Source organism: Epinephelus fuscoguttatus, linkage group LG1 (genome assembly GCF_011397635.1).
Source record: "Epinephelus fuscoguttatus linkage group LG1, E.fuscoguttatus.final_Chr_v1".
Classification (NCBI taxonomy): Eukaryota; Metazoa; Chordata; class Actinopteri; order Perciformes; family Serranidae; genus Epinephelus; species Epinephelus fuscoguttatus.
Window position 1 is genome coordinate 43702850 of NC_064752.1, and position 942914 is coordinate 44645763.

Genomic DNA, 942914 nt, shown 5'->3' on the forward strand with positions numbered 1-942914 from the left:
CTAATATGTCACAGAGACTAAGGAATAATGTTCATATAACATACTGATCTCACCGACAACAATAGTACAGCCAGAATATTCGCATCTAAAAAACATTTTTACAGTCTGCAAATCATGTTTATGTTTTGAATTTGTTTTGGCCTGTTGCGCCACCCACCACCGTCTACCAGTCACACAGTCAGTAGAGTCTCAGCATCAGTTACAGTTACGACTGAGCTACAGCAGCATGGCAAGCAACATTAGCAGTTTCTCCTCCTCAGCTGTATCCCGGCAGCAGCATTAGCAGTGTCCCGGTACATAGCATTAGCAGTTTCTCCTCCTCAGCTGTATCCCGGCAGCAGCATTAGCAGTGTCCCGGTACATAGCATTAGCAGTTTCTCCTCCTCAGCTGTATCCCGGCAGCAGCGTTAGCAGCAGAGAAGCCGGACTTGCTCGAACGGTCCGCTGGAAAACCGAAGATCAAGGACACGGCGACGCAGCCCTGCCACGGCAGCCGCCCGTGGGTAAACAAATCAGTCTCCAGCGTGCCACTGTCCAGCAACCTCGAATCTGTAGGGGAGGGGGGGCGGACACGACGCGCGGCAGTATTTTGAATTTGAGTGCAGTAACTGTTTTGGCCACATTCTTACATACAGCGCCTTTAAATAATTGATCAATTAAAATTAAATTCATCTTTATACTGTTAAAAACAACCTCAGCTACCCAATTAAATATGGTGGGTTAAGAGAAAGCATTATGATACATATTTAACCAGACATAGCCCATATTTGTAGCTACATAGCTTTTTTTCATTATTCTTGGTTTAATTTTACTCATTATTTATTCGGGAGCGTATCTATGTTCCCCGGATTCTGTGTTCCCCGGGTTCTAGTTCAAGTTGCATTAAGATGTTGTTTTAACATCTCTAAACTTACACAACGGAACATAATGGAGAGAAATTACAATCAGAAACTTACCCTGTGGGCGATCTATGGTGGGCAATCTGGGCAATGATATCCTTTACAGAAGGTTTTTTAATCCAGCCGTTAAATGCAGCGTTTCAGTCAGTGCAGATTTCTTGGAGCAGCCAAAGACCAACTGGTAAGAAAAGAATAATTATCATGGCCGAAATAAAGATAAATAAGCTGTTAAGTGCAGCGTTTTTTCGGGAACTCTGTTCAGTAAATCCACCATGATTATTTATTTGTTTTGTGATAAAAATAAATGCGTCTATGTTGTTGATCACAGATGTTGACATCAACTGTTCAGTTTCATGTTTCATACATGTTTCCCTGTACCCATAAGCAAATGGGGAAACGCAGTAACTGTACATAATTATTTATCTTTATTTCGGCGATGATCAATATTCTTTTGTTTACGAACACTGGTAGATAACTATCTTGCCACAGATGGTCTTTGGCTGCTCCTGACGCTACTGTCATAAAAACAAGAAAGGAAGAAATCTGAGTATCTAATTGGTCGAAGGACCGAACTGAACAGTTGATATCAACATCCGTGATCAACAACATAGACGCATTTATTTTTATCACAAAACTAATAAATAATGACTGAAACACTGCATTTAACGGCTGGATTAAAAAACCTTCTGTAAAGGATATAATTGCCCAGATTGCCCTCCATAGATCGCCCAAAGGGTAAGTTTCTGATTGTAATTTATCCCCATTATGTTCTGTTGTGTAATGCAACTGCTATGTTTCCTGCCTTTTCTGGATAAGCGGGGAACATAGAACCTTTTTTTAGTAAGAGGGAAACATAGAACCCGGGAAACATAGAACCTTTTTTGTGTAAGCGGGGAACATAGAACCTTTTTTGCAAGGTTAAATGGGGAACACAGAACCCGGGGAACATAGGGATGAGCCCATTTATTCAACATTAATTTGAAGCCTTGGTTGAAAAAACATACTCATTTGAGCAAAAAAGTGTCTGTGGTCGTCTGGGGTCACCAAAGTTTTTCAAAGTGGGGTCACAAGCCAAAGAAGGCTGGGAACCACTGGCTTAGAATGTCCAGCTCAAGCTTTTGCCGTCAATGTATATTATATTTGTTAAATTATGTTTTTGCCAGAATGTCAACGATAATCCGACAGTTGTTGCAGCTGCACAGAGACTGTGCTCACACAGAACCTCTCTCAGGGACAGCAAGAGCAAGGAAGAAAGCAGGAACAGGAATCCTCATCTGTAGATCAGGAGATGGCCAGGTTATAGATGTCATGGAATTTTATTTTTGTTTTTAAGTTACGTTAATTTGAAGGTAATTTAACCAGTTAGTTTTATGTACATTTATGATCATGTTTTGAACAAATATATGTTTTTGTTTTTTTATTTTATCATGCAGATCTTTTCCTGAGTTTTTCACAAGGAAATGTTACCTTGGAAAACGAAAGATACCGAGTCAAAGGACCTGTGACCCAGCATCTAAAAAAACCTGGAGGCCTTTTAGTTTCTATGCATACTAACATTAATTCAGAGACAACCCCAACCTCATCTGAGGAAATTGAACTTACCCAGGCAGGACTTGGAAAAAGACATCTCACCATGTCCTGGGATATGAGCCATGAAGAGGTATTACAGAGAACATATTAGTTAAAAATTGCACCTAAATGTCTATATTTGAAACAAACCACTTTATGATAGTGTTAGGCTTTTCTAGAAGCATGTAGACATCACCTCGTCCCTGTGTTGTTGCTCTCTTAGTTCTTCAGACTACTACAGAATGAGTATCCTAAGATGCAGGGACTGACAGGAGGATGGCTACTCTACAAGGGTACCGGTAGAGAAAACTTGAAATATAACATCAATTGTCATACGCTGCTATTCATGAAACCTACCCAAAGAAACAACTGAAATTATCCAAACAATGTCTCATTACAGGTGGGTAGGGTAAAAGGAGACTGATTATGATTCCTCCTGATTCTGATGGATACACTGGGACACTAATTCGCACAGTTACAGGGGCAGGAAAAAAAAACCTGTATATTGTGCCTTTGCAACATGAGTTTGATGTAATCCCGCTACCTCCAGATGCCATTGAATTCAAAAGTATGCCAAGAGCACAATGCCAAACATGCAAAGTGAATTTTCATTCGCAGATTTTGGCCTTTCATGTTCAGGATGTTTCATGTACATTTTATTTTTCACTACATGATGATCCTGTATTATACTGGACGGGTGGCAACCCTATCGAATCTTGCTAGCATAGAATTAGTTCTGGCTAATAGCTGTTCTCAATTGCTGGGCCAAAGGGTTCTATGAGCTGAGGGGACTTGAAATATTTCCTGTTACTTAGTCGTGTCTAAGGTTAGTCCTATTTACTGGAGTAGTGAATAATGGGTCTATTGCATAAGAACCTTATGGGGCGGTACAGATTGTTCCACATATTAGTCAAACCCTCAGGTGTTACCAGGAAAACTGAGTTTAGGCCTGTGAAACACTTTGGATTTTGATTGCATAAAGCATAAACATATAATATAAAAGTATTCCTACTTTTTATTTCTTTGGTAAATGACCATGGTATGAGCAAAATGTCTTTTGAGATGTCATTATCAGTTTTTAATGGACGGTTCACACCTCCAGGTCGGCCATTACAAACTGATAATGGATACCTTGTGGAGTATTATCCCTTAGATATCACAGTAGGAAATGCACAGGAGTAAATAATTTTTTGATGGTTGAATTCCATTTAGCTGCTTTAGAGGCTTACTATTACACTGTCATAGTTCAACTATTCATCTGTACTCGTCATTGTCAAAATGTTTGTTGCGAGCGGCCTGTATTGTAGAGTTCATCTCATCTGGAGACCCAAGATGAGTTAAACACACAGGTCTGCCAGAAAATAGAAAAAAAGAGTAGGGGGCCAAGGCATGAAGTTTGTTGCACAGGATAGTCTGAAGAGCTACAGTGCATTTTGGGCAGTTGAAACTGTCCAGTAAGCTCTTGTCTTAGAGATTCTTGCTAATCTCGTATACATCCTGTCATTTTGCACGCACATAAAATCCACATATGATGTAGTTGGAATGCACTACATACCCTGCATCAAGTATCTGCTCCTAGCACATACTGGACGCGTCGCACTGCAGTTTGTGAACAGACGACCACGACCTCTTAACACTGCATTCCGTGGTGGCAGCACGTAATGGGTTGAAATTACGTGCTGCCACCACGAAAACAATGCCAGTGTAAAGTCAATTAGGGTCCTCTCCCGTGGTGGACACAAGGATTCCCTGATTCAATCACGTCACGTCAACCTCGTTTTCCTCAATGATATCTTTAACATTCCTGTATACACACAAAAACGCGGAAGTGTCCTTGATAACTCAACAATATGTCAGGTTAATGTCAAGGCCATAAAATAAAATAAATGTATTTTGCCAGCTTTTGATAGCGTAGGGCTTTAAGAGCATTGTGCTGTGGGCGGATGGGGCGCGTTCCACTACTGTTTTGTAGCTACTGTCTGCCGTCTGTGGGCTTCATTCCGACTGTGGCAGCTGTCACACAAACCGCTGCTGAAAATTATACATTTTGATACAGGTAGGATACATATTGCAAAACTCTGTAAAAGTACACCAAAGCATATTTTCGTTTCCAAATATTTATTTGAAAACAAAACCATTTATACGGTCAATATAAAACATTTTGTTAGTAATAAAAAACAAATGTAATCTCAATGTGACCACGCCAGCCGGCGGGACTGTGGCTGAACCACTTCCAATGTTCATTCATTCATTCATTCATTCATTCAATCGCGTGTTCAATTTGTGTGTGTGTGTGTCAGAGAGGAGTATCAATAAAAAAAAAATGTTTCCAGTAATTATTTCGGTGTTTATTTCTTTTATTCTTCCGTTTTTTTTTTAATTAAAATGCGTAATATAGCCAACAATATTATAGACCAAATGTTAATCTAATTATTATTGTAGAATGTATTTAGCAAATCATCACTCTCAACTGGAGACAGCAGCAAAAAAAAAAAAAAAAGGCATTATAAAAAGCCGACAAATAGTGTTAATTAATTGACGTGAGACACTGAAGAGGTTGTCTCCTATAGTCTGTAATTTTTTTTTTTTATCATAACTTCTCGGAATTTACTCAAAAGTAGAACATGCTAAAAGTAAATACAATAATAGGCTAAATAGTAATAGTGTCTAAACAATAATAAATATTATCTAAGTGATCTATTAGGCTGCCATTCCATTCTGTAAATAGATTTTAAAATTTCAATATGATTTTAATATTATTTTTGCTTATTTCATTATTGTTATTGTTGGTTTTACTTTTTAGTAGTATTGTATCGTCTGAGGATGACTCATGTTAGTAACTATCTACAGTAAAAAAGGAAAAAACAAGCAAAGAAACAAACAAAACTCATTTTATACACTGGGCCTTCAAAGTGCTCTCTGAAACTACACCTGGCATGGCTTGTGTCCAAAAAATGAAAAAATCAAAACTTTGTCTTAGAGCTTAACCAAATACATCATTGGAAAGGTCTCAACCTGGAAAGTAACATATGTCAGTATGAAGATTCTACATGGCTCCTGCTTTCAGCCATTGACCTTTGAGCCTTGACCTCAGTGCATGTTTGAGGGCTTATAACTCAGCAACTGAAGGGGGTACAGACATGGGACCAACTGTTATAGAGAGCTCTTGACCTCAGCTATCATGTGAGTGTAGTCAACAACTGAGGGTGCTGTCAGATATGGATAAAATATGGATAAAATTTATTTTCACCCATTTAGAAATTAGATATTTAAAATCTGATTACAAAAGTGTGTTTACCATCCCAGTGTACTCTCAGTTCAGTGTTTACAACTTCCAAATCTAGGAAAAACACTTTTTTTTAAAAACTACAATTCCCTGGGACCACGCCATGCAGTTTGATACGTATCAGCAACATAGTTGTAGTTCTTCTGGTTTGCAAAGTAGGGCTCTAAATAGGGTTGTAAAAAGATATATCTACTGAATATATCTAATATCTAGTAAAGCCGAACTAGTTATTGCACTGCATTTAGATGAACTATGTTGAGAAAAAAGTAAAGATGTCGGCTGATTTTCGATATTTTAGCTAATACGCTAGAAACAGCGTTTTTGGGACAGTAGATTTGTTTGCGGCTTGTTGTAAAATAGGGTCGTAAAAAGATAGATCTACTGAATAAATCTAATATCTAGTAAAGCCGAAGTAGTTATTACACTGCATCTAGATGAACTATGCTAAGAAAAAAAGCAAGGATGTTGGCTAATCGTAGTTATTTTAGATAGTACTCTAAAAACTGCATTTTTGGGACAGTAGGTTTTTTGCGGCTTGTTGTAAAACAGGGTCGTAAAAAGATACATCTACTGATATATCAAATGTCTAGTAAAGCTGAACTAGTAATGACACTGCACCTAGATGAAATATGTTAAGAAAAAGTAGGCATGATGGTTCATTTCAGATATTTTAGCAAGTTCTCTAGAAACGGCGTTTTTGGGACTGAATATTTGAATAGGCTATAACAAATATCTAGTACAGCCAAACTATCACGTTATTATCATTATTATCATCATTGGTGGGAAATTATAACAGAGGAATATATTTGCTATTTTAATATCAAGAACACTTCCGCGTTTTGTGTGTATACAGGAATGTTAAAGATATCACTGAGGAAAACGAGGTTGACGTGACGTGATTGAATCAGGGAATCCGTGTGTCCACCACGGGAGAGGACCCTAATTGACTTTAGACAGTTAAAGGTTTGTTTTTTTAACTGTTTTTGCTACATTTCTACAGTCAGAAACTAATAAATGCTTTAGGACAGACCGTTTTTATGTATTTGGTATAGTCTGAAGTTATTCAACAGCAATATTAGGCTATCTTGGCTCAATTCAGCTAGACTTCTCATTACATACAACACAACAGTGTACAGGCTTTAAAGTACATCCACATTTATGCCTTACTGATACTTAGTAGTATTTTGTAGATATATGTAGTATATATTTAGTGTAAAGTGACCAAGTTCTTAAATGCACAGTAAGTACCATGAATTATTATTACCTTATTCTACATTCTTGCAAAGTGAAATACAAAAGAAAACAAGACATTAAAATAAATTTAATACAAGTTTATTGAATTCACTGATGTACAGTTATGACATGCATACAGACATATTTAATACCAACCTGTTTCTCTTCCTCCAGTCTCCAAATCCCTGGCAGTATTGCCAGCCAAGGCCATAACTACCATTGAGGACACCAAGGTCATGACCTCAGCATTTTTTTCCTACCTAAATTAATGAATAAAATTAAAATAAACCATTTCATTTGTGTGGTGAAAGTACGTGGGAGGACCGATTGAAAGTGACTGAGTGACTCTTCTCCATAATAGCAATTATTTAAAAAAGAAAATTCTGGTACTCCTGTTTAATCGACACTCTCACACACGCGCCGTGTTTAGTGGGGAGACTCGAGCACCTGTCAGGCTGCTACTCAGACTGTCTGAAGCAGGTGTGGACAGCAGTCAGCCATTGAGCCAGGTAACTGAATAAACTAAAATCATTTCAGTGTGGGGTGCTTGCTTCTTGTAATTCTTCTAGCAAGAGGCAGCGGCTGGCTGTACTTGCATGAAGTAATGCTGCAATGAATGAATGAATCAATGAAACGAAACGTTAGCAAACGTTAGCTAGGTAATGTATGGGGTGCCATTTGTAAAGTGTCTCACGCTGAAAATAACATCAACATTTTGCCACATTTAGTTTTCAACAATGTTTAAAAAAGTATTGTGATTTTTTTAACGTCACCTTTTACCACATTTACAGCAATATTTGTTAACTTAGAAATATATTAAATAGTTAAATCTAGATATTAAATGTGGCACCTAAATGTTAAATGTTAAATCTAAATATTAAATCTAAATCTAAATGTTAAATCTAAATATTAAATCTAAATCTAAATGCTAAATCTAAATCTAAATATTAAATCTAAATCTAAATCTAAATGTTAAATCTAAATGCTAAATATAAATATAAATATAAATGTTAAATCTAAATATTAAATCTAAATCTAAATGTTAAATCTAAATGTTTTGGGTGAAATATTTAGCTAATATGCAAATTCACACTGCCGGTCACCGGAAGTACCAAAATAAAAGCTTGAGATGGTCAGACTGTTTATAGAATCAAATAACGAATTAAAACCAACTCATCGGGGGAAATGGACACTTGAACATACATTAGCATGATAATAACTACCTAAAATAACAAGAAACGTGTTTGGAGAAATTTTATTTGATGTGTACTTTGAGCTGTTAGTGTCCCTTCTGAGGGAATCACCTTGTTGTTTACAAATACTTCCAGGTAGAAAACCAGCGGAGTTTAGCAACATATATATGCACATCTCACGTTTTTCACGTCACTGTATCACCGTTTAGACTAATCTGGTGTTTGTAAAGCCTATAAACACTATGACTGAACAAACATTACTATCACGGTCTGAAATTAATAACATGGTTATCGTAGATTAGCGAGGCTAACTGTTAGCTGTTAGCCCGTTAGCGTGTCTGTAATGACTCACTAACTCTAAGCGGTCCGTGAAGAAAATATTTTTCCAGCGGATGTCTTAGTTACAACATGATTGAGCTAACTGGAGTAGTTTAATGTCGTATCCGACAATGGGAGACATTTAACAGATGACGTCCTGATAGCTTTGCTGCTGCTGCGGCCACTGCTGCTTTCTAGACATCGTGATTTCCCAAAACTGAATAAATACCACACATCACAACACAAAACTGCTTTGCTAGCTCAATCATGTTGTAACTAAGACATCCACTGGAAAAAAATATTTTTTTCACGGACCGTTTAAGAGTTAATGAGTCATTACAGACACTGCTAACGGGGCTAAGAACTGACGGTTGTTAGTTTATCTTAGGTTGTTAATCCCTCCGAAGGGACACTAACAACTCAAAGTACACGTCAAATAAAATTTCTCCAAACACGTTTCTTGTTATTTTAGGTAGTTATTATCATGCTAATGTATGTTCAAGTGTTCATTTCCCCCGATAAGTTGGTTTTAATTAGTTATTTGATTCTATAAACAGTCTGACCATCTCGAGCTTTTATTTTGGTACTTCGGTGACCGGCAGTGTGAATTTGCATATTAGCTAAATATTTAGTTTCACCCAAAACATTTAGATTTAACATTTAGATTTAGATTTAGATTTAATATTTAGATTTAACATTTATATTTATATTTATATTTATATTTAGCATTTAGATTTAACATTTAGATTTAGATTTAGATTTAATATTTAGATTTAACATTTATATTTATATTTATATTTAGCATTTAGATTTAACATTTAACATTTAGGTGCCACATTTAATATTTAGATTTAACATTTAGATTTAGCATTTAGATTTAACATTTAACATTTAGGTGCCACATTTAATATTTAGATTTAACATTTAACATTTAGGTGCCACATTTAATATCTAGATTTAACTATTTAATATATTTCTAAGTTAACAAATATTGCTGTAAATGTGGTAAAAGGTGACGTTAAAAAAATCACAATACTTTTTTAAACATTGTTTGAAGCTAAATGTGGCAAAATGTTGATGTTATTTTCAGCGTGAGACACTTTACAAACGGCACCCCATAGGTAACGTTAGCTTGCTATTTTAACCCTATGGGCCCAAACGACACATAGTGGGTCCAAATTCACACCTGTTCTTCTCTATGGATTTTCTCCGCGACCGTTCCTCATAGCGAGAAGCCACACATATCACGTGAAACAGCGGAACTGTAGCTTTCCAACAAGACCACTTGTCAGTAGTCCAATGTTTTCACAGCGGAAAAAAAAAGAAAAAGTTACACTAAAATTATGTATAACAAAGCTTTCACACACACACACACACACACACACACACACACATTACTCTTGGATGGATTACTCGTGAATGCAGGCTCGCACAGAAATGCCACACATATCACATGAAAGCACAGGAGTAGAGCTTTGATGTGATACCACACACATCATTGTGCTGTCATCCCATCACGCTATAAATACAGATCAATTGTCTACAAAATAAAAACCTGACAAATTTCTTTACAATCCATTATACAGATCTTGTTATCAGTCACTTCATATAGTGAGGAATATCGTATCTTACCACATCTTAGGCTTGCGTGTGTTTCTCCCTGTCTATCCACATGTGTAGTCCGGCTTTCAAGATGCAAATATCTCCATATTGTCCAGTTGACACTCCATCAAACTTTGTATGACAAGACCAGCCACTTCACCTTTGCGCACCCAGACAACTGCAGCCTAAGTATGCATGCATGACAGGGCCGTAGTCACCATATACATTGAGGGGGGGGACGTGCCGCCCCCCACCCCCCATGCCCAAAATGCTCCCCCAGTATATAACTGAAACTGAAAAACGACAACAAAAAACCTTCAGGTCAGGTCAAAGAGCAGCACGGAGCACAGAGAAGTAAGTCAAGATCATGTCGACAAGAAAACATCAAGAATTTTTTTTTTTACTGCTTTACTGTTTGGTGAAAGGCAATTACGCTATAGTATGAAGTGGGAAGAGAAACATGATAAAATGGGATTAATCCAAAATGATGTGTGTAGTTCTTTATAGATGTAGCCTCTTAATTGGGCAGTCAAAGTGCACCAGATTAAAGCCTTTTGATATATAATTGACAAAAATTTCTGACGTCATTATGGGTAAAGGTTAGCATTTTTGTACCTTGGCATAGGTAAAAAAAAAACAAAAACAAAAAACAAGAATAAATACATAGAAGTTGCGTCTAGTTTAAATAATTAATGGTTTAATCCAGCCAACACAAGTGACCCAAATCAAATTCAGGTGCTTGCTGGATATGGCTAACATAAATGCTAAAATTACTGCTGGATCCTCCAGTGGAGACTTTTGCATGTTATTGAATAAAGTCTTCTAGTACTCTTTTCATCACTTGAAATTACTCATTGCCCCTGTAAGTGTCTGAAACATATCTGAGAAGTCAGTCTTTTACAATATTTGTCTGCCAGAAGTAGGTTTTTACAGCTTGCCATTGTTATTCTATGTTCATCTTTTGACCATTATTTCATGAATCTCAATGTACTCCACTATCAAGATCCCTGAGTCAGCAGTGTTGTTACCATCCCATAATGAATAACTAGGAATGTGAGTTTGGAAAATGTGAAGGCAGGTCTGGTTCATGGCACCCAAGGCGAATGGGCTGTTGTCAGGTCAGAATATTGTGCTTCAGTCAGTCCCATCAGGGTTTCTGCACCTCATAAAAGCCTTGATAGCAAAGTTGACCCCTAATCAACCCATGAGTGACTCACATTCTCCCACAACAATCTAGGTCAGGAGCAAAGTGGCAGAAGGGAGGGGAGGAAGAGAAGGAAAGAAGCCAAAAGGGAAGCTCACAGGAGGGGACACACAGAGTACAAGGATAACCTCATGTCAGCATGGTATCCAGTGTTAGAGGGTATAAAGCCTCTTACAGACTGTGAGAGTCTATAAGTTTAGTGAAAGCTACAACTGGGTCTAATAAACTTGGTTGCAACATCAAGTTTGATGCATGCAGACTGTACAAGTTAACGCCCACTGGATCGCAGGTTAAAACGCACGTCCATTGACGTCAGTACGCAAGTACAAAACAAAACTCCATCAGTGTATGTCATCCATCCATGCTGCTGTAAAGTGGTTAGAGAAAAATGAAAACAAACATGAGTTGTGCCCTCGCTATAGTGACATTTATGTGTGTCGAAAAAGTCTGAAGAAGAGGAGGAGGAGGAGGAGAATGTTTACGCAGTGGTGGCTGGGGAAAAGAGGTAAACTTGGCATGCCAATTTGGCAATGAGAGCTTTAAGTGTACAGTATTTATTAGCATCTACTAGCATTTAGCTTTGTCACACTGACCAGTGAATCTTTTCAGACTGCATTTCTGTTGGTTGGTTAGTAGACGTAGGTCATAACAGCAGTCACATGGTGAGATGGTCATCCCAAATGTCTGCCAATGTCACAAATTTATTGCAGGCTTTCTTTAATGGCAAGACTGTGACAACAACCATCCTTGAACCTCTCTCACTGTGCAATGTAGGACCACTGTTTTAGAGCCACGACTAAAGATATCAGCACGCTTCTTTCACATTGGTCATCTTCTGTCAGGGCGGGCTGACCATTCTGCCCATGTCCATTTGTTGTGTGTTATCCAAGGGGAGCTAAGTGGGCGGTTGGCTGACCTACTGCAGCCCACTCTCCATCAAGCAATAGGGAGGGTTTAGTAGCTGGAGCAAGTTCTAGCTCTTTCGTGAGGGTTTCTGTAATTTTTTCCTATGTATCCTTTTTTTTTTTTTTTTCTATAGGATATGTATATGATGTGGATTTTTATGGGGGAGACTGTAAATTTTTGCTTTAAGCTGTCATTTGTGATGGTTGCAGGTTTTGTTCTTGCACAAAACCAACCAATAACATTTAACTTAACATTTAACAATCAACACTTGAAATGATGAAGGCACTTGAAAATGACAAGGTAGTACAAAATGTAAACCATATTTTGGTGTTTCATTTTTACCTCTTTACTTGAGAATTCATTATTTTTCTTTCTAAAATACATCTGTCAAAACCAGAATTTTAAAATATGTCTGAGCTCAAAATCTTAAATTGGAATTTGGGTGGGCCAAACACCCCTCATAAAAGAACCAGCTTTTTCTAGATTTATCTAGATCCACTCTTTGCGCTCTCAATCAAGCTCTTGGGCCAGGTGATCCAGCAAGCCTCCCTTATCAAACCCATTTCTATCCAGGGCATCAACTGGCTCTTTACACCGGCAACACTTTTTTTTTGTTTGTTTTGTTTTGAAGATCTTTTACAAAATCTACCTCACACCTATTGTCATTGCTGGATTAATGTAGGGTCCTACCAGGGTTCAGAGTCAACTTGCCAAAATCTACCTTTTTGCCATTAAACATGGCTGCCAGAACCATGTCTTTGCCTGCGAATATTCCCACTGTCCAACACTTTAAATATTTGAGCAGTGAAATATTCCCCTCTCCGAATCATACTGTAAAACGCAATTACACAGAAACACTGAATGGTGCACTAAATGATCTAGACAGATGGACAAGTTTGCCTGTTCACTAAGAGCACGCATTGCAGTTATAAAAATTAATGTACTACCAAGATAAACATGATTCCTCTCTCCCCCCCTGCCAGTTATTGGAGTGATGACATTTGTCCCTTGTTTGGACATGTTCTTTTCTTTTCTTTGACCTTTCTTGTATTGTAAATGTGACTTCACAAACATGTGCAGTACATGGACAACATGTGGATCCTTGTTTGGGGATCTGAATATGCTCTGCATATAATGTGTATGTTACAAAAGTTGTTCCACAAAGACAACTTTATCTGCTCAATTTGGCCCCAATGACATGTAAAATTTGAAGATGAGAGCATGTCTGGAGACACCTTTTAACCCTGACATGGGTTTATTTCAGGACAAAACAGAAAGAAGTTAGATCTTTTGGAAAACCATCACAGGGCATTCCAGGCATCTGATGACATCGGGGCTTTAGAGAACTCTGTTGGCCCCTTTTCATTTCTCCCCATAGACGGAGCTCTGTTCCCTCTGCTTATCTGATCCTTACCAAGGAGCCACAGAGCAGACGAGGAGAGTCAGGGTGGGAGTTTTACAGTACTGAATAGAAGACATAAATGTTCAGGGTCAGCTTTCCTCCACAGCGGCTGTTAAAATTATATCTGCATCATTGCCACAGACTTCAAATCCAGCCACCTACGCATCTGAATCAGAAACTGGCTTCAAACCAAGAGGCCGATCCACATTCTGGAAATTTGAAACTAGCCACAACAAAGGTTGACCCAACTGAATCTGATCAGGCATTTCTTTGCACATCACACGACACGATGCCAAGCGATGGCATCACTAGCATCATTCAGTGAACTTTTCGGATGTGGAATCCAGCTTGGCCTTATCGTTGAGTCTGATCTGGTGCTCGGTGGCTCAGAAGGAGTCATGGCATTCTGTGGTTATCTGCTTGTCTCTCTCACAGTGAGAGCTGTCGGACACTTGCTGCATTGTTGGAGCTGAGGGACTCAGAAGTTGGATAGTGAGATGGCAGACGTCTGGCATGCCTTAAGACTGGTTCACACACAGCCCTCTGAAGATCTCCAGACTTGGCCACTGTTAAATACTTAACTCAGTCCATTGAAGCCATGATGGGCTGACATTAATGCCTCTACTTGGATTTTTTTTCACAAACTGGGTTACAGAGCTTAGCTTCTAATGCAGTAACTATATGCAGACGAGACTCTGGGGAAAGCATGAAATAGCCATTGTCAGCCCACGGTGCCTTCTGAAGTTAAGCAGAAAAAAGAGGGTGCAACACTGACCTCTGTTGCCTCTGTGCAACCACAACAGGAGTCATGCTGCATTACACATGATCAACCAGCAGGCGGCAAGACCCAACGTCTCCTGGACTGTTCATATGAACAGTCAGCCAAATCTCTCTTTGCAAGTGTGCAGAATAAACAGGCCCAGAGGTATGAAATGTGAGTTTGTGCTACTGCGTTATATTGCTTGCAACATGTTTGCTGAATATGTGGAAATAGTGTTGAAAGAAGTACTCAGATATTTTACTAAAGTTCAAGTACAAATACAACATTCTAATAATACTCCTTTATTAAATTATTAGCAAATTATTAGTTCTCTTGTGACTAATGTATTATATATGTTATAATTTGATTCATACTGATGTAATAATGTGTTAAGGCAGGAAAGAAATAGAGCACATCGTCCAGTAATTGAAAGATTGATGGTTTGATCCCTGGCTCCTCCAGTCTGCATGTCAAAGTATCCTTCGGCAAGACACTGAACCCCAAAACTGCAGTTGTGAATGTTTGACTACTGAGCAGGTGGCACCTTGTGTGGCAGCCTGAACATGAATGTGTGTGTGAATGGATGAATGTGGCATGAAGTGTAAACGTAGGACAGAGTAGTATAAATACAACGTAGTGCAATACAGTAAGTGTAATATATTTCAGTATTGTCATTTTTCTTAAATGGATTTACAGACATTTATTTTGGATGGACTTCAGAGATAACAATATCCTCAGGAAGCTTAAGTCACACTGAATCTAAAACAAGTATCATGTCTGTGTGTTCAGATTTAACCCTTTTTGTGATGAAGATGGAAATACAGCATTATTCATCATCAATTGGCTCTTTTATAGGTTTTCTTCAGTATCAAATTAAGTCCGATGACAGTTGTCTGAACATCCATGGGTACACTGCAAAGAGGAGTTGCTAATAGATCATTCAGTAGACTTTAAATGATAAAAGTACACAAGTATCGTCAGACTGATGTAGCTTAAGTAGGAGCACAGAAGTGTTGTAACTAACATCTCCTTTAAATGACGAGCATGTTTCTTCATAGATAAGGATGTGGCACCCTCTAGTGGTCAAAAGATATGCTGCATGATGATTAAGAGTTTATATGCTGTTCATAAGGACTCCCAGTGAGCTCTACGAAGGCGGACATGGGCCAAAGTGCTACAATGGCCCAAACATTTCCATTAGGTGAGAAATGCTGCATCCTCAGAAACTATGCAAATTCAAAAACACACAAAAATCCAAAAGCAATACAACAACAGAAACATCCTACAAATACATAAACATGCTGCAGAAAGACAAAACAAAAACATTCACATCAAACATGTGACAAATACAAAAACAATGCAGAGTGAAAACAAACAAATAATGAAAACATGCAATGCATGATAAGTCCCCTTTAAAAAAGTTAAAAGAGTAATGAATAAATAAAAGAGTAATTAATGTCTCATTCCTGTCTTTTCTTATTTTCATTGTCGCAGCAAGGTCTGGTGTAGAGTTCTTTCTTAAAATTAGGGAAATAAAAGGGAAACAAAACTTAAACTTAAAACATGTCTTTTTCAAAGACATGTTTTAAGTCTAAGAAGGAACAGAAAACAGTGAAGGTATGCTGACACACCAATGACCATGCAGACTCATATAAAGTCAAATGACAGATTATGTAGATGTGTTACATTTTATTGATTTCCATTTTCTTCTCTTTCTTTAGATTTTTGATGGAGTAATGAAAATGAAAGGCGACTCCCTGAAACCTGTGAGAGGGAAGTCACTTCCCCTTGAAATTCAACCTCTGTGGTCATCTGAACAACTGTTGGCTGCTGCTATAAAGAAACTAAAAGATTTTAACCAGGACATTGAAGATCTTCCCCATGTTTTGCTGTACCCCAATGCTTAGGAGGTGACAAACATCCCAGGAACAGACACTCCTTTTACAAGGAGGCAACTGGAAAGGCCTACCTGAGAATTACATTGTACATTTGCAATGCTGAAGACTTTGCAAACAGTTCTGTGTTTCACATATTTTCTACTTTGTTATAAGCTCCACTCTGTATTATATTATATATTTAAATATCACAGTTTTTTCATCTACATCTGATGTTCTGTTCAAGATAAATTCCACCCATGATTCAGTACACTTCCTGCTTTGACTTGTGTGTCACCAAATGGTCTGGTATGACTGATGGCAGAAGTCACACTATTGAAATATCAGAAAAAACATCCAAATAGTTCATTCCTTTCAAACTAAACAGGAATTCCCACGTTAGGCTTGTAGTTCCAATGCAGCCTTGATTCTCACCACTTTGTTGGTTTGTTGTGCTATAGCGCATAGTTCTACAATGAGAGGGGAAATAACAGTGAACACTGTAATGTACAGTTACCACTTGATTTTACCATTTCACCAAATTTACATAGTGAGTTTCAATTTAAACATTTTTGATTGATAGAAATTGAAGATTTAAGCATTTAAAACAATATTTAATCACAGGTAAAACTGAGGAAATTAATGAAGTTTATCGTAATACCCATATCAATAATGACAATTTTTGTTTTTCAAAGGTTACAGTGGACACTCTTTCAAGTGAAGATGACAGTGTGGTCCATGTTATTTTACCATCTGCAGAGAGTTCACTTTCTGACACTGTGGTCAGTTGGCTCCTATCACAACATTTCTCCCAAAGTCAAGTGAATTGATCAATTTCCATCCAATCTAATCTGTCATATGTGTGTTTTTACAGGTGTGAGATGGCCGAGATGAAGTGAGCACTCCAACAATGGAGAACATTTTGCATAGGTAAAATACAACATGGTCAACATGATATTTTGTTTCCCAAGCAGCACAATGTATCCACAGTACAGCAGTTAATATTTTTTTCTTTGGGGTATTTACAGACCTTTCAGACACACACAACCAGCATCTGATCAAGTAAGAAGATTCTCAGTCTGCAGTGTTGAATGTATGAACATGAAATCATGAAATGCCTGTAAACAGTTTCATTAATTCACCAAGCCAACCTACACATGATGTGTACTTTTTTAGTTGCTAAGCCAATGGCACTGTCACTAGATTAACTGCAGTAATTTCTTCGGTGAAACTAGGATGGAGGACAAACTGAAGAGGTCCAGGAACAGGTCACATCCACCAAGGGTCAACAACTTTTATAGGTAAGCTGTTTTGACAGTTGCATCCTTTACAGATTTGCTGGACAGATTTTTGTAACTGTTGATAAAAAAAGATGTGGTTGGGGAAACATCTTTTTTTTTGTGATACTATCAATGTGAATTAAGTACAGTGTGAGTCAAGACAATAACAAAATATTGAAAATTATGCCCTATGTGTCAGAAATTAAAGCTCTGTACTACTTCATTCAAATAAACACAAGAAGTTTTTGCTCTAGAGAAAGGATCAGCACTCAGTGAACAGAGTTGGGTATAACGCGTTACAAAGTAATGCATTAGAGTACTTTGATTACTTTTTGCAGTAACGAGTAACCTAACGCGTTAGTTTGCTGTTTGAGTAATCAAATACGTAAATACATTTTCAAACAAGACATCAGTTACTTCTGTTACTTTTAGAACGCTGGTCCTTCAGCTCCGAAACAGCAACGGCTGTCGTTTGGTTCTAATAACGGAGATAATGTTAAACCTGTCAGCCTGAAAGAAGCCACGGAGCTTGTGGCTCGCTATGTGGTCGGAGAAATGCTGCCGTTACGGTGGAGTCTCAATAGGTGGAGTAGGACTCACTGACTATTTATTTACATATTTCAGACTCAGGACTTGCATTATGCCTGGTACACACTACACGCTGGTACTCACCTAGTCTTGCTCACCAGACCTCTCTCAAGAAAAGAAAGGTCTGGCTGGGCCGACTCTCACTGTGAGATTGGAGAAAAAAACGCCCCGGCTGCTTGTACTTCTTTCAACCAATCACAATCGTTCTTGGCGGTGCCACAGCAACGGTGCGCTTGCAAAAATATTGCTGGGGGGAAACAGGTTTTGGTGTAACACGCCCACAAAAGTATCACCTACAGGATGCGAACCATGACAGAAAAATGGCTACATCCCCGCAAGATCAAACACTGCAAAAGTTAGTTAAGGACATGTTGAAAACAGTTGAAAACTGCTACACAACCGGAGGTGGTAGGGCGGGACTTCAGCGGGTGGCTCGTTCCGCCCAATGAGAGGCTGATCTCTGCAGCGAACTTCCGCCCACTCAGACTAGTACTCACCAATTATCCCCTGTCGTCTTTCACAGCGTGTGTGATGTCATCGGGTTATTCTTGTCCTATTTTTATTTTATTTTATTTGAGTCAGAACTGTGTGTATTCATGTGCCAGCTGACATGTTGTTGTAGTCACCGAAAAGCGTCAGCAGATGGCAGGAGCTACATTTGAAGCGCCATACATAAACTGTCAAGCTAATGTATCTTGACAGTTGCTAATGACAGTAACGTTAACTCAGCGGGTTGACAAAGTGCCTCTGCTGTTTCACACCATCATTTCCCCCTTTTACTCTGTGTGGTAACATCCCTAGAGGAAACATTAAAAACGCTGGAGTGTTGTTGTCATACAGTTGTCTACGGCAGCAGATCGTTCTGTGTTTCTACTGGTCAAAGTGACGGCTGTGATGGGAGAATTGGATCTCAGTGAAGGGCAAGAGACAAAAAAATGTAGGCTTAGCGCCCTGTGGTCCATTGCCCAATAGGAAATGTAGAATATTCAAAAGTACTTTAAAAGTGCTTGAGTTACTTTTCTCAGGGAGTAACGTTGGAAGTACTTTTAAAGTAATTGAGTTACTTTACTCAGGGAGTAACGCAGTAAAGTAACTGGTTACTTTTTTTAGAAAGTAACGCAGTAACATACTTTGATTACTTTTAAAGTAACCCTTACCCAACACTGTCAGTGAATAACCTCCTAAGCCCTATGATAAGCTATTATGGAAAGGCTTAACTATACAGACCAGTGAGCAGTGATAACTAACACATCTTTGGGGTCATCTGGTGGGAACCTCCTTTCACCAGTGTTTTCGTCTAGTTGGTCCCACAACACCTCCAGGAGGCTAGACAGTAGCTGTGTTCAAAACCGTCCACTCACTCACTCACTATTCCCTATTTTGTGTTTACTATATAGTGCACTACATGGGGAACAACTGAACGAGATTTCGGACACTAACTGAAGTTTTCTGAACGTCGTTGTGTCAGTAGCTGTGCCGCATACTCCTGTGACGCAAGTGGACGCGCCGCGCATCATGTAAACAAACCAGGCGCTTTGAGGATGATCGAACTGTATGGTGGTTGTACTTTTTGTCAGTAAACTGTTGAAATGTCAATGGTGTGGACGTTTGGTTTTGTCAGCTACAGTTGTGTGTCTGCATTGTGAGCTGTAATAGCCCACGATAGTGCACGAGCTACAAGCTACCTGGCTCTTGCGAGCTAAGTGGCTAGTGTTAGCTTGTGAGCCAACGTTACCAGCTAGCATCCTATTCATTTCTTTTCTTTTCTTTTTGTGTATTAAAATAATGATTCCGGTGACTGTTTGGATGCTCAGGCAAAGACGGAGGCGAAGGCAAACGTATCTTAGGCGTTTAAGGTGCCTTTTGTTGATTCGCCGACGTCAACTGGTAATTAGCCTAAAAAAAAAATCTAAGCTAACATGCTAGCTGATATAAGCAAACTATTGGCACAATTAATTTTCTTAACAGTAGTTATCATGGTCAATATTTTAATGGTATTGTGACCACTGAATGAAATGGAAATGTCCTCGATTTTTATTTCATTCATCTAGTCACCTTAACTCAAAAGTATAACAGTACTATAATGTATATCTTACATTACCTTTGTATTTATAGTTGACACATCATGGATAGAAGTTATTCCCTGTTTTGCTGAGTACCCACTAGGCAATTACCCCCTGTGAAATACGATCCTGGCAATAATGTTTTCTTGAAACTTTGATTAAACTCTTACATATTAACTTATATTAGTTTCAATGATTGACTGGATAATTATTAAGTAACCAGTTATTATATTAATCGCCTACTTTGGGTTATCATTTTGATTCATCAGTTTGAATACTTCTGATTCTGATTCCAGCTTGTTACATGAGTGTTTTATGGTTTCTTATGCTCTCTGACAGGGAAATAAGTATCTTTGGGTTGTGAGTAAAACTAAACATTTGAGGATGTCCGCTTCTTTGTTTTGTTTTGCAACTTTTTAAAACAAATAATGGAAAATACCTGTTGTAGCCCTAATATGTAAGAAATATAAAGCAAACAGTCATAAAATCATCCTAATATGTCACAGAAACTAAGGAATAATGTTCATATAACATACTGATCTCACCAACAACAATAATAAAGCCAGAATATTCGCATTGTATGAATTCTACAAATATTTTATTAATTAAAAACAAGAAATATAAATTTGCCAAAGGCTTCATTAGGAGGCAGGAATCAGGAAAACAGTCTTCCCCGTCAAGGGAATCCTTCTGGAAGGAGCTGGAGATGACAGCAACTGCAAAACACAACACAATACATTATTGCGACAAGAACAGAAACAGAAAATCACATGTCTATCCTTAACACTTATGGCTTGCCTTGCACTAATTGGATATCAATAGTGGGGTTAGTATAAGAGAAACATTGATGTGGCAGGCAGTGTATCCTAAGACTTTGATCAGATTCAAATGAAATTTGCAAATTGTGAAATATATCTTGAGGATGAAAAATTATGCATAACCATGTGTATAAGTTGAACAGTGCGGCTGCAATTAAAGAAGACCTTAAATCCTCCCACACACTACACATCACTGGTTCTGGTCCTCACCCTGCCAAGCCTTTTGTTGTGTTGGAGCTGTCTCCAGTGGTTGTAAGGGGGAGAAGGGCTTCTCCTTTCAGAGCTGTGTCTGTGTGTTTTTAACAACAAAAAAAGAGAAATGGTTTTAAATGTCTTCCTGACTGAAATAACATCATACTCAACCAGTGCAAATTTAATAAGTTACCAAAATAATATTTAACATTAAAATGATGTTCATTTTTAGCTGGAACCCCAGACCTACTGCCGCCTTAATGCCACCATGCCAGTCCTTCGCCTTTACTTGGACGAGGAGGCAGACCCAAAGCCAGACTACCGTCTGACCAGAGCTTCTCTGGAGCACCTGATGGCAGTCACCAGTAGCCAGCAGGACCATGGATGGGGCCACTATCTTGAGATGCTAGTATTTGTGTTTTGGCTTGCCAGTGCCACCTCTTACCGTGTTGTGTCACGGAGCTTTGACATACCCCGTACAGCAGTCCATGATATGGTCCACAAAGTCTCCAAAAAGCTGCTCAAGATTAAAAATCAGGTAAATCGTTTCCCATTTGCCGCTGAGCTGGAGGACATAGGAAACGGATTTGCTCGTCTTGCAGGGTCCCCTGCATTCTCCAAGGTAGTGGGCAGTATCAGTGGTTACCACATTAGAGTAAAACCCATGTCTGTCGATTCTAAGTGTTACACCAATCGGAAACTGTTTCCATCAGTCCAATTACAGGCAGTCTGTGACCATCAGGGCAAGTACATGGCCATTTTCACCGGCTACCCAGGATCTGTCCATGACTCAAGGGTATTGAAAAACAGCCCAATATACACCAGGCAGCTGTATCCACCCCAAGGTTTTTATATCTTTGGGGATGGTGGGTACCCTTGTCTCTCTGCCCCCATCACCCTTATCACTCCCTACAAGGAGCCAGTCCTCCTGGCAACAGCCCGATGGTTCAATCATCACCACACCAAGGCAAGGTCCATCATCGAGTGCTCGTTTGGCAGCATGAAAACTCGCTGGCGAGCGATTTTCTTGAAGGCACTGCAGATAAAACCAACCTTCTCACCAGATGTCATCGCCTGTCGCACCATACTCCACAACATTTGCCTGTCAAACGGTGACATTATGGAGCCAGCAGAGGAGGTCCTCAGGCCTGATGATAATGTGGATGAGCCACATCACCACCTGGATCAGCAAAGTGGGGAGCACATCAGGGAACGCTTGGCAGCAGCTGTCTCTGCTCCTGATAGTCCAGTGGCAGCTCTGGAGGACCATGATAACTACTGAAAATGGAAAAGATATTCTCGCCACCAGACAATCAGAGATCTCCGCCTTCTGATAGTCTGGGGACACTCCTTTCTAAAGTGTGTTTAACACACCGGTGAAAACGGCCGGCAACAAAGCAACGCCTCTTGCATTTTTGAAAAGGACACGCCTTCTCAGAAATGTGCACTCCTCCTTTTCTCGTCCGCAAGGAAACAAACACACAGAGAGCATGAAAATAGATGCCGAGAGATTTAACTCCGTTTTATCAAACGTGTGCTCATCCGTGAAGAAAATATTTTTTCCAGCGGATGTCTTAGTTACAACATTATTGAGCTAACTGGAGTAGTTTCATGTCGTATCCGACAACGGGAGGCTTTTAATAGATGACGTCCTGATGTTGGCTTTGCTGCTAGTGTTAGCTGTCCCTGTCAGCTGCAGTCACTGATGCTTTCTAGACATCGTGATTTCCCAAAACTGAATAAATACCACACACAGCAACACAAAACTGCTTTGCTAGCTCAATCATGTTGTAACTAAGATATCTGCTGGAAAAGATATTTTTTTCACGGACCGTTTAATGAGTTATTACCTATTACAGACACTGCTAACGGCTAACAGGGCTAACAGCTAATGGTTAGCCCAGCTAAACGTGCACACAGAAATAGTAATGTTTCTTCAGTCATTGTGTTTATAGACTTTACAAACATCGGATTAGTCCAAACGGTGATACAGTGATGTGAAAAATGTGACATATAGGCTATATATATAGCTAAAAGCTCTGCTGGTTTTCTACCCGGAAGTATTTGTAAACGACAAGGCGATTCCCTCTATAGTCCGGCCAGACAGATGGGTCATGGCCTTGTAAAAGATTATGTTTGTTTCTTTTAGTTGGTGAGAATGTGTCGCCGCAAACGCGACAAACACCCACTAACTTTGACGGTGTTTTCTGCGAGCACGGCTGAGCCATTTTGTACCGCTACACGTGTTTCTAGTGGGACTATGTTTACAAGCACAAGAGTTCAGCGAGCCACCGAAGGACCACCCTGCAGATTTACTATTGGTTCTGCAACGTAGGGAGTTTTTTAAACTCTGAAATTGTATCCGCCCATCTAAACACAAAATCAGGGAGAAAGTCATCAGTCTTTAGTTAAGCAAAGCGTCTAAAGACTGACTTGTGAGTCTAGGAAAAGACAGTTTGTAAATAGTGTTATTTTAGGTGAGGTGAGGTTTCAGGAGTGGTTCGTTAGGGTATTTATTATTATTTATTATTCATTTACTACTTTATTTGTTTGTTTCTTGTAATTTCTTGTGAAATCAAATCAAATAATTAGATTATAAGCTTAATTTATTCATTTTTTATTTATTTGTTTGTTGTTATTGTGAAATGAAATCAAATAATTGTTATTGTTAAACATTGTTGTAGTTATTTATTTATGTTGCTACCATTGTTTGTTTCCATGACTGTCATAGTGGGCATATTGTTTGAATTGAAGTTGCAATTAAAGGTACTTAAAGTAATATAGCTTTATAACTATAGTTATCTATTATTGTTGTTGTTTTTATTATGATAATGATAGAGTAGGGCTGGGCAATATAGACCAAAAATCCAAAATCTAAGACGATATCTAGTCTCATATCACGATATCGATATAATAACAATGAATTGCCCAGACCTATGATAGAGCTTTGGTTACATTTTGAAATCCATAAGTCAAAACAGGGAGTTTGGCTGGCACCCCTTATAATCACCTTGACTTTATTTTTTTCTTGAAATATACACAGAAACCTCTTACCTACTCTAAAAAACATTTATTTAACTTTTCACATTTTATCTACAATTTTCTCAAGAAGAGACAGCAACCTCTCCTCCCTCTCTTCCTCCCTTCTGGCCCTCTCCTCTGCCCTCGCACTTTCTGCCTCCAGAAATTCAGGGACGGGGTCAGTCCTCTGCCTCTTGGCTGGCCCTGGCCCTGTCTCCCCCGTGCTGCTCTCTCCTCCTGCTGCAGGCTCAGGGGACGCTCTATGGGCATCAGGGGGAGACACTGCAGCAGCCCTGGAATTTTCCCCCCAGGCAACAAGGACAGGAGGCTGAATAGACGGCCTCCCCCCAAGTGCCTCATCCATAAGGGGGTACCATTTCCAGAACGCCACAGTGTCTTTCCCCAACTCTGTCCCCTGGCCAGTTGGGGGCTTCTTGAGTTCCTTAAAATTATGGAGGAACAGACTTGTCATATATTGATATAATAAGGCAAATTTATTGTCACTATTGACTAAATGTATTGTTTCTTACAAAGAGCTGAGACAAATATACCTTATAAGTTTTTTTTTTAAGGTTTTCCCACTTCTTGCCAGCCCTGGCTGGGGTTATGACCCCCTCTCGCCCCATTTCTTTAAGGACAACCCTAATACAAGCAGAGTATTATGGGGTGCCGTTTGTAAAGTGTCTCACACTGAAAATAACATCAACATTTTGCCACATTTAGCTTCAAACAATGTTTAAAAAAGTATTGTGATTTTTTTAACGTCACCTTTTACCACATTTACAGCAATATTTGTTAACTTAGAAATATATTAAATAGTTAAATCTAAATATTAAATGTGGCACCTAAATGTTAAATGTTAAATCTAAATATTAAATCTAAATGCTAAATCTAAATCTAAATATTAAATCTAAATCTAAATGCTAAATCTAAATATAAATATAAATGTTAAATCTAAATATTAAATCTAAATCTAAATCTAAATGTTAAATCTAAATGTTCTGGGTGAAACTAAATATTTAGCTAATATGCAAATTCACACTGCCGGTCACCGGAAGTACCAAAATAAAAGCTTGAGATGGTCAGACTGTTTATAGAATCAAATAATGAATTAAAACCAACTTATCAGGGGAAATGGACACTTGAACATACATTAGCGTGATAATAACTACCTAAAATAACAAGAAACGTGTTTGGAGAAATTTTATTTGATGTGTACTTTGAGCTGTTAGTGTCCCTTCGGAGGGAATCACCTTGTTGTTTACAAATACTTCCGGGTAGAAGACCAGCGGAGTTTAGCAACATATATATATGCACATCTCACGTTTTTCACGTCACTGTATCACCGTTTAGACTAATCTGGTGTTTGTAAAGCCTATAAACACTATGACTGAACAAACATTACTATCACGGTCTGAAATTAATAACATGGTTATCGTAGATTAGCGAGGCTAACTGTTAGCTGTTAGCCCCGTTAGCGGTGTCTGTAATGACTCACTAACTCTAAACCTATGCTCTAAACGGTCCGTGAAGAAAATATTTTTTCCAGCGGATGTCGGATGTTACAACATGATTGAGCTAACTGGAGTAGTTTCATGTCGTATCCGACAATGGGAGACATTTAACAGATGACGTCCTGATAGCTTTGCTGCTGCTGCAGCCACTGGTGCTTTCTAGACATCGTGATTTCCCAAAACTGAATAAATACCACACATCGCAACACAAAACTGCTTTGCTAGCTCAATCATGTTGTAACTAAGACATCCGCTGGAAAAAAATAGAGTTAATGAGTCATTACAGACACTGCAAACGGGGCTAAGAACTGACGGTTGTTAGCTTAGCTTAGGTTGTTAATCCCTCCGAAGGGACACTAACAACTCAAAGTACACGTCAAATAAAATTTCTCCAAACACGTTTCTTGTTATTTTAGGTAGTTATTATCACGCTAATGTATGTTCAAGTGTCCATTTCCCCCGATAAGTTGGTTTTAATTCATTATTTGATTCTATAAACAGTCTGACCATCTCAAGCTTTTATTTTGGTACTTCCGGTGACCGGCAGTGTGAATTTGCATATTAGCTAAATATTTAGCTTCACCCAAAACATTTAGATTTAACATTTAGATTTAGATTTAATATTTAGATTTAACATTTATATTTATATTTAGATTTAGCATTTAGATTTAGATTTAATATTTAGATTTAGATTTAGCATTTAGATTTAGATTTAATATTTAGATTTAACATTTAGATTTAGATTTAGCATTTAGATTTAGATTTAATATTTAGATTTAACATTTAACATTTAGGTGCCACATTTAATATTTAGATTTAACTATTTAATATATTTCTAAGTTAACAAATATTGCTGTAAATGTGGTAAAAGGTGACGTTAAAAAAATCACAATACTTTTTTAAACATTGTTTGAAGCTAAATGTGGCAAAATGTTGATGTTATTTTCAGCGTGAGACACTTTACAAACGGCACCCCATAGAGTATTACTTACATTTACATTACTTACTGCAGCTTACTAGTGAACTAGATTTGTAACTTATTGTTAGGATAATCTGTAGCTATTGTTTTTATATTTGTCTGCTGTTGCTTTTGCTTTATGTTTGCTTTTTAAATGCATTTTCTGCACTGTTTTAACTATTTATTGTCTTGCTTTTAGCTTTTGTTTTTAATGATCTCAAACTGTTCCTTCTAATGTTTTATTTTAATGTATTTCTCTTGTAAAGCACATTGAATTGCCTTGTGTATGAATGGTGCTATATAAATAAAATTGCCTTGCCTTGCCTTGCATTTGCATTCTTGAAAATAACTGTTAAATATACATTAATATTATGAAGCTTGATATTATATTACATTATTCAATAAGTCTAGCCTCATGACTGTTAGATTCTCCTATGAATTGTTAAGATTTACAGATTATGATGCACTGATTTACACAGGTAATTTGAGTTTAGGACTGACAATTACTTGACACAAGAATAAAATTAAGTGAGGAACAAAACAATGCTATCACTCAAAGATGTTTGCTTACTCCCATCCATGAAGTGCCGCATTTCACCGTCCTGAAAAGATGGCATTGTGCTTCACTCTCAGTTTTATGAGAGTTTCTACATCCTCATCAGTCCCTTGGAAAAAGTAAGAGAGGAGCAGTTATTTTATAACTAATCTGCAATTGGGAAAATAACACAATCAGATCAGATGTGAGTGAAGTGTCTCCTCATAACGTTGCGTTAGAAATCTAAACAAACTCATTACTCAGATGTGAACTTTTGTGAACACTTTTCTTTATCCCAAGGCATTTTCCTCACATCGCCAACCTTACAGTTGAGATAGTACATTTGTGTCTGAGTTTTTAATGGTAGCATTAGCTAAGAGATACAAATACAGGACACGGGATACTTCTCTGCTAAGAAATAGTAGCCAATTCCGTCGATTTATTGTTGAATTGTTGAAAGACATATAAAGCTACACTACTAACATGTTAAACACATAAAATGTTGATACTTCAACGTTTCTTACATTTATAAACGAACGCTGTGCCTTTTTCTGCCATCTTTGCAGTTGTTCTTCTTCTTCTCCTCTGGCAAAAGACGACCGCATTGCACTGTGGTATATGGGAGTAAAATGTAGTGTACATCGTTTGTTCACTCACATTTGCTGTGCATTGTGGGTATTTTATAGTCCACTATATAGTGAATGAAATTAACCGCGGAGAATTCGAACAACACTACAAAATGGCGAACACACTATATAGTGCGCTATATCCGTGATAGGGAGCTATTTCAAACACAGCTACTGATCTCTGGCGTCCCAGAGACACTCCTCTAATGCCAGGTCTCACTGCTCCCTGCACCAACCCAACAACCTCCTTTACCTTACTTACACATGGCTTTCTCAGCCCAAACAGCACTGCCACCTTCAACCAAACCCAGGCTCTGTACATGCGAGCTCCAGGTAGAAGCAGTGCTGATACTACCTTTCCTAGCACGTTCACCATACTCTATTTCACACACTACATAGCATAACTCCAATATAAGCTGAAGTTAAAGGAGATAAATAAACTCACAGGATGGAGGGGTCTAGCTGCAGACCTCCAGCATGAGGCTGCTTCTAGGGCAGGCTCCTCTCTCAGGCTGCCTCCAGCGTCAGGCCCGGAAATAACAAACTTTTTGTGCGCCTCCAAAAGGACTCCGGCATTTTCGTCAGTTGCTTACAAGTGAAGGACGTTTGCTATTTGACTGCCGCCGTGCCAGACTTTTGCCAGTTGACTACCACCGTGACAGTAAGTGACAATGACAATTTATATATCCCAAAAAACAAATGCACAGGTTGCATATGTTTGCCGTTTTACCAGCCGCTCTAAGCACGTAAATTACCGAATGTTACATATGTTACGCTAACGGTGGCTAGCGGTTGACTACGACGCTCAGGTTATTTGTTGTCTAAATGAACATAAAACGTTTTGCTACCGTTCACTCGGTTTATACTTTTACTAATTGTAATATATACTGTGAACATAACATTACTTTTTGCTGTGTTATATAGATGCATCACACAATTATTTAAACAAGTGCAGGGCATATAATGGAATGCTGCACAGCTTGTCAGTGGAAGTGTCTGCATGTTTCCCTGTTTTATACTCAGGTTATTCTAACAAAAAGCTCCTTTTGAAATGTCCTTTTGATACTTTCTACGTGCTGTTATTTTTACGTGAATAATAGAGTTCATAGCACTGATTGTACAGCAGTTTTGCTATAGGAAGACTACCTTTTTTCTCTCTCTGTCTTCTCCATAGGACAAAGTTGGGGCCAGGGTAATTTATGAATGTAAAAAGGCAGCAGAGTGGGTTGAAACAAACCAGCACTTGTTTTCAGACAAGGTGGAGTTGCCCAGTGTAATCACAGTGGGAGAAGAGGAACTGGCAGAGGCTGTGCAGCAGTATGACAGACTCAGGGTTGAAGATCAAAGTTCCATGGTTGATGACATGGAGAAAGACGCAATCCTGGAGCCATTTAAATTCACGTTCTACAAAATGGAAGACATGTGGATTGTTTGTGAGGAGACTGCTGACAAACAAGGGTACTTGGCATACACCGATTGTGACATTGAGGACTAATGATGTTCAATAAAAGGCAGAATAAACAGAATGAAAATTTCTCATTTTCTGTATTTTCATATTTTTTTTTAAATCATGTACCTAATGATTTATTTTCATTATACCATGAAGAACACAAGTAAGTTAGTGCATTTTAAGAAAATGAATACACTTTGAAGTCCTCTCCTCCACACATGCTGACATTTTTAAATTTAAGCATGGCTGAAAATCTGATTGGCGTCTATGTCTTCTAAAGATCTTAAGGTGTAAAGTATATCATATAAAAGACAATGGTGGAATCATTTAATGTAATAGTAGACAAAATAATGTATTTCACTTAAATAAATATTATACATGAGATGTTGAGGCTATGGAAAAAAAGCTTAGATTAATTATGCTGCTATGTCGATTGATGGTTTCATGTAACTTCTCTTTAAAGGAGCTGCAGGTTCACAGTGTAAGCAGATGCATGAGCTTCCTTTGTCATGGAATATATTTTCCACATTAAGTTCAGATCTTTGCAGTAAATTAACGTTAAACTATTATGAAAGGTGGTGTTGTTTTTTGACCGGAAGAGAGGCTCCAACTGTCCCGTCGACAAGTGTTATGTTTTTCTATGAACTTAGCTACAGCTATATGGGCGGAGTTTATAACCCATTTTGACAGTTGACGTTATGCAATAATGTTGCTGGCAGACTTACACCCATGTTAAATGCCACGTTATAAAGAATAGGCAAACAAAAACATCAACATGTATATCTAAGAAATTACATACACATGCATGTACATTTAAGAAACTAATGGTTTCGCGTTACAGTGTTGTTTAATTGATTATAATTCAGCGACAAAGCTGCTTCCACTAAAAGTGTCTACGTGATTTTGTTTTGAAGTTTCTTGCGTGCACTTCCTGTCCTGAGCGTCCTGACACTGGAGGCGGCCTGAGAGCAGCCTGCAGTGGAAGCGGCCTCACGCTGGAGGTCTGCAGCCAGACTCTTTTGTGACAGGACCAGCAAACACATTCACCTTGTAGCATGGTCTCAAACAAAAGGGATTCAAATAGGCCACTCCTACACTTAAATAACCTTCCTCTTCCTGGATTTTCTCCTGAGAGGACTGATTGGTGGATTTCTCCACCTGCTGGCCCTGAACTGACATTATTTCTACGCTTCCAGATCCATTGGCTACACCTGACTGCTTCATCTGACGTTTCCTTCACTGTCTTCCTCAACCTCTGTCCCCGCACTCCGAGTTCCCCCAGGAGCGAGACAGCTGATCTTGCTTTAAATCCCCTACACCCCACTTCCACTGGACAAATCCTAGTTTTCCATCCTCGCTGCTCAGCTTCTGCTCCTAAGTCTGCATAGCTAAGCTTTTTTCTTTCATAGGCTTCTTCCACTGAGTCTTCCCAAGGAACTGTCAGCTCAATGAAATAAACTATACGTTGACTCACTGACCACAACATTATGTCAGGCCTCTGCCTGGTACAAACTATTTCCTGGGGAACAACAAGCTTTCCCCCTAAATCTACTTGCATTTCCCAATCACAAGCACCTTCTAGGTGGCCACACCCTTGCCTTCTTACTAACTTATCCCTTCTGTTTTTCTCCCCCCTCACGGACAACCTTTCAGTTCTCTCCACAACAGATATTGGTATTTCATAAATTGACAATGGCCACATTAACCTAAGATATAGCCCAAATTGCAAACACCGCAACTTCAACTTTCCTGGAAGTTCTGATTTATCTATTCTATCCAATCCTTCTGCCACATCTTTCCTAAATTTCACCACCTGTTCCTCATCATTCAACTCCATAATGTACCACCTACCTAAGCTCTTTACTGACTTTTCCCTAATTGTTGGGATTTCCTCATCCTCATCCTCTTTGACAAACTTCGTATGACTTAACTTCCCTTTATGTATTGAGATGCTCCTAGACTTACTAGGCTTGATCTTCATGCTGGCCCATTTGAGGTTCTTATTTACCTTCTCTAGTAGCCTCTTTGTACATGGCATTGTTGTGGTCACCAGTGTCATGTCACTATTAGCTGTTTCCACAAAAAATTTAAGGATATCAGGTACACTTTTATAAACCCGGCAGGGGACTCCATTACGCCCTGGGGCCGAATAAGCCTTTGCATGCCTGACCACCTCCTGAACTTCCTTCCACCTAGGTGCCCTGACATCCATCTCATGCTCTATCCCTGATAATGGAGGGATATCGGGTGGGAAACCTATTATCCTATTCTTCTCTAAATCTGAATATGTATTTCTCAAATATTCTTCAACCTCTAGCCGTTCTGCTTTGAGCTGCCCTCCCTCTTCCTGGCTGAACAATCCTTTAACAAACTTAAAATGGTCCCTGAAAAAAACCTGTCATTACATATTCCTTCTTCCTCCTCTTTTTCCTGAGATGCTCTGCCCTTCTAAGAACTGCTAGTCTGCTTCTCAACTCCTCTTGAAACACATTAATTCCCTCCTTTTCTTCTTCTGTAGCCTTTTTCCACTGCTTTAACAGTCTCCTTTCCTTAACTAACTTCTCTATTTCTCTTTGCTACCTACTATTACTAATATATACTACTAATGCTACCGTTTTTTTTTTTTTTTTTTGGGTGTCCACCTTGTATAGCTCCCAGTCACAATTGTTACAGCATTTTTACACATTTCCAAATGACAGCCCCAACTTACACCATTGGTGAAGACAAGGAAAAACTCCCACAAACATTTTGGAATGTTTAATCAATATTTCTTGCAACTTTGTCAAATGTTTATGAGCAGTGTGCAGTAATATGCCAAACCTGCTAGTATTGTCTGTTTTAAACTTTTTTTTTTCAAAGAAACAGGAAGAAGACTGACATTTTTATCCATAGTCCTTGAAAAGGTTGTTCTTTGTCAACTGCTCTCCCATTTGAACCATAACATCCATGCCATTTTCCACATCTGCCACATTTGGTTTGCCAAATGGACAACGAGACTGTTTAACAGGTCTGATGGTATGTGTGTTCCATTTTCCCTTCATTCATCAAGGTCCCCCTGCAGCACGCCCATGAACACAAACTGCACTAGGCATGTGTGTTCATGACTGCCACTGAAGAGATGTCTCTCCCTCAGATCATTCATCAGGTCCATCCAGAATTGAGACCTGTACACAGACTCAAGTTAGAGCTGTAGATTGTTTTAGGTGATGCGTTTCCATGTAATAGCATTCAAAATTAACAATTCAGTGATCATCATTAAACAACAGTAAACCTGCAGTGCCACAAAAAGTATATCCTGAATAAACGAGGTCCATCTGTGCTCTCTCTGGGGGGGATAACACAAACTCCCTGCCGGAGAGACGAAGGAGGCGTCTCGGAGGACACCATTCCTCCCGCAAAACCTGAACAGCTGACAGACACCAGAAACACCATTAAACAAAACTTACATTTATCATGCAGATATTACAGTTGAAAACTGCAGAAAAACCCAGAGATCAGGGACAGAAACAATGCAAATTTCGTGCCACTTGCACTTCCACCACCACCACTCACACTCAACTGGAACTGGAAAGGAGAGGAGAGCAAAGGAGAGGAGAGGAAAGGAGGAATATTAAATATGAGAAACAAGGGGTGTACGAAAGGTGAGCACAAGCTAGCCAGGAGTCAAACCCAGAATTTTCTGATCCATAATCAGACGTGTTATCCATTGTGCCACTAGCTACATATACAAGGATCCTTGGGAGCCACTTGCTCATGAAAGCATTGCAGGCAAACAACTGTGGTCTTGTACTTTGTAGAACAGTGTAGAGATCACTGGTCAAGGTATGTTCTGTTGCAGGAATTTAAGTTTGAGCTGTTCAGATTCAAACTATGTAAAATAAAGCAGAGGATGAAGTTAAAGCAACAACAGATACAATCACAGCCACTTGGCTGACCAAATGCCTCATTGTTTCAATAGCATATTTGGAACTCTGAATATCAAATCTGCTGCTGCTTTATTGGTATGGCTTCCTACATCACGTCTCACAAATGACAGTTCCATGGATGGTTTTCTAGCACTGCCAATTCTGTTCTTCAGTGAAAAACTTTGTTTTTTAAAGAAATATGATTAACAAGTAACTCTAGAAAAAAAGCAGAGGCTTCATGGCAACCGTGATTGACTGAAATTATAGGGTTTGTGACCTTTGTTTTAAGGCAGTTTGTTTTATTATTTTTTATTATCATGTTCAAGCAAAACTCACAAAGCTCTCAGGAAAAAAACTGACTACTTTTTTTCTGTAAGTCTTATATATTGTCTACACCATAAAGCAGAAGTTAACCTTTACTTATCATCTTCTCTATAGAGACTACATTCTTGATGTTGGTGTATTACTATAATATTGGTGTCTAACCTATTCCAGTACATTATTAATCAGTTTTAGAGTGTTTTAACTAAACAGGACAACATATTATGACTACTTTATGTTTTTACATTTTATTTTCACTCTGTGTTCATGGTAGGTGTAAATGATGTAAAGAAATGACTATATGTCTGAGGGAAGTTGTAATTTTATGTGTGTAAAGCTTTAGATATCAAAGTTACTTACATTTAGAAGAACTAGATGCAGGACTTTGTGTCTGGAAATAAAGCTTGTATATTAATGATCCGTTCCCATGAATATTGTGTTCACGACACTGTGGAAGTAAAAAGTGGTTTATTTGTAGCATCCTTCTCCCTCTGCCTCTGGCTGAGGACAGCAGTACCAATATCAGTAGTATCTCTTATCTAGCAGCCAATGCAGGAGTAACAGAGAGGATACATGAAGAGAGGTGGAACATATGGCCATCCTTCCTTTATCATCCAGCACCGTTTCTCTCTCCCCTCCTCGTGGCTAAGAAATGACCAGAGGCAATGATTTTTGATATCTGGTAAACTGAGGCAAGAGTACGATGTTGCTTTGGATACTAGCCCTTGTTGCTGTTTCCACCCTGTCTGTCTATTACAGCACTGTTGTCCTCCATTATTTTGCTGGCACTGAGTGTACTGTCCAGTGCACTTTGGACAAATTATACCAATTTCAACTTGACGGGGACCTGGGCATACTGAAGCTGAAATGCATTAGCTGAAAAGAGACAGTTTAATGCAATATCTGTGTCTCTGGCAGTGGTGATGCAGTGAGCAAATCATATCAGCAGAGTAATGAACTACAAAAAACAATTACAGTGTGTTTCTGTTAAGAGGTAAACTGGAGATTAAAGAAGTGGACATAAAGTGAAGAGTAATCCCTTTGCAGGTGTCATGCTATTATTTATTGCTTCATATTATTTAATGCTGATAGCAACATCAGAGGGAGATAGCTGCAGATTGGTTTCATCAGATAGCATTCATCCCAGAGCCCCACTGCACTATACAAACACACTTGCTGAGGAATAACAGCCGCCGGTGTCACTGGGAAAATGGGAAGCGTTAGGTTATTAAGATGGTAAGTGCTGATATGAGAGAAGAAATCTGTCAGGACATGTCATTATGTGTCTGTGTTTGCTTAGCAGTCCTGCCTGATTTTGCACCTCAATGGACTTGAAGATTTCTACCCTCCCTCACTCACTGACTGGAGGATATGCAGCATCTGCTTGTCTACACTTCTTTACATGTAAAAATGAATACTTGTAGCCATAATATCTAAACAGTCTATTACACAGATGGATTGTAACTCCATTTATGGACATGTTTATATCCTATTAGGGGACATGCAAGCCATATTTTATTTTATGCCTGCCGCATACCTCCTTTTACATATTGTCACCTCTAGACCAATTTATTTCTATTACATACTATGACACTAATAATACAACATATTAATATTCATTCATTAGGCATTGTTGAAACCCAAGTTACAGAGTGCTTAACAACAAACTAAAATCTAAGCTTTATAAATGCATTTGGTTTTATGATGGAGCAGATAAAACCAAAAGCTTGGTGCACTGTCCAGATGGAGAGCAGGCAACTTAGAGCCAAATATTACCAACACTGCACAAAGGCTTGAGCTGTTTACAGCTGTTTCAAATGATTAACTTGGGACGACACAAGGGCCACTTTCAGTCCTGAAAATAGTTGAATGTAAAGGGGAGAGGTAAAAAGTCACTCATTGAGAAACGCGGCAGATATGGATCAAAAACCTTCGTCTTCAGTCAGGCGGAGCAGCATCAACTAATGTCAGATGTTAAAGCCTTGTGTAAAACATGCCTCAAGCTGTATGCAATTAATGTGCCTTGATAGCTTCTACAGATTTTTAGCTACGACCCAGATTTTTAACAGCATTAAACCAGACCTCTGGGAACGGCTGACCTAGTACAGGGATGGCAACCTTTACAATCCAAAAAGCCATTTTTAAACAAAATTTAAAAGCATAAAAAAAATCAGTCTGAAGTCACAAAACACATTTGAGCCTCATAATGAAGGTAAATTAGCCTATTTACATTTTCAATAGGTCCAAATTTTTCACCACAAGGTGGCTCCTCTGCAGGGCACTATTTATGATTATTTAGACATTTAAATGTGCAACGTTAGCAGTGAAAGCAAACAAATCTGTCCATGCACTATGTAATTCTCTATTTTCCTCCAAGACTTTTTCTTTCTTTTTGAACTCAAAGCTGACCTGGCTAGTTAGGGCAGCTGTGTCTCGGTAGGCAGAGCTATCATCCACTGGTTCAGTCCCGAGCACCTGCAGTTAACATGCCTTAGTGTCCTTGGGTTAGATAATGAACAAAAAAATTGCTCCTGATTGCTGCGTGAGAATGATGAGCAGGTGGCACTTTGTATGGTAGCCTTAAGGCCCATTTATTCTCAACGTTAAATACAGATCCGGATACGGGCAGAGCCTTTTGTCTGTGCTCCGCGTTCATTTCATCCGTATTTCTACACGTTTCCATAAAGCTTACGGATACGGGCCAAACGGAGCAGTACCACCGGGAACCGTGGGGGCAGTGTTGCTGTCACTACCCGATACGTAGCTCTAGTGAGACACGAAGAAGAAATAACAATGGCTCTCAGTTGCGGAACCCAGCTTTAAACTTACTGCCAAAGCTTTCTGGCTGACTCCTGTAGCAAGAAAGCGCAGGGTGACAGCTAGTCGCTCTGCCTCGCGCTGTGCGACTTGTCATGCTGGATGTGTTCACAAAACTGAGGCTGGCCATCTTCATCCACCACCACAGCAATGGTAGGGGCAATGGGCTCAAAAAACCCATGGAACACAGCCTCTCCGTCATGGAAAACGTTCCTCTTGTGGGCCTCCATGTCACAGGTTGCACAGAGGAACTCCATGTCCAGTGGTACACAGTCCAGGCACCTAATAACAGATTCTGCAGCACAGCATCTGTGGCACTTCTGGGTGACAATTCTCTCAGCCACTGCTTTTTGCATCAAAAAGCAGTGGCCTAGCAATTTTCATTCTCACCTTTGTGAGAAGCTGCCTTTGTGCCCAAGCAGAAACTGTTCTGTCTGTTGCCTCTGGAACCTGGACTGCAGTTAGAGTGTCCCTTAACTCTTGGAGACGTGTTTCTAAAAAATGAAACAGCTGTTAATCCACCAAAAAAAACACAAGGAATGTATGGTGGATAGTAAGTATATTGAAGCACTTCTGAGTTGGAAAATACATGCTCTAGTAATAGAAACATGCTATAACTCATGAACTGCATCAATATCAATATTAGCAAGTGATACTTCTACCAAATATACATTAACTTGTCATGAGACAGTCAATACTCACGATAACATTTGCAAGTATAGTTCTGTTTTACTGTAAGTCTGTAGTGAAATTGACCAAATCTACTGCTTAATTATGATTAACTGAATGAGTAAATAAATGGAGGAGTGGGAAAACTACAGTGAAAGTCAACTGTTGTAACAATCAATACACTCACCAAGACTTGTCAACTCTTGATCTTCTATCTGAAGATCTTCCGCATGCACAGGATCCCTTCTTCTGGCTCGTGAAGCTGCAGAGAGTGTTTCTTGCTTAACCTTTTAATCAATCTAATCAGGCTGTTAAAATATCTTCTGTTTTAGTGTGAAAAAGTTTAACAAACATTGCAACAACCTTTTGTGAAAGTGCTACCCTCAACTCACTTTATCATACTGGTACCCACCAAAATAATATTTAATTAATTATATTATTCTTAGACTATAGTAATCCTGGTATAGTAAAGAACAAACCTGATATGGTGCTTTGTGTTTCCCAACGTTTCTCATGTCCGCTTGTGACCACTGGTTTAGTGAGGGATCTCTTCCTGCTTTTCCTCTTTTTCCTTTGAGGAAAGGCAGGGTTTTCCATGCTCATGGCAGCCTATATGTTTGCAGAGTTGTAAGATACACAGCAATAATGTAACAGCAGCACTTATGATTAAACATTATTCAACAGTTCCATAAAAGGTTCTAATTGACCCTTTACATTACATCAATAAACAGCAAAAACAATCATTATGTTACAGACTTGGGTATTTGCTTATCATGAAAAGTCACACCCTGGCTTCATGGAGATGAGCATCACTAATTAATGCTGCCATGTGGATCCTGGCCTCACTGGGATCCTCAAAGATCCTCACGTCCGAATTGAGGGACATTGTGTACAAATACAAACAATACAGACACAATATAAACAATCAGAAAATGAAGAGAGAGAAAGAGAGATGTGAAAAGACAGTGTGAAAGAGAGTGGCTCTTAGAAGTGCCGTTGGTTTGGTGCGTGTGAGTGTCAGTGTGTGTGTGTGCTGTTGGTGTCAGAGTGTTTGCAATACAGCTGTAAAAGAGGAAACAGAAAAACATTATTAGAATAACCATTGAAATATATGAGCATTTCTTAATTGCTCTGACCAAAATATTGTAATTATTAATTAAATCTTTATGTAACCTAAGTACAACCACTACATACAATACCAATCAATTCTTACTGTACAAATATCAGAGGCCACACTCATCCATTGCTACCTTTTCTGAATGTCACAAATAACTAAACTAACAATACCATCTTATCTCATGATGAGTTCAGTGTCTTCTAGAAAGACAAGAACTTACAGAGGTATGGCACCATAGTGTCTGCTGGACACTCTATCTGTAGAGTCGTCTCTCTATTTAATGTTTTAGGTCTGACCGGCCTGACCGGCGAAGTGAGTGGTCAGTCCACTCCTCTGGAAAAATTCCGGGGCCACGTTTTATTCCAGTACATCCCTGATGGCGGTAATCTCCGTAATAACGACCCTTCTGACATGTGCCTTGCACTTTGAATGTCACTTGAACAACTGCGACAACTCTGTTAATGACTGTCTTTACAACACATAGGAAAACAACGTAGGCCTACATGCGTTAAATTGCTTTTGGTAGCTGGCAGTGCCACAATCCAACTGTGCCAGGGAGATGTCATTTAACTAGCTGGCTAACTGTAACACGAATCTGCTGTAATGGCGTGCCAGCTTAGCTTAGCATTAGCAAACTGCATTAGGCAAGTTGTTGGAAGTTAGCTGTTAACAACGTTAATGCAACACGTTAACACACTCAATCTAATCTCCAGGGATGGAACGCTATACAGACTGGGGTACAACGGAAGAAATAACAGCAATATTATTCTGTGTTTTGAACAAATGAACACCCATTGGGTTGAGATACTTACTGTAGTGGTGGCAGTGAGCGAAATGAATGAAACCGCAGTGCTGATAGGTAAGAAGCGTGCGTGACGTAGCGTTGCCGTGGTAACGACTGAAGGTTCTTCTGGTTCATTACGATTATTAATAATAATATTATTAATATAAAAGAAAATTCATTTGAAAAATATATATCAGCCTTGCAACGATGTGCATGCAACCGCAAATATTTATTTCATACAGTTGATGTTGGAGCCGTAGTATTCACACCATTCCAAAACATATCAAACAGAATTATATGCAAATTCACAGTCAACAAAAAGTCACATTACCCACGGGTGAACATTGTCCTAATATCATATTTAACAAATTTGTCATTCCAATGCGGAAGGAGTGGTCTTCACAGTCATTATCGTCATCCTCACGTTATTATTATTATTATTGAGGGGAAATTATAAAAGAGGAATTTATTTACCGTTTTAATAACGTAAGGTGGGCAATTTATCCTCTAATAACTTTCATCTAACTACCTCATTACATCAAAATGACAGTTAAATCACATGCAATTCAACGTTTTTAGAAAACAAACAATCATAACTAATGCACTATAATAAATTCAGTCGAAAGACGATAAAAATAGAGACGAAATAAAGTTTTCTAAACTAGAAGACAACATTAACCGCCGCCCACTGCGTGACGTTGTTGAACCAGGGAATTCGTGTGTCCACCACGAAACAGGATCCTAATTGACTTTACATTGGCATTGTTTCCGTGGTACCGGCACGTAATTTCAACACATTACGTGCTGCCACGTATGTAGGAATGTAGGAAAACAGCATGTAGAAATTTGGTTTCCTAACAGTACAATGTAATTGAATTGTAACCACATGGTCAACCTTTTTCGCCATTTAATAACTGTAATAAACTTTGCAAACCCATCTTTGGCTGTTTTTCCTAACCCCCCCCCCCCACCTTGATTAGAGTCTTCAATGAAGATTATATCCATGGGGTGGCAATGTTGTAAAGAGATATTGTGTGAGAGTTGAGAAGAAAAAAAAATAAGTTGATCAGTTTAAGGTTACTCTTTTTCTCTGGACTTGAAGTGAAAATGAAAGTTGAGGTATGAAAAAATATAATTGGATTTCATGTGCTAGACCCCCTAATAATTATGTTTTTGCTGAAATTGGCATCTAGACACTGCATGCAGTGCACTGGCACTGGGGTCCATGGGGTGGGGGAGTCTGTAGAGAGAGTGGTTGGAAGGCCACGTTAAAATGCAAATGCTGTTTTCTGCTATATATGCCATCAATATTGTCAGTACCGATCTATAACAAAATTATCTATTCATTTTACATAAACATATAAACTATTTTAAAATTACATTTAATGGATAATTTCTTAATCCTTGGTATTTTTGTCATATACAGACTTGTTTATGATGTCGAGTCTGTATTTGATCATGAGACGATACTATAAAACATAAGGTAGCTGTTTGGAGTTTATTGTTAGCTCAACAAACACTGCGCGAGATCATTATGTAATCACCAACTTTCTTGCTAGACTGAATTGTATGTGCTGTGCCTTACGATTGGCCTATCTATAAAGACATCTACTCTTTACATAAAGGGATGGATTGCTCTTAGTTAGCTCAGTAATCTTAATTTCACTCTCTTGCTTTCCATTTTAGTTTGGAATGCATGTTCATCTAGAAAGCCATATTATATGAAGCTGCAGTGATGACTTGGAATCCAAGTCAACCACAGGCTAGTTGTGAGTTGTGAGTTGTGTTTTACATTGTCGGACACACATTCCAATATTTTATCTAACTGCATGCTATTAAATAGTGCACACTACACATGTAATCTGTCAATTTATTTAATGGTATACATCTATATCATATTTTTCAGCACATTGTGTGTGAGTAAACATCATACATAAAGGTGTAATCACTACATATGAAGAATCCTATTACAAGTCTACTACTTCTATTCCTTTCAGTACTGCTTCAAATCAAGTATAATCAAACATACACATAGAGTTATCTAATATTTGTGCAATGACTAGTCTAAACAATGTTACTAGTTTTGCTTGTTTAGCTTTGTAGATGCTTCCCCAGCTCTCAGTCTTTTCAGCCTCATAAAGGACCAAGTCGGACAATGTTGGCCTTAAAATAAAGCTGGAGGCTGCACGGGAGAGGATTAAGTCTCTAGACAATGAGACTTCCTGAGAAAGCAGCTTTTCAGGGTAAGCATGGTAAAAATCATCAAGTACTTAAAGGAACTGTGTAGGATTAAGCAGGATCTAACTGTTTCAAGCCAGAATGCTACATAACCACAGTACCCGCCACCCCCTTTTTCAAATGTGCTTCTGAACCAGACAGCATGGAAATTTAATTTTAAGTGCTGGGCGTTAGTACTGTCAGATATAATGGCTTCTGTTTTCTTTAACAACTGTTGATGTGCAGTACAGATAGAGTTTTCAGATGGATGTAAATCATTTTGTTATTCACTTTTATCACCCTCGTTAGTGAGTTTTTCTACACTTAAGTAAATAACATTACTGTAAGTTGTGGTAATGTAATACCCTCATGTATACTCATATTGATATAACCCAGGGAACTTAGTGTTGAAAAACCTAAACTTTGAATTATGGTCTTTGCTAGCCTGAGTGTCAGACTGAAGCTCCCAGAACCTTCAGTCTGACATCGCCTCCATTGAAGGTGATTTACAAGGGGGAGGGAATTTGATTTTTCCCTAACCAATCAGTAGAGATCAACGACTCACCCAGAATCTGACGTCATTAGTATCCATGCCTCGGGGGTGCCGAAAACAAGCGAGCATTGCCCGTTTAAAATGTCTCCGTTGTCGCTCATGCCCAGCTGCATCGCCGTTAAATCCAGTTTAGCAGCTTCCTTAATTTAGTCCTCCGTTAACGCGAGCAGTGGCGAAATACCTCAAAAGCATTGTTAATGTGGTCTGTAGGATCTGTAGCGGTCGCCATTGTTGCTATCCTCACCAGTTACCCACCGGCGCACAGCTTGACATCAGCGTGGCGCTGATTGGCTAATTGCTAGACCCGCCCCCACCCCCGGCGTTCATTGGTCCTTCCATCGTTTGGACGAGATAAATCGCAAATTCATTGCAGTATGCCAGACCAGAGATGCAAGCCTACTCAGTTGAGTGGGCGGGTTCTATGGTCTGGAACCAGGCTAGGTCTTTGTAGCTATTACAGTTTTTGTCCCATCAGTATGGGAAGAGGTTTTTGCAGTAGCTGACACACTCAAAATGTCAAAATTTACATCAAAGAAACAACTTTTCATTCATTCATTCATCTTCTAATCGCTTCATCCTCTTGAGGGTCGGGTGGGGGGGGGGGGGCTGGAGCCTATCCCAGCTGACATCGGGCGAGAGGCAGGGTACACCCTGGACAGGTCGCCAGACTATCGCAGGGCTGACACATAGAGACAAACAACCATTCACGCTCACATTCACACCTACGGACAATTTAGAGTTATCAATTAACCTAGTCCCCAATCTGCATGTCTTTGGACTGTGGGAGGAAGCCGGAGTGCCCGGAAAGAACCCACGCTGACACGGGGAGAACATGCAAACTCCGCACAGAAGGGCTCCCACGCCCGGGATCGAAACGGCAACCCTCTTGCTGTGAGGCGACAGTGCTAACCACCACACCACCGTGCCGCCCCAAACAACTTTTCATTTCTCTTAAATCAGGGGTCCTCTATGTTTTTCAGACCAAGGATCCCTTAGCTGACAGAGAGACAGGCCATGGACCACACTACATATATGGTATAAAATTTAGCTGCTTATTTAATTGGGCCTACAATTATGTGTAGGGTTGCCTAAAGTGCCATGTATAAACATACCCTTTTATGGTGCATACAAAAGTGAGCTATTAAAATGATAATTATTGGCAGATTTATAAATGTATTCATCATGTTTGTGTTATGAGGTGGAAAAGTTACAAAAATGATCCATTATGGCTCACAAGAATGTCCGTACACTTGAATTAATAATACAGCTCAGTGGCCAATATGTTTCAATAGCACATAACTGTTAGCTAACTAGTTCATCTTGCTGCATAGTGATTTGACAAACAAGCAGATTAGCAGATAGAGACAAACCAATTCAGTGATGTCACCAGCTAGCTTTTTGTAAGATGGCTGTGCCACGCTGGTGAAATGGTGAAATCTCATGCAGTTTTCTAGCAAACCCAGGTAGATATCAAGTTTTGATTGCAATGTTATATCTTGCATAATGTAAATTCAAACAAACCACGGTCATATTTTTTCAGTGTTTCATCTCCTCTTTAAAAGAATAAAAGATTTGGGAGTTATGCCCTTTCTCTATCATTTTCATAGTGAGATAATGTGATCGATATCTTTTTTGTGTCTGTACGTCCAGTGGCCGGGTTTCAGTGGTTAGCATTGCGGCTTAGCTGAGTGAATACAATTGAAGTCTATAGGGGGTCAGTAGCCTACTCGGTAAAAGTGAACAAATAAACGTTACAGAAACCCTGAAGCTGGCATTTCTGCACGTGCATTTAAAATAAACATGTTTAAACATTAATTCAAAAAATGAGAGTCCTTTTTAGTCGTTTTAGAAGAAGTTTGATACACGGAACTATAGTGTGTTTCCATCCTGTGCTGTGATCTGCGGAGGGATACACCGGTGAGCAGGCACAGGCACAGACGTAGCCTGTAAACAAAACTCAGTTTATTTAGCCTAACGATATCTCAGGACTATAGTAGCTGCAATGGACGACTTTGAACGCGATTTTGAAGAGTTTCTTGTAGCAGGCACAGATCCAGAGCCATATCTGTTTGAGCCGGAGTATACAGATGAAGAACTCCAGGTGTTGGATGCTGAGCGGGCGAGAAGAGAGGCTGAATCCTCCGAGGCAGCAGAACAGCAAGGGGCCGAGGGGAGACGGAGGTCAGGGGAGGATTGGTGGTGTAGCTGCGGGGCTTGCCAACCTATGCCTAAGGAGGTGGAATCATTTTGCTGCACAGAATGGGATTCGGTGCTACCATCGTTGGGGAGATATATCATCAGGAGGAAAACTGCCGCAGAGAATGCATCACAAGGAGCGAAAACTTTGCAGCAATCACTAATCCTGGCATGATTGAAACTTTTTACATGTTCCTAAGATGAACTGGAAAAAATGCCCAGGCCTGCAGGAGCTGATGGACAGCTTTCAGTCGAGTGAGCAATATCGCTTTATGATCGTCCGTGTCGTCTCTTTGTTTGCTTTTACCGAGTGACCTAGTGTACCTGTCCCGGAGCCAGCTGCAGCTGTTGCTCACCGGTGTATCCCTCCGTGCAGGGTGTAAACATACTATAGTTCCGTGTATCAAACTTCTTCTAAAATGACTAAAAAGGACTCTCATTTTTCAAATTAATGTTTAAACATGTTTATTTTAAATGCACGTGCAGAAATGCCAGCTTCAAGTTTCTGTAACGTTTACGTCACGTTATCTCAATATGAAAATGATAGAGGAGGGCATAACTCATCATCGGAGTATTTCTTTAAGGTTATTGACTTGGTCATCACCCACCCCCCTTACCAATTTACAGACGCCATGAATTAATAATAGAGCCATGGATATGGAGGTTACCCCTGCAGAACATATTTTACATGCCAGTAGGGACATTCTCTGTTATTTTAACAAGTTGAAACCTCTCTGTCCTTTTGAGATGAAATCATTTCCCACATAAAATCAGCACCATGCAGCCTTGATTTTATCCACACAAAATTTCTTAGACAGGGTACTGAAACTGTTGCGCCCAGTATTTTATTGATTACTAACAGCTCCTTAGCATGAGAAATTTTTCCAATCTTCTTTTAAACATGTTGTGGTCCAAACCCTTTTAAAGACACCTAACCTTGATCCCTCTGTTCTTAACAATTTTAGGCCAATTTCTAAACTACCCTTTTAACATGTTTGACAAAAAGTGGTTTTGACACAGCTTTTAGCTTCTATGTGTCATAACAACATCTTTGGGAAGTTTCAGTCAGGTTTTAAAGCTTTACATGGTACAGAAAGTGCCGCCCCTCAAGGTGTCCAGTGATGTTCTAGTAGCAGCTGATGGGGGAGAGTGCAATTTTTCAATTGAAATTCTTAGAAGTGCAGTCTTTGACGCAGGAGATCATTTTAAAATCTTTGCTGGCATCAAGGAAATGGCACTAATATGGTTTTATTCTGAGCTTTTAGAAAGAACCTACTCAGTCACCATAATGTACTGTAATTTCTCCTCCTTTTCTACTTACATTACCCATGGTGGACCGCAAGGTTCAATTTTAGATCCAATTTTATTTGCTATCTACATGTTCTCACTTGGCAGAATCATCCAATATCATAATATATCTTTTCATTGCTACGCAGATGACACACAACTATACCTTTCTTTGACACCTGATGATTAACAAATCCCAGCTGCTGTTTTAGATCGTGTTGGTGATGTCAACTGATAGATGGCACAAAATTACCTTTAACTCAATAACTTCAAATCAGACATCATACTGTTCCCTCCCCCAAACCCTACCAGTCACACTGTGAATGCCTTCGGTCCTCTGCTAATCTGAAGTCCACTGCCAGAAATCTGGGAGTGACATTTGATTCAGATTTAAGCTTTTGGCCACATATCAAAAAAGCTGTCCAGTCCTGCTTCCTCTAAATAAGATACATTTCCAGAATAAAACCAATACTCTCGCACTCTGACCTGGAAAAAGTCATTCACAAGTTTATTTTCTCCAGACTTGACTAATGTGACTCCCCTCTCACTGGCATCAACCAAAAGTCACTCTCTTAATATGCATCTATAATAATGCATGCTTCATCGTAACGTTTTATTGTTAGTGCTAGGTAAAGTGCATTATTTTCATGTACTTAAAAGTATCTTTGCTGCATCATGTGATTAATGCAGACTATACACTGGAATACATTGAAAAGACTTTGCATTATGAATGCATTACAATTCACTATGAATGCCCTCACAATGCATACAGAGATTGTTACCATTCTGCTCAATAATTGCCTTTATTTAGGGCTAATTACCATCTGTACCTTTCCAATATTATTATTTATTGATGTGATCAATAATAATGAGTACTGTTTAATCTGACACTTCATCCTGAATCAGTTGCTACAGTTGCTAAGACGCCATCTATGCATGCTGGCATGGCACCCCTCATCTCTGATAAACATTATATGTATCCTAATAAGAGGAAACAAGCTTTTTGTTATTATCTTAAGGTAACAGAAATTGGCCACAACTTACTAACAAATTCCTGTCCAACAGTTATACATCTCTTCAGAATCCTCCTTGAGAGAGGTACCTCCTTTGAGCAGTTTATGAATGTCCTCTTGACCGTGGTTCTCCACTCTCACTGCACTTACTGTGGCAGCCTCTGTTTTTATTCAACCTTCAGCCTGTTTGAGCTTCCTGATAAGGTGCATGCACACTACACAAGAGGCACCTTGGGCTCTTTTTAAAGGTGTTTCGTTGAGGACGTTTGTTCAGCAGGTGCAATGTAAGTGTTGAAAGCGGCTTAAATATATCAATGTGTGACATTTCCTTAACCATCCCATATTCTGTGTCATATATGAAAAAAAAAATTATGGAAAAGTTTTGAAATTTTCTTCATGAAAATGTGTGGGAACCCTGTAAAAGAATGCTCAATGATGCACTGGAGCCAAAATCTACATTAGTAGTAACATTAGAGCACACAGCATCAGTGTCGTTCACCTATTGTTTGCTACATCCTACGAGCCTTCTAAGCTCTTCCAGTCTAATAAATACTCGAATACACAACTCTGTTAAATGCCACAATAATACAAATACAAGCAAAATAGCCGTCACTAATGTAACTCTCAGGGCCAAATTCACAAAAGGACTGCGTGGCTTTTGCGGCCGCTAAACCGGTAAAAATGGAGCAGATGCCGTCTAATTCACAAAGCACGCGCAGAGAGTGAAAACCACCATTCCACTAACTGCGCTGCCAAGCAGATTGTGTCTCGGTGCTCCAGTGTTATTTGCACGTATTTAAATGAGGTAATATGCATATATTTGGCGCAAAAATTGCCCCTTTCTATGCAAATGAGCCTCATTGATAAACAACGTCTAATTCACTAACACCAGCGCTAATAGCCACACGCAGTTTGAGTGAAGTAAATAATGTCTTTAGAAAGCTGGTGCAAACTGGGTGCTCCTCTGTGGAAGCCTCTCGCCCAGACTTTTCAGTGATCTTGGCAGCAGTGATCGTCTGTTAAATCAGTCTGTAAATAATATTTTGACATTATTATTATAATCATTATTACTTTAATGGCATCCGAAGATACTGATGCGTTCAACAGGTGACAGTCTGCGGTCGTTCTCAAAACGCACTTCTGTCACACCCTTCAAACGCAACTTTCAATAATTTATTTTACGAAACGGGGGAAACAAACGTGAAAAAAACAGTTCCATAATTCATATTAAATTCAAAAGATAACGAAAAAACAGCTGCAAGTGAGAGGGAATAGTGATAAAGTGGTCAAACTTGGTCAAATCCACAGCCTCAACCCATCCGACACTGTTAGACTGACTCACCAGCAGACATGAGGATATACAGTATTCAGTACTTTGCGAAACACTTACCATGCCATGCCATGTGGCTAATTGCAATCAGGGGCAAACTGCACTCAGCTGCCAAACTTTGTGGGCGTGTTTGCGCTGGTATATCATTAGCGCAATATCCTTTGTGAATAGGACATTAAGACGGAGCAAACTGCGGGTGCAAGTGAAGTGCAATTCAAGGTGCTATCAGCGTCCGCAGTTCATTCTTTGTGAATTAGGCCCACAGACTTTCTGGCTGCAGCAACCGACTGGCCTGCCGACACTTACTGCTCATTGCTGTGGGTGTGTGCTATGTGTTAACATTAGCTGCTGAATGAGAGGCTCTCATTCCCTGGTTCAGAGAGTATGTGCTGTGCCACTATAAGGTGTTTGTGCTTCTTTTTGGCTGCTAACAAGAGTCATCACAGTGCAGCATTTGTTCTTTGGTTCGGAGGATGTGTGCTGTGCTACTATAGAATGTGTGTGCTACTAGCTTAGCTTCAAAAGAGTGTTGTTTCGTGGCGGCTCAGTCTTCACATCAGCTCCTTCAGCGAACACACCCTCTGCATTTCAGAGCAGAGAATACTGCTCATGTTTTTTTTTTAATTATTCAAAGTTTGCTGGGTGGTTAATGTCACATTATTCTGTGGCTTTTCCATTATTTTCAGGCACAACAACATTACTTGAACATTTTCTAGACTGCCTGATAATCAATGTAAATGGCATTGATTCAGTATGTTTTAACTAAACCATATTACTCTGATGCCTTTACCCATTCAAGTATTTCAGCCTTTTGTCACATACTGGAATAGCCTACAGTATCACATGGGATGAAGACAACACCAAGACAAGTCATACTTTAAGGTTCAATATCATAGGGCAAAATTAAGTAAGTGAGTAATCCGCATCTTGTATGGGCAACCTCTCAATTTAGGTAGGCTTAAAGACGTGATGATGAGGTCTATGTTAACTAAGCCAGTTTTCTGCAAAAGTGTTACAGTAACTACATCTTGTTCCTCTTTTTTTCTTCTTTATGTAGAATATGTGAATGGGTGTATAGGAATGTAAGGTTTGTGGAAAATCAGTAGGTAGTAGATGCTCAAACATTGCAGGCTAAAACATGGCCATCATGGAAACAGGGTCAGGTACTCTAACTGTTCCATAATCTAAATGTGCAAGGACAGTCTTTTGAGTCATATATACAGCACTCACAAAACATAAACATCTTTGAAGCCATCTGAGTTCCCTACGTTTTCATGTCAGGTGTGTACAAGATTTCAAATGAACAAGATTTTCAGTCATGTAAACGAACATTTATGGAAAAATGAAACTGTAACATGCATGTTTAAAGGTTGGTGTTTAAAACTAACATCTACAATACATTTCATAGCCATAAAAACAGGAAACGAAGTCTCCAAACTTTAAATGATCTTAAAACAGAGGTTGTCTCTGTTGTTGCTGGGTTACAAGAATCAGATAGTTGTGTTGTTGTTGATGATGTTGCTTCTTGTGCTGCAGACGCAGATGTAGAATCTGAAACTGATTTAGATGCACATAGCTTTTCCAGTATTGAGCACAACATTGCCTCAGTTTTATGGAAGTTGGAACATTTTGTTTGTGCTGGCCACAGCTATTGATGAATTACTGCATGAGTTACATTATTTGTTAAGCTCCCCGTCTGTTCCAGTCACCTTTAACAGCCTATCTAACATTCTTAAAAAAACATAGTGTTCAAGTTGATGAGTTAATTGTCAAGGAGCTTGCTCAAATAGTGTGCAAGTCCAATCCTTTGTTCAAAGCCTTTGCAAAAGATGGCCCTCTTGCTTTAGTTTACAAAAGGAAACAGTATTACAAAGAATATTTTTGTGTGGTGAACCCAGTTGAGTACATCCTTGATCCTAAGACCAGTAGGACATTTACTATATTTCTATTTTGCATTCTCTGCAGCATCTGTTGAGTAACAGTGACATTTTAGAAAGTATAATCCATACCCACAAGACACAAGTAAATAGTTATGATGTAGTGCAGTACAAATCGATGTGAGATGGAATTTACTTTCGAGAAAACAGCGAAGTTTGTACAACCCCTTAGGCATATCCAGGAAAACTCATAAACATAGTGGTGTGTACTGGATTTTGAAAAATTTACCACCTGGATCTCATTCAGCTTTTTCTTCCATTTACTTGGCTGTATTATGCAAGACTACTGATGTGAAGGTGTATGGGTATAAACACATTTTAGAGCCTCTTTTACCAATTTTTTGTAGGTCTTGGAGAGTTTGTGCAAGGCACAGTCCAGTCGGTCATTGCAGATAATTTAAGAGCCCATGGATTAGGAGGCTTCAGTGAAAGCTTTTCTGGTGTCTACTCCTGCAGGTTCTGTACTGGTAGAGATCAGATATTTAGACTAAGGCTGTTCAGTCAGGTAATTTTAACCTTCGAACAAACGACATACATGACACACACATAATATTTGCAAAGTAGAAATCAACCATCTTTTTTTCATGTTACTCTGGGCCTCCCTCCTGTTCAGGACTTAATTTGAAGGTGTTATTCCAGTTGAGGTTACTGTCTGCATTGGTGTATTCATTTCCAAAAGTATCTTTCTCTTAACACTCTCAACGAATTAATCCTAATCTTTCCATACAAGTGGGGGGATAGAACTAATAAACCACATATTATACCATACACTTATGCCTCTACAAAGACAACTGGAGGTAATGCCCATGAAAACTGTTATTTATAAGGGTTCCTCCTTGGAGACTTGATACCTCTGGGGACTGTAGTTTTCAATACAGGCTGACTCTGACCTGCTTCATGCTTTTCCACAGCAGCTCCTGTGAAGCTGAGAGAATGGCATGTAACCAAACAGCTTTTACCAAGCTGGCTGACAACTATGGGAATCGAGAACCGGTTTCTGTTAAGAACCGGTTCCAAGTGGTTCAATTCCAGTGTTGGGTAAGGGTTACTTTAAAAGTAATCAAAGTACGTTACTGCGTTACTTTTTAAAAAAGTAACCAGTTACTTTATTGCGTTACTCCCTGAGTAAAGTAACTCAATTACTTTAGAAGTACTTCCAACGTTACTCTCTGAGAAAAGTAACTCAAGCACTTTTAAAGTACTTTTGAGTATTCTACATTTCCTATTGGGCAATGGACCACAGGGCGCTAAGCCTACGTTATTTTGTCTCCAAAATTAAAGTTATGGACCACTTGCCCTTCACTGAGATCCAATTCTCCCATCACAGCCATCACTTTGACCAGTAGAAACACAGAACGATCTGCTGCTGTAGACAACTGTATGACAACAACACCCCAGCGTTTTTAATATTTCCTGTAGGGATGTTACCACACAGAGTAAAAGGGGGAAATGATGTTGTGAAACAGCAGAGGCACTTTGTCAACCCGCTGAGTTAACCTTACTGTCATTAGCATCAAGCTAGCAAACAATGGTACATCCTCACGGTCGGACATAAAGTAATAACATTAACAAATAGCGGCGGGGCTTTTACTCACCACAACTGCAGAGGCTCCCAGCTTCATTTGAAACAAACTACATTATAGACGGTCCGTTATTTATTAATCCCTCTGTGTGTTTATATATTTACTTTTTATCCACTCCGTTGTCTTTGTAAAGTTAACATATCACACCGTCATTTCAAACTCAACACTTGTTTCAAATTAAAAGCCCCTTAAAACCTCGGCTGAGAGAATCCCTCCATTTTCTAAATAGGCTTTTATTCTGAAACATTTGTCAGAACTTCCTGTGGAGGATACAGTAGCTTGATAGTTTACATATGGCGCTTCAAATGTAGCTCCTGCCATCTGCTGACGCTTTTAGGTGACTGCAACAACATGTCGGCTGGCACATGAACAGACACAGTGATCCAAATAATAGTGAAAGTAATAAAAATAGGACAAGAATAACCCGATGACATCACACACGCTGTGAAAGACGACCAGGGATAATTGGTGAGCACCAGCGTGTAGTGTGTACCAGGCACAATGCCAGTCCTGAGTCTGAAATATGTCTGTCAGCGAGTGTTATTAGTACCAAACGACAGCCGTTGCTGTTTCGGAGCTGAAGGACGTTACTTTGTAACTCTGTTCAATTCATTGACATCATTAGCCTTTATGCTTAACGATTCCCTTATCGATTTTTTTCATTACGTCGGATCTTCGAACCGATTCTTTACGTTGACGTGCCGCACGTCACAGCATGTACGCTCGTCATTCAGCTCAACAAGGTAATCATGGCGGAGAGACAGAAGTGTTCGAAAGCGTGGCTTCATTTCACGATACAGTCTGCAGCATGGTAACTACATGCAAGGGTGGTAACACCACAAACATGTTGAAGGATTTGTTGCCGCACGGCATTAAATACCAAGAGTGCCATGTTTTTGACAATCTCCGCTGGATGAGTGCAGCTCCAGCAGCAACGTCTCTGCAGAGCAGAGCCAGTGAGGGTACGTACCATATGTTAGCATTAGCACAACGCTTTCAGCGACAGATTCTGTAACGTTAATGACGTAGACGAAAACAAATGCTGTACAAATATTCTCTCATTTAATCCATTTTAGAAGATAGCATCGGTGGACCGAGTACATGCTGCCAGCAGTGTCGCTGCCCCTCCTCCACGTCCTAGCCTTCCTCCCTCTCCCTCTCCATTTATCCAGCAAACGGCATTTACACTTGCAGCACAGGGCAAAATGTTGCAGGACAAGATTGATGAGTGTCACCAAGCACTTACTAAATTTATTGTGAAGGGTTTGCACCCTTTCTCCACAGTGGAGGAGCCAGCATTCTGCTAGGCTAAGGTTTATAATAAAACGTTATGAAAGCAGAAGTCTTGGGTTAACTACAAACAACAGGAGGTGATATCATTAATTATTATGGAATGCCAGCCATGCATGTCTGTTAATTAATATTGCAATATTGCACAAAAAAACAACATGACTCATAATGAGAATGTGATGATTCACAAGCACTTATCTGTCTTGTTTTGAAATTCAATAAAAAAAATTGTGTTGTTGACACTGAAAACCTGTAAGGTATACTTTTTCTACACAGAAAAGGAATCGATAAGGGAATCAATAAAGAATCGGATCGATAAGCAGAATCAATACTGGCATTGGTGTCAATAAAATCTTATCAATTCCCATCCCTACTGACAACATAAATTTACTGAAATAAAATAGTTTCCTTGTCGGCTCCATAGGAGTAAATCAACACTGTTTGTTTGTATCTATTGATACACTGACTTTATTTCCCTGTCCACTGTAACGATTGCATCTGCCTGTCGTGGAATAGACATACTGGGTTGTTTAATAATGTAATAATGGTTAATAAGTTCAAACCACATATACAGACCTGCCAACCTTGAAGAAGGGTTATGAGTACCACCTTACCAGACACTTGTGCGTGGTCATGAACATATGCGGACACGGCGGCACTTTTTTGTTTTTTTGGGGTTTTTTTTTTTACCGTAAAAGTCAATATGCACATGTGGCAAACAGAAGAAACGAGCGTACGTTTACATATTCATATCTATAGGCCTAAGCCCCACATACGTCCATAGACGCCCAATATTTGTTTTATGGCACAGATCAAGGTCAATTTCATCAATCTGATGGTAGTATTGATCATCTGCTTAAAAAATACAGTAATATGTCCTGTTATGACAAAAAGAAAGATTTCAAGTGGGATTCGGGGGGTTCTCCCCCGAGAAAATTTTGAAAGATCACATGGCGAAATCCTATTTTCATGCAATTTCATACAGAAATAGATAATAGATCATAAACAAGAGCATTACATTAGCATTCCTCATCATGTTCTTGTGTAGTACGACACCTATTAGAACTACTCTCTTCTTATTGCCTTGTTTTTTTCTTATAGAAATTCAGCAGACTCATCAAACAAAAAGTCTTTTTATCATAAGTGTGTTATAGTTATTCAGACAGGGCACATGGTTTCATAACACAGTTGAATGTAAATTTGTCCGCAATTTGCTTACCTTGGTACAATTCTCACCAGCAATGTATCGACGACAGGCGACTTTGACACTATTTACTTCAGTGTTTGCCCTACCATTTTATTAGGGGGGCACCTCGCCCTGCCCCCCCTTGAAGATCAAGTTAATTTTATTTAATTTTATTTTCTATATAGTGCCAGATCACAAAGAAGTCACTTAAGGTAACCTTTCCTATAGAACAGGTCTATACCTTGTCCTTTTATTAAACAAACTAAATAGCCTATTTATCTTATTTACAGACCGCGTGTCATTTCTGTCTCTACATGGTCGCACGTTTACAATCTCCCCTGCTCTCTGTATCACGCACGGCGGAGTTTGGCCCCGTTGGGCGCGCACACACACGTGCCCGCACACACACACACACACACACACACACACACATGAGTGAACACACTAGAGGGCGTAAAAAAAATAAATAAAAAAGGACTCGGTGGTGGAGTGAGATTTCTTAAACGAGCGTGAGAAGGTGCTACCGTCTACCGGACTAAACACACAGTAACTCCGGTCTGAGCTGACGGTGAGGAGCTAATAAGAGCTAACTGCTAACAGACAGAAGCTAACTGCTATGAGACTGTAGTTAACTGTTTACAGACAGAAGCTAACTGCTAAGATAGAAGCTAGCTCTAATAGATACAAGCTAAAGTTAACTGTTTACAAACAGAAGCTAACTGCTTACAGACAGAAGCTCTCAAAGCTCTCAATTTTTGCATTTCTTACGTCATTTTACCTGTCAGCGTTGTTTGAATTGATAGAGTCATCACTGAGGACTACCCAGAGGTGTGGGCGAACAGGGTTCATCTATCTTGACGGTGAGGGCGACAGTGTACTGTCTAACTGGATGGAACTGAATCAAGCGCATCTTTCTTAGTCAGCCGTGGATGGGAGGGCAGAGGGGCAATATGCAGCAATCTGATTGGCCGAAATCTTTTCGTTCCGCCTACGCACCTATATTCACCGGGTAATAACTTGAGTGACATCTTGCATAGACAAATACACTGAAACCGGCGAAATGCGCGATCGAGTGATATGCGTACTTTTAGAGCATCAAATCGTACTAGCATACTTTGATGTCAAAATGCGTGCCTGGTACGCAAAATGCATACAGGTTGGCAGGTCTGCATATACAGTGGGCTATTTGTGTGAGGTAAGAAGCTGTCTGTGCAGATTAGGCTTCACTTAATACGACAGAAAAAGACTCAGGGTCAGAGGACAGGGGTCTCCGATTACCACGGAGAGGACTGACAGGACTTGGCATAACTTTACATTTTGGAGAAAGTTTCAGTCATCTTTGTAGTATTTATATTTCGTTTTATTTTTGAGCCCACAGAAGATAACTTGCAGAAACCAAACATCAAGATGTTCTGACACGTATGCTGCTGGCCAATTCTCATCTCCAATTCTCCATTTTTTTCTTTTGCATTGACTGCATTAGCCCAGTGCAGCGATACATCAATGTTGCCTTCATTTTGGAGACAGCAAACAAGCAAGAGAGCATGCTGTAACATTTGTGTTTCTCAACCAATTTTAAAAAGTAATTTTTATAATCGTGGGTTTGTGATCTATGTATAGAAGAAAAAAAAAAGTTTTGTCTCCCGTTTATTAGAATTTCAATATTTATGCTATAACCACTGCTGGATGCTAGATAACGAAGTTTGTGTCATGCATAGATTTATATTAATACCATTGCCTGGCATGTGCCAAAAAAAGTTTTTAGCTTACAGGTTAACTTAAAACGGAATGAGGTCCACTGAGTATGAGAGGTAGTGTTTCTTTTGCTGGCCCTGGCCATGAGTTTCTGCTTGGCTCATAGACTTTAAATTGCTTTTCTCAGCTCCAGGAAAGTTTTACAAATATAAAACCTTAATGGATAAAAAAAATCATATTAGAGGATATATAACTGACCTTATTTTCAGTTTGAGATGTTCTATCAACAGTTTTACAGACCTCTCTTTTATAATCGTGGTCTATAGGGAAAATGCTTTTTGGGCCCTAGGGGATTTTTTCGGTGCAACATCGCAAGTGGCCATTGGGAAAAACTGGCTACCAGAGATGGGGGACTCGATGATAAAAGACTTGACTTGATTTTGACTTTTTGTTCATGACTTGAGACTTGACTTTGACTTGAGACAGATGACTTGAAAGGACTTGGCTTTAATTCAATATTAAAGGCACGCTAAGCACCGTTGGGCGTCACTTCTGTTTACGTTCAACAATGTGATAGCGATAGCTGCTAGTTACCCTGGATTTACACACCTGTTCAAAGGATTGTGCACCCAACATGAAAATTTACCCATTATCTACTCACCCTCAAGCCGATGGAGGATCAGGTGAAGTTTTAGAGTCCTCACAAGACTTCAAGGGGAGAGGGGGTAGCAACACAACTCCACCTAATGGAGGCTCATGGCGCCCCAGATTCAAACATCCAAAAACACATAATTGAGACCACAAAATATCTCCATACTGCTCGTCCATAGTGATCCAAGTGTCCTGAAGCCCCGACATAAAAAGTTGTTTGGAAAAACGTCATTCGAGCTCTGTTTTTAGCCTCATTCAGAGCTCTACGGTGCGAGCATTTTACTCGCATTTTCAACTAAAAATAGTTTCGTGTGAGCAGAAATCATTCAGGAGCATGCTGTGCGAGTACAGATTTCAACCAGCAGCAGAAACAAAAGGCGAATCCTGCCGGTTGTGGGTTGAACGGGGGTCACAGACAAGGAATACGGCGGAGCACTATGGCCACCGCAAGATAAAGGCTTACCGGCGACCAAGAAGCCCGGCTCCAGGTCCAGTAATTTCCTCTTCGTTGGTGTCATGACTGCCCAGAAGTACCTGAACAGCAGAGCCGTGGCAGCACACAGGTATGTGGCGTGTTAGAGGAGAAACGAGCCGTTCACATTTCTCTCTTTGTGGCAGGTAACAGTCCACAAACCTCACCGCACTTTAGGGACTGTTCTTAACTTATCAGAGGAGGAGGGTGGCTGGTTGATTTTTATTTATTTATTTTATTTTGATCCCCCCCCCCCGTAGACACAAATATTTTTCCTTTAGCTTTTTGAAGTGACTGGTGGAAAATGCATGACCCTTCACCATGAATTAGATTTTTAAAATTTAGCTGGGTTCATCTGATGAACTCAGCTAAGCGTGCCAGGTGACCCAACTACAAAAGCCAGTGGACTAAAGACATCCTTTGTGTCTAATAGTAGAGCAGTAGCCCCAATGTAGCCCTGTGTAGCTCCTAAATTATTTCAGTTAGGAGCACATGTGCTCCTAACTGAAAAAGGTTAGCGTAGAGCCCTGTTTGAACTCTGTTTTTAGCCCTGTAGCTCTAACTGCCTCTCTGGGCACCGCGTTCACGTGTGCATGCTTGCACGAGACAGTGAGACATGGGCACCGCATTTATGTGTGAGTGCTTGCTTTTGCTGGTCTCGCGCTGGCTGGTTGGTGCAGCCTGGACCCAAATGTTTTGTTGCCATTTGCGGAGCCTGGGCTGCCTACAGAGACCGGACTTTATTACAGCATATTCAGAGGACAGGTAGCTAGTGGATCGTGGGGAGATGTTTTCTGTATGTGACATATGACTTGACTTGTGACTTGCTTGACCTGAGCAATGACTCAACTTGACTTGCTTGACTTATAGCAGGGACTTGACTTGACTTGCTTGATTCTCACCACAACTAACTTGGGACTTGCTTGAGACTTGAAGGTAAAGACTTGAGACTTGCTTGTGACTTGCACATGTGTGACTTTCCCCCATGTCTGCTGGCTACAAGGCTGAGCAACATTGCTGGGGCCCTGGTGTCATGTAAGAAGTTTGTGACCCAGATGCCATGTTGGAAATGGTTTGATGGTTTACCTAGTGCCGCTTTCCAGCTGGACCAGCTTTCTCATTTTACAGCTAAACAGTTCTCTAAAATATGTTTCTGCAAATATGTGAGTTGAGAAATAGGCAGTGTTGTAACAGAATCTTGACTCATATCTGATCAGTGCTGCCTAATTTGACTGCAGTTCATTAGCAGTGAGTGACATGATTGACAGCTGCATTACAGACTGATTGGTTGTTTTCATTCTTGTGCAGTAATGCCCTTAGAAGCAACACAAGGCAATAGATAGGCAGAGGATTATTGCACAGTGGACAGTGTATCTCCTGGAATAGACCAATCAAGACTCAACTAAAAATGACTTTCTTTTCAATCAGTGTGGTGCAACCATCCAACAATCTGCCTGTCTACCTTTCACAGGTAGACAGGCAGAACACTCAATACACACAATCACAGCAGCAGCCTGTCAGTAAAAATAAACAAGGTTTACTTTGTGCACGTAGTCTGTACTTTCTGTGCATTTCTCGTAAAAAGGAAAGGCAGCCTTGAGCTTTCCTTTCCTATTGCAAGCATCACAGTATGTTTTCATTGACTGGTGATGCAAAATATATAACATGGTAAACCACAATCTTAGGTAGACAAGTTGCAGCTATTACAGGCTTGCATGACCACAGTCATTCTGTATCATCATTGGATTGCAGAAGTAAGGGAATCTAAAGCCAATAATAATATGCATAAATAGAAAGTGAATTTGGTGCGTAATCATCTGCTGGGTAATTAAAGTGTCTTCCTGAGCACAAGTTTGCAATGTAAGAAAAAAACATGGAAAAAGAGAGCTTGGCTGTCCAAGCCTTACTACTGTTGGGGCAGATTCTTCTGTTTCAGTTCATGTGAGACCATATTTAATGCTTTCTGAAGTAAGATGATGACAGAGAGGTGTCAATAATGTTGCCACAGCGGCTCGGGTTCGACTCCAGCCTGTGGCCCTTTGCTGCATGTCACTCCCTCTCTCTTCCCCCTTCACGCTTGTCTGTCCTATACATTAAAGGCTAAAAAGCCCCAAAAAATATCTTAAAAAAAAAAAAAAAAGAGTGGTGTCAATAATGTGTCCATTGATTTATAATGCAGAATCTCCCTTTGGATGCAGCAGTGTGTTTAACAGCCCTGGGGAAAGTTATGCTGGAGTTAATGCTGCCATGCAGCTTTTCTGGATGGCAGCTTTTCTGTATCAATGCACGTTTTCTGAAAGCTTACAGACACAGATAAAACTAAGCTGTGCCACAGGAGATCATGGGGTCAGTTTCGCGTAGCTCAAACGAGATACAACCACAGGACACGAGACATGTCTTAAAAATAAATAAATTAATAGATACAAGAATTCCTTGTTCCCATGTTGCAATGAAATTAATGGCTTCACAGACCACCAGTGTCTACATTTATTAAAGTTGTATTATTACAACCTTCTGCATCATCACTGTGTTTATATCAGAAACTTCTGATTCTGCCTTCTAGTGTGATCTTGTGGATGTATCCATGCCATCATAAAGGCCAGCTGGAAGCTCTGTGAGCTCTGTGATTTCACATGTGAAATGAATGTGACGTTGTAGCCTCTGAGATTTTTAAATACTCATGTGTGAAATAAAGGTGATTCCCTGTTCTGGCAACAGTGATGATGAGCTCGGGTGATTATTTCTTCATTAGATACATGTAATTTAACTGGTTTTACCACCTTTAAGATGACACTGCCAACAAATTGAACCACTGTCTTGAACCACCGTTTTATTACATTTAGCCTACACAGCAGTTTTAGGAAAAGCTATTTAAAATAAATGTCTGTGCATCAGAGCGAAAGGGGAAACAATGGGTCTCATGCAGCAACATTCTCCTCAATTTCTCTTATATTTTCTCTTTTTCTGTCAAGAGAAGAAATAAGATAAGTCAACTCCAGATGCACCACGTGTTCTTAACCAGCCAGATCTGCTCTGACCACAGTGTGCTTAATGATGAATCCCACTTGATCATAAGTGACCTGTTAGCATAGGTAACACCCCTCAACATTAAATAAGGGCAGGTGTGGTAACATGCCCAAGAGAAGTGTTGGGAATAGAATGATTTTATGTGTTTTACTGTCAGTTGTGTTTCACTATATAAGTTTTAGATGTGTGAACAATGAGAATACTGAGATGATTTCAGCTGATCTGAATGTGTTTGCTTTGCAGAAATGGAGAAGTACAGGAGAGGAAGAGACATGAAGTTTGAGGAGCACATACCACAATGCTTAGATAATTAGTTTCATATATGGTAAAAAGAATAGAAGATCATAAGTGACCTGTTAGCATAGGTAACACCCCTCAACATTAAATAAGGGCAGGTGTGGTAACATGCCCAAGAGAAGGCAGTATGAAGAGGAGCGTCTGCAGTAGTGAAATCGACGTACTGTGAAATAAACATAAACAAAGTAAACATGATTTTCAGAGTGTCAGTTCTGGTGTTACAGGAAAATCATAAACCCAGCAAAACTTTTGTGAGGCTGTAAATGCTGTGTCAGCAGCAGAAGTGGAGGAAGTATTCAGATCCTTTACTCAAGTAAATAAATAAACAACCCTGCATTAAAAAGCACAATCAGGAAAATGTTCTTAAAGCAGCTGTGCGGAACTTTTTACCATTAATAAAACTGTCCCTAGTTCGTATCACCCCCCCTTGAAGAGCCGCATATTTATTTGAACCCAACAGCAACAAAAAAGCCTTTCTCTATATGGCTATTTAGCGTAGCCTCGGCGGGTCGGACACACAGCGGAAGTCAGCAAACCAGAATACGGCACCTGAGGCGGAAGTGATTCTGCTCGCCCGCAGCGATTAAACCACAGAAGAAGAAGGAGCCATGTTTACAGAGAGTGTTCTCCAAGTAAGCGGTTCGCAACGGGCATTGCTGAACACATAACAATTTTACCAGATGTATCTATAAGGACTTGGTTGTACTTTTGATGTCATGGTGGATAACGAAGGAGCACCATCTAAAAGAAAAAGAACAGAAGAAGGCTAAATGGGACAGTGATAGGGCTCGAGCCCAAACGCGTGTAAACCTCTGTCAGGCATTCACCAAGTGGAGAGAGCTGAGAGAATTAAAAGTTTTTAAAACTGATCCCAAGTTGGCCCTTTTCCTAATCGACAGATATGTAATTTTTGTTTTTATTTAGAGAATATACCGCAATTTGTTAGACATTGTTTCATTTCAATATATGACGACATGGAAGTTATAAGCAAGCTAAATGTAACGTTAGCTGATGTGAACCGCTTTGGTCTAGTACAACAAACGCCACAAAATTATCTGTGACTGTGACCATGAACACAAATATACAGCAGGCAGTTGTCCTCAGTTTATAAGAAATTCAGAGCTACACCAGAACATTTATGAACAGGTCTTACTTTACTACTAGCTTGTGTGTAACGTTAGCATGTTAGCGTGTTTCCACTAATTACTTGGACTGACCTAACATTAGTAGCGTTAGGTTTGCAAGCGAAGGCTGCAGGTAACAGTTTTGCTGTGTTAGAATTAGATTAGAACAGAAACATAACAGGAGAATTTACTGAGTCATTTAGCAGTTTCCACTAATTACTTGGACTGACCTGACGTTAGTAATGTTAATCCTCTCGCTCTCCAAAACAAATGCATGCGGTAATTGCCGGTTGCAGTCGAGATTTTATGACACCAGGCTATGGGTGTCATACCGCTTCGACCAAAGGGGTGCTATAATCAACAAAAACGAAAAGTTCCGCACGTCTGCTTTAAATTATGAAAAATACTATATTAAAGTAGAAAATATTAAATCAATTTAACAAATCAAAATCATTAAAAATGATTAAAATGAAATTACTTAATTACTTAATTGTTTCTTTCGCCCTGAAATTTCAAAATCCGGTCATTATAATAACTTTAAAACATAACAATCTAAATGTGACAATTCATGCATATTTTTATGTTCTTCAAATTTAAAACTTATGTTTCCTCGTGTTGGATAAACAATCTCTGGACCATGAAAATGAGATGTTCTGTTGCTCTCGCTGAGTGCTCTCTTAAAATTTCCTCTCACCTAAAAGAAGCGCCAAAATGAGAAAACATTGGTGAATCCTAGAAATCAGTGGGCGCTCACAAAATAATAACAAATTGTAGATATGAACAAAAGTAAGAGAAAATTGTTCATATACTGTATATTGACTTTTGCATGAGGCCAGATGGTTCAGCAAAATGTGACACCCCTTTGCCAATGATCGCATCATTTTGATAAGCAGTCATTGAAATTAATAACATAAAATTAGGTCTAGTTGCAAAGCTAATTTTAATTTCTGTTTGGACTCTGGACCTTATTTTGCTTTCATCATTTTTATTTGAGTTGGTCTTATCACCTTAGTTTTTGTTCGGTCTTATGACCTTTTATTTATGTTTGGTCCTTGTTGACCTTTTATTATGTTCTACATATCGGCCCAGGTCACTGGGACCTTGCACCTGTCATGGTAATTTCAGTTTGGTCAAACACATGACACATGATTCACATGTTTCTGCATGTTTTTGGACTGTGGGAGGAAGCCGGGAGGCTGACCAAACGTTCTCTTTTGCCCGGACATGTCCACTTTTCACGTCCTGTCCGGGACATTATTTAATGACCAAAGCACTGAGTTTGTGTCACACAGTGGTTACAGGCTATTTAACAGGCCGGGGGTGCGCCGTGGGTGCTCAGCTGCGGAGAGGGAGACCTCCGTGTTTGAGACGGGAGTGGGAGGCGGGAGGTCCGACGCTTCTAGCGAGAGGAGAGGGAGAAATAAAATAAGATAAAATAGGAAAAACCTGTCTCCCTCTTTTATTTTATTTTCAGCGTTTAATCAAGGCGGAGGTGGGCGGCTGGAGGTCCGAGACTTCCAGAGAGGGGAGAGATAGAAACAAACAGCCAATATCTGTCTGTGTGTGTTCTGTTCAGGTGTTGTCACGTAAATAACAGTGCCCAAGCAATAAACAGGACAGACAATAGGATTTTACACTACATTTTCACTGAAAGCTGACCGAATCCGACCCGAGCCCGAATACAATTTATAGCTACATTTTTGACCAACCCCGGCCGATCCGTCGGGTACCGTTGGGCTCAGATCGCCACACTCTAGTGTGTGTAGGCTATGCGTCCCCTATAGGGGCCTATCTGAATTTCTGTCTTTGAGAGATATTATTTTGTAATATAACTGAATTTTCTATCCATACATATAAATTTTAAATATATTAAAATTTTAAGGCATCTTTGAGTAAACTGCGAGTAATCATTTAAGTAGGCTATGTCGTGGCCGGCCGAGTGTCCTCTTTTTTGGAAATCAAAATACGGTCACCCTAGTAAATATAACAGTGTGCTAAAATTATTAAAGTGCAGATTTTTGACACTGGGGGCTGGTTTATACAAAATCTGAATGTGGTTATGTTTAGATCAAATGAATATGAATTACAGAATGGAAATACCATTGTTTTGTTTAAATATTGAAAAAAGTCTGCATGGCATCACACTTTTTCATCATTTAACCAAGAGGACTATCTTTTCCAAACTTCAACCAAGTGCTGTGAATGGCATTTACTGTACATAACCATAAAAATATTAATCATGTTGTGACAAACCAAAATTGTTGACATAATATAAAATAATCGGTGGCATATTTGCTGTTGCAAATATACATTTTGCACTTGGAAAATACAGTACGTGATATGTATAAAAACTCACTGACTGACTTATTTACATGCAATGTTGCTATTCAGGTATGACCTGTGTGATAAGCTGTCTCTGTATATTTGAAATCAAATATAATCTATGGTCACAATGTTAACCACACTGCAGTACACTGTATTTTCTAATGAGCTCATGACATGCCCTCAGTGATTATGTAGTCTTGATTTCTTTCCTGTGTTGTGATCTTTGTCCAGAAGGTGGCAGTGTTGCTCCATGTCACGCAGTCACACTGAGTCACGGCCCAACATGCTTGCCCCTCAGCGAGGGATGGCAGCTTCATAAGTTCATCAGGCTCAGATTAAAGACAACAGGCAAAGAATGCTGTGTGCTTGTTCATTCTTTGGGGTTCGTCATGGTCAGACATAGTTTATGTGCCACGCTAAAAAGTAAAAGCATATTGTTTGGGTGTTGTGTTGTTTTCCTCCATCACAGCTAGATGAGAGGCTCGGCTAAATGAGACTGCGGAGTATTGTGTGTGTACGTGTGTGTGTGTGTGTGTGTGTGTGTGTGTGTGTGTGTGTGTAAGATGTTTATGTTCCTCATTAAATCATTGTGTCTTTTATCTTATTGCTTTCCACCTGTTTATTCATTCCAAAAAATATCTAGAATTGTGGATTTTTTTCCATACACATTTGTTAGAGTTGAAAACAAAATGGGAATGTTTATCTGCTGTACATCTACTGATGTTTGAGCAACCAACATGCATATGGAAGTAATTCCTACAACATTTAGAAATAGAATAATTAATACAAACTGTACTCACCATCAAAAGCCTGACTTCTTGTTAAACATTTATTTATCCAGGAATTGAGATTTGAGATCAGGTAGAAGTAATGATTTACATTTATGCTTGTAACTTTAACAAAGTTGTTTTGTAAAATTGTCTTTTTCAAAAATCAGCAATTGTGCTTAAGTGTTTTGTTTTATCTCAAGTATTATATATTTTAAGTTGCATCCATTACGGAATAATGACAAAAAACAGACATGATTTTTAATTTGGATTTTTTTTTTGTAACGGACCTGCACAAAATAGTCAAAATTGGTTAAATGAAAAAAAGAAAAGAGAAAAGTTTTTAAAAATGCATTCCTATGTATTCACCTCTTTTGGCTATGATGCCCCTAAGTAAGACCTGGTGCTACCAATTACAATCTTGCATTACGATGTGCAATCTAAGTGTCACACAAAGGGAATAACAGTGATCATTTTATTACAATGCAGTGTTCTGCTGGGAAAGCTTTGGTCCTAGCACCACCCACCCAAACACCATTGCTTAAAGATACTCAGTAGCTCAGCTAATACCTGAAATGTCACTGGATATAAACCACCGCAGCAGCATATTGAGTGCCAGGTGGCCCGTGTGCGCCGTTATTGGATGGCGCATGGACACTCACCCTCTTGCAATTGGACTTTGAACTTACCCACAGTAGTGGTACCGTGAGGTACAATGCTAGCGTGGGTGGCAACCAATCACGCGGGACATGGTCTGAATTTGCATGACGTGTGAAAAGAGACAGAAATGCTGTGTAGTCCAGCACAGTGCCGGACGTCTGGTCACCCTACTTAGCCACTCGCAAGCACCAGCTAGCAGGGGGCCCCATTAGGGGGGATTCCAACGTGTTGTCGTTGTTGCAGTGTCTATAGGAGTTCCATCATATTGTCATTGATATGGACCAATGTCAGCCATCTCTGGGGGGCCCCTTCCAGCTTGGGGCCCTAGGCAATTGCCTAGTTTACCTGTCTGGTTGTGACGGCCCTGTGAAAGACGCTATCCCAGTGAGCCACTTCCATAGAATAAAAAGAGTCTATGATAGGCTACAAAAGAATCATTTGACAACCAAGTAAATATAATGAAATCACGTTTTAAACAAAGAGGTTATGAAGATGAATGTTTAGATGCAGCTCTACAAAAAGTGGTAACCCAAGCACAGAGTAATAGTGTAATAGTAATAGTCAAAAAACAAACCACTGGCAGTCTGCGTTCTCAATTTTACTGATAGAGCAAATGAAATGAAACATTCTATTAAGAAACACTGGTACATTCTATCGAGTGACCCTAAAATTGGTCACCTATTCAAAACACTACCTAGAAACACATTTCATTATCCAAAATAACAACCCAGTAGCAGTCCACTTTAAACAGCCTAATCATCCAATTACAGCCTTTAGCTATTGTGGTATAGAAAAAGTAGTCCTGCCTAGACGTGGGGGTGATCTAAAGGAGACACTTCTTAGACGAGAAGCCTTTTCTTTTCACAGAACTTCAGACTTTTGGGACTAACTTTGGTCTTAATGATGAATTGGACTTGAGTGTGAGTTTGTAGAAAAGGCTCCCATATCTAACTTATTGAATTGTTGTTTAATTACTTGTACTTATCTGATTGAAGCTTTTAATGTGATTTCTACAAAGAATTATTATTAATATTGTTGTCTGCATTTATCATATGTATTTTTCTCTTTTTCCCAATATTTTTCCTATAAGATGTTGGTGAAGATAATATTTATATTAGTATTTGATCTTTTTTTCTCTTTTTCTCTAGATTGCCACATATCTTCTATTGCGGTCCAGAATATATTGTTATTGATTGATTTAATGTGTTAATTGCACACACCTGTAATCAACCAATTGCATAGGTGTGCATATTTGACAAGAGGCTATGGCTGAGAACATTACAGTGATTATACTGCCAATTATCAGATTCCATCAGGGAGGCTGATCTTTATACTTTTCTCGGGACTTGTAGACATAGAGCAGGTGAGGATACCTGGGGGGGTGTTTTGAACCTGCCACTGGTCTCATTCTCCCCAGCTTCTTCGTGATCCCGTGGGCTGAAGTCCTTCTTGCTGTCCCTTAAATTTCTTGTAGTAATGGAAAAAAAATACAAAACACGTCAATTAAATGACCCAGTTTGACCCTGATAACCTCTCCTCTTCCTCCCAGGCTAAGGAAGTGGGAGCACATTCTGATCAAGACAAAGGAGGAGTTGCACACTGTGATGAGCTCCACTAATTCAACTCCCGCTGCCGCCGCCTCCTCCTCGTCCAGACAGCGAGAGACTTCATTCAACCTTTAAAATAATATAATAAAATAGTTTTGGAAGTTTTTCCTGACTTGATTATTGATTGCAGCAGTGTGTGGTGGTGTTCATGTTACTGTTAAAATTCATACTGGATATATTCCATTTTAAAACCAGCAAAGCAAATTTTAATACATTGTTTAATTTTACATTTAAACTGCACACATTTCAACAATTTACAGCACTGGAAATGTATTTTAAAAAACCTGCGGAGGATGTAAAGGTGAGTCAAGTTTGAATAATAGAAGCTTAATTTCCAGTGCAACATAGTTTTAGTAACTGCAAGAATTATGATGAAATTAAAAATAATAGCTGCTTGAGTGTGGTCGACAGATTGTAGCCTTGTAGCTCCAGCAGCTGGGAAAAGCCCGTTTTAACCACTACTGCCACCCTGTGGTTGAAATGTGTAACATTGCCTAATGATCACACCAGTTTGCAGAGATCAGATGTGGCGCAACTTGATATGTTTTACATTAGAAATTGTGCTAATGATTACTGGTGAACATGGAAATAACTGTAACGAGTAGCATTTCAAAAAAAATGTTTTAGCTAGAGATTGTTCAGATAATTATGACATAAAAAACAAAACAAAAAGCAAGACTAATAAATGGAAATTGTATGGCGAGTAATACATTTGGACTTCATACATTTTGAAAAATATTGTAAGCATTATTTGACACAGAGCTAGAGGCAAACCACTTTTAGAAGTGCTGCAAAGGGGGAAAACTTATGATGCTGACACACACAGTTAGCAAGCCCAAGTCTCTTACAGAGGTAGTGCTCTGGTTGGTTCACGGTTAAATGTACAATACGATGATTAAGGTTTTGTTTATTTATTTTCTATACCAATATATTCTGAGCACAGCGTTTCCAGCCACGGTGATTATACTTTCAGGCAGATCAGTAATTAATCCTTTGAATTTTAGTAATTTCCTCTAGCAATACAAAAGAGCAACACAGCAGCCAAGTCTTGTGGATCCATTGTTTTGGTCTCGCTGTGCTCTCCGCTGATTGGTTTTAGAAACATTGAACTTATTGGTTGGGCTCATTATCATCTGCCGTAAATAACAGCGTTCTTCGGACAGTTATTACGGTGTAAAAAGCGGCATCTACGGTGCCGCGCTACAATGCCGTAAAAAAACGGGCGAGTTTTACGGCACTTTGTCGCATTAAAAGCGTCGTTTTAAGGCTTCCAGCTTTAGACAAGTAAGACGCCGCTTTTTGCAATGCCGGACGTCTGGTCACCCTACTTAGCCACTCGCAAGCAGCAGCTAGTAGGGGGCCCCATTAGGGGGGATTCCAACGTGTTGTTGTTGTTGCAGTGTCTATAGGGGTTCCATCATATTGTCATTGATATGGACCAATGTCAGCCGTCTCTGGGGGCCCCCTTCCAACTTGGGGCCCTAGGCAATTGCCTAGTTTGCCTGTCCGGCCCTGCTTAGAGGTACCGCTAACTGTAACATAGCTTTCATCATGTTAACCTACACAGTTCACAGCGACACAGTTCAATACTATTACCTGACCGATTATCTCATCTGTCTTCTTCTTCCGTTTCGTTTATGTTATGTTATGCCACTATGCTGAATGAATGAATGAATGCTGCCTCCAACCAACCAGTCTGATTAGATGTGCTGGAACCTGTATCAATGGGTGACAGTTGTTTGGGGGGTTAAATTCCCCCTCTTTCATACACTGGGGGGAAGTGACCCGATCATATTGATATTGGATTGTCAAACATCGTCTTAAGTATTTTTGCTATCTATAGCCCAGACAGGAATCCTCGGTAAATAGCTCTCCTGTGTTTTTTTTCAGTAATAATGTAGGTTGTTTCATAGCCACAACAAAGAATTTTTTTCATTTGGGTCCGCATCCGAGAATGGATAATCCTGCTAAAGCTGGCATATTTTTATTTTTGGAGGAATTTTGTGTGTGTGTGTGTGTGTGTGTGTGTGTGTGTGTAATGTTAAGAGAAGTGAAGTGAAAATCTCACATTGGCACTGAAAGCATGGAAAATACACTAAACAAACATATAAACCCAACACTTTTGTTTTGCTTCCACGTCTCACAAGTTTAAATAAAAAAAATAACCTATGGGGAAAAAACCAAACATTTCTTTAGCTCTGGTGATGTGAAATCCCAATAAATGTTTTTCTTCAAGATCACATTGCACATTTTAGAGTGGCCTTTTATTGTAACCATTTCCAAGACACACCTGTGTAGTGCTGGTGCTGTTTATTCAGCATCTTGATATGCCACACCTGTCAGGTGGATGGATTATCTTTGAAAAGCAGCTCACTAACACAGACTTCAGCACATTTGTGACCAAACATCAAGAGAAATGAGTCTTTTTGCAGCATCAGAGCTTTTATTTTTACTTGTGAAAAAATGGGAGCGAAAACAAAGTGTTTTTATTTGTGTTCAGTGTATGTCCCTCAATTAGTTTAGCAATCTGTTGCATAGTCAAATACTCATAAATCTCTTCTTTCTATTGAATTTAAAACAAAAAACACATTGCATAATTTCATTAATTAAGTTTAATAAACAGAGATCAGTTGCAAGCCTAACCTTTTGAGGTTAAACAGTAAAGATATGTTATACTTTATTGTCCCCAGAGGGAAAGTTGCCTGGGCAATCGTGCTGCACCCAGCTGCACTCAACTTGAAACAATACATACTCAACATGACAGCACAGTGGAACACCACAGGCATAATAAATTACATACAATGAAAATAAAAACAGATGATAAATAAAATATTGCACATACCAGGAGAAATACTTTTTTTTTTTATTAGAAATGAGAAGGAAGTCATTAAAGCCATAAAACCATAATACATAACCCATAAAACAAAGTGTAACAGTGCCTATTTGCTTATCAAAGGGATCAACCTGCTTTCCTGTTGAGTAGTCTTATAGATGTTGGCATAGGTGGCAGGTAATGAAGGCTAGGGAAAGCTAAGCCTTCCCAAATTTTATGCTGGAAATCATAAATAATAATGTGCACATTATATTTTATGTGCATGAGGTTGTCGCTGCAGCTGTCCCCTGGTGATAATCAACGGCGGCAGGGTGATTATGGGTCAAATCCTGTGCCGGCCGCAACGGCGCAAAGCATTGTTGTGTAAACATCCGCCTGCCATTTTCATAAGCTTTGGCGCGTGATTTTGGAAAATGAGTCTAAGCAAAATGGATATACAGTCTTTTTTCAAAGCAAAAGATAAACAAAGTCAAATTCATTCAGTAGCAGTCTGCAGCACTGGCGACTGGGAGCGCTGGGTGTGGACATGCTAAGCCCTGATCACCTGGGAACTGCCCATTGGTCCGACCACATTAAACCCATTGTTCAGAAGTCCCGTTGTTCCGAAATCATCATGATGCCCTGTGTTTAAGGTCTGGTTAGGTTTAGGCACAAAAACCACTTGGTTAGGGTCAGGCAAAGATCACGGTGTGGGTTAAAATGAAAAAGAAAGTGACAAACACATAAGCTGTGAGCCTGCTTCGCCTCAAGCCTTTCCCAGCTGACCCAGAGCCGGTCGCAGCGCACCATCAAGGCAGATATACGCCCGCCGGTAGACGTTCACCACCGCGGACCGTCGGACTAATGGGATGTCGGACCAATGGGCTGTCGGACCAATGACATGGACACGATCACCTGCAGCCACCTGCAGGCCTGTGAGGAGTGATGAGCGGGGAGAGGGATGCAGCCATGCGGCCCATACCAGCCAGAGCTCTGGAGTCAAGCTGCTGTCGCTGGTAGTCCAATTTACACTGACTTGGGAGAGAAAGACAGTGGTCGGGAAACAGAAATGTTCGTTTTCCGCAGACAACTTTAAAAAGTTCACTTTTCTAGAAAACAGCAAAGAAGCAGACGCCGTGTTCTGTTTTCCCTGCAGACACTTTCCCTGCAGCAGTGGCTATATTAGGCTACTGCATTAAGGTAAGACAATGGTTAATTATTAATTTACCCTTTGCCTTAATTTGAACACTTAATTTGCATTATAGTACAGTAGGCCTATCTAATTAATTCTATGAGTGAGTGGGTGTCATTGTACTGTATTGTATTGTTGTATGAGCCTTGTAGGTGCGCGCGCAAGCAGGGGGGCAAAAAAAAGAAAAAAGTTGTGAACGGCAGGGAGATCGATTTTTCGTTTCATCCTGGTGCTGTGTGTAATAGTTAGTTAGATACTAGCCTTGCCTAACGTCAGGCTTACCCGCCGCCTATGGATGTTGGTAAGAAGGAAAGCTTAAAATGGTTGCTTTTACATTTACTGGCTCTGTAACATTTACCTGAAGGTAACAGTCTGTATTCAGAACACATATTGTGAGGCTGGTCCCTCAGAATTCTCTGTGCATGTGTAGAGAGAGACTTTTGTGATTGAACATTAGGAATGGGCCTATATGAAGCTAGGAGATAGGATGGGATTCCCCAGAGCCTAGATGCTGGTGGTGGTGGAGTAAAGCCTACAGGTGGATGATGAAACTCTGTTCAATCTCTCTGGACATCCTGGAAGTCATGGTGATGATACAGAGGTAGCAGGATGTAAGAATTTTGACAGCATGGGAAAATGGACTAAAGGCAAAGAATGACAGAGAAGATCCTCCTCATTAAATCTGTGTAGTCATGGGTGTGTACACACAGTATAGCTGCTGTATGCACACGTGGAGTGGAGTGTACACACTACATTTGAATTCCAGAGCTGCAGCAGGAGTCAGTTACACACTCCACACTGCACACAGAGAAGATTGGCTCAGTCATTGTAAGTGCACACTGTTCTCCACTACACTGACACAGGGGATACACATCAAGCTCCTATCCCGAGTGACTACATAGTCTGGTTTAATATGATACATCCGGCTGCAAACATTATCTTTTCATATTCCAGCATTTGGTCATCAGTTGGCTTCAGTTGGTTGTTTCGAGGGTTTCCACAGAATATAATCCTGTTATTAGTGGTTTGGATAAGCCACAAATCAGGACAGGAACAAAAAATCATTGGTGCCAGCCTGCCCTGCTCAGGTCATACACACCTCCAGAGTCAGGCAACAGGCAGGCAACATCACTGCAGACTCTGTCAATAACCTTACAACACCAAAACATTCACTGCTTTAATTACGGTTATAATTTTACAGTAAATTATTTTTTATTTTTGTCTTTGCGCCTTTTGTATAATTTCAAACTTAGAGAACACTTGACTTGTAAAAAGGTGTTTTATTTTTCGCCATTGGTGCTTTACATGTATACAATGGCATGCAAAAGTTTGCGCACCCCTGGCCAAAATTTCACTGTCTGTGAATAGTTAAGTCAGTAGAAAATGAACTGATCTCCAAAAGGTATGAAATTAAAGACGAAACATGCTTTTCGACATTTTAAGCAAGATTTGTGTATTATTTTTGTTTTGTACAATTTTAGAGTGAAAAAAAAGAAAGGAGCAACATGCAGAAGTTTGGGCACCCCAAGACATTTGAGCTCTCAGACAACTTTTAATAGGGTCTTAGACCTTAAAAAGCTTGTTAGAGCTCTGGTTTGTTCTCAATCATTGTTAAGAAAGGCCAGGTGATGCAAATTTCAAAGCTTTAAAAATATTCTGACTCCTGAAACAGTGTCCCAAAAATCAGCAGCCATGGGCTCCTCTAAACAGCTGCCTAGCACTCTGAAAACTAAAATAACTGATGCCCACAAAGCAGGAGAAGACTATTAGAAGACAGCAAAGTGTTCAGGTTGCTGTTTCCTCAGTTCGTAATGTAATTAAGAAGTGGAAGTTAACAGGAACTGTGGAGGTCAAGTTAAGGTCTGGAAGACCAAGAAAACTTTCAGAGAGGGCTGCTCATAGGATTGTTAGAAAGGCCAATCAAAACCCCTGTTTGACTGCAAAAGACCTGCAGGAAGATTTATCAGACTCTGGAGTGGTGGTGCACTGTTCTACTGTGCAGTGACACCTGTACAAATATGACCTTATGGCAGAGTCATCAGAAGAAAACCTTTCCTGTGTCCTCACCACAAAATTCAGCAACATCTAAACGAGCCTGATGCTTTTTGGAAACAAGTCCTGTGAACTGATGAAGTTAAAAGAGAACTTTTTGGAAGCAATGTGTTGCAACCAGTGGCACGGGGAACATTTCACAGGTAGAGGGAAGAATGGATTCAGTTAGATTCGTGTTAATTCTGGAAGCAAACATCACAGCATCTGTAAAAAAAGCTGAAGATGGAGAGAGGATAGATTCTACAACAGGACAATGATCCTAAACACACCTTGAAATCTACAATGGACTACCTCAAGAGGAGCAAGCTGAAGGTTTTGCCATGACCCTCACAGTCCCCTGACCTAAACATGATTGAAAATCTGTGGATTGACCTCAAAAGAGCAGTGCATGCAAGAAGGCCCAAGAATCTCACAGAGCTAGAAGCCTTTTGCGGGAAGAATGGGTGGAAAATCCCCAAACAAGAACTGAAAGACTCTTAGCTGGCTACAAAAAGCATTAAAGAGCTGTGATACTGACCATGCATTGTGCCCTTAAGGCCCTTTTTCTGTTTTTGGTATTATGAAATTGTAAAAGATTGACAACATCTTGAAGAAATTGTCATCTTTACCTAAATACCTTTTGGAGTTCAGTTCATCTTCTACTTATTTAACTACTCACAGTAAACAAATTTTTGACCAGGGGTGGCCAGACATTTGCATGCCACATCACAATTGGGCCTACAGTGTACTGAAAGTTGCTAAGCTGTAGGCCATACAGGTGAGTTGTTATGAATTTTCAAAAGTTTGAACTTTAAACAGTCGCTGTAGCACCACCGTCAGGACTATTAGCCCCCAGTTCCCATTGCATATGTTTAGCACGGGACTAGAGCTATGTGACAAGTTTGGTTTATTTCTATGCATGTGAACTTTGGATTTCCTTGGAAGGAGAAGGCGGTGGAGAAGGAGATTACTGGCAAATACAAGAGGTACCAGCAGCAGAGCTGCCCTGCCTCTAATAATATAAATGTACAGAGTAGTTCTATGGGCTACCTATTTGATTTTTCTGCAATTACTAAAATCTTAGTCCTGAAGCAAGGAGAACTGAAGTGTGTTATTTGTTCACCTGTTTGAACAAATCGTTGCTGTCCAATGAAAAACAGTATCTCCACTTTTGATGATTTTGACTTTCTACAGTGCATGGAGTGTCCATAATATTCCCTAGCAACCGTTAGTGTTGGGTATCCAAATGACCAATGCAAAGACGTTTTATTACATTATCTATTCAACATGTATCTCCATTGGGTGTCAGAAGTGTCCATCAAAGCGCGTAGAAAGTCAAAATCGTCAAAAGTGAAGATATGTGTTTTTCATCGGACAGCGACGGAATGCTACGTCCACACTAAACCAGCATTTTTCTACATCCAAAACTAGAGCTTTTACAACAGGGGTCCGTTTCACAAAGTAGGTTTAGTGAAAACTCAGAGTCTGTTAACCCTGAAATGAGGGAAACTCTGAGTTTTCCATTTCAAAAAGGGAGGTAACTCAAACCAGAGAAAGAGGGGTAACTCTAGCAGGTTTCAGAGAGAGAGGTAACTTAAGCTCTCGGTCAGTTACCGTAGTAACAGACTCTATGAACCTAACCTGGTCGGGACCAGGTTTTTCTCAATGAACCTTGAGTTTCTCTCTGTCTCCGCCCTCTTTCAGAGCCACACACTCCATTTGATTTCCTCATTCATTCGGTCAGCAGGCGAGTTTTGGCGTAGCCTAGTTCTGCCGTCTGTCTTTTAAAAAAATCATTAAAAAAAAATCTGAGTCAGTATATCAGAAGTCCATTAGGCACAGCAGGTGGCAACTTTTTTCACTAACATGGCATGTCCTTTTGATAACGATCCCGTGGATGAAGGTGCAGCATTACTGCGCAGAGAATTAAATATTCGTCGGGAGATGGTTATCAGACCACGCATAGATGTTTTAGCATTTCCACACAATTATATTTTTGAGCTGTACTGTTTCACGTCACAGTCCATCATCTACATACACAACCTAATCCGTCCTTACATTTGCAACATTACCAGTCGTAGTCATGCTCTCACACCCCAGCAGATATTGTGTGTTGCGCTGCGTTTCTTTGCAAATGGAAGTTTTTTGTACAATGTCGGAGATGCTGAGCACTTGAGTAAGGCAACTGTATGCAGGGCGGTCAGAAAAGTGTGCTTGTTTTACGGGCATCTGCCTTCTTTCTGTTGGCTGAGTAGAAGTCTGTGTTAGTTTAAATAGGCTTAATTATTTAACAGAACATGATATAGATGAGAAGACATTTATGTGTGTGAAAACAGCATTATGTTGGGGATAAAACAACTGCACAGTCAAACAGCCACTTAATATTTACTTTACAATGTAAACATGATCAAAATGAGGTACCCCCATGAGATTATGCCGAGGTCTTACCTGTTTGAACAATGTTTTTATATTTCATTCTAAACTGCTGCCAAGTGCGCTTCTCCCCGCGGGATTGCACCTAAATGAAATAAATTAATAGGCTACCAATCAAGCAGTTTTCCCCTGTAATATTATTGTGATTGCAAAGGACTACATTTAAGCTTACGCATTCTCCCACGCCATCTCCCTCTCTTTTGCAGCTGCAGGGGTGTTGCACTTCTTTTTGAAAACGTGTGCAAACTCGCCGTATGAGCGCATTAAGATTTCTAATTCTAATGGGGTGAAAAACGCAGCCCTCCCCGTCCCCGTTGCCATAGTGACTTGTTGAATCGGGGCTTCATTGATGCTGGCTTGTTATAGTTGTAGCGCACACGCTTAACTCCAGGTGAAACTACTCCGAGTTGATTAAACTGATTCAAATCAGCTGTTCTGGAACCGGAAACTCAGAGTTTCCTATCTCAGAGTAGATCAACTCAGAGTTCAGGATTAGACTCAGAGTTTATTGAACCTGCTTTGTGAAACAGACCCCAGGTTTTCCAGATTGAATTTGTTTCCAAACAATGTTGTATGCCTGCTCAGACAGGGTCCAGTGATTGTGTAGTGGCTTTCTGTTACCTCTAACATATCAAGTGACTAACACAGTTAGAATAAAAAGGGTGTCCGTCCAGTTAAAGATCTTGTGTATCCTCTCCAGCCCCACTGTCAGAAAAAAAATGGCACTGTACATTTCTGAAAGCCAGAAAAATGTTACATTTGCATGTTTCATACATATTATATCAGTGTTTCTAAAGTGACGTTGTATATGGGCTGACTTTATCATCTGGAGGTGGACGGGATGGTAGATGACCTGTCACCTAGACAAGATGCCTGCCAAGCTGTAGACCACTGTTCAACATCAACAAACAACAAAACCGGCTGAGTTGTAAGCAAGTCATTGCTGTATTTCCAATGGCTTTTAAGGCACCAAATGTGACCTTTTTGGAGTGACCTGTCTGTATTTTTCCAGCTGCTTTTTAGGCTCCAAACGTGGGTGTTTTGTAGTGAGCCATCGCTGTTTTTACAGTGGGGATACTGCTACAGAAAGAGGTTGTTTTAAGACAGCTGCTTTTCCTGCTTGAATAGTGGCCTCACCGCCTGAAACCAGATATAATATCTTTTCCTAACCATAACCAAGATAAATACCTGACTGTTATCCACAGTGTTGTTGAAACATAGAGTTTCAGTGTATCCACTACATCATAATGAGCAAATGATTTGCTTAAACGTACAATGTCAACATTTTTTCTGCGACTGCAGTGATCCTTGCTTGGTCCTGCTCAGGGTTCTCTTGATCATTGCTCCTCAATTCTGAGAGCAGAATACAGGAATTGGAACAGCCTCCATGATGGCAGATCGAATCGAGGAGTGATCAAATAAAAGAATGAGGGTTAGAGCTCAATATCAGGCCTGATCCTACATGAAGCCACACAGTTTCTGTTCAAGCCTGACCTGAGCATGATCCATGGCAGGAGTTTTGGGCCTGAGCCCAATTAAAAACCCACATCTATACAGTTAATATATATATCTTATCTTTCATTTTTTATGTTAAAACTTTCATTATAAGCTGAGGATGACTTCTCTTTCTTCTCCTCTTTATTTAGTGTGTTATCTTGTGCACAATGGGTCCGACAGAGCTGGTTGCGCCCCTCAGTATGTTGAGCGCACATGGTGGTCCATGGCCATGCGACACGCAAATGATGATCACCACTCTTCGCTGCATTTCACGTCTCCCACTGCACTAGAGAGGCAAACACTGCCAATCAAGTTGCCTCTCTCTTTCTCTCATTTTCCTTCCATCTCTTGTGTGCGCCCTGTCTCTCTCTCCCAGTTCTACACCACATTGCTCACTTGTTCGGTCATTTTTCCTCTTACACAGTCCCCTACCCCCACTTTCTCTGTCTTGTCTGTCTGTCTGTCTGTCTGTCTGACTGCCAGTTTCATCAAAAAGGAAAAAGGTGAATTGCTGAGAACCTTAACTGATTAAAGCCCGGGAGAATAGTGAGAAATTAGAGCCCAGCCTGGCACGGGCTCGGGATGAGAATCAAAGCCCCAGTGGGGATGTGCTCTATGTCACCAAAACAAGTTTGCACAGAAATCTATGTGGCATGGATTGTGCAGGCCTGGCTCATCTCAAACAGGTCTAATGTTCGCAGCTGTGAGCAGTTCCTCTGTTCACTCTGTATATTGCATTACGGGGCGACTTTGCTGACTCAAAAATCAATCTTAATTCTGCAAACTGTCTTTTGAATTGCCTGTAATTAGCGACTCCTCCCACAGACCATCTCAGGTGCACGCCTGGTAAACTGGGAGCTCAAAGTTGCCCTAAGATGCTCGCTACTAACCTGCTCGACTGAGGTGGCACGGCTTAAGTTGTATTTACATGTAATTTGTTAAACATTGTGACTCAGTGTAACTGGTAAGCGTAAGTGCCTCACCCCCAAATGCATTTTTTTTCTAATGCAAAAAAGGCAATATGAATGTGAATTTGAAGGTGATAAAGTTTAGTGCTGAGGAGAGAGAACACACATTGAAAGCAAACTGACCTTCTTTCATAAGAACAGAAGGGGAACAAAGCCTTTGCTCTGACATGGTCACCCATTTCGATTCAGGAAGCAATCTCTTCCAGGAATGGATCCAATCTGTGACCGCTCCAGCAAAAAGGTCATCGAATTGAAATGAGGTTAAAAATGTGAAGTTCCCTTGAAATACTTTGAAGAATTGAGTGGTTGGTTTTGAGACTGCCACAATTTTTTTTTCTTCTCCTTACATGGCAGAGCTGAGTGGGGTCAATACATTTCAGCTGGAGAGCTGGACTCAATGAAACAGAAGAAACCCTCACTTTTGATTTCTGATGGCACTTGGTTCTTAGTTTTGGACTTTCAGAGGGCAATTTCCAGAATGTTAAGTTAGTCAGTATTATACATTATTCCACTGATCTCATGGTTTAAATGACAATGTACATCTGTGGTAGATGTTAAACATGTATTAAGCTCACATGTTCAGAGTTCTGTAATACATACCTGGATATATTGTTGCATGTCAGTAGGACAGTGCGTTTTTTTTCATTATGTGTTCTTTCTCGTTCGACCTACATTACCCAGACAACGTGCTGACATTTTGTGAATTGCATCCCTCATGGGAGCCTGAGAGGCAACAGAGACATGAATCTGCAGGGACAAGAACCAGAAATGACAAACATTACATCTGTCAAATAAGGGCGTTTATTTTATGCAGAAACACATTTTCAGATTGATTTCCTTCAGGAACCCTCTGAAAAGTGATGAATTACATTTTTACACCTGGGATATGTAATGATGATGCAGTGGGTGTATTAATGTGCTTCACAGGAGACAAGTGGTCACTGTGGATATTGGATGCTAGATGTAATGGCATGACTGATAATGTTCAGCTAGGGACAAGAAAATGTAATTAGATTTTTCCTTTTCTGAAAATTTAAGGTCTTGTGTTTATCTCTTAAGGGTTGAAACACACTGCATTTTTCTCAGAAATCTCTGAAATGCATATGTGTGAAAACAAAATGTTCTCATCCCAATGTGTTCAATTCCGGAAAGGCGTGTCAACTTACGCCTGTTAAAATGCAACACGAGCGTTTAGTAAGGCTTAGAAAAAACATCATGGTTTGGCTCATGATTTATACGGTAATCTAACAAAAGGCTCTTGGAAAGTCGGGGGTTTGTTGGACTCATCCACCACCCCTCCTGCACAACATATAGGAACTTTACAGCTCCTTATATTACTTGATATATATATATATATACACACACACACACACACACACACACACACACACACACATATATATGTATATATATAAACTGACGCTGTCCAGCAGGGTATTGTACCGACATGACAGGCGCTGTCTGGCCGTATTATTAATTGATGTTCAGGTGACCGGTAGGGTATCATATCACCATGAATGGTCCTGTCTGACCATGTTAAAACCAACACCGCCTGGTGGCGTATTGCACCACTGTTGAGAAGAGAAAGAAAGATATGTGCTTGCACGTCAGAGTCTCCAAAAGTCTTCAATAACACCGGAAGAAAGTTGCTTTTATGTTGGTTTTTTGAAAAGAGTCGCCAGAGGGGTCTGGATAAGTTGGCAACACTGATTAGCCAGGTCAGTCAGGTACTACCAAGATGGCAACAGCCTAGATACTCCCACTAATTCAAAATGGCTCTTGAAAAACCCATGGTTGACATTATGGAGATTATGTCAATTATTATACAATCTATAGTTTTGTCTGCTAATGTCATGGCTGCATCATTAACACCTATCAAGCTTGAATCATGCCTTCATACCTTTTTTCTCTGTCTTTTGAGAACAAATCTGGACAACCAACTTTATTTAACATGGACCTTAAGTCACCTTAATATGAAAAAGTTTAGAGATAACGTTTAAAGCCATGCCATCCAACCTAATGTCACTCTTTAACCCTGCCTGATAAAAATGAAATATAACACGGAAGCCCGATGACTGTGAAAGCTTTTAATATATTTCATTGGATTTTCCATTCTGATATTTTTAGCTTTACAGCACACATCACGAAGGGTTTCTGATCTTTCATGCACTTTGATATAATCTTAGAGAAAAATAAGTTATTTTGTGCAAAAAGGGCAAAGTTTGAGGGTATTCATTTCAGAAAAAAGTATCTAATTACTGTAAAGCCTATGATGAGATTTTCCTGTGAATAGTGTGAAATGAGCACTTTTATCAATGCTACAGATCACATTGTGTCTTAGGAATGCTGCTTTTCAAAAGGCTCAGGAATCTCCAATAGTGGAGTACAGCCATGAACAGACTGTATTCAGAATTTTGAAATGGGAAGGTGCAGGCTGAATCATTTTACACTTCAGTGCTTCTCACTCTCATATGCAGTCTAATGAAAATCTTACAGCTGGATAATATATTCATTTGTTCAGCTCCGGTCCTTGTTGAGAATATGCTTCTGTAGTTTACCTTATTTTAATTAATCTTACAAATGTGATGTTTGACTAAATATAATTTTGATGTGAAATCATAAAGCAGCTGTTTATGCATTTGTAATGAGTCTTAAATAACATCTTTATTACCTACATGGTTTCCATGAGCGGTGTGTGGGAAGTGATGAATTCAAATTAAACTCACAGAAAAGTTCACACACACACACACACACACACGGTTTCATGATAATTCATAGTTCTCTGAAAGTATATTGTACTTTTCACTAATGCTGTCTACTAAAGTCAAATTTTAAAACAATCACAACATTTTGAAATGTAAAGAGTGTCATAAAGGAAAGACCAATGGGTCACTGCACTTGCACTTCACTTTAAAGTAAGGGGTCAGATGGTCACTGCAAACATTGCACCTCATCCATTTAAGGCCATAAGCCTTTCTTAATCTGCATACTTGTCTGAACTTGTGCTCCTGTGGACTCTTGAGAGTACTGTCCCAAGTTCAGAATGCTTTGGGAGCTGAGTTGTGTGTGAACTTTGGGTGGAAAAGTATCACATCATGAGTTTCACATCAACTGTTCTTATTTCATCCAACTGTTGTGCCACAAAATTGTAGCTGTTTTTAGGCGATAAATTAACTGTTTCAGTTTTGACTTTGTGGTGAAATTACCATAATTATGGCTACTTCTGCTCCAACAGCTTTGGAAATGTCAGGACTAGGCTCTTTATGGGAGCTTGCCCATCAGCGTTTCAAAAGTCCACAGGAAAACAATATCTATGGTCTTGCATTAATGTGGTGACACTGTCTATTAATCCCTTATAATTAATTTACCAGTGGTCTCAGAGCTCAAATCTAACATTTGTTTCTGCCAGACTGGTTTGATTGAAGGTCAAGTTAACAGCCCTGCCTGTAGGCTTAGTTACTTCAGCAGCCATGGGCTCCTCTAAACAGCTGCCTAGCGCTCTGAAAACTAAAATAACTGATGCCCTCAAAGCAGAAGAAGACTATAAGAAAATAGCAAAGTGTTTTCAGCTGTTTACTCAGTTTGTCATGTCATTAAGAAATGGCCATTAACAGGAACAGTGGAGGTAAGTTGAGGTCTGGAAGAACCTCTTTCAGAAAGAGCTGCCCATAGGATTGTTAGAAATGCAAATCAAAACCTGTTTGACTGCAAAAGACCTGCAGGAAGATTTATCAGACTCTGGAGTGGTGGTGCACTGTTCTACTGTGCAGTGACACCTGTACAAATATGACTTTCATGGAAGAGTCATCAGAAGAAAACCTTTCCTGTGTCCTTTCCTGGAAAAATGAGCCTGATGCTTTTTGGAGTCACGTCCTGTGGACTGATGAAGTTAAAATAGAACTTTTTGGAAGCAATAAGCAAAGGTATGTTGGTACGCCTGTACAACTGTTACAAATGGAGGTGGCTTGATCATGCTTTGGGCTTGTGTTGCAGCCAGTGGCCCTGGGAACATTTCACAGGTAGAAGGAAGAATGGATTCAGTTAAATTCCAACAAATTCTGGAAGCAAAAATCACAGCATCTGCAAAAAACACCCTGAATATGCAGAGAAGATGGCTTCTGCAACAGGACAATGATTCTAAACACAACTCAAAATCCACAATTTACTACCTCAAGAGGTGCAAGCTGAAGGTTTTGCCATGACCCTCACAGGCCCCCGAACTAAACATCATTAAAAATCTGTGGATCGAGCAGTGCATGCACGAGGGCCCAAGAATCTCACAGAGCTTTTGCAGGAAGAATGGTTGAAAATCTTAAAACAAGAACTGAAAGACTCTTATCTGGCTACAAAGGTGTTTAGAAGCTGTGATACTTGCCAAAGGGGCACTACTAAGTACTGACAATGCAGGGTGCCCAAACCTTCGCTTCTTGCCCTTGTCATTTTTTGTTATTTTAAAACCGTAAAAGATTGAAATTAAAAAGTAATCTTGCTTAAAATATTCAAGAAATGTGTCACCTTTGCATTTTGGAGATTAGTTCATCTTCTACTTACTTAACCTCACCCAGTAAACAAAATTTTGACCAGGGGTGGCCAAGCATTTGCATGCCACTGTATGTAGATGATGCAGGATGTGACACAGTGTTTCAGGTGTCAAAGTCATGAACTTTGTACATCCAACCATCCACGTCACCTCCCTCTCTACAGCTTACAGGCAGCGTAAAGATGTAACATTTCCTGGATTGCTAAAACTAGTATCATACTAGTACAACTAGTACTAGTACAGTATGCAAATATATCTTGTGGAAGGTTAATATACACAAAGTTTTATGCCAGTATAATCAGCACTGTCCAATCAATCCACTAACATAACCATTGGTTTAAAATCAACTGTTCAGTTCAACAGGCAAGACAGTTGTTTTATCAGACTTACTTTTACAGCTGTGCGAAGATAGCAGGGCAGATGTAGTTATTTGCCTATGACATGGAGTTGTGAGGTTGTTAGAAATCAGCACTGATACAAGAAACATTTACTTCAACCACATGATGGGACAACCTTTGATCCTTTTTGCAATTGACCATTTAATTAAATGTATGGTTTGGGTCTGTCAGCAGGAAATGTTGACAATCAATAGGTGAGTAGATTCTAATGCCTCTGTAGTGGTTAAGGATTAGCAGGGTAAAAATAGCAATGCTGATGTGGAATTTTGCTCATGTATTTGATAGAAGAGCATACTATACATCAGGGATATTCAGCTTGCTTTGCTGAGAGGCCACTGTTGCAAAATGACAGGAGGCCGAGGCCAGGGCCAGTTAATAAACAAACATTAATAATACAACATGAGAACTGAGAGGACAGTTGCAGTAGCAGTGGCCCAGCACATATCAGGTGTACACAGGGGTTTTTCCTTGGATTTGAGGACAGTCTGGGCTAAGCTCGGACCTGCAGAGGGGTCCGTTGGATCCTCCACTGGCACTTTTTCAAATAATTTTGATGACTTTTTTTAAATTTACATTTAAGGAATGTCAAATGCAAGATGAAATTAACACCTTTAAAATATACGGCATCCTGATACAGTGGAATTGCAATAAATATGCCCACAAGCTTTAACTATAAAAGTTTTGCTGAGTGTTTCAGTAAAAGGCACTGACCTAAGTGTGTAACTTTAGAGGATTTGGTTTGAGATTATGCTGTATTTTTTCTGTTGGGATTTTTTCAAATCTTTTATTTCCCCATCACATAATTTTACAGTAATTTTTACAGTACATTCAGGCAGTGACTGAGAGATATACTTGTTTCTCTGTGACTTGACTTGTTGTAATTATGAAAACAAGCACCTTTCATGCAATAATAGCCTCAAGTGCTTTTCCTCCTATAATGGGAAAAATAGGGGATAAACAAACAAAAATATAAATGCATAATGAATAATATACACAGAGGTACATTTTCTAAATTAAAAGCCAAACTAAAGTATTAAAGGGTCTTTTTTTCTTCCTTTTTTTATTACAATATTGAACTAGCATACCATTCAGATCCAGGGCAGGGTCCTTCAGAGTTTGAGAATGTGAGATTGATACTTTTACCTGCCTGTCCATTGGTGCCTTATGTATGCTCCGATGAAGGTCAAATAGACCGAAAGCTCAACAGTAAGGTGAAACACTGCATAGATCTAAGTGTGGGGAAATCTTTTTCTACCAGAGTTTTGGAATGTAAAAATAGAAAGCAGTCTTCCCAGTATCCTTGTGGGATATGTTCAGAATGTCTAAAGGCCAGTCACACTGACACCAATTTAAGAAGTGTTTCTCGAGTATTTTTTAGGTGTCCTTCATACAGAACAGATACACTACAATTCGACTCAATGACACATTGCATCAACACCACATTACATTTGGACACATTTCACTGAGTCTAGTTTTTCTGCCTCTCTGTGCCACTAGTAGTCAGAAACTCTACATAGTTCATTTTCTTTCTGGTGATGACGGTTCAGCAATGTTCCAAATCCATACTACATACTAATTTTATAGAGCATGTAGACATACTAATCATCACAGTATACTGTTTTAGTAGTATGTATGGACCCTTTTAGGGCCGTTGTCACGATGATGCTGTTATTAGCTGGAGGCAAAACACGACTCTGCACCACAGGGCTGTAGGCTACACTGGAGTCTTAAAATGTTGTCTTGTGTTATTGGGTGCCAGAATAGAAGGAGACATGGCTCAAAATCTAAATTCTATCGCATACCAGCTGCAACTGCCCGTCAACAAAAACAAAAACAGCTATGGTTAAATGTGGTAAGACAAAAGGACTGGACAGAGGCAATCATCAAAAACACATGTGCAGCGCACACTTCATATCAGGGTAGGAAAAAAGCATTTACTGTTGTAAGGATGAATAATGTTATGAGTATTAAGGGTTATCATGTCCACCTAATTAGAAATTGAGGAGGTATTAAGAGAAGTATTGGTTTTCTCTGTGACGTTATTTTTTTTAGCGCAATAGCTAACGTTACCTTTATTAGCAAAACAAACTGGAGGAGATTTTTCAAGCGTCATCCTCCTTTGTAAGCTTGGCATAGTAATCAACCACAATGCCGGCCATCCCACCTTCAGCAGTTCTGTCAAATCATCCATCCACTGAGTGAGAGCATACGGGTTGGCCAGTCTAGTTCTGTTGGTAAGTGTTTCCTTTTTAAAGTAACACTCGCGGTCCTGGTGAGTGAGTGACCTCTGAAACTCTGAGTCTAAATCCTATCTCAGAGTTGACGGAGCCAGAGCTGGGAAACTATGTTTTTGGTTCCAGAATAGCTGATCAGAATGAGCTCAATCAACTCTGAGTACAGTATGTTCAGCCTGAGGGAAGCGTGTTCACGGTGAGCAACAAAAGCCATCATCAATAGAGTGCAGATTACATGATTTTCAATGGCAATAAGCAGAGTTAAAAGCAGAGCCACTTATTTTACCCCCACTGAGTTGGAGATTTTAATGACCGCAAATGTAGACTTCAAACATGTCTTCAAAAAAAATATATATATAGAATATGGCAGCTGCAGCTAAACAGCGTGAGGTGTGATGGGAAAAGATTGCAGAGCGTGTTAACTGGCAATGTGAAGTGATGTTATGTAATGTGATGAGTCAGTGCTTGTCTAATATACAGAAAATAAATCAACATTTTATATTTTAACAGTGTTCAAATATTTTAAAATAATTTGCTATATACTCAAGCTGTAATCTGATGGGGCCCAAACGCACTTGGCAGCAACACAAAATTATTATACAGACTGGTAAGAAAGTTTGCTTCACTCTTGCAATATTAGTTTTAGGTTAACTGAATTGCTAAATTGCTGTGAATACTTTAGGTTCAGGTAATCTCCTTTATTCTCAGATGGAGCTATGATGGGAATGTGAGCCAATTACACCACTTAATTTTTAAATATATGAAAAGTATTCATAAATAATTGCATAATGTATCCCCATAGATCAATTTCCTATTAACACTGATAAACTTGCAGTTCTGTGGAATTCCTCTTTGATGATCCTTTCTACCAGTCACTTTGCTTTTGGTTTATTGCTTGGGCATGTCTTGTTGGGTCCATGTCATTGGTTTGACAGCCCATTGGTTTGACATCCCAGTAGTCCGACTGACCGCGGTGCTGAACGGCTCGTGGCGGGCATATGGTGCACCGCGACCGGCTTGAGGCGGAGCAGGCTCACGGCTTATGTGTTTGTCACTTTCTTTTTCATTTTAACCCACACCATGATCTTTTCCTGACCCTAACCAAGTGGTTTTTGTGCCTAAACCTAACCAAACCTTAACCACAGGGCATCATGATGATTTCGGAACGGACTTCGGAACAATGGGTTTAATATGGTCGGAACAATGGGATGTCGAACCAATGGGCAGTTCCCGTCTTGTTTCTCTGCTGCATCCTCGACTTTGTCACACTATCACGCCTTACGCCATGAGAACTATATTCATGAATGAACACAAAGTACAAATATCTCAATGAATTATGAGGCATGTGACATGAAAATGAAAGTAAACACAAAATGAAGCTGAACGCTGACATGAAACAAAACGATATCTTACAAGTTCAATAAATACCTCGTTGGCCACTTCTCATGAAAAGTGGTTTTTAGTCCTTGAAAAGTCCTTCGCAAGTTTGCGTTGTATACACTTGACCACAAGGGATCTGCAAACTATGAACATTAGTTCCGGGCAAAACTATACAATATAAACAATAAACTAATGCATATGTTGTCACAACATTTTTTGGGCATTCACATCAACCTTTACCTGTTTCACATTAACTTTGTGAACTTTGTGAATTTATGTAACAGTGTTTACAGATGTGTTCAGTATCTCTGATGTTATTAAGAAAACTGTTGCTGTGGAAGAATCGAAGGACAATGCATAAAATTTCCTCTGATGATAATGGAAATCCACTATGTAATATTTGGTATATCTGGGTGGAGAATATTGTTAAGATAAATGATACAGTGTGAGGTGAAACAGTATTTTTTATATATGTGTATATATATATGTATGTATATATATATATATAGACACTCCTCTGGATAAGACATCCAAACAGGGTCGAATCACCTTCTCCTTCCTGCTACACGCTCAGCAGGCGATCAGCCTCAGGCTTGCGTGAAGCAAACTGCCAGCTAGCAGGTTGCCATAGTGACTGACTCAGGGTTTCACTGTACTGGCTTTGTGAAAAGGAAAACTCAGAGTTTCATAAATAGTTTAAGTAATTCAGTCTGATGCTCTACGCTAAAATGAGAGCCCTGTCGGTCAAAGATTAGGAGCGTTATATTTCTATATGAATTAACGAACAGTTAATGCCTGATACACACTACAGGATAACAGCCTGATTCTAGCCCGACGCAGCGACATACGGTGTCGGCATGAATTGTAAACGACAATGACTGTCGTACGCGACAATCCGTTGTTTCATCTTCGCCGCCGCATCTGGAATGCCTCACGACGTCCCAACAGAAAGTCTAGCATGTTTGATTTTCTTTTTGTCGTTCACGACTTCTCCTGTCACAGCCGTCACTTTGACCAATAGGAACACAGCGGTCTCTTGCTATGGGCAACAGTAAACATGGCGAAGCAGAAGAGGAGCGACATTGTAGGTGCTGTTGTGAAGTGGACTTGTGAAATGGAGGAAAAGTCTGTAGAATTGTGGCAACAACACTCCTGCCTCTTTGATGTTTCCTTGAGGGACTATCACAACAGGGTGAAAAAAGAAAAATGCCGGCGTGAAATAGGAGAGGCACTTCAGCAACCCGATGAGTACTACCGTTAGCATCAAGCTAGTGTTGATTCTTTATAATGTTGAAAGATTATGTAGACAGCCATAGAATACGATTAACAAATAGTGGCTGGGTCTTTAAGCACAACTGCAGAGGGTACCAGCTGTATTTGAAACAGACTACAGTAGACACAGGCCTTTATTTCTCATTCCCTCTATATTTGTCCATTTTTGTTTTTAATCTGCTCCCGTTTACTATTAAAGTTAATGTATTGCGCCATCATTTCAAACACAACACTTACTGTGTCTTTCAGATAAATTCCCCTGATCGTTCGGAAGACATAAAATCCCTTCATATTAATAAAAAGACTTGTGATAAAAATTTTCAGGTACTGGTTGTGGAGTAAAGTGCAGCTTTAATGCTAATCTTTAACATGAGGAAGATGGCCATCTTGTTACATAGTTTACAGGGGAGCGAGCAAAACAATGGGCTGAAAACATCCAAGTATGTAACTTGACCTTTTCACATCAAACTTCATCAAAACGAAACAAGGAAGAATTAAAGTTCCCTTAGGTATGTTTTGTGATGGAAAGCACACATTACTAACCTTGTAAAAACATGTTCACATGTGGCCTCTTTATAAATAAATACCTAAAACAACTTTACAATTGGGCGGCACGGTGGTGTGGTGGTTAGCACTCTCGCCTCACAGCAAGACGGTTGCTGGTTCGATCCTGGGTGCCCTTCTGTGCAGAGTTTGCATGTTCTCCCCGTGTCAGCGTGGGTTCTCTCCGGGCACTCCAGCTTCCTCCCACAGTCCAAAGACATGCAGATTGGGGACTAGGTTAATTGATAACTCTAAATTGTCCGTAGGTGTGAATGTGAGCATGAATGGTTGTCTGTCTCTATGTGTCAGCCCTGTGATAGTCTGGCGACCTGTCCAGGGTGTACCCTGCCTCTCGCCCGATGTCAGCTGGGATAGGCTCCAGCCCCCCCCGCGACCCTCAAGAGGATGAAGCGGTTAGAAGATGAACTTTACAATTGTGACCACACATTTGTAAGTGTCACATATACTGATTTTTCAGTGACGTATAGTGACACATCAGAGTCCCCAAATAAAGAAACGCAGCAGCAGTCAGCTTCATCACTGTCCCCTCTGCACTTATAAAGCTGCACAACCATAAGGGCATCAGCCACATTAAAGGTCATACCTTAGTGAGGCACAGAGGTAATATTTTTTCTTTGTTTATTGAATATAGTTTATGTTAATTTTTGTCTTTTTAAATTTGGATTTTAGAGCACACTGTATTGAACTTAATTGTATAACCTATTATTTTACTCTTATTCTCTCTTTCAAAGTTCACAATCATGTAGTGTAGCTTGGACTGTAGAAATATGACATACTTTCATTGCTGCTACTGCACAGTAACAATAATCAACAGAACATGGTTTCTGAAGCACCTGCATCCACTGGCCCATCAAGACCACCCAGAGGCCCCATCATGTGCACCCAGTAGCCCCTAGAAAGCACCCAAAGGCCTCTTAAGAGCACCCAGAGGCATCTTAAAGAGCAACCGGTAGCATCCACTGCATTTCATATACCTATGATACAGCCCCTGAAATTTTCACCATCATTGAACCCCAAGCATCACCTGTCTGTAATTTCTTTAGTGATTCAACCATTTCTTATTGTTGTACTTATTGTTTTTGAACTAATGAAGTACTCATTTTACCGTTTTTTTTTTTCCATTGTCAGGAAAATGTAGCAAGTCTGCAGTGGGTTCTTCTTTCATAATGGGAACCCGGATATTGGACAATGTGTAAACACATTTAGTTTTGCCTTTATTGTTTGTTTACTGTATGAATAATGAATATAAATTTTGAAATTACAGTATTACTAGCAGTTTCAAGGTATTTGGGGATACACCATGACCCATCAGATTATCTGATTTTTTTTTTTTTTCAAAGAAAACATGCAGCATATTAGGTAATAGTGGTGCGTAGTTGTATTTCCACACTTTAGACAAGGTCACTGAATCTGTCTGCCTGAAATCCTCAGGCAAAGAGCTCCACAGCTGCGGGGCCCAGACAGCAAAGGCCTGGTCAACTTTATTGAGCTTTGTTTGAGACTGAGTCTACACTGTGTAAATGTGTAGACCAAAGATTCCTCCTGCAATGACTTGCAACTTGCAACTGCGTGCACCTATTTGCAACTAAATGGCCTTGCAATGTCTTGCAACAGTACATTTCACACGGAGGCACGGAGCTGAGACAAGCTCTTGCGACATCACGTAAACCACTGTCTTTCCTACAGCAACGGGTATATTATGACATAATGTAAAGCTGAACAGCACAACAAACGTAATGTTATCTAAGCATGAAGAACACAGACATCAGTATCAGTCATTCATCCTGCTCTCCATCCTTCCTGTACTGAGGAAACTCACTGTCTGCAGGTTGGCTGCCTCAGGTGCATTTTAAGATAACGTGTTAGACTACAGACAGCTTTCATTTTAGCTTGTCTTTAACAGTTTGCTGTTAGCACCGCTAGCGCAATGGTAAACCATAATAGCGTTTAATGAGAGACTGTGGACAGAGCAGATTGAAATATGGCTTTCTACATGCTGAACACACATATTGACAAAGTATTGGTTTTTCACTGGCAGAGGTTTTATTGCATATACTCACAGTAACAAGCATAGTTGTCATTAACTACAGTAATCTTGAAGTTTTACTCCCTTCATCTGCACCACTGCCTCTACTTTTGTCTGACTTCACTCTGTGTGTGTGTGTGTGTGTGTGTGTGTGTGTGTGTGTGTGTGTGTGTGTGTGTGCGTGCGTGTGCGTGCGTATGTGTGTTTGAGTGTGTGTGTCTGTGTGTGTGTGTGTGTGTGTGTGCTGTGAGGAGGTCAGCCCTGACATGCAGAGAGCAGGAGAAAGGCTGCTTCACGATGATACATGAAACCATGTACCAAAAAAGTAATAAGAGACGATTATGGTGGAGCTCATTATTATTGCCGTCTTGGTCAGATTTGCCTTGGGCTGTTTAATACTAGTCTACAGTTCCAATCCCTGCCAGGGCCACATTTAGAGGTTGCTTCTGGGCCGCATGTGGCCCCCGGGCCACTAATTGAATAGACCTGCCCCACTGATACCTTTTATTTGTGTTGTATTGCATTGTCTTCGAAATGTCTGACTGTGACAGCTACTACTACTATTACTGCGGCCATGCGTATGGCCCACATGGGTACCCAGCTGTACAAAAAAAAAAGCACAAGCTTGCCCCTGATTGCTTACAAGGTTCAAGATGGTCTGTGATGCATTGCCGGTGATTGAACAGGTTGAATCCCTTGCAACTGCATGAGCCGACCTGAGCCGATATGCAACTGAGTCATTCAGACCACTGCAACTTTTCTCTGCAGTGTCCTAAATCCATTTTGCTGCTTCTGGAATCTTTGGTCTGAACTGGCCTTCAGGGGTCATTTCCATCAAAGAGTTTTTTTTCTGAGGCCAGCACAATTTTTAAATGTGCTACAAATGCCAGCAGGATGTCAAGGCATGTTTGACTTTTTCTTTTTTTCTGAGTGACGAGAAAAAATGAAAAAATGTTTATCTTTAGGTTAAATGCGGCTCTTGTCACTGTCACTTTTTATCAGGCCATCCAATCATAGCAGAGGAAGGGTGCGACAAATACCACAAAGACCATCAGTTACATCTTACATGTACACATACTGAACAACAACAACGAAGGAGAAATATAATAATATACTGTATAAAAATATTAATGTTTCCTCTCATGAACTCACACAGACCGTTGGGTCCAGGCTCTCTCCCTACGTGCTTCAGCCTTCCTTGATCCAGAGCAAGGGCCAGAGCAAGTGCTCTATCTTGGGCCAACATTTCGTCTTCCATGGATATTCCGTATCATAGCAACCAGACACACCCAAAGTGTCTCATCTCAGCTGAGAAAAGAAAATAGGCTGTGTCTCCAGAACGCTCTTAAGGGCTCCTAGCTGGACGTTTCCTGAGGAGCACTTGATGTTTTCAGCTGGGAAATAAACTCTTGGACACGGTGCTCTAGTAGGGCCTTGCTGGGTGATCACAAGCATATTACATTATACAAAGTCAGAAAACTATTAAGATCGTCAAACACATTTTTGGTGTTTGGTCTTTCACAGGATTTGTTTACAATAACAGAAATAATGAAATACACATTTTTGTATGAAATACTCTTGGGATGCTCTGCCATCAGTTTTGCTTTTCATAGCATTTTCCACATTTATTTTAGTTCTAATTCATTTTATGGTCACATACATTTTTTTTGTCACCACTAAACAATGACTTTATTATGTTTTCTTATATTATAACAGTATAAGATCAAAGAAACTGGCTCCGATCTGTAGACTCTCTAGATAATGTGGGATGGTGTGTAGAAATATAAAGTCAAGTCAAGTCAAATTTATTTGTATAGCACATTTCATATGACAAGCATAGCTCAATGTGCTTAAAATAAATACAACATACATATTAAAACGCATAACAACCACACACAAGTCTAAGTAAAAGCTTGTGAAAAAAGATTTGTTTTTAACCTGCATTTAAAAGTGGATATTGATGTAATAGACCTGAGGTCTTGGGGTAAGGAATTCCAAAGAACTGGAACATAGTGACTAAAGGCACCATGAGCTGATCTAGAATATATTCTTGGAATAGTGAAAAGGCCTCTACTTCCAGATCTCAGGAATCTATCTGGCTTGTATTCAGCCAGCATGTCATTGATATAAGGTGGAGCTACACCAGTCATAGCTTTAAAAACAATACGCAAAATCTTAAAATCAATTATTTACTTCACAAGAAGTCAGTGAAGAGAAATTAAAATGCTCATATTTTTTGGTCCTGGTTATCACTCTAGCTGCAGCATTCTGAACAAGCTAGAGCCTGTAAGGTGCCTGTTTTGTTATTCCTGCGAAAAGTCCATTACAGTAGTCCAGCCTGCTAGAAATGAAAGCATGCACCAACTTTTCAGCATCTGAGAGGGATATAAATGATCTGACTTTAGTTAGGTTTCTAAGATGACAGAATGCAGTCTTGGATATGGAGGAAATGTGCTTCTGAAAATTAAGATCAGTGTCAATAATAACACCTAGATTCTTAACATGCTCACGAGGTTTCACACAAAGAGGAGTCAGTAAGGAACTAATCTGCTGCCTTAAAGGTTTTGGACCAACAAGAAGAATTTCACTGGATAAGGTCATTTACAGGACTAAGATGCTTAGCAGAGACAGATATGTATAGCTGGGTGTCGTCGGCATAGGAATAATATGATATATTGTATTGACGGATTATGGAACCAAGTGGGAGCATGTATAAGTTACAAAGAAGAGGGCCAAGGATAGACCCTTAAGGCACTCCATATAAAACATGTCCGTATCAAGATCAACCAACGTATCCTCATACCAAAAACTGTATTTGACTGTTGATTTTTGCTTGGTGAGCATCTTCACAGGATTCCACCACAGAGCTTCCCACTGAGTCTACCAAAAGTGACGGTTTGTATGGTATCCTACGAAAATGTGGACACAACAGTTCATAAGCCACGCTATTAATTAGCAGCCAGTGAATGACATGACGTCCTTAATGTAAAGTTGCTGAGGTTAGGGTTAGGAAAAGACATACGGTGAGGACGTAACTTAAAATAACTCAAAGTTCCCTCAGAGTTCACGCGGTTCCAAACACCTGTCTCCTAGGGGAAAGTCCTTTGTTTTGTGACCCATCCAATCCCCCAACCTGCCTTTTAACTGGACCACTCAGAACTACTTCCTTCTTTACTGGTATCAGCCTGTTGGTCACGTGATTGCAGCTTTCCAAAATACATGGATTATGCACAGATTACTGGTTCATGATTGTGTGGGATATGTATGAATTTGGAGCATTCCTTTTTGAGGGAACATGTATGAACAGTGCATGAGAACAGCCTGGGATCAACACACCTAACATGGCATTTTAGACCACTGAAAATGGGTCAACACAGACCAGTGAAGTATTATTTGGCATTATCAGCCATTAGCATCACTTCACTACCATGAAATTAGAAAGCATCATCTGTTTCTGTCTTTGTTTTTAATGTGTACAAATAAACTCCTTGTAAAAGAAGCGTCCTAGTTGTAGAAAAAAAAAATAAAGGCAGTGAAAATGAGGATTTTGGTTCAGGTAAAATCACATCAATAATACTCCTGTAGGGATTTGCTAAAGGCAAGTTGGTTATTGATTATTAATTACCAATGGTAATTAGTTAAGAAATTAAATTATTAATGTGTATTAATAATTCCGGGGCACCACCCTGGATACAGGGATCAATGACCAACTGGTTTTTAGACAAAAAGGGGAAAATCCTTGTCTCAGTTTGCTAATATAAGTGAATATTAACAATCAAATAATTTAGAAGGCGTGAACCCGAGCACTGACCATCACAACCAGCTATTGATACCAAAACAATGCACAAATCACCACAAAGGACTGCTATAGTAAAGTCACAAATGTTTATTAAACAATTATGATTCAACAATCACAAGCTGTTCACTTAATAAACATACTACATTAAATTGACTAACTAGAAGCAACAAATCAAAGCATGCAAGTGGGTCTGTGTGTGCGTGTGTGTGTGTGTGTGTGTGTGAAGGGAGAGAGAAAGAGAGAAAGAAAATGGCGGGCGTGGCCTCCTGGGGGACACGTCACGTCACGCCAGGTACTGATAAGAGTAAGATGGGAAATTTGAGGGAAGAAGTACTGAGGCGGGATACTAGAGCAAGACAATGGGTCATAAAACAGCTGGCCACATGGCCGCACCTTTAAAGTATGCACAAGATGGCGTCCAGCGGGATCAAACACACTGTATGTTCTAACAGAATAGCTGTGCCAACACATGTGGGTGTGTAGAGTGTGGTAATGGCGAACTGCCCTTGAGGAGTTGCTCAGAAGACAATGTGTGATATTACCACAGATATAAGGTGTGATACAGATATAAATCAACGCGAGGTAAAAGCGGCCGTGGAGGAACACAATGGTCACTTTCCTATCCGTCGGGGGCCGGTAGACTAACTGGGTCAGCCTACCGTCCACTGGTCCTTGTTACAGATAGGAATGCGGCGTATTGTGAGCGCGTGGCCGGCACAACTAACAGCACAATCAATTTGCTCTGGCGAGCACAACAATAATCAGCAATCAATGATTAAATTATCAAAGAAAGGGACATGGCGGTCCTCAAAGTTCACAAAATCACAGTCAAAAGTCATTCTTAAGTCACACGCTAAATATAAAGTCTCTGCCCAGACTGAAGCTCTCTTACTTGAGTCACACGATGCGACGATGTGTGTCCCGTCTGTTGCTGTGGGATGAGTGCGCGGGGCAGCTATAGCGTCCTACAGCGGCATGAAAGATGCTGTCCTTGGTGTGGCAGAAGAGGGATCAGAAGAGTCAACTTGGTTAAAGAAATGGGCCCATGTCATTGGTTCGACATCCCATTAGTCCGACTGTCCGTGGTGCTGAACGGCTCGCGGCGGGCGTATGGTGCGCCGCGACCGGCTTGAGGCGGAGCAGGCTCACGGCTTATGTGTTTGTCACTTTCTTTTTCATTTTAACCCACACCATGATCTTTTCCTGACCCTAACCAAGTGGTTTTTGTGCCTAAACCTAACCAGACCTTAACCACAGGGCATCATGATGATTTTGGAACGGACTTCGGAACAATGAGTTTAATATGGTTGGGACAATGGGATGTCGAACCAATGGGCTGTCGGACCAATGGGCAGTTCCCGAAGAAACTGGCTCCGTCTTCCTCTGGCGAAAAGGGGGGTTTCTCCAAACTCGACAGATACTGAGGAACAGCGGGGTTGCGCGGCATTCCTCTGGTGCTCTGTGGAGTGTTAAAAACAAAAAGAAAAGTGTCTTTCCTCGTCCAGCGAGTCAAGAAGCAAAAGTGCAGCCTAGGTCGGTTAAATTCAAACGTTTGAGGTGCTCCCTAGCAGTAACTTGCGCACAGAAAGCTTTGGCTTCCTTCCAGCAACTTGTCACTCGGAGATTGTGCGTTTCCTTTGTTCTTAGACTGGCTGGTTTTGTCAAGGCCTCTCTATTGTTTAAAACATGTGGCTGAGGTCCCAACACTCCTCTCCAAAGACTCCACTGAATTCATTCATCTGCTCAGTGACATCATAACATCACAGACAAGACTGGGCATCAAATATCACAGAAGCCATGCTCTCACACAATTAGCTGACTCTTAATAAAGATAAACAAGGCAAACATTTTGCGTTTCAGCGAGCACACACTGCGTGAACTCAATGTGGTTTGACAGCTCCGCGGTGATGTTTCTGGCAGCGTTTATGGGCACTTGATTAGGGCAGTGAAGCCGTCATTAGGGACAGATATCTTTTTTATGTGCCACACCGGGATGAGAGGCTTGGTGCAGGCTCACATCTCTTTGGCTTGTAATCTTGTGTAGTAACGCCTCTGAGAGCTTGTGATTTTTTTCCTGTGTGTGTGAGTGTGTGTGTGTGTGAGTGCTGTATGGGTGTTATTTATGGAGGTTTTACCGAGGTATACAAAGACAAAAAGCATTGTAGATTAGTTGTGTTAAAGGGAGTGCAGAGAAGAAAAGTCTCTGCAGTTGTGTCTTAGAAGAGAGGAGCTTTATATAGAAGTTTTATAGCACACAAATGCAATATATCATGGTATTTTGTTTATGAAGCTAATGTTATCAAATTATAAATTGTAGGGATAAAAGTCATCGAACACCAAACAGATTGATTATGCAGTCAAAAAGTGGAAGAACGAGAGAACAAGGGCAAAGAGTGAACAGCGAGAGACAAAGAGTCTGTCTATCACACGTCTATATTAGTGGGAATTTAGAGATTTTCTTTACTATTAGTATTCTCCTGTAATGTGTTCTATCCCCACAGGTCACAAGTAGATTGTTGGAAATCGAACCATCTTGCTTCAAAGCCAATTATGTTCTCTATTTTCGCTCGGATGTGAAGGACATCTGCATAATGCAATGCAGGCTTTAGATCACAGGCCTTTTGCAGGGGCAGAGAACACTGTCATGGGAGTTCTGCTAATTGTAATTATCACTGAGGTCAGCGTGATTATTGCCTCATGTAAATCTGGACTGTAAGTTGGAGGGCAAAGTCTCTGTGAAATGATTCTTTTCCTTTCTTCATTTTCATCTGCAGTATATTCCATATCTGTTCTTGTTTTTTGCTGAAAATCACGGTTGCAGTGGTCCCAAAATCCATTAAAATATTGGATTTTTTCAAGTCTGTCTGAATACAACATTGATATATAAGAAGACAAAGTAGCAACAAATAGCGTGAAGGCAGTGTGACAATTAACCACCACAAAAAAAATGTTTGGATGTCATTTTGATAGCTGATGAAAGAGGAAATAACGAACCATGTTGTCTGGTGTCATGGTTAGTGTCTTTTGATCCTGCTGGTGATCACCTCTTCCTCTTTTTATCTACAGGATAGACTGACATTTTCAAATGTCCGTCTTAATAAAATACACATGACCATGTGTATATTAGTCATTGATGGCTGTAAATTTAATTTCCCCTCAGGGATCAATAAAGTATAAAAAATTAAAATTAAATAAAAAATTAAACATTCCTTTATCCATACTAGATGTGAAGCAACACCTTTGTAGAGTGACACCATATTAGCTATGGGGTGAAAATGAATGAATAAACAACTGAACAACTCTTATAGTGTCTGGTATGTACCGGGTCAGCCTGTCGAACATCCGGATGCTCATGAACTCAGACTTTTCCCAATCACTATCAAGCACAAACTGGAGAAGGACTCACAAAGCAGATTCACAGACTCTGAGAAAAGTTGGGTTCTTTAATCAGGCTTAGGTAAGTGCAGAGGTAATCAGTCACACCGGCAAAAATATCCAAATTGACAGGCAAAAACCGTCAAATATATAATAAGAAGAAACACTAGGAAAATGCTACAACTCTCACACGAAGGTAAAAATGGTCTGGCAACAAAGGAGGGGAAGACAAAGACTTAAATACTCTAACACAAGGGAGACAATGGGTGGGTTTCATTATGCTAATATGTCTCCTTGCTTCCCTCACTCACTTCCTCTCCTTGCATCTTAGTTCCACCTACAGGAGATGTGAGCGGAGAAGGTAAAGAAGAGATGTGAGGGCACAGGAACCAAAGCTGCCAATTGAAAAATGCCCTAATGCCTCAAACCAGGGCCAAGTTACTGCTGTGGGCCTCCCGTCCTCTGTCCCCTGTCCAGTGCTTGGACACTTGTTGTGATGGCAAACCAGGATGTATGTCACAGTGATTGTACAACACTACATCTGGGCTTACTGTCAGTGGGTCCAAGTCCTTCAGGTTTACATTCAAGCTTTTTCAATAGTGTATATATCATTATGTGAGTTCACAACAATCCTGTCCATACAATATCTCCCACCTTGTATTTTGTTTTTAATTTGTCCCTTTTCACCGCCCAGTGATGCCCATTTTCTCCAGGATGATCCTATGTACATAGCAGGACAGGAAAAGCAGATTAAACAGACGCTAAGGTAATTAGTAATTGGACAGTATACTGCCTTGACAATCTCATCAAATTAGCATCTCACCGATATACATTAGCTGCTGTGTCCCGACCCCCAGTGAAGAGGTGCTGGTGTTGTGTATGCCTCTTTTTGTTCCTTAGTCCCTGTCAGACAAAACACACCAGTAAAACATTTGTACTGTAATGCAATGACCGATGTGTGACATGTAACCTGTGCATAACTAGTTGGTCCTTCAGACTGATGATGAGCTGTTGTGGTCAATATGACATCCTATTGCGTGAGCTGTTATTTATTGATTTCATGTATTATGTCGAAGCAGGATTTATACAGTAGTTGTGCGTAGACCCTACGCTGCAGCCTACACACGCTGTTGTGAGCATTTATACTTATGCGTGGTGTGTCTGGGGGGAACATAGAACCTTTTTTGCAGGGTTAAGTGGGGAACATAGAACCCAGGAAACACAGAACCCTGGAAACATAGATACACTCCCAAAGCTTCGTTGTCACTGAGGGAAATGGTTTCAGCTTACAAAAAAAGAAAGGAGGTCTGTGTCACTGTGACATGTAGTTACATTTCTGGGGAGGTGCATGTCAGGCTACGGCGTGGGTTACAGTGCAGGCTCCATGTTAACACAGAGCCTGCAGCGTAGCTACGGCGTCGATTCAACGCAGAAGTATAAATTTCGGATTACTTCTCTAGAACCATCCCTTATTCTATTGACAGTCTCAGTTAGCCTGACATGACTTCATAAGGTCTCTGGCAAATTATCTGAAGCAATTCATTCTGGCATTAACATGGTTTGGTTTGCTGTAATAGACAACATTAATGGTAATAACAATTTAATAGTGGACACTGAAATTACTTACATTTGAATGCATATTGCTCCGCCAGCTGTGTCGCTGCGTTGCTTTCGCTTGTCTTCTGAAAGGACTGGCAAGTTAAGCACAAAGTACTGTGGGGATTTTATACCCACTGAGGATCCAGACGTGCATCCTCGGAATTTCTCTGAAAGAAGGACTGAGTCCTCGGTGAAATCCCTAAGGATCCTGGACATTGGAACAGTCCTTCGGCGGAGACTGATGATGCAGCATCCTACAAGGTTGGCCATTCGAGTATTCTTCCTTGACTTTGAGAAACACCCAGTGGTTACCAAAATAAAACAGGAATCACATGGATGACAGGCCGTGACACTCACTGTTATCGTATTGCTTATGCTGCCTGCTATGATGAGTGCACAAGAAGTGACTGAATCTAACTCAAGTCATTAATTGAGACTGAAAGTGGGACATCTGCCAATGTAGTGCAGCAGCAGCACTGAGTGAATGTGCAAGGATTAATCAAATTGGACTTGGGTCCAGACCTCTGCCAATCAAGGCCAAGGGTGTATTCACGGGCTTCTCAGATGGTTGTTCTTTTGACTTTGGTTTGGTTTGTTCATGAGCTTTAAGGTGTAATGTGGAAACTACATGGATTCTACAAAGAAAATGTTTTGTATTTTATCGCTTTGAGCAAAACAACACAATAACGAAGAGCAAAGGAAACAGATCAGGTGAGCCTATAATCAGGACCTCTTTTCAAATTATTCCAACACCACATGAATGCAGCACAACTGGTCACAAATGAAACTAACAACATCCTGCAGATTATCGTACTGCTTCGTTATGGAGAGACCTCTTGATGTAAGAATTTATTCATGTTTATTTTCAACAATTGAATAACCATGCCTATTGAGCAGTAGTCCCAGAGCATCAAACTTATTGCCCAGTTTAAAGCGAAATGCAATGAGCTGATATAGGACTGGCTGAGTGGAAACTGGTTCAGAGAAAATGTAAAAGGTTCAGTATTGCAAGAGAATGCAAAAGTAATATTGTGAGGTAAGGCCAAACATATTACGAGGGAATGCAAGCCAGTCGAACTTTTGCTATTGAGGGACTTTGTAATTTATTGACAAAGTCTTTCAATGCATAGCTTGTGCATTAGTATGTCAAATTCAAGTCTTATTTCTTTTAATTCTCTCATTGACTCAGTGTTGTCTCTGAGTTTGGGACTGCATCTGTCACAGCCACTGGAGGGAAGGGACGCACTGGACATATTGGGGACACTTGGTGTGTGCGCTTAGTTCCTTCTTAGCTGCAGCTCTACTGATGAACTGCAAGAATACTAAATTTCACGTTTGTTTGTTGCGTAAAAAAAAAATGTTAAACATGATTTGATTGTTTCCCTCCTTTCTGTTAAGACAGCTATATTTTATATCTGTTCTGTAAATAACATTTACCTCCTCCTGCTCCAACTCAGCTAATTTTACTATGTTATACCACAAATACGTGAGTTGAAATCTGATGTGAAATTTGATCATGGCCTCCGCTCACATCCACATTAATAAATGCCAAGCTTTGCATGGAAATGACCGTACGCTCAGTTTTCTGTTGTACGTTTGTTGGATGAGGGCCAGTTACACTAAGTGATCACCTCACATCCCATTTGCTATTCAACTCACTACTTCAGACTGCAGCTGACAGCGCACATGGCCTATCATTTGTTGGTTTAAATCCTGATATTGATTTGGAGACAGTGACATGGCTTGATGCTAGTCCAGCTATTGAACTTACTGACAAATTATATTTAATGTTTGTCAATCATATGCAATGTTATTACATGAATCTTCCTAACCTAACGTTAGCTTTCTGGCTAATAGCCAAGCTAAGGGTTCTATGAGCTGACAGGACTAGAACTATCTCTTGCCAAGTCATATCTAAGATTCATTCTTTTATTGGAGTACTGAAAGTTTCAACTGCATAAAACCCTGTGGCATGGTAATGATTGTTCCGGGTTTTTAGGCAACTCCCAGGTGATACCAGGAAAACTGTGTTATGGCTTGTGAAAAACTTCAACTCATTAAAATATAAGTACATATAACTATATATCTGTACATAGCAGTCAAATATTTAAATGCGTTGAATGTTAGTGTTGTTCAGCTTTGTTGTCCTTGTTTTTAAGCTGTATTCCTATCCTGTGTATGTACACAGAAAGCAATAGAGGACCGAAGTCAAATCATCCTCATCCTGGCAGCAGAATGGGTTTCCCCCATCTTTATCTGACTCAAAATATGGCATAATAATAAAATACTTCAATAAAATTTGAAGTTACCAATAACATTTATTGGAATGTTTGTCAGAAAAACTAGTGTTTAAAATGGGTGCTTGCCATTAAATCATAGTGCATACATAAATCAATTAAACATTAACAAAAAGATTGACAGTAAAATTAATCAGTTACTGAAAAAAGTCTCTCAGAGCACAGCTGGAATCATGACATATATAATTTCCTTCTTAGGCCTGCAAGTGAAGATCAACAATAGCATCTAACCTGCCTGAGAAGGCTTTGGCCAGCATCCCAGCATCCTTCCGTGTACTCTCTGTTGGGAGGAGGCAGTGTGTGATGCTCAGCTGTTCAATCCTCAGCAGGGACCACAGAGCAACTCTGACACATTCAGAGAACACAGCACTAACAGCCCTAACAGCCTGCAGGGACTAACCTTCTGCTCACTACCAGGAGCTACCTGTAAAAAGGGCAGCAGCAGTCAGAGCACAGAGCTATGGCAGTGCATTAAGTTTACACATCACTGCTCCACAAATACAACTCAACAGTGACTAATAGTTACCAAGCTATTGTTTGGGAGATTGTAATGTTTCGATTATTCTTATTTGTTTAAGGCTCCATGCCTTTTGCACTGATGAAAGCCGAGTACCAAGGAGCACTGGACAGTGGTTTCACTGAGACCATTTCAGCAAGTGTTTTATACACAGCAGAGTATTTATAATTAACCGCATTCTAATTTGGAAAAATGTCTCTAAATATACCAAATGACAATCCATTTCATAGTTAAGTTTCCAAGTTAAAGATTTAAAAATGTGTTTGTGAAATTTACACACAACTAAATTAAACACTGTGAAAACATTACCCAGTGTCGTAGATGGCCACAGCTGGACTCTAAAAGCTAAGAGCTAGATTATTTTTATATCTGTTTTTGGTGGTTAGATATAAAAGGTCAAGGTCACTGTGACCATGTCTAGCTCATTCTTGAGGGAAGTTCTTCAAATTTGGCATAAACCTTCTCTTGAAACCAAGGATGACCCAATGGTGGTCAAGAGACAAAGATCACGGTCACCATGACCTTGCATCCATCACATTCTCATGAACGTTATATTTCAAGACCAGCTTTAAGGAATTTCATTAAATTGTCTGTCTTGTCTGTCTTGTGAATGCAATTTTTCAAGGACACCTTGAGGGAATTTCTACAATTTTGGCACAAATCTCCACTTAGACTCAAAGATAAACTGATACGTTTTTGGTGGTCATAGGGCAAAGGTCAAGGTCACCGTGACCTTGTCTGTCTCATTCTTGTGGACGCGATAATTCAAGAACACTTGAGGGAATTTTTTGAAAATGTTCACTTGGACTCAACAATGAACTGATTGGATTTTGTTGGTCAAAGGTCAAGGTCAATGTGGCTTTGTATCGGTCATTCCCATGAACCTTATAACTCAAGACCTCCTTAAGGGAATTTCTTTGGCACACACATCCACTTTGGCTGAAAAATACACTGATTAGAATTTTGTGGTCAAATGTCAAAGTCATTTACTCTGTGACATCATAATGTTCTGCATGAAATATAATCTGGCCATTATTCAACATCATATCTCAGGAACAGAAGGGGAGACAATTAGTCAGATACTTGATTGGTAAAACTGATCTTGTATTCCCACCTTAAAACTGTACTATTTGTATAGATATTCTTTGTTGTAGGGAGGAAAATGTGTGTGAAGCATCCATGTTTTCACAGACATGGATGTAAACTGTTAGAGAAACTTGACTACTGCGCGGAGGCATACAACCACAGGGTGGTAATTCTAGTTTCATGATATTTTGCTTTTTCATGCTTTCAGGCAATCAGGAGTGTCACTAACTGGCAGCGTGTTCCTGTTGTTATTGCTGTGTATGTTGCAGCTTTTGTTGTGATGGTGACCTCAGCCTGTGGTGATGACATAGATATTTTACAACATGTAATGTGGACTAGGTAGACAAACTGTGCGGATTGTTATTGCCTTGTCCACTGATCTTGTAAGGTCTTGTAGATACACACAGATTTTACTGGCAAGCTGCTTTACTCCAGGAGACAAAATGGCATCTTTAGATCGTAAGAAGCAAAAAACAAGGATTTACACACATGGCATTGCATGGTAGTCACAGGGCATATTACTACTTTAATCATTTTTCAACGTCCCCTGGGCTTTGTTCAGTAAGAAATATTCAATCAATCAATCGATCAATTTTATTCTAAAGCCCAATATCACGAATAACAATTCCAATTCAATTGAGTCCCTCAGAGGACTTGTTAAAGTCCCCCAGTTGGGGGACTTTAACAAGTTACAAGCACTCTACACCAAAGCATCAGAGAGAAAGAGGCCAAAGAACAACAACAACAAAAATCTTTTCGCCAAAATATATTTGTAATATTTCTCTTACCTTGTTGTTTTTGCCACGAAAAGCTCATTCTGCCGTTGAATCATGCTTCATTCCCATTGACCAACATGTTGTCTGTCACTGAAATGAATCCGGGCGAAAAATGACAGCCTTCAGGTTTTGGGGGGTAAGCATAACAATGACCACTCACAGCAGCCGACATCTCCCCCACAACACATTCTGCTAACTCTAATTGGCTTACAGTGCTGTCAGTCTCGTTTTGGTGGGTATAGTGTCATTGTATTGGCTTTAATGAATCAAACGAAGTGTCAATCACTCAAATCGGCCAAGCCGTCACGGAGATACGGGCCTCCAAAGCTCAGAATAGAAAATCTGTTTCACATGTAGTAGGTGTGTATTGGTCAGTTTGGAGTGGGAAATAGATGAAAAAAATGAAACGGACAGTTGTATGTGTATACCCTAAACATCAGTAGGGATTTACAGAAACAAAAAATGAAAGATATAGGATTGTACATGACAAAAATCACATGCAAACATGGTGCAATTTTGGAAAGCTCGCCTGAATTTTCTGTACTAAAACCTCTCTAATATTGTTCTTCTTCACTTTATCAGAATCAACCTTTGCAGAGTTAATGTTCACATATTGTACTATGATTTGATAGAGGTTTAGAGCTGCAGCTGCATCATTCCAAAGGCATACTCATCCTGAAAATGCTTCTTTTTTTTTTTAGGCAAACCTCAAAATGTTTCATTTGTGCTGTGTGCCATCTTCATTTACTCTTCACATATAACACATATACTGATATTTACACATCTTAACAAATCTCACAAGTGTTCCCTTTACCATGACACCAAAAGTATTCAAGTAGACCTTGTAGCTGCAGAGATATTTCATTTCATTATGGGTATGCAATTTTCGAGCAGAGGCCTATAAAATAGGCTTAGGGTTTTGAAGAGGGAAAAAAGGTAGAAACCTCAGTAAGAGCAACTGAGGAGGGCTCTCTCTTCCAGGACGGACAGACGTGCAATAGATGTCGTACCATGCATTGGTCTGGACTTGTGGTCACTAGGAAAAAATACACAATTTCTATACATAAAAGTGGTGTGCTCTACTTAAGTGAAGCCACAAATAACCAACACATGTAACACAAATATATAGACACTCCTAAAAGTCCATTCTCATTGAGGACGAATATTCTCGCGGGAAAATATAAAAGCTGTTTTCATGGTTTCTTATGGAAGTTTGCACACTGGTGAAAAAAGTTTCTGCCCAGACTTTGACCCCCTACACAGCTGGGCCAATGAAATTGTTTGTCTACAGTGACGTCGCGTAGACCCGGGAGAGTTCAAAATCCAGTCAGGCAGGACAGTATGGGAGAAAGGTTGATAAACCTTGTTTCACAACACCCCGTCCTTTTTTGATAAAAGACGGGATGATTTATGAACAATGAATTAAAGGACAACATCTGGCAGTCCATAGAGACAGAGCGCAACACATTATAATCTGAAAGCCACGCCCCCAAAGGGGAAACGAGGCCCGCTTTCCCCTCCGCTTCTTCGCTCGTTCCCTGTCATTCTGCCTCCGTAGCCGCGCCTTCAAGTTTCCACGACTGAATTGCTAGCTAGCTAGCTAAAATTATTAGCTGTAGCTTGCTAATAATTAGCTAATAATAAGATGGCAAAGGTTTATTTTAGCACGCTATGCCTACCAGAGAGGCAACGGTATATTGATAAGCTTAATATTGCCGGTCTACCTCTGTGTCCCTTCTCCTTACCTTGCTCGTCTTGGAAAAACATAAGCAGAAATCAGTCAGTTAACTAAATTGACCGCTACTCCTCCATCTCCACATTCTCCCCTTACTGCAGTCCAAGCATGATGTGGAGATTCTTTTTTAAGAAGATGAGCATTTCGATTTGCTCAGCTGTCAGCCTGCTCCTACTACCAGCACACGTTGTTGTTTTGAGACATGCCTCTACATGCTGGTAGATTGACAGAAGTGCTAGAGTGGACCGCTGGAATGGACTGCTTCAATCGCGGAGTGCTGGGCACAATCAGAGATATTGGATGAAGCGAGATACCCCACCGTAGGCTTATCCAGTGTTAAGAAAACGGTTACTTTTCCTGTCTCCTAAGTGAGCCTGTTCTCCCTCCCTATGTGCGGATGAAAAATGCAGCTTTAGTGTCAGAATGTTGGTAAGATGTGTGGCTTGTGGAAAATAAACCCAATATTTACTTTAGTGACTATATGGCGAAAGAATTGACCATAAATTGTGATCACGTTCATTTTCCTCATTGACGACAATACATTCAGAGCTGCCGCAAGTCTCCTACGGGGGCGTGGCACTGACGTCACTGAATCAGGAAGTGAGCTGAGTGGGGTATCTCGCTTCATCCGATATCTCTGGCACAATTATGACAGAAGTTGCATTCATACTGTCAGTGCTTTAGCTTAAGCTTAGCTGCACACATACGCATACCGTGTGTCAGGATCCCACAATTTCTTCCCTGTTGAAGCCTCATATTTTATTGCCTGTCAACTTTTGTCTTTGACAAGGTTACATTTTTCTGCTCAGCAGCTGATTAAAGCTAAGCTCTGGGTTTGACCAAGCAGCCCAGCACACAGCAACTTTTCGGCATTTGGACTTAGGGAAAACTCAACAGGCTGGAAACGGAGGGGGGAAAGTGTGAGGGGAAAGCGGGCCTCGTTTCCCCTTTGGGGACGTGGTTTTCAGATTATGACACGTTGTGCTCTGTCTCTATTTTCCAGCTTGGTGGCTGCGGTGAGAGTGGTAAGTGCTAAAGAAAGTTGATGTTGACGCTTGTTAAACGTTAGCTTGCTAGCTACCTAGCTAGTGCTAGCTAAGTTAACGCTAGCTGCTGCTGCTACTCTCATCCATGTTCACTCACACCTGTTCACACTGCGTGGACTTGGAACACAACAACGTGAAATTCCACACCACATCTGTACTGCGCCTGTGTGTATGGTTTAAACGTGGAGATGCACTGCACGAATATTCCGCAAATCCGTTCCGCATTTCCGCATCGCGGCAGTGAGAATGAACGTTAAGACTGATTAATAGCTGTTGAAGTTGTTGTAGCTCGATTCATTTACATCACACTTTGAAGTTAATTTAGTTTAAATTGAAAATCTCTTGCATAGATTCAACCATGACATTAGAAAGACATGGTAACAACAACAGATAATATCTTGTGCTTGGGAGCTGGTATGTCCCCGACCTTAGCTCACTGAGCTAGCTGGCCCTGTCCCTCAAGTAAGAGGAACTGTTTTTGGAATATATCTGCATGAGCAGCATTTGCATCTGTCCATAGTCCCACTACTGGCACTCCAGCTCCCTCAGCATGACTCAGGCTCAGTTTAATGCAATTAAAGATGTAGGCAGAGGAGAAACGACTGTTTCTCTGTGTTGTATCCTAACCTGGGGCAGTTGAGGGCACATCTGTACACTCTGAACTTCCTTTCTTTGTACACCCCGAGGCTGAAATCAACACCTAATCATCACCAGGTTGGAATGACTGAGCAGTAGGCTGCGGATAAATTTGTTATCCACTCCCCATAATTTAATTACAGGAGGCACACAGGAATCATTGCTGCTAATTAGATGCAATCAGACCTAAGGGCAAAATATGACCCTTGAATTTATAAATTAGAATGGTGAATGTTACTTCTGTCCCAGTGTGACTCCGTGCAGCAAATAAACTTACTGGATCATTTAAACAGACCTATTTTAAAGTCAAAAACTCAGTAAAGGTGCTGTATCAAATACAAATACTTTTCATGTCACCGAAGGCTTCCTTTTAATCCCTGTTTTTGTAATCATGTTTTTCCTCCTTCAGAGCTAGATGCTGTTTTTTCAACCTGGAGATGGAACGGTCTTTTTACCATCAATGAACTGTACACTGATAATGCAATCTGATCATTTGCCCAGCTTAAAGCAAAATTTACACTGCACTCACCCCATAACACTAAGGTACTATGTCAGAGGATATTGTTAGGTTACTTTGTAACCTTGGTTCTCTGAGTGAGGAGATTATCTCCACACCCAGTAGTAATATCATAACTATGGGATTTATCCCCATCTGGGGCAATTGACGTGGAAACATTAATAATCTTTAAGACACACCAACACATACCATGCGCAAGGCTTTAAAGGCCCCACTTTGCTCATGCACCCAGGTTCCACCCACTTCTGATTGAAGTCCCACCCGCTTATAATTTTAACCTCGCCCCCTGTTAGCTGGCTAAAATCCAACTAATCAAGGTGGCGTTTGCTTAGCAGTGTTTGATTTTATGGAAATGAAGTGAGGATTTTCTACCAGGAAGTTTATAAAGTAAAAAACATCATGATTTGACCCATAAACAGATGTCCATAGAAACCTATAAAGAGGAGTACATTTTTTTTTTTTTACTTTAGTTTCTTTCTGTCTTACATCTGTAAGGAGGGATGGGAGAAGGTTAATGTTCCATTTTTTTTAACTGCTACAATGTTTCTCTTTTCTTTCTGAAAAAGTTTTAAATAAAATATTTATTGGTATATGTTTATCCTGATGCAGCAAATCAATACTGCAGTCAGTGCTGTGTTTATGTGTGTAAGGATGTGATTTACAGTGCTGTTGCTGTGCATGTAGAGGCCAGTTAACTACATCTCTGGTGATTTCGGAAGTGATGCACTTTACTATTTAATCAGTGGGTAATTTTTGTAATTACACTAATGGCTTCAGCAGTGTAGGTTGCTGGATGATGCTGTGAATGAAGACTTGGCCAAACCTGCAACAGCAGACAGAGGCTCTAGTTAGAGGAGAAGTATACTTGCTGCAGACAACACGTGTGCGTACGCATCATGGCTGCCATGCGTATTTTGCCGTCATTTGGCACATAGGCCGCTCACTTTGATGCGAGGTAACGTGACGCATGCGCGAGTGCAATATTGACATGAACACTAGAGGCACTCGTGCAAAGTAGACCTCTAGAGACCGTGAACGTGAGGTCAGAGGTCATTACAATGGCGGTCAATAGTTTCGAAGACAGGCTGTCAGACCTTGTCCGCAATTACAGGCATGTGTGGTACCTCCTCGCCCATGCATAGCGACAAGCATGCATGTGCTAATAGCTGGCGACAGATGGGGGGGGTTTTGGGGATTGACGGTGTGACTGCCCAAAAAAACATGGAAGGCAATCCGGCATCGATGTGAGAGGGCATGGCGGAAAATGCTCGAGAAGCGCAGCGGAGATGGGGCTCTTTTGCCCGGCAATCGTGAAAAGGCTCAGCTTGATGAATTGTGAATTACCTCACCGCATAACCGAGACCAACTTTCCTCGGAGAACGGTAAGTGGTTTTTTTTTTAAATATAGCTTCTGATTGCACTAGTTTTTTCTGTATTCCGAATACCAGTAGTGGAATACAATTTCCGATGCATGCTAGTCTATATCCCATCTAGGAGGAATAGGCTTTGATAAAGTAGCCTTTTGGGTGACAATGGTAGCCTATACGCATCAGGTTGATTTTTAGGGGGAAGGTCTCGTCAGCAACAAAAACAGGGGGGCAGGTTACCTCACTCCCAGGTAGGACAGTTGGAGGTGGCAGAGACAGCTCGCCCTGAATGAGTTTTGATCCAAACTCTGACCTGGAAACCACCCCTGCATCACTATCACGGCCGTAAGCACCAATGTCCACGACAGTGAATTTGTAGCGGGCATCACAGACAGCCATAAGCACAAAACTGAAGTAGCCTTTGTAATTGTAGAAACTACTTCCACTGTTGGCTGGGGCATGAATCTGAACATGTTTCCCATTCACAGCTCCAATACAATTTGGGTGCCACAGGCTGAGCAATTCTGCCTGAATCTTCCTCCATTCGGATTTCCTCGGGTAGGCCACACAGTCATATTCTGTAGAGCGGTCCATATTGCCTGGCAGACCTCTTTGACAATCCCCCGACAGTCTTTGCTCCCAGTTTGCAGCTTGCAGACAGTGCTGTGAAGCTCATCCCTGTGGCCAGGAAGAGCAGGGTGACTGCAAGACATTCAGCCAATGATATGGGCTTGGTGTGCGTGTTGCAATGCTGTATGTGCGGTTCAGTAAGTGACAGGAGCTCGTCGAAAGCACCAACCGACATGCGGAAATATTCCCTGTGTTTTTCCTCATTGACGACAAGAGAAACAAACTCTCCATGTGAATGGTTTAGGGGCCGTACATACCATCTCCAATGGCGGCGGAGACGACGCCTTTTCCTCTGCCGAGATCTTAAAAGACATAAAATTATAATCTCCTCTTCATCGAGAGTATCCATGTTTGTGTATAGCCTACTACATCCAGAAATACAGTGTCACCGCCTTCTTCGCTTTTCGCGACCTCTGTGTCTGAGTGCTGTGGTCTGCTCCTAGCGGAGACCACAAGTGTCAGGCAATTTGGCTGCGCTGACGAATGACTGTGCTGCAGGAGGTATACACACAGGCGCAGCACACTATGTACACGTACGTTTGGCCACGCAGCCAGTATACTTGTGCCCTTAGAGGTTTGGCCACAGCTGTCTGCAAGAACCTGCAGGTGGAGGTGTCAGTGCTGCACGTAGCTTGCAGGGGCTCTAGGTGGAGGTCTGGCTAAGCTGTCTGACAGAATCTGCAGATGGAGGTGGTGGCTGCAGGTTCCTGACAGAGGCTGTAGATTGCCAGTGTGGAAAATAAGATGATGTAAACTGAATGTAAACACAAAGGTGGATTTAATTTATCAGCCCAGGTGTGCTATTTTTACACAGTTATGATTGTCTAACTTACCTGAAAGGTTATATTTATTAGTGCATCTCTGCTCTTTGGTCCCTGGTGCATCTCTGGTCCCTGGTCAGCTGAGGTCTTCACATATGTATAGGTCAGGATTCAGCAGTATAGATTGCTGGATGATGCTGTAGATGAAGTATTGTAGTATCTCCCAAAATCTGCTGCAGGTTGCTGGCAGAGGCTCTAGTTAGAGGTTTGGCAAAGCTGTCTGTCAGAATATGCAGGAAGAGGTGGTAAATGGTAAATGGTAAATGGACCTGCATTTGTATAGCGCCTTTCTAATCATCTAGTGACTACTCAAAGCGCTTTTTACACTATGAGTCACATTCACCCATTCACACACACATTCATACATACGCTACCATACAAGGTGCCACCTGCTACTCAGTCTTAACACACTCACACACTGATGGAACAGCCATCAGGAGCAATTTGGGGTTCAGTATCTTGCTCAAGGATACTTCGACATGCAGCCTGGAGGAGCCCGGGATCGAACCGCTGATCTTTCAATTGGTGGATGACCCGCTCTACCTCTGAGCCACAGCCGCCAGGTTGGCTGCAGGTTGCTGACAGAGATTGTTGTTGCAGGTCTGGCCACAGCTGTCTGCAAGAACCTGCATGTGGAGGCTGTGGCTGCAGGTTGCAGACAGTGGCTGTAGATGGAAAAGCAGAGTTGTCTGCCAGATTCTGCCAGTGTGGAAATACCTGTTAGAAGAATAAGATGATGTAAACTGAATGTAACATAAAGGTGGCTTTAATTTATCAGCCCAGGTGTGCTATTATTACACAATTATGATTGTCTATCTTACCTGAAAGGTTATATTTATGAGAGCATCTCTGCTCTTTGGTCCCTGGTGCATCTCTGGTCCCTGGTCAGCTGAGGTCTTCACATGTTTATAGTGTAGGATTCAGCGGTGTAGATTTCTAGATGATGCTGTAAATGAAGACTTGGCCAAACCTGCAAACACAGACACTGGTGAGCAAACTAGAGCGCTGCTCGGGCTGCATTTTCCTGACCGAACCCGACCCGAGTCCGAGACAATTATAACCGAGCCCGGCCGGAACCTGCACCACAGCACACACTCAATGGAGCGGAGCCTGTGTTGCATTCAGGCGTTGTCACGTAAATAACAAATTCCTGCAACATTTTTGATTTGTTATCATACAGTGGCTCTGAGCAGGAGAATTTGATCTGTTCTGTGCAATGCACCCTCAGCTCTGCCAAAAATAGACAAAGCGTGTATTTTTATTAGTATGTGGTTCGCTTCTGAAAATGTGCTGAGGTGCAATCAGCACGGACGGCTGCCTGGTGGAGATCTGCGCTCTACTGAGTACACATTTCTAGCTTTATTTAGTTTTTTGTACGTGTGTGTTTCCTGTCTGTTTCTCTCTGAGTTTGGGATGGATGGTTTCACAGCCTGGTTGTACCTCTGTTTGTGTGTGCTGTGGGCGTGGTTCCCTCCCCCTGGCACTCCTCAAGCTCTCCCACTTTATTATGGCTCATTCACCTCATCTGTCCAATCTATTTAAATATTCACTGACATATGGGATTAACTGTGTAAGTTTTTACAATAATAATAATAATAATAATAATGTTTCATAGTGTGTTACAATGCTCTGCTTTTTTCTTCTTTCATCATATAAGATATTAGAGATGGAGAAAGTACTATAATAATCTATAAAAACTGTAATCATAATCAGAATAACATAATTCCATGCACTGTTATATGATATTGTGGCCATATGTACGTTATATAACTCTTGGTACCTGTCACTAACAACTCTTTTTACCTGGACTTTTGTGCATGTTTGGAATTTCTATTTTTGTCCCCCAATGATCTGATTTGTCAGAGGTCAGGGTGTTGACAGGCTGTGAACCAATCCTTTGAAGTTATCCTGCTCTGGAGCAGGTTAGCTGTTCAGCAAAAGTTACCACAGTGATTATTCCAGTAAAAAGTGAACCAGCTCTGAAGTGCTAAAAACCTAGTCTGAGCAGGTTAGTGGCTGGGTGCAAACATTTATCAAAGTTACACAACGTTGCCAAGCAAAGGAATCACTGTTTCTGAAATTCCTCAGTTTGACCTCCCTGACCTCCACATTCTTATTTAGTTTACACTAAATGAACCTATGACTACTAAGGCATACTCATATTAAATATATAATATAGCTGATCATAATTCATAGGAGAGTAGGCTGTGTCAATACACACCCTCTGACTGGAGATAGAGCCTTATTTACAGCTGAGGATGAAAGAAAATCTTCCCTCTGCAGACTGTGTCTTCAGGCATCCTGAAATACATGCAGAAGTGAAACCATGCAGATAAATAGATGAGCAATGTTCCTCTTGGCTGCCTAACCACCCCTGTCGAGCCCCACCAATATACACCCAGCTGGCCAGAAAAACACACACAATGACACACTAACATACTGTACATAAACACACATACCATCACCAGCCCAGACTCCATGATGGCATGACCATCTGCCCCCAGCTACAAATGGGGCACGAGTTCTTTTTGACCGTGAGCGAGATGCTCAGGCTAATGGGACTCTGGCGTCTACATTCACCTTCAGTGCCAGTTTAACACCACACACACACACACACACACACACACACACACACACACACCATGTGATTTGTACTGTGGTGTGTACTCATATTATTGCACTATAAACTCTGAAACTCTGTCACAGCCAAACAATTCACTAAAATATGTACATGCCGTGATCCCTATTTAATAATACAAAGGTTGAGTAGTTTAGAAACCACCATTTCTCCCTCTCCAAATTCATCGAGCTGTTGTTGGCTGGTCTGCATAACTAAGATGTATTTTGAAATTGGCCACAATTTTTCTTTTAAACCTACAGTGCTCTCAAAAATCCCTTTTGTAAGTTTAAAATAGTCTCTCGAGCCAGCCTCTTTCTTCTGAAATCTTTAAATACTACAGAGACAGTTGGCTATGGAGTACTGAGAAGAAGTGCAAAGACACCCACTGGAATTACTTTGGTAATACGTGGATTTTTGTACAGATCCAAAAGAGTCAGCGAAACAACTTTCTGCACCTATATTTCTGCTCAAAAGCTGTTTTGATGATTTTGTTTGCAGCAGAACTTATGTGAGACGAATGCGATAAAAAATGGCATCTGGTATAGGAGATAAGGAGTACAGACAGTTTGGTGGAGAGATTTGGAATATGTGTAAGCCAAAACATCTGCCTTGAAAGACTAGGTTAAAAATGACTGAAATCAGTCATGTCAACTAAGAGCTTTCATCCATGAAAAGTGACCATAAGCAATTTACCCAGCAAGCACTCCGCTCAAACTCCAAAATGCAGGAGATAAGGGTCAGGATCTTTGGGTTCACTGAACTGCTCTGCTTCTATTGCTGAACTCTAATTTGGACCATTTGTCGAATCGATCTTAAAAATGCGCCTGCAGGTAAAGGATTGATACAAAATACAAACACTGTAAGATATCAACAAAACATCAACTCAGAATAACACACCAATCTAATCAATGTCAAAGACAAGATACACAGGGGATGGCAGGGCTGAATGGCAGGAGCATGCATACTGGTTGCTAGTTGCCACTCTGTTGTTATACCACATTAAGTGTTTGGATACATGTATTACTTACTAATATGACACGAGGATGCACTGCAACGTAATTTGTGGCATGACAGTGATGTGGTCAGGACCAAGGTGATCGGCCTGCAGCAGATAAATTATTTCAGTTGAATTGTTGCACCAATTATTGCACAGTATTATTCAATATCAGCCCGATTATAGCCCAACGCAGTGACGTACGGCATCGGCATGAATCGTGATAATCGTACACAATTGACCTATGGCTAAGCCACACCCCCCTCCACTCACTCAGACAAAAATATCATTCATAACATTCAGTGACCGGCGCTATGGCAGGTGTGACAGTACACGGCATTTCTCAGGAGAGAATTGATGATTTTTGGAGACATAACGATCAGATGTCATTGAGAAGTAACCAAAAGGGCCTAAACTACACACTGGAGGGATATATTAATCATTTTATTGTTGAGAAGGTCGATGAAAAGCTTAAATTACAAGCCAGAATTTACAGGTCCAAGTGTAAGCGTGATAAACCTCATCTCATTGCCGCCACCATCAAAGACAACAAGATAGAAGATCAGCATTGTTCCACTGAAGTTAAGGTTTTTGGCTCAGAATATGAGAAAAGGATAGCGGCGTTTTTACCATCTTTACCAAGAGTGTCTCTCCGTTAGTTTGGTGCTACAGTATTTACATTGAATCATTCAGCATAACGTTTGCCAACCTTTGTTATCTCTGCAATTACAGATAAATTAATGAAGCTAAGCTCCAGAAGTTAACGTTAGCTTAACTAGAGTCCTATGAACAACAGCTAACAATGATGTACGATCACCAAAGTACAAAACTAGAACAAAATAGGCTAATGAACTCCTAGCAAACAAGGTGACATGATGAACAATGCAGCTAGGAGCTAACGTTAGGCTAACTTCAGCTAACGTTAGCTAGAGATGTTAAAGATAACTTTATATTTCTTTCCAGCAAAGTGACAATATGTTGCCTCAAACACAATGTTGTCTTACCTTAAAACAGATGAGGACATCATTGTTAATCTTATTCACGTTGAGTTGATGTTGTGGTCTAATGTTACCACAGAACGTTATCGAAAGGAGACACTTTTCACGGTTGAGATGTGGTTTAAAGTGTAAAAAATACACCTCGTCATATATATATATATATATATATATATATATGTGTGTGTGTGTGTGTGTGTGTGTATATATATATATATATATACATATATATATATAAACACTAATATATGATAGAGAAGCAGATAGTGGCAGTAAAGTACTACTCAGCTATTTTAATAAGTTGAAAAATTAAGAATAATATATGATTAGGCTATATATAAATCTATACACATATATAAACAATATATGAATACATTATATATATATATATATAACATATAACACAATAGATGGAAGTTATATATCAGAGAAAATTAAAATATATAAATCAGAGTATCAATATAATTCATATATATATATATATATACATATACATACATACATAATTATGTCTCTCTCTCTCTCTCTCTCTATATATATATATATATATGTAGAGAGAGAGAGAGTATCAATATAATTCATATAGAGAGTATCAATATAATTCATATCAACAGCACCATAGCAACATCAGGCTCACTGTTTCCATCACCCATGTCTACAAAACCAGACACTGACTGGGTATGTGGATTATATTGTTTTCTGATGGCCATGGCATCCAACATGAGTGCAACACATCCATATTTTGCCTGGTCTTCCTGGCATCTTCTCTCCAGCATATCCAGCATCATCTTGTTCAGGCCAGGCTTGTCATCCACCAAACACAGCCACCTGTAAAAAAAAAAAAAAAAGAGAGAAGTAGCTATTTAACGTATTTGCATCAGTAATTTCTAAACATAGCCTAGCTAATGTTAGCTGGCTACGATTTTGCTGGTGGACATAAATACAGTACAGTAATATTCTATTCACAAAATACAACCAATAATAATGTTCAGTCTTACTTGTGAAAAGTAATCCCCCGAGCCTTGTTTTCAATAGTCTGCTGATTTGAACAGGAATACGCCGCACAGTGCTCAGGCATCTTGTATCTTCTGTTGCTTTGGTAGGATGACCGGTTCAAGATGGCGGCTGCATGTCTTGCACCCCAGCAGCCGCTGCGGTGTCTACTCTTTATTATGTCTCTGCGGTAATGTACCTTAAATGCAAATTGCTACCTGCCATTAAACAGAAAAAAATAAGTAGAAGAATAAGAAGAAGGAGAAGCAGGCTAGTTGTAGTAGTTAAAGAAGAATCAGACGAGACTGACACACAGTAACATAATGTTGAGCAACATTCAACAGGCTCATAAAGTTGGTTTTTTTTGTGATCACCTTTTTATTTTGTTTTTCTTTTTTAACAATATACCAACACTAAATTATATATGCGACATATCTCACATTCATATGCAGCCATACAACTCATTAACATTGTTGCTGGCAGTGTAAGAAAAAGAAACAATAAAGTCCTGGACTATTATTCCACCCTTATCCCACCTGTACCTCCTCCTCTGGCTTACTCCCCCCTCCCCCTTGCTGGCTAATGTAGTTAATTTAATTAATTAGTACAAGTAAACTGTTAACGTAACAATGAAATATTACTAGCATTTAATGACTAACACTGAAAAAGGAAATGAATAAATAAATAAAATAAAAATAATGATCATGATAATGAAAGATGATCCGATCGGTTCATACTGCTAGTAGTATCCTTCCAAATAGGTGTATACCATATATGGTATACACCCACAAGAAAATGCTGGGTTGAAAAATAACCCAACCTTAACCCAACTGCTGATCATCTATGGGAACATGTGCTGGGTTGGTTTGACCCAACAGATGGGTTTTGCCATTCAACCCATATGTTGGGTTGTTCCTTTTATCCAACCTAGAGAGTGAAATTAACTCTCTTGCTGGGTTGAATGTTATCTATATGTTGGGTTATTTACTGTTTTGTTAAATAATAAAGTGTAATAATAATAATAGTAACATTTCCCATAATTTACGAACACACAACACAACAATACAAACACACACTACACAAAAAGACCACTGTAACTGCATTTTGTAATTAAATATGTTTCATTTTATAAAAATTGTATGAATGTTTTAAGTAAAGATCACACCATTGTAACACAAGCACACAAAGAAGATGAATAAAAAGATAAATAAAACGAACATATATAAAAACTATCTGAACAAGTCTGAATTTGAAAACGTTTTTAAAAAAGTTAATAAACACAAAAAAATCGGATTACAAGTATTTTGAAAAAAATAATCAAAAAAGTGAACTAATTATAGTAATGCAATTGCAATTTCAAGCTTTAGCCAAAATCAAATAATTTTTCAGTTTGAAAACACCACTTTAAAATTCAAGCATTTTCATTAACAGTGTTATGCAAACATAGTAACTAATTAAAGCTAAATTGAATACTTTAACAAACAAAAGCATGACAAGCTCAAATGACAGAATGTAAACCACCTCTCCTCCCCTCCCCCTTCTTTCCTTGCCTCCCCACCCCTTTCCTTTCCTCCCCTCCCTTCCCCTCCCCTCTCCTTTCCTCCCCTCCCCTCTTCTTTCCTCCCCTCCCCTCTCCTCCCTTTCCTTCCCTCCCCTCTCCTCCCCTCTTCTTTCCTCCCCTCTTTCCTCCCCTCCCCTCTCCTTTCATCTCCACCCATCCCTTCTCCGTTCCTCCCCTCTCCTCCCCTTTCTTTTCCTCCCCTCCTCTCAACTCCCCTCCCCTCTTCTCTCCTTTGGGTTGGTTAGGGGATTGAAGATGTCTTTTCAAACAAGTTTTCTGCTGTCCTACGGACATACAGAAAGCACAGGCACACATAGGGCCTCAACACCCCTTCATTTTTATTTTTATTTTTAATTTTTAATACAGTCCATCAGCCAAGAGTTATGAAATACTCCGGCCCAGAATACCATCGATGGTAGACTGGGCCAAATCAAAAAAGGACCTTCAGCATTTTTGTGAGGTCTCATGTTGTCCATTTCTAGCCAAAACCCAAACTCACCAAGTACAGGCAGAGATGGCTGTCCTCAAAAATTTGACAGAGGGGGACTCGTGCCATTCAATACCATACACTGCATGCTGTATAAACTCCCAAGTTTGTTTGCAGTGTTTGGTATAGTTCAAGTCTAAAACATAAAAAGCCTTGAAGCATCACTGCCCCCAGCAAGATCTCCGACTCCAAGGCATTCCCAGAGATAATGGTGAAGACCTGGGATGTTTTGGTGTCATCTCCCAGGCACAGAACGTGTGGAAATGGCTGGCTGGTCTCATTGAGGTACTCAACCATATTGGTCCCAACCTGTTGATTAAACATCAGTCACTCAGTGATGCAATATAACGTTGAAATGACATTAAATTAATGGGACAATAAACATGCTGAGTGGGGACAGGAGAGGTGTGAAGCAGAGAGAAGTGAGAAGGAAGTCGGGCATCAGAGAGGCAGCAGGGAGCCACAATATTTTCACACCTAGCACAATGGATTTGGATTTATTTTCAACCAAACCAGAGCTAGTGATAGTTGAACAGTGGAGAGACTAACAAATAATTTCTGTGTCTGTTGAGTCTGAAGTGTGTTTTACAGACAAGCTTGTCTTAGTTTGGTAAAAGAGAGAAAGATAAATTCAGGAGGTGTACGGTTTATAACAGACAACCGATGTAAGAGTATTTCCTTTCTTGATATTTTTGTGAGTTTATTTTGTTCTTTATACTATAAAAGCTAAGAGGTTTTGAAAGTTGCAACGTCACTGCTGGTATACATCTCCCAGCAGAGACTACTAGAGGACTGGACACCTTTTGTGTATGGGAAGGGGAAGGTAAGGAAGAGGAAGGGAGGGCAACACTGTTCTACCCTATGTCATTGCTTTTTGTAAAGGCAGAGTGGGTGTTTCCATATGAACGCTCACGATGGACTTGACCTTAACTTTTCTCGTTTATGGGTTTTATTTTAGATTCATGTTTTGTTTTTGTCTTTATAGGTGTGCTATAAAACTTTTAACGGACACCCTGCAGCCAATCAGAATTGAGTATTCAAAATATATATATATATACAGTACAGGCCAAAAGTTTGGACAGACCTTCTCATTCAATGCGTTTTCTTTATTTTCATGACTATTTACATTGTAGATTCTCACTGAAGGCATCAAAACTATGAATGAACACATGTGGAGTTATGTACTTAACAAAAAAAGGTAAAATAACTGAAAACATGTTTTATATTCTAGTTTCTTCAAAATAGCCACCCTTTGCTCTGATTACTGCTTTGCACACTCTTGGCATTCTCTCCATGAGCTTCAAGAGGTAGTCACCTGAAATGGTTTCCACTTCACAGGAGTGCCTTATCAGGGTTAATTAGTGGAATTTCTTGCTTTATCAATGGGGTTGGGACCATCAGTTGTGTTGTGCAGAAGTCAGGTTAATACACAGCCGACAGCCCTATTGGACAACTGTTAAAATTCATATTATGGCAAGAACCAATCAGCTAACTAAAGAAAAACCAGTGGCCATCATTACTTTAAGAAATGAAGGTCAGTCAGTCCGGAAAATTGCAAAAACTTTAAATGTGTCCCCAAGTGGAGTCGCAAAAACCATCAAGCGCTACAACGAAACTGGCACACATGAGGACCGACCCAGGAAAGGAAGACCAAGAGTCACCTCTGCTTCTGAGGATAAGTTCATCCGAGTCACCAGCCTCAGAAATCGCAAGTTAACAGCAGCTCAGATCAGAGACCAGATGAATGCCACACAGAGTTCTAGCAGCAGACCCATCTCTAGAACAACTGTTAAGAGGAGACTGTGCGAATCAGGCCTTCATGGTCAAATAGCTGCTAGGAAACCACTGCTAAGGAGAGGCAACAAGCAGAAGAGATTTGTTTGGGCCAAGAAACACAAGGAATGGACATTAGACCAGTGGAAATCTGTGCTTTGGTCTGATGAGTCCAAATTTGAGATCGTTGGTTCCAACCGCCGTGTCTTTGTGAGACGCAGAAAAGGTGAACGGATGGATTCCACATGCCTGGTTCCCACTGTGAAGCATGGAGGAGGAGGTGTGATGGTGTGGGGGTGTTTTGCTGGTGACACTGTTGGGGATTTATTCAAAATTGAAGGCACACTGAACCAGCATGGCTACCACAGCATCCTGCAGCGACATGCCATCCCATCCGGTTTGCGTTTAGTTGGACGATCATTTATTTTTCAACAGGACAATGACCCCAAACACACCTCCAGGCTGTGTAAGGGCTATTTGACCAAGAAGGAGAGTGATGGAGTGCTGCGGCAGATGACCTGGCCTCCACAGTCACGGACCTGAACCCAATCGAGATGGTTTGGGGTGAGCTGGACCACAGAGTGAAGGCAAAGGGGCCAACAAGTGCTAAACACCTCTGGGAACTCCTTCAAGACTGTTGGAAAACCATTTCAGGTGACTACCTCTTGAAGCTCATGGAGAGAATGCCAAGAGTGTGCAAAGCAGTAATCAGAGCAAAGGGTGGCTATTTTGAAGAAACTAGAATATAAAACATGTTTTCAGTTATTTCACCTTTTTTGTTAAGTACATAACTCCACATGTGTTCATTCATAGTTTTGATGCCTTCAGTGAGAATCTACAATGTAAATAGTCATGAAAATAAAGAAAACGCATTGAATGAGAAGGTGTGTCCAAACTTTTGGCCTGTACTGTATATATATATATATATATATATATATATATATATATAAAGGGAACCCATTATGCTTTTCCTTATTTTCAGACACACACACACACACACACACACATATATATATATATATATATATATATATATATTTTCAGACACACACATATATATATATATATATATATATATATATGTGTGTGTGTGTGTCTGAAAATAAGGAAAAGCATAATGGGTTCCCTTTAATAGTTATTATGCATATCAAGCAGTACAAATGTACACCCTTACTGAAGTATCAAAACTAAAGTGAAACTTACAGGCTGAGTTTCAATAAAGGCCCTCTGTGACTCCTCAATCATCGGTCTGCACACTTTTCCTCCGTCTCTATAAATTGAAGGAGGAAGCAGGGTTGGCAGCAGCTTTAGGGCTCTCTCGCCGTTGGCAGCTAAAAAAAACTGAACATAAGACACAGTACAGTATGTTGTTTTTCGACCTTAATAATGTTTCTAAAATTATTTCAGTGGTAGAACAACTCTTATAAAATGGAAAGGTGAAATCAGACAATCTGATTGGTTCTTAACTGATATAATGAGCATATACCCACAGCTGCAAATCACAGCATATCACTCCGCGTCAGAGAAGCAACAATGTATCCATGACAACAACAACCAAAACACAACCACAAAGGGGAAACCTTGACTAATAGTTACATGGTGATGCTTTAAAATCAAAATGAGGAAATGTGTCAGTAAGTTTTATTCAGTGTTAGGTCATCATTTACCAGACATTTACCAGGCTACATTTCCTGAATGGATGATAAAGTGGTGTCTCATTGTGTAGACTATAACTTCCAATAAGTTTCAAATACATTTGTTCATCTTTATTCTGACTGGGACAAAACAAAGACCAGCAGCTGATAATATGAAAAAATATTGTTGAAGATTTATATAGATCAAAGACATAAAGACATGTAGCCTGGCTTCACCAGACATATTCACTAATGTGAATTGGTCTGGGACCTCACAGTTCATACAGGACTCTTGGGGTACACCTTCAACCAATCAGAGCAACGAAACCTGTGACGTCACGCTGAGTAGACTCGAGGTCCGTCCAGTGCGACACGGCCGGCTGGCGAAAGTCCAACCAAACTATGTACTAGGCAGTGCTGATCAAATGTGAAACAATATTGTGTTACTGCGTTGCCTATTTTACATGTAAAATGTTTTCAGAAACAACTATTTAGCTGTAAATGAGAACATATGTGACCCAGCCACTATGTTGAATACGGCAGAGCAAGGATCAAGCACCGCCCAACTCGCAGTACATCACCTACTACGTCACCCACCACGTTACCCAAAACCGTCTGTCTCTCTTTCTGTCTCATTGTGTCATACGGATTACTGTTAATTTATTATGCTGATCTGTTCTGTACAACATCTATTGCACGTCTGTCCATCCTGGAAGAGGGATCCCTCCTCAGTTGCTCTTCCTGAGGTTTCTACCGTTTTTTTTTCCCCCGTTAAAGGGTTTTTTTTGGGGGGGAGTTTTTCCTGATCCGCTGTGAGGGTCCTAAGGACAGAGGGATGTTGTATGCTGTAAAGCCCTGCGAGGCAAGACATGAAGACATGATTATAAACTTAAAAAAATCAGTCTAAATTCAAAAAACATTTTAACCATGTTCTGTTATTTTTAAATAGATTTTTTTATATATTTACTATGAGAAATAGCTTACCTGCTGTCATGTCACCCAGTGCTACATTCAGTTTTCCTTCATGCTTGACATAAGCAAGGATTCCGTCACTGATAGCAGCCCAGTTTTCAAAAGGTTTCCTGCTGCCTCTGGATGAAGCTGCTGGAAGTCTTGTGATATCTGATACATTTTGAAAACATGGAAAACAAGTGTAACTAGAACGGCAGTGTTTAAAGAATTTATGGGATCTTGCAGGAAGCACCTGTGAAAGAGTCAAGATGTCATCTTGGGAGGTCATATTGACATATGATGGACAGCAGTTCAACAGGTAAATGTCAGTGAGTTAATTAGACATCTATCACTTTAGACAGCTAGACAGGTTGTTACTTAGATGAGTCAATAAGTCAGGTCTGTTCGATCATTGAAGTAGAGAGCCCAGAGTTAGACAGTTCAGTGAGTTAGGGAAACCATTAATGGTGTCCAATCAGCATTTGCACTGTATGTTTTTACATACATTTATATTGTTCTGTGCTACGGACACTTCATAATTCACACACCTGTGAGCAGGGTTTGCCATTAGCACCCACCTGCCAAATACGGATAGATTTCAGCAGTGGCAGGTAACTGAGTTATAGCCAACACATTCACCTTTGATGTGACCCCTCACAAATGGGAAAATAAACTCTTTCAACTGTTGTAGTCTATGATTTAAGAAAAGTTTATACACAAGTTTTTACAGTATAAATTTAAGAAATCAAAATTTCAGATGCATACATAAAATTCCACTAGCAGCTAACTGATTTCAGATTTTTAGATTTGAAACAGTTACATTTGTAAATTATTTGTTGGTAGGTAAAAATTGCATGGAATTCCTCCAGGTCTATTTATAAAATATAATCAGAAATCTGAGGCCAATAAAGGCAAAATAACCAAAAACACAAAAATAAAAGAATTTCTTACCATGCCAGGATTGTCAACAAGCCTGGGGAACTCCTTCAGTATTTCTGGGATGCTTTTAGATCCATTACTGCGGATCCACTTGCCTCGGTATAACTGTTTCCTTCATGTAATCTTCAACTTCAGAGACTGGGTATTTGTTGACTTTCAACCAGTCAACCATCTCTTGAAGTTTTTCAGGTGCCAAACCACTTCACTTCAGCATGTCATTTACTGATGGCAGTAGATATATTAAAATCTTTCAAACCTTAAAATCTTATAAACAATGAATTATTTACAGTCTGAAAATACAGAAAAAGTTACAACAAAATATCTTAAATTGAAAGTTGAACATTTATTTAAAATTGGAAAAATAGGTCAGTTTGTGTGTGTGTGTGTGTGTGTGTGTGTGTGTGTGTGTCTGTCTGTCTGTCTGTCTGTCTTCCTCTGTCTGCTTGTTTCTGTCTCTGTTCTCTCTGTCCCTTTCCATTATCTGACTCCTCACCTGTCTCTCCTGCTGAAATACATTAACGTAATTAAGTTAAATTATACACCATCTTTGTCTTTGAGTTTGCATGCTTTGAGATTTGAATTATAACGTTATAGCCTAAATGCAGACAGTACATAAACATGGGCAAAGAAAAATGTGTTTGATAAAATAAGCTATGTATTTTGACTGTTGTTTGTCCTGTTGTGATATATATATATATTTGGGATGTTTGAAACGTGGGACGAATGAACCATTACGGTTTTCTCCGAGGATTTTAGCCTCCAGCTATCTTAGTTATCTTACTGATATATGTATTTTCATCACGGACTTACAGTCAGATGACATACATGTCACAAAAACGCCTCCCTTCTGTTTGCATGTTCTCACCTCCATCATCTCTCTTTCTTTTTCTTCCACCAGTAACCTCTCCATAATTGCAAAAATTTAGCCTCATCTGCTTAAATTTCTTCATCATTACGTTAGTCATCAGGAGTTGATCGTTGATGCCCAGAGAGAGCGGGCGCAGTTGTGTGACGTATGGAAAAAGCGACGTTGTTGTTTTGCTGTGACTGTGGTAACTGTCGTCTTTGTCCCATACGGGTGAAGATTGAATGAATGGAGATGTTGTACTGGCGCTCAAGAGTACGTTCTTGAGTTTTTGTATGCAAAAGAGTGTCTTGAAGCCCATACACCTCGGGCACTACACAATGTATTTACCGCACCCAAATAAAGTTATGTTTAGGCAATTATTTCACGACTTCTGTTATAGCCTATATGCTTTGGAAAAAATACTATAAAAAAAATATTATAAAATAAAAATAAAAATCTGTGTTTATCTGAAGCTGTTCGGTGTACACAGGACGTATGTACGCAGAGGCTGTGAGCCAAGCTGCTGCTAACCATAGCCCACCTAGTTTAACCTTTGTTTGCTCAGGTTATTTCTCCGATTAAAACACTGCATCAAGCTAAGTAATAACATGGTTGGCATGTACAAAGCCAAGTCCCCTTAACTTAACGTTAACCAAACGTTACACCAGAGATTCCTAGGATAGCTAGTTAATGTTAGCTAACCTTACCGCTAACTTAATGATAGAAAACCAGCTAATGTTGCCTAAAAATGTTAAGATATAAATGTGCAGTGGGTACTAAAGCCAGATGACCAATAAAGCTCGGAGACTAACGTTACAACACATTAAATTGCAAAATTCGAAACGGCTAACATTACAGCATTGTTAAAGATTAGCTAAAGTCAGCTAGCATCTAGGGAAAAATTCTAAACTTGCTCAACTTTATTAATAAATGTCACAGAATAAAAAAAATATTTCCCCTCCCTATGATCCAGGATTGTGAAATAATAATAAGCTCACTCTGTTACCACCAACTATGAGTCCAATTTTCAAGATCCGCCCCGACCTGACCCAAGGACTTACAAAACCGCACCCGAACCACGATCCTCAGAGAGTAAATAATGACCAAGATAGTTATCTGTAGATTACCGAACTAATGACTGATGTGTTTATCTAAAACCCGCGATCTGACCCGCATGTTATTTTTTCCACCCAGATCCGAACCCGGGAAAAAATTGTTTTTTAAAAACCACCCGCAAATCAGCTGTTTTTGTTTTGTTTTTTTTACCCGCGGGTACCCAACCCAGTGCAGGACTCTGCTGTGGGTAGAAAACTTGCACAGAAACTACTAACCATGGTTGAGATTTTTCTTTTTCTTTTTTTATTTCTACTTACAAAATGTTTTAAACTGTCTGTACAAAGAGTGTGACTTGTGACCAGGATTTCATCTATTTACTCTTTTATGTATTGACATTATTTTGATTCTAGTTGTTTTGAATCCACCTCAGATTTGTAAAATGTTCTGCTGTTTGGCAAATGTTTGTCATGTCCTTACAGTAAATAGTTTAAACCACATTAACTGTATTGTTCCTTCAACTTTCTCTCAGAAGCAAAAATCAGTGTTTAAACTTGACACAAATAATAATTTGACTTTTTGTGTGATAATTACTGGTAGACTGATATAAACATTTTTATCGTGATAACATTTTTAGCTTTTGTTGCCCAGCCCTAGTTAAGCAGTTGTGAGCGCAAAGGGAGGGTCAAGCTTGCGCTCATCACAGCTTAATGCTTGTGGTACCACATTTGTGCATGACTGGAAACGCCCTCTTTTGAAGATGGTTTTTAACTTGCAGATAGTGTTCTGCGTGCTCGTATTGACACATACACATACAAAGACTTTAGACCTAAGACTGATGCCATAATAACTTAGCCTTCTGTCAACATGCTTTGTGTTGTTTTTACTATCATTAGAAACTTGTAGGAGAAAACACAATAAGTCTAAACTGGGATTTTTACTTGTGCATCAGGTCTATGCAGAGCCTACGCATGTGGCCTATGCCTCTGTGAGCATTTATACTTTTGCAGTGGTGTGTCTGTGTCACTTTGCAGTTACACCTCCAAAACACTAATCAACGGTGAGTTTCTGTGAAGTGCTGTAAGGTTTAGTTGATTTTGAACACACCCAAAACACATATTAAACATGGCTTAATAGCAACAACTTTAAACACAAGTACACAAACTGGCTTCACTATAACTCCTGTTGGACACATTTTCCCCACAAATACAATATGGCTATGTGATTAGCACAAGGCTATGACATTTTGTATTATATGAATTAGCCTAGCTGCTACCTAAAATTTCCTCTACTCATATGACGCCAGGGACAGTAGCAACATTTAACAAACATTGCAAAATTTGGTTCTATTACAGCTCACAAGGTTCACTGCCAGAACAACTGTCCGATACTACATGCATTTCCAAACAAATATAACATGTTAACATTATTAGCACAAGCCTATGACATTTTACATTGTATAAATTAGCCTAGCGACTAGCAGAGATTTATGAAGCCAGGATAAATCATACACAAGACATAAAATGCTATTTTGTGGGGGCTTTCTTGTCTTCACAATTTCTTTTTTCTTATCTGTGAAATAAAAGTAAACAAAACCTTCTTTTTTCACAGAGGGAAATGAAAATAGACAGTAGGTCTGCATTGCTGCAACGTGTAGTTACATTTCTGGAGAGGTGTACATCAGGCTACAGCTTAGTCTGTACATCGACGCAGAGCCTATGCTATAGGTATGGCATTGATTCGATGCAGAAGTATAAATCCCGCTTAAGCTGACCAACCACAGTTATTGGGTTCCCTGCGTGGTATCTCTGTAGCACACATTAGCAATGGCGTAGCTGTTGCTCTGGACCACAGTGTTGGACAGACTGATATCAGTGCCATTAGGCGTCACCACTTGCAGGATAATAAAAGTCCGATCTGATCTAATCTTTCTGGTCCAACACTGGTATGATGAATATGCAGCTCAACTGATTATACACTTACCACAGAATGAGTCAGTGTTATTACTTAGAATGTTTAACGGACCAAACACTGTGTAAATTAAACTTTATGCTCGTGTTATATAATAATTGACTTATGACATCATATAATGGTTTGTCCTGGCATACTTACTGCTTTAAAATGAAGAGGATATCAGTTTTGAGGTGTGAAAAACAAACTCATGCAAATAAGAGCCTTTTTTGATAATGACTATTTTTATCACCATCAGTGTTTAGTCAGTACGGTTAAAGAGCTCCATCTGGAACCCCAAGCTGCTCACTCCCATCAGCTCTGAGTGTTATTAGCACCTTTTAGACAATTCCTGCCATGACGATAAAGGAAAGAGGAAGCCCTGCCCACCTGCTCCCATCTGCTTCATGCTGCCATCAGATGCTGTCAGTTAAAACTAGAAGCTGTATGGAGAGAGAAAAGTAGCACCTCAGTCACAGCTCAGAGCAGTGTGCTGCCAGAAGAAAAGCCTTGCTGTAGCCATGCTCCATGGAGCGCCTGAAGTCCTGAAAGATGGAGTTATTTACTTGGTGACATTAAACTTCCACACTTCCTCTATTCTTTTTTTTTTTTTTTTTTTTTTTTTTTGTTTAATTTTGCCCACAAGTAAGTTTGGTCTGGTGTTAATATCTACAAACAGCTCTTACCCCTAAAGCAAGGCCTGACTTCACTTAAAAGCTGGAGCATATTTGACAACTTGTTCACATTGTTTTTATGTTTGAGACATTTCTGTCTACTGGGCCATTACACGTTACTGTGGCTGGGCCGTGGTTAAGGCCCACCTTTAGCAAGGTTTGGGTTGCAGTGACCCCTTTACCTTTCAAAAGCCATCTAAAGGACCTGGTTTCTCCTGCTTTACCAGTGCAGCCTTGGCAGCCATGACCTTCATCCTCAGGGAAGACAGGGACAGTTAGTCACGTTTTTTGAGTGACAGTTCAGCCACGTTGGTCAGCAGGTCCTGATAGAAGACCGTGTACAAAACAAACTTGGGGAAGGTCAACTGTTGTACCACTGACCGTATTTTTTCCCTATCTTGGTCAGCCTCTTCCTTCTTTTCTTGGAGGTGGGTCACATTGCTGCAGTGCAAGGCAGGGTACAGCTCTGCTTCTATGGTCAGTTCAGTGGGCTCCCTGGACATAAGCTGGTTTGATTATGTACTTCTCCAGTGTCTCACTAATTGCCTTCAGCTCTCTTCATCTTTTAGGGGACCAGTGGTAGAGGGAGTAGAGGTGCAGGAGGAGGTTACCAGTCAGGGTGAAAGATGGCACTGGATGACATTCTGTTTACCCTCTGTTAGAGAAAAACGTGATGTAACAACTTCAGAGACTGAGAGACAGAGACCCCTATCCACTTGGTTACTTAATAAAATTATAAATTATAAAATAATTAATTTAATGACATTTAAACTATTTGGATAGTAGTCTACACTGGTTGGGGCCTAAACTGCAACTTTTTCTCTGGGGGTAAAGGGTACCCAGTACAATGTGGGCACATGCTTCAGTAAACTGGAGTCTTAGAATTCTTACAGTACCTTGCTTGTAAACAACTGCAGTCTGTAGATGATGATCAGTCAAATCCAAAAATAGTCAAAAAACACGCACCTCTCAAGGTCCATTTGGAATGGGTGCTGGATACATATATATAAAAGTCATGAATAAAGGAAAAAATGTACCGCACACCAAGTCTCAGCTCCCATTGAAGGCTTTTTAATTAAAAAGCCTTCAATGGGAGCTGAGACTTGGTGTGTAGTCAAATCCAATACACCAGCTCACTGGGCATGTACCGTACTTTTCTAGGGGTCACCAATAAATGTTCTAGGGCAAAACTGCCAGCAAGTCAGACCCACACAAGCACAACAACAACAACAACAACAACAAAAACAGATCATCATTTCTGCTCAAACATAGATCCTCACAATGCTGTACCAGAACCAAGTCAAGTTAGATTTATTTGACAAGCACATTTAAAAAACACTGATGTGTAAGAAAAGTAAAATTGAAAAAAGCATACAATATTTTGACAAAATCATAACACAGAAATAGCATTGCACAAACAACAAAAGTAAAATACAAAAACGTGTTAAGCAGTGTGGTCAGGTACGTCATCCTCATGATAATCAAAAGGCTATGGCAAAGAGATGGTTCTTAAGACAGTTTTTAAATGTATTAATGGAGAGGGAAGATCTAACTGTAAGTGGGAGACTATTCCACAGTTTAGGTCCAACAACTAAAAAAGCTCCATCACCTTTAGTTTTTAACTCTAAATGTTAAACGGGCAGGGAGGGTTTTAATTTTGCAAGTGACCTAAGATGGCAAAAGCAAGTGCTAATGACAGAGTTGAATTGTTTATCAAGTTTTAAACCATAATCAAAGAATACACCAAGATTTTCTGCATTTGATTTTAGATTTAATAACAGAGACCTAAGGGCTGGACCAAAGATTAGAATTTCAGTTTTATCCTGGTCAAGTTGAAGAAAACTTTTTGCCATTCAGAACTTTGCATCCTTGATGCCATTTAAGAGAACGCTGACACTGCATGGATCACAAGGATGGAGCGGGAGGTACAGTCGAGTGTCGTCAGCTTAAAAATGGAAAGACATATTACACTCTCACCCAAAGGAAGCATACGCAAGGAAAATAAAACTGGTAACAGACCAGTCGACTCTCTTTGTTGAGATTTTTGTATCCTGTTTTGCTGTGAAGATTTCTTACTCTGCTGTTCTTGTTTTCCTGCACAGCTGCCCTCAGTATTTTCCTGCCCAGCCCTCCTGTTGAGTTTTTTTGTTCCTGGAACTTTGCTTCTTCTTTTGGACCTTGACTCTTCGTCCCTGCCTGGAGATTTTTGAGTTTTTGTTTTGGTGCCGTAGCATTGTTCCGACGTCCCATTGTTCCAATATGTGATTATACCAGGCTATACTGTATTTGTGTACCATAGAAGATCAGCAATGCAACAAAAGTAGGCTACTGGTCGAGATACACCATAACCTCCTGTTATTAACTCTGGGTTCCGGGTTGTGTGGGGAGCTTTCCGCTGTGCTGAACAGCGGGCGTATTTCTGCGTTGATGGTGCACCGCGACCGGCTCTGGGTCACCTGGGTAAGGCTTGAGGCGAAGCAGGCTCACGGCTTTTAACCCACACCATGCTCTTTTCCTAACCCTGACCAAGTGGTTTTTGTGCCTAAACCTAACCAGACCTTAACCACAGGGCATCATGATGATTTCAGAACAAGGGGACTTTGGAAAAATGGGATTAATATGGTCGGACCAGTGGGCTGTCGGACCAATGGGCAGACCCCTTTGTTTTTTGTGAATAAATCATCAGTGCTTTAATCTGCATATTGGGGTCCAGACTTGTGTATATTCCTGACACTAGGTCTGTGCCTGACTAACACTAAAGGCATAGACCAACCAATAATCTAAATTTGTCAGCTATGTTCTTACTTTGAAAATAGCCTACAGTAGGAGTGTAATGGTTCACAAAATTCACGGTTGGATTTGGTTGGGTTTCATGATTCAGTACATTTTTGTTACAACAAAAAAATGTTTTTAATTTTTCTTTTTAATTCATTTATTTAGTTAAACTAACATCATAAAGTGTCATCTGTCTTAACTTTGCGCAATGATGGAGCTATACTTGTTTAGCAAGTTACCACCACTGACATTAGAGCACATAGTATCAGTGTTACTTCTTTTGCCCACTGTGTGATGAAATGGTGGTGGGCTCACTATGTCCCATAAGCTCTGAGCTCTAAATGCCACAATCATATAAACGCAAGCTAAACAGCCATCACTAATGTACCTTTCAGTCTTTCTTGCTGACTCTGCTACCTGGCCCGCCAGCAGTTACTGGTTCAGGGAGTGTGTGCTGTGCAACCATAGACTGCGTGTGCTACTGCCTTAGCTGCTAACAGGTCTGTCACTGCGCAGCGGCTCATACTTTGGCTCAGGGCAGTGTATGTTACTGTGCTACTGGGTTAGCTGCAAAGGAGAATCTGTAGCTGGGAGATGGCTTGTTCTTTGGCTTGTACCGTTGTTTCTTTATTCACCACTCTCTCTCGCCAGTGTGTCTCACTGGAGTAGAATGTTTATTTTGGGGATGGGAAGGGCAGACAGCATGTTGCCTGTTCTTCATGTGGGCTACGTTTTTGAGCACAGTGGCACTGAGAACATTATATTAAACACTGTATAAGTTGTATATTTCATTTTCTAAATATGATAGGATAGCTCAACATATCATTCAGTTGAAAAGGATAACAGGTTCAGTTTGTTATGCATACTGAACCGTAAGCCTTACACTGAATGGTTCAATACAAATACAGACCGAGACTATGGGCTCAAAAGCTTAAGCTAGAGTGACTCCTATCTTTTCCATCAAGTGGAAACAAAGTCTGATTTTTTGGTGGTCTGTGCCTTTAAGTTGTAGCTTGGCCAATGTTTCAGCCATTAAAGTAACTTTTAACTAAAACTGAAGGTAAGAAAGTAAAGTATATTAACTTAGTCTGAGTGCTAGCTACTTACATTGGCTGCAGTGGCTTGCATGACGCACATGAGCATAGACTTACATGAGGACGCGAACCACTGCAATGATGAGAGGGAGGCAGGCAGACGAGATGTTCAATTACCAACAAGGTTAAGAAATGGTATGGTCCACTTTAGGGGTGTCCAAAATCGTTTTACAAGATTCTTCCAGGCATAACTAGGCCAACTCAAAGCTCAGACAGTCTAATCCCCAGGACACCAATGTTCCAATGCTCCTTGGTTTACAGCTACTTGCCTTGATTCTTCCCTCTTTCTTCCACTGTGTTTTCCCTGCTTTCCCATTTTCTCATCTTCATGTCCTTATCATTGATTGTTTCCTTCTTCTCTTTTTTCTTTTCCCTTTTTCCTGCACCTTGGTTTCCCCCTTTCTCCTTTGGCATCTTGTTTCTCTTGCTTTACTCCTTCTCTCTGCAGTTTCTGTTGTTTTGTTTGTGGTTCTTCAGCCACCTCCCGGTCCCCTTGGTCTGCCTCACACTGACTGATTAGTATGGAGTTTTATAATAAATCAAGGTGGTGATACTACTAGGATAATATATTCATTATCTACCACAGCAATAGTCTTAGGTTACTAAAAGATAACTCTAGATCTAACAATTTCTTGGCATTCTAATTGTATGCCGTATGGTTTGCTGAATGATAAATATTCACCACTAACCTTTTAATGAAGGAGTCATTTTGCATTATTTCTCCACTCTGTCCTTTCTTGGCATTCTTTTTAAAAAGGAAAACAAATGTGAGAGTGAATTTGTTGAATTTTGTTAAATGTTTAAACTATATAGTGTCTATAATAGTGGAATTTGCCATAAGTCATAAACATTTTTTATTACAATTTATAGCTAAATTATTTTAAAATGACATTAACAAAGGTAACCGCCTACTGCTACACATGTTGCGGTCACATGGGCGGCTGTGGCTCTGAGGTAGAGTGGGTCGTCCACCAATCGAAAGATCAGCGGTTCGATCCCCAGCTCCTCCAGTCTGCATGTCGAAGTATGAGCAAGATACTGAACCCCAAATTGCTCCTGATGGCTGTTCCATCGGTGTGTGAGTGTGTTAAAACTGAGTAGCAGGTGGCACAGTGGCCTCGGCATGGTAGCCTTGGCAACCAGTGTATAAATCTGTGTGTGAATGGGTGAATGTGACTCACTGGGCGCCACCCGGCGCAGCGCAGGGTGGTGCAGGATGGCGAACCCCGCGCAGAGCTAGTTTCGAGCAGCGCAACCCGAGGCGCGCTAAGTTTGGTAGTTTGGCAGACCGAGGTGCGCTGAGATGGGTGTGGCGGCGCAGCAGGGGGAGGTGTCGACAGATGCAGCTTGGCGCAGTGACAGTTTCGTGCCAAAAGGCTTCGCCGAAGGTGCGCTAAAACCAGGTCTACTGTCAGCGAAGGCGGAGCATAGCCGGTGTACCTCACAGGCAGGTTTCCAGAATATCAGGCACATTAACAATGCAATAAATACCCAAAAACCACTATTCACTGCAACTATCTGCAATCAGCACATAAATGTATCTCTGTATCGACTGTCCCGTTTGTCAGATCAAACGGGACTGGCACCGTTTGGCACGTTTGGCACACAAATGGAAACCCAACCTGATTTGATTAACACAGCTGCAAACTAATGAGTTCACATCCCTCTCAGCCAACCACAAACAGCCACAGCATCAGATAGGGAGTATATATTCAGCATCTGTCATGAAACAGAGTGAGACTGTGAGAGAGAAAGAGAAAGCACGCGCGCACAAGAGAAACGCAACATTGATTTACAATTGTGGTGACCTCCTCCCAGGCTACCTTTGCATCATCTGCCCGTGGAGGTCTGCTCGCAGTTCTGTATATTCGGACACTGCGAGCTTGGACCTCCTGGACCAAAACATCAGTTTCCTCCTGGGAGAAGTTTGGCCGTCTGACGCTGCTGCTCTCTTCTGCCATGGTGAATTGAGTAAACTCTCATTACGCCTTCGCGCGGCGCATTTAAGGGCGAGGAGAGGGGCTCATTTGATTGGTGTGATGTGTGTAAAACCCCCTCCACGCCTTCTCTCCTCCCTCTTTCCGACTTGTGCAGGTAGGAGGGACGGAGGTGGGAAAGAGGAGTAGCTGCGCCAGCACGCACGGTGTGTCAAACTTGCAAAATATGCCTGGCCACACCCAGTTGGCGAAGCGCAGGTGCACTGCGCCTCCGCTTTGCCCGGTCTGCGAAACTAGAGGCCGTAATGTGAAAAGCGCTTTAAGTGGTCGGATGACGAGAAAGGCGCTATGCAAATGCAGGTCCATTTACCATTTACACTGGATTGGCCGCAACAGCTGTATCTGGCTTTACAGGTGTGAACACACCTTGCTGCCTCTCCTGTGAATGGCTGAATGGCTTATTATAGTAACGCAGGTGAATGACAATTAGCTGCCCACATATAAGCCAGAACAGTTTTCTCACATCCCTATTTGCATCCTTACTGTGGGCATGTGCATTTGTTTTTGGCCTTCCAGCTCAGCCCCACCCATCCCATAACTTTTACTGTGATGACTTCAAACACTTTAAATCTTTGCTTCACTTCAGAGCTCTGAAAAAGTTCTGCAACTACAACTTTCATGGCTTAAAAATTATAATCCATCCATCCATCCATCCTTTTTCATTCATTTATCCGGAGCTGGGTCGCAGGTGCAGCAGACTGAGCAAAGTACACCAGACGTCCCTCTTCCCAGCAATGTCTTCCAGCTCCCCCTGGAGGATTCAGAGGTGTTCCCAGGCTAAATGAAATATATAATCCCTCCAGTGTGTTCTGGGTCTGTCCCGTGGCCTACTACCAGTTGCATGCCCAAAATACCTCTAACGCCTGGGAGGCATCCTGATCAGATACCCAAAACACCTCAACTGGCCTCTTTTGATGCGAAGGAGCAATGGTTCAACTCCTAGCTCTCTGAGGATGTCTGAGCTCCTCACCCTTTCTCTAAGGCTGAGCCCAGCCACCCTAGTGAGTAAACCTCTTTTGACCACTTGTATCCAAAGCTCATGATCATAGGTGAGAGTTGGAATGTAGATGGACAGGTAAATCAAAAGCTTTGCCTTCTACCTCAGCTTCCTCTTCACCATGAAGGTCTGGTGCAGTGCCCGCATCACTGCAGACTCTGTGCCAAACCGCCTGTTCATCTCACGCTCCATTGTACCCTAACTGGTGAACAACACCCCAAGATACTTGAACTCTTTTGCTTTCAAATAGTTTTAACAGACCTTGCTTGTGTAATGTCTTTGCTGATTAGATTTAATGTTTTTGCCCACTACTGAAAGGTGGGACAACCATTCAAAATTTACTATGTGTCCATTAAGTTGAATCTTTAAAGTAAATTAAAATAAACTCCCATCTTTCACTTGTTAAAATAAAACTTCCTTGACAGTGGCAAGCAATACAAGGCATCTGGATTGACAAAATGATAGAGTCACCCAATAGACACCCCATAGTTGGAGTCACAGCAGTGCCTAGTAGCCTCCTACCCCTTTTTGACAGTCATGGGCTGGCTTGGCTTGGTTTGGCAGAGCACAGCAGTTATTTGCATTTCCATTACAGCAGGGCTACCTTCTGGAAGGTGTGTCTTCAACTGATGACAGCCTGTTGTGAGTGATGACTTTTAAAAGCAGATCCACAGCGTAAGTCTCCTGTTATTGCTGCTGCATGTGATTTTCCATCACACAGGTGAGTTGTTTGCAGAGGTGCAGTTTCTGCAGCTCTTCATCTCACATCTCAGTGTGACTGTTTCTGCTTTCACTTTCCTCCCTGCCATATAACCAGACTTGCCTTTATTGAAGAAAAGCTGCTAGCAAGTTCAGTAATAAGACATTTAATTTCCCATAGATTCTTCACAATAAAAGTATTTTGTTATGTATAAACTTTTATTGTGAAGCACCAAAATAAAGTAATGTTGAGTTTTTGAGCACCAACTTCACACTTCAACTTCTAATATGGCTGATGGCAAACATGAATCAGTAAAATAAAGCAGATATGTAAAGTGAAAACAGGATGCAGGAGAGAAACTAAACTCCAAATCACAGTTTCAGTTGGAAGCTACAAAAGTACTGAGAGCTGAACACACACTTTTAAAAACATCTTTCTCTGTGGTCTCTTGCAGGCAGTGGTGAGTTCAGTGTTGCAACACACGCTTGTTTAGGGGGGAGAAGGAAGGTCAACAAGGGTTGGCTGCGGTTGGCGAGATGTCACTGCTACCTGCTTGAGGGCGAGCAGCCCGCTGGCTTTTGGAACTACTCCCGAGAGGGTCGATCTCCAGCATGGCTTGGCATGGCACGGCACGTCTGAACTGACAATGGAAACAAAAATGGGTGCGGCAAGAGTGACAATGGAAAAATTGTATTGTGCTCAGTCCCTCCCTCCACCTCAGGAGGACAAAGTCAGCTCATATACTACATCACATTAGAAATGTTGATATGGTTTGAATCAAGGTGCAAATGTACCATATGTGGTTTGCAGAAACTTACAACATTTTCTTCTGGTGACTGAGCTGTATTAACACCAAACACTGTAACAATGCTTGTGTGGAATGGACTGGTCCACCTACAACAAATCTGAATAATTATAACATGTCTACAGAGAGGATGGCACAGATCAGGATTTGTAGTTATTTTGGCATTACTTTCTTCCACAGCACACAGCTTGTTGTGATTTGCAATCCATGACGTCCTCATTAAAAACAAACCTGGATAATCCTTTGTTCACCTGCAGCAAGTTAAGGTGTTCTTTCAATGAAGGGTTTTGTCTTTTTCATGGCACAAACAGCAACCACTGAAGCGGAATCTAACTCTTCCAACATGCAAGCAAATGTGACAAGTAGTTGTACATTATATGGCATTCAGGCGTGAATTAAAAAAAAATCCCCACTGTTACATCTACTGTCCACACTGACACCCACAAAGCGAGGAATAAAAAGAAGTCAGGGCATGAAACACCCCCCTACTCCACCCCCTGCAGTTGTCAGAATCAATATTGGCATGTATGACAAAGACGGAGGGTCTCTAAAGAAAACTGCTAGATTGAATATGGCGCTGGAAATGACAAGTGACAAGCGAGCCGCTGTCTAAGGCTGACAGATGAGCTAACGACCAGAGACCTCCGTGACAGATGCTCTCCAACACGTCAAGGAAAGAGCGGGCGCTGGGGACCGAGATGACAGCACCCACAACCACATTAATTCTCCTAAAAAACAAAGGACTGGCCTCGGAGAAAAGGAAACTCTCCATTCACCCCCTCCGGCTCTACATTTAGAGAACAAAGAGCCCTGCTACTTTCATCTAGATTGAACCACTCTTTTTTTTTTTTATATAACCTCCTCTATTTCTTTTTACTCTCATTTCATTTAATATTTTAGCAACACTTTGTAGGACCACAATGTCTACAGCACATTCTAAAGGCTCATAAATATAAAGTAATACACATATCTTGTGACCATATTTTAAAGAAATTGTTATGCTTATGTGTTATATTGTATACTTTTTCCTGCTCTTTTTTCAGCTCTTTTTTTTTTTTTTTAAAAAAAGACTCAAAGCACTGAAAAATATTACAGAACAGGACACAAATCAATTAACTCAAGCTCAAGCTGCAAGTTTGTTTGTAACGTGTGTGAACTGGGTGAGTCTTGACTTCAGTGTCCTGTGGATGGCTATATAACGTGCCTATATTGCACTGTTGGAGCATCTGGTCAATTACAGATCTTGTCAGAGAAGGTTACTGTATGTCACAAACACAAATTGGACAGAGATCCTTTGGGGAGCATGACAGTATTTAGTAGATTTCATGGCAATTTGCCCTCTACATTTTGATGTACTATATCTAATGTAAAGTGGCCTCAAGTACGTGCCAGAGGAAAAGGTCAATGGTCAGCAAAAACATTAGGACCCATCTTCTGGAAATTATATTTGTAGATACCTCATGGACCTTAGGCCACAGGGTAAATTTGAACTGAACAAAAGGTCAGGAATGATTTTCTGGGTGTCATGAATATCCCAACCTAATATTATGGCAGTCTGGGTTGGGGTTGTTGGAATATTTTGCTCTGAACCAAAGTGCTGGACAGATGGTTGTTGAGACCCACCTATTACTACTATGTCAAAAAGGTATAGCCAAATGATGACATTTTAAAAACGAATATAATACACATTAGATCCAGTACTGGGGAGTAACTAGTTACATATAACTAGGTTACATAAGTAAGTGACAGGATAAATGTACTCTGTTACAATTACTATGAAAAATATGTAATTAAATTCCAGTTATTAATGAAAATGTTGGTGATTACAAAAGGGTAACATCCAATATTGGGTAAAAAGTTCCTAATGGAACATTCATTCTGTTGCTTTGCATCTTTTCAAAATGCGGGAATGCCTTCTTCAGGCATAGCCCTTTTTTTTTTCGCTGTCGCTCGGTTCGCCCCTTTGATATCGCTTCGTCGCTCAGTTGCAATCGCTCGTCAATGTGGCAGAAATCAACAGACTTGTTTTTCGCTTTGATGACGTCATTGAAGCGATCAGGGAATTTCAGGGAGGCGGGGATGGGGGGGTTCTTGACTGTCATGACATATCAGCTTCATTAAAAGTATAGCTGCAAATTAAAAGCAGCAATAGATGTAAAAACACACAGACACAATGCATCTGTGATCAGTCCCCTAATTTAATTTTAACAATTTTTTTCAATCTTCTCCAATTTCTCGTTTTATTTTATGGAAGTGATCAATGTAAGTGCACTTGTCCTAGAGCCGCCAAGACGGTTTTGATAATGCAAATAACTCTGTTTAGATAAAACCTACAAGCTTCTCTTCCTATGACTTTTCCTAAAAATGTGTCTTGTATGTTTTCTGAAGCCTTTAAGTTACAAAAATGAAACACACTACACTTCTGAGCATTTATACCTCCAACTGCAGCAGATCGCTGCTGAAAGTTATACATTTTGATACATAGGCCCTACAGGTAGCTATACATATTGCAAAACTATGTAAAAGTACACCAAAGCATACATTTTCGTTTCCAAATATTTATTTGAAAACAAAACCATTCATACAGTCAATAAAAAAACATTTTGTTAATAATAAAAAACGAATGTAATCTCAACACTGACTGCGCCAGCCAGCGGAACTGCGGCTGAACCGCTTCCAATGTTCATTCGTTCATTCAGTCGCGTGTTCAGTGTGTGTGTGTGTGTGTGTGTGTGTGTGTGTGTTAGTATGTCAGAGAGGAGGAGTATCAATAAAAACAAGTTTCCACAAGTTATTTCGGTGTTTATTTCTTTTATTCTTAAGTATTTTTCATTAAAATGTGTAATATAGCCAACAATATTACAGACCAGGCATTATTATTAAGGCATTATTAAAAGCTGACAAATAGTGTTAATTAATTGACACGAGACACTGGAGAGGTTGTCAGTCCTATTCTATAGTCTGTAATATTTTTATTTTATTTTATCATAACTTCTCGGAAATTACTCAAATGCATTTTTGGTGTGCTTCTGAGCACACGGGCAGCATAAACAATGAAGTTACATATGTTGCGGCGCTTGGAGGGGCGCTGTAATCCTGGCGGTCCTTAAGCACCATGGACAGCGCCAATGCATCTATCACTGTAGCGCAGAGGCTCTGATGCCTGAGTCAGAGCATGTGAGCAGAGCTGGAGCTGCCCGGAGCGAGGAGCGGGAGGATTTTGTAATCATAATTTCTTCGTCTTTTGTGTAATAAAATATTTGGAAACAAAAATGTATGCTTTGGTGTACTTTTACAGAGTTTTGCAATATGTATAGCCTACCTATGTATCAAAATGTATAATTCTCAGCTTTTTATAATTATTCATTTTTATACCTCCGCGGTCGGAGCTATAAATGCTCAGAAGTCTAGTGTGTTTCATTTTTGTAACTTTAAGAGCCCTATTTAGATGGTCTAAAACACAAAGCGCCAGGCGTGCGGCGCATGGGCATGTCCCAGTCACTTGCTAGTTAGACAGCGCGTTTTCAGACTGTGCGCCATGGCAGACAGTCTAAAAGGGTTGGACTTACTCTGTGAATTAGTCATGGGTGTGTTTTGGGCGTATCATTCAATAAGCCAATCAGAGTGTCACCACTCATTCCCTTTAAAAGAGGTGCACGGTGGAGAGCTAGTTAGATGGCGGACCTACCAACTGGAAAGAGTAAGCGTTTTACAGCTGAGGAGACGATAAATGTATCTCTGTATCGACAGTCCCGTCACATCTGATGTCAGATCAAAGGGGATTGGCACCGTTTGGCACGTTTGGCACGCTTAATGGAAACCCAACCTGATTTGATTAACACAGCTGCAAACTAATGAGTTCACATCCCTCTCAGCCAACCACAAACAGCCACAGCATCAGATAGGGAGTATATATTCAGCATCTGTCATCTTAGAAAAGCCAAAAGAAAAGAAACAGAGTGAGACTGCGAGAGAGAAAGAGAGAGCGCGCGCACGAGAGAAACGCTGTTAGGCCTAAATTATTCAATTTATTTTATTTTAACACGGGAGGTTAGAGAGCCCAGCTCCCTCTCCAGCATCCTGAAACCCCCGCCTGAAGGTGCAGGAAGGGCTGGTCCCATGGCTGCACCCGGGCCCGTCTGGTCTGGCTGCGCGCTGGCTGTGGAGCTGGGGTCATCCTCCTCCTCCTCCTGACAGGATGATCTTCAGTTTTACGTTCTAAAAGCTTTTTTTTACATATACATTTGTACTTGTAAGGCCATAAGTTTACGTTTTTAGTTCACAGAAGCTGGTCATTGTTGTGTTTATGTCATAATAAAGTTTATCAAACGTTATCACATCTTTGATTTTGTGATTTACATGCCAAAATGATCACAGTTCATTTGGGAAAGACAAGTTCATTTTACAGGCTATGCATCATCAGCCCGTGGTGCTGCTCGCAGTTCCGTATATTCGGACACTGCGAGCTTGGACCTCCCGCATTTTGATGATCATCATTACTGCGATTAGATCATTCTGATTAACGACTGACCATTAAGACGTGTTTCTGATAAATATTTTAATGTGCACAATAATAACCTTTCACATTGTAATCATATTTTTATTTGTTATCTTTTGCATGTGTGGCTGCTCCGTGTGTGTCTGAGCAGAGTGCATGTGCGTTGTGCACCCACCTAGAGACGCATATTAACTTGTTTAACAGTGAAATACTGCGCTGTTGACTTTAGACCAGGTTTTTCTTGGTCACTGGCGCATTTGCTTTTTATGTCATCTACATAGCAACGCACCATGACTGCGCCTGACCACTCCTCATTTTTAGACCAACACACCCAGAGAAGCACAAGTTCATTTGCTAGTTAGACGGCAAGGGCGCAGGGCATGAAAATGACAACTGCGCCTGCATCTAAATAGCAATGACACTTGCGACATGGATTATGCGCCATCCGCCATCCACTTTAGCCCATCTATATAGGGTCCAAAGGCTTCAGAAAACATACAAGACACATTTTTAGGAAAAGGAAGAGAAGCTTGTAGGTTTTATCTAAACAGAGTTATTTGCATTATCAAAACGTGAAGATACGCTCAATCGCCTGTTTGCATTGACTTTGTATGTGAACTCGTCGCTAGCGAAAAAAAATAGGTCCGGTGTGAACACACCATTAAACAGAAAAGTAACTGTAATGGCTGGTACCTGGTCTCCCCCCAGGCTGTCCTTGTGAGTAAGCTGCTCAGATTTAAGCTTCAAACCCTGTTAAGTATTGATAACTACCGTTAGCTTTGTTAGCTTTGTTAGCAGTGTCAGCGTGGCTTGTGGTGCTAACATAGTAAACAGTGCTGACGGGGTTTGTGGTTCAAAATAAAGCCACATACTCACTATGGCTACCTGGGGGTATTGGAAGGTCATGACCAGGTACCGCAGCAATGTCATGCCATCACCAAAGTGTTAACCACTGTGTTACTAACAGTAATTGCAGAAAGAGTGACACACCCCTATGAACCGTGATTACAGCTAGCACAAGACACACCCACCATCCCAACAGTTATCTCAACCCTGCTACAACGCCACACTGCAGTGATTAAATATGAGGTCAAATATAGCAATAATTCACTATACATACATACATATGTGATTCACTCTGTAAGTATCGAGATCTAATCCCTACCTTAACCCCTACCTTAACCTTAACCACTGGTCTTTTAACCTCATACTTCATAGCATAACTTAGGACTTTTGTTGGGGCTTCAACTTCAGGGCCAAGGGGTTAAGGGTGCTGCTCATGGACTAGCATATAGGAATGGTGGGCAAGTCATGTGGCTAATGGGCAGGTCAGGTAGCTGCTCCAGCTGCAGCTATACCTACTGGAGACTGTAGCATGGGCAGTGGGCACTATGTTTTCTCATGTTAACAAGACCAGCTAGCTGTCTGTCTGAAAAGCTGACAGAAAATAACATAAAAGACAAGAAATTTAGATCACATAATAATAAAATGTCATCCACTCACTTTGAAATGAGGTGCTGAAGCTCACTGAGTCAATGGAGTGCCAGATCAAAAAGAAAGGCCTCTTGTATTTCACATATATTTTTTTCTTAAGTGTGAAGGTTACTCTGATAGGCCTAATGCAATAGGGGGCATACCCCCAAGAAGGATCAATAAAATTACTAAACATCAGCTGACTAACAATATATTGACCAAAATCAGTTTATGAATAAAGGAGGACATACAAAGACCAAGCTGTTGCAGAACAATACATTTTATATCTACATTGTATGTTGATTGTAATAGACAAGGTTCAGCAGTTTGGGTGTGTACAGACTTGAATACTATAGTACAAGTTGAGCTGACAAATGTAGTCTGGCAGTGGGATGCTGGGATTCTTCAGGTTATCTGTTTATGTATTAAACATCTTGATTTTAGAGATGACCTGCAATACCAAAATATTGACACTGTCTTTCTTTGCCAAGGCTGGAAAGAGCAGATCTCCCGCAAGAACTGTCTCAGTTTTTGATTATACCTTCCACATAAAAAGTGATCCTGCTCTCCAAAGAGTGTGTGGTGTGTGGCCACTTTTTTTTTTAATTTGAGGGCTGGTAAACCTCTGAAATGAAATGTCTGCACACAGAAGTGTGGAGTGGCAATCACATTCAACTTGCTAAATAGTCTTCAACCTCAGAAAAGCATGATTTCCATCCAATTCCCAATTGGCAGCACAGCAATTTCAACTCAAGGAGGACTATTTTATCTGGAGTGGACATGTTAGAGGAAAAACAACCACTGCTCTGCTGATAACTCTGCAGATGTTTGACTGAATATTCAATACTTTATGGAGAATAAAATGTTCTGTTTTATTTTTGTGTTTTTTTTTTCAAATACTGAATATATTTGAGACAAGTCAGAGAATAGCACCTTTACATTTATCTGAACTGATATGAACACAAAGTCAAACAGGGGCAGAAAATGTGTATAATAACTGTTTGTATACTGAATCTTTAGGTTTAATATTTGTTAAACTTTACTAGAGGCTCTAAACTGCATTTTTAAATGCACAATGTCATGTTAATGTAAAGTCTTTGGGAATGGACCAACTGGGGTGGAGCCATGGAATGAGACACTTACATGCATGTGCAGTGGGTCTGACAAACACGTAGGGAGAGAAAACGTTATGGTATATGGATAGGCAACATTCATTGGAACTAATCAGTGCAGTCCTCTGGGGCTGAAAAATGAAGCCAACATGGAAGGCCACTTGAAGCTGGCTCTAAGAGTGAGTCAAACTCCATAGACTCTCTTGTCAAAATGCCCAACTTTGCAGCAGTAATAATGTTTACATCCTGATACAAAAAAACAGTTTTGGTTCCAGTGTACCTTGTTCATGACAACTATACCAGGAGTGACATTTTTAGAAGTCGCCAGTTTACATTGTACTAAAGCTTAAAGTTACATAAATTAAAGGGGTGGGGCTGCTTTGAGTGACAGGTGGGTGTCATCCATTGACAGGTTGCTACCATGGCAACAGCACTGGTTAGGTAATGTAACCATGGCCAGATTCATAGAGTATAGGCACAGCTGTAATTGTAACTATTTCAGTGGTTTCAGTTAATGAAAGTGAAGTGTTACGTTTTGGTCACCTAAAGAAAGTCTTGTTCAGCATTTGGCTGAATTAAAAGACCCTCTATGGAGTAGGATGTTTAGTTTGTACAATAAGTATGTTTTGCTTGAATGGTTTTAGGGCTATTTTATATTTCTTTTTGCTAGAAAAATGACCATTAGCATTAGAAATATCACAGTGAACCATAACTGTAAATGCCCCGTGCTAAATGGGATAGCAACTAGTGTTAGGGTTATTGTCCAAATATGGTCACTCATAACACCAAAAATCCTAGATGGCAACAGCCAAAATGCCAAACTTGAGGCTTCAAAACAGGAGTCAACAAACCAATGGGTGATGTCAAGCTGCTACATCCATTAATTTGCACAGGATAGGATTCAGTCTAGCTTGCATGAAGTCATGCAAATTTGCATATAGTCATACAAGTCTAGCATAAAGTCATGTAAGTACATCATCAGTCCATCTAAGAGTCACCCGAGCGTTGTTCACAGTTAGGACAGAGCTCAATCCTGGCAACTCCATTACAAGGAACGACTTATGAGATGCTGCATGCACCCAACGGTTGTTGGTCAGAACTAGCTAAATTGCATGCTCCTTATCAAACCACAGTGTGTTTTGCTTACATTTTTAACCATGCTGGTTCTAGGGATGACGATGTCAGTCTGTCAGTCCACCACCCTCTCGACAAAAATTTAACAAATATTGGTTGGATTACCGTGAAATCCAGTGTGATTTTTTTGTACAGACAATCTTGTTGTTCAGCTTCCCTACATTTTTGTTTACTTTGTTGTCTTTTTGCCTAAGTTACTGGGGGACATATGGCCTATGACAGAGAGATGTTAATCAACACCAGAGAAGGTAGCACAGGGATTGGAAGTGTCGCAAACCTTGAGATAAGTGTTGCCAACTTAGCAACTATGTCGTTATATTTAGCAACTTTTCAGATCCCTCTAGCAACTCTTTTTCAAAAAATCGACTAGCGACAAATCTAGCAGCTTTTTCTGGTGTTATTGGAGAAATTTGGAGACTGACTTGAAAACATGTATAGTTCTTATTCTTCTCAACAAGAAGTGGGTGCTGCCGTGGGCCCCTCCCCATCCGAAAACACTCACAGGCAGCCCAGTGCTCCCTCCCAGCTGCAGCCAGAACAGGAGTTGTTAACCCCTCCATGGCCAGACTGCAAGTGATCCCGGCCTGGCTTACAGTCAGGACAGGATGTAAATGTAAAATTTTCTTTGTCTAAAATAAATCACTGAAAGAAAGTTCATTTGTAGTTTTAAACATACTCAGGGTGTTTTTTTACTCAGTTTATGTCTCTCCCACGACGTTATTCCTCCCTCCATTATAATTACATGTATATGCCCTATTATGTATATTCGGTGATGACATCATTGAGCATCTTCGGGTGACTTTTAGGACAGCCAATAGCTACTTTTCTTACTAAGGAGTTGGCAACAGTGCTTGAGATAGATAGATAGATAATCACTATCCACAGCAACCCTAGCCCAAGTGCCTGGAGAGAGCTGGGATAAGAGCTTGGCTGGCCCAGCTTGGCTATTCCACTACCCAGCCTGCTCCTGCCCAGCTGGCACCAGACGTCAATATGACGTTAGAAAGATGTTGGACTCTTATGTTGGGCAGATATTAAATTTTGGTTGGCCTGAAAATTGGGTTGATGGCATTTTAAATGTCTCATGGCGTTAGAATTCTGCATTGTATGGACGTTAAGATGTTATGATATTTTACAGACACTGGGTTTTGTTCCCCAAATGTTTTGACTAAATGTTGTTATTCTACATTAAGATGATGTTAGCATGAGACATTTGAAAGACAGTTGATTTTGCTTACTTAACAACACAATTTAAAACCAACAAATTATCAGCATCATCTATTGTCAGTATTCTAGGTCAAGATGACGTTGGCGTTAGATGTTGTTCTGATACTGAACTTTGGTTGATGATGAACCAGGACTCGAGCTGGCCCAGCTACAAGAGAGGGGAGACATCTGTCCATATCTGTGGGGAAGTCGTCTCCAGTGTGGCATCCTGGATCAAACTTTGGTACAGCATAACACAGCGTAGGACTCTATGTTGATGCTTGGCATTAACCTTTGACTAAAACAATGATGGACAATGTTTCCTTACTGTATTTATTGCTCAGAGAATATACCAGTGTTTTTGTTGTTCCTCCTGATGCAAATTACAAAAATGCCGTACAGGAATTCCATACTATTGTTTTTGTGTTTGTTTTTTTTTCTTCCTTGTGTAGCATAAAGGGACTGCAACTGCATCTCTTAGGCAACCTTGTGTTGTGCAATGACAATAAATTAACCTTGAGCCATAATTGGCTGGCAATTGGCAATTATTTTCTATAAATAACAGGATTTTACCACCACACATCCTGCCCTGAATCCTAGATTTAAACTTTCAGGCTAAAGACTTGAGGCCATTAGCTGCTTAACTCCTTCAGCCATGTGGTCCTAACCATCTTTGTGCCTGGATACATTATAAACAATTTAATCTTTAAAAAAATGTATATATTGTTCTTTAAATAGCAGCAGATTGACAGGAATCAATTAGTTCATAGATTGAGTTTCTAAAGCCCCTTCAATCTATCTGTGGAACATATTGAGTGTGCAGCGTTAAAATGGGGTTAAGGCGAGGCCACATCAAAGCAGAATAGAGTGATAATGACATCCTGCAGGGCACCTAAATATTTCAGAATGTAGGAAGAGACTGTAACGCTTTAGTAAACATTATGCGTGGTGTCTTTTACAAATTCATAAACTTCTGGCCAACTGAGTCAGGTCAGGTTGCACTTGAGGAAAACGGGGGACGTTTTTCCCTCTCAGTGCAAAGATGGAGGTCAGAGAAATGGCACATATAAAATTCACTTAGTATGCTGATTTGTCTGCATCCTTTCAGGCAAGGCCTTTAACAGCTTTCGTCTCCCTATAAAGGAATTCAATTCCTGGGCAGAGAGGCACTGGGGGCCGGCAATAATCACGCTGCTTCGGAAGCCCTTAAGCTCATGTTATGATGAAGGCAAACTGTCAAGTGCTAAATAGAAAAACATTATGGTCTCTCTTTTTCGGAAATGCACCTGTCATTCCATATTGGTTGCATGCATATCCCGGAACAGGCTGGAAACATTATCTGTCACTTTTACTCTCCCAGCACATATCTCTTAAAAGGTGGAGAAATAAAGCAGTGCATTGAATGGTGTACGGGTCAGAGCTCCTCACCAGCATGGAGCATGTTCTCTCTGCTTCTCAGCCTCTCTCCCCTCCAGCCACTGGGAAAAAAGGGCTTTGAGTACAATCCATGATTACAAGGATTAGATTGGCTGCTTAAACCTGAAGGGCAACTCTTATGCAGTTTCAAATCACACTAGATGGCCTTTCCAATGGCAAACTGCACAGAGCGAGACGCAAAGGGAAGGAGAAAGAGTGATAAAGAGAGGCAGGGAGAAAAATGTTTGGCATCAAACAGGAAGGATTTCACTGTGACGCAGCCAAGTCAACTGTGAATAATATTTTGAACTGCAGGATACACAGCATTTGGAGGACAGCCGAGAGCCCTGAAACAGTAGCCCTGCACCGCTAGTCCCTGATGAACTTTAAAAAAACAACAACCCTGCAATAGTCAATGGTGCTTTTCAGCCCATAATTAGGGCGAAGCACACTCTTCTAATTAAACAAATTTACCCAGCATTAATTTGAGAGGATCATCATGGCTCTACCGAGAATCTTCATCAAAAAGTCAGCTGAAATGCCTTCCACAGCATGCGTCCCAAATGGTGACAAACGATTCCATTGCTTTCCACTCATTAGATTTGGGTCTTTGCTGCTTCTACATGCAGCATTCTTTATAATTAAGCTTTAGGCAAGCCGTAAATATTCCACCGTGTGAAACAGAGCTGAGGCAGGGTCTTTGTCTGATATGCCTGTCCACTAACTTTGACTTAAATACACACATCAGCAAAAACAGCAATTAAGAGGGACAGAGCTGTCGCCGGGATCTTTCCAGATCTTTCCTGGAGTTGTAATGACTCTGCCCAAACAGTGATTTCTCGGTGTGGCAAACAGCGCATTCAAGCTCATTAGTGGAGCTCACCTGTCTCCATCACAATGCCAGAACAAATTATGTGTTGGAGGAAGCCAGGCACCGGTCTCCTGTGCCAGGGAAAACCAGCAGAGAGGAGAGCCAGCATGGCACACAAAGAGGTAGATTTAAAAAAAAAAAAGCTGACAACATGGTCTCACATCCAAAGAGAGGCCTTGAGAGGGCCTGTGGTCGGTGGAAAGATCAACTGAATTTTACATTAAAAACCACCGATATGAAAATGCAATTAAATCTCAGACTGAAAGAGAAATATGGAAATGGAAATCTTTGGGGGGTAGTAAGCCACAGCTTGACTTGTGTGAGATTGGCCAGTGAAGTAACTCATCCATTCCATTGTCACACCTGCTTTTTTGCAACACTGCAAGTCTCCTGACAATCACGCAGTCATGGAGTTATTGAGTTTTATAAAATGTATTTTTAGCCACAGTATCAGAGGGGCTCTACCACAAAAATCTGGGTAACAATAGTGTGGGTGTGTGAGGGAAGAAAGAGGAAAACGGGGAAGGAAGGTGAAAGGAAAGAAGGAAAAGAGAGCAAAAATAATAAAAAAAGAGAAGGCATCAATTCTGTAGCACTCATTTTTACTTGGAAACAGCTATATTGTACATATTTGTTAGGTTATAGTACTTTTTAAACATATCTCAGTCATATTTTATTATAGTTTTTCTTGATTCTGTATTTATGTTCTTGAGTGTTGCAGTACTTTGTTGTATTTTTATTTCTCTTAAAGTTGATTGTATATTTTAAAAGACCAATGCAAATTCCTTGTAAGTTAAAACCTACTTGGCAATAAATCCTTTTCTGATTCTAGCATAGTATTTTTTTTAAAGGAAAAAGTGCATAAAACTGCACGGTATGAGATCGCTGCTTGTTCTTGCGATATTTCGGCTGCGCTTTGGAAAGCAGAGCTAAATGGTAAACAAACATGGCAGCACACCGGTAAGGTAAGACAACACGTTTACATGTCGTTTTCTATATGTTCTCTGACATTTATCCTAACGATATGAGGCGGTCTTTGTGGAAAAAAAGCTTGTTAGTGGACTAACTTTGCACTTGAAGGTAACCCGTTCACTTACGTTTTAACAGGTCTGACGCTACTATGCGCCCCGGCTGTATCTAGGCTAACGGCTAACATGCTAACTATTATTTTTATGTCACTAGTCACTTGAAACAAATTTAGGACGATAGGAGACAGGTTGAAATAAACCGAAATTTCCCTTTAAATATAAATGTGAACAGGCAGGCTAAAAACACAGAAAAATGCACATACACACCTACCATATCATTAATATAGTATTCTTCTTCTTCTTCTTCTTCTTTTTCTTCTTCTTCTCCTTCTGGTGGCCATCAAAATGGTGGCCATCGATTAAGATATTTTTTCATATAAATTTGTGTAGTTGGTTGATTTGAAGATAGTTTTCTTCTTAAAATTGTTTTCTTCCCGCTGCTCCATTTTGATCATGGAATGTGTGTTACTTTTTTTTATTGTGACTTGCTGTGTATGGATATGGGCGGAACAAAGAAAAAATGAAACGAAATTAAAAAATCTTGAATCCTGGTGTCAATTCTCATGTTTTCAAGAATGCTGGAGTGAATTCTGACTTAAACTTTTTTCAACCTACAGGGTGGCAAAAGGATCAACCCTTGACCCTGAATGTTAGACTGGCCATGGACATAAGCTTTACTGGTAAATCAAGGGACACCGATTGGATCAAGTGTTGCCTATGTCAGCAGGATAAGAAGGAAGATCTACAGCCTCCCTAGACCAATCCTGCCAAAAGAGGAGATGATAAGTTTATAAACTTGGCAAAAAATATTCCTCTGTTTCACTCCATGCAATTCCAGTCAGGCTAGACTCTGCAAGACTTGACGAAGGTGGTGGAAGCATCCAAGTATGTTGAAGCAATCCATCCAAACACCTTTCTGCTGTCTTTGTTGGTGTGTCTGTATTTACCATACCAGAAAGACACAAATAATTGAAATGCTCTATGAGATATTGTATGGCAGACTCCCAGAAATCTCAGGATAAGTCATGGTAGTCAACCCAAGCAACCTTCTAGGAGGTACAGCAGAAGATTTAAGCCATTGGCACTGGATCCTGTTAAAATGGTAATACTACCAATGGTTTAGTGAATATACTGTAATTGTGTGATTGATTCAAATATGTAAAATTTATAATCAGTTGAAATGATGTGACTGTAATCAACCTGTAATGAATCTCTGCAGGTGCAGGTGCAAATAACTCCAGGGATGTGGAACCCCTGGCACACCTATACCTGGTGAGGGTGATGCCCCCATTGATGGCAGTGCCAGTTGGAGTGTAAATTGAAATCCCTCGCACATCCTGAATACACTTGACGTGTTACTGCAGAACATGCAAGAGGTGCTTCATTCTCAGCCTGTCCAGCAAATGAATTTGCTGGACAGGCTTTCATTGTCAGTCACAAGCTTCTTCAAAAACATCTCCAGCTGCATTAGTGAGCCATCACTCACAGACTGTGTGGCAGAGACCCCCATCCATGCTTTAATTATTTCCTGTTTGGATTATTGCAGTGGAGTTCTGTCTGAGGTACCCAGCAAAGCCCGATAGGCTCCTGTACTGAACTCAACTGCCAGAGTTCTCATCTACACCAAGCCCTGACAGCACATCAACCCCACCCTTATCCACCTTTACTGACTCTCAGTCAGGTCCTACAAGATCTCCTACAAGATCCTCCTTACCCACAAATCGTCCATGCCTTATACCCCGTCCCTGAATCTCCAGTCCTCAGACACAGGTCTGCTCACCACACCCTACACCAGCTGTTGGACTTTTAGGGACAGAGACTTCAGTGTCGCAGCTCCCACTCTTTACAACTCTCTTCCGACAGAGATACACAATGCTGCATTTGTGGACACTTTAAGAAAAACTTCTGAATAACATACCTCTTCACCAAGGCCTATGGACTAAGCGAATTCTGTTAAACATAGCTAACCTTGCTAGCATTATTGTCTGTTTTTGTGCTCTTATGTTATTTATTCTGCCATGTGTATAGCATGTCCTTAGGTCCCTTAAAAACGTCTTATAAAAAATGCAGCACCTCAGTGATGGAGCCAGATATGATTGATGGGAAATTTGTGATGCAACTGTCTCTGTAGATCTGAGATTAGTCTTGCTAATTGTTAAAGGGTATAAGGGATTAAGCTTTCTTCTTTTGTTCTTTTTGATCTGATGTTTGCCTTTGTTTCAATCAGGAATTAGATATTTATTCCCAGGGGGAAATGTATGTGTAAATTTAGAATCAAGCATTTAATTACAGAAAGTAAAGACATTGCAATTTTTGAGTTATGCTGTAATTATTTAAAGTAATCTCACTGTTTGTCTCTTTCCCTCCCTCCCTCAGAAACACACACTTACACAGGCAGCAGAGAGTACCTTGGGTGGCCCTTTGGTGATTTTCTTTTGCAGCTAGTGGGTGACATCCTGACCCAGATCTGTCCTGTGGTGTCTTATCATGCAAGGCTCTGTGTCTCGTCTTACAGGCTTTCTTTACAGAGAGTCTACTGGTAGCCTTAGATAAGCTCAGCACTCTTTGAGCTAGCTGTTTATTTCCATGACCTGATGTCTACTAACAGACCTAAAGAATGCATAACAGTGAGTGTATGCTCATTTAGCTTTTGACCTCATCCTGCAGAGTGAAAGAGAAGGAGGTATGTTCTCATCACAGGTATTAAGAGGCAAATTCAAGCAATTTAACGGTTCTGAGATTCTGCTCTACTTTAAATCTCTACACTATGTAAATATACCACTCTTTGATACTGTAGACATGCAGGGCCCTGTTTATATGGTGGCATAATGACTAGCGCAAGCAGCACTGCAACAGTTTGGTAATTTCCTGACCTTGAAATTCTCTTTTCCTGTATATGTGGTATTTTGGTGCCCAAGTGCACAGGTGGGAGGAGAGGTGCAAAAAAGTAGGAGGTTCAATCAAATGATGCAGTGAAAAGGGAGTCACTGGTGTTTTGGTGGAAAATAGACTTTGTGTTTAAAATAAATATCTGAGGACCATGTCTGTTTCTTGAGTAAAGTCATTCCGCTGGAAATTTGGTGATAAAGTCAACAAGAGCAAGCAAAATACTTGTAGCAAATGTTTAACACATCATCTTGATATTCATTAGTATCTTAGCTGGACAATCTCCGACCAGGGGATGTCTTTAAATAGCATCAAAAAATAACATTTCATGTGTTAAAGCAGGAACATTTGGATTGATCTATAATGAGTGATTCTTCCTTCTCCTCAGTTCATTAAATTTCTGCAGCCATTTGAAGGCAGCTGGACAGATGTATTGATAAATCTTTAGCCTTATATTTGATAACTGCACCCAGTACATTGTTTTATCACATGCAAATGACACCAGGCTGCTAATATAAAACATACACCACCCAGCACATCAGAGTGGTTGGATCATAATTGGGTATTTTCCCTGAGTTCAGATTACTGGGGCTTATAATTGGACTCAAAATAGCAGGTGTTCTTGGCCACACAGTCCATGTGCCCAACACTACCATTACCATTACCACTACCATTAAAGTAGCACCCATACAGTGATGATGTATTCTGACACTGTTGACTTGCAGACTGAACTTCTTTGATACTGTATACTATTGTCTGGACATGACTGTATGTCTACACTATCAAAGCCTATCAGTCATCATGTTATAAAAAAAATGAGTAGTGGCTTGAATTGAAGCCATCAGGCACCACATATTTTAACCAGTTATCTCTCACTCTTTGCTCACGCAAAAACAGATCTGCAATAATCCTACATAAGATAATACAATGTTAAAAAAAAAACTACTCCAGTAGCATTTTATGGTAAGCACACAAATAAACACAGCCTTCACTTTATTGTGTCACAGGAAAACATACATAATATTTACATGATCAGAGAGTTCATACTGAGGGCTAAACCAAGGTTAACCCAGCACTGATTTGGGATTTGACAAGGTTAACACATGTCGAAAGACTCGGCTTCACAAACCAGTGTGAGAGGTGGGTTGGGCCAGGGGTCGACTTCAATGTGAATGGTACACCACCAGTGTCGGCAATACCTTGGGTGGGACCAGTAATGTTATTGCTGAATTTGTTTGCAAAATCGTACCTAAAAAGTTGTTTAGTAACCTTATCTTTTTTTGTTGTTGTTCCCCTTTTTGCCTTTCTTTTTTGCCTTTACTGATGGGAAGAAATGAGAGAGAGGGCGAATGACATGCAGCAAAGGGCCACAAGTCAGAATTGAGCCTGGCCTGCTGCAAACAACTCAGCCTATGGGGCACACCCTCTACCAAATGAACTAGAGGTTGTCCCATTATTAACCTAATCTTTTCTATGATCTCAAGAATAAATGTACAGTAGATGTCATGCCTAAGTGTAACTTCAAACAGATATGATTTATTATTTATTTATTTTTTGTCTTCATCAATTTACGCAGATACACTTAGATTTTTGCTCCTTGTTACTGCTGGCATTGCTGCTATCTTGACAACACAGATTTTCAAATAAGTTTTACCTGACTGCTAATAAATTCTCTTCTTGTCCAACATTACGTTACACTCGAAATTATCAACAACTTAACAGTGTTAAAATATATCGACATTAAGATGGACTAAATTATGTCCAACAACCAAAATCTACTGAGAGGGGGCTTCTATATCTGATATCAGTGTAGTTCATTCATTAATTTTCCATAACCACTTATCCTGTAAGGGGTTGTGCTAACACACAGAGACAGACAACCATTCAGATTTTAGAGTCACCAGTTACCCTAACCTGTATGTCTTTAGACTGTGAGAGTACCTGCAGAAAACCCACACTGACATAGGGAGAACATGTAAACTCCACACAGAAGAGCTCCCCTACCCCGAGGATCGAACCCCCCACCCTGGGTTCAAACCAGGAACCCTTTTGCTGTGAGGTGATGTAGTATCTTGGGCCAATAGATGCCCAAACGGCTACAAGGCAGACTTTTCCATTTCCAGGTGTAAGACCAAAATACAAATTACAGGAAAACCTGCAGATTATTTTGTATACTTTCATACTTGACATGCATCAACTAAACAGATCTCATATTGTATGTGTGTATTATTAGCTAGCCAGTAAATTTCATCTTGTATTTTCATGGTAGATGATTTGGGGCACTTTTTTATGACAACCTGCTGTTGACTGGATGGTGCAAAATAAAAGTAACAACCTACATTATTTGTACAAAACTTACATAACTCAAACTCCATTGGGAATGCTCATGAACATGCATTTAGGGCACATGTATGCAAACATAACAAGGCTGCTGAATGAGAGAGGTGTCTGCCAGCACAGAAACAGGTCACAACTAAATGAAGGCACTGAAAAAGCAGCACACCTGAAGCAATCACAATATTATAGGCCAGATCAGTTATGTTATCTGTGTTTATTATTGTGATATACTACTATACTGTACAATGAGGAATCCAAGTAAGAAAACACCAGTTCTGAATATGACATGTAAATCTGCCACCGATTTCCAGCATCTGAGGAAACTGATATGCATCGCTCACGGGGGTGTCATCCAGGTTGTATCTAAATTGTTATGACCAGGGAACAACATGAGATGGCTGACTTGGTTTGAACTGACAAAAGAAGGGTTGACCGTGAGACAAATAACCCCATTCTGACCCTGGTCACTGGTGTGAAAGAAGTATTCATCTAATGTTGTGCAGTAGCTGAAACATACATATGTCTGTAAGACAGTTTGTCTCCTCAGTCAATGCATCTCAGGAGGCTAGATGTGTACAAGTGCTCCTACACCCACATACAAGACATGCAGCCAGTCATGCATGTATGCACACTTGCATTCTACCACCCTTGTCACCCAGGACATGGCAGGTTCTTTAACTGGTGAATGGAGATGTTTTGCTGTGTGTGTGCAGGCGTGCAATGATGAATGGTATCTGAGTAATGTCTTATTTGTTGATCAGATCAATCAGTCCTGCAGAGCAGGGGGTATAATAACTTTTCTATCTGCCAGAGACAAACCTGACAGGGAGAAATGTACCATGAAACCTAAAGCTCAGCCAGTGGTAAAAAGGACTGATCACACACTTCATACTCTGCTCTGCTTTGCCATATGTATTTGCTGGCCTCCTGCTTTTGCCTGTTCTTTGATGCTGCATTAGCAAGGCTATCATAAACAACACTGTCCACTGTCTGAAGCTCAGGATTTTTCTCTTTACTGGGAAATAATTGCAACATTTTCATATAATGACCATTTAGTTTTGACCAGTATGGCAGTCAGTTCCTGCCACTAACTAGCATGACACCTATTAATGTCTTTATTTTTATAGGTCATAGGTGGTGTTGTACTGAACTACACTACAATTCAATTTACAAACATGTGTTGGGTTAGAATATTACAACACCTGTCAATATAATTCATTCCAGTACAAACCACCTCTAGCTATGATCCATGCCAAAACATAAAACACCTCTATGACAGAATTAACAAAAACTGAAAATTGTAGGCATCGTAAAAGTAGACTTTATGGCAGAACTGTGGTCTCTGATTGCATTAGACTGTAAGGTATACAAACGAATAAATGAAGGAACAAATGAGTGAGTGAATGAACGAATGATAAATGATAAACAAATGAGCAAAGGAAGAAACCAATAAACAATAAAGCTAGATTGATAGATACTATTTTAAAACTTCATAATATAATACTAATAGAATAGATAATACTATTTCGCCCTACATTTAATTTTCCATGTTACTGTAATTTCTTAAGTTTCTTATTTAATGAATTCCATTTCCTCCTACATGAAAAAATCCTTGAGATTATTTACACTACACTGATATATTACTGTCTTCAACGCAGCATCATTCTATTGTAAAGTAGGACTTCATGAAACATGTACAGCTCGTATTCTAAAAAAGTGCTATGCAGTATAATTAAAATAAATAAAAATAGAATGCAATGATTTGCAAATCTTTTTTGACCGATATTCAATTAAATACATTCTAAAGACAATATATTTAATGTTCAAACAAATAAACTTTTTTATTTTTCTATTTTTTGTAAATATACATAATATACATAATATTCTGAATTTGATGTCTGCAACACAAGACACTAATTGTTAAATATTTTAAAGTGAAATTTCCATTCCCATTCTTGCGTGATTTATGACTTCCATTGACAGTCCATTACTGAATTTTGTGCTTCATAATCCACCACAGGCCCTGACTGTAGGCAGGCCAGTCTCATACCAGCACTCTTTTATATGAAGCCACACTGTTGTAAAAGGTGTTGTCTGGATGGCAGCATATGTTGCTCCAAACCTGTATGTGCCTTTCAGCATTTATGGTGCCTTCACAGATATGTTACCTAGTGATAGCCAAATGAAGCCTCATGAAGTATTGTCTTTATTCTCTGAGCCCACAAGATGGTGCTTTTGTTCAACAAAAGGATGAAAACACACTGAATCATTATTCTTTGAGCCCTTCTCTTTAAACCAAGAGTGCCATCTAGTGGGTTCAGAAAATAAAGAAAATTCTTCATGAGGCTTCATTTGGCCATCACGAGAGTTACCCATGATGCCATGGGCAATAACACCCCCCCCCCATACTATCACATGATCACTTGATGGCTTTGAACTTTGAGCTGGGAATAATATAGATGGTCCTTTTCCTCTTTAGCGTGGAGGACACAATGTCCATGATTTCCAAAAACAATTTCAATTTAGTGTCTGCCTCTGGTCAGCACAAGCCCAGAGAAAGTCAGTGGTGTCTCTGGATGTTGTTGATATATGGCTTTCACTTTGCATGGTAGAGTCTTAAACGGCATATGTAGATGCAGCGACAAACTGTGTTTACTGACAGTTGTTTTCCCAGTTATCCTTGAGTCCATGTAGTGATATGCCTTATACAATCACGTCAGTTTTTAATATAGTACCACCACCAAAGATCACAGGCATTTCATGTTGGTTTTCAGCCTTGCCCCTCACATGCAGAGATTTCTGCAGATTCTCGGGAATCTTTTTATGATATTATGGATTACAGAATGTGAAACCACAAAATTTCTTACCTATTAATGATACTGTCATTTGTTACCAATAAACCTGTTTACCTGAGAAATGTTCCAAACAGGTGTTTTTTGAGCATTCAACAAATTACCCAGTTTATGATTTTAAACATTAAAGTTTACGAGTTTAAACATTAAATATCATCGTATTGTATTCAATCAAAGGGATTCTGATTTCATTTGTTTCACGAGGCATTCCAATTTTTTTGGAATTGGAATTGGAATTAACTTGCCTATAACCTGTCACTATATTTTTAGTATTTATAGTATCATTGTTCCAGAGATATAATAACTACATTGACATTCTGACATTAGACATTCTGAGCTGTAGTCCTATCAAGAAATATCTGCATCCAATATCTGTATTAATATTTGACTTTTTTGAGAAGCATTAACATCACAAGATGTGAAACATTATGAAGGTAGAAGATACTTATAACAAGTTCAGTAGCATAAATGTGTCAGTCCTCATTCAGCCTCTTCAAAAAGAGGTTTTGTGGTGCTGTAACAGCTTCACACTCGTTCCTCCATTGCTTCTTAGAAATGACAGTCATTATTCACCCAACTACAAGTAGGCCACTTGTCAGGAAAATGTAAACACAGGACTGAAACAGGATTGAAAACTTGACAAAAAAATTGTAGCATTTGTCATTTCAAGTAGCTGTACTTGCCCTCTTCTGACAGGTGACCTCTTGCTGCTGTGCAAATGTTCCTCTTTTGAACAAAGACAGAAATGGTTAGTCAAACAGCATAAAACCACTGATGTTTGTGCTTAGGATGTATCATGATGTTGACTTCTGCCCTAAAAAGTTCTTGGAAAGATGTTTGCTCGGGCTGTTGGACATATAGATTACCGGATTTTGATACCGGAGGCCTTATTTATCAAGACATGCATAAAAAGACATATCTACATCTGTGTGCCAGAATTTGTTTTAGTTTTGTTCAATTTTAACACACTTAAAGCAGGTAATTATCCCATGACTAAGTTGTACAGCTGCAATATTTGGTGTTGGATCAAATACTTCAACAGGAAGCGTGTCTTTATCAGGTTTTGTCATGTCCTCTAACGGTATTCCATTCCTTGTGGCAATATTACATACCACACTGCAACAACTTTTAAATATAGAAATGGTTTAATAGGGCTCACGTGGAGATAAAAAAGAACAAAAAAAACCACAACAAAACCAAGCTAATTGTAAAGTGACCATGTAACAATGCAAAGAGTTAACAGCAATGAATATCAGCAGCAAGGATGAAGACGGATAAATCACTATCCAACAAATAAAACAGTCTTGTTGATTATACTTATAGCAAAGAAAAGGTTTTTTATAGGTAAGGACAAATATTGAACAATAGAACATTAGTGAGGCCTGCTCCCTGATGGGTATGAGCAGAAGTTTATATGCATTCTGAATGGAGACATCTTGTTTGGTGTAAATTACTTCTCCATCAAAAGTATCACAGTTACAGCTCACTGCCAGACTCTCAAATAAATCAGTGTTGTTTTTAATTAATGCATGCATTTTTTTCCCCTCTTCCTGGTGAATGAGATCACAGCAAATTAAAATCACAGGATCTGGTGTAAAGTTCCCTGGTCTATTTTACTCCTCTCTTGTTTTAATTAAACATTTACACAGTCCAGACCTCAGAGGTCATACTCTGCAGGGAATTAAACAGTCTCTAACACACACACACACACACACACACACACACACACACACACACACATAGTTTCCCCCCACAAAGGCGGTAATTTCACATTTTTAATTATGGCATAACTCGAGGGAAAAACAGGAAAAGCGTGTTGAATCCAAAATTGCTCATGGACTGAAATGATTGACTGATTATTGATATTGACCATCAGAATCCAAAACCATTGGTGATTTCACAGGCGTTTGACTGCAAAGAATATATAGAGGAGACAAATATGATACACATGCCAGAGACTGTTTGCACTGACTGACCAGGCAGAGCATCAGCTGGTCCCAGAGGATTTCTTAAAGGCCATCCACTCAGCAGGAAACGTGATTTCTAAGTGGTGTTCATGCTTTTGGGTAAATGTATCATCCATTCATTCCGGTATTCCAGTCCATATGAAAGACATTGCATTTCTTAAATAAATATATTCAGCTTTTATGGGTATTAAAAGTCATCAAAGAGCATTTTAGTAGCAGAGTGCTTACAGTGTATACCACATTTCCTCAACGTACCAGGTTTGAAATCCAGTGTTGGGACCTCTGTTGTTTACCCCCCCCCCCCCCCCCCCCCCACACACACACACACACACACACACACCACCTTTTTGAATCTTAATTAAAGGTGAAGATGACAAACAAAACCTTTTTTTCTTTATAAACAAAAGAGTAAAAGTTTGCATTGGTCAGTAATCAAAAAAATCCAAAAATCAGACAACAATCTGTGTATTTTGAAACCTATTACGACAAACTATATGAAAAGAGAATGATTCAGAAACTACACAAGGTCGATGACCACAGCATATAAATGCAGAGCATATATCCTGGAAATCTGTAATGTCCTAGATTGATTAGGTTCATTTTGTCCTCTTTTTTACCTGCTTGATATTTTCGACTGTGACTCCAGTCTTCCTCAGAAGTGTCATCTGATGTGTTGCTGACATGTCATTTATCAGGTGGCTGGCCCAACAGGGATGAAGGGGCGTAAACCCTCTCGAAACTGTCAAGCAGATAAAAGAAACATCTCCTACACTTTTTTGTCTGAAGATAAGAAAATATTGAACAATTTGTAATGTCCTGTGTAATATGTATGTATGTCTAATGAAAATCCCCAAAGGACGATGATGAGTTCCAAATTTTCTAAATGGGAAATGGTCCTACATTCCATAAAGCTAACTTCTTCGATTCCACTCAAACTGGTACGGCCCAAGTGAGGAGCAGGAGTGTAGTATATCCAGGTGCAACAGCATTGATGGAGGAAAGCTAGGACTGACGGAATGTTGCGCTCACCTCAGAGAAGAATGGGGGTTGGTAGCACTGAAATAGTGAGAGCATGGTGGTGGAGCTCAGGAGGGTGTTATGGACGTGTTCCATCAACATGAGCTGTCTAGATCAGGAGGAAGGGTTATGGGAGGAGAAACAGCGACGTGTCATCTCCGTCTCTAGGTTAATGCATTCGGAATGGCCATTATACAGTAAAGAGGGTGACGGTGGATCCCAGAAATTGGGGTCAAGTGTCTTACCCAAGGACACTTCAACAGGACTGCAGGGGCCAGAGATCCACCGACCTTCGAATTAGTCTACTTCCTTAGCCACAGCTTCCCCACCTGGCCAGATGTGAGTTGAGCTACTTGGCAGAGTGAATATACTCCATATTTTTGTGTACCATCCACATCAAAAATGGCTGCTCCACCTTCTATAGCCACTCCCTTTAGTCTTCCAGGGCTAGCTTGACAACTACTGGTTCCCAGTGTTGTAGTTCCTTTTGGCAGGTTCCAGGAAAAAGCACAAGGGGAAGCTGTTGGTCCTCAATGGATCTAAGGGAGAGGGCTGCCCCAGCTCCTTCAGTCCAAGGTGTACTCCTCCATTAAAAATCTTCTAATGTAATGTAGCGTCAGCTCACCAAAAGGCTCGGCTACACCACTGGACAACATAAATGAGGACTTCTGGGAGGTGATGGCTGCTCTGCCACTAAAGTTCTAGATTAATCTAAGGTAAAAATTGGAGAGCCCTAGGAAGTGTTGAAGTTTCTTGCGGGAGGAGGATATGGGCCATTTCATGTGTATGCTGCTGGCACTGATGATGAATCCCAGAAAAGAACTTAAATTTCTGCGCTTTAACAAAAAATTTGTTCTTTTAATAAAAACCAGGTGAATGAGAGTTTCTAAGTTCAAGTTGGGAAAAGATGATATTCCCTTGCAGAAGTTGAAATGCAGATGAGATGAGTGGAAGAGGGGACCTGATTTTGATCCTGATGTATTTGAAGCCTTGATAGTCAATAGTCAATGAGAGAGGTTGAACAACATTGAAGGCATCATTGATGTATTTCTCTGTAACCTTGATCTTGGGGCAGATGGGGAGAAGAGCCAGCCCTTGGGGGGAGTTGAACGAGGGAGAAGTTCAGTTAAATTTGTACAGTACAGGAAGTGAGAAGGCCTGGGCCTTGTTGAACACCTCCAAGTATTCTGAAGGGCACCTTAGAGAAGTTAGTAAACTCACGAGTGGAGAGAATGGCTTGAAGTAACAAACAGAATGGCAATGATGGCTTTACTGTAAAATGGCCCCTGTAGTCAAGTCAAGGATAACCCAAAATAACAGGCAGAATGGTAGCATTGATAAAAAACAAAGAGTTTCATGGTAATGAGCTGACATGTCCAGATAGATGGTAACTGCTTTGTTGGATAGTGAGCAGTACAGGTGACAATCGAATGGGCTGGTGTTTATGGGCTTAACTTAGGGCTCTGGCCAATCTCCACCTGGGTGGTGAGGGTACAATCCAGGAGGCTGGAGTCAGCACCAGAGTTGATGGATACTGACACAGTTTGTGATTGTTCTGAAAGGCAGAACCAAGCATGGAGCAAAACACAAAAGGGCATTTCTTGAGCAATGGTGCGGCTCACCTACACCCTCTGGATGACTGGCAAACCTCCCCTTTTACTGGGCAGGATTAAACAAAATGGCTGGTCTGGCTGCAGTGCATGCATCAGTTCTCCCGTAGGTGGCTCTATGTCCAATCCAGTCGAGCCCAGTCAGGCTGAGTTGTATGGGCTCTGGACCGCTGCTACAAATTAGGGGTGTCAGATTTGAAGGATTTTGGTAATTACTGACAGCGGAGTATCTAAAAACACAAGCTATTAGCTTGCATTATAACTGAAGGATCTAGTGTTTTTTGGGATTTTGAGTCATGTTTGGGTTAGAGTTAGGTCAGGATACCTGACCCTCTGCTACTTTGACTTGGACCAGTCTTTTTAAAAAACTCTCTTTTGTGCAGGTAACCCAATTTTATCCAAGGCCAGTACTGAATAGGACTAATCCTTTAAATGCTTGTTTTTAATGATAAGGACACAGTATCTAATCTAAGGCTACGAAGCTGCAAGTTTTAATTTTTCAGGTTTAATTACATTTTAACCGGTTTACTTGTATGTCACTAATATAATCCTTTAATTAAATGTCTAATCCATGTAACTCTGCCTCCTCTGATTTATATTTATATAAACCTATGTTGCAGTTATTAGTTAACATTAAGTGCCAGCAGTCAGTGTCAATACAAGAATTAGTTTGATGTTTGTGCACTATAAATTAGACTGCAGACATTCATAAGGCAGAGATTCTCATGAGAGTTGCCTATGAAAAGTGCAGCATCCAATGTTTTTTGAATTGTACCAATACCAATGACTAAAAGTCAGAAGTGTTCAATTTTTGACAATTCAGTCTGTGTCTTGCATTTCCCCAATTTTATGGTATATAATATTGCACCCAGCAATAATTGCTGAGTGGGTATCCTTTTGTAATTTACTTAATCATGACTTCATCTTGTCCCTGCCTTAAGCAGGTGGTTGTTGACACATCTGATACTTGTGGTAGCTAAAAAATATTAGCTATGAACATTTCTCAAATATGCACAACCTTTGCTCAAAATATGTTGATAAAAGACATGTATTTTCCTCAAAACATATTTTATTAATGCAAAGTAGTTGCAAAGTCATACGAGATAAGGTTGAGTCCACACAAGTATATTTAAGTTTATAGTTTCTTATTTGATCCCCTTACATTAGAGGAACATTACAAATCATTAAAGAGGCAAAAAGTCACATTATTCCACGTATTCTCTCTTTCTGTTGTTACGGCAGCTTTGCTTGGCCCCTAAAAGAAATAAAAAAAAAATAACACTAAAAAAAAAAATCTTGTCTCATATATTTCTATGAAGGAGAAGCGACAGCTCTGAAACAAAGTATCTGGAGATGACACCTAAATCTATCATGCTCCTTGGTGTGCCATTGCTCCAGTGAACAGGCTTCACCATCCTGCTGTGAAGAAAGATCTAACAGGCTGACAGAAAAACTGCTGCTAGTTCACAACAGTAAACACAAAGCAACACATCAGAGAAATCTACTGATCTGATGCTGTAAGTATGATTAAAGCAGGTAACAGAAAACAGAAAGTCAGTCATTTAATTAATCAGCCTTTGTTCATCAAATTAATTTAAGAAAACAGGAAAATAAAAATAACACGAATGTGAACTTTGTATCATTAGGAATTACATCTATTTTGGATGATTATGCGTCCTGCAATTTACATTCAGAGCAAATGTTCAGTGCCAATGCAGGACGTAGTGTGTTGTTTATGAAGTGAGACCGGGGATGAGGGTGGAGGTTGTACGATGGTGGTACAAAAACAGGCTTGAGCCAAATCATGATTTTGCCCTAACCATAACTAACTGGTTTATATTGCTAAACCTAACCACATGCAAACCACAGCCTTGTTGAAAAAGTTTTATCAAATTGGCTAGAGAATAACATGCAAAATTAACATGTCCATGGTTCGCAGAAATGTACAATACTGACAAAAAAAATTAAAATAAAACTTTTTTTGGGAGTTGGGGTGTTTAAAAACATTTGTAATGGATGTAACAAAAATGTTACCCTGCAGTGTGTTCAAGTGTAGATTTTAACACAAGAAATGAAGCCATGGGAGATGATGTGTCCATCACTCTTTATAGACTTCATAGTTCTTTTAAATTGCTTCTGTGTGCAATGAAGCCTGAAAGTTTGAAAACCAGTGACATACAGAAATCTCCAGTCATTTTATTGGACCTTTGATTTCAGCATTTTACAATTTGATTTTACTATGTCTTCCTTTCAATCACTGCGTTTGGACATACATTTGCAGTGTATTTGTTCTTAATTACTATTAATCTGTCTGTTTTATAGGAGGAAACTAAAGGCCAGCAGCTGGGAAAGAGTGTTGCCGTCTTTGCAGATTTCCTCCTCACTGTGGACTCAGAGTTGCATGGCTGTGATTCCCAGCTTGGTCGCTTCCCTGACCTGCTCCTCCATGAGAGCAAGTAGCAGAGAAACAACAATAGCCACTGGGTTTTCACTGAGTCCCATCTCTTTCCCGATCAACGGAGCCAGTTGGTAAATTAAACTTCTACCAAACCCCGTAGGCAGGATGGCAAACACAGCAATTTTTTCAATAAAAGCTTTCAGTGCAGCCGTTTGTTCTGCTCTTAAAGAAAATGTACATTCCAGTTCGTTCAACACATTTACCATAGCAGTTTTACAATCAGTAGCCATGTTGGTTGTCTACGAAATGCATTCACTCTGGTCCTTGTCCCTCCTATTCTGATGACGTGATTTCATATAACCTGCCCCAAAGTAATAAACGGTTGTGATTGACCAGGTAAGCTTTAACCGATGCCAGAAGTCGTGTCTATGATTCCGTGGCCAGACTGATCTGTGGAGCGAAATAGAATATGAGCTCGCGAGATCAGGATGGTTTCACCAGGCTAATGGTTTACATCATCACATAATGAATTAAAGGTATTATGGGCGCTATAAAGAGCAAGAGTAACATTCAATGTCTGTGTGCAATACTGGTTGTGATGTGCTATCTCATTCCTGCTTGCCCTGCCCCAAAAGAGAATAAACACTCTGCTCTGTAGCTGCCTCCGAATAGCAATGATCCAGAGTAGCTGCCCACATTTGGGAGGAGCTTATGGGAGGCCAGCTTGCGGCCAGCTTGCGGCCATCTTGTTGAAGTCATATGTAAACAAACTACAATGTGAGCTCCCAGTTACGCAAGAGATGCCAGTCAGAGTCTGGAGTACATTCTAGGACGCCACCAGATTTAGTTTGTAAAACAAGAGAGGCAATTGTACCCAAACCTACAGTTGGACCACCAGTAGTGTAATGGAGGGTGTATGTATGGAGGTATACCCACCTCTTCTTTTGGCTGTTTACAGTATAGACACCTATCAGCCAAGAAACCACTGAAATATTTAGGAGAGTATACCCACTTCCTCTCTGCTAACCCACCCATCTACCTAGTAGTGCACCCACCTCATTAAACCATTAAACCATTCCATAACCATAAACTATGAATTAGCAGAACCATCCAGGATGCCATTAACACAAACACTACAGCCAGTCTGGAAAGTTGAGGGAGCTGACAGGATCACATTTTACTAGATTTGACCTTGTATGATTTCATGTCTCAAATAAAGGACTGATGAAATTATGTGGTTGAACAGTAGTCCGACACCAAAATATCTGCCACATTTGCTTCTGATAAAGAACATTATTTGCATGACAACATATGTCTACATGGGGCATTTTCGGTATTTGAACACAAAAAAGCTGTAAGATAGTGTCTTTTGTCCCACTGTTACAGGCTAAGGTAAAGACGATTACTGCAGAGACTCTTTCCCTGAAAAATGAACATTTGCAGAGACTGGAAAGACTGTGAAATGAGCAATGAAAAAGCCCTTTTTCATCATCTTCCACCTCTGTGGATCTTAGAACTTCATTAATCAAGCTACAACATGTATTTTGTTCTCATTAAAGATTAACAGAAATTCCTCCCGATTTTCTGCACCAGTAGTACATTATTTCTGTACAGCTGGTGCTCCCTAAAGGTCATTGTTTAAGACTCTAGTGGGTGTGAAGGAGCTCTCAGTGTTGGAGCACACCTTAATGAACACGTTTCATGTACAGCAGTTCTTACAGCACACAGTAAAGTAACAACTCTCTCCACTCTGAGGGATACACATTGATTTCCTATGCATTCACTACATGCAGGTGTTACTCACAATTTAGAAAAGTCACTATGTGTGGAATAATACAGTGTGCAGTGGAGGATAACAGAAGACTACATGGGAAATTAAGGTGGTAATTCATATTGATTACAGTGAGGCTCAAGCTAAAGGAGTGTTTGTCGTGCGGGGAATGAGACGTGAGACACTTCATGCTGTAACTCCGACAACAATGTTCCCATAGCATCTAACATTCTCGTAATGGTCTGACGGTGTAGGGAGACATTTCAATTAGGCCAAACACAAACTGACCTCCATTTTCTGGAAATGCAGGAATCACAAAACCACCATATAGAGAAAGGACTATAGGTTTATGTCCAGCCACATGATTTTTTTTTCTTTTACTTGTGCAAATTGGAAATGCAGGGGGAAAAAAGCAATGTCATCTCCTAACCAACATGAATAGGGAGGGAATTTCAATCTGACCTCTAGACAGATGTCATTTCAAGTAGGCTGTAAAGCAGACTAAAAAATGTATAACAAAAACGATTGGTTGCACTATTAAAAGTGTAGGATCCAGTGTTTTTAAAGCTTTACATTTCTATTAAAGTTAATGGGACAGGCATGACAATAACCCATTATGTCTGCGTTGTTTCACCTTTGATTGAAAAATACTTCCATATGCTTACGCATTGGTTCCACCAAATAAAAACATGCATGGCATGATGTTAACATGGATTTGTTATATGTGTGTTTGGTCATTGTTATTGGTCTCCATGCAGATCATGGCTTTGTTCAGCAGCTGCATAGGCTTTAATAGACTAAAGCCCCTGTTTGGTCCATGATAGCTAACGCTACCTGCTGTCAGCAGGATTTTCAATAACTAACCAACCTTCAAACTGTCAATAATATATAGCAATATTCAGGAGAGCTAATATTAGCTAACTCTATATTTTTTCCTATTATTGTAAGGAGGTGGCACTAATTGACAAATTATTATAGATGTAGACCCTTATCACTTATCAATACTTGTAACTTTGCTTGTCAACAAACTAAGTTAGCATTAACACTGCTTTTCTAACATTAACTACCAATTTCTTAAAAAAAAGAAAAAAAAAGAAAAAGAAAAACGCTTAAGTTAGTGAGAAATAATCCTTGTGAAGGGGTAAAAGGAACAGAAAAAAAGCTGCCGTGTTGGTGAGTGATAGCAACTGTTAGACAGCCTCTCCAGCTTAAACATTGTTATGCTATTTTATAATATCGGCTAGCATTAAATGACTAAATGTAAATCACTGAAGCAAACTGCAAGGCATCGTAGCACATGGTCAAGTCCTAGTAAGGCAGATATTAACTTTTGAGTCCAGCCAGAACCAGAGCCACTGATACATTGATCTGGTTACAACATCAGGCTGGTCAGCAATAACAGGTCAGACCTACCTTAGAACTGTGCCGTTTGGTCATGTATCATGATTTAACACTAGCTTTCTTGGACCAAATGGGGGCTTGAGACAGAGCCATAATCTGTTTGAAAACTAATAACAAGGAAAACAAATTTGCATATTTTGATTTAAAAATATCAGGTAATATGTCCTTTTTTTTTCTTTTTTGTGTTCATAGAAGCAGATTCAGTCAAAGGCGAAACACAAATTTGATGGATTATAATGGGAGATGTCATGCCTGCCCCATTAACTTCAATAGAAGTGACGGTAAAATCTGGCACCAATGCAAAATCTGAGTGCTGTCTCTGATGTAATGACTCTTCCTTCTTTTATTGGTTTCTTGCAAAAAGTCAGGATGTCTCCACTCAGTTCCTTCCATTCTGACTTTTTTGAATATTCTTTTGTCAGTCTGTTTCTCATTAGTCTTCTAGCTTTATGGATGTGTGGAACAGGAACCCCTCCTAACTTGACTGAACAAATGCACCTTTCTCTGGGCTGTTATTGGTCTTGGCTTCTGATTTTTGATTGTGTGCTTCCCTTACAGGTGTTAGTGCTCACATGGCTCTGCTCCTTCTGAAAACTTGCCACAATTTACCCTCTTATTTTATTATGATCACTCCACTTTCTTGTGGGATTTGAAACAAAAAGGAGTTTAACAAAGTGCCTTTATCAACATTAAGCATAATTCTATCAGGCCCAGTCACCACTTTGCAACATGTAGCCAGTCAAGTAACCACCTCCAGGGATTTATTCTGAACCATATCAAAAAACTTTTAAAAGTCACATTGTTAATCGACTAATGGGAAGGTTATGGTAACATATTTTGGACCGAATATCTGATGTACAAAAGGTTGCGCTTTCCACCTTGTTTGCCACAGCGTGCAGGTAGAATAAAGCTGTCGACATTAAAATCCACTTCAAGGATGCGCTCTCTTTGGAGGAAGACATTATATCCACTCCAGTGTTCCAACTCTAGGGCACAAAACAATAAAGGCATGGAAAATAGATGTGAATGACGTTACACAGCCCCCGATAAATGTAATACTGACTGAATGATACATAAATGAGCGGGTGCTCCGAGTTACAGACTATTAAGGCACCGTGTGAAGACAGGAATGCTCGGGAGTGCATGGTGGGGCTTCACAGCTGGAAGGGACATTCAGCGCAGGATGGAGGCACTCCATCACAAATTCATATCATTTAAAATATGAGAGGAAAGGAAAAACATCCATTTTTTGAAGTGAATTACCCTGTCTTTTATGTGGTCTTTCTTTGCCTTGCGGGAACTCAGATGTATATCTTAACTGAAGTCAGAAGGGAAAAGACTACTCTCAATTAAATCCTGGCTGGGCCAGCAGGGATGTCAGCAGCCTCAGTCAGGTATAATTAATGTGGAGGTGGATGGACATGTGTGATTGGCAGGCAGAACACTGTGGGGAACTGGGAGAACATCTGAGTGTGTGAGCATGCTAACATTCGCAAATTATCATTTATCACATGGTACATCTGAAGCCTATGTGAATGGCATTAATATTACTCAGTTACAAATCAATGAATTGGACAAGATGGGATTTCTGATCTGATGTTGGTGCAAGAGGAAAAGTCAGAGATTCAACAAAGTTATTACAATTCCTCCTGAGGTTGTCATAAATGTTTGCAATGCATTTTATTGCAATCCACCCAGGAGGCTGTTCTCATGCACTGTTAGTACATTTTCCTATTAAAGTAATGCACCAAAATTCGTACATATGCTGTGTAATCATAAGCCAGTAATTTGTGCATAATCTATGTCTTTTTGGAAGGTTGAGATCGCATAACCAATGTGCTGACGGAAGTAAAGAAGGAAGCAGTCTAAAGTAGTTCCTCCTAAGAAGACTGGTAACCTTTGAGTCATTTTAAGGTATGTCATCACCACATTCCTTTTCCTAAATCTAACCAAAGTAACTTTACTTGTCTAAACCTAATCTCTGTAACCTTATGTTAATTATGTAGTTTTACATCAATTATGTAAGGTCATTTGTGGGGCATGAATTCCTAGGACTTCCTATGAACCTTTGTGTGTGCATTCAAACTGTTGTTTGAGGATACGTTACACCCAGTAGTTGTTGAGATGTTTTACATAAAGACTCATGGTGACACGTGAGGAAAACTCTTGGAATGACCAAATAGGCTTCGTCCTCTGGGAACCATGATGCTCTGCGCAAAAATCTGGTGCTAATCCATCAAGTGTATGTTGAGATATTTCACAGGATAAAACTTCAATCTGCTGGTGGCTCTACATTAATGGTTGTCATTAAAGTCATTAGGATTCATCCCCTGGATACTAAGGGCAGTATCTATGTAAAATTTCATGGCAATCCATTTATATACTTGTTGGGATATTTCAGTTTGGACTAAAGTGGTGGATTGAAGAACCAGCCAACATTGCCATCACCAGAGCCACAATGTTAGCATTACAAGAGAAGAATTAAATCAAATTTTATTGTATATATACATTGTATGTATTTATATTAAGTGTGCTTGCCCCAACCTTACAGACTTCCTGACAAATAGTAAGCAGCAGGTGAGGCTGGGGAAAATCTCATTCAGTACCTGAACAATCAGCACTGGCGGTGCAGTATTTGCAGTATTGGCAGAGGAGAAGATGCACCTGAGTCGGTTGGACTGATGGAGAGGTTCTGGCAGCCCCATGCCACCACCAGGGCTAGGCTGCCCCCTTGAGGAATTGGCTAGAGGAAGACAGGATGCCACCACTGGTGGAACCACCAGGACAGTGGTTGCTGGGGCTTGTCCCAATGGCACCTATGCCTCTAACCAGTGTTGAGAGGATGAGGCAGTAGCACTTAGCACCATTTGAGGCAGTTGTAGTGCAGGACTCTTGGGCTGGTCTGTGGGTTTGAAATGTCCACTAATTCAAAGGTCACAGGGGGATGCCCTTCCAGGACAAGGCATGGATGCAACACCCAGGGGCCTGTTTTATACTCCTAATGTTGATGTCACCCTCTTCCTTTCAAAATGCATCACTGACTACGTTTACATGCACACCATATTCTGATTAAAGTCAATATTCTGGTTAAGGTAATACTCCAAATAAGGTGTTTATATGCGCTGCAGACACTGGAATATTCCGTTAACATATTAATTGACATATTCCCGTGTTTTGGCGTATTCCAGAAAAGACCCCGGGCTACTGGCCTACCAGAAACGCTCTTATTTAATGCAACACTCAACCTGTGGGGGGCAGCAATACGTCTATAGGCGTCTGGTCTGCCGGAAATACAGAAGAAGAAGAAGAAGAAGTAGTTGTGTTTACAATGAACAGAAGCTGTAATGTTTGTTTCCGACATACCCCTGTTATCCTACTTGCGCTTTTGCACCGCAACTTAACTACACTCCTGCTGATCCATTTTGTCCTCAACAATGGAAGACGAGAGCAGGAAGAAAAGGCAAATGAGTGTGTGGACCTTTCCTTTCAGCTTATGCCGTTCACGCCAGCCAGAGCCCCCTGGAGTCTGTGGATGACGGTACGAAGCCAGTTCTACTGTTCTCCCTGCTTGCCATAACCATAACAACACCGTCAACCCAGGATTTCTTGCAAATCGAGCATGCGCAGACGTTACTGAATATTCTGGTACGGGGCATTTTCCGATTAAGGTGTATACATGTCACAATATTCTGGTTAAAACAGGCATATGCCAGGGGTGTTATTCGGAATATTCTCCAACCGGAATATGACCTTAATCGGGTTATGCATGTGTTTACATGACTCATGCGAAACCAGAATATTGAGGATATTCAGAATAATACAGGAATATGGTGTGCATGTAAACATAGTCATTGTCAGTAGGCTTTGTCTCTCCTGATCACATAGATAGCCTAATTGACATTCACCATTGCTGGATCATTTCACAAATCATGATACTCAAACAATGCTTCACATTTTGGTTGCAAGATATTTCTGTTGCATGGTCATAAAGGCAAGGATGCTGTGCTGTTGTGGGGGCAAGGATTGCGTCAACAGAAAATGGTCTGCCAATACAACAAGGCGAGTTGTGCATACAGTGTGAGAAGAATAACTTGGCTTCTTTTTTCTCACCTCCTCCCAAAGGTCCTTACTTGTAGCTCTCTATCAAATCTATCAAGTTGAAAGGACAGCATCCCACTAGATTGACACAAGTGACAGCAGAAGAAATAGAAAAAAGAATAACTGAGGAAAATCTATAGGAAAATTGTTAGGTTACCCTTATGATGACTTCTAATCATATTAAAGACTATTGTATCATGCTAAACAGTTTCATAAATGGAACTTAAACATAATTTAGATATCACAATTTTGCTATTTAAGGCTGACACCTTAGTTTTTGCTGCTCTCCTGCACACAGTTAGCTTTAGTATGTAAAGCACACTTCCTGAATGTGAATTCTATGCTGCGCTCATCCCAGAGAGGTGACACTGATCAATAGTCAGCTCAATAGCTGCCATTTGCAAAACAAGCTTGTTTCCTCTACAGCTTGTAATCAGGCAGAGCAATCATAATGCTATTCCAGCACATCATTTATTCCCATTAGCAAAAGCAATCATTAAAAAAAGACTTTATCGCAGCGTAAAGTGTACAGATCTGAGGTGAGCTGCACTGTGCCACCAGCTCAGAAAATGCAATTAAAGAACATATTCAGCTCGTGGAAAAAGGTGTAGATGATCATATTTCTCTATTACTCCCACGCCTGGAAGCAGTCACTTTAACAATGACTGATGCACCTCCACCATAGGCTTATGAACTAAATCAGATTGCATCCAGAGCGTGGTGTTTCCTCACTGAGTTAGATTCAAACTTTCAGAAATAATAATTAAAGTCATTCACTTTATAACTCTCATGACAGTTCTGAACTCTCCATGAGGAATAATGAAGTGAAGGAGTGAAATTGAAGACAGATACCAGAAAAAAATCCAAGTGGCCCACATTACTGGGTTTGACTGACCTCTACATCAGCTCTTAAAACAGTATTTTATAACTTCATCTATCATGAACAAAGATTGTGCATTTGTTACCATGGTTACTGGAGTGACAGTTTTAGCATGCGGGGGGTCAGTATTCCCTTGTGAATCATTCACTGGTTAGTATTCATAAGACTTTTTAAGACCCACAATGCAGTGCACACATTTGCATTACTGCAACTTGAAAAAAAGTCAACTGTCTTTCTCCTATCAATGTTTACTTTAACGAGTGCTTGTTTCTGAAGAATAAAATCAGCCACACTTAGACAACCAAAATGGTTGTTTGGTACAAAAAAAAAGGATTAGAAAGACTCCCTCAGCATTACAAAACAAAAAAGACAGCAAACAAATGTATCACCAAGCAATGCCCTTCTGTCCTCTACATATCTCAAGAGTTTTTGAGAAAATAACATAATGTATCATTGTCTCTGATTCCACGCTCACAAGAGGTCAAAACTCCAGCATCACTTGTAGCATAAAGAACAGATTTATTGCGACAGCAATGCATTTCGACTTGTAGCCTTCAGCAGGGACATCATACACATTACATACACAGACCATGTAAAGAAAAGAGAAAAAGCAGTGCTAAGACAATGCTTGCCTAGTTTTGGGATTTCTCTGTTTTACTGCTTCACATGAAGTTGCATGCTGCAGTGAGCAGGCTCTATTCATGTACTGTTCGTACATTTGCCTACAAAAAGTAACGCACCACATTTCCCATGTAATCATGAGCCAGTAATTTGTGCATAAGCAGCCCATTCTCATTCCAAACTCATCAAATACCACTGCTTTGTCTGTGACTTTGGCGTCAGACACAGATGCAAAAAGGCATCTTTCGTGGTGGTACAATATGTCTGATGGCGTCAGTTTGTAATGCTGCCAGCAATGTAAGGCTTTTTGTTTGTTTAAAAAGGTATAGGTTATTCAATTGTTAAATATCATCACGCTATTATTAAATGGGCACTGTTAAGGAATTTCTCCCATCTAGTGTTGAGATCATATATTGCATTCAAATGGATAGCGCACTCTAGCGCCTCACTGTTTCAAACGTGTATTCCAACAATGGTAGCTGCTGTGTACCAAAAAGCTATGATAACATTGATGAAACCATGTCATCCGATACTTCATGGAGTATTCATTCAGGCTCCTACACAGACAGACGTGACGTGAGTTGACAAACCCCCTCCTCACCATGCTGGCTGTGTTTACAATGTAGGACTGTTGGGGCGGGTGTAAATGGAAACAAACCAATCACGTCTTGTCTTTTGACAACTGACAAGTGGCTCAACCTCACACATCTCATCCCTCTCCTCGCAACACTGCGTCACTAACAGCTGTTAGCGACCAGTGCTGCTAACAGCACTAACAGCGCTAACAGCGGCTAACAGCTGTTAGTGGCACTGGTCGCTAACAGCTGTTAGCCGCTGTTAGCTGTGATTCTCCTTCAGCAGCTCTCTCCACCTGGGAAAGGCTACCCCGATGTTGACCTTTTTTTTTTTTTAAATTGCCGGTCATGTTGCCTTTTTGCCTTTTTTCAAATGCACCAACACTTGTGACTAGCTTGCTTGCTGCTGCTTTTCGTCACTCTACCTGCAGGCGGAAAAGGTGATTCCGTATTTCTCAAGTACAGTACAGGCCAAAAGTTTGGACACACCTTCTCATTCAATGCGTTTTCTTTATTTTCATGACTATTTACATTGTAGATTCTCACTGAAGGCATCAAAACTATGAATGAACACATGTGGAGTTATGTACTTAACAAAAAAAGGTGAAATAACTGAAAACATGTTTTATATTCTAGTTTCTTCAAAATAGCCACCCTTTGCTGTGATTACTGCTTTGCACACTCTTGGCATTCTCTCCATGAGCTTCAAGAGGTAGTCACCTGAAATGGTTTCCACTTCACAGGTGTGCCTTATCAGGGTTAATTAGTGGAATTTCTTGCTTTATCAATGGGGTTGGGACCATCAGTTGTGTTGTGCAGAAGTCAGGTTAATACACAGCCGACAGCCCTATTGGACAACTGTTAAAATTCATATTATGGCAAGAACCAATCAGCTAACTAAAGAAAAACGAGTGGCCATCATTACTTTAAGAAATGAAGGTCAGTCAGTCTGGAAAATTGCAAAAACTTTAAATGTGTCCCCAAGTGGAGTCGCAAAAACCATCAAGCGCTACAACGAAACTGGCACACATGAGGACCGACCCAGGAAAGGAAGACCAAGAGTCACCTCTGCTTCTGAGGATAAGTTCATCCGAGTCACCAGCCTCAGAAATCGCAAGTTAACAGCAGCTCAGATCAGAGACCAGATGAATGCCACACAGAGTTCTAGCAGCAGACCCATCTCTAGAGCAACTGTTAAGAGGAGACTGCGCGAATCAGGCCTTCATGGTCAAATAGCTGCTAGGAAACCACTGCTAAGGAGAGGCAACAAGCAGAAGAGATTTGTTTGGGCCAAGAAACACAAGGAATGGACATTAGACCAGTGGAAATCTGTGCTTTGGTCTGATGAGTCCAAATTTGAGATCTTTGGTTCCAACCGCCGTGTCTTTGTGAGACGCAGAAAAGGTGAACGGATGGATTCCACACGCCTGGTTCCCACTGTGAAGCATGGAGGAGGAGGTGTGATGGTGTGGGGGTGTTTTGCTGGTGACACTGTTGGGGATTTATTCAAAATTGAAGGCACACTAAACCAGCATGGCTACCACAGCATCCTGCAGCGACATGCCATCCCATCCGGTTTGCGTTTAGTTGGACGGTCATTTATTTTTCAACAGGACAATGACCCCAAACACACCTCCAGGCTGTGTAAGGGCTATTTGACCAAGAAGGAGAGTGATGGAGTGCTGCGGCAGATGACCTGGCCTCCACAGTCACCAGACCTGAACCCAATCGAGATGGTTTGGGGTGAGCTGGACCGCAGAGTGAAGGCAAAGGGGCCAACAAGTGCTAAACACCTCTGGGAACTCCTTCAAGACTGTTGGAAAACCATTTCAGGTGACTACCTCTTGAAGCTCATGGAGAGAATGCCAAGAGTGTGCAAAGCAGTAATCAGAGCAAAGGGTGGCTATTTTGAAGAAACTAGAATATAAAACATGTTTTCAGTTATTTCACCTTTTTTTGTTAAGTACATAACTCCACATGTGTTCATTCATAGTTTTGATGCCTTCAGTGAGAATCTACAATGTGAATAGTCATGAAAATAAAGAAAACGCATTGAATGAGAAGGTGTGTCCAAACTTTTGGCCTGTACTGTATGTCCCTGTACATACCTGTATTTTCAAGATGGCGCAGGAACATGATGAGCAACCGGTCGCAATGTAGTATATGTAAATGAGAATTTCGTAGTAATGGACATATTTAGATACACTGATGGAGGTAAATACACATGTGCTAGGACACATTTTTGACTAAAAAATTTGTTTGTCTCAAAGAACAACTGAAATTGTTACACAAAGTGCCTTTAATATAAGCAGGGGATTTTAATACAAAGTGGTAACCACTGTATGTGAATGCATGAATGGGTCAGACCTGTGCACCACTGGATCTGGAATGAACTGTAATGAGCTGGAGCTTTTGTGTTCTGATCAGCTGATATGAAACTTTAGCCTCACCCTTTTTTAATACCTAGTCGTTCTTCTGAGCTCATTTTGGTGAAAGTGATGCAAAAGTATTTTAATAAGTAACTTATTACTCTACACAGTGGTAACATTGTAAAGTAACTTATTACTTCAAATGAGGGTTACTAGTAATACGTAATGCATTACAATTTGAGAGTAACTTTCCCAGCACTGCACACAAATACATAGTAGAGCCAATATGTTGCTGTGTGGAAAAGCAGCTTAGCTATTGTATAATGCACTTCTATTTCACAGTTCAATAAATAGGGTATATGTTTATAGAAGCCTATCCATGGTTGATCTAATCTGCTTGTAACTGCTTTCACTGCAAAAACTCAAAATCTTACCAAGAATATTTGTCTTATTTCTAGTCAAAATGTCTCATTTCTAGTCAAAAAAAATCTCATTACACTTAAAATAAGACTCATCACCTAAAAAGTTACTTGTTTTTAGGCAATTTTCACTTGTTTCAAGTAAATTTTCACTTGAAATAAGTAGAAAAATCTGTCAGTGGAGCAATTTTTTTTTTCTTATTACAAGCAAAAAAAACTTGCTCCACTGACAGACTTGTTTCAAGTAAATTTTCACTTGTTTCAAGTAAATTTTCACTTGAAATAAGTAGAAAAATCTGTCAGTGGAGCAAGTTTTTTTTTCTTATTACAAGCAAAAAAAACTTGCTCCACTGACAGACTTGTTTCAAGTAAATTTTCACTTGTTTCAAGTAAATTTTCACTTGAAATAAGTAGAAAAATCTGTCAGTGGAGCAAGTTTTTTTTTCTTATTACAAGCAAAAAAAACTTGCTCCACTGACAGATTTTTCTACTTATTTCAAGTGAAAATTTACTTGAAACAAGTGAAAATTGCCTAAAAACAAGTAACTTTTTAGGTGATGAGTCTTATTTTAAGTGTAATGAGATTTTTTTGACTAGAAATGAGACATTTTGACTAGAAATAAGACAAATATTCTTGGTAAGATTTTGAGTTTTTGCAGTGTTGAATGTCAGTTCTACAGGTCAGACAGAGACAAAAGAGAGTCACACTGAGTAAGAGCAAGGACAAAGTCAGGCTGACCCAAGCTCTACAACTAAAGTAAGTTTGGCTTGTATTCACCCGAGGGGATGGTATGACTTGTATGAAAAAACACAGTCCATCAGGTGGTAATATTGTGACAAAGCCTAGTCAAAACTATAGGCTGCATGAGTCAGAGCTCAAACTGAGGCAACAAGAAGGGAGAGGAATATCAGAGCAGGTGATTAACACAGATGAAAAACATCTGTCAGATATAAAGTTAATTCAAATTTAGTCATATAGTCAGTCAATCAACACTACTATGCTTTTAATTCAGGGACAGCAGTGGGGAATTCCTTTTCTGCTGCAGTAGACATAAAGCACAGGGCCCTGGAGGGCTGTTTCCAGATCATCTACGAATGTGCTAAACAGAAATGGCCCCATCATACAAGCTGCCAGCCACTGTTAGGAATGTGCAAGCGGATGGGCTGCTCAAACACCTACATTTTATAGTACAAAGACAGTCTAGAAACTTGTATAACAATGAATGTACTGTACAACAAGATTTAATATCACATTGTAACAGTTTAGGTTGGATCTAACTACGTTGGTGCCATGATCACTGATGAGGTGTTAGAAACCAGACGGCTGGTATAACAGTTAGGGCTTGTGGTCAGGTTAGCTGACGATATTCTCTCATGGTCATTATTTCACTAAGGCTGCATGTTTTTTTTACCCAAAACACAAAGCGCGTCATTGAAAGGTCAAGTCTAAAGTGCTGTGTTTAAAAAGTGTGAGGGCAGGAGACTCAATAATGTTAATAAAGGCAATTCTGGAGGCTGCACCAGAGTTGCCCATGAACACATTAGCATTCTTTGCCAATGATAGTCCCTCTGCTATGATTGGTACACTTTTTAGAATAAATCATCAACATTTTCAGTTAATTAATAATCAAATGTATATGTATTACGCATTTATGGCTGCAAATCAGGTATTGGTAAGCACCTGAAGGTAGTGATGGCCAATTGAAGCCTCACGAAGCATTTTCTTTATTTTCTGAGCCCACTAGATGGCACTCTTGGTTTAAAGAGAGAGGCTTAAAGAATGGTGATTCAGTGTGTTTTCAACCTTTTGTTGAACAAAAAGCACCATCTAGTGGGCTCGGAGAATAAAGAAAATGCTTGATGCAGCTGTAGTGGCAAAACAACTATTTAATAAACAGTTTAAAGAAAAAGTCTTCACAGGTCGGCTCTCTTTCTTGAGTTTTAATAAGCATTCATAAACGGAGTCACACATACATACAACAGCATGAACTGTCAGTCAGTGAGTGAGTGCCCGGATGACCTCCGGCTATGCTATCGTTATAGTTTCCCCTAACACATGCAATCATTAGTCAAAACATGTGGCGCCTTCAGTAGCCCTGGAAGATATATGGCGCCTGTAGTAGCACAGGTTGGTTTGACATCCCTAGGACACAACATCTCTTGGGAACAACAAGGACGCCTTGTTGGGGGAACTGCCCATTGGTCCGACATCCCATTGTTCCGACCATATTAAACCCATTGTTCTGAAGTCCGTTCTAAAATTATCATGATGCCCTGTGGTTAATCTGGTTAGGTTTAGGCACAAAAACCACTTGGTTAGGGTTAGGAAAAGATCATAGTGTGGGTTAAAATGAAAAAGAAAGTGACAAACACATAAGCCGTGAGCCTGCTTCGTCTCAGGCCTTTTCCAGCTGACCCAGAGCCGGTCACAGCGCACCATCAAGGCAGAAATATGCCAGCTGGGAGCTGTTCAGCACCGCGGACCGTCGGACTAATGGATGTCGGACCAATGGGCCATCGGACCAATGACATGGACCCGTTGTTGCAGCCTCTCTGGCTTGTAACTCTTAACACAACACATATCATTAGGTGAGAAGTTCAGTCTCATCAAAACAAGTAACCTTAGGACATGGGTATACAACATGTGCAGAACACATTATAGGTTAAACATGGTTAAACACAGAATTTTCCATCACACGGCTTCATTTGGCCATCACTACCTGAAGGACCTAGACCCTGGCCTGATCACGGTGCACTGTGCTGCCCACCGCCTCAATCTGGCAATGGCAGAGAGGTGTGACCTACCTGAATAGGTATGAAAGAACCATAAGCTCGAGCAATAGGACTGCCTGTCTCAAAGAGATGGAACAGCTGTTGGAGATCCCACCACTGAAACTGCAGGTACTATTTACTCACCTATTATGCAAACCCATAAACCTTGTGGTTTTTAGACCAAACTGTGGTTTTTAGACCATATTGAATCATGACACGGGTTTCGGTCTGATTGCACCGGTCTGGATCTGATTTAGTTAGTATGGTTAATAGTAATGGTTGCGGTTAAGGTTGTGGTTATGGTAATCTCTAGCAGAAGGCAGCAGCCTATTTTGTTTCATAATTGAGGCATGTTAATAAATATCCTCTGGGGGGAAAAAAACAAGTCTTGTGTTTTTTTCAGACTGGCAATGAGACAAGTTGGGAAAGTAATAAACTGGTCACAGATGTGTTAAGGAGGATTAAACCTTCTGTCCTCGACAAGCCAGAAATGAGCCAACACCAGACTAGAGCTGGGTATCCTTCACATTTGAAACAATACTAATACTGATTCTAATACCTGTAATGCAGTACTGGTACCTAATGTTACATTTTTTTAGCATTTTACTTAGTATTCAGTATTTTCTGTCATAACATAATTTAATATTTTGTACAAGCTGCAGCGATGATGTAGTAGACTTAAACCCAGTTCTCCTCTGCTCTTTCCTAATCAGACACACAGTGTAACTTCTGTCTCTGTTTGTTCTGACATTAGACAAAGAAGTGGTTCCGTCTGTTAATACGATGTAGTAGTGAACAACATCACCTAGGTTAGTTTCTGTAGCTACAAATTAAAAATGTCGCCTTAAGACCTTACTTGCAGACTATTGGTAGATGTTACAATTTATTGATGTTCCCTAAATGTCTCATATGTGGTCTACTGCTACCGGTGGCAATAATATTGCTGTATATGTATAAATAATAGCCTGTTATAATAATGTTGCATGGAGCTACTATTTAAAAAAAAATAGAACTGGCATAAAAAACTTTGCTCTAGCAAAGAGCAATTTTCTTTTTTTTTGTTTGTATTTATGATTCTCTGTCAAAATCAGAGGGAGGCATGTACAAACATCTGTAGGTGTATATTGTGTGCAGTTCACGCACAGCTACGTAACCATGTGAGGCAAATGTGCCGAAAGAATACGTCCATTTCAACCAGAGAGACAGGACTGGATTAATCATTTACAGTACATGGTCATTAAGTGCTAATATTTTCTATTGAAGGGATTATGAGAGGTTTACGCGACCCCTCCAATCCATTTGAATTGGACCAGTCTCTTTCGATTTAGGTGGTTAATGGGGATATTTCTGTTCTGACTGGGCTATTCTGATTTTAAGTGGAGTATTAGTGTCCATGTAAATGCACCTACTGTTTAGTATAAGAAATGAATAAAGGTCTGGATGTTAAACTTGATTTTAACATTTCCTTTAAAAGTCTGTAACTATTCTTATTCTCTCTCTCTCTCTCTCTCTCACACACACACACACACACACACACAGCCTGTCTGTCTGTCTCATTTTCAGACTAATCTATTTTTGTCATGGCTGGCCGGTTGAGACTCAAGTTTTCTCATCAACTCTTACATGGCGCTTGGCTTCCAGACAGACAGTGGGAGGACGAGGTTGCTGGAAGCGTGTGTATATCTGTGTGTGTGTGTGTGTGTGTGTAAGTCAATGGCTTGCTGTTTTTGCCAGTGGCAGAAGAGACAAAGGATGTGAATTGCCGGTCAAATACAGATGTGAAGACACATATAAGAGGCTCAACTTTTTAAAAAAAAAAAAAAAAAAAAGGAGATATTTTTTAGTTTGTTTTATAGCTTGAAAAATTGTTGTAAATATACCATATTATAAGGGCTGGGTTATCCACACCAAATTTATTAATCTTGCCAAATTAAATCAAATGTTATTATTACTGACCGTGTTCAGTGTGTAAATTTATAGACGTTACACAACTTAAGATCACTTTGGTGGTTATCTCTGCCAGGCTGTGAAAGAATTATTTATATGTACACTCCTTCAGATGGTTACATTTTGATTGGCGTTTTCTGTAGGTCAGAATCAAGTGGCAACCTGTGGAGATGAAAAAAGAAGCCAATGGAAAGTGCCAAAAACTGCAGTTCCTCAAAGGGCTACTTGAGGCTGGCTCCAAGAGCGAGTTAATCCCCACAGACCGCTATGTTAAAATGCCCAACTTTACAGCAGAAATAAACATGTTAACAGCCTGGTACAAAAGAAGAACATGGTTTTTGTCCCTATAGTTACATTCTCTGTTGCCAACTGTACAGGGAGTGAATTTTTATATAATTCACATTTAGATTTTATGAAGCTCAAAGTTATGCATAATTAAGGGGGTGGATGCTGAATGACACAGTCTATGAGTCAGATCCACCCCTTGCTCCTCCACTGCTCCACCCTCTGATTCAAATGTGTCCAACTCAAGGCATTTAAAAGAAGAGTCCACAAGGGAGATGTCACGGTAGCTACGTATATTATTTTTGAACAATCTATGGTATGAATTACATAATTGGAAAAAAATATTCTAATTTTGGAATGGTAAATTTGTAGGAAAAGGGTGTAATGTTGCTGGATTTCAGTTGACCTATGGCTAAGCCACGCCCCCCTCCACTCACTTGGAGAAAATATCAACATTCAGTGACCAGGCGCTATGGCAGGTGCCACAGTACACGGCATTTCTCAGGAGGCAGTTGATGATTTTTGGGGACATAACGATCAGATGTCATTGAAAAGTAACCAAAAGGGCCTAAACTCTGGACTGGAGGCATATATTAATCATTTTATTGTTGAGCAGGTCAATGAAAAGCTTAAGCCAGAATTTACAGGTCACAGTGTATGCTTGTGAACCACATCTCGTTACCACTGAAGTGCCATTGAAGTTAAGGTTTTTGGCTCAGAATATGAGAAAAGGTTAATGGCCTTTTTACCATCTTTACCAAGAGTGTCTCTCCGTTAGTTTGGTGCTACAGTATTTACACTGAATCATTCAGCATAACGTTTGCCAGCCTTTGTTATCTCTGCGATTATAGATAAATTAATGAAGCTAAGCTCCAGAAGTTAACGTTAGCTTAACTAGAGCCCTTTGGACAACAGCTTACAATGACTGTGTTTACAAGGTCTTTAGTATCCCGGTTTTGATTGGGTTTTTTAAGTATCCTGTTTTTGTGTTTGTGCATGTAAACACCATATCCTGAATTCTGAAGTTTTCTCTCCACTCTGAAACTGTAAACTCCATGAGAACGATCCTATCCCACCAGTCACAGCTACGTATTTTCATCCACTGTTGCCTTGTACTGCGTGGTGGCAGTGACAGCCGAATACCTATCAAAGTTGGTAATCAAAATATAAAATGTTGTCGCTCTCTCCTCCCATTGCTGAAGATGAAGTGGATGAGCCATAGCTGTAATGCGACGTGAGTATTTACTAATGCTAAGCCCGCCAGAAGCCACAGAGGTCTCATTTTTGTCTTACTTCTGAATATAATGAATATATCACATTTCCTGCTCAATCTGTTGCAAACAAAAGACGTAAAAGACGTAACACGTACCTGCGCAGATAGGATGCAGTGATCAGAAAACGGGTTACTGGTATTTATCATGTATACAGGGATGTGAAGAACCGGGTTTCTCTGTGTTCCATGTAAACATCATATCCTGGATATGCTCAAAGCTGGGATAAGCCTCAAAACCGGGATACTAAAGACCTTGTAAACACAGTCAAAGATGTACGATCACCAAAGTACAAAACTAAAACAAAATAGGCTGATGAACTCCTAGCAAATAAGGTGACATGATGAACAATATCTCTAGGAGCTAACGTTAGGCTAACTTTAGCTAACGTTAGCTAGAGATGTTAAAGATAACTTTGTATTTCCTTCCAGCAAAGTGACAATATGTTGCCTCAAACACGATGTTGTCTTACCTTAAAACAGACATCGTTGTTAATCTTATTCACATTGAGTTGATGTTGTGGTCTACTACACAACATTATCCAAAGGAAACACTTTTCTCAGTTGGGATGTGGTTTAGGAAAGAGTAAAAAATACAACTCGTTGCCTAGCCTCTCAGGATACCTTGTGTCGGAGTTGCATGTACCCCATGCACATTGTTTCACCATTGTTAAACTTCAAATCTCCAAAAAAGCTCATAAAACTGAACAAAACTGATTTTCTTTAATGCATTTCAATGAACGTCCAGGCAGAGAATGTCCAAGTGTCTAGGAATGGCTGTATGCACTGTGACTGGTTCATCGCGTTTGAGGGCGGGACTTAGCCATAGGTCAATTGTTAGGTGATAAATGCAGGAAAAAGCCACAGCTGCACTGGGGTATAATATTATGTTTGCTGACTGGTGGCATCGATATGGCAGGCAGTTAGTGGAGTCATTCCCTTCACGTAAACACAAAGTGTGACACTGTCAGCATTGGGCGGGACCTCGGACCCTCGCTGTTGGCCTCCAGCTCACGTAGACAGTGTGAATTAGCCTATTCATAAGAGTCGGAATGTAGATAAAACAAGCAATGTCAATAGAACGCAAGGTTTTTGGCAATGAACCCATGACTTGGGAGTAGAACTTTGATGGCTTCTGAAAACCAAACTACTGATGAGGACATTAATCAATCAATCAAACAATCAATCAGTCAATCAAATCACAATTTGCCTCACAGGGCTTTACAGCATCCAACATCCCTTTGTCCTCAGGACCCAATGAGACAGAAGGGGAGACAGAGAGAGATGCAGGACAGACGATAATGACGGTAGCTTACAACAACATTAATGAAAGTAATAATATTATAGTTATAGTTCTGGCTACTGTGGTACAATATGTTTAAAGTATATATTAATATCTGTAGTATACATATGTGACAATAATCATATGTGTATAATAACAGTAGAAGTATGACTAATAATAACAGCAGCAGCAGGAGGCATCTGGCAGGACCACGGCAGCAGCACAACCACACACGTCACACTATCCAGGCACCGCTGCGATATGAGTTAATCTGAGAGACAGTGGAGCACAAAGGCTCCGGAGAAGAAGCCGAGTTAGTGACATTTAGAATGGCTGAGTTAGCAAGATGCAGTAATAGAATACGAGAGAGAGAGAGAGAGAGAGAGAGAGAGAGAGAGAGAGAGAGAGAGAGAGAGAGAGAAGGAGAGAAGGTGCCCGGTGTATTATAAGGGGGTCCTCCGGCAGACTAGGCCTAAGTCAGCCTAACTAGGGGCTGGTACAAGGCAAGCCTGAGCCAGCTCTAACTATAAGCTTTATCAAAGAGGAAGGTCTTAAGTCTAGTCTTAAATGTGGAGACGGTGTCTGCCTCCCGGACCGTAGGAGGCAGACACCGTCTATCAGGAGCCTGATAGCTGAAGGCTCTGGCTCCTGATCTACTTTTGGAGACTTTAGGGACCACGAGTAACCCGAGTATATATATATATATATATATATATATATATATATATATGTATATACATATATATATATATATATATATGTATATACATATACATATGTCCCCCACCCCTACCTCAACCTACCTTCTTATCTGGAATTTCAGTTGAGATTACATTTAACTCCATTTCAATTTCTGATACAGCAGGAAAGAGCCAAAGATTTCTGTATATTACCAAAGCTTTAACAGGTCAAAGTATATACAGCTTCTGGGGCTGAAGATGTGCCACTGCACAGGTCTTCACTATTTCATATATTAATTTTAAGCAAGGGAGGAATTCAAAACGTACAGGGTGCATCACACACGATCACGGACTGACTATTGAACTGCACTGAAGTAAAAAATTCAAAACTGAATAATAAGGCAACCGAATGCGTGTGTACCTGCTGCTGGATCATATCAGTCACATATCTATTCAACGTTTCCTTTCTTTATGCTGCTCAGATCTCATTTTCAGGTTGTAGCTACATGTTGTGAACATTAATTAACCTGGGGAGTGTATCTGCCTTCCAACCAAAACTGATTACGTATCTCAGTGGAATCTTGTGCATTCACTTTGCGGGCATAGTGTGGAATGCAAAGTTCACTTACCTTAACATGTAATTTATAGGTACATTTATATGCTGAGCAGTACGATATCTGAAATTGTGATTAAATAACGGGCTGGTTTTCTTATCCACAAGCTGAGAAGGACATATGTTAGATTTGGTGTTGTACCTTCCACGGCTGTTTGCTTTGGTCTTTATTTCATACATCTCAGCTTCAGTTAAAGAACATGGGTTGAGGTTTTATCAAATTTTAGACAACCAGTCAATCAACTGAGTATGACATAGAGCCCAAAACCACTTTAACAATACTGCACTGTTCCAAAAATGATCAAAGTGTACAGAGGTGTATCAGCCCAGACAAGACAGACAAGGAAATCATTTAGCTCTGCTGTTGTGGAGAGGGCTTTGAATGCTTTACGTTTGTTTAGAGTGGGACTTAAACATAGTGTTTTAGGTCTGTCTGCCGTATGGTTGGTTCTTCTGCGACCTGCTGTAACCCACTGTAATTGGTACAGAGGTGGGTGGTGGCAGCCCAGATTAAATACACAGGCACGGGGGCGGTGATAATGAACTGACATTTGATACTATTGAGACAAGAAGGTTGATATCAATCTCAAGTCCAGCTGTGTAAAGTTATTAAAACACAGATCTATCTTTTCATCTGACTCTCAGAGTTAAGTGTCTTTTTTTCTTTAAATTTTGAATTATTTAAAAAAAAAAGACACATTATTTATATGATATTAAAATATTAAGTCTTAAAAAATACTTTCCAGTCATCTTTCACTGAGCAGCAAAAATGGTATTTAAGTGCAACAGTCAATGTTAACCAACATGCATATTCAACTCTAATATGAATGTAATTTCAGGCTGTTAACACATTTCTTTGCAGTCCAAACCCGATTGCCATACACTCCAGAGGCATTAATTAAGAGTCCAAGCAGCAACACTTGCTGCCACAGCCCTATTGTTTTTGTTCTCATTCTTTCTTCTTATTTTTCTATGTGCAAAGTGTTTCTGCAGCAAAAGCGATGAGATGAGACAAAATACTCCCAAAAAATTGTCTGGTGGGTTGCAAATTCCACCCACTACTCAGGCACAAAAAATTACACTCATTGATTTCAAGGAGGTGCTGTAACAATCAAGTTTACATTTTTGCAATTATCTGCAAAACCGCTCTGGCTTTAAGTCAAGTTTTTTCACCATTTGAATCTCTTTATTCATCTGCATCTTTGCTCTGCTGCAAATTTGAGAAATAAAATCTCAATTATCCCAGCATCTCAAAACTTTGGCAGACATTGCTGATCTAAAGTAAATGAAATAAAGGAAATGTTGGTATGTCAGTCCTTTTTTTCAATTATACATTTTGAAACAGTTGTCTCAGTTCAAAATACTCAATTCTAACCAAACATGGTGCACATGTGCAGTTGCTTTGTCCGAGATTCACTAAGCACTCTTTGAATATTCTGCCACTAGAGGGCACCACAAATGTGAAAAGTTAGATCTCATATTCAGCTTCAGGGATTTGTACAACATTTGGTTTGCACCCTCTATACTAGGGTCATGACACAGTCGATGCATAAAATTTGGAAATGATTGCTAAAAGAGAGCCTGGCATATTACAATGAGTCTGAATTTTAAGACATTTCACATTCCAAACTTCAAAATCAATAAATCACCAGTATGTCCCACAGAGCTCATAATTTTTCAGCACATCCACTGAATTGTGACAAAAGTTTTCCTCAGTAAGGTCAAGCTGGTGGTGAAAATAAATGAATATGTCCAGGTGATTTAAAATTCTGTATTTTCCTCCATGACTTTTCCTTTTTTTGGATTTGGAAACCATAGCTGGACTAGCTAGGGAGACTAGCCACTGTTATTGAGGTTCGGCAAAATTCAAAGGAAAGCACCAGGCCGTAGATGTATGACACACATTTTAGTTGTTGAAATCTTAAAACATTTTGTAAATTTGTGTATAGGGTACACATATGTCCAACTGAAGAATTTAAAAATCACGTTTGATGTACCACTATGGTATATTAACATTCAAGTGTTAAAAAAAATTTCAATATAATTTTTTGTCAAAGCCATAGGGAGCACCTGGAGAGGGGCTAAAGAGCCCCATGTGGCTCCGAAGCCACAGGTCACCTGCCCCTGCATTAAGAGGGTGTGGAAAAAGCCTTCTTATATATAGCTATAGATATAGATAGATAGCTATAGATATAGATATAGATATAGATATAGATATAGCATGTGTATGTAGCCTTTATAATGACTGTGATATGAGCTTAAAAGTAAAGACAGTAAAAATACCCCAAAAAGGCCTAGGGCCCATAGGGTTAAAAAGTACCAAAATAAGGTACCGTTTGGTACCGGTACCGGTACCGAATTCCAGATACCGGTACCGGTACTGTATTGGTTCAATTATAAACAGTACCCAACCCTAATTACCTCCACTGTGTCTGTAGCTCTCTCTACTCGTGGGACAGCCGTTTTCTGCAAGGCGCAGTGTCTGGAGAGGAGTGTTAGCATCCATTTGTAGCACAACTAGCCACAACTTCAGCATCTAGCCCTAGTCCCTAGCCCTATTATTCACTACATTATACTAGGGTAACAGGGTCATCTCTCCTGTGCAGGCCACCAGGGAGTAGGCTGAACTTTGAAGCCAATTTGACATATTGGCCAAACCGTGGAACTACAACGTCCAAGTCTGTCACATGATGCCATTGGACTTAAAGGATAACTTTGGTATTTTTCAACCTGGGCCCTATTTCCCCATATGTATGTGTGCGTATGATTCATGGGTACAACTTGTTCTAAAATTGGTTCAGTATTGAGGGAGGCGGATGCAGCCAGCAGCTGCGAAACGAGCTAGTGCGTCCCGTATAAGTTTGCACATTAAAAGTGCTTTTCTTCACCACTGACCGGTTCAGATCGCCAGTGCTATCTCTGTAGATAGCATACTAAGCTTTTCCCTGACTCTTCACCTCCTCCCATCTCGCAAGAGTTTTGCTTGTTGCCGGAAGAAAACAGAGGAGCCATGCTGAGCGCCGTTCAGAGTGGCACTGCTGGAGTACAGTTGAGAGTTTTACTGCATCGATTGAAAACAATGGTTGGTGTTTGTGCTTATCCGGCACAGTACCGGTACCGGTATCTGGAATTCGGTACCGGTACCAAACGGTACCTTATTTTGGTACTTTTTAACCCTATGGGCCCTAGGCCTTTTTGGGGTATTTTTACTGTCTTTACTTTTAAGCTCATATCACAGTCATTATAAAGGCTACATACACATGCTATATCTTGGGGTTTTTTTTTTTCAGGACAAACTGGGCTAACAGGCGGCACGGTGGTGTGGTGGTTAGCACTCTCGCCTCACAGCAAGAGGGTTGCCGGTTCGATCCGGGTGTGGGAGCCCTTCTGTGTGGAGTTTGCATGTTCTCCCCGTGTCAGCGTGGGTTCTCTGCGGGCACTCCGGCTTCCTCCCACAGTCCAAAGACATGCAGACTGGGGACTAGGTTAATTGATAACTCTAAATTGTCCATAGGTGTGAATGTGAGCGTGAATGGTTGTCTGTCTCTATGTGTCAGCCCTGCGATAGTCTGGTGACCTGTCCAGGGTGTACCCTGCCTCTCGCCCAATGTCAGCTGGGATAGGCTCCAGCCCCCCCGTGACCCTCAAAAAGGATGAAGCGGTTAGAAGAAGAAGATGAATCTGGGCTAACCACATTTGCCATCATTTCATGTTCTTCTATGTGCCTGTATTTTATATTAATTTTTATATCAATGAAAAAAAACAAATCTGTGTTACTAAATTCTTACATTTTTACATGTATCTCAGCATAGCAAGTTGGAAAAAGACATATTCTACCATATATGAAGAGGGAAGACTAGGACTAGGGCTTAAATATGTTTTAATAATAAACAAAGAATATGACACATACAGAAAATCTATTTCAAATATATCTACAAAAATAAACATGCTTGCATGATCATACTGGTATAAATGCAGTATTAAGCTCCTATCTTTGCTTGATAGTGGTCAGTACTATGGATTTTCTTGACAGATCTCAGGACATTGTAGTGTTTTAAACCACAGATATTGACTTTATACACTTTGTGGTATGATAACTTGTATGTAGACCTCCCAGGCTTTGCTTATAGATGTTAGTTGGCCACTGTGCTAACCAGGATATTTGTACATAGCATATTCCAAAACCACAAAAAATATTTTTTCAATAATAATTAGTTTCAGTTTTAAGCCATTTACTTCCATTCACATTCATGTTATTTTGAAGGAACAGAGCTGCAGGTCTGTGACTCATATGTCTTTGGTGTATATTTTAATTATGTGTATGTAACACATCTTCCCTTTACACAGGTCTTTCTAGCCCACCAGTTCAAGGCTTGTCCACCGCTGAGATGCTTTGAAAACTCAGAGGGGGTAGATATGTACCCACCCACACAAACACATACAATCTAACCTGTACTCTGGATCTTTTCCCTGAGGGTAACTGCTGACTGAGGATGCTGCTTTACATTCATCTTCATAATGACTGTGTCATTGCCTCTTTACTGTCCTCTACCAACAAACCTCCCACTCTGCTTCAACAAAGCACTCCCCAACACTGACCTCTGTCAGGTTTTGATCTGCTCACCCCTCTCTCTTTCAATATCTCCATCCATAGCTCCATGTCTACCTGATGAAGGTCCATGACCAAAACGTTGTAATCTAATAAATTTAACCTTTGTTTTTGCAAGTACAGTGACAGTGTGCGGGTGTTCTCCTTTTTGATTCAATATCTCCATGTCTAAAACACACATGCATGCTCTGTTTCATCCTCTCTGCATTGCCCTGCTGCATGTGCAAACCCTTGTTTTAATAGCATGCAATGAAAATTGTGTTTTTCCCCGAAGTACAGTACTCAGCTACAGGTGTTATAATGACAACAACAACTGCAATACATTAAATCTCTTTCCACCTAAAAACACATTTCACCTTTTCCAACTTCTGTTTCGAGAATGTTTTTAGAATCTACTCAGTATACATGCACTCTTGTTTTACTGTAAGATACTGACACTTGTTCCTTAAAATAGGAGAAAAGAAAGCCTAAATTTTGTTTTTTTATTAAATGTATTTCTGTTGAGAAAATGTAATAAAGGGCACTTCATTACTAATGACTGACATTTTTTTTCCTTGTAAATATTGCAGAGTGGGGTTTTGTATTACAGTACTTTGTATAACAACTTAACAAAGTATATTAATAATGACAAGCAGCACTTTTGTAGCAATATAGTTAGCTGGATTTGCACAGATCATTTTGCACATTGGTATATTTTCAATCAAATACTTCATATTTAACATCAGTATCTATTAAACCTTGATTGATTGTGTTGTCTACTGGCAGGTGCTGGAGTGGGTATTTGGCTCTGGCTAAACGAGAGAGGAGTTAAAATAGGCTCCGATAATACTTTGCTTGTGTGTTTTCTGTTGAGTTTCGTGTGGTAAGATCCATGAGCGTTATTGTGGTATAAAGTGGGTGCTAGTGTAATATATAGTTGACGCTGAGTTGTCTGCATTAGCATTTAACTGTTCTGATCATGTGATAGGATGGGACAGCGGGGGATTGGTAGTTGGTGTGCATGTATATTAATTATAATCATGTTTATGTCTTTATTGGGGGGCACATAGCAGTTAGTAGGTTATGGTAAATATGTTGTGTCAATTATATATCTATATCCTTGACGAAATATTTTTGGGAACACCTGATAATGGGAGCATCCAATATAGTTGACCAGGGACACAGCATACAATATAAAATGTTTCCATCAGTTTGTGTTGCTGGTTAGATCTCACTCCATGTACATCTACTATGTCTGTTCTGATGTAGCTATAGCTTAAATAACTACCATATTGATCGACATACCTTGCCGTTGTCTCGGCATCTCTGTCCTGCAACAATCAGCTGCTGACTAGTCTTTTCTAATAGAGCAGGTTAATATTTTTTTTTATTCATTCTGAGACTCATGAGACACACATTTCTTGTATATGACTACAGGCAGACAGGATTTCAAATTTACACATGTATATTGGATATAATTAAGAACTTTTAAAATGTGCTTACCTCTCTCTGATCAAAATTTAAAATAATGGAATATGTGTCAGCTGCAACCAAAACTGACTGAAACTTAATGATGCTACTGTGCTTTTGCTTTGTGTAAATATGGCGTAATAATATTTTTTTTATTGAGCTTTCACATAGAAGAAGTGTAAGCAGAAAATGTTTTGGTCTCAGTGTATCATAGGACGTCTCCCGGCAGACTAGGCCAATATCAGTCTTGCTAGGGGCTGGCCCAAGGCAAGCCTGAGCCAGCCCTCATAAAAATAATTAAAGGAATAGTGAACTAAACAAAATAGTTTTAACATTTGGGCCCTGATACACTAAGCTGGCGGTCAGCTATATTCGTCAATATTGAGCTGTCAGTGACCATCTGTTGCTCTAGAAAAACAACAACAAAACAAATCAATCTCGGCTGTTGTTTGGCCAATTCAGCATGTTGAATCAGTGTTGGAGAAGGCATAGCCCATTGGTGAATACAATCACTCTGATTGGTGATCAGCTCAGTGGACAAAAAGAGGAACAGGACAAAGGAAAGCAAAAAAACGACTTAAGTCAAGTAGGCATAAGATCGAAACAATTCTTGTTAAGATTACTTTTTTTTAACCATTTAGCTCTTTAGCAGAAATGGGTTCGTAATGTTCATGTTTTAGTTTGCTCACACACAGTAAATGTCATTTATTCTTTTAGCCTCAGGTTGTGTTGTTAATATGCCAAATGGCCAACTAGCATCTTGAATTCGTCCTGTAAGTCTTAAGGGTTTGAAGAAGGAATACATACTACAGCCGCCTGCTGGTATGTAGAGTTATTTCCTCTCAAGCAGGAGCAGAACAAATGTGTTTGTTGGCAGTTGGCTGTGGTCTTTGCAGTGGGTTCAGTGCAACTTTTTGGCTGAGACACAGTCAGCCTTCGATGCCACTAGTTCTTTGACATCAGTTTGGAGTGCTTTTAACATACAGTGCTTTTGAGATTGTTGTCATGACTTTCAGTCCCAGAACCGGCACATGGCCATTCCCTTTCAAAGGAACCAATCATTCCCCCACACACAATATAGCCTAAAACTCTAACCTAAACTTGAGTAAAATTAAATGCTACATTATTAATACCCAGGGTGAAATTAATGTTATGCATTTATCCCATCAAAATACACACTCTTACACATACACAAGGTGTCCTAATATGACAGATTATATGACATCTAACACATTTGTGCCCTATGAATGATGTTATGTACTTAATGTAAAGTTACTTTGGTTCGAGTTAGGCGTGTAAAGTTATTTTGGTTAGGTTTAGGAAAAGAAACATGGTTTTACATTTTTAGCTTTAGGCAAGTTATGTAGGGTGGGGTTAAGACAAAAAAACACGGTGATGACACACCCTAAAATAACTCAAAGTTTACTTGGTTTCACACGGGACACAAACACCAGTCCCCTGGGGGAAAGTCCTGTATTGTTTGACCCATCCACCACTCCTGCCTCATGAAGTGGACTTTAGGTTTTTATACTACTTCTTTACTCCTGTCAAAGTTGGTCATGTGATTGCAGCTTTCCGATTACACTGGATATACACAAATTACTGCCTCATGATTACACAGGTTATATACAAATTGTGGTGCATTATTCTTTTGTTAAATTATATGTACAAACAGTGGAACACCCTCCCAACTCCCGGCTGTCACTTGTTAGATTTTCTAGCCATGGATCAGAACCAGCAACCACTGGACTAATGGTCCGCTTCTCTAACCTCTGGGCTACCTACGCCCAAGATGCCCACTTATTACTCCTGCCAACCCTATCCAAATATAGTAAGCTAAACCTGGCCGTGACGTGATCCTGAGATGCTGGTGTTGAAGTAAAATACTAACAGACCCATCAACCAATCTGATCTTGTCAGCATTGTTGAATATGGACCCCACATTACTGGACTGCACTGACACATTGCCTCTCTCCTTGTCCCACTGCTGCACACTGCTACTCACATATGCAGACACATATGCTCTCTTCCTCACTTACATAAACACAGTGCGTCGCACAGAATGTTAACTCATCGGCCATCCGTCTTTATAAAAGGCTAAACAGCAGCTCCATCCTGTGAAGCTGATGGCTTCACTGAGCCATACAAAGCTGCATCAGCAGCGTGTGGGTCATAAGTTTGGGTCATGTGTTTTAAAATTAAACCAACTGGCTCAAAGTCAAGCCACAAGTCAAGTCTTTGAACAGTGAGGCATTGGCCTCAAGAATGTTGTCCTTAGTCCAAAGTACTTATATTTTACACTGATTCATTATTTTCCTCCCATTCCGTACCACAGTCACAATTTAAATGTCACTCTACACTACACTGTAACCTGCTTTAGCTGTCCCACATGTTTGGGCCCAGTCCCTGTCTGACACACACTGTGAGAGAAACAGTTTCTGTAGCTTATTATTTCTGACAGGTCACATTTTCTGTATTGATCATCTATCTAATGTATAAAAAAAACTAATGTAAATACATTTTTGCACACCATTAAGTCCTAATGACTAGTTTTTATGATTGAATTCCCAATTTGAGGAGGTGCTAGAAATCCTGCATGTCTACCAACTATGCAGACAGGGCGAGTTTAATAATATCACCCTGATTAGTACAGAACCTAACAAGTGGCCTACCAGGTGATCATTATTACATCAACAGTATTTAGGCTAATGTTTTAGTGTCTATGCTCTGACCTTGTCATCCCCCAAAAATCTGCACAGCAAGGGGTGTGGAGTGACGGTAATAACTTCCCTCCTCTCAAAACATAAACTCAGAGCCTACAGGTGGATGCTGCTGTGTCGGTGGTGGAAGTGTACGACCAGCAGCGGGAGTAGAAGTCAGTGACAGCTTAGCTTTCAGATGAGGAGGCATGGCAGCATAAGAACATTTAATGCTCTACATCATAAAGAAAAGATGCCAATGTACAAGGTACACCTAGCTAAAATGGACCTACTCTGCTATAATAGCTCTGTAATAAATGCTACAGACAGGAAGGTTCTAATATTCATTTTTACAGTCCCAATTCTAAAAAGGTTGGGATGCTGTGTATGACAAATACAAACAGAATGCAATCATTTGCAAATGCTTTTCTTCCTTTACTTAATTCAATGCAGTACAAAGACAAGATATTTAAAGTTCAAACTGCTAAACTTGTTTTTGTAAATATACACTCATTGTGAATTTGATGCCTGCAACACTTTACAGAAAAGTTGGGATTGGGGCAACAAAAGACTGGGGAATTTGCCAAACCACATTCTGCATGTTTTACAACAACATTGCATTCTGTTTTTGTTTACCTTTCACATAGTGTCCCTACTTTTTGGAATTGGGGATATAGTTGAAACATTTTTAAACAAGGTGTTAAATCAACTGTCCTGTAGGCCTGAGGCTGCAGTTTGTGGTGCTGCTGAACTGTATGGTTGACTAAATATAGGACTAAATATAGATTCAATTGGTTTTGTGTCATAGTTAGAGGGCATGGTGAGGGCAGAGTGGGCAGGGGGCGAAAACAGTCCTTTAGATATGAATAATTAAACTGACCATAATATCAGTACCAAACAATCAAGATTGTTTCTGTGAGATGTAGTTTGTTTTGACTGACTTTAAATCAAGTGTGTTTTATGATGTTAAAATTACTGTTTATTTAAATGGAGTGTGGTGGGTTTGATGATAGCGATTTTGGGGCTGTTTCTGGTCAAACAAAAAGGATCTGTCAGTGGCTAAAACAAGCACTTTTAGTGGACGTAAATTGACAGTGCAAATGTGCCCTGAGTGTTCACATTGCTGCCTGGCCACTGCTCTCACTCAATATTGGACCAGTTTAGAAATATGTTGCTCCAAAATATCACTTAGACACAAACACATGAGAAAATATGGTCCGGGTGAAAATAAATACCCTTTAACTCTGGATTTCCATGTTTATTTGATGTCCAGAAAGCCACACAGCAACTCTTCAGCATGGTAGTGAATGCTTTGTTTCCCCCTCGGTGTAAAAGCATGTGATGTTTTGTGGGCATTCCCATCAATACTAACTGTATCTATTAGAGACACTTCTCGTTATCACCTAACTCTGCACCACAAACTACAGCCTCCCAAATGATCAATAAAGTTGAATCACCACTCTCAAATTGTTTGGACCAAAACTGCACATCATTACCTTAATGAAGGTAGGATTTGTTGTAGGGCTGTTACAGTAGACTGCATTAGTATGCCATCTGGGTGTAGCAGCAGACTTGAGCTGCCTGCCTAAACTACTGTAGCTTGCAGGCTTCACTCCATTTTTAGTTTGATCTTGGACTAAGTCATGTTTTGGAGGGTATGAATCACTAATTAGTAATTTAATAGCCAGGGATCATGACATCAAAGGAATCATTTGTGCTATCTGTGTATGGTACCTTTGTTTTCGGCCCTTCTTGTGACATTTTGAAAGCTGGATGTGAAATGTTGCTGTGTGTATAGTCTCAGCTATGGTCATCCCTGCATTATGGATCACATCGAGACACAACACTGGTAGGAAACATATTTGGTTAGTGCTAAATCAGATGGTGTGATGAGACTTTTAATGTGTTTGTTTTGATGTGATTGATACTAACTCCTGCATTTCCTGTCAACAAGAAAATTAATGTTATCTGCCACAGCAGGCATTTTTTTCTCTGCACCTCTGACTCTTGCTGTGTTCATACTAATGCAGTCTTACTGATGCTGAGAGATTTTTTTTTTTCAAATATTCTAGCATCTCTACATCATACTGGTGTGGGGGAGTAGGGCTCGTAATGCCTGACCAACCTGCCACAGTAGTGACAAAGTGAACTAGCAGGTTTCATCGAGAAGATGAATACTGGTGCAAAACCTGTCAGAGTTCCCATCACTGTAGTTAAGTTATGGAAGCTGGAAACTGTAGCTTGAACCAAAAGGCTCCTGCTACAGTATCTCAACCAACTGCCATTTCGCACTCATAAGGGGTAGAAGGGAGTTTTGCTTAAAAACTATCTCTTCATGTAGACCAGGTGGGTCTGTGTACATTTTGATAGTTGTTTATTCATTAGAACTAAAATACAAAAAAATAGAAATATCATTTGTGTCTCTTTTTTCTTTTTCTGCCTAATGTATGAACACTGGGCACCATGCAGTAACACCCCAGAGCCCTAATTACTGGGCAGAAGGGGTGGGCGGATTGATGCTAAAACATCGATACTCTTGATACCACGTTTTCATTTTGAAGATCGATTTCAGTGTCAGTGGGATCAATACCAAAAAATGGATCCGTGTCCCTATTCTATGTCATACCTATTTGTATTTCATAAGTAAGACTGTCTGTGCAATCAATGTTCCATTGTTATAAACACATCTAGTACATGTACTCTTTGCTTCTACAGTGCTTTTGTGTTGTCTGCACTCAAACAACTTACTCCAGACCTAGCATCGTTTTCTTAGTTTCACTTTTACCTGAGGATGATGGTAAGCTCACCTCCCAGTCATCCAGTTTACTGCTGGGGACTGATGCGGACCCTCAACTGTAATATGGATAGAACCATGTGCGCATCTGCTTGACTGTAGCTGTCTGTGGACGTTCAATGTGGAAATAATTTCCCATCCTGACTAGTTTAATCAGACACATAATAGCAGTGATGGATTAATGAAAGAAGAAATACATCCAGACCTCTGACACAGAGACAGAGTTCACTGGCAGAGTCTGCTCAGCAAGGGTTAGACAAGAAACATCCAGGTATATAGTAGCTTTGTGAAATTAATATTTTAGTCAAAAATAGACATTCAGTATTAGTTAATGTTAAATTTTCAGACTGTTATTGGTCATTATTAGCTGCTACTTAAGTAGCAATTCTGGCCCTGTAATACTTGGTATCAGATAGAAACCAATTTTTGTGGTATCATCCACCCCTACTGCACAGCACTGCTGAGCACATATCTCGGAAGGTTTCCTACTTGCCTTCCTTGTCAGTGGTGTGGTCTTTAGTTTGGCATAGTCTACAGTCTGGCATGGCTGGTTCAGACACTGTGTCTGTTAGCATTTGGGTTACTAATGCTTATAAGGTATGCATTTGCACAGTTTATTCATATGCTGTAATTCATAGTGTGTCATTGGAGCTTTATCAGTCTCTGCTCCTTAGTGTTTTGCAGCTGGCAGCAGATCCTGGGTGATACTGTCTGTTTCAAACTCTTGTTAAACACAGCTTTGCTTCTGCTGAGGTAGGCTGGCTCATTCTCTTCTGTTAACTTCAGGTGGCATTTATTTGGCCTCGAGCTAAGTTTAACTCTTGGTCTCTGTTAATAGTGAGTAAGCCATGGTTTGGCATCTCTCCCCCTCCTACTGTCTGGAACACTGCACCTCTGCTCTGTGGCACAAATACACTAGGGCGGCATCCTAATAGCAGACCAGACTTAAGTCGACTAGAACGATTTAATTGGTAGCTTAGTTGCAGAAAACAACAACAAAAAATGTGAAACTCTTTTAAGGGCTTCACCTTATCAAAATAAATCAAAATCTATATGACTAGACCATGTGGGACTTTAATTTTGAAAGGACAGACACAGGAAGTGGCCACGCTCAGCAGTCAGACAGGAGTCACATTCATTCGCAGGGCTGTCAGCTGCGGTTATTACACAGGCTAGTTAATAACATGTCGGGCAGGAAATCCAAAGTGTGGGATCATTTTGAGAAGGTGAAGGATGAACCCAAGGTGATATGTAAACTCTGCAGGCAAACATTTGCCTATCATTTGCCAACATTAAACTAAGCTACATGCCCATTAGCCAATTAGCACAGTCATTACTGCTTTGCTGACATCTTAATTAATTGGCTGCTCGCTCAGTGTGTGACGTGCACTTGTAGATAAAATATAGGCCTATATTAATGAAGGTTCATTTGTAGGATTTTGCATTTATCTGTAATGTAGCACTGTGTTAACAATGTTACTGATACCATAGGAATTTTTAGCCCATTTTTGAGGGTGCTGAAGCACCCCTAAATTGAATCCCAGCACCCCTAAAATTTGAGAGATTTTTATTTATTTATTTTTTTCATTGTATGTCCTTTTTTAACAAGCTAGAAAAGTGTCAAAACCATACAGTACTTGGTTGAAATGTAATATTTTAACAACAAAAATAAAGTTAACAGCTAACAGTTAGCTAATCTACGATGTTATTATTGTTATTTACAAAACGTGCACACAGAAATAGTAACGTTTGTTCAGTCATTGTGTTTATAGACTTAACAAACATCAGATTAGTCTACACGGTGATATAGTGACGTGAAAAATGTGATATGTACCTAAACTCTGCTGGTTTTCTACCCAAAGTATTTGTAAACAACACGGCGATTCCCTGGGGGCACCGCTGGAAGTGAAGGGTGTGATCGATCGCCGAGGCCCCTGCACTTCCGTTAGTTGAAGAACTCTGGGCTGTGCCTCCAGAGGTAAAGCAAGAAATTTTATTTTATTTTATTTTTTTATTTTTTTTTACAGATGGATTTCCAGATTGCTGACTAGTTAACTGACTGGATGGCCATTAACATTATAACTCCTATTGTGACAAGAAGGAAAAAGGCAGAGACAAACATTGAAAAAGTCAATTACTGTTACTATGTTAATGTTACATGTTGTGCATTGCATTTCAAATAAAAGTCCAAAAAATAAGCCCAAGGTCCATTTTTGGTGTTTTTGGTACTCACTATAGGGGGCTGGTTTACTCCAGAAACATACATACTGTTTATGTGTGTGTTGAGGAGCTGCTGTATCAAAATGAGATGTCTTCCCCCAGAAATTAGGGTTACGATATGTTTCTTTTATGATTCCAATCCATTCCTCTTTTTCTGTGGCTCAGCATTTAAATAACCTTTATCAGATTTGATGGTTTAGTCACAGACTTTCCCAAAAAGTGTTTTTCTTTCACAAATGTGGGAATGAAATTGAGTTAAAATGTACAAAGCAGTGAAATTTATTTTGCCTGACCGGGCAGCTCTCTGGGTGCTCAGCACCCCTAAATCTCTGATCCTAGAATCGCCCCTGACTGATGCTATTCTTTCTCACACCTTGAACTCAAACGCTTGTGCTGCCCCGCCCAAAATATGTGCTATAATTAATAAATTAATTTTGTAAATATGCGAGTGTCTAGTCAACTGATGGCCTTAAATGACGACTATTGGTTGACTAGGAAAAGTCCTTGTCTGAGGCAGCCCTAGTTTACACAAGTTTACATTAGCCCACTTTTAACTCAAGTTTAACTTCCAGTTAGTAATTTTAGTGTTTCTGTGCACTTTGCAGGCACTTATGTGTCTGTCCCTCATAGAAGTTGCCTGATCTGTAGTCTCTCGGCCTACACTTCCAAGTGCCACTGCTGTTTTGTCTCTATTGGGCTTTTACCACTGTCACTTTTGGCTGTGCCGAGTATGGACCTTCTTCAGAGTAGGTACACAACCACGTCTCACCAACAGCAACCAACCCCTGACAAACCCCTTCTTTCCCCCAAACAAGCTGTGTGTTGCAACACTGAACTGACCTTTGTCTGCAGGAGACCAGAGAAGAGGGAAATGCATTTTTAAAAAGTCTCTGTGTGTTCAGCTGTCAGTAATTTGTAGCTTGTAACTGAATTTGAGCTTAGATCAGGCCCCAAAAATCCAGCCCGACCTATTATGAGGAGCCCGATCCGTCCGAGCCCGAGGATAGTGACGGGAAATTACGGCCTGACCTGGACCCGGGCTCAGGCAGAGAATAAAGGCTCTCAACTGAATCTCTGTGATTTGGATTTTTTATTTCTCTCCTCTGTCCTGCTTTTACTTTAGATATCTGCTTTATCTTACTGTTTCATGGTCGCTATCACCCGTATTAGAAGTTGTGTGAAGTTGCTGCTCGAAAATTCAATATTTTCTTGTTTTGCTGCCTCACAATAAAACCACTACACATTTCTTTTTTTTTTTTTTTTTTTTTTAAAGATTATTTTCTTGGGCTTTTTGCCTTTATTGACAGGAGAGAGAGTGAAATAGGGAGACAGAGAGAGAATGGGGACTGACATGCAGCAAAGGGCTGCGAGCCGGCTTTGAGCCCGCGGCCGCTGCAGCGAGGCAATGCCTCTGTACATGGGGCACCGGCACTATCCACTACACTACCGATGCCCCAAAACCACTACACATTTCAACATGTTCTGCCAGCCACATTTGTTGCGTTTCTTGCTGCAAGTTATATTCAGTGCTTCACAGTCCAAACAGCTGGTTTGTCTTTAATTGTTTCTTTTCTTTGTTTTATGGTAACAGAGCTGGTTTGGCAGAGAAATGGGTAACATTCCCTGCGTCCACTTAGGACAGTGTGAATGATGTTTCTCTGTAAGAGGATGAGCAGTGTGCACTTTGTTTCTTGCTTTTCTTTATTTTGCTGAGGTGGTGATATTGAGTATCTTTTTTTAAAAATGTATTTAAGGTTTGTTTATTTGTTTATTATTTATTTTATTTTTTTCCTCTCTTCTTGTGGTCTAGTGTTTGATATATTACTATTATTATTATTGATGGTAGTTTTTCCATGTTTTTACTGTTGGATTTTCCTCTCTTTTGTTTTCGTTCAGTCAAGAGTATTTGTGCATGTAAGTGTATGGTTGATGAGCAGTTTTATTCACATTGACCTTATTTTAACGAGCCTGTCATTTTAGGGAAAGGCAAAGGAAATAATTAAAAAATGAACCATAATGGTAGAATGAGCATGTGTTGATTGTGTGGCAATAAATAGTCATCATTCACCACAGTCAGACCTGCATATCTTGCTGTTCTGTCTCTGCTGTCAGATTCTTAGCAGCTCTGGCAAACATACATCAGAAGTGTCATGATGTAGGCTATTTGGTCTGAAGAATGATTTACAACTGTGCTATATACTTTGAGGAATTCACTGTACAAGATATTGTATGAGACTGAAACATGGAGAGCACAGCCACTCTTACAGTCTTTCAGTTCTAAGAAGATGTCTCACATCTTTCTGCTCTCTATACACTCCACTGTGTACAATAGACAACGTTCCCATAATGTCACACAAGTGAAAAGAATCTATAAAACTGGAACAATTTATTCAACGCAGCATAGGTCCTGTGACACTGAGAATATATATACAGCATAACATCATAAAACAGGAGAACGAGCTGGAAAAAGATATATAAAGTTCCCCACAGCCCCCTAATTCAAATGAAAAATATCCTCATGAACAAACTGAACCCAAAACCAAACACACTGTGTCCCTCAAAACACTGGCCACCACCCTCACCCCTGTTTTTCAAAGAGTCTTTCCAGTCAAGCTTTATCTCTGCATTTGGGGTGCTGTGGCGTGTTGGCTGTCCACTGGGCGTCACAAACTCAGCACCCGATAAGGCTGCAGTAGCATGGTGCCACCCAAGGGTTCTCCAACACATTTTGCATTTTCTGCATCTGCAAGAACAATTTTAGATAATTATTGTAATGGTAGTCCCAAGCTGTTTTCACCTGAGTTGTAGAACCTGTTAATGCTACAGTTAGTAATATTAAGGTTTTCCTATCTGCTCTGATAAGGGAATATTAACAGGAAATGTGAGATCCTTGTTTTTCAAAGATGCAGACATGTAATTTCAGCTATGTTTACTTACTATGATCATTTTAATATGTTATAATAATAATAATAATAATAATAATAATAATAACAATAACAATGATAACATCTGTCTAAGCCATCAGGTATTTTCCTTTTTTTTTAAATCTCAATTGGTCTAAACCACTTGTTCCACATTGTAGGATAGTCACTTACATATTGTGTATTTGCTGGTTGCAGCTTCCTCAAAGCCACATCACACTTACATCATGTAGATGTCATTGTTTTATGGCTGCAGTATTACATTGTATGGAAAATATCTGTGTGCTTAAAACACATTTCCCTGTAATTATGCAGTACCTATATATTATCTTCTGAAACCCTTGAATCTGCACTGTAAGCTAAAATCCATTTTTGTGGCTTTGAGCAGAGCTTGGCAGTGCAGTGTGTGCTTGTAATGATGAACCCATTAATGGGTCTGGCCAGTGTGAAAAGAGTCATGCAATGACTTCATTTTAAAACTGCCGAATTGAGTTTGTTTGTACAGAATTAATATGTGCGTTACTAACCTCTGCATATAAGGCACTGAAATGTTGACCTCACAGCGGACACCTGGTTGTTAGTCAGGGCCACTGTGCTGACCTTGTTGGCATGGGCATACTGGCTGAGATCCCACAGGGCGTGCATAATTGCTGGCAGCTTTTCCACTGCCAACACCAGCTCCTCAACCTTTCCAACTGTTCCATCATCTATGTCACTGGAGGAGGATTTACAAAAGGTGAGTTTGGACATTACAAAATGCAAGCAAGTCATAAATATGCAGCTGAACAGCGATACTGTATATTGACTACAGTGTTTCATACATCTGTGGTTGTCATGACCTATTTAACATAACTTTACATATTTCAGTAAGGACTTCACAAGCATCACATTTTAGTTCATCACACTCACCCCTTCTCCACATGACTCAATTATTGTTTATGACTATGACTTTAGAGGTATCTGTGGATTTGCTTGTGATGTCACGTAGTAAGGTTGTGTTCCCAGGTGAACACTGTTTGGTCTGAAAGAATACTTGACATATACTCTTAAAAAGTGTACTTAAATAGATGTAATTATGTTAAATGTACTTATTGTAAGTGTATTGTAAATTGTAGGTCAGCAAACTTTTAAAGTATACCAGACTGCAAGTAGTTCTAGTGCTAATTTTAGTGTACTAATGGAAAGTATACTTACGTATTATCAAGTCCTTTGTAATTCCCTATTAGGATGCATTTTTAACATGCACATTTGATAATACGACTAATTTACTGGTGGGCCATGTGAATTAATCATCTGGGCTGTGACTGAAATCACTCATTGTTCACAATACAGTCCACTATATGGTGACCTTGCCATTTTGGAGTGCTGTCTGAATGTACAGTGGGAATTATTATTCCCTATATAGCAGTGTTAATTTTGACAGCTATTGGAAAAAAAGGTTGCTGAATTTTTTTTTTTTTTTTACATAGTTTTAGCCAACAAAATTAACACTGCCATAGTGGACTCAAAGTATAATGCATCATTAAAAGCAATGTACAACCAGTGGTTACTAACCAAGCACTATATCCCATCATGCACTGTGCTAACCGAATGGACAGACTGTATGGGACAGACATAGATAATATGCATTCAACGTGAAGATTAAAAGAAAAGGAGTATTAAATAATCTACTACCAATTTCATGGCCTCCTGATCATAGTGACAGTGACACTGTGATCTATGAATGTTTTTCCCTCTTATTTTTTCTTCTTTTCTCATAATATTCAAGGCCTCGTTGTAAAAACAGCTCTATTATTAAGGTTCCACATTGCTGCAGATGGCTGCACTAGTTAGTTAGATACAAACTGTTACAGTGTAAGTATGTTCACTGAACATTGTTAAATGGCCTTATAAATAACTAGAAATCTCACCATTGTGTTGGATGTATTTAATTTACTATTGTCCTGCATTAGAATTAAACATATTTTGTCACTTTAACTGGTCTCTAAATTATATTTGTGGTGCTGAAAACATGGTAACAGCAGTTTGGGGTGGGGGGGGGGGGGGGGGGTTTATATTCCAGTATATTAAGCTATAAATGTACCAAATTTGGTGCTTTTATAGCAAAATGAACATTTTTTTAGCTATGCCGCCCAATTTATTAGTTTGTTAGCAGAATTATACAAAAACTGCCTGACCAATTTTCACAAAATTTAGTGATCCAACTCAGGGGGCGTGTCCATGGGCCGCCCACACGTGGTCGCCCATTCACTTCCATTCACTTTTTGGATGAGGATTACATGAAAACTGTCCAACCGATATGCACAAAACTTGGTGTAGGCATGTAGCATGGTCCAACTTAGAAGCCATTACATTTTGGAGTGGATCCAATTAACGGGACTGGCCTATGGGCAGGTTGGATTCAATTGCCTGCTCTGCCCCAATATCCAGATTTGTTCTAAATATATTTGTCAATCTGCCAAATTTGGTGATTTTATCACAAAAATGAACAACTTTATAGCTATGCTGCCCCACTATTATAAACAAAGGACAAAGAGCACTGAGGGAAAATAATTTCTGCCAGGGGCTTCGTTGTCACCTTGGTCAGTGGTTCTCACATTTTCATGTCATTGACCTGCAGATACACATACAGTGGGGCTATACACCTAAATAATATTTTGCCTCAGGGATCCATGGAAAAAGTTTTGTTGATTCAGTATTGTGTCTACATGGAGAAATAACAGGGGGAGACTGGCATCTAGGACTGCAGTAGTCAGCTGTTCTTATAGTTTTTCCATTTTGGGTTAACCCTATACTTTTTCTGTAAACTCCCTGGAGACCCCTTAAAGATTCCTGGGAGTCCTCAGACCCCATTTTGATGACCACTGACTAGATTGAGCATGAAGGTAACATGCTGTGAAAGTAGTACTCTCCAATAACAATATCTAAAATCCAGTGACTTAAAATGATCATTTAACAAATCCTCAAATTTGCCCAAAGAGACTAAAGTGCATTCAACTTGATAGTTCCTTAAAACTTATTCCAGACTCTAGGTGCACAATAATTAAAAGCAATTTTTCCAAGTTTGGATTTAACTAAGTAGATGTGTGACCAGCACTGTGTCTGCATTTGTTGATGATGACAGCTCCACTGATTTCCAACCACCCACAGATGAGATGGATTTTGGTTACTTAACACAATTTATAACTAAAAAAATATCAATGCCTTCTGTCATCAGTATTATGCGGAAAACTGACAGCATTTGAAATTATCCTAATTTTAGCTGGGTAGGGTCGGCCTATATGACAGATGAGGTAACTATGGTGTCCTGACTTTAAAACTTGCCTGAGAGTCAACTCAGATTTCTCAAATCTCCTTCACCTTTCACCATGAGTTAGTTTTGATGGTGTGCTGCGGTACGCCATATTTGAAACAAGGCCTGCAACAGATGCCAGTTGATAGTGTCATGCAGTTTTTACATTTTCACAATTACCTTCTATGCTCTGGTGCTTTACTTAAGTAATGGACCTGCACTTGTATAACGATTTTCAAGATTTTAATCAACTCTAAGCCCATTCACACACTGGTGGCCGGGACCGAGTAATTAAGGGTTTAGTATCTTGCCTAAGGACATGCAGACTGGAGGACCCAGGGACTGAACCGCGATCCTCCAATCAGTGGACAACCTGCTCTATCCCTTGAGCCGCATCCCTTAAGTAAGGTTTTAAAGGAAGTACAGCAGTGCCTTTCACCTCCAGGTTCGCCTGATCAGTTTTGGAGTACTGAGTCTGGTCCCCAGCTTCTTTTTCCTTCAGAGGGTAACTAATGGTGTCTGGAGAGGGAAGGTGGGCTGGTTCCCACTCAGCTTATATAAGCTTATATAAATAGAGCAACATGTTGCTTCAACACATTTACCCTCCTCACACTGTGCTTTGTGAGCTTTTCTACTCATAGTTCTACCCCTTACATCAACAGGTTAATGGATTGATGCCTCATTTAACAGTATCATACTTGGTTGCAAGATACATGTCTTGGATGCATTGGGATGCATCATCAGTGATGTTCCTGAGGTCATCGGGGGTTTCAGGTATTTCAACATCAGACCCCCTTACCCAGGTTACCCAGCCAGGGATGATAAAGTCCCGGCTTGCATCCTAGCAGCAACAAGCCACAGGCTTTTCCTCATTATTCAAAGCCATGTGGCTTTTTGTGGTTTCAGGGATGGAATGTATGGCACCCCACTTTGCTGCTGTGGTGATTCCAAGCCCAGCAAGAGTTTTGCAGACTGCCAGAAACCTTGAGCAACCCACTTGACTTACAGTGAGCTCACCAGCCTTGGCTTTTGCACTGTCCAACCACCACCTGGTATTTAGCAAGGTTCTTGACTTAAGCCTCCTCCCTGTGTTCTTCCCAGAGCACCATCAGTTCCCACATGAACATCTGTTTTGTGAAATCTGAGAAGATGATCAGTGATGATCAGATGAGTGTTGTTGTGTGATCAGGGAACTTTAGTTTTTTTTTAAGATTCACTCTCAGCTGCCAGACTGGGGATGCGGAAAGACACTGGCTTGTTTTTGATAGTTAATGGGGCTTCTCTCCTGCGGTGGTGTTTCTAGGACTGAATGGCTGTTGTGACTGCCGCTGCAACTGCCTTGGGGACCTGGTCATGATGCCAGTGGTAGAAGCTGTTGGCCAAGGCTTTGGGGCAGCTGCTGAGGAAGGGTCAACTGGACTCTCTCCTGCCACACAAAGGGCAGGAAGGTGTTTCACTCTTTCTTTGTGAGAAATAAATTGCCAGGCTTGCTTGAGTGTCATAAACGACTTGGACCAAGAATCTGATGTGGTGTAGAGCTGAAGGGTGTTGGTGGAGCCGAACAGAGCAGCACTGCTTAAGCTCCTTAGTACACCTTTAAGCGATAAATTTAGCCTGAGACTCTTCACCACCTCCATTAATAAAAGAGTCAAGGTCGGAGGAGTTATCAAAACTCATGTTTAAGTTTGACATTTGATTAAAAGAGTCTAGGTTGGTGGGGTTATCAAATTTAATGTTTGGGCCTGACATTTAATTTGTACGGGTACAGTCAGATATGCCTGAAATCTCTGACAGAGGTTCTTTTGCTTTTTTTGCTGCTGACCCTCTGGGCCATCCATTCTAGCACCAGCCTTTGCAAAAAACACTACAGGTTGTGCATTTGTTTATAGGGTAAGCCCTGGTTGGTAGTGGTGGCAACTCAAATCTCCTCTCTGCAGAATGAATATAATTGGTATCATAGTTGTGTTGAGTGACTACTTGTCTGCTTAATTAAATAATACAATTTTTGAAAAGATTGTTAATATTCTGTGATTTTTAATATATTAAAGGCTGTATTGTTTTAAAAACTGGGCACAGTGTGTGACCCTGACCTGGGGAACACACTGGTTATTGTAGTTGCTACTGGCTTGTAAACATTAATTGTTGTTACTGTAATTTGTGTTAATGTACTTGAAGCACACTTTGGCACAAGAATTTCCTTTGGGATAAATAAAGTTCTTTCATATTGAATTGAACTGAACTGAACTGACTTGAATTTAAAAACCAGCCCAAACACTGTCCAGCTGCCAAAGCCCATTTTACACCACAGAATGCAACCCAAAACTGCCCAGTTGGGTAAAAACCTGCTCAATCTGGCAACACTGTTGGTGACACTGCACTGTACAAGAGTGAAGTTAATGAATATTTTTATAGTATCTGTTTTTCAGTGTTGCACTTTGTAAATGGTTCCTGCACACTTGTCTCACAGCCAGCTGCACACAGAGACCAATATTATTTGTCCAACTCGAAAGGTGGCTTGTTTTGATGAAAATAAGTTTGTTACTCGTATAAGTTACTACGGTTGGTAAGAGATGCTGTTTGTGTTCTGATAATGTTTCGCTTATGAGTTATTGATCCAGGAAATTCAAATCAGTGAATATCTTTCCAACCTTACCTTACTCCAACACAGTTCTCTGCAGTACTGTTGTCTTTTTTTTCTGCCCTGTGTGCACACAAATCTTAATACTGCATCACTGCAGCATTTCTGTTAGATGCAAACTATATAATCGAAACAATGGGACATTTTTTCCCTGATGGCTTTGAGTTCATACTGATGCCTCTCCCGGGCCATTTGAGTCCCATCTGATCCCTCACACTGACAAGGCATATAACCATACAATTAATCACCAGGCTGCGGGGATTCTACCACATTAAGTTCACCCTCAGAGTCCATGAAAAACACATTAACTGTGAAAAATCATAAAATGAGGTGATAGTGCTCAAATGATCTCTCAAGCAAGGGTGACATTAAGACTTTTATTTTTCGTTGTATGCCTTCAATCATTACATTAGATTTTTTTTTGTCTCTACGAGATGAGAAAAAATGTCATTTGTAAAATTAATTTGAAAATGCTTTAAAATTTTAGTTTTAGTAATTAAAAAGGAGACCAGAGGCTGCGGTCTTATGACTTAACCTCAGATTCAGGAGGAATAATGTGTTTTTGTTTTGTTTTTTTCTTGGAAGAAACAGTGGACCGGCTTTAACCTAGAAACAAATAATTAAGCAGTCATGGGCTAATACACAAGTTGGTAACAGGGAATCTCTTCATTTGTTCTGTCAAAGATGGTGCTAGAGTAAGGGCAGAGGTGGGAGTAGGTCACACATGTGCAAGTCATAAGGAAGTCTCAAGTCACTGTGGTGAAAATCAAGCAAGTCGAGTCAAGTTCTCCCTATAAATCAGGCAAGTCGAGTCAAGTCATTGGTCAGGTCAAGCAAGTCACAAGTCATGTCAAACTCATAAAGATACTAAACATAAACTGCACCCAGTGGTGGAATGTAACTAAACACATTTACTCAGGTACTGTAAGTACAAATTTGATTCTTTCCTACCCATGCCACCGCCTACCTCTACTACAATATATTTATCTGACAGCTTTAGATCCTACTTAGTTTACAAATATTGTATGTAATGTATGTATTTTGCAACTTGAAACATATGAAAATGTAAAGATACAGCTTTAGTCAATTATTAAAATAAATTCCCCACTATTTTGATAATCACTTGACAGTTGTTTTTAAAACCCTATGGGCCCGAACGACGCATACTGCGTCCAAATTCACACCTATTCTTCTCTATGGATTTTCGCGACCGTTCGTCATAGCGAGAAGCCATGCATATCACGTGAAACAGCGTAACTGTAGCTTTCCGACAAAACCAAGCACTTGTCAGTAGTCCAATGTTTTCACAGCGAAAAAAAAACGATAAATTTACACTAAAATTATGTATAACAAAGCTTTCAAACAGCTTTGCACACACATTACTCGTGAATGCAGGGTCGCACAGAAATGCCACGCGTATCACACGAAAGCGCAGGACCAGAACTTCCCGATGATACCACACACATCATTGTGCTGTCATCCCATCACGCTATAAATCCAGATTAATTGTCTACAAAATAAAAACTTGACGAATTTCTTTACAATCCATTATACAGATCTTGTTATCAGTCACTTCATATAGTGAGGAATATCGTATCTTTCCACGTTCAGGTAGGAGCAGCACGGAGCGCAGAGAAGTAAGTCAAGATCATGTTGACAAGAAAACGTCCAGAATTTTTTTTTACTGTAAACAAAGTGACAAATAGTATCTTGGAGGACATCATTGCACTGGGTTGACTATTTTTCTATGGTCTTAGATGTAAATATTGCATGTTTCTTTCAGATAAAACACATTTTTGACTTGTGAATGAGTCAATGGAATTTCTTGCAATAATGAAAAAATACTGGCAATCATGTCCGCCTGGTACAAACCACATGTTTTGGACAACAGTGAAGTGACAGAAAGTCCCACCATCTTCATATATGGCACAATATGTCAACTTCCAACTTGCTATGGTGAGATACATGTCAAAATGTAAGAATTTAGTAACACAGATTGTTTTTTTCATTGATATAAAAATTAATATAAAATACAGGCACATAGAAGGACATGGAATGAGGGCAAGTCTGTTTAGCCCAGATTGTCCTGAAAAAAAAACAAGATATAGCATGTGTATGTAGCCTTTATAATGACTGTGATATGAGCTTAAAAGTAAAGGCAGTAAAAATACCTCAAAAAAGGCCTAGGGCCCATAGGGTATTTCATGGCTCCAGCTCCAGAAATGTGAGGATTTTTTTTTATTGCTGCTTTTGTTATTTATTATCCAATAGTTTTTATGTTGAGGTTTGAAGTGTCGGTTGGACAAAACAAACATTAGGAAGGTGTCACTTGGGTCACTCTAGGCAAGTGTGATGCTATCTAAATATCACGAGGTGGGTCCTCCGCTGCTGCGATATATGCGTCATCATATTTTAAAAACAAAACATAAGTTCTCAATATCTAGAGAAATACAAATATTGAATTAAGAAAGTCAAGTCCTTTCAAGTCACCTGTCTCAAGTCAAAGTCAAGTCTCAAGTCATGAATACCAAGTCACAGTCAAGTTGAATCTTTCATGAGTGATAGTCAAGGTTGTTTAACTTTGGCAGGCTGTTCTTACAAACTGTTGTTATGTTTTTGCCCCAATTCGTACCTATCCCATGTATTTTTAAGGATACAATCACGTGACCAGTGCGCTGTCAGGAGAAAACTAGGAGGCAGTCCTGAGTGTTTTTTAAAGGGTGAAGGTTGGGGTGGTGGATGAGTCACAAAAACCCAGACTTTCCCCTGGGATTTTTCCTTGGAGTTGCATGTTCAGAACCATTTGAACTTTGAATAATTTTGAAAGGGCAGTTTTTGACAGATTTTTGAAGGGGTCTGTATGAGGTACATTTCTATAGTTGCTGTACTACTGTAAGATGCAGTCTGTTCCCTGTTTTGCAAAAACAGACGGTCTGTTTCTGTGCACAACAACTCATCGGCACGGATACACGGATATCCACATTAGGCTGCACAAGCAATTGGCTTGTAGCTCAGGATCAACAATGCGGCAAAGAACATGAAACAAAGCTTATGTTAAACATCTCAGAGAGAGAAAAGACAGGGAATCTATAAACAGGGAAGTTAAAGAATCAGTGAGTTAAACAAACCACTGAGGCTTATAGTGGCTACTCATCAATCCAATTGCGATTTACACACAAGGACACTTAGTAAATGCTCACTGCATCTTCCTGTTTTTGCAAGAGCACATACGTTGGCATAGCTGTGGCGACAGACACTGGGTTTAAGGTCGGGAAGATGTCTGGGGGAAAGTAGTGAAGTGGCTGAGCTGTGGAGTGAGGTGAGTAGTCTGCAAGACTGTATCTATACCGTTCTTGCAGCACAAGCATAGACAACTGAGAGCGATGGCCTCTGACACAACACTGAATATGACTGCACTGTGCGTGTTCTTTTTGACTCAAGCTTCTACAGCCCTTAAATGGGGTGGGGGGGTAGAAGCAAGAAAGGACTTGGGGTAGAAGCAACTGGACCTTATTCCAATAGTTCATCAGATATTTCCTTGCCCAGTACCCCCTTCCCAGGGGGATTTAATGTTGTTTGAAAGCAGGAACTTTTTACAGTGAGGCAAAAGTTCCAAACTCAGCAATTTTAATAATCCCCACAAACCTGAACTGTATATCGAGTGACCCAGGGTGGTGTCTCAACCCCTAAGCTATAAACCCTGGACTGTAATGTGTCATTAAAAGTCAACAGATTCAAATAACCCAGTACAGTAAAAAGTAAAACTTGTCTATAGTTGTTGCCTGGATGATGGTTAAAGTTCTTATATTACATGGTGCCATTTTAGGGCTTTTCAGTCCGGGTGCCAAAAGCATCACTGTATTCAGACCTACGGGAAGAGTCATAAACATTTACAGGTCATTAACCCATCACAGAATGCTGTAGAATAACAGAAACATTGCAAGCCATTATCATACACCACCAGCCACAGCTCACAGCATGGAATATCTCTGCTGCAACGGGGGAAAGGCCAGGAAAATCTCCATTAATACCTACAGAGGCTTGAAATCAGTGGACAAAGGTTATGGAAAAGGGGTGGTGTCTTTTGCAGGCTTCATGCCAGTTATATTATACTGGCCTGAAAAATGACAGTGGCCCTGAGGGAGTTCCCCAAAGAATCCAAGCAGCAAGTAAGGGATTCTGCTGGGAACACTAAATCCCCAGAGGCATGGTAAACATAGAAGATCATTAGCATTCATGAGTCAGATAATAACTGCAAATGATTTCATAAGACAGCAAAGACTGAGGAATGAGGAGAAGACCAGGAGGTGGTCCGGGTGTTGCAGGGAGCTGCAGCAATAACAATTAATTCTTTAAATGCTGGAAATAACAACACATTAAACACAACACCACGGACAATGAGCCCTTCTTTAGTGAAAGATTTTAAAGACAAATGTCACAACTGCAAGTGACACCATAAAACACTTTAATGAAACCAAATTAATAGATTTACTGCATGCTGAAGTTTACTACAGTTGTTCTCATGCACTGTTTGTAGGTATCCCTAGGAAAAGTGATGCACCACAATTCATACAATACCTTCCTATTCTCATTCCCAAATCGTCACATACTGCTGCTTCGTCAATCATTTTCGGTGTAAGTTACCAACACAGAGGGGTACCTTTCGCAGCAGTAATATACACACTGGGCGGCAGCAGTTGTTGATATAGTGGACCACATCAGACTTGTCAAGTACCACCACTTTGTCAGTGGACATCTGCATGAGATACCCACGCACAAAGGAACCTTTATGGCATTATAACATGAACCGGCCAGCGCCGGTTTGTAGGGATGTCCCGATCCAGCTTTTTCACTTCCGATCTGATCCCGATATTACAGCCTTGAGTTTTGGCCGATACTGATACCAATCCGATCCAAGCGCGTATTATACATATTAACTTATTTTGTTGTCAGTCATGTTAGAAAAGGTTTGATCAAGCGATATTACTCTAACAAGAACAACTACTTAATCAGATTAGTTAGAATGATCCACAACAGTTGGTATGAGAAACTGACCTGTTTATTGTTAACAGGGTTAAATAAACAAACTTTAAACTTGAACATTAACATTAAATAAAAAATATAGCTGGTTTGCTTTGGCTGCTTTGGCCCCTTAATAAACAGAAAATAAATCAACACAAGAAATCTTTAAAATGTCTAACACTGAAATTAAAATAGCAGCAAGACTCCACACACTTGTGCTTTGGCCCCCTAATAAATAAAAAATAGATTAACACCACAAGACATTGTTGGCATTTAACAAACAATGTAGCCTTTCCTTTTCAGTTATTTTAGTAGTCAGTGCCAGCCTGGTGCTGCTGTTTCCTGCGTGTCTGCATGCTGGCCTGTTGGATTGATAGTTAGTGCTGGAGCAGATCACTGGAATGGACTGCTTGAATTGCGGAACGCTGGGCTAGACGGAAAACCTGGATTGGACCTGGATCGCATTTTTCCATGCAGTCCGATCCGATGCCGATGCACGTTTTTTGCTAATATCGGCGGTCGATATTTGGATCGGGACATCCCTACCGGTTTGTAATGTCACCAACAACTACACAGTATAAGGATCTACAAAGTAAAAGTTGGGTGAAGCAAACACCAGACTTTTACCCAGGAGCCCGCTGTTTATGTCCTGTGTAAAACCAAAAGTCAGTGAAGTAATTTTAATAACGAATTGGTGTGCTAGTATGTGTAGCATGCTACTGTAGTGATGTATGTCACGTGATGTATGTCACATGACAGTACATGTAGTTATCTTAAGTTAAGCCATGACATTTTTTTCCTAAAGCTAACCATGGACTTTCATTACCTAAACCCTCCTTACCTTAAGGAAATAAATGCAAAAACTAGGTGTTTTACGTACTTTGTGTGTTTATTTTGAAACTGGAAGTGCACTTTATAAAAGACACAATGCATGGTAACGAGTAAATTGACAACCCGTTCCAGAGCATCTAAAACTGACGTAGAAGGGTACCCAGTACGTCATATTTTGATGTTTATGTCCATTGACAAAGCGGAAGTTGGGATGAGAATGCGCTGATATGACTCACGTAAATCCTGAGCCGGTAATTCGTATAAAACCCACAAAACTGCGAAGGCTGCAACTATGGGAACAATGTGCTGGTGTGAGTATAGAAGGAAGTATTATAAATATCGAAAGTCTGCGCAGGGAGGTCGGTTGGGGTGGTGGATGTGTCATGACATTCCCCCAGGAGACCAGTTTTCAGAACTCTGTGAAACAAAGTGAACTTTGAATTACTTTAGGTTACATTGCTACCATATTTCTTTTCATAAACCCAACCAAAGTAACGTTACTTGCCTAAACCTTAAAACACCCAACCTAAACCTTACTAAAGTAACTTATTTGCCTAAACCTAACCTACTTATAATGCATACATTAAGTCTGTTACGGTAACCTATTTATCTTACATACATTAAGTACGTAACGTTATTCGTAGGGCACTTATTTGGTAGATATCATGCGAACTGTTGTGCTTTTTCATAAGATATAAGAAACACTGTATTATAATTCATTGCATTAAGTTAATTTAAGCAAACTATATGCAAGAGTAAATTGTTGCTTGTAAGCGCTGCTGAAATTAAAATCTTTTTTGATAATACTACAGTTGCAATTACTGCAAAATGTTAGATACTAAATTATACAAATCAGCATCAGCCTACCAGTCTACTTCTTTTAAATATCTTATTGTTAAAAAATCCTGTGAAAAGACTAAAACCATCAGTTTTAGTCTCTCAGTACCTTATGACCTCCGTCTGTGGTGCTCAGCCCCAAGCCCACTATTAAAAACATAAATCCTTAAAAATAGTTTAAAAAAAAGTTTAATTCTTATAAAGCCGCAGTGTTTGTAGTTTTCAGCAAATATCATTCAAACACTTATTGGAGACTTTTTTTCAGCAGCAGATTAACTCACATATGGTGCACTAGTGAGTATTTCCAGCAGCAGGACAGTGCACTTGGGATTAATTTAAAATAATCTACAGTGTATGTGTTCATGAAACAAATCACCCAGTGCAATGGTGTGACTCATTGATGTGATTTTATTATTTTTACAACAACAACAGTGCTCTATAGCACAGAGGAACAAGATAAATCAGCTGTAGTATCAGGAGGTGGAACTGTATCGTAAATGTACAGTATACAGTATGAATCATGTCTACAGCTCTATGTTATGGTCTTATTGCAGGTGTAAGATATTTCATAGGGACCAGACTGTGAACTGAGGATGAAGTCACATTAAGAGGAAGCTCCAACTGTGTAGCTTCATGAGAGAGATGGATTGTCTGTCTATATCAGAGTGTGTCATAAAAAAAAATGCAAAATACTCTCACATGCCACTTTATTAGGGACACCTGTTTAACTGCTTGTTAATGCAAATGGCTATTCAGCTAATCATGTGGCAGCAACTCAATGCATTAGGCATGTAGACATGATCAAGACAACCTGCTGAAGTTCAGAGCATCAGAATGGGGAAGAAAGGTGATTTACAGTAAATGACTTTGAGCAGGACATGGTTGTTGGTGCCAGACGGGCTGGTCTGAGTATTTCAGGAACTACTGATCTACTGGGATTATCACACACAACCATCTCTAGGGTTGTGAGATGGTTGTGAGGATGGTCTGAAAAGAGAAAATATCCAGTGAGTGGCAGTTCTCTGCGTGAAAATACTTTGTTGATCTCAGAGGTCAGAGGAGAATGGCCAGACTGGTTCAAGATGATAGAAAGGCAACTGTAACTCAGATAACTGCTCATTACAATCAAAATATGCAGAAGACCATTTCTGAATGAACAATATGTTGAACCTAGAGGCGGATGGGCTCCAGCAGCAGAAGACCACCCCGGGTGCCACTCCTGTCAGCTAAGAAAAGGAAACTCTGGCTACAATTCCCTCAGTCTCACCAAAATAATTGGAAAAACACTGCTATTTCTGTTGCAACATTCAGATGGTAGGGTCAGAATTTGGTGTAAACAACATGAAAGCATGGATTTATCCAGCCTTGAATCAATGGTTCAGGCTGCTGGTGGTGGTGTAATGGTGTGGGGGATATTTTCTTGGCACACTTTGGGCCCCTTAGTACCAACTGAGCATAATTTAAACACCACAGCCTACCTGAGTATTGTTGCTGACCGTGTCCATCCCTTTATGACCACAGTGTACCCATCTTCTGATGGCTATTTCTATGGTTATTTATTTTCACTGATTAATCAGAAATGGGTCACAGGTATAGATAGAACCCACCAATCAGTCAGGGTCTGAACCATGGTCCGCCATTAGGTGACACCCACTCTTATGTGACAACAGAGGTGGAATTAAGTCATACATGTGTAGTACGTTTGCAACACACCACAAAATCACCACGACACCACAGCTCTCTTTGGATCTCTTTTACTAAATGAGTCTGTAATGACACAACATGTGACAGGGACTGCATCAGTTCACATCCTTCTCTCCTCTCAGAATACTGTAAGGATGCATAAAATAACTAAGTAGAACAAATGACAAAAATAAATATGCCCTGTCTTACATGTCTAATTCATCACAGAGTAAGCACATTGACCTTGTGTGCATTCACACACACACACACACACACACACACACACACATACTCAACATTAGACAAGCAAAAATACACTTTACATTCATTTTATACAAATCCCAGAGAAAAACTACATTTCTCTTAATGCCTTGCGTTGCCAAGCGCAACTTGATGCGGGCAGCGGCACTTCAAAGGAACACAGTTGAAATCAATGCAACGCTAACTTCTGAGGTAACGTCAAAACACTTTACAGTACAGACTTGTACTTTGTGCATTACAACTGTCTTACATAGCTCTTCGAAATATTATTACAATGCTGTGTTTTAACCACTAGGACAACGTTTAGAAGCTAATTTGCTCAGTCAACATACCTGTCTCTCTCAGCTCCAAATGCAGCCTGAGAGAACTAATGCGCATGTACCACAGCGCGGCAGGGGGTGTTCACTGACCAAAATACTCAACATGTTCTCATGAAAATAAAGGTACATGAAATATTACTCCTTTGTTAATACTGGAAACAGTCTCACAACAAGCTTATTCACCTAACATAATCATTGAGTGTTAAATAAAATTATAAAAGTCTGATAAATCTGTATACCCCTCCTCTCACTGTCAGCAATTTGAACGTACCAACTCACTTATTGAACAGGGGCTTAAAGTTATCTGGAATATCAAAACACACTAGGCTCATTCGAGATGAACTGCGTCTCACCTGGAAAGTAGACGAGAGCAGGCAGCCACAGCAGGGGACGGTGACAAAAAGCTGTGGTGAAGTCGGACAGTTTCCCGACAGTTTCCAGCAGCCTTCAGTCCATACAGGAAGTTACAGACACACTTACATCCTGTCTGGAATGATGTCAATTCATTAAAAAAGTGGTCAGACCCATATATCAGTTTGTTTTCACCATCAGTCACACAACATGTTTTCTGTTCACAGAATAAACCTTCAGATCAGACAAATACAATCTTAATCTCTAAAATTCTACAAAAATGAGTAGTTTATCTAAAACGTCATATTGTTGTGTCCACATCTAAACCAATCAGCTGTTAGATCAGGTGAGAGCCAGGCAGTGCAGTTGGTGGAGAGCAACTGCAGCGCCTGGCTCTAAAAACTGCAGCCGCCTCGCTCTCGCGGCTTTATCGCTGTCCACTTTTGTATTACGTCAGAGCAAGTCGGGATGAAGTCGGACACAAAACTAGCCGGTGATCGAATCTGCGCAGGACTGGCTCATCTCGAACAAACCTAATATTACACGTGCAAGTCTAGGGTGACCATATTTTGATTTCCAAAAAAGAGGACACTCGTCCCGGCCACGAGATAGCCTACTTAAATGATACTCGCAGTTTACTCAAAGATGCCTTATAATTTTAATATATTTAAAGTTTATATGTATGGATAGAAAATTCAGATATATTACAAAATAATATCTCTCAAAGACAGAAATTTAGATAGGCTTCTCAGAGGTTACTCAACTTGCTTTTATTATGCCTAAAATAATAATCGTTTTACAAGTTTCAATTGTACAAAAATAAATATAAATGTAAAATAAATGTAAAATATCTGGAATGAAATAATGATAGAAATAATGTCTCTTCTGTATTAGAAAAATCAACTTGTAAAATAATAGCTATCTTTTCAAGTCTTACTGGAAAAATAATTAAATAAATAATATGAAATAATGTTCTAAATAATCCAACTTTGAGCTCCCTGGCACCTTTATTAGACACAGAATCATATGTGCCAGCTTTGCACACGGTGCACTCAGCCTCCCATATGTCCCGATCGGGTTGGGACGGTAAGTTGGTAAATTTTTTCTGCAGTTCATCTGTGAAGCTGCACTTGTGCTTCGGCATCTTGGAAGCTTAGAATAATGCTGCGCCGTGGGTGTCTGCTGCTTCCTCGTTGTGAGTGTTGGAGATCCGCCGATAAGGCAGCTTCTCGGGAATTACGCACACACACACACACACACACACACACACACACACACACACACAAGGAAAACCGGACATTATTACTAGCGCAAGATGGCAGCTGCCATGGACAGGACGTGAAAAGTGGACATGTCTGGGCGAAAGAGGACGTTTGGGCAGCCTATGCAAGTCTCAAGTCTTAACCTTAAAGTCTTAAGTCCCAAGTCACTGTAGTGAGAATCAAGCAAGTCAAGTCCTTACTGTAAGTCAAGCAAGACAAATCAAGTCACAAATCAAGTCATACTTACAAAGTCATAAAGATAAAATAACCTAAGCTGTGCCCAATGGTGGAATGTGCCTGAATACGCAGATACTGTGAATACAAATCTGAGTATTTTCTTCTCATTCCACTTTGTACTCTACTGCATTTTAGAAGACAATATTGTACTTTAAATCCACTACACTTTTCAGCAGCTTCAATTGCTAGTTACTTTATAGAAGGCACACAAATCATATGAAACTCATCCAAGTATAGCTGGAAGTATTAGTTGATTAATGAATTGACAGAAAATTAATAGGGTGCTGCTTCCACATGATGATGAGGAACCTTGGGGAGGCTTCCTTCTGGAAGACCGCCAGAGTCACAGCAAAAAACAAAAAAAATAAATGGTTGGTAGTTTTGGAAATTGTCTGCTGGATTGACGACTGGTCAGATTGTACTGTAATGCCTACTGAACACAGGTTTGATCCCAACAGCAGGACTTGAAGACCAGACAGATAAAGATACAAAGTGGAATCAGGAAATCAAGCAGGCAAACAAGTAAAGGCAAATATTACCAGGCTGGCAGCAGGTAAAAAGGCAGGAGTCCAAAAGCAAGGCAGTAGGTCACATAGGCAGGTAACAGGGCTAGAACACGATCTGACAGGGAACAAGTGAAAATGTTTTGGTATCTGCATGGCAGGTGAGGAAGGGGGAACAGGTGTAAAGGTGGGAGGGGATGTCAGGTAACCAGGATTGGCAAGAAAGTCTAAGGGCATCCATAGTAGTGTATGGTTGGAGGATGGCAGATCTGGTAAGTGAGAGGAAAATGCATGGCCTGAGGAAAGTGAGAAGGGACTGGAAACAAGTAACTGGAGAATGATAACACACCCCAGTGATGAAACTTCTGTGACCATGTACTGGGGCAGAATTATCATCAATTATCAGTGTAGGAGCCCAGTTGTGTCCTGTATTCCTGGCACAGTCCGGACACACTTGAAGATTGACAACAGTAATGGAGAAATTGCTGGTCATGCCTTGTCGTCATGGGAACAGTAACCAAGAATAAATGCTACATGTCTGTGATACACTCAGTTCATTAACAAGGACCTGAGATAGCACCCAGTGAGTGGGCTGACATGGTTACGCACGGCAAGCAGCAATGTGCCTGACCTTTCTCCCCTTCTCCAACTCACACGAGATGGGAAGACAACAAGCCATCCCATCCCAGATGGGCTGCTTTTGAAAAATAAACACCTCTCTGAGAAGCATAGTAAAGCATTCCCATGCCCCCAGTGGGATATGGCAGAGAAAACAAAGATGAGAGGCCAACAAAAAAATGAGCATTAGATGTTACCCTTCCTTTATTCACCTCACCTGAGTTTGGAAGACAGGAGCAACCCATCCCTTGATGGGATGTCTTCTGTCAACATATGACATGCATCTGCTTGTGTATCAGTGTAGCAATGTGTTGTGCTCAGGTTGTTCTTTAATGGTGAAATGAGGCATGTTGGGAGGAAGTGAGAGATAAAGGCTTGGGAAGACCGCAAGCATCCGGCAGTCTCACTCATTTACACCACAGCAGTCTTGAGAAAAGAGACAGTCCCATCCCAGCTAGGGTGCCTCTAATCAACATGTACCTATTGCGACTAAAAGACACCCTGTGCTTCGTGTTGTACAGTAAACCATACTTCTTTAAATAGACTCTGAATGTAGACCAAGCTAGCAAGGGAAGTGGTGTTGCTAGCTAGTGCTAAACCAGATAGCAAGTCACGATGTAGCAAGACCTTGGTAGCTAGTGACACTGCCTCAGCAATGGCGAGGTGCCACTTAACTTCCTTTTTGTACGGAACCGTAGACTGTATATAAAGATGGATGACACTACTCCACTTACCCCCACTGTACAATATTTAAGCCATATGTGATCCACACAAAATGTAGTCACATTTTTGAAAGTATATTTATCTTATTGTGATGGAAAACTGACTCTGTTTTGGGTTTAGTATTCTGGTTGTACATTTTGAATTTCTGGGACCACTCATGGCTCGTCATTCTGCTGAAAGCGACCTGTCTCACAACAACACCTCTGCCATATAATGTCTTAGTTTGGTTAGTTAGTTTGGTATATAAGTGCAGTGAATCTCATTATGTTTAATTGTTGTGATGTTAAGTTAACTCTGATGCGCTTTTAAACGGCTGTATATGAGTGAAGTCCATGATCTAGCCCACAGTAGTGTTGGTTGCTAACATGTAGCCTCGCAGCCTGCCGAGAGCGATCTGTCTCACAACACCTGCCATACCCTTTGTCCTGTTTAACACAACAATAATGTCTGGCGCTCGACCTGCCATCCAGGACCTGTAACAGAAAAATATCCCAATTATGGCAGCTGCCATCTTGCACTAGTGATATCATTTGAAGCTAGAGTCAGCGCAGTAGGGATTTCCCATCCATACATCTGTCCGACCAATTGCAAGCAGCACAATTAATAGCGAGTATATTAGCACAGACAGCTGTCAATCAGGACATCAAACCGCCCCTTTTTGCTTAACCTATCAGAAAAATGAACACCTGAACAAACATCAGGTTAAAAAGAACTTCCTAAAATGACGGCAATCATCTTAAAAAAAATTATTTGACATGTGCCTTGAGTTTTTACTTTTGCCCATGTTCCATCCACTAACCTGGAGGGGGCAGGTTTTTTTTTTTTAATCTCTACTGCAGCCAGCCACCAGGGAGCAATCGAGATGTTTTGGCTTCATATGGTCCATCTTTATATACAGTCTATGTACAGTACCATAGCTAGCCACCACTTTGTCTCTTTCCAGCACCGGGCAGTGTGGAGGGAATGAGCAGGCTGAAACAGGTGACAAAAAAATTCAACAGGACCCTGTTTGGTGATGCCGCCACCGACGCCGATGCTATAAAAGCATTTTTAAGGATCCATGCTACTGCTACTTCTACTAATAATAATATTTCTGTATGTGAAATAATGTCATACCAATGCAGTCTTTAATGTAATGTCCTTATTCTTTACTTATATGCAATCACAAGATTTAGCTCAGTATTCATGATTCAAATGAGTAAGTTAAGGTTCTGCCAGCATCACATCATCCCAGTGATCAGCTGACAATGCAAGAGGAGAAAATTATTGTGCTGACGTGACAGGCTTCAGCTCATCTTGTAGAACAGATTTTTATTTGAATAAAACATGAGTGGAAAGGAATACTTTACTTAAAGCAGAAAATGCTGTACATTGGAGAAGCAGCAGTAAAAGTACTAATTGCAGCAGATTAAAACATTGGTGGTTATCACTTGGACAGAGATCACATTCAAATGAGCTACAATATTTATTTGGAATAAATTTTGGATACAGAGAAAAGTTTTGACAGTCACATTAAAATCTGTAGAGAGACAGCTAATAGTGGATGGTGGCTGGAGTGGATTAGCATTAAAAACATTTACTCCTGAAAAAAACTATGAATATTTTCCATGGCCGTTTTTACCACCAGGGTATCCAGGGTCTATACCCAGTGGACCCTGCCTGTGCAAGTAGAAAATTCAGATTAGTCAGATATGTCCTGTTTCAAATTGGTACAGCCAAATATGACAGCCTGGTAGCACAGAACATGCACGCCACATGCATTTTCATTAGCAACGGCTAGAACCATCCATCTTATGGCATTACACTGATTTATACAGATCCGTTAACTCTTGAAAGGCAAGTCTCACTCAGCCTGTGATAGTGCTCTGAAGAAGGTCTATGACCAAATGCATCAGCAATTATAGCTTTAGAAATTATGAAGCTTACAGACATTGACTACTTTGATGGGAGGCCACCATTTAAATACTGTAAGTTGCATAATATCTTCCTTGGCTCTGGAGGAGCTTTTTTAGGCCTAAGTCTGAGACAGTGATGTCATAACGGCTATCTTGGCTTGTGCTTGGAGACTACAGATTTATATTGGCAACAACTTTAACAGTTCTTGATATCATGAAGTTTTAACAACCAAACATAATTAATTTATGAGTTGAGGTGGCCAAATGTGTGATTCTTTGTCTACCTCTAACACTAGAAATTTATGACAGAAAGCTTGAATGGATGCATGGAGTTTGAAATTAGTAGGAACAGTCAAATGAAAGATATCAAATTGCATGTGAAATGAATGCTGTGTCATTGTATTGTGATTAGGGTTGGGAATCTCTCTGTGATAGACGATTCGATACGTATCTAGATACACGGGTTACGATACCATTCAACACAACGATTCAATACAGTGTAGGAACTATACGATTCGATACGATTCTATGGTTAACATTTGTTGATGTAGACATTAATCATATATTATAAAATAAAGAAGCCAATTCTATAAAAGTGACATTCTTACAGTATTTTCAAATTTGTTAAAGACCACATCCCCAAGCATTGTTGCTGTATGGCACTGGCAAAAATAAAATAAAAAGACAAACAACAACAAGATCACATGTCAAATGTATTTATTTTTAGATATGGACCAAAAAAAGACTGAATGAACATCATTTTGTTGGATGGGATCAATATAAAAATGAGAAGAAGTTTCAAACTTTAAGTGAAGTGAACTTTAAGTAAAATTGAAGTGCTTTAAACCTACTTGTTGTGTTGTTTTTATGGTATTGTCTGTGTTTCTGTATGTATCTTATATGGACTTGAGTCTGGAATAAAGTTTATCATAACGCTGTACAATATAAACATAAAGCAGAATAAAATAATAACATGCAATGTAGGGGCAGAATCTGACATCTCCTGTTATTAGTTGATATCATGGACTGTGATGACTAGCAGCTTATCACTGACAGCATGTCAGACTATTTCTCTGTGTTTGCTACACTCTGTGTTTGTCATTTATAAACAGATAAATCACTTTTCTATAATACATCAATGATATTTCAATGGAATAAATTACTTATTGACTTATTCATACTTCAAAAACAGCATCAATAAGTGATTAACATAGGGGGGATCAAAATAAAATAAATAAATAAAATCAAAATCAACCAGCCACCCTCCTCCCCTGACAAGTAAAGAACAGTCCCTAAAGTGCGGTGAGGTTTGTGGAAATGTGAACTGCTCGTTTCTCCTCTGACACGTCACATACCTGAGTGCTGCCAGGGCTCGCCTGGTATTTCTGGGCAGTCATGACACCGACAAAGACTTCTTGGACCTGGAGCCGGGCTTCTCGGTCGTTATCATGTGCCGCTGTATTTGACAGGAATACGTATTTCTGTCTGTGTCTGTGACCCCTGTTCAACCCACAACCAGCAGGATTCGCCTTTAGTTTCTGCTACAGCTTGGCTGCTCCCTGGTTTATCCAGCCAGCATTAGCTTCTGTTCCTCATCTCCACCGGTCAAGCTGGCGCTGATGTTTACATCCATTATCGTTGTCAGTAATGCCTGCTACGGAGAATGCCGCCAGCTCTCGCGTTGTTTTAGAGATGCAAACTGTTAAAGCCAGTCAACCGATTGCTAGTCTCACGATACCCGAATCCATGACTCTACAATCGATTCATCTAAGGATTCATGGCTGATTCGTATCGATTGAGGAGGCTGCTACGTAACCGTATCTCTCATTTGTCAAACCGGATATCCGGTCGTATCGGTTAATCGTTCCCAACCCTAATTGTGATATAAACTAAGGACAAAAACCTCGAGTATCTCACCCTTTGCTGTATCTATTTTGACCATTGTCTTTTCAATCTGTATCTTTCTGTTCTTCAGCCTTTATGGAAATTCACTTATAAAACACCAGAGTTAACAAGTCTCATATTCAGTTTGTTCTGTTCTATCCAATCAGGTGTCATATTCAATTTCGTTTAAAATGTTTGTGAGTAACTGATTGTCATTTTGTCGGTGAAGTATTCCTTTAAATAAATCCACAGTGTGTTAACTTAGATTTATTAAAAATATATTGACATGAGAAATAAACAAATGATGCTTTTCTGTCCAGGGCTGCATTTTATTTTGCTTTGATGTTTAGAATTCCACGATTCCATTCATTATTTATTTATTTATTTTTTTTTACTTTTAGTGTTCCTTATTGACATGAACATTACTATTCACTATTGACATGATAAACAAATAAATAAATACATTTATTACAATGCAATACTGACATGTTAAACCTAAGAAATAAATGAATGAACACACATAAATAATTACATAAATAAATAAATGATGCTCTACCGTCCAGGGCATGCACTGTTTTTTCCCTGCTATACTGTGATAATGTCATTGTGCTACTGACTGAGACTGTATTGACTCGTGGATATGATGATGTGAAGATGATTTGCCATCCAGGGGATGTGCCATGATGATGAAACAATTTCTTTGGTTGCCACAGTTTTCCACATCCCTGCTAGATTTTTTTTAGTTGTTTTTTAGATTTATTTTATTGATAAGGACAATGTACATTAATCAACATTTCTGTAAATGTGCCAGTATTAGTCAGCTGTTGGCAAAACTTTTTGAAACCAAAAAAAGGTTGCTGCTGTTGCAGTAGTTTACAACCGGAAGATGAAGAGAGTGAGTGGTATTCCAAAGGCAAAGTCCTTATGTGTGGCAGCAACCACAGATAAAGAATTTTTGGGAGAGGATCGTGAATGAGGATTTTTAAAAAAAATTTTTATCAAAACTTTATTGGTGAACGAGGAATTCACTTGAACAGGGTGACGTACATTTGTGAAAAGTGTTTCCATGACACTTTTGCAATATACTTCTATATCAACACGTCTGAAAAGCTCATGAGAGTGTAAAAACTTTTTCTCGATATTTGAGAGTTTTTTCGAAATGTAGGTGTTTCCATTACCAGTTTTTTTATTTATTTATTTTATTTATTTATTATTTAGGTTTTGCGCATTTCTAGGGTTAATGAAAACGCACTTATTGTCAAGCCGGTGTCAGTAGCAATTATTAAAGTGGTTTTAAAAAGTCTTTATGAAAACTGTAGTCAGTGACTAGATCTATAGACTTAATGTTAGAATCAGTTTATATCACACACTATGTAATTTTTGTCTGCAGACTGTCAACTGACCCAGACTGGAACAGACCAAATCATATTCATTGTTGATGTAATGTGCGTCCCTGCCTTAAGAGAGACATTGTCCTTTATTTGATCACAGACTCTTTAAGAATTTTTTTTTTTCTGAATGTCTGCATGGTGAACGGAGAATCCACAAAATGAAGTTTTATAACTAAGTTAGGAACAAAGACCACGCCTCAATCTCATCCATTTCCGCACTAAAAGTATTTAAGCACACCTTATCTGTTTCCTTCCCCTTTGACTTTGTTTGTACATCCCTCCCCCCAAAAAAACCCTTTTCTTTGTTTTTCTTTTTGCTCTCCCTTTTCTCTCTGTCTCTCCACAGAAAACAGGAATCACCAGGGGGCTCTATCCATAGTAGAGCAGGTGACTCCCCTACTCTATCTCAACTTCCCTGGTTCTGTTACACCCTCCTCCCTTCAGCAGATACCAGACCGTCATCAGATTACACCCTTCACTTGTCTGCGACCCTTTCTTCCCTGTCGCTACATCCCCTCATTCCTCATCCTTCCATCCCAAGACCCTCATCCCGCAGCCCTCATCCCAAATGCCTCGACTCTCATCCATTCATCCCACATCCCTCAATCCTCTTTCCTACTTCCCTCGTCCCTCATCCCCATCATCCATTATATATAATAAACTAATTGCAATCTATAGCTCTATTGGCGTGGTCTTTGTTAATGAAAGGTGAACATTCTATGTGAGTTGAACTAATCAGGGTCTGTATTTAACAACAACAAAACTGTGTGTAGCCATCGTGATGTCACCCAGTGGTTTGTGCAATTCACCATGCATGTTGAAATAAGCTATAGAGGCCAAAACCATGTTTGTACCAGGCTGTAAACATGTTCATTTCTGCTGTAAAGTTGGGCATTTTTATATTATGGCTGTCTGTGGGGACTGACTCACTTCTGGAGTTGGCCTCAAGTGGCCATTCAAGAAACTGCTGTGTTTGGTTGCTGCTTAGTTCAAACATGTGCACTACCCAGGCACACTACTCCATTGATAGTTTTGCTGTTGTTAAACGTGGACCTTGATTACTTCAATTCATTAAGGATGTTTGCTTTTTTTTTTTTTTTTTTTTTTTGGATTCTCCGTTCATTGAGGAGGCATGTGGTGGTAACACACAGTGAGTAATTGATGAACAAATGTTCAAGCTGTGGTTGAGGTATTCCTTAAAAGAAATAGGAGCATATACATTTATCTCTCTCACAGATCAGTATGTTGGACTTTGTTCAGATGGGGGTTTCACATGTTGTAATGAAAGAAAAGCCTGCATTAAAAATAATTTTAAGTGTGCACAAGTGTACACAAACGGGGACTGGTACAAGGTTGGGGACCTTTGACATTAAACACACAGAGGCCCTCAGAGTAATTGGTCACTTTGTAGGTTTTCTTACCATATTTGCTGTGGTAAAAATAACCATGAACCTCTCCAGCTGACCCCTTGCCATGACATTTCCCTTGTGCACATGGAGCGCACTGCTGTGCGCTCCACTACCCTCTCAAGAAAATATTCACACCCAGGGACAGAAAAAGAATTCTCCCAGGAATAAGTCACCATTAGTATCTGTCAGCAGAGACGCTGTGTGTGACTTTGGAATACATTAACATCATGAGAGGGGAGCCTTACTCACCGCCTGTTACCAACCACACTCGCTCATCCATGGGAATCTGGTATTAGCACTGTGCTAACAGGCAGGGGACAGCTTCACAATGAGTGCACAGCTCTCAGAAGTATTTCCTCCTTTTTTCCCCCAAAGAAAAACATATCAGTAAAGATGACTCTAAAGGAGGTTATTGTCAGACGGTTGCAATATTTAATTGTGAGGTGGCACACCACCAAAATGATATATCATCAAAAACATTCTTTATTTAATGCAAGCAACTTTTTGTGCTTGTTTTCCTTAAATTCTGCATTAAAGTGTATATTTCATTCATAGAGTTTTGTATTTCTTTTAAAGGCAGATTTCTTGACCTAAACTATCAACTTTTCTTCAGAATTCTCCCCATTATGAGGCAATCTTTACTGTAATCTGAAAGTCAATAGAAGGCCAATATCGACAGCCCTCAAACAGCAGGGATTTGGAAAGAACCTCTCTGTGATGTTTTAGCCCACTTGAACTCAAACTGAAAGCCTTGCCCTGGCAGGGTTCTGAAACATGTTGCTGAAATAAGTGCATTGGTCCTGCCCCACCTATGAGCCTTAATGTGGAGTTTTGGATCTAGTCTATAGGCTCTGCTACAGAAGTCTGGACTGATTTTTTTTTTTTTTTTTAAATTTTATATACTTTATTAATCCCCCTGATGGGAAATTCAATTTTTTCACTCTTTTGTCATTAACACACAGGTTTCGGGCCTGTGTGTTAATGACAAAAGAGTGAAAAAAAAGACACACACAGTGGAGAGATGTCAGAATGAGGGGGCTGCCATGGTCAGGCGCCCCGAGTGGTTGGGGGGTTTGGTGCCATCGGCAGTGCCCAGGAGGTGAACTGGAACCTCTCCGGCCACCAGTCCATGCTCTGTATTTGGTCTATATTCTGGGGACTTGAACAGGCGACCCTCCAGTTCCCAACCCAGGTCCCTATGGACTGAGCTACTGCCGCTAGTTGGACCTGTCTGGAAGTGTTGAGACCTGGGCCATTTGGACCTGGAATAAGGGTTAAACTGTAGTAAAGTTGGAACTGGCAAAACAGTATTGAATTTTGGATCAACTGTAACTGGTTGAAAGCTTTGTTGTGCAGATGCAACCCCAATGGACTAATTGGACTAGGTTCAGCTGGTCTAGCACTCTTCACCTGGATTGATAGTCTAAGTTGGACCTGGACAGCCTTGCTGTGAAAGTTTAGCCTAGATGAACCCAGGCTAAAAGCCTTGCCAGTTGAACTTGAGCTATTGTCCATGCTGCAGATAAGAGAGGTCGGACCTGAGCTAACAGTTGAGCAAGTGACTGGTCCAACTGGACCTGGTTTGAGACTATTGCTGTCGAGATGGTTTATTTCAAGTTTTGACTGGTGAGCATAAAGGCCTAGATGCATACATTGGCATAATTTTCAGTCGTCATCTTTAATCCCATCTCTGCAATCCATGCATTACTTTTGTCTCTTGCTGCTTGCTCATGACACAGTCCAAAGTGGAGATGTGAGGGATGAAATGGCGCCCCCTGTCAGCAGCTGGCATTCACTTGGAAAGTAGTGCTGCAAAGTTCAAGGTCAGATCTCAAAAGCACAGTACACTAGGTGCTCTGAAGACCCAGCGCACTGTTTTCTGAAACTTCACTGAAATACTTGATTGGAAATACAGAAACCTCAGTTAGCTGAGCCATTATTTATGTAAACCAATCATTCAGGATGTAAACTTGTGTGCAGTGAGTCTTGATTTACTCTGTGAAGCAGCAAACATGACATACTATCTGCCAACCTGGATTTTTCTAACAGGAATTTCTTTTGCTCATCAGATTTTATATTTACCTTTTCACATACCTTATAAAGGAGCTCTAACACAGTTTTTAAAGTCACATGTATATTCATTACTATGTAATGAAAATTACAACAGGAAATATACTTATTCAAACTCACCAATATATTGACTACAAGCAGAAAATAATATTCCACTGAGTGAGACATCTAAAAGTGCTACATCTATGCCATGTCTAAATGTAACAGGTGGTGAGAGCAGATTGATATGCTCATGTAAAACTGATGAGATGTCTCTTTTGACCCAATACCCTAGCAAATGCTGCTGCTCACAACTGCTCATTACCTGAAACAGGTACAAACATTCTTCAGGCTTTTGTATCCTGTAATGCAAGGGTCTTCAGTGTTTCTCAGGCCAAGCAGCCCTCAGCTGAGAAACTGACAGAGCAGGAACCCCCTACTACATATGTAAAAATTGATTTGCAAAATGATAGGTTTTTCAGTTGTTCAGCTCAGGATATTGTCAACCTCAACAGCGAGCCTCTCCTCATCCATTCTTCATCACACATGAGACACAGCAACAGCCACAGAGTTCTCTTTATGCACCCAAGGTGAGGAGAGGAGTCGAGTGTCGAGCTGCCATAAGAGCAGAGAAAAAGAGCTTCTGTGGGAGCTGGTATGTACAACTGGAATGTGGGTGGGGGAAAATGCATTTAATTCTGGGGGCGGCGAGGCTGGAAATAGGACTTTGGCGAAAAGTGCTGTGGTATAGTGTTGTTAATTAAATGTTTTTGTTTGTTTGCTTTAATAAAAAGTCTGATTTATCTTTGCTTGGTATTATGTTGGATTAATGAGTATTTTCAGTCATATTTTAAGTTTTGAAATTTTGCAGGGTTTTGCTTCAGGGCCCTGGTGAGTTTTGATTTTCCTTTACAACAGGGCTTCTCAAAGTCTGGACCAAGGACTGTATTCAGACGGAATGACAAGTCAATCCACACCAAGCTGGTTATGAATACAATACATAACCAGCTTGGTGTGGATTGTATTCATAACCAGCTTATGAATACAATCCACACCAAGCTGGTTATGAATACAATGCATTATAAAGTGTAACATTGTAAATGAATTTTCTATTGGTCAATAAATTGTTTGTGAGGTTGACTTTACAGTGCAGCTGGATCATTCACAGCGATCCTGTCGAAAATAGTTTAAAACCTGTTAAACCCGAAAGTCCTCCAACTGGGGGACTTTGAGAGCGACTTTGCAAATGCAGTGTGAAACAATGCACTGATCACAAAGAATATAGTGATGTTGCACATCAAATTAAACAGCAGAGCCTGGGCTACAAGGCTGTAAAAACCCTTTTTACATGCCCCAAACACAGCTCAAACAACAACTAAATAAACAACAACAAATCGAACTCCATACAGCACCGATATCCCGAGCCACTCGGTATAATATGGGCTCTAACTCGACCACATGTTATTCAAAACACACACCATTCATCTCAAATGAAAGCTGAGACTCCATTGTTTCCACACATATGCGCCAAAGCACTCTACACCAAAGCATCAGAGAGATAGAGGCCAAAGAACAACAACAGAAATCTTTTCGCCGATATATAGTTGTAATATCTCTCTTACCTTGTTGTTTTTGCCGTGAAAAGTTCATTCTGCTGTTAAATCATGCTTCATTCCCATTGACTGACGTGTTGTCCATCATTCCAATGAATCCGGGCGGACGGCCGGAGGTTCCGGGGATAAGCATAACAATGACCACTCACAGCAGCCGACATCTCTCCCACAATGCATTCTGCTGACTCTGATTGGCTTACAGTGCTGTCAATCTCATTTTGGTGGGTATAGCGTCATTCTATTGGCTCTAACGAATCAAACGAGGTGTCAATCACTCAAATCGACCACGCCGTCACAGAGATACAGGCCTCCAAATCTCAGAATAGAAACTCAGTTTCAAATAGAGTAGGTGTGTATTGGTCAGTTTGGAGTGGGAAATAGATGAAAAAAATGAAACGGACAGTTGTATGTGCATATCCTAAATATCAGTGGGGATTTACAGAAACAAAAAATGAAAGATATAGGATTGTACATGACAAAAATCACATGCAAACATGGTGCAATTTTGGAAAGCTTGCTTGAATTTTCTGTACTAAAACCTCTCTAATATTGTTCTTCTTCACTTTATCAGAATCAACCTTTGCAGAGCTAATGTTCACATATTGTACTATGATGTGATAGAGGTTTAGAGCTGCAGCTGCATCATTCCAAAGGCATACTCATCCTGAAAATGCTTTTTTTTTTTTTTTAGGCGAACCTCAAAATGTTTCATTTGTGCTGTGTGCCATCTTCATTTACTCTTCACATATAACACATATACTGATATTTACACATCTTAACAAATCTCACAAGTGTTCCCTTTACCATGACAACAAAAGTATTCAAATAGACTTTGTGGTTGCAGAGATATATTCATTTCATTATGGGTATGCAATTTTCGAGCAGAGGCCTATAAAATAGGCATAGGTTTGAAAAGGTTTTAAATGCACCTTATATCCCTGTCATTAATATTGTTGTCATGGTGATGTTAACTGCTGGAGATTGTTGCGTGTTGCTGCTGAGTTCACCAGTTATGTTAAACTGGAGATCACAGATACAGAATGTGTCTCATTTTCTCTGGTACACAGTTTTTACAATTACTATTATCAATCAGTGTAGTTGTAAAAAATATGTCTGAGTCAGAATGACCTGGTAAACATGATGGAGTTATGTGCCATTCACAGTAACTGCTGTATTTTGAAGATGCTACTTTAGTGTTAGCATGTGCTAACATTTTCACAACTTTTGCTTTAGAGTACATCAACAGGACTGTCTCAGTGAGCAAAGCGAGGGCAGACGTTTGTTTTACTGGTCACCAAACACACCAAGCCATTTGACTGTCTTGAACCTAATAAGTTAAGTTAGTAAAGTTAAAAGACAACTTCGGTATTTTTCAACCTGGGCTCTATTTCCCCATGTGTTTTCAATTCAATTCAATTCAATTCAATTTTATTTATAAAGCCCAATATCACAAATCACAATTTGCCTCACAGGGCTTTACAGCATACGACATCCCTCTGTCCTTAGGACCCTCACAGCGGATAAGGAAAAACTCCCCCAAAAAAACCCCTTTAACGGGGAAAAAAAATGGTAGAAACCTCAGGAAGAGCAACTGAGGAGGGATCCCTCTTCCAGGACGGACAGACGTGCAATAGATGTCATACAGAACAGATCAGCATAACAAATTAACAGTAATCCACATGACTCAATGAGACAGAGTAAGAGAGAGAGAGAGAGAGAGAGAGAGAGAGATGCAGGTAATGACAGTAGCTTACAACAACATTATTGAAAGTAATAATATTATAGTTATAGTTCTGGCTACTGCGGTACAATATGTTGAAAGTATGTATTAATATCTGGCAGTATACAAGTGTGACAATAGTCATATGTGTATAATAACAGTAGAAGTATGACTAATGACTAATGATGGCAGCAGCAGCAGCAGCATCTGGCAGGACCATGGCAGCAGCACAACCACACACGTCACGCTGTCCAGGCACCGCTGCGATATGAGTTAATCTGAGAGACAGTGGAGCACAAAGGCTCCGGAGAAGAAGCCGAGTTAGTGACATCCAGAATGGCTGAGTTAGCAAGATGTGGTAATAGAATACGAGAGAGAGAGAGAGAGAGAGAGAGAGAGAAGGAGAGAAGGCGCCCGGTGTATTATAGGGTGTCCTCCGACAGACTAGGCCTAAGTCAGCCTAACTAGGGGCTGGTACAGGGCAAGCCTGAGCCAGCCCTAACTATAAGCTTTATCAAAGAGGAAAGTCTTAAGTCTAGTCTTAAATGTGAAGACGGTGTCTGCCTCCCGGACCGTAACAGGAAGATGATTCCACAGGAGAGGAGCCTGATAGCTAAAGGCTCTGGCTCCTGATCTACTTTTGGAGACTTTAGGGACCACGAGTAACCCTGCGTTCTCAGAGCGCAGTGTTCTGGTGGGATAATATGGCACTATGAGCTCTCTAAGATATGATTGAGCTTGACCATTTAGAGCTTTATAAGTTAACAGTAGGATTTTAAATTCAATTCTGGATTTTACAGGGAGCCAGTGCAGAGAAGCTAAAACAGGAGAAATATGATCTGCGTTTCTTAGTTCCTGTTAGTACACATGCTGCTGCATTCTGAATTAGCTGGAGAGTTTTTAAGGACTTACTAGAGCTACCTGATAATAGAGAGTTACAGTAATCCAGCCTTGAGGTAACAAAAGCGTGGACCAATTTTTCTGCATCTTTTCGGGTCAGGATAGGCCTAATTTTCGCAATATTACGCAGATGAAAAAAAAAAGTCCGTGAGGTTTGTTTTAAATGAGAATTAAAAGACAAATTTTGATCAAATATTACTCCGAGGTTTCTTACGGTAGTGCTAGAAGCCAGAGCAATGCCATCTAGAGAAACTATGTCATCAGATAAAGAATCTCTGAGTTGTTTGGGGCCAAGAACAATAACTTCAGTTTTGTCTGAATTTAACATCAGGAAATTGGTGCTCATCCAAGTTTTTATGTCTATAAGCCAGTTATGGAGTTTAGTTAATTGATTACTGTCTTCTGGCTTCATCGATAAATACAACTGAGTATCATCCGCATAACAATGGAAATTTATAGAGTGATTTCTAATGATGTTACCTAAAGGAAGCATATATAGAGTAAATAGGATTGGTCCGAGCACAGAACCTTGCGGAACTCCAAAACAAACTTTGGTACGTAAGGACGATTCATTATGAACGTGAACAAACTGAAAATGATCAGATAAATAAGATTTAAACCAGCTCAGTACAGAACCTTTTAGGCCAATTAAGTGATCCAGTCTCTGCAGTAGAATTTGATGGTCAATTGTGTCAAACGCCGCACTAAGATCTAATAAAACAAGTACAGAGACAAGTCCTTTGTCTGAAGCAATCAGAAGGTCATTTGTAATTTTAACTAGTGCTGTCTCAGTGCTATGATGCACTCTAAATCCTGACTGAAATTCCTCAAATAAATTATTATCCTGGAGAAAATCACACAGCTGGTCTGCGACTACTTTCTCAAGGATCTTTGACATAAAAGGAAGATTAGATATTGGTCTATAGTTGGCTAACACCTCTGGATCCAGGGTGGGCTTTTTTAGTAGAGGTTTAATTACAGCTACCTTAAAAGACTGTGGTACATAGCCTGTTAATAAGGATATATTGATCATATCTAATATATGAGTGTTAACTAAAGGAAAGACCTCCTTAAGTAGCCTAGTTGGGATGGGGTCTAAGAGACACGTTGATGATTTAGATGAAGAAATCAATGCGGTCAATTCTTGAAGAGAAATTGGGGACAAGCAATCTAAATATATATTAGGTTTTACAGTTGTGTTTGAGGTTAGATAGGTACTATCTGAGGACAGGAGGTCATGAATTTTGCCTCTAATAGTTAGAATTTTGTCATTAAAAAAGCTCATAAAATCATTACTGCTAAGGGCTAAAGGAATACAAGGCTCAATAGAGCTTTGACTCTCAGTCAGCCTGGCTACAGTGCTGAAAAGAAACCTGGGGTTGTTCTTATTGTCTTCTATTAATGCTGAGTAATAGTTTGCTCTGGCATTGCGGAGGCCCCTCTTATAAGTTTTGAGACTGTCTGTCCAGATTAAACGAGATTCTTCCAGTTTGGTTAATCACCGATTCCTTTAAAATTTTCGCGATATTTGTTTTAACTTACGGGTTTGAGAGTTATACCAAGGAGCGAACTTTCTTTGCTTTTTTTAACTTCTTTTTAAGAGGAGCTACAGAGTCAAGTGTTGTTCGCAGCGAGCCTACGGCGCTATCGACAAAATGATCAAAGTCGGTACAGGAAACCTCTGTTACTGAGGGACTTGGTATTGAATTTAATGACGGAGTAATCTTTTCCTTAAATTTTGACAGCACTATCTGATAAACATCTAGTATAGTAACTGTTGCTGAGTGGCGTGTAATCGAGTAAAAGAAATCAAAAGTAATCAGATAATGATCCGATAGCGAGGATTCTGTGGAAAGACTTTTAGATTATCAATTTCAATTCCATACGTCAGAACTAGATCGAGGGTATGGTTAAAACAGTGAGTGGGTTCATGTACACCCTGACTGAAGCCAATGGAGTCTAATAATGAGATAAACACGGTAGCCAGGGAGTCATTATCAACGTCAACATGAATGTTAAAATCGCCTACAATAATAACTTTATCTGATTTAAGAACTAAACTGGATAAAAACTCTGAGAATTCAGATACAAATTCAGAATACGGGCCAGGAGCACGGTACACTATAACAAATAAAAGTGGCTGCGAGGTTTTCCAGGTCGGATGTAAAAGACTAAGAACGAGGCTTTCAAATGAATTATAATCTAGTTTAGGTTTAGGACTGATTAACAGGCTAGAGTTAAAAATGGCTGCAACTCCCCCTCCTCGGCCGCTGCCTCGAGGAATGTGGGTATTATTATGACTGGGAGGAGTGGACTCATTTAGACTGACATATTCATCTTGACACAGCCAGGTTTCAGTGAGACTGGGTAAATCAATATGATTATCTGATATTAATTTGTTCACTAACACTGCTTTAGACGATAGAGACCTGATATTTAACGGTCCGCATTTAATTCTCCTGTTTTGTCTTTCTGTCACAGAAGAGGTTTTAATTTTTATGAGGTTGTTATGCACAACTCCTCTTTGTTTAATTTTAGATTTAAATAATTTAGGTGGTTTGTATAAAACTATGAAAACTATGGCTGGGTAACTGAACTAGAAGCTCAGAGAGGCGTATAGGACTGCGACTCTGAGTCCTGGTCTCAACTCTGGGTTGTCAGGGATTTAAATTACTAATAAAGTTTGCCAGGTTCCTAGAAATGAGAGCAGCTCCATCCAAAGTGGGATGAATGCCGTCTCTCCTAATAAGACCAGGTTTTCACCAGAAAGTCTGCGAATTATTAACATAACCCACATCGTTTGCTGGACACCACCTGGTCAGACAGCTATTAAATGATGAAATGCGGCTAAACATGTCATCACTGGTCAGATTTGGGAGGGGTAGAGAGAAATCTACGGAGTCCGACATCGTTTTTGCGTATTCACACACCGAGGCAATATTAATTTTAGTGACCTCCGATTGGCGTAACCGGGTGTCATTGCCGCTGACGTGAATAACAGTCTTACTGAATCTACGTTTAGCTTTAGCCAGCAGTTTTAAATTAGATTCAATGTCGCCCGCTCTGGCCCCAGGGATACATTTGACTATGGCCGCTGGTGTTGCTAACTTCACGTTTCTCAGAATAGAGCTGCCAATAACCAGAGTTTTATCCTCAGCGGGTGTGTCGCTAAGTGGGGAAAAGCGGTTGGAAACGTGAACAGGCTGGTGGTGAGCCGTGAGCTTCGGCTTGGAGCTGTGCTTCTGGCGAACCATAACCCAACCTCCCGGCTGAACGGGAGTTACTGGAGGACAGTTAGCAGAGGCTAAGGCTATGTTATGTGGCTACAGGGGGCTGCCTAACTACCGCAGCTACTGAATGGTTTTCCATGGTGCGGAGCCGCGCTTCTAATTCACTAAGCCTCGCCTCCAACGCAGCAAATAAGCTACACTTGTTACAATTACCACTGTCGCTAAAGGAGGCAGAGGCATAACTGAACATTTGGCACACCGAGCAAGAAAGAGCAGAGGGAGAAGCCATCGCTAACTTTAAAGCTAATGTAGCTACCAAGGCTAGTAACGTGCAAACAACAGCTAAGAGATTAGCGAGAAAGTCGTAGAAAGGAGGAGAGCTATAAGTGCTTAAACAGAACCAGTGTGGGTTAAGACTTGAAGCGGACGTTAAAGCAACGTTAAAGCAACTGAAGTGAGAAAACAGGCTACTAGAATTCACCAGAGCAGTACAGAGACGCTGTCACAGAAACACCGGAAATGACACAACTCGCTTACCACAATACGTCAGCACGTCAGGCACGTCAGGCACGTCAGAAGTGAATGAAAGAGCTATTGCATGTGTTTGTGTGCGTATCATTCATGGGTACCACTTGTTCTAAAATTGGTTCAGTATTGAGGCGCAAAATGAACTAAAACGGTAATGGGGGCAAATGCGTCCCGTATAAAAGTGCTTTGCCGGTTCAGATCGCCAGTGTTATCTCTGTAGATAGCATATGGTAGCGGCCCTGGGGCAGTGGTGAGTGTGAATGAGTGGAGTCAGCTGTCTGTCAGCGTTGGAGCAGAGAGGGGGAGGGCGACCCCGCTGGGTACTGTCAGTGAGTATATGTGTATGAAGTGTGTGTTTTTTCGCCACTGACCGGATCAGATTGCCAGTGCTATCTCTGTAAATAGCATGCTAACTTAGCCTTTCCCTTACCTCTGGGCTGTGTGATGTCACGAGCTTTGCTCCACTGTGTCTGCAGCTCTCTCAACTCGTGGGGCAGCCATTTTCTTGAGAAAGAGGTGTTTTCGGGATTGGATGTCTTCTCTTCTTTGGCTGGCAGTAGTCATCTTAGAAGAAGTGAGCACTGCAGACCCGATGGTCTGCAAGGCGCAGTGTCTGGAGAGGAGTGTTAGCATCTATTTGTAGCGCAACTAGCCACAACTTCAGCATCTCACCGTCCGACAAAGGCAGCCTGTGAAAGCTGTACGGGGAGTTGCGCGACATCCTGTTCTTGCGTTCGGGAAAAAGGCCCGTTTATTTGAGCACTCCAAAAACTCCGGTAACACTCCAGGGGGTAGCATGTAAAAGACTCCGTCCTCTGTCTTGTCTAGCGTAACACTCACTTCATACACACATACTCACTTACAGTACCCAGCGGGGCCGCCCTCCCCCTCTCTGCTCCAACACTGACTGACAGCTGACTCCACTCATTCACACTCACCACTGCCCCAGGGCCGCTACAGTATGCTATCTACAGAGATAACACTGGCGATTTGAACCGGTCAGTGGCGAAAAAAAGCACTTTTATATGAGACGCATTTGCCCCCATTACCGTTTTAGCTCGTTCCGCTGCTCAATACTAACCAATTTTAGAACGAGTTGTACCCATGAATCATACGCACACATACACATGGGGAAATAGAGCCCAGATTGAAAAATACCAAAGTTGTCATTTAAGTTAAGTTAAAAATAAGTTATAATAAGTTATAAGTGAGTTGAATGAATGTTATTTTGTTACCACCAATCGGAGTAATACGTTTTAGAACCCCTGTCACTTGAACATTTTTTGGTTCCTTTTATTATTCAAAACCTTCTCTTTCAAGGAGAGAATTTCATCCTTGCTACTTTTATGTTGAGCTCACCTGGCACATTATGTACACTGCTGGCATGGTGGTATACAAACGTTACATCAGCTTTTTTGTTTGTATATAATGACCTGACCGCAAGTCTTGTGAAGCACTGCCTTGGGAGCAGGCTCATATCTCTTCTCTTTTAACGTTTTGTTCAAATTTCATTTAGTGCATGGGCAAAAGCTAATGACACTTGTCATTGCTTATCACTCTGAAACATTTGATTTGTGTGTGTTCAAATGAAGGGGAAAGCACCTCAGGTATAGGGTTGCAAAGCAATTTAATTTAATTACAAAATAGAAAATCATCTTTAAACATGACAAAGTTCTCTGTGGGTAACAAGTGTCTGTATCTGTGCAGTGAGGTAACATCCTCATTATCATGAATAATAACGTGGTCAGTGTCTTGACAGAACAAAATAATACAACACCTTGGAATGGGGCGATAAAAATGAAGAACAGCCTGCAGGAATGACTGGCCATTAGTGAGGAGCCGTGGTCACTCAGAGTGGGAGATACGAGCATGATTTACAGCAGCTCTGCAGGTCGGTTAAAGCTGAAGCTCATGTTAAGTATAATTCCTGCTCTGGCTAAAAGAATAACTGCTGAGGTTTGCACATCATTTGCAGAGTGGGTTATGTAGATCAAGACTGGAAACACATCTTTGATTAAATACAGTTAAAGAAAGAGTAAAAGTTACAGGAAGTCGTTAACAGAGAGAGCAAGAAAATAAATGAGGACTAACATCTGTGTTAGTGCTGGGGTATCAACATTCATGTGTGGGCAGAAAGAGGAAGTGAAAGTGTAAATTGAAACACCAGCTCTTGTATAAGACGTGGCGAAAAGCAGAAAAGCAATTTCATTGTCTGGCCATCTGTAAATTAAAATAAGGAATTTACTTTGTACACAGTGACCCTTTAGTCGCTTTGGGAAAAGGTTGGACCAAACACAATCAGAAGAGACATGAAACTGGTCGGACTGCTGCCTGATACCGACAGACGAAAGATGACTTTCTCTGATTACTTTTATTCCCTTTAGGGGGGTTTTGCAGATAGACTGAGTGTTGAACAACTAAAATCGTTAGGATATTTCAGTATGATTTTTGGTTGTGGCATCATTCTGGAGTATTGCTTATGCCATTTAAAATCCGCTCTGTGTTGTCTAACCCTTGTTGTTTTGTGTGGATCCAGCCCCAAAACTAACATCAACTGGCATCAGTGTGTGATTGTGGGTTTCTCTGGGGGTTCAGGTGGTAACAGTGGCTCCTAAATCATGTGTCTGAATCAAGCTGCAGCCAGCCTAGTCAGCAGAAGATGTTGGTATTGTGGGTTTCTGCCAACCATGTATACATTACATTTGCACGTTTCATTTTTATCAACTTTTCTGAAGCGACATATGTTATGACTTTCCAGTGCATTCTTATCCCAACTCATTCTGGGACACTGTCAATTTACGCTTATTTAAGCCTTGTTTTTTTTTGTTTTTTTGTATGCAAGTTCCAAACAAACAAAAAAAATCAAATTCAGTACTGTATGGTTATTTTAATCAATTTAAATTGGATTTACAGAACAATTGCTATATTTACAATATGTACTATTACCATAATATGATATTACATACAGTGCACTGCGATAGAAGATTTTGTGTATACAGTAACATGTATGTACCATATTCACTGCAAAGCTTTGTGAAATGTGCACCAACTTTAACCAAAACAGTGATCCCTTCTTCTGTAGGTTTCTGTAAGTGGACACATTTTGCTGTTACATATTTTGTGTCTCATGAGTGATCCCTGTGAGCAAAACCCTCAGGTTCTCCAACATTCTGAACACTGTTTTTTTACTCTGACTGCTGTTTGACATTATAGTTTGCCAGATTTCTTTATGTTGTCATCTGCTCCAGACACACTACTGCAAGTATTTACATTACGTAGTCTACAGTGCTACATGACGCTACATGCTAACATCATGGAATCTTGGTTGCTGAATTCTACCGGATTTCGGATCATATTTCTCCTGGAACATGTTTGTTTGTTTAGAAGCTTTTATTGGGAATTTTTCACCAAACTGGTACATGGAGGACTCAGAAACACTGACCAGTCAGAGCAGACTGGGCTTTAAGAGACATACACTAAAATGGAGCGTCTGAGACAGGAGGTGAATTCAGTTCAATCAGGAGAGACTCATTCTGAGTAAAAGAATATTTATTTACATGTGCACAAGTATGCGAAATGTGAACAGTCTTTGGAGATTAGACCCCATTGTGATGGCATATTTCAAGAGGGCTGGTGAAGCTGTAGTAAAAAAGGAAACCCCCCTGTGGAGTCTAGACACTAGTGGTGGTGGGTGTGGTGATGACATTAAGATGGTGCTAAGGATCTGGATCTGGACCTGAGCAATGGATATGATGACTGGATATGGATGAGGTGGAGGAGGGCGTGAAGATTCCACCTGAACTGACAGCAGCAGAGAAGAGGATAAAAATTAAAGTTTGAAAGCAGCAACATGATTGGCTGATAGAGAACACCCATAATCAGCATATTGGAAGAAGCCTGCTGACTGAAACACAGAGAGAGATTTGGGAATGAATAATGTAAAGAATGTCTTCCTGATTAAACTAATGCAGAGCTTTAAGTGTTCCCGCACAGGTAGTGTGTGTGGTTTTTTTTTTTTGTTTTGTTTTGTTTTACCATGAAAGCATGTAAACATGTTCCTTTAGAAACCTTAAATACAAGTATGAACATGAAAATGACCATAGTAGGTGCTCTTTAAAGAAATATAATAGAATATAAATCTGGGTTGGGTATTTTTTCAGAAGCTTGTGTCTGGCAGAGTAGAAATAAAAGACTTTCATGTGAAGCAAGCTACTTTTTATGGCGTGGTGGTGGGTTATGTTAAGAGCACTTACTCGTGTGATCAAAAGGAGCTGACAACATCACCTTAAGAATTTTACCCAAGGACTCATATTACCTCAAATAACTCAGAAGGCACTCAGGTTCATAATACTAAGAGGCATAACTCTTAAAAAATGACAAATCATAAAAAACAATACTTGTAAAAGGGGCCAGTCAGAGTATGGAGGAGCAAGGGGAACTAATTAAAGCTGAGGCTTAGCAGTGGAAGGGTGGGCCAATAAGAGAGGACGGCAGCCCAAATAAGAGTCTCCCCATGTCACGCAAACACACACAACAATGATTGTATGAGCTAAGCAGTCACTTGCTTTAGCTTAACATCCAGGTTATGGTAAAATAGTCAAAATAAACAAAATAAACTGTAGTAATAAACAGTAGGCCTATTATTTGTATAAAAGAAATCATCTGGAATTTGTAAATTAGGCACAAAAAACAAAATAACATACTCCTTTTCAAAAAATACCAATGAATGAAATAATCAGACACTTAAGTGTAAATCATAAACTAAGTAACACAGTCACTCTGTTTCTAGCAGCCCAGGATAAAAAGGGGTTAACTATAACGATTATGTCAGCACACCTAAATTCATAGAAAGTCCAAGAATAGTGTGCAACAACTATTGTTAAAGCCAGATGTAAGCAGAACCAGCATTGACATTGTGGCATGACCAAGATTTAGTGTAGTTTCTACCGCTACAGTACTGGTTGTTAGGCTGCGACGTCAATAGCAGGACCCTGGAGTAGAGTTTGGGACTGAGCATAGTACACAGTTTATGTGACACTGAAAGTAAACATCCCATGTCGTGCCTGAATAGAAGTAAACCTTTCTATTTCTGCCACTCCACCACCTCTGCACACATTTCTTCTTACTCTTATTGCCATGGCTCAGCTCTGATGCTTGTGCAAAGAAACATGATCTAAGTCCTGTTTTTTTTTTTTTTTTTGTTACGATCTTTGACATCATCCATCATTATAAAGTTCATTATCAAGATGTTTTCCTAGACTGTCATTAGTCTTGGCTAACATGAGGTGATTGATGTGGCCCGCCGCTGATGAAACTACTGCTTGATCCCTGTCATTAATCTAGATTTCATGTGGTGTCATCCTTCGCCCTCTTTCTTCTGCAATAGTGCTATGAGGAGCTCCACCGCCAGCTCCACAAAGCCAAGTTAGGTAAGTGGCAGTCAAAAGAAATGAAGACAAATAACATTTTAATATGTAAAACAGCTTTGCCACAGGTCCTCTCTGTGTAAGTCAGCATGAATCATCCTCTCTGTACTCTATAACTGTGTTCCAAAAGGAAACTGAAAGCATTGAGTTGGTACCTTTTTAGGAGTAGCAGTAGAGTAGAGTTTAGTAATGTCACTATGTCTCAACTGAGATGGATGTTTTTGCATTTGATTTGGCTGGTAATGAACTGTGAAGGTGTCTGCAAAAAAAAAAATCTATTGTTTAAAGCAGGGTTCTTGATCTACAATGCAAATTCCAAAGTTGACCAATTTTAAGCATAGCTCTAAGGAGATATTAATCACAGTCAGCTCCCAGGAGCATTAATTCTTGTCTCATTTTCCACCCATAAAGCACGTCAGAAAAGGAAGAAACAGTCTATGGTTGGAGATTAAATCTGCCACCCACTGGTTTTATGCATCTTTGAGAGAATAAACATCCTTGCTCAGGATAACTAGCCTCACTTGCAGTTTGTCATTTCCTACCTACACAATGAAATACTAATTCTGCTGCAGCAGGCCATCCATCTCACCAGGAATTTCTCTCATGCTGAGAAAATGCAATTTCCTGCACACGGCACTCTCCTCTTTACCAGTCGTCGACACAATTACATGTTCGTTATAAGGGCAAGTCACCATTAAACCCTGAGCATTCATTTACAACACAATGCTTCCTTTTTAGATGAACAAACTGATTCTAAAACTATGGGATCTCTGTCTTCTGCAGTACCACTATTTCATAGGGGTGGCCAGATGGGGCACTGAAAGTGTGTGGCACACCAAGACCAAAAGACGTTAACCGAGTTTCATGAATTAGATTATGCTGTAGTATGTAAGTATACAGGCTAGTTGAAAACTGACAAGATGGAGATTTAAGTAAATGGACCCACCTCTCTAGTCATCTGACCTCTCAAAGTGATTTTCACATTACAAGTCATATTCACCCATTCACACACTGGTGGCCGAGGATACCATACAAGGTGCCTCCTGCTACTTTGTTTTTAACACACTCACACACATATGGAACAGCCATCTGGAGCAATTTGGGGTTTATTATCTTGCTCAAGGATACTTTGACATGCCACAGCCACCCACAAAGTTAAGGAATTGCATACTGATATGCTTTGGTTTCTTATTTTACAGTTAATGTTACTAATTATCTGATTTGCATAAGTAATATCAGTACAGTTTAAAGCAGCTGTATGGAACTTTTTTACCATTAATAAAACTGTCCCTAGTTCATATCAACCCCCTTTGAAGATCCGCATATTTATTTGAACCCAACAGCGACAAAAAAGCCTTTCTCTATATGGCTATTTAGCGTAGCCTCGCTTGGGTCGGACACACAGCAGAAGTCAGCAATCCAGAATACGGCACCCGAGGTGGAAGTGATTCTGCTCGCCCGCAGCGGCCCACAGCGATTAAATCACAGAAGAAGAAGGAGCTGTGTTTAAATACTCCAACGATTTGGGAGTTATGCCCTTTCTCTATCATTTTCATATTGAGACAACATGATCGGTAACTTCAGTACAACATGAGGTGCATGGAGTGCTGCTGGGTGTAGAAAAAGTGTGCTTCTGGTGCTCTTCGGTGTGGGGATCAAAAAAGTGATAAAGAAAATTCAAAAAACCGAGGCACTCAGGGAGTAGAAAAATAAAAAGCCTTTATTAAGTCATGGCTTTGTTCTGATTAAAAATGTCAACATGTTTCGGCTGTGTGGGCCTTCATCAAGACAAAATGAACAAACATTTTGTCTTGATGTCTTCAACTCCAGGTGTTGGATGCTGAGCGGGCGAGAAGAGAGGCTGAATCCTCCGAGGCAGCAGAACAGCAAGGGGCCGAGGGAAGACGGAGGTCAGGGAAGGATTGGTGGTGTAGCTGCGGGGCTTGCCAACCTATGCCTAAGGAGGTGGAATCATTTTGCTGCACAGAATGGGACTCGGTGCTACCATCGTTGGGGAGATATATCATCAGGAGGAAAACCGCTGCAGAGAGTGCATCACAAGGAGTGAAAACTTTGCAGCAATCACTAATCCCGGCGTGACTGAAACTTTTTACATGTTCCTAAGATGAACTGGAAAAAATGCCCAGGCCTGCAGGGCAGCTTTCAGTCGAGTGAGTAATATCGCTTTATGATCGTCCGTGTCGTCTCTTTGTTTGCTTTTACCGAGTGACCTAGCGTACCTGTCCCAGAGCCAGCTGCAGCTGTTGCTCACCAGTGTATCCCTCTGCACAAGATGTACTGACCCCCTACAACTGCCATGCTAACCGTTGAGACCCAGCCACTGGATGTACATACACAATAAAGATATCCATCATGTTATCTCAATATGAAAATGATAGAGAAAGGGCATAACTCCCAAATTGTTGGAGTATTCTTTTCACATAATAATGCAGACTCAGCAGATGACTTCCGAACGTACACGGCTGCTTCTCATTGTTTCCAGTAGCACAACAACGGTTACTACATTACCCAGAATAACTTGTGGATCACACTACTACGGTAGCCTTAGTAGCTCAAAATACACAACAGATTAGATTAGATCAGAACAGAAGCACGACAGGAGAATTTACTGAGTAATTTTGCTGTTTCCACTAATTACTTGGACTAACCTGATGTTAGTTAATCCTCTCTCTCTCCAAAACAAATGCATGCGGTAATTGCCGGTTGCAGTCGAGATTTTACGACACCAGGCTGTGGGTGTCATACTGCTTCGACCAAAAGGGTGCTTTAATCAACGAAAACGAAAAGTTCCGCACAGCTGCTTTAAATTCAGTCCTCTTTTAATGTGTTATGTATTTATACCTGTTTGGCAATTCACTGTTCTTTAAATAGGCTGGTTGTCCTTTCTCTAAATAAGACCATTAAAAAGCTTTAATTTAAATTCAGCGTAAGCAATAAAACATTCACAGGGAACAAGCTTACTGAAGTTTAGGGTTTAGGTTTAGAATTCATATCTTACGATATAATGTCTGTGTGTCTGTCTGTGTCTCTGTTCCACGTTTTTCTCCTCACTGACTCGGTCAATCCATGTGAAATTTGGCACAGTGGTAGAGGGTCATGGGAGGATGCGAATGAAGCAATATTACATCAATTGGTCAAAGGGGGGCGCCATAGCAACCGATTGAAATTGCAAATTTTGAATGGGCATATCTCATGGCCCGTATGTCGTAGAGACATGAAACTTTGCACAGAGATGCCTCTCCTCATGAGGGATAAATTTGCCTCAAGAACCCATAACTTCCGGTTATATAGATTTTCCGCCATTTTGAATTTTTTGAAAAACACTTAAAATTGATCTCTTCCTAGGAAGTTTGACCGATCTGCATGAAACTGGGTGAACATAACCTAGGGACCAATATCTAACGTTCCCTCTTGGAAAAAGCTGAAAACTTACTAAAACTGAGCTTCTATAAGGCAATGAATATTGCCGAGGGCGTGGCTCATCACATAAAGGTGTATAACATCTCAAGGGTTTTACCGATCACCACGCAACTTTGTAGGCATATGACCACACATAATCTGAGGGGACCCCTCCATTGTTGACCTGATCAAACAAAATGGGAGCGCTAGAGAGCTAATTTCTTATCTAGGGTGGTGCTATAACAACAGAAAAATGCTTAAAAATGGCTAAAATGCGACCAATCGCTGTGGCTCTCCCTGTGGCCGAATGTTTTGGGGTTTTTTTTTCTAATATTTGCTATGATTAAGTCATGGTACGGTATGCTGTACATAATCACGGAAACTGTCAGTGTGTCATTCTGTCAGTCAGTCAGTCATTCTATCAGTCCGCCCCACTTTTAAGTCAATAGAACATATAAACACTTTAACTATCTACCTTTCAACATGCTACCTCAACTACTAATGTACAATTTTTGCCCACTAACTATCCCACTATTGGCAATGGTACTACCGTACTTTCAATAAAGCAATCGTACTATCAAATTCACAAAAACTCTGTCTGAATACATTGCTCTTCTTAATGGGTTCAGTTGACTGTTTAATCTGCTATTTCCTATGACCTGTATCCCAAACACACACCATGTGAAACTGTACGTGGGCAACTGTGCACTCAGTGGGTATGGACTAGTTTATTTAATATCTTGAAGCGAAAGGTCAAGGGATCCCTTTGAAAATGGCTATGCCAGTTGTTCCCTCACCAAAATTTAGTTTAACTTTGGAGTGTAATTTAGCCCCCTTCCTGACAGGCTAACCAATGGATGACACAGACCAATCAGCCAAAACATTAAAACCACGGACAGATTAAGTGAATACCATTGATCATTTTGTTACAATAAAATGTTCTCCTGGGAAACCTGGCACCTGGCACTGGAACCCATGTGGATGCCAACTGACCCACCCACCCAACCACCGTTGTGGACCAAGTAACATGTTACTGGGGCTACCCAATGGCAGCGGCCCCCCAAGCAGGACAATGCACCATGCAGCACTGCGAAAACTTCTCAGGAATGGCTTGAGGAACATAACAAAGAGATCAAGGTGTTGACCTGGCCTACTACAGGCCCCAAACTGATCAAGCATCTGTGGGACATGCTAGTACCTCACCTCACAACCAACACATCTCAAAGCATTCAGAGCGTGTCAGAGCAAAGTCCGATCCAAGGAGGCTCTTCTGTGGATCAGGGGCACCTCTTGTCTACTGACACATCCCACAGATCCACAATCAGATTGGGATCTGCGGTATTTGGAGGCCTTTTCGATGTCTTGAGCTCTTTGTCACAATCCTCAGCCATTGTAGTTTTTGCAGTATTGCATGGTGCATTGTGCTGCTGTGGGGCCACTGCTATCAGGGAATGCAGTTGCCATGAGGGAGGGGTTACTTAGTCTGTAACAGTGTTTGAGTAGGTGGAGCATGTCAGGTGGCATCCACATTAATGCCATATACTTGCACAGTACGGTCAGTTTAAACACAACGGTGTACAAGACCTGTCCAATCTGGAACATCTGCTTTCATCTATCTATTGAAGTACATATTAAAGTAAAAAAGATTTGAAGTAAAACTTTCTTGGCATCTCATACAGGCCTAAATTACTTAAATGTTTCATAAAGACTGTTTAAAACTGGAAAATGTGCTTGGCCAGTCTTTGGTATCCATCATATGAGAGGGAGCACAAAAGCTTTTTTTTTTTTTTCGTCTCACCATGATGGCAGCACTGCGGGAGACCAGCGGTAAGTTAGAAAAAAATGACACCAAGAAAAAAAGAGTTTTCTCTGTTCTCCTAAAGGCTATGTCTAGATTTACTTGTGACTTTTGAAACTAACTTTGTGGGCAAATGGCTGTTTGTCTCTATGGCCTAACTGAGAACCCTTACCCCAATGGCAGCGATGGGTGTTACATGTTACTAATTGAACAATTATTATTATTATGAGTATTATGTTGTTACATAAGTTCTTCAATTATCTGCATAATAGGCACATTGAAAAAAATCAAACGTGCCAACAACCGCAAAGCTGTCTAGTGCACCCATGGAGAGGTTCTTTAGCCTGGGCAGTCTCTTCTGACTCAGAGGAAGAACAGACAGGTCATTTGACATATGATTTAATGATCTTCTAATGAGGTATAACCACTTGTAGAACATTCTTAGGATTGAAAGGTCCTTCAAATTGGAGTCTGATGAATGCTATGGGGCGGCTGTGGCTCAGCAGGTGGAGCAGGCTCATGACAGGTCCACTAATTGGAAGATCAGTGGTTCAATCCCTGGCTCCTCCAATCCACATGCTGAAGCATCCTTAAGATAGATACAGAAGCCCAGATTGCTCCTATTGGTGTGTGAATGTGTAAAAATTAAACTGAGTAGTAGGTGGCACCTTGTATAGTAGCCTCGGCCACTAGTGTATGAATGTGTGTGTGAAAGCGTGAATGTGCCTCGTAATGTAAAAAGTGGTTTGAGTGGTTGAAAGACTAGAAAGGCGCTATACCAATGCAGGTCCATTTTCCATTTATGGATGAAGCACCTAGGAAATCATGTTGACATCTGAAAGAATATAAATTGCAGTACAGTGACAATAGTCATAGTACTGTGACAATAATAGCGGAACATCCTCAACTGCTCAACCACATGTAGTTTCACAGAATTAAGCACCATCTTCCTACCACATGGACAGCCATCCAACATACATCCAGTAAAAAGAGCTTGCTAATATGCACAAGGACACTGACAACAGTCATCAAATATTGGTCTGCTGTCTCCTCTGGGGCCTCTACCTGTGCTTTGTCAGCCCACCCCAACAATCCTTCTCATGAGCATGACAGTTTGTACCAGGCCACCCATTCTCAATATGGCTGCCAGCTTCCACCTGCTCCAAAGCCATGCATCCTCCCTCCACCGAGATCCACACCAGAACCTCAGCCATGGTTACAATCACCACAGCTTCCCTTCTTCCTTTCTGTCACCCCAACTCCTGATCCTTCGGACAACGCTCAGGCCTGGGCCCTGAGGCACACAGAGTTTAAACTCTTACTAGCACAACCCAGCGTGTCCTGCTGCCTCCTTGGTCTCTATACCAGCCCCCCCTACCATTATTTAACAGATAGCATAGGCTCCTGGTGTAGAACCCCCAAACAGCAGCAACTGGTGTCAAACTTCCTAATGTGCAACCACAATAAACATAGTTGAAGTGGATTCCTGGGTGCCTAATTGTGTCTGACTACACAGTCTTAGTGTTCATCTTAGCTCCAGGTAACCCCAAAACCATAATGGTAACAGAACTGAGAATATTTTACACCATTGCTTTAGAGAGAAAAACATCATTCAGTGCGTGATCGACTCAAGTGAGTTTAAGTGTGTTTGGCCTGTTAAATGCAGCTGACAGAACATTTGAATTATTTTTTCCTGTTATGTCAGTCATACTAAGGCTAGCCTCTTACATTATGTTATTTAGGCCTATTGGAATTATTTTGAGGCAATTAATATTTGTACTATGCACTGTTCAGTGGCCCAACCTCTTTTACATGTTGAAATAGTTTTAGTTTGAGGCAGTTAGCCTGCTACAATGTGAGTAAGTCTAAAATCCAAAGTTGTCTTTTATTCCCACTTTGTTTATGTGTAGTAGCACCAGTTAAATGTTTTACACAAATCTGTGATCTATGGATTGAAATGAAGAGTATCTACATAAAATTATTACAAAGGTGATGAAGCAGAGGCATCTAAACATTCAGAAACACAACCACAGCTAATGGCAGTCCACTAACTGGTCCTAAGCAGGTGAAATCAGTTAACATACCTGCTCCTGTAGAGGACTGGGTGGCGATAATGGCTTCCAGTATTCTTTGTTGAGATGGGGTAACAAAAAAAAAAAACAAAAAAAAAACCGAGTCCCGAATGGTGGACTGAGGTGTTAATAACTTGCCAGAATTTACAGCTAAAGTTAAGAGAAGGGATTAAAAAGACACTCAGACGGTGCACTTCAATTATATTTTATCTGCTATTTCATAGAGGTGGCCAAACGGTAGCTTAGTAAGCACAACTTGAAGGATTATAGTCTTTTCTTACAGCATTTTGGAAAGGAGAATGATGTTCAAATAATGGTGACCTAGTTAAGAATAATATATCTAAGAGAATATTCAAATACACAGTGAGATATTAGCGGGACTCCAGGCCATTCTGGCTTTTTAAATGGACTATATCTAATGGACTTATCAAAATAATACAGAGAAATTTCTATCAAAAGTAATTTCCTTCACACAGTGCTGAACTGCACATTTACTAAGAGCATACACAGCTGGCATCCTGCTCTCTTTGACATCCCTGCTAAATGAAGGCAGTTGTGTAAAATGGAGGCCCAAATTAGGAGCCACTAACTGAATATCTAAAAAGGTTTGCTAATGGAAATAAAAAGGAAAGAAAGAGATAAATAAGTGATCTTAGTTGACTCATTACTGAACGGACTCAGAAGATAATCCACCAAGCCCCCCCACTTCCCCAACACTCTCAGTGGAGCAAGGTCAAACTGCATTTAACTGTTTGAATAAGGATCACACTATATATCAATTCATCTAGTCCAAGAGGAAGTGCAATATTATTTTGTCTCTGTGTGCTCTGCCGCTTCAGCTCAGAGGTTATTGTTCTATGGATGATAGCAAGCTCCACAGCAAATTTAATAGGATTTCTGCAGAGCAGCCACTACATGGGGACATTTCGGATTTGCTTGTTGTCACATGTTCAATAAAAACAAAAGAATAAATAAATAATTAAGGAAGAAAAAAGTGAGATATCAGAAATGAACAACCCAAGCGGACCTCCAAAGTTATTTGATTATGAGAGGAAAACAAAGATTATCCAGCATGAAGACAGCAGGTGTCACTTTTGTGTGCCCTTCACCTTGTTGTCGTGGAAACTGGAATTAGTCTGTTATCTGGAGGTGCAACTATTTCCTTTGGGTCAGAACAGAAATGAGAAGTGTCATGGTTGCACATCTGTTTGTGTCTGATTTTCTATGTAGATGAAAAGTATGGATCTGCACTTCTGGTGCAATGACTGCAAAAAGTACATATCTTTCATAGAAGATTGTAGGGGAAATACCTTTTAGAGAATGTTTGCACTCATAATAAAATTTTGGGGCACCATCCTCCTAATGAGGGAAGTGACTTATCAAATTAATAACTCCGTAAGCCGCTTATTAATTCGTCAGCACGCTTATCAATAATGAATCAATCTCAATATCTGGGTTATGAATTCTCCATACAGTGATCTCAGCTCCTGTCCAAAAGATCTATACACTGACAACGACTTGGCGATAAATGAAGATTTATTTAAGCTAAATATGTAACAACTGAATAAATGAATAGCAAATGATAATTATATGAAATAACACAAAATCAACAGTATCTATATAGATGGATTGAAATGAGAGGTAACACTCATGTGAGTTATTTAGTTTGGTGATAGCGAAAGAGTATGTGACTATAGATAAATTGGGAACGCAGGGATGCGCAAAATCATTGATCTAATGAACGACTTCGACTTCACTCTTCACCACACAGCGGCTTCCTCGAGTTATGCAAATTCTTTGCCTACTTTCTTAGCAGCGGGGATCAGGCGAATTTCCTCTTGGGGCCTCGGACTGTTGCTTTGCAGCTCCCAGATTTTCCAGCAGCATGAAACCGCCTGGCACACAGCAGTGGAGTGGTTGAGTCTGCAATGTCCTGCAGGTGGCCCCCCAACGTTGTTGTCCTTGCGCTGCAGAAAGTCTTTGGGTTTGGCACAAGAATCATTGTGATGAGTGGCTGGCAGCCGCTGGTTATGATGAATCAGGGGTGAAGAGGCCGGTCAACAGGAGCTTGCCTACTTTGTTATAATTACCTTCTTATAATAATGGTGAAAACCATATCATTGGCCGTTCGATATTGTTGTCAAAGTTATTATTGATGCGCACAAATGTTGAAAACACTGGGGATAAAAGAAAATGGGATAAGCAAAATTTAAAAGTTTAAAATAACTTTGATCATGAGCACAAAAGAGTTACGCAGGAACCGAGTATAAGAGCGTAAGTTTTCAAAACATAAGATACGGCAAAAGCAAGTAAATAAAATAAAATGAAAAAACAAAAGAGCGTACGCAAAACATAAAAACAAATACTAAAAAAAAGAGGATCAACAAGAGCAAGAATACAAGAGAACAAGAGCACCAGAACCGTCAAACTCGGTTCTTAACATCCAATTAACATTACAACAATTATTATACCACTTATATAAGCAGGGTACTCATATGAACTGCTTCAAATACACACACTCTAGACTAACCTATAGTTGCAATACATAATGAAAAAAAACAAGATGAATAAGCACATATTCATGCAAACAAGTTGATTAGCAAACCCCAAACTATATCTTAATTCTAAATATAATGTGGAATTCCTTATGGGAACTCTTTTTAACTCCGCCACAAGATGGCAGTATGGCTCCATGTTAAATGAGGGATTAAAAGAAATTGAATTTGCAATTTATTAATCTTTTGTTTTACAGGATTAAAGGAAAATATTCCAATAACAAACATGGATTATGCACATGTACAAGTTTAGAACATAGGAAAGCAAATAAAAAGGAAACAAATGTATAATTTCACTCCCAGAGACATACTAAGTCTCTGTTACAACTGACATACCTAATTTAGGACAAACAACATCTGTTCAGTCTCTTCTTCACCCCTTGTCAATGGGATGGAGTGATTCCCGGGGTGGTGCGAGGGTACATCATGGGACATCTTAGAGAGCGTTGTCTCAACATCCTGAGTGGACTGTTAATCAAGGCACGCTGCCCGGGGACCCTTTACAAGTTAATGACCTAAAGAGGCTTGAAGTACCTCAGGTGAACTCTTTACCCCCTTTTGGCACCCAGATGTTGATCGTTGATCGTCTATTTACTTGTAGTCCAGAATCTGGAAAGTTCAGGAAGGCTGTATGTTCCTACAAGATGAAGACACATAAAATTCTATAGGTTTTTTACATTGTCTGTGGGACACAAGGGCACAGGAACTGACACACCCTTAAGATATGACATGTTATATAGCACACATACTGTACATAGGTATAAGGATAGAAAATATGGAAGATTAAATTAACATCAGTGATTGAGATCAAGGAAGGCATATGTAGCCTGTTCTAATTCCGAAATCGTCAAATACTGCCACTTTGTCAGTGATTTTGGCATCTGACACAGAAGCCAAAAGCCACCTTGAGGCTAGAAGGCCTCACTTTGAAAAATGGCCGCACCGAACCTTTCGCTGAGCCTATCATAAGCCACTGGTCAGCCAGACAGTAGCTGCTGCTGCAGTATGGTACCTTGATGTGCGGTGTCAGTTCATAACACAGCTGGATGACACCTGTTGCGGTGATATGATATGACGCTGGACGGCATCACTTTGAAGAGCTGCCTGTAACAATGCAATATAAGGAGCTGGAAAATGCCCATAGGATGGGTGGAAGTTGTGGTGGATTGGTCTGACAAACCCTGGACTTTCCCCCAAGGGCCCGGTGTTCACTTACCACATGATTGTAGAACCAACCCATGATCTTTTTTTAGAACCTAACCACATACTTCTGTTGCTTAAACTTAACCTTGTGCTTTTGTTGGCATTGGCTGCAGTGTCTGGAACGTCAACGACAGACGCAGAAGGATACCTTGCACATAATTTTTAGGCATAAAAGCCCACTGGCAAAGTGGTGACGTGACAACTTGGGATAAGAACGTGTTGGCATATCAGGATTTTTGCAAGTATTAACTCCAGCGTGTAAATTATGCAATGACAATCAGAGGGTCAGCATTTCTCAAATGCATAAAGGGAACCGATGCAGTATAGTACAGGTGCACTCTTCAGTAAACTGAGACCTTACAATCCATACAGTATCTTGCTTGTTTTGATGTTAGAGGAAAATTGTGATTTGTGATATTGGGCTTTGTAAATAAAATTGAATTGAATTGAATGACCTGCATACTCACCAGGCATGTCACCCATCCAAGAGGAGTAGGCCAACATTCTACCAGCCATGACCAACAACCTGATCAACTCTATGTGAAGAAGATGTGTCGCACCACATGAGGCAAATGATAGTCAAACCAGATACTGACTGATTCTTTGGGGTATCTGTGACCAAGAATGCATTTCTGTCGCACCAGTCATGTGAAAGGCCTGTGTAAAACTCACATTGGTCCTGTCTTTGTTCTGCCAGGAATGGTTTGGGGGGGGGAGAGGGGAGTCACAGGCCTGCAGGGCAGAGTTATATAGCCTTGGGGGATCGGCCTAGTCAGGAGTGGCATGATGATACAGGAGAGGTGGATACTTGTGATTTAACAACAAAAGACAACTTATGGCAGTAGAACTATAAGTCCAAAATGCATGTAGAAGGCTTCAATTGAGAGATAACATGTTCTAGTTTCTGAAAATGTGCTTGTTTGGCATGTGGCTAAAACACAACCTAAACTACGTCAGTTCAATTATGGCTCAAGAGGTTTTTTATGAATCATATTTGAATTGCAATTACTAGGACATGCTTCATGCCAGACAATACAGACCCCCTTCTCTACCTTCTACATCTTCTCAACCACACCTGTTAAAAATTTCAGACTTCTAAGTCCTAACCTTATAGGAGCTGTGGTTTCTTGTTTGGAGTGTCCCTGGTGTCCCCGAATGTATTCACTATGTTACACTGAAAACATACTAGGGAACACACTGAAGCCTTTTGATGACTGTAAAAGTTTTCACCATACTAAACAGGGGATCAAAGTCCTTCCCACAAGCAGGTGCTTTAAAATTTGTGACACGTTGATTTAAATGGGGTTCCATGCATCTACCAATGCAATACACCGTTCAAAAGGGAATCCCATTAGCTACAGTTGAGAGTGACTGACTTTTTTTTTTACCATAACACATGCTATACTCCAGTGGCTGTCCTGTGTCCATTATACACAGAAAAGCTTCAAGACATTTCTACTTTGTAGACAGCAAGTTTACCAAAACAAGCTTGTCCAACAACATTGTGCATGAAGAAGAGAAACTGTTGTTTTGTTGGTGTAACAGTGGTCTTAGTTTAATGAGCTAAGTTTGCATACAGTGAGCAATGGACTTCACCACAAAATTCACAACTTGGATTAATTTTTATGAAAATACTCTCCGATTCCTTTAAACGGTGGACCCTAACAGACTAAAGTTATATGTTTCATCATGAAATTGAGAATTTATATGCAAGTATACGATGTACATCTCCGTCCTTTTCTGGCTGTTTACAGTATACCCACCTATCAGCCAAAAAGCCATTAGAATACCTGTGAGAGTCAGGCCAGCTGTTAGGAGATATTAGCCTGCCGTTGCCAGACCCAATTCACAAAACGCGAATGGGTCTGGACACGGAGTGTACATTTCCTCTATTCCTGAGGGGCGGTATCAACAGCCGTCACTCAAAGTGCCTCTTCACGCAATTGGAAAGACGGAAAACCAATCAGAGTAAACGAAACGTGTGACGTAGGCTAGCACAACGCCACTGTAAATGGACCAGCAAGCTGCAGCGGAGATGAGCTGTGATGATGTCTGGGAAAGAGTGTTGCCATCTTTGCAGATTTCCTCCTCACTGTGGACTCAGAGTTGCATGGCTGTGATTCCCAGCTTGGTCGCTTCCCTGACCTGCTCCTTCATGAGAGCAACTAGCGGAGAAACAACAATAGCCACTGGGTTTTCACTGAGTCCCATCTTTTTCCCGATCAACGGAGCCAGTTGGTAAATTAAACTTTTACCAAACCCTGTAGGCAGGACGGCAAACACAGCAATTTTTTCAATAAAAGCTTTCAGTGCAGCCGTTTGTTCTGCTCTTAAAGAAAATGTACATTCCAGTTCGTTCAACACATTTACCATAGCAGTTTTACAATCAGTAGCCATGTTGGTTGTTTACGAAATGCATTCACTCCGGTCCTTGTCCCTCCTATTCTGATGACGTGATTTCAAATAACCTGCCCCAAAGTAATAAATGGTATTGATTGGCCCGGTAAGCTTTAACTGATTCCAGAATGCGCTTTAATGATTGCATGGCCAGGCTGATCTGCAGCGCGAAATAGAATATGAGCTCGCGAGATCAGGATGGTTTCACCAGGCTAAGGAAATATAGGCTGGGGGACAGCATTTTCAAAAGTGGGCCCCTTATCCACATCCATCAACTTACTTTGCATATCACAATGCAAAATTTTATACTTTATGCAATATAATCCAAGTAATCATATTTCCCCACGTATTTTGTACTTTAGACCTTATTTTCTTATTTTGAAAAGCAGAGGTAGTCACGTGTGTCCTGCGTTGAAAAAATGTCCCTCCAGTGAATGATTAGAGAAAAGTAAAATCAACATGGATTTAAGAAATTACTGCAAGGTATTTAATCATAAGATAAAATGATGAGTGAGCATATCATTTTTTCTTCTTGTATTCATTCAATCTTGAGGGCTACTTTAATCAAATATTGCACAAATTGTGTGCAGAACTGAAACAGTATTAAGAGTATATGTCTGTCAATGGCTATTCCAGTCATACCAAATTTATGTAATTCCAAGACTGATCAGGGACCCCAGGATGCAGAATTATTTAAATACACTACTATGAAAAATGGCAATGTTCATTTTCCCTCGCCAAGATTTAGCATAACGTTTTAGCATTATTTGGTCCCCTTTTCGACATGATAGCATAACACGGTTGGCACCAATGGATGCCTTAGATCCTCCAGTTTAATATGATAACTGTGTCTTCTTCTTTCGGCTGTTCCCTTTAGGGGTCGCCACAGTGAATCATCTGCCTCCATCCAACCCTATTCTCTGTATCCTCTTCTATAACACCAACTGACTTCATGTCCTTTTTCACTACATCCATAAATCTCCTCTTTGGTCTTCCTCTAGGCCTCTTGCCTGGCAGTTCCAAACCAGCATCCTTCTACCAACTCACTATCCTTCTGAACATGTCCAAACCATCTCAGCCTGGCCTTTCTGAATTTATCTCCAAAACATCTATCATGAGCTGTCCCTCTGATGTATTCACTCCTGATCCTATCCATCCTCGTCACTCCCAAAGAGAACCTCAACATCTTCAACTCTGCTACCTCCAACTCTGCCTCCTGTCTCTTCCTCAGTGTCACTGTCTCTAAACCAAACAACATTGCTGGTCTCACCACCATCTTGTACACCTTTCCTTTTAATTTTGCTAGTACTCTTCTATCACACATCACACCTGACACTTTTCTCCACCCATTCCAACCTGCTTGCAGGTGTTTCTTCACCTCTTTTCCACACTCTCCATTGCTCTGGGCTGTTGAACCTAAGTACTAAGATCCTCCACCTTCTTTATTTCTACTCCCTGTAACCACACCGTTTCACTTGGGTCCTTCTCATTAACACACATGTATTCTGTCTTGCTACAACTAACCTTCATTCCTCTCCTTTCCAGGGCATACCTCCACCTTTGTAGATTTTCCTCCACCTGCTCCCTTCTCTCACTACAGATCACAATGTCATCTGCAAACATCATAGTCCATGGAGATTCCTGTCTAACCTCATCTGTCAACCTGTCCATCACTATAGCAAACAAGAAGAGGTTCAGAGCTGATCCTTGATGCAGTCCCACTTCCACCTAAAACTCCTGTCACACCTACAGCACACCTCACCACTCTCCTACAGCTCCACATGTCCTGCACCACTCTAACATACTTCTCTACCACTCCAGACTTCCTCATACAATACTGCAAATATTGCATGTGTAGTACTTTTTCTTGGCATGAAACCATACTGCTGCTTAGAGATGCTCACTTCTGCTCTCAGTCTTGCTTTCACTACTCTTTCCCATAGCTTCATTGTATGGCTCATCAACTTTATCCCTCTGTAGTTGCCACAACTCTGCACATCTCCCTTGTTCTTAAAAATCGGCACCCAATTTCAATTCCAGTTATCTGACAAAGAATTTTAAAAATATTTACAGTTAAGGAATTTCACAAAGGTCAACCTTAAAGAACACTTGAGTTTACCTAAGATGTCCACTGAAGTTCTTTTTCGTAACAGTCAACCAATTATTAGAACCATCTCTTGAAGTTATGAAGTCTATGAAGCCCTGTTATCCTCTCAATCAACCTCTAAATCAGATAAATCAAGACTTAGGTGGGAAAGAGACTTAGGTTTAGAAAATCGATGCAGAACTGTGAAGGGATCTATGTAGTAATGGTATTAAATAAACAATAAATTCAAGATATAGGTTAACCCAGTCCAACTTTTAACACCAGACCTATCTTACCCCCTCTAAGCTACATGGGTTTAATTCTAAATTCTCACTCCTTTGTTTTAGATGTGGCTTAGTGGAAGGCACTTTTCTTCACTCCACCTGGGAGAGTAGTAAACTACAACGTTTCCGGCTAGGGATTTATGAAGCTATAATAATATATCCAAGCTATAATTTGAAATGCAGTCATTCCATCAAACTTACTGAAACTTTGTTGGCCATTACAAATAAATGTGTTGCAACAAAATGGAAGTCAGATCTCCCATTGTTCCCACCACATTAGGGCTCTAAAAAAAAATTATTGTGGTCGAATCTAACTTATCTCTCTACTTTTTTTTTAACCTTTTCATTTATTTTTCTCTCTTCTCTTTTCTAATTTGGGATCAGTGTGCAAAAAAGTATTATTTACTTAGCCAGTCTTTTTTTTTCTTCCTCTTGGTTTGTGTGTGGGACGGGCTTGTTAGACAACCACCTACATGAACTTTCAGCATTTAACTGATGAACTGCTATTTTTGTGCCCTGTTTCCAATAAATACGGCTAAAATGATGTTTTAGATTTCGTTATTGTTATAACTTACTTCTATCAAGTTGGTAATGTTTTTTCTTCTTGTTTGTCTGTTCGTTTGTTTGCTATAGTTTGGGTTTCTTATTGTTAAAGTGTGTTTATATGTTTGTGTAATAAGTGAAAAGGTAAAACAAAATATTAAAAAAAAAAAAAAAAATCAGCAATGGCACACCATTCCTCAGGCATCCTCTCACTCTCTAAGACTTTGTTGAAAAATCTAGTCAAAAACTCTAACTAAACTGCTACCTCTCCTAGACACTTCCATACCTCCACAGGTATTTCATCAGGACCAACTGCCTTTCCACCCTTAATCGTCTTCAGTGCCCTCCTCACTTCATCCTTACTAATCTTACCTTCTTCCTGCTCCACAATGGTCACCTCTTCTACTCTTTGTTCTCTCTCATTTTCCTGATTCATCAACTCTTCAAAGTACTCTTTCCATCATCCCATCACACTTGTGGCACCTGTAAATACATTCCCATCTCTATCCTTAATCACCCTAACCTGCTGCTCGTCCTTCCCATCTCTGTCTCTCTGCCTTGCCAACCTGTATAAATCAGTCTCTCCCTCCTTACTGTCCAATCTATCATACAAGTCATCATACGCCCTTTGTTTGGCCTTTGCCACCTCTACCTTCACCTTCCGCTGAATCTCAATGGACTCCCGTCTACTCTTCAGTCCTCTGTGTGTCCCACTTCTTCTTAGCTAACCTCTTTCCCTGTATACACTCTTGCACTTCCTCATTCCACCACCAGGTCTCCTTATCTCCTTTCCTTCCAGATGACACACTGAGTACTCTCCTACCTGTCTCTCTGATAACATTAGCTGTAGTCATTTGGGAGCACCTCCTGTCCACCCAGAGCCTGTCTCAACTCCTCCCTGAAAACCACACAGCCCTCTTCCTTTTTCAGCTTCCACCACTTCGTCCTCTGCCCTATCTTTGTCCTCTTAATCTTCCTCACCACCAGAGTCATCCTTCACACCACCATCCTATGCTGTCTGGCTACACTCTCACCTACCATGACTTTGCAGTCACTGATCTCCTTCAGATTACATCGTCCACAGAAGATGTAGTCCACCTGTGTGCTCCTACCTCCACTCTTATATGTGACCCTATGTTCCTGCCTCTTCTGGAAAAAAGTATTCACTACAGCCATTTCCATCCTTTTTGCAAAGTCTACCACCATCTGTCCTTCTGTGTTCCTATCCTGGATACCAAACCTGCCCATCACTTCCTGATCACCTCTGTTCCCTGCCCCGACATATTAATTGAAGTCTGCACCAATCACCACTCTCACCTCTAGAGATATTCTGCATCACTTCATCTAACTCACTCAAGAATTTCTCCTTCTCTTCTAACTCACATTCTACGTGTGGGGCATAAACAATAACAGCATTGAACATCACACCTTCAATTTCTAGCTTCAGACTCATCACCCTTTCTGACACCCTTTTCACCTCTAGAACATTCCTAACAAACTCCTCCTTCAGGATAACTCCTACTCCATTTCTCTTCCCATCTCTTCCACCATGATAGAACTTGAACCATGCTCCTAAGTTTCTAGCCTTGCTACCTTTCCACCTGGTCTCACACAGTATATCCACCTTCCTTCTCTGCATCATTACAGCCAGCTCTCCAGCTTTCCCTGTCATAGTCCCAACCTGTGTCTTCAATGTAGTTAGTTTGCCTCACTTCTCACCATCAGCTCTGCCTGTCATACATGCTGGTTCGTCACATTTTCTTTTCAGTCACTTGTGCGTTGCTTCTCTTCTCTTGTCATTTTCTTGTTCTCTGTATCCTGACTTTTCTTTTAGGAGCTCCTGAGTTTTAGTGAGGCATTCTGACTTTGCTAGTCAGGCTGCAGTAGCACTCACTTGTTAACAGTAGCGGCATTTGCACATCGCACACCTGACCCATGTCAGATGGACCATTTCACAATACCTGCGTGCGGGGTGGGAGTATAAGATGGCACATTGAAATCTGTTTTAAATATAAAAATACATGTATTCATCATGTAACATGTATTGTCAGTGAGTAAACTGCTGTACTCGAGCTCATTTAAGGGTCAACCACTGACCTTTTCATGGGTGCCCCAATGGCCTTGGGCTGGGGTCATCTGTACCGTTTCACCCTCCCTGATGGTGGGACTGGAGACAGTATACCCACTTTCTCCTTGATAACCTACCCATCTACCTAGTAGTACACCCACATCATCAACTACCACTACACTGTTGCCCGATAGCAAAATCCATGGCAGAAAACCAAGGCCATGTGACTGCTGTGGCCTCTCCCTGGTCTGTTCCCATACCAGTAGCTGGGGATCTGAGCTCCAACAAGAAAGTGTGAAGTGGAGCTGGAAGACTTTTAAGATTTATGTAAAATAATTACATGACAAAGTTCCATTTAATTTTTTGAACATAAACCTACATAATAAACTTTACATGATGCATATGCATCAATGTAATAAAGCCTATTCATGTGAAATGCATATTCACCAGGTTTATGTATTCAGTATTTATATAATTTATTGAATTTAAATGCATATTAATCAGATTATGTATTCAGAATACATTAAATATATTTGTTTGAATTACATAATAATTAGGTTACCTATTCAAGATGAATAATGTGTATTTGTTTGAAATACATAATAATTAAGCTTAAATTCAATCAAATTCATTAGATTTATGTATTTTTATGATTAAGATCCAATGAATTTTTTCTATTAGGTTACCTATTCAAGATGATTAATGTGTATTTGTTTGAAATACATAATAATTAAGCTTAAATTAAATCAAAATGGATTAAATGTATATATTTTTATGATTAATATTCAATGAGTTTTTTCTATTTTCCATCATTACACAGCATCTCAATGGTGCATACAATCAGACAACCTTGTTGATTCAACAAATTTATTGACATTATAGAACTCTTCTCTTCACCCAGACACAGGCACAGACAGTACTCAGCAGGTAGTGTAGCTCTTCATCTGCTGCTGTAGATGGAATCAAATATCTGCTGCAACAATCGCAATAATGGGGTAATATTGAAAGGACCTGCTCTTTTTTTTTTTTATCAAGAACAAACTCTACTGGCTCAATAACATTTAACACTTTTTTAAAGTATTCTTTTCTCTTATAAGCTGAAGCAAGTGCACCACCTTCCCCCAGTGCATTCACAAAAGGATTAGACTTTAATTAATTAACAATGACACAATCAACCTCAATGTTTTTGTTTTTGAAAAAATCTGAAAGACTGCTACAAGTTATCGGCACAGACAGTACTCAGCAGGTAGTGTAGCCCTTCAAACCTCATCTACTGCTGTAGACAAAACATGAAAATATTTTCTAACTTTAACAGAACAGAGGCAGGTTAGGAAGGTTAAACAAAGTTTTAATTCATCACCTGGCAGGAAAGGGTTTTCCTTGAAGTATACACCATCTCTTATGGAGCGATACTGCTGGTTTTCAAGCTGGTCAGTGTTACTGTCCTGTGTTCTGTGGCTATCAATAACTCTATTCAACAATTCAGTAGAAACAAGTATCTGCTGCAACGATCGCAGTAATAAGATATATTGAAAGGATCTGTTCTTTTTTTTATCAAGAATAAACTCTACTGGCTCAACAACATTTAACACTCTTTTAAAGTATTCTTTTTGACATGAGAACATAGAAAGCTAGAAACAGCAGGTGCTCAGTCAACTGTGTGTTCGATATGTGTGAATCTTCCAGGTCGTGAACAAGAACACTATGGTTATCGGCATGTATGGCCGGTCTCTTCCTCAGCTTCCTCCTTCCATCCCCGCCCCACCCCAAAAAAAGAGTCAAATGAGCAATTTGAGTTTCAGTGCTCTTACTTTGGTGGAAAGTTTGGTCGATTCCAGGTCCATCAGGATCTTTTGGTATGCTTCAAATGTATTCTTCAAGCTTTTAGGATAGCTTAGATTAAGTGCATAAATCAACCCATAAATCATCACGCATGCATGGTTGACACTCTGGAGGTTGTGAAGAACTTGGACGCCTTCCAGGACCACACCAACATCTGCAAAGCGTCCACCAGGACCATCAGGACCATCACCTTCAGCTCGAACAGTGTAGATTGCCATGGTCGTCCCTGCGACGTCAGCCTCGGCCTCACTGCATTCAATGTCCTGAAAGATGGAGGGAACAGAGAACAATGAGCTTTGTCACCCTAACCTTGACCTTTGACCACCAAAATCTAAGCAGCTCATCACTGAGGCCAAGTGCATGTTAATTTGACTAAATCTCCTTAAGGCACTGGAAACATAGTGTTCATGAGAGTGAAATGGACACAAGTTCAAGGTCACAATGACCTCAAGATCTTTGACCCCCTAAAAGCCTGAAAACCAAAACAAAAAGTCAAAAAGTTACATTATGTATAAATTGAGTTAGTACATTCAATAATCATCAACAATTTAAATATGATAAAAAGTAGTGTTTGAGCACAACGTTGTTCTAGAAGTGAATTCCACTTTAAAGATCTGACAGTTATAGCTCCGCTGTGTTAGTAGAACCAGACCAACTGTTAAATGAGCGAGGAGGATTTACGGAGCCCTGCGAGACACATTTTGACACAGTATGCAAGCGTGACTCGCCAGACCCTGGATTTGTTATCAGACTACTTTCTGAGGGAGCTGAAATCAAGCAGATTGCATTAAGTGTGAGAGCGAATTAGCCCACATCATGACAGTATTTTATCATGTTGTTGATCACAATGAGGGTCACATTAAAGAATCTCGATGCCATTCTTTATCGTGTTTGTGGGTACTCCGTGCCATTTCGTTACGTTGTCAAACATGGTAAAAAAACGGCATGTCCTGTCTGATTGCTTAAAAGTAAAACTCTTAATCCTTTAATTTTGTGAATTTTTAATGGTGCACATGAAACATAAGATAGTAACTTACATGTTCATAGGTTAGTCCTCCTCTGAGGGTAAGGTTCCGTGCTTCTTGAAGACTCAAGGATGTCCGGGGAGAAAGAAGAGACTGCACTTTATCCAATGAAGCCTTTGACCTGCCACATTTAAAATGGAGTCAACAGAACATCCCAACTTAAATGTAAAAAAAGAAAAAATACTACACCAGGAACCCATTTTATTCAGAGATCCGTGAAGTAAATGAAAACCTTCTCAGAAGTAGCTAATATTGTTGACACAAGGTAGGGGAAAAAGGGCAGTAGGAAAGAGGCAAACCTCTTCTGTCCACCCCCCGCTCCCTTACTCCTACCCTCCACCATCTCTCCTCACCTCCTCTCTCCTAATCTCCTCACATAGTGTAAGGTTTACTCCTCCCTCCTATCCAACCCTCTCCAAACCTCTCTCGTGCTGTTCTCCCTCTCTCCTTACCGCCTTCTGTTTCCTGTTAGGAAATAGAAGGAACTAACCTTTCCCTATCCTGACCTTCTGTCCCCTAACCCCTCAACCCTTGGAAATGTCCCCTTCTACTAAACAGAATCAGTCCCAACAGCCAAAACAAAGTATGCTTACAACGACACTGTTTTATGACTTACCTCTTGACATCCGGCTTTGGCTTTACTGACTGCCTCAGATCCTCAGCTGCCTTTTGACAGAAAAACAATAATTATACCATTATTTCTCTCCATGGATATCAGCCCTAAATACGCTACAAGGTATGGTAAAGGAGGAAGACAGGAATGGCATTATCTTTGTAAACTACATTGTAGAAAAAATTGAGAATTAACACATTTAGCCCAACTTTTACACCTTTTTAAAAGGTGAGGAGAGAGAGAGAGAGAGAGAGAGCAGTTGATCAGTCTTGTGTTGGTTAGATATCCAGTCAACATGTCCACTCACTTCCAATAACTTCAAGGAAGAGAAGAAAGCTTCCTTCTGTCTGATGTTCTCAATGTGTTGGAGTTCAAAAGCAGACAGTCCACAACATGCATCCTAGTGAACCCCCCCCCCCCCCCCAAACCACACACACACACACACACACACACACACACACACACAGGAGAATCAAGCTGATCATAACCAAGAATCAAAACCGACCTGACATAATATGAAAAGCCTTTCTTACTAAATAACATGTCTAAAACAGGTGTCAATTTTATGATAACTGCTGCTTTATGAGAACTATCAAGTGTCTGTGTTCTTGTTTGGGGCAGAATTGTTGTCATATTGGAGGCGCTTAGGTGCCAGGACCCGACCCTTAACCTCAGGCTCCTCCGGACCATGTGGATTTACTTCCTACAAGTGACAGCACTACCACCATTGCCTTGAAGGAATTTCTTACTCAAAACAAACAACCCATTGGACTCAATGACAAACTATTGGTGGTCAAAGTTCAAGGTCAATGTGACCTCATGTCCATCCCATTCTCATGAACGCCACATGTTATCAGGCATACCTTTTGAAAACTAATAACATCTGGCACAAAGGACAGAAGGATGACATACTTACCACGTATTTTTTAACCAGTGTGTCCAGGTCTTCATTGAGGTAGATGCTCAGACAGCTCAGCACACAATCACACCTCACGTTGATGTCTTCATTCTGAAACAAACATTACATGATTCCATGCTGGTCAGTGTCAGAAGCACACTAACACGCATGTGCTGAGGCCAGCCAAGCCACTGCCATTTCCCTCCTTGACCATCCTGAACTCACCTGGTTTCACCCCACTCAGTTAAAGCTCACACAGGTCTGAGCCCGTTCACTACACAGTATTTTTGAAAGTGGCTATCCTTTTCCAGACCGTTAACAAAGGAACTTTCCCATATGGCTGAGTCAAACAAACCATATGTGTATTAGGTTAGACCAAAAAATACTTACATTATCCATCTCTGCCATCACGTCTCTGATCTTTTTTCCTGCAGCTCCACCTTTGGTATGGAAAACCCTGATCAGGTTGTCAGTCAGGCGGTCCAGTTCTCCAAGGAATTTGGAGGTCAGAGGTACAGTTGTCAGCCGCATAAACTCCAAGTTGATCTGTAAAAGACAACACAGACAGGATACAGACTTAAACAAGGGCGGCTGTAGTTCAGTTGGTAGAGGGGTCATTCATAGACTGAATGTCAGTGGTTCGATTCCGGGCTCTGAGTGTCCACATGTCAAAGTGTCCTTGAGCAAGGCTAGCACGCTGCACGGCAGCTGGCTGCCACCATTGAACTGTGAATGTGTGAATTGGGTGAATGAGAGAAAGCCATTGTAAAGCGCTTAGGGTTGGGTGCAGAAAAGCGCTATTTAAGTGCAGACCATTTACCAGATATGTGACAATGTGTGACACTGAATACATGAGTTACTACACTTCAGATTCACACTTACCTCACTGACGTCAAAGAGTGGTGGCCATTTGTTTAGGAACTCTGGAATATTTGGCTCCTGGAGAATCTCCTGTCTCCTAAGCGAGAAGGTACGGTGCATCTTCTCCTTGGTCACGGCCTCATCCCTTTTCTTCTTTTTTTACCTGAAATGGAATGAAACGTCATTGTCATTATACAGTACAAATACATTTATAATGAAATTCGGTAAGAAACTCTCCGCAAGGGTACACAATACAATAGAGAAACAAATAAAAGAAAGGGAAATACTAAGCTAGATGCTAGACAATATGATTAGGAAGTAAAAAAAAGTATATAAACTGAGTGTAATAGATAAAGAAAAATTAACTGTGTAAAGTAACCAGAAAACAGCTAAAGTGTCCAGTGTTGTCCAAAATGAACTGTTGGGCTGCTTGAGCTGAGCTGGACAGGAAGTATAGTGCAAAAAACATGACGCGTGAAAAGCTGTGATCATGTACATACTGGCCATGCTGTGAACATACTGCAATCATGGATAGGTAAGACAGAATTAAGTATTGCACATTATACCTCTGTCAGTAGAGCGACCCTTTCCACCTCCAAACTGTGTCTTGTTTCATCACTAGGGATGTTTGGACAGAAATTAACATCTCCGTTCCTGGGCTACTTGATGTTGGCTGCTGGAGTCTGCTGGCCTCTTTGCTTGTTTTTCAGCGAGTTGATGGCAACCTCGGGGTGTCCAGCTCGGCTGAGGAGAAGAAGAATTATATTTTTTCAGCACATTTCACTGACCAGGATCACAAATTGCTTCACAATTTAAACACAATGGGCTCTATTTTGGTTTTGTCCCAAGCGCCATGTCTTCAATACATTTATGCTGGCGCAAGTGGTACAAGACCTTAAATGCAAGTCCTTGAATCTGTCGGACTGGCATTTAATATCTTGCACCACCTTGCACCAGCACAAATATATGTTAAAGCATAAGCCTTTGCGCTTAGGACAGGAACAAAAAAGAACCCATTAAATAAAACCCAAACCTCAGCTTGGTGCGGAAGTTCATCATTTTTATTTTCAGGTAATGCTTCCAGCCACAGTACCCGGTTTGTGTTGCTTTTTCCAGTAAACATGGATGTGACTGTGTCAGAGCCTTTGCCACTTCTTCTAACTGCTCATCCCTCGGGTAAGCTGTGTACTTTATTATTTCCTCAGCAAGGCCTTCAAGAATATCTGAGCGCACTTTTGGCGTAGGAGACAGGAAATTTCCGTGTGCCTTGAACTTGAACATTTCCTGTGTGGAGCATAATCTCGGCACAGGATGAGAAGCGGGGCACGACAAAGGGTTTAGGCCAAGAGCAGGACCGGGTCTCTGGCGATGACAAGATGATGGTATCATTGCTGGCGTAGGAGTCTGAATCACTTGGTTCTTGTGATGAAGAGCCGGCATTGGAAGGAGTACCTGGGATTGTGGAGCAGGTATCTTCTGTGACTGGAGTGGACCTGTTTGTCTCACAAAGTATGTACACCACTTTCAAAGTACCTTTATCTTCAAGTTCTGATGTTGACAAGAAATTCATGAACTGATCATCCATGTCTTTGTCGTTGTACTGAAGTCTGAACTGCTCAGTCACTTGAAAGAAAGTCTTGAGCCAAGTCCTCCACAGTTCTTGGTATTCCGGATTCAATGGTGAGTTTTCTTGCATCGTCTTCACCTCCAAAGAGGACTCTGAAGGTTACTCGTCCTGCCATCCTGCTTAGCTAATCTAAGGTGGAGACACAAACACAGAGTAGACAGGTATTAGTCTTGTTATTCAAATACTCAATCACTCAGGCAGAATACATGGTCAGGACACAGTCATTGCCTAGATCTGATGAGGCTAGGACAGTGAGGAGGAGGGTAAGAGAGGTTAGTAGAGCAAGAGCTCAGAGAGCAAGGAGGAGGGTAAAAGAGGAGGTTAGTAGTGAGGAGGGTAGAGGAGACTAGGAGAGTGAGGAGTTCAGTAAAGAGCGGAGGCAGGAGAGGTTAGTAGAGAGCGGGCATGAGTACAGAGAGGTACCCACAAAGGTTATGTGGTAGACAAAAAATAAGTTTATTACTGAAGAATTTTACATGGCACTGTCACTTATAAAATCAAACCTCTGATGATGATGTGTCTCTTCAGGGTCACCATACGTCTGGATCCGACAGTGGATAGTGGATAGCAATCTGTCAGCTCCTCAAGCCTTCTGTGTGTTCGATATATGTGACTCAAAAGGTTCTTCCAGGTTCTGAACGTACAAGGACATATACACATGGATATCGGCATGTGCGACCATGGTGGAAATGTCTCAACCTAAAATGTTTTATCAACTCATACCTGGAAGATGGTGAACTTTCACACAATTTGCATGGCCACATTCACACAGCAACTGTGAATGAATACAAAGAACAATAAATCAGTCATGTTATTACTAACACACAACAAGCTCCCCCTTTAGCCACTGTTGGCTACAGAAACATCAGTTTTCAAAGTGCATGTATAATCTACAACACTACTGAAAAACCCACACATCCAACCGTTTGCAAGATCAGAAATTTTAGGCCATTTGAATTTTCTGTTATCAATGTATTTATTCTACTGAATTTTTAGCTTTGATATCTTATGCAATTTTAAAATTACATGAACTGTCAGTCAATATGAACCAAATTTTAATTGTGCTACATTTTTGTGTGTGCATCTTATGACAAGGCAGCCATCTAGCTAACATTAGCTAGCTAGCTAGCCAGCTATTTAACATAAGCTACCCACCACTACACGTCAGGATGAACAAGGCAGCTAGCCAATGTTACACTGCCTATGGCATGGCAAACAATACTGTGTGGAACTTTGTCTGGTGTCCGTGTTGAAAGGCAGCTAGGTAGCAAGTTAGCTGGTTGCATTTAGCTTGTACATTCTGACTGTGAAGACCACTAAACAAGTTTTTAAGTTTTTTTTTTTTCGCTGACACAGACAGAGTCGTGGGCAGCTGCTTCACCATGTTTAAGGTGAAGCCCCACTGTACGCGACAATACTGCGGGAAGCCTGAGACGGTGCCACTCTGGTCTGTTCGGGGGTGATGACGTTTAATGTCCCCGACAGGGTTTGTAGTCATATTGAGCAACTTGTTAGCAACCGCCTTTTTTGTGACACGTAAAAGCTTCCAAATTCACAAGCAGAGTATTTACTGACGTATTTTATGTCATAGAACAAAACCTGAAACCCGCAAGGTTTATTCTCACTGCTGCGATACAGAAATGCGGGACAGATTTGCGGAATATTCGCGCAGCGCCTTTCCGCGTTTAAACCATACACACAGCCGCGGTACGGATGCGGTGCGAAATTTCGCGTTGTTGTGTTCCAAGTCCGCGCTGCGTGAATGGGTGTGGATGAACATGGACGAGAGTAGCAGCAGCAGCAGCGGCAGCGAGCTAGCAAGCTAACGTTTAACAAGCGTCAACATCAACTTTCTTTAGCACTTACCACTTTCGCCGCAGCCACCAAGCTCGACAATGGACTGCCAGACGTTGTCCTTTAATTCACTGTTCATAAAATCATCCCGTCTTTTATCAAAAAGGACGGGGTGCTGTGAAATTATCAACCTTTCTCCCATACTGTCCTGCCTGACTGGATTTTGGACTCTCCCGGTCTGCGTGACTATAAACAAACAATTTCATTGGCCCAGCTGTGTAGTTCCGCCGGTGAATTCCGCGGGGGGGTCAAAGTCTGGGCGGAAACTTTTTTCACCGCACGAAAGTTCCGCCCCAGAGTGCAAACTTCCGTAAGACCCCGCGAGAACAATCCACACGGATATTCGCCCTCAGTGAGAATGGACCTTAAGCTTTTGTTAACCACAGACCTTATTTGAGGTATTTTACCAAAATCCCATTCAAAAAACGTATTGACTTTTAGACGAGGGAACCAGAAGTGCTAAAGGCGCTAACGGTTCAGCGAATTGCTAGCTAACGTTAGCTTGCGAGCACCAGTACACACGACGTAGTAAAGATAAAACTGCTTACAATCATCACAAATCATCACAAACTATTTACAACAGGTGGATGTAAATAGACAAAGGATGACTCGAATTACCTTATTTTCCGCACTATAAGGCGCATCGGATTATAAGGCGCACCTTCAATGAATGGCCTATTTTAAAACTGTTTTCATATATAGGGCGCACCGCATTATAAGGCGCATAGAATAGAAACTACTGTAGTGGCTGGGGTTGCGTTATGCATCCACTGGATGGAGCTGCGCTAAAGGGAATGTCAACAAAACAGTCAGATAAGTCAGTCAGTCAAACTTTATTAATAGAATACAAATCAACGTTCTGACAACTCCGTCGTAAGCGTGTCTCTTGAAAGGTGCCATTTTGGGGTCTTTATACACACACAAGTGGTGTGGGACTGGAATTCCCCTTTACCGTTTTTACCACTGTTACTTCGGCGACGCCCCCTGACTACGGTAGCCATAATTAACCAATATTGATCCATATATAAGGCGCATCGGATTATAAGGCGCACTGTCGGTTTTTGAGAAAATTAAAGGCTTTTAGGTGCGCCTTATAGTGCGGAAAATATGGTACTCACCTTACACTGAGTTAAACCTGAGTCACCACGGGCCGTAGAATGATCAGCAAGATGGCGTCCAGTGGAAAATAAGGATGTCATTTCCCGATTTTACTTCCCCTAAGTTGTATGTAAACCTGATGTAAACCAATCACGTACATTTTAAATAAAAGAATCTTGTTTGTTTCTTAGCTTTGATTATTTAAACCATGTTAATATGTATTAAGTAATTACATTTAATATATTTCAGAATTGAAATAATTATACAGATTATAATTAATTTCAATACATAAATTTAAAAAATATGAGTATTTAAATAAAATTAAATAGATTTATATGCTTAAAATTAAACTCTACCATGATTCATTTCTGTGAGTGAGGGCTCACTGATTAAGCATACATTACACTTTTTTTTTTTTAAATGTCACATAGTGTTGAGCACTCTACCTGCACTTTACATTTCTTTTCAAGTTGTTCCATTTCTCTGTGACTTGCATAGGGCTGACCAGACCCTGCAAGCCCATCCTTTTATGTATTTCCCTAAGCAAGACAAATATTTTCCTGTCCACATCCATCAAATAATTACTGCAATGACATGTTTATGGTAGCCATTTAGATGTGAATTGTTATACAGTAGGGAGCTCAGAATATATCATTTGGATAAATGATTACCCTAAATACCCAAAGGGACAGGCCCTCATATTTAATCATGGATCACTGATTCAAACAACAATAGATACATTTCAGAGAAAAAGGTTGCAAAGAGGAATTATGTGAAAACAGTTACAGATGAAATGCACGGAGCGAAACATTACAGATCTTACTCCCAGGCTTTTTTTTTTGGTGCTGTTCCTCCTGCCTGTAAATAGATCATCATTTGCAGCTGAATTAAAAAGGATCAACTTATCTTCCGTCCCTATCAATTGCATTGCATTATGGTGGTGGAATGTAAAGCCCTGGAACACTGTCAATACGGATAGCCTTTGTCTGCATTAGTATACCCTTAGAAAATAATTTGTCAAAAGTAAAATCTCACAGAACAGTAAGCACTTTCATTTGTGAAGTGGCGCTTATCCAGCCATAGCATTTTTAATTCAAGCCAGGTATGGTGGTGGGGGTGGAGCTTTTATATGGAGCTAGAACAGTCTCAAAATGAATAAATAAATGCACACCGAAATTAATAAATGCACAAAAGAGGATTTACAAATGTATTTGGGACATTACATATATGTATGTATGTATATATATATATATATATATATATACATATATATATCATATATATATGTATATATATATATATATATATATATATATATATATATATATGTTGACAGTTGACTCATAAATGAGCAACATTTCCTCATAGAATAGTTTGTATAGTACCCTACGAAAATGCAGACACAACAGCTCAGATACATTATGAATTAGCACCACATTGACATTGTGTCCTTAACATAAAGTTACATAATTAACATAAGGTACAGTTAGGCTAGTACTAAGCAAGTTACTGTGGTTACTAGTTTACACGGTTCTCAGTACGTCTCCAGGGTAAAGTCTTGGGAGAACGTCTGCAGGTTTTGACTCATCTACCACCCCAACCTGCCTAGATACAAGACCACTCAGGACTGCTTTCTTGTTTGCTCCTGTCAGCACACCAGTCTGATTGTAGCCTTTTTAAAGTACGTGGGATATGTACAAATTTGGATGTATTACTTTTTGTAGGAAAACGTACAAAAAGTTTATGAAAACAGCCTGAAATGGGTCTAAGCGGGTTAAACACACATCACAATATTGATTGAAATATTGGACATTGAATGTGCTCTGCTCCCACGTACAGGGTAAAAGCATATGGGGGCAACTGTAATACCACACATAATACTTTTATTACTGAGGACCACAATAGTTAAAACAATTTAATATTCATTGAACAAAATTAATTCCAGTTTAATCAAAACTGTAAAATTAATCATAGAATTATATATAAATAAATAAATAAAATGAAAATAAAAAATAAATAAAAACAATGACAAATAAGTCATAGAAACAGTGTTGCACGAAAATATGTATATCCGCCTTATCAACATTAAAAAGTCAGTGCAGCTGACAACTAAATGAAGTGTCACAAACCATTTGTCCTCAACTGTAAAAATCAAAATATTAGCCAATGCTCCCACCCTGCTAAATGCTAAATTTATGAAAGAATGCAGAATAAAAATATAACTAACTGTTATAAAACAAACAACAACAATAAACAAAATGGGAATCCAACCAGATGGGAGTTAGACCTTTTGGAAGAACTCTCATTCTACTCTCTTACTCTTATCATTTTCTGAAGTGAGGTTGGCTGGGCACACCTCAGTTGTTTGTGTTATACAAATAGTATGTGCTCCAATCTGTGCATTTATTATAGACCCAGGAAAGGCAAGCTCCAGCTGCTTCTATGTTTAGCTTAGTTCTTGGTTTATGAAAAAATGGCTATGAAATTAACTTACTGTTACATAATTATGAATTCAATGTTGTATGAATGTTTATGTTGTATTTATTAAACCCATTTTTCACAATTGATTGAAGACAAACACAGAACCGCATGCACCATTGCACACACATACACAGAAAAATAATAAATAGTTTATAATATGCTTTGTGTGGCCCTTGGCTCTGTGTAGACATATTCTTATGTATCTCTTTATAAGAGAATCCATAACACAGTTCTGAAGTCTCCTTTTGGTACTCTAAGTAAAACCCTATTAGGGTTGTAGCCTGCAGTTGGAGCTGCTGTTCCTTTTTTTTATGAAGTGATACCAAGTTACATGACCAACTTTGCCACTGCCTTTACTGAGTTGCCCATGAACACAGCATTGGAGGCAAATTTCAGTATTGACAGTGGCAGCCCCCTTTCTGTTTTCCTTGGTCTAAACCCAAGTGTATGGAGCCTGTTATGTAAAATGTGTAAAACAAATCATTAACCAAAAATAATGGTTGAAAATTGTTAATTTTCATCCATTATGGCAGTGCTTAAAACCAAGAGAACTTCTGAATCACAGACTGTAAAGAATTTTAAAAGCATGAGCAGGAACTGAACTACAGTTCATAGAGAGCTGCAGGAATAAAACTGCACAGACTGGGTGGTGATGGGGAGGTGGAGGGTGTGCACAACTGCAGCCTAAATGTACTAAAGGCAGAAAGAGAATCATATTTTCAAGACAGCAGCAAGATAACAGGCTAACAATGAAGGTGTGCTACTGAGCAATTGGTTAACTGTGATCGGCTGATAGAACGGCTGACATCGCAGCTGACAGTCCAAAGCAATGACAGTAAGAAAATGTGAGTTAGCATGCATGTAAAGAGTAAATGGCAGATGATGAGAAATAAATTGCAAGCCAAAGCATGCAAAAGTACAAAATTTGGGCATAAAGTTTTTTGTTTTTTTTAACCTGTTCGATTAAAGTCAGGGGATGACCAAAGTTATTACAAATCATTTTGAGGGGAGTGTGAATGTCGGCACTAAATTTCTTGGCAATCCATCCAACATTTGTTGAATAATTTCACTAAAAAACACAATGTCACCCCCCTCAACATTTATTCCCCCTTAGGTTATCTATTTTGCCATTAGCCTCCTGTGCTAATGTACTTGTTTAATGATTTGGGTTTCATAAGTGTTTTGGATCCCTTGAATCACCTACAGCTATTCACAGCCCTGGCTCCAGAAACCCTCACTGAGACATTAATGACGGGACCATTATCATCACCCAACTCCCTTTCACAGCATTTATTTTAATTTTTTATATACTGTTTTCACAGCAAAACTGTTTGTTGATTTGGAGCTCCCTTAAAGTGTGAAACCTTTACTAGTATACATTTGCTGTAAATGGTCAGTCAATTCCTTGACTCAAGTCTCTCTGAAATACTATTACTTTTAGTCCAAACAGCTTTTTTCATTCATCACTGCAAACATTTAAAGGAGCTATATGTAAGAAATCTAAAGCATATAGACATAAAATCCTCCTAATATGTCACAGAGACTAAGGAATAATGTTAATATAACGTACTGATCTCACCGACAACAATAGTACGGCCGGAATATTCGCATTTTAAAAAAATATTTACGGTCTGCAAATCATGTTTATGTTTTGAATTTGTGTTTTGACCTGTTGCGCCACCCACCGCCATCTACCAGTCACACACTCAGTAGAGTCTCAGCATCAGTTACAGTTACGACTGAGCTACAATGGGTGACAGTGCGACTAAACCCAAACGACCTCGTTATGATTCCCAAAAACGCCAAGTCAAAACTCGAGGCAAAGCGAGGGACTATATAGGAGATGCTTTTGAATGGTGGAGACGGTTGAAAACGAAGAATTTGAAATCGGATGTTGAAGTGGCTACTCTTCTCCTCGACAGGTAAGCTTTAGCCAAAGTTGGCTAGGGTAGCATCATAGCTAGACAGGGATGGACATTTCAAATACTTTCAACTGTTATTCATTTTCGATCATACATTGTAGCCCATGTGCAGTTGGGTCGCCGGCCCGACTGATTTTTTTGAGAAACAAACATTAGCAGCACGGCAAGCAGCATTAGCAGTGTCCCGGTACATAGCATTAGCAGCTGGCTCCTCCTCAGCTGTATCCCGGCAGCAGCATTAGCAGCAGAGAAGCCAGACTTGCTCAAACGGTCCGCTGGAAAACCGAAGATCAAGGACTCGGCCACACAGCCCTGCCACAGCAGCTGTCCGTGGGCAAACAAATCAGTCTCCAGCATGCCGCTGGAGATGCTATGCCGGGCCTTTGCTATCAGGGCCCCGTCGCTCTGGAACGACCTGCCGGAAGAGATCAGGCGAGCCACATCTCTGTCCTCTTTTAAATCGCTTTTAAAAACACACTTTCTTAAATGTGCTTTTACTTAATTGCTGTTGTCATCTAATAATGTACTCTAATAATGTCTAATGTTTTCTATTTTCTAGTGTTTTATTGTTTTTTATGTTCTTATAATGTTTTTATATTATTGTCATTTTATTGGATTCTGCCTCTTTATTCTGCTGTTGTAAAGCACCTTGTAACTTTGTTTGGAAAGGTGCTAAAAATAAAGCTTATTATTATTATTATTATTATTATTATTATTATTATTAATAGACTTTTTTTTTATTGTAAAACAAAAACAAAGAATCATTACAATGACACTAAAATCCAATTGTATGTACAGTATATTGTGACAATAAACAATAAATAACAATTAACAAATAACAATTGTCACAATAAATAACAGAAATATGAACAATAATGCAAACATGCAGGAAAACAATAGGGTCAAGTTGGATCAAATAGTGGGCACAAAGCCTGTGTACTGGCCCTGAGGATCAGGGTATTTGTCCCTAATTCTCCATACGCAGCAGCTAGGGATTACATGATGGTTAGCCTGACCCAATTGACCCATGCTGCCAAAATATAAACTGCCGATAGGCAGCATATCAGTACTCCCTGTTGTCGTTCCCTGGCTCTCTAGCATCACCAACCACCAACATGTCATTCCTGTACCGTCTGTGAAGGCGCAAATAGCCATCCTCCAGACAGTACAGGGTGAAGTGCGGCAGTTGGCTCTGCATCTGTGGCCACCTCACTGCAGCTGCCACAGGTGCACCAAGGAAGAGCAGCCGCTGGTGGAGGAGTAGGGGTGTCCCTGAAGATCTCTAGGGCATCAAAAACCAACCCTTGGCGTCGGTGGCTTAGTGGTAGAGCAGGCGCCCCATGTACAAGGCTGTTGCCGCAGCGGCCCGGGTTCGAGTCCAGCCTGTGGCCCTTTGCTGCATGTCACTCCCTCTCTCTCTCCCCCTTTCATGCTTGTCTCTCCTATCAAATAAAGGCTAAAAATGCCCAAAAAATATCTACAAAAAAAAAAAAAAAAACCCTGGCTCCCGAGAAAAAACCTGGGTGGCTAGCGGTCTTAGCTCCACTTCCCTCATCTGCTGAATGAATTTCTAGGTAAACACATCACAAAAGAAACAATGTTATACATCAACTTACTAAAAAAAAACTGACATCCATATAACACTGCCTCCGACCCATATCATTCAGATGGTCTACACTAAAGGTCTTACTTATAGCCATTATGTCAGTAATGCAGTAATGTATTCATTTAGCACAGTTTTGGCATACTCTATGAAAACCTCTTGTGGAAACACAAACCTCTGTTCGAACCCTTCTGTCATTTTGAATTCCCTGGATTCTTTCCTCATCCTCTGCATCTCTGCCTCCTCTCCTCCCTCTGCTTCCTCAGCCACCTCCTCTGTCACTGGGACCGGCACTTTCTCCTCCTCTTCCACCTCTATGTCCTCTGCCCCCTGGACCAGGAGCTGCCCACTCTCCTCCTCTCCTCTTCCACCTCTCGCACTTCTCTTCCTCTGTCTGCGCCAGTCACCTGGCTCATCATCAGCCTCACTTGGTAGTGAATAGCTAGGGTCTGTATCTGGCTGAAACAAGTCAAAATAAACATGAAATGATAATGTTATCTAGCGTTAGAAACTTGCCTAGAAACTTAGTTTACTTACAACTTACAGTGTAGGACTCGTCGCTTGCCATGGTCACTCCTCGCTCGTTGCTTGTCGGATCCACCAACCTATCTGGCAACCTCGAATCTGTACGGGAGGGGGGGCGGACATGACTCGCGGCAGTATTTTGAATTTGAGTGCAGTAACCGTTTTGGCCACATTCTTACATACAGCGCCTTTAAAGCTGTAATGTTAAAAAAAAAAAAAAAAAAAAAAAAGAAGATAAAATCTGATTCCAAATTATGACCTAACTAAACATGTCATAAATTAAAGATATGCTGTAAATAATGTGGCGATGTGCAGAAAAGACACCCCTACTGTTTTTTACTGAATAAAAAACTGATATATTATTTTAATTCACAGGCCGACTGCCACTCTGAAAGATCAGTGGAAATGTTAAAGTAGATGTAGAAAGAGTGCTGAGCGCACCCGCTTCACTCGAGTAAAAAAAAAACAAACATAAAAATAGCCCTGTCTGTCTGAATATATAAGAAGAATATATAAGAAAACCTTAAAATATTAAAAAAAAATTTAAAAAAAAGTCTACCTGACACAGCCAGCATATACCAGCTGTGCAGTTACATAATCGACACTTCAATAACATGCACCCAGAACAAAATCACCCTCTCCTTAGTTCCCCACCATCTCATTTTAGAATGAAAGAATTCAAAGAGAACAGGAAACTTCATACAAAGACAGAGACAGAGAGGAGGAGGAGGAGGAGGAAGAGGAGGATTTTACGTTTAATTAAAAAAATTATTCAATAAATGTGTATATATATATATATATATATATATATGTATATATTCTTTTCTATTATTAGGGTCCAGGCAGCTAAGCTACCAGGACACTATTGTAATCCTAGGTATTCTTCTTCTTCTTCTTCTTCTTCTCCTTCTTCTTCTCACTAAACTCACCAAACTTTGCACAAAGGTCCAGTCTCATGCCAGATATCCTCAGCTGTAAACTCAAGCCAATAGTCCTGATGGTGGCGCTACAGTAAGCGTCTAAAGTTCAAAACTTTGAAAATTCATAACAAATCAACCATACGTGCTACAACTTCACAACTTTCATCAAACTGTAGCCCCAATACACTTAAAACTATGAAAAATTATGAAGTTCATCACTCTGTTGTTTTCAAAATCTGTAAAACTTCTTAAACCTATCTCCTCCCACAATTTTTGCTCAATTGACACCAAACTTGCTACAGAGCATCTTTAGACTGTCCTACACAAACTACATTTCTCAGATTTTTGATTTATCAAAAATTGAGCCTACAGTGCAACAAAATGTTTGACTGTAAACGGTACTGTAAACATATAGATGCAAATTCTTGCTAAATAAATCTTCAATGTTCATGGAAAAAAATGACAAAATTCTAGAGTCATGGTAGATGATGTGTGGAAAATTTCAGCATTTTATCTCAAAAACTGAATTTTTGACAGTATTTTGATTTTTGCTCTAATGTGAACAATTGGAGTCAATGTAAAAATGGCAATTTTAAACATCAGTTTTTCACTTATGGAGCCAATAAATCATTGTTACAAACAAATTACCAACATCTCTATGTGGTCTAGATGAAATATATGTATTTTCAGATTATTGTCTTAGTAACTGACTTTTTTACAGTGGTTTCAAATCTGCCTTTCCATGCACGGATGGCTGCTTTCCTACACAACAGTGAATGGCTTACTCAATTTGTGAAGCCACTATTGAGCTGCTACTTGCCAAATAGCTCAGAGTGGTAGATGACCATCTTAGGTTCCAGAGGTTGCAGGTCCGAGCCTCAACTGATGCAGAATCCACATTGTAATGTAATCATCTTCTTGTGCTCCAGCTTATTGCTTAAAATTGCCTGAGCGTAACTGATCACTTTGCAGCATCTTCAAGTCTTTTTTCTGCTAGAAAATCTGCCTTCTCATGCTGGAAAATAAACCAAACTTTGCACAAAGGTCCAGTGTCAATACTTCAGTGTGAAACCATCTGAAGCTTCTCACTTTGCCCATAGCTCAACTAGTTAAACATCAGTTTTTCACTTATGGAGCAAATCAATCATTGTTACGAAAAAATTACCAACATCTCCATGCTGTCTAGATGCAATATGTGTATTTTCAGATTTTTGTTTCGATAACTGAATTTTTTACAGTGGTTTGAAATCTGCTTTTCCATGCATGGACAGCTGCTAAACCTGCATGTCTGGCTTAGTCAATTTGTGAAGCTACACATGAATTGTCATTGACTAATTAGCTCAGTGAGATAGAAATTGATTCTTAGTCTCAGAGGTTGTGAGTTCAAGCCTCAGCTGATGCAAAAGGCAGCTTGTGTTGCTAAATTCCTGAATGTCTTCCAATTCTTCTGCTTGTTGTTCAGAATTGCCTAAAAATGCCCGGACCTGACCCATCACTGCACAGCAGCTATAACTGTATTTAACTGTCAAGGCCTTGAGGTGGACCATATTAAGAAGAATTAATAATAATTTCATTCTAAATAAAATGACCTGGCTAAAGTCAGTTTACTTCATGTGGTGGTCAAAGGTCATCCTTGACGTGCCCTCCATTATGGTAACATTTAATTCTGACAGCTGTCGTCATACTTACTCATAAATAGTAGTAGTAACTTAACAGAGTATTTACAAACTGTTCCATGTTGGATTGTTACATTTGTACTTCAAAGTGTAAGTGTTAAAAGCCATGTTATCCTGGCAAAAAAATAAAAATTATAACGAGTTCTGGGCGTCAAGGCGAAACCCTGACCTCTTCCTCTAGTTGCTGCAAGGCCTACATACAGCAAAATTACCCCGTGGAGGAGGAAACAATATTGTGCTCTCTTGGAAATACATAGCAGATCCAGTCAATAGGTCTGTTGAGTGTTATGTTTGCTGTGTTGAAATTCTGGTGTTTTCTTATTCTGATGGCCTTGAAAGATTAAAACCACCTGTTTTTCTGTTTACTCTTGATGGGTGGTTTTGATTTTAACTTAAGAGTAATACCACTTTTGGGTAAAATTCCAAATTAACTACCAATCCAACCATCTGTCACTATAGTATTTCAGAAAACTCACTTTCACACTTGCTTATTTCACCAATTATGTAATTAATTGCAATTTACATTTATTTCAATCAAGAGAGACCAGCTGAATGAATTAAAGATGATTGTTGGTGACTGGAGGTGTACAGATTAACAAATGATGTGATTAATATGAATTGACAGTCTTTGGCGCTTGGACTTCTGAGGGAGATATGCAATAAGTGGCATCTTAGCAGCAGCAAGATAAATCCCTGATGGAGTCTAGACACTGGTGGTTGTGGTGGCTGATGACTCTGAGCCTGAGGGCTGATGAATCACACAGGTGGAGGTGGTGGGTGCACGCAACTGCTGCGGAAAGAGAATCGTATTTAAAACAAGAAGGAGTAAGATGATTTGCTAACAGAGAAGGTGCACGGTTGATCTATTGGCTAACTGTGATCAGCTGACAGAACAGCTGATGTATCAATTGACAGCCCCTTATAATGACAGAAAGAAATCTGAGTGAGCATGTTTGCAAGAAGTGAATGGAATATGTGTTATGAGAAATATTTCAAAGACCTGAATTTAGTCTTTCTGACTGACTGAGCTTCATTAAGTTTAAGCACACTTCAGTTTGGGTAGTTTACAAATCCAGCTTGATAACATCTTTTTTGTCAAACCTTTCATTGTGCTTGTTTTTTCTGCTAGCAACAGAAGTAGCACATTCATGTGTGAGGACTTACATCTGCAATGCATGGTATTAAAAAGTAAGAAATAATCAATACATAAAAATAAATAAATAATAAAATAAATAATTTAAATTAAGTAACTTTTGATCACTGCATGACTTGGGGATACAAATTAAATGAAACCTTTAGTTTATTACAAGTTGTTCCAGAGCTTGGGCCATCACTAAATCGTGGCATCACTAAAAAGATGACTGGCAGGTCAAGAAATATGAGCAGTCAGATGATCAGACAGGTTGGAAACAAATCAACAGTTTACCCAGATTGTCTAAACCCCTTTATTTTAGGATTTCATTCAAATGTCACTAATAATTGCACAAGCAAAAAGTGTACAGAGACATCATTATCTGCATCTGTTCAACCAACAACATGATATATCTCTTTCTGTATTAAGATAGAAGACAGGAAGTGGGTGTGGTTTACGTCTTAAGTCTTAAGTGGCAATAAAATTGTTGTGCCTTCAAAGCATCAAATTGATTTAAATGTAGCTGCAAGTGGCAATTCTGGGGTTCAAGCCAGCATGGACCTTCAAAACTTGAAAGCTGGTAGGATCAAGACTTTACACAACTTACAACACCTGCATTAAAGATAAACAACTGATTTTTTGAACTCATGAGCTTAGAGACCCATTTACAAGCAAATCTCTACCAGGCCATGCTCTTCTTTGGAAACACCATCGCCTCCTATTGGTCAATTGCAGATCCATTTTGGGGAGATGCAATAATGGCTTAGTAAAAAAAAAAAAAAAAAGAAAAAAAAAAAAAAGTCCAGTACGTTTGGTGATGTTTGAACACACTCATTGATTTATGGCCAAATCTTGCAACTTCCTGGAGTCAATAAAGTTCAGTAATGTCAATAAAGTTCAAGAAATACATACATGAATAAAAAGGCTTTTATTTAAAAAAAGGATGTTTTGCAAAAGACAACTTTTAGTTATTTTAGGGAATCTTTCTTTCACTTTTTTAGAGGACTAATGCCACATTTATTTCCCAGCTTTTTTCTCTTTTCATCTGTTGAAATATTCATGACATACTTGGCAGGGTGTTAGTGGTGTGAAGTCAAAATTCCATGAAACCTATGGCTGGTACATACAACATGTTACATCTTAAATGGATAAATATTTGACTAAAATACAAAGTACAACTTTTTTTTCCCAATAATTAAACTAGGGTTTTTAAACAGAGGAAATTAACATGTGCAACTAAAAACTATACTTTTTAAGCTTCATTTTGATGTATAATTTGCAGGGCTTCGGCAGATTTCCAGCTGCCACACAAGGCTTTTGTCTCACTAGTCTGAGACACGAGAGTGATATCAGGAAATGGCCTGCTCTAAGACCGCTATGTATTGTGCGCTGACTCGGTGGGGCGACTACAGATTATAGGGATACTAAATGAAATGACTAGTTTGTGAAATCAGAGTTTTATGTTGCAAAATAATGAGCATTTTCATCCCGTGGCCATCCACAATGAGATGAATGGATCTGAAGAAACAGACATGTCAATTTTAGCTCTTTCTTTGCTATGAATAAAAATGCCTGAAGTCAAGCAGTGTTCAAACTAGAGAAATATACCCTCTATGATTGTCTACTTTAACAAATGGACATTAAGAGATTCAGATTCACTTTATTTGTCATTTCCCTGAGTTCACAGAGATCACATCTTTAAAGGCACTTTGCTATTCGCTTAACATCTATCTTGTCATGAGTAAAGTTTTCACTGTGTGCAAGTAGATGTCCATGCACCTAGACTCTTGAGGGTTGTAGAGGGCCTCTGTGTTCCCGCAGCAGCTTCATTTGATCATCTGTGAGTGGGCTGTCTAGCTGTGGCCCCTTAAATTCAGCATGTGGATCAGAAACAAAGGTCAGGTCCTCCCAGTGAATACGTAGAATTCCTCCAGCATCTCCTGGATAACTTCATTTCGTAAAGGTTGTAGAGAAACATTTATACTACTTGTTATGCACACAGAATAATAAATTATTGTTTAAAAGTATTGTAATACCACTGGGATAAAAAATTGGGTGCGCCATCTGTCCCACTTCCCAAAGGTGATTTTGGTGTGAGGTTTTGCTCAGTTCTAATTAGGTTATTGTCCTATTCTTGTCAAAATATATCAAGTGTTAATTTTCAGGTGAGGCAAGAACACATAATGGCAGCAAAACAGGTGCACATTGCTGCTGAGATGCAAGAGGTCAGTGCTCCTCGAGTGAATGCAAAACATGGTGGAAAACATTGGTGACCTCCATCCAGGCAACATGCCAGAGCCTCTCTATCCTGTGTTAAAACACACACAAAAAAAAGAAAAAAATATGTAATTGTTTTAGCAACTGAAATGTTCCACATGTACATAATACAGTATGCTGTAATAGTTCTATGAAACAATTTTTTTCAGTTGAGCACCGGCTCCAGCTTGATATACCAAGACGGTGACTTTACTAACCTTTGGTTGTGCACACTTTTGCTGGCAAAAAAGCTCCCACTGGGCCACACACAGTCAACATCAGACGTGCCACACTAACATTCTCTCCTTCACAATCAGCTCCCAACCTAAAACAGCGGTGGAACTGAAATCACTATTTGCAAAATACTGTGTGTCGGCCTTTGAAAGTACTATCCAGCATTTACACATTACTACATTATGTCTCAAACATTGTTCGTTACAGTAAAAATTTTACCTTTGTGGACACCCCAATTCTTACAGAAAAAGTGTGGTGTCAGCACAATAACTGTTTACAGCCCAGGATACATTATCTATGGACATAAGCAGCTTTTGAGTTTAATAGTAAAAAATGAATAGTTCCAGCACATCCAACATAAATTTGATGTGATGAAAACAAGTTGTTAACATGGTTAATGCTATGAGATGGTTGCAATTTGGTTGAGATTAAAAGTAAAACACTTTGTTAAGTTCAGGAAAAGATTGCAGTTTTGGTTAAAAGAACCGCACATAGGACCACATAAGTGGTGTAAACTCATCTACTTTGTGTAGTAACGGAAAGTTCAGAAAGTCAGGTCACTATATTGACTTTTGGTTACACAAAGGACACAAACTGCAGTCTCCTGGTTGAAAGTCCATGGTTGACCCACCCACCATCCCTCCTGCATGCCCTACACAGACTTTCTCATTTTTTTTACTTCGTATATCCACCACAACAAAAGAGCCTCATTGACTTTGCATTGGCATTGTTTTCATGTTGCCAGCCCATAATTTTTACACATTTTGTGCCCACAACACGTGATGTGTTGTTAAGCATCTGTGTCCATTTTATACATTTCTATGAATCCAGTGGCTGGCAGTTTACACATGGACACACATGCAGCAAAAGGGCACTAAACAAGTAAACAATTACCAAATTAAATAAATATGTTTACATGAACCAACATATTAATTTGAAAATTTAAGTTTCTTGTTAACCTCATATAGCCATCAATGTCATTAAGGTGTACCAAGTTAACTTATAAGTCCTTGCATAAATAACTCCAATTCATTCTTCTGTATGGTCCTGGAAAATGTGGAATGCAGAGGAAGTTTAAAAAGAAACCAAAGAAAGCCACTAAATTTATTGACCTCTTCCATTGTTTAAAACTTAATTTTTGGTTTCTTTATTATTTTTGTCTTGGTGGATTTTATTTCAATGAAAATTCACAGTTACCCCAGGTTTTGTTCACTTTTACCTGGAGCTGCCTTATTAAGGAAACACTGTTTGAGGCACTTTATTTTGTGGTAAATTGCTGATAAAACATTAAAAAAAAACATGTTCATTTGCTGAGATCTGACATTGTCAGAACAACCATCAATCCCACCACACTGTTGAACTGTAGGAAAACAGACAGAGGGAAGCTGTTTGTTATTATCATTAGGTCTAATTAATAACTATTGATGAATTAAACAAATTATAGCAAGCTGGTATAAGGTTGTACTGCACTTTACCAAATAGGGCTCTGTGCCAATTTGAATATTGTGTGGATGTTAAGCATGCAATGATCTTTGCAATGTTCATTGTATTAGTTTAGCATATTAAACTTATAATATTTGAAAACCACTAGGCACAAAGTACAGCTTAAGCTCATAAGAATGTCATTAAAACTTTAATCTAATATTGATGATAGTGGGTCCTGTGGGCTACATGAATGTCTGCCTAGAATTCATCCAGTAGATGAAATATTTCAACCTTGACCAAAGTGGTAGACATTTTTTCAGCATACACTGTCATGAAGTGCATCTTCAAATCAAATGGACAACAAAATAGATTTACAAAAACTGAAATTTTCTTGTTCTCAAAGATGATCTTGGATCCATCCAAGGTGCAGCTGTGGGAAGCTCCTCCATTTGCTTTGTAGTGCGCATGCAGCGACATGTGTGCAGCCTGTTGCAGTCACTCTTGCTTGTTTTCTTCAACAAGCAAAGCACACACTGAAATCAGGCTTTATTAGTGAGCGTGAGTTCTATTTCGTAATTTTCCCTGGGTGAACTAATTTAATGTTTAATGGGATTGGAGCACAGCTGCAGTGTCAGCAAAGGATTTTAAGTGGGATAAATCCAACAGAGTCTCAAAAAAATACGTGAAACCCCCTAGCATTCTATTTTGTGGTGATGGCCATGAAATGTGTTAAAATTACATGCTGGCAACATGAAAACAATGCCAATGCAAGGCCTATTAGTAACAGTGACAGTTTCAAACATGTCGTTAACGTTTGAAACATTTACAGTTTGGTTAGATTTAGGGAAGGAAAAACATTTGATTAGGTTTAGAGAACAAATCAGTACAAAGGTAAGTTTAGATTAAGATCATGTTTCCAGTTAAAATAATCATGCACAGGACGTGAGTGACATAAACATCTATACTTTGCGTAGGAACATGAAGTACCAATGTAAAGTACTTTGCGTAGAGTGTAATGTAATATAACTATGTTAACTTCAGCAGTCGTTGGGTTGAAAGTCCATGTTTGTTGAGCCATCTGTCAGCCAAGGAGTCCTGGGCGTCAGTCTTGGGCGTACGTCCATTGTTTTGTGACCCATCCACCATCTCAACCTGCCTCCTTTCAAGGGACTGCGTCCTTGTTTACTGCCATCAGCAACATTGGCCACGTGTTAGCAACCTTTCAAAATAGGTGGGACATGCACTACTTTGGGTGCATTGCTTTATGTAGGAAAACTGTAATCTGAAAAATTAACTGTAAAGCTGTTGTACAAAAGTAGTGAAGTATAAAGTATAGATACTCAAGTAAAGTACAGATACCTTGAATTTGAAATTGAGTGCAGTACTTGAGTAAATGTGTACAGTTACTTTCCACCACTGCTGGAGGGTTACTTTAACAGTTTTTCCTGACAGAAAGCTCAGCTGTTAGAACAGCTTCCTCTTGATTTAAAAGTTCTGGATTCTATCTGACATGAGTGTTGATCAGTAAAGGTACCACTGCTGCTAATGAGGTTTCTGCATTTCATCATTTCCCTTTTTTCTCATGTTGATCATAGTTCATATCTGTTATCCGCTTTGGTTTGATGTTTTGTGTAGAATTGTAACTGTCAGTTTAAACTTATTGGCACTTTCAAAGGCCAGTCTCTGTCTGTGAAATTATATGTATGATGTGATGAAATACATGATAGGTTAGACATTCTTATTGAGCATCACTGACATCAGCGACTGTAATGTTAGTAAATGGGAAAAAAATGAGGCCAAAAAAAAAAAAAAAAAAACAGGCTGTAATTGTCAAGTAGACAAGCCCTGACCCTTCTCCACTGGTCTACCTGCAATAATAGCACCCCGGTAAAGATACACAGCAAATAAACAAAAGGGCAGAACAGGGATCTGTGTAAAAGCAGACCATCACACCTTGTCCTGACCAGTTCAGTAGGTCTTTGTCCTTTTCCCTTTCATTTGCCAGGTGGGATCTGTGTGCTCCCCCAGCCCATCAGACAACCTTTGTCAGCAGGCACGGTGGCTGCCTCTGCCTTGATGGAGTGAGCTAATGCTGCTCTGTAGTGCTCTCACACCCTCTGTGTTCCTGCTAAAAAGACCTGGGCAATTGCTTAGTGATAGCAAGACAAGGCAAAAGCTGGAGAGTACACACTGAGGGTAAAGAGAAGGAGAGACGCAGATCCAAAGGAGAAGAAGATGTGAATTTTCTGGCTGATGCAACACTCAACAAACACACCAGCCAATGACTGAGGTCTTTATGAGTCATCAGCAGTCAGATTTTTGTGTTTCCTATTACCCTTACTGATTTCTTTTAAGGAGAGACACTACTGGCAAACTGTTAACTAACAGATATCACAGTGAAACTTCCCCGGTTGTCCATTTACATTGAGTTGAGTTATTTGAAATTGTATCTAAACATATGCAAATAATAATAATAATAATAATAATATTTGCTAATTTGCATACATTTCGGAATCTGAACAAAATTCTTGTTTCATGTTAATATTATGTGCTATATAATGCTACGATATAGTACCTAAAATTACCATGACATGGATGACTGAGAATCTTCACCAACTTGTTTCATGTTGTTGACATATTAAGACCCAAGGGGTATTACAAAGAGGAATTTGGATATCTCTTTTTATGACCTCATAAATGTGAAAATACTGTCAACAGCCATTAAAAAAAAGAAAAGAAAATCAACTTTGGCCATGTTTTTAGGAATAAAATGTTTTATAAATCAGGTTATGAATGGTAAATGAACATTTCTCTTAAAAGTTGAAGTTAAAAAAACATACTTTTTGCACCAAGAAATAAGGCATTACAGGTGAATAGGGTAAAAAAAAAACAAAACAAAACAAAACAAAAAACTAATACAAATCTCCCTGAAAGTTCCCCTGTTGATGACTTTAAGACATTTTAAGTATTACAAGTTTTGATGAAATTGTATGTAAATGTGCCAATGATGCATTTACTCAACAGAAATCCTGGAATGGTCTGAAGAAAGAAAGACATTATGGAAGAAAAACAGCCCAAAATTGACCAGGGCATGGAAAAACTAAAAATTATCTATATATTTATATATATAACTTAAAATAACTTTGATTGTGAGCAAGTACGAGTTACGCAGGAACTGTAACTGACTAAAACATAAGATACAGCAAAAGCAAGTGGACAAAAATGAAAAAGGCGAAAAAACAAAAGAGATGAAGAGATGAAGAGCACAGAAAATGAAGTAGAAGAAATTAAGAGATGAAAAAAGAAGAGCAAGAGAGGAAAACAAAAAGGAAGAGAGTTAGATGCGCTGAGCCCACTTGTTCTTATCCAGCCGGGGGGGGGGGGGGTTTGTTAAAGGGAAATTTCGGTTTATTTCAACCTGTCTCCTATCATCCTAAATTTGTTTCAAGTGACTAGTGATGTAAAAATAATAGTTAGCATGTTAGCCGTTAGCCTAGATGCAGCCGGGGCGCATAGTAGTGTCAGTAGTGGAACATCAGCAAAAGCACATGGTTGGCTTTAGGAATTCTGGCTCTACGTTCATACGGGCAGCAAACACTGGGCTCCCGGGTGGAAGTCCAGGTTTTGCTGGACCCATCCACCACCCCTTCCACCTGGCCTAGAGGGACTTTCCAGCTCCTTACATTCCACCATCAGCATTTCAACCTCATGCTGTCCAGCAGCGTATCAAACTGCCATGACAGGTGCCGTCCAGCTGACTGGCAGGATGTCGTAACACTGCAAAAGGTTACATCCAGCCTGTTACAAACTGATTACACCCTGTGGCATATCATACCACCATGAAAGGCGGCTTTTGGCATCAGGTGCCTGATGCTGAATCACTGACAAAGCGGCTGTATTTGACAATTTCGGAATGAGAACGAACTGGGAAGATCACTCCCTCATGATAACAACAGCTTCCAATGCTGTTATGCTGTTTGTGAAAATAAATTAAACAAAATGTGACACTTAAAATCATGATTTTTTCATAAAAATATTACTGTGAAATAGAAGATGCGCTAAAATAACATCACATTAAAAGTATTGAAAAAAATGCCACTAGTTTCTATTCAAATTTCAAATATATATATATATATATATATATATATATTTATATATTTCCTGGCAGTTTTGTATCAACAGCTCAGGGTTCAATCTGTTTTTTGTTCCTGCATCAGCCCTGCAGAGACAATGCCTGCAGCCTTTGGGCTCATCTGATTCCAAATGATTTCTCAAGATATTTTCCCACTAAATTCTCCTTCTCCATCCTCCCTGAGAGAAATGTACCCTCTCATATCCCCCCTATCTCCATCCCAACACACTGCTATCACCTTGCGTGCTGCTGACAAACCTGGGTGTGTGTGCTTGTGTGTGTTAGTTGACAGTGATGGATGGGACCTGGCCACCACCTCCACCCTCCTTGCCACTCAGTTGCTGAGTGAGCCCTATGCTTTATTCATGAGATTTGGGGGCAGAAAAAAAAAAGATTCCAAAAGGTTTAAGAATATATTAAGGGAACTCTTTCGGATGTCAACCGACTTGTCAGGTGGTGTTAAGCAAAAAGAGTCTTGAGGTGTCTACTTGGAAGTCTGTGGCAGATGGAAAAAAGGAGCAGAACCCCCACCCAAACACCACCAGGCCAGCTTCCACACAACCCCACCCCCACACCCTCTTCTTTCACAGGACAAGATTACATGTTTAACCAGACCTTGAACAAAGAGGTTTTTATTATGTGTCTTATATTGTTAATAGTGTCAACCTGAAGTAAAGCTCTTCTATACTGTATTTTTCATCTATTCAAAATAACAAGCTTGTCTGATTTTTGGTGTGTACTTTGTGATTTCCAGCAGGTAGTTAGAAATCAGACTAGATTATCCAGATTAAAGCATGACCAACTGGCAATTTAAAATATACAAGTAAGATATAATTATCTTTTTACTAAGGCAGTACACTCAACGCTCATTTGTTCAAATGCTGAAAATAACCTATGTTTACATTTTCCTGGAAAGCAACCTTTTGCTGTTGTGAATAATGACTAGAGACAGTCATTATTCACAACAAATGGAATTATTGTGATGTTGTTATAGATCCACAAAACCTCTTAGGTTAGGGGGATGGATGTGGATACATGGACATTGTTCTGGAAGACACTGATAGACAGTTTGTTTTTAAGGGGGGAGAAGGCACTGTAGCACACTTGCAGATATAGAAAATGTACAAAGGTGGAAGCCAAGTGATGGCATAAAGGCTGTTATACAGGCATTAAATGGGGTCTGGTAGTGCAAGTGTATGCAATATTTTTTCCGCTTTACTTTGCCATCAGACAGCCTTTTCTAAAGCCACCAGACTCTGTCGACAGAAACAGACATTTTACCTCACAGCACATAGGAGTTGGTACTTTATCCGCTGCCTCTATCATTTAATTACTATGTGTTATTGTGTGACTTTCCAAACCAAACTAACTTGCTGTCCACAGCAGTATAGGTTTCACTCACACCTCAGTGTGCTTCCTTTTGTCTATTTTTTACTTTTTGGATTTTATGCAGTTTCATGTGTGCAAATAAAAAATAAAATAAATAAATAAAACAAATTTGTTAGCAATGACATTGTGCAGAAACTATGCCAGGTCATGTGGGAAACATTTTGGGAAAATAGCATTTTGATGCTAAAATATACAGACTCCAACTAAAGTTGAATTTTTAAAATTTGAATACATGAGTAACATTACTCAGAAGCTACAGAATGATTTAAATCCCTAAAAGCAAACAAATATACAAACAAACATAAACATGGAGCCACCCTTTAAAAAAATAATCAAAATATTTGCTGATTATTTTTTTTGTCATTTAAATTATTGATGCATCAGTGTGTAAGGATCATGTAAATGAGGAAGACATTAAAGGCAGGGGTAGATTTAACTACTTTATAAACTGCTTTGTAGCTTAATTGATTATAATTAGAGATGCGTGATATCTAGATTTTTGCCCAAATACAATATTCTGATATTTTCCAGCTCTTTTTGGCTAAGTGCCGATACAGATACATGCACAGATTTTCCAAGAATTTCCGAGAAATAACATATTGTTATGCCTACTCTTATTGAGAACAATGCAGACATAAAATGCAGTGCTTTTTCAAATGTGCACATTCAAAAAAGAAAACTACTTTAACTTGTTATGTGTAAAACTACATTTATTTCTATCTAACATTCTCAAACAAAATTGTGAAATTCTTCCTCCTTGAACAGGCTTGGATGTTATTCTCCCTGACACATCCTGACAATAGACAGTCGCATAAATTTGGCCTGTCATATTGGCAGAAATGTTCATTTCAGGCTGATACCGATATTTCATTTGAAGGCCTTTACCTGGCAATACAGATGATGTGCCAATATTATTGTTTTAAAAATCTGAACTAAACAATATTAAAGATAATTTTTTTGGGGGGGGGGGCATTTTTAAGCCTTTAACTGATAGGACAGATGAGCGTGAAGGGGGGAGAGGGAGAGGGAGTGACATGCAGCAAAGTGCCACAGGCTGGAGTTGAACCCGGGCCACTGTGGCAACAGCCTTGTACATGGGGCGCCTGTTCTACCACTAAGGCACCGACGCCCCACTAAACAATATTTAGTACAATATTTCCCTGTCAAATGTAGTGGAGGCCCTTCAGGGGTGAGGATATGGAATAGCACAGAATGAAATCACTCAAATAAAGTAGAAGTGCCTTAAAATTGTACTTAACTAGAAGCAAATGTACTCAGTTACTTTCCACCCCTGCATATTAATATGCCTATATATGAGAAGACAGAAAAGTTCAAGTGCAAGTACTGTCCATCCATTATTTGTAAGCACTGGCCATTCACAGGGTCGTGGGGGACTGGCGCTCACCCCAGCTGACAATGGGTGAGAGGATGGTTACACCCTGGACAGTATGCATGGCAAATTCCAGGGTTGACACATAGAGAAAGAAACAATTCACACGGAAGTCAGAGCACCTGGAGAAAACCCACACTGAAAGAACAATCAAACTCTACACGGAAGGGCCCCAGACGGCCTGTGGGTCAGAACCCAGAACCTTTTGCTGTGCTGTACAGCCAAAATACTGCATCCATCAAATGTAATAAACTATAGGAAACAGAACAAATTGTTTATTTAGGCAAATGGCTCAAATGTGTTTAGAGTATGAATCCAATAAGGCAATCTGCAGAGCATTGTCACCACCTCTAGGAGAGAATGACATAGAGAGGAGGAGGAGAAGAGTCCAACATAAACCAGACCACAGGTCAACATTTAGACAACATGTGTGCTGCTGCAGTTCATGCACTTTACCAGTACATGGATGTGTAAAATATTTGGTGTCTTAGAACATAGTGAACAGTGGCCACAGCAAAAAAAAAGCCTGTAATTGATCAGACAGCCATGAGACAGTGTTCAGTGGTACCAGTCTGTCTCTCATATTGCCAGAATGTTTCAGTGTGATCAAGGGAGGCACTGAGCTGATATTTATTAGAGACTGGTCACTTTTGAGGACATTCCAATATTTAAAGACAATGTTTTTGACCCTGCCAACCAAGTTTCTATATGTAGGGCCCTCTTATAGGCCAAAGATATGTCTGCTGTGGGGTAACCCCTGCTCTTTCATTTCAACAGCTTGGAACAGCTGGAACTGTACTGCAACATAACAGTGCTGCAGTTTCCGCAGAGTCTCAAGAATTAGCCATTCGGATAATTGCAAATGAGTCGTGAGTGATCACTCAACTTTTAGAAGCGTGTTTCTGCTTGAAGGTTTGCGAGAGATTGCAGTCTCAATAGTATTGTTATTAAGTCTGTTACATAAACAGTTCATGTTGTTCCATAACAAAAGTAAGACCCAGCTTTCCTCGATTACTTCACACTATGAGCACAATATCATCAATGTATATTTTCCACAAAGATGAGTTTTGGAGTGGATTCTGAATAAATTTCTCGTCCCATAAACCAGGACAAGCAGAGGATGAGGTAAAAGCATGGCCCATAGCTGTGCCACAAGATTGCAAGTAATAGGAATCTGAATACATGAGAAGGTTCATGGTGAGAATCATTTCTGACAGGGTTAGTAAGAATTCATTAGGAGGCAAAATCCCATCTGGACATTTGTTGAAGTAATGAAAACCAATTCACTAACATGGTAATTTAAAACTGTCCTCCCAAGAAGGGTGAAATTACCAGCCGTTTCAGGAAATTATTATAGATCCACAAAGTCTGCAGAGGAAGGAGGTCAGGGTGGATGGATGCAAATCATAGAATTTGCCATTGGAGACCCCTGTTTGTTTGGGAACTGCCCATTGGTCCGACAGCCCATTGGTCTGACAGCCCATTGTTCTGACCATATTAAACTCATTGTTCCGAAGTCCCATTGTTCCGAAATCATCACGATGCCCTGTGGTTAAGGTCTGGTTAGGTTTAGGCACAAAAACCACTTGGTTAGGGTTTGGAAAAGATCATAGTGTGGGTCAAGCCTTTCCCAGCTGACCCAGAGCAGGTCGCAGCGCCCCATCAAGGCAGAAATACGCCCGCTGGGAGCCGCTCAGCACCGCCGACCATTGGACTAATGGGATGTTGGACCAATGGGCTGTCAGACCAATGACATGGACTCGCTTGTTTCCTGTTACCAACCAACAGTTGGGCTTAGTATCGTTTAAAAAATTAGAATACCAGTACCAATACCAGTGCCCTTAAGCGATACTGATACCAACAGATTTAATAGCTCTTTTATTTTGAACTTCTTCAAATACCTGCCATGTGAACAGAAGCATTAAATTGCATAAAAATGCCACCACCATTCCACCCCATCCAAATGATTTTCACACAAATACATTTTGAAGGTCTTCAAATTATTAAACTATTTGATAAATAACTGTACAAACAACTCAACAAAGCCAAATAGACCATGCTCAACTTCACCACACCACAAACTGTATGGGTTGTAGCTGCTGTGGTAGTGGACCAGTGGAATTAAATCGAAGAAGGCTTGGGGTGATTGGCTGCAAGCAAAACCAGGCAATTTTAAAATATAAAGTACTGATACCCAGCCTTAACTGACAGTCAACATTTTCTTTAACATTTCAAAGCTAAGCCTATTTTATAGGCCTCTGCTCGAAAATTGCATACCCATAATGAAATGAAATATCTCTGCAACCACAAGGTCTATTTGAATACTTTTGGTGTCATGGTAAAGGGAACACTTGTGAGATTTGTTAAGATGTGTAAATATCAGTATATGTGTTATATGTGAAGAGTAAATGAAGAAGGTCACACAGCACAAATGAAAAAGCTGAGGTTCGCCTAAAAAAAAAGAAGCATTTTCAGGATGAGTATGCCTTTGGAATGATGCAGCAGAGCTCTAAACCTCTATCACATCATAGTACAATATGTGAACATTAACTCTGCAAAGGTTGATTCTGATAAAGTGAAGCAGAACAATATTAGAGAGGTTTTAGTACAGAAAATTCAGGCGAGCTCTCCAAAAATGTTTGCATGTGATTTTTGTCATGTACAATCCTATATCTTTCATTTTTTGTTTCTGTAATTCCCTAATGATGTTTAGGATATACACATACAACTGTCCGTTTCATTTTTTTCATCTATTTCCCACTCCAAACTGACCAATACACACCTACTACATGTGAAACTGAGTTTATATTCTGAGCTTTGGAGGCCTGTATCTCTGTGACGGCTTGGTTGATTTGAGTAATTGACACCTGGTTTGATTCGTTAGAGCCAATAGAATGACGCCATACCCACCAAAACGAGACTGACAGCACTGTAAGCCAATCAGAGTTAGCAGAACACGTTGTGGGGCGATGTCAGCTGCTGTGAGGGGTCATTGTTATGCGGCCGTTTTTTTTTCCGCCCGGATTCATTTGAATGAGGGACAACATCACAGTAAACGGGAATGAAGTGTGATTTAACGGCAGAACGAGCCTTTCACGGCAAAAACAACAAGGTAAGAGAGATATTGCAACTATATTTTTTGGTGAAAAGATTTTTGTTGTTGTTCTTTGGCCTCTATCTCTCTGATGCTTTGGTGTAGAGTGCTGTGGCGCATATGTGTGGAAACAGCAGAGTCTCAGCTTTCATTTGAGATGAATGGCGTGTGTGTCTACATAGGGTGTGGTTGAGTTTGAGCCCAAAATATACCGAATGGGTCAGGATATCGGTGCTGTATGGAGTTGGATTTGTTGTTATTTATTTAGTTGTTTGAGCTGTGTTTGGGGCATGTTAAAAGGGTTTTTACAGGCTTGTAGCTCAGGTCCTGCTGTTTAACTTGAGATTTAGAAAAAATAAAATTGGCCTAAAATAAAAACACTTATAACTTACATAATTTAGTGACATACATCATGTCACATACAGACACAGACAGTGGTCCCCCACTGAGTGAAAGTCCAGAGTTTGTTTGACCCATCCACCAACCCTTCTGTCCACTCTATGAGGAATTTCTTGCTACACTATTGTTGCTTGCAGCGTCAAAAACTGCCGCTACCCATTGTGTCTAATAGCTCTGCTATGGGTGCGTCTGTGCATCTGTGTGTGTGTGTGTGTGTGTGTGTGTGTGTGACGCCGAGGTCCACTGACCAAGCATTGGTATTTGATGTGTTGGGAGTGAGGTTGGGTTGTTTTAGAAAGCACTAATAAATAATGTCATTCTGTCTGATGCTAATTTGTGTCGATCTAGAAAGCAGTTACACAGAATTAATTTTGGAGCACTTGTTGGTTATCTTTTGAAAAAGTAACCATTGGTTATTCAGGTTTTATCACAGCACAAAGCCTGGGGGCTGAGAAATGACAGTATCAAGGTCAATATCACTGTTACCTTGATTTTTAGTGGGGCTATGGTTCAGAATATCTTACTAAGTTGTATAACACATGGTATAGAATAAAATTCTCCTCGGGAATATCATTATAACGAATATGGTCTCTACAGTGGGCCGAAGGTTTTTTTTTTCCTAAAACAGGAAGCAGATAATGTGTCAGCAGTCTATGAACTTATAGCTCCCTAGAAGTCCTGAAGTGCTCTGAAGAAGTGTATCTGGCACAGAGTAGTGTACACTCTGTATTGATCTAGATGCCATTCTGAATATGCTCATTGACCAGCAAGGAGCAGCTGTGACTGCCCACCATTTTGTGTTCGCATACCAACAACTGCCAGTTTTGTTAAGGAGACTGCAGCATATGAATCACACCTGAGCAGAGCAAAATGAGGAAGCAGTGAGAACACATGTTAAAAAAAGAAAACAGACAAGGATGAAAAATTACACTTCCTCCCTACTGCCTTCTGCTGCCGCAATTTCATGTTTGCTTTATGAAAAGATTTCCTATCCCACTTTCCAACAGCTTAGCAAATAACCGTTCAAACACCAGAGAATGTGCTAGTAATAGACAAAAAAGGATCTTAGCTGTGTCATTGAATGTACAACATGCCAGAACAAACACACAGAGAGACATTTCAGATGAAAAGTAGCTTTTACATATTGCCAGAGGCACCTTGCTCCATGCTGCGCTGCTCTGTCAACACTCCAGTCTGGAAGTCAGGCTGCAGAAATTTACTGGCTAGAAAAGAGATAAAAAAACAAAGCAAGACAAGCAGGTGCATCTGAAAATCAGACGCAGGATGTAACAACAATCTGCCTGAGTTTGCTTTTCCAATTCTACCTCTCTCTCCCCCTCCCTTCAGCCATACTGTCAAATCCCTAGACAGAGCCACCATGACATCACTAATTGGTTTATTGACCTCCAGTTTGAAGCCTTGAGTTTAGGATTTTGGCCATTGCCATCTTGGATTTTTGGAGCATCAAGTGAGCATATTTGGAGGAGAGGGTGCTTAATGCTAGCTTCTAGCTTGGTTAGCTTGGTGTATTTCCAGCCATATTACACTTACAAATAATGCTAATAATTATTTTTGCTATCAGAAACATGCCTAAAACCATTACAACAAAATTTATTTACGGGAAAACTGAAAATTCGACTCCTTAGATGGTAGAGGAAGACTTTTAGGCAACCAACATGTTACAATTAACTTTCATGAGCTGAAAAATCACTAAATTAGCAACACCTACTGTATAGTTTGTGAATCTACAGTTACACCACAATTATGTCACCCAACCAACGTTGTTGTCATGGTACCAAATTGTCAGTGGACAGCACAGACTTGTCAGCGGCCACACCCTTACACAGGCAAAGCTTTGAGTCTTAATAACAGTTTAAAAAGTGAGTTATATTATTAAACTCCACCCCCACCCCACCCTGTATAGTTCATGAACATAACAATTAGCTAGCCTATAATAGATTAAAACTGTTTCATGTACCATAGAGTGACTGACTTTTGGAGCTAGTCTCAATTTGCCATTCGAGAAACTGCAGTTTTCAGAACCTCTGCATTGGCTTCATTTTTTAGCCCTGGAGGGCTAAAAATGCTGCTTGCATCAGTCCTCTCATCCCCTGCCAAATTATGAACGTTGCTTTTTGCCTTGCCTTTCAGCCATCTGAACCTGAACCTTTACCCTTAACCCTGGACCCTGTACCTGTCTGCCTGCCTGCTTTCCAGTAAGCATATGTGCTTTAGTGTTATTAATAAATCCTTGGACTGTTCCTGTATGCCTGATTGTCTGCATCTGGGTTCTTTTCCTTGTTGCCTTGCACTCACACGCGTGACAGAATTACCTGGCCAAATATGGATCCATCAGATGAAGCATTTTTTTGTGGCTGAATGTAACCCATTTGTGCCCAGAGGCCACATTTAGAATAGTCAGGAAAATTTCCACAACTTTTGATCTGATTGGTCTAAGGTCTTGAATTCTGTCACAGGCATACTTTGGGCAAGAATATATCAATAAACACGTTTGAAAATTTGGGATCACATGAAAAATCACACTTCTGTCAATGGTCAAAACCAGGATTTAAAAATAAAAAAAGAGGACGAACACCAACACTCTGTTTATTAAATGTCTTACACATTAAATATTTTTCTTACTATGCATGTGTGCATATCTCATGGATACTTGATTGTACTCCTTGTAGCTTCTGATATACAGCAATTTCTTATAATACCATATTTAGTCTTTAGGCACATGGGGCGGTCTTTTTCTCATAAAATACAATGGTATATATTGAAAAAGTCCCATGTGCCCAAAGACTAACTATAGTATGATTAAAAAAAAACAAAAAACAAAAAAAAAACAAACCCTTAATTCTCAAATGGTTTGTCCAGTTTTATAAAAATTTCTTCAGATTTTGGCTTAGGCAAGCCACAATAACACATTGTGTGGTGAAGTTGCTATTTGGATTGGCAGAGACTTTAACTATTAATCCAGACTCCTCTGCATCCCTGCTGACTTGCAGTGAACCTGATCTGGGCCTGCAACTGTAGCTCCCAGCCTGCTTCCCAGTCCACTAGCCTCCTGTCCTAATCTGGTCTCCACTGTCCTGTCACTGGCCACCATACCCCTCCATCACCAGCCTCCTTCCTCTGGTATCCAGCGGTTCAGCTGTGTAGCACCCTGCCCTGATCTGAAGCTGGATATTCTGCTGCCAGCTGCCTTTCCTGACCTACAGCCTCCTGCTCGCCCTCCAGAGCAACTCTGCCTCCAGGCTACCATCCAGAGCGGCTCCATCCATCTGCCCTGACCCCAGACCGCCTGCCTGATCTTTCCTGTCCTGCCGATCTTCATTGTCTGGGCTACCTATCACTTTGGTTCCCTGTGAATCCACCTCGCACTCACCTGCCTGACAGGAGGGATAAATAAACATGTCGCCGGTGTCGGCACAGATGTGACTGTGTCGTTGCTGTGGTCTCACCCTCCTGCTGTGGTAATGTGTTGTGTCAGATACCTGTCACTAGTGAATCAAACTCAACAGTGACGAGCGCTCACCCAGTGAGAGCTGCCAGCTTGGAGATGCCTGCGTTTTAGGATATGTTAAAAAAAATTGTCAGGCAACACTTTGGAATGCAGCTTCATATAAAAGTGAGATTTAACATTACTGTGACATGCATGTCATTTGAAGGAAAAGGCACTGTTTAGTAGGAATTCTGGACAAAATATTTGCCAGAAATGAGTTCAAGCAACGGCACCAAAGTACTACGTAGGTGTGTGTTAGTGAGCACCTTAGCAACCAGCACCGTCATGTTAAGCATTATTGACATCATTAAGAACCAGGCTAAAGTACACAAAGGTAAAAAAAAAAAAAAAAAGTTAGCCTGGCTGGCAAGCACATTTTTACACATCTCACATATAAAGAAAAAGCGACAAAATATTTCTCCTTGTCTCCAACATAAATTTACTTGTGTCATTGATTTTCTAAAGGTATTATCATTATGCAAAACAGAATAAGGCAGGCTGCTGCACTTGATGAAATATTATTTTAGAAAAAAACCTGGAACAAGTTGATTTATATTTAAAACTGGGTGTAGTGACAGGTTATTCACCTTATTTAACCCTCCGGTCCCCCTTATAAAAAATCACACCTGTCCCCTTCGGCACGTTTATCGTCCTTGAAAAACAACCATAAAAATATTAGATATTAATATTTTTTCTACTTTTTTTTTGCTTAAATCTTTTAACCAACTCCTACTCGGATTATACATACCAAATATTCATTGTGTGTGTGTGTGTGTGTGTGTGTGTGTGTGTATGAGAGAGAGAGAGATAGAGAGAAAGATGGAGAAAACAGTAATGTAACCTTGCAGCAACCTGCAGCTCATAATTTGCAATTTTTGGCTACAAATTACACACATGCACGCACACACACACACACACACACACACACACACACACACATACACAGAAACACAATATTTTTTAGTATCTATACAGCCACAGCCCCCACACATCCATATCAACACTAACCTAGCATTTATTTTAATTTCTTTTTGCAACAATGGCTCGCAAACCTCAATAATGAAAAAAACAGGAGAAAAATACAGGCAATTTTACTGCTTATTATTTAGTGTATGTTTGCTCTACTGGGGAAGGAGGAAAACATGTATGATTCAGCTGGATTTTAGTAAAACCTTCCATTTTGATCCCCTAACTCTGGAATTCATGACTAATATCATCAAATTCATGTTTCTAAGTTGCCATGAGGATGTGATGAACAAATACAGAATTTATGGTTTTACATTTAGCTATATTTTAACATAGGGATTTGACATTGTGTATTTTGAGTCCATGTACATACACACACACAAACTAATATTGCAATATTTTTATACAGACCACACTGTCACATCCTTATGAGCACAGCAAGACCATTTTTGATCTACTCTGCATTTGCCCTCCCTGTTAAGGGCCTATAGTGCTTCAAGTGGCCAAACCACAAATTGCATTGAAAAGACATCAGGGCCCCAAAAATGGAAATTGGCCCCATCTGTTTTTTTTTTTTATTATGCGTTATTAGTAACGCATTATAGTAACACTGTTAGTTTTAGCAGTAACTAATACTCTAACGCGTTAGTTTTTAAATTTAGTAACTCAGTTACCGTTATAAAACTACAGTATTCCTTCACAAACTGAAGTTCCCTTTCACTAAAACATTTTAGCCCTAAACAATAAAAAATAGTCAAGTCAGATAGAGGTATATGAACAATTCTTACCAGAGCATCTTAATGAAACACGTCTCTCACCATCTCTGAAGTCACTGTTGACCTGCTGGCCTCACCACAGTGCTGTAACGTTACATTAAGCGGTGGCGCTTCTGTAGATTTTTAGTCCCAGTAAGGTTACATCCAGTGACATGATATCCATTGTTATCCTGAGGAAGCTTTTGTTGTGGACAGATAATGTCTGCAGTGGGCGACAGACTCGACACCATCATGTAGCTCTTCAAATGTTCTCTTTAGCTCATTTTCCATATTTGTATCCAAGTTCCATAGTTGTAAAACGTTTAGCTGCCTGACAGCGAGTGACTCTCCTATAGAAGACAGGTGCATGTTTCCTATACCGTTTTATCAAGTTGTAGTCTAACAGTCCCTTAGTTAAACTCCATCCGCTGTCACTTAGGAGATATAGCAAGCCAATACAGTTAGGACATGTTTTGAGCCGCAGGGCTAAGTTTCCCAAAACATGATCCTTCTTAGCAACGTTGTCTTCTTTGTGGCTTAGAAAAACTACACTGCAAAAAGAAAAGCACCTAGTGCCCTCTAGTGTCCCAACTACAGCCAGGACGTACTCAGAGTATAGATTACACTAGGTCAAGGTCATGCCGTGATGGCGAGCCAAGACGAGAGTCCTAAGTTGAGTCGAGTTTACTAACTGAGTTACTTTTTGATGAAGTAACTACTAACGGTAAATAGTTACTATTTTTCAGTAACTAGCACAACACTGAAAGTCACAGAGATTAAATTTAAGCAAGTACTGTAAAGTTACTGTGGTTAGGTTTAGGAAAAGAAACATGGTGAGGATATACCTAAAAAATGACTCAAAGATCACAAGGTTCTGAACATACATCTCCAAGGGAATGTCCATGATTTTGTGACCCATCCACCACTCCAAGCCTTCCAATTCAAGGATTTTTTTTAAGATATTTTTTTGGGCATTTTTAAGCCTTTAATTGATAGGACAGATGAGCGTGAGGGGGGGAGGGAGAGACATGCAGCAAAGGGCCACAGGCTGGAGTTGAGCGGCAACAGCCTTGTACATGGGGCGCCTGCTCTACCACTAAGCCACTGACGCCCCAAAAACAATAGCAAACAATTCAAGGATAAATGGTAGGGTTGAGCCACGTATTCAGATGAAAGGAGTGCTCAGAATATGAGTGTTATCTGAGAAAATGTGTCAAAATCTGTACTTGTAATGAAGAAAAATCCTCATTTTGGCCGTTGTGTTCAATCTCTTAATCTTGCTATCAGAAATAATCTGAAGCTCAATGCTGAGATATTTCTGTAAATAGTTTTCAAAAAAAAAAAAAATACATATAGTGTTGGGATTCACTAGACCACAGATGTTCTGTCATTAGTTAAGATCTACACTGAATATGTGAGGGCTTTTCCCCTGGTTCTGTCTGTCTGTCTGAAATGCATGTTCTTTGTTCATCAAACACAGACAGCCATTTTGGTATGCATCTCCACAGGATGCCTCATTGTCACACCTATGTGAGAGTTTGGCCCATGGACACAGTTTTCAAACTTGACGAGGCACTACTGTCACAGTGACATGTGACTTTGTGATGTCACCAAACCAACTTAGGGAGATGCTTCTACTCTCCATGCCCATCTTTCTCCTGAGCCTCTGACGAGCTCTCTTGCACCGAACCTCTGAAGAGGTAGGGCGTAGGCAGGAGGACCTGCTACGCCTCTTCCCCTGTTCTCTCACCTCTGTAAGCTCACAGCAGGAGCTGCAGCTTTGCTCTGAATGTGGCCTGCTCCCAGCAGACACAGAACCTAAAGATTGCGTCTGGAACCACAGCTCTTTCCAGCCCTCCACTGCCGGCTAAAGGAAACATCATGCTACAGCATCTCACTCTTCCCTCCATCCATTCGAGGATTGGTAACGTAACAACTGGGCATAGCAGTATTACAGTTGAACAGGCTTAGCAAGACTGTTTAATTTTGTCAATTGTGATTTAATCCTGTTTATTGAGTTATTGTTGTGATTGTTGCAGTTAGGTTATTTGTTAGTTGGCTTCGCCAATTTCTCTCTCTCTCCCACACTCACACTCACACACACACACACACACACACACACACGCACACATGCTTACTTAGTTAGAATTTGTGTCGCTTTGCTTTCTTGTGAACAAATACTTGTGGAATCATACCTGCTGTCTGTATAATACTGCCCGAATGAATGAATACTCAACCTCTGCTATATCAAGAGCTCTGAAATCGCTCAAACCTGACTATTTATATGGTAATTGTGGTTATAGTTGTTATTTAATCATTAATTCCAAATTAATAGTTTAGTGAACTTTAATTCAGTTCAGTTCAATTTTATTTATAAAGCCCAATATTACAAATCACAATTTGCCTCAGAGGGCCATCATTTTTCCCTTTTTGGGAATGATGCCCCACGAGGTGATTTAATGTAAATTTAGTCACATTATTTAACATAATTAATTATTATTATAAATAATTATTTATGTTTTCTGATAGAGATTTTAATACTTTAATTGGAGGCCTGTTACAAGGTCAGGTCCCAACAATAGCAACTTCTGCTAACCCTGTCTATGTTAACTACCTATCTAACATCTTTTTCAGGCTTGAAATAACAACTTCTGGTTGTCGTTTAAAGTCCCAGCTGGTTCAGATTTAAACTCCACCCACTCAGAGTACAGATATTACTACAGAATATATAATTGGTTGAACAGATACAGATGGAAATAGATATAATGGTGTACTCACTCATCCCTGATAGATGGATGAATTAGTTTTGTGAGAGGCTGCTACACCTGTTCTTGCTACACCAATGAATTTATAATTTCATCAATAAATCCACTTTTTTTTGGTGCAAAATACTTTCAGAATGTTTGGCAACCATGTAAATCACATCTTTTTTTTTAAACATTATTTTTCTGGGCTTTTTGCTTTTAATGTACAGGACAGTGAAATGGGGAGACAGAGTGGGTGGACAACATGCAGCAAAGGGTTACAAACCAGAGTCAAACTCACAACCGCTTCAGCGAGGCATCACCTCTATACATGGGGCGCCCACACTATCCACTAAGCTACCAACACCCCTGTAAATCACATCTTGACAGGATCATATGACATTATGTCAGCCCAACAACGTAACAGATAATAAAACACCTTGATGAAGAAATGTCATCATGGACAGCACACTGAGAACACAGATTCTCCTCTCAAGACAATACCATACTTTTTAAGTGTAACTGGGGGTTGACAGTTGCATTTGCACATCATTTAGTTTATGCTGAAGAGGCTGTTTGAATTCAGTTCCAACCCTCCACAGCCCTGTATATACCAGACTGTGTTGACTGACTGAAGTTATATCACAGCTGACTCTTACTACAAACAACTTGACTTAAACTCAAACCCCATTTGGACTTGGCTCTGACTTGGTCTCAAAACTGCTTAGACTTGAGCTTGTCTCACACTCTGATTTTGACTAGATTTGAATTTGCCCTGAAACACTTAATCTGCTTCAAGGTCAGTAGATTGTAATACAGGATCAATTCCACAGTTGTAGACTGTGTGTGATGTGCTGAGACAAAACATTTTATTTGTTTCATGTAGATATACCATATTGTTTCATTATTTCAGATCATTTCCATTACTGCTCAGTGGAAGGAGCTGCCTGGAAAGAAGGGCCCCTCATTGGGTTTACAGGCCCTGCTGTTCTCTGCAGCCAGGGACCCTGCTGTTGTAGCACCTTAACCAAACCGAGACACATTAGGCGGCTTCCCTTCATTAATTAGGTGACTAATAACAAGATTAAAGAGACTCCGGTAGGGAAAATACAGCACACATGTTTACTAATTACTGTGTTAATGACCTTCTTCTTCCACTGCTGCTGTCTTAATGGGAAGGTGTTTGTTTCTGGATGAGCAGGATTTCACAGAGCTACCCTGCAGAGCTACACAGCATTTTAACCTGCTGTTTTCCACAGCAGTGGAAATTTTTACATTGTATAAACAGCACGATATAGCATATAGCTATTTTCTCACATTAGAGGCCCATTTTCTTTTGTGCTTGACACATATCATTTCATGTGCATGAACTATCAACATTTTGGCAATACTCTAGCATTTAGAGACAGATCTGCAAAGTTTGCCAAGCTGAGCACAAAGACTTTAAGGAAGGCAAAATTGCTTGATCAATCTGAAAATAATGGCTGCTAATGTTTTCAGTGTAATACTGATCTTCAAGCTGGCAAATCATGCAGCTTCAGTGATTTTGGAAGTCCTAAAATTATTATTTTTCTTCAAAACAAACTGCGAATGTGTTGAGATTATTCCAAATGTGTCCAATACAAATCAACGTTTGAACTCTTTTAGTTGGATGAAACAGGACAGAGTAGCTCATTTTGCTGCAGCAGAATCAAGAAAAAAAATCAAGACTGTAGATTTTTGAAACTTCTTAAAACAAGTTGATTTTCAATGGGAAATTAGGTTTTGAAGCTCAGTGAAACTGGGGTTTTCACAAGTGACATATTAAAGTAGGGATGGTCAAAATCACTCTGCTTTCCATGACCAAAATAACGGCAAAAATTCCCACAAAAATTTGCAAGTGTAGTCTTTTTATCACAAAGAGTCATTTTTATTCAAGTGAGGTTTTGTGCACTCTGTTTACTGAATGAAAAGCACAAATGACAGAAATGTGTGCAGCCATTTTTTTTCCCTTTTATGAAAGGGTTTAAAACAAGTGAAGAAATCTACAGATAGGTAAAGATGATTCCTCTTCTCAATACAAATACACTGTTATAAGTGTCACTTTCCTGAAATGAAACAAAATAAGACAGATTGCTGCACCACAATCAAGAAAAATGACTTCTGGTTCGAAAGAACAGATTTGTAGGATCAATTCCATATTGAAATAAAAAATTGCAGTAGTGGTTCACATACTGATGATGGCGTCTGTAGCTCAGACTGGCACAGCTTCAAATCAAAACAGCCAGGAGAGCTTGAGGCCTGAGGAAAGCTGAAGACGTGCAAGCACACAGAAAATGGAAAACATCAGCGGCACAGCTGACTTCACTGATGATGGGAGGCAGAAATTCATCCTGTGTCTATGAGGCTTTAAACTGAGCATCAGGGAGGGTTTGCGAGCTTCAGGCAGCCCCATATCCTTTTTATGATTTCATGAACATGTAACTCATTACACATCGCAACACATTGTGATCTGCACCCTTGTCCCCAATACCCTCTCAGATCCCTGGAAAGAAGGCAATTTGTTTGAAGACAGAACAGGAAGAGAGGGTGTAGACAGAGTCCAGACTGACAAAGTTTCATGCCCCCCCCCTCTTTTTTTTTTTTTACCAAGCAAAAATTTTAGCAGGTTAGCTGTTTTCAGTCCAAATTGATTTTCAGTATTTTTTTTTTAATCAAGCATCGATTTCCTAATGGTAGTCCAGTAGTCTTCTCTATTTGTTTGTTGTTATTGATGCATTTTGAGAGGATAGTTGAAACAAGTTGACCAAAATGTTGATTTCCCCCTTAAATTTCTTAAACTGTATAGTGCAGTACTGTACATAAAATTAAACAAAAATTGATACACCTTTGTTTTTGCGCCCATTTTTCACAGGTTCAAGAAAAACCCCTAGGCTTTTCTGAATACACAAAATACTTCTCTCAAACTGTGGTCGCAAAATTGTCAAGATCCATGTAAGTGAGCACTTATCCTTTTCCAAGACTCCATCCTCCTGACAGGTGTGGCATATCAAGATGGTGAATAAACAGCATGGTCACTTAGGCTGCTCTCACCCATTGTTTATAGTTTTCCTACAAAAAGTAATGCACCAAGATTTGTACATGTCCTACGTAGTCATGAGCTTGTAAGTCATGTATTATCCATGTATTTCGGAAGGCTTCGATCATGTGACAAATAGGGATGTCCCAATCCAGCTTTGTCACTTCCGATCCAATACCAATATTACAGCCTTGAGTTTTGGCCGATACCGATACCAATCCAATCCAAGCGCGTATTATACATATTCACTTATTTTGTTGTCAGTCATGTTAGAAAAGGTTTGATCAAGCGATATCACTGGAATGGACTGCTTGAATCACAGAGCGCATGGCTGGCCGGAAAACCTGGATCGGACTCTATGAAAAACTGAATCGGAGTTCTTGGATTGGCATTTTTCCATGCAGTCCGATCCAATGCCGATGCACGTTTTTTTGCTAATATTGGCGGCCAATACCGATCCGAATATTGGATCAGGACATCCCTAGTGACAAAAGCACTGATGGGATAGAAGAATAAACAAGGAAGCGGTCCTGCGCAGTCCAGTAAGCAGGCAGGTTGGGGTGGTGGATGGGTCACAAACCACAGCCAGTGTTTAGTACCGTGTGAACTTTGAGTCATTTTGAGGTCATGGTCACTGAGTTTTACCTAATCACAGTAACTTTACTTGCCTAAACCTAACCTCTGGAACTTTACATTACTAGCTCATCATTATGAAATATTTACTCTGCACTTACCTATTTCTATTTCTATGAGTATTCGCAATTTACAGCACTTTAATGTTATCATGTGCATGTTAAATATCTTGCCTTGTTTTCTAAATGTTCTTCACTGACCTTCATTCACTGTGTGCTGCTGTATGTAGAGAATGACAATCAATTGAATTTAATTAAGTACCTAACTTTACACTAGGTATGTAATATCATTCATGGGGTTGGAATTTATAGAATATCATATGAACCGTTGTATGAGGATATGTTGCATTATTACACAGGAGTGCCATGAGATGCTCACAATAAAAGGCCAATCTAAAATTTGCAGTTTTATTTCAAAAAAAGACATTTATTAGGATTTCACATGACTAACACTACAAAATGCATTTTTTGGTTATAAAGCAGTATCAATAAAATGCCCCTGTGTTTGTTGTCCGTTGCTTATGCAAGCTCATACCATAACCCCACCACCACCATGGGGTACTGGTCAACCCAGTCTCACTCCAAAGTCGTCAAATAAAGGTGCTTGGACAGTGACTTCCGGAATCAGACACAGATGATAAAAGCTGTTGGGCCCCATCAGGGAAACATGGCCGGACAACAGTGTAAGTTAAGAATGTAAAGTTTGAGTAGGGTCTGTGGGAACGGTGGTGGATGGGACCAACAACCACTGACTTTCACCCGTGAGGTTGTTGTTTACTTCCCCTATTATTGTAAAGGCAAAGCCTTTTCTTTTATCCTAAACTCAATCATGTGCATGTGTTGGCCAAAAGGCACCACATGCATTTGTTTTTAAAGGGAAAAAAAATGTAAATTCACAGTGTTGTACTGATGAAGTGCATTTATTTTGAAAGAGACTGTACGCAAACTGTACATTTACTGTGAAAATGGAAGTGTATTTTGAAAACAGACAATGCGTGTAAGAGGCTGAAGTTGACCTGGCATCCCAGAACGTCAACAACCAATGCACCCAGGGTACCTTACATGTCATACCTCGATATGGAAAGTCCATGACCAAACGCTGATATGTGATGAGGTCTGAGGAAAAAAACACTTCTCCAAAGTGCCACACAGCAACAAAGGTGAGCAGTCTCCCATTCGGGTTAGTTATGATAATGCTGTCAGGTCAAGACGCTGGTGAGGAAGACGAGCACACACTTGAACTTACTGTACTTGTTTCTGTTCTGACAGACTGAGCAGGAGTTCTTCTTATTGCATCAGCTGTGTGGGTGGCTACATCTTGCATGTGAAGAAGCTGGATGTGGAGTTTGGGAGTCTGGTTGGATGTAGTGCCAAATTCATGAAAACATCTTTGGAGAACTTATTGTAATGAAGTGAACATTTAGTTAGTGGGCAACAACTCTGGTGAACATTCCTGCAGTCAGAATGCCAATGGTACGCTCCCTCAAAACTTGCCACATCTGTAGCATCATGTTGTGAGATCAAACTACACATTGTAGAGTGGCCTTTTATTGTGACTATCAACGGACACCTGTGTAGTAATGATGCTGCTTAATCAGCATCTTGATATCTCACAGCTGATTATCTTGGAAAAGGAGAAGTGCTGGCTAATGCAGATCTTGATTTGAATTTGAGAGAAATAATTCTTTTGAGTGTGCAAATAAGGTCTTCGATCTTGAACTTAAACTGGATCTTGAACTGAAAAATGGAAGCATATACAAAGAGGTTGAGTTCAGATGTACTGTACCATACTGTATGTGTTTGCCTGTTTGTTTTAAGTCTTTGTGCTGCTTACAGTGGGAAATAGTCATTTTCTAGATTTGAACTAAAATGAAATAAAATCAAAGTCAAATTCATGTGTTTTAAATCACAACTTGGGTTGTGCAATTACAGATTGGTCATGGTAACATTTATTGACCATTGTCATTGCTGAGATCTGCAGTGGCATTGCTAGAGTCGATCAGACAGGTTGTAAATTGGCCCCTAATGATTGTAATTTATTGGGAAGCAGGTCCTGACTACATGTTGATATTTGGTCATTTATATGCTGTTGAAACAAAAGTTCAATGTAACCTAGATATCTTCAACCTTTTAATTTTTAACCACACACTGTTTAAAACCATGTATGTACATGTCTATAGACATCTTTTGACCTGCAAACCATGTTTACAGCAAACCGTTTGGTATCACCATGTGTGACAGAGGAAGCACATGTCTATCCACAGCCCTCCCCAGGCCAGTAGTAGAGTTGGTAGTGCAGAGCAGAGGGAATTGGACGATCCAGATTGGGAGAAAATTGGAAAAGTAGAAGAAATTAGTACTGTATATATGCAACTGGGACATAAATATGCACACACACACACACACACACACACACACACACACACACACAGAGCAAAAGCAGCAAGCAGCAAAAAGATGCAATAACCTCGCTGTTGACTCCCCTTCAGTTGGCCATCAATACTGTTTTATTGTTCAGAGAGGAAATGAGCCAAACACAAGTGAATGAAGGAAAGCCCCAGAGAATAATTTACAGAGCTGCGAGGAGCGCTCACTCTGTTTGTGACAGTTATTCTTTCAAAGACAGACATCACAAAGTATTATTTTTGGGTTTCATCATTGCCAAATCTGTTCCTGTAGTAGCAGCTGGAAGCTGTTCAGACTGGAGAGGAAGGGCGATAAGAGCTCTTTCCCCTCTTCTTTTTTGTTGTTTTGTTTAGCTGTGTGGTTCGTCCAAACCTCTACTAACTCAATTTCTCCATTTTAAGCCTGATTTCCTCACAATTCTTGTTTCACTGTTGAAGTTTAATGTTTAGTTGGTTGTGAAACACCTGCACTGGCTGGGCAAGCTGTTTTCAGCTCCAGTTTGAAGGTAAACAGCAGAAATGATGAGGTCAAGGCTTTAAGTGCCTAAAAAATGTATGTTTAAAAATTACTTCATGCTGCATATGTGGACATCAATAAAAACTCCTGCCAGTGAAACAATCACAATTTCAAACACTTGTGCTTTTCCCTACAAACATCCAGTTGGTTTCCATTGTTTGTGTTGATGACTGATTTAAAGGAACATATAAGCTTTGGGGAAATTGGCACCAGCACAGACTACAAGACTCCCAAAACTTCATAGTTTTTTTTTACTGCTTACACACTTTTAGACGCATCTACCGGAGTTAGGACCAGGATGGACACTGATAACTTTACGCAAACTATCAAGAGAATGGGATTTCCCACAGGGCTGAGCTATCAGAGCAACTAGTCTATTCTTCAATTCACAAGGAGTCACCATGTACCAAAAATAATTAAATAGGCCTACAGTAAGATCTATGCTGGCACACCCAAAAAAACGAACCCCTGTGTGGAGAAGACTGGAGTGATGTACGATATCACAGGTTACAGCTGTGAGGTAACTGGTGAAACAGTGTGTGATCTGATGACAACTGAGTTATGTCCATGCCAGATGTGCAAACTCTATTCACAGTTGTTTTGCAAACATCTTAAAAGTGAACCTTGAGTGAGGATCATTTATTGAACCGAATCTTTAAAAAACTGCCATAGCATCCAGGACAGGGTCTCAGTTCTAACTGTTGTGTAAGCACAAAATGAGGCCTTAATGAAGTACACGCCACTCCCCACGCAAAAGTTGTGATCCATGAAGCCCAATTCCGACTAATGATTCGTGATGAGATGAAACCATTTAAGAACGTTGCAGAGAAAAGTTGCAGCGGTGTGAACTGGCCAGTCCGAGCTTGACTCAAACTAGCTGATAGTGTCACCTGCAACTTAGCTGGTCAAATCACTGGCGGCTGGTTATGGAACAGAAAGCATGTGACCTGTTTCTACAGCCAGTCAGCTTGTAGTGAAGTCCACTGGTCAAGTCAAAATGACTGCAGACGGTGTGTTTGCTTGCTGCGGCAGGTGCTCCGTCCTTGCTGAGCCCTCTGTAACCATCCTTACAGCTGTTGCAAATACAGCTGTAGCCAGTATCTCATTATCACTACCCTCATTCATATTTTGAGAGGCCACAAATTATATTCAGCCACAAAATAAGCCCGAAAAGCTTGAAAGCAGAACAGAAGTACAGAGAGTTGTTGCATAGAGATAATAAACTGTCTCATGTAGTTGCATTGGTGTGAACCAGCAGGTTTTTAGAACACTGCAGAACGGCGCATTGCAAGTAGCTGCCTGTTTCAACTCGTCTCATCGTAAATCTTTGGTTGGAACTTAGCCTGAAAACAAACTTGAACGAAACCTGTAGCAAAACTCTGACACATGCCTACAAACATTTTAGAGACAGAGGGTACTGGCAACGCAGATGGTGAATTTAATGAATTGAAGCCAAAATCATCCTCACCACCTGCACATATGGATTTTTTAATTAGCAGTCTGGAAATAAAGCCAGCGCCAGCTCTCACAAAATGATTTAACTTCATGAGTCACTATGAGTCCTAAAGATAATGCAGGCCAAGGTCACCATAACAAACTTGCATAAATAAATAGTGTTCACCTTTCAGTCTTCAACTTTGAAATGATGTTTCAGGATCGGGCATAAAAGTTATTGTCAAAGTCATTCTGCCAAGGTGTGAAGCTATCAGTCTAAATGCTGTAAACACTCGGCTGCTGCTGTGATTCACTGGTAAAGAACCCTTGATCAGCAGGCTCATTTCTATGCATCAGCGTTCATGAGGTGCTTTGCATTGGCCAGTTATGGTTGACTGTGAGAGTGTAGAGGGCAGGCTATGAGGCTGATCCATGTGTGAACAAGTCCAAGTTGATTTGAGATTTGTACTCTGGCAGGTGAATACGCAGTTTTATTATTCAGAATATTTTTTAGTGAATGCCTTTTTAGGCTTTTATCCACACATACATTTTTAGTATGGATCCTACTGTTTTATAAATGAGACCCCAGGTCGCAATGACATCAAGTCTTAAAACCACTCAAAATAGATGGCCTGTTATGGCAGGCATATGCGTACATTGTGGTCCAACCTGAGGCTTTTTGCAGTGGCAGACATATGTAATGTAGATCTGCCAATGCGCATTCAATCCGTGCTGGACCCATTCAGATTTGTAGACTGAGCTTCATGAAAACACTTCTGTTCTCATTCTCTCTCTGTCTCTCCCAAGGACCACAGTATATTTAAACATTATTTAATTCATAGTCTGCCAAACCTCCAAAATTAGATCAAGCTCTAGTTGCCAAATGTATTTAATAATTGAGCTGTAGCCAAATCACACATCTTATTGTACAAATTGCCCACAAGTGACAGTCTACAGCGGCAATAATAGAAGTAGCCTTACGCACTGTATAACTGACTGGCCTGAAGTCTCTCCAGGGGTCTGTGTGATTGGATGATACTTCTGTTACTTGATTTTGCCACCAAAACAAAGTAGAGTTTTGACAATCTCTGCAATACTCCCTCACGCTGTGCTCATGTTGCTCATAATCACTTCCAATCCAGCATCTATGAGTCTTCTTCCAGCTCCACTCTTACACAGAAACCCAGGCCACCCCCAACATCCCAGAACCTTTATTAGACAACCTTTATTACGTCAGCTTTGCTGTTTTATACAGAACCAAACAACGACAGCATAATGCCGCCCCAGTGTGTGATTTTAGACAGCATGCCAGTGCTCTGGAAGCAAAATGGGCATGAGGCGAGTAACACAGAACACAACAGTGTCGGCCTTTGGTGTAACATATAACATAACAGCACTTTCTAAGCAATAACAAGGGCATTGACATGGCAGTAACAATCATTTCCCATCCCTGTATGATGGTGGCTGATCTCATCTGCTCAGGGGTTAAGACTTCATTGTCTCCCCAGGTTTTTTGGCTGCTTGTCTTCTTCTTTGAGTTAGGTGCTAACTGCTGTCAGCTGTTTTGTCAGTCTCCAAGCAGTGGGTCGCATACATCACACCTATCCCATCCTGCCAGGATGTCTTTTTTACAGATATCAAGATGTGACAGGAAGCAAATGTGATTTGCCCCTTTCCATATATGAATGAATAAGAAGGTGTGTGAGAGCATGTGAATGATTACTGAGTAACAGGCAGCACCATGTATGGTAGGCTTTGTGTGTGAATGGGTGAATGTGACATGCAAAGTAAAAGCACTTTGAGTGGTCGATAGACTAGAAAGGCACTATACAAGTGCAGTCCTGAAATCAAGCCAAATGTCTATTTTTGACAGTTTTCAGCTTACAGTTTGGTGTGTTTCTGACCTTGTGATTCACTTTGTCTGTGGTATTTTGGTCCTCAGCACAGAGCGCTGGGTGTAGCAGTGTCATGCTTTACTGTGATTGCACAGCTGTTTCAAAGTGATGAGATGAATTATGTGATTGGCTGACAGTATAGTTATTAATCACCACACCCTCCAATCTACATCCACCTTCACCCAGCCCTTTTGCACTTGTGCTGCATCACCACGAACCAAAATAGAAGGTGAGCTTGGAGGTGCCCACACAGTCTGTGCGGCCAAGACTGTGACCTTGTGGTACTTGTTGCACTTGAGTGATTAAAATGAGGCCTGAAACATTTCCATGTTTGGAGACTCTTGTGTTGCAGTGCAAATTTAAAATGATAAAATATACTTCCAGGACAAGCGGACCCACCCATTCTACCACTCTGTGTTTCATATCGTTTTATTAACTTGAGGTAACCACTGGATAAAGTTTGCAGTGTCAACATCAAATAAGTTTTAGTTTGTCTCTCCACAAATCTCCTCCCTCGTGATGTGAAGAGCGAAGCAAATATTTTCATAAAACACTTCAAACTGTGATATTTGATCTGATTTTTTCCCCCATGGTTTTAGGCAAACCTTGTTGGTAGACAAAGAGGAGAATGTGTAGGTGGATGAAACATCAACACCTTTTGTTGTCTGACGCTCTCAAAATGACTTATTGATTTTGGAAAAAAATACGAATATCCAGTCCACCAGCGCTTCCACTCCTGAGGACACAACTCTGTGTTTAAAAACTCATCAAAAGCACTACTACTGAAAGACGTTCGATGCATTGAGCCAGATATATTTGCTTTTGTCAGTGCTTTGTCTTATGTGTGATCGGTGTTTGGAAGAGGAGCTAATGAACCTGGACACTCACTGTCACAACAGTATTTGCAGCTCCTTCTCATTTCCAGGTCATCCACTATCATACAACACTTTGTCATGGCCCTCAGTGTGTAATACTGATGCCAAAAGATGCCTTTGGTGTCGGTAGGGCACGCCTCTGTGAGACATATCGAGCTTTCGGCTAACTCCAATGTAAACTCATGTACGGCAATATTTGACCCTGAGAGCAACAACAAACAATCCTTCACACGGGAACATATTCATGTCCTGAGAGAAACCAAAAGTCAGTGCTGTTTTAATGATACAAAATGGAACTTACATCCATGCATTACATACATCTGTCACTTGTGTTACATATTTGTGCACATTAAGTACTCATATTTATTTTTTTCAACTTAACCAAGTAGTTGTGTTGTCTAAAACTAACTGCAACTTTAGCCCAACTTTAGCCATGTGTTATGAGTTTCATCTGGAGAAAGCTATGCATCACATAGAGATGCAAAAAGGTGCCTTCAGAGCAGGTATGACATGCTGAGGGGTGTGAGAAAGTGTTAGTATTTGACCTCAAAACCAATGATAAGGATGTGAGCAACCACACTAATGAATGCAAACATTCTGGAAACGGTGGTGCCATTGCTCGCGTCAGACACTGATGTAGTGATGGGAGGTCTGGCTCTTTTCAAAGATTCGGCTCTTTTGGCTCAGGTCCCTGAGAAGAGCCCACTCTTGCGGTTCCCAAACGGCTCTTCATTTAATATCATTCAAAGCCTTCAATTTTATCCTAATTTAACAATTATGAACGGTTTATGTGTTGCTAAGCAATTTTTCATTCAGTGTTTTCATAAAAGCCTTGTTTTTATACTTTTTTTTTTTCATAACAAAAAAAATAAATCCACAGTGCCCTCTCTCTCTCTCCTCCAGTTGCACAAACAGGTGGGCGGTTCTTAGATATCTGTGCAGGTTTATGTTGACCCTGTTCTGATGGATATTTTCATTTTATAAATTTTGCACTCAGCTTTGCAGTCTCCAATATCATTAAGGCACTTTCATTTAAATCCAGCTCCCCTGTCTCTCTGTCACTCTGTGAGTACCTGGCCTGTACCACTACACTCGCTGTCTTTGGAGCGTCTGCCCCCTTCCTTCTTTCACATAATGGTATGATTCTAGACTGTCCTCGCATGTGATTGGCCACATGGTGTGCCCATCAACATAAAGTCCCACCTCTGCCTGCATGGATTCTCAGCAGAGGTGAGCAGGAGCCGCTGAAGATTCGGCTCTCTCCGACGGGAGTCGGCTCTTCTCGTCCTTTTAGAGCCGGCTCGTTTGGAAGCGATACATCACTACACTGATGACCTGTAGCTATTTATAACTGTCTCTTCATCGCTGTTAATAATTATAACAGAACACCACTGATTCAGAGGGTGAGCCCAATTGCATCCCAGGGGCCGTATTCACAAACGTTCTGAGAATACTCTCAGAGAGCTCCTAACTAAGCCTAAAAGCTTTTAGTAAGGAGTCCTAGCTTAGGAGTGACTTAGGAAAGTTCTCAGAGCAACTCTGAGCAAAGAAGGAACAGAGACATTTACCATAGTGAGGAGGTGTGTTTGACCCTGTTGTGAGGTGAGATGCGTTCTTTCACATGTGACTGGTTGTCACAGACACACCCTTTTGTGAGCCTGCAAGGTGTTGACACTCAGTGGAAATGAAATGAACTGCTGACAGTGAAAGTGTTATCATTGTTACTGTGATCACTCTGCTGATGGGAGGTTGAGGAAGACCTAGGTCTTCACTGCTGCACTGTTGCATACTTCCAGTTTTTCAAATATCTTAGTGTTGTAATCATTTTATTTCTGGCGTTATAGCATTAACATGTTGGGTGGAAAACGTGGGCGTACCCCTAATGAGATCGACCACACATATTATCCCAGCACAATCTAATCTGTGGCATTTCATTTACTCACTGTCATCCAGCGTTTGGACAATGTTTCTCCGACCTCTTTGTTTTTTGGTATTTTCTCCTCTGCTTAAGAAACTCTTAAGCCTCTTAAAAGTCCTCCTCCCTGCTCCTAACAGTTTTTCACCTCAGGAGCTCTTTTAAGGTTTGAGATGCTCTGTGAATAACTTTCATCTTTACACGGACCTAGTCTTAACTTTAAGAGTAAATTCTAAGAAAATGTCTAAGAATTTTCTGAGACTTCTCTAAGAATTTTGTCACTAGGAGCAACTCTGTGCTAGGAAGCTGTGTGAATACAGCCCCAGATGTCCTTACTCTTGATAGCTTCTTTATAAATGCTGTTTAATAAAACAGGGGTATTTTTTTTTCTTTTACTAACCCCAGCGATGGGTTTCCTGGTAGTGTCATTTGCCATCTTGAACATGACCTACAAATTCAGACGGATTTTGATTGTCTGTCACTTGAGTTTCAAGTCAAGTCAGATTTATTTATAGAGCACATTTAAGAAGTACAAACATTGACCAAAGTGCTTCACAAAGAAATACAAAAAACCCCCCACAAGAATGATAAAATAAAAACAGTCATAAATAGGACAATGTAAGTAAAATAAGAGCATACATTTTTTTTGACAAAATCATAACAAAAATAGCATTGCACAAATTACAAAATTAAGCTAGCCGTTAAGCAGTGTGGTCAGATATGTCATCCCTATAATTAAAAGGCTATAGAAAAGAGATGGGTCTTATGACGGGTTGTAAATATATCAATGGAGGGGGAAGATCTTACTGTAAGTGGGAGAGTATTCCACACTTTATATATATATACTCATTACTAGTGGTGGGCGGATCGATCTAAAGTATCGATAGTATTGAAACAAACGTGGGTATTGGTATTGATCGCTACTTGCGTGATGAGACTGATTCTTAAGTTTCAGTTTCTCTTCTCTACGTTCAGTACACAGCTCCCGTTACACCATAGTGGTTGTGTAAACACTGCTCCTCTAACTTTGCACATGCTCACTTTGCCCCTCCCTCCCCTCTCCTGCTGTGCTGTGAGTTGTTGTCGGCGTGCAGTTACATGCAGTGGAGTAGTCTAGTTTTTTCTAGTGGGTATGCTGTCTGTACTCGTACTCACCCGTCCCAGAGCAATGGGTTTCAGAACAACAATCATCTTGGACCCCTTCATCACCAATACACAAGTCTATCCATACAACAGGGGACACTCAACACACACACACACACTATTTGAGCCAAACTGGGGACGTTAATGTGTTTGGACCCTCTTGCCATCAATATATATATATATATATATATATATATATATACAGTACAGGCCAAAAGTTTGGACACACCTTCTCATTCAATGCGTTTTCTTTATTTTCATGACTATTTACATTGTAGATTCTCACTGAAGGCATCAAAACTATGAATGAACACATGTGGAGTTATGTACTTAACAAAAAAAGGTGAAATAACTGAAAACATGTTTTATATTCTAGTTTCTTCAAAATAGCCACCCTTTGCTCTGATTACTGCTTTGCACACTCTTGGCATTCTCTCCATGAGCTTCAAGAGGTAGTCACCTGAAATGGTTTTCCAACAGTCTTGAAGGAGTTTCCAGAGGTGTTTAGCACTTGTTGGCCCCTTTGCCTTCACTCTGCAGTCCAGCTCACCCCAAACCATCTCGACTGGGTTCAGGTCCGGTGACTGTGGAGGCCAGGTCATCTGCCGCAGCACTCCATCACTCTCCTTCTTGGTCAAATAGCCCTTACACAGCCTGGAGGTGTGTTTGGGGTCATTGTCCTGTTGAAAAATAAATGATCGTCCAACTAAACGCAAACCGGATGGGATGGCATGTCGCTGCAGGATGGTGTGGTAGCCATGCTGGTTCAGTGTGCCTTCAATTTTGAATAAATCCCCAACAGTGTCACCAGCAAAACACCCCCACACCATCACACCTCCTCCTCCATGCTTCACAGTGGGAACCAGGCATGTGGAATCCATCCGTTCACCTTTTCTCGCCTCTCAAAGACACGGCGGTTGGAACCAAAGATCTCAAATTTGGACTCATCAGACCAAAGCACAGATTTCCACTGGTCTAATGTCCATTCCTTGTGTTTCTTGGCCCAAACAAATTAACTCTTCTGCTTGTTCAGTGGTTTCCTAGCAGCTATTTGACCATGAAGGCCTGATTGGCGCAGTCTCTTAACAGTTGTTCTAGAGATGGGTCTGCTGCTAGAACTCTGTGTGGCATTCATCTGGTCTCTGATCTGAGCTGCTGTTAACTTGCGATTTCTGAGGCTGGTGACTCGGATGAACTTATCCTCAGAAGCAGAGGTGACTCTTGGTCTTCCTTTCCTGGGTCGGTCCTCATGTGTGCCAGTTTCGTTGTAGCGCTTGAAGGTTTTTGCGACTCCACTTGGGGACACATTTAAAGTTTTTGCAATTTTCCGGACTGACTGACCTTCATTTCTTAAAGTAATGATGGCCACTCGTTTTTCTTTAGTTAGCTGATTGGTTCTTGCCATAATATGAATTTTAACAGTTGTCCAATAGGGCTGTCGGCTGCGTATTAACCTGACTTCTGCACAACACAACTGATGGTCCCAACCCCATTGATAAAGCAAGAAATTCCACTAATTAACCCTGATAAGGCACACCTGTGAAGTGGAAACCATTTCAGGTGACTACCTCTTGAAGCTCATGGAGAGAATGCCAAGAGTGTGCAAAGCAGTAATCAGAGCAAAGGGTGGCTATTTTGAAGAAACTAGAATATAAAACATGTTTTCAGTTATTTCACCTTTTTTTGTTAAGTACATAACTCCACATGTGTTCATTCATAGTTTTGATGCCTTCAGTGAGAATCTACAATGTAAATAGTCATGAAAATAAAGAAAATGCATTGAATGAGAAGGTGTGTCCAAACTTTTGGCCTGTACTGTATATATAATAACATGTCAACACAGACTATCACTATCTGGGCAAGAGAAACACACTTGACTACAATGTGCACTCCTACATCCACTGATCAGGTGGTGACCTCAGCATATACCAAGGGACAAAACAAAATGATCAAATATGATCAATAGTTAACAATTCACATTAGCATGCTACTTGAATATTGTAGAGTTCATGAATTCAGAAGCAGGCCAAAAGATGAGCTGCTAGAAGAGTTGAAATCTGCACTAGTGTAAGTACACTGATAAGTTTTCCAAGTGGATTATTTCTGTAGTTAACTTGGGATGCCTCCTGTATCTCTGCTATGAATATGAATAAGAGGCTGGAGACTGGATGTCACTGATAAAGACTTTTGTTGAGGCCTGAGTTGAGTCGTTGCTAAATTATAAATTGGTGTGGTCTACCTCCCAATGATTTAGGTGTAGGTAAGGATTAGGACTAGCTTTGTATGTGGGGCAAGATGCCATTTTTGAGAATATATGTGTGAGTTTGTGTTTTGAAGGACTATATCCTCATACAGTTGAGCAAAATCAATTGAACTCTGGTTGTCTTTGTTGTTGCAACATGACGTACCTTATTTACATTGGAAGACAATGATTCCACATGTTGGACAGGAACCAGCGACCAATGGCTGCCGTTTAAGTCATCATCCACTGATGGTGTGGCCACAGAAGTAGAAATCTGCAGTTCAGCAAAGGCATAGAATTAACATACACTCTTACCACAAACCAGCATGGATATACAAATGATTAAAGCCCCATTGATCAGTTTTGTAAGATAGTGTTGGATGTTTAGTGAGTAAAGGTATTGTAAGATGAATGCACACTTTAAGGTCCAAACATCAGAAGAAGAATGATGCATTATAATGTGAACACTGTTTGTGTACCAAACATTAATGATGGCTGATGTGTTCCTCTAAAATTAACTCTGCTGAGACACCTATACATAAGCCTATCCATACAACTAGAGACTCAAAACACACACACACACACACACACACACACTTTAAGCCAGACTGGGGATGTAAATGTGTTTGGACCTTGTTGCCGTCAATATATATAAGCCTATAATAACACCTCAGCACAGACAGCAGCCTCTTTTACGCTGCCAGATTGTCTGCGAATGTTGGGCCGATTTGCCGGCCAGCTGCAAGCGTTTAGACACACAGAGGCGGAAAGGCAAGTTGATCCGAGCTGCCCAATTTTCCGCCTCGTAGGGTAGTCATATAGGCGGAACCCTTTGAGTTTAAACAGACCGAGGCGGCCTTCCACAACGGGAGGGGCTGTTGATGACTTGTGGGAGGAGCTGTTGATGACGCCACACATGCGACCCACTGGCGGTGGATAAACAGGAAACAGCTGATAGCAGGAATTAGCCAGCAGCTAGTAGCAAGAGGGAAACACAAACCTGACAGACACTGTAAAGATGAGCAACTGGAGAGACAAAGAATTGCGCGCCCTCCTTTCCCTTGCAAACGAAGAGGCCATTAACCATCAGATGACGGGAATGGTGAATGGGCTGATTTACGAGAGAATCGCCGCTTCCATCCCACGTCACTGTTTACGTCACACGCTGAGCCACACGTTTTGTAACTTGCTCACACCCCCCCTATTGCCCCAAAAAAGGCACATTCTGTATAAACAAAAGTAGGTAGGCGACATTTTGCTGCACTTCCCGATTTTGTTTTTATACTGCCAATGCCTGCAAATTTGCACAATTCCTATCTAAAAAGGGCTTATCACTACCTGGGCAAGAGACACTGGATTACACCCACTGATCAGGTGGTGACCTCAGCATAAAACAAGGGACAAAACAAATTGATCAATTATTATCAATAGTAAACAAATCAATTTGCAGACATCTGTCGCATTTCTTTCTCTATTTTACATTAGAAAAAGATGTGGTCTGAGTTATCATACCTGTTTGCACCAAGGCCAGTCTGAATCACCATAATTGTAGGTAACTTCTTCTCCTGGCACAATGTCTCTAATTGCAAAGAGACAGAGGTGCGGCATGCCATCCACTTGAGTTGGCTGCATTTTGCAGTTTTGGGTTTTTGTGCTCATCATTCACCAGTCCTCCAAGTGACTGGTCCTCCAGAGATGCATCAAGACTATTTGGGGAAAAAATGGTATTAATACACAACAAAAAAGATTCCCTATTTTATCTGACTGTAGTGTTGAATAGTTTCATTTTAACTAACACCACATAAGGATTGGAAAGAGTGAAAAAAAGGGGAAGTCACACCAAACAATCGAGAACATTAACAGAGACTGGTTGCAGTAGCATGTATACAAGTCAGTACTGACTCACTGCAGTTTGTTAGGAGCTCAATTGTAAGAGAGCTATAATAGATAGTGTCTGTGTTTGAAATGACACACTAGTATACTGCCTACTACATACTCAGTGTGTATGTACTGCATATTGCCTAAACAATGAACATGTAAATATGAAAATACCAACAGACTGTTCACACTGAAATATATTCAAGCAAGATGGTCATATGACTGCATCACATGACTGATGGCTGGTCTGACACAAACCCTCACCATGCTCATGAAGTGTCAGGTACAAACCTTGTTAACTGTAAAACTAGGAGTGAAAGCTATCTAGTCTTTGGTTAAACACAGACCACTTTATGAACATAGTAATTACTGAGGCACTCTAACCCTTATTAAAGCTGTACAATAAAAATACTAAACATCAACTAGACAATGCAGCATCATAAATCACAGAATCGAGTTATTGTGCCACAGTGACAGTGACTTTCACAGATTTTTGATACAGTAGAAACAGAAGAGGAATGTCGGAAAGAGAAGGATGTGGAGAAACACCTCTAATTTCCAAATAAAGATTCAAAATAAATATCTTTGAACATGAATGTAAGTCATTTGACTGTGAAGAAATTACAACAAAACACAGATCCTTGAGCATGTTGAATCGGCGGCGGGGCTAGTCGGTTAAAGAGATCACCCTGATTGTGAGGTGGAGCCTGCGGAGGAAACACTGGGACCGTCTGAATGTAATAGTCCGTGAAGGTGCTGTGGCGCTTGGCTGCACAGATAGGTAACACATAGGCTGTCAGGATGTTGTTTTTTTTTTTGTTTGTTTGTTTTTTTTTTAAATTTAAATCCTTTATTAATAGACTTTGCATTACATTAAGTGCAATTATAACAACGTATTACAGAACACTGGATGTGTATTTCTAACAACGTATTGTTGATTAACATGTTGCTACTCTGCAACATCCTTCAAAAAGACATTAATAACATGTAAAATGACATAACCAAAAGGAACTTAAAATGGACCAAAAAGAACAGAAAATAACTAATATGCTAAGAACATAAGAAGTAAAAGAAAACAACATAAGGTACCAACATAAGGTGTACGAGGGAAAACTATACCATATGCCAAACAGCCCGATCAGTTTTGTTACATGTCACACATTTAGATCATTCAATACATAGGATTTTACCAATTATTTGAGAGGTCTTAAAAGCTTTCTTGTTTTTAGTTATTCTGGAGACGGAGGCAAAGAGATATTGTAATTCGATACGAAATAAATTAGGTCAGGATGTACCACTCTGTCACTCTGCTCTCTCTCACGCAGGCGCAGAACGTACGTGCCACTTGGCCGTCAGATGTAGTCCGTGTAGTGTGTTCAAATGCAACTCACACAGGGTGACATTAGGCGACATAGATCAACAGTTGGCTTTCGTCACCGCTAGTTCTTTGATGTTGGTTTGGTGTGTCTGCTCCACACCTTAACTTCACCATGTCTATCCACAGTAAGGCTGCAGTAGTAAACGGGCCTGCCACGACTTTTGGATCTAACCAACTTCCCTCGAAATATGAATATATAAACAAAAAATAAAGACATCTCTCTGGCTTAGACTGTATATAACAATCATAGGTAACAATCCTGACAAGAAATTCTATACGTTTTTAAAAGATGATGACCCTTGAACTTTGCTGCTCTAGTGTCGCGCGATTTGATTGGCTGGTTCACACGCAGACAGAACGTGAGATTTGACCTTTGACGTTAGTGAGTTAGCACCAGGGACTGCTTTACTTTTGTTATTCTAAAACCACGAGTGAGAGTGGACGGTGGCGGTGGCGGCGATTCACACGCACCTTCCAGCGCTAGCGTGGAGGATAGAGTGATGATGCCAAACGTGGAGAATGAGAATGAAGACGAGGAAGAGGCGCTAACGGGGGCGCATCAGTGGCAGCTGCGGAGGATTTGTTTTCAACAACAACGGACTCGGAGACCGGTGGTAACCCTAATATACACGAAAATGAGAACGGAGCGGAGAGTGATGGGAGGGAGAGCTTCCACACTAGTGATTTGACGTTCGCGAACGAGCCGAGTCTTTGAACCGGCTCTTTGAAGTGAACGAGTGAAGCGGCTCTTTAGAGTGAATGAGCCAGTTCCTAATTCACGTTGTGTTGATGACCCCCCTCGGTTCTATCCTGGGTCCACGTTACAATATCGAGATCATGTGATGCGATAAATCAGCAATGCGATTTGTCGTTGAACCCACTAACACCCGCCCTCCACACACACACACACACACACACACAGCAATACCCCCCCCAAAAAAAAAAAAAAAAAACAAATCTGCATCTTTGAACCAGCTCTTCAAAGTGAACGAGAGCCAAAGAACCAGCTCTCACAAGTGAACGAGAAATCCCATCACTATTCCACACATGCCGTAGCTGTGGTCACGGGTGGCACGCTGTAGGGGCCATACAATGCAGATGTAATGCGGAAAATGCATCCATGTGAAAAACCCACGGCCGATAGTTGAGCTTCATGGGCCTGAACCCAACTATGTTACCGTTATGGAGGAGGAGTTATCAGCAAACTTCTATCCGTGCTGTTTTGTTTTGATTAACTTTTCTGAAACCTTGGAGTTATTCTGCAAATAAAGGCCCACACGTTAAGGATTTTGATATTAATTTGGAGAAGAAAACCTTTCAAGTCCTTTTCAAGACATGATATCATCAAAAAGTAAGTTATGAAAAATATGAGGCCGCCGTGCCACCTAACATTAATATTATTATGACTGATTCTGTCACTGTTTTATGAAGGTTTATTTAGGAGAACGTCATTATGTAGAGGTGCTGTTCTGTGAATTATGGAGGTGAACATTATGCACTGTAATTCTGTGTGATATCTGTTTTTATATAAATCTTAACACATACTTAACAATTGGGCGCTGTGCCAGTCTAACAGTATTATTTATGAACAGTAAACCTGTTGCTCATGTTGGGGAAAAATAATCCAAGTCTAGTTTCAGGGTTGCTGTATGGTTTGAGTTTTATTCAAAGTCTGCTGGCAAACTGGTGAACTGAATGACATAGAGTGGGACTGTGTCTGTGGCTCTGTGTCTGTGAGCTGACCCTGAGCTAATGAAACGCAAGCACCTGTATAGACCATTTTCACGGCAGACAGACATGTTGTCACGTTAGAGTAGGTGCAGCACAGGTGTGAGCAATAACACTAATGACAGCTGCGTTCCATTTAGGAGATACCCTGGTATTGTCCATGTTGGCTGACTGTAGCTTACTGGGACACTGAATGGAACTCAGCCATCCTTAATGTTCTCAGTTTCGCCTGTGCTTTTCCTACTAAGATGAGTCAAAATGTCTGCTGTGAAAAAGGCCCATAGAGTAAGGCAGGAACTGATTAACAAAAGGACTAAACAACAGAAAAACAAGTCATCTGACCACTGAGACAAAATGAAATTAAGAAGAAGAAAAGATAGGATGATGCATTTACTTTCAAATGTGCAGGGGGCTACAGGTGACAAGAATCAGGGGTTAGATTAGGGGGGCAGGAAAGGGAAGGGAAGTGACACCTTGATTGGGGACCTCAGGACAAAACTGATCAGGGCAAGATGCAAGTGTTTGCCAACATGTGTTGGAAGTCACTTTTTTCTTCATCACTCTTTTGTGGTGGTGAGTTTTAAAAAGTCATGACTGCTGTTCATGGTCTTGAAGTATGCGTCGTATTTCTGGTTGTTACCATGTTAATGTTTAAAGGAGAAGTTGTTTTTGTGGTTTTGAGGAGCTACAGCTGTAATGATTTTGCATCCCAGCCTATTGTAACTATATTCTGATGAAGGGAACACAGATTGTGATGGATGATGAAATGAGGTGAAGATTTACTTTTGGAGAGCACAATGTAGGCTGGACTAGTAGCTCTCTTGTCTTTCTTTTTGGCCTATGAAGAGGGTACATCGTACATTCTGGACTACAAACATGATGTTATTAGCAACACCTATGTTTGCCTTGCTTTGAAGCTATAGAGTGTGTATTTGCTAAGACATCGACAAAATTATGTAAACTCACAAACTAATGTTGGCTCAGAAGTAGTAGGTTCAGAGCACTCATTAACTTATCCGCATCAAATACAAGCTTGCTGTAGTTAGAATATCATGGCGATAAATGCCAGATGTGATCAGACTACTGTGCAAGCTGTCTCTCTAGTTAGCACATGGGTTTTGACTAATGTTAGCAAGTTTAGTTAGGAGAAAATATTCAGTGAGCTTGGCCATAAATGTTCAGTCTAACAACTTACTTTGATCTTACAGTTACTAAACCAATGTTCCAAACACATGATTGAAGAATTTAATCTATCAAGCAAATTAAGAAATGTAATTATTAGGAAGCTAGTAAAGCTGATTTTTTTTTCTCTGTTGTACATCCTACATACTGAAGGGGTATTATGTATTTTTAGACTAACCTTAGCCAATTTGTATTTGGCTCGTGAATAGAATATGTTTCCCATTATAAAAGGGCCATAAAATAAAATGTATAACAGCAATTGTTCCCCTTCACATAGTTTTCTCCCCTCTTTTTTTGTTGTAAAGAAGCTTAAAGCCAAAAAGAAAAATAATCTCAATTGTAAAACACCTTGGCACTCATACAAATACTCAACCCCAATTTTTTCAATAGCTTTACTATAAAATATACACAAAAATTAATTCATTCAGTTGTAACAACAGACGGAAATGATAAAATGCTGTACTTTGAATATCAAAAACTACTGTTTCATTGCTGGGGATGCTAACCCCAGCTAACATTACATGCTGACTTTGTTGTTTGTGGTGAACCTCCTAATGAATAAAGTAGGGCTGACCCAAAAAATTCAAAGCTTCGAAGCTTCGTTCAATGGCACGGGATTTGATTGTGAATTTTTTTTTTCGAATATTTTGCCTTTTTTTCTCCCGTTTTTTGGGGGACCTTGAACACCACACCATCTCCGACAAGGAAATAAAAAGCCCAACATGCAATGAATGGAGACCTATTATCCTGCTTGAACACAGACAACTAAATTCTTTCAACAATGTGACTGAAAATAATGATAAAATAGATATTTTTGATACAAAATAATATGCTGATGGTGACATTTTCCACTGGTCCACTGCGCTCTGAGTATGGTGTCAGTGACACATGCTGCTCTGAGTCACCCATCTGTCTGCTTGCGCTGCAGTGTGCACCGAGGGGTTTAATTTTTAGTGTTAAATCAAAAGTTAAACACTACTTATCAGCAACCAGAAGTGTTTTTTCATTTGCAAATATTTTTATCTTAATTCTAGGGTTGCAAGAATCTTTTCGCCATAATTTCTAAATTGTTAACTTTTTTTGGACTTTTTTTTTGCTCAGCACCTTTCTATCAGTGATGCCTGAGCTAAGCAGCTACTGCCGCTGGCTCACTAGCTAAGCAGCTACAACAAAGTTAGCATGTAATGTTAGCTGGGGTTAGCATCCCTAGCTAACATTACATGCTAACTTTGTTTTTTGTGGTGAACTTCCTAATGAATAAAGGTTGTCCACTAGCAAACATTTTGGGGTCATCCCTATGTTTCCCTTTTTTGTGCTAAAAGTTGGTTAGCTACTAACTATGACAGAATTTCATTTGCTTGTTCTGGTGTTGTCTACGGCCCACAGTGGCCTGATTGTTCTTGAATAAAGCATCGAGAAACGAGTAGATGGTAGTGGTCTATGTACCGTATAGTATGTATTTAAAGGGGCAATAAGTGAAATCGTTTCACCGCTAGGTTTGCTATTGTGCACTGCCTGTAGAGCAAAACAAAGTGTATCATGAGCCACACCTCCCTCTACCTCTGCTCTCCAACACCGCCCCCCATTTGCCTTGTCCGTGCAGTCAAGCACCGCAGCATCTCCATGGACTATTACATCCAGACGGTCCCGGTGTTTCTTCCGCAGGCTCCACTTCACTCAGCTTCACTCAGCTGCCCGATATACCCGCTGCTTCTTCCCACATTAACCTGAATAACAAACCAGGGCTCGGTGCTCCGGTTGGATTCAAACGGAGAGCCGCTAGCTGGGAAGCTAGCGGAGGCTAACTGGCTGTGCTGGCAGCTGAGTGAAATGGAGCATGAGGAGGAAGCACCGGTTAGCCCCTGCTTTCACTGCAGGCAGATTCACTCGCCACAGGCGCGAGGAAATAAAACTTAAACAGCCAACTTAGTTCGGCTTAGTTTAGAAGTTAGCGATGTCTTTCACTCACTCTCAAGCTGTGTCCCAATTCAGGGTCTGCATCCTTCGAAGGGCGAATTTGAAGGCCCCTTACGTCACAATGCTGCGCTAAGGCTGTCCCAATTCATTCAAATTCGAAGGCTCCTCCAAATGCAGCCGACGAATGCGCCCTCCTTTTCCCTGTATTCGGAGGATGCACCGCGACTATCCTTCGTGGCCTCCCATATCCCAATATCCTTTGCGCGCCTTTGTTCAACCCGGATTTTTTTACAATGGCGGCAAGCTTGAGCAGCAGCAGCGGCACCGGCACCGGCACGGAATATACTTTTAAATGTAAGTAACGGATTTTTACTTAACGCCAGAAGTTCAAGGGGCATTAAAACCTGTAAATGGCTGTTAAAATACCTGACGTTAGTAACGCTAACACGTAGCCACCGGAATGTAGAGCCAGCTCCGCGATGTAATGTTAGCTTGGCTAACGTTAACCTGTTGATACGAGGAACTTAGCCTTTAAAAGTAACGGTAAAGCCTAAAAACCCTTCACTTTGAAATGTTACAAGCTCGAATGGTGATTTATATCTTATTGTAACTGTGGAGATGTTGTTGGCTGTATATACCTCACATCAGGTTAATTTGTTGTCGTTGTAAGTTGTACATGTGCAGTTAGCTCCTCTTAATTACAAGAGATAGGAGCTGTTGGGGCGCATCTCTCCTGCGCCCAAAGCTGAGTGCAGCTGAACAAATAACGTTAACGGTGGGTTGTGATCCCTGCTGTATTTCTAGGCTGTAAAACTGTGAACGTTTGGATTGAATGCATAGCTAACTTGAGGAGCATTATTATTGTTATTATCGTTATTATATCAAACAATCAAATCTTCCTGTTGACATAACTGAAAATATGCTTTACATGTCATTTTGTTGTAGGGAGCAAGGAGCAAACGGAAGAGTTCATTAAACTCCGTGGTCAAAACGACCATCTGTTTACGGGGGCCAAAAACACTGCCACACTTGGATGGAGGTAACTGTTAAGGCATAAATAAATAGCCCATTTGTACTCTATACATACTTGTATGTAACAGTTACTTAATTTAAAATGAACCCAAATCCTGTACAAAGAAAAAATATAATCTTTAGATCACATTAAGTGAATGTTGTTTTGGGTCGGGAATTTTATGTCTGTCCTGATGTCACCTTTTGTGAATCTTTACATATCTGTGATAATGTGATTTTTGTGTTTGCCTTTTGTCATGCTTCTTTCTTGTTTAGAACAATCCTGCAAAAAATGGGCCTGGAGGGAAAGGTGGAGCCCCAGCAGGCCAAAAAAAAGTGGGACAACTTAAAAAAAAAAATACAAAGTATGTGCAGGTTTGGATAATGATATGGAAACTACATTTGTTTTATCTAAGTTAATAAATACTTTGATAAAGAAACGTAGAAAAAACCTCCAAGGCACCCTCCCAAAGTTGTTAAAATGCCTTTATTCTCGTGGCATGGTCATATAAACCTTAAAACCACAGTCCTTCGATGCATTTCAGCATCAAGCCTTCATCGGGAAGTCAAACAAATTAATTTTCTTCGTTCTCTTTTCTTCGTTTCTTTATCACTACATGGATTGCATTGCAAAGAGCACCTCAAACATATTTCTTTTTGAGTCCATGAAACACTCCTTTTTCAAGACTTCTTAAATAAATACTTTAAAGAAAACTGCTGCTGTTGTGATTCATTTACTCTCCCTTAGGAATGCAAAGATCCAGGGACAGGACAGGGGGTCAGCGGGAAGCCCACTGCTGCCACCTGGCCCTGGTTTGTCCTCATGGATGAGGTTATAGGACAGAGGCCTTCGATGGCACCTCCTGTCCTAATTGCCTCCATCCCTGAAGACACACCAGGGCCAAGTGCTGCAGTGGGTGAGCAGCAGCAGCAGGGGGAGGAGGAGGAGGAGGAGGGGGAGGATGAGGAAAGGCAGCCAGGGCCAACAACAACAGGCAAAAGAAGGAGAAGAAGGGGAAGAGATGATGAAATTATAGACCTGATCAGGGAAGACATGAGGTTGCAGAGGGAGGCAGAGGAGAGGAGAGAAAGAGAGAGCAGAGAGAGGATGGAGAGACTTTTCAGCTTATTGGAGAGGATGGTTGACAGACAGTGATTTTTTTTTGGATGTGTTTTTTTCTCTGTTCGATTAAGTTCTGTGTTTCTTATTTAAAGTGTTAATTAAAGATATTGTATATAGTTCTAAAGTAAAATCTTGTAACCTTGTTCCATTTTCTGTTCTAAATATTGTATATAATTAAATTAAAATCATATAACCTTGTTACATTATCTGTTCCATTTCTTATTTACAACAAAAGTAAACTTTTGAACTCCTTTTCAGTGACAACACAAGTAATTTATTTTTTCTGTGATTAACAAATATTTACAAAGATATAATATGAACATTTATAACTATAACTATTGGGTATTCTTAACATGTACAACTATTTACAAAAGATCAGATATTACTATTTATAGAGAACATATATACAGTTTAATTATTGGCTGAGCAGGAGTCCCTGGTGGTGCTGCTGGACTGGATGGGATGCCACAATAAAGACCCTGGAGTCTTCTGGCTGTGAGTGGGACATCATGTCAGGGGTGGGGGAAGCATGTCTCCACTGCCCACCACATCGTCCATCAATGGGATTTGCAGGGCTGACGCAATCGACGGCTGCCATGTCACTAAAAATGTTTAAAAGAGAGGCAAGAATAAAACACACAAAATACTACTGCACAACTTTTTAAACCCACCACAAACTACTTCAACAAACAAAACTTTACAAAACTTTACTTGCCCTCTAAAGGTAATCATGGTCGAGGACACCCTCCTCCAGGGCAGACACCTCTGCAGACAGCTGGTTCCGCCACGGAGCACCACTGACTGCCTCCAACCCGTTCTCCCCCTCATCCTCCGGCATGTCGTCCTGCACTTCATCCTCTGGGGCCATGATGTCACCAGCACCCAGGCAGATGTTGTGCAGGACGGCACATGCTGTTATGACCTGGAGAAAAGAAGAAAAAAAAAAGATTAATTTAATGTAAATGTAATTTAATTTTAATTAATGTACTGGTATTCACCATTTAACAATAATTCTGTTGTGTCATGACATACCTGAGGCACAAAGGTGTGGTGCACCTCCAGCGCTTGAAGGAAGATGGCCCTAAACTTCGTCTTCATCATCCCAAAGGCACGCTCTATGATGGTGCATGCCCTGGAATAATGGCTGTTGAAGCGCTGGGCTCCCACACCTTGTACCGGCCGCTTGTAGGGAGTGATGAGGGGGAGTGGATGTTGGAGGCACGGGTACCCACCGTCTGCCAAGATGAAGTACCCTGGAGGAGGGTAGATGGCACGCCTGTACAGTGGGCTGTGCCGGAGTACCCTGGAGTCGTGCACCGACCCCGGCCAGCCCACGTACGTGTCGATGAAGCGGCCCTGATGGTCACAAACTGCTTGCAGAATTATAGATGCAAATAGTTTGCGATTCCTATAGCATTGACCATCAGGACCGCTTGGTGGCTTGATCCTGACATGGCAGCCGTCGATTGCTCCAGCAGCTTTTAGAAAAGCTTTGTGTCTTGCCAGCCCTGCAAACCCCTGAGTTACTGCCGCCAGGTCATCAGCGGTCTTGGGGAGGTAGATGACCCTGTGGCGAATGGCCACCACCTCCTCAGTAACTCGATGAACGATGCGGTGAACAGTGGAACGAGGCATCCCAAACGCCCTTGAGACCAACCTGTATGATGTCCCACTCGCCAGCCAGAAGAGAAAGACCAAGGACTCTATTGTGGCACCCCATCCGTGTCGTCTTTTCTGGTGGAGAAGGTCCAGCAGCACCGCCAGGGACTCTCTGCTCAGCCTGAAATCTCGCCTGGTGTCATGATCATCAAAAAATATTTGGAGAACTGGAACATTCATATTGATGCGGCAGTACATCGGTCTCGTCTGGATGGGGAAAGGAGGGTAAGAACAGGAGAACATAAATGATTAAAGCAACAATAGCTATTTAATTTTAGTTAATAAGACAATGCTAGTTAATGTTATACCTTAGATCAATAATGCTTTATTTGTCCATCTAGCCACTTTGGCTTCTCAATATGGTTTTGATGTTTAATGACACATTTTAATATTGAATTAAGTCAGGGTTATTTACAGGGTTCATACACATTTTACGATTCAATTCAAGCACTTTATAAGCCCTTTTAAGCATTTAAACTAAAATTCAAGCACTTTTCAGACCTTGATAACAGCATTAAAATTTCAACATTTTCAAAGATTTTAAGCACCTGTACGAATCTGTATCAAGTGTAATGGTTAAATGACATGAACCACATATATATATATATAACGTTATGTAGCGTTTGTCACTTAACGGTATCGTTTATTAACAGGTATATTAATTACCTCGAACTACGCTAGCTATGTATAAACATTAATGTGGGTTAAAATAACAGGTTTAACGTTACCTCCCCATGGCTCTCTCCCAGCCAGAGATAAACGAGCCGCTGGTGTCGCTGTCGCCGGAGCCGCCTCTCCTCTTCCTCCAACAAAAAATATATTAAAAAAAACAAAATCAATACCACTGGCTCCATCGTCTGTTATGTTTTTGTGTCGTCTGTCCGTTATGTTTCCGTGTCGTCTGTTAAGTTGTCTGTCCGTTATGTTTCTGTGTCGTCTCTTAAGTTGTCTGTTATATGTTTTTTGTCTTTCCCAGGCTTGGGCGGCAGGAGTGATGACGTCGTGACGCAACCCGGAAATGCTCCGTAGGCTAGACTGTCCCATTTAACAACGTGACCCGTCCTTCGGAGGTGCCTCCGAAGGATCATCCTTCGGAGGCTGCGTGGGCCGGGTCCTCTGAAGGATGCAGACCCTGAATTGGGACACAGCTTCAGTCTCTGCTGTGTTTAGCTATTTCCCTGCTTTCCTGTTAGCGCTAACACTCAAACTCCAACTGAGCCAGAAGCTCAACTCTTCTCCGGTCTCACGGAGAAGAGTTGGAACATTAGCATGGCAGGCAACTAGTGCTAACGTCCCCACGCTTCTCAGTGAACCGGAGCCGAGAAGCGTGGGGACGTTAGCGTTAGCACTAGTCAGCTGCCATGCTGATGTTCCGGGAGCCTGCTTCTCGGCTCACAGAGCTCGCCGGAGCCGAAAAGCGTGAGACACGGCTCACGGAGAAGAGAGGAATGTTAGCGTTAGCTCCCAGAGTTAGCACTAGAGCTACTACGGCTACTGGAGTAGCTTGCAGCTATGGAGCACTTCTACCAGCTCTTCTAGTCACTGAGCCTCGCCTCCATTTCAGCAAATATATTAAATTTATTACAGGTACCGAAGTAGGCAGGGAAATAGCTAAACACAGCCCCCAGGCTGCCCGCCAGGCTACATTTTACAATGCTAATTGCACATGTTAGCTGGGCTGCCGGGCTACTCACCTAACACAACCGTAACGCCTGACCCATTGCTGGGACCGAGCCGCTAATAACTCAAACTCCGGACATTAACCCATGCTACGACTGTAACATTAAATTTAATTGAATCGACATAGTGACATGTGACTAATGTTACCCTAACACTAATTAAAACAGACATTTGACTTTATGTTGTACCTGTCCATACCATACCAACAATGGGCTGGAGATCAACACAGAGAGAGGGTGTGTGAGGTCATGCTATACTCCAGATGAAATTACACCTCTAGTTCTTCACATAGCAATTTTTTAATTCCTTCAATCTAGAAATTATGAATTTTGCTTATTGCTCCTTTAAATATACCAACAATCCCCTGCTATGCTAATTTCACTTACCGGTTGGCATTATGGTAGAGTCAGGCTCCTTCTCCAGGGTATTTAGGACAGCCTCAGCTTCATCCGCATCTGACTGTTTTTGTGTTTTTTCTCCAACCTCATCTGCTGCAGCTGCAGCGTCACCCGAAGTGGCTGTGGGTTCAGTGGCACGCTTCGGAAAACACTGAAAAAATGTTGTCTGGCGTTGTTTTCACTTCATCTCTTGGTAATTCACTTGCTGATTTTCACCTTTGTGCCGAGAATGCCCGTGAAAGATGACTTTAGGGTGAAACTGGGTTGATTTTTGCAGACACGCGAGTAATTGTTAATTTGTCATATTTGTCACAATATTTTCTACTGGGAACAGGATGGAAACTAATCTCAAAAGGAGTCTAGTCTTGCAAATAGTGACCCTGCAAGATTCCCAGTCTTTTTAACATCTTGTAGTGGGTGACTAAACACACACATTGTATTTAGATGTGAGAGGGTGTCAGACTTTAGTCTTTTAATGTATTTTTAAAGTCTTTTAATGCATGGTAGGCATTAATTGCCAGATCTATATCATAGTCAGGAGCCCCAGCTGAATCAGACATCCTGCTGGACAGTAGTAACAGTTACATTATGTACTGTATAGCTGACTGGGTTAAACACTGGTAGAGCCCAGCACCTACCAAAAGATGTGTGACTTCCTGCTGTGACTACAGACACAATCTCATTCCAGTTATATAAGGAAAAAAAAAAAATCTGATTTATAAAACCGTGCGCACGCACACTTACATGCAATGTTTTCTTTATAAATCACAGACCTCCTGGAGTTGTGCGCACCCAGATCCGCCTCAAATCCCGCCCTCTACACGCCCTAGTTCAACCATAAATGGTCATGCAAATCACCTCATGAATGCGATCTGCATATAAATAAGCCGGTATGCGAGTGTTTTCTCGTTGTGTGAGTCATGGCGACGGGTGAGAAACGAACCAAAAAACGGAATTTCTCTGAGACTGAGCTCGAGACCCTTTAACGGGAGGTGGAGGACTGAAGAAAGATTTTATTTGGTGGCCACAGCAGCGGGATCACTAATAAAAGAAAGCGGAAAAAAGTGGCAACACATCAACGCTGCTGATGCTGTCAGCTGTGTCTGTGGGACTGCACGGACAGTGACAGAACAAAAAAAAAAGTGGTCTGATCTAAAAGTAAACCAAATATTTCTACTCCTTTACCAACATGTAGTTAATGTGTTGCTTTTAAATTTGAGGATGTTTGACATTGATGTGCGACATAAAGAATCACATTTAATAAAGGTGGAGGCAAAAAGGAGTATGTGCCAGTGCCATCTTGCGCAATTACGCACGAGGGTCACCGCAGTATTTATATGTTTATGGCAATTAGTCTGATCAGACACCCGGCCTGAATTACAGCATGAACCAGTCGTATCCCTGTCCCAAAATACAACATGTAATTTGAAATACAATTCAAAGATGAAAGTGTAATAGGCGAACATGTTTCTTCATGCAGGTTTCCACAGAGTGGACAATGAGACGTTAGAGGCAGTATGGATTAAATATGTGTTTAGAAAGAATTTCAATTCAGGATTTGAGTTGGATTTTACAATGTTTTTATGAAACAATTATCACTCACTCCAAGCGCAAAATAAGGCTGCTGGATTTAATTTCAATGATAACATGGATCTAAGGTGGATATAGCGTGACATTAAATTTGTGTGAGATATCAATAAAAATCTGACTCCACTTCTCCACCTTGCCGTCTGCATCGCCACTTCCCAGTGTCTTCCAAAATGTGCGCACGCATGACTCAGAGTTTGCTTACAGGTGCGCACATTCTCCCGCCAAGTTTATTTTTATAAATCACAACCTTTGTGTGGTAAGTGGCGTACGCCACTTTCAAGCTCCATTTTGTGCGTAAGCAAGCTTTATAAATGAGGCCCCAGATGTCTAACAGTAACGGCCCTAGAAGCTCATTCTCTTTCAGTACCCCCCACAGAACTCCCTGGGGGACACAATCGTAAGCCTTCTCCAAGTCCATTAAGCACACATAGACTGGATGGGCACACTCCCATGACCCCCCGCAATAACCCTGTGAGGATTAAAAGCTTGTCCATGACCAGGAGGGAATATGCATTGCTCCTCCTGGATCTAAGGTTCGACAAATTGGTCGGGACCTCCTTTCCAGCACCCTAAAAAAAACTTTCCCAGGGAGGTTAAGCAGTGTGGCAGCCCGATAATTGGTGCATACCCTTTTTAAGAAAATTTAATAATAAATAAGCAATCTAATAAGAAAAGAAACCAAAACCAAAGAACATCTTTTTTTCTCTTATTTTGTTTTGTGCTGTTTCTCCACAGTGCCCACATGGTGTCTGAACTGCAGGGTGCACTTACCTTGCAGGAGCATGCCAATTACATGAAAGTTGGTAAAGCATGGATATACTTCAGCTGCTCACAGACAATGTGTTTGAATGAATTGATTTTACCCTGAATTTTAAATGCTGGCATGAGCAGGCTTTAGAGCTGTATAGACTGGAGAAGTGTTCCAGCTGAAAGACTGTTTGAAACATACTGAGCATATGGGTAGATAATGGGGAAGAGGATTATGCTGCTTAAGTGTTTTGAGAAGTTTCTATGATCATCTATCTAAAATCTGTCACCATTGAAAACCAAAATAACTGATAAAAATCCAAGCAGACCACAGCCGTGGTTCTCTTTCCATGAGGTAACTACACAGACACCTTTCAGGCCAACAGGGAACGAGACATGACAAGAAAAAAAAAAAAATCTTGGTATCACTTCAAAGTCCCGAATGGACAAAGCTAATGGGATATAAGGAGGGAAGGAGGTCCAGCCACTGAAAAGCTCTGACACCAAGAGATATTTTCTTGGATGGCTAGACACACAGCTCTGGTGGAGGAGTAGCTCAGCTTTCTGCATATCAGTGAGGAAAGGAGAAAGAAATGCATGCTAGCTGAAATTTAAATGTAATTCTGAAAGTAACAAACATAACATGTTTTTTATGTGATCAGTGATCTTTCTTAAGCAGATGTGGGGTGTAGAAATATTTGTCATCCATAGACCCACCAGTAGATGGAGCAAACAAGTTATGCAGAGGAGATAATTAAAATATACAGCATAATTCACACAGATACTGCAGGCCACTGACTGGGAGAGGAGCTTGGAGGTGTGTGTGTGTGTGTGTGTGTGTGTGTGTGTGTGTGTGTGTGTGTGTAACCCATTCAGCACGTTGTTGCCAAATAAGCGGCTGGATCTACTCTCTGGGTTCTAAGAGGAAAATGGCATGTTATGTAGTAAAGTACTGTGGCACACTTAATCCCCCCTTATATGATTCACACTGACAGATTTTTTCTAACATACTGAATCATTGTTTACTTTCTCTTTGTCTGTGTTGTTGTATTGCAGTTATTTCGACAATAAACTGACGTATTTTCAATTTACAGTGATACACTTTTTTTATTCTCTTGTATATCTTTATCTTTTGGCCTGAGAACAAACTGCCATAAATGAAAGATGACCTATGAAATTTGTCCAAGTAGAGCAAGTAAATTAATATACCTTGCATACAAGTGAATAATATAGAGTTGACCACATGCCTAGTTTGGCTAATTGAATTCATCAATACACCAGTTTAGGGTTGCAGGTGGTTCAGTGGTTAGCACTGTTGCCTCAAGGCAAGAGGATTCTGGGTTCAAATCGTTGGTTGGCTTAGGCACTTCTGCATGTCATTTGTTTGCATGTTCTCCTGATGTTGCGTGAGTTTTCTGCAGGTTCACTGGCCTCCTCCCACAGTCCAAAGACATGTACCGTTAGCTAAATTGCCTTAAGTGTGAATATAAATGTAAATGGTTGTGTCAGCCCCCTACGACCCTGTAAAGAAAAGGATAGGCAGTTACCAGTGCATTATCTTCCAACCTCGTCACATATTGACATTTGTTCATAGACTCACAACATCCAAATATGATGTGCAACGTACTCTGGGTGTGTTGGTTGTTGACCATCTAGGATACCATGTCAACTTCAGCCTGATACATGCATTGTCTGTTTTCAAAATACACTTCCTTTTTTTTAACACAGGAAATGTACAGTTTGCAAACAGTCTCTTTCAAAATAAGAGCATTATGTTGGTACAACGCCATGAATTGACATTTTTTTCCTTCAACAACAAACACACGTGGTTACATTTAGCCAACACACATACATGGTTAGGTTTAGGCAACAAAAGCAGGGGTTTGGCTTTACAATTACACCGGAAGCGAACTCTGGCCTGAGTGACAGTAAGTGGTTGTTGGAACCATTCACCACCCCTCCCACCCACCATTTCTCCCCCTTAACTTACGTTCTTGGCCCGCTGCATTTTCCCCTGATACCGCGGGGTGCCGTTACACAATACGGCGATGGCTTTTTTTGTTAGTGTCTGACACTAGAAGTCGCAAACCAAGTACTGGGATTGGATGTCTTCAGAGTGAGTTTGGGTTGCTGTTACAAATAATGGGTGGATGAAATACACCAATTGAACTTAATTACTTTTTAAACCCAAGATACAACAGAATTAATCACTTACTACTATTAATATGAGACCCAGGAGAACCAGAACAAATAATATCCAGGAGAGCCAAACAGTCTCCAATTCAATTCAGTTTCATACAAAAGAACACAGTATGAAATTGTCTCCTTTACTTTTTGTGTTTGGCTCTGTCTGTATGATTTCACAAATGACAGAAAACTCTCAACCCTGGCTTCCAAGTTATGGTAATGGTAAGGGCAATGGATCCATTGAGAAATGGATACGATGGATTGATGATAATGATGGTGAAGATCTGATGAAGGATGTGAAGATGTAGGTATTGTGAAGATGAAGAGCAGGAGGCAGTGGAATGATGATGTCTAGAGCAGGAAATTGCTGTTTCCTTAAGTACTATATGTAACAAAAAAGTTTGTAGCTTCCAAGTTTACCTCCAGGATATGCAGGCCCACTGAGCATGCACAGTAGCTTTTTTAACTTACCTCTCCCTCGAGTTCCAGCTCAGCCCATGGACCCATGGATTTAAAGCTGCCCTGTGGAGTTTTTACATATAAACCAATGTCCGTTACATTACAGCCACTGCCAAACGAGTTATTAAGATGATCATTGAACGCATCTCCACCACACAACAGTCTCTGGTTTGCTTAGAAGCGCTTTTGCTTCTCAGGAGCGACATTCCCGCGCTGTCGCTGTCGCCTCTCAGGAGCGACATTCCCGCGCTGTCGCACAGGAAATGACGCATTTGATGTAGAGTTCAAAGAGCGCATGCGCAGGTGGAAATGTCGGAGACAACGAGGCTAGCAGAGGAGCTACTGAAAGATGTCTGAAAACCCAAAGAAATGGCCCAGGAAAGGTTCTGAAGCCTCTGGAGCTGGTCCCGCTGGTCCTCCCCAACCTCTGCGACGTTCAAAAGAAGAAAAAAAGGCAAAACGAGAGAGTGACAAACGCAGAAATCAAACCAGAGTAATGACAGGTGTAGCTTTTCCACGTTGGAGAGCACTAAAAACACAGCTGGATTTGAGGGGAGACACGGACCTCACCTTGGTTCCCCTGGACAGGTTGGTAATTATTAATCAATCAATCAATCAATCAATTTTATTTAAAAAGCCCAATATCACAAATCACAATTTGCCTCACAGGGCTTTACAGCATACGACATCCCTCTGTCCTTAAGACCCTCACAGCGGATAAGGAAAAACTCCCCAAAAAAAACCCTTTAACGGGGAAAAAAAACGGTAGAAACCTCAGGAAGAGCAACTGAGGAGGGATCCCTCTTCCAGGACGGACAGACGTGCAATAGATGTTGTACAGAACAGATCAGCATAATAAATTAACAGTAATCCATATGACACAGAGAGAGAGAGAGAGAGAGAGAGAGAGAGAGAGAGAGAGAGAGATGCAGGTAATGACAGTAGCTTACAACAACATTAATGAAAGTAATAATATTATAGTTATAGTTCTGGTTACTGCGGTACAATATGTTGAAAGTATGTATTAATACCTGGCGATATACATGTGTGATAATAATCATATGTGTATAATAACAGAAGAAGTATGACTAATGACTAATGATGGCAGCAGCAGCAGGAGGCATCTGGCGGGACCACGGCAGCAGCACAACCACACACGTCACGCTGTCCAGGCACCGCTGCGATACGAGTTAATCTGAGAGACAGTGGAGCACAAAGGCTCCGGAGAAGAAGCCGAGTTAGTGACGTCCAGAATGGCTGGGTTAGCTAGATGCAGTAATAGGATACGAGAGAGAGAGAGAGAGAGAGAGAGAGAAGGAGAGAAGGGGCCCGGTGTATTATAGAGGGGTCCTCTGGCAGACTAGGCCTAAGTCAGCCTAACTAAGGGCTGGTACAGGACAAGCCTGAGCCAGCCCTAACTATAAGCTTTATCAAAGAGGAAAGTCTTAAGTCTAGTCTTAAATGTGGAGACGGTGCCTGCCTCCCGGACCGTAACAGGAAGATGATTCCACAGGAGAGGAGCCTGATAGCTGAAGGCTCTGGCTCCTGATCTACTTTTGGAGACTTTAGGGACCACGAGTAATCCTGCGTTCTCAGAGCGCAGTGTTCTGGTGGGATAATATGGCACTATGAGCTCTCTAAGATATGACGGAGCTTGACCATTTAGAGCTTTATAAGTTAACAGTAGGATTTTAAATTCAATTCTGGATTTTACAGGGAGCCAGTGCAGAGAAGCTAAAACAGGAGAGATATGATCGCGTTTATTAGTTCCTGTTAGTACACGTGCTGCTGCATTCTGAATTAGCTGGAGAGTTTTTAAGGACTTACTAGAGCTACCTGATAATAGAGAGTTACAGTAATCCAGCCTTGAGGTAACAAAAGCGTGGACCAATTTTTCTGCATCTTGTCGGGTCAGGATAGGCCTAATTTTCGCAATATTACGCAGATGAAAAAATGCAGTCCGTGAGGTTTGCTTTAAATGAGAATTAAAAGACAAATCTTGATCAAATATTACTCCGAGGTTTCTTACGGTAGTGCTAGAAGCCAGAGCAATGCCATCTAGAGAAACTATGTCATCAGATAAAGAGTCTCTGAGTTGTTTGGGGCCAAGAACAATAACTTCAGTTTTGTCTGAATTTAACATCAGGAAATTGGTGCTCATCCAAGTTTTTATGTCTTTAAGGCAATTATGGAGTTTAGTTAATTGATTGCTTTCTTCTGGCTTCATTGATAAATACAACTGAGTACCATCCGATAACAATGGAAATTTATAGAGTGATTTCTAATGATGTTACCTAAAGGAAGCATATATAGAGTAAACAGGATTGGTCCGAGCACAGAACCTTGCGAACTCCAAAACAAACTTTGAATGCGTAAGGATGGTTCATTATGACGTCAACAAATTGAAAACGATCAGATAAATAAGATTTAAACCAGCTTAGTGCTGAACCTTTTAAGCCAATTAAGTGATCCAGTCTCTGCAGTAGAATTTGATGGTCAATTGTGTCAAGCGCGCACTAAGATCTAATAAAACAAGTACAGACGAGTCCTTTGTCTGAAGCAATCAGAAGGTCATTTGTAATTTTAACTAGAGCTGTCTCAGTGCTATGATGCACTCTAAATCCTGACTGAAATTCCTCAAATAAATTATTATCCTGGAGAAAATCACACAGCTGGTCTCGACTACTTTCTCAAGGATCTTTGACATAAGGGAAGATTAGATATTGGTCTATAATTGGCTAACACCTCTGGATCCAGGGTGGGCTTTTTTAGTAGAGGTTTAATTACAGCTATCTTAAAAGACTGTGGTACATAGCTTGTTAATAAGGATATATTGATCATATCTAATATATGAGTGTTAACTAAAGGAAAGACCTCCTTAAGTAGCCTAGTTGGGATGGGGTCTAAGAGACACGTTGATGATTTGGATGAAGAAATCACTGCAGTCAATTCTTGAAGAGAAATTGGGAGAAGCAATCTAAATATATATTAGATTTTACAGCTGTGTTTGAGGTTAGATAGGTACTATCTGAGGGCAGGAGGTCATGAATTTTGCCTCTAATAGTTAGAATTTTGTCATTAAAAAAGCTCATAAAATCATTACTGCTAAGGGCTAAAGGAATACAAGGCTCAATAGAGCTTTGACTCTCAGTCAGCCTGGCTACAGTGCTGAAAAGAAACCTGGGGTTGTTCTTATTGTCTTCTATTAGAGCTGAGTAATAGTTTGCTCTGGCATTGCGGAGGCCCCTCTTATAAGTTTTGAGACTGTCTGTCCAGATTAAACGAGATTCTTCCAGTTTGGTTAATCGCCAATTCCTTTCAAATTTTCGCGATATTTGTTTTAACTTACGGGTTTGACAGTTATACCAAGGAGCGAACTTTCTTTGCTTTTTTAACTTCTTTTTAAGAGGAGCTACAGAGTCGAGCGTTGTTCGTAGCGAGCTTACGGTGCTATCAACAAAATGATCAATTCGGGAGAGGTTAAAGTCAGCACGGGAAACCTCTGTTACTGAAGGTATTGGTATTGAATTTAACGACGAAGTAATCTTTTCCTTAAGTTTTGCGACAGCACTATCTGATAAATATCTAGTATAGTAACTGTTGCTGAGTGGCGTGTAATCGAGTAAAAAGAAATCAAAAGTAATCAGATAATGATCGATGGCGAGGGATTCTGTGGAAAGACTTTTAGGTTATCAATTTCAATTCCATACGTCAGAACTAGATCGAGGGTATGGTTAAAACAGTGAGTGGGTTCATGTACACCCTGACTGAAGCCAATGGAGTCTAATAATGAGATAAACGCGGTAGCCAGGGAGTCATTATCAAGGTCGACATGAATGTTAAAATCGCCTACAATAATAACTTTATCTGATTTAAGAACTAAACTGGATAAAAACTCTGAGAATTCAGATACAAATTCAGAATACGGGCCAGGAGCACGGTACACTATAACAAATAAAAGTGGCTGCGAGGTTTTCCAGGTCGGATGTAAAAGACTAAGAACGAGGCTTTCAAATGAATTATAATCTAGTTTAGGTTTAGGACTGATTAACAGGCTAGAGTTAAAAATGGCTGCAACTCCCCCTCCTCGGCCGCTGCCTCGAGGAATGTGGGTATTATTATGACTGGGAGGAGTGGACTCATTTAGACTGACATATTCATCTGGACACAGCCAGGTTTCAGTGAGACTGAGTAAATCAATATGATTATCTGATATTAATTCGTTTACTAACACTGCTTTAGACGATAGAGACCTGATATTCAACAGTCCGCATTTAATTCTCCTGTTTTGTCTTTCTGTCACAGAAGAGGTTTTAATTTTTATGAGGTTGTTATGCACAACTCCTCTTTGTTTAATTTTAGATTTAGATAATTTAGTGTCGGGGACAGACACTTTGTATAAAACTATTAAAACTATGGCTGGGTAACTGAACTAGAAGCTCAGAGAGGCGTTTAGGACTGCGTCTCCGAGTCCTGGTCTCAACTCTGGGTTGTCAGGGATTTAAATTACTAATAAAGTTTGCCAGGTTCCTAGAAATGAGAGCAGCTCCATCCAAAGTGGGATGAATGCCGTCTCTCCTAATAAGACCAGGTTTTCCCCAGAAAGTTTGCCAATTATTAACAAAACCCACATGGTTTGCTGGACACCACCTGGACAGCCAGCGGTTAAATGATGACATGCGGCTAAACATGTCATCACTGGTCAGATTTGGGAGGGGTCCAGAGAAAACTATGGAGTCCGACATCATTTTTGCGTATTCACACACCGAAGCAATATTAATTTTAGTGACCTCCGATTGGCGTAACGGGTGTCATTGCGCGGCGTGAATAACAATCTTACTGAATCTACGTTTAGCTTTAGCCAGCAGTTTTAAATTTGATTCAATGTCGCCTGCTCTGGCCCCAGGGATACATTTGACTATGGCCGCTGGTGTTGCTAACTTCACGTTTCTCAGAATAGAGCTGCCAATAACCAGAGTTTTATCCTCAGCGGGTGTGTCGCTGAGTGGGGAAAAGCGGTTGGAAACGTGAACAGGCTGGTGGTGAGCCGTGGGCTTCGGCTTGGAGCTGTGCTTCTGGCGGACCGTGACCCAACCTCCCGGCTGAACGGGAGTTACCGGAGGACAGTTAGCAGAGGCTAAGGCTATGCTATGTGGCTCCGCACCAGCTACAGGGGGCTGGCTAACTACCGCAGCTACTGAATGGTTTTCCATGGTGCGGAGCCGCGCTTCTAATTCACTAAGCCTCGCCTCCAACGCAGCAAATAAACTACATTTGTTACAATTACCACTGTCGCTAAAGGAGGCAGAGGCATAACTGAACATTTGACACACCGGGCAAGAAAGAGCAGGAGAGGGAGAAGCCATGGCTAAGCTAATGTAGCTAACAAGGCTAAGAGCGTTCAAACAACAGCTAAGAGATTAGCGAGAAAGTCGTAGAAAGGAGGAGAGCTATAGGTGCTTAAACAGAACCAGTGTGGGTTATGACTTGAAGTAGACGTAAAAGCAGCGTTAAAGCAACTGAGGTGAGAAAGCAGCCAAGTGGAATTCACCAGAGCAGTACAGAGACGCTGTCACAGAAACACCGGAAATGACACAACTCGCTTACCGCAATACGTCAGCACGTCAGCACCATGGTGGCGGTGTTAGTATTGTAACTTTACTCTATAATGTTTGATAATGTTTTTACGAGCCCGGTTGGTTTCAGGCAAGCCGACGGGTGCATAAGCATGTTCGACCACAAAAACTCGGGTTGACCCGGTTGAGGGCTCCATACTTAGCCTGGCTCCACCAGACTATTTCACAAAATTGTGCTCAAGCACATAATAATGTCCTTCAGTCATTTACAGAACAACTGAGCTAAGTTAGATTGTGCCCTAAAATATCTATATTTTCATAAACATCCCTGACCATTAGCCTCCTAGCACGCTATCGTAATGTTAGCTTTTCTTTTCTTTTTTTGGCTTCGGGGGCTGCATTATACAGCCCATTACCGTACCTGTGCGGTAAACGCAGTTGGAAGAAAAGTGAGTAAATAAAATGTAACTTCTCCTCTATTTATTGGATATTATTCCCTGTGTCTTGTAGCATATCGTTTGATTTTTGTGTGTTTGTTTCAGGCATGGTTTCACTGATGTAGCTAACATATCGGTAACGTTATGCAACTTTAGAAATCTTACACACCAATTTTATGTTGCAAGACTGTTTGGCCTACTTACTCTAGCGACAAATTTTGCCAACTTATTTTTATATTAATGATGGTAATATCGTAACTTCCAAAGCTGAATGAGTACAATTTTGACAAATGACAAAAATGAATATGAATAATCATTCCCCTCTCTCTTTCTCTGTCAAGCTCGAATATCATCATAATTCTTCCATTCATCCTTTATTTGCTCTGCATTCATCCTGGATACCATATTGAGACATTTCATCTACATGTTACAGCTATGACAAGTACACCAATCGTCCACTATTGTCTACTCCCATGAAGGCCGGAGGCAGCCTCCAGCCACCCCACTTCCCATCGTCTGCTAGCAATGGTGCTAAATCTGAAAGATAGTGCATGTGTGTTTGTCTATTATTATTATTAGTAGTAGTAGTATCTAGGTCATACGTGTCTGTGTTCGTCTTGGCAATAGTATAAATATAAATGACATTGTAGCTGGGTATCTCCATTTCTACACATGTGTGTGTGTGTGTGTGAGAGAGAGAGAGAGAGAGAGAGAGAGAGAGAGAGATCAAACATGCTTACAATACAAGCAAAGTAGAAAATACACTCATGTCTTACTATGCTCATTAGTAGATCTACAAATCTGTCTGTCCTTACAGGGATGAAAACTTTGAGATTCCAGGAGTTTCTGCCCTTGAAGACATAGAACAAGGGGACCAAGTACATTTGTTGCAGGAAAGGTAACAACAGCTATGACAACAGTAGGATTTATTTTAGGGCCTTTTGATCATACCATATTTGATTCAGTGATATACACTTGACTGTTACTTTTTCTATGACAGCCTGGCCAGTACACAACCTGACAAGCTGGGAGAGCATTGTTATTGTGCCATGGAGCCCCTTGATGTGGATGAAGTAAACGATCTCAGGAATAGTATGTAAGTGGTAAAAGGCAGTTATCCCTGAAAGCAAATGTTTACTCTTTATATTAGTCTTTTTGAATAGGAATGGTGACACATGTTATTTTTCGGTTATGTTCAACCATTTTTTTGTTTTTCTGTAGTATTGAGTGAACACACAATGATTGCGGATGAAGAACTGTCAAACCCAGAAAACATAGACAGCAGTGATGAAGACTATGTTCCCCATGTTTGCATACGGTATGTTTTGTGTTGTTTGTTTTTTGTTTTGTTTTGTTTTTTTTAGCTTTTTGAGCTAACTGGCTTTTTTTAACCTGCTTGTTATAAGGATGAGGGGTAGGGGAATAAATAATTATTTAATGTTTTTAGTAGCTTTGTTTACATATAAGCAGAGATGGGACCAAGTCACACATGTGCAAGTCTCAAGTAAGTCTCAAGTCTTAACCTTCAAGTCTCCAGTAAGTCCCAAGTCATTTTTTCTTGGTCAAGTCAAGTCAAGTCACAGGTTTTGTCAAGTCAAGTCAAGTCAAGTCCTGTAATAGGTCAAGTCAAGTCCAAGTCAGGTCACCTTATTATTGTAATTTTACCTGCAGAATCTGATCTTAATAAAGTGAAAAGACAAGACAAAGTAACTGTCAGTAAACATTGACTTCATCGCTGCAATGTTTACTTTGCAGGGACGACCCCTGTGTGTGCGCGCACACACACACACACACACACACACTAACCAAGGCAGCAGCCAAAATCACCCATTTAGCTCATTTAACCCTGTGTTGCTCGTTCATAAAATGTACAGCCGGTCTTGTGATGAACCGGTTGGAATGTTCGCTCAGGTTTTCTGGGGTTAATGTTAGCAAATAAATTAAAAAACAAGTTCCACCAAACCGACCCACCCGCCCACCCCACCCCTGTATCGTATAAGCTAATGTTAGCTAACTACCGACTAACCAGATAATATTAGCTAATTGACAAGCACTTACTGGGCAGAATGGCTCTTCAAATGACAAACAAAGTTTGAAGTTGTTGCCTGGCTGTCCGAGATGTTTATGCCACATGTCTTGCACTGTGCTGTTTGTCTTTTGCCGTAATAATGGTAATTCCGAAAGCCGAAGACAATGACTCTCGGTACCTCTCCCGCTGACATGGTGATGCCTATCTGATATAAGAGGGCCTGTTTCTCCAATAAACACGTAAGGTACGTAGAGAGGGCATGACTGATTGACAGGGTAGTGATCCAATCATGACAACGCCATTCTCAGCCTGCGCTTCTACAGGGGAATCGACATTATTTTGTAAATTAATTTATTAATTTTATATTCTAACCGAAAACATGATGTGAATAACACTCAAGTCATTCAAGTCATCATATCTCAAGTCAAGTCAAGTCCCGAGTCTTTAACTTCCAAGTCCGAGTCAAGTCTCAAGTATTTTATTTTTGTCAAGTCAAGTCACAAGTCATCAAAACAGCGACTCGAGTCGACTCGAGTCCAAGTCACAATGACTCGAGTCCCCATCTCTGCATATAAGGTTGGTGTTCAGCTACATTGGAGATGATAACCTAGTTACTTTTTGTCCTTTTGCATTAATTTTTCATGAACTATTTTAAAAATGTGTAATTGACCAATATAATTTGTGTATGACTGTTCTAATTCCTCAACATAGAACCGGTGGGACTCTTAATCTACCTGCACCAATCGAATCACTCCCAACCATAGCCATCAATGAAATGGTGCATGATCTCAGAGAGATCTAAACTTATTTTTGACATAAAAATGTCAAAAATAAGTTTAGAAAAAGGTGGCCAGTATAATAACCAGAAATGACAATAATAATAATAATAATAATAATAATAATAATAATAATAATACAATAATCCAAATAAACTATTTACAGTAAAACAAATAACCAAAAATGACAATAATAATCCAATAATCCAAATAAACTACAGTCTGTTGGAAAGAAATCCTGTGTACTGGCCACTGGGATCAGGGAAAGTGTCTCTAATGCACCAAACACAACAGCTCGGGATCACCTTTCGCTCCCCTGACCTCAGTCAGCCATGCTGCCACAAAACAAATTGCCTGTAGGCTGCATGGCGGTAGCCTGGATTGTCCTCACCTGGGTCTTCTGGGTCCTGCAGTCCAGTGTATTCATGTCTCAGCCGTCTTGCCAGTCGCAGGAGGCTAGTCTCCAGGCAGAAGTGCTCAGAATGAGCTGTTCTACTGAGGCAGTTTTCTGGGCGCTGCCCACAGCACTTTTCTCCTCCTGCCTGGTCATCTCTCAGCAGTGCTGGCACGTGCACCACCTGAGTTGATCATTGGCCCTTGGAGCAACAGGATCTGGAGGGTTCCTGGACATCAGTATGTCGTACAGGACACCAGGGTGGCGGGTGGCCACTTGCTCTATCAGCTCGTCACTGACTGCAGCTGACATCTCTGCCAATGCAGCCTGCAAAGACACAGACATCAAAGTTTTGTTTTTTTTCAGTACAGAAATGAATGCCTTGCTTTTTTATAATTTGTGTTCATGTAAATGTTACTTGTATATTATACTGACTCTTTAATCCATATGGTTGTACTTTTAGCCAAAATGTGTGCACTTTTTCATGTATTTCAATTAATTTAAAGTGTGTTACCAACCCTCAGTTCGTTAAGTTTGCGTTGACGCTGATTGGCAAGTCTTTCCTGGTCGTCCTGTGCCAACCGGCCTGCAGCTCTGCCTCTTCACCCAGTCCCTCCACGCCCCCTGCTACGTCCAGTGCCACGTCCAGCGCCCGGTCCAGCGCCCGGTCCAGCCTCCTGTGTAGCACATCCCCTGCCTTGTCCACCACGTGCCCTTGATGGTTCATCTTCTGGGCTTGATGGAAAGTCTGGCATCTCAAAACTGGGATACTCGAAAAAATGTGGTCTTAGAGTAGTAGAGTATAATGGCAGATGGCGCAAATGGGCAAAACTCCACAGGGCAGCTTTAACATTCTGATGACATCTTAGATTTTTAAATTGCTTTTTTCGGCTCAAGCCTTATTAGGAGTTTAAGGTGTCCTCTTAACATTTTTACAGACGTCACTTATACAATGGTGGTCTATGGGAAAAATGCTTTTTTTTTTACTGTAATATCGTAAGTAGCCACTGGGAAAAAATGGAGCAAGGCTCAGCGCCGTTCTGGGGGCCTGGTTCCCTTGCCAAGTTACACCAATAAGGGCCATCAATGGATTATAATAACTCTGGGTGTAGTTATTCTAATAAACTTATGACCGTCTGGTGACTTTGTCTTTAATGGCTACCAAGAATATCTGGCTTCACTTGGTGGGGGAGGGAAGGTGGTTGCATCTACCCAAGCGTAATTCATTCACTTAAAGGAGCAATAAGCTCATCATTTCTAGATTGAAGGAATTAAAAAATTACTATGTGAAGAACTAGAGGTGTAATTTCATCTGGAGTATAGCATGACCTCACACACCCTCTCTCTGTGTTGATGTCCAGCCCATTGTTTACAAGCCGGTCCGGCTGCGCGTTCATGTATGTTCAAGTGTCAGGAGCTTGAGTTATTAGCGGCTCGGTCCCAGCAATGGGTCAGGCGTTACGGTTGTGTTAGGTGAGTAGCCCGGCAGCCCAGCTAACATTTGCAATTAACATTGTAAAATGTAGCCCGGCAGGGAGCCTGGCGGCTGTGTTTAGCTATTCCCCTGCCTACTTCAATGATAATGGTCCCTGTACTAAAAGCAATATATTTGCTGAAATGGAGGCGAGGCTCAGTGACTAGAAGAGCTGGTAGAAGCACTCCATAGCTGCAAGCTACTCCAAGTGCCAACTCTGGGAGCTAACGCTAACATTCCTCTCATCTCCAGGAGCCGGGCTCACGGAGAAGAGTTAGAACGTTAGCATGGCAGCCGACTAGTGCTAACGCTAATGACCCCATGCTTAAGCAGGCTCCCGGAACGTTAGCATGGCAGCCGACTAGTGCTAACGCTAATGTCCCCACGCTTCTCAGCTCTGACTCACTGAGCCTGGCGGAGAAGCGTGGGGACATTGGAGAGCAGAGGTAGAGGGAGGAGTGGCTCATGACACACTTTGTTTTGCTCTACAGGCAGTGCACAACAGCGAACCTAGCAGTGAAACGATTTCGCTTATTGCCCCTTTAAGAAAAAAAAAAAAAAAGCCCCTTTTTCTGAATAAATCAATAATCAAATTATCATTATCAAATCTGCTCTGCTTTTTCTTAATTAACAAAAATATTATCTTGTTAATTATCTTTTTCGGAATTTATGAAATAATGGTCTCCTTAATTCAGAAAAACGGCAAAAATCCCCCCCCCCCCCCAAAAAAAACTTTTCTCAGAATTCTGAGATAATAAAAAAATAGCTTTTTTTTTAGGGTTAAGTGAGTGCAACACAGTTTTCTATGCATCACATGATTGACTGGCGCTTAAAAAGGGGGTTACTGTTAAACAAATGACTGATGAATTATTGTTTCTGTCAATTATTTTTTCTGTAATGACATTTTTATAAGGGCTGCTGTCAAGCATTAGCTCTCTTACAATGCTCGTATGATGATAATCCTCTCATAATCTAACAATGTTGTGGACAAATGGAATTATTCCCCTGGTTCACTCTGTTTGCAGTTTGGCACCTGCAACTCTTCAAACAGCTCTTTTCTGTGTAAAAATGATATGTCCACAAAATTTGTTCAGAAATGTCCAAATTTAGATTAAGGCCTTGGTCAAAACTGAATTAACATAGCCTACGTCACTTGTGGCTTGTGGCTACTTTACAATAAAAACAAAATGCAAATGCTCATTTTCTTACTTTTAGTTATGCTTTAGAAATACACTTATTCGACCCTTATGAAGGTCAGTATTAGAGAAAATACTTAAATGATGGGAAGAGATTGTGTTTTTGTGTCTAATGCTTCATGTCACTGATGAGTTTTGCAATTTTTAAGAGAGAGTATGATCTTTCCCCAAACTTAATCTGTGAGTGCCTACACAAAACCATTAAAAGGTTAATCATCCTTTAGTTGAACTGATATTGTATTACTGAAGTGGATACTGCAGGAAAATACATAAACTATACATTGTTAGGGAACACTCTGTAGATATCCTCATTAAAGACATTTTGCAACTTGCCAAACCCAACATTTTCTCATTATGTTAATACAAAATGAAACCCAGATGGCATTATTTTTTTTCTTTCAAAGCATATTTGCTGTCGCATATTATAATACATTGGGAGAGACGGGGTTGGACATTTTCTGTTTGCCCAATTTAGTTTATGTTAGGCAACTTAGAGGCAAAATGCTTTGTGTCCAATGCTAAAGACAGATGCTTTGAATCCTCATGCACCACCCTAATTATCACTGTACAAAGTTAGTCCCACCACTTCCATCTTAGGCACAGGATGTAACATCTCAATGTTGGCTTGATTGCTGAAAAAAAGGTTTACTGTACAATACATCTTGTGATGGACCTGGATAAATCATCAGGGATGTTACCTATGGGCATAGAGTATTTCATGTCTTTCAACAATCAGACACCCTTGCCCCGGCAACTCAGTCGGGTTGATCAAGCCATTAGGATCTCCTATTCCCCAGCCACCTTGAGGCCATTTCAGCTGCCTCAGTGACAGACATGATAGCTATTAGTCTGCTGGTCCCTGTGATGTTTAGTGAGTTGTAGACCCTGCAGAGGGACTGGCCTGCAAACCTTCAACATCCCACCTCAATGGGCTGTAGTGTGAAGCAGAAATTATTGATTTACTTTCCCTTCTGCAGTACCAGCAATCCCAATTTCAGTGGCCTAAAGCTCATGCAGGCTCAGGTTATAAGCTACTCCAGAATCCATATGCACTCCATATGAAGTTGTCACAGTGTGGTAATCCATAAAGGTGCAGACCTTACCAACATGTGCATGGCTAGTAGTAGTCTAGTATGAGGTTTTTAAACCAGCGCCCACGTCTGTGTGCTCCAGACACACCAGTACCTTTTGAATAACTCCTGCCTGGATGAATGTGTTCTTGTACAAATTATTTAGAGGGTTATTGGTCAGGGACCTGGCAACACTGCTTATGAAGATATTTCCTTCCACACTGAGCAGCAAGATTGTTCTGAACTGGTCCATGTTCTTTGACTCCTTCTCCTTCAGAATGTATCCTCCTTCTGCACACCTCCAGTGCTTAATGACCTTGCCCTACCTACAGTAAGGATAACCTTGATCCACTGGAGCCTGTGGAGTAGTGTTGAGCAGTTCATATGCCTCATTGTCACTGCATGGTTCCGCATGACTTGACACTTGACTTTTTTCATTTTATAGAATAGTACCCCCTCAGTGAAGGTTAAATTCTCAGCTGACTGCTAAAACAACAATGCATGGAGTTGCTGTGACATCATCCTCCTTGCAACACTTGCTACATTCTTATATCAACAACCAAACAGAGGAACATCTGCACTTCCTCGTACAGTGCAGTGAATGTTGTGCACAGTGAAGTTTCGCAGGCTGCTATTTTTAAAAATCCTGATCAATAAAATAAAAATAAAATAATACTGCGGTCATTGTTCAAAACACCTTTTTTTAAAAATGGCCCATTGGCGCAGAACGTCCTCTATTGGGGAAGTGTGATTTTGCTGATAATTCTAGTGATGACTCTTTCTGACAAATAAGTGGTTGTAATGTTTTAACACCACCTTTTATTATCAGCTCAGCTCGCTTGGATACCAACTCGGTACCGAAAACGTTTTACATACTATCCAACACCTTTGCTAATGGAAAATCAAAAAAACAATGGATCAAGTTGAATAGAGCCGTGTTGTACCATGCAATACTTTGTAGGGTACGTCACTTGGTCAAGGAGCTGAGCTTGATCTGCCTTATTGCCAACCTCCTGGATTTCCTTCCAGTTATGCTCCTTCTCTATGAAGGCTGGAATTTGGGCAGCTAGATTGAACAAGGCCTTGCAGTGGCCCAGGTGTTGTTCCCTGGATGTATTGCTCTCCAAGAGATAATGATCAATTTTAGCTGTAGCTCAGATAAGATGGCCGCTTTCGCCCTAGCAACCGTTATGTAAACCCAAATTGGTTAGCTAGAAAGGTAGTCCACATGCTTGCCATCTTCTTCCTTTGCCTCAGATACCACTTGGCCCATATCAAGGTCATAAGCTTTTTGCAGAGGATGCTGTGCAGTTCTTAGCCGCAGCCTCAAACTCTTTAGCTCCTGCCTGAGCTGGTGCATCTTTTTTGTTTGATGTGATGTTCTTTGTGAAAGGGTTCTTTGCTGATTTTTCCTTTCCCAGCCCACATTTTTCAGCTGCTAGGCAAACAGTGATGATTATAATCTTGAGGTCCCTATCCTTTCACAAGCTTTTAACTAGATGTGTGTGTGTGTGTGTGTGTGTGTGTGTGTGTGTGTGTGTGTGTGTGTGTGGTTTTACCAGCTATACGATTACCATTGTTTTGTGTTTTTGTTGTTATCAGGTTTGGTTTTTACATGCTCTTGTACTGTGTAATATGTTTGTTTTTATACTGTATGTATGTTGTGTTTGTTTTAAGCACTTAGAGCTATGCTTGTCATATGAAACGTGCTATACAAATAAATTTGACTTGACTTGACTATCAGCATCACCCTTGGCAGATGCTTCCAAGATGGAGTCTTTACCAAACTAGAGCCACTCTTACTTGCTGACTTGGTGCCACTTTAGCAGACGGTGTGCTGATGTTCTGCTTGGGACTGAGGCTTGCATCACTTGGAGGTTCTAGGCACTATGACTTCAGGCCTGGCTACTTTTTTGTCTCACCAGGAGTGTCTCCTGATTACTGTGACACTTGCGCTATCTCCATTCATTTTGTCTTTGCCTGGTGGATTTTTAATGCATTCTGAACTTCTTGTTGTATTTCCATTGCTGTACATCATTGTCCTTGGGTCCATTTGGCCCATTCAGCTGAGATGGTCATCTTCCCTCTTGGAGGTAAATTCTCCATAGGTTGATGTATAGCTTTCTGTAGGGTTTTCAACCCTAACTGCCCTGGTTGCTGTTACCAATCTGTCCTTTGTAGTAAATCACACTGATCCTGGTAGTAGTGTTGTCACGGTACCAAATTGGGACCCACGGTACGATACCAGTGAAAGTATCATGGTTCTGAGTAGTATCACGATACCACAGCAAAAATGAGGCGGATGTGCCTTTTGTCATTTATAAAAAAATAAATCACTTTTCTATAATACATCAATGATATTTCAGTGGAATAAATTACTTATTGACTTATTCATACTTCAAAAACAGCATCAATAAGTGATTAACATAGGGGGGATCAAAATAAATAAATAAAATAAAAATCAACCAGCCACCATCCTGCCCTGATAAGTTAAGGATAGTCCCTCCATAAGTAAATAACAGTCCCTTGATAAGTAAAGAACAGTCCCTAAGGTGCAGTGAGGTTTGTAGACCATTACCTGCCACAGAGAGAAATGTGAACAGCTCGTTTCTCCTCTGACACGTCACATACCTGTGTGCCGCCACGGCTCGGTTGTCCAGGTACTACTGGGCAGTCATGACCCCAGCGAAAGAGGAAATCATTGGACCTGGAGCTGGGCTTCTCCGTCGCCAGTAAGCTGTTATCTTGCACTGCGGAGCACTATTGGTGGAGCCTCCGCCGTATTTGACTGTCTGTGACCCCTGTTCAACCCACAACCGGCAGGATTCGCCTTTCGTTTCTGCTGCTGGTTGAAATCTGTACTCGCACAGTGTGCTCCTGCATGATTTCTATTTCTAACTATTTTTAGTCGCAAATGCGAGTAAATTGCTCGCACCATAAAGCTCTGTGGAAAACAAATTACTGCCTACAAGTAAAAATAAATTAATAATAACTTTCACTGCTTAAAGATACTCAATAGCTCAGCTAATACCTGAAATGTCACTGGAAAACAAACCACTGCAGCAGCATATTGAGTGCCAGGTGGCCAGTGTGCGCCGTTATTGGACGGCGCATGGATACTAACCCTCTTGCGATTGGACTTTGAACTTATCCCACAGTAGTGGTACCATGAGGTACTGTAGTACTACGGTACTCCAACATTATGGTATCATATGTACCATGGAGTTTTAGTACTGCGGTCTACTGTTGATACCAGTATACTGTGCAATACTACCTGGTAGTCACTGGTTGAGCCAGTTGGGTAGATTTAAACTGTTTCTACAAACAACATTCTCAGGTATGGGAGTTTAGGAGTGTGTCCTCCACTTGGTATTGCTCACTTACCATCACACTTTGAATGAAGATGAAGCAGTTATCACTAGTGATCAAACAGGTACTGTGTAAAGTAAAGTAAAGACTATCTCTTTACACTTTCCCTGCAATGCCCCTGCATTATTTTTAAATTATGATTTTTAATAAACACACTTAAAGCTCCAGTAGGCAACATTGTTTTGGTATGACTGAGTAAAAATGTTATAATATCCTCTAAGCATAATGTAAATCAAGTGGTCTGAGACAAACAATGGGTTTCTGCACCTCACCATGGCTCTGTGTTCAGCCTCTAAAGAATCAGTATTGTGCCAATGTGCATCAACCAATCAAAGGTCAGCTCAGACCACTGCATTCCTATTGGCTGTTCTACTGCATATGTGCATTCCCGTGCCGCCGGCAGAAAGGGAGAGCAAGCGGCAATGGCGAACAGTGCACCAGGTAAAATAGCTATTCCAGCATTGGCTACAACTGCCTACAGAGCTAAACCCAAAGAAGGAAGACAGAACTCAGTTCCCCAGAGCCCCGGAGGGAGGGGGAGGGTGAGGTGGGACCGGGCCCGGCCGGAGGGCGCGAGGGTCGTCTGTGGGAATGGAGCCGAGGGCTCTCCGCGGAGAGCGAGAGCCGAGCCTCGGGAGTATGTGTGGGTCTGCGAGGGAGGAATGTTGAGGGCTGCTGCGTGGAGAGGGAGAGCCGAGCCTCGGGGTAGATATGCGGGACTGGGAGGGAGGAATGGGGCGGGCTGCTGCGCGGTGAGGAAGAGCGAGGCTTGGGAGTATGTGCGGGGCCGCAAGGGAGGGATGGGGAGGGCTGCTGCGCAGTGAGGGAGAGCCGAGGCTCCCAGAGAGGGAGAAATAGAACCAAGTAGGATAAAATACTTGCATGCTCGTCTGGTAGGAGGGGCTCAGGGCGGAGACAAACGAAACCTAACTCAGATGAGACTCAAAAATCAACCTTTTTCAGGCTTTCAACCTACTGCAGCTTTAATCTTTTTTTTTTTAACTTTTTTTTTATCTTGTTACATTCTGTATATGTAAAAGTTGCCCCACTCACATTTTGCATTATCTATAGAAATGTTCATAAATTCAAATTACACATATGCATGTATATGAATAAAGTTATAATGACTTGAATATTTTTGGGTAACCCCATCAACTTCAGGTCACCACATTACAGCATTTTAAAAAATGGGTCTCTAGAAAAAAGTTTCAAAAACCTACTGCTATAATCTATAATTAAGCAACACACAATGCACCAATTCTGTCAGCAAATGTAAAGACTGAGCCCAAATGAGAAGCAGTGAAAATAGCAACACAGACTGCAGTGTGTGTGTGTGTGTGTGTGTGTGTGTGTACCCTGAGAGAGATGTGAAAAACAACAGCAGGGCCTGATTCATTTGCTTTAATAAGAACAATTTCAAAGTACATCAAATTGTTACTGTCACGCAGGATAACTATAAACCATATATTTCAGATATTTATTTGAAGATTTGGACATTTATAGAAATGTACAAATCAATTTAATAATGAAATACAGGATGTGTTTGTGTGTATGTGTGTGGCCCATCAAACAGCGCATCAGAGCTGTCATTCACTAGCTGCCTCCTCACTGTGACACATCCCTCTAATCATCTCCCTCCATGAAGCAGGTAGGAATTATTTTTAAATGAATCTGCCAAATTACAAGCAAAAGCCCAGGAGAACCCTGATGGGTGATGCCGGCACAGCCTCTACACAATTACCAAAGTTAACAAGCCAGGAAATTCTGAATCTGTGCCTGGAAACAACATTTAAGACATGCTATTAAATCCAACATCAAACACTGTCAAAGCTAAAGAGTTTACGCTCGCTATTAAGATAATAACCTATGAGGAATCATGTGATCCGTCCATCCTGTCTTCACTGGCAGTAACAGACATCTGAACACTCTGATTCCCATGTATTTGAAAATGTGTTGCTGTATGTCTGCAAATTACTGTCATGGTGTGAAAACTGTGAATGTCCAAAAAGTCAGCTGCTCAGAAATAAAACAGCTTTATTTCAAGCAAGATAGCATTGGCTTTTTCTTTCTTTCTTTCTTTCTTTCTTTCTTTCTTTCTTTTTCTTTCTTTCTTTTTTCTTTCTTTTTAAGTGGGCCCTGAAGGGTTTTATTTAAGTTTTTTTGACAAGATCCTGTACAAACAATGTATTTACATATGAGTACCTTTTACAAATTCTGAAATAGTGGTATGGGCTTGTATAGCACTCAACTGCAGAAAGCACTAGGCCATATCTACCTTACTCGTAGCCCCCATGATATCTTGTGTGAATTACTTCAGTAACTTCCGGCCCTGAACCAGCATTTTCCAATGGTAACGGTACCTAACGGTAAGCTAATCCTTATTTCTGGAGCGATTAGGAAATAAAACATATGAAACACACCAACTGTCATACCTCAGACAGGATAACATGCATGATATTGCCTCTGATCTCTGACAGCCATCTCAAAGCATCAGTTGTTCTCCTCTTTAACCAAGCTCTGTGTACAGCGAATAAACTTGATGTTTCCCAGCTAATGCTTTGCTTGTCTGTCTTAATGACACAGTTCAAACATTTTTTTTAACTGCTGATATAATAAAACAGAATTCTACTGAATGAAACATGATGTCGAATTTAGCAGCAGACCTCAGTAACATTAATATCAGTAATATAAAATAGTAGTAAAATAAATAGCTTTAGGTTATGAAAAAGGAACAGTATATCAGTAACACATTCTCAGCCTAGATGACTAAACATATAATTGAAGGTATGCAGCTCAGTTTATTTTCAAATGGCCAATTTTCTAATGTAAGTTGAGAATTCTTTCAGACAGTAAATACAGCAATATCTACTAATGTTTAATGAAGAGCTCTTGAAGCTCTTGAAATTCTTATGTCATTCCAAACGTGAAAACACAGTGGATAATTAGAGTACAAAATACAGGAAAATCCTGTTATGTATTGATTTATGTATTGATTTGTAATTGACAACAGAGTGAAAAATTGAATTTCCCCTTGGGGATTAATAAAGTATATAAAATTTAAAAAAAAATAAATAAATAATAGGGAACAGTTCAGTATTAATGTTATTCAGCACAGGTGGCAACCTATTCTTCTCTATAGGCAGGCGACAGAAAATGTATCACTGCTTACAAGAACAGTCCCTTACTGCATCAGGTGCATGTTCAACACTTGCTGAAGCAACAAATTGAGCTTGGTCTTGTTGGTAACGTTTAAGACATGGACAGCACAACAGGTACCAGAGCTCCGCAAAGACAGTTTAGAAAATGCTAATTTACTATTGGTTAAATATCTGTTTAAAATAATGCAGTATTTGCTAAATTGAAGTTGAATTACTTTCAAAAAGAACCACCATTTGTGGTTAGCCACCAAGATTAGCCACTGAGACTAACTGTAGTTAGGTTTATGGAACTAACTTCTTCCACTATCTAACTGGAAGTTTTACCCATTATCATTTCTATATGAAACAGCGTGACATTAGAAAAGTTTTTATTTCATTCGTCCTGTTATTTTCTTATCTACAATATTTTAATAAGACATCTCCCTTTATTCTAATGTGCTTCTGTTTTAATTACCTGTGATGGCGCTCAAGATTTTGCCCTTGTTTATCTCTTGATAAATTCATCATGATATCCATTCCCATAGCATTATTATACAACATTGCACATTTTTTACAACCACTCTGCTGCTATAAGTGTTCTCAGTCACTTATTATTTCTATTTGCTCTGTCAACTTTGTCAGGGTTAAGATAGTGAAAAGCCTCTGTGATTTCTCCTACATTTGTCATTTTAATTTCCTGGTACTGCTCTTTACTTTTAATGCAAACTCAAGCCTTCATCTGTTTCATAAAGAACTCATCATCATCAACAACTCATCATGGTCTGGCTTAAAACAAGTATAGTTGTTACATCACACTACACATTATTAATGTGTCATGTGTAGTGTGATGTACTGTCACATCATGTGACACATATCACTATGTCACACAAACTAGCACACCACATCGGAACATGAACAGCAGGCTCCAGGGTGACAGTCCAGAGTTTCTTTGACCCATTCTCCACCTCTCCCACCCACCCTTTGCAGTCTTTCTCGCTGTTTTTACAATCATAGTTGCCCGAAGCTTTTGCCCGTGTTTTTTTTTTTTCTTTTGATGGAGCTAGACTAGCAGTTAGGTTAAAAAAAATCCTGCACCTATTTATGCACTTGATGCACAGAAATGAGATAGCATCTTGTTTGTTTCAAGTATGACATATAAGAGGATGAACAGAAATAGCTGTTTCTGAACGGTTCAGAGGTTGCAGCCGTAAATTAAATGATAATGCAAAGGATCCATAACAATATTTTAAATAAACCTGGTAGTGTGGGGGGTGCTTGTCACTTCCTGTAATTAAAAGGTTATGAAATCTCAGAATCTCAAGTAATGTTTTGTCAGAAGCCATGCAGAGGATGTCAGATCCCACACATGAACTGTGATTTATACATGCAAGTTTTGATTCACACACTGCAGGGCTACTAGTTGTAGCAGCAACAGCTAAAAAGGTTTCTGTTAGAGGATATTGTGAATGACATACCTAAACCAGTAACAGCCGATTGTTTCTACATGTCAGTCCAGTTGGGGTTTTTTCCTCGCCATTTTTTTTCTTTTTTTGTCTAATCAACACTGCTACTATCAGTTTCAATACAACAAATACTGACCCTTCACTGGGCTCACACCGTATGGCTGCTACCTACTAAACACCATTACAGCTGATTATTCCCACACTGCATGCTTGAGTATGAATAATGACTGGTTGTTAAAATTGGACAATGTGTGGAGATTTTAGTTAATTAACTTAATTCTGCTTAAGCTTTAGTCATCAATCACACAGCAATTGGATGGAATTCAATACAATCCAAGAACACTAAAAGTTTAATGGTTCTCTGTCTACAAAAGTCAATCCTAATTTCACAATCTACAATATCCACAAAGCAGAGCTGCTGTAGTGGAAGACTGTTCTGCGCAAATTTGTCCATTGCTAGCAAGATACATTGGACAAGACCAGACAGATGTGGCAAAAATAACAATTTGCCCCACTGCAGGAATGGAGCTGAATCACAAAAGACCAAAAAGTCTTAAGTAACATAGAGCTATGTTGAACTGTCACTTGAGAAAATAAAATGACCTAACTCCATAACCATTAGGCTAATCACAACCAAACTTGCAGGATAGTCCATATAAGTACCTGAAACATACCCTGAAAGTAGTTTTAGTTTCATTTAAATTGATCACTAGGGGGGCATCAAAAACAGGCATGGCACAACACAAATTAAACTATAAGTCAGACATTATTATCCAGTCATTGCAAAACTTGTAGGATTCGTTTATAACAATGAACCACATGTGTAAAATTATTTTGAAATCACTCAGTAGGGGGAGCCACCAAACAAAATATTGGTAAATTGGCCTTGTCTAAAATTTGGCCCTAAATCAATGACAGTTAGCACAGAATTTACATGGATGCATGTGTATATCCTTGGCAGGCATGAAGTATCCACAATTCTTTGTGCACAATTTGCCAGAATTAAAGGCAGGGCCTCTTCAATAATGCACACTTGGGCCCTTGCTAGCCTGTTCCAGTGTGTGTTTACCCAATGTTAGGAAGGAGTCTTGCCTTGGGACCCATCCTACCAAGAAAGAATCCTTGACCTTTAGAAGCACTGAGTTTGTCCAAACATCATCATGGATATTTTTTGAGATAACTATTGAAGCATGTCCCCAAAATGTTTCTGCGACTGACCGATATGGGGTGACGTTGCTAAACCAAAGAAGAGCATGGCCTGGAAGAGAGTTGTAGGTAAACTGTCCAAGGTCTTGATCCTTTACGATTTTTAACGTCTTATGATCCTTGCACATTTGTTGGTTGGAGAAATTTATTGTTGGGTTGGCTCCTTTCATTGGATTTTTATTAACAATATATTGTACATGAACAGGCTTATCCTGACAATAAGACAGTACCGTAAGAGCAGCTGAAAATCAAAATCAGCTGCGGAGCTAAAAATGTAATGTTTGGCCTGAGGGTACAGGAGGAAAGACTCATTCACCCTCTAGAGACCTGAATATACAAATGAATCAGAGGGCAACCTGGCAACTACATGTTGAGAAATCTTACTTTGGTCCTCTAGAAAGTGTTGGACAAATGAGCAAACACTGGCATCCTTATTGCTGCTAGTGCAACAGACAGCCCCGTCAACTGAAATACAAGTAAACACTTAACTTAATTGCCGTGTTCAAACAGAGCAAAAAAGTAGAGCCATAACATCCACTAATCCCAAAGCTGTGGAACTCCAAATCTGAACACAGAGAAAAGGAAGGATTTAGAGTCTGAACTGCAGCACACACATACACACACAGTGAGTTGCTGCTTTATGTTTACTAGGTAAACACCTGTAGTGTTACATTTGGTGCCTGTTGGTGGCTAATTAACACAAACTGCAGAAATACACTGTCAGTCAAATTCACATAAACAAGGGAAGATGTAAATTTCGGTCTGAACACGAATTTATGAGCATCATATTTAAACTGAACTTAACAAACTGTGACTAGACTTCATTCCAATTCCCTTTGTTTTGTGAGTAAATGTTATCATATGTTCGTGAGAAGCCTCTCTGTCAGCTCCCATTTTAAGTTGCCGTTGATGCTGTCTGCTGTTAACACAAACTCTACTCCCCTATGTTTACCTCTTGGACAGTTAGTGTGCATTTTTCACCACAAAACTATTGTACAACTACAGTCATGCTGTTTTGCAATTACTGGTAAAGTACTAAAAGTGAAATTTAAGACTTCCTACACAGATGTTTAAAATTACATTTTATGTGAATGATCTGAGAAGGTGTTCATAACTCACACACTCACACACTGAACAAAGAATTTGTCAAAAATAAAAATGATTGGAATTATTTGAATTAAAACATTATTTTGTTAAAAAGAAAGAGCGAGCAGCTGAGGGCTGAGTATAACATGACTTTATTATTGTACTATGCAATTATGTAAAGACGGCATACTTCATTAAATTATTCATTATTCATTCTTTAACACACATGAAGGCCCAAAACACACACACATGGACAAACAGGACCTATACACATGGATCAATGTATGGAGAGATGTACATGTTGTTGTTGCTCTTTGTTGTTCTTTTTTTATTGATAATCTTCTTTAGCGTTCTTTTTTTTTTTTCTTGGCTGATTTGCCTTCGTCCTCTTTGTTGTTGTTGTTGTTGTTGTTGTTGTTGTTGTTGTCCTTCTTGGTTATTGGTGTTGTTCTCTTTTGTGCTGTTGTTCTCTCCCTGTGTTGTTATTTTCTTCCTTTGGTGTTATTCTTCTTCACAAAGGAGGATTGGGGCCATGTTTAAGGAAAAAAAAGAAGATTTTGATAATAAAGTCGTAAATCTACGAGAATAAAGTTGAAATATTACGAGATTAAACTCATAATTTGAGGAGAAAAAGTCACAGATTAAGACCAGAAAGTTGGGTAATGTGGTATAAACAGCGACAAAGTGTGTGCAAACAGTGTTGGGGTGACAGTAATATAATTTTTAGCAGCACCAAAGTATTATAATACGTTACCAACAAGATTTTAGGTGAAATTAATTACATCTGCAATGTAATGTAAAAGGTTACCACCCGAAAACTGTTAATTTTCCACACTGATCCACACCGCTCCACTTCCGCCAGTGCGCCACCAGAAAAAAATCCCCTGAAGGTTGTTGTGTATTATACAGACCACATTGTAGGAGGGTGTTGCTGGTAATCACACATCTATGTGATGCCGCACTGTGTGTTGTCATGTTCAATGTGTTCAGTTCATATACCCACAATGCATCCCGTTCTGCTTTGCATCCTAAGGCTGCCCAAAAGCAGCTGGAATGAGGAGCTGGCCTCCAGTGTGTTTTTTCCTTGTCCCTGTTATCAGCACATCTGGGTTATGCCAATGCATATGTGTTAGTATGTTGGATGTGTTTCCACTCACATCCCCTGCAACGGTGGCGCAACGCCAGCACACAGTCCCGTTGTTATGCATAACTTTCTGTCTTCAGCTGCTGGAGCTGACCGGCACACCAGGAACCAGGTCTAAACCAGGTTTCTGACTTTCCAGTCTTAATCTGTGACTTTTTTCTCCTAAAATTATGAGTTTACTGAACCTCCCAGGCACAGGGGCCCAAAATGTCAGTGCCCTCCGAGCCACCTGCACATGTCACTCAAACATTCTGACCTCAAGGACACAAAAAGACACAAAGACAAAAATGTACTTTTAAGAGACCCAGACTTACCTTTAAAGAGACACAAAATGACAACGAAGACATGGAAAGAAACTACAAAGAGAATTGAAATGACCACAGAAAACACAAATATACCTCAAAGAAACAAAAATGACTACAATGCAAGGAAACTACAAAGAGAAACAAGATGACAACAGAGAGACACTATCATACCTCAAAGACACACTAAATGACCTCAAAGACAAACAAAACAACTGCAGAGAGATGCAAAGCAACAACAAAGGGACACAAAATGACCAATAACAGACACAAATACACCTCAAAGAGACACAAAAACACGACAAAATGCCACGAAAATACCACAGAGACACAAAATCACTACAAAGTGCCACGAAAATACCACAAAAGAGACACAGAATTACTACAAAGAGACACAAAACCAAAGAATAAGATGCATAGCAACTACAAAGAGATGTAGAACAAATGTAAAAGAGACAAAACCATCAGAAAGTCTATAAATCTAGCTCATAAGTAAGAAAGGTGGTGGGGACCTTAGCATTTCTGTGCCCAGGGGCCCATCTTCATATAATCTGCTCATGATGGCAACACAGACCAGGAGAATCAGGGGTAATATAGCTGCCTGCTATCTAAAACTGTCAAAACATTTTCACTTCTTTCTTATCATTCATTCTTAGAATTAAGAAGGATACATGATTTAAACTGATCACCTTAGCATTAACCCATTGCATTTTTAAGTTAACAAGGACATGTGGTGACGGAACACAAAGCTGATTCAAATCACACACACACTGAACAGGAGTTTAACAGTGTCTATAGAAACCATCATAGCAATGATAAAAAATGTATTCTGACAATTTTCTGGCAAGACCTTAAATAATCTTTGAAATAACATACAAACGCATCACATTGATTAACTGAACAAAATGCACATTTTTCATTAGAAATGTTAAAATGCATATTAAAATATTACATAGTCCACTGTTAATACAATAAATGTCCTCTATTTTCTTTTGTTTCTATAGAAATACACTTGGCATTTGATGTGAACGCCGGCCAATAGAATGAATAGGCCATCAAAATATAGGGCATCTCACAATTTCAGAGCTGTTATTGTTAAACTAATACGTTTTGCGCTGTGGTGTTACACATTTTGATGTGAGACTGGGTTGTCCAATGACATCAGAGATTGTGTTGTGCTCCATCACCTCAGTTGTCTTCACTGTATGTTCTGCCTCAGGTCATCTTTGACTCAGAAGCCAGCCCTCATCCTATTCAGCCTACAGTGTGAACTCTGTCTTGACTCTGCCTGCCCCATCTAATTATCAAAGTATGAATGGCGAGTAAACAAATCAACATGCACGGGAAAAAAAACACATACTCCCTCACTGTGCATTCCTCATGCCTGTCCTGATAATGATAATGAATGTGGCAGTTAAAACATTAACACAGCAGAGGGAATGCTTTCATTCACGATTTTCTGTGTAAGATAACTGACCCCCTCTCCTGTGTAAAGGTCACTGAGAATCAATGAATGTATGAAATATTAATCAGGGATCCCCAATTCTTTAGAAGAGGATGAAATGACCTTTATGCAACATCAAATTGATTATCGCACAGTGTTTGGAAGTGCCTCTTGTACGAGACTTTAATCCCGAAGGCCTAGACTGGATGTGTGCTCGCATGTATTGTGTAAAACAATAATGGTTAAGAGGGAGATTACACTAGTAGGGGTGGATGTTGGATGGGGGAGGGGGTTGTGAATTGTCTCTTCAGCTCCTTTGTCAAGGATAAATGAACACCCCGATCAAATATTGTTCATACATGTGACATGCTCATTGCAGGCCCGTCCATAAGTGCAGCAATTTGAGAGGAAGAATGAGGCAGGAGGGAAATAGAAACACTTCATTTGGATAAAACTAACAATGTAAACTCAGTGTTGTCGCTCAGATGAGGAGGAAACTATTTTTTATTTGAGTGCTGCAACATATCTCCAGAACAATCACTTTGTTAAAATGTTTTCTCTCAACCTGCCAGTGGGCTCAGATTATTTCAGCCTGTTTGCAGTACAAGTGAACGTTCTTAAAGTGTCTGCAGGGAGAGACTTGGGTGTATAAAAGAGGAGTGAGAGTGGATTTTTCCTGTCAGTGCGTAGCAGATTTAAAATGCAGTCAACGAAGGGCACAGAGGGGAAGTCTGCCACAGTGATTGACACATGTGACCTAAGTGAAATTGATAAAGTCCTGGATCCAGCGCCGCTTTGCCTTAAATCCTTGACCTTTCTGTCGTTTGTACTGTATATGCTTTGAAATGGGTTTGTGCCGCTTCCAAAGGAACGGGGAAATACGTGTTTATGGATGGATGTTATGTAGCTCAGGCAGAGCTACAGCAATGTGCAGAGGGAGTACACACAACAGGAGGCTGGGTGTGAGGTATATCTTTTGCTGTTTAATAAAAATACAATCTCAGTAATTAATTCTGCTTTCCTCGACCTGTGATACTTACTGTGAATTTTTCTTTAAATGTCTCTCTTTCAGAAACATCTTAGATGTTTTTATGCCGATCAGTGTTTGCTTTCATGGTGTGAAGGTACTGCAAAGATGCTCAGCACTTTTGCAGGTGTTTCACAAACAGGACAACATCAGAAAAAATGGTCCGACAGAAATATTACAAAAAATACTTATGAAACAGGGGAAATAAAGAAAAAAATAAGCAAACAAAAAACTGTGTATCTAAAACATAGGCCTAGAATTTGTGTCTCCACAGTTATATTCTGTGCAAATGGAAACCTCTGGGGCTGAAAAATGAAGCCAATGCAGATGTGCCAAAAACTGCAGTACCTTGAATGACCACTTGAGGTTGGCTCAGAGAGTGAGTCGTTCTCTATAGACCCTCATGTTCAAATGCCCAACTTGACAGCAGAAATAAATGTGTGTACAGCCTGGTTCAAAAAACAATTTTGTTCTCAATAACAAATTTCAACATTCATGACAACTGTAGGCTCAAAGGCTCATATTTACACATAAGGGCGGAGCCGTTTATGTGACAGGCTTTCTGCGAGACGTCACATCTGTCTTTGAGTTAGATCCATGCCTTGCTCTTCTATGGCTCCACCCTCTCGTCTAAATATAGACATTTGCTTCTGCGTGTTATTAACATTCACACCAAATCACAATCTTTCCCTAGCCTTAACCAAAGTGCTTTTGTTGCCTAAATGTAAGACAGAAGTCTGGATGCAAACCTGGGATTCTGATATCACAACCCTGCACTTCATATGTCTGCCACCCAACCCGACACCTTCTTGCAAATACACCACAGCACATAAATGTAGAGTTTCATTAACTCAAACACAGTCTCTACATTGTCACCTCAATGTAATTATGAAAACAATTTATCAATATACATATTATTTAGGAAACAGGGTTGCCCTGGGAACTACAAACATTCACACTACATTTCTAGTGGCAATTAATTTTCAAAAAGCAAAGCACAGCCCAAAGGGAAATGGTCCAAACTGTAGCTTCAGAGTAAAGGTTAGATGACCATCTAAATCATTAGTTATAGTTCTCCAGGCAACATGAACATTTAAACCAAATGTCATGGACATATATTGTTCAAAACCAAACTGTGGGGTTGATAAACAGACCAGCAACCTGATCTATTCAGCCTCTCTGCTAACAGGGCAGCCAACTATCACAATTATGCAAGCAGCTTATTATGACCCATACTGCTCATTGTTAGGTAATGCCCTCTAGTGGTTGTGTTAATAACTGCAGGAGCAGAGGAGGAAGTGAAGTGACAGTATAAAAAGTAACAAAGTCCACGTAATGTTGTATAGTGACAAGTAAAGTTCCTATCAGTGTTAAATTTTTCGGGGTTTTTTATGTTTTTTGTTTTTTAGCTCTAAACTAATCCAGTTAGGCTAATCCATGTATCAGTAAATACCATCAAGGTGTTAGTTTGTATGAAACATTCATTTAAATTTTTCTTTTTTACAACTACAAATAAGTTCTACAGACCTACAAACTGTCATTTCTCCAGCAGTTGTTTGACAGGTTTAAGATGTGATTTACGAGCACACACTTGCTGATCATCATTTGAAATGTTCAAAATCTCTCTATTAATGTTTTTAAAAAAAACTTTGACATCACAAATAACTACTCTGAGACAACTAGGATTTGTATCCAGGTTCATTGTAAACTCATGTGGATTTCACAGTTAAGAAGCAGAAAAATAACTTTATTAAATCATGAATTCTTTCTTAATCTGCAACATGACAGTCTGGAGGTTTAAACTCATGTCCCCTCACAGAGTTGGTGATTAAAACTAAACTTTCAGCTCAGTCGGGGAAAACTCAGCTGAGTTCAGACTGTTTACTTACAGCACAGTTACACTGACAGATAACCGAGCCTCCTACCTGCCTGTCAAACAGCATCAGACCATAAATCTTCTTGAGTCTGCACTAAGTGGAGTCCTGCTGCTCAGTGCGGGGGCTGCTGCCGTTCAGGGGCTAGCAAAACTTCCTGGCGCCAACTGTTTACTGGAGTTTACCAGCCTGTTGCTCATGCAGCATTTGAAGTTAATTATAAGCACGGCCGGCTTTCAGTGTCTAATAGTCCATTTTCGTCACGTCTCGTTTCGTCAATGGAAATTGAATGTAGATTTCATCCTAATTTTTATTATAAAGATCTATTTTAGCTTGTCAATGTCTCCTTTTTGTCAAGGTACAAAAGGTTGTTGACAAAAAATCATTGTCATAGTTTTCATCAACAAAATTAATGCTGGTTCCTATAGTGTGGGGAGAAGTTGAGGTGGATGGGTCAAACAAGCACTGGACTTTCACACGGGAGACCAGTGTTTGTGCCCCAGAGTCAGTGTTTACTTCTTTTAATAGCAACTTGGCATGGTGTACTAGCATGTGTAGCATACTGTGCTAGTCATATATGTCATGAATGTGATGTCCGTCTGTGACTGCCTAAACCTAACCAGGAAGTTTTGTAATGTAACTGCAACTGTTACATAACATTAAAGACGTGTTTAAAACTGTGAGCGCTAGGGTGGTAATATATGTCATTTTGGGGATGGCCATACAAGTAGTTGTAAAAGTCAATGGAAATTGACCTATTCTGTCATTTAGGTATGAGATTGTTATGTATAGGCAAACATTACATTAGGGCTGTGCGATTGCCTCTAAATTTCATATTGTGGATTGTCATTGCTCTAGATTGCCAATACACGATTAAATTGCCAAGGGGGGGGGGGGGTGGTGGTTACGTCCTTGGCACATGGGGGGTTACAGTCTTGGCACATGTCTTACGTAGATCACTACCAGTCAGCATGGCAGCCAACGCTGACACCGCTGTGGCTTTGGTGGCAAAGAAAAACGCCACATCTCCAATTTGGGAGTTTTTTGGGTTTATCCCAGATGCCAGAGGTTAGCCGAAGGACACAACAAAGCCTATCTAATGGTGTTATTTTAATATTTTGCATCACATACAAAAGTGAGCATCTCCGGCTTGTCAGTGCAGCTGTGTTGGTAGCGCTGCGCTGACAAACCGGAGATGTGTTGCTCCTCCTTACTTCAAGTCGCTGTCATTAACTTTTAACCTGCACAGGCGGCAGTGCCGCAACATTGTAGGAATTTATGAAAGCCCTTGTGAACATTTCAATAGTTACACATTAAAATAATATTTATTTGCAATTACTCTATTGAACGACCCCGAAGCATGAGCAAACGGGCTGTGTCACTTCGGATCAAAGAGATGGAGAGAGGAGAGGAGATGGATTGTAGGTCTGTTTGTAAACGGGGCTTCTCTGACAGTCATGTATTTCCCCAAAAAACATCTCTTAATGCACGGTAGAGCGCCTTTTTTTTTTTTTTTTTTTTTTCAAAATCGCCTTGATATCCAGCAAATCGCTTGGCAACCCTCCAGTCGCCAAGATACGATTTGATCGCTGATCGTCCCAGGCCTACATTACATTCATTGTCTTTTAAAAGTTTGTTTTAGTTGGAAAAGCTTTAGAAACAGCATTAAAACTACAGGACACTGAGGTTTTTATTAAATTATGTGAGGACTAAGAGTCTAACGGCCAGGCTCCACTGGCTGCAAACGTAAGCGTCACGTCAGCGTAGCGTCGCGGCGTAGTCATTTGAGCTCCACTGACGGCGTACGGAAGCGACACGTAGAGAAGCCAGCGGGGTTGTTTACCATTTGCTGAGCTGAGAGGCTGCATGTAGGCTGCATGAAATGGGTAAGTTAAAGCATTTTCCACCTAAGTTATTACATATATTTACAATACAATATACAATAAACAGTTTCAACTGTATTAAAATACATAGTTTAAACGGTAGGATTACTGATAAACATGGGTAAATGCATGAAAAAAATCATCACATATCACCTCTGATAATGGTTTAATTTTCATTTAAAAACACATTGTGCTCGTTTAGCACACTATTTCATGTAGTTTTTAATCTGCTGGAGGGTCGCGTAGGAGAGCGTAGCGCGACAAAAATAGAAGAGCCGCGTAAAATAGAGATTTGTCGCGCTGCTCCTGTTGCCAGTGGAGCCGCTGTAATTGATTAACAGGGGGGCGAACTGCTACGGGACTCGCGCTGCAGACATGTCGCGCCGCTGATGTGCCCGGTGGAGCCTGGCCGCAAGGCTATGTTAGTTACTCTGTGTTGCTGCGGCTACTTACTGTGCCTACTTGTTTTGAGGTAAATGCAGATGTTAGAACAAATTTAAGTTTGACTAGATGACAAGCCAAGGCACCACCAAAGGTTTCACAGTCCATCCTGTAGAACAGAAATCTTTGTACAACAGTCCATTGCAAGTCTTCCAGTATTTGCCAGTATTTAGCCTGAAGAAAAATGGTGAACCAACCTGCATTGCCAGCACATGGCACAAGTGTGGCAACAACCTTTCAGTGTTCATCCATACATATGTGGATTCTGACCAATAAATACAATATGTATTGTCATACAATCAAGCCTAAAAAAACTAGGCTGAAAAGGCAAACACATGGGGGAGTTTAAACTGCACCAAACTGGTTAGATGTGAACACAGCCTTTAAGATGTTTTATCTATTCCATTTTGTGCTACGCGCCCAGGTGCGCTGGATATCTGTAAATCCCTTTCCCAAACATTCATTTCCAGCCAATCACCCATGGAGCTGCAGACAGGGGAAATAAAAGAGATAATGTGATGCATGGTGTTGTCTGGGGCTAACTGAGGAAATAGCTGCGAGTCCCTGAAAACATGTTTGCGATCAGCGTCCGTCCTCACTAACAGAGGGGGAGGGCTGCTGAAGGGAAGAGTAAAAAGGGAGGGAGGGTATACAGCCTTAATACCATTAGCTTTCTATCTGAATGAAAATCAAGTTACTCTCTTCATTGCAGCCAAGTCTTGAGGGAAACATGGATGTTAGCATTTTTAGTTGGGCATTGACCCCCCACGCCCACCTCATCGCTTTCTCTTTATACTCCGGCCCCAGTTCCTCACAGACAACTGGGGCTCTGGATGGCTGATGAATCATAGCTGACAAAATGAATGCTTCAAACAGGCCTGGTTTGGTAGCAGCCCTAATCAAAAGCTGTTTTATACACACACAATTCCAGGCAGTAGTAGTATTAGTTAGAGTTTTTTCTCCCTCTGCTGGGTAATTTCAGTATGGGTCAGGGATCATTAAGGGGAAACTGACAGAGGCTTAGCTCAGAGAAAAAAAAAGGAGATGAGAGGAGCAGCGATGCAGGAACAGAGAAAGACACAACTGATGGGTCTTGCTGTATGTGAGGGCTATAGCTAGGACAAAACTAGCTGTTCAGAGTAATGTTCAGAGTATTAAATGGCAATTACAGCCTGTTTGGGCCCAGACCTACCTCTTTGAAAGACCATGTTTTCTCATTGACAACACGTCGACATGTCTGGCAACAGTTTGTCTTTGGTGTTTAGGTGACATGCTTCCCTCAGACAGAATGCTATTGGAACTAAAACCAAAAAACAAGCCTAAACCCAGGTGTGTGTGTTTTTTTTGTTTTTTTTTTAATCAGTAAGGCTCCAAACCGGGCGAATTGAAACAGAGGTGTCTAATGGTCCTTTCTCACTCAATAGTTTCATGAAGTTAACTCAGGACTCAGGAGCATGCACATTTTTAGACACGCTTCAAGATAGAACCATAATAGCATGTAGAAGTTTCTCCACTTGATCAACTTTTTTTTTTCAAAATGTATTACACAGAGGTTTTAATTTTATTTTATTTTATTTATTTATTTTAAATTTTACATACTTTATTAGTCCCATCGGGGAAATTCAATGTTTTCACTCCGTTGTCATATACATATACACACAGGCCCAAAATACACACATGCACAAACAGGACCTATACATGCATTAAATGGAGAAATGTCAGAATGAGGCGTGTGGACAGGCACCCCAAATGGTTGGGGAGTTCGGTGCCTTGATCAAGGGCACCTCGGCAGTGCCCAGGAGGTGAACTGGCACCTCTCCAGCTCCCAACCCAAGTCCCCTAGAACTGAGGTACTGCCGTAGCTGTAGTATAACATCCACAAATACTCATTCATACCCACTGCCATAAACATCTTAAATAAACAATGAACAATGGACAAAAATAACCCTGATGCACTATGTCACTTTACACATATCCGCACCTTTTATCTTGTCTATTTTTACAGTTTTAATTTTATACTTGTTTTTAAGATCTATACACACTGTGTGTGCTTTCAGAATCTGTGTTGTGCAATTGTTTCTAATCAGTGTATTGTCTTGTCTTGTATGTGGAGCCACGTCGAAGAAGATTTTCTGTTACGAGAGACAATAAAGTTTTCTGAATCTGAATCTGAATAGTATATATACTATATCTTTATCTAGGGCTGGAAATACCAAGTATGCATGGTAGGGCATGTCAATTTGAGCTGTGCATACAGGTACATATATGTATCTCTATCAACATATCCCTCAGAATGGTTCGTATGACATCCTACAAAGATGCACACACAACAGTTCATATAAAGTATGAATGATGTTATGTAATTAATGTAAAGTTGCAGAGGTTAGGTTTAGACAAGTAAAGTTACTGTGGTTAAGTTTAGGGAAAAGAAACATGGTGAGGACGTACTTTGAAATGACTCAAAGTTCACTCAAAGTTAACACAGTTCCGAACACGTCTCCTGGGGAAAACTCTGGAGGGAAGCCATCCACCACCTCAACCTGCCTCCTCACAAGACCAATCGAAACCGCGCCTGCCTTAACTCCCATAAGTGCATTGGTCACGTGATTGCAGCCTTCCAAAATACACTGGTTATACACAAACTACTGGCTCATGATAATGTGGGATATGTATGAAGCTGGGCGCATTACATTTCATAGGGAAGTGTGCAAACAACAGTCTGATCTATATCTATATCTAGGGCTGGAAATACAAAGTATGCATGGTAGGGCATGTCAGTTTGAGGTGTGCATGTAATATGCAGCTCTACATGCACCCGTGTACATAACTTTGTACAGCTACCAACTCATGCACTGACTGTCAGTAGACTTGTTTTTAACACTTTTCACATGCTTGCACCCTACAGTCTGTGCACACTGTATGTCCATTATTGCAGGCAGGGAAAGACAAATTTACAACTGATTACATTGCAGAGTGAAAAGGCAACACACTGACAGCGCACTGGCAGACAAGTCAGAGAAACACAGCACAACAGCAGCACCATGTTGCTGCAATCAAGCCAGCCATGGATGCCGCACCGTGGCAAAGTAAGAACTTTCTTTATCCATTCTGGACCCATCGGCTTCCTCACATTCATCTGATGTTGGTAGTAAGAGGGCAGTTAGCTCACCTCTCAGCCCTCAGTTTAAGTGCTGGGGGAGGGGCTGATTTAGGGATTATCAGTCTTTTACTTTTAAATGACTGTTTTTTTTCAATACCCTCATACTGATTTGCCAATATTATTTAAACAGTTCATTAAAAAACATATACAACATTAGAACTGGGATTTTTTTATTTATTTCTTTTGCAGATTACCATCATATTTACATTTGTATATTTGTTTCATGAATATAAATGGAAAGCTTAGCATAGCTATTCACTATTCGCTACTTACCGTGTCAGCCTCAACAGCCTCCCCGTGCAGTTTCTCAAACACAATGTTCCCTCTCTTTATAAAATACTGAAATTGTCCTCTCCCAGGCTTGCTACCATTTCTTCTGCCTTTTTCCATGAAGGGCCTGCTCAAGGAAGCAGTATGTGACATGGCTAATTAAACCACTTAGTGAGAACGGCTTCAACCACAGGTGCTTTCCTTGCGTACATTTGTCTACTTGACTGTTTGTTATTGTTTGAGTAGACTACGCAAGGCAGTCTAAGCAACACCAAGTTTCACTCAGTACGTTTACATGCATGCAATAGTCCAGCTGGGAACTGCCCATTGGTTCAACAGCCCATTGGTTCGACATCCCATTGTTCCGAAGTCCCGTTGTTCCGAAATCATCATGATGCCCTGTGGTTTAGGTCTGGTTAGGTTTAGGCACAAAAACCACTTGGTTAGGGTCAGGAAAAGATCATGGTGTGGGTTAAAATGAAAAAGAAAGTGACAAACACATAAGCCGTGAGCCTGCTCCACCTCAAGCCGGTCGCGGCGCACCATACGCCCGCTGCAAGCCATTCAGCACCGCGGACAGTTGGACTAATGGGATGTCGAACCAATGGGCTGTCGAACCAATGACATGGACCCAGTCCAGCTAAGCTCATAGCTCGGCTTATCAGTCAAGTCAGACTTCTCGTCTTGTCTGAGTGTATATGCAGAATATAAAACCTAAATTATGACGAAGTACATTTGACTCGGCCTCAATAGGCCGATAGGCCAAATATTGAACTAATTCCGGTTCTTGTTCAGAAACTGCTTCTCAGTTGCCATGGTGTTTGTTTGTTAGTTTTGTGGGAGTTACTGCACTGCTGCTACGTCATCTCCTTCTTCTTTCGGGTAAAACCCAGTGAAAGAAAAAGTGGTGCATGCGCAGAACACCGAGTCAGAATCCAGTCGTACTAAGTGGATACATGCAGCAATAGTTCGATTTTCAATCTAATTATCCTGGTGTGCTCAAGCAACGGATAGTCCAATTTCAGTCGGACTAAGCTGTTTACATGCATTTAAAAGTCCGGTTTCAGTCGGACTAAGCCAATAATTCAGTTTTCTCAAGCTGCATGTAAATGTACTGACTGCTGCATCACATTGGCTCATTTTTGGCAGTTTGTGATAAGCTTTGAGGAGACTAAATTTTTCAGTGGCTTTCTTTTTCTCATCATGATTTCAATACGCAGGCAGCACCAGCCATAGGTAGCCAGCTGGAGGCAGCCGGGTTATTGCGAAGCAAAAGATCATGGCAAAAATAAAAGTGGAAAAAAAAGAGAATCACCATAGTTTTAAAATGGTCTTCCCATATGTTGTCATCTATGAAAAGGCACAAAATTAACACTAAGTGGACTATTTGATTACTAACAGGGATCATATCTTGAAATATTTTAATCCCTATATGTATGCAAGAGCTCTGTCTCAGAAGAAAAACTAAGCCCCAGCGACACACTTTATTTTTTCAGAAAGGCAGATGAAAGGAATGCTGAATGAGAGATTGCACTGAGTTACAGAAGCTAGTGGAACAGAGAGTTGCCTGGAAATAACGTTAGAACTTTGTCTCTATATAATTTTATTTAATCTTGTTTGGAGTGCAATTTATTAAGGCCACCTACAGTAATTTAGCAAGTATGCCTCATGATCTTTTATGTTTCTTGCTGATGTCACATGTTTACCTTTCCTGGTGTCATTTGGATTCTCTCAGCACCATGATCATCTTTGCCTTAATCTGCTCCACATCTTTTCACATGTCATGATGTTTTCCATCAAGGTTAGGTAGAAGCTGTTCAGAAAGGAAAAACAACATCATTTAGTTTATTATCTTGACTACTGGCTGATTACTGAATACCCATTTCAAATAGTGTGTGCTACCTGAGTCTGTTTCTATTCAGTCTCTGCAAACATCTCCAATCTGATTGCTGGGCCAAACACTCCAGCTCCACGGGCATGATGGGCTCAGAAACTTTGTTCAAGCAGGATGGGAGAACTTTAGGTTACTTGCGTAACCCCGGTTCTCTGAGTAGCATGAGTGAGTGTCTCACATTGGGAACGCCCTCGGCGTGACCTCGTCAGAAGCTCCTTTTACATTACGCCAGCCAGGATTGGCTGGAACTAAGCACGTCAGTGTCAGGATGGGTGGAGACCCTCCCCCTATAAAGGGGCCTGACACTGCGCTGCACGTCATTCAAAAAACCATCACCTCTTCCTCGCTACGAATGAGCAAGGAGGGTGGTCTGGTGAGACACTCACTCATGCTACTCAGAGAACCGGGGTTACGCAAGTAACCTAAAGTTCTCTTTCATAGCATTCGTTTCGTGTCTCACATTGGGAAAATACTGACTCCCGGATTGCTGGGCAGATGTTGTCAGAGTGTCAAGACTAACCGCCCTGAAATAAGCCACACTAGGGCTTGGCCAAACCAAGCACTGAATGGGCCAGAGAAGAGGCTGTAACATCAAGCTTGTAGAACCTGATGAAGGTGTGTGGAGAGGCCCAGCTTGCTGCGGCACAAATTTCCTGAATGGGGACCCCTCTGAAAAGGGCCCAGGACGTGGAGAGACCCCTGGTAGAATGAGCACGCAGACCCTCTGGTGCTTGCGCCCCTTTGGCGCTATAAGCTAAAGCAATAGCCCCCACAATCCAGTGAGAAAGCCGCTGCTTAGAGACTGGCTTCCCCACCTGATTCTTTGCCCAAGACACAAAAAGCTGGTCACTTTTTCTACAGCCTTCAGTTCTGTCCATGTAGATGCGCAAGGCCCGCACTGGGCACAGCATGTGTAGCCGCCGATGCTCATCTGAGGAGAAAGGCGGGGGATAGAAGGATACAAGGTCAATAGGGGAACATGACCCCAACACCTTAGGCATAAACGCTGGGTTAGGCTGTAAGGTCACCCTTGTATTTCCTGCAGAGAACTTTGTACATTCTTCATGTACTGAAAGAGCGTGAATCTCACCCACGCGTTTAGCTGAGGCCAGAGACAGTAATAACACTGTCTTTAAAGCCACCATTTTCAAGTCCACCTGATCTAGTGGTTCAAAAGGTGGGGCTGAAAGGGCATCCAGCACCATGGGGAGGTCCCAGGACGGTGCTAATGGTTTAGAAACAGGAAGCTTGCGACGTGCACCCTTCATAAAGCGGCAGACCAGGGGATGCTGTCCCACAGTTTTCCCCCCAAAGCCGATATGGCAGGCCGAAATGGCTGCCAAATACACCTTAATAGTGGAAAAGGCCATCCTTTTGTCCACCATGTCCTGTAGGAAAGCCAAGATCACCACTACAGAACACTGAAAGGGAATTTCTTGTGTGTTTGAGCACCATTTCTCAAAGATCGACCATTTGCTCTCATAAAGGGACCTCGTTGAGGGAGCCCTAGCACTCTGAATAGTCTCAATCACGCCTGGGGGAAGGCCTCCAGACTGTAGATTGAGCCATTCACGGGCCAAGCCCACAGGGCCAGCCTCTCTGGGTGGGGATGAAATATTTCCCCGTGCCCCTGCGACAGCAGATCCCTGCGTATTGGCAAGGGAGCTGTTCTATCTCCGCTAACCAGTGCTTTGTTGGCCAGTAGGGAGCTATGAGAATCATCGACAGACCTTCCTCCCTCACCCTGGCTAGGGTGGGGGAAATCAATGCTATCGGGGGGAATGCATACAAGAGAATCCGAGGCCACTGATGAGCCAGCGCGTCCACCCCCAGTGGTGCACTCTGATCGCACAGTGAGAAAAACAGAGGACACTGGGTGTTCTCCTGTGTTGCAAAGAGGCCCACGGCTGGCCGGCCATAACGCTCCCAAACCAGACTCACTACGTCTGGGTGAAGTCTCCATTCTGCGTAAAGAGGGTTTCCCCTGGACAGCAGATCTGCTCCATGGTTCAATGTCCCCGGCACATGGGTGGCTTTCAGGGACAGAAAATGTCTGCTGCACCAGACTATCAGTCTGTGTGCCAGTGTGTGTAACTGAAGGGATCTCAGGCCCCCCTGCCTGTTGATATATGCCACCACCGTGGTGTTGTCCGTCCGGACTAACACATGATGTCCCCTCAGAAGAGGGAAGAAGTGTTTCAGTGACAGGTGAACAGCCAGCAGTTCTAAGTAATTTATGTGGGATGAGCACATGTGAGGATCCCAGGTCCCGTTTATTGCTCTCCCTTCGAACACGCCTCCCCAGCCTGATAGAGAGGCGTCTGTTGTGACCACTTTTCTGCGCTGAACAACCCCCATAGGCACTCCCTGGGTCAAGAAGCCTGCGCTCTTCCAAGGGGCCAGTGCTGCTGTACAGTTCACCGAGACTCTCACCCTGTGAGAGCCATGATGGTGTGGGTCTAACCTGTGTGAGGCCACCCAGCGCTGCACTCCTTTCATGTGCAAGCATCCCATGGGAACCGCCACCAGGGATGATGCCATCAGCCCTAACAACCTTTGGCAAAGCCTGAGAGACACAAACTTCCCCCTGTGAAAAAGGGCTAAACAGTCTCTGAGTGCCTGCACTCTTTCTCCAGTCAGCCTGACTCTGGCCTGAGCTGAGTCTATAAACAGGCCTATAAAGGAGATGTTCTGAGAAGGCAGAAGAACACTCTTTTCCAGATTTATTTTGAAACCCAGATCCACCAGGTGTTCTGTGAGTAACCTTGTGTGATCTGCTGCCTCCTGGCGGGAAGATGCCGCAATAAGCCAGTCGTTGATGTACGTGGCTACTCGGATCCCCCGCCTCCTGAGCGGTCCCACAGCTACCTCTGTGCATTTCACAAATACTCTCAGGCTTAGTGAGAGACCAAAGGGGAGAACTAGATACTCGTAGCATGTCCCCTGAAAGGAAAATCTGAGATATTTCCTGTGAGGTGGGTATATTGGGATGTGAAAATATGCATCCTTGAGATCGATTGAAGTGAACCAATCGCCCGGACGCAGAAAACGCAGCAGGGACACGTGCGTTAACATCCTGAACTTGTATTTCCTGAGGTGCTTGTTTAGATCTCTGAGATCTAAAATCGCACGCATGCCGCGCCCCCCCCTTCTTGGCGACCAGGAAATATCTTGAATAAAACCCGCTCCGAGTGTGTTCGGGAGGAATTATACTTATTGCTCTTTTCTCTAGCAGGGAGGAAATCTCCTCTCTTAGGAAGAGAGCGGCTTCGCCTAGGGCTTGAGACTGGGTTATTCCCCTGAATTGTGGAGGTGTTACGGCAAACTGCAGCCTGTATCCCCTGTTTAATGTTCTCAAAACCCACTCTGAGTCTGTGCATTTTGACCAGCTCTCTGCTCTCAGTGTCAGCGGGCTGACAGGCTCGTCTGTCACAACCGGAGTAAGCGCTCCCTCTCGTGGCACTGGGGCGCAGTACCGCTCTGTTGGTACTGCGCATGCGCCCGCCGTGCCGTTCACCGCACGGTCGTTTATTGAGAGAGAGATCACTCCCTCCGTAAAATGTGTGACCAAACTGTTTTTCAACAATGGATTTATTTTGTTTTTCATTGTTTTTAACTGCACCCTCGGCACTCGGCCTGGATGCGACAGTTGGGACAATTTTAATGTTTTGCAACAATGAGAAGTGCTTGTGAGACATGTTTGGGACCCGCTGGGGGTTTCCACCTGCTGCACACTGTCTCTGCTTCTCTTCACAGGGCGCTGGGCCGGGTCGATCATCCCGTTGTCCATGCGCTGAACAGAACTGGGCTCTGTGGCGATGCTCGTGAACGGAGCTGCTGGGGCGAGCGCAGCCGGGGGGAACAGGGCTGTCTCGCTGGCCGCATCTGGAACTATCAGGCCTGCCGTTTCCTCCTCCTTACCCCGTGGGTAAAGGTGGGGGGTGGCCGGTCGGGCAGAGTCCCCTCTTGGGATGAAGATTTCTTCTGCCACGGACCCTTTGGAGCCTGTGCTCTTGGCGGAGCCTGAGGAGCTGCCTGGGATTTAGGCAGCTTGGGAATTTTGAAGGTGGGAGGAGGCCGTGCCACAGCCTGGGCAAAGGTTTGACGGTGAGCCGGGAGGGTGGCGGTGGGTGCCCTTCTCCGCAGACACAGCTTCAGGGCTTTGTCTTCCCTTTTTCTCTCCTCGCACCTCTTTTGCATGGACGTGACCGCTGCGCCAAAGAGGCCCTTGGGTGATATGGGGGTGTCGAGGAGATCTTCCTTCTCCTTGGCTGACAGTGTGGTGAAAATAAGCCAGCGGGCTCTCTCCTGTAGCACCATCAACCCCATGGCTCTGCCCTGTGACTGGATGGCCACCTTGTGGAGGTGAAGGCAGTGGTCAGTGATCACACACATTTCCTCCCACAACATGGGGTCAGGTGAAGCCGTCATCTCCTCCTCCAGCTCGGCTTGATACGCCATAAGAAGGGAGGTGGCGTTCAGGGCTCGCGCCGACAGTGCAGCTGCCTTGTACGCCTTGTCTGTCAGGCTGGACTGGAAACGATCCGCTCTGGATGGGAGTGCGGGCCCCAGTGATGACAGGGATGCTTTCGGGTGGAGGTGAGCCGCCACCACGGGCTCCACTGGAGGGATGTTGCGGAGACCGTGGCTCTCCATCCCCTCACAGTCAAGCATGGAACTGCCCGCCACAGGATGCTTCTCTCTGTATGGCTTGTCGCGCCAGGAGACAGCAAGTTCTTCCAGCAACTCTGGGAAGATAGGCAGGAGTTGTTTCCCTGTTCTCTTCACTTTTGGCAACTTTTTCCCGTCGTAGCGGGACCGCGTCACCTCAGCTTGGACTTCGGGCCACTGGATGTTGAGCTTGGTAGGCGCCGCTTGCACACGTCCTGCAAGTCCAAATCCACAGCGGGGGAAGACGAGCCGTCTCCCGCCACAGCTGTCATTGAGGGTTGGAGTTTTGCAACCCGGCCCGACAGTCCCAGTGAAGAATCATCGTCGTCATCCTCGTCGGTCATGAGGAGTTCCGACCCACCATCCGAGTCATCCTCCGCCCTCTCCACCAGAAAATTGAGCGGGCCGGCCGTGAGGCCGGGTCCGTCTAATTCCTGGGAAAACGGGCCGGTGAGGCTGAGCTGGCTGCCCCAGCTAGGACCAGCTTCGGGCTCTGGAGCCGTTGCCACAGCCATATCCATTAGCTCCGAAGCCTCAGATGTGGAAGTCAAGACCGGGTCGCTGCCGGACAGATTCGTCTGACGAGCCAGGCGGCGACAGAGCACTTTGAGGGAGAAGCGTTCACAGTGTGTGCATTCTTCCGTGGACTCAAAGGCGGCTTGGGCATGTTTCAGGCCGAGACACATCACACACATCGGGTGAGTATCTCCGCTCGAAATCTTATTCCCGCAAGGGTAGGCTCACACCTGCGTTTTCTCCTCTGCTTTAGTGGAAGCATTAGCGTTAGCCATAGTCACTAGCAGGGTTTGTCAGCTGCGAAGCCAGCGAGATTTGTTAGCTGTGAAGCTATGCTGTATGATATGCAACTGCTAGCCTGGTGTGGTTAGGAGAAGCGGGCACCGGATGAAATACAGCGGGAGTGTTGCGACTCCATTGTGCGTTAGCCGGGTGAGGCTAGCGCTAGTGTGATTAAGTATTGCTACTTGTGTGGTATTGCTACTGCAGGGTTGAGTGTTGCCACTCGGTTATGCTAGCTGTCGAAGTATTGCTACTTTCCACAGATAGCGATAGCTCTCGGATAACTGCCTCGTGAACAAAGCGCCCGGCGACCGAGTTTTCGCTCGTGTCTGCGGACAGTTAAGCTAGGTCACGGAGAAACAGTCAGCTCGAGAGAGGTTGGAACTTCTGCTCGTAGCGAGAAGAGGTTTTTGAATGACGTGCAGCGCGGTGTCAGGCCCCTTTATAGGGGGAGGGTCTCCACCCATCCTGACACTGACGTGCTTAGTTCCAGCCAATCCTGGCTGGCGTAATGTAAAAGGAGCTTCTGACGAGGTCACGCCGAGGGCGTTCTCAATGTGAGACACGAAACGAATGCTATGAAAGAGAACATGGTTGTTATACTGCAACTGAAGAAAAAGTAATTTACCGAAGTGTTTGCTTTATTTCATTAGAAATGGGTGGTGGCTTGATTCATATTGCTTTTCTTACTTTTCAGTGTATGTACACAGACACTCAGTCCTTGTAATACCTTGAAATGATATTTAGGAGCCATAACTTCAAAAGAGTGATGCATCTTCTGTCAGTTTCAAAAGCTGCATTCTACTTATACCATATCATTCATTTGAGCTGAACATCTTTATAGTTTTGAACAGGACCTCCGGTATTTGACTCAAGTAGCTTGGGGAAAAAAAAAGGTGTGCCAAAGTCAGTAGGCTACACCTGTTATTTCAGTGTCCCAGGGGCATTAATCAACATTGCATCTTCTGTTGCTATGTAAATAAGTATTGAATTGGATCCAACATTGGCAGATATGCAACATTTAAGCATTCAAATTAGGACTGGTACTAAAAAAAAATCCTGAATATATAAATATGTTTATCACTGTCATCATCATCATCATCATCATCAATGTGACCATCACCAATGTGCTAGAACACTTAATTTGGCAAAAATAAAACAAAACAAACAAACACACACACATACACACACACACACAAGCAAACAAACAAAATAACGAACCAAAAAAAAAAAAAAAAAAAATCTGTATGTGAATGAAGAGTCTTAGGGTTTGAGGGGTATAAAACCCACATTGCAAGTGATGGTTTGCCTCCTGCCTTAAAAACCAATCTGCCTCTGTTTCAATCAGTAATGTGTGTTCTTCCTCTGCACCCATCTCCTGTGGAGTACCACAAGGCTCCATATTAGGTCATTTTTTATTTTCCTTATATATGCTTCCTTATGCGTCTATTTTGAGAAAATATAATATCTCCACTATTATGCTGACGACACCCTGCTGTACCTCCCACCCAAACCTTGTGAACCATGCAGTGTTAACTCCATTTGAAATTGCACTGAGGACGTACAATTGTGGATGGCAAAAAACTTCCTCCAACTGAATCAGAATAAAACAGAGCACATAATCTTTGGCCCAGCAGTTAGATCTCTGGTTTAATATTTAATAAATCACTAGCTTCGACCTTCTTTGATCACTTGCAAAATTAAAACCATACTGCCCCTAAAGATTCCGAGACTTTTGCCCACATATTTATTTCCTCTTGCCTGGATTACTGCCAAGGAATCAGTCAGTTACCAGTGAAGAAAAGAATTGATATTAAAATTCTTCTTCTTATTATTATTTTTTAAAGCACTCAATGGACTGGCACCGGGGTATGTTTCTGAAAAGCTAATGTGCTATTCCACCTCCTGACCCCTAAGATCTGGTGACCCGTCACTGTTTTCCGTTCCACGCACCCAGTTAAAAACCAAGGGTGATTGAGATTTTGACATTGTTGGCCCTAAAGTATGGAATAGACTAGGGCTGTGCAATTGCCTCTAAATTTCATATTGTGGATTGTCATTACTCTAGATTACCAATACACAATTAACTCGCCAAAGGGGGGGAGTTATGTCCTTGGCACGTGGGGGGTTACAGCCTTGGCACGTGTCTTACGTTGATCACTACCATGTTATTTTAATATTTTGCATCACATGCAAAAGTGACCGACACCACAGAGCTGACAAGCCGGAGACGTGTTGCTCCTCCTCACTTCAAGTCACTGTCATTAACTTTTAACCTGCAAAGGTGGCAGTGCCGCAACATTGTAGGAATTTATGAAAACCCTTGTGAACATTTCAATAGTTACACATTAAAACAATATTTATTTGCAATTACTCTATTGAACGATCCCTAAGCATGAGCAAATGGGCTGTGTCACTTCGGATCAAAGAGATGCGCCCTGTCACTGTCAGCGCTTCTCTGACAGTCATGTATTTCCCAAAAAAACATTTCTTAATGCACGGTAGAACGCCGTTTTGTTTGTTTGTTTTTTTTTCAAAATCGCCTTGATATCCAGCAAATCGCCTGGCAACCCTCCAATCACCAACATATGATTTGATCGCTCATCATCCCAGGCCTAGAATAGACTCCTACTAACAATTAGATCTTCGCCCTCCATTGTTAGTTTTAAAATCTGTCCAAAGACCCCTCTCTTCTCTTTAGCCTATAGATGTCATTATGACAACATGCCTGTCCACATTGTTTTTTCCCCTGCCTTTTAGTGCGCATGCATCCGCGCATGCAGCCTGTTGCAGTTGCTCCTGCTTGTTTTCTCAATTTTCTTACTTTTTTTGCTTTATTAAGTTTGGTATTTGTGCTTGCTTTTTTGTGATTGTCATTTTGAAACTGCGCCCTCTCAAAACATGCTGACTGAGAGAGTTGTGCTTGTTTTCCTCACTCTGGAATTACTTATTTCATTCGGACCGGGCACCATTACACAACAACTTCATGGCCGCATTGTTTACTGCAGAGATCAGCTGATCGCACTGAGGGCAGCCGGTTTGGCGGCCGGAACATCGGAGATACCAGCTGAACTGTGGAGGAAAACACACAGAGGATGCAGGGGAGGAAGTAAACAGCAGCGGAAAAAAGCAGGGTTGAGACAACGGAGGCTTATGGAGAAGAGAAGATATAAGCTGTGTCTACCCTCTCTCATCATGGGCAACGTGAGGTCACTGGCAAATAAAATGGACGAGCTGACAGCGGTCGCCAGGAGTCAGAAGGAGTACCGGGAATGTAGTCTGATGTGCTTCACTGAGACATTCCCGACAACAACGTCTCCATCAGCGGTTTTCAGACTGTTTGGGCCGACAGGGACTGCACCGAGAGCGGTAAGCGCAAAGGAGGGGGGCTTGCCGTTCTAGTAAATAACCGCTGGTGCAGTCCTGACCATATTTCTATTACGTAACTGTTGCCCGGACATTGAACTGTTTGCTGTTGGACTCAGGCCGTATTATTTGCCCAGGGAGTTTTCGCATGCCATTATTGTAACTGTTTACATCCCCCCCTCTGCCAACCTGACGTCGGCATGTGACGTCATTCACTCCACCATAGCCCGCCTGCAGAATAAACACCCGAGTGCCTTCATAGCTATCTCGGGTGACTTCAATCATGTCACCATGGCAACAGCATTGCCCACATTTACACAGTATGTGAGCTGCCCTACCAGAGAGGAGAGGACACTGGACTTGCTGTATGCAAACGCCAAAGATGCATACAGCTGCTCCCCCCTCTGGGTAGATCAGACCACAACCTGGTGCACCTCAACCACTGCTATGTACCACTAGTCAAGAGCCAGCCTGCGACCACGAGGACAGTGAGGAGATGGTCGGAGGAGACTTATGAAACACTGCAGGGCTGTTTTGGTGCGACAGACTGGCAGGCACTCTATGATCCACATGGGGAGGACATCGACGGGCTCACAGAATGCATCACGGACTACATCAGCTTCTGTGTGGACTCCACTGTCCCAGCCAGGATGGTCCATTGTTACCCAAATAACAAACCGTGGGTAACAAAGGACATCAAAGTCATCCTCAACTCAAAGAAGAGGGCGTTCAGAACTGGTAACAGGGAGGAGGTGAGAACAATACAGGGGGAGCTGAAGATGAAGATCAGGGAGGCTAAGGAGAGGTACAGGAGGAAGCTGGAGAGGAAACTCCAGCAGAACAACATGAGAGAGGTCTGGAGTGGAATGAGGACCATCACTGGCTTCAGGACCAACATCCACAGAGGAGTTGAAGGCAGCGTGGACAGGGCCAATGAACTGAATCTGTTTTTTAACAGATTTGACACTACTGGCCCTGCCCATCCCCCCCCCCGACTCTTCTGCTGTCTGTCTTGGTCAACCATCTCCCACTCCGCCCTCTCACACCTCAACACCCTCCTGCTTGACCCCCCTCCTCCTCCTCCTCACACCTCCTCCCCCTGTGGCCAGACTGACTGCACTCTCCATCATGAGGACTACACCCCTCCCCCATGTGTTGTCACCTCCACAGTGTGCTTCACTGCTGACCATGTGAGAAGACAGCTGATGAGACTCCACTCAAATAAGGCTGCAGGCCCTGATGGTGTCAGCCCCAGGGTGCTCAAAGCCTGTGCCCCCCAGCTATGTGGAGTACTTCAGCATGTCTTCAACATGAGCCTGAGTCTCCAGAGGGTCCCCTTGCTGTGGAAGACATCCTGCCTCGTTCCTGTGCCAAAGACGTCGCGTCCCAGTGGCTCCAAGGACTACAGACCCGTGGCATTGACCTCCCACATCATGAAGACCCTGGAGAGGCTCATCTTGGAGCAGTTACGGCCCATGGTCAGGCCACTTTTGGGCCCCCTCCAGTTCGCCTATCAGCCCCGACTTGGAGTTGAGGACGCCATCATCTACCTGCTCAACCGTGTCTACGCCCATTTGGATAAGCCGGCAAGCACTGTGAGAGTCATGTTTTTTGACTTCTCTAGTGTGTTCAACACCATACGTCCAGCTTTACTGGGTGACAAGCTGACAGCAATGCAGGTGGATGCCCCCCTGGTGTCCTGGATTGTATGTGCGCTTGCAACGCTGTGTGTCAGACAGAATGGGCAGCAATACCGGGGCCCCGCGGGGGACTGTCCTCTCTCCCTTCGTCTTCACCCTCTACACCACGGACTTCAGCTATTGCACTGAGACCTGCCATCTTCAGAAGTTTTCTGATGACTCTGCTATAGTTGGATGTATCAGCAAGGGTGATGAGGATGAGTACAGGGCTGTTGTGGATAACTTTGTCACATGGTGTGAGCAGAACCATCTGCAGCTCAACGTGGCAAAGACAAAGGAACTGGCTGTGGATCTGAGGAGGACCAAGACACTGGTGATCCCTGTTTCCATCCAGGGGGTCAGTGTGGACATTGTAGAGGAATATAAGTACCTGGGGGTACACATTGACAATAAACTGGACTGGGCTAAGAACACTAACGCTCTCTACAGGAAGGGCCAGAGCTGTCTCTATTTTCTGAGGCGACTGAGGTCCTTCAACATCTGCCGAACTATGCTCAGAATTTTCTATTTTCTGTGGTGGCCAGTGCTATCCTCTATGCTGTTGTATGCTGGGGCAGCAGGCTGAGGGTGGTGGACACCAACAGACTCAACAAACTCATCCGCAAGGCCAGTGACGTTGTGGGAACGGAGTGTGACTCTCTGATGGTGGTGTCCGAGAGGGGGATGCTGTCTAAGCTACGAACTATCTTGGACAATGTCTCACACCCACTCCACCATGTGCTGGTCAGGCACAAGAGTACTTTCAGTGGGAGACTCATACCACCTAAATGTACCACTGAGCGCCACAGGAAATCATTCCTGCCTGTGGCCATCAAACTGTACAACTCCTCCCTCTGAGTGGCCCTGAGACTTTTTCACACACACTGCAATAATCTAATTTAACTTGTGCAATAACCCCATTCACCCAGACTGTATATATTCTTTTTGTGTAAATGATCTTGTTCAGTTTACAATATATATGTGTGTATATATATATTTATTTACGTTTATGTTTGTTAATAATTCCTGTTTATTTAACTATATATTTGTAAATACTATTGTTTAAATTTCTTATATTTTCTCGTATCTTTCCTTTCTTGCAAGGAGCACCTGTAACATAAATATTTTCCCCTCAGGGATCAATAAAGTATTTCTGATTCTGATTCTGATTTTATTTTGTTGTGTGTGCAATGCTTACTTTATCAAGATATTGAATGCTTTTATTATTTTACCTATATTATCTTATTTATTAGCATTTTTATTTGATCTGGCCTCTGTTATATCTCATCTCTTTGCGAAGCACTTTGGCCAGCGTTCAATGTTTTCATATGTGCTCTATGAATAATCTGACTTAACATTGATGGCATCGTCATTCTGTAATAATATATTAAAAGTGCAAATGAAGGAAAAAAGGGACACAATTGATTTGCTGCTCCTATTGTTTCCCTTTTTTTAATTTTCATTTTCAATAATGTGTTTCATTTGTGGAGCAACTGCCTCCACCATGCTTTAGGTGATGGAAACAGAAAGTGTAACGTTGACATGGAGAGAGTGAGTTAGGTCCGGACTTTAACTTGAGCCCCGATGTATTAAGCCTGCATCTGTTGAACATTTGGGAAATTTGTGCCCTAAAAGTCATGCTGCATTAGCTACTAGCACTTCTTGTTTGTATTGTAATCAAAAATTTAAAGAAAAAAATCACAGGATTATTATGGATACTGAAGTAAACATCTAAACAGGAAAATAATCAGCCAATATCTGAAATTACAATGAGCTTCTTTTGTTTATTATTGTGGATTAAGGTAGTTTGTCTATTCAACTGCTATGTATACAATAGATGTATTCAGATTTATGATTTAAAGAAGAAGGCTTGCAAGTTTTCACACAAAAAGCATCTATCAGGTAATATATCTCCCAGTAATAAATCATGATCAGCATGGGCGTCTGATTATGTTTTAAATTGGAGGAACTTGGAAAGATACATAATTGGCAGGGAGTCTGGAGGTGCTCTTTGGATGACCTCTTTGGAGTAATTGTAATTTAAAACTAATTTCCTGCATTTCTACACCACCTGCAATAGTGTTATGAAAACCAAGAATACATCAATTACAGTATATTGCAGGATTGGGACGGGAAATGGTTATTAGAAGAATGGCTATATCATATTAGAGATTATATTTGTAAAAACAGTATGTAGTCTTAAATGGAAGTAGGTTGCAGTCTACTCTGCAATTTTCATGGTCAAACAAGAACAAATAGATTTACAACACATCACAGTACGATTTGGATAATTAAATCTAGCTGAACAGTGTCAAACCAGAAGGTTGTTGTTCTCAGTAATCACAAGGCCATCTTCAAAGCCTAACAATGGCAACAAAGTACATTTTGGATGCATGAAATGGCCTAACAACAATTTTCCAATTCCAATACCACCTGTTTATTTTACACAAAGGTTGTAGTGGTAGCTAATCTCAATAGCACCAATGGCTGGTGTAGCTGTTATGTTATACAGTGATGAATAACTTGAAGAACTTCTAAATTAGAATGTTTTCTTACATTATCTCAAATCAAGAATTATTTTTAATGCACAACTCAGAGGGTGACTTTGCTCCTCAAGACTTAAAAGTGTGATTTTAGTCAAGGACTAGACCCAACTGTAAAACCACCCTGCTTCTCTCAGTCATCCTGTATGAGAAAATAGAGAATAATCATAATAATCAGAGTTGGACTTTACCATTAGGCCCCCAACTAAAAGGGCCCTAACAGTTATAGATCTATTATGATGTTTAGATATGTAAAATGCTAAATTATGTTAGTGTTCTAACTCACTGTACCCCGAAATAACATACAAAAGCCCTAAAAGCACTTCTATTCACCTGACAGATAAATGTTACTGGTTACATTGCAGATTTAGATTTTTACTCACAAAGTTTAACCTCTAAAATATGATGCATTATTAATCATGACACATGCATTAAATAAGAATTAAAAGCTCTGCCTTGAACAAACTTTAAGTACATTTAAATACATTGTGCTGATAAAACCTCTCCTGAATGCAGGACTTTGACTTAAACTTTTGCTCTATGCTATTACAACAAAGTAGGGGTAAAAACAAAGCAATGGTGCATTTTCCTGGGGTCCCAGGCCCCCAAATTACTAAATCCTGCATTGATAATAATGGAAGCACAGTGTAGAGCAGCTAGATGAAAGGAAAGACACGGAGCGATGCGTCTTCATAAAGAATTCCACCCAAAGTGTGACTAAAACTGAAACTAAAACATAGTCTGTAGAAGTTTAAATAAGTCACTTTCCACTGCTGTACATTTAACTGTTTCTTAAATTAGACACTTTGGTGCTGTTAAGAAAAACTCTGCTCTGGGGGGACTGCTTACATGAGATTTGCTTGTGTTTACAACAAATCCGAGATAAAGGCTATTGTCCACCTGAACTTCCTCCACAGACCTCTGGAGTGGATGCCATCGACGGAACTGTTCTAGTTCGGTATTGCCAATTCCCAGTCTGAGCAGCAAAGGCTTTCCTCATCCGTTGGCATTGCTTTGCATTTCAAACAACTACACCGCTAGGTTTCCAGTGCTTGACTCCGGTATTCTGCGGCTGGCTGAGGGTCAGGCTCGTGAGTTGCGGCAGCTGCTTCATCCAGTAGCCTGAGTTCCACGTCTGTATACTCGGGCTCGAACAAATACAGCTCAGCAAAGAAATGCTGTTCCTCCTCAATTTCAAAGTCTTCAGACATATTGGACTGTCCTTTGCTAAAAGACCGTAGTGCAAATGACCTTTTACTGTGGTTACTGTTGTTTCTCCCTGTGGTGCACGTGTCACGTGATGCAAACAGGGATGCACAGGCCTCACGGTCTTGCGCAAGCGCGCACATGGGAACGCGGTGCCCAGAGAGGCAGTTAGAGCTACAAGCTACAATGAGGCTAAAAACAGAGTTCAAATGATGTTTTTCCAAACAACTTTTTATGTCTGGGCTTCAGGACACTTCACTACGGATGACCAGTATGGAGATACTTTGTGGTTTCAATTATGTGTTTTTGGACGTTTGAATCTGGGGCACCATAAGCCTCCATTAGGTGGAGTTTTACTCACTTTCAAACTCTGTTAGTAGGCCCTAAGTGAATGCTGAACAAGCCAACATTGAACAATGCCATAATCAGTTTCTGGTGTTTCCATGCAATCGAAACCTATTTAATATTAGCTAGCTACCAGTTGATGATAGCTAACTTACAGTACTGTTAAATGCAACTTAGTTAGGCTTGTTTCAATCCCAAATTGCAAGTGACCTAACGTTATCTTAGTCATAAAACAACCAGAACATGACGCTTGCTAGAGCTTAGATTGTCTGCCCGAGCCCGGGTCGGGCCGGGACCCCCCACCCCTCTGACAGGCCCAGGCCGGGCCGATCAGATATGAGAGAAAGAGAGAGAGAGAGAGAGAGAGAGAGAGAGTCAGATATGAGAAAGAGAGAAATGGCTACAGGTTGGGGGTTGCAATTGACACATACAGAAAGGGGGGGGGGGGGGGGGGGGTAGAGATAAGTGCGAGGGACAGCAGCTTTCCATGCCTCCAAAAAATATGCCCTGTGCATTCAGTGACCTGTTGAAGTGAAAAAACAAGTACTGACGGGAACAGATGAGTGGAGTCGATGTTTAACCGGCACGGAGAACGCAAGAGAAATGCGCTGCCTGTGTGGACAGTCAACCACCTGCGAGTACACTCGCAGGACTTCCTCGGCACTAACGCGCTCGGTGTGTCCTTAACGTTAATTATAACAGCCAACTTATTGAAAAATGTTGGGTTTAAATCAGGCTTGGGCCCATAATTACAGTTAATTGGATGGGCCGGGCCAGTCCTGGACATAACGTGCACGGGCTCGGGCCAGGTCGGGCTGAATTTTTTGGGCCTGATCTAAGCTCTAATGCTTGCGGCTTTGAACAAACAGAACATCTTATTTTTACACTATCCTTCCTACTCTGAGGTTGTGAGGCTTTTCATTCTTCAGCATAGACATGAAACAATTAGCCCTGATGCTGACTCTGCCTGCAGGATCTTTGTTTGAAACTGTTGGGAATGGAGAGATAACGTTAATATTAATTTGTGTTATGAATGCAGTTCAAATAAACACAAGAAGTTTGTGCTCTAGAGAAAAGATCAACACTCAGTGAAAAACCTAAGCCCTATGATATGCTAATATGGCAAGGCTTAACTATACAAACCAATGAGCAGTGATAACTAGCATGTCTTTGGGGTCATCGGGTGGGAACCTCCTTTCACCAGTGTTTCGTCTAGTTGGTCCCACGACACCTCCAGGAGGCTAGACAGTGATCTCTAGCGTCCCAGAGACACTCCCCTAATGCCAGGTCTCACTGCTCCCCTCCCCGCACCAACCCAATAACCTCCTTTACCTTACTTACACATGGCTTTCTCAGCCCAAACAGCACTGCCACCTTCAACCAAACCCAGGCTCCATACATGCAAGCTCTAGGTAGAAGCAGGGCTGATACTACCTTTCCTAGCACATTCACCATACTCTATTTCACACGCTACATAGCATAACTACAATATAAGCTAAAGTTAAAGGAGCTAAATAAACTTACAGGATCAGCAAGCACACTCACCTTACCGCATGGCCTCAAACAAAATGGATTCAAATAGGCCACTCCCACACTTAAATACTTCCTCTTCCTGGATTTCCTCCTGAGAGGAAGTGGATCTCTCCACCTGATCTCAAGGAGTTATGTGCCCTATTTAGTAGTTCCCCCTGCTGGCCCCCAGCTGACATTATTTCTTCTCTTATAGATAAACTGGCTACATTTAATTGCTTCATCTGACATTTCCCTCACTGTCTTCCTCAAACTCTGTCCCCACACTCCGAGTTCCCCCAGGAGCGAGACAGCTGATCTTGCTATGAATCCTCTACACCCCACTTCCACTGGATAAATCCTAGTCTTCCATCCTCGCTGCTCAGCTTCTGCTCCTAAGTCTGCATATCTAAGCTTTTTTCTTTCATAGGCTTCTTCCACTGAGTCTTCCCAAGGAACTGTCAGCTCAATGAAATAAACTATCCGTTGACTCACTGACCACAACACTAAGTCAGGCCTCTGCCTGGTACAAACTATTTCCTGGGGAACAACAAGCTTTCCCCCTAAATCTACTTGCATTTCCCAATCACAAGCACCTTCTAGGCGGCCACACCCTTGCCTCCTCACTAACTTATCTCTTCTGTGTTTCTCTCCCTCACGGACAAACTGAATTACTAAACTCCTATCCTTAACACCTTCTGAATTCACCTGTCTTCGTTTCCCTTCGATGCCTGCAGCTAAACATTTCAACACCTGATTATGTCGCCATGTATATCGGCCTTGTGACAAGCTAACTTTACAGCCTGACAAAATATGCTTTAAGGTTATGGTACGTGAACACAGTGGGCATGATGGGTCCCCATTTACCCACAGTTTTAGGTTCTGGGAGGTTGGTAACACATTGTATGTAGCCCCTACCAGGAATCTAATACGACTCTCCTCCATATTCCACAGGTCCCTCCAACTAAGCTTCCTCTTCTCTACACTTTCCCAATTCAACCACTGTCCCTGCTTAGCCTGGGCCACTACCTTTGCACCCCTTAATATCTCCTCCTGTCTACATATCTGTTCCACAACCAGCTTTCTTTTATCTTTGAGACCTGCTTTATTCCATACCGGTTTGCCTGAGCCAAGCCCCGGGCCTCTCCGGCCAAACTGAACATTACCTACAATCTCTGCATGTCTAAGAGGTGCCTCTGCCTCCTGAACTGCCGATCTTGGGTTCCACTTCCTCCCCTTGGTTGGATTTGGAACCACACTTCTAACTACCATGTCCTTACTCCCAGATAACAAGAGCTCTGTCCTGACCTTGGTAGATTTAAATTCCTCTGTTAAACTAGATACTGGCAGCTGAAGTATCCCTTTTCCATACAATGCAACACTACTTAGGCACCTAGGAGCACCCAACCACTTCCTAATATAGGAGCTAACGTAAACCATACATCGTCACAACATAATTTACAAATAGCCTGTTAAGTTGTCAAATTTAACGAAGATTACGTTGTTACCTAGGCTAGCATTTGTCAGTTCAGCCAGCTAGCTAGCCTAGCCCTAGCACATTAGCAACTTACCTTCATAGTTGTCGATAAAACTGGAACAAAAAAACTTCCATCCCTTCTTCAGTTTGCTCTTCGGAGCCGAGCTAAAAGTGTGTGCAGCGTCATGCACATCACTCACTGTGAAATCAGGCAAGTCCTGGAGACAACGGGTATAAAACTTTGCCATCTTCGACCATCAAGGTCGAGAAAAGCCTTTTATGTACGTCCTGGCCGCCGTAGTATCAACTCCAGTTGCTTCAAATTTTTAATAAGATGATTTTGATAAGAAACTCACCCATGAAATCCAAGTTGTTGTTGCCTTGTTGTTTTTCCTCTTCTTCCCTTAGGAGCAGTTGGCAACTGTTGGCAACTAGTGTAGGTACAGCCACCGAGCGGGCTGGGGTGGGAAATACACTTAAGTGTCGGCAGTGCCGCGCCGCTGCCAATGTCTGTTGGGGGCCGGCACTTGACGGCAGCAGCACCACGCCAGCGGCAGGGTGTGTTGCACTTAAGCCTCCATTAGGTGGAGTTTTCTTGCTACCTCCTCTCCCCTTGGATCTCCGCAAGTGAGTCCTCCGGTTGTGAGGACTCTAAAACTTCACCTGATCCTCCATTGGCATGAGGGTGAGTAGATAATGGGTGAATTTTCATGTTTGGGTGCACTATCCCTTTAAAGCCACCACCACATAAAGGCTGTAATGCCACGTATCTTCAAGATGAGGGAACTGGGGGTGCAAAATTCTAGCTCATTTCAGGGATTTATGGCTCATTCTTGGACAACTCCATATGCTGCCTAAATACAATCACCTGAACAACTGGTTGATTTTTTTTCTTTAAGTGGGGTAGCGAAACCATAACTTTGCTCCCCCTAACTGAGTAATGGGGATGCATTTATTCTGCTCTGTCGCATAAGATGATCAGTACAAAATAGTAGCATCACTGACAATCTGCAGAGCACAAACTTTAATTTGCAAAATTTACAAAACTGCTGTTACTCCATTTTGACAATCATCCAGATTTCTGTCCTTTTGTTTGTCTGTGACACAGTGTGTACATAACAGAAAGAAAGACTTGATACAAAAAAACAAGAAAACAAATTTGATTGACAGGTCTGATGCCATTAAGGTGTAATGCATGGTACTGGTGTCATAGTAACCTGTGATTCATGGACTTCAGGAATTGATAACATAATTTTTGAAAATGGACTCCCACCGTTTCAAATCAGCAAATCTCCTTCAGTCAGTTCACCTTCATTTTTCTTTCTGGACAGCCTCTTGGCAGCTCCTCCAGCTGTTACCGATCCTCTGGCCAGAGTGGAATCTTTGCTCTCATGCCAAAGTCCACATTGCCTCTAAATGGAATGGATGGTACAGCACTGATGGCTATGATAGATACTTGTTTGGCTTCATTAATCAAATATATGTTCAGCAGAAGTAAACATATAAACCCTCCTTGACCTTGGAGTCAATTTTCATTTGGATGTCACAGTGCACAGCTTGTAACCTGCTGATGTATTCTGCAGTGTATGTTCTCACATATTGAATCCTGTACAGTTCTTTCGAGCCTAGTCTGGTGAAATGAATTGAAAAGGGCAAAATGTCTTTAAATCAAAGAGAACATGCAGCATGCACAGAGATAGGGGGAGATAAATACATTTTTTCATCCACAGAGGATTATGTGGAGGAGACATGGCTGGAAACAGGAAGTGGTATAACACTGAAGAAGACTGGTAGGTCAGAGGGGCAAAGTGTAATTGATAAGATAACCTTTAAAGCCCCTCTCCAGCCAGTGCTACTTCCTGTTTAATGGTTAATGGTCTTTCTCAAACAGATAATGGGGGTGTGGTCAGTAGTCAGACATAATCCATTACCATTACAACCAGACTGTAGCCACAGTAGCTTGGATGACAGCAATCTACTGTTTATCAGACCATAAATAAGTATTAGGACAACACACTGACCCTCTCTCACTCTTCTTTCCTCATTTAAGTGGCATAGCACCATTTAGCTGCAGCTGCAACAAGGAGCTGCACTACCGCATGTTGGCCACAGTGCGCAACTGGAAGGATAGACATTTTGCTGAGCTCTGCCATTTAAAATGCAGTAATGGGATGTTTCGGAGGTGCACCATCCACCAGCACTGGCCCCTCTCGCCTCAGCTCCCAGCATAAACACATCTATTTATTAATTTTTTGATTTGTCAAATGGAACTTTTCTCCTATTGCTGCATGGAGATATTCATGTCTGGGCTGAAAGTTGTGTGCTTCCCAGCATCTGGACCTGGTAAAGGCCGGTGCTGGTGGACGATGCAAACCTTCAAATATCCTGAAACTGCATTTGAAATTGTGGTCCTCAGTAACACATCTTTCTTTCCTGCAGTTCACTGTTGCCAGGAAATGAGCGAGTGAGAGAGATAGTCAGTGCGTTGGACTTTTTCTGCAGGTAGAATTTCACGTAATCCACTGCACTGATTGCTGTTCACCACACATATAAATGTGATTATGAAAGTAAACAACAAACTAATCTATGTGGGGAAACTGAAACAATAACATGAAGACCCTCAGTTAAGTAATGGAATTAGTTAGGCTAACTACCTAATGCAGCAGCTGACTACATTAGCTATCTAACTGGAGAGATGAATTGACAGACAGATAAATAGACACACCTACACAGAGGGATATAACTAAGGCTATAATACTACAATCATGGTAAAGTACAAGACACACAATAACGTTCATGACATTTATGACACGCAGCAGTGAGCAGTAACTGCTGGCTGGCAGAGTAGCTTTTTCGGTCAGGAAGGCTGAAATGTACATTAGTGATGACTGTTTTGCTTGTGTTCATATGATTGTGGCATTCAACAAAGATTTTTATTCACCTATTCATTAGATAGAAAGAGCTCAGGGAGCTGGTGGAATGCAACAAACTCACCGCCCACACACAGTGGGTAAAGAAACGACGCTGATAATATGTGCTGCAATGTCAGTAGTAACGTAGTTTTCATTTATTAGGGGAAGAGTGTGTCCTCACGCATGCTTTTAGGCCACCCAGCCAGACAGTGACTCCTGCTTTGCACAAAAACAAAAAAAGCCCAAATCCTGTTATTTTTTATACATTTAAAATGTAAAAAATTTTTAGGCCTTTTTTACGGCATTTCTATTTTTTTGCTATATCAAAACGCTACAAAGTGACACCACTGTATCGTATTGAACCAAACTGTGAATTTTGCGAACAGTTACACCCCTAGAAGAAATCCACCATTACAAAATTGTGTGTGTGTGTGTGTGTGTGTGTGTGTGTGGAACATAACTGGGTTCTGAATGGGTTAATATAATTTGAATGAATTGATTTGATGACCAAAATGTGCTGTTTTAAATGCTGTTTTGACCAAACCTTAAGAAGAATAAAAAAAGCACTACTGCTTTTCAGTCACACCCTCTCGCTTGTTACTTACAGTACGCATTAATGTACCTTAATTTCTTATGTTTGGTGGTAGCACTTTTGTGGTCTTATGTGCACCAGGAAAATATTGTTCAAGTAAAATGCCTGTGTATATTTTCATTCATCCAGGTCATAGTTATCTCAAGGCAATTGAATCGAACGCAACTGGACTTAGTTTTGTCTTAGAAGACGTTTCACCTCTTACCCAAGAGGCATCATCAGTTCATGCTTGTCTGAGTAGGCTGGAACTAGTCTGACAAACTTTTGTGGAAACAACCCAGGTATTTAACCTCTGAGGAGGTCTTCACAAGGCCAATTATGTCACTGGTTCATTAGTGCTCCAATGGTGTGTCAACGACGGTCGTTGAAACTCCTGCTGCAACGGTGGTCATTGGAGTCGTTAGAGTCACATGAGGCCATTTGTGAAGTAAAAGTTCAAGTAAAAGTTTAGCCAGACTTCTGCGAACCTTAGCTCCAGCATTTGTTTCTGCAATTCATGACCTTTTTGGCCTTACAACCTCAGACAGCCAAAGGAACTGCATGTGTCTCTGTTGCTGTGTGAAAGAATAAGACTGTGCCACATAAACATGTCACTGAGTTTTGGGATACATTCTTCTACTCGCGCTACCCACTAAACATGGACAATAAGCCGACAAAGGGCTGGAGGTATAGACAAAATACTTTGTGTTTATGAAAAGAAACCTGCTTAAGCAGGATTTTTACTTCTGCATCAAATCAACACTGTACCTACAGTAAGTAGGCTCTAGGTTGACGCAGACCTCCTGGCTATTTTTGATCCATTTGCAAATCTTGACATGGATATAGCAATAAAACTCTTTACTCTCAAAGACAAATTAGAGAGTTTGCCTTGTACAGTATACAGTGTTGGCCTCACAATATACCACACAAAGAATCCAGGGCAGCATCCAGATTAACTGTATGGTTTGCGTGATAGGAATGTTGAATGTTTGTGGGATAGCCTTCACAAGACCAGCTGCTCTGCGTGTATTTTAAAGCTTTACATCACAATGTGCCATCAAGTACATCTGAGACACTTGTGTTTATTTTTAAAAAAAAATCATGAGCCTACGTTAGTATGTAAACATGAGACAGAAATCTACACCTGATTGCTATGTATCATTGGTAATTAATTAATTCAATTGTTATGATAATATATTAGTGGTCTAAAGCTCTTTAAATGAAATACAGTGGTCATGAGAGAGTAAACCTTCTTTGGCCTTTCAGCAACATGGAACAAAAGTTTGTACGACAGCAAAGGTATTTGGGTTCACTCAGGACTACACTGGTGAAACTCTCACATTTCCCTCTCTAGTGCACAAGCACATGGTGGCAGGGGAGAAGGTAATGAAAAACATGCAGCGAGGCCCGTGTGGGCAGAGTTCAGAAGAGCAGATGTTGATGGTATCGCCAGGTTTCCGTCCATCTGTCATGCATGCGTGGTCTCTATTTAAAGGTGAATGAATGAGGGGGCTTCCAAGTCCTGCTTTTCATCCCTTGTGTCACTTGCAGCCATCCTTATGACTCAAATCACAGCTCCTTTCACTGGCCTGTCTGCTGGGGCTGTGAGCACAGGCTGGATTGAGTTGAACAGCTTGGAAATATGCAACCTTCTGCACTGAACCCTGAGCCACAGAGGCGCTGGAGTGATAAATGATCCAGGTTCAAATCATATTCCTCCCCTTTTCCTCCGTCGCCTCGGCCATATAACAGTCTGCAGCTGGAATTACCTCTCCTTGAATGCACACATTCAGCAGGAGGCTCCCAGGGTGAGTTCCTGATAATGACATTTCACTGTAAATATGTATGCTTTGGCTCCTAACCTTGGGCAAACCTGCTAGAGACACTCGGGTCTCTCTCTTTCTGCTCTCCTCAGAGGCTTGAGATCAGCAGATGATACTATGTACAGATGAGTGGCTGATCCTCAGCAGGAATGGGCAAAGCTCCTCTTCCTCCTTGTGTAGGAATTGCTTCAAAACGAGGTCTGAATTCTGGAGGAGCTTCTGTATGATTTTACTTCTATTGCAAAAAGTAGGATTAAACTGAAACATTTAGACCAATTCTCTAGGATTTAGGTGATTTTTAGAGCTATTCTGTCAGGAGTTCTTAGCAGGTGGTAAATGATGGACAACTGCATCTTCTACTAATCATGGTCATAAAGAATTTTACATTGAATGTAAAAGGGAGCATAAAGATAATGACTGGAATAACATTTTAAATTAAACCACTAATAAAAACATATCTCACTATTATTTATGACACTATTAAAGTTTCAGTGGGTAACTTTTAAGTTAATAATTGTTATGTTTGCTTAAAATGTCACAATATCCTGACAGTAATACATGAGATGTGGCTCCTCCTAGTGCTCCCTGCACTTGCAAGAATCTAATGCTGAGTCTCTAATGCTGGGGTCAGACAACACAATATCAGCCTTATTTTAGCCCAACCTGGCCTAACGTGTCAGCTCAGATCTTGCACGACAATGAGTATTGTGCCTGATAAGCAATCGCTTTATCCCATGTAGTGTGGAAGACAACCAACGCCCTGTCTGGGACACCTCATGACATCCTGACAGCAAGACTAGCGTGTTTGATTTCTTTTTGTCTTCTATGACTCTTTCCATCACAGCTGTCACTTTGACCAAAAGGAACATGCAATCTGCTGCTGTGGACAACAAAATGGCAACGACACCCCAGCCTTTTCTGTGTTTCCTCAAAGGACTATCAGGACAGAGTGAGACACATACAAACATACAATGCTCACATCATAAAAGACAACCAATGATGATTGGTCATGGACGATTGTGTAGTCTGTAGTCTGTCGTCTTAGACACAGCAAGCTTTTATGACTCCATAATTGCCTAATCTGAAACACTGATTGTTGAAACGGACAAAAATATTGTGTAGTCTGAACCCAGCATCATGCAGTGTCAGTCACTGCTTGTGCATATGCTTTGCAACCCCCCTCTCCCACACATGCTCTCACTTAGTAAAGCTCAGTATCTTCAGCTGGTGACTTCAGAGCACGCTTTGCAAATACATTGGCTGCTTAACAACCACAAGCAATGAAAAAAATCTGCCTAATCTTCCCTTGCAAACAACAGCAAACACCAACCTGGTCTCACTTTGAAGTTGTCAAATACCTTGACAACTTGCTTGGTCAGTGACGTCCAGCATCAGACACTGAGGAAAAAAGCTGTTCTTTTACTTTGGCATGATATGCGTCAACGTTCTTCTGTGACAGCACCCGGTGGTGTCAGGCGAAACGTGACTGGACAACAATGTAAGTTAAGGTGCGGAAAGTCAGAGTAGGGCAAGTAGGAGGGGTGGTCGATGGATCCAGCAACCACCAACTTTCACCTGGGAGGCCAATGTTTACTTCCCATATGATTGTAAAACCAATAGTGGGGCGGCTTAGCTCAAAATATCACAACATCATTTTGTGATGAAAGCACAAAATTTGGAACATGTGTTGGTGGACATATTTCAAACAAATCTGGATATTGGGGCATCGCAAAAACGCACCCTAGTTGCTGTAGCAACCATTTATTTGATAAAATTAATCAAAATATTTCAATGATTCATTACAATATTTTAAAAATGTAAATATGTATTAAATTTAGAAAAATACTGTTAGACACACTCACAGTTCACATTAAATTAAGAAGAAGTGCAAATTCACAATAGCTGCGACCTCATATATGCATGCATCCACACAACATGCATACACACGACCTCAAGAAAAGAAAAATTTTCATTTTGAAATGCTTAGTATAGCGCCACCTATGAATGAATCCTGGTCATTCTTTCTGGCATAGTTACTCATGGTCTCTACTTGCAGTATGCAAATTTCGAACATTTTTGGTGAAGTACTTTTTGAATTATTCAAGAAAAGCTTTGTGGACCAACCAACCGACAAACCAACCAACCAACCAACAGATCGACCTATATAGAGCTGCTGGTCGCAGCTAAAAAATACAGTTAGACACACTCATAGTGTCTCAAACACTTTCTACCCCACCACCACTACAAGCCAGCTAGCCAACTGCCAGCCAACTGCCAGCCAGCGGCAGTTGCTTCCTGCAACAAGCAGTGCAGTGGACTCTCCATCAAGGTAAACATTTTATTTCAACTGTAATAACTATGTAATAAAATATGTTATTTTTAGGATGTACACATTTTTTTTAATTTAATGCTGGTAATTTCACCATTCAGAAGACCAACCGTGTCTTCTCAGCAATTGCTGTTGACCAGGCACATGAGCAGAATAATGCTTGGGTCAAGAGTGCTGGAGGGGCGATAGGTCTTACAGAGAACGCTAGTGCCCTTCGGCGGTGGATGGTAGCTGGCCCTGACTTTGAAAATGCTCACCAGCTCATGAGAAGAGGACATGAAGTTCTCCACCATGACCAGATAGCAAGTGCGCGGAAAGCATTTAGGAAAGATGTGTCCTCGCTTGTCAGTGTAATCGAAGAAATGGGCAACCCATTTGAAGAGGAGAGTACTGACCTGATTGTTCTTCACAGCAAAGAGATTGCTGATCCATTGGCAGTGGAGACTCTTAAGAAGGCACAGAAGATTGGACAACAACAGTTTGAAGCATTCACAAAGGAATGTCTTGTGGAAAGAACAAAGCCCATTTATGATACAATCCACCGCAACTGGTTAAAACTGTTTGTTGGCTCAGCCAAAAAAACGGCAACAAAGCAGAAGCAACAGCTGGCATTGATGAAAAGTGATGTCGAACTGTTTTCACGACTCTACATCAGCTGTCAAACAAGAGATGGAAACCTGGAAGACTTCTTTCAGCATGAGAACCAAGCATGGCCACTAGCACTCTCTGATGGAGGAAGATTACAATTTGGGACTAAGAGCGACCTTCTGACATGCCTTAAGGACCTGTCTCCAGCTCAGAGTAAAGCCCCTGATGCTACCTGTGTAGTTCTTGATGGAGCTGCCATCATTCAGATGATAAAACCAGGAGATGCCAAAACATTTAATGAATATGCACAACAGGTATTCATCCCATATATTCATTTGCAGCTGTGCAGTGTGTCACATGTGGACATCATTTGGGATACTTACAAAACTGATTCCCTTAAAGGCACAGCAAGAGCCAAGCGTGGAAAGGGTATTAGGAGATAGGTGGTTGGGAAGGCTGCCATACCAGGAAACTGGCAGAACTTTCTGCATGTTCACAGCAACAAGACAGAACTATTCAATTTCCTGTCCAAGGTTCTCCTGCAGGCCTTCTGTAAGGAAGAAAAGGAAGTAGTTGTTACTGATGGACAGGGGGTGCTCAGCACACAGCCTCTGCATGATCTCCACACCTTGGCTCCATGCAGCCATGAGGAAGCTGATAGTCGCATGCTACTGCATGTGTCACATGCTGCAAAGCATGGCCACCACCATATATTGATCCGCACTGCTGACACTGATGTTGTGGTCTTAGCTGTGTTTGCCATTAGTCAGCTACTAGCTGGATGTGAACTGTGGCTAGCATTTGGAACTGGCAAGAACTTTTGCTACCTGGCAGCCCACCAAATGGCTGCATGCCTTGGATCAAAGATGTTATATGCCCTTCCAATGTCCCATGCTTTGACAGGCTATGACACTGTATCCAGCTTTGCCAGACATGGGAAGAAGGCAGCATGGTGTACATGGAAGTCATTGCCAGAACTGACAGATGCGTTACTGATGCTGGTAAGTGGACCAAAGGAGATTCCAGATGATGCAATGAACATTATTGAGAGGTTTGTCATATTGCTCTTTGACAGAACCAGCACCTGCACCAAGGTGCACGATGCAAGAAGGAAGCTCTTTCCACGGAAAACCTCAATGCAGCAAATACCACCTACCCGAGCTGCTCTTGTGGAACATGTCAAGAGCGCAGTCTACCAGGGTGATCACATCTGGGGGAAGACACTGCTACCAGACCCTGTGCTTCCATCACCAACTGACTGGGGGTGGGTGAAGACAGAAGGAAGGTTTGAACCCCACTGTACGACACTGCCACAGGCATCAAAATCCTGTCGTGAACTGACCTCTTGTGGTTGCAATAGTAGTTGCAGAAAGCTCTTCCGTGCACAGGCCTCTGCTTCTGTGAGGGACAATCTGAGAGTTGACCATATCTCTCATAACTCAAAGTACAAGGTAGGTGTTCTATTTATTCTGTACACTCACAGTACTGAAAATAATGAGTCTAACAATATCATCTGGCAAGTGATTAAAATATTTTCATTTTTTTTGCTTTTTAAGGAGCAACACAGGAAGACAAGCCAAAGAGGAGGCCGTAAACTGTGAATGAGAAGCTAATGAAACGTTTTAAAAAGGTCATGTTCTGTTCTATTACATTTTAATAAACCTTTTTTCACTTTAATATGCCTCTAAATTATATTTGTGGCACTAAAAACATGAAACAGCAGCTATAGGATAGACAAAGCATTCCATGCCAGTAACCATTGGCAGCCACAGTCCTCAGAATTAAAATTTGCAATGCCCCAATATCCAGATTCATTCAACATATATTCAGCAATGAGTGTACCAAATTTGGCGCTTTCATCACAAAATGAATGATAGTTTAGCTATGCCGCCCCACTACAAACCCTGTTTTTTTTTCTCCAAAATCCAACCACATGCTTTGGATGCCTAAACCCAACCACATGCTTTTGTTAATTAATTAAATATTAATTTGCGGCGTTGTACCAATGTAGTATGTTTATTTTGAAGGGGACTGTATGCATTCTGTACATTTCCTGTGAAAATGGAGGTGTATTAGGAAAACAGAAAATGAAATGTATAACAAGCTGAAGTTGACAAGCTGTCTCAGAGCATCAACAACCAATGCACCCAGGGTACCCTACATGTCATATTTTGACGTGAAAAGTCCATGACCAAACGTCGTGTGACGAGGTCAAAATGAGAATGTATTGCAAACATGGCAAAGACAAGTAAACAGAAGAAGGCCGATGACAACGACCAACTTTTGTCATCCTCTTGAGATACTGAGCTTGACTGAGTGAGAGCTAGGGTGGCCATTTCCACAACACCAAAAAGGAGGACACTTTGCGGCATTGAGTAAGGAAAGAAAAATCGCAACATACAACTCTAGTGTACTCCCCACGACAATACAATTTTGTACATGATAACGATGGTATCATGATACAGTGATTCTGAAATACTCTGTTCATCACAAGACAATTTATCTATGATATATCATGATGTATGTGTAACAGAAGAGGAAAAAATATTCCTGAGAAGGCGAAAAGTATTTGTTCACAGTATTTGTATTTATTCAATACATCTGTCTTGCAAAGTGCAGTGCCACAAAGCAGAACATTTACAGTATGGCCTTAAATGTGCAAATTAAATTTACATAAAAATAAATAAATAAATGCAAAAAATATACATTCCAGTGGGAACAGGGGGCGGCTTGTTTACATTTTCAACCAATGAGAAATCGGAGAATTGAGTGACACCGCTTTTAACCAATCATTTTTAACCAATTTTTTTTTTTTAACCTAAAGTCTTACACCATTGGACGATATGCAGCGTTGCGTTCAGGTGCAACTCCAAAAAGGAGGACAAATAAGCGTCCGGCTTGAGGCTGTGCCGGACGCCGGACAAGGCATTTAAATTCCGGACTGTCCGGCCTAAATCCGGACGTATGGCCACCCTAGTGAGAGCATGTGCAGGGGGAGGGGTTTGCATTTGACACTCCGCAGCTCTGATTCATTGTTTTTGTCCAGGCTCGGTGGATTCTTGCAGATGCCATCAGGAGCACTAGAAGAGGCCACAAGATCCAGATGTTTTAACAGATTATCCATCTAATGTACTACTTTCAGGATATAACAACAGTTATAGCAAATATGACAAGTAATTTTTGAAAAGTTACTGACTGAAACTTTAAACATGCATAAACTTGTAATAATAGTTCCACATCAATTCCTATTGGTAAAACTCAGTCAGTTACACAAGTATTGTAATTGATTTCGATATGCAGTACTTACCTTTATTTGAACTTACCTCATTTACGCTACTTTGTACTTAAACTATGGTTACAAGATAAAGATTGTACCTTTCACTCCAAATTTATCTGACAGCTCAAGACAAAAGTCAGTCAATCAATAAATCAATCAATCATTCATTTATTTGTCACATGGAATTATAAAAGGTACAACTCCAGTGAAATGTGATCCCATCAGCTCCTTAAACTTGTGAACTGTAATGTAGTCCTTTTTTGCATCCTCTTCCATTGTTAGCTGCTGCTTTATAATTGCCCGTGTTTAAGGATGATTGTGGTAATCCATGGTTTCTGGTTGTGGAATGATTTTACTATCCACACATCCCAACCTCAACAAAGGGGTCGCATGGTTGCTGCTCCGGAATACAGGCAGTGCCTCTCTGAGGCCGCCTTTAAATGGCGTATATAGCAGTGATCCACAGCAGGAATGGGACAGCACCTCCCATTCCCACCGTCACACCAGTCCTTATTCACCGTAAAGCACACGCCTCTTCTCCATCTCTCACCAGAGTACTTCGCTCTGTCAGATTGGCATATAGAAAAAGAGCCCCCTGGTTTCATGGAGCTGTCCATGATTAAGCCAAATTTCAGCGAATCAAAGGATATTTCACTTCCCCGATATCCTGTTGGAAACTAATGCAGCTTGGAGATCATCCAGTTTATTTTCCAACACCTGTACAATGGCTAGCAGCTAGTGAGTGTCTTCTCCATTTTCCGTTGATGTTTACTGATGTTAACATTTGAAAACCTCGGCCTAGCTTATGAAGGACTGAAACTGCCAAAATCAAAAATAAATAAATAAATGGCTCAATAAATAAATAAGTGAAATCATAAAGAAAGAAATGTAGAAATAAAATGCCCAATTATCAAATAAATGTGCAGGTTAATTTGAAAATAAATAAATGCTAGTCCATACCCATTGCGTGCACAGTTTCACGTACAGTTTCACATGGTGTATGTTTGGGATACAGGTCATAGGAAATTGCAGATTAAATAGTCAACTGAACACATTAAGAAGAGCAATGTATTCAGACAGAGTTTTTGAAAAACGTGGGACAGACAGACTGACTGACTGACAGAATGACTGACAGTTTCTGTGATTATGTACAGCATACCATACCATGACTTAGTCATACCAAGAATTAGAAAAAAACCCCAAACATTCGGCCACAGGGGGAGCCACAACGATCAGTTGCATTTTAGCCATTTTTAAGCATTTTTCTGTTGTTATAGCACCACCCAGTTGCCAATTAGAGTTAAATTTCTCCAGTCACCTTGAAGTGTTCTCCATATCTACCAAGTTTAGTGCTCGTACTTGTACTCGTTGTCCTCCGCTTATCCGGGACTGGGTCGCGGGGGCAGCAGCCTCAGCAAAGAAGCCTAGACAGTCCTCTCCCCAGCCACTTCCGTCAGCTCTTCTGCGGGAACCCTGAGGCGTTCCCAGGCCAGCCAGGTGATGTATTCCCTCCAGCGTGTCCTGGGGTGGCCCCGAGGTCTCCTCCCGGTTGGACATGCCCGAAACACCTCCCAAGGGAGGCGTCCGGAAGGCGTCCTAACCAAATGCCTGAACCACCTCAACTGGCTCCTCTCGATGTGGAGGAGCAGCGGCTCTACTCCAAGTCCCTCCCGGATGTCCAAGCTCCTCACCCTATCCCTAAAGGCCCGAACATACTCGGGCGTACCATAAGTGGAACATACTCCGCAAGGAACGTCCACAGTCATTCAGGCTTTCATAGTTGAGCGCACTTCCGCGTTGTAGTTTCCTGTAAAAATGTCCATGAAAAATCCCAGTGATGTGAAAAATACATGCCGAGCAGTCACTGGTGCGCGGAGCGGAGTCCGTGTGGTTGTAAAATCTGAGCTTTGCATGCACAGGGCTTGTGGACGTCCGCTTTGAGTCCGCACGGACCTCTGCGGAGTCCATTCCGCGGACATTCCGCCCGAGTATGTTTGGGCCTTAAGGCTGAGCCCAGCCACCCTGTGGAGGAAATTCATTTTGGCCCCTTGTACTCGCGATCTCGTTCTTTCGGTCACTACCCAGAGCTCGTGACCATAGGTGAGGATTGGAATGTAGACTGGCCGGTAAATCGAGAGCTTCGCTTTTTAGCTGAGCTCCCTTTTCACCACAACGGACCGGTTAAGCACCTGCATCACTGCTGACGCCGCCCCAATCCACCTGTCAATCTCCCGCTCCATCCTACCCCCACTCATGAACAAGATCCTGAGATACTTAAACTCCTCTACCTAAGGAAGGACCTCCCCCCAACCCGGAGTGGGCAATCCACCCTTTTCCGGCTGAGGACCATGGCCTCAGACTTAGAGGTGCTGATTCTCATCCCAGCCGCTTCACACTCGGATGCAAACCGTCCCAGCAGGAGCTGGAGGTCACTGTTTGATGCAGCTAGGAGAACCATGTCATCTGCAAAAAGCAGGGACGAGATCCTCCCGTCACCGAACCTGACACCCTCCATCACTCGGCTGCACCTAGAAATTCTGTCCATGAAAGTTATGAACAGAACCAGTGACAAAGGGCAGCCCTCACTGGGAGACAGGTCCGACTTACTGCCAGCCACGCGAACCAGACTCATGCTCCTTCGGTACAGGGACTGGATGGCCCTTAGCAAGGGGCCACCAACCCCATACTCCTGGAGCACCCCCCACAGGATGCCCCTGGGGACATGGTCATAAGCCTTCTCCAAATCCACAAAACACATGTGGAATGGTTGGGCGAACTCCCATGCCCGCTCCAGCACCCTGGCGAGGGTAAAAAGGTGGTCCACGGTTCCGCGTCTGGGATGAAAATCACATTGCTCCTCCTCAATCTGAGGTTCAACTATCGACCGGACCCTCTTCTCCAGCACCCTGGAGTAGACCTTACCGGGTAGGCTGAGGAGTGTGATCCCCCTGTGGATGGAACACATCCTCTGGTCCCCTTTCTTGAAAATGGGGACCACCACCCCGGTCTGCCAGTCCAGAGGCACTGCCCCAGATGTCCACACAATGTTGCAGAGGCCTGTCAGCCAGGGCAGCCCTACAACATCCAGAGCCTTGAGATATCCAGGGTGAATCTCATCCACCCCCGGGGCTCTGCCACCTCGGAGTTGCTTCACTACCTCAGCAACTTCTGCCCCAGAAATTGGATGACCCGCCCCCGAGACCCCCGGCTCAGTTTCCTCATTGGAATATGTGTTGGTGGGATTGAGAAGCTCCTCAAAATATTTCTTCCACCGCCCGATAATGTCCCCAGTTGACGTCAGCAGCTCCCCACCCCCACTGTAAACAGTGTGAGCAAGTTGCCGCCTTCCCCCCCGAGGCACTGGATGGTTTGCCAGAACCTCATTGAAGCCAGTCGATAGTCTTTCTTCATGGCCTCTCCGAAGTCCTCCCACGCCCGAGTTTTTGCCTCCGTGACTGCCACTGCTGCGCTCCGCTTGGCCCGCCGGTACCCGTCAGCTGCTTTCGGAGACCCACAGACCAACCACGCCCTGTAGGCCTCCTTCTTTAGCCTGATGGCTCCCCTCACCTCTGGTGTCCACCAGTGGGTTTGGGGATTACCGCCATGACTGGCCCCAGTGGCCTTGTCGCCACAGCTCGCAACTGCCGCCTCGACAATGGCAGAGCGGAACAAGACCCATTCGGACTCAATGTCCCCCTCCGCCCTTGGGACGCGGTCGAAGCTCTCCCGGAGGTGGGAGTTGAAGATCATCTGGACAGGTTCTTCTGCCAGGCGTTCCCAGCAGACCCTCACTGTTCGTTTGGGCCTGCCAAGTCTGCGTGGTATCCTCCCCTACCATCTGATCCAACTCACCACCAGGTGGTGATCAGTTGACAGCTCTGCTCCTCTCTTCACCCGAGTGTCCAGAACATATGGCGGCAGGTCAAATGATACGATTGACTTTGTAGTCAATCACTGACCTGTGACCTAGGCTGTCCTGGTGCCACGTGCACCGTTGGACATTCTTATGTTTGTTAGTTATGGCCAAACTGCGACCCGCACAGAAGTCCAATAACTGAACACCACTCGGGTTCAGATCGGGCAGGCCATTCCTTCCAATCACGCCCCTCCAGGTCCTGCTGTCATTGCCCATGTGAGCATTGAAGTCCCCCAGCAGAACAATGTATCCCCGCTCGGGGCACTGTCCAACACCCGTCCCAGGGACTCCAAAAGGGCAGGTACTCTGAACTGTTGTTTGGCACATAAGCGCAGACAACAGTCAGGACCCATTCCCTGACCCAAAGGCACAGGGAAGCAACCCTTTTGTCTACCGGGGTGAACTCTAACGTACAGGCAGAGAGTCTGGGGGGCTATCAGAAAGCCCACCCCAGCCCTCCGCCTCTCACCCGGAGCAACTCCAGCAAAGGAGAGAGTCTAACCCCTCTCAAGGACTTGGGTTCCAGAGCCGGAACTATGTGTCGAGGTGAGGCCGACTATATCTAGCCGGTAGCACTCAACCTCTTCCACAAGCTCCGGCTCCTTCCCCGCCAGAGTGGTGACATTCCATGTCCCAAGAGCCAACTTCTGTAGCCAAGGATCGGATCGCCAAGGCCCCCGCCTTGGTCTGCTGCCCAATCCACAAAGCACCGATCCCTTCTGGATCCCTCTGCAGGTGGTGGGGCTGCAGGGGGATGAGCCCATGAAGCCGGTTCGCCCCAGGCCTGGCTCCAGGGTGGGACCCTGGTACCCCTCCGGGATGGGTACACGTGTCCTTGCTTTTGTCCATCATGAAGGGTCTTTTGAGCCGTTCTTCGTCTGACCCTTCGCCTAGAACCAATCTGCCATGGGAAACCCTACCAGGGGCAAAATGCCCCCGACAGCATAGCTCCTAGGGTCATTAGGACACTCAAACTCCTCCACCGCGATAAGGTGGCGGTTCTCGGAGGAGACCAAATTTATATCAATTTTTTTTTTTAAATTTATTATTATTATTATTTTTTTTACCAAGTTTAGTAAAAATCGATATGGCGGTTAGGCCTAGATAAGAAATTAGCTCTCTAGCGCCCCCATTTTGTTTGATCGGGTCAATAATGGAGAGGTCCACTCAGATTATGTGTGGTCATATGCCTACAAAGTTGCGTGGTGATCAGTGAAACCCTTGAGATGTTATACACCTTTATGTGATGAGCCACGCCCTCCACAATATTCATTGCCTTATAGAAGCTCAGTTTTAGTAAGTTTTCCAACTTTTGCCAAGAGGGAACTTTAGATATTGGTCCCTAGTTTATGTTCACCCAGTTTCATGCAGATCGGTCAAACTTCCTAGGAAGAGATCGATTTTAAGTGTTTTTCAAAAAATTCAAAATGGCAGAAAATCTATATAACCGGAAGTTATGGGTGCTTGAGGCAGATTTGTTCCTCATGAGGAGAGACATCTCTGTGCAAAGTTTCATGTCTCTATGACATACAGGGCATAAGATATGTCCATTCAAAGTTTGCAATTTCAATTGGTTGCTTTAGTGCCCCCCTTTGGCCAATTTATGTAATATTGTTTCATTTGCATCCTCCCATGATCCTCTACCACTGTGCCAAATTTCACATGGATTGACCATGTCAGTGAGGAGAAAAACATGGAACAGACACACAGACACACCCACAGACAGCGTTTTTGTCATTATGTAGTAAGATAAACACTTTAACTATCTGCTTTTTAACATGCTACCTCAGCTACTAATGTACAGTTTTAGCCCACTAACTATCCCACTATTGGCAATGGTATAACTGTACTTTTAATAAAGCAATCGTACTATCAAATTGACAAAAACTCTGAATGCATTGCTCTTCGTAATAGGTTCAGTTGACTATTTAATCTGCAGTTTCCTATGACCTGTATCCCAAACACACACTATGTGAAACTGTACATGGGCAACTGTGCACTCAATGGGTATGGACTAGTTGTATGTATTTTGTGGTTCCCAAAAGTACAGCCTTACCTTATAAGTTTGTGGTTTCCATCGATATGCCATAGACTGTTTGGAGCTGGCAGAGAATATCTTCTGTGCCTCATAGTCTGCAGTTGTAGTGTGTGCACTTGAACCCCCTATGGATCTACACAATGCACTGATTCTTGCACACGTCGTCCTCCATGCAAAACAGATGAAAGAGTGGCCATTTAAATGGTTGCTTCACACAAATGTTTTGAGAATCCTAGTAGTCAAGTAAGCCTGCACTAAATATTATTAGGCTAAGGTCAGATTCTCAGTGGCCATTCATTTATATGGGTGAGCAATTTATACTAATTTGAAGAGTTACCCAAGTGTTATATTTGGGCAAAAACAGTTGAAGTTGAAACTCATAGTGTAGATTACAAATGATGATATCCACTTATTTTGAACCCGTATGCCTCGAGCCTTGAGATGTCCGAGCATCATCTTGAAGACTGTATTTGGATGATAACTGAGGATCTCACCGACCATTGCATCCAATTCGTCATTGCCAATGCTGTTGTTCAAGTCACACATCCTTAAAAATAAGATTACATGGTGAACAGGCTGGAAGCTTGCTTTTGTAGTTTAGAGTTGTAACAACCAACGCAGCTAAACCAAGAGAATGCAGATTTTTATTGTAAAGTTAAACTGTAAGCGAGTGTCAACGTTTGGAGCTTTAGTTTGCCCCAGATGCAAACTCACCTGACACCATGCTCCGCCATTCGACGGTAGACCGTTCTTTCGCCAACACCAAGCAGATGAGCTATGTCGCGGACAGTCAAATCTCCTAATAAATAATTCTCCATGGCTTCCATGGGTACTTTGTGGGATGGGCATCCAACTGCTTTGAAAGTTTCTGAAAACTATGGGGTCAATCTTCGCATCTGTAGTTTCAGATAACTCTATCAAATTTTCCAAATGTGTCTGCACTCGAAACTGCATGAAGTCCGGACAAACATTTTCAGGGGAACTGCCCATTACTTCGACAGCCCATTGGTTGGACATCCCATTGTTCCGACCATATTAAACTCATTGTTCCGAAGTCCATTCCGAAATCATCATGATGCCCTGTGGTTAAGGTCTGGTTAGGTTTAGGCACAAGAAACACTTGGTTAGGGTCAGGAAAAGATCAAGGTGTGGGTTAAAATGAAAAAGAAAGTGACAAACACATAAGCCGTGAGCCTGCTTCATCTCAAGCCGGTCACGGCGCACCATACGCCCGCCACGAGCCGTTCAGCACCACAGACAGTCGGACTAATGGGATGTCGAACCAATGGGCTGTCGAACCAATGACATGGACCCCATTTTCAGCCATGTCACCCAAAATTCTTAGATCTCTCACAACTGTTCGCCAGTGTATATCCATTGCTAGTTGCATATAGCCTCTCCTTGTGATTTCCAGAAGGCTGCATTCGGGAGCGAGACAAGTACAGTTGATCTGGGAAATCTCATATAGATTACCAATGGCTGTTAAGTGACACCAAGAAGACACCCCCCCCCCCCCAATTATCATATGGGAAAGAAATACAGGAATAAATAAATACAGAAATAAATAAAAAGGGAAATAAATAAATAAGGAAATCAATGAAAACAGAAATAAATGTAAACATAAAAGAATAAATGAGGAAATAAATAAATGTGAAAATAAATGAATACGGAAAATAAGTAATTTGTCCAATAAATAAATAAATAAATTGTATTTATTTATTTTTATATTTCTGTGCATATTTATTTATTTTCAAATTAACCTGCACATTTATTTGATGATTGGGCATTTTATTTCTACATTTCTTTCTTTATGATCTCATTTATTTATTTATTGAGCCATTTATTTATTTATTTTTGATTTTGGCAGTTTCAGTCCTTCATACTAGCTAGCTAGCAGAAGGAGAATTTACAGAGTGAGGAGTTGGTTTCCTCATTCCAACAAGTAATGCGCAGCCACACACCACCACCATCCAACGTCAACCACAAAAAGCACCACCAACACCTGCAAGGTAGACATAAGGGCATACATTTGGCAGAGAAAAACTGACAGAGAGGTGACTGGATGTTACCACGCCTATGTCGTTATTAATATTTTGCATATAAATGAGAGGATCATATAAAGGACGATGCATTGTTATACATTCAAGTACCATACTGACAAGAGTAGCTCCAGTCTAACCTGAAGTATTCATGCATCTTAAATATTAATACAATAATATAACAGTACCTTGTTATGAGACACCTGAAGGTGATCTCACAGGAAGGTCAGTGATCACCGAAATCATATGGCCCATCCTCTGGGGACCATGAATATTCACGACAAATCTCATGATAAATTTTGGTTTTGCTGATGGAAGGACCAAGACATTTCTATCTCTAACCAGTTAGTTAAATCTTCTCATCGTGGAGAAATTCCAGCACAGGCAAAAGGGGCCTGACTCTGATAGATAAGGAGCTCCCCTTTACCTCTGCTCATCACTTTGGGTTGTCTCAGCACTTCCTGGGAGATTGGGGATTTAACGTGTCAGATTGGGATTGAGTTCACCAAGCTGTATTAAAAGAAGTGTTTCAAGTTCACATGGCTTTAATTATGGAAAAGAAAAGCCCTGCGTGTTTAAAGTGTCAACTTAATTCTGCAAAGCATAAAGAAAAGAAGTCGATGAGAAATTGTCCTTGCCTCACCTCTGGCATGGATACAATGGTAAGTCATCAAGTTCAAATCTACTTGCGTATTTCTCACAATAGCCTGATTATATTGTATGAATCTGAATCAGAACTGGTTCATTTAAGCTCAGATAAAAGGTAAGTAGAAAATATAAGAATATTCACACATGGGCTACCTTATGGTGCTGCTGAGCTCTGCTTTTGGAGGAGCTTTTCAAAGATTTCAAATCAAAATAAATAGCTGTTTAATATGCAAATTAGGCAATAGACAGAGAAAATATAGTGCAATTTTTAGACTGTCTGAGAGGGCTGCATTTATTTTAGCTGCTTCATTTCTAATTTTGTCTTGTTTTTTGTGTCTGTTGCTTGTAATTAAGCCAGGAAAAAAGAAAAACTTTAGTGTCTGAGAGAATATAGAACCTAGTACTAATCTGGTTTTAATTAAGTAGATACCAGACATACTGTCAGTTAATACATTTGACAGTGACTGACATGTCATTATTAACAGCTGACATTGTCTTTCATTTTTATTGCCAATACATTTCATGAAAAAAATTAACTACGTGCCAGTTTGTTTTACAATACAAAATAATATTTTGTGGCATTCAGAACCAAGCAATTTTTTTTCGAACTGAAAAAGGACTGCTTTGAAAACAGGTTAAACATATATAGTGTCATTTTATGAAAAAAAAGAGGCTCAGTAATTTCCTAAAACATCTGAGCACTGCAGTTTTTAAACAAATGCTACTCAAACTGCAGGAAACAGGGCATGTTTTGAAGACTCCTTTGAGAGGCAGATTAATCCACACTTGATGCTCTAGTAAGTATTTCCAGCAGCAGGGCAGTACGGAGTCCAGGAGATGTCATGGAGGGAAATAAAACACTTTTTGTGCTCTCAGTTTAAAGGAATACTTCATCCTCCAAGCGACCATTTGTATATCATTTTTATTAATTTTTAATCAGCCAGTGCGACATTAAATTTATGAAGACAACGTTGATCTTGTTGCATGCCTCTGGTGAACAAAGAATCCAAGCATGGAGAAAATTCTTGATGAATAAAGGGGTCCATGTCTAACAACAGCAAAACTATAGGAAAACATCTGTTTACAAATTCTAACACAACATGTGCAGTATAATCCAAGTCTTTAAACTCAGTGCTAGCCTGGTCCTAGCTGGGTTAATTTAGTATGTTACCAAACACTTACCCTAACCCTAACCTCAGTGCTTAGCCTTTGGCTTCCCAGCTCAACTGCCCAATTGACGGGCGAGGCGGGAGGAGTCATCAAGAAAAACTTCACAATCCCTAACCCTAACCCCCCTCTTTGTTTTCGGGCACGTTTGGTCTGACTGGTCTAGGTGGGTGGTCAGAAGATGCAGAGGACAGTGAGCGTCTCAAGGTCTGCTGCACTTTATCCAACTCCCATGTTTGCTTTTCTGATGTTGAATGTATTTCTATCATAAGCCATGCTTCAGTAAAGAGGAAAAGCCAAAAAATTAAAACAAACATGTTGGGAAGTTCATGGGAGATACCAGCTGCCACATCTGGATGCACCAGCTTCAGCATGGTAGCACTCAGAAAGTCTGAGAAGTAAATGTTCAGTGTAGCTTTTTGTCCACCAAGATAAAGAATTGCACCTTTGAGTTATTTAAACATAGATAATTTACATATACACCTTTATAGGCCTAGATTACCACAAAGTGTCCAATAGTAACTATAAAATGCACTGGAAAGAATAGTGTAGGCTACTCAGTGAGGAAAAAAGAATTACAGTGTAAAGAGGATACTTATGTAGAAGAAAAAGTTTCCTTTTTAATTTTATTTATTTAAACCATATTAATCAGGTAAGTCCCGTTGAGATCAACTATCTCTTTTACAAGGGAGACCTGGCCGATTAATCAATGGGAGACAGATGTACATTTACAGATATATGTCTTATATTATATTTAAAGAATGCTGCACTGACAAAATGACCATTTGTATTCGTATTAATTTCTCAATGTATGTTACCTTGAATTTGTGAGGACAACTTTGTTGTTCTTGCATGTCTCCATGGTGAATAAAAGAACCCAAAAGGCAAACATTCTTAAGAGTCATAGAGGACCACGTCTGATAACAGCAAAACTCTATGAAAACATTTGTTCACAAACTCTCACACAACTCATGCAGTATAATCCAAGTCCCATTTTTCCAGTTAAGTTTAGTAAAGTTAAGATGAGATCAGTTGAGATAAGATAAAGTTTATTGTTCCAAGGGAAATATGTCATGGGCAAAAAAAAGACAACAAAAAACTGTTTGGCATTGGCAGAGAAGATTTGGCAAATTTTTCATGCGCACAACCCACATACTCAGCTCTGCTGCTCATCCCACAAAAGCATGTTCCTTACAAATGTTGCACCATTTAAAAGGGAAATAAACAGGCTTTCCAGCAGTAAAAGATTTATTGCCAAGAAGCACTGTTACAACAAAGAAATAATCTACCAAACAGAAATTTCCTTACTTTTTGTGCTTAGTTGTTTGGTCAGTAATGCAACAGATGTTCGGAGGAAGGGAAACTTAAAACAGTTACTTTTGCATCTACTGGTTCTGCAAAGTCAAGTTCATATTCATTATAACAGAGGTGTATTAGATCATTTAGAATTCTGTGTGCATGTCTTAGTTTTGTCAAAGATGTTTTGGGAGGGGTGGATATTCTTTTATGCCAATCACTTTGTATGATCAGTACTTCCCAAACAGATGCATTTTTGCTAAAAAACTTTACAATATGAAACACTTCAACCGAGAAGCAGAGTTCATGCATCCATGTGAATTCTGCTTGACCAGGGTTCAAACGCTTGGCATGCCCAGGTACAATACTCAGCTGTGCATGAGACACTTTGTCCTGATATGTTTTAAAACATAATGTTTTAGTGAAAATGCATGTGTATGGGAAGTACTGAGCATGCAACTGGATAAATGAGACTTATAGTGCTTTTCAAAGTCAAGGTTGCTTCCTTGGTAGGGCAGGTCCTTCCACATCAGGTCCTACAGGGGCTAGGAGAGACTTCCATCTAGCATATGAACACACATTGGAACAGGCTAGTGAGTACCCAGGTGGGTGTCACTGAGGAGGTTCCACCTTCAATTCTGGCAAATCATGTACAAACAATTGTGGGCACTTCATGTCCACTGAGGATACACACATCCCTGATAATTCTCTGAAGAAAGGATTCAATTGTCAGTAGAATTCAAAGGATCCTTGACATTAAAACAATCCTTTGGAGGGATTGGATGATGTAGCCTCTTTGAAATTCAACCATTTAAGGATCCTCCTTTGGCTTTGAGAAGCACGATAAGATTATACTGCATAAGCTGTGTAAGTGTATATAAAGGGCAGTATTTCTCCACAAATTCAAGGTAAGAGGTGATGAGTAATTGATAAACAAATGGTAATTTTGCTGATGAAGTATTCCTTTAAACCAATATAATGCTGGTGAATACATAACCCTAGGACTCTGGTATGAAAGCACTCTGCGCTTTGAATAGTTTTTGCTAAAAAAAAAAATAAAATAAAAAGGCAGGAAGTATCAAAAAATGGGGTTTGATGAAGGAAAATCTTCACGATCATGACCTCAAGTTTAAGTTCCTCAAGTTTAAGTTCAGTACAATTATTTTCCAGACCTTTGCCTTCCAACAAAAAGTCTGACATGTGCATCATTTTGATTAAAAAGAGCTACAAATATATCCTCTCATGTAGTTGCTCAAAGGTATGAGAAGAAAATGGAGAGGAAATAAAAGATGTTGCTTCCCTTTATTCAAAGGACCTTACATCTGACATTGTTAAGGGATTTTATACAGATTTTTTGTCACTTTTGTATTCTCTTCAATGCTCGCCTGCTCTCTGAGGACAACACTTTAAGAGCCATCGTAACAACATACAGACTCATGGGTGCAACAGCAACAAGCGACAGTTCCATCTGGAACACTCATGGCCAAGGCCAGCTCCGTGAAGGCATTCATAATCGCTTTATTTCCTCCAAAGTAACACAAGCACAAGGCCCCCTTCGGAGCATCCCTAATCTTGACTAACATTATGTCTTTTTAATTAATTTAAGCAGCTTTTAAGATAGATGTGGGATTTAGCTGCCCCCTCCTGTACAGCTTAAAAAAGGTTTTTCTTTAAGAAAGAGAGAGAGAGTTCCATTTCTGACATGTTATCTGCACGTTTTTAATAGATGTAGAGACTTATATTTACATTTGCCTCATTGCATTTGGATAGTGCAGATCAGCCAAACCATGGCATTATCTATAGCATGACAGAATGACTCTGTGTTGCACATACAAAGCATACCAAGCCTTTATTTGTCATAAAGATATGTCTGAATGTGGCTTTTAACGTGCAGAGATGCAAAAGATGTCCCAGGATGTCTCTGACTTCACACATCATTATTTTTATCTTAATTCAGCATTCAGTGAACCCTCTTGTACAGTTTTTTTTAATCTAATGAGCAGATTGTGTTCAGAATTATTGAACTGATTGAACTGATTTTTTTGTTCCACAGTGGATGAACCCTCTCCAGTTAGAACACTCTGACAAGAGTTTTTGTGACTTATCACTAAGTACAAAATGAATATACGAACACAAGACATCGGATAATCTGCTACGACAATGGTCAGTATATTTACTGAACATATCCCTGCTATCCAGAGGGTGAACCTTTTCTGATTTCAATGATCTTATGACCGTCACTCTCAGAAATTTTCTTTACATTTTATCCACTGTTTTTTCCACTGTTTGACGTCTCTCTCCCCAGCTACAGTTCCCAGCTCCTTCGATGGGACTGCAAGGCATTCCCAGGCCAGACGAGATATTTAATCCCTCCAGCATGTTCTGGGTCTACCCTGGGGACTCCTACCAGTGGGACGTGACCAGTACACCTCTGGTGCCCCAGGGGGCATCCTAATCAGCTGCCCAGACCAATTGACCCATTTTGACTTGAAGGAGCGGCAGCTCTACTACAAGCTCTCTGCGGATGTCCAAGCGCCTGACCCTTTCTCTAAGGCTTAGCTCAGCTAACACACGGAGAAAACTCATTTCGGCCGCTTGGATCTACAATCTCATTCTTTCAGTCACGAGCCAGAGCTCATGACCATAGGTGATGATTCTGACGTAGATGGACCAATAAAATGAAAGCTTTGCCTTCTAGCTCAGCTCCTTCACCACAAAGGTCCAGTCATCACCCACATCACTTGCAGATGCCTCACCAAACCGCCGATCCATCTTGTAAACAAGAACCCAAGATACTTGAACTTGAACTTGAACTTGAGACAGTAACTCTCTCTTGACCCAGAGGGGGTAATCCACCATTTTCTGACATAGAACCATGGCCTCAAAGTTGGAGGTGCTGACTCTCATCCCAACCACTAAACACAAATCGCCCCAGTGCCTGCTTGAGGTCACGGTGTGATGAAGCCAACAGAACAACATCATTTCCAAAGAGAAGAGATACAATTCTGTCAGTTCAACAAAATTTGTGCTATATTTACGCCCTTAAGTCTATTTTGCCAGTGTTGGGGGTGCTTTTTGTTGTTGGTGTGGGATGGTGCTGGCATGTGGCTGCAAATCAATTTTCACGATGAGGAAATCAACTCACCAGTCTGGAAATTCTCCTGTAAAGTTTACTAACTGGATAGGTCTGGGTTTTTAAATGTAAACATCAGTAAACATTAAAAAAAAAAAAAAAAAAAAAAAGATTCAGAAGATGAGCACAGCCATCTGCATATGCATTGCATAAAAAACTGGATGCCCCTCTGCCGCATCAGTTACCAACGGGACATCAGGATCTGTAATATACTTTGTTTCACCAAAACGTTGCAAACTCAGTATAAGAAACCGGACAGCATTCAACCAAGTAACTCTTTTTCTATATGCTGATCTGACAGAGCAGAGGACTGTGGCAAACCAAGGGGAGGAGGTGTGTAATAAAGACTTGCCTGACTTTGGGATTGTAAGGTGCTGTCCTGTTCCTGCTTGCCCTGCACCACAGGAAAATGAACACTCTGGATAACTGCTATACACCATTCAGAGGCAGCTGTGCTGCCTGCATTTTGGAGGAGCAATCATGTGGCCATTTTGTTGAGTTAAGGATATGTAAACAAACTATGACACATGTCCCCAGTGACATAAGACATGGAACCAATCAGAGTTTGGAGCATGTTTCAGGACACCACAGTTGACATCACTCATTACATCAATGAATTCACTGAGCCTGTGGTGCATTTAATTTGTAAAACAACAGAAGCAACTGTACCCAAAACTGCAGTTACATTATTCAACAACCAGAAACCACAAATTCTCAGAACCTCCCAGGATGTCATAACAAACACACTGCAGCCAGTCTGGAAACACTGACAACTATAAAGCAGCAGCCTACAGTGTAAGAAGGGCAAAAAAGGACTTAATTGCAATGCACAAGCTAAAAGAGCTTGATCGCATTTGACTGGAGTTGTACCTTGTATGATTTCATGTGACAAATAAATAATGACTGATTGATTGGCTCTAACAGGCGTATGATTAGCTGCAAGATTATTAATCCAACAACTGTTAAGTGAATGAGAAATGATCCACAGTTATCTATATAAAACAACCTGGACAAGTGGTTTAATTGCACTTTCAGCCAAGACGACAGTTCATTTCTACTCTTGCGTACATTAGAATTCCAACTAATAATGTACATTATTAAATCTCCTGGTCCGATATGAAAATGCAAATTGTGTGAAGAGAAACTGTTCAACTGGATTGCACCTCCCTGTGCTGGCAACCATTACTGCTCAGGACCAACATTTGATGGATTTCCTCCCACAAGACTCTGAATTATTGCCCTTTAAAATCCCTCATCCTTAGTAATATTGTTTAAAATTCATGGTGCCTTTTACAGCTTGATTACCACGGAGAGCCACGGGCAGTCACACATTGTTCTTCAGCAGCAGACTTGTTAGTTCATGACCAGAAAAAGTGAAATCCCACTACAGCATTGATAAAACAATGAAAGTATGGATGCTATGTGCCTATCGATCACAACATTACTGTTAGGAATCAATCAGTCATTGCTGTCATGGGTGTTCAGTTCAACATCGTGATGAAATTACAATGTACTCAATTTAAAAAGGGATTAATGGAGCACTTTGGAAAACCTTTTGATTTCCGTGAAACTCAAAACCAGATAAGAACATGGATACCCGCTTCATCCCTGTGCATCCAGTACAGAGAAAGGTGCAGGGTGTGCAAAACTGAAGGAAGGAAGAACCTGCTAGCCTGCATCACTAGAGGAAAAATATACCTTCCAACACCTCCAAATCTGACTTATACCCACACCGTTCCTTGTTCGGTAGTAAGAGAAGACAGTTTGTCCAGACAGACAAATTGTCTCAGTTCATGCTGCTCTGGTGTTCTTGAGAATATGTGTAATGTCAGAACTGTCGAGGCGACTTGGCCCAGTTCAAAGTCTACATTTAGCAAAGTAGTCCAAATGCCCAGAAGTGATACCACTCCTCTCAGTGGGTGCACTGGGAGCTGTGTATGAACATGGAAAGGCAACAATATTGGTATTAATCACAGACAGTGTCTGTGTATATGTTGGAAACTTAACAATCTATCAAGATCAAAGCTTCCCAGTTTTGCTTCGGGCATAAAGATCTACATGAATAGAATCAGCAAATATAAACAACACCAATTTTCTACCAGTCTTGTTGATTTCGTTAGAAAACTCTTTTTTTGCCATTGAACAAATCTAGTGGCACTTCTGACATTAGCCATCCTGGATACGACATTCTCTTTACAACACATTGATATACAGCTGACAGGTCAGCTGGCTTTTAAGAACAGTGATGGAAGTCAGTGTTGCCTGAACAAATGGATATTTCTGTAGTTCTGAAGCACCATTGACTTCTCTTATCTGGTGTAAATTAGGAGTAAGATTGTGCAGAACAGGATTTAGATCAGTAGGAGTTGGCTCAGTTCTGTTGTGTAGATTTAGGACATTAAGAGAGCTGGAGAACTAAAATTAAGGTAATGGTTCAAGGTTGCACAATGAAATGCAGTTCTGTGCTACACAAGAAAAATAAATGACAATACTAGAATTAGTGCCTTGCAGTTGTCTGCCTCTACCAACCAGTCAAGTTGCATTTTACATCCTAGTCTATCCAGACCCAAACATAACCATGAAAGTTGACAATGCTTCAAATATGGATGTTGCTTCAAAGAAGCTACAAATCCTAAATGTGCTTCACACACATCTTCATCCCAGCTGTACAGAGGTTCTATACATCACCACAGTTTCAAGATTGACTGACTGAAACCCTTTTGCTCTTTGGGGAGCATAGGTCATTCATGAACGTCCTTCAGCTGGTTCGGTGTTAGGCGATCTCCTCTGCTTCCTTCCAGGATGTTCTTGTTTCCTTGAATTCTACCTCGACAGACCTTTTCCAGCTGTTTCTTGGTCTTCCTGGCTTTCTTTTCCCTTGTGGGTTCCAGGTTTAGGCCTGTCTGGTTGTGTTGGAGGATGTTTTTTTCAAGGTGTGCCCGATCCAGCCCCATTTAGTTTCAAGATTAGTATCACCAATTCAGTGTCTGACCAACTCCACTTCTGTTCCTGAGTCACAGCATTAAATGATGTCCAGAAAACATTATGATGTCACAGTGAGGCTGACCTTTGACCTTTTGAATATAAAATGTCATCACTTCATCATTCAATCCTATTAGACATTTATGTGAAATTTTGAAATAATAAGCTTATGAATATGAATTTTGAGGTATGGCAAAAAACATGTTTTGTTAAGTCACAGTGACCTTTGACCTTTGACCACCAAATTCTAATCAGATCATACTTGAGTCCAAGTGGCCTTTTGTGCCAAATTAACATTTAAGGTGCTCCAGACATATCACATTCATTCTTTCTTGCCAAACTGCGGAAATACTCTTGTGTGCTATATTCCATCCACAAGAATGGGACGAATGGAACGATGGACATATAGATGAACAACCTTAAAACATAATGCATCCAACTACAACTTTTGCTTGTGCAGAGGCATTAATGGTAGTGCATACCTGAATTGTATTTTTCTAATTTGCATCAGGAGGAATATAAACAGAAGTAACAAAACACTGGTGAATTCTGTGGGCAGATTGGCATTCCAACATAAAAAAGTCAACACAAGGGAAACCCTGTACCATCAACGCAGGCTAAAAAGCAGGGATGGCGACTGATGATGTCCCATTGTCTTGTGGATAAATAATAATAAAAAATGTGTTTGGGATGAACAGAGATCTTCCCCGAGATGCTCACTATCGACGTGCTCAGGAATGCAACTACAGTACATTCCTTGTTGTTGATGTTGTCTTATTTTTTCCTTTCTTCCTTCTTTTCTCTCTGTTTGTTTGCTGTGTTTTTTTCCGTGTCTCTTTCCCTTTTCTGCTTCTTTTCCTTTTTCTTTTTTATTGATTGATCTATTTTAGTGATTTTGTATTGGAGGGGAGGATTTTATATAAGCCCTTTGGGCTTCTTTTCCTCTCCTGCACAGTTATTTGCCCTTGTATTAATAAATACAATCCTTGTTTTATCATTATGCATATGAATAAAAATAAATAAAAATAAAAAATAAAATAGTACAGTAGCATTGTTTTCTTGACAATGCTACATTGTGAACAACAAATCTGCATGGAAATCGTAGGAGATCCTGTTAACGTTAGTTGTTAGCTGTGGGTAGCCAGTGGCCAGAACCAACTGCTGAAGAAGGATACATTGAGTTATATTATGATGCGTTCAAGCTCTCTTCAGTAAAATTGAGTACTGGAGGAAGGTAAATTTTAACGTCCTCATGTGGTGTTCTAATGTAAGTAATGGAGAAACTTGAATACATACAATTATTTGAGGGATAAATTTATTGATGTTTAAAATTTAAAGTAGATACTACAGAGAGAATTGTGATGTATTATATATGGTGAAAAGACTTTTTTTTTTTTTAAAAAAGTTTTTCAGATGAAAAAAGATCATTTTAAAGGTTGTTTCATAAGTGTGTATGATGGAATTTGTTCTTGTTCAAAGGTAGTGTAATGAAGGGCTGAATACCTTTAGAACAGCTATCTTTTTATACTTACGATTTCCTTGTTTGGCTGGCATAAAAGGGGGATTAAACAAAAACAATTTAAACTACAAACAAAACAAAACAAAACAAAAAACCTTGGGTATTGTTATTGTCCCAGAACTTCACAATGGGTGCATACCTAGAAAAAAGTCAACTTGATTTATTTTTCTTTTTTTTTTTCTTCATCTCCCTGGTATTTCTTGACCCCTGGTGACTGTCATACACAGCAGTGTAAATGAGATTTTTTTCTCATAATTTCACAGATCTCAGAACAGCTGCTTCTCTTGGTCAACCACGTGTTTTGTTCATCAATGTGCTGTGTTGTGCTGTAGTGTACATTCAGACAATACATTATGTAAAACATGATAGGAAACCAGCAGCTGAAGTGGCTCTGCCACATCCCAATAGAACACTCTGGGTTTTTTTACATCCCATTTCAGACAGAGGGCAGGGGAATCATCTGCAGAACAAATATACCATAATCAAGTAGTTTTATATTATCCCTGTCACACAGACTATTTAGAGTTTTTTTAGTTAACAGATCTCACATGCAGGGCTGCAAGAAACTGTCTAATTATTATTGATTCATCCATTAATAATTTATTGATTGCTCTGTAGCCTCACCTTCAGGTTATTTTAACTGGCATGTCTGTTGTTATGTGTTAAATAACTTAAATGATAAATAAAAAAAAATGTTTCAAAGAATGGTGGCCAGTAATCACAAGCTGTGTCTTTGCATTTTATTTTGAAAAAGAAATACATCAAAGCCATGAAGCAGTGCAGATACAGTTTCACATTAATGTCAAGTAATCCTCCTGTCACTGTTGACCTTGGCATGAAGTGTTGATCAGCATCCTAGACAGAAAAGCAAACACAATTTAAGTTCATACATTTAAAGGGGATAGATATAGGATTCATACTTCCCGGCCAGTAGGTGTCGCACTCACACTTGCCGCTCTTGCTCCACTCTTCAATTCTACAGGTTGCCACGTAACCACATCAAAATATTGACATATTTTGGGCCCGTAAAAAAATTTCTAAAACAATTATTTCTCTACTGTAATTATTTTTTTCAGGAAAATATAGACGTTAATTCTACACCTTTCTAGACGTTCTGTGGATGTATTATTTTTGAAAATATATTCGTTTTGATGAAACAGCTATACATATGACCTTTAAGGTTATTTTTAAGTTATTGTAAGTTGGGATGTGACAACATGTAGATATAAAAATAACAAAATCCTCCATTAAAATAGACTTTTCACTTCACGTGAAGTACAAAATGTGCATGCATGCGTAAAACTGCCATAACATCCCCTTCAAAGCTGAATCTTTCAATCAGCAATTGAACACAGAAATGTCACATTTCGTCAGTTGTAAAGCATAGTGCACATAATGTACGGCGTAGTTTTGTGGACTGCCATTCAATAAAATTTGGGTCGAGAGAACGAAGAAATTGCGGTCGCTATTGACGGTACAATAACTTGACTATTTTAAATTGGTGGGTTTGCGAAAGGATGTAGTGATGGTTTGTTCTGACCAGGCAGTAGGTTGCTGTGTCTTACTACACTATTTTTTAGTATCGGCTATGCTCACTTGGATCCTCAACCAAGGATGTACCAAAGTAAGTACCAGGTATAGGTATTAATCACCCCTTTGGATAATGGAAAACCAAACAAAAAAGAGCAAGTTGAGTTGAGCCATGTCGTACCATACAGTGGGAATGTAGTATAATGATGTATTACTACCGAACGTGAAGCAAATTTTCACCTTGCATTTACTTTACATACCATTCAGCCACTGGAGTGTTTTGTGGAATATTTTGCAAATGACAAATATTTGTCCTTAACAGCTGTGCTAACAGTTGTGCTAACTAACTGGGAAAGGCAGCTAAAGGCTGACTTAGTTTGAAGAAAAGTACAATGGATAGCTGGAATCAAGTGATTTGAACATGGAGGCTCTGGTCTGAACCAGCATGAACCAAGACAGCTCCATTCTTTAATCGTATCCATATTGTTTACCTGCATTTTGTGCATTTTGCTTGGATACATCTCAACAAAAAAGCATACCCAAGTCACAAATACACATTTTAGAATTTAAAATGTAGTTCTATGTCTTTGCTTACTAATCTCTGATAATCCTCTCTTTTGTTCTGTCTCTTTACAGTACTGACATTGCCCAGCAGAGCTCTATGAGGTGCACAGAGACGGCGAAAATAAGTTTGTCCTCCATTTCTTAATCTTGGTAAAGTCAGGAGAATCTTTACTACACAGAGTCACATGAATTTCTAGCGAGAGTTAAAAAAAATCAACTCAGGCGAATATGTGAATAACGCAAATTTTACATGTTTGTATCATTCATGTCGGGTCATTTGCATCATTTGTTCCATCTAGCGTTTATTCACAACTTTGCATTGACTTTTAATGTAATTTCTACTCTGCATTTGGTGTGAAGGCACACCATAAGAGTCTGGCAAAGAGACAGGCAAAGACAAAGCGGTGCTTTCAGCGAAATGCTAACGCCAGCTTGCTAACATGCTCACAGTGCTGTTATTATGCTGTTATTTCAAAACTACAACTGTCAGTCTCATGGTGGCACCAGAGGGAAACTCAGAGGATCACTGGAGACATCAGGGGACAACATCAGGGAACTAATGATGTCTACTAAAAATGCATTCACTCTATTGAGTAAATGCTGAGATATTTCAAAGAATAGGTAAAAACAGCCAGGGGTGAAGAAGATTCATCTCCAGCAATATGAATGCCTGTACTAAATTTAATGGCAATCCATCTGGTAGTTGGTGAGATATTTCAGTCTAGACCAAAGTGGCTGACCGACTGAGAGGCTGACATTGTTATCCCTAGAGCCAGAGCATAATGCATAATACATTGTGATTCTGTGACATTATTCAGTACATTTTTGGACAGTTTTTAGATACAGAGGGGGGTTGTTTCTTTTTTTCCTGGCTAATCCCCAGTATGTCAGTGAATCCAAAATCACTGTAATCCTAAACTAACCTTTATTTGTGGCCAGGTGACTGCCTGTTATATTTAGTGTTTTTCAGTATTATTTCAGGTTATTGTTTCTCCCCTTTTGAATTTACCATTCAGGGCTTCTCAAGCTGTTTCCTCAAATCAGAAGCTTCTGCTGCCATCTCCTCTTCCGATCTCCACTTGGAGGGATTGTCTTCATCCTCTCGATCATGCTTTTGCAACTGCAAAAAAACAACAGTGTACCGGTGCAATGTCAGAACAAAGTCACTCCTGTTTGTTTACCATTTGATATCATGAGCCTGGCCCTGAAAAAATTGTGTGAAATGTCTCCCAAGCTAAAATGGAACACTAAAAAACACAATATCACACAACAACCTCTACCCTGTCACTTCCATTGGGTGTACTGCAAACCAAGCTCTAAGTGTCTCTTCTCTGCCTCTGTGCAAGATTAGTTCAACTAAATATGCAAATGAATTTTGTGATTGGTCAGAGAAATTAGGGCATTGATGAAATGATGTCTTAAAGGGATAGTGCACCCAAAAATGAAAATTCAGCCATTATCTACTCACCCATATGCCGACGGAGGCCCTGGTGAAGTTTTAGAGTCCTCACATCCCTTGCGGAGATCGACGGGCGGAGCGGATAGCACACCTAATGGCAGACAGCGCCCCAGACTAACGTCCAAGAACACAAAATTGAATACACAAAGTATCTCCATACTGCTTATCCATAGTGACCCAAGTGTGCTGCAGCCGCGACATAAAAAGTTGTTTTGAAAAACGTCATATGAACTCTGTTTTTAGCCTCACTGTAGCCTGTAGCTCTGACTGCTTCTCTGTGCTCCGCGCTCACGTGTGCGCGCTTGAGCAAGACCAGCGAAAGCATGAGCTTTGCTCACCCGTGTTTACATCACGTGACATGTGCACCACAGGGGGAGACAACAGTAACCACAGAGCTAAAAGATAATTTGCACTACGGTCTTTTAGCAAAGGACAGCCCAACATGTGTGAAGACTTTGAAATTGAGGAGGAACAGCATTTCTTTGTTGAGCTGTATTTGTTTGAGCCCGAGTATACGGACGGAACTCAGGCTACTGGATGAAGCAGCCGCCGCAGCTCATGAGCCTGACCCTCAGCCAGCCGCAGAATACCGGAGTCGAGCACTGGAAACCTGGTGGTGTAGTTGTTTCAAATGCAAAGCAATGCCAACGGATGAGGAAAGTCTTTGCTGCTCAGACTGGGAATTGGCGATGCCTGCACTTGAGAATCTGGACATCAGTAGTGACGAGACTGCTGCTCTTCAGAGACCGTGCATCACCGATCACACTGAGCGCGCACACGTGAGTGCGGAGCACAGAGAAGCAGTCAGAGCTACAGGCTACAGTGAGGCTAAAAACAGAGTTCATATGACGTTTTTCCAAACAACTTCTTATGTTGGGGCTGCAGCACACTTTGATCACTATGGATGAGCAGTATGGAGATACTTTGTGTATTCAATTTTGTGTTCTTGGACATTAGTCTGAGGCGCCGTCTGCCATTAGGTGTGCTAGCTGCTGCCCCCGCCGATCTCCGCAAGGGATGTGAGGACTCTAAAACTTCACCAGGGCCTCCGTCGGCATATGGGTGAGTAGATAATGGCTGAATTTTCATTTTTGAATGCATAATCCCTTTAAACGCCTAGAGGCAGATTGTAGACTCAAAGACAAAAAGAACTATTCTGGAAAAAAAAGGCCTCATCTTAATGTGAGGATCTTAAAACCCACAAATAAATGCATTTTGCTATACTTGTTACAACAAGAACCTCTGCCATGAAACCAGCTCTACTGATGAATGATTGAGCAAACAGAGACCACTTGTCTTCATGACTCCACCTGAGTTTGTAGACCCAGAGTTATCAGACATAACTACTGTCCTCTATTGTGATATTTTCTTTACTGAAGCCGAAGATAATATGAGGATTCAGCAGTCTGGGTTAGTCAGTGGTTAGTGGTTATCTGCCAGCATCACATTACATACAATGTAGTCACATTTTTTAAAATTTAATCTATATATTTATTTTTTGTGTCTGTATCTTTCTGATGAAAAATCAACGTGATTTGGGGACTGGTATTCTGTTGACTGTTGTCCATGCCACTAGGGGACAGTAGTGGAGTGTTTGTGGCTCAGGGAATGTCTTTACATAGTTTCTTACCAATCTGCAAACACTTCTTTCTCAGCATTTCTCATTTTAAACAGGTTAGTTTGGTGTGTTGTTCCATTATAATATTAGGTAAGTGTTTTGAAATTGAAGCATAACTTTTATATGCTTATGAAAGTGGCTCTTGTGTGTAAACTCAGTAGTTTAGCCCACAGCAGATTAGTTAAAGGGCTAGCATATACATGGTATTGAACTAGCACAGTGCATATTGTTCATGCAGGAAACTCCCACTCCTACTTAAGACATTTAAAGGTTCTGTATGACATTCAGAGCTTAAATACAGCAGGAAACCACTGTTTGCTATGTGAAGAAATGGTGGAGTAATGGCGTCCTGAGCAGAGAATGAAGTCACGCTACCTCTGTGTATGTTGGAATCCAAGCCTCTCTGTGGCTTGTTGTGGTAAGCCGGTCCAGCTTCATGTCTGTGCATGTGTGTATCCCACTGGCTGGCTCATTGCCGCCAATTTGCACTGTGCTCACATGGCAGTTACCGCTGATATTGCAATGATGTTTTTGCGGAAGCATAGCGCCCCACCTATCCCCACATAGTGACTCTGCTTAACAACATTAGTTAAGTCACCACAGTTGCAGTTGTTTACTACTGTAAATTAATTAGCACTGTTAGCTGCTAGCCCCCAGCTCAGCCACTTCTATTGAGAACTGTGCTCAGACAACTCTTACGCTCTGAATATCACAAAGAGCCCCTTAAAGAAACTGTGAGACACTCCTGTAAGATGGTATTTTAATGTGTAATGTTAGAATTTCTAAGCCTGAGAAAACAAAGAAACAGAAAAATGATTCACCATTGTAGTGTTTTTTAAATCCCCAGAGACTTTGTTTTGCCTCCAGGGCCGAAGCTGATGTTCACTTTGGTGCTAACTTCCCTCACTTTACCCAGCAGCTGGTAAACAAGACACAGAAACTCAAATGAGGCTTCGGAAACAGCAGTCTTTTTAAAAAAAAATTTTATGGACAAACTGAAACTTACACTGTTCATTTATTACCACTTGACAACTTTACTGCAAATCTCTTCTCCGCTCAATCACCAACACCTGTCTGCTCTGAGCGCAGCCACCGTTACACCGTTGACAACACACTCACTATGTACACACTATGTATTGAGACGATCCTTCACGCAGCTACACCACCCTTTCATCAAGTGCATCAAACTGTGTCAACACCCTAAAAATACTGGATTGAAACGCCACGTTTAAAACGGAATTCCAGGAAAATGTACATTAAAAAAAACAGTGGCACAAAACATTACAATATCTTAGAGTCCCCTCCTAAATTAAGCTTTCTTGGGAGCTGAATCCCCATGCTCCCCCCATATTTTGAACCCTAGTAATCTGTTTTGATTGAACTGTGTTTTATATGCTGTGTCTAACATTACAAGTTAAGCTCACAGAAAAAGGTCAATAATAGGCTATACTTTCCAAGTAAAACTCTTATGCTAAAAATGGTAACAAGAAGTGATAAATCCTTTTAAGCATCCTGTTACCGAAATTCGCTATCCAACACCTATCTAAAGCGTACCCAAAGTAAACAGAAGGCTATTCTGGTTCCATTTTAAGTATGTGTGCATGCAGGTCTCATTTGCAAGGCAACATTAGTTTTTCCTCAACAGTCATAATCACTGTGAGTGCTTCCATCTTTGAATTTTAAATTTTTAACACACTGAAACTTTTTTTTTTTCACCTTTGCCTGGATATTTTCTTGATAAAAGATGCTGCAGATGACTAGTAGTGGAATGTATTAACTGGAAAACACAATGGGGCCATGTCATAAAGCCTCACATTGTCCAAATTCACAGAATAATATCACAGAAAATAAACATATTCCACATGTTTTCTAAGGTTTTGTCCAGGTACTTTTTAAAAAGAGAGGATAAAACAATGTACTGATTGTGTGATTATGAGTGACAAACAAATCAACACAGACAAAATTGTCTGTTTAGGAGCTTACTGAACTTATCGAAATTGATAAGAAAGACTGTTTTATCCCTTAAGACATTATAGAAGCCATTTGTTTATAATTTCTGTACATTTATAACAGTCTGTGGTGCCTTAAAGGTGCTCAAGTCAAGAGTGTCTCTGACTACAAGACCAATGAGCCACTGGGCCAACTGCTGTCTCTTTAAATGGCTTTAAACCCAGGAGGGGTCAAGTGAGGTGTCAATGAAAAAGTTGTTAGGTGTTTATCTGTAGGACGGATAATATGTGGAGAAATATTAATGTTTCAAATGATGCAACGGCAGTTCCTGGATATCTGAGGATGTAATACTGTGTTTGGACTACATATTTTACTGCATTTAGACAGGCCTTTGGATTTCCACCATACACATAAACAGCTACTGCTAATAAATTGCAGTGTGTTGAATGTTAATATTCCTAACAGAAATATGAATAGATTGAAGAAAGTTATTTTTATGTGTAGTTATTTTTACCTTATTTGATTGGGGACATAAAAGGTTGCAGTGACTCATTTGTCCTGGAATATTTTCAGGGCATTAAAAAATGTTCTTCATTTTGAAATCTTATATGAGGTTCATTTATTTAATCATATATATCCAACTGAATTTTCTATACCAATTCTCAAAAAAGGTAAAAAAAAAAAAAGGTAAAAAAAAAAACAAACAACAACAACACATAAACACATAAAGCACATATAAGCATATGAAATAATTCTAATTCAAATCTTATATTTATTGATTTGTAAATTGTCTTCAATTAAGTTGTAAATTCTACTGTTGTCTTATTTTATCCCCAATTTTCTTAGTTTTCTCTCTTTTTAGTCTCTCTACCAACTGCTTAAAATATTAAATTAAATTAAATACTTACTTTTTCTTTTTATATTGTTATATTGAATGGATTTCATTAACTTTCAATTTTGTTTTTGTTGTACTTTTAACCCTGATGTGCCCCCAAACAGTGCCCCAATAAATTATATACATATTTTGTGACCCATTAAGCAGAGAAACAGCATGGGGCCCAGTTTTAACTGCCAGGGCAACACATGGGGAGATGTCATATGCAGTTATTGTTTAGACAGTACTGAGCTGCAGGCCGATCCCAGAGGTTTGAAATGAGATGTCTTGTATGGCAGAGTAAAAACATAAAACAAACAGCACAACAACCTCAGTGAAGGACTTCAACTTTATGTCCTTGAGATATATGTCTGCTTTGCGTGTTCTTTTTACACAACAAAAATCTCTTTTTGTCTGTCACTGCTTACAAATTCTTTTGTGAAGTTAGAAATACAGTGAGATTGTGAAATTCTTTCTTAATTTCTTTCATATAAAACATCTCATACAGGCTTCTGGCCTGAGTAGTTTGCTGTCTTTTATTCTTAACATGTCTGCAAGCTTAAGCACCAGGGGGTCATTACATCAATACTGTTACTCCTGTCAGCACTGTCCTCTTTTGTTGGCTGCATCTCTGCCCTGTGGCACCACTCTCAACAGATGTGACCCTGGGTAGAGAGCTTGTCAGGAAAGGCCTTTAACCAAGCTGAAGAAAAGCCTGTCATGTGACCAGGGAACATGTCTCAGAGGATGGGAAGTAACTAACACTTACTCAAGTGCTCTTCATAAATTAAATCTGAAAGACTGATACCACAATTCATATCTGACAGATTTAAATATGTTGTTTCTTAGTGCATTCTGTTCAGCCCAGATAGCAGAAGAAAATGTTGCCATTGTATGTTTCAGCAAACAATGGACATATTACATTTGTACAATTCAAACATATAGTATCAAGAGTGACATAATATTTGAGGTGACTTTGTTGTTATGAAGTGGACTAGATGGCGGATGGCATGACAGCTAGGCAAGATGCCTGCCAGTTTGAGACAAACAACAAAACCGGTTGTTTTTTAACTGAGTCATTGCCATGTTTCCAGCGGCTTTTTAGCCACCAAACATGGTTGTTCTTTAGTGACCTGTTGCTGTTTTCCACTGGGGATAGTCTCCCAAAAGCAGTTATTTTTTTACCGGAGACATCACTTTGTTTCCAGCTGGGATAGTGCAACGAAAAGTGGTTGTATTTTACCATGTGGTGTTGCAGCCTGGTCTCACTCTCAACTCTCAACTCAGGTACTGTTAGCATTAATATGAGAGGGCACTGGGCGGAGGCAGTTTCTGATGCTGTGGGCAACTGCTGTAGCATAAAAAGCAAGAAAGTCTGCATGGGTAGGAGGGGAGCAGGTTGGGTCAAACAAACACTGGACTCCAGAAACCAAAAGTCAATCCAGAGTTATTTGAAGGCGAATTTCCGTTTCCAACTTCCATTTATATATAAGTAAATATGCTGAACCATTGCGATGGATTCAGAGTTTGCAGTGACGCCAATTATGTTCCGCCTCGCTTGTTCACCGCACGGACTGTTTAACCTGGCAACAACTGCAGCCGGCTCAAACGTGATTGGTCAAACAAAAGCCTACAACCGGAAACCAGGGCTCTTCCGCTCTTCTTCCGGAGGCAAGATCTTCGGGGGTTTGCCTACAGACTCTACATTCACTGAATGTAGAGTCTGTATATAGACACTAGCATGTAACAAGCAGAAGTGGACATTTCCTATAAAAACAGTATTTTGAAAAGACACAGTGCATGGAACAAGTGTAAATTGACATGCCGTCCCTGAAAGTCCAAAACTAAAGCAGGAGGGTACCTAGAGTGTCATATTTTGACGTGTAGTCCCACTAACCAAGCACCTGTATTTAATGAGTTGGGATGAGAATGTGTTAATGTCATTAGAAGCAATGTGAGACAACTCAGTAGGCAGAGGAAATTTTTTTTTTTCACAGACTGTCTGTCTCATGTAGTGCTGTGTGGATATGGAGGCAGATTCAACAAATATGACAAAAGCATTTTTTTTTTAATAAAAGTTACCAACTGTAGCTTTAAATATTACTACGGTTGAATGAAGAAAAAAAAGATCACACATTGCATTATCATTTTGGGATGGGAAATGCTAGCTTAATGTTAATGGAAGTCATGTTTTTCTATCCACATTGGTATGACTGTGAAAACAGAGAGATGGTAATACAAAGGAGAAAGTGGGTTTTGTGTCTTGTGGTGCCCCAGTGGCATCTCTACTAGCAGCTGAGCTGATGTCCAAACATTTGCCTGGGTGTGTGTATGTGTGTGCTGTGTGCCTCCCTGTTGAGCCGTGTTAAACCTCTTTAGTACAGCTCCTCTTCTCAGTTGCGGAGCTGCCAGTGTGGACACAGAAACCCTACTTGCTCTGACAGTGATGAACATGTCCATGAATACTAATGTTCTGCGTGTCTTCATCTACTGCTGGCTAAAGCAAACACAAGGGAAATCGGGAGCTGTAATGACACCAATGCGTAACTTAGTTCTTATTATACTGAAGACTATTGAAGCTTTCGTTCATTTCTCAATACATTTGATATCAAATTTACTATGACAATTGCAAACCAATTGAAAGATAGATAGATAGATAGATAGATAGATAGATAGATAGATAGATAGATAGATAGGGGGCAAATTTGCATGTCACAGCAGCAGTAAAAGAACACCCACACAATACAAAGAATAGTGTAAAAACAAATGTCAAATACAACTACTCACATAAAGGCAAAAAAGATGTGGCCTTTTAAGCATGTGAATGGACATAACAGTGTATACTGCAGTAAGGTTTGCAAAATGAATAAGTTAAAAAGTGAAGACATGTATCGCACAGTGTCAGAAGTTACACAGAATGTAAGTCCAGTTTGTCAGTCCATTATGTGGATGAATTTAGTCATTTACTGTTTAGTTTATTTACTGCTGTTCAATTTTTTTTAATATATCATTTTCTAAATCAATATTTGGTTTAATTTTATTTAAATTAATGCAACTGAATTCAATGAAGTCTAAAAAGTCTATCTTTGTTGTTTATTCAATGGCTGCTGAAATCATTTAAAACTAAATTCTTGTCATCTAGCATTCTGGTTGTACTATTATAATTAATTTTTGGTTGATCGGTTCATGACATGAAGAGCTGAATATCAATATTCAAATCACATTATTGCTTTTGGAAAATTTAATCATGACATAGAATCCAATTTACCCATTGCAGCACCATCTTGTGTTTTAATAAAAACAACTGAACCAGCCAATGTTTCTTCCAACAAACTAACTTTATTTGATTATTTTGATTTGATACTATATGTTGCAAAGATTTAACATTTCTTCGTTTGGCTGGTTTGATTTGTTTTGATTTAACAATGAGATGGTGCTAAATAGGGTATTTGAAAATGTTCATAAAACTAATTTTCAAACCATTATTCCTGTTATGCCACTAACAATGGTGTAACATTTGGCTGTGACGCTGCCAGATGGCGTCAGTTTGTAACACAGCCAGACGTAACCTTTAGCAGTGTTATGATATGCTGCCAGTTGGCAGAATGGCACCTGTCACAGCAGTGTGATATGTGGATGGGTGGCATTGGTTCAAAACGTGGCTGGACAGCACCTATCACGGCAGTATGTCACAACCAACACATTCCCAGTCCGATCTCATCACATACTGACATTTGGTCACGGACTTTCCACGTCCAGATACAACATGCAAGGTATCCTGGGTGCGTTAGTTGTTGACATTCTGGGATGCAGTGTCAAGTTATGCCTGTTACATGCATTGTCTCTTTCAAAATAAACATCCTAAAACGCACTTGGTTGGGTTTAGGAAAAAAATAACAGGGGTTGGCTTGATAATCTTAGGGGATGCGAACAAGGCTCTCCTGGGGAAAAGTCACTGCATGTTGGACAAAGTCTTCAAAAAGAGCAATAATAACAATGAATTACAACTGTTATCAATGGAAATTTTAAATCTAAAATTACATGTTCATAACTGCTTTAGGGTGGGGCTACAACTCTACACCAGAGGTTCATATCTGCTTGAACACATTGGGCTATCATGTGAACACATTCTACCATCAAGACTGTTGTAGATTTTACATGATCAACCTTTTTATTTACTTTACAACCTTATATTGCACATGCAATGCACAGGTTGGCAGTGATGCATTTCATTGCTCCTCCTTGACATTAAACCACACACCACAACAAAAGGAAGCTGTGCAGAGGGAGAGGGGTTAATATACTCAAGGTGATCCTGGAGGTCATCAGGCAATCAGCAGGAGACCGAATGAGCTTTTTGGAGGGAGAGCAAAGGCTGACACATTTGCCACACTTGATTGACTGAAGTATCTGTAGAATTAATATCTGTAGCTGTTAATAATCCATATTAGGTAGATATGATTGTTTCTGACTGACAGACTCATTCTCTCCTTTGACACAAGGCTATAGTTCTGCCAACTTTCAGAAAACGTCTCACAGGTCAACCTAATCAGCAGAATAAATATTGGCATTATACCTCTGGAAACCACAGATATATTACATTTGCACGTTATTATGTAGCAGATATGTTAGAATTTTTCATTTCAACAGCACTGTGGTTAACCTGTGGTTAGGTTTTTTGGGAGGCACAATCCCTGCTGGAAATGTCACAGTAAAAAAACAACCGCTTTTCATGGAGCTATCCCCAGGTGAAAAAACAGCAATGGGTAAAAAAAAAGCACCTACATTTGGTGCCAAACACTGCCAGGTTGCTTAAACATAACTGTTTTTGTTTTTTGTTGGTCTCAAACAGTGGTCTGTGGTGGTCTGCAGCTGTGCAAGTGTCTCACCCAGCTGCCACACCATCCCCTCCACCTCCAGATGATAAAGTCAGCTCATATAGTATGTCATTTTAGAAAAGTGGATATGATATGAATAAAACGTGCAAATATAACATATTCATAGTTTGCGGAAACATATAATGCCAACATGTTGCTCTGGCAACTGGGCTGCACAGATGGTGATGTGACAACCTCAGTACAGGTACAGTGAAGAAGTGACCTACAGAGCCTGATGGAGCAGAAAGTATTTCTGCATCAACATATTATCGACCTATCTTGTGTAATTTAAATTTTCATGCAATTGGGATTCATGTCAATAAATTTGAGTGGACAGGAGAGCAGCTGTTCTCAATGTGACTACCGTTTCTTGACACTTTTGTAACTAATGCCTATATTCCTTTTTTTTATTTCAACTAGTCCATACCCATTGAGTGCACAGTTGCCCACGTGCAGTTTCACATGGTGTGTGTTTGGGATACAGGTCATAGGAAACTGCAGATTAAATAGTCAGCTGAACCCATTAAGAAGAGCAATGTATTCAGACAGAGTTTTTGTGAATTTGATAGTACGATTGCTTTATTGAAAGTACAGTAGTACCATTGCCAATAGTGGGATAGTTAGTGGGCTAAAACTGTACATTAGTAGTTGAGGTAGCATGTTGAAAGGCAGATAGTTAAAGTGTTTATATGTTGTATTGACTTAAAAGTGGGGCGCACTGGTAGTTCACATGGGAAATATAGATTGACCGCGTCAGTAAGTAGAAAAACATGGGACAGACAGAATGACTGACTGACAAAATGACACACTGAAAAAACCCAACATTGGGCCACAGGGGGAGCCACAGCGATCGGTCGCATTTTAGCCATTTTTAAGCATTTTTCTGTTGTTATAGCACCACCCAGTTGCCAATTAGAGTTAAATTTCTCCAGTCACCTTGAGGTGTTCTGTTCTACATATCTACCAAGTTTAGTAAAAATCGATATGGCGGTTAGGCCTAGATAAGAAATTAGCTCTCTAGCGCCCCCCATTTTGTTTGATTGGGTCAATAATGGAGGGGTCCCCTCAGATTATGTGTGGTCATATGCCTACAAAGTTGCGTGGTGATCGGTGAAACCCTTGAGATGTTATACACCTTTATGTGATGAGCCACGCCCTCCGCAATATTCATTGCCTTATAGAAGCTCAGTTTTAGTAAGTTTTCCAACTTTTGCCAAGAGGGAACTTTAGATATTGGTCCCTAGATTATGTTCACCCAGTTTCATGCAGATCGGTCAAACTTCCTAGGAAGAGATCGATTTTAAGTGTTTTTCAAAAAATTCAAAATGGCGGAAAATCTATATAACCGGAAGTTATGGGTTCTTGAGGCACATTTGTTCCTCATGAGGAGAGGCATCTCTGTGCAAAGTTTCATGTCTCTACGACATACGGGGCATGAGATATCCCCATTCAAAGTTTGCGATTTCAATCGGTTGCTATAGCGCCCCCCTTTGGCCAATTTATGTAATATTGTTTCATTTGCATCCTCCCATGATCCTCTACCACTGTGCCAAACTTCACATGGATTGACCATGTCAGTGAGGAGAAAAACATGGAACAGACACACAGACACACCCACAGACAGCGTTTTCGTCATTATGTAGTAAGATAAACACTTTAACTATCTGCTTTTTAACATGCTACCTCAGTACAGTTTTAGCCCACTAACTATCCCACTATTGGCAATGGTATAACTGTACTTTCAATAAAGCAATCGTACTATCAAATTGACAAAAACTCTGCAGATTAAATAGTCAACTGAACCTATTACGAAGAGCAATGCATTCAGTTTCCTAAAGAAGTCATTATTTTTGCCATGTTGTCTATGTTTATGTTGGTAACTAACCTGACCAAACACTGATAATAACCACTGTAGCATATACTACTCAACCTAGTGTAACTGCAGTTGAATTCTCTCAGCACTGCAGTTGTCTTATGGATGCAAATGTCTTATGTCCTTATGAATTCCCTTCACATCTTTCCATAACCGTATTACATTTTCATTCGAGGTCAAGAAAAAGTGTTTAGGAAAAGACAGGATGTCACTTTTTGACTATTCGGCCACAGCCCACAGTCTGCGACAGAAAACTTTCAACTGCTATGGCTTGAGTGTGTGCTCAACACACTCCTCAGTTCTGCCACTACCCCATCACCTTTCCAGTGCTCCCACAGATACCAACCACCACTCTTCCCCAAACAAGAGAGGGAGGTCATTGTCCCCTCATTTCAGGCCTTCATTCGCTGCTGTCCCATACACCTGTGAGGGCCCTGGGCTACACTCCTCACACCTCTGACTACCAGAAGGCACCATACACCAGTTTTCTGCCAAGTCCTAGGGCAGAAAACATGGCTAGCCAATTTGCGAGCTCTTTCCCCAAATCCAAGGGGATCAACCAAGCCACTGTCAGCCTCCAACTGCCTTTATCCACACTGATCGATCCCACAATCCATGTCAGCCAGCTCTCATTCCCAGGTTGTCAAATGCCAATGCTTTGTCACCCCCTCGTGTGATAGCAACACAAAAAGTTACCTATTGGTGTCTTTATGAGACAAACTAGGCTTTCAACTAACTCCAGTGTAAACCTATCTGCAGCAATATTTGACACTTGGGATAACTGCTGTAGTATAAAGAGTGAAAAGGTCTAAGTAGGGCAGGATAGAGGGGAGGTGTATGGGTCAAACAAACTCGGGCTTTCATCCAGGAAACTGCTGTTTGTGTCACATGTGAGACCAAAAAATCCATACTCTTTTTATGTGATGTTAAATAAAGCAATGCTAGCAAAGCAAAGCAAAGCTATATTTAACATAATTTTATGTAACTCATGTCCATCTGTCACATACTTACATCACTTATGTGACGCAGCTTAGAACTTCAATCAGTAGCCCGGGCTATTATTTGCACTTCAGGCTTGTATTTGGGACAGGCGTCTATATGGGACAGGCCTTTAAGTCCGTTTATGCAAAACTGTTGCTCAGCAAAGATGGGAAAAACAATGTTTATTTTAACCAGTATGAATATTACTTGTATAAAAATCAGGCTTCGAATAACATATCAGTTACATTACATCATTCCTTTAATCTAGCTCTGGCAGACAGTACATCAGAGAGCATTATGACACTCTTTTTACACCACTCGAGGATAACGGCACCTGACATACCAACACAACACCACTTTATCCTGTTGAAACAATATTCACAACTTGTATTAATTTTCATGAAAAACCCTTTTCATTCTCTTCATCAGTGGACCCTTACGTACTAAAGAAATGTAAATTTCTTACCGGGTAAGCGAGGAATGGACACATATTCTGACTTTATGAGAGCTTCAGAGGAAGGGAGTCACTTTTTTTCAGTCATGCTAGTTAATCTGAATGAATTACAGTCTTCTGCGGTGCTTATAGTTTCATTGAAATTAACTGAACGATTGAATTGTGGAGAATCTAACTGAGCTAACAATGTGTAGCATTTCTATATTGACAGAATTTAAGCATTTATATCTGTATGCGTGATCTAAACAACTATCTAACGTCAGGTCAAGTGGGTAGCCAACAGCCTGGTTTTATACATCCAAAGAATATGCATCACTTAATGTACGCATTTTAACTCAAAACATTATGTTTTTTCTAAACCTATCCAAGTAGATTTGTTCCCCAAATCTGACCATGTCTGTTTGACAATACTAAGCGTGTGCTAGAATATGTTTCACCCTGGAGACAGTTCTTCATCACATACAGAAAGATGCCATCGGTGTCGATATCACACACCAACTGGTGTGAGAAAGCATTGATATTTGATGACCTGGGATGAGAACGTGTTGTCCGTGTTTCCTGGATCAAGTCTGTAAAGGAGAACCAGGAACCACCATGTTCCTGTCATTGTTACTTTGGTTGGGAAATATGGAGCTGGGTTAAAAATTTTACTCAAGTTCTTCAAATCAAACCCCTAGATGTCATTTCTGTACTTCACCTGATAAAAAGTGAGCTAAGCCTAACAATCCAGCAAGTAATGTTTCTCCTCTATCCTAGACTCACAAGTCAGTCTTTAGACGCTTTGCTTAACTAAAGACTGATGTCTTTCTCCCTGATTTTGTGTTTAGATGGGCGGATACAATTTCAGGGTTTAAAAAAACTCCCTATGTTGCAGAACCAATAGTAAATCTGCAGGGCGGTCCTTTGGTGGCTCGCTGAACTCTTGTGCTTGTAAACATAGTCCGACTGCGTTAAAAGAGTTAAATTTCTCGGCATCCATTTTCAAGCTCTCTGTGTGTTTGTTTCCTTGTGGAAGAGAAAAGGGGGAGCAAACATTTCTGGGAGGGCGTGTCCTTTTCAAAAATGCAAGAGGCGGTGCTTTGTTGCCGGCTGTTTTCTCCGGTGTGTTCAACACACTTTAGAAAGGAGTGTCCCCAGACTATCAGAAGGCGGAGATCTCTGATCGTCTGGTGGTGAGACTGCCTCTATCCTAATAATATTGTGTTCCGGCATGCAATGAGTATTGTATCTTCACAGGGCTGCTACACTTTCCTGTTGTCTTATTTTTATATTAGCGCAGGGTTTGAAGCTCTCCACACAAATTCGGCAAATCTGTAGCGCTTTATGCTGAAGCCACTGAAGCCAGCAGCAGCATCATTAAAAGCAACCAGAGTTTTTACGTGCTGGTCAGTGTGGATGCTACTTTTTCTTCTGTAGATGTTGGCAGTAGCTGAAGTCCCATCTGTCCACCACTTTATGAGTCTCTTTTGCCTTGTTATTTCAGTGCCCCTGTCCAAGTTACTGTCCACTTTACAGTTTTGTTCCAGCACCTATTTGTCTCACACTTCTGTCCTGCCAGGAAAGGTTCTGATGAGCTTGGTTGTTTTCTCCACCTCAGAACACACAGTTCACAGGCACAACACCAGACTCAAATTTCTCCACAAATAAAAAGAATTCAGGCAATTCGGCAAGCTACATAAACTGAGTGATTAAACTGTGATCAATATTACCTGTCCTAAAGTGCAGGCAGTTGCTCACCAAGGAAGTGTGTCTCTGTGTACTTAAAGCCAAAGATGTGCACTGAGTTCAGGATAACTAATGCCTCACCCAGAACTGTTAAGACTAAGATGGCAGCTGGGAGTGAGCAATCTTTTAATCTTGGGTGGTAATTAACAATGACAATCACGCTCCAGACATATTTCCATGAATCTAATTAGCAAGAAACTTGATAAAGTGTCTCTGGATTTCTGTTTTGAAGTGGGGTGATAACATGTGGCATTCTTGGCTCACCTCAGCTCAGTCTGGAGGGTATTCTACATGGTATGTTTTTGACAGATTCTCCTTTTGTTGGTTTTTCATCCTACAAGTGATGTCCACATGGGCTACTGTATGGAGTTCTTTTGCCCTTGATAATTTTATCACATTTGGTCGTTTAAGCAAGTTCTCATCATGGTTTTGCTGAGTTTTAGTATGTTTACTACAACTTACGTGTAAGTAACTTTCCTGCTGACTGTTTCCAAAAGCACTCCATGGTGTTAGGCTTTTTAATTTTATACTCATCTAGGGCATAAACTGGTCAGAATAACTGTACACTTTTAGAAATCAAATTCAATTTATAACTATTTAAGACCTCAATTAAGAAAATTTTATTCACTTCCCAAGTATCAAATGCATGTTAGGGAAGGGCAATATGCTCGACACAATATTTATATAGATTTTTTAAATAGTGGCTGTGAAATCACATATGAATTTAACAAAATGCTAACAAAATATTTAATGCAATAAACTCTGTTCCAATTCATTACATGAAACAAGTATCTTTCACACGTCTTATAAAAAACCTGTAACTCTGTAACTATATAGGCATTCCCCTGTTTTCTCTCTTTATACAGCATACATATGAATTCATGTATGTTTTTATCATATATAGAATATCTGCATTGTGACTAACATTGAAAGTAAAGCTGTGGACAATGCAGTTTTTATCCATGCCTGCGTTGAGACGTGATTGAGGCTAGTGAAGTGCAGTGTGGGAGAACAGAGCACAGGGGCCATACTTTTAATGATGTAAACATCAAGGTTCTTTGTTCCACACAACAATACTTAAAAAGAATAACTGCATTTCATACTTCATCATCTGCAGCCCAGCGGGGAGGCTATTTTTTACCGCCATGCAATTACGTGCAAAAGGTTTTATCAAGCTTTGTGTTCATGTTGATGATGTCTTTGTTAACACTGAAGAGACAGACACTGAAATCTAGTGAGTGCTCCTCATTGGATGTTGGACAGCTGTAGCATTAACAAAGCTGAGGTTTTCAGACACAGTCTTTTTTCAGTTGTATTCCTGTGAATTTACAGACAATTACCACTCATTATATGGAAGGTGTGATCACAAGCACGACAGCTGCATCACAGGACAAGGCATAACCTAAAGTGCAACCTGCAAGACTCAGCTCATTCTACTCATTCAGCTTAATAACACAAGTACCATTCACCCATTCATACACTGGTTGCTGAGGTTACCATACAAGGTGCCGTGCACTCACACATCGATGGCACAGCCATTGGGAGCAATCTGAGGTTCAGTATCTTGGCCACTCTATGTACTGAGTCATCAACCCAATTCAAGAAAAAATATGTTGGATACAATGAAACTTTACGTTTTAACAATACTGTGGTAACGTGTGGTTAGGTTGAGGCAAAAACATTTCATTGTTACAGTGCAGAAAAGATCACATTTCAACATTAAATACCCGCTTTTGGGTACACAATGCTATCTGGAAATGTTGCAACATCCAACACATTCTCACTCTGACCTTGTCACACACAATGTTCGGTCATACTTTCAACGTCAGCATATGATGTGCAAGGTACCCTGGGTATGTTGGTTGTTGATGTTGATGGTTATTGTTTTCAAAATACACTTCCATTTTCACAAGAAATGTACAGTTTGCATACAGTCTCTTTCAAAATAAACTTACTATGTAGGTACAACACCACAAATTGAGGTTACTGTCCTACCACAACAAATGCATATGGTTATGTTTTAGCAACACATGCACCTGGTTGGGTTAGGCAACAAAAGCATGCAGTTAGATGTAGGAAAAAAGTACAGAGTTTGGCTTTACAACCATACAGGAAGCAAACAGCGGTCCCCTGGGTGAAAGTTTGTGGTTGTTGGACCCATCTATCACTCCTCCCAGCCACCCTACTTGCACTTCTGCCTCCTTAACTTTTATTGCTATACCAATGCGTTTCCCAAGTGGGCTGCATATTATGCCGATGTGAAAAGATGGCTTTTTTTCTGTCTGACACTGGAAGTCACTGACCAAGTGCCATTTTTTGACAAGTTTGAAGTGAGACTGGATTGGGATGTCTCAGTAAAACATAATTACTGCTTAGTGGTTGTATGCCTCCATGAACCAGTCAAGTTAAGTTACAGTTTACATCTATGTCTGTGAAAAACAAATGCAAAAAATGCAGTGATGTCTTAGTAAAATCAATTGCTTTCTTTGGCAATATTCCCAGTGGAAAAACAACAATGTGTTTACTAAAAAAAAAACAAAACAACACATTTGGTGGCCAAAAAACTGTTGTAAAAACACTGATGGGTCACTAAAACACAGCTGGTTATGTTGTTTGTTAGTCCAGAACAGTGGTCAGCCTCTCTCACCCTGGTGACACATCATCTACCATCTCTTCTACCTTCTGACGACAAAGTCAGCTTATATATTATGTCACTTATCAAAGCTGATATGATAACGTATGGAAATGTACAAATGTAACATATTTGTTCATTTTAATTCTATTCACAGCATTTATTTCATTATGTAGAGTTTATGTGATATAAGGATGCCTTTAAATCAACACCTCATCACTAACAGAAAACAGAACATAATTACTATTAGCGTAAATGAACAAATATCTATGGAGTATTCAGCTTTATATAAGGATGTATTTTTGCTGTCACAGATAGCATGTGTAATGAATCAAACAAATGACTAACAATATACACCATTTACTTTGATTAATGTGCCAGCCCTCTTTGCTTCCATGCAGACATCATTTTATAATAATACAATTTGGATTGGAAAAACAGGCAGACTTTTGGATGTTATTTTAATTAACAAAGAATCTTTACTAAACAAAAACATAATGTTCAACACTATAAATCTACAAAATCTGAACACTTCCATCTCTGCTTGCATATGCTTTTTTCCCTTTATTTGCATTGTAGTGTATCACAGCTATGATTTACTGGGCATTCATTGTATAATTTAACATGCCTCAAAACGTAATCAAAAATTCTGACAAAGTTTGTGATCAAGATTATATATATCTTGCACAGTGTGACATGGAAGTAACCTGGAAGACCACCTTTATCACACAGCATGTAGGGCTCTTAAAGCAAGGTTAACTGGGGCAGTGAAGAAAGGGGAACGTATTTTGTCTCTTCGGGTCCATGTCATTGGTCCGACAGCCCATTGGTCCGACATCCCATTAGTCTGACGGTCCGCGGTGCTGAATGGCTCCCGGCGGGCGTATTTCTACCTTGATGGTGCGCCGCGACCGGCTCTGGGTCAGCTGGGAAAGGCTTGAGACTTCGGAACAATGGGTTTAATATGGTCGGAACAATGGGCTGCCGGACCAAAGGGTAGTTCCCGTCTCTTCAATGCAATGCTGCTAGTTAAAAAAGCTATGTAACACAAATCAAGGCTGTGCACCTGAAAACACACTGTTATAGAGTGCTGCAGGAATGAGTCCTACGACCTGGAAATTTGGTAGAATTTTAGCACTTGCAGTTTCCATGTCTTAAAGTTTATGGGTTTTTTGAATGGGTTTTTGGTCAAATGCCTGGAAGTAAGTCTGTGGTTAACACAAGCTTAAGAGACTTTAACATTTTTTCTACGGCACAAAATACGTCAGTAAATACTCACAAATTTTGCGATTTTTACATGCCTTAAAAAAGCCAATTGCTAACAAATGGCTAAATAAGACTACAGATCATCATCACACTGAACATGGCTTTACAGCCTTGTTTTGGTGCCATGTTGAAATCATGTCACTTCAATATATGGGGAAAATTCCATTGGCTTTTTGTTGAGGGAATCCGGGCAACGCAATGACTTCTGGGTTGGCTTACAAAGAAAAAACAAAAAAACAAAGAAAACCAAAAATCATCCCTACAGCCCTCTATATGTGTGCTTTTATCAAGACAGCTTCACTCACTTTATGATTTTTTTTTGTATTATTTTATTGTCATATGAGTTTGATATTAACCATCAAAGAAAAAGTCCTATCTATATCTATCTGTCTAGTCCTATCCTATTAAGGACAGCTGTATTCTTCATCAGAGAGAACTTTGATGCTGAACGTTTAATGCAGGATGTTTTGTCTGACTTTTTCTCATTGATGTTACCTGTGATGGATGCCAAGTTTATCTGGTTTAGTTTCAACTTTTCTGTCAAAAAAAATCAATTTCTGTTGAGCAACACTCATCAAATGTGTCGAGCACTGTACCATAAATTAGGAATCTTGCTAAAGGCTCTATGGGATTACACTTACATAAAGTGGTGCTTTGAGCTAAATGCGAATGCCAGCATGCTTACATGCTCACAATGACAACGCTAACACATGGATGCAAACAGGTTTTGTCTTAGAACACCAACTCGAGAAAAAAAAAAATCTAACATTTGCAAAACATACAAAGGGCAGCTGTGGCTGATGGGAAATTATTGGACAAATTGAAATTCAGACAAGATGATGACACTAGACCAAAAGTTAAGGGATCAACACAGCTGTTACAATATAGCTTGAGGGAAACATGAATATCTGTCCCCAATTTTATAGCATTCCATCAAACAAGATTTTGAGACATTGGATAAAAACTACTCCTGATGGTGCAAGAGGAAAAGTCAGGGGATCGCCAAAGTCTTTCGGATAGATTCTCTGGGGACCATCATTATTGTATCTATGCCACTTTTAAATGCAATCCATCTTATAGTTGAGATATTTCAGTCTGGTGGATAACCCGATATTGCTATCCCTGCACAGCAACGCAACAAAAATATTTGTGGGAGCGAAGAACAGTGTGCAGTACTATGCCTAACTTAGCATGATGTCACAGTGACACAGTGTATAACAACAATCACTTCCGAGTAGAAAACTCTATTTCTATATTTTCTCTATTTTTGTTGTCATTTACAGCCATAACTCTAACGTTTAAAGATATATAGTTAAACACAGTGGTCCAACCTGCTGGATGTAGCTGCTGTGCTTATTTTGTGTACTTTATTGCATTGCTGTCATCTTTGATAAACCAAATCTACTGTCACAGACACTAATCAGTGTACTGCTGCGGACAGGGCTGCAGCAAAATATATTTCAGTCAGGACCACTTTAGTCAAAGAAAACTTTATTTCCATTTGCAGTATTACATTTGGTGGTATGGCTCTGTTCTGGGGCCCCTCTGCCTTTCCTCAGCCTACGCAGAAAACCTAAGGCAGAGAGGACACGCCTCTCTGCCCTTCCACATGCAAAGAAGGGAAGCCTAAGGCAGAGAGAGCAAACCTCCCTGCCCTTTCATGTGCATACATGGAAAGTCTAAGGCAGGGACAGCAGCAGCAAAGAACCCCATGAACAGAACAGAGCAGCATCAATGACAAAGAGAAATTATATTGATATGTCAGACACAACATGAAAAGGGGGAACTGGCATGAAGACAGGTTGCAAAGCCACTTGCAGAGGAAGCAGCAACAGTAGGCAGGCCAAAGCAATTTAAATAGGGCACCCTGGATGAGATTCACCAATTGACACTGTGTCCTGTCTGAACGAACACTATGCTCAATTTAAGCCACCTAAAAAAAAATAAAATAAAAAAATAAAAAAATAAAAATTCAACATCAGCGTAAGCATATGCTTTATTTGAATACTGGCTCCACTTTACCATACGCACTATCATGGCCGTGGTAGACCATCAACTTAGTTTTCTGTGAAGTAAGTTTTTGAGTGTGGTGTGGTACACTTAAACAAATACTGATTTTTTAAAGCCTTTTTAGGTGCCTAAAAGCTAACTAAATAAGGCAGCATCTGCTCAGCACCATTTGATTTTATGAACATGACGTGAGTTATTGTATATAAACATTGTTATATGATCTATAACCAAACATAGATAAGAAGTTCTAAAAGTGCTATGAAATCATAGCAATGGAATCATTAACAGCTCATATGTCAGCAGATCCATCTCCATGGCAACTGAGCAATCACCCGCTGATGAAGACTGTGATACAGTTTAAAGCTCAAGTAAAAGCTACTTTAACTGTTTAGATATTGTTGGATTTTATTGTATGTGATTGCAGTTACTGTTTGCATTTCACTGCTGTAATTGCAAGTGGCATTTTGAAAAGGCCACCCTCTGGTATTCTATTTCTATTTTCTAAGTGCCTTCTAATGCAAGCAGGATTTTACTAGGGCTGGCTGAAACTGTACATGCACACTGAACTACAAAACACAGTAGAAAGCCTTAAGAGCACTGGATTCTAGACACATATGGTGCGACTGAGTGCACAGCTCTTGCAGAATACATTCCTTAAAGTGGAGGAGGAAATATCAGGCAGGAGAGAAAGAAATTGCACTTGATTAACCTCTGGCAACCCCATTTTCTCCTGTGGTGACTGGGTGTTGGACGGCACACAGGCCGCAACCCTATACGTCAGACAGGACACGCTTTCATTAAACAGTAACCCCACAGGGTGACCAAGAGGTCGTCCTGACCTCGGCACCATCCACATCCACTGAGGAGATAACAAGCCATCCATAGATACTGTAGCCAACAGTCAATGTACTCATAGACACAAATGGTGAGAGCCTGTAGGAGAAAAGGCCTGCATGCAGGGATCCTGAATGAGACCAGACTGGGTTAAGACCCCAGCCTGTCCATCAAACTACACGTGAGTAATTTGATTGTCCTAATCTGCTATATTCCACTGTTTTAGTCACAGGTATATCACTATGGTGCTGTGGCCTTTTGTGGCAAGAACACATTATAGCTGTTGGTGAAAACCTTGCATTTTGTTTTGGCTGTGTGACAATACACTCTGATCCACACACATTGATGAAAAAAGGGAAATTAAAGTAAAGCAAATCATTGTATAAAGTATGAAACTCTTATTTTGCCCTCTCCTATCATAACAGGACAGCAATGCTGGCTGCAGTTCATTTTTATATGTAGACATTCAACCTAGCTGCCAGACAAAATGTTGGCACTATACATTTTTGCAAACCACAGATATGGTATCATGTAGCAGATTCATTGAAACTTTACATTGTAAAGAGGAAGTTCCGGTTTTTACAACCTGGACCTTATTTCTGGCATTAAATATGGTTCTTTACTCACCCAGATAAGTTTGATGTCATTTGGAGTCCTTCAGAAGATATTTAGATCCACGAGAGCCGCATACATCCATATAATGGGAATGATCGGGGCACCGACAATGAGGCTCTAAATAACACATTATCTGCCGCGAAACTCGTTCATTTCACCAATATGTTTTTATGAATCGCTAGAGTTGCTTGTCATCATCATCTGGGTCATACAACTGACCTACTAACCTCTGCAAAAAAAAAAAACCCAGAGGCAATTCTTAAAGGCAATCCTCTGTACCACCGAAACGTTCACCTTTCTGTTTCTCACTTTTTGTCACTGAGCACTATGTAATAATAAATTCAGGCTTTGCATAAGAAGTGCCTCTGTTTTTTGTACAGTGTGCGGGCCGTTCTACACAAGCGATGAGAAGAAACTAAAGAAATGTGAATTCTCATAGTTATTTACTTATCAAGCAAACAAATTCATGGAAAATAAACAATTTATGCATGTGTGTAGGCTATTTACTCAATCGGTCCTGCAGGCTTTGGCTGGGTCTTCCAGTTTACTTTCGGGACACGAAAATAACAGCCCAGTTGATCATAGAAGTGAAATCCTCTGTAGTTGTGAGACAATAATTTCTGGAGACATCCAGACGTGTATCTCCTGGCCTCAAATCCCACTCGGAGAAACAAAGGCATTCCTCCTCTGTTGGCATAGTGGAACATTGTCCACAAGAACACCACCAGTTAGCATCTATTCTCGGACGTGCAGTGGTTTGTTGTTCTCTGGCCAGCTGTTCCTCTCTCTGCCTCCGCATCCTCCTTTCAAAGAGCTGCTCATCCGTATACTCTGGCTCAAAACAGTAAGGACGTCCATCATATTCAAAGTCGTCGTCCACAGCCTTAAAATCTGACAAATATTCAGCCATGTTTCAAAAAACTAACAGTAGCAAATTCCAGTTGTAAACAGAGCCATGCTGTGGGTGTGCAGCGGCGCACGGACCTGGATGACATCATCCAGTTCAGAGGTTAGTAGGTCAGTTGTATGACCCGGATGATGATGACAAGCAACTCTAGCGATTCATAAAAACATATTGGTGAAATGAACGAGTTTCGCGGCAGATAATGTGTTATTTAGAGCCTCATTGTCGGTGCCCCGATCATTCCCACTATATGGATGTACGCGGCTCTCGTGGATCTAAATATCTTCCGAAGGACTCCAAATGACATCAAACTTATCTGGGTGAGTAAAGAACCATATTTAATGCCAGAAATAAGGTCCAGGTTGTAAAAAATGGAACTTCCCCTTTAACAGTGCTGTGGTTAATGTGTGGTTAGGTTAAGGCACAAAAACTGCTACTACTGGTTATGGTTATGAAAAAGTTTTGGCTTACAATACGCAGTTCTGGTGGCACAATACCTGCTCAAAAGACAGAAGTCATCGAATACTGGTGCTTGGGCAGAAAAAAGCTATCCTTTCACGTTGGCATGATACATGGCTGGTAGGGAACATTGTGTAACAGCGCCCGGTGGCATGACGGTGAAATGTGGCTGGACAACAACATAAGTTGGGGGGCCCACCCGCTGTGCTGATGGGCCACTGTGCCGACAGTCTGTTGTGCCGACGGCCCACACACGCACAGTCGCACACAATATCAGCGTGATGATCGGTTCTCACTCCCTGCATGTGAATGCTCTCTCCCTCGCGCGTGTTTGATAGCGAGCCCATGTGACCAATCCCTGTTGGCTTTCACTCCATCTATAACTCGCTCTGCCGAACTCTCTCTCTGATTTTCTTTCTCTCTTTCTCTCTCTGCCCTCTCTTTAACAAACGTTTTCTCTTTATGTCCACTCATATCTAAATAAAAATACTCCCTCCCTGCGCTGTCCGCGGGCTGAATCAGTGGACGGGGGTTGTCAATTGTTAGTGCGAGACTGACACAAAATGAACAATTCAATTTTAAAATAATACTGAGATTAATTTGTCTCAAAGTACACTGTTGTTTTTGACAAGAGAGCGCACACAGAGACACTAAATTTTACACTTTTTTTTTTTTGCTTCATTTCACCATTTTCGTCCAAATTTTATGACAAAATTTATGTACAAAATTTTGATGTTTTTTTCCTGGAAATTTTATGACTTTTTTCTAGAAATGTTATCACTTTTTTACTAAAAGTTTCTCTTAACATTTTTTCAATTCAGCGTCTCACACACAATTCGAACTCAAACTGGCACTCGGGTCTGTGATTTGTTTAAAAAACATTGTTAAGTGGCACGGGACATCCAAAAGGTTGCTGACCCCTGGTATGGCTGAAGCACCATGGACAGCGCCAATGCATCTATCGCCGTCGCTCAGAGGCTCTGATGCCTGAGTCAGAGCATGTGAGCAGAGTTGGAGCTGGAGCTGCCTGGAGCAAGGAGCGGGAGGATTTTGTATTGTAGGTATGTACTTCTCTCTTGAGGTTCGCGGGGGGGCTGGAGCCTATCCCAGCTGACATCGGGCGAGAGGCAGGGTACACCCTGGACAGGTCGCCTGTTACGAAAATGTTTAATGAGATATATGTCTCAAAAAGTGATCCTTCTTTTAAGCTAATCAAGTAAAGTAACTGTCCTGGTCTGGTCCTAATGCCAAAGTAAGCTAACACTATGTCACACAACTTAAAGAAAAAAGGTTAACAATTATATAATACTACTTATAAAATTATGGTGTTTTGTCGAACAGCTATGTCGGTGTATGTGTTATTCCAAATTGTCAACTATCTGTTTCATGGCACCAAAGTGACATAACGCAGTATAACGTTAGTAGTTAACTTGTGGCCTGAATTGTAACTACAAATTGTGTGGAACTGCGTTTTTCTGACACACTTATTTTGTGTGTAGTTCCCCAAAAAACACAGATAGAAGACGGGTATGGATAGCAGCAGTGAGGAGAAAGGACTTTGTCCCGAGTGACTCCTCAGTCATCTGTAGCTGTCACTTCAGACAGGACTGGACAGACTGTCCGTTTTAAGGGACGGAGTGACTCCTTCTGTATTCAATTTTCCCGAGCATCCTTGCTAGGACTCCTAAAAATAATACTACTGTACACTGTATATATTTTTTGTAAATATGACCTAATAATGTAAACAGTTCTGTGTCCAGGCTCCCATGAGCACTGTGGTGTTATACATATGAAATTAAAGCAAAATTTTGTGTAAAAATGCAGTTCTAAGTCATTTATTTTCACTTGTACAAAACCAACATTTGTTAATCAGAATCTACACTGCAGCTCGGCACAACCCTGCGGGTACACTATTTTTTGCACATTGTGTGAAATGTGAATAAACATTTATAGTCAAAATTAATAATTAAATGACATCATGGTGGGCATTGTACATCTAGTAAGAAAAAAGAATATTTATTACGTGGGGAAAGTTTAGTTTAAATGTGTTGTAGAACTATTAGTCTACTGTTACTTTATCTACATAAGATCAAACATTTTGGTATGAAAAGCTGCATTTTTTATTTAACCAAGTATCCTGTATCATAACTATATGTCTGACAATTGTAACAAACCAAACCGCATGAAAATCAGTTGAGAATTCAGCGAGTAATGATGATTTTAATCATAAATAGTCTCCTGCCTCAATAGACATACATACATTAGGCAGCGCGGCTCCACCTGGGCAAGATGGCGGCCACGTTGACGTATCGCTCCAATGAGGAGCACCGTTGAATGCGGCATCTACGTATATATATCTATGGCGGGCCGTCAGCATATGCGGAACCGTGTATTGGTTGCGTCTGTGTTCCGGAACTACAGCGGAGCCGATACGTTTCAATTCTACTCAATGTGTGTGGTTCCACCGGCTGTGGCTGTGCTGCGTTCCGGCTCCGTCACAGCTACGGCACTCCAGAGCCCTCCGCAACAGATACGCAGGACTTCTATTTTTGCCGGATGCCGGAGCACAACGCAGCAATTCAGCACAGAGCAGATCGTGCGGGGCAGGAAGTTGTGCACAGAAACAAAATAAAACATCCGGTTAATTTTCAAAATAAAATACAGTGTTCACGGCAGATCATATTTCCCTGCACTACACCTTCAAAATGTCAAAATGGGTGGAGGCAGGCCTGACGTCAACAGGTCAGAGGTTTTTAGACGTCATTTCACCCTGTTGATGCCATGGACGAGGAGATGTTAATCATGGAGGTGCACCGAGATGTCTTCCTACTACTCCTCTGGTTTTGTGGTTCTGTTTATAGAAACTACATCTTGTTATATCGCGATTATGCATGAATTCATGAGCTGCACCGCTCCGCACAGCAAATGCAGCCGGTGGGTGTTGACGGATGGCAGATCGTGCAGCAGATAACCAGCGCAGCCGTTCCGCAACAGGCACACATCCAGTGGAATTCCGGCGTGAGAGTCTCAGTAGGGCAGGCTGGAGGTGTGGTGGATGGGTCCAACAACCACTGACTGTCGACCGGTAGGCCAGTGTTCGCTTTCTCTATGATTGTAAAGCCAAACCCTGTCATTTCTTTCTCAACCCAACCACGAGCTTTTGTTGCCTAAAAGTAACCACATGCATTTGTTGTTGAGGGAAAAAAATGTCAGTTCCCAGTGTTGAGCAGACAAATCATGTTTATTTTGAAAGACACAGTATGCAAATTGTACATTTCCTGTGAAAAACAGTATTTTGTAGACAGACAAAGCATATAAGAGGCTGAAGTTGACACGGCGTCCCAGGACATCAACAACCAACGCACTCAGGGTACCTTGCAAGTCATGTGTCAACGTGGATAGTCCATGACCAAATGTCAATATGTGACGAGGTTAGAGTGAGAATGTGTTGGTAAAAAACAACTGCTTTTCTTGGTGCTACCGCCACTTGATAAACAGTGCTGTTTGCTTAAAAACAACTGTTTTGTCATCCCATGCCATCCTCCATCTCCTCCACCTCCTAATGACAAAAAGTCAGCTCACATACTTTGTCAGTTCAAACACAGAGATATGATACAATATGAATGTGCCAACATATTCATGGTTTGCAGAAATAGACAATGCCAACATTTCCTTCTGCCATCCGGGCTGATACATTTAATTATCCTCACTATTTAAAACAGGCAATAGTACCTGTCCTCTCTAATTATCAATTGAAACACTCTATACTGCTCTTTTTTTCTGTTTCTGCCATCTCTAAGTCAATAGCCAAGAAAGTCTTTATGTGTAAAGCTCCCTCTGATAGAATGATCTTCCTGTAAATACTGAATTAAAATCGTCTTTTCACTCCTTCAAAAATGCCCTGTCTTCTTATTATAGGATCAGTTGCACATGTCCATAATAACACCTCTATAATTGTTGGTCAGCTTTATGACGTAATGCTATCGCTGACATTAATACTTGTCTATAATCTATGAATGAATGACCCATTTTCATGCCCTGTTTGGAATGTGATCTCATGATTTTTGTTGTTGTTGTCAAATTTGGAATATTTTAACTGTGTCAGTGTTATTCTTGTTTTTTTATGTTTTGTCTGATAATACTTATAATGTCTGTCATTGAGAACTCCCTTCAAAAGGAGATGGTACAGCTCAAGTATTACTCCTACTAAAGACCCAACATAACGTAATGCTGCAGCTTGCCTTCCTTGATCTTGTCCACAGCTTGATTGACATATGAAAATGGCATGTCCAGTTTTTCCCTCAAAATTGTGTTATTTGTGCTGAAAAAAATGTATGATTGATATAATCCATGTTTTTCAGACATGGGCTGCTTTTTGGAGATGATGCATATTTCATAAATTCAGCAAGGAAATGTCTCATAGAGCATTTTTCCTTTCACTTAAATCACAGCACAAGCTGTGTTTAAAGTTATTATTCATTAGGCTGGTTCCATGAGCACATTGTCAGTTTCAAACTGAGTACATATTTTCATACTGAGTTCAGTTTATTGGTGTGAATTCAGCCAATCATTCATTTCAGTTATTTGAACCTTGAGTAAAAGTATAGTGGTTCTAGTACACAAATTAAGCATCAAAATGTAATGTGATTTTCACTCTTCTGCCAACAATGGTTGATGTTTGACCTTGTAAATTGATGTTGTATGTCACATTAGGGATTTAAACTCGGCAGCGGTCCTTGCATCGGTACATATTCTACTTTAACTCACATTTGAAGCAAACCACCGCAGTCATGGTGAAAGAAAGCAAACACAAGTTTTCAAACTATTTTCCCTTGGCTCAGTTAATAAATACCATTAGATAAAATCTCTGAGTTCTTTGATTAAATCAAGTCTGTTTCTTGATTCCACTTTTTGATTAATAGAACTAGAAAACCACTAATTCACAGCTGACATCCTGCCCTGAAAGTGAAAACAAGCACAGCCAACACATCTGAACATGACTTTTAACTACCATCACTTTCATTATGTAAAACACATCTCAGCTCTCGTTCACCCTCAACACTAATTTGGACAAGTTGACATTCCACTGATGTGCAAGGTGAAGTTCTGTTTACAGGAAAGCTTTATTTTATTAAATGACATATTTAAGTTCAGTGCTATTTTACATAATGTTGTCAGTGCTGAACTAGCACATTAAACTACAAGTGTTCAGACAGAGTAACCCATGCTATAGAGCTGCACTTGGTGCTGAGCAAATACAGCTGTGAGTTTTAAAGTCTGCAGCATAAATCTGGTGCAGATGTGTATCTGTCCACGTTTTCTTTGACATCAATAAACATATTAAAAGGAGTAAAACCTGACCGCAAAACGTGTATACTTCTAAAACCCCAAATTAATATGACCAGCACTCTCAAAATATTCTACAGATGTCGGTCCCCAGAGGTAGAACAGAACTAGGCAAAAATCTTTAAATATCACTTGGTTGCTGTGATTGTTCCTAAATTTTTACTAAAATCGTTTTAGAAAATTGTACTTTTTTTGGCCTTGATCTTGTATTGCATGTTACCTGGATGTTTGTTTGTATCAACCTGATCCCACAGAAATGATCAGGACCTCTAAATGTGTTCACCATGACAAATGATCCTAATTGACTTTCCATTGGCACTGTTTCCATCTTGCCAGCATGTCATTTTAACACATTACATGTCACCAACACATAGTCTGGTGTTAAGAGGGAGTGGTCATTTCACATATTTTTGTGAGACCAGACTGGTTTTTATTGTTTGTTTTATTCTTGTAACAATATTAATGCTGTTGTCTTGGCCAGCTCATTCAAAACATATTTGAATAACAATACCAAATGTTTAAAACACTGCTAGTGCCCCCCTAGAGGTTTTCGTTTTGAGCTACTTGCAGGCACATGGCCTCTCAAGTGTTTTTTGGAGTACTTTGAAACTAGCAAATATTTGCCCTTAACAGCTCTGCTGAAGGTTGTGCCAACTAACTGGGGAAGGCAAATGATGCTAATGTTAGTGTTAACTTGATTTGTAGGAGAGTACTGCCAATAGCTAGTATTTATTGATGTGATCATGTTAAACATGAATGCTCTGTGCTCTGAACCAGTGTGAGTCAAGACGACACTATTTTTTTTCAATACTGTCCATGGCAGCATATTACTGCTTCACTACTTCCATTGCTCACCTTCCACAAAACTTAAATCACTCAGAGCATTTTGCTAAGAAGCAACTCAACAAAACAGCTTACACAAGTCACAAATACATATTCTCAGAATTTACCATGTACTCCAGTGGCTTTGCTCACTTTTCTCCAAGCCCTCTCCTTTTTGCTTGGTCTCATACAATGCTGATGTTGAGTTGGAGAACTCTGGGTACCAACAGACGATGACCATATGTTGTTCCTCCATTTGTGATTCTCAGTAACACAAAAGAATCTCAATCACATGTCAATGCAGATAGGCTTTCGCAACAAGGCATCGTGAATTTCTCATGCAAGTTGAAAAATTTCAACTCATGCAAACATGTGAATAACGCAAGTTTGCATTGACTTTGTGTGCAGTTGCACCGCGCTAAAAATGTGTTTTTCGTTCGGTATGAACACACTATTAGAACCTTACCAGTTGTAGGGCTACACAACAGCTTGTTAATAATCATAACTAAAAAGGATTTATCTCCTTGGGAATGCGAATGGCATTCAGCTAATTAGAACATATGCATTATAATGTGTGCAAGTGGTAATTCTGGCAGTTGGGTGGTGCCTAGGGAAGGTCAGGGGTCCTTTAATATCAATATTGCTCATCCATTGGGAAACATCAATATCAATAGCCAATACCCAGAATCATCTCGTTTGAGTGACTGCACCTACTGGGATCTTCACCCTGAGGAGGTGTTGAATTGGTGACTGGAGAAAATCTATCACTACTGTTCAAAAATATTACAGGCTCACAGGCTCTACATCAGTGTAAAGCAGGGAGTGAGGTATAAATAGCCCAAGAAAGTACAAAGAGTGAGAGAAACTCACTTGTGTACACTTTTCATAAATATGTATATATATGTATATATGTATATAATATACATATAATATACATATATATGTATGTCTAAATATTTATTTCTCATGCATTATATACATGTGCATGAACTGTAACAGGTATGTACATTTTTGTCGCACTGTGTTGTAGTATGTGAGAAGATGGTTTTGAAGATTTTGGACTTTGTAGACCTTTTTCTTTGGATTTTGCTGTTGACATTCTCAAAGTATGGCATCCAGTTATGCCATATGTCTCTCCTAGAATCCATCTTCCTCTAACTTTGTCTGTTATCATCTGATCACTTTCTACTTAATGCAGAATCTATATTAAGCAGCACACTGTTCTCCTGCCTGCATTGATGTGATGAACGCTTCTCAGAATAATCTGTGGCAGCAACTCTCATTACTTTGACGTTGCAGTGAGCTTTGTAACTTTGTAGATACATTTTCTGAAGGTGAAAAATGCTGCCAATTAATGATTAAATTGTCGTCTCCCCTAACATAAACCGACTGACTGTCTAAATGAGTTACAGAGGGACACAACACACATGCAGAGTGAGAACATTTTAAAAGTTGACAGGTGTTTTCATGGCTCTCAAAGACAGCCAATAAAAATAACTTCTTACATTAACATCCTTTAAAGTAGCAGTAAATTGACCAGAGGAACATAATGTAAAGGCTAAACCTAGATTTTTAGATTAAATAAAGAGAACTGAACAAAGTTATGGTCTTTATAGCATGAAATTACTTTAAAATTTTGAAATTTCTAAGCATTAGTTTTTTGGCATTTAACCTTGATTTGGCAGTGAATCATGGAAAGAGAGAGATAGAAAATGCAACAAAGGTCTCCTGGCTGGAAGTTTAAAGCATGGTTTATACATAAGCCTTGAACTGACTCCAGGTAACCTTCGCTGTAGCCTAATTGCACCTCCCCAGAAATGCAACATGTTGCAGCGAAGCAGACTTCCTGTTCATTTTTGTAAACTGGAAACCATTTCCCTCAGTGGAAACTAGGGCTGACCCCAATGCTTTGAAAGCTTCAATTGTTACCATGGTAATCGAGAGTCAACTCAGTAAACTGGTTGAGGAGACTGAATGTAGTGTAGAATGTGAGTGTCAGACACAACCCAGCCAACATTTGTATGTGAGGCCCCTGTGAGTAGTAAATGGGCTGAAAAATGGGCACTATATGGGACTGTCCATGGGTTCCATACTAGCCCTGTGACATTTGTCCACATGGGTGGGTTTACCCAAGTGGGCCCCAGATAAGAGGCCCGTTATGGACCCATACCCACTTTGCACCCAGGTAGCCCCAGAATGACCCATGTGGGGCTATCTTGGGCAAACCCGCCCATGTAGGCAAGTGGCATGGGGTGAATATGGAACACATGGACAATCCAATACAGGGCCCATTTTAGCCCATTTACTACCCACATGGGTCTCACATAAAAATGCTGGCTGGGAAATGAAGCCAATGTCCTCACTGACCCATCTTCAAGCTGTTAAATCAGCTTTCTGATAAGGAAAGGTGAGATGAAATGTGGACCGCTGACCACTAGATGTATTGAGAGACCTGGATACAGCATTGGCAGCAGGCTCCTGTTCATTCCTATGACAGTTGCTCAGTGGCACAGGAAGTAAAAAATAAAGCTCTATTTCCGTGGTATGAAATTACCCAGATGATCAGCACTGCTTCCACATCATTTGACCCATAGAGCAGGTTTACTAGAGACTTACAGCCGCTGACCACATCCATGCACACCCGAGTGCGCCTGAGTGGCCAACTTCTGCAGGCAAAGCAGCTGGTTTCTGCTTTAGCGCTCAGCTACCTTGAATAGTGATAAAAATAACTTAATCTTGTTGCTCTTTTAGACTTTCTAAATGTCACTGGAAAAATGGATTAAACCTTGATATTGGAACAATCATTTTGAGGGGGTTCTGACACTTAAAAAACTGATATCCACTGATTTACAGACGTCTCTTACACAATGTAAGTCTATGGGCAAAGAGTCTTTCTGGGCCAGACCCTGGAAATGGCAGGACCACTGTTTGGCCTCAAACTTTCTGGGGCCTGGTGGACCATAATTTCCTGGTGGCAATTGTAGTGAAGCCCCTGCCGTACATTTAGTGATGTCGCCAGACTTGTTGTTTTATTATCTTGGATGATAAGCCTATATGAATACAATTGATCGCTACCCCTGCGCTGTCGAAGCTTTGAGTATTCAGGGCAGGGGCGATTGCTCTGAGACAAGAAGGGAGACTGAACTTCCCTTAAAATTTCATAGAAGAAATGGTCAAATATGCACTATTGAATTTACATAAAAATAAGAATCTACATTGCATTAAACGTGGATGGGATGCGTTTAACATCATGACTATGATGTTCAAATGTCAGCTGTTCATCACCAGTTTTCAAACACGACCTCCCTGTCATAAAATCTCGGCAGCACGGTGGACACGGAGCCTCCAAGCATTCCTATGAGACAACGCTGAGCAGGTCTTTTTTCATGCAGCAAAGCGAGAGGGTCATTGGAGAAACTACCAGGGAGGCTCAGCTTCTCTGGGACCTAATAGAGCGGTGGGTGGGAGAGGACGCTTGGTGAATGCATGATGATTGGAGGAATTGTCTAAAAGGCTGAAACCCTTTGTGATTGACAGTGCTTTTGAAATACACACCGGCATCGTGGCATTTCAAGCTCAGTCCCTATATAGCTCATTTTCACCATTTAAGACTCAGCTCAGGTGTTTAAACCCATCTGAAAATCTTTGAGGTGTGTTTTGCTGTGGTTCTATGGCATGAGTGTGGTAGAAAAACAGCTTCAATTAAATGTTCCTTTTATAAGTTACTGCCTCGCTACAATATGACAAATTTTATGATGTAAACTTAAAGTGAGCTTCCCCTGTTTGAAAGACCAGTAGCTGCCACTGATTAACGGGTAGTTATCACTTACGCTTCAAAATTCGGGACAGCCCACGTGAAAATGAAGCTCTTACTTTTATTTCACAAATAAAGAAATTGTGAAGACAACAGTGTTTTGTCTGTTATATAAGTAGAGAAAAATTCTCCTGGCTGCTATGCAACAGAAAATGTCACAGGCTTATGCTAATGACATTAACATGCTGCATTTGCAGGGAAAATGATCTGTCTAGAATAAGCAGTGTTTTGTCTGTGAGGCAAGGCAAGGCAAGTTTATTTGTATAGCACAATTCAACACAAGGTGAATTGTGCTATCAAGATGTGAGTTCTAATGGAGCAAAACTTGTACTTTTGTTGAATACTGTCACTGTTAAGCCTAGTTTTGTGTGTGTTTTTTTAGGTGTGTTGATTAAATAAATCAGCCCCTCTATCAATCCCTCTTTTTGTTTCATGGACTGTTTCCCTACAGCAAAGTTGCAACAGGACATTTTGACATGAAAACATCACTAGGAAATACCCACTTGATCTGGCTAACTCTGACTATAAATTGCCTTAAATTGGCATCAGACGAACTTTACAATGTATTTTTGCATTTAACATTTTGCACAGACTGTGGATTTTAATGGATATAATGCCAATCTTAAAACATGGCAATACAAGATTTGGAATCTGTTACTGTATTTTCTTACTAAATTAACCTCAAAGTTTGAAATACTCTAGACCAGGGGTGTCCAAACATTTTTGGATGGGGGCCAGATAAAACAACGTGAAAATAACTGGGGGCCAACTGATTCTTGCATCAATGGGTTTACAAATAAAAGTGAGACAAATGCAACCATTTTTATCTTTTAATGAACTATTACTACGTGATGCCTGTCTACAAACTGTATGATAGTCCTATCATTGTGAGGAGAAGGGTAAGTGATCTTGCTCGATTAACCATTATTGTGTTAAAGCTACAATTACCTATCTGGAAATTTTACGCTTTTCTTTGTTTAGGTTAAAATGCTATTAATAAGGTGATGGTACACTAAAATGTAAGTGAATTCCACCAGAGATAAAAACTCATAATTATATACCATTCTCATATGGTTCTAAGAAAACTCCGACCAATCATTGGATTCGAACCGAAGTGGAGTTGCAGGAGGAGGGGGATAGGACTTTGGAGGGAGGCGGGAGTTGTGGATGTTCAAATTTTTTCTAAGTGCTGTGTGAAATGCAAGAAAGAAAAGAGTTGCTTTAAGTGCCACATATGGTATATTTTGAAAGTTAAGCTGAGGGCCGATTAAAATTGGTCTGCGGGCCACAATTGGCCCCAAGGCCAGACTTTGAACATGCCTGTTCTAGACTATACTTTTGTTTTATGGACTTAACAGTATTTTTTTATTATTATCAATCAATTTGTATGGGCCTTTGTAGATTTTTTCCTGTATCATACATGAAAGCAGTCTGTGGTGGACTCTTATGAGTGGATAGTGACAGGCAGAAAAGGTTGACAATAGGTGCAGGTAAGGCTGTGGAAACCTGCTTTTATGAAAATAATAGCTAACTTGTATTTAGCTTGGTTTTTGCCCTATATTTCTATTTCTGTGTACTAAGAGCAACAAAACACATGGAGTCTCTTTTTTATGTGTACACATGGCCAGAAAAGCTGATTCTGATTCTGATAAGGTGCATCCCAAAATTCATATCCTGACCCACAGATAATTATTGAGCATGACATCTTTAGTTATGTTTTTATTTTAATCCTTCCACCCTCTGCGAGGGAGGCAGAGCAGGGATGCCAATGGAGGGGACAGATACACCACAGCAGTTACTGCTGTGTAATTGACACAGCAGTATGTGTTCTCAGCTGTATTTAAGAAAGCTGACAGTGTTCCTGGGATGTTCTTAACTCCTCACCCACCTAGTTCAACCAGAACAGAGTCCTCTCTGATTGAAACACCAGCTGTCAATGCTGAATAGTAAACCGATTTCAAGGTGAGGTTGTGTCCACACTAACTGAAAGACATTTGAAAAATAAAACTGTTTCCTCTCCATTTTAGCCTTCTATCTACTGTGTGGCAGTGTCTTCCTCTATCAAAAAACCAGAATGAATGAATTAGAAAATGTCAGTCTCACTGTGTCATTCTGACTTTTGGAAGACTAAGGAACATCAGGAGGCCAACTTTCTGCCACCTCCAATTCGCTCATTTTGTCAGTTTAGCTCATGAGTCAGTCCAGGTGTTGTCACAGACATGCACCATCTTTCTGTGCCTGTTGTCTGACACCTGCGCAATAGTATTGCAGTAATTTGCTGATGGGTCTCCATCCAGCAGTCGAGAACTTACTGTTAGCCTTTGTTAACAGGTAGAAGAAATGATCCTTTGTCAAAATCAATCTTGTGCTGATACATTTGTCTGATAACGCAAACAGTAATATGTCAATGGCAACAGCTGGATTTTATGATCAGAGTCAGAGGAGGAATAACTGATCATCAGCCTACGTTTGTCATAATCAAGCGGCAACCTCCAGGGCTGAAAAATGGAGCCGATGTGGAAGTGAGCCAATCCTTACAGACCCCCAGGTTAAAATGCTCAACTTTACGACACAAATTAACATGTTTAACGGGATGTGAATTTTTGAATAACTTACCTGTTCAAGTATTATTGAGTAGGGTTGGGTATCGTTTGAATTTTAGTGATTCTGATTCCAATTCTGGTTCCTAACAATTCTCGATTCTGATTCTTTGAGGGGTGGGGTCAAAAAATGTCAAATGCTTATTTCACACAATTTTTTTATTTTTTTTTTTTTTTAATACACCTTTCCACAAATTGACTCACATTCAGTCAGTCATTCACATTCGGCAGGGAACTAGCAGGTATAAAAAAACCAGAATAGAAACAGTTCAAGAAAATAAGCATATCTCAAGCCTTCTCAGGCAGTATATGTGAACGTCCAGCAGATTGTGTTTCCCGCATTAAAGAAAACTTATTCACCCGGTGTAAAGGAGGCCTGCATGGAACAAGCAGGTATAAAAACTCCCCACATTAACAGTTTTTGTTCAGAAAAATAAGCATATCTGCCTTCTCAGGCAGTATACGTGAACGTTCAGCACAGATTATGTTTCCCGCAGTGGAGAAAACTCATTCACTTGGTGTAGAGGAGGCCTGTACACATAAAAATAAAAAGGCCATGTCTGACAAACAAGGATACGTCGTTCGCACCACCACCAAGCAGCTGGGTCATCAGATGTAACGATGGGTGGCATATCCTTGTACATCTGCAACTCCTTCTCAACTCTGTCCTGGATGGATGCGGAGGTCTGCAGTGATGTCATCTTTACAGCATCTTCGTCAGCAAAAAGCTCCTCCAGTGGAGTCATCCTCACAGTTTTGCAGGGAGGTGGCTGCAAAACAAATAACGAACAAATTTATCACAAAAAAGTTCAAGCATCCATATATAATAATTAAGATTCAGAATCTATCAAATATAATTTCTGCTATCATATGCTAACATGCTCCTCTTCCTCACTCTCCACTCCTTCCTTGTCGCCCTGGCTCCTCTCACCATCTCCTCCACAATCATGCACTGTTAACTACAGACAACATTTGGCATTTAGATAAAACATTGTAATGACTGAGGAGAGACAGTGTTTGTGCATGAATGACATTTCACCTGTTCAGTGTCGGTCAACTTTCCAGCTGTTAAGGTGAAGGGAGTTTCACGTTGTGGGACCAGCTTGTTAGCTTGAGCAGTAACGTTAGGCCGTAAACTCTGCGACTGCGAGCTTTCATCTACAAAAACACATTTGACGCGGTTGCTTATTAAATTTAGAAACTAAACAAATGTTATTTAAATCTTGAATAAAAATTCACTGAACTTACCCGACTGCGAGGGCTCCGACGAGGAGGTGCTGGCTGTTGGCTGAGCCGAGCTGACGGAGGAGGACGAGGCTTGTGAGGAAGAGGGAGGCCGGCGCAACATGTCAAACACGGTACATTCGTTGATTTGTGTACCGTGCTGCTGGCGAAGATGTTTTGCCATATTCGTGGTGCATCCTCCATTGCACGAAATACGTTTGTCACAAGTGTTGCACTGTGCCGAACAGTCATCCATTTTGACAAAATGAAGCCACACTTTAGAGCGCCTGCTACGCTCCATGATGGCGAACAACTTAGGTTATACAGGTTCGTATCTTGTTTTCAACAAAGAAAATATCCGTGTGCAGTCCAAAAAGAACGGCGGGCCGCAAGAAGCTGGGGGTAGACGCAGCTGCGCATGCGTTTTTAACAGAAACGAGTGTGTGCCGCGAGGGACAATTTTTAGGAATCGAAAAGCAGAACCGAAATTAAAATTTCTTAATGATTCAGGTGGAACCGAAAATTCGGAACCGGTTCGCGGGACCCAACCCTATTATTGAGGCTAAAAGTTATGCATAATTAAAGGCGTGGCCACTTTGAGTGACAGATGGGTACTGTCTGTTGACAAATCGCTACTAAGGCGACAATGTTGGTTAGATAACGTAAGCCTTAGAGGCTGACATTTTTTCAGGAATCCTGTGGGTGGTGGGATGCTTGTGGGATTCATGCAGTATGGGAGTCAATTTTACCATTCATTATGTGACTGGGATGGGACAGGAAATAAAAGTAAACCGGAGTGGGTGGCACAGAAGTCATAGTAACAATACTGAGCTAGCAATGTGAAGGCGGCAGCTGTTAGTTGGTTTCCACAGAGCATAGGAAAGTATGTGTGAGCACATTATTTATATTAAGCATGTGAGGTAAAATTGATCATTTGTAAAGACAGTATTATTGGGACTGCAATGTTAATTTCCATTAGCACATTAACAGTAATTCCCATTATGTGTTAGCATCAAGCTAACTGACAATGTGCCAGTTATCTGCCACGACTGTAGCAGTCAGCTTAAAAATAAGGTTTATTATCAAGTAGTTTTTCACTCACAAGGAATTTGCCTTGGTGTTTGGTGTATAAAATAAATATACAGTAAACATATTAATAAGAACTAAAATTAAGGCCAAAGTACTGCAACAGATGAGAACATACAGAATAAAAAAAAATACAATATAAATGAGAAAAAGATACTATAAAAAACTGTAACAAATACGTACAACAGGATGGGACAGGAGTTATTCCTCTGGAACTGGGACATGACATGATTTTATTTTTTTTTTTTTTAAACTGTCCTGGGATTGGGATAGGACAGGATAGGAGATTCTTTTTGTGGGAGTGGGACAGGAGCCCCACCCTCTAGTAACCATCGAGTAACCCCAGATTCACAGAATTATAGGCTAGCTGTTGCTTTCTCTATTTCTCTATGTGTTGTCACTTCATAAAAGTAAACAGTAACATTTTGGTTGGCTAAAAAAGTCTTGTTCAGTGTTTGGTTATACTAAAAGACCCTCTAGGGCAGTGGTTCCCAAATTGTCTATCCAAATAAAAAAATGAATAAACTTTTAATATAATCCTTACCTTTATTTGTTTTTGACACAAATGAATTTAATTTTGACATAACACATTAAAATTATTACACCCCTTAAAATCGAGAGGGCTTCGCCATCCTGCCAACAAAGGATGAAAGAGAGAGAAGGACACAGACAGGATGAGATAGATAGCACAAGATCGAAGTAGAGAGTATAATGTTGTTATTGTCATTTCCGGTCCCTTTTTTTTTTAATGACATTCTGAACTGTTAAACTTAAGACCATTACAACATGCTTTGGTAATACTGAACTTGATTATGGTCATAGAAAAAAAGAAAATTTTACTTAAAGAAAAAGAGAGATGGTTTAAAACAAGGAGTGACAGAGAGAGCACCACAAACAGAGTGTGGATGTTATTAGTTACTGCGCAGGTTAAGATTTAAAATTCAACATGAAATACAGTATACTCATGAAATCACTGCTACCAGATTGAAATTTTGTATCTCTCATACACACTTTCACACATACACACAGTAACAGCCGGCCCTTAGCAACACCCTTTTTTTCTCCCCGGCTGAGTCACCCTAGACTGTTTCGCTAAGGAAACTAAATACGAGGGCACAGAGGGTTATGTTGTTCTGAAATCTACGTTAGCCTATTGCACTTTACATTTGCATAACAACATCAAATGTTTTAGAGACAGTGCTTATACATACTGAAGCACTACTTAAGGCTGCGTGGGTGTGCAGGTTGTCCCCTCTCTCTCTCTCTCTCTCTCTCCCTCTCTCTCTCTCTCTCACTCTCACACACTCACACTCTCTCTCTGAGCAGCTCGCCCGTTCCGGCCTTTATGAAGATAACACCTATTGTGAATTATATAAACTCTCCAAACTATGCCTATTGTCTCCAGCCAAACAAGAGTCTTTGTAATCACAGTAACTTCAAGTTTCACTTTACTTTTTCAACTTAACACAATCTTTCAAGGTAACTTCTTTTTCTGCTGAATTCCTGTCTTTGACAAAGACATGTATAAAATGTCAAAATACAGGCTCTGTAAATATTGAATTTGCATGGACAATAACAATACAAAGTTTCATTAGAAAAGGAACCTTCCATGGTATTAAAGTAAAAGTGCCAAAAAATGTTGCAAGGTCTCCAATTTTGTGACAACACAAAGACTCACCACAGCATTGTTATGACAAGGAAACATTATGGAGAACTTGAAATATTGCTTTAACCATCTGTCTGGTTTTTCTAGTCAGCAGCAAAGGTTAAAATAAGTTCTATTCAAAACAGGGCAAAGTAAGCTTACAAGTATTTTGGTAAAAGGATATTGCAATTATATGGTTTGTCTCTTAAAATGACTAGGTTACTGAACCCAAGAACTCCTGTTTTATATCCATGCTTTATCTGTGTTTTTAATTTGCACCTTGAGCTGAGAAAAAATGCAATTATGTTCTGCTGTGTATCCCCATGTGTATGGTCTTGCATGATGAATAAAGTTATCACGTATCAACCTCATACCTTTCAAGACTTGCTTTGCCATAGTGGCTTTTCATTTATTTTATTATGAGACATAAATTGTAACTTTTCCACACAATAATGTCTAATTACAGCCAGACCAATGTTATATATTTTGTTGAATTATGTACTTGACTTATCCCAAATGTTTCCAACAATGTTTAAACCCAGACAGATCTGTAATTCTAATCAAGGACGTGGTCCATGTCCTTAGGCTGCCATTGCATGAGTCAAGGTTGCGGTTGTCTGCTAAAGAAGCTGTCATTTTATGTTTATATTTTAACCAGATGAGGGATTTTAGTAAGGGTGAAATAATATGCGTATTTGTATTAAGTTTGGTATGAGGCTTCCAGTTTGGTAAATATTACAAACAGAATGATACATCAAACTTATCCTTCTTCACTTGGAAAATAAAATATACTGGCCAGTTGCTCTCACAGCGGTGATCATGAAATGCTTTGAGAGACTTATACTGCCCTACATTAAACACACTACACACAGCCCTCACACACCTGGAAAACCCCAACAGTTATGTCCGGATGCTGCTCATTGACTGCAGCTCGGCATTCAACTCCCTCAATCCAAATAAACTGATTGGCAAACTGCAAACACTCGGTCTGGGAGGCCTTCTCTGTCACTGCATTAAAGACTTTCTAACCAAAAGACCCCAGCACATCAGGATCGGCCACCGCATCCTCCACCATCATTCTCAAAACCGGCATCCCCCAAGGCTACATCCTCAGTCCAGCCCTCTACTCGTTTTTTTTTTACCCACAACTGCACTCCCTCTCACAACACCAACGGCCTTATCAAATTCCAATGACACAACCATCGTGGGACTCATATCAAACAATAATGAAAGAACTTACAGGGAAGAAGTCCAGACCCTGTGTGCCTGAAGCAGGGACAATGACCTCATCCTCAATACAAAAAAAATATAAAAGAAATGATAATAGACTTTAGGAAAAACAAAAAACTCATCACATTGGACTGCACATTAACGGGGAAGAGTTGGAGAGGGTTGCAAGCTTTAAGTTCCTGGTGGTTCACATAGCTGAGGACCTGATCTGGAGTCTGAGCAACTCCCACATCATCAAAAGAGCCCAGCAAAGGATGTTCTTTCTAAGGACCCTGAAACGTATCAGGCTTCCTCATGAACTTCTGATCTGCTTTTACCACTGCACAATAAGTAGCATAATAACTTTCTGCGGTACTGTGTGGTACTTTTTTCCCCATGTACGAATCAGGCCTTCATGGTCACAGTGTGCAAAGCAGTAATCAGAGCAAAGGGTGGCTATTTTGAAGAAACTAGAATATAAAACATGTTTTCAGTTATTTCACCTTTTTTTTGTTAAGTACATAACTCCACATGTGTTCATTCATAGTTTTGATGCCTTCAGTGAGAATCTACAATGTAAATAGTCATGAAAATAAAGAAAACGCATTGAATGAGAAGGTGTGTCCAAACTTTTGGCCTGTACTGTATATATATATATATATATATATATATACACACACATATATGTACGTGTACAGTATATATAAGAATATATTTGTGTTTCTTGTGCCTTGATTTATGTTGTGTTATGTTGTGTTGCGTTTAAAATACATGAATTTGCAGATGATTATTTTTGATTGATTGATTACGTTCATGTTCTTATTTTACAAATAAATCAGACGTTACTCAACAGTTACTCAGTACTTGAGTAGTTTTTCCACCAAATATTCTTTTACTCTCACTCAAGTAATTATTTGGATGACTACTTTTTACTTTTATTTGAGTAATATAGTTCTAAGTATCAGTACTCTTACTTGAGTACAATATTTGGCTACTCTAACCACCTCTGCTCACAAGACAGTTTACAGTCTCAGAGTTTATTTGAACATTTCAAAAATAACAAAACCAGCCTGAAGAACGATGTGAAAAACTAACTCTAACCTGAAAAGGCTGGAGGCGGTCACTGTAGCGGCAGGTGTGGTGGTGGTAGCAGAAGTTGTGTTGCTGGTCACAGCAAAGAAATTCAGCACAGTTAACTGCTGCCTGCCTTTAATCGCCGACTTGTGGCTATCTGACAGCATGTGTGATTTCACCGCATTGACGTCCATTGTGCAAAGTTTGAAGATCTTTTTGCACACGCTGCAAAACGCCAGTCGTGGTTTATCGTCAACAGGCTTTAACCAGGTTCTGAATAGTTCCTCATCCAACCACTTCTGCTGAAACTTGCATTTTCCCATTTTTCTTACATTTGCTAATATTCCCTCCGCTCTTTCGCCACAGCATGAGCACCCTCACAGCACGCTGCATTCCAAGCATCTGGTGTTGTGACTTCGTGCACCGGCCGTAAACAATAGCCAATTAAAGGATTCTGCTGTCAATCATCACATTATACTTCCGATCAAAATTATTAAATGTTTATATCATCAAAATAAATCATGAATAACAATGGGTTTTTTTTTCCATCAAGTGTATTTATTTTTTTAATGCCTCTGGACATCAAATTTAATGCTTTTTAATGCCATTTAAGGTCTTAATTTTCGCAAAATCTATTTAATGACTTTTAATGCTTTTTAATGACCTGCGGAAAGCCTGGTATACTATCAGATATTAATATACACTTTCATCATATTGTACCACAATAGCCGTAATTATTATTATAATATTCTTACTTTAATTAATGTTGTTGTAAGCTATTAACATTACAGTCTGTCCTGCATCTCTCTCTGTCTCTGTCTCTCTTTCTGTCTCATTGTGTCATATGGATTACTTTTGATTTCTTTTGTTCTGTACGACATCTATTGCACGTCTGTCCGTCCTGGAAGAGGGATCCCTCCTCAGTTGCTCTTCCTGAGGTTTCTACCATTTTTTGCCCCCCGTTAAAGGTTTGTTTTGTCCTTATCCGCTGCGAGGGTCCTAAGGACAGAGCGATGTCGTATGCTGTAAAGCCCTCTGAGGCAAATTGTGATTTGTGATATTGGGCTTTATAAATAAAATTGATTGATTGATTGATTGATTGACTGATTACATAGTAGGAATTGAGACTAAAGTTAAAGCTTTTTTATTGATGCTGTTTTATTAATGCAGTAATTTTATTGTAATCTAGAACAGACTCAGGAGCTGTTGGTAACATTTATTATGTAAATTGCTTAGTTGCAAAACTGACAGGACTTTCAACCGCTCTATCTGCCTTTGGCTGCAGGTTCTGCGTACTCACATCTTGTCACTCTGCTTCATCCAGACAACAATATTATTTTCTTAGCCGGAGTGAGTCATCTCCTGCGTTGACATGATTCACTGTGACTGATGCAACTATTTACAAAGACAGCCGACAAGGATTATGGCTGTCTGAGATGATAATTAATCACCACAACATTCAATCTATATATTGCACCTTACCCAGCCCTGTATGCGCATTGAGCAACTTCACCTTTATAGCAGGTGCACCACACAGTCTGTATGCAGAAGACTGAGTGATGGACACTGGTTATTAAGAAAGTGTTACAAACGGGTCCATGTCATTGGTTCGACAGCCCATTGGTTCGACATCCCATTAGTCCGACTGTCCGCGGTGCTGAACAGCTCATGGCGGGCATATGGTGCGCCGCGACCGGCTTGAGGCGGAGCAGGCTCAGGGCTTATGTGTTTGTCACTTTCTTTTTCATTTTAACCCACACCATGATCTTTTCCTGACCCTAACCAAGTGGTTTTTGTGCCTAAACCTAACCAGACATTAACCACAGGGCATCATGATGATTTCGGAACGGACTTCGGAACAATGAGTTTAATATGGTCGGAACAATGGGATGTCAAACCAATGGGCTGTCGAACCAATGGGCAGTTCCCCATACAAACACAGCCCAAGTGTTTCTGAAGCAGATATATTATAGTTTGTCAGATATAAAGGTAAAACACAAAAAAATGTAAGATTGTTCACAAATTGTTGTTGAGGGGTAAATATGGGGCAAACCACATGCTGCATTTTTTACTATACCATCAGCTGGAGCTAATACCCAACAAGTCCTATACCTAAACAACAAAATGGTAATTTGTCATTAGCTTCCAAAATCAACTGTTTTCTGGTCTGCCACTAATATGATGAAGGTTTCAGGTTTTATGGAAGATTGACTCATAGTTAAAATAAAGCAGCAGTCATTAAATTAAGTGTTAAAGAATTGAAAAAATAAGGCTATCAGTAAAGTAAAACAAAAAGCATACACAAAATAGTAAATTATATATTCCAAGCAGTGGGGAAAAAATAACTGAGAAAAACTACATATTATTTGGGGAACTGGGTCACCTCAAATATCCTCAGGCCATCACCTGCACATCGGAGTTGGTTCAAGTCAGAAATCCAAAGACTTACATTAACATTTTGAATTGTTCATATTGTTATGTAACTATCAGATATGTCCTGCATTGCATCAATGTCTTCATTATTTTATTCAACAGTAGATTTATTACCTCCGCCAAGGAGGTTATGTTTTCGCTGGCATTGGTCTGTTTGTCTGCAAAATAACTGTAAAAGTTCTGAACAGATTTTGATAAAATTTTCAGGAAAGGTTGATAATGGGACAAGGAACAGATGATACAATTTTGGTGGTGATCGGTTGAAGCGAAGTGGATAAAATAATAAAATGGCGGGAAATGCGAGCTGCTTGGCGGACGTCTGCGCTCTCCGAGTGCTCTAGTGTTCTGTATGATTTCTAAGTCTTCAAGTTTGACTTGATGATACTTGATACCTACTTTGTTTATAGCCCCTTTCCCACTGGACAGAAAACCCACTAACACCTACTGGATTTTGTATTTCATGGTAAGGGTTACAATCAGCATTCTTTCCTCAGCAGGGGCATCATAAAGGAGAAAACTGAGAATGGTTACTCATTCTCACTACCAGCTCGTGACATTTTGCCACTTGTTCAGTGGACTTTCACATCTACATATGATGCATTAGATATCCTGGATGCGTCTGTGGTTGATGTTTTGGAATGCCATGTCAATGTATAACTGTTACATACATTGTGTCTTTTGAAAATACACCTCAGTTTTTACAGATGTACAGTTTCTGCTCGTTAGAAACATTTATTTCCTTTTGCAACAAAAGCATGTGGTTAGAGTTAGAAAAAAAATATCATGGTTTGGCTAAACATTCACACGAGAAGCAAACACTGGCTCATCCACCTCCCCTCCTGCCTGCCCTATAGCGACTTTCCAGCTCCTTAATTTATATTGTTTTCTGGCAGCATTTCAAACTGACACCGTCCAGTGGCATTGTAAACTGACACTGCCTGGCAGCGAGTCATACAGCTGCACAAGGATGGCTTTTATTGTTGGTGTCTGACATGGAAATCACTGACCAAGCGGTGGTATTTGACGACTTTAAAATGAGAATAGGTTGGATTGTCCTGGGCCCCAATGGGAGGGCCCTCTGAAAGCCTGGCATAATAGTTCAACTTTGTATAAAACAATAGTGGGAGCTCTCTTAGGCCCCTGTCACCCCTTTAAAGGGACTTAATAGTTTTGAATCCTGCACTAGGATTTGTCTCTAAACGCAGCTAGAGCTGAATGAGTGACTACTTATGCAGCTGGAGCAGCAATGTACAATGTCATGTCTTTCCCTAAAAAAGGGAAATAGGGGTTCCAAAAAAAAAGAAGGGGAAAAGAAGGGATGAAAGCAAACTGAGCTGCATGAGAGAGACATGTATCAAGAGAGGAAGACTGCTTATGCATAGGGCCCAGAATTTGGTGCTGCACCCCTGCTCCCAGGACAAATGACTGCAGTAATCACGTAAATGTATCCTGGACCAATTAATTTTTGCCACTTTTGCGGTGCGATGCAATGAGACGCAATCACACATTCCATCCATCCGCCCCTCCATCCAAGCGGCGTGAGAACATTGTTCGAAATTAGTCAGCACCGAGTTTAAAAGAGACTGAAAAAGTAACACATATATATAAAAAAGTAACCAGCCTTACATTCTCACTGGCCTCCATGCTTCTCCCCACTGACCCTGTTTCCTGCTGCATTTGTGAAGTTGAATGTGACACACCAGTAAAAAATCAGAAAGGCATACTTGTTTCCACTCTGGTCTACTGGCAATGGGAAAAGAGTCCATTGCCTATTTTAAGCAGATTTCCCCACATTTAAAAAAAAAACCCTGCATGGAAAAAAGTATATGTCACCAGTGTGTTCACCACATTTCCCCTGACATATTTTCTCAAAGATTAAGAAGGCGGCACTTTTTTATTGTTATTTAGGCTCCTTTGTCGTGAGGGGCCAAACACCTCCTGTTATTCATTCATCTGAAACTATCAACTAAACACCTCTGCCCTGGCCAATCACTGATGAGAATTACCACAAATCGACCTCTAATAGACCACAAAAGCCAAGTTTGCCACACATTAAGGCGGCTATAAAGAAAGCCCAAAGAGTTGCTATTAAGATTGACATATGAGCTCGACGTTCATTTCTACAATGACATGCTTGAATAACTGTCATGATGGCAACATGGCATAAACACCAGATGTCTGAACAGATGAGCTTTTTTCCCCAAGAAAGACAAGTGTGTGCAATTGTGGGTGTATTTCAGAGTCAGAGTTGCTGTTGCCTGATTGTGTAGCTTCTTTATCTCTAATGATCTCCACCAGGAGAGCAAAGCCACTTCTAAATGACTGACGTCTGAGCAGGAGGGATTTGATCAGAGCACCACGGCAGCATCTGATGTGCCAAAAATGCTGCTATCAATAAGCAGCACAAAAACCCCGACTGCTTCTCCCCCTGAGGAATTGAAAAATATGCAAATGTCTCCTGACAGATACTGTGTCAGAACAAAATGCAGTTGTGTGATGTTTGGCTGTGTTGATGTAAAATAAACTCACCTAAGACCATCTTATGCCAATTTGACCTTGGTCTGTCAGATCTGAATATCTCCATGTAAACAAGTAACAGCTGCCGCTGTGGGTCTGAAGTCAATGAGAAGCTGAACACAAATATCTCTAGAGACGTTCCAAATTCCGCACCTCGTACATTATATTTGGTGCTATAGCTGGGTAAACCAGAGGAAGTACACTTTAAATTGGGAGAGAGACAAAAACCTTCATCTTATCTTACTATATAATAGTGCTGCACAATTAATCTAATCGCAATTGCAATCGCGATGTCAGGCTGTGCGATTACATAACCGCATAAAAGGCTGCGATTTGCAATTTAATGTAAATAAATGTTAACGTGTGTGCCTGTGAACGTGACGAGGGGGGGCATTCCCCCTCCTGGGAGCCAAAATGCCCTCCTGGGAGCCAAAACGTGCACTAAAGTGCCCTCTTGGCAGCCAAAGTGCCCTCCTGGGAGCCAAAACGCATGCTAAAGTGCCCTCCTGGAAGCCAAAACGCACGCTAAAGTGCCCTCTTGGCAGCCAAAGTGCCCTCCTGGGAGCCAGAACGCACACTAAAGTGCCCTCTTGGGAGCCAAAACGCGCACCAAAGTCCCCTCCTGGGAGCCAAAACGCACGCTAAAGTGCCCTCTTGGGAGCCAAAACGCACACTAAAGTGCCCTCTTGGCTGGATAAAACATGATAAATTGTCCTCTTGGGTGGTAAAAACACGTGCTAAAGTGCCCTCCTGGCAGAGTCCTGCACTGGGTCGGGTACCCGCAAAAACAGCTGATTTGTGGGTGTTTTTTTAAAAAACATTTTTCCCGGTTTCGGATCTGGGTGGAAAAAATAACATGCGGGTCGGATCGCGGGTTTTAGATAAACACAGCAGTCATTAGTTCGGTAAACTACAGATGACTATCTTGGTCATTATTTACTCTCTGAGGATCGCCTCTGCTATTTCGCAACGGCCATTGGTTCAGCTGTTTACACGCGTTTCACCATCTAATAACACAATTTGTGATTGGACAGAATCAACATCCGCTTCCAAAACAGTAAATAATTATTTAGGTATTTGAGAAATAAGTGGATAAAACGTACAACTATCACTTTATAATGTTTCTGAAGTGAGTCCCTAATGGATTACTTCTCTCCTCGATGGATTCTAAAAACACGTGATGGCTCGTAACTGTTGAACATCGCTCTGGACAGAAAGTAAGTCTATTATTACACATGTAAAGTTCCTTTACATAGATTAAAAGTTTAAAAGCATTAAATGTAACAAACGAGTGCTTTTACACTCGTATGGGAGAAGAACACAGAGGGTTGATGATGGAGCTGAAGTCAGGTTTTTATTGTGAGAGCTGCTTCATTCAGGTTGTTGTTTACTTACTGGCTTACTAGACAAGAAGACAGTCTTCCAGTTTCCCATTTTGATTGGTGAACACAGACTACCGCCATCTGCTGGTGTGGAGAGTTATTTACTCTCATGCAGGCACAGAACATTACATGCTGGTTGGTTGTTCACAGTGTGTTCTTGTGCAACTGTTTGGCCGGGGGCACAGGCGACCAGAGGGGATGCAACAGTTGACTTTGTTGCTACCAGTTCTTTGGAGTCAGTTTTCAGTTTTCACAGCTAAGAACTTTTTAATGAAGTTGTTTTACAAAAGTCATTAAAATGTGTTTTTAAATGTAAAATATTTTACTTTGTTGTTAAATTGGCATTACATTTTTTTCAGTGACTTGGTCCCACCTCTTTTACTATATTACCAAACCAACACAGGCTTTATATGGTTACAATAGGCAAAGTTAATTTAGATTGACTGTTCACTATGCCCAGAACTATAGTGACCTTACAGGGGGGATGTATTTTCTTCGCAGTCTAAACAAGGTACTGTTCAGACACCAAATTATTACATTGGCATTTGCAGGATGTAACCTGTACATTTATTTCAGTAACCAGGTTATTTTCACTGCGTAGATATCATGTAAATTACAGAGCACTACTGTTTATTATAGGCAAAAGTTTCAGGGTGATTGCAGGGGATACATCTCCCTCAGTATATAAAACATGTGCATTTGTCCCCCCTAAATGGTAACACAAAGGTAGACTGTCAATGCCTAAAGTGGCAGTCCTCAAAAGCAGTGGTTGCAATCTGCCATAAAACAGAAAGAAGAGGCAGATAGCGACAGATAGTGCAGAGAGAGCAGGCTGCTGCTGCTGACGCCTGCAGGAGTCCGGGGGAGGACTGGAGTAAACACAGAAAAAGCTACTCTAATGTAGTCACAAATTAGTGAGAGAATAAAATAAATCAAAGGCAGAATTCTAGTCTGTCAGCTATGATGGAGTATGAGGGCCACTGTTCGAAAAAAAAGACTAAGAGATTTTGAGAATAAAGTCCTAGCACAGTAGGCTGCTTTGGGTCACATGTAGATGTTTTAGCATTTTCTGTCAGGCTACTGTAACCTTCAGTTATTTTCACATGCAGAATTCGTATGTGTCTTTCCAGTGACCAGTAGCGCTGTGTCACTGTGTCTGTGCCACCTTCATTTATAAACACCTGTGCTCTGCTAAGGACTGTCTCCAGACTTCAGGATGCTTCGAACTGAAAAGCTGAGGGAAGCGAGTGTGAGCAGCACTTTATTGGAGGTGGTGAATTTAACATTTGTGTGGACAACAAGATACACAATGGTGACATTTATGGATTTGATCATACAGTAAGTGTTGGTAAGTGTTCCCAAACAGTGTTCTGTCTCTGTCGGTCTGAATAGAATAATGTACAGTAGATTGTAGGATTAATTCTCACCACATTTTTTTTTCATTTTTCCCTCAAGATATTATAACCTTTTGTGCACACATGCACATTTAAAGATGTTACTTCACCAAACAAAAGTCACAAAAGAGGAGGGAATAAATCATGTCTACATGTTGACTCAGTGGAGATAAAATAAATATTTGACAGCAATACAGAATGCCTGAGAGCATAACTGCATTTATTGCATTATATTTTGAACTGTCCCCTGCTGCCTACATTTTCTTTTTCTTTTATATAAATAAAGACATTTCTACCATAAATTGGTGCACAATCATTCACCAGAATGCAAGATATAATTGTTTGATGCTCAAAATTTCTTGGGGGGAGTACATACCCTCTACTTCATATGTGTTTCCCCAAAAACCTTAGCCCGTGCTGTTCATTACAGTTTTGTTGGGATGTAATGGTACCACAGATGTACAGGCTATTGGGTCATACCCCAGTTCAGGAGACATGGTTTGGTGTCAGTTTGATCCAGTAACAGGTAAAAGTAGCACGCACATCCCAAAAAACTTAATGCTGGGTGCTGGACCAAAAGGTAAGTATGGAATAAAAGATAAAGTCCGCACGCCAGAAGCTGCTCCTTGAACAATTTATTCATGTGTTACGTTTCGGGCCCCTGCCCTTCATCAGACATGAAGTGAATGTGAATACACCTCCATATATACACACACAACCCCTTAGGGTCACCTGACACAATCAGGTGATAAACCACAGGTGTGAGAACAATAATAATAATTATCAAACAGAAGAGAAAAATATATATTTCTGATTGATAAGAAACAATCTTTAAATGCAGTACAATGCAACAATGCTAGAATACCACTTTACAAAGATTCTATAAGAAAATCTTTAAGAAAATCTTTAAGAATTTGCGCAGGTATAAGGCCTGCAGTGCAAATATAAATATAAACAAATCCCACACACTTTAAATATCACATAAAGAGAAACATCAGGTGAAGACCATCATAAATTTATGCGATATCAAAAGGGAAAAAAAAAGTTCTGTAGAGGTGTCTCTAATAAATATCAAACACAGCGATATGGCAAGTGCAGACAATATGAGAAACATAGTGTCAGTAGTGTCATGGTGTCAGTTTGATCCAGTGGAATAAAAAATAAATAAATGCTTAAGAGATAATAGAGCAAGTTTCAAAAAATATTTTGCCCACTGGCAACTTTGGTAAACTATTTTCATTATTTAAAAAAAGGAACATTTTGAACACTTGTGTATTACACTGTACGAAGAGTCAACAAAAACTTTTCCAAAAGGCAACAGGTCACAACAGTAAAATTGAAAACAGGAAATACACAGAATAATAAAAATAAAAGTTGTGATCGGGAGGAGTATTTCACTTTACCCCACCTCTGCTATATTTAAAAAGCACCAAAACATTATTCATCCTGATCATGGGCAACTCTGGGTGGCATTAGCATTGTAGCTAACCAGTCGCGGTAATATAAACTTGGACTGATGGTCTAATGTCATTTTTTTTCATCATTTATGTCACTGATCAACGTAAGAGCTAAACAGAGGCAAAACAATACATTAAGCTTTGCCTTGATAGCAGCAGAAAGTTAGCAAATAAAAAACTCAACACTGTTCAACAATTAAACACAAATAAATGCACTTAGTACTTTGTTGCCCTCTCAACTGGAGTTAACTTCTATTAAACTCTCCCCGTTTGTTGTTATTACTTGTTTATCTTCCATGTCGTTTATCTTCTTCTTAAAGTCACTGCATGGTTTAGTCTATTTCAGTTTGTTACCTGTGTGTCTACTGTCTTCTCAAAATAAAAGCACTTCCGTTGTCTCTAAAAATAACAAAAGCAACTTAAATACATGACAAATGCAAATTTAACACATCAACAACTGAACATTGGGGGTCAAAGCATGTTGGATGTGTTTTGACTGAAGTCAATTTGCCATAGTGGCCAACCCACATAATTAAGACTTCTGGGTCCACCATGTGATGCCAGTGGACCCAAAAAGACCTTCTCCCATAGACTTACATTGTAAAATAGACGTCTACAAAAAACAAACCCAAAAAAAAATTTTTTTTGAGGTACATTTACGTCCCAGCATGAACGCTTAAGTAGACTTTATTCCAATCATTATGTCACAAAAGTTGTAAAATTAACTAAAAGCCAAAACACAGTTATTACTAACTGTCATGTGTGTCATGTGAGTGAGCCTAAGACCAAGCAGTTGAGAAGTGGAGTTAAAGGACACACTAATGTGCTCACTCTGTGGGACCACGGATGCCCAAGATCCAGGTCATTTTATACCTGGAATTCAAACTTTTTTTGTCCTCATGTGCCACTGAGATGTCGAACAGGGCCCCGCCTTGCACACTCAAGTTCTCTTTATACATCCCTGCTTTCTACTCACATACCCAAACCCCAAGGAACAGTGCCAGGCTTTGAAGCCAATTTTACATACTGGCCAAAGGTGGAATCACAAGAGCATCACAACCCCTGCAAAATATCTTGTGTCACTATCGGGATTTGATCCATTTGGTCCATTAACATTTTGAAAGTCTAGGAGAGCCACATGATTAAATTATTTTATTCCTATTCAAGTTAGCAGATGGTCAAAACTGAAGTTAGCCACTTGGCTGCACTTGGCTGCGCTCGGCTGTGCTCGGCTGCTCTAAGTAGCTAGTGTGCCTGCTCTTTGGGCCCCACAATGCAGAAGATCCAGGAAATGTCATACTGTCGAAATTGAACTTTTTGGCTTAATGTGCCACTGAGCAACTTTCACAGGAATGAACAGGACCCTGCCATGCTGTATCCAGGTCTCGTCATACGTCCATACACATGCCCAACAATGGTGGAGCAACGCTGGCACACTGTTGTCTTCAACGTAACTCTCTCCTATTGCTGTTGTAGCTGACTGGGAAACAACAGGCGGATCTGTCAGCTCCAGCGTTTTACTCCGCAGTGTTACTGACTCATACATCAATCCGCTGGTTGTGCTAACCTCAGTCTATGTTGCTAACAGTGTACAGCAAAAAGTAAACTTTGGTACCACATAATGTGCATCAGTCCATACCATGTATTCCATGTGTCACCAAAATTGATGACAATACAAACAATTGCCATCCAATTAAAATCCAGCTGAGACAAAAGGCCTTCCTGTAATCAGAGACAATAATTAACTTAGGGTAAAAACACTACATTGAAATCTCTGATGCTAGTACATTGGCTGACAAATAAATGACTCTTTCAAAGACTCATATCTTAAAGAGAAGAAACATCAGACCAGGTTGACTGCAAGGGCATAATAAATTAATCATACCACAGATATTTTATTGCTCATCTTGTACTGTAATTTTAATAGAAATAACTAAATTAAACTTTCGAAAGGTCCGCCCTAAAGAACCACTCTAAAATTACAGCGTGTACCTGATACTGTAATTGATTTGAAGTAGCTGCTTCGGTACATTTGTTGTTCATTGTAAAATTGATGGAATTAAGCCACAAATCCAAATCCTCCAAGCCTTTTTTCAGATGCTAATTGCAAGTAATTACAGTCTGCCGATTCAACCCCTGAGTAGGTAATGGGGGTCTCTGTGTGAGTGGTAATACAATGTCCCACTTATTAAATGCTGCACCATTTTCCTCCCTTGACATTCACCTTCTTCACTGAGGGGGTGTAATAAGCAGGCCTATTTTTCACAGATGTCTCCCTTTATTCATGTTGACCGCAAAATTGCTGCTATAAAGTCACTGAAGAGGCTATTTTCAGGATTCAAAATTGACTTGGATTTATTTGTTAAATGAAATTATATTTAATTATGTAGCAGAGTGTAATCAAACTACTGAGAATTTTTTTTACCATAATTGTTTTCTTTATCGACAGTGTAGTATTATGAGCCATTAAGACAAAATTAGTAGATTTTTTTTATTCCTGTGTTTCACTCTTTCAGTTCTTCATTTGTAACACTGAAATATTTCAAAATGTGGTCATTTCATACTTTTCAGTCTCTAGTTAGTTTATTTCTTCCTCTGGAGAGCCAAAGGTCTGTCTTCTCTACACCAACTACAGAGTAGTACATAGTGAAAAGTACTTGCCACAGTTTCAATGCATTTAATACGGATAACTGTGGTCTTTATGTTTTCTGATGATGGTAATATTGCATTGTTTGTCATTGCTTTTTAAAACTGTTACAAATGGCCGTATGATTCATGATGTTAATGATTTTTATGACAAGTGTCTGATCAGCCACTGCCACAGTAGAAATTCAAGAGTTGTTGAGGACAGACCTTTAACAGGTTTTGTGCCTTGAGGCCAGGATATGCTTGAAAGTACAAAGTCCATGTCAAAAGGCATAAATGTTAATACCTGTCCAGAATACCTCAACAGAAAAGCTTGCCAATATAGAGAGGAGTGAGACACTGTCAGTTGTTCAATTGTGTCCAGACAGTTGAGGTTACACTCAAATCCTGCTTGCTCTCAAACCTCTGCACATCAGATCAGTTGCTACATGAGATGGGCACTCTTGTCCAAAGTTTTTTCTTCAGAATGAAACAAAAGTTGCCAGTCTTTAGTCTTTGGAAAGGTGCTGGGGGAGGGGGTTTCATATGCTGTTGATAATCAGACTACAAAGAAACATCATGATGACAAAAGACTGAAGTCAGAATTTAAAACATTTTTGTGATGAGTTCTCAAGATACTATGGAAAGTCCAGTTGCCAAAGAGAGATCAATGTTTGGGTTAAGGTTACACAATGGTTGTAAGGAATAGTAGTCTGTTATGTCATGGTCACTTGGTATGAACATGAGTTACAGTGATTTGAACACAAGTGAACAGCCGAGACACATCGCCATTCATACCTCTGTCTAGCATGTCAACTGCATGTTAGCTGTTGTTTCGGTACAGCTGAAGATATTGCTATCAGCAGAATCTGACATGTCTCCTTATATAGGACAAAATGATGGACTGTCATGCAAGATGTCTTCCATCTTGTCGTAAATTGGGCAAGTTAGCGTTAGTGTGTTAGCGCACTGTCACCAAAACAACCACCATGTCCTACATTGATGACTTAGTCCTTGTCAGGCCACATTAGGACACATTAGCATTTACACTACAAATGATATGTGGTAAAATTTGTCCCAGATCACCTTGGCTAATGGTTTGTGTGATCGGTTCACAGTGTGTTTTGGTAGTCATTTAAACTTGTATTTAGTAGTAGCAGTCCACTTATGATCACATCACCCAAGGTACACTTTAATACCACGTGTAAACAGGCTGTTGACCCATCTTTCCATCCTGACCTCCTCCCTAAGATGTTTTGTGGCTCTATTACATCATGCCATTTCAACTCTGTTCCTGAAATACAAAATCCATATTTCACATGACCAGGAGAGGTCCTTGTGAGGTAAACGTAGTTTTAGTGCATTCGGAAGAAAAAATAAAACATGAACGCTGTGAACAATACTGGATTTTTTTTTTTTTGCTGATATCTAACAACTTACTTGGTTGGTAACGGATACTGATAAATCAATTTTTTTTTTTTTTAAAGATATTTTTATGGGCATTTTTTGCCTTTAATTGATAGGATAGTGAAGTGTGAAGGGGGGAGGGAGAGAGGGAGAGACATGCAGGAAAGGGCCACAGGCTGGAGTTGAACCCAGGCCGCTGCGGCAACAGCCTTGTACATGGGGCCCCTGCTCTACCACTAAGCCACCGATGCCCCAATAAATCTACTTTTCACCCATGTAACATCAAGTCTCTTCTGTAGTGGATCTGACATCATTTTATGCGTGCAAACTCTTATCCTCATGGCCCACCAGCAGATGGAGACATTTTTTTTTTTACAATTTTTTACCTGGGGCTCTGGGGGTTTCTCCCCCAGGAAAATTTTGAATAATTCCCTTTTAAACACGTGACTTTGACGTATTTTGACAAAGAATTTTGTCCAAGAATGAGCACTTGTCTTCTGTTGGGCTGCGCAAATTGTTGGTTAAAAACCCGAAAGTCCCCCAGTTGGGGGACTTTGAGAACGACTTTGCAAACACAGAGTGAAACTAAGTAATCACGAGGAATATAGTGATGCTGCACATCAAATTAAACAGCAATCCTGGGCTACAAAGTTGTATAAACCCTTTTTACATGCCCCAAACACAGCTCAAACAACAACTAAATAAACAACAACTCAAACACCGTACAGCACCTATATCCCGACCCACTTGGTATATTTTGGGCTCTAACTTGACCACACGTTATACAAAACACATGCCGTTCATCTCAAATGAAAGCTGAGACTCCGCTGTTTCCACACATATCCGCCAAAGCACGCTAAACCAAACCATCAGAGAGCTAGAGACCAAAGAACAACAACAACAGAAATCTTTTCGCCAAAATATATTTGTAATATTTCTCTTACCTTGTTGTTTTTGCTGTGAAAAGCTCATTCTGCCGGTAAACATTCCTGGTAGACGGACATGTTGTGTTCAGATGAATCCGGGCAAACATGATGGGCTTTAGGTTCCGGGGGAAAAACTCGCACCTCCCCCACAACAGCGTTCTGCTGACTCTGATTGGCTTATCGTGCTGTCAATCTCGTTTTAGTGGGTATAGCATCATTTTATTGGCTCTAACGAATCAAACGAGGTGTCAATCACTCAAATCAACCAATCCGTTGCAGAGATAGAGCCTCCAATCCACAGAAGAGAAAATCTGCTTCACATTTAGATGGTGTGTGTGGTCAGTTCGGAGTGGGAACTACATGACAAAAACGAAACGGACAGTTGTATGTGTACAAGACTAAAACGCGGCCACTCTGTGCTGGCCACCAGTATGCACAATAAATACACTTGCAATACAGAGTAGCCTGCTGCCTTGTGCGCATCAGATTCAAGCGAACGTTAGAAGAAGGGGTGGGGCCCCTACTAAGGGGGTTTCAGAGCTGCGGAGCTGCAGAGGTGCCGTTGCACTGGGAGGTTTAAGATGGTTGTCATTGCAAATGTGACTAATATGAATGGCTGTCAGAAACCATTTTCGAGTTTAGGGCCCCAAGCAATTGCCTGGTTTGCCTGTCCTGCCTGGGCACCCCGAACGTATTTTAACGAAAATACATTCGGGGCTAGAGTCAAAACATCTGGGGCTAAAGCCTGGAAAAAATGCTTGGTGACGCCACTGAATGTATGTAATATTCATTCGGTGTGCAAAATAAGAAAAAACATGTTGGCCGTTCCTAATAGTTCATTTCAAAGCCGATATTGGCCAATGGCCAATGACGTGCCAATATTATCAGGCATTTTTTGTGAGGAGTTTTTACCAACACCACCACCAGGCCAAAACGCCTCCCGTCAATGAAAATTGTCAAAAATCTTAGTAGATGGCCAAAATGTTGCCAGTTTAGCACCACCTGGGTCTGGTGGGAGCTAGTTAGCTACTTATGCAATGATTACCACTAGTAACTGCATTTTGACCAAATAGTGTTGGTTTGGAAACACTGCGTCTCAAGCAGGTTGCCCTGGTGAATAAGCAACTCAAATTCAAGCCACAAATTCCATTTTAGCATTGTTAACTATGCTATTACTGTTGGTTCTGTTAGCACAGTTAGCACTGTCAGCACGACTAGTGGTGCTAGCATAGTTAAGGATGGTAAAAGGGTTTTGCGGCTCAAAATGGAGTCACTTACTCACCCGGGGCTACCTGGAGGGGAGACCAGACGGTGGCCACCATGTTTCTGCAGCAATGCTGTCCTTCCATGAGGCTCCATTATCAGTGGTAATCATGACTGAGTAGCACTGCTAGCTAGCTCCCAAATGACCGTGGTGCATCCCAGTGGGGAGCTGCAAAGGTCTGCTAGCCAGCGGAGACTAAGAGGGTGGGCATTATGTTTCTGCATGCTGATGTGGTTAGTTGGCTGCAAAGCCAACAGAAAATAATATAAAAGGAAAAACATTAATATCACAAAACATTAAAATTTCCCCACCCTTGGTTCACACTACACAACATTTCTGTCCATTCTGACAGTCACTACTTCACATTAGGCAATTGTGGAGTCATAAAATCGTGCCGTGACTTGGCTGACAGACATGACACACTACATGATGGCCCACACCATGGACTGCGGAACGCAACAAGGAGGGGCCATAATTTCAAGTCACGCGGAGGGGGTGGGGGGGCATATGCATTGAAACAGACAATATTACTGATGTTGCGGAGCACTTTTTTTATTCCAACGCCACACAGTCACATCTACAGTACATGCATGAACATGAACACATGCTTGCTCAGATTAACCCCTCTGATCCCACTCTAACATTCACACACAACAGGCCAAGCCTATTTATACATAAAGGCACAGATGAGGCCACAGTGGAAGCTGGAGTAATTTGATCATTTTGTTTTTTCTGTTTACTTGAAGAAAATCAGATATCGACTTCTGTCTCCATTTTCCCAGATGCAGCCAGCGCAGGTGCCCGCCGTTAGCTCGCGACGCTCATGCATGACGTATTGATAAACAATGCACTTGATAGGCACACTAATTATGGCAAGCCGTTTTAACATCTAATTGCTAGACTGGATATTCATTACTGATATTGCAACATAATTTTGCCTAGTCAAAACTCTTATTCAAGATATCTGTAATTAGATTTTGCCCAGTCAAAACTCTAATTACAGATATCTGTAATTCAGTTTTGACTAGTAAGATTCAAACTATTTTTGCCATTCATGTGTATGGGGTTTGTCATTATAGATATCTCCAATGTAGTTGCAGATATCTGCAACTGTTATTGTGGATATCTGCAACTGAATTGTGGATATCTGTAATTCCAGTTTGAGATATCTACAATTTAATTTTGACTAGTCATAATTCGAGTTCAAGATATCTTTAATTATCATCAATTGAAGATATCTACAGATATCTTGAATTCGAATTATGACTAGTCAAAATGAAGTTATAGATATCCGCAACTGAATTATGGCTAGTCAAAATGACGTTGTAGATATCTACAACTGAATTATGACTAGTCAAAATGACGTTATATATATCTCAAACTGGAATTATAGATAGTCATAATGTAATTGTAGATATCTATAATGACAAACCCCATACACATGAATGGCAAAAATAGTTCTTACTAGTCAAAACTGAATTACAGATATCTGTAACTGTAGTTTTGACTAGTCTGAATGACATATAGATATCTGTAATTCAGTTTTGACTAGTCAGAATGACATCATAGATATCTGTAATTCAGTTTTGACTAGTCAGAATGACGTTACAGATATCTTAAATTAAAATTCATACTAGTCACAATGACGTTACTACTAGTCAAAATGACGTTATAGATATCTATAATGGTAATTCCAGATAGTCAGACTTAGTGTTTAAATGTTAAAACGGCTTGCCATACACTAATATCAAATCAATATGCAGCAGTCAGTGGGAGTTTTTTTTTATCAGCAGCAGTTGGTGAGAGTGAGTGAAGGTGTGTGGTGACTTGGCTCGTAAAAACACAGATAGGCTACAACTTAGGCTTTTATTCATGTAAAATAGTTTGTCAGAGTAGAGCCCTGCGCGGGACTGTTTTCTTCATCACGCTCCTGCCCGCTCCGCTGAATTTCTGACCATTACCGCCCGCAACGTGTGTGTTTCACTCCCGCCTGCTCCCACAATGTGTATTACACTCCCGCCCGCTCCTGCAAAACTCTGAGAATTTATGCCCGCACAATAATAGAGATGCATTGATTTTGTGTCTTCTCCCGTCCCGCAGGAGAAAGCACGTCATTTTATAGGCTATTAATAAAGAGATTCATGGGGTTGTTTGTTTCGTTTCCCTGGTCTGCATGTCTTTTGACGCACTGGTCAGGAATAGCACTCCTATTTCGTTGTTTTCATTTAGTTTTTAATGAAATAAAGGCTGTTTCATATTCTATTCTCCTCCTCTGTATTTATTTAGGCTATTTTTCTACCTTTATATAATCACGCAGTGATTGAGGTTAAGGCAAGCCTGGCGCCAGGATGAAGTTACTGAGGGAGCGGTTAAAAATTACGAGGGGGCAAATCTTTATTATGCAACATAGGTTCACACAGTGAGTTATAAAGAGCGCGCAGACGTGCGTAATAGTCGCTCATAATGAGAGCTCGTCGCCAGTGAAACACAATAAACTGCACGTCTTCTTTCATGTTTGTCTCATGACAGTTGGAGCTGACAGACAGACAGACAGACAGACAGACAGGTGGAGCAAGCGGCAAATTGGTATGAAAGCTGGTTCAGGGCATATTCCTCCATTTATGAATAAATATGGAGTGGAAACGCTCATGCATGTGCACCAAGTTCTTGTGTTGACATCCCGTCACTAGGCTACATCTTCTTCTTCTTCTTATTTTTCTTCTTCTACTGTTTAATGGTGGTTGGCAAACAGCGAATTGGCCCATTACCGCCACCAACTGGTGGAGTGTGGATCAAAATGACTACTACTATTTGCGTTGGGTCCCACCGGGTCCCAATGCAGCCCTCTATGTCAGAGTACAAAAGTTGCCCGGGCCATGGCTCCCCTGGCCCCCCGGTTCCGCGGTCTATGGCCCACACCAATTATCCCTAGTCGTCTTTCATGACGTGTGTGATGTCATCGGGTTATTCTTGTCCTATTTTTATTACTTTAACTATTATTTCAGTCACTGGGTCTGTTCATGTGCCAGCCGACATGTTATTGTAGTAATATAAAAAAAATGCCAGCAGATGGCAGGAGCTACATTTGAAGTACCATACGCAAACATACAAGTGACTGAATCCTCCACAAGAAGTTCCTTCAAATGTTTCACATTAAAAGCCTATTTAGAAAATGAAGGGATTCTCTCAACGGAAATTAAAACAGGCTTTTAATTTGAAACAGTGCAGGAAGTGTTGAGTTTGAAATGACGGTGCGATAAGTTAACTTTACAAAGACAACGGAGCGGATAAAAAGTAAATATATAAACACACAGAGGGATTGATAAATAACGGACCATCTATAATGTAGTCTGTTTCAAATTCAGCCAGGAGCCTCTGCAGTTGTGGTGAGTAAAAGCCTCTATTTTCTTACTTTATGTCCATCTCCATTTTGAAGAAATAACAGTGTGTGCTAGCTTGATGCTAATGGCAGTACTCAGCGGGTTGCTAAAGTGCTTCTGCTGTTTCACGCCGGCATTTTCCCCTTTTACTCTGTGTCGTAACATCCCTAGAAGAAATATCAAAAAGGCCAGGGTGTTGTCCTACAGATGTCTACGGCAGCAGCTATCTCTGTGTTCCTATTGTTCAATGTGACAGCTGTGACGGGAGCAGTCGTGAACAACAAAAAGAAAATCAAACATGCTAGACTTTCTGGTGGGACATCGTGAGGCATCTCAGATGTGGGGTTGGTTGTCATTAACTGATGACACACTACACAAGATGAAACGATGGATTATCGTGTACGACACTCTTTGTCATTCACGATCCATGCCAACACAGCGCTGCGTCAGGCTAGAATCTGGCTGATATCATGTATTGTGTATCAGGCATTAGATGGATAGCGCTTTCAAATGCAGTGCTTAAGCTTACTGAGTCAATGGAGCCTGGGTCTTACAGAAAAGCCTTCTTGTATTTTATGCCATTTGTGTTTTTATTTTACTCAAAAATTAACCAGTTAGATACCAGTTAATGGGTGTCTAGCTTTTGAAAGCAAAAACTGACATACCTGCAGACAATTTTTGCCAATATATGGTGATTTTTGTGACCTTCTGTGCCCTCTCTCTGACAGATTTTGATAGAAAAAAAGAAATTATAATGAGAAAATTGGATTGGACTGGATTTTAGTGGAAAATTTGGCCGGAGGCCTTTACATAAACGTCAGTCCACAGGCTGTTATAGGCAACCGAGAAAGTTGTGGAATTGATGTCACTTCAACCACAGCAAGATCTCACTTTGGACTTTTAGTGCATATAGCACTTTACACTGCAACCTCATTTATTTTTTTTTTCTCATTTTATAATTATTCTCAATCAGAAAGTAGGTAGCACAGACTCAAAGTTGTTACATCTACAGTAAACGTCATATCTGTTGCTACATTCTCACTCAACTGAATTTTAAAGTCTCTGTAGATGATGATAAATGGCTGCCCTCTGAATGCAGCTGGCCTGTATTTGCATATTATAGTACTAATGTGCCACTGAGGCTGCTCCGGAGAGCCGAGGCTGCAGTGGTGGCAGCGGCACCTCTCAACGGACACACAAAGGGCCATCTCAAATACGAGCTGTCACAACATCAATGGGTGCATTTAGAGGAAGTTGTTTAGTTAATAAGCAACATTGATTTTGTCGTGTGAATTTGCACACCGCTACAGAGGTAGTCTCTCTGCCTGCATCTCTTCCTCTTTTCTCAGTGTCTCACCCACACATATTTTATTTCAGTGTTCATAACAGAGCATTCACAACAGTCTCTACCACTTCATAACAATCTAAGATGCTGACACTGATTCACTGTCTACATGAGCTGATGAATGGCTTTTTTTCTGGTTTGTTTCTGGTTCTGTAAATAAAAGCCAAAAGAGAAAAATAAGACACAACTAGTTTAAGGTGTCCTTTTTCTAAATAATTTCAAAGGCAGGCAGACAAAATTAACACAATGTTAACCTGCTAATAACTATTTCCCACACTGCAGTGACTGAAATACATCCTTTTCTTCTACTTGTTTCTACTCCATCTTTAACAGATGGACAACCAGAATATCTTTCTAGACTGGTTTGCCTTGATAATTTAATGCATTGTGCCGTCATTTCAAACTCAACACTTCCTGTATCTGTTTCGAATTAAAAGCCCCTTATAACTTCAGTTGAGAGAATCCCTTCATTTTCTAAATAGGCTTTTAATGTGAAACATTGTAGGAACTTCTTGTGGAGGATTCAGTCACTTGTATGTTTGCGTACGGTACTTCAAATGTAGCTCCTGCCATCTGCTGACACTGTTTTACATTACTACAATAACATTTCGGCTGGCACATGAACAGACACAGTGACTGAAATTATAGTAAACATAATAAAAATAGGACAAGAATAACCTGATGACGTCACACACGTCGAGTAGTCACAATCTGCACATGTGCACAGTGAAAAAGTCTGAAAAAAAAGAACCCACTTGGCTTTCTTGTCAGATTACCAACCTTTGCATGCAGCCCAGTCACCAGAAGAAAATGTTGGCATTTTATGTTTGTGCAAACCATAAATATGTTACATTTGTACGTGTTATAAGTGTTATTTCCAGTGGCTTTTCAGTCATCAAACCACTATTTAGCTACTCTTTACTGTTTTTCACTGTGGACAGTGAAAGGAAAAGATTTGTTTTTTACTAAGAGATAAATGGTTTGCATGTACAATGGCAACACTTTTTTTCTGGACATTAGGATGTTTGATGCAAACAAAAAAACACAAAGTCTTCCTTTTTTTGATGCCGATAAAAAGATAAAAGAAAAAAATGTACCTGTTTTTATGAATAATAACTGAACGGACATAACAGAAGCATTTTACATGCTGTGTATTATCCCTGCACACCCTCAAATCTTGATTTACAAATTAGATTACAGCCCTAATTTATTTATGTTCCCTTGCTAGTTTTGTCATTAAAGCGCATCAAAAACCACAGAACCCAAGCTCTGAATTATCTACTCACTGCTTTAGAGATTAGCCTGCACAAAATGCCTCAATAATACATAACGATTGGTTTCAAGAGAACACCCTTCACATCCGATAACTCTTCCACCTCCACTCTACCACATGCAGAACCTTCATTTACACCACCTCTTCCATTATTACCAGTCGCAACCTTGACAAATCTGCTGTCCTTCCCCAAGCCACAGCTCGAGCCCTGCTACAAGCACAAGCTATGAGCCTTTGGTGGATTTCGAAGGACATCTACTCCTTTGTTGTCATTTTATGTTTATAATTACTCTCTTTTAAAGGCTTATCAATTCTGTCATCTTGTGATAACAACGCCAAGCTCTGATACTGAGCTCATTAACATGTAAATGCATGGGAGACTATTGGTAATAGGACTTGGTATGCTATGGAGCTGTCATCTGTTCAATACTATGACAGGACAGGACAGGCAGTGTGAGGGGATTCATCCCTTGTCCTCACTGCTCATCAGGTCTTATTTCACAACACCTGTCATTCAAGAGTCCACATGAACATGTACCAGGGCCCTATGGTTTTTCTACCTCTTTTGAAAGTGCTAAGTGTGCATAGAAGGCCACTGAGGCTGTTGACTTTTTGTTTGATTTCTACTGTTTTTTTTTTCTCATAATCATGAAATAATTATCATGTCATTTTGACATCAGGAGGTTTGTCTTTTGTAATACCACTAATCTCTCTGAAGGCAGTGAGGAGTCTTGAGGCGAGGAGAAACTGGTGGTTACAGTAGTCCATAAAGGCCCAGGAACACCAAACTGACACCCAAGAAATAGTGGCAAAGAAAGACGTGTGTTGTTGCCTCACATCACAGGTGCCCCGTCTAAAGGTTGCCCACGAACACGCCGCAAAGACTACAGCCGATGGCTAACCAGCACATACATTCTGTGCCTGCATGAGAGGAAATAACTCACCACACCAGCAGACGGCGGTAGTCTGTATTCAGCATACAAAAAAGGAAACAGGGAAAACCGTCATGATGCTAGTTAGCCAATTAGCACATTAACAACACAATCCAGTGTTGAAAGAACAAAACATACCTTTGCAAAGAGCAAAGAGCAAAGGTATGTTTAGAGAAAAAAGGATGCAGAATTTCATGAAAAGAACACTTGTCCAACTGTTACAAACGGAGGTGGATCGATCATGCTTTGGGCTTGTGTTGCAGCCAGTGGCCCTGGGAACATTTCACAGGTAGAGGGAAAAATGGATTCAGTTAAATTCCAACAAATTCTGGAAGCAAACATCAAACCATCCATAAAAAGCCACAGATGAGGAGAGAAAGGCTTTTACAACAGGACAATGGTCCTAAACACACCTCAAAATCTACAATGGACTACCTCAAGAGCCGCAAGCTGAAGGTTTTGCCATGGCCCTCACAGTCCCCTGACCTAAACATTATTAAAATTCTGTGGATAGACCTGAAAACAGCAGTGCATGCAAGATGGCCCAAGAATCTCACAGAGCTAGAGGCCTTTTGCAGGAAGAATGATTGAAAATCCCCCAGACAAGAACTGAAAGACTCTTAGCTGGTTACAAAAAAGCGTTTAGAAGCTGTGATACTTGCCAAAGGGCGTGCCACTAAGTAGTGACCATGCAGAATGTCCAAACCTTTGCTTCAGGCCCTTTTTTGTTATTTTGAAAGTGTACAAGATTTAAAAAAAAAAATAAAAAAATAAAAAAAAGTTTCATTTAGAAGAAATGTGCCAACAATTGAAAATCAGGTCATTTTTACTTGCTTAGCTAGACACAATAAATAAAATTTTGACCATGGGTGCCCAAACTTTTGCCTGCCACTGTATGTGGCTGCTATTGCCTATGCCCTCTGTACTGCCTAATGCATTGGTGAAGTTGGAACTAAGGAGGTTTTTTTTAAAAACCAATATATATATATATATATATATATATATATATATATATATATATACAGTACAGGCCAAAAGTTTGGACACACCTTCTCATTCAATGCGTTTTCTTTATTTTCATGACTATTTACATTGTAGATTCTCACTGAAGGCATCAAAACTATGAATGAACACATGTGGAGTTATGTACTTAACAAAAAAAGGTAAAATAACTGAAAACATGTTTTATATTCTAGTTTCTTCGAAATAGCCACCCTTTGCTCTGATTACTGCTTTGCACACTCTTGGCATTCTCTCCATGAGCTTCAAGAGGTAGTCACCTGAAATGGTTTCCAACAGTCTTGAAGGAGTTCCCAGAGGTGTTTAGCACTTGTTGGCCCCTTTGCCTTCACTCTGCGGTCCAGCTCACCCCAAACCATCTCGATTGGGTTCAGGTCCGGTGACTGTGGAGGCCAGGTCATCTGCCGCAGCACTCCATCACTCTCCTTCTTGGTCAAATAGCCCTTACACAGCCTGGAGGTGTGTTTGGGGTCATTGTCCTGTTGAAAAATAAATGATCGTCCAACTAAACGCAAATGGGATGGCATGTCGCTGCAGGATGCTGTGGTAGCCATGCTGGTTCAGTGTGCCTTCAATTTTGAATAAATCCCCAACAGTGTCACCAGCAAAACACCCCCACACCATCACACCTCCTCCTCCATGCTTCACAGTGGGAACCAGGCATGTGGAATCCATCCGTTCACCTTTTCTGCGTCTCACAAAGACACGGTGGTTGGAACCAAAGATCTCAAATTTGGACTCATCAGACCAAAGCACAGATTTCCACTGGTCTAATGTCCATTCCTTGTGTTTCTTGGCCCAAACAAATCTCTTCTGCTTGTTGCCTCTCCTTAGCAGTGGTTTCCTAGCAGCTATTTGACCATGAAGGCCTGATTCGCACAGTCTCCTCTTAACAGTTGTTCTAGAGATGGGTCTGCTGCTAGAACTCTGTGTGGCATTCATCTGCTCTCTGATCTGAGCTGCTGTTAACTTGCGATTTCTGAGGCTGGTGACTTGGATGAACTTATCCTCAGAAGCAGAGGTGACTCTTGGTCTTCCTTTCCTGGGTCGGTCCTCATGTGTGCCAGTTTCGTTGTAGCGCTTGATGGTTTTTGCGACTCCACTTGGGGACACATTTAAAGTTTTTGCAATTTTCCGGACTGACTGACCTTCATTTCTTAAAGTAATGATGGCCACTCGTTTTTCTTTAGTTAGCTGATTGGTTCTTGCCATAATATGAATTTTAACAGTTGTCCAATAGGGCTGTCGGCTGTGTATTAACCTGACTTCTGCACAACACAACTGATGGTCCCAACCCCATTGATAAAGCAAGAAATTCCACTAATTAACCCTGATAAGGCACACCTGTGAAGTGGAAACCATTTCAGGTGACTACCTCTTGAAGCTCATGGAGAGAATGCCAAGAGTGTGCAAAGCAGTAATCAGAGCAAAGGGTGGCTATTTTGAAGAAACTAGAATATAAAACATGTTTTCAGTTATTTCACCTTTTTTTGTTAAGTACATAACTCCACATGTGTTCATTCATAGTTTTGATGCCTTCAGTGAGAATCTACAATGTAAATAGTCATGAAAATAAAGAAAACGCATTGAATGAGAAGGTGTGTCCAAACTTTTGGCCTGTACTGTATATATATACACTCAGTAACAGTGCAAAGGCCAGCACGTGCTTCAGTTTGAGAATTTGACTTTTGCCTTTATTTTCTTTGACAAATGAGGAAATTCAATGAGTATGAGTGCACAGAAACTTTCAGTGGCAGTTATAATTATGCTCTCTGTTTTTCTGAGGCACAACAGGGCAGATTAGTATTTAGAATTAATCACAACATTTATATGAGTGCAGCAACATGCAGATGGTGGGATGGCGGGCTTTAGAGACATGCCAGCAAGCTCTTCAGCTATGGTTCAACACAGCAGACACCAATATTTAACTCGGCCTTGGTTTCAGCTGTTTCAGATCATGATGATTGGAGACAGTTGCCTTGCTGTGATAGCTGAATGTGGCCTCCTTCATACACTAAATCTGACCCCGCAGTGGCTCACCACCAAAATGCCAGCAGTGACGGCAGCTAATTGGCGGTACCTTGTGCCCGGGCAAATGTGCTCAGTGCTGAGGCTTGGGGTGGGTGCCAGGGTGGCGGGCTGCTGGTTGGCCCACACAGGCAAGATGCTGACTGACTGGTGGTGTGCTGGCACTGGAGTGTTGACAGTGCAGGTGTTGGTCAGACTGAATTACACATTGGGTATGTAGCTGGAACATGTTTCCGTTGCTGGCTGAGTTTTCTGTGTGCTCATTATAACAGAGCCCAAGCTTCCACCTCTGGATGAGTTAAAGTATTGTTTGCTGCCACAGAACCAGTTTATGCCTCTCACATCATTTCTTTCATATTTGAGATTTTTGCATTGATAATTATTTTTGTGTCGCATTCTGTGTGATGGCTCTTACAACAATTTATAAAAGTCAGACGTTTTAAAATTTTAATATTTCTAACCCTGGTTTATAAGATATGGTAAATTCTCAAAAAATCTAGCTGTGAGAGTAAGCAGCAACCTTTCTGGTGGTCATTTTTGTTCAAGGCCAAGGATGAACTTATAAAAGTATTGACAGTGGAGGCTATATGTCTGTAGTGTCATGATACAGGACTCTTATTGAATTATTGTCTCTCTGTGACTGCAATGTAATCATCACCCACACAAAAGTCCAAAATGTATGAAGAAAAGATGATGTCATCCAAATTGGGGCTGCTGTTGATACTCACATTCTATGGAATCTGCGACCCAATTACGCACTGAATTCTAAATTAAAAAGGCCGGCACAGTGGTACAGTGGTTAGCATTGTCCCACCCCTGCCACTTTTTTGTGATAAAGAAGCCCTGTTTGGTGTTTTGTAATGCTCCCTGGCACCTTATTTACATTTAGAGTACAAAAAAATTACCCAGTGTGAATTTGTTTATTTTCAAAGTGAATTAGAAACTGGTCAGTGGGCCACGTGGCACCCTGTCACGGGTCAAATATGGTTGTGAGGAAAGTGTTACTTGGGGTTGGGCTGATGGACGATGCAATCATAAATTAAACCCTTCTAAGCAGCCAAGTTTGTTGCTTTTTTTTTTTTTTTTTTTATTATACATTCTTAAATTCACTGGTAATGTTATGTAAATATGACAGGTTCTGGAGGACTGGTCAGAAATTAGCAATGACATCAATGCCCATTAGGATGTTTCACTAATGTCATTGTAACAAATCTTTATGCGTCCGCAAAAACACAAAACTCTAGAAACATAAAAAGTGTTATATATACACATTATTCTTGTCAATTCTGCATCAATGTAATTAATAAAGATAAATTGTATTTGCGAAAAAACATTTTGGATCTTGTCACCTCAACTTGCCACCAGCCTCCATTGGTTAGCTGCGCTATTTTATAGTGGGAGGAGACTGTGGGATTGAGAGGCAAACCATTTCAAAAATTAAGATTTCTCACTAAAATAAGAGCTGGTTGGTGGTCAGATACACGCTGAATTTAACAGCAACACCTGTTTACTTCACTTCCACCAGTTTGTCCTTTCAACAAGAGAACTGAAAATTGTTTACATTCTTGTGCCTCCCTGGAGTCTCCTCCATGTTTATCGTCTACCCCTAAATTGAGCATTGTTATTTAAACTGAACTTAAGAGAGAAAGCGTGCTGTTTCACTATGGAAACTTTACTTTTTACTTTGAGCTCAGCTCTCAAATTTGACCATGCGTCGCAAAATAACCCTTTTAATGACAATAGTTGGCTATTATTACGGTGAATAAATGGCATTTACAGCAGAGGTCCTTTTCTGTGCAAGATTTTTTTTTTTAAATATCACACAATAGCCTGTTTCTGTCTCTTGCTCTTTCCACACTACTGCCTCCTGGAGAGAAACAGAACCTGCAACTCCCTTCCACTGTGCTGGTAATCATCGTTAATTATCCATATTATCTGTTTTACAAGAAAACCCAAAGCAGTCCTCTCAAACCTCAAAAGCCCGTTGTTGAGCAGCTGCTATTTCCACATGACTGCACCATGCCTCTGTCCAGAATATATCTGTGTTCCTATTTTTTTCGTGAATCAAGACTATTGATGAAGATTTTGTCCTGCTGAGTGGAAACTTCCTCTTTGTCAGGCTAGTATGCTAATGAGTGTGACTGCTGGACCCGTGTCCAAATTACAGAGCTGGATAAATGCTATGCTCTGCTAGTGTGTCAGAAGTCAGGCCATTAGAAGAGTCTGTCTCATGTCAGGCAGGTGTGTGGACTGCTAATCTGCATCGAGGCATCTTTATTTAAGGAATGGCAGGGTTGTGTTAGAAACATAAGCTTTGTCCTAATTCATACTGTACTAACTACAAACTACTACAAAAATGAGGGTGAAAAGATGAAATTAACTTTTTGGCTCACCGGCCAAGGGGATTGGAAATGTCCACTGGCCAAGCATATTTTTCACCGGCCACTATATTAAATTGCCTTTTTGTGTCACATATACATTTGTTTCAGTACATTTAATTGAGATAACAAAGTATTATGTTGAATACAGACTTAAAGAAGAATCCAGAGCAAAATGTAAGGCAAAATTAAAGATCAAACATAAAAGTAAATATGAAGGTTTGTGCTTCCTAAGCTCTGCATGCCACCATTGTTTCCCCACATGCTGGCTAGCTGCACTTAGGGAAATAAGACGAACAGGAGTGAGAGGGCAACAACACGGAGGACAGCAACAGCAGACAGTGGACCAAGAAAAAGTCCAGGTTAGGGGTGTGCCATTTCATATATATATATATATATATATATATATATATGTATTTATCATTTACAATAATACTATTATAAAATATGTATCATAATACCCGCAATATTGCAACGTATTGACGTCATACTGTTACCCACAAGCATGGCTAAAAGTGAAATTATTACCAACTCTGTGGTGGTTCCAAAATGAGGAGCACTTTCAGTAGTGTGGACTAAACTGTGGTGGCATTATGCCTGGGTGTCCTGAATATTTTATGAACAGGCCTGGACTTCTCAAGAGTTTTTTAGTGACAGCGCTCAGAGGGAACTCATTCAGCGGCTCCTCTGGCAGCAGCACAGTGTCTCTCCCTCTCCTCTCTCGCTGTGCACTCACAGGAGTCGACATTGTCAAGTTATTTTGTCATAAACCTTTGGTAATGTAAACCTAAACGACAGAGTAAGGAGCTATGCCTGCCGAGTGAGTACCCTTTGGGAACTGTGTAAGACACTGGCATGGAGGCATGAGCTGGGCGAAAGCTGAGGTGTACGCATCAGTTCCTGGTAACCAAGGGGTTGGAAGAACATACTCTATTTTTGATCTTCAGAAAGAATGGCAGTGGAGGCCGGGGATGCAGTGATAGATATAGAGATTCCCATGAGGGCAGCAACATGCGGGTGGACAGCTGATGGATGACCATAATCTCTCCTCCTTTTAATTGGACTGTCAGATTTCCTCCTTTTTCCCACCTAATTGTGCTGGACATTAAGTCCTTTAAACCAAGTCTTGAATTGACTCATTTGTTATGGTATATGGAGATTTTGTGCTGGACTTTTTCTGTTTAGACGACTTTTTTTTTACTAGCTTTTTTTTTCATTAATTTTTATGGTGCGATTTTACAGTATAAATAAATTTAGAATTTAACTATTTCCTGTCTACTACCTTGGAAACCCATGCTGTACTTCCCCCATTTCAAAAGAACCTGAACACAAACTAGAGACCCAGACTCCCTAACCTTGTGTTGGCTATTTTTAACTTATTTATTCATAAGATTCTTACTGGTAAAATTCCTAGATCCTACCCCCCTCTTTACATTTCCCCTACATACCCTCTTTTTCTCAAAACTTTGAACTATAATAACTCTAATATTACATCCAATGACGGACTCAAATGCTTTGCACTATCTGTCCTTCAACCCCTACCACTGGCTGTGGCCTCCATTGAGTTGCCATGTGTGGGTGTTTGTTGTGCAGCATAGCAGATTTCCACTGAATTCTCCTAATTGAACCACAGGAGCATTGCTGGTAAAAAAGTACAGTGAGGAAACTGATCAGCTGGGGACATTCACACTGTCCTCCACCGTCCCTGGCCGTCCCCTCACTGTCCTACTGTTTACTATTCTACTTCCACTCCCAGCAGGGACCGCAGATGGAAGCCATTTTCAGCGCCTTTCCTCCCAGCTCCCCTTGCCACACAACCAAAGTCATTTGCACTACAGAGACATTTTAGAAAATGGGGGAAAAGACATGTTTAAAATATCCCCCTGCTTGAGCACGGCTCCATCCAGATTCCCCAAAGAAATTAAGAGAGCCTAACTGGCAGCTTCTATCATGTCCTCGTCCATGCTCCTACGCAACTGTGACAGTCCCCACCGGACACTGACATACATGGGTGCTTTTTAAGTTCACAGTGCTTCCAATAAAGGGGTGGAACAGCGAGCATTCTCATGAGGAACGCAGTGGTGGGGGAGGGAGGGGCATGGAGAAATCTAGCACCATCTTATGGGAGAATCTGAATCTGATTTTCTTCCTGCCTTTACACTGAAAAACTCCAATCTCTAAATCAGGGTCTAAGTCTTTAAGTCTTTTTTTATATGAGCTAAACAATCTGCCAGTGAGATGAGAATGTGACCACCTGTTTCTACTACAAATCTACTTGTTGTCAAGATTAACTTAATGAGATGTCTTCTCAACAAAACCGCCTACAGAGGTGGTAAGGGACGCACTGTGACCACATTGGATACAAGTGGAGGCTGTGGCTTAGGAGGTAGAGCAGTCAAACTCATCCGGATGTCAGTGGTCCATAGTGTCCTTAGACAAAATACTAAATGCCAAGTTGCTCAAATGTGTATGTGAGTGTGAATGTTTATCTGTAGAACAGGTGGCACCTTTCATGGTAGCCATTGCCACCAGTGTGTGAATGGTGTCTGTGTTATAAAGCACTTTGAGTGGCTGCTAAGACTAGAGAAATGCTCTATAATGTAGTCCATTTACCATTTAAGCATAAATACCATTGTGTTTTCAGTCTGCATATGTTACGGTCTCCGAACCTTAGTACATTTATTTTCTGTGTCAATCATTTATGTGTGTGTCTAATTGTCTGCTTTTCTGGAGGGAACCCCCGGCGGACCACGCCTCCAGCCCACTCTCCTCTGCTGCTGTCCAGTGTTCCCCCGCTTGCAGGTTGGCCGGCTCCCTCGCTGTCGTCATCGGTTCCGGCCAGTCACCGCATCGCCAGACTCTCGTCCGAACCTTTAAAAGCTGCACGGAGTTAAGAGCAATGGCGGCTGTGATTTTATCTGAGCAGTCCGCTTCGCTCCGTTTGTGTTTTCAATTGCTGTAATCTGTTAGTTGTTGTGAGTATCTGGGGAATCTGAGGGCTTTAGGGTTTAGCTTCGTAGCCTAGCCACATATCCTTTTACACACACGTAGACTGTTTGCTGTATAGATCACTAGATTTATGGGTGTCGGTTCAAGTGTTGTTTGTTTGTCAGGTAAGTCATAGAGCAGACAGGCAGAGATGTTTTGGTTTTGTTTAGCTGGGTGGCCTTCCACCACAGTTAGTTAGCTGGGGTGTTTCTTTTTGGTGACAGGCCAGAGTTTTGTTTTAATTGTTTTATGGTTTGCCGTCACCCGCAGCCCTTCCCTGTGTTTGGTATATTATAAATGTAATTCTCCGCTGAGGCTCCTTCCGGGTTGTGTTGCAGAGCCTGTGAGCGTGTTTTCTTTTTGTGTGCCGCTTTTTACAAAAGCGTAGCTTGTATTGTTAATTTATACTGTGTATGAATAAACGGCAGTTTGCCTTATTCAATTTACTTTCATTGTCTGGTTTTATGTTGCTTCCCTTACCCCTAGACTCCTACTGGGTTGTAACAGCATACAACAACTGTGGGTGGAAATATGAAATTGCGTGACTGTTCCAAACCAATGAGGTGGCAGCAGCTCTTCCTCACCTGAAGCTGATGCTGCAGGGTGCATGGTGGTCTCTATCTGATCTAATGCTAAAACTACTGCAGTGTCTGCCTCATCTGCATAGTATTTTTCCTGTCTATCACTGTTTTTACAATCAGGCAGGTCTGTTTCATCCTCGTCAACCTCACTATGCCTTCTAAATCTGACTGACTCTGACATATATAACAAAGAAAACTATGGACCAGCAAAGATTAAAAAAAAAATAAAATAAAAAATAAAAATACTTGTTTTGTGTTTATGCCAATATTGTCTACTGCAGACAATATCAAGATTCTGTTTTTTTTCTCTCAAATAATAATTCCTTTAAAAAAAAAAAAAAAAATCTTAATAATGTGGGGGCAGGGTCTGTTTTGACTGCAGTGGCTACAAGGGGTAACTTTATAGGCCACAGTGCAAAAACACCAAGTGTCTGCTTTCATTTTGGTCCAATTAAAGTACAGAAGCAAAACTCAACTCAACTTATATTGCAACTGAACCATTTATGAAGCAATGGCTAAGCAAATTGTGGCTACTACCATTGAGTTGTTTGAGCGATCAAATCTCAATCAGATTTTAATGTAGACACTGGAGACATATGTTAATATCAGGTGTAAATGTAATCTGGTGGAATCATATCTATATACAATCTGGATACAAGACACATTTAATGCTAGGTGTAAAGGGGGTTCTAAATGTTGGCCTCATAACTGAGTAAGAATCCAAGCTACGTGTAAGTACAAGACCTAGTGACATTTCTGTAAAATCTCCCAACACTGGTCAAGTCTGACTTTACTGTCATCAGATAAAGACTACAGCAGCACAAAGTACAGACATTAAATGCATATCTTGTTACACCTTCTAAGAGTGCTGTGATAAATGTATCACTTATTAACATATCCTCAACTGCTCCATCTCGCACTCCAGGTTCCAAATTTTGTGTCACCATTGTGACTGTGACAGTCACGTCAATGCTGAATAAAGCCATTACAGAACAATGGGTATGACGTAGATGACGTCGTACCCAATGGGTACCTACGTCTCAGCACAAAAACATTTACTTGAGCTGAAAGATGAAGACAGAAAAGTGACATGAATCTATAAAAGGCTTAAATTGGAAGGTGAGGAAAATATCATGGTCATAGGTACAAGAAAACCTCAATATCAGTGCCAAAGTCATGGACACCCAACTGTCCACCCAGACCTAATTGGTTTGTAACAGCGTTGTCACTATACACTTCTATTTTTGCCTCTGAGAGTGATTAGTCATCATACACGTGTCTAAAAGAAGTTGCTTGTCAGCACAGCATAAACATAAGTCATTTTGTATTCAAACAAATAACTAATGCTGTTATGTTTGGCCATTTATACTTTAATTCAGAGAGAAACGGAATGACATGCAACAATGTCAATCATGAGCATTATGGTTCATGATTCACATGGTTCATGTGGTTCACTATGTCATGTTGTCTTTTGTCGAAATAATGACTTTCTTGAAACAAAAGACTACATTAGGAAGAGGTACATTTATTGTGAGAACTTTTTGCTGTATTGTAATGGTATTTTGACCATTTTTTATGCAGCTGGTTGCAGGCATTGCCAGTCTCCATTTCATGGTCAAAGATTCTCTAATTATTCTGCCATTGTTGGCTCTATACTAAATGGTGAGGACAACACCTGTGAAGATGAGGTTGACATATTTGTCAGCTGGTGTGATCCTAATTAAAACTAAGTAGCTAATTATTGACTTTCAAAAAGAGAGAGAATCAGAATCACCAAACTGTATCTTTTTTATCTAGATGTTAAAATATTCTCTCCACTGGAAGATCATTTGGTGCTTGTTTTTAAGAAAAGGGGCAAACAAATAACATGTTTGCAGTGTAACTTTTAAAAACAAAAACTCATTACAGCAGCACTGACTGTATTTCTTAGCTTTGTATCAAGTGTGAGTCATTTCCCTAATGGCCAGCAGGGGAGAGGAGGGGCTGGACTCCTGAGCGACTGAGCTGAAGTAAATCTGAAGTAAATGAGAAATGATTTCTGCTGAAGGTTAGCTGGCATCATCCACAGGCTCTCTCTTTGTAGCTGCCTGCCTCTCTTGATAATCCAGCTTCCACTAATCCAAACATAACAAAGACACAAGTCTCCCCTTTTTTTCACTCAACAACACTGACTGATGTTTATCATAGATTCTCTGAGCTTACTAGCAGTTCAGCTGTGTCTGTGTGTACATTATTATATACTGATGGCAAGCCAAGTAAGAAAAAACAACCTGTGGCACAATTGTACACTATCCATTGTTGTGTGTATGAGGTCTATGGTGCGTTCACACTGGAGACATTGATTTTTCTAATGTCAAAAGTCAACATTTTTAAGTCTTACTGATGGAAATGAAGGAGTTGACAAAGCTGGAAAAAGTACAAACAAAGGAAAAAAATGTATTAAATAATAATATAACAAAAAATCAGCACAACCACTCTGAGCAAAATAATCAAAAGAGTAAACTTAAAAATCTGACTGGTTATTTTGTATGTTTTTAATGGTAACAGTAAAATTACCAATAGTGTTCCAAAGTCACAGTTTGATATCCTTTAACACACATCATATGGTTTTCTGATTTTAAGATTTGCTTAAGATTTATACTTGTGCATCAGCTCTACGCAAAGCCTACACCGTAGCCTATGTACGTAGCCTACGCCATTGTGAGCATTTGTACTTTGTGTGGTAGTGTGTCTCTGTCATTCTGCAGTTACACCTCCAAAACACTCGCCAGTGTTGGGGTTTCTGTGAAGTGCTGTGAAGTGCAGTTGATTCACACCCAAAACACAGTAAACATGGCTTAATAGCTACATCACAATCAAACACTTTATTATAACTTGCAGAATTCACAGACAAAGCATTTGTCTTTTGCTGGACTCATTTGCCCCACAAATACAACATGCTATTAGCTCAAGCCTACGGCACTTTAAGTCATATAAATTAGCCTAACGGCTAGTGAAGAGTTCATCTACTCATATGAAGCCAGGAACAACAGTAACATTTAACAAGGGTAATGTTACAAAATTCAGCTCCATTGCAGCTCACAAGGTTCACCAACAAAACAGCTGTCTTACACTAAACATGTTTTCCAAACAAGTACAACATGCTAACGTTAATAGCACAAGCCTTTGGCATTTTACATGGTATAAATTAGCCTAGCGACTAGCAGAAATTTCCTCTACTCATATAAAGCAAAGATAAATCACACACAAGACTTAAAATACTATCTTATGGAGGCTTTGTCTTCACAACTTATTGTTTCTTATCTGTAAAATAAAAGTAAATAAAAGCTTTATTTCCATTGAGGTAAATGGTTTTCAGCCTACAAAAGTAGACAGGTCTGCGTCACCGTGACGTGTAGTTACTTTTCTGGGGAGGTGCAAATCAGGCTGCAGCATGGATTACTGCATAGCCTCTGCATCATAGGCACGTCGTTGATTCGATGTAGAAGTATAAATCCCGTTTAACAGTCTGCAGGCATGCTGGCAGCTGTGTATGGCTACACAGCATTGCTTTGAGCTGAATGCTAAAATCAGCATGGCAACATAATAGCAATGACGGTAATGATTTGCAGGTATAATGTTTACAATGATCAAATTTCTTTGTTTAGCAAGTTAGCATGCTAAAACTTGGTAATTATTTAACATGAATGATTTTGGTGATAAAATTTAGAGGTTTGTCTGACCGTCCAGCTTGTCTAAACATAACCCCCTGTATCGCTCAGCCCTAAAGTATATTACTAAATCTAACTTTAGGACCTATCATTGTACCTTGAACAGCATAGTAGGGTGGTTGATCCTCACTTTGCATAGGTGACAACCCTGGTACATTTTGGTCAATAAGATCATCTCAGGTAAAAACCCATTTTACCTGAGACACAAGTTTTTATATTTGAAAAGCAGTCATAATCTCAGCTCACACAAATGGCTTCAATTCAAAGTGCCTTTTATCAGAACAGTGGCTGAGAAAACAATTCTGTTCTACCACAATCCCTGATCCTGGAATGACCTGCAGGCCGAGGTCAAACTCAAGCCCTCTATGTCTTGAAATAATTTTAAACTTAGCATAAGAGAAGTGGTCCCTGTCTAAACATTGCTCCCTGCTTAATTCACTCTACTATGTAATGCAGCCTATTTTGCTCGAAAAATTTGACCTGGTGATGGCACTAGCGGAAAACTCAGGGGGTTATCAGAGTGATTACAATTCATCCTGAGGGGAACATGATGAATTGGGAAGTACATTTTATAGCTTTTTTTTTCAACTGTACATGAATAGAAATGCAAAAAAAAGTTATCTTACAAGGGATTTACTCATTGGAGTTTTTGCTTGATGAACAGCACTTAATGCAGGCTCGCTGTTTCCCCATGCCTCCAGTCACAGAAAGACAGCCAATGCTGGACTACTCCCTTCAGGACTAAACATCATGGTACATCTGGTCCTTCTGGTTCAAACACATTGCATATCTTGCATCACATTCCTATCATTATATGAATATACACAGTTGGTGACCTCCACTATGCATGCAGTGTGTGGGTGTTTATGGTGCAACATAGCCCATTTCCATCTAATTCTCCTAATTGAACCACAGGAGCATTGTTGATACAGAGAACAGAGGGACGCTGGGGAGATTCACACTAGCTTTCATTATGATCTCAGACTCTTTATGAAACCCAGAACATCTGAAATCTCTACCCGGCATTTCAAAACTCAGAGGAAGTGAAGTGGCAGACAAACGGAGCTGAAGAGCGGACGGTCGATGGCGGTGACAAGCTGACATCTGAGAGGTGACGGCATGTCAGTGAATCTATTTACACACCCATAAGAAGTATGACAGTGGAGCAATTCAGCTGACACAACGAGGCAGCCATGGGAGCGACTGTGATGTGATCCATGGAAAACGCTAACAAAATGCTGCCATCTTCTATTTCAACAAAACACTCAACACAGGCCACCTTCATCGCTCAGGTCCTGGCATCGAGCCAGTGACTCAGGGCTCACTTTGAATAACCTGGGATTCTTTCATTCATTTTGCATTGTGGCAGATCTGTTCATGTTTTATCAGTGGTAGATACGTACAGTACAGGCCAAAAGTTTGGACACACCTTCTCATTCAATGCGTTTTCTTTATTTTCATGACTATTTACATTGTTGATTCTCACTGAAGGCATCAAAACTATGAATGAACACATGTGGAGTTATGTACTTAACAAAAAAAGGTGAAATAACTGAAAACATGTTTTATATTCTAGTTTCTTCAAAATAGCCATCCTTTGCTCTGATTACTGCTTTGCACACTCTTGGCATTCTCTCCATGAGCTTCAAGAGGTAGTCACCTGAAATGGTTTTCCAACAGTCTTGAAGGAGTTCCCAGAGGTGTTTAGCACTTGTTGGCCCCTTTGCCTTCACTCTGCGGTCCAGCTCACCCCAAACCATCTCCATTGGGTTCAGGTCCGGTGACTGTGGAGGCCAGGTCATTTGCCGCAGCACTCCATCACTCTCCTTCTTGGTCAAATAGCCCTTACACAGCCTGGAGGTGTGTTTGAGGTCATTGTCCTGTTGAAAAATAAATGATCGTCCAACTGCATGTCGCTGCAGGATGCTGTGGTAGCCATGCTGGTTCAGTGTGCCTTCAATTTTGAATAAATCCCCAACAGTGTCACCAGCAAAACACCCCACACCATCACACCTCCTCCTCCATGCTTCACAGTGGGAACCAGGCATGTGGAATCCATCCGTTCACCTTTTCTGCGTCTCTTGGAACCAAAGATCTCAAATTTGGACTCATCAGACCAAAGCACAGATTTCCACTGGTCTAATGTCCATTCCTTGTGTTTCTTGGCCCAAACAAATCTCTTCTGCTTGTTGCCTCTCCTTAGCAGTGGTTTCCTAGCAGCTATTTGACCATGAAGGCCTGATTCGCGCAGTCTCCTCTTAACAGTTGTTCTAGAGATGGGTCTGCTGCTACAACTCTGTGTGGCATTCATCTGGTCTCTGATCTGAGCTGCTGTTAACTTGCGATTTCTGAGGCTGGTGACTCGGATGAACTTATCCTCAGAAGCAGAGGTGACTCTTGGTCTTCCTTTCCTGGGGTGGTCCTCATGTGTGCCAGTTTCCTTGTAGCGCTTGATGGTTTTTGACTCCACTTGGGGACACATTTAAAGTTTTGCAATTTTCCGGACTGACTGACCTTCATTTCTTAAAGTAATGATGGCCACTCGTTTTCTTTAGTTAGCTGATTGGTTCTTGCCATAATATGAATTTTAACAGTTGTCCAATAGGGCTGTCGGCTGTGTATTAACCTGACTTCTGCACAACACAACTGATGGTCCCAACCCCATTGATAAAGCAAGAAATTCCACTAATTAACCCTGATAAGGCACACCTGTGAAGTGGAAACCATTTCAGGTGACTACCTCTTGAAGCTCATGGAGAGAATGCCAAGAGTGTGCAAAGCAGTAATCAGAGCAAAGGGTGGCTATTTTGAAGAAACTAGAATATAAAACATGTTTTCAGTTATTTCACCTTTTTTTGTTAAGTACATAACTCCACATGTGTTCATTCATAGTTTTGATGCCTTCAGTGAGAATCTACAATGTAAATAGTCATGAAAATAAAGAAAACGCATTGAATGAGAAGGTGTGTCCAAACTTTTGGCCTGTACTGTATACAAGTAGTATATACTGCTATCTCTAGAAAACAAAAGAAATTATGCAGATCATGTGATTCAAATATGACATAAACACAGGGTTTGGCTCGTGGCCACAAAGTTACCCTTTGGCCACCAAATATCACCAGAAGGTGTTTAGTTTCATTTTAGGTCTCTCTTGAGAATGACACTATGGCCCAATCCCATTTCTACCCCTTGAATCTTCCACTTGGTATTGAGTGCCCTTGTTTGCGAGATAACCCTTGATGAGGGAAGTGAGAAATATTAGGATATTTGTGGTGTCTTGCCATATATGAACAAGACACCACTACATGCAAATCGGCGTGGCCGACGTGCAGACATACGTCACGCATAGTAGCAACACAAGATGCTGGTAGTCATTCAGATTTGAAAATGCTGGCTCCAGTGCTTGTGTTGTGGCATGTGCTATGTTTATTCCACTCCGTCTGATGAATCAATGGAAAAGAAATCCTGAAAACAGGAGGCGCCTACAACATCTTCTAGTTCCGATCGATTTTGTTCAGGTAAGTCGATTTGTTTAAATATTTCGATGCTGATGAGTTTATGCTAATCCAACCATCTATTGTTTGTATAGCCTACATTCCTATCGTACAGTAACAAATTGTTTTCCAAAACTTGCCGACGTTGCTGTCTTCGCAAGGTGTTTAATCTTCCACTTCGTTGTAAGTGTGGGTTGGGGCTCCCTTGGAATCTAGGGTGGGTTTTAAGTGTTGGAAACCACTTCCACTACCTCAATTCTGTTTTGGTACACCACTAGCCTAAACGTGACTGCGCACAACCAAGTCCAGGTGGGAATTTCTAGGGGAAGTGTGGGTATTGGGACAGGCCCCTAATGTCTCAATGAGATTAAAAATCCCTATACTGCAAGCCATAGTACACAGTACTCCTTGCAGGCTAGCCAGGGCTTGAGATTACCGACATCCTGTTGTCTGGATGGCATTAGAAACTGTGTCAATCATTCCCTGGGATGCCTCCAGGATGAAAGGGATTTTTGTATGTATGTATAACTATCACTTTGCAAACAACAAACTGAATCAAGCAAGTAAAACGGAGCACGTCGTCATGCAGTTATCACTGAAAGGAGAGCTAGTTAGCTGTTAGCAGCCAGTTGGCAGTGGAGTTCTGCGATGTGTTGAGTGACTAGAGTGTAGAGTTAATAGCTAACAGTTTCTAACTTGTTCTCATCCTAACTCATTACATATTGCTGCTGGTCAGTGTTGTTCATGTCTACATATTACCTGCTAGGTGTCCTTCTGCATTTGTGATTGATGTTCCAGGACACTGTGTCAATTTATGCCTGTTACATGCATTGCGTCTTCTCAAAAAACCCCAACGTTTTCACAGGAAATGACCAGTTTCTGCTCACGAGATGCATCCAGTCTTTTTCAAAATAAACTTAAACTACGGTAAAACACCTGGTATTTATATTTATTTCCTGGTGCAAAACAAGTACGTGGTTAGGTTTAGACCAAAAAAAAAAAAAAAAAAAGCATCCTGGTTTGGCTCTACATTCACACAGGAAGCAAACAACAGGCTTCTGGGTGAAAGTCAGGGGTTTGTTGGCCACATCCACCACCCCTCCCTCCTGGCCCATATAGACTTTCCAGCTCCTTCTATAAAAGTGTAACCGGCAGTCTTTTAAACTGAGGTCATCCAGCATCATATCATACCACCATGAGAGGTGCCACCCAGCCTACTGACAGTGTGTCATAACACTGCAAAAGATTCTGTCTGACTGTATTATAAACTTATGCTGCCAAACGGTGTATCTTACTGCCACAAAAGGTGGCTTTTGATGGTGGTATTTTACGACTTCACAATGAAAATGGGCTGGAGTTCCTGCTGAGAGGAACATGAAGCGTTAAACAAAACAGTGAAACTGCAGTTTAATGTGACAGCACAATGAGTTTACAGTAAATAACAGTAACATTACTGAAGTACTTCAGCTGAGCACAGAAACGATAGACTGAATATATGAATATCCCACGTTAATAAAGATATTTAAATGATAGATAATAGATTTAGTCTATTTAATGGGGGACTATGGCTGTTTTTAAAATCCATACATGTTATTCCTGTGGTCTAAAACAGTCCCAAAATATTGCCAAACCACCAGCAGTTCTGGCCCAAATCCAAAAAAATGGATTGCTAAAACTCAAATTTGTGATGTCAAACGGTAGAAAGTCTGGAGCAGCTCCATAGACAATGAATAGGAAAAGATGTCCTTGATGACACTGAGAGCACTCAGGGGAATGTTCTGTGTATATGGGTACATTTTCTGTTTCAGAACTGAGAACACTACAATAGAATGAAGCTCATTTGGGTATAAAAATAAACCAAACACTCTGTGGGTCCACAACATCAGTCTCTCATTCATTGTCTATAGAGCAGCTCCATACTTTTGGACTAGTGAATACCATTTATCCCTGAATATATGATTTACACAAATCTCTTTCTTTGACTAGTCAAGGTGGTGATAACTAATGTGTCAGCCATGGAGCGAAAGACATAACTTTGCTTCTGACCTATTTCCCAATGTTGATATGCACCAGTATAGATGTGTGTCCTGTCGAGTCATCCAGAATCAGCTCACAATGATGTTCTACCCGATGCAACACTGTCTGTCACAGAGTTTTGAGACTTATCAGCCAGCAGTGTGTGTTGCTGTTAAAAGACAGAGGAAGAGTTTAACCTGATTGTAGGACTCAGTCAAAGACAGCAATCGTCAATACTATACCAAATAGAGGATTTTTTAAGTGTATTATCTAACTTACTGCCATACATTTGAATGAATTCAACTTTACTTTTATTTATGGCATTTGACAAATGTTAGCATGTTAGTGACACTTGTGAATTCCTTAACTCCTAATTACACAACAGACATGAATTAAAACCTAGAACTACATTTAGGCATCAGCTAATTTTCTCGGGCATATGTCTACATTGTCAAGTGAGAGAAGTGCCTCTTTATCACGGCAGACTGATTCAAAGAGACAAACAATAAATCCTGTGATGAAGAGGAGGTTATTTGGAATATGACGCCAATCACAGCTCAGGTTTCATACATACATTTGCATGCTAAATGAGGCGTAAATCAACACTTTCCTTGACATCTTCTGAACTAACTCACACTTAGCTAACAACGAAAATTGAGTTCAAGCTGTAACTGCTCGAGTATACGGCAGCACGTCAGATGGTCCCTTCTTCACTGGGCAATTTACCACAGGTCCTGGGTGAGGACAACTAAATTAGCATATTGAGAGGGGTGAGGTAAAGTGTTTGAGAAGAGAGAAGATGACAAAGAGTGAGTTTGAGAGTCACAAACTGCTGTGAAATGTGGACAAGATGCAGAAATAGTACAACGGCGTGATAGTCTTCCATATGCTGCCCTAAATAAGCTCAATACATCCTACAGTCTGTGGAATAATTAACAGTTTCATCATTGGCAAACGCTGTCGACGGGAGATTACAGGGAATGCATTTAAAAGCCAAGCTTCTCTGCAAGGCAGCTAGCTGTGATGCTAAATCGCGAGGCGTGTCTTTCTGTGCGAGAACAGATGGGAATCCCTGGGAGCAGTGAAACAAGCAGGGCTGCCCAAACACGCTGTGAGAAGGAGTTGGGAGAGAGAGCATGCACCTATGAGATGATAAGCACCGTTTACAGTGCTCCATTCACAAGAAGAACTAAATGTGTCAGATGTAACTGTGCTCCATACAGCTCCAATATCAGAAAGCATTAACAGAAAAGTAAAAACCTTTCGCTACTCCCATTAGTGATATTGCCTTTCAACTTGTTAAACATTGGGCCTCATGAAAGCCATATATGAACCAATTTCCTCTTATTTTTGTTCATATCCTGATTTATTCTCATTTTGTGAGGACCCACTGATTTCCAGGATTCACCAATGTCTTCTTAAGTTTGCTCTTAGGTATGAGTAAATTGTAGGAATTGTTGAGAGCATTCTTAAGAACATAAGACAAGAACATCTCATTTTTCACAGTCCACAAATTGTTTGTCCAATGCAAGCGAACACAAGTGAAAACTACATGAATACCATACAGTCATATTTAAATTTTGATTTGATATTGCCCAAATCTGGACTAAACCTGAGACTAAGGGCCTTTTCACACCTAGGTCGTTTGGTCCAGACTTTTGGACTTTCCAGTTTGGTCCGCAGGTGTGAAAACTACTCCCGGACCGCAGTCCGGACCAAATGGCCAAAATTTGGTCTGGCCAAAAGAGCTGGTCTCAGCCCGGACCAAACGGAACCATTCTGTTCTGAACCACCCCCACTCCGAACCACCCCCCACTCCAAAACTGATTTTCAAGTCCATATCGAGTTTCCTGCATCAAACACTGCCACCCGCTCTCTGGCTGCACTCGCACAATTCTGAAATTCATTGTACTACAAAAGCTTGAAATGAACGTTCAACTCATTGTTTTTTACTGAAAATATGTCACTGTCTTCATGTATTATGTATAATTTCGCTAGCAGCAAACACATTTAAAAGGAGACGCTTGTCACGTCTTTTTACGCACGCTGTCCATGGTGCTGAAATCCCCACTCCCGGCCACACTCGCCGGGGGGGATACGTGTTGCCCCCCCCTCTGGTCAGACAGACTACTGATAATCTGGCTTCTGGTCGGAGTAAATATACTAAATGCATTTATAAAACGGAAAGGTGAAATCAGTCAATCTGATTGTTTCTTAACTGTGATATAATGAGCATATACCCATGGCTACAATCTTAAAGCCTAATCACAGCATATCACCAGCTAGAAGCAACGATGTAGGCCTATCCATGACAACAATAAGCCAAGTGGAGCTGTAGGCCTAGTTGCAGGGGGAGGCTAGTCGGAGCAGATCTGTGATTGAGTGTGCGGCTGATTGGAGGCACCTGTTGACGAACTGCGGGCGTTGTCCCCAATATTCAGAACAGCGGGGCCTTTAGAAAAAATGGGAAATCCCGCCATTACGAAAAATGGAGGTCTATTTTCAGAAAGGCATGGTTTAGGAAAGGCGGGGTGTAACCGTTTGTAAACACTGAGGGGATTTCTACCCGCCTACTTGACAACATGCTGACCTCAGACCCCCGCCCATTTATAAACCAATCAATGTCAAATATAAGGTGACACAACCCACGTAGATGAATGTAACTGTGTCATGTAAAGTTCTTTAATCTGCTCACAGAACTGCAATGTGAATGCAAAACCAAGGGACTAAATGTATACAGTGTACAAGTCTGAAAATGTGGTGTATGTTCAGCAGTGTTGTGGAGGATACTGAAAATCTGTGGCCATTTACATACAGTTACTTCTCTAAAGTGACTGAATTACTTTACCAATTAATGTATATAAAAGTAATTAGTTACTAGGGAAAGTAGCTTTGTGGTACTTTTAAATATCTGCTTTTTGTTTTGTTATTATTGCACACATATCTATGTTATTTTAGTGTTGCTGTGGCTGTGTTGGCAAATTTTATCTATAGTTGTATCCACTATTACGGTGATAAAAACTAAGGAGTGGAACTATTGCAGCTTGTACATCCCTTCAAATCAAGCAATACAATCAGTTGTTAGTCCTCTTTTGGCAGAGTAAAATGAAATAACTGTTTCTCTGACATTTGTCAGTACTTGTTTATCACAATAGTCCTAATTAAATAAAAGTGATACAAGTTATTTACAAAAACATGAATAGACTGAGGTTTATCCTTTAACCCTAACAGTAATTTGTATCCTGCACATAGACTGTTACTCACCACTATAGGCCTAATTTGTCCTTGATTTCCAGGAGGAAAAATAATGTCCATATTTACAGCCTGCTCAAATTGCCTAAACTGTTGGCCATTGTGTGCAGTGACAGTCTAATGCTGACTGATTGATTCACACCATTTATTGTGTTAAGGTTGGCTAAGTCACCCTTGTACAGTATATGCGCGTGCAGGTCAGTGGTGCTGGGCCCGGCAACGTTCAAAGTAACATTGAGTTATTAATAACTTTCAGAACATTGCGTACAATCGTTCAAAAGTTACAAAAGTTCTTCTCTTCCCCTCTGTCTGTCTCTCTCAAACACACAAACAAAACAGAGGGAGCACCACTCACCTGAACTACACCTCACCATAGGTGACAGTAGATCATAACCTGGGAAATCAATCATAAATTTGTCACACGTAATTATACAAGGTACAACTCCCGTGAAATGTAAGTCAGCTCTTTTAGCTTGTGCACTGTAACTTAATTCTTTTTTTTTTTTTTGCATTTTCTTACATTGTTTGCTTCACCAGATGGTTGTGGTAATCTATGGTTTCTGTTTGTGGAATGACTCGACCTCAATAACATGGCTGTATGATCGCTTTTCCTAAACATGGACAGTGCCCCACTGCAGTCACCTCTTAATGGCATATCAATCAATCAATCAATCAATCAATCAATCAATTTTATTTATAAAGCCCAATATCACAAATCACAATTTGCCTCACAGGGCTTTACAGCATACGACATCACTCTGTCCTTTGGACCCTCACAGCGGATAAGGAAAAACTCCCCCAAAAAATATATAATAAAAATATAGCTGTGATTCACAATAGGAATGGGACGTGAATTTGTGCAACCTACGATGGTGAAGGAATGGCCTGCCTTACTCTGCCTCTGACTGGCTTACCGTGGCATTCTCACCCTAACCTTAACCAATCCCACTCATTTTGCTTTATCCTAACCAATCCATCCAATGAAGGCAACAAGCACTACCCAATCACAGGGAGAGTGGGGCGGGTCATTCCTTCACCATCCTGGAATTTGCATATTTGCAAATGGGACAGTACCTCACATTGCCACTGATACACCATCCCTTAGTAACCATAAAGCACACGCCTTCTCTTCTTCTCTGACCAGAATCATCTTTTCTGTCAGTTTGGCATAGAGAAAAAGACTAACTTAGTTATATGGCACTGTCCTGGATTCAGTCAAGTGTTGGCAAATGAAAGGATACTACACTTCCTGATATCCAGTTGGAAACTAATGTGGTACGGAGGTCAACCAGTTTTTTTCCAACAACTGCACAATGGTTAGCAGGATGCTAGTTCAGCTGGTGCTGTATCCGAAATCACTCCCTACTCACTATATAGAGAGTCTGCCATTTTGTAGTGGTGTCCGAATATATATTGGACTCAAAGTATCCCAAAATGCACAGTGAAAAGTGGTGTTCAACCAGTGGTCACTCACCAAGCAATATATCCCATCAAATAAATAATATTAAAAAAATATGTATCATGTCTTCCACCAAAGGAACAAATAAACTATATGGGACATCTGAACGATTAGATGTCAGGTCAAGTTATTAGCCAGCTTACCACCAAGATTTGTAAAATAGACATAGCAACCTAAATTAGCACAAACTTGGCAGAGCTGATAGAGAAGTGACTGGAAATGTCCTCACCTACATCATTAAACATTTAAATTAAAATTTCAATGATTTTAATTGCTTTTTTTCAGTAATTAGTTGTAGTTACTGTCAAATTGAGCACAACACCTGCCTACAGTGATACCATAAACCATGGGCATTAATGTACTTACCATCCACTGCTCTGGTTTCAAGCATTTCAACTGAACTGGAACAGCTGTTCAGTGCTATGATTTAACAAATACACTTACATTCTTTTCTTTCTGTTATCTTGTTGTGATCTTGAGAATATTCATATAACACTAGTTAACAGGAATGTTTATCATATTTTCTTTTGCTGACTTCTTCGGAAATGTACTCCTCATATGCTAAACACTTGGGTGGAAACCTACAGAGAAGATATTTCTTCAGAGACAAAAAGACAGTGTGATTTTCACTGCTGGACTAATCAAAAGACATGGCAATGTTGCTGTTTCACATTAACAGCAGTAAAAACTACTGTGCTTCCTGTCCAACCTAGAGTTTGGTCAGTGGTAAATGACGGCTCTACCCAGCAGTGATTGCCCACCATCTGTACGATAAGATGTCAGGTCAAGTTATTAGCCAGGTTACAACAGAAGAAGTCATACCTCCCTTTCTCAGGGAGTAGGTGGTGGGAAATGACAAATTGGGCTATTTTTGATATAAATGTTATAAAAATAAAAGTGAAAGTGTAAAAAAAGACAAAAGCAGCCTGTCACTACCAACCATACAGCACAATCTGGAGACCTAACCCTTGTTCTGCTCCCATAATAAGCTGCACATTGGATGATAAATCAAAGCCCAATAACGATGAAAAGATACTCCCCTGAATATGATCACTCAGTTGGAGGAGAACAGCCATCAATAAAGATCTAATGAAGAATACAATCAGACAGTATCATGGACTTTGAGACCTTGGAAGTGGAGACAGAGAGACAAAGAATTGAGACACAGCATTTCATTGCTGGAATTGTGTCAGTGGTGCATTAAGATGTGGTTGCAGAAAATGGAATGGATGGAGACGGGGATAGGAGGAATCGATCGGGAAGGTACAGAGTGAAATGAAACATCATCATCAGGAAACTAAATAAGTGAGAGTCATTTTCCCTTGGGTCCCATGGGACTCTTTGTTGAAGAGGGCAACATTATATGGAAGTATACTGACGACAAAAAGATTTGAGAGAGCACAAAACAAATTTGAGTGCATCTCTGTCCTCCTTCACATACAAATCTAATTATGCTCTTACAAATCCGTTCCTGTTCGCCCTAAAAGGTTGACTTACAGACTGAGTTGTGAGTGCAACAGGTGATTTGAGCAGCAAGAGAAACTATGTAACTACATATTTTCATTTTTATTTTCATAGACCAGCAGGGTGTGTGGGACTCAAACAATTAAGAGATGACGCCAATGTCAACACAAGGGTAGACTTCATTAAAGACAGGTTAATTTCTACAAAAATATGTCAAATACTTGAGTTTTACTTTGAGTTTTTTCATGGCCAAATCTACCAAATCGTCATAGACTGTATAAAATAATGAACGTAACCACCATGACAATACCCTTTTTTTTTGTGGAGCCCTGTTCTGAGTTTGGCATTTTGGCTGTGGCTGTCTTGGATCTTTGGAGCCACAAGTGACCATATTTGGATGAAGGGGTGGGGCTTACCCTAAGGTTAGGGTAAGGTCCATTTACAGCTATAGTTAACTGTTATAATACTAATAGTAATGCTAATTTCCGCTAGCAAAAAACAGGCTTAAAACCATGAAAACAAATGCACCTAATGCAAAAACCGAACATGCGACTCCTTAGACAGTCTTTTAGTACAACTTCACGCTGAACAAGACTTTTGTTATGTGACCAGAATGTTAAAAAAATAACTAAAATAGTAACTGCTACAATTATACTGATACTCTTTGAATCTTAGTTTACAGCATTAAGGTAGCTGACCAATGTTGGCACCACGGTAGCAACTTGTCAATGGATGGCACCCACCTGTTACTCCAAGGGGCCAGGTGCTTATTTATGCATGATCCTTGACAACATCTGACACATACATTGTATAAACTGTACTGTACTGTGCCCTGTACAGTTGTCATGAATGGGGAAAACAACTATAGAGACCAAAACTGTTTTTTGTGCCAGGCTGTTAACATTTTTGTTTCTGCTGTAAAGTTGGGCATTTCAGCATGGATATGTATGAGGACTGATTTGCTCTTGGAGCCAGCATCAAGTGGCCATCTGAGGAACTACAGTTTTTGGCACTTCTGAGTTGTCTTAATTTTTCAGCCTCAGAGTTTGCTGCTTGTTTAGAGTTAACACAATTTTCATATACCCTTTCAAAGGTTCCCTATGAAGTCTTGTCTGTACATGAAACAAGTTATTTTAAGTGTGTATGTATCCTAATGGTTCCTTTCTGGTATTTTTTTTTAATAAAAAAATAGAATTAGACAGATGCAAGGTTAGTTACATTGAAAAAAACCCTAAAGCTGTTCCTGAGATATAGCATTCACAAGAATGGGACAGACAAGGTTACAGTGACCTTGACCTTGCACCTATGACCACCAAAATCTTATCGGTTCATCGAGTGCAAGTGGATGTTTGTGCCAAATTCGAAGAAATTCCCTCAAGGCATTCCTTAGATAGCGCATTCATTAGAATCGGACAGATGGACGGATAAATGAATGGAAAGCCCAAAAAGATAATGCTTCTGGCCATGGCTATTGCTAATGCAGTGGTGTAATAACCACCATGAGATATCAAACATGAACAACCAGAGAGTCAGATAGGTTTTAAACAAGCCAACAGGTTAGTCAACATGATTTGGAAGAGAAAACAAAGGCCAACAGACCAAAACCTCTCGCTGTAACCATCCATTATAGTTTACAGTCCCACTTCCTCTACTTGCTACATTCATCCTAGTTGTATACACACACACAGTTTTCCTGTGCAATGGCAGATTATTACAGAATATGTATTCACATTAAGTTTTACCTCCAAAGAAACTAGTTTGAATAATGGGGATTCATTTTTGTTTACAACCTGTTTGATAGCTGAAAATGTGGCGACAATGCGACAAAGAAGAAGCAAGAAACATGAGAAGTCAGACTAACAACAATTACTTAAATTAAAGCAATGAAATCATACTGCAAGTAATAGTAGGTCACTGGAATAAATCAGAATTGTACTTAGTACTTAAACATTTTGAAATCTTCAGTGTTGACATGGGCTTATTTTCTGTTTGTTGGCCCATTGCTACCTTTTATAACACATTGCCTTGCTCATGGTGTGCTTGTGTGCAACTGTAAAATATCTACAGGGTGTCTTTGTAGTGCAGCAAACCAAATATTGATCAGAATGAAACGGTATGAAAATAAGTATCAAAATAAAAAGATTAGGTGGAAAATAAGCAGAATGATCCTTTTTGTTGGGCCTCAGTGTATGCTAAAGTATCAGGAAATACACACAATAAGATAGACGACACAAGTCGACCTCAGTATCAGCATTCCTATTATCAAGAGGTCCAAACTGAATGTTTTCAGCAATTACTCTGTCCTAGATACTATATTGTTTATCTGATTGCCAGGCAGATTCATTACCTTCTCCACAATGTAGACAGGGAAGCATAAAATACAGGTCACTGCTGTGATTAAATTCTGAAGCCTATATGGGTCAATTCTGATCCACAGCACTGCTGCTGCAACAGTCGCAGATATCAAGCAAGGGAAATAAAATAAATCATTAGGTCCATTTTAGAAAAGATATTAGAAGCAGGTCTGGTGTGTTCCTCTCATCATCATTATTTTTACATCTGAGACTTTTGCAGTGATAATTATATGGCAGCATTAAAATAAGCTGTGTTTCATCACAAATAAATAAAATAAAAGCTTTGTGAAACCCGGCAGGTTGTGTTTTTAAGACCAGAATCCTTGACAAAAATCAAGATGGTGGCCGGAAATGCAAGCTGCATACTGACCCATTTGCTTTTTTAGGGGTTGGGTGGTTGGAAATCAGGGAATTAGGATGCACCTTGTTCGGTTGTTGAGGATTATAGGAGTAGCATATGAATTGTGGTCTGCTTTAAAGAATATGAAGTCAAATCTAATCAGCTCTCATCAGCTCCAGTCAAATTACACTTCCCTGATCCCCTTGGGGAGATTTTACCTCTGCGTTTAACACACCCTAATGAGTAGCAGCAACATTAATATCAGCTGTGATCTTCATATGGAACATGCATATTTTCACTTACAATTATAATGCATCTTTTGCTCCCATTTTTCATGAGCTGAAAAAACACTTTCTATGCACACAAAAGGCTTATTTCTCTCAAATGTTGTGCACAATTTTTTTTTTGAATCCTTGTTAGTAAGCACTTTGCCAACATAATCCATAATCCATCCACCTGACAGCTGTGGCATATCAAGATGCTGATAAAACAGTGTGATTGCTACACAGGTGTGCCTTTGGCCAGTGACAATAAAAGGCTTAGAGTAGTGAAATGAATATTTAGTTTATGGGCAAAGGCACTGGTGAGCAGTCGTGCAGTCAGCACATCAATTGCAGGCTCTGTCAAAACTTCACGACATCTGTGGAAATGTGTTGTGTGATTAAACTGCACATTCGAGAGTGGCCTTTTATTGTGCCAAGCCTAAAATGTAGTGTAACAGAAGTAAACTTGCCTTAACCATGACCACATATCTTTTAACAATTTAAGATAAAGACTGGAAAGGAATGGCTCAACGACAGAGTTGAGCCATTTCAGTATTGATGTAAGTTTTTGGGTCTGTTAAACGGCTCAGTGTTGTATGTAAGCACCACTGTGTTAGCTTGTGCTAACCAAGCAAACTCAGAGGAAGAGAGCAGCTCTGCAGACAGCAGCCTGATGGGATGTTTCGAAAGAAGTGGTAAATCAACTGAAAACTGAGCCATATCAGGCATGAGATGGAACCTGAGCTTTTATGAGGTGTGTTCACAAATTGTTTTAATCATTGCTGATCTCTACGACAGTTAAGTGGACGAGCAAAGCAGGTATGCCTCATTACATGATCCAAATCTTCATCATTCTTACCATTGTCAGCATGTAGGTTGTTAGTTCGGAGGTTGTTATTGTTTCTTATGGCACAGGGGATTTTGAAAAAGGTAACACACAGAAGGGAGGGAGAATGCCATCTAAACAGCCAGCCAATGGGAGGCTTTGAGCCACAGTCTACATCCAGTGAGCCAGACCACAAACACTGAATTGAGTGACCATCTTAAAAACATTTATCTGTTTAGGTTGTACATTTGCAACCCATTTTAATCCCAGGGTCAAATACGGCATCCTGGTCAGTGGGCCTTGGCCTCTGTTACCAACGCACAAAGCACCTCACAGCATCTGTATGAGATGCACCAAGCATTCATCTAACTCCAGTGTAATTTCATCTGCAATAACATAGTGAGTAGGAGTGACAAACTCCAAGTAGGGTGGAAAAACAGGACTTTCACCCAGGAGACCGGCGTTTGTGTCCCGTGTGAAACCCAATTTTTTTTTCAGCTATGTAGCATAGTTACTGATGCACATCACGTGACATAGTCGTCAAGTGACATGTTACTGTTAATCAAGTTGTATTGTTGCCTAATACTTGAGTAACTTTGGTGGTGAAAGCTATGTTTCCTGTGAAAACAGAAGTTTATTTTGAAAGACACTTTAGCATGTAACAAGCAGAAACTGACGCAGAAAACTGACACATCCAAAACTGACGCTAGAGGTATACCTAGAGTGTGACAGTTTGAAGCTTCGGGCCACTGACCAAGCTGCTGTATTTGGGAGAAGCTGTGGATATTTGTATGTGGCAACTGCAGTGCCGTGCTTTAGGGCAACAGCAGGAGTGTTCTTATCAAAATGGATTGCAAATAAAAAAAACAAGTCACACTTAGAACACTTAACAGTGTAAAACATCATTATATCAGTCATGAGCTGACATGGTTTTTAGCTATCACAAGGATGGCACAAATGTAATTGAGTTTCCAGTGCTCCCAGAGGATGCTGAGTGCTCAGAGGAGGGAGAGGCATGGACTCTCCAGACCTCTCCTAGTTTATTAATTCTCCGGTTTGAAATAACATACTGTCCATAACAAGCGCATCCTGAGTCCATAGCGTCCATGTAGCTGATAAGTGAAGAGGACTGATAGGGCTGTCGCTACACAAAGCTGTGTGGTTATTAGAGGGCACATCATGTCCATCGACACTCCTCACAGCTTTGAGATGAGATGAGCTGAAATGTCACACTGATAAAGGCAGTAACAAGCTTAAAAGGAGGCAATGAGCTTGAGTGGCATCTTCATTTAAAAAGACTGACATTTTGATTAAAAGTTTAATTTAAATATTTCTAGAAGGAACAGACACTTGATCAGCGTTTCATTGGTTAGATGGATTCAGTTGCACTGGTGAGGAAGAAAGCTAGGCGTAGCACCGGCAGCTGCTTTCTGGAAATAACAGTAACCTAGTATTTAAATTGTAGACTTGAAACCCTTAATGAACCTGTATCGCCAATATAAGATGTGGTGTGGATAATTATACTTGGATGCATCGTGATATTCACATTTATTTTAAATAAAACTATAAATAAAGACAGCATACCCTAAAAGAAGGCATGAGTCTGAACATATTTAGCATATTAGCTTGTAAATATTTAAATGTAAAGTATACTTTGCTCTGTATAATATCTATTATCAACTGGGAAATTCATGTCTTGATCTTAGACCATAAATAAAGATGGACGATGCATCTCCCCTTACTCCCACTGTACAAGAATAAAGCCAAAATATCCAGGGTATGGTCACTGCCATCTTGCACTGGTGACTCATTTGGACCTAAAGTCTGCGCAATAGCTATCTCTGTGGTCCTACCTGTACACTCGTCTGACCAATCGCAAGCAGCGCCATTGATAGCGAGCACACTGATTGGCACACAAAGCTGCCAATCATCACAAAACCCACAATATTGCCAAACTCCCTTTTTGTAGCATCAAATAACTAATCTAAACCAAACTTGTTAGAGAAATGAATACTTAAACATACAGCAGAGTAACTAAAAGAGATATTTTGAAATCATTTTGAAATTATCATTATTTTTCTAATTTCACTGAATGGGATGGCCATGGTGTTACATTTTACCATGTTATTCAGGGTAGTTCACTAAATAGCCTGTCCAACATCTGATGAACAAAAAGCACCAACCAAAAAAAGGAGAATATTGTGGTATACAATGTGCCAGCAGTGAGTAGTTCACAGAGTTCATTTTTCTTAAACTTGCAGTCTTTTTGCTACAAAATTTCTTTGTGTGTTGCTGAGCTGTAGTGGAGGGGTAGTGACACAAAGATAGGATTTGATACTGAAAACCTTGTATTGATTTGGCTAACTGAGACTGGTGACTTTCTTATTAACTTTGGCTGAACTCTGAAATGCAGTTTTGCAGAGCAAGGACTGTGGACTTTGTCCACCATCTCAACACACTGGCACTAGGAAGGTATCAGTTCACAGCCAGTGTGGACTGAACCTTTCATTTTAAAAAGTGAGATAAATGACATTTGATGAATGCAACTATTTATGTGACACACAGATTGCTATTGAAGCCATACAAGCTTGATTTCTGTGGTATGAAATTACCCAGATCACCTGTACCCATGCCCCATTGTGCAAGCACAGTAGAGATTTACAGCTAACTTCTGCTAGCCAAGCAGGTGACTTCCAGTTTAATTCTCCGCTAACTTGGATGGGAATGAAATCATTTAAATGTGTGGCTCTTTTAGACTTTTCAAATGTTGTCAGATTGAATGGATCAAATCCAAACAGTGAAATGAGTCATTTCACAGGGGTTGTGACACTCAAAAGGTTACAAACACCTCTCTCTCAATGTAAGTCTATAGGAAAAAAGTATTTTGGGTCCCATGGCATCACATGACAGACCAGGTCGTTGTAATTTAAATCTTGGCCATGCCATGTAAAATTGGCTTCAAAGCCTGTTGCTGTTCCTGGGGGCTTGTTCTAAATATCTCTAGAAAGCAAATGAGCCTTTGGTCAAAAAACCCTCTTTCCACAGTAGAACAATGACACAGATCAAAGATGTTAGACCAGTGGGGACTGGCCTCTTTCTCCCTGCAGCTGATTAAAAGGTCGAAACACTTAGTTTGAAAATCCATTGACCTTTCTGAGGTGTAACGCCTTCAGCCCAGAGGGGACTTAAAGATGGTATAAAGAAATGGAATCACTCAGGTAAACATGTCTTAAATACACGACTTATACAGCACCTCTGCTATACTCAACAACTGAAGGACACTGTGGGTCATTCCATTACCTCAACACATTCAGCACCATAGTCCTGGCACAGTGTGTGTGCTGTGATTCACTCTAACAGTGCAACAATGCCTGACAGGAAGAGCTGTTTTTGACTCCTTTGCTTTTGAAAACTCTCTGGAGTCCAAGGTCATATTTGTCATTTTGCTCACAGCTGAATTTGGGCTTTGGTAACCAACTAAAAAACAGTTTTTTTACCCCCAAGGCGAGGGCATCTCTTTTGTTTGTTCTCAGCAGAAAATGACTTTAAGTCTGGCTTTTCATTTTCTTTTGTGGACAGCTCTGCTGGTGATTAGTTTACTGACTTAACTGGTGGCTTATAAAAGGTGGTAGCCATTGAGCATTTTTGTTTAAATGTGTTACAAGCAATAATTCATCCATACAAATATGACAAGGGACTGTCTCTCACCCAAAACCGTGTACACGGTAGGATCGATTTTTTTTCTGTATTTTTTCTTCTTATTCTTTTTCGTCCTGGTAACAGTGCGCCTGTCGGCACAATGGTATTCTTGACGTTCACCTCTCTAATCATGTTTTGACGTTTATCCTAAGTGACCTTTTGGATGAGTCATTTCATTGCACATTTCAGGGCACACAGCATTTCAAATTGTTGGGGCATGGTGAGGAATGGATGAACGAGCAAATCACATAGAATCTTTCTTCTGCTCCCTCTCTCTGGCTCTGACACACATACCCACATAGTGCTTTGGCATTTTCTGTATCTACAACACGAACCGCTAGTGAGTATCATCTTTGTAATAGTTTCACCATAGTATTCAATTGGTTTGAGGCTATTTTGTGAATGACAAATGATACGTATGAGATCCTGCGGAGCCAAGAGGAATAATTGACTGTGAGAGTGTGCAGTATTTTTAGAAAACTACACAGTACTCAAATAGTGTTGTCTTAAGTGGTCTAAATTAATATTCATATAAAGCTTCTGGTTTCCCACTGAAGAAGAACAAAACAATGCATTTGTATTTTGATCACTCACACATGATGGAGGAGAACTCACACTGATCAGTACAATTGAGAAAAAAAGAAACACTCTTAGGATTCACACTCTGCATTATTTTTCAAAAAGCACTTACTAATTTCACACAATGTAGATGATGATGGTTTTATTCAGTTTCCATTTATGGTGGGAAGCAAATATTGCTGTTTTGCAGCACTCTTTAAGTTACTTGTCAGCCCCACATGCCAATAGACATTAGGGGCAGTGAGTAAATAACTGGGGTGCAATTTTACTATAATTTTCTGTTTATGAATATTGACAGCCAACTCAAGTCAACTTCCCCTCTGTGTCTTATAGCACACACAGGGAGCTCTTTGGAGTCTCTAGGTGACCCACAGCTGAAACACATTGTAACACACGTTTAAGGTTGTGAAATGGTTCTACTTAGGTTTAGGCAACAAAAATCCTTGGTTAGGTCTAGACAAAGATAATGTTTTGGGTTAAAAGAAATGCTTGACAACATAACATGACATAAATGATTATAATTATATAATTATTCAAAATCAGCTGCCATATTATCTAAGCCTGTTCAAGATGAACCCTTTCCATTTTGAACACATAATGAAATGTGCTGATCACAACTTGCCTAATACTGAAGATGCAAACTCAGTCTGTACCTGCTTTTTTTTTTAAACCCAACCAGGTTGAACCTGTCACTACTGCCATACCAGCTTACACCAGAACCGAGGGCTTATTTCATCCATTATTGACTGTAAGATGTACTTGCCTGAACCGGAAGCCAAAGTTTCAAAAAATTAGGTGGACACATGTAGAAGTAATTGATGTGAGCAAAAACCTCAGGTTTCCTGCCATTCACACTTCGTTTCCAACATTTTATATACTCGTGCTATAGTATGACATCATAGTGTGCCTGATTTCTTAAAGGGATAGTGCACCCAAAAATGAAAATTCAGCCATTATCTACTCACCCATATGCAGAGGGAGGCTCAGGTGATTTCCCTAAGTGTTGCGAGGACTCTAAAATTTCACCTGAGCCTCCCTCGGCATATGGGTGAGTGTGGGTGAATTTCATTTTTGGGTGCACTATCCCTTTAATATGGTCATCTGTTCGAGGTACGCTACTGCAAGTGTTTACACTACCTAGCCTATACTGCTAGATGTAGCTACATGCTAACATCAGGGAGACATGTAATCTTGGTTACTGATGTTGTTAATTTCTTCTTGATGTGTGGTTGTATTAAGAAGCTTTTATTGGTGATTTTCATGATAAGAATCATTCTCCAGCTGCAAGTGCACTGCCTATGTACATGTAGCTACATGCTAATGTCAGGGAAATATGTAACCATGGCTGCTGATGTTAATTACTCCACAGTTTTGCATCATATTCCTTCTGGAACATGTCTAATTGTGTTCAGAAGCTTTTATTTGTGATTGCAATTACATTGCTAACTTACATGTAGCTACATGGGAACATATGGGAAACACGTAAACTTATTTGTGGATGTTGTTAATTTCTCCCTCATTTCAGATCATATTCCTCTGGGAACATGTCTGGTTGTGTTTAAAGGCTATTTTTTAAAGATTTTTTTTTTTTTTTTAACGGAGGACAGTAACACACCAATACAGTCATTCCCTGGCTGCAATGATGGTGCAGAGACGCCGAGATATGGAAGACCCAGAAACTCTGACTAGTCAGAGCAGACTGAGCTTTTCTGGGAGGGGGCTTCAAGAGACAGGTGTTCCAGTACAGATAGTATAAGGAAAATAAAGTGTTTTTAGACCCTTAAAGAACATAAACATATGTACCATGAACACAGTTATGAACCTAAAGAGGAACATGATAGGTTGCTATTTAACACTTTTGATGACCCCATTACCTTTCCTCCCTTACCACTCTCAGGACAAAACAAATATTGTAAGCCTCAATACAGGCTTTGAGTGTTCCCAGGCCATTATTGGCTTTAGACTTTCAGTCTAATTTCCCCCCGACTTTTAATAGTGTGTAAATTGTGATATACTGCAGCTTGAGAATGGACTGCTGCAGCCATGAATGTTGGATGTAGGATTTCAAGTAGGCTCATGGTGGTGTGAAAAATGAAAAGCTAGGTGTAATCAGTAAGAACACAAAGAGACTGAAATAGAGCACTTATCCTTGCCTATACTGCTTACGGTTTAAAAGGACTAAAATTAATAAAACAAAGGCGAAAAGGAAAAAAAAAAATCCTGGAACAAAGGGAAGGTACAAACAAGGCTCACAAGTATGATGCGCTGTGACAGCTCTTTTTGGGTAAGGTGATGCTTTAAAGAAAATTGAATGTGCCATCTGGTACATCAGAGGGAGACTCAGATACCAATAGAGAAACAGAGGAAGAGACAGGGGATGGAGCAAACACAGAGACAGATAGCTACAACAGTGTTTAGCTGCTGATTCTATTCTCTATCACGGAGCTGCTGTCAGCCCACTGGATCGACCGTGCAGCGCTGGCCTCCCGCGCTGCTCCACCTCATCTAAATGAAATGACAATACAACTGCACTCCCGAGTCCCATCCCTTCTCTTTACAGCGATAAACAGCCCGTTGAGTGTGGCTTCACTGTCATGCACTATCTGCATCTGATAAAGCACTGGACCTGGCAGTGGGGGCGGAAGTAATAAATTGCTTTTTACCTGTCTTACTGTGAGGAACAGTTTTCCGAACTCCACTCTGTTATTGCACTTTTATTCAAGTATATTGTGACACAAGTATTTTACTTTATTGTACTGTAATTCATATCCACTGTTGTTATCTGCACTTATTATGGGCAACTTCAAGAAAGTTGCTTGAAAATACCCACAGATTCAGTTTACATTTCAAAACTGCATTTACTTAACAGTGGGGCTACATTAGCAACGACTGGCTATATTAGAGTAGAAGTGGCCCTGTTCTTGAAGTACAGAAAAAAAGTAGGCCTTAATATGAAACAGGTTTGTATCAGAGGATGATATATTCCTGTTTTAATTTGTTATTTATTGCTGCTTTCTGTTCATGCAAGCTCAACATTTCTTAATATTCACTTGTCTTGATGGACTTGATTTGACGTATTCCGGCTGGCTGCAGAATCTGTCATAAACCCAGCCCACTCCTTGTTAGTGGATTGCTAATTGCTAATTTTTCTGATAAGTTTCAATTAGTTACTGATGCTATAGAAAAGGGGTGTGGCATCATGATTGACAGCTATATGTGTCAGTTGGTATGCTCACGATCAATGGCACTGCTTTCGATTGGTTAGGTGGTTACTAAGGCGGCACCCACGCCAATGTCTTATTACTTTCTCCTCATAAAAGTGGTGACACCTGATCCTCCCTCTCCTCCACCCAAAACTGCCATTTCAACTGCAGCTGGCTAGTAAGCCTAACTTGCTACATCCACCATGTTTTTATGCTAACGTTACACTGGTTACAGAAAATGCAGAATACAGTGATAAAAACTGACATCATCACTGAATCCGACCAATTAGAGTTGGGTCTGTTTCTGGGTTTGCCAGTCAGTTCCAATGTTTGAGTTTATACCAGGCCCCCAGGAAGTGTGCCTGGCTTTGAAGCCAATGTTTATAGTGGCCAAACAGTGGTCCTGCAATTTCTGGGGTCTGTCATGTGATGCCTTGCTGCCCAAAAGAGTTTTTCCCATAGACATACATGGTGACAGGAATGTTTGTAAATCAGTAAATACATTTTTTTTAAGAGACTGATAGGGGGCTAAGTGGCCACACTTTGTTTGTTTACCTACATTCTCAGAACCCATCGGCTGTATTCAGCGTCTGACTTCCGGCAGACGGCGATACAGCCCCGGGGGGGCAGACCCCCGATTTTTTGGCATTCCAGTTTGATTTGGGCGGAGGAGGCGAATTTCCATTTCCGACTTCCGTTTATATATAAGTAAATATGCAGAACCATTGCGATGGATTCAGAGTTTGCAGTGACGCCAATTATGTTCCGCCTCGTTAGTTCACCGCACGGACCGTTTAACCTGGTAACAACTGCAGCTGGCTCAAACGTGATTGGTCAATATCACACGGACTACAAACAGCCTACAACCAGAAACCAGGGCACTTCTGCTCTTCTTCCGGAGGCAAGGTCTCCAGGGTTTGCCTACAGACTCTACATTCACTGAATGTAGAGTCTATATATAGAGACTAGTTTAGGGTGACGAGAGGAGAATTGGCAGAGTTAGTCTCAAAAGAACACTAAAACTGCACAAATATGACAACATTTTGAATGTGAAGCTGACAAAATATAGTAGGTCTCCTAACTGGCTGCAAGTGCGATTTTAAGCTAAACTCTTTTCGGGGGTCGTGTTTCTATGTCTACTGGTTGCTCGATGTGAAAGGGGTACAATGGATGAGGGATGGCTGATGCATGAAGTTGGACTGAGGAGTTATCAATACAATATTCTTAATCCTTCATATATCTCAACAAAAGCCAACATAAGGTGGTATAAGGGAGCTGAAACATTATGGTAAGGTAATTGAAATGAGGAATTAACTACACCTATTTCACTACAAAAATTTAAATAAGGTGGCTGCTGGCTGGAGGGGAGATCACCAGACACCTAAAAGTTTTTGGTTAGCAAAATGACCTTTGCTAATAACAAGCTAGGCTACTTGCTGTTGGCTACATTGTATGTCACTTCCAGTAAATATCACAACATCAAATATGTTTTTTTCTGTTTTTAAAAATGTAATGTTACAAATATAGGAGGATAGCAAGTAGGCTACTCACCCATCCTTTAAGTCTCCAATCTGATGTCGCAGCTGACAGCTACGTGGTTTGTTAACATGAGGCAACAGCGGTGCATATTTAATGATTTCAGTGTGGATAGTCAATAGTCAGACGATATTTTTCCATTAGTGTCTTTCTGTTCCACTCAGGACCTGGTAAAATTCAGTATACTGGTCTGGTCCAGTGTTTGACTTGACAAACTGGTTTAAGAATTTTCACACTGGCCCAACCCCACAACCAATGATTTAACTTGCCTCGCATGCTGTGGTCCAGCCAACAATTACAGAGCAAAGAGTTTTGGAAATAATTCAAAATGACTGGCAACACTTCTTCAACAGTAATCACTCATGCCTTTACTTGGATTTTAGCCCTCTGAGATGGAATGACAAGTTTTTGTTGTTATTGTCTTTCATTATTATTATTCTTGTGGTCTTCTGTCTTTATTTGACAGCCAGTAACATGGGGTTAGAGAGGGTCATGGCATGCAACAAAGGGCCAGCAGCCGGGAATCAAATCATGGCCAATCTAGTTATGTGGTATGTGCCTTGACCATTAGGCCACTGGGGCGACCAGACAGAAAGGTACATTTGTCAGTGCAGAAAAGCAGACAGACAACAGATGACACCAGATTATCACATTAAGAGGTGATTAACAACAACACAGGGATATGCAAAACGTTCCACTTTGATAAGACAAAGTGTTTCCCAGGTTCAGTGTAACATACCAAAGCACACCTAATTAGTTCCCTATTAAAACATTCATTTGTGTTAATTTACTAAATGAATTATTACTCTGTTACTCTGAAATGGCATTCAATTTGGTGGATGGCAAACAAGTACCTAATTCTGAAATTTTTGAATTGTGACTTACAAAAATGTGTCCCATCAAGGCCATACAGAGGCATATAATTTAAATAATTTTCCTACTAATCAAACAATTCGGTAAGCTCTCCTTTGTTGTATGCATCCTTTAATTTGTCACTCATCTGTATATTAAGATGATATGGTGAACCCTTCTTTTGTGGGCTTTTAAGTAAAAAAATAAAAAGAAGAAAGGGACAGTGCTGCCATTTGCAACATCATCATGTAATGTTTGCCCTAATTGCGCCTTTAAACTGGCTTTGTTTCCTCTCTTTTCACAGTGTAGAGAGAAAAGGTCTTCACCTGCTCTATTGCCTCTTAAATAGTCTTTATGAACAAATAAATGTGTTAAATCTATAAAGCACTTAACAGTGGTAAGGTATGAGGAAAACAAACACTGGGTGATTATTCACTGCAAAGAAAACACCTCAAAGAAAAATGTTCTCATTTGCTGGGTGTGACATGGAAAATATAAATGGTGGCGATGCCGCTGCTCTCACAATAACCCTTATGATCACATGCAAATTAAAAACAAACCTATTTATATTTTGCTGCTGGGACTCTGCTGTGGAGCTGCACGTTTCATTTCTCCCCTCAGGCACACTGAGGAAGTATAGTGAAGTTCTTTTTATTAAACGTGGTTATTGGAATATTCATATCAAACTCACCAGTCATTGATATTCATTTGCTACAGACTCTCTTGTTACAAATTCAAAATGTCACAGTGAAATTTAAAACAGCCTGAAAGGCATGTTCATTATTTTCTTATTGAAGTGTTGTGGTTCATTGGTTTGGAGATTCTGGCTCCTGGGGGCTGTAGAGCCCACTGATATTTGTTCAAACTCATCTCTCAGATGTTTAATTAAAGTTATTAGGAGCCACAGGTGAATCAGTTCATTAGCAGTGAATTGTGTTTTCAAATTCCTGCAGTAACACACAGGAGTCTCACTCTCGGAGAACAATGCCAGTTGTGCGGCACTAGAAGATAAATGGAACCACCATCCTGCTGCTGCTGTTATTTATTTATATATTTATGTATTGCCTAACAGGTGAACTAGGTGATTACCTAGAGTGCCATCAGCCAGGAAAAGAAGCAAAGATGCCCCATCAACTTATAAATGGCCATCAAAGAGGTTACCAACGTGCCCATTTCATTTACAGGAATGGAGTGTGGTGCTTAATGTTCAAGCAGGTCATTCTCAGTTCAACACGCATTAAAACTTTTAATGTAGGTAACTTTTATAGATATTTATCAGAGCTCTTGGGTATGCAGATCTTATAAAACACCCAGGGTGGAATGGAAACACAGACAGGGAACAGCAAACACATCTCCCTGTAATGTGCAATGGGTTTACTTGTTTTACATTTGTGATAAAACCAAGCTGCAACCTGTGGAGCTGAAAAATGATGCTAACGCAGTAGTGCCAAAAACTGCAGTTCCTCTAATGACCATTTGAGGCTGGCTCCAAGAGTGAGTCAGTTTTCATAGACCCCCATGTTAAAATGCCCAGCTTTATAGCAGAAATAAACATGATTACAGCCTGGTACAAAGAATGATTTTGGTCTCACCGTGTTAAATGTTTTTAAGGTTTAACGTTATGGATAATTAGGGGCATGGTTGCAGTCTATATTTCAAATCCAACCCCCTCTCTTCCACAGCTCCAGCTGCTCGTCCAAATATGGTCATTTCTGGCTCCAAAAATCCGAGATGGCAACGACCAAAATGCCAAACCTGAGTCCACAAACCAATGGGCGATGTCACAGTGGCTACGTCTGTTATTTCTATACAGTCTATGGGTACAACCACTGAAATGTTAATGTGTGAAATGCTAAAACATTGTAGTTTAAGTGCAAGTAGAGAACTGTCATGAAGTAAGCAAACTCACTAATATTAGTCGCATCTATGTAAATGTTGCTAACATTAGCTAGCATTAGCCATCCTAATTTACTGATCAAACCAGACATAATGAGCATGTGTTTGGCTTTCCTCAAAAAATGTCATTTATTACTCTTCACTTTTTCCACTTTTGAAAAGTAATACTTTATTTATTCCTCCCTGCCAATAGTCATTTGTTACACTACTCTTTGTATTATATTTCTGTTACACCACACAAAATTGGTAATTGCATTCTTCTCCTCAAAATTCAGACTTTGCATGTGTGCTTGTTGGGGTAATCACTTGTAATCACAGCTAAGGCTAGAAAGCTTGCAAATAATTTCGGGGGGTTTCTGTTGCCTATTTTCCCAAGGATGTCTGGAAGTGGGAAAGTTAATCATGGAAAAAGGCAACATTTCAACGACCACATATCCAGCTACAAGCCTCATGAGTCTGTCATCACTTGTAGTTCAGTTTTGATTGTTTAGCCTTCATAAGGCTACATTCTCTGCAGCCGAGGAGGGCTCCTCTTTGGTGGGGTGTACTAAGTAAGTAATGGGAATATTTCCAGTTGTTGAATGTTAGTATTTCCATCTTCCAAGCTAGCATGCTGCTTTGTGCAAGCATGACAATTAGGAAAATGAATCTGGGAATGTGATTGATTGTTGGATTTGAAATCATTGAGGGGTTGATAACAAAAGTAAGGCTGGAACAAGTTTTTTGTTTTGGGGGGTAACTGTAGTATTAAAACTGAGTTTTTTATTAGTAATTTATTACTCTTTACTGGAAAAGTAATACTATTACTGTAATGCATTGCTACACAAATGTAAAGGATAGTTAAAAATAAAGTCTTGTCTTTCCAAAACATCTTCAGTGACAAAACGCCATGGATGTTAAAGACAAAGGTTATTCTGGTCATCTATTCTATTTTACACATGACATAGCAATGACTGAAATAGCAGTCCAGCCAAGGGTGGTTTGATCAGATGCAAGCTGTAATTTGCATGCATCTGCAGGCATTAAGTAGTTAGGATGGCCAAAAAAATCAACCTCTGACCTCATTGTAGACGCTGTCATTCCGCTCAAAGTCCCCTGCCTTCCTGGGCAGCACATGGACGTGGACATGCTGTAAGCAAACAAACAAGAAAAGGCAATGGTTTAGATTTGGCGCTCTGTCTAGAGAAACAGGTACCTTTTCACCTGGGAGTTCTCTGACAGACTGATGTGACAGAGACAGTTCCCATAGAGAGTCTTCATTACTTCACACTACATTGGAGAAGCCAGAGTGGAGCGTTACTGCCGTGCCACAAATCACAGGAGGGTGACCGTGCATTTCATAAAGCGTGCTACCTGCACACCGCAGAGACTCCTTATTTTTATGCTTTTAAGGATTTAATTGACTTTTTCCGCCGCCCCCCTTCTGGTGTCAACCTCCCTGCTGTCACAAACTTGGCCGTCTGTGTGGTTAACTTTGATTTCCTTCTTTGCATGGATGATATGGTAATGTCCCTAAGAAACTGCTTTATCTGACAAAACACACGCTAAGCAAAAAACAAACAGTAAACACTCACTACAGCAGAAACAACAACCTGTTTTCCCTGATAGGCATTCCACAGTCGTCCAATACTTATCAGTACATAAAGTAAAGCCTTAACATGTGGTTATACAGAGTAACTAATCTGGCTTTACACTTTCAAAAAAACATTAACAGGGTGATTTACAAGGTAAGACAAGACAATGTGTAAAAACTAAAAACTTGAGAGTCTCTGCCATGGCTGCAAGTCTTGTATGTGCAGTAGATCCTAACACAGGAAAATCTTACAGGTTTATGGCCAAGTGACAAAAGCAAGGGTCATTCCTATGTTCCTAGTTCTGAATATGAGCCCTCCCAGGGTCCTGTTACCCAGTTCTATAAAGCACATGATGGGAACCTGAGTAGGTTAGGTTAGGTTAGGTTAGGTTAGGTTAGGCAAGGGGACTAAAATTATGACTCTGAGTGTGATCGAATTGTATTGGTATATGTTTTTTGCTCAATATAGTTGCCCTTTCTGTTAGGAGAACAGTTCCAAAATTAACTGAAGCCCAAGAAATGAGAAAAAATAAAGAATCAGTCACTAATTCAGGAATGAAAAAAGGCTAATTAAGGGTTAAAAAAGAGGTTTAGGGCCTTTTTTTTTTTTTTTTTTTTGGAAAGATGGTCCTGGGAACATATTTTAACAATCACAATTGGGCCTTCTGTACCTGCTGTCGAGTATAGGAGCAGCTGGACCAAATCACTACAGGGTTTGGGACCAGTTGGATCTGAGCTAAGACTCAGAGTTAAAGACCAGCAGGATGTAGGACACAGAAAGTGTTTCAGTGCAGAGTTCTGAATCATTTGGACCTGGTCTAAGAGCTTTGCTGTGGAATTTGGACCAGTAGAACACAAGTTAGTACTGACTGGCTGAGACAGGTAGATGACATCCTACAAGACTAAGAGTCTGTAGGCTGAAGGACGGGCCTATTCTTACAATGTTTCTTAGCTGGAAAGAGTCAAGTTAAGATGTAGAATTCATCTTTGAGCTGTCAGGATGAACCCACACAGGAACTGAGGAGCTTTGTATTTTAATGACAGTGTTAAAAATACTGCTTTTCCGTGCTGGGAACAATGACTATAGAATCAACAATAACTAATAGAAAAAAAGGCCCTTGGAGCAACAGCTGAGTGGGCATGATGGTGTATGTGAATATACAGCTAACAACAAGTGCACATAATGGTTATGACATGAATAAAATAATGAGCAGCCACTGTTCAATGCTCACTGACAACCTCAATATCACTCCCTTCAATCATCACAAAGTGCAGCCTTCAACACTTGTAGATTCCTGGAAAAGTTTCTCTGCAGCACACCAAGCCTCACAAAGCCTTTATGGCAGCTGTATCACTAATACATATGCTTTAGGATACATCAGGACAATGTTGGCATTGTATATAAGATTCTTACTAATCAATGCTCTACAATAGCTGAAACTTGTAGTACCACTGCCAACATTTCTCCATGTACTCAAGACATGACATGACATTTGTGCTCTTTGTCCTCCATAACCAGATAAACATTTATTTATCTATTAGCCAAGGTCAGATGACTTTGTTGGATCTCAACATTTTTTTTTTTTTTTTGTAATTAATGTCATCACTCTTTTGACTTTGGGGAAAATTATGGGTAATTTCAACACAGTATGTAAATTATTCATCTCAATCACAACAAAAACCTTCTTTGAAATACTGTCACGTCAGCAGTGACTTGTAAACTGATGTGTTTAGATGTGTTTCGATGATGCATATTGGATACTAACATTGTGTTCACACCAGGTGCGAATAAAACAATTTCATGTAAAGTCAGTGTACATACATGATTAGATACGAATTACCACCAGGCAGCGTGATGAACGTGATGCAAAATATGCAAATTAAGCCATGCTAATAAAGCAAATAGTGCTATTTTGCATCATACACTTATTCTTGAGTTGAAAAATCTGAACTTGACCGACCAGTTCGAGCCACGCAAACCAATCAGCATTGAGATCCTATGACGAAGAGGAGCTCAGGTGGGAGCTCATTAATTGATTCAGCTATTTCATGCATGTATGACGTGAGTTATTTCTGCATATGAAGTGAGTCAACACAAAATATTCTAGCGTTCAAATTCACGCGAGTAATGTGACGCAAAAATTCACACAACATAAGGAAAGCTGCATTTCTAAACTGTGTTTAGAAATGCAGCATTCATAGTAGACATAAAACCGTTATATGAGGAATGTAACTGTTTCTGTTATCTGTGTCCTACTTTATTGACTGAAGGTTATGCTCTTATGTGACAATGTGTTTACTGTTGTAATTTTGGCCGACTGTCTCTCACAGAAAGAATTAGGTGGGGGTGTATGTCCACTCTGAATGGAGTAGAATTGCTGTGCTTTGTTACATTATCACCGATTTACAGACATACCCAGGGCATGGTCACAGTGTGACATGTCTGCTGCAGCATGCCCACAACAAAACTCATCCATTAAAATCAACTGTGGCTGCTGTGCTGATCACAGAAGCTGCGTGCACCTGTGCGGGCATCATGCTGCTCATTTTCACTTTGGTTGTTGGTTGTTTTTTTCACTCATCTCCACACCCTCCAACATGTAACAACTACATAGAACATAGGGGAGAGCGGGGTCACTTGAGACAGTACTTTTGAAACAACTTAGAAACCCACTGTACCTATTCCATTCACCTCGCTCACACTCAAGCACACCCTTTTCATTTTTAACCTTTAAGTGGACACTTTGCATTTTATTAACAGTTTTGAAATTGACAGGCTGTAAGGACTTTTGGCACTCTTTTGCTATTTTTCTTCTACCATACTCTTTTTAGTTATGTCAAATACAAAAACATGGTGTTGGAAAGCTGATTTTCTGGCATATCAGTTGATGATAGTGTTAGCTGTCTGAAGTTTTGTTGGTAGCTAACACAGGATTCCAAAGTCTGTCTAGGACAGTATTGTTTTTACCTTGCTACAAATCAACAAAAAGTAGACAAAAATAAGACAAAGGCATTTCCGATCTGAATAACTTACTAACTTGGTTTGAGCTTTATCCCATGATCATCATTATTCTTTGACTCACGTTTAGCCTGTGATTTAGACTGCTAAGATGAATTTATTGATCATGAGCATATTTTGAATGTAAGGAGTTCAACTATATTTCATTCATTCATTCAAACCTTTATTCAAGACTCGGGAAATCAACTGAGGGAGACCCTAAGCCAACAAATAACAATCATGCATATCAACTAAAACAAAAATGAACAACAATAAAATATATATATATATATATATATATATATAAATAAATAAAAACAATAGCAACTAGTCCATACCCATTGAGTGCACAGTTGCCCACATACAGTTACACATGGTGTGTGTTTGGGATACAGGTCATAGGAAATTGCAGATTAAACAGTCAACTGAACCCATTAAGAAGAGCAATGTATTCAGACAGAGTTTTTGTGAATTTGATAGTACGATTGCTTTATTGAAAGCACAGTAGTACCACTGCCAATAGTGGGATAGTTAGTGGGCTAAAACTGTACATTAGTAGTTAAGGTAGCACGTTGAAAGGCAGATAGTTAAAGTGTTTATATGTTCTATTGACTTAAAAGTGGGGCGCACTGGTAGAATGACTGACTGACAGACAGAATGACACACTGACAGTTTCCGTGATTATGTACAGCATACCATACCATGACTTAGTCATAACAAATATTAGAAAAAAACAACATTGGGCCACAGGGGGAGCCACAGTGATCGGTCGCATTTTAGCCATTTTTAAGCATTTTTCTGTTGTTATAGCGCCACCCAGTTGCCAATTAGAGTTAAATTTCTCCACCTTCCTGTTCTACATATCTACCACGTTTAGTAAAAGTCGATATGGCAGTTCGGCCTAGATAAGAAATTAGCTCTCTAGCGGCCTCATTTTGTTTGATCAGGTCAATAATGGAGGGGTCCCCTCAGATTATGTGTGGTCATATGCCTACAAAGTTGCGTGGTGATCGGTGAAACCCTTGAGATGTTATACACCTTTATGTGATGAGCCACGCCCTCCGCAATATTCATTGCCTTATAGAAGCTCAGTTTTAGTAAATTTTCCAACTTTTGCCAAGAGGGAACTTTAGATATTGGTCCCTAGATTATGTTCACCGAGTTTCATGCAGATCGGTCAAACTTCCTAGGAAGAGATCGATTTTAAGTGTTTTTCAAAAAATTCAAAATGGCGGAAAATCTATATAACCGGAAGTTATGGGTTCTTGAGGCAAATTTGTTCCTCATTAGGAGAGGCAGCTCTGTGCAAAGTTTCATGTCTCTACAGCATAAGAGAATGACATTCTTCCTAATTCAGTTCTGACTAAGGGAGTGTGAAGCTACAACCTAATCTGTGAACGAGTACCGTGATTATGTGAGGACGGACTTAAGCATGATGAAATGTAGGGTGGAAGCACCTGTATCAAAGCTTGATAAATGAACAAATACCAATGTTGTTCCCGCCTCACAGCCAAATATGGCCAACCAACCTTTCAGTAAAGGTTGCAGTGATGTGTGCTGTAAGGGTTTTTCTTTTTCAAAATGAAACAAAGTCAATAGCCTATAAACCTTAAGGCTAACCACACTGAGCTTATGCTTGCTGCTAAAATGAAGCTCAGAAAACAGCCAAATTCCATTACTGTAATTTGGACAAATATAATAATTTTATGTTTCCTTTTTCTGAAATGTGTGAACATGTGACTTTTTTTTTTTTGCCCAGACCATCCTTGGGAGGCAAATTATTAGAAAAATGCCTGTACATTTAACACAATTGTGCCTTTCAAGTTTGGGCTATCTTCTAAAAACTTCAGGGATAACATTATTTTCATTACTGTTTAAGTAGTCTGTGAGTAGTTCATTATTTATTTTGTGTCAATACAAAAGTGTCCCAGCTGACCCCGCTCTCCCCTACAATCTGTAAAGAAATGATTGAAATACATATCTCATTCCACCAGAGGCAATGTAACGCAGCACAGCAACCATATGGGTGTTTTTACGTTTTGCATTTGAATAAATCAATCAAATCAATGCATCCATTATCCTATAGATAAAGAGAAACTACATCCTTTTTCAAAATTCATACACGTTGTTTCTATGATCTATGACAGTCAAAAAATATCAGTAAACATTAACAACTGGCTTCTAACTCAATAAGCTAGAGTGATAAAACTCATTTTTGTGATGTCATCAGGTATAAAGCCTGGAGCTGCTACATAGACAATGAATTGGGAAAGATAGCACCCAGTGGAAGGTTCTGAGTATGTGGGTACATTTTCTGTTTCATAACTAAGAACACTACAATAGAATAAAGTTAAATTGGTTAAAAAAGAAAGCAAACATTCTGTGGGGCCACAAAATCGGGCCCCCATTCATTGTCTATGGAGCAGCTCCAGACTTAGTTTCAGACTTTCCTCACTTTGAGACCTCACTTTGAGAGAGAGGAGTTCATGTTCACAAATGTTGATTAAACTCTCCTGGGCCACTTAAATTACATAGTGGAATTACTAAATTAGGTGGTGCTCCCCTTTAAAACGTTCCAGTTAATTAATTCAGTGCCAGTTAATATAGCCTACACTCGCAAACCCTGCATAAAAAGCTGCATTATCAAACACAATATACACACAGTGAAGCTGGCAGCAGCCTCACGCTACAATGGCTGTGGAGCAGGTAAAAAAAAACAAAAACAAAACAACGCCCCAGCTATGTGAAGTGTTGTGACCGTGCCCTATGTATTTTGGAGGTAAGAGCTAAAAAGATTAAGGCGCGTATTTGTCCTTGAGATCTTTGTTCTCAAGGATAACTCAAGGATAACTTCCATAAATTGAAATTATTTTTAGCTTGCTTTTACTTTATGTGTTTACTTTAAAATAACTACAAACTTACTCACTGTAGATCTCTGCTCCCTTCTTTTAGCCATCCAAGGAGACCAGATGGTTGTCGATTTATTCTTTTGTGGTTATGTTTCAGGCATTTTTCATTGTTTCCTTGTTCAAGGGTTTTAATTTAACCTTCAAGTGGAACAGAGCCTTTTGAGGGGTGACAGCGTTGTTGGTCACTCTGTGCCTTGATCCAGTATATTTCCATTTTCTGTCTGTTAGCTACAGATGGTTCACTGCTGTGCTGTGTTGTGTGATAAATCCCCCTATGTAATCTGTGGCCTTGTCCTGAGGTGTGTGTATGTGTGTCTGTTTGTGTGTATGTATCATCAAGGGCATAATAACCTAATTGTGGGGCTGTTATTCATTTTTCATTACTACACTGTGATAAACTGTGGAGGCAGGCTGAATGAATGTTTATAAATGCTACAAACAAGATAGCATGTTTGGAGGCGTCTGCTTTTTTAGTATGCATTTTCTATTTAATGAGGTCATTTACATAATGTCTGCATTATTAAATTTGCCTACCTTGAGGAAAACTTCTGAAGCAGAAAAAAAATAACACATCGTGGCGGGAGAGCTATTTATCACGGAGGCTTTCTAAATGAGTGCTGAGTGAATGAGGCAGTGGCCTCTGGACAATGTGTGTGTGTGTGTGTGTATGTGTTGATAATCTGTGTGATCTTCTGCATACCAGGAACTGGGAGGGTGGTATGGGTGTTATGGGAAATTATAGTGGCCTGACACAGCAGTGTTTGTGTGTTTGTGGCAGGTTCCACACAGTTAAATGCCCACATACACAGCGAGAGGCACATCGCATGGGTTCCCCCCTCCTGAAAGGATTATTACGCAATTTAACCACAAGTTGTAGTTTTTATCATAGTGTTTGGGGGAGGCCCGTGCATTGCAGCATAAGGGTTGTGTCTATTAATATTATATACTTTTCTCAGCATTAACAAACACCATGCACGAACCAAAACCAACAACAAATGTATCAACTAACAAGTACTGTATATTGTGTGTGTAAAAGCCTGATATATGCCCTTACTCTGTTCCATAGAGCAGGCTTTCTCAACTATCTGTAACTTGAGGACTACTCTGATTGTTAAAAAATTCTAAGGACCAACTTCCCGAATAAATGAGAAGAAAACATTACATGATAAAAAAAGAGAAAAAATAAACTGGACTATAACTATGTGTTATGCCACTGTCACTAAAATTCACCAAATTCATTCTGAATCAACATTTCATGTATTCAGGTTCATATTTCCCCATCGCGTGCTTTGGAGCTTTTACTGGCCAGCTCATTATCATTCTGAAGTCGTCAAGTACCATCACTTGGTTAGTGATATTACCAACGCAAAAAGGCATTCTTTGGCAGTGGTATGATACACCGCCAGGTGGTGTCAGTGTGATGCTCTAAAAATGTATCCAGGGATCTAAAGACGTCTACAAAGACGTCTCTTGTAAGTAAATGGGAAAAAGTCATTTTGGCCCAATGGCATCATGTGAAGGACCCCAGAAATTGCAGTACCACTGTTTTGCCACTATGAAAATCTACTCAAATCTCAGCATTCGTCCTGGAAGCCTGGAATTCACTCCATATTGCAGATACAGGGGTTAAAGTTCTGCAGCACAGCACCGGATTTCCGGCGTGACGAAGTTTCTGTCGGGCAAGGGCAGAAGTGCTCTGCAGTGCGAGCATTTCACTCGCATTTGCCCCTAAAAATATATATATATATGTGTGAACCGGGAAAATGATTTAGGTGCACAGTGTGCGAGTAAACACCACCTACTGTTTACCATAATCGGCATCAGACGTTTTTTCATCGATAACCGATCAAATAAATGTACTTTAAAACTCCCTCCTTTGGCTCTGATACAGCCGTCTCCCTCCCTGCCTGCAGTCCCCACTGCACTGGGCTTTGTAACAATGTCCCGCCTACAGCCCCCTCTGATTGGTTACACGGCACAAGTGATAGCCAATCAACACTGACACCTGTGCATGCTTTCACATCATGTCACATTGAGACACAGAGCTCAGACGGAGCAGGAGAGGCTCCGGTAAGCCAGCAGTAATTCTGAAGGTAAGGTAACAGAAACCAGACAGAAACAAAAGTTGCAATAAAAGTCCTCTATGCTGAAGTTTTAAAGTCACCACCACAACATTATATGATCCATTTCAATGATGACATGCTTGCCCAGAGGCAAAATTTTGACCTAACTGCCTGTTTAATTCACATCAAGCGCAATACAATTTTGCAAACAGCCTAAATGATTTAGCTTCTAATAATAAATAGCACCAAGGCAAAAAAGAGATGTAAGACCTGTAAGTCAAAAAGTCTGGTAACCACTGAAAGTTTATTTTTTTTAATAAATCCATTTTGCTATAAAAGTTTAATCTGAAAAGTAACTACTAAAGCTATAATCTTTTTTGTTCGTTTTGATAATAAACATGTTCCTTTGCAACACATACATTTCTATTTCTTCATTTTGTGACCGCAACACCAAGCCCCCTGCTCCGGAAAAGATTTCAGATTTCAGGCACACAAATCTTCCGTGTTCCACATTTCAGGCACAAAATTTTTTCTTGCTTTAACCCCTGAAGATATAAACAGCTCATTCTAAGGTAACAAAAACAAAACTTATTTTCAGATGATTCTAAACTAATAAAAAAGAAACACAGTTATGAATATTATATTCCATCTCTGCCAATATATCTCCCTAAACCCTCCCTAAAATTAAAAGCAAAAATTATGTGCTTAAATAATAATAATATACCTTACTAAAATTGATTATCTCAAATTCAGGTATAACTCTTCAGAGATGACTCAAAAAATGGAAGTGCTTGATATGATTTACCAAATACTGAAGCATTCACTTGGAAAAAAAAAAAAAATTGTCCTGTTTTTCGAAATCAACAAGATTATTATCTCCACATTCAAAGACAAGTTTTCATGGAAAATAAAATCTACTTTTTTTCTGAATTAGGGGGATATTAACAATCTAATTCAGAAAAACAGGGCTTTATTTTTCCTTGCATAAATTTATTACACTTCTGTACAAAAGGTCAAACCTGGTTTTATTTATCGTAGAGGAGAAAAGTGCATATACTATTTGTGGAATAATGTGGATTGTGTCCAATGTGTATTGCATTACTATGCTTCTATTAGATCAGTGTATTTCTTATCTACATAAATTTGTAATCCATTTAAATCTAATTTGCAATCTATACCAATTAATGATTTCAAAGCTTTTATAAACTCAACTTAAGTGAGTGAAACACCAAGAACAACAAAATTCATCAACAGCAGTGTGACAACCTGCAGATATTATTATTATTAAGGAGGGAAAAAAACGTGCCCTTTCAATCTCAAAATGGAAGGTGGGGGAGGAAGCATGTATTTTCTTCACCACATCTGTGCCCTAAAGCAAGGCATTAAAACCCCCGAGTGGGTTTTTCCAAGACACTAACAGTGCAGAGTGTGTGTAGTGTATATCTGCGAGGCACACCTGTGGTTAGACAGAGCTCTGCCTCCCCCCCTGCCAGCTCTCTCCACCAGAACAGCTGCTGTAAATAACAACATGTTCTGGGCTGATAAAAAGAAGCATTTGGCTTCATTTCCAGATAAATAGATGCTCATTTTGAGTGATAGTCTCAAAGGGTTTCACTTCAAAATGCTATAAATCCATTTAGGAACAATTGTACCACCAAATATTTATCACCCAATATTAGAAAACATAAATCATTCTGTCCTTGATAATAAAACAAAAGGTAATATTTCAGAACAAAAAACTTTTAGAATGAATCACTGCTTTAGTCTTTAACAAAAAACACATTTCATAATTCCTAAAAATTCTCTTTTAAATCACCTTTGATGTTTGGAAACGTAACCATGAAGTGAACAAAAGCATCAAAAAGTGTACCTTCAAGTTCAGACAGAAGCCTTTAGTCACTCTGCATTTTATCATTTTATGTAAGCTTTGAATGTTTAACTTTTATATTTAACACCCTAAACACATGGAGTCTGATAAATGTCCCCTCAGAAACAAGGGGCTGTCATTGTTATGAAGGTGTTGTTTAAAGTACTGGTGGAATGCTGAAAAAGGCCGTTTTTTAGTGACCCATTGCTGTGTTTCCAGCCAGAATTGTGCCACTGAGACTGGGTATTTCAAGCCAAAATGTGATCTTTTCCAAACCATTACCAAGAAGTTTTTGTGCCTAATCTTAACTCAAGGGTTGGCAACCTTTACCATCAAAAGAGCCACGTTTGACCAAAAAAAAAAAATAATAAAGCCACAAAACATATTTGAGACTTATAATGAAGGTAAGATAGTACGTTTCTAAGTTATGCTGTCAACATTACCAACAGAGCTTAATATGCATTCATTATGTTTTACCACAAGGTGGCTGCTTTGCAGTGGGCTATTTATGAATATTTTGTACTTTAATTTTGTAATGTTGGTGGTGAAGGGAAATTGATATGTCCACACAGTATTAAATCTTGTATTTTCCTCCATACAGTAGCTAGAATAACATGGGAGACCCAAGACTACCCACTGGTTTGGCAAAATTTAGAGGAAAAGGCACAAGGCCGTAAACATCTGACACACATTTTGGTTGACTGATTAGGTGAGCGCAGGATTTCGATGACTTCGGAGTGAGACCGGGCTGACCAACGACATGCTTTGTCATTTAGTTTGGAGGATTACAATCAAAAAGGTTCATCCTCTGGGGAGCATGACTGGGCTCTGAAATTGTCATCGCAATCTGCCGTGAAATTTGTTAGCCTTCATAGACCCAAGTTTTTGTCACTGGGTGCCTGCAGTGTTTACAGTGAGAAAAAAAGAGCACACTTCCAAAAAGACACACACAAACAAAAAAAAAAGAAAAATTCATTTCAGTGTCACTCTCCTCTCTGTGCTGGAGCAGCATTACTTTGCATCTTTCCTCAGACGCTGTGTGTCCTTGACACTGAGTCACAGTGTCTTTCCTGTCTTATTGGTGTTGCCTGATTACACACCCTGCAGATGTTGAGGTCATTGTTCACTGTTAGTTCCTTTGCAGCGTCCTTCAGTCGGGATCTGGGTGAGCACCTCCCCGGGCTGCATGTCCCGTGGATAATTAGTCAATCATCCACTGCTTGAAGATTATGTGCACTCAAACAGAACGTCCTTCATGCAAAGCTGCATGTTCATCTCCCATCAGCTGCACTGATAGATAGAGGTGTCTTAGGAAGTCTGCATATTTGAATAATGTGAGCACAAGATACCTGCTACCTAAAGCTGTGGTGCACGGACAGTTTCGGGTCTCCAAATAATCAAACCAGATGTCTCTTAATTAATCTGTAACTGCAGAAACAAACAAGGAAAATAGTTGCCATACCAATATGAGGGACTTAGGTGGAATCTGGTCTGACAGGAAGACTAATATACTTTGTCATAAACAGATGTGGTCCCCATTAGTGGAGAAGAAGGTCTGCTAGATCAAAGTAGAGAGCCCTAATTAGCCACAAGAAGAGAAAGATTCTCCCCACAATGCCCCGCTTTGATAGGCCCACATCACCTGGAAGTTCAGTAAATTTCTCCAGTAAATCACCCAAGAATCTCCTCCATCTTGTTTTGACAAGTTCAAGTTTCATTGGCCTTTTTGTGATTTTCCTTTTCATTCCATTGGGAAATGAATCGGGATTAATCAGCTGCCAAATAGATTCTTCTCCAGCACAGGAGGAGGATGACTTCAGGCTGGTTTCATAACTTAGGTACAATACACATAAGGTAGTGGATTTATGTTGGATATTAAATGCTCCTCATAGTTACTGAACTGTGGTGAGCCTAGATGGTAACATATTTTATTAAAGCTGAGGAAAATGTGAAAATATTGCATTTACTGTTACTGAATGAATAATTAAACACACAAGCTTTACAATGAAGCTCTTACTGTGAGCTACTGTCCAACACAATCACTGACTCAAACCAAAGAATCAAGGAATTCTTGAAGAAATTGAATGGTTGCTAAGATGTTTCCTGACTTTTCATTCCTAAATAGGCAGATAAAATGTTGTATGCGTAGTTTTGCCAATAAGTCCTTCATCTTCATATCACCTCGCAGTTGTATGTCTCTGCCAACCACTCAAGTTGCAGTTTACATCCATGTCTGTCCAGACTTGTGTGTAGTCATGATGGTCGACAATGCTTCAAATAAGAATATTGCAAAGAAGCTAAAAACGTTAAAATGTGGCCCAAATTTTTTTTTTTTGCAGAACATTATGATGTTACAGTGAAGTTGACCTTTGACTTTTGTCCCTTTGGATATAAAATGTCATCGCTTCATCATTTTAAACTTTCAGTGTGTCATTTTTTTTTGCCCTAGTTGCTGGCTATTTTTCAAACATATCAGATTCAAACTCTATTAAAACATAATTTTAGCTAGTTGGCAAACATTGAGAGAGAGGGAGGGAACATGGGGAGAGAATCAAGAATGTGTATGATGGTAACCAAAATCACACATCAACACATATTAGAGCTACTTTACACTGACAGCTACAGAAAAAAAAATGCTGTAATGTTATTAAGCCTCCTAGACTGTGAGATTTTAGCAACCTTATAAGTTTAGTGCAAGCTACAGTATGTAGCATGGATCTAATAAACTTGGGTAAAACAAGTTAAATGTATGCAGTGGGGCTGTAGTCAACCAAAGAAATCTTCAACTAATCGATTAGTCGTGGGGAAAAAATGTTATTTATTTATAAACGTTATTTTTACTTCTGTGTCTGTGTCACTCTGCAGTTACACCTCCAATGCACTAGTAAGCGGTGGAGGACTGTGTTAAGTGCTGTAAAGTTTAGTTCAAATCAAACTTTATTTATAAATTTGATTCAAAACACACATTAAACATGGCTTAATAGAGACAATTTTAAACACAAGTACGCAAATTGGCTTCACTATAAATCACAGAACTGACAGACAAACACTTGGCTTTATCTGGACACGTGGCATTTTAGCCTTTAATTGACAGCACAGTTTAGTGTGAAAAGGGGAGAGACACAGAGGGAGTGACATGCAACAAGGTGCCACAGGCCGGAGTCGAACCCAGACCACTGCCGGAAAAGCCTTACATATGAGATGCTTGCTCTAACCACTGAGCGACCAATAATGTCCTAACATTGATTTTGTCGGCTAAAGTTGACATGCGGCCTTGCCAAACTGTTATTGCCTGATATACCCCGAGATGAGCTCTCATTGTTTTCCCTTTGTGCAACGAGTAATTTCATTCAGTAGGCTACAAAATCAAATGATGACATGACTTACTGTACCCATGTGATAAGGCACTCCTGTCTTGTTTGTGCACCCTCTTCTTGCTGCGGTCAGATCACTTGTATCTTACCCGGATACAGCAATGCTATTTTCTGATTGGCTGACAGGTAGCTGTATGTTATTTTTTGATTGGCTGGTGCGTAGCTGTGTCTTATTTTGATTGGCTGGACTGTGGCAAGCTCTTCTTGAGCTCTCTCGTAGCCACAGTAACTGGGTTTCCATCCAAATGTAATTTTAAGCGAATTTTGTGAAAATGTGCAAAAGAAAATGCGAATTTATGCACGTTTCCATTCATTATTGTTTTGGGAGTATTGGGAGTCAACAGGTCGAGCAGAAGGTGACGCTTCTCATGAAAAATAAAAATGCAAAAGAAAACCCGTAGAAGAAGAGGGCGCCATGAGATGTTGTCATTGAGAGCATCTCGTGTCCGCAACTGATGTAAACAATTACCGGCACATCCATGACTACGACGAGATGGAGAGATTCCTTGGAAACTTCTTGGCGATTGCGAGAGCTTTCATCACACTCATATCAGCACTGTCAGCGCAGCCTACATAATGCTGTGATGTCTGTGTTGGTACACCAGGCAGCGCACATGATGCAGCTGTATTCAGCACATCCAGTCTATTCAGGTAAGCTGTGAAATAGCCTACACTCACCTGACACTGGAGTAATTACTTCTCTCTAAGTTCACACAGGTGTGTGTGTGTGTCAAGTAGAAGTAGGATTCGGTAGCCTACGTCATTGTTTATTCGCAAAAATCTGTTTCCGTTGCCAAAAGTCGCATTTTCCTAATATCGATACCCTGACTTTCCCACCCCCTCCAAGCGTAAAAACTTTTTTGCGATATTTCGGCCTTTTTCAAATTTCTGGTGTTTCCATTCAAGTTTTATTTTCACAATTGTTGAAAATGCGAATAAAAATAGATGGATGGAAACCCGACTAGTGTCTTGCAACACGTTGCGATGTAACTTGGTGGACATTTTATGCATGAGAAATACCAGGTGTGGCGGGTGAGAGTGTGAAAAGGTTAAAATGCTTGTGTCACACTCTCAAAGCGTGAGACTTGAGAGTTTTGAAAGCAAATACAACATGCTAACATTATTAGCGCCAGCCTATGGCATTTTACATTGTATACGTTAACCTAGTGACGAGCAGAGATTTCCTCTGCTCATATGAAGCCTAGATAAATCTCGAAGTATAAATCCTTGAAGGACAGGGAGGGAAATGGTTTCAGCTTACAGAGGGTGAGGCGAGTTCAACTTTCTGTCAACAACAGGGGTGTTTTGAAAACACCCTCATTTTCACAGGTAACTTAGCCTGTCCCCCCGCCGCAGGAAATAATGGATTAATCCTGGAAAGCTATTGATGTAGCACTTTTCTCCTTATGAAAGTAACAAGGCGATTATTCAACCAATGAGAATTTGGTCAGATGAGAGCATAGCAACCAAATAATCGACAAGTCGACCAGGAGACTACAGCCCTAGTATGCAGACTGTACGATGACAGCACCTGCTGAATTGCAGGCTATGATGTACTATCCCCTCCCCCATACACACACACACACACAAACACACACACAAGAGGATTATTTGCATTGCAACAATTTGAAATATACAAACCCTGCAGGTATCAGCAGTAAATGTTAATTGTATATGTTGTGCACACAAATTCATAACTTACTTAATTTGGTCCCTCAAATTGATCATTTGTGTGCATGAATTAACATTTTATAAACAAGCTGTTCTCACATTAAATATACTGAAGGAGTGATACACCAAGTTATATCCTTGCCATCAGAGTAACACTGTCAGCTCATGTAGACTGTCTATGGCCCGATAAACTGTTGATTTTGCTCTATATTCCACAGCAGTATGTGTGGACTACAAAAGCAGCCAAAGCAGGACAGCAAAGTGTGAAAAAGCAATATTGAGAAAATGTCCAATTTAGCATCAAATCAGTCTCACAAAAAGCTTCAAGTACTTCTGGTTGGTTGTGTTATGTCAGCCCTCGAGCACACTCATCAGGCACAAACACTACATTTAACTCAGGATTTCCTGAGGGCATGAGGGCAGTACAATCAGGAAGCTCCAAATCACCTACACACCTCAATATCATGGTAACAACCCTACAAACACAAACCACATAATCCAATTTTTATTACTACAGTATATATTCCTCAAGAAACACGCACTAAAACATCTCCATTCACCTCTCTGTTTCCCCTCTATCACTCTGGATTGTAATGGAGCTCAATTTAATTATATGCTCAGTGTGAGGAAGCTGAAGACAGAGAAGGACTTTGAACTACTGCCCAGAAACAAGTCTGCTGTGGCTTACTGACCTAACCTTCATCTTGCAGAAGAAGAAGAAGAAGAAGAAGAAGAAGAAAACGTGCACAGATCTTCTGTGTGTACGCTGAACCTGGCTTGTTGGAAGCCAATCCACCCTCTGAGTCCAACAACCAGTACGCTAATATTTTTACTTTTTTTTTTTTTTTTTTAACAGTCACATATGGCAACTATGATAATGTATAAGACAAGGCAGGGGATGTTATGTTAAATTAATAATGGTTAGGACCTGGGTAACACTCAGCAACTTCACTGTTAAAACAAATCTATAGAATCTACTGTCAGTATGATTAATTAACCAGGTAATTCCAGGAAGGGCAGCCATACTTGAAAACTTGTAGTACACAGGAGACAGTTTTTCATCCATTCATACTCTATAACCGCTTATCCGAGTACAGGGTCGCAAGGGGGCCAGAGCCGATCCCAGCTGACATTGGGTGAGAGCTGGGGTACACCCTGGTGGACAGGTCGCCAGATGGTCACAGTGCTGACACATAGAGACAGACAACCATTCACACTCAAATTTACACGTACAGGCAATTTAAAGTCATGCATTAACCTAACCTGCATGTTTTTGAAATGTGGGAGGAAGCTGGAGAAAACCCATGGAGATGGTGGGTTTGAACCTAGAATTCTCTTGCTATGAGGCAACAGTGTTAACCACTGCACTGCTCAGAGACAACAGTAATCATGTCAATGTTTTTAATCGAGCACATTTTCAAAACATAAACAAATGAGGTACAAAAGGACCCTCTTCACTCTAAATATTCAACTAAAACAAAAATTTCCATGAACACTTTAAGTGTAAATTTGTCTTTCCTTTTTTTCATTTTGTTTCACGTTGCAGTGCAGGGATTACAATATCGGATTACACTAGCTTTACAAATTTTCAGCACATTCATCCCAAGTCGTCACATATCACCACTTAGTCAGTCTCTGACAGTTTCTCGTCTACATATTACATGCTAGGTATCCTCCTGCTTCAGCTGTTGATGTTCCGGGACACCATTCCCAAAGACGGGACGTCAACAAAAGCATAGTTAGGTTCAGGAAAAAACATAATGGTTTGGCTCCACACTCATGTGGGAAGCCAACACCGTGCTCCCAGGTGAAAGTCCGGGTTGTGTTCTGGGGTTTGTTGGGCTCATCCTTTACCCCTCCCACCTGCCCTATAGGGACTCTCCAGCTCTTTATATTGCATTGTTACTGGCAGGGTTTCAACCTGACGCCATCCAGTGGCGTATTACACTGTGCGGACAGGTGCTGTCAGGCTCACTGGTGGCGTATTACTGCAAAAGCCTCTGTCCGTCCACGTTACAATGTGACGACACCCAGCAGCATATTGTACCACTGAGAAAGGTAGCTTTTGCTGTCAGGTGTCTGATGCTGAACTCACTGACAAAGCAGCAGTATATGAAGACTTCGGAATGAGAGCTGCCTGGTATATTTTTATGTCACAAATGTTACTGTTCACAAATAGGTAGAGTAGTCATACCTTACCTATTATTAGTTATTTGACTTGCTAACTAATATACTTAAGTAAAATTAAAATGATATGCATGGGTTTTATTTAACTCCCTCCAAAATCTTTTTTTTACAGTGTAGTTCGGGGAAAGTACTTGGTTAATCAGTAATGCTAGTGGCTCTGTTAGGCTGTACTTAGGCCGACAATAATGTGCTCACATTGACAATGCTTAAATGCAAAAGTTTAACAGGTATGTCTACCATGATTGACATTGTCAGTTTGTCTGTTGCCGTGCATATGAATAAAAATTGACTGAAAGACGGAGCTAGAGGAAGAGTCAGGGGATCTCCCATTACTCTCTAGGGGGACATGGATGCTTGTATAAAAATTCATGGCAATCCATTTGACAGTTGTCAAGACATTTCAGTGGTGGACCCACCAACCAACATTGCCACATGACTAGAATATTGTACACACCCATCCACCACCCTGAATCTTCCACACTGCTACTCTCTGCCTTAGTGCACAAAGGGCACACTACATCCTGCATTGGCAGCTACCATTGGCACCACACATAGAAAACATGCACTGCAGAACTGTCCAATATGAACAGAATTACTAGAAAGACTGAACTGAGATAAAACATCTATCTGACATTGTAATGTGGACAGATAAAATTTAGCGTTTCAAAAACTCTCTGCAGAGCTGTCAACCTTGTTTAAAGTTTAGAAAACAACAGTTTATGCTGTGGTTACAGCACAGGTTGCCAATTACAGCCATTAGCACATGTTTTGGTTTTAGTTTCTGTAGAAGCTGGCAACAACAATGCAATGACAGACTCCAGAAAGCTGCTTGCAGTCACTTCACTGGGCTGTTGTCTGAGAAAAACAAAGTTGCAGCACGTAATTCCTACTTAACCTGAAAACCAACATATTCACATGTATGTACCAGTCAGTTAAGATGTCTGAGTGTTAATCAGTGAGCTTCAGGGGTTGGTAGGCATGTATTTTCTCTCCTGATTGCCACGCTAGCTGCAATGGACGTCGGAACTATTTTCTGAGGGGGGGGGGGGGATTTTTGTTGGGAGGGGCGGGGGAAGCATGCACACTTATCAGTGATTAAGGATTTGATTTGAAGTCATTTTATAATAACATGCAGTTATAAGAGAACTAGAATGGATGAACACGGCATCTTTATTGTTAAGAAAATGAAACTTTGAGAACTAAATCAAGCCATTTAAGGAACATAACATTATTTGTAACCTTGAATGAAAAAAGAAAAGTCTGTGCTCCTGACTCAGGGCTTTCATGGATGCATTTCCAAAAGTGGACCTTCTTTCAGTTGACCTACTGATGAAGATTTTAAGCAGGGTCGAGACATCGCTTTCATCCATAAGGTCACTGTGAGCGTTCATAATGACCAAATGTGCTAGTCTCTCCTGCGTCATGGTGTTGCGCAGCCAGGCTTTTAGCCTGCGCAAGGCTGAGAAAGAGCGCTCGGATGCCGCCACAGATATGGGCAGGGCCAGACAGAGCTTAATGAACTTCTCCACCTCCGACAGCATGGATTGGGTTTGGGGCTGCAAGGTTTGCAGGATGGACACAACATCCTGGATGCCAAGGCTACTGTATGTAGTCAGGCAGGTTGCATATCACATCAAAAGCATAGATCTATGCATTAATGATATGAAAGAGATCAATGTAAGTCAGACAAATTCAGTTTAAATTCAGATTCTTTATTTTTTTAAAGCGTAATGCAGTGGGTAAGGAGGCTGGGGTGCAGGGGTGCGGATGGGAGGGGGTATGGCTGCACCCCTACTTCCGACGTCTACGGCTAGCTGTGTCCTTTCCTGATTCCAGCTTTGAATCTAACACCAAAACATAAGAGTGACATTGATCTTCCCATTTAACTCACAAAAAGAATGCAAATAAGTATATTTCCTAAAATCTTGAACTATTTCTTTGGGAATTTGAAAAAGGGGCCACATAACTGAACCATTTTCTGATTGATTGGTTGGTTGGTTGGTTGGTTCTTGTTTGTTATCTGTAAGTCCTAACCAGTGTTGTGCTTGTTGCTCAAAAATGCAATTTATTACTACTGAGCTCATTACTCTACTAAAAAGTAATGAGCTTTTTTCAGATGAGCTATTGTTGCACAGTGCATGCTGGATAGTTTTGTGTCCAACTTGATTCAGACTTGTTTTGATGTATGGGCAATATTAACCTCATAAGATTAAAGTGGGTGCAAGTTTTCACCTGATCTAACAGCTGAATGGGTAAGATGTTGACTCAACAATATGATGTCATATACAGATAAATATAACAATATATAAACATTCATTTTTGTTGTATTGGGGAGATTTTGGTTTTATTTTTCTGCTTTGAAGGAATCCGCAATGCAACATCTGTACAGATGTGAAGCCCCGACCACATCTGTACAGTTTCCACTGTTTATTTATGTAGTTTAAGGATGACAGGTTTGCTTAGCTGATGTATATACAGCACTTTACAGCCCAACTTTCTCTACAGCTAATTTCCATATCCATGTCAACTGTATGGGGAGTGAATTTTTGTATAACTCACCCGTTTACATTTTCTAAAAGTTATGCATATTTAAGGGTGGGTCCACTTGACTGACAGGCTGTCTACGAGGCATCGCCACAGTTTCTATGTCCATTATTTTATACAGTCTATGCACAACACTGGACTTAACTAGGTCAAACTTTCACACATGCAGCTGATGACACTGATGGACTGACAATAGATGCACCGGTTCCATGAATACAGTAGTTTCAACAGCCACTAAAGCAGTCATGCTAATCCACTGTCAGATGCAGAATACATGTAGACTTAACCAAATCAAAATCCATCATATCCTTCGGGTGTCTCACTAACTCTGCCTCTTATTCAGCCTTTCATATTTACTGCTAAGAAAATGCATTCCGGTGGGTTTATTCAGTTTAGTCTATTTTGTGCATATTACATCTAATCATCTTTATCTATAAACACTCATATATAACAGCCAGGCTTGCTTAGTAAACAAGCAGGATCTATACATAGCCCTCCACATGATAAATCACTATAATCACCCTGCATTTTCCATAAGACAAAAATAAAATCCAATTCCATCATTCAAAACACAGAGATTTGTCTTGTGTCTGTGCGACTCCAGGCAGTGAGTTCATAAGAGTGCATTTGCCTCTCTCTTATAGCCTGCCTCACTCTTATTCAATCAAAGGACCATTTTTATTGCTGGCGCACAGGCACCTGATTGCAATAACCCAGTTGATAGATGGGGGTGGGCCACTACTGTAGCAGGTGCACTATATGCGCTAAGATAATCTGTTTTTATAAAAAGACCAGACAGGTCTACACATCAAGAGTTCCTTTGTGTTAAAATTACTTGATAAAATATGTAGATTATTTCAGCGAGTTAAGGATCAGTGGGAAACAACGGCTCCTCTATTACCTGCCTTGATTCACTGCTCCCCTGATGTGCTTTCCTGCAGTAAAGCCCCTCAACAAAAGGGTCCTGTCAGAATATTTCAGAGCTGCTGATATTCTGATAATGCTAAAATATAACCTACTTGCTGGTGTGAATCTAACTGAACTCAAGCAAAAATGCATTACTCTCTGACCTTGTTTGTATTGCCAGATGAAAGCCATTTCATCTCAAACAACCTGTAGATGAAAAATGGGGGTTGTTGTGGAAATGGAAAAATAAAGATCTTTTAAAAGACATTGTTCTCTTAGGGCACCCAATGGAGATTGCTTTTTTAGGGAGCGGGCGGTAGGTGGCTTTAAAAAATTCTGCCAGACAGAAGGACTTTTGCCTTTGGTAGTAACTGAAGGATGAGTTAGTGCACCTTGGAACTGATTCAGCAAGCGGTTACATAGTGGAAGCAGTTTTTGGGAAAATTCACATACCTATTCTCTTTATATTTGTGGATGGACTTACACTGGTCTGGGTCCAGAATTTTGATACATTATGGATCAGTAATTTAAAAACAAACAAAGCTAATGCAATGTGTCCTCCAACCACCTCTTAACTCAAAAGTATTTATCGGCCAAACATCGGTATCGTGTATTTGCCTTGTTGACTGCCACCGGCCTATCAGCAAATAAGATGACATTTACCGATGGCAGCAGCCATTATTTTTCTGTTGTGTCACATCAACTTTGCAAAGGCTTAAAAGCAGGGCTTGAGACTGATAGCATCCTGTTGTCCGGGGGACGAAAGAGAAGGACGCAGTGAACTCACTGTCGACATGTCAGGGGACGCACCCTGTTTTTTTTTGTTTCATTTTTTATCAATAAGAGAGTGCTGCATGGTTGATGTTCATTTGTAGGCCAACACTGAAGTAAACTCTGCCCTGGTTCTCTTAACAGAAACCCCAGGGTTTCCCACACATTCAATTATTTGTGGCGACCTGCCACAATTAAAACGTCTGCCACCATGTTTTCATTTGCTGTTTTGGAGCTGGGCTGTTCAACAGGAGCACTGTTGGAATATATATTCTGTTTGGTTATAAAGTGTACCACACTGTGCACAGATGGAGCAGCAGAACGTCATCTGCAGTGAAAGTGAAACTTAACCGTTCATGGCGCTGGGTCTAAAAGTTTGCCTCTGCAGCAGCTGCTCCTCTTATCCGTAAATCAGCTCTGATCAGCTCTGATTGGATCAACTGATCAATTATCCATTCCCAGGATACACCATTATTAATCAATTAATTTTAAAAAAGGAAAGTAACAAACTCATGAAGTGCATGAAGCATCCGCCTGCACTGCGTTCAATGAAAAAAATGTTAAAGGGAAGTGAAATTTCAGTTGTAGTGAGTGTCTATAGTAACATTGACGCTCCGAAACAGGCCCACGGCTTATGTGTTTGTCACTTTCTTTTTCATTTTAACCCACACCATGATCTTTTCCTGACCCTAACCAAGTGGTTTTTGTGCCTAAACCTAACCAGACCTTAACCACAGGGCATCATGATGATTTCAGAACAAGGAGACTTCTGAACAATGGATTTAATATGGTCGGACCAGTGGGCAGTTCACGATACAAAATGCTTTGAGTGCTAAAGGAGTGCTAAAATGGAGAAGTGCTAAAATGCTATCTTATTTTCTGGTTTTTAGTAGTCAGTTCTATCTGCAGGAGGAGAGCTTGTTAACGTTAGCTATAAGCAGCCTGTGGGCAGGCCTATCAGCCAACAGGTTAATGTTAACATTAATAGATTCAGGACACTGTATCCCCTTGGATTTTATTTCCAGCAGTGGTGCTGAGGTGCTCAATACAATTTTTGGAAAGTGTTCATGATATTGGTTAATTTATTTTATAATGCTGTTGTTAAAGTGGCATTACATTTGGTGAAGAATGCATAATAATGACTTGTTTAGGGCTCAAGACTCAAAGTTTAGGATTTGGACTCAACTTGGGATTTGCCTGTCTTGACTTGAGACTTACTTGTGACTTGAAAAACAATGACTTGATCCCACCTCTGATCCCAGTACCTCCCAGGTCTTTGTTGCCTGGATGTAATTCAACATACCAATGGGATTGAGGGCACAAACTTTTGGAAAGTCTCTCCCTAAAGGCATTCATGGTTGTTTACATTGAAATTGAAAGAAGCGGTTGTTTAAGGAATGGAAAAGAGTTTTAGCGAGAGAAGTTGAAACCTTGCTCACTGTCACCTCTCTGCATGCCAATCGCAGGATAAAGTGGGCTTGACTGTTAGTTGTGTGTGATTGTTGGTTTCTTGAGGGACATGTGCCCCCTCAGAATTTTGAGATTAAGTAGCTGTAGAAAAGAGTTATCGTATTTTAAATCATATTTTTGCATTACGTGTTCTCATGATGCTTTTGGTTTTGGTTTCCCTCAGTGTTAAACAGCACTGATAAACAGAGATTTCCCTCACTGAACAGGGGATACTCAAAGAGCTTCTACAACCTCCAAACAAAACTAGCACAGACATAATTTACCCATGTCAAACAACCAAAACTGTTTCAGCTTTGGCAGGAAAAAAATGTGCTCATGTCAGAACCCTTTGCAAATAGTAAGAAACTGATAGAAAATGTTTTCTGCTCTGTTTTAATCTTTTATGATTCTCTCATATTTATATGTATGGCTTAAAAATTGTGCTTTGGTGTTTTGTTTTTGCTGCTGAATTTTAAAGCACTTTGTGGTGCATTCTGTGCATAAAAGGTGCTATATAAACAAAGTTTATTTATTCATTGATTAATTCATTCACTATTGTAAGGCTTTTCACACTGTAGCCCATGTACACAGACATGGCACTTCAGGGCCACTACAATATCCCTTTTTATGCCGCCTTTGTATTTCAACACAGGGCCAAATGACAGCAGCATGATTCCACTCCTGAGTGTGATTATAAACTGCATGCTGGTATCATAGAATCAAAGAGGGTGTGATGGGCATGACATGCAACAAAGCAGCATCCGTTTCTGGTGTGACATAAAACGTACACATCAGCAGCAAAACATGGCAACAACAGCCGTTCACCGTCTCTGCTATATGGTGGCTGATCTTGTCCTCTGCTCGGAGGATAAGAAGCTCCCAAACCTCTTTTTTTCCCCCAGTTTGCGGACATTTACGGCCAATGTTCTTCTTCTTTGAGTTAGTCATTAACTGCTAACAGCCACCTCTTAAATCTCCCACAGTGGGTTACATGCATAACACATCGTCAAAACACCACACTTGTCCTACCCATGGTCCCATCCTGCCAACTGTCCCACTTATACAGAGATCATTTCAGCGCCGTTTCTACCTCCCTTGGTGGAGTAAAGGCAAGACCACTCTGTCCCCCCATTGGCAAAACAATGCAATATTCCTGCCTTGAACAGGCAGTGTCAAAGCGCCTTATATTAACTGTAAGTCACTGTGTCAATATGTCTTTAAAATGAATGCAATGTAGTGTTACCTGAAATCAGAAAAGTAGAAGGGTGCAGTGTAGTTGGGTACAGTATGAAGGGGTGAGTAGAGCTTTAAGTTGCAGTGACTGGTAATGATTCTGTCCCTTCACTTTAACCTATATGGACCCTAGTGGGTCCCCAGTTAGTCACTTGAATCATTCCATACAGCCTCCAACCAAACCAAAAAATGATTTAAACCTTTTAGAAAAGATCTCTAAATTATTCAGCCATGCCAAGAGTTTAGCACCACAAATGTGATGATTATTTAATAGTGTATAACTGTTGCAGAGGCCTCATGACATATTTAAAGGCAGTGAATTATTAAGCGCTCACCTTCACGGTTTGTCCGGCTTCAGGGCCGTCCTGGTGGGAACAGAAAGAGGTAATTAGAAAGAGTTGGGAATTCAGAAATATTTACATTAATAATTCAGAGAGAGATTTTAATTCCAGATAAGCTACAGCACCTCACCTTTTCCCCCAATTAAAAAAAATGACTTTCCCCCTGATTTGTTTTACTGCCTCCTGTCCTGACATTTATTTCTTCATGACCATTTTTATTTAATTTCCTAGTAGAAAGACAAGAAAAATGTATTTTTAAACACATAGAAAAATACAGTGATTATAATACACACGATCAGATACATAGATTACACTATTTGAAACTATGGATATGTACTGTGGCTGATTCAGTTTATATTGAAAGACATATATTAAAAAAAATTGTATGGATATATTTGGACATTTATCCATCCATTATCTTTAGCACCTTATCCTTTACAATGTCATGTGGTGCTAGAGTTGAACATAGCTGACACTGGGCAAGAGGCAGACTATCACAGGGCTGACACATAAACCCTTTATTTACCAAAATCAACACGTATAACCGGGTTTCTTAAATGCAGGAAAACTCGCTAAAAATGGGATAGGCTCCTTTCCCATTGCTCTGTACCTGGCTCTGCAGTGTATGAGTATGCATTTCATTTGAATGAATGAATACACTGTAAAATGGTTAATAAGCAGTAGAAAGCAGCATGGAGGTCTGTAAAAAATGTTATATTGTGTTCACACCAAACAATGTGAATTTTCACAAGTTTGAACGCTAGAATATTTAGTGTTGATTCACTTCATATGTGTGAAATCGCTGAATCGATGAATAAACTTGCGCCAATATGTCCTTGGTGTCATACGTCCCCAGAGGATCTCAGTGCTGACTGCTATTGTGGCGTGAATCAGCTGCTGAAGCTCAGATCTTTTAACTCTTGCGAATAAGCATGTGAAAAAATATTGCGCTACCTACATGCTGCTTGAGTTGTGTATTTGGCATCATTCACGGCACGTCCATCGCACCACCTGGTCGGGCGGTACCTGGCACGGCACAATAGTCTCGTTCGAGATGAACTGCGCCTCGCCTGAAAAGTAGACGAGAGCAGGCGGTCGCAGCAGGGGCGGTGACAAAAAGCTGCGGTGAAGTCGGACAGTTTCCCAACAGTTTCTAGCAGCCTTCAGTCCATACAGGAAGTCACAGACACACTTACATCCTGTCTGGAATGATGTCAATTCATTAAAAAAGTGATCAGACCCATATATCAGTTTGTTTTCACCATCAGTCACGCAACATGTTTTCTGTTCACAGAATAAACCTTCAGATCAGACAAATACAATCTTAATCTCTAAAATTCTACAAAAATGAGTAGTTTATCTAAAACGTCATATTGTTGAGTCGGCATCTGAACCAATCAGCTGTTAGATCAGGTGAGAGCCAGGCGGTGCAGTTGGTGGAGAGCAACTGCAGCGCCTGGCTCTAAAAACTGCGGCCGCCTCGCTCTCACGGTTTTATCGCCGTCCACTTTTGTAATATGTCAGAGCAAGTCGGGATGAAGTCGGACACAAAACTAACCAGCATGCATTGTGCGCCGATCGCCGGTGATTGAATCTGCACAGGCCTGTCTCATCTCGAACGAACCTAATGATACGCCACTGGATGGCAACATTTCTGCTGACCCTCGCATGTTCTAAATGGGGAATTCTAACTTCTGCTCTCCAACATTATTAAGCATGTGTGTAGGTTTAGAAAACAACATCATGGATATTCATAAGTGAAGCAAAGAGTGGGCTCCTGAGTTAAAGTCCGGGGTCTCCTCCTGCCCTGTAGGGACTACCCAACTCTTATATTACATTGTTATCAGTGGCGTTTCAAACTGATGCTGTCTGGCAGCATTATAAACTGACGTCACCTGGCTGTATATCATACCACCATGTAAGGCACCGTGTTGTGTCGGTGTCTGAAGCCGAAATCACTGACAAAGTGGCGGTACCTGCCGAGTTGGGAATAAGAATAGTAAACATATTGTATATTATGTTTAGCTTTATAGATTATTCATTCTTTTTTCATGTCAGATGCGATGTTGTGTAGGTTTTGCAGTTTTGATGACAGCAGGTGTAGTTTTCATTTGAAAACATTAACTGAGCTGATCATGATCACGGTTAAGTTCATTCAATCAACATGTTGGTCAAATCTGTTAAGAACACCAATCTAGCAGCCACTGATTAACATTAATTTCTCTGCATGTTGGATTTTAGTGCTGAGGCCGAACTCACTGAGTTAGAAGCTCAGCATCAGAATCTGATGCTGGCGTGTAGCAGGAGGTCAGTGTGGTTGCAGTCTGCCTCCTCCAGATACACATAAAGCAGCCATCTCTGAAGAGCTCTTGCCCAAATAGAACAGGCGATGTTTTTTGACACATCCATGACCCCTTTCATGTTCAGCATTTTCACACTTTTTGCTTGTTAGTGTTGTTATGCGGTGATAGTTAAGGAATTTGGGAAATTCATCCTCCTACTTGTATTAGGCCAGGGGTCGGCAACCTTTACTATCAAAAGGGCCATATTGGGCCAGGAAAAAAAAAAGAAACTCTCAGCACTTCATTAAAGCTGCTCTGATCATCACTGGTTCATGTGTTCTTGACACTTTTTTTTTTCTCTTTCTTTGAGACTGGCTGCTCCGGAGCACAACTATTTCTTCATCTGCTGACGATGAAACATTTTAACACGTGTCTTCTTCTCAGACTGTCAGATTAGGTGTGATCAATTTCATTGAGATTATACTTTGTTATTCGTTAGAAGAAGGTGATGACTGGAATTTGCATGGTTCTAATACATATCACACATCAGTGTGGTGAGTGGAAAAAAAAAAATCTAATGAGCTCCATTGTTATTTTTCAGCACTGATCTAGGGAAAAATGGAGCGTTTGTGTCATCATCTAAAATTCTTTTTTTCCCACCACCAATCCTCCAGTGAGGTTGATTTGTGTGATATTATTATTTGTCACAGGAGTGGCGTACTGCAGAGAACAGTTGCCCCCTCCTGCAGAGAGTTCCCCTTTAATGTGTTGGCTGTAACCTGGGAGCTGTCACAACTAATCTCCTGTCATCACTTCTCATCACCTCCCCAGTCAAAGAAAATGATATCCAGGTACAGATTACTCTTTGCTGCTCTGCTTTTTTCCCCCCTCTCTCTTCTTACCTGTGAAACAATTTTCTCTGACAGGGACGCAGTGCGAGCTAGGTGCTATTTTTATATTAGCATATATATCACCAGTTATGCAGAATAGGCCATTCAGTCTGAGACGAGAGCCTGTCCAGGTGTCAGAGTCAGCTCTGTATTTAGCTTCCATCAGATGACAGCAGAGCCCATCTATACTGAAAACACCAACAGGCCTTGTTCTTCTCATCTGGTGTTTTATTGAGTTGTGAAAATCTTATTTTCATCAAACAAGTGAGAAATAAAATCAGCCAGCATGATGGCACTACTTTAACATGTTTAAAAAAAGAAACATCACCGTTGCAAACACAAAGCAGGAATTTTATACTAAACCAAAACTTCACTTATGATTTTGATGATCTGTCTCTGATGATTTTAGCATTAATGAGTAAAATTCAGATGTGTCTATTATTTTGTCCACCCCATTTATATAAATGATGGTAGGCTAAATAATGGAAACATCTCTCAGCTATCAACAACACCACAAGCTAATGTTGTCAAGGTAATGAACCACTAGCCCGTTCTTATTCTCAGGGCTTTAAGTACAGACGCTTTGTCACACTCCTCTGTATCTGATATTAATACCAAAGGCATCCACTGGCACCTTTATGAGATGCACAGGGCATTCAACCAACACCAATGTGAAGTAATCTGTGGCAATACTTGATGCTGAGAGCAACTGGCGTTGCCTGAAGAGTGATGAAGTCTGTGTAGGGCAGGAGGAGAGGCAGATAGATCAAACAAAACTGGACTTATATCAAGGAGACCACAGTTCATGTCCCATGTGAAACCTAGATTCAGTATTGTTTTAACGTAATGTTAACCTATTCACCTACAGTCATCACACACTAATGTCACTCACATGACATACGTACCTCAGGTTATGTTACGTAACAACTGTACTTATTTTAAGCAAAAACATGACCTTTTTTCTGACCCTAACCAAGTAGTTTTGTTGCCTATACTGAACCACGACTGTTTCACAACAGTGTCACAATGTGTTTCAGCTGTGTGTCACATAGATATGCCAAATAATGCCCTGCCCATCACTACAAGACACTGAGGGGCATTATAAAGTATTCAGTATTTGATGTTTAGTAATGAGAATGCGTTAGGATTTTAAAAATTTTAATGGTGTTGGTAACGACGTCCCGTAATTTCAACAGCAGATGCAGGAGGTTACCTAGCGTGTATGTAAACATTAATGGCCACTGACAATATGCTCAAAGATACAGTGTAATCCCTGCACGGCAACGTTGATATTTTTGCAAAAGTTTAAAAAAAAAATATATATATATATATATATATATATAATTTAATAGCATTTCTGAGACGAAGCTTCCTCTATCATTTTATAACTTGTTACAATAAACTAAAGTTCTTGCTACAGTATCTTTAAACAGTCCCTAAGTCTGTGTTTTACCTGGATGGCGATGGTGAGCGAGGTGGCATTGAAGTGCTTTTCCACCAGGTTGGCAACTCTCTGAGTGGTGCTGAATAAATCTGCCACTTCATCTGGCTGAAGATCCCGAAACCGCTCCACTGGTCTCATAGGACACACCAACACATCTGAGCAAGTTCTGTTAAAGAATTCAGTGCTGACATATTCCAGATCCTGATACAGAAAAGTCTGAGTTTGCTCACCTCTAAAAAAAAGAAAAAAGATCTCAAACCTTTTACATTATAGTGAGTCTCAGTGCTTCATGCAACACTCGGCTTTGCCATGCACAAACCATGTGCACCTCTGCAGCAGGTGCACATGACAGGTAGCCAGTGATATGTGTATTCGTCCACTATGTGCTGTGCAGTTACTGAAAATTAGTATGGCAACAAATGGAAATCGGTGGTGTGTTTTGGACATACGCAGACATCTACACAATAAGTTCCGAATTTAAATGGTTTAATTTGTGGAAAACTGTTGCTAGGCAACAGACAAAATGGACGGTGGCTTTGTCTCTTTTCAAAGACAGTGAATGATTTGATCTTTATGTATTTTAACATCAAGCTGAGGAACATGAAAGAAGTGGATGACAGAGAAGATCAACATCACTGGTTTCCATCACTGAAGATATTTTGGTGCAGGTCACACCTGGTGAGCACAAAGCCGTCACATTTCAACTCATGATGTAATGAATACCACAACACTGGCTGGATCATATGCATGTATAGGTCCTGTTTGTGCATGTGTGTGTATTTTGGGCCTGTGTGTATATGTATATGACAACAGAGTGAAAAGATTGAATTACCCCCTTGGGGATGAATAAAATATATGAAATTAAAAATTAAATTTAAAAAAAACAAACAAAAACAAATGTACATACGAACACAGTAAACATCGGTTCATTTGAAATCACCATAATACACAACCGCCCTCTGTTTCCCATCTAGATTCATAGACTCAGTCTCATCCCTTTCACAATTTATCTTTCACAATATTTCTTATTGTCACTGAGGAAGAGCAGTGAAACACCCTATTGTGTAGCTTTATCCTGAAGGAGGACAAGTTTCCTTGCGTGAAACTTTTCAAAAAACAGTCACCACTACCAGCTTGAGTAGAACAGATCAGAACAAGTGCTCTGCTTCCAGCTCTTAAAATCTAAGGATCATTATCATTCTCCATTATTGATATTCTTTTGTGTTGAAATCATAGTTTCAGAATACAGAAGAGTCTATTCTGAAATAGCCCGCAATAGTTTGAGTGTGAAATCAGCTGTGGTATTGTCTAAACTTGACAAGTTCAGTCGTCCCACAGCATGAGGAGACGTAATGGAGCTGGCTGATTTCTATGGTAACTGTGTAATTATATGGATGGGGGATGTGGATACTGCATCATATGTACAGTACATTGGCTCTAAGGTTTCTTTTGTCAGGAAAAAGGGAAACTAGAATGGATAGATTGTTGTTATTATTAATCACTGCTCATTATACGCTTCAATCAGATGCTTTTTATAAGATGACAGCTGTAACTCACTCTCAAACTCACTCATTCACATTTAGCGGACTGGACGTAGGAGCTGTCAGACCAGTTTTACATTGCAAACATTGCAATATATAGAAAGGAATACAAACAACAGCAGGAGTTTAGACCTGCGCATGGTTGTATGATAATATGGCCACATGAAGGCAAAAAGATCTTCAATCAACGCCATAACTACAGCATAGGCTCTATGTTAATCTCAACGCCATAGCCTACACCTCCCCAGAAGCTGATCTAAGTGTTGGGGCAAAGGAGACATCTTGTTTACTCTTTGTATGCCTTTTTTTTTTTTTTTTTTTTTTTAACAGGAAAGAATAAATTGCAAAGACAATAAACCCCCCACAGAACAGCATTTGAAGTCTCTGTGATTTGTCATGACTTCATGTGAGAAAAGTCTGCTACCAACTAGGCTAATTTATGCAATGGTAAGTGTTAAAGGCTTATGCAAATAACTTAGCATGTTCCATAATGTGTCCAGTGTCATTTCTGTGCAAACCTTGTGAGTAATAAAGGAACTGAATTTGGCAATGTTACTTTTGTTAAGTGTTGCTGTTGTTCTCAGCTTCATACAGTATGAGTGCAGGAAAAGTCTGCTAGCTGCTAAGCTAATTCATGCAATTTAAAATGTCATAGGCTTATGCTAATAACATAGGCATGTTGGAATTGCAGGAAAAACATGTCTAAAAAATAAACAACTCTTTTGGCTATATAAATTCATAGGCACAGTACATGGGTAAAAATGAACTACACATGGGTAGGCAGCAGGTGATAATAAAAATAAAAATTTGGGGCAGTGGGACATAGGTGTCTTAGCGGATAGAGCAGGCACCCCATGCACAAGCCTGCTGCTGCAGCGGCCCGGGTTCAACTCCAGCCTGTGGCCCTTTGCTGCATGACATTACCCCTCTCTCTCTCTCCCCCTTTCCAGGCAGGTAATTATCTGGCTACTTATGCTCGAGGGTCATTCTGTGTCAACTCAACCAGAGTTTGGCAGTTAAAACTTTAGATTTTGATAGTATATAACTTTAAAGAACTAAAGTCGGTCCCCTGGTGCTGTACTGTGTTCTGTTTGTGGTTATGTGGTTCTTTAGCCGCTAAGGAGAGGTGCAATTGAATGCGAGAGGATGATAAATCACTCAATAGACCTCTGAACAATTTGTCCCCCTCACTTCTGAAATGATGGCTACACCCTTGCTGTAGCCTGTGTGTGTTTAATCACAGGTGCGGGTCAGGTAGCAGGTTGCGGCTTTGACTTAGACATAATAATGGGTAACCGGTTGAGTCTGTTACTGAGCTTTATGGATATGGGCAGGCACAGGTTTTTAAAAATGGACCTGTGCAGGATTCTGGTTGCTGCCATTAAGACATATATTGTTTGTGTTTAGGTGTGTTAGCTGAATCAGTCAAACTTCACAAAAACTCAACACAGTGGCACAAACACCCCACCAGCTACCGTTTTGGTGGTGTTATCGCAGAGCAATGCAGACACACCACTACACAAGTATAAATGCCTTCAATGATGTAGGCCAGTTGTGTAGGCTCTGTGTAGAGCCCTCATACAACTTGCCAGTAACAACTCTTTACTGTTAATATTGTTTATAGGTGGTATACAATTTGTGTGTCTGTGTTTGCGCATTGGCTCACAAACAAAGTGTGAGATGACGCTTGAAGAAAAATGATCCATTTCATTTAAGTCATAAAGGTCATGGAACATATTGCAAAGAGAGCTCTCATCCCACGTCAGAGCGATTGCACACAGAAAAGTAATCAAGCTCAGTGACAGAAGTAAGACACAGTTTGATGAGTGGTATGGCAACTGCAGCAGAGAGCAAATATCCAAAAGGCTTCAGGAGCATGTTGCTTTCCGTCATGGGTCATTTAATCAATAACAGTGGCTTAAGGGAACGATGTGAGAAGTATTTATCTGGAAAGACTGATACAAAAAAAAGAGCAATAAAAGAACGTTGGTGCAACATTGACCAAATTGGAGATGTGTACAAGTACTAAGTTTCATATCCTTTTAAGTTCAAGACATTATTGAACATGAGGATGTTTATGATCATGACAAACTAACATTAATATAGTTAAATAGAAATCGTATCCACCACTGCAAAAATCTTCATGTGAAGTCAGTTTTTTGGCGGTTTTGAGTAGAAATATAATTTCAACCAGTTTCCAGTGACTCAGACTTTTGCTCAAAATGCTCTGGAGTCAAGTGTCATTTATTTATTTTTATTCTAGTGTGCTTGTCTGACATTTTAAATATTTAACCAATCCTTAAAGCAAAAGTTTGGCCTTTTATGGAAATGCCCTTTTTAGTTTTCGGGCAGAGAGTTAGATACAAAGATTAATATCATCATCATGACTGTTTGTTAAATTTAAGGCTACAGCCAGCAGCCAGCTTTGCACACACATGCACACACACACGCACGCACACACACACGCACGCACACACACACACACACACACAAAAAAAAACAAAAAAAAAAACAGTTGGCCTAGTGTTGTCCAAAGGACAAGGCGGAGACATTTGGAGGCAGAGCGAGGGAAAGATGGATAATGAATCCTTACAGAGAAAAATATAAATAAAAAAAGGAAAATACACATATTTGGTCATTATGACTCCTTCATGGGCAGGTAATCATCATCTTTTTGTCTCTATTCTGTTTACCATGCCGCTAGTAAATCTGAATAAATTATACTTTGCTGCTCATGGTCTTTGTAAAATGAACTGAATGATTGACTTGTGGATAATCTGACTGATCTGAAAATGTGAAGCATTGCAACATTCATACATTTATATTTGTATGTGTGATGCTAAGATACTTTGACTACTGTAAACTGGTTGCTGGCAGGCAGGTGCCACTCACAGTAAAGACATCATTTTCTGTAGTAATTTTAATTACCAGGTTTGTCCGGTCTATAAAATAGACCAGAACCTTGTCTGTGTATTAGTGCCCAAGATACTACAGACCCAATTTGGGGAGCCTGATAGCTGAAGGCTCTGGCTCCTGATCTATATATATATATATATATATATATATATATATATATATTTAAATGATAGGGGTCCATTCCTATTTCAGAACAAATTCTGGTTCAGGTCCATCATTTTGGACCTTTAGAAACCTCCATCCAACTCCACCTCAATATGCTCAATTGTTGTTTCATGATAAAGATGCTCATTTATAGAAATGTCTTTAAACTGTTTCATGAACTGCAGAATTGTTGCATTTGTTTTTAGAGAACAAGACATTCAGGAGTCAATATATATATATATATATATATATATATGATATTTTTACTACAGCAGCTATTTACCAAATTTGACTTTTAAAGTAAAATCAACCAATCACCTGTCATGATTTATACAAAGATATCATGAGCTGAGAGTATTCAGGTTATTTCTGTCCAGACAGTCTATAAACTTATATTCATCCAAAGGGCTCCTAAAATGGACAAACATCCTTGTTTTTTTTAAAAGAAAAGTGTTTAGGAGTTTAGGAATAGGAGTGCCCTCTTATTATGTGACAAACAAAAAAAACACTAAAAAAGATAGAAAACTATGTCATTAGTGCTAGAATATTTCAAAATTAGAAAACGAAGATTCTCTGAATCAATCAAATCTCAAATGCTTTGATTTCCCTCACAAATCCGAGGAATGGGAGATGGTGTTAAAATGCCGACTTAGTGAAGAGAAAATATCAAGGCAGCAGGCAATAAAAAAAGTGAAAGAGACATTGGAGTTCATTCCCCTCTCATGAAACAGCATCCTGTTGCGAGAAGATGATTACATCTTAGCATTTCATGCCACAGTGGCCTCGTCTGGGAGCCATTCATCTCAAGAGCCACAAACAGAGGCACAAATGATCGTTTTTGTTTTTTTTCTCCCATTCCGTGTGTGTGTGTATGTGTGTGTGTGTGTGTGTGTGCGCAAGCTGCACTCGAATGAAACCAGATGTCATGTGACCTGATATCTTTCTTTCCTCTGTCCTACCACGGTGATGGAGCTTGCCCACATGAAAGATGAGGCAGGCTGAGGCTGGAGAGCGCAAGGAAGCAGCCAGAGCTTGTTTACTTTGTGTTGCTGGATGAATAATGTCTCAACAAATGCATTAACCTCAACAAGTTATCCACTACTGTATGGTCTGTTTGATCTGTATCTGGAGAGTGCGGGCCTAGTCTCCTCTATTACAGTTACCAAAACATAAAAGCATATAGGTAGATACAGTACATGGATAATACCATTGACGGTTAAGCATAAATTGTTACTTCAGATGAGACTGAGTGAATGTGAGATCTGTGAGAGATGAATGGATGCAGTGGTGATATACTTGGGAAGATCAACAGCCCATAATTGTATTAAGTGTTGTGGGATGCCATCGTGCGAGGACGAAGCAGCAGCTTAGATTACGAGGTAGTGTCTGGAGTAATGAATAGGAGAAGTGCTATACAAAAAGAGTACGTGCTGGAGCCAGAATCGAGTAGCCACTTGGTCGGGCTCAGTGACAAAGAGAGGATCTGATGATGTTATGCTCTGGGATGTCTGGAACTGCAAGCAGTTTGCGAGTCTTGAAAGGATCTAGCAGTGATTGGACTTTGAAGTAAAAGAAGGGTGTATGTTGGCCGGAGTGATTGGATTGAGTATGTTTTAAGTTGAATACCATGGTGTCCTCTGAGAAGTGAGACAAGTCTGAAATGCAGGCATGATGGTGTCGGACAAAGTGTTGAGTTGGTGAATTTGGAGGAACTGGAAAAAACAAGCAAGAACATGGTTTCTAATTTGGGGCTACATGAGGAATGCTATATCCAGTGCAAATAGTGTGGATTCAGACTAAGAGTAACTGTGCATTCCAATACCCATACTACCATACTATACAGAGTGCCAGAAAAGGATTTGGTATGTCCCATAACACAGTATGTCAAATGCAGTATGAAAAAAATACCAGATTGTTCTAGTACATTCATTCCAATTTTGCAGTATGCAAGCTAGCATGCTTTTCTGGCTATTCTGACGCACATTCCTGTGCAGCGGATGACACGTCACATCAACTGAGCCGCAAACAGATAACAGCTTGACAGCTCACCAACGGCTGTTAGAAGTAGCAGTGATAGATGACAGCACATTCAAGTAACTGATGACCATTTGAATAGAAATAATAGGAATATTGACTGTTTAAGTGAACAAAATAATCATCATATTACAAAAAACAATAGGACATAACTATAAAAATAATGACAGAGAAATGCAGATTATAATTTCACTGTCACAAATATAATATATTAGAATCTACTTTATATGCATTTCTAACTTTAAACACGACACATGGCAAAGTGACATCATCAGAGCTCTTGATCTCTGTCTCTCTTGATCTCTGTCTCCACTTGGTAAGTGGCGTTTTGTTTTTTTTTTTCCTTTTTTTTTATCCCTAAGGTATCAGATATAAAAGCAAGAGGGTCAAAGTTCAGGGCGTAATGTTATGAGAAAGTAGTATGTCCCGATTGTGTGCATACTGACTGCAACAATACGTACTTTTCAAGGGCAGCTGCTGTACCTACTGAAAGTAAAAATAAAAAGCATGCGATTCAGAACGCACTCTAAGTCTTTGGTAAGAGGATAGGGGCAAGGATTTGAGCTGCTCTTGAAAAGAAGTCCTCTGAAAAGGGAAGGTGTCTGTGGATGGCTGGAGGCCAGCCCTCGAGGGTTTCCAATATGGAGTTTACATAAGAAGTTAATGCTGTGAAGGTAAACTTACATGGTATGAGTGTTAATGCTCGACATGAAATTGGTATAGGTAATGAAACAGGTTGTGCCGAGAAAATCGATCGACGGGAGGGTCATACTGTACTCGTCATGAAAGTGGTAGAAACTCTTCCAAACTAACAAGTAAGACTAGAGACTCAAGGGTGGCAGGCTATTGGTGATGGAGTCCTGGGAGTCAACAACCAGGGGTATGAGGGCAGGATTTACAAGTTGAAAGTCAGTAACGTATAAAGAGGAAACAGTGTTGGGTGAATGTCTGCAAGAGGGGCCAACTTCTAGCATTTAATTGGAAGTTCCAAGGACAATTACGCTGCTAATCATCTTCCATTACAGTAACCTCTCCAAAAAACAGAGGAAGGAGCAGCACCTGTGTGCAGATGGATGTCATGCGAGTGGGGCAGCTGCTTGTCATAGAAGAAGGTGATCCCGTTCCAGTTGGCAAGAAGGTTGAGCCAAAAACAGAGTTCACATGGCTTGAACTGTCTTAAGTTTTGTTCTCTCTTGTAAACTTTCTTTTGTTACAGTCTCACTTACGTAGGTAAATTTAGATGTTGGGGGATAGAAAGTAGAGGGGTCACCCATGAACCAAAACATACATTATTAAGCGTGTGAGCCTGCAAAGACTGCATCTTGTGAACGGATACCCCAAATGGTGTACTAAAGAGATCAAATGGACTATGAAGGAATCTGGACTATAGTTACAGAAACATCTGGCTCTATTATGAATCTGCCTTTAGGGAGAAGGTCTGGGTAGGTGGTTGGATGCTCTTAACCTTAACCTTTTGTTTACTGAAGCTTAACCAAACAGAGGTGGCAGATCAGTGAAAGCTCATGAAATATTTTTGAAAGTGTCATATAAATCGTTGTGGAGGAAACTGACAAACACACTATTTTATTGTTTACGTAGGACATGCCCATCCAGCACTCTGAACTAAGAACTATCCAACATGAGGGTAATTCAAAAGACACTGGGCTGCAGGACCCCAGAAAAGATTTTGACGTCCCTGGCTGCAGCCCCAAACCCAATCAGGAAGTACACAATACACAAGCCTGGCATTCTATTCATCATCTCAGCCTAATAAACACAGTAACTTTTCACAAGGTGCCAACCCCTCACTCCTTTCATTGTATGCCAGTACACACAGCACCTTTCAATGTGTATCTACACACACACACACACACACACACACACACACAAACACACACCGCCTTTTTTCAGGGGATCCCAAATGGTCTGGGTCTTTAGCGTGCCAGGGGTGGTTGATTTTATCCCCACAACTATTGTGTGGGTGAGAGAGGGGAGAGCTTTCCATATGTCTCTGCCCGGGCCAATCTCATCTTCAGCTCTGAGCAGCCTCTCCCCTCTGTCTCCGGCCGGCTGCTCCAGTCGGGGGGTTTGAAGGATGAGATTGAAGAGCCCGAGCATTTCCATATAGTGAGAAAACCATCTGCTCATATCCCATTATTATCTGTCACAACAGTTATTTGACTGCTTTCGTCTGATTCACTCCCGGGGTCGTGGTGCATGTAATAAGAACAAGGCATCGCAGATTGGTTTTACATTGCAAATGCAATCATTTCTTTGAGGGAAAACATCTGTCCCTGGACCCCCCCCCCCCCCCCCCCCCACCCATACCCATACACCCCAACCCCATTCCCAATGCCACGCTGTCATTTCTACACTACTACAATGACTTTACTGCAGCCTGAATATCCCCTCTCAGCGACCTTCCTCCTCCTCACCATCCCATCTGTATCACACCAATTTCACACTACATACTAATTCTAATATAGTTTGATTCTGTGGGCTGTTCACACTGGAAAATAACCAAATGAAATAGACCTCATGATGGCCACAGGCAGGATAAAATTGCTCCAGGTGGGAGTGTGGTGTTGATGGACACTACTTCATCCCAGTGTTAATGGTGTAAAATGAGGGCGAACATGGGACGGGTTAGTTAACAAGTCTAGAAAAAGAAAAAGCTCAGTTTAATTGGATTATGTACATTGACTGTCTTATGTTATACTGTCAAACATACTGTTAAAATTCAGCTATGCATACATTGTTGGTTTATTTCTCCTAAAAACATTTACTGTTTTTTTTTTGTTTTTTTTTTTGTTTAAATTTATTTATTTTTGATGTGGTTGTTTTGTTCCTGAACACTTACTTTGTCCTCCTGACCCATTGTCAGCAGTGAGCTTTTTTTTTCTCCCATCATTGGCATTTATTAGACATATAATTTGGGGATTTAAAACATACTATGGATTTGGGTTAATGGAACAAACTGAAAACCAGACACTAACATTCCCTCAACAGTCATTGACATCTCCCCCTTTTTCATTATGTTTTGTGAAAACTGAGTAGCCAGGTTAGCATGGAGGCAGATGAATAAAAACTGTTTTTGTTACCCCTTTTTTCACGAGTGCTGGAGACGTTAAAATGGCAGCGAGTGTAATATCAGCTAATGTAACAATTACAGATTTAAATCAAAATACGACTCCACCAAATGGCAGGGGGACAAAGGTCACAGTGCTGGCCACGACTGTAAAGGAATTGGGTTATATCAATTGGCATTATTAAACATCAATGGCAGGCAGGGTAAGAGGGCACAGTGTTTCAGAAATCAGCCCTTTGCAATGAAATTATGAATAAAATGAATAATAAATCCGCACTGTAACTGTGAGCTGTAGCATGGCTAGGCATACTGTAAACAATGAGTATCAATTTGCCTCAGATTTTACTTTCATGGATTTTTTATTGCAACGGTAAGCTCAACATTATGCAAATAAAACAAAAGAGTAGACAGGTGTAGGCAGTGTTGGGCAAGCTACTTGGAAAGTGTAGTGAGTTAAGCTACTAGTTACTCTAATATTAAATGAAGCTTCACTACATCAAAGCAATCACCCTCAGAAATGTAGCAAGCTAAGCTACAGCAAAATGAAAGTAACTAGTGCAACTACATCCAAGCTTTTTACTAAATTGAACCAACTTTGTGCCAAGTCAGTGTTATCTTACTGATCAATACAACTGTAAGTCAAACAGATAGGCAGGTAAAATAGTTCAATTGTTTATTGAACAGTGAGCTGCACTAACTCCCAACACGACTCAAACCACAACAGCAAGAATGAAGACCTGCTTCCAACAGTCACAACATGGTCAAAAATGTACATGTGTGTATGTATGTGTATGTACACTGCAACAACTCATAAATCTTACCAAGAATATTTATTTCTAGTCAAAACAAATCTCATTACAATTGAAATAAGACTCATCACCTAAAAAGTAACTTGTTTTTAGACAATTTTCACTTGAAATAAGTAGAAAAAAAACAAAACTTGCTCTATGGGCAGATTTTCATACTTATTTCAAGTGAAAATTTGCTTGAAACAAGTATTTTTTAACTGTAAAGAGATTTGTTTTGACTAGAAATGAGGCTAGGAAACACATTTTAGTAAACACATTTTATAGTGAGCAGCATACACATGTCCCCTACAAATCCCAACACATTGACCCTTTTGCCTCTGTCTGTAGGAACGAATAAAAATCCCATTCATGATGGGGTCAGATGGATTATGCGCATAATTAACCACAAAACAAGCAAATACTTCATCTTAATGACATATAACACTCATTATGCTTAAGCTGAATCCTCTAAGCAAATGACCATGTTGAACTGAAATTAGTTTATCACGTTAAATGTCCAAAAGTGACTCTGTGTGGTAACGGTGACAGTTTTATTTCAGTCCATAACAGAAATCCCCGTGTTGTTTGAGCTTCAGAAATGATTTTGGAAATGTAGCTTGTGTGGACGCTACCGCGCTAAGTGATCAATAAAAGAGCTTAACTACTGAGAAGTTACTTGATTCAGAAAACAGTGACACTACCACCAAGCTACTGAGAAATGTAGTTAAACTACAAACGTCCGCTACTGTAGTGATGCTACTGTCTAACACTGGGTGTAGGTAGAGGTGTCAGAAAACCAGGTGAGCTGGCTGATTGCTCAGTGGCATGAGAATCAGCTTTATTGACCAAGGGCACACATACTCTCTGTGTACTCACACAGAAATAGTCATAACAGCCAAGAACACGAATCACAAAGCTGAACAAAGAAAGGTTAACAAAAAAAAAAAAAAAAGGAAAGGGCTACAGCATTAACACAAGGAAGGTTTATAAATATATATAGAAAATATGGAGGCCCAGGGAGGCAAGTGAGAAAAAAAGATATTGTGGCGAGGAAAAAAAAAATCTGATTTACTAAATTGTTTTCTCCCCTGTGTTTAGGGCTTAAGATCAGGCGATAAAGGTTTTGCAGGGTTAATCTTACTAGGTAGCCCCCAAAAAAGTTTTCATCCATAAAACAAGTGGGAAAAATCATTTGTATGTGGGGCCCATGTGGGTACTGAATGGACTGAGAAATGTACCCTATACGTGATTGTCCATGAGTTCTAGTGATGGGAAGTCCAGCTCTTTTCAAAGATTCGGCTCTTTTGGCTCGGCTCCCTTAGAAGAGCCGGCTCTTACAGCTCCCAAATGGCTCTTCATGTAGTATCACTCGGAGCCTTCTATTTTAGCCTAATTTAGCAATTATGGACGGTTTGTGTGTTGGTAAGCAATTTTTTATTCAGTGTTTTCATAAAAGCCTTGTTTTAATGCATTCTTTCATTACAAAAAAAAATAAAAATCCACAGTGCTCTCTCTCTCTCTCCTCCAGTTGCACAGACAGGTGGATGATTCTTAGATATCTGCGCAGGTTTGTTGTTGACCCTGTTCTGATGGATATTTTCATTTTACAAATTTTGCACTCAGCTTTGCAGTCTCCGGTATCACTGAGGCACTTGCATTTAAATCTCAATATCAGATTTTTTCTTAGTGTTTGTTATTGTTATTCTAATTCTGGATGAAGAGAATGAAGTACACCAACACCCTATGCTCTAAACAGGACAGAAAATATTCAAGTTTTCTTTCAGGTGTTTTCTTTACTAACTTTTTTTTAAACCTGTTTTCACTGATTATAAAAATAAACTTTTGCAACTAAAACTTTTTTCACCTCACAAAACTTTTTCTCCAGATGAAAAAAAAGTAATGAATTTTGGCAGAACTTGATTTTCACCTGTTCTTACGTCATAAACAAAGGAGAAAAAAAACATTTTAAAACCATCTTAGAAAATGGATAACCAGATTTTCTTTCTCTCACTTGCCTCTCAGGGCTTTGGAAATAAACATGGACACAAACAAACAACAGAAACAGAATAAAAAGTCTATAGAGATGAAATGTTTCTCCAAGTTGTAATAAGGCTGATCAGTTTTTAAGTAAAACTGAAAGCTTGAAACTGCAACAGTGCCAGATGATATTTACATGTCTGAGTGACATCTGGTGGTAAATGTTTTGTATCCTGGAGTGTCAGTGGGACAAAACTGAAGTAACTTTCTGAAGCCTTTCTTTGCTTTGAGAAGAGGCTCACTGCTACAACAAATAAGAGTGAAGAGAATGACAAAACCACAAACTCACACACACACATTCTCTCGCTCTGTCTCTCTCACACACACTCCCAGTATAACAGGCTGTGATGAAGGCAGCAGGCCCTCAAATAAATCAAAATGCCCTTTCCCTTGGCAGCTCCAAATCCTGGACGGCCAAAACAAAGAGATCCATCACTGCTGCTGCAACAATTGGCTCTTTCTGCCTGATTACAGCTGGCCTAAAATGGCCCCCATCACCCCATCATGCCCTGGAAAATGACACACAGCTACTGACATGGGCATTCATCTACACACAAATATCAAAGGGCTTCAGTAAAGTCCGGGCTATATTTCAGATCTGTGTGCATTATGTGCACAAAAGCAGAAAGATAATTGTACATTTTCTGCTTCAGTATCATAAAATTACAACTTTAAGTACACCTTTTCTGAAAATCATTTCATTTTTCTTTCTTTAACTCTCATGTATTAAATCACAGTATGTCACAGTAGTAGGTAATGCTAACTTTTTTTTTCCACTCAGAGTTTACGGCCTATTTTTTATCCTCACTTTTCAGAATATTTAAGCCTTTATTTTGAGACTTTAAGTCAAACTTAGACACTAAGACAGATTTATTTGTGCATAATGGACTAATACAGTAGGTAGCCAGTGCCACCACCGCTATTCTGCCTATACATCAATGTTAGAGGGGGAAAAAAGACATAGACACCAAAAACCATCTAATTAAGAGCTGTGGTGTGTGACATGGGAGAAGTTCTGTGCGTATTTTTGACTGTCTGTGTTGTTGGTTGGTGTTAAAGATGGAAAAACAAAGTAGTTTGAGTAAAACTTGGACTTGAAACTTGAATGAGATAAAGGAATGAGAATCTTCTAGATGATGGGTTTTGCATTTCTCTCTGTTTGCTCTCAGTATTCTTCCTCAGGGCTTAAGGTGGTTAAAGGAAGTTCATCAATGCACTGTGTAAAATCACTGCATTGTTTTCAGTGTTTGCAAAGCATATATTATATATCCTAAAGTATATGTTTTTATGAGAACTATGGATCATTATAGCATAATTAGTGTCTTCTTTTTCTCATATCGTTATCCTCCTAATTGCAGTTTCAGCTGTCATTTTTTTTCAATATGGCAACAGAAGTGTGGCAGAACACTGATCTTTTGAACTCTGTACAGCCTAAGCTAAAAGTATATGTAAGTCCCTTAATCATAATACTTAATAAAAGTATTGAAATTGTGACTTTAAAAAAAAAACAAAAAAAAACGAAAATGACATTTTCATTATTTTACTCCATAAGTTATTTGAACTATGTGCATTATTTAGTTTTGGAGATATGCTCATTTTTATGAGCAGGGTAAAAAGGTGTTGTGATGGATTTATCATGCATTCCTTAGAACTGCCATGTGTTTTTTTGCCACACATAATGTAGCACAATGACATCATTACGAGCATGCAAGGTGTTGACACGGAAGACAGAAGTCTAGCTTTCTGCTGCAAAAAGAATGAATGCTCTAGCTGTTATGGTTTTGAATTTAGGTTGACATATACAAGATTATGCAAACAGCGACCTAATACAGTCATTACGGTGAAATTCTGGTGTAATTATGGCAAAGAACTACGTTTGCACTGCATATAAGGTAACATAAGGTAATGACATGATGACAGGGAAGATGGAAGCCGTCGCTTTCTGCTACAAAAAGAATGAATGCTCTAGCTGTTATGGTTTTTATTTCGCATATACATACACAGGATTATTGAAACAGCAATCTCCCGCGGCTGCTACGGGGAAAATACTGTTGTAATAACAATAAAGTCACTTAAGATCATAACGTGATGATGGGCAAGACAGAAGCTGAAAGAATAAATGTTCTGTCTATCATGGTTCTTATGTAAGATAGATTTAAAAATAATTGTGCAAATTGTCGTCCGCAGGAGATCTGTTTTTTAAGGGTTAACCACCAAAGATCACAGATGTCACCTAAACAAACCGACTTTGACAAACAGTGACTGACTTCCAGATCTGTGCTATTAGTGAGTTTGTAGTGTTATCTGTAGTCATTTACAGAATGTCAAATATCATGACAAAGACTCAGAGTTTTGTTTCTTGAAATCATAAATCCTCCCTGCTCAAAGACAAGGTCGGGAGTCCACTATGAGGTCTGGGTTATAATTAACAAAGCAGAAAATTACGTCCTAACTCAGAATTGCAGTTCCTCTAATGGCCACTTGAGGCCGGCTCTAAGAGCAAGTCAATCCTCATTGACCCCCATGTTAAAATGCTCAAATTTACAGCAGGAATTAACTTGTTTACTGCCTCTACATAGTTAATTCCCTTGTTCATGACAACTGTACAGAGGGCTGAATTTTTATTTAACGTGTCCATTTCAATGCTCTTAAGGTTTAAAGTTATGCATACTTAATGGTGGAGCCTCTTTGAGTGACAGGTGGATGTTGTCCGCTGACAAGTTGGTACCACACTGACAATGTTAGTGCTATAGCCATGCCATAAGCATAGATTCACAGAGTAAAAAGTGTAGCTGTGGCTGTCGCTATTTCAGTTTTCAGTTCATGAAAATTAATTGTGACATTTTGGCTGCCTAAAAAAGACCGTCCAAGGAGTTGGATGTTCAGTTTTTCCAGTGAGTACATTTTGTTTTTAACAGATGCAAGCCTCTTTTTCCATTAATGAAAATTAGAAATAGCATCATCACAGTTAACCATAGCTAACCACGTTGGGGTTATCTCCACCCTCTTTTCCAAATATGGTCACATTTGGCTCCAAATTAGCAACGGCAAAATGCCAAAGTCGAAGCTCCAAAGCGGAGTTAACAAACCAGTGGCTGAAGTCACAGCGGCCATGTTCACAGTCTACAGTGCTAACAGAAGTGTTGCTGCATCATTGTTGTGTGTTGTTGGCTTGCTAGTTAGCAAAGTTCAGAGCTTGAAGATATAATTGCAAACATGAATTTTGCTTCTCTTTTGTTGTAACTAGAGATTTTTTCATCATGTCCTTTACCCAGTGATAGTCAACATGTCCGATAGCTTGCAGCCATAGATGCTGTCAGTGTTTTGGTTTAATGAGTGACTGTGTTAATTGATGATTTTCTACCAAATGCATCAGTGGTTGCTCGCATGAATTTCTGTACTGTAAATGGTTGGCATAGATAATTAATTTAAAGAACACTGAAGGCTTTTACGTGGATAGCTACATGTTCCGTTTGTGTTTTCAACAGCTGCCATCACTACACACAACCAACACATTTAGCTCACCAGTCACCAGTTAAAACGGTCACTCGTTAAATCAAAACACCTGTTGCTCAAAAACGGTTGTGAGCCTGCTGTAATTGTCTAGAGCTTCCAGCACTCGTTGTTGGACCAAAGGCACAATGACATTTTGATACTGGCAATAGTTGTGCGAACTTGTCCAAATGGCTGGGGCAAAACTCCACCTTAGTTGCCAACATCACACACATATATTTTATGACGTTTGCTGTAAAAGGATCTCTATATAAAACCTTGTTTGACAGGTGTTCGCTGAAAACTTTTTTCTTCTGCAGACCCTACAGAGTTACAGAAGAAATTGTTAAAGGCTAAATTGTGCTCCTCATCACGAGTAACTGTTCTTTTAAACCGGTGGAGTGATGCTTTCAAGTTAATCAGAAACACATCAAGTCTTCTCAGACAAAATGTTCCCTGTCTTCAGAGGAAAAAAACAAAGAAGAGAGAAAAATATATTTCACCTCTCCAGTGGTGAGGCTTCCTGCAGGCCATGGGCTCTTTAATGTCCCCTCTTCAGCTGGCTTTTGTTCCCAGGCTTGTTACTGCTGTGTCCTGTCCCTCCCTGCTACACTGGATCCCAACAGGTCCTCAGCCAACGCATCCTCTCTCTCACACACACACACACACTCAGACAGCTGCAGGAGTAAATGGGCTAGCATATTAACTTGCAGTGGGGGCTCGCAATGTGAAGTTTCTATATGTGGAGTGGTGGAGAGATGGAATAGCTTCATATATTAGTGACACCCTGAGGGTTTTTTTTTTCTCTTTTCTCTTCCAGTTGGCAGGATAAACATAGAAGCAGAGTAAAGATGTCTAGAGCTGTGGAACAGCAGATGAGTGACTTCTTCAGGATTTCTATTTCAATTCATCATCCCCTGAAATAATAGCGCTGTAATGCAAAATCCAAAATAAGAGCAAGTGAGAGGGACAATTTAGTTTATTATGCTTTTCAGTGAAAATCCAAATTTAGGCTTGTTGTCTTCTCTTTCTATTAGATTAAGTTTTTTTTTTACTCGAAGTGGAGACTGGAGGAGTCTTTTTCTTTCTTTTTTTTTTTGCTGCTATTATTTTCTTCTCTTTTTACATGCTGGGTTCCACCCACAATGTTACATTATATTTGATGTATTTTAAGTAAATTCAAATAACGGTAACCCAAACTTCAAGGCCTCTGAATTACTGCCCACGCCTCTGATTTGTTCAATCAATCATCCAATCACATCTTTGTGGGCGGGATAAAGAATGTGGATGCCATCTTCCTACATAGCCAGCGACATATGTCATTGTGACAGACAGTCCCCACAAAAGACAAACATTGATGAGACTGATGCTGCTGTACAAGTTGTTGTAAGTTGACTTACAGAAATAACAATTTGTTAATCAGCATATTTCTTTTTTGTGGTGAAAAATATTAACTGCTCCTAGTAACACTCCAGCTTCTGCACTGACTAAACATTACATAGCCATGAGAGATACATGAATTGCTTCTGATTTGCAATTAAAAAAGAAAAAAGTGAGTAGTAACACGAGTAGTTAAAGTGACACAAAATATCAATTCATTTGCTTTGACCAACAATATTTAAAAATGTAGATTGGCTGAAATAAATGTATTAAATGTATCAAGTTCTGGTTTCTGCAGGATGGGGGCCACATCCTCCCCAACATGAAAAATCTGGTCATGTTTTTGATAGTTGCAATAGAGCAGCTTGGTCAAAGTTGAAACATATGTTCCCCTCGATATACTAAATAGGTTGTTTGCAGTCACCTGACTATTATGACGTGCAAAATCCAGATAGAGGTCAAGAAGCGATAAATCCACACACTGAGGAAAATGAACCTGCAGGCAGCAAGTGTCGACAGATTCAATTTCAAACTCGTGTTGGATGTGTTCAAAACAAAATGAAGAAAAGAATGACTTACCCGTTGTGGACACTATTGTCATTAACTCGACTTCCAGACCTCCTCATGTTGCATACATTACATGGTGAGCCAATGAAAGCATACAGCTATTGGGGGTGCGGTTGGGTCAGTGACTAAAATGACTGCTGTTTTGTTTTTGGCTGGGTGAGTAAAAGTGGTTGAGCGTAACTGTCTTTTATATTGCAACTCTGAACATCAATGATCTGCTGTCAGGCTAACATTAATAGTTAACATTTGCTGGAAACACAGCAGTGTCTCAGTAAGAAAAAAAAAAATCCCGGCAGAAAACTCAGTGATATCTTGGTAAAGAAAAAAAACAACACTTTTGATGGCCCTATCCCGGCCAAAAATCCAACAATGTCTTGGTAAAACATTCCCTCTTTTGGTTGCTCTATTGTGGCTGAAACCACAGTGATGTCTTGGTAAAAAAAACAACCACTTTTGATAGCACTATCCCAGCACAACACAACTGAATACAATGTCTCAGTAAAAAACAACCAGTTTTGATGCCATTATCCTGGTAGGAGATGTAGCAGTGTCTTGGTAAAAAAAAAAAAAAAAAAAAAAAAAAATTGCCTTTTGTGGCACTATCCCTGCAGGAAACACAACAACAGGTCACTAAAAAACACCCATGTTTAGTTGCCAAAAAGATGCTAGAAAAAGAAAAAAAAAAAAAAAAAAGCAAGCAGCAATGAGTCATTAAAACACATGCTGTATGTTGTTTGTTTTTTTTTACAGTGGCCTGCAGCTTGGCAGATGTCTCGCCTGGGTGTCACGCAATTCCCTTCACCTCCCCATGACAAAGTCAGCAGTCAGTCACTGTAAAAACATCGATATGATACGTATGAAATTTAAATTGCCAACATTTTCTTCGGCTGCTGGGCTGCTTCTATGTATGTATAGACCCGTTGAAGCTGGTATACAGTACATACTGCTGTACAGGGTTACTGATTTCTTTGTTTGTTTACCCACCCAACAACCCACTTCGTCACTGTTGCTAAGATGCTGACCATATAATAGCAATGTCCCTGGCTCCAGTCCAGTGGGGGTCCTTTATTACATGCCAGTCTGTCTCTCTTTATATCCTGTCATATCTCTACTGCATGCACTCTACTGAAGACAAAAAATGGTCAACATATATATATTTGAAATGTATACATATTTTTCTTCTCCCTTATTCTATGAATCACAACACATGAAAATGGTCCTGATTGTATTGAGCTGCTGCATGTTAGATTTTATTCAAAATGTTGGGCAAAAGAAGACGATCCCCTGCAAAGCACGGACTGTTGTTCATGCGTTAAGCCAGCATGGGCTGCGTAGAGCAGAGGCAGTAAAGGCTCCAGTGAAGAGGAAGGTGTGATGCCTGCCAATGAGAAGAAGTTAGGCTCGGGCAAACTCAGCAGGCAGCCGGCAGTCAGCGCTGACAGGCAGCACTGAGAGAATAGGAGAAGAATAAGTGCTCCCCATCATGTTCCTTTCAGAAGAACAAAGCCTCGCACTCATCGGGAGTCTGCCTCAAACTCAAAAACGTCTACTCACTTGAACACTCAAAGCCTAAAACATACATCATTTCTGGCATCACAAAAACAACAGGGGTGGGAAAGGAGTGAGGAGGAAGAAAATAGAATCTGAATTTCATTTCAGTATGCTCTATTGAGATTTGACAGGCATTGTGCCCATGTGGAAGACTCTGTTTTCTAAATCACAGAGTCATTGTCTGAGAAGATACGATTTCTTTGCCTGCAGTTGAATAGTCTTCAGAGCTGATTGGCAGTGATTATCCAAAAACAGCCACTCTATGAGAATATGAGGGGCATGACGGCCGCGAGGACTTCTATCGACAAGACATGACACCTTTATATGGCGACGGTTCACTTCAGTTCAATTCAGGAAAGGACCTAACCACATCCAGAGCAGATAACAAACATCATGAGGAAAATAGCTGACCACCACCAGCAGCAATTGGTAGCTCATCCCAACTCAGGAGACAAAATGAATCTAAAATCAAATTGCATCTATACAATCATTCAGCCTTAACTGACACTTCCGCACCCGCAATATGGCCTGTGGGAGGAGGCAAAGCTGTTTAGCTCCCAAGTGCCTACAGCCATATATGTGATCTATGATATGAGGAGAACCTTTACCTGAACACAAGGGCAAGCAAGCGTGGTGTTATGCACTCCCATTATAAATACACAGCCCCTCTGTTGGAGGGTGTATTATTCAGGGGCTTGGGTGCGTTCATGATTTATAATTGAAATATCACCCGGCCTGAAATGCAGACAAAAGCGGAGGATAAATAATCATATTAGGAGGAGATGCAGTGCTTGAAATTATGCACACGCTACTCCGTATTCGCCCCATAAAACTGACATGAAGACCTGTAATTTTTGATGAATATACAGTGTGTGCAAAAGTAGAGTCGGCACAGAGCGCAGGTCTGGGAGCAGCGATGGCAGCTGGTTATGGAGTACAATGTGAGATTGTTATCTGCATTTAAATGGAATAAGTCATATTTAAAATATTCCATAGGAGATCTCATATTAATATTACATTGACAGGATGCAGTGCAGGGTCCTATCTGCCTTTCCTTTTGTCACAGTTTGCATCTGAGACATTAAATCATGCTTTTGCACTGCTGTGGTAGGACCTGCCACGGTGCAGTCAGGGTCTGAACCAAAACCTATGGCAAATGCACATTCAATAACCTTTTGAACTGTAATTTAATGATGCCTATACCGAAACAGCCCAGTCTACAGAGGAAAATCTTGCCATTGTAGGTTTCTGCAAACTCTGAAATGTTACATTTGTACATGTCATATGTATTTATTTTATTTATTTATATATTTATTTGTTTATTTAACAGGGACAGTGCACAGCTTTCAGCCGTACCAGAGTTAGCTACTTGCTAATTTTCATCTGTAGTCCCTGAGCAGGAACAGAAAACATATAGTGTTAAGACAGGAATCTCAGCGTTTTTTTAAGTAGTATATAAGCTGACATTGTAAAAAAAGAAAGAATTATATATCTTGATAATTAAAGCAGATCAGGCAACAAAACCCACATTAATAAGGTTAGTGACACCCATCCAGACACTGAGAATTTCAGACTGGGACTTGGTGTGTTAGTTCAGCCTGTTCTCATCCTGAACTTGTGAAATACCATCGCTTGGTAAGTGACTTTGTTGTCGGACATGGGATGAGAATGCGTTGGTTAATTGGTAATTGCCAAAAGAGAATCATTTATTGCTGAAGGGTAATGTGGTTAGCTGTTGGTTAGTTGTTAGCTATGTTTTGTTGCTACAGTAAGCTGAAGTTTAAGGGTCAGAATTTCCCACTTTCCTGTGATGGTAAACTGATATATCCATGTAATAATGTCTTCTTTTTTTTTTTGTATTTTTCCAGGTTTTAAAATATCTCTCTAAGATTTCTGTCAACACCCAAATCTAAAGGTTGGGAGAGGAATTTAATTTAAGGTGGTCAGAGCACTCACATTTTTGATGATCAACACATCTCACTGTCACAATCTTCATTGGAACTACACTCTGCTTAAACTATACCTATATATTTTCCAACGAAGATGTAGCAGGTGCATGCAGCAGAGCGTACCACTTTGTACATGACAGTACTTGATCCATAACAAATGGCCAAACTTTAAACTGGCCAAGGTGGGCTAAGCCTGAAGTGTCCAATTTCTCACGCTACCAAAGCAGTGTTGAAAAATAGAATTCCCCCGTTTTCTGTCAATAGCTACCACAGCCCTCATTCAATACCCAGTGTCTTGGGCAAAGCCTGCCTCCACAATAATTACTTAACTGTCAGCTAGGATTAGACGGTCTTAAGCCACCCTGAGCCAATCCACAACCCAGAGAAAAAAGCTGGGGAGATACACTGTGACATCTCAGCACTGGGCCTACATTGTCTAGATGGAGAGAGCAGAGAAAAGAAGACAAAACCCACAAGGAATCATCTGGGATAACAAATACAACTCTCTTCTCCAAATCCCCATCTCAACAAGATCACGTTAGGGCTTTGTGCAAACCAAAGATGGGTGTAAGGGCTTTAATAATGCACTTCTCTATAGGTTGAAGATTAACATAAAACCAGAGAAACTCTACTATAACTGAGTTTTTTTTCTTGGTCTGTCCAAACCATTGCAAGAAAAGAGCCTTGCATTCCTTCCTTTCCTATCCATAAATAAGAAGCTACAGTGCAGGTGTAGTTAAAAAAATGTACAAGAATTATCAACCTCATGCAACTTAAGGTGACTCATTATAGGCATTCAAATTCTGCCCTATTTAAATACATATTGGGTTGTATGCAACAAAAACTAATTTTGTAATTAGTGTCATTGTTACTCACGGCAATAACAATGTTGTGTTGCATATTTCCCATTATCATTATTTCTATTACTCACTTATAACTCAATAACCATTAATGCTATACAGTATATGGGTGTAACTGAAACTAGTTTCACATTTTCATAAAATCTTAATACATGATGAAATATTCCTCAAAAACAGACCAATTTGATACAACTCTTCTCTTACTGTTTTATTGCTACCTAGAGATCAAAATGATGGATATGTCCAGTTGTAGGTATTTCTTTGTATGTGGCTGCTATGACTGCTCATTTTGATATCTGTTATTCTTCTTCAGCTTTTGAAATTTCAAAACAACTGCAATGCATTTATATCTCTTTCATCAGATCAAAGGTCAAATCCCATTCATATTTCAAAGTGCTCAGTATGACACATTTATCAACTGCACTTGATAAAGTAAGTAAGCTAATCATGATGAGATGTGCAATTGGTTAAATTCAGGAGCTGAAAAATGAAGCCAACACAGAAATGCCAAAAACTGCAGTTCCTTAATGGCCACATGAGGTTGGCTCCAAAGAGAGTCAGTTCCAATAGACACGTATGTTAAAATGCCCAACTGGTACATAGAGTGGTTTTGGTCTCGGGGGGTGAATTTGTATATAGCTCACCCATTTAAATGTTATTAAGGGCTTGGATGCTTTGAGTGACAGGTGGGTGCTGTCTTTTGACAAGTCACTACCACAGCGACAATGTCGGTTAGGTAACGTAACCATGGTGTAGCCTCACTTTCACAAAGTATAGGTGTAGCCACAGCCAATGTTATGTCTGTGTGCTTTCAGTTCATGAAAGCTAATTGTAGTCTTTTGGTTACCAGGTCAGGTAATCGTTTTTTTGTCGTTAAGTACATTTTGTTGTCATGGTTTAAGACCCCCTTTTTTTTTTCCCCTTGCTAGCAAAAATTAGCATCAGCATTATCACAGCTAACCAAAGCTGTAAATGTGGCTATGTCCGTTATTTTTCACAATCTATGAGTATTATGTGATACATAATGTATTAAAGTCTATAAAAGCCCAGTTTGTTCCATTGTATTCATAACTTGGCATCCATAATAAAATTGGTATTCACATTTTAAAATATCTACTACTTCGCACTGAGAAACTGCTGGTACACTTGTGATGACATGTAGGCTATAGTTTAGGAGTTAGGCCTACTATGAGTTTTAGTGCAATAAAGTCTATAGAGGACCATACATTCCTAATGTGCTTATGATTCAGGCTTTCTTCTGCTGATGTCCCGTTAATGTCTAACCTTGACAATACTCACTTATACCTCTGCAAAGTTTGTCACTTGAGAGGTGCTTTCACATGCCTTTACTAAGGGGGCGATGTCTCAATACTTCCCTAAAATCTGACAATGAAATGTACACCGGGTAAGCTAGATAAGGTACATCATTACTAACAAATAAACAATCTCTGTCCAATAAAGGAAGCACACTTTTGACGAGGAAACCGACTTCAACACAACACAATACGTCTAGCACAGAGCAAACTTGAAGTGAAAAATTTGACAGCAAACATGGCAGAGTGTGCAGGTTTTGGATGTAAACTGGACCCCGGAGCTTCCTTCCACTATCTAACAAAAACCCTATCATAGCAGAATGTTACTGTATGTTTCACAACCATTAACGCTGTGTCAGCCACTGGCAGTTACAAGCTAACAAGCAACACATAAAAGATGCTAACCACATTTACCATTCTGATACGTCTGCTAATTGGCAATTTTAGTGATCAACAAAATTATCATCCGAGTCTGGGTCTGACTGATGCTCAGCATGAATGGCTGAATCTTTCCAATGTTTCCTCCAACGCTAACGCTAGTGCTCTTTAATTGATCAAGCCAGACCTATGTCCACATTTTGTTTAAACACTGCGCAAGCACTGGAGAAAGTGAAACCTACTGCCAGCAGCTGTGGGGGGCAGGTCAGGGGCCAGATCCAGAATCTCCAAAAGAGGGCAAAAGAGTAGATGACTTCCAACCCTTTTTTAGAGGGTTTTTTTTTCTTTTCTTTTTTTTTTATGTAGGAAACCATGTTAAACAAAAGGTTAAAAAAAAACACGCGTCTAGAGGGTTACTTTAAAATACCCACCACTGCACTCTGCTGTGCTCTGGGTAAGCTTATTATAGTGACATGTACAGTTTCTAAGTTATTCCTTTTACACATGAGGTGCAAGCTTGAAATTATCTAGACATTACATGGTGGAGCTGCCTGTAAGAATGCAAATGTCTGGAAGCAGTTGAATCAGACAGTAAATGGACTTTATTCTAACAGCTCCTAGCTCCCAGCTCCCAGCCCGTGTGTGAATAGAGCGGGTCATTGTCCGAAGAATTCACAAAGAGTGAGTGGGTGTGTGGATGATATTTGTATCACGGCACTTGTGCAAAACTGGAAGAAAACAAACATCTGCGGGTGAAAAAGAAGGGTCATTTACACAGAGACAGCAATGAAAACGTCCAACTGGAGAGACCACGACAATTGGGAACTTCTGTCAGTAAAGGCCTTCCCTGAAATTGTCAATGTCACGGAACAGCAAGAGCCTCTATTGTTTATGCACGAATTAAGACTAGCTATGTGACTGTCGTGTAGTCATCGTAGTGACTACACTGCATACCGTGCCTCATTTGAGGTGTCATCTCAAACCAAATTAGGTATTTTCAGTAGGTGAGAATGGTGCTGACACAGCTAGCCTCCTGCTGGGTGCTACATGTGTGAAAATCTGAAGAATGTCCACACCTGAGTTAATATGAGAAAACAGCTACAGACTGTGGGGTGTTACAGCCTAATGCAGAAAATTTTGACCTTGAGGTACTACATCTTCTGCCAAGATCCCCATGTAGATTCAACTCTTTGTGAGAAAACATGAATTGGCCATTTCTATCACTTGCTAGAAAATCAAGGCAACTGCAGCGAGTACAGTTCATACATTGCTTTTACTGTGAAAACAATTAAATAAATAAACTGAGTACACGTGGTTATATTAAAGTCATCAGTCACTGTAAACCTACTACAATCTCATGTCAGAGCTAAAATACTTCTCCATTTTCCTTTCAGATTTTTCTTTAGCGGTATATTGATGCTGTCAGATCAATTTAATCTCAAGGGCTCTAACATACCAACATTGGATCTAAAAGAGAAAATGCCTTAGATAGAAATTGGCAGCTTTGTCTCAGGCAATCAATTCTATCAATGTTGAACAGGCCCCTGAATCTGATATGATTAAACAAAAGAGTCAAGGATGAGGATGGGGAGAAGGAAAGGGGCAGAAATCAATATTTGTGGTAAATGCTTCCAAGAAGGGCGCTGAGCTGTTAGATAAGGACATCACACCACTCGACTCCTGCCTCTTTGTCTGTCTTTTGCTCCTCTGTCTGTGCAGCCTTTATGTGGGACTGTCAGCTAGAAGAACAGCTGCTTTTCCGGATCACAGGGTTAAAGCAGTCAGAGAGCCTGGGACCTCAGAGACAGAGACTTGTCAAAGCAATAAGCCTTGTCAAAGAACAGCAAAACCCCACAGTGCTCCTCACGCAGACGTATCTACGCTACAAGCTCCAGCCCCGGTGTCCATCAAAGACCGAGAAACATTCTCCCCAGCTGGGAGGAGACACTAGGTAACAGGTCTGTGAGAGGACAAGCAGGTAGGCGCAAGAGACACAAAGTACAGGATTAAAGGTTTCATTCATCCAAAACTCCAACCTGCAAAATACTGACAGGAAAGAATGGCTAGGTGAAACTGAGGTCAGAAGCAGAACTTGAACTAAAAACCGAGCGCACTGACAAAAAAAAAACAGTTAGACGTGTCTAGCCAGAGTACAAAGATTAAAAAGGAAATAAATAAATAAACACATTTTCAACCATTTTTCTTGTGCTGCTTCCAGATGCCTTTCACAAGTATTTAAACCTTTGAAACTTGAGCAAATCGGTGCGATTTATTTCCAAAAGATAGGGAAAAAGGCAGTGAGTAACTTCGGAAGAAATGTCCCCCAGAGTGCCGAAAAAAACAAAAAAAACAGATTTGGAAAATTAGTTAAAAATTGTTATTATTATTACATTTTAAAATTATGTTGCAGAATTATCATAATTCTTAAGCACTCTTTCCAGGTTATGTCCTTTCTTTCTTTCTTTCTTTCTTTCTTTCTTTCTTTCTTTCTTTCTTTTCTTTCTTTTTCAAAACTCTTGCTATGAATGTTCTCTTTTTACTAACTTCTAGCAATTTTTTGGGTCATTTCTTCTTTCATTGCTCACTACCTTCTTCCCATGTTTTTATAAGAAATCAAGACAATTTGCTCAGGTTTCAAAGGGTTAATGTCTGTATTAGAGGTATGTATTTAATGAATAAACTGGATTCGATATAGTCCTCTGATCGATCAGTAAGTGACTCTTTAGTATTAACATGCTATTGCATAAGTCCAAGGGCATACTGTAGGTTTTGTTTCTACACTGAGGGGGGCACATAGTAAGTGGGGGGTGTGGAGGTCCTGTCTCATAAATTATGAGCATCAAACACTTCATTTCCTGCATTGTGGTGATTATCAATTCATCAGTTTATGGTGGAAATGTCTTTATGTATGTAAAGGAAAAGGCCCTAATACTCCATTGTAGATGACTGACTGGAATCCTGTCTTTTATTCTATCTTATTCCCTCTCTTATTCGTGTCCCCCCGTAAAATTTAAGTCCAGGTCCACACGACTTGTACAGTATGGACTTTCTGGGAGTGAACCTTATTTTTCTTGTATCAAAGTTGCATTAATTTCCTTCTGCACTATGGCAGGACAGGCTATTCTCATGCACTGTTTGTAAGTTTTCCCTTCAAAAAATAACACACCAAGATTTGTACATATTGCATGTAATCATGAACCAGTCATTCATGTACATTCCACATATTCTGGACGGTTGCAATTACATGACCAACGCACTGAAGGAAACGATCCCGAGTGGTTTCATTAGGCAGGTTGGAGTGGGTCACAAAACACAGGACTTTCCTCCGGGACTCTCCCTAGGAGACCAGTGGATTTTCAATGAACTTTAAGTTATTTTAAGGTACATCCTCGTCATGTTTCTTTTCCTATACCTAACCTCAGTAACTCTACTTGCCTAAACCTAACCTTAACTTTACGTTATACAAAACTTTATGTTAAGGACTAAACTTCATCCATGGGCCACTTAGTCGTAGGATATCATATGTACTGTTGTGTGTGCATTTTTGTAAGATGGCATATGAACCGTTGTATGAGGACACGTTAGGAAGGAATATATTTCTGGTGGGGTGATGGCCTTAAAGGCCTATTTACATGGGACTAGTATTACATGGGGACCTTTTGTGAATGCTAATAATTGCTGAGGTCATTTGTGATCTTAATCCTGTGTTAATCTGCCATGTTCGTAATCTGTCAAGTGAAAATTCCACCACCAACTACCTACCATATTTCACCAAATATGCAGGTTGTGTGGTGACATTAGGCCCATGCGAATAAGGGTCTCGGGACATATTTAGTTGTGTTGTTTTCCTGAGCCTCTTTTCTGCCTTGTTAGCAGTCAAAAAATTATGGAGGCTGTGTTAGTAATTAAAAATAAAAGTTTTAACAGCATTTTGGGTGCAGGGGGCTCATCCTGCTGCACAGCATGAAGACCCATTCACAGAAAGAGCAAACATAAATCAACTAGAACAGTGAAATCGCAGAAGAAAAAGAGAGGGATGACATGTGACAGTGTGTTGTTGACAGAAAAAGTCGGTTAACATTGTACATTGTTCAAAACTAGTGGTGCTGCGTAGTGCTTCTGTATTGCGTAGCATGGAGTTATCATATCAGGGTGATAATGTAAGTAAATTTGAGTGTGAATGTGTCACACAAAATACAGATGTGAGGGAGTAATTTCTAAGAGGTCCCCTGATATTACCAGTCCTGTTTTGTTTTTTTTGTTTTTTTCAAGGCGATATGCCATTCTCTTCATTCATTCATTCCTTATCCATAATTGCTTATCCTTTTAGGGGTCGTGGGTGGGCTGGGTCCTACCCCAGTTGACAATGCGCGAGATGCAAGGTACACCCTGGACAGGTCGCCAGACTATCACAGGGCTGACACATAGAGACAACCATTCACACTCTCATTCACACCTATGGACAATCTAGAGTCACCACAGCCTAACCTGCATGTCTTTGGAGTGAGGGAGGAAGATGCAGTACCCGAAAACAAACAAACAAACACGCTGACAAGGGGATAGCATGCACACTCCAATGCCAAGAAGGACTCCTCCAGCCCCAGGTTCAAACCAGGAACCCTCACTCTGTGCTAACCATTGCATCACCATGACCACTGTCTTCATGTTATGATCTATTAGCCCAATAAGCACCATTTGTTTGGGAATGTGGACAATACTGTACAAATTTTTTGAGCAAAAACAAACAAACAAAAAAAAAAACATGTTCTGTCATCATTAGTGACATTGCCGTTTTGTCAGTGGCTGTTTATGCCTACGTATTACGCACTAGGTATCCTGCTGCGTCTGCTGTTGATATACAAGGAAGCCAGGATATCATCAAGATCACGTAGTTAGGTTTAGAAAACAAACAATATAGTTTGGCTCTACATACATCAGGAAGCAAACACTGGCCTCATGGGTGAAAGTCCGTGCATTTGTTCATTAGACCCGTCTACCAACCTCTCCCACCCACGCTGTCCAGTGGCATATCAGACAGCTGCGACTGGTACCGTCCAGTTTATCGGCAGCGTATCATACAACTGCGAAAAGTGGCTTTAGGTGTTGGTGTCTCACACCAAAGTCACTGACAAAGCAGTGGTATGTGATGACTTTGAAATGAGAACAGGCTGAAATAACCATTTTAATTCAGCAGGTTCAGCAGTCTCTCACATTAAAATATTTACTATTGCCTGAATTTTGTCCAACATTATTAATAAAATAAAAGGGGAATATCAGTTTCAATCATTAATGAGCTTTTGCCAAAAAAAAAAAAGAAAAAAAAAAATCACAAATCTACTGCGACTCTACAGGTTTGTGACAGCAGAAGAAGAGGAATGAAAATTGTGATTTCAGCTGTAATAAAAACATTGTATAGGTGAAGATGGAGAGCAGGTGGCAGACAGAAACCAGATTTATCCAGCTGAAGCTCAGCAGAGTAACCAGACATGATCATGTGCACTGTGGTGCACAGCTTTGATTTTTCCCAACTGAAAGAAGATATTTGTTTGGTTAGTTCCGCATGGATGGATTTCTTTCCAAAAATTACCTAAAAACATTTGTGTAGATGCATGTTTTCAGGCGACATTGTGTTTACATAGTCCAACTCATTTTTGGCAGGTCTTTGTGCTTCTCTCAGTGTTCTGCAGTGGACACACAAATGATTGATATTTCTTTTGTGGCAGGTGGCAAACAAGTGTATTTACCTTTCAATGCCAAACATCCTTTAACAAAGCCATTTGGTAATGGATGTGAGTGACAGCAGAGCAGTGTTGGTGAGATCAGGCTCTATGATGTGATTCCAGAGGCCCTGTTTGACATGCCCCCCTAGGGCAGCCTGAAGGCATTTCAGCAACCGTTTGTTCCTGAGAAACAACACCAGCTTTGAGGCTTTATTACTGTCCTCCCCTCTGATCTGTAGCATTACTAAAAAATAGTCACCTTGGCTTGTGTGTTTCCTTTTTGATAACACACCTGAAGCCATCATTTGTTCTGGGGATGGCAGTTGTGAAGGATGACAAAATGGCTCCTGGTGTTTTGTTTTTGCCCCCATCTGGTGTCTGGTCCACAATGAGCGATTGAAGAGAGCGGGAACGTGGAGGAAAAGTGCTGAGGTGACAATCTATAAATTTCCTTCAGTATGAAATATGAGTCACTTTGGTCAGCTCTCAAAAGCTGCCAAGGAGATCCATTCACATTACTGTTTGAGACATTTACCGTAGCTGTGAGGTGATCCACTCTTGGCAACAATGTGTCACAGGGCGAGGGAAGATGGACAGCGTGGAATTAGCTGAAAAATGGCTTTATTTTTCAAAAGTAATTTAAAAGTAATTCCATTTTGCCACTAAAGCAATAAATAATCTTTTTATTTGTCTTGTGGAGTCTATCTCATTTTAAGCAGGTTTGGGATTTGTTTAGTTTAACATAAAGGCTGAGACTGGGGAAAATGCTGCTGCAGCTTAATTGAAACAAATAATGAGTGTGGTTTAAAAGTTCTTATTTATGAAAAATACATATTTGCTGAAACTGTCACTATATCCTGACAGCAGCAGATGAGAACAATAAGTGAAAAAATCAGGTTCCTCTGGCTCCTCATCAGCGGAGCCTGAACAAAAACAACCACTCAGAGTCAGGAGGAGTCTCTAACACAGTGTCAGTCAATGCTTGTGCACACGCTGTGTAGCCAACAATAGCGTACATGGCAAGGACAAGTGAACAAAAGAAGACGGAAGAGCTTAAAAGAAAGCTTTATATCAGGTTCAAGACAAACAAGAGCAAACATCAGTGAGGTTTTGCGAGGTGGAGAGAGCTATAGGAGCTGAAAGGTCTTTTTCTGTTTACTTGTCTTTGCCATATACTCTGCTGTTGAAGAAGGAGGACTGGGCATTTTTTTCTTTGCAAGTAATTGTTTCTCTGCCATTGTGTTTGCAAAGGTCCTCCTGGTGTTGCTTGCTGAAGATACTGAGCTTGACTGAGACAGAGCGTGCAAGGGGGGAGGGGGTATGTGCAGCATGTGCACGAGCAGTGATTGAAACTGTGTTTAAGACTCTTACCATCTCTGATTGGTTGTTTTTGTTCAGGCGTGGTGGATTCTTCAAAGGCCATTATGAGAACTAGGAGGAGCCAGAGGAGCCAGATTTTTTTTTCACAGTTTTTCTGTCTCACGCCCCTTTCCCACTGCACAAAAAAAACAAAAAAAAAAAACAGCTAACGCCTGCTAACATCTGGCTTTTCAGTGCAATGATAAGGTTTTAATTGGCATTCACCCTTAGGTCAAATGACCCTGCAGTAGTCGTGGGTTTTATTTCCTCTAGCTCCGATCCGCATTGATGGAAACACAACACCCAGGTGAATACGCTAATTTGAGCACGCCATAACTGTGAGATGCAATGACGTGCTGTCCCATAAACCAAAATGCTTTGAGCTCTGTCCAAACTCTGTGGTCAATAAGACTGACCCTTGGATTGAATACCTTTGTCAACACGTTAGACCATTAACCTTTCACCTAATACTGTACAGCGCATACATACAAATACTGTAATAGCATGAGCCATTTATATGAATTAATCCATGGTTTGTTTGGTAACTTTTTAATATTTACTGCAGACTATGTGGCATCTTCTAATTTACGGACAGTTGTGTGAAATCTAATAAAATAAGACGTAATGATTGCTGTGTATAATAGTGTTGAATAGTAAATACTGGCTTCATAACAAACCATTTAATGTACTGTGTACAGTATGTAGGGCACTTCTTATCAGTCCTAGTGGATTTAATGTGGGTTTAATAATTTGTGTGAACAGATATCTATGGATCTGTAGTGTTGGCTGTAGAGTACCCTGTACATAGAAGTCAAATGTTAGAATGTTTTGCTTGTATTTATGCTGGGATTATTAATGGAGTTTGTAGGTCTTTGTTTTTGTGTGTTCTGTTACCAGCTGGTGCCTGAGCAGATGTGTTTTCCTTCATCAGTGTCATTATTATGTCTTTTTGGGTGAGTGAATATTCAGTGTAATAAGTGTTCACTACCAAAATGGCCTTTTTTTTTTTAACTATATTGACATGAACACATCTTTATGTTTTCTAGTTAAGAACTAATCCTGATTTCCTAGAAATTATTTTGACTTATTTTCTTGCATCTTTTATAAGCAGTGATTGGTCTGATATCACAAACTACAGTTTTGATACCTGTTTGCAACATATGTTGTGTTGCAAACCCTGTACAGAGTGGTGTACGATTTAGAATTAATACCAAAATGATCTGATATTATCCTGTCATCTTGTGGATATCATTTTTTAATTTGGACACAACACATGAAAGAAATACAAACCCAAATGGAGACCTGGCGTGGCCTGTACTGTAAGTACTGTGGCTTTCACTGTTGATGATTCATGACGAAGCATGTGACAAGCATCAACCATTGTGGGAGAGCTGAGTGTTAATTAACCGTGATTACTGTTTTCATTACAAGATGCCCAAAGCTCTGTGTGCCTGGCCATTTGCCAACAAGCCAACTCCTTTGTTGGGTTGTCTTGTAAAGACTGGAAAATTGGATTGCTAATGGCTTCGCTAAGTACTGTACTCCCACCTCCACAAAACCCCAGTGAATATACTGTTTGTAGATGTGAGATTCCAAATGCTGATACAGCTGTAATCTACATCACCATCAGTACACACAGCAAAGTTGATTGCTACTGTACCTAAACGTTAGCTCGCTGACCTTTCTGACAAGTAGTACTTAAAGGTGCACTCCACTTATTTTACAAATAAATACCAGTTACTGGACATGATTAGTACTCAGACTGTGAAAACAACTGAGAGAGCAGCCTGAGAAAATTTGCCTTGGTGCTATCATCAGGGAAAACTATGTTTCACAAGTAAAATGACTTGTTTCATTTACAGCTGACCTGTGGCGCAATACAGTGCACAGCACATTAGGATTTTGCGTAAGAATAAGGAAGTTCTATTGTTGAGATGAGAAAATATAGCGCTTTTGGAGAGGGCTATCTGATGGCAAGGTAAAGCGGTGAAAATATTGTAAAGATAGTGTCCACATATAATGATGTTCTTTTTTAGGTAGGCTAAAGGTTAATCACCATAGCCTGCCTACTTCTTTATAACCTCGGCTGCCACAGCAGAGAGGTAGGGGGCCCCAGCCAACCCAGCTGGTGAGTAACCAAACTGGGCTGAGCTTTGGCCTAACCTTGCAGGGGTTTAAAGACAAGCAATAGACACCCTGCACATGACATGTCTTGGGTCATCAAAGAACACAGAAACAAGTTGGCGTATCAAGCCCAAAGGGGAGTCAGGTGCAACACAGCTGAAATACACCCAGCTCTTTTCACTAGTCCTGTGCAGTTCCATTGGGCTTAGACCTTGAAAAGGAGCCTGGCATGTCCAAAAGATAGAACAATATGAAAGGGCAGGGTGTAGACCATGAGGCTGAAGAGAAAAAGGGTGTCTAACGGTGGGAATCCGCTTCCTTACGGTGGGGTCATTATGTATTCGGGTAGACACATCCTCATTGGCCGGCTACGTTTATGCTTTTCTCAATGTGTGAATGCGTGCTCATGATTAGCGGAGTATTACCCAAAGAGTCGAGTCGAGGGTGGACCCTGTGTGAGATAGAGCTTGCAGGATATGTCCATATAAGTAGCTGAAACATACCCTGAAAGTTTCACTCATATCCACCACTAGGGGGCACTATAAATTCAAAAAAACAAGTCAGGCATAAAACAAATCAAACCCATGTCCAATCATTACCAAACTCACAGAATGTATTTCATCATAAAGTTGAACCACATGTAAAAAATGTTTTGAAATCACTCAATAGGGGGCACCATCAGTTTCAAACACATGCATGGGCCTGGTAAATATTTGGCCTTAAATCAACAACAGTTTGTCCAAACATCACCAAACTTGGTGGATATTTTTAATCAATCTGTTGAAACATGTCACCAAAATGTTTTTATGCTTGACCTACAGGGGGTGATAGCCTTGCCAAAGAAGCTCTTTACCCAGCACAGATTTGGTAACAAAGGAATGAGTGTCCAATCATCATAAATTTTCTAAAATTTGTATTTTTAATTCAGGTGTTGAAAAGGTCAAAATTAAATGGTCCAAGCTGATGTGAACCCCTGAATTGCTACTTGAGGCTATATTTCAAATGAAAGATATACTGGTAGGTACACAAAGAAGTAACACATTTGCCAGAAACAAAGAACAGTATAATAAATGTAAGGCTTCTCCAGAGTTTCCCCATTAACTGAAGCACTTTTCTTCAATGGGTGGGGAAGTTTTTGTTTCACCATACGGTTATCCTTATCAGCAAGGGAATGCAACACTGATCAAAACATTCAGCAAACCTGAGTAGGGTTCTTGGTAGTGGCTCCTCGTGTAATAGAGCTTGTTGTATCCCCTTACTGATAAACAATAAGAGTAGAAAAGGACCAGGAATTGCAATGGCCCCTGGATCCTTGTCAAGCATCACATGAGAGGTGGGACACCAATCCCCAGGAGCCCAGGGCCTCCAAGAAAAACAGACTGAATTTCAGCCAGATAATGATTTCACAAGAGCAAGACTGTATCTGCTTCAAAGACTCTCCCAGCAGCTAAATTCTACCAGATTTGTGGCAAACAAAAACAGCTCACACACAGCTGAGCATTGTTGTAAAAGAGAGTATAAACTTGGCTGCAGTTGAAGAAGATTTTAAACATGCTGGGAATTGATACTTGAAGTTCTTAAATAGTGGATGAAGCCTGTAATTACCTCGATTGAAGCCTTAATTTGAGACAGGGTATTATTGGAGTCTTTATGTAGAATCTTATCTTCCAATTTTATGTCTGTATTTGATTGCATTTCCGTAAAAGCCCCCCTGATTTCTTCTCTGATCCCTTTGCCATTTTAACTTGCTGTTACTGTTGTTTAATGTTAATGCAAAGTCAACACTTCACGCAGCTGCTCCACATTAAAGTGGTTCCAGCAGTGTAAGGGGCATAGTCCCTTCTCTTTCTTAAGGAGCCTTTATTATGAAGCATCGGCAGGACATCTCAAGTTTACCATGTAGAAAACAGGAGCTGCACCTCATTTCCATACTACACCCATGCTATATACAATGTATTAGCAGGTAGAGGTGCATCTTCAAGCTGCAAAATGTGAAAACAGTAGTGGATAGTTCTGGCACCCCATGTACAGAGGCGATGCCTCGCTGCAGCGGTCGCAGGTAGTGTTGCTTTCGTCAGTGAAAAGTATGACTAAATATCGTCGTCAACAAACCTTTATCACGTGACGAAAATGAGATGAGACGCAACGTAAATGGTAGTCATGTTACGATAACTATAATTAAATATATAATGCAATATTGTTGACGAATAATAACGAGACTAAATGTGGTTTACAAAATAAAACCTCTGCTAAAATGTCTCTTCATTTTCATTGACCAAAACGAGACGAGACGAAATAACGTTATAATGTTTAGATGCGTTATCATTATTATTATTTTGCAGTATTTCTGTTTCCTAGGCTGTGCGTCGCACTGCGCAGATGGATTACAGCTGTGACGATATACAGTACAACATCACTCGCTCTGTGATATTGCTTTTATACAACAGTTCAACAACAGCTTATACAGCAATGCTGAGTAAGGAAATGTTAACAAAATTATTTAAGTATGTTATGTAGCTCCGCAAAAAAAAGAACAGGTCCCCCAGTCTGTTGCCAGGCAACGTGGCACACACACCAGGAACTCACAAGCTACTTTGTATTTACATTGATCTGCAACTGTGTAACTTCGTCCAGTTCGGCTGATGAAACGTTGGCAAACCTGGATGTTGGCACAGCCAGATTCAGCTTCCACTCTCCCTCATCCTCATCAGTACCTCACCAGATGATCATTGATAATTCCTGACCGTTATCGCTTAATTTTTGCGAGGTCCGCTGATGTTACCCAAACACACCTGGAGGTCTGCACAGAAGAGTCCTGGCTTTCCTTTTCCTCGTCCTCTCCTGACGACCACTCACAATTTAATTCAAATGTAATTTTGGGGAAAATATCCATCTTCTTGGTGTAACGCTATAGTGTCAGTTTGCGTCAATGTAGCAAGTGTGACAGTTGGTTAATTAACGGCTGTATTTATATTTATTACACGGCTCTATTAAATGCTGTATTCTGATTGGTTAGTTGCAGCATTCAGAGGTCTGATATTACTGTGTAATAACCGTTGCTAGGGACGCTGCCCTGACAAGGAGATTTGGCCGTTGCCGGCAGGGCAGGGTGCGTGTCGGGGTTCTATTCCCCTGTCGGGAGTTATTTTCCCAGTATTCACCAGCTTATTATACATTATCCCTTACTTATAACACCTGTGAGCGGGGTGATTTTACTGTTACATGTCCCAGTGATGTTATACTCTAACTGCTGTATAAATAAATATATAGCTAATTTAGAAAAGAAAATTTTGGTTTGGTTATACTATACTCGGTACTTATACTATATTGACTGGGTATAATAGAATTGCATTACTAAAAAGAGACTAAAATACAATTTTCATTGACTAAAACTAGACTAAAATGTCATCAGTTTTCGTCGACTAAAACGAGATGAAAATAGTCATGGATTATTCTGACTAAAATAAGACTAAAATGCTTAGACTTTTAGTTGACTGAAACTTGACTAGACAAAAAAGAGTATGAACGTGACTAAAACTAATAAAAACTAAAATGACAGTTTGACACAAAGACTAGACTAAAACTAAAATTAAAACAGGCCGCCAAAAACAACACTAGTCGCAGGTTCGACTCCGGCTTGCAACCCTTTGCTGCATGTCAACCCCCACTCTTTTTGAGTTATATTAAAATTCAACCTTGTACAGTTGTCATGATGAGAAACAGCTGAACAGATCAAAGTTGCTTGTTGTACCAGACTGTAAACATTTTTATTTCTGCTGTTAAGTTGGTAATTTGAGCAAGAGGTCTATGGGGATTGACTCACTTCTGGTGCCAGCCTCAAGTGGTCTTTCAAAGAACTGCAATTTTTGCGTTGGCTTCATTTTTCAGCCCCAGAGAGAGGATAACTGGTAGCAGTGACTGTGGACTGTGATATGGAGTCATGGTATTGAACTTCACTACCATCTACAAGATTTTTCAATGCATGGTATTTATTTCGCCAAAGCCAAATGCCCCATCACACAATGTTAACTTAAGTGAACACCTGAATCACAGGGAATCTGAAATTAAAGGGAACTTCCTCCATCTAACCAGTGCCTTCCCTCCCTCCTCCCCCCGGCAAAACTCAGATGACACAAAAGATGCAAAATGCATCACCCGGTGAATTTTTGCTGGCTCTCCTGGGCTGTTGCTTGAACCACGGCGTGTACTGCCATGTCTTATATTGTCTGCCACCCATACCACCAGTATAGAAGCAGAGCAAGAGACAGACCAGTCCCCTTCCAGGACTGATGATCGAATATGAATTATCTTACTGCAGTGCTTATTTCTCACCTAAAATGTTTCCAGAAGTCTATTTTTGTGCCCTGATTGGCCGTAATGGCGAGAGTTTGTGAAAAGGAAGTGGGCGCCATGCTGTTTCCTGCACAGCGAAAACAGAAACTGAAAAACTGAGATCAATTGGTAAAACGAAGCAGCCCTGATCAAATATAAACCAAAATTCTGTTACTGAGTTGCCAATTTCTTGCTTCAGATGTTCAGATGGTTTAGTTCCCATTACATCGCCCAACCCCAGGACATTTATTGGTCTAGTATGGCACAGTGCATTCTTGTTGTTGTAGGTTTTCTACCTCTGGAGCAAAAGTAAATGTTGCAGTCCTTTTTTTTCTGTTTTCTCTTGTAATGTAGCACCAATTTCAAAAGTTTTTGTGTTTCTCTACTGCAAAGGCAGGCTAGTTTTATGAAAACAACATTTTCCCAGCAGTGAAATACTTCTTTAAGATCAGCTCCAAAATTTAATGGGTTCCTCTTTGGGCAATGCTACACCCTTTAACTTAGTTTCATGAACAAGGAGACTGTATTTTTACATAATCCGGCTGACAAACGAAAACGTAACCTCCCTGGCAGAGGTACGTACAAGCACCATCGATTCACCTGACTTTTACTCTCACAAGCCGAAGCACACAATGCTTCCTCATTTTATGGCAGCGTGGGGTGACAGTTTACAATTTGGAGGGTTTGAATCTTTACAGATGTGACCTAAAAATAGTTTGCCATGCCAGGTACAGTTTTCAAGACAGAAACAGTGGAACCCCACAAAGACACTGCTACAGCAACCAAGTCTTTAAAGGGTTTAATGTGTACTGTAAGCTTCCACACACACATTTATGGGGAAGTCCACACTCACAAACAGACCTCACATCACATCACAGTGGGCTGTAACATAGCCGCCTCAGGCTGGATGTGTCTCAAGTGTTTGGCCTTCCCACTCAGCAGGCCTACAAGATGGGTTTTCGGGCCGTGCCACTTCCCGGAGAGAGTCACCAGGCTCAGCTGCTCCCTCCTTAGTGACATACATGCACCCCCTCCCTGCCAGCAATCACTTCGCCTTCCACTCCTCAGCACCAGACCCACACATGGCAACAAGTCTAGGACAGCCGTGTCTGCTGTCCATGCCATGTGATCATGGGCACCAATAGCCACCACAACCATTGTCAGCACAGTGCTCATTCAGCAGCGCCTGCTGTTCACCCCTCTTTCGTGGCATTCATTAGATGGCTTCATGCTGGGTTAGGGGAGACTGAAACCCAGCTGTGTTGTGTACATTAAGGTTAGCACAGGCTTTTCCTCATAGGAATAATGAATGTCACACATTTGGAAATTATACATTAAAGCATTTCAGCCCATTTCTATAACATTTTGGTAGTGTGCCAATATGTGTAAGGTTAATCTGAGCTATAATTTTTAATGCCAACAAGGTAACTGACATTTTGCTTCGCCCATCCATATACTTCATTCCCTATCCCTAAGTATTTTCTTTAAATTACATCATACACCATATTTACTCACTACTGACAGCCTTCTTCCAAAATTTTCATTGATCATGATTGATCTGGAGCAGTGACTCTCAATATTATGTCAAGAACCTCTAAAAAAATACACACTAGATAACAGACCTCAATCTGACCATTAAATTTAGCTTCAGAGACTTCCATTTGAAAAGATTTTGAGCAGTTGAGGAGATAACAGTTGAAGAAGTGAAACCTATAATCACAATAGTCACTCTTATGACTCTTAGTCACACTGGGCTCACTTCTATGTGTATTAATTAGTGAAAATAAACTATTAATAATTTTTCTGGGGACCCCATAGAACTCCCTCAAGGATCCCTTGGAGTCTCCTGACCACTGGTTGAGAACCACTGATCTAGAGTTATCAGAATAAACAAAAAAGATTTCTCTGGCATTAGCAAGTCAGTTACTAAAATTTAAAAAACAGTGAGTGGATGCAAACAGGTTTCAAGAAAAAATGCAGATGCATACATCATGAAAGTCAAATACAACAACAGTGAGAGAACTCCAGACATGCAAGCTACCTTCAACATTTGTACGTTCCAACCCAACAGCAATCTGCTGCTGGCCTCCATTCTTGACAAGGAGCTGTGTCAGGATTAAGTTTTATTTAAACAGCAAAGTCATGCAATCCACATGTATTTACAGACCACAGATGTGAGTGCCAACTGTGCCTCAATTTCCCACCTCTTCCAGGTCACAGCAGAATGATTAAAACCCCGCCTGCTACCCCGCCCACCTCTCACTCACTCATTGCTTGTCATAGAAAATGAATTGACGGTGGCTGTCTCTGCTGATTCAGTCTCATTGTAACCTAACAGCACGGGACTCGTGCTGTAGTGTGTAAAGGTAGCTGCCTACTTTTGCTTTTTATTAATACCTGAAGGGGCACAGAGCACCACCTAGAGAAACTCAAACTCCAGTGTAGTGTATTTTAAAACCACTTGTTGCAATGGCTGCTTAGCAAAACAGACGGAGACATAAAAAAGGGACTTGTGGATTCCATTTCAGATTCATGTTCTGAGAAGGCGCAGGGAGCCTAAAACCACAGAAGCACTATGTATGCCTGAGCAGCAGCCCACTTCACTCTATATCCTGCTGATGCTTCTAATGATTTTTTGTGAAGGCTCTTCTGTCGATGCCCTGAGGCTGGCAGCAATATTAATTCTTCATCAGAATACTTGTTATGCTGCAAGTTTTCCTGGCTTTGAGTTTCAAAAGCTTAAATATACATTTCCAGGTCTTCGGTTCAGAGGGAAGTGACAAGGAAAGGAGGATGAAAGGAGGTAGGAAAAGAGAAGGGAAGAGAAGCAGGTGAAAAATAAAGAAAAGTAGGGGATAAAGGGGGGAAATGAGCAGTGATGAGAAGAGGGAATCGCATATAGCAGAAAAACAAAATATTTAAATTCTCTTGTGTGTTTGTATGCGGCAACATATGCCAACATCTGTTTGCTTCTGGATAAATTATGTCATTCACAAGAATAACTGACAAAATTAAGTCTACAGAAGCAGAGCAGACAGAAGAGACTGCTGTGAAGGGGCCTTTGACAAGCCTATGAACCAAACAAACTCCAATTTCCATGTTTGCTGATGAACTTGGTAATTACATCAAATTACTTCTGCGGGAGTTTTCAATCTGATAATTGGTATCCTTTCACCAGCCTTTGTTCTGCTTTGTAATAAGCTTCCTCTAGGACGAAATTAGTGCAATTATTTGTGCTCTGTAATCCTGAAGCACACAAAGAGAAAAGCGTCAGAGCTGTGGTGGTTTAATGGCAGAACTGGGGAGGTCCCCTTGATTGTGGATACAGTATATTTACACTATAAAACACAGTGGATAGAGAAGATGAAGAGGTATAACAGACACATATCAGAATTTGAATATGATTGCATTACAATTAGAGATGTCCAAATCTGATCTCAAAGATCGGGATTGGGACCGATCAAAGCATTTTTTAACTGATCAAGAACAACTATATTGAGCTATATAGAAGATCCGATCCTTTATTTTATGTCAGCTGGCATATTATTTTCTCATGAAGCTTTCATACACAGCAACACAATTAGTGCATCTGTCATCAAATCCCCAACTCTCTGCTGCTCCTCTCCATTCTGCTGAGCTCTTGCTTGCAAGCAGGGGCTGCGCCCCACCCGCAGCGAAACACTACACGCCATAAACAAGCACAAAGCAAAATGAAACTGTTAATTTCTGTTATTTACCACAATTATGAGTACTCATTCATTTCAGCTCAGTGTGATAAACTGCTTGTGCGCCATCTACATAGCGCATGGTGTTTCACCCCCATGCTCAGTGGAGAGTCGGGAGAGGCAGATAGTGTAGGGCAAATGACAACCACACTTACTGTACACACCCAACAAAAGCAACAAGTCCAGATGATAAAAATCAAGAGTCAGCAAAACACAGCTGATTCCATGGGGTGACTTTGTCATCTATTACTCCTTTACAACAGTCATGGGCTGGCTTGGCTTGGTTTGGTCTGGGCTGTCAGCATTTCCATTACAACAGGGTTACCCACTTGAAGTTGTGTATTTAACTGATGACAGCTTGTCTTACGTGATGACTTTAAAAAGCAGTGGGCTTTTACCGCCACCTGCTTGATGGTGGGTGGCCCAGCTTGTAGACCTACACCAGAGAAGGTCAATCTCCAGGGCAGCTTGGCGTGGCATACACATCTAAACTGATAATGGAAATGTGAATTGGCGCAGCATGGCTTGACTTGGCGGGACCAAAAGTGACAGTGGAAAAGACCCATATACAGTATCACACACTGAGGATTGTGGCAAAGCATCAGCATTTGAAGACCCACAGATGAGAAAGAGCTGGTGCTTCCTTTTTGCACCATGTGTTACAAATCAGTAGTGAGGTCCCCCTCGTTGAGGCCAGGATCCAACCTGAGAGTGTGTTTGCCACAGCAGACTGGTGTAGCGCAATGTGCCAGGTTGCACTGTGACAGTGTAAAGGCAATGGATCACAGATGTATCAGATGTTATCTTTACTTCCAATTCAGCCTGAAATTGGACTAAAATATATTTTGCAAGGGGAGCACATTATCTGGAAGACAAAAAAAAACTGTGAGGCTGTTGATATCTAAAAATATTTAGCAGCAAAAAGCTCCTACAGAAGACAATATGCAGCAGGTATTAACAATGTACATTATCATCTAGACGGTATTGAGAAACATCACTATTAATTAAGAAAAAAAGCAAATAACAACAACAACAACAACAACAACAACAAGACTGGAAACACATTGCTGATATTGTGAAGTTGCATTTGTAGGTAAGTTTGTTCTTTGACTTACTGGTAACTGAAAGTGTGAGAGAATAAGACCACTGATAGTGGAATAGGATCAGGGTGAGGGGCAAGATGGGGGTAATTTTTTAGAAGTTGAATCAAGTATGACAAAATAGAAAAAGAAGATCAGTCTCAGAGAAAGTGATGGGAGAAAGCAGAGAGCTTTTGAACTCTCCTATGCACCATCATTTTCTACTTTTATCTCTGCACAACCCTTGTAACATAGTTTCACCTCATACTGTTATCTGAACCTGCAGTCTCTCTGGCCTTTGCCACTTCCAGCGTAGTCTCCTCACTATCTCCACTTCACTCCTTCCTCTCTATTTTCTCCCTGTTCACTTTCAAGTTCCAACCGGCCTTCTCACCTTCTCCCCCTGTCCCATTTCATCTCAACCTGCCAGCAGACACCTCTGCCTGCCCCCTTGGCTTTCTGAAAACCTTGTGAATCGTGTAAACACGCCTTTGAGCAGTGAGAGTGCCACACATCTGGCTTCATGGGCAATTTCTCACTTCCAATCCCTACTCTCCTTTTCTCCATGTCCACAGTGCCAAAAGAGGAACTTAAGAGAGCTGTAATATGTTAGTGTTAGTGTAGAATAACTTCATTTTAGTTCTTAATAACAAAACATAATCTTCAGTCATTTAGCATCTAGAGCAGATTGTTAAACTAATTTCAATTGATTTTGATTAGTCTTAATTAGATAGTGACAAGAAACAAGTCTGAAAAGTAGAATGTGCAAGTCTCAAGTAAGTCTCAAGTCTTAACCTTCAAGTCTCAAGTAAGTCCCAAGTCATTTTTTCTTGGGCAAGTCAAGTCAAGTCAAGTCACAGGTTATGTCAAGTCAAGTCCTGTTTACTTTGCAGGGACGACCCCCATGCGTGTGCGCGCACACACACACACAGACACACACACACACACACACACACACACACAAACACTAACCAAGGCAGCGGCCAAAATCACCCATTTAGCTCATTTAACCCTGTGTTGCTCGTTCATAAAACATACAGCCGGTCTTGTGATGAACCAGTTGGAATGTTCACTCATGTTTTCTGGGGTTAATGTTAGCAAATAAATTAAAAAACAAGTTCCACCAAACTCGTATCATGTAAGCTAATGTTAGCTGACTACCGACTAACCAGATAATATTAGCTAATTGACAAGCACTTACTGGGCAGAATGGCTCTTCAAATGACGAACAAAGTTTGAAGTTGTCACCTGGCTGTCCGAGATGTTTATGCCGCATGTCTTGCACTGTGCTGTTCGTCTTTTGCCGTAATAATGGTAATTCCGAAAGCTGAAGATGATGACTCTGGGTACCCCTCCCGCTGACATGGTGATGCCTATCTGATATAAGAGGGCCTGTTTCTCCAATAAACATGTAAGGTACGTAGAGAGGGCATGACTGATTGACAGGGTAGTGATCCGCCATTCTCAGCCTGCGCTTCTACAGGGTAATCGACATTATTTTGTAAATTAATTTATTAATTTTATATTCTAACCGAAAACATGATGTGAATAACACTCAAGTCATTCAAGTCATCGTGTCTCAACTCAAGTCAAGTCCCGAGTCTTTAATTCCAAGTCCGAGTCAAGTCTCAAGTCTTTTACTTTTTGTCAAGCCAAGTCACAAGTCATCAAAACAGTGACTCGAGTCGACTCGAATCCAAGTCACAATGACTCGAGTCCCCATCTCTGCAGAATATATTATGGAGATGGTGAAAAGTAAGACCAGATATTTCTTTGCTTGGACAGACTAACAGGTGGAATGTTACTGAATGTTATAATGAGTCAGTCAATGCTGACACAGCAAGTAATTACAAAGCAGATACAGTAACATATCAGAGAGGTAACCTCACTGGGGGCATTTTCCTTTGCTAGAGGAAGTAATAGCAATAGGAAAGGTGTAACATTATCCGCAAAAGAAGGATGAAATCACAAAAGGTATGTAGCCAGAATGTTTTGCATTGATACATTGTGACTGTTAAGACCCAATAGGGAAGCGAAGATAGGTGTCTACATTATCATCTGCATTATCGACTGCTTCGAGACCACTGTGTGGGAGGTACTAAGTGATTCCCATGGGGAGGACATTGACAGTATGACATCATGCATTACAGATTATATTAACTTCTGTGTGAAAAGCACCGTACCCACTAGGACTGTACGCTGCTTCTCCAACACCAAATCCTGGATTACTCCAGATATAAAAGCTCTCCTGAAGAAGCTCTCTGGAAATAAGGAGGAGCTGAAGGCTGTGCAGAAGGAGCTACGGAGAAACATCAGGCGGGGAAAGGAAGGATATAAAAAGAAGATGGAGGAACAGCTGCAGCAGAGTGACGTCAGCAGAGTCTGGAGAGGTCTGAAAACCATCTCAGGACAAAAAACAACCAGACTCCCAGGCCAGAGGCAACCAGCAGTGGGTGAATGATTTGAATCTGTTCTTCAATAGATTTGATCAGTCTGCTGGGGACAGTACCACAGCTGTTGAAGACATCCTACGTGGTACCTGTGCCCAAGACTCTGCACCCCAAGGCCTTCAGCAGCTTCAGAGTGGTGGCATTAACATCACACCTCATGAAGACTCTGGAGCGCCTGGTCCTGTCTCGTCTCCGCCCAGCAGTAGGCCCTTCAATGGACCTGCTGCAGTTTGCCTACCAGCCTGGCATTGGGGTGGACGATGCCGTCATCTTCCTCCTGCATAGAGCTCTTTCCCACCTGGAGAAGCCCGGAAGCCCTGTGAGAATCATGTTCTTTGATTTCTCCAGTGCTTTCAACACCATACAGCCTGCGCTTCTGAGCGACAAACTGGAGCACATAGCGGTGGCTAATCACCTCACATCCTGGATCCTGGACTACCTCACGGACCAGCCGCAGTATGTCAGGACCCAGAATTGTGTATCGGACTTGGTTGTCTGCAGTACAGGGGCCCCGCAGGGGACGGTGCTGGCACCGTTCCTCTTCACCCTCTACACTGCAGACTTTTCACACGACACCCCCACCTGTCATCTGCAGAAGTTCTCTGATGACTCTCTGACAAGCGTCGGCCTCATCACAGATGGGGACAGCAGGGAGTACAGAGAACTGAACCAGGACTTTGTGGACTGGTGCCTGAGGAACCATCTTCAGATCAATGCGGGTAAAACCAAAGAGCTGGTGGAGGATTTCCGTAGGCACAGACTCCTCCCCCCAACACCGGTGAACATCCAGGGAAAGGACATTGAGATGGTGACATCTTACAAGTACCTGGGTGTTCCTCTTAACAATAAACTGGACTGGACTAACAGCATAACAGCACTGTACAGGAAAGGCCAAAGCAGACTCTACCTGCTGAGGCGGCTCAGCAGGGGGCTGAGCCGCCTCAGTGCAGGGGGCGCTCCTGAAGACCTTCTTTGACACTGTGGTGGCATCAGCCATCTTTTACGGAGTGGTCTGCTGGGGCAGCAGCGTCTCGGCTGCAGATAGGAAGAGAGTGGACAAGCTGATCAAGATGGCCAGCTCTGTCCTGGGATGCTTTCTGGACTCTGTGCAGGTGGTGGGAGAAAGGAGGATGACAGCCAAGCTGTCATCTCTGAGGACTAACGACTCCCATCCTCTGCAGGAGGAGATAAAAGCTCTGGAGAGCTCCTTCAGCGATCAGTCTATCGCAGGTCCTTCCTGCCTGTTGCTGTTAGGCTACATAACCAGCACTGCTCACAGTAAACTGCACCATGGACACTTCAGGGACACTATGGACACTTTACTTTATGGACACCACTATAAGCATTGCTGCCCCCCATGTTGTTATTTGCACATTTGATATTCACTTTGCACTAAATATGTTCACTTTAATCCATTGCTCACTTTTTTTATCCACTGCTCATAATTATTATTATTATTATTATTATTATTATTATTATTATTATTATTATTTATTGCTGTTTCTTGTATCTTTTGTACTTTTTTCTGCATGCCTAGTTTTTTAAGTTTTTAAATACTGAAATCTTTAATTTGACTTTTTACCCTTGACTGCTGTGACACTGGAATTTCTCAATTGTGGGATCAATAAAGGTGTATCTTATCTTATCTTATCTTATCATAACTTATCTTAAAACGTCTCTGTGTCTGCCAGTCCAGACTGAAACACAACCCCTAAGTTTTCAAATTAAAATGGGGTCAACAGCATTTTCTAGGGTTTTTGTTTTTGGGATTCCAAAACACCATAGCTCTGTAATGTGGGCGGTAGCACTCCAGCACCTTACTAAACAACTTCAATATAACTACCCTTTTGTGAACAATGTCAAGTGACGAGGTAGGCACATGAGGTAAGCAAAAGAATGTACATCTTGGCTATCATTTTATTGGTTGGAATATTGAGTTCTGCAGTGTAGAGTTATTTCAGCAAAATGTGTAACATATTAAGCTAAAGCAATATTTCTTTGATCTGCTGAGTGACCTAAATCCATGTAACATAATTATTATCTTGCTGTCTATCTGGCTAATGCTAGCTATCTAAAACATTAAGTAAAATATGATTTGCTTGCTAAAGTGTCATGGTTTCATTCTGTCAGCTAAAGGCATAAAAATACACAACGACATCTTGCTTTTTGTGTAGGAGGTCACTCTCTTAGCGTCTTTATGAATGTGGAGAGGAGCAAATAGTATCAAAGGGAGGGATTCACATGCTCAGCTCACATCGCAGCTACGTCAGCTGATCTCAAGCAGCCCGATCAACTGAAGGATCAGCCGATTGATGGAAGGGAGTCAGCTAATGCTATGCAACTAATCTGCTTTGGCCTGCCTACTGTTGCTGCTTCCTCTAAAAGCCACTTTGCAACCCGCCTCCACACCAGCTCCTCCTTTATCATGTTGTATCTGACTTATCAGTGTCATTTCTGTTTGTCATTGATGCTGCTCTGTTCTGTTCCTGGGTGGGTCTTTGCTGCTGCTCTCCAGGCAGGGAGGTTTGCTCTACGTGTCTCACGCCGGATTTCCACTGGATGCGTTTCCATTGCCGTGAACACTATGTATTTTATTTTGAAAATTAACCGGATGTTTTATTGTGTTTCTGTGCACGACTTCCTGCCCCGCATGATCTGCTCTGTGCTGAATTGCTGCGTTGTGCTCCGGCGTCCGGCAAAAATAGAAGTCCTGCGTATCTGTTGCGAAGGGCTCCGGAGCGCGGGAGCTGAGACGGAGCTGGTGGAAACACACACATTGACTAGAATGGAATCCTATCGGCTCCGCTGCTGTGCCGGAGCGCAGACGCAACCAATACGCATCTGGTGGAAATTGGCCTTCAGGCTTTCCACGTATGCGTGTGGAAGAGCAGAAAGGTGTACTCTCTCTGCCTTAAGACTTTCCATGTAGGCGTGCATGGAAGGGCAGAGAGGTGTGCTCTCTCCACTTTAGGCTTTCTACATTGACCCGAAGAAAGGCAGAGGGGCCCCACAACAGAGCCATACTGCCAAATATAATACTGTAAATGGAATTTAAGATTTCTTCCTGACTGAAGTGCTTTCCTTCAATTAAAGGAGAGACCAGTGTGGCAATATACCTCCCTCTGTTTTTACAGTGGTTCACCTAATTTACTACTCTCAGCCTGTCACTACTTAAACCCTATTTTTATATTAATATGTTTTTTATTATTATTGCTATTGTTATTATCAATGGTAGTAGCAGCAGAACAGTAGAATAGTAAAAAAAAGCAAAACCTTGAAAATCAAGTTAAAAATGCATAAAGTTAATTAAGGTTTTATAGGTAGAGGGTTTTATGGCAGCCAACATTGGATCTGAAATTTTAAAGCTCCGATTCTAACTGATTAGAGATGGTTTTTCAAAAAATTTAATTTTAATATCATAAGTGAAGCCATGTCTGTCCAAGTGCTGGAAAGTTTTGCCTACTGATCATGCAAAATAAAGAACAGGCAAAATCTGTCAATGGAGTGATTATTTTTCCTTTATTCCTCCCAGTATTGTGTTCCGTCAATTGCTCTTTTTTATGATACATTTCCATTAAATCCAAAGTCAGTTGGTACAGACTGAAATAATCTCAGTATGTTGTGTTAAGAAAACATTTTTTCAGCAGTTAGTAACAGACCATAGGACTTGTTAAATATATATATATATATATATATATATATATATATATATTTTTTTTTTTTTTTTAATGAAGTGTGTGTGATCTGATGTGTACATCTCCTCCCTCACAGGCCGCTGTGTACAGCTCCGAGGCCTGCAGTAAAGGGGTGGTGGTGTAATCATCATTAAGCATGGAAGCTGCAGATGCGACTAAACGAGCTTGCCTTCCAAGCCATTAACTGCAGTTCAGCTCAAGCATCTTCACCACAGAGCTTTCTCTACGTGGCAGCCGCCTCTCTACGCTTTAGGCTACACTCACCACAAACTCCATCCACATAAGCTCTTTAGAGACTCCATTAGAGCAAAGAAAGACACCATTTGTGAAGACACGATGTATATTGGAGAGTTAATCAAGCTGCTTAATTTGCCCGGGGCCCATTACTCACTGTGGCTTATTGTGTGGTCAAGAAGACAAACAGAGCGCGTCGCAAATAGACACAATGCACCTTTAATCTTCCCAGGGCAGGCAAAAACCAACAAACTACCTGCCAATCACATAAATTGCAACATGGTTTTTCATTAAAAGTTCAAGAAGTCTTCAGTGTTGGCAAACAGCCTCAGAGCCTCTGTCTGCTAAACTGTAAACACAGAACTTCGCCTACGTTGCGCTAAAACCATTTGACTTTTAAATTTAATCTAGCAGGCAACCAGTTTAAAACCGCAAACACAATTATGGTTTTAAATGTATCCACCGGTGGGTTGTCCCTCATAAATAATCACGTCCATGAGTTAAAGTGATTAGCGGTGTGGAGGAGACATGTGACGGCACCACGCAGAGCTCGTCCCCCGGGTGGGAGATAAAGGGGGGGAAAGATGGTTGTCATGATCTCATTTGCTGTTTTCCAGCAGGAGTTTGGATGGAGAAGTAGAAGAACCAAACATCCCAAGTGTCCTCCCATTTTCTCCCAAATTCTGCGGCTGTCACAAAGCCTTAAATGCAAACCTCCCTGGACTGTCACTGCTCGCTATTATTCATCTACCTCTCCCTCAGGTAATGCTGGGTAGTGGAAACAAAATAGAGAGAAATGCAGGGATGAAGTCTGTGTAGAAGTTTTTCCCAGTGATTTGTTTGCTAATACTGTTACTTTCACAGCTGAGGTACATTTCTGGGTGGTGTAATTTAGGTCTGAGAATGAAGCCAAACACAGCTGTAAGGTGCCCTAACTGTCTACTTAATAAAATAACTTTATCTCTTTTTTTGTCAAATAGCCCATTATATCCCTGCACATTTCCCCCTCTCTCCTTTTCTGATAACCTCTCTGAATTCAGTAGTTCCTGTAAAAAGGAAAAGAATGCAGACAGGAGCTGGAAGCATTCAAACTAGCTTTATTACAGCTGAACATACTGGTGGTACCACATTTTGTGCTGATACTGAAGCCATACATACATATATATATATATATATATATATATAATAAACCTATTCCTCCCACTCATTCTGTGTTCCCCCTCCAGACTTTTATTTTGTCGGTGCTGAGAAAGCCTCTGAAAACGCATATCAATGTTGCCAAGTGGAAAACTTGTACCTCCAGAATATTACCTTTTTTGGAAATATGAAAAGTAAGTTTCAGCAGTATGACAGTGGGTTTTTGACAGTATCCTGAGGGCCTGTTTTTAAAGGTTTGTGAGCCTTAGGGGAATTGTAACCCATGGAGGAGCATGATTTTCTTTGAACTGATGAAAGCAGGGCTGTTTAAGAGCAGTTTTATGGGAATATCATGCAGAATAATTTAAATGACAGATGGCACAAGTATTTCTGTTTGAATGATGGGTCACAGAGATTATCATTTGTTGAGAGGGACCTATCTATCATCTTAATTACATGCACCCACACAAGTTCTGTGTAATGAGTTCTTCTAACTGAAAACATTAATGATAGTTTTTGATGACATTTTGGCTCAGTACTTTCTATGTAAATGGAAACACAGTTAATGCCAAAACACACAGTATGGCATCGCCCAGATGTGCCGATCACTGGCACCCTTCTATATCATAGCCTAATGACATGAGAGGACCCAGCAGCAACCTCCAAGGCTGAGAAATGAAGCCAGTGCAGAGGTACCAAAACCTGTACTTCATCAAATGGCCACTCAAGGCTGGCTCCAAAACAGAGTACATCTGCATAGACTCCCATGTTACAATGCTCAACTTTACAGCAGAAATAAACATGTTTACAGCCTGATACAAAAAAACAATTTGGTCCCCATTGCTAATTTCAACTATCATGAGAACTGTATGGAGGGGTGATTTTTTTTTTAACACACCTGTTTACATTTTATCAAGACTTAAAGTTACTTATATTTAAGGGAAGGGTCACTTGATTGAAAGGCTGTCTGTAAGGCGTTGCTACCTGATGCTGCAGTCTGAGTCAGATCCACCCCTTGCTCATCCACAGCTCATATCTCTCGCCAAATACGGTCACTTCTGGGTCCAAAAAACCAAGATGTCGACGGCCAAAATGTTGAACTCAAGGCTTCAAAATGGCAGTCCACAATCCAATTGGTAAAGTCACAGTTATTTTATTATTATTTATTTATTCATTTATTATTTATATCATTATTTATACAGTCTATGGAAAAGACACAAAGGCCTATAGGGGATTTTTTTTTTACACTGGCGGAAGTGTAATGCTGTGGATCAGTGTAGATGGTTGAAAAATAGACAGTTTATAACAGTTTGTTTCGGTTGGTAATGTGTTACGTGACATTGTAAATATAATAATATTACCCACAATCCTGTTGGTGACATATTATATTATTTCATCACCCTAAAACCCTCGGCGCGCACTGCAGCACAAGTAGACAGATGGGTGATTCAGAGCAGCATGTGTCACTGACACCAGACTCAAAGCGCAGCGGACCGGTGGAAAATGTCACCATCAGCATATTATTTTACATCAATAAAAACTGTTTTATCATTATTTTGAGTCACATTGTTGAAAGAATTTAGCTGTCTGTGTTCAAGCAGGATAATAGGTCTCCATTCATTGCACGTCAGGCTTTCTATTTCCTTGTCGGAGATGGTGTTGCGTTCAAGGTCCCCCCAAAAAACAGGAGAAAAAAAAGGCTGAATATTCGATTTTTTTTTTTTCACAATTGAATCCCATGTCATCGAACGAAGCTTCGAAGCTTCGAATTTTTTGGGTCAGCCCTAGCTAAAATATATTACTGTAACGCATTTCTTTTGTAACATGTTAGCCCCAACACTGTCTGGCACTAAGTGTTTATCTTCCGTATGTGTGCACTTTCATAAACCTTTATGTTTAGCAAGAATAGGCCTTTTAGCTTCAGTTTGACTGAGTCCAACATGACAGTATGAGAGTTCAGCATTGATGTATGCAGTTTTGGCTTTTGGCTCTATCCAAACTTCAACAAAATAAACCAATTCTGACAAATACAGTAAATACATAGAAGAAATCACTTCAACATGACATTTGTAAATTGACCTTTCAAAGACTTTAGAAGGACAAGACATGACAGAAAAAGGGCATGCCAATACTTGCAAATTAAGAAGTTTTGTAGCTTTATATTCTGTGGAAGTCATGATGTGTACGGAGATTTATTCTGTAGTATTTATTCACTCCTCATTCAGACTGAACTTGTCGGCCGAGTGTTGGTGGATCACATGCTGGAAATTGCACGAACGTCCACTCCTGACAGGATATTAACCTGCTGACACAAAGGCCTGTTCAGCTGACACAGAGCTCCACCTCAATGACTACTCCCTGCTGTAATTGAGATCTCTGCCTCTCTCTTTACCTCTGTGGCTCTCATTTTTTAAGGGTGTGATAGACCACAACTTCATCGAGGTGCTGAAATGGGACACATTCCAGCATCCATCCAGAAAAGCCAAATTACATTCTGCAATCTCAGTTTTTGTGAGATTCAAGTGTTGAAATAACCGTTTACAACCAACTGAGCCTGGCAGGTACATGTCTGCCCCATCACTGAACACCACTGTGAAGATGATGACATGACTCACCACCTTTCTTTCATACCTTGTCAGAGCAGGGGTCAGATGCACAAATGACATGCATGTGCTTCTTAACACATGAACCAGTGTGCTAAAATAATTTTCCATGAGAATGTGGGGGAAGGGGGAAGAGAGAGAGAGAGAGAGAGAGAAAAAGAGAGAGAGAGAGAGAGAGAGAGAGAGAGAGAGAGAGAGAGAGAGAGAGAGAGAGAGAGAGAGAGAGAGAGAAACTTACATTCTTCTGACCATGCATACACATCAGCTTCAGCTTTACTTTATGTTCAGTGCTAATTAGCAAATGTTAGCATGCCAGCATGCTGACCTGAGATGGTGAACATTGTGAATATTATCTGCTTAGCATCAGCATGTTTGCATTATCATTGTGAGCATGTCAGCATGCTGACGCTGGTATTTAGCTCAGCCTCACAGAGCAGCTTTAACATGGCTGTATATTCTTAGTGTTGTTTGCAGTCTACACACCTAGCAATTTCAATCATGCCAGTTAAATGAGCACTATAAATATAGCTAAGTGTATAATCTTCTGTGTGCACAGTTTAATTATTGTTTTTATCTTCTTATTTTGCTGTTGCCCCTCATCTCACCCCCCTCATCCTCATTTTATCCTTTATAGTGCAGCGATTTGTCAGAAATGATTACATTGCTGATCTTACTGTATAATGACGAAAACTCTGTCTGTGTGTCTGTTCCACGTTTTTCTCCTCACTGACTTGGTCAATCCAGGTGAAGTTTGGCACAGTGGTAGAGGGTCATGGGAGGATGCAAATGAAGCAATATTGCATGAATTGGCCAAAGGGGGGCGCTATAGCAACCGATTGAAATAGCAGACTTTGAATGGGCATATCTCATGCCCCGTATGTCGTAGAGACATGAAACTTTGCACAGAGATGCCTCTCCTCATGAGGAACAAATTTGCCTCAAGAACCCATAACTTCCAGTTCTATAGATTTTCTGCCATTTTGAATTTTTTGAAAAACACTTAAAATCAATGTCTTCCTAGGAAGTTTGACCGATCTGCATGAAACTGGGTGAACATAATCTAGGGACCAATATCTAAAGTTCCCTCTTGGAAAAAGTTGGAAAACTTACTAAAACTGAGCTTCTATAAGGCAATGAATATTGCAGAGGGCGTGGCTCATCACATAAAGGTGTATAACATCTCAAGGGTTTCACCCATCACCACGCAACTTTGTAGGCATATGACCACACATAATCTGAGGGGACCCCTCCATTATTGACCTGATCAAACAAAATGGGGGCGCTAGAGAGCTAATTTCTTATCTAGGCCTAACCGCCAAATTGATTTTTACTAAACTTTTACTAAATTGATTTTAACTATAATTGACAACTGGGTGGCGCTATTTTTTTTCCCTAATTTTTGGTATGACTAAGTCATGGTATGGTATGCTGTATATAATCACGGAAACTGTCAGTGTGTCATTCTGTCAGTCAGTCATTCTGTCTGTCCCATGTTTTTCTACTCACTGACGTGGTCAATCTATGTGAAACTTCACATAGGCACTGAGGATTGGCATAGGTAGAAGGTGACAAAGCTACCAGTGGGTATGGACTAGTATCTTATGACAAAGATTAAAATGCGGGATCACAGCTACATGTTTAACTAATGAAATATTTATATTATATTTGCTATTAACAGTGTTGGGGGTAAGGCCTTACAGTAATATATTCTCTTTTAGCAGTAACAAAGTAATATAACATGTTACCAACAGGATTTTGGGTAATATTATTACATTTACATTGTCACATAACGCGTTACCAACCCAAATTGGTAACTGTTACTGTTTATTGTTTTCATTTTTCATTCATCCACACTGACTGATACAAAATGACATTAGATCTCCTGAGATCATTTTGGTGAAAGTAATGCAAAAGTAGTGTAATAAGTAACTTACTACTCTACACAGAGAATAATATTGTAAAGTAACTTATTACTTTCAAATGAAGGTAACTAGTAATATGCAAAATGTTACATTTTAAAAGTAACATGCCCAACACTGGTTAAAAATAGCACAACCATCACAAATGATTGTGACAAGGGATGAGTGCTTTGGCTTTGTTGGAGGATCTTGCCAGGAAAATACACAGAGGAGCTATTAATATTTGCTCTGGCATCCCATCACCAGAATTTATGTTGACAATGTACGTTTCTGCAAACCATCAATATGTTACATTTGTACATCATTATGTAGCAGATATATTGATACTTTATGTTTCGACAATGCTATGGTAAACGTGTGGTTAGGTTTAGGCACAAAAACACATAGTTATGGCTGGATCATGTTTTGGCTTACAACACCCAGTTTTGGTGGCACAGTCACAGCTAGAAATGCACCAATGTCTCTACAAAAAACAGCCGCTTTTGGTGGCAGTAAAAATGCACACAAGTTCACAATAAGAGAGATTTATAAAACATTATGCATATGCAGGACTTTCTCCACATTTGTGTGTTTTTTATGCATCAGGCTCTTGGTTTAAGAAGCATCAAAATGAAAGGATAGAACTGACGTTCCTTTTTAAAGCAGTGATCCTTATCCACATCAAACACAGAAACAATGAAGTCATGGAGACCTAAAACATGTGTGTTCGATTAATGCACTCCACGTTCATACACTTCAATACAAGTATACGAGTTTAGGAGATGATGAATTTGCTACGCTTATACTAGCTAGAACTTCATGTACAAGTTCAGTTTCACCAGCTGGAAAAGTGCCAAAGACAGACATGGTCAGTTTGCAATCATGGTAACATGGCTGTACTTCACTTATACATTTGTTACTTAACAGGTTGGAAAGGCTCAGGGTAGGGCTGGGTGTTATGGGGAAAATCAAAGATCACAATATTTTTGACCAAATGCTACAATATCGATTTTGCAATTATACTGTAGGGTTGACTATTGGTGCTTTTACAAAATATATTCACAATGAAATTTTTCATAATTAATCATCAGTAATGTGGATATAATGACTAAGTGGGTATAGGCAAATGATAAATTAGCTCGAACAGTCCTGTAAGCTTAGAAATTACATCACTTGAATGTAATGCCGCCTTTAAAACCTGGAAAAGACAACACTGATAATATAATGATATTAAAAATCTAAGATGATATCTAGTCTCATATCACGATATTGACGTAATATTGATGTATCGCCCAGCCTTGGTTCAGATTGCAACCCAATCGCCAGAATTTATGCAGCAGATAAGATGAAATTTTACATTTCTCTATATTTCAACAATGCTGTGGTGAAAGCCTGGTTAGGGTTAGGCACATAAACCGCTCAGTTATGGTTAGAAAAAGATTATATTTTAGCTTACCAGCTGTTCGTGGCACAATACTTGCTTTAAACGCAGCAATGTGTTGCTAAAAACAACCACTTTATCTGTAAAACCCAACCACTTTCCAGGGCACTATCCTGGCAGGTAACACAGCGATGAGTCACGAATAAACGACTTGTTTTGTTGTTTGTTGGTCTCAAAGAGTGGTCTCCAGTAGTTTGCAGCTTGTCTCCCCTAGGTGTCACACCATCCACCATCCCCTCCACTTCTTGATGACAAAATCGGCTCATATATTACATCACTTTAGAAACTCTGACATGATGCGTATCAAAAGTACAAATGTACTGTATCAGTGATTTGCAGAAATGTACAATTTCCAAATTATTTCCTAGTGACTCGGCTGCAGGGCGATGATTGAATTTAGGAGTGGACTGTAAATCATCTTGGTACAGCCTAATGGAATACGATGTCTGTCTCAGACAGAATGCTGTAATTGTGGCTGAATTTGAGAGGCTAATACGGAAGGGATCAATACTTAAATCCTTAGTATGCACACACAAAAACCTGTGCTTTCGACAATATACATACAGTAACTATAGTCAACTCTAAACTAACCAACACAAACAAGCTCTATCCACATCAGTACAAGCAACTATTTTATATGCAATACTTGGTATTTGCATATTGAGAAAAGGCAGCAGAACCAGTGTAATTTGTAATTATCCTGAATATCAGTTAAACTGTCAAGTGTCTCTGTCTCCTCTTTAATTCTGTGTTACTTTATCTGGATTTAGTCATCTTAATGAGTGTCCCTGTATTGTATGTAATCTGTAAACCACTAGCATCTTTCTTTGCACAACAACAACTATTATTATTAAGGAATGACTTTAAAAGACCTTGGAAATTACAGGCCCTGTCACTAATATTTTTCTAATGCCACAACTCGAGAAAGACTGTTTTTTATTCCACACTGACTGGAACTTCACTCGTCAAAATCACTGAAAGTCTTGGTAAGCAACTGTCTCCCTATATATATCTATCTATCTATCTATATATATATATATAGAGAGAGAGAGAGAGAGATAGATAGATAGATAGATAGATAGATAGATAGATAGATAGATTTAATGTGCCATAATGATGCAATTTGGGGATTTTAACAGGATTTTTGGGGCAAATTTTGTCATTTTCCTATGCTAATTCAATGGTGTGCCTCCAAGAACAAATAGCAGCTGTTAGCAGGCAGAGTAACAGCACAGAAAGAGACAGCATATTTTCACAAGTAACTTGACAAATTAAAGGTTTATTTCGACTAAACCAGAGTTGGCGATTGTTTGAACAGTGGAAAGACTAACCAAGATGGTTTTGGTGAGTTTTATTTTGTTTCTGTCAAGTTTGAATGAAGTGTGTTTTAGCATGAGTTAACAGGGAAATTAAGCTAACGTTAGTCTTGGTTTGCTGGGAGAGAGAAACTCGACTTCAGAAGATGTGCTGTTGTATTTTGCTGTTTAAAAAGGAAATTAGGGATATAAATATTTCCTTTCTTGACACTAAATTTATTTTGTGTACTTGTTAGACAAAGAAAGCTGAGAGAGCTTGTACTCTACGCTTTCAGCTGAAATGTTGGCCCCTATTAGTTTTGAGCATGTAGCCAGGCATTACACGACGCCTGACGTAAAATTACTGATATCGGAGACAAAATGGACTTTGTAAGTGTTGCTGGGTGGCTACATTGTAATCTAACAATGCATCATATTTTATATGTTCATCATCTAATTATGTACAGTAACTAAAAACCATAGGTGTGATGTAAATGCAAGACTAAAAAGTAGAAATGTTTCCTTCTGGAAAGTACCTCAGGATTGTACTAAAAGGGACAGTTCACCCCCAAATCAAAAACTGTAACTGTAATCACAAACTGAAAATTTTCTGTGAAAACAGAAGTGTAATTTGAAAAGACACAATACATAACAAGCATAAATGTACACACTGTTCCAGAGTGTTCAAAACTGACACAGGATACCCTCCAATCCTGTTTCAGTTCTTTGACAAAGCGACAGTATTTGATGAGTTGGGATGAAAAAGCCTTGCAAAGCACCATAAGGCCAGTTCCATAAAAAACAAACAAAATTAACAAAGAAACAAAAAATAAATAAATAAAATAAAACTCAAGAAAAATGTCTCTTTCCACTAATCATGACCCTGATTATGACAGCTTGTTGTGTCCAGTTACATGTAAGAACTATGTTCTTCTTACGAAACTACACCCACCACCTGTATCACCATGCAGGAGGAACTGTACATCTACTGCTAGCTCACCTAGCACCACTGAGCTAGCTAATGTTACAGCTCAGCCGAGGAGGATGCCATTAACGTGTACATCTTGTTCTCTTATGAGCACAAGCCTCTTATCCATGAGTAGATGCATGCTTCCTTCAGCACATTGGTACAGTTGGTGGATGTAGTTTGGTAGAAAGCAAATAGTTCCTGCATGAAACTGTTCACAACAAGGTCTGCAAATTATCTAGAGTAATCAGATTTTTGATGATTTCTGGAAGGAGAAATGACTGTTTAGTTTTTCAATTTATATATTTATTCATTTATTTGGTGCTTTGAGCACCACAAGCTGAGTGCCATTTACCTCATTACATTGGAAAGGCAGACATCACAAAACTATCTATATTGATAACTTGCACTTCAGGTAAGAGGAGATATGTTTAATTTTGATTTGGGGCTGAGGTTTCCCTTTTAAATATGGTGCATGTGTACATGTACTTATTACCACTGGTTTCCACCCAAACATTGTGAAAATTCTTGGTGACTTTTAAAAAGCAAAAGAAAATGCAAATGAAGGTGTGCCACATGTTACCACTTCTTTGTGCAGTTTTTGATTTTGTCTTTATTAGCGGTGTAATAATCCTGAAGGAATATTTCAGCATAAATAAACCAGATATGCATCTATTTCAGCAGCAAACTGCTTTCACATACACTGTGTTTGACTTGTTTTACATACTGCAGTGTTCTGCTGTCTGTGTTATTTCTGCTGCAACCAATCAATAGATGTGCTCCCCAAATGACAGTACTGATGTTTGCAGGGACAACAGGCACCAGCTTTGTGAGTAACAGCTCAGATAGACTCATTGTAAACGTACCCGCAACTCACGTTTCTTTTATTTTCCTTCACACATTCTGCTTTTCTTTCTTTGCTAATTTTACTCAGGCTGAACATTTACAGCTCAAGCAGACGCGCCTTCACTCGTGGCACCTAGTGTAGATCTGTTTCAGTTCCTGAGACAGGACTGTCAGAAGGCAGTGTAAGGAAGTATAATGAAAGTCTGTTAGATAAGTCAGCTGCAGGTGTCTGACTGTGCAGGTCTCCTCAGAGGGTGCAGGAGGAAAAAAAAACATCTCCTCATGAATGCACACAGCAATCACTGTGATTTGGCTCACAGGCAGCAGAACCGCTCATCTCAATACATTTCAATTTGATTTAAATATATTTAAATACCTCAATCCTACCCTGTGGCTGATTTGCATGACTGGGACAGAGGAGACATATCTTTAAAGGACTAAAGGGGGAGGATGGGGACTCCAGGTGACTCTGCTGTGGGCTTGACGGACAGCTTAGTGTCATGTTATAATGACAATTATTCAGGGAAATTAGAATAGATCTACATAAAGATTGATCCAGTCAGTAATTACTACCTGAGGATATAAGAAAAGTGCTGGAGTGCATACTCCTGTTATGTATCAGGTAAGAAGTGTGCTTGTATAACAATTTTCAGCTTAGCTGTTATCAGGATGAACTATTGAAAGGATTCACACCTGGAACAGGGACAGGAACTTTCAAGAGTCACCAATGCCAGGGATTAAAACACTTCAAAGGGACAAAGGGGCCTAGAGGTAGAATTATACCAGGGCAGAAATTAAAAAATACAGTGGGGGAACAAGCAACCACGCACCACAGTGAAACAGTCATTAGCAAATGTAATCATAAATAAACTTAACAAATCCCTATTATTATTACTACTGCTGGTTGTAGTAATAGGATGTACTGCAGTTCTGCATGTGGTTTGTCCAGTTGGTGTTGCTGTACTGTATGAGAACATGGCTGATAGATGTATTTAACTAACTTTAATGTCTTTATTACTCTACATTTGTCAGATAGCCCATGGGCAGTCTGATACCCCTTTTCCACCAAATAAGCTCAGGTTCTTGAACCAGTCTCATTCAGGACTCTTGTAACCTTGATGCTATGCAGCGACCCAGCCCACATTTCCACCAGTTTTGAGGAGAACCATTGTATTCGAGGGTGAGTGGTCAACGGAGGGCCTTGCACTTTGCACAGCTGTAGTAAACAGTAGTAGCAAGATGGCTGATCGCATTGACTGTCTGTGAGCTTTTGTTCTGTAAATAACAAGCATAGAACAATTACTCATGAGACCATTGTATGTTTTTTTTCAAGGATTTCTCACTTCTGCTCCATTGTTGCCTTCTCCATCTTCTCTTTCCAACCTGTACAAAGTGGCATGCCCACAAATTACAAAAAAAATAGTATTTTTTTCCCATTTGGAACCAATTTGTTTATTATTTTTATAATTATATATATATATATATATATATATATATATATATATAATTATTAATATTATTTCTTTTCTTTTTTTTTCTTTTCTTTTTGTTTTGTTTTTGGGTCAAAATGCTACAAACAGTTCAAAATTAGGTACAGGAACCAGAGCAGAACCCATTTCATGTTGGTGGTAAAGGGGTATGTGTAAAGTGTCTATCATTCATGATGCACTGTAATTTATGTAGACAGTAGTACCCTACATTTATTGTTTGTTGTTTGTATAGCAACATACTTGCTTATGAAAAAATAATATAGTATAGTAAGAAATAAGTTTCAAATTATAGGGCACCTAGATGCTTCATTAACTCCTTTGTGCAAAGTCAGATACTGGTCAGGACATCAATCATATTTTGTTTATAATTATGCATTATGCATTTGGAATATTCATCTCAATTTGGGTTTTTACTGCAAAACTGCCTTCATATTAAAAACTTAAAAAAAAAATGCTACAGTGAAATGACTACATTTTTTATGTCAGCATAAAGATGGACATTCTAAACAGGAATGTACTGGAATTTTCAGCAAACAAAAAAAAAAACTTTTACGATTGAACTGATTGATCTCGGCTTTGGGAAAATGAGGTCACCTTATGGAGATGAGTGTTTTCAATGTGACTGGAATGTCTCGACACTGACTGATGTTGCTTATCAGAGCAAAGTGTTTTTCCCTAAGTCTTTAGAGAGCTTTTAGGATTAATGTCTGTAAAGATTGTGACTTTAGGCAACCATACTTTAGTCAATAGATAAAGACATGCAAGTTAGGGTTGGGAAATTAATAGAGACACAGAAAGAGGGAGAGAGGGAGAGAGAGAGAGAGAGAGAGAGAGATACCCAGGAGTCTCATGTTGACCTCTCACCCAAGTAGCATTGACCAAATTAGCCTCCTCTGCCTCATTGTGTTTCACATCAGCTCCTCTCTGCCTCTCCAGCTAATCAAAGTGACCTTAACGGCCTCAACCTAGGAAGCCTTTGAATTGCATTCATTTCTCTAAAGCCATAAAAGGCCAAGAGACTGCTTCACAAGAGCATATGAAAAGCTGGCGCGAATGATCTGCCTTTCCATTGTTTTTGCAGCGGCCGGGATGATGTACCTTAGATGGTGTGTAATATGAGAGGACTGAAATGACTGAGGCGGTGGAATGAAGAAGACACATTTTTCAAAAAAATAATTGTTGCTGTTGTCTTTCACTGAAAGGTATGGGGCTCTATTGTCAACTTGAGAAGTCCATTACCTACACATCTTTCAAATAGTTAGATGTCAAGTTATATTTAAGCTTGATTTTTCATTGCCGTAAAAAACACACACAAAAAAACTCAAAACAAAACAAAAAATTAAATCAATCAGATCTGTTTTGTAGTTACTTAAACATTTTTGAGTTATTATACGCTACTCACACCAGATCCTCCAACCCATACGACCACATTACGGGTCACTGAACAAGCCTACCGTCTTCCTCTTGTGTCGGTGAGTTGGTGGGGGCTTTTGCATATCTGTGTCCAGGGGTCTATTGTGTCATAATCAACCCATGGACCACATCAGTTGTTCCCAACCTCTAATACAATTCAAAGGAGCTTTCCTAAATTAGTGCCCCCATTGTTGTCGTATCTAAATGAAAGAATAGATCGTATATGACCATTAACGGTTGGAGCTGCACTAAAACGGCTGTGGCTCAGGAGGTAGAGCGGGTCATCCACTAATCAGAAGATCGGCGGTCTGATACCTGATCCTCCTGTCCACAAGTGGAAGTATCCTTGGGCAAGATACTGAACCCCAAATTGCTCATGATGGTTGTGCCATAAGTGTGTGAGAGCTTTTAAACTGAGTAGCAGGTGACACCTTGTATGGTAACATCGGCAACTGGTGTGAGAATGGGTGAACGTGACTCTGTAGTGTAAAAGCTCTTTGAGTTTTCGGAAGACTAGAAAGGTGCTTTACAAGTGCAAGACCATTAACCAAAACTACTTGGTTAGGTTTACAAAAACGACCATAATTTGGGTTAAAATAATTGTCTGTTACTAACATAAACTGACATATGTCACAGGACAAAGGACTCATTTTCACTAGAGGTCACTGCCTAACAATTACTTAAATATGGGTTCTAACAAGCAGTTTGCACAAACAACCTATGGGGTCATATTTTGGAGGAGGAGTCTCACTACTTATGTGGTGCTCAAGATTTTTTTTCAGCAGGGATGTTAGTACAAATCCTCCGAAAAAACGTATACCATAAATCATTTTAGCACAAAGTGAAATCTATATAGGTGACCTTGGATGTCACTTTCAAACTTTGGGTTAGGGTTAGCCTGACCTTGGATTTTGTGATGAATGTCTTTAGATTTCTTTGGAGTAAAACTGTGGCACAAATGACTGCAACTGTTTCCAACCTTGTGGAATAGTCTTGTCTCACTCAAAGACTAAATTATGGGGAGAATATTCTGGATTGTGGTGCTATAGCAACATAACTTATGTATCTTTTAAGCTCTTAATGTACAAATGACTTGTTCTATTGAACTCTCTAAGAATGAAATCTGAACAAATGAGGAAACTCCAAATTCCCCCCTTATTCACACAAAACTTTTCTGTGACTGCTGGTGGCACGCTTGATGAGTCAGTTGACAATCAGACTAATGAATGTTGACACCCATCGCTCGGCTCACGCTGTATTCAGATCTTTTTGCAGCCGCCTGTGTGATGCTGCCGGGCTAATGAATAAATGTGGTAGCGCAGTAGCTGGGAGAGATCATGCATAATGTGCACGATGGCTGTGTGGATAAGAATGAGGGGAGTCCAGACCACATGGGACTCCCAAAGAAACGCAGCTCCACCATACAGTGGATATTAGCCAAAGTCCATAAGCGTTTCTTTTTCCTCAGCTCCCCATCGAAAACCATCAGCCTGCCCCTCCATCACAATTAGCTCATCAGCTTGCCCCCACCATCTCATTCATTTACAATGCACCAGCGCTTTCACACATCATTTATAAGAATAAAATGCCCAGGCATTCTTGTTTGGTGTCATTCACTTTAATGTGTTTTGACACCTAAATCAAACATTGCTGCTCTGACTGGACCACATGCAGCAAATACTGATTACTCACAGCTCTCTTTGATTTTGCACACACTGTGCACATGAAGACATAATGCCATGGTTGTCAAAAAGCAGGTAGTGTTTTTTTTGTCTACTGTTGAGAGTTGCTTCAGTTAAACGTGTTTCCATATACATTTGTTCAAATATCACACACTGTGAGCACGTGCTGGAGTTGCTTGTTTCTGGGACTTTGTGTTTGGTTTATCCTCTACTGTCTCTGTCCTGACATTTGTAGTACTGCAAGTGAACCTTACAGCCTCAAGCTGTCTCACCCAAATTCAGACCTCTCCTTGTCTGCCTCACCTATCTGAGATCAGTGCCTGTCAGTGAGAAAACACTGGACTGAAACAGATTTTCAAAAGTGCAATAGTTAACTGGCAGACTGACCTGTAAATGTATGACAGTGTTCTGATCCATTCAAGATATAAAATAAATGCTTCTCCACAGTTTTACAATCACATCTGGATTTTACAACTACGTATCTTTCCTCTATGATAAGGATGTGGTGAAAGGAGAACACATGGAGGTGTGTGCCACCGCATAAAAAGTACCTTTCATGAATCAACTGCTTTAGAGACAGGGATGTCACCAGAACTGTATGAGGTTCTCTGTGAAGGGAGAGAGTGTTTGAAGATCAAATAAAGCCTGACAATATTCTCTATGAACAATGAACTGTAGATTCTCAGTTGAGGGAATACATTATACATGCCAACTCATTGAACTATATGTTGGTACAACCCGGTCTCACTCTGAAGTCATCGAAAACTTGTGCTTGGTCAGTGACTGACGAAAAAAGCTGTCCTTTCACACTGACATGATATGCGACTAGTCGCCAGTATTGTTTGCGGCATCAGGGGAAATGTGGCGGGACAGCAACAAAAGTTAAAGCATTGAAAGTCTAAGTAAGGTGAGTGGGAGGGGTGACGTGGTGAATGGGTCCAACAGCCACTAACTTTCACCCAGGAGGCCAGTATTCGCTTTCTGTGTGATTGTAAAATTGAGCCCTGTTCTTTCTTCCTAAACCCAACCACGTGCTTTTGTTGCCCAAACCTAACCAAGTGCATGTGTAGTCAAAACGTAACCATGTGCGTTTGTTGTTGAAGGAAAAAAATGCCAATTTACAGTGTTGTATCGATGTAGTATGTTTATCTGAAAGGAGACTGTATGCAAAGTGTACATTTCCTATGAAAACAGAAGTGTATTTTTAAAACAGACAATGCATGTCACAGGCAGAAATTGACACACTGTCTCAGAACATCAACAACCAACACAACCAGGGTACCTTGGACGGTTCTGCTAAGGGAATCAAGAACTTCTACTCTTTCTTCTGGGTGTCCCTTTAGTACTACAGATTCCTTTACAGTGGTTCATTTTACATGCTGCTACATCTTTGTCACGTCTGTTATAACAGAACATACCACCACCTTCAAATGATCCTAAAAGCAACTGGGAAGAAGTTTTCTCATCATGATATGGTGTATAAACAAATTCTTATTTGTCTTTATCAAACATACATAAGGGCTCCCCGAAAAAGGCACGTATATACATACACAGAGACTCCAGATCCATGAATAATCAAACACCTCCTTCTATTTGATCAAGGCAATCCTTAGCGGTATATCATCTGATAGAGGGATGGGACTAGGGTATTCACAGTGGCCCCTTAATCAGAGGGAATCAGTCAGAATCGGCTTCTCTATCTCCCTCGTCTTAGACAAGCTCCCACTTTGATAGATCAAACATAAACAGGCCTTGATCAATGGATAACTAATCATTGAAACCCCCGCCGCGTCAAGCCCGGCCTGCTGCGACAGATGTTCCAAGTGTAAAATGCTCATGATCATTCAAGCCCAGTGATTTAGTGAAGGTTGGAGCGATTACTCTGAAACCAAACTCATCATCAGAGCCATAACATCAATCTCAGCAGGGCTGCACACTTACTTACAAGGGTTAATGAGAAAGAGACCAGTCATGGTTCAAACCTGCTTGGTCAGTATACAGAGTAAAACTGCAAACAGAGATGCTGTGTAAGGTAAATAAGACTTCTCCGGATGTAAATAACAAATGATTAAACAAGTTTATTGTGAATAGTCCCGTGAAGGAGTCCACAGCAGGCTTAAGGTCAGAGAAGAAAGTTTGTGATGAGCTACTCAGTTTGATTTATGTATGAATAAAGTTGGGGAAATCTAGCAGCGCTAACTCAAAGGAAACTGGACTGGCTTTTTGGTCTTGAAGACTTTTCTCAAGTTATCTAAGAGATCTTATCAGTTCACTGACTGGTGTCAACTTAGACAGTGTGTGGCTCCTTCACATCTCATTCACTGTTTACATGGATTTGAAGAAGTATTTCATTGCTGGAAAGAAAGTCTTTTCACAAAACTGGGCTGTCTGCAGAAGAGAAGCACACATACTTTTTACTTTTGTCTCTGTTTTGAGAAAATGGAGACCAAAGAGCTGTTCAAGAGCTTTTCCTAAAGGGGTAGAAAACCTACAACTACCAGAATGCACTGCACTGACAATACACTCTCCCACTGCTGGGTGACATAATGCGAGCAACCCAAACAAAACAATATGGCAGCTGGCTGGTAACAAACAATCTCCAATATCAGTCAAATGGTAAGCCAAAATTTTTGGTGACAGTTGAGACAAGAAATAGGTTACGCGGTGACAGAATCTTGGTTGGTATTTGATCAGCACTGCTTAGTTTTACATTTGATCTTAGTGGTTTTTAGCCATCGTTTTTACAAAACAGGAAACAGTATGGGCCCACTTCCTATTTAAAAACTCTTAGATTAAAACTAAACACAACTCAAAAATGCATTTCTGAAGACATTTTAGGTAAGAAATAGTCAACACAGTAGCAGAATCTTGGTTCATGCTTACACACACTATTGACTTGTAGTACATCAGCAGCGAGCATGAGTATCTGACAAGATAAGCTTGTTTAGGATACGTACTACCACCTAGAACTGAGACAATTTTACTCAAACCTACTGTCATTAACAGAGCCACTACAGGACGGACCTCTTTACTTTTCAGAAAACACTAAAAAAATACTTCATGCAGTTAACTGTACGTACAAATAGATATGAAATCATGTAACTTATGAAATGTTGCTTTTATGTTTGATGTGTCTTACATATGGTAAGTGATGTGATTTTTTTATTCTTATTTATTTTTTGTATATAATGTGATGTTTCAATGTGTGTAATGTAAATAATTATAAATTAAATTGTATGATTTATTGGTCGGACCACAGGAAGATGGACGTTAGCAAATAGGAATCCTGATAAACTAATCTAAAGGGATCATACTACCCATATTGTTATGATACAAATCAGGTAAAACATGAAGAAAAGTATGCCTTTAGCCTGTTCAGAAACCAATTACAAACAAACATACACAGGCACAGGCACAGGCACACTCACACGCACGCACGCACGCACGCACACACACACACACACACACACACACACACACACACACACACACACACTGTGAAACGCAAACTGTTTCTTTTGAAAATCAAGTTAGAACAATATTTCCCCATTCAAACTGTATTGCACTATTCATTTTTTGGTGACACTTACATCCATTGCCCATTCCAATGGACGAATATTTTTGGAAAAATCCTGAGAAAGAGCTCTAAAACTTTCATATGATTTTTTGACATGTGTAAGTAATGTAACGTGTCATTTTTACTTTCATCACAGTTTAAGCACAAATTATGTACTCAAACAATATGATTAACAGACAGACTTTAGCTCACAGTCAGACATGCTTGTTAAAAAGGGTGTGTGGCTCTACTGCAGTTCACTTTACAGGGCTCAACAATAACGACTGCCTAATTGCCCGGGGCAAGTAAAACTCACGGTCGGGCATGTAAACTAACAACTCACTTGCCCAATCGGGCAAGTTGCTAAAAAACAGTAAAAGTTAACAACTAATTGATAAAATAAATGTATTTTAAAACGTGCTCTTCTGCTCTGATGCAGCGGTCTCTCTGCCTGAATTCACAGGCACAGCTGTGTAACAATGTCCTGCCCACAGCCCCCATTGATATTATTTTGCACGACGGACGCTTCATATAATAACATAACAATAAACTATTTATGGTATTATGCCATCGTGTCATTTCTGTCTCTACGTGGTCACACGTTAACAATTCTCCTCTGCTCTCTGTATCGTGCACGGCGGAGTTCCGCCACACACACACAGGTGAGCACGCTAGAGCGGCTCAGGCCGCATTTTCCTGACCAAACCTGACCCCGAGCCTGGTGCAGTTTGTCAGCTGACAAAGTTATTGAAATGGACACTGTGTAAATAACCACCAACAGACTGCTGTTACGCACAGACAAACAAGCTGTTTGCACAGCAGCGCAGTACGGCACTTGTGCTGAGCTTGTGTTGCATTCAGGCATTGTCACCTAAATAACAACTTCCAACACTTAAATAGGTCATAGCACAAAACAGCAGCATGTCATGTGACTTTTTACTTTTATTATGTTCAATAAAATTGTATGTTCCTAAATCTTGAGACACCTCATATGTAAGCTAGACAGACATTTCACCTGCTCATTACTGTGCACACATGTACTGTATGTATTTAGCCCTAAAGAGCCCTTCTGGTGCCAGTAGATACATAGAAACATCCCAGCAGGCTGTGCTTTGGAAGCATACAAAACAGTTTCACGCATGTGAAAATTATTTTTCATGCGTGTGCTTCACCTCCGCTGCTACAACTCCATCCTAGGGGAAACACTGCTGTGTGCGTTTTGTGCAACAGGTGGATGTGGTAGTCTACTGGTAGAGTAGCGAGAGAGTAGCGCTGAAGTAGAGTAGAGCAGGGCAGAGAGATGGAAGCAAAATATATTAAACCCAGTGTTAATACAGCAGAACTGGAGAGAGGGGTGAAAAATAAATAGAGGTGGGCATGGCTCAAATAGGGTGCAAAATTATAGACGGAGAACGATTGACAAATTTTTCACTTTAAGCCCTGACACTGTCATTTTTGTGTAGGAATTAAGCTACAATACATGACATATGTTGTTTTAATTAATAAATACAGTGTGAATAAAGATTATATAACATAAAAATAACTGCAGTCTTTGTTATTTGATAGCCGCTTATATTAAACAATTTTTATAGGGCAAGTAAAAACTGACTTTGGGCAAGTAGATCTCTGACCAACTTGCCCGACCAGGCAAGTGAAAAAAAAAAAAAACCTTAGCGTTGAACCCTGCTTTAGATGATGTGGAACACTGTGATTGGTTTACAGAAATCCATTTAATAAATCTATGCATTTGGGTGGACTCAGATAACAGTAGTCATAGATGTAGACATCCTAGAAAAGTTATGTCAATTGGAATAGATCTGAAGGGGTTAAGTAATTGGGCTATTTCAACTGTATTTTTTAAAAAATGAATGCACTGGGATTAAATATTAAGACAGTGTCCACAGAACAGTTATATCTGGGGATAACAAAACAAAACAAAAAAAAACATCTGAAAATTGAGCTTTTCAACAACAGTCTTCATAATAGATGACTCTGAAAATGCTGCCTTCATGTTTCTGTGTGGAAAGGAACAATGGAGCTTTTATAAAACAATGATGTGCGGGTGTCGGGGAATGGTCAAGTGCTGTAAGGCTTTCTCAAGCCTGCGATCCCCACTGTGATCACTCATTTCAAATGTCATGCCATTCACACAGTACAGCTATTGTTAATCTTTGGTGTTTTTGTTTATCTCGTAATTTGATGACATCTCATTACAGAAGTGCAGAAATTACTGTTCTGTTTGGCAAAAAATTAACATTATGAGCCGCGATCACATCAGTATTTTGTAATTGTTCTGTTGTCTCACAACAGAAACAGAGAAAAATGTGTAAATGAGAACAACTAAATCCAGACTTTGGCTGTAATATAACACAGAGTAGGTTGTCACGGAGATCAAGAGCGGATGGGATGGAGGTTTGACCAGCTGATGCTGTGTGTGTCTCAACAAATCACACATTGATGTTGGACTTCCAGCATTGGTACTGGATGTTGACACTGCACATTAATTTTGCACCACAGATTCATTCTGCTGCTTGTAATCGATCGGTAAACTAGATTATTAGACCATTGGAGTACAGTACTGCCCTACAAAGGAAAAAGGCAGTAACTTTATTTTTGTCAAAAATTAGTTATAATAATGTTTCAGCCATTAAAGACATCCTTTGTCATGTGGACAAATAACTTCTTTAAAATGTGCTGTATTTTGGAGAAAATACAGGGTCGTAATTACAGTAACTGCAAGAAGCCCTATAGAAACCAAGGTAAACAACAGTAACTTCAGTTACTGTATTCTTTCATTGTTTTGCTGTGCTGAATTGACCTATGGCTAAGCCACGCCCCCAAACAAAATACAAAACAAAATATCAACATTCAGTGACCAGGCGCTATGGCAGGTGCCACAGTACACGGCATTTCTCAGGAGGCAGTTGATGGTTTTTGGAGACGTAACGATCAGATGTCATTGAGAAGTAACCAGAAGGGCCTAAACTACGCACTGGAGGGATATATTAATCATTTTATTGTTGAGAAGGTCGATGAAAAGCTTAAATTACAAGCCAGAATTTACAGGTCCCAGTGTAAGCGTGATAAACCGCATCTCGTTGCCGCCACCATCAAAGACAACAAGATAGAGGATCAGCATTGTTCCACTGAAGTTAAAGCTTTTGGCTCAGAATATGAGAAAAAGATAACGGCCTTTTTACCATCTTTACCAAGAGTGTCTCTCCGTTAGTTTGGTGCTACAGTATTTACATTGAATCATTCAGCATAACGTTTGCCAACCTTTGTTATCTCTGCAATTACAGATAAATTAATGAAGCTAAGCTCCAGAAGTTAACGTTAGCTTAACTAGAGTCCTATGAACAACAGCTAACAATGATGTACGATCACCAAAGTACAAAACTAGAACAAAATAGGCTAATGAACTCCCAGCAAACAAGGTGACATGATGAACAATGCAGCTAGGAGCTAACATCAGGCTAACTTATTATATTATTTTTGTTTCACATTTAAAATACAGGCTGTTCAGGAAGAAGCTATTTTTCTTGTTTATTCAGTCATTTTCAGGGACTTATACTGCAAGGATGAAATACTGTATTTCATCCAAGTTTTCAAGGATGCCTGGGAATTGTTGTTTAGCTATGTACATACTATGTTTGGGGCATAATGGTCCTCATTCAACCCTTATTCACTTGTGAGTAGCACGGCTGACACTCATGTAGATAATAAGATTCTAATAAAAGTATAAGTGCCACACAGGACACTTGGGGAGCCTTGATCAGTATGTACTGTCATAATATTTTTACGTCTATACCCTATGGTTATAAAAGCAGGCAGCAGACTAGATGACTACATGAAATTTCTATACATGTCTGCATAGTGCACAGTCCACTGCAGAACAGAGACGGTGAGTGCTGTAAGGCCCTGGAAGAGTTGGGCAGGTAGACACATTTGCACAGATTTCCCTCATTCCTATGTATGAACGCGGAAAAAGTGCAGGAACAGCAAAATTACTCTGCATGTCTTTACATTTCCATATCTCCAGAATGTCCCCTAAACTGATGACCGAGACGAGCAACTGCAATAAGATCTTCAAGACTCATTTTTTATTTGCCCCAGTCTATTTTGAGAATAGAGCCGGAGAGAGGACTGTCATTCAGCAAGTCCTTGATATTAAGAAGAAAAAATGAGAGCGAGGAGAGGAGGCTGAAGAGGAGAGAAAGAAAAACACAACAAGCACATTCAAAGTCATGCTGAAGCCCTAATTGAGTTATGCAGATAGTGTATGTTGATTGCGAGGCATTTTGAGATGCTTTCCTGATGTCTCCTGGGGATTGGAACGGGGGGATATAAACAGCATTAATGGAAGGAGATGAAAAATGCTCACACTGCCTCAGCTCTCTGGCAGGCATTTGTTTACCCAATTTGAATAGGAAGAAATCTATCATAAAAGCCAGAGTCGTTAACAGTCAGGATGACTCGATTGTGGATCCTTTGTAGTGCGTTTCCAAGATCTAAACATGCAGACTGTGCAGCTATGGCTGACTTCACTACGTGGCTAAATGATTGAACTTTGCAAGCCAGTGAGATTCATACAACACACGACAACACAAATGTAGAATTGCTTGTCTGTTGGGATGCCAAGTAAAAGGACCAGTCCACCATTTTGGGAAATCCTCTTGTTTGCTGTCTTACAAGATGTAAGCATTGATAGTTTCATCTGTGTGTCCACTACAGAGATAAGTCAGATATGGTGAAACCTGCTGTGGAGCTCTTTATGGATCCATTTTTGAAAACCTGCACCCCCCCCCCCCCCAATACCAGTAAAGCTCAGTACCAGAACCTACCCCTTACCTGTCACCAGGGGCGGACTGGGACTAAAAAACAGCCCTGGACTTTGACTCGGCCCAGCCCACAACAACCGGTGCACATACGGTATGTGCTTCCTTCTTCTTCAATTTGACTGGCAGCCGGCCGGCTCATAGATATCTATGGGCTGGCTGGCATCCGATTTAAAGGCTGCCACCTAGCGGACTGGACGTGGAACAGTAGATTATCAGGGAGAAAAAGCTAAAAAAAAAAAAAAAACATTAAAAAAAAAAAAAAAAACGGTGATGACTGCGTGGCGGCCGCCGGCCGTCCTGAAGTACCGGCCGTTCTGTGATTCTCCAGAAACTCCAGATGGCCAGTCCGCCCCTGCCTGTCACTATGTCTAAGTCAAAGCTGCACCCACCCTAAGCAACTAAGATTACATTTCTCTGACATTAGCATGTAGGCTACCTACATGCAGGAGTGTACTTGCATCTGGGGAAGGACTGCAACAGAGTATAGCAGCACTTTCTGCTGTGAAAAACCACCATTAAAAGCTTCTGAACCAAAATCTTTCAAACTGGATCTGTTCCAACAGGAATATGACCTGAAATCAGGGAGAAATTACCAGCACTGGCAACCAAGATTACATGTTTCCCTCTTGTTTGCATGTAGGCTACCTACACGTAGCAGTGTACATGAAGCCAAGGTCTGTAATGGAGTATAGCAGAACTTTCTACTGCAAAAAAATTACCAATAAAAGCTTCTCAACTGTATATGCTTAGGAAAAATAAGACCTGAAATTGGTAAGACATTAACAACATTGGCAAACAAGATAATACGTTTCTCTGACATTAGCATGTAGCTACATGTAGCAGTGTACTTGCAGCTGGTGGATGTAACAGAGTATAGTGGTACTTTCTACAGTGACAAATCACCAATTAAGGCTTCTTAACCAAAGTCTTGACAATCGAAAATGTCCCAGCAGGAATATGATCCTAAGTCTGAGAGAAAATAACAACACCGGGACCTAAGATCACATGATTTTCTGATGTTAGCATGTAGCTACATGTAGCAGTGTATGCAATGTAAACACTTGCAGTTGCATGCATGGAGCAAATTACCCATACAGAAATCTGTCACAATCTGAGGACATCAGCTATAGTACTAAACAATGTACATAGAACAGTCTGAAGCCTGAGTTTTTTTGCTGACTTTTACATACATTTACCTCATTATTTGACACTTTGGCCAGTTTAATATAAACATCCAACATTGTAACATTATATAGGCTATGAGAGCTAAGAGAAAAAAAGAAAAAAAAAACAAAACTAAACCATAGGAAATTGTAAATAAGCACACACAGAAGACAACGCTTCAGCAGCAGATGCCTCCCAGCTGCTCAGGGATTCATTCCTTGGTGTAACTCTGCAATATCTGTACAAGACTAGAACACCATCACTGCATTCCAATGCCGTTATCAAGGGAGGCTGATTGCAGAGGAAAACATATGGTCCTATCTACAACACAGCAAAAAAAATCACAACTAAAAAACACTGCTGATAGGCACCTTCAGAAGTTTACTGTACACTCAGATCTCTGTGGATATGGGTACTGTATATGCAAAGCTTTTTATTGGCTCTGCCGCCACCACATCTACAGTTTAGAGTTTTTATATGGTGGCCATGTGCACAAGGTGACAATGTTACCCTCAGAATCAAAGCTGAAAGATCTGTGTAGGTGTTGTGTGTGTATGTGTGTGATTGAGGGAAAGACAGAAAAAAGAAGCTGTTCCATATCCTATTTTTACCAATAGAGAATTGATTTTGACAGTTAATTGAAGGGTGTGCTTATCTTGAAGCAGCTTTGTCTCCTGTATTTTTCCCACTGCAGTCATCATCTGCATACGGTATTAACTCCCCTACCTGAGCATAAAACGGAGCTCAGCAAGAGATAAGCTGGCTGTTTTACTGCCACCTCACCAGAGAGAGAGAGAGAGAAAACTTTTCTCCAGCAGAGGAGGTAAAATTAGCATTTAAATAGCAACACATATTCTATCATCCAACTTGATTTGATGCAACAGCAGTTGACACACAGTAAAAAACAAAAAAACAATCAAGACAAGGAGAAGGGGGGAGAGGAGGAGAGGAAAGAATATCTTAAGCAGCAAAAAATACACTGATTTCTTTTCCTGATGTCTGAGACAGGAGTTTATTTATCACATGAAGGTGTAGCTGTGCGAGCAGGAGCAGGTAGTTATACACCTTCAGCTCCCGCTAATAAAGTTAAAGCTACAATGCACAGCTTTGAATGTTGGCAGATGGCAGCCAGAGGTAACTGCTGGACCTCTGAGGGCTTCATTACCCAAAAGTCGTGTCATGGCAATAAAGTGCGCTTCACTCTGACCTACATGTCCTTTCAGCGGCTGGTGGCAGAGCATATTTGAACTCTTTCAGGAAGTTAAGTCTAAAAAGTTTCCCTAGGCAATGTGCAAGTCCAAGTGCAAGTTTTTAAGCTCTGTGAATACTGTTGAGACCAAAAGTGACATGACCCTACTTGCATTGTGTTGGAACACTCTCCTTTGAATTTACACCATTTCCATTTAAGTCATCCGTTTTAAATGACTTAATAGGTTTGCCACCTCTTTGGTTAAAGCTTGGTTAAATTTAGGCAACTAAAAATACTCTCACCATTCGGTTAAGGTAAGGAGATAATCAAGGCCATGGTTAAAAGAAACCGACATTGACTGTTGGTAGGAGAGGGGATAATAGCATATTCTTTGCGCACTCAACCATCGACCCAAGCTCCTTCCTTCCAAGGTTTTGTGGTACTAAAAGAAAAATAAAACAGACCAGTCTTCAGAAGAATATGTTATTGTACATTCCTGCAAACCACAGATGTTGCATTTGAACGTTTCATATCCATCATATCAGCACTTTCTCATTCTTTCTCACTCCAATTACCAGCAAATTGTCACGTCCCCTCTGAGTCTCATAGCGATGTGAAGGCCACAAAGCTGATACACATTGTTAAACATGTTTAATGTTGTAAAGCAGTCACAGTTAGGTTTAGGCAACAAAACCACTTGGTTGGGTCATGTTTTGAGTTAAAGTAAGTATGTAACTTGATATAAATATGTCAGTGTATACTGAACGTATGTTAATTGCCTAATGTTATGTTAAAACAGCACTGACTTGTTTCACACTGGACACAAAGCCCTGGCTGGTTTTGTTTGACCCATCCACAACCCCTCCTACCTATCATCTATGCAGATTTTTTTGTACTTTGGACTTTGTCAGTTGCTCTCAGCATCAGCTACTGCCTCAGATGGGTTTACACTGGATTTAGTTGATGGCCCATTGCATTTCATAAAGCCGTTGATTCTCCCTTCGGCATCAATATAACATGCCAAGGGGCATGACAAAGCACCGTATTTGATGCCCTGGAAATGAGAACAGGCTAATCATATAAACATTTCTGAGGTGATGTAGTATATGAGCTGACTTTTTCATAAGGATGTGGAGGGGATGGTGGATTGTGTGTCACGACGGTGATACACCTGTCAAGCTGCAGGCCACTGTTAGAGAACAATTAACAAAACTGGTTGTATTTTAGCATCCTGTCACTGTTCTTCCAGCAGCTTTTTTAGGCGGCAAACAAATGGACCCATTTCTTTTTTCATCAGGGATAGTGTCACAAAAAGCGGTTGTTTTTTACAAAGACATTGCTGCTTTTCTGGCAAGGATTGTGCCACCAAAACCAGGTATTTTAAGCTAAACATAATCTCCGTTTTTTGTACCTAAACCTAACCACACGTTAACCACAGCGTCGTTGAAACATGAAGTTGTATTATGTCCACTACATAATAATGTACAGATGTAACATATCTGTTATTTGTAGAAACCTACAGTGGCAACATTTTTCTCTGGCAACTGGGTGGAATGACAAATTTGTCATTGTGTTTGGGGGAAAAAAAGACCAATGCTGTTTTTTCTGCTGAGGGTGGTCTTTACTTTTTTTTTTTTCCCCCAGAAAAAAAAGTAAAGCAGTTTTGTCTAAAAAGAAAGAAAGGAAGAAAGAGGAATTCAGACATGATGTTCACTGGGAATAATTCTCTATTTAAGAAAATCCCAATTCACTTCAAGTTGGTTGTTGAAAGAGCAGAGACAGTTTGTTGAGTGACTGCTTAATTGATCCACACAATTCAAAGGAAAGTTGTGATAATCAGTTATCAGTAATGTAATTTATGACTTTATGATGAGTCTTTTATCTGGCATCCACCACCTTTAATGTGACCATCTGCAGCATATCTCAGTTTTAAATCATTTCAAATTAAATCTCATTTGGTTTAATTTTCACCTTTAGTGCATTTCCTTTTTCTCCAGTGGTTGCAGCCCTTATTTTCATGTTGTAATGAAATAAATTGGAAGCCAATGGCTGCCTATGAAATGACACAAATGAAATGAAAAACAAAACAAAAAAAACCCTACACTACAGCGTGGCTTTGACATGTTTGAGTGGAACAGAATAAGTAGGAGTAAGCATGAAAATGAATTTCTTGATGTTGCTTAAATCAAGTCAACCGGATGATCAGTAGTCATGTTTTGCTTTTCGGTCATGAGCGAAAGTAAATGACATAAGAACAACTGCATCAACTGTTTGAGGCTGTAAATCTCAAAACTGTGAGTCTCTGCTGTAGTGGGACTCTGTGGAGGAAGGGTACGTCAATGTGTTAAGTTGTTAGCTGTAAGGATTGTTGCCACTTGGTCCAAAGAGCATCAGAAGAAGATCAGAGAAGTGTTGCCGACAAGTACAACAGGGCATATTATCATAGCACAGGAAGCCAAGTCTGAAAAGAAAAGGAGTTGCCGGACTGGCTTTAAGACCTACACTTAAGTATGTCGGACTGAAACTGCCAGTTTTGTCCTTAGATAGTCCACATGAATTTCCTCTCACAGTGTTCCCCTCACACATCTATGTTTTCCTTTTTTTTTTTTTTTCTTTGCAATGAATACACTTAATCATGACTTTGGCACCAGAGCAGAATTATTCATGGGCTATTGAAATGAGAGCGCTGAGCCATTAATCAGATAGTAGTAACTGCCACGGATGAGGCCAGTGCCTATTAAAATGTATGTCCTTTTAATTTGGCCGTGTGGCGCTGGCAAAGTGCAGCATACATGCCTCAACCTCCCTTTAATAGTCTGTCATTTACATTCACAGGAACAGGCCAAGCCAAGGGCACGTGCAGCAGTGATCGTGATCAAGGTCAGTGATGCAGCTATTGTCTTATGTTTACTGAACATGAGCCACAGTTTGCTTACATGGGACAACAATTGATTCTTTTAAAGGGGTCATCAATACTGCATGCTGTGATGCACTTCATCTGTGTTGGTCGCTGATTAGACAAATTGACAAGAATTCATGTGCATTAACTTCTAAAGTTAATCAATTATTTCTACAAATAAAAAGCCATTCTGGTGCTGCAACATAGTCATATAATATAACTTCACGGTATTACAACACATTATATATATATATATATATATATATATATATATATATATATATATATATATAAAAAATATATATATTTATATATCTCATTCATTTGATGTGTGAATACAGGCAAGTCCATTGATTTGTGTGCATTAAAAGCAAAGTTACTTACTGGTGTACTGTAGTATTGTATAGGACTGGAAAAAAAACAAAACAAACAAAAACAAACAAACAAGCAATGTCGCATAGGACAGCATTAACAGCCTTAGCTAGTTTGCAACACCAGTCCCCAAGGGGCCTTTGTAAAAATACACACATCTGACATGAAATCGGATACAAACCAATACATACAATATTATTCAAGACTACATGATTGATTTAGATTGAGTGCAAAATGATAACCCTAGCCGTGATTCATTTGGGGTAGGTGAGCAATTTCACATGTTGATTTCCCCAAACAGATGATAGAGTGCATAAAGAGCTTCCAGCATTGAACAGTAAACAGACTCTAATAAGTCTAAATGTATGCATATTTGTTTTGCAACCCTGCTCACCATATTAGATGTCATAAAATCTAACATCATTCTGATATATTTTAGTCCTGAAAGCTGTTCAATACACTAACCTTTATATTCAACTTATTACAAGGAACAACCTCTTGACAAGATATGCTGAAACTGACAAGCTAATGTGTGAACTACAATTACTGCATAGTGGATGTATGCCTCTGGGAACCTGTCAGGTTGCAGCTAGAGTTTACATCCATGTCTGCTCAGACGCCTACTGTATGTAGCCATGACCGTTGACAATGCTTCAAATAAGCTATGGATGTTGCTGCAAAGAAACTACTTATTGTAAAACATTAACACTTCACACACATCTTCAGCCCAAGCATAGAAGATCAATACAATCAGCACAGTTTCAAGGTGGGCACCCAAAATTAGTGTCACTGATTCAGTATCTGATCAAATGTCTCTCCTTCTGTTCCTGAGATGTGGCATTGAGTAATGGCCAGAAAAGTGTTTTTGCAGAATATTATGATGTCACAGTTACACTGACCTTTGACCTTTCGGATATAAAATGTAAAATGTGGCAGCAGTAGCTCAGCCCATACAGACTGGGGTTGGGAACCGGAGCGTCGCCTGTTCGAGTCCCCGTCCGGACCAAATATGGAGCGTGGACTGGTGGCTGGAGAGGTGCCAGTTCACCTCCTGGGCACTGCCGAGGTGCCCCTGAGGAAGGCACCGAACCCCCCAACTGCTCGGGGCGCCTCACCAAGGGCAGCCCCCTCACTCTGACATCTCTCCACTTAGTGCATGAATAGGTCCTGTTTGTGCATGTGTGTGTCTTTTGGACCTGTGTGTTAATGACAAAAAGAGTGAAAAAAACTGAACTTCCCCTCAGGGGGATTAATAAAGTATATTTTAAAAAATAATTAAATTAATTAAAATAAAATTAAAATTAATTTAAAATTAAATTAACCACTTCATCATTTCATTCTATTACACATTTGTGTGAAACTTTGTCATAATGAATATATGAATTCTTGAGTTATGCCAAAAACATGTTTTGTGAGGTTACAATGACCTTTGACCACCAAATGCTAATGAGTTCATTGTTGAGTCCAGTGGACGTTTGTGCTAAATTTGAAGAAACTGCATCAAGGTGTTCTTGAGACATTGCTTTACAAGAATGAGACAGATGAGGTCAGACTGACCTTGACCTTTGACAACCAAATTATATTCACTTCATTGTTGGGTCCAACAAACGTTTTTGCCAAATTAGAAGACTCCCTCAAGGTGTTCTTGAGCCACTGCATTACAAGAATGACATGGGCGAGGTCACAGTGACCTCAATCTGGAAATTGATCGGATAAAAAACAAAACAAAACAAAACAAAAAAACAAAAACAAAAACTTTTTTTTCCTTCCTTTACCTCTGTTAACGTTAGCCGTTAGCGGTGTCTGTAATAACCACAGACTGTATAAAAATAAGGTAATAACTCAATAAATGGTCCGTGAATAAAATATTTTTTCCAGCAGATATTTTAGTTACAACATGATTGAGCTAGCAAAGCAGTTTTGTGTTGCTATGTGTGGTATTTATTCAGTTATGGGAAATCACGATGTCTAGAAAGCATCAGTGGCTGCAGCTGACAGGGACAGTTAGCAAAGGTAACATCGGGACATCATCTGTTAAAAGCCTCCCATTGTCGGATACGACATGAAACTACTCCAGCTGTTTCTGTAGGCACACATTTCCTGGGGACACCTGCACGTCTCGGCCACGCCCCCTCCATTGTGATTGGCTAAAGCGCAGCATCGTTCAAACTCAAAGCCCCGCCCTCCCCCCCTCTCAAGTCGTCTTTCACACAGGGCTGCCAACAGACAGCTCAAGACAATCTGTCTTGAGAGATTATAGTGACCTTGACTTTTGACCTGTGGCCACTAAAATCTAATTATTTAATCTTTGCATCCAACCAGACATTTATGACAAATTTGAAGAAATCCCCTCAAGGCGTTCTTGAGATATCTCAGAAAATGGGATTGATGAACGGATGGACAACCCGAAAAACATAGTGCCTCTGCCACAGCTATTGCTGGCACAGAGGCATAAAAACTGTGTTGTGTTTACATTTAAAATCAAGAGATAAAATAAAAAGGAAACTGAGGGAAATGGGAGAAAACAGAATTGCCACATTCTCGGATTACATGGCCAGTAAAGAAATGTGATGGAAGACGGCATGTATGTAAAGTGGAAAAAAAAATGCTGGACAAAATTGTAGTCACAAAATATAACCTCACAAAATCAAACAGAACTGAATCAAATGATAGAATTGTGAAAAAAAGAGGCTCCAATAAACAAACAGACTGACAATCGATCAACAGTGCAGGTTAAGGGAAAGCTGCTGAACAATACGTCCTTAGGAAATTTGAACTGGCCAGCATTCACAGGCAGCTGAAACCCTGCAGGCACCTAGTCATACAGGTGGATCAACACAGCACACAAAACTACAAACACACAGCACAGCAATGTCAAAGTGCATCCAATATTGGAGTCGCATGTGAGATTTTAGCTTGAACACATTGCCATGCTTAACAGTTCTGTGATTCTCATTGTTTTTGCTGAGCAGAGTGCTCACAAGCCTGAATATTATGCCTCTGGTAACAGGCATATCATGATCCACTCACACACAAATGCTATAGGAAATATGTCTTCATGAAACATGCACAGCAGACTCACCTAGAGATGACAGTCATGACAAAATATAAGAAGTCAAAGGCAAAGAGGACTATAATCCTGTTGGCAACCTTGACAGGCTGCAGTGTTCATGAGAAAACAACAATAAAATAATTAACAACTTAATCAGGACTATGGCTAAAAATGTCATGGTCATGAAACATAACACACTGTATGGCAGATGGTAATTATAGTCTTCATTATGATTCTCTTATGATGGCCCTGAGAGGTCACTGAGAAAACAAAGGCAACAAGATAAAACACAGCTTAGCGCACAACCAACCTGACACACGACCAATTTGACGAGATGCACTGTAAATAGAAAGAATAAACAAACAAACAAACAAACAAAAAACCTCAACCAAATAGTGAAACGCACTGAAAGTAGCAACACATGACAATGGAAACTGTTTCCAGGAGACACTTGATGATAAGGCTGAGGCTGGGTAAATAGCAGACATATCTGCAACAAAATCTGATTTATGTGATCACAATGTTAAAATAAACCAAAAAGTCTAACTACATTATAGCTAATTTTCCATCACCATTGACAGACCTTCAAGCCCCAAATCCTGGCAACAACAAGCACACCCCAGCCTTGTGCATCACTTCTTAGTGTCTCTTGGAAACAGTTTCCGTTGTCATGTGAGCCGCTTGCAGTGTGTTTCTGAATTTGGTTGTGTTTTGTTTATTTGCGGCATTTCTTCTCTGAATGCTGCACATGTTGTCAAACTGATGGAGGTGTTTTTCTTAATTTGTCTATTTGCATGTTGTTTCTTAATTCGCAGTAGCTTGACTTCGCAAAGTCATCTTATTATCTGTTATATGATGAAAGCATTGACTAGACTACTTTAAAACAGTTTAGAAGCGATCAGGGTCAAGCTACTTCTCTTTGTTGTGCTTATGGTTGGTAATTTTGTGTAGACACAGCGTGACATTACTGAACTGTACAACAAACATACTAAACATATTCTCAATCCCATGCTTCACTTGAATGGTAAACACAGTGGTAGTGTGTGCAGCAACAGAAGCCAGATGTGTCAATGCTGAGTGCACTGTGGATTTTTTTTTAATTTTCCAGAGGGCTTGAATGCCCAGACCAGGCTGACAGGCAGAGAGTGGAGGGGTCACTATTCTGTTAGAGTGTTGATGATTATGTCAAGTGAAAAGCATCTGCCTGTTTAACGTGATGCCTTCTGACATGGAAACAAAGGGGAGGCTCTGTGTTTTCCCCTCGGATACCACTGGCTACTGCTCTGCTTCACATCCTGTCTGTGTGTATGTTCACACTTGGCTGGTATGTGTGTATGTACCTGTGTGTATGTGGGCTCTTGTGACAGTCATCTAACTTGAGTGTTGGGCCCCCAGAATGTGACCGCTGTGGCGTCATTTAGGTCTGTTCTCACATATTTAATACAGCAGGTTAGTGCAGGATTAAGATCTAAAGAGATCTATGAGATATTGTTGTATTCAATGGTGCCATATTTAATCTTCTGATATCTGTACAACACAATATTGAAGATATTAACCATTACAATGTCACAGAGAAAGAGGAAAAAGGACAAATGTCCTCATAAAGACATGGGATGCAAATGCATACCAATTTAGAGTTCATGAACATGTGTGTGTGTGAACCAGTCTGTTAGTGCCTGGGTGTGTTGTTACCATAAGTGAAATTTGTTCACCCATGTCTGTGCACACAAAGAAGTGCCATTTGTTTTCCACCAGGCATTGCAAACACTCCATCACCACAGAGAGACATCTCTCAGTGGACCCAGCCCACATGCTCTGCAATGCAGGCAATCTGTTTAGCAAGACAAGGCATGACGGTGTTTGTGTGCGTGCAAATGTGCATGCATGCCTTCTGTGTTTTTACACCTATATGTCTGAAAAGGGAAGTATATGTGAATCTCCACAACAGATGGGAGCATTCTGATGTAAGAGATCAAAATAAGATGCTTACTCCTCCAACCAAAACTCCAGATATTAAAAATAAATAAATAAATAAATAAATAAATGCTGGGGACTTTTTCCAGTACAAGTACCAATATAACACCTGACTTTTAGATCCAAACCAAGAATACCCATTATAATACATTACTTTTCTACTGTTTCTTTCATCTTACAAAATATGCCAAACTTTTCAAATACATCAGTGTTCAACAAAACTGCAGTACAATAACTTTGTATGTATACTGTAAAGCTGTACAGAAATAAAATGATGAAATAACTCTGAAAATACCTAAACAGAGAATAAGTTTAAGCTCCAGTGTGGAGGATTTAGGGGTATCTACTGGCATAAAGGGAATATACTGTAAAACTTAATTAGAAGCCCGGTCTGGTTGCCAAGCAGTTCTTTTTTTTAATAGAAGTTCTTCAATTGTATAAAACCATGTTGTTGGCTATCTCAAATTATATGTCCAGTCCTTGCTTACCCTGTAAGTTGTTCATATTCCTTAAGTTCTTGACGGTGCTCAGATCAAAGAATCAAAAGGGTTTGTCATGAAAATTAATCCAAGTTGGGAATATTGTTTTGGTGTTGTGTTGGCATGCTGAGTGCTGTAATCCTTGAGTGTTGTAACTCACTCTTTCTCCAATGCGCTGTCTGTTGGAACAAGATTAAAAATTTTTTTTAAACAATTAGATTATATTCCCCATCTCTGCTGAGCAACAGTTTTGTGTGAAAGGAATTAAAGGCCCTTTCCCTTGTAGATGCTTGTCCCAAATATAGGCCTGTTGATGTCAGCAATTTAAGCAAATAATAGCCCAGGCTATTATTGAAGTTTTAAATAACTATGTTTTTATAAGTGTATAATCACCTGACACAAAGAATCTTTTGTTTTGTTACCTTTTTTCCTACATATGGTGCAGGTCCTCTTTAACGGAGCAGGCCATCTTGTTTCTACAGTAGTCCAGATCGGACAAACCAAATACTGTCTCCAGATAGGGCCCTTTGTGTTGCCGCATCAGCCAACGTATGTCAGAATTTCCTTGGAAATTTCCCCCGTAATGGCTGCAGGAAATTGTTGTTTGTTTAATCCTGTACATGTCATTTCAAAATAAAAGCCATAATAGCAACAAAATTCATTCTTTTTACAACAGGAAGTTGAGACTTCTGTCTTCCCTGTCATCACATTGTACATTTGTAATGACATCACTGCGTTATGTTACTTGTGGTGCAAAAATATGCGGTGGTGCCAGAGGAATGAACAATGAATCCATCACAACACCTTTCTATTCTGCTGATAAAAATGAAAAAAATTAGCATATCTCAAAAACTAGATAATTTACATAGTAACTATTGTGAAATATTTTGGTAATGTTTCTACATTTAAAAATCTTTTTAATCAATATGTTTTGTGTTTTATTATAATGGTTTATTCATTTACAAAACCTTTAGATTATGTGAAGTTGTTTAGATTAGGTTGTATAGGCATAGGCTGTATAGATTTTAGGGGTGTGAAGCATTTGAAGATACTCCAAGAATGACATCACAATAATCAAAAAATACCAATGTGGGCCCTGGGGGACCATTTCTATTGCAGAGTTTAAAGGGTAACTAAAAATGGTTGGAATTTGTTAATTTGCATTAAAACACACACAGTAAGGGATGAACATGGAACATTTGCCAGATTTGCGTCATACCATTAAGTGCAGTAGTTTATGATAAGAAAATAGAGTCAATGTTAAAAACTGAGCAATCATCACAGCATGAAAATGATTTGCTGATACATCTCTTGGTGGCCTTAAAAACATATTTGGCCTTGGTGGCTCAGACAGTGATCTGAGGACCAAACCACATTTCAGTGCAGTTTCTCATAACTTGTATTCCCAACTAAAACCTATTGAGAGTTGCCTTTTACGGAATGTGTTTATTAAATGTACTTATCTTTAAAACCAAACATTTAAACAGAACTCTGCTGAATCACCATTGTCACTGACAGAATTAGCAGCTTTGAGCAGTGGAGCTCTTCATGTTGACTGAGAGCATTGCCTTTAGCTTAGCTGTAATATACAGTATCTTACATTCTTATTAAAAACAACTCACATGTTGCAAATGTGACAGAAGCAATCATGATGACATCACTCACTGCAAATCAGTGGCTGCTGAGCTATTAACCTTGCAAACAGAACTTAAACCATACTGAACTAGCAACAGAATGCATTTACTACTGAAATGAAGACAGCAGGGTTTGGTGACACGTCAATTTTTTCCAACCGGCCCAAGAACCAGCAATACCCAATTCTAGCATCAATAGGATCGATACCACAAAGGGGATTTGTTTCTTTCTTCTACATTGTACCCATTTGTATTTCAAGGGTAAAACTGTCCACATAAACAATGTTCCATTGTTGTGAACACATCTGGTGCATGTACTCTTTGCTTCGCACCGCGGCGTGCACTCTGACTAGTTTAATCCGACACATAATTGCAGTGATGGCTTAACAAAAGAGGAAAAAACCACAAGAAAGACAACTTGAAGCTGCAGCAGAAAAGAAGAGAGGAGGAGGAAAATCCCTCAGCATCCAAACCCCCCACACAGTGACAAGAGTCTACTGGCAGAGTCTCTTAAGAGAGGCTCAGGCATGGAATATATGGTGTATAGTACTGAAATTAATATTTAAGTCAAATCTGAGCTTCAGCATTGGTTAATGTTACATTTTCAAACTGTAATTGGACATTTTTCCCCATGAAAGAGTTTTCTTGGGGGAGTTTTTCCTTATCTGCTGTGAGGGTCCAAGGACAGAGGGAGGTTGAATGCTGTAAAGCCCTCTGAGGAAAACTGTGATTTGTGATATTGGCCTTTTTAAATAAAATTGAAAACTGAAATTGAAATCACAAGCTGTTACTTTAGCAGATTGATAATCACCCCCTTAAATCATCACACATAAGCCCGGTCTCACTTCAAAGTCGTCGAAATCCAATGCTTGGGCAGTGACTTGTGGCATCAGAAACCAACAAAAAAAGATGTCCTTTAACATCGGCATAATAGACTGCCAGTTGCCGTTATAGTTTGTAGGCGCCCAGCAGTGTCAGGGACACACACGGCGGGACAAGGATGAAAGTTAAGACGGCAAGGGCCCAACTGGAGCGGATGGGTCCAGCTAAGACTGACTTTTACCCAAGAGAGGGGTGTTCACTACCCATAAGAGTATAAAGCCAAACCCTGTTCTTTTTTCCTAAAACTAACCCCCATGTTTTTCTTGCCTAAACCCAACCATGTGTGTTTGTTGTTGAAGTAAAAAAAACCATCAATTTGCACGTAGTGAGTTTATTTTGAAAGAGATATATATAAAAATATGTATATCATATTGCATCGTATCGTATCGTATCGTATCGTATCGTATCGTATTGTATCGTATCAAGATAGATTCTGGCCCTGTATCCCTTGATATAGAATCAGAACCAAATTTAGTGGTGTCACCCATACCTGTCTTAAACTGTGTACCTGGTTTGAAGTATGCTTGAGTTGTACACATTTTCACTGCTCCTTCATACTTTATAAATATTTTTTGTGCAAACAGATTGTTTATACATCTGGCCCATGTATGTATTACACAGTGCAAATAAAATTGCGAAAATTAATTGCAAGTAAGCATATGAAGTAAAGGAACCCCACAACAAATCCATTTGCTGACACTAAGTGAACTGAGAAACAGATAAATCATGCAGCCAAAATATGTTTAAGTCAGATGTACTTTAAACCAAAATACTACTACAAGAAACCTAATGGTAAATTCATTTGCGCTTATCGCTAGATTGTCACTTAAAGTGGTTACCATATCTAAACCAAACAATTGATGGATACTTGGGTAAAACACTATATATATATATATATATATATATATATATATATATATATTTTTTTTTTTTTAGGTGTGCTCAAAAATAAACTTGTATCAGTGTAAATGTTTATTCATATTTACTCTGACTATTAATTCTCCAAACCAAAATGAAGCCCGGGTGTATAGCACTTTCACAGTACACAATAAAAGCTCCCTCTATTCACTGAGTTCTGAAATTGCTAAAACTGACATGAAAGTTAAGAGCATATTGAAAAGACAGCATAAGCAATCAGTAAACTCTTCCCGCTACAACAACAATAACAACAGGAAGGCTAGACAGACAAAACCGACACCTCAAAGTAAACACTAACACACACATACCTACCACATGGTCCCACTAGCAAAGAAACACACTAGTCAGCCATTGTCAGTCCCAACCCTTAACATTCCCTTCAAACCCTGAAAGGTAAAAAATCACAAGTGTTCTTTTCAAATGCAAGGTTTCTGCTTAGACGACCCAGTGCATACAGTATGCAAAGGCATTATCGTGGTCTCCTCTCAAGTGTGAAATAGTTTACTTTAAAATGAATTGCAGTTAATTAATGACGATAACATAATGAGCCTAAAGTGGAATTCAAGTTTGTCCTTCAAATCTCCTGAGTAGACTCAAGCTGCCTTGATGAGCAACAAAAAATGTTTAACTATGTGTAAAAAACAACCAGAGAAACTTTTTCAAAGGCAGAGAAGACTGAAATAGATTTATCTAGAAATAAAGAGTTTTGCATTAGCTGCTTAGGGGGACTGAAGTGCTCTTATGCACTTTAATATGTATTGTTTTAATTAGAGAATACATCTAAGTTAGGTAGATTTTGTTATTCAGTACACATTTATGACCTTTATGACCACAAGTGCCTTTCATCCACAATCTAAAATAACACAGCAAACTGAGAACCAACTGTCAAATGACTGAGACCACAGTTGATTCCTGCAACACAGGGCCACATCTTTATTAGGTTGATTGCACTTTAAGCCCTTCAGCTCTGACATATTGGCTTCTCCGTGTCAGACCCTCTCAGAGTCGTTACCATCACTCTGTACGGACCAAACTCCTCTCCAATTCTTGTGATCACCCTAAAAGTAATTTACCTAATGGATGAGTGTCATTATGTAATGACAACAGCCATATTATGAACGTAACAAAGCAGGAACTGTAGTTCATTAGAGGGAAGATAATTGTTTTTGGGGGCATGAGATAAAGGGCTGAGGAGAGAGAATGGGTCCAATATTATTATTTATTTATTCCTGTTTAACAAATGTGCTAATAATCTGGGATTTGTAATGTGGGGAGCTGACTACCTCTAAGTGACCTAAAACATGAGGAAGGAACTTTCAACACATCAGTAGAACCCAAGATCAACACTATACTATGAAACTATCAGGTCAGTATCATCCGGAATAAACTCTGTATTGGACGATTCTGTCGGTGATGATTCTTTCATGATCTGTCCTGTCAAACCTGCCATTAACATTGGTCTTTCCTTGAAATGCAACCAGGATCTTTCCCAAGGGTTTAAGTGCACAACCCTAACCATAACTTAACCTTTTATTTTTTTTAATAACCATGATGGTTTCCATTCTTAATCATGCTCAATAACTGTGTGGCTAAGGTTAGAATGACTATTGTCAAAACCAATGTTGACTGTCGATTGGAAATGGGTAATGAATAGTGGTCTCCTGGGCAAAATGGATGTTTTGTGGACCAATCCATCCACCCTGACCTCTTCAATACACTGACTTAGTCCTTCCATAACATCCTCACTTGACTTCCTCCTCTGCTCCTGACAGTTTTCCTAATATGGCAGCAGGACATTGTCACTTGAAGTTAAACATATGTCTTTGTGGAGCAATGGCTGAAATGACTCTTTACTTTCTAATAAAGATAATGCACCAAGTCTTCTGAGCATTGTGGAAAATCAACATGTATGTTTATCTTTCACTAGGGTATGCAAAGGAACTTGGACATTTTTGGAGCTGTCTGCTGACAGGTTAGATAAATAGATAATTGTCATTGCATATTAAAACACAAGCAAATTTTGGAGTAAAAGTGATGTATTATACAGTTTATGACTGAATGCCTCCCTTTGAAGCCTCAAAGCAGTCCTGGCCTTTACAATAGGCCTGCATAAACCCAGCAGCAGGCGCATACCTACATAGGTTTCTAAAGTTCCTCCAGATGTGGAAGGAGTGAACATGATCACCCTTATCGATCATTAGACCTCAAGTTGAGTTAGAGTGTAGTAAAAGCCAGCACCTCCTGACAAAAGACATCCTGTCTGTCAGAGTGCAAGAAATAATAGAAACTTCATATTCTCTCCAGGAGCTGTCCACACTATGACCTATTAAACAGCAGAGTGATGAGCTACAGTATCAGTCTGCATACCTTTTCCTTTTAGGATGATTTCCATTACAGGATAGTGATACTTGAGGCTTCCCACACTTTTTTAACAATATATTCTCAAAACTTTTCCATAACTTCCATGACTTAGGTAGTTTAAAATGGGTAGGTGTATATAGCAAGACAGCCATACATTATTAAACATGCATTTCCCAGGCACCCTTGGATAAGAAAACTGCTAGTATTTGTTAACTTTACTCACTTGTTATACATTCCTACCGCCAACTGGCTGCATATGCCAAAAGACCACATCAGCACATACTGGTTCTTCGCAAAATGTTAAGGCCACTCCTTTCTGGGGATAGAAAACCAAAAAAACTGTAGATATCAGTACAATTTGACGTGTACTTGGGAGTATAGTTTTAAGCGATACCTCAATAAATTGAGGTTGATCGCTGTCAGGCCCCGTCAGTCTTCCCCATCCAAGTGGATCGGTGAACTGAAAGGGGGCGTGGCCTTGGCAATAACGCAATGACACAATGCCAGTCTGGTCTATGTGTATCATGTGATATTAGTGACATTTCAACAGTCAAACTAGATCTTATATCAGTAAAACAAGAAACATATTTTATGTGATGTTAGATATGTTTTGGGATTTTTATGAACATAGTTTAAACAACAGGCAAAACAATGTGTATTCAAAACTTTTCTGTTAATTCCAAACCATTTCCAGGCCTGGAAAACAGTTTTTCTAATTTCAGAAGTCTTCCGGGAGTTTCATGACCATGGGAACCCTGATATTTTAACACTGTTTTCAGTGTGATTTCAGTGATTCCCACAGGTCTGTAATATCAACCCGGTCTCACTCCCAACTGGTAAAATACCCATGTTTGGTCAGTGGCTCTAGGCATCAGCTTGAGATACTGACACTCAGGAGCACCCTTGTGGGGGTATGAGAGACTGGGCAGGGGCATTTTTTTATGTTTCAAGCAACTGCCACAGTATAAAGAGTGCAAAAATCCACACTGTGTGAGTGGGAGGGGAGGTGAGGGAATCTAAACTCCAGGATAATAGCTGGGAGAGAGGCAGGAAAATCAAAAGGGTTGGCAAGCATGGGAGGCATGATTATTCATTTGAATCAGATCTTTAATATTGTATTTAATGTATCCGTTATATAATTTATAATGGATTATCAGTGTTGTTTCTTGCCAGATTTGATCACTGCTTGCTTTTCCTACCTGAATCTGAAGCAACTGCGGAAAGGGACACTGTGGGAAGCGTCATTTTAACAGAAGGGAAACACTATTCGACAGGGGAACAGACTTCGACGTAACACTGATGTTTCTGGGTGCTTCCACCTTGGCTGCAGTACCAGAATGAACAGGTACAGGAAGGGTAGAGTGATGGGAGACTGTCCACTAGTTAATCAATCCTGGATAGCGTTGTTCTTTTGGATGGATAAAAAAATATATATAACTATAAGATGCTAAACATGGTTGCCAAATATATTTTGGCAGTTATTAATATACCTGGACATCTCACCTGCGTTAAGTCTACGTGTTGGACACACTGGATTTAAATGAGCCTTATATTCACATTATTAAACACTTCTACAAAATGTTTCAAATATCAATGTATTGTATTTAATGTAATGTAATAAGTAGAGGTGTTCTCATACCAATACCAGTATGTCCAGTATTGGAAATGCCTCTAATTTTGTCTACGGTTCTGGATCGGGAATTGGTGCATATTAGGGTTGGGAATCTCTCTGTGATAGACGATTCAATACGTATCTAGATACACGGGTTAAGATACGATTCAAAAACAATATATTTTTAATACAGAACGATTCGATACGATTCGATACAGTGTAGGAACGATATGATTTGATACAGTGTAGGAACGTTACAATTCGATACGATTTGATACGATTCAATCAACCAATTCGATCAATTTTATTTATAAAGCCCAATATCACAAATCACAATTTGCCTCACAGGGCTTTACAGCATACGACATCCCTCTGTCCTTATGACCCTCACAGTGGATAAGGAAAAAACCCCCCCAAAAAACCCCTTTAACGGGGAAAAAAACCAGTAGAAACCTCAGAAAGAGCAACTGAGGAGGGATCCCTCTTCCAGGACGGACAGACGTGCAATAGATGTCGTACAGAACAGATCAGCATAACAAATTAACAGTAATCCATATGACACAATGAGACAGAAAGAGAGAGAGAGAGACAGAGAGAGATGCAGGTAATGACAGTAGCTTACAACAACATTAATGAAAGTAATAATATTATAATTAATAATAATATATTATTATCTGATAGTATTAGAGTTCTATGGTTAACATTTGTTGATGTAGACATTAATCATATATTATAAAATAAAGAAGCCAATTCTATAAAAGTGACATTCTTACAGTATTTTCAAATTTGTTAAAGACCACATCCCCAAGCATTGTTGCTATATGGCACTGGCAAAAATAAAATAAAAAGTCAAACAACAACAAAATCACACATTGTCTGTGTTTTTGTATGTATCTTATATGGACTTGAGTCTGGAATAAAGTTTATCATAACGCTGTACAATATAAACATAAAGCAGAATAAAATAATAACATGCAATGTAGGGGCAGAATCTGACATCTCCTGTTATTAGTTGATATCATGGACTGTGATGACTAGCAGCTTATCACTGACAGCATGTCGGACTATTTCTCTGTGTTTGCTACACTCTGTGTTTGTCATTTATAAAAAGATAAATCACTTTTCTATAATACATCAATGATATTTCAAAGGAATAAATTACTTATTGACTTATTCATACTTCAAAAACAGCATCAATAAGTGATTAACATAGGGGGGATCAAAATAAAATATATAAATAATCAACCAGCCACCCTTCTCCCCTGACAAGTAAAGAACAGTCCCTAAAGTGCGGTGAGGTTTGTGGAAATGTGAACGGCTCGTTTCTCCTCTGACATGTCACATACCTGAGTGCTGCCAGGGCTCGCCTGGTATTTCTGGGCAGTCATGACACCGACAAAGACTTCTTGGACCTGGAGCCGGGCTTCTCGGTCGTTATCATGTGCCGCTGTATTTGACAGGAATACGTATTTCTGTCTGTGTCTGTGACCCCTGTTCAACCCACAACCAGCAGGATTCGCCTTTCGTTTCTGCTGCGGCTTGGCTGCTCCCTGGTTTATCCAGCCAGCATTAGCTTCTGTTCCTCATCTCCACCGGTCGAGCTGGCGCTGATGTTTACATCCATTATCGTTCTCAGTAATGCCTGCTACGGAGAATGCCGCCGGCTCTCGCGTTGTTTTAGAGATGCAAACTGTTAAAGTCAGTCAACGGATTGCTCGTCTCACGATACCCGAATCCATGACTCTACAATCGATTCATCTAAGGATTCATGGCTGATTCGTATCGATTGAGGAGGCTGCTACCGACGTAGCCGTATCTCTCGCTTGTCAAACCGGATATTCGGTCGTATCGGTTAATCGTTCCCAACCCTAGTGCGTATGCAAGTCTATGCACATTAAGGATACTGCACAAGGGCTCACTAATGCTTATGGATAGAGATGAAATGTGGCAGTACCACCAGAGATCGTGAAGGCAGTGTAGTGTAGTTCAAGCGAGATACAACTGCAGGAGACAATGAGGAAATTCAAGTAATGGTAAACAGAATAAAGTGGTAATAAATACTAATATATAGTGATATATAGTAAAAATAGTGAAAAGAATTCTCCGTTCATTGCCGCCTCATTTGTTGTTGTGTGAAACTTTTGACTCTGCCCTCTAGTGCAATCCATTGGATGTGTCTATACCATCATAAAGGATGCATGGAAGCATGAGGGCAGTGACACAGTGGCACAAGGAAACAATGCATGTAACAGGCGAACATGAACATGGCATCCCAGAAAGGCAACAACAGATGCAACCAGGATACTTAGCGTGTAATATGTAGATGTGAAAGTCCACTGACCAAGAGGCAATATGTGGGAGTGAGAGTGTGTTGTTTACACTGGATAAAAGAACATTTTCTGGCATTTATTCTATGTATGTATTTATTCAAGTGTTACCTGGGTTTAACCTGAGCAATGCCATACAACAATGATAGCAATTACTTCACTTCTGGGATTTTTTATTTTATTTTATGCAATTGTATGGGATTGGTACTCTGTATAAGCCAATACGCAGGTTCAGGTATTGGAATGGGGAGAGAAAAATGGTATGGAACATCTCAATCAATATGGCAACCAAATAATTGGTTGTGTTGTGTTGGCCAAATGTGTCCCATTTGACTCTTTTCACTGACCCCTGATATAAACTACAGTACATGTGGTCTGTGGTAAATGGCCTAAAAGTGGATACAAACCTTGAAAGAAGGACTTAGGGGGAAACACAGCAGCTCTAACAACATGACAGAGTTCATCCAGACAGCAGCTATAGCAGCATGACGAGTTCATATGAAGCCTTCTAGCCACTTCTATGCTCAACTTAGATCATCTGCTGTCTTCTCTTCTCCACCTGCCAAGTGGATGACAGCTCTCAGCGGACCCACTTTAACAAGGAGGGCCTCAGGGCCCGAAGGGAAAAATAAGGGATTCCAGCAGATTGCAAGTGGACCCCATGGGAAACAGCAGCAGTCTGCTTTCTTATCCCTACAGTATCCAGCCGCCTCAGTCTGTAACTCTATCTGGACCATGACATTCCAACAAAGTTACAAGTCAAGATAAGTCTTAAGTCCAATGGGAGAGGAGGGTTGGGGGCACTATGATTAAGTTTGTGCTTCTTTATCACCTTGGGAAAGGTTGAGTAAGAGAAAAAAGAAAGCACACATACACACTCACAAAGTGAAGTAAGAAAAATCCCTTCTTTTCCCAGGAGTAATCAATTAATTGTAGGAAAGTTGCCAGCAATTACTGATCAAAGGAGGAGCTGAATTGCAGTCCTTAAGCTTTGAAGAAGTTTAATAAGTCACCTACATGCCTAACAGTCTAGCCTGCTTATCGTTTTAATTTAAGCCTTAATGAGACACTAAGATTATCACCTCCCTCACTCAGCTCCCTGGAGAGAAAGTAAATATGGAGGACAGAGATGGAGGAAAAAATCTCAGTGTAGAATGGCCACATTAAGTTACTCAACTGCAGTCTGTTTCCCCACTGCCATTTCTTCATGTTGAGTTGTTTTAGAGATAATTCCTGTTTCACTGCTACATAGATCAGTGGAGTCATAGCCAGTAATGTTCTCATTAGATTTTCAGTTTAATCACCACCTACATTAGGCCTTCAGTTACTTTTTTTTTCCTTTCTCTCAGCTCTAGTTAGGTCTGATTTCTCACCACGAGCACAAGGCACATATGATGCATATGATGCATAATCATATGATAATTCTTTGGAGGTCAGTTGAAAAGAGAGAGATGGAAAAAAAAGTCTGTCACCTCTCCAGCTGACCCCATCACTTTCCCACCAGAGCTGAACTCTACTTAACCCTCAGGTGATGCCACGTTTCCCCATGCACATCTCAGCCACGCTCCGGCTAATTATGGATGTCACAAAGTGACGCCCGCACGTGGGTACAGCCATTATGCTGGAAAGCAAGCTGCTGATGCTGCAGAAGCACGTCGCAGCGGTGTTGAGATAGGACATGTGTTTCCCAACCGGGCTCTGTGCTGTAGGCGTCACAGTCGAGTGATGCCACAGCAGAAGACGCATATCCCACCAATCAATTCTGACAGGCAACTAGCACTGCAGATGTGCTTGTAAAAGAAATTGTATTAGGACAAACGGCACATAGCAGCACATGAAAAATAACAGCAATGTGTGTATGTGACAAGGAAGGTGACGAGTTAACCTCATGCCATAGCCTATCAGTTTCAGGAGACGGCAGGAGATGACTAAAGCCCTGTGATACTGGTACAACCTGTTGACCATGTGAATTGAAATGTTGTATGGTTTTCTGTTTTATCAGCCTACCATGGGCACAGTCTGTACAGTAATGATTCCAATAAAAATGTCATATTTTCCCTAACACAGAAGCCATACCTGGCAAGGAAGCATTTTTGTCTTCCATTTCATCTCCACTTACCACCAATGTACAGAAATTAAGCCAAAATAGTCACCATACAGCCACTGCCATCTTGTGCTGCTGTCTGCACAGTAGTGATCTCCGCTATGTTGAGTTCCCACCCAAACCCCCACCTGACCCAATCCCGAGCAGCACCACTGATCACAAGCACACAATTTGGCACACACAGCTGTCAATCATGACATCAGATCCCCTTTTTTAGCCTCAAATAACTGATTAAAACCAAACTACCAGAAAAAAAACACCTGGACATACAGCAGAATGATAAGAGCTACCTAAAATGACAGAAACCATCTTTGGGAAAAATGTATTTGACGTGTACTTTGAGTTTTTAGTTCGGCACATGCCCCATCCACTAACATGGAGGGCCACCAGATTTTGGAACGTGGCTGCAGGGATTTGCTCCCATCAGCCACCAGAGCATTAGTGAGGTCCAACACTGGCATTTGGTGATAAAGTCCAATTACTACAAGCAACATTTTTTAACTGCATTTGTATCTACAGAATCATGTGTGTTTACAAAAAGTTCCAGGTGGAAAACCCCAAAGTCATGAACATAAATTGAAACGGTGCTGAGTAAATGCTGCCTCAATTGCTTTGTTTTTAACCATCTAAAAAAATCAACATCAGTTTAAGTGTACGCTATATTGAGAATACTTTTATTGTTCTACCTGGTGGTGAAGCAGCCCCTTTTGTCGGGAAACTGAAGCCATTATCTTAAAGCAGCTAGACTTCATTGACAGAAACAGTCATTTTAGAACACAGGGGTTGCTGGTGTACTGCTCCCTCAATCAATTAGTGTTCAACATAAAGCAATGAAAGTATTTCAAATACAGCGTACACTTAGATTGATATTGATAGCTAAAATACATTTTGCTGCAGCGCCATCCACAACAGTACATTACTTAAGTGTCTGTGCCTGTAGATTTGGTTTATGAAAGACGCTAGCACAGCAAAACATTAGGCTACATTGAATGAGCACAGCAGACACGTCACATAGGTCAGAGCACCATGTTTAACTAAATCTAACAGTTACAACATTACAACAGAAATAAACAAGTTTGCCAGTTTCATATATCTCTGTTACTCAAAACAATTGCTAGCTGTCTACCTGGAGGTGTTCACAATACTGCGATTTTTAACCATACAAGTGGTTTCAATTGTCTTGTTAGGGTCTGGGATTGTGTGTGGTTCTGCTCTGCTGCCCTTCGGTTGGTCCAGAAAACCCACAGCTATCTAACGCTATCAATGTTATTAGCAGGTGGTTATCAGTAGTACTCCCTGAAAACTGATTATGACAAAATAATTATCACCATCTCTTACTTTTGAAGCCTAGCTGCTGACGATGGCCTTCTTACAAGTAAGCTAAGTCATCCACAGTTCTCTGGCATTTCTTATAAGCATAAACCATTGGAGTATAAAGTATAAAGTATAAACCAGCTAAATCAGGAAATGCTAAATCATCTATGTGTTTTCTCAACATATTCTCACTACGACCTCGTCATGTATCAGTGTTTGGTCAGTTGTGACCGATATGCTATTGGCCTTTTTGTTTTTATTTAACAAATGCACGTGATTACGTTTTGCAAACACAAACGTGGTTGGGTTTAGGCAAAAAAGATTGTGGTTGGGTTCAAGAAAAAAGAACAAGTTTGGTTTTGCAATCTTATGGGAAGTGAACACAGGCATACCTAGTTGGTGGTTGTTGGACCCATCCACCAACCCTCCCGTCTGTCTTACTTAGACTTCCGCTGCCTTAACTTACATTGTTGTCGTGTCGCATTTCCCGCTGATGCTACCAGGCGCTGTTAAACATTGACAGCAACTGGCCGTGTATCATGCCGATGTGAAAGAATGGCTTTTTTCGTCTGTGTCTGACACTGGAAGTCACTGACAAGCAACTTTCGAGTGAGACTGGGTTGGTTTTCTAGCCGTTTTGGTAAAGATTTGTGACTACACTACAAAGCCTAATCAGTGGAAAAACTGCCAAATCTTTTCTTGTTCCTCTTTTGTTCAGCAAACAAAAAAAAGGGTTGATGCCAGCCAGTGTGGCAGACAGGCTCAGCTGGTAAAGAGACACTATCTAGTCACACTGAAGCTGTGATTTTAGATACAAATCACATTTCTCTGCACTGCACATTGTAGCTCTTTGTCATATTTTGGAATGACTATAATTTTAGGTCGCAGTTATTGTTGACTGGTGTCGCTATCTCACATTTATTTGAATTTTTATTGACAGACAAAATTAATTCCATACAGAAGTAGCTGAACATGATGATCTAGTACATGTGTAAGCTTTCCTCCCTGCAGTCTTGAGTAGTGTGTCAGTGTCCATACTGCATATCAGCAGTACGGATAGAGTGAGGGTTCAAACATAGCTTGTGAACTCGAAGCTTGGCATTCTCCCAGTTTGAGCACCTTGTGATATGCACATACAGTTTTGCCTAAAGCTCTGGGAACAGTCAGGAGGCTGAGAGAGTTGATGTCCTCCTCTGCTCAGATAATGCTGCACCACCTTGAAGCTTTAGGTCCATTCCCAACTCCAGTGTTGCTCCGCCCCTGGCGTTGAGTTGCCTACTATGATGACAGTTGCACATTTTCTTCTCACACACTATGCAAATGACACATTCATACTAGATTACAATCACAGATGAGCTCTGCAATCATTTCAGTGACATGAGGTTCACGCACTAGTCCAGGGTGAACATGGTTAAACATTTAGAATCTCAAAGCTCTCTGCACGAAGCAATTAAAGGTTACAATGAAAAAGCATGGCAAGTTCTATGAGGTGTTAACTGTATGCAGACATATGTCTAGGCCATCAGTAGCATTGCACAAAAACTTCAGAACAGACCTTTCCCCTTAATCTAATCCTAAACTTGATTTTTGAACATTAGCAGCAACAGAGTGACAGTGCAATCCATCTGGTGGTCTCTAACACTGAGCATGCTCATTATCCTACATGCTGCAGAGTTCACATCTTCCTTATGGTTCACAGCCACACGTCACCAGACCACTTTGCAGCACAGATGCATCCGCAGCTTTTCACTACCAGTTTTTTTTTTCATCATCAACAAACTAGTTGACACAGGCATGGGTGCAGAGTGTTGCAGCCCAAGTCTGTGACTTTTGTTGAATCTCGTGTAATGTAACATTGTGGCTAAGTTACTTGTGGTGCTGACTTCACCATGAAAAATTAATCATTTAAAACAGCTGGTCACATTTTTTTGGGACATCAGAATTCATCAAGGTCTCCTCTGTCCTACTATTATAAAATATCTTCTCACATTGAAGGAGAATTTGGACCAATTCAGAAGGTGTGCCTTCATTACTCAACTCAAACATGACAACATTAACATGATTGCTGCTCACTCATCCAGTTATTTACTTTTATTACAAATAGTGGAGACACACAGTAAGAAACTGAAAACTAGGCCAGCAACTACACATTACATTTTTATCATTATTCAGCCACTCATCTGATTGAACAATAATTTAGTCAATAAAATGACAATAATCAACTGCTTTGAATACTTAAAATATCACATTTGCACTGATATAAACACAACAAAAATCTGCAAATCCTCCCATTTGAGAAAGTAGATCCAGAGAATGTGTGGTATTTTTGCAAAAAAATGCAGTTCAACAATCTTATTTTTAACAATAGTACGCATTAACTGCTGCGACTGATAATTATTTTTGTAGAAAATATCTGGGGAGAGCTGAAGACTGTGTGTATCCTTCTACAATTAACCTGCAACATGAGCTAATGCTCACATAATCACATTTCCAGCACTTTATACAAGTACAGAAGAAAAGCAACGTGACAGCTCAGGGCCCGAGTTTTGTGAAAGCCTGGACCTTAGTGCTTACTATACATTAACAGTAAACAGATGCTCTCGGCATCTCTGCACCGTCACTGCAAATGAGGGAATGACTGTAACTGAGTATGCAGACCTTTCTATTGTGAATATTCACCAGTAAGAGATTCTTCACAATTGGACATGTTCCAGAAGGAATATGATCCAAAATCAGGGGGAAATTAATAATATTGGCTACCAAGATTATATGTGTGTGTGTGTGTGTGTGTGTATATGTATATTATGTATATATATATATATATATGTATAAATATATATATATATATATATATATATATATTTTTATACATATATATATATATATATATATTTATATAAATTTTTTTTTTTTTTTTTTTTTTTTTTTTTTTTGCAGTTAGCATGTAGCTTCATGTAGCAGTGTACATGCAGCCAGGGAATAACTGTAAGAATATAGCATCACTTTCTACTGTGAAGAAACAATTCTAAAACAATACTGGCAACCAAGATGGCATTTCCCTGATGTTAGCATGTAGCTACTTGTAGCAGTGTACTTACAGCTGGAAAGAGTATGTGGTGTAGGTGTAAACGGCACTTTCTACTATGAGAAACCACTCATTAAAGATTCTAAACCCCAAATCTTTACAACCAGACATGCTCCAGCAGGAATGTAATCCATAATTGGAGAGTAATCAACAATATCCGCAACCAAGAAAGCAAATGTCCCAGACATTAGCATGTAGCTACATTTAGCAGTGTATGTAGCAGTGTATGTAATGTGAACACTTGCTGTATAATGTCTGGACCAGATAACCAATGTAAAGAAATCCCTTGCGAAAAAAACGCTAGAAACCGAGTATACAGAACAGTCTGAGGTTTTTGCACACAGGGATTACTTTTACACACGTCAACTTTGGCCACATTTAATATGAACACCTGACATTGTAACATTAAGAAAAAGTATAATAGGTCCTGTTTAAAGAAATAAGAATTGTGAGTGACTGAGGTAATCACCAATCCCTCTAGATTCTTAAACAAAACAGTTAACACATTGCACTCTGAGTCTATACAGTATTAATAAAAGTAACATTAGCACTTGGAAATACTCCCTAATTTTCCATGCCTCCCACTGTGCGTGGTGACTGCACTGTGAAAACACAGCCTATAAAGTTACTTTTGGTTATCTGCATTAGTCAAATATACCCTGGCTTATTATTTTCTGGCGAGCAGTCTCCAGGGAAGTGTGGAAAACAGTGGCCCAGGCTGGTGTGAGGTAATTGACAAATGCGTATCTCTGTAGGAGGGACTCTCCAAGTGTTGAGGAATAGTTACCCATGTGTTTCTTTTCCTGGTGGCGCAGGTTACTGCCTGTGTGCCTGAAACCTCATTAAGCATCCGCTGTCATCCTCCATCTGTTAAACACTCAGCCAGCAGAGCCGAGGAGAGAGGGGAAGCAAGCTGTCTGCTAACTTCCTCTCCTCTCCTTCACTCTCTATCTTTCTCTCTATCGCTCTTGTAATTTTATAAATCTATGTTGTCCTCTTTTTGTTTTCCCTGCAACTCCCACTTTTTTTTTCTTTATTGCCTCTGTACCTTCCACCTTTTTTTTTTTACTTTCTACTTCACTGCTCTGTTGTTTTGCCTCTAAAATGGCTCTTTTGAGGGCAGCAGGACTGAGCGCTGACAGTTTCTTTGCCACCATAAAGACAAGAAATAATGCGAATAGAGATTCACATTATGATTATGGCTTGTTTATGACTGTGCTCAGAGCATTTCCAGTGCTTGCCCCTAAGGTACACAACAAAAAGCAAGCGATTCTTCCCCACAATAGGCGTTTTAGAATTCAATTTCCTTTATCGAGGATAGCTCGCCGTTATTGTTTTGCATTGTGCTGAACATTTTCGCTGTTTCATTTCTCTCCCTTGTGGCCATCTCTGTGTCTGCCTGTGACTGGTCACCAGAAGCAGTAAAGATTTTTCTTTGAAGAGAGTGAAATTAGGTAAGATTCGCATCTTAAAGTAAACTTTTTATGTATTAATGTTTCAGTAGAAAATGACACTGTGGACAAAGAAAATCTGTCACATTTCTTTTCTTCATCTCTCTCTGTTTTTCTAACTTATTATCCGTTCTCTGCTCTGACCTGCCTCATTCTCCTTTAAGCCAGCTAGGTGACTCACAGCAGAGAGGATGGAGAGACAGACAGACAGAAAGAGAGAGAGGGAAAAAAGGAGAGACACAGATAGAGTTAGAGATAGTGCAGTATTCTTCCTCTCGCTTGTCTGAATGGAGTGTAAATAGACAGGGTCAGCGGCTTGGGTCAGAGTTTCCGATGAGAGTTGAACTCCGGAGGCTACCGCCTCAGGGACTCCAAGCTCCGTCAACCTCGGGCCCCTCCTGGGCTCCGCCAGCTGCCCCCCATGCCCCTCCAAACTTTTTAATGAGGCAGTTAGCCGTGCAGCGGTGGCCTTTCAGTGACGTTCGCTGACCGGGCGCTCTGATGAGAGAGAATATTGATAAAGCTGTCGGGAGGAAAAGCTCTACCCGACTGCAGCTGTGTGTATGTGTGTGTGAGTGAGCGTGTGTGTGTGTGTGTGTGTGTGTGTGTGTGTGTGGACAGTCTTAATAATTCCCTCCCTGAAAGCAGTTGCCACCCAAACTCAAATAAACAGCACTTACAGTGCCAATAAAAGTACGTTTTCAGCAGAATATGAGATCAGTATAGCGAGGTCACCAACCCTCAACTGGACCAGAAGGAAAAAGTACATTCTTAAGCACACCAACTCACATAATCATATACATTCTGTTGATCACTGTCATGGGCGAAAAGACAGGTCTTTTTTTTTTTTGTGTGTGGACCCACAATTTGACAGAGCAGAAAAGGGACATTTATAGCATTTGCTATTTTCTAATGACTTACTTTAATAAAACAAGTCTAGCATATCCCATAATCACTTGATCACTCTGTGTATTTTTGTTGCAACTGTGGATGCAAATTCCAATTAAAAGATATCAATATAATATATAACAAAAGCTCAGATAAAAATAAATTAGGTCCACCTCACTAAAACCAATGCAGACAACGTAATAACCTGTAATATAATAAATAGCCAAAAAACAATTCACCACATTCTTTAAAATGTCCTATGTGATTATTAGATGCTATCCTCCAAAATATGACCACATAGGTTGTTGGTATAAGCAGCTTATTATGACCCATATTTACGTTTACTGTTAGGCGGCAACCTCTAGTGGCTGCAGTCATTATGAAGGGAGCAAAGAAAGGAGGTAAGGTGACTTAGTAAGTCTGCGTAGGGAGGGGGATGGGTGTTTTCCTGGGTCTAGATCTTTGATTCCGCCTATTCCACTGAGTTCAAATTGACCATTTTGTCTGGCATCGTGACATGAAACTGCAGTTTCTTGGTTAAATTAAAAAAAAAGTCAGTGAGCGCTGTGGGGGAACTCAATTAGACAACCAGCACCGTAGGCAAGACTTACACCATTGTCATGCTGTTGTCAGGATTTGTCAAGTGGTGTGCCAGAACCAGTGAGAAGTAATTACGACAATGGTAAGCAGTGTAAACAAGACAGACGCTGCTATCAAGGCTGTTTTCTCAGTGTCACCCAACATTGTAGTTTGTTTTGACTTTGCTCTGCTCCACCCTTAAAAAAACAGCGCACCAGGTATGTTGGCATGACTATACATCAGTGTGGAGTTTGTGTGATATCCTACGAATTAGCGCTCCATGAATGACATTAGGTACAGTTACATAATTAACCTAATGTTATGGATTTAGGCAAGTAGAGGTTAGGTTTAGAAAAACAAACATGGCTAGGATGTACCTTAAAATGACTAAGAGTTTGGGGCGTCGGTGGCTTAGTGGATAGTGCTGGTGCCCCATGTATAGAGGTGATGCCTTGCTGCAGCAGTCGCAAGTTTGAGTCCGGCTTGTAACCTTTTGCTGCATGTCTTCACCCCACTCTCTCTGTCTCCCCAGTTCACACTGTCCTGTACATTAAAGGCAAAAAGCCCCCCAAAAAAATCTTAAGGGAAAAAAAAAAAGAAAAGAAAAAAAAAAGGACTTCGAGTTCACTCAAAGTTCACACAGTTCCGAACAGTCAGTGTTTTGTGACCCATCCACCACCCCAACCACCTCCTTTCAAGATCGCTCGGGACAAAAGTCAACATTGAGTTATTTTAAGCCACATATGTGAGTTAAGTTATGTAATGAACTTCCATACAGACCTACTTTACTTGCATAACTAAAGTTACCTAACAAGCATATGTTTTAATTTTTTTATTTTATTTATTTTTTTTTTTTTGTTAAACCCAGACCATAATCTTTTCTTAAATCTAACCAAGTACTTTTGGGGCCTAAACCTAACCATACTGACCAACCAATGCGTCTTGATGTGTCATGTCAGTAACAAAAATACCTGTGTTAAACCAAACCATTATCACCTTTCCTAAACCTAACCAATAACTCTTGGTGTAACTGCAACTGAATCACAAGCCATATACTATTTACTATGTCATTTTGGTATGACCCTGGTATAAGTGCTATTTTTAGGAAACACTCCTGACTGTTATGTAACAGGGTAGGAACAAGCGCCTTATGTGGTCAAGTAGGTTGGAGCTGCAGTATTTATACATAGGACAATCATAATGTTATGCAGTCAATAAATCTCTGTCTGACAGGATGACCAGGGATGAGACATAAACTGACACGATTCCTCTTTGCTTATTTTGATTCAGGTACACTTGATGAGCCATCTGAGACACCTCTAAAATTCTGGGCCTGTGTGTAAATAGCATTGTTGGCTACAGACACCTAGGTGCTTCTTTCTGCCATGATGCTATATACACCCAGGTGCAAATAGAATTGTTGACTTTGGACACCTGGGAACAAATAGCAGCGGCTTAAATAAACAAATAAAAGGCTACATCATCATTATCAGACGATAGCCAATAGTCAATAGGTGTCAAGATTGGACTCCACATGCAATATTTGCCTGCAAGCAACTAAAGCCTGCTTTAACATAATTGGTCCGTACGACCTGGACTATAAACTGACCATAAATAAAAGCCAGAATTCTTCTGATAACCAAAATCTTGTCCCGTTGCCTAAAGATTCTGCATTTACATGCAGATAGAGATTGGTTGGAACATAACGCTGCTGTTCTCTCCCACATATCAGTCATTTTATTGGACTACAGTGCATCAGACATTAATGCAGGAGACCTGAATTTGTATCCTGTCACAGACCTGTAAATGACCTTCTCTTTTTTTAATCAACCCTAACCCTAGCCATAGACTGTAATACAGAAAAGGGAATTGAACATAATATAAAGTTTTGCAGAAACAACCGTTCTTGTCTCGTGAAAGGGTTGTTAAGCCTTGATGAACATGAGTGTTCTACTGTGGTCTCTGACAATGTCTGCTATGTTAGTGTAGTGGCCTTGCTCAGATCATGTTAAGTGACTTGCAGGAAACCTTTCTTATGAAATCATTTACAACACCTTTAGGTTATGATGACCAAGGCACCAGCATTTTGCAGCTAGAAATATGAAATATGCACATTTGACAATGGTATGCTGGAAGAGGTTAGAATATGTTAATTCTGACTGAAAATCAAAACCATTTGTTAAAACAAAACAGTTTCCATCCATAGGAGGTAGAGTTGGATTTGATGAGGCAGAAGGACTAAATTAGAGGTTTGGGGGTGTAAAAGGTGAAGAAAAACATTGGGGAAAGTCTGAAACTGTAACACTGAGGACGTTGTGAGTAAAAAGCATTAAATTTTAAATGATCAAGAAGTAACCTATTCCCTGTTTTTAGTGATGGGCCCATAATTTTTCATGAACAGCCTTCCATACCCTCAGAGAGCTGACACTGTTGAGACTGAGCTTACTAAGGCTCACCACTGTTGTTAGTGCCAAGTCAATGTGACATCTCCCTCTTGTTGGCTGTCACATGTTATTCTAACAGCCATGCTTATATATTAGTAGTGTTGATCAGTGCTGCACTGTTGTGGAGGGAAGGAGTCATTAATAATTCAGGACTGAGCCGTCCGACGGCCCAGTGGGAACTATCAGATGCGGGAGCAGATGACGACGCCCGCCAGGTATTAAAGATGGTATCTAGACCATAAGCACCTACCATGCTAGCTAAGGCTCCTGTGTATGTGGCACACATACACACACAAAAACAGTTCCATGTGGAGCAGGATTACAGATGAAGCAGGTGAGAGGTAGGAGAGATCACAGAGAGGAGGTGGATTTTATCTGCTGTATTAAGAACACTGATAGGAGATAGATAGAGGCTTTTGTGCTCGGTGGGTGAGGACATGAGGATCAGATTTGACGCCAGGCTCACGTCTTCAAAAGCCTAATGGAAATGAGAAGGCTGGCTTTGACTTGACTCACTGCGCTGCATGTTATGCTGTCAAGGTGTGTTGAGATGCTGTTCAGATACTTTACACAGCAAGCAGAGAATGATTAAAGAATCATTTTTCAAATGGCAACTCCACTGCATTAATGTGTGGAGAACATGAGGTAGAAAGTCCCTTTTTTCTAAAATAAGGAAAAAACGTTACAGTGACTTTTGGACCAGTTTTTGCAAGGCAGTTTGCCAAGGCTACCTCACAACAGAGTAACTGGAACTATATGTCATAAGAAGAGAGGGTCTGTGGAAGATGAATTAAAACAACAGGTAGCCATTTCTGTTCCAGAAATAAAAAGGGCTGGAGGGTAATACCTGTGAATAACATGTATTGGCTATATTGAGATACACAATGTATGTCTTAACATTTTAAAATCTTTTCTAAATTACTTTAGACTACTAAAATACTCAACTACAAAATAAACTTAAGTGTAGTTGCAACTAAACTGTTACAATACAGTTAAATAAAGTAGTGTTATGATAATGTTAAATAAAATAGTGTTAGGATAATATTAAATAAAGTAGTGTTATCATACAGTTAAATGAAGTAGTGTTATCATTAAGTCAAATAAAGTAATGTTATTATAAAATAAAACCAAATGAAGAAGTGTTAAAATAAATTCAAATCGAGTACTGTTAAAATAAATACAAATACAAATTAAGTACTGTTATAATAAATTTAAAAAGTGCTTATATAATAAAATTAGATAAAGTATTGTTATAATGAAGCTAAAGAAAGTACTGTTATAACAATGTCAATTTAAGTAGTGTTACAATTAAGTAAAGGAAGTACTGTAATAATAAAACCGAATAAAGCACTGTTATGAGAAAGTTAAAGTATTGTTATAGTGAGATACATAAAGTGAAACCACTGGTGCTTTTATTCTGAAGCACCCAGGCTATCTAGGGTCAGCAGTGTTGATGTTGTTGCCATGAACTTTTGCCATCAACAGTTAGCTGTTAGCAGGAAATTAAACCATTACAGCGGTACCGTTAAATGTCAGAATATATTCATTGTTAGCAGTAAATAAACTAACAGCTCCCCACATATATTAACACACTGTAACACTGGTGCTCCATGGTAGCAAAACGTGACAAAATGATCACAGTCAGTGATTCAAAAATACACGCCTTGCTTTACACACTATCACTCAGAGGAGAATGGTCTGGATGTGCGATGGAATGCGGGACATATCATGTTTGTTTTGGTGGCTAGAATAATTAAATGGCAATTTATACTCAGTCAGTGATCAGGATAGTCATTTTATACATGCCATGTGGAACAAGCCGTGATATATACAGTGTGAATGATATGTCACACACTGCTACCACATTCACAATCACACTGACATTTGTAATAATCTAAGTAAAAAAAAAAAAAAAAAAAAAAAAAGCATCCTTATAATATTACATCACTCAACAGTAGGGATGTCCCAATCCGATATTCGGATCCGTATCGGCCGCCAATATTAGCAAAAAACGTGCATCAGCATCGGATTGGACTGCATGGAAAAATCAGATCCAAGAACTCCGATCCAGGTTTTCCGGCCAGCCCAGTGTGCCGCGATTCAAGCAGTCCATTCCAGTGATCCGCTCCAGCACTTACTATCAATCCACCAGGCCAGCATGCAGACACGCAGGAAACAGCAGCACCAGGCTGGCACTGACTACTAAAATAACTGAAAAGGAAAGGCTACATTGTTTGTTAAATGCCAACAATGTCTTGTGGCGTTAATCTATTTGTTATTTATTAGGGGGCCAAAGCACAAGTGTGTGGAGTCTTGCTGCTATTTTAATTTCAATGTTAGACATTTTAAAGATTTCTTGTGTTGATTTATTTTCTGTTTATTAAGGGGCCAAAGCAGCCAAAGCAAACCAGCTATATTTTTTAGTTAATGTTAATGTTCAAGTTTGTTTATTTAACCCTGTTAACAATAAACAGGTCAGTTTACCAACTGTTGTGGATCATTCTAACTAAGCTGATTAAGTAGATGTTCTTGTTAGAGTAATATTGTTTGATTTTTTCTAACATGACTGACTTGACACAACTACGCGCTTGGATTGGATCAGTATCGGCCAAAACTCAAGGCTGTAATATCGGTATCGGATCGGAAGTGAAAAAATAAAAATTTAAAAAAGAAGTCCATTTCAGCTGCAAGTGTGAAACATCCTGCAGTGGCTCTAAACTTTCGCAATGGACCAGTGGCGTAGTGGTAGCTGATGAGGTAGGTGTACTACTAGGTAGAAGCGTAGGTTATGGAGGAGGAAGTGGGGATACTGTCCTATATATTCCAATGGCTTTTTGGCTGATAGGTGGGTATAGTGTACATGGACAGAAAAAGAGGTGGATATAACCCACATACCTGCGTATACCCTCATTTTCACCACTGCATTGGGCCAATGGTATTGGCCTACAGGGAGGCTGCATATTCTCTACTTGTACAATGTAGTGTGACGTTTACGAACTGCACATCTGTTTACTTCCTGTCAGCTCTATAGTAATGTTATCTTCCCCATCTGGTATTTGTGATAACAGTGTTTTTTATTCCTAAGTTAGTTTCTCCACTTTTCACAGTTAGCTTCCAATACTATTGATAGTGTTCAGCATTTGTTTTTGTATGTAGTGGTGTGTGTTTTTGATCATTTTGATGATCACTGCAGTGTGTTAGATAACTGTTGGCAACTTAAGCTCATCACTCAGTGTAACCCCAACATTACCCTTATTTTCAGAGCTTAGCCAATGTCAGGGTATTGCTATTTTTCACATGCGCTGCTTTAAAGAACTGCCAAAAATTAAAATGATTAACATAGAGCAACTTGCAAACAATAATTCTCCTTGGAGTTGACTGCTCTTTTGATTGTGCTTTTCTTCATTCTTGTAGCCAGGTAGGCTAGCTGATTGGCTAATCTCACTATTTAAAGACTGAGGTATCAAAAATGAACAGTAACAGTATATACAAAACTAACGAGAAGTTAAACTAACTTGGGGATGAAAAAGCAACATTTTCACTAAGGTCAGAGGCAATGGTAACCTACTGTTGAGTGACGCTCCACCTAGGAGAAAGAGTGCCAAGTAGACCTCCGACAAATTCAATAAAATATTCCCTAATTCACAATTTTTGTTTGTTCTCTAAATGCAAGTATGGTAAGTGCATAAAAAAACATCAAAATAGAGATTGATTATTAAAAAAATGGACAACACAGGATTCCCTGGAAACCCTGACAGAGGCCTAGGCTAATTATTTACATAATAACTGATTATTTATGTCTGTTATCCCCTGGCCTCCTATCATTTTGCAAACATGCCCCCCAGGCAAAGCACATTGACTGTCCCTGGTTTACAGGAATAAACAGATGTGCACTTTGTAAAATGGATATATAACCCACTACGCTACAAACGCAGTGCTGCTTAATCAAGCATGTTTACAGCTGTTAGGTATGCCACAAAGTAGTCTTAGTTTTCCTCACAGTGCCACTTCAGAGTGCATTATCAACATAGCCATACACATAAGGAGCCAAGAAGACAGACTGCACATTGATCATGTTTCAACTTTGTTGTCAATTAAAGCCATGGTTTTAAGATTACAGACTTTATCAACATGCCTGATTGGTTTGTCTGAGTTACCTCACATAAAGACAAAGAAAGACAAAAATAGTAAAACCACTGTACTCATAAAGCACATAATACATAAAACAAAATAAAATTTGATAGGTACTATCCATACCAATAAAAGCATGAAACAAATGGGTAAAATAAGATCCAACACATCAGAACACCATAGATAAAACACTAACACCTGGATGGAAATTAGCAACAACCTCAAACGACCCACTCAATGAAGTGCATTAAAAACATCTGCCCCACTAGCTAAAGTACTCCAAGTGCATTAAAAAACCAGCCCTACTGCACAATTATGTAACCTGCTGTGCTCTGTTTGTAATGTTAAGGAGGAGGCCAGCTTCAGGAGATGTGCTGTTTTGGATGCTGAATGTTCTGGTCTTAATATGTCTTAGTCTTTTGTGAGAAGGAAGGAAATTAAAATGGTTGTTACCTGGATGAGAGGGGTAGTCTAGCCTTATAGATTTCCACTAGGGGTGTTGAATCACATCCAGTAATTCTGGATGTAGTTCACACCACTTTGTCCAGCTGCCTCCTGTCCTCAGCTGACATGTTGCATAATCACACAGTCAGTGCATAGGTAAGGATGCTCTCCACTGCCGCTCTATCACACTGCACCGAACATTGCTGGATAGGATAGAATGGCCACTTTTATAACTCAACTGTTTACATTTTATTAAGGCTAAAAGTTATGTTTTATTAAGGGCGGGCCGCTCTGAGTGACAGGCCCTCTGCTTATAGTGCCCTTGGCTTCTCAGTCAGAACCCACCCCCACCCCCCCTCCTCCACAACTACAGATTCTCGCACAAATATGGTCAGTTCTGGCTCCAAAAAGCAAGATGGCTATGGCCATAATGCTGAACTCTGGGCTTCAAAATGGGAGTCCACAAACAAAGAGGTGACATCGCTGTAGCTACGTCCATTTCTTTTCCAGTCTATGAGCAAGATTTGCCACGTCTGCCACCAATACAAAATTCGAATGCTGTCACTGACATGATGACCCTTCCTTCTTTTTTAGGTTCCTTGCGTTCCAATGGCAAAGAGAAAGGGTCACATTTAGAATGTTTATGTTGTGAAGTTCGAAGTGGCCTATAAAAAATTGAAGATGTTGGAAACCCGGTAACTGGCAAATTCTCCAAGACTCTCCAACAGTCTGGCTAAAAGAATATTCGGGCCCTAAATAGCCTTAATAACTTTCAGCTGAAGGAGAGGAGCCCCTTTTCTAACTGCACAGCACAACACTGCACAGATGAGAGCGAACTTGTTGTGGCAGGGGTGGGAAAAATAGTCACATCCTTTACCAAATAAAAGTAATAATATTGACACTTGAGTACTATCCACCTACTCTACATTCTACTACCAAATTTAAAATCTATACAATACGTGACATATTTTACAAACACAGCAAATGTTTTCTTTCTAAAATAGCCTGCAGAGTAACTAGCAACTACGGCCTACATTTTACAGGTTACAGCGTCGAAGTACTAAACTTAAAGTCTCAGTATCTCAGAATTGTATATCGGTTCTTGAAAAAATACACTTTTTACCCTCACACCTCAGCTCTACCCATACAATCTTTTAGAAAATCCTACATCTCAGAATGCCGTATGGAGACTGTTCGCAATCCGGTATTCACAGAAACGATATTAAAATATAAGAATGGAAGTGTGATATTATTCATCGAGACACATAATGCATGCATTGCAGCACCGAGAGCTGACGTGTCAAAAAATTCAATACAATTTCAGGGGTAACAAGGATTACTCGAGAATGGATGTTCCTGCAGGAGACCAATCTGAGCAGCGAGGCCCAGTGCCGTGTTCTTACACATCTCCCCATTCCAAAAGTCATTTTCACTTTCAGTGCAGGATGCATAATGTATGACAGGGTTAATCAACTTGAGACAAGGAGGGGAGGGAGCCATTTGGCTCGAACAGCCTGCCCTCTATAGGCGCCTCCCCTCCTTTCATCACAATTCATAGAGGCTTTCTCTCCATCTACTGTCATCTTTGCTCACCCTCTCCTCTCCTTGCTCTCTTTATTTGACTCCAACATTCAACCCCGCCACCTCTTTGCTTCACAAACTATCTTCACTCCCCAAACCTAGGAGCTAGTTCACAAGGGAACCCCCCAGCAGCCATCAATCTTGATGTTCTTCTACAGCCACAAATTATTTGTATTGTCTCAGTCAATTACTCTCCCATTCATCTTTCTGCAGAGCTGTGACATTCCTGTGTGTGTGTGTGTGTGTGTGTGTGTGTGTGTACAAATACATTCTTGCATAAAGCACATATATGTGAGTGGTTGTGTGGGCTGCCTTGTCCTTTGTAGTTGTCCTCATTACCTCTGATCAATATCGCCTAGTGCCAGCTCCACTAATACACCCCTTACCTACCTACACACACACACACACACACACACACACACACAGAGGCACTGCACACACTCATTTTTAAATAAACGATTGCAGTGTTGAGATTTACTCGGTGCTGGAGCTCGAGTGGGAAAGGCAGTAGAAAAAGAAATCAGCTTTATTGTTTATGACTACACATCATCTTCCTCAGACTGCTACAGGGGAGCAGAAACAGAGAGATACAGGTGACGGCACGCACACACACACACACACACACACACACACACACACACACAAAGGACTTAGAAAAAGAAAAATAGCCAGGCTGGGAACTAGAATTGATCTGACGTGGGGCCCCGGGGCCACGTTATGACGAGGTTTGCAGTAGCTGGTAGAAGTTTGATGGGGAAAAGGGGGGATGTTCATCACAGCAGAAGTAGAGCCATCATCTTCTTGGAAAGAGGAGTGTTACATTACTGCCTACCTCCACTGTCAGTAAATAAAGCTGTTCCCTCACTAATGATCCCAGGAATACTTGTACTCCATGGACTAAACTTTAATATTCTGCCACGCACACAAAGTGAATATCTGATGGTGGAGTAGAAACAGGCAAATCCACAGCTTGCAGAGATCTTTAAAAATCAGGGCGGCTGTAGGTGAGAGGATCCCTTTTAGATGCTGCAGATATTAGAATCTAATCATTCCAACAGCATAATGATAAAACATTTGGAATGCAGATGGAAGAAGGATGTCTTCTCATATATATACAGATAAAGCTGTGACACATAAGACTAAACGCCCAAAACCAAGCCCTCCAGAGGATTCAACGTTTATTACATCTTATAATATAAAAGGGTTTAACAGAAAAAACATCCAATACTGGGAGCCCTACTGGCCATAGGGCTACAATCCTAAAGTGTGTCCTGAGAATGACACGAGGAAAGGCCACGGGTTCATTAAAGGAACGCTTATAAAGAGAAGAGTCATGACGAGTACAAGTCAGCCTGTGAAAGTAGCCGCATAATGTCATCAGAGTCATCTAAGATGGAGTTTGGAATCAATCCATGATCACAGACAGGCTGCGTTAAAACCTGAGGAGTTTAAAGATGAAGGTGTTTACAACAAAAAAAGTATTGAGTTTTACTAAGGGATGTATAGGGTCCAACATCTCTGGGGCTTAACCCATACTGGGTATTAAAATTCAAGATATCCTGGCCTCTGCTGATTTGATTTTTATTTTTCTCTTCTATGTACCCTGTCCTGAGGATGGTGCTGGAAAAAAACGATCAAAAAGGGTTCATAATGGGACAATTTCACCATGGAGAATAATTCTGATCAGTAAAATTAAATGGCAAGTAGATTTTGTAATTTATTTATTTTTCAATTTAACTTGAAATTTTAATCCAATAGCAGGGTTACGGTTCTAGAATGTTAGGGTTTCAGTTTAACCTAAAAAATAGTTAGCACCTTAAAGGACTGAAAACCAGTGCCAGCTTGGTCTTTCTTTTTCACTTACTTTTTGTCATCAGTCTTCTTCTGTTTACTTGTCTTTACTATGTAGTTGTTGGCAAAGGAGGGCTAGGAAGTTTTTCATTGCTGGTGGTTGTTTCCTCGCCATTGTGTTTGCAAAGCTCCTCCCAAAGCCACATGCTGAAGATATTGAGCTTGACTGAATGAGAGCATGCACGGGGGAGGGTGGCTGCGCAGCGTGTGCATAAGCAGTGACTGACACTGTTAAGAGACTCCTCCTGGCTGGGATTGGTTGTTTTCACTCAGGTGTGGTGGATTCTTGCAAATGACATTAGGAGCACTGAGAGGAGCCAGAGGAACCTGATATTTTCACAGATTATCTGTCTCAGGTACCACTGTCAGGATATCGTGACATTTTCAGAAAATATGACAAAAAAGTTATTTTCACAAAAAAAAACCTACTGTAGCTTTAATACACTGACTATACATGTGTTTTTCTTATATATTGTTGTTTAGTGAATGCTTTTTTAAATAACATTACATATAAAAATATTTATTTACACTATATTCCATGCTTTGCTGATGCAAGCAGGCCCAGCAAAAAAATAAAAAATAAATCAAAAATATAAAGCCTGCCTCTGGTTTGTGAGGCAGTGAAATTTAAAGGGGCACTGCACCAATTTTACACAGAGATCAATTTACTCATCAAGCTGAGTACTCCTCTGCCTGTGAAAACAGTTGTGTCATGTCTTTAGTGGCTGTGGGGGAGCTTTATCAAGATTGAAAAATTTCCTTACAGAAAAAGGATATTTAACTTTAAGTCATGATATTTTGGCCTCTGCTGATTCAATTTTGCCCAGTATTTTTTCTAATTTGACTCTTGTGAGACCTATTAGTTTATGGAGATACTACAAATTATGAGGGTACCCCTTTAAATGAAAAAAAAAGAAGCTACTCAGCAACTAGTTGCCGCTGTGTCTTTGAAGAGTACACCTTTTCAGTTCATCTCCTACAGGAAGTAGTTACAATTAGTTACAATTTCTAGCAAATAAAAAAAGGATGAACAGTCATTGTTGATAATACCATATATTAAATGTTATTCTGTTATTTATTTGATGAAAACAAAATGTATGATTTTTCACAATTTCTGAGACATTTTCAAAGTACTGTAATGGTAAATATCTAGGATAACTAAGTGGAAGTAATACTAGCACTGGTAATACTAATACCATGGTAACAAACTGATATATGTGGGTATACTAACATATTAATAGTATTTTAACAGTGTATGGCTTGTAAATCAGATTTTTCTTTTTTTTTCTCTCTCTCTCCAAAGAAAAAAATCTGTTGCTTTCTTCTTAGTTTGGACATTAAAGGGATAAAACAGCATCTCAGGAAGAACTTAATGTAACTGGACTGTTCATGTATCCTTTGCCTGTATTGACAGAGGTACACAAATACATTACTGCACAGCTTGTTAGACATACATTGTGGTTCAGCTATTATATGTTTGCACTGAACCACCCTGATGAAGGCCATGTAGCTGAAACCATTTGGGAAATAAACATTGTAGTTGAGAAGAGTTGTGCGATCTGTTTATCTATTAAATATCTGAAGTGAACCATGTTGGATTGAGGAGGACACACAGTCTCCTAGATACCAATTAGCAGCTGTGAGCAGGTCAGGACAGAGACAGGGAAGAGGAAAACAGTGGAGAGAACACCTGTGCGCTGTCAACACAAGACAGGGGTACACTGAACATACATGTTCACACACAGACACACTAAAGACACACTTGTGTGATACTCTACACTACACTACACACAAACTGTGAATGCTGTGCTTTACACCCCGGCTGGTGTTTGTAGCATTTACCAATATTCAATATAAAAGAACCATTAATCACCACCGTATTAATCATACCTGCGCTTTTCATGCTATTACAAGTCAGCTTGTCTGCTATGAAAAAGCTCTACTCATTCGTTATAACTCCAATTAAAAAAATTGGTGTGTCGACTACCAATTCTAATTAAGCAGTTTATATGATATGTTAACACTGGGGCTTTATACAATCTGTCTGACAGTGGTTGATTACGTATTGAGATCCTTGAATAAAAGTGTAAATTCAAGGTGAAATATATTCTATGACAAGAGAAAGTAATGCATTGATTATGTTAGTATGCACATATATAAAAGCAGAATGTGTCCTCACACAAGGGTTTGTATGATATAACAAATGAGCACCCAACAAATTAATGCACCTACCAGTTAGCTCGGATTCAGGAAAATAATCATGGTGGGGCCCTATCAAGCTACATACTTAAGATAACGTTAGGTTTAGGAATGTAAAGTTTTGTCAGTTAGGTTTAAAGAAAAGAAATATGGTTGGGCATCGTCACATTACATACTTAACGTAAGCTATGTACTTACAAAAAGCTACATGGGTTAGATTTAGGAATGTGAAGTTACATTTCAGAGGGCGGCACGGTGATGTGGTGGTTAGCACTGTCGCCTCACAGCAAGAGGGTTGCCGGTTCGATCCCGGGCGTGGGAGCCCTTCTGTGCGGCGTTTGCATGTTCTCCCCGTGTCAGCGTGGGTTCTCTCCGGGCACTCCGGCTTTCTCCCACAGTCCAAAGACATGCAGATTGGGGACTAGGTTAATTGATAACTCTAAATTGTCCGTAGGAGTGAATGTGAGCGTGAATGGTTGTTTGTCTCTATGTGTCAGCCCTGCGATAGTCTGGCGACCTGTCCAGGGTGTACCCTGCCTCTCGCCCGATGTCAGCTGGGATAGGCTCCAGCCCCCCCGCGACCCTCAAGAGGATGAAGCGGTTAGAAGATGAATGAATGAATGAATGAAGTTACATTTCAGGAAATGAAACATGGTTGGACATCATCAAGTTATCATGTTATCATGATTATCATGTTATGTACTTAACATAAGTTAACTACTTCATGTAATGTAACGTAGGTTAGGTTTAGGAAAAGAAACATGGTTGGACATTGTCACGTTACGTACTTAACGTAAGGTTCATACTTTACATAAAGTTACATAGGTTAGGTTTAAGGATGTAAAGTTACGTAAGTTAAGTTAAAACCTCTTGCACTCCACCCCCATTTTATAGCAAAAACGCCTAAAATGATATACCCAAATTAAAATGACTGTAGCGTCTGAACCGCTCTGACTACATGCATGCATGAGGTCAGAAACACTCTAGGTGATACAGAGACAGAGTAATGGGCCTCTGAAGTCAGTAAAAAAAAATTGAAGATTTTGCCTAAAAAAGAATAAAAAATGTTTTTCAGGATGAATAACTGTCTGTGGCTTCATCTGAGCAGGTAAATGACACGATGGGGCTGTAGACACACTATCAATGAACATTTGTTTCAAATTTGAGGAAGATTGCTCAAAGTATGACCATTCTACAGTGTTTTATCCATGAAAAGATCCACGCGGAGCTCCAATTGACAAGATGGTCACTTGGTTTCAAAACAGTATTATCAGTAATCAGTTTAGGCTGCTCTTGTGCGAAATCCATAAGAAATAAAAGAAAAAAAATGTTATAGATACCATTTAACAGAGGACGGAGGGAGCGAGGACGTTGACGTCTTGGCGGAGTTAGAGAGGTTAAGAAAAATAAACATTGTTGGTTGTTGTCACGTTACATACTTAACATTAAGTTATGTACTTACAACAACGTGCCTTTACTCAAGGTTCATTTGGTTTCACACATTACAAAAACATCCGTTACTTGAGGGAAAGTTCTGTGTTTGATTCATCCTCCACCTCAAACTGCCTCCTTACAAGTACTTTAACTGTTTATACCACTTCCTTCTTTACTCATTTGCATTTGTCACATGATCACAGCCTAAACAATTACGTGAGTTATACCCAAATTAGTAGCTCATGATCACAGGGGTCAGGCTATATATGAATTCTGGTCCATTACTTTTCATAGGTATAGGCTATAGGCTATAGAGACCAGCCGCGTTAGTATTATGATCATAATACAAAAGTATCTAAGGTAAAAGTTCTCATTTTAAGTAGGATATTAAGTTATCCATAAATACTATAATATCACTATATAAATTATATTATTGTTTTGTTATTGCTGTTGAATAAAGATGTAAAAAATGTTAGCGGCATGTTTTCATTAGATGTAGTGGAGCTATTTTTAACTACAGTAGGCTATATACTGTTGGGTAGGTTGAACTACACAAATGCCTAATATTTTATGAACTGATAATGTTTTATTTTTTCTTTATTTTCAATTTAAAATATTAATGTGCAGAGAAGCTAGTAAGTATGCTTGTCATATATAATGGAGTACAGCATTTGCCCCTGAAACATACTGGGAGATAAAAAGTATACGGTATAGAAGGTACCATCCAATCCAAACAAGTACCTCAAGATTGCAAGTAAAGTACATGTGTAAGTGTTCTAGCATTGATCTCAACAATAAGGCTAATAAGTAAAATGTTATCAAAGCCAAGACTGTTGGCAAAAATTCTGAAAATCAAACCGAGGTTGAAAACAAAAAACAAATTCATCCTCGGGCAGGTTTGTTTAGCATGTGCACATGTTCTTGCATCTGTTAGTATAATACATGAAAATACAATCAAACTACATACAAAGATAAAAAGCACATACATGTCTTTTTGTCACTGGAATAAATGCATTAGAAGAGACATCCTGCAGCAATGAAAATCAAGTCATGAGTTTCTATTCCTGCCTTACAAACAGTGGTATTTATCCTGATGGTTGGTTTGCAACAAATGGCTAATATGACCTGTAACGTGCCTGCGCATCTAAGTAGTCAGTAACCCACCCCCACAGTCATTATGACAAACTCACAGTCTGATAAGTTGTGATCCAGCGTCCACCAGCTCAATGCTGGTAAGCAAACACTTACTGAGCTGCTCTAATTCTCCTTAAATATTCTCTGTGGTGGCTCCCACAATATCCGTCTGGAAATAAACTGTTTCAGAAAAAAAACGAAGGGAAAAAAAAAACAATAAAGGCTACAGGCTGACTTGCTGCACTGTGTTTGAAATGTCCTGGGGGGAAGTGACGCTCGCTTAAGATTTCAGACACATGCGAGATTGAGAAGTATTTTAAGGAGAGTTGTCAGTCTGACTCCTTCCGTATTCAGTTCATGACTGGAAGGAGAGGATCGCCAGAGTTCACAGCAGAGACAGAGAAGTGCTGTTACTCAACTTCCAGTTCAAGAGCCTGATATGAAGAGGCAGGATAAAACCCTTTTCAAATATTCAGATATAAAGCTGGAAAAAAAAAAAAAATCATAACCGGAGGTCCATTCACAAGTTTTTTTCTAGAGGTTTAAACTGCATCACAGAGTCCTCGTCAGCAGATGTACGTTGCTAAGTTCTGTGTTTGCCCTTCAGTTCGCTGAACAAAATGTAGACACTGATGAAGAAAGTAAGACAAAAAAAAACAAAACCACTAAGTGGACCTTAAGTGAAGATTCATTTGTCGACTTTTTGCAAGGTCATGAATTAACTCAAACACTTAACAGATACAAGTCTCTCAGCCTAAATTAAAGCCCTTAACAAACACATAGATGTTAATTGGATCTGAGTAAAGTCAAAAACACCAAAAGCTCAGCATGTAAGAAGGAGGTTTAAGTGGTAACAGAGCTGCAGAGGCAAAAGCAGCCTATTCTCACTCCCAACTTGTCAAATACCAACACTTGGTCTGTGGCCCTCAGCATCTGATATCGACCCACCACGGCACCCTTTAGCATCTGTATTAAACGCAACTGGCAGCACCATTAATAAATGTTCCAAGCAATCGACTGAGTACAAATAGCAAGAAAGTCCACGTAGGGAGGAGGTTGGGGTAGACAGATGGGTCAAACAAACACAGGACTTTCACCCAGCAGACAGCTGTTTGTGTCTCGTGTAAAACCAAAAGTCAATGTTGATTTATTTTAGTAAACTTTTTTTACTAATGTAGTCAACGTCACAAGACATGTCACATATGTTACATGATATATGTCATGTTACATTATCATGATAACAAATGCACTTATTTTAAGCCAAATCACGATCTTTTTTTCTAAACCGAACAAAGTAAACCTAAAAACTAAGCAAACCTATGTTGGAAGTTTATTTTGTAAAAAGTATGTATGTAACAAGTAGAAACTGTACATTTCCTGTTAACATGGCAGTGTCTTTTAAAGACACAATGCATATAATGAGTGAAAACTGCCACGCAATCCCTGAGCCTTCACAACTGACACTACAAGGGAACCTAGAACCTCACTGTTTTACACATAGAGGCACTGACCAAGCTGCTTTACTGGATGAGTTGGGAGTCAGAATGTGTTGGCAACAGGTGTTAGCGTGAAGGTATAAGCAGAATACCCTGTTAAAACCGAAAGTCCCCCAATTGGGAGACGCTGAGAGCGACTTTGCAAACACAGTGTCAAACAATGCACTGATCATGAAGAATATAGTGATGTTGCACATCAAATTAAACAGCAGAACCTGGGCTACAAGGTTGTAAAACCCTTTTTACATGCCAAAACAACAACTAAATAAACAACAACAAATCAAACTCCATACAGCAACGATATCCCGACCCACTCGGTATATTTCAGGCTCTAACTCGAAAAATGAAATGAAAGCAGAGACTCTGCTGTTTCCACACATATGTGCCAAAGCACTCTACACCAAAGTATCAGTATCACTATAGTTGTAATATTTCTCTTACCTTTGTTGTTTTTGCCATGAAAAGCTCATTCTGCCGTTAAATCACACTACATTCCTGTTGACCGACATGTTGTCCGTCATTCAGATGAATCCGGTAGAACATGACGGACTTCAGGTTCTGGGGGTAAGCATAACAATGACCACTCACAGCAGCCAACATCTCCCCCACAATGGCGTTCCACTGACTCTGATTGGCTTACAGTGCTGTCAATCTCATTTTGGTGTGTATAGCGTCATTCTATTGGCTCTAACAAATCAAACGAAGTGTCAGTCAGTCAAATCGACCAATCGGTTGCAGAGATAGAGTCTCCAAAGCACAGAAGAGAAAATCTGTTTCACATGTAGTAGGTGTGTATTGGTCAGTTTGGAGTGGGAAATAGATGAAAAAAATGAAACGGACAGTTGTATGTGTATACCCTAAACATCATTAGGGAATTGCAGAAACAAAAAATGAAAGATATAGGATTGTACATGACAAAAATCACATGCAAACATTTTTGGAGAGCTCGCCTGAATTTTCTGTACTAAAACCTCTCTAATATTGTTCTTCTTCACTTTATCAGAATCAACCTTTGCAGAGTTAATATTCACATATTGTACTATGATGTGATAGAGGTTTAGAGCTGCAGCTGCATCATTCCAAAGGGATACTCATCCTGAAAATGCTTCTTTTTTTTAGGCGAACCTCAAAATGTTTCATTTGTGCTGTGTGCCATCTTCATTTACTCTTCACATATAACACATATACTGATATTTACACATCTTAACAAATCTCACAAGTGTTCCCTTTACTATGACACCAAAAGTATTCAAGTAGACCTTGTAGCTGCAGAGATATTTCATTTCATTATGGGTATGCAATTTTCGAGCAGAGGCCTATAAAATAGGCTTAGGGTTTAATCAAAACAGGTCAAATGTCAGGTTATTTAGGTGTTGTACACCTGCATGAATATGAAAAGACATTACTTGTTGTCCGGTATTCAAACAACTGATGGTTGAGATTTTACCTAACTTCAAGTTTTGAAAACAACCAGTATGTCTGGATTGACCTTTTTCTTGATGTTATAGATTTCAAACATGCTAGTGTTAGTCCATCAACCCATCACCAATATTGTCAGTTACAATTTTGTGGCTGGATAATGTGCACTTTACAAATCAATATGCTCTTGAAATGTTTAGAATATAAATAAAATATTAATTAAATATTAGAGGGGCGGCACGGTGGTGTGGTGGTTAGCACTCTCGCCTCACAGCAAGAGGGTTGCCAGTTCGATCCCGGGTGTGGGAGCCCCTCTGTGCGGAGTTTGCATGTTCTCCCCGTGTCAGCGTGGGTTCTCTCCCACAGTCCAAAGACATGCAGATTGGGGACTAGGTTAATTGATAACTCTAAATTGTCCATAGGTGTGAATGTGAGCGTGAATGGTTGTTTGTCTCTATGTGTCAGCCCTGCGATAGTCTGGCGACCTATCCAGGGTGTACCCTGCGTCTCGCCCAATGTCAGCTGGGATAGGCTCCAGCCCCGCGCGACCCTCAAGAGGATGAAGCGGTTAGAAGATGAATAAAATATTAGAGAATCATCAAGAAATTACGGACCCTTATGATAAAGTCATTCAATATATTAAAATCTTTAAGTTGATTAAAATAAATCCTTAAAAAATTCCTCAAAAGTGAAACAATACAGCATGCTTTGGTAAACACTGGGCAGGAAAGTATGCAGTACATGGTTTATAATTCATGGGTAAAAAAACACAGTAATATTAATGTGTTTCTTGCTTTTACTTTTATACCTTCAGTTTCAGTGGTGAGTTTGACTTCCCCGGGGTGCACTGTACAGCTCACCTGTGTTTAACATCTTTCTCTTGTTTAATTTCAGTGTAATTAGAGTAAAAATGGAGGTGTGACCTGTAGTGTTACACAGAGCTACATGCTGTCCTGACATTGTCTGGCCAGAGTAAATAGCCAGTCCCATGATGATGATGATATATCTGATGACCTGTGGCGCTGCTGACAGGAAGCAGGCTTTTTAGCATGAAAGTCATTACAGTGCTCTGACCTCCTTTCTAATGACAGTGACACTGTACCCTAACACCGCTGTGTTGTCCAACTCATCTACATGCATCCGGGGCGAGTGGGTGACATGGGGTCAGGGAGAACATGGGGAGCTGCCAACACGCCGATGCTCTACCAGCTGCTGACCCAGGTTAATGGCTGCGCAGCCTAAACCCAACCAGCAGAACAGACAGTAGCAGATGGGTGGAGCTCACCTGACACCAGCTCTGCAGTGGTATCAGAACATTTTGAGCATCAACATCTGGCTCTGTTATGGAGGGATAATTAGGAAATAAGCTGTGCACAAATAAGAACTGCTGGTCTAAACATAGATGCCTATAAACAATGCCTGTGGTGTGGGAGATCACAGTTAACATGTTCAACATTTTAAAGATCCATGCGCTTGAGTTGTTAAGTGTGTAGGATAAGTCACATTGTTTAACAATGTTAATTTTCAATAACTGAATGCACATTAAAAAATACTCCTGGTTCAATCATCAGTATGAAATGTACACAGGAGGAATAGGGCCATATTGAAAAAATAATAAAGTATACATACATAGCATTGGTCTGGTCTTCCAAACACAACAATCCCTGTCTTATTATCATTAAGAGAGAGAAATGTTTAAAGTTTAAATTCATCCATCTTGATATCATATAAACAGTTTAGCAAGACTGTATAGAATCCTTACTCTTTACTATTTGTTTTTAACAGTAAATAGATCTGGATATTATCGGAAAAGCAATGAAATGGAATGTTATGGCCATTAAAAATGGACCCCAAGGGCAGCATATAGAGTGAGAAGAGGACAAGGCCCCAAAATGGAGCCTTGAGGAACCTTACAAGTAAGTGAAGCCACTACTAAGGAGTGTTTGTCAAGACAAAATGAGAAGCTTCTATCAGTCAGGTATGAGTGGAACCGTTTGAGGGCTGTACCTTTATTACCCACACAATGTTCCAGACATGGTAAAAGAATCCTGTGATCCGCAGTATCAAAGGCAGTGGTCAGGTCTAAAAACACGAAAACAGCGGAGTTGCCTGAGTCGATAGCTAAAAAGAGCAACTTGAGTAAGTTCCATCAAGGCCTTCTTGAGATATTGCGTTCACCAGAATGTGATGGACACTATTGTGCCAAATTTGAAGAAGTTCCTTCAAGTGGTTCTCAAGAATGGATGGACGGAAGTACGCATATATGGACATATGGACGGACAGACAACTTTAAATCATCATGCCTCTGGTCATAGCTATCCCCAGCTGACAAATTTGACTTGATTACATTCCCTAATGTGTCTATGTGAGTGCACAGCTGCTGAGCAGCAGCACAGTTAGGAGGAGTAAAAGAAATCCTTCACTGTCTTTGATTTCACTGGGTTGATATTGATTGTAATAGAAGAGACCTGTCTTGGTTAAAATAGATCATGATTTTGTGTTATTTTAGAACTGCCTATCAATGTTTGCCACAAGCCTGACCTCATGTCAAATTTAAAAAGCTTTTAGTTTTGTGCTTACATTTTAAAATTCAATCAATGTGTGCTTTTATGCAAACTCCAGGCTCCATACCTTGAGGTTACAGTCAAAAGTAAACTGTTAAATTATGCATGAAAAGAATGGTATATATATTTCAAACTACCATCACTGCCAATATCACTTTTCTATACTGATCTGTATTGTTTTTTGAAGGAGGACCCAGTCTAGATGACACTGCTTTTCATCCAAAACCATATTTCTCTCTGCTTTGCATATGAATGCAATTTGTGGGAGGCACAGTTGTGTACGCATAATATTTGGTACAAATCACAGTGTACAGCATGTGGGATACCTCCACAGTGTCAGCATTATTTGACAAACAGATGTAGAGAGGCCACAGCTACACAGGGAGGTCACTCCACTGAAACATTTTTACTATGTGACCTTTGGAGAAAAAAAATACATGCATGTATTCAGAGGAAAACTGTGCAGTGGCCATTATTCTTTTGCTACTGTTATTATGGAAAAAAAGTAATTACACTGGCTGTTTCAGTGCACTGCTTATTAATGACAAACCTTTCAGTCATTTAACACTGCAGCCTTCCACTGTCACCAGCAAGGACTCCGTCTTTCATTTATTTCACTTAATTTTGCAACAGGCCCTGCTTGTTTTAACAAAGCGTAATGGGAAAACACAACAAATCATCAAGCCAAAGTCAAATTGCAGATTCATGAGGTCCATTACTCATGACAGATGTAGAAATGTATTTCCTGTTGTTTTCTGTCCACTGATGGAGGGGCTCAGGAATACACTGGCAGAGCACGTTATGGCAGGACATTGATGATGCAGTCAACATAATGAAAGAAAAGCCTTGCTTATGATGGATTTTATGTATGTGATACTCAGAGATGTCGGCATCTATGAAGACTGAGGTGGGATGCAGAGAGGAATACAAACACCACGTGTGTCTGTTAAGAACTGTAATCACAGCAGTTACTGCATAGCAAAAAAGACAAAAATAGACTAAAGGACTAGTATGTAGGATCTAGGGGGCTATATTGGCAGAAATGTGTATAGTGTTTGTGTATAACCACCTGAAACTAAAAATCTTTGTGTTATTGTTACCTTAGAATTAAATGTTTATATCTATATAGAGTGGGTCCTCTTCCATGGAGTCTGCCATGTTGTTTCTACAGTAGCCCAGAGTGGACAAACTAAACACTGGCCTAGATAGGGCAAACTGTTGCGGTCCAGCCGAAATATTCACATAAGTTTAAATAAAGAACAGTACATCTTGATCTGGTTTTCTTCACAGTACACTTTGCGGCAAAAGGGACCTGCTTTTCTCTGGAGCTGTACCCACAGATCAGCTCTGGTTTTCTCCATTCAACACAAACCTCCCTTTTTTTCCTGTGCTGTACTAAAAGAAGAATTTCGTCATTGTGCTCGTGCCCGTTCTGACATTTTAACACATAATATTCGCTTCAATTTCAATGTCCCATTCCACTTTCTTGTCTTAATAGTGGCAGCACCGATTCTGACATTGTAACAGTAACTGAAAATAACAGGTAGCATCAGTAGCATTTGAAAAAATTTAAGGCTTGTGTCACACAGACACGACTCTTCCTCAAACAAACTCTTTCTTCCGTCTTAAACTACCATTTCACCTGCAGCTGCTAAGTGATTGCTAATTCCACCATCATATAATGTCACACTGGTTACTGACTAATGGGTGACATGGGAGTGGATTTTTTCCTGTCCCATCCTGTTCTCATATTTTGTTTATTCATACCAAGACTACATATTAAGCCTATATATGAAAACTAACCAATTAACTTTACAGAATAGTTTGATGCTGAAAAAACTAGATAGATAGATAGATAGATAGATAGATAGATAGATAGATAGATAGTTACATTATCTTTTTTATATTTTTATCATAATTTTTTGATTCTTTATATATGTTCTTAACTGTTGCAGTTTTTTGTCTTTAAGTTTAATTTCCTCTTAATATGTTTATTGCATGCATCAAACACGAAGGCAATTTTTTTTGTGAATAAGTTAAGTCCTACTTGGTAACAAAGTTTATTTTGAGTCTAACTGCTACAATCATGTGGCAAATAACTAGCTGTTGGTCCATTAGCTCGATGCTAACACATAGTAAGAATTTGCCATGAATGTGCTAGTGGAAATTAGCTTTGTGATAATATTATCTCAACAAACAATCCATTGTACAGCACATGCATAACATGAAAAAAAGATGTGCTCATCATGGACGTATTAAGAGACCTGGATACAGCATTGGCAGCGGGGCCCCGTTCATTCCTATTACAGTTGCTCTGCTGCACATGAAGCAAAAATCACTCTGTTTCTGTGGTATGAAATAACCCAGATGATCGGTGCAGCTTCCGCATCACTGGGCCCATAGGGCAGGCGCACTACAGACTTACAGCTGCTGAGAACGATTGACTGCGACTGAGTTGCCAATTTACGGTTAAGCACTCCGTTAACATGCATGAGGATTAAATATTTTAATTCTGCGGCTCTTTTAGACTTGCCAAATGTTATCCAACTGAATGATTAAACCTTGATAGTGGAACAAGTTATTTTGCAAGGGTTGTGACACATTTATTTCCCAGTGTTATCTATGGGAAAACGTCTTTTGGGCAGTTTTTTGCAGAACCGCTGTTTGGCCACTACAAAAATTGGTTTCAAAGCCTGGCACACTTCCTGAGGGCCTGATGCTCATACTGACATGCATGTATTCCCTATGTTCTGTGGAAACAACCGATAATAATAGCTGCTGACTATTATGAGTCCCCTCCCACTGGCTGCTGCTGACTTTTTGTTTTTCTATCCCATCCCACTCATGTGATGAATGGTTAAACTGACACCCATCCCATAGGAACCACGTGACTCACAGGATTCCCAAAAAAAGTGTCAGCCTCTATTACAGGCAATGAGCAAAACAGTAATACAGGACTGTCAGCGAATCAGTGCCTACGCATTTCAAAAGAGCAATGGCCAGTGGTGAAACACGGACACTTAGCCATCAGTCACTCCAACCAGTGGTGTAACTTCAGCACTCTCTTACTCAATCACTTATGGACAGACTTTCATATTTAAAGGGTTAGACTTGCTTCTGCAGTATAGGCAAAAAAAAAAACAATTAACTTTCAGTTAGACTAGTGAAGGACTACAAAACTAACTCCAAACCCAACTATTACATGAGTTGTTTAAAAAAAAACTGGTATTAAATGAGCACATTGGTGAGGAGGAAGCCCATCACCACAACACTTCTGCATTAGCTGTGCTTAAACTGGTTTGTGAGCAGGCAACAGCACCAGCGAAGAGCCTCTCACATCGCCTGTGGAAAGAGACAGCAGCAGCTTCCATTTATAATTATATCACATTTACTTGTCTGTCTTTTGACAAATGAGAGATTATTGTTGATGAGAGATTGTTTGAGGTTTTTTTTCTGCTGTCATATCTTGGCTCGATAGAGTAAATATAAATGTCTCAAAGCTTTGAATAAAAGCTTGAAGTCATTTTCCTTCTTTGTCTTGTCAAACCCTACCAACCTACCAGCTCCAGCTTTGAAAAGTCTTTCTTTCCTGTCTCTCCTCTGCCCCATTATCTGCTAAATAATAGTTGAGTGAACAAATGTTGCTCTTTAATTTGGTATCATAAATCCCAGGGTTTATGATCAGCTTATCACAGGGATACACGCAGTAACAGCTCACCACTCGCAGAATTTATTTTGCCCAACAGAGGCATTACGCCATTTCAATGCCAAAACTATCTACCGGCAGACTGGAAGGGGGGGTTGGTGGGGGTTCTGTTTGCCATCCAAACAAACAAGATAACCCACATGTGTTGGTGGCTCACGTAGCCCTATCACCGGCACAGGTTGATGAGTGTACGCACACGTGCGCAGACGCAAAGACATACACACAAATACACACACACACGAAGGGACGTAGCTGTGTACAGAGCCAAATGCACCGGGACTTTGTTCTCCTAACAACAAAGTTTGGAGATGCAGCTCAAGTCACGCTGGCTGATACGCGAAAAGTGCTCATGAATGGAGCTTCAAAGGCAAATAATTCAAATGGTGTTTTGTTTCTCAGCATCTCCCAGATGCTCATGTTTTTCTGGGTGGGTATCAAAGACTCCTCTTTATTCTGCCACTTGAAAGGAAGCGACAAAATCGAGAAGAAAGACAAATAGGAAAAAAAAATCAATAAAAAAGTTACTTCATTATGGAGTTCCTGTCTGGAAAAGTTGCACCGTTCTAACACTTTGAAAGAAGGGCCCGATTAATTGACAACTGCCAGTTTACACGCAAAAAAATGATTTATTGAAAGTGGTTGTAAGAGAGATATTGTACTTTACTGATAAACCAGCATGACTTTGAAATCCACACTTGCCATTTTCAAATCCTGTGAAAAGGCGAGTGCCAAAACTGCCATTGCTCTGCTCTCATAATGAAGAAGGATTAGCTTGTATTACACAGCACTGAGACTGAGGAATTAGCATCCAGTTTATATTCTGAAAAAATACATGGCCCCCTGATAGGAGTCATTTTCATATTTTTTTTTTTTTTTTTTTTTTTCGTGAAGAGAGACACAAAAACACTATTTGGAGTGAGGTATGAAAGGCATTATGTGGAGGAATGGGAAAAATCGTACCTTTCACTCAAACAAAGTAAACAGCAGTGTTTGTTAGAGACACTGTGTGTCAGGGTTACAGACAACATGGAGCTGGCTTTATATGAACACTGAGTCCAAACCCAAGCTCTGCCTCCTTACATTACATTTCAGCATGTGTCATTTGGCCGACTACAGCTATGGAAGACCCCAGGAGACTTTATTAAAATGATAATTTAAAAATGAGAATTAAATTGTAATTCCACAGAAGCATTATAATGTTCTGCATTGTATGTTATTTGAGTAAAAATTAAAATAAAAGAACCCAATTTTCATTACCTCTTACTCGCATAGGTGTTTTATGACCGTATTAAAATGAATTTGGAAAAAAGCTATTTGACATTTAATTTTCAATGTTTTGTACAGTGGACAATATTGAAATGTTGATTCAAATTTTAAAACTAAAATGCAATACAAATAATGTAACCTGATTTTCCATTTATGAATGTTTTAGTCAAAATTAAAATTAAAATGCAATGTTGTAAGCATTAGATTTTTTTTTTTTTTTTTAAATGGCATTTGGCATTTTATTTACAAAGACCTGACATGCTGTACAGAGGACAATGGGCCTCATTCACCAATATCTTCTTAAGAATCTTCTTAGATTATTTTTTAAGTTGTTCTTAAGAAAACTCTACATCAGATTCATCAATGTGTTCTTAAACGGCAGAATTGTTCGCAACTGTGTTCTTAAATTGATGAATCCCATCTCCTTGTGAACTAAAAGCGTGTGCCAGGTGAGCCTAATTAACATAGGATTAGCATAGGTAACTGCCCATCAATGCCCATAAAAGGGCATGATGAGACTTCTAGGGCCATGAGCAGACACAGATGTCATACAGAGGAAACAGCAACAACAAAATGCCCAAAACATAAAGTAAATCAAGCAGCAGGTAAAGAGAAAAAAAAACTTTGGTAGTTCAGAGGTGGAGGTACTGCTGCAGGAAATCAGCTGCAGGAAAAAAAAATATTTAGTAGTCTTAGTGCAGTAACACTAACAAAAAGGAAGCATGGGAGGCTGTCACAACAGAGGGGGTGAAAAAGAAATGGTTTGATCTCACATCAAACCAAAAAAAAAAAAAAAAAAACATTGCAAAATTCTGACGGGAGATGCAACGACCTGGAGGGGGAACAGCAGACACCTAAAACCTGTCTGAGTTGGACCAGCGCATCGGGGCCACCATCGGGGAGACGGCACTCTCAGGTAGGCTATGGGAAAAATCTAAATCACTATAATGTTTTTTTTTAAATTCAATTAATAGTTTAATTTCCCCACCCTACTTTTAGGAGCGCCATCGACTGAGTGTCTGGATACAGACCTGGGCCCTGAGGCAACGCTTTCATCCTCTCCCTGTGTGGCTGCGACTCCAGAGGAATCGGAAGGTCATTTTATTTTTTTATTTTTTTTATTTTTTTCTGAAATAATACCTTTATTGAACACGTGTCCTAAAGGCAGGAGTTTACCATAGTGTGTGTAAGATCAAAATATGTCTTAGTATTGGACTGAGGGTCGCAACAATATGGCGTGATTTATTATTTATTTACAGATGGAAGTCCCGCAGAGCCAACCTGCAACAGAACCAGAACCCTCCTGCAGCAGTACCTCCACGCCTACTCTGTCCCGTGCCTCTCCAGGCCTGATCTCGGAAGTGGTGTTGGACAATCAAGAAAGGATAGCTGACACGCTCGATAAGATTGCCTCAACACTTGCAACCATATCCAGTTCACTTAAAGAAATTAATGAGAATTTAAAAAAATAAAGATGTGCACTGAAACCGGTCTGTCCTCATTTTTGAAGTGATACAGACTGTTGGATTCAAATTGTAAATTACCAAAAAATAAAATAAACAAAAATGTGATATGACAGAAATATCACTGTAATATCTTATTTAAATGAACTGCACAAAAGAAGACAACACAACCAATGTGCCAACATGTCGGCACTGAAATGACCATATTTAGACAAGAGGGTGGAGCTGTGGAGGAGCAAGGGTGGATTGGACTGGCAGGCAGCCTGTCACTCAAAGCAGCCCTCCCTTAATTATGTGTAACTTTAAAACTTAAAAAAAATGTAAATGGTGTGTTATTTAAAAATTCACCCCCTATGAAGTTGTCATTTATTGAGGAAATTAGCTATAAAGACTAAAATCATTTTTGTATCAGGCTGTTAACATGTTTACTTTGGCTGTGACGTTGAGCATTTTAACATGGGGGATTGACTGGCTTCTGGAACCAGCCTTAAGTGGCCATTCAAAGAACTGCAGTTGTTGGCACTTGGGTGTTGGCTTCATTTTTCAGCCCTGGAGGTTGCCGCTTAGTCAAGACACCATGAAGGACCTTTCAGGACGACAGTCATTCCTGACTTCAAGAGGTTACATTTATGATGACTCTGACTGAACTGCTGCTTCAGTTTGAACCAAACACCAGTGGGCAAAGCTGTGTTTTTTTTGTTTTGTTTTATTTTGCTATAATGAATATTATGTTTGCCAGTGAAACATCTTTATCATCGTTTCTCCCTTCTTAAATGCTCTCCTGTGAAGTGACCTGAGTAGTTCTGAAGCTGTAGCTATGCTGGCTTTTAATCAAAATTTACTAAGAGAATTAATCAACTTCATACTTCAGATGTTAGTCTGAAAAGTATATATTTAATCCTTGCATAGTCATCGTGTTTCTTTGTGAATCCAGCCCTAATGAGTCCGACTGTGCATCAGAGGTATGAAAGTGAAGAAGATCTTTATGAGCAGAAAAAGAGCTCCAACTGGAGTACAGGTGGCAAGTCGTTAAACTTCAGCAGGGACATTAAAAGAAAGTTTGGAGCCCTCTGGTGATCCAAGTTATGACCCTCGACTTCAACCATAAAACCCCTAATTACACGCTGATGCAGTCATTTTAATTAATACCACACACCCAGTCTGCCGAGCAAGAGCAGTACAAGTATTTTAAAGCTTGAACTTCACCAAAATGGGGGCAGTAGTGCTCTAAAGGTTAGAGAAGCACTCTCGACTTCCATCCTTTTTTATTTTTTTTTTTATGGAGCAATGTAACCCAAAGACTCTCCATGCAGAGACACACTCACATCTACTGATTTCTTGGGAAACACAAAATATTAGGAGTGAGCGTGACTTCTCTTCTTGACCTCTGTTTGTACAGTACTTGCTGACCTTTACTGCAGAGGTTGTTCACTTGTCCACATACATATGTGGCCAGGGGATGCAGGGTGAATAAATGATTTCCTCTCCAACTTGAGGGATGCACAAACTGTTAAACCAGCAGACTCTCTCCCACAACAGTTTTACTTTCTTTTTATTACCTGATTGTGTGCGTGTTATTGGTGAGAAATGTAATTTCAGTACTGAGCAAAACGATGGGGGATTTACTAAAGACTGCAGCTACATAAAGCCATACAAACATCATAAAAAACATGTAATGAGTCAAGCATCAAAGACCAAGAGCAGGTGATCAGAGGGGTAGAAATGCCCAAAAGCCATCTACCAAAAAAAATAAAAAAAAATCCATTAAAAATGACTACTGTGTGAATAAAGTTTTCCACTATGTATCATCCATCCCTTCCAAAATAAAGACGTTTTAAAATGCCTAATCCAAAACTAAATAGCCCTTTACTATTTTAAGTGAATTAAAGCTAGTGATAATCTCTAGGTGGCATGGGGAGCCATCTAAGGTGCCACATAGACAGGGGGATGGGGAGTCTATGTGGAGAGCATCAGTGTAAGAGAAAATGAAAAGCCAAAAGCCATTCCAGGCGCAGTACAAAAAAAAAAGGACAAACAAAGAAGAAATTTGCACTTACAGTATTCTGTAATTGTTTGTAACTTATTATTATTTGTGGGTTCCTACGGCTCGGATTACAGTGCACAGTATTATATGTATTTCCTTTTTGTTAATTAAATAGGAAAAAATGATAAAAGGACAATTACATAGCTTTTAGTCTGTAATAACCAAATGAATTGTTTTCAACTGTTGAATTGTTTTTACCATTGTGATGTGAATGTTCCTTTGTATTCCACATTAAAATCAAATCACATTTCATGCGAAGTTGTCAGCACTTAATTGTTTTAATGAGGAGGTGCAGGGGAGCTTTTTCTTTCTTGAGATGCTTCATGCCAAAATGAATGGATTCTAAGATGGGATGCATAGTAATATTGGCACATCATCGGAATGGGCCAACATGCTGATAATTTCGGTGCGTTGTTGGTAGTGGCACTTATCAGCTTTAGAATTAACTACCAGAATAAGACAACATGTTTTTTTTCCCTTTTTTTTGCACAATGAATGAATACATGCATTGAAAATATTGTATTTCATGTCTCCATTTGCTGGTGGCCCATCACAATAAGAGTATGCATGCATAATATGATGTTAATTCCACTACAGAAGAGACTTGCTGATCACTAAAATTAGGTAGGGAGAGAAGTTAATATATCGATATTAGTTTTCAGTAAAATGAGTTATTACACACTGACATATCAGACATCGGCAAAAAAAAAAAATCCAATATTGTGTAACCCTAGTTTTTATAAAGGCATTATAATCTCTCCTACCAATATGACAGTAATTTGCTCAAATGCTTGATACAACCCTAGTTTCCATTCTCAGCTGAGCTCTTGTGATCATCGACTGTTCTCTCTATGAATTAAAAGCACCAAGGTCAGGGTTAGGAGTTGGGTGTACAGTGTCTGACTTTGACAAAGCAGGCAGCCATTTGCACCCTGACCTTTACCAACAGTCAACAATGGTTTATTTTCACCATGACAACAATCTTTTACAAACTTAAACCAAGTAGTTTGATTTGCTTGAAATTAACCAAACTTTAACCATCATAGAGGTAGCTGTATAAGGACATATTGACGTGTAACCCTCAGACAAGAAGTTTTTTTTTTTTTGTTCTACCTACCTTTCCCTCAAACCTTGACACCTATTACTCATCTTAATGAGGCTGGGTCTTTATTAATACAGTGCCATCAATACACAGTGGCTCTTCACAGTGCCTTGCAAATTACATCAATAGAGTACAAGGCAATAGAGAAAAGAAAAGAAAAAAACTTTCAATGAGGGTGGTGACAAAATTCAAATATAGGCAATGATAAATCAGTCAGTCCCAAATTTAGATTTTAATTTAGATGACTTGTTTGGCATTTATAATGATTTCCAAAAATGAATGAATTAATAAATTTAAAGGAATATGATTGTTTTACACTGTTTTTATGGTGTGAATTTTATGTCCCTAATAAGCCGCAAGTTTTGTCCCTGCTGCAGTTTTCACTGCCACTTTTAGCAAATGTGAAGTGAAGAGGAAAGCTCAGAATATGTCTCCAAAAGCAGGGACTGAGTGGTAGTGTAAGAGCTGTTGCCTGTATGGCAAAGCAGACAAAATATGTTAAACTACAGTGTCTGTCTGTTTGGCCTTCACTTATCTCGAGAGTCGCTGATCTGATCAACTTCACACTTAGTTGGTGTATGGCAGGGGACCCAAGGAAATGCAGTGCCAAATTTGGTACAGTTTGCACAGGCGACATGTTCAATATTAATAAACTTTGCATAAACGAATGACCAGCATTCTGTGCAGAAGTGGGAGCGGGGCTTCAGGGCTCTGCAGATTGAGTGGAGCTTGTCTTTAGCAACATATGCAACGACTCTCCGGGACTCACTACAGAACTTACAGCAATAGATGACAAAAGAGAACCTGAATGAGTGGTTCTTGAGAAGTTCCCCTACTGTTGTGCTCCAGTGTTGCTATTGTTAGGACTTCAGTTCAATAGCAGCGAGTAACAAACTGCATATAACTTCCACATAATGAGCTCCGAACTCTGTTGTATGTCCAACAATGCTCCAAACCTAAAAATTCAACTCTTCAATTCCCTATCGACCCAATTTTGTCCTTTTCCGGAGGGACATGGGATCTTTAGGAGGAGATAGCAGGTCAACAGTAGGCCTAAATGCAATATAGAAATGGTATACATCAACTGAAAGCTGGGAAGCTGAGGATTAATTTGAGATGCAGCTCAGCACTTTGTCAAGTTTTTTGTGTGATACAAAAGCAGAAAATATTCCCCTCTACATAAATAAAAATTAAGTTACACATGTTCTTAAAGCGTAGGAGGGTAAATACCCTGGAAGAAGTGTAAACTTTGAATTATTTATCTTCACCGGTTTATTCATTGATACAAGAAGTGCTACAAAGATGGCACAAGGCACTTCAGTCTCCCACACAAGTATCAGGAACGCAGAGGAATCCTGTTGTTTGACAGTCAGTCTTGGAATTGCATGGGTGACTCTGTTTATTGGCTTACAAATCCATATGTAGCACATGTACTGTAAAGGTTTATACTCAGCCAGTCCCACCCACACAGATGGAGGAACACATGTTGTTTCATAATTTGTAGGTAAACATGTTACAATAAAAGGTAGGGACAAGTTAGTAACACTGCACTGACCCCTCATTCACAACCACTAAAATCATTCAAAGGTATTATCTGGGAAATCCAACACATGCATTGCCCCCAAAGCTTTTGGTTTTGAGAAAATTTCAATTTATTGAATAACCAACAGGCCAACATCAGTTCAGAGGACCGTAACCTACGTGTCATATTAATACTACATTCAATATTACTGCATGTCAATTAGAGTTTAAAAAAAATAATGAAAACATGAGATCTTACTCCCAGTTGTTAGCTAAATAGATTTTACCAATGATTTGCAAGTTTACTGCTGACTGAGTAACTGACACAGCTGGGGATAACACCAAGAGATGCATGTTGCAACTACATTAAGCATCTATTACTAGAGCTGACATTGGCAAGTAAGCCTAATCATCTTCACAGAGTAAACCACAAACTAAGTCAGGTGACCCAAGTGAGCAATTAAAGTTAGCAAGCCTTACATTTAATTATTATTAACTAAAGTCAGTGAATATACAGAGGGGAGTATGCTCAGTCAAGATCATCAGTGTCTACACTGCATCAATAACAAAGCATTACTCTATGATCAAGTGTGGTTAACATGAGCTACATCACAGGTTGCTTTTAATTGCATTTAAAGAAAGGAAAAATACTCTGCTATAATTGAAATTTTGTTTGATGTGGTTTTCCTGAGCTGCACCCTCCGGGGCTGAAAAAAATGAAGCCACAAAAGAAAAGCCAAAAACTGCAGTTCCTCAAATGGCCACTTGAGGCTGGCTCCAAAAGCGAGTCAATCCCCATAGAACCTCATGGTAAAATGCCCAACTTTACAACAGAAATAAACTTGTTTCCAGCCTGGTACAAAAATTCCCTCATTAATGCCAACTAGTTACATTTTTATTTAACTCACTTGTTTAAATGTAATCATGGCCTACAGTTATGCGGAATTAATGCTGTGGTTGCTCTGAGTGACAGGTGGGTGCCATCAATTGACAAGTCACTACCATGTTGACTATGATGCTAGATAACGTAGATACGGTTTACCCCCAAATTCACGGGATATAGATGGAGCTATAGGCTAGCTGTCACTATTTCCATGTGTTTTCACTAAATAAAAGTTAATTGCAACATACTGTTTGCCTGGAAATTGCCTTGCTCAGCATTTGGTTGTACTAACAGACCCTCTAAGGAGACGGATATTCAGTTGTTGTTTTTTACCAGGAAGTGGACAACATTTTTTAATGGCTGTTTTTTGCAGGTAAGTAGTATGTGCATTGGTATTATTACAGTTAACCACAGCTGTAAATGCACCATGCTAACCGAGCTAGCAGCTAGCATTAGGGTTATGTCCACCCTCTTGTCCAAATATGGTCACTTCTGTCACCAGTGGGAGATGTTGCGGTGGCTATGTCCATAATTTGAGACAATCTATGGGTTTTCTATCATAAAAAGTAAAAAAAAAAAAATCTAAAAAGCTCGTAGAACTTCTGGATATGGCCTCTGCCCTGTCCTCCACCTCTGCTTGCAGAGCAAATCAAGATGGCTGCCGTTAGCTAACTGCCTGACACAGTGTTAATGATTGAGAAACATATAATAATATCTGCTACAACGGGTCTCTTGGAAGGAAGCTCCAGGGTCTGATTTACATTCAAAACCTACACACTCTACCATGTTTACTGTCAAAATGTTTACTGTGCTAATACTAACTCTGCTATTTGTCCTAAAAAGTTCGCTCTGTGCTGGAGTTTCAGGTATTTGAGCGATGCATTTTGAGCGGAGGGGATCCTTAATTACTATCAAGTTGCTAAGTGGGAGGACCCTCTGATTACAGATGTATTTTAAGTCCTGTTTCAGAGTTTTCTGCAGTCCTCAACATCGAGTTTCATTTCATATTCACATACATTCATGTTATATCCTTTAAAAATAAATAAATAAATAAATGTGGTAATATCTACTTATATGTTTTGTCCATCAGTTTTGAATCGTGCATAGCTTTTGATACTACTAATACTACTATTGTAACTACTTTACCATATTCTTGTTTACATTATGTTAATATTCAGTTTATGCATTTGCAACTACTGTCTAATTTATTTTACTTTGTGTTTTCTCTTTAAGTTATATTTTATGCCTTATTTTAACTTACCCTACTCTATGTTTAGATTCCTGTCTTGCTTTTACTGTTCTGTTTTCTACATATTTCATTAGCACAGTTGGAGGGAACCTGAGACTCATGATTTTCATTGCCAGCAACTGCTTCTCTATAACTGATGTGCATATGATAAATAAAGAACTTGAACTATGATACCCATGAGCCTCAGCTACTGTTGCTATGCAGGCCGCTCTGATACGGAAATCAAAGCTGTGGTAAATTTAGAACGCTTCATGACTGCACTTTGTCTTGTTTGCCCTAACCAATCAGTAGCAGGTGACGTATTGACGAATCTGTGCTGTCCATGTGATATTCAGTCAACAGAGAGGCTAAGAACAACCTGTACTGCTGCGTCTTATAATAACTCTTATAAGCTTATTCTTATGCTTGTCATCATTCTCATGACCATTTTCTATCTGTTTTCTGTCTGAATTCTTTTTTTTTTTTTTTTTTTTTTTTTTTACCCAACCAACAGCAGTCTAGACCTGAGACCACTTGAATTGCTAAACAAATGACATGGAGTGTAGACTATGACTCAGAGGCCTGAAACCTGACAATATTATGTTTATGAGAAACCTGAATATGTTAGCTGAAGTATTCTGAAAGCAACCGGGATGCATATGGGGAATGTAAATAACTCAGTTTCTCTGTGCTTATGTAAACACCACATCCCAAAATTTGATAATAACCAGGATAAGCCACATAAACAGGTTATTCTTGTCCATGTAATCACACTCATTGTCTACAAAGACAGAAAGTGTGACTTTTACATCCAGAACCCTGGATTCCCAAAATAACTCATCACACTTTGAAACTCTGTTGAAGCTTCACATCGACATTGAAACATTAGCAACTCTTGATGATATATTGGGATTATTTGGCGCTTACTACTTATACCGTTGAATACCTATAGGAGCAGTGCCGCATGTAACATGTTAACTCTTTTATTATGACATGAGAATACAATATAATGACATTCCAGTACTCAGTGATCTGATCCTACAGATTGTGGTGATTATGTTTTATGTTCTCAGCCTAAACTGTTCTCTTCTGATGTAAAATTGAAAAAAAAAAAAGATTATTATCATTTTATGGCTCATAATAGCATTGTTGTTGTGAGTGCTGCTGCCCATTACTGGAAATGTACCATGCCTTTGAGGGATGAGTGAGACCAAAGGGACACTGTGTGAAGAATACGGCCTACTGCCAAGCCTCAACTTTCCACTTCAATTTCAGGTAAGCAGATGTAACATAAGGGATATAATGATGTCCATCTCAGACAGTGAAGTGTTGTTATTGGCTGCTGAGCAGATGACCCTGAAGTGTACACATAGAGGGCAGCCAAGACTCTCTTTCTTTTCACAAGATAACATAAGCAACACAAAGCCACAACACTGGCCTCCAGAGGCTGCAGCGTTCATTATGTCCCACTACCACGCTATCCCTGAGCAGGACACAGAACCAAAACTGCTCCAATGAGCAGCTCAGCACAATGCATCACAACTTCAAACCTCAGAGAGAATCACTGTATGTTTGCGCTCTGCCCAGTGATACAGTTGGCAGGTGTAATTCAATAGAAAGAAAATAGTACCTACATGAAACTGCTCATGACAAGGTCTGGATTATCTTGAGTACCTGGGTCATGATTTCTGGAAAGAGACATTATTGTTGAGGTTGTTTTTCAATGCATTTTGTCAGTCCTTTGAGGACAACAAGCCGAGTGCCATCTAGTTTTATTATATCAGAGAAAAGGCAGGCATCTCTACGGCAATATCTCTCAGCAACTCACAGCAAAATAATACAAACTGATAAATAGCACTACAGGTAAGAGGAAAAGTATGTATTTTTGATTTTGGGGTAAACTGTCCCTTTATCCAAGAAAAAGACACTCAGTCAGCACACAGTCTGCACTTGGGCATATCACAAGGAATTTACACTGAACATGGTGATCATTCGCCCCAGTGGAGGCTCTGTCCAGCTGGACTAATCTTACAGTCAGCATCTGACAGCTCTGTAGTTTATGCATTCCGGCAAATGTCGTCCCGGAACAGCAAAAATAAAGACTTCTCTTTGCTGCAATGAGTCAACACAATCGACAGAGAGGACTGGCTCGCTGGTGTGACTAACTACTTGCCCAGCGGGCAGAGGAGTAAGAGAGACTGGGTGAGAGGGCTGGAGCTGGGGAGACAGATTACAAGCTCTCTGTGCACTGACACTATCAAAAGGACTCAATAACCCCGGGTCTTTCTGCTCGGCCGAATCTCCCTGCTGGTGACAGTTGACAAAGATGCTGCACAGACAGCTCACTCACTGTCTAGTTGATGATAGGAAGCCACAGAGCATGGCTGTCTGCCTTCGACAACACTGGACAGGGAGTTAAACAAGTACACCTGCAAGCAGGGCTTGTCCTGACACTACTTATAGAATAAATAATCACATTATTAGTTAAATACTGTATATTGCTATAAATAATTATTGGCTACTATTTAAAAGGTAAATTTGTTACCTTGACAAAAACAAGTCCGCAGCAAACCGTTGTTACTGCACTCTGCATGTGTTGTTACACTGTTGCCACAAATAGCGACACTGCACAATGAGGTTATCCTTCTTCTCCAACAAAACTGCTTATCTGATTCACAGACATCATGCAATGGCAGAGGTGACATAAAGTACCAACAAGTAACAATATGTTAGATACCACTTTGTCAAATTTCTTATGGAGGAAAAAGAATTGCTACCTGTGTTACGCTCACAGACGGGTGGACAGGTTTTTTGTTTTTTTTTCCTATCCAGGAAGTGATACATCCTTACTGTATACTGCATCAAGATCATAAAGACAACATGGATGGTTGGGTATACAAAAGTTAGGGGTTCTGACGTTGGAGAGTGCAGCTAATGTTATACATCCTGTATGTCATTAGTTTTGGCAACTAAACATTTGGTTAGGGTGGTGGTTTTGGTAAATATTGAAAAGTCACTTCCCATTAAATGGCTGTGATCATTTGTTGTCAGGAGTGTAGATTTGTGATAGTATGGCCCAACTCTACCTCCTGTATTTATTTTCATTTTTATTGTTAAGTGGTGACCTCTAATGGCTGTTGTAATTATTACAGGACTAGGACCATGAGTGGATAGATGGGCCTAAACAAGACAGGACTTTGACCCAGGAAACCACTGTTTGTGTCCTGTGTGAGACCAACAGACAACAATGACACAACTCAACTTACACACCTAAGTTAACTTATGTAATGTACTTCATTTATGTCACATGCATAAAATATTTAAGTTATAAAACAAACATATAATTTTTTAACCCAAACTATGAGCTTTTCCTAAAGCTAACCAAGTAGTTTTGGTGCCTCAAACTGATGTTGGATATGCATCGTTTGGCCTACTGGTACCTCTAAGAGTGTGTAGGATTTAGCGCAGCACCCTAGGAAGTCCACAAGGCTTTGAAGCAAATTTTTTTGTACTGGTCAGTGTAACGACACCGTCATATGATGCCCTGAGGCCCAAAAAAGACTTAGGGCCAAAAAGAAAATAGACTTACATCATTTTATCCCCATTCAAGTTAGCGGAGTGCTAAACTGGAAGAAGCCAGCTCGGTCGACAGAATTCTCTATTGCTTGCAGTACTGATCACCCAGGTAATTCTAAAAGCAGCAGTTCAACCATTTTGACTTCATGCACCACTGTGTAATTTTAATGACAATGAACAGAACTCCTGTGCCAAGCATGAACTATCGGTTAGGATTCCTTCAGTGTTCGTAGTGCAGGAAGAACACAACATACCAGGAGCTGAACTATTCACAAAGGTTTCCAACTCTCCAATTAAAACAGATCAGGTGATTAAAACCAGTAACAACACAAAAAAAGCAGTTTCACATTATCAGTGTTTCTTCGCTATACGGATTGTTGCAGAGGATCTGCTAACTACGGTAGCCAATGAAAAAACAGGAATGGCTCTACCTGGCGGTGCAACATGGAGGACTCGGTGGCTGAGGACTTGCTTCCAATGTAGATATAAATGGTCATTCTAAGGTAAGGAAAACACAATGATTCTAATTGGTGATTATAGCCCACAGCAAACATATGTATTATATTATATTCTATGCCTATGACCTTTAACTTGTATTTTCTAAATCTTATTTAATCTAATCAGGACACACAATCAGCCTTCTAAGCCTTTGACAACAGGTTCGTTGACATTCTTTCTTTATTTAGTTTCATATGATTATGTTTTGCAATTTTGTGGGCTACATTTACATTTATGGATGTCAAGTTTTAATTCTTGCATTTAAAATGTCTGCCGCTTCACATACTGTGAAATGATTCAGTAAAAACCAACAGAAATGTGTTTCTTTCAAATATCAACAAAATGGATATATGGACTGGTTAATATTAAAATGAATGTGTTGACATATTATTGCACATATTTCCAGCACTTCACAGACAGTGATGCAGCAGCTCAAACCAACACTACTACTACACTATGTTACAGTTTATATGAACACCAAAAGCTTGCTTTTATATAAACTGCGTGTCTACTTATGAGCATGTGTGAGTGAATGTCAAAGCCAGTTAGCTGTGAGACAGCTGCACAGCAGCTCCAGTTGTTGCCATTGGTCGCTAAGAGTTAAGCCCAGAGCTCCGCTGGAAGACGATTTCTGCGAAGCAGAAGCCAGTTCACATAGAGAAAAGAAGGTTAAAAGCAGCAGGGGCTCCACCCAAGATACTCTGCTGACAGGCTGCAGATAGTGGGGCAGGAAGCAGTAAACACATACGCACACACACACACACACAAAAAATACCAAAAGAGAGACTGATTTTCTTCCACACATGTAGAATAAAATACTCAGAAGTGTTACTACAACCAACCAAAAAAATATTAAAATCAGGAAACACTGATATGACGATACCTTTTTTGTGAAAGAAAATTTCAAGAACTCTGTGGGGAAGTCTTAGCCTGGGAAGAGATAAATCTGTGCGTTCATGTTTTATTTGCTCTGTCAGATTCGTTTGGCCTCCCTCCCATTCAGACAGATTTCCTGCCGACCTTGCCCAGGTCTGGCGAATCACAAGTGTTTATCCAATTTGGAGCATTTGAGATTTGACACTTATGCAGTCAGAATATGTAATGACACCATTTTAGGCTCTTGCACCCTCATTCCAGTGACACTACTGCAAGTATAAACCTGCTTAGTGAAGAGATGTGACTGACCAACATGACTGCAACATGAAACTTTCTGTTGAGGTACTATTTTCAATTCTGATGGAAAAAATACCAATGCTTGTTCACAGACATGTTGGTGCTACTCCAGTGACACTCAAGCCGTCTGAGGCAAATTGTGATTTCTGAAATTGGGCTATATTAATAAAATTTAATTAAATCGAAACTTACAGCCCACAGGCCAAATGTAGCCTGTGATAGGGTGCCAGGTGGCCTACCCACCACATTCTAATTTACAATGAAAGTAAATTGATTGCAAAAAAAGGTGCGCAAGACTGCACACACACACACACACACACACACACACACACACACACACACACACACACACACACACAAAAGCAGCAAAATAGAATTGGTTTATCAAAAGAGTCGCAGGGACGATCTCCCAGAATGTCAAACAGAGTTCCTGGCTAGGTCCCTGGATGTCCTCAGAGCTTAGCAACTGGTCCCTGGCCTCTTCTAATTTGGCAAAGTTGGCCTCCATGGTAAACAAGTTGAGTGTCCCTGTGCTGCACTACCTATCTGTTTATTTTTCATCATTTGTCCGTCATTAAGCACCACATCATATGTATTGTGGCTTTGATTAAACACAGTCTCACAGAAATACATAACACAATCTCTTACCAACCCATTACGTGGTGGTGGGCATGAAATGTGTTAGTTAAGTTGTCTGATATGAATAATCACAGTTTTGTTGTGACATTTACACAGTTTGGTTAGGGTTAGAGAACAAAACAATGCTTGGTTAAGTTTAGGAAAAGACTGTGGTTTTGGTTACAGCTACATACAGGCCGTAAGTGACGTAAACCTAAGTACTCTGCATAGTTATGGAAGCACAAATGTTTCTGGACCACCATCATTTAATGTGTTGTTAAGACTTTGTGACCACTTCACATATTTTTATGAGACCTGGCTGTCTGATTGGTTGTAGGTCTATCCAATAATCTTCAAAGGCTTTTTGATCTAAGGTCATCGATAACGCCCCATAGAAATCAAAAATAAACTGAGAGATTCCAGACTAACTCCCACTGGCCTTGTGATACCAGTTTAGGGAAGTCTGGCAGACAGCCTCCCTGAGGCTAAGGCTGCTGTCTTCCCACAGGAAAACCTGGAAAATGTGCAAACAACAACCACCACTTTTGGCTTCAACCTGCATGCAGGCTGACCTGTTGAAATTCCCACACTACTCTATTAATTTGGTCTTGTAGTGTTGCTTCTGTTGTGATTTACTTAAACTTTTTAATGGGTTGTTGTTGTTGTTGTTGTTGTGCTGGAACATGTTTTATGGTTTTATGTTGTCTCGCAAGTCAAAGACAAATTTCTGCCTTTTGCATGCATAAGGTAGACAATAAAGTATTATTCTATTCTATTCTATTCTATTCTATTCTATTAAGCACCCCAATACAGTACACCAGTGGTGGTTTATGAAGCCATTCACTTATACAGTGGAGCTACAGTTGAATGACAAATTAAAGAAAAAGTGAAATAAATAAATGGAGAAACTTTCCGAAATTTAGATGCCCTCCATTCAGAACACTAGCTGTCACTGAATGTTTTGATGATGTGATTCATATGCTATGGCCTTGACAGTCACCTGATCTTAACATAACTGAACACCTACCGGGGCTTTTAGAGCAGCACTTCAGACATCACACTCATCTCACTATGGCGTGTGATGTCACACTCTACTCTACAGACCAGTGACAGGTTACTTGACCTGACCAAACAGGTGCAACTAAAAGGAAAGTTTAAAAATTAAAAAAATGTGGGTGGACTATGGGTGTGGATGGGTTTTAGGGTTTAGCTTTTGTTTTTTCTGAAAAAAAAAACGAGTACACGGTTGACCATTTCCAACATCAAATTCAGATACAATATTTTTGTTAAAAAAAAAAAAAAAAAAAGATCAGGTACTGTACAGATGTAGCCTGTAGCCTGTCCACAATATGCAGATTGAAGCCCAATGTGGTGGTTTTTGATACATTACATTTGTATGTTATTATAGCAGATATGTTGAAACTTTATGTTTCCTGGTGAATCGCCATCGGACCAATCAGATCAGTCTATCTGACAGAGGCGGGCTCTGGGCGGGCGTAACATGATGAAGACAGTGTTGCGCCATAGGAGTTGAAACGTAAACAGCCAAGATGGCAGCTGCTGAATGAACGCGTCCATTCAATTTAGCTTTGGAAGAAACGCTAAGCCAACTACACTTATCTTTTTCCTTGAGAAAGGAACAGAAGACTGCCCTAGAAGCCTTCGTTTCCAGGAAGGACGTTTTTGCCGGTTTGCTGACGGGATACAGCAAAAGCATAATATATCAGTTAGCCCCACTGGTCGGCAAACCAATGGGGCTCACTGCAATGAATACATCACCTTGTTTTTTGCTCTGATTGGCTATCGTGCTATCCAATTGCATTTTTTTTTTTTTTTTTCTCATACCGACCCAACCCTAGTGCAGCGGCATTTAATATGCCTCAGTTAGTGTCGCCCCTTGGGTAGGAAGGGTGTATCGGTGAGGGCCAGACTCAAAATCTTTCTAGATTTGAGTCTGGATTTCCAGGCTAGTGGTTATGTGGTTAGATTTAGGAACAGAAACTACCATGTTTTGGCTTAAAATACCCAGTTTTAGTGGCACAATCCCAGCTACAAATGCAGTGATGCCTCATTGCAAAAAAAAAATAAAGACAAATAAAAAACCCTTTCATGGCATTATCCCCAGTGGAAAAACAGTGAGTAATCGCTAAAAAAAATAAAAATAATCTCAAATATTGGACTGCAGCCTGCAAGCATCTCACCACACACCATCCACCATCCCTCCGTCTCCTAAAGCAACACATTCTCACTCCGACCTCAGTACGTATGGACGTTTGGTCATGGACTTTCTACACTGGGATATGATGTGGAAGATACTCTGGGACGCCATGTCAACTTCAGCCTGTGACATGCATTGTCTGTTTTCAAAATGCACTTTCATTTTCATAGGAAATGTACAGTTTGCATACAGTCTCTTTCAAAATGAAGACGACGTTGGTACAACACCATGAATTGATGTTTTTTGTCCTTCAACAATAAATGCATGTGGTTCCATTTTGCCAACAAATGCATGTGGTTGGGTTTAGGAAAAAAGAACAGGGTTTGGCTTTACAATCATACGGGAAGTGAACACTGGCCCCCCAAGGTGAAGGTTGGTGATTGTTGGACCCATCCACCACATCTCCCACCCACCCTACTTGGTCTTACCCTGCCTTAACTTTCATTGTTGTCCCGCAACGTGTCTTCCTGATGCCGCCGTCCATACTGACATGAATGGACAGCTTTTGTTGTCTGTGTCTGATTGGAATTCACTGACCAAGCGCTGGTTTTCGACAACTTCTGAGTGAGACCAGATTGCCCAAAGACAAAGTCAGCTCATATACTATGTCACATGTGAAATGTTGATATGAAAAGTATGAAATGTAAAAACAGAACATATCAGTGGTTTGTACAATGCCAACATTTTCTTCAGGCCACTGGGCTGTTAGGTAACACAAAGGGTCATAATGACCTGCACTTGTGCCCAACATCGTGTGGCTATCTGTACTGATGATTAGACAGACCTTAAAGATATGTTGTATTCCCTATATTCCATGTGGGAAAGTGGCTCTATCCTGCACTGTTTGAGCTATTCAGGTATCTTATATGGTGTGTATTATACAAGACAGTAGAGGGATATAAGCAGAGACAATGTAAGGTCTCCAAAAGTGTTTTGTGGAGACTGACGCAAGCCTAGACAACCTGGCCTCAACAAGTTTTATGCTTTTCATGCTCAAAGTGAAGTTTGCCAAGAAGTACTGTACAAGTTTTCTCCATCAAAAAGAAAACTTTAGCAGACCAAACCTTGAAACAAACTGGATCACGATGGTAAACTCTTTAAAAAATGACCCTCCTCGCTTGTTATGCTATCCATGAATTGCCTTCAAATGGCAGTGCTGTTCCGTCTCTAACCTCCCATGGACCTGACCTGAACAGACAAAACCGTAGCCCCTTCAACAGCACACTGGGGAGGCTGGTAGTTGAGCACATTTAACAACCTCTAAATGTGGAAGAATTGCTCCTTCAGACCTGTTTATAGCCCAGTCCAGCTCATTAAAAAGCCTAATTATCTGCAGTATTGTGTTTGGGGGCTCACACATTCGCTGCTGCGGATTTGGAGTCTATGTTGAGCGCTCCCAGTCAGCGGGTTCATTATGATGACTAGAATAACCAACATCTAATTTGGGACTCCATTACAATGGCTGGTAGTGTTGGGACCCATCAGGAAGCTTATTTATTCAAGGTGGCGGCGGCAGCGGCGGCGGCAGACTAATAGAATGTGCAGTAAGTATGGACCTCATGAATATAGTCATTTCTCTCATTCTTCATTTTTAATCACATCATTATAATTGTCTGTTTAATGAAAACCTGCATCCAGTGGGACCCCTTGTATTTCCAATATTTGAAGCCAAGTTTTGAATTCCACATCTGAGTACACCCTATACTGTTCCTCCACCTCTAAATATATACTGCACGGCTATGTGACAGAAATGCACTGCCTCTGAAGTCAAACAATAAACACATTTGTTTAGGGTAAATAACACCTTGATGAATCTTGTTTTGTTGTGAATAAAGGTGATGTTCATTTAGCACGGTAATAATGACAGCAAAGTGAACATCACAGTGCCAGTACCTGAACACAACACAGCCACATCACTTTCAATTAAAATACACAGCAGCAATCAGATGTTTAATACATGCTTCACAAATGAATGGGCCATGTAATTTAATGCAGTACTCCTATTGATTTTACATCTCTGTGATGGCACTTTGATCAAAGACGTGGCATGAATAAGTTGTCAGTTAGCGAGGATAGAGAAACATAATCACACGTAAAGAGAGAAGAGGAAAAATGAGTCACTATATGAATCTTGAGTGATGTCCCGATATTGCAGAGAAACCAAACCCACCACAAGTCAAACAATTCATATTCTACACAATCAGTCAAAGACCAAAGCAACCCTTTGCTTGAGTAACTTTACAAAAGTAATGCAAATATTCTCATATTGCTGTACTTACACATGTCTAATCCACTGGGTGACTTTAAGGGATAGTTTAGATTCTTTGAAGCCAGGTTGCACAGGGTACTTATCTATAGTCATTACCTACAGTACATGTCTGTTGGCACCACCTGTTTAGAGAAGCAGGTAGGAATACTGGCACTGAAGCTAAGTAATTTAGTGCTGGGGACGGGGGCAGCAGCGAAATGTATTTTAACCACTAAAAAAAAAAAAAAAAATCCCACCTAAAAAAAAGCAATATCAGTTTAAGTGTACGTTATATTTAGATTTTTTTCACTGCTTTAATTTGTAGTCAGCCCCATCCAACAGGCAAGTGAAGCTGTTACATCCATCTATGCTCTCTTAAAGCCACCAGACGCCTTTGAGAAAAAAATAAATTTTACGTCGCAGAACGCAGGAGGCCTTCCACACGATGGAGCCCTCTAAATACCCATGAACACAGTCAGTGTATATTAACGTGATGTTCAGATGTTTCAATGTTTTTGCCAAATGTCATGAGTTTGCGAGGATAGCAAGGGTGTCAGAAGTGTCTTCAAATGCTTAAAGTAATTGGGGGTTCCCTATGGAGCCGATGTGTCAAGCCTTTGCTCACTTGCCAATTCAGTCTCAGTCTTGGGCAATGACTTCGGGAACGACGAAAAATGTGTCCTTTTACATTGGCATGATTGTGGCTGGTTGAAGTGTATTTTGAAAACAGAAATTGTCCGTGTCTGAAATTGACACGGTATCCCAGAAAGTCAACAACCAATGCACTCTGGATAGCTTGCACATCAAATGTTGATATGAAAAGTCCATGACCAAATGTCAATATGTGATAAGGTCATAGTGAGAATGTGTCGCACATGTACCACTAAATCAAAATTATATGTATGTATTATATATCATAGGTGCAACATTTCCTGAGTTTCTGTGCATCCTAAAGTCCTAAAACGTGTTTGAATGCAAATGAAACTGACAGCACTAAATATTTTTTAAAAATATTTTATACACTCTTGAAGATGAGCACATTAGGGGGCACTGCAGAGCCAGCTAAACACCCATAAACCCAGTCACTGTACACCGTTGAACTGTTAAGTGAGTTTTCAAGTATACCAAGGGTCTCAAAAATGCATTCAAAGGCTAAAAGTAATTGGGTAGTGCTTTAAAGCCAACCTGCCATGACCTAGCCCAGTTGCACCACCGGCACTAGCTCAGTCCATAAGGACTTGGCTTGGGAACAGGAAGGTCGCTGGTTCAAGTCCCTGACCAGACCAAAATATGGAGCGTGGACTGGTAACTGGAGAGGTGCTAGTTCACCTCCTGGGCACCGCCCAAACTGTCCTGTTTGTGCCCGTGTGTGAGTATTTCGGGTCTGTGTGTTGGATATGTAGGACAACAGAGTGAAAACATTGAATTTCCTCCTTGGGGATTAATAAAGTCAGAATTATTACTAATTTAAACATGGGTACGGCATTTTGAGAATTTTTGGGCATCCTAAAGTCCAGTCGAGTTCAGAAATTGAAATGGAATACATGAAATTCAAGATGGCTGACATCCTATAAGAAAAAAAGAAGAAAAAAAAAAGATGGTGAGAGCAAAGATCCACTCAAATTCTGTGAACGTCAAAGGAAGTTATCCCAACCCTGGCATGCATTTGGAGGTGCCGTAGAGCCGTCCGGCCACACCCAAGCCCAATTACTACTTTCCCAGTTCTGATGTGTGTGCTGATTTTTGTGAAACTTCAAACATGCTAAACCCCTCAACAATGCAATTGTGCAGCATGTGCAACAAAAACAATAGGTTACTCACTCTTTCAGTGCCAGGGACCACTGTCAATCCTTTTCATTGGTGTCCTGGAATCTGTCCGTGCTTAGACCCCCCAAAAATACTATGATGATTCCTTGCATTACAAAATGTCTTTGCGCTGCCTTTGGTGTGCGGGCCTCAAAAAGTAAACAGCAATTTTCTATTTCATTGCACCACGTTCCATGCTCTGGCCCCAATTTTCACTTTAACTTATCTCAGACATATCAGTATCAGCTTATGAGTCAGGGAATATGTAACAACAAATTACAAAACATAAAGGCCACAAATTTCTTAAATTAAAAACAGTGCTACCAATACATATTTTGTACAGAAGAAGGCACAGACAAGTTTATTTTTTACACTGTAAAATGTCCCGCTCACTACATATCTTTAAAGAATCATCAGACATATTTGTTCATGCTATATGTTTATTCTATGTTGTGTTATGGGATCTGTTTAACTCTCAAAACTTAAACCACTGGACTCTCATACCCAAAAGCACCCTCAAATCTTTAAATTTACAGGATGTGAAGGTTTTAATATGGTTGACCTATACAACTATGTGATCTTAAAAAGAGGAATGAGGTAACACACTGCTTTTGGCCCCAAATTGTCTTGTGCTGGCCCCGTATCTCACATCACGTGTATCAGCAGCCCAGCGTTTCACTCAAGGGCATCACGTGACACACAACCCCAAGTGCGAAGCGCAGGCAGATAGATGATCTCTCCTGTAAATGTCACATTTTCCATATGAGCAAGTCAGAAAATGTTTACTGTCTCTGCTGCACAAAGCAGAGGACATGAAAGGAGGGAGGCGGGTGGGAGGGGACGGGTGGACTCATCCCTCCTCTGCAACTGGGAATAAATACTTCCAGCAGCGTGACTGCTTTTCATGACAATAGAGATGGCTCATTTTTTGTCTGCTGGCGAGGTATCCCCCAACACAATTTCTCAATTATGCTGAAAATGTGAAAAATAAGAAATAAATAATGTAGTGGTGTAAACAGGCAGCGCTGGCCAAGCACATAATGGATGGAGCAGTGAACACAGACTTCCTGTGGAGCCAAGTTAGAGAAACAGGAGTGAGCTGCTGGCCAGAAGAAACCAACTGTAAAACAACACACTTCCTCAGCCATGAATGAACTTTTCACATTAAATTATTAAAGTGTGAAAATCTAAATTTAAGACCTATAAATCACCACACAGGAGGTGGAGGGGATTACAATAAATATACTGACATTCTCAGTACAGACTATACATCTAGGCCAAGAGACTTCAGCACTTTGGCACAGCAGTGCTTGGAGCTAAATGCTAACATCCACATGCTTACAATGGCAATGTTAACATGCTACTTTTGAGCAGATATGATTTATACCAATATCTATAGCTAGATTAAGAATTAAGAATAGTCAATAAACAGAACATGAAACAAAAGTAATCTGTTAAGTGTTTACATCAATTTTCAAGCAAAAATACAACAGTCTGGTGTTTCAAGCTTCTGAAACATGAAGATTTGTGGAAATTTTATTGTTGCCAATACAAATAAATTGAATTACTTTTGATTTTGGACTGTTGGTCTGGCTTAAAGGCAATTTGACTGTATTCTGGGAAGCTGTTATGGGCATTTTTTCCACTATTTGCAGTGTTTCCCCCTATTTGCTTCAAACAATGGCACTATGCTGCTGCTGCTGAAATATGGCCGCCGGAGGAGATTGCTCCATCTTATCTCTTTAGCAACTGTTATATCAGTTGTGCTACGGACACTTCCTATTCACATCAATTTACACACCTGAGAGTAAAGCACATATCAGGTAAGTCAATCAATCAATCAATCAATTTTATTTATAAAGCCCAATATCACAAATCACAATTTGCCTCACAGGGCTTTACAGCATACGACATCCCTCTGTCCTTATGACCCTCGCAGCGGATAAGGAAAAACTCCCCAAAAAAACCCCTTTAACGGGGAAAAAAACGGTAGAAACCTCAGGAAGAGCAACTGAGGAGGGATCCCTCTTCCAGGACGGACAGACGTGCAATAGATGTCGTACAGAAGAGATCAGCATAATAAATTAAATTATTATAATATAATTATAATTAAATTATTGTAAGTGTCAGCACAATGTTTATAACAAGCACCCTGTAGATGCCAACAATGAAGCAAGCATTGCTTATCACAGAATCAGGACTGTTATTCTCCAAAAGGACAGTCCTGCAACTTTCCGTGAGTGCAAACGGCAATCATTGGATAGGAATACCCAAGGAATCACATATTTGTGAAATAGAAAAGATCTGGAAGATCCATCTTGATACAAAGATTGTAGGTTTTCCACATGCACAAGTTGCTTTCTTCTTCCTGGAGGCAGACCTTATGATGCCAAGGGCAATGAGCAAAAGCTGTCCATTTCAAAGACAACTGTGAGATTCACTTAACAAAATGACATGAAAGTAATTTTATACTTAAAAATGCCATGACATTAAAGTCAATAATTGTTTCATGGAAAATAATTTCATAGTGTTAAATTAATTGTATTTTCCTTACTCATACGACATCTCAATTAGAAGCTAGACGGACATTTCACCACATCATCAGATATTCACGCTTTGTAATAGCCCCTGGCATGTGATATTAATGCCAAAGGCACCCTATAGCATGTTAATGAGACTCACCTGGCTTTCAAGTAAGTCTTATGTAAACCTGTGGTAATATTTGTCTGCATAGAGTAGGAAGGAGGGGAGGAGATGGGTCAAACAAACAGACTTCGACCCATGAGACTACAGTTTGTGCCCCCTATGAAACCAAAAGTCAACATTGTTTTAACGTAAAGTAAATCATTTATGTATGATACGTCACTCATGCCATATACCTCACATTACATTATTGTTACATAACAAGCATACTTATTTTGACCCAAAGCATGAGACTTTTCCAAAACCTAACCGAGTACTTTTTTTGCCTAAACCTAACAGTGACCGTTTCACAACATGAACCACGTTTCCATGTGTTTCAGCTATGTATCACATACAGACACTAATGCCAGGTCCAGACTACACTACATTTTTGTCTGTTCCGACAGTCACTATGTCAGATTAGATGCTGTTCATCGTCCCAGCTGAACTGTTATTGTAGTAATGTAAAAAGCAAGATCCAGATGGCATGAGTTACATTATAAGCACTGCATGAAAACTACGCAAGTCACTGAATCCTATTACAATCACAGCTGGAGACACTTTTGTCATTTAAAATCTTTGCATCAAAAATTGATTTTTCAAATTTGAGGATATAAAGTAAACAAAAATCTGCAAATGTTTCACAATAAATATTTAAAGTTGTTTGGAAAAACGTCATTTGAACTCTGTTTTTAGTTCAAATAGAAAAAACAGAGTTCAAATGACGTTTTTCCAAACAACTCTTCATGTCGGGGCTTCAGGACACTTGGATCACTACGGACGAGCAGTATGGAGATATTTTGTGGTTTCAATTATGTGTTTTTGGACATCTGAATCTGGGGCGCCGTGAGCCTCCATTAGGTGGAGTTGTGTTGCTACCCCCTCTCCCCTTGGATCTCCGCAAGCGATGTGAGGACTCTAAAACTTCACCTGAGCCTCCTTCGGCATATGGGTGAGTAGATAATGGCTGAATTTTCATTTTTGGGTGCACTATCCCTTTAATAAACATATAATCATATCTAATAATTTATAAACAAAACATAATTGATTAATCAAGGGAAGAAACAGATTGATCAATAATGAATGATGGGAATGTGGTACTTTTTCTAGGTATTTATTCCTGAAAAAGAGTATTAGACACATTGAAATTTTGACCTGATGATGGCGCTACAGAAAAAGTCAAGCAATCACCAAAGTTATTGCAGTACATCTTTTGGATAACATGAATGTCTGAACCAAATTTGATGGCAATCTATCCAACATGTGGTTCATCACATGGCCTGTTTGTCACCTCTGGGCCTTCATACTCCACAGAACAAAGAAAAACAACAAAAATCCTTAATTTCCTGCACAATTTTGTCATTGTCAGGGTGTTTTTTTTATAGACCAGTGCTTCAGATAGCAAAGAGGTATGAATGTGTAAATTATCTGCTCAGTGTAGCGTCAGATCTACAGAGCTCATATACAGCTAAAAGGAAATTGAAGGTGGCAGTGCTGACACACCACTTCGTAACATCATAGCAAGTATGAATCCTCAGATATCATAAGCAGACTGGTGACTGGTTTTGCCTCAGGACAGATAACCAGCTGCTGCGGTGTGCTTCACAGTTCCATGTTGCTGCCTGTGCGCTTGATTTTATGTGGAATTTCTGTTGAGATTTTTTTTTTCAAAACATATTAAAACAAATCTTTAGATCTTAATAACCAATGCCCTTTAACATGACAACAGATTGTAAACTTGCTTCCTTTCTCTTGTGGCTCCAACTCAGATCCTAAAGATTAATCTGGAATATATTTAGGCTGTCTAGGCCTGGGGATGAAACTTGAAAAAAATTATTTTGTATACAGACTGAACTGAGTCTGTCACATTAGGTATCAAATAAGGCATGTTTGGTCAGATTTTAAGTCATTTGCTCATTCCCTGATTAGACATTTCCCAATTCAAATAGTTATGTTTTTTGGCTATTAATGCAGGGTTTGCTTAATGTTCTTTAATGGATGTCATAAGACATTATCCAGTCAAAATTCTGGCTTCTGTTTTTCAATAAATAATAGATCAGCATGGTATAGCATCATCTATATTTTATATTACATACATATTATTCCATATGATTATTAATAATATTTATACAAATACATTTCAAATGATAGAGACCTACAGTAGGTGCTAAGACGACAGGTTATTAATGCTGAGTGAAATCATATTTTCATTTGCAGTTCTGCTATATTATAACGCACTTGTCCTGCTGCTTTCATAAAACAGAAATTGAAGAACATTTCACACTCAGTAATTATTCCTTATGCACACAGTAATGAGATTTGTAAAGGTAGGGGTGTTAGAAAGAAAATGATTTAAATGAGTTATAGCAGGTGTAGCAGATATGATCCCTTGTTTCTGAGATTATATTGGACCCAGTGTTTCTCTTGAGACCGTCCACTCCAGGAAAATAACAGCTAATTTTAGACATTTTTGGAACAAACAATGCTTTGTTTATGTTCATTGCATTTTGGGGCAGCATGCACAGGGTGGTGAATGGGCAGACTATTTGATTTTGATCCTGGAGACAGTAGTATTAGTATTAGTACTACAGTAGTAGTAGCCGTATTAGTTTCCTTTGTTCAGACAATCCTGTGAAATTTTGTCACAAGTTGTGCAGACATTTTGGCCAAAAACTGTCTCACAGTGGTCACAGTGACCTTCAGCCACCAAATTCCAGTCAACTAATTGCTGAGTCAAAATGTTTTTATCTTTGTTTTCTATGAACAAATATAAACAAACACTAAGGAGCTGAAATCAACTTAGCTATTTTTATTCAACACCTCTTTTATTGCACAGGCAATTAAGATATATCCCCACAGCTATGGTCTTGACATAAAATCAAGTCTTTATCTGAGACTGAGACAAGGCCAAGTAAAAATGTGGTTGTTTCTGAGATGAGACCTAAACCTTCAAAAAGTGGTCTTGCAACCAAGACCAATCTTGAGTACTAGCACATGCCCAGAAAAAGTACATTATCTTTACTGTACACATTTCATCCAAGATTTCAGCTCAACCACAAACCTTAGTCTACACAGGAACAAGATACGTAGAGTGAGAAGCAAGTTAGCAGAGCAGCTCAGCTTCAGTCCATTGTCTGCATTTACACAAACATGTTCAGGCACAGTACAGGTACCCTTTTTCCACCAATATGGAACTTGTTCTGTTCCGGTTCTGCATTTCCACCAAAAATAAATAAATAAAAGGTATAGAACCTGAGAAGTTGGTTCAAAACTAAAACCTTATAATAACAGTTTTTTTCTTAATCTGAAGTGTGAACCATGACGACATCTGTGGGCGTGCCATATTCTACAGGTTGGAACCACAGGATGGAGAAGGCAACAATAGAGGACGTTGAGTGAGAAATCGTCAAAAAAAAGAGCAGTGGTCTCATTGATAGTTGGTCCATTCTTACTTTTAGAAAAAAACAAATATCTGTAAAAGGTTTGCAGGTAATCAGTGCAATCTGCCATCTTGCAACTACTGTAAACTTCAGTGGTGCGTTGTGCAATGACGTCCATTAATGACACATCCTTGATTATAGTGGTTCTGATCAAAAGTGGTGCACACATGGACTGGTTCACTAGATACAGCGGCATGCAAAGGTTTGAGCACCTTATAGCAATATTCTGACTCCTGAAACCTCAGCAGCCATGGGCTTCTCTCTGAAAACTAAAATAACTGATGCCCACAAAGCAGCGGAAGTTTAAAGAAGACAGCAAAGTGTTCAGGTTGCTGTTTCCTTGATTCATAATGTAATTAAGGAATGGCAGTTAACAGGAACTGTGGAGGTCAAGTTAAGGTCTGGAAGACCAAGAAAACTTTCAGAGAGGGCTGCTCATAGGATTGTTAGAAAGGCCAATCAAAACCCCTGTTTGACTGCAAAAGACCTGCAGGAAGATTTATCAGACTCTGGAGTGGTGGTGCACTGTTCTACTGTGCAGTGACACCTGTACAAATATGACCTCATGGCAGAGTCATCAGAAGAAAACCTTTCCTGTGTCCTCACCACAAAATTCAGCAACATCTAAACGAGCCTGATGCTTTTTGGAAACAAGTCCTGTGAACTGATGAAGTTAAAAGAGAACTTTTTGGAAGCAATGACCAAAGGTATGTTTGGAGAAAAAAGGTGCAGAATTTCATAAAAAGAACACCTGTCAAACTGTCTATCACAAAGGTGGATCGATCATGCTTTGGCCTTGTGTTGCAACCAGTGGCACAGGAAACATTTCACAGGTAGAGGGAAGAATGGATTCAGTTAGATTCGTGTTAATTCTGGAAGCAAACATCACAGCATCTGTAAAAAAAAGCTGAAGATGGAGAGAGGATAGATTCTACAACAGGACAATGGTCCTAAACACACCTTGAAATCTACAATGGACTACCTCAAGAGGAGCAAGCTGAAGGTTTTGCCATGACCCTCACAGTCCCCTGACCTAAACATGATTGAAAATCTGTGGATAGACCTCAAAAGAGCAGTGCATGCAAGAAGGCCCAAGAATCTCACAGAGCCAGAAGCCTTTTGCGGGAAGAATGATTGAAAATCCCCCAAACAAGAACTGAAAGACCCTTAGCTGGCTACAAAAAGTGTTAAGAAGCTGTGATACTTGCAAAAAGGGGCACTACTGGGTACTGATCATGCAGGGTGCCCAAAGTTTTGCTTCAGGCCGTTTCATTTTTTGTTATTTTGAAACTGTAAAAGATTGAAATTAAATAGTAATTTTGCTTAAAGTACTGAATAAATGTGTCATTCTTTACTCTCATGCCTTTTTGAGATCAGTTCTTCTCCTTACTTAAGTTCTAACAGTAAATAAAATTTTGACATGGGGTGGCAAAATGCTACACAGCCTGTGTAGACCGCTGTGTTGACAAAAATTAGAGCTCTTCCATCACACATGGAAAAGATGGACGACTGAATAATGCTCCCTGTGTACACACACTGTAACTCAGTCCCAACTCTGTCTCAGTTACAGATCTCTTGTTTATCCATGGGCACAGTCTGTGACAAAAGCATAATCAACTCAACATAAAGCAAACCCACAGAAAGAATACCAGGGGTCAGTTAAGCATTATGACGAATGTGACTGGAATTCACACGGGTCACTTAAGCCGTTGCTGTGCTAGATGGGATCCATTATCTTCACATGCTATGCTGCCACATTAACTTGACATATCCTCCAAGCTTCTTTACTACACATCCAGCTGATGATGGCCTATGGGAGTCGTGCTGTCTTACCACAATCTTTCAGCCGATCCGTAAAGGGGCCATTGCCTCCCTGCTTCCATCTTCCTGTTCTCCAGCAGTCGTGTGTCAAAACATTAGTCTAATTCAGCTGTAACTGCCTCTGGCTCCACCCGAGCTTAAAAGAATAAAATAATCAGCGCTGTCTCATGTGGTATTCAGCCCCTGATATTAATCAAAACCAGCGAGGGTGGTGGTTGGGGTCAGAGTGTATATCTTTTGGAGAATTAGAATTTACAAGTAGCAGAGACACAGTTAGTGCTCGTAAATTCATTATTGCCGTTTCCACACATGAGGCTCCGGTGTGGGCACTGTGAATCATCTGCCAAACAGCAATGTCATCTGTCTAAGGGAGCAGGAGAGGAGTGTGATGGGCAGGGAGGAGGAGAAAACACAGTGCTCAGTCACATCATGGAGAACCAAAATGAAAACATAGAGAAATGCACGCACGCACGCACGCACGCACGCACGCACGCACGCACGCACGCACGCACAGAAGAGGAAATGAGATGGTAACAAGCCCAAACACACTCACAAAACACACAACCTGCAAACAAGCACACACTTGAGTGACACAAAATACTGGAATAATTCTTTCCTCGCAGGACAAAAACTCATTTTGCTTGAATAATTAGTGTAGGCAGGCTTGATAAGCCAGCTAGATGTAATATTAAGTAATTAAGAGTAATGATGCTTTTTGACATGAATGTGGTTTGCATGTAATTTGCTACCAGCAATCCGTCACTGCCACAGGCTGTAGTGTAGTGCTTTGAAAGGACTTCAGAAAATGGAGGTGCTTCACAGAGGTAAACACTTCGGAAACAGAAGTGATACAATTGAATCAATACTGTTGGTTCAAAAGATGCTGTGAAAGGGTTGGAAATTGCATTTCAAAGTAATTTTCTGGTCCGTCTCTGCCCCACTTAGCTAGCCTGATAATCAGACTGAATTGCCATTTTGTTACACTTCATAATTCAGTCTGGCATTGTACTCAGGTAGTTGATTTCTGTTTTCAGTCAACAATGAAGTTGCAGGATCAGTTGCAAGGAGCAGTTTGTCAGGTCTGTCAACACCTGCAACAGGAAATGTATCCTGATGTAATCAGTAGACTGTCATGAACATTTCTGATCACAGTCATCCTCCCAAATGGATAGACCCATTCCAGTTTCAATGCTTCATGAGCTCTCCTTTTATGCGACCCTCAGGTCTAAACTTTGAATTTTAATTAAAACTTTTTGTACACGAGGCATCAAACTGCTTAATCTGCTCTGGGTTGCTGAGGGGTGTGCAGCTTCACTTCCTTTACCACCATCATTAGTGATAATTTTGTTAATGCAAACTATGACTATAAAATCTTCGTGAACAATATTTTTACCATGACAGAGATGAGACGTTGACAAGCTAATAATAGGACATTCAAAATGAGAAAAGCAGAACAGAATGATAAATTATTTTATGAAACATATTAGAAAAATGTTTTAGCCTAGAAAGCCAAAACTGGCCGTGTTTATATTGTCTGAAACCGTATGAGCGGTATGAGCTCACAATGGTAAGAAGTCAGTAAATGTCTGTAAAAAGTCTGCGCCAGGATGTTTTGCTGGCCTGCCAAACACCGAAGCAGCATTAGCCGTCAGCGCAAATTGTGAGCTGTAATTTAGCAGTAAATAAGCAGTCGTGTGGCTGTGGCTGGTGGAACTGTTGAATAGATTTGTGGAGTTCTTGGTTGCAGTGGTGGTTGTTAGCAGCTAGCTCTGTATGTTAACAGACTGAACTTAGTGCAGTTTTCTCTGACAGAGCTGAAAGTCCAGTTTTAATCCCTGACTGTGTGAGAGGACATGAATTTAAAGTTCAAGACTAATGTTGAAGATTAAAGCCCAAATCACACAGGGGAACAGCGAGCGAAGAGCTTCATTTTCATTAAAAACAATTACTAAAAGCCACCTCCAGCTGCTAAAATGCTTTCTGTGTAACTGGGGCCTTGAAAAGAATTCAGTTTGGAATAAAGTTGGTTTTTTGCTTCTTAGCAGTGAGGTCAATAAGTCAGAGTTTACAGAGAACCTGGACAAAAATAGTTGCAACCAAATGAAGCATTATTGCCAAAATTTGATGAACAATTGTCACTTGCCTAAATATATGCTTGCTATAAGCCATGTGCAATACATGATGGTATATACTGCTTGGTGAGTGACCATCCGTTGTACACTACTTTTCATGGTGCATTGTGGGATATAGGGTATAATAATTCGCAACATACATTCAGACACTACAAAAAAATGGCAAACTCACTATATAGTGGACCATGTAGTGAGTGATTTCAGACACAGCCACAGTGTACTGCATGTTGTCACACTGCTCAGTGTGAACACATTCAAGTATCCAAAATAGCACATATAAGTACAGAGGTATCAGATGGGAGACACAGCAAAAGACTTAATCTAAGATAGCTGCAAAATTAAAAATGACCACCAACAGGTCAGAATATCCAACATGCATACATGACAATCAATATTAGGGTTGTTTTGTCTTTTGCAAAAATATTTTTTTCTTGAATAATATTCTAAATGGCTATCATTACAAAATCATAACTGATATTTACAGTAACTCCCCAGGACAAGAACGCAGCAGCCTCATAATCAAATGGGCTCATTGTTATAAAATGTACTGCTCTGGACACATTCATGCTCCCCACCAGATCGAATTGGATTTCGATGACCCCGTGATGTTTCCCCTGGCTTCCTCCTCAGGACAAACTTTTTTAGCCCCGCTGGTAACAGCTTAATCCTCTTTTTGTTGTTTTGTCTCTGAAAATGAATATGGCAGCTTCTATGAGCCGACTGCATGCCTTTTATTTTAGTTTTTTTGTTTTTGGAACACATTTAACTTTAATGTGAGCTGGAGGAGACTGCATGCACTGCACAGGGTGGGCTGTATTAAGACAAATGCCCCTTGTGACCAAGACTCCATCAGTTCAAGCTGTCCGGCTGTATGTGCTTTCTCTCCGTGGCACAGAGGAGGCTGACGAGTTCAGCAGCACATCTGGAGCAGGCCGATGGGAGATGAGCTTTTAATTATAAAACACAGTCTCAACTGAAGAAAAGGAGGCCACTCCTCAATCGCCCAGAGAAAATGTCTGGGTGTGTGCTGCTTCATTTGCATTGTCCTCACATACAGCCTGTCTACACACAAACACATGAGCTAAAACATATGCCTACAGACATGCACAACAGAACTTTGCAACACACTGAAGCACTTTTTTTCATATCTCATAGTGCAGCAAATCTGGAGACATCTTTATTCCTTATGTCATAATTTTGTAATTGTGACTTTTACTACAAGTGTGATGACATTACACAAGCAGAATTTTGTCTTCACAATGGTCTCTTTCTGCAGTGTTACAGTAGACCTGGTCTGACAGAAATGCATAAAATGACCATGGCCTCTTAATACCACATTACATGATGGTGGCATGTATTGTGTTGAAAGAACCAGCACCACAGTTACCACCACCACAGGACGTTCATCCAAGAGGCCTCAGTTTGTGTCCCATGTGAAACTTAAAGCCAGCAATGACTTTTTTACCTTGACATACTACTATAACATACTTTATGATGTACTAACAAACGTAGTGATTTTAATGCAAACACTATAATTTTCTAATACAAACCACATAATTTTGGTGCCTAAAGCCAACCCTGCTGCCACAACATAAATTCAACACAATATGTGCCACCACAAAATGTAGTGTTCAGAGTTTATGGTAATTTTTACATTTTTCTGTGACATCTGTCCTGTCAAGAAAATGACCGCATCAGTTGATTCAATGACCTCCTTAAAATGACAAAAGTTTGTGTTCAAGTGACAAGCCCTCCAGTGGCCGTAGTAATTATGACAGGAACAAAGGAGAAAGTGAGATGATGTTATTATGGAGCCAAAAAGTCAACATTAAAAAAAAAGTCCTATAAACACTTTTCTTTGACCTTGATGGAAAACTTTATGAGGATGTAGCCACTGTAATGTCACCCAATGGTTGTTAGACTCCTGTTTTAAAGCCTAAAGTCTGGCATTTTGTCCATTGCCATCTTGGATTTTTGGATCCAGAAGTGACCATATTTGGATTTGAGTGAAGATAAACCTAATGCTAGCTACTAGTTTGGTTAGCATGGTGCATATACAGCTATGGTTAATGGTGATAATACTAATACTAATGATAATTTCCTCTTGTGGAAAAAAGGCTTTAAGCCATTACAAACAAACAAACACACACACAAAAAACAAACAAACATGAATATCCAAATCTTTAGAAAAACTTTTAGTAAAACCAAATGCCGAACAAGACCTTTTTTGGGTCACAATTTACTTTGGTGAAGTGAAAACACACTAAAATAGCAACAGCTATGGCTACATCTGGGGTTACACCATGTTTACATAACTATCATAACTGACATTGTCCCCAGCGACTTGTCAACGAATGACACCCACCTGTCACTCAAAGTGCTCATGCCCTTAATTATGTATAACTTAAAGTATTAATTACACTTAAAGGGACAAGTTATATGAAAATTTACCTTGTACAGTTGTTATCAAAGGGACAACCAAAACAGTTTTGTTTTGTTTGTTTTTTCCTTCTTTTTCTACCAGGCTTAAATGTGTATTTCTGCTGTAAAGCTGGACAATTTAACATAGAGTTCTATGGGGGGAGCCAGCCTCAAGTGGCCATTAGAGGAATTCCAGCTTTTGGCACTTCCACGCTGGCTTCATTTTTCAGGTCCAGAGGTTGATGCTTGCTAAAAGCACATTTTAGATACTTCATCCTGTGCATTTTCACCATGCTGTTTCATGCAGGCTGTATAAACATGGACATGCCGGTGAAAATACTACTATTACTACTTATGACTTTCCAGTTATTAATGACAGGTGTATTGACAACTGGGGGCACCAAACATATCTTAAGCAGCTGCTCTGTCATAAATACTAAAGAAAAAGAGCAATTGGTGAATCTGTTTGCAGTGCAGCAATAAAACTAGGGGTGGGGGAAATTTCCGAATCTTAGATGCATCGCGATTCAGACGTGGATGAATCTGAATCGATTCGCAAAAGTCCAAATTTCGATTATTTAAATCTGTTAATTAGAGTAATACAGAAGGTTCTAAATAATGCGGAATTAAGAAGCGCGGTACGTGTCATCTCCAGGGCACTTTGGGATGCGCACCTGGAGCAGACACGCCGACACGCGCACAGAGGAAAACAAACATGGCTGACCACCACCCACCTCGCTGTGAGATACGAACAGCTCCTTCTACAACGGCGGAAGCGAACTGGACAAGCGCCACGTTATATGTAAGCTGTGTCGTGCTAAAATAAAATACTTTGGCAACACAACAAACATGAGAAGCCATGTAACTCGATACCACCTGACGGAGGAGTCAGGGAGACGGCAGGCTGTTGTTGCTGCGGCAACTAGTGGTGCTACCGACCAGAGAACAATCGAGGAAGCAATTAGAAAGCTGCCACCCTCATCTGAAAAGGCGAGGCGAATTACGAAGGCCATCGCGGCATTTATTGCCAAGGATTTGCGTCCTTATTCTGTCGTGGAAAATCAGGGATTTCGAGGACTGCTGCATACACTGGAGCCCAGATACACTATCCCATCCCGACGCTATTTCACCGACACTCTACAACCAAACCAAAACATTAGTCATGGCCTCACTGTTGAAGGCAGGTAGGATCGCAGTTACATGTGATGCGTAGACGTCTGTCGCCACCGAATCATTTGTTACTCTAACTATGCATTTTATCTTGTGATTTAAGATACCTGTTGTTACCTTTGGTTCCATACAACGAAGTTGTAACTTTCCAGTTTGCACACATTTCCATTTATATGTTTAACAAAAAAATATAATGGAAATGAATTCAACTGTTTCTTATTACAAATGCACTGTTTTTAAAAATTGCAAGTGTTGAATGCTTATTCAGTGAGACAAAAAGAAATGTGTGTTGTGAAAAAGTGCATCAATATACATAAATTAAAGATGCATCAATAATCGTTTTATAATCGAATCGTAGCCCCTGAACCGTAATCGTTATCGAATCGTGAGATTCCCACCCCTAAATAAAACAAACCAAACAAACAAAAAACATAAACATACCATGTCACAGACAGTTAAGGATGTTGTCACACAGGACATTGTACTCAACTGACAGTGAATAATATAAAAATGTACTTGACCAAAAGTAAAAAGTAGGTTAACTCAAATGTATTTAGAGTAAATACATTTTTAAATGGGGTGTGAGGTTAAAGAAACTATTCACATGTCAACATATACACTACAGTGTAGTGTAGAACCGGGGGTGATCTGCAGCACAGAGTGCTTATGTCCAACTGATTACATATTTTTTCTATAAACGAACATTTGCAGCATGTGCGCACAGCATCATTAAGGTTTATAAATTGAAAAGGCTGCCATATATCTTATAATGGAATTAAGAACAGAATAAAACATTACTACAGCAGATAACACGGATATGTAAAATCAATAACTCCACAGCAGCTGCAGTCTATAACCGCAGAGTCCTCACAGTTTTTTCACACATAGTGTATATGTATATACACATACACTTCACTTTTTTATTAAGATATGTTTTTTTGCTGTGCCACACAGTGGATGTTGACGGTCTCTCTTGACTTACAGCCATCACTGAGGACAACCGCTCAAAACACACTTAAGATTTACTAACAGATTTAATACACCCCCTATGCCTTTTGCGCCTTACTTTGCACCCTGATTATGTGCCATATAACTAGCAAAAAATGAGCAGGACACACCCTAAATGCACTTGCGTCATGCACTTTAGACCATGCACTGTAGATTCTAAAAAGGGACCTTTATGTTCTTGGCTTGTACAGTACACTACAGTTATCAGTGCAGGTCTCTGTGCCCCTGCTAGCTCAACTGTCAATCAAGTATGCACACTGGTCCGCCCAACTCCAGGCTTAGAGCCAAAAGAGCATTTCCGATTCATCTCCAAAGACCATTTCCCCTCCTTTCAATAATTCAAAATATTTGCACTAATTAAAAACACACTACGACATGATGTTTGACGGCAGGAAGGTATGAATTGCTGTGATCTTATTTGGACTTTGAGGATGATAACTTTTACTTTACATGAATATACAGTACACACACACACAGATAAAATAAAAGACCCTGTAAATCTGCGACATTGCACATCCGCTATAATTCATATCGTATGATAATTTATTTAAAGAACACTTTCATAGCTTGGCATACATGAAGCCTGTTTTGGTTGTAGGCCAGCTCAGCAGAGGCAGACAAAAAGAAAAATCAAGAATAGACCACAAGGCAATGCAAAGATTGTAGTTTTCATGTTGATGTGACACTGATCATTATGTTCATCTTATGGTATCAGGTGACAGTTTGAGGGGGAAAAAAAGTGTCTTCTGGCTCTTAATTGGAAAAACACTGGAAGTGCTTCAGAGTAAACTCGGCATAAAACACATCCTTAAATGTTAAGTTGTGTATGATAATGAGGGTGCTGTCAAACATGGGTGTGGAGATTTGATGGCCAGATTCATCAGATGTTTGTTATGAAATGCACAGCTTATTCTTGACAGTTAAAAGAAATGTACGTTAAAGAAAAAATAAATAAATAAAGGCGTATAAGAATTCAAAGGTGCTGCTTATTTTAAGCAACGCCAGAGTTCCTCAAAAAGTCCAAATCTTCCAGGCACAGATGAATTGTTGTTTTTGTAAAAAAGATGGAGTGGAGCTCCGATGAGATCTGTGAGTTATTGATTACAAAGAACAAAGAACAAAGTAGTGTCTATAATGCATCGCGTATGAAAAATGTGCAAGTGAAGAAGTCAAACATCAAAGGCAAACATTGTGTGAGATACACAAGCAGAAATAATTCACCAAGGCAAGTGATCTATCGGATGGGAATTAAATCTTCAAAGCAAATACGTGTGGCAGGAAGAAATAAAGGCTACATTAACTTTTAATTGCTGTTGTGATGAAGCTGCCCAACTGATACCTTTTCTGGTAAAAATAAATAAAAGACATTTTGACTACTTTCCTGGGTGTATGTTTGGTTTCAGAAGTTGGGTTTCGTGGGTTCTTCAAACAGATGAACACTCTAAATGGATTTTCATGTTGGAATACATATATACCCAAAAAATTTGGTGTATGTGCGTATATGCAAGATTGATCTACCCCTCCCTCCATGCCTAGTGGCCTGCTCCCGCTCCTGGCCTTTGTGGTGCCTGCTGTCCAGACTTGTAGAAATGGGCTGTGACAGCTCCATGGGGGCTCGGCTGAAATCTCCGCCTCACTCCCGACCGGCCAACAAACAAAGCCCCTGGGCCAGATATGAATGTAAACACACCAGAGAAGAAGGGGGGGGAAAAGGTCAAGGCTCAGCACTTCCTGCAGCTTGGAGAAGCCGATGACCTGATTTTGTTTATATGGTTGCTGGCATGCGAACATCAGTGATCCATGCACAGCTGTGTGTGCACGGGAGATGGAATTGTGGGGGGTTTGGCTGAGGGTATAAGGACATGTTGTGCGTGTGTGTGTTTGGAGGGGGGAAGTTTTGTCCTTCAAAGAGCACAGACACAGAACAAATTGTGAATAAAATAAAACATTAATACCATCCATCCATTATCTATAATCGCTTATCCTGCTGACATTGGGCCAGAGGTGAGGAACACCCTTGGTGGGTCATCCAGCAATCACAGAGCTGACAAAAATATAATGACACATTGTTGGATAAACACACAGAACAAGAAACGCAAGACAAAAAGCTGATTTTTCCTCTACTCATAGGAAGCAAGTGACAACAGCAACATTTAACCAAAGGTAATGTTACAAAATTCAGCTCCATTACAACTCACAAGGTTCACCAACAAAACAACTGTCTGATACTAAACATGCTTTCCAAACAAATACAACATGCTAACATTATTAGCACAATCCTAAGGCATTTTATTTGTATAAATTAGCCTAGCAACTAGCGGAGACTTCCTCTGCTCCTATGACACCAGGATATACCACACACAAAACTTAAAATGTTATTTTGTAGGGGCTTTATTGTCTTCACAATTTATTTGTTTCTTATCTGTGAAATAAAAGTAAATAAAAGCTTTGTTTCCAGTGAGGGAAATGGTTTGCACCTTACAAAAATAGACAGGTCTGCATCACTGTGACATGTAGTTACATTTCTGGGGAGGTGCACAGCATAGGTTAAGGCGTAGGCTCTGTGTCAACACAGACTATGCTATAGGTATGATGTCAATGTGATGCAGAAGTATAAATACTGCTTTAGCCTTGGCCACTCTGCATTTTGCACCACCTGGGTTGAGTGGGAGCAAGCTGGCAACACTGCTCATTTGGAATTTGCCAGTGGTAATGACATCCTGGTGGTGGGGTGGTGGGACAGCGTTGCTGTGTAAACATGGTAACCTCCCTTCTGTCTCCCCTTGGTAGTTCCAGTGAACAAGCTGCTTTATTTTGAGCCACAAAACCCCTTTAACATTGTTAACTATAATAGCACCACTTGCTGTGTTGACACTGCTAATGGTGCTAACAGTGATAACATGGTTAACAATGCTGAAATGTTTTTGCAGCTCACTCACCGGGCAACCTTGGGGAGACCTGAGGATGGGCACAATGCCCAAACAGTAAGACTCTTGGTTAGGGACAGCGTTACTAGTGGTAATAATCAAATGAGTGGCACTGCTAACCAAACCTGGTTGGTGTGCAGTGCATTAACTGAAGAGTAGCAACATTAACCTATAGACCGACATACATAACCAGTTAAAATATTCTCAAAGGTTATCCTACTAATGGTTAACTGTGGATATTCCTAATATACACCAATAGTTATCCTGTAGTGATGGGAAGCTTTTGAGCTTTCTTTCTGTTTGTGCAAAAATTCAGCTTCAGGACTTTAAATGCAGCAAACACAGTGATATCTGTTGGCTTGGAAAACTTTCAACAAGCCTTCAAATCTAGAGCCAAAGCAGTTCAACTTGTCTTTGTTTGTAATGGTTGAGTCTGTGCGTGCAGTGAAAGTTCAACAAGGTGTTTTTATTAATTCTTTAATATTTTTGTTCAGAGGTGCTGCATTAAATGTAGACATCACTGTGCAATGTTACAGTGAAATAATATATAAATAAGCATTCATATAAAATCTTTTTACTGACACATAACCTTACTATAAAAAGTAATAAAGAAGAAAGGCTTTCTAGCAGATTAATATAAAGACAGAATGTTGAGTAATATATCATTGAGGTTTAAATGTGAAAAGGTTAGTTTTGGTAAAATAGAAAAATTACTATGAGAAAGTAAGAAAAACCTTCGGGTGTTGATAACCTTGAGATAAGCTACTGAAACTCTTAGCTGAATTGATTGCTCTGCCTATTTCTTACATGATTAATTTAAGTTTAGAAAAATATGTTTGTCCTTCAGAGTGGAAAATAGCCAAGATTGTTCTAGTAGTCAAGAATGGTAAAGACCCTTTCTCAGGTATAAACAGCCCACTGCCTGCTTTAAGGAAACTTTTGGAGAGAATAATATACGAGCAAACCCAAAAGTATTAATTTTAAATAAATATTGATATAAATATGGTATATAGTGGCCTAATAACTGGATGAAAGAAACTGATGAGGAAAAAAGTTGTTGGTGTTTCAGCTTCTGCTGACACCACATTTACTGCATCATAAATGTTTTGCTATCATTGTTTTTTTTGTTATCCTGTTACACCAGTACTAGTCTCTATATACAGACTCTACATTCAGTGAACATATAGATAGCCACATATAAAAAAGAGCCTCATGGTTGAATGGCACTGTCCGAGATTAATCCAAGTTTCGTTGAATCAAAGAACCATACAGTTCCAGATACAGTATGCCATTGGAAACTGATGGAGCACAGAGGACATCCAGTTTATTTTCCAACCCATGTACAATGGCTAGCAGGACGCTAGTTCAGCTGCCAATTCCTCTCCTTCATGTTTACTGATGTTTACATTTGATAACCATGATCTGGCTAGCTAGCAGCTAGCTAGCAGAAGTACTAGGAGTAGAGTTTACAAACTGGTGAGTTGGTTTCCTCACACTGATGACTCACAGCCCGACACCACCATCATCCAATCCAACCACAAAAAGCACCACCAACAGCTGACTATGACTGGAAACATCTGCGCCCACGTCACTTCCTTATATAGTGTTTAGTGGGTGTCACCTATGCCAATAGGTTACTGTGGTCAAGTGGGATTCATCATTCAGCACACCAGAGTAAGAACAGATTTGGATGGTTTAGAATGTTTGGTTCATCTGGGGTTGACTTCTCTCAGTTTTTGTCTTAACAGAAAATTAAAAGAAATTGAAGAGAATGGTGCTGCATGAGGCCCAATGTATTGAAACAGTGAAAACAAGCTTTGGTACATTAACCAATCACTGCTTTTTTGTATCAAACAAAAAAGGGCTTGCAGTACACACATAAAAACCACCAGAAACCTAAAAAAAAAAAAAAAAAAAAGCCAGAGGAAACCTGGTGTGTTATGTCCCTTCTGTATATACAGAAATGACAGTGTATGGGTTGACATAAACATTTAATATGCAGGAATTCACATTGTAGACACCACTGAAGGAGGTGAATATTCCCCTCCTGTTTACTTCCACACGATACGGCCAATAGGGTGAATAAAACATTTGCCTCTGGTGGCAAAGCAAGTTTGCATCTCTGCATCGCATGGAGTTTTACTTTGGTAACCTTTGACCAGTGAAGTCACAACCTCAACCCATAGCAAACAAGTATGTGTGGAGGAGACATTCAGTGTGTTTCTCATTAATCCTTTTTCCAAATCTAGCATTTTCCAATTAAGACATATGGGATATGCTGATATAAGGCTACAAGGCTTCTTGCCTGTTTACAGTTGGCTCTGCACGTTGTCATGGATGCGTTTTACACACACCAACTCGCCAATGGTATGCAAGGCTGATGTAAAGATACGTGCCCACAAGAAAAGCCCAAATTGCTGATCAAAAGGAGAAACTCATCTACTTTTTGAGTAGATGTGTACATTTTGAATCAAGTTTTTGGATTTATGCAAATATCCCAATGCCAATCTTTTCATGAAGAAGAAAAAAAAAGTTGATACCAGTCAGACATTTTGAAAAAAATCCTATTTTGATGCAAAGAATAGAATGACAGGCAGCTTCAGCTGTTCCACTTTTCTATATTTTGATGTGATAAATGACACATCAGAGCATGTTGATCAGAGTATGCACGGCTGTATGTAAATGGGAGTATTAGTGGAATATTCATTTTTAACAAGCATAAAAACAGCTTAGTAGGAATACTGTTATTTCTGGCAAAATGCAGACTATGTTGTGCATGTACATGTAGCCATTAATTGTTGCTGTGTTTAACCAGCTCATGTTGTATATTAGCCATGAAAGATACAAACTGCCCCACATGAGAGATCCTGCCTGGCTGGCAGAAGACGAACATAAGAAAATAGTAAATGTACCAATGACAACACATATCACAGTATTTATTGGCAAGCTAGCTTTCCATGTCGTCACACCTGACACTGACCACCTTCAGCATAAATATCGCACTGGCAGGCAATGATCACTGGCCCACATTCACTTGTGTGGCTTTGCAATAATGGCGTGTTCACACCACCATGACAGGACATAATACGACCGAAGTGTAAATCAGTGACATCAGAAAAATGTAATATTTCCAAGTAGAAATGTTAAATGTGTTTCTCGTTAGGGTTATGAATTACGAAGAAACCCCAAGAACTTTAAGTGGGGTGTTTTTTTAAGTCCTTGTAAGATAAAATAAAGCCAAGCCATAGCAATTATCTTAAAGGAGATTCAACTTTTCAGAAATATGTAGCAAATAAAACAGTACTATGTGTAATGGACAGTAAAAAATGTATAACTTCTGAGGTAGCATGTAATGAACAGGTCAAAGTAAAGGGATTTGTTGTCATTTTAATTTGTTTGTCTAAGAGCAGTAGGTTAGTTTGATCTTATTGAGACAATTAGAGCGATGTCTGTAAAGGACAGAAGCAACAGAAGAAAATAACTTCTTCACAGCCCATGACATTTGCTGTGTTGCCATTACAGTGTTACCGTAGACACTTAAGGGGCTATTTTGGGAAAAATGTGCTACTGCTCCGGTAATCCCTGCCTGAGCACTGCTAATGTGTGTCGTGAGATCGCTGGATAACAAGGGACAGCATTGTGTCTTAGCTAATTCCAAGCCCTTTCCCACCCTCCACTCACAACCTCAGCATAGTGATAGAAAATGCCACTAATTATACATTTTAATAGGATTACTAGATGTGTGTAATCAGCTCTTGGTCTAATGAATCCTTTGAGAAAGAAGACACCTAATCAAATAATGTGTTTATGTTGTTGGGGACATTTGCATGGCAGTGTCAGACTGGTGTTCTCTCACTGGAGCCCAGTGCGCTTCATCTCAGAGGGTATTAGGCATGTTGGCATGTTGTAGGGTGATACAGCTTGTAAAGACATCGCCCCAAGTGGAACCTTAAGCAGTATAAAGTAGAAACACTTCTCCACCACACAATCTGGAATACATTCCCCTTTTCATACAGTGGCACTTCAATAGCAAGACAGAGAGGAGTTCATTCAGCAATCACTTGCCATCTGTCTATTCCATATTGACAGGAGAGATAAGTGGCAGGCCTGACACATGTTTACATCCTGTGAGCCACCATTACACGGTGAAGCATGTTTTCTGGTTCTAGTCATTTATTAAGGGTGCTGTCTCCTGAGCCCTCTTTATTCCCTCTGATTAAATGTGTGTTAATTGATAGAGCAACCCTAATTAAACTCACTCTAGACTGCATTAACTGTGGATATCACACTGCTAAAACCAATGGAATGGATGCAGAGCTCTGCATTCAAGCTGCACAGAATCCATTGTTTTGATTTTTGGCTGCTGAGTGTTAATTGCAGGTCTACAAATAACTGAAGTGTTATACTACAAAAGAGATTTTTTTAGCTGTTTGCTCTGATCAGCTGAGGCACATTTTCAGTGTTGTTAGGAATCTCGCCAAACAGATCGAATGCTTACAGAAGCCCTGAAAGGCAAGATGAAAAAAATAATCATAATAATCCAGGGCCATGGTGGCCAAAACATCTGTCGGCTGACATACATCTTGTATGTATCTCCTACTTATGAGATAATATCTCTGCTAGATAGGAGATGATAAACTTTTTTGCCAACATGGCCTAGATTTTTTTTCTTTAACTTGCCTTTTTGTACTTCTGCGCCTAATGCTGTGCTGAATTGCATTTTTTTACCAAGGCAAACAGGTTACATGTTTTTCAGTGAAAGACGAAACATCTTAAATCGAAACCTACAATGCTGTAAAGTAGCATTTCACTGCCCTCTCTGTTTAAATGTTTGAAAGAGGGTTGCACCTCTAAAGGGTGAGGGTGGAGGTCACCCTGGAGTATATTTCTTCATCACTGCAGAAAGGTAAAAATGATACCACTGTAGGTCAGATACAACACGTAAAAAAAAAAAAAAGAATAGTGCTATAATAGATATAAAACTCAGTGTGCATTTCCTGAAAGTTAAAGGAGAAGTCTGATATTTTACGCTTTGAACCCCATTTCTGGGTTGTTTATGATGAAATACAGTGGCAAGACTAAAATTGGGACAATTGCTCCTTTTCGGAGAATTTGGCTTTACCCTGCCTGGCTAAACACTGCTGCCTATGGCCATGTGTGAATCTGTCTTAAAACTACCTTAAACGTTTGTTTTCAAAGCTATGAAACTCACTGAGGGGTCAGTGGTGTTCGTTGATGTTTTGACATAGAAATCATAGCAAACTGTGGTTTCTGTGATGATTTATTTGACATTTTGTCTAATCCATTGGTTTTCTATAGGAAGCCTCATTGCCCGTTGGTAGTAATCCACCACCGGAAACGGAAAGGGGGTTGTTTACGACAAAGTGTAGTCATTGTAGTCTTTTAGTTCAGCGAAAGTGCCGGCTCGACAGTGCTGTGTGCACTCCTGGAGGAAGAACGAGAACGAACGAAAAAGTTTTGTAATAGGTTTAAACAACTGCACAATGGATTACTCGCTTGTAAACAACCTTCTCAATACGATGCCTTTGAACACAACGCCAACCTTCTTCTTCTGCTTCTTTTCTGTGTCCCATTACATTGCAATGGTTTCCTGCCATTTGGCGACACCCACATAAAGGAGCATTATCGCCATCAAGTGGCCTGGAGTGTATAACGCTTCAGGGTCAAACGAACGATCAAGCGGAAGTTTACACACGGGTGTGAGGCAGCTGAAAAAATAGTTCCACAATCGAGATGAATAGCGAAAACACGGCTGGAAACCACACTACAATTTCTATGTCAGAACATCAAGGAACACCACTGACCACTCGGTGAGTTTCATGGCTTTGAAAACGAACATTTGGGGTGGTTTTAGAACAGGTTCACACATGGCCATAAGCAGCAGTGTTAAGCCAGGCAGGGGAAAGCCAAATTCTCCAAAAATGAGCAATCGTCACTATTTTAGTCTTAGCCACTATTTCATCATAACAACCCAGAAATGGGGCTCAAAGTGCAAAATACCGGACTTCTCCTTTAATTGTAACATTTAAGTAACCTAATAGAGTCTTGTTCAGCGTCTGGTTGTTCTGAAAGACCCTCTGAGGAGTCAGATGTTCAGTTTTTCTGGGAAGTACATTTTGTTTAAATGGTCTTTAGCCTGTTTTTTTTTACTAGCCGAAATGAGCATTAGCATTACCATTATCACAGTTATAAATAAACCATCTTAACCAAGCTAGCAGCTACTGCTAGGGTTATCACCACTCACTTGTCCAAATACGGTCACTTTTGGCTCCAAAAATCCAAGATGGCAATGGCCAAAACTGGAGTCCACAAGCCAATGGGTGACATCATGGTGACTACATCTATTGGTTTTTACAGTCAATGGGTTTGACCTGTCTTACAACAACAGCAAGAAGTTTGTTAATCGGGGTGGTCCAGGATCTGCAAATCTGCTTATCATATGAGGATATTTAGTGTAAAGTTGACAATTGAACAAATTGTTGTTGCACTACAATAAAGGTCAGGGAGGTCACCAAGAACATAAGGTTTCATCCTCTAGGTATAAATATTCACAACAAACAAAACAGACATTGTTTTTTTAGTATCTCCAGAAACCATGGAACATCTTATAGAAATAACTTATCTCACATCCGTCATAGATCAGGTATTCTGTTAGATAAGTCTCCCATTATAATTACAATTTCTCAGTGATGTTCTGACCCTAAGGTTAAAAAACAACAACCAACAACTTTCACCCAGGAAGTCAGTGTTTGCTTCCCATATGACTGTGGAGCCAAACCCTGTTCTTTGTTTCCTAAACACAACCACATGCTTTTGGTGCCTAAAACTAACCATGTGTGTGCGTGTTGGCTAAACGTAACCATGTGCGTTTGAAAGAGACTGTATGCCATCTGTACATTTCCTGTGTGTATTTTGAAGACGGACAATGCATGTATCAGGCTAAAGTTGACAAAAACACATCCCAAAACATCAATAACCAAAGCACCCAGGATACCTTGAACATCATATGTCGATGTGGAAAGTACATGAGCACCCGCTGATATGTGACAAGGTCGGAATGAGAATGTGTTGGAAAGCCTTCCTACGGGAAAGCTAATGCTGAACTGGTGGCTGCTTCATTATCCACCTGCTATCAGTCCTTCTATGCCTCTTGTACATCAGCTCATTAACATACACATTTGCATACTGTAAATAAACAGCACTGCATCAATTCAAGTTGTCTGTTGATGAAATGTGTTTCATTTATTCATTTATTTGTTATGTCTTTCATCTCAAAGACGCACAAAACCACTCAAGCATCCATAATTCTGAGGGAATCTTATTAAACAGCATTCTATGATAGTATTACAGACAGCAAGATGCAGGGACAGATATAAAATATGTTAAATGTGAGTTCAAGTCAGACACGCATATAAATTAGATCCCAACACATAAAAGTCTGCCATTAATCTCACCTATTGGGTTTATGGATGCAATTTTACTCCGAAGATTTAATTGAATTCTGAGACTTTTGTTTTTCAGCACATATTCAGTGTGTAACAGTTTAGGGGTTAGGCTTGACAGTGTTGGAATCTTTGTAGTTTGAGTTACCTTAACCAATGAGTGGAGGCCATTCCAAGTTAATTGTTATACACACCATAGCTGGTAAACACACACACAAAGAGGATGTCAGAAGCTGCTCAAGGGGACTTTGTCTTACATTGTGTCTTATACTGCTACCCATGCAATGTAGTAACCTGATTACTACATGCAAGACATCCGGAATCAGATTTTTTCCAACCCTTGCCATTATTTTGGAAGTATATGTTTTCTTTTGTTATTTCAACTGTCCTTTCTCCACAGAAAATGTATTTCCACAGCCTGTACACTTTGAGAAGCAGTTTTAATGTTGGAAGCTATTTTAGATTGTTTTAGTCTTAGTCTTGAGACAAAAATGTTTATTAGTTTAAGTCACATTTTAGTAATTTTTACTATATCCTTTATAGTTTTAGTCTGGTTTTAGTTGACGACAGCTCAGAATGTTTTACTGGACATTTTAGTCAACTCTCTGTCATTATTTTTAGTCAAGATTTTTGTTAGGCTAATACAGGTATTGGAATCAAGGTTACATGCTGTATAAAAATTTTATGTATACAACATTTTTTCTACATCTACAAATACAGTAAGTTCTACACACTTACAAACTGTCATTTCTCCAGCAGAGTTTTTGACAGGTTTAAAGGATGGTTTAGGACACATACTGACTGATCATCATTTCGAAAGCTCAAAATCTCTCTATTAATGGTCTCAAAAAGTTTGACACCACAAATAACTAATTTGGGACAAGGGGGTACAGACTTGTACTCAGGTTCATTGTGAAATTTGACTTATTGATCTCACTGTTAAGAAGCAGAAAAATAACTTGATTTCAACCTGAATTCTTACTTAATCTGTAACATCTTACTCTGAAGATTTAAACTCACGTCTACTCAGGGTCTGTGGTTAAAACTGGACTTTCAGCTGTCAGAAGAAACTCTGCTGAGTTCAGACTGTTTACTTACAACACAGTTCCACTTACAGATAACCGAGCCTCCTACCTGCCTGTCAAACAGCAATAAAACCATAAATCCTCTCAAGACAGTCTGGATCTGAGTGGAATCCTGCAGGGATCAACAAGACCAGCAGTCAGTGGCTGCTCGCTCTGCTGCGGTACAGCAGCTAACAAATGGAGCTAGCTGCTAACAGCCACTGCTGCAACTAATAAACTCCACAAATCCATTCAACAGCTCCACCATCCATAGTCAGTCTACACCTGCTTATTTACTGCAGAATTACAGCACAAAACTTCAACAGCTGATGCCGCTCCAGTTAAAGTGTTAAAACATCCTGGTGCAGACTATTTACTGGAGTTCATATCTGGTACCACTTATGCAGCATTAGAAAGTAATTGCAAGCATTGTGGTTATTGGCTGTTCTCTCCTCACATTTTGAATATCTGATAGTCCACCACTGACACTTTCATCCTGTCTTGTCAACAAAAAATTAATATCGATTTTGTCCGAGTTTTATTATCAAGATCTATGTGTAGCTCATCAAAGTCTCGTCTTCATCATCAAAAATGTCTTTGATAAACACTTTTAGCTTTTGTTAACAAAATTAACACTGATAAGAACAATTATGGAATCAATCATAAAAACAAAGCCATGCGAAACACAACACAGTCACAAAAATATGTGTCCATTGAGTGTTGTTGCTACTGTGTGATGATGGCACTGTAGCATAGGGCCAAGAGATCAGTCAAATTTTATTTTGCATAACAATTTTGGCTTTATTTTGGATTATGAAAACAAGATAATCAAGATAAGATGATTGTGCCACACTCAGTTTCACAATGACCCTCTTGTTTTGTCTTTTGTTATAAATCCAGCGTACCCCTTTCCTTTACAGTGGTGTACTGACTGTTATTAACTTGGCATGAATATTACATACATTGAAAAGCATTCTATTTCATGTCTCTATCTGCTGGTGGGCCATCACATAAAATTATGTTAATGCCACTGCAGAAGAGACTCGATAAGCACTAAAATTAGATGGGGAAAAAGGTGAATATACCGAATATATATAATATATTGAATATATATAAATATATATATATATACATATATACACAAAGAAGAAGTTGTTATATATCAGCATATGGTATATCAGCAAAAAAAAAACAATATCATGCATCCCCACTGCTAGCATTTCATAGATGACGGCATCACCTGAATGTGTCGATTCACAGAGTGAGACAAAAACAGAGGAGTCCTTATCCCAACAACGCTCAGGCAGCCTTATATAGCAGATTTGTGCCAGAGTAAGAACTAATGCCATAAAGTGTTAATCGTCACGGATCTGACCAGGCTTACATATATTGTCCATGGAAGAGAATGTGAATTAAAGCATATGGTCAAATTGCTTGAGCTCCACCACAGTGTGCCTTTACGTGTGCATTTCTAACAGCCTATTGTGCCTGCCCTGTAGAAGCAGCGCAAGGATTATCAACAGCTCGGAGTCTTATGATGAAGAATTTTGCCTTGTCATTTAGTTTTTCTCTAATCCACAGTATGCCAGTATTTGAGTGCCTTTACTGTAACAGTAAGAGTTATGGCCAATGAGTCACCCACATTTGACGTACATTTTAAGTTCAAGATAATTTGCTGTTAAAACAATAAATGCATGTTATCAAAGTCAATGAGTGAGAGACGTGTCAGTGTTGACCAAAAGGTCATGATAAGGATTAGTACCATGATCGAGCAGCCCTATAGTTGCAGTTACAGATTCATGTGTATAGTTGGATGGGAGTAGAGTGAGCCATGAGTTCAGGGGGTTGTGTGCTATGTTGAGTGCCCTACCTGTGATGGCAGTGTCAATGAGGAGCAGGAGGTTGGAGGTCTTAGTGACAGAACACGTAGCAGTGTTCTTTTTTTGTTTTTGAATGTGTGTGGGTTTGATTGGGTTTATCAATCAATCAATCAATCAATCAATCAATCAATCAATCAATCTTATTCATAGAGCACTTTTCATACAATAAAGTGGAGCACAAAGTGCTTTACATGTTAAAAGCAGAGCCCCCCCATCCCCCACAGACCCCCTCACCTTCCTTACCCCCCATCCTGATGTGATAATAAAAAAAGAAGAAAAATAGAAAGAAAAAATAAATAAATAAGAAGAAAATATATAAATAAATAATGGTGATTGGGTTTATCCCCTTCCACACAACACCATGCTGTGTACCACAGCTTTGTAGCAACATGCTAGCATGAATGTACAAAAGGAAGAATGTATCCTGTGATGTCTGTGATCTGATTTTCTGTGTCTTTGTCTCATTTATCTTCAAGTCACAATCCCCACACACACACACACACACACACACACACACACACACACACAGTAAGAATATGAATATAGCAGAGGACTTTTATTTCAACATTTACACCATAACTTGGTGCAGAAAAGGCACAAATTTGTTGAAACAAAACCATCACCCCTGGTTAATTCAGAACTTTGCCACAGCTCATGTCTGTTTGCAGACTGGTTCAGATGGAAACTTTTGCTCTAGGCATGGGCTTAATTTATGGTAGGGATGGTGGGGATATGTCCCAGACACTAATTTGGTATTGTTTAATTGTCATTTTGCATATGCATTTAAATCATATATGATTTCAAATGGCTGTACAAAAGGTTAACTCTCCCTCATGTTTCCACTGACTGAGAAACACCTACTAGTATTTGTTGGCTTTGCTCCCACAGCATGTTCCTGACAGTCCACAGGCTACTGTAGCCTACAGTCCTTTTAAAAGTTAAGAAGTTGGGCCTGCAGTGTGGCATCTTTCCTCTGACCTGCTCTGTGTCGCTGCGTGTGCTTCCCACTGAAAAGCTGAGGGAAGTGGCTGTGAATTGCACTTCATTGGTGGTGGTGAAGTTCACATTTATACTGATGCAGTAGTGAGATTAATGCCTGATCAGAAGTGTTTTTAGTTAGTTTCAGTTTTCCACCTCCAATGAAGAGCAGTGCACAGCCGCTTCCCTAAACTGTGTCATCTAGAGACCAGAGTCCCAAATGGGGTTCTGAAGGGGAAACTACCATATCAGCACAGCAATAACATAAGGCACAGCACACCACTGACAAGGTAGATTTTTTCTTGAAAAATCATGACTTCATTCCCATTAAATTATGACTTTACTCCCCTAAAACTACAACCTTTTTTTCCTCAAAATGTTATGACATTATTCTCATTGAGTTACGACTTTAATTTCATAATACAACCTTTTTTTCTAAAAAATATTATGACTTATTCTAATTAAGTTATAACTTTACTTTTATAATACTAAAATACTTTTTCCTCATAATATTATGACTTTATTCTTGAAATCCCAGGAAACACATATAGGTGAAATGTGTTTCTGCTCATGTTCAAAACATGTCAGCTAATGAGGTCCAGGCGATTATAAATAAATTAAAAAACTCGTGGCTGCTTGGTCAGTGGACTTTCACATCTACATATTATGCACTAGGTATCCTGGATGCATCTATTATTGAAATTCTGGGATTCTGTGTCAATTTACGCTTGTTACAAAAATTGTGTCTTTTCAAGCTATACTTCTGTTTTCACAGGAAGTGTACAGTTTCTGCTGCGAAGATAAATCGTCTTTTTCAAAATAAACTTTCGTATGTAAAACAACTCATATTCATTTTGTTGTGCAACAAAAGCACATTGTTATAGTCTGGAAATCCAGACTCAAATCTAGAAAGATTTTGAGTCTGGCCCTCACCGATACACCCTTCCTACCCAAGGGGCGGCACTAACTGAGGCATATTAAATGCCCCTGCACGCAATTGGATAGCACGATGGCCAATCAGAGCAAAAAACAAGGTGACGTATTCATTGCACTAAGCCCCATTTGTTTGCCGACCAGTGGGGCTAACTGATATATTATGCTTTTGCCATATCCCGTTGGCAAAAACGTCCTTCCTGGGAATGAAGGCTTCTAGGGCAGTCTTCTGTTTCTCTCTCAAAGAAAAAGATAAGTGTAGTTGGCTTAGCATTTCTTCCAAAGCTAAACTGAATGGACGCGTTCATTCAGCAGCTACCATCTTGGCTGTTTACTTTTCGACTCCTATGGCGCAGCACTGTTTTCATCATGTTACGCCCACCCAGAGCCCGCCTCTGTCAGATAGACTGATCTGATTGGTCCGATGGCGATTCACCGGGCTCTGCTCGTTGGGGCCAGATCCCTGTGCAGAGCGAATTTGCTGGGGGCGGGGCATCTGGATTTCCAGGTTAACATTGTTTGGTATAGGCAACAACAATACTTGGTCATGTTTAGGAAAAAAACATTTTGGTTCTAGCTCTACTGCAACCTGGTCCCACACCGAAGTCGTCGAATACCGGCGCCTGGCACTGACAAAAAAAGCCATCCTTTGACAGTCACTGTTATTGTGTAACGTCGCCTGACAGCGTCAGGGGAAAACACGGCGGGACAACAACGTAAGTTTATCAGAATCAGAATCAGAAATACTTTATTGATCCCCGAGGGGAAATTATTTATGTTTCAGGTAGGGCAGATGGAAGGGGTGGTAAATGGGTCCCACAACCACCAACTATCAACCAGGAGGCCGGTGTTTGCTTTCTGTATGATTTTAGAGCCAAACCCTTATTTTTCACGAAACTCAACCACGTGCTTTTGTTACCTAAACCCTACACGAGTGTGTTGGCTAAATATAACCAAGTGCACTTGTTGTTCAAGGAAATAAATGTCAATTTGCAGTGTTGAAACGATGCAGTGCGTTTATTTTTGACTGTATGCAAACTGCTCATTTCCTGTGAAAACAGACATGTATTTTGAAGACAGAAGGTCAACAACCAACACACAGAGTACCTTGCAAGTCATATGTTGACGTGGAAAGTCCAAGATCAAATGTCAATACGTGACAAGGTCGGAGTGAGAATGTGTTGCCTGTTGGAACTTTCCAGAGCCTTAAAATATGTTCTTGTCCCATGGCATTTCAAACCGACGCCATCTGGTGGTGTTATTAACCACAAAAGGATACCCAATTTTTGTCTGATATGGAAACCGATGCCCAAGCAGTGGTATTAGATGATTTTGGAATGAGAATGGGTTGGAAATGTAGTGTGTGATGCTCAATATATCAGGGTATATGCAGGAATCCTGAGGTTAATTTCAGTACCTTTTTAAGACTTTTTTAAGACCTTCCAAAAAAACCTTAAGACCTCATCGCCACTTCAAGCTGTCGTTAGTAGCAACACATCTTTAATTTATTAAACAGTTGTAGTTTGCAATTAAATTTATGGAGCACAAACATACAACAGAACTAAGATAAGATGAGAAGGAATAAAGCTTGAAAGAATAAATTAAACCAGAGGCAAGTTTATTAAAATACACCTTAGATCATAACAAGTAACACAGCTCTACAGCTCAACATCAGCTATTCAAGGCCAACTTGCTGAAAACAACAACCTTATGGCTAGCCCCTTGCATGTGGGATTTAGGGCTGACCCAAAAAATTCGAAGCTTCGAAGCTTCATTTGATGGCACAGGATTCGATTGTGAAATTTTTTTTTTTTGGAAAATTCTGCCTTTTTTTCTCCCGTTTTATTAGGGGACCTTGAACGCAACACTAATCATGCCGTCCGTTTACGGTTGTTTTTTTCCCCTTTAGCCATATGTAAACTCAAAGAACGAGAAGCAATATATATATGTGTGTGTGTGTGTATATATATACACACACACACACACACACACACATATATACATAAAATATAAAAATATATATATAAAATATATATAAATATAATAATAATATATATATATATATATATATATATATATATATATATATTATTATATATATAAATAAATATTAGTAAAACTATGATGTAATATTCATAGAAAAAAATCTGCTCAAACCTCATCTATCATCTCTTGTTTTGCACACACTTCCTGCTATTATTCCATTCAATATTTGAGTTAATTGAACAGTTTATCAGTTGTTCTATACTGTTATTTTCATGCACTGAATACAAATGAAATATCCATAAAATATGTTCCATAGTTGGGCCGTCAGTTTACTTTTCACAAAAAGGTTGGGAACCACTGCTTGAGGAGACACAACACAGTCAAAATATTCTGCGGCTTTCTCAAAATATTTCAGGTTTCTACCATCAAGAGTGATAATCACAGTGTTTAAGAGAAATTTGATTAAATAATGCAAACATATGGCTTCAGAACGGAGGTGTATAGCAGAGCAGAGGAAGAAGTCTCCCCGGTCCAAAGTTAATCTCAGCTTGGAGGAGCTGTGCGAGGCGAGAGCAGCACTTGAGAAGTTGAGCACAAAGCCAAGAACTGATTATCATTCCGGAAAGAGAATAAGCATATTATTCAAACAAATCAGCAATGGAAATCATGCTAATTAATTCAAGATTTCTTTTTTTTTCTTTTTTGCTCAGGCTAGGTAAAAAAAACAATGATTAATAGACAAAGTTTTTTTTTTTTCCTGCCAAGAGTCCACAAGGATTCATGACCTCCTCTTCCTTCTGTGTGACACCCGTGCCTGTTCGAAGGTAAACTGAACAGCTGTGTTGTGTCGGAGTTTGAAAACATGACGTTCAACCAAACAAACAGAAAGCAAACACTCAAGCACAGGGACAGGCCCGAGTATCCTTCAAGATCCATTCTTATTGTCTATCAATGTCATGTGTGTTTGTGCATATTGTGTGTGTATGGTAAACAGCTGTTTATATATAACCTTTATATCAAGGTCATGTTCACTTCAGCAAAGACAGCATCTGTTGCCAGGCAACAACAGGAGGCTTTAGGAAGTGCTCCATTGAGCAGCGAATGTTCAAATCAAGTCAGAGAGAAACAATGAGACAGATATTGACGGTGATCGACGGAGACTGATTGTACCGCAGATCACTGGCAGGGACGCTGCGTTACACAACGCTGCTTTATTTACCAACACTGCTGATGGGGAATGGACGGCAAGACACAGCAGAGGTAATCTGAATGCTCTGATGTTAATTAAGCCATGATGCTGGGGTACTGAAACCTGCATTAACCCTCTGAACCCTCAGCTGCCTCTGCTCAGTTTCCACTCCCCTTAACTACAGGCTTGTTGTCTCTATGAGTCTTGGCTAGGTACGCCATAAATAGTTACTGTGAATTTTTAAACTGTGGTCAGGGCGTTTATGTAGCTTTACTGCAGAGAGAAACAGCAATTCATCTGAAACAAGCTTACAGACTTTATTTCCCAGTTTCCCTCTTTTTTTTAACTACAGTATTTTCCTATATTTACACTCACCGACCACTTTATTAGGTACACCTGTTCAATTGCTCATTAATGCAAATAGCTAAGCAGCCAATCACATGGCAATAACTCAATGCATTAGGCATGTAGACATGATCAAGATGACCTGCTGAAGTTCAAACTGAGCATCAGAATGGGGAAGAAAGGTGATTTAAGTGACCATGGCATGGATGATGGTGCCAGATGGGTTGGTCTGATTATTTCAGAAACTGCTGATCTACTGAGATTTTCATGCACAACCATCTCAAGGGTTTACAGAGAATGGTCTGAAAAAGATAAAATATCCAGTGAGCGGCAGTTCTCTGGGTGAAAATGCCTTGTTGATGCCAGAGGTCAGAGGAGAATGGCCAGACTGTTTCAAGATGATAGAAAGGCAACAGTAACTCAAATAACCGCTCGTTACAACCAAGGTATGCAGAAGACCATCTCTGAATCAACAACGTTCTTGGCACACTTTGGCTCCCTTAGTACCAACTGAGCATAATTTAAACACCACAGCCTACCTGAGTATTGTTGCTGATTGTGTCCATCCCTTTATGACCACAGTGTACCCATCTTCTGATGGCTACCTCCAGCAGGATAACACACCATGTCACAAAGCTCAGATCATTTCAAACTGGTTCCTTGAACGTGACAATGAGTTCACTGTACTCCAACAGCCTCCACAGTCACCAGAGCTCAATCTAATAGAGCACCTTTGGGATGTGGTGGAACTCTGCAGCAACTGTGTGATGCTATCATGTCAATATGGACCAGAATCTCTGAGGAATGTTTCTAGCACCTTGTGGAATCTGTGCCACAAAGAAATAAGGCAGTTCTGAAGGCAAAAGAAGTCCAACCCGATACTAGCAATGATTTCTAAAACACATATTGTAGTCATTCACTAATTATTCCCAGGCACATTCACTTTTTTACATGTTTTTTTAAGCTACTGTCAGTAAAACACAATAACATCACTCAAAACCTGACAGAGGAGAAGTCAATAAATGCAATATTTCTTCAAAGAAGTAAAATATAGCAACACAACAAAGACACACACTCAAAAGATTATTTTCATGGAACTGTTTGCTAACACATAAACCATAGCTATTTGGTAAGTTTGTCAGTCTCTGTATTAAATAAATAAATGAATAAAATCACTTGTTGAAGTTTTAAAGTGTGAGGGCAACCAATCTCACTCTGCCAGTGTGTACTTCTTTTACACACTGATCAGCTTTGATCGGCTACCATGCTACATCACTGCTGGGTGAGCCCACAAGTACAACAGACCAAGCCTGGCCACACTGAGCTGTAGCACTGGGTGACAGAGGTTCAAGAGACTTACACCTTTTAACACATAAACTCAGTTATGCACAGTGTTGGGCAGTAATGCGTTACAAGTAATACTATTACTTTGTCCAGTAATGAGTAGTGTAACTAATTACTAATGAAGTTTCAGGAATAATATTACAGTTCCCCTAAACCAAACAACTTGTTACAACATTACTTTTCTGATCACATCACTACTAACTTGAAATACAACAATCACATCAGCTGACTCATTTTCATAATCATCGCACCGTGCATGCATGCCGCATAGCAGCAAGCTAGTTGGAAAAGCTAACTATAGCGGTTGAAAATATTCCCATCACTTTGATTCTGTCAGGAGGAAAGATGACAAGAACATTGTTGCTGCAGGTAGTTGGACTACAACTTTTTGAACTGCAAAAAACACGTCCTCAAACCTCCAGTCTGAAACACCTACATGACCAACAGCACAACGTGAAGCTCCAGGAAATACACCCCACCAAAGATGAGCCCTCCGTGACCATGGAGGTCCGCTGTATTCCTACACTGGCTAAACAACCAAAACTGTATTTTAATCGTGGCCAGCTGCAGGCTACAAAGGAGTGACGAAGCTTGTGGCTGGATATGTAGTGGATGAAATGTTGCTCCATTATCCACCAGTGATTACCCAACATTCATACAAAGGCACACATCAGAATGTTGGGGAGATGCATATTTACTCATTCTACTGGGTGTAACAGAAAAGTAATATAATGAGTAGTGTCACAAATTACTGTTCGCAGGGAGTAATATGCAAAGTCATTTTGTTACTTTTGAAAAGAGTAATGAGTAATACATTACATTTTTAGAGTTATGAGCCCAACACAGTTTATGCATTTCTAAAAGTTTACACTCCCGCAACAAGGAAAGTTGTGTGGGAGGAAAATAATGTCGTCCACTCGAAGAGAAGAAACAAACACAATACAAAATTCTACAAGCTCGAGAATGGCCTAAAGTTGTCATATTCTCCTGAGACTGACCAAAATGTGACGAGCAATTCAGAATCACCCGCTCCTTTATCAAACACAGCCTCCATGTGCACTGTATAGTGACCAGTGATGAGGTGACCAGCTCTTTTATATAACCTGTCGGGATGACCAAGTAAACCATTATCTGTGTCTGTGTCTGTATCTATTCAACCAACTGAATTATTTGTATCTGTACTCGGAATGGGCGGAGTTTATACCAGAAGTGGATGAGGTTTAAATCAAATCAAAATACCAACACAGCTGTCACAAACTTATCTTTCAGTCCAAATTGACGATTACAGCTGTGGGTGTGTGCTTTGTACTACTGGGTTAGCTGCTGAATGAGATTCTGTCAGAAAGACTTTCTGAGTCAGGAGTTAACCTGACTCTTGTGCCCAGCTGTGCATGCACCACACAGAAGCAGGATTTTGTGTTAACTTTTGCTTGCAAATGGACTGAACTCGTTCCTCTTTTAGACTCTTTAAAAAAGAGCCAGTCATTCACAAACCTAGTATCGCTAAGAGGTAAAAGTTTCTCTCAGACTTCTGTCACATACACACACCAGCCACTGATACACATGTCAGTCTCTCCTCCTATATTTTTGTTGTCCCACATCAGAGCTCCTGAAAAATACATCAGCTTAAATAAACACATTTTAGTGCCACATATCTGTCATTTGCACAGCATGAAACCTTGCTGTGACCCCAGAGAAAAGAAACACTATCAGATTTATAAGGCTTTTAAAAACACTGCAAATCCATCCAGAGGAACACTGTTTTTTCCAAACTCAATCAGGCTGAGTCAGAAATCAATACAGTACACTTTCTGATACAGTGATGTTTTGTGATCCTGACTGAATATCAGCTAAAAGTCTAAGAGGCCCTGAATATGAGTAACTCTGGTTCAAAATTATGTCATTACAAGATTAGATCCAGCCATGACAAGGGGTTGCATGGGCATCATGGAGAGTTTCAGTAATCTGGATAAAATGTTCACATGAATATGTGTTGTTAGTGTTGTGGTGTGAATTGTGCCAGTTTCTCATGATGCTTAAAAAAAAAATCGATATGGAAACTTATAAATTCTTCCATTTTTCTCTTTATCTATCTATCCATCCACCTAAGTTTCTAACCAAACTAATGCATAAGTGCAACAAAGTGACCACTCATCCTCAGACTCAAAGGGTCTGTCAGCTGTTAAAATGCCTACACACACTTCATCCCACAATCAGCAGACAGAGCTCAGCAGACCCACCTCTCACCTGTAAGTAATGAAAGGATACGTCCGGGCACCACAGGCTTCCTGTTGACCAGAGCGAAGGACAGCTCCGTCTGCAGGAACACGGACGAGGCCTTGATGAAATGCTGTCCAAAGCGAAGGGTCAACATGTCCCACTGACTCACAGGCCTGGAAGAGACAGCAGGTGGTCAATAACATCAGACTGAACAAGGATTCTGCTCATCACACAAATCCGCATACAGTACAGCTGGAGGTCTTCACTCAGTGACCTTACTGACATTTTTTCACTTGATTAGAATCTGATTTGGCTTTAGGTCATTCCAGAACATTATCACAAGAATCAAAAGAAACCAGATATAGTCACAATAATGTATATCACATGAATCTAACTATTTGAAAAGAACAATAAACTGCAAGTATTATAGTTACTTACACAAGCACAAGAAAAAGAAAAAAAACATTTCTACACAAAAGAAGCTTTGTTATAATCCCTGATAATCATGATCCAGTTTACAGCCATGTCTGTCCAGATATGAAGCCATTAGTTGACAATGCTTCATATATGGATGTCGTTTGTAAGAAGCTACCAATTATAAAACATGGATGCTTCACACACATCTTCCCCCTGATAGAACAGAAGGTCTATACAATCAGCACAGTTTCAAGGTCAACCCGGTCTCACTCCAAAGTCACTGAAATCCGGCGCTCGGGCAGTGATTTCCGACATCAGAGACCGACGAAAAAAGCTGTCCTTTCACGTCGGCATATGTGGCCAGTCACCATTATAGTTTAACAGCACCCAACGGTGTCAGGGGGAAACGTGGCAGGACAAGACTAAAAGTCAAGGCGGCTAAAGTCCAAGTAGGGTGATAAGATTGTAAAGTCATACCCTGTTCTTTTTTCCTAAACCCAACCACATGCTTTTGTTGTTGAAGAAAAAAAAAACATAAATTTGCAGTGTTGTACCAACATAGTGTTTTTATTTTAAATGAGACTATATGCAAACTGTACATTTCCTCTGAAAACGGAAATGTATTTTGAAAAAGATACATGCATTACTGGGCAAACTTATATGAAATTTGGTCATAGTTAATGTATGAATTCTTGAGTTATGGCCCAAAACATGTTTTCAGTCACAGTGAACTTTTACCACTAAAGTCAGGTTGAAAATCAGTTAATCGTTGAGTCATTTGGGCCAAAACTAGAGGAAATTCCCTAAAGCCCTCTTGAGATATTGGGTTCATGAGAACAACATGAGTGCAAGGTCACAGTGACCTTGACCACCAAGTTCAAATGAGTTCATCCTCGAGTCCAAGTTCATGTTTGTGCCAAATCTACAGAAATTCTCTACAGGCATTATGAGACATTTTGTCCACAATAATGGGACAGACGTACAGACTGATGTGTGGGCAACCCGAAAACATAATGCCTCTGTTTACAGATATCACCGGTGCAGAGACATAAAAAATATGTATGCCTACAGTGTAACTGTTTAGAGGAATATTTCACCCACAAATTGCCTTTTTGATAGTCATATAGTCATGCCATGTCACCTTGAATTCGAAAAGAAATCGTTTTCCTCACATGCCTCCATGGAACACTGCCAACATATTGATTTATTGATTGATTGGGGACCAGGTTTTACTACAGGAAACTATATCAAAACAGCCATTTACAAACTCTCACAAAAACTGTAAAGTGTAATCCAAGTCTCATGTAGACTAGGCTTGACTAGACCAAGGCTAAAATCTTACTATTTAAAACTGAACGTGAAACTTATCTATGCTCTCTTCAAAGCCAAACTCTATTACTAAAGTTTTATAACGAATATGCATGTGTTTGGGAAGTACTGAGCATATGACTGGATAAATGAGACTTGGATTATACTGCACAACATGTGTGAGAGTTTGTAAATGGATTTTTTTAATACAGTTTTGCTGTAGTCCCTTGTCAATCATTAAATTAATATGGTCGCTGTTTTCCATGGAGGCGTCCGAGGAAAACTGTTTTCTTCATGAATTCAAGGTAACATGGCATCATCGATAGATTAACAAATAGTATTTTTTCAAGTGAATCATTCTTTGAAAGCCAAAGAACTAGGCAGGAATGTGAATGGATACTAGAGGATGTGTGAAAGTTTACAGTATTAAATATAAAAACAATTTGCCATGTACAGAAATACTACTCCAAAAGTTGCTAAGCAGATTTGAAGACATTAATGTAATGTGTGATGTCTATGTATAACTTCATATAGCTTTGAGGACATGGCACTGCTGAATCTAACATACCACCTTTACAGATCCAAAACATGCATTCAGACCGAGACATGTTCACTATCAAGCTTAGCATGTTAGCATGCTAACATTTGCCAACTAGTAGTAAACACAGCACGGCTTCTTTTGAATTACTCCAAACTTTTACCTCTTCAGACATCTCGAAATCCTTCATTTTAATCAAGCTGAGAAAAAAATACCATTCTTTAATTTGACTGATTTATTTGAAATGTTTATAAGAGTTTGGTACATCACTTTGAAAAAAAGGTGGTGCATCTTTGGCCATCACCAGAAATTCCTGAAGATCTTGGGGGACAGTCTGTAGTAGTAGTGATCTGTTACATTTGCGTAACCCCAAATTTATGTTCAATAACTTAACAGGTTAAACCCCCTTCCACTGCACAAAAAAACTCCACAAATACCTTCTAACATCTGGCTTTTGTAATTAATTTGAAAGGTTAAATCAGCATTCACTCCTGGGTCAAATGACTCTGCAGTAGTCAGGGGTATTTATCAGCTTCAGCTCCAATGGGATCCTACTGGCGATGATAGAAATAAGACACCCTGGTGGACACGCTACTATTAGCAGTGACAGGCTTTCAGAAAATTACTGTTTGTCCCTGCCCAAGCAGCACTCAAAAATCGTTTCAATCGTTAGTCTCCACCAAGTTCTAAAGAGTGACTGAATAAGTAAGAGATACAAAAAGAAAGTAACCACCAACATTTTCACTGGCCTCTATGGCCTCTATGCTGCTTTTCGCTGTTTACTCATCTGTTTTCCAGATAGTCCGTGACATTGAACATGACACACCACTAAGAAAAAAAACATACTGGCATACTGCAGCTCTGGTCCACTGACAATGGGAAAGGAGTCTATAGCCTATTATTAGTGGGTTTACAGAGTTTCAAAAAATTTGGGTGGAGAACAAAAAGGGTAAAAGAGCCAAAGTCACTAGTGTTAACACTGTTAAAGGCAAGAGAAGTTTTCTGTTCACGCTTCAGTCTGTTTAATATTCTGCTTCGTATATTAACTCAAGCAGCAGTTAAAAATGGAAGCATGTGTGGCTAATGGGGGCTTATTTAAAAGGTAAAAGGCTCAGCTTGAGAGCTGCTGTAGGGCACAGCAATACACAGTTAAAAACCTCTCACTACCTCCCAACTCCTTTTCAAAATTCTATTATCAATTTCTCAAACAGCCTTCGTGGTTTGACATCCTCACAAATTCTGGCTCTTTGTTTTACCAAAATATGGCCTTGGTATTGAAAATGATCAACCTGGCTTACTAAAGCAACGATCAAAGAAATGCAATAACAAGTAGGCGGAAGATATTGAATCAAGTGGATAAATAAAGCTCATGGTTTTCCTTTCATTCAGGTAGTAATCACAGCAAAAAAAAAAAAAAAAAAGACATTATTGTGTGCAACAGTTTTTCTCTTGGTGACACTGCACTGTGGCAGAGAGATGAATCCATCTTATCAGACCATGTCCAAGATAGAAAGATGGTGTCACATCTGACAAACTCCTCCATCAACTGTTACACGGTTGACATCCTGCTGAAAGAAACGATTATTGCCACCGCATAACATACAGACGAGCTGAACTCTCCACAAACACATTCTGTTTCATGAAAATGAGAATCCTGATACTAAAACCCGGCTAATAATAACAAAGGAAATCACTTGGAAACAGGATGGATTACAAAGTACAAAGAACAGACACTATATCCTGATGGGTTTTCATGCGTACTGACATTACTAATATAATATGCAGGAAGAGGGGAGATGCCCTTAATATACAAACTAAACTTTTAGCTTTTTCTTTTCAAAATTCTAACACAGGTCATTTCTCATTCTCCTGCTAGAGCTAACTTAGTGTAGTCAGGGTCACTGTTGGAATTAATTCCTTTGCACACCCAGTCTGTATTTTTGTCCAAAGTGGCCATACATTAAAAAAAAATTATGACCTCACGTCAGCCACCTTTGCACAGTGATTTCAAACCTTTTATCTGTCATTAAAGTTTTGGAACAGGTTTCGATTTTCTGCATTTTTTCACATCCAACAAAAGCCTTTAGAGACTTGTCTGACCGAGAAGCAGAGAAGAACTATTTCTGGTCTATTGTTACATGTATGTCATAATTCTGATTCACACTATATTACATTACTCAATGACACTTTAGTTAAAAACGATCATAAAAAAGAATACAGTAAAATACACACAACAGCATTCATACATTAAAAGATGTTTTAAAGAGATGAGTTTTGATGAGTGATTTGAACTGGGAAAGGTTGGTGCAGTCTCGAATGTGTTTGGGGACAGAATACAAGAGGGAGGGGACGGTTATGGAGAGGGCTCTGTCACCCCAGGTCCAGTGCTTGGTCCTGAGTGCTGTCAAGAGGTTGGCATCCGATGAGCGGAGACTGCGGGAAGGAGTGTGGCAGTGGAGCAGTTCAGTAAGGTAGGGGGGCTGGTTATGGAGGGCTCTATGAGTGATGAGAAGGACTTTGAATTGGATGTGTTGTGGGACAGGGAGCCAGTGGAGGTTCTGGAGGACAGGAGTGACATGATCCCAGGAGCGGGAATGGGTAAGCAGGCAAGCAGCAGAGTCCTGGATGTATTGGAGTGTATTTAGGACTTTGGATGATGTACCATAAAGAGTGCTGAACACTGACATCTTGGAGGTTTGCTAAATCACAAAGGATTCTAGTGGAGGCCACCGATGTGCTCCACTATAGCAGTGTAGCATGAAGTGCCTTGTCAAGGTATCTTGTCTGTCTTATAGAGCGGTATCTCACAATGTTAAATATTTTCCACTTTACTTCTACTTTACAACTTTTCACCTGTTTGATGCTTAAAATGCAAAAGCATACTATCACTACATTTTAATTCATACAGAGAACAATGAGTGTGTTTTTTTCTTTTAATCACTCTCCACTAAAAACAAAAATGCCAATGCACAGTGGATGAACTGGCAATGATTTGCATTACTTTGGATCTAGGTTGCAATTATAAAGATACCCGCAGTCTCTATTGTTGGTCTTGTGGAGAACATGGTAAGGTAACATTTCCTTTAACTTATTTTCGGAACCCCTCCAATATTTCTCAAATAAGGCTTTCTGGGAAGCTCATGACTCTTTCAGTGTAGCCAAAGTCTCCGTAGATGTAAGCTGAACCACACCAAATCAGGTGTTGCTGCAAACACAGCAGTTTTCCGATTCATTTGAATGTGGGTAGTGTGTCTAGGCTGTGGCAAAAGTTTAAACAGAATCCACATTTGGAGAAACACAACTAGATGTCACGCTACAATGCCCAATGAAGCAGTATATTGATTTTAAGAAACAGACATTTACTGGGAACAAGCCCTCTCAAGTTCGGGGGAGACTCAGAGTACCCATACAAACCATTTTCATTCAGAGATCTTGAGGTGAGAGTTCAAAGGACTACTCTGAAAATGTCCATTCCATTTGTTCAACATGTAAGGATGAACGTGTAAAATTGGACACAACTTGTTTTAGTTTATTGCTCGGAGGTAACTATTCACAGTTAAACCAGGCATCTTTGAGAGACACAGAGCTAGGTAACTAAAAATTACCATTTTGCAGTTGTATGCGTCTGTGAACCAGTCAGGTAGCAGTTACAGTTTACATCCATGTCTCTGAGAACATGGATGCTTCATACACATCATCTCCCCAGCAGTACATAAGATCTATACATTCAACATTTTCAAGTTGGATACCAAAGATTTGAGTCACCAATTCAGTATCTGAACGACTGTTTGAAGAAATTCCCTCAAGTTGTTCTTGAAGTATCGCTTTCACATGAATGAGACAAATGCTCTAATAACAACACATTTTGGGTCAGAGGGGATTTTAATAAGGATTTATTCTTCCTGATTGTTGGGTATTTTTTAGTATTCGTCCAACACCATCAGACAGATGTGGCTCTTCATCTGATTGAAATAGTAAATTAAATAAAAATTATGTGAGTTTTTTATCCCTTACAGTTTATGAATCTCAGCACTGAATGCACAATGTGTTTCAATAAAGATTTAAATTCCATGGAGCACAACAAATTACTTGGGAGTCCTGAAACAAACACAAAATTCCCCAAGTGCATGCTGATCTGAGGAGGGTCGGGGGGGATTCGAGGGTGGGGCACAATCATTTGGCACATTACCACGACCAATATAATTACACCTAATGAGTGTGAGAGGATATCCCTCTTTCTGAAACGTGCGCGTGACTTACTGTAATGGGGTTAAATGACGCCTAAGCGATTACACGGCTCCCTCTTGGTGGGCTGTGTGGTCTGACTGAGGCAGAGCTGGAGAGACAGAGGAGGAGGAGAAGGAGGAAGGCTGGAGCCTGGAGATAATCACAGCTCCATGCTCTCTCCTTCCTTCCTCCCATCTCTCTCTCTCACCATTTTCCTACCTGAACTGCTCAGCCACCACAGAGAGAGATGGAGAGAGGGAGAGAGCCATGGGTGAATTTGGATTTGGTCCCAGAAGACTCATCCACACACTCTCTCACCAGCTGTCTCTCCTGCATTAGCATTCCAAATGCACTCTGACAATTCCACAATTAAGAACTAGAATGCTGCAATTAGTTCACTACGTGGAGAGATGACCCAATTAGTGTTTACTTTACACAGATTTTATCACCTTCAATTTGTAAATGTCAACAGCCTTTTCAGCTACAAAAGCAAAACGGAGTTCTTTCTTTTTATTGAGAACGCTCACAGCACAGGCCATAACTCCTGCTGAGGACACAGAGGTCGTGTCATTGTGTTTGTTTCCTGGGGATTTAAATGTTTTAGTGATCTGAACTGCTGTTAACAGTTCACAGTTTGTTGTAAAATCAAATGTGGAAAGAGCCTGCCAGGGTAATTATAAGTCAGTAAATAAACTTTTATTATCAAATTTAGACCTAGAGTATGTGACATTCTGTAGTGCATAGCCACAGTTGTTTGTGTGGTTGATTAATTACTGATGACACTCACCAAGAGGCCCCATAATGGAGTCCACAAGTTCTGCTTTCAACCCAAGTGACAACCTCCAGGTCTGAAGAAGGCGTGCCAAAAAAACTGCTGTTCTTCAAATAGCCATTTGAGGCTGGCTCTAAAAAAAACGCATCAATCTCAGCAGAAATAAATACCTTTCCAGCCTGGTACAAAAAAAAAAAAAAAAAATGTTTTTTTTTGTGTCTGTAGCAATTTTTTCATACGTGACAAATGAACTTCAGATAAATCTTTGTATAACTCACCTGTTTAAATGTCATTATTTTGGCTCAGAGTAACACATATTTAAGGGCCGTCTGTGAACATTGTCCTCTGGCTCTAAGTGGATGTGGTAATATGGTTTGAATCAGCGTTGACAGGAATTGTTTTTTCAGGGATAGTTGGTTCTACTGTGCCACAGTCTACAAGAGCTAAAGGACTGCAAAAAAATTAAGAAATAATAAAACTGGTGCACAGAGGCATTATGGCAGAAAGCGTTTTTGCAAGTCGAGTGGTGTGTTCTTTTCTCTCATTTTTTCAGAGTCATCAGCACTGGTTTGTCAGTACGACAGTGAAGGATGGACATCTAAAACTGGACAATAACTTGTTTTTAGTTTATTGCTTGGAGGTAACTGAATAATTTATTATCTAGAGTTGAACCAGGCATCTTTGTGAGACAGCTAGGTAAGTTAAAAAAAATAATAAGTTTGTGTGTGCATTTCTCTGTGTTTGTGGGAGTGACAGAGATCTATTCACAGTGTATATACTGTTAATTTTATTCATAATGTGGTTTTATAAGTATTCAGTCGAATCTGTTTACTTTGGGCTGTTGCAGACAGAAGCACCTTGCAGACAAATCTCTTTCCTGATATATGGAGAGACTGGACAGGACACACTGAGGTGACAGTCCCCATATAATTTATACTACAATGAGATCACATGAGAAAAGACAAAGATTTTATTTTATTCAAAACAAAAAACCAAAACAAAGAAAAGAAGGAAGACATGAAGGTAAAATAGTTCATTTTTGGGACTGTAAACTTACTTCCAAACTGAAATTTTGAACTAGTTCATTTTAATCTGTGCAAACTGAACCCTGAACTAGCTTTTGTGAAGTGTAAATGTGAACGACACTGGTGCTGACCACTAGCATTAGCATTTCTACAGCCAACATTGGCCGATCTACTGCATTGTTTTCAGGATGTAATTTGCATTTAGCCAGTGCTGGTGCTACTGATTAAGGAAATGTTTTGTATTTTTGATGTGTTTAAAAAAGCAATTAATTATATCTAAGGATAAATAAATAAATAAATAAATACATTAAAATTTCAACTATCTTTCAAAGTAATTATGAAACAGCTATATTAATTATTTCTGTCATTTTCACTTAGTTGAGCACCAGGGTTATGAAGCTTTTTTTTTTTTTTTTTTTTTTAATTTCATTTTGTTTCATTTCATTTTATTTTATTTTAGTGGAATTAGAGACAGGTTACTAAAGCTAAACTTATCTAAGAGCAATAAATATGTTGATTATATAAAGCGATATAATATGTTGTATTAAAACTGGCCTAACATTCTAATTAGGGAGTCATTTGCTCACATATCTTACACAAACTCCAGTGTACTGCACAGGAGATGCAAGAAACTGGCAGTTCAAGTCTGTAAATGGTAGGAGTTGCATTGGACTGAGGGGAAAACAAGAGAAAGAGAGAGAGGGGCTGCAAGGTGATTTGGTTGGCAATATTTGCCTTGGCTTCCCAAGCAGTGGGAGATATGTGCAGAACATGCAGTGGAGAGCAGTGATCATCAACTGTAGACACACCTTGCATATTCAGAAACAAACTGAGGGGCACAACCCGCACTGCCGAACCTGTCGTGTGCAAGATGACAGCAGTGCCACGACAGATATGTCAGCCCTTAGCTTGTAATAAATATTAAATGTTTTGGGGTTTTTTTTTGTTTGTTTGTTTTTTTCATGGAAATTTAGGTTTTTATTCGGGCTCAGGCCAAAACTACTGCTGTTGTTTGTGCTTGGGTTAGCCTTGGGATCCAACTATACTGATTAATGCAGGAGTCAGGCCTGATTTTTTGAGCCCAGTAAAAGCTCTACAGCTTACCCTCATGATGACCAAAGTTAGCCATCCTAAAACATTAAACTAGATGGTCATCCAGGACATCGAGAGTTCCCACCAGATCCCCTTCTTACCTGGACAATTCAGTGCACATGCTTGCCTCTGAACATCTGACATTTTCACTGACATCAAACAAGACCTGGCAACAGCTCTCCACACCAAAGATGACATTTGCAATGTACTATTTTTTTTTCCACAGCTATCAGTGGTGGTCCACTGGGGGTAGATTTTTTGCCTCTTCACCATGTGGGGTCAGCTGTTTCACCAGCCCTCAAGCAGGTAGAGATGGTTCCATCAAGCACCTATGCCATCAAAACTCTAGGAACTTTCCACTCAGCAAGCTCTAAAACAGCTACACTTCTTTTAACAGTATTTCTAACTGTGGTCCTTCCTAACCATAAGTAGCTGTTCAATACAGTGGCTTTGGTTCTTTGACTTGACCCCTACCAAGCCTGGAGTTCAACTCAATCACCAACCCACACTTTTTAACACAGTGGATCAGTAAATGGTCATTGATTATCACACTGGAGCTTTGGTCAGATCGGAGCCAGGTGCTCAGAACCATTGACTCCCAGTGTCATGGTGTGAAAGAAAGTGTGAAAATAAAGATGCAGTACTTTCATCTCAAAAAGGAAAACTGTGGGGTATACTTTTCCTATAATTCTTACATCACCTGTGTGTTTGGTAGAGGGAGGAAGAGCTGTGATCTAATCAAATAAATGCAGTCACACAGACCTCCATCAAGACAGGCCATTCAGTCTGTCACTGTGTCCTAAAAAGTTTATTTTACCTGTGTCTGGGAAAAACAACCATGTTTCAAGATTATTTAAGTGGTATTACTGTATAGCCTTTGTCCATTCCAAGAACTTAACAAAATGTATAACATGTATTAACTGTCATAGATCAATCCCCAGTGTTATTATCCACCTGCTATAGGTATTTGCATGGTTAGCACTAGCAATTATAGTATGAACAGTATCACCAATGCTGCTACATGCAGAACTGCTTTCAGGTACCACAGCCACAGTTTGACCAAATCCCGTGAGAGTGTGTGCAGCCCTGCTGCTTTGACTTGGCGCACTGTTAGCCTAAGGGCAACCTCAGTTACATGTGTGGCTGGTGTAAATGGCAGCCACCCACAGCCCTAATTTCAAATTGCTTTTCACAGCACAGATTCATTCAACACACAAGTGTAACTTTACCTCCTCCGGTCATAAATAGAATTGAGAATAGCGCACACACACACGCACACACGCACACACACACACACACACACACCACTCATATTTTTATAATACTAACAGTGGACTATCAATCTACACCAACCATGTGTGGCCCTCAGTTACTTGTCATTTAAAAAAAAATTAGACAAGAAAATGTACTTTTTCTTTTCCCATAATATTACTGCAATGCCCTTTTTACACTCACTCACTCACACACACACACACACACACCAATGCGTATTCCCTCTTTACCCAAAACATCAGTAAATTGATAAAGACAAAAACAGGATGCTGATATTGTACATCTGATTTTTCTCAATGGCAGGGTCTTTTCACACTTAAGTGAATAATTTGTGCAGTTAAATCACATGTCACTTAAAAAATTCAAGCCCATTTATCTCATCAATGCATCCATATTCATCCGCTTATCCAGGGCTGGGGCGTGGGGGCAGCAGGCCAAGCTAAGCACTCCGGATGTCCCTCTCCCCAGCAACATTTTCCAACTACTCCTGGGGGAGCCCAAGGCATTCCCAGGCCAGATGAGATATATCATCCCTCCAGCATGTTCTGGGTCTGCCCTGGGGCCTCCCACCAGTGGGACGTCCCTGAAACACCTCCAGAGGAGGCGCCCAGGAGGCATCCTGATCATATGCCCAAACCACCTCAACTAACCCCTTTCGACGCGAAGCAGCAGTGGCTCTACTCCGAGCTCCCTCCGGATGTCCAAGCTCCTTACTCTATCTAGCCAGCCACCCCACGGAGCAAAAACTTATTTTGGTCGCTTGTATCCGCAATCTTGTTATTTTGGTCAAAAGCCAGAGCTCATGACCATAGGCAAGGATTGGGACGTAGATGGACCAATAAATCAAAAGCTTTGCCTTCCTGCTCAGCTCCCTTTTCAGCACGATGGTCCAGTGCAGCACCCACATTACTGCCAAAGCCACACCAAACTGCCAATCCAGCTCATGCTCCATTCTACCCTCACTTGTGAACAAGACTCTGAGATACTTGAACTTGCTCATCCCAACAGCTTCACGCTCAGCGGCAAACTGCCCCAGTCCATGCTGGAGTTCACAGTGTGATGAAGCCAACAGAACCATCTCTGGTAAAAGTAGAGATGCAATTCTGAGGTCCCCAAACCAGACCCCTTTCTCCCTCCTGCTGCACCTTGAGATCCTGTCCAAGAATATCACAGGATCGGTGAAAAAGCACAACCCTGGCAGAGGCCAATACCCACCAAGAACGCATTTGACTTAACACAGAGTATGTGGACACAGCTCTCACTTTGGTGAGGGACAAGGACCGGATGGCTCGTAGCAGCAAGCCCAGTATCCCATAGTCCTTTAGTAACCCCCACAAGACCCCCCGCGGGACACAGTCGTAAGCCTTATCCAAGTCCACAAAGCACATGTAGACTGGATCGGCAAACTCCCATTACCCCTCCAGCAGCCTTGCAAGGGTAAAGCGCCTGTCCACTGTTCCACGGCCAGGATGAAATCCATTTATCTCTATGAGCATATATACATATAATCGCAAAGCTTGTTTTTTTTTTTCGGGCTTTTTTTTTTTTTTTTTTTTGCATAGCTGTCCCTATTTTTGCAGATGACAATAAAAACAAGTCTGCCATTAAAATGACTTCTGCTTACACATGGATAATCAATGAGGATACAGACGTAGAAATGTGTAACCTTCCCAGATCAACCCTCTTGGTCACTTTTGGTTGCCAAAACTAATATGGCAACGGCCAAAATGCCAAACTCCAGGCTTCAAAATGGTATTCCACAAACAAATGAGTCAATGTCACATCTACAGTATGTCCATTATTGTAATACAGTCTATGTACACTATGAAACATAAATGGCAAGTGTATATCTCTGTTTACATATACTACTTCGGTGGTATAACTGTCATTAAAGCCTTGACTCCTTACTAAACCTCAACTTAGCTTGGATGCTGATCCAACACAAATGCTAGCCGAAAGTAAGGGCCAGAATCTCTAACAAAATGTAGGGCAAACATGTACTGCTTGTGAGATCTAATGGAGTAATGGAATACAAGTCTTCAGGACTAGATCACCTGAAAGGATTACTTTATTTGTCTTATTTGCTCTGATACCATGTGCTAACTGAATGTGACAAGAGCAAGCATCAGTTTGATTGCACTGTTTTGTATCTAAACATTCCTCATTTTCTGTGAGCGATGCAGTGTTGCCATTTTGACCCCTTGCCTCTATTTATTCCTGTCCCTCACTTTAGCTGGCTGGATGGAGACAGGGAGCTGAAAGTTTCTGCTAAATGACCATCACTAATAACAACCTACTTGCTGTTGGCTATATTTAATGTCATCTCCAATAAATATCATAATTTACAACGTGTTCTTTATGTTTCATAAATACAAACGTAGGACGATAGCAAGTATTGCCGATCTTTTAAGTGGTTTTGTCTCCAGTCAAGCCCACAGCTTATAGGCAGCCTGCACAGTTTGTGTAAATGATGTAATAGAAGTGCAAGTTTAATGCATTTAGCGTGGACAGAGGGTGACATTCACTCACTGTTAGGACATGGTGTAAAATTCAGATGATGCACAAATTTTCCCATAAATAGTGTGTTCAGTGTATCTCAGTTTAGCGTGTTAGCATGCTAACATTTAGTACTAAAAAAATAGTATTAAACACAAAGTACTGCACTCTAGGTATATGTTAGATATTGCAGGTTTCAGGTTGGGGGACCAATAAGAGACACAACACTAAGTTGTTAATAACTTTCATAAACACTGCATTCAATAGTCCACCTTCCACCCTCTTTTCCCCTCTCTCTGTTTCTCTCTATCACACACGCACAAGCAGCTTAAATGTCAATGCTGCTTCAGTCAGTCCAGGGTTTCAGTTATGCTGTAATTACCAGTTTTTGACTCGGTAAATCTGTTTAAGTACAACAAATTTTATGTAGGCCTAACGTTGTGTCCTACCAGCAAGTGAGCGTTGTTCTGAAGCCGTTAAATATGCATATTATATTCCCCTTAAAAGACAGGTGAGTGCTTTCTATCTTCCTACATTTGTAATGTTTCAAGGCAGGAGCCAATAAGGAAGCAGACAGTCTTTTTGTCCTGTTCATAAGACAACAATAAATTGTAATCAAATAAGAGTGTGTTAAACTGCAGCCTCAGCCTGTTTACAAAAACAGACCACACAAGTGAAATCGATGTAAAATCAATTAACAAAAAGTAAATGAACCCCACATCATTTCACCTGTCGGGCCATGTCAGGTGGTCGAGTGCCTGCTTAGGCAATAAGAGCTTGGCCATTGAAACAAGATTTAATCCCATCTGCGCTCCTTCATAACAAATTTGATTTAGCTGAGCAGGAGGACAGGCCTCCTATCAGCAATTTCTTCTTTTCTCTGGTAAGGAGATAACTGATGAAGCAGTCTGGTAGCACTGTAGTCTGGGTAAAAAGAGAAACTTGCAGAGCTAGAGAGGAACATAACACTGCTTTTTAATTAAAGGACTACATCTACGACAACACCTTCACTGTGCTACTCAGCCATGTGTATCATACACAACAGAAATGGGACTCTCATCGTGAAAGGGAAATCTTATTTAGATTCAATTTTCTGATGGGAGGTGGCTGAACAGTATATCTGTCAGGCACACTTATCAAGTCTTTAGGCCAGAATGAGTATTACACGCAGAGAAAGGGATAGGCAGATAGCTGGAGACTAATAAAAGGAGTAAAGGGTAATGTGACCAAATATGTGCACAGCATGGTTTGCTAGAAGCAGAGTTTGAGTTTCTTTCCAATCCACGCATTCAACTCGACCTCCATTCTCTGTTAGGTCCATATTAACTGATTACTATGGAGACCCTATTCACTCTAAATACTATTAATGTTTCTGTAATGATAGTATACCAAAATTCAGCAGCTTAAAAGAAGTATATACGTATGCACATACTGTCTTATGCAGGAACACAGACAGGGTAAATACATCATTGCATTAACAATGTCATGTAACCAGTACTCACTGCACCTAATAATAAATAACTGTATATGATGTCACAAAACAAAAAAACAATGAAAGGTCATGTTGTAATACCTTTTCTATCTTGTCAGAAAAATGTATATGTAATACAACAGTCTGGCCAAGCTGAAAAGTGAAGCCAGGTCTGTGCAACACAGACACCATTGTTGCCAGAAATGCTTGACATTAAATAGTCAAGTCAGAGTCTTGAATGTCCCCAGTCATCATGAAAGTAGACCTTTGGGATATGATGGCAGTCTGTTAAAATCACACACACATAACTTTCTGCAGACAGAGGCTGTTGCTGGGGGTATTCCACCAATGGCCTTGGTACTCTGCCTTGACACATAGATATCTAAAATGTTTTAAAAAATAAAGCTGCTATGATGGTCGACATACCTAAGGCTACCTCTACATCAGTATTTATGTCTCTTGAACAATGTACACAAGTGATGGCAGTGTTGGCAGCTGGAATTGGACCAGTTTATTTGGCCCAGTTCTGGGGAGTCAGCCATCCTGAGTCTCAGCATAGTCCGGCAACCAGACGTGATCACGACAGACACTTAAAACTGCTGCACTCTGAGCTGCAAGAACTGGCTGCTCTCTCTCTCTCTCTGAATTTGGCCCTCAGTGTATTGAAATGAACAGTGTGTTTTATTGCTTATGAATTAAATTTACATTTGTGTGAGTGTATTATTTCATCTTTCAAAAAAGTATGACTTAAAATCATAACTCTCAAGGACAAAATGTATTACTCCTTTGTTACAGTTCATTTAACTTTGTACATTAAAGTTGCTGCTTTGCTTATTTTTGACTGTTGTACATTAGGGTTTATTAAAATAATTTGGTGTTATCAGAAGATAATAGCAAAAACCTATTAAAAAAATAAAATTATAACCAAAGAAAAGATGACAAGATGTTCCAAAGACAGATACAGACAAGAATGTGATGACCCACTCTCACTGACCAATGAAAATGCATATGCTTCAAAATTGGTTTTACATTTTGGACAATGGGGAAAGTAAGACTTCTGAGCTCAGACTCTCTGTAGAGCTCTGTAGAGCAACTACATCACTTCCATGTCCTCTCTGATTAAGGAAGGTGCTTGAAGCTCAGAAACAAGGCCCCACGAAATGAAAGAGACAACTTCCACTACTTTGCAGCCAATTTGGACGCAGACTGGAAAGGCTGATTGAAAATGTCTTCACACATATCATACATACATGCTTGGATCAACTTAAAACTGAACATGAGCATAGCTTACTAAGCATCAATAGTGCATACTGGTTTTAAACAAAGTCTGGTTTCTGAGGATGGACAAAAGTCAAAGGGCTTGTGTCTGAATAAAGACACACTGACACAGCAATCATGCTTCTTGTGGGTTTGTTGGTTTGTTTGTTGTGTGTGTGTGTGTGTGTGTGTGGAGGGGGGGGGGGGGGGGTTGGGAAGAAGTGGAAAGTTTGAAGTGAATCTTTGAATCTCTGAACTAGCCTTTAAACATAATCAGATACAATCTGTAGGGGTAACAAAGCCAAGCTAACAAGACACTTTTGATGTTAGAGTTGAAGAATTCTTGACCGCATGTGATGCGGTGATGTGTGATGTGATGTGTTTTAGAGAATTTCAATTACTATCATGATAACAGAGGCTGACACATGAATATATATTGGAATGGTCTAAATTATTTGACTGTTGTAAAGCTACCGTAAGAAAACGGATCATCTGCACTTTGCAAGTCAAGTTTTGTTGACTTCCTCTGTCACTGGCAGAGGAATTTGGGATGATTCATCTGAGACCATCACTGAAAATTAATTTTAGTGAAATTATTTGAGGTGGCACTAAATTGGTTTCTTATTAAGTAAAGAAAGTGATGTGAATGATAACGTTAGACAGTAGGACAGTAACTTAAGATACTACCTACTGTATACTTAAGAGATTATTGATACATTTTCATAAGTGCAGGGAAGAAGGCTGTTTTCCCCTAATCACTGTACATCCCTTTAAAGTTCCTCCAAAGTTTTCAGAAGACAATGATCATCAAAAACTGGCATAAAAACAGTATATATATTCATACTATTTTCCACTTTCACTGAGTTAAATTTTATTAGCCAACATCAGCCCTGATCATAACCACCAAATATTTATCCATTTTCAGAATTTTAACCCTTTAAATGCCAGTTTGTTGACATGTCACTTTTTTAAAGCGGAAAATGAACTGAAGTTTTCTGTTTACTAATATTTATTAATACTACTTAAATAAATTAATACTATTATCTATTATTACTATTAATTATTATTACTATTTAAATTTTTTTCAGTGTTGGAGGTATCAGTGCTTAGCCAAAACATTGATTTTGATGCATTTGTATTAAAAAAAAGTCCCACTCGTTACCTTAGAGAACAAAAATCCCCCCTAATAAAATTGCCATAATGTTATATATTGTTTTCCAATTTGACTGAGTAATTTTTTTTTAACCAATGTCAGTCCTGATCATAACTACCAAATAATCTTTTTGAACTGAATTGCTGAATTTTAATCATTTAAATGCCATTGTTTTACATGACACCACTATGCTGTATGCTCAATTTAAGATCTCACCTTTTATTACTCCTATTACCCTTTGAAGTTTTTAATTTTCTAATTATTACTACTCTCAAGGTTTTTACCTTCCAATAGCCTTGTACCTTATTTTGCTCTCAAAATAGTGGAAAAAATACAACTTCACTTTCAGAGTGAATGAAAGAACACACGCACAAACCTATCCTGCAGTACTAAATAATACAGCAGCAATGCCCCTAGTGGAAACCAGATAAATTGCATGTATGTGCCCCATAGTACAAACATGAGGAAATGGCTTAATCGATATATAATCTCTCTCTCTCTCTCTCTCTCTCTCTATATATATATGTGTAAATATATCATGACAACCACTTCATGACAACCACACAACCACTGCAAGCCTCTTAAAGCTTTAAAGTTTTACTACAATTCCATATCAACCATGTCCACCACTTGTCCCCTTCATTGGCTATTTAATTACTGCATAAGGCTCAAAATCAAAGGCAACTTGCCTTGTGTAGCCACCTACTTTTAATATGAAATTATTATATTGATTCTTTTAGAAATACTCAGTGTCAGATACTGGCTGCATAAAGAAGACTGGTAGATTTAACAAGAAAAATATTTCAACCATATGTCATTTAAATTGTCAGCATTCAGAAACCAGAATGATCTCCCTGGATTTTCTTGGCCTTGATGGACTTAAGACTTGACTTGAATTGTCAAGTCTAAAAACAGCCCTAATGTAGAGGTAAGTACAACTGGTGACAACCATGGACCTGCTCTGGTCTTGGACAGCCAAGTTTGAAATTTATTTAACCAATCTATACTACTAGAATGAGACAGACCCCGAATAGGAGAAACCCACTGTGAAGATGACACTAACGCTGTTTCTTGATAGGGGCAGACATGTAAGAGTGAAACTAAACTCCAAATCCCAGAGATTCAGTCAGAAGATACACAAGTATTGAGAGCAGAGCACAGAGCCTTTGGTGGTGGCCTCTGGTCACCATTACAAAAACACGTACTGAGCCAACCAGTAAAGTGCAAGACACATCTGTTATTGAGGGAGTTTCAGGTTGGCCATGGTCAGCCTAATCTCTATAAATGGAAATCAGCATAGGAATGCAGAATCTGTGGACAACGGGACCACATTTTGGTATTGGCGTTCTGGTTTCCATTTGTTTCAGTTCTATTGACTGATCATCTTTGAGCAGGCTTTGGTTACATGCAGGTAAACAGTTCATATGGAGAGCAGAAGAGGTAGAATGCATCAGTGAAATGCTTACATAAAATGACAACAATTTAGTTTTTCATTTGCCTTTTCTAAACTAATCTGCATATATGCAAAATGCAGATATCTGTTCATAGAGATAAGTGCACACTCAACTCCAACTCCATTCTTGCATTTCAAGTTGCTCATCAGACAGTAAACGATGACTGGCTCACGATAGAGGAAGTCTTGGCCCAGGTCTTGGATATCCACTGGAAGCCCTAAAATATTGGCCGTTGTCCTCTGAGTCTAAGAGCCTTTTCACACCTAAAAGTCCAAACAAAGGTCCAAAACTGAGGTTCACATTTTTGTTACATTAATATACGTTTGACCCACTTTGTTTTGGTTTGACATTTCAATTAAGTAAGCACACTAAAGACAATGATTGGTTTGTAGTTGGGCTCTCCCATCCTTTCATATCCCCTTTGTCTCGTGCTCTTGGAAAATTATTGATAAGTGTCAGAGTTTTTGTGAGTTTTTCAACTGTTTCTATACACAGTAATGATGTCTCCCTCCCTCCCCATATGCAACCGCAGTTCATTTTGTTATGTTGCGTTGTTCAGGGACATACTGAAACCTTAACTGTTCATTTCTGTCACTTGACAACTTTTACTGCTAATTTCTACTCAGCTCTGATTGTTAACAGCTCTCTGCTCTGAGCGCAGCCACCGTCACTCTGGCACAAAACCACACACACACACACACACACACACACACAGCACTGAGAACTTACTCTCATGATGTGACGATAGCCTGCCAAAACTAACTGTAATTGGTCCTCAAGTCCAAACCATCCCAAAAATGTTTTCACACCAGAAATGAGTTGAACCATGGTTTAGTTTAATTCGAACCGAAACCACCGCTTTTCATTGGACCATGGTTTGGCTGTTCATTCCAGGGAGGTTTTACACCTGCAATTGTGGTTTGGATAAAATTAGAATGTCCGAAATTACAGACCAAACAATGTAGGCATGAAAGGGCCTTCTTCAAACCAATAGCAGATGGGTTCTGAGATTGTGGTCAGCCTTACTACCAAGTGGGTCCAGCAGGGTGCAACTCAAACTGGTTATCCACTGTTGTTATGCTGCAGGTGAAACATGTAATTAAAGCTTAGCACAACCCGGCATTATTATTGTATGTTATAGCAAGCCCTTGGAAAAACAACCTAATGCACCCTGACCACAACACCACCAAGGCTATGAGGTATACTTGAAATGAACAAGTTTAGTGTCATCTGACCACGTTTGAAAGTTCACACTTTCACATTGTGCCTCCTTAAAGGTACTCGTGGTGTTGAACTCAGTTGTACACACAATGACTACAAAATAGACCTTGAGAGAGGAGTTCAAACCCTGCTCACTTTCATGTCTGACCAATGGCTGTGTAAAGTGACTACTGGATTGTCTGTTTTGAAAAATTACATTGATGGATGTGACTAACATGCTTTTAAGTAGTTAACAGCATGAAATCTTTGCTATTTCAGAAAAAACAAAAACAAAAAAAAAACATCACCATCCACACTTTAAGGTCTCTTGTAAAACACATCTAATTCCCTCATTACTGCTCCATTAGTCCAAAACACCATTGCAATGATGGCATTACACCGGTGATCAAAATGCTAAATCATTTTAAGATCAAAATAGGTTTCAGTAATGGAAGGCATTAAGATGCAGTCCTGTGAAAATAGAGAAAATGAATTTCTGTGGCTTTCCATAATGTAGCACAACAACCTGTGCAACTAATAATGGCACTGCAATTATTCCTCCATTAACTTGCCTTTGTGAGTTAATGGGATTTAAGTTGCTTTTTTTCCCTTTTTAGTTATTGACCAAAAGCTCTCTTAATCAATTCAAGGAGGAGTTTATGTCTCATCTTGCATTTTGGTTCATATTCTTGAAGGTAAAAAAACAAAGCCACAGCTGCTGCAGCCCGACATGAACGAGACGTTAAACTTAGAGGTTTTGATGTTTTATACATCTGCTGTCCTTGTCTGCCGTCCTTCTGACATGAATTTTAGAATCACACATGCACACACAGTGCACATAAAAGCACATAACAAAATTGAATTATTCAGCACACATCAAACAGCCTGGTGTTCTGGGTGGATAGACAATCACAGGAGTACAGGCATGCTGACATTGATCCGTCTGATATAACCTATGTATTACACTCTACATCAAACAGAATAAAATTGAGTGTTGAATCACAGGGTAAGTTCAGTGTTGAAGGGAACTATGAAGTCTCCTCACACTAATGTCCACTGTGTAACAGCCAGCTGTAAACAAGTACTCACATCCTGCATTAAACCCATTATTTCCAGGGGAGCTTGCAAATCTTATCAGGGGAACCCTCCCTCCCCAAGTCAGGGATGTTTGAGAGATCCCATTTGGTTGTGTACATGAATCATTATAACAATGCGCCTTGTCAGCACACCATCTCCGGGAAATAGGCATTAGCAGTGCAAATGAGATCAGAGTGGACAAAAAGCATCAGAGACAGAAAGGGCGAACTGATGAGCGGGGAGATTAAGAAACCCTGACCAGAGGCTGCTTACACAAAGGTGGACTTGATTTGCCTCCTGAAACTCCACATCTATGCCAGAGTTCATCAACTGCACAAACTGTCCACTGCTTGACAAGGACTATATCTCAGAGGTGGGACTAGGTCATTTGTTTGCAAGTCCCAAGTAAGGCTCAAGTCTTGGCACTCAAGTCCCAAGTCATGACAAGCAAGTCCCAAGTCCTTGAGTTCAACTTCCATGTCTTAAACACGTCGAAACACTCTATTCACCAAATGTAATGCCATTTTAAAATCAGAGCATTAATATAATAAACTTACAAAAATCATGAAAGCTTTTTTAAATTTGTATTTATTTGTTAAAACCAACCTGGTCTCACTCCGAAGTCATAAGACGCCAGCATGATATGAGGCCAGTCGCTGTTATTGTTTAATGGTGTGTAACGGCAGTGGCAAGAAAAGAAAAGTTAAGGCGGTGGAAGTCCGAGTAGGGCGGGTGAGGTGGTGGGTGGTGAATGGGTCCAACAACCACTGACTTTCACCGGAGGCCGTTGTTTGCCTCCCTGTAAGATTGTAAAGCCAAACTCTGCTCTTTTTTCCTTAACACAACTGAACCTAACCATGTGCGTGTGTGGGCAAAATGTAACCACGTACCATTGTTGTCATAGTGCATTTATTTTGAAAGAGACTTCATGCAAACTTTACATGTCCTGTGAGAACGGAAGGGTATTTTAAAAACCAGACAGTGCATGTAACAGACTGAAGTTGACCCCTCCCAGAATCTGAACAACCAACTGGCATAATTTTTTCCCCCAACTGCTGCTCAGTACCGTGGTTCTTCATGGTTCTCTGCTGTAACTTGACTGGATGCTGTTGGATTGGTTCAAACAAAGTGGATCTGGCAAATTAAGTGTCGACTTGCTGTGAATGAATAATGTTCATGTTAGTTGATTCAGGAAATGAAGTGAAATGAATTAGTTTGTAGTACACTTTTTAAATAACAAACTTGTTAAGTCAAAGTGAAGTAGCAAGTCTTTGATTTTTGTAAATTTAAAGTCTAAAGTAATCAAATTTGTTATTCGAGTCCAAGTCCTGTGACTCCAGTGAGTCCATGTCTCTGCAACTTTGTCATGTTGTCTGAATAAATTTGGTTTTAAGCAGGGTGGGAGGAGTACCAGAATATTATATTCAAGCAAAAGTACTGTTGCTTTTAAGAAATTTGACTCAAGGAGAAGTAGAAGTACACATGCAACAATTTTCTTAAGTAAAAGTGAAAAATAGGTCCGTTAAAATGCACTTCAAGTAAATATTAAATTCAACTTCTCTTCTTGTTCATTCTCAAAGTATAACATTCCACTCAGCCTCTCCTGCTACAACCACTCCACTGAGCCTCTATGTCCCACTATAACCAGTCCACTAAACCTCTCTGTCCCACTGCTCACCCCTGAGTTTCCAACATGTTGAGCTGAATGCAGATACATCAGTGATTATTGTCAAAAACGGTAGAAAGTCCTCAAACATCTCACTGAAATTTAAAGTTTCTCAGTGACTGTAGAAGTCCCTGCTGGGATATCCACCGTGAGAATTTTTCATGTTAGCCTGAGTCAGGCTAGTCTGCACCTGGGTCACACAACATCGCAGGTGTGCTCGATTAAAGTCACTGAGCATGCCCGCCAATTGGAGTGTTAAGTGGCTGATTTATTAAACCAGATGCAATCTTTTTTATTCAACTATTCTGATGCACAGTAATGCTAGCCATGACTCATAATGATGTATATTTAATTTGATTACACTGTTGTGCATTTGTACTGTTGATGAGTACATCCCCTGTCCACAGCAGGACATTATTTAGCTTCTGCAGCTGAACTCCTGCCTGTTTCTACAAACTAGGGGCCTGCCGACTGCCATCTACAGTTGGTAACACACTGACTACAGATAAGTATAAAAGCCCCACTTCAAAAAATCTGTGCTGTCCCTTAAATGTTGGTTGCTCTGTTTCCAACAAACCTTTTATGAAAATTGTTGTGTGGATTGTTATGAAACTTGGTGACGTCATGTATATTGGCATCTGTCAAATGCTCAGTGTGAAAGTAGAGAAAAATTACACAATCTACAATGTGTCTTGGCAAAGTCTCCATCAAAGCAAAGGTCAGACTGACATATAATCAACCCAGCAGACCTGCTGTGGACTGGGTTCTCTAGGTTCTGTCTGAAGCCTGACTAGGTGTCAGATGTAAGGCATGCTGTATTCAATTTTCAATTTTATTTATAAAGCCCAATATCACAAATCACAATTTGCCTCACAGGGCTTTACAGCATACGACATCCCTCTGTCCTTATGACCCTTACAGCAGATAAGGAAAAACTCCCCAAAAAAACCCCTTTAACGGGGGAAAAAAACGGTAGAAACCTCAGGAAGAGCAACTGAGGAGGGATCCCTCTTCCAGGACGGACAGACGTGCAATAGATGTCGTACAGAACAGATCAATATAACAAATTAACAGTAATCCACATGACACAATGAGACAGAGAAAGAGAGAGAGAGAGAGAGAGAGAGATGCAGGTAATGACAGTAGCTTACAACAACATTATTGAAAGTAATAATATTATAGTTATAGTTCTGGCTACTGTGGTACAATATGTTGAAAGTATGTATTAATATCTGGCAGTATACAAGTGTGACAATAGTCATATGTGTATAATAACAGTAGAAGTATGACTAATGACTAATGATGGCAGCAGCAGCAGGAGGCATCTGGCAGGACCACAGCAGCAGCACAACCACACACGTCACGCTGTCCAGGCACCGCTGCGATATGAGTTAATCTGAGAGACAGTGGAGCACAAAGGCTCCGGAGAAGAAGCCGAGTTAGTGACATCCAGAATGGCCGAGTTAGCAAGATGAAGTAATAGAATACGAGAGAGAGAGAGAGAGAGAGAGAGAGAGAGAAGGAGAGAAGGTGCCCGGTGTATTATAGAGGGGTCCTCCGGCAGACTAGGCCTAAGTCAGCCTAACTAGGGGCTGGTACAGGGCAAGCCTGAGCCAGCCCTAACTATAAGCTTTATCAAAGAGGAAAGTCTTAAGTCTAGTCTTAAATGTGAAGACGGTGTCTGCCTCCCGGACCGTAACAGGAAGATGATTCCACAGGAGAGGAGCCTGATAGCTGAAGGCTCTGGCTCCTGATCTACTATTGGAGACTTTAGGGACCACGAGTAACCCTGCGTTCTCAGAGCGCAGAGTTCTGGTGGGATAATAAGGCACTATGAGCTCTCTAAGATATGACGGAGCTTGACCATTTAGAGCTTTATAAGTTAACAGTAGGATTTTAAATTCAATTCTGGATTTTACAGGGAGCCAGTGCAGAGAAGCTAAAACAGGAGAAATATGATCTCGTTTCTTAGTTCCTGTTAGTACACGTGCTGCTGCATTCTGAATTAGCTAGAGAGTTTTTAAGGACTTACTAGAGCTACCTGATAATAGAGAGTTACAGTAATCCAGCCTTGAGGTAACAAAAGCGTGGACCAATTTTTCTGCATCTTTTCGGGTCAGGATAGGCCTAATTTTCGCAATATTACGCAGATGAAAAAATGCAGTCCGTGAGGTTTGTTTTAAATGAGAATTAAAAGACAAATCTTGATCAAATATCACTCCGAGGTTTCTTACGGTAGTGCTAGAGGCCAGAGCAATGCCATCTAGAGAAACTATGTCATCAGATAAAGAGTCTCTGAGTTGTTTGGGGCCAAGAACAATAACTTCAGTTTTGTCTGAATTTAACATCAGGAAATTGGTGCTCATCCAGGTTTTTATGTCTTTAAGGCAATTATGGAGTTTAGTTAATTGATTACTTTCTTCTGGCTTCATCGATAAATACAACTGAGTATCATCCGCATAACAATGGAAATTTATAGAGTGATTTTTAATGATGTTACCTAGAGGAAGCATATATAGAGTAAATAGGATTGGTCCGAGCACAGAACCTTGCGGAACTCCAAAACAAACTTTGGTACGTAAGGACGATTCATTATGAACGTGAACAAACTGAAAACAATCAGATAAATAAGACTTAAACCAGCTCAGTGCAGAACCTTTTAGGCCAATTAAGTGATCCAGTCTCTGCAGTAGAATTTGATGGTCAATTGTGTCAAACACCGCACTAAGATCTAATAAAACAAGTACAGAGACGAGTCCTTTGTCTGAAGCAATCAGAAGGTCATTTGTAATTTTAACTAGTGCTGTCTCAGTGCTATGATGCACTCTAAATCCTGACTGAAATTCCTCAAATAAATTATCATGGAGAAAATCACACAGCTGATCTGCGACTACTTTCTCAAGGATCTTTGACATAAAGGGAAGATTAGATATTGGTCTATAGTTGGCTAACACCTCTGGATCCAGGGTGGGCTTTTTTAGTAGAGGTTTAATTACAGCTACCTTAAAAGACTGTGGTACATAGCCTGTTAATAAGGATATACTGATCATATCTAATATATGAGTGTTAACTAAAGGAAAGACCTCCTTAAGTAGCCTAGTTGGGATTGGGTCTAAGAGACACGTTGATGATTTAGATGAAGAAATCAATGCGGTCAATTCTTGAAGAGAAATTGGGGAGAAGCAATCTAAATATATATTATGTTTTACAGCTGTGTTTGAGGTTAGATAGGTACTATCTGAGGACAGGAGGTCATGAATTTTGCCTCTAATAGTTAGAATTTTGTCATTAAAAAAGCTCATAAAATCATTACTGCTAAGGGCTAAAGGAATACAAGGCTCAATAGAGCTCTGACTCTCAGTCAGCCTGGCTACAGTGCTGAAAAGAAACCTGGGGTTGTTCTTATTGTCTTCTATTAATGGTGAGTAATAGTTTGCTCTGGCATTGCGGAGGCCCCTTTTATAAGTTTTGAGACTGTCTGTCCAGATTAGACGAGATTCTTCCAGTTTGGTTAATCGCCAATTCCTTTCAAATTTTCGCGATATGTGTTTTAACTTACGGGTTTGAGAGTTATACCAAGGAGCGAACTTTCTTTGCTTTTTTAACTTCTTTTTAAGAGGAGCTACAGAGTCAAGTGTTGTTAGCGAGCCTACAGCGCTATCGACAAAATGATCAAAGTCGGTACAGGAAACCTCTGTTACTGAGGGACTTGGTATTGAATTTAATGACGGAGTAATCTTTTCCTTAAATTTTGCGACAGCACTATCTGATAAACATCTAGTATAGTAACTGTTGCTGAGTGGCGTGTAATCGAGTAAAGAGAAATCAAAAGTAATCAGATAATGATCCGATAGCGAGGGATTCTGTGGAAAGACTTTTAGATTATCAATTTCAATTCCATATGTCAGAACTAGATCGAGGGTATGGTTAAAACAGTGAGTGGGTTCATGTACACCCTGACTGAAGCCAATGGAGTCTAATAATGAGATAAACGCGGTAGCCAGGGAGTCATTATCAACGTCGACATGAATGTTAAAATCGCCTACAATAATAACTTTATCTGATTTAAGAACTAAACTGGATAAAAACTCTGAGAATTCAGATACAAATTCAGAATACGGGCCAGGAGCACGGTACACTATAACAAATAAAAGTGGCTGTGAGGTTTTCCAGGTCGGATGTAAAAGACTAAGAACGAGGCTTTCAAATGAATTATAATCTAGTTTAGATTTAGGGCTGATTAACAGACTAGAGTTAAAAATGGCTGCAACTCCCCCTCCTCGGCCACTGCCTCGAGGAATGTGGGTATTATTATGACTGGGAGGAGTGGACTCATTTAGATTAACATATTCATCTGGACACAGCCAGGTTCCAGTGAGACTGAGTAAATCAATATGATTATCTGATATTAATTCGTTTACTAACACTGCTTTAGACGATAGAGACCTGATATTTAACAGTCCGCATTTAATTCTCCTGTTTTGTCTTTCTGTCACAGAAGAGGTTTTAATTTTTTTTTTTTTTTTTTTTTGTCTGTTCACTGGTTGTTCTGGTCTCTAAAGTAAAGCCAGTTTAAGCTTTGTACCTAGACTCAATTTAAACCTCCCCCACCATCTGACAATACTTCTGCCATAAATTTGGTGTTTGTGTTGCTTTTGAAAGGAACTTGTGATGGTGTAGGTATGTTCAATACTGGAAGGCGAGAAAACAATAAAATAAACATCTCACTTGCTGTTTTTGTCCATTGTTGTGTTACCATTAATGGTTAACCTAACTAATGTGTTTTTCAAAACCATCAATTTATATCACCACACACTGGCTCAGAAACCAGAAAATGTCTTTTGGTACCATAGCAGTGAGTTGATTACATGGCCGCTATCAGTGAACATTGTGAAAATAAAGCCACCCCTCATGGATCTGTGTGATGCTTGTGAATTTAAGTTTTGATTAAATAAAAATGGAATCTTGAAAAATATCTGGCAAACCAGAATCTTTAACCGAACTCTCGGCTACTGATTAGCAGGGTAATGAAGCTAGTAGGGTTTTGACAACAAAGAAAAATGCACAGAGTAGCGAAAAAAAGATACCTCTGGTTTTGTATTGATTTGGTCCTTTTAAAAAATGTCCACCTTGAAATTGCAATGCTAAAGTGGCTGAGTACTCTTTTAATAGATTTGTGTACTTGGAAGCTTTAGCTTAAATGGATTTTTTTTTTTTTTTTTTCACTACATACATCTTAAGTACGGTTGGAGGTCAAAGTTAAACTAGAGCATTGCTCTACAATATCTGCTAGATAATTTCAACAAAGAGTTTTGGTAAGTAACAATAATCCACTTTATCCACCTTATTTTCAAACACGGAAGTAAATAGTGATCAACTTCCGTTTTTTTGGGCGTGACTTCCGGTCAGCCACTTTCCCTCATGCTTTCCCTTACCGGAGCTAACGGTGCAAGCTAATTTTTTTCAATTTTCAGTTGTTTATGTTAGTCAGTCAGTTAGTTAGTTAGTTAGTTAGTCTGTGTATTTTGTATAACGTTAGATAACTGTGCCCACGTTTCCGTTATAACGGAAATTTATTCCCTCTAAACGCGAATAAATCGCACGTCAATCATAAACTATGAACCAAAAAAGCACAATCTATCCCGAGTGAGACAAACTGCTTGATCCCCGTCTCCAGTGGACCAGCAGAGAACCTGCAGAACCGAATCAGCGAAAAAACACACCGGGTTAAGCCTCTCTACCTGAGCAGCTGAAGCTGCGGCTCGCACCCTCGACACACAGACGGTGCTTCTGCATGCGAGCCAAACGTGTGCGCAACTGTGAGAAATAAATATGTGAGGTGTACGCTGCTTTTCTATCTTTTTTCCCTTTTCTTTCTTTCTTTCTTTCTTTCTTTCTGTCGGCGACATACACTCCTAACACAGGACGGGTTGTTTTAATTGACTGAGTTGATCATTAAGCCATAGTGATACGCAGATCGGCTCTGACAGCACCTGAATCAGCATGTACGCATTAACCATCCAGCTGTTACAACATGATTGAGCTAGCAAAGCAGTTTTGTGTTGCTATGTGTGGTATTTATTCAGTTTTGGGAAATCACGATGTCTAGAAAGCATCAGTGGCTGCAGCTGACAGGGACAGCTAACGTTAACACTAGCAGCAAAGCTAACATCAGAATCATCATCCGTTAAAAGCCTCCCGTTGTTGGATACAACATGAAACTACTCCAGTTAGCTCAATCATGTTGTAACTAAGACATCCGCTCGCTGGAGAAAATATTTTTTTCACAGGCCACTTTGTGAGTTTAGTGAGTTTTTACAAACACGGCTAACGGCTAACAGCTAACGGTTAGCCCAGCTAATCTACGATAACCATGTTATTAATTACACACAGAGAAAATACTAAAGTTTGTTCAGTCATTGTGTTCATAAGTTAGACTTTACAAACATCAGATTAGTCTAAACGGTGATATAGTGACGTGAAAAATGTGATATATACATATACAGAGCTAAACTCAGCAAGGTAAACAACAAGGCGATTCCCATTTCCACAGTGGTACGAGTGCTGGACCTGAAGTATCACACAAAAAAACGGAAGCTGGCTGCGTTCTGTTTTGCTTCCGTGTTTCCTTGAAAAATAAGGTGGATAAAAACAAAAAGAGTGTTGGCCATTGCTCCTGTGGTGCTATCTATAAACACTGTATTGCTAAGATCTGGGAAGGAGGACATGTCACTACAGCAAAGGTGAAAAGACAACAAACAGCTAAATGTTCTACTGTAAATTGTAATTGCAGTGCATTCAGGGGTTACAGTGTGACTACAGAGCCTTTACACATAGATGCTGTAGCTGACGTGGACCTCCTAAAAAATGCAACTAAATGTTGAGATAGTAAGGACTGCGACTGATCAGCTTAGGCTGCTTGTGTCTTCTATAAGTTTCTGATATTGGTTGAGACAACATGACACAAGTTAAAAAAAAAAAACAGCTCAGTTATCTTCCTTTCAGCAAACCTCCTCAACATGATCACTGCTCTCTATCACAGTATTTTATCACAGTCTCAGCTTCTGGCCAGTTTTGCAGCATTTAATGTTTTGGTGGTTATACCAATGGATGAATCAGAGGCTAAACTAAAATGCCGTAGGTATCTCTGGTGGGATTACCATCAACTGCTTGCGCTGACCATGAACCTTCCTTAACTGTCTTTTCACGTGCAAGAAAAATATGCACTTATTTCATTTGTACTGTTACAATAGATAGTCATTCTGTCATGTCAGACCAAATTATAATCTCCCAATGTTAACCAAAAGGAAGGGCTTTTTAAGGAACCCATACATAGTACTGTTTATAGAATCAACCACTTAAACAAAGTAAAAATCATTTGTTAATCCTCTACATCAAGTACTATTCAGTATTTCTGACAGATGTCAAGTGCCAATATTAATATTTAATAATATTGTTTTATATTTTCTTGGCATGGATCAAGTCTTATTGTTCATTCAGTAAGAGCATGGACACATGACTGTTTTGCTTTACTTGGTTGAGGTGAAACAGTGCAAAATCCTATTTCACAGCACAGCAGAGAGAATATTTTTTGTCGGACAGAAGGATCTTTGTGGATTATAAACACGTCTTCAAATGTGGTAAAAGCATGGAGGCTTTGTTCTACATTCTTTAAAGTTTTAGACATGAATTTTTTTTTAGAGTAAAACAGTTGCTCATTTCTGTGACTAGAATGTAATCGGCAATGGAAAAGTCCCAAATGTTAAACTGATGATTAAATGGGAGCCACAGACTGACAAATGCAACGTGATGGTTTTTATATTTTAGAGTGTGACTGCCAAAACATCCAGTCTGTACTACCAGTGTAAATCAAATAAAGAGGGTTTAAGATAGGATTCTGCCTTCTGTTCTATTGAACACAAGGGAGAAGGCATAAAAGTATCCACCTGTATCTGTACACATGCTGATTGAAGGGTGGAAGCTGTGAAGGCTGGGGATTTAATGGGGATTCTGCTCCCACAGTTTATATGATTCAATTGGTAAGAACAACTGAACTATTCTTAAAACCCCATAGAGGTTCAGGTACAAACTGCTGCTATTGATTTCTTGTCAGAACATGATATGCATACCATGGGCCACATGAATCTTAAGGAAAATCTCCTTAAGAACAATTCACAATACAGTGCAGATAATGCCTAGCCATTGTAGATGAGCGCTAAAGATAGATTTTCATTTTAATTAAGACAGCTGGGTTCACAGAAATACGTGAAATTACCTTGACCTCTTAACACCACATTAGATGGTGGTGGCACAAGTTAAAATTTAGCATCACGCAAACAACGGCAATGGAAAGTCAAGTAGTATTCTTTGTTGTGGTGGACACTAAGGCTGCTCGATTATAGAAAAAATAATAATCACGATTATTTTGGTCAAAATTGAAATCATGATTATGCAAACGAATATGCGGCGCACGTGATGACTTATGTTGTTTACACGACGGCATGTCATTTCTGTCTCTACATGCTTATTTAAAATTCTCCTCTGCTCTCTGTATCGCGCACAGCGGAGTTCGGCCCCGATGTACACACACACACATACAAACACACACACACACACACAGACCAACCTCTCTCGCTCTGCCTTTTTAAATCTTCTGTGATCACTTGCCCCTGCGTTACTCATAGTTCACCTACTTGACTGGCTCGTGGAGTGAAAAGAGGCAGCGAGACAACGAGAGTAAACTGACAAGAAGCGCATAATCGTTTTATTTTTATTTTGTTTTCATAATCGCTGAAAGCCCAAATCGTAATCTAGATTAAAATTCGATTAATCGAGCAGCCCTAGTGGACACACAAATTTCCTGTTTCAGTAACGTTACACAATGGGCAGTGGTTAACGTGACAACCCAATAGGTAGTATAAAGTGCAATTAAGTCAGAGTATCAGAGTGATAGTGGATGGGTCAAACAAACACAGGACTTTCACCCAGGAAATCAGTGTTTGTGTCCCATCTAAAACCCAACATATCCTCATAGAACAGTTTGTATAATATTTAATGAATTAGCACCCCATATTTGACATTATCATATTACATACTTAATGTAAAGTTACTTACTTCATGTAAAGTTAGGTAGGTGAGGTTTTGGAAAGTTAAGTTTAGGTTTAGGTAAGTTTAGGAAAAGAAACATGGTTGTGCGCTGGCATGTTATGTACTCAAGATAAAGTTATGTAGGTTAGGTTTATAAAAGTAACATTACATAGATTAGGTATACAAAAAAGAACTCGGTGAAGACGTGTCTTTAAATTACTCAAAGTTCACTTGGTTTCACATCGGACATGAACACCGATCTCCTGGGGTCAAGTCCTGGCTTTGTTTGACCCAGCCACCACCAGCTAATTGCCTCCTCATGTGGAATTTCACTCTCCATACTACTTCATTCCTTACTACTCTCAGCTTCTTCATCACTTTTTTTTCCCAATCATATGTTTATTGAACTTTTTTTTTTTTTTTTTAGCAAAGCACAGACACAATAAAACGACACAATACAGACATCCGAGCGAGACAGAATAAGACAAACAACCCGTGACAAAACAAAACAGGATAAAATAAATAACCGAAAAGAAAAAAAAAAAAGACCAGGCCAGATACACTTAACCCTTCATATATCATAGTTATACACCAGGTATACACACGTAAGTTATACTTCAACGTCCTTTTCCCAGGCCAGTTCTATCAGTCCTGACTTAATCCTTTGAGATTTTGTGGTTCTTCTTCATCACTTGATGGTAGCTATCACAATTATGTGGGTTGTATATGACTTCTTGTGCAATACTTTTCATAGAGCATACAACATGCATTGTTTGAGAACACATACACTTGTTACACTTACAACATCAGTAAAACACCTCATTTTTATGTTCATTTCCTTGTGCAACAAAAGCACATGGTTAGAGTTCGGGAAAAACAAAAAACATGGTTTGCTTTAAAACTTACATGGGAAGCAAACAGCAGGCTCTCGAGTAAAAGTTCAAGGTTTGTTGGACGCACTGTAGTCCTTTAATTAATCAAAAAACAAACCAAATCAAATAAAAACTTTCAAAGAGAATGTTCATATTTAACATCTGTACAATGTTTGCCATCAACATGGTAAGCTGGAAACACACTGGCACCACAGTGTCATGGCACATGATAACCCACATCAAGTGCCACCCCTGGCACTATTAGGAAGCATTGCACTGCAGCGCATCAATAGAAAACCTAGAAGACTACACACAGTTATTAGGCTACTACTTTACTAAAAGATCTTTACTTCTTTTACCTGTGCATTAGCTTAAAATCATGTGTGGACACCCACTAATTAAACTTAATTACTCACCACAAGAGCTAATTTCAAGAGCTGTGGCCCACCAGGCAATATCTTTTTTGTCACTGTCTTTAAAATGACCGGATTGTGGGTCATGAAGCTATGGATATTTGTTGACCTTGGCAACGGGGTCCAAAACTAACTTTTTCACTTACCAGCCAGACTGGCTCAGAAATACCTAATTTTCTATTTTAGAAAACAGTATTTTAGAACAGTGGTAATAGTCCGGAAACATAAATATTTTTCCATACTTTATTTTTCATTTTCAATATTTTTTAATACCTGGAAATTGATCAAATTTATTTCCATACTTTTCCATACTTTCCATACTTGCACAGGAACCCTGATCATAGTAACTTATGAACAGACTGCACTCAACTGTCACCCAAAGCAGCCACACAATTATGCATTATTTTAAGCCTTAATAAAAACTGACCTCTGTTCAGTTGTCGGGAAAGGGGGAATAAGTTATAGAGACCAAAATCTTTTTTTTTAGTCATTCATTGAACTGCAGTTTTTTGTCACAAAATCATTTGCCCTGTGAGGCAAATTGTGATATTGGGCTTTATAAATAAAATTGATTGATTGATTGATTAATCAATGTCATGTGGTCTAATACAACTTCAAAATTTGGGGGATTCAAGGACTATTGAAAATGTAGACGAAAATGAGGATCCAGCTGGGGCAGCTGAGAGACTGATGCTATGATCCTGTTGATCATGCTTGTATGACTGGAGACAAGTATTTGCAGGTATCTCAGATTTTATACAGTGTGTAAAACAGCTGATACACAACTCCACATTGTCTAACTACACCATTGTACAACTGTGATAATGTACTACAAAATACAAAGGAGTGAAGAATTTACTCAGTTCTCTTGTGGTATTGAAAAAAACAGTAAATGGTCTTCAGTGAGACTGCTAGGTGGGGGGGGATCATTCTGAAGTCAAAATCATGGAGTGTATCCTTAAGGTAATGTCCATGAAAAAGGGATGAAAAGGTGTAGACAGGCAGACAGACAGAAAGACAGACATATAGATATTGGCACTTTTCCTCTGTGTTACACAACAATGAAATGAAGGAGAATGTATGGCTTAAGTGAAGAAATACACATTTTGCAAAAAAGGCATGTAATACTCCTTAGGTGCTTTATAATGGAAGCTGATGTAACTTGAATGCAAGCCAAAAAAGAGGGCATGAAAAGCAGGGAAAGTGCACAGCTCACAGTTTTCTAACAGGCATGGGCTCCCAGGGCTCCCTGGTGGACTGAAGACTGGTGCTCAGGAGAATGAGGGGGTTAGTGATGGACATGTGGGAAGACTATGGATCCAGCTGTGCTCTCTGTAAGCTAAAGCCTCACTTCAAAGTCCATCTCCCCATCCAGCAGCCTTGGACAGCCCTTGTTGAAATGCACAGATCTTAGTGAAAAAACCAAGGGAATCCACTACAGATCAATCTGGCTAAGCCGTGCCATGGACGAATACCGATGATGTTCATTAAGACGGCAAACGCTCTCCAAGGTCACTTGAATCTCATCTAGGAAAGTGAGCAGTGAACCTTTAGATAGTATCTGAGAAATGTGAAAAATGAACAAAAGGCCTTTAATGCATTCCCACAGTGATCCTGGGAGAAAGTGAATGTTCAAAGCCCCACCGAACCTCCACACCAGCCTTCAGAGAGTGATCAGACTACATGCCATCTGGACACCAAGGTCCCATTATGGAACTGACAATTAGAGAAGAAAGGGAATGAAATGAGCCTTAGCTGCTTCGTGGGATACAAGACAAACAATACTCCACCGGCTTGGGACAACAGCTTGTAACATGTCACTGTTTGTTTCTGACATTCACCTTAAATGGTTTTTAGATTCTTTTTTTTTTTTTTTATAGCTGCTGGGATAGCAATATAAAGCTGACAATCACTAACAGCCTCCATAAATAGTTTATAGCACAACATCAGCATAAATTAGGCTTGTTATCACCCCCTGTGCCACGTTGTTCGCTTATATTTACTATCCTTTAGTCCTGACATGAATAATAGGGCCTGTTCAATTCCTACCAAACTACAGTCATATATTTATGGCACAAATCAAAGCCCCAAAGTATTGGGAGACCAAAAGAGGGACCCTGTTGAATATGGTTTGCTGTTTTATCTCATTAAATCTGCATCAACAAGCCTTGTGAATATCAATATCCATGTCAGGATTCAAGGGCACAGTAGCCTGTATAAGGAGATGCAAAAAAAAGGTCTGTCAGGCCTAACTGAGGAATGTCGAGTTGTTTTATTAAAGGTGACAGGTAATTCAATCCTTGCTGAGTGGTGCTTTTTGTGGAATTAAAAAAAGTGATGAAGGGATACAAAGATGATGTGTTTTTATATCACAACACCAAATAAAACTCAATAACAATGAAAGGAAAATCATTTAGTTTTCTATACCTGCTGTGCTTGTTGAGACAATGAAGTATGTTTGATGTACTGATGTAGTAAGATCTACCCTGTGTCCCAACTCTTCACTGATCGGGGTCCGACATTAAGGTTTTTTCCTACTTGCCATTCCGGGCAAGTACTTCTCAAATCTACTTGCCCCATCTAAATTCTTACTTGCCCTGCCTAAGAGGTTCTTTTTCTGGCTGTGTGGTGCATATTTTCGCTCATGACTTATATCTTACGTCAGCAGAGATGCTCAGCCAATGGAGGCAGCAGCACATAAAAAAGCAGCACACTGCAACTGGCCCCTCCGAGGACAGAAACAGGAGAGGAAATACATGGTTACAGGCCTGGAGTTAAGATATTTTTAGGGCAAGGCCACTTTGGCCTTTGATAAATACAAATTTATTGGGGCATCATGGCCAAAATGTGGGGCACCAAGGCCAAAACCAATGGCGCAATAACAATATGTGCTAACTACATTGAATGAAGACAAAACAATATGTGTGTTGAAAAACAGTACTGAGTTTATTAAAACTGGGTGTGCATGACTGGGGATATATCTCGTTTCTTGTTGTTTTGATTCATGTCCCTTATTTTTTAAGTCTTTGAAATCTCTTTATTCTTTTGTTATCTCCTAGTTATTAGGAAATTATTATTAGAAGAAGATTCTTTATTGTCCTTTCTCAGCACATTACATACATTGAAACGAAATTTGACCTCTGCATTTGACCCATCCTACTGTATACACTGGGAGCAGTGGGCAGCCGCAGTTTAGCGTCCAGGGACCAACTCCAGTTCTTTTGCCGATGCCAGTGGTCAGGGTCACTGACAGGAGTATTCACCTAACATAGCCTACATATCTTTAATTATATAATTATTTATATGTCTCTATGTATGTTTTTACATACAGTACGGGCCAAAAGTTTGGACACACCTTCTCATTCAGTGCGTTTTCTTTATTTTCATGACTATTTACATTGTAGATTCTCACTGAAGGCATCAAAACTATGAATGAACACATGTGGAGTTATGTACTTAACAAAAAAAGGTGAAATAACTGAAAACATGTTTTATATTCTAGTTTCTTCAAAATAGCCACCCTTTGCTCTGATTACTGCTTTGCACACTCTTGGCATTCTCTCCATGAGCTTCAAGAGGTAGTCACCTGAAATGGTTTCCACTTCACAGGTGTGCCTTATCAGGGTTAATTAGTGGAATTTCTTGCTTTATCAATGGGGTTGGGACCATCAGTTGTGTTGTGCAGAAGTCAGGTTAATACACAGCCGACAGCCCTATTGGACAACTGTTAAAATTCATATTATGGCAAGAACCAATCAGCTAACTAAAGAAAAACGAGTGGCCATCATTACTTTAAGAAATGAAGGTCAGTCAGTCTGGAAAATTGCAAAAACTTTAAATGTGTCCCCAAGTGGAGTCGCAAAAACCATCAAGCGCTACAACGAAACTGGCACACATGAGGACCGACCCAGGAAAGGAAGACCAAGAGTCACTTCTGCTTCTGAGGATAAGTTCATCCGAGTCACCAGCCTCAGAAATCGCAAGTTAACAGCAGCTCAGATCAGAAACCAGATGAATGCCACACAGAGTTCTAGCAGCAGACCCATCTCTAGAACAACTGTTAAGAGGAGACTGCGCGAATCAGGCCTTCATGGTCAAATAGCTGCTAGGAAACCACTGCTAAGGAGAGGCAACAAGCAGAAGAGATTTGTTTGGGCCAAGAAACACAAGGAATGGACATTAGACCAGTAGAAATCTGTGCTTTGGTCTGATGAGTCCAAATTTGAGATCTTTGGTTCCAACTGCCGTGTCTTTGTGAGACGCAGAAAAGGTGAACGGATGGATTCCACATGCCTGGTTCCCACTGTGAAGCATGGAGGAGGAGGTGTGATGGTGTGGGGGTGTTTTGCTGGTGACACTGTTGGGGATTTATTCAAAATTGAAGGCACACTGAACCAGCATGGCTACCACAGCATCCTGCAGCGACATGCCATCCCATCCGGTTTGCGTTTAGTTGGACCATCATTTATTTTTCAACAGGACAATGACCCCAAACACACCTCCAGGCTGTGTAAGGGCTATTTGACCAAGAAGGAGAGTGATGGAGTGCTGCGGCAGATGACCTGGCCTCCACAGTCACCGGACCTGAACCCAATCGAGATGGTTTGGGGTGAGCTGGACCACAGAGTGAAGGCAAAGGGGCCAACAAGTGCTAAACACCTCTGGGAACTCCTTCAAGACTGTTGGAAAACCATTTCAGGTGACTACCTCTTGAAGCTCATGGAGAGAATGCCAAGAGTGTGCAAAGCAGTAATCAGAGCAAAGGGTGGCTATTTTGAAGAAACTAGAATATAAAACATGTTTTCAGTTATTTCACCTTTTTTTCTTAAGTACATAACTCCACATGTGTTCATTCATAGTTTTGATGCCTTCAGTGAGAATCTACAATGTAAATAGTCATGAAAATAAAGAAAACGCATTGAATGAGAAGGTGTGTCCAAACTTTTGGCCTGTACTGTACATCCCCAATATTTTATTTGCCTTTAAAAAAATCCTCTTCCTTCATTTAATTTGACAATGTTTATTGTATTGTATTATATGTATTAATTCTCTACAGGATCTTGTATGTTCTTTAATGTGTGTTCAATTTATTAAAAGAAAAAAACAAAAAAAATGTGCTGGCTATTTTTACTTGCCCTGGGCATTCGGGCAACCGTTAATGTCTGACCACAATGAATTGTCTAATTTAAATATCTATGATGCAACACATTTGCTTTAAATCCAGTAATACCAAAAGGTAGGTATTTATTAACAGGATGCTAGAATAAGGGGTTTTATCAAAAGGACAATGACAATAATAATTAAAATACAATGTCACAGTATCAAATTTATATAAACAAATGTATTGGCTCAAAGCCTAAACTCCCATTCAGTTCAACAAATGAATAAATGTGTAGCTTCCAATAAAACCTCGTAGTCAACTCCAATGTATAAAACCAACTGTATTATGTCCCAGTTAAATTAAATGAAAATGTGGGCCCACACTCTCTCTCTCACACACACACACACACCCTCACACACAACACTGGGGCCTTAAAACTGTGGTTGCCACTTCAGATACAAGCATCAAACAAAAACATGTGCACAATTTGGGGGGTGAGTACTCACGTATCCCAGAGAAACGTAGAGTGGCGAAAAGAGGCAGAGATGGGGGGGCAACGCTCAGCGTGAGTGCAGGAGAATGTGAGGGACACAGGGCGCGAAGAACCACCACAGTCCAAGGCACAGCAGCGGGACAGGAAATCAGTCTCTAGTCGTCCACCGGAGAGTTTTCCTGATCTCTCAAACTTGACCTCAACCGTCCGACTCCTGAATCAACAGGACAGTCTGAGCTACAATGTCCCAACACCATTTCAATTTGAACTAGAAAGAACCTGTCACTCAACTTATGTTACCGTTAGCAACACACAGTTAGCTAACGTCACTGTGGTACCTGGGCTAACCGCTAGCCGCAATTAGCTACAATATTTGTATGACACTAAAACAGACAGTTAAAGTTTATAAAACATCACAAGGAACATGAAGTTACCTCTGATAGATCCACTAAGTACATACATCCAACGGAATAACTGGCCGTTGATCCCGGTGTCCTTGTACATACAACTCACAGTACAAAGAGCAGCTTCCCTCAAGCATTCTGATGTTTTACCAAAGAGCATGGATACCAAGAGGCAAAGCTCCGTTGAATTTTTGCCAAGAGCCACTAGGGGTGCTAACGCCATTTTGGACTGTTGGGCTTGGACTGTTGCACCCAGACAACATGCAAGATGTCAAGGAGAGAGGAGAAAAAAAATAAAACAGCGTAGTGCAATTAACCGCAACAAGTATCGGAACACTCCGCACCTGGCCTTCCACCGTTTCCCGAAGGATCCCGACAGAGTTGTAGGTTTTAAAGTGTTTTAATATCAATTTAATATGCCAGTTTTCATGGGAAGATAGATGTATACATCTATATGTATATATGTATATATACAGTACAGGCCAAAAGTTTGGACACACCTTCTCATTCAATGCGTTTTCTTTATTTTCATGACTATTTACATTGTAGATTCTCACTGAAGGCATCAAAACTATGAATGAACACATGTGGAGTTATGTACTTAAGAAAAAAAGGTGAAATAACTGAAAACATGTTTCATATTCTAGTTTCTTCAAAATAGCCACCCTTTGCTCTGATTACCGCTTTGCACACTCTTGGCATTCTCTCCATGAGCTTCAAGAGGTAGTCACCTGAAATGGTTTTCCAACAGTCTTGAAGGAGTTCCCAGAGGTGTTTAGCACTTGTTGGCCCCTTTGCCTTCACTCTGCGGTCTAGCTCACCCCAAACCATCTCCATTGGGTTCAGGTCCGGTGACTGTGGAGGCCAGGTCATCTGCCGCAGCACTCCATCACTCTCCTTCTTGGTCAAATAGCCCTTACACAGCCTGGAGGTGTGTTTGGGGTCATTGTCCTGTTGAAAAATAAATGATGGTCCAACTAAACGCAAACCGGATGGGATGGCATGTCGCTGCAGGATGCTGTGGTAGCCATGCTGGTTCAGTGTGCCTTCAATTTTGAATAAATCCCCAACAGTGTCACCAGCAAAACACCCCCACACCATCACACCTCCTCCTCCATGCTTCACAGTGGGAACCAGGCATGTGGAATCCATCCGTTCACCTTTTCTGCGTCTCACAAAGACACGGTGGTTGGAACCAAAGATCTCAAATTTGGACTCATCAGACCAAAGCACAGATTTCCACTGGTCTTATGTCCATTCCTTGTGTTTCTTGGCCCAAACAAATCTCTTCTGCTTGTTGCCTCTCCTTAGCAGTGGTTTCCTAGCAGCTATTTGACCATGAAGGCCTGATTCACGCAGTCTCCTCTTAACAGTTGTTCTAGAGATGGGTCTGCTGCTAGAACTCTGTGTGGCATTCATCTGGTCTCTAATCTGAGCTGCTGTTAACTTGCGATTTCTGAGGCTGGTGACTCAGATGAACTTATCCTCAGAAGCAGAGGTGACTCTTGGTCTTCCTTTCCTGGGTCGGTCCTCATGTGTGCCAGTTTCGTTGTAGCGCTTGATGGTTTTTGCGACTCCACTTGGGGACACATTTAAAGTTTTTGCAATTTTCCGGACTGACTGACCTTCATTTCTTAAAGTAATGATGGCCACTCCTTTTTCTTTAGTTAGCTGATTGGTTCTTGCCATAATATGAATTTTAACAGTTGTCCAATAGGGCTGTCGGCTGTGTATTAACCTGACTTCTGCACAACACAACTGATGGTCCCAACCCCATTGATAAAGCAAGAAATTCCACTAATTAACCCTGATAAGGCACACCTGTGAAGTGGAAACCATTTCAGGTGACTACCTCTTGAAGCTCATGGAGAGAATGCCAAGAGTGTGCAAAGCAGTAATCAGAGCAAAGGGTGGCTATTTTGAAGAAACTAGAATATAAAACATGTTTTCAGTTATTTCACCTTTTTTTCTTAAGTACATAACTCCACATGTGTTCATTCATAGTTTTGATGCCTTCAGTGAGAATCTACAATGTAAATAGTCATGAAAATAAAGAAAACGCATTGAATGAGAAGGTGTGTCCAAACTTTTGGCCTGTACTGTATATATATATATATATATATATATACACACACATATATATATATATATATATATATACACATATACATATATATATATATATATATGTATATATATATATATACATATAGATAGATAGATTACTGCTTTATCAGAATCAGAATCAGAAATACTTTATTGATCCCCGAGGGGAAATTATTTATGTTACAGGTGCTCCTTGCAAGAGAGGAAAGATACAAGTTAAATTAAATTATTGCAGTGTGTGTGAAAAAGTCTCAGGGCCACTCAGAGGGAGGAGTTGTACAGTTTGATGGCCACAGGCAGGAATGATTTCCTGTGGCGCTCAGTGGTACATCTTGGTGGTATGAGTCTCCCACTGAAAGTACTCTTGTGCCTGACCAGCACATGGTGGAGTGGGTGTGAGACATTGTCCAAGATAGTTCGTAGCCTAGACAGCATCCCCCTCTCTGACACCACCATCAGAGAGTCACACTCGGTTCCCACAACGTCACTGGCCTTGCAGATCAGTTTGTTGAGTCTGTTGGCGTCCACCACCCTCAGCCTGCTGCCCCAGCACACAACAGCATAGAGGATAGCACTGGCCACCACAGACTCATAGAAAATTCTGAGCATAGTTCGGCAGATGTTGAAGGACCTCAGTCGCCTCAGAAAATAGAGACAGCTCTGGCCCTTCCTGTAGAGAGCGTTAGTGTTCTTAGCCCAGTCCAGTTTATTGTCAATGTGTACCCCCAGGTACTTATAGTCCCCTACAATGTCCACAATGGTCCTCCTCAGATCCACAGCCAGTTCCTTTGTCTTTGCCACGTTGAGCTGCAGATGGTTCTGCTCACACCATGTGACAAAGTTATCCACAACAGCCCTGTACTCATCCTCATCACCCTTGCTGATACATCCAACTATAGCAGAGTCATCAGAAAACTTCTGAAGATGGCAGGTCTCAGTGCAATAGCTGAAGTCCGTGGTGTAGAGGGTGAAGACGAAGGGAGAGAGGACAGTCCCCCGCGGGGCCCCGGTATTGCTGACCACTCTGTCTGACACACAGCGTTGCAAGCGCACATACTGTGGTCTGCCAGTCAAGTAGTCTACAATCCAGGACACCAGGGGGGCATCCACCTGCATTGCCGCCAGCTTGTCACCCAGTACAGCTGGACATATGGTGTTGAACGCACTAGAAAAGTCAAAAAACATGACCCTCACAGTGCTCGCCGGCTTATCCAAATGGGTGTAGACACGGTTGAGCAGGTAGATGATGGCGTCCTCAACTCCAAGTCGGGGCTGATAGGCAAACTGGAGGGGGTCCAAAAGTGGCTTGACCATGGGCTGGAGCTGCTCCAAGACGAGTCTCTCCAGGGTCTTCATGATGTGGGAGGTCAATGCCACGGGTCTGTAGTCCTTGGAGCCACTGGGACGCGACGTCTTTGGCACAGGAACGAGGCAGGATGTCTTCCACAGCAAGGGGACCCTCTGGAGACTCAGGCTCATGTTGAAGACATGCTGAAGTACTCCACATAGGGGCACAGGCTTTGAGCACCCTGGGGCTGACACCATCAGGGCCTGCAGCCTTATTTGAGTGGAGTCTCATCAGCTGTCTTCTCACATGGTCAGCAGTGAAGCACACTGTGGAGGTGACGACACATGGGGGAAGGGTGTAGTCCTCATGATGGAGAGAGCAGTCAGTCTGACCACGGGGGGGGAGGTGTGAGGGGGGGGTCAAGCAGGAAGGTGTTGAGGTGTGAGAGGGAGGAGTGGGGGAGGAGGGCGGAGTGGGAGATGGTTGACCAAGACAGACAGCAGAAGAGTCAGGGGGGGGATGGGCAGGTCCAGCAGTGTCAAATCTGTTAAAAAACAGATTCAGTTCATTGGCCCTGTCCACGCTGCCTTCAACTCCTCTGTGGTTGTTGGTCCTGAAGCCAGCGATGGTCCTCATTCCACTCCAGACCTCTCTCATGTTGTTCTGCTGGAGTTTCCTCTCCAGCTTCCTCCTGTACCTCTCCTTAGCCTCCCTGATCTTCATCTTCAGCTCCCCCTGTATTGTTCTCACCTCCTCCCTGTTACCAATTCTGAAGGCCCTCTTCTTTGAGTTGAGGATGGCTTTGATGTCCTTTGTTACCCACGGTTTGTTATTTGGGTAACAATGGACAGTCCTGGCTGGGACAGTGGAGTCCACACAGAAGCTGATGTAGTCCGTGATGCATTCTGTGAGCCCGTCGATGTCCTCCCCATGTGGCTCATAGAGTGCCTGCCAGTCTGTCGCACCAAAACAGCCCTGCAGTGTTTCATAAGTCTCCTCCGACCATCTCCTCACTGTCCTCATGGTCGCAGGCTGGCTCTTGACTAGTGGTACATAGCAAGTGTTGAGGTGCACCAGGTTGTGGTCTGATCTACCCAGAGGGGGGAGCAGCTGTATGCATCTTTGGCGTTTGCATACAGCAAGTCCAGTGTCCTCTCCTCTCTGGTAGGGCAGCTCACATACTGTGTAAATGTGGGCAACGTTGTTGCCATGGTGACATGGTTGAAGTCACCCGAGATAGCTATGAAGGCATTTGGGTGTTTAGTCTGCAGGCGGGCTATGGTGGAGTGAATGACGTCACATGCCGACGTCGGGTTGGCAGAGGGGGGGATGTAAACAGTTACAATAATTGCATGTGAAAACTCCCTGGGCAAATAATACGGCCTGAGTCCAACAGCAAACAGTTCAATGTCCGGGCAACAGATACGTTCCTTAATGGAAATATGGTCAGGACTGCACCAGCGGTTATTTACTAGAACAGCAAGCCCCCCTCCTTTGCGCTTACTGCTCTCGGTGCAGTCCCGGTCGGCCCGAACAGTCTGGAAGCCGCTGTTGGAGACGTCCATCTTATTTGCCAGTGACCTCATGTTGCCCATGATGAGAGAGGGGAGACACGGCTTATATCTTCTCTTCTCCATAAGCCTCCGTTGTCTCAACCCTGCTTTTTTCTGCCGCTGTTTATTTCCTCCCCTGCATCCTCTGTGTGTTTTCCTCCACAGTTCAGCTGGTATCTCCGATGTTCCGGCCGCCAAGCCGGCTGGCCTCAGCGCGATCAGCTGATCTCTGGAGTAAACAATGCGGCCATGAAGTTGTTGCGCAATGGTGCCGGGTCCGAATAAAATAAGTAATTCCAGAGTGAGGAAAACGAGTACAACTCTCTCAATCAGCATGTTTTGAGAGGGCGCAGTTTCAAAATGACAATCCCAAAAAGCCAGCACAAATACCAAACTTAATAAAGCAAAAAAGTAAGAAAACCGAAAAAACAAGCAGGAGCGACTGCAACAGGCTGCATACGCGGGCGCATGCGCACTGAGGACTTTAGCATTAAAATATATTAAAATAGCTTATATATTATTATTATAATTATTATTATTATTATTATTACTGTCCCCTTACTGTACAAACTGTAAATAAATCTTTATTCCCGACTATGTGACGTCGCCATTAATGTGTTTCTAGTTAAAATATTGGGGGTTTTTTTTTATTATTTATTTATTTTTTTGGTAGATTGGCTTATGATGGCTTATTTGAAGGAGTAATTAAGTTAATCTTCTCATAAGTGGATGTAATATGTAGAGATGCCATCTCGGCCGTTTTTCCTCGTTTTGTTTTTTTAAAGTCTATATTTTGCATTACGAAAACGTGAAAAAGCAGCTGTGACCAAGCTATCACAAGGTGAGTAGCATTGGAAGCATAATTAATAGCGATATACTTCAGTTTGTCTGTGTGTTTTTGTATGCAAGCGGGTCTGCTGACGGTCCAAAATGGCGGCGGTAGGACGAAACCATGGGGGAATTTGTTGCTATGGGGCGTTCTATTGAGCTTCGCCTCTTGGTATCCATGCTCTTTGGTTTTACCTCACGCGACCTAACTCTTCGGTCTTAGTCCCGCCCCTCTACCTCAGAATAGATTTAGGTTGGCTAAATATTACAGACGTACCCAATAACAATCCAAGAAAAGAATGAATGACATTATGCATCAAACAAGATAGGCTGTAAGTCTAGCAACAAGTGTACCATGCAAACGTCAAGTAAACCATGCCCATATATGAACTCACGTTAGATAGAGCTTTTAACTTGTACATATTAACACATATTTATTCATTGTAAAACACCATGAAATGAACTGTAGTTTATTTATTGAATGTAATGTGATGTAATCTTATTTATTTAACTTATTTATCTATCAGCTATTTATGAACTGATTATCAATAACTTACAATATCTACTGGTCCACGTGTGTGAGCAGTGAGTCTGCTACATTCAACAAGCTCTCTTAGCCCTTTTAGTCCAATACATACATGAAATTATATCTTTGTTAAATGCCACAGTCACATAGGCCAAAACACATGCATTAGCTGCTTGTAGATCCTGAATAAGAAGTTGGTATAGCACAGTGGCTCGTTTTTCACCTCTTGGGTCAACAGAGTCTCACTTGGTGATATGGTTCTTTTTTTTTTTTTTTAATTCAAAACCCAATTTTATATACTTGTGTTTTGTAATTATCAGATTTGTTGGAGTGTTTGAAAAACATTTTGACTTCTTTTTTTGTGTGCATTTGAAATTAGAATTACAGAGTTGCAGTTTGGCTAATGGCCTTTTGTGCATACCCTATATCCTGTTAGTGCAAAATAGTACATAATATATTTTGTCTTTACAAACATATTGTAGTCACTCCACTGTCAACATTAGTAGATAGTGTGTAGTTCAGAGCAAAGTTTTATTTAGTTTCCTGTTTGTTTGTTTTGTTTTTTTTATTATCATTGACACTTCAGTAATGTAAAGACATATATTTCAGTATGCGGCAGTAGCCGGTTCAAGTCCCCGTCCGGACCAAATATGGAGCGTGGACTGGTGGCTGGAGAGGTGCCAGTTCACCTTGTGGACACTGACAAGGTGCCCTTGAGCAAGGCACCGACCCCCCCAATCGCTCGGGGCGCCTGTCCACGGCAGCCCCCTCACTCTGACATCTCACCACTTTGTGCATGTATAGGTCCTGTTTGTGCATGTGTGTTAATGACAACGGAGTGAAAACATTTAATTTCCCCTCAGGGGGATTCATAAAGTATATAAAATAAAATAAAAATAAATAAATAAACGTGTCCTCTTAGATGCAGTGTCAGTTCTAGATCATTACAAATTGGGTGTCAGGTTTTATATTTAAGGTGCACCAAATATATTAAGCTCAACCATTGGTTTGGTTCTCCAAAGACTAATGATATACACACTGCAGAACAAACCCAAGAATACTCATCTGTAAGACATAAGACACTTTATTGTCATTGATGTATAACAAAATTATGTTGGGTGTGTAGGTGTGAACGTATACTGTATTTATCACTGCCCGTGAGTAATTACAATTGCTACTCTCTGAGGTGAAACTATACCAAAATATTTGCCACAGCTAGGGGGGCAGGGGGGCACTAGCCTCCTCTCACCCCTCCCCCTGAGAACTGCCACTGCTTGGGTGCATATTCATATGCCTTTTCAGCTGTATGTGATTTTTTTGTGTGTGTGTTCTGCCACTAAAAGTTTGACAACCCACTGTCTTGTCTTTATGTAGTTTGAGAAAAAATAAAACAAACATTTGGTATGGCTAAAGCTGCTAAATAATTTTTGAGAGAACAATGAAACCAAACAGGTCAAGGCCGAGTACAGACTGCCTTCAGATGGTGTGGGCCAACACTTGCTGTCCAATGTTTATTTAATGGTCCAGCCAGTCTCTTGCCTCTCAAGTCTTTCCACAGACAGCGTTTGTACTATTACACCGCTCTGCATAGAACGAGCTACAAACCCTGTCTGTACCAGGCAAAATGGATAACACGCCTCCCTTTTCAGTGCACTGTGTACAAAGTGATGCGGTTTAAAATGATTAAAAAAACCTGCAGTGTTGGCCATCCATCTTTAGCGGTTCATCTCTTCCCTCCCCCCGCCTTTCGGCATGGTCTTGAATGTTGGAGCCGTCTCCTCCCCGGGCCCTTAGACAATAGCCCTGCGAGCATCCCACTGGATAACTGCCATGGCACGCCGAATGCCAGACAGAAATAATCTCCTCCTGGTGATAACCAAGCAATCTAACAGCCCTGGGGAGCCAGAAACACTATTCAGAAAGCAATGGAACAAAACCAGGGCTGGCATGTAATGGGGTGGTGACACAGGGACCCAGGGGTTAGACAAATACATCCCCGTCACCAACAGTGAGTCTGCTGACTGAAGATCAACAGACACCACTGAAAGTCTGCAAGGCATGTTGGGTTACTAACTGTCCTGCCCAACAAATATATATAATGTGTGATTATTTTATTTCAGTCACTGAATGTGGAAATCCATTAACTTACTTGCTAAATGTGTTTCTTTAAAGTAGGGCCTTGAGTAGCTTTGCATGTCCTATCTTTTTGTAAACTGACATTAAAGGTGGCTATTTTTCTTTTTAAATATGTGGTAGTGAAGTGTGATTTTCATACTGTCCACACTCCTCTGCGTTCAGTTTATTTTAGAAAATGAAAACCAACTTTTATGGGTAGGCCTACACTGCTCTCTGCCAAAGTGTTTTTAATAGTACCACTGAGATGTGCTAAAATATCTGAAATTTCCAGTACTACTCACGGGGACTTTAAAGTTGTGCTGACAATTAAGGCTGAAACACATCAGAAACTTGGAAGTGAAAGTGTCAGACTTTATTGACTTTTGTTTGTATTTTAAAAAATAACGTCCTGCGTGCTTGCTGTTTTGACTGATTCAGCTGTTTTCATGGGCTGGCAGGGGGAATGATATAAACTTACCATTTTAGGGTGTTCAGAGCATTATAAAGCATAACTGCTGACTGGTTGATTGTACCTTATCTGAACAGAGCTGGACTTTGGACAAAAATACATATACACTGTATTTTCACACGTTCTCCAGGGGTTAGTCCATCTTATTAGATGTATTTACCACTAAAGCAGTGGTTATACCATCATGAGAATGAGGTATTTAAATCGTTTGTCAGACAACACTGTTGTGAGCATGTTTGAGGATTTTTTTTCAACCACTCATTATGCAGATAATTGAAGAGCTGATAGATCACATGATTCCTTTCAATGCAACCAACTGGCAAATCTCATTTAGGGCGCCCTATTTAAACTGCTCTGGCCTGCCTACTGTTGCTGCTTCCTCTGCAAGCCGCTCTGCACCCCGCATCCACCCCAGCTCCTCCTTTTAATGTTGTGTCTGACTTATTAATGTAATTTATGTTTGTCATTGATGCTGCTCTGTTCTGTTCTTGGGGGGGTCTTTACTACTGCTCTCCCTGCCTTAGGCTTTCCATGTAGGCGCATGGAAGGGCAGGGAGGTTTGCTCTATCTGCTCTCTACTCGTTTGCGCGTAGAAGGGTGGAGAGGAGTGCTCTCTTCACCTTAATCTCTCCACGTAGACGCGTGGAAGAAGCTTACTGCATAGACCTAAGAAAAACAGAGAGGCCCTAGAACAGAGCCATACCGCCAAATATAATACTGTAAATGGAAATAAAGTTTTCTTTGATGTAAGTGGTCCTGACTGAACTGATGATAATAGCACCTTTCCAGTTCTTCTGGTTTCATTGCTGTCACAGCATGTGTTCTGAAACGCATATTTTTTCTTTTTACTTTTAGTAGGTACTCCGGATGCCCTTAAAATTAAGTGCTGCTGCATACAGTGTTTACTCAGTCCGGAAATACTACTTTCTCATTTATCCATCATTTTGGAGATGGAACAAAATGCCACTCACAGAGCTTGCCAGAGTCGGAGGTCAGCCCACAGAGCTCTGCTGTTGTTAATTTGCAATGTGTGCTGTTTTAACTTCTAAGTTATAAGGCTGTTTAAGGCTGTCATCTGTTTTCAGCTCAGCCGATGTGATGTATCTTGCGCTGCGCAGAGGACTGTGGGTAAGAATAGCCAGAATAGCAGTCAGCTTGCATACCACAAAATGCGACTGGATGTGGTAGGACATCCACAAATCTTTAGCATATTGCATTTGACATACTATGGGTATTGGAGCGCATGGACAGTGTCTGTTTCGTTAAAACCTTGAGGTAGGAGTGTGTTGGAGCCAATTAAGGCATTTTCTTAAAGATCTGGATCGGCAATTTTTAGCTATAGAGCCTGATCCGATTCTTTGTTTTATGGAAGCTGTCACACAGTTATTTTTACTGGTGAAGCTTTCAGGGACAGTGACTCATCCACTGTCCAACTCTTCATCTCTCCTCAGTATACTCCACGCACAGCTAAACACCACACACAATGAATGACAGAAAAACATTGTATGAGACTGTTATTTACCTAAGAAATAAGCACTTGTGTCAGTGTCCCCTTCTTCACTGCATTTTGATGGCAGTAAGTTTTATTAACCTTTATTTTGTGGATATTTTAGGAACCCAAAAGCAGCTTAATTACTTTTAGACTATTATTTAGACATCTAGCAGACACATAGAAATATATGCATGTGTAGTGGCTGCAAGACGGTCGCTCACAGGCTGAAGAGCACCAATCGCACCATAATCAGCCTTGGCACATTCATTTTCTTTAACAAAGCACAAGAGGGCTCAGTCAGCACGCATACAGGCTCTCTCACACTCGCACTGCACCGTTTTTGAATTACATATAAAAACAAATATATAAAACAAATTATTATCATTATCACCGACTGAAAACAGCTGCCTGCTGCTGGAAACAAGGAGAAATGAGAAAACCAAAACAATAAATTCCTTAAATTTTTTTAAGGGAGCATATGTGTGACCCCCTTCACATTTGATCCAATATTGATATAAAGCATATTGATTAGTGCAGCTTTGACTCGTTATAGAGAGAAAGAAAAGAGAGGAAGATGCTGAAGATTTTTAACTTGTAAAGAAGTCTGCAATTCCAACTGATCTGAAAGCACTAAAATCCCCCAAACTTAAGATACAAGGTTTTATTACAACAGTGGCCTTATGTGACAGTGAGCAGTTCCCTGCATATACTTGGCAGCACTAAATACCGACACATAGGACTTGTAACTCACTTCAAATGGACATTATAGATATGGAATATTGAGCCAGTGTAACTTTTGCTGAACAGCAGTTGCTGTGGAGACAGATGGAAATTACAGAATAATGGCACACTGAATTCTTCTTCATTTCCCAAGACTGTCTTGAGTCATTTGCTTTAAATATATCATCATTATGTAACCTAACTGAATGTGAGTGTAATGGAATCATTCCTGGTGAGATGTACTGTAATTATGTTCGTGACAAAACCTTCAAAATTTTGTGACATGCTGGAAGATATTCAAAGAGTAGCACGAGCAGAGAAGAGTCATACAGTCAGTAAAATGACGCTATGAAGTATTGTAGGGATGATGACTTTTGGAGGCCAGCCAGAAAGTTAGCATTGCCCAGTTCCCTCGACAAAAAGCCAATTGTGTTTTTCCATTAGATTTGAATTACTGCAAAAAATAAGCTCTGCTGCAAACAAAAGTTTTTGTTCAGCAAGGTAATCTTCACAAGTAAACACCACTTCTATGTTTTTTAAAGCATAAATGCAACCAGCAGAAGTAAAAAGCTAATGCTCTAAACCAGGCCTATTCAACTGGTCGCCAACTGGCCAATTCTGGCCTACTGATGAAGCCAAAGCAGCCTGTCAATCAGTTCTGTTTATACATGCATAAGATTTAAAACGTGAGGAGGGAAAATTGCAAAACTTTGTCACAACAAATACTTCAAAACCAGCAGGCGACTTCTGTGCATTTGGCCTAACTCTGAACCGTACAACCTGGCAGCAGGTTTGAAAGGCACGTATTCTGATAAAAATCAACGAAATGACACCAATTATCATGGCCAGAAACTATAAAAACAAAAAAAATATATAGTGATATTTAATTAAAATCTCTTTATTCCACATATATAAAAATTTTGCCTGACATAAATGTTTGTACTTACCCTTTGAAATCTCCAATAGAAATGGTCAGTCAAGAAATGACAGCACAATAAGCAAAGAGACTTGGTCTTTTTGCTTATTGTGCTTATTGTGATGTCATTTCTTGACCTTTCAAATGCATCATATCCCTAAAATCTGTGGAAACAAAGCTAAAAGGTTATGTGAGTCAATAAACCATAATAGTTGATAAATAAAAGTATTGACATTGACATTGATTTTACAAAATAAAAACATGACACATACTCAAAAGATTTTCAAATGTAGAAACATAAACAGAATAGTTCCTAACCCTCCATAAGTTATTTAAACTATTTACATGATTTAGTTTTTGAGATATGCTAATTTTTATTAACAAAGTGCAAAGGCGGATTCATCATTCATTTCTCTGGTGCCACCATGCATTTTTGCACCAAATATAACTTCATTACAAGCATGCAAGATGATGACACAGAAGACAGTTGTTTTGTTTTTTTCTCCAAAATACATGAACAGTACAACACTGGTAAAACACCTTGTGCTTATATTTTTTTCTTGTGCAACAGCATGGGCTTAGGTTTAGAAAAAAAACATTATGGGTTGCCTCTGCATTCATATGGGAAGCAAACTGCTGCTTCCTGGGTGAAAGTTCCGGGTTTGTTGGACACATCCACCTACCCTTCTACGGTTGTGTTTCAAAACTGACGGTGTCCTGTGACACATCTTTCACAACGGTATGATACGCCGCCAGGTGGCATTATAAGGGTGGTGTATCATATTGCTGTGAAAGGTGCCTTTTTGCATTGGTGCCTGATGCCGACATCACTGGCAAAGTGACGGTATTTGAAGAGCTCGTAATGAGAATGGCCTGTTGTAGCCCAGCTATAAATGAACTACACCATGGTGGCATGACTTCAGCGTTACCACCACTTAACTTGCTGTTTGGCATGGTGACATTTAATGGCCCCGACAAACTTTGTAGTCTAATTTAGCCGCTTGTTGGTAACTGTGTTTCGTAAGACACATAAGATCTTCAAATATTATGAGTGGGGTACTTAAGGATGTATATTATATTGTAAAACAAAATGTAAAAGTCTCTCAAGCTTGTTTTTACCACAGACCATATCTGAGGCATCTAACCAAAAACCCATCCAAAAACACAAGGACTTAAGGACGAAGGGACTGGAAGTGCAGAAATGCTACCTCATTTCTGGATTTTAGGCCTAATTCCTTACATTAGCCACCATGAGCCAGTCACAGCAGACCAAGTTGGGCTGTAGCAGCAAAATCATTGAGGGTATTGAATTTAACAAGGGTGTGTTTATTGGTTATGAATTGAACTTTTTCATTTCCCAGAGAAAGACTGTGCTATTTCCTTGAAAAATTGCACAGTATCACTTTAAGTAAGGGATTAGTGTATTTGTTTCCACCGCTGAACAGCACACATGAAGCATAACAGAGTCTGCTTCCTCTCTGCTCCTGCAGTAATAAACAAGCAGAGCTCGGCAGTCAATGTTACCTCAAGATGGAAATATGATGCAGGCTGACAGACATCACTGTTTCTTTGCGGCATCCAGACAGAGAATAGCAAATGAATTCAACATCAGCTGTCTGCGACTTGTTTGGCAGCATTTATGGGCGGTTCAGCAATTCACCCGCGCCACAGTACAAACAAATCACTACAGCACCAACAATTTAGAGAGGAGTCAGTCACTTTTACCCACTTCATCTGCATCTCTGCTGGTAAAAAAAAACCCCTCTTTGACTGTCAATTCATCTTCCTTTCTGTGATTTTTTGCCCCTCTGCCACTATGGCTTCAAATAAATTACTGGTGTTATCCATTTGGTTAATGGATTATGCCTTTTTCCAGGAATAGTTTGTAGTACTAAAACCTGGAAGTATCCAAGCCATGTGTCCTTTATATTCCTAATGCTATTATCCCAAAGGGGTTTCATTAAATCAGAAAATGAGGTCTGTAGTTCACACAGAGGTTATTTCCTGCATTTGTCATTGACTAAAAGCAAAATTTGCACAAAGAATGTGCCATAGGAACACTTTTGGGATGAAACTTCAGAGCCTTTTGCGTAGGTACAGAAACTAAGGAGCACCCTTTAGCCCATTTTTTTATACGAGTTCATGGTAAGCATGGCCCCCAGTACTGAGCATCAACAACAGTGAAAGTCAAAACTCAGATTTGCTGAAATTAATCACTGTTCATGGCATCAACTGTCTGTCATTAGGAAAAAGAAACACAATGAATGTGCTGTATAACAGGATGTGAATCATCTTCCGTTACATAAAATTCAAGAGAAGATGCAGTGTCCTGGCTGTGTTTACAAGATGCATGGACCATTATGCACAGGTGACAGGTATGTTACAGTCATTTTAAAGGTCTTTTCAGAAGCTAAGATTGTCAAAAAAATGTAGGAGCTTACAAACACTTTTTTTTTGTTTTTTTTTTTAACATATATGTATCAGAAATTTCTCCCGCAGTGGTGGCTGCAGTCTCTGTCATCTGGTTTAAAACAGGTAGAATGACATCAATTATTTACTATTACTAATTACTACTCTGACATATGTAAGAAAAATGAAGTGGGCACTTTTTAATATCCGAACCCTTTCTCATTCCTGGTCATCCAATACCGATGCTTTGTCATGCCCCTTGGTATCTCATAGCAATGCGCAGGGTACCCTTTAGGTTGTGGTTAAATTTAGGCAACAAAATTACTTGGTCAGGTTTATAAAAAGATTATGTTTTGACTTACTATTAGAATGTTTGTTACATGCCGTGATGTGACGTGACATGACGTGAAAATACATCACGATACATCAGTGCGTGACAGCCGTATGTCAAAGTGTAACATAATATTAAATCAAAACTGACTTTTGATTTCATACTGGACAAGAACTGTAGTCTCCTGGGCGAAAGTCCAGTTTTGTTTGACCTGTCCACCACCTCTCCCTCCTGCCCTACATGGAATTTCTCGCTCTTAAGACTATGTCAGCTGTTCTCAGCTTCAAGTCTTGCCATGGAGAGGTTTCCATTGAAGTTAGCTGAAAGTCTAACGCCATTGGTTGACTTTGGTGTCAATATCACAAGCTGAGGGGCATGAAATAGTATCATTATTTGAAAACCTGGAAATGACAACCAGCTGGGTCACCCTAGGTGGGTGGCAAAGAGGGGTAGTGGATGGGTCAAACAAACACAGGACTTTCATCGAGGACCACTGTTTCCCTAGCCCTAACCCTAACTGTCCCACGTGAAACCAAAAGTAAATATTGATTCATTTTTAAGGTAATAAATGTAATGTATATGCTGCAATGGATGCCATGATTACATATGCCATGTGATATATGTAGTATGACGTATGCCAAGTGATGTATGTCATCTGTCACTTGTTAATATACTCACTTACTTAGAACGTTTTGTAACAAATGTAGTTACTTTAATCCAAACCATGATCTATTTCTGAACCTAACCAAGCAGTTTTGCTGCCTTAACCTTGAGTAGTTTTGGTCATGATAACTACATTTCCTGTTGACATGGAAGTCCATTTTGAAAAGGCAATATGCATGTAATGAGCAGAACTGACATAGAAACGAACACATCCAAAGCTGACACTAGTAAGGTACCTAGAGTTTCATAGTTTAGAGCATAGGGGCGCTGAGCAATGTGCCATATTTGAAACGCTGAGGAAAAGTGAGAATGTCTTGTAATGACAGAGAAGTTCAAGTAGATAGAAGTAGATTTACCTGTCCCCCAAACTAAGTCCATTGAGCAACCCTGCAGATCACATGGTAGCATTATGTCACCCTTTTATATCTTGCCACCAAAAATAGGTGGACAAAGTAGGTATGTAACACTCTGGAGTATTTTGTTTTTCAATATGGACGGTAAACTTTGATAAAGTAATCTGAAAAACTAGCATCAACAGAAGGCATTTGATGTGTAAATGGTGTATTAAAATCCATCCACATCAGTCTGGATATGAAGCTAATGGACTGCTTTTTTTGCAGTGTTCCTCTTGGGCATTTTCCATATGGTTTGAGTCCTTGTCACAAAATGGCCTTTAGCTCACATCAGGCTGGATGGTTGCTTGCACTCACTCAATCTGCTTTGAAATTTTCTCACATTACTCACCTTTTAACAGTGTATTTTATACTTACTTTTAAAAACACTTCATTCATTGAGGATAGGTTGTCCTTCAAGGTGGAAGATGTAAAAACAAACTAGAATAAGAATCTACAGCAATGTTTGCTCTGTTAGTTTATGGCCATGTCACCATGCTAACATGCTTACAATGAAGATGCTAACTTGTGGATGTTTACCCAATATAATAATTACCATGTTTACCAGGGGTATAACAGTTCTCAAAAGTTTTTTTTATTAAATGTTATTTTTATCATTTATTAAGTCAAACTAACATCATAAAGTATGATATTCTTTGACTTTTGAACAATGATGGCGCTATACACTAGTGATCTATCCTCTGGGGTGTCTTTTTAGCAGCACATAAAACAAAAAAAGCTCCTTATAAAAAATAAAATGTACTATTGTAGTTATAAACAAATACAAAGAAGAGAAACAATTCTGATTGTGAAATGCCCAAGAAATTTAGCTGTTTTTTTGCTAATGTCTTAAAACTAACATCATAATTTGGATTTTCGTTTTTTTTTTTTTTTTTTATGGTCTGGCTGAAATAGGCTCCTGAAAAAATACTATAACAGGGCTTGAATACATGAGGTATATTTGAGAATAGCTGCCTTAATGCAGCAGGGATAATGTTGGTTTGAAGTGTGTGGGTGTTGCTCCTTATTTTCATCTAGTTCCACCAGTTGAAATACTGGTATGATGATGGCGTAAATGAGTTAACATGTTTGAAGTATTCCCACAGATGTAACTAACTGTTGTGTAGCAGATGTAACCATCCACTTTATAAAATTGGTGAGATGCGACTTGGCATTGTTTTCTTATCCACTACTCTCTGCCCATCACCCACATAATTCAAAACCAAGCTAAAGTGGCCCTCAACACCAGACTTGTAGGTTATTAGTGGATCTTCTATTTCTGGTCTGGTAATGGCGTTGCTAACCATCTTACCATGAGCCAGCTCAGCGTAGCGGCACTGAGACATTATGTTTCATACAATTGTAGCTGTATATTTTGTTTTTAATAGGATGGTTCAACACATCATTCAGTGTGTAATGCGTCCCAAACTAAAAGCCTCGTACTGAACGGTTCAATAAAAATATGTGCATTGTTACACTCCTAATGTTTACAACCTTAGTGTTAGCATGAAGTTACATGGGCTAATTAGCACTGAGCACAAAGTACAGCTAAGGTTGACAGAAATGCTAGTAGTTTTAAAACATGACAGGATGATGCTCCTAGATCATCAGGTCAGGAGATCACAAAAGATATTACAGTTCATCCTGAGGGGAGCAAGAATGTGTATACCAGATCGAATATATGTGTAGATAATTCATGCTAAACCAAACACATTAATCCCTTTATTAGATTACATGAATGATGCATCCTCTGGGGACTATGTATGCTAGCACAAACTTTTCTGCCAATCCATGCCATAGATATGGAGATATCTAACGAGATGAGTAAAAATGTTGACCTGCTGGTAGATCTAGATGAAAAATTGGGAGATCAACAAAGTAATTTGGTTTCATCATCAGAGCATGAATATTAGTACATCCCTAGAGATTTTACAAAATATACACTGAGTATCAATGAAGGCAATACAGCAATTTGTAAACTATATAAAGTGTGCACCAAATTCCAATGTAAATTATACAAAAGAAAACTTTTTTTTCTAAATGTAACACTTATTGGACCAGTGGCATATCATTATCCATATTTTGTCCAGCTTCTGAAAGTGCCAGGATTTCCGTCACACGTTTCCTCATAAAACAAGGTGTCCAACAACAACCAACTCAGAAATCCAGTATTTGTGGTGTACATGCTTTAGTGTTTATCTTTCTTTTTCAGTGAACACACAGCATCCTACAAACTCATGTGCAATACACAACAGATATTCTAAACATCATGTATAACTTGTACTCACTCACTGCCAAACTAGAATAACCTCTTCATCTGCTTCTCTTGCTGACAATATTTATAAATCGGAGTAACTGTCCAATTTTTCTTTTGGACTTTACCAGCCAGAGCTCAATGGGAGGGAATGAAAAGAATTTCACAGAGTAGAATTCACAGAAGAAATGAGATTTGCCCCGGGATACTGAGAGTCACAGAGGGAAAAAAGTAGTCCCGCTGATGTAGAATTAGTATGCCAATCACTTAAATCTTCATTCAACTCTAGAAAGCCTAACAACATCAAAATATGGAGTTGGCGAGCGGATGTTAATTAGAGCAACATAGAAAAGAGCAAGCAGAAGGGACATAAAAACAATCGGAGCACTCGTTTCATTTTGTTGAAAGCAGCAGAACTTTATTCTGACAGTGTTTAATATGAATTCAGGTATTATGGTGCCATTGGCATATTCATGTACCCCAAATTATGAAACTGCTGGAAAAAACAGAGACCATACTGAGTACAGACTTCAATCAATCCACCCTCTGGGGAGCATGACTTCATACATACAATATTGTTCCAAAAATGAACATCATGTTTTTTTGAAGAAGACTTGAAACTAACAATTGAGGACATAAACTCATTAGGAAAATGTTTACTGGGGTATTAAATATGGTGAGAAGTAGGGTCATTTTCTCGTTGACGTTTATGCAATCTGACGTCTTTTTGCAAACAGTGGAGTTGCTCCCCTGCTGGCCAACAGAAAGAATGCAGGTTTGACGCACGTCCACACTGGCTTCACTTTCCAGACCTAGAGATAACCCATTGGTCCCTAGGCTATATATTTGGTTTGTAGTTTCTATACTAATGAACCAGCTCACTTTTGAGTTCAACAGCATTTTGGCTAATGACAGGATCAGATTTAAATACATTTTGTGTAGTACTTTTAATGACCCCCTGACATTTCTTTTACAGTCGTTTCTCAGAAGATACATTTATTTAGGCCTACAACTAATCTGAAACAACAAATAGCCTACACTTTTGAGGGAAATGTAATGCCCAGAAAATTATGTTTCCTATTAGCTTGTTGCTAGTTAACATACCTGCCAAGTCACAAAAATGTTGACACTGACTCTCAGCAAAATGTTCACTGACAATGTTTAGTTTTCACCACAATAGGCAATCTTTTTTTTATGACCTTTTTTTTATTAACATTTAACACAAAAATTACAATCTTTCCCTAACCTTAACCATTGAATTTAGCGGGCTACAGACATTTAGTGTTTCATTACCTCACAGCACTTTGTCTCTGAACATAATCCAGCATACTGCAATTTAGTAATAGTAGTCCATACCCACTGAGTACAGCATACCATACCATGACTTAGTCATACCAAAAATTAGAAAAAAACAACAACATTCGGCCACAGGGGGAGCCACAGCGATCTGTCGCATTTTAGCCATTTTTAAGCATTTATCTGTTGTTATAGCACCACCCAGTTGCCAATTAGAGTTAAATTTCTCCAGTCACCTTGAGGCGTCCTGTTCTACATATCTACCAAGTTTACTAAAAATCAATAAGGCAGTTAGGCCTAGATAAGAAATTAGCACTCTAGCGCCCCCATTTTGTTTGATGGGGTTAATAATGGAGGGGTCCCCTCAGATTATGTGTGGTCATATGCCTACAAAGTTGTGTGGTGATCGGTGAAACCCTTGAGATGTTATACACCTTTATGTGATGAGCCACGCCCTCCACAATATTCATTGCCTTATAGAAGCTCAGTTTTAGTAAGTTTTCCAACTTTTGCCAAGAGGGAACTTTAGATATTGGTCCCTAGATTATGTTCACCCAGTTTCATGCAGATCGGTCAAACTTCCTAGGAAGAGATCGATTTTAAGTGTTTTTCAAAAAATTCAAAATGGCGGAAAATCTATATAACTGGAAGTTATGGGTGCTTGATGCAAATTTGTTCCTCATGAGGAGAGGCATCTCTGTGCAAAGTTTCATGTCTCTACGACATACGGGGCATGAGACATGCCCATTCAAAGTTTGCAATTTCAGTCGGTTGCTATAGCGCTACCCTTTGGCCAATTGATGTAATATTGCTTCATTCGCATCCTCCCATGACCCTCTACCACTGTGCCAAATTTCACATGGATTGACCAAGTCAGTGAGGAGAAAAACATGGAACAGACACACAGACAGACACAAACAGAGTTTTCGTCATTATATAGTAATATACTAATGCAAATTCTAGGAGACAAGTTTTCCTTCTAGGGCCACTAATGAACCGGAAACTTTCACTTGTCTGTGAATAGAAATTTAACTGGAACATTGGCTTGAAATTTAGTAAAAAACACGTGTAATCTTCAAATGACAAATCCTATGTATTTTGGACACTCAGTAGCTTTCTTCTAACACCACCCTGGAGAACAAACAAGAATTTTGCGTACAAGACATCTCATAATGTAAGAGATGTCTTTACATGGCAGTAATGTGTAGATGTTTAGCTGAGTGGCCAGAAGAAAATGTTTCTAACATTTCTAAGGTGATGTAGTATATGAGCTGACTTTGTTATCAGAAGTTGGAGGGGATGATGTATGGCGTGACACCTAGGCGAGACAACTGCAAAGCTGCAGACCACTGCTTGAGACCAACAAACAACATAGTTGATTGTTATATAGAGAGTCTACATTTCCAGCAGCTTTTTAGCCCCCAAACATGGGTGTTTTTTAGCTACTCATTGCTGTGTTTCCCCTGGGGATAATGCTATGAAAAGTACTTGTTTTTCACCCAGCTATCACTGTGTTTCTAGCCAGGTTTGTGTCATCAAAAGCAGGTATTTTAGGCCAAACATGATCTCTTCCTCACCATAACCAAGTGGTTTTTGTGCTTTAACCTTACCAAACATTAATCACAGCTTAAGAAATGTACAATTCCAATATATCTGCTACATAATAACGTACAAATGTAACACAAAAATGTACCAACATTTATTTTGGCAATTGAGTTGTTACTCAGAGGATAAACCCACCAATGTACAACCTTTTCTGTTCTCTCAGGGCAAACCATCAAGTGTTATCCCTCTCACCTGTAAGGCTCTAAGAATGCAAAACTGATGCTGTATATTGTGTGTTAATGCCAGGTCTGTAATTTTGCAGTGTAATAAAGGCTGTAGCCTCCAGGGGACATTAATGGGGCATTACACTTTTAGTTTTGTTTAATTAGAGGCCAAAAATGCCAGTGAAAGTATTTAATCCAACACCATTTCATTTGTGATAATAAATAGAGTTAATCCATTTGCAGCCTGCATGCAAACACAGTCTTTGGGTCTGCATCAGAGGACAGGAATATTATCAAATCATTTAATCATCATGATTAAATTCTTGTCATTATTTTTTTGTGTCGTTAATTAACTGCATATGTATAAGCTAATCCGTAGGTGGCAATACCTCTGAAACATTGTTTCAGAGCCACATGTTGGCACCATGCAAACAGTAAACAATCACTCCAGTTGGATTTTTGGCAAGGATTGTGTTGTTTTAGTGTTAATTATGTGTGACAGCATACAAACACATAATAATGTTATTCAAATTACTATGCATTGTTTGCACATCTGCAGCAAACAACACCAAGGGCAGATAGGGAGGTGAGAACTCACCATGCCTCCTCTTCCCACATCTAGAAATATACACACAACTGACTTCCATAACACAGTATCATTTCCTCGTTGTGTAACGTGATACCCCGAGATTAAAGCTACGCAGATGAAAAAAATGAAAGAAAGAAAAAAAAAAACAGTGCCAATATATGGATGTTAAATTCCTATTCAATTGGATGCGGTGCATGAAGTGTAAGAGAAATGAAGATTTATAGAGTAAGGCAATTACTCTAAGCCTGGTGCAGCAGCCCTTATTTAGCTGAATGGTAAGCTCGCCTTGCTTCGAGGAGCACTAATTACTGAAGCTTATAGGAGGCTTACACTAATCTTGATTGAATTTCTGAGTGTGATGTGAGATCTCGCCATCAAACTTTTTCCCACTGACAAAAGAGCAACTTTTAAAGCCAATGTTTTCAAACAGGTTTAACCTACCGAGTGTGCAAACAAATCTAACTGCAGAATTTACATAAACTCACCTGCTATGTTTCAAGAAAAAAACAAACAAACAAAAGTCAAGAGCATAATATCACAACAGTTAGCAGACTGAGTATGTGTGCAGTCCTGAATACTGACAGTGTAAGTACTGTGCTCAGAGTGCTTCTAAATATGTGACGGAGATGGTTTGGAGCAAAAATGTAACTCAAACAATGTGGATACCATGCACATGAGAAAATCAAAGCAAAATGCTGAAAATATTACTGTAGCAGAAAATACTAATACAAGCTTTGACTGCTTTTTAGCTGCACATGTTTATCTAGTGATTTAGTGTACTTTACAGGGCCTTGACTCCACAGCTCAATTTATATCCACATTTGGTTGAAGGAAGTTTGAACTATGTTTTTTTTCCCCTTTACTATTTTGTTCAGGGGTGGTTGATAGGGAATAAATCTTTAACCATGGTGCATGTAATTCAAATGAAATCCCCAGATGAGAATATGGCAATAGAACATTCCTGCTCATTAATTTGCAACACTGCCCAAAATGGCTCTGCACAAATACAAATATCAAAGACACCCCCAAAAACTGAAAGAAAAAAAAATGTATAAGCACCTTACAACTTCTAGGGATGAAAAATAAAGCCAAAGCAGGTGTTGCAAAAAAACTGCAGTTCCAAGACTGGCCACTTGAGGCTGGCTCCATAAGTAAGTCAATACCCATAGATCCCCATGCTAAAATGCCCGTATTACTTATTACAGCCGAAATAAACAGGTTTACCATGAATATATAAAGAGAACTGGATATCGCGTTGGAGGTGGAGATCTGTTCATTAAAGTTGCTCAGCAGCACATGGAGCCAAAAAGCTCAGTTTCTGTGGTATAAAAATATCCGAATCTTCTGCATCATATAGAGCAAGCACACTAGTGCTTCCACCAGCCAATCTTGCTACTTCCAGTTTAGCGCCCAGCTAACTTGGATGAGGATAAAATAATTTTATCATGCTGTTCTTTTACACTTTCAAAATGTTATCACACCAAATGCATCAAATCCTGGTAGTGTAATAAGTCATTTGCAGGGGTTGTGATGCTTTAAAAAAAAAAAAAAAGAAAAAAAAGCATCCCTTAGTCTCCCTAAAGTCTCTTTCACAATGTAAGTCTGTGGGAAAAAGTAGGTGTAATACCACGTTTGGCCACTATGTAAAATTGGCCTAGTGCTGTTCCTTGCCTGGTGCAATCATAGGGGGGGGGATACATTATTATAAAAAAAAATGTTTTTAAAGACTCATTATAAAGTTATAAAGTTACACATTATAAAGGGCGTGGCCACATTGAGTGACAGGCTGTCTACCCTCCCCTCGCTCCTCCACAGCCCAACCCTCTTGTCCAAATATGGTCATCTGAGGCCAATAAATAAATAAATAAATAAATAAAATAAAATAAAATAAACAATATGGAGACAGCCAAAATGCCAAACTCTAGGCTTCAAAATGGCAGTCCACAAACCAATGGATGATGTCACAGTAGACTCACAAGTCAGTCTTTAGACGCTTTGCTTAACTAAAGACTGATGTCTTTCTCCCTGATTTTGTGTTTAGATGGGCAGATACAATTTCAGAGTTTAAAAAAACTCCCTACGTAGCAGAACCAACAGTAAATCTGCAGGGCGGTCCTTCGGTGGCTCACTGAACTCTTGTGCTTAAAAACATAGTCCCACTAGAAACACGTGTAGCGGTACAAAATGGCTCAAGCCGCTGTAAGTCCTTCATTTCCACAATCTTGTGGACTGAGCACACGTTTGATAAAACAGAGTTAAATCTCTCGGCATCCATTTTCAAGCTCTCTGTGTGTTTGTTTCCTTGCGGACGAGAAAAGGGGGAGCGCATATTTCCGGGAGGGCGTGCCCTTTTCAAAAATGCAAGAAGCATTGCTTTGTTGCCGGCCGTTTTTGCCGGTGTGTTAAACACACTTTAGAAAGTGGACACTGGAGTGTCCCCAGACTATCAGAAGGCGGAGATCTCTGATTGTCTGGTGGCAAGACTAAGGTCACAGTGGCCCATTCAATTATTTCATACAGTCTATGATGATGACCCATATTTACCTTTAGCATAGGCAGCGACCTCTAGTGGCCATAGTAAATATGGCAGGAACAAGAAGGTATGAGGTGACAGTATAAAAAGCGACCATCACTGTGTAGGGAGATGGTCAGGGTGGTGAATGGGTCAAACAAACACAAGCCTTTCACCCAGGAGACTGCTGTTTGTGTCCCTTGTGAAACCAAAAGTCAACATTGAGTTATTTTAAGGTACCCACATGTGTTGAGCAGTGTTAATTTTGACAAGAATTTTTAATTTCATTTTAGTCTTAGTCACTCACCAAAGATTGGATTTAGTTAAAGTCACATTTTAGTCTTTTAGTTTTGTTTTGTTTCAGTTAAAATTTAGTCAGTGGAAATCAGTTTTAGTTTTAGTCTCATTTTAGTCTTTTGATATAATTTGACAGTTTTGTTATACTAGCTAGATTGTCATGGTAGTAAAAACTCCATTGTAAGCATACCTTTAACTGTGTGTTAAGTCATTTCAACTAAGAATGTACCATATTAATCTTGTATAATAAAAATGAATGTCTAAGGCTTGTTAGAAAAAGTGCAATACATAATCATGTCCTTCACAGTTTCTTGTTTATTTTCTGTATATTTGTACAACAAATGACTTACAACCTACAAGAATAAAGCTCCAATCCTCTTAAGACATCAAAAGAAGATCATAACAGCTTAACTGTTATGCCCATTTTAATTTTGTATTTTCTTACAAGGGCATCAAAACACATTTAATCTTATGCCAATTTTAATTCAGTGTTTGTTAAAACTAGGACCGCCAGGATTACAGCGCCCCATATGACCGCAACGGTCATATGTAACTTGCTCAGAAGCACACAAAAAATGCATTTTTGAGTAATTTCTGAGAAGTTATGATAAAATAAAAAAAAATATTACAGACTATAGAATAGGACTGACAACCTCTCCAGTGTCTCATGTCAATTAAACACTATTTGTCGGCTTTTAATAATGCCTTTTTTTTTTTTTTTTTTTTTTTTTTTGCTGCAGCGTTGCTGCTGCGCCGTGTCTCCAGTTGAAAGTTGTGATTTGCTCAATATACTCTACAATAATAAATTAGATTAACTTTTGGTCTATAGTATTGTAGGTTAAATTACACTCCTACTCCTCCTCTCTGACATACTAACACACACACACACACACACACACTGAACACGCGATTGAATGAATGAATGAACATTGGGTGGGTGCGGTTCAGCCGCAGTCCCGCCGGCTGGCGCAGTCAGTGTTGAGATTCGTTTTTTTTTTATTATTAACAAAATGTTTTTTTATTGACCGTATGAATGGTTTTGTTTTCAAAAAAATATTTGGAAATGAAAATGTATGCTTTGGTGTACTTTTACAGAGTTTTACAGGTGTTGTTCCTGGCTTCCCGCTGTGGAGCCAAGGCTTCTGTGTAGCAAAACTGGATGTGCACCGCCACCGCGCAGAGGGCGGGGGGAGGTCATCCAATCAGAAAGATAGACTGAGAGTTTGAATTTGAGTTAAGATAATTAATTGGTTAAAAAGGAAAACAATTAAGGCATTGAGGATGGTTGTAATCCAGATTGTCCGGCCGGCCAGCATCAACCCTTTCGTCACGTTTTTACTCGTCAGTTCATAATGAACAGAGATTTCGTTTTAGTTTTTGTTGTCAGTTCTTAATAAATTTACGTTCTCGCCACAAATTAGTCACAGCATAAAGGGTCGTCAATGAAAAGTTTTCGTTTAAGTTTTAGTTGACAAAATTAACATTGGTGTTGAGTCATGTTATGACCAGTCGTAGCATCATGTTAAATATGTGACGCTATGTTAAGTACCTAATGTGATGAGGCCTAACCATGATTATTTTTCCTAAATCTAACCTAACAGGGAGAGGTGCTGATTTAGCTATATCTCCAGTAAGTCTGTTACAAGGTGGGAACACACAACTTACTTGGTCTTATGGGTTGGATGACATTTTGGGATATTAAATGTAAGGCTCATGCTATTTTATGTTTCTTTTTAAAACTGTAGACAAACCCCATACAAAAAGAGAGAGAAAAAAAACAATGTTTCAGTGTCAGTCGATGCCTTTGGCCTCCCTACCCTGTTGTGTATTGTAGTTTTTGGTAAATGATACTTAAACAGGGGATATAGTGCATTTGTTGGGGACGTATTTCAGCATTAATTAAGCACATTTGCATCTTTAGTAAATATTTACAGCAGCAGGATGCTGTATATGTGGGATTAAGCCAGAATAAACTAGTGTGTATGTGTGTTCATGGTAATGAAGGAACATGTCACCCAGTGCAACAGTGTGACTCACTGATGTGTTTTTAATGGACAACAGTGGAGCTCTATGGCACAGAGAAATATCAGGCGTTAGATACGCTGACAATATTTATCTATACTGGCAAATTAGCCATCCCTAATTGTGTTTGATTTTGTGTATTTAATTTATATATATATATATATATGTATATATATATATATATATATGTGTGTGTGTGTGTGTGTGTGTGTGTGTGTGTATGTATATAACATCGCCAAAGCTCACTCTAAGATGGAAGATGCACTTGGCTCATGTAATATCATGTTTAATAAAAAACTAACAGTACAGAAAAAGTTCAGAAATACTAGTCTGGATGATGAATTATTCAATAACTGGAATTTCAATGTGTAAATCTGATATGTTTCAGCGAAATAGGAAATACAGGTCTTGTGTAAATAGGATCGGCATCATGCAAGGAACTTGTCAGTCATTGTGAATACTTTTGCTGCTTAATGGAACCTGCACAAAATGTAGTGGTCAGTGTGGAAGTGACTCTTCCTGATTTATCAACCACATACAAATTCAAGTGGCATTTGTTTCCTGGGGGGTGGAAATTTCAGGACCTGCCAAAATGAAAAATACATTTAAACAGCAGCCAGTTAGCTGTGTGTAGTCAGGTCTCCCACATTTGACCTTAATGTGGACTGACAGCCTAAAGATACAGTCAGCATTTCCAGACAGTGAGTGTGGAATCAAAACCAAAACTGAGAACTTTTTTATGGGAGGTGACAGGGCTAAACACTGAGCATCTGTACTGCGAGCTTCAGAGTGATTTATGTGTTTTGTTTTTTTAAACCACACATGAAATGTGTTTCACATGCAGCACAGGTGAACTGCACACACTCAGTTCCAACCCACAGCCATGCCTGTATCTGTCTACATGTTTGCTGTGTAGTGGACCCTCCATCCATCCAGAGTGTCTCTCTGCTTTCCACCCTTATGCATGCTGGGACTGTGGGAAATGAGAGGACTTTGTATTTTCTAAGTAGCTGAGGCGGAACACTCTCTCGCCCCCAGTAAAAGATCACAACAAACACTTGGAGAGCTGTGTGATCTCAGGGTTTGGAGAGAAACAAATCTCATGGACAACATACAGGAGCTGCAGACCTCACACAGTCTGCTGTGTTCTGACCTGCACTCAGTCCAAAACTCCCAATGAAACCCAATTCAGTTGAACTGATTCAATTAGTAGCTTTCATGGGCAAAACAAAACTGTACATCATTCTTTTTATTTGTTCTTAAAAAAATGCATGTTAAGTGTGAGAAAAGGACACACGAACAAACCCTATGAATACCCTTGAACCATCACTAAAGTTTTTTTTCCTTCAGAATTCAAGGTGACATGCACCTGATTTTATATCTATCATTTCATTGAGCTGTCCCCCCCAACTAAAGTCTAATCTGAAGGAGACGGAGCATTTGCAGCTCTAGCCCTGAAGCTTTGGAATAAACCACCTTAGTGTGTCAGAAATCTGGACGAATTTTTTAGGTTTAGCTTTTTTATTGGTTTCATTACATCTATGCTCTCTTCATGGCACTTTATACTACTGATTTTACATTTATTTGTATAAAGGTGGCCATTCAAGGGACTGTTAGCTTCAATTTTCAGCCCCAGAGGTTGGTGCTTCCTTGAAAGTCATGGAGGGAGGTCTGACTATTACCAGGGTAGAGAATGTTACAGTTGTATAACCCAGAAAACATAAAATAAAGCTTTTGCAAACTGTAGTTAACAAAGATAATGCTTTTGTTTGTTGTTAGTTTAAGTTAAAACATTTTAGCAAATGCAGGGACATCTAGGTTCTCAAGTCAGTCCAATTGTATGAAGGTGATAAAATTAGTGAATTAAGATGTGACATATAACTAAGTGTCATCAGCATAATAATTGTGGAGAATATGTTTTTATCTGAAAATTCCTTATTCTGGTGCCATTTTGTGACACTGTGGCAGACAGCTACTATGCTCTCACATGCAGTGGCGTTGGAGGGATATCATAAAAATCCAACAAATTGTTAACTTATATACAGTAAATTCTATAAGTAATTTTTTTAAACTAGGAGTGTGAGGACAGATGGTCAACCTAAGAGCCTTGAGGCAGTAGCATAGCCCTCTGACTGAAGTAGTTCATGCATGTTCAAAGACTGCAGAATGGGAGTTGACCATTGCTTGATGTAAAACTTGCTGCATTGTTTTAAATGCTAATGCGTTGCCAAATTGCATGTCTGGGTTATTGTAATACCTATTTTGGGGCATTCCTATGCTATGTAATACTCCTTAATGTAACCAAATGACTATTAAAACTGACTTATTGCAGATAAACCTCTGCAGCAGAGGCAGCAGTTTCTGTGACTGAATGTCTGCAAGAGGCGGGTGTAAAAATTGCAGGCATTCATTCATATTTACTGATATGAGACATTCAGCATGGTAAGAAAGGAGAGGCTGTCTCTAAATTACACGCTTTTTTTTTTGGTTTGTCACAGATCAATGTTGCTTTGTCCCAATTCAGGGACTGGGCAATCCAGTCTGTATTATTGGACCATATATCTTATAACAGCCAACAGGGCTCAGCAAGGACATAGCTAAGAAATGCAGCCTTCTATGGCCCAAATAATATGCTTTATAATTCTCTGTATCCCATTATCTGCTCTGCACAGGAGGGTTAAAGTCATCCTTGTTGAATAAGAAAATATCATGGAACTATGTCATATACTAGGTGTGTGCTCTGCTGGTATTATGCTGTATTTATTGCTGGTTAATACAATAATTCACATACATTATGGAGATCAGGCATAAACTCTGTTGCTCTTGTTAGCAGCCTAGATGTGTTGTTCATCACAGCAGGTAGACATGATGTGAATGTATTAAGCCTCATTCTCAGGCTGTCACGCCTCCTCGGTGACTGATACAGATGCATAAGGCACCCTTTAGTGTCTGCATGAGATGCACAGCTGTCTCCTAGATGAAACGTGGTTAACATTGTGAAACAGTGTGAAATGACTGCGGTTTGATTTAGGCAGCAAAACGACTTGATTAGGTTAATAAACAAGTAGTACTATGTTTGTTACCAAGTTACCTAATGTGACATAAATATGTGACCTAAGTTTGTGATGTATGTAACCTCCGTAATATTACATCAAAATAAGTACATATTGTTTTTTGGTTTCACACAGGGTACAATCAGCGCCCTCCTGGGTAAAAGTTCAGTGTTTATTTGACCCTCCATCCACCTCAACCAATTCCCCACATGAACCTTCTCAATCTTTATGTCATGACAGTTGCTCTTAGCATCTAATATCGCAAGGAGGAGCTGCTCAGATAGACACTTAAAGCAACACTTTGTTTTTTTAGGTTAAAATGCTATTAATAAGCTGATGGCATACTAAAATGTAAGTGAATTCCTCCAGAGGTAAAAACTCCTAACTGTACCATTCTCATATGACTCTAAGAAAACTCCGGCCAATCATTGCATTCGGACCGAATTCAATGATTGGCTGAGCGTCCTGTCTGTTTTCCCCACGTGGAGGCCTCTGACTGACGAACCACTCGCTCTCGCACTCGTGTCAGTTGCATTTGAACACACTACAAAGACTACATCCGACGGCCAGCTATCACGTACATTCTGCACCTGCGTGAGAGGAAATAACTCAAAAAGGGAAACCTGAAGTCTGAGGAATGAATGAGATAAACAAAATAGCGGTTGCCTAGCACATGTCGCTACGGAACGGACTATTACATCCAGACGGTCCCAATGTTTCCTCTGCAGGCTCCACTTCACTCAGCTGCCCGACAAACCCGCTGCTTCTTCCCACTTTAACCTGAATAACAAACCAGGGCTCGGTGCTCCGGTTGGATCCAAATGGAGAGCCGGGGCTAGCTGGGAGGCTAGCGGAGGCTAACTGGCTGTGCTTCCCTCCGGTCATGCTGTGGCTAACGCTCCAGCTAGCCGCTCCCAGCTAGCCCCAATTTGTTATTCAGGTTAAAGTGGGAAGAAGCAGTGGGTCTGTCGGGCAGCTGAGTGAAGTGGAGCCTGAGGAGGAAGCACCAGTTAGTCCCGGTTTCACTACAGGCAGATTTACTCGCTACAGGGGCGAGGAATGCTCAATCGGCTGAAAAGCCGCCGACAGGGGTCCGACTAGTGCCAACGGTGTGGGACACACCGCAAAAACTAGGGCGACAGATGCTCACCGACAGCCTGACATTGGCCAACGGCTGACCGGCCTGGTGTATCAGGACCTTTAGACATTAGTTCAAGGTCCACACAGTTTGATATACTCAGCCTCAGCTTGTGTTCTGACATGTCGTTGAGCTAGTTTGCTGTCTCTGTCGGTTGGTCACTCACTCTACAAAAAGAAACGGAAATAAAAGGAAATAAACGCAAGTTTTTTATAATGGAAATAAAAGCTATGTGCCGGAAATTCACTGTACTTCAAAGAAAAAGTACTCCTTCCTGCATTTAAACAAGAGCACAGCTTATGAGAACTCTCTGTAGGCTTCCATAACATGCTGTATTCCAGTTATGAGCCTTTTAAATTCAATTTTGGAGTACTTGGTCAGGCCAGTACCCTTATTCAACTGCTATTTTCTCCACTGATATTTTTCTTTGCAGACAAAACAGTGTACAACTGCAGTCCTAAAATGTGTTATCTGGTTTACATTATGTTTGCAATTCATGTTAATTTAAGACACATATTCATTTTTGTTCAATGTACTAAACACTCATATTTACACCTAGTGTTACTTACCCAACTGTCTTCTAAAAATTCTTTTCATTAACCCTAACTCAGTTGCAGATAAATGTAATGCTACCTGCATTATGATTTTTTTCAACACAATAAGAGCCATTTGCAACCAACTGTGATAATAACTGCATTGCCAACTTTTCACTGCTAGTGCAAAATGTTCAAAATGAATTTATCTGCAAAATGATTATTGTCCACTCGCAGTGCTTCATTTGCTTTCTGACAATATCCACCCCAGGAAACTAAAGAATGATTTACATTTTTATGCTTGTTATTACTCTTTCTATCACAATAAGCCAAGGTTAGGTAAAGAAGAGATAATGCCCAAATGACACTATCCACATAACCATAAAGGTCTATAAATGTTGTCATGTCATGCCACTGATGGTCTGCACAGACAGCTGTGGGCAGCACTGACTGCATGTGCGTAAACAAAATAGCATCCTCGATGGTTGAAAAATGAAGCCAATGTGAAAGTGCCAAAAAACTGCAGTTCCTCTAATGACCACTTGAGGCTGGCTCCAGAGGAGAGTCAAGGCCTTTGCACATTGAGTCTATGTTGTGTCAATTACGTTGGCACACTGAATCTGAAACTTTGTGTGCAAAGAATGGTTTTGGTCTCTATAGCTAATTTTCTTCTTTATGACAACTGCACAGGGGGCAACTTTTGATTTTTTTTTATTGAGAGTTAAAGTTACACATAATCAAGGATGTAGCCGCTTTCAGTAACAGCTTGCCTGCAGAGAGTGTCCTCCAGTTCCCAGTCAGATTCACCCCTCACTCCTCAACAGCTCCACCCTCCAAATATGGTCACTTGTGGCTCCAAAAAAACAAGATGGCAATGGCAAGCAAATTCATAGCTTCAAAACAAGAGTCCAAAAACCAATGGGAATGTCTTGGTGGCTATGTGTATTATTTTATACAGTTTATGGCGTGAATTTTACTGTGTATGTAGAGGCTCAATATAATATAATGTTGTATATGTGTACTGTTTTTAAGTCACATTTCCTTCAAATGTGGAAAAGCAGAGGAGGCGTATATCAATATCAGAACCTACCGGCTATCCTCTGAGGACAATACAGCCTCGGAAATGACTGATATTGCAATGCAGCAGGTACCTGGGCCAAGACCATTTAAATTCTGTACACTGTGCATTGTTTACAGTTCAGTTAGCAACTTGAGACAGGCCCAGACAACATCTCGGCTAACCTCTATAAGCAGATATCTGCATACCAATGCAGATGAATTAGAATAAGGTGATATCATTATCAGACAATAGCCGATACATACTATGATTGCATTTCAGTCAATTCGTTCCACCTCTTTGGCTCTCCACATGGAATGTTAACCTGCATGTAACCAAAGCTCGTTCAAAACTACTCGGACTACAAACAGAAACCACAATGCTACCAACATCAAAATCTTGTCTAGTTGCCAACAGATTCTGCATACATGTGCAGATATCTGCTTACAGATTTGTACTTTAATAACATTTTTGCAGAGAACACATTTTGTTGTTCAGAATCTCAGTCTACCCCACGTGATTTCTTTCTTTTCCCTCAGGCAAGAGGCACAAATCAAACTGAAAACATCAAGCTTCTGTAATAAAGATTTGGCCATTCCAGACAGGGCTAGGAGAACAGGACAGCAATTAAACAGAGACAACCAGAGAAACCAGACTCTGTAATGTCAATTCTGAAAACTGTCTCGACAGCCGTCATCTAATCAGTGTTTTGCCTTAATAATTATTCAAATTAACTTAACCGCTGCTGCGTCATTTACATCTTCAGTCTTGTTAACTAACCCTCTAAACTGAAGAGATGTGGCAATGCAAAATTTTGCAGCCCTGATGTTAATTTGTAGTAGGCTTAGCAGCTCTGCCCTGGAGTCACTGGGCTTGATAGAGTGGCTAAAAGTGGATGAGTAGTGTGTGTTAACAAAGAGGACAAACCACAGAGAAATACAAAAGGAGGCAAAGCACACACACTCAGTATCTGCTCATATCTGCATACAAAAATTGCCAATTAATTTAGATTTCTTTCCCTTAAATGCTTCTTTCTGTTTCTTCTATTTTCTCCAACCACCACAGCCACTCAAAGTAAACTTATTAAACTGCAGTGCATCAAATGAATAAGTGAAAGGCTTTAATTTTATATGCCTAGGGGGCTTCATAAATGCATGTCACTGATGCAATGAAATTAACATTGTTTATGTGTGTGTATTGTGCTTCTACTCTGTGTGTGTGAGTGTCATGTCTGGGAGCTCGGTTCTCAGGAGCTTTGACGGGGTAAAATGAAATCCAGAGTACACCCACAGGGCAACACGACTGAACAAATACAATAATTCAATTTACTCTTCAATTACATTCGCATTCAGGCTTTCCCCTCCTTTAATTAAACTGTTGTACATGTCGGTGCCGTGCAGACGCAAATATAATCAAATAAAATCCATCACAAGGCCCAATATTCCACCTCATAAACCAAATGAGGGATTTGATATTGAGCGTTGTGCTTTTATTTTATTTATTTTTTTTGTTTAAAGCAAATCAGTAAATTGCTAGTGTGAAATGACGTTCAAAGCAATACGCAGTTAACAAACTGAAACTAATTAACACATTTCAAAAGAGTTCACAGGATGAGAATGAACACGCATACTCGGCTTTGATATTGATATCAGTCATACATATTTCAGCTGGAGACATCAAATGCATTGATTATTCAGAATTCCTAAATGTTGCTGGAGTGAGGAAGTCATTGCAGGTCGCTGCATGGCATCAATAGGTACAACACAAAACAACCCGAGGCTGCCGATTGCTTATTCATGGATCTGTCATCAAACATGTTAGGGACCTGAATAAATGTGCTCTCCCTGTACGCGGGGAGAATTACACACACAAGTGAACACGCAGACTCAATTTTTGCACTCTTCAGGCTAGATATTGAACACTTTCCTGGCCACACAGGGAGGTCAAGGCAGCGATTGATGAGGACACTCAAGGACACAGAACATGTACGGACAAGCTGTCAAAGACATATACATATATGTATACAGATGGGTGGCAAATGAAAGCAAAACCTGACATAAAACGTCTTAAACCATCTTTCACACCAAAATAAGTGTGTGTACACAAATATTTTAAATGTGGGAAAACCTTTTAAAAATTAGCAATAGAATGCTTTCCCATTGCCAGCAGAGCAGAACGTATACATGGCTCTCCAGCAGTATGCCTATTGTTCTGCCCAATGTTACGATGGCCCAAAATTACAAAGCCCTGTTAGCCGAAAATTGCCCATTGGACAGAAAGCCCATCCCTCCGACAGCTCGTTATCCCAAAACAAAGACCCACTGCTCCGAAGTCCTGTTTCTTCACAAAATACACACTCTACAGCACAGATGCTGGAGAACAGAGACAGCTTTGAGGGAGGATACTATCACAGGTTGGCTCTGCGACCGAGGAGGACTACAACAGTACAAATCAGTACTGCATACCTAAATGACAAAGTAGGTTGTTTGCCAGTGCCAAAATGACATATGACCGTTACCGTACCTGCAGCATGCACTAGTTAACACTGAAACATCACAGTTTTAAACACAAGGTTAACGCTGTGAAACATGACGGTTTCAAACACGAGGTTAACGTTTAGATTTAGGCAATAAAACTACTTGTTTAGGTTTAGAAGAGGATCATAATTTAAATTAAAATCAGCATGTTTGTTTAGTAAGTAACTATGTAACGTAACATGATATGTAATCGCGTCACATACCTAATGTGAGAACATAGGTTAAAACAACTCAGCACTCACTTTTGGTTTTACACAGGACACAAACAGCAGTTTCCTGGTTGAAAGTTCTGATTGTTTGACCCTTCCATCCAACCCAGCCTCCTCCCTAGACAGATTTTACACTCACTCACTTTTTAAATGTCTTCTTTGATCCTGTCATAACTACTACTGCCAGTAGGAGTCCCTACCTACCAATAAACATAAATATGGATGCAATATGCTGCTTGCTCAGACAAGCTACGCTGGCATTTTCTGGGGAGACTGTGAGTGTCTCGAATCGCATACTCCCGTTAGTACACTTCAGTGTAAGACACTATGTACAATATGTACTTTTTGCATGGTGCACTAATTTTGCCAAGGTAGTGTTGACTCAAACCGTACACTGCCATTTTGCACTCACAGGACATAACACCAGCTTTATTTCTATCCACTTCTTCTTCGTCGTCTTTTTTTTTTCAAACAACGAATTGCAAATGGACGCTGGAGCATTATCACCAACATTTGACCACTATTCCCACCCACACATAAACCAAAATTATGCCATCATGTCACTGCTGATTAAATTGTGCTGCTGTAGCTAGGAGCAAGTTAGCTAGCTAGCTAATGTTAGCACTCACATTATTGTTCAGGGTACCAAATTATTACAGACATTACCGGCGGCTTTTATTTGACAACAGTATTGCCATTTTTTGCAAAAAAAAAAAAAAGTATAACTTACGTCTGTATAATGTGGCGGTGTTCACTGTAGCCAGCTCACGCTCGTTATGTCCCTAGTTTGTGATTTAGCCTCCATGATGTCACAACGAAGGCAGTTGTGACACTTTTGGACTGTTTGAGTGTGCCAGTAGCACACTGAATTTTCTTATACTATGCAGTGTAAACGAACATAGCACGCTTGTGCACTGAAAAAATATTAAGCATTCAGTACAGGAGTGTGATTTGAGACACACTGTGTGTCTGGAGCAAAATCCCCCACATATTAAATATTCTTGACCTTTTTGTGATGCACCATGGATTAGGTCTTAACATGACTTTCAAAGAGAATGTGCAAACAAAATGAATGCTGTTGTTCATCATGCTGTAAATGTGTCTTTCAGTGTGTGTTTAGTTCTGGTAAGAGGATGACTGTGAACATTCAGCAAAAGGATGATGGTTTCTGATTGATCACAATGGCAATTCAGTCCTAGTTTACAATATGGACAGAAAATCCCGGCATCGGGTTTCAGCTTTTCAGAGAGAGGAGAGGCATTTGATGAAAAAAAAGTGGAACATAAGGCAGTGAGTGGGATGGGACTTCAATACCGTATGTATATATGTAGATATATAAAAGTTTTATTTCCTATTAGAACAATGAAGTTCATTGTTAAAGGTTTTGCCACTTATCATTTTATGATTAAATGCGGAGAATTAGCAAAAAAGGTAGACATTTTTGTTTCCCTTTTTTGCTCCTTAAACACATGCAACATGACATTCACAAAGACATGTGTGGACTGCCTGTATCAACCCTCCCGTACAGAACATGTTTACCAGACAGATGGTCCTGAAGAGAAGAAGGGCAGCACGAGCTGGTTGTTGCACCTACCAAAACAAATGCATCATTTCTATGCAAATTGGCCATATACCTCAATCTATCACCAGCAAAGGGCTTGACACCTGTTGTGAATATGCATGAGTTTGTGGCAATTAAAAGCAGGAGAGCTGTGGGAGGAGGAGACAATGATAGCACAGGCAGGAAGAGCTACGGGCCATTCAACGCTACGGAGATGTAATTCCTCTCCTCCACACCACTTCACACAGCTACTTTATTGGTTTTGTAATTGAAATCTTTTTTTTTTCCCCTCAGTCCTTCCAATCCAACTCCCACTCTGCCGCTTTATTCCACTTGTGCTGTGGGTGTGTGCTGGATCTCTGTGTACACATTAATCTCTTCCACTCCACCCCTACTTTTCAACCAAACACCTACGATGACATACCCAAAATAAAATGTTTGTCACTGCTTAAACACAATGACTATATGCAAAAGCAGCGTTTTCCCATAACAGTAAACTTTGCAAGATTTGTCACTCGAGTGTCAGAAAAACTTTTAAGCACTGCTGAAACAAAAAAGTAAGGAACTGAATTTAATAAGTATATAAACTGTCAGTCTGCCCAAAAACAGGGACAGAACTCCTTTTACACAGAAACAAATATAACATTAAAGAATAATTCAGGTATATTACAATCTGGGTCTTCATTTCGTTGTCTTGTTCATCATTTCTATTACATATGACAGTTGTACTCACATTGTACCCACCAATGTGCCACGTTATGCTCGCAGCAGATCACGTCTATTGTAGTCAACTGAAGCTACACTGGCACTGGAAGCTGAGCTTGCCCACGCAGGCACAGAGCTGCTCAATGTTATTTTTATGCAGCTGTTTTGTTCTTTTTTTTCTATACCGACAGTTCAATGGCCTTCAAACAGGTAAACACTACACACTGCTGTGCAAAACATGAGTATAATCTGTTAAAAAAATGATTAAAAATTATCCACTTACTGTACCTGAGGCAATGCAAAGGAGTGTTTTTACATTGCACATTAAATAAATAAATCAAAACAATCCAGTTAGATAGGTATTAACAGTTTATATAGCCTACACCTCCAAACCCTGCATAACCAACTGCATTATCACTTAACAAAACTCAATATGCTCACAGTGAAGCTGGCAGCACCCACGTGCTACAATGATGCAGTCCATGCCCCATGTATTTTGGCCATCAGGCATCCATGGGTCCTAACCATGTCATGCTGTCATGTCAGGAAAAGGCTAAATAATCTTCTGAAGTTAGGCTAAATTTTGATGAGGGAAAAAGTGGCACTGGCATTTTTCAAAATTAGAAAAGTTCTGCATGGGGTCCTGAAAAAAAGTTTTGAATTTGGAAGGGGCCCAATTTGGAAAATGTTGTCCCCTTGTCCATAATTCATAATGGCTGGCCTGGATGAATATACTACTAAGTTACAAAAAACACTTCCATATAGACAATGTCAGTTTGTCAGTCAATTCACCACTTAAGTTCACATTAAAATATTTCATCAACTATTGGATGGATTACTATTAAATCTTTTGCAAACATTCATGTTCCCCAGTGGATGTATCACACAGACTTTGGTGATCCCCCAACTATTGACTCTTGTGTCACCATGAAGTTTGCATCTGTGGTTATGAGTAGTGACTCACTTTAGCCCTGTTTACAGAGGTCTAGTATTTCCTGGGGAATTCAGGTGACTTGTAATAATTGTGTGAATACACCATCTCTGTCATTTGTCAAGTAAGATTCTACTGCAAATTACCTACTATACAGTATTTTCCCAGCACACTAAGGTCATGTAATAATAGTCCTGTGTGAATCGCCAAATCAGTTATTTGTTGTTGTTTAGGACAATTTTTTCCATGCTTCTTCTCTCCTGGTTAAGCATTATAGAGGCTGTATTGGCAGTTAAAAACAAAACATATTGACATCAATTTATGTGCAGGAGACTCCTCTTGCTACACAGCATACAGACCCAATCACAGAAAGAGAAAGCTCATATCCATCAGAAGTTCTGTTTAACCTAAATTCTAAAAAAGAAAAGAAAAGAAAAGACAAAAATGGAGGGTAACACTGTACATCAACACAAGTAGTGCTGTGTGGTGTTTTGTGTTGTGTAGAGGGGGGTTACAAATGACTATGTGTATCATATCTGGGGGATAATGACAGTACAAGTAAAACACAGATTTCGCTTATCCCACGCAAATACCACACATGAAGAACAGACGTGGGGGGAGTACATTCTAAATCACATGAAGTCCCCTGGTAATACTATTCCTGTGCAAATAGGGCTTTAGAGGAATCTCCATTATATTGGGTACACACATTAATTTCCCCTTAAGGAAGAATTGTAATGCCTTCAGTGATGCTCGGACTTGGCACAGCTGGGCTGTAGTGTGGCTGGAGACTCTTAGTTCTGTTTTAACTCTCAAACATTGATATCAGGAGTGGGTAGGGTAGTTGCAATATTGCTTCTCGCATTACAAAATACGAATACAGTGCATACAGCTAGACACTATTTCTGAGATGTACTGTATTTCCAAATCCATCAGCATAACATGTTTGTGGGTTTTATGTGTTGAATGGAGCTGAAGACAGAGGGGAGGGATGACACAGGACGAAGGGCAAATCACAGTTCAAAAGATTCAAGCTCGCAGGAAAGAGAAAGCTTCCTCTCCTGAGCAGCTGTTGCGTGTGTGTAATTTGCATGTGTGTGTACAAGTGCGCATGTTCCTCATCATCAGCCATGGTGTGATAAGAGTGTACATCTCAGTTAACTTAGCCTCTAATCTAATGATATTCATTGATACACTGGAGTGTGGCCTCAGCCTGCAGAGCAGAAAGTAATTAGTTACACTTTTAAACCCGAGCTAATCCTCGCTGACGATATGCTGCTTGTTTCTCCCCAAATTTCTGGGCAGCTCAAGCCTCTGCATGTGCATGTGTGTGTGTGTGTGTGTGTGTGTGTGTGTGTGTGTGTGTGTGTGTGACTGAAGGACAGAGAAGGCAAAGGAAGACCTGGCATTAATGGATTTAAATGGTGATTTAAATGGCCTTTTTGTACTCAAAACAGCTTAAAATAGGTTCTTTTATAAAAAAAAAAAAAAAAAAAGTAATGTCACAGAGATATTACCAGACACCTTTCTGTTTCTTACGGATTTATATTTATAGATGCAGCACCCACATGTTGATGCCCAGCTTTCAAATGTGGGTATTTTTCTGAAAACCTGTAAAAGCCACACACAAATCATACCTCTAACAAACATAAGATCTTTTATAAAACTGACAGTTCTTCCATTGGTTTATTAAATAATCAGTGGAAAAGCCAACATATGGCCAACAAATAAAAAATAAATAAATAAATAAACAGTGTTATCTGTGACATTTGTTTTTGTGCAAGCAGATGTCATAACTAATTACAGACCAACATTAATAGACTGTAGAACTAACACATTTGCTAGATATTCTACTTTCATCCTCCAGAGAGGTAAAGCGTCAAATGTCAGCAACCTGTGCTTTCACTGTCAATAAACCTAGTAGTTCTCAAGCAGGGGTTCAGGGACCCCTTGGGTTCTTGAGGGAGTTCCCAGAAAAATAGGGAACAGTATATTTTTGCTCAATTTCACTGTAGCAGTGAGCCCAATGTGACTAAGAGCCATAAGCATGACTATTCTGATCATCGGTTTCACTTCCTCTGCAGTTATCTCCTTAACTGTAGTTGACAACTATAGAATTCTGGTCTTAATCCTGTCTAAGAACCAAAATCTGATCAGATGGAGGTCCATGAAGCGGAATGTTATCACATGGGGTCTGTGACCTAATATGTACTAATTTACGGCTGGAAAAAAGGAAAAAGCTGCACACTGGATGTAGCTCCCAAGTGAGTTTTAATAAAAATTAAAAAACGAGGATTTACCACATAACAAGGTAACATATCAAGCCTTGACGGCTCTTCATGTTCCTCTGATAAAGAGCCGTGGAGGCTTGCTTTTGTCATTATGAGAAAAAAAATCTTAATTTCTCTGGAGCCCAAATAGCTATCACTATCACAGCAGCTGCTGTTCTCGCTGGCGTCTACAGGACAGATCATTTTTAAAAAGTACAAATTAAAACAAATATGCAGCAAAGCCTCTACAAGAGTCCAAATAAAATAAAACATATTATCACAAAATGACATGTTAGCATTTAGATCCATTTTCAGGGCAAACTCAGACAAACATGATGTTTATCTCTGCACTGAGGTTTTCAACAGAGCACGCAAATTTGGCATAAATATTCTTCCCTTGAAATGCTCAGGTATTGTGTGCTGCGCCTTCAGTAATGTCTCTTTAGGCCTTTGCAGCACAAGCAAACATCTCAAGGATACAGCCAGATGAAATGAATGATATATGAGGCTGGCAAAGCTTTTGTCCAAGAACTTCTCTGACTTCTTTCCAAATAGACTTGTTTACAAAACTCTCAGAGTAACTGCTGGCAGTGCTGGGGATGTTGCTGTATAGCAAACAATCACTAATCATTAGTCATGCCAAGAGAGAGTGCTGTGTGCTGTCTGTATGCTGAGAGAGAAACAGACACAGTGTGTGTGTGTGTGTGTGTGTGTGTGTGTGTGTGTGTGTATGTGTGTGTAAGAAGGCCAAAAGAGGCAAAAGATATGAAGTCCATTCTGAGCTCATATCCTCCCCCTACTGGTGTAGTCTTGTATGACTCAGAAACAAAAGCAGTGGCCCTGTCCTATAGAGCATCTCAGAGACTAATCTGCTATTCAGCCAAAGAGGTAAACTAATATATTGTGATCCCATAACTTTTTGTATTTAGAGTTAAACAACCTGAAAGCAGCTCTTAACTTTATTGAGAGAAATAAGGCACAAAAGTGGTTACTATGTTGATTAAACGGGGTGATGCGAGCAGAATACTGAATTTTCAGGTGGATTAGAACCTGATCATTTATCTCAGACCAACAACAGATGACCATTCTTTAAACAAAACAAATGAGAAAAAAACAAAAAACAAACAAACAAAAAAACCAAACAGGATTCCTTTTTTTCATGTTTGTTCCCTGGATCAGCAGGTCCCGGCTATAGACTGTACAAAATAATAGACGTTGCCACTTTTCCTCACCCACTGGTCTGTTGACTCCCATTTTGATGTCTCAAATTTGGCATTTTGGCCATCACCATCTTGGATATTTGGAGCAAGAAGTGACTATTTTTGGGTGTGAGTGTGGAGCTAACCCTAATGCTAGCTGCTAGCTTGGTTAGCATGGTACATTGGCAGCTACTGTTAACTATCAGTGCGTTTACATGCATAATTAAGTCGACTAGTGACTAAAGTATCACTTAAAGTCACTATTCCGTGTTTTCCTCCCATCCATGTATTTCAAAATATTTAACTCTTTCAGCTGACACAGCATGAGCTGTTGTCCATTCAAAAATACACAGTTCTGGATATATTTTTCCCCATGTTGTTACTGGCTTCATCTTCTGTTACGCAGTTAATGCTATTCTGCATGCGGGTCAAAGTCCAGAGTGGAAACTGGAGCATATGCAGAGCATGCCATTTGATTGGACTACTGTCCTTGTCCCAGTATACAAGCACAGAAGCTGCTGTGATGGGTGGTGATATGCCCCCTTTCAGCTTGTTAGTATTGAACCTTTTTCTGGTTGACATATTATGTCACAGACAAAACATTCCAGTGTCATCCAGCTTGAAGAGGTCGCTATTCCATGTTTCCCGCCCATACATGGAGGCTATGTTAAAATATTTAAAAGTGCACGGCTCTGGATGTTGATTTCACCATGCTGTTACTGGCTTCTTCTCCTGTTTCACATATAATGCTACTCAACTTCTGGGTCGAAGCCTAGGGTGAAAGTGGAGCATGCGCAGAGCACCTAGGCCAGCTTGGGTCTGACTGACTGTTTCCATGCAGGAGTAATTTCACTACCAGCTGCATTATCTGGGTGTGTTAGGCCTCATTTACACCGCAAGCGATGCTTTTGCGTAGCGCTTTAAACAGCCCATGCGTTACCTCAGGCATGTCCAAAGTCTGGCCCGAGGGCAAATCACGGCCTGCTGGCAAATTTTAATAGGCAATCATCTTGTCTTTCAATGTATACTAGCTCATACCCATTGGTAGCTTTGTCACCTTCTACCTATGCCAATCCTCAATGCCTATGTGCAGTTTCACATAGGCAGTGAGTAGAAAAGCCACGTCAGTGAGTCGAAAAACGTGGGACAGACAGAATGACACACTGACAGTTTCCGTGATTATGTACAGCATACCATACCATGACTTAGTCATACCAAAAATTAGGAAAAAAAACACGACATTCAGCCACAGGGGGAGCCACAGCGATTGGTCGCATTTTAGCCATTTTTAAGCTTTTTTCTGTTGTTATAGTGCCATCCAGTTGCAGGGGCAGGCTGGCCATAGGGAGGTTCGGGAGTATTCCCAAACGGCCAGTCTGTTCCAGGCCGAACCGGCCGGTGGTTGGAACATTTTTTTTACCCCATAAAACGCAGCCACGGTTGACCGCAGCAGCCTGCCCTCGCAGCCGCAGGTGGCAGTGGCACAGAGTGGAACGTCAGACTGGGTCAATCTAATATTTTGCATATTAAGGGGGGATACGAGTGGTTAGCAAGCACTGCCTACATGGCCCTATCATCCCAGACGGGTTGGGCCGGCCCGACAAACCCGACTGGACCCACGGGTTCGGGCCGAAAAAATATGCAAATGACTCGGGCCGGGTCAGGCCATGGCTTCCTGTTTTCGGGCAGACAATTAGGCTAATGCTGGTGTGTCGGCTGCGTCGGGTCTGGGCTTAAAGACCTGCAGGCCGGGTCGGGTCGGGTTGTAATTTTCAGGCCCACTGACAACTATAGTTTGTGTTTTTGGATGTGTTCAGGGCACACAGGACATTAAAGGTAGCCTATCAGCAATGTTACACCATACGTGCATAAATCATTAATCTGCTTTATCAATTAAAAATAAAATCCATACTGGCTGACCAGAAAAATGCACAAATTTCTTTATTGCAACAGAAAACATAGCCTATTTCAGAAGAGAGTCTGTGTTCAAAGTTAAAAAGATAATATTTGAATATATAGGCTATACATCCTGTTTTCCTGTTCTGTTTCTACATTAATATATGGACCGTTTCATTGCTATTCTGTTGCTAGGGCAACAACTTTGGTCACTGTTTACTTCCTGTCAGCTTCTGCATTAACATACATTGAAACAGGAAATACAAAGGGACCCATTTAGAATGTTTATGTTGTTTGAAACGGTCTATAGCCATTTTTACCAGCTCAAGGAAAATACATTAAAGTGAGTAATTCATTTACAGTGTGTGTGTGTGTGTGTGTGTGTGTGTGCGCACACGTGTGTGAGTGTGTGTGTGTGTGTGTGTGAGTGTGTGTGGGGGGCGCTTTTGTTATGTTGATTTTTATATTGTATTAGTGTTCTAACACTGTGAATTTTTTGCTATAACGTTTATCATTGTTGCTGTTATTGTTATTATTAGCTGACAAGGCCAGTGTCAGTCGTGGAGTAGATGCAGAGGGACAGGATAATGCCAGTCATAGTGAGGAGGAGGAAGAGACAGATAAGGATGGACAGGAGAAGGAGGAGGAGGAGGTGGAGGAGAAGAAGGAGGAAGAGGAGGAGAAGGAGGAGGAAGAGGAGGAGGAGGAGGAGAAGGAGGAAAGTGGAGCAGGAACCACCAAAAAAACAGTGCCAGGTACAGGTGCAGTGTGCAGGACTGGGTTGGCAATAGGTCTTTGCATAGAATTATATTATATTCAATACACTCTACTGACGGACTAATCTGGGTGTGTTGTGTTTAATAACATTAGATTGTTTTTATACTGCAAATAAAGTATCCGTGTTCAAATTACAGTTCCACTTGCGTCCGTGGTGTGATCGGAAAAAAGGCCTCTCCAAATCAAGCTCCCGGGCTGAATTTCAACCCCAGCCCGCCCCTGCCCAGTTGCCAATTAGAGTTAAATTTCTCCAGTCACCTTGAGGCATCCTGTTCTACATATCTACCAAGTTTAGTAAAAATCAATATTGCAGTTAGGCCTAGATAAGAAATTAGCTCTCTAGCGCCCCCATTTTGTTTGATGGGGTCAATAATGGAGGGGTCCCCTCAGATTATGTGTGGTCATATGCCTACAAAGTTGCGTGGTGATTGGTGAAACCCTTGAGATGTTATACACCTTTATGTGATGAGCCACGCCCTCCACAATACATATACACAGGCATGCCTAAAGTTGGCAATATCAATCGGTTGCTATGGCGCCCCCCTTTGGCCAATTGATGTAATATTGCTTCATTCGCATCCTCCCATGGCCCTCTACCACTGTGCCAGATTTCACATGGATTGACCAAGTCAGTGAGGAGGAAAAACATGGAACAGACACACAGACACACCCACACACAGAGTTTTCGTCATTATATAGTAAGATGTGCCCCTCGCCCTCATGTTGGTTAATCAAGCAAGATTACTTTGCTTTTTTGCTGTACCTCTCGTGATAGCAGGACTATCATAGTTTAAAGACATGCACCAAGTAACAACTACACAGGTAAAATTAGTGTGCCTTTTATAAACAGACGGTAAACAAGCAAAGAAAGAAAGAAAGGAGTGTAAAGTTGACAGCGATGGCTGCCACTTTCAGGTGCAGTGAAAAGCTGGATACCTTTTCAGTGGAAAATGAAACAGTTGCTTTTGCCAAGTGTGTATGTGATCTGCCAGGTATCTTCACATTATTTAATCTGGCCCCCATTCAAAACAGGTTTGACACTCCTGCATTACATTATGCCCTGTGACCAGAAAGACTTCATCAAATAGATTTACAATGTGAAAGAGACTGTCTATAAATGATTGGATACTTTCTTTCGAGTGTCACTACCCTTCTAAAATGATTCATTTTAGTATCAGAATTTTAATATTCAATCCTGTGACATATGGGAAGTCTAGAAGAGCTGCACGACTGAATCATTTTTTTCCCATTCAAGTTAGCGGAACACTAAACTGTAAGTCATGCCTGCTGTAAGGGCCACACAGTGTGGAAGCAGTGCAGATCATCTGGGCAGATTTATAAGCTACAGTTTAACTTTTTTTGGCTTCAGGCACCATTGAGCAACTTTCAAAAAATGAACAAGGCCCTGCCTCCCACACTGTATCCAGTTCTCTTTATACATCCATAGCTTAAAATCATCAAACAAAATGTAATTAACCGAGAAAAATGAACAACACGGTCCCCAAAGGGTCCTTTAGTACAACCAAATACTGGACATGACTTTTTTTAGATGAAAATATTACAACTAACTTTCATGAACTGAAAACTTTCCATGGCGATGTTACATTACCAGTGTTGTTAGTATATATTTAAGTGGTATAAAAATTCACTTGTCATCAATGACAACAAAATAGCTTTAGTTTCTTTTGTTTTGTCTTGGGCTGTTTATTTCTGCTGTAAAGTTGGGCATTTTAACATGGGGGTCTATAGGGACTGACTCGTGGTGTGTCTCAAATCACATACTTCCATTAGTATACTTCTATGTAGTATACTGTGCGCACTATTGGCATAGTGCGCAAATTTCGACAGGGTAGTGTTGTCTCAAACCAAACACGGCCACTGCGCACTCACCGGAAAAAATGACCGCAAATTAGCTAGTTAGCAAACTAGCATTAGCATTCACGTTATTGTTCGCGGCACCAAATCATTACCAACTACTAAATTAACCCTAGTCCTCGGCCCCTATTTCCAGTTTGTCCCTCCCTTTCCACTACATAGCCAAGATGCCGACGATAGTTTCCGTAGTTCCACACTCAACTTTTTGACCGTTTTGAGTGTACCATCCAGGGACTCACAGTGCACTGCATTTTTCCATACTTCTCAGTGTGAACGCACTTATGCACTCAAAATAGTAAGTGTAAGTACGAAAGTACACGATTTGAGACACAGCATCACTCTTGGAGCCAGCCTCAAGTGGCCATTTAAGGAACTGCTTACAGCTTATGCCCTTTAGCAGCCTTAGAGATTTTGCCTTTGGCCATTTAACTCATTCTGTAACAGTGAAAATGTCTGTTCATCTAGCAGCTTTGGTGCTATTGTTCAGCATGGTTTTTGTAATTTTAACAATTGCAAATTCCACTTCTACTGTGCGATGTGGTGGCTGTCCAGAAAATAGAGTCCCATGTCTATAGTAAGGTTTAAATGCAACAAGACCATTGTAAATTTTTGATGCATTTTATAGCTAATATTGAAAAAACAACATGTATCAATTCATTTTCAATATTTTGAGATAGGGGGGAGAGGATGTCAAAAGACATATTACTAGATGCTGGGGAGGTGCTTGCTTTTTTAAAACCACCCCCTTTTTAGATAGAGTGCACTAAATTCAGTGAAATGCCCAAATCATGAGTCAGTTCATTCACTATAGTGCCCTCCATTATCCACCCTATGGAAAAAAAAACAAATCAGTAGTGTTCATAGCATGTACACTACTTTTGCTGCCAGCTTCCCAAAGGCAAAGCTCCACAAAAGTCACCTTCGCCACCTGCAAAATATCCAGAATTTCCTCATGTGCCACCATCCCCTATAAAAAACTCAGCTGGGCTTGGTTTGTAGTTGTCATAGAAACAACACCCACGCCACTATGACAAAGTTAAGTCACTCAGCACCTGGTCAACCGCTACTTTTTCCACGGAAGTATAAATTAGCCTAATAATGCAAGCTTCACCAAAGGGCACATCACGGGGTCACAGCAGCACCTTTGCAGAATACAAAAATAGAAATGGGACACCCTGAGCTCTCGCAGACCCCCATATGAATGTGCATGTTAGGGCCACAAGACTGCAAGGGTGGAAACTGGGACGGGGACCTGTCAGTCTCAACTGAAATACTGAGTTTCCTTCTTGCTCTCTGTTTGATTCTTTCTCTTTACATCCTCTATTTGTTGCTGTTCCACTGTGCAGTCTGTATCTGTAACAGGAAGCACCTATCATCGTCAACCCTACATCAGCCACAATGCCATCCATTTCACCTCCTCCTCTGGACTTTTTTTTCTGCCATCACACATTGGACTGAATGACACATTTGGAAGGGACTCTCAAATGTACATTAGAATTGAGAGAGGAAGAAAATGACCCAGTAGGTGAGTTTTTATGCATTACAGGTCATTATATGAGCGGCCTGAGAGCCACTCAGCCACCATTAACCAAGATGAGGGACCAACGGGACCACTTCCTGCCAGGAAGTAATGGGAGAAATGTGGAGTGCATGTTTAGGGCTGATGGTTTCAGATGTTCCATGTCTGGAAATTACTCCAAGGCCACACTCTGGACTGTAGCACTGAATCCATTTATAATGCACTGCCCAGAAGTAATTTATAGCAAAATGTGCTTCTCTGCTACATTAAGTGGAACTTGACTTACATAATGTGCTATATTGTACCATCAGGGTCAATGCATATGCAACACACTCAGCATCAACTCTGAAACACAAAGTCGGCTTCCGGAAAAACACTGTCAAAATATCTAAATATTTGAATGAATCCTAAATGAAATGATGATTGCAGATGCTAATGAGACAAAGAAATCAAACATAGCAGCCAGAGTATTATTCAGCACATGGGCTTGTCATACACATCTATTAGAATTAATAGACCCTGCTGGTTTTTATTTTTCAGGATGAGAATAATTCAAGTATGAGAGCTCCTACCCATCAACCTCTCCATGACTCACAGACATAGATGGTTCTTTTTTTTCAAAGTTTGTTTCAAAGAAACACATAATGCTTTTATCTCAAAGATTTAACACGCAGAAGAAGAGAGTATTGTGTATTTACATAGCAGTATGAGGCATACCCTCATTAAGGCCACATCCACACCAATACAGTTTTGTTTTAAAACTGCATTTTAAAATGAAAACAATCTCCTTACAGACAAAGTGTTTTAGCACTTTTTCATAAATAAACTCCACACATACTAACACACCTGAAAACACACAGTATGTACCATTCAATGAGGTGGAACTGTATGTATGTATGGCAGTCAAGTCGGAAAACAGCAGTGGTGAATGAGGCACACAATTTGGCTCCATTACAACTCACAACATTCACCGACAAACCAACTGTCGTACACTAAACACGTTTTCCAAACAAATACAACATGCTAGCTTTATTAGCGCCAGCCTATGGCATTTTACATTGTATAAATTAGCCTAGCAACAAGCGGAGATTTCCTCTGCTCATATGAAGCCAGGATAAATCCCTAAGTATAAATCCCTGAAGGATAAATCGCACGCAAGACTTAAAATGTTATTTTAGTGGAGGCTTTACTGTCTTCACAATTTAATGTTTCTTATATGTGAAATACAAGTAAATACAAGCTTTGTTTCTACTGAGGGAAATGTTGTCACTATACAGAAACTGACAGGAGGTCTGCGTCACCGCGACACATACTTACAATTCTGGGGAGGTGCATGTCAGGCTACGGCATAGGTAACGGCGTTGGCTCTATATGTCGACGTCTGACAGTGTCAATTCAATGCAGAAGTATAAATTACCTGTTATACTTAAAGGGAAATTTCGGTTTATTTCAACCTGTCTCCTATGGTCCTAAATTTGTTTCAAGTGACTAGTGACATAAAAATAATAGTTAGCATGTTAGCCGTTAGCCTAGATACAGCCGGAGCGCATAGTAGCGTCAGACCTGTTAAAACGTAAGTGAACGGGTTACCTTCAAGTGCAAAGTTAGTCCACTAAACAAGCTTTTTTCTCCACAAAGACTGCCTCATATCGTTAGGATAAATGACAGAGAACATATAGAAAACGACATGTAAACGTGTTGTCTTACCTTACCGGTGTGCTGCCATGTTTGTTTACCATTTAGCTCTGCTTTCCGAAGCACGGCCGAAATATCGCGAGAACAAGCAGCCAATTCATACCGTGCCCGAAATCTCGCGAGAACAAGCAGCAACAGCTGAAAGGCAGAACCGGACAGTAGCCTGAAAAGTTCATTCACTTATTTTATGAAAGATTTATAGAATAATGGCTGACTTTTTTGCCAGACTTCGACTTTGTGGAGAAGGAATTTGATTTTGCAGAGTTTGATGAATGCCCTTATTTATTTCAGCCAGAATACACTGACGAAGAGCTTCGTGAAATTGAAGAATGGAGGAGAGAGAGAGAGAGAGGCGCAACAGGTAGAGGATGAGAGAGGAGGAATGGCTGCTGCAAGGCTGCGTAGCTCTGGCGATTGGTGGTGTACCTGTGAATGCTGTGCCCCAATGCCCACAGAAGAGGAATGCCTCTGTTGCAAGGAATGGGACCGGTTGCAGCCTTATTTTCAAGGTTTGGATGTGACCGAGGACGAGACACCTCCACCTGGAGTAGTATCCAGCTGGGCTTTATCTAGAGCTCGCGAGATTTCAGGCACGGTATGAGATCACTGCTTGTTCTCGTGATATTTCGGCTGCACTTTGGAAGTGTGCCCTTTCACTTACGTTTTAACAGGTCTGACGCTACTATGCGCCCCGGCTGTATCTAGGCTAACGGCTAACATGCTAACTATTATTTTTATGTCACTAGTCACTTGAAACAAATTTAGGACCATAGGAGACAGGTTGAAATAAACCGAAATTTCCCTTTAAGGAATCCCTACACCATTGCAAAAAAAAAACTTAAGGAAGAGATGACTTTATCTTAACTGCAACATGATCAAGTTTATGGTGATAAATGAAAAAAAAAAAAAAAAACTAACACACCCCAAGAAGAGTGCTCTGCAACCAGAAGAACCCAATTGATACGCTTTTGATTTTACACTTTATATTTGACTGAATTACTTTTCTGTTTTCTAATATTTGGGGATCAAATGTACTTTGTAGTTTGTGCTTTGTATGATAGTTTTCCCCTAGAAGTGTTATCTTTTCCTCCTCTGACCAATATGGTTTTCTTGCCTTCTTTCTTCTGCCATTTTTCACTAACTATAAACCAACTTTGTGAGAAGATAACAGGCATCACAAGCCTGAGTCCAAGCAAACAAATGATCTCCATGGAAGTGAGTTCACGTTTTTCCTTAACTAAAAAAAAAAAAAAAAAACTTTGAAGGGATTCTGTGCAACTATGTAATTCCCTCAGCTAAGGAGAAATTAAGCCTTAAGTGTCATACATAAGGCTTAAGGAGAAAACCTAAGGTATTTTTTGCAACTGGTCCCTCATTTTTAGTGTGCTCAGTGTTGGGTGGGTTACTTTAAAATGTATTCCACTGCAGATTACTGAATACATGCCCTAAATGTCTTTTGTAACATATTTCATGAGATTACTCAAACTAAGTAAGACGCTCTAAATACTTCAGATTACTTTTGGAATACTTCAAAATGGTCTTGCTGAGCTTATTTGTATGGGTCTTATTTTCATGCCAAAAAAAAACCATGACAACTTACTGGCTGTGCATCTCTTCTGCCATTGTCATGTGTAAGACGCACTTAAAAAAAAAAAAAAAAAAAAAAAATCTGTTAATTGGAAATGTTTGCCTCCAACCTGGTCTCATTCCAAAGTCATAGAATACTGGCAGTTGGTCACTGACTTCCGTGTCAACCACAGAAGAAAGAAGCTGTCCTTTCATGTCTGCATTATATGCAGCTTGGCTCAGTGTGTAATGGCAGGTTAAGGTGGCAAAAAGTCCAAGTAGGGCAGACAGGACATTCTACATTTGTACTTTTTTAAACATAAAACACATATTTTATATTGTGATATTTACTGGAAATGACATACAATATAGCCAACAGCAGGTAAAAGTTGTTAGTAGTGATGGTCATTTACTATAAACTTACAGCTCCCTGGAGATCTCTCTCCAGCCAGCTGCAGTCTCTTTAGGTTCCTGTAGTTAAATGAGGAGGTGTTGTGTAGTTAACTCCCTATTTCAACTGCATTAATCATTGCGGAGCTTCCAAAGCTAGCAACAGGAATATACAAACAGGGTGTCCGCCAGAAGTTCAGCTCAAAACAATGCTGCGCTGCTCACAGCCAGTTGGAACATTCCAATAGCAAATAATTCAATCAAACTGACACTGGCTTGTGTTTCATTCAGTTAGGATATGTTATTAGAGCAAATAAAACAAAAATAAATAAAGTAATCCCTTCAAGTAACAACAATTTAAACTGTAACAGAATACAGTTACTCATATTTTGCATTTAAAATACGTAACTTAGTTACTTTTATTCCGCGCTGATGAAAGGCAGCCTCAATCACTTCGTTTTTAGCCACTCCAGTGACAAAACCGGTCATTTAACTTAACAGGACACTGATTTGCTGGTCTACCACAGTTTCTATTGGTTACTGTGGGGATCAGCAACCTTGGGCATGGGTTCCACCATTGGTAGGCTGTAGCTTAAGTAATGGCACATTGGCAAGTATGCAAGAGAGCTCTTTGAAATTTATAAGTGGAGGGTTTCCCACACTTGTAATCAACTGCCAGTTATCTATCTGGAAGTAACTGTTGTTCAGGCAACGTCACGCTGGTTTGTTCCATTTCTTGTTGAGATGTTTTGCGGTGTATGTGACTGACATAAGCTAGCAGGAAGCAGACACGGAACCAAGCTGTTGCCTCGCAATGTAATTCCAATTAAACCATCTATAAAGATGGAAAGGTGAGGGTGATTACAGGTACATTCAGGGAGATGGTATGAGCATTTTTTTTCTCACATTAAAAAATGTCAATATGTTCTAGTAGAAACCCATGATGTAAGTATGAACCTGAATATGAACATGACATAGGACTGTAAACATGGGTCCCATTTCTTTGCCGTATAGTAAGACACTACTGAGTTTTAAGTGATTACATAATGCATATCGAAAAACTTCTTGCTCATTAAAACACGTGTTTTTTAGTCGGCAGAAAATGAGCACCACCAGCCAAGATAAATCCTTTCTAAGTGTTGTAAGAGTCTACACAATGACGAACAACAAATTGGTTTTACATTTTAGGAGTAGAAAACATCACCAACATTATCTTAGTTGTTCTCTGCAGATTGCCTCCCCCCCTGGGACAGTTTTATAGCAACCTTGGTGGGTCAGTATTCACAAGCAATTATATAATCTGCCTCCCTCGATATAAAAAAAGGAAATACACAGTACACAACATAAAGCTGCAAGACAGGCAGTGATGGTGGTGCTGCATCTGGTTTGACAGATTGCAGCGCTGTCAGCTCAACAATATCTAACAGCCCTTGTAGAGAGAGATGGAGAGGAAAAGATTAATAAGACACTCTGGTCAATTTCACATCCATGTGCATGATATTATGCCGACATCAGTTCTTATATAGATCAAAAGAAGGACATTGGCCACTATCATATCTCCATTATGTAATGTGACATGTTGATGTACTGCATTCCCCCTTCAGTGCTATGGACAGTCTGTCATTGCTTCAGAATAAAGTGGAATTAGGGTTGGGCAATAATTCAGTTACTGCAAATCCTCAAATACAATCCACATTGTAATATAAAAAAGATCTAATGCTATAAGGGCTCATTGTGAGTTCAGCATTGTTAACATTTCTGCGGCAGTAATGCCAACAGTACAATGGTGGCATTTTAATTCTAATAGTGCAAGCACAATGTAAAGCTCATAGTGGTACACAGACTCTCTGTGTGTGTGTGTGTGTGTGTGTGTTTAGGAGAATCTGCTGCTCTTGGTGCAGCAGAGCAAAGTGAAAAGGGCTATGTGAAGTTGGATATAGATCACAGGGTGTGGTGATTAATAAATAGAAACCCAGCCAGTTATATCACTGGTCTCATTTCTCTAAAACAGCCGAGCCAATCACAGTCTTGCATGACTACAATAGCTTCACAACAGAAGAATTGGCCTCTCCAGGATTTCATAGTTTGGTGAAGCAATTTATATCATTGCAATAATCCGACATTATTTCATAATTCTACTGTATTTTATGTTGTAAATGGTCGCATTTAGTGTAACATGCTACACAGCAACATTTGCTCTGTAATGCTGTAGACAGTGCAATAGATCATCAAGGAATGCTACATGCCGATTTTGACCTGTCTGATGTGTGTAGAGGTGTGTGTGTGTGTGTGTGTGTGTGTGTGTGTGTGTGTGTGTGTGTGTGTGTGTGTGTGTGTGTGTGTGTGTGTGTGGATATTCTGTAGCAGCCGGGTTTCGTTTGCACATGAATTAATGAAGGTCAACGCAGTGGACGGCCGTGCGCAATGGCGCTGCACTCTGGCGCCGCACTTCTCAACTCAGAGGCTACAGATTTATTAGCATATGTGTCCTGCTGCCTTTAGATGGCTGTCAGAATTTAAGGAACTGAAGGAGAAGCTTTTTGTACAGTATAAAACAGCTGTGTACTACAGATACTTTAAGAATCACTCTTATTCATTTATAGGTTAATGCAGTCATGTAGTCTATAGATGGGTCCGTGTCATTGGTCCGACAGCCCATTAGTCCAACGTCCCGTTGTTCCGATATGTGATTGTCATAGAGAGGAGAGAATGAATCACCATAACCTCCTGTTATTAACTCTGGGGTCCGGGTTGTGTGGGGAGCTTTCCGCGGTGCTGAACGTCTCCCGGCGGGCGTATTTCTGCCTTGATGGTGCGCCGCGACCGGCTCTGGGTCAGCTGGGAAAGGCTTGAGGCGAAGCAGGCTCACGGCTTATGTGTTTGTCACTTTCTTTTTCATTTTAACCCACACCATGATCTTATCCCAGGGCCGTGCCTGACCAATTTGGCACCCTAGGCAAGATATTTGCTGGCGCCTCCCCGACTCACGGTTCGGTTCAAACCTCGGTTTTCAAAAACTACTGAAGAAACATTTCAAAAACGTCCTGGATTTTTTTTAATTATTAAACAAATGTTGCATTGCAATAAACATGAACATTACTTAAGTTATATTAACTTACAGTTCACAATAAATAAATAAAAACTTGTTAATCTCTTAACAGTCTACATAGGGGATCGGAGAATGTGATCTTATTTCTCCACTGGCAGTTTGTGTGTGGGAGGGAGATGCACTTGAGGCTGCATCACTTGGTGCTGAGGTGGATGAGGTGGCTGCAGTTACATTAGTGGGCCCAGGATTTGCAGAGGTGGGGAACAAATACTTCAGAAGTGCATCTAAAAAGAGGGGCGCGGTTAGGGACCGTGGTGAAATTGATGCTGCCTGCCAGAGAGGCAGAAGGATGCCAGGCAGGCAGAAATTTAAATCAGAAATATTATTTCATTATTATTTAAAGACGCATGGCTATATGTACTGTTGTTGTTTTGTAGTGTATTCTTGTCTAATTTTTCGAATAGAATGGGGAAGAAAAAAAACAAACAAACAAACAAAAAAAACCCCACCTCACGCCCTCTGGCATGCTGGCGCCTATAGCATTTGCTTAACCTGCCCTATGGGCGACACGGCCCTGTCTTTTCCTAACCCTAACCAAGTGGTTTTTGTGCCTAAACCTAACCAGACCTTAACCGCAGTAACAACATCCCGCCACCTAAATGTCAAATGCAAAGTGACCGGCACCACTAGCTCCCACTCGACCAGGTGGAGAGCAGTGCAGAGCAAAAAAGCTAACGTGGGCATTGGACAATACGTTTCAGCAGCTCAACAGGACTAGCCAGCTGTCTGTCAGCAAATCCAAGAAATATTCAAAATAAAAGGCAGGACACTAACATCACAAAACATATTAAGTTCAGGAACTCTGGATAGGCTTTAAAATGCAACACTAAAGCTCAGAGTCAATAAAGTGACGAACAAATGAAAGGCCTCTTGTATTTCATATCATTTTGCATGTATTTTTCTTAAAAATGAACTGGTTAGTTGCCGGTTCATGGGTGTCAGGCTACTGAAAGCAAAACTCGCCAAACTTTAGGATCCAGGCTTATCTAAATGGTGTATTGATAGTATTATTCCCTTGTTGCTGCACATTTTCTTCAAGTATTTGGTTTGCTTTTGTTGACAAAATCAAACCAAATACAACTTGCTTTGTGCTGCCTCATTGAATGAACCTCACATCTGTTTATGCTTCTTCTCTCATCCCTGCATTGTGCGCTCTGCACTGTGCGCTCTGCACTGTGCGCTCTGCACCGAGCACCAAAATACTATACAAATGGACAAAACAATTTCAAGGTCAGGAAAATACCATACAGACAGCACACTTCTTGTGCTGATTGTTACACTACCACAAAAATAGGTTCCATAGTCACCACTCTATTCTGTTTTCACTCACTGATAAACTCAAATTGCTTGCAGTTTTTTTTCTTGCTCAGTGGTAAGATACTGTCATTAAAATTCTATACGCCTTTCAGAAGACATTAGAAGCCTACCAGAAACCAGAGGCTGATCTTTGAGCCACTAGAAGGCTTTTAAAGTGAAACATCTCTGCAGAAGGGCTGAGTCTCATCGACAGTATTTTTACCCTAAACAGAAGAAGAGCAACATCTAAGCAAGTGGAATGAATTGTGAGGAAAAGACATGGTTGTGAAGATGGAGAAGATGACACAACAGTACTGAATGAACTATTGTGGTTCATATTTTACATTCATGGTAAAATACATAAATACATAACATAAACATAAATACATACATACAACTGGATTCCTGTATCTTCAGCAGTGCTTTGTAATTTCAGTTCTCAGCATTCACCCGTTTTAAGCAGGAAACACAGTTATCTAGTTCCACTTAATCCATCTTCTTTGCTGATTATTAGTTGTTCATTTATTTTCATTTGGTGTTAAGTGACTGTCAGTGAAACCCAGCACCTCTTACAGATATTTCACATGAGCATATTTGCATTAAAGAGGAGGACTATGGCCTTTTAGTCACTGGAAGGCATTTAATGTAAAACATCTGTACAGGAAGTGTTGAGTTTCACTGACATAAGCTTAACAGTGATAATAAAACAGCTATGTAGTGGTGAATAGTATTAATGTGTGACTTGAAATGCCATTTCTATTAAATAGAGAAAGTCATGCAACACTTTGGTGGCTGTGTAATAATATTAATGTTATATAATGATATTGTGAAAATAGTGTATAATCCTGCTTTTATCAAAAGGTAGACAAGTTTCCATTAAAGTCCGGGTAAAACAAACAAACAAAATAAAAAACACTGAAAACTGTATTATTAAGCATCGAGCCAAATTTAAATGAGTCACCAAGTATATAAAATTATGTTTCAAAATCATGACGATGCTCCATCTAGCAGCATAATCTGACTTGTACAGCCATACATCTATGGGCCACCAGAGTCAAAATCAAATTCAAAGCCAGAGGACAAAAATCAACCTAGTTCTTTTCAGTCTGCAACAGAATGGTAATTTTCATTCAGTTTTTTCAAACAACAACAAAACTCAATGGCTCAACTTATTATATAGTGTGGGGGCGGGGCTTATGCTAAGGGTTGCACCATTGCGTCACTGAGCGGACTTTTAGCCCAGCCCAAAAAATCCTGAACACAGAAATGGTGAAAAACAGTTAAATGTTCAAACTCCGCAATTCAGTACTATATAGTTCCCTGTCTTTTTATATGTTTTTAACAAGTTTTTTTAACATGTGTAATGTGTTTAGATGTAAACCTGAGATTTTACTTTAACCTTACATAAAATACAGCGGCAACTGAAAATTCAAACACATTAAACCACAGTTACTGACCCAGGGTTGTTCATGTGTACTTGTGAATATCCATATCTGTGAAAAAATGGATGCTTCACACACAACTGCCCCCAAGCAGCATAGAAGATCTATACAATCAGCACAGTTTCAAGGTGGACACCCAAGATTAGTGTCACCAATTCAGTCTCTGACCAAATGTCTCCTTTTATGATCCTGAGTTACGACATTCAGTAATGACCAGAAAAGTGTTGATGGAGAACATTATGATGTCACAGTGGAGGTGAACTTGTGGATGTAAAATGTCATCACGTCATTATATCCTTTTAGACATTTGTGTAAAACTGTCATAATTTGCATATCAATTCTTGAGGTATGGCCAAAAACAATGTTTTGAGGTCACAGTGACCTTGACCTTTGACCTTCGACCACCAAATTCTACTCGGATCATTTTTGAGTCCAAGTATCGGTTTGTGCCAAATTGGATTAATTTCCTTCAAGGCCTTCTTGAGATACTGAATTCAGAAGGATGAGATGGACACAAGATCACTAGTCTCGCCACCAGACAATCAGAGATCTCCGCCTTCTGATAGTCAGGGGACACTCCTTTCTAAAGTGTATTTAACACACAGACGAAAACGGCCGGCAACAAAGCAACGCCTCTTGCATTTTTGAAAAGGACACGCCCTCCCGCAAATGTTCACTCCCCCTTTTCTCTTCCGCAAGGAAAAAAAACACACAGAGAGCTTGAAAATGGATGCCGAGAGATTTAACTCCGTTTTATCAAACGTGTGCTCAGTCCACAAGATTGTGGAAATGAAGGACTTACAGCGACTTTGTTTAAAACTTTTAACGCAGTCGGACTATGTTTACGAGCACAAGAGTTCAGCGAGCCACCGAAGGACTGCCCTGTGGATTTACTATTGGTTCTGCAACGTAGGGAGTTTTTTTAAACTCTGAAATTGTATCCGCCCATCTAAACACAAAATCAGGGAGAAAGTCATCAGTCTTTAGTTAAAGGGCCAGTGTGTAAAATGGGTTGAAAACAGTGACATCAGTGGTCAGATTCTAGATTGCAGGGCTCACTCGCTCACCCCTCCCGTCGGGTAAATGACAGTGGCCTCGTAGGGACAAAAGCCTTGCACATGAGTTTTTCAGGAGTAGGTCTATCTAGCGACGAGGTGAATGTTTATTAAGAAATCTAAACCATGTTACGATATTGTAATGAATCCCCCACGAGCAGGAGACCAGAGGAGCGTTCGGGAAAAAGGCCCGTTTATTTGAGCACTCCAGAAACTCCGGTAACACTCCACTCCGTCCCAAACTCTGTGTGTATGAAGTGTGTGTTACGCTAGAAGAGTCATACTCACTTACAGTACCTAGCGGGTACCCCCTCCCCTCTCTGCTCCACCAATCTCCAGCCCGCACACTGACTGACAGCGTAGCCTGTAAACAGAGCTCAGCTGTTTATTTAGCCTAGCAATATCTCCGGACTATAGTAGCTGCAATGGACGACTTTGAACGCGATTTTGAAGAGTTTCTTGTAGCAGACACAGACCCAGAGCCATACCTGTTCGAGCCGGAGCTTACAGATGAGGAACTCCATGTGTTTGATGCTTAGCGGGCGAGAAGAGAGGCTGAATGCACAGAATGGGATTCGGTGCTACCATCATTGGGGAGATATATCACCAGGAGGAAAAGTGCTGCAGAAAGTGCATCACAAGGAGTGAAGTTATGTCTTCTTTTCCTCGCAGATGACGGTTCGGGTTCATTCTCTCCTGTTGCGTGGTAAGTGTGGTCCATTCGCAAACTTTATAACTAAAAAAACTTTTCACTACTCTCTATCAACGAACTACTAACACTCTCTGCTGTTTCCTCCTCCTTCTTCCTTCCTTCCGCTGTCTTCGTTGGTTCATTTATACACGCGAAACGCATTCTCTGGCTGGCTGGATTGTCCACTCGGTCTGCTGTACATACATGGCAGCGCAAGATGGCGATCTCTCTAAAGCAAGGCCCTTGCTATATATATATATATATATATATATATATATATATGTATATATATAAATATATATATATATATAAAAGCATAGTTATAAGGCTACGAAAACCAAACGAATTTTATTTTATAGTGATCATACACTTGTATAAACATATTAATGGGTAGAATATTCAGATTCAGATTCTGATTGACAATAAACCATGCCAAATATTACACACTGGCCCTTTAAGTAAAGCATCTAAAGACTGACTTGTAAGTCTATAAGATCACAGTGACCTTGATCTTTGACCACCAAGAGCTAATCAGTTTATTATTTAGTCTAAGTGGATGTTGGTGCCAAATTTGAAAAAAAAAAATAAAAAAAATAAAAATACAAATAAATAAATAAATCTTTCAAGGTGTTCTTGAGATATGGTGTTCACTAGTATGAGACATGCCAGGTCACATTGATTTTTGACCACTGACCACCAAAATTGAATCAATTCATCGATGAGTCCAAGAGGAAGTTTGGCCACATTCACATGAATGGGACAAAATATAATGCCTCGGGCCAAGGCTGTCGCCTGTGCGGAGGCAGGCATGAAAACAGGTAGGCCTCTCGGTAAGATATGATCAATTAAACTTTATTACAATACTCTGATGTCTTGTTTGATGACTGCAAAGCCATATTAATGAATAGGTGTTCCAGATCGTTCAGGACACGTGGGGATCTAGCGTATGTGTTTGATGAGTGATTAAAAAACAAGAAGGAAAGTGAAGGATGTAAAGAAAGAAAAGCAAGTTTCTCCATGTGTGTAATGTGTCCTCTTAAAGCAGATGTTAGTGATGGAGGACCTGCAGGCAAGTTGTTAACTAGTCCAGAGCCTTGAGCACTGTGCCTCCATTTGTGTCTTTTGTCACCTTGCCAGCACAGAGCCCTAATGTCGAGCAGTTTGAGTAGTGCAGTGTAGATTCCACATGACACCCTATCAAAACCTACAGTCCCACAGCACATGACGTTGATCATGTATATATAAACCTAATTAATTATCACCTTATTGGATTGTGATCTCAGATTCCCTGGCTCCCCCGCTGCTCTCAGCTGTCTTCATTTGCTCATAGCAGAATACAGTAATGTTAGCAAACAAAGCATGTGATGTGTTAAGTACAGGGACGGTTTTTGCTATGGGCAATGTGGGCAACCGCCCAGGGCGCAATCTATGTGAGGGCGCACAAGCGCCCTCCAAAAAACAAACAAACAAAAAAAAAGAAACAAAACTCGCCAGTTTTCTAGACTACGGCTCATTTACACGTCAAGTTAGTGGAGTGGGTGCTGGGGCGCCAAGGGATGGTTCGCCCAGGGCGTAAAACTAGCCAGGACCACCTCTGGTTATGTAACTTGTATTTTGAAAAGAGAGCTCCTTTAAAGACATAGGACTGACAAATTAAAACTAAGAGACACTATTTTTGGATTGGATTGGAGGAACACACCCTGCTTGGATTTGGAACATACAATATCCAACCTACCCCTACACTCCTCCAATACCAAAGTAAATTACTCTCTTCTCTCTGGTGCACAGTTGGCAATCATCACAGGACTAACTATCCACCAAACTCAGTTGCTTCGCTTTCCAACTCCGTCGTGGGTGCCAGAGAAGAACTGTTGCTTCTAGCCAGTGTACCAGTGTCCATCAGATGCTTGAGCCAAGTGTCTAACAATTGACATGAAATTAATATTCAACATTGCATTAAATTTGTTTTTCACTTTGTCTGTTTGTACATGAAGCCAATTTTCTTTTCACCTCTCCACTAAAGTCAGTGAAGCAGGAGAAAGAGTGCTACATTTTTCCTCTGCTAATACACACTCTTTAAGAAAAAAAAGAATACAAAATTAAGATAGGATAACATGCTCCATACAGTCATTGAAAAAGTACAAGTAGAGCTATGTGCCCCATGTACTTCAGGCTGCGTCCTGAACCATGGCCAGGGTTTAACTCCGAGGCCCTTTGCTGGGTGTTGTCACTCTCTTTCTCCCTCCCCTTCCCTGTCAATCTTTAGTTGCAATGAAAGTGCCACCCCTGAATCCCACTCCACCAAAAAATTGCAAAATCTTTTTTAAAGTTGCAAGCATGGGCCCTCGCACCTTTATGCACATGAGAGGCACTGGGAGGATGACGTGGTTGTTTACTTTTGTAAAAGTCAGACACTGCATACAGGAGTGAGAAGGTGCATCCTTCATAGAGTGTGGGCACAGCAATGACATTTTATACCACTTCCTGTGTCGCCGGAGAACACACTAATTTTATGTCATGTTGCTGTATATCAATTGTAGACCACACCATGTAAATTACATGTACATAAAAAGATAACTGTTAGACAATGTTTACTTCCTGCTGCCAGTAGGTGGTGCAATGACTACGACACCAAATCAGCATAATGATGCCTTCAGACCTGGAGTCTCATAGAATGGGAAATTTGGGGCATATTGGAAAAGGTACACGGAAGTTACAACAACTTAATGTGTCTTGGCAAATACAGCTTCGCCATAGCAACATTGTTTGATAGAAACTCAAAATCTTCACAAGTAAGCATCATCAAGGCCTTGCAACAATGTTTACCAAATTTGAGGAGGATCTGATCTGCCCTCTGGGAGAACTATGTCAAAGAATAAAAAAAAAAACTAATTTCCTGTTGCCAGCAGGTGCCGCTATGGCTATAACTCATGGGGCTGGAACTCTTACCATGCATAAGAAATTCTGGGCAGATTGGAGAATGAATGCTGAGGTTAGGTCTTGAGGCTTTTCTGAGCAAATCTGAGGTGGACCTTGTCAACCTGCTAGGAGAGGGAAATGAAAGCATAAAACATGTCACCTCCTCATGCCAGTAGAGGGCACTATAACTAAAACTAATTATTGGCATACAGATGTGTTCAGGGAGGGATTATCATCAAACGTGTCGTTTTGGGCAGGTTGGACCATGTACAATGGAGTCACAAACCACTTCCTGTTTCATGGCAAAACATGGAAATTTGACGCCTGGCTATGGTCACACAGTTTGACAAACCTCAAGCTTTGAGTAACTTTTCATGTCAAAGGTCTTTAGATGGTAAAGACAAAAGTTGAAGTCAAACAGACTAAATCTCTGGGAGAGTTCTTAAAAGTATGACCCCTTTAAATGACTTAAAATACAAAAAAAATGAACAGTGAATTCAAAATGGCTGACTTCCTGTTGGGTTTAGGGTATGGCTCCAAGAGGCTTTTTTGTACGTCTTGGAACATTATATGTGTCTACCAATTTTCGTAAATGTAGGTTAAATGTACTGCAGAGGGTTGCTTCACTGAAAGTTTGTGGGGGGCACTACTGAGCCATGTTTTCAAATCTTACTGCATGACCCACAAAATATAAAATTTTCCACCACTTCTGACAGTACAATATTTTGTGAGCTTTTGAGTATCTTAGGCCCCTCAAAAAAAACCAATTCATTTCTCAGAAAAAGAAGATGAAGAAGAAGAATCATTTCAATTTGAAAAGGGTCCTCTTGACTGCCTGCGGTTGCAGCTTAGGCCCTAAACATGAGCACAGGCATAAAAACACTGCAAACATGAGCTTACTATAGAGGACACATTCACATATAATATGCACATTTTATTTCTATTAATAAGATGAATTGTGTGACCAGTCTGCTTCATCATTTTGCTGTTTTTCTACTCACTGTAGGTAAGGTGTAAATGTGAGACAGGCAAGAGACACCTGTCTGCAGCATGGAAGAGAGAAGCTGAAAAATAATCTTCATTCTGCCTCTGAGCGATGAGGGGGTTATCCTTCTTCAAGATGCCACTTGGATTTGCATACGTTAGTTGTCGATTATTTCTACACCAGACTTCTTGCTGCCACTCTGACACAAGTATGAGATTTGATTACTTGGCCTTTAAACCATGGGTGTCGACAGTGAAAGGGACAAATCTCTTTTTATCCTTGTCTCATTTCACACTTACATTAAACACATGGGCTGCATGGCTGAATTGTGGGAAATGCAGTTTTTGAAATTAGGAGAATGGTTTAAAGGCCTCACAAATGACAAAAGCTATTAGAATCAGGAATGGACAGTGTGTTGTAGAGTTTTTGTATAAGCACAAGATACGTTTTGCATGCTTAATGCTGCATACAGTAGAGTCTCAGTCCTGATATAAAAGCGGGTGTTAAGCAGGACTGCTTCCCTGTGTTGTCCTATAGTGCTTATAGACATATCTTGCCTCAGTCAATGTTGTGCTGCTCATGCTGTAACCTGCCAATAAATCCACAATGCACTGCAAGTACAGCAGGGCATTTCTCAGTTGGTAGGGACAAATTATTATTATTTTTTTTTGTTTTACAAAAAATAAGAAGAATAATCAACACATAAATCTCTGTATAGAGGAGAGGACTGCTGCTGTGCACTGACTGTAAGCCTATCCAGTACTGTGTGAATGTATAAATGTGTGCTTGTGTTTATGACTGCACAGTAAAGTGGGTGATAAATGTCTTCACACTTCAGCAAAATGAAAACTTGGGAAACTGGCAAAACTCTGCAAGCCAAAGTATTACAGCCCAACAGACTCCAAACGGTGAATACGCATCATCAAAACCTGGCCATACTGTTACATTTGTAACTAACCATTTAAAGTTGGGGTAGGCAGTTTCATTTTGGTGTAACTGAGCAAAAATGAAAAAAAAAACAAACAAAAAACATAATAAACTCTGAGCATATTGTAATTCAGTTCCCACTGGCTCAATATAAGCTTGTGTCAATGATGGAGCATCTTACAGAGAAAGTTGCTATTCCAGCATCAGCAACAACTCCCTGCACTGCAAAAAAAGGAAAATGTATTTATCAAAATGATCAAAGTCTGACAATAAACAAAAAAAAAAAAAAAAAAATGTCAGTATCAGCCAGTGCTGTACGGCAGTTAGGACAGGCCCCAGTGCATGCTATAGTGCCGGGCCCTAGTGCCTGATTTTGCATCTTAACTAGCAACTGAGTATTGTATTATCTTGTCACATGATTAAATTGAGACTTGGCATTGGACAACATAAACAAACACATCACCCAATCATCATTGCAATTTTTTTTTATGACAAAAATACCAAATAAAATAAGAAACGATCCATTAATACTATTTCACAAAAAATAAAGAAAGAAACCACGACAAAAATAGGTTTGCCTTTTCGAGGGCATGTATAGCAGATGGCACCATTTCTATCTTAATGTGAGTTCTTTTTTTAACACATGCATATATTTGAGGTGGCAATCTGAATTACTTGCAAGGGCCCGTTCTTCACCTAATACATCATTGGACAGCCCACTTTCACTACAGCCCCCACCCCCACCCCTTGGGCCCCTGTGCGACCACACTGCCTGCACTGTCTTTATTTACGCCCCTGGTATATGCAAAGAGTTTCAGGAAGGCATTCTTCAAGTGAAACCAAGGTTCAAACCACCAATATTGTGAGTACCAGACCACCTGCTCTACATCCTGAGCCACAACATTGTAACATTACACCTGTGAAACTGTGTAAGCCTATAAATGGTGCTGCAAATACGCCAATTCAGTCCCAAATATTAACCCCTGCTCTACGGTACATGACCCAGAATATCTGAGGAAGGTAATTGGCCATTTAGTTAATCTCAGCTAGGATTAGTCTTGATTTGGAATTTATTCAGGAAAAGCCCTTTAAATTATCTATTTACCGAACACTGCAAATGATCCTGCATCTGTATATCTGTAAACAAGAATCATGTCAGCTGAATCACACTGTATGGAACCTTAAAAATGATGATGCAAACATGATGCAGTTTAGACCTTCAGGGGCAGCTGTGTGGGAAAAGTCTGTTTACCGAGTCACAGCAGGATGTTCCCTGAGTCACCTTACTGGTCAGACACACACACACACACACACACACACACACACACACACACACAAATAAAAGAAATAACATGAAAAAAACTACTGATCTGAGGGGAAGACCTGCTGTTACTCATCCCCAAAACATTCCACCTCCTTCACATCTTTTCCGTATGATCGCCTCACCTGGTTTAATTGCAGGATCAGTTTGAATGTCAAGGGAATAAAGAATAGGTGGATATGTAGAAAGTCTGATGGAGAGGTCTGTCAGAGAGGGCCAGGTGCCAGACAGGTAGACTGAAAATATTTCCAAATGCCTGCAGTCGGATGTCAAGAGGAAAGCAACCATTATTCTTCACAGAATTTCTAAGCCCCACAGTCTGCCAACTTATTATATTACTTTAAATGTCAGTGTGCTCACCTTTTATGTGGGCAAAACTAATGGCTGTGGCCATACAGTATGACCAAACACAGGCTCATAATCCCTGAGTGGGACAGATCCCCATCAAAGCTCAGAGAAAGTGAATGTCCGCATCAATATTTCAGTTCAGCCCGGTCACCAGAATGAAATGTTGGCATTGTACATTTCATATCATGTAGTTCAGATTATATGTATATATGCTGAGTTTCTGATCAAGAGGATGAGGGGATGATAGACGGTGTAAGAAACCAACAAAAACAAGTGATTTTTAATAAGAGTTTGGGACATTTGAAGCTGTGCTTGTGGCAATGTTAATGTAACATTAACCACAGTGTTGTCATAACATAAAACTGAAAACTGAAACACAATAAATGTAAAGTTTCAACTCATCTAGTTATCCTACCTAACAGTGATTACAACAGCTGTATTGGCACCATGTAGCTGATGATGGCCAAATGAAGCCTCATGAAGCATTTTCTTTATTTTCTGAGCCTACTAGATGGCACTCTTGGTTTAAAGAGAGAGGCTCAAAGAATGGTGATTCAGTGTGTTTTCAATCTGTTGTTGAACAGAAAGCACCATCTAGTGGGCTCAGAGAATAAAGACAATGCTTCATGAGGCTTCATTTGGCCATCACTACATGTAGCTCCATGTTCTCTATCAACCTAATCACAAGAAAAAATGATGGCACCATTTGTGCACATTTGCATCTATTTGCATGTTATTATGTAGAAGAAATGTTGAAACTTTACATTTCAACAATACTGCAGTTAACGTGATTATGTTTAGGCAACACATTCACTCGGTCATTATTACAACAACCACTCTGTGTTCACTTCCTGTTAGATTGTAAAGCCAAACCCTGTTCTTTTCTCCTAAACCCAACCATGTGTGTGTGTGTAGGCAAAACATAACCACGTGCATTTGTGGTTTCCTGAATGCATACAGGCTTAAGCTGACACTGTATCCCAGATCAACAACAACCAATACTTCCTGGGTACCTTGCATATCATATCTTGATGTGGAAAGTCCATGACCAAATGTCAATCTGTGACAAGGTTGGAGTGAGAATGTGTTGATAGGGTGGGTGGGAAGGGAGGTGGATAGGTCCAACAAATCCAGGACTATCACCCAGGAGTCTGTTCACGTCCTCTGTGAATATTGAGCCAAACCATGATGTTTCTTTCTAAACCTGACAACATGCTTTTGTTGCACAAGGAAGTAAATGTAAATACAATGCATGTAACAGGCATAAATAAACACAGCATCTCAGAACATCAACAACAGACGAAGGAGGAAACCTAGCACATCATATGCAGACGTAAAAGTCCATAGACCAAACAGCAAAATTTGACGAGCTGGGATAAGAACATGTTGTGAATGCTTGTGATCGCACTGGTGCAGTCAGTACTACATCTGACATGTAGCTACCAATTATTTTCCCTAACCCTGCATAAACTGTTCACGTATCTCCTTGTATGCAGCACACTGGCTGTGTCAAAAAGAGCACATCACAAGTCCAACAGATGCAAGGCCGATGACCAGTAAACCAGACTGAAATGTATAAATGCAGTAGATGGGATACAAGACTGAGAGCACACAAAATGAATACTCCACTGACCTGATATTAGTTTTAATTCTGTTAAAAAAAAGTCTGTATTCAGAAATTGTATTAATTACCTATTTCATTGAGGTCAGTTCAGACAATCACAAGTTAATTGTGTACTTATTTTTTAACACTGGGGTGTCTATTTTGTGTTATACATCCTCTAATCATCTACAATAAGTTGTCCTACCTACAGTAAAATAGAATATTGTAAATGTAGATGCCAGTGCACTGCCAAATTCCTCCAATCACAAATAAAATTGTGTGTCTGTGGTGGTACTTATATTGTAGGTCAACAGTCAACATTACAATATGACCATGTGCAAGTTAAAATGGGCTCTGCTGTTCTCTATATATTGTGTCCAAAGAAAGTTTCACCCATTCACAAGCAGAATGGTTCTTCATGCAGGAAATTATCCTGACATGGAATTACCTTGGTTGTCAGAACTAAACGGAGTGGAGTTGTACAGTATCATCAGATTTCATATGTTAGGTTTAAACGTTAGACTTAACTTCACTGCGGGCAACTGAGGTTTCTGTGTAAAGAGGCGTTTCTTTACACTTAACTTTGTTCAGCAACACTTACGAGAGCATGAGACTTTAATGCTTGCCCCGAAAACTCAGAAGCTGTGAGCTGTGGGAAGTGTGGCTGAATGACAGATAACACTGAATATTCATATCACACCAAGGAAAAAATAAGTGACACTGCAAGATCTGTTCTGGTTCAACCCAGAGCTGTGACCTCACTGTTAGGGCAAGCCATGAGATTAGAGTTTAGAGGAAACACACAGCTGTCTCCAGAACATCACACACACCTATAGTTCACCACCAACTTGATAAACTAACCATTGCTTCACAGTCAGCATTTACATCAGGTTAAATAAGTGTCATGACCATAAGGTTGAACCAACATCTCTCTAAAACAGTTTCAACAAAAGTTCAGAGCTTAGTGACATCCCCAGTGATGAGGTCACTACTGTGTCCTTTTAAATAAAACTACCAGAGCACTATCACAGTTACATAACTTCCATTATAATGCATCTCAGAGCATTCTATTTCTACTTACAATAACATTAAAAGCATCCACTGGCAATGTACAGTATCTATGACAATGACTAAGACGCACACACAAGATGCTTACTCTGACGTATGATCTAGCACAGACATATTTCAAACTATAGTAGGTATGCAATGTGAGAGAGACTAAATAGACTAAAACATGTTTTTTAAAATACCTTCAACTTTGTGTCATTTAGATAATAATATATGTCCATGTTATTTATCCTACTATGTTATTCCCTAAAGAAATTGAGCCATTAACAGTATTTCACCCACATAGAGAGGCTTCTCTCAAACGACTAGGACATCTGTACAGTAGAAAGATGCAAATATTTGTAAAATTGGTGCTATGCAACCAGGGAAATAGGAGAAAACGGACTATGGCATTTGCTTTTGCTCAAGAAGTAAGAAAACCTACAATGACCAGAATGCACTGAACCACACTGAACCAAGAAACACTCCCACTGGCGGATGATGTGATGCAAATTTATCTGATTGACACAATGGCAGCCAGTTGGCAACAATCAATCTTGATTTTGTTATATGTCCAGCTACAACATGTTTCTAAAAACAACTGAAGTGAGAAAAAGGCAACTCAGTGACAGAATCTTGGTTTATATTTGATCAGCGCTGCCTAGTTTTACAGTCAATCTCAGTTTTTCACGGCCTCCACTTTCACTGTGTAGGAAACAGTATGGCTCCCACTTCCTCGCTATTTCAGCTAATCAGGGCACTAAAATGGATTTCTTAAAACACTCTAGGCAAGAAATAAGGAGTGCAGTAACAGAATCTTGATTTACGTTTGATCAGCTCAACGTAGTTTTACCGTTTGATGGGATGTTAGTATGAGTTTGAGAGAGAGACTGGGGGGTTCTGTCTCTTGATCTGCCTCTACACCCTGTGTCCACCATGGCACCATGGGTGGCGGGCAATCCAAAAATGCGGAAGTACTGTAGTTCAAGCAACAGCTCAGGAGAGCCAGCGAAACTCTGCCGTAGCATAAGGTAGTTACAGGTGGCCCCTGTGCATGCTATCATGACGAGTCCCAAGGCCAGGAGGTTACTTGGTTTGTTGCTACACTACCTACCGTATAATCTCATTGTCACGTAATGAAATACAGACTTGTCATTGGATAACACCAACACACATATCACCTAAAACTCATCATCGCGTATATATTTTAAACACACATTTTGTTATGGATTGCTACTGGCGATTTTACACAAAAAAAAAGAAAAAGAAAGAAAAGAAAACCATGATGGAGATGGGTTTGCCTTTTCAAACGCATATAAAGCACACGGTACCATTTTGAATTAAACATGAGTCTTTTTCTGAACACAGGCATATTTCTAAGGTGGCAATCGAAATTACTCACAAGGCCTGTTTTCTTCAGAACATATAGTTGGTGGGCCCCCTCACCCTATGGGCTCCAGCACAACTGCCCTGCCTGCACTGTCTATATTTACGCCCCTGGTTTTGTGTCATTTGGTTATTTGGCGCAATTTCGCTAAAGGGAAGAGGGGCGATATCTGGGCACTGATGAGATGTAGGGAAGTTTACCACAGTTCATTCACATACTACCCACATCGTTTTGGAGTAAGTAAACCAAAATAGTTTTTTACCTACATTTTAAGATTATTTTGAAAACAGACTGCATGCATTTAACAAACATAAACTGTACATTTCCTGACTTTGTTAATAAAAATCACTTCAGTGCAGGTAAATTTGAGTGAATAACCAAAGCTGTTTTTTTTATTATTTTGGTTTAGGTTCTAAACACACCTGTACTCCTGTAGAGAGTGACTCATTCTCAAAGGGTAGAGGAAGCATGTCTTTCCCATACATTTACAGCCCACATCCCAACATTATCTCTGGGTATGACAGGCTTGTATAATTCACGGCAAATTCATACTGAGCCTGTTGAAATGTAAAATATGCATGGGATTAAGGACATAAATGACCTCTGCATTTTATACAAATCACACAGGAAGCCCAGGTAATGCCAGTTCTCTGCACAGGCTGTTTTATGTGCAAATTTAGGAGGATTGTGTAGCTGCTCAGCAAGGAGATCTATTACATTTCAGTCATATCTGGAGATAATCTTTTAGATCTGAATTGGATCTGTGAGAGAAAGACAGACGCTGTTTATCCCATGCAAATGCACAGCAGGAAGCAGATGTTGGTGTAAATTCTTAAATCATCCGAGGTCCCCAGGTAACACTAGTCCGGCGTGAGTAACTGATTATAGTTAGAGATGTTTTAGCATGGATTTTGAATAAACACATAAAAATAAACGTGCCATAACCTAACCGTGGCAGGCTGTTGTTGTGAGGCTACTAGCCCTTCATGTGTATTATTGTATGTGTGTGTGCGCCTTGTGTGTCCCCAGAGGGCCAATCACAGGCACCAGCTCCATTTAAGTCAGGAGGGGCGGGGGGGTCCATGCGGATAATGAGCAGATGGCATGGGAACACACGCATGCCCCCTGCCATCCATCTGGACAATTCTGCAGGTGAAGTGTAAAGTGTTCACTCGCAAAAAAAAGTATCTGACATCAAAGTGGTAAACAGCATGGCCGAACATGAAAGAAAAACACAGCAGTGTGACTTAAGGCCTGGTCAAAAGAGGCTGCATTTGTCTGTTGATCAGCCAAAGCAGCAGAGAGTGTTTGGGATAGAGGACAGAGGGAGGCAAAACACACCGTGAAGGACAGTTAGATGGAAAGGTCTATTGTATGGATGCTTTTTACAAAGATACATGGCCTTGTTAAGAAAACGGTGAACATGCTGTAGAGTTATAACAATATGGTTTGCTAGTAGATGATAAATAGAAAACAGATGTGCAAGTTCTAGAATTTCTTATACGAGTTGGTCTTACAGACCTAGATTCCATGGGAGTGTGCTCACACAATAAATTAAAGTCTAAAATCTGTTGAACTGTCACTTTCTAAACATTTCATTTGGACACAAAATTATAAATAGCATCAGAGGAAAGATTCTACAAAATTTATTTTTAGTTCGAGTGTGCTGACATTATAGGGCAGCAGATAAAACCTCTGTAAATCCACTGTTTAGGTGCTGCACACTGAATTTGAAATAAAAACATGACTGTGAGGTTAAAGCTACAGTTGATAACTATGATAAAAGTAACTTTTTGTCACGTTTGCAGAAATTGTCATTACATCCACACAGTTTGACGTGTGACAATCTGTGAAGAAACATTCATACAGCACGTACAGTGAGCGAGCAGCAGTGGCGGCACACTATGAGGACGTAAACAGAGGGCTTGGCAGCACCTGGCGCAGCAGGTGAACATGGCGTCTGCGGTCATTTTAACATGACCAGCGAACTTCATTACAAGCTGATTGGCTGTTGAAACTGGGGATGTCCTTTTACATTCTGAAACCAGCCACTGGCGATTTGACCAGCGGAGTTGCAGGTGACACCATCAGCCAGCTTGAGTAGAGCTCAAACCGGCCAGTTCACACCGCTGACACTTTTCTCTGCACCCTTACAAAATGGTTTGATGTCGTAGTGAATCATTGGTCTGAACTCAGCTTTACAGCTAAACAGTACACTAAAATTTGTTTCCGAGAACGTTTAAGGCAAGAAACAGCCAATGCAGAATTTTGATATATATCTGATCAGCACTGCCCAGTTTGACAGTTCACCTGCAATTCATGAGCAGTGATTGACACGATTGAGTGCTGGATGACAGTTATTTATAAAAGCAACATGGAGGTTAACATTGCCCTGATTTCATCATCGAAGAGGCAACAGGATTTTTTCCATTGGATTTTGTATTATTGCAGAAAATTAGTTCTGTGGCAAACAACAGTTTATGATAGTTACATGTTTTGTGTGTGTGAATCGCATGACATATGTTACCGGTTAACGGTTATCGATGGGTTTAAAGTCAGAGTTGAGCGGTTTCAGTGCAAATTTGTTGGGACTGTTTAATGGCTTGGTGTTATATGTTAGCTGCTGCTCTGTTAGCTCATGCTAACCAAGAAAGACAGAGATAGAGGAGAGTGGCTCACTGAGACAATCGTTCAGCACTGCATTGAAAAGCAGCAATAGCTGATCATTACACCTCTTGTTTAATGCAAATATCTTATTCTTTTCTTCTTAAAGTATAATTCTTAAATAATGCATGCTTGTATTCCTTTGTGACAAAATGTGCAAATACAGCTTGCTATAAATGTTAATGATACACCCTTTCGAGTTCAATCAATCAATCATTTAGGCCTATTAGGCACAACTCCAGTGTAATGTGATCCCATCAGTTACTTTTACTTGAACACTGTAATTTAGTCGTTTTATTGTGTCTTCTTACATTGTGTGCTGCAACTTTATAACTGTCAGTGTTTCCAGATGGTTCTGGTAGGCTAATTCATGGTTTCTGGTTGTGCCATGATTTCACTGTCCACACGTCCCAACCTCAACAGCCATATGGTTTCTCCTCCTGAACATGGGTAGCAACTCACTCTGCAGCTGGCTCTCCACAGTGTAAAACATCAAACCACAGCGGGACATCACCTCAAATTCCCACCGTCACACAAGTCCTTATTCACCACAAAGCCCTTGCTTCCTCTCCTACTCTCACCAGAGTCCTCTGCTCTGTCAGATGGGCATATAGAAAAAGAGCTTCCTGATTGAATGGTGCTTACCAGGATTTAGCTGGATTTAGCTACCAGCTAGCTTGCAGCTGGTAGCTAGCCAGCTGCAAGCTCAACCGCTTGCAGCTAGCTAGCTAAAAGTCAGCAGAAGGAGAGTTTGCACACTGGTGAGTTGATTTCCTCATCCCGATGAGTCAGTTTCAGCAACATGCCTTCACTGTCCAAGCCAAGCACCAAAAGCACTACCAGCACTTACAAAATAGAGGCAAGAGCCTAAATTTAGCACAAACATAGCGGAGCAGACAGAGTGACGACTAGAAGTGTCTGCATCTACAACATACATTGTCAGGCTGCTAATGTAACTTAAGGAAGAGTAGGCAAAGCTAATCTGCAATCTAATTAACAACAGAGCTGTATTACATTTATAAATCTATTAACCATTTCTTTTTTCTCCAAAATATGCCACAAAAGTCAATGTTTTTTTTTTTTCAATGTACAACAGGCAAATTCCATAAGTCCATAAGTTCCATAAGTCCATGGGTGAAACTGAGGTTTTCCATAGTAAAGTGAAGCTAACCCATGGGGCTCCATCTGTTTTAAATATTTTATTGTGTGCAAACATGTTCACTTAGGCACCAGTGCATAGATGGTTTAAAACACTTCATCAAAAGGGACATTTAGAATATTACACATTCATGTGGGAACAACATGCAGTAAGGTACGGTGCATCACGATGATGTTTTGTGTAGAGCCGAACTGACACAAGAAATGTTAACTACAGAATGCACATAAATTTATTACAAGCTCTCTGCAGGAAACAGAGATGCAGATAATGCTGGAGAAATTATCAAAGGACTTTTTTTTATCTTTCAGAGATTGCATGAAGGATTAATGACTGTCGTTGGGAGGCACTGAACAGCCCAATTCTCATGTCAGAAGCCTTTTAGTGTCAATTCTGATAGATCTGATCGGTTCCTGAATCCCACAGGGACACCAGAGAGCACTGCTGAATAATGTCTTTGCATGTTCTCCCCGTGCCTCCAGAGTTTTCCCCGAAGCACCCTGAGTCCAATTAATTAAATGGTGACTCGAAATCGGCGGTTAGCTGACTGTGAGCATGACTGGTTGTCCATCTCTCTATGCCGGCCATGTGATTGACAGACAACCTGTCCAGGGTGTGCCTCACCTCTCGCCCAATGTCAACTGGGATCGCTGTGACCATCAAATCAACAAAGGATAAACTAGTATCACTAATGGGTAGATGTAACCAACCAAGATCTCAAAGTCATGCCACCATTAAATATGCATGCAACATGCATAGCATATGAAATCACATGTTGAAATTCACCTAGGATCTACTGTCTGATCTGATCCAATGCAGAAAGCAAATATTACACCTCTCTACAACCACTGCCATATCCCATATCCCTAATTAGCTTTACACCACCCACTCTGCCATCATACAGCATCACTCACTGCATGACTGCATCCCATGTATCCTTATGACACACCAATAGTTGTGTGCTTCTTGCTGTTCCTTTGTTGCTTATGGCTTGTTGAAGAGGGCTCATGAATAACAAAGAAAAGAGACATATCTACATTTCAGATTCTAGGATATTTTTAAATTAAAAGACAATATAAAACTTCGCTTTCATATCGTCATTTTAGATTTGAAGTCCACAATCTAGTACATTGTGTCCTAACAGCACCATATTTCTTAAACTGTAATACAATGACATTGCTATTTTAATCATACAACACAAAATAAATACAATAGGCGCCTGCTTTCTGACTGAATAGCGCTGGACACCTCCCTACTATGCTCTGCTGCCTGCATCACCCGAACTATCATGCATGTTGCCATCAAGCTAATACTCTAGTGTTTCAGCTAACTAAATTCACTTGTTGAAGTTTTTTGACAAAGTTATTTACCACCAGTAACTTCCTTGTAACTCAGAAATTGTACACAGGTATTAAACACATTACAATACAACAACTGTTCTTACCTGTAAGGGGAGATAAAAGAAATGAAGTGGACACTACATTGCTGGCTTCAAGTCCAAAGTGAATTGAACAAGCTCCACCTCCCCAGGGCAAAAACCCGGGAAAGGGAAAACCTGGAAGTGCTGTGCAATCAAAACATCTCTATACCAAAGCAATGGACTACATATATCAACTAATGATTCAAATAAGAGGAATAAAGGAACATTACAAATTGTTATTTGACAAATGTTTTCTACATATTAAATGAATCAAATTAGCGTGCATTTTCAAAATGTTATTAATTGTTGGTTTTGTTTTTACATTAGAATAAAATAATTATTTTGATGTCTTTACAAAGCTGGACACTATGATAATGTTGGAATAAATTTTAACAGTCTCACAGCTGTCCCTGACTGTATCACCCCTGACACAAGCTACCGTGCTGGTTAAAAACAACAAAGTTAATATCCAACAAATATATCAGATGTTCAACAACAGAATAGTTTTCTTAAACAAGAGTAATTTTAGAAATTACTTTTGTACCTCAAAAATAAGTAAGTACAAGATATAAGTTTGTCCTTTGACAGACAGAGAGGGATCATCACGTACCATGAATGATAATAATGAGTTTCGTGGTCCTGCCTCATTTCTGATTGGTGCAATTTGAGATGTTACAATTGTCCCTGGTCTCCCTAATGGGCAAAAAAGTCTACACACAACCCAGTATGATCTTAGCAGGTGCTGGAGTGTGAAAGCTCAAAACTAAAAAATGAGAAACATACATGGCTGCACCCTGCTTCCAGCACTCCCATATTTACTTAATTAAATCTGGTAACCCTAGGGACCCTATTTTAATGACAGCCGATGGTGAAGGCTTTGTGCCACCAGAGATGTTTTTCGGTAGCCATAACAAGTTTTTTCCCCTCACCTGCAGCCATTTGCTATTTCATTGAACAACCATCTGCACCAAAGCAGGAAGCCAAGCACATTAGAGGGTGTGTCAGTAACAATCAAGCAGAACAGTTTCGGTGTGAAGAATGGTCGCTATTTAAAGTGGCACGACCCAGCTGCTGACCAGGTCAATGGTGGTAGATGCCAGGAGTAATTTACTGTATGTTCTCTAATCTGTTGACTTTTTGTTGACATGTGTTTACCCATTTCACTTGAAGGGTTAATGAAATAACTTTCATTTAGGACTAAATGTTTGGGTGCCCAGCATCTCTGTGGAATTATAAATCTAGTAATAAGTTGAATGAATGAATACAAGAATCTGTCAGTTTTATTATATGACCAAGGTACAAAAATGTAGGTGAAAATTTTGATGGCTCTGTGTTTGTCCATTTAACACTTTTCTTATTCAGTTTAAAACTAATGGTGCCCAGAGAACATATTTTAATAAACTTTACAAACCCTATAATCATCTGTCTGCTGCCACCATCAGGTCAAACTGTCCCCTTTTCCAACACTTTAGTCCATGATTCAACAGCTGTGTTATTTCCATTCACCACAGCAATGCATGTTGTCTATGTTTGCTATTAATATCAGATTAAGGGTTACTCATGACTGTTCAAGCTAATGATATCTGACTAAAGACCACTAAATGATTCAGAGCTACACTGTAGCAGCTTGACTTAACATTAGCGTCACAGACTGACAAGACAAGCTGCCTCGTAGCTCTGAATCCTGAGGGTCCTGATTAAGATTAAAATATTAACATGCTTATAAGTTTAACTGGGATAGTCTGGTTCATTATCTACAAGCTATCTGCCATTCACACTTAACTGTTACTTAATATCACCTGGCTACCTGCTGACGCCTCTGTGAACATACATGTAAAACCTGTTCAGTCCACTCTCTCCAGTTCCGATAGCTGAAATGACCAATACAAGAGTCGACTCCGATATCATCTCTAATGGTGCACACCAGGCCCGGGTCGTGAGACTGCTGAAAACTTCTGTGCCCTCTGCATCAGTGAGAAGAGGTTCAGCTTCAAGAGCTCCATCTTTTATTTATTTTATTTAACCCATTTTTAACCAGGTTAGTCCCAGTGAGATCAGTGATCTCTTTTTCAAGGGAAACCTGGCCAAGACGACAGCATAAAAATTACAACACAACAATGAACAGCAAGGACATAAAAAACACAAACATAAAAGATACTCACTAAGATATAAATGATTTAAATACCTACAGGCATCAACAAGTACCAACCGATTCATTCACCATTGTACTTATGAGACCTTTAAAACCAGACAGAGGGACCAAAACCCTCAGTTTCAATACATCTCGCAGGCCATTCCAAGTGAGGGGAGCAGAGACCTTAAAAGATTTCATTCCCAATTCAGTCCGTGCACGCGGGACAGACAATAAAACCAAATCTTGCGATCTCAGACTATAACTACAGTCAGATCTCGGAGCAATCAAAGTGCAAATGTACTTTGCATTGCCCCCAGGTTCATGTGTCAGGGCAGCGATGTCATCGACCACAATACAACTGGGGTAACATTCATCTACAGAAACAAGTTTACTGATGAGAACTTCATCCTCAAGTACACCAGTCCTGGCTTCCTGTCCATGGCCAACACTGGCTCAAACAGCAACAGAACCCAGTTCTTCATTTGCACAGCCGAAACACAATGGCTTGATGGGAAGCACATGGTGCTGGAGCGTGCAGGCTGTCGGCTCCCAGGGAGGCAAAACCTCAGCCAAGATTGCCATTGTCAAGTGTGGGCCGCTCTGTGCTCCAGCACTTAACCCTTTCAGCTCGCCCTGTTGCCACACCCATGTAGGCTGTAGTATTCAAGATACTGAACCCCAAATTGCTCCCGGTGTGTGATTGTGTATGAATGTTAAACTGAGCAGCAGGTGGCACCATTTATAAGAGCCTTGGCCACCAGTGTGTAAATGGGTGAATGCAGCTCTATAGTGTAAAAGTGCTTTGAGAGGTCAGTAGACTACAAAGGTGCCATACAAGTGCAGGTCCATTTACCATTTACAATAAAAAAAGTTGCACCACACAACACATTACACTATTCATGTAAAAAAAATATTGCCATTTTGTGTTTCTGCAAACCACATATATGCTACATTTGCAATTTTGTAGCAGTTACTTTGAAACTTAACATTTCAACAATGCTGCGGTTGGATTTAGGATTGTTTACGGTTCGTAAAAGATCATGTTGTTGATCATTCTGTACCGTTATCATTTTTGGTCACCCTTCTGTTGGCGTACCTGGCACACAGATCTGGTACAGAAAGGTGGAGCTGTGAACACTGTCCATTGATTGGTCATCAGCAGACGGCCACTACGTTCAGGGTTGAGTTGTGGCTGGTTTTGAGGCAGAAGCCACTGATCATATTGTGGAGAGTTTTATTAGTAGACTGTAACTATAAAATGAAAGGATGTTTTGCTGCCTCTTGCAGCAGCTGGAGTCAGAGAAAAAGTAACTTAATTCACTGAGCCGACTGTCGGCGACTTTTAAAGTGGAAGGTTAATTTGTAATGTTACTTAATGCATGAGATCATGACGTGAATCAATTAACACACCTTTAACATTCCAAATGACAACTTTGACTATTACTTAAGTTTTTATATGACATACACTTTTAGTAATGCGTGGATCTTCAAACGTTTATATATATATTAATTCGGCCTGGTTATGTGAACTGCATATATCCTAATCCTCACTCTGAGAGAAAAAAGAGGGTCATGTAGCAGCAGGCTATGGCAACACTAAACCCCTGAGCTTGCCTAAGAGGGACTTGGTGCATAAACCCACTATTTTTATATATCCCATGGAGAGAGACTCTCACTGCAGCCTTTTTTATTGTGTTCAGTAAATGCTGGCATGCAGCGTCGTTGTGTGGACAATAAACGAGGTGCAGACTTCCCTCTGTGTCCCCTTCACAGTGGTCTGTAGCTTGGCAGGCATCTCACCAGGGCACACATCATCCACCGTCCCCTCGACCTCCAGATAACCAAGTGAGCTCATGCTGATACGATGCGAATAAAGTTCGCAAATATAACATTTGCAACAATGTGCAATGCCAACGTTTTCTTCTGGCTACCAGGTTGTGTCTTTGAGTAAAAAAAAAAAAATCACAACATTTAAAAATAGCTCAACCTTTGTGAACATATGTGGTCTTAATGGGATTTATCCATCCATACATCCATTACTCATTATATAGCCTATGTTTTTTTTACAGCACAAATGCTTCGAGCCACAGAAAGCCACTTCATGTATGTTGCTGTTCCTGTGTCATTTGTTCACTCACTTAATATAAATGATTCAAACAGCTGACATATTTTTCTGCACATTAACAATCTGATTTCAGAGCAGTAATGCCATCTGCACTGTGGTTGATTCTCACCACTCCTGTCACCCATAGCCGCTCATATAAAACACAAAGGCATTCCACTCTGATGGATTCAATTGCTATGTCCATGGCATAGCCATCTGGCACCAATTATTTAGCAATATGCATTACATGAATGAACTCTAAACACTTGCAATATATGATCAGTTAAAATAACTACATGGCCTAATCCCACCTGCCAACAGTCTCCTGCATCCAACTCATTAGGATAAAATAATAAACATCAGCACCACACCACATCAATGATTTATTTAATGTATTCAATTTGAAACAAAATAAATAAAATAATTAAAAAACTTGGGCTTAAAGGAGAGCACTGAGTTTTTCACTGATATTTTCAGCAATCACTTTGGAATGTGGTTTGAGATTTTCCACGGGGGATTTGGTTTGACAATTTTCTCAATACCTCCTCCTCTTAAAGCTTCCTACCACATATTCCACTGATTTAACTTCAGTGATGCACAGGTATGTCCTTGACAATAATACAAGGATGGAGGATGCTCTCAGTAAAAAATCCAATCAGAGGACTTCTGTTGAATTTATGCAAGTATGGTGACCATATAACCTACAAGTTAAGCCAGCATCCATCAATTCTGTGCTCAGAAGTTACATTTGAGGCAAATGTGGTGTCACCCAGAATATGTTGTATTTATGCATTTTATCTTTAATGTAACTAACACTATGTTCTGCTGTACTTATTTGTCACATAGTCATTACTTTCATATTTACCCATGGAATTAAAGTGTGATGAGGATCAATGCATTTAATCTCAGATTAAAGTTCTTCTTAAATTGCCCAATAGCTTTTCTGATCAAGCAGCAAACTCCGGGGCTGAAAAATGAAGCCAGCGTGGTAGAGCCAAAAACTGCTATTCCTCCAATGACCACTTGGGGCTGGCTCCATGAGTGAGTCAATCCCCATAGACCCTCATATTAAAATGTCCAACTTTATAGCAGAAATAAACATGAAAAAAAGAATACTCCTTCATGACAACTGTATGAGAGGTAAAGTTTTATATAACTAACACATTTTAATGCAGTTTAGTTACGAATAATTAAGGGCATAGCCAGTTTGAGTGACAGGTGGGTGCTATCTGTTAACAAGTCGGCTAGGCAACATAACCAAGGCATAAACCCAAATTCACAGAGTATATGCCCATTTCAGTATTCAGTTCATGAATGTTAATTGTAACATTTTAGTCAACTAAAAAGTCTTGTTCAGCTTTTGTTTGCACTAATACACCCTGTGAGGGCTCACTGATTCTCAGCGTTAGATAGACGGATATGGAAGGGGCCTTCTGTCAGAACTCTGTGTTCTTTTCCTCTGTATTTGTGCACATTTTCTGAAAGCTTCTGGATACCAGTGAAATAGAGCAGTACCACCGCAGATCATGGAGACAGTTTAGCTTAGTTCAAGTGAGATATGACCATAGGAGGCATCGAAGAAATTTAAGTAATGGCGGAACAGAACAAATTGGCAATATAAACCTGTTTTTTGCTGGATAAAGTTAGCATTATTACAGCAGTAAATGCATTGTTCTAACCAAGCTAGTTTGCTATCTTTAGGGTTAACGCAACCCTCTTGATCAAATATAGTCACTTCTGGTTCCAAATATTCAAGGTGGTGAAGGCTAAAATGCCAAACTCAAGACTTCAAAATGGGAGTCCCCAAAATAAAGCCTGCCTTTGTCTATTATTGTATACAGTCTTTGTTTCTGATGGGTGCTTCTGACCATTTTTTTTGTCATGAATTGCTTTTCCCCATTTGTATGATTCATTACCTCAAAATGAAACAGTGTTGAGGGAAGAAGCTTACACCCATCCTTCACCCAGACCTTCACAGTTTCACTAAAAACTACTTCCTGCATGGGTGCTGAATGTATACTGGCCACCATTATGTCTATTTCAAAAGACACCCACTCATGCAGACTAAGTGCTTAGAACCTAATTCATAGATGATTAAGTAACAATTGTATTACAACCAATGCATTTGGGGAAAAAAATGTCATAGTTCACAGTATATACTGATTCATTCAGAACAAAAAGTAATTGAGAAATATTTTCTAAAGCAGCACATTTTCTGTGATAAGCAGTTCAACAAAGAGACCATTCTATCCATCTATTCCTGCTCATCCTGTGCAGGATGGAGTGTCAGAGCCTACCCCAGCTGACATGGTGAGAGGCTGATTACACCGTGGACAGGATGCAAGTCTATCACAGGACCACCAAAGACAGATTACATTCACTCTCAAATTCACTGCTACCGGCAACTTTCCAAAGAATTTCCAAGTGACCCGACCTCCATGTCTTGGGAGAACACTAAAGCACCCAGAGGAAACTCATTTGGAGAACATGCAGACTCAACACAGAAAGACGGCTGGTGGATTTGAACCAAGGACCCTCTTGCTGTGAGGCGGCATTGCCAAAAACAGAGCCACTGTGCTGTAATGAATGGTTGTGTTTAATTATCAGAGCATAATGACTATCAGCAAGCACGCTGATAGTCATTATGCTCTTTATCCCACAGGGACACATGCACTCTAAATTTCTGGAATCAGCTGAATGACAGAATAATTCAAGGGCTAGAGGAAAGTATCTATTAGAAACCAATAAAGCAATTTAATTTGAGATCTTTAGAAGAAAACAGGGGGCATACAATTTTAGTTGACCAGCAGCAGCCTGCATCGAAATTCTGACATTGTCAAAAATTTAGCATCAAATTCTTGCACTGACATCCATTCACCAATGAATCATTTTACAGCATGAAATGGCATAGAATACACTGGTTGATATGGTGCTGTAACACGTCTCTGTTTCATAAATTGTCTTTCCTAATTACACCATAGTGCTATGGTTCACCAGGCATTAATCACACAAACTGACCAGTCCAAAAACTGACACTGTACAAGTTGACACAGAGTAAAGGCCTTTACACACTGGAGGCATTTTTTTCCTGTGCAATTAATTAACACACCAATACATATTTTGGACTGTTGTTTTTTGTCAGTACTCTCACACAGAATGTGAACATTACACAGCAAAAAAGGGACAGAGGCAATGAGGTACATTTTTCTGAGCTTCTGAAATCTGACTAAAAGCATCAGCTAATCTTGTTGTGCCTTAGGATTATAAAACAATATTAGCACAGAAGATCCGTAGTCCAAACCAAGACAGCAACCTCTATTACCTGTTTTAGTCTTGACAAAGACAGTGCATACTTCCATTGTTACCTTTCACAATAAAAGCCCTAGACATAAACACTACATAGCTGTTTACCAGAGGGAACTCAAATTGACTCTGAGCATTTTGCCCAAAGTAAACTTAACAAAATAGCTTACAGTAAGCTATACAACAACTTACCTCAGACAGACTGCCAGATGCTGCTCTGGGTCAATTACATCCCAATCATTCTTGTCAATGTGGATTGTTGCTGGCAAATTTATTTGAATCAAAACCTTTATTGATCAAGTGTTGCAAGTGTTGAAAATTTGTATCACTGCTACACTGTAGTATGGGTAGTTTTGATTTTCAAACCTTTTATTTGTCATGTCCCCTGTGTGAAAAGGCCTTAAAATCAAGATTTTATTACACATCCCACAAAAAGTACAACATATCCTCATACAACAGTTCATATATGCTACAAATGAGCACCGCACAAAAGACATGACCTACTTAATGTAAAGTTACTACTACTTCAGGTTAACTTATGGTGGTGAGGTTTTGGTAAGTTGAGTTACTGTGGTTAGGAAAAGAAACACGGTGACGACATACCTTAAAATAAAACAAAGTTTAGTGAAAATTTACATGGTTTCATACACCGGTCTTCTGGAGAGAGTCCCAGGGTAAGTCCTGTGATTTGTGGACCATCCATCTCCCCAATCTGCCTCCTTTGCTTGTTGCCGATCGCATTGGTCACGTGATTCCACCCTTCCCAAATAAATGGTTTATACACAAATTACCGTCTAATGATTACAAGAGATATGTATGAATTTTGGTGCATTACTTTTTTCAGGCAAACGTACAAACAGTGCATGATAACAGCTCGCAGAGTGACATTGAATGAAAACCTGTAAGACTGCTGTTATTGCACAGTATAAATTGGCCTTAACAGTACTTTTACAATGATATCCTAAGTTTAAAATGTTGTAGTTTTCACAAGGGAGAACTCACCATGACATCACCCATTGGTTTGTGGATGAGTTTGAAGCCTCGAGTTTGGCATTTTAGCCATCGCCATCTTGGTTTTTGAAACCAGAAGTGACCATATTTGGAAGAAAGAGTGGAGCTGTGAAGACTGAGGGGTGGATCTGTCTGAGAACCCGAGGACACCACCATGGTGGCAACTTGTTAATCACAAAGTAGCCTTGCGCTAATGCATACCCTGCTTTATCACATATTTTACACAAGTAGGCCCATAATTTACAAAATGTACATCATGCAGTATTGAAAAAGACTTTAAACTATTGATTGAAAGCATAAACTCATTAGGAGAATGTTTACTGAGATAATAAATCAATCTTCTTATTGACTTCTATACAATCATACCATTTTTTGCATTCGGTGGAGTTGCCCCCTGCTGGCCATTTGAAAGAATGCAGCTTTAAGGCACTCCTGCATTTGCTTCACTTTTGCACTAGTATTATTATATTATTATTATATTTCATACAGTCCATGGGTTTTCGTTAATGGTGGTTTAGATTTAGTGGTTTCCTTTACATATAAAGTGCTCTTGTATTTTGTGGTTTTCTTAATAAATCTGTGCGAGACATCTATCTAGTGTGTGTTCATGTGTGACTATATTATCACTGTATAGTTAACTTGTATATTTGCCTGTCATGGTTTCTCATTCCAGGGTATCCCATAGCAGAGTCCTGCACTGGGTCGGGTACCCGCGGATACCTGACAGGTACCCGCAAAAACAAAACAGCTGATTTGCAGGTGTTTTTAAAAAAAAAAAAAAAAAATTTCCCGGTTTCGGATCTGGGTGGAAAAAATAACATGCGGGTCGGATCGCCGGTTTTAGATAAACACATCAGTCATTAGTTCGGTAAACTACAGATAACTATCTTGGTCATTATTTACTCTCTGAGGATCGCCTCCGCTATTTCGCAACGGCCATTGGTTCAGCTGTTTACACTCGTTTCACCATCTAATAACACAATTTGTGATTGTGGATCGATCGATGGATTCTAAAAACACGTGACGGCTCGTAACTGCTGAACGTCGCTCTGGACAGAAAGTAAGTCGATTATTACACATGTAAAGTTCCTTTACATAGATTAAAAGTTTAAAAGCATTAAACGTAACAAACGAGTGCTTTTACACTCGTATGGGAGAAGAACACAGAGGGTTGATGATGGAGCTGAAGTCAGGTTTTTAATGTGAGAGCTGCTTCATTCAGGTCGTTGTTTGCTCACTGGCACCTTAACTGTGGCGATATGCTGTTCAATACTCAGCCAATATGACCCAAAATGATTATTTTAAATCCGGGTTACGGGTCGGGCTGCAGGTCGTGTTTCAACGGGTTGGACCAGGTTGTGGTACTAATTGGCCTGATGCGCGGGTTTGCGGTTCGGGTGCGGGTTTGTACATCGCCGGGTCGGGGCAGATCTTGAAAACTGGACCCGTGCAGGACTCTGACCCACAGTGTTTTATAGTAGAGGTGCCTTGCCTCATCTGACAGATCACCTCTCCCAAGTCAGAGGAATTTATTCCATTTTTATCAAATATAATCTGTTTATTAAGCTTCCACCACATGACACGACTAAGGCCTCATGTTTAATGAGTGAGGCGATAGTTTAACTGTCATCTAGACACCACACTGACAGTGAGATGAGATGTGTCAGGATCTGTCTGATTCATCTTGTGACTGATTGATCAAATCACACTTTTTGTTCGTTTCATAGTAATTCATCAGCGCATAGTGTCACAGTGTTGGGGGAAAAACAAAACCTTTTCAGTTTTTAAAAGTTGAGATAAGCCCAGGCAGTCCTATTTTACATATTTAACTCAACAGAGTCTGCACTGAGATGAAGTTAGTTAAAGCAGCTGGACTTTGATCATGAGTGGCTGTGCCTAGACAGCGAGAAGGGGATGGGAGGAGCACTCACCAACACTGCCAACCAGTTTCATAGAGGGAAACCCTGCAATCTCCACTTCCACAAACAAAACTTGAGAATAATTCCGCCATATGTAGAATTGACTGTTGTCCCTTTTTATGACCCAATAAAATAGAGATGCTTATGTGACTTTCTCCTAAACTTCCAAAGCTGTGATTGGTTGTATGGAATATAAACACAAAGGGTGATATAGAAACAGAGTTAGGACACAATTATGGAAATAAGTCTATGCTAGCTGCAATGCTAATTTGAAGCCAAAATAAGACTAGTATAAATGTAATATAAAACTACAAAAACCTGCAACACCTACAGTCAGGATTCTTCATTTTATGTGTTTATGTAATTTCTTAATGAGTTCTCTATACAACAACAGGATGGTGTAGGCTGGACCTTCCTCTGAGGCTGCTCTGCTGGCAGCCTTTTTTCTCTCCAAACAAACTTAAAAATGCTTCTACTTGGATGAACAGATGGTGATGGATCCACCAGCCCAGAAAGTTCAATGGGTGACCATCAAAACAGATGGAAATCTGACAGAGATGGATGCATCATCATCCCAGACAGCTCTCATTAGAAGGTAATTGAGAGTAACATACAGAGGCAGACACCGTAGAGCAGCGAGGCTACCACCCTCATACTGGTTGTAGAATGTAGCTAAAAATGGTGGAGAGGTAGGGTTTTCAGTCAACCAGTCAACAGATCTCAACCCAAATTAATACCTATGGCAGGATTTAGCAACCACTGAGCCCATCATTCTTGTGTCCTAAATAGTACAATATCAACTCGTGGCAACATTGATTCATTCATCCATTTTCTGTAACTGCTTATCCTGTTGGGGGTCGTGGGGGGGCTGGAGCCCATCCCAGCTGACATTGGCCAAGAGGCGGGGTACACCCTGGATAGGTCACCAGACTCTTGCAGACAGACAACCATTCATGCTCACATTCACACCTATGAGTCACCAGTTAACCTAAGCTGCATGTCTTTGGTTTGTGGGAGGAAGCTGGAGTACCCGGCGAAACCTCATGCTGACATGGGGAGAACATGCAAGCTCTGCACAGAGGGGCTCCCGCCAACCTGTGGTTCAAACCAGCAACCCTCTTGCTGTGTGTGACACCCCTCCTACTGTCTTTGAGAATGTTCGAGCCAGCCTTATCAGGTAGCAGACATGGGAGGGTCGTTACCATGATTCGGCTCACCTGGGCTTCCAGGCTATAAAAGCTGCCTCCTCTCTTCACTTGGTCTCTCCCTTCCTTCAGCTGACATCCACCGGGCATCATTGCTTTTGGTTTGCACCTTCAACACCTCCACAGCACACCTGACACACACCAATGAATGGCTTTCATAACTGTCTTTACTGATCTACACACTCCATTGGTTATTTAAGTTCATTTTAGTTTAATAAATTCTGCTTGTTTTAAGTAAATATTTTGGGTAGACCCCCTACTTGTCACATTCAGTGAGCCAGTTTGTGAGAATGCTAAACACTGCACCACCGTGCCACCACTTGTGGCAACATTTTTATGGGACTGACAGAGGGAAAGTGATGAAACAATGAACTAATATAGTGGTGAACCAGGGGATAGAGAGAGAGAGGCTGCAAGGCGATTTGATGGCAGTGTTTCCTTTAGTCTCTTCCCAGCAGTGGTAGAAATGAGCATAACATGCAGTGACGAGCGGTGACCTTTATTTACATATCCATGAGAAGCTGCGTGCACTAGATGCAAGGAGGGGTGCAGCCTGCTATACCGCACCTGTTGTGCACGAGACAACAGAAAATAAGGAAGAGAAAAAGGAGATGTGGTGCTAGAAAACACATCAGCCCTAAGTTTGTGATAAATGTTTTAATATTAAAAATAGAATTAATAATATATTTCTTATACAATAGAAATTTGAGGTTTTAATGAGGCTTGGGTCCAAAACTGGTGGCATGGGTCGGGCTTGGGTCGGTCCTGGGACAGAAACTGTGAGGGTTCATGTAGGGGCCTGATTTTTTTGGGCCCGATCAGAGTTGTAATTGGGAAGTGTAGTTCCCACCCTCCAGTTCACCCCCAAATTACCATTATAAGCTATTCAACACATTTTCCCTTGTAAGCAGTGTTGATGCTGCTAGCACATTAGCTGCTCATGTAACCATTACCGGTATCTGTTCAAATGTAAATGATAAATCTAGTGTGTGCCCTGTAATATCATTGACGCAGATTCTTTTGTAAGTCGGATCTTTAGGCGGGGTCAGCAGTGGTGCTTTCTGTCTATTACATCCAATAAAGTGGGGTTTTTTTTGCTGCATTTCAAACTAGTTTTCTATTCATGCAAGTTTATGATTTTTGTAGAAAATGATTGGCCAGGTCAAAATCTTTGAGTCCTTACAAAAATCATCACTCATAAGTGTTACAGGCCTTCTGAGCTTGTAGGAATAGGTTACATTCTATATTCCAATCCCTCTTTACTAAAGAGGCTGAACCTTGTGATATCTTAACTTACAAACAACAGTGTACACACACTACAGCAGAGACAACCATTCTCTCTTGAATCTTCAACCTAGAACAATAAATAAATAAATATATTTTATAAAGTAGAATTAAGGCCTAGCTGTTTTACGCCTCCATGCAACAGTCAAGCTGCACTTACAGTTTACATACATGCCTGTGGAAAACAGATGCTTCACACACATCATCCTCCCAGCAGCACAGAAGATCTACACAATCGGCACAGTGTCAAGGTGAGCAACAAAGATTAGAGTCAGTAATTCAATATCTGACCAAATGTGTCCACTTCTATTCCTGAGATGTAACGTCATGGCCAGAAAAGTGTTTTTGCAAAACATTATGATGTCATGGTGAAGTTGACCTTTGACCTTTTGGATAGAAAACATCATCATTTTATCATTTTATCCTAGTAGACATTCATGTGAAAGTCTGTTTTTATTAGTGTAAACCCATTTTTTGTGAGGTCACAATGACCTTGACCTTTAACCTTCAACCACAAAATTGTTATCAGTTCATTCAGTCCAAGTGGACTTTTGTGCCAAATTTGAGAACATTCCCACAAGACCTTCTTGAGATATAACATTCTGAGACAGAAATAAGGTCACAATGACCTCGGCCTTTGACCACCAAATTCTAATTGGTCTGTAGCAGAGTCCAAGTGGATGTCTGCACTAAAGTTAACGCGATTCTCTCAAGAAATTCCTGAGGTATAGCGTTCATTGAGAACAAGACAAAAACAAGGTCCCAGTGACCTTGACCTTTGACTACCAAAATCTGATTAATTCATCCTTGACTCAAAGTGGACATTTGTGCCAAATTGGAAGAAATTCCCTCAAGGTGTTCTTGAGATACTGCATTCATGAGGGTGAGACAGACAAGATCACAGTGACCTTGACGTGACGACCTCACAGGGTTTTTGAGAAACTGTGTTCACCAGAATGGAATGAACAACCTGAGAACATAATACCTCCAGCCTCAGCTATCACTGGTGCAGAAGCATACAAACAAAGCTACTTGTGTGTCAGAGTGCAGCTGGTGTGCATTTGATGGGTTTTCTCCAGTCATGATATGGAACACTTGAATTTCAGTTGTTGCTGAGGAAAGCTTTGCTCCCAGAATTGAGTGCAGCTGCCATGAAAGCTTTACCCAACTCCAAGTGAAGGAGAGCAATTTTTATTTTAGCTTGGAAATGGGGATTTCAATAAGTACACTTTAACACCTTTAAGATGTATCACCATTTTACATAATGACTCTGAGCATTTCGACCTTTTTTTTCTTTTTTCTTTTCTTTTTTTCTTTAATCTACCTGGAGCCTTTAAGCAGTGAAAAATTCTGTTTGTAATGACAAGCAGCAGGTAAAAGCCTTGTCTTTACAGATCCATTTGACATAATGGCACTCTGAATGGAGAAATTACCTGCCATGCGGTTGTCAAGGTTTCTGGACTGAGTGGTAGGATAACAATTCCCCAGCGGAAGATGGAAAACTTTTCCACTTCATTAAAACTCTGAATTAACAATTGAAACATGTAATATAACCATTACTAAACAATGGCCTTATGACTGTCTATAGAATGCTCTTTCAACTTCAGCAGAGTGCTTGCTGACACAAAAGCTTTCATTGGAGTACCATGTGAATACCTTTGTGGGAAATATATTATCCAAATCAGCTTTTGTTAAACCAGATATTAAAGTGTCTAACACATTTAACCAGAGAGGAAAAACTAACTTGTGAAATATGATATACTGTCGTGATTGTGCTGCTGTAGTCCACACCGTAAATTCTTAATCAAATAGGTGTTAACTGGGTCACTGGTCATGTCATCAGCTTGTAGAAAACAGTTTTTTTTTTTAACTTTAATTTAATCATCTCAATTTCCTGGAACTTCTGAACAGTACTGAATTTTCACATCCAAAAAGGGGACCCAGCTTTTCCCTGAATACACAGTTTCAAGGTGGGCACCCATGATTAGTGTCACCAATTCAGTATCTGACCAAATGTCTCCCTTTCTACTACTGACTTATGATGTTGAGTAATGGCCAGAAAAGTGTTTTTGCAGAACATTATGATGTCACAACTAAGTTGACCTTTAACCTTTGAGATGTAAAATGTCATCACTTCATCATTATATAATATTAGACTTTTGTGTGACATTTTGTAATACTAACATGTATTCTTGAGTTATTGCCAAAAACATCTGATGTCACAGTGACCTTGACCTTTGATCTCAACCACCTGATTCCAGTCAGTTCATTCTTGGTCTAATTGGATATTTGTACCAAAGTGAGTAAGCTCCCTCAAGACCTTCTTGAGATACTGCATTCATGAGAATGAACAAGTGTCATTCTCATAAACACCACAATGACCTTGACCTTTGACCACCAAATTCTAATCAGTTCATTGTTAAGTCCAAGTGGATATCTGTGTCAAATCTGAAGAAATTCCCTCAAGGTGTTCTTAAGATTTATTTTTCACGAGAATGAGATGGATGCAAGGTCAGACAAGTGGAGTGAAATCATACCGAAATATCAACTTAATCTTATAATCAGGTAAAGTACCTGTAAAGTAAACAGTAGCTGAGTAAATGTAAGTACACATTACAGCCACATGTTGCTTGTCAAATCATTGTGGAATTTCTGACAGACAGCCCAAAGTTTCCTGGAAAGAACTGACTAATTTGGAACTAATTAAAGAAAAAACTGAAATTTCCTGGAAAAGAAAGACGCCACCTAAATCAGAGAAAATACCTGTTCATATTTGGAAAGTCATTTTTTCATATAAGTTGAATTGTTTGTATGACTGTAATCAAGTTTCACATTTTTGCATGTCCAACTGATATGTTGTATCCTGACCAAAAGACTACATATTCTAGCAACAATTAATACTAATACAATGGAAGTGTACCGATTTAACACTGATTTGGGTATAATTAGTACGCAGTTACATTGGGGGGGTTTATTTCAGGAAAATTTAGCATATGAGCTGACTATTACAAAATTAAATATCCTTTGAAATGTTGGTATGTCACATAAAATGTACAAATGAAACATATTTGTGGTTGCATAAATGTACAATGCCAACATTTTCTTCTCATAATTGGGCTGAGAATCATGCATTACCTAGATTATTTTCACTTTAAATAAATAACTTTAACTCAAACAGATACAGTCATAGCAAAACTTCCAAGGATATTACTAAATGCAAAATTTCAGGTAATTCTTTAGAAACAACTCATTTTGCAGTACATCAGTACATTTTGCACTCAGATAAAAGAGCAATAAATATTGGCTTTAACACATGCTGAGATTGTTAAATGAGCTCTGTTGTGTAAATAGATTTGATTGGTGGTGTTAGGACCATTGCAGTGTGTCCAAGAGCAAAAAATACATTTAAGTAGGAAGAGTGATGATACAGATGATAACAATGATGATGATGATGATGATGATGATGATGATGATAATGATGACATGGGATGGCGGTGGCAGTGATGCCTGTGGTAAAAATGCTAATGCTAGTTGGTTTCCTCTGAAGTACATTAACACATTAAAACGCTTATCATCTTACAACTCATCAAATGAACAGTAATTACACCTGTTCAGCTTCTTGCATTAAACATGTTGCTGGCACTCCAAATGTACCAATGCAATTAAGTGCTGACAAAATAGTGGGTTATACTGGGCTGCTTTTGAAGGGCCTCGTTCTGCCTCTCGGCTAAACAGCAACGTGAATGAAATGAATAATAAAGAGAAAGCGGCACTCAGATCCTAAGGGTTAGCGGCCCCAATGTAACTGAAACCCCCCCCGAAAAACTAACAACCAGATGTGTGGCGTTACCAGCCAACACAAACAGAACGTAGAGAGAAGTTAGATAGCAGCACAGAGACGCAGAGGAGGGCAGCTTTAATCAAACAGCTGCTGACTGGATACTGCTGTGCTCTGGGAGGAGAGGGGAGGAGGGGGGGAGAGAGGGAGGGAGAAGTCCACCAGGACTGCATAAGAAAACTGCACTCCTAAGAAGATGATTGGAATTCAACAAGAGCTGTAGTGTTACCCCCAAGATTAGGATCAGCATGTGACAGGACCACAGTGCAGAGAAAGGGAAGAGTGTTTTTATTTTTTATTTATTTTTTTTTTTTTTAATGTCTCAACTCAAAAGACTCCTACAGGGCTTGTACTTTTTCAAATAAATCATTATAAGCCATCTTCAGTGACCTAGAGACTACTACAATTTTGAAGAAGTATCACTTAAAAGAGGATAGGTTTCAATTAGACCGTGGTGGGAGGGAGCTCAAGAGGGGTGCTACTAGAACAACTGGGCTCCGTCACTTAAACTGATACCCCTTTTCCACCAACGTGGAACAGGTTTTGATCTGGTTTGCACACCTAATTTCAAACTGTTTGGAGCATTTTGAACCAAAATAAATTCATTCAGAACCCGACAAGTTTGTTTCCAGCTGGAACTAAAGGGTAGCAGGTTTTCCTCAACCTGAAGTATGAACTGTAACACACTCTTCCAATTTATTTGATGAGGGCAGTGTATCTAGGCTGTGGTGGTGGCACCTCAGAATGGAACCAAAAAAAAAAATCCCAAAACAAACAAACAAACAAAAAAACAACACATGGGGCAGTGGCAAAAACAAAAAAGATACAAATTCAATTTTTGGAGAGATGCAATCCGGTGTCACGCTGCGGTGGCCAATCACTAAACCAGGGGTCAGACCGTTAAGAAGCCGCAGTCCACAGAAACAAGTTACGTCGCTTTCTAACATTAAACATTACAGTGAGTAAAAGAAATAACAAAGTGGGCACATGTATTAACAGCTCATGTGTAATATCCTACAAAGGTGAGCACTCGATTTGCTTGTGTGTATGCATGTGTCTTTTGTAGTGAAGATACTACAGTAATGATTATCTTAAGGAATTCTACAGGGCTTTTAAGCCAACATAAACAAACTTAACAAAGACAAACCCTTAGTTGCCGAAAAAAAAATGCAGCATTTAAGTTACACTCCCACTCTGCACCCACTCACAACAATGCAAAATTTGGTGCAAATGCAGCCCTTTTCTTTTCTTTTCTTTTCTATTGCTTTTGTTAAAGCTGGAGACAAGCCACAATGGCGCACAAACCCATAGGGGGACTTCTGGCAACAGCCCTGGACTGGCTCCTGAAGGTCGACAGTCCAGCCCAAATTTCCAGACACCATAGCTGTGATCATGCTAAGGCCCAACACGGTTCTCATGTCAGAATCATCAAGGCAGGTGGTCCTGCTGCAATTGACTGTGCCCTGGGAAGACTGGATCGGAGAGGTGTTTGAGAGGAAGAAGGCTAGGTATGAGGAGTTCGCAGTGGAATGCCAAAACAAGGGATGGAAGACCTGATGCTACCCCACTGAAGTTGGCTGCCGAGGATTTGCTGGCCAGTCGCTCTACAAGCCCCTCAAGTTGCTGGTAGGTCAGAGGACTGCACAGCAAGAGAGCCATCAGGAACATCGCTGATGCTGCTGAGAGGGCTGTGGATCAAAAGGGGTGATCTATAGACCACACAAGCTAGCTAGACACAGGCCAGGATCTGATCAACCCTGGCTGGGTCGCCTGGGCGAGGGTGTGTGATGTTGATAGACCCAAAACACCCAATGACACTAGGTTACATCACTAATGATGTGTCTGGGTTGCACCTTAAGGTGTGTGTAAACTTATTGTACGGATTGGAAAGAGAGGATGGAGAAGGCAATAATGGAGAAGTCAAGTGAGAAATCATCAAAAAAAAAAAAAAAAACCTCGAACCCATCTTAATCTGCAACAACAGCTGCAACAGAGGCCCCTTTCCCACCTCCTATCCCCCTACTTCCTGCCCCTTACTCATACCATGCTCATCTTTTAACTCAGCCTTCACTGCAATTTCAACTACACACCTGTAAAATTTTGTGACTCTGTATTCCATAGTTCCATAGACAAAATCTATCCACAGACAGAAAAATAGACATATAAACACCTGGTAAAATACTCAAAACAGTTTCTTTGGTAGTTCACGCTACAGTTGGTGTCACCAGAATCACATTTGCTAATGAAGACACACACATAAACGCAAGGTGAAAACAAAACCAACTGACACAACATTGTCAAGGCTGGTAAAGAGGGCCCTATGCTCTCATTAATAGTTGTTGTAGCATAAATGAGACTTAACATAAGAGAGGCTCAGACATAGAGTTGCACATTTGAGGGTCTTATAATGTCAAGAGAAAACTACAGATTTGTTATATCACACCAATGTATATCATCTGACAAACAAGCAGTATCAGTTCACAAATATGTGACACTCCTACAAGCTTTCCCATACACTCATTCAAGGTGCTTCCTGTCACTTAAGTTGCTGTTTCCTGTTACTTAGATGACCATTTTTTTGGGCATTTGATCCTCCTCACATACACAGATTTGGTCAGTCATATCAGGTCATCACTACATAGTTTGTCATTTCTTGTTTTGTTTTGTTTTTTGTTGTTGTTTTTTAAATAAAAACAAAAATCTATTATAACAGTACAAACAAAAGCTCTCAGGTTATCTTTGCGATTCACCATCTTGCCACAGTTTACTTCTGTTGTGCACTGTGCAACACCTTCTCTTGGTGATGCATCCTTGATTACAATGGTTCGGCTTAAAACGGGTGGAAACTCAGGCTAGGTAGCACCAAGGTTCCAAACATTCTGAGCAAAACTGGTTCATGAACTAGAGCTTATTTGGTGGGAGAGAGGTGTGAGGTGCCCACGAGCAAGATCCCTAATCTCCAACTGCTGGTGAGTGGCTGGCAGATCACACTGGGTTTTACTGTGGCAGCTTTCAGGTGTAGATGTGAGCAAATGGTTGAATGTGAATGATGAATGAATGAGAGCACTGCTCTCAGTAAAACCTACTTAAGACAATCCACTTTGAGCTTGGACAAATGATAACAGCTGTATATGACTACCTCTTTTTACTACTAGACTTTATTGTCTTCAAGATTTGACAAAAGAACAAAAATAACAATTATGTTAAACACATTCTCTCTCAACAGCTTGGTCTCTCTCGGCAACCTACGCTTTGAACTACTAAGTTCTAGGTACATCTCTAGCGCCGGTTTTGGATGCACAGGTATGGCGTGTGAATTTCAGCTTGTTACATGCATAGTGTCTTATCAAAATAAACACCAAAAATACTTGATTAGGCGGAGGCAAAAACATCATGGTTTGGGTTAAAGTAACATAGGTAAGTTAACAAGTATGTCATGTGACATGACTATGAGACCTATGTCCCCATGAAGAATTCACACGGGAAGCAAACAGCGGTCTCCTACATCGAAGTCCTGTTTGTTCGACTCAAACGTTCTTACTTTTTCTATGACACCATTGCTGCAGATGGGTTTACAATGTGGTCAGTGAGAAGCCCAGAATGTCTTATACTGATGCTAAAGGATGCCTTGAGCATCAAATCAAACCGCGACAGCCACTGATCAAGCTGCCATACTAGACAGCCTAGTAATGAGAATGGGTTGTTATTGTATGATTATTATAATATGGACCAGTGCCATATGCTGCTGCATCATTTAAGGCCTGAATTTTTTTGCCATGCCATGCCTAATGGCTGCATTGACTGTATGTATTCTGCACAATGTAAGTGTGTTACATATACTCTGCTGATGTGGTTAGCTTTGATGAGTGCATTACCACCTCTGACAGCCAATAAACTTTTTCCCTGGTATTTGAAGATCCTATGGACAGGACATACAGTGTGAGGGTAAAATAGATTGTAATGACCCCCCACTGGATACATTACTATGCAAATCAAGCCACCCCTAGCCAACTATGGCCACAGCAGAAATATATCTGATATGGTAAATATAAAAGAAACAGCCCTAGATAAAGCTGCAACATGCTGTTAAATGTAACTGTTAAGCTTTACTGAAGTGTCAGTTTACCCTGCCTGATAGATCTACTTACATACAGAAACACCGTACTACCGTATAAGCCTTGAATGACAAGCTATGTGAATGTAGTGCTCTGTGCAGTGCTTTTTGTGTTACAATACATAGTATTAAGAGCAGATAATTATTGATTTACATTTACTTCCATCAAAATGCCTTGATCACATAAAAAAGAACTGGCCGACTACAGTGCTTATTCATCAAGTGTTCCCTCTTTATTCGCTTCTTCATAAAAGTCTCTTCTCTACATTCTGGATGTAGGATGTCCACATAATAGAGCATCTCCTCCAAGGGCTGCAGGCTACTAATAGTGTGTACAACTCCATTTTTCACAGAGGCCTGTGGAATAATAGAGGACCTTCCCTGCTCTGTTCATGACATAGAACATGAAAAGTCTGCAGAGACGACTTCAGAAATCTTTACATTTATTATAACATGCCTTACACAAGAGGAAACAGCAGAGTTAAAAAAAAAAGTAGTATTTCCCGATATGGGTTTTTCAATGACAAATGCTGATGCTAGTGTTTAGAGGGCAGGGTGGCTGATGGCTGATTTCTAATGCATATACCATGTTTTTTATTATTATTCTTTTTATTTTTTTTATTATTATTACTGTTTTTTTGCACCTGATAAAATGAAACTATTTCATAACAGTAACATATGAGACACAAAATTGCTAAACTGAAATAACACTTATTTAACACTGTTACTGTCTGCATTGTCTGTTGGCTTAAGTAGTTCTGCACATTGTCTACATTGTACTTAATTTAAGTATACAAAAAAAGTATTGATAATTAACATCACAAAGGTAATCTAACTAAACTGTTAAGTTCACTAAATTTTTTTTCACTGAATTTCAGCATTTACATATAGACTAGATAAGATGGGGCGCCGGTGGCTTAGTGGCAGAGCAGGCGCCCCATGTACAAGGCTGTTGCTGCAGCGGCCCGGGTTCGAGTCCAGCCTGTGGCCCCTTGCTGCATGTCGTCCCCTCTCTCTTTCTCCCCCCTTCACACTTAACTGTCCTGTCCATTAAAGGCAAAAAATGCCCCAAAAAATATCTTTAAAAAAAAAAAAAAGACTAGATAAGATGACTATTTCTGACTGCGACAATTTAGGACATGAGAGGGAGGAAAAGGGACAGGTTTAAGCAACTCAGCAACTGTCTATCACTCAAAGCTTATGTTCACTGTTTTGCACTTCTAAGGTTATTGCTTTGGTAAAAAATCTTGTTTAGTTGTAGGCTATAACTTGGAGCATAGTTTTGAAAATGCAAAGGAAAAACATTGTTTCAAATCATTGCTTTGCCGTGTGGATGGCCACTGCAGCTAAAAGGCTCCACAGTTACACTTGCTTACCATAGACTGGTGCATGTAATACAGAACCAAAAGTCACAAGCATGACTTCTGTCTGGAAACTTTCAGCTGTACGGTGTTAGCAACTTTTGCTGAGGTTAAAACAACAGATTAGCAGATTAGCACACAAGTCAGTCTAACACCCTCTGATTCTGACCTCGTCACATGGAATCAATTTAATTATACAGATGGTAAACATTGTATATGTTACCAAGAGGGGCCCATTAACTATATTGAGCTTTGAAAGCTAGGAATTTAAGTCTTATCATTTGCTCTAAGGTAACATTACATTCCAGCATTAGCATGATTCCCATTGTTTCACAGAACCCACTGATGTTTGCCCAAAGAATGGGAGTGCTAACTTCGTTCCGCAGGAGCCACAATTACAAGGCTGCCAGCAGAAGCACTTGCAGATATGTTTTTTGTCGACAGCTTCATGAGTGCAGGCGTTGGCTGGTGCCAATTACATCAAACTGCCAATAATTGCTCAATTAATCAACAACTGATCAGTTGTCAACCACTATAAACTTTTTGAAAATTAAGTATTGTAAACTATGTCTGAAGGCTGATGGACTTCATTTGTGAAGTAAGATTTACAAATCTGACATACCATTTCCTTAAAGAACAAGTCTCTGAGATGCCAGCCTCCAACCTAACACAATGGAGGTGAATGGAATTTTTAAAAGAAAATGGCATATTGAAAATTCAACAAAAAAATGTCTTTTCAGAACCAGCGTCCCTGTAACTCTGGACAGATCCACAAAATATCTATTTCTTCAGTAAAAGTAGTTCCAATGAAAACTTTCCACAGAAAACTCACAGACAGACATCTCAAAACCTGTGCAAATAAAACCACAGCAAAACTATGGGCCCTGTCAGAGACTAGAGGTGAGATTACTGGCGAGAGAGGCCAGAGAAGCTGTGATGAAGGTACACTATCAGAAGATGAAGTATTTACAGAGATGCAGGAGAGAACTCTGCTACATGTTGTTACGAAGATTCAGAGCTTTGTAAAACAGCACTGACACAAGGTGCACACCGAGCCAAATGAGTCATTCATACAAACTGCAAAGTGCACAGAGACTGCTGTAACCGCGGATACCTTTCACTGCCATAGGTGTGTTTATGTATTTGCCAGCATATGGGACGGAATCATTTTAAATTATACGCCATTACAGCAAACTGGCATGAACAGTACAGAGCACAAATAGCCTTCCTAACATGACTATTAGAGATGATCATTTACATCTCCCTCCAATTTCACTCACTAAATTGTTTAGTGGCACATAATTAAGGTCCTGCAGCTAACGTCGCACCCTGTAGTAGCTGCCATACTGGTTGGAAGAAAACATTTTATTCTCTGGCCTGCTAGCACGTACAGGAAATGTGTTATACTGACTGCTTACATTCATAAGATTGCTGCAAAAAATATACTTTGCAAGATACATTTTGCTGATATATACAACTACACAAACACAGCCAGTGATATTTTTTCATTATCTACTTTAATTGGTATCAGCCATATAAAAGCCAATCCATTCTGATCCTTTGTTTATTGTAATCCAATGTGTGCCAAATGCACTCTGGTGAGACTTGCTCTGAGAGTGTGTGAACCAAAGAGCGGTACAAATAACAAGGGGACGCAATTCTTACAAGAGTGTCTTCATTGGGAATCAAATTAGAGCAAAGAAATTTATTTTATGATCTGGACTTGTAGATTTAATTATTTCAAATCAGTGCTTCAGACAGCAGACAACTTCAAAGTGCTCATTCTGTGAAAAACAGTGTTTTCTGTGTTTGTTTGTTTTTTTAGGATTATACTTGAGAAAGTACAGTTACTCCAGTTTAGTTGCTTTCCCCAATTCATATAGGTCCTATATGCCTGAAACTAACCCTGCAGCAGTAAGACATATGACTGGTCACAACATGTCAGCCTGAGGACATCCCCTTATTACATAATATACTTCTGCAAATGTGTGTCTGTCTCACTCAGCAGTTATACCTCTAAAACACTCGTTGTGTTTTTTTTTAAAGTGCTGTTAACACACAAAACACACCTTAAACATGGCTCAATTTCAAACACAAGTACACAAACGGACTTCATTATAACCAACGATTCATAGACAAAACACTTGTATTTTTCTGGACACATTTTCACACTAAAACAACATGCTAATGTTATTAGCACAAGCCAATGGTATTTTAGATTGGAGAAATTAGCCTAGTAGCTAACAGAGTTTTCTTCTACTCAAATAAAACCAGGAATGAGAGCAATAGCCTATTTAACAAAGATAATGTTACAAAATTAAGCTCACAAGGTTCACTGAAATATTAATTGTCTTATACTAGACACGTTTTCCACAGAAATACAACATACTAACATTATTAGCATAAGCCTATGACCTTTTATATTGTATAAATTAGCCTAGTGGCTAGCTGAGTTTTTCTCTATCTCTCACATAAAGTCAGAACAAATCACAGACAGGATTTAAATGCAGGTTTGCAGTCAGTTTCCACCCATTTAGCAAGCACTGTGGTTAATTTCTTCAATTTAGTTTCATCCACAAGTCAGTGGTGATTTGCACACTTAGAAATAGTGGGGTTGAGCATAACAGGGGGATTGAGACATGCAGCAAAGGGCCGCAGGTCGGAATCGAATCCACAGCCATTGTAGCAAGGACATAGCCTTTGGATATGAGGTGCTAACAGGTTAGCTACTGAGCACCCCAATCTGGGAGTTTTTAAAGTAAAAAGAGGCATTTAAAAGTGCAGTGGTGTCTTATTTTCCATCACTGCAGTGGCTTTGCTACAAGCAAGGATGCATCAAGGAGACAAAATAGCAGGAGGAGCGAGAGGTGGATCTGACTCATAGACTGTAGCGACATATCGCAGACAGCCTATCGGGTCCATGTCATTGGTTCGACAGCCCATTGGTTCGACATGCCATTAGTCCGACTGTCCACAGTGCTGAACAGCTCGCGGCGGGTGTATGGTGCGCCGCGACCGGCTTGAGGCGGAGCAGGCTCACGGCTTATGTGTTTGTCACTTTCTTTTTCATTTTAACCCACACCATGATCTTTTCCTGACCCTAACCAAGTGGTTTTTGTGCCTAAACCTAACCAGACCTTAACCACAGGGCATCATGATGATTTCGGAATGGACTTCGGAACAATGAGTTTAATATGGTTGGAACAATGGGATGTCGAACCAATGGGCTGTCGAACCAATGGGCAGTTCCCGAGCCTATCACTCAAATGGCCCTGCCCTTGAATATGCATAACTTTGGATCTAAACAGGTAATTTATATTAAATTCACCCCCTGCACAGTTATGATGACTGTTAAAATTAGCTATTGAGACCAAAATTCATTTTTGTACCAGGCTGTATTTTGCTTTAAAGTCAGGCATTGTAGCATGAGGGTCTCCAAGGATTACTCTGTTTTGAAGCCAGTCTCAAGTGGCTGTTCAATGAACTGCAGTTTTTGGCACTTCCACATGAGCCTCATTTTTCAGCCTTGGGGGTTGCCACTTGTGCTAAACTCGCAATGTTTCCTCTAGATTGCTGTGTAACATCTATCATTGGCTTTGTAGCAAAATGTAATTTTTAGTGCAACTGATGACCACACAAACCATACTGAAAAAACATTCCAAATGGCATCGTTTTTTTGGTTTTGATGTGGTTGTTGTTGGGTTTTTTTTTGCTACCATGGTCTTGCTAAAACTTGGTTTAGCAAGCTATAACCTAAACTACAGGCTGAAACCACGTGGAAGGGTTAGAAGATAGTAGTGCTATTTTGACCGGCTTTTAGACTTTCAACAGTTTGGTCCATTATTCACCCTGCTGTTAATTAGTTGTTGACTTTTTTGTTTGTTTGTTTGTTTGTTTTTAACTGACAACTATAAATTGGATGGGCCCAAAAGTAGACCAGTGAGCATGTGGCCAGGCATTACTCCTTGCACCTTTAAAAACCCTGACCCTATTTTATAGGCCTTTGCTCAAAAATTGCGTACCCATAATGAAATGAATATATCTCTGCAACCACAAGGTCTATTTGAATACTTTTGGTGTCATAGTAAAGGGAACACTTGTGAGATTTGTTAAGATGTGTAAATATCAGTATATGTGTTATATGTGAAGAGTAAATGAAGATGGCACACAGCACAAATGAAACATTTTGAGGTTTGCCTAAAAAAAAAAAAAGCATTTTCAGGATGAGTATCCCTTTGGAATGATGCAGCTGCAGCTCTAAATCTCTATCACATCATAGTACAATATGTGAACATTAACTCTGCAAAGGTTGATTCTAATAAAGTGAAGCAGAACAATATTAGAGAGGTTTTAGTACAGAAAATTCAGGCGAGCTCTCCAAAATTGCACCATGTTTGCATGTGATTTTTGTCATGTACAATCCTATATCTTTTTTTGTTTCTGTAATTCCCTCATGATGTTTAGGGTATACACATACAACTGTCAGTTTCAAATGTAGTAGGTGTGTATTGGTCAGTTTGGAGTGGGAGAGGAAAAAAACGAAACAGAGTTTATATTCTGAGCTTTGGAGGTCCGTATCTCCGTGACGGCTTGGCCGATTGATTGACACCGTGTTTGATTCGTTAGAGCCAATAGAATGATGCTATACCTACCAAAGAGACTGACAGCACTGTAAACCAATCAGAGTCAGCAGAACGCGTTGTGGGGAGATCCCGGCTGCTGTGAGTGGTCATTGTTTTTGTTCCCCCGGAACCTTTTTTTCCACCTGGATTCATTTGAATGACAGACAACTAACGGTAGTACGCGAATGGAGCATGAATCAACAGCAGAATGCGCATTTTATGGTGAAATTAATGAGGTAAGAGCCATATTACAAATATATTTTGGCAAATAGATTTCTGTTGTTGTTGTTCTTTGGGCTGTAGCTCTGTAATGGTTAAAGGGAGAGTGATTTGGATACATGTGGAAAGAGTGGAGTCTCAGCTTTCATTTGAGATGAACGGCATGTGTTTTGAATAACGTGTGGTCGAGTTAGAGCCCGAAATTTACAGAGTGGGTCGGGATATCGGTGCTGTTTGGAGTTGTTGGAGTTAGTTGTTGTTGTTGTTTATTTAGTTGATGTTAAAACTGAGTTTGGGGCATGTAAAAAGTTTTTTTTACAGCCTTGTAGCTGAGATTCTGCTGTTAATTTTGATGGGCATCATCACTATATTCTTCTGATCAGTGTATTGATACACACCAGGCCTTTATTTGCTGCTCTAGAGGTCCCCCAATTGGGGGACTTTAGGGTTCAACAGGTTTCAAGATATCTGATACAACAGATTAACACTTATGTTGCATTCACACCAAACACGATGCAAATTTTCGTTGACTGCTAGAATATTTTGTATTGATTTGCTTCATATGTGCAAATAACTCACGTCATATGCATGTGAAATCGCTGAATCAATGAAGGATCTTGCGGCAGTACGTCCGCAGCATCATACGTCCCCGGAAGATCTCATTGCTGATTGTCAATTGCAGCACGTATTGACACTTAAGTTCAAGTTTTTCAACTGTAAGCGTATGACGCGAAATCATGCTACTTGCTTCATTCGCGTAACTTAATTCGAGAATTTTGTGTAATTTGCATCATGTCCATTGCGGCACCCGGCAGGAATTCGCACCTACTCACATCTTTACATTGACTTTACATGTAATTCACTTGCACAAATTGTTTTGTTCACACCTGTTGTGAACACAATATTACACTCCACTCTATACAACACTGTAGCACACTATGCAAGCATATAACCATATAATACATTTTGAAAGGGGCATTCTGCATTTTGATATTGATGTACTTTTATTATATAGTTTTTATACTGGCAATATTCCTTTTTCATATTGCCAACAAATCTAGTGAAAAAGACTAAAACCAACCATGAATGGTACGCATATGGCACTCTTTTTAAATCCAAAATTGAAGAAACTGGCAGGATAATTTTTTTCCCTGGGATTGTACCTCATGATTTCATGTGACAAATTGATCGACTGAATGTATTAAAGCCTGATGTATTCTCCTCTGTGCCATTGAGCTCCATTGTTATCCAAAATCTATTAAAAACGCATCAGTGAGCCACACTGTTGCACTGGGTGACGTGTTCCTTTATTACCATGAACACACCCACTGCAGTTTATTTTAACTCAGTCCCACATACAGCATCCCGCTGATAGAAATATGAAATAGAGCCTCCAATGTTGTTAATCTGCTGCTGAACAAAGTCCCCAACAAATGCACTATTTCATCCTGTCCATCCTGAGCAAATTTTCGTTATATATTTGTGAAGCTTTTTAAAAGATTTATGTCTTCAGTGAAAAATAGCAAGCTTGTGGCTTTTTGCCTTTATATGAGAGTCAGTGTGGAGAGAGACAGAGAGAGGGAAAAACAGGGAGAGAGGGAGGCACAACACGCAACAAAGGTCCCTCAGCTGGGAGTCGAACCATGGATGCTGTGGCCACATGGCACACACTCCAACCACCACGCAACCAGGACACCCCCTTCACCCTCAATTCAGCTTGCTGCTCTCAACTCCAGTGCCGAATGAAAGTCAGCTAAAATACACATTAATCAGATGACTGACTCTGCTGCTGTCACACACTAGTGTGCTATGATTTTATCACTGAAGTACGACAAGGACACACACTTTTTTATTTCTTTGAATGTGAAACAAGAATTATGTCCCATGAGCCACTGATTTCTTTCCCCACAACATACCAGAAGCTGATACACAAAAATCCTTGTACCAATTGGCCCACTCCCCTAACCATTAAAGTTAAGCTGGGATGCTTTTGGGGCTCCAGACCCAAATCTCTTTCTCAAAAGCCTAAAATGTATGCTATTCCATAAAGAAATCTAATATCATTTAGATTTTCTTTTATTATTTAACAGCGAGAGAGATAGGAGAGGCTGGGGGAGGAGGGGATGACATGTAGCAAAGAGCCCAGGCTGGACTTGAACCCAGGCTGCTGTGGCAAAAACCCAGCCTCAATGGCATGCCGTCCACCCAATGAGCTACCAGGGTATTCCAAGCCTAATATTAAATTCAAATGATTGAAGACCACATTTTCAGAATAACAATTACATCCCTTTTCCACCAAAATTAGAGCATGTATGCAGGGGTTTTTTTTAACATGCGAAAACCCACTTAAAATAGGCAACAGAGTCCTTTCCCCTTGCCAGTAGACCAGAGCAGTAGAAAGCAGCAAGTCAGCTAGTGAAAATGTTACAGTGGTTACTTCTTTTTATATTTCTTATATTTATTCAGACTCTCTTTCAGACTTGCAGACAAATTTGGAATGATGTTTCAGCACTGCTTAGGCGGAGACGGAGGGCATTTTATGGTGGTGTGTCATTGCATCTGGCCATTCAAGAGGCTAAAATTAGCACATTCAACTGGGTGTTGTACTTCCATCAATGTCGATTGGAGCTGGAGCCTTTCCCATCACATGAAAAAGCTAGATGTTAGCGGGGGGTTTATTATGCGATGAAAAAGGGACTTTAGATACAAATAAGGAAGTAGGCTCTACAGGATGATTTTATATTTTTTTCCCAAATGATAAACAGATTTTCAGACATTCTGTTATCTGAAATGGCTAGAAAAAATAATGCATTTAGTTGCCCTAAATATGAAAAAAACAAAACAAACAAACAAACAAAAAAAACGTCCCAGGTTAGCATGTCTCCGGACCCCACCAGGTTTGGGCTAAGCCCTGAATATTTGCAACGCCTGGCTCTGCCCCTGCAGGCAGGGTTTTCTGCATGAACACTGCTATTTTACTTTCCTCCCTTCAGCAGTCACTCATATTTTACTGACAGAAAATTGGTTTTACAAAATTTAATGTGGGCCAGAGTGAAATATACATTTTCCCCCATTTATAGACTAAATATGAAAAACCTGTAATACAACACCTACTACATCTCTAAAATGATAATGAAGTGAAATCAACACCTTTGTAAACAGTTTAAACAGAAGCTTAAACTTCATGAGGGTAGCACTGCAGGGCTATTCTATGAGACTGTTCAGTTGGAGCTGCTTGTACTTAATAAACTGGAAACTGTGTGTACACAACATTAAAGGACTCACGGTGGGATTGGGGTAAAAAAATAAATAAAAAATAAACCCCAAGTGTGACAGCAATATTTCAAAACGGAGAAAAAAAAAATCACTCACCATTCCCTCACAAGTTCCATTAGTAAATAGAAACATCATTTCAAAACTGCAATGCAAAAAAAACGTGAACTGCATCTTATACTTATAATGTTGGCATTAGGGACATTAAACCATTCCCAGTGACAGATCATCACAGTATCCTTTGTGTTAGGATACTTCACAGTGCTGCCAGAAGCTTGTGAGTTTACTGAATACCCCTCCTGTACTGCCCTACTAATGCTTTATGTATGCACAATACTTCACCATGAACAGGGCTGTCGCAACCGGACATGCAAACTAGGCAATTGCCTAGGGCCCCGAGCTGGAAGGGGGCCCCCAGAGATGGCTGACATTGGTCCATATCAATGACAATATGATGGAACCCCTATAGACACTGCAACAACAACAACATGTTGGAATCCCCCCTAATGGGGCCCCCTACTAGCTGCTGCTTGCGAGTGGCAGTGGAAGTAGGGTGACCAGACGCCCCGCATTGTGCGAGACTGCACAGCATTTCTGTCTCTTTTTACACGTTGCGCAAATTGAGACCATGTCCCACATTATTGGTTGCCACCCATGCTAGCATTGTTGGAGTACCGTAGTACTACGGTACCTCATGGTACCACTACCGTGGGATAAGTTCAAAGTCCAATCACAAGAGGATGAGTGTCCATGCGCCGTCCAATAACGGCGCACACTGGCCACCTGGCACTCAATATGCTGCTACGGCGGTTTGTATCCAGTGACATTTCAAGTATTAGCTGAGCTATTGAGTATCTTTAAGCAATGAAAGTTACTATTTATTTCTTTTTACTTGTAGGTTAGATTTGTTTATATGCTACAGTGATTTGTTTTCCACAGAGCTCTATGGTGCGAGCATTTTACTCGCATTTGCGACTAAAAATAGTTTTGCGTGAGCAAAAGAAATCATTCAGGAGCACTTACAGATTTCAACCAGCAGCAGAAACGAAAGGCAAATCCTGCCAGTTGTGGGTTGAACGGGTGTCACAGCTCCAAGTCCAATAATTTCCTCTTTGTTGATTTCACGACTGCCCAGAAATACCTGGACAACTGAGCCGTGGCGGCACACAGGTATGTGATGTGTCAGAGGAGAAACGAGCCGTTCACATTTCTCTCTTTGTGGCAGGTAACGGTCCACAAACCTCACCGCACTTTAGGGACTGTTCTTTACTTGTCAGGGGAGGAGGGTGGCTGGTTGATTTTTATTTCATTTATTTATTTTATTTTGATCCCCACTATGTTAATCACTTATTGATACTGTTTTTGAAGTATGAATACGTCAATTAGTGTGGGGGGGGGGCTCCAAGGTGTCTCTTGCCTGGGGGCCCCAGAGTGTCTTGAAACAGCCCTGACCATGAACACAGTAACGCTGTCAGCTACATTATTAGACCAGCAGTGTGTGCAGCAGTTTGCACTGAAGGAAAGGATGTGAGAACAACATGTAATGTTTATTCTATCTTTAATCGACTTTCTTACATCCCATAAAAGAAAAGAAAGGAAGGCAAATCAATGGCTCAGACTTTTTTTTTGTTCTTTATGCAGTAAATACACTTACCTTCAACCTTGCTGGCTTCCCACAGCCTTGCAGATGGATAATTATGGAATGGATGGAGGAACGGCTGGGAAGAAGTGGTGCTCAGGCTGGGTGGGGGGCAGAGGGAATAGAAAATAACAAGACAAGTTTAATTACTGTAGGGTACAGAGGACTAATAAGACTTCTCTGTCACATTGTGATCAAACATATGGGGGTCGTGAGCCAGGATGTTACGCTGACTGATTAAGGATGAGGCCTGCGTGGCAGCAGCGCTCTGGCAGGAAGCTACTTCACTATTGACAGAGAGAGCAGAGACACCCCCAGGCAGATCCCAACAGGTATGTCACACCTGTAGCTCTGCTAATGAGTTATATCGCCCAAATACACGTGTCAGAATGTTAACCCTCTTTATATTACAATAAAACTTCATGAGTCAAGGTGTAGAGTGTAGAGGAACAGCCTCTCTGGACTTCCCTTGAACCAGTATTACCAATGAACAAGACCCACCAGATCACTGGGGGGTCAAATGTTTAGGACTCACCCCTGCATTACCCTGACTGGACAAAAACTTCTTTCAGCCATCCTTAAGACAAAAGGAGGTAAAAAAGTCACATGGGATCCCTCAAGTTTCAGATGCCATCTTAAAGTATCCAGCCTTGGGGCAAAACACAGTGATGAACGACCCACTAGTTGTCGTGAAACAATGCTTCTTTTCTTAACCACAACCTGACCATTTGCATTGCCCCGGGGAAATCACGCCCTCCACTCTCTTACCAAATGTTTCTGTGTGACCAAATTGAAATGTCTGTTGAAGTGAAACTATATATTTTATCCATATTATGTGTTTGGAGTTGTAGAAATATAATTGGGGTTCATTAATCAACTTGTACATGAATATGGAGTTATTAATTTTATTAGTTGCTTCCATCATTAGGAGTGTGGTGCCCCAAACTGGTGCAAACATTCTCAAAAAGGTATTTCCCCTACAAGAGAATTGGTACTCTTTGTAAAAAAGAATGACTTATGAAGATGGTGGGTCAGGAAAATAGATTTGACTCAATGGAGCACAAGTAAAATCCAATACTATATCACACATAACTTAATAGAAGCTGCTTTTGCAATGCCTGTTCACAGTGGGAATGTTGCACAGTTATTCCACCTTGCCACTCTTTATAAAAAGGTACAATTGCAGAAGGGGTGACTTGTTCTGACTTACTGACTCGTATTTTGTGAGTTGTATTTTTTATAAATGCGCACTGCCAAGACTTCTTATACTGTTTTGTATTTCTGCTTTCACATAGCCTATATGTTGTCATATGTATGTCTTTGTGGCATGTGTTATGGTGAAACCAAAGGAAAATTTCCAATTTGTACAATAAAGTTTTCGTATTCGTATTCATATGAGAGTTTTCTTGCCTTTAAGCTGGCAATGGAGAAAGTAATAGTGCTGAATCAACATCTGTGTAAAAGGTACAGTCAGCAGGACGGGACCATGGGTGGGACGGGTATGACATTTTGATGCCATGTTATGTGTGCGACCAACCGTGGGGAGATTTAAAAAGTAGCTGATTGGCAGCTAACTCAAAGAAGAAGAACAGCTGCTGCAAATGTCATAACCTGGGGAGACAATGAGGTCCTCATCCTACGAGCAGAAAACGAGACCAGCCACCACATATCAGGGACAGTAAACTATTGTTATTGCCATTTTATGCTGTTTATGGTTTATAAGGCGCTGCTGATGCGTGTTACATGTCACACTAGATGTCGACATTGCTGTGTTACATGTCATGTCCAGCACGCCTCCTCTGCTTCTGGAAAGCCAGTATGCTATCTAAAATCTTCAAATGGGGCGGTATTATGCAGCCACTGTTTGATTCTGTAAAAAAGCAAAGGCGGTGTAATAGAGGGACTTAATAGCAACCGTCTCGCGCAACCTCTGTGTAAAAAGGGCTTATGTTTTTAAAGTAGGTACTGTATGTTCAAACCGCACAACAAAAAAAGTTATTGTGGACAGTTGTGTGACAGCGTCAGAGACAGACCAGAAAGCAAATAAACACAACGTGAAAATGTAATCTTACAAACGTACATGTGTTTTGTAGAGTTTTAGAATACAAAATAGGCAGTAGTGTTCCAAAGGTAAAGGGAAATTTCAGTTTATTTGAACCTGTCTCCTATCGTCCTAAATTTGTTTCAAGTGACTAGTGACATAAAAATAATAGTTAGCATGTTGTTTAGTGGACTAACTTTGCACTTGAAGTATGCCCGTTCACTTACGTTTTAACAGGTCTGACGCTACTATGCGCCCCAGCTGTATCTAGGCTAACATGCTAACTATTATTTTTATGTCACTAGTCACTTGAAACAAATTTAGGACGATAGGAGACAGGTTCAAATAAACTGAAATTTCCCTTTAAGGTTTTCACATCTGTTAGCAAGGTACCTGTATCATTTCCTGTTTGACCATAGCAATACATACAAACAGTTCTTGTATACAAAGTAACAATACATTGTACAATTAGCAGTTCCACTTAGTGTGTATACCAGGTCATTATCGTTGAAGCGTATCACACCAGGCAGGAGTGCAATGCTGAAGAGCCACAAAGTCATATGTATGATTTGGTTTAACTAAATAAAAGGCCACTTGGGATACTCTTTTTTTTGCCCATGCTCATTTTTAGTCACACAAGCAGTGTGACTCAAGGGATGGCAATGTCAGTTTGTCAGTAAAATTCACCCGCTTGTCTTTTGGTCAGACTGAAATGTGTCACCAACTATTGGATGGACTGCCATGAAATGCTGCACAGACTCTCATAGTCCCTAGATGACAAAACCTAATTACTTTAGTGATCCTCTGACCTTTTCTCTGTTGCCATTATTGAATATCCGTTATGTTGCCTAACCCATGTTAGCATGCCAATGGTGGCATTTAGCTTAAACCACCACTATGTCTGAACACAGCCTCATATAGTATCGCTGTAGACTCTTGGCATCGTTTGCTATGGCAGGTCGTGCTCACTTTACAGTAGGATTGGGTGATTGTGGAAATATATTGTCTATTGGTGACTGGCTGAGCACATTGCCGGGGGGTCATTTTGTTGCGCTAATTTAACGGTCTACCTTTGAAGAACCAGTGACAGCCAAGGCTCAGTTGCCTGCAAAGCAGCGACTATCAACCGCAGAGGTGCAGCTTGGAAAAACAATGCACAGAGCCAGAATAGTTTTTACATCTAAAGTCTATGAAACGGGTTTATTTCAACGAAAGATGATGACTGTTGAAAAAAATGGAAAGACAGTTTTTTTTTTGTTTTTTTGTTGTTGTTTTTTTCCCAGTTTGAGTAAAGTGTGTTCTGTGATGAGTTGACGAGGCAATTAAGCTTGTCTCAGGTCAAGATAACTCTCAGAATGTGTATGGCTGTATTTTTCTGTTTAATGAGGAAAATATGTGTAAGACTATTTCCTTTCTTTACATTTTGTGAGTTTATCTGTTTATTTATTAGACTTAAAAAACTTTCAGAGCTTGTTGAACACAGCAAACTCGCCACAGATACATCTGTGCCAATACACTGGTATTCACTGGTTGTGGGCTCACGGTGGCTAGTTGGAAAATGTTCACATATGGCCAAACCTTACTTTACGATAACAGCAAGTTAACTAATGGATTAACACTGTAGATCCCCTGTTTCAAGATACATTAGATAGCTAAAATAGGGGTTTCAACTGGATAGTCATCAAGGTCACATTTGTTTAACGTTATTTGTTTATGACAACAAGTCCTCCAAAAATGACCGTGTTTGTTTTCAATGTAACGTGACATGACATATCTCACGACATACTATTTTACATTGTTTAAGTAACTCACCATTGACTTGGTTTTACACAGAACAAGAACACTGATCTACTAGATGAAAGTCCTGTGTTTATTTGTTTGGCCCATCCACCCAAGCCAACTGTGTCACTCTTTATATTTCATTGCATGACTTCCTCCTTTGCTTTTGCCATAATTACTACAGCCACAAGAGGTCGCTGCCTAACAGTAAGTGTAATTGCTGCCTGTAAAAAATGACATCTATCGTTGTATTTTGGGAGGATAATCTTATTCATTACATTTTATACAGATTTTGGATGGCTTTAATTCCAATACTAGAAAAAAAAAGAATATTTTATGCCATCAAGATTTTGTTTTAGTTTCGGGTTTCAGCATATTCCTGCCACACCTTTTTCTACAGTCACTCTTGGGTGTTATGTCCATAAAAAAAAACAAAAAAAAAAAACAACATAAATAAATTAACTGCAGTGCTGGAGATTCACATGCCCAAATACCTTTATGAATACACCAAGGTACTGCAGATGAAATATTTACCCCCACCTACCTTAATGTTTCTTTAATTCACATTACATCATGATGTGTTTTTATTGTGTCATGGGTCTGCGTGTGAGGTAAAAGCTTCCTCAGCTCACCCTGGAATATGACAATGACTGTTCCTCATATTGTGAACCAAGGTACACACAGCTACATAAAAATAGCTGTGTGTACCTTGGTTCACCGGGAAGACAAAGCATAATGTTCAAACATTTACCTTAACATACAAAAGGTTAGATGAAAAGAGCTCAGCAAGTCAACTCGCTGATCTGCAAAACTGACAGCAAACTTACATAATGGTGCCATCTTTCTGCGGCACGGCAAACTCCCATTGACTCTGTTTACATGTTTGATTTGCTCATGCTGATTTAAGTACACCCTTCACACTTAGCTACCACTCAAGTGTCTTTATCTCACCTTCAGCTGGTCCAAAACACTGTAGCAAAGCTTCTAAAACACGTATATAACAGATTACTTTAAATTCTTATTGTTTGTATGTAAAGCACTGCGTGGTCCCTGCCTGCATATATTTGTGAACTCCTGTCCTCACACTGCTCGTTTAGAAACCTGAGCACCTCCCACGCTTCTGTCCATCTAACTGTGAAAATGTCCTCTGGTTATACTCCCAGGGTTTCATTCCTTGGTGATCTGACAGCGCCTATGGTTACTGGTGGTAACAGCAGGTACATTTTAATAACACAGTTTCCAGAGCTCAGTTGGAAATCAGGGTACAATCTAGCAGTTAAGGAGCTGTTGATCATAAGGTCATGGCATATAATCAAAACCTCTAGACCAGATGCTGAGAAGACAGTGTGGTGGGATTTTTCTCTGAATTGCTGTTTCTAATATGTAAGCTTTGATCATACTTAAGTATGGATGATGACAAGGACAGCTGTGAACTTGCACATGGGCAGTGGAGCAGAGCTTCTACAAACTGCAATCAGGGCTTTGCACATGAAGACACGTTCCACAAATGCACACTCAACCCAGTCTCACCCCGAAGTCATCAAATACCAACGCTTGGTCGGGGACTTCTGCCGTTAGATACTGACAAAAAAAGCCATCCTCTCATGTAGGCATGATACGCAGCCATGACGGTGCCTGGCGCCATCATGGGGGAAATGTGGTGGGACAACAACGTAATTTAAGGGGGTGGAAGTCTGAGTAGGGTGGGCAGGAGGGGTGGTGGATGGGTCCAACAACCACCAGCTTTCACCCAGGAGGCCCGTGTTTTCTTTGATTGTAAAATCCAAACCATGTTCTTTTTTCTTAAACCCCAACCACATGCGTGTGTTGACTAAAGATAAAGATAAGCGTTTGTTTTTGAAGGAAAACATTGATTTGGGATGTTGTACTGAGGTAGTGCATTTATTTTGAAAGAGACTGCTACACAGGATCTGGCTCAGAGTGGCATATTTTGCCTTTTTTTTTTTTTTTTTTTTTTGACATTGACAGGTGGTGAATATACACCCATCAGCCAAAACATTAAAACCACTGACAGGTGAAGTGAATAACTTTGATTATTTTATTTCCAATACATTGTTCTACTGGGAAACTTTTGGTTATGGCATTCATGTGGACACCACCTGACATGTTCCACCCACTTAAACACCATTGCAGACCAAGTTCCCCCCCTCATGGCAAAAGTACTCGCCGATGGCAGTGGCCCCCCAGCAGAAAAAAACAGTGGCTGTTTAGAAACAGCCTGTGGAGCGTGACAAAAAGCTCAAGGTGTCGACCTGGCTTCTAAATTTCCCAGGTCCCAATCTGCTCAAGGATTCTTGTGATGTGCCGGTACCCCAGATGTAACCCTAATCCAAGTTGGGGCCTCCCTGGATCGGACTTGGCTCTGACCTGTCGAGACATGGACACAGGATCTCTGGGAGTGTCCTGCGATGTCTGCCACCAGCGCAATGGCGGCAGTGAAGTGTGTTTGGTTGACCCCTCCATCCACCTCTTCCTCCCCCCGCTCTGACTTCCTCGCTCTTTACACTACATCATTGCCATGGATGGATTTACATTAGAGTTATTTGAAAGCTGGGTACAGACACTAAAAGATGCCTTGTGTGTTGGTGTCAGGTGCTGATGGCTGTTGACCAGCCTGCCTGCTGTATTTGACGCAAATGGGATTCGACTGGCTGTTAACAGATTCACCAGTTATTCTTCATCTGTTGCAATTCTGACAGAGAAGCTGCTCAAAGTGTGCTTGCGACCCTCTGGTCAATATTTATGTCATGTAAAAGAAGTCTGGGACATACATTATTAAAATTGTACTTGCTGTAACCACTAGTAACCACAGTGTTACCAAGTCAACCATCTTTTATAATTCATTAGATCAGATTAAACATTTAAGAGGGAAATCAAAAGTTGAAGAAGTTAAAGCACTCTATAAATAAAGTTGACTTGACATCTTATTGTATATGAGACCAAAGCCCTTGAGCACCTATTTAGCCTCCTTTCCCTGGCTCTCTGTCGTGCTGTTAGAGCGCTGGATTGGATTGGGACAGGAAAAGCCCATTTATCACGACATCAGCAGCCCAGCAGGCAGGGAGGCGAGCTGGCAGTGTCACTGATGGACTGGCAAAGGCTTCGTATTACCACAGCCTCCGGTCTCCCCATAGTCTCACTGACGAGCCCCTTGCCTGCCATCAGCCTCTGCATTCCCTTTCCATTTCTCTCCTTTTCCAGGAAGAGACTCCCAGGGGTGACAGGGAGGCGTTGGGTGGCTGATAGCGAGAGTAATTAAAAGGCCTGATTAGAGTGACGGAAGGAGGACACCCAGGGAGACAACAAGAATCTCCCTAAAGTCAGAGAGGGGGAAGAAGTAGAAGGCGAGAGGTAGAAAATACAACGAAGATATCGTGTCAGATCAGTCTTTAAGTTAACAGGAGAAGATTTTTTTGTCCTCAGTCACTTCAATTGGGCCAGAATCTCAGGGGAGGCACCGTCTCACAAGTACCAGAAACACTGTACGGAAGCAAGTAGATGTACTCTACAGAGAGCTTTTCGAGGTAAAACCAAGAACAAGACTGTTAGGCCTACTTCTCCCCGTCAAATAGAAATAACTGATGCGTCTATATTTTCATATGATTCCATTATTCATATTCAGACTTTGAATAGTCAAAGTCATATGATGCAGCATGATGGCAAGTGCCAACTTATTCACTGTCAATTAATTCAGAGGATTTACTGAGACTTCTGTCCAAACTATACAATTGGATAAAGAGTTACACAGCATGCACCTGACAGAATGACATACGGTGAGAGACAGCCAAAATTATTTGAAAGGAATGTCAGAAAAATGACCAAAACAGGGGATTAAAGAAAGAGATAACAGACGGAATTTATGGAATAGCTGCACAGATGAACTGACAGTGTAAAAATGTTTATGTTTAATGAAATGAGAGAACTCTGTACAATTAATAACCTGCAGCATGGGGCTCTGCCAATGCTATAATTGGTTGAGAAGGACAAACTTTAGGGCTTATAAAAAAAAAAAAAAAAAGGTTCTTTTACTTGACTGAGACTGAAGTCAAATAAATTCCTTGCATGTGTAAACATACTTGGCCAATAAAGATGATTCTCATGGTCCAAGGTGCGTGCCCTGTAATTGCAACTTCACTGGCTCAGTTGAGTGATCTAACGTCACGCTAACTCCTCTTGATGGATGTTAGCTATACACTGGTGACTACATGCAATGTAAGGTGTCCATAAATAATGTAACAGCCCCCCAGCCACACTTGTCTAAAAAGGAAAAGTTGACCAAGGTTCTGCCAGATTCCAAGATTACTCAACTGTTATGGAGCACAGAGCAAAAAGTGGCGGAGCTTAGGAAGGGCTAATCCCGCATGGTCACTTAAGAATGAATTTCAAAGTTTAATTTTAAAGTCACATCAGAAAAAAGCCCTGAAAGTGCAGTCATAAAAAAAGTTAAAAAAAAAAAACCAAAAAAACCTACAATGCCATGACTGCTGAACTCTCCCTGTTGATGAAGACCGTGTGATACATTTAGACACCCCACAACAAGAGAGTAAGTAGACCTTTAGTGGAGACTGTTTTCACAAAGTTTCTTGATGTTTCATGGAAACACCAGTGATTTCCTTATATGCATTTCACAGCAGCGTAACACTGCTAAATGATTAGCACTGCTGATATATAAAAATCTCCTCACATGCAATAAACTTGCTATCTTATAGCAGCTAGAATCAGGGTTGAGAGAGAATTATAAATTGCACACCCTCAGACCAGGGGTAGGCAACCTGCGGCTCCGGAGCCACACATCACTTTTTAGCCCTTCGCCAGTGGCTGCCTGTGGCTTTGACAAATAATTATATGATAATGAATAATGGTTATTTTTTTAATTTTAATTTATCATTGTTATGGGCCTGAAAATATTCATACATTTTCCAGTTATATAAATTTGTAGCCAATACACATACACAAAAAAAGAATAAAATAAAAAAAGTCTCAACATTTCATGAACTAAAATGTGTGTCATACCTCTACAGCCTGGAACCTTTTCCTCTAAATCTTGAACCTTTACTGTGGTGGTTCCTGAGTCTCTGTAGCTTGGCTAACTATGGATTTAAATTCCAAAAAAAAAGGAAAAGGCTCAGTTGAATGTAAAAGCATCTGGATGGATTTGTCTGCTTTCACCACCAATGCTGTAAAGTAAAAGCACCAAATGATCATAAATAGCTCAATGCAGAATAGCCATCTTGTGGTGATACATACAATAATGCTCATTTGGACCTATTAATAATTAGGGATGAGTGAGTTCACCATTATCTGTATCTGTGTCTGTATCTTTTCAACCAACTAAATTATCTGTATCTGTACTCGAAATGGCGGGGTTTATGTCTGTTGTGGATGGAGTTAAACCTAAAGTGGGTTGGGCCTAATCGGAAGTTGTTATTTTAAGTCTGAAATTTATATGGATTGATCAGATATTGCAATATTTATTACTTATGAGAAAAGTATTTACAGAACAGCCTCAGAATTGAGCTTCAGATCATTTTGTTATCACAACTGTAACAGATTAAATTTAACCATCCATTTAACCATCCTTCATCACGAGTACAGGTAATGACACATTTTACTTGTATGATAATCATACTCGTAACAAGTACATTATCTGTACCAGATACTCATTTTATCCGAGTAATCGGCTCAACCCTATTAATAATGTTGATAGGCAAATGCCTTAGCAGGCTGTGTTATCTTCATCACCCTCAAATATGTTTTTTTTTTTTGTTTGTTTGTTTGTCTGTTTGCTTTTTGGGCTCATTTGATAGTAAAAGTTACAGAAACCTGCCCTAAACATTGCCACCATTCAGCAATCTGTGTTTTGTTTAAAAGTGCCATTGGTGGAAAGAAGGGTCCATTGCTGGTCTTGCTACCTAACTATTACAACAAAGTTCAGCAAGGACCAAGAGAGACGAGACAGAACATGACGCATATTGGGGGTGGTCCTCGGGTAGAAACATTAGAAAGAAGTATCAGCTCAAGTTCACAGTTTAGATGGTGTGGGTTTTTACTAGACTATGCTTTCTGATACAATTTCATTAGCTACACTAAATTTGTTTGTAAAATGGCTATAATTAACTAATCTGGAGCAAATTATTGGTTTCCACCAATGTCATATAATAATAATTCTCAATATTGTCAAAATGTTTTACATGCTCATCAAACATCTCACATAAATTCAAATATATTTCATCTTGTGTATTTATTTTGGAATGAATACTTGAATGTCACATTTGGCCGATGTTGACAGACCGACATCGCGCATACTTTTTCCAAATGTGAACTCTGTAAATCTCTAAAGACTTAGCTTTTTAGAAAAGTTATATATTTTTGAATTTTCAAAGGCTGATGATGGTCACGATGTAGCTGAAGTAGTCGGTAAGAAACAAAAAAATAATAAGAAGAAGAGGATGCACATATTTTGTCTCCTGTATGTGAAATGTAAAAATGCTATGCAGGAGTTATTTGATTTCATTCTTGTGGAATTAGGGCTGGGCTGTATGACCTAAAATTTATATCACGGTATAAATCGAATCCCTTCACGGTAACGGTATATATCGCGGTATAAATTTAAGTGTAAAAGTTATAATAGAAGTGTTGAATGGGTTTTGTAGTCCCTTAGCAAAGCTAAATTGATTAAAAAAAAACAACAAAAGCAAAGATATAATGTATTTTTTAGAGCATTTATTGTGCAGAATGCAGATCTCAAAACTCAAAATTAAAACCCAGTACTCTATGGTGCAAAATGTCCCCTGGGATCTATATCAAAAGGTAATTTCCTTCTTTTAGCAAAATCCTAAATGACTGAGTTGTGTTTTTTCCACCTGGACCTTTATGCTCTGCCATTTCTCCTCTAATCATCACACTGTAACCTGTGACAGGCTGCTATAATACCACAACTATCACACATTCACATATGGAGTTTTTTGTGGAGCCCCTAGCGTCACATAGGTTTACATTACCAAAGGTTTATGACAAACTCTCTTGCTGAAAACCAACTCCTGTGTGCGCACAGTGAGAGAGGAGAGGGAGAGACGCTGTGCTGCTGCCAGAGGAGACACTGAATGAGTTCCCTCTGAGCGGTAAGTCACTAAAAGAGTCTGAGAAGTCTGGGGCTGTTCATAAGACATTAACTCACTCACTCACTCACAAGTTCTCCAGCAACACGTGTTGCATGTGCTACGCTAAATCACGGACGTGAACCAGCTCCTCTTGCTCCACTGTCTCTGTGCTCGCAGCCATTTTCACACTGAGGCAGGTGCGATGACATCATCAACGATAGGACGGTAGAGCTCAAATCTCTACCGTGGGCCAAATTTATATCATTTCTACTGTCTACCGCATATACCGTGCAGCCCTATGTGGAATGAGTAGAGAAGAAGTGGAGAGAAGGAGGCGAGGCAGGAAGTCTGGGAGCATTTTATTAAATGTAATTTGACATCTACAACTGTGTGCAAATATGTGTTGAAAGCCCTTCTCGTATCAGCAGATGCACTAAATATCTTCTGGCGGCACAAAATAAATCTCAAACACTTTAGCTGGAAAAATCATAGGGGAAACACCAAAACACTATATCCCAAATACGATCACGAGGATAAGATACAGGAACACACACACAGATTACTGTTTTTTTCAAGTCTGTACGTCTCGGTCACTTTAACTTCAGGTTTTGGGTGTTTTAGTTTTATGAAAATGTCAGCTTACCATTAACACTTAGACATCAAACCATCTTCAAATTGATTTGATCCTCTATTAAAATCTGCAAAAAAAATCAGCAAACGTCTGCTCCTATTTCAGCAGTCCTGAATCGAGTTTGAGGACAGCATACCCAGACGGGGTCAAAGCTGAAATAACCTCAATTAAATGAAGTCCATTGCACACAACCCCCAATTCCTCCTCAACACAGCAGCACTCAAATAACATCTTTAACTTGTATCACTTTGCTTCACTCTCAATCAACAGGACGCTCTATACAGGCTTCACATTTAAAGTAAAGATATGACAGTGGGCGGCTGGCATCTAAATATAATAACTACAGTGGTAGTAATTTACGGTTTATTCAGTATTTACTTATGGGACTATCATGATAAATCAGAATGAAGGCATCCTGATTTTTTTTTTCCCCTTTGGCGTAAAGAAAAATTAAATTAGCATAGCTGCCAGTTTCTGTGCAACAGAATTATGTCACAGCAACATGAAGTGCTCTTCAAGAGTTCGCTTGGCACAAAGGCATCACAATGACTAGCTGGAACATACAAACAGTACACATGCCTTTGGATTCAAGTCAAGTACAGTCTTCTAGCCTGCAACAGTTCAACAAGTTTTCTAAGAAGGCAAGTAAAGAAAGTGAAATCACATCAGGAATAAAATATCTGCACCTATGCTGCAAGCTATGCTGGAAGTATTTAACATTTTATTAGTAAAATGATGTTTGCAAATGAAACTGTACTTGGCAGAAAAGTGACAACACTGGCTGTAAGGAGCTGTTTAAGGACCTTTTTATTCTAACAAGCGACATCTTGCGGTAACTAGAGTTGCTACGAAATATCTCAGGGAGAAGGTTGGGTAAAAGTGTCAGACTTTGACACCAGTGTGATTTCTATCTCCAAACAACACTGAACATTGAGTTCTTCAAAGCATAAACATGATCGCTCCCTAACTTTATCCGATTAGCCAAAACCAACCCAATTGCCAGATAAGACGTTGGCATTGTAGGTTTCTGCAAACCACATTTGCATAATAATTGTATGTCATTATGGAGCAGATGTGCTCAACCTTGCATTTCAACAGTGCTGTAATTAAGGTGGTTAGATTTAGGCCCCAAAACCACCTGGTTATGGTTAGGAAAAGATCATATTTAGAAAAAGGGGTAAAGGGGGTTAGGGTTAAAACACCCTGTTTCTGAGGCACAATCCCAGCAGGAAAAGCTGCAATGTCTTCGTGAAAGAATGACCACTTTTCAGTGTCTAAAAGCTGCAGGGAAACATAGCAAAGCCTCATTAAGAAACAACGGGTTTTGCTGTTTGTTGGTCTTGAACAGTGTTGTCTGCAGCTTGGCAGCCTTGGTGTCATGCCATTAGGGCTGGTTATTGTTTAAAAAAAAACTGATACCAGTATCAATATTTTGGTGCTCTTCGTTTCCGTTAAATGAACTGAATACATGAATTGTTGAGAATCTGAGCTAACAATGTGGATCATATCCATATTGACAAAAGCTTGAACACTTGTAAATGTATGTGCAGTCTAAGCAGCTATGTAATGTTAGCTCAAGTGGGTAGACAACGACTTGGTGGACTTTCAGGGGTTTAATATCCAAAGAATTTCAGTAAAAAATGATAGACTTTGTGGCATCAATGGCAACCAGACCTGTCATCTAATTGAGACCTGCATTATTTTATCAAAACATGTAGCTAAACCTGGTTCATAAAAGGGACTTTAATTGGGGTTCACCTTTTGATTGAAGCTTTATGGTAGCTATAATTGCAAACATTTTGGTGGTGTCCCGGCACGCTGAACTGCAAACTCAAATAAACCACGACTGACTTCACCAGACCCCTGACACAAAAAGGATTGAATGCAAGTATTGTTGACTTTTTGATACTACTTGGTACTAGGTTAAGATCAGAAATCAATTTCATAAATTATTTTTGTGACAAAATGTCATTTTGGAAGGCTTTAATGCATTGACATGCTGATGCCGTCAACCTTCATTACCTCAGTAAATAATGTATTTGTGTTTTTGTTCAATGATTTTCTTACTACTGTACAAACCAACAATGACAAGGTAAATTGCTTTACTTTGCTCTACATGAACGTACTGTTTGTTCACCTTTGCTGCAGTTTGAAACTAAGACTTAAATTCATTAGGTAAACAGAAACTTATCAGGAATGCCCACACAGTGAATGTCTGCTGGTTCAAGGAGCTGTGGGATGGCAGGATCTTCTGTCTCTTCTTGAGTAATGGTCCCATGTCTCCTTGGCCAAAAGAGAGAGGGCACACTAACATTTAAAGAACTCAAAATTCTCTTATCATGGGTGACAGTGAGACTCTATGGGGTCACTTCAGGAAGTTAGGAATCTTCCAGTTGCTTGAATGTTTCTGAATGTTTTGACATGCGTGACAGATGCAGGACAATTCATTAGTGAAGCTCCTGGACCTGCTCCAGCAGAATTCCACCCAAAGCAGCATGGTTCTGGACACAGAGTGACCTTGATCACTGCTCCTATCTTATGAGTGATGGACTGTCAGAGCGGAAAATTTCCATGGCTGAGGGCAAGCATACTGCTCCTCCTGTAACAGCGACTGATGGGCCTTTTCCATAGGCCCTCCTTGCTTTCAAAAATGTCAAACAGCTATGCCTGCATCTCTAGTGTCTGTTAACACAAATACATAGAAGCAAGCAGCAGCATAGGGAACTTTCTGGAGATGAGTTAGTACATCATCAAAGTCAGTTTGCAAGCACTAGCTGTACAGTGCTGCACAGTCCCTCTGATTACGAATTCTCTTTCAATTTGGACATTTGAGAATGGAAAAAGGAAAAACTTGTACTGCAACCGCATTATCACTACAAGCATGCATACTTTTTCTGAGAGTTTAAGGTTCAGTTTGCAATTGTGGAGGAAGAGAGTTGACTGTCAAGCATTATTCTGAGGTTGTCAAATAAGTGTCAGAATTTGATGACCTAGGAATGAGAGTCAACAATCAAGTATCTTTCTCCACAATTACATACCAAAACTTTAAAGATATGCTGTGCAGGAATTGTCAGTTACAGTTTCTAAATGGCATCACCAACAAAAGTGTAAATATACCCTAGATTAGTGTTATGCAGTGCTATATATGCGTTGTTTTTTTCCCAGGGCTATGTCTGCAATTTTTATAGCTACCTTATGGATGCATGACACTTTCAGTCTGGCGCCTGGTCGCTACCTTTTTCTTAAGTCCGTCCTCACCTGCACACTGTGCCACACACGTCTAGTGGGTTATAAGTGATTATTGAGAGGGATTTCTTTTATGTTATAATTTATTGCAGGAGTACAGTTAACATTCATTTATATTGTATATTGTTGTTCATGCTTATAGCATTCCTACAGTATTTATATATGTTTATAGTGAGGGGAAAATGCTGATAAAATAAATGTAGAAAAATAAATTGATAAGAAAATAATAGTAAATAACAAGAGGGAAAAAATAAGGTAGGCTAGTATGATGGTGCATATAAACACAAACATACAGTATACAGTACAGGCCAAAAGTTTGGACACACCTTCTCATTCAATGCGTTTTCTTTATTTTCATGACTATTTACATTGTAGATTCTCACTGAAGGCATCAAAACTATGAATGAACACATGTGGAGTTATGTACTTAACAAAAAAAGGTGAAATAACTGAAAACATGTTTTATATTCTAGTTTCTTCAAAATAGCCACCCTTTGCTCTGATTACTGCTTTGCACACTCTTGGCATTCTCTCCATGAGCTTCAAGAGGTAGTCACCTGAAATGGTTTTCCAACAGTCTTGAAGGAGTTCCCAGAGGTGTTCAGCACTTGTTGGCCCCTTTGCCTTCACTCTGCGGTCCAGCTCACCCCAAACCATCTCGATTGGGTTCAGGTCCGGTGACTGTGGAGGCCAGGTCATCTGCCGCAGCACTCCATCACTCTCCTTCTTGGTCAAATAGCCCTTACACAGCCTGGAGGTGTGTTTGGGGTCATTGTCCTGTTGAAAAATAAATGATGGTCCAACTAAACGCAAACCAGATGGGATGGCATGTCGCTGCAGGATGCTGTGGTAGCCATGCTGGTTCAGTGTGCCTTCAATTTTGAATAAATCCCCAACAGTGTCACCAGCAAAACACCCCCACACCATCACACCTCCTCCTCCATGCTTCACAGTGGGAACCAGGCATGTGGAATCCATCCGTTCACCTTTTCTGCGTCTCACAAAGACACGGCAGTTGGAACCAAAGATCTCAAATTTGGACTCATCAGACCAAAGCACAGATTTCCACTGGTCTAATGTCCATTCCTTGTGTTTCTTGGCCCAAACAAATCTCTTCTGCTTGTTGCCTCTCCTTAGCAGTGGTTTCCTAGCAGCTATTTGACCATGAAGGCATGGGTGCAGATCTGATGACAAGTTTGGGGGGGACACAATCAGTTGTGATTTTTTTTTAATTGCACACGTGCAAATCATGCCCACAGAGCGCTTGAGATTGCCAGCATATTTCACGATTTCATAGAGGCTCATCACCATCACCAAGTCATTCAAAAAGCACTACAAAGAGAATCATATCCTTACCTTTACTGTTTATTTCTCTTAAACAGCCAGTAGTACATGGAACCAGCCATCACCCTCCTTTTCAGTGCTTCGCTGTTAGTTAATGCTACTTCTAGTTTCAGGGTCTCAGGCATGTTATGTCCACTCACGTTCTCATCTCTTGCCTCTCACGGATTCCAATTTCTCCTCATCATCTTCCCTTTCTCCCAGTATATAGGACTACTGCATACATTTGTTCAATTTCAATCATTTAAGCTATTTAGAATTGGGGGGACAGTTTGTGTTTTTCAGAATTTGGGGGGGGACATGTCCCCCCCGTTCCCCCCAGGATCTGCACCCATGCATGAAGGCCTGATTCGCACAGTCCCCTCTTAACAGTTGTTCTAGAGATGGGTCTGCTGCTAGAACTCTGTGTGGCATTCATCTGGTCTCTGATCTGAGCTGCTGTTAACTTGCGATTTCTGAGGCTGGTGACTCGGATGAACTTATCCTCAGAAGCAGAGGTGACTCTTGGTCTTCCTTTCCTGGGTCGGTCCTCATGTGTGCCAGTTTCGTTGTAGCGCTTGATGGTTTTTGCGACTCCACTTGGGGACACATTTAAAGTTTTTGCAATTTTCCAGACTGACTGACCTTCATTTCTTAAAGTAATGATGGCCACTCGTTTTTCTTTAGTTAGCTGATTGGTTCTTGCCATAATATGAATTTTAACAGTTGTCCAATAGGGCTGTCGGCTGTGTATTAACCTGACTTCTGCACAACACAACTGATGGTCCCAACCCCATTGATAAAGCAAGAAATTCCACTAATTAACCCTGATAAGGCACACCTGTGAAGTGGAAACCATTTCAGGTGACTACCTCTTGAAGCTCATGGAGAGAATGCCAAGAGTGTGCAAAGCAGTAATCAGACAAAGGGTGGCTATTTTGAAGAAACTAGAATATAAAACATGTTTTCAGTTATTTCACCTTTTTTTGTTAAGTACATAACTCCACATGTGTTCATTCATAGTTTTGATGCCTTCAGTGAGAATCTACAATGTAAATAGTCATGAAAATAAAGAAAACGCATTGAATGAGAAGGTGTGTCCAAACTTTTGGCCTGTACTGTATATAAACACACATGCATACATACAAGTCTAAACCTGCATATCTGTACATAACTACACAAATGAATCATATGTATTCCATTTATTCTACCATTTCAAATACTCTTGCTCTTGGTTGTATTTTTTTTTTTGTTTTTTCCCCTTTAATTCTGTATAGTATATCTTTAAAAATGACTGAAAATCAGTGGATTTAATAGCAACTGACATTTAACTTGCCCCATTGCCCAAGGCAAGTAAAATGCCACATTGGGCCTGTAATCTAGTAATTTACTTTAAAATTTCAATTCAACAGCTAGTCCCTTTTACTTGCCCGGTGTGGCTAAACATTTTTACAAATTAATGCTTGTCTCGATTAGACACTTGGTGTGGTTGTCAAGCACCTCTTTTTTTCATTTTTAAAAGAAGTTCTTCAGATGTATAAAACGATGTTGGTGGCTATCTCAAATTATATTTCCATTTCACAATTACCTTGTAAGTTATTCATGTTCCTTTAGTCCATAAGGATCCTCAGATCAAAAGTATCAATAGGCTTTTTCATAAAAATGAATCCAAGTGGCGAGCATTGTTAATTAACAGGATAAAGTGGTGTGGCGTTGGTATGCCAGGTGCCATAACTCTCTCTCTAATGCACTGTCTGTCAGAGCCAGATCAAATGAATAATTCATAATTGATATATTATCTGAAGCCTAATTTTGAAATAAGTAATTGTCATACTGGTTTAATTTTTTTTCCTGATCTTTTCTAAGCAACAGTTTTGTGTAAAAGGAATTAAAGGTCTGTCCCATATCGACACCTGTCCCAAATATATGTCTGTTGACTTCAGCGATTTTAACAAATAATTAATTGAAGTTTTACGGTACTTTCCCAATTGGACAAGTATTAAAAAGGAATTAAACAAACTTTTTTTCTCTCTTTCTTTCCTGTAACCTATTTTGGAAGTAACTAAATAATGTGTCATTTCTCTTTCTTCTCATCTCTGTTTAGGGTTGCACATGCTGTTTACTGATCAGGCGCTCCAACAATATGTTGTTGGGTAAAGACAAAGTTTACTACTTTAGCAAAGAACTGAAGAGCATTTCAGTTATCTTTGAAACAGAAGTTTAATTGGATGGTGTTAGAGAGTTGTGGGTGAAACGGCAACTATTTATGGTGCAGTTTGCTTGTTATCACAGTTTGTACAGGGGCAAGTAAATTTCTGATCCACTTACCAATCATTAACACTGAGCCCTGATACATGTACATAGGCTGAGAAATTCAATTCAATTTTATTTATTAAGCCCAATATCACAAATCACAATTTGCCTCAGAGGGCGCAGAGGAGGGATCCCTCTTCCAGGATGGACAGACGTGCAAGAGATGTCGACAGAAATGATGGAGACAATACATGTTTCCACATTAGATAAAGATGTGTATTGTGAAATAAAGATCAGGTGATATTATTTTTATATATATGGAAAAAACAGAAAATTCTCATCTTTCCTCAGCCTTTTACAGCACAAATGGACAGCATAATGATAGCACTAGTGTCCTTGCAATCATAGGAGTGACACATTCAGAACCCCAGATCTAATCCCCAATGATCATATTAATCCAATTAAAGTATTTAATAGCACTTTTCTTTTTTATATACGACAAAGTAAAATTAATGAGTACATTCTAATAAATGTAGTTTGACAGGCTCTGTTGCATTTATGGCCTCTGGTCATGGAATCTTGACATTACATGAAGAAATCTGGCATTTACTTTGGCTAATATTTGCTGTCTTTGTTCAGTGTATCATGCACAGATACACCAGCTGGGAGTGATAACGCAAATAAATTATAATGCATAGCTCAAATCCTCTGCAATGCAGTCACCCATAAAAATAAAAGAAGATTTGTGTTTGTTTTTTGTTTTTCAAAGACGAATGTCAAACTGGATTTTGTCTGTCTCAGGAAATTAAGGGAGACCAATACAGTCAGATTTGTCCCTAATTTGCTCCTTGAATTAGGTCTGTGCAATCAAATGTAGTTCACCATTTATTCAACATTGGCCTACATTTTCCCCTCTGATATGCTTAAAGGAACAGTCCAACATCTAGAGAAATACTCTTACCCTGAGTAAGATGAGATAAACACAGCTAGTTACAGTTATAACTAGCGTTCTTATTTACTACCACTACTACAACTACTACTACTGCTACTGTAGTAGTGCTGTATTTAACATGTAGAAATTCAACATGTAAAAACAAAAGTCTTTTTTCTTAGAAAACCGTTGTTGAATAATATCCTAGTTAACAAGACAATATTGATAATAGCCATTAAAGGGACCTATTGTTCTAATTTTCAGATTTATACTTGTATTTTGGGTTTCTACTATAACATGTTTACATATTTAAATGCTAAAAAAAACACTTTGTATTTCTCTTAATGTCTGCTTAAATATACCTGTTTTTACCCAATGTATTAGTACCTGCCTCTTTAATCCCCCCTCCCAAAACAGCCCAGTTTGTTCGGATTCTTCAGCATTTCCAGGTCTTTCACAATTGTGCTCTCCCTGTCCCTGCACCTTCGTTGTAGCAACGGAAAATAACTGTATCGTAGTATAGCGGCAATTCCTGCTGTGAAAATCACCAAAAAAAAAACCAATAGTGAACAACTACCTAAAGTCGGTGGATGGGTCCAACAGCCACCGACTTTCAGTTGTTGTTTACTTCCCATAAGATTGTAAAGCCAAACCCTGTTCTTCTTTTTCATAAACCCAATCACAAACGTGTGTTGGCTAAAAATAAACACGTTGCTGGACGTTTATTGTTGAAGGAAAAAATTTGTGTGAATTTGTGGTGTTATACTGATATAGTGCAATTATTTTGAAAGAGCAAACTGTACATTTCTTGTGTAAACGGAAGTGTATTTTGAAAACAGGCTGAAGTTGACTAGGTGTCCAAGGACGTCAACAACCAACACATTCAGGGTACCTTGCAAGTGGAAAGTCCACGACTAAACGTCGATATGTAGCGAGGTCGAAGTGAGAATGGGTTGCTGTAACTACGCAAGCTACTTTGAAACAGCAGCTAGTAAAGCTACAAGCTATTCAGGAAAATTAGCTAAACACAGTGAAGCTATTTCACATCATGAACATTTTCATCACTAGTTGGCCCCACCTGCTGTGTCAGTGAGGGCAAAGTAACAAACAAACTCCCAGTGAGAAATTAGCTACATGAGCAAGGTGAAGATGAAGTGAAATTAAATGGCCATTCAGTTTGATTGCATGGCTAATACAAGCATAGCCTACTTCCCAAGCTTTTGAGTGGTCTTATAAAGCTTTTATGTGTAGAATTAGAAGGTGTCTGGCTTGACATCTCTTGAGTATCAAAAAAAGCAATGCACATTGCATTTACACCCCCCCCACCCTTGTACAGATAATCAGGACGTAGTGATTATACTGCATAGTAAAATGAGGAGGATGTGTCTGCTTAGTTTTACTGTGAAACAGAGAAGGTGGCTCAGACAGAGATATCTTGACTTCAGTCATACCTGCTTTAAGAGCTTGGCCAGCTCTGTTTAAGCCTGAGGCGAGGCAGCTGACAAAAACAAGCAGCAGTTGATTACTGTACTGACACTCTGCTTTCTGGCTCCTCTCTCTAATCTCCCTCTCTCCACATTTTATACATTTCTTTCAAACGCATTTGCACATTTAATACAGTAACTGCAGCATGACAGCAACTATGAAGATTTTCCCTTTTTTTCATCTCTATCCACTTTATTTATCCATCTTTATGTGGCTCCCAACTTTCTTTACACAGCAGTCCCTGTCACTGTTAACTCCCTCTGTTCGCCTGAGGAGGTTGTAGACAACCACGTGTCTTCTTCTCTGACACACGGAGTCACACATGAACCTCTATATCCCTCTCCACAAGTGACCTCCTTCCCAATCTGCTGAGGTCACATCAACAAAGACATAATTCCCTCATCAACTCCATAGCCACTTGCATTCAGTGGAGCATTTACCAAGCTGGAAACAGCTGCAGAGATATGAGCCTGGGTGACCCCAGGGTCCCCACACTTCATCAACTTACAGAAAGCTCTTTTAAATTAAGTGAGATGTCCACAAAGCAAATGTTACACTTTAATTAGTTGATGTCAACAATGACACCAGCCCAAAGATGTTCAATCATTATTGCCCATTACCAGCAGCTGTCCACTTTCCTGGACACAAGTGTGATGCCATCATGAATATACACTACTGTAGTAAGTTTCCCCTTATGTTTTGTTGTGTAAAATAGCTGATTCTATTCAGCACTTTCAATTTCCATCCTATCTTCAGCCATACCAGTAACATGTTAACAGGACTGCAGTGTCGGTCAGGCCGCCCACCACTTTGGTCCAAACTGAACACCTAGATGGTTTAAGATAACATTTTTATTTGACATTCATAGTCCAAAGAGGATGAATCCTCCCGACTTTGATGATCTCTTTGATTTTTCCTCTCGTGCCATCAGTAGGTCAACATTTTCACTTAGTAAAGTAACTACTATTAACATCTACTCGATGGATTGACACCAAATTTTGTAAGAGATTTATGATCCCCAGATACTGAATCCAACAGACTTTGGTGATCCCCTGACTTGTCCCTTTATATCACCATGATGTTCCTGAAATGTCTTGACATCTAGATGGATTGATATGTGATAATGTTCCCCATAGGATGAATTGTGGTTATCCTCTAGCTTTTCTCGACACTACCATTAGGTCAGAATCTTTATTCGTTCTAAAGTTTGGTTTCAAACCTCTACCGTTGGATTTAATAACATTCCCATCAGCCTCAGTTGAAGTCTGTGTTTAGTGCTAATTAGCACAATGTTAGCACACCAACCTACAAAAGTTGAAAGCACCACTGTGCCTAAGTGCAATGCCAACAAGCTTCAGGCTGGTCAGAGTCAAGAGGAAGCTTGCCATTTTATGTCTATGTATGTGTAAATAGGTCTTGTTTGTCTCTTTGCCCTGACAAGCCCTTTAAAATCTTGATACATTTCATCAAAACAAAATAAGAAATAAGGTAAGAAATTAAGGATACAGAAATTAGGACGCTGAAAAACAATTCACTAATTTGCTTTAGCTGTCAACTCTGTGATTTAAGAGTAAATCTGACTTTCATTCAGCACACAGGAGCTTCACTTTTTACTGATCGCTTTTTGTATCAGAGTTGTATTTGTTGCACTAATTTACCAATCTCAGAGCCCATCGGCTTTCATCTGACAACGACAAAGCCTCTGGGGTGAGGGCCAATATTTCGGCCAGATCCAGTGGTGTTGGCATATGAATGAAGAAAACTTTAAAAACTAATATAAGGCTAAACTGTCATCTGACAAGAGGTGAAGGGTTCCAAGACTGCATTTCTGCCAGTATGTTTCACCTGTATACACGGACTGAACCAGAAACCAGAAGACTTCCGATACCAGAATCTTGTCCCGTCACCTGCACATTCTGCATACATATGCAGAATCTGTTTATAGAGATAACTTATTTACTGTTAATGCAGCCTGAACATTTCCTGCATGTGCAGCTTCACATTTAACTCTGTGGAGCAGGGGCAGACTGAAACAATAATTCAAGATGGGAATTTGACTCCATCCCTGCCCAGCAAACCACTTAATTTTGTAAGCTAACCCTCTTTGTTGATGTTACAGATCAAAGTATTCTTCCATTTTCCTTGTTAGATCACAGCAAATGTTCATCCACCTGTATATACATACATATATATATATATATATATAAATACATGCCACTGTTACTTTTGAAATGTAATAGGTTATGGAAATGTAATGAGTAATGTAACTACTGTCATTATTTCATCAAAGTAATGTAGCTTATTACAATTGATGACTTTTAGATTACTTCTAAAACATATGTATTAAACTCGACAACAAAGCCCAAAACTATGTTATTATTAAGGTAAGGGAAGGAGTTCAGTCGTGTTAAAGGTACCCTTACTGCACACTTGTTTATGGTTTAGGAAGGATCGTGGTTATGATTAGCACAAACACTCATTAAAGACACATCAAAACTTCAGCTCTGTGACAGGATGCAAACCCTGATCTCCTGCATGAAATCATGTGCCACATGCCCATCCACCAACCAGACCACCACAGCCACCTGGCCAGATTATACTAGAAAAGAAGTAGCAAGTGTGGTGACCAAAAGTGTCTTATCCAAACTGCTAAACGTAAGGCGACTGACAAACAACCAACACTTGTAACTTTTTGTTGTATTTGCTGAAACTGTCACAACAGTCACACAGTAGCATATGAGACAGATAGTCTAAGACAAAAAAAAAAACAACACATTTCCCTTCTCCACCTCATAGTGCTTCTGATGGCATTTGCTAGAATCTCCTGCAGCTGAAGAAAAATAACAAATCAAAGAAAGAGTCTCTAATGCAGTTATAAGTCATGTCAGTCACTTGTTCTGGACAGGGTCACAAATTTTCTCATCTTACCTCTAAACAGTACACTAAAACATTTTTCTAATAAACATCTTAGGCAAGAAATAGGCAATGCAGTAACAACATTTTGATTCACATTTGATCATAGCTGCATAGTTTAATAATTTGACTGCATTTGTTGAACTGTGATTGACATGATTGACGTTAGACTCCTCAGCTCTGATAGGTTGTTTCCATTCATGTGTGGTTTGTTCTTGCAGATGCGAGAAAAAAAAAATTCTATCACAAAGTATTTGTCTCATGTACTATTGTGTGGATGTAATGACATTTTCAGCAAATATGACAAAAAGTTATTTCTGTAAAGGTTACCGACTGTATCTTTAAATATGGGGATAACACATTTTCAGACAGTCTGTCTTGGAAGACATGAATAGTCTACCACTCGATAGTACATGTGAAAAGTGAGAGAAATAGTCGCGTAATAAATTTTTTAAAAAAAAGAGAAAGAGAAGTTCAAACGCTGGCTCCTTTCTCACCTCCGTATAGCTGGTTTATCACAGGGTGAAGTGGGTGTGAATGTCAGATCATTGGTTTTGTTTTTGCTAGATGTAGCCCCCCCCCTAATTCAACACTGGAGATCTGTGGAGGGAAAGGGTCTCCACAGCTCTTCAGCCATCTGACTAGCACTTGTGATAAAGCATACTGACAGCTTTACTTTCAGCTTCACTACATAAGGAACACACAACTTCCTGTTTGGGGACTGAAAGTCGGCATTGGACATGACTCACAGAGGTACAGACACAGTCCAATCTGGAATTAATTCTGAAGAATATTATGTACCACATTTTTTTTTCCAGGCATAAAGGACAAATTAACCTTCTGCATTGGCACAAACTTGACATTGGCCTTTAATGTGTACTGCAGAATGTCGTCTAATATGAACAGTACAGAGTACAGAGACTGGGCTGTCCTGCCAGCTGCAAAAAATACATCTGGTATGCTTGCAATGCTTCACAGTAAATTTTACCCTCCCTTCCCGTCTCCTTCACATCATATTTTGGGTTATCTTCCTGTACGATTGTATTTTTCTTGTCCATACAAATACAGATGGAGTGAAACAATCAAGTCTGACCAGAGGCTAACGAGTTAATGTGTCTGAGAATGAGGGCCTTGGTTTCCAGATGGATTAATGGCACAAGCTACTGAGTGGGGATAAATGACGATCCTCTGCTGGGATCTGCAGACAGGCAACCGTGGTGTCTTTTTTCTTCCCCATTCAGCAAGCACTGACATTGACGTACACTAAGCTCCCGCCAAGAGACGTGAGCCGCTGCTGCAGCAACACTAACAGGATAGACTGAGCTGAAGGGCATCAAAAATAAGCACTTCACTGTACATTCAAAAAGATCTTACTTATGGCACTATACCGTTTTTATTGCATTTGAATGATCCAAAAGGTCGTCAATGACTCTGACTTATCCCCATCAATTTTTATATGCTACTGCTTGAGCCCAAGCAAATATAACACGATACCTGACCTGAAGCATTGTCTTGAGGTTCAGTTTTACTTAATGTTAATATAGATAGAGCGCACATTAAAGTGCAACTTGCAGGTTAAATTCTTTTAAAAATATATACATAACCTTGTCTGAAAATTACCATATGAGAAGTTAATTCAGAATTTATTATGGTTTACACGACATAAGGACACAAATTCAGAGGAAAAAGTGGCTCTTTTTAGCTCCTCTTCTAAAAACGCTTTTTTTTTTCAACATCGCCTGATACTATGTCATGAGAGGGACTCTGCGTCCTTGACCCTGCCTCTGTCCAATGCGCAGTAGTAGGTGGTAGTGAGTCTGAGTGATAGTAAACTTGTGAGTTAGTATTTTTTTGGTTGTTAACAGTGCATTTCACCATTTGTGATTATCCCGAATTATTGTGTTTGTGCAGGTTGCACAAACTCGAGTCTGTCAAGACATCGAGTCCGCCGTTTTCCGGACAGAAAAAGGAGTGGAGGTAGTTTTCGTGCCTGGGTGCGTTTTGTGCAGGTGAAGAGGCGCTTTTTCACAGCTTCATCTGTGACCAAAAACGCGGTCGTGTGTGTGCAGCGCTCATTTTGAACAGGAGGATTATGTTCCTGGCAGAGCCCGCCCGCCCTCGCACATACCCCCGAGGCTTGGGAGACCTGAGTCCAAGCCCCGCGGCCCCGCACGGAGACCCAAGCCTCGGGGGTATGTGCGGGGCCGCGAGCTGGGGGTATATGCGAGGGCGGGTGGGTTTCGCGGAGAGGAAGGCCTCCGTGTTTGAGACGGGAGCGGGTGGCGTGAGGGTTGATGGGCAGTGTGAGGCATGTTATGTCTGGTATGGGGGTCAGATTCTCCACCAGAGCCCAGAAGGCATCCACCTCCCTGCAGCACATACTCTCTACAGTTGAGGACACAGGCTGGCAGTTCCCACACAAGCACCTATCATACAAAAAATTATCAGGAAATCTTCGTATCTCTCTCGCTCTCGCTCTCGCTCTCGCTCTCGCTCTCTCTCTCTCTCTCTCCCCTGCGGACGTCAATACACCGTAATGCGGAGTTATAACACGCATAGCAAGATACAGTCTGATACAAGCTGATATTTGCGCATAGTTTCTAATACTGGCAGAACTATTGGTAGCTTTGTTATAACCTAATACGTGATGGCAAACTTAATGTTGTGATGTGAACACAGCGTTAGACATCGTTGGCTGTCGTTAGCTGACGCTGGTTGCTCACCGAGACACCTGCCCAGTTCTCCACTGGTTCTCCTCACACCACAGCTCTGTTTCTGTGCTGTGGCCATTATTTCTCCTAAACCTGATCTGTTCCTGGTCTCTTGGACGCCTAGCAGGCTCATAATTATAAGCCTGTGGGCCGTCGTATGCATATGAATGTACATTTTCAACATGTTTTGTGAGGTCACAGTGACCTTTGATCTTCAACCACCAAATTCTTTCAGTACTTTCTTGAGTCCAAATAGATGTTTGCGCCAAATTTGAGGAAAACTTGCTCAAAGCATTCTTGAAAATTGCATTCACAAGAATGGGATGAACACATGGATGTATGGAGGGACAACCCAAAACACAATGCCTCCAGCTGTGGCTATCACCGGCACAGAGACAAATACCCATTTCTTTTTCTATCCAGTTACCAGATACCCACCTATCAGCTAAAAAGCCATTGTAATACAAAGTAGAGTATGCCCACTTCCTCATCGGTAACCTACCTGTCTACCTAGTAGTACACCCACCTCATCAATTACCACTACACCACTGCCTACCAGAACACACTGAGCCACACCAGACCAATAAGCGCTCCTGCTGGTAGGTGATCAAAGCAAGCTTGTGGGTGTGTTCCAGGTCGCATACTTTTTCTTTTTACTTTCAGTAGGTACTGCAGCTGCCCTTAAAAAGTACATATTTTTGCATGCAGTATGCACACAATTGGAACATACTATTCTCTCCTGACATTTCACCCTGAACTTTGAACCTCTTGCTTTTATATCCATTAACTTGGAGATAAAAAAAAATGCCACTCACCAAGTTCTCCACATTCGGGGATCAACCTGGGGAGCTCTACTGTTGTTACTTTGCAATGTGTGTAGTTTACCTTTAAAGTTATAACTGCACAGATTGTAGATCCTAACATATTATGTTTGTGAAGGTGAAATTACATCTGCATTCTGCCATTATTATTTTTACAGTCGTTTTATTTTTGTTTGTAAACTAGTCCATACCCATTGAGTACATCATACCATAACATGACTTAGTCATACCAAAAATTAGAAAAAACAACAACAACATTGGGCCACAGGGGGAGCCATAGCGATCAGTCGCATCTTAGCCATTTTTAAGCATTTTTCTGTTGTTATAGCTCCACCCAGTTGCCAATTAGAGTCAAATTTCTCCAGTCATCTTGAGGCATCCTGTTCTACATATCTACCAAGTTTAGTAAAAATCAATATGGCGGTTAGGCCTAGATAAGAAATTAGCACTCTAGCGCCCCCATTTTGTGTGATCGGGTCAATGATGGAGGGGTCCCCTCAGATTATGTGTGGTCATATGCCTACAAAGTTGCGTGGTGATCGGTGGAACCCTTGAGATGTTATAAACCTTTATGTGATGAGCCACGCCCTCCACAATATTCATTGCCTTATAGAAGCTCAGTTTTAGTAAGTTTTCCAACTTTTGCCAAGAGGGAACTTTAGATATTGGTCCCTAGATTATGTTCACGGAGTTTCATGCAGATCGGTCAAACTTCCTAGGAAGAGATCGATTTTAAGCGTTTTTCAAAAAATTCAAAATGGCGGAAAATCAGTATATAACTGGAAGTTATGGGTTCTTGAGGCACATTTGTTCCTCATGAGGAGAGGCATCTCTGTGCAAAGTTTCATGTCTCTACGATATACGGGGCATGAGATATGCATATTCAAAGTTTGCAATTTCAATCGGTTGCTATAGCGACCCCCTTTGGCCAACTGATGTAATATTGCTTCATTCGCATCCTCCCATGACCCTCTACCACTGTGCCAAATTTCACATGGATTGACCAAGTCAGTGAGGAGAAAAACATGGAACAGACACACACACAGGACACAGACAGTTTTCGTCATTATATAGTAAGATATAGAAAGATATTTCATCAATATTCCTATTATTGCTATTTGACTAGTCATCAGTTACTTGAATGCACTGTCATCCATCATTGCTACTTCTGACAGCTGTCAATCATCTGTCAATCTTTCATCTGTTTGCTGACGGAGGATTGCAGGTCAGAATAGCCGGAAAAACACGCTGACTTGCAAACTGTAAAATCAGACCAGATGTTGTAGGAGATCCTGATATTGCTGGCGTGCTGCATTTGACATACTATATATTGGGACAAACTAAATCTTATTCTGGCATACTATACTGTGTAGTATGGTAGTATGGAACGCACAGTGGCTGTTTTGACAAAGTGAACAATATAGCAGCTGGCTGGTAAAAACAATGTCATCTTACAGTTAAACAGCAGGGTAAAATATGTCTCTGAAAATATTTTAGGGGAAAAATAGGCAACACAGTAACAGAATCTTGGTTTGTATTTGATCAGCGCTGCTCAGTTTCGCAATTTGATCTGAGTTTGAGCGTGAGAGAGGGAGAGAGAAGGTGGGCTCTCTCCCTCAATCCTCCTTTATACTATTTGTGTCCATGGCAGCAGGCATAGGAAAGTGTGGAAGTAGTGAGAGATAAGCAGGGAGATCTAGGTTGTAGTATGATGGAGAGAAGTTTACCATAGTTCATTTACCCACAAAGTTTTGATACCAATCTGGCTGAAATTCAGCAAAATATTCCTTTAAAGGGGGGTATGCAGTATTCAGGGGTATGTTTCCATGGGCCCAGGTTGGTCTGGTTTTAATCATGCTGAGCCTCTCCAAGCCATGACCACATGCATCTTGTTTGGCTCAACATGTGTGAGTGCACTGGTGACTGGAAAGACAGCTAAAAGTCTTTCTGTATTCCACTGAATCTCCTTAGTTTGAGATTTAACTGTAACTGTTACTGTTGGCTATATGCTGTGTTGGAGTTGTGTTTTATTCCAGCCCACCGAACATTTCCCGCTGCTTCACCTTAAAGGCTTTCCATTGGCAAACCAGCAGTAGGCCTTTACTGTGAAGCAGCCAAAGGAAATGTAATGTATTTATCACAGAGTGAGTGGAACTTTGTTAGCTGTGCTACTTCAGATGTTAGATGTTGAGCATTGAAGAGGCTGTATTTTCTGCACACCAGCACACCTCTGACATTTCAGTTCGGTAAAAAGCATCACCTTGCTGTGATTTATAGTGACAAAACACACTTTGCCAGCATGGCTTGAGTGGTTGCAGTTGTTCATGGCTCAGCTTGGGTCCAATTGTAAAGTTGCCACAGGACACAAGGTTCCAGCTCTGTTAGATTACAGACCCCCTGCAGGCAATGGATTTATGCTGAGAACTGGTCACCCCCACTGCATTGGATTTATACAGCCTAGTCACCAGAAGAAAATGTTGGCAATGTACATTTCTGCAAACCACAAATATGTACAATAAAGCTGGTTGTGATTTAGCGAGTCATTGCTGTGTTTCAGGGAACTTTTTAGGCACCAAACGTGGATGTTTTTTAGCGACCTATCACTATTTTTCAAGTGACTTGTCAGGCACATTGCTGCTTTTCCAGTCGGGACAATGGCCTAAAAAGCAGTTGTTTTTTCATTGAGACAAAGCTGCTTTTTCAGCTGGGATTGTGTCCCTAAATGGGTTATTTTAAACCAAAACATGATCTTTCCTAAACATAACCAAATGACTTTTGTGCCTTCATATTAACAAGGTAAAGCAATTCTTAAACAGAGTGTCTTGATTGGGAATAAAATGACAGCATTTGCACTTTTTCAGGAGCTCCAGTTATGTTGCTTTCTCTGATTCGTACAAGTCTTGAATGAATGTCGTGGTCTCCATGACAGTGAGGCACATGATTGGTCACAACATGCCAACACGGGGACGTCCCTTAGACCCAAGTCTTCCACAATGTTGACTGGTCTGTGGTCAGTTGCCACCCATTTAGCGAGCGCTTTAGTTAACATCTTCGACTTTGAGTTTGAGTTTAATGGACAGGTCTGTAGTGATTTACACACTTCAGAATAGTACTTTGCTGGTTTTGGCAATGTGGTTGCCCGCTGACATCAGACTGATTAGCTGCATCTGTATGCTCAGTCCGCAGGTGGTAGCTCAAACTCTAAGTAATTTGGTAATTTTTCAATTCAGTTTGACACAAGTTCCATATTATTTTTGACTTGTAAAATGAGATGTCTGGGAGGGCTGCAGTCATAATCTGAGGGGACCCCTCCATTATTGACCCGATCAAACAAAATGGGGGCGCTAGAGAGCTAATTTCTTATCTAGGCCTAACCGCCATATCGATTTTTACTAAACTTGGTAGATATGTAGAACAGGACGCCTCAAGGTGACTGGAGAAATTTAACTCTAATTGGCAACTGGGTGGCACTATAACAACAGAAAAATGGCTAAAATGCGTCAGATCGCTGTGGCTGCAATCGTACTATCAAATTCACAAAAACTGTCTGAATACATTGCTCTTCTTAATGGGTTCAGTTGACTATTTAATCTGCAATTTCCTATGACCTGTATCCCAAACACACACCATGTGAAACTGTACGTGGGCAACTGTGCACTCAGTGGGTATGGACTAGTAAACAGTAGGGTTGGGTCGGTATGAGAAAAAAAAAAAAAAAGGGTCCGGTTTTTGTAAAAAAACGCATCAAGTCGGTAATACCAGATTTTCACCACTTGGGGGCGCAGTTAACTCATTTAAAATAAAAAACTACCATAGGACAACAGAGTGACAGTAACACATTGTTTCTTTTATTCCTTACAAATAAATTTTGCAGCTTACTTAATCAGTGCAAAAAAAAGTTGTCTCCTTCGTTTGGCTCAAAGCCAAAGTGTTGCCATAGTGGCGCATTCTTTGATTTCTTCAAGACTAAACTGTCCACCATTATCGACTCCCCAGGCTACAGTAGAAGCCTCAGCGCATGCACACTCGCACTCACACCCCCTAGTTCAGCCCCCGCCCCACCCCCACCCCCCTCTCTCTCCTGCTCGCTGTGCACTTGGCGAAGAGGCAGACACAGGTGCTCACAGACTCGGGCGTACTATAAGCGGAGTCGAGCGCACTTCCGCTTTGTAGTTTCCTGTAAAAATGTCCGTAAAAAATCCCCGTGATGTGAAAAATACATGCCCAGCAGTCTTGTGTGACACTGGTGCGCTGAGCAGAGTCCGCGCAGTCATGCTTTGAGTGCACAGAGCTTGCGGACATCCGCTTTTACCGGGCAGACCTCCGCGGAGTCCGCTCCGCCTACGTTCCGCCCGAGTATGCGGTCCGGTAAGTCTCAAAAAAAAAAAAAAACCCCGGTCCAAGACGGAGTACCGAACCAAAATGGTATTACCGAGAACCGACCCAACCCTAGTAAACAGTAATTTTATTGTGTATAGAGTCAGCACATGTTCACATCTAACTAATTCAAAGTTGATTTCAACCAAACTAGAGTTGGTGATTATTGGAAAAATGGAAAGACGACCCAAGATGGCTTTTGTGAGTTTTATTTTGTTTTTGTGGACTTTGAATGAAGTGTGTTTTATGGCGATAAAATGATTGTTTATTTAAAAAGGGTCTGGTGGGTTCAGCGATGACGATATCAAGGCTGTTTCTCATGAAACAAAAAGGATCTTGCTCTTTAACAAAAAGGTCTCTATCGCAATCCTTTTCATAAGGTTGTCAGACACTTATAATAACAATGGCAAAAACAAGTACTTTCATTGGACGTCAATGATTATGCACAATTGCCCCAAGTGGTTATATTGCAGCCTGTTTCGCTGCTGCCAGCTGCAGCGATCTCACTCAATACCAGACCAATTTCAAAAACTGTTGTTGCCATTAGTCACTTGGACACAAAGAATATACAATAGGGTCCAGGTTGAAAAATACCAAAGGTACCCTTTAAACATACACTTCTGTTACTCCAAGTCTAGCAGTTTATCACTGTATGTTCAAGATGTGTTTAACCTAGCCTATCACAAAGACTTCACAAAAGGTTCTGTGGAAAAAGTGTATATACTGACTGAAATGTGAATATTTAGTGAATATATTTAGTTTTCTTATTAAAGTCAATAAGACATATGCAGTACATATATGGGTAGGTAAGCATGCCACCGACCTAACGCCTGCTGTATAGTGAAAGCAGCACAGAAGTAGCTTGTCTGATACACACTCACTGTAGTTATATGCACAAGTCTCAACAAAATAGGCTTAAGGTCTAAAAGGATGCCTTGGGTTTTCTTTAAACCAGATACTGGAGTGTTTAGATATTTCACTGTCATACACAGCTTTTATTAATGATTGAGTTTTCTTTTCATCAACTTAACAACATAATTGATAATTACTGATTATTACTATTAAGGATCGGTAAGTGGTACCAGCCCGGGACATCTGTATGTCACCTGATTATGAACTTTTGTCCTCCTTCTTTCCCTGAGCCGCCAAGCTCAGTGCAGCAAATTACTCACTTCTCATTCAGAATGAATGGAGGCAGAATTAGTCACTTAGTGGATTGGCAGGGCTTCAGTCTAAAGCACTGTGAGCTCGCAAATACTGATGAATGAGCCATTTGCTTGCACACTGCTCACAAGGGTTTGTTTGCACCACAGTTGATTTGCATTAATTTATTACCGAGGATGAATACTCCAACTTAAAGGGCCGTGCTGGTTGGTTTGTATGTTTTACTGACAAACTGTGCAGATGTCACATTAATGTCAACCATTTTCAAGAGTGATTTCTAAAGTTTTTTGACTACGTCATGTTTTTGCTGAGTAATAATGCAGAAATAACTGTTTTTAAAGTTGCCATTGATTAATTGAAAAATGCTCTATCTGTCAAACAGCTGGTTTCAGCATATTGGGTTCAAAAATAAATGTGTAGACTTGCTTTAAAGTCATTGGAAGATGGTTTTCATTTGTCCAGAAATGCTCATAAAATAATGCCTCCCATGAAGCAAGAAAATTGTTTAAGCTGTCAACCTGTCATTATTTGGCTAAAATATTCAGAACCACCACAAACATATACTGTATCACATTTACTTTGCGGTTCAGATCCAGTCTGCTCGCTGTGTAATCTTTACCTGTACAGGATGACTTGTCAGTGCTGCGGTGGACTGCTTGTGTTCGTGGCCGAGAAAGAAAGAACCGGCTGCTCTGCTCTCTTTGCCTATGGGAGGAAAAAGCAGGATGGATGTGATTTTTGATGTAAATGTGAGACCCACAAAGGGGGAGAGGTGGAGCATTGATATTCAGCCTGAGGTCCGGCAGAGCCCCGTTCTCCACACCTTGACGTTGACCTTATGACCTCGCAGTGAAAATCATTTGGCAGCTCCTCTGCCCTCTAGCAGTATGCACACACGTAGAAACACACACACACACACACACACACACACACACACACACACACACACACACCAATGGTTGAACTACAACTGAATCTGTATCCCCAAAGTAGCCACTCTCCAACTTTCTGCTGCTGTGATTTCCACACAGTATCAAGGACTGTAGAAACAGCTAGAGGAAGCCTCACAGCATGAAGTTTCATTTATTGTTATGACATTTATCAAAGAGCCAAACACACCTACAATACCAGAAATGTAGAAAAACGTACAAGTGACAAGACAGCTGTACTATCTGCTCCAAATTAGACCAATTCCTTCAGCTATTTTAGTTTAACCTCATAGTTGTCATAACTACCATCATCTTTATTTATAAAGGACATATTATTTTAAATTGTATATACTTTATTAATCCCCCTGAGAGGAAATTCAATTTTTTCACTCTTTTTGTCATTAACACACAGGTCCAAAAGACACACACATGCACAAACAGGACCTATACATGCACTAAGTGGAGAGATGTCAGAGCGGTTGGAGGGTTTGATGCCTTGCTCAAGGGCACAGACAAACCTTTGTGTTAAAGGAGGTGAACTGGCACCTCTCCACCCACCAGTCCATGCTCCATATTTGGTCCGGATGGGGACTCGAACATGCGACCCTCCAGTTCCCAACCCCAGTCTCTATGGACTGAGCTACTGCCACCTACAGTCTGCAATATAATCTACACAACACATCCCTGTCCCTACCCCCACCAAAACAATGTCATTTGAGTTTAAATCCCAACAAACATGACCATGTAACATCTAATGGTAATCAATGATTTGTATCTCATACACAAACAGGTGTCAGTTTATTAGGCATGACTGAAGCAGGTCACTAGTGAGCATGGATAACCAATCAATTCATCTGTAGTCTCATAGCCCAACAAAGAACATACATTTGCATATATGAGTCATTTTCTGCCAAATGAGTATTAACATAAGCTGCTGCAACTCTGTGAGTCCAAACCAATGACTACAGTTGGTTGGGGTGACAGCTCCCTAAAAGTGAAGCCTAAATATCTCTGATACCCCCTGGTGGCTTGCTGCAGAATATGCCATAAACCCCACCCCCTCCATTTAAGTGGATGGGATATGGACCAAACTAAAAAAATCAAAGTACAATCAAATATCAGAGACGGTTTCTGTCATTTAAAGCCTGGTATACACTGTGCAATTCTGGGCTGTCCCAGACAAAAGATGACCACTGTGAAAGAAACTTGGCGATATCTTTTGTCGTGGCTCTAACATGGTGGTCATGTGTCACACAGTGAGAGAGGTGCAAGGACAGCTGTTATCATGGTCTTGTTATCAAAGATAAAATTCTGACAGTGTTAGATATTTGGGAAGATCCTCTCACAGTGTGACTGCTGTTACAACGTATGTCTACTAACCGACCAGTAAAAATGCAGCGTAAGATGACGCACTGATCAGCGCAACGCTGGTGCTAAACCCAAACAAACAGACAGACAGCAGCTTGTCATAGAGACAAACTGAGCCAGAAAAACTGTGTGGGATTCCGGCAAAGAAGAAAACCTTGTGGAGTTGTGGCAGCAGAAGCCTTGCCTATATGATAGGTAGATCTTATCGCGCTGATGTATGACCAAGTGTTGGTTTTTCTGCTAATTTTGGTTTTAATTAGTTTTTTGATGCTAGCAAAAGGGGGTGTGACATCATAATTGACAGTAGTATGTGTCAGTCAGTGTGCTCGTGTGGCAATCAATGTCTACCTTTGGTTGGGTTTGATGCGTGTATTGGCAGGAACCATGGATGTATAAAGAGAACTGGATACCTCATTGTAGGCAGGGCCTGTTCATTCCTATGAAAGTTGCTCAGTGGTGCATGAAGCCAAAAATGTTCAACTTCTGGGGTATACAATTACTTGGATCTTCTGTATGGACCTTTTTCACAGCAGACATTTTGACTTGTGTCAGTACAAAAAGCACAGGTGAAATTGATAACATTAAGGATGGCTGAGTTCCATTCAGTGTCCCAGTAAGCTAATAACATTTAGCCAACATGGACAATACCAGGGTCTCCCCTAAGTGGAACGCAGCTGTCATTAGTGTCATTGAACACACCTGTGTTGCTCCTACTCAGACGTGTCAAAATGTCTGCCGTGAAAAAGGTCTATTGTTGGGCTTCAGGTTTGCAGCAGCCCAGCAGCTAACTTCTGAATTAGCCTTCTGCAAACTGGAATGAGGATAAAATGATTTCACCAAGGGGCTCTTCTAGATTATCAGATCGAATGGATCCAATCCCAAAAGTAAATGGAATCATTTTGTGGGGGGCTGTGACGCTTGAAAAAAAAAAAAAAAGGTATCCACTGATTTACAGATGTCTTTTATGGTCCAAACTGACTAAAGGCCAAATTACAGATGCCCTAAAAAAAACCCTAAAACAGTTTTAGAAATCAGTTTTATTCTTAAAATAAAAAATATATTTAAAAATGAAGTCACCATTGACAATATGTAGGCCTGTGTTTCCACAGCACCTGAAAAATGCAATCAGCCTGCCAGTGAACAATGCTGAAATACACTGGCCCACAGTTGAACCCAACTGCTGATCTCTGACAGTGTAGTTTTTATTTGAATTAGAAATAAATTGACTTACCAATTGCCATGCTTGTAAAATAAGCCTGAAGGAAATTTACATTTGATTATTTGAGTGTTGTCGACATAAAACATTTGAAATAAAATGTATAACTGCTGCTGAAATGATTTTTAGAATGGCTGAAAGAACAAATTGTTTTCTCTACATTTGACCTATAATTTCAACTTTGAAGCGATGTTTCAATTATAATAAAATCTGAAATCTCCTCAGTGATATGTGAACATTTCATCAAGTATCTCAGTAATCCTTTCCAATGCTGTCACATAACTACGTCAGACAGATTCAAAGTGTAAATGTGATGAATTAGCTGTATATTTAAAGTGTAATGTGTGTTAATGTGCGGTCTGGGTCTGGAGACAGCTCCCACACACATACAGCATGTTTCTCTAAACGTCAAACAGGATACCTTATGTGTGTCAGCGACAGGATGACACACAACAATGCACTAACACAATATATCTGCATGTCTGCATGTCAGACGAGCTGGGAAAATACAGTGCTTTGAGAGAATGGACGTAGCTCTATTGAATTATACATGAAGCAGAAGGAACCAAATCAACTGTGCGAGGCATTGTTGTGGCATGAATAAAAGGTGTATAATTGATACAGGCTCTCTTACATCGTGCATCCCTGCTCGCAAATCTCCATGCGGACTTATGACGCAAAGCAGGTCATAGGATCTGAGGGATACAATGTCACTGATCTAATGATGCACTCTGTTAATGCTTTATGTAAATACCCACCGCTAGCTCCACCAGGCTTACATGTATCAATGCAAATTACCATGGGTACAAATGACAGAAAAAGATGGAATTCTCTTTTCTCCTCAAAGTTGTGCTTAATATCAGCAGCAACAACAACCTGAGAAGATATAATAATACTGTATCAACCCTGAGAAATACATATCAGTATCACGTAGGAAAAAAACGTAGGAAAAAATGCAAGCACTCTCAAAATAAATCCCCTCAAAAGGTGCACAGCCAAAAACAGCGACAAAGGGGAAAATGCCAGCACTCACAAATGTCCTTTTGGTATACCAAAAGGACATTTGTGAGTGCTGGCATTTTCCCCTTTAAATACATATCAGTAACATGCAATCATAGGAATGTTAACACACTGTTAACGCTGATAACATGCACACTAATTTTCCAGTATTATTCCAAATATGATATAGGCTTTTTAATTTAATTTTTATACACTTTATTAATCCCCAAGGGGAAATTCAATTTTTTCCGTTGTCAAGGTCCGAAACACACACATGCACAAACAGGACCTATATATGCACTAAGGTGGAGAGATGTCAGGTTGAGCAGGCTGCCCATGACGGGCGCCCCGAGTGGTTGGAGGGGTTCGGTGCCTTGCTCAAGTTGCTCCATATTTGGTACGGATGGGGACTTGAGCAGGCGACCCTCTGGTTCCCAACCCAAGTCCCTATGGACTGAGCTACTGCCGCCCCTATGTAAACAGTGTATTCTGTCAGGATATTCCAAATTAGGCCTTTTTCTGAATGTAGCATTTAAGATTAAGACATGTGGGATATGGGGCGGCACGGTGGTGTGGTGGTTAGCACTCTCGCCTCACAGCAAGAGGGTTGCCGGTTGGATCCCGGGCGTGGGAGCCCTCCTGTGCGGAGTTTGCATGTTCTCCCCGTGTCAGCGTGGGTTCTCTCCGGGCACTCCGGCTTCCTCCCACAGTCCAAAGACATGCAGATTGGGGACTAGATTTATTGGTGACTCTAAATTGTCCGTAGGTGTGAATGTGAGCGTGAATGGTTGTTTGTCTCTATGTGTCAGCCCTGCGATAGTCTGGCGACCTGTCCAGGGTGTACCCTGCCTCTCGCCCGATGTCAGCTGGGATAGGCTCCAGCCCCCCCGCGACCCTCAAGAGGATGAAGCGGTTAGAAGATGAATGAACATGTGGGATATGCTCATATTATTCCAGTTTTAGGAGGATTCTTTGGAAATGTATACAAGGCAAGGAAAGTGTATTTATATAGCAAATTTGAGCAACAAGATGGACAATATAAAAAGGTATACAATAAGGCTGCACAACAATAAAAACAATAATTCCACACATTGTGGATTTACTGGAGTGATTTTGTAGGGGAGTGTATCTGCATTGAAAATAAAAGTAATAAAAGCTGAACAATTACTTTTTACTCTGAAGACTTTTTGGAGGGGGAGGAGGGGGAAATTAGGTCGTTACACTGGTTGACCCACCATGACACACTGTATTCATATACTCCTATCAATCCAAGCTGAAGTCAACAATGTAGCGTGTCACGATATTAATAATGCATTTTGCTTACCCCAAAAGACGGGCTGATTTATGTTTCTCCCCTCCTGTTCCTCACTCATTTTCAGGTTGTGGTGGACTGCAAACAGGGCATGCTTTGGTTGTTTATCTGACAGACTTCTCATTTAGATTAATGATACTGTTAATGTACCTTCCCAGCCTTGTGGCTCCAAACTGTAATTGATAGAACTCTGGTTTCTCTCGGCTAACTCAATTAGGTTCAGCCTGACTTGTAGCTGGTAACCGGCTTCTACAGTGGGTTATACTGGGAATACCGATGCATCAAGCAGATGCTTTATTTCTTCTGTGCAGCGAACACAAAACACAGCACTTTTTGAAGTCATTATACAGGAACCCGAGCTTATCTAGACACTTTCTGCTGACTAATGTGGTCTCAGAAAAGCATGTGCTTCACTTTGTCTGCGGAAACTGTCAGCCCAGTGATGGTACTATTTTACAGACCCCAAGAACAGCGCAGGAGTTTGAAGTTAAATTGACATAGTGGCCAAACATGGAATTACAACAACCTGGTCTGTCATGTGATGCCAAGACAACTTCACTATGGACTTAAATTGTGGAAGACATGTCTGTAAATCAGATTTTCAAATCTCAAATCTCAATTTTGAGCATCACAACCCCTGCAAAATGACTCATATCACTATTGGGATTTGATCCATATGGTCTGAAAAAAATTCTGAAGTCAAGAAGAACCGCATAATCTAATATTTTATCCCCATTCAAATTAGCAGAGGGCTAAACTGGAAGTTAGTCATTTATCTGCCGTAAAGCTTTAGTGCACTTGTTCTATGGGCCCCAACAATACAGACGATCTGGGTAATTTTGTACCACACAAATAGAGCTGTTTTGGCTTCATGCGCCACTGAGCAACACTCATAGGAATTAGTGGGGGCCCCACTTCCAACCCTGTATCTAGTTCTCTTTATACATCCATCCATTCTACACACACAGATGCAGGAGAGTTTCACTTCTCCTAACAAACTCCACCTGACTACGTCACATACACATGTACGTAACCTGTCTTAAACGGGAAGACTTGGTCAGGAACATAAGTCATGTAAAAATTAAAAATTGTGCAAGTTTTTCTTTTGTATCAAGCAGCGAAAAAAGTTGCAGCATAACATATTGGCCATGAAATGAATCGCTTGTTAAGATAACATATTGCGATTGAGGAGCCAATTTCCTTTAGCATGTTAAAGGTAATTCCCATTATGCGTTAGCTTCAAACTAACAGACTAATCGCTAGTTATTTGCTTCATGGCTGCAGCGGGACCGTACCTATGTTCCCCAGGTCCTGTGTTCCCCGGGTCCTATGTTCCCCCATAGTATAGGGACCGGGGAACATAGGACCCTTTTTCCGGAAAAGGGTCCTATGTTCCCTGGGTTCGATGTTTCCCCCAAACGCGAAAGAAAAATGCACTTACCTCATATTGTCTGTGCCTTTGGGCACTGAATCATGCAATTACATGAGGTAAGTGTATTTTTCTTTCACATTTCAGGGGGGAACATCGGACTCAGCGAACATAGGGCCCTTTTTCTGAAAAAGGGTCCTATCCCCGGTTGCAGAACATAGGGGGGAACATAGGACCCGGGGAATAAAGGGATGACCCCGCTGCAGCAGTTAAGACTCAAAATATAGTTTATTACCAGGTAGGTTTCACTTACAAATGCTATTTTGATGCAAAGAGACAAAATTGCACAGAGAGCTCCAGCCGTTCAGCTTTTCCCTGTGTTGACAGTCATTTTATGTTAATGGGAGAATGCACAGCTGTATGTTAACAGAATTATTAGTGGAATAGTCATTTCTTTTGCCATGTAAACAGCTTAGTGGATAATATTGTCTTTTTCGGAATAAGGGCTAAAAACTGAATATTTTGGGCATGTTAGCATAGTCAATAACACATGTTTTGCAGCTCTGAGCAGGTGTTTGTGTCAAGTTCACTGACAGCTCAGAGGAGGAGCTTTTTGCCTCATGGACAGATGGCTGCCATTAGAGGGGGGAGAAGTCATGTGAGCTTCCTTAACAGCACCATTGAGAACGGGCTGATGATTCTGAAAATTAATAAAATCCAGCTGGTCACTCCAGCCCCCTGACAGTTCGCTGCACCCCAGCCTCTGAACATACTGCCAAATCCAGTCTAGGTGAAAAATAAATGATTTAACTGTATCAAGACAATTAGGACAGATAGAGACACAAATAGACCATACAGTATCTCCTTATATAACACACAGGGAATCCATCGTTATGCATGCATTGAATATCATTACATTTACTGCTTCACTAATATATCCTCTGTCCTCTTTACAACATCTATCATTTGCTTCTAGTGGCGTCCTTGTTGCTTATTATAGTTATCTGTATGTATTCATTCACTCCTTTATATATGGATTGGAGGAGAGGGGCTTTTGTATCATCGCCTGTATCAGCTACCAACAGCTGCACACAGCACCCTCCAGTCTCATCCTCACAGTGGATCTGTGGAGTTCGCACACCCTCCAACTCAATGTAGCTTACTAGTGGCTAGCTAGCCAGCTGACAAGAAAAAAATATAGAGATAAAACAATTTGAGAGTTAGAAGAAGTGACTTCTCCTCTTTATGGGGGAGGCTAACACCTCCAGCATGGACGCATGGATATGTCACACACATCTTCCCCCGGCAGCAAAGGTGATCTCTACAGTAAGCATAGTTTTAAGGTGGACGTCTATGATTAGTGTCACCAATTCAGTATCTGACCAAATGTCTGTCACTCTGTTCCTGAATTATGATGCTGAGTAATGGCTGGAAATGTTTTTGCAGAACACTGTGATGTCACAGTGAGGGTTGACCATGACCTCTTGGATATATGATGTCATCACATCAGCATTTTATCCTATTAGACATCTGTGTGAAATTTTGTCACAATTAGCATTTCAATTCTTGAGTTATGGCAAAAAACATGTTTTGTGAGGCCACAGTGACCTTGACCTTTGTAAAGCCATTCTTGAGATATCAGGTTCACAAAAATGAAATGGACACAAGATCACAGTGACCTTGACCTTTGACCACAAAAATTCTAATCAGTTCATCGCTGACCCCAAGTGGATGTTTGCACCAAATTTGAAAAGAATTTCCTCAAGGCCTTACTGAGATATCACATTTACGAGAATCAGATGGATGCATGGTCGCAGTGACCTTGACCTTAGACCACCAAAATGTAATCAGTTTGCCCTTGAGTCCAAGGCCACATTTGTTCCAAATTCGAGAAAAAAAAATCTCTTTTGTTGTTCTTGAGATATTACATTTGAGAAAATGGGACGGACAGACAGATAGACAGACTGACAACTTGAAAACATAATGGCTAGGGTTAGGGTTAGGACTCTAGTGATTTTTCTACCTGGGCCATTTGGGAGCAGTAGCTCTCTTATCATCTAACTCTTAACACTATACTCATCTTACTTGTACATTGAAGGCATAGAAGACTTAAGCTAAAACACACCAGCACCACCGTGGAGGACTTGTTGCGCTGCAATGCGTCAACAGACATAATGTTTCTGATGAAAAGTTCTTTCATGTTTAGCCTACTTTTTTTTCGTGCTGCACGATTAATCATCGCAATCGCAATCGCGATGTAAGGCTGTGCGATTACATAACCGCACAAAATGCTGCGATTTGATGTAAATAAATGTTAACGTGTGTGCCTGTGAACGTGACTACCTCTCCTATAATGTGTGGAGTTTGTTGACATTACGCCCACAAGCTATCCTGGGTGTGTGCAGCACGTATGGTCGGGTGACCACCCGGTGTGCAGCAGTGATCAACATATACGCTGAAGAAGAGCATTAGCACAACCAAGAACAGGCTGAGTTGGTGGCAAAAAAACGCAACATCTATTACATGGCGATACTTTGGATTCAGGTACGGCGACGTTGAACAGAAAGACGTGCTGTGTAAAAGTTTAAAAGTTAAAGTCGCCACGTCCCGCGGCAACACAACCAATCTATATCATCACTTGAGACAGCACAGGGAAAAGTACCATACCATACCATACCAACTTTATTTATAAAGCACTTTAAAAACCCAGTGGACCAAAGTGCTGTACACAATTAAACATAAAGTGTACAATAGGCATAAGACATAAATATACATAAAACAAAGCAAAATAAAAACAATAAAAACATAAAGTGCAATAAAATAACACAATATAAAACTAATGAAACATTTTAAGGCACAGCACATAAGTAAAATTAGTCAATAAAATGAGTAATAGCAAATTAAAAGACATCAATTTATGTGGGATCAAAGGCCATAGAGAACAGGTGGGTTTTAAGGTGCTTTTTAAAAACATGCAGTGATGGAACTTGTCTGATTTCGAGAGGCAAGTCATTCCATATTTTTATATATATTTTTTTGCATTTAAGTAGGAAGAATGCATGCGAGAGAAAGCCGAGCCGTGTAACGTTAAAGACAAAGAGACAACTGAAAGCAGCCAGAGCCTCATAAAACAACATCCAAGCACAGTTAAGCAAACATTTGTCAGTGTCACAGGGAAATCATGGACTCCATAACAAATGAAAAATTGAGCAATTTTGCTCAGTTTCGGCCTGCTTGACATGCTGCTGTGTTGTGCTATGGAATTTGTCATTTACGCGACAACGCCTGAACGCCACACAGGCTCGCTCTGCTGTGTGTACAGTGCTGTGCTGCGCTGCTGTGTGAGCAGCGTGTTTGACTGTGTTCAGTCTGTTGATGGTCATTTACACACTGTCCATAACAATAACTATGTCAGGTCAGGTCAGTGCTCCGCTAATATAATGCAGGGGAAACACTGAGTCAAGCAAGAAGACTACTGATACCATGTATTTATTATATTGTAATCGCAATCGCGATATTGTCCAGCATAATCGCAATCGCACATTTTTATCAAATCATGCAGCACTACTGTTTTTTTATAATAAAGCTGTTCATACTGTAAACTATCTATGGCAATAGATTAAACAACCCAGCAGTCATGAACTAGTCTTTCCTCATCCATTCTTCACACACACTCGAAGGATAGCAAAGGAAATTATAAAAGAGTTTTTGGCTCCTCGGGGAAAGCGACAGCTAGAGGTGAGAAGGGGAAAGAAGAAGAAGTGGAGCTGCTACGGGAGCAGAAAAGAACTGCTACAGAAGCCAGGATGGACAAACAGGGAGCAGTTTAAGGAAAAAAAAAAAATCCAGGCGCAGTGAGGCTGGAAATAGGACAGGGACGAGAAGTGCCAGTGCATTAGAAATAATAAGGGTGTATATTTTAACACACTCTTCCTTGCCAGTGTGCTGTCACCTATAGAATACAGCAAAGTAGTTATGGGCAAATATTAGTGTACGGATCTTTTTGAACAAATCTGTTCAGTGTCCAGTATGTATTGGGTCAGCCTGTAGAATGTCCGAGTCCTCATGAATGTCCGTCCTTTCCCACTCGCTGTAGGGTACTTCTCATGCTGGCTGCTACGGTGAGTGAACGAGAAGTGATTGAATTGGATTCAAGTCAAGACCTCCTTCAGCCTAGGCCAGTGGTGCATTCACATGCTCCTTAGATGGTCATTTTTTCTAACTTTGGTGTGTTGATAAGCTTTTAGTTGTAATGTGGAAACAACATCAATACTATACAGAAGATATGTTGTATTTTATTACTCAGAGTTTAAACAACCCCAAAACGGACCAAATGAGCCATGAACTTTGATTGGGTGCTAATTTTCCAAATTATCCCAACACCTTATGAATTCAGCATGAAGCTGCAGAAGTAACTGGGACGTCTGCTACCCCCTCAAAGAACAACAGATTATGGTCAGTTACATTTCTGTAACATTATATTGAGCTTAGATGGTCTACCTACATACATGTAGGATGCTGAATCAGTGCTTTAAAATGAATATTTTATCTTTTAATGAAAAGTTATACATTTGGCTGGTAATGGGTTAAAAAGAACTTTTTGGGGGGGTAGACAGCACTAGCTGTCCAATGTGCATGTACTAAAATGAAGTGTCACAAAGAAACTGACACCATATTTTGCAAAAAGTATAGAGACGTGAATGGTTTGATACGTGTACACATATGAACTCAAAGGAAGTGATACTGTGAAATGAATCAGTCTGCCCATCACCCAGCAAATAAGGGAATTCCCCAAAATATCAGCATGTTCCTGTGAACTCACCTACCATAGGCCTCAACACAAGAAAACAGGCAAAAGTGATTTCACGACAAGTAAAGGCTCCTCTGTTATATGCTGGCCACCACTGACATGAAAACAGCTGCTCATTGTAAAATCCACAACATGGAGGTGTAAAGGCACTCTGCAGGCACTCATGGGCTTCCATCTCTCTTTTAAATAAATGTTTTAGAACTGTGTAAAACAAAGTATTTAGCTGGCAAAAAGGAGAAAACCCGAAACAGACTTCTCCATACCACCAAAAACAATGCATGATCCAACTTCAAATGAAACGGCCATACTATCCATCAAGTGAAGCATAGAGTCCTTGCACGCTGCCAGTAAGGCAGGCAGTGTAAATCACCACAACGGTCGAATCATATTGCCTCCAACTTAGAAATGATCACATTCAGTTGCTCACACATTTCATGTTTATGGTCCTAAAAGTGACGGTACAGCTTATTTTCATCCTGCTGGAACATGCATTATTCCAGCTCCTACGTTTCATAAAAGGGAATTCTCACAGTGCAGAGTATGTAAAATATTAGCTCTCTTTGTAAATACATAATTTCATTATAACAGTGATTTTGATTTCAAAGGTTGGGGGGCACAGGCACAAATCCTCAAAGGAGCTTTGGTTTTTCAGATAGCCCCGCCCGAGACAGAACAAAACACGACCATGTTTTTTCATAATTTGATACGACAGTTGTAACAAAAATACTTTCAAACAACAAAAGTGATGAAACTGATCAATATATTCACCCCACAGGCAATAAAGTGCAGAATAAAATCACCCTGAAGAAGGTGATGGCACTTATGAAAATACTGATACAGTATATCAATACAATCTTAACTCTTTTCAACCCAACTGAGGCCAACATTTTAACATGTGTCTTCCTCAACAATGTTTAAGCTACACACTCTAGCCTCTACTGTAATAGATACTCTTACCACTTTAAAAGATTTAAAAGAAGTCCTAGGGTCTGCAATTTCTCCTGTTTATTTATTTAATATATATAACCTTAGTTTTCAGACTGTAAAAGTGCAGTGATCCAATACTGCCTTCTAAAAAATGTGCAGGGGATAGGTCTCCCGTGTCCCCCCCTTAAGTTACGCCCTTGATTCTGTTAAAGAATTAGGTTGAGGGTCTTCAATCCAGTGCAGAGTATTAAAATAAAATCAACCCCGAATGCAAGACTTATTAACTCCACTTCTGGTTCCACTTTTACAAAGTTATGTATAACCATGATGCTTATCATCAGTGTAGACCTAAATGATCACAGAGTTTCCAGAGATAATAAATGCATCAGGTTGGGGAGGTGTGTCTTAAGCTAAATGACAAGGCATCTACAATATTTCCATGTAATAGAACTGGGCAGCCATGACATATAGTCTGAACGCTCTGTTTTGTGTCATATCAAGTGCCATAAATCTATTTAATCATATAGCTCAAAGACAGAACAAGTAGAACAATACTAAAATATAGGCTAGTCTATAAAGTATCTTCCCTGAGACATGTACACAGTCAGAGAAAATGTACGGCAAATGCAGGCTCAGAACGGGCTAAATTTCAATCATTTCCTCCATTGCAGAAGTGTCAAGAAATCCATCTCTATTTCAGTTTGTAATTCAAAATGTAGCCAGTTATTAAACATCACTCTCACACGATGATCATTCAAAGCTGTTTATATTCACACCTGAATGTAAAGTGGAACCAGAATCCAGCTTATTGCCGTTGCCCCACACACATGACAATACCACATGCAACACTGATACATGGCTGTCAGACTGAGGGAGCCAGCACCGGACTCTGTAAATACATAGCTGAGTTTGGGAGTTGCTCAGCAGCGGTTAGAGAGTAGAGACACTCCTCTCGTGTCTCACCAAACACATCTGTAGAAGCGTTCGCTGTTTTGCTTACAGTAAATACACCATCATCACGAATGAACATCCGTGGTCAAATCTCTGTCAATCACTAGAAATGCGGCACATAACGTGACCCAAGCTACAGTTAGACAGATGAAACATCGGCGTTAAGATGTGGCTCAGTGTTCAAATCCAGCCGAATGAAACGAACTACTGTCATCCGTTGTCGTTTTACAATGTCCTCTGTGAGAAGCAGTGAGGACGCAGCTGTAAGCCTTTAACGAACAGCAGGAGCAGAGCTGCTTCTTAAGAGTGGATATATCTCAAGCTTTACTAGACGCAAGGAGTCTCTGGGTGTTCACACATTCGTCGCCAGTGAAAGTTGCTCACCATGCCGCACCACATACAGTTACGCTACACAGCTCGGCTAATTTAAAGGGACTGACATGTTTGCGGATGTGTCGGCTTACTGCACATTCTCACGTGCAGCACAGATAAACCATTGCGTATGCTTGTTAGCTCTGCTACTCAACTCTTACAGTCAAATGAGAAACAAAGCGACTGAGGCTTTTCTTATATGACTACATTAAACACTGACACGAGGTGGTATTTCTAACAGCACGTTCAAACAACAAATACATGCTTTACACACTCACCTTCTGTGACGGGAGACTTGTGCACTTGCATTATGGGAAGTGTAGTTTTGTGTACACGCGGTAGACAGGAAAACACCGTTGTGTCACTTTTATAGAAACTACAAATACCATCGTTGGCGGAAGGCAAACTTTATGTTGCGTTTACGGTGAATAGGAATTATTTTGACAGTTTCGAAGTGGAATATATATTTTTTCCAAACGAATTAAATCATGAACAGAATGAAAATAAATATGATAAAGAAAGAAATAAAGAAAGAAAACATTCTATTTACTCAAAACATGGACAAATTATGTCGAAATTCGCAAAAAACAACAACAAAAAACGTGCATACACAAAATACTGGTTGAGCTACAACAATTACAGCTTCAAAACAACAATTTTAAAATCTCCCAAAGAAATCATTACAGAGAAGCATAGTATTTAAAACCATTTTTCAAGTTCAGTTGGAACATATGGTAGGCTTGAGACCACAGATGAGGTTTAAATGCCCCGCAGCCTGATATTATATCTGCTGAATATAGATCTGATCAGAGAGCAGAGATAGCTTTCAGTTTTTTGCAGCAGAACCTTATAAATACTCAACAGTGCAACTCTATTCTGTCGACTAAAGAGAACCACCCCACGTTTTCAGACACAATGGAGAGTGAGGACTTGTGACCTGTGACAAAGCGCAGTGCACTGTGATACACAGAGTAAAGAGTCTTTAATGGGGAGAGAGAGGTATGCATGCATACAGTACTACCAAAATCAAGCTCAGACAGAATGGTAGATTAAACAATGGTCTGACCTAAGGGCATACTGACCTAGTAATGTTTTGCACTGGACTCCTGGTAGTTGGAATGAATAGATGAAATATGTGTAAAGGCCTGCCATCATTCAAAAGCATATTGTATAGAATACATACTTGCAGGGATGTAGATTTTGTGGGAGGGAGGGTACAGGGGACACCCCCCCTCAGTACATGTGCATTTGTCCTCTCGAATAAAAACGTGAAATACCAGAGGACTTTTGTTTTGACAGCTTTAAAGACATTTGCACCATAAATTGATGCCGGAAAGGTACACGTTGATGCATAAGAACTCACCAGAATGCAGGAAATTAAGTGTTTGATGCTAAAAATGTTCTGTGTTTCCATGTGTTTCTTATGCCTTCCGCCCCCCCAGAATATTTACATCACCAGTGATCACACTCTGTGGATATTCATGGTCCCAGGAGGATGATCAGTAATGATTTTGGTGAACTTTTGACCATTCATCTAGCACCGCCATTAGGTAAAAAATTAAAACTTGACCATCACTGTTGGTCAGGACAACTGCTATATGAAGTAGAGGATATACACTTTCCTCACATGTATACTTTCCCATGATGCTGCACCACCCCTCCCAACACCATGGAATGAGCAAAACAACCAACAGCTGACTGCTATGAATGGGTACTGACTAACTCAGCAATTCATTACAATGAGCCAGACAGGCAGTGATTTGTGGATGTTGAAATAGTGACATCACATAAAATGTGCTCACCAGATTTCTATGGAATTTGAATCAATCGTCCCCAGAGGATGAATCTCAATATTATGTTTCTCCTAGCGCCATCCTTAGGAGAAATTTTAAAGTTGTCCACAAGAAACAGCAAATTTAAAGATTTCCCTGTGACTTCCCTAAAGAAAGACCCCTTGATGTTAACTGGGAGCTAAAGCACAAGCAGCAACCTCTGACGCTAAATAATTAAGCCAACGCAGAAGTACCTAAAACTGTAGTTCCTTGAATGGCCACTTGAGGCTGGCTTCAAGAGTGAGTCAATCCCCATAGACACCCATGTTAAAATGCTCAACTTTACAGCAGAAGTAAACATGCTTACAGTCTAGTAAGAAATACGGTTTTGGTCTCTATAGGTAATTTCCCATTCATGACAATTAGACGGAGGGTGACATTTTTTTGACTCACTCTTGAGTTGCTATTAAGGCTTAAAGTTATGCATAATTAAGGGCATGGCTGCTTTAAGAGACAGGTGGATGCCATCAGTTGACATGTCACTACCACAATGACAGTGTTGGTGAGGTAAGATAATGGTGTAACCCCAAATTCACAGAGTATAGATTTAGCCATAGCTGTCGCTATTTCACTGTGTTGTAAGTTCATGAAAGTTAATTGTAACATTTGTGTCACCGAAAATTGTCTTGTTCAGCATTTGGATGTACTAAAAGACCCTCTAAGGAGTCAGATATTCAGTGTTTCCAGTATGCTTTGTTACCCAGGCACTCCTGCACAAAAAGTACAAGAGTCCAGACCAGCCTTCACATTAAAGTGGACAAGATTAGCCTGCCTGTTCACCTACAGGTGCAAGTTTCTAATCAGAGTAGACTTGTGTGAAGGTGATTCATCCAGCTATTAACTGGCTTCTTCCTAAAGCCTTCCCCACTGCCTTCTCACTCACACCCTCAGTGGCCTGAACAAAAAGATACTAGATGAGAACACTTAAGTAAATGACAGCTCCCTACTAAATAGTAAATGCTGTTTTAGTTGCTGGAAATTATAAAGGCTGCATGTATACTTTTGCTGCTATGGAAATGTACATTTTAAAGTCTAGACCAACCCATATAAGCCTTCGTGTGTGGACCTGACTTGGCCGCACACAATCTGTAATTTTACATCACTGAAGAGAGGCTATGTGTTTATTTAAAACCCTTAAACAAATTATAATGAGCACAAAACACTCTGACTTTAACTACAGGTGAGTTACTTTATTGTAATTATGCAGAAGCTTACAGCAGTAAAGGAGTATTGTCAGTCAGATGTAATACATGCAATCAAAACAAAATTGATCTCTTTTACCCACAACCTCCTTGGATTCTGAAGAACAATGCTGGGAATAAAAATACAAAAAGCCCAGAAGTCTCTAAAATTGGCAGCAACAACTCACAGTAGCCCTATCTCTCTAAAATCTTGAGTTCTTATACCTTTTTCTCCATCCCTACATGGACATCCTTTATCAAATCTCCTCCTTTACTGTCCCTTCATGAATATGTTACATTAGATCATAGGTAAGCATGAGGCTAATACGATGCATACAGTAGCTGCAGATGGCGTGATCACCTCTGTTACCACAAACAAGTGCTACGTGACAAAAACATTGTGTCCTTTCTCCAAAATTCAGTACTTTAGGTCATACTTGTAAGCAACCTTGGCAATGAACTAATGTTTTTCTAAGATTTTGCTCATCTGTTTATCAAACAATCTGTTCTAATTCAGGTACTTCCTAATTTACATGCCCACCTGTGCTTGTCTGGCAGTCTCAATACTTTCCACCAATTCTTTCATTTCCCTATTCAGTCATTAAACTAATACAAATCATATGGTCGTGATAAATTTGCTCTTAGTAAAATTAACATTATCATTATATTTTTTTCTTGAACATTGCTTTAATAAAATCATCAGTAGTTCCACTTCTTAATCAAACTTTACTTGATTTAACTTGTTTATTTTGCTGTCATAACACAATCATTGTTTAAATCACACACGTCTACTCATAGAAACTGATTCAATGACTACAGAATGACTTACAATATGAATCACACATCTTACTCATATACTGATTCTTATTTTACCACACTCATTTCTTTAGCATTTTAATTTTTTATTTTATTTATTTATTTTTTTATCTAACCACCATCTCCTCTTCCTGCTGTTCTCCTGTGGCACTTCCTCTTCTCTGCTGGGCCCTCGCTCTGCCTGCGGTGGTGGCAGGTTGAATATTGGGGACATGCAGGTCATGTAATCAATGACCTGTTCTGGTTCTTTCTGTTCCTTCAGTGATAGAATGGGCTTGTTGTGTTTCTTTGTTTCTGTGAGGTTCTTCTGCTGCTTCTGATTTTTGCTCATTTTGTGTTTGTGATTCAACAGTAAGGCCTTTTCCTCTTGTTGAGGCTGCAACACCTCCAAAAATGCCTTCTGCATTTACCATCGAGGTCTGGTTTTTGAGACACTTCGACAAGTTTTTGAGCCTGTTTTTCGCAAGCAAAAAGCACTACCAGTAGTATTATCACAGTTCACCATAGCTGTAAATGTGCCATGCTAACCAAACTAGCAGCCAGCGTTAGGGTTATCTCCCTCTCGTCCAAATCAAGTGGTGCACGATTGAGTCCTAAAACCCGGAAACGATTTAGCATTCTTCCTTGTCTAGAAGTCAGTGGGTTTTTTGAATGGGCTTTTGGTAAGATATTTGAATGTCTGTGGTATACACAAGCTTGAGAGACATTCACATTTTGTTCTACAACACAAAATATGTCAGAAAATACCCCCTTTGTGAATTCTGAAGCCTTTAGGTGTCTAATAAAAGGTGATTGCTAACAAATGGCTAAATGAGACTACAGAATGTCATCACAGCAAACACAGCTCAGCCTTGTTGTGGAGGTGATTTTAAGTCACTTGGCTGTAGTGTAGTTCATTTTTTGCCTAATGTTAGCTATAGGAATGGGAAAATCCCATTGGCTTTTTGACGGGGGAACCAGAACAACGC

The 942914-nt window shown here is 40.2% G+C and overlaps 4 protein-coding genes and 3 long non-coding RNA genes across 9 annotated transcripts; 3 read left to right on the forward strand and 4 right to left on the reverse strand.

The window, feature by feature from the left end:
• Positions 1-261262: 261262 nt before the first annotated feature.
• LOC125892065 (uncharacterized) lies at positions 261263-263767 on the reverse strand. Its single transcript, XR_007449684.1, has 3 exons — positions 263521-263767; positions 262917-263025; positions 261263-262142 (listed from the first exon to the last, which is right to left on the reverse strand). It is a non-coding gene; the product is annotated as an uncharacterized LOC125892065 (long non-coding RNA).
• Positions 263768-293956: 30189 nt separating this feature from the next.
• On the forward strand, positions 293957-297729 carry LOC125892083 (uncharacterized). The gene is made up of 3 exons (XR_007449706.1): positions 293957-294052; positions 296585-296649; positions 297445-297729. It is a non-coding gene; the product is annotated as an uncharacterized LOC125892083 (long non-coding RNA).
• A 31728-nt stretch (positions 297730-329457) lies between these two features.
• LOC125889038 (uncharacterized) lies at positions 329458-330596 on the reverse strand. Its single transcript, XM_049576693.1, has 2 exons — positions 329772-330596; positions 329458-329661 (listed from the first exon to the last, which is right to left on the reverse strand). The coding sequence occupies exons 1-2, from the start codon at positions 330594-330596 to the stop codon at positions 329458-329460; spliced, it is 1029 nt and encodes a 342-aa protein (XP_049432650.1).
• Positions 330597-344328: 13732 nt separating this feature from the next.
• Positions 344329-344708, forward strand: LOC125892092 (uncharacterized). The gene is made up of 3 exons (XR_007449707.1): positions 344329-344370; positions 344473-344568; positions 344694-344708. It is a non-coding gene; the product is annotated as an uncharacterized LOC125892092 (long non-coding RNA).
• Positions 344709-374650: 29942 nt separating this feature from the next.
• On the reverse strand, positions 374651-378785 carry LOC125889068 (uncharacterized). Its single transcript, XM_049576728.1, has 3 exons — positions 378033-378785; positions 375842-375953; positions 374651-375741 (listed from the first exon to the last, which is right to left on the reverse strand). The coding sequence occupies exons 1-3, from the start codon at positions 378783-378785 to the stop codon at positions 374651-374653; spliced, it is 1956 nt and encodes a 651-aa protein (XP_049432685.1).
• A 43877-nt stretch (positions 378786-422662) lies between these two features.
• fhit (fragile histidine triad diadenosine triphosphatase) lies at positions 422663-938418 on the reverse strand. Of its 3 annotated transcripts, XM_049581799.1 has the most exons (10): positions 938396-938418; positions 924484-924569; positions 891087-891172; positions 783827-784027; positions 745471-745595; positions 560173-560318; positions 555542-555571; positions 530722-530790; positions 425047-425157; positions 422663-422798 (listed from the first exon to the last, which is right to left on the reverse strand). In XM_049581799.1, the coding sequence occupies exons 5-9, from the start codon at positions 745574-745576 to the stop codon at positions 425050-425052; spliced, it is 459 nt and encodes a 152-aa protein (XP_049437756.1). In that variant the 5' UTR covers positions 745577-745595; positions 783827-784027; positions 891087-891172; positions 924484-924569; positions 938396-938418; the 3' UTR covers positions 422663-422798; positions 425047-425049. The 3 variants fall into 3 exon arrangements, with proteins under 3 accessions (XP_049437756.1, XP_049437752.1, XP_049437746.1); XM_049581795.1 differs by lacking the exon at positions 783827-784027; XM_049581789.1 differs by lacking the exons at positions 783827-784027; positions 891087-891172; positions 924484-924569; positions 938396-938418 and adding an exon at positions 833732-833783.
• si:ch211-276i12.9 (uncharacterized protein LOC103908774 homolog) lies at positions 742028-742432 on the forward strand. The gene is given in 1 exon segment (XM_049581810.1): positions 742028-742432. A coding segment is annotated over 1 exon segment (345 nt). The 3' UTR covers positions 742373-742432.
• Positions 938419-942914: the final 4496 nt, after the last annotated feature.

Excerpts from the sequence above, each read along its gene's own strand:
- LOC125889068 (XM_049576728.1), bottom strand. The coding sequence starts at position 378,785 with ATGCTTGACTGTGAGGGGATGGAGAGCCACGGTCTCCGCAACATCCCT. Across the intron at positions 375,954-378,032 it reads CCCCCACCTTTACCCACGGG|AGTGCACCACTGGGGGTGGA; the intron begins GTAAGGAGGAGG and ends CTGTGCGATCAG. Across the intron at positions 375,742-375,841 it reads AGCCAGGGTGAGGGAGGAAG|GGGCACGGGGAAATATTTCA; the intron begins GTCTGTCGATGA and ends CTGCTGTCGCAG.
- fhit (XM_049581789.1), bottom strand. The coding sequence starts at position 833,763 with ATGGTAAACAAACATGGCAGCACACCGGTAAG. Across the intron at positions 745,596-833,731 it reads CATGGCAGCACACCGGTAAG|GCCTGTGAGTCAGTGGGACA; the intron begins GTAAGACAACAC and ends TGTCTCTTCCAG. Across the intron at positions 530,791-555,541 it reads AAGCCGGACAAACCGTGAAG|CATGTCCACGTCCATGTGCT; the intron begins GTGAGCGCTTAA and ends GTTTGCTTACAG.
- LOC125889038 (XM_049576693.1), bottom strand. The coding sequence starts at position 330,596 with ATGTACTGCCGCATCAATATGAATGTTCCAGTTCTCCAAATATTTTTT. Across the intron at positions 329,662-329,771 it reads ACCACACCTTTGTGCCTCAG|GTCATAACAGCATGTGCCGT; the intron begins GTATGTCATGAC and ends TCTTTTCTCCAG.